Below are 1,108,309 nucleotides of genomic sequence, written 5' to 3'. Positions count from 1 at the left end.
GTCCTGCATATGCCCCTCTCAGGGTATTTTCAGGCTGCAAAATAAGGCAGAACACCTGAGCGGACTGTGTGGAAAATTCACTCTAAGGACAGACACTACTTAGAAGGGATGGAGACAGCATGCACAGGAAAGAGCACATTGGCTTAAAAGAAAGAAGGCTTTTTCCAAGTAGTGCTGTTACGATCAGCATTTCACATTTGAAACATAACAAGTGAACACAAAAGAACTGTGAAATCAACAAACGTCCAAACATCTGTAACCTGAATGCCAGAAATTAATCTGGAAATGTGAACACCTGAAATAAACAGTTTTGCAAATGCAATTCTCACAGATCCAAATGAACAATGTTGCTGATGATGTTAAAAAAGTTTCAGCACAGCTCCATGAAGAAGAGCAAGAAGCCACTCAATCCTCCCCCAGGGGCTTGCTTGCACAGGGCAGGTTAAAAATGTGCAGCTGGCATAGCTTTGCACCACACCAGTCCGGATTGTACCACATGGGACCAATTTGGCAGCCATTCTAATGGGAGTCAATGACAGCCACACTATTAGCTCAGAAGAAAAGAAAACTTTTTATGAAAGTCAGCCTGGAAATGCCTGAATAAACTTCAGAGCTCTTAAAACAGTTACTATGGAGTCCCTATGGAAACAAGCAATGAGTTAAGCCAAGTGCTAATCTCAGCAAAATACAAAGAATGCTTATAGTCATTTAGCTTCCTTATTGCTGCTCAAACACAAGGCTGGCTTATACCCGAAGTCCCAGCCATTCTTTCCTTGCTCAAAAATGTACACTAGTTCGCAGCTAAGCATACAAATAAAGGATAAATTTATCAAAACAGACTAGAAGCAAAGTATAGTAGCAATGCGAGGCTCCTGCAACCCAACCCCACATGCACTGGAGAAAACAGGAGTCGTTCTTGCACAAGTGTCGTTTCAAACAAGTGGTTTGCAGATTCAGCAAGGAACCTGCAGTCCAAGAGGTAAGTGGGCAAATGCATGCTGTCAAAACCCATCCGCAGGCTCAAGCAACTACAACTTCCCTTCGAGTCTGTCAAGTGCAAAGGACACACGGAGGCAATCAATACCACTCTATCATGTAATCCACATCACACAAGCTATTTGAATAGCATCAAATAGAATACATTTGTCACAGTTAATCGCAAACTCGCATTCTGTGCAAGTCATGTTGCTGTGAAGCACAGGCTGTCAGGACTCTGGGAAAGCAAAGCAGAATTACTCATCTGCAACGCAGAAAATTCAGGACGTTCACATGGCCACTGCCACGCATGCATAGCTGCTTGGTTTTTCTTGCGGGAGGAAAGAAAGATGGGGCTTTGCGGGGGAAGAACCTAAAACTTTCTCTCCTCACCGGTCTGGTAGTGAAATCAGCAGGAGATCATGTGGACTAGAAACATTTCCACACTGCTTTGCTTTTTACTAAATAATAGGGAAAGAGTACATGAAATACATTGAAAACAGCTGTCAAAAGCATTATTCAAACTGCTGTAGACTTGCTTCTGAACAGCAACTCAAAGGATCAATACTAGGAGGAAGCAAAGGGGATTCAGAGCAAACTTTCAACCTGCAGAAATATGTGGTTGATCATTTTAGAAAGTCAGGTACAGTGAAATTCAACCTGGCTTTTACAAGTATCCCAACATTAACACAAGCACGATCTGCAGACTTTTATATAGCTAACCCCAGAAATATGACTGCTGCAGCATTATTCTCCTCGGGCAGCCCCAGCAACATGACCTAGAGCTGAAGCCCATTTCTGTGAATACATGGCAGTTTCACCATCTGATTCTTTCCACTCTCCAGTACCCTTACTGGGATCTCAAAAGCACATCTTAATGCTGCTCACACTAAAAACAAATGACAGAGCATCTGCATGTATATGAAAGAGGCATAGCCTGGTGGTGCACTACCTTGAATGTTATTCAGTAAGACTGCATTAGGAAAAGAAGTCTTCTTCCTGAGAACTCAGTTCCAACAAATTAAACCTTCCTCCCGGTGGCAAGCACCTAACTTTTCCAGTTTATGATAGTCAAAATAAAACAGGTCTGTGGAAATACTACTGGCACAAATACCAACCCACAAGCTGTTACTTAAACTATAAGCTGTTATGTGAGCTTAAGTATTTTAATGTCTCCTCTCAAAATTCGGGTATCGCAAACAAGCCGATATATGAAGCAAAACAACACTTATGAAGTGCAACAGAACAAAATAACTTGAAACTGAATCAGAAAAGTCAAGGAGGAGCAGACATCTGAATTTCTCAAAAGTAAATAAATGATGCCTATTCCTCTAACATCTCCTTCCCCTGCAGAAATCATAATCCAACTTTTTCTTTTTCTTCTCCCCCCAAACTTTGACTGAATCAGTGTGTGATAAGCTTTTCCTAGGAGAAAGAATACAATTTAAAGAGCAAGGACAGATTTTGCTTTGTTTCAGTAATTACTCCTCAGATGACAGGATTGAAATTTACTCAGAAGTTCCTGTGGCCAGAATTTCATCATTCCCCGACACAATGCTTTTTGCCTCCTTCCACATTTTCACAGGACACAAAGGTTAGAGGCACAGAACTCCTATCAACCATTCTGACCCCATTTCCTGCCAGGTTGTTTATTACTTGTTCGGTATCTGTTAAACTCTGCCCTTTGGGAAGGGATGGAATGAGTAGCTAATTCATTACTAGTGAAATATCTGATGTTTATTAATGATGTGAAGATATCTCGCAAGAAGACATCAAGTTCAAATTTTCACATAGCAGTAGATCATATACTTAATGCTGTACACCATGACTGAAAAAGCGTACAGCTGACTGGTAAGAGCAAACTTATGGCCTCTGAGCTTTTAAGAGTCCATTTCTTTGAGTGCTTCATGTAACTGGTCACAGGAGAAGGAAAAACATCAAGGAGCTGCAGCAGTGTAAACATGAAATGCCAAAGAAGTTATTAAAATAGTATTTTATTTTATGAATAAAAACTAAACAGAATTAGGACATGGCTCTACTTTTTCTTTTTCCCCGTTTCCTTTGAACTCTTCTCATCATTTCTTTTTGAACCAAGGCCATATCTACCATTCCTGTGCTGATCCTGCCACTCACTCTCCAGCTGTCTCAGCATCTCTTGTGTTAGAAGTCCTTCACGCAGCAATCTGTTGGCCAGAGATCCGTGTCCATGGCTTTTCAGATCTTCCTGCCTTGGAGCAGACCGATAGGCTTTCAAGTTCTTTGCTCTCCTTTCTCCCAGAACCTCTACTGCAATAGAGAGTGCCTCTGGAGATTTTCCACCATGACGGTCTGAAACTGCCCTGGTATCCCTCTTAGTCCTTGAGAGAGGAAAGTCTTCTGACATAACTTCCGCTGTGCCAGGAGCAGCTGCAGACTGTGAAGCTCGGATCAGCTTTGTGATGTTGCAGACACCAACCTGTATAATGTTGTCTAGCTTTTTCTGAATATCCCTTACAAGGACAGCATCAGGGAACATATCCATGAAGCGGTAACTGGGGAGGCAAAACAACACACAGTTAAACCTTTTCACTAAAGGACTGCTGACTGGGACAAAAATGAGATACATCCTGTGTAAAGTAAAAAAAAAATAAAAACACCACATGTTGCATGGGAAGGCCACTGTATTTTATGTGGCATCTCAGCTGCTCCAGTCCAGGATCACCTTGTTTCTAACTTTCTGTCAGTCACAAACTGTTCTCTGCAGAACCCATGACTTCCTCCCACAACATAGCTATGTTTGCATTTGTCAAGATCCTCTAAAGGGCCAAAGGAGCCCATACTGCACCACATACACACGGGCTTGAAGACACTGCTTTTCTAGGACTGTAAGTCATAAATATGAGGAAAAAATAAAAGCAATTTTCAAGCACAAAGACTATACCTTAACCACAGATAGAGGTCAAAAACATCATGAACAGCTTCAAGGTGTACAAGTTCTTTGATGTTCTTTGGAGCAGCTAACGGCCATTTGGTGTGCCGACAGAGCCAGTCAAACGTCAGAGGCTCATTTCTACTGAACTGTCTTGCAAACTGAAAAACAAACAGATTCAGTCAAGTCCTCTGTCAGCCAGGAAAGAAGAAATCCCAAACGAGTTAAATTCCCTTGAGTCTGTATACACAGAATACTCCAGGAAAATACCTGCTTTGTTTTCCACAGCCCAAATGCCACACATTCTTTTACTTAATTACTCAACAGAAGAGTCACCTCTCCTTTCCAGGGCCTCATTAACACAATTTGTCCGTGAGCCATGTACAGAGTTAAGCAACAAAAGTACAGAGCTATGCAGAAAAGCATAACAACGAAGGCATATGATTTCATCTAGCAAAGCAGATGGACTTTGTCTTTTTTTCTTCTCCTGCTCCTGTTAATTATCTTGTTACAGAATCTCCAGGGTTGAGAAAATGTTAAATGTGTTCCCTGATTTAGGAAACACACTACTCACAACACAAACAAATTCATCTGCACTAGAAATCAGCCCTTCCAAAACCTAGACATTTCAGCACTTTTACTAACAGATAAACAAGCCAAATAAGACTTACATTTAAATTTTTCATGAGCACTGATGACTTGGAATAACTGCTCCCTAACTGGCTGATACCAGAAGTTGTTTTTTTTGCCAAGGAATGGGGCTTAAATTCACACAGGCATTCACAACAGCCTACCTCTCTCCAACATCACATTATGCCCCTCTGCATCTTTGTTACTTGGGATCAGAATGCTCAGCATTTTCTTAATGAGGAACTTTCTTTTTTTCAACTCCTTAAATCAATCACTCAATTTTGAAAGAACATTATGAGCCATTTTTGAAAAGCACGGGTCTAATATCTGTGACATGGGTAAACCACATCAGTTTCATTTTTACACTATCTTATTATAAATGTTTAATGCAGTCTCTAAAAGGGGACAAAGGTGATACTGTCTAACAAAGTTCCATGCAAAATTACTAATCATGAAAAACTCAAATCAGCTGACTACAAATTTCTCAAAGTAATTACTCCAGCAGCACAGTGGAAAACAATTCATCCAGGACTGAAAAGTGAAATGACATAATTCTGAAGGCAACTTAGAGCACTATACTTTCTAGGGTTTTAATTCTATGTCACTGTATTATAACATCAGCAATCACACTTAATCCCACATTCTTTTCTTTTGTTGACAAGCACCTTGAAGCAGTGGTATCTTGGTTTTTAAGGACTACTTTTAGACACACTGTAGTGCAACACTTAACAGTACAGAAGTGACTATGTAACATAACTTTGATCTCTCCCAGTTCAAAGATCACCTGAAAGGCAAGCAGTAGGATTCTCTGAGGCAAGCAGCAGAAAAGCTATCCAAATTTTAATTTACATCAAAAAATGAGAATCAGTTCTCCATTTAAATATATATATGATCCCCAGTTACTTTCTATTACTGCCTGTGAGCACTTCAAGAATGCTCTCAAATGATCTAATGACAAAACCCACAAGAAATATAGCAGCTAGATACAGCTAGCTAGATGTGCTAGATGCACCAACACCCGCTTGCTCCAATACATATACCACAGTTTTTGGAGGAAAAAAGTAACTGACCTTCAACAAAGTGGTACACACAAAAGGCTCTTTCCTGTTCAAGGGTGCAGTGCAGAAGACGTATCGTGATCGCAAATTTAGTGGAATGTGCTGAATCATATCCGCTATAAATTTAAAGTCATCAATATTGCAGACAAAGTAAAGTCCATCGACTTGTGAGAGACTCACAAAAATATCCTGTGAAAATATAACCAAATGAAGATGTTGTTATTACAGGAAAGGGTTGTTACACTTTGCATTATCAAACCACAAAATGATTTAGTGTTTCAAAGGCTAGTTATACTGAAAGAACAGTTAAAAAAATCAAACTTGACCACAGTAATAAAAAAGGGGGCACAGGAGCTCCCTCTACTCTTTTAAGAGGATTTTCATTGAATTCTCTAACACAGGATCAAAGGAGAAGACATAATGCACTATGCTTTATTTAAGCATTTTCAATTAGTCTCCAAAGTAACAAATACAGTGTTCTGGAATTGTACATTTTAGTTACAAAGAACACCATCACAAGAACCAGTAACTACTATGGTTAGAACTTGTTCCAGGTTTGTCACTTGGCATGACCCAAAAAGGTAACTTTACAGCATAAAATTCAATAACTGAGGTATTTTTAGCCCAATATCAAGAACAGATCTATTTTAGGAAGAAAGAAATCACAAGATAAATACAGTATTGCCACAAAGTCATTCAGAGAATACCCAAAACATAACCAGGGTTTAGAGAAACAGGAGATGCCACTGCACACTGCAGCAGAAATTTTTATGGGCCCCAAAAATTACTTCTCTAGACTAAATCTTCGAAAAAAATTTTTAAAAGATCTTTAAAGAAACACTGAGCTTCTTAATTCAATATGACTGAATATTTAAGAGATCAATAACAATGTTTTTTTTTCTCTTAATACTTCTATGCTAGCTCAGAAATTCTCAACAGTAAAGTTTTAAAGATGTGCTATTACCCTACCAGCATAAGTCTTCTAAGGAGGTCTCCAAGTATAATCTTTCACTTTGAGGTTAGAAATCATACACTTTGCTACCTAACAGTACATCAGCAGAGAACAATAGTATGCATTTAAATACATGAAAGCTGCTAAGAATTTCTCAGTGTACTAAAAACTGTGATGCTATTTTTTAAATACAGCACTGAAAGCTTAATTTCTACTTTAAAAGGTTTAGGCACTATCCAGCTAATGATGAGATCAAGGAGATCCTACAAAATCTGTCTTCTCAAAGTTAAGCAAATACTCTTTTACCATAAAGACCACAAAACCAAAAAAAAAAAAAAAAAAATCAGAGGAACCTCTCAGATGTACAGAAATCTGACATGACCAGCCCAGTTTCCCAGGAATTTTCACATAAATTTATCCTAATTTTAATCTCTAATATTTTCAGTCTCAAAGCAAAAAAAATACACATTTAAAATACGGGAAAGATTACACACTCATCAACACGTGTTGTTGCACACTCATCAACATGTGAAAACACATTTACACCCTTTAAGAGCTGTCAAGTTTATAACAACACAGAAGAGCTAAGCATTCTAAACGTATTTGTAGTCACTGCTGTGGTAGAGAGAAGAGTCCAACTGATAAAAGATACACAGGAGGCTGTTAGCTTCTCAAAGCGAGTGTTTGTACAAAAGCAGTGACTATAAGCAATGCATATTTTTTTAAAGCAGAAGCTAACATTTTGATCAGTCTTACAATTAGATTGGATAGAGTGGCATCAGGAAGATGATAAGCAAACATTTCTATCTGCTCAGGAGTAGGATGTAGGCCAGCTGCCTAAACGGAAAATAAAGAAAAAAAAATTCCATTAATTCTAAATATTGTTCTTAAGTCAGTGCATCAGAAATAAAATCTAGAAAGACAAAATGCAGGAAATCAAAGCACCTTACACAGTCCAGTTTATTTAGAACACTTATCTGGAACTTAAGAACTTTTGCATTTGAGCTTTTCATTCTTAAAAGAGCAGTTTATAAATGAAATATTGCAAGCCTCCAAATAGGGCATATACTCAGTCACTCCGGCATGGCACAAACCATTTTTATTACTAACTTGTAAACAGACACAAAGAAAAATAATTTGGGATCAGAAGATAGTAAAACAGCTCCAGAGCACATCTGTACAAACTGGGTACCGAGCCTCTCACCTTCACAGGGCGCACAGCCTCACTCAAAATTTCCTTCAGCTGCACAAGGTCATCACGATGCATTGTAGTGACCTCTCCTTGTTTGAAGGATGAGCCATAACGTCCAGCTCTGCCTGCGATTTGTAGAGCCTGAGAGGTTGTAATGGAGTCTATCTCCTTTTCTCCCTTCTCATTGATAGTTGGCTTTACTATAGAGTTAAAAATTATTCTTTTTATACACCTGAAATATTTGAACAAAAACAAAGAGGAATCGTTTTTTGCAAATTATTTCCAATATACAACCTGCTACAGAAGAACAAAAGCCTTTTTGGGTGGGGGGTGTATGCGTGTTGTTTTGTTTGTTGGGGGTTTTTTTAGGTTTTTTCCTTTCTATAAATTAAGGGACTGCAGATACTACTTATGGACACGTCATATTCAAAAGGGCAGCATAAAAATACTGGTTAGTTGCAGGAGAATCATCATCCCTATACACATCAATCATGTTCTAATAGGGTCCCAATCCATCCACCATCATCTGCCTCAGCAGTTTACAGCAATGCGACTGCATCGCCTTCAGCAGCAAAATACATCTGGAACTGAACTGGACTTGCGCTACATTTCAGAAATGCAGGAGACTGATACTCTAACAACTCAGCACATCTCACTCCAGTGAATCAAAAGGATCTTAACAGTGCCTACTATCACACAGAGTTAGGCCAAGTGAGTTATTTAATTCCTAGAATCAGATTTAAAATCTAAGCTTGGTTCTACCCAGTGAAACTGGTCACTCTTTCAGAATTAAAATGTATGTACTGTGTTATCTACATATAGCAGGTATCTAGACAAATTAGTCAAACTGGGGAGAAACAAGTGAAGAAATTAATGCAGGTATCACACCTGAAAAAAAAAAAAATGCAAAAACCAAACACACCAAAAAAGCCCCATACCATAACCTGCTCCAAGTACTTACAAATTGAGTCCCATTCCAATTGCATCTGTAGCAACTAAAATTTTGCATGGATCATCAGGATCATTAAATTTCTTTGCCTGTTCAAGTTTTGTTCCTAAAACAGAATGACAAAACACTTCACATAGCAAACTCTTCTTACAAAACAGAAACAATGCATCACTAAGTCTGATGCCTTTATAATAGGCTGAAGAAAAAAAAATGGTATTTGATTGGTATTTGGCTGTTGTCAGGGGAGGGGAGCAGGAGTGATTTAAATCATTCCCAGAGCTGTGGACAGACCTCATTTAATTACATCTATCTGAAGATCAGTATCAAGTACATAATGAAGGTCTAATCCCAAGATTGAAACACCAGTCAACAAAAGCTGATTAACTTTCTCTAACTATATAGAGATGCAAAACTAGGAAAACTTGTACTGCTCCATTTTAAAAGTTCTTCTTAGAAAGCAGCAAGAAGCAGAACATTCCCTTAAAAATAAGAGCGCTTTACCTGGTGGCAGACTGCCATATATGACAGCACATTCTAAGCCTCTGGCTTCAATTTGTCGGCTGACAGAATAAATGTCGTTCTTACTGAAACAGACAATGCAGTCCCCAGGACGGAGATTGTCTAAAGATTCTAAGGCATAATCCAGCACAGCAAGAGGAGTGAGTCTCTTGTAATTTCGGACCTAGAATCAAAGGAGTTGTCAAAGACAGTATGCTTTTAAATTAAAAATTCCTGTGGAATATCAGCCAGCATGGTTATTATCACAACTGATTGTAACACTGAGGGACCTCTCACAGTCCTGAAGGGATGATTAATTACTGGACAGAAAGTTACATACTTCTTATGCACTTGTATACTTGCAGCACTTCCCAAGCCGAGAACTCTATGATCTTTTCAAGAAACAGGAGAACTATATACTTTTACATGTAAACTAAATTCAAGAAAAGAAGGATACAGGCTATGTAGCAATCCTATCAAGAAATCAGTCTGTTTTCACTCAGTCATCTGAATGCTATAACTGGTCCCCTTTCCAAATTACATGCCCCACCATGCACAGATATATAAAGCTACAGCTAATTCACCAGGAAACCATGCAGATTGGACTCTCTTACGACCAAATTTTATGTTTTCTTCACAAAGGAATCTTCCCAAGGGAAAAAAAAAAAAAAACAAACATTTAGGACAGTAAAGATGGGTTTCAGAGATCTTTCAATTGCTTTCCTCTGAAGGTGTTAGTTCTTTTAACTCCTTTCCTCATCACGTGAAGAATAACTATCAAGAGATCTAGTAAACTCAGCAAACTTGAGGGCACTGTGCCCTCAGGGAAGAACAGAACCGTAAAAGAAAGCTCCTAAACAGCTGTAGCATTCATTCCCCCAGTGGAACTCAAAGAGCTTCTCTTCTTTAAGCAAAACAGTATCACTATTAAATATGAAACAACTTTGCAACATCTCCTTTGGTTTACAGTAATTGAGAAACATTTTAACAAGAGCTCCTGCAAGAATAACTTTCATCAGCGATACCCACAAAAGGCCATAAATTTTTGCCACTTTTCCAGCAGGGAGAGCCTGATGTTCTGTCTGTTACTTTACAGAATTAAAAAGCTTACTTCAACTTCCTCCCCTGTAGTGTACATGAGCTCTGTCACCAGGTCAATAGCAGCAGCTTCTCCACAAATGTGGATTTCTTCCGCACAGAGTCCTGAACAAGATCCAATGAAATAAAATGCAAAATGTTACATGTTTATAGACAACAGTAGCTTTATCTGACTTCTAAGCTACCCCAAATTTACATTTTGCTTGCTAAACACATCAGCGAGGACTGTATTTCACCTCCTTCAACATCCCAAATCAGTACCCAAAGCCTCTCCCACGATACACTACTTCCTTAGAGCTGCTCTTGATGCTTGGAAATCAATTAGTATGATAATCAGAGCAGCTAATACCCTCTCAGCCAAAGCAAGAGGTACCCTTAACCACTGAACAAATGGAGCAAAGCTTTGAGTATGTTTTACTTAGTACTACTGTTTTACTAACTCTCAAACCACAGCAGAGCTGAAGAGCTTTGTTTTCTGCATGACCTTCTAAAATTATGAATACATCTCTAATGCAGTCAGAATAGAAAAAGGAAAAAAATAGGAGGTGGGAGAAGTGTGACAAATCATCCTTTTAAACTTAGCATCAAAATCAGTGAAGGGAAGGGCTCTGGGGGGTTGGAGGGGGACTCAGATTCCAAATGTCTGTTCAAAAACTGGGGAAAATGGAGTTTCAAAAATTGCTCTTGAAGAATTCTACAATCAAAAGAAGCATTCTTCTAAGAACTTAACAGATCAATACAGCTCTATAAATGAGCCGTTTGAAATTAACACTATAAAATATTGAATGTTTGCCATGTTGCCATACATTTAACAGTATCTCTTCATAATGAAATCTCTAAAAAATTGTGTTGTTTTAATGGAACAAATAAAGTGTTTTTCTAGAAAATAATCAATGTAAAAGGACAGCACAGTGTAACAACACAAAGACTCTGCATTATCCAAGGAAGCAAAACTGGAAGAGATCTGTGTACCTTAAGAGAATAAATTTTTTCAAAAGCATTAAGTAAAACATGACAGGTGACTTGCTGCCGTACAGACAAACCCTTTGAGGCAGAGTATCTCTCAACTTGCTGTGAGAAGACATATGAAGAAACAATCACATATTGTTACCATTTATGAATATACTGACTGCTAAGCTTGAATTTAACATGCCATTTATAGTCAAGTTATACTCGTTCACTGGCAGCACAAACAAGCTTACCTAGAAGGGCTCTTGTCCAAGCCCACCCTCGGGCTGGATCTCTGATCATCTGAATTTCATCAATCACAGCAACTTCATCTTAAAACAAAAAAGAGAAATATGATGCACCAAGGAAGAGCATCTAGAACAGTAATACAACACAAGAAGGAACTCAAAGGTTTTCTAAAAAAGGTTGCTCAAATCAAGTTAATCCTCTATCACCAAAAAGCTATTCTGAGATGATCCAGGCTTTATTAACTGCTCTAACACAGTTTAGATATTGTTCAAGTAAAAGTGAAAAGGAATAACTCAGCTACTTCAGAGCCCAAGCAACAATACGCATAAAGGTAGCATAGATATGACTGAAACAATTATGCATACTTACAAGGTGTATTAGTGCTGCACATTTCAATGGTACAAGCAATATGAGGGGCTTGTCTGGCATTTTCACTGGCATAAACACGCTCTTCTCCTGTCACCAAGTCACATGGCACATTCTAAAGGAATTCAGAAAACTCACGTTAAGTTTCTTTAATAGAACAGAATCCGCTTTCCAAAGGGGAAAAAAAAAAAATCAGTTTCTTAACATAGCTTCTAAGACTGTATAATGGAAGCTATCTAGTAACTACTCAGCCTTTTGAGACTTGAGCCCTGTATTTAAGTCCTATCAGACTGAAGGATACAAGGAAGAGGTATCTGTAATTAGATGCCCTCCCCTACTTCTGCAGAAGATTACATCTTTCTCTGAGCATTTCAGAGCTGTCACATCTGCAACAAAAGAACTGCCAGAAGAGCTGTAGTACAAGGGGATCAAAGTAAGGCCCAGCAGTGAAAGAGCCTGGCAAGCTCCAGCCTCTTACAGGTCATTTGGTGATTGCCCTGTTGAGTGTCTCACCTGCTGCCTTACAATCACACAGCAAGAGTTCATGAGAAGCAGCTGTGAGAGACAGCGGGCCCACCACCCTCTGTCAGCTCTACACTGGCTCAATCTCAGGCAGATGGCGGCTCCTTCCACATCTGCAGCCACCTGCAGAGCCATGCAGGAAGCCCTGTTTAAGCCTCAATGGCTACATATGATCCATGAGCTGCCAAGTGAAAAGTTCTCATGCACACGAAACGTAAGAGAAAAAAAGTGCAGCAACTCTACTAGCAAGGAACATCATGACACGGTATCCACATTCACTACACGGTACATGTTACAGATATCTCCCAGGACAAACCGATCTTTCTTAGGCGTTGATTTGATAAACCAATAACAGGAATTACAAATTCTAAATCACAGACTTAGCAAAAAAAATAGAAATCACAAGATCATTTGGCAAACACTACTATACATCCACACTATGCTGCATTAACATGTGATGTGTTATTGTAATGCTTCAGAACTGGTGTGGTTCTGGGGTGCCGGAAACACACTGGTGATAAACCTTTAAAAAGATGCTGGGAGCAGTTAAAAAAAGGTACTAATGAAAGATTTCTTTAGGGACATGATATATGGCACTACTCTTAACACACCTGAAGCTGCAGATCTTTTTATTAGATGGTTGAGTGAAATCTATTTAAACATTGAAGCAGAAGGTTGAGGGAAGTTAAGCAAGGGTAATTTCTTGCATACAAGCTAAAATAAAGGTCATAGGCAAAAAACCCCATGGTTTCCACACTAAAAAAAAAAAAGCTAATAATAGAACCTGGCTAAAGCCAGGGAAGAAAAAAGTCACAGGAAAATGGAGGCAGGTTACAGCGACAATTTCACGGCATGTGCTTTGGGGAAAGTGATGTTCCATTCGGGGAAACGATGTTCCATTCTGCATGCCTAAAGTAGAAATGCACAACTGATATTCACACGAGCTGACATTGCTGCAAAGCAAAGGCACCCATTCAAGCACACTGCTTCATGGACTACCTCAAGCAACTACAGTACTTCACAAACATGCATTCATGAGACTGTTGCAGTACTAAAGATGTAGGTAAGTAATATAACATACTGACAGCATCATTACTCTTTTGGAAGATTTCATGAGCCAGAAGTTTTAGTGGACCGCAGTATATTCCAGATTTTGCTGACAAAAATCTCTGGATAGCATGGTAAGTTTTTCCACTGTTTGTAGGACCAGCATGGAATATTATCTTTCTCTGAATAGCCCTGGCATCTGGATACCTAAAACATACACAGGAAAGCAGGTACATTGAACGTTTATCTGGTATTCTGCATACTGATTCAGGTGAAATTGCAAATTAGCTTAAACATTTACTTATTAATAGACTTGTTAATGTGTGTTGAAAGCAGATCAAGTTCTTAAATAGAGGCAGTGTAGGTTACTTAGACATTCATCTTCTAAATCATACAATCCTTTCAAAGATTTAGAGTAGAATTCACACAGTGTTCAAAATAATTCTCATTGCTGTGGTCTCTCTGTTTGGGTATATGAACATTTTAATGCTCTGTTGTGTTACCTCCCAAACAGGTACAGCCAGAAGACAGCCTTCTGGAAAGGCAATACCAACTCAGCAACTTTCACAGCTGATAAAATCTTATTTTCCTTTTAACTGATTGCAATATATCTTGTAACAAAGATAAGAGTTCCTGACACAAATTATTGTAAAAACAGAGAAATGGAACAGAAAATATAGTGCAACTATACTTCATAAAGGTTAAATCCACAGACTATGCAATTCTACAGCAGTAAGAACAAAACCACTGTAACCAGTTAAACACACTGACCAGTTGGGCGGCAACCTTAAATCACTGATTTTGCGCAGATCATCCATACAGTCCAGCATCGGAAAGATCTGCTTTGCATGTCTCAGGAAAAATGGAAAGAGATCATCCACGTGACCTAGAAGAAAAAAACTCTTTTAAGAAAGTTTGCATGCTTGTCTGAAGGTGGGTATCTTCACAATAAACTTTAAAAAAAATTTCTATTACTTCCACCACATGCTATGTAACTCTTTCAACTTCTGGCTCTCTACAAAGTTCCATAATTATCTCAATAGCAGAAAGGTAAACTAATACGACTACACAGACTCATTAAGCAATGCAATACAAATGCAATAGTATGAAAAAAAAAAAAACCTTATTTCAGTATATTCACTCTGGTTAGCCTACACATCTAGAGAATTTCTAAATAAAATGAAGCTATGGAAAATCTGGATGAGTAATAGCTTTTCTGTCCTAAGAAGATTTTAGACTTTTCTTCTTAAATTCATGTGTTGTCTTGGAATAAAACAAAATAAAAGCTTCTAAAATGCTTTTATGAAAGAACAGAGAAAACCAGAATAGTTTGCAGCTTCCCTAAGCTACTAAGACTTGGGATGCTGGTTCAAAATTGTGAGTCTCCAATCCATAGGTGAAAAAACAAAACTAGAAAAATCAGCTCAGAAGAGACATCCAAGTTTACTCTTCTGAATGTTCACAGAGTAGATATGTGGTCTTGAAGGTCTCATTTCAGCTCACATTCCAATTGTCCAGCTCTCACAGAATTTCAAAGAACTATCTGGATCTAAAAAATGGTTATCATCAAACACACACACACACAAAAAAGCAGTGTCCTCGTGGCTGGTTTTTGTTTTTTTTTAGTTTAGATCTAGTATTCAATGAATCAAAATTATTGTGAAAAATTAAAGAACCTTAAAACTGTAGCATTTTCAATTATTATCTTTGGACAAGCAAAACTCAACTAAAAAAGTTCAAAACTGACACAATAAACAGCCCTTTGCACTCCTGTATATGTGAGCTTTAAGGCATACATAAACAAAGCACATAAGTAAATAAGGAGTGGAAGCTATGAAATCATGGGGAAGATTTTATGCACAACTAATATAAAAAGACACTTTAAATTTCCTAAGATGGTAAACATTTAAAATCTACACATTTACATTTGAAGTCAAAACTAAAGGCCACTGTGATCTTTAGATCACCATCATTAAAAACACATACTATGCCAAAGTTCTGCAGCTCAAACTGTGGAGAAGGATGTTTCTGCTGTTACCAGCTAGCATCACCTCTCATTAAGTGCCGCTGATCACAGCACACCATGCACTACGCAAGCAAACACCACTCCCTTCTGTTAGTGCCACACAGAAACAGCAGTCACAGAGCTGTATTCCCCAAGTACTCAAAGCCACCTGGCCAGGAGAAAGCTCTCAAAGTGCCCCCTAGTGACTACTGAATTTTTAAGAGGAATAAAGAGAACAGTAGTCTTTTCATTTGAGCAATGAACAGATGCCATAAACCAACAGGCTGCTTCTTGCTGAGACCTCCACCTCTTTTGTTTCCCCTTCAGAAGACTTAAGGGCAGAACACTCCAGAGGAGGAGCACAAATGTTTCTGACAGGGAAGCAGTGATTTTGAACCTCTTTTACAACACAGTAGGTGGGCCCCAGGTACATAGGTAAGCATACAGGTCAAGAACAAGGGAAAATTAGTATTTTATTTTACAAGCACTCCAGATACTTGCCTGCATCACAGCATATATCATTGAGAATAATATGCAAATCAGCACTCACAGAACTGGATTCTATGATATACTTCCTAAAGCTTATAAACGCTTGGTGAAACAGGCGAGCTGAAAAAAAATAAAAGGAACAAAGTGAATGTGACTGGGATCATAAAATCATATTTGTAAACACCCAAAAAACTCTGAAGTAGTCCACTAAAAGTCTATAGCTTAATATGAACTATTACAAGTAAATATAAAGGTCATTTGAACTAAGTGACATAGACAATCTAAACAAGCAATGTTGCAAGACCTGTAAAAGATCAGATCTACCTAATACCATATCTGAAAAAAAAAACATATTTCACATTAAAAAAAAATAATCTTAGAATATTTTCTTACCATCCAATCCATTTTCCGCTCCTAGTCTTTGGATTTCTTTTCTTTTGTAGAACTTATTTAAGTTTTTTAGAACTTCACCTGTAGAAAAAGTATTTTTTTTTTTTTAGTTTGCTCAAAATTAAATCACATTCTCCTGGCCCAAAGATCATGGCTCACGGTCTCCCTACTCTGGAGAGAGAGAACCTTTTCCATGCTGAACAGCATCAAATGATTTCTCCCTAAATGTAACACAATCAGTGATTGAGCCCACTGTGGAAAAGGACAATTTTAAACTGCAGCAGAGTAAGAATTGTCATGAAGAGGAGGTTAGTATTTGAGACACTCACCCTGGTACTTGATAGGAAATCATAAAGGTGGGAACCTGCAGCGAACATGTTATGGAACAAACTACTTAAGGTTTTGGGGTGTTTTTTGTTTGTTTTTTATCAACACCTACCAGGAAACGGCAGGCGTTAATGTGAGAAGTAGATCTGTTTAAACTACCTGGTGACAGCTTTTACTAAACATCCTGAAAGATGAGAGACCTTCCTTCCTCCCCGCTGCTTCCAAGACACACTCTTCAGAAAGATCAGACAAACCAGATGCAGTATTCTTCCTATTTCTCAGGTTAAATAAAGGAGGGGAGAAGAAAACTTAACACAGTTTCTTCATATCTATCACAGATTACTTAGATTTGCTTGTATCAAATCTCTTATTCTAAAGTTATTAATAAATCCTTTCCCTCCCCCCTAAAAGGCAAGTTCAGAGTTGCAACAAAGCTGTATTTACTAATACACACTCTGAATTTAGGTCATTAAATGTTAATTAAATCACAATGGCAAAAATGTGTCCCCTCTCCACCAACAGCAGATCAGAAATTCACAAAAATCTAGCAAATATCATAAGCACCTATTCATAACCTTAAGTTACTCTTAACATTCAAGTCTACAAACCCTGTATTATAAAATGCTAGGACTGATACATGATGCAGCACAGCCCTGGTTAGCTCGCACAAGCCACTGAACACAACATTGCCAAGCTCTGCTCTCTGCAACTAACTCCGTAACTCTTTGAAGTCTCTGCCATGACATGGAAAGCTTCCCATGAGATCAACCTTAAATGACTGAAAGATTGCCTCTCTTTCTAAAAAGCTATACTCTAGAACAGAAATAACCCACTTTGCATAATGAAGATAATCAGGTGGCAAGAATATGGCAAAGTTCAACTGCTGGCAAAGCCAAAAGCACAAGAGGAGTGGCTACATCCCAGACCCCATGCATGGTTACAGTAGTCTGTTGACGGATTAACTCACAGTCTGAAATGTTCACTGGGAAAGACTGTCAGCAGGCTTATATTCACTACACAGGTATCCCTACTCTCATCAGAAAATGTTTAAGGGCCTGGAAATCAAAGGCAGATTGGAAAACACTGCACTAAGAGAAAGCAGAGGGCTGAGTTCTCTTCAGAGCTTCCATCAGATCAGCCACGTAGCTAAATTCACAACCTACTGGCCTAACTACAAGATGAAAAGGTCAATGCCAGAACATCTGTTACTATCCAAAGCAACATGACATTGGGACCATTGCAGCCTTCAACGTCCAAGGTCACGATCCTTCCTAAGCACAAATACTTATCTTAACAATAAAGTATATCAAAACAAAACAAAGCTGGCATTGCAGTCCAGTGAGACATGCCCACACTAGCTTAATCTAACTGCACATAGTACTAACTATTTTTACAGGAACAGCTATCAATCAGGGTTGATATCAATCAGCTAATCAACTCAGGAGATCTGCGTCCTGCCTCTAGCATTACCCTTTTTACCATTCAATCCTATCTTAACATATCCCTTTACCATTTCCTCACTGTACAACAGTATTTTAGCTCTTATTCCTCAATTGCTTTGACTTCTCAGCAGCATCTTCTAAGGTTCTCTGTAAAAAGACTGCCTGATTCTGCAGTTAAATTCAGAAATTAGGCAGTAAGCTTCCGATGTATCAGAATTATTTAGGTGTTTCAGCTCTATTTGCAGGAAGACTTTTCAGCCATTTTTCTGCATCTGAGATGACAACAGTCCATTTCAGTAAGCCTGTACACTACCATCAGGGCAGTTGAACTGCTTTATTTTAAAACTGCTCCAGAACTATTAGACTTCTATTGTCCAGTCCATGTGACCTTGTATATCTAAATCTACCTGTTCAGGCACCTCCTGTTTCTGATGCCTGAATTGCTGACAATACTTAGTCTTCCCTAGCTTGTATTTCTCACCAGTGAGCACAGCCCCATGGTCTGGCAACTGAAGCCATAGAACTGACATTCAATATGGCAACTGAGCATTAGGGCTCCAAATCAACAACCCTGCACAGGATTCTCTGAAGCCACATGGCACAAAGTGCTGATCTCTCATACAGCAGATTTTTGTTTACATTTATTTAAAAATGGATAATGAATCATCGCCATACTCAAAGGGTCACAGTCAAACCAAACCTAACTTGTGCTCCACACGGACTTGGCAACATTCAGGCCCAGTACTGAAGTTCATGAGGCCAGCTACTAGGCTTTCTCTCCCTGTACTGATAGTAGAACACCTACCTTTACGCCATCCCTATATTCTCTCATTGCTCTTTACACTCCTTTCTTTTATACTAAGTGCATGAGCAGACCTCAGGTTCCCTTTTCACCCTCTTATCAAAGTTTAACATCACAGTTTCTTCATTTTCTTCTACTATTTTTTTCTTTTATTTTACATAATTGCTCCTTAGATATTTCACTATAATATGCTCACGTGCTACCTAGTCACTCAACAATTACCTTGTTTGATAAGGCAATCATACAAGGGATTTAGGAAACACCTATTTAGATCTTAAATCATTCCATCATACAGCAATTCCATATTGTTCTATTGCTTCCTCTAACACTGTGCATTTGGGCCTTTCACAATGAAGACATCGTCATCACACAAGTATATCAGAAACATCACTAACGTAAAAGCAATGAACAGCTACAGAAAGACATATTCTGCCATAATCTCTGTAAGAAAGCCTCAAATGCAAAGATCCTTCTAAATGCTACCTCTGTGATACACCAAAATTGAAAGCATACATCCCCACTCATAAGGATCCACTTCCTACGCAGCTGTAGAAAGCAGATGCAGCCATGAATGAATTCCACTACAGGCCATTAAGTGACAGGTTTGTTACAAAGGTTTTGCAAAACTGGCTTTGCAAAAGTAAGGTTCTAAAAAGGCTTCTGTTAAACTGACAGTGTTTGACTAGCATGAAAATGATAATCACTGTCTCACTTCAGCAAGTAACAAGCTAACCAGATGATTCACACTGGAATTACGTGCACTGTAAGTAACAAAGTTTCTTCACAAGCTGTAATCAGAAAGCCTGTAAATATAATTTTTTCTTTATTGAAACTAGTTCAGTATTTGACAGCAGAATCTGACTGAGCATCTTCGTTCAAAATACCAAGAAAACAGATGCATAATACTCTGTGTGGTCAGAATCTAAAGCGAGAAAGCAGAGGAAGATTATTTATTTCCTAAAAAAGAATGGATGATATTTGCTAAGGAAACTCTTGTTCGGTCTCCTCTTTGACATCACTGATGGGTTGCAAAATACAAAATTACTGACAGCAACAGAAAGAGCGCTACAGGCCAACAAGCCAGACGAGCACCATACTGGTCACCTGGCTGGTATTCCTTGCAAGTCTCACATGGAAGAACTTCAGGCTGTTTGAAGTAGTTAATTTTCACCTGTGGGAACATAAATAATTTTAGCCAATCTGTTCTCTCTCAACAAGTTAGCAGAGACCAAACAGGATCTATACTGATTTTCCCAGAGCATTTTAGTTCTACCTTTGAAGAAATCCAACATAACTGCTTACCTAATAAATGAGACAATGGGTAATGCACAGGTAAGATGCCATCATTCATATTTATTGACACCTGAGGAATGCACTACTAATATAAGCCAACACTCGAAGACAAGCCTGAAAACAACCCAGATTTTCTGCATTACGGCTGTTCAGGAATTTTTGCTCCTAGCTAGGTTTTTTAGCTATCAGGGCCAGGTATTCTTTTCTGAAGGGTTCTGAACAAATTAAGATAGTTTTCCCATGTTTCCTATACCTGGAGTTAATACAAATAATATGCCATCAGAACACTTAATTAGGAGAACATATGAAGAAAAAAATTTTTCATTTACACCCTCAATGCTTTGGGATCACCAAACATTAAAAGGCTCAAGAACTTGTTTATTTATTAAGTCTTTAAAGATAGTGCTGGCACAGCTAGAGAAAATAAGACCTTTCCTAAGCAGAAGACTCAACACAGATGAAGAATGAGCAGGATGTACCGTTCATAATTAAAAGAAACACTGAAAAAGCAGTTACAACTCAGTCAACGGTCCTTGAGATATAATTACTTGTAAAGACACCAAAAAAAAAGAAGTGCAGAGCATCTAGAGGTCAACAACTGAATTTTTTCTGTTTCTACATAAACGTCAAAAAATTAATGTGTCAAGTAAAATGACAGGATATAGACCTAGCAAATAAATAAGAGAAACAGAAAACATTGAGAAAGATGTTATTTTACTTCAAGACTGAAGTTCAAGCTCCTGTTCTGATGTACTCAGCAGCTCTCAGAACACAAAGGGCACTGAGGCAGATAGCTTTTGACACAGCTTTCCCAGCTAAAACACAGAAACCTACGCTTAACATTCACTTGCTCATACACTAAGGTGTGCAAACCCAAGAACTCCCAAACAGACCTGCACTGTTGTAACTGAAATTGAAACTTAAGTTTCTAACACTGATGGCCAGTAAGTTGAAATACCGAATGCTTTGCCTCATTTTGAGCTAGGCACATTCACACACAGACGATGCCCTTTTCTCCGTAACACTGTCACTGGTTTTGAGAAAACGGTGACTTCTGCATTCAGATACAGGTATGGTTTCGGAATGCCACAGGATTTCAGTTTAGCTGTGGGACCTGCCCCATGCCAAGCATCTTCATCCTGACTTCAACGAAATAGGGAGTGGAGGAAGTAGGCCAACAGATTCCTCTTCTACACAGGGCGCGCCTAATGGGCTTGGTAAAAAAAAAGAGTCGTATTATCTCATCTGACAGCTTTTACTCCACTTTCACCTTCGCGGGCCCCAGTACAGCGGCCAGACAAGCCGTGAGGAAAAGACGCCCCGCTCTCAAGAGACAAACGACCCGAAGGAAGCAGCGGGCCGGCGGGAGGAGGCCAGGCGACAGGCAGGGCTGAGGGCGAGGGCCCGGGGGGTCCCGCCAATTCCGGTCAGGATCCCGCAGCAGGGGGGCAGAGGGGGGCATCGCCCTCACGGCCGCCCACACTCACCCTTGTCGAGGGGCCGCGTGAGCTCGGCGCCCACGTCTTCGTCCGCCGCGTCGCCGTCGAGCTTCAGCGGCACGGGCACGAAAAGGGAGGTGTCGGGGGCCCGGGAGCTGCCGTCCCCGCCGGCCGAGGAGGAGGAGAAGGCGGCGGCGGCAGGGCGCAGGCGGGCGGCGGCGGCCCCGCCATGGCGGAGGACGAGCCCCGCGCGCGCCGGGAGCCGCAGCAGCGGCCACGCGCAGCGCCTCATCGGCAGCCAAGGGCAGGGGCGGCGGCGCGTGGATCGCGCGTCATTGCGCCGCGACCGCCCCCGCCCCCTCCTTCCCGCCACCGCCGCCGCGCATGCGCGGGGCCGCCCTCCCGCCCCGGCTACGGCGCAGAGCGGGTGAGCAACAAAGACGAGCCAGATGTTAGTGAGAATACAGCTGTTTTAATAAATCAAATAGCAGCTCAGTATGTTTCCCGTTTATTACACATGGTTGCACAATCTGAGGCTAGTTAAATACAATCAAGTTTTCAAAATCTCTGGGAATCAGTTCCAGATTACAACATGCAAGTGACCACGAAAATATTTGGCTTTTCGATTTATTCTTTACATTTCTGAACAGGCACTTACATAAGGGAGTTAAATTTGCTCTCAGTCAAAGATATCCCATGTTAGAAGTATCCTAGCATAAAGTACACAGAGTCTTTGTCTGCTTTATCAAAGTGCCACAGTAATAAAACAGTTCTTACAGAAAGGTAATTCAATTATTTACTTACTCATAAAGTAAGGTTACCAATGACACTTGCACCGGAGTTGAGAAGTCTTGGTTTAAAGGCCAAGTGAACCACAAGCGCAAGCAGCCTTCCACACAGCAGGCTTCATTTTATGCCCGAGCCCCACCTCTGATACCAGCCTACCTGCTCCGTTGTGAGTAGATGAAGGCTAACTCCTTTAATCTATTTCTTCAAACACTAAGTGCGTACGAGATGATTAAGACAAATGATCTGCTGCGCCAGACAAGCTTTTCCCAGTTTAAGTTTTGCCTGGCTTCAAGATACCTTTCCAGAAGACCACAAAAAGCTCATTCGCCCCCATACCAGGCCCAGGTGGACCGGGAGGAGGGTGTCCTTGGAGGACCCTTTGCCTCTCCTGTCAGGACAATGATGAGACAGACTGTGAAGACAGTGGAAGCACAAAGCCAGGAGGAACCACACAGTTTCATGTATTTACAAAATAATCAATGTTACCAGCATTTATTTAATCGATAAGAGATAATTACGTTTAAATACTTTACCCACTCACCACCTGAAGGTGAAATCATGACAACATCTCTACAGTCACTAGTTACTGGGCAGCGACCCCCCAAACATCAGGAGTGACTCACATGACAAGCTTAGAGAAGTATGGCAGGGAGGGAACTGGGCAAGGGAGGGCAACTATGCTTCCTAACATTCTTTTCTACTGACGGATTCAAAGCTTCTTAGAAACCTCGGGAAGGTGTCTGAAGGCTCCACAGTTATCATAGTCATAGTGCATATACATGCAGTTTCAGTTAAACCCTGTCTAACATAGTAATTAGAAGTCTTAGGACAAATTCACCATGAACTTCGATTTTTAGTGTGATTTAGTCAATTGTGTCTTACTGTAGTTTCAAAATAAAACAAATGCAAATAAGCAACATTGGAAAAAAACATGCAATAAACAACATGAGAGAAGGGAAATGCTTTAGTCTACACTGTATAGGTGGTCAGCAAAAATCAAATATACCAGTCTACCATGCATGGAAATAACTAGATTTAAGCTTATGCATATCCAAGTGCATATAACATTATCAAATAAAAGTAAATGTGCAGTATAAAATAGTAGCTTAAGAAAGTTCCAGTGTTTGAGAAAGCACTTTATTTTAAATGTATATACATACTTGAATGTTTAACTGAAGAATGCTTTAGTAGTATGGTAAATGCAGCACTGCAAGATGAAGGAAGACAGTTGTAATGGGAATTTTGGCCTTCTTTTCCCACAGGCTGCTGCCATCTTTAACCTGCTGAAGCATCGCAAAGTTTTTCACCTTATACCAGTTCACATTTCAGGTTGCTCAGCAGACGCTTGTGATTCCGGAGATTCAAATCGCTGGTGAAAGTTTGTTCGTTGTTTCCTCAGCTTCTCAGGAGCTTTTCTCCATAAAATTATTTCCTATTTGAGGAAACAAACAACTTTGAAACCACCATTTACCATTAACCCAGCGGTGTCAACTACCTTAAATTCCTGCAGGCAAAGACTTTGGGGAAAAAAAAAAAAAAAAAAAGAAGACAAAACACCTCCCCACACACCACAAAAAACTCCGCATCCCTTTTATTTACAGAACAGTACAGTACGTAGGGAAAGCAAGAGATGACACAATTAAGTTTACATATCAAGTTACTGCCTGAACACTTACTTTCATCAGTCTTGAGGAGTCACCTCTTCCTTAACAATCCTGTTCCCGACTTTGATACTATTAAAGGGTTCAAGAAGTTTTTCTTCCTCCTCCTTTCAAAATCCAAAGCCCATCATAGTCACTGTATGCTCCAATTACCTTTTGTTTTCCATGTTTAATTATACTGCCTTGTCTATTCTTTAAAAGAAAGATTCTGATCTAATCCACATGACTCCATTTCAGTGATGCTTTTTGCTATTCCTTTCCTCAGCATGACCTCAACTTTTGCTACATTTCCAGTCAAATGTCTTAGCCATTATAACAGTTTTGCAATTTTGAACCCCAGCTAATGCTGGGGCAGGGGAGATCCATCTGCAGCAATTTAAGCAAGCGAACAAATGCACCTGTAGCTTATTTTACCCACAAAGTGTTTTGTCTGGATATTCACAATGCAAGGTAGTTCTGTGGCACTGAGCATCCTACCCTTGCTGGAAGAGTATCCATCATCCCCCCTGGCTCCTTGCAAGGTAACATTTTCTATACAGCTTCTAATACATTTGCCCACAGAAATGCTTATGCCATACATGAAGCATGTGCTGAACATTTAAAGCAGCATGTACAACAGCCCAGATAATTCTGCAACAAGACTGTTATAGACCATACCTGCTGTTTGAAGTATCGTCTGTCTTCTTCATCCACAAGCACTAGATTTAAGAAGTACCTCACTGAAAATTTTTTATTCACATCCCTCATTGTTGGAGTTGGGTCATAGCCAGCTAAGAACAGTCTTATAGGAATCGATTCACCTTAAAAAGGAAGTTTCAATTAGTTCCTTAAAATTTTATGTCATTAATGTAGTTTCAGAAGACATGCAAAATAAAGGCAGTTTCCCAAGCACTGTCTGTGCCCCTTCCTTAGTTAAAATAAAAAAAAAATAAAAAAAAAAAAACAGCACACACAACAAACATCAAAAAATATCACAAGCGTAACACTGAACACAGAGGCAAGTGTGCAATCAAAAGCCAGAACACCTTCCCAGTGGAAGCATGGTAGCCAAGCGAGACAAAAGGATCAGCATCTTCAACCCTCTACAGCTGGTCTACACCACGGAGTCAGGCTTGAACCAAAGTGATAAAAGGATCAGTCACAGATTTTCAGTGGTAGATAAGGGTCAGAATTACTAAGACCCCATGTAAATTGCCCTAAGTCAATAAAAATGTCTGCTTTGAATAGGAAAATCCACTACCATTTCAGCAACCTAAGGAGGAGTTTGGTTTCTCAAGAAAAATTCATACAAGTCATCTCTTCTCCTCCAGGCTTTTTTAAAATACAGTTTTCACTCAAAACGATCACCCTTTAAAACCATCACAGTTATTTACCTTTAACTGGAGCACCATCCATTATTTCATACTTTGCAATGGTTTCAGTCTCTGTTGTCGTACTGGGTCCTGGTGAAACAAGTTTTCACTGTGAGAACACGTGCTTCAGTTTTAAGCATTTACAAAGCTTTATCACAGCTATTTCTATTCTGCTGCATTTAATTTACACAACATTGCATTTCTTGCCTTTGTCTTCCATATAAGTTACACACAGCTAAAGCAAGCAAAACCCTTTCCCAGGCAGAGCATCTATTTCTTACTCTCTCCTCCCCGTGCTGACACAGAAGAGGCAGTAGCCAGTGCTTCAAAGGAGCCCTGGGTATGCAGGCTTTAAATAAGGGACAAGCACGTAGGGTAGGACTTGTGAAACAGTTCTGTTTGGTGGGCAGTGCTAGCGACTGATACTGCTAGGCCATGATCAGACTAGAAACCTGAAGGGTTATCACCCAGCATAAGAGCCACCTTTCTCCAGAGCCTAGGATGAAGAAACCAGAGTAGCTAGTTTAGCCACAAAAGCCAACAATAAAGTAGAGCTTTCTGCCCTTCCTCTATTGCTATGGAAGCTTTCTCATTCTCCACACAAGCAGCTCACTAGGGCCCCAGCCACTGGGGAATGAAGTCATGAGCCACAGCCTCTTACTGACTTCCTAGTCCCAGGCTGTACAAGCCTGATCTGCCATAATCAAGGTACTTCTGCTTTAAAGCTTCTTGATATTTCCATCATATCAGTTTTAGGATGACTGAAAATGACACATTCCTAGAACATGAGAGGTTCGTGCTAATCTTTACTAAGGTCACTTTACCAGCTAATCTCTGCAGAGGCAAGGGAGTCTTCAGGAAGCATTTTACACCTTTTCCCTTGTTCATTAACCATCAAGGCTGATTAAGCTGCTGCGTATTTATGCCCAAGCTCCATTTACAAGGGTTCACGTTTGTGAAGCTAGTCCAAGAGGCACAATCCCAGAATGGTGCTACAGACTGACAGTGTTGACTACTAAGTATGGTTACCAAAGCACAAAACGCAAATGATAGTTAGTCAAACACCTGTGAGAAAGAAGCACACTGAGCATTGCTTTTGCCAAAGCTGCAACTAGTGACTTCAGTCTCCAGGTGTGCCTAAGGCTCAAACAGCACACAAGTTGCCATTTCTTTTGGATTTTGCTTCTCTTACCAATTCCAGTGATCTCCTTTTTGATCAGCTGCAACTCCATGTGCTGAATTTTTATTCTCACTAAGAGGAAATAAATTTTTCCAACAATCACATCCTTTAAGTGATACCTTTAAAAGAACAGAATGGGGGTTTTCATTAAAGAATAAACACAATTTTTACACCTTCTTGAATGCAAGTGATACAGGCAGTTACCTTATCTGTCTGTTAACCACTTAAGAGCCCCCTTCCCCTCTGAGCTAAGCATCTCAGCCAGACCAGTGCCATTAGCACCTTTCCTTCACTGCAGTATTAGTAAAGGAAGTATTATAGTCGTATCAAAAAAGCATAAATGCAGAAATCAAGTCTTAAATATTTGCTAGTGACCTTTCTATTAGTATGAAAGCAGAACAGACAAGTATTTCTCAAAAAAGACCATTGTGTAATTAGTAACCGAACAGCTCAACACAATAATCATTGTAAGTGTTGCTTTACATTCTATGTCCCCAGATGCTGAAGTCGTTCAACAAATATTACACACTGTACCCTTCTACCCTGAGATATTTACTTGAACGTGTTTTGTTCTAAGTGACACTTACTTTGACTTATTGTATTCAAACTCTATATGAAGACAGTCTTCAATTCCTACTTCCATTTTAATGGAGTTGTTTACATCCGGGTATGTAGCAAGTTGGTGAACAATCAGATCATATTCTTTCACCAAGTCTGACAGCCGTCTCACTATTGTCACTTTTAGAAAATACCTAGGAAGAAAGCCACCAAGTTAGCCATAATTATTCAGAATTGCATAAGTAAAAGCCCCTATTTTCTGAAGTACAGGTATTCTTTGGAAGATGAGTACATTCTCGTAAGACTAAGCAGAAAAATAGTAAGACACAAAAAATACAAGACAAAACACTTATAGGTAGAAATGTGGGGGCGTTTTGTTTGGTTGTGGTTTGTTGTTTTTTTTGAAAGGAGATATGGACTGTCTTCACTTAATTGAACAGAAAGAATTCTATCTATGCAGACAACACTAAGCAATTCCAAATAAAGTAGAAAAGGCTACATTATAACACTCTCAACAACTCTAGTCAAGCTACACTACCTACTGGCTGTTACATGTCTGATTTGAAATACAGAAGGAAGAAGGAAGTGGGGAGAGGACCGCATAATTGGTTAATTATGATTTTTCTGCAGGGGAGGAGAAGAGAAAAGGCTTAACAGTTACAAACCTCAGTCTGACGTTGGCACCAATGTAGGATTCGTATGGCTTTTCAACCTGCATGAATTCAAAGTCATAGCTCCTGTGTTGGGTCAGTTCTCCAGGTAAGGCCAGTTCTTTCACTAAGTTTACAAATTCATGGGTATTGCTTTTGTCATTGAACAGTTCTAAAGTTGAGGAAGTTAAAGGAAAACATGTTTCAGTGTTTATTTTTAGCAAACAAAACTGTCTCTATTTTGGCAGAAGCAAGTGGGAGAGGACATCAGAAGCAATTAATTTTAAGTTACACATATCTGAATAAAGGTTTTATCCATTTTTTCAGTTATCTTCAGTTTCAGCAACCTACAGTAAGCATTCCTAAACAGCTAACTGCAATGAATAGAACACATATTTGAAGCTTCACTAGCACAGCATCTGTTTTTTAATGACATTTTAGCTAGCTTTAATAAGTATATCTTGCCTTGCATTCTCTGTAATTACCACTGCCCAGTTTTGGCTTCCAGTGTTTATTGTTGAAGGGACAAAACCTAGGCAACATCAAGACTGGCTCATTTAAGAGCCAGTGATCCCAACTGGCCTCTCACTGATTAACACCACCTACCAAATGGTTTATTATTACTACTGGTCTACAATGAAACGGCTTAGTATGACCACAGATCTAAATCACTCGTTTCGACACAAGTTCTTAATACATAAGCAAAGATACACCAGTTTCACAGCAACAGCATCTCCTGTCCCCAGGCCAGTGTTGTGGCTATTCACCCCTAAAACTATGTCATGCAGTTGTCACTAAGGTAAAAACTTAGAAAGTTACGAAAAATTAACATCACCATCAAAAATCCAAACACTTTAGTATATAAAAACAAGCTGCTCTACAATTCACAACTAAAAATATCAGCTAAGAGCATCAGCAGTAATTGGTTTTACACAGACTGAAGCTTTTCAGAAGAGAATAAATGAACTAACCACACCAACACCACAACTGATCACTGCTAATTTGGTAAAAACTGACACTACCTAGTAACTGCTTATTTTCTAATATGACCACAAATTACAAAAGGTGTACTTTGTTTGTTATGACAAGCATTTATATAATACAAAGTTTATTTACTGTTGCATATCCAATACTTTTCGTGCCAGTCAGAAAAGTTGCACTCTGAAGAGTTGCTTTAAAGTAAACCTTTGACATGCAGCTGGAGCTAGTCTCCAAGGAGTCCAGAAACGGATCACACTGCTGGGATGCCCTCCATATTACTATATTAAAACTTGAAAGGATGCAAGAAAACATGGACAAGTACAAAAAGCAGTAGCTGAAACCACTTCTGCATAACTCAGAATTTCTAAACAGTAGCACAATGGGAAGTCTCAGAAACACACAAAATTCAAGAAACACTACCTCAAATTAAAGTCATTTAGAGAACAAAATCAGAGAAGACGAACAGCCTATACAGCTATTAGAAGACAGACTAAATAAAGCTGATATACGTGAACTCTATTTTTTCCCTGCCCCTAAATGCCTCATTCCCATATTCTGAAAGTTTGCTTTGACAGCCCCAATGATCAAATCCTCAAAGCAGCAGGTGTCAGAACTCAGTCATACCTGCTACACAACAGTTCAGAATTTGTGAAATCAAATCAAAGTCAGTTGTATGAGGCTACAACTTGAAGAATTACTTTCAAGGGGGACAATAATGCAAATGGCCCTTTAGCAGAGAGGGAAGGAATTTTAGCATTAGTCGAAGGGTGCAGAGAGATTACCTTGACTGGTAAGAAGTTAGACGTGATCAAGATTCTTCATAGTTCAAATCTAACCAGATTTGGATACAATTATAAGAAAATTACATTTTTAATGTCAATACCATATTATCTTTCTAAGAAGCACAGAGAACCTCCGAAGCATCAATACTGGTTTACGTTAACAGTATAAAACAGTATAGGTTTTAGAAAACCAACCACCAAAGAATTTTTAAAAGTATTTTGCTATAGGCTGCCTCATCATTTTTTTTCTATGCCTTTTCTCTGTCAGAGCCAGTATTAAAGACAAGTTTAGTTTTCAGAAATCTCTAGTGGTTCTTAATCAGACTTCTAACCAGCCTGAGACAGACAGAATACTCACCATCCCAGTTCTCCCTCACATGTACATATCTTCCCTTCCAATCACTTTCTCACCAGCATAAATTAATACATCACTTGTGTTAAAAAAATGAAGATATCATCTTCCTTTGGCACTTGTCATCCACTAAACCAATCATGTTGCAATGTTTAGGCCAAACTGCTGACTGTCACAAGTGCCAAGTTCCATAAACCACATGCACCTACCATCCCCCTGTATAGGTTAAACTCACCAATTTGTCCTACAAATTCAATTCTAATTCCTTGGTGCTCTAGTCTCTTCACATGCTGCTTAAAGGAGACGTTCACCTACCAAGGGAAAACAAAAAGTTAAAATTTTTTCAACACATTCACTCTAACACATGATCTCAGAAAAAGCAAAACATATTACTACACGCCCGTGAAAACTGAGACCTCTTCTCAACAACGCTACTTGAGCTTGAAGGCAACCAAATCAAACAGCTGACTATGAAATTAAGCATTACCAAGGCAACGTTAAAGCATTTAAGAAAAATATAACCACCCATAAGACCAAATTTAATAACTAAGCTTGAAACTTTCAAGTCCCAAAATTAAGAATCCAAGCCAGAGCTTAAGCAGAGTTCACATAAGCCAGTCATGAGACCCTCTTGCCATCTTTGAAGACAGAGAGCTTCAAAGCACCTTCTGACAGTCACATCTGGAAGTCCAAAAAAAGAACTGCTGTGAGAAGCATTCCTTTGAAGTCAAGTGAACTTAAGTCCCTTCCTCAGCAGACAGCTAAGTATTGGTGTTAGAGAAGTCAATGAAAAATAACAGATAACGAAGCCTGCTGTCAAGATCTTCATCTGTGAATGCGATCCTCACAAACAGACCTCACATCACAAGAGAAGATCTCATAACATTACTTTATATGGAAACATGCAAATATTAAGCATATATAATGTTTGCTTACAAGATAGTGATGACGACATTAATTCCTGTACTGCAAAATCCAGTACGTTGTCAGTATCTGCGCAGGAAGTAAACCACTTGAATAATCTTTGTGGTGAAAAGGAGGGGAGAAGTAGAGGGAAGTTGTCCAGTAAATTACTGGTCTTCCACACCTCCTCATCCCACTGTGCTCGTGTTAGCCAAAACTCATCAGGCACTTCTCAGGCGTCGCTGATACAAGTGAGAGGCGCTCAGGCCAATGAACACACAAAAGCTAGTTCCCTCAGCTTCCTGAGTTTGAGGCCCATCTTGTGAGAGTTTCACACCCCTGAAAGGATCTTTCTAGAGAACCAAGATCTTAGCATGGAAAGATATCTTAAAAGCAGGAAGATGCCTAGTGGCAACAGGTCAGTCTAGATCAAAGTAGAGTAGTTATTTAGAAGTCAACCTCAGTACCCAATACCTGAATCGAGTTTTTTGGAGGAAAAGTGAATCGTAACAAATATCGGTTGAGTGAGAATAGCTCCAGTAAAACCAGAGCAGTGGTGAGGAGTTCTTAAGTGCAGTACTGCAAGTAGAGAAATCCCTCTGCCAATATCTTTTTTTTTTTAGTTTTTCCCAACAAGAAAAACTCTTGTTGACTCAGCAGCCAGCTGAACTTCATATGTTGCTTCTCTGATGCAATTCCAGAAACAACCTCAGGGCATGAAATGCAAAACTTAGCTTCAGGGTATGCAAAGCAGATTGGCTGCGCCAGCCAAAAATTACTATTACACATGTTGGATTGTGGATATTGGAGTTCAAGGGGAAGGGGAAGCAGGGGGATCCAGGTTGGAATAGTTTTCTTGTCAGAAGCAACAACAGGATTGCACAAAAAGCTCATTCATAAATACAAGATGATTAGAAATAAACAGCTGCTATCCAAAACGTTCAGTTTTATCAGTTGCCTGAATGACTATGGTTAAAAAAACAATATAGGAAAACACTGTTTCCTCTTTGAATAACAACATGAGCTGAAATTGCAGCTCTTGCTTATATCATTTTTTCATTTACCTTCCTATACTTGCATGCCAGAATAGGTACAGTAATTAATAGTCACTTTCAAAAAAAATAAAAATTTACCTTTCCTGAAACAGATTCTCCATCATAGAAGAGAAAATGCTTTTCTACTTTACCATCTTCTGTTTTGATTTCTGCTGTTTTTCGTGTTTCAGCATCATTAAGAATAACATCAATCTCACAAACACGACCGAAAATGCCTCCAAGAAAACTCTGAAATAATAAGAATTAGATAAGTTACCACACAGTGGACATTCCATTTTAAATGTGGTATTTACTTACAGCTGTACATTATACAATGGGGAGAAACATTTATGCTCCCATGAAGTTACAAAGCCATTATGTACTAGAGACCCAAGAAACAGTGATGACAAGAGATGGTTGTTCATCTAACAAATAATTGAAATCAGGCCAGTAACAAGCTCTTACAAAATATAATGTTTATAAAAAGTACACAGCATAATTATCATTATCACTATTACACTAAAACACTAACAAATATTTAAGACATTACTGTTGCAAACACAGCTTTGATTTCTGTAACTGCAAAGTTTCCAATCACTCATTTCACTTTAAAAAAAAAATAATCATTTTAAAATCACACTTTAAAAAAATCTTTTTTTAACAAGTTTATTCCATCTGGTTTAGGATTTGAGATATACCAAAAAACCTACGTATTGCTTTATACTCACTATACCTTACTGCATTAACAAGTATGATCAGAAGTAAGAGGAATAACAGAGCAAAGTAGGGTGAAAAGAAACAACGGGGGATATAATAGAAGGCCTACAGCACCCCACTGGCTGGTGAAGGGGAAGAGAGACCTTTACTTGCTGCCTCTTCCTACACCCCATAGTTCTCTTAGCAAATGAAGAGAGCACTGGCAGGCTCAAGAGGCAGGGGTTCTTCACACAGTCTACCTTAGCTACACAACTCCATCTTAGCCACCCGACAGAGGGGATGTTACAAGTTTACCCGTAGTACTGCTCCAGGCACCAAGCCATTATGAGCATCAAATGTTTGTCCTCACCTTAAAATAGCATTCCCAAAGCATGAACTTTTGACCATCACCAAACACAAGAAACTAGGAGGGATCATCTTTTGACCTTGCACAAACATTTCTTACAAAAAATTGCAAAACACGTTAGTGATTCTATGGGAAACTCAACAAGATTAGTACCAAAGCCAGCATTTTTTCTGAAGAATTAGGCACTAATCTGCCTCGATGTACTAAAGCAGACACTTCAGTAATTCAGTGTGCTTCTTGGGTTTTTTTGGAGAAATTACACTATGTTCTCAATGAAAGCATCCACTTCAGCTAGATGAATTTGGTATACATGAAGTAGTCATTCTCACTACACCAGTATAAAAAATTGAGTAAGAATACATTTCAAGACATTGTGGGGACCTGAAGTTTGAAACATGCCATTAACAGCAAAAACTCTAAAAGAAAGTTTGATCTGAATGCTGCTGCTAGGAATGCTGAGTGACTTTTTGCTTACCCCTACAAGTCAAGCAAAGACATGGTGCAAGCTTGAGCTATAAAACAGCAATTCACACAAGACTAAACTGACTTTATATTTGTTCAGATAGGAAGTGTCCCTAGTCCAATCCACAAAGATGTATATAACTAACTGAAACCTAGTTAGATCTACTTCATGTTCTCAGAGGAAAGGAGAAGCAGCTGACCAGCACGGCAGTCATATATAAGTCCAAACTGTCTTCCAAGTCTCTGACAAGCACGTATTCACATTACCTGCTGAAACAATTTTTAAAATTTTTTATTTTTTTACAACTGCACACTAGAACCATTCTTGATTTTTGGCTCCTGGGGAAGGGCAAGAAAGAGAGAAAAAAGTTTCAGCAAGAATTCAAAATCTTTAAACTATTTTAAACTGTCACACAAGTTATTGTTGAGCATGCCATATTTTTCCCTTAGAAACTGTAATTGTTTTCCAAAGTAGCCTTATACTTTCCACCGCATCTAAACAAGGAAGAACATCACCTTTAAGTAAACATTATACCAGATGCTCTCACAGTATCTTCCAAATTATGAAGCTGTACCATCATTTAAAACAGTCAGCCAGACCTAACATTGGTAACACATCACTTATCAATACACTGTCTATGAATATTTCAATTGTACCCCTTAGAGATTAGCCATGACCTTATCCAGAGAGGACAAGAACATATGGAATAAAGAAATCAACGGCTAGTATCTCCTCCAGTTGCTGTTGAAGATACTGCTGCAGGGAAACTGTGCAAAACAAGAAGTATTTTAAGAAGCCATCATACGGCTGATTATGTTGCAGCTTAAGAAGTTGAAGAGAGAGAGAACCAAAGTTTTCAGAAGCTGGCTGTATTCTTGATTTCATGCAAAAGACAAACGCCGAAGATTTTGCTACATCAGGACTGAAATCAATCATCATTCAGTCCTTATGTGTTATAGCTGTACTAAAGCACTCTTACGACTCCCAGGGGCTGAGAAATAGTGCAGAAATCCCAGCCTCAGCTTCACACAGAGCTCTAAAAACCTTCTACATATCCAACAGAGACACATGTTAAGGATGCTTCAGAAATCCAAAGTGCATTGATCTAGCCGATTCTTTAATTTTTTTTTTTTTTTAATCTACACATCACAGTACACCAAGCACTTCCTTTGCCCAGGCCAAGCCTGCTAAGCACAAAGTGGCCGCTATTTCACCAGCCCTGAGGGATTACTACCAACTGCTGGCATTTTAAGCGCTGCCGTACAGAACTGCTGAAAGATTTACCGATGTCTCCAGGACTATCACATGCACTTTCCCCACAGCCCCCCCGACAGCAGCCGCGTAGGAAAAATGGAAGTCGAGTTTCACGACTAAACCCCGTATTGGCGAGGACACGCGTGCACGGAAGAGCAGCGGAGGGGGGCGGGCACACCCCAAGCCTTAACCCCTCAGTTATGTTAAAAAGACCCCAAACCTTCGGTTTCGCCAGGGACCCCGCCCTGCGGGGAGCGGCGGCCGCCAGGCCTGAGCCTGACGCAGGCCGGGGGAGGGGGCGGCCAGGCCGACGGCTGGGTGAGCGGGGGAGTGTCACCGGGCCGGGACGAGAGCGAGGGGAGGGACAACCGGCGGCGCCGGAGAACAAACCGCGCCCGGAGGGGCGGCTCTCTCCTCACGCACAGCCCGGAGCCACAGGTGGGGAGGGAGGGAGGGAGGGAGGAAAGAAGGAGGGAGGGAAGCACAGCCCAGCCCAGGCCGCCACCGCCTCAGGCGGCGGGCGGGCGCGGAGCGGCCGTTGGCGGGTAACGGCGGGTAACGGCCGGTAACGGCGGGTAACGGCGGTTAACGGCTGCCGCCACCCACACCCACCCGCCCGCCCCCCCCCACCCTCCACTCACCATGGCGCGTGACCCCGCCGCGGCCGGCTTCTGCCCCGCGCGCCACCAGCACCAGCCGCCCCGGCCCGCGCCCCTGTCATGTGACCTCACAGCCCGCCACGCCACGCCCCCACCCCCGCCGCACGTGACCGCCCCCCCCCACACACCCCCCCGACTCTTCCGCCTTCCCGCCGCCGCCACTGCCCGCTCCGTGCCCGCCGGGGGGGGGGGGGGGGGCGGTGCGGCGAGGAGGGAGCGGCGCATGCGCGTCGACACTCTGGCGCGACGGCGCCGCCTAGCGGCCGGGAGGCAGCAACGCCGTGGTGTCGCTGACCGGAAATTACCGTTAGTGCCCCCACATTTTTGCAAGATTTTTTTTTTTTATTATTATTATTATTATTATTACTTTTTTTTTTTTTTGTTCTTTTGGAGGAAACGCGAGCTAATCCGCTCGGGCGGGTTTTACGTGGTCAGCTGAGCGCAGACGGCTCCCCCCACGCAAAGATTTTTAATTTCTTACCGCTGGAGCACAGTAACACCCACGCAGATCAGGCAGGGCTCCCCCCAAACCTGTTTTCCCCCGATTGGGATGGCTCCCCCCACCCACAAAAAAACAAGAGCGAGTTCAAGACCAAACAAAGACCCTTTTTCGGGAGTGAAAACAGTAAAGATCTTAAGGCGAAGTTTTTTATTGGTTCGGAGTCGGCTTAAAACTGCTCCGTGGCCGCTGCATCAGGTCAGGCGCTGGGCGAGGGGCGCGGGGGGTGAGGGCAGCCACCGCCGGCACGAGGAGGCCGACGTCCACAGCCCTATAAGAGTAAATCCTCCTCCGTTAGCTTTTGCTTCAGCTCACCGCCTCGAGGGCCCGCTAGGAAGACAGGCAGCTTCGCCTCGGAGAAGCTGTCACCGTCACCGAGCCCCGACCCGGAGGCTGGCTCCGCTTCCACCGCGGCATCGGAACCGGAGCCGGACTCCTCATCCGAGAGAGGGAATATGTCTTCCAGGTCCTGGTATCGCTTCATCCTGAAACGCAGAGCGGCAGCTAGTTTATTCCAAATTTTATTTTATTGCCTCTTAAGTGAACGCGCCGGGGCCTCACATTCCCATGGGCGAGCCACGCCGTGACAGGACTGTTGAGACAGGGCTACCGGATGTTTTTTGGGTGCTAGCATTAGCGACAAAGGTGCGGCAAATGAACTTACAGGGACGGGTCTGCCATGGGAGGAAGGATCCTGTTGGCTCCACCGGTGGGCATGTAAAACCAGGGCCCCTGCTCTTCGATGCAGTTAGCTGACCAGGCGTCAGGTCGGCACCTCACTCTCTTGTACCTTGCCTTCTGCAACGGAGCACCTGATCGAATCAGCCGTGTGTTATTCACCAGGACCTATTAACTTTACGAGCACCTAGTAAAGCTTAAAGGAGTTGAAGGAAGTAATTTGTGTGGCCCTGATTACTCCAACTCCCGAAAACCAAATTAACTCTGAAGACTATTTTTAAATGTCTACTGATATCCCAGAGTGATATATATCTTTGCTATCAGAGACATCAGGTGCGTCGTGTCCACGGCACCGGGAAGTCCACGGGAATTAGAAATGGAAACCCCGTGGGAACCCACTGCTTCACACCAACGTCACAGCAGGGCTCAGCTCCACCACCGGCAGCTGTCCCCAAAGCTGGTGGAGATATCATAAAACCTCCCTGGGGACAAGTCACCCCAGCGGAGAGCTGGCTCCTGCGCCCCTCCCTTTCTCAGTTTGGCACCAGGGAGTCTCAGAGCCGACTCTGCTTTCATTTTGCATGCCTCAGTTCAGCCCCTTCGAGTTCAGTGGGATCAGTTTTGGTGAGGAGGTCGGAAACACAAGGTGTGCCAAGAGATGCCTGCCGCAGGAGCAGATTTGGCGATTACGTATGCTCTCGGAGCACATCGCTGGCAGAGAGAGACTGCTCAGCCTAGGCACGACTCGGGGTTATGTAAACCCACGGTTTCAGTTCTGGTGCCTCCCAGGTGCTTGGTCGGGGCTGTCGCTAAGAAGCAGGTCTTCAAAAAATAACAAAAGGAGAAAATAACAATTGCATAGTAAAGATAAAAACAGCAGCATTTCATCCTTCCTCTTGGTCTCATGTAATTAATTTGTTCTGAAGCCTCCTGGCACATGCTCCCTCTGTTGGCGCTTTATTTTTTCTCAGTTTCTTGGGAATATCTTTCTGTAATTACACTTCTCTATTGCCCTATATATTTCCCTAATGTACTAGATGACTTTCAGCTACCTCCTACACTCTTCTGTAAGAGAAAAAAGATCTCACAGGTATCATTTCCTGCTTCTTTTAAAGTGTATTCCTTTTTTGTACTTAATTTCTTAGCATATTATTAAGAAGGTTTTTAATAATAACAGCAGCAACAAAATAAACAACTGCAGCTGAACAGCTTGCAAATAAACAGCGTACAAAAATCAGGCCCTAATCCCTCAAAGATCAGCCTCCGAGTGGTAGATACATAATGAAAGCCTATCACTATCACAGCCTTGGTTCGGGGACAGATTATACTCTACATGCTTGAAAAGTACTTCCCTCTCGTAAGAAACAAATCCACGGAGTACATGTCATAGTGAATCAACATTTCCTTTTAGTTGTTTTAGTGCTGTGTCTTGCAATATTGTACCAAAGAAACCGTTTAATTTCCTCATACTTACAACTAGTTTCCTTTCCTGCCACTCCAGGAAAGTAGACCATAGTAGTTATGACATGGGAACTGTTACATACTTTGTCTGTAACTACAGAACTGAATCACGGTAGTAACCAGACTACTATGAAAGGGCCAGTTAAAAAAAAATAGATATATTGAAATATATGGATTGAAAATATACACACATACAGCAACATATTTTACGAAGCCTTTTTCTCATAGGGGCTGGGAAAGGGACACAGAAATACTCCACTTGCAAAAAGCTCCTTTTCTTACCATTCCCCCTTCAGAAAATGAAATGTTAGCAAAGCAGGTTTTCTGAGTAGATCTCATTACCCCCAGAAGAAGGTCAGTTTGAAAAATTTGGAGGCTGCCTACTTGGCCTACACTGCATAGCCCAGAAAGAGGATTACCGAAAGAACAACCGCCCCGTTTTACCTTGTGCTGTGTATCCCACAAAGAGGATTAAACAAATAGCCAGGAAAATCCTCCTGTTACATCTGATAAGGAGCTGCATTTTGGCCGGCATCCGCTTGCTCACCACCAGCCTTCACCACGGCTTCACACTTCAGAAATACAATGGGGTGAGGAGATCGACTTTTAGAAAAAGCTTCCAAAACCTCAAACCCAACCCATAACCTGCGTCACCGCTTCCTGATTGACGGGAGTGAGACATGTAGAAAAAAGCCCAGCGCTCTGGCCTCTCAGTCTTCATCACTCAAAAAAAAAAAACAAAACAAACAAACAAACAAAAAAAATATCCTCACTGCCTTCATCTCCAGTTTTGCCTGAGGATAAAAGCAAACCTGGGAACAACCACCCTGACTGAAGGTGTGTGCTGCTGACAGCTTTTGTGGTCCAGGCACGCATCCTGCCCAGCGCCTGCCCGATGCTCAGAGGACTCCAGGGCATTTGCTGTTTCCTCCGGAGGGAAAAAACGGTGCTTCACGTCCCCTGACTTTCAGTCAACTGCATTTTTGCATTGGCACTGGCGGTGGTTTTCCCTGCCTCGAGCCCATGTCAGTCCACCACAAGGGTCAGGAGCCAGCTGCTTGCAGTCACTGCAAGTTTCACTGACTGGAAAATAATCTTTTTCCACAAAAGTAAATTATCTGTGGAATCTCATGCCAGGTTTGGGGTGCTTTTTGAAAGAAAGATCTTCAATATTTACAGCAGAAGTGGGAAAAATGTATTAATTTAGAGAATATATTCTGGTAGAAAGGTTGGCACCTTTCCGAAAGGGCACAGAGGATTTACTCGGCCAGATCGTCGCTGTGTGGTGCGAGTGGCCCCAGGGAGCATGGCAAAGAGTTTCGAAAGCATGTGGAAAAGCTGTCTGGAAAGCCATGGAAGCCTCTTCGTAGATAGGTACATGGAAGCTGCCTTTCAGCTAGCTCATACCTTTTGTTTGCCTTTTAGATGTGATGAAGCCAGGCTTGACTTCACTCAAGAATAAATTACAAACAACAAGATTATCTAAGCAGTGGGGGTTTTTCTTAGTCATACCATCAGCTGCTGGATTAACTGGGGTACTGACGTGTGAGCCTAACATGCTGCCAGCACCTTCGATGATGCTGTGGCTGATAGTGTAAGTTGTCTGTAGCAAATATATTTTTAGGAGGTGGAAAGTCCACGGAGGCCCCCAGTGGGGATCTCAGCTGAGCGGTGACTTTCCCCGGGGCACGGCACTCCACCAAAATCCCACAAGTGGTGGAGGAGACCCCTCCAGTGGCTCCCCTCTCCAGGCTGGCATTTACCACCAGACTGAGGGGATCGAGCTACACGTTCAACATCGATGCGATTTGTTATGAACCTCTGCACATGGGGTCTTTTTCTGGCACAGGAAAAAGAGGGGACTCAACTAGGCAGGTGTGGAAGGACTTGCGTGCAGCAGTTATTCCTACCAACCTCATTTCTACTTCGTATTTTTAGCATCAACTCTTTTTTTCTTCTTCTTTTTTTACAGTGGTGCTCAGCATCAATAGGAAGCCAACGCGTGCAGGGAGGCAATCAGCCTCCACCCGCAGAAGGCTGCGGAAACAGTTCCTGCAATAACACCTCTCATTTTCCGCTGGTCATGGGCACGTGCTGACCCCTTCCGCACCCCTCCAGTGTGTGCAAACAACTCCCCGGGGGGGAAAGCACCCTTCCACCAGCTATTTCTGCCCTTCCCACCAGCCCCAGGCTTTTTCCACCCTGGCACTGGAAGCCCTGGGGGACGCGACCAAAGGGGTGCTCACCAGCGGGCAGGGGATCCGGCAGGAGAGGGGGGAGCTGCCGGGGGTAGGTGGGAGCTGCAACCCCCCTGGTATCTGGAGGGGGATCTCGCAGAGCTGAGTTATCTCGCTCATACCATCAGCCGATGGGGGAACTTGTAGCGCTGGCAGTTTTGCCACACGGTTTTGTTATTTTCTTCTGTGTCAGCGGCGCGCCTCAGGAAATGAGATTGCTTGACAATTGGTAACCATGGGAAGACTGAAGCAAATTTTCCGCTCTCCCGTCTCACGTACACCTGCGTAATGGGGGCCAGAAGCCTGCGGGGAGCATCAGCCCGGGCCCATCTCCTCCTGTCCTGCTGCGCTCCACCGGTGCCCGCACCCCACTGCCCTTGGTGAGCAAAGAGCTTCCCACCTTCCTACGAATGTGGAAGTGATACTGGAGACCCAGATCTGAAGCAATCTGGGATGTGCAATTCTTAAGAGTAAAGCATGCCCTTTGTGGAGTGTCATGGGATGCCCGAAGAACGCTGTGCAATTATTTACCTCTCTGTAAACCACTCAGGACATAAAATGTAAACAATCAGCGCAACTTAAGAAATCTCATCTTGAGCTAGAGGCCACAACCTTCTGAAAGTTCACATACTTTTTTTTCTTTTAAACAGAAAACAACCCATGAGCTGTACTAACCTTGAAAGGTGACATTGCATGACTATCAGTTTAAGAGAAAGGTTTCTCGAGTCAAATGTGTTAAATCCACAGAGGACAGTCACCATACCTAGGTTAGCTACCTCAGATCTACCTCCTGTAAACTGCAAGGAAGATTCATAGGGTAATACTTCTCTTGCATAGATCCTGTGTATACAGACTAGAAGATTAACCGCCCCAACAGAATAAGCCTATAAAAAGAAGAGAATACACGAGAGGCAGGTATTTGAGAACACAGCTCACTCCTGGAGCGTTACTTACAACTACCGCACTGAAGTGCTGCCATTATTTTCAAATCGCACGCAAAGCAGATTAAGAGCTTTGCAGTTTTCTAAGGCATTAATTTGGGGAGCAAGGGGCAGGCGGAGGGAGGGGGGTGCCTCAGCACTGTGCGCCTGGCCCTTCAACCAGATACCCAGGACTCTTTGTTACGTGCCTGAAAAATCCGAGAGTATCCCCTAGGGTGTAATAAACACTTCAAAATCTAACATGATGAACCGCTCCTTAGTCGGAACTCTCAGGGCTGTTTTATCCCCCAGTTGGCTTCAGGAGTAAGGAGTGACTTAGTACCGTCACTAAACGGGGACCACACCGCTGGAGTGCCTGGTGCGAGGACATCCATCCTGCTGTCGAAGGCAGGAGATGTAGGGCAAAAAAAAATGCCCAGTGGGCGCATTTCAGTAACCTGGCGGGGCATCTCACGGCGGTGTTTTGACCAGCTCCTTGGTGGACACCAACTCTTGCCCTGCCCTATCCCAGATAGACGCTGCCGGAGGAGCGGTCGGTGCGATGTAGCTGCATCAGGCCACTCTCTCTGCTGCTTTTCCTCACCGGGCAGCACAGGTTTTGGTGGGGATCCAGGCTGACCCCTGCACCCCCCCAACGCTCCTCCCTACCGGAGGAGCAGAGGTGGCAGATGGCTGGATCAGCTGGGGGGTCCCAAAGCGCTGGGCCCTGCCCGTGATGCTCAGCTCTTTATTTGTGCCACTGGGAAAGCGGAAACGGGTATTTTGTACAGGTCACTGCTCTGGTGAGCAGCCAGTACAGAAAAGGCCGCATCTGTTACAAGCAGAGCTGGAAAAGGGGGTAAAGAGAGAATAATGGCAACAGGAAGAAAAATCGAGGTCAGACTGAGCAAAGGGAAGAGAACAGCAGCTGGGTTGAACACAGGGAGCATTTTTTTCTCTGGTTTTATCTTTTGGGAAGGCAGGGCAGGTTTCTTCCCCAACACTTGCTGCGGAGGTGGGACGAGATCCATCAGACCTGGACATCCAATGGGCCCCGAGTACATTGATCCATCTCAGAAAGTATCCATGAGCTGCCCTGCTAAACACCTCAAAAATCACCCTGACTCCCCTGAGCAGCGAGCTCCCCTCCAGGCAGGCAGCCCAGCCAGATTTAAGGATGCTTTCTGCCACCAGCTCATGTTCAACCAACCAACCCCTAGGGACTGAAAGCAAAAATATGTCCTGCCTCAAAATACCAAAGAGCTGGCAATGCAGGGAGGGAGGTTTGGGTCGACCCAGGAGGATTTCTAAATCCAGCCCCTGAGCAAAGATGAATTCTTAACCTGGGTCACATCTGAGCTCAGTGCCTGGCCCCTGTGTTCGCCCGCGTACCCGGAGCATCGTGGCACACGCAGCAGGGCAGTACGTGTCATCCCGCGGCCTCTCATGCCGCCACCTCTTGCCTCTACGGGCAGTATCAGGACCTGGCCCGTGAAGATAAGATTCAGATCTTGAATGAAATTATTAACACTCACATGCATCGTGTAGAAATCAGGCATTCGTTGCCATCTAGATCGCACAGAAGAGCAACTCCTTTTTTTTTTTTTTTTTTTTTTCTTCCCATGATGAAGGTCAACAAGTGCACAGGGAGAGATCTTTGCTGGAAAGCCGCAGCTGCATCAAGATCGAATGCAGCCGCTGACTGACAGGAAGCTGCCAACGGCCTTTCCCCATCAGCGACCTCCCCTCTGCCAAAAACATTAACGGAGCAATGAGCCTGTCCTTCAGTAAGAAAAAAGCAGCTCTCCTTTGTGCTGGGAGTGAGATGGTTTCTGCTTCCACACACTGAAGCCCGGCACACCGGTAGGTTTTGGCTGGCGAATTCAGGACTATAGTTTAAAAGCAACAACTTGTTAAGACACGACACAGCAGCCGAGCCCCGGGTTCGGATTAGGGAGGCAATTTCAGTAGCCATCCTTCCTTCCTTAAAACCTCATCCCAGAGCAGCGCCAGCCCCACAATGGAAGCGCCCAGTCCTTGCTGGGAGCACGACCTGCGCAGCGGAGCAAGGGGGAAGGGAGTCCCCTTCCCGCAGCTGCTCACTGGGAAGTGCCCCTTATTTTTCTATAAAACGGTTTCTCCAGCACAGGACAACCTCACGCGACTGAGTTGCTCAGCAGCTTTTTAGATCCTTTTTTAACAACCCTGGGCTCTTCCCCCATAGATCCACCCCAAGCAGCTCACGTTGCCTCCACTCGCTGTGGGGGTGCAGACCTATTTCTAAGCACAAGCACTGCCAGTGCCACATAAAATCTTCACCCCATGTGCGGGGAGAAAGGACATCAGTAATTTGGGGAAGATGAAAAGGGATGGGAAGCATGGTCACTCCTGTGGAGGTCTCACCATGAACCAGATCTGCTTCTCCCATCCCATGTGTAAAGTGGAGCAGAGCTGGTGTTCGGGCCCTAGTGAGTTAGTAGCTAACCAACCCTTTACCTACAGCTGTAGTTTTGTGATCTCCACTGAGTTGTTAAGGAAAGAGATGAAATTATGTTTAGAGTAAAAGAGAACAGGTTTTTTATATTCCCTATTGACCAAAGGAGCTGGGCATCTTCGAGTTAGTTTTAAGCAAGTCTGTTTTAGTGGAAATGTTTTAGTAGAAATACCCTTTTGTTTCTAAATGTGACATGCAGAAGAGAAAAATGAGGAAAGGCAGGAAAAGCAGGCCTGCCACGGGAGCCTCTCCCCGCCAGGACTGGCACACCCCAGCCTGCAGAGGCCCTTTTGAAAGATCTGCTCCGTGCTCTCAGGGCGGACACTGCTGCGGCGCGAAGCAGCAGGCTCCAAACTGCTGTCCCTCGGGTTCAGAAAGAGCCTGCGGCGCGGTTGAAGCTGCTCTGCCCCGGGCAGTGCAGGGGATTTCAAGATGAGCGCATCCCTTTAGAAAACACAATTTGCATTATTCAGGAAAAAAAGCATATTTTGCCTTTTCGTACTTCAGAGACAGGCTTTCTAATAGCTCTATTTTTTTAATCTCTAGTGCAGAAGAGGACTCCACTCCGTCAGGCAGAAGCCTGGGGCAAGATTCATCTCATCTAACTTTTCCAGCAAAGAGTGCAGCGTGGAAACCAGGCCAGGCTGACCAGGGAGGTAAGATTCACAAGACCCTTGCACTTGCAATACCTTGTGCCTCTACGGCGTGGAGCACGAAGTATGTCTTTCCACAAGCTCCATGTAACACCGGCAGCTCGGTGCCGTAAGAAAACATTAAGTCGAAGGACATGGAGAAGTTAAAAAGGATTTGAGAGTTATTTGCCAAAAGTTCCAGATGTGGACAGGCAGGATGGATCGCAGTGTGCGACACTCATCAGCCCAAAGTGTCCACGCACAAACCATCAGTAAACATTTGGGGTTCGGAGTAAGTTTTGCTGGCAGGAGATTATGTGGTGCTTTCTCGTCCCTTCCTTGCCTGCAGCCTGCAGCCCCCATGCTGGCAATCGGATCCAGCATCACCATTTCTGTCTCCTTGTCTATACTAGACATCACTTCCAGGGTGTCACTCCCTCCCTCTGTTATTTAAAAAGGCCTGGATTTCTGGCAGAAGGACGCTCCCGGCCTGCCTGATTACATCCTCTCGTGGGCTGCTGTGAAGCTTCTCTGGAGTTTGCTGAACCTATTGGCTATCCAGAGATGGGCTCCAGGAGAGCAGGATGGATTTCATGGCCAACAGAGTGGTTTAAGACCCTACCTGGGAACCGCTTGCTTTTGCTCCCCTCCAAAACAGCATACGGGAAATCATCGTGTTAATTCCTGTAAATTTTATTTTTTTTTTTGGCCCCACACATTTCCCCAACAGATCTCAGAGTAGCTGACGCAAGCACTTGTACTCCTCTTACGGTATTCAGTGACTAACACCAGCTCACTCCATCACATGCATCACATGCCCATTGCGATTTTGCACTCACTCACTCATCCAATTCCTCTTTGTTTCATCAGAAAATTGTATTAAAAAACTTAAATAGTGAAATCCTTGCATCCTTGTCTGACTCCAAGTAGTAAGCCTCTTTCACAGCAACAAGCATGTAAGAACACTTTAAGTATTTCGTGCATACCAAATGCCAAAAACTCCAGCACTAAACATTTAAAACATTGCTAAAAACACCTGAATTAAGGGATTTGGCATTAAGGGACTACATTGTCATCAGTCACTTCTCTCTAAACAAACACTCGATATCATAGAGATTTTCTGTTCTGAAAGGCAAGTAATATGTTTGCAAAACATGCTGTGTTTAGTATCCCCTCTGCCTGACAGTCTCTCTGGCACGTTGTCCAGATTTTCAGCTGTAAAGACAGACTAGTACAATGGGTTTGGAAAAAAAAGGCAGCCAGGCAAGTAGTCCTTGTCAGGAAACCGCTGACTGTACGCCTACCCATGACAAGGAAGAGCTAGAAACCACCAGTGAAACTGCAGTTAAAAAGTACTAGCAGGCACTTTGGATAGAGTTCCTGGGAAGTACGTAAAAGCAGTTTTCAAACCAAATTTTAAATCTGCATTAGTCACTTGCAGCGAGCTCTAAAGTAGCCAAAGATGTTGCAACTGAAGAGGAAAGAAAGTTGACAAATACTTCTCACCACAACTTTACACCTTTACACACTTGATTTTAACATAACAGTCTTTAGTTCTGTAACTTCAAGACTACAGAAGGGTTTGCCTCATGAGCTGCCAGGCTAGCCAAGTCCTCCTTCACAGCACTATTTCTGGGCATTTTATAACAAAAAGTTCCATGGGAAACATCTAGGTAACAACCCACTATCTCAGTCTTTTTAAAGAAACACAAAATTAAAGGTCATCTTCACTCGCAGTGCTAAGCAAAAGGAAAACACCAGACAAAACTGAGATGCGTAAAGCCCTGCGTTAACAAGATCAGTCTTGTTTCTCATTGTCTGATGTCGAGCTTAATCAGGCTCCCGCAATATTTCCGGACGTGGAAGTGCAGCAGCAATCACACCCAGCGCAAGCGCTGCACCGATACATTGACACCCTCTCCATTTTGCAGATAAAGGAAACCATCCGCCTCGCCGGGACCACGGGAGCCTGTGCCACGGCAGGACCAAAATTCCCAACAGAGGAGTTTTCGGGTGGGCGAACAGAGCGAACCAGCCTGGGGACCTTTTGCTTTTGCCACGCCGAGGCAGCAACCGCCGCTGGCTGCCCGCCTTGCAACATGAGGGACCCGCTTTCCTGCTGCGAAGGAGAAGTGCGGGCTTGCTTCTGCCCGCTTCCCCTCGTATTTCAGCTGGCTTAAGAGGGGAGAACAGCAAAGGACAAGGGGCTGTCACCTCCTGCCACTCTCCTCCAGTCTGGTCCCCTCAAGGGAAAAAACAGAGCGAGCCTCCCTCCTTGGATGAACTGGTAGGGAGAGACAGAGAACAAGGCACTGGTTTCTTTCTCTGCTGAAATATTTAAACACAGCACAACCTCCCTGCTTGACTCATTTTATGATACATACTATGTCTCTAGCTAGCAAGAGACTTAAGAGCATTTCAATTAAAACAAAACTATGTTTTTAATTAAACCAAATTACTTCTCGTATTATCCACTATTTGAAGAAGTACACTGAGGTTACAGCCTCCAAGTTCAGATCTCGCACTTGATATGAATTCTGCACAAATGTGGGCTTGTTGTAAACATCGCTGCTTTATGCTGGGTAGGGAGAAAAAAACTAGCGGAACAACAGAAAGGAGGTTTCAGTTGTAAGATTTTTTTTTTGCTGTACAAAAAGGAATAGAAAAGCAGGTTAAATGGAGTTCACAGGAACCTAATCTTTAATTAATCTTTGAAATAAATGCCTGACCTTACACATACTTTACAGTTAAAACTCAACATTCCTGAAGGGAGCTTTGCTGCCTAATCCAACCAGCTCCTTCCCCTTTTTTTTTTAACTAAATACACAATCTTACTTAAATTCATTCTCTCAAATTATTGAACAAACAGGAATTATTCATCCTTAAAAAAACATGTCTTAGAAAAACCACAACATAGTGTGTTGTGCTGAGCACCTGGCACAATATAGTTTCCAGTAATAAAGCATACTTCGCTGGTGGTAGTCTTGAACCTTTACTATAGGAAATGAAGAGTTGGCATCGCTGGTTTCTGTAACTCTGTATGCATTTATATGAAATGTATTTACATTGTATTGCACGGTTTTTAAGAATCGCTGCAGAGCTGAAGCGTTCTGGGACGTCTCCAGAGGAGAGCAGTCTCCAAACCACGGCACCGACCACACAGCTGTGTTGAAAAAGCTCCCATCCCTCTTATTCCCGGGCCTTCGTAACAACGGACCCGCTCCTACCTGTCTGCTGGACTCTCACTGGGATTTCAGTGAATCCAGGGTGTTCCTCCGCACACAACTGCTGGTTAAAAGGGACACATCGCCCTGCACTTCACTCAGCTTTGCCTACCTTACAGGTAACTTCTAATACTTGCTCCAGACCAGTATCTGAAGGATATAACAGGGAAAGGCAAAATGAGTTTGTATGCTGGGATAACCCACAATCTATCCTTCCCCAAATTACAAATGAACTAAGTTTGGTGAGCCAATCCTGGCTCTAAAAAATTTGCTCAAAGGCCCTCACAGGTGGAATACTGAAATAGAGAATCAAAAACAACCAACCTCAAACACATATCACCTTCCTCTACTATGAATATGAAGCTAAAAAAAAAATTAACTTTCAAATTATGAGTTCATGGTGAAAGCACACGCTACCTTTAATTGAAATCACAGATGAAAATAATGCGCAATACAACCCACCGAGAACTGTTTCACTGAGAAACTACAGGCCACGGGAAAAACTGAATTAAAGGTCTGAAAGCAGAAAAGAAACTCCTAAAGGCTAAATAGACAATTATTTGGTAAAACAGAAACAGCACACACACGCATGTGCACACGCTCTCTCCCTTATTCTATTTGCATGCAGGTAGCTGATCTAGTTTTGAGTTTTGCTGCCTCTCGCTTCGAGGACCCATGTGTTGGCCTATTTGTTTGTGGTTAGAAGTGTTCTGCAGAGAATTCTGCAAGCTAGAGATTTTTACCACACGCTTGAGATGTGCACGCTTTCTTGCTTGTGTGTGCTTCCCCCCCTCACACCCTTCAAACTAACATGATTTTTCCCCCCCCCTCATTTTCTCATGTTTTCCGGAAGAATCCAGTTATTTTGACTATTGTCCTTCACTCCTCTTTATTGCTGTAAACATCTTCCCATGAACTTGACAGTGGCAAGACTGCTGGTACAGAGTGGCACACCACTGCGCACCCCATCACCTTGTCACTTCACTTTCCCCATATGCTCTGGCATCTGACAGTAATCTGGTTGGACCATGTGCTCAGCCTACATTTTATCTAAAACAGGTCCTGGCTCATAATCCTTCTACAGATACCAGAAATACAAAGACAACCTCTGTGTCTATTTGGGGTCAGAAACGCAGCCTGGTCTTCCATGAAAAATAAATAGGTAGCTAAATTAGAACAAAGCAAAGGTAACAGGTTGTGTAAGACCAGGAACGTTGCCAGATCACCAGGTCCTTAATGACAATCAGGACAGCTTTGGTAGAGAAGTCAGCGATGGGGTGGCGCCCAGGCAGATTTTGAATAGCGCCTCGGCAGCGCTGGGATGTGCAGCAGCTTCAGAGAGGCCCCTGCTAAGACAGCACCCGGGCTCCCTGACAACACAAGGTAAGAAGCCATCCCTGGCATCCCAGGCCTTTAAGCTGCGTTTGGCAACTGTTGGGAGCACTAGAGCACAGCACCTCCAACCTGTGAATTCTCTCCAGTGTTTGAAGAGCAGAGTATCTCCTCCCACCACGTGCTAGAAAGTTTGCCGCTTTCTTGCTCTTGGTTCTGGCACTTCAATTGCTCACGTTTTTACTTAAGATATTCACGTGGAAACAGTTTCACAACTATTTATTTTGGCCAAAGATGTAACGCATATCTTATCTTACACACAAGGAAACAGACTTCCAAGAACTCTGAAAAAGCATTTAGCCAAGCTAGCCATTTATTGAGCCTCTGACAACTAGGTTTTGATTAACAGGGGAAAAAAAGAAAACACCAAGCAATTTACGAAACAGATATTGAAAATAACGAAGTTCCCTTCATATGGATAAAGTTTTCTGGGAACAAAGGTTAAAAGAGATAAAATGTATTCTGGTTGGAAGAACGTGCCTCAGGTTTCTTAGAAAAATCTTCCTAGAGAAACAGATTCTCTTAAAAGAAACAGTTTTTATACAGCACTACATTTAGAAACTGAACCATATGCTGAAAGAAAAAAAACATATGGGAGAAAAGGTTTATATTTACATACAGGACAAGCAATACAAAGCATCAGCTGGACATTCACTATACATTTAAAGTTTACACCATTAGTGTGGGTGAGCTACTGAACGGAAAGAGCTCTGTGTTTTTCACAAAAGTTACACTACTGACGCTCTAGGTGGACTGCCAAACTGTAGACACCTTAGTTCTCCCAAGCAGGACAGAAGCTGTCCGACAGCACTGGTTTTGACAGATACCGTTTTAATAGCGCATATTTCCTTCAAGGCAATTATTTATATAAACGGACACAGTTTTGCTCTTAATCTCTCCATTCTTGTTGGGAGGAGACCCACCATCTCCTTACTGAGTTCTAGTTCAGTTTCAACAGCACGGACAGCATCTGGATACTTTTCACAATAGTCTACCAGAAATGTGTAATATTCCAATGAAGTCTGCATATTTTCCAGTTGCTTTTTGCTATCCGAAGTAATAAGCTTACCATATAGTCGTGCAATATGAAATTTAGCCACCATTGCAGGGCGAAGAACATCTTCCTCGAGCTCTTCAGGAAACACCTTATCTGGGTTCCTCAAAGAATCTAAGAAGAGTTCATAATATTTGATTGCTAACTGAGCCAGAGAATTTATTTTTTTAATTGTGTGGGAGTCGAGCTCCTCTAACCTGTTACCAATAGCTACCTTTAAATCCATCATCTCATAATAGGTGTCAGCTAGCTCAAACTGAAGCTGCCTACTAATCAACAGATAGTATTGAGGATTCAAGTCTCCACATATAGGCTCCAACATGTCTATTCTACGCTTGTGCATTTTGCAGCGCCTCTCATAGTCTTCTTCAAAGAAAGCGAGTACCTTAAACAAAGCGCTGTGATCCTGAACAATTTCAATATGGTCAGTAACATAACCATCAACCTGAAAGAACTCTTTTGCTTCCTGAACGTAGTTCTGACCAACTAGGAAGATTTCTCTGGCTTCTTGAAAATCTAAAGGATATACACTGCTCACTTTCTCTTCCATGGCTAAGACAGAGTCACATATATCACTCGTCCCAAAAAGGACAGCTTTTTTCCTGCCCTTCTCTTTTTCATCCTCTTCTTTTTTCCGTTGGGCTTTAAGTTCCAACTGCCTGTCTGGATCCAGCTCTCCTATGTTATCCTGAAATGACACAGCATACTAATTAAAAATGCACGTGGCTTACAAAGAGAGACTTAGACTGAATCATTTTATTTATGAGTTACCTTTGAAATACAAACTAATTAGCAACAAGACAGAAGAGAAGATACATTAGCATGTTAGAACTTATATTCACAAAAAAATCATGTAAATTACAGTCTCGATTCTGTAAAAACGTAAGACTAAGATAATTTAGTCTCCCCCCCATCCTGTGACAATATAGTCAAAACAGTAATGCAAAGCCCAAAGGCCCTGCTTCAGCAAGGCATTTCAGCAAATGCTGTTCTAAACATTGAGATGAATGCTTAAATGAATTAAATGAACGCTTGAGTGAATGAGAACACCAGCACACAAAACTGTTGCATATTAACACGATGTTCTTACTAGCAGTTAAATAACCTGCCAAATCAAGCTGCAAGAAAATGCAGCAGAGAGGATGGAAATTTGTGAAGTTGCGGTACCAGCAGTGTATTGATCCCTCTACAGAGCTGATCTATCTGCGCTGCACTGATGTCTAAGCGTACTATCAGACACTTGCTACATTGCAAGCCTCTACTGTATTATTCACTGGGCAACTGCTTACCACTTGCTACCAACTGTGAATTGATTCCTGTCACAAACGTCAAAACAGACTTTGTTTTTAAACGATGACAGTTACAGAACAGATTTTCCGTTACCTCAAGTAATTTCCGAGCGCTTTGCAGGAGATTCAGGCAATACTTAATCCAGCACCTTGCAATTTCAGCCTTTCTCTGTCGAAGGTCCTGTTGGTCTTGCTCTATTTCATCTATTGAATGGACATAAACACATGAAAACTTTAAGAGGACTTGAGCACTCCAGCAAGAACCTCAAATGCTACATGCAAAGAATATGTTACTTGTAATTAACTTTTCCTCACTGTCAGACAGAAACATATTCTCCATGTTAGTTTAGATTATAATCCTGTAAACTGTCACTCTTGTAGAAACCAATATAGATTAACATGGATTCGTCATGCCTGCATTCTACAAAAAAACCAGATCATAACATACGTTTAAAAAGATCTTTGCTCTTGAAAGTGTTTTACTGGAAAAGGTTTTTACGTCTCTTTGTAGCAAGAGAAAGAAATCGGGATACTGCATTTACTGAGATTCATCTGCCTGTCCAGTAATTGTTTCTGAGGATGATGAGGGCATTTGTATTGCAACGGGCCCCAGACTTGCTATCAAAAAAGGGAACAAAAGTAGGGGAAGCTGCATTTGGTTAATCTACCTGGTACTAACATAAGATTTATTAGCTCTACTACTTCTGTATTTGTCTCCCCACTGTCATAAGTGGCAGCACTGGTGATGTCTCAAGATAACATTTTCAGAAACCAAATGGATTTCAAAGAGAACTCATTTCCCAGTCTCTTGGCAGAAGGCAGTGAATTAGCTGAACAACGAGAGGACGCTAGTGTTCTTGTTCACCAAATAAAAATCTAGCTTCAAACTCAGATCCACTGCATTCGTTATCTTTCATCAGAACCAATCGAGTTGCTCTTATTAAGGAAATAAGAACTGTTGCTAATTTAAGAAAATTCACCTTTACTAAATATCTCTGCATTTGTTTATATTCTAACTAACATGATAAAATGAACATGCTCAAGAGTGGACAACGGTGACTGTGTATTAGTCTTTCTGTAAGTTAGAACTTTCTGCATAATGATCTTCAAGTCCACAGCCCAGCTCTCTGTACCGTGAAAAGGAAGCGAATAGGATAAGCATTTACTTAATTGAAACACAAATATAACTACTCCTCTTTGGTGGAGGAGGAAGCCAAGATAGAAGGTTAGTTAACTTGACCAAAAATCACACAAGAAATGTATAAAGTACAATTAAAAATAGGGTTCTTATCTACCACTTCCAGTCTTGCACCTGAATTTGAGACCAGAACTGACTGTATGGTTCTACACACCTACCAAAAACATAACCTCATTTTCGAGTTAAGAATCACATTAATGAACTCTGACAGCTATGCAGCCAGGTAGCTATGGAAGGCCATAAACACCAATTCAGACCTACTGAATCTTTTTTCAAACAGCCTAACAGATTAGCATAACCTGATGACTGACAGCCCTGTTTCCCTGAAACTAAAAAGCTTTTGGACATCATCCTCAAAGTACTTAACAATAAGAAAGGCAACTGCATAGAGTTCTATATTTTTGGGCTAAGAGAAATACTAAAAGCAATGAAATTAACGTACTGTCACTGAACTTCAATTAAATAAAACTCAGTTGTGTCTACTCAGGTTATATTTTAGCCTGCAATAGCAACATCAGCTGATTAAAGAGCTTGTGTTCTAAACATCTCAAACCATTAAAGGTTAACCAGCATAGTCACTGTTCAAAGTCAGAGTTATGAACTCACGCAGGGGCTACCCCGAGTACTTGTTCACTCTCCACAAGTTGAAGCTCTATTGATTTGAAGCTTTCAGTTGCCCAAGACACAGAACATAAAAGGCTGGGTTGTGGAAAAGCAAAGGTTAAGCCTAAAACAGAGGACTTACACTGAGTACTGACACTATCATGTAACCACAGGTCCTTAAAACTGTGGTCAGTTCTCTACAAGTTCCTTTTATTGATCTTCACATTGAACCACAAAGTTGTTCCTCTGCATCAATACCCAAAACAAGGAGGGCAGCTACAACTCCAAAAATAGCCACTACTAAGGCTGCAGCATCCAGCAACAAAAGACAATGCAAGTACCTTCTGGATTTGGCTTTTTTAAGAGCTGCAGTCTCCCTCCTTTAAAACTATTCCCAGGAAACATCTCAGTTCATTGAACCATTGTCCCCTGATCACTGAGAATCAAAAGTAAACTGCATTTTAAGCACACGTACAAGGACAAATGGATGAACAGTGACATTGCCACTACTGAAGTGGATATTGTTTTAAATTTCACTTTTGTTCTGGTATGCTTTCTGAAACACCAGCTACAAGCAGTCGAATTTTTCTCACAGGGTTTGCTCACAGCCAATCTTGAGCTGTAGTAATAGCAGCAGCTCTTCAGAAATGTTCCACTTTATTGTTAATTAAAAAGATTTTAACACTGGGATAAGTTCTGTACATATTGCTAGACTTGACTTTTAACATCAGGTATCGGTGCTTAATTCACAATATTTTATTCAAAATTTTTATATGCACTTACTGTCTTCAGCAGTGGGCACCTGTTCAGCTTGGCTAAAGATGACACTGGCTGCTGCTAAACAGTGTCGGGACTCCATAAAGCATTGCTGAGAGAAACAGAAACAGCAGCATTTGTCACGGGTATAAGCAGCCCAAGCACTGCTCTCAGCTTGGCTAAACCCCTCGGCCTCAGATAGTAAAGATACATGAACACAAGGGAAATGGCAAAACTGAGAGGCTCTGGGGCATATTGCCCTGGACACTGGAAAAGACGACCCAATTTTCCCACATCTACTACTGAATACAGTATTTTCTAAATAACCATTTTCTCTCTACCACAGCCACAACAGTAAGCCTTGCTTTTAATATTAGATACATACATTGTAAACATTTTCACTGTTCTCATCTACGCTATTATCACTTCCTTGTGGTAAAGGAAGTGATGTCTTGTGGTTAAAGATTGTATCACAGGGTGTTAGTCGGAATGAAATGGACATACAACAATGGACTCAACACCGTGAGTCAGATTTAGATTCCTTTACTCATATTTGGCAGTGCGTAGTTTAATGATTAGTGCTACTAATGCAAAGAGACATGGAAATTACAATAAGCATCAGAAAAGCGCATGTGAAGTGTCTGGAATACAGAAATTCCTAAATAAAGCTGATGCATTTCCTAACAGATGTCTGGAAACAAACAGCTACCACCTTAGATATTCGCTTTAATGTTTACATGGGCTCAAACAAGTCTTAAGCACATGCCAAGGTACAAAGGACAGTAATTTATGGGAAATACAATGTGCAATACCTTGGCCCTCAGATGGTTTTGTTTTGAAACTGTTGTAAGGGAACAATATAAGAAACAATTTCAAATTAAGTTATGGTAACCTTAAAGTTTTACTTATGAACATCACGTCACATCACTGCTGATTCTTCATTAACTATAGAGTTTTTCTTACATCTACACCCTTGCTCGTTTTTCCCATTATCATCACAACACCACAGGAAAAAACTAACAGATGTTTCATGTCAGAAGACAACTCATGGTTTTACAGGAGCACATTTTTAATTCAACATGGAGCCCTGTCTCAAACAGCTAGTTAAACAATTGTCTTACTTGATAGGTATATTTACAATATAATTACAACAGAAAAACATTAGTTATGTTACCTTAGAGAGATAGTACTGGGACAAAGTAGCAGCATTGAGTGCCCATTCTACTGGGTAGTAGCCACAGTACTCAAGCTGTCGTTTAAGAGTAGTATGGCAATACTGAGCAGCCTTCTCAATCATCTCCAGGTGTTGATAGACTTGTGCCAGATAATATAGAGTATGTGTATAGGCTTTCTCAAATCTGGAAAAGACAAGAGTCTCTTTAGATTTGTTCTTTCTTTTTTCCTCCCTAAATACACCCTCATAAATTAAGGTAATAATAATCAAGGTATGCTGCTACACACCCACCTTTTAGATCTTTCTTGGTCTGTGAGTTTTTCTTCTTCTGCCATGAAATGTTCACTGGGATCCAGGGGAGGATTTCCATCCTGCAAGGGTTCATGGTATATTCAGTAAACGGCCTTTCTCTGACTTCATAACACAGTGCTCCCTCTTCTGGCTGCCGACGATTTACCATTTTTCAATCCCAAATTCAACAAAACTTCACATAATGCATCTACACCTATCTCAATGCCACATCTCTGGAGCAATTCCACAAAACTCAGGAGATTTAGAGGATGAAAACCACAACTTCACATGGAATTACAAGGTTTTCGGCTTGTAGGAGACTTCTGCTTACATATTTTAAAGTAACTCATGCTGTCTGCACCAGAAACACTCAACCTGGGTTCTACAGGACTGTAATCGGGTGTCTTTATTTTGTACAATAACATAATGGTGTTTAAAGTATCAATTTAATGCTAGGCATGCCTTCAAGTGTGAAATTTTAATTTGCCCAGCTGCACTAATCAGTAACAAGAAAACATCCTGCAGGAAGTACTGCAAAGAACATTATGTGCAGAGAGTGCTCAGCAGACCTGCTGTAAAGACCTACCACTGTGAAATTACTCCCTTTATTCACAAGCTGGTAAGACTACTCAAATATATGAAAGAGACACCAGGCAATGCCTTTGGAAGATGAAGCTAATAAACCTTGATATAAGGCATGACCTACATGCAAGTTATTAATGATATGAACTACTTCATTTAGAAGTGCTTTCTTTGTTTTTTTAAACCATGAGTTCTATCAGAATCCTTATACAGATAACTATTTATCTTTCAGCCTTGCTCTGTTCAACTTTGCCTTAAAACAACTGTCATTAGAGACAGAGTAACTGGCAAGCCCAACAGATTAACATTCCTTATGGCAAAGTTTTATTAGTTCGTGCTTATCTAATTTCCTTTGTAATTGTGAATAACTTCAGATGCCAAGTCTAAACCACTTCAAATGAAGGTGTCTTTCTAAAGGTGGCTTTTTTCCGTTACACAGTGCACCCTAAAGGATGTTCAACGTCTGCTAGCAGAGCCCAGTTTAGTATGTAACTTCCCTAGCCCCTTCCTAACACCATTTATTTCTTAAACCCAAGAGAAAATGAGACAGCAAATAAAAAGCAGTCTAGAGAAGTCCTTTTCATAACCTAATACAGACTCAGGCAGGACCAGGAGCAAGGGTAGCGAATGCATTCACTTTATAGGGAAGAAAACATATTCTCATGTTTGTACTACTTTTCATTAAAAACCCCTGGATTTATTTATTTGCTTTTAATGGAAATGTTTTATTCATCTTCAATGATGGGTCTGAAACTGATAGTGACAAATAAATAAAAGTGTGTTTAACTTACCAGAGAGGCATAGATTTTTTTTATATGATCTTTTAATCTCTAGGGTTTTCTGTTTATACCTCATTAGTTTAAGATGTGAATTTATAACCCTTCAACTTGTTTTCGCTAGATACCAAGGCTTACAACCTTACAAAGGCTTCCAAACCTTTTGACAAGATTTGGAGTATATTCTGGCAAGTCTAGAGCTATTCCTGAAAAGAAAGCAACTGAAATGACACCATAAGCAAGACCCTTGCCTCCTTCCTGTATCTACGCATTCATGCTCTGATGTTAAGCCTTATGCCTTTAATTATCCTTAGGACAAGCTCTGCAATGCTCTTTTCCAAGTGGGTTTTAATAGCACAAGCTCCTGGCCATAAAGTTTAACACCCTCAGATTTTCACGGTAGAACATGAAACAATTAAATAGCTTTTCTAATAGCAAAATGTTGTTACAGTAGCTAATAATGTTTTTGAAAAAAAGAAATCTAAAATATATGTAAACTCAAAGCATTCAGGAGCAGAAAGTAAAAGAATCTTTTATCTCTACCAAAATAATTTTATCCTTGCAATTGCCTTGGTTTTTCTCTAGTTGCTCTAGAGGGAAAAAAATAAAAAAAATCCCACCCAATCTGTAAGTTAACTAGATCCAATTAGTAAACAACTAAATGCACCAATTCATGAAAATGACTCAATCATCAACAGTTTACCGAAGATTCTCAGACAAGAAGGCTTCCTGATAGCCTAAAAATGGGGAATGCTAGGAAAAGTATATTCACATTTTTATAACTGATGAATAATGAATGTTGACATGGTTGTATAAATCCTAAAAATCAAACACCACTGCAAGGAACTCAAGTCCTCTTTATAAACCATAAAGCAGTTATACAAGCTCCCCCATGCCCTGTGGTGTTTTTTGTTTTGTTTTTCGGGGGGGGGGGAGGAAGGGGGGTTGTTAATTATTTGCAGATTGTCAAATACAGTTCAGTATTTTCCAAGAAACATGACAGAAGTTCAATGAAGTCACCACAAAAACAGTCTTTTGCTGTAGTTTCTTTAAAACAAAAAGTCTTTAGACAGAGACATAACAATAAAAAAAAATATTTTGGCTGTATGTCCTGAAATAAGTGGCAAATAAAAACAGTTTGGAAAAAAAGCATGACAAGTGAACTGATATGGGCTTATTGACAGTCATTTATGTATACCCTAGTCAGGCAGCAAAGTCCCAGGAGGAATATTCACTAGCCACTATTAAAAAAAAAAAAAAAAAAAAAAAAAAAAATATCAACCCTTTCAGAAAAGTCCACAATGAAAATGTGAAGTATTTGGCAGCATTATTTAATCCACTGAAATATATGGTAGTACCAGCTCAATTTCATTAACACTAGATCAAGTGCCAGAATCTTTGAGAGTCAATGTGTAAGCCAATAATGTCATACTTGGCTGGGTATAAATACCCAAGCTAAACATCAGGAATTAATTAGAGAGAGTGTCTGTAGAGAGATGTAGTATCTCTAGTTAGACCAACTGATCCAAAGAGTGGAAAATAAATAGACAAGCTTTTCAGCACAAACAGCTTTTCTTCTGGATCCATTACCTCTCCTATCACTGCAAACCTGCATGGCTCCAAAGGTGGGAACATGGCAGTAACCAACCAATAAAAGACATTCTAAAAATTCCATGAGAATAATCTGTGTTATAAGCCAATTTCATGTAAAACCTGAGCTGTAATTTCATGAAACTAAGTTCTGTCCAACCTTTATAGCTGTCCTCAGACACAGATACTGTTCCTTTAAGGTCACAAATGTTTTTAGCTCACTGACAACTGTCCCTGAGGCAAGTCAGTGTAGGAACAGCTTTGCAAAGACCTTCTAAATAGCACAAGGGAGTCTTTGTCAAAACACAGCAGAATCCACAACTCAGAAGGTTGTTTAATATGCATGAGAGGTTTAGCTGTTCATAAAATTGTCCTCTTGAATAGGGAACTACTAGCCTCTAAGCAATACTGTGCTAAGTCAGAGCAAACCACGCAAACACTGCATTGAAAGTGATTGATTAACATTTCACAGCATTTCCAAGACAAGATTAAGAATAGTCTTAATTAGAAGCCAAATTCTACCTGGCTTCAATTTTGGACTATCAACTCAAAAAGGACCATTGTTTTTGAGCAAAATATTATTTTCCTAAATAAGTCCATTTTGAAATTAGCAAGTGAACCTCTAGCTTGCCTCTTCCTATGCTAGCAGTACAAATGATATCATTTTTCAAGTGTCACATCAGCCAGTATAAAACACAGAAACTCCAATTCCATCATGTTCTTTTTTTTTTTTTTTTCAAAGATTACTAAAACTAAGTGGCATGCAAAAGCAAGACCTGCTGCAATATTAATAAACACAGTACCTCTTTCATGTATTGATTATACAGGGCTTCTGCAGATTCCAAGTAAGTTTGCGCAGTTTTAATTTCATCCCTTTCAGACCACAGGATACCTAGATTGTTCTAAAGGTAAAAGGAGAAACAAATTATTTTCCGATTATGTTCCATTTACGTTACATGTTTTCTCCAAACAATTTACCAGTCCTTATCCTTATATATATGTGTTCTAATACAATGGATTTCAAAATGCAAAAATTGTGCCCACACATTTTATTGCAAGTTGCTCAAAAAAGAAGGTTCTCACACAGCAGCAAATACATATAAAAGTCACCTCACAAACTGTAACTTACTGTGTTTACTCTGCTAAATAAGGACTGGTGTGTTCAAATAACAAGCTTTTTCCACACAGTATGTTTTGCATCTGATTAATGCAGATTTTCTATCATATACAAACATCATAAAAAGAGCCAATGAACTAGAAATTTGTCATCAGGACTCTGTAGAAAAACTTAACAGGAAAAAGATATGCTAGGAATGAATGCTTGTATATCTTCAACAATGACAAGAGATGAACCATTAAGAAGCAAAAGCTACAGATTACTGACTTCAAATTTAAAAGTAACGTTACTGTAAAAGGTGGGTTCCCACATGCAAACAGTACCTCTAATTTTATTAATAAGATGAAGGCATTAATAACAACCTACATCTGAGGTGCTAATTTAATTCCTAGGCAGTTTTGTTACAAAATCCAACAAGGCTGAAAGAAAAAAAAAAAGAAACAAACTTCAAAAGAGTTGAAATGCGTAGCAGTATGCCAGCCTTGTGTCCCTTCCAACTCCATTTATTTTATTATTTTTATAAGAAAGCACCACATAGCATGTTTATGAACAGAAATACATTCCCCACGACTGAGCAGTGGAACGGACCAAATTTAATTAGACAGAAACTATGATACACATCCTTATGCAGAAGCTCAGAAATTAAAAAATAGGGCTACAGAAACAGGCCCAGCAGGAAAAGGGAATGCTCCTTCTTTCAAAATAGAAGTCAGTGTCATGACAACATACTCTATACATCCTTGAACACAGAGAAGTACAGCCACTGTTGACAATTACTTCTTCTATATCAGAAATGGTTTTAATTAAATACTCAAGTCTTTTACAGCCTTTGGGTCAGAAAGCTGAAGGCATGCTCATTTACCATCCCTGCTCTCAGCTGCATGACTGAAGGTAGTGCCAGACAACAGCAGACCTGGTTCCTGTTGGACCTTGACACTTCACATGCATAACACAGAAGCTTTACCCTGCTGCTTCCTCAAGGCCCCAAAACAGGAAAACCCACCCAAATATTTGTCCAAGAGAGAAGTACTGCCTTCCAAAACACCAAATCAAAATTACAGTGGAATCCCGGGCCCTCAGCCACATAAGCAACAACTCCCCAGGAACACACACTGGTATGATGTTATCTTACTTTGGCTGCCGAAGCAATCTCCAATCTTGTAATAAGCAATACATTTGTGTTGGTGTTCCCAAACCATCACATTGAAGGACAGTGAGCAGATGTAACCTCAGGAATTCCAAACAACTCAGTTAATTTAACCAATGTAAGACAAGTCACTATTTACCTAGTGCCTTTCCACATGAACATACAATTCCTTGACAGTTTTGCAATGCTTGACAAGGAAGTATTACCAAGCCTTTTCTAATTAGAGCAGCCTTTTTTGACAGAGACATCTAAATAACTGCTCCACTTAAAGTCTAGAGATAGATATCTAACAATACACCACTTGCGACAATGGAGCAATTGAGTAAAGGCTCTTTGTGGATCTTCATATAGGTAAGAACTAATTTTGATAACAGAATTACTTTCTTCAGAATAAAGAGATGAATATTAGTACTTCTAGCCCCACAGAACTATTTACTGAACTGGAAGAAAACATAACAGATTAAGAGATAACAGGCAAGGATGAAAAGCAAGCAGGTGAGCGACAACTTTTGAGAACAATTTACCTTTTCAAGATACTGCATAAATTAAAGCATCTCTCAACTTTACTGTGACAACAAATGACAGTTAAGGAATCACAAGTAAGTTCTGGACATGCTGAGGTCTTCTACTAATTTGTTCTTGCTCAGTTCGTACAAGCTCTGTCTCAGTCTATCCTGAAGAGTACACTGCTTTGTCAACACCCAGCTTCTATTAAGAGAACACACTGTTAGAGGCTCTGCATGCCCAGAGGCACCAGCAGCAAGCTTAAAACAGAAGAGCATCCCTCCACAGTCACCACCTGCGAATTACTTCTTCAAGCAAGAATGAAACGCCAGGACTGCTGCTGTTTATTAAAGAAGCCATACCCATCAGGAGACTGAAGTGCCACGAATCTCCCTTACCCTATTTGCAGCCCAGAGGCCACGCAGCCGGGTTCAGACACAGCACCCCCCTCCTTTTCCACCACCTCCCAGGTCCCCTCAAGGCCGGGGCACCCCACCACTGCCCCCCTCCTCGGCCCCCCCAGCCTCCACCCACCTGGGCCTGTATGTAGAGGGAGACGCAGTCCGGGGAGAGGCGGTGGGGCTGGAGGAGCTGCGTGCAACGCTGCAGGTGCTCCTCGCCGGCCGACAGCTCCTCGGTGTCGGTGTGGTTGACGCCCAGCTCGTACTCCAGCACGGCCCGCCGCACGGCCAGCACCCGCGCCTCGCCGCCCTCCTCGGCGGCGCTCAGCAGCTGCTTGACCTCCTGGAGCAGCGCTCGGGCGCTGTACTTGGAGCGGTAGGGCTCGGTCTCCGGGTCCTTGCGCGACTCCACGGCCGAGAGCGTCCGGGCGGTGCGGAACTTCTCACACACCGCGGCCCAACGGCCGCCTGCCGCCGCCGCCGCCATCTTCCCTCCGCCGGCCGCCCCGCGTCACGCGCGCCGCCGCCTGACGCGCCGCCGGCCAATCACCGCCGCGCTGCGGGAGGCCCCGCCCCCCTCCTTCCCGCCCCGCCGTCATGGCGACCGCAGCGGCCCCGTAGCCCCCCGCCCCGCTCCTGCCGCCACAGCGGGAGCGGTGCAGGCTCCTCGGGCGCTCCCCTCTCCTGCCGTTACAAATCCGGAGCGTTTTTTGCCCCCACAGCCTCTGTGGCGGGGTTGAGGGAAAGCGGTCCCAAGCATTAAAAATCAGCAGATGGCGAGAGGCAAGCAGGAGCACCCCCGCGGCCACCAGAGCCCGTGTGCCTGTGGGACGCTCTCGAGGAAGGCTGCTGAGGGGCTTGGATCACAAATTTTTCCCGAAAAAAGCTCTTAGAACCAGATTTTTTTAATGCAGGGGTTGCTGAACGGGCAAGGTGTGGTAACTGTCCATGTTTGGAAAAGTGTTGTTCCTCCACAGCGCTGAGTTTCCAGTGAAACACTCGCCCCCCTGCACCGAGATGCGTATGACATTTAGTTTAAGGGCCGGAAAATGGCAGCAGCTAGTTCGCTGAGCAAAAAAAATAAAAAACCTTCCGAAATACCTAGTCAGTTCAGCAAACAAGATTTTTAGCCATCCTCAAAGACAAGGTGTTTTATCAAGAAATAGCCAAAGAGGAATGTCTAACAGCCTTTTACTCTCCGATAAAAATCAGCTCAGTCCCGTATCTGCACCAGAGGTTAATCAAGTGACTTGTTAAACATCATGTCCCTGGTTTCTATTCTTAAACCAGTTGTTTCTCTTGAAGCTGCCGTCACCTTGCCTCCCGCTTCCAAACCTGAAGAAGCCTCGTCCCGCCTCCTGAGAATATTCTTCCAGCTCAGGCAATTCCTCTGCCACTGACAGTTGCCAGCGCCTGGTGTCCCTCCATTGTTCCTGAAACAAGACCAATGTAACAAGACTTCATGTGCCTGCAGGTGTGTCCAAGGTACCCTATATCAATTAAAAGCAACACTGAATGCTAAGGTATTTCCAGACAAATCCTGCACACGCCAAAGTAAGTCAACAGATCCCTCTTAAGAGACAACTCACAGTTCTGTGACAAAGGACAAACAATCACAAAGGGACAAGAAGGAGTGAAGTCAACTGGTTATCTCTCAAATAGACTGGAGGTCAAAACCCAGAGTAGCCAAAGAACATAGGATTTTCTTTAATAAAATCAGGTAATATCATGAGAACTGAAATGAGAAAGCAACATGATAGGATATTTTCTAATGGCTGCGCTGTGCTCCTAATGACTGTTGTCTATGCAACGTCCTTATTAAAACACAAACCCAATCCTCTCAAACCACCCTATATTCAATCCTATCTATGGCCATCACCAACTTCCAAATCACCAGGTTACAAACGCAATTCTGGCTACAAAAACATACCTGTATGTTACTCAGTTCACCAGCAGGGATATCAAAGCACACCCCCTACCAAAAAAAAAAAAAAGGTGTTAGTTTTCCAAAGATATATCCAAGAACAGACACACACAACTCCAGATGAGCAGCACCTGCAATCACTCATACATGCTAAGTGTAGAATCCAGAAGAAACCAGAAATGGCAGAAAGCATGGTCTTTTGGGGGAAGCTTTTTAAAAGCCAAATTTAAAAAGCAGTTAAAACGCAAAAGCTCAAAACAAAACGCAGATTTCAAATGCTCTGTGCTGACAGCAGCATTGCCTGCAATCAGCCTGTCTGCTTAAAAGTAAAATAGGCATAATCTGGCCCCACACCTGCACAGAAAACAAGTGTCAAACACGTCAGCAGCCAGGCTGACAGTCAGGTGAACGCTGTACTTCTCAGGTCAGGCAGTCAGTCACTGCCCTACTCTACAGCTGCCTTTCCAGTGCAGTGGTTTATAGTGTCAGCACTAGCTTACAATGAAAGAATAAAGGTCACAACAACTACTCCTACTATATACATATTTCTGATGCTATTTTTTAAGAAAAGAATTCCTGCATTATCATTTAGGAACAATGTCTCCAAGTAAGTGTCTTTTAAAACACTCTACCAGCTTCAATGCTGCCTTTGTTTTTTAATAGTGTATACATAAACTGCAGTTTCAGAGGGCCTCGTGAGAGCTTACCATTTTCTGAGAAATAAGATTGCGTGGGGATAGGATGAAATCAACATTCCTATACTGGTACTTCAGAACTCCTGCCTCAAACACTGCAAAAGCTGGCCACATATGCACACACACACACAGTCCCTCCTTCCCCAAGGTTGGGCATTCTTACCGTCTTCCCCTTGAGGAAACGCATTGCAGATATTTTGTCATCTACTGCCTCACCAAGCTGTTCTTTCAGTCCCCGCCAGGCATAGCTCATGGTATGCACTTCTACTGAACACTTTAACACCATGGTCACAAAACCCTTCAGGAAACAATTAGAGAAAAACATTTACAAGACTGAACACAGTTGGACAGCCTGTAACTCACTAACTAATGAACCACACAATAACTTGTTATTGTAATGTAGTATTTAATCTTAAGAAATCAGCTTCCCAGAAGTGAAGCAACTAAAAGCCTCCTAAGAAGCTGAAGGCATCCATCTAACTGAGGATTGCCCATGGATATAAAGGCCAATAGCATTTCTGTATTTTATTGAATAAATGTGTGTCTGCTTCTGGCTACATACATAAGGTTACCGCTAGAAAACTGGTAAAAAACCTCCAAACTGATACAAGCAGCACAGCTCAGTCACATGCTATTTCCAAAATTGTGATACCATGCAATGAACTGGGCCAAGTTCTCCTTCAGTGTGACAGAAAAAGAAAGGGCTGTACTTTTCTTCCACCAAGATCTCTTTGAAATAAGGTAATCACATGCTAGGCTTACCTGAAATATGACAGAAATGTAAAAGCTTCCTGGGAAGGGAAAACTACAATAGCACAAACCAATCTATTACCTTGTAAAATGTCATTAGCTAAACTCTCTTAGAGAATCGAAGCCTTCTGTTGCTTAGATCTCTGGAGAAATTCTTTTAACTCTCATTACAAGAAAATTTACTAACTGATTTCAAGTTTCTCTGGTTTCCTGTAAGAGCTTCTTTCAGTCAGGGAACAAGCAACACACCAAGAGCTGAGGACAGCAGCTGTTCAGAAACCCTACTGAAAGAGCCTGAGAAGATGGCACATTTGGCCTGGATGCAAGCAATTCATTTATCCTTTCTTGTTAACACAGGTATAATGTTATTTACCGCAGTTGAGTTGAGTAAGGAGCGCTGCTGTATGTAAGATGCCCCAGAAATATGGGCTAGAGCTGCAGCCAGGGCAGCAACTGCCCCTTTCTCGTCTATGAGCTCTTGAGCAGATTTTCTGAAGTAGTCTACTGCAGAGGGAGGAACGGACTCCAACAACCTACATGGTGACAAAAGTTTAAAAGATCAGTAAAGGCCAGTGTGAAGTGCAGTCATGTTTAAGACATAGACTTCAGACAGCTTTCCAGATGAACGAAGTATCTCTAAAAGCCTTGGCTATCATGCTTACGCTTCACTGCTACTCACTCAACTCGGCACCTTCAGGATGCTGAATACCCACCTCCTCTGTTCATTAAGCCAAGCCTCTTGAAATATGTGTTCAAAACTGGGGGTGTACAACGTGGCATGTTTTGAGAGCACTGAGAAGATGAAAATATCAGCATTCTTAAGGCCGTACCCCAAGAAAGTGTTGCCAGTACACCCAAGGATCCCTTGCTTTTACTTCACAAGGAGGAGAAGCAAACCACTACAATCCTGCTGCTGGGCTGCGGCTAGGCACTCCCTGCTCTCAGTGCAAGCAGATTAAATTGGTTATTTCTGGGAGAGGCAGCAAAAACAAGATGGAAAACTGAGAACAACTACTTCTCCAATGCTATTTTTGGTACACCAGCAGTTCCCACTATTTTTCAGTATGCGGTGAACCCAACATCACACCCGTGATCTCCTTTACACTGGCCAAATGCTTGCTAATTAAAATAATGTCTGTGTATGTGATTTCCACCAACGGGACAGCAAATGTAAGCAGAGCTACATGGTATAAAAAACACAACCCTTGAGAATAAAATGATACAAAGGAACACGGGATGGGGTTACAACACCCTCATCACTGCAGAGTAATTTGTCATTGTACTAAGTATTGCTCTTTACATACTGCTACTGGATCATCTGAGTGGACAAAAAAAAAAAAAAAAAATCTGTGAGACAGTAATTCCCTGTTCCGCTACTGATTTCTGATTATAGAAATAAAGGTTAATTTTCGCAATAACTTAAAGAACATTATGTTCTATGAAAAGGTCTGTGTTCAAGCACACAGAAGGTAATTAATACCATCTTACAAAAGCAAGTCAGTATCCACATGCAAACCAGCTGACTTTTACAACATAGGCAAAGGCATGCTCACATACAGGTCTGATCCCACAAAGCTTTGCATTAACAGCATTGTTGTTGGTAAGACCTCTAGACATCTTTTAAGAACAGGCAAATAAACTTACTTTTTGGCATCATTACTTGAAGCTTTAATTACATCTGTAGCAGAGGGAACACCTATGCGCTTAAATGTAATCCCCTGAAATCAAGAGAACAAATGACAGTTGAATGTTTTTTCAGCACTCTACAACTCAACCCTACTTAAGTCACATTACTGTGGTCTCTAGTCACTGTTTAGAACACTAACACAGTCTTTACTTAATTTAAATTACTTCCAAAGCTAGAATAAAGCTTTTCTTTAAGTTCCTGCCTTTGTTAACCTGGATCTACTTTACATCAATTTACATGCAGATTGTAACGAAAGGTATGACCTCCTCAATGCATTCCTGTCACAGTCTGCCTGCTGACAGCAAGAGTACTGTCAACATGGAGAAACTCATGAGACATTAGAACAGGTTGATACAAAAGCATTTACAAATGCTTACCAAATATCAGCATTTTAGGCCTACAGGACTATGGTCCATAAGTCCAGTACTGGACTCCTAAGCAGCCCACAGTTACAAAGTCTAAGAACGGCAGAGTCTTTTTAGGAGCTGAGTGACTTTATTGAGCAGAGGTCTGAGTGAGGTACAACTCACCGCTTTGTGCTCAACTTGTTTCAGGAGATCTTCTTCTCTTCGCTGAAATAAACAAATGCAGATCCCAGTCCGGCCAGCTCGACCCGTACGTCCAGAACGATGGATGTAGGAATCAACATCCTTCAGAAATTCAGATTAACATGAGAAAACCTTATCAATTCAACTGTTGACATTTATACATTGTAAAAGAAAGTGCAAGCTAAATTCTAATTCAGAAGCCTGAGTGATACATTACGTCTCTATACCCAAACTTATAGCTCAGGTTTGCCTACGCTACCCTGCTCAAGGTTTGCTGCCTCAGGTTTAACAAACACTACTAACATAAGGGTTTGGGTTTTTTTAATTAAAAGCTCCACTGACAGTTCAAAAGAAGAAAAAGGCAGCAGAAGTATTTTAGAATTGTTATGAAACTCAACATTCAGAAGGGATCCAGTAATGCTGAAACAACATCAAAAGCTCTCTTATGACTTTTCAGAGTAACTGAAAACCATCACTTTTACTTTAATCAAAGCTCAAAACATGAAAGCTTAACTAGCAAAATCTAGGCCTGCATTTACAAAAAATCCACTTCATTTGTGAATCAGAACATACTTCTGGTGAAACAGATAAATAACCCACTGTTCTGTCACAAAAAAAAGAACAAATTACAATTTTAGTTTCCCCTAATGACTTACTTTTGGTGGTGAACACTGTATAACAAGGTCAACCTCAGGAATATCCAAACCACGGGCAGCTACGTTTGTTGCAATCAGAACTTCAAACACACCAGTTCTAAAGCCTTTTAATGTAATTTCCCTCTGTTTCTGTGGAATGTCACCATGCAATGACTGGGCATCCTGTCAGTGAAACAAACAAACAATTAGCATGTCATTTAACAGGGGAATCTAGGCTGCAGTATCTAAAGACGTTTAATTACAAACCCCAAAATATTGTACAGAGCCACAGAAAATAATTACACAGCTAATAACCAAAGGAATATAAAGCATCCTACTTTGTGGTTTGATCTTTCTCTGGGACAGTCACACTCATAGGCAGTCATTTTACCATAACGTTATTATTTGTAGTATACCAAGAGCAAGGTGTACAATTTGCAGTCTGCCATGCCAAAAGGGCCCACTTCAGCTTGCACTTCCATGGAACAAACGGAAGCAACTTTACGTAAGCAGTGCTTGACAACAGCTAGCAAGATACTTTGTTCCCTTCCCTGGAAAGCCATCCCAAAACCCACGGAAGCTGAAGTGAGGTTTTCAAGGCATTCCCAAACCCTACAGGTGATCTGAACAACCTCCATGTTTAATGGCACAAGAGACAGACCAAGCATTTGACAAGGAGAAAGGGCAGAGTCACAGGCTGAGAATTCAAAAAAAGTAACATGATAGAGCAGAACTTACTGGTGTCAGAGAAAAACACATCACATACTGACAAAAGAACAAAGTCATTGGATTTACTGTGAAATCAGCAGGGCCAACAGGCAAAAATTGTTGATGCAAGATTTTAATGTGGATGGTACATGACATTTATCAAATACTGAGCAAACCATGTATTCCCACCACTGTTCTTTCTCCATAAATTAGTATTTAGTATCAAACAGGATTTTCTCTGAAAAAAATCCAGCACCTTTCCCCACATTTGAAAACAGGGTAATAATTCAACCAAGCATAGCAAAGCTGCTCGATGTATCACCCGAGTTCTGAAAAAAACTATTAAATGACCTTCCAAGTGCAACAAGACATTCCATGCTGCTATATTAGTTGGATTTTCCTGAATACTGACTGCTCAAAGAATAAACACCATTAAGAGATGGGAATCCGACAAGCACACTAATGAGATGGAATATGTGCACTATACTAGCTCCTGATTATTACCATTATTACGATCTCCTGGTTATTCAGCATAAGCTGCTTATTTTCCCTTGATCCTGTCCTGCATGATTTTAATTTAAGTAATAAATTCATAATCACAGCCAAGAAGGTATTTTAACTGCAAAGCTCTACTTTTAGAAACAGCTTTCATAAGTCTCAAAACCACCCACAGAAACAACTTCATCCACACAGTTGCAGCCTCCTATTTATTTCAGGGCATTCAACCTCTGAACATCCGTAACTGCTGCTCTCCTTTCAGACCCCAGTACCTGTTTGAGTGAAGCGTTCATAGCCAGTTCATTTGCTTCCCTTTTGGTCTCACAAAAAACAATGGTCCGCCCATGGCTGCCACTGTAGACTTGAATGATATCGCCAAGAACTCCTGCTCTCTGAGACGAGCGGCACTGTATAGCCAAGTGCTGTTTGGGAAAGAAGCACGATAAGCATTCATGTTAAATCTAAGCCACACACAGGACAGACAAAAATAAATGCAGAAGGAAATTATTTTTTAAGCTTGCAAACTACTGTCCCCATACGAAAGCTTTGTTTGAAAAAAATTGTATGTCAATCATGTGACAAGACATTGCACACCCTGATTTGTAAAGTCAATGCAGAACCCATTTCATCCAGGCCATGTGCTCTCAGGACCTGTCCTGCTCTGCAGCAGAATCACTCACTTCCACAGTCATGGCAGTTCTCTGAGTCTTCTTTCCAATCAGGTCAATCTGTTCATATTCATCTTTCATGTATTTTTTTGCGACATCATATACCCATCGTGGACAAGTTGCAGAAAACAGCAGTGTCTGGGGGTTGTTTTCAGAACCTGGAAAAAAATGACACCGATTTCAGTCGTCACAACAGACTCTGAAACTTGAGAACTGATAAAAAAGCAACAGAGCTGTTCTCAAGTTGAGAGGTTTGTATGTGCAGTAAGTCAGCTACAGTAAAACTCAGAAGCAATGAAAACATTTTTAATGTCGTTTAGACACCAAAGGCAAAGTTACAGTAATTTTAACTGGCCCAAACGGAATCCTTCATCCTGCCTGAGAAGAAATACAAGACACATTTCCAGATCATCTGCTAAAAATGATTTAGACTGTGCCTGAAGTCCTCCCGCATACCTGAAAGAGCTCTTGTCTCAATCCCTCCTTTCCTGGTATTCCAATACTATCTGTCAACAGTATGGCTGTGTGCAAAAGAAACAGGCAGGCTAAAAAGGACACTCTGCAGACCAGGCGGAGGAATTATATGACTAGATAGATTACTCCAGGTAAGAACAGTTTAACAAACAGTATTTTGAAAAAGTTTTAGCTACCTTCTTACCTCCACAAGATCAGACAGAAAGAAACACACATTGCTAAAGAACACATATGATTCCCTACAATTTATTTTCCAGTCATGAAGAAAACTTTTAAGACTGAATAGTTACAACAATTCTTCCAAAACCTATACAGATTTCCTTTTTCAGAAGATTATCTGTACTTTTTGGCTGTCAGGACAAACACTGACTCCACAGAAAGGGGAGAACATAAACCAAGTAAAAACAACAGTGGCTGTATTGGGTCAAACCGAAGATCCATGAAGCTCACGTACTATTTCCAACAGCAGTCAAGTGTAGTTAACCAAGATATGAAGAAACTCTCCCAGTAATCAGATTTTTGTGGCTTCCAGAGCTAGAAGTGATAACCTTGCCTCTAGTAATCCCTGGTATTTCTACTTCCAGTAATTCATCAAGTCACTTTTCAAAACTTTTGGGATTAGTACAATTTGGCGAAGAATTTCACACTATTAAAATAACCTCCTTCTGCTCTGTACCTGGTAACTGGTGGCTTTGCTAAATGCGCACTGCATCATAAAAGGGCAAATATACTCCCTAGCTGTCAACTTTGTGTGAAGACGAGTGTACAGACGTGTCATAACGCTAAACCTATGCTCAGTCATCTCTCTCAGGATGAAGACCACTAGGGCTTAGGGAGTTGGGTTGGGTTTGTTGCTTTTTTGCCCCTTTTTCCCCACCTCCTTCCAGAGATGCCATTCCAGCCCTTCAGCCATCTGTCATCTTGCTTTCAACCTTTTCCAGTTCTACCTCACCCTTTTCTCTGAGGTCTGATACTAGCATTGCACACAAAGGATTCAAGCTGGGGGTGCACCAGCAGTTTTCAAAGTAGCATAACTGTGTTTTCTGCACTGTCCCCTATTCCTCTCCTGATGTCCAAATTTACCTTTTTTATAAGCACATCCTAAGATTTCTTCCACCTGTTCAGCAAAGCCCATGTCTAACATGTGATCAACTTCATCCAAAACAACGTGCTTCACACTGGAAAGTTCCAGCTTGCTATTCTGAATGTGGTCTTTGATCCGTCCAGGAGTTCCCACTAGAATATCAATGCCACTTTTAAGGAGATCAACTGGAAGACAGAAGAATAAGGACAGTGTCAGAACGCCAAGAGACAACAAGGTAAAAAGTTACCAGTATACAGCAACACTTCTAATTTTAGAAGCAAAAAGTTACTGCCCTTCACTGTCATCTCTGAAGCACTACATTCACTCTATGTAACAAACAAGTAAGCTAAATGGCAGTCCAAGTTGCTCTGTCATGAATACCAGCTAAACCACAAGCAAAATTACAGTAAGATACGCCAATTTCCAAGCAGCAATCAGCTGGCATTAGAAACCTCCAGAGCATTATTACAAAAAAACGCTTCAGTTTTTCAGCTAAATTATTTTTCACAGCTACCTCTGGAGACAGACAGAGCCATACATACATACACAGCTCGCTCTTTTCCTTGGACAGTTGTCTAGTCCCAGTAAATATCCACACAAAAACCACACAAACATGTAATAAAGAAGAAACTAAAAGGACTAGTCATTTTGCAGACCTTCAACCATTCTTTTAAATAAAGATTTATTGGAATTAAAATAATTCAACCCAGGTTGTATGCTTCCTTTGAAAGCAATGTCATGCTTTCTGACTGAAGTGAAATTCTGAGGGGGGAAAAAAAGCCAGTTTTATTCATGGAATGCCTTTGGAGAAAAGTCAACTCTAATCCAGTAGTAATTCCTTAGCATTTACTTACGCTGTGCTTTATATGGAGTCCCTCCATAAAAACAAGCCACTGACAGTTTCCTGGTGAGATTCTTGAAGTCTCTGGCTACCTGAGTGGCCAGTTCCCTGGTTGGAACAAGAACCAGAACCTGGAAAGATTGAAAAAGAGACAAAATGCAGCAGTACTTGGGAGAGGGTGCTGGGATAAATGGGTTTACTTCACATCAAACAGCTTGTACTCCCAATCTTATTCTATACTTGTTGCAGAGTTGCCCACAGCTCCCCACCATCCCAGCAACATTTCCTACCACCTGGAGCCTGTAAACTGGCCTCATAGCCAGCAAGAAGAAACAAGACAAAGCATTATAAGATAACTGATATGTAGAACAGCAATATTTTTTTTTAAGTTAATGCCAGATAAAATAGACACTTCAGTAACATTACCGAGGACAATGAAGGTGCAGTTCAGCATGAAAGGATAGGAACTGTCACTAAAAATTTGAACTAGTAAGATCTTAAAAGATACATAGCATGATGCATTCTAGCCACGTATCCTCCTTCTCCACCCACCTGCCTTCCTCCAGTACCTATCCTTCACCTCTCCATTTCTTTAAGAATTAAACAATAAAACAAAGAGCTGAATACTTCTCTAGAAATCTTTCAGACAACAAGATTTTTAAACTTATTTTGCCTTTAAGGTTAATAAAAGGATGAAGTAGGCAACAAATTTGCAGACTACAGCAGTTTTTCAGTCTATTGATAAATATATACACTTCATTTGCATGGGAATATATCTGATCACAGACACCTGGTTACCAATCCCATCTCATACTTAAGAAGAAATGTAAACACCACTTGCATCCATTAGGTTGAGTCTCCAGACATGAGGGAAAAAAAAACAAACCAAAAGCCTTCAATTATTACCATGGAATTTACAGTGAGAAACAACCTCAGTGAAGAGAGACAAGTCCAGCTGACTCAACTGCTCCCTCAGAAGAGCCAAGGAATTGAACCCCAAAGCCTCACGTCAACTTCTTGAGGACAGCAGTCGGGAAGTACACTAGCTACTGCTGCAGTGCCCTGACCACTCTCCCAAATTCAGTCACAAGGAATCCTAAACGTGAAACGTGTTATCACTGTGATGTTGCAAAATTTCTATCACACTGTAGCTCCTGATCTGAAGAAAGCATTCATTATTACAAACACGAAAAAGGAGAAAGAAATCCCAAACAAAAGCCCTCAAGGCAATTACAAAATCTCCCTCAAAAACTGCCATATCCTAAGGTTTTGGTGTTAACCCTTAAGCGGCAAGTTACTTTTGGTGCACGGCCTCTTCTTCCATCTTGTGAGACACTCTGAAGTTTTTCAGTCAGAGGAAGAGCAAAAGAAAAGGTTTTCCCGGTTCCTGTTCGAGCTTGAGCAATTACATCTTTGCCATCATATATGGGCTGAAAAGTCCTCACTTGCACAGGGAACAGGTATTTTATGCCTTGAGCTGTAAAATAATCCAAAAAGATTACACTGAAAGGTGAACAAACAGCTAGAAGCCCTCATATATAACTAGACCAAATGTGTAAAGCACATCATGTCAAATCCTGTACACAACAGCAGATGCAACTTAAAAGAAAACCGCGTATCTTTGACTCCTACTCTAGATCAAAAGGTACTTCCCTCCCCTCAAATACACATCTGAGTACCCACGATGAAATACAGCCACCTTTTTGTGAAGTTTGGCATAAGACAACAGGAGAGGAAGAAAAAAAAAAAAAAAAAAAAACCAAACCCAAACACCAACATGCTTTTTCTGATACAGTCCAAGATTTTATGGTAGCTTAGTTTTGAAGGTGGTGGAGGAGGTAAAGGTGTTTGTTTCAAAACATTCTAAAACTTCAGAGATTTTGCACAGTGGAAGTGAAACAATCCATCCAAGATAAACTTCTGAGCAAAGAAAACATAAAGGAACAAGGAGAGTTTTGTGTGAGGAACAAGAATCGTACAGCTTCCCAGAGAACAATAACTCTATAGCGATTACTTCCTCAACAAAACTAATCAAGAAGCAGTATCAAAATGCCCAAAAGTATGAGAGCAATCATAGACAACCTGTACACAGAAACCAAATAGTCTTCACATAGAAACCACCATTTCACTTATTTAAGAAGCAATATTGTAGACAGCAGATATGGGAACTGAAGTAAAGATACACAGTAAGTGGAATGATACTGATGAGAAGAGAAACCCTGACTCTAGAATGTGCATCTAGGAATAACCATGTGGAAGAATAAACTTGCCTTAAGGCACCTGAAACTGAACAAAACAGAAACTTTGTTCCTACCAGCAGCAGCAGACTCTTTGAATCTACAGTGACTGCTCATGTGCATATTCTTACGACACAATAAATGTAAGACTACTTAGGACAATTTACCCTTGGCTTTTATCTCTGCTTATACAGAAAACCGAGTGCAGTTCTGGACATTTACAGAAATTTATTTTACCACACTAACTAACCTTTGAGAAGGCTGATGGTGTTTTGGGAGAGAGGAAAATTGGAGAAGGCGCCTTCTTTCGCTTCTTCTGTCAGCTCCTAACAGAATAAAAGAAAAAAACTTTATTGACCGTAAGAGATGAGTAAATAACATACCCTACGCAGACACATAAGAAAAGCTGTGCGTTTGTTTTACCACTGCAATTTTACCAGCTACCTCCTTTATGTTTAAAAAAAAAAGAAAACCCTTGCAATACAGGTACTTCACAAACAAAAATGTCACCATAGTGTAAAGTGGGAAACTTGAACCCAGCTACCCTGTGTTGGAAAAGACAAACTGACACAGGCTGCACTACCCAGTGTGACAGAATTCCTACAAGCAAATCCTGGGTTTACATCAGTCTTATGCAAAGACTTCCTGCCTAAGGTCTTCCTGCCCTCATTACCTGCAACATCTTGTTCAAAACCATGGTATTGCTACCTGATCCCTAATTCAGATATAGCTGCACCACCTTTCAAGACCCATAGCAAACAAAAGGGAACAACTGCCCTTTCCGTGTGATCTTACTGCATGGGGCACATATGCTTGGCAAGTCAGGAAAGGGAAACTACTTGTTAAAAATCTTAACTGGAGTCCACTGAAATAATTAGAAAACTTTTTTTCACTGCAAAACGTATCTGCTGTCACAATTCACTGTGTGAAGCAGGAATTTCCCTCTAAATCACACCTACTGGGTAGACTACACAAACAGCTTCTGAACTTAGCACGCCAGTAGATACTTAAAACTCACAATTTAGCTTCTGTTTCAAAGATCTAAGAGATCACATCATTACACCCCATGTACAAGAAGCATTCTCTTGATACACATTCCTATCTTAAACACAAGAGAGAAAACTACCCACAGAAGGCCCTATACAGGGGAAGGCAAGCTGCAGAGCCCTCTCATACACATGTGCAAGGCCAAGGGTGGAAATCAGAACAGGGAGAACTCCAGCAGCAGGAACTCGAGAGGATAACCTTGACCTTCCCTTACAGGACACCTTGCCAAATACTTCATCAAAGGGCCTGCCAGCAGACAACATCGTCACAGCATAAAGCAGTGCACGTTTCTGGGATGGTAACTACCTGTGTAGCAGGGAAAAATGCTTGTGTGGCTAAACACAAAACAAATTGCTACGTGAAGACGAGCTAGCACACGGAAACTGCTTCCTACTACTAGCTAGTGTCCTCCACTGCTATTCCGAACGGCTTGACATTTACCACGAGGGAAAAAGCACAATATGAGGAGAGACAGCTACCACTCGTTGCCACGCTCCACTCATCCATCCGCAGCTTGGGTGGAAAGGGGCGTGATGCTGGGCGCTCCCCGACACACAGCACCGGGTGCCGTAAATCCAAGGGGAACGTTGGCAAACGCTGCCTATAAGAGCGGTCCCCACAGCCCTCACACCTCAAGCCTCCCCACAGCACCCTGTATGAGTTAAGCCCGCTCGTTACCAGCGGGGCTTTAATTAAGCAAGACCCTGGCAGAGTGCTAGTACCTCCTCATCGCTGTCCTGCTCTCCAGCGGCCGCATCGCCGGACACGCTCTGGGCTGCTGGGGACGTCTCATCGTGGCTTACAGCAGAGAAAAGTTTCACCGTCTGCTCTGACCCGTTGCTCCTCTCCTTGACGTTTTTTGTCTTCTTGGGCAGGGGGGGTTCAAGCTCATCGTCAACCAGCTCGCTCTCCTCAGGCTGGGCCTGCTCGCCCTCGGCCTTCCCGCGCCGCTTCAGCTGCTTCTCCCGGGTCTCCTTCTGGCGAGGGAAAGCAGGCGTTACACGGAGAAACCACCGCTCTCCGTTACGCCCTGCTCTGTTACCCGCCCCGGCGGCACCGCGCCGCACAAAATGGCCGCCCCCGCGGCGGCACATGGCGGGGGGCCGCCCGCTCTCACCTTGCCCTTCCTCTGGCGGCCGCGGCGCACCGACTCGTCGCCCGCCGGCGCCTGGGGCTCGGCGGGGTCGTCGTCGGCGGGGGCAGCGGCGGCGGGCATCGCGGGCGGCTGCTCTCCGAGGAGATGCGCGGCCACGCTGCTCTCGCTCGTCTGGCAGCGGCGGCCCCAAGCCCCGCGGTCAGCCCCGGCGCGCAGGAAGCCAGGGGCGGCGAGCGGGCGGAGCGGGCCGCGGGGCGGCAGCGCCGCCTTCGCCAGCAGCAGCAGCAGCAGCGGCGGCGGCGAGCTCGTCCCGGGGCCGCACAGCCAGCCCAGCCGCCGCCGGTCGCTGAGCGGAGGGACCGCAGGGACGCCGAGGCGAGCTGCGCGGCCCCACACCGCCCCCATGCAGCCGCTGCCCCAGCCCGGGCCCGCCCCTTCCGCCGCCGCCGATCCCGTTCCGGGCGGCGGGCCCGCCTCCCTCCGCCCCTCACGGAGGGTCCCGGCCGCCTCTTCCCCTCACGGCGGGTCCCGGCCGCCTCTTCCCCTCACGGCGGGCCCGCCTCCCTCCGCCCCTCACGGAGGGTCCCGGCCGCCTCTTCCCCTCACGGCGGGCCCGCCTCCCTCCGCCCCTCACGGCGGGTCTCGGCCGCCTCTTCCCCTCACGGCGGGTCCCGGCCGCCTCCTCCAACCCGCCAGCAGCCGGCACAATTCGCTTACCCTATAGCATAACGCGTGTGAAGGCCTCCTCCGTCATTAAAATATATACGCTCCACCTGTGCATACTCAACTACTCGCCTTCGCCCAACACCTGCGCTTTTAAGACCTTCCAGCACAGCATATGAATTTGTAAAATAATATTTTTATTTTTTTGGCGGGGTAAAAATGTACAGGTTTGACCAGCAGTTAAGATCTCTATATTATACAGTGAGGCAGGCTACAGTTCTGAATGCAACAGCCATGTTCTGGAATAAAGATTTAGGTCTTACAGTTGAAAAGGGGATAGGAGAAAGAAAGGAAACAGGAAGTTTTATTTTTCTTGTTTTTTTTTTTTTTTTTTTTTAAAGTGAACAGGATCTTGTTTATGACCAAGGTAGTACTGAGGGGGGCGGGAAAAAAAAAATCTGAATGACAGATTTTTCCAAGTGGTACAAACACACAGGAACAGCCTATTTTAACATAATATAAAATACTGCAGTCCCATTTTTTCCACTTCTGGATTGAAGTTAGCGATCAAATGCTCTGTCAAAACTTCGTTTTTGGCCTCTGCCTCTGAATCTGTTTCTACCAGAGCTCCCACGCCGCCCGTTCCTGGAGCTCGAGAAGCTTCGGCCATTTCCTCCGCTACCTCCTCCTCTCTGCGATTCCACTAACTCAGGTAATTCAGTCGCCACACACAAACGCCATTGTTTTGAATTTTCCCATCTTGCCTATTGAAAACAAGTCAGACACAGAAAAGTTAAATTCTAGGAATGCAAATACAGGGTATTTCATAATTCCTAGATTTGCTCAACCAAAAAGGCAAAATTGTGAGCTACTACAGGGGATTCGAGTTTCTAACTAAAGTGGGCAATACCAGTTTCAAAATTTTAAGCACAAGAGCTACAGCTGAGTACACCTCAGATACTACAGAACAGAATGGAAACCCACTTTAGAGCTTTACAAAGCAGCCTCATCACTAAACTCTTTCCTCAGATTTCATTTATTAAGAATACTACTATAATTATTACTGATCACAAATCCACACCCTCCCCTCAATTCCCCTTTATTCCAGATCAAACATTGTTTTAGGACCCTGTGAATGAATGCTAGGGCATGAGGGTCCAGAGATACACTATGAGAGAAATACTTGAAGGAAAGAGTAGAAGTCTGGGGAATTTTGGCATGGGAATACTAATTCTACCAAGCAAAAACTGGAATTCACTTTTCTGTGAAGAGAATTCTCGCTGAAAAGAATGGGGGGGAGTGGGGAATAGAAAAAAGCGGATTTTACAGTGTAACCAAACTCTTTTCCTACAAAGATTAACCCAGCAGCAGTAACAAGGGGTGGATTGTTCACACCACCATTCTTCTCAGTGCAAAAGTTTCAAGCTACAGATTTTTGTAGATGGGAATATATTAGGAAAGGAACACTGTATGCTTCTTCTGTTCTTCAGTTCCTTCAAAGCCATCCCTTTTGCCACTAGGAAAGGCAGGATACAGCTTACATAATGTTTTCTGCCTAACCCAGTCCAGTCAGTTTCATCTGCAGCCTGCTGTAACCAGGAATTCCAGTGACCGTACCTCTATTTCCTTTTGGTCTGCTGCAGGAATATCAAAGCACACACCCTAGAAAGAGAGAATAATTTTAATGGATGCAAGTCTAGCCTTTTAATTGACTGGAACTAAAAAAAAAAAAAAAAAAAAAAAATACTACAAATCTATGTACTAGAACAAATCGTTTTTACATTTCAAAATATTTTTTTCATAGAGATTTAAGATACTTCGAAATCTTTGAACATTGAGTCGCATCAATATTTCTCAAAACACCAGTACTCGCACTTCATACTGTTTTCCTTAGATTTATACATTTTTCTTTCCTCTGCACAGCCAGTACATTCAATTCACATTTTCTTGCTCTTTGACAATAAGCTTACAACCCCCTCCCTCCTAAACTGTGGTCTATTGGCTTCTGTAAATTTTACACACCTAGTAAAGTGAATATCTGTGTTCAGACTAGAAAGCTGTAGTTAAACTACTTGAATGATTAAGTGCAATACACAATTCACACATTAAAAAGCTGTTTTTTGAATGAGTATTTTGGAAACTGAGAATTACAAATCTGATGTAGGGAAAACCATCCATAGAGTTCCACACATCAAATACAGAATATTGCTGTGAAGAGACATAGGCAAAGACAATAAAATAAATATTACCAGTTAACACAGTACAAAATATCATGTGTGAAGGAGGCATTAAGAAATTTCAAAGATGGAAATAGTAAAAATAGTTCACTGACATAATAAAGTGTCCTCAAGTCAACTTTAAAATCAGAAGTGCCTGGCCAAGAAACTTTGTGAACTATGTGTGAAATTCATATGGCAAGACACGCAGGTTAACTTTTACACAGAGAGGGCATGTAGAAGAGAATACATACAGCACTTAAGAATTGGTTTTATTTGGGAAAAAAAAAAAAAGGGTCTTTAAACTGTTGTTCAAGTGTAGGTTATTCCTTGTTTTAGGCTTTCTAGTTTACCAAGCCTGAGTGTCCTCAGTATTGGCACGTAGATGTGCTGTGATTTTAACAATCTGCTAAACTAGGTGCTATCAACACCTGCCATATTTACATCTTTCTCCTTTTGGTACCTCCAAAAGGCACTCGTTCTACCTGCACTCATACCAATATTACTGCTTTATTACAAATCTCTAAGTAAAAGTCCATTCAACATCTGCCTCTGAAGTATCCTCTCAGCTCGTCTTCAAACAGTTTGGGGGTCTTTTTAGTTTATTCTATTGTTCTCTCCATCCCACACCACCTTAAACCACACAATAACAAAGAAACACACTGACTAGCTCTCTATAACAACACATAGTACACGGTACCTGTGATGGAAACTTCAACATGCATACAAATGAAGTATTGCATAGCAATGTAGGTGTGTGAAAGCACCAGAAAATTAAAACAGCAGAATAAGGGGTAAGAGAATGGCATGTGTTGACAGCACATAAATGAATTAAGTCATCAAGATCACAGCATCTCCTCTGTACAGTTTTATTGATCAGTGTATGTTGAGAAACAACACACCCAGAAAAACACAAAGATGGAGCGAATTAGCAATAATGCCTAACCACCTGCAAAAGGAGGACACAAGTACTCCGTGTCCTCTGTATTACAACAAATAATCCTGGACAATTTGATCACACATTTTCATGTTTGTGAAAACGCATACAAATTCTAAGACAAGAAGAGTGAGGGGAATCACTTTTGTTTAAAATAACTGTCTCTCAGTAAGCTTTGCTACAGTTGTTGCAACCCAAAAAGTAACTGCCTAACCTTTCCCTTTCAGGTACCAGAAGTACAACAGACATGCACTATCAGAACTGACTGTCCTAAGAAATCCTGTTCTATGTACTGTCATTAAGGCACAGTAAACACAGTTCATACCTTTTACCTGTCCTGATATCCCTATAGTCATGCTATATACTACATTATACTACCTCCTTAGCATGTCAGTGGAGCAGAGCTCTAGGACTCTGAGATGCCAAAGCCCTAATAAAACAGATTGAGGACCATCCTTCTATCAGTCATGTCCCCATCAACAGAGCCTGGAACATGGAAAAAAACCACCCATTATCTCCCCTGACAATTACTGAGAAAAGCCTACAACCAGAAGAGCTCAACAGCAAAGACACAAAAAAAGCTTACCATTTTCCCCTTGAGGAAACACATTCTGTTCACCTTCCTATCAACATCATCACCCAACAGTTCTCGCAGTCTTCGCCAGGCGTAGCTCATATTGTTTATTTCTTCAGAGCATCGTAGTATCATTGTCACAAATCCCTAGAGAGCAGAAATTGGGCATGCTCCATTCAGCCAGAGAAATAAACCTCAGTACATCTATCAGACACAAGAAACCTGGTAATTTGCAGTTTATAAATCAGGATTTTAAGTGGATACTGTTATAGGAGAGCAAGTATATTTATAGCCACTATATTCTTGCTTTTAACCAAATCAGTAGTTCCTAGTGGCTTAAGTACAGTTCCCATAAGCAAAATCATTAGGAGACAGATAATTCACTATTTAAACAACACAGAAGCATGTCAGGCTTTTTTCTGACTCGAGACAAATGTTAAGCCATACACCCTTACCGCGTCTGAGTTCAGCAAGGAGCGCTGCTCAATGGAAGTAGCACCTGAAATATGGGCTAGAGCTGCAGCCAGAGCATTAACTGGTCCCTTTTCTTGTATTAGAAACCGAGCAGATTCTTTGAAATACTCAATAGCAGTTTGAGGAACAGAATCCAAACACCTAAGTATTTAAAGGAAAAACAAAACAAAACACCACTAGTATTTCCTAAGCTGGAATAGAAGATAAAAAGCAGTCCAAGGCTTTAATAGTGATCTGTTCAGGGAGACAGCAACCAGCTATGCAGGCAGCCCATCTGAACGAGGAAGACAGGGTGATACAACAGGGCTTGAGTCACCAAACACACCTGATGGCATCTTTGCTGGAAGCCTTTATTATATCTGTTGCAGTAGGAACACCAACACGCTTGAAAGTAATGCCCTGAAATTTAAAAAACAAAATACAAATGAAGGTTGCACACCATAAATAATTCAGTTCTAAAGAAACAGTATTGGACTCCAATGAAGCAAGCATTTAAATCTATCCATTTTCTTCTTCCTCGCACCTTTTAGCTCCCAAATTTTGCTACTGTAAATTACAAGATTAAGCTGACAGGGAAATGGGTAACACTTAAAAGCCTTTTATGTACTGAGTGAGTTTAAATGATGCAGTGACCTTAAACTGAAATAAACAGAGACCATTTCAGCAGATTCCAGGGGAAAGAAGTCCTACAAATTCTAAATTATTAATTTTAGTCCGGTTTACAAATTACACAGCCTTTCTAAATGTAAGTCTGAGTTTCATGTGCCCAGACAAAACCATTTCATCCCAGCTGAATACTTAATTGGTGAGAAAACTAGCATATGGAACAGTGCACAAAGTGCAAAAATGCAAGTAACAGTTCTCAGTAAAGCTACATATATGCAAATTACTGATCAGACAACAAGCCAGGGTGAACACTAAACTGAAATCTTGCTTATTTTTTGTCATTTTCACAGGTACAATCTTACAGGCATTTGCTGAAAAAGCGTGGACATGAGAATCTGCAGCATGCTCCCTGCTCCAGAGTGACTGACAGTGTACCCAAGCTCTGCTAGGTAACTGAACCTCGACTGGGTGCTTTATAAGCTATATTCTGCAACTGAACTATTGAACAGAACAGGAGGATTTTAGATGCTACCCTAGCACATCACATTTGAGTGTTCGTGATTAGAAGAGAACTATACTTTACCGCTTTTTGTTCCACATATCTTAACTGATGTTCTTCCTTTCGCTGATAAAAACAGATACAGATACCGGTCCGTCCAGCTCGACCCGTGCGTCCAGAACGATGGATATAGGACTCCACATCCTTCAAAATAAATAGCCTTATGACTTACCTACTTCACTATAAATTAATCAATTCATTGCATTTACATAATTTAGTAGAAGCCTGAACAATACACAGTAATTGCATCAGAGAATTAAATGCAAAAAACATTGTTTCGCTCAAGTCAAACGAATAAGCTCTTCCATAACCCTCTAAAAATCATGGTTTGAAAGCCAGAACCACAAGAGTGGATCAACTAAGTCTTGTTTTGGCATCACCACAGAGAATATGAGGAAACATTTTGAGCTTGTATACCTCTATAACAATCCCACTCACCCTCCTGCACATCATGATTACTGAGATATTAATAGCGAATTCAATGAAAAATTATATTGTTCCTTTTGAACTCTCTTAACTTTGGCCAATGTTCTCACTGCTGGGGTTCCCTCCTCATATGTGCCTTTACTTAATGAATCATTCTTGCAAGACAAACAGCCTTTCTTGACTTCCCACTGCTTCTAGACTTACAATGACCACACATGGCCTTGAAGGGAGAGGCTTTGAACAGCCTTAAAGGCAGGCATTTTAAGAAGATCATCTTTAAACATACTAGGGACTGATGCATCCTGCAAAAATCCTCTAAGAAACTACCTCCTATATATCAGGATATCTCTTACCCTTAAACACAATGCTGATAAAATTGTGTGTGGTGAATACCATCACTTGATAAAATATACTACTTGAAACAGGATTACAAACTATTACAAGACACCCAAGATAACCATCTCCTACCTTTGGTGGTGAACTTTGTACAACCAGGTCAACTTCAGGGATATCTAAACCACGGGCAGCTACGTTGGTTGCAACCAGAACTTTAAATGTACCGTTTCTGAAACCCTTCAGTGTAATCTCTCTTTGCTTCTGAGGGATGTCACCATGCAACGACTGGCAATCCTGAAAAACAGTATTATTATAGGACTGTACCAAAACCCAAGACAGTCCTCCATTTTATGGTCAGTTTTGGGTACAATATCTCAGTATTTGATAGATGCCATATGGCAAGATATAGAAGAACTGAATTTCCAGAGATCATATTTTACGTGTCTTACAATATTTACTCAGTAATTCTTATTCATAGACCTCAAAGACCTTTAACAAAGGTAAAAAAAACAGAATCACAACATTTGTCTTATCTCCACCTCTAATTACTGTGACCTATGAAAACAACTATGCCCTAACTTGCCATCCATACCATCTATGCAAGGCTTAGCTGTTTCAAAATAGCCATCGACAATTTTCTCAGGCCTTCTTAGTACTCATTTAGACATCTTTTCCAAAATAGTGTTGCTTCTTAATCCCCCTTAATATATTAATTTCCCCCACTACCAATTAAAGGATTAAAATGTAAGTGGTCCTAAAAAAATTTAACTACAGCTTCAAAGATAATTTTGTTTTAATCCAAACATTCTGAAAGTCCTTCTGTATCACAGCAATAACAAGTATGAACACCAAACATACAAAAATGGTTTTTTGCTCCACTTCACATTTCACAGTTTGCATGTTGATGGCTACCATGTTTTCCACACGTAAACAGAGAATGATTTGAAAAAAAATACTAACACAGTACTAGGGTCAGCACAGAATTCAAAATATTCTTTTTCAGAGTTTTGGATTTACGTCAGCTGGTAAATATATAGGCATATATTCTGTTAGCAAGTAGTAATATGCTAAAACAGAAATAACTAAGTAAGTAATTTCCTTCTCTTACATGCCAAGATCAGAGTTCTGCGTTGCCTATCAAAGATTGATATCATTAACACAACCAGTAACGTAAGACAAGGCTCCACGTTTGGGTTTAGCTGTTACTGAGGTCGTCTAGGAGTGTGGAAGAAACACTCCCGTACACAGCTGTGGCAGATCAAAAAGCTTCTCCTCTCCCTGGGAACATCACGCTATACTGCTTTCGACACATAACCCATCTCCTCAGTGAAAACAAATACAGAAAAAGTAGTTGCTGTGATACCACCACCAAAACCAACCATGCAGTGTCAGTGTCACTGCACGTGATAAGCATTGCACCACTACATCAAGGAGTTATTTTCTACCAGTGCTAGAGTGTGCCATACCACAAATCTCAGGAATGCACTAGAGGTCACTCACAAGAGATGGCAGATTGAATTCCTTCTGTGTATATATCTTTAAAGCCTTTGTAACAGCTAATGAACATCTTAATGAAAATACAAATATAGCCTCTGTTATATTACAGCTCTAAACCCTAATTGCCCCCCCCCGACAACACTGTCATCATGACAGCTCAGTAACTGCTACTGTAGTACCATGACCTGTTATCCTAGTAGTTCTCCAAGTCTACCACCATTTTTTAACCCAAGACAGTGCTCTTTACAGAAAACTTAATTCACAACTGCTTCATTTAATGTCAATGAGAACTCTTCTTTTGCAGAAAAAATTCTCTGTAGCCCAGCATCTGTCAGTTTCAAAACTGCCAAAAAGAAATTCTTAAAAAAACCTAAACTGGTTGAAAGTTTACAGCATTATAGTGCAGCCTAGTCCTGAAGACCACCTGCCTTATGGATTTTGAAAATCTCTATTTAAAAACATAGGGTTGATACGTCCCTGATAGGTTTTGTTACTTAATACAGATGATACCTGTTTGATTGAAGCATTCAGAGCCAGTTCATTTGCCTCCTTTTTGGTCTCGCAGAAGACAATGGTCCTACCATGGCTGCCACTGTAGACCTGAATGACATCTCCAATAACAGCAGCTCTCTGAGACCAGTGACACTCTATTGCCAAATGCTATGGAAAAGAATTCCAGTGTTTAACTTACATAAAAACCAGAAGATTCTTTTTTAATACATTTGAAACTGTAAAATCCAGAAATACTAAAGAGTTATAGTTTCCTGATGGGCAAAATATGCTAACTCACATTTCTGGAACATGCAAAACCTGTAAGGCTTTTCTGTCCACCACAATTAGTCTAACACTAAGTGAAATAATTATGGTAAGAGTGGAAAAAAAAAAAAAAAAAAAGATGACAGTCTACAAATTCCTTTTTTAAAGCATGGAAAAAAACCCAAGAGATGTTATATCATTTCTCTGGAGGACAGTCAGGTGTGCAAGATTTTGTCACAGTGCTACCAACTAAGGCTTTCTGTCAGATAAAGTGAAACAAATTAATACAGTGTGTTAAAAGCTTTTTTCAAGCACAAGATTAACATTCTTTCAATTCCAAGATTAACAATCTTTCAATTTCCATTCTTTCAATCAAATGTGTCCAACTGATCTGTCAAAGTAACTGCTAAGCAGTACTTAAGCGGAAACAGTAACTTATCAAGTACATATAATTACTTCAGGCTTCTAGCATATATGTATTGTATTCCTTGCCGTGGTATTTACTGCATAGCAAGCAAAGGCCTAGTGATGTGAGATACCACGGGAAGTTTGAAAAAAATCTCCTGTATACAGAATAGCGGAAATTGGCTGTGATGTTTGCGGTGACTTAAAAGAGCCAAGTTGATGTTAGTGTGTACCTTCTGCATCCAACTTGGATAAATCTAGATACCAGGTTTCTCTGAAAACCAACAAAACTAACTGATAACTGAATCCTCACTCTACCTGAAATGTTTACTAGATGCTGCGAGAAGAGAGACAGATCCTAAACCTAGAAGTGCTTTGACTAGCTGTAATGTGCCTTATGCTTAAAAAAAAAAAAAAAAAAAAAGAAAAACAAAAAAAAATTCTCAGAACAACTTTCAACATTGTTCTGATAAGATACCTTAGGATGATATGACCATTTGTAGCATAAAGGAACAGGGAAAAGGCCTGAAAATATTCCACATTAGATAGATTACTCACTTCTACTGTTGTAGCAGCCTTTTGAGTTCTCTTCCCAATAAGGTCGATCTGTTCATATCTAGATTTCATGTATTTCTTAGCCACATCATACACCCAATGTGGGCAAGTTGCAGAAAACAGTAGTGTCTGTGGGTTGTCTTCAGAATCTGAAAACACGGAACAATATTTCACAAACCATATGTTTCATATGTTCCATCTTACTGATGTATACCAGTTGATTATATGCATTATTAAAAACATGACATCAAATATCAGTATATAAAATAAAGAAGGCAATTCTGCTTTTTAAATTTATGTAATATCAACATCTGGAGAAAAAATACTCCAGAAAGCCTAAATATTTTCAAGATTAGGAAAAAAGTTACTATGACCAAAAATGCAGTCTGTTTTCAAACATTGAAAAGGGTAAAAAGCTGCTAATTCCTTTTAACTGGAAGAAGTCCAAGTACAATTTATAGATAGAAGTCAAATAAAGTTATTTACAGATCCCTAGGTACTGGATTTTAAGCTTTGCAGAGGTTCTATGAATGATTCCCACTGTTACAACACTTCCTCATGTACTGTGTCCACAGTACATCTCTTACAATATATAGTATTCAGTAATTTCTAAACAAAGCCACCTTGCAGCTTTCAGAAAAACATACCCAAATTTTAGCAGACCAAATTATAACTAACATTTCCTACTATCTGTTTAAACATTGAGATTACCCTTCTTGTATGCAACTCGTAAAATGTCTTCCACTTGCTCAGCAAATCCCATGTCCAGCATCTGGTCAACTTCATCAAGTACAACATGCTTCACCTTGGTAAGGTCCAGCTTGCCATTCTGGAGATGGTCTTTGATTCGACCAGGTGTCCCAACCAAAATGTCAATGCCACTTCTCATGAGATCAACTGATAAACAGGAAAGAGCAAAAGAGTTAGCAGTGAACTATGGAGCATTCTCTGCATTAGAAACACATGGTAGATAAGTAGTAATGAAACAGCTTCTTAAATCATTCGTATACACTTTCTTTACAAATAGAAGTGAGAACAAATGATGAACAGAAGAAAACTTGGGGAACAAAAAACCCCAAAACTGGCAAGGTAGAAGTTCTACTACTCTTCCTGAAGGAAAAAAAGATTTTTCCATCTCCCTTCCCTCTCCCCATGAGTTAAACAAAGTGGCAAAGAGCTTCTTTTAACATACTTTGGAAATAGTTAGCTCTTCCCAAATTGTCTACCTTAATTGGAAATTTAAAAAACCCTTTATTTATTTGACTATCCAAATTACTGAAATGGCCTCCTTCCTGAAGTTCTGCAGGGAAAAAAAAAAAAATCATCCCCAATGTCTCAAGATACATTACAATGAAAGGGCTTATTTTCATTCCCACTCTCATTTGCCTTGTTTACAACCATCGAGACAGTAAATTACACTGTCGCAATATTCTCCATTTCACCAATCCTCTAGATACCACACAACAAACCCCACACCCACCCACAGCAATAAGATTAAACATTTTTAAAAGAGAACGTAAATCTTTGCAAGAACCTAAACCCAAATACCCTGCATACATACAGTATAATTTGTTTCACTTTAATTTAAAGTACATGAGTAGACAAGGAACACCAAGAACATAATTGAGATATTCTCAATTGAAATAATACCACTATTTCTCACCATAGGAAGATATATACCGATACTGAATTCTCCATGAATGCTCTCCAGTTCTGGAGTTAAAAGTGTGTGCTTGGAAGGACTCAAGTGTATTTCTCAAACATGTCAGTCAATTAACATTTCAGTTATTAGTGGTAAGGGTCACTTACTTTGTCCATTATATGGAGTTCCTCCATAAAAACAAGCTACTGTTAGCTTTCTTGTTATGTCCTTGAAATCTTTGGCAACCTGGTTTGCCAGCTCTCTTGTTGGACAAAGAACTAGTACCTAGACAGAAGAAAGACAAACAGATGTTCTCTCAGCATGGCTTTTGCCAAGAAACCAGGAGACTCATCATTAGTTTAGGTCTGACCAGCTACATAATAAAAAAAAAATCTGGTTTAAATAGCTATCTAAGTAAAGATTAGAACACACTGCTTAAGTCTCTTGTAAAATCACCAATCTTCAGCACATACTCATTTAGGACAGGCTAACTTCTTTTTAAATGAGATAGATAGGAAGTACTTAAATCTTATTTAACTTGTAGTTGATCTGCTCAATAGCTAAAGTTTTCTTCTACGCGCACATATGCTGTTTGAGTACAAGACTGAAGGGTTTGGGTAATTAAATGTTTTTACACATACTCGATAATGCTTCACAGGCCTGCAAGAAGGTGTAAGAAAGAACCATCAGCTGTCTCTCAGCTTCCCTGTAACTCAGGGAAACATATGTTCAGTCTGCAAAGCTGGTGTTCAGCCTGGTTCTGGAGCCTGTGCTGATATCCCCGCAGAAGCAGCCAACGAACCATCTTCTCTTCCAATACACAGGCTTCACCGCAGGAGAGGGACAAGCTACTAGCTAGGAGTTTTAACCGATTTAGTTTAACATGTGATTGCAGTACTGCTCTCAAACCTAGCGTCAACGGATTGACAAAAGGAACCTTAAAATCCTTATCCTGTTACTTCTTTCAACATTGAAAAACATTACAAAAAAGAAAGTAGTAGCATACTATGGTAGAGTGGAGCCTGAAATCCTTTCTAAGACTTTTGACTCTCTCAAAGAAAGCTTTCCCTTTTCTGCAAGACTGTGCCAATTCTAGAGCCAGCATTCTCAGTCAGACAGCCAACATGATTGGCAGATGCAAATAAAACAGCTAGTACTAGTTTTGGAATGGGCTTCAGGTAATCTATGAGATGGGTGACAAGATGAAATAAACTGACAAAAAAAAATTCCACTATTAACAGGGATACGATAAGCTTTGGCCTCTCTAGTTTTGAAGGGCATCACAAGATTTTGGTGAAAAAACATACACGGTATTTCCTAGCAGAATGCAGACATCTGCATTCTCTGGAGCAGAAGCTTCAATATCTGGTGGTGGTCCTAGTGAAAACTAAGTCTATTTTTTAAACCTCCCCCTTTTACATGTTTAAACAAACACATTTATGTAAACAGCTTTTATCAATCAGAAGAAGTCACTAATCTGTTACTAACTTGGGAGAAAAACAAGTACCCAGTAACCACAGGACCTGAACAGGTAAGGTGAGTGAACAAAACTAAATAGGAACACATCAAACACCTGTAGCTCCTGTCTGTAAGCAGAAAAAGGAATTGACAAGTGTTTAGATCTATTGTGCTCTTTAATCTTGATCAGAGGGTATGAGGCAGCACAGAATGCAGGCAAAGCCCAACAAACGCAGTTTTCAGAGAATCTTTAATGTGGGTTAGCTTATACCTGTACAGACTTGAAGAACTTTTCCAGCGGGTTAAAAGTCTGAATTATTCTGACATAAGACAAAGCAATATCAGCATTCTAACTAAGCACAAGTTACCTTTGGTGAACGGCCTCTTCTTCTTTCCTGTGAGTCTCCCTGAAGCTTTTCGATTAAGGGAATAGCAAAAGAGAATGTTTTTCCTGTTCCAGTTCGTGCTTGAGCAATTACATCTTTGCCAGAATATACTGGGTCGAAGGTCTTCACTTGCACAGGAAACAGGTACGTCACTCCTCGAGCTGTGACAATTTCAACAGACTTCCTTAGTAGGATCATTTTACAAGTGTTCTTGTACACTCTTCAAAGGAAGTTATCCCAAGCAGAACTTCCATCAACTCTAAAGTAAATCAGGACTACATCATCACCTCCACTGATTTATTTAATCAGAGGTCATCTGTAAAGAGGGCCAGGGTCTGACCATTTTATTCTCCCAATACATACCAACAGACACAGTGCTAGCTGGGACAGATGAAGTTAATAGCCTTTAGTGAAAGCCTTTAAGCCCTGTGGCTTTATTTATGTAATACTCCCTTACATATTTATGAAAATCTCTTCCTTTCGAGTAAAACATATCTCAAAACCACTTCTATTCTTCTCGTAATTCATACTAAGGCATGCACAAACTACTGTCAAAAATACTAAATATAATTGGTTTACATTTACTCACACTGAAATAACTTTTTATTGAAAAATTCTCATACTTTTTTTTTTTTGAGCTTGTGTCATTTAAAATTCTACTGTAAAGGCTTAACTGGGCAATACTGCAAACAGAAAAGTCCATGTTCAAAGATGTATTTAGAGTAGGCAATCGATATGCCTTCTGTATAGCATCTGTGCTTGCATACGCACAAGCAGAGCGCATCTCAAAGCTCGCTGATTGAATATGTTGAGCATAAAAACACATGACAGACATAATTTACTTTCTGTGGTCACATCATGCCAAGAAATTTACCTTGAAGAAGCTGAACAGTCCCTTTGGAAATAGAAAAATTGGAGAAAGCACCCTCTTTCTGTTCTTCGGTCATTTCCTGTTAGGTAAACAATAAATCAGATAACATTCCATGAGAATATCGTATGACCATCAGAAAATTCAAGGTAATGGCATAGGCACTGCTGTCATACCCAACAGTCCAATTTTCAGTGACAGTATCACAACTGCAGCTAAAGAGCCTTCTTTGTTTTACTTATCGTATTTCGAAGTTAGACAAAAGTGATCTGTAATTTAAGACTATTTCATATCTAATGGCATAACCCTGTAAACACAAAACACCCAAATTATAACTCTGAAAACTCTCAATTAAATTTTAACATTCTGGTTTAAATAATTACCAATGGCCTAACAGATTCTGTTGTAATATGTAAGAATCAGGCTTGATATCTAGCCTATTTCCTACTTCACAATTAATACAGAACAGTGATTTACAGGTACAGAAATGGATCCCCAAAAGAGTAACATTACAAGGTAGAGCATCAGATGCACCTACTACGTAATGCATCACTTCCATATACGTTTTAACAGCACAGTGATTAAAATACTAAGTGTGAGTAAAGAATGTTAACCCTGGAAACCAGGGAAACCCTGGGTGCTTTGTGAAGCACCAGTTGGAACAAGAAACAAAACCAAGCAACAGCAGAACACACAGGTATAATGACTTCCCAAAACAAATCCTAGGTACAAGGTATGTTTCCCCTCAAAAAAAATGTGGTTCATGTCGAGCCATTTTAAAGGAACCACAATAAAATAGAAATGGTCAAACAAAATAAAAACATTCCTACAGGAAGGCTTGAAGACTTACAAAACTGTTAAAACGTAATATTTTATTACATCAAGGACCTACTTATCACATTAACAACTACTATTTATTAAGATGATACATAGAAACATATTAATACACAACTTTTCTTTTCCCACTAGCTAAACCCAAATAATTCTTATTTCACTAGAGAAGTACTCCTAATACCAAAAAGACATCAATTAAACCATATTTGTGGCAATTACAATCATATCTAATGATGCTGAATCATATTAAAACACCATCTCACTGCAGCTTGTCTGTCTGCCAACAGCTACCACAGTACTGGACTGCTCAAGTGAGGAAAACCATGGTGAGTTGATCTAAAACTTCAGGACTTCCATAATTGGATTTTTTTTTGCAACTAATGGACAGAAGGGACAATTCAAGTAGTTTTAAACCCTGAAAATTTACAACAGCCTTTCCACTGACTGGGAGAAAAAAGGAAAGATAACCTGTTCTAAATTTAACCTTGTTGCAATGCAGGAGTTGGAAGCTAAGCACATCACTCTAAATCACTCATTAGTTTTACCTGCTCTTGCTCACTGTCACCATCACCACTTGACGTTTCACTAGAATTACTGTGCCGTTTTTTGCGGGTGGATTTAGCGTTTAAGGAAGATAATCTCGTGTTCTCCGGGCTTTCTGCTCTCATATCACCGTTTTCTTTAACTCCAATCTTCGATTTCTTGAGTTTTGGGGATTCAACTTCATCCTCCGACTGCTCACTTTCATCCATCTGAGCCTTCCTCCTCCGAGATTTGTCACGGCGTTTAGACTTCTTCTCTTTTTTCTCCTTCTGGGAAAGGCACAGAGCAACGCAGGGGTAAGCAAGAACGCCCGCACACGATCCAGGTGACACGCAACAGAGAAAACGCTGCGTAACTGTTAGAACTAAAAGTCTTATGTTTTAGTTACTGATGGGGGGGGGGGGGGGGGGGGCTCGTATAAAGCCGCCATGTGGCCGAGGGGCGTTTTCCTGACCACGAGGGACACCCAGCCCTTCATTTTAGGGACTCCTCCCCCTCTCTGGGCTGAACCCGGCAGCGCTCCCCGGGCCGAGGACGCCCGCCCGCTCGCCCGCCCGCCTCAACACGCCCATCACCCCCTCACGGCGGGGCCACCCCGTCCCCACGCGTGGCGGCGGCCGTGGGCCGGCGCCCACAGGCCGTGCAGCCCGGCTTTCTCCCGGGAGGCCCCGCCGCGCACGTGGCCGGCCCGCCGCGCCCCGTGGCCGCGCCGCGCACGGCCGCCCCGGCCCACGCCGCCGCGGGGGACGCGACCCACGGGAAGGCTCCCCCGCCCGCCCACAGGCATGGGGCCCAGCCTGCCGGCGAGCCGCGGTGCGGGCCAGGCGGTAGCCGGCCGCGCCAGGCCCCGGAGCTCCCGCCGGTACCTTGCGGCGCCGCTGGCTGCTCTCCAGGGCTGACTCGCTCTCCATAGGGCACTCGGAATCCGACTCGCCCCCGCTGCTAGCGCTAAACCGGGTAGCTTCGGGCATCTCCGCTCACCGGTAACCGCTCCGCTCCGCGCCACGCCGCCACCGGGCACCGTGTGACAGAAACAGAACCCGCCTACTGCCCCGGCAACGGGGGCGGGGCCGCGCCGACCGGCAGCCAATAGCATGGCGCCTCCCTCAACGGACTACAAGGCCCGGCATGCCTCGGGACATCCCCCCCCACCACCACCACCACCTTTCCGCCGGACTCCGAGTCCCAGCGTGCCCCGCGGTCCGCCGGGCTCGTGGCGGGGCGGGCGCCGTCGCCATGAGGCAGTCGCCGTGGCGGGCAGGGGGGTGGCGGTTTGCGCCTCATCCACCGGCCATCCAACCTCGGCTTGCGTTGTGCTGTACCCCCCCTGCGCGCGTAAGCCCCTGGAAGGGTTGTTTGGTGTTTGTTGTTTCTCTGTTTGTTTGTTTGTTTTGTTTTTTGGTTTTTTTTTTTAAGGAAGGGGAAAGGCTGCAGGCAGGCGACGGCAGCGTGAGGCGCTGAGGGCGGAGCGGGGCTGGAGAAGCCTGAGGGGAAATGCCGGTACCGGCGTGGCTGAAACCGGAGGTGGAGCGCAGGCGGGCAGGAGAACGCGCTGCAGGGCTCTGCTCAATCCCAGCCAGCACAAGCCCCGTTTCTTCCACTTCACAGCCAGAGACACGTTCTTTTAAAGAAATCTTCAATAGCATTAAAAACTGATAACTACAACTTTTAGCATCCTGTCTCCGTAACTAGTGGAGGCAGCTTTCAGTAATGAAAGAGCCTAATTTAGTCGCTAACGGAATGACCAAGTGCCTCTAAGATTTAAAAAGTCCACAAGCCTTTGGTGGTGATGAGCAGCACGAACGAGCACAAGCCTGATTTTAGCTACGGGAAGAAATCGGGACTAAGAAGTCAAAATTAGTCTTCTGAACTAAAAGCTGTGAAATGATCCCGACGGCTGCCAGGATGTCGATTCCTTAAGGGAAGGAAAGGGGTGGTCAGGAGCATGCCGACCTGTAGTAGGGTTTCTCTCAAAACCATGCCACTGACCTTACCTGTTGTCTCCTGCACCAGCACGTTTTCTTTTGCAAAGACTAAATCCTGCTTGCCAGGTATAAACACGCCAAGTAGATTCAGGAGGACAGCTGCAATTACCTCAGGGTACCGTGAGAGAACCTCAGGATTCAAGGAATTGTTGTAGTAACAAGGTGCGTTCCAATCTAGTTCATTTGCATAGTTTTCTGACGGGGGGAGCTGGAGCATGCGCTGGTATTTCAGTGGTACGAGTAGGAAACACTTTAAAGAACTGGAGCCTAAAACAGTCCTGTCCAACTAACACAGTTCCTGTTAGAGCAACACCTACCCTTTTCAGATTAATGGTATGATTTGAATAAAGTATATCAGTTCTCATTTTTATTATCACAGGGACACAAAAACTAATTAAAGATCAAAGTAACAGAAATATACATCAGCTCTCCAAATACTGTGGTCAAAAATTTTAACTAACAGCTTTGATTTAGAGACAGCCTCACAGATGCGACTAGTTGCATTTACAGTATGGTTATGTTGTCACAAAGGGAAAGTTTACAAAGCTCATTTAAAAAATAATCAAATATTCATGACCAGAGTTAGCTGAAGCAAGGAATTTTGTTGCACTTGTCCTTCCACTTTGACCTCCTCTTTGCATTAGTATTTGTGCTTTCAGAATTTGGCAGGAAGCTTCATCTTCTTTTCAGTCCATCTAAAATAACAGAATTATTAGACATCAGATTTCACATTCTAAAAGCAAACTGAGTTGGCTTAGCTTCTGGTACCCCAGATGGCATCAATACAAACAATCAAAATGGCCCTTTGAAATACATTTTGCTAAAGAGCATCCAACAGACTTGTTCATGTCCAAGTAATACACTAGAAGTATGCTTGAAAGTGTACAGCCAACAGCTGCTTAAGGAGGGAAAAAAAAAGAAAGTTCAGCAGAATTTCCTTAAAAACTGTAGTATGTGATTTGTTCCTTCATATATTAGATTCTCAAGGTGACAGAACATATCTAAGAAGAACTCAAATGGTTTAATTACACTTAAATACCAGTCATTTAAGATTTTAAGAATATGCAGTGATATTCAAAAAACAGATATGATTTTTTCCCTCACAGCATTTTAACTTATGTTCTTGCAACTGTGTAAAACATTGTTCCGTACCAATTTGTTTTCCATTAAGTGATTTATCAACTAGAGTTACAGGCAAAATGTACTCTATGAAAGGAAGCAGAAGCTTCTAGCTCAAGTGATGTACACAACCTCCTGTCGTGAGCAAGTTAGATGGTACTGTGTGCTTTGAATTTTGATTGAACACCTCTATAAAGCACTTTTTATTCTTTGTCTACAACTGGGGAAGCTATGACAATAGCTGTAATGCCATATGACACAATCAATGCCAGCTGAACCTGCCTGCCTTGATAAACAGGAGTTTATTAATCACCATGTTTCTTAACATTTCTGTGGTTGGCCATATCCATCTGCAAGGCAGAACTCATACTATTTTCTTGCCTCGTGAAAACAAACACAAAATATAAACAGCAGCATTTGTATAGCTGATTTAGAGGGATTGTTCATGTAAAAAGACAGGGTAAAACTATACAGTTTGAGTATTTCTGGGACATAACACTTAAGTTTTCAAAGGTAGTAAGAATTTTGCTGTTGGGGAGGGGGGTTTATGATTTGCAGTAGCATTTCTACCTAAATCTGATTGTTAATTTGAAGATAGAACACCTAACATAGTTACATGTGTTTTCTTACCTCGGGGAGTCAATTCCACTGTCTCCTGTAATGCTATGGTTTTCTGTCCCTTCTGAGCATCTCTGTTCTGATATCACACTACTTGTGTTCTTCAAAAACAGATCTTTTTTTCCCAGAGGGTTTCTCATTTCTTTGGTCTGCGACCCCAAAGCACAGCATGCCCCTACTTTGCCCATCTCATAAGTGAAGTTCTGCAAAGTGTTGGCATCTGAGTCAGTCTCAGTAGTATGGCAGAGGTCTGCCACAGCTGAAGCCTTCGCACACTCAGTAAGGCCAGTTTCTTCTTCCTTTCTGTGACTTGTCAGAAGAACCTGACTGCACAAACAACTTTCTGCTTTGAAATCTGTTTTTGTATGTTCTTTTGAGCCATCTACTGATTCTGCAAAACTAGCCCTTGCCTTATATCCATGCTCTCCGGAGTCACATTTATTTACAGTTGCGTTGTACGGGGCAGGGTATGTACTAACCTTACAGTTTTTTGGGGACATAGCTGTCCCCAGCTTTTGCACAGTTTTACTCCAGTCTCTTGTATCTGAAAATACAAAGCCAGGAGGCAGGTGATACAGTTGATTGCCTTCAAAATTGTCATGCAGATGTAACAAGTTACAGGTGTTACCATCACATGCTTTTTGGTACAAAAGATGGCAGTTACCAGTAAATCCTTCACTTTCCCACTCCCTTGATTTAGGATGGCTGCCACAGTCATATTTAAATAGAAGTTCACTCTTTTTATCAGTCTTTTGTTTGTATTTCACACCATTTTTTTTTACCAGGTTATCATTGGCTGTATAATTTGAAAGATGGACATTTTGAAATTCATTTGCTGTTTGATCTAATAACTCACATACAGTGTCAACTTTGCACCTGCAGTATTCATCTCTCAGATGTAATGAAAATTTTGCATCTTCTTTGCACACACCATTATCTTCAGTGTAGGAGTAAAGAGGTTTTTTAATATCCCTAGGATTTTTTTTGACTGTTCTTCTCCTGTAGATGTTTTCTTCAGAAACAGAACTCTCCAGAAAGTATTTACTTTTATTATCTATTTGCAAAATACTGCCTTGAGGATAATTGAAGTTTTCACTTGAACTGTCTTTCTTTAATTGGAGGGAAGACCTGTTAGTGTGGAGTAGTTTGATTTGTTTAGCTTTGTCAGCCTGCATTTCAGTAGCCAGCTGTTCAGTTTCATAGTTCAAGGTCCGTGGCCTTTGCAAAGTCCTTTTTTGCTTTCGAGTGCTGGACTTCAGCTGACTGTTAATAGTACCTTTGTACCCTTTTGCATAAAAGTTGGGTCTCCGTGACAGACCCTCAAAAGGGTTCTTAATTTGTTTTTTATATATAACATGGGATTCCACTGCTACATCAGATGGCTGTTGGTTTCTGATGGGCAGTGAAAGGTTCTCTTCCAGTTTCTCATTTTGGGATGTTAGCTCATGTGTGTGAGATTTCCTGTTACTTCTGATCATCTGCTTTTCCTTCTTTGATCTGGTTTTCCTGGTATGTTTTGCTGGTTTACTTTGTGTCTTTTGAATACAGTTCTTTGAAAGGTGGTTTTGTCTGACTATTGACATGTCAGCCAAGGTACCCTTGCTGGTGTATTTTTTCTCTTCCTCAAACTTCTGCATTAGTATTGTGTGTTTAATCAAATTATCAACTGTAAGAGTAGGGTTAATACGCTTGATGATTTCATGTTCAATATCACGTGGAATATTGTCTAAGTCATCTTCATCTCTGACTGGCCATTCCTTGGGAGGAAACTGGGCTGAAAAAGTGGAGTACTCCTTCTTACGTTTTTCTTTTTTAGAAGCACTTCTCCAGAAGAGGCCAAGGCCAAACCTTTTACTTTTCAGTTTCTCTTTCACAGATGTCAGGGATTTGATGGTGTCCCAGGAATGGTTTTCAGCAGATGTGGAAATCCCTTGAGTTTGAATTGAAGGCTTCGATTCACTGTGGCCTTTCTTACCTCCTCCATTAGGCTCATGGTTCATTAGCTGCCGATGTCTGTGTTCACAGACCGTATTCTGGTCAGGAAAACAGTGGCAGGATCTGTAACAGGGTACCATAGGAATGTTTTCTTTCACTAGGTCTGCACAGCATTCAGTGTTTACCAGGTAAACGATGGAAGGTGATGAACAGCAACAACTGTCCTCTAACAGGACCCTTCTATTGTCTTCTGTGCCATCCCTTGTGCTAAAGTATGTGTTGGGAGTCACAATGAAGTATCCTTCTCCCGTATGATAGATTCTCCTTTCTTTAATTAGAGTTCCAAGGATATTATATAAGATGTTGTGGGAGGGAACGGCAATACCTACAACAAAGATACAGATATTTCAAATCAGAAATTAGTTTTCAAATAAAATGGGAGCTGGCCAAAAAATAACTTACTTACAACCGATCTGGAAGCAACTGAACATGAGCTACCCAATGTATTTAGTTCAGAGGATTCCAAAAAAAGTTTGAAACCGACCTGGAAACTGAAGTTTGAGTAAGGCAGGTGCAATTTCAGCACAAAAGTGTCCCGTATCACTGGAGAAAAGGCAGGAATTTATTTTTTTTTAATACATCACCACTCGGCTGAGTTTTCAGAGCCAGCAATTGTTGTTGCACTCAACTATCCCTACCCGCAGCCCTGGGCTCCCTGCTGAACAGGGACAGCCCCACGCTGCAGCAGTGTCCACACGTGGAGGGCAGGGAGGGCTGCCCCAAATCTCGGGGCCAGCACAGGCTGCAGCCCTGAGTCAGGGAGAGCCCTTCTGGGTCGGCCACGTGAGGGCAGCACAGAAACATCATCCAGCCGAGGGCTCTGGTAGGTGCAATCCTGCTGTTGTTCTACATACCAGTAAAACCCTTTTTATCTCTGCCATGGCCATTCCTCACTGATGAGGCAAGGTCCACCCTGAGGAAGAAGGTAAAGGCCATCTGTGTTTATGGTTATCACTGCAACATTGCTGTGATGGAGCTTAGGATGTTCTTCGAATAAGCAAGGATGTTCTCTTTGTGTCTATGAGGATATGATAGTCATGAGAGAGGATTTCTGCCAGGTACAAATGAAACAGTGTGTTGTTCAAAGCATTTCCTTCTTGGCAGGTGATTTAACAGTGGCTTTTATCACTCTCTCTGAAGGTTCTGGTATAGTTTTGTCAGATGACAATTGCTAACTAAGTTTACCTCACTGAGATTGGTCTCAGCTATTGGTTTTCCCTCAGGTGTCACAGTCCCAGAGTCATGAGTCTAGTGACATCTGACCTATTACCCCAGGCTTTGGCTGGTCTCCTGCCTTGGGAATGAAAACTTCCAGCAAGGTAAAAACATAGCAAGAAATATGCTCTCTTCCTACAAACTTTGAGAGTGCTACTTCTTGGCTGACCTAAAAATGCTACCTCATGGTTGTCTCTGCATCATGTTTCTGGCAGGGTTCTGGGCCAGCTTAAATGGTTGCATTAAAATTTTTCCCACTAGTGAAAATGCCTACCAGATCAACCTGTAACGTTAGCAGGGCTGTAAGGTTAAGAAGACTCAAAAGAGGAGGCTCAGTGTAAATCAAAGCAACCTCCTGCAGAGGTCTATAGCGAGCCTTTACAAAATCTCACATGCACACACATGCACTTCAGTATTGCAGATCTGAGGGAAATTGAGCGTTTTTCAGATTGAAAAGAAAACCCAGCATTTAAGAGAAGTGGCTACTACCCCATCAGAAGGGAAGGATTGAAGCTCATTTAGTGTAAATTATTTGCTTTCAGGAAGGAAGGGGCTAGAATTTGACCAATGAACCTGAACTTGAGGCTGATTGTATTTTTTCGTAGCAAACACCAGATACAGACTCCCTTTGCCATCAAAGTCAGCTGTGTCCTTGGACATAGCGGGACTCAAAGTCTTTGTGATCTGACACACAGCCTATTTTATGCTGTTCCATATCTGGCACCTAAATATCTCATCCATGCTTTCTCACCCTCTAGAAAGAACATACTCTCAACATGCTACCGCACTCAGTTCCCTCTTTTTCTCAAAGAAGATTTATTAAAATCTGTAAAAAGGATTACATTCAAGACAGTGTTAGTGTTGCTCACAGACTGAGGAGCAGTGTGCAAATTAATGTATTCTACCAGTTGCCTGTTAATTTATATTCATATTGCCAGCTTTGCTTGTAAACCTTCAGTGATCACTGGCCCAATATCAGAAACTCAGGATTGATGATACAGTCACTTTTAAAATGAGCGAGAAATTAACACCTTACCTGGATAATTTTTCACTAACTTCTCCATTAAAGTTTCCTGCGTGACCATCACATGATCTGCATTCATGTCTGATATAGTACGGCATATTCCTTCTGCCAGAGGAACGGAGTGTGACTGAGAGAGAGGATTCATGAGAACAGGGGTCATATCACCTGAAGCCCACAAGGAGGGGGGGGGAAAAAAAGAAGTGTGTGAATGGAATAGCATTTCATTTTTTCTGCTAACTCTGACAGGTTTTCACTGAAAATTTGTGTCACCTCAGAACAAGCAACTTGTCCTCAGCTAATTTTCTTTGGCAAATTACTCGGAAATATTTCTCAGAGGAGGGAAATAGCTCTAGCACTTTTCAAGTGCCTTTGTAAAGAAGGAAACAGAAGGTTACCTTAAGCATGTTAGTTTGGTATTAAATTCCATCTTAAACCATCATTTAGATTAATAAACAGGTAGCTAAGAGAGAGAATTATGTTTGATGGCTGCTGACATTTTAGATGACTGTTTACATATGCAACCATTCAGGACCTGTATTTCTCTAAGTAGCTAATGAAAAAGGCTAACATCCAATAATCTAAATAGAAAATCTTTTCACCAAGTCAGACTGCAGGGAAAACAAGAGCAGCAATGGGCTTTGTCCTTTGTCTAGCACATAAATTTGAATCAAAATGGTAAAAATTCCAATTTTATACCAGGATTTAGAACTAGAGATTATCTGCTAGGCAGAGGGCATAAACTGTTGTTACAATTGCATGCATTTTTTAGGCTACATCACCATCTCTCCTGGTGAGAACATTGTCCCTGCTCTACGTGACGAAAGCAGAGGATCAGAGGGGCTGAGAGCATGGCCCCGCGCCCCCACCAACTGTAGCCCCAGCCCAGGGGGCTGACAAGGATCTTAGTCCTTTGCCTCAACTCCCCCATCCATAAAACACAGATAAACGTTGCCCTCTCCCCTCTACAAGATGCCAAGGCCAGTAAGAGCAAGCCCAGCAAGTACTTCTGACATGGTACCAGTGAACGATATAGGAAAACCTGAAATAAGTATTTTCCCTGAAAGCTGCTGACAGAGCACAAAGCAAGGACTTACCTGAGGTCTGTGCATACAGTAAAACAATGACCGCATACACCTTCTCAGGCAGAATAAAAAAAGCTTTCTTCTTTTTTTTTTTTTTTTTTTTAATTAGACCGATTGTCTGTTCCCACTACCTGGTAGTGTCCTGTGCTTCCCCATTCCGTGTTGCACAGAAAAGCCCTGCGTATCCTCAGCTGCCAGAGCAGGCAGAAGGCAGCAGGGAGTCCTGGTTACTTCACAGGACGAAAACTAGTGTTAAATGCTAACAGTAATTTTCCTGCAAGTAAGAAGTGACATTTTAGATTAAGTGATATTCACGTTTAACTAAACTGCAACTGGATAGGCTGTTGGATGACTCTGTAACCCGATATTTATCCTTTAGGCAGAAAACTACAACACAAACATTTCTCCAGTAAATGAATTAAGCAACAGCACTTTGAAGAGCTTAAATTGCTCTTGACCTTTGTTTTACAACTGCTGCTATGTTCAACGAAAAGCACTCAGAAAAAAGTCCTGCCATATGGTTTCCTCAGTGATGTTGCTAGGATACTCCTTGCAGGTGCAGAAACCATTGCAAGCTTTTTTGTATGGGAAAAGATCATCGGCATTCAGTAATAACTCTTGTGAATAGTTTGCTGTCTAAAGTGTGATGTGGGCACACCATGCTGCTCACAGTTTTACCATTTGTTCCTGCAGAGCACCTAATTGCTAAGGAGTAAAACACAAAAATTTATTCATTATCTTTATTATTATTATCTTGCTATCATTGTCTGTATCTGTCTTGCAGCCTCGAATCCCACGTCTCCATTCAGGGAAGGCCCTTTCAGAATAATATTTAGAACAAAGATTAAGCAAAAGCCAGCTTGATACTGAAGGAAGAAAAAAAAAAAAAAAACAAAAAAACAAAACCAAAACCAACTAGAATTGTGTTCAAATGCAGATCTATAAAATTATTGTTGCAGATCAATAGTGCCAGAGTACACACATGCTAACAACATGAATATTAGATATCATTACTTCCTGACTTTGAAATAAAATCTGAATTAGTGAAAGCAAGGATTAGATCATTGGCAACACTGACAAACAATGTGGGGAAAGGCCTGGACAGCATCCTACAAATGTCTATCAATATCTTATTAAAAACTGTTGATTTACAGCTAAATAACTGTTGCAGTTGTGCTTCAGAAGTTCTCCCAAGTTTGCTGGAAATACATAAAAGCTGCATCCCTTAGATTTGCACAGGGAGCAGTCTCAATGATTTGTGCAAGCTATGCCTCAGAGACCTGATGCAAAATCACCAAAATGCCATCCTTGTTAAAGCTCTTCAGTATCTGTCCCTTTACAGCTCAAAAAAGGCCACAGAATCCCCTGCTCCCTTCCCTACTCTATATAAATCATCTGATGAGAATCATCTTACTGGTTTCTTCACAGTTTTTATGAAGAACTTGCTTATGCCTATGTGCAAAGTACCTGTCAGAAGTCAAGGAGCACAGGCTAAGCCTCTTGGTTATTTAAACACAACACAGTTCCCATTTCATGCTCAGCAGCTCTTCCAGAATCATGTTTACCAACGCCAATCTAGGCAGCTTGCCAGTACTCATGTATTACTATCCTTCAGTTTGGCTTACCTGTCTATACAAACTCTGCTCATGACCTGGGCACCTGAAACCCAAGAATACCCTTTTGGAGCACATATTGGTCACAATGTGGGGAAGTCATCTGTAATACGAGCATCAGATAACAAACTCAATGCACAAAAAAGCCTCTGGGTATTCTTCACTAGCACAAAGTGAATTTTTGTTCTGTCTGTAATGTGAGCTTTACCATCTTTCACTGAGTTGTTTAACAACTGCAGAATTTTTACATCTTCTAGCTCTAAGAAAAATTACATACAAGACAACTTTTATCTGGGTAAAAACAGGCTGGTTCTGGGGAAGTGAACAGAGAGACATTACAATAGCACTCAATTTACTTCTTAAAAGTTCAGGTAAACGATTTATATAATAATAAAGGGTTAACAGTAAATTTATTCCAGGAAAAAAAAAAAATGCAGATCAAGAATTAACTCCCTTATATGACTCCACTCACATCTGTTGAGACAGAGAGGACACAGCACATGGAAACAGAAGATTGACTTTTTGGTTTTGTAGCTAGAAAGATCTATTTTGGAATTGCTTTGTATGCTCTGTTAAGTTGAACATACAAAAGATCCCGCAGATCCTGTGCCTCTTTGCATGAGAGCCCCGGTACATTTGATGTACTTCACTTTTTGCATAAATGCACCAGGAAAGCCATAAGCAAGTACAGTTCTGCTAGAACTGCCAGGCTTCTGCTTTTCTATAGACTAGAGTACATTGTCGTCACATTTTATAGCAAAAATTACATTTTATAATTAAAGATGAAAAATTTTAAGGGACAAAAAGTTAATAAGAACATCACAGAAAGTTGGGAACTGTAGCAAAACACTTTTTGAACATTAATTAAGATTTTACAAAATGTTTTTTTATTAAAGAATAAAAATTCTATATAGATTATAGACAGAGTTAAGATCATTAAAACATTTTCAATTTTAACTCTATAACAGAGAAACTATTCTTGCACAAATATGGTGTACTAGATCCTGTTTTCAGAAACATCCTTTTACTGAAGCAAAGAGTAAATAGCTCAGTTGCATTAAAACTGTAAAATCTTGTAACATGTTTAATCTGTTACTGGAACAAACAAAAGCTCTCACAAACAACAGACAATACCTTTCTGTTGTTTGATTATTTTGTACAACTCTCTGAGAGAGAAACAAAATAATTAAGCATTAGCTAAGGTCACTGACACTTCTTCAGTTGACATTAAAGCAGCAACTATAAACGCATCAAAATGTCTGATTTCAATACCTACTGATTCCTGCAAGAACAGACAATCCCAAATCAGGACAATTAAGCAAACAATGTCCTTCATTTGTACTCAGTTGCTGGTTTTTACAAACAGTGGATGATGCCATGGAACTTGTAAAAAGGAAAAAAAATAAACAAAACAAAACAGAAACCCAACAACAAACAAACAAAAAAAACCAACCAAACAAAACCCAACCACTTTTTCTGCCTTCCTAAAGACACCCAAAAGTCTAGACCCAACTGCAGGTGTTACGAACTTTTAAAACAATGACCTGTAAATACTTTCTGAGGTTCCTAGCCAAGAGCCATTAGATCCTTCCTCTAACCTTAGGGCTAATAGCAACCCACAGCCATTATCAGCATTCATCATTCATATTGCTTTCATCAGCAATAACAAAAAGCCACAGGCAGGTATGGTGAAAACAAAGCAGGATTCCAGAAGAAAGGCAAAGAGCGCTCTCCTGCAATCTCGGTTCAGGCGACCAGATTGGAACAAGTTAGACAGCAGACACCAACATGTTCAGTGTGGTACAATTTTCCTTAAGCCACACTGGGAAAGTTTTTCCCATTGAAACTTGTATCTCTGACGTTCAGAGAGATCAACCTCTTCAACAGTTACCGAGGCCACTGACATGTCCACTTAAATGCTCCAAGAACATCTTGGGTGCAGGTTTCAAGCTCCGAAGATACTGACTGAACACATGAGCAGGCATGCAGTTTCAAATAGACTGTTTAAAAGAAGACAGCACTTCTGCTTCCTTGAGGACTAGAAGGCAAGTTGTCCAGTGGAGATCTGTGTTTCACCTACAACTGCTGGCAAGATAGCCGACGAGCAAAACCATATAAACACATCTGCCCTTGGGTCATTCCCACTGCTCACTGCGTAACCAGGAGAGAAATTGAACTATGAGCAACAGCACTTAAGATAATTATTTTTCATATACTTTAACATGCCAATAGCCTTTAAGTCAATTCACATATGGCATTGAACAGAACTAGCACAGCTGACAGCAAGGAAGATCATTAACTGTTTCAGCATTCAGTGTCTGGCTTGATCGTAAAACAGATTGATTCAAAAGCTTCATTGCAGGGAGATAAAAATAACACAAAACGAAGCAATCCCAGGCAAGTTGTAAAATTGTCAATGGTTAACACATGGAGCCAAACAACAGAACAGGAATAACCAAGTCACTGGCAACATTTCTGGCTTCTTCATCTGTCTGCAGGTGGTGCCATCCACTGCTGCAGGAATTTGACACAAGCACATCTTTTCCACTTGGCATGGTCCAAAAAAGCCCCTTTGCAACCCTGGCATTTTCCACTGAAACAGCTCTGGTTTTACCTTGTTCCCAGCCCCTGTTCCCTCTTCTGAATTAATTCTCAAACCATCCAAATAGGTCTTTATTGTCAAAAGCTTTGTTCCAAGCAGAAAGTGTTACTGGATGCTGGTTTGATACTTATCTACACAGTGAAAGAATTGCTCTAAAAACATCATCATGCAGTTGTGTTGTCCATTCCTGCACCTGTTTAGCTAAAGGTCAACTCCAACTGCTGCAATATTCCCAGAGCTGACTCCTTTGCCTGGAAATGTGCTGTCACACAAAAGGCAGTTACACAAAGTATACAATGTAAAGCTACAGTCATGGGAGTAAGATACCCCTACAGCCATGTCTACCCTCCCCAGAATGAACCAAAAGTCATTTATTCGCACACTCGTGGCTTCAGCTTACATATACCTTAGTCAAGGAAAGTCACACACTAGTCTTTCAGAGAAAGAGCACCCACAAAGCTGTTCAAAAGAGAACACACCCCCCTGCAGAGGGTTTCCAGCAAACCATAAATCAGGGGACACATGACAGCTATTATGCCCAACTCACTCCCAGGCAACACTTGGCCATATACCACCCACCACAGAAGAAGCTGTCAGAGAGCTTGGTGCAGTTGTAGCTTCCCTCAGAGCCAAGCCCCTGGCTTGCAGTGAGGACAAGAACCACCATCACACACCGAGGTGGAAGAAAGCAGTCCTCAGATCTTGTTTCACTTCGTATCCCACTGCAGGAAGTTTTTTTCATTCAGTTGAGAACAAAGCTTTGATGGTATATGGGCAACTTCACACCTGCCTGAGCAGCTCCTGATGTTGATGGATGTGCACAGCCACTTTTCCTTCTACTCTCCCCAAACAGATATCCAACTGTAAAATGTTCCCTATGCTAGAAAATAATCTCCTGTACCCTTTCATTGGGCTGGAATGTATGGCCCACAGAAGAGAAAAAAAAAAAAAAAAAAAAACAAAAAAAAACAAAACAAACACAACCACCACCAAAAAATTTAAACTATTTGAAAATGAAAAGCAACATCTTTACCACCACAGGAGGTCTCAGGGGAGTTGTTTGGACACTGCAGATTAAACAGCACTAGTTTGAGTTTGAGGACCTTAGACCACAGTTCCCAGATGATGAAAATGTAGAACAATTCCAGGGGAAAAAGTAAATGATGCAGTCCAGGAAGCACCTAAGCAAGCCATCTGAATGACAGGTGAGCTTTGCTGCAGTATTTTCTTGGAAACAAGTAAAATATTTCATAATTTCAATGGAATTTTCAAACTTGGAAACTCAGCATATAGCTGGCCATAACCCACAAAAGAGAAATCCAGTATTTGGGGAAAAAAAATACTGCCACAAGACAAAAAATAAAGCTTACTCTTTTCCTTTTTCTCTTTTTTTTTTTTTTTTTTAGAAAAGCAGAATAAAGTTCACAGAGGTTCTGTTTTGCTTCACTATTTCAAATAAACAGTGTTTCAGCTTTCAAAACAGACTGAGTTTGCTAAACAAACAGCAGTTAGAGTTTCAGTTGTTTCATTGCCCAGAAGTCTTTCTGATTCAGTACAAATCGGGCTGCTTGTGGTGACACTGTACACTGCTAGTGAGTAGAACAGGTACTGCTTCTGATTCATCAATATAAGATAAATATACTAGGAAAGAAAATTAGTTTCACATCATATATTAATTATTCCCACTGTATTCCCTACTATAGCCCATTAATTATTCCCTGCTTCACTGTATTCTCACCAAGGAGGGCAGTCTGTTGGGTTTTGCATATTGAGCCTTCTGTTTGTTAGCAGTTTGATAGCACTGTGTGAGTCACATTAATGATACTTGCTACTAGCATCTATTTACTTCAGTTCTCCCAGGAATGTTTTTACAGAACATAGTAAGGAATTGGCAGAGTGGCTCTGGTATGTTGTTTTAGAAATGCAGATACCTACATTTCTCTACACTGATGTTTAAAAAGAAAAGAAAACAAATAGCAAGAAAAATCTTGTGCAAGTATCACAGCAATTTTATCAGTTTAAAGAAAACCATGCTGCCATCAACCTCAGCTTCTCTGTGCACATCATGCTTCATTCTATAAAATCTAGCTCATCTACTGTATAATCAAAAGATCACTAAAGCTCTGTAACTATGAAACAAGAAGCGAAGTTGTCTGAATAAAGCAGTTCATCTCTTTCTGCTGATACATCTAACCAATTTTTACTTGGTATTGAATGAAAACAAGCCATTTAACAAGGCTTCTCAGTATTGAGGAGTCTCATGTTTACACAGCAACAAAAGCCAAGAGCATCCTGGTCTGTATTAACAATAACAGAGCCAGCAGATCAAAGAAAATTATCATCTGCCTCTACGTGGTGCTTGTTAAACCACATTTGGCATACTAATTCCAGTTTTGGTCCCCCAGTATAGAAAAGATATCTATAAATGGGAGTGAATTCAGCAGAGTGCAACCAAGATGATCGGGGCTTGAACACTTGTCCTGTGAGCCAAGGCTGAGAGCATGGATCTTGTTGCACATGGAGAATAAATAGCTTTGGGGTGACCTGACAGCAGCCCCTTGAGAAGATGGAGCCAGGCTCTGCACAGCAGTGCATGGTAGGAGGATGAAAGACAACAGGCATCACTTGGAATAGGAGAGGTTCAGGCTGGCTATAGGGAAAGCTTTTTTACCTTTAAGGACAGTGCAGCAGTGGAGCAGGTTGCCCAGAGAGGTTGTGCAGTCTCCGATCCTGGGGAGTTTCCAAGATATGATGGGATAAAGCCCTGAGCAACCTGGTCTCACTCCATAGCTGACCCTGCTTTGAGTAGGGGGTAGGATAGGCTCCCAGGAATACAAAAGTAGTCCAGGCTTCTGGTTTAGTTGGATGACAGTACCTATGCCTCCTGCAGCCACTCTTACCGCCCACTTCGACCACCCTGCTTTCTGTAACCCAATGCAATGGCACTTTTGACCTCCAGTAGCTATGAAGTTTTCTTGGGTTACACCAAGTTAAAGAAAAAAGTTACACTTACATCATGCTGTTAATGAGGCCATGCAAAACAGCGTCATATGGTAAAACTACTGGTTGTCTTTTCAACCTTCAAATACATAGCTCCTATTTTCATAACATTTTTTTCAATAACTGAACATCATCTGTACGGGTTTGTTGTTAGAGCTGGTGCTGTCCACAGTGATGGAGTGGACATGTCCTAAAGCAAGATGGCAGTATAGAAAAGCTAAAACTAGCCTTGAAATTAAGTCTCTGATTTTGAAACCCTGCCAGTGACCATAGCAGAAGCACTACTGATTAATGGAATTTATTTCATTAATTACATTATATTAACACAAACTGTTGTCTTTTCTGACTGAGACAGAGAAAAAAAATAGCGCTGTTCAAATCACCATCATCCTAAAAGAGCATTAAGGCAGTTAAGATCTGTCATTCAAGATTCAAGTTGCAAGAAATTCAAAAGGCTGAGGATAGCACAGCTCAGCCTGTTCTTCTGAATTTTGTTTTCTCACTCAAAAGACAGAAGCAAGAGCTTCTCCTGAAAATCTGTAGCACCGAGAAATACACAACACATACCAAGTTCTTCACAACTAATCTTGCTAGAGGTTATTTTTAGAAAAAAATCAGAGTATATTAAACTGAAAGGAGCTTATTATAAAAAAATTATATATTCCTGTTCAGTGGTACTTGTTAAACAGTGTGACTAGAGACTACTTTCTGAGATGGTAAAAAAATTTGCATGCATAAATGCTTTTGCAGTTTAAACCTTTCAACCTTTCAGGTAATTCAATCTGAGCCGATCTGGTAAATGCATCAGAATTTTGAAGAATGTTACAATCCCATATACCTTGCTGCTCTGAGTTCAATTGGTAGTTCGAATATAGCATTTGGTTTTAGTGCAATATGTATTCAACTGAGAGAAGTCTTTTATAATACAGGATTAATACCTTAGTAAGAATTTGATATGGAAATGCATGAAACATGCAGGGGTATCTTCTCATCTGGAGTCAGTGGTAAGGGCTTAATGCCAGCTAAAATTAAGTAATAAATGTTATGAAATAATGTGAGGTTTACATAGCTATTACATGGAGAGCATTAAATTAGCAAGCAAATAATAGCATGGTAGATAAAAAGTCCTTCAGGGAGTAAAAATGTTTTCTTCCTTTTTTCTTCCTGAAAATATATCGACAGAGTCACCACTGGAACAACTGTGATAACCAGAAAACTCCAATTACAACAGAATATGCAGTTTAGTAAATTCTGAATCAGATACCTTACTGAAAATAACTCTAAAAGTAATGTTTGAGAGTAAAACAGTTACAAACTCAATTAAACTGTTCTTCATGCTCTGGCAATCAATACGCAGCAGTGCAAAATAAAGCACCATTTTAGGTCATCCCATCTTCAAGTCGGAAGAGGCTACATAATCCTAAACAGTCCAATAGGAAGTATGACCACATACTGTGAGTTACACTTCACAGAAGCCACCACCATTGAAATACAAAGTTATTCTCCTTTGACTTGCAAACCTACATCCCTGTTTGTGAGGCAGGATAAAAGACACTGGAGGAAAGGGACTCCAAAAGAAAGGAATGCCATGAAGCACTTCCCCATCCTCTTGCTGAGCTGCCATCCTCATTAAGGTTGTGTGTTCCTGTGTGTAACTAGAGAGTGCCTGACAAAGAACATCCACTCCAGAGTCGTGACCTTTTGGAGGCAACACAGGACTCAGCTACTCACAAGGCCATAATTTCATCTGTATCTTCATTAGACATGCAGCAAGGTGATGCTGATAGTGACATTAATTGCTGTGAACAAATTTAAATTATTAAAATAAGTCTGTCCTAAAAGCTTGCCAGGTCCATTTTGGAAAAAAATTAATCTCTCATTTTAAGCAAGGTTCAGAATTGCTGAGGTAGAGAATAATCATGTATGCAATTACAGATGGACACTAGGTGTACTGGTTCCGCAGGTGGCACTTGAAAACTGTCCCTGAAAGCTGGCACAAACATGCAGAGAAGCTCAGCATGTGAGGACCTCCACAGTGAGATGGCCAGTGCCTGCAGAGACAAGTGTCAGCTCTTCAGAGGCCACTAAATGGGTTACACCTGCAAGCCACCACACAGGAACAAATACAGTTCCCCAAAACTGCTCCCCCCGCCTTGGAAGTTAATTACAGCCCATAAATACAATTAAAGTTTTACTCCATACTCCCTCAAGCTGTTGCTGAACCTTCTTCAGGAAATTCAATTCCACCCCTCTCCTATCACAGGGATTCTGTCTGAATATCAAAGTAGCATTAAAGGCCCCACCCAAATCAAGGAGCTTCAGAAACCATCTCTACCCATTTTAAAACTCATTTTCCAAGTGCTTCTCTTCTACCTAAATTCTGGGAGAGACTCACATGAGGGAAAGAGAAGTGAGGAGCTAGACCTATCAGATTACTCCACCAAATGCACAAACATAGAACACAAAACAATTCCTGATCTCATTCCAGTTCGGTCAATACCTCTGGCAAGAACAGATAAAACTGAACGCTTCACAGAAAAGCGTACTGTTCTTTTAACGTCACTCTTCGGTAAATTATTTTCCAAGTGAGATAAATTTGCAGCCTGCAGTAGGGACTTAAAGGCTCAGCAGAACCCGACAAGCAGACCTCTCAGTAAGAGAGGTGATCAACACATTACATGAACACAGAAAAGTCACAGTCTGCACGCCAATCCCAGCCTCAGCCTAACTGGAAAGTGCAGGGCTTTCTTAGCTTTCTTTCTGAATAATTTGTAGCCCTGCAACAGAGATACTGAACCGGCAGCAAATTCAGCCTCTAAAATGTTTCAGTTTTCTGTTGTTCACTTCTATCCGATAGGAACTACAAAAAGAGAGTCAAACGGTTCAGACACATGGAAAATGCTGCTGTCAAGAGAGGAGCCAGGCTGAGATGTCAGAAACGAACTGGCTGTGACCAAGGGCAGCAAGCAAGCAGCTACTGAAATGCATTCTCCTGGACTATCACCTCAGTTTCACTCTTCAAAGGCTTCGGAGGTCAGTGCCCTCAAATTGAGTATTTCCAATTGTATCTAATCTCAGCTGAGAGTCCCCTAGTCCTCTGCCAGCACCTGCCCTGCATGCATTCCCCCTGGCTGTACGAGAAAGGTGGGAGGGAGCAGTTTGCGCCTCATTTGGTGAACAATTGACTGAACAAGTCACCTAAGCACAGGAGATGGTCCGACAGAGAAGCATGTTAGCATTTTGACAGAGACTGCTCAGTTATCTGATCAAGAGGAAAAGTTTTTTGTAAACCCGTCCCTCCTCCACCCTCTGAGGGAGATTTTAATTGCTGTGATTTTCCCTCCTTCTTCCCCTCCATCCCCCAAGGAGAAGAATATAAGAGCTCCTACCCAGTCCTGGGTGTACCCTGCAAACCAGAGCTAGAATCCCCATCAGAAAGGAAGAGAAAGACATTTTGAATTTTAGCTAGGAATAAATGTAGCAGGACAGTCTGTTATTCTTTATAAGCTTTTGGGACTGGATTTTCCCTTTATTTGATTAGTCTTCCGGTGGCCAATATCAGTCAAGGTGTAGTCTATTCTGTAAAGTCAGAATGTCCAACTCCCCAGTGTGTTTCTCTAGAACAAACCTAATTTGAACTGCTGGGATAAAAAGTAAAAAGATCTGTGGGACCACAGTGTCTTCTGATGATGAGCAATAGCCAGGAAAACTACTGGGTTTAAGATAGGGCCTTAAAACCAGCATGCACCAGGGACTGGAGCATGCCAAGACCCTAGTATAATTATTCACTGAAATGTGACTTGGCAAAATTAGAGTTGCTGTGCTGCATGCCCATTCCCTCTCACTCACTATCCAGCAAATAAGTGGTTGTAGATTAAAAAGGAAAAAACTCCAAATGGTTAGCCGTTTTTTCTCATGAGTCTGAAAACTCAGTCTTGACACTTTTCATGTACCATGGCCAAGGATTACTGCAAGCCAAGTGATTCCCATCACTGACACCTGGTGCCCCCAGATATCTGTGAAAATTCACCAAACACTGCTAGAGTTTACAGACAATGCTATTACTGGTCACTGAAATAAATGTTTCTTAAGAACCACTTAGGACACTGCTTGGTTCCCAACATCCCAGCCTGTAGCCATGAAGCATGAGAAACCCAAGTGGCTGGAATTCCACAGTATTGCAAACAGTAACATAACACCAGGTATATTTAAAAATAGCAGTCAAATCTGTCTCTGTGCAAAATAAAGACAACAAATGTGATACCAATAGCTTCATTTTTAAATACTGTCAATTCCTTTAAAATACAAAAACCAAGAAACCTTTGCCCCTTGCATTTTAGTTGTCTAAATTGTCACTTGTTTTTCTAGAGCAAAATTATATATATATACATATATATATATATAAGGAACAGGAAAAGAGTCTTCCAGAGTCATTAGGATGACTAATGGAAGAGAAGGCACAGAATGAATCAATTTTAACCAGAAAATTATCTAAATATAGATGCTCAAATTGCAAATTTGTTTAAGTTAAGCTTCCAGAAATGGAAGGAAAACCATGAAAATGTCACTTCAATATCAATTATCTGAAAAAGTAAAATTCACAAAGAGAAGCTTCTTCAAAGGCATTTGATTAAGGAAGCTGTGAGAGAAGTCTAACTCTTTAGAAACCCCTTCAGGTGTTACTGCAGGAAGAGAGAAGATGATAAGGGAAATTATTTAATTAATTCAGCAAAGTAATTTTACATTTGGATTCAACCAGCCATGCTATGTGTCAGAAAAGAGGTTACTGGGAAGCAAGGAGATCAAAAATAAAGCAGTAAAGGACTCTCTAAATCATCCCCAGGAGACAGGCAAGTAACGTACCAATATTCACCAGTGATATAAAACTTCACTGTAATAAGAGAGAACCATTCCCAACATACTTAGAGGTATTACTGCTTTTTGGATAGACACCAGTAAAAAAAACACCACTTCTTTATTACACATCAGCTGGATTAATAAAAAGTTAAGAGGTCAGCAAGCCTGTGATCAGGGAAGATGAACTCATGCTGGAGCAGATGCTACCAGAGTTTAGTAGTTACCACAGTGTCTGAGAAATGAGACTGCATGAAAAGATTAATTTTCTAGTCAGAAAATGGGACAGTGACAGGGAGTGGCTATTCTCTACAAACTATTGGGAAAGAAGGGTAAATATCAGGAAGAAAAAAAAAAAATCTGTGTGATTTAAGCTAAAGACAGTGTTAAGAGAAGCATAAAGATGTTGAGCTGGCCAAGGACAACACAGGCTAAACATCAGAAACAGAATATTAAGAATTCCTCAAGTTTTCCAAAAGTTTACAAGTTTCTTGATTCAGGAAAGAATTAAAAACTGCACACATACTCACAGAACTGCTATTTAGCTTCAACAAAAAGCCCTTGTGATCTAATGATTTTTTTGTGATCTAATTATCATTATTTGTGATCTTATTATTAATTCCTTCCCGATGTAAAACATACTTCTAACTTAAAATATAATTAATCCCTCGACAGAGAGGATTACAGGGCTATATTCAGGGAGAAATAACAACAAACCTCTCAAATAATGACAGCTATGAAAATCACTACTAACCTTTGGAAATCCAATTGAAAAGAGATTTGTTTGCACTTCATCAAGTACCCTTTAGTTACTACGGGGTTGAACAGCTGTACATCTTCACTTCAGCATTTTCTACTCGGTCTTTGTTGGCAGCATTCCTAGTTTGGCAGCTAAGGTTTCCAATCCTTTAGTTTTGGGAAAGTTCAAACACAAGTGGTTCACATCAAAACGTTAATGCTGACACCTGAGCGGACACAAAGCAGGGACTACACTGCTCACTTGTCACTTACTTGTGTTATGCTCGGCAATTAGAACTTGGTATCTCCTATAATCACTTTCAAGAGAGAGCAATCCTAATTAACCATGACAAAACCACACAGAAAACTGTAAGAATACAGAAGTGCCATGGTATTGTCTCCTTCCTCCAAAGGGCGGTGAGAAAAGAGCAGCCTTCTAGGATGCTCTGCAGGATGAACTGACACAAGCCCCACAGGACCAAGGGTAAATCAGACGCCAGGATGAATGATCCCAGCTTGCTGAAGTCTGCCCCCCCTCCACAAACTGCAAACAGTAAAGGGATTTGCTGACCAAAATCAACACCTCGACTTAAAACTGAAGAGCTGTGAGGCAGCAGTCAATACCAGGAGCAGGAACGTAATCTGCTCTACTTGTGAACCACAGTTACAATGCTGGCTGGTATATTCTGCAACCACGAACATTTCAGAGGACTTTTCATGGCAGCCTGGCATCGAGAGCACTTAATAATCCAGCAGCTGTATACACTAAGCCTTGACTGCAGCCTGGCCTTATTAGACTGCAGAAGTCACTAGCACAATTAATTGAATGTGAACTAATGGCAGGTAGCAAATAGAAACGATGGCTAAATACTCACCAGTACGATCTAGTTAAAAATACTCAAAAAACTTCCCTCAAAGTAGTTTTACCACTGTTGTTACTACTGCCAGATCTGATAACGTGTTCTCTGTGTATCCCATAAAAGTTAATAAATTCAATTTCAATGACGGGGAAACAAGGCAGGGCTGCAATATGTAGTCTTCTGCAAAATTCTCATCTTTTAAATTTGTAATGTGAATAATTACATATTTAAGGTAGCAAACTGAATGTCTCTGAGCCCAATTTCTTCTTAGATCTTTCACCAATTGCACTTCTATGCATTTTTAGAAAAGATTTAAGTGCTCACCTTCTAGGTTGTTTGGGGTTTTTTGTTGTTGTTGAGGAGTTTTTGTTGTTGTTTGTTGTTGGTTTTTTTACCTGTTCAACATTTGCAGAGGAATTAAGATTAAAAGCAGCTGCTGGCTTCAGAGCATCACATCTGCATTAGGTAGCAAAGTACCTTCACCCCACCCACGGTGCTGTCTCCCCTTCGCCTTTACCTCCTCCAGTGGCAGCACATTCTGTAGCAATTTCTCAGAGAAATCTTTGTGCTGAGTCAGTCCATAACATCCAGCCCCAGCATTTCTTTCTATGCATCACCCTTTGTCTAAAAATGTTCATGACAAATGAAACTAATTTAATCTTCCACTGGTTAAGAATGCACCTTCCAGTTTATTGCGTATGGGTCTCTGGACACGTTATATCCAGCTGCCTTCTCCAGGAAACAACATTACCCACAACAAAACACCGAAACCTACCAGCACATCTGCTTCCTATTGCATTTTTCCTAAATACTGAGTGCCCTTGTCTACATTGCAATGACTCACCGACTCACCACTGACTTGTCTTCAAACCAGACTACCAGCAGCTGAAACCCAGTTTGTCCCAATGTCCGTACTGATGGGGCGGCAGTGCCCCCAGAGAAAGCTGTGGTGGCGATGCCCTGCTTGCTCCCTGCTTTTCTGCCAGCCCAGCTGCAGGAGTTTTGCCTGCCAGGATGTACACTGATACCGCTAATCACAAAACGCCACTGCAGAAGTCACCTGCCGTGAGAGTGGTTTGGTACTTGCAGCTGATAAAGCCTCTGATGGCAGCTCAGGCTGCCCTGCCTGAATCAACCAGAAGCTCTGCAAAACAGAGAGGATCTTGCCATCGGGATCACACAGGCAGGAAGCAAAGGAGGTACGAAATAGGATGAAAGCAAATACATTCAGTGGCACTGGAGGGCTCCAGCTCCAGCTATGTGCTGCTGCCACTGTAGTCAGCCTTGCCCCAGCTCTCACCTGCCGTCCCTGCTGCTCCAGGATGGGGCACTCCCCCTCCAGAAAATCCCACTCTGGGCTGGAGGAACCTGCCTCTATTTTGCACTGAAATTTCAGAGACAAAAGACTCCCTCCCCTTCCCACACCGGTGTTTTCTTCCCCCAGATCAGGGCTCTTGCCCCGTCTCAGATTACACTTTCATGAAGTGAGGCCCTGGCAGAGCAGGCAGGGGAGGCACTGGTGCAAAGGCACACAGGCCACGGTTTAGCGCTGCTCCGTGTGGTTTTTACATGTTACTTGTGCTGTTCGTTCCTATTCTGCAGAGCTACGGAGTGCATCATCTCATTTACTGTGGAAAACCCTCGAGAGACAAGGGCAGTGCTCGCTTTGGAACCTGGTGCTCACAGGGTGATTTTGTGTCCGATTCAGTGCGTTCTTTAGGGAATTTGTGTAGGTTGTTAAATTGCAGGTTGCATTTGAATAACATTTTTTCAAACTGTCTTCACTGGCAACAATACCTAAAGTTGATTAATCTTCCTTTTCTTTAAACTTTAAGCATTAAGTAGATACCAGAATTAATTCACTGCTCAGATGTGGGGGTGGATCAGGCCGACAGGGATGAGAACACTAGAAGTAAAAATAACCGATGTGGTAGTGAGCAGAATTTGCTATCACTGAGACTGTGGAAAAGTGCTGGGGGAAGCACCAAGAATGTGTAGTTAAGGAACCTGAGAGAACAAATAGTGTCCTTAGCGAAGAAAGCAGTAGCACAAATAGCAAGGCTTAAACCAGGAAGGTCAGTAAAACAATCTTGTAATGTCATGGAAAATTTTGCACTGCATCTGCAGAGTATAAAAGTAGCTGGTTTAGGTTTACTAAATGTCTTCAGTTGTACCTCGCTCTGGAGTCTGTGCCTCGATACGCCACACTCAGAATATCTGCATAGCCTTCTCTTATTAATCCTACATATTCTGAGCCCCTGCTACCCAAAGGTCATGCTGTACAACTTCTGCTTTTGTCCATGCATCACTATTACTGTACACTGTATTACCCCCACAAGTCCTCTTTTGTGCTGCTTATCATTACGTGCCCAAATCACAAGACTTAAAATGCTGACTGCACATTCCTTGCAAGCATAGTACTGGATCCCCTGGATAATCAGAGGATTTATAGATGTGCTGCCACCCATACGTGTCCCAATACTAAAGGCCATCTATTTTTCCTCTCCTCAGTATAATGAAAAGATAAAAAGATACCTTTGTCCTTCCCCACTACCCCAAAAAAAAAAAAATCATTACCTTGATTTCCAGAAAGACACTAAGGCAGAAAATCAGGTACAATATTGGTAAACAGCTAATCCTAATTTTTATCTGTTTAGTCACATTATACATGGCTTCCTTATATCAGAGGCAAGTATAAGCTTTTCTCTGAACAAATGTGTTAAGAATACTAAGTTGCGTTTGGAAACCTTTCCCCAAGATTTCACAGCTTGTAACATGAATGTTCTAATAGTTACATTTAATGTAATGAAATTAATAGAAATACTTAATTTGATTGAATAGTACTTTGATAAAACAAGGCATCAAGAGACAAGCTGAAAAGAAAAGCCTCTTATGGGAGACCTAGACTAACTCTTGTGAAACAAACAGGAGTATTTTCAGATGTTTAAGAGAACTTCCAAAATTCTCTCATTTCCTATTAAAGCAAAGATGAGCATGTCACAACCCATGTCCCCAACCTGCATGTACATTATACATACAATGAAAATTACTCACTTGTCCTTTAACTTTTCCTCTGCACACATGCAATGAATTGTTTTACAGTAAATCAGGTTGGTCTATGAGACCAGCATTTTTTGAGACCAGCATTGCAAGGTACTTCTATCTCCAACTGTTCATTTCTACAACATGACATGTGGCAGCAATTTCTGCTTTTTTATAGGCAGATCTGCTGGCTACCATCCAGCCCTCCTAAAAAGGGACCAAACATGGAGGTTGCTGTTCTCCAGCTGTTTCTGCCCCTTGCATGACAAAACAGGAATGTAGCTGGATAACGCTGTGTCAGGAAGACCAGAAATTAAGCAATGCAGGGGAAAATAAATCAACTCACTCAAACAAATCCTTCTGTATACCACTAAAAAGGTTGCAAGCAAATAATAAAGCCAATTGGTACTCTTAAAAATATTTGCTGAAAAGCAGAGGGGAGAGTTCAGGCTGGAATTCTTTGCAGTGTTCCTCCTCCACTCTTCCCTTCTACCCAGGTGTAGATGAAATGTGAACAATGACTCAGTCAATAGGACCCTTTCACTTGTGCCCCTCTCTAGACTGAGGGAAAATAATGTAGGAATCAATTGCCCATCAAAACACATGGCTTTGGGAATCTGTCATCTTGACTGAAATCCAGCTCAAGCGCTTTCTCCAAATAGTCAGAGCCCTCTCACAGGACTATTGTTACCTGCTTGTTCCAAAGGATCACTACAACACTCCAGTATCTGCTAAGGAGGACAATTCTGGAGCGTATGAAGGAAGGGACTTTTAGAGGCACCACATGGACCATACCATTTGCTTCCTGCAATGAAACAACATGGTCACACCACACTGGGAGATTGCCTGCCTATGGGAAGTTCACACGAACATGCCTTGGCACTGCAAAACAAGTTATTAGCAAGAGTAAAAACTAGCCACATGAGATCCTTCCTCAGCCTGGGGGAGATACAGAAAGGAAATCTATTGGTTCTGAATAGGAGGACATCACTGAACAATTCCAATCAACAAAGTATTTCTCCATGAACCTGTGGCTGAACATACTCTAAATAGTCTGAGTGTAGTGAAATACTGCAGGTACTAGAGAAAACCTCTAGTAGCTTAACCTCATAACCCTGCACCAAAAAAATCAAATTGCAGCATGCGACAAACACAACTACTCAGTGCCACTATTCTGCTATCACTTTAGAGAGAAGAATAAAGAGAACTGGGGCTAGATACAACAGCTTGCAGGATTATGGAATCACACCTGAAAAGATCCTTGTTGTTACAAAGCAATGATCCTAACCACAGTTAAAACACTAGAAAACATATGACTTCAGGCAATATTTGGTGGGTTCCAAAACTCTAAATTTATACTCTGTATCATGATGCTGTGGATTATATAGTGGATGAATTAAAAAGGAAAATGATATTTGCTTTGAAGTAACTCATTTCATTATTGGAGCTTTTTACTGCAGCTACTTTTGTACAATACATCCAATGAGACCCTGTGGGGGTTTATGTGGCCCAGCAGCCATATCAGGACCTATGATGAGTCACCAAGGCAACCAAGGACACAAGGAAAACAAAGTGATGGTTCAACATTTGGAAACAAAAAGTCATGGTTCAACATTTAGAGAAGAAGCTGGCAATGGACTCGGGAAAAAGAGCAGCCAATCTGCTAAGGTGGGTGAACAGCGAGTGATGGGCCTGCAGCACCAATCACAAACTAACATATGTAATTAGTAGCCTATAATTGTAATGTAGTATGCATGCTCGGCGCGTGTACTGAACACAAAATAAGATAAATATGTATCACTGAGGCTTAATAAACGAGCGCTTTCTGCACACCCTATTGGTGTCTGAGACTGACTCCGTCACTGACATGAGGCCAGGCTGCGCACGGGCACGAGAATTCACCACATTTGGGGGCTCGTCCTCGAGCTCACTGATCTCAAGCTACTGAACCAGGTAAGCCCTGCGCAAAGAAAAAGTCAGTGGGTGATACAGTTGCATGTGAAATACTGGGCCCAGGAGAATATAAAAAGGAGGCAACCATGGGAGTAGCTGCATCAGCTCAGGAGAAGGCTGTTTTCTCTGCTTTAAAAGAAGTCACCAAACGCGCAAAACCACCAGTAAATAAAAGACTGTTAGCAGAACTTTTGCAATGGGGTCAGCGCAAGAACATTTTGCAAAATACTGATCTGGCTTTTGCTCTCAGTGTCTGGGAAAAACTAGGCCAGGACATTTGGGAAAGCTATTCGGCTGGGAACAAACAGGCAGGACGATTAGCACAAACATGGAAAACTTGTAGAAATGCCCTTGAATAATTGGCTGTTGATCAAGACACTAGGCATGCTTTACTCACGTTAACTACCAAAAATAACCCTGACTCTGACACAGAGGACGAAATTGGAGAAAACTCTGATAGAAATGAGGAAGGTATAGATGATGAGCCGATTACCGATGGCTGAGGACCTAAAGGCATGGCTAAAACAGGGGCTCAAAATCTAAGGCCAGATGAAAACTCTCTGTACCCGAGCCAAAGGCTACAATGTTGCCGGTACATTCCCCATGCATTCCTGACAGTGCTCTAAGAGGGCCACAAAGGACGGCTTTTCCAGCTAACAGGGGGACAAGATTCATCCCTTGCAGCCTAGATCCGGTTATCCCAACGGCTCCCCTGATTATCGACACCAAAAAAATGGAGGGAGACGAAACGAATAACTTAGGGAAGGACTGTGACATCAATCAGGCACTTAAAAAGCAAAATGAGCAACTCCTGCATATGCTAAGACTGCTGCAACCTAAGTTACAGCCACAAGATATCCCATTACCACTTAGTGACCATGAACAAGATCCCAGAGCATGTCCTAACCTGTCAAGAGACAAGGCTAAAAAATCGGTGCCTGTTTATAGCTCTGAGGACGAAGACACTAATATGCCTGACTTAATTGATTTAAATGATAGTAAGTCGGGAATGGGACTGACCCCCTCAGGGATCCCACCAAAGTGCACACGAGAATACAATGTTAAATGGCTCAAATGGTGGCAGAATTCATTAGAATGGGAACCTAAGCCAGTCTTCCTAGAGAAGTATAAAAAAGAAGTAATAGAGAGGGGATTGGACCGACACCCTCTACATATAAATTGGCTACAGGAAAATGAGGATGACATAAAAAGGGGAAAGCATCCGCAAAAAGTAAGACGACTAATGGAACAGCGGTCCCCTGAAAAGCTGGACAGGACAACAGTGCCAAAAAATGAGCCCACACTGCCCCCGTCAGATCCAACCTATAATGGCTCACACGAGTGGCAAGCCGTAATTACAAACGGAATCCTAGAAGGGACTATAAAAACCACCCCACAGGCGTCCCCTATTATCAGGCGAGAACAACATGCAGAATGGGCACCACTTGATTGGAGAATTGTGAAAGAAATACAAAGAATGATCATGCAATATGGGGTGGATAATTCCCAAGCTATGGCAACCATCCGACATTTATATCAAACTACACTTATGCTGCCACATGACACCCGCACTTTGGCTGAACTAATATTCCCTCCGATGCAAGCACTCAAGCACTCGTCTTTCAGGAGAAATGGCAACGCCTAGCAGAACAAGCCGAGCTGGAAAATCTCGAATTAGGGGATGGACACCCTTTGCAGGGTGTAACGGCTCCATCACTCCTGGGTATTGGACAATTCTTAGACCCAGAGAGACAAGCAGCCATGTGGCCTGAGGTTATTCAACAATCACAGAGTCTGGCTTTAAAGGCCATGCAAATGATGCCACAGGTGTTCTCCTCGCAGCCAGAGTATGGAAAAATAACACAGGGCCCTGAAGAATCATTCGCCTCCTTTGTATCTCGTCTCCATCAGGCTATCGAAGCTGCCCCAAATTGCTCACAAGAAGCAAAAGCAGCCGTCACTAGAGATCTAGCCATGCCAAACTGCTCGAGTGGCTGCAAAAGAGCCATACAGTCTATGTCACCACATGCCACACTGGTGGAAATGATCGAGCGTTGCGCTCAGATTCACTTGCAACAAGCCGCCCAAGTTCAGGCTTCAGCAATGACAGCAGCACTACGCCCTTTCTTACAACGGGGAAGGGGGGACAGAGGCTCAAGAGCAGTGGGAGGAATGGGAGTTACGAGAAGAATGTCAGCAGCCACTTGTTTCAATCGTGGGAAGCCAGGTCACTTTAAGCGACAGGGCCCAAAACAGAATGCAGCAACCACTTATTCATCACCTGTAAATACTTCACGTGCTGAGGCGTCAGAATTTGCCGGTAAATGCGGGCGCTGTGGCAAATTTGGCCACAAGCAAAAGGATTGCGATTCTAAATTCCACAAGACCGGTCAACTGCTGCCAGAATGCGAGCGCCTGGCAGGGCGCGGTGATACAAGCACTGCCGGTGACACCGTTCCCGACCGCCTCCGAGCAGCCACTGCTGGGAGTGCTGGACTGGATGTAAAGATCGCGTTGGATGTGACGCTCACAAATTCTCAAATACAAGTAATTCCATCAACAGAACAAGGCCCTATCGGTTACGGAATGAGCGCTCTATTGCTTGGACGCTCATCCGCTACAAAGCAAGGACTGATTGTTCTCCCCGGAGTTATCGACGCAGTCTTCACAGGAACCATATGCATCACGATCAGGACCACAGCACCACCACTAACAATCACGGCTGGGACTCCGATCACTCAATTAATTCCATTCCAAGCCCAGGTTCGAAACGCCTGTCCTAAGAAAAGGGGACCAGGAGGATTCGGTTCCACAGATCCCCAAATTGCCTTTGTTCAGCAAATAGGCCTGCAGCGGCCCATGAGGACAGTGGAGATCTCTGGGCCTAAGGACATTGTTCTGAGCTTGACTTGCCTTATTGACACAGGAGCAGATGTTACAATCATCCCACAAGGTGTATGGCCAAAACAATGGCCAGTTCAAGCGGCATTCACTGCCATCCAGGGCATAGGGGGAAATCAACTTACACAAAGTAGTCAAAGCTTTGTTGAAATACGGGATCGGGAAGAGGGGTTAGTCGCAAAAGTCAGACCATATGTTGTTAATTGTGAGATCATATTGTTGGGGCGGGACTGTCTGAGTCAGTGGGGTATAAGATCGCAGTCTTTTTGATCAGGGCCACTGATCGGCAGCGACCCATGCTTAAATTAGTGTGGAAGACTACCCAACCAGTGTGGGTGGATCACTGTCCCCTTTCAAAAGACAAACTGGCTGCGATTCAAGATCTGGTAACTGAACAATTGGCACTGGGCCATATAAAAGAGTCCACTAGTCCATGGAACACCCCGATTTTTACTATCCAGAAAAAATCAGGAAAATGGCGATTACTACATGATTTACGTGCTATAAACAATGTTATGGAAAGCATGGGTGCTCTACAACCTGGATTACCTATGCCGACCATGTTACCAGAAAATTGGCAATTATTGATCATTGATCTGAAGGATTGCTTTTTCAGTATCCCACTGCATCCAGACGATTGGGAAAAATTTGCATTCTCTGTACCATCGATAAATCATGAACAACCTTACAGGAGGTACCACTGGACTGTCCTGCCACAAGGAATGAAAAACTCTCCCACTATTTGTCAATGGTATGTCGATCAAGCATTACGCCCGATACGACTGCAGTATCCCAATTATACTATTTATCACTACATGGATGACATTGTGATAGCACATAATTCCACTGATGTTTCAGTATTTGTTCCCTTATTAGCAGAAACATTAAGGCAATGGGGACTGACAATAGCCCCCGAAAAAATCCAGAAAACTATGCCATGGAAGTATTTGGGCATGGCAGTCTCTGAGTCTCAAATCCGACCCTTGCTCATAAAAATACCTGCAACATTTACCACCCTCCATGAGGTTCAACAATTAGTTGGATCACTCCAATGGGTGCGACCATTAATAGGCATCTCCAACACTCAGCTAGAGCCTCTCTATGCACTGCTGCAACACAAGGAAGGTACCTCCATTGAGAGGACTCCCTCTCACAAGGTAACTTGCTTACTACAGCAGCTGGGAAATGACAGCACAAAAGTTCGCATCTCGTGTACTGCTTGAGCGACCAGTTCACCTTGCCATTATCAGTATTCACCAGGAGGTATATGGTATTATTTTTCAAACTAATGAAGGCCAGAAAACTCCCCGAATAATTGAGTGGGTCTTTTTACCCCATACCCGTAAAACAAGAATTGCTACCCAGTTCACTTTGATAGGAGAATGCATTAGTAGAGCCACCCAGAGGCTCCTTACACTGTCTGGTGATTACTTCCACACCATTTACATTCCTATGTCAGAAGACATATTACAGCTAGCCTTACAGACTGATTCTGCCCTAGTGCTAGCTGTTACCTACAGTGCCTCTCAACTCAGTTCCCACTACCCTCCTCACGATCTGTTCACTTCACAAGTGCTTCTTGAACCTATCCCTATTGTCTCTTCCAAACCACTACAAGCTCTCACAGTTTTCACAGATGCCAGCAGTCGTTCAGGTCAGGGAGGCATCTGGTGGACAGATCCAGCAACTCAACAGCAAAAGATGCATCGTATATGTGGTCAAGGTTCAGTGCAAGTATTGGAATTACAGGCAGTCAGAGTAGCACTACAATTACACTCTCAACCTATTAACATTGTCACAGATTCCAAATACGTAGCATCACTGGTTCCTCGTTTACACCGTGCAGTTCTAAAATATATTGATAACAAAATTTTCTTTCAGGAATTGTTCACTCTGTGGAATTTGATTAATGCTCGATCATCACCTTTCTATATCATGCATATTCAAAGCCACACTAACACCCCCAGATATCTGACACACGGCAATGCAGAGGCAGATAAATTGGTCTCTTCTGCTCAGGTAAACCTCAGGGCTCAAGCTGTGACATCACATAAATTTTTTCACCAGCGGGCTAAATCGCTTGTCAAACAATTTCATATTGCTCTACAGGTAGCTCGTGATATAATCGCCATGTGTCCTGGGCGCGCCAGAATTCCCACTTTGGGTGAGGGGGTAAACCCTAGAAGTTTACAGCCAAACGCCCTCTGGCAAACAGATGTCCCAGAATACTCCCCTTTCAGTCGCTATAAATATATCCATGTTTCGGTAGACACTGATTTGAGTTTCACATGGGCCACAGCACACAGCACGGCATCAGCCAAGCATGTTCTAGCCCATTGGCGAGCTGCTATTGCAGCCGTGGGTAAGCCGGCTACCATCCGTACCGACAATGGCCCAGCTTACCTCTCCAATAAAGTATCACAGTTCTGTATGACATGGTCCATCCTACACACACTAGGCATCCCTTATAATTCCACAAGCCAGAGCATTGTGGAACGAAAACACGCCACATTAAAATGGTACCTCACATTATTGAAAGAGGGGGAAAAGGACCTGTTGCCCCAAGAACTTCTGAATAAAACTCTATTTGTGTTCAGTTGGCTCTTGGTGCGCGATGATACCACTGCAGCACAAAGACATGCACACATGGAAACCACACCAAATAAACCTCCTCAGGTAAAAGTATGGAACCCCAAAACACAACTGTGGGAATCAGGATATTTGTTATTAACATATGGTCGAGGATATGCTTGTGTTTCAACACAAGGGAAAGAACCACAGTGGATACCCTCTAAATGGATGAAACCTGACATTCATACTTCATGCAATGATCCTATTACAGCACCCGTTCCAGAGACTACCCAGAAGAGCCAAGAATCAGATGGTGAAGACTACGCCAGGAATAAGACTGGGTAGAAGCAGACTTCGACCTCACCTGTCAAGTTGAAGCCACAGCATTAGGCCTACCCTGTACTGAGTTAGAAAGGCTGGTAATTGAGACAGAAATTTCATGATTAATAGGAGATTTGATGCCATGTGCCACAATACATTGTAAATTCTTTGAAACAAATCAGGTAATTTTAAACCAAATTCTTTTGCAACAGTAAGTACTGGCAGTCTGGTGCGGGAAACACCTAGGACTGCCACATTTTCAGAATATCGAAGCCAGTAATTGGGAGGAGGCTTTGCAACACTGGCAATGGCATCAAAATCCTTGTTACTAATACTCTTGTCTTGTGTAACAGTTGCTTTAGCAATAATCACGCGCATAGATCCTCGAAAAAATGTCTGGGTAACATGGGCAAACCAAACAGGGAATATGGATTTCTGCCTAAGCTTGCAAACTGCAGGCGATCCTTTCAGGACCTGTTCGATTGGCGTTCCGATCGCTTGGGAAGGCAATGACACTTAAGCAAAGCGGCTCATTGCTAATTACACTGATTTTGCAGGATATATAGGCAACATCTGTTATAACTCCAGTCACTGGCAAAATCTTCTCAGTTGTTCAGACTATTGGCCGGTCATATCAGGGTCCTCCATTCAGGCCGCCCTAATCCAAGCACTCAACATAACAAGCCCAATTGCTATTCCTGCTTTAGATATCATGAGTAGTTTCGCACCTGGTACTCCTACTAACGTGTCACACACTGGGAATCAGTCATCCAATCCCAATGCCATGTGCACTACCATTAGCCCCAGAGCCCGATGCTTTAACGGTTCTGGCTATGTAATGTTCGGAGAATGGGGACGCACCAACAATGGTCTCAGGGAAATACGTTACGTAGGCCCGAATGGAACTTCTCAAATTAATGCTACACACACAGATTGGCCAAAGTGCAATATTCACAGTCTGGTACCATCCCCTCGTGATGCAAAAGTACTACCCCCTGATATATTTCTTATATGTGGCAGTCATGCTTGGCAGGGTATCCCGGCAGGCATTATTGGAGGACCACGTTATCTGGGACAATTGACCATGTTTGCTCCACGTTTTCGAGAATTGCTTTCACTTAACATGACTCGAGTCAAACGCTCTTTACACACTTTTGCTTCCAACTGTGATGATGATGTTAAACTAAATGCAAAAGCTGTCGATGCGGCCTTAGCTACACTTATCCCAGGTGCTGCAGCAGGACATGCTTTAAATCAGTTAAGACGCCTAGCCTGCTGGTCTGTAAAGCATCACCTCAGCTGTGCTTGAACAGCTCTTAAACCATGTCACCTCTATTAACCATGCAGTCTTGCAGAACAGAGCTGCCATTGATTTCCTCCTACTAGCTCAGGGACATGGGTGCCAGGAGTTCGAAGGCATGTGCTGCATGAATCTGTTGGACCATCATGTAAGTATCCACAAGCAGTTAGCTCAGCTAAAGGAAAATATCAACCACATTCAAGAAGGCGCCTCACCATTTGACAGCTTCTTCACGGGCTGAGGTCGTGGACCCTGGCTTAGCCAGCTAATCAAAGGTGGCCTCCGTTTGTTCCTTTTTCTCTTATGTGCCCTTCTCATGTTTAGTTGCCTCTTTCGTTGTATAAATCATTGTATCTTTTCAATTATAGGGAAAGGGAGAAGTGTGGGGGTTTATGTGGCCCAGCAGCCATATCAGGACCTATGATGAGAGTCACCAAGGCAACCAAGGACACAAGGAAAACAAAGTGATGGTTCAACATTTGGAAACAAAAAGTCATGGTTCAACATTTAGAGAAGAAGCTGGCAATGGACTCGGGAAAAAGAGCAGCCAATCTGCTAAGGTGCGTGAACAGCGAGTGATGGGCCTGCAGCACCAATCACAAACTAACATACGTAATTAGTAGCCTATAATTGTAATGTAGTATGCATGCTCGGCGCGTGTACGAAACACAGAATAAGATAAATATGTATCACTGAGGCTTAATAAATGAGCGCTTTCTGCACACCCTATTGGTGTCTGAGACTGGCTCCGTCACCGACATGAGGCCAGGCTGCGCATGGGCACGAGAATTCACCACAGACCCAGTATGCAGAAACATGAAAGCTTGGCAGGAAAACACGGGCAGTTTTGATAGCTGAGTAGAGGTATTCATTATTTATGCCATTTTTATTGTTGCACTACATGGCAATATACAAGTCCCAGTTCAATTTCTACTTGAACCATTTCTGCTTTCTGGAAAATATTAGCATAAGTGTATTGACTGTGCTACCTACACATTTTGCAACCTATTGCTGGCCATAAGACTCAGTCAGTCAAAAGGAATTATTTTATATTTTATATTTTTAAATATAAACTGCACTGAACAAATGCATTCAAGGTAAGAACCTGACCTGGGTACACAAAGATTACAGAGAAGCAAGAAAAAAAACACGTTTTGTGCACATTCCTGATAAAATTATCAGTGAAAGTTAACTGTGTTACGTAAGTCCAAACAGATATTCACACAGTATGTTACTCAGCAGAAAGATGGACTGAAAGCCATTCATCTCTCTCAAAGCTGCTAAACATTGAAAAATAAATATTATGTTAAAGGACTAGGCTTCGTAACATTAGATTCTGAAACAACTCAATCGTAAATGCTGGATCTGTGGAAACCCACAGGCACCAGACAGAGAATTCCAGCTTCTCCACTGCACGCTTCAGGGCGCCACAGGACGCTGGATAAACCAAGCAGCAGCTGGGAAGTGAATCTGCAGCAGTGCCCAGGCGCTACAGGCACGAGCATCAAGCAAACATGACACGTCTTCATCATGGTAGAAGATGCAGCGGTGCTGGAAGCAGCTCCGTTATCCCGCCCGCAACCCTCAACGCTCCAGAAAGCTCTGGCAAAAATTCACTACTGGTCTATTTGCCACTGTTGGTATATAGCACTGGAACTATGTACTTCTGCCTTTTCAGTACCAGAGCAGAAGCAAAAGGGCCTCAGGAGAGTCTACTTTATTCTAGACCATTTTGCAAGCAGGTGTATCACTTGGAACTTTCTTCCTAACCTTATTCACAGACATCCACAAGTCTGAATATCGCTTTGTAAGGGTTTAATTCATTATTTCCCTCATACTAGACAAAAGGGGAGAGAAGTAATCTATACGCTGACATCAGATGCCATTTACTGGCCTGCTGTTAGCAGTGCCTTCTGTACAGAACAAGGCAGTCTGAGATTCACTACTTTCCATAGAGCATCTATGATGATTAAACTACAAATTGGATAGTGAGGCATCAGAGTAAGACCCCGCTTGGGCTCATTTTTACCAGCCTTTCACCAGCAACTGATAAGTAATGAAAGAAGTAGAAAGCCCCTGAGGTGGGAAGTATGGATCATCATGAAGTGTAAAAACATCATTCATAAATTAAAACTGACAGAAGTTTGCTTCTCCAAATCTCCATTACTGATACTCCATTCAATTTTCTTAAGATTTAGTTTTATTTCTGGGAATATTACCAAGAAGCTTTAGCTAAGGACCAGCATTGATGCTGTGCATGTACAACACCCTGTGCTGTTTGGTAAAGTGTCTTAGACTGGAGAGGTGTCCTTCCTCAGAGCAGTTGTGCTTCGGGAGACTGGTCAAGCTTTGTGGAGGCTGTAAAACTTCTCCTTGTTTTTTTTTTTTCTCCTTTATTCTTTACCCTTTTAGTTTCCTTTCCAACATAAATGCAGACTGTACATAGTATCTGAAACACTATTACATCAAAGCAATAGAGAAAAAGATTACACTCATTCTAACAAATACTTTTTTTCTTAAATACTGTAGAAATCTCTATCACTCTAGCAACTACCTCACAGGGCCACACACTGGAACACAAGATGAGGCCTGCCTGTTGTGACAACTGCTTTCAGCTCAGCAGTTTAAGTTAAAAAACACCCTAGCAAACTATTTCAACAGATGTTTCAGTGTGCCTAAAAAGATGTTACCTTGAATTCTAGAATTATTTTCTTGTATTTTCACAGGTACTGCTGAAAATTCATGAACAAAGTATTTCAAATGCGATCCTTTCAAGTCCATTGAAATAAAACTGTGCTCAACATCAAAAATGAAACATGCTGTCAACAATTTGTACAAAGGTAAAGGTGAAAAATATAATTTGATTACAAAAGAATTTGTTAACAACATCTGTACACCACAGATAACGCTTTTTGTAAGATTAATTTATCACCCCTCAATCATTCTAATGAGATGTTATCTCTTAGTTCATAAAGCATGCATTTTCTGTGTACTTATATGCAATAATTAGTGTTTTTATAGTACTTCCTACTTTAGTGTGAACAGTTAAGATATTATACAGTGACTCAACTGAGATGAATGAGGGGGAAGCTTATGCATGTTATTTTACTGAAAAAGTATTTGACTTGTCTAGCTCCAAAAGAGCCAAGAAAGGTAAGTGATAAAAGCACCAGCTTAGACTCTTTTGAACATAAATTCAGGCATTTTAATGTGTATCTCAGTAAAGCTACATGAGGTTCCATGTAGGATATTCATACATATTATGGCACTTGGACTCTCCTAACAGGTATTTAGTTACCTAGGACATGTAGGCTAAAAAAGGAAAGGTCTGCTAAAATTAACCATTTCTGTAAGAAACCACTTCTGTCCCAACCTTCAAAACCCTTAATTTTCCTGGAAGTTGCACCAAAATACAATTATTTGTATTCCACATTATTTGAATATCTGGCCTTTGACAATGATGTCACATTAACGTTTAAGTCTAGATCTCTAGTCATTTGTGAACACAGAAGGCAGCAATCTTACCCACTTTCAACAAACCAAGTTGTGTCCTGCTCCTTAATAATTATAACATGGAGTATTGATACTCATGTATCCATTCTTTTGCTGGACTAACGTCTTTGAAGTAATTATGAAATATTAAGAAAGAAGTCCAAATGTAATTAAAGGTAGCTTACAATGGTAGCTTTTTCTCCATGTAAGGCATTATTCTGACATCTACTGGCCTGGTATCCAACCATACATTTTAATACACTGCATTTGTTGTTAAAAAGGAGCATATATATTAATCCAAAGATAAGAACAAGTAAAGGAACACAAATGACATACATTTAAAACAGGCCCATGTATTTTCATATAAATCTCACAACCTTACCAGTATTTTGGTAGGTTTCTATTGCTTTCTTAACTCTTCTGAACTACGTATATTATGAGGCTTTAATACAAGCAGCTTTGGGGAATAAAGCTGTATTTGGAAGGGAAAAGAAAGTTGTGACAAGTAAAAAAAAAAATCCAAGAAGCTTTTTTTTAAAAAAAAAAATCTTTACTTGCAAAATTAAGCAGCATGCTATTTTGTGATTTATATTTGAATTTAAAAAGACTAATTAGACCGAAATAAAAATAAAAACCTAAAAATGGCAATTCTATAAATAATGAAAATTTTGATTTCCCTAGACTTTAATGAAAAACATTTGGTAATTAAATACTTGCTACTGTCATTATGTTGATGAACTTTATTAGGGTTAAAACTGTAACAAAGTTCATCCTAAAACATTTTGCAATGCAAAATTATTTTCACTCGAGGAGTGTCTCAAATTGAAAGCTAAGAATTACAAGTAATCTTCAGAAGCAGACACTCACATTCATAAAACTTTATACATCCTTTGGAACTAAGATATTTATACTACTAAAATCAAACATGCATCACTTCCCATACATTCTGGTATCATGATTTATATTACATTATGTAACACCATTCTTCTAAACAGCAGCAGTTTTATCATACGTTTGATCCATTTTCTTTGGATTTCTGATCTTTATCTTCATTCTTCACAATATCCTTTAAAAGAAAAAAGGGATTGGATAACATGAATTCCAGAAGTGATATTTCTCATGTGAACTGTAAAGCAGCAGAAGACAAAGATACTGTCCAGTGTCAACTTTAAATACTACGTGAACTGATACCTTAACTCAGTTTAGTTATAACCAATTCATATTTCCAGTACCTTCCTGAAAAATTGAGGGGGCAGAAATTAAATGTGACCAATGCAATTCTGAACAGAAGCATAAAAAACATCTTCAGATGCCCCACTTTGTAGTCTAAAGGTTTGGGGGGCTGTTGGACTATTTTTTTTTTCCCCTGTTGGTTTGTTGTGGGTTGTTTTTTTTTGTTTGTTTTTTTTTTTTTTTCTTGTTTTGAGTGGGTTTTTTTTCCTTTTTTTTTTTTTTTTGTGTTTTTTTTTGTGCTTTTTCATTTTTTTTGTTCGTTTTGTTTTGTTTTAATTTTTCCCTTTTTTTAAAGAGCAATTGAGAACAGTTTGTGCAAAATCCATTAAATGAGGGTAATAATTTACCATAAAAGTTGTTACATAAAATACCTGTATTGGTCAAAGCCATCTGAAACCCTATGCTTAGAAGACAGTTTCATCTTGGAAGCACCAGACAGAATGAGCTGGGCTATTTAACTGAGCAAAGAGCATGGCAAAAGAGGGTTATGCAGTGCCTTCAGCTGCTGGTTCTGGGTGGGCAGCAGGCCTACAACACATAGTGAAGCACAGGACTGTGTAACAACACTGGTGACAGACAGCTGCAAGGTACCGCCAGTTTTATTAATAAGCTACACTGACTTATATGATTCATCACAAGGGGGAAAAAAAAAAAAAAAACAACTTCTGACGTTTGTCAAGTTTTCTAGGTTGTTTTTTTTTTTTTTTGTGTGTGTGTGTGTGTGTGTGTGTGTGTGTGTGTGTGTGTTTGTTTAGTCGTTTTTGGAGCTCTTGTGGATGCTATACTGTCTTTTCAAAGTAAATGTAGACAAAAGTAGAAGCAAGGCTCCCTCATAGTACCAGTTTGCCAACCAGTAGCCTTCATAACCTACTTCTACTTAGCCTTACTCAACAGGCCCCCACATCATTCCTAGGAAACATGCAAGTCTCCTGTACAGAGATAGAAATACTCTGGAGCATTATGTGGTTTGCTTAGAATTAATTTTACTGAAATACTGCCACATAAATTGAAATACTTAAGTTCTGCCTTGAAAAAAATCACTCTTAACTGAATCAGACAGAAAAGCAGATTTGGAGTGTTGGGGATGGACAAGATCATGACAGAAAAACAATAACATGGTTTGACGTTTACGTTAGTATTTATAAATTTTTAAAAACATTTAAGTCAAGAACATGTGTTTCAAGCTTAGAAAAAGTACATTTTGTTATTGTTAAATAATCAGTATCGCACCAAGCATCTTTTTGTATCTATATATGTGTGTGTGTGTGTGTTAAGATACTACTGCCCTGAATTCATGTGAAAATTCTTTTTTATTCTGAAGTTTTTGTTATGATAATTTGGTCTACTGGAAGCTTGCACACAATAATGAAAAATTGATTTAAACAATTCTAACCTGTTTAAGAACACTCTGTATTTCATCCATAACAGTAGCTAAGTTTTTGATTGTCTTATTCAGCTGACCCTCAAATTGCAAATTTTTATCATCTGAGATCTTCAAATTTTCTTGCAGTTGGCCAAGATCCTTTTTCACTTCTTTGAGCTCCGTAGATAGACTTTTGTTAGAGTTCTCCAGTTGTAGTATGGTCTTTTCATCCTCATCTTAGGAAAAAAAAGAGTCAAGTCACTTCCAATGCTGTGCGTTTTGCATCTTAATGTTTCATTTACATGCCAACACCATAACTACTGATTTTTAAAGAACATCAAAAACTGCATTGCATTATTATTTGATAATACTAAATGCTGACTACATTTGGAAGTCTTACATTCAACTTGAACAAAAAAGGTAAAAAGCATTTCAGCATGGTGACAATGGTACTCAGCAATGGTCGGTGTGCAAGTTCAAAGGACTTGGAAAATAGAAAATACAAGTTTATGGTAAGCAAACAGCCAAGAATTAATATCACAAATATTACTCAAATTTGTTTATCTACTTAAAGTCTTAGCATCTTGCATCCATGTAAGTACCACCTTCAAAGTAATGTCCCACCTGTTTTTTCTTCTAGTAACTGAAGCTTTTGTTCTATCTCTGCCCGCACTCTTTCACTCTTCTCCAGCTTCTGTAAAAGGCTCCCAACATCCACCATAGCTCCATTGTACACAATGAGGCCCACATTTTCTTCTATGGCTTTTGATTCTTGCTTTATAGTAGGTGATGGTAACAGTAATCTGTTTCCTGTATTAGATTAAATAGCATTAGGAAATAATAATTCTGTCATTTTTCAGTTCTAGTGACCACCTTCAAAAACTTCTTAAAATAAATTCCTAAAAAATAGATCGAAGTTGCTGGTCTGTATCCCTCACATTGCTCTTCTCCCTTCTTACCCATATTCCCCCTGCCCCCCTCAAAGGAGCATGCTCTTTCATGACATTCTTCAATGCATTTTTTCTGCAGTAATTTGTCTCCATAAATCAGGCTCTCTTCTACTACCTACAGCACTGACCCTCCTGACTACACAGCTGCTGTTCATCAATATTCAGCATTAACCTCTGTCCTCCTCTCTGTTCCAAGATATTATGATTTATCCAAAAGATGCAATGAGATGTGTTAGAAGCCAAAAATACTCTAATTTATTTTCCAAACTGGCTGGTTCCCTGCAGACCTGAATTAGTTTCCGCAAGAAAGCATCTCAGAACTCTTATGATTCACACAGAAACAATTCTCTGAAATTTTGTGGCATTAAAAAAAAAATAATACCACCTAACATATCTTCCTGTAACTCTTCAGACTCTTCTTGGTTTTCTTCATCTTTAGAAGTATCTGTTAGTCTTCTGTAAAAGCAAGATTCTCTAAGCACTACTTTATTAAGTAGCTTCTTGACCTAAAACATAGCCATGGAAAGAAATACGGTGTTACTTAATACACAAACATTATATTACCTGAACAAAAATGGTTTAACTTGGAAAACTTGGAGAAATTGCACAGGTTTCTGGACTTTAACATAGTGGGGCTTAAAATGAAAACAAATCAGGGAGAAAGACAGAGTTTTGAGACACAAGCTACATATACAATATGGGCATATTAAGAACTGTAAGCCTCACTTTTTCATTCCAAGACAATTTACAAAAGATTAAACTTTTATTTCATTGTAAATGTGAAGTGGCTACATGAAAATCAGGTATCAAGTACGTAAGTAACAAGCTTTAGAAGCTAAACTATATTTCTCCCACTTACAGCATTCCTGTAACATTTTCAAAGAGATTTCTATTATTATACAAAACCTGAGCACGTGACAGGTGTAGTCCAAGAGTGTACAGTATCTCCTCCATGTCCTTCTCCAGAAGATATCCACAATGACTTTGATCAAAATAAACAAAAGCCATCAGAAGATCCCTATTAACAGTTACCATCTGCGTCTTGTCTTTCTCCTACAGAAAATTCATTTTGGGATCATTAGGAAGTTAAAATATCATTTTCTCATCATCTACTAAAAACACGCAAACATTTCAGTTAGAAGTATTCCTCTGTTCACTTTATCATTACTTCCAGTCAAGTGAGTAATATAACTAGCATCTACCTACTGAGCTCAAATATAATAAGCAATCTCTTGAGAACAAGTAATCTTGCAAATATTTAAAAGAATTACAGGACAATGGACCGTAACATTTGATAGACACACTTTCCTTTTGTCCCTGCTAATATGTCCAAAAATTTGAAGAACTAACCTAATTAAACAAGTAATAGTAAACAATCTCTTCTCCTCTCAATCATGTGTTTTACTCAACACCTATTTTCAAAGTGAAACCCCCATGAACACGTAACAAATGAGCATCCAGCTCTCACAGTTACAGCAGCTCTGCGTTTTCCCACTATTCCTACATCTCCTATTTTTGCTTGAAGTAAAAACCAAAGAGAATCAGAAACTTGTTTTATTCTTGAATTTATACTGAAAGTTTAAGTGTAACAAATCAAACTCATGCAGCTTCTTAATCTGAACCGGGGAGACAAGCTATTGGCCTTATGATGAAAAGCATCTATTTTCCTGCAGGGAGATGTAAAAACATCACATGATTCCAAGCTCACAACTGAAAAGCCAGTTTATCAATCAAGCTGAGCTTCTCCTCTTCTTACCAGACAGATCAGTACCTCTTTTTAGAAAGTTTTTCCAACAACTTTCACCCAATGAACTTCAAAACATGACAGTAGATTGTAAGCACCATACCCAAAGCTGTCACATGCTCCCTAACTTTATATACACTTAATGTTTCAGTCCAGAAGAGATGAAGGAATCTAAGAGTGCAGATAAGTCTTATAATAAAAATAAAGTTAAGCACTAATTAGGACACCTCTAACAGGATTATATGTAGTTGTTAAGAAAAGCATTAATTACTTTATCTTTAGATGACCTCTCTTTACAATGCCTATTTCCCTCTCTTCTCTCCTCCCGTTTGTTCACTTCCTCTTCATCCCGGTCTGTAAAACAGAAAGAAAACTCAACATACCCACAGCAAATGATTCTAGAACCATTATCTCAAAATATCTATGTTCATTAAAAAAAGTTCACATAAACCCCCAAATATATGAAATAAATATATTTCCCTGAAAAATAAAACAACAAATGGCATTTAAGTCAGTCATATTATATTTTCATTTTTATCTGGTCTTATTCTAATATAAGCCATTTGTCATTTTTCTTCCCCTGTGTGTGTTTGACACACACAGGATAGAAGAGCTTAAACAAATGCTAACTAGGCCAAAACGAGTTCTGCCAACATCACCATCTAAGTGGTGTGCAGAAAACTACCGCAATTCTCCCTAATGAGGCTTGGCAGAGTCTGCATTCAGCTATGGTTATTCCTATTAGGACAAAATCAGTACTACTTACTCTCAAATATTTTATATCGCAATCCCCCTATCGACTATATAATTAAAAGCACGTGCTTATATTCATGTCTGAGGGAGATATTACTGAGCGTATGATTTAGATTCTCCAAGAAGTTACAGATCACATCACTTACTTGATGTGAGTTACAAACCACAGGCTTTTTTGTTTAAAGGTAGACAGTACAGCAAACTAAAACTATAATCAAGAGAGAAAGAGGAATACAACAACTGAAGGGATGGATTATGGCATGCAGCTCTGTACCTTATGTGCAAGTCTTTGGTCAAAGAATCACGTGCCAAGTTCAGCTTTAAGCTCACCTTTCTTGTGAGGACAACTTTGGAAAAAAAACTATTTATCACAACACTTGTCTAATTTTGCCAGCACGTTTCTGAGAACCAATAGCTTTCTCCTGCACCTCCATGGCATGTTGGATTGTTCTCAGCAACTCTGACTGGGAACGGCACAAGGACAGATTATGGGAAGTAGCAGCACTTGTACAGAACAGACAAGCCCAGGGCACTCTCACAGCCAGATTATAAGCAAATAAATTCTTTTGGAAACCACAGATCAGCACCAATTTTTTAAGGCTGGTGCAGTACTCTGCCAAAAATACAACTGAAAATGCTGGTTAGAAAATGCTGGGACTGCAATATCTAAGCAGTTCAAACCCACATCTCTAGCAAAAACTCTCCACAAAAGGACAAAACCCCCAAAGTAGTACCAACCAAAAAGCGTACGCCATGTCTTATGCCCTTCTGAATCTGAGCAGGGTAAGAGGACTACTGCTGCTCCCTGGACACAGGAAAGTTCCCCAGCCCCTTTTTCCCCATTTCTTGAGGCAAACAGAACTCCACCCAAACAGAAATCAGCTCCTCATAACATCATGTGAAGAGCACCCCACACTACATCCTGGCCTCATAAAAACAGTATGACATTTCAGAACTGAGGAATAGGAAGTTAGGCACTTAAAAGTGGCTTGGTTTTTCAGAGGTGCTGAATACTCACATCTCCTACTGACTTCAATGGGAGTTGCGAGTGGTCTGCATTCTGAAAAAAATAAAACCACTTCTATATGCATGCCTTACGTTGAGTAGCACAGCTAGTTTATATTAACTATGTTCACACAATGCCTAGCAGAAAGGCACTTACATTTTAAGCAGATCTGGTCAGAATTACTAAAACAAACTTAGTCTAATAATGCAATTTTAAATTGTTCCAGTGCAATCTCCAGCTTGAAAGAACATATTCAGCAGCAATAAAAATTTCTAAAAGCCATAAAATTTGCAATTCAAGATACCTTCATCCTCATCTTCGGCATCTTCTGCCTCCATCGGATCATATTCTTCTTGATTATTGTCATCCTCAGTTTCTTCTTCATCTTTAGAATCATCTTTCCTTTTATCTTCCCTCTGTAACAAAAGTTCCTAAAAATTTATCCAGTCAAAGCTAAAAAAGAGGAAAGTAAAAACCTCACTACCACTCATCCAAAATCTGCATGTTTATATTTAGTCACTTACACAAATCTATGGGATACAGCCAAATACTAAAATACCCCCAAATACACCTGTAAAATTTTTGCATTACTGAATACGATTGAAGCATGTTTAAATAGAACAATGAGTCAAAACAGTTAACTAACACTACAACACCTGAGTTTTCAACAGCAATTAAGTAAAATTCAAATAGGAACAGTTTAATACTGATCCAGACAGGACAGTGCTTCATGAGCTAGCTACAGACCTTCTTTTCGTCTCTATCTTCTTTTTTGTCTTTATCATCTCCAGATTTTCTCCTCTTAGGTTTTGGATCATCTGTTTCATCATCTTTTTCTTCTTTTTTTTCTTTTCTCTCATCTTTTTTGCCTTTTTTGTCTTTTTTGTCCTCCCTCTCTGGGAGAGAAATCAGTGCTTTGTAAATTCTGACACCAAAATCTCTCTGAAGCATCTCATTGAAGAGTTCGGCAAACAAGGATACCTGCAAATGAAGAAGAATGAAAAGAGAACTGACAAAAAGTTTGAAAATATATATTAAAAATTTATACACTTATAATTAAACAGCTATGAGGTGCTATCTTAACAGCTTTCACCATGTCAGAATTTTATGTAGTGTCAGATTTCTTACAGTCTGCTTTGAACACAGAAACCCCAAGCAACTTCATAAAAATGCTTCTTTCCTGTACTGCAGTAGTTTAGCACCTAGACTAGCTGTATAAATTATAAAAACTTAGTTCCCTATCTGAAAACCTGCATATTTCTTCTGGATATCATACAGTGACTATATTTTAAACCATGACTCAAAGATTGGACAATTTTTTTCTAGATATTGCACAAAGAAACTAACTCATTTAAGTTTTACTTTGCCATGCTATCGTGAACTTTTACAATTTAAGACTACTGCAGTTATCACACAGAATTAAAAAGAAACAAGAATGGCTAACGGTAAGCAGCATAGCTAAATTACCTCAAAGGAATGTTCTTTATTATCTTCTAATCTATAGTCCAGAAGAACACTAAGAGACATAATGCTACAGTCAAACTTCCCACTCTTTGCTGCCCAGTTAGGATGTACAATGATTGCTGGTTCATCTGGCAAGATGTATCGTCTCTCCCGCCGCTGACGTTCCATTTCTTCTTGACGTTTTCTTTCCTCTTCCTAAAAAGAGACAAAAAAAAAAAACCAACACAAAACATGCAGCATACACCAAAGCTGAAGTTTCAGCTTCTGTATTAGTTTTTAGGACTCACTGCTTTGAAGGAAATTAAGGAAAGCCTACGCTGCTGAATGCAACACAGACAGAAGTCACAGACTAGAATTTCCAAAATGCATACTGTATCCACTGCCAACACCCACCTAAGACAATTGGAAACTTGAGCAACACGAAGCAGGACATGCAGTGTTCTTTAGTCCACAAAACAGTGAGCACCTTCCAACTATGAACTTATGGTGCTCACTGCATCATGTTTATTCGACATGGGAAAGACTCAAGCTACTGCACTTCAAGAAATGGTATGCAAACGAGCAAAGGAGTCAATGCTCCTGAGGGGCCTTTTGTTTGTTTAGGGGTGTTTTTTGAGCTATACAATGAGCTGTCTTATTCCTTACATAGGAAGAGTAAAGGCTTCATAAATCATCTCCTCAAAGATATCCAACACAGCTTTAACTATTACCAGATGACAATTCACCCGCCTCTTGATTAGGGGAGATGCAATCCCTATAGATACAACTGATGCAAATCACAAAAAAGGTTAAAAAAGGTAAAATAGCAAGCAGCTTTGTGATTGCCAAGAGATTAAAGTCTTGCTTATGCTTTTTAAAAAAGCAAGCACAATCAAAGTTCCCTCACCTCATCTTAAAGAAAGCTGTGGCAATAAACCCCAAGATAGCTGAAGCCCATCCAAGCTGTGGGAGAAGGCAGCAGCTGACAGAAATAGCAAGCACATGGCCTTTGCTCCCTCAACAAGGTTTACACAGATACATAAAATTTGAAATCATCCCATATTGGTCAGCAGGTAATGCACAAAAAGGCAAGTTTAAAAGCCACTCACACACAATACATTCTCCAGACATTTACAACCCTTTTCTGTGGTTGAGCTTTGGCCCTTATTGCACAGATCTTGTTCATCCCCGTGAAAAAGCAAAACAGACCAAGTAGTACTGAAACTACCAAATGAAAAACCAAGAAAATTCAATACACGGGAAGTTTATCCAAAAGCAAAAATTAATGCTTCATAATAAGGGAAACCAAACCTAAGCAACCATTAGCCATGTGAAGAGATAACCTTTTACAGACTGGAACCTGCCCTCCTCCCATTTTCACAAGTATTCCCTAAGGTTTGTAAGCCACTAAAAGCCAATACAACTAAGCAGCTGCTTTTCATGTAGGTTTAAGAAGTTAAGACCTTGTTAAGCATAGTTTTTCTCAGGAGTTTGGGACTTATTTTTCCTTACATTGAAGGTCTGACATTAATTCAGACACCCTTAGTGCAGTTGCACATTTTAGCTGACTTTGCTGATATAAAAGAAATTCAAACTTGCCAACATTTCGTTCCAATTCAGCAGCTCAGGTTACAGCAAGAGTTCCCAGTACAGTCATCTGAGAACTACAAAATCCCAACACAACTAGGCATATTCCTGTACTTTTTATATATATATTTGTACAACTTTTATATATTTTAGGTATATTTAATAAAACTTAAATAAAAATAAGTTAAAATAAAACCAAGTATGTCCAAAACCTAACCTCTTTGTCATCTTCAGATTTCCTATCCTCCTCTTCTTCCTCTTCCTTCTCAGACTTCTCTAGCTCCTTTTGCTCTTCTTTTTGTTCCTCTACTTTCAGCTGCTTTGTCAGTCGAGCTATCAACTGAGATTTCAGTCCTTTAGAGCTAAGGGTTCGACTTTCTAATTCTTTGCGAAGGTCATTTACCTGGTAAATAAAAACTCTGTAAGTGGTATCAACGAGTGACATAGCAAAACATTTGATTAGCAGAAAAGGTGAAGTAAAAATTAAGAGCACTGAAAACTCAACTGTATTTTTTAAATCTGTACTGAAAAAATACTAGTATTTACTGATATATAAAACGTGTTACATTTGAAGTTGTGTTCTCCCCGAAGAACCCCTTTTTGAGGAACATTTCAGAAGGGCAGGGAAAGGAATTTACTATGGTAAAATAGTTTATTACTATTATTCTTTTAAAGAGAACTTTTTATTATGTCTCCTGACATATATTTTTCTATAATTATTGCCTTTTTAAACTAACATTAAAGTATTTTAGACCTCACATTTTTTAATGCAAGTAGATACAACCAGATAGCTGCAGAACTTCCATTTTCCAGTTAATGTATATGTGATACCCTTTAACTGGACAAAGTTCAAAAGTTCAGAGTAGTTTCCATTAACTATATTCACTTAAAATCAGGAGTCATGTTTTCATACTGTGATATTGCATCTAATACCTATAAAATCATCAAGGAAGATAAAACACTACTGAAGCTTTTTTGACCAATTAAGGGAGTACAGAGCTATATTCTGGGTTGTGCCTTAAAAATGAAAAAGTACAACTGAATCCAATTTTAAGAAAAGCGTTAGTTACCTTCATTGTTTTCGGATCCAGTTTAGACCAGTGCGTAGGTGTAGAGATCTCTTTAGCTTCCCCATCATCCTTTTCCTCTTCGTCCTGACAAATAAAATGTAGAAATTATCATTCAGAAAGCTTGAAAGCATTTCAGTTATTTTTTAAATTCTGTTGCTGATCTGTGCAAGGTCACAACTGTTTCAGATAGTCTTCTCCTAAAGTTATTATTTGACAAGTTCACACACACATTCTACCACTTTATAAATGATCACAGTGCCACTCAGCCAATACAAGCCAGATCTGTGGAACACAAAAGGGTGATAAGCAACACCACAAAGAATATCAGGGTTACACAGACACTGCTGGTCTCCATTAACCACACAGTGTGTGATCTTCCCCCAGATTTTAAATCCCCAAAATTACTCTTTGTTCAGTCAGACCTTCCCTTATTCCAAGATGTTGATCAGCCACATGGCCTGAAATTCAGATGTTTCAGACTAATGTTTGTTCAATTTCAAGTATCACAATTAGAACTGGCCACAAGAGAGAATTTAGGAATTTTAGAAAATGGCAAAATGTTTAAAGACAGCTATTCATAAACTGCATCTCACTCAACAACTGGTCCCAGATTCCAGCAACTACGTCTATGGTAAAAAATTTTCTGCGCATCATAAGCACAATTTAATTCCATTTGTGATATCAGCATACACATTTTAAAGTTAGTGAACTAGCTGAAATAAAAATAAAAACCAACATTCACTACACTGCTGAAAGCTGGTTTACCAGTCATTGTTACCAGTTATGTTCCTCCTATGTATGTATGTTGTGTAGTATGTGGTGTGCATTTTGTGCCTGTGTTCCTGTGCCTGTGAGAAGCAGAAATAGAAAAAGGGATTAGCGTTCAGTGCCTGTTCTCCATCAGCCTCCTTGCGTTCACCCTGAAGCTTCTCGACCAGCTGCTGCTTGTATCCTCGGGAGAGGGTTTCCCACTCTGAGCGGGTGGGAAGGCAATGCCAAACATCCGGGAAAAATAAAACCACTGTCTCCACATGAGCTGGAACTGTACGCCCCTTGTGGGTCTCCTCAGGGCGATGGTAGCGAATCTCTGCAAAACGGTACCTGTTGCAAGGGAAGAAGCATGTTGGAAAAAAAATTCTACAATACATTTTAAAGAGCCTAGATCACTTGTAGCACATCAAGTAAAGAAACTTTGCTGCAAGACCTTGAAGTTTATCTAAAGAAAAAAATTATGGAAGCCATATTTTCTCTTTTGGCACATGTGTAAAAAGGTATCACAATTGAAAAGGAGGAAAACCAACAAAATTCTTTCTAGAGAAACTTGTTGTTTAGCACACGTACATTTAATGCGCAAATAAAAGTTGTTGAAACACTTGAAATTTAGCATACAATAGACTTTCCTGGTATTCATAAAACTGCAATGAGTGTTAACACAGGACAAAAACTCAACAAGAGAAAATATGGCTATATAACAAACGGCTATTTATTTATAACAAAAGAACAATGAAATGAAGTTCTCTTGACGATCTTCTCCAGCTATGCACAAAATGAAAAATATTTTCAACGCACATTCATTAAAAAATTACAGCATGTCAAAATAAATCCAGAATTTTTAATTAGTTCTTAATGCAGTATTCAGCACAGTTGGCACCAAACAAGCTTATTACAAAACAGAACATCCTTTGAGTAGTTTACCTGCACTACCAAGAGCAGCCGACAAAGCAAAGAGGTTTTTCCATCTTTTTTTTTTTTTTTTAAACTCCTGGTAACAGACAAGTATTTCTACAGTGTACTTTGCTTTGCAGTACAGTACTTACCATTGTGTGCACACACTTAAGTCAATCCCTGTAAGAGCCTTGCAACAACGAATAGCCGTCTTTATCAGCACGGAAGGGTCCTTTTCTGGATCAGGTCCATCCAGTGATGGGGACCAGTGTCCTCCAATAGCCATAGCTTCATCTTTGCCTTTCATACCCACTAAAAACTAGACAAAAAGAGTCTTCTGAATGTTCCCCTGCTAGGGGTAAAGAGTCATTTTCCCAAAGCGCTAAGAGTATTTCATAGCACACACACACACTGAAATTCATGAGTAAACTGTCACATTATTTTGAAATCTGAAAACGGAAGTCAGTCAAGAAAGAGTTCAGTTATTTTCTTCCACAGATTATTTCAGAAATGGAATAGGTTTAAAACATCATCACTCATTCTTGTTTGCAAGACTTTCCATCAAGTTTATTGGTATAGGCTTGTTCCTTTGCAATTAAAAGCCTTCTAACACAAAAGACAAACAGATACTAATTTAGACGGTGTCTTAATTCCAATACACTTATAGACACTCCTGCTTAGAAGCAATCAGCAAAGCTACAAAAGACAAGACCACAAGAACGTTATATCTATAAATTCAAGTACTCCCATTTGCTTTAAGATGATGGAGTTCAACTGGAAAACAAGTCTGTGCTGTCCTGAAACACCATAGCACTTACAGGTTGTTCAGTTTAACAATAGTTAAATTTCACTTAACACAATGGTTACTTAACTGTTGCATCATCTGTATTCTCTCCACAGCTGAGCCCTTAAAAAAAAGCTTAAAGTGCTTGTAAAAAAAGGCTAACAAAGTTCATTATTATATAATTCTTATAGGTTTCTCCAAATATCTAAGTTTAAGTTGAACAAAGCAGTAAATATGAATGCAGTGAAAATGGAGCTTCTATAAACCAGAAAAAAGAATTGACATATAAACTAGGCTCCTTCAGAAGAAAAATGAAGGCATCATTTAGCTGCCTGCAAACTCCTCCCTTATTGAGAAATATTTTAAAGCTCTATAACCAACCTTTATTGCCAAAATTGTCTGGCATGGAAACATATTTACCTTTACAAGTCTAGCAGGATGCTGAAATCCATCACGAAGTTCTTGGGGATCTTCAGCCAGAGCACATGACTTGTGATAGAGATCTTCCATACTAGGACTAGCCATCAACATCACCTGTTGTGTAAGTCAGATCAGTCTTGTGAAGGTCTCCCACTATGACTGGTAAACAATGACCACAACTTGCAAACACATACATACCAGTACTTTTTCCTTAATGCCACAAAAAATCAGAACAAGTAAAGGCAAAATAAAATTGTAGAACTGAGTGTTAAAATGTGTGCCAAGGACTAATTTCCCTCCATCCCATACGGATGCAACGTGTGATCTTATTAACAAAAAATAAACCGAAAGCATGTAAAAGCAACACGCTTCACATGTTGCTATATGCCAAATACTCTGTATCAAGAAGCAGCACACTGAGTACCTTTCTGGTTTCAGTAACCGACTCCTTCCATTTTGTCACAATCACAAAAGAACTGACCAACATTTTCACCTGCAGCCTCATAGCATCCCGCCAGCACAGTCAAATCTAACAAGGTTGCTTTATATCCTAAACAGGTTAAGATTATCAAACAGGATGCCACTCCTCAGTTACTAAATGTATTTTGAAGCTTAACCTTCTGAAAGAGAGCTCTCGATCTGCATTAGCAGACTGAAAAAAATCCTATGTCCAACACTTGAGCCAAGGCTTCGAAGTTTTTATACACAGAAGGCAAGTAAGTCTCTCTGAAAAATACAGGGGTTAAAGGCACTTTTGCTTCTAAACCTGTCTTTAACAGGAAATACTTCTAAAACAGATTGACCTAGAAATCTCAGACCTATTTTAATGAAAGAGCGTTCAAATGGAACAGATTTTAGGAAGACATTTTGACACTGAGGTCTTTTACACATCATTACAGCCCTTGATGCAGCATTTTCTAACATTCAGATTATCCCAATATGCTCAATATAATTTCAATAAAATAATAAATATTGAGTTGAATCTGAAAGAAGAGAGAAAGAAAATATCACTGAACAGAAGAGTACAAACTGCAAAGAAAGGACCCCTGAAGGAGGCAAAAAAAAAAGAGCGGGGGGGCTCCACTAACTATTCAGAACTGATTGCCTAAGAAATACATTCAGAAGTTGTGCAGGAGCTGGCTTTCCTTCCTATAATCGGATCAGTGCAACTGGGTGCCGAGAATGGAAGAGACCTCAGTAAAAACAAGATTTAGGACAGCTGAATTTCAGTCACAATTCTTCAAGCTCTACATACCAGCTCTTTACTGAGAAGTTTAAAATGCTGTATTTTTGATCAAATCGCTGTAGAGTATTTTCAATTCAGTTATACTCACTTTTTCACCCTACTGGTAAAAAAAATTTTCTAATCAATAGTCATAATACTGGAAACCTGTACAAACCTTTGCACTGTACAGATGATCAGCATCAGGTGGATCAAGGACAGCAGCGTTTTTATCTATAGGATCTACTTCTCTATGCATCACGTAGAAATTACAGTAGTTTCCCAGCTGAAATGGTCTAGACATGGGAAAAGCATCCACCCATGTAAACTGAGCATCAAAGAAATCGCTTGGGATATACAAGTTCTGGTAGCGCCTCCTCAGCTCCATCATATCACAGCTACGGCTGAAATAAACAACATTATTTGAAAGATACAGCAATAGAAGAACCATTAATAAAGCATACACTTAAGAGGTATATTAATTGGAAATAAAACTATTGCATATTTAGTACTATGTGTACAAAAATGTTAGAGTAAAACATTTAAGTTAGAGCATCATGGATTGAAGTTTACAAACAGTAAACTACTAAGCACTCTTCCGATTAAGGGGTCTGTGTATTAGGGAATATTTACTGGACAGGGTTATAAAGGTATTTTGCAATAACATTCAAAAACAACAAAGAACCTAGAAGAAGTTTATCATACAAGGCTCTTAAGTTTAAAGGAAGATCAAACACGTCATGGCTAAGATTATCATTTAACACTCACTACACACGCACGTGTTGACAGAGCGCACAGTAATCTGTGCCCACAACTAAGGTGAGATGTAGGCAAACATCTGGCACTATGAACATACCAGTCCAATGAAAACTTGGAAAACTGAACCGTGTAACGAGGAACAACACGTCGTGGTCTTCGAGGCGACCTCTCCCTCTCTCGTCTAGGGGATCTCTCTCTGGAGCGTTTTCTCTGGGGTGATCTTTCCCGGGACCTACGTCTCTCTCGTTCTCTTTCACGACTTAAAAAATGCATACAAGATACAAATACGTTTGCATGCTGGTAACACAAAATGGTTTCTAGCCCAACAGAAGCTAGACCTGCCAGAGATGACTCACTAAATGGAGAGAAGTTCCTCATAGTTTATTTCAGTACACTGTCTCTTTAGAAGAGAGACTGATCATGCAATTCCCTCATTTCATATAGACAAGAACTCTTCACTAGCACCTAACAGTAAAGCCACTTGTGTGCATCACCAACTCACTCTCGAGTACAAAGCTCAGCTCTGAAGACAGGTCTTTACAGACTGCTTTGATTATAGCCAAGTCTTTTACAACATACCTCCTGTCATCTTTCCGGTTTGGCATAGGGTCTCCTCTGTCATTCCTCCCAGAAAATCTGGACGGTGGGTCTAATCTTCGAGCTGGTTGAGGCTGTGAAACTAGACGAACAGGAGGCTGTAACAAACCACCTGAAACAAAAATTTAAGAGATCAATACATAATAGGGGGCAACTATCTATACTTCATAAACATTGCTGCTTTACATTTGTTTCATTTGTGTATATTCTCTAAACTAACTCTAGAGTCATGTATTTACTAATAACACCCACCCCAAGAAACTCTAGAGACCCATGTTTTTCTTCACTGATGCAAGTTAAGACTCTAGTGAATGAAAGTGGTTTAAAAGCATCTTCTTAAAATGGAAGCTAATCTAAGCATATACAAACTATCACTGTAAATAGCTAAGCCTTTTCATGGAAAAGTAATTTGTTTTAAGCTAGATATACTACCTACTTACTGAACTAAAGAAAACCTAAACCTGATTTTTGAGGATATTCATAGGCAAAAACAATAAGCTTCCTGAAAAATTATCCCTAAATCAGTTTATTACACTGCTGCATCAATCCCCCAGCACACACTTTTGCTGTCTCAAGACATTTAACCAACTGACTGTAAATGGAGCAAACATTACTAAATGCCAATGAACAACTACGACTAATTAGACTGCCATATGCATTTATGCAAAACAGTTCTGCTCTGGTGTTAGCTTAAGATCTTCTCCTCTTGCCTTTACTGTTGGTAAGACAAATCCTAATTTTATCTTACTATCAATCCTATCACTGATTCTTCAGCCACTCAAAGTTCAAGCGACCCCACAACCTTTGTTTCAGATTTGCCATGTTCATCACTGTTTCTTCTCTCAAATGCCAACTTGGCTAACTGGAATTACAGAAATATAGAAATAGTAGGTTCAACAACACAACTGTGTGAAGCCTGAGCCTGCTGCACACTCCAGAAGATGCTGAAGAACTACGCTGCCATCAACGCTTTCAACTCCCCAACTCATCTGTGAAAGCGTCAGAATAAAAATCATGCTGAATTTGCGCCTTCCGATTATGAAATCTTAATATGAACAGGAGACCACGGGGATTTCACTAACCAGGTGATTCTCCAGCTATTGCAGGCAATGTGCCTTGCATATAGCTGCAGGCAGACATGTTCAAACTGAAATTTCTATAGGGTCCTTTCCGTATTATTTCAACGACTACTTCAGCTCTGAAGTAATAGTTCTGAAGACTAAGAAAAAAATAACCGTCACACACAAAGCACCAAAAGGACCACACCACGCTTTGCGCACTGAAGGAGCACCTTTCTGCTGTGGCTGCTGCAGCAATGGCTGAGGCTGTGTCTGAAGCAAAGGTGTGATTGAAGCTGCCGATATCTGGGCCTGTAACAAGGACTGTGGCTGCGGCTGTGCCTGGACACTGAACGCCGTCTGCTGGGCGATGGGCTGAAGAACTGCCGGAGGTGTCTTCAGCAAGGGCTGAGCTTGCGTCTGGTTCTAACAGCGGAAGAGAAAGTAAGCTGTGAGCCAGCTTAAACCAGCAGCAGTCAGTACAAGTTAGACTGGGTAACCCCATATACCTGATTTGGAAGTGTCTGGATCCTTTGTGCATTCCATTTGAATGGCATATTAGGATTGTAAGTAGCTTCTACCAAAACTCTGTCACCCACCTGCGGCGTCTTTCCTTTAACAGCACTGCAAACATTACAGAAAATGTATTGTGAGAGTCTTATTTTGCTAGTTTTACATTTGCAAGTTACATTTCCAGTTGGGAAAAAGCAGACCAAGGTCACTAAAAAAAGCTTATAGAAACAGCATCTACCCTCAAATTCAGTGAATGTAATATCTGCTTCAGTTTGGAGTACGCACAGGAATTTAATTCCTGTCTTTGGCCCAAAAGCAGAAGTTCCCTAAACAGTACTGCGTTAACACAGACAGACAGCAAGTTATAGGCATCTAATCACCCACAAATTCTACAATTTCATATTATAAGGAGCTTAATACCTTCTGAGTCTCCCAGCTTTGAGTTTTGCATTAAAAAAACCTCAAAAATTCACATAGAATACCTCAGATCTAGTGTCTTAATACTTTTTGACCACCTGACTCTCAGCACTGACAGAAAAAACCATACTAACTGCAGGCACAATCAGTAGAGTCACAGAATTAGAATGCAATAATCTAAACCTTTTATTTAGTGAGTGTATCACAGAGTACACCTGCAGACAAGTATTTACATCTTACCTAAGTTGAAAAAAGACATCTTCATCCACAAAACCAAAGGTATCATGTAGCTTAGTAACTACCCCAGTGAAGACACGCTGTTTTTGTGGCTGGGTTTGCTGCTGACTTGACCGAGGTGCTGGATAAGAAACAGTTATCTGGGCTGCCGGCTGAGGAGTAGACAGGCTAAGACTGGTAGGTAGTGCAACAGCTGGCTGTAAACAAAATAAAGCAAACTATAAATCTTATAACCGGCTGACACACCTACAAGGAACAGTTCCTTTACGCATGTAGACAGGAGCTTAAAACGTCTCTAAAGCAATGATTCTGATTAGAGATTTTCAGAAAGTTGAAGGTTTTTTGTTTGTTTGGGGTTTTTAAGATGACTTTTTTTCTACTTTGAATGAAGACTGGCTTTGTTTATCCTTTCCTTTTAAAAAAGTCAACTTCCCCAAAATACACACATTATCTAGGGAAAAAAAAAAAGACAAGACTGCATTATTGTTTACAGGTAACCTGTACCGTGGGCCTGAAGAGACAAGTTCCTAACTTTGCTAGGAATACATGCTTAGAGATTATTCTCCATTTATATCCCCAACTGTTAAAAGTCAGTAAAGGTTGAGGCTAACACGGACCCTTCCCTAGCTCAACAATTCATGTGCTTGCCTTCTTTACAAAAGCAGAACACAGTAAGATAATAAAATTAATTAATATATTTTTACCTTTTTTTTAAAGCATGTTTGAAAGGTTAAGTGGAAACGGTACTTGAGCAACTTACAATGTGTTAAATGGCTCCATGTTTTAAACCTGTCAAGCTCAGCAAGATTCTTTTTAAACCTATGTGCATACTGCAATACTGTTAACACAGAAAGTTAAACTCCTTCTCAAAGGAGAGAAAGATTTTCTCAGTTTCTTAATGCAAAACTACTGAACACTTGAAGTTCAAACAAAAAAAAATTATAATGTAATCAACACACATAATCCTTTCAAGATTAAGGAAACGTGGTTGCTATTAATTGTAGAAACCAAGGCTAAGCATATTTTAACATCTGGTTAAAATAAACCTGTACCAATAAAATGTCCATTCACGCTAGTTCATTTTACAGATTAAACTACCCAAGACGTCACAAATTGGCACTCTTGCATTATCTGTGTTTGGGGATGAAGACCAAACAATAAAACCAAACTAACCTGAGTTAAAAGGGTCTGCTGAGGTTGCTGCAACTTAAAATAAATAAAGTTATAAATTAATTTTATATGCTTAAGGAAATTGTACAATTTCACCTCCTCTTTACAAGTAAGAGTTTTTGCTTAATATGAGTCCCTTAATAGTCCTTTGGGGTTTGGTCATTTCAGCAGTCTGCATATGCATAACGCTGTGCTCATGTGGTTAATTTTAAGATTGTATAATCCAGGTTTATTCAGTAAGCAGAAATGCTGGGGTTTTTGTAACTGAAAGTTAATAGCAATACCAAAAAAAGTTTTGGCAGCTGGAGAACCTTAGGCCTGTAATTTTCATGTCCTTTTATTCTTTTTCAAAATCCTGTTAAGTTCAAAGAACATTAAAAAAAAAAAAAAAGTAAAAGGGAACTTTTTTTGGACAGTATCTTTCCAGCAGTTAAAATACATGGCCCTGTTTAGAGCAAAGTTTAGCAGGAATCAGGTACACATGGAATAGTGTGTATTTTTAAATTTCCTTTTTGCATGAAGGTAGGCAGGTTTCCATTCTGGATACGTCTCTCCAAGTTTATGAACTTCAAGCTCTCTTTCACTACAAAAAAGTATTACTTAGTTTCTTTAACAACTTCCCGCATGAGGATGATTTCGGAGACAAATCCTACAAGACACACAACCAACATTATTTTTAAAATTATTTGTGATGTACACAGTAAGAATCGGACAAACCTGTTGCTGTACACTATAGAGAGTCTGCTGAGGTTGTGAGTATTGCTGAAACAGATAAAAGCAGAATATCTCGTAAACAGGAAATATTATTACCCTAATTATACCAAATACAAGTTATCTGCTAAGCAGCTTTTAGATAGAAACTATTCACATTTAAATAGTCTAATACAAAACATAACTAATAGTATCAACATAGATTACTTTCATAACAAATATTCTCAACCTCTCGAGCGGACTCTGATGTACTCTTTCTAGGTAAGATCAGCAATTTTTTGTTAAGCCTAACACTTATAGAGTATCTAGGACACAGTATAAAATCATGCAAAACGCTATTAAGATACACATAGTGATGGAAGATACTTGGAAATTGAGATTTTCAGTTTAAGTGCAATAAAACTCCTTTTCCCAAAAGGCTGTCCATGGCTACAATTCAGCACCTCCGCAGCCAAAATTCCCACCTCCACAGGTGAATACAACTATTGATAACTGTAGACCTACAATCCCACTGTTTTTTTAAACAGGTTTATACTGCAATGTTCATCATTTCCCATTCTGCTTTTCTCCTGGATACTTAAGCTTTACAAAGCCACTGGTTTATATCGTTTAAGTTCACACAGTCAGCAACAAATGCTCCTTTTTCTTTACCTGCTGTAACGCAGCTGCTGCAGCTGCAGCTTGCTGCTGTAAAGCAGCTGTCTGAGTGAGCTGATAGTTGGTTGGTGTTTGTGTAGTTAGGCCTGCTGCTGCCAATGCCGTCTGCTGGGTGTATATGGTAGGAGAGGCTCCAAGCAGCGATGGCTGCTGTACACCAAGAGCAGCTGAAAAGAGAACACACACAGTAAGCACTAAGTGCAACTTCCAACAGCTGATGCTTCTGACACACTAGACGCAGTTATGTGATGCTTCACTCGAGTCAAACTCATGAAGTAGATAAATCCAATGCCAAAATTCAAGATAAAGGATCACACCTCACCAGCTTCTCTTCTGAACTCATTTACAAATGGTACACTGCAGCAGAGGGACAGGGCACCGCTTAATTTCCTTCTCTCAAGCTGCTCATGATTTTATAGCTCTAGTAGTCATCCCCATCTGCACCCACCCCCGACTCACACACACACACATTATTTCTTGAATGTATTCCAGATTTTGGATGAACCAGGTGAAGACTGTTACTCTGTTGTGTAAATTAATTAATACATTTCATTCTATCCGAGGGCAAGAGAAATCTTTACTGCAGTAGCAGCTATGGAACAGAGGCTTATGGAACACGTCCCCTGAAAATGCAAAAGGCTTTGCTTCACTCAGTGCTGTCTTTGTCTCTGAGTGAACTGGATTTTGTAGATGTGGGGGCTGGTAGAGAAGGAACAGCCTTATAACAACAGGGAGTTTAATCAGTCCCCACGTATAAAGGGACCAAGTCAAGCTCTCTCCAGCTCTTACTAGGAAGGGTCTGTGCTGCCTGGAAGGAAAGCTTATTTTATTTTATTGTCCGATCAGACTTTAATTCACTACAGAAAGATTAGGCAAATCATTAGGAGCACCTATCCACATGCTATGCCTCTTATGCATGCGATACTCCCAAACAAGGTGTGTTTAAGCCCTACGGACAGAACTTTCAGGGACAAAGAGCTCCGCACAATGCAAATCTGAGTGAAGAGCTGCAAACATATCTGGAAACCTGCTCCCTCTCTGGCAGGAGTTTTTAAAAAAGTTATCTGCAGCTGCATGATCAAATGTCACTTCATCAAGCTATTGGTCTAGTCCACATGCTTAAATAAAACCAAAGAGAAACTCAGCGGGGAAACGTATTGCCAGCAAACACAGGTCAGCCAGCCACCTTCAGAACTGGAGAACATGCAAGTTGAACAGGGTTTTCCTTTCTCTTCCAAAGCCATTAAAGAGACACAATGAAATGAAGAACAGATTTACAGTATTCTTCCTGCAGAGTTTATGCTCCACACAATTCTTACTGATACAAAATGAAGCTTTCATTCCTGACCCAGGGGGTGCAGTAAGAGATTGCTTGTAGTTGGCCATCTTCACCAGGTAATACACAAAAATTCTGTAACCAACCCCAACAGATCCCGAATAAGATAATCCTCTCTACCATGCTGTTCTTTCCAGCAGAGTACAATCTTCAGAAAACGAGGATAGCACTGTACATCTTACAATTCTGAAATTAAACATGGAAGAAATAGATAAGCAATGGTGAAAATAATCACCATCACTATGGTCTGTATCAAATATTGTCACATCAGTATTCCAGGAAGTAATTCTATTTCAATAGTGAAATCAAGCATTCCATAGCACAGCAAAATGACAGTATTTCCAGTATCACATGATTTTTTTCCCTGGAAAATTCTAACATTCAGGCTTCTTTAGATGTCAAGTAAGCCAACTTTGAGGCTTCTCCCACGACAGGCCCTCCATTCTCTTGATCCTCTTGCTTGTCCATCAGCTCCGACTTGAATGAGTATTTTTCACCATCTGGAAGCACACTCTCATGTGGAACCAATGCCTCATGTAACACACCTCAAACAGACCTTTTAAACTAATGAAGATGCTTTTCCTGGGACAACTTTCACTTTTCTTGGCAGCATTACTTTGCTGGTTCGCTCAAGGCAAATAACCAACGCATTTATCTTTCTCCTCTTATTTACACATCCTGAGCAGAAATTCCTATTAGCACAGAAATTCACATCATGCTATTATCTTTGAATCTGTTTGGCTACACTAGCGATCGTCATTCAGTCTAACATTCTATTCTAATGTTGTTCCAACACAGGGGGATGGAGTCAGGAAGCATCATCAAACAAGTTTCACAAGTTCTCTCCTACTTTTTGTACCAAGGATACCCACAGAAATATTAACATGCCAGGTCACAAAACCAGATCTTGGAGTTACTCTGCTTTTCAGTTTCCACTATGACAATTTCCCTCCCAGAATAACCCATAATTGTCTCAAACAATTCCAAGCCCATCCTAAGACTCTTACCCATTTTCTCTGTTTGGGGGGGTGGGGGAAGAAGTATTTTTTGCCACCCCTACCATCACTTTATGAGCATTTAATATTAACTGGATATCATGTCATCTACAACACCACAGACAAACTTACTAACAAAGACAAAAGACTGCTGATATCACCTCAACGTATAACACCTGTAGTAACAAGTTTTCCAAAGCTGTATCTTGCTCCTAACAATTTGCCCTAAAGTATTCCAGGAGTTTAATTTGACTACCTTTCAACTATGTACTCCTCTCAGTCAAACAGGCTCCGATTAAATAGGCAACTCTGTTTGCATTACTAGTTAAAAAAAAAAAAAAGTAAAAGGAAAAATCACACAGAAAAGCAAGAGATAGAAAATGAATCACAGACCAAGTGTGGAATTGACATCTGACTGCCATATTAATACTACTGGCAAGGAGCATCTGCAGTGATAAACAACAGCTTCTTAGGATTGTAATTATCTCAGTAAGTAGATGCCTTCCTTCAAATGCAATCTAAACAACCTGCATTCGCACCAAATGCTGCATGGCACATCCATCTGAAGGGGCTTGGATAGAAACTGGAGTCCTAAGCTGCAGCTCAAGCATCTTTCTAGGTAACAGAAATTTCTGTTGTGGCAAACACAAAGACAGTATTTAGCAGTCCCTCTTGCCACTTCTAAATTCCAGAGACCCTTTAAGATTATGGAAACATCCCCAAATAATGTAGTTACATACACCTCCTTGACAAGTGATTTAGATTTATTAGATTACAGTAAAGGAGTACCCTATCCAGGGCTCTGGACACCTTTCACAGTTGTCAGAAACTGCGAGTCTGGGTCTTCCTGTTTTGAAGTTTCTTCACGCTTAACACACTTGCAATATAAACACCATACAACCTATACCAAAAAAACCCCAAATACCTTTTAACAGGCACACAATAGGAACGAGGCTCAGTGTATTTATCACAGGACATCCCTTTACAGCAAAGCCAGCAACTGGTGCACCAGCTACTATTTCTTAGCAGCTCTGATCCACTACATGCTTGTCCTATTCTTACACTTTTCTTCAGCCACCTCATAAGGGCCACCAGCAATAAGATACTGAGCTTCAGGCACTTTTGCTTTCAACAGGTGCCCTGTTCTTCACTCTAATGCAATGAAGTCTCGATACAGCAAAGACAACAACACCAAGCAGCCAGAAAGCAGCATAGCTAGGACTTCCCCTTGACTACAGTTCTGCAAAACAGGCTTCACCGTGCAACCACAAATCACAACCCTGAAAACAGCATATGCCAAGCACTGCGATGCAAATCAAAGACATGTCAAAAAATTAATAGCTTGGAGAATAGAGGGGATTCTCCTTTGCAGGCGTTTCAGGAACTTGCCCATCATTATGCAAGTTAAAAGTGTAACAAGTACTTACAGAAAGCAATCTGTGCTATCCAGGAATTTTATAATTTTGAAATTTTTAAACTTTAATTTTCTGCAGTAGGTATGATTTAACTTATGCTTTAACAATGCTTAACCAGCACCACAGGGACTTTATTCTGGTTTTAGTCATGCGATGCACAAAACCATGAGACAAGGAGTAGCAAAAACAATTTCGCCGTGTTACAAGTAGGAGTCTCTCTTCACACACAGATCTTCCCTGGCACCTGAAATTACCATCTCTCTTCTAATACCACAGACACAGAGAGTAATTGGTAAGCTATCCTAAAGGGATCCCAGGAACCCTTCATTACACAGCATGTCACTCCACAACTACCTTGGAGTTTCACACCTCAGTAATGAAATGCCTTAACAAATATAGTTTCTTCTTCACCAGGGATGGCCAAGACAGCATCCAAGTCAGCAATATAAAAAAAAAAAAAAAAACAAACCAACACTCAAAACCAACCCTGAAATTACCTTTTGCAGTTATCAAACTGGGTTTGTAACAACATTACTCACCACTTTGGACAACAGCTTAGGAAAAAGCTATGTATCATGTTTCTTCTCTTATTAAAAAAAAAAATCAAGATTGCTTTCCCCCATACCCAAGGACCTTGATGCTTTGGAGAAGGAACCCAACACTTGGATTAAAACAGCTGGCATGCATAAATGTATGCGATACCTTTGGCCAATTCTCTGAAAATATATAAGAATTTGGTAAATGTAGTTTTTAAAAATCAGATTGTGAATACTGAGATTCTAAGCCAATCTGCACAACTTCCTGAGTGCAGCCACAGGTGAGAAGTAGTACATGCTAGTCAGCATGCCTGAGCACTGACAGCATCTCTCCACCAGGCAAGCAAGCTAGCTGGACAGTCACAGTTTCACGTAGAAAGGTGCATGAAAGGTGACTACTCAGCTGCAGTTCAACGGTAAACACTGTTCTTCAGCTCTCAGCAGTGACAAAGAGCACTGCAGACTTTGCAAAATAAATTTCCTGTGCTCTGTATTATAAATCATTATAAATCAGAAATGCCAGTAAAAAAAAGCAGAAGAATAAGCATGTACTTGGGTACTAAAACAGGAGCCGGGCATTAGAATCCTGGGGACTGGATTCAGTAGTACAGACAGGGAAGAAAGGACGCAGACACGGTGATTGTATATTGCAGCAGGAATAAGCAAAGAATATTGCACAGAAGGGTGTAAGGAGCTAAAAGTCTTCAAGTGATACTGGAAAGAAGATACAACAGTGTGAAGAGGGACATTGGGAACACAAAGGAATGTGGAACTAGCACAGGAAGAAGGCAAAAGTGCAACCAAATGTTAGTCTAACAGCTCTCATGTTTGAGTCGGGTGTTTCTGCATCAGATGAACAGCCCAAAATCCCTTGAGCTACTGTCCCCATTAAACAGGTGAAAAATCTCTCACAGCAACTGATGCTGACCAGTCTTATCCCAATTAAATTTTGCACTCCGTTTAATTTAAGGAGGCTCAGAAGTAGGCTAACCAAAGACAGAGTCATAGGAATAAGAAAATGGCTAAGAAGTTGGTGTGTGCTTCTAGTGCCCTTGCTCCATCCACCTCTTCTCCAGGGCCCCCTTCTGGTCCTGACTCGGTGAGGTCTAAGATGGCCGCCAGCTCCTTCCTGCAACAGGTTTTATGCAGCTTTCACTCTGAAACAGGACATAGAGCTGGCCCCTCAGTCTTCCACCCCTGTTTTTGATGCACTAGCTGTCACATCAGCCAATGTTTCAAGAATAGTCCAGCCCAGATGCTTCCATCCTTTGATCCCTCCGAGGTATCACCCAGTCAGATACAAGAACCAAAAGCAAATCCTGTGTCTCCCATGTCCCCCCATCCTGACCCTTTAGAGCTGCCAAGCAATTTCTCCCAGGACAGTAGTGCTATTTGGATAAGGGAAGTGTCAGCTATTCAGAGAAAGAGTGCAAAACTGCTTGTAGGCAGCTAGTGAGGTACAGCAACAGTTTAGGTAGAGAGTGGGACTGAATGGGCAAGGAGGAAAAGGAAAAGGCACATTGGGACAGAGTACTGTGGAACACATGGGGCGGGGGGCAGCAGTTCCCTGACTGTACGCACTCATTTTGGACCAGTGCCCAAAGGAAAAACTGCAGATGGAGGAGTCATTTGAGGAAAGAAAAAATGAGTCAGAAGAAAGGTTTGTTCTTCCCACCCCCCCCCCTCCCCCCGCCCCGGCCGTGCACCTCCAAGGAATGGCAATCATTCCCAACTTTTGCTAAGCTCCCAGACATAAAACCACTGACAAAGAAGCTATGTCATTTGACTTGATATCAAACTAGAGCAAGATGCAAAGGACAACTGCAAAAACCACACAACTCATTAGAAAGACATCTCTTCAACAAGGTTACTGCCTGCGCTCACATTTTCACATCCTGAATCCTCAAAGTACCACAGCTTTGTTGAAGCCTTTTCACATCAGACAATGAAATGACAATATTTAGGAAACACTTTGTATTCAAGAAGAAAAAAGGGCAGACCAGAACTGGAAACGGAAGCACCAAGATTCACCACACAGCAACCTTCACATTCTTGCCTCAAAACCTTTTATGATATAAACCAACATGAAACATGAAAATCTAGCCAGCTAGGTTTCTAAATACACCCGCCTGTGATTAAATAAGGCTTCTTAGCTAAATCAAAGGAAACCCTCTATCATTACCAGAGTGATACTTTTGGTTATAGGAATCTGAGTTCTAACTTGGCATTACAAAAAAATAAAATATATCCCCTTCTGCACCCAAGTAACAAGTTTCAGAGATCTCTTCACTATGTGAAATATGTCCAACTTATTAAGGGCAAAATACTTTGTAAATGCTGATTTAGGCTGCCGTGGAAATGAAACTCAGGCAGCACTTCAAAAAAATAAATCTGTTATGTCTTATTAGTACTGTTATTATTTAATCTAGCGCAACTCAATTTGATGAAAGGTAATTCGATTTACACATCTCTGGATATGAGTAACTTAATATGTTGTTTACTGACCAAGAGGATCGATAAGAATTCACCTGGGATTTTACTTATCACCCTTCACAAAAAAAAAAAACAACAAACAAAACCCAAGAGCTAGTATTAGGCAATGTTCTTTAATGTCTCTATTGTGTGAAAAACTCCCAACTCAAACCGTTTGAATAGAATTTAAATAAGTTAATTAGCGTGGTGCCACTCTTAACTGCATACGCAACTACAGAATCTCCAAATCTACTAGATGTCAGGGTTCAAACATTAAGTGATACGTAAACTGACCTGGCTGAGATACTGCAGTGGCTGTAAACTGAGTAGCCCAAGGGGGATTCTTCTGTCCTCCAAACTGAGCCATGGCGAAAGGCAAAATCTCCTGGGTGTCTATCTTCTATAACTGCAATCTATTAAAATAAAGCGCAGCTACAATCTTTGAAATATATACCGTCAGGCTATTTTATTTCTGGGTCGGAGAAAAAAAAAAAAAAAAAAAAAAAGTGTTGAAATATTGTCTTTACACCCCTAAACCTGGTGGGCAACACGCACCAAAAGCGGGAAACACAAAAAGTTACAAGACAAGCTATTATTTTCCTAAGGCACGATCTCCACCCTCCCCGTCTTAACAATGGGACTATCGCTGTCTGAACGCAAAAAAATTTATTCAAGTTTCCAAACGAAGACTACGGGAAAGGTGACTCTGCGGAACGACGGATATTTTTTTTTCTTTTCTTTTTTTTTTTTTTTTTGGTTGGTTTTGTTTTTTTTTTTTTTTTCCTTCGGTGGGGCAGCTGCCCCGCCGCCGCTCGAAGCGCTGCCGGCAGAGGCAGGCGGAGCGCTCTCCGCCGCGGTTCGGTTTCCCCCTCCCCGCACACGGGCACGTTCCCCACGCGAAACTCCGGCCCCGCCGCCTCCCTCCTTCCCTGCGCCCGCACCCGCCGCAAGAACCGCCCGCTCCTTCCCCGCAACCATTTTTTTTTTTTTTTTTAAATTACTTTAACCCACCTCAGCACCGCTAACCCTCCTTCCCCCCCCCGCCCCCCTCCCTTTTTTTTTTTTTTTTTTTTTTTTTTTTTTTGGCGCGCGCAGCCTCCAATACCCGCCGCGCGTAACCGGGCCCCGCCGCCGGCGAGCGGAAAACACACCACGGGAGAAAGGAAAAGGAGATGGAGGGGGCGGCCCCTTCCTCCCGGCCCGGCGGGCGGGAAGCAGGCGCCTCCCCACCCCCCGCCGCGGCGAGGCCGCCGCCGCCCGCCCCTTCCTCCTCCTCCTCCTCCTCCTCCTCCTCCTCCTCCTCCTCCTCCTCCTCCCGCCGCCCCCGGCCAACAACGCGGGCCTGAGCGTTCCCTCCCCTCCCCCCAGTAAAGGCACCACCGAGGGTTTGCTGCGGGGAAGCCGCCGCCGGTACCTGATCGGCGCCTGGCCGGAGCCATCGCCGGCCGCCTCCGCGCCTCCCGCACCCAGCGCGCCCCCGCTGCGCAGGCGCGCGCACCCCCGCGGCCGGCGGCGGCGGCGCACGCTGCTGACGTCCCGGGTACAACGACCGCTTACGCCGCCGGCGGGGCGCGGAGCGGCGCAGGCGCAGGGGGCGGGGGCGGGGCCGGGCGCGCGGGGAGGCCGTTAGGCGACGGGAGGGGCCCCGGCGCCATCTTGGCGCGGGCGGGCGTGGGGCGGGGCCGCCATCTTGCGGCTGGGCTCTGCTGCGGTTCTCTCTGGCCGGCGGCGGCGAGCTGCTCGGCTTCCTTCCTTCCAGCCCCACGAGCGAATTCGTAGCAGGCGTCAGCCTGGGCGGATGGCAGGCACCTCGCGTGTCACCTCACGCGTACCTCGTTGCTGTAGGAAATAGGCAGCCCTCATCCTGAAGCAAAGCCACGCATGAGCCCCTGAACACCCTGAGCGCTGATTTTATGCGCACAAGCTTTCAGGCTGTTTACGTGGAGGGGGGAAGGGGGGGTGTACCGGGATCATCTGAGGTGAAGGGAGAGCAGAATCACCAGAGGGACTCATCAAAGCACTTACGATCCTTTGAAACAGAAATTGCCGCCAGGAATCGTTGCAGTAAGTAGTTCAGTAGTTCATGAGCAGCAGTAATTTCTCCTCCCTGTTTTGATGATGTTATAAAGAGCCTTCCAGCCCTTAAATAAGTTTTTAACACAAGTTTGCTTTGAGGTGAAATACGCACTTAGGATATTATTTAACATTTGAGAGTCAACAAGACACACTTTGTAAATGAAAATGGGATGTCGCAGTGTTCTATTTGTTACTAAAGTGACGGAATAAAATCTTGAGAGGCAACAACATTAAACTAGCAGCGGGCTGGATTATGTTGTAGGAGGGCAACTAGGGAAAGAAGCAGGAGGCCACTGAGTGAAGGTAAATTTTTGTTAGCAGTTGATACTCAATAATACACAAAGACAGATCTACCTTAGCCCTTTAAAGTATATTGCAAATTACGTGAGGGTTTGGATATTTTACATGGATGAGTATAGTTAATTTCTAAATCTACACAGTATAAACCTGACTGATGTATTTTCCTGGTATAATTTGATCTGAGTCAGTTGGTTAAAGCAGAATCTGTACTCTTTAACCTGGAAATAAGATTAGGGGCTAAAAAGGTAACAGGAGTCTTTTCCACACCATAAAGAAAGAGGTCAGTGGTAAAATTGTATTAAAGGATAAAATAATTGTCAGCGAATGTCAGAATTTTATGAAGTAGCTCTAATCTTCAGTTATTTGGCCCAGGACCTTCTTATCAGAGCATGCATAATTCTTAGTGATGCTCTCAAACAAAGCCTTAGAAACTCGTAAGGAACCACAAGCCTGATTTTCTGTACCTCAAGTAGAACATTACTTCATGTACTTTCTCCTTTCCACATACACATTGCTACCATTACCTGGCAAATGTTGCCACTGCCATTTATAGTATGCTAATGCCTACTTCTGAATTCTTTAGGTCTTTCTATCCTCTTTTCAAGATAAACCATGCTGTTGTGATGAACAACAGTTGCAATGGAAATCATGATGAAAAAATGTGAGTACTTCTAGTCTTGTTTCTTAAAATAACTCAGGGTGCCCTAAGTATCTTTTAAGTACATTGGACAATTTAATCCAAAATTGATGAAGGGGCAGAAGTCTGAAAGATAAGACATTTCTACACGTTACCTTAAAATAATTGGGTATATTGAGAAAAAGATAGAAATTAGAAGGCAGAAAACATAAACTATATGCTGCTTCTAGCCTTCTCAGTGGTTACAGGAATTAAGAACAAGCTGGGGATATTGTGGAGAGAAATAATTTTTAGAGCTTATAATCAAAGAATGTCAGATGTATTTTGGTACAATCAAGACATTTAACAAAGATGAATGGAAGAGTGCAAAGAAAAGAATGTTGGTATCCGCAAATGCTACACAGTAGTAAAATCTCACAGTTAATACTTTGGATCTCTGGCCTTTAGTACTCCGCTGCCTACCTTTGATCAGGAAAGCCATGAAGTTGATCTATGGCACCTTCCACAGTTGTGTACATGCTCTTTACTAACCAGAGTTTTTCTGGAATGAAAACACGTGTATCCCCTTTGAACAAAGTTTCGTTTGGTACTTGATGAAATATATTTTTTTAAAAAGGTTTAAAACTAACAGCCTTCTGGTTTGTTTTTTTAAGGAGCCATGACTAAATGAGTTCTCAGAAACAACACCTCTTCGTATGCCACAACACAATCCTAGAAATAAATAGGTTTTCTACTTCCACAACAGCACCCAGCACTACTGATTCAGCACTGTAGAAGCAATAGCTACTACATGAAAAAGTATAAACACTGAAGTAGCAAGTAGAAGCATGCTGATCTTGATACTGGGTGTAGGTGGAGCATGGACTAAGAAGTGGATATCACAGGTTTCTAATGAGCACACTGGGTGTTCAAACAGCGAGCATATGGCTTGCTCTGACAGGAGTTTCTACATTAGCTCAAGAAATATGAAATTGTGCTGTTTCTGCACATAGTATAAATTTTGTACCTGCACTGATGTTGGTATGTATCAAGATTTGCCACATTGTATTTGTTGTTTGATGCAGTATCTCAGCTGAGAAAGGAAAAATAACCTCTAATTAATTTCAGATACACAAACACATTCGCCCTCAGTGAGGCTAATTACTCCAACTTCAGATCCCTGAGATGTTGAAGAAGCAGAAGAATAATCACATTTGTCATTAAATAAATCTTTACTGTCTTCAAAGTGCCCCAAGGTGTCTCACAACAGTGATTGTATCATAAACTTGCTACAAAATGAAAGTGTGTGCTTCAGGGGTTTTGCAATCTAAAAGGAATGACTGAGTATCAGCTGCAAATGATACTTGTCATTGCCCTTAGAAATGCCTTTAAGTTCTACTTTACAGCCTTGGAAAAGTAGATGTCCTATTTTTGAAATAGTGTGAAACAAGAAACTGTTAAAATGCTTGTCCTTTTGAAAATGAGAACATGGGTAAGGTTGGTTGTAAGGAAACGATAAGAACTGTATGCTTCAGAGACAAGGTCCCCTATTACCTACACTAGCACTGATTGCTTCACTATTACTCTTTAATAAATCACTGTACATTACTGACATTATATAGGGAGTTCAACACCATAATCGATACGTTATGGCTGAACACATGTTATATAGTGTCCTTTATAAAAAAAAAGTAAGCAAAACACTTGTCACTGTACAGCAGCAACAGAGCTGCTGTGATATTTCCTGCATCAGGTAGAACAAAACTAGTTTGAGATATCTTAGGTGCATGCTGTGAAAGAAAAATGTAGAAGAAAATGTGAAAGGGGCTTATTTTTGGCTGAAGAAAACCCGAAACAGATTTAACTGTATTCATACTATGTATTTAGGGGAATTCATTGGATGACAAATTATAATCTTCTAATAAACATTGTTTTGACAATCTGTATGACTGAGAAGACACAGAAGTTCGTGTTTCATACCAAACATGAAGCTACTGGAGAGAAAACTAATAATGATCAGTAACTGGTCATATTGCATCTGTCCTGCTAAATGTAAGACCTTTGCCAATTACAGGAAGATGGTTATTTCACTCATTTTTAATGATGAAAGCTCATTACTTTATGGTTTTCTCATAGTCTTGTTGGAAATACGTTTCCATGCATCCTGCTCAATTCCTGAATTAACTTTCAGTTCTATACATGTTACTACTGGAACCTGCTCTCTGTAGCTGTTGATGGGTTTATTTATGTATTCTCTTCAGAGGGTCAGAAAAGATCATTCTGAGATTCAAACACCTTTCTAGATATCCAGGAATACCTGACAGTTTCAGTTAATGGCTTTTTTGACACTTAGGTTGTAGGAGCCAAGTGCAACATGTAACTTTCTAAGCAAATTATCATAGTTTTCTTCTTGCACAAAAATTTCTGTTGTAGTCTTTATGACTGTAGTCATGTGTACTGAAGCTTTATACTTTTCCAAACACATAACACATTCAGTACTGTGAGTTTATTACATACTGCTATACAAAGTATTTGACAAAAGTGTTTCTGAACTGGCCAGACTCCTCAGGAACATAGGAGGGATGTCAGAAAGTTAAATCAACCTGATCAGGCTTAGCAGACTGCAAATAGCATTTATTTATTTGTTTGTTTGTTTTTAAGAGTCACAGGGTGAAGAAGGAAAGGCTTTTATGGTCTAATTACTATATTGGGACAAAATTAAAGGGGTTGAGAATGGAATTCTGACAAAGTTTGAATTAGTATAAATGCTCTAGCATAAAATTATTTTGAATACACACCAGGAGCACCGGGAAAATTTTTCACCTTCATGTAAGAAAGAAATTTTTTGCAGTGAGAACCATCAAATCACTGGAGGAATCTCCCCAGAGATGTGGTGGAGTCCCCATCACTGGATGCAGCTGGACAGGGTGCTAGATAATCTCATCTAGACTCCCTTTTCCACAAAAGGTTAAAACAGATTGTCTTCTGAGGTCCCTTCCAGCCTGGGGTGCTCTGGGATCTGTGAACATCACAATATATTTAATTAGTAAAGTTTGCTAAGGGAATTGGTGGTGATTCAGTGAAATGACTTAAGGATCACGCTTTCAGGGAGCTCAGCAAAGAGAATCATATCTCTTGGTAAAAGTTGTGAGCATTTACTGATGTTGCAAAAGTAGTTGGAAACCCTAGTCTGATAAAGGTCCTGTTTCTGGAAGTTTTATGTCAGGACTTTTTCTGAGCAGGTTGTTTGTAGGTTTTAATCAGAACATTCCCCATCCCGAGTTAAAAAATTACAGTCTTACAGTACAGAAAAAGGGCAGTCGGGGCACCCCCTAAATACTGAATTTCTGTCATGTCTCTAGTCTGTCATATATGTTTGTGAGACTGGATGCACTTGTAACTCTTTCCTTAAATTTAAATTAAGGATACATCTATTTGACAAGAGATTGGTCTTTCCTAAATTCAAGTTTGACCCTATGTCCTAAAGGGCTGAATCCTACAATATTTTATGGTGCATCGCACAACTGTCTGCACTGGTATTACATGCAGAGGTTTGACCCAGTGAAATTTTTAGGGGATTGGTCTTGATACAGCTCATTGTACTATCTCTCATAGTAATGCCACTCACATCTCTCACTCGAGAATAAGGATTTCTGCATTTTCCTGCAGTTTATACAGATTAAGTACAGCATTTAATCCCTCTGTGATCTCAGTAAGTGGTACAATGTTTATTTACACTGAATTTAGAAGGTACACAGAATGAGTATCTTTCCTGGGCACAGAAAAAAACCCTCCTTATTAAGGCTGGTAGGTGTTTATAGCTGTAACTTAACCTTAGTTGAATATCTGGCACTACTGGTGCTGAGGGATGGTAGCGCAGGGACACTAAGGTGTATTTTCACTGAGGAACCCCAGTGAACGCCATTGGAAATACCAAGAATTAACTCTCAGATAAGCTTTAACAGTCTTTTAGAGGTTTGCAGACTGTCTTAAAAGATAGCACAAACTTCTCAGTACTCCACAGCTGCATTGTGTATGATATAATTTATATAGATAGTATCCCAATATATTTCAGAAAAGGTTTGTAATTGTCACTGTGATGGATAAGGGGAATACAATGAAGGATATATAACAAGGCTGGCTTAGTTCTGAAGAGTGCTGACAGAGAACTGAAGCAACTCCCATCCTAATGTAGTCATGTCCAAGGTGATTTAGGAACAACAACAAAAAAATATTTCGAGAAACAGCATTTTTAGAAAAGGATATGAAATTAGGTAGAAAATACGTAGAAAAATTAGTCTGGTAACCGGATGGTGCTGCCCACGGTGACAGCTGGACTGGAATGGAGAGGGCTTTTTAGATGGAAGTGGTGAAGGCATTTTCCTACAGAACTGCTTTAGTGCAGGCAGCGGTAGTGGCAGTACAGAAGACATGCATGTTATGAAATGTAGTCTTGCTGTTACCTGAACTGTAGTTGTTGGCTGCAGTTACGGCATAAAACCTCCCACAGCCTCTGTGGTTATATATAAAAAAAAAAAAAAGCTGAAGTGATACATAAAAATCTTCAGCTAAAAAACACAGACTAGGTTCAAGAAAGAGACATATTTCTGTAAAAGCAAGAAAAAGAAACTCTTACCATGTTTCTGCTAATAAATTAGAGAATATTCTGAGGTAAACAGAAGAGTGAACAGATTGTCAATGGTGCCAAGTTGAAATGTAACCTAATACCGTTTTGGTGCCCTGTTAATGGGGCAGCTCACCACCAGTGAGGTAATTACTAAAAGCGTTTTTATTTCAGTTCTGTACTCAGATCCCTATGCAGAGGCCTGCAGGGTCTGTGTTGTTTACAGCTATTCTTCTGCCAATCCCATGAAAGCTTGGCTTTAATTCAGTTGAACCAATGCTTGGGCACAGTAATTTTATATAAACAACTAAACATCTTTTCCTAGCCAAGTATAAAATACATTTTTCCTTCTGAATACTCCCATTTGATACTTCAAAATAAAAATAAAAAACCCAACATTTTTCTGATTGAAAAGAAGTATTAGAAGGAAACCGTTTTGGAAATAGTTTTGGATGATCATAGTTACTGTGAAATTTTAGAGAAATGCATTTCTTGCAAAAGGAGGAAATCTTCTGGAAAATATAACTATCTTTTAAGAGTACAGTAAGTTCTGAACTAAAATCAGACAGATTTCGTTTCAAATTTTATGACTTTTGGTTTTGCCTAACCATTTAACATTTGACTTGAATCAGAAGTACTTTCGTGAGTCTTACAGTTCTTAGAGGAGTACAAGATAGCTCTTGCCTCATGTTGGTAGAAGGAGAAAATACTATTATGAACGTTAGTTTAACGTGAGGCTTCCTGTCTAGAGAGAGCTGTAGCATTTGGATCATTCCTCCTGATTCATGGAAGATAAAGAGCCATGATTCATGTTGAATTCATGCTGCATAAGGGCATAGGCTTTAAGGATTCTTTTCTTCTTGACCAAGCTGACTTGCACTCAAGGGCTTTAGGAAAGTCCTCCGTACCTTTAGGAAGGCCCTGTTTTTCTAGGCATATCAGATTTGACTGTGTATACGAGAAAGGATTTCTCATCTGTCTCCTTATAATCTTGGGCTAACCAAAAGACAGAGTTAATGCAGTTCTGTAGACAGGCAATGAAGAAGAGGGATCGGAAGAAGAGTCCTGACCGCCTTTATAATTTTAGCTCCATTGCTTGAAAAGCAGGAGATTGATACAGGAAGAGCAGGGAACATCTTGAGAACTTGTGTGTGCAGTAACAGCCCTGAGTAATGCCTCTTTCAGTGTGAGAAGGCAAAGGAGAAAGCCTGGAAGTCTTAATATCTGATCAGATGCTATAGAAATGACATATGAAGGGAATACTTGCCTGTACTCTTTGAGGTGATCCAGATCCTCTAGCACTTGAAAAGTTTGACTGGTGAGCACTCTGCAGTAATATTTTTTTTTTTTTTACTACATAATTAGTGAGATCTCACAAGAGCTACAGCCTAAGGAGGGTTGTTAAGCGGTGGCACACCTGAGCCACTTACAGCTTCTTACCCTCATAGAACAGGATAATTTGCAATGGCCCAACAGATCTCACCCTTTAAATTTGTAGCAGTTTTAACCCAGATGAATCCTTACAGGCTTTCTGCTATTGTGGAAGTGAATTAGGGTTTATCGTAGAAGTGTTTGCTTGATGAAGCACAGGATTAGTATTTCATTTCCCTGAAGGATTCCTCAAGTGAAGGGAGTCAGTCATCACCATGCAGACCCAGAAGTCTGCGTGTAAAACAGAGTGGTCACAGGAAACCACAGGAGGCAAAAGTTTTACTGTTCTGAGCTTTAAAATAAGGCTAAGTCATGACACCTCCAGCAGCAACTCAGGACTACTTCAGGATCAAACAGCAAATTGTTACCCAGATGTGTTCAGAATGAATGGAGACGTACACATCACACAGCAGGGATTTTAAGTAATTTTTGGCTTTGTGTAAAAAGACATTGATATGTTCAAGAATTCAGCTTCTAAGAATTTTGTATAACTGGTGTATATCATAAAAGCAAGAGTATCCAGAAATAAGCAGACTGAACAAGGAATTAAGAGGCCCATCGTAGGAATTGCGTGTTATTGAAATAGCTGGGTTTACACTTTCACATTTTAAATATTTTTCCAGTGTGTCTTAGATTAAAAACACAGATGGGTATTGGTGGTAATTATTTTATTTTAGACTATCTAGGCCATTTCTTGAACCAAAACACGACTAACTGAAGCGCTGTCTTGCTTGCGTTTAAATTACATTTGAATATGATGCTTGTTCTGATGTAGAGATTTCACAGAAAGTCCAATATTTTGATGAATGCCCCTTTTGAAGCTGTAAACTAATACTATATAGTAATATTTAACAACAGTAATCAGCATTAACATTAAACCCTGCCATTTTATGGTCTTCATCGGGTATTAGAGTACCGCAGAAACATGTAATTGTAACAGTAGCAAAAAAGTTTATCTTGTAGTTTAAACTGTTGTTAACAGTATCATTTTAATATGTATTGTAATTTAAGGCTATAACATCTTAATAATCTGAAAGCAAACAACTCTACTACATCAACAGTTTACTACTTGTATAATTTTTATAAGAAATCCAAGATTTGAGAAAGCACTGAAGCCACCTCCAGGTGTTGAGCTCTACAAGATCAGCTCATGTTTGGCAACCTTTCAGGGATGCCAGGGCAGGTAAATTTGGTTTAGTTTGTTCCCACAAGCCACGGGTGAAGCCGTATTTTGAAATCTCTGTATGTAATATGCTCTGATTGGGAACGCACTAGCAGTGGGAGTGCTGGGGGAGGCAATATGCAGTTGGCTGGCAGTACCTGAAAGGGAACTGGAAAATGTTTCTCATCAATGTCTCTCCCTCAATAATGATGTTCTTGAGTCTGCTCCCAAGTCTTTAAGTGCCATTCAAAATCCTCATGCTTTCTTAGACACCTGTACTATAGGTTACAGACTCTAATATCAAATCATGGAACGCGTAGCTCTGTTGAAAGATTTGATAATACAGTTTAGAGAAGGCCTGGGGCAAGCTGGGAGGTGTTGTTATAAAAACCCAGTAATGATTATCCTCTAAGAGCAGCAAGTTACATAGGAGGGCAAAGGCCTTCCTGCTGGATTAGTGCATTGAGCTCCCGGGAACCAGATGCACCATGTCACATAATGTGTGTATTTCTAGGGAATTATTGAAGCCTGAGGATAGCTGCATTCTTCTCTGCCCTCTAGGACACTCCAGTTATCTGGAAGATTATCATAATAGCAGCTTTTGCTACTGCACTTACTGGAGAAGGAAAAGAAGCAAATATGAACAGAGTTGTATTCCTCATTTTCTTCAGATTTAAACAACAGGAAATCTGTCTGGTATTGTTGTACTGCAGTAAAATGTCACATAGTAAAGCAGACTGGTGCTGAGGTCTGTTTTATCTTGAGAAAAAAACAAACATACCCTCTGATTTGAAGCAAATAAAACCTGGACTGTTTCCACTGAATTGAAATTAAAAGCCACAGTAATTGATTCCTACAACCTTGCTCTGCCAGATAGGGCTAGTAGAAAAGAGACACTGTGTATCTGTGCTCGCAAACCATTTTGTCCTTTCTTGTCACAAGATGAAGTAGTTCAGAATTTTCTGGCTGCTTCTCTTGCTGTACGGCTCTGCCTGGGCCAAGGCAGTCCTGCATGAAGCAAAGGCAGGCTGAAGACAGGGACCCAACACCTGAATGCTTTACACCCATCCCTTTCTGCTGCAGAAACTCTGCTGACTTGGATGAACCTACTGTAGTCCTACAGGGCTGAGTTTATTCATAAATATATTTCTACATTTAACAATCGTTATTAGTGGCAAGAGCAAAATTTCTGCCGGGAAAATGGCTCATAAAATGAAAATACTTTTCTTAGCAATTATTTTCTTACTCCTCCCTTAACAAGGTGTTTTAATGACTTTTGTTTTACTGGCTATAGGGTAAATTATAGAAACATACAGAATCTAAAGACTAGCGCCTCCTGGCTACTGTCAGGACATCTCTGATGAGGTTCTCAGCACCTTCAGATATGCTGCAAGACTAGACTATTTAGCTTTAGAATCAGTAATGTTTTAATTCCTTGTCTACAATTTCAAGCCATGTAATGGTTTTAAATGGGGCATACATGTAGTATTATATGCTGTATTATGAAGCAGGGCATTAACTTTGCTGTAAATTGTACGGCACAGGCTCTCCCAGCCTAAATTTTTAGTCTCTACGTACTTCAGCATGACTTTGTTTTGGTTTGTATTGGGAAAATGACTTTTATTTCTCAAAGCATTTTATGAGAAGAAATGCATGAAAAATGCAGGAAAGAAAAATTAGACGACTAAGTGCAAAATAGAAGTATAAAATTTATTTAAAACCACCCACAAAGTTCTGTGTAATCAGGAATGATACAATTTGTAATAGTCTTTTTAAAAACTCATGACAAGATTTAAAATATATTTTCAATTACAGTATTCATTTAGCCTTATTCAGTTAGGACAATAAAAAAAAAAAAAGAAAGTTTACGTTCTAAACAGATGAGACACACAAGAAAAATAGAACAGAACAGACAATTTCCACAACAACAATTTTTACATGTATGTTTCAATACTAGTATCAACATTTCAATGCATCTTGCTACATAAACATGAAATCATGTACAACAACTGCTTGCACCAAAAAACATAGCTTAATTAGATCTTTCAAGTAACATGCAGTCACAACTCACAAGTCTTCAAGTACTGCTGGTAAGGGTTCCCTTGTCTGCAAAGAAGATTTTAAGGTTCAGTTTCTCAGCTAGCGTAACTCTTCACAGCTCCACCAGCCTCGTGAAGCAATGCTCAGTTATACTAGGAAAGAATCAGGCCCCAAATGTTTTTTGAGAAAAGAAGTAATTTTTATACTTTCTCCTGTAAATACTGTGACATAATGAAGTGCTTTTTCTTTCTGATTTTTTTCTCCCTGTACATCATCTTTTGTTTAAAAACGTTAGGTTTATGTTCCAGATCTAAATACAGTAGGTTGGTAACTGGAAATAATCCAAAACCTCAAATTCAAAGTTGAAAAATAAAAATCAAATGCATCCCAAAGAAATACAGAGAAAAAGAGAAAAGGAGAGAAGGAAAGAAAGAAAATTTTTTTTTTTTTTTTTTAATTTTTGCTTTGGCATACTGTTAATCTTTTAATTTTGCAAAGCAGGAAAGAATTCATTAGCCATAGCATCTCAGTAGAGTGTGTCCTTACATATTACTGTTCTTTCTTACGACAGCAAATTTTGAACAGTATTTATGACCCAGTATGATACTGTCACATTATGAAGAGCTGTCTCTTCCAAACTGAACAAATAATCGTAGAATAATTAATTGTCAAAGACTGAAATGTTTGAATGTTTGTATTGGTTAGAGCTGGCTTTCTTTTAGTGGTATTGGACATCACATTTATTTTTCTTGCCTACAGTTATTTTTTTAGTTTTGAGGACAAGAGATTAATGAAGTTCAGACGCTGCCGTTTGAGTTGCATGAATTAGACTGGCATTCACAAAGTTAGTACAAAATCTGTTCTCATTAGGCTCTGCAGCAGCACTGCAGTTTAGAAATTTAAGAATTAAAATGTATTTCCTTAAACTTTTTTTGAAAGAGAAGTTTGCGCTGCGTCGCACTGCATAACTCCAATGTAGTGAGGGGCTTGATGCTTACATAAAGCTTCCACTGGCAGCAAGGGAAGCTCTGCATGACTCAGGCACGCAGGGTGGTGCCAACAGTTTCACTGTTGAGGATCACCACAGTTGGGGCAGTCAGAAAATGTTGGCTTTCAGCTTTGTGTCTCAAAACTCACCCCAGTGTGACAACACCGCACAATACTGCACACCCTGTTGGGTCCTAAATCAGAAAAGAACGGAGGCTCGGTAGATTGTCACAACCCCATTTTATATAATCAAGTAAAAGGGATCAAGTTATGATAAGGGAAGCAGGTATTTTAAGAAAAACTGCCAAAGCTTAGAAATAGTATTCTTGACAATGCTGTGAGATTTCTGGCCAGGCCATTACCTAGAGGTACAAATCTTTTACCACATTCCCTTTGTAGACAGTTTTGGGAAAAGGACAGCCAATACTTAAGTAAATATTTAAACCTGATAAAAACCAAGCCAGTTTCTTTTCAACCTGTATTTCTAAACTAAGAACAATCGGGATGTTACTGGCCAATATGTGTACAATAGAGATATCACAAAATTGATTTCAGATGATTGTACAAACCAGTCATTTGATAACGGTTTTGATTTATACCACTGACCTTTTACACCATTAGTGTAACGGGATGCTCCGAAGGATGTAAGCTAAATTATCATCCCTTTAAGGCCCCTTTATCCTTTTAATGGGATGCAAAGGACAATAGTATAAATGAGAATCAGGGCCTTCAATCTTATTTTAAGACGACTTCCAAACCCTAGACCCTTTTCCATTACAATATTATAATAAAAATACAGATATACATGTAAAATATTGATCAGGTCACAAAACTTTCCACAACAGTATTAAAATGTTCTGCGGCAACAACTGCAATACTGAACATCAAACTAGCAGTTCCCTTGCTCCACTGCAACAGCACTTCTTTGGAATACAGTTCACCTGCTGTAACTGGTAACTCTGTAGATTACCTGCCAAATCTGCCCTCCTTCTTACATACGTAGTTTTTTCAGATCTACACCTGTGTCCTCTGAATTTATGAGGAAAGCTGGCAAGGTGTGCAAAGTGCTGAAAACAGAACTGTTCATCAGTCACCAAACAGATCAAGTCACCTTCATGTTATTTAGCACCCCAGTCTTGCATTCACTGCAAGTATGCTGTTGGAAGATTCTAGCATTTTAATGTAAGTATGTGTGGAAAAATTACATACGTAATGGTCCAGTAGAAGAAAACAGAAAAACATGCTGTTGTGGGAAGAATTAAGGATACAGCATCAAGAAGCATCTTGTATCTTTTAAAACTGAAGTTACGAGTATATGGTTAAACACTGCAAACAATGTCGGGATGATGAGCTGGGGAACTGGATTGAAAAAAGGATCCTAAAGTCTTAATGTCTCAGAAGAAAGAAAAGAGCAATGCTGACACCTCTATACCCTTTAATAGAAGGCAGTAAATACTTCATTATCTTCTGCTCAAGCTCAATCAATTCCACTTGCTGCTACAGAGGAAGAACAAAACAAAGAAACTCCATTGTTCCACTCTTTTTTCCAAGCAGCCCTATGTTAGTTAAGGCAGTTAACTTACGCAATCCTTGGGTTTCTCACAAGGACTACGACGATTTCTGCAGAGGGATATAACCAGAAGATGTGAAGAAACACTCCTGCTCCTGTGATTGTGCAGGGTCTGCAGCATCTGTCTTAAGTCAGGATTTGAGCAGAGCTAGCAGAGTAACTTGAAAGAAAAGAGGGCATCCCAGAGACGCTAGCAACAGAAGCAAAAACCTTGTACTGAGAAGGGATGACTTTCCCTTCTCAGGGGCTGAGCAGTTTGCTAGTCTTGCAAAGTCTCTTTTGTTTGGCCACTTGCAGATATAAGAAGAGAGTGTAACAATTATATTAAAAAAAAATCTGAAAATTAACTGGAAAAATGATTATTTGTTTTAAAACTAAGAAACACTGGTTGTGACAGATAATGAATTGTTCCTCTTGGAGTGAAAAAAAAAAAACAACTGCAATATTCTAGGCTCCCTATGAAAGAACGTGAAGTAAAAAACCCCTTAGAAATGTCATATATAGAATAAAAGATGACTGAAAGAAACAGATGTTGGAAGAGTCACAAGGAGAATAAATTCTTATGATATTCCTGAGATGAAGATTGGCTGATTTACATACAAAGCAGCGACAGTGTGTGCGGGGAATTCACAAACAGGCTGACAGCTATACTGCTAACACCGAGTGCTGAAGATCTGCAGGGGAACAGGAAGGACTTCTGGAGTAGTTACAAGCATTTAAAGCATTCAGCAGCAGGTTATAATGTCACCTGGCGCTGTGAAAATATCTAACCACAGCAGATGATCCATAAAGAGATCATGGAATGAGAAGGGTGGCCGTAGTATCTGACATCATCTGTACAGAGTAGAAAGCAATACCTACAAACCAGCACTGGTCAAATTAAGTGTTCTTCAGGGAGACACCACAGCATTAGGTAGAGTTAAGTCTTCATAATTTAGTCAAGTATATAAATGACAGTATTAAAGTTTTGCTCGCTCCTCTAAAATAACAAAAAATGTTTTAATAGGGAAGTAATGAACACATAACATGTTTTCAGACGCTTTTTAGAAGAACTGATCCATACATTTACTGGTGCCTGATTAGATACTACTGTTAGAAATCCTTCATCTTTGAAAAAACCTCAAGTATAAAACTCTTTCCATTATGTAATTATAATTTTGCAGCAACATACTAGAGCAGCATGTAAACAACTTGTGAAAACTGTCTGACTAAACCTCAGGAAGTTCCAGAACTCTCCAAAGCCAGTTTCTGTACTGTTCCACTAAGTAGCCACATCCTCAGGACTTTTGCCATTGGTCACTCTGTTTAAGATTAAAGGAGAATATAAATGTCTCACAGCCTAAGTAAAAAAGCTTACAAATTTAAAGCTAGATGTACCAAAAAAAGTGTCAAGATAAAGAATTACCCTGGCAACTACAACGTGTACCCGGAGAAGGCTGTCTCAAAAGCCAACTGCACCTTCATGGCTTTGCCTGGGACTTACTCAGGCTGTGCATCCCATCAGCTTTCCATATTCTCTAGCTTGGTCGTGGGAAGGAGCAGCAGACCGGTGGTGACAGCAGTGCTTGCTACCTTGTTCATCTACACAGACTAAAGAAAGGGTGACCAACTCTTTCCTTCTTTTTTTTTCTTTTTTGGTTTGGTTTTGTTTTCATTAAACCAGTATATGCAGGCAGAGAACAAAGGAGAGATTACTGTCTCCAGAGGAACTGTGGAAAGAGATGAATTTGTATGTATATTCACAGCTGTGTGACATGACAACACAACCCTACTGGTTAGAAACAGTGCTGTAAAACAGACACTGCAGTGCAGCACCGCGGAGTCATGGGAAGACATTCCCTCTACACCTCCTGAAAATTGGATCAACACCTGATGAAATGAAGAAGCCAGAATTTCCAAATGGGATTGGACTGTTCCTCATCTCTAGTTGTGTTATTGAAGATCAGATCAGAGACAGCATCACGGGTCACAGTTGGGTAGACACCTTCCACGCAAGAAATAAAACAATTTTAGGGAAGGTATGTCATAAAGACCCTAACCTGAATTTTAGCGACCACAACAGACCTGAAAGAGAGTTTGTTCAATGCTGCCTGAATGTAATTGCTGTCAATGTATACAAAGTATGGAAGTGGACATGCAATTTAGTTTTTCATATGTCTGAGGGCACAGTTATTTCCTCCTGTTAATCTAGAAATTACAAGATTTCTGTGAGAAAAAACAAAGAGAAAAATCATATATCTAATTGGATGACAAAGCTGATAACTGCTTGATAAAAGGAGCCGATTTCACACAAGAGGAATTTCATGGGAAGTGAAAGGGCAGGATTGACCTCACGTTTTAAATATAAACCCATGAAGATGCAGTTTTATTAGCATGCTTCCCTGCTAATCTCTCGTCCAGCAACCTACCAGGTAAGAAAAATCAAAAAAGCTGTCGAGTATAAGCCTGAAGGTGGTCTGAAACAGACCTGCTTGCGTGCCTGAAACTTGAGGTGAAGGTACCATGGCTCTTCACAGCCCCTGAATCACTTCTCATGCTACGAACACTATAACCTCTGTGTTTAACCAGAAGTACATTTACTCCAAATCTCTCTCCATCTGTCCCTGCAAAACCTATTAACCGTAGGGTTGCAAGGGCCTGAGTTGGCACAGACTTTGGTCAACTGTTACTCATATCCATCCAGTTAAATACGAAAATTGCATGAAAGCTTGATGAATGAGCACAATGCAGTCAATGGGGCTGCAGCAACGTAAACAGGACCCAAATTTAATGCACCAAATTTAGCCTAATACTGCAATGATATTAAAAAGGTCTTTAAAAAACCCCGAACAGTTGTATGTTACAACTAATCTTAAGTACCAAAGAAGCTGTCATTTACCCATGCTTAACATAAAATGTTGCTTAAGATATGCGGTTATTTCCTGCTCTAAGTATAGAGTAGCACTGTCATAGGTAAGATAAGGACTTTTAACAGCAGTTATTCCTAAGTAAAAGTTAGCTTAGAAAGTCCTTGAAAAATATAAATTTGAAAACAACTGTTACAGGTAGAAAGCCACAAGTATTTTTAAGTTCACAGAATCACAGAATGGCTTGGATTGGAAGGGACCGTAAAGATCATCTAGTAAGTTCTTCAAAATCTTTTTGGATCTTGTGACTAAAATAATTTTTTCTACTTTCTGTAATACAATAGCATGTTACAAATCAGTAAGTGCAGAGAAACTGCACAAGTAAAATTCACTATTTCATTGGGCACGACTGCAGTAATTCCAACAGGGACTCAGTGAATCAAGTGGAACAGGCTCCTGCAGAATGCACTACTCCTTCCCTCCCGAGCGAGGTGGAGGGGCAGTGGAGAAAGGGGTAAGAGACATTTCTTCTGGGAAGTCAGAGGTGTCCCATGTTGGATCACGACAGTTTTTGCTAGCGCGCTGTGAAATGGGGTCAAAAGACAACCACACCCCACCACAGCCCACACCAAATGAAAATCCATTTTCTGTTTTTTCACCCAGAGCACAGTGCCAGCTGTCGGAAACCACGTGAAATATGCAGGTCTGACCTCGCCAGCTACCTTAATTTTAGATCCAGCTCCTGATCTGGCCATCCTGGGGAGGACTTTGTTAAGGGGAAAGAGCAAATGACAAGTGGTTGTGTGGGCTGCAAAGGAAAGCAACAGACCCACAGATTTGCAAATTTTAAGAGACAAAAACTGTCATAAAATTATAACCTTACTCAAAACAACATAACTGGTGTAGGAGACTGATAAATATTCTGAAATGTTACAATAAATAGCACATGGTTGTAAAAACTAGTTGCGTTTTCTATATCGCATTCAGCAACAGAAAATATTAGCTTCTCAAATCACAACCTGCTATGTGCCACAGCAGGAAAGAAAAGTGGCCAACTAACCTGCCTGCTAGGTACACGTCGAGAAAGTAGTTATGTGATAGACAGTCAAGGAACGAGCACCGCGAATGATATTTTATTGTATAGATGATATATTTTTCTCATGTAAGTAAGCTCAATAAAGGAGTAACTGTGAGTTTCAGCACCTATCAGTTAATAGCATTAACTATTACGTTAAGATATACATTTCTCTGTTAAAACTGCCATTTCAAAAAAGGTAGACCTGGACATGCTGAAAGTCTACTGGTGCAGTCACCGGGGCAGTGACTCGCCAGGGGCTATGTTAGGAGGTATCCTTTTCGATTCACCTTTCAGTTTCTCACTGCTTTGAGGGAAGCTGCTGGTTTTTCAACGGAACATTTTTATCTTGAAGTTTCCAAACACACTGAAGTTAAACACGGGCATTTCTAGGGGAAGATTCAAGTAAAAATGATCCACTTCAATGATGTGAACATTTTAAAAGGTATCGAGATGGCTCTGTAACTTATTCATTTTGCGTAGAAAACTTGTTATTCACATGGGAGTGCTGAATGAGAAATCATTTTTTTCAATGTGCATTTACACAAACTAAAGCTATCAGCACTATCAGTGAAACCAGTAAACTAATCCTTTCTGTGAATGATTGATCGTGGTGTTGGACAAGGGTTTTCTGATAGCAAATACATGAACGGAACAGCTAGAGAATGTACAGTACTACTTACTGTATGGACAGCTGGAATTCTTACTAATCTTCAGCTCACCAAAAATATACAAGTTTTAAAATGGAAATCTAAGGCACACAAAATACCATAATGATTTGATGTATACTGTATTTTACATAGTCAAGAAGCATAAAACTGCTGGTACAAAACGATGGCATAATACTGGATTTGTTTTATTATTATTTACAATCCCTTCATATCCTCTATTTGAACTAGCTTTGAACTAAAATTTGCAGCATACCCGGTTTTTACAAATTTTACTTAAAATAGCTAAGATACAAAGAATGGGTTCAATTCGGCCATCCTCCACCATCAACAGTTTTGTTAGTTTTGACAGGAAGCTGTAGAATTGAACCCAAGGTCATTACATAGTGATTGCTACTTCAGACCTTGCTCCTGCAAACACTGCACGTGTATACATTTATACAGGAGAACAGTCTCATTGATCTACAGCCGCATTTAAGTATTTGTAGCACCAAGGTCCTAACTGGCACTATGTGTTAAAAATACAATTTATGTACTTTTCGTACCGAAACTGTAAATATAGCGCTTACAGTTCAACTTTTCAAGGAAAAAGCACCTTGTCTAGGTTTTAAATAAAGCAGATCTAGATAATTCATATTCCTCTGTTACAGCACCACTACATTATAATATTATCAAGTATATTATTAGTATATTTTCGCGCTGGAAAACTCTGACCTCGTTATTCCTACAGGTTACCCAGCCGGGGAGGACTCCGAGGCAGAATTAAGGTACAGCTTCGTCTCTGGGGCCTGAGCCTGCCGCTCTCAATCACGAGAGGAGTCCTGGCCTGAGCGGTCCTCCTGGCTCTGACTGGGCAGGTATGGCTACGCAGAGCTCTGCTCGTGGAAGAAGTTGCAGGATGAGGTCGGTCCTTAGCTAACGTTGTCATTTGGTAATTTGTTTAAATAAATAAGTTTAAAAAGGAAATACATAGGAGAGGAGAATCAGAAAGAAGAGTGGGATGCTACAGTATTTAAAAGCGATGGAGTGTCTGTTTTTCCTCTGGTTTAGCAGATACTCATTTCATGATACGTCACTTTTTCAACAGAAATGGAGAACAGCGATTTCATGTGTTTGGAAGGAAGAATACGACCCCTTCCACATGAAATGTATACATCACTTAAAAATTTACAAAACATTTTTGTAAAAAAACTGAACTTAGAAAGCTGGTGAATATTACAGATAGGTAATTCTTAATGAAAAATTTGCTGTTAAATATTAGAAATTTCATACTTTTCCAACACTTCCTTTGTATTTTCCCCAAATAATTTTTTTTTTTTTTTTTTTCCCAAAATAGAATAAGGCAACTCTAGGGGGTATTTTTTTAATCCCGAAACAATCCTACCCCTGAGGCATTAGGAACATTTGGTTGTCATGTTAACTTATAATGCTCCAAACGAATGAGACTTATGCACTTATTGCTCAAAGAAATCGTAACAAGTGCTGCCTTTAAAAAAACCAAATAATATTCATAACTCCCAATAGCAATACACGTATTGACAAGACGTCTCCTAATTTCATGTTTGTACACTCTCTTGAAAATAATAAAATGTTTCTGTATTTTATAACTGTTGTTTATATGCAACATAAAATCTTCGATGAAAAAGGGCAAGTCTAAAAACAATCACATATGCTATTAGCATACATACTGCAGCTGTAACAATATGGAACTCTACACAGCAAGAATAAAATGATTTCTTCTGTAGAGTATGCACAAACCTTAGACAATATGATCCTCATACTATACTATTTCAAGTTAATTTTAAAAATAGAAAGTGCTTTTAAAATATATATTTACAGCTTAAAAACAACTTCCAGCCATCATTACCAATAACTTCATTTCATACATAATGACAAATCTAGAGAAAAAAAAATTCATTGGTTTTCTAAAAGATTTATCTGTAATTTGGACTATATTGCAATGGTTGGAAGTTGTTAAAGCAATGGCACCATGAAGTAATAATTCAGCTTATTTATTTTTAACTGTTTGATGTGGTTAAGCACCAAGAGCTGTGTAGAGCTATTACTGTATAACTTGATTTAACACCATAAAATGTGAACCTGTTAAAATCCCTATAAATGATTTTTGTAGTAAACAGACTTGATTTAAAGCACCAAAATATAAATTCCTAAAGGTAATAAACTGAATGATTCAATCAAGGTTAATAACCTAAACAAAATCTTTTTTAGAATGTATTAAAACTATACAACTTTTTTTTTTTTTTTTTTTGCTTAAAATGTGCTTGAGCACCACCAAATGTTAAAGTCACAGTTTAAGAAGAAATCCCCCCCCGCTTTGTTTTTTTTTTTTACCTCAGCCTTAAAATGGTTGAGATGAGCAAATAGTAAACGACACGAGACTTGTTCTTTAACAGCACCTTAAAGAAACACTGTGTAACACTGCACCAAGAGGAGGCGTTTGATACTAAACCCTACACCCTATGCCCAATGGTTGTAAGGCCCTGCAACTCGTGTAAGGGCGTAAGAAGATACTGTTATTACGTTATCCTTAGTTACTGTTAATGCTCGGCGTGACGGAATTTGGTTGAACTCATTGTCTTCATAAAAAATATCTCTGTTTTCACTTGTTTGCTTTGTTTTCCTGCTGCTAGAGTTTAGTTCCGTATTCTCCGTTCCTAATCTTTCTGCTTCTTTTTCTTTTTCTTTCGCCCTCTCGGCCATCTTTGCTTCCCACATGGCTAAACCATGTTTTGGCTCATTTAAGTTTTTGTGTTGGTAGAAAACTAAAGAAATTCTTGTGGGATGATTGCGGTTGGGTTTTTTAATAGGTGTGGTAGCATGGAGTTCACGTCTTGCACATTCAATTAAGATAGAACCGTGAGAAGGTGCCACAGCAACCCCGCCAATGTCATCATCCAAAAAATTGTGCTCGCTGTCTGACCACATTTCCTCAGCTTTTTCTTCAGAATCAGGCGGCTGTCCCAGTGCGCTGTTTTGCTTCTCATCAACACAGTCAAAATCACACATCTGTTCCCGATGGGAGCTGCCCTTTTCCACTGGGCATCCATGGGAACAGTCAGCTTCGTTCCCGACGGCATCCTTTGCCGGAGAGCTTAGCGGTACTGACAAATCACAAGAGCTGATCATCTGTGAAGAAGGAGAATTGTCTAACTGAAGCTGACAATTCTGTTTGTCTGGCTGATGTTCAAGTATAGTGGGCAGGGGGTCTTTATGGGCGGGGGGGCCTGGAGCAGTGACCTCTGGAAGAATCGGTGGCACACCATTCATCTTATCATTCAGCAAAATTCCAGTATAATCTTTGACCGACACATCAAAGTTCTTACAATTAACATAAGGTGTCACGTGAGGTTGCTTACTACTGCAATCAAAATACCCGTAGGGAACTGAAAAATCTTGTTGAATATTAGCCACTGCTGTTATGCCAGGCTTATGTGCTAAAGATGAATAAGGATGTAAACTATCCACCTTAAAAGGGGAGGCAGCCGTGTACTGTTTTAACAAAGAGCAATTTTTAGTAGTGTTTGAAGTATGTTTCATGGCATAGAGGTGATCGGAAGTCTCCATTTTAATTCCAGGTTTTAAAGCATCTGTTTTGTTCCCTAAAAAAAATGCACACCAAAGTGTAAGTACTTTTCCTCACTTCATTAATAAAATATACCTCTTATAATATTTTCACACTTGCTTTCTAATTAGAGAACTACAGATTTTTCAGAATGGTTACTTGTAGCTTTTTAGGAACAGCTCTATGACCTTAAGTGCGTACATAATAACCTTGCTGATTTAACACCTTAACCTCTTCCAGTCAGACTGCTGGTATGTAAAATAGATGGGTACTTCACAGAGGGATGAAGACAATAAACAGATACAATGAAATAACCACTCAGTCCCACTTCACACAGCCCACTTCTACACAAGTGCCTCCCAGCAGCTGACTGCTGCCCTTCAGCACTGCCCAGGCTAGCGGGAAGCACTGTGTAAAAGCTTTTATGTAATTGGTGAAATTTAGCCTGTCTGAAATTGAGCCTGTGAAACAATCACAATTCTTGGCTGCCTTGACCCCTTCTTATGATCGAAGGAAAACGCGTGTTGATAGATCTCGTCTATCGCAGCAAAAAAGCTACTGAATTACGATTCGTGCATTAACAAGTAACTACTCCAAAATTTTCTTCAAAAAAAAGTTTCTGGCAACATAGTCCAGGTAAAGCCATCCTTACACCTTACAAAGCTGCATCACGTGATTTGCCTGCCTTCCATCTAATTGCCACACATTCATTATTTCAGATCTTTTTGGAGACAATACTTGTTCAATTTCTGTCAGCTCCCAGCACCCTGAGTTGTGCTCGGTCGTGGCACTGTCTCCTCAGATGACGCATTTGCATCACGAGTAAGTTCTATCCAGAGTCCACTGGGAATTCCACGACTCCGATGGGCTTTGCTTCATGCCCTGAAATTGCTCTACATGTGTTTTGCTGGCAAACCGACACCCCACAGAGAGCGCTCACGTATTCTCGTAAAAGACCGTCCCTGTCAGTGGTTCTTCTTTGTTCCATAAATACACCACTGATTGTTTAATTGCTTTACCGAATATAGAAGAACTATTCTTTCTTCTATTTGGTCTTCTAATAATTTATAAACAGTGATAGATTAAAAAACTCTTTCAATAGGAACGCAAGAAAGGCAGAGTGGGATAAATTATGGACACAATAGTTAGTATGCAAATACTGAAGTTGTGGAGGGACACAAGGAAGCTGCACCAACTCTTTAAAAACCTCTTCTATGCAATCAAACTCAAAGCATTTAATTTAATTAACGACACCCCCCCACCCCCACCCCAGACTAAGGCTTTCCTCCAAAAGATTTGAAACACAGCATTTGAGAATGCGCTTTCCATCACCTCTGAAGAGGCACCTACAGCCTCTGACAATAAGTTTTAGCAACCCACAGCACTCTCAAAACGGCTGTGGCTCCAACAAATTCCCCAGCAAAAAATTTTGCCAGAAGCTCCTTGCTCTGCGGGGCAAAGTAGCAGAGATTAAGAGAAGTTAATTCAAATATATGGGCAGGGGGAAATTGGTAATGCCTCGGGTAAGGCATTACCCTCCTGTGCAAACCGAGTCTGGGGCCCCTCCGCTGGGAACTCCTGGCTGCAGTGGCCACTGCTCTGCTGGGGCCGGCTGAGAAACCGTCTCCAAGTTGGTGGTGCACCTCCTGTTCTATCCAGTACGGGCCAGGAGGAATTCCTAGTGTTTACGGAGACAAAAATAACCTTTCTCTCTAAAGCATATTTGTCCAGAATAACACAGTTAAATGACAGGACTGGACTATATAAGGAAGGATAGAAGGCCTCTATCCTGAATACCTATTTCATAATCATTTAGGATTTCAAAGGCTCTCAGCATTAGCACAAATGTAAAAATTAACAGTTGTGCTGCTTGCTGTTGGCAGGTGTGTGACAAGGGCACCCTGTTTAAAACACAGCGTTTCTACAAGGGACTTGGCGCAGCTGAGATTCAAACCAAGTCTTCACACACGCACGCGCTACCAAGCCAACTTAGGTGTCTGCAGCACTCGGGGTCCTCCGCACGCCCATCTCTGCTGCCACGTACAGACAGTAAGGAGGACAAGAGAGGCTGACCTTGCTCACCCCTTTTTAATTTCCAGTTCCGCATGTGGTGAAGACACACAGGTTAGAGGAGTCTCTCAAGCTTTCCAGCTGGGGGAATACCGCAGTGGCTCTAGAACAATTGTCAAGGCTCTTTCAAAAAACCATCTACATAGTGGGCGACGTGGCACAGCCGGCCTTGCGACTCCTGATCCTCCCAGGCTTCTCCAAAAAGCGACGGCCTCGCACGGCCGAAAACATGACTGATGGTACACACCACGGCCATGTCATCCCATCGCACATTCTTCATGCTCTTTTTAGTAATGAAAAAGCCAAACCAATATTCTAAACTCCTGTCGCCATCAGTAAATCAAGTACTATACGTCACACACACCATTCAGTACTACCTTTTCCTTTACAGCTGAAGTATAGCTAAGTATTCTTTTGTTCTTGCATTAGCAGAAAAGTTAATAGCATCAGACTTGCTTAACGTACCTTTAGCAGTGTGTTATTCACTACTTATCTAAAACTACAGTATTTTTTTTCTTCCCCTAGGAAATTTTTCTATCTTTTTTACTGGTTTTCAGTCCTTTGTCTTTTAGGTTTAAATGGTATGACCAGAATTGAACGTCACTCTTAGTATCAAGGAATCCTGATGTAAATAGTCGTTTCCTCCAGTTTACCATCAGGAGTGACTACCGGATAGTCTAGTTTCAACTCCTCTGTCTCAGAGGCCCTTTGATTTTGTTTTCATATTAAGCCTAACAATCTCAGCTAGACTAAAGTTTTCCATTCCTCAGGATTAATATGACACCTGCCACTGGCAGGATGGAAAGAACCACTTAATGACTAATCCCCTGTAACTGCAAAAAACCTGTCCGCACAATACCACAGTATTCTAAACCCATCATTTACAGATCTTTGCAATTTACTGTGGGGTAGGGGCAGGAGGACAGCCGTGGTGTGCCGAGGTCCTTACAGTGACACCAGCCATCCTCACGTACGACTGAACACATCAGTAACGTGCGTAAATGCTTCAAGCTCTCTACCTCATGCAGCGCACACCGCCTTGCCCTCCGCAAACCCCAACTCCGCCTGCCACTGCCCCCGTTAGTGCAGCCCCTCTGGAGTCGTTCCCGCAGCCAACCGCAGCGACACGCGCCACCGGCAGATCTGGGGATCACAGTGCTGGCATCTGTTTTGCAGGATTCCACTATCAAAACTTCCATGACAAAACCTGCACTTTTATGACAGAAACTGAGTATTTCCATTAATAATCTTATTTTTCCACCTCTGAACAACCTCCTCACTCATAAAACTATTTCTTCCTCACTCTGTGACTTATTTTACCCAGCAGCCCTTTTAAATTACTTTACCAAAATACTTCAAGTCCAAACAAGTTATGTAAGTTGGCTTGTTTACACAGTTATTTTATTATTTTTGCATGTTCAAGGAATAAATTTCTATGTTCCCAAAGCATATGGCACGATGCCTGTTTGTAACTACAACATCCCGTACAGGTAGGCAGTGCAAAATTCTACTGCAGTCTTTCAAAACAACGTTCCAATGAGATCAAACAATTTCAGAATTCCTTCCCAAACCAGAGTCCCCATATGCTTCCAGGACTTCCAGTCCACCCCGAGCACGATGGAAGTTATTAATCATTGCTTCAGTTATTGTTGGACGTTGTCCTCAGCCTGAGGAATCCTTTTATATTTGTTTCAAAGCCTGGACTGCGTCTCCCAAACTTACATGTACATTAACAGAATGTCTGTCTAATTTCCTAGGGGTGTCAGTAATACTGTTTTTCTTGTTCTTATTCCATCTTGCTATACGCGAAGTTTATCGGTTGCCCCGATTCCTCTACTGAGACAAAGCAGGGCACTGAGTGCAAATTACAAAAATGTGTCCGATGTGTTTTTGTGTTTTTTTTTTTTAATTTTCTCTTTTATTTCTTTTTTTTTTTTTTTTCCCTCTAATTACAGAATCTAAGTCCATGGCTTCCTCCACCCCTTCCTTCTTTTTTACTTCTCATTAGCGCAAAGTCCCACAGAACGGTTCTGACCTCTGCAGGGCTGCTCCAAAATCTGACCCCCGGCACAGCAACAGAAATCAAAAGCGCCTCCACACAGCTCGGCCAAGCCCGTGTTGCACGAACACGTGTTGTAGCAGAACACTCTCACCACAGTAATCCATCTCCTTGTATCAGACCAAACTCGGCGTGCCTTTTACCCTGCTGCTGACAGAGCCCACCTCCCTGGCCCTTGCTAATCGTATTTCAAGGAACAATTTGAGAAGCACTGTCTTATTTGATAGAACCTGGGTTGTTCTTTTTTTGCAAATCTCTTGCTTTGTGGCACTATCTATGCCATTGATAGGCAATTATCATCAGCTCAGACGCTGAGAAAGCGATTCGCTTTCACAGAATTGGGTAACACAGTTCTCGTACTTTCAAATGACAAATTCATGTTGGTTATTTAGATAAACATTCCTACAACAGTATTTCAAGATGATCCTACTGCCATTATTTATTAGAATAAGGGAACTTGGAATTATTTCACTGGTGCTGCCACACCACCACTAACTTATTTTTGGGTGATCACCTGGGTTTTCTTCCTGTGCCAAGAGGGAATACTGACCACAAAGACTTGCTCTTTAGCCCCTAAAAAGCAGAATATACACGTGCTTTCTGCGACCCAGCATTAAGGAGCCTTTTCCCTCCCCTCAGATGGGCAAGAGGCAACACAGTATCGGAAGAGACTGGCACAATTTAATAAGCAGCACTCACCTAAACAATGCAAAGTGTTGCCAAGATTTTCTGGGGCTTCAGTTTTCAGCTTTACTGGTGTTGAGTATTTTTTATCTATTAACGGCTGCTTTTCTGTCGGGGTCCTCCTTGTGTCTGGTTTCTTTTTCTTTGTAGCTCTGAGAGGCTCAGCTAACATTCGTACTTCTCTGGGAAAGGCTGTGAGCACCTGTATGGCTCCGGCTTTTATCTTAGCTTCCAGTCCCTCTTCGGTACCAAATTCATCTGTTTGTGAAATTTTGTAAAGAGGTAACACATGGAGCTGCTCATCGCTTGGAATCACCCCCACTCTCCGGTTATCTTCCTTCGTTAACGTACAGACCTGCCAAGGACAGAATCAGTTACAAGTACAGCCACACACACGAAGTACACAACTCATTTAAATAATATTTAAGGAGTCATCCTAGACTTCATTGTTTTCTCGTATTTTATGGCCTCAATGCTATGGGTCTTTCAAATGCAAACAGCTGACAAATATTTTATTTACGATGGTGCAGAAAAACTGTCGGTGCCTGAAGAATAAGATCAAGGCACACGTCTTGGACAGGAAAAATGGAACCCTGGCTCAGCTTACACCACCCACAAATATATGCCAACCTTGGTAAATAATCTGAGCTGTAACTATACTGTAAATTCCTAAGCATTCAGATTTTTTTTTTTAATACATATTTGATGTTCACATTGATTTTTAAGGACTGAAAAATATGAAAAAGGAAAACATTTTCGGATTGAAGTTTCTATGCCATGGCTCGGTTTTGGTTTTTGTTTTGGCTGGCAAATGGAAAAAAAAAAACCCAACACAACAGTTTCTCATAGTGCTCTGCACTTTCAGCAAATCTCAGCTCTAACTCCCTCCCCATGTCTCTATACACACTTTCATAGATTAACGCCCTTCCCCGCCACTGACTGCCTGCTGTAATGAAGTCACAAGACCCAGCAAATGTTTGGTTTCTCTTAGGCCACTGACCTACTTTCCCTTATTAAATTACGCGTTGTCAGAGACTGGAGCCGCAAGGAGAATGCTGGTTAGATCCAGTTCGATAAGGGCGTATCGAAAACGTGGATAAATATTCAAACTTACTGTAACAGTTTCATTACGATAATTTTTCCAAATCACTGCTGAACATTTGCAGTGCTTAAAATTCTCAGCACTTCCAGAGCGCGGGCTGTTAGAACTGCTCCAAAGCAGCGCTAAGGCCAGTGGTTTGCTGCCTGCTTTCACTCTGTGCTTTCCAGGGGATGGCGAGGGTTTTACAGCTACGAGCCAGCGTGCAACCGGTCGCGCCGTTCACTGTGTTACTGATTACGCTCATCAGAGACCACTGTTCTTCACAACAGCGTACTACACATCGCTGGAAAGCCGTGCATTAATATCACGGCTTAGTTAAGCCTCCTCTATTTCCCAGGGAGTTGCTAACTCCACACAAACAGGAATTTGAGTGCCATCCAAGGATGAGATGATACTCCCTGAATGGAAACGTTATCATCCCATCGTTGTGCAGGCTGAACGTGACGCCTATCACAAACAGTTAGTCCAATTGCCCAGAATCTTGACCCCGTGCCTAACGTTCCAGGGGAGAAGAATAACATCATTATTTAGGGGGGGAGGGTGAGGGGAAGCAAACATTTTTTATTTTATAGCACAGCTTTCACATAAAGGCATCACACAATTACTTCCAGAATAATAAAACGACAATCACAAACTAAAAATCCTAAATCAATAAGGTGGTGGTTAGGGCTTTATAAATAGCTATATGCAAAGCTGGACAGTGGCAGAGCGGCAAAAGGAGGACACCGGAGGGGCAGAGAGAAAGGAGGAGAGCTTTCCAGGTGGCATTTCGGAAGGATCGAGAGGAGGGCTCTTAAGAAGGCAAAGTGAAGGGGCGGTCAGAAGCTGATGAGCAGCGTTTACTGAAGCGCTTGCTCCATGCGTACTCACCTCCACCGGGCAGCCTTTGGACTACGAGGAAGATTTAGAAAAAACAACAAGTTGTTCCATGAGCAGCGAATGACGCCTGGTTCCCTACGGCCTTCTCCGTCCCCGCGCTCCCCCACGCCCAGCCCCGGCACCGTGACCCCCGGCTCCCCCCACCGCCGCCCCGCCGGGCACCAGCGCGCGGAACCGGGACCCGGCGGGACCCCGGTGCCTCCTCGACCCGGGGCCGCGGCCGCCAGGACCCCGGTGCCGCCGCCGAGGAGCCGACCGGGAGCCGCCTCCCCCCTCCCAGCTCAACAGCTTGGAACAAGAGGTTTAAGATCTCCGAGACTATGCGGTTTCTGCAAAGTTCTGTGAAATCTGGCTGAAATTTGCCAGCGGTTTCCAAGTTATTCAGGGAAAGTGAAAGGAGGTAGGACACGGAGAGCACAGTTACGTATGTCTCGTTCTCAGAAAGCCCGGCACATCTTCCCCGTCAAAATTCAAGGCAAAAGCAGTAACAGGGTAAGCACGGAGGGGCCTAGCGCACACTTGTTCTCGTCAGAAGCTGCGCGATTCTCACTCGTCTTTTCAAATATTCTGCCCAACCTGTATGTGTCTGGACCCGTGCACCAGTCTGAAAAACATCCAAGTCTGGCAAATTCAATCCACAGTCTGTCTGATTTTTAAAACGGAGACCCTCACCCAATTCACAGTTCTAAATTTTCATGCATTTCATCTGACACTTTCATGGAAAACTAATCTTGGACATTTATTAGATTTATTCTTTTCCATAAAAAGATTTACTCTTAAAAATGTATTGTAATAGTCTTTCATCTGACTTACAATTAGGCAAAGCTTTAGATTTTTCACAGTGCTTGGCCAAGGGGGGAGCATACAAGCAGAGACAAAAATCAGAGCTTGTATTGGTTGAAACCAGACTTATTTGGAGCAAAACTGAGTATTTGTCACGATCACAAAGCCAACACCCTCTTTGGAACAGGAAAGTCAGTGAACTGTTTTGAGGAACTAAAGAAATTCTGCAGTATATTGGCAGAACCGTGTTCAGTCAACTCCAACGCACGCAATATATTAAATACCAAGCTAAAATATATACAGTGAAGAAATTAACGTATACTAAAAATTATGTTAAAAACCTGAAGACCAGTATACCTACAGCCTAAATACCATGCCAACAAATTTAATACATCTAAAATTTCAAGGTCAGTGTCCCCCAGAATATATTTTAATATAAAAGGAAAGTCACAATGGCCAGTGGGTAACTGAAAAATTAACTTTACAGGGAAAACAGCTATAAATGAAGGCCCCAGAGATAAGCTAGCAATTCACAGCTGGAGTAATCCTCCAAATGGTAAACACGTTTCAAAAGCCACTCTAATATTCAAATCTGTGCAAAATATTCCACAAAGAAACTTAAAGAGAAAGCTAACACCGGGAAGTTAAAAGCAACATTTTCCATTGGTACCGACACTGGGCTGCAAACTGACCAAAATTAAACCCAAACACGAGAAAAACCATGGACTCTGCTAAAGCCCATTTACAGAGTGAAGCTGCGCGTTACCCTGCTACTCTAAATACTTTTTCCAGAACGTGCAGCTAAATCATCCAGGATGCTCAAAAGCCAAAGAAAACGTCGGCCAAGCTGTTTGTTTAGGTTTCCCGTGTGCTCGGTGATCAGAACCGTTACCTACTCTGGGTTTAGTGATGTCATGGTAAAACTTGCACATTCGTAAAACTTTATTCCTTTTAAACTCAAAATGCACCCGTGAACTCAATGAAACTCCCTCCACAGCTCTCCAGAGAGGCATCTGTGGCCACGCAGCTCCCAACACGTTATTCTGGGAGTCTCGGATCTGCCTTCGCCTTCTTGAACCCCGCACGTAGAAATGACGTCGCCTTTCCCGCCGCGCCCGAAGAACAGACGTTTTACGCTCGTTTGGGCAAAGCAGCCGAACGGCCTTTGTAAACGCGGAAGATGAAATGGGAAGTTCCTACGCCCGCGGTCCCTCTGCAAGGCAGAAAAGCGGGGCGGGCGCCGCCCGGGCCTCGGAGGCGCTGCCGCATCGCTGCTCCCCCTTACCACCACCGACAGCCCCGCCGAGACAAACCGCGTCGCTCGGCCGGCCCCCTGCACCCTGAGCCAGCCTGCCCAAGCCCGACGGTCGGGGAAGGGAAGCCCCAGCGGGTTTTCCTTTCGCCCAGGGCAGGCACGGGGAGGCGTGCCCTCGGAGAGCATCTCCCCGCCGCGCTGGGCCACGGGCACGGCACACAAAGCCCGGCCGGGGAGCTCGCCGGTCAGGGGAGCGGGCTTCTAATGTTTCTCCACTTTCACAGTAAGAAGAACAGTAACAAAAATCCTTCCACTACCAGCCCCGGGGGGTGGGGGGGGGTGGGGGGTGTTATCTTCTATTTGTTATAAACAGAACCACCAATTTAAGCATCTAGCACTTCTGTAGCTCACACAGCAAGCTGCGGGCACGGTCCCAATGCAGTTTAACCATTCACAGACGTTCAGTCCTTTATTGCAAGGGCCTGGACCTCTGTGCAATTAACTGATGAGCTCTAACTACAGAAATACAGGGAAGCGCAGAGGATTTTTTTTTTTTTTAATAAATCCGGAACAGTTTGTTGATGGATTGCTGATTGACACTATTTAGTTCTGCTGCCAGTAATAAATTTTGTATTGTAGCTGCCCTCAAAGCATAGATTAATCTTCCTGCCCTTGTTCCACAGTGCGGGCTGCAGACTGTGTGGCACCACCAATTACACATAATTGCAGCTGGTCTCCCTCCTTCCTCAACCCCAACAAAAAGGGCAACGTGCCCGTCGGATGAGAAACACCCACATACATGCTACAGCACTAACCAAGGCTTCATTAACCGTTTTGTCCCAGACACTGTGATGTCAGTGGTTTAAATGGATTCACAGAGGTGTGAAGAGTGTGATCCTTTGCAGCTAAGCTAGTAAAGAAACAAAAATACTTACATTCTGCAGACTGCGTTAGTAAATATAAAGCTTTTATCTGCGTGCTGCTCATTTACTGTCTAGCTTCGTATCCACAAGGAACACTGCACCCTAACACTGCGGCTGTAACGTACATCGGTGGCCCTCGGGAGAATGTTAAAAGGTGACAAAAGAGTCTGAGTAAAAATAGGTGGTATATTTATTGACTTAAAGGTTCTTAAAAAAATGAATTTATAGGCAGAAATGACTTTCGCTTCTTTCAGATAAACACGTTAGTTTACACCTCTGTAGAACTGTCAAGGGTTTTCATTGTACTACAGAGAAAACAGGGAATAATCGTTTTGATTTTTAGCTTTTCTACCGAGAAGCAGCTCTGCTAAATTCAGGGCATGATTCTGCTAGCCAGGAAAGATGTTCAGCAAATCAAATCTCCTGTGGTAATCCTCCATTTGTGTAAGTTAAGATGTACTACTCTATCTCGTATCTATAGAAGACGTTTCCAAGACTTTTCCCCCCACTGCTAACAAAAATGACAGCCTCATTTATTTTCAGAGTTGTATATAAATAATGCGGCTGATCGTCAAAACACGTATACCCAGAAAAACACAAGAATGCTTTTCTGCAATTCTGGCAGAGACAGGCAATTGTTATCAGCAGCTCATCGGAGAATATATTCGTTTAAGTATATGATAAACTCCATGCTCATCATTAAACTCATTGAAGCGCTTCGCTGAACTGATGTCTGCGTCTGGTTTAAAGAATTCAAACAGATTTCTGGTTTTCCTTTACTTTCAGCGCACTGTGCAGCATTTCGTTCATATTTGTGGTAAAAGTGATTCACCAACAACTGAAGGGAGAAAATAAAAAGGTGTCACTTATGCCATAAGCAGTGATGATTATAAGATGGTATTTGCAAATGCGGCAGAGCTGGCAGCACTCGCAAATACCATCTTGTAAGGTATTTATTTTAACCTTTTTAGTCCAGAGGAACTTTAGATTTTATAAATGAAGCTTTTGTGTTGGAATAAGGAGGAAGGGAAGGAATCTTATCAAAAGTAACAAGTTGCAAGTTGACAAGTATACTCTGTACAGACTTTAAACTGTAAGGTGTGACTACCATTTAAAAAAAAAAATCAAATAAACAAAATACAAGAGAAAAATAGTAAGCAAAGTTATGGATGTTTGACGTTTGTAAGGCAGTGCAAACTATTCTCATTCCGTTTATCACAAGATTATCAGAAAACAATTATTTGCAGGAAAGCTGTCACCTCAGTTAGATGTATTACTTGCACGTAGTATGTTTTACAGACAAAACATGTCACAGTCATGTAAATGACTCCTCCATCATTACTACCAGTGATTCATAAGAAATCATAATGTATTTCAAACTAGGTAACCGAAGCAGCTTCTGGAACTAGATGAGAACTCAGGAGGTGACCAGACAGATGCCAGAATCACACGCAGTAAGGTATTTTTGTGTTCCTACCGCTAGTCTTCCGATGTTACTGCAGATCCGGTTACGAGCCAACATTAACAACCCTAGTTTGGATCGTCATCACACCAGCCCAGACTGAAGAAAGCTCAGCAGGTCCTACCACCCTGTCTGCAAAACAACATCATTTTTTCTACCAGGCCTCCAGAACGTGCCACCCACTATACACCCAGACAGACGACCCCGAACTCTGTATGTCCTGTCAATCACACCCACATCTCCTCCCTCTGAAGACTGTTTATAGAACACTGGGTAACTCCAAACTCTAATTCACCTTCCAAAAGCCCCAAGTCAAAGTGTATAAATTGACTGTTAATACTTGCAACTATTTCCTATTTATATATAGCCCTCTGTTGCAAGTATATTAAAACAGAGAGATACCAAACCTAAATAAAGAGAATGTCAGGTATGCAAGTGATTTGTACGAGTGGGCTGTCTGATGGAAGTCAGGTTCCAAGGCACAGTTTTCAGCAGTTATGACGACTCGATAATGTTCTGCAAGACTTAGAAAACTTGGCAGAACTTGACAGACAGACAGTGGTAAGTTCTGGCCTATAAAATGACCTTACACGGGACACAATTTCCTGCGCTTCTTAGATTCAGAATTACTTGCAAACACATCAAGTACAACCCACAGAAATAAAGTATCAGCACCAGCAAGGATACTGTGAGCCTGAAGGAACATCAAATGGTTACAGAAAAATACATCTGTGGAACTATTCCCCAATACATTCCTCAAAAAAAAGGGGCACTTCTGGCCATAACTTATGACTTCTCTGGGATCCAGCAGGGCAGACAGAGTAGCGGACTCACTTTTCAGTTCGTTTTATCTTTAATGTAAGATGCAATGTAGCACTTAACAAACCATTATTATTTTGGGAATACCCTAATTAAATTTCATTAAGAAGTATACCGCACAGTTTGCCATGAAAAGGAAAGTTCATTTTCGAATTTGGGATCTCTAAGAGGTTTGAATTCCTGTGCTTCAGAAGCTTGTAGCAACTGTACTTACACATGAGCTCACTCACAGCATCTTACTAATATTTCACAAAGTACGCTTCCGGCATTTTCTTACAGAATATCTGCATGTAAGTAGCATTCGATGCTCGGCAAAAATATTAAGTCTATTCAGGACTGCCATTCCTGGTGCATTCCAAGACCTCCTTCCATACTTTGCCCAAAATAGCAGCACACAATTAATATTAAACAATTTTATTTGTTTAATTGCTGTTACATACAAATGCTAAATGTTAAGTATACGTGTAAATGCAACATTTTATTGAATCACAGCAACATCGTAATTCCATTTTCATTTCTAAATTTAAAAAAAAGACCATTTCTGGAGTAGACACGTATTTTAGATAGGATTTTTTTCTCCCCAGATACGCATCCTGTGTTAGAGAAATTGTCCTTGAGTGTTACCTCCTCTGACGTACAAGAAGTCATCCTAGCTATTCAGAACACTGCAGTGCTCTAACTACAAAAAAACCTCTCAGATTGCTAGTTTTATTTTATCTTTTCTCCTCTGAGCTCGTCTTTCTTCAAGACTACGGTCTCAATTTCTAAAAGATCACTTAACTGAGTAATTCCCAGCTCGATTTTCTCCCTAGCTATTCAGCAAGGTATTTGGTACAATGACCACAGGAAACCCCGCATCTGTGGGTTTTCCTGTCATACCGAGATTCAGAGATATCCTGGTTTCAGCTGGGATAGAGTTAATTTTTCTCCTCGGCAGCTGGGGTGCTGCTGTGGTTTGGGCCCAGCGTGGGGATGGCTGGGGAAGAACGCTGGGAGCACCGGGACGGTTTCAGGGACTGACTCCCCCCGGCCCGCCCGGGCGCGGGTGTGCGAGGAGCGGGGAGGGAGCACGGCCAGAGCACCGGCCGCCCGGTGCCACGGGCCAGCCCACGGGCCAGCCCACGGGCCGTCACGCTCCGTGCCGAGCGGGGGGCGGCCGGGAAGGGGGGCTCTCTCACCGCCGGGAGTGCGGCCGCGGGATCTCGGCAGCGGGGGACGCGGGCTGGGTGGCGGGGGGTGAGCAATGGCACCGTGCGCTGCCCCCCTGTACTTCCGACTGCTGTTATTGGTTTATTTTATTTCAATTATTAAACTGGTTTTATCTCGCCCTACGAGCCTCCCTTCGCCCCTCCAGCTCCCTGCCCCAGCTCCCGGGCAGGGGAGCCTGAGCGAGCGGCTGCCTGGGGTTTGCCCAAACCACGACAGCCCTTTTGTGCTGCCCAGTGTGGGGCTCGAAAGGTCGAGATAACGACAGACCTGAGCCGCGCGCCGTAACGGAGTTGTTATAAATAAGCATTCATTACAGTGGTTTAGCAGTTGCTTGTCAGAACGTCGATCTGTTGGCTCCCAGAATCATGGCTTTCATTCTTACAGCTGTGCTATGCATCACCTCACTTGCTGCATATAGTCCCCACGCTGCTGCTTATCACCCGTGGGAGCTGGATTAAGATATTTGCTTTACTGTACTATGTAACACCCATCTGTGGCACGATAAAGCTGTCGGTCCTGAGATTAGTCCGGTATTTGTACTCAGGATGGTTGTCACCTCTGTACTCTGGGGGTCATCTAGCAGAATGGGTTAACAATTACACCCTTCACCTTTTCTGCTCAGAGAGCCAATCCATGGCGGAGACATCTTCCTCCCTCCCTTCTTAAACACCTGATTTGAAGAGGTGAGGGGTGGGATGTGCTGGGTTTGTGTGTGTGGCGGGGCTATTGGTAGCAGGGGAGGGGGCTACAGTGGTGGCCCCTGGGAGAAGCTTCTGGAAGCTCCCCCAGACCCAAGTCGCACCCGCCTCTGGCCAGGCCTGAGCCAATCAGTGACAGTGGCTGCGCCTCTGCGATAACAAATTTAAGAAGGGGAACCCGGGAGGAGGAGTGGGAGTCGTGAAGAGAACACCTCTGCTAACACCGAGGTCAGTGGGAGAAGGGGGGGAGGTGCACCCATGCACCCCCCATCACCACCCATGGAGGTCACCAGTGGAGCAGAGGCTGACCTGCAGCCCATGAAAGAGCCCGCGCTGGGACAGGCATCTGTGCCCAAAGCAGGCAGGGACTCTGTGGGAAGAAGTCCCTGCTGTTGTAGTTCAGCACTGGGAGGAGAGCAACATGGGGGGTGTCCCACACCCGGGCAGCTCAGAGAGAGCTGCAGCCCCTGGGAGGGACTCCTGTCAGAGGAAGCTGGTGGAGGACTGTCTCCAGTGAGAGGGGAACCACACGGAACAGGGGAAGAATGCTGGAGTGTCCCCCCTCCAAGGAGAAAGAAGCAGCAGCGCTGACTGCACCCCCCATTCCCTGCCCCTGCACTGCTGGGGGAGGAGGTAGAGATATCGGGAGCAGAGCTGAGCCCGGGAAGAAGGGAGGGGTGGGGGGAAGGTGTTCTCAAGATGTGGCAATGCTTCTCACTGTCCTACTCTGTATATTAAGTGTTGTTGTTGCTAGTGTCTGAATTAAACTCGTGTTCTTTTTTTTTCCCCTAAGCAGTCTGTCTTTTGCCCATGTCCGTAATGGGTGATTCATCCCTCCCTGCCCACATCTCAATTCCTGAGCCTTTTATTTTATTTTCTCCTTCTTAGCACTGGGGGAAAAGGGGGGAGCGAGCAGTCGTGTGGTGCTCCGTTGCCCTCTGGGCTCAAACCACAACAAAAGATCCTAATAGCCACCTGACTCCACCATGACATCGTACACTCTACTTTCTGACTAGTAACTATACTAACATGAAGCCCGATAAGTGCACAGTGCAAGAAAAAGTGCATTTGCTAAGAATTGAGCCTGGGGGCAGTAAATTAATAATGAATCAGTTTGGTTTAGCTCTTCCTCTACAGAGGTCTGTACAAATCCTTGGTTAGATAATTATTTGCCTTCGAACATCAAACACCTGCTGGGAACAATTTATCTGTCCTATGGCCAGTCCTCTTCAAAGGGGCTGGGTGTCAGAATTAAGGTATTTTCTAGGAAAGGTCATTCCCATGCCTTTCTTGATCTGTTCTCTAAAAAGAGGAACTTACGTCCTCTGTAGAGCAGTAATAAATATATGCAAATAACATGGGAATGTATAAACGGCAACATACGATTAATAATACCTTAAAAATTTAATGCAAATGTAACCAACTAAATCAAGCAGCATTTGAAAAGACACAGTAATCACAACAGTAAACAGTACAAATGAGAAAATCCTATGTACGTACCACAGTGCTTCCATTGTGCATGTTATGTGTGTCCTTATGGGCATGGGCACAGAAATCTATGCAAGCTGTTACACCAGAGAAAGGCCTACCGTCCTTGGATCCAAGCCGACAGTCTGGGCCCATGTGTTCATTTTCCACCTGAAAGTAAAATAAACTACAGGTACTTGGGACTGAAAGTGAGTGACTTGGAACCCCATGAACCACGGCTGCGCTTGTGACTGAATAAATGCAGCCAGGAAGAACGATGGGGAAGCACAAAAGCACTTATTTTCCTACGAAACATGCAACACTTAGGATGGGATGCCAATGAGACAATCAGCTCAGCCGGAGGCAGAGCGTCTTTAAATACTAAACCCATTTTATTTACAGTATTATCAGTAAGTCTTCTACATGTGCACAACTCAGGGCATGACTTAACCATCAGCTGAATAAAAAAGGGGCAGTACTGTAAAACTAGCCAAATGAAGCAACCACTGTAAGCAAGCAAGGGGATTTACCACATCTGAGCGCTCTGTGGCTTCCACCCGTGCACATTCTTTGGGGTTTCATGTTGTTTTCAAACTGCGCTGCCTGTTCAGAGCTACAGCTACGCCAGTTGATTGTCACAGACCTACCTGGTTCTGGAAAGCTTCAGGAGCAAGCTTTTTATAAACCGGAGCCACATCAGTAGCTAAAGTTTGCAAATTATTTTCAAGAAGTTCCTCCTGCAGAGAAAGGCAACGTTCAGAGTGCTGCAATTTGCTTTGAAATAACCTATTCCAGTTTAGAGATGTCTGGCACGTCAGCAAAGCTACAAAAATCCACCTCTATCTTATATTTTATTAATCTGACTTCTGCTTTGCTGCCTTTTGTCCCCAACCATAAACAGCCTATTTTTGCATGACTAAAATACCAAAATTGTTAAATATAAGTCAGCCAAGTAACAATGGAGGATATCTGCTAGGGCAAAGAAACCCAACACACAAGGAACTAATTTCTGCACCATTTCCCCCTTCCAATACGTGGACAGCTGAAGCATGAGGTATGCTCCACACAAACTAGAGAAGTACATCTGCAAGAGAAAAATTATCCCACAGGCTGAATAGAGATGGTAGCCCAGGTCTTCTAGTGTTTTGCCGATGGGGCCTTAGTTTACGTCAACACAGCCCTGCTAAAAGAATCCTAGGCTTCTGGCTTCCATTTCTTTTAATCATGTGAGGAACTCTCAATAGCATTTAACGGTCATTTCAGCTCTTAGGGGAAGAGGTATGTTTCTAACATGGCAACAGAACTGTTATTAGGAACACTGGATAACTCTTTTGTTCTTTGGAGGTGCAAAGGATCAGGACTAGATTAATCTACTAGATAAGGAAGTAATGCTCCTTCTCTTGGGGTAAGCCATATAAATGTGGAACTAGCTAGGCAGGCTTCTGTGGTAGTGTAACATTTAAGGTCTTCTTTATAGAAACAATCCCTAAATGTTTTTCCTAAATTTTTGCTTTTCCAGGAAAGTCACCACCCAGCTGAGAAAGAAAAGGGTGGTGACATGCTCCCTACTTTGTTTTCCTCCAAGGCCAGGCTTTGAGAGACAACTGCAGCTTCAGTTCTGCATGCTGTATAGTGGCAAAAATTAACAGGCAATTTTGTTTTAAAAAGCCCCACAAACCACTTGTCACCCTATATTGTAAACACCAGTGTATATAAACATGTCAGAATACGTTGATATTTTTCAGTGTGATGTTACATTACAAAACTCTATCATATTTTAAACTCATACTACAGCCAGTTTATTAACTATTGATCACTACCACAAGTTTTTCTGAACTGCACTGAAGGTCACGCATCCTTAATTATCTATCCTATGTACTATTCTTACCTAGGTATATTACACCCTTAACCTCATCTCACTCCATCCAGTGCCTCAAATGATCCAAATCTTTCTGGACTTCGAACTATCATCTTCTCAATTTGCTACACCTCCTAGCTTTATGTCATCTGCAAAATCATTAACATCCGATATTTAGCTAAAAGAAGCATCTGCTAGAAAAATTAATGACAAAACCGAAGGAAGAGAAAAATTATTTACCAGTAAATTCACTTCTTTGAGATGCACTGACAACCTGCACGAAGGCTCCAACTGCCCAAGCACCACCGCTGCCTGCGGCTGGAGGCTTTTGCACGGTGGCAGCCGTGGGGTGCACGTGCCTCCCCTGCAGGCACGCGCAGTTACGGGGTCCCCGTGGGCTGGGCAACCCTCCCCTCCGCTCCGCTGCAGAACCCAAAGGGGCTTCAAAACAACTTCCATGGAAAAGGGGAAATAAAGGAAGGCGCCTCTAGATCACGGATCTAGAGAATGTCCTGGTTAAGTAATCTTCTCTTTTTGGCAACTGCTTTTACGCCGTGGTGGAAGGCATTCTCCTCCCAAAACCTGCAGGTTTCCTGTCAAGCGACCAGGCAATGCCAGACAGCTCTGGTGAGCGGGGCAGCATTTCTAGATGCTGCTGTGGGTGCAGGAAGCGATGCCACGGGCAGAGCTGGCGGTCTCACAGAGCGTACCCTGCTCACGGGCAGATCTACCTGAGGAGCTGTCTCGCGAGAGCCCTGGCACAGCCCGGTATGTCACGAGACAGTACACAGGCAGATTGCTGCCTTCGTCGATTCCCAGGTAACGTTGTTAAAAACATTAGAAACCTACAGAGAAAACACATACACAGAATGCTCCATGCGCAGCATTAGGCAAGGCGAGATCCTGAAAACGCAGGATCACAGAGAAAAGTACAAAGGAGAAGGGGAACGGGATTCCTACAATGAAGGAATGCCCAATAAACACGTTTTTCTATAAACTGAAAATTTATAAAACAAATCCCCTCTTGAGACAAGCAGAGCTGTTCTCAGCTTGTACTGCTTTAGTCATGCATTCAGCGAGGAGGAGGACAGAAGGGCTGCGTGAGCCCTGTTCCGCCGAGGCAGGAGCCCCCACTTTAAGCCCTGATGAAGTCTGTGAGCACTCACAATGCGAGCGGACAGCACAACTCGGAGGAGATTGAGGGTTTTGCATTCATGCCCATCAGCAGAAGAGACGCTTCATCAACTATTTCAGGAAGAAATTGGGGCTTGGGAGGCCTACTGAGCTTCAGTGAATCAAGTGACATCTCTCTCTTCCAATAAACAATTACTGTTTCACATTGTGTGTACATATGCACGTGTACACTATACATTAAAAAATGCAAGAATACCTCTACTTCTGTCTGGACTTCAGCCAGCTAGGGCTTTTCTGCAGCTGGCAGCAGTGGAGTTCAGGATTCAGGAAAGATTATCAGCACGGTAACCCAAATGGAGAACTGGGTAAGTGACTGCCCTATAGCCTATGTCTCTCAAAGCATGCCAGATGGGCTAGTAAGGGATCAGATCATACTTCTATCTACGAGTTCCACAAGGAATTGAGGTCAGGGACATCTACAGCCAGAACACAGGGCACTGTCAAGTTACCCTGAGGAATGTACGTTCATCAGGCAGTGGTTATCAGTTTATAAAACCTTTATTCCTTCTTCATCAAAGTATTTCCAATGTAAAATACAAATTTGGTTTTTGTGTTTGGTGGTTGTTTTTTTTTTTACCAGAAGTCTGTTGCTTCACATAATCCATCACTTTCCTGTGCTATCTCAACTTTATGTCATTACTAACACTCATAAGCAGCAATTGCAGTATCATTTCACTGCATCATATTTCAGTGTTTTCATTCCTTCAAGCATGTTTAAAAAACAGGCTGTCCACAAAAAAAACCAGTTTATTCTAGGTGGCAGACAGAAGACCATGTTGTCAGCGGGTCAGACAGCGTGAAAGCAGGGCAACCCATAGAAAATACTGAATGACAAGCCAAAAGGACTCAATCTCTGAGGTGTGGACTTGGTGCTTAGAAAAACCTTTAGCTGTGTTTTATACTTACAAAGAATTAACATTTCATACAGAGTTACAGAGTGGAACTAAGTATGCATACAGAAGAGCATTTAAGGATAATTTTAGGATATTTAAACACGTAGTAAACAATACTGATTTTCACACAGTGGAGAAATTATAAATACTACAGTTACAAAACATTTAGTTGGGTGCCTGTGTGATAAGCTATGCATACAGGTGTGAGAGATGGGGTGGATATCCATAAAATTAATTTCTAGTTCTGAAAATCATCAGAATAAGTATTCGGAGGGAAAAATCCAATAAAATAAAGAAAAATCAATCTTACTTGTTTAGGGTCATCTGTGAGAAGCCTAAATTTCCTGGGGTTTTTGCTTCTGGCAAATTTACAGCCATTGAAATACATACTCCATGAACAGCCAAATGAGAATGATGCTCCACAAGTTTCTGGATCGAGTCCTTGACATGCACAAGTACGACTATGAAAGAAAATAAAAATGTCAAGTCAGCTGACAACACATCTTTAGGTCCATGCTATTTGCTATTTCTTTTATAATACATAGCATAACAACACAGGAATTTATAAAATACACAGTTTAACCAGATTTTTTCTGTTAAGGAAATATTGATGTGTAGAGGACTAACTTTTTTTCCCCGTAAAGACAGTCTCAAGTCCCCAGAGCCCCACTTCTGGGAAATACATGACAATCAGTTATAGCTACGTAAGTACACCCATGCTACTTTGGCTTCTCCAGTTGGATAAAATTTTCATCCAAGAAAATACCACTGCTACAGAAGGTTACCCCTAAATCCAACCATTATTTTGTTATGTGCAGCAGTACCATTAGCTCCAAATCAATCTAACCTTCCAATTGGAACAGCTCTACTCAGCACAACCCTTTGAGAATACAAGCATTAGATTCTGGTCACCGTACAGCTACTAGAGTCTGTTGAATGTGGGCTGTACAAATATCAGCACAAAGGCAGCGCTGCTCCAGAGCCTCAGCTGCAATGTATCATCTAGTGAAAAATAAATTCCTCTCAGAGGCATAGAGAGGGAGATCCTGATGTTAAACAAACAAGCGATTGAACACTTAAAGTCACGTATCACTTTCTTAGCAGCTCTCTCTCCAGCATGGCCACACGGGCACAGGGCACCCTGCCTGACCGGGGGCAGCGCACACAAAACCAGGAGAGAAGTTCAGTGCCAGCGCTTTCCCAGGTGCAGTGTGCACTACTGTCACGTAGAGCCTGGTCTCTAGGGAGAGCCAGGAACGAAGTTTTATACTGAAATGACACCTAGTGGTTTGGAGTTTTAAATGAGCTTTTGTGTATTTATTCAATTAGTTGGCTATTGAATTCTCAAGTTATTTACTGCAGAATGTTCAGCAGGGCAAGGCAGCCACGCTGTACTGCTGAAGCAACTTACTCTTCATTTAACGCACATCTACGGCTGGTGGGACAGCCATATTTTCTGAGGCTCTGCGTCAGTTCTTTGTACAGCGTGTCAGCCAGGAGATGAGGGATCCCTTCCCAGGCCAGTATGAGAATCACGATGACGGCAGTTTGACAGTGGTGTCCTGCACGCTGACGTACCAAGCACAGCAACTTTTCCTCATCGCTACTTCTTCGTATCACCTGGAAGAATCATTTTGTTTATTCTCAGAGAAGCACAGGAAACACGTAATGTGTTACTCTTCTTTGGGACACGGAAGGCCTGGAAGAGTAAGAAATACTGCTGCCCAGAGAGTGTCCATCAGCAAGCAGGACCGGGACAGCACCACACACTGATCTCTGGTGTAGAACATAATTTCGCCTCGCCTTTTTGCCTGCAGAAGAAATAGCAGTATATTTTTACAGGAGGAGAAATATTTTAGGTGTTCTACACAAACAGTAAAGAAGATGGATTAAGAGGAAAAAAAACACTGGAAGGAAGTAATAATCCTGAGACAACAGATCCACTGCAAACCTATCAGTTATCTTGAAAGTAATACTGAAAACTTATTGCCAAACCCCAGAATGCAGGTACATAAAATCTCAAAAGCACATGTATACCCAGGTTAGGATGGTTCCCCCAGGTACGTGCCTGTACATAAAATGGTTCCTACCTGGCAAAGTAAGATTAGAAGAAAGTGATGGAAACACACCGTGTTCTCAGTCAAGAAAGCAATGAGATTTTTCAAAACATATCCCTAACTGACCTGCATTAAAGTTCTTAGCAGAGGGCTGAAGTTTTTTACTCAACTGTATGATATACAAAGCGATCTTTGCCAACCGTATCTGTAAAACACAAAGACTAACACAATATGGAACAGTACAATATACCACTGAACTAAAAAAAAAAAAAAAAAAAAGCAGCTAGACAGTCCTACTCCCACATATTTAGGTTTTTATCACAATCTGAAAAGAGGTGCATTGTAAGATGACCAAAAAAAAAAAAAAAACGCATTAAAGCTAGTTAATACAAGAACATTATCTTCGAAAATATGTTTAGCTATTCTTCAAACGTGTTTCAGCCAGCATAGCCTGTACGAGGCTTCCAACAAAGGTGTCAAGACCTCAGTGTTAACCTTCAGACATATCAAGCCCAGACCTCTCAGGTGCTAGAGGCTAAATCCTCTCCCCCGGCCCTGTCGTACACAGGACGGGGACTGGCAAGTCTCTCCTCCTCCCTGCGTGCCGGTGGCGAGCCCTTACGCTGCAGGTATTCTCTGCCAGCCTGCGGCAACACGCTCGCTCAGGGCAGGCAGTCAGTCACCCTGGCTTCCCACAGACACCCCTCCCCATCAGCACAGCCCCCCCCGAACTGTTACTAGCCACCCACTATAAAAGCAGGAAGAGCTACGGAGTTTCACTTACTTTTTCTAAACACTTCCAAATACCTGAGTTTCCACGCAGCTTCCCCACGGGACTGATGTCAAAGCTTCTTTGTTGACAGACACGCAGCTGTCATTCATATGTGACCCTTAGCCTGAGGTATCTAAATTACTTGAACTCATTAAAAATGGGGACGGAACTAGGCTTGCAATTAATCTGCAGATGAGAAGTTTTGCAACAGATTAACAGTTTCAGAGGGAATCTGTGCAGATTTAGCAGGAGGAAGCAAGCTTAAAGTTAATTTGTGTCAAGAGGGAAAGTATCACCCTTCTAAGTCAATCATACAGTTTTATATTCAGCCTTAAACTTAGTGAGAAAACAAGCAAATACATCAGAGGTATCATTCCTCAAAAGGGATCTTGGTTGTGGCTGGCCAATCAGTGCAGTGATTTTTATAAAGAAAGAAAAATAATGCAACTCATTCACATGTGAGTGAGGTTTACAGAAAATCTGTTACGGCTGATATATGATAGAGGTTATTCAGGTCCGTGTGAGTTTTACATTCCTGAGGCAGCACAGTTCCTTCAAATCAGGAGGAGAGGAATGTAATTTTGTTACTCAGCATGAAAGGTGGTACTTTTACTCTTCTTTTTTTTGTTTCTAGTCTTTGTAACTTCAATAAAGAAATTTGGTACCTCTTACTTTCTCAGTACCACATCAGGTTGCCCCTTTTTGAGTTCTCATGTAGTTCTAAACTGGAAATACACAGTCGATGAAACACGACAAACGGACAGGAAGGAAATTTATAGTTCCCTTTACACTAACACCACACACTTCCCTGGAGTTAAACACAGCTGTAATGTGCTTCATTATGCATGCAGTACAGAATGCAATACTCTTATTGGACCCAAAAGCGTTTTACAGTCCATCACCTTTCAGGCCACAAAGGTAGCTAATGGATTTATTAGTTCTCTGAATTTAATTGCTGTGGCTCTTAAGAGGTTACATCATACGCTCATCAGACCGCTAGAGCTGGAGTGCTCCTGTCCTTTTGTTAGCAGAGCTAGGGCACTTTTCTCACCTGCCTGGTACGGCCTCCGAAGAGCACTAGAACTGGCACCCGGACAACCACGGCTCCTCCGGGGCCGCAGCCAGAGACAGCACTGACAGAGCTGGGGCCCCGCTGCTTTTCCCGTATAAACTGATGGCGCCCCTTCACGTGCTACTGCTGGCATTCTCACAGCAGGAATAAACAGAGCCTCTCTTTTGTAAGAGTAACGATAAATCCACAGCAATACCACATGCAATAGACAGAAAAGCACACCTGAGGAGGACAACTACAACTCACGGAATAAATCCAGCCAACAGAAACACCGTGGTCATTTGTGATGATTGAAGAATCTATCTAGTGGGGGAAATTGCCACCGCAGTTGTGGCAGTTTGACTTGGTGTTACATTAACATTGATATAACTCCATTAATTTCCAACTTGTCATTTGTTTTCCAGTGCCTGACTACATCAAATAAATTTTTGAAGTGTACAATAAATTATATTGTATTATAGGTGTGTGTATATATTAAGCAAAACTGACTGCATTTGCTTTGGTTACTAAACTTGTAATTACCTGAGTAATGAGTAGAAACCAAAATATGACTATAAGCTGTGTGCTCCTTATCAATATTTTGCCTGATGTGCTTACAGATCAGATTTCTTACTCTTTTTCTGAGTAATGGACCCTGCAAGGCTTCAGTTTATCGACCCTTTCTTTAGCTGTCTCCAGTTTATTTCTATTTCAGTTTCTGCAGCTTGAAATTACTGGAGATTGTTCCAGTATCTTTTTTTCACCCTTAAACATCACCAAACCATACTGAGTTTTAATCAACTGCCCCACCATTTACTTTATGGGAACATCACACTTGTTCAATTCATGTAACACTGTCTTAATGATGCCCTCAGGAGAGGAGGCTATATAAAACCTCAGCCTATGCTTCAGTTCACTTTATTCTTTTCAGCACGCATTTGACACAGTGCCCTCCTCAGTAAGACAAATGGAATTAGTATGTTGTCATGGCCACAGAAAATATGATAATAATGCAATCTACTAATCAGTTTTTCATGTAGTAATTCAAAATGCATATTTATTTGCTACTGGAAGGTTGCAAACATAATTCTCAGTGTACTTACTGTATATCTATGAAACACTGAGATGCCAAATAATAAGTTAAATATGCAACAAATGGAGCAAGTCCCTGACTGGTTCCTGGGACTGTGGACAACACACAAATCAGGTGGCAAATCCTGTGTCCAGAAGTTGTTGGTACTGCTCATGATTTCTGTGATGTAGCTCATAACAGTGATAAAGTAAATAAAGTAATACTTCAGTTTTGGTCCCTAATGCATTTAAAAGGAATGAGAAAGTAAGCATTTGTTAAGTGGTGGAACTTTTAAGCTAAGGTTTTTAAAATGGGAAAATAAAAACTTTTCCCCTGTAATTACTTTCCCACGCAAAATAACCACAACTTCTTAGTAACTCACGTAAAAAAACCCAATATAATGAACAAAACAGACTTGTAAAAAGTTTGTAAAGTATTATGTAACACTTAAATGTCATATGGTCATCTTTTTGCAGGTATTTAGGGCCAGATTATCCCAAACTCATTTTAGCAAGCACTAGGTGTCATCAGTACTGAGTATCCATCAAAAGATTCCCACATTAACGATGAATAATCCATTTCAGCTGCAATGCAGCACATCTGGAAAGCAAGAGTCCTAACAAACTCCCCCCCAGTGCTTGACCCATACCTGTCAGCCTTGTCCTGACTCAAAGTAACTGGGCATGAAGTTACATGCTACCCGCCCCCTCATCTGTTTGCTAACATAACCACATCTAGGACAAAACAAAAAACTGAAGTAGGACACACCTTCCAAATAGCTCTCTCATGCACATACACGTTTGGACACGCAATACCACAAGTATCATCCTTGCAGGTTGCTGATTTGGGCAGGATGCTCGTTTATTTTGATCGTTTTCAAACCAAGTTTTGTACATCCCTCCTGTGCTGTTACCAGGCACCCACCACTACCTCTTTCTGTACCATGCCTGTTCTGGATCACCGTGGCCATCCACGTGATCTCGTTTAGGTGTACATCTAAAGGCAGGCAGCAATTCAAGTAGTCTATTTTATGAGCTAGCCCAGATATTCTCAAATGGCAGAATCTGAGAATATGAGCAAGCCTTCAAGGCGAGCCACAGCCGGCCAGCTAGGACTGAAATACAATCAATCCCTCTCATGGCAACATATAAACCTCTTGTCCACAAGCCACAAAGGTAGGAGTTTACCCAATTTTCTTAACAGAAAGCATGAACCAAAAGCTAGAGCATACTTAATGAAGAGGTGCCAGACACGGCAGAACTTGCTCCAGCAATTTAGCAACAAGTTCTGGGATAAACCAGAGGAAAAGTTAGTTTTTCACTCCCTCACATACAAGGATAGCAAAGAGACAAAAAGAGATGCTGAGAATTAAAGAATACAAGAACAGGACAAAGTAAAAGGAATGGACTGTCCAGCCTTGTCCTGACTGTGACTAACAGCGACTGCTAGGGATGAGTGGTAGGAAAGGCACTCGGATGCAGAGGTGCTTCCCAACAACCGCCAGGCACCTTCCAGCCACGCGCGGCAGCTCGGGGGACGTGCTCTCTCCCAGCTTTTGAAGGATTTGCCTTCTGTGCTTTTGTCCACTCACTTCTAAATATGTGCAGCATTTTACCATCCACTACATTCCTGGGCAAAGCTTAACTCCACACTACATGAAAGAAAAATCATTGCTTTTTCATCATGCTGACCTCGTGCCCTCTAGGTTTGACACAGGATGGGACGGTGAATAACAGATTGCTGCTCAGCTCCCCATGCCACCGAAGACTTTTGAGAGCCCTATTTTCTCCCCTTCCATCTCTGGCAGGCTAAGTCTGTACCTTTACCCATCTCACCCAGTTCTGCTGTGCTTTCTTGAGTTGGGGGGGACCAGAACTGGCAGTATTCAAAGACTGGGGTACAGCACACTTTCTCACAGAGGTGTAATTATGTTTCATGTCCTCTTTATTCCTCCCCAGTAATTTTCACCAGTTTCTTTTGCTGTTTTCATCACTACTGAACAGTGAAGCTGATGTCTTAATGAATTATTACCCCAGACAGTAACACTCAACCTAGCATCTATCACTGTGTATATGAAACTACAACACTCTGCTTTTTGTGTAATTTTATATTTATTAGGTGAGTTTTATCTATCATTTTACTGGCCATTCATTCTGGATCACAAGTCCTTCCTGCTCTTCATGATATCTGTCCCTCCTCTTCACTATCCTGAACAACCTTGTATCATCAGCAGTTTGTCACCTCAGTGTCTCCCACTCTTTTCATATCATCTCAGAATGTAGTGAACAGCACTAGTGAAGTTATGCTATCAATAGAACCTGCTTCAGCTGTCCAAATGTTCAAGTTCCACTTGAATTATTTCTTTTAGATTGTTGAAGCAACTGTCTCAACCCTTGGCAGGAGCTCTAGAACAAGGAATAAGTACACTGTGAATAAAAATTACTTGATGTCCTTAAACATAAGCCAGTCTATCTAAATTAGCACGCACATGACTTATGTTAAGTGGCTAAGAGTCAGACTGCGGAAGCTCAGCATACCAGATGCTGATTTACCACATGGATGAGAAATTACTTCCCAATTCAGGATCATCAGAAGAGCTGTGTTAACTTTTAACTTGATATAAACCAGACACCGCTAGCAAATAGTACAAAATTTTAAGTGCAAGTTAAATACACCGCTATAAATTGCTGGACGAAAAAAATAATGGAACCAACAAAAAGGTCCTTCTCAGGTTTATTTAATTTCCATGTGGTTCCAACTGCAATACTCCCTTCTAGCCCCTTCTGCATTTCTTCAGTAAAATAGCTCTGTCTCCTTTGCAGGACAGCACTAGTTGATTTTAAAGCGAGAACACGTAGCTTAACTGTTCACTGTAATTTTCTGAAATAGGCCACTCATTTAGAACAGTTTGGCTCCACATTCTCTAACCTGCATATTTTGCCTCTGCGCAAAGCCTGTGCACGGAGTCCTCTCTATGCAGGACGAGATTCTCCACTAAGCTACAACTCCGCACCATACAACCTACACCAGCACGAAGTGAGAGCACAGTGCTGCTTAAAGCCTGCTGCTGCTCTGGCAGGTGGTGCTGTGTAACAGACTGCAGGAGAAATGTTCTTGTTGGCCACAGAAGCCAGCCTGCCCTCCTTTTTCCTACTTCACCCCTACACACACATTAAAAACACATTAAACTCTTTTCTTACTGGAAAATGTTATATCCTTTTATTCTCAGCATGTCTAAGAGCTATTAACAAAGAAATAAGTTCCACTTCCTTAAATTCTCTTTTCTCCAGTACTACATCAAAAGAGTTAGCACAGAACAGTTGCGGTCCATCACAATACTGTGAAGTTACTTAGCTATTTTTAGAGGAATATCACTGAAGTTTGGTACCTGCAATTATCTACAAACACCTTTTTTCAACTTGCTAGTGGAAGCAGTATTGTACTGTTTACAAATAAGCAGGCTGCAGTATTCGGTGATTCTTCTATAATCATGCAACCAACACTGCATAAAAGAGGACGAAATTCAAGTCTCAACTCCCAGTGCCCTCTTACCCTCTTTGCTCCCTTGAACTTCCCTTTCTGTTATGCTGCAGGCAATAGCAAATGGCACTTTATATGATATGGATGACAATATGAATCTACTCTCTCAGTTTTTTCAGATATCCCACTTGTTCTATTTAAAGTAGTTATAACATCAACTTAAAATGTTTGCTCTTTTATAATACTTAACTTTGTTTACCTTCACATAGGTTTTTTGTTTCATGTTTACTCCATTAGAATATTTGAGTTCTTCGTATTAAACAATATTAAAGCATTTTTATTTACTTCAGAAACCACATCAAAATTTATAATAACTTTGAATCTCAAAGCATTGCAGCACTTAAAGAATGGCTTTACTTTGGACAACGTTAACCATTTTTGTCCAAAATAAACACCTCTAATTCTGTACTAAGCAGGCACGCTTCCTACAAAACAGTGAAAATAGTGCCTGCACAGCTATAGTACCTGCTACACACACTGACACAATGTACACAACATTATGGCAAAAAAATTATACTCTAATACAACACTTTCCAAAATGGTGAACAAAACCCCCACTCTCTCCATGTGCCAAAACTAATTTCCTCCCAGACTTCCCCTATGGAGAACACCATTTAATCTTAAAGATGGTTTAATAAATGAAATAAATGCTTCAAGTACAGTAAGTTGTTTAAAGCAGAACAGAGATGCACATTAAACCTGTGGCCAGGGGACAGTCAAGTCCAGGAGAATTTACTTCTAAATCCTTTTCAAATATATTTTTAAAATCCCCCACTCTGTCATGTTCCAAACAGCATGACAGCTTCCCCACCCCCCAGCAGTGCCACACCAGACCTCCTGTTTCACTGCCAAGTGGAATACAGAAAATAAGCATCAGAGTCTGCTTACAGGTGAGTGACTTCCTGATCAAGCGGTCCTTCGGCAGCTCAGTTGATTAGTAACGATCATCCACTGCAAAGTACCTTGATCATTGGCCAGTTCCTTTTCTTTAATAAATTACACATCTCTTCTAATACTAACAATAACTCACACATAGAGAGCCTAGAAGCTGGAGTAGCTTCTCAGTTTTCTTGTCTATTCCATTCCCTACTTAAATCATTCTCAACTGAACCAAAACTAGCAAACTGGACAAAATCATCTTCTCTGCACCTGCAGAAGAATCTATTGTTACTAAGGCTCATTCAGCACTGAACAAATTGTAGTTTCTGGCTTTTAGCATGAATTCCTATCCGTTTAAGGATCTATAAAGTCTTGGTTATAACAGTGGGTTACCTAAGCATTACATTTAAAAAAACTAATTAATTTCAGTGGCTAATATTAGGTTCAGGCCTGTACAGGCCTGTCATTTCAAATTTAACTATATTTTTAAAGTATTTATCAGGCTTTTTATCCATTTTTAAACCACCTCTATTTTTTTTATTACTTATATATCCTACTAATATACTAGTTGTATATGATTAGCATTGTATATATTAGTACACTATAGAAAAGATAAAGATCTGTCAAGTTATAAAACCCAAAAAAGGCAGACAGTATACAAGTGAAAGGGTTTGAGAAACTACTTGCAAAAGGCATAAAACTGTATTTTCAAACAAATTAGGGACACCAGCACGCTAACAGAATCTGAAGGGTCAAGAGATCACCCAAGTGTTTAAACAAAAAAGACGCTCAGAGAAGATAAGGCTCAAGATACAAAACCCACTTCTGCTGTGTTCACGAACACGAAGGTTGGAAGATTCTTATGACAGAAACCTTCTTCACAGAGCACAGCCAAGGATTTTATTCTGAAGTTAAAGCCCTGACAAAAGTGGCTATAGGACAATAGTAACAAAAAAAAAAAACAAACCAAAAAAAAAAAAAAACACAAAAAAACAAACCAAACAACCACTCCCCCTACCAAACAGTAACAATTTGCCAAGTTCAGACAGTAGCCATCAAAGAAGCTCAAGGATGAAACAACTGAAGTATTAACTGTGATGTGCATTGTCTTGATTTATAATACATTACTACCAGAAGGCCTGAACACTACCAAGAGGGTACCACTTTTTACAGAGACCCTAGAAAAAAGATGTTGATTCAGTGATCAAATGAGACCAGTATCTGTGTGGGGCAAAGCAGTGATCACACAGCAAAGTGTGCTGCACAGGGAGAGGTCAAATAAACTTTTCTGAAATGAAGTCACAGCTCAGTCATCCTGCAGGTCTTTCTAGATTTCCAAAAGCCATTCAGTAAGGTCCCTTAGTAAAGGCTCTTAAAAAACCCCTAATGTGTCTTGGGACAAATCAAAAGACCACACATGAGTAATTGGTGAAAAGACAGGAAACAAAGGCTGGTATGTCTCCGATGGGAGCTCTGCAGAACTGTGTTCAAGCTTGTGCTATTCAGCATGTTTGCTAAGGGTAAATAAAAGGATGACAACATTTGTTGATGACACTAAGCAATTCAGAGTAGTGAAGACAAGCACAGTCTGCAAACAAACGAAGGAGGAATTAATACTGCTGAGCAGGCAGCGAAATGGCAGATAAAATTCACTGTAGATGCGCATATTTAATGCCCATGGTGAAAACAATTCTATTTTTAGATGGAGATGGACTCCGAGTTAGCCATTACCATGCAGGAATGAGAATCTGGCATAATGATAGAAAGCGCTATGAAAATTCCAAATCACTGCTGTCCAACAGAGAAAAAGCAAAAACAACTGCTAGGAATTACTGGGAACAGAGCACAAGGCTGAAAACATTATGCCAGCATTTTAACTCCTCACGTAAGAGAACAGGAAGGAAAAGGAGAAATAAAGATGACAACACGTATGAAAGGCAACTGAACACAAAGACACTGCCTCCAGCACCACAGAGCTACGAATTACTGGAAACTAAGCGAGTCTTCTGGGGGGCAACTGCCCCGCTCCCACACCTTTCTGCTGTCGGTCAGCGCCGGAGGCAGGGTGTCGGCAAGAAGGACCTCGGCCCTGACCTGGCCAGTTTTATCACTTCTTATCTCGGGTCTTTATTCAGAGCTGGAGCCTTAAAAACTACATTGCAACCCCAAATGATGACAACAGATAGCAACGATAGCTTAGCTGATCCCAGCCAACGTCTAGTGAAATCAGGAGAAGGAACCCATAGGAAATGGGTTTAATCCAGAAAACACGAAGACCTGAAGCTGACCTCCTCTGAGGTTAGTGACATGTATCTTTGATTTCACCACAGCAGGATGATGCCTACGGTGAGTTCCTTGCTAACAACTAACAAAGACACACTGAGAGCAGAAAAAAAAAAAACAAAAAAACAAACACCAAACCAACCCAACCAAACAAAAAAACTCCACACCAAATCCGTTATCAGCTAAAGCACTGATAAAACAATGGGACTGGTATGAGTCAAGTCACTTATCACTGGCTGGTTACAGAGGATGCACAGTAACATGATGCTTTTTATTACATGAATGGGCTACTAAGAATTACAGTAATTTCTGTACTTCAAAGGTTGTTTTTCCTTTAACTTATGATGAAGTATGATGAACTTGCACAAAGCAAAAAAGCAAAAGAAATCCAAACAGAAAAGAAAGAAGAGTACGCCTACCCCAGCATATGTCACAGAATGTTATTTTCTAGTCACACAGTTATCACCTACACAGATATCCACTCATTTGGAAATCTCAGCAAGCCTCTACTAAGTCTATTTTGACATAAATATGAGACAAGACAGTTTCTGATGCAAAAAAATCAGAGGTCAAGCAGTCTCCTTGCCACTACATGTAGTGAAAACAGCAGCAAGCTCGTCTTCACAGCGTAGCTCATGTAGGTGTCAGTCTAATGCTTACACATACAACCATCATAAGGTTTCAAACCCAAGGTAGCATTTACTGATAATGCTTAGGTTCAACTAATAGGAGCATTCTTGTCCACATTCGGAGGGACAAAGTATCACCTTAAAATATAGTACACTAAAAAAAAAAATACAGATGAGACAGATGTCTACGTCTTCTCAAAAAAAGACTGAAAAAGATTCTGCAAGTTTATGGCAACCTGAAATCTGAAGAAGAAAACCTCAGCTCCTTTTGGGGAAAGAAACCTGTCTCAGTAAATGTTTAACACACCAGCCACATGTTTGAAGCCACTTAAGCAAAAACTATTTAGAAGGGAATCAGCATTATGAAATGCAGTCACTAACAGAAGAATGTATGGACACAGGTATTTTAGAGTCTCCTTCCATCTTAAAATGTTTCTAATGAACCAATGCAACAAAATTATCTAGTGGAAACAGGGAAAAATAACAGGGAAAAATAGTTCAATATGATCAGATAGATTCAATTTTTTCTTATCATATTTGCTTCAGCAGAGCTCCACTATGGTGCTCTCCCCAGCAAGTCTCTCAGGAACCCTAAGGGCAATAGCTTGTCCATCTGCAAAGCAGAAATGAGTCTGTCCAAGTACACTGTAAGAGTAAGTGAAAGTCTCTGTGCAGCTGACAGAACCTTGTGACTGCCAGTATCAGAGAGCACAGCAAACTTTTTCCATATGCTTTCAAACAAATTTCACAATTATGTTTCTTTAGTCCTAGCCAAAACCCAAATAGGCTCCATTATAAGGATTAAAATCAGCACTACCAATGAAAAGTTCATGCAACACATTAAGAATGCCTACAGAGATTTCAGTGATTTCCTTCCCTCTCTTGTATTGAACAGTCACACAGTAACAGTTAGCAGACTTGGAAAAGCATTCATCCTCTTTATGTCTGAACTCATACACAAAAAAAAAAAAAAAAAAAAATCACTGCTGCATAAAACAAGATTGGAACTTAGGTTAAGTGAACATTTAAGTTTACTCTTGCAAATGCTTTACTTATAGAAATGTGATAATTGAATGGGAGAGCAGGTCTCCACACCTTAAAACAGCCTCTTCCAACCAAGTGCTGACTGTCATACTGTACATCTATGCTGGGACACCTACAGCCATGCAGATATACAATAAAATCTATAATTTCTGTTTTATGTAAAAGACAGTATGTTGATACTGGCAACAGAAAAATCAAGGATAAGTGTTAAATGCCACCTTCTTTTCAACTGTTTGCAATTATTTCTAAAATAATATTTTTAACTCCTGTCCTCTGTTAAAACTGAGTGTTTTATTCACTTGAAACACTGAGAAAATAATTTTTTGGATTCTTTTTGGGTCAGGTGTTTATGAAATGGTAAATCTTTTTTTTTCTTGGATGCTGATTTGTTATTAAATATTACCTGAAGCAATCTGCACATATGGGATTCCTTTCTGAAAAATAGTTGATGTATTGAGTATGAAAACCACATTTTGACTGTTCCAAACATAAGCAGTAAATGTTTAGCATGCAATACTATTCACATACAATACGTAACAAACTTATTTTTTTCATGTAGTTACAAATGTTAGTCTACCAACTGTACTGTTATCTTCATTTTTTTTTTTCAGTCAAGTCTGAGAGTCTTAAATACAGCAATAATTTTTTTTCCTTTTAACCACCCAGTTCTTTTATTATTTTCTAAAACTCAGATTACAAGATTTCCAGCCTACTTTTTACCTCCCTTGGTGGTTTCAGCAAAGATTAAGGACAATCAATTCTTTCCAAGCTCTCTCCTGGAGCTTGTGTCTGTTGCCTCATTTCCTGGATCCTATGAAGCAATGTGAGACAAGACTTTGGTGAAAATTATCACCGTAACATTTACAGGTCCAAATACTGAGTTCAGTTCCTCAAAAATGGTAGTGAACCTTATGGCATATGAGATTGAACTTCCTCATCCATCACACTCTTGTTTCCTCAGATGTTCATACAACTGAGAAGGGTTTTAATAAAAAAAAATACTGGATAGTTACCAACTCTCCCAAGCAACCATCACTTCTTTTCTCTCTTTCACACTTTCCAGTAACATATTTCACTAGACACTCCAACTTTTGGACACTGTCAGGGTCTTCTTACCCTTGATTTGGTCATCTCTTCTAACTCTGTTAAGCACCTCACTTCCATATTCATTCAAACCACAGCATAACATATAGCACCACATAGTAAAATAAAAAGTTTTCCTTAGCTTCATCATTCAGTCAGGCTTGCGGATCGATTAAATGAAGAACCAGATCTTTGTTATAGATCAGATTATATTTAAGATCAAGGACTGCACGTAATTTCATATTTGAAAGCCACACAAAACAATTTTACTGCTGTAACATAAAAACTTACCCACTTGGCAATTGGACACCCCTGAGAGCTTTTTCCTTCCTTTCCTGTATAAACCACTACCTCTATTCTTACAGCGCTTCCTTTTGCTCCATACCTGCATTAAAAAAAAAAGTTAGTAAAACAAACCGCTGTAGACCATTTTAAACAGGAAATATTTTTAATAAAACAAAAATAACAAATTAATTTTTACTTTACTGAGAACAGAAAAAAACACAAAATGCTTGTAATGTCAAAAAATACCTTTTAAATTTAAAATCCTGCTCACAAGAGTGATTTTTGACATCTTTCTCCTGGTAACAAGCTTGCCACTAAGGTAACATTCGGGGGAAAAAAACATTATCTGCACGTAAATCCTAGTGCACTCAGTCATTAATGAGACCTTTCTGTCCAGTGTGCCACAGCTTCTTCGCATGTAGGACACTCAAAAACCTAATTCTGCCAGCTGCTGATCTCTGACATTCCTACTGACTTCCAGGGCTCCTAAGAACACACTCCACATGAAATTCAACCCTAAAGCTGCAAGAGCTCAGTAAAGACAAGTTTAGAACTGAAATGCTAGTGCACACCTCACGCACATCTGAACAGGAAAATACTTTACAAATGAGTACCGCAAGAATTTTAGAAAAATCAAAACTAAACATAGCACCTGATTTCTCATAGCTCTTCTTTCCTGTTTAGACAGTCAAAAATACTGTGAGCATTAAATGCTGACTCTTCCTCACCTGTTCTCCATGATTTCTCTCACAGCAGCAACACTCGGTCCTGTCCCAAGGTGTGTGTAATATGGGCCTTCATCTTTCTCTATAATTTGTTCTGTAAGCAGGTGGAGAAAACTAAGTCGGCACATAAAAAAATTTATTTACACCATTACAAGTAAGCTTAGAAATGGTTTACAGAAACATCTTATGAATTGAATTACAATACATAAAATTTGCCCCTGAAATGTAATGAATAAAGAATAGGACAGATTTTTCTCCTCAGAAGAATCAAAATTATTTTGTATTTGTTTCCTCCTATTAATCTGCTAGCATTTTGAATTTACATTATAAAGTAATCCTAATCATAGTAATATCTTGCATTCTTTACAAATCTTCATTACAGGAGCTGGCATGTATCGACCAAGTAAGCTTCCCAATATCCTCGTTGGTAGGAAAATATTATTAGTTCATTTTAGACAAAGAAGAACTCACAAAAAAAAAATAAAATAACTGATAGTCATACACTACAGAACAGACAATCTAATCCAGGCCCCTTAACTAGCACTCTGTTGATTCAGAACATTAAAGCAAAGATGAAACAGTCTGTCTGTGTACAATTTGTTGTTACGTTTCCGATTTCTTTTTCCATCTGCACACTTTGATAGTCTGAAAACACAGCATGTCTAACACCATCAATCAAGCTGTATTTGCAAAATCCTCAACACTGAGTTTGGTCTGACACCTCATCCTGCAACTCAAATTGTGACATATGTAGCCTCACCTCAACTCCACCTCACCAATCCTCTCTGCGACGGGAGCCCCTGACACAGGCTCTCCAAGGCAAACTGACATCGGTCACCGGGACTAACAGTGACAGCACCGAGACCACCCACAGCCACGGCCTGACGTTTATCTAACGGCATTTAGGCAACAGTGGCAATACACAGGGAAATTCCTGCCCAGCCCACCTCCGGCAAAAACTAGTTCTAGACTATAAAAATCAGATTGTGATATACTGCAGATAAATTCACATAGAGCACAAACCAGCAGTGACAAAACAACAAACAGAAAAACTCCTTTTCCTCCTGGGTTTGAAGTTAAGCAGAGAACTTAAACCTGCCGGTTGCAATACCAAAACTACTCAATTCTGCTGTGCGTTGCAGGCCCAAAGAACACCTGGCAAAAGTTACAGAAAGGAAAGAAAAAATTTCTTCCCATTTCCTAATGGCGAAGCATTGATCCTACCGCAACAGCTAAGTAAGCCTCAAGTGCACTTCCTCACATTGAAGGAAGCAAGTTGAACACGCCTCCATCCGAAAGGTACAGGCAAAAGTTAGCAAGAAGACTTACCAACGCAGTCACACGTTGGCAATTCAGATTGTCCTTTTTTTGTAGGTGTATCTATTAAATTTTTTGTCGGGGTATCAAGAAACTTCATGGGTGATTCAAGGAAACTGCTGAGCGTGTTTTTTGCTGGAGAACACCCTGAGTTGCCCGTGCTCTGTGGGTGGTCAGTACCCAAACTGGTTGACGTCAGAACCGTCACTTCGCCCGCACACTCCATATTCCTGAGAGCTTCAACAGAACCTGGCGCCTGGGCCCCACCACAGGCAACCGGCAGCACCTGTGACTTCGGGTCTACTTGTTGTTCGACAGCACCCTGCTGAATGTAGGCTTTGTCTTCGCTACGCATTTCGTTAGCTCTCAGGTTAGGCTGATTAAAAGTCTGAGGCAAAGGATGCGTCTGACCGACATTCGCTGTTTGCTGTACCTGAGAATTACATTCTTCTGTAAACATCTGTAGGTTTTCACTTGGTCTGCTCAATAAGGAGGCTGTTTTCAACTGGGAAACGGCCAGAGGATTCCGGGAGGACAGGTTGCTATACTGGTTACGTGCAATAACTTCATTTTTCAGTGGATCAATGCCCAGTGGGTCACCGGAGCCTGCAGTTTTGATTTGCTCATTCACCACTTCACAGCCAAACAGCCTGTCTTTTTTTTTCTCTTGCGGTACCTCAGGTAAACATCTGTGGAATTTTATCTGCGTCTGCGGGAGAAATAATCTAGTTTTTTCTTGTGATGCTAAAGTAGTTTGATTCAGTGCTCTCTGTACTTTGGTTCTTGGTGATTTTTTTTCAGACAGAGCTATTCTGGAGTCCTGTGGCATGGTTTGACCAAGCTTGTGCAGTTTTGATGATATCCAAATGTCCTGTAACTCGCTATGCTGGCATGACAACAACTCTAGCTGGTTTTGATTATTTTGTTGATAGCGTGCTTCTTGAGGCTTCTTTTTGTGTCTTGGTTTCCATGGTACAGCATTTCCTTTCTTATTTGTTGGTTGTTTTTGCTTTAACAGTAAGGAACTGTAATTATGCCTGAAAAATGCAGATTCCTTTTTCTGCAACACATCTTGGTTATATTTTGGCTGCCTCTCGTGTGATATTAGATTAAGCAGTGATGCCTTTATGTCATTCTTCTGCTCTGGATTTGTCTGGTTTGATTCAATTAGTGCTGCAAGTTGAGTTAGTTGTGTAGCTACATCCTCTTCATCCTGGCTGTGAATTCCTTCTTTAATCAAAGAACCAGCTTCCAAGTTCAAATCATTACAGGTTGGCTTTTGCTCTAACTGGCCAAGAGTTTCCAAGTTGTTACTTGTTTGCTGGACATTACGTGAAGCGTTGCAATACCGTGCAAGGGTGACTGGATCATGAGTGTAACTCCTCTTGGTAGCATATCCTGAAAATGATTTTGCATTAGATGTTAAGTCAGATAAAGTTTTGGTATCTCTTGAGGATAACTGTAGTTTATACATCTCACCAGCCAGATTGGCGGGTTTATCATGCAACTCAGAAACTGAACTTTGGCCATTGTATAACACTGCTTTATTAGGGAGCTGCTTCTGCGAGTGAGCGCAGTGAGCCAAGAGCTGCTGCTCATTCTGTAAGTAAGTGTCTTTGATTTCTTTTAATGCAGAAGATGTGAAAGAGGATGAAATATCCCTTTTATAACTATGGAGCAAGTTGGGAGCTGGTTTTTCGGTACATTCAGTACTTTCAGTTTTAGCTGGTGAAGTTGTTTCTAAGGGGGCTCCAGATAACTGTGTTAAAGCTTCAATAGCTACAACCTGCTCTACAGTTAAATTTCTGGTTTTAATCAGGGACAAGAAAGTCGGCTGGAGTGAAGAATCCTCATGCTGTGCCTCTGCCTTAGGTACTTTAAAACCATCCTTCCCTACATGCACTTCCTCTTCAGGCAGTGGAGGACAACACAAGCTTTCTTGCAGATTCGAAATTGAACCCGTCTGCAAAACTGGCTTATGAGAATCCTCAAAGATGCTGCAAGTGCAGTTTCCCTCTTTCATGAAAACATTTCCTTGTTTTTCTGGGTGAACACAGCCAATGCCACTCGTCAGAGTATTTACTATGTTATTCAGATTGGTACCCTTCGCCCATTGCATATGGGAGTTGCTTGTCAAATCTGTCCTTTCCTCTACAGATACTTTTTTCAGCGAAGCAATTGCTTCCGGTGGAGAATAATGTAGGGTTTTTATGCCATTTTTGATGGTCTGTGCAAATGATTTTTTTGGCTCAGCTAAGTGACTGGGAGAGACTGCTCTTTCACCATCTTCAGTGTTTTTCAAGTGTTCGTTGCCTGTCACAGTTCCGTGGATATCTCCGTTGACATGGACACCAAAAGATGGCTTCTCGTTATGTGCCCACTTCTCTGCTTCTAAGCCTGTCATTCTTTCTTTCTCCTTAGACTGTACATTTTCAATGGGTACTGTTTGGTTTGTTTTCACCCTGTATTTTTCACCATGACCACATATACTGCATTCCATGAGTTCTGGTCTGCGGCCATTTACTGGTTTGTTTTCTAAATTTGCCTATAAAATAATAATAATAAAAAAAATCATTGTAACAGCAGTTCAAAAACATTAAAAATAAGAAGCATAGGATCTACAGCAATTAAACCCTACTTTGACAGATATAAGGAATATCCTAATTAAGTACAGGCACAGAGACTGGAAAAAAAAAAAAAAAACCAAAACAAAACAAAAAAAAAAAAAAAAAAACAAAAAACCAAAAACACACAAAACCACAAAGTCATGAAAAACCCTGAAGCTGAAAGACCCTATCCATATTTACAGCTATTTTTCCCCACTGTTGGCACAGGCAGAGGAAGAAAGTGCGTGCATGCAGCGGTGGTGGGAGACTAAAGAAATGAACGAACAGGTAAAGGACATGAGCATTTAGAATCAGATCTAAGGATTTAATTTTTTATTAATTTGCATAAGCAGATGAAAGTCTCCATTAAATTCAAAGCAGGACTGAAATCTAAAGGTTCATACCACAGGAAGTTTAGTAGTAACTTGGCATAATCATACCGATTTGGCTAGACCAATGAACTGATACAATACTTGGACACTCTAGCCAGAATGGCTGGTTTTCAGGCTTAGTTTCAAGCCCTTAGAAAATTACAAAACCTAAGCTGAAAAGGGTATTAAGACAGTAGCTCACCTGAAGATTGCCCTGTAAACACTGTGTTTAGCTTCTGTATTTAGATGGTAACTTCCAGGTTTCTGAACAGTCTCTCATGTAAGCTATCCTTATCAGTGTTTTAGTAAACTCTAAACTCCAGTATTTGGTTAAATATATTCTTCATCTTCACTGATATCACACAATTCATGTGGTTGAAGCAAATCTCAAAATCTAGACAGAGTCAGAATACTCTGTCCTGGAAAGAATATGTATATGGGCCTTAAGATATGAAGTAAGGAATTATGCAATTTAAGTTAAAAAAAAAAAAGGCATGAACTCAGGCAGAAACAGCAATCAAGGCAGGAATCCGATTTTTATTATGTCAACCAAATTTTATTTCTATTTATATTAAATTTTCTTTTTAAAAAAATAATTTTACGTCACAATAGACAGTGCTGGCACTTAATCATATTGTAACATCTAAGATTTATTTAAATAATCTGTAGCCTTAAGCCCTACTTAACAAGAAAACCAGTGCTGCTTTTCAAATCAGATATAAGCAATGTAACTGGTTAATTAACCATACATTGGCACAGTATATCTTAGCAGTTCCCAGAAAATAGCACCCAATTTCACATAAAACATTCATTGAAATCAGACTGATTTTGTGGTCATACCAACTAAAGTGCATGGACCTCTCTGAGAAAATAACTCAGCAGAACAAATGCAAAATAGATTTATGATTAATCATAACCATCGAGATGGAAATGCCAGAAACCCCCAGGCAAAACAAGGCATACGGACCCAGCTCCATCTGGAGCCCACTGTGCACCTCACAACTGATTCCCAATTGATAAAACACAAAACCAGGAATCCACAGCAAGCCCTAGATATTACGAGAGGCATCATAAATTCTCATGGAAATGATATATAAAAACATGTCCAGCACCTAGGCAGTTAAGTCAAACCTATGGTAATTACATTAAGAAAGGAAGATACCTTATTTAGTGCTTTTCCATTACACACAGACACTGACTAAGGGTCTGGGAGCCTGAACTTCTCTGGATTTTGGTGATTTTCAATCAGTGATCCACAGACTCGGAGGTTCACTGAACAATTTTTAAGGGATCCACAAAAGCAGTTAAGTAGCTCTGCTATCAGCAGGGCTAAACACATTACACAGGCCTCTGCAACTGTACCAGAAAATATTTTAAGGGTCTGACATGGAAAAGCAAAAACCCACAAACCTGTACCTGTGCAAAAGCTGAATTTCAATTACCTAAATGTAACTTCAGAAAGAACTAGGATATAAAATTGCTGCATTTTCTTCAGCAAAAGTACATTTAAGATCTCTATCAAGCCAAAAGTTGTCCCAATCATGTAAAATTGTTATTAAAATTGTTTTATTAGACAATTAGGAGCCTGAGGAAATAGAAGCCCATAGATTAAAACATTCCCCCAGCATTTGCATGTTTTCAACACAACAACACATTTTTGTATTCTCCTAATTTTTAGAGGCTGTCACTCACTACATTAAAAAAAAAAAAAAAAAAAAAAAACAACATAAAAACCCACAACAAACTACTTTTTTAAAGGTAGGGGGAAGAAGGGTTCATCCATGACCAGCAGAGATGAGAATGAGAGATGACATAGTCCAGTGACAGAACTCGAAGTGCAAAAAATGTCATCACACTTCTCTCTTAACTATGTTGTCCCTCAATAAAACACTTTAATCCAACCAAAAAGCACTGCTACGCTCCAAAGTACTCAGGATATTCCCTAATCTGCTAGCAGCGCACAGGTGCACTGCTGTGTCCCCATAAGACCCTGGTGATCTCAGTGGTAAAGTGGGATTACTTTCAAAATAAAATTATTCCCCAGACATCATAATTTCCACTAACATTACTGGAAACTGCCCACATGCAATGGGGAAGAAAAAAGAACCAGATGAATCATATCATTGGCATGATTTGGTTCATTATTTATTTTTCCACACAAAGAATAAATATTATCATAAAATTGGATTTATTTTTTTTTAAATAAAACTCTCTTCCTTTTGAGCACTGAGTTGCTTTTTCTCTTCTGTTACTGAACTGCAATGAATCCTAAAAAACATCTTTTTCCTTCCTCTCTTACCAGACTTTCCAGTGGCCTTTTCTGTTTAATATGTGAAGTTTTTGTTTCCCAACATAAAAAGAAATGCAGACATACTAGCAGGGGCAGAGCTCATTTGATTCTTCTCCTCTATGTAAGTCTGGCAGACCACAAGTAACAGCTCAGCAAAAACCTTTTGCAGCTGAACAACCTAGGAGCAATTTATCTTCAAGTCCTGAATCAGGACACATACACACACACACAAAAAAAGAAAAAAAGTAGTGAAAACAACAGACAAGGATACCACAATTCCAAGCAACAGTCTTAAAATTCGTAGAAGTTAAGCATGTAAGTCTGATCTGATTGATTTCTAAATCTTTTACACAAGTGTAATGAAAAGCTGAAGAATAAACTGGATCAATAAAAGTAATTTCCTCTCTTCCTCATTAGGGAGAGCACTACTCTGTCTGGAGACATGAAAACAAATCATGCTCAAGCTCAGAGTCTGGAGTAATTAGGGCTATGAGGACAGGAACCACAGAGTACAGTCTGCTGTAGCCATTGCAGTATTACTTAAACTTTAACCAGACATTATCCCTTGTATACGCACACCCTACACCCCCAAACACAATTCACTGTGTGAGCTAATGCTTCCAGCACACATGAAAAGCCAGTTACAGCAAACCATTTCGCCATTCTGAAAAGGGTCAGACTTTAATACTAATTTTTCTTCTCACGCAAGATGCCTCTGAGAAAATGCAGAGTTCATCAATTCACAATCAAAATACAATGCTAAAGCTACCCTGACATTTCCTTATCTTTTGTACAACAGAGAGCAGGCCATAGGTTTATGTCTCTTGTTTCATACCTCTATAGGTGGTAATGACACAACCAGAAACAATTACTCCCATAAACCAGAAATAACAGATGATGCCCAGATCAACTGCTGATAAAATGGCTCTACAAGCAAGTCATGACAAGGTACACGATAACCAATGCCAAGCCCCCCTAACCTGCCCTCTTTACAGGATTCTGCCCAGGTCCCCACCAAAATACAGTGCCCAACAGATCAAAAAAATACTCGCACCTCCTAGCTTGGGTCAGTAACAAGGATGACCCGAAAGGCAGTTCTTCCAAGGTCACAACATTTATGAACGTAAAAGGATGAATGGGTAAGCAGTGCTTGCACTTTGCATCTCTTTTCCATTGCAGTGCAGTGTGCAAGTTTGGATCCTGCTGCAGTGTCTGCAGCCACGTAGCCAGCCTCACATGCCCTTCCATGTTGGCACAGAGCTGGCAGCTCCTCAGAACGGAAATATCACAAAAGTTTTCTTTCAGAAAAACTGTTTGGAAAAAAAAACCCACACATACTTTATTCAACATTCGAACACGGTGTTTTATTCATGGTCTAACTGTCCGATGTCACTGCTTCACCAAAGGGAAGAAAGCACGAGCCAGCTGACCAGCAGCAATTTACTCCTGTGCAATTTACTCCTGCTCTCTAGCGTCTGCTTCCCAGGACATGCAGAAGTTCAGTGGAATCCAGACCTGCGCTACAGAGGACCAACATCCAGGGATAAGGAGACAAGATATGAACAGGACAGGGGAGAGAGACACAAAGAGCACAGGTGTGGAGAAACAGTTGCTTGTGGCGAGTGCTATGTAGAAAGCCATGCACTGGTTAGAGTAGAGACGGACGTAAGGCGGGATGCTGTGGCAAGTGTAGGCCACCTTCTAACTACAGCCAAGATTTCTGCATTCCAAAACAAATGCAGATACAGTAACACATTTAAAACGACACTACTTCATGTTCGACTGCCGTAACACAGACAACAGCAACATGCTGTATGTAGCTGCCCAAGGCTGCAGCCTGAGCAGGGTTTCCAAGCAGGCTATCAGCAAAGACAGGAGAGCAGCCGAGTAGGGGCCAAGCCACAGCCTGGAGCACATTCCCATGAACCTCACCAGAGGCATAAAGCAATCACCACCACAGCTGCGTTAACAATCATGGACATGAAACAAGCTCTTAGTATACTGCACTTCAACAGCAGCTCAGGTAAGGCACATTTTCTACAGGCCTTCGTGCAGAAAAACAGATTGGGGCCCTTTATTAATCTAACACAGCCTGTATATGCAAGGTGCTTTGTTCCTCAAGAGAGCAACGTTCACAGATGGCACAGAGTGACAGGACAGGTAGTAATTCTGCATTTTAGCAGCTATTGCAATCAAAGCGAATAACCTCTACTCTTGGCAAAACTATGTAGTTGTAGACAAATTTTAGCAGAGAGGCTGGCTTATACAGAAACTCAGGGGAACAAAAGGTTTTGCAAACCCAGAGAAAGTGACCCGAGCTGGGAGGTGAGGCAGAGATCGCTCAGGATGCCCAGACTTCCCTGGAGGGATGCCCCTCACTCCCAACTCCCCTCACCCCCGAGTATCAAATCCACCCAAAATCACCAACTTGACTATCACAGTAGGTAACATTTCACACTAGATCTCAACAGCTGGAAAGTCTGCTTTAGTTCGTGGTGGGTTTTTTTTTTTTCATATCCATAACCACAACAGCAAAGAACATTCTCCAAGATACAGCTTAGCTCTCACCTTCTCAGTTTCATCTCCATTTTATCTACATTTATATCCTCTTTGCTGTGTTCTTCAAACACCAGGCAGCTTTCACAACAGGAAAGCTTCTTATCTTGTCTTTCCATGAGGAATTAGCCTTGAAGTCTTTACATGTTTGTTCTCTTCATTTCCCCTCCTACACCATTACCAGAGTCCTTCTGCTCACCTTGTGTAATAACTTCAGTGAGACCACTTACAAAGATGATCTACAGGATCAGACCCTAAAGGATGCATCACTAACAAAATAAAAAACTACAGGATACTAATTCTGTCCCTAAAGGCTTCAAATGTTGATCCCCAGAGAAGTGTATTATTGGCTTACTACTTAGAAATAGGCGCTCTCAGCCACAAACACAAATTACTGTTTCTGTCAACCCTGAGCTCTAGTTTGTGAAAGCTACAAACAGGAGCAAGAAAAAAATACAGGGTGAAAGACACCCCATTCTCCTCCACAGACACCCAAGCAGTGGATGTGTTAGGAAATAGAAAAGCCCCAAACATTACAGTACTTTTTCTGCCACAGAAACAAACATAAACAAGCATCTTGCTTGGTGGTTTTTATTTGGTTTGTGTTTTGAGTTTGGTTTGTTTTTTACTGGTGTTTTGAATTACTCAATCATTTGTCTTCAACATTGAAACCGAGCACTCAAAGAGACACTGGCAGCTCTGGGAAATATAGCACTCAATTAAGCCACAAAAGAAAAATGATACAATCAGCAGCAATATGTATTCCCTAAAACAACCTTCCCCTAATGTGCTTGAACTCAAATGCAGAGATGAAAGACATTCAGTCTTTGAATTCATCCATCCTAGCTAATGTCTCTTGTGGTCTACTCATTTATGAAACCATCACCATAGAATTTAGAAAGTACTGCCTGGCCCTTAATTGTAAATGGAGAATCATTCCAGTGTTCGTAACAGGGTCTTCAGGGAACAGATCACAGCTATATATAACATTTTTAGCAATGACCTGAAAGAACAGTGAAATTAATACTGATAGAAAAATACCAAATAATTAAAAGATCAGATATGATGTTTCCTAGGCTAACTGGCAAGCCAGCTGCAAGCACACATTTCAGTACAGCTAAAGGTGAAGTTGTGTGTCCAGCAACAAAAGACACGGGACTATATTTACAAAATGCAGGTTTCTATCTCAGAAAATAATAACTTTAAGGAGAACACTACCATGGTCAATAATCAACTGTGTGGTAACTGTAGAAACTCCTATTGCAACTTTATGGCCGAAAGGGTTAGTAAGATTCTTGAGTGCATAAATAACAATATAATTGAGAAAAGACGGGTTACTTTCTATCCTGTACTTGGCACTTTTGCACCTGCTAGTGGAATAAAGAGTCCAGTTCTGGCATACCCAATTCAAGCAAGACATTGATATGCTGGAGAGGGCTTGGAGGACCACGAGAATCACAAAGGATTGAAACATCTTGAAGTGAATGCCTCAAGTTCACCCTCTACTCACTCTCTGCAATTTGCCAAAGAAAAAGAAAATTGAAAAGCCACAAACTGCGGCTAAGTGTATGTGGAAAAGAAAGCTGATAACAGAAGGCTCCTTGTTCTAGCAGACAAAAGTATAGCAAGACTCAGTGACTTTAAGGGCAGAGAAGTCTGGCCTTAAACTATGGTGCACATTTTTACAGAGGGACAGAGAAAGAGTAAAGCGTCTTTTAAGCATCTTGTCAGGTGTTTTGATGCACTATTTCATCCATGGGAATTTTCAAATTCAAGGTCTTTCAGCTATTTTTAAAACACGATACTTAATCCAAATACATTGATGAAGTCTCACAACCTCTCAGCACAACAACAAGATCACAATGATCTTGCCTGGGTTTACCGTATGTGAACCAAACTGACACAAGTTAATAATTTCCCTTGGATTTTAGTTCAGTAAAGATCTGAACTGCTTAGGTAACAGTGTAACATTCCAGTTCCTATAATCTCACCAGGAAGACACTCAGATCCTTAATTTAGGGTTCAGTTTAATTGCCCAACTATCTGCTGTACAACGAATTATATTATTTACAAGTTGCTCTGTGCCGGTAGCTGCTCTCACAGCAGATCTGCTCAGGACATACACCACCCTAAGTTAGCAATGCTAACCAGCCCTCACACACGTGTACCCCGTTTCCCCCTCACTCTGAAATATCCGCTCCGGTCCCAAATACACACTGCAGCAAGTCACATACAAGTCTCCAAATTTAAACATCCACATTATAGGTATAGTTACAGCTGATGAGGGGCCACAAGTTTAAAAGGAATAGCTAATACTTTTTAGCAATAGAAGAGTCAGTGACAGATATGTCAGAGGAAAAGCTAAAGGTAATTCAAATAGAAGAAAGAGAAAGAGTCGTGCCGATCACTTAATCCACCAAACTACAATGCTGTAGTGCTATTCAGGATTTTGCATCTAGTATTTTACTTATTCTCACGAGGAAAAAAAAAGCCTAAAAAATGGCAAACTGTTTCTCTTCTGTCTCAATCAGAGCTAGCACACCTGCAGTTTTAAGAAAAGCTCAAAATGGATTTCACACTGTATGTAACTTCCACTTTGTCTTTACAGGAGTACCAACTTTCACTCAAGTACTGGAATAACAGCAATCTTGTTCCAGAGTGGCACTGCAATGGCGGTGTTTGCACTGCAGAATTCAGGCAGTTATTTTTGTGACGGAAAAATCAATGCTTTACGTTTTTAAATACATGGAAATTTTCCCTCTTATTCACAAGTTCAGCATAACCCTTATTTTAGGAAAATTAAGCATAGAGCCAAATTTTACTATAGAGCATCAATTAAATTGTAACAGAACACAGACAACACCAATGAAACACCAACTGAGAAAGAAATTCAGTCAAGTGTCAAGACACAAACCACTCAGTGTTAAATCAGCCTTGAAAAACCCTAATATTCTAAAAGGCTTAACAGCAAAGCTGTTAGGACAAGGACAGCCAAATATATTTTATATACTAATTTTACATAAGTTAATGAAAAGTGATTACTGATAGTTCCTTATATATCCTTTGTTGTTATTGGTTAAGTTTCACATACCTGACATTTAAAAAGAAAACACCTTTATAAGAATGCATGGATTCTTTTTACCACTCAAATGAAATCCTATAACTAAGAATTTATTTTAGTTGGAGTTCAAAATTTTGCTCCCTACATATGCAAGGCTCCTACTACTGTCAATGCGAAAGTTTGCTGCAGCCGTGTCTGCTAAATTAACTTTCTCATACTCAGTAACAGTAAACAGAAAAAACGTAGTATAACATTGCTGAAAGGAAAAAAAAAATGCAGAAGTGAAAATCTGCTGCCACTGAAGCAAGTCTGGGACTTCTCAAGGGTTTTCTCCCACATCAGTTACTAAAAGCAACAAACAAACTTGCTTAGCAACATGGTATCAGATTCTAAACAAGTAGTGCCCATTTTCAAAGCATCTTCTGTATATTACTACCTATAAATGTATGGACAAACAACAAACTGACAATGGACTTCTGGAATGTGCAAAAACGATCTCAATTATTGCAATGCCTACATTACATACAGCAAGTACAAGTATTCATTAAAACCCGTAATTCAGTAGCAAATACAAATAATATCAACAAAACACTACTCCTGGAATAGGAAACCAGTGTTTTATTTTGTAATGCCCAAATTTTGTTAAGAACACATAAACAATGTATAAATATACCTATGCAACTCACCTTCATTTACACAGGTACATTTTCCTTGCTTCCCACAAAATAGGTTACTTTTACTGATTATTTGATGACGTTTTTGATCACAAACACATTTTCTACCTTTTTAAAGAAGCTCTACCTCTAAATCCACCCAAGTGGAAGACCCAGCACTGCACAAAAACACACAGTGACAGTGAAGATCTATCTACAGATGAGCAGTGATTCAAAATGTGCAAAAAACTTTCCCAACCCACTGCAATCCCTAGGTTCAGTTTGGCCTTACTCAACACTTCCCAGCCTCCTTGTGCCCCTGCCTCCATCATTCCCCAAGAAGAGGAGGAGTGGCACTACCCTCACATCTGTTCTGCTGCAGCAACAAATGAGTTAAACCAGAAACCCCTACACCTCAGACAGCACCCCTTTCTTCCCTCAACATTCTGGGGAGGTGGGTTGTGGGGGCGAAGAGTAGCATGGTGCTGCTGGGCAAGCAGCACAGGGACCCTGAGAAGGAGGTGGATGGGAGAAGGAGCAGCACTGAGGTAAGGCATCTCTGCAGAAAGAGGGGGCAAGGGAAGGAGAGCGTCTCAGCATCCTATCCAGCTCACTCTGCACCACAGGGAAAAATCCACAAGGGACGGGCTTCAACTCCCCCAGAAACTGGCTAAGGATTAGAAAATTACTGGAGTAAGATTAATCATTTACAGACCATTTACAAAGGCCTTCTTTCTTAGGACTCCATTCAAAAAATGTCTACATACATGAGTAGTCTTAGCAGTACTGTACAAACAAAATATGGAAGTGCTTCATATGTTCACACGAGTGCATTCATGTGGAAGTGCTAGAAAGGCCACACGTGGACGTGCGATACTAAATTACAACCATAATCATGCCTGCTCACATCAAGTGAGGTGCCTGAGCCTATCAAGAGCAAGAAAAATTTAATCCCACACATGCAGCTTGAAAAAGGATCAAAAAAAGAAGAACATTTCTCTCAAAAAATTATACCTAGATTTTCTAAAACTAAGGTAACAGCCAAGTTCCTTACTTACCTCCTTTTTTTAAAATAAAGGATAACTAATTTGTGTAGGCCACTCACATACCAAAAGTAAACCCTCCCTACCAAAAAAGGGAGCAAAAAGGCACACAAGAAATAGGCAGACACTTTCAACCACTACTCAAAGCAATTTTAATTGGTATTTACTGAAGGAATACGACCCAAGGTGATAATATCCCTTTAAAAAACACAAAGAGTAAGGTAAGTATTTTCTGGGCAACATCCTTTCCAACTCGTATTACACTATTCTGCCTTCTTCCTCTGTAAAATTCCACTGCAGTGCAATTCCATCCATTAACTTGCTCATATCTTATTTTAAAGGGGAAAAATGTAATAAAATTTAATTTCTTCCAGATAAATATTCTGGCAGATATTCTGCACTAAAAGCATACATCAGAATTTAGAATAAATGTTCAAAATCAGTTCTATCCATGCTCACTCAAAGTATTATCAAGAAAGTAACTGTGAATATTCATACCTGGTAACTCTTATTTAAGTTTCTTAACTCTTGTTAACACATACGAGCTCAACAAAACAGTGTATTCTTAATCTCTTTAGGCAGCAAAACTAAAACTGCATCATAAAAGAGGCAACAGCAGGCCTGCTGAGCCAACTTTGTATTTTAAAGTTGTTTTTGATAAAAAATGACTGTGCTTTGTATGTGTGAAGGAGAAAAATTAAGAGAGAGTTCAAGTATATATTTGTAGCTTTGATGGAAATGAAACTTTCACTGGTTCTAATATGATGTTTATAAACAAACCAAAAGTTCTAGATACTGAGTCATCTCTGGCTTTTGGCTTGGCTTAAACTGAACAGATTTTACAGAGTTTAGCAGGCATCATTCGCATTTTCCTGGCGTGCACGATTACCATCATAGTGTTTATGCATAAACATGCAAACAGAATCAGTCCGAGAACAAAGAATGTGCATGCAGTTATAATACTCACTTAGCACTGCATATATTATTCTGGATCTCTCCCCTTTTTTTGTCTTCTTTTTCTTTTTTTTAAATCTCCCTCGATGCAGCAAACACCTGTAGCCATCCAAATGGTAGCCTTGGCTCCACAGAGCCTAGTAGAAAGACCATGGACTGTACACCATCAGTTGTATCTTGATCTGTGTGAGGTTTCCTTACTGGTGCCACTGCTGTCTATGCTCAAAAAGTGTAGATTTCCCTGACAATACAATGCCATGTTCAACTGTTTTATTCTTCTGAGCTCTGTGTTATTAAACTTGCACATGACTGCAAACATTCACCCCCCAGTTAAGAAGTGCACTGCACTGCCCAAGCGAAGTGAGAACACTGCTAAGTGGCTAAACGTAAAATGATAGTAAGTGAAGCAGGGTGTATAATACGCCTTTTGAAACGCAGGCGAATTAAATTTTTAAGTATGAATCCCTTCTATACAGACCTTCCATTAGCATGAATAAAATTAAAGAAGTGTCTGCTTACCTGGGGAAAACACACAATACAAATGGTAAGAAAAACCACGAGCATATTCCTTCCTTAGTATCCATTACTATGAACTCACAAAGACTCTTTCTTCAATAAGCATTTGCTTGCTAGACATGATGAATATTTCAGATGTTCTTTCAAAATAAACATGGAGAACCTAATACAGTATTTATGGCACACAAGATTTTTCTAAATGACTCCTCCAGTAACCAGAAAGGAGCATTAAAATACAAGTGTGGAAAACAATAAATAGTAAATGGAAAGATACAGTATAAGAGCATACATTGCTTTTAGTCTTAGTATCTGTGCAACCTGCTTTCAACAGGAAAGCACTGCTTATTTTCACCCTGTACAGAGGAATTTGTATGTCAGCCCTATGAAGCACAATGAGAAAGAGCACTAGCCTTCCAAGTAAATAAATGTGCATCTACAAAAACTTAGGAGGATTACAAAAATACTGACTCGATGTCTTATTGGAAGAAAGTACCACAAATCCTCCTTTAAGAAAAGATACAATACTATTTGAAGCCAACTACAGAGAAAAAAAAAAAAAAAAAAAAAGGAATAGTCTGTTAAAATTGCCCTTGTAAAGTCTACAAATTAAATAGCTTTTTCTAACTTTACTGCAGCTGACAAAGCTGCAACGTAACTTAAGATGACCAACCTCAGTCCTCCCCTTCAAAAACAAAGGAAAACCCCAGCAGCACCAATCCAGACATTTCATGAGATGCCTTCATGGGTACCATGCCTTCCTTGGTGGATGCAAGTGAATAAACTCTTAGAAATACACTTCAGCACCTCAAACAAAGGCAAATACTAGAAAACACAAAGAGCAGTACCTAAAACCAACAAGGAAAAACTGCAGAATCAATTCAGCAAAGGAAAAGTCAAACCAGAAATAAACCCAAGTCCAGTGACTAACATGCGATACTACGCACATGCATAAAAACAGACGAGCCTTTCCATTTAAGAGCCAAGGCAAAAAAACTTTTCAGAAGGCTTTTTGGAAAGAAGAGGACTGACAGCATCATATTACACAGCAACCTGCTCTGCCATCAAATCAGAAACAGTGACAAAATGAACTCAAAGAGAAAAAAATCTGAAGACCCACTATGAACCTCTACTGTAGACAGACGCCTAATACAATATATCTGCCTACCACCAAAAAAAAAAATAAAAAAAGTTTTTTCACACTTTGACAGAACAGGTGTCATACCAATTACACATCACAAACCCATATGACTTCTTTACAAACAGTCCTTCCTTTGCACACTACTATCAACCGCACAAAACATAGGATGAACAAATGCTAAAGTTTTAACTACACCTATGCGCTATGTTACAACAGGAGCAGTAATTACAATGAGTATTTTAAGGCATATCCGTGACAATTAAAAATGCTGATTTTTTAATGGATTAATTTATTTAATGCAAGGGGAAAAAAAGCACTTGCTAGTGTTGTGCAGCCACAATTCCTGTTAGCATACAGGGAGGCGGTCTGCACAACTACTCCCACGTGAACAGGCAAGACACCTTGCAAGTATGCTCAACCCCAAGTCAAAGGAGGTTATTTGCTCCTTGCTTAATCTTAACTTTTAACTTTGCTTTGTCTTACAAAACTGTAACTCCTTTAAGCGAATTTCTGTCATGTGTAACTGTGAAAACAAAACTGAAAAGAAATTGGGATGTTTTCAAATAGAATTACGCTACAGGCATTCAGCACTTAATAAATCCACTGTGCAATAACTGCTGAAATTTTCAGGTACTGAAACAATACTAAACCATCTTATATTACATTCAGCTGGTAGAGGAGAACAGTTCTACAAAGTAAGTTTGACAAGATGTCTTTTTTTCTCATTTTCCTTAGCTTCATCTCACACAGACCACCCATTTTACCTGCACCCTCCATCCTCCAGCATGTTAAGTTTGCAACAACAGAATGACTTATTCCTATTCAAAATGTTCTAAAGACTAACTCAGAGATGCAGTACCTGTGTGCTACCTGTTACTTTAAAAAAAAAATTAAAAATAAGCTAGCCATGATTGTAGTGAGTCTGTATTTTGTTCCAAAAACTAAAACATTTCCATTTGAAACACCAATCTTTTGTTATCATGAAAGATAGCCATCTTAAAAATCTTGAAGAAACACGTTACCACGTGAAACTGAAGGCTGTTGTAAGTTTACAGAATCCTCAGTTTCACTTGACGTGTCCTAAACTTTAAAGAAAAAAAAGGAAATCACAACTACAGTAACGTAAGCATAAAATTTCCACTTCTGTTAATTTGGTTTGCATTGTAACGCTGACCTTCCACAATCCATTTCAGATGCCATAAAATCTGTCTGCTAAAAAACCCACCAACATTCAACTGTTACCTTTGGAAGTATGAAACTAGGAATAGAGGAAATTAAAGTGAATCTGCAGTGCAACAGAAAGCAAACTTTTGGTCTGCAGACTTGGGCAGAAAGATTCAAATATGTATACAACATGCTGGAGAGAGAGAGGAAAAAAAGAACATGTTCTGTGCTTTTAAAATTAGCTAATCTCCTGAATAGCTGGAAAGCGCCGCTTCCCGGGGATTAACCCTTTGGTCTCCTAACCTAGATGACAAGAAAATTCTGCTTAAAATGGGAGGGGATAAATATTAAAGCGATCATCGGTTACCTTTAAAACTCTTTGCTTCCTCCTCTGAGGTCTTTTGTTTTCAGTTAGAACCTAAAAAAACATCAAATTGCAGAATAAGTTGTGGTCACAAAAGGCAGGCACCTCCGATTTTATTACCAAACTGCAACATTTCTTAAAATACCCGGAATGCTTTACGTGCGGCACTTTAGAGGGGATTGACGGAGGCTCTTACGCGGCCCCTCCGCCGCCACCCCGACACACGGCGACGCCGGAGACGGCCGAGGGGAGAGGCCCCGCCGCCGCCCCCCCCCTCCCGGAGCCCCGCATTCCTCACAGCGGCGCCCGCGGGGCCGCCATCTTGCTTCCTGCCGCAGCGGCGGGCGCCCTCCTCCAGGCGGCGTCGCGGGCGCGAGCCCCGCGCGCCGCCCCCGCCTCCCCGCCGGCGCGAGGAGCGGCGGGCCGGCCCCAGCCAATCAGGGCGGGGCGGCGGGGCGTCCCCGCGACGCGACGCGACGCGACGCTCCCGCCCCGCCCCACGCGCACGCGCGCCGGCCCTGCCCAAACAAAGGGGTCTCCTGTGCGGGCGCCGCAGCGGCCGCCCGCAAGAAGCGGCACGGAATCGGATGCGGAGCCGGGGGGAGCGGGGGCACCCACCCGGGACCGCTGCCGGCTACGGGGGGTGGGTTAGTGCGTGGGTGCGCGCGGTTCGGCTCTGCTGCGTGTGCGGCGAGGCGAGGACGCGGCCTTCTGCTTCCTCCCTCTCCGCCCCAAGCGCCCACGCAGGGCGCTCCCCCCACGCACCCCCGCATCGTCCTGGGAAACGTGGAAATCTGTGGAAGGGGACGGGGTGGGAAGGCGCAGCCCAAGCCTGCCCTTCACACCCACGGCCCCGCTGCACCTATTCCTGCAGCGCCCAACAGAAACGCGTCTGCGGCAAGCCGATTGCCGTGTGAACGCGCCACCCGCGTCAACGCAAAACGCGAATCTTTTTTCCCACACCTCCACCCGCTGAAAACGTTCATCCAGAGGGGAGGGGTCACGGCTCTGCCACACGTCTTCACGCCCAGCCCTCCGGCGTCGCTCACGCACTTGCCAACCGCGGGCAGCACCCAAATAACAACTTCTTTACCCAACGCAGCGCTGGTCACTGAAGCCGATACCAAAACAATTCGCAGTTGACACCTAAACCAAAAAGTTGGCTGTGGACTTACGTGCTACACATGAATAAAAAAAAAAAAAACAAAACTGTAAGAACACCTCTTCAGCAGCTACAGACCGCAACTGAAAACTTTTCTTCCTCAGCTACTGCTAAATTACAAGCGTAATTCCCATCCGGTTATTGGTGCAAATCAGCTAAGGAGTGCAAATGCTCAGATGTGGACGCACAACTCGTTCTGCAGCCTGTCAATTAAGTCAGAGAAAGCTCTTGCCCGTTTTTATTGTCTGATGCTACCTTGTATTTAAGCTCCTCGTTTGTTGGCACCAGAGTACTGTATTAAATAAGATGTAGGATCAGGTGAAAGGACTGATTTGAAAAGTTTTCCCCAAAATCCCGCAAGTCTGCAAGGGTCTTTAAGCATAATAAAAACAAGAGAGGTACCTACACCCGGTGATGTGATTCTTCTTTGTAATTTTGGACACTTAAGATGCTTTGCCACGCATGGAAAATAAATAAATAAATAAATAAATATCTATACCTAAATATTTATTTTGTTTGCTTAGAAACCTAAGACCCAGTATTCTGATTTAGCTCCCGATTTCTTGTGTGCACTGGACAGCACTTTGGTGGTACTTTCAGGTTTCCTTGTTATTCAGACAGTTTCCCCTCCTATTAGGATGGGTCCTCATACACAAGGAAGGAAGGAAACCTCTTCAAATCAAAATTTCTCTGCCAAAGCTGCAAGAACTGGCGCAGAAACTATGGAGCAGTGAAGAAGCAACTTTTTAAACGCATCCTCTGAAAATAACTAGACCTCTAACCAACCCATTCCCCTGTAATTGAGGCTGCATTATAACCCACACCCAGGATCACAAAGTCAGAGGTGCGATCTGTAATTACTTTACACACCCACAGAGCGTGCGCGCATAAAATAAGTGTAAACTGCACTACTCCAACTCCCTGCCCTGCATCCATGGGGTAGACTGTACACAGCTTTACTCATCTTTGCCACACATGTTACCAAACTCCTCTAGCCCGCGTGCTACCCCCTTACAAAACTCTCAAGTATCGTGTTCAAGAGGAGTGCTTTTATGCATGCTCATTTTTAAAATTTAACTGGCTTAAATATGTCTGGAGTCTATTGTAAAATAAATACCACAAAGTCTAAACTTCTTGATTATAACTACGTCTGGCTAGAAAACAAGAATTCCATTTTGCTTTTATTTTTTTCAGATTTCGACACTTGGTTATGTTCCAAAGCAGAGCAAACCTTTCAAAAATTCAAGAAGACAGATGGGATGTGAGAGACCAAAGTTCAAGCCCCTGGTCTGCATCAGGCAAAAAGCTCTAACCACCAAGCTGTTCTAATAATTCTCTGTCCTTTTCAAGTTATAGGCAGAAATTTAATTTGGAACCTTGAGAAACTTTCCCGCCAAAATTGCTGCATCAAGACAGATAGTAGCTGTGAAAGCTTCCTGTTAAATCAGCATTTTCCATTCAAGGAATGGCTTGCTGGAAAGTTCCCAACCAACTCTAATTGCAGCATCCTTTTTAAATACGTCTGGGTTTTCAGCAGCATGTTAAAAACCCACAAGCAAGCAGGCCCTTATTGTTATTTAATATTTCCATGTTACTCACATTACAGCTATTAAATAAGATGTCTCAAGACACCTTGGTCAACTCAGTGACCTTACACTCAGTGACCTGATTTTTTTCTCCAGTTCTTGGACTCCAGGTCCCACTAAATCTAACACAGTCTGTTACCTAACACAAAGTAAAGCTCTGCCCAGGAGATGCTTTCAGAAGGCTCCCTGCCCCGGTAGGTCCCTAAAACATAGGCACCTTGTCAAGCCTTGCAGCAGGGAGCCTTTGGAGATGAGGGCTCCCCGCAACCACCGGTTTTCCAGCAGCTCTACAGCAGCCCTGCACGTTTATGGCCTTTTGGGCAAAAGGTGCTCTGGCGGTATGTTCTGAAACCCTGCAAAGTTCACCTCAGTAACTTGAGCCTCTCAGCTTGGCCCCCTCAGCCAGAGCCCAGCACACCACGCACCACAGTCGGCTCCATCCGTGACTGCAAGCGCCCAGAAGGCAGCATTTTCATCCCCAGAGTGTGCTGCTACCTCTGCAACACCTGCCTGTGCAAAACGGGAATCCTTTTTTCCAAGGAGAAAATAAAATAAGTCACGGACCACCTTCCTTAGCTACATGCTGGTTTGGAAGCCTGCGAAGTCCTTGCCCCACACTGCGACGCATCCAGACAGCCTCGACACGCGCGACGATGAAGTGGCAGTAAAGCAGACCACTTCTGAGAATGAAATACGCTTTTTGGTTGAAAATTGCTGTGAAGTAGCCTTCAGTAACTGCTATCCTATTTCAGAAAACAGCAGTCTTGGAAAGACAAGACAAAGATGTGGAAGCATCACACTCCTGTGCACACATAAGCTTGTCAAACCCTCTTTTCGCTCTGAAGCGTTTGCGCATGGTTCATTCTGAGGGAAGGTAACCCAATAAAAAGCCTTTTTTCTCTTCTTTTCAAAGCTTACTTGCACACATAAGCTTGTCAAACCCTCTTTTTGCTGTGAAGCGTTTGCGCATGGTTCATTCTGAGGGAAGGTAACCCAATATAAAGCCTTTTTTCTCTTCTTTTCAAAGCTTACTTACACTTTTTATTTACCGGGCTGCTCTTTCAAAAGATTCATGAAGCCAAAAAAAAAAAAAAAAAAAACCAAACTTTTTTCCCCTATATATTTTAGAATTTTTTCTTTACCAGCTCCTAATCAAGCAGCCACGGCGTGAATCCCTCAGGAAAAGGGTCATTACATAGAACAATATTGCTGCACCTGGGGGCCGTGAACTACAGCCCACAATGCTTTATCCAGACTTTCATGATGTCACGTCCCTGCAAAACCCATTACATTCAGCAAGGTAAAGTATCACTGAAGGTTTATGTGGATGTTATTTTTAAGTGATATTTTTCAAGCCCAATATAGTTTTCAAATCTTTATCTGGATTATGTGCAAATTAATGAAAGTAACAGTAACGTACCTAATTCCAGCTCCAAACATGGAACCGATACTCTCCGAAGGTTGAATGTTTGTGCACACATGGGCACGTGTGTTGGAATACGCGCTTCGCTGCTTCTACCAGTCAGGCCTTACTGCCTCTAATTGCAAATCCACGTAAGTTCTTAAGGAAAACCAACATTTTTTTCTATTTCAGACAGCACGCACGGACTGCCAACCCCTGCACTGGCTACCCTAAGCCATTTAATGTACAGACCTCTCACTGACTCCACAGTGACTTCTGTATTATTTAGTTCAAATGAGAAGACAAATCCCTTTAAGGCAAAACACCAGCGTTTAAACCATGCTCATGCAGAGCATGTCTATACTCTACACCCTCCTCCCAGTGAATCACCTCCAAAAAATGCTTACATTCCACCAACATGAGAGAGAGATGCATGACTCTTCCGAACAAGGAATGCGCTGAAGCCAACCTCATTTCTGTTAATTACTATGTTCATTTTCTATACCATGGACAGAGACCTACAGTTTTGGGTTTTCCCCAGCTGCCCTCTATGTGAAACACGTTACTGTCATAGAAGTCCCAGCTGTTGCAGTCCAGGTCCTACCAGTTTGGGAAAATGCAATGGGATTCCCTTCGGGAGTGCTACCACCTTATCTAAAGGAGAGCTGCTGAACAGAGGGATGTAGTGTTTCCCATCCCCCAACGCTTCCCCCTGTATCTCAATAACTTTAAAGAGCTCTCGTAACCTATCTACCTTGTAGAAATACTTTCCTCTTTCGTTTTCCCAGAGCAGGGTTTCTGGAGATTACAAATGAGGCAAGGCTTGGTTCAAGGAGTATCTGAAAAGGCACCAAGTTTCATTCTAATACAATTTTATAAGAAAATACCTGACATGTTCTTAAATGTCAGGAATACTTCATTTCCTCCATGCAGTACTCTGAAACTTCATACAAAATTTAACGAGGAATGAAGGAGGCCTCTGGTGCGGCTCTAAATGCATTGTACAATATGTGACCAGTTTAATAAAATAAAAGCACACCAAAAACAAAGCTACCAAAGAAAAGGATAAAAACAAGGAATCTCTCTACAAAGAAAACAAAAGGAGCACCCAGAGAGGACAAAGGTGAAGGGGCAAAGCTAATCTGCAAGGAGAAGGTCAGCCTGAGCAACAAGAAGTGTGTTTAGCCTGGAAAACAAAGGTTTACAGAAAAGCTGGAGTGCTTCCTTTCACCAACCCTGCCAAAATCCTTTTTAAAACATGGCTTTTAGCTCACTTCCTACCTCAGCTCCACCAATTCGCTCTCATGAGCTTCTACAATCCTCCTGAATAAATACACAAAAAGATGTAATATCGCTACTTTTTTTGCTGTAAAAAGTCAGCATCAGTCTCCATCACCTTTCTTATTTTAATATATACATCCTAAGTCATATTATAGCTGTCCCTCCTGTCTTTTTTTTTTTTTTTTTTTTTTTTTAATAAAAAGCATTTAGGAGCAGTTGAGACACAGAGGAGTTTTTGAACAAACTCTGAGCCAAGCTGTTTAAACCCACTTCCCTAAACATTGTAACTTAAAATATACTTCCCCCACAAAGGGGAATATATCATACTCCCTTACTGCTACAGGACTTTTCTTTCTGCTTGCCCGCCTTAAAAACAGAACGGACTTCTCTGCAAACCCTGGTAGGCACGGGACAGAGCAGTGAAAACAGGAGGTGTCCTGAGATCTCAGCAGCTGACGGGAATTTCTACCTGCTGTAAGAACACACCATTTGAATGAAACTGCTATCGAGGAAGGTTCTGCAGGTGCATTCTCGCCAGCGTGAACTGCCCCACTCAGAGCCCACACTGGTGCAGAGACTTGAACCTCAGTTTCCCACATCCCAAAGCAAATGTCCCAGTGCCTTGACTACCGAGACAGCGTCTCCTCCTCCGCGGCTCAGGTACTACTGGATCACACGAAGCAGAACACTTCCAGCAGGACGTGGCAGCGCAGAGGCTAACTCTGCAGCCCAGGGGTCAGGGAATTCAGTTGGGATGTGGGAAATCTACGTTCAACTCCCTACTTACCTGATTTAAAGCCTGATCTTGAACTGAAATCTCTCAGAAGGCCAGTGCTGTTATCACAGGGGCATACAGACTGTCTTTTCCCCTCCTCTTTGTTCCAAAAGTAATGACCTGGGTTATAAAAGGCTGATGGATCAGAAGAATGAGTAGGAAACACAGAAAAAGAAAGTATGTGTGGGGGATGTGGTGAAAGACAAAGGGAGACAGGCAGGAGAAGTGAAATGAGAGAAACAGAAGAGTAGACAATTAGAAAGGCAGAGAGATGTGAAAGGGGAAAATGCAGCTACAATTTGGTCCTGAAGTTTATAAATTTATTTCCACTAAATCTGTCATCACAAGCAAATTACTTTAACCGAATTAAAGAGCAAGCAGCCTGCCTTCCTTTGCTTTTTAACCTTAAGTATTTTGAAATACAGACACACTCCCTAACAGTTCACAGTCTCCTAAGACTACCCTCATTGTGTCCCCCGCCCCACCTCTTGCACTTAAATCTTTCTCATGTCTTCATGCCCTCAATCAATTCCTTGCTTCGGCCAATATGCCAATATCTGGAACGCAAGAGTTAAAGCCATACTTACCTCTGATTTTAGGCATTTACACAGCAGGAACAAGAAAAACTCCAGCTCACTTTAATCTACACCTCTAGGGATGACAAGAGAAAGTTACCATACAACCTGTTAGCTCCAACAGTAACCCTAAGCTCTCTAAAGCTGTACATTGACCAGCATTTCCCTTTGCAGAATTTTAAGATGTACCTCAAGCCTCGAAAGAGTGACTTAATCTGCAACTTCTTTGGCTTACCTCAAAAGGTAGCATGATTGGCGGTGGTGGCTTTTTCAGTTCTTCACATTTTCTCTTTTTACATATCCGGTGACTAGTTTTGCGTTTCCTGCAACAGCTGCACTCTTCACAATTTGTTTTCCGCAGACAGGGCTCACAGACTCCACAACGCCTTCGTTTCTTTTTCTCTAGCATAGGGAACAGAGATGAATATGGAACAGGGTAATCACCAGCTGGATTTTTAAGAGAGGATGGCCCCGAGGCCTCAACTGCTTCAGTGCTGTCGCTCACGTTGCCCTGAACCAAATTCAAGCTTACTCCGACACTTCCCAGCTGTGATGAATAATCATTATGCTGCAGTCTTGAGTCAGCTGGCAAATCTGCATTTATGGCTTTTTCTGAGGCAAGAACAGAGATTTCCATGCTTGAAGGCAACTCCGGAACAAAACCTTCAGAGAACCGTCCGGAGCTTTCACCAGAGATTTTATCAACTGTGCTTTTTTCTAAATCTGGAGATAAAGTGGGGACATAACCTGAATTCAAAATTAATGTCTCTGCATCTATACATTTAACAAGCTGTTCAATGTCCTCCACTTCAATATTGTTTATAGAGGTATTGGAAACTGGTTCACATACTGTAAATATGGGTTTTGAGTAGGATTCTGAATTCTCTCTCGTACAGCTCAAATCCAAATTTGAGTCAAGTTCTTTGTGAATGGGTACAAAATCCACAACCAGTCTCATGGGGGATTCTGCAAGTGAGCTTGCACCTTCAAAATGTAAAAGCAAATTCGATTCAGTGGCAGCTACAGAGCTGGAATTTGAACCAACGTCTTTATTCCCAGACTCTAAATCCCAGCCTGCCTTCAAGCAGGACTCTGCAAGTGAGCTTGCATCTTCTAATAAATGTTCTGGTGAGTTAAACTCAGAGGTAACTATAGGTGCAGCATTTGAGTCTTGTTCTTCACTAGGTAGCACCAGGTCCGACTCTGCTTCGATGTGGGATTTGGCAAGCGGGACCGACTCTTCTAACAGTACTGCTGAGCTGAGGCCTGAGGTATCGACAGAACTGGGGTCAGGTTCTTGACTGTTAGGAACCAGATCGAAGGGAGTCTCTGCACACACCTTCAAGTTCAATTCAGAGGCGGTTACGGGGTCAGAAGGAGAAGACGGAAGCACAAGCGCAGCATCTTCAACAAACGCTTCAGCCGAACTACCCGTATCGAGATCGCTGGGTGTCTGCTCACAGGGCAGGTCTTCGTGCTTGCATTCCACCTCTGATGCTTCTGTATTGTCATCGGTTACCTGATCGCTTGGACTGGGATCATTTATTTCAGGTATTTCCACCTCTGTCTCTTGACTGGCACACGTGGAAGCAGGCTCTTCGCCTGCACTACATGGAACATCTTCTGCAGGCAGAGGAGCCAACTCATCTTGTGCTAAATCTTGTTTCAAACCTCTTTCGCCTGCTTCAGTGTTTTTTTCTTCTACTACTGACAGGGCTTCTTGTTCATGTTTTTCCTTTGTTTCTAGCCTTTTTTGCGCTGCAGCTTTCCTGGGTTTTGCAATTGTTGGAGTTTGGGACAATCTACGGGAGAATGATCGGTTACGGAGAGACATTGTAAAGCCATTGAAGTTGAAAGAATCCTGGTTATGAAAGAGGATATTGTCAGCTTTCTCCAAACTCACCCAAGATGCTCCAGACAAGGTTCTGGTTACACTGCTCCTGAGAAGTCTACCTGAAGAGCTCATGATTGGTTTCTTTTCTTGCTGTTTTTTCTTAACATCTTTTTCTTGCGCTGGCTTTTTGCCTTTTCCAGAACTAACAGCTTTTGTGGAAGTCTTTGTGGTTTTCTTTCTCACTTGGCTAGATTTCTTTTTGCCCTGGTTAGTTTTCCTTTTGCCTAACTCTTCCTTTTTGACCAATCTGGAAGGCCTCGCGTGGTGAGCCATGTCTGCGGAGTAGTAGAAATGTTAAGAGGAGAGATGGAAAAAAATCATGAGCTCTTGAGAGAATTTTTCACTAGAAAACTGCACACTCCCATTGCTGCTCTCTGTGGTGATACAGCATTAACTCTGGAATAGAAGAAGATATAAAACAGCATTAATATAATTCCAATTAACGAAGGGTGCACATGTATTAAACTGACCATTTTTTAATATTTAAAAATACACAGGTAGAATGAAAAATACTGGTATTGGATGTTATGTTCAATTAACACTAAAGCTTTGAAAATATTAGCATACTGCAAAACTGACAGCTTAGTAACACAAACAAAGAAGCCAAGGGAGCTCAAATGACCAGGCAACACCACATATTGACTGTTTCACGTCAGTTACAAGAAGTTTGAATTTTCTCAACCTTATTATCAGTTCATTAACCACCCCTTCCCTTGAGTACCAACAGGTAAAGTTTATGCCCATAGCTTTATGTTCAACAGCTGATTTACCACTGTAAGGACATTCAGGAAAAAAGAACAAAGCTGAGTCTACTGGGGATGTGTGCACTCATACACCACCACCATGGCATCTCTCCTCCTTTTGCCATCCATCGGCTTCCCACCATGGTGCAACCCCAGGTAAAATAGGAGAAGTTACTACCTCCCCAAAGACAACTAACTTGTGGTGTTAAAGGGGAACTGGACCAGGCAGGAATTGCCTTTCCCAGCATTATCTCCCGGAATAACATACCACACTGTATTACACTGCAAGCCTTGATTCTGTCCTGTCTAGCTACATGACGTATCATGCAGGCAGTTGTCTCTGCTTCATCATTACGATTACTGATATATTTGCCTTCAACAAAATACCACACGTGTGTCCTAAGCTTTTGTCCCCAAATACAACTGTGATGCAACTCCCCAAATACAATTCAGTCATCTCAAGATACAACAGATTTTTCACGCTCCAAAGCTATTTTCTTTAGATTGGGTTGGGGTTTTTTAAATGTAAAGCAATTCTCACAAGCACCTGTGGAATGTTTATAAAGCTTTATTTAGCTGTTTGAATAGATCAGATGAGTAGACAAGGGCATCCTAAAAATGGGGGCAGGCAGAGCAAGAGGCTCTGTGGTCTCAGGCAGAAGGGTGCCTTCCCTTCATCATTGTTCATTTGAATTCCTTAAGCCGAAACCAAGTCACCTACCGGACAACCTGCACCTCACTGATGGGAAGAGGGAAAGAAAAGGAAGAATAAAAAGCACGGGGTTGATGTCTAAAATCCTGACCTCTAAGGGAAGATTAAGAAAAAAAAGCCAATCCTGGCTTCTAAAAGAAGTAGAAAAGGGAAGAAGGGTGCTACCGAGCTCCTGACACCACCACCATGACCACCTCAAAAGGCTGGTGAGGCAGAGTGCACTCTCCTTCCCATGCCCTCAACCCCACCTTGAAGCCAGCCGGGTGAGCTTATGGAGGCTGCGCTTACCCACAGCCTGGTCTGAGCTCTGCTGGAGGTGGGGAGAGCTACGCTGGTGCGACCCGGTCTACTTAACACCTCAAAAATGTTTAACGGTACCACACCGGCCAGCTCGCGCTGGCGTAGGGCAAAGGAAGGTACAGGGCACGTGAAGAGCAGGCTCCACGAGCAGAACAGGCCACAAAAACCCATCTCCAGCGCAAGGGGTGCAGAAAGCATTCAACCACCTGCACCAAACAGCGCCGCGCGGCACCAAGAGAAGCCCGTTAGCCTGCCGAAGGGGATGGCCGAGCAGAGCCAACACGCACGGGCTCTGCGCGGCACCACCAGCTCCCGCCGCTCCCCAAACCTGCACGCCGGCAGCAAGCTCGTTTCCGACTGTTTCGGCCCTGAGCAGCCTGCCCAGGGGCCATGGTACCTACCAGGGCTAACAGTAACTCCCCAAACTCTTTCCAAACAGCTTATTTAAACCATTGTGAAGCCTAGCTCTCGTTTATTCGGTAGCAGTAAGCTGACTGATCCTGTCTGCTACAACATATAAACCAAGTGTGTTACCTAAGCATGATGTGATTATCCTGTATCACATCTTCATATTACATACATTACTACTGTTATTACTATTATTACATTATTACCGAGACAGCAGGTTTTCCACACACTCAAATACCATTTGAGAGCCAGCACTGCTGTACCAAGACAAGGCTAAACGCACTTCTAAGGTCAGATCAGCAAATAATGCCCATCAAACACACAATAAACAAGTTAACAGTATCCCGCCTCCATCACAGCAAAACATCCAACCTGGAGGAACTAAGAAGACACGTGTATTTGTTTATAATTGTGGGTAATGCTTCAAAGGCCACAGAAGAAGCGACCTGAACAGCTCCTGTGGAAGCGCTCTATGAAAGTTGGGTCAGACACTGAAATAGCAAAATAAATACGAAGCTGAAAGGAAGGTAATCCTAAAACCTTCCTCCTCCTCCCCTTCTCTGGAGATACATGGGGGAAGGGGGACATGGCCACTACTAGTCACTCTGTGAATCAAAGAGGGCATCGGCATCACTTCAGCAGCTCTACAAAATAGCTGTTGGCAGCCTGCAAAAAGCTTCCTCTGGTTTCTTGTGGCTTTTGACCGAGACTGGGCTCCTCATTCCAAAGGATAGCCTAGAGGGCTGCAAAACCAGTGGGAAGCAAGCAGCAGGCAGCATATCTGTAGCCATTAGCAGCCGGTGCTACATAACAGTGGCAGGAGAGGAAATGCGAGCTACTTTCAGGGGCTAAAGCCAGGAGAGCAAGGAAGAAAGCAAGCAAACAAGAAGGGCCAGGCAACATGGGAATGTGTGAATCAGGAGGGGGACAGAAGAGATAGCTGCTTCTCTTTATCAGCCGTGAGACAGGAGCAGAATGATGAAAGAATACAGGAGATCTGGAGTGGAAACAGAGACTGGGTTTTTGAAGATACTGAATGTGTATAATTCTTTGCTGACACTACTTCTCTACATAAGCAGCTGCCACTGCTGTCGTAGAAATTTGGGAAGCACGATAATCAAAATCATCAATTAGAAGCTTCATTTATAACAACTTGGTATTTTTTTTTTTAAATCATCATTATGCTTATATGATAATATGTCTTTACCTGCATTTAGAAATTACAACATGGTTGTTCCAGGACTGAAGCAGCAAAACCATTCTGGTTTGTGTTGGTTTTTTGTTCTTTTGTTTTGTTTTGATTTTTTTTCTTTTAGTACAGAAAAACATACCTGTTTGGCAAGAATGTAGAAAAGTATCAAAGCCAAAGTGTTGCTTCTTTTCATGGCCAAAATGAGAGGCTATGAACATCTAATGGTTGAAGACTTGCCTTTTGCTTGATAAACAAAGAATGCTGGTATTTGTAGGAAACTGACTGGCATTTAAACGCTGTGTTAAAGAAGATGGCAGAGGCTGCTAGTATTTATCTTGCTCCAAGATGACAATACAGGGGCACAGGAACAGCAACAGTTTTATCCATTTTGTTTCCATGCCTAAAGGAAAATTCTTTTTTTTCTTCAATTAGTACTTGACTTCAGTTATATTTGTCTGGGACTCTGAGCACCAACGTGACCATAAGCTCTTGAGAGAACAGCCTGACAGCAAGAGATTTTTTGCTTCCCCTAAAGAAAGCCCAGTGTCTTGGTGAATACTAGCCTGCCACAACAACCTTAACCACTAGACAAAAACTGTCTAACACTTTTAAAATAAAGTGCCTAAGAAAACTAAGTTACAGTGTTATTTCTTTGTTTACTCTTCCACATGTAACACCAAAATATTAGGTAGCTACAGACTCAGTACTCAAGTTTTGTTTTCTGCAACACTAGGAAATATTTCACCTTCCCTTTTCCATTTAACGCACTGGCAATGACTTTCTTGATGCCTGCAGCAGTTGTAAATTGTCTTGTGTCACTTCTTAAGAACAACAAGTGGCTCTATCACATCAGTCACATTTCATAGCAAGAAATTAACTGTATTTCCAAAATATCTATGCGGACTTAGCAGGATTATCAAACATCAGCCTCATGGGGCAGTATAATTTGGCAGTTTTCCATCATCCTGGAGAGAAACAAACTTACTTTACTGCTCTCTTCTGAAAGTCAAGCCAGGTGGGACATACCAGGCCCTCCCTGAGAGCAGAGGACAGGCATCTCTGTGAAGTTAAACTCGTAATAGGTGCAGGAGGGTTTGCAGGGAACTGCCCTAGATAATAACAGTGCATCCCCAAGCCATCTGTTACTTGAGCTGACTTATCTCTTCTAATTCATGTGCAAAGCTGAAAGCTGGTTTTAAGGCCCGTTGCTTAATTTTTGCTCATTCACAGTAATAAATCTGGAGCAATACCACTGACTGCTATAATCCTCAACAAATACTGCTAAATAGCTAATCAAGGGCTAAATCTTCTAGTCCCTCTTGGTCAAAATTCCAAATAATCATAATGACAATTTTGCCTACAAAGTAATTGGGGAATTTAACCCCATACTGCTGGAATGACTCCAGAAAAGAAAAACAAAACAAAACAAGAACAAACAAAATAAACACCCAACCCCCAAGCCCCTCCTGCTTTATCGTATTTGCTTTCCCTTTACACAAAAGGGTAAAAAAAATAAAGCAAGTTTTCCTTTTAGAGGTGGTGTCCATCAAGATTCTGTTCTGTAACTTGATTCTTGCTGAAAGATGGGGGGGGGGGGGAAGAGATTAAAAGATGTGTTCTCATAAAATGGTGGCAGGTTTTTTTATGGCATCATGAAAGAAAGGCAAGTGACCCCTGAACAAACACAGCTGCATGGGGGGGGGGGGGGAAGAAAAATAACAGCTAGAACTAGTTGAGCCTGATTTCACTAGTCAGATGCACTAATTAAATACATTTTGTTTCAGTGCTTAGGTATCTTTTAAAAAGTCACTTGAGGTTGGCCCCAGTGGGGAAACAAGATCTGGAAGCTTTCATAAAAGCTCCTTAATAAGAGGCAGGTCCCAAGCAATAAGGGCCATAATTTGACTTCAAAGTTGTCACACAAACTCAGATCTACAACTTTGAATTGAAAAGCATCTCATCTGCTGGCAGTAAATGCTCTAGAGAAAGATGCAAGAGACACCAGATAAGACAGACATTAGAAAATCTGACCCTCACGTTAGGTGCAAAAGGTTTTTTCACCGCATATCACCTGCATATTCCTCCCAGCTGCATCAGTGTCAACCTGCTTTTCAATCTTGCCTAATTCCCTTCGTCTACTGATTGTTCTGTACAGCACTTTGTATTTGAAAAGAAGGGAAATGGGTTAGGAGGAGGGAATTAGCTTTAATTTTCCCTTTCCCCCCTTCTTTAATCCTTGAGTACCAATTTGGTTTTGGCTACGAAATAAAAATGAAACTTCTCATCTGCCTGCTCAGTACCTTGAGTTACTTCATACACAGTCTTGCAAAGAGGCTTCCCCAAACTCCCTCTGCAGAGGATCCCCCCTCACTCACCACCCCACAGCCCCCCCAGACCTCTCCTCCCACAGTCCTGGTTCAGGTGGTGTTTCTATAATCTCACATGCCATTCAAGAATATTGCTTTCCACTTTACTACCTATACACTTCCAGGTTTACTTCACAGGACTTTGCCACTCTTAAGGCAGTCAGGCATGTTTTATCCACACATATTAAACCTTGACTTAAATCAACAATTTCCAGTAGCATAACTGCAAATCTGGGACGGGCACTGCAGGACGCCACCTCAGCTTCTGACAGACAAAGGCGTACGCTCAAATCATAATCCTTTTCCCACTGACATCAGTAACACAAGAAGATGTTAAGCAGATCAAGCACCAAGGCCTAAATTTTTGTCCTGGCTGGCCCTGGAAGACCACCTTGGCGCTTGGAGGCTAAGCCTGGATCAGGCAGGAGAGTGCCACCACGTCCCACTTCCCTCCGCTGCGTGGGGAGCCGAAGACTGCTGTGAAATAGGGCACTCTCAATGAATTCACCAAGAGATGTCCATGTTTAGCATTTTGCAATGTCATGATTTCATGCACCTTGGAGCTTGCACAGTGAGTGAAACAGCAATTAAAAACAAAAAAGTACCAGGAAAAAAAAAAAAAAAAAAAAGCCTGCCTGACTTAGGGAAAGCTCTATTAGAATGATTTAAAAAAGAAAAAAGTGTGGCAAGGAACCACACATGCTTCAACCACAAAACCAGATTAAGCCTCAGACAAACAACTGGCATCAGAAATCCATTGTGAAGACTCACGCCGCATGTGCAAGTATCCTCCCTCCAGCTCAGGCAGGAGCACGGGGCTCCCTTTAAATGCAGCCAAATACCAACTTTAACAGGAGGAATGCTAAAAAGTAAAAAGATACCAAGTAATTTCTAAGGGTTCACCAAATGAAAGCCCATTCCACCAGAACATTCCAGGTACTTCTGAATATTAAAAAAAACAAGCAAAACAAATAAAACTCCTCAGCTAATCATACTTCCCTCTAATTCTGCCTTTATGCTGTTTCAAACACTGCATTTCTTTTTGACACTATAATTCTTCAGGGGTTTTGCCTTTTCTTAACAAAGAAAAAAAAAAAAACACTAAGTGAATCACCTTATCTTAAACTCAATTAAAATAAGGGGGAGGTGGAGGGAAGAACCTTCAGGCAAAGATTAAGCCTGGAAAATTTCAGCCTGAAAGGTGTTTTGAAATGTAAGTAACTGAAAACAGAAAGCAGGATGGAAATGCTTAGGCCAGCTTTAACAACCAAGGGTAGCACACCAGCCATAATAAAACACTATCAGAGGGGATTTTGAATTATTACACAGTGAAGTCTTGGCTCTTACTGAAACCATAAATATCAGAAAGTTCCTTGGTATGTGTCTCACCTGGAATTCTTCCCTGATTACCTGCTTTGTGCAACCCAGCCCGCCCTCGTCTCCTCCAAGCACAACCAACTCCTCTTGGCCAAAAGGACTGAGCCTCAACCACCACCCACCCTTGTGCTGCCGGAGAAACTGCTTCTGAACAGCACAAGCCAGCCTTCTCCTTTACGCTCAGGGTCGACCAGGCTACCTGCCCAATTTTGCCCAGACCAACAATAAAAGCTAAGTTTTCTGGATTCAATCTCTACTCCTAATTCATGTTGGCTGACATTAATGAAAACAAGGTGATTACTGCACAGAATAGCCGTTTGCCTCTCCACAAGAGTACCTTAAAAACAGTACTGAGCACAGCTGGGAAGAGCTACTATTTGGAAGATTTTTATTTTTTTTTTTTTTTCACTAGCAGTATTATTATTTTCACAGCTTTCCCGATTAGCTTTAAAATTTAAAGAGACACCTTTGCCCTAGAAGTCTGCTTGCTCCCGTTTAAATATCTAAGGCTCCGAGCGCATCTCTGCCCAGTTTCACCATTCCTAACACTTGTAGAAAGAGAGCTCTCGGGCCGGGATCCACACTGGTGCAGCCGCCCTGACCGGCTGCTTCACAGGGGCCACGTCTCACAGCCCCACTCGAGAGGGTGTGCACCGACGTGGGTGTGCTCACGCCCTGCTCCGAGATGCCTACTCGCATGCTCCCCTCTCCTCCTTAAAGCAGCAGCATCTCAGCACCGCTACGTGGGCCGAGAGGCGAGTGATGCGAGCTACGCTGCTCTCCAAGCATCTTTGGGGTGCCTGCCACAGGATAGGCTGGCCGGGTGGGGGACACGCTTGGCGTGACTCCTTCGACTATCCCTGCGCCCGGTCCCTCTGCGAATCCAGTGTGTTCCTCGGGCGTTAGCAGCCCTACCTTTGGAAGGTTAGCTGGTCCTGCCTCCCAGCAAGGCCTGCTCCTTTTTCCTTACCCAGCCCGTTCGGCGAACCGTAATCCTTCTCCCCTGGCTCCATCCCACCGCGGGGCAGGGACCAGCTCTGCCAGCACCAAACCTCCTGTCGCGACAAGGCCACCACTTCTCCCCCCGCCTCGCCCCTCCAGCTCCAGGAGCAGCTGGAGAGGCACCTCCGGGGCTCCAGCCCCGCCGGGCTCCGGCTCCTCCAGCGCAGGCAGGCGGACCCCGACGAGGGGGGGGAAGGGAAGGGGCAGGCAGAGCCCGCCTTGGGGGGGGGGGGGGGGGGGGAGAAGGCAGCGGCTCCTCGTGGCCCAGCCCCGCCGCTGACCGTACCCCCCCCCCCCCAAACCCAGGAGCCCTCCCCGGGGCTGCAAACAATGGGGTCGGCCCCAGGCACCCGCAGCACCCAGTTGCTCCCGCGGCAAAGGCGGGGAGCAGCCCCCGGGGATGCTCCCCTCCACAGACACGCACCCCCAGAGCGATGCTGCTGCTGCACGGCCCTTGCGCGCCGGGGTTGGTTTTTTTTTGGGGGGGGGGGGAGGGGGGGAAGGGGGTGGCTGCGGGGGGTTTTCCGGCTGGCCGGGGGCCCCGGCTGCCGGGCAGGGTCCCTTTAATTGTTCCCTGCCCTCCGCGGAGGCTGCAGGCAGTTTCTCTCGCCTGGCGGGTTTTTCCAGGCAGGCTCTGGCCGCTGCAGCGCAAACACGCTCCAGCACAGCCAGGGAGACCGGACTTTTTCGCTCTTTCGGCCAACAAACTGCGTTTTGCATTTGAATAAACCCCCCCCGCCACCCCCCCCCAGCCTGCCCGCCCGCCTTTCCCACTCGCCTCCAAACAGCCCGACCCGTGGGGCTCCCAGCTCGGCCGCGGGGGTACAACCCACCCCCCCAATCTCCCCACTCCACCCACTCCACTCAACTTTGCAACGAGCCAAGCGGCTAAGCGAGAGAGGAAGGGGGGGGGGGGGGGGGGGGGAGGGAGATGGCTTTAAAAAAAAAAAAAAAGGGGAGGGTGGGAAAATAAGAGGGGGGGGGGGAGTTTGAAAGTAGAGGTCTCCGTCCCGTGTCCGACCCCCCCCCACGCCCGTAGCAGCCCCGTCCCACGCACGTACCAGGGCTGCGGCGCGGCCGGCCCGCAGCTCTCGGGAAGGGGCGATGCTGGCATGGCTCGGTGCTCGGAAAGGAGGGGGACGGGGAAGGGGAAAGGGGAAGGGGGGGGGGGGGGGGGAAACGGGACGAGGCGCGGTTCACGGCCCGGGCCCCCGCGGGCGGGCGGCTCCCATGGCGCGACGAGCCCCAGGCGCGGGAGTGGGAGCCCCGGGCCGCGAAACGTGGTCTCGGCGGCGGCGCACGTCGCCCCTGGCCGGACCCTCCGGGGGGGAGCGGGGAGGGGGCGGCTCGGCGGGGCGCTCGCCGCACCGAGCCCTCCCGGCAGGCGGCAAAACGCGCCCTGGATCCCCGCGGCTGGAGCGGGATTCGCCGCCCCCCCACCACCACATCCCCCCCTCCACGCATACACCACCCCCACACCCCACACCCCCCCCCCCGGAGACCCGGCCGGTGGCGGGGACAGCGAGGGGTGGCGGCGGTCCCGCCCCGGTTTTCCAGCCCCCCCCCTCCACGCCCCGGGGAGCTGCAAGCGCCGTGGCAGGCTGGTAACGCCGCGGATTTATTTACCAACAACAAAAATAAAGAAAATGACGGCAATAAGAGAAAAGGCAAATGACTCCGTTACTCGCCGAGGCTGCGGTTTGACGCCGCATACCTCCCGCTCGGCAACGGAGGTGACACCCTCCGAAATCATCTTTTTTTTTTTAAGGCTGGAAGAGGGAAAGTCTGGTCAGCCGTGAAGGGTTCGCCGGGAGCCAAAGCCCCATCCCCTCACACGTGCCATCCAAGAGGACCCTCAAACACCGGCGTCCCACGAGTGGAGGAAACACGCTCAGAAGCACGGGGAAGATGCTGGCTGAGAGGAGGAAGAGCTGCTGAGCCGCCCTCTCCTCTCCCGCAAGGAAGAAGGAGGGGGAAAAAAAAAATAAAGCCTTTTTCTCCCCATCCCCCCACCTCATCCATTAAGAACCGCTGATGATATTTGCTGCTCCTTTCCAGAGGGAAGCGGCTGAGCAAAATGTTATAGTAAGAGGAAGAGTCAGTCCAGCCTTCTCACACGCCTCATTATCGCTACAGCCTTTGTCAGAGTGGAAAGCAGGCCACCAAGTCTAACGTCTCTTCAGACTGGAAAACAGATGTTGGGAATGGGACCTATGAAACAATATAGCCCAGCAGTACTTTTCAAAAAAAAAAAAAAAAAAAAAAGCTTCATTATTATTAAATCTCTAACTGTTACAGTATAAAGCACTTCCAGCGTGAACCACCCCATTCAAATACAAGCTGGCAGAGAGGCTTTTCTACCGCACGCAAGAGAGCCGTACTGTCCACATCCATTCCTATAAAGATGCTTTTAAATGCCAGTGTTTTTCTAACTATTTTAGTTGACATGTGGGAAAGGAGCAGCAGCGGTACAGACCTGCACAGCTCATTACTGCTGCAGTTCAGTGCTGGCAGGGAGGTAGCCCATCACCAGTTCATACCTCCATCCTCCTCTTTCCTCCCCTTTATTCCCTTTAAGTGTAAAAAGAACAGTTGGTGAATCTCAGCCAAGCTCACAGACATTTCAGATGCAACAAGGTGAACCCAACAACACATACACCTGAATTTTGAACATTTGCCCCATCAGCTCTCAGTGGCAGGTAATTTTAGCAACATACATGAATCCTCTTTGCTGGGTGTAACCATATCATCTCCTCAATCTGACAGCTTGCTTTTCTAGAGAGCTAGAAATCAAGACTTCTGTCATTCCAAAGACCTGCTGTGATAAAAGAAGAGCTAACAGAAGCTATTTTTATAAGATAAAATAATAGATGATCTGAGAAGTAAAAGAACTATTGCTCTCTCATTGCTGCACAGAGCGAAAGTAAGTAGAAGGAACTTCATGATAAAGCCCCACATGAGTATATTCCTTGGAAAATGGTAGTAAAGTTGGAAGTTGTGGGCTTGAACAAAATCCAGAGCAAGACAAGTGACTTGGAAGAAAACAACAAGCAAGGAAGGCTCCGCCTTGGTTAGAATAAACAGGTTAATAGGAGCACCCAAACACCAACATGTACAATCACAGCTCTATTAAAAACATGCCAAAGGCTGGGAAACAAACAGGAATTAACAGCTGTTCATTTTCACAGCCACAGACGTATATGCTTATGGTCTTTTTCAACACTAATATATATACCCTAGGAAGTGAGTAGCACCAGGTGACAACCTCTCCTGGTTACACTAAGGTACTCAGCCTACCAAGGCAAGCTGAGTATAAACATTTGGAGAAAGATCTCACAGTAATGACTGGCAGGGCAACAAAATGGTGGATGAAACCCTTTCACTAAAATGCAAAGTGAAGCACGTGGTGGGGAACATGGAAATTACAGCCCCTGAATTAGCTACCACCATTCAAAATAGAAATCTTGTGACAGATACTTTTGTGATCCTGTTCTGTGTGCTCAAGTGGACTGTTAGGAATCATTACAAAAGGAGAACAGAACAGGAAGCATCACTACACCATCATTGTTTAGTCCAGATCGATTGCTTACATCTTGAATATAACATGCAGTTCCAGTCTGCTTAAAAGGTGCAAAGCGGAACTTAAAGGCCCAGAGCAATGTAGCAAGGGTGGCCAAAAGCACAATGAGCAGCTAAATACATCAATATTTTCACCTTGGATAGAAGGCAATCTGAGTGCAATGCCAACCAGTATATTATAAAAACAAGAGCAGCATGGAAAGTGTTACTGGAGAGTGAACACTTACTGTTTCTCCGAAGTAGAAGATATCAGTTTATCAAACAGATGACAGCTATTTCTCCATGCAGCATGTCCAACCATGGAACTCACTGCTACAGTACATCGTAGATGCTGAAAACTTCACAGGTTAAATTTCTTTAAAGCAAAAATAACACAAGAAAGTTTAACCAAAAGCTACTTAACACAATAGTAATATTTTAGCTATACATTACCTGAAGCTAGAGGAGTGTGATGAGGAAACAGCCCGTATGCTACTCAAGCTTTCTTCCCTATGTATGTGCTACTGGCTACTGTCAGGGGTAAAGTTTTAAGCCGGCAAACCTCTGATCTGACACAGTGCCACCATCCCCGTGCTTTTATCCAAAATAACATGCAAATTGCTACGTACCTGCAGAATTAATATAACTGGACAACACAGTACCAAAGAACACAGTGCATAAACCCATAAGTAGTTCTGCACTGCAGGTAGCTCTGGTGAAGTGTAAGTCTGTGGTGAGTATTGAGCCATGAGGGGTTTGTTGCGCCCACAACAGCCAGCAGCACAAAGACCTCCCTAGCCAGCACCCAGCCCCACCATACACACACAAGGCAAAGAGGACAGGACGAGGAGCGGTATCCACAGCCAGGAATCCAGTTAATAAATCAGCTTCCAGGAGATAAGACAGGCCTGAGGTTGAACTAAGAAGTCAACGTGCAGGTCAAAAGCAGGTCTGGTGAGCAAAGATAGACACAATCCAAGTAGATACTGAGTAGGGTCCATGGTGACTAAATAGGGCCAGGGCCGAGCTCTAACTCAACAAGACCTATAGGTCAGCCAGGGCTGAGCTTAAAATAGAGCTCCTGGGCCCATGGGCAGAGGAGGTGGGTGGAGGCCCCAGGAGCTGCTCAGGTCCATTAAAGCCTGTTAGTGTCCACAGGGCTCTGACCCTGGAAACAGAACATTTCAGGTATGTTGTCCCTATATCAGTCTCCCAAAGTCATCTGGATCAGACCTCTGCAACAGGCACGGTGTCAGTCCAGGCTAGGGAATGTTAGACATGTCACCGATGCTGAACCTAAGTTAAGCCCTCCACAAACCAAAAGCTCTGGGAATTACACTGCAAAGACACCTGTGCTGCTTTGTAAGGGAAAGATCGGATCTAAGCAGGCCTATTTTGGCTAGACCTGCTTCCCTTGTAGTGGAAACATGATGCTGAGACATTAGACCTGTCTCCTTGTGCAGCTACAAAGTCTGGATCAAAGCACCTGCCTTGCAAAGCCTCCCTCCCGTTTATTAGCCCACACTCCAGTGTGACAAAGTGACCAGCCTGCTCCCAGAGCAGGCGAGACCTAGGAAGGTCTGATGCTGCACTGCTGTGGTGCTGTGCCTGCGAACCCAGCTGAACACAAGCCAACCACTGCTAATGCCTTTGTATTTGTAATACCGATGATCAGATAAATCACCCACAGCATTGTTAGTTGGCAGTATCTGAAAGAGAAAAGTCTTGAACAACACGGGTTTAATGCAGAAACTCTTGAATTCTAATTGTGGTTTTGACAATGACTTCCTCATTTAGTGTTTCTTGGCCCTGGTTCTGTAGATAGTATCTACCTGGCTGATTGGCGCTGAAAGTAAGTTAACATTTGTAAGCATGCTGAACACAGATATTTTAAGCGTTAATACTATTTGACATGAAGTAAGGCCAGAAGGGACTATGATTTTATCTTCTGATGCCCATTATACAGGCCCATTGAATTTATTCTAAATATTTCCTATCTGATGTTCCTGACCTGCGGTGAACAGCAGTTTGTCCCCAGTTTCATTTTTTTTTTTATTTGAAATTTTGGCCCTTACTTCACTGCATGAACAATGTAAAGCATGAGTGCAGAGTGGCTGTGTCATTCCTAGCCAGTAAACACTACATCTGGGAAGACATGGCTAAATTTGCACACAGCAACCTGGCAGTTTTGGATGCTTCAAGTCTACTGCACATTTGCAGTAAGCCATGCGATACCAGAGGGCATGACGTGCACCCAAAAGAAAGGAAGAGGCCTGCTTAGCTAGAGAAATTTGGCACCACTATATTTGCAGACTCACTGGCTTTGGTGAGGCAAGTATTTCTGTTCCTTAAAGACACCATTGCCACGCTACATGAAGGAGCTGTCAGGGTCCTGAGGGTGCCAACGGGTGTTAAATGGCCCTGACCAGCTTCACCTGGGGCCTTCACCCACACAAGGGTCCATGGGCCTGGAGCTCCATTTAAGCTCAGGCCTGGCCAGACAATTGCTCCTTGGTAAAACTCTGTTACAGATGTGCTTGTTTTGAGTCCTGGCTCTGTTTCTTATCTGGACCTAGTTGCTAGATGAATCTCAGATTTGTCTCCAGCTTTGTTTTGGGCCTTTATCTGCTGCTGTTCCTTACTTGCTTCTCTGGGTGGACCCTCGATGTGCTTTGTGACTGTGGATGGAGCCTGTTCTCAGCACCCCTCTCTACCTGTCCTGCTGCAGGACTGTGCCCCGCAGGTGCAGGTACTGCCCATGCTGTGCTCACCCTTGGCTCCTAGCTCCTCTCGCCTCAGGAAGCAGCGCTGTCCTGTCTCCTTGCTGACAGAGATAAAAAGAGCTTAAGATGCCACACTGGCAAAGAATTGAGATTTCCTCGAGTATTTCCATTTTGCAGTCTGTAATTTCTGTTGCAGAAGAAGAAAAAAAGTTCCTTGAATTCCTGAGTCTCATGTGGGTAAAGTTCTGTACTTCTAGAGGTTTTGGATACGCTTTGAGGCAAATAAACAGGCAACTCAAATGTTACTTTGGATCAGTAACTAATAAAGACCAGAAGCAAGTATAAAGTGAAAAAAAAAAAAAAATTCTGATGCCTATAGCCCAGAGGCATGACACTTCAGGATAATTTGCACAACTGTCTCAAAACAGAGCTTGATGTACATCAGCATTTTAAGAGCACTGAAAGCAATATTTTCAGTGACAATTGCCATGAGAATAAATTGCCTAACTTTAGCCTTGATAATTTAGATTTTAAATATCTTTATAAAAACAAGCGTCCTCAACAACAAAAAACTGCCTACCTTCTTGAATTTTTCTTCAAGTTAGCAGTGCTGCTTTTGAATATCTTGACTTTAATGTCTTCCCATGTTTATCATCAACCTGCCAGGGAAGGATGACATAGTGTCAGGCGTGAGTGTAACCTGAGTGACATTAAAAATGCTGATGACTTTTAAGAATGGGTCATAAAAGAGAAGTCACCAGAGAAATTCTCTAAAGGACATAAACCCTTCAAGGTAAAAAGATGAAGTGACAGCAGTGAGGATTTTAAGATTTGAAGGTGCAAATAATGAATTACTACTGAAGTTGTTTTCTTTACTAGTTTCTGAGCATCTATATCAGCGAGTACTTAAAAAAAAAGCTACATACATAAGCTCGTTGATTAATTCCTTTGCATGTTACTATATCTCTCTGAGATGTTCTGTTTAATTTTGCAATGCAAGTTTCTTATTGCTTTCCTAAACAGTATGCATTCGAGGTGCACGCCTCCCTAAATTACAAGGGTTTACAAAGTACCTTCCTGAAGTATCTTGCCTGTATTGGAAAGAAGTAACAGTCCATTTATGCAGTTATTGGATTTTTCTAGTCACTGATGAAACTCTAGAAACTAGATGACTTTCAGCTGTTAGTGTCGTTGCAACACTTTTCTGTGCGAAATGAGTAAACGAATTAAGTTTCTGCAGTTGGAGCTGGTAAAGCAGCATGACTGCTGTGGTGGTGGGGGAGGCTTTTCCGGAGCAGAATCCCAAAAGAATACAAGCTGGCTGGGGACAAGCGCATCAACAGTGCCTATAAAGCTTGCTGCAGTAACGCACGGAACAGTTGCTTTTCCATTAGCCACTTAAACATCAGAGTGACTTCAACAAAAATTATTAATTTCCCAGGTATATTAAAAAATGTTAGAAAGTTTGAGAGTTTCTGCTATAAAGGACTTATTCCGTATTCAATATTATTCCATTATTCAATATTACTTATTCCATATTTCTGGAAGAAGTCTGTCCACCTTTTCTACATATTTTTTTATTATTGGAAAAAAATGCGTATTGTAACAGCCATTTCCCAAATACATAAATGACATAATGATCAAACAGAGCAAAACAAAGTTTTCCCAATGTTGAAGCAAACTTAATTTTAAGGAATGTAACCTATTAAAGGAAAAAATGAGTAATTTCTGTTGAAGGCAGTTTGACACAAGAAGGAAGAAAAAATGTTCCAGCAAATTTGTTTGGAAATGGGTTCGTTTTACTTGTACAGGCATTGAGGTCTGTTTGACTGTTTACTTCATGTTAAAAGACAGACTTTTAAAACAGGATTTTGGTATGTGAAATACTTGAAACTCAGGTCAAGATGTACGGAGCAAAAATTGCATGAGAAGTATATGAGTAACTGCAGAAGACTGAGAGGGAAGGTGACAGCATTAACTCTCCCAGCAGTGTCTGGCACCAGGTATGCTCTCCTTCCCTACACCACGCACCAGCATTCAGAGTGTGGTGTTTTTAAGAGCCGAGGACAAAAATCGTGACTAAATGCCTCCTGGAAAGCCCAATACACCTTATTCAAGAGAGACATTGTAGAAAACCAAAAAAAAAAAAAAAAAAAAAAAAAAAGGCAGAAATTGTTGACAGCTACAAAGATGATGCCAGGTTTGACCCGAGTCTGAAAAACCTCTTTTTTTTTTTTTTTTTTAGTGTGTACTTCTCTTTTTGACACATTTAGAAACTGTAATATTTTATTTTTTTTCTAGATTTCAAAGTAATTGGAGACAAAAGGACTCTTGATGTTCTAGCATGAAGTAGCTATATAAACGCTTTAAAAAAAAAAAAGGGTTTTGGATTTAAATGAATTATAGGTATTTATTTAAACAGATTATATGTATGCATTTTTTTTTTTAATAAAACAAATTGTGTGGCCCAGTTACACCCATTTAGGTTGCATGCGCCGACGGCTCTAAGAACCTCCTGGTCATGGGCCCGGGGCACGTTTTCCTGGCGTGGGCGGCCACCCCGGGGGTTACCCCCCCCCACCTGCCGAGCACCCGGCCCCGCCGCCACCGGGCCGCTGGGCCCGCCCCGCCGCCTCCGGCGCGGCTCTGCGCAGGCGCGGCGCCCCGCGGCCGTGCTCGCAAGTGACGGCGCGGGGCCGCCCCGAGCCCCGCCCCTGCGCCGCGCGCTGCCCGCCCGCCTGAGGGAGCCGCCCGCGCCGCGCCCGGCCCGGCCCGGCCCGGCCCCATGGCTTCCCCGGCGGCGGCGGGGCCTGGCGCCGCGCTGCCCCCGGGAGCGGCGAGCCGGGACTTCTACTGGCTGCGCTCCTTTATCGCCGGAGGTGGGTTCCCCCCGGCGGGACCCTGCCCGCTCCCGGCGGGCTGCGAGGGGCGGGAGGCCGGGCTTTGCCGGGGGAGAGCAGAGGAGCCGAGCCGAGATCGGGGGGCGGCGCGGCGGAGGTCCCTTCTCTGGCGGTATCCCCAGTGAAACTGCCTTCGGGAGTAGCGGCACCTGGGGAAGCGGGGGGCTCTCTTTCCCTTTCACCCCCCCCCCCCCCCCCCCCTTTTTTTTCTCGCCGCCGATGTGCTGAGGCGGGTGACGCTGTACACGTGTGTCGGAACCGGCGCCGAACCCCGGGGAACAGCCAGTTACACGTTCACGGAGCCCGAACCCTCCCCGGGCAACGCGGGTTTCGCGTGTCCCCCAACTGTTGCGGCCGCTGGTGTGAAGATTAAGGTGGCGTGAAGCCGGCGGGGGGGGGGGGATCCCAAAAAACCACAACCCCATGTTATTAACTTATTCGAAAAAAACCCCTGTTTATTCTTCCTGTAAGGTGTTGGCCCCGCTGTCTGGTTTGCCAGGGGGCAAGAAGGTGGTTTTGTTATTTCAAGTTTTCCCGTCGCGCTGCGCTCCGTGGGGTGGCTCCGTGGGGTAGCGGGCACGGCCCGCTCCTTTGCCGGGGAGCGGCGGGGGCCGTTTGCCGCCGAGGGGAAGGAGGAAGCGGAGCGGAAAACTCTTAGGGTAACTTTTCTCTGAAAGTTGCTGCTGTGACTAAAGCAGCTGAGAGATGGTGGGCCGGGTTTTTGTCATCAGGAAAAGTAACTAAAACATTTCAGTAGGGCTTTAAGGATTCTGTAATATGCTGCTAATAGAGGCTGTTTACTCGTCATTGGGGCTTTTTCCAGTTCCTAACTGGGTTTCTCCTCCCTTATTCCATTTAAAAATACATTAGAGAAATCCCTTATTTATCTGCCGATATGAAGAACTTTTGCATCCCATCACTTTTCTGTTTCCCCTCTTGGAAAGGTGTTGCAGGATGTTGTGCCAAAACAACTACTGCACCACTGGATCGAGTAAAGATTTTGCTGCAAGCTCATAACCACCATTACAAACATCTAGGTAAGATGGCTGCTGCCTGTCTCGTTTTTGGTTTTAAATGCGATGTGTATGGTTTGGCTATGTTGATTTATTCAACGATGTGGCTGATAAAAAAAAAAAAAAAGTGCTAATCAGACGGAAGGTTGGATCTGTCTGGTCAGCCTCTGGGCCATGTTTTGTTAGTGTCTGAAAAGAAAAACAAAGCCCTGTGTGAGGAAGTTGTGGTATTGGTTGATGTGTTGGCGATGGAGATGTCAGAACAACCCTCAGAAAGGTACGTAAGAGCTAGTCTTGATCTTCCCCTTGCTGAAGCCCACAGGAGGTTGGTAGTCACAGGTTTAGAGCTTGGATCGTTTATGTAAGAACTGTCACCGCTGGGAACTGCTGCAGTCTGCGACAGCCACTGCCAGCTCCCAGGGGCTGTGGGAATCGGTGCTTTTCGGAACCCCGTAGCCCTCACCGGGCTGGTGATGCTGAGATGGTGACCACCAAATCCCGCAAGGCTGCCGTGCGGTGATGCTCGCAGAGAGAAGCGTGGTTGAGAGAAATTGAAGACAGAAGTGGGTTTGTGCTTGGTGTAAGGTGCAGGCAGTCTGGATTCGGCATCTGTGTTGCATCATGGTGAGAGAATAAACTCCGAGTTGTCACCATGTTCAGAACTGTTCTCTGTGGGGCTGTAACAGTGCCCTCTTGTGCAGAGTGTTTGAGGTATTGTGTGCCCTATGTTCTTGAAGTATGTCATAACTCCTGTTAGGAAATTTAAGAGTGTGACGGTTGTCAAGAAAAAAAAAAACACTGAGTTGATTAATTTTACATGTAATGGAACTCTGGAACTTTTAACTTAGACACTAAATGTATTTTTTTTTTGTAGAGGCTGCAAAAATAAATCTCGAAACAAAATTCAATGGATATATATTCACTTCACTGTACCAAAAAGGGAAACACAAATAGTGTGGCCTCTTGGTAACACAGTCGTGTAAGCATGCATTCAATCTGCAGTCTAAGAAGTGAAGGCTGAAATAATTGTTTTGACTGATATTTTAAATCCTTCTTTTGTTTGCCTCGTACTGTGCCATAACTGACAATTAAAATCTTATTTTCTTTCCTAGGTAGGGTGTTAGATGTGATGCTGATTATTTAGCATGTGTCTGACTCGAATACATGTCCTTGTTACATGTGTGCAAAAAAGAAAATTATGTGCACCTGTAGGTACAGAGACACGATGGATTGGTTCATCAAAGTGCTCACTAAATGTTCTTACCGCCCTTGTTCTGTGGAGAGTTTGTGCTACATGGGTGTCAGAGCATGTGTTTTAAGAAATAGGAACAGTAACTCATTGCAGGGTAGAGAGAAATTCAAATCATGGCATAAGTGTTCTCAGGGGCCTGTAATAAGCGTGACATCTTAAAAATACATTTAGTATTGCATTCTTAGAACTCCAGAAACTAAATAATACTTGTTTTATTTAGACTTCAAACTAAATTTTGTTGAGTACTCTCTTTTTTTTTCTGCCTGAAAGGTGTGTAAGCCATTTCCATGTACATATATAATTAGGTAGTTGCATATGAATGAAAACTGTATGATTGTTAGAGTCTATTACTTTACAGAAAAAAAAATTAAAAAGTGAGTTTGATAGAAATTGTGAATAACTAATAATATGTTCATAATAAAACTGTAGGTTTTGCTCAAACGTTGTGTGATCTTGCATTATTTCCCACCTGTTAAAAGGGAGTAGAATTGCTTCTTGTCGCAAAAACTGTGGGGCAGGAAGTGTGAAATGTTTAAGTTGTAAGTAGTGAGAGTTTTAAACGTGTTTATTTCATTTCGTCAGTGATGGCATCTAATCTGTAATTTAGCATGTAGCAATAGTAGATTGTTTTCCTATGCTTTTAGATTTTGAAGTATTTTTTCATCTATTCTGAACTGACTGAATTACAAGTCAACCAGTTTACTTCCTTCTGTTGTTAGTATTAGCTTCTGTGGGTGGGTAGTGTTGTCTGCAGTAGGATTGCTTGCAGTCCAGGCAGGTCATGGGGCCTGAGTGGGTGAAGTAAGAAGGAGGTTCACTGAGTCTGGGAGGTGAGAAAGCAGATAAAACTTAACCTTAAACCTCCTCCTTCTGGAAGTGTTTGGGCATTGAAAGTGGATTTTCCACTCTCCATAGTTACATGAGCAACATGATCCGGCCTTAGTTCTACGCATACTTTCTTACTGTCAGTAATATTTGCTTGATTTTTTTTTTTTTTCCTTCCCCCCACTGTAATTGTTAAATACCTCTTTTTGTATTGCTGGCAGGAGTGTTTTCTACATTGTGTGCTGTCCCCAAAAAGGAAGGTTACCTTGGACTGTATAAAGGAAATGGGGCAATGATGATTAGAATCTTTCCATATGGCGCAATTCAGTTTATGGCATTTGACCAATATAAAAAGGTAGTTGAATTTTTTTTTTCTGCCTACAATGAATAGAGACTCTTTAAGTGATTGAAACTAACACTGAAACTTTTGTGTCATATTGATTAGCTGCACGTCTTTCCTAAAGTTGCTTAATTTTATCTGAATCTACCCATTTAAAAAAGGGCAACAGTGAAACTTTTTGCAGTGTTGCTTGAGGAAAAAAATGCCCACCGATTTTTGTACCTTTGTATTGTTGAGATTAATGTTTGTGGGTTTTTTTTTTGTTTTTTTTTTTTTTTTTTTTTTTTTTTAATGAAAGAAAAGGTAATTTAAGGTCTGCTGTGATTTGTATTGCTATAACGTAGCCCATTGCGAATAATGTAGGAACAAAATGTAAAATGGAACCTCTTAGTACTTGAGTCTTAGTACTTGATGGATGCAATAACTTAAACTTGAAAGTCTCTCTGGATATGACTGTTACATTTGACCTGACAAATGACTATGTCAGGCTCTACCTAAAAATTACCTGGAAGAGAAAATGCACATTTCAGGGTCCTGCAAAAACTGTGGATTCCTTTATGCTCTCGTGCATTTAGTCTTTGATAATAAATGCATAATGAATCCCTGTAACATCTTTTGGAGATCAGGTGTTAGCATGAACATGTTTTTAAACATTGATTTTATGGGGTGAAAAATGCCATTTTACTGTTAGTGATGAGGAATTCTGTGTTTGAAAGGTCAGATTTAGTACCCAGTGAAGTAAATTGCATGATCTTTACTGAAGGCAGAGAGATTGAAACTGTGATTCCTTTCCCTAAAAAGCAAATTTCAGAAAGCTGAAACAAAGTAACTGTAATGACTTTCATATGTTGCTTTTTGTTTGTTTGTTTGTTTTTGTGGTGTATTCATAAATGCTGTTGATCTATGCTTGTTTTATGTTGTGTTAAATAAAAGGCTGTGTGCCAAGCTTTATAATTAAATGATTTATGAATCTGTAAATTTCAAGAAACCATTTAGTATCATAGCAGTTTGTCCATTATTTGACAACAAACATTCAAGATGTTTTGCAGGGATATGTGAAAGGGAAAAAAACTATTCTTGAAGAAGGAGGATATGAAATGATCTTCTTTATAGCAGAAATTATTTCTTAACTAGTCTTGGTTATTTGATAAAATCCTGGAAACTAATTTCTAACTTCCCTCTAGGATATAATGTTATTTAGGAAGTTCTTCTTTTCAAATGCTTGTCCAATTTATCTCTTCATTTTTTTTTTTTTTTTTGTAAAATCCAGTTAAAGTCTTAAAAATGTATGTTTCACGTGCTGTGCATGAAAGAAAAATTTATTCTTCAATGTGTCACCTTTCAACTTTGCTCAGTGTCCTTTGCTCTCTATCATGCAACAAGGGTACTATTCAGTTTGCCTTGTTTGACACACACTGAAGATAACTAAATAAACAACTAATCTAGTTTGTGAAGTAAACAGTACCAATACTTCCAACGAATTGTTTTGCCTTGTTAGTAGAATTCTAGCACTTTCATGTTTTTTAATAAATTGGTAACAGCAGCAATGTTCGGAAAATTCTTTTAATGGTAATTAAGTGCTCTGGTTTGAATTTGTAGTGTTGTAAACTTGTTGGAAAGAGCTACAGAGTTTGCATTAATGTGCTAATAAACTGTGTGATGTACTTGCTTGTATTTACTGATATATGACTGCCATAAATATTCTGTATTTTGTAGGTAATAAAGAAGCAACTTGGGATTTCAGGGCACGTGCATCGATTAATGGCTGGATCCATGGCAGGTAAAGTTTTGCATTTGGATTTCAGACATCCCCCTTGCTGAAGAGTTAATATTTGTTTAGAGGATGATTTGATGTGTTTTCAGGTCAACCTGTTTCAAATTTGTATTAAGCAAAAATACTAGTAAATGGTTAATGTAACAAATAGTTGCTTAATTGAAAACTGGTTGTCTAAGAACATTCTTTAAAATATATTTGTTGAAGCATTGAATTCTGTGCAATATTCTAAAGCACAGTTTTTATACTGTTTATTATGGCTTTTAAAAAGTGAAAAATCCCGTGTCATCAAGTTGAGGTATAAAGATGCAGGTTTTAGCAGAATTGGTTTGTCAGCCTGTCTGCCATTGCTACTAGGTTGAATATAAGCCTGTAGAAGTAGAGAACTGCAGCTCCTCAAATGGGCAGATTCTTTGGATTTGCCAGAAATGACTATACTGTTCAACATCTGATGCAGGATTGTCACGATACTCTTTAGCTCACATGTATGAATGTTAAAACACATCATTTATCAGTTAGTGCACTAGCAGTAGAAAAACCAACTTATAAACTGGCAGTATATAGCATGATTATACATTTCTGTTTTCTTGCTAGTCATTCAGCTGAAAGTAGCTCAGAAATAATAGGGGCAGGTAAGTAATACTGGACTGATTCTTAATCGAGGTGGTTCTTCATGTGCTTTTGCTTTGTAAAACAGGCTTAATACCATCTAGTGACAGTCCTTATGACAGGAGTATTAATGTTTAGCTTCTTTTGGAACAAAAATAATGGGGTTTGTTAATACTACCTTTAGTTAAACTAGGAAGACTCCATGAAAGTATTTTGGCTTTGCATGCCATCAGAGGAAAAGGAAAGAGAATGAAATGAAACCATTCAAAGATCCTAAAGACTGGCAAAATCCACATTGGCAAGATAGGTTCTAGAACTTGGCTGGCTTTCTATCTGAAAGAAGTGGAAAAAATACATAGATTTGTTTGTTTGTTTGTTTCCTTTTTTTCTTTCTTTCCCTCCAGCTTTAACTGTACTAAAGAACACTTTCATTTCCCCCCCCCCCCGCCCCCCCAAAAGCTTATTATTAGCTTTTTCAGAGCCTTATCAGAGACCTGGAACCTGCCTTGTGAGGCACTGTGAAAACATTGAATAATCAGCTTAACTTTGTCAGCGTTGGACGTGTTGGAATTCTTTGCGTAGATAAATTGCATCTGGCATCATTTTAAGCACCTTACTGGTTAAATCTGTTTTGTCTGGCTAGAGTAACAGATAAAATACATATACATTACCACCTGGAAAGCATGATCAAATGAAATGCTTTGTGTGGTGCATTTAAGTACAGTATACTCAGTAGTGTGCTATTGAGAACTCCAAAACTGAGTACATGAGCTCAATTTAGGTGTGCAGTGAAATGAACATAGCAGTCAGATATAATAATAGTATCACTTGTGAGTGTCATACAATTTGTTTAGTAGGTGGCATTAACTGCTTTTTGGGATATTAATTAGATCAATGAGAGGGGAGGGTTTATATTGAGTATGCCAAGAAGATACAGAGGAGGAAGGAGGCACTAAGAAGAGTGTAGAGTTGGAAATCTGATACAGAAGTTCTCTAGATTTGCAAACAAAATTAGAGACTTTTAAAAGCATTTGGTAAAAATTGTTTTAACTCCTATGGCTTAGACTGTTGCGGGATCCAATGAGGGATAGTGTTTTGCTTCTTCCAAGTTTAAATGTTTAAAGGAGACAGTGTGCTGCATGCACCCTAATGTTGGTGGAGAAGGGTCTTCACAGGTTCCTGGAACCCAATATGCAGTTGAAAATGCATAACCCTTGTTTCACTGTCCTTTTTGTCCCCTCTACACCATTTAGCCACACAGCTGTCTGCTTTCACTTCTGCGTACCCTACTGATACTTAAATCTTGCTTATGTCAGTGTTTCCAACATTGCTAGCAGTCAGCGGACCTGATTCCGCTTCAAAGTGGTGGGAAACATTTGAGTATCTTCTGTAACTGATAAACAGGATCAAAAGCATAACCACAGGGAAAGACAAGGCAATGAGGATGGGGGTAGCCGAGTGAGAGGAAAGAAAAACCTATTGTAATGCATGTATTTAAGGAGACCAAGTTAAAGTTACTGTGGAAACTTTAACTCTGAATTTCCTGAGTCTTGTGTGATTCAAATTTCAGCTGTAACACCTCATTAACAGATAAATGGTGAATAACTTCTTTTAAGGAAAGACAGAGCTGGGGAGAAGATAGAGAAATCATAGAGTTTAGTGGGGTGTAGGAAACAAAACGATCAAGTAACACCTGTATCAGAGGATGATTTTGCAAATCTAAATGGGGTTTTAGTTTTCGAATTGAAAAATCTGAATTAAAACACAGAAATGTGTATTTCCTCCCCTGCACTTGATTAACTTAAAAGAAGCCAAAAAAGACTAGATGTTTATTCTAAACTCAAGTTCCATGAAACTAATACAGAAAGCGTGGTTTTATCTTTTAGTAAAAGTGATTGGAAGAGAGTACTGATCTAGGAGGATTCTGACTGTCTCAGTTTTAACTAGTATGTATTTAACAGTTACCTATTTGAGTCAACATTTTAAAAGAATCTGTGCTGTTTATTTCTTCAGGTGCAATTTGTAAAGAAACAGAATTATGTACTGGATGTCTAGATACATTAGGAGTTGTAAACTAGGCAGTTCTTTAACTTGTCTGATGTATAGTCTTTGTCATCAGCTATTTCTCTGTATGTATAGTTCCTGAAGCTGTTTTGTTTGGAAGATGCCTCCTTGATAGATTAATCTTTATACTAGTTAAGGAACATATCTTCTGCAGTTCAAGGCTGTGACTTGTGCTTATCACTTTTTGAACTGTATACCTCTGAATTACCTGGTAGTACTTAGTTTGATCTACATAGTCATTGATAAAGTACAAAGAGCATGATACAGAAATCGTAAAAACTTGTGTATCAGATATGTTTGCAGTACCTGACCTTTGTAAATGTACCTCAGTTGGGTTTTTTTCTTGCTTCAGACGTTGGGTTTTCTTTTTATTTTCAAAGAAAAGGATGGAGGAATAGTAGGGAAGTTGGGAGACAGAGATAAGTCCCTATACAGCTAATCTCATTGTTAACTCCCAAAGCCTGGGAAGACAATCAAGGACAGTCTAATTCCTGTTGTGCTTCATTGACATTAAGTCTCTGTAAAGGTCTGTGTAACCCAGTACCTTGTCCTCAAGAGTGGTCAAAGGTGGTTGAAGACAATATGGCAAGCGAAGAATGGTCTCTCCCTGATTTTCTTGACTTCTGAGTCAGCATTTGTAGAGGAAACGTCTGCTGTTTTTGAAGAAGTGGTTCCTTAAAGGAGGGAGGAGCTACATTGCCCTATTATGATTATTTCACATCAGACACTGGGAATTGCAGCATGTATCTTTTAACTGTTGAAATAGTTCCGATTCTGTCCTGTTTAACCAACCATGGGAGACAGTTTTGGCTCAGCTTTCATTATTTGGTATAGACTTTGCTTCCTCAAGACAGAGTATCAGCTTTAAGATGCTATAGTCTGACTTCCGATAACTCATGATAATTAGGGAGTGGAGAGGAGGTTAGTAATTTTGTACACTTCACCACAATGGTTTTGTGTCCCAAAGCTGGCCACCACTTCTCCCAGAAAGGACAGTGTGTCTTCTGAGCCCCAAAGGAAATCTTGATCCCTTGTATGTACATTTTGCTTATATGAACAGTAAACAGTAACATACCTCTTCCTTTCTTTGAGAAAGTGTATTTTGTGGCTGATGTTAGGAATCCCATTTTTTTTCAGAATTCATGGCTAGAGGATTTTAACAAAAACTAAAAAGAAAAAAGATCCATTTAAATCCTTACTACATACGGTTTCTTTCAGTTACATCTGATTTTTTTTTTTTTTTCAATCGTTTGATTGTTGGACAAGCTCTTGGTTGGTCTGTTTGCTAGTCTTTGTTCAGAGAATATTCCTGGATGCATAGCAGTGCATAACTGGAAAGAGAAGGGGGGATAAATTTGCTTCTTTTCTGAAGTGGGATGACTTTCCTGTGAACTCTTAAGCGCTGTAAAAGCTTTTTTCCCCCTCTATTTTAGTTTTTTCTAAACTGCTTGAATTCATACATTTTACAACATTTCTGGACATCTCAGGCAATCCATTAGGAAAAGGCTGTAGTCTGAGGGATTGCCTTTAATGATGTAGGTCAGTGGAAAGTCCTAAAGTTGCTCTGATGTTTTGCAGCTTCCAACTTTTGAACCCTATGGGTGAGACAACATCAGAAATCAACTGCAGATGTCTCCTTTTTGTTCAGAGGAATTGTCCAAAATCCCTGACAGAGATGTTTTTGTCTTCTAAAATAAATTACTGGTAGGATACTCCAAAATGCCACAAACTTTACTCTCAGTTGACAGTTGACCAGTGTCAGCTTTTTAGCCCACTTAAGGTGTTAATGTTTTTGTTTTTGTTGTTGTTTTGTTTTTTTTTTCCCTCCCCATCTAATCATGATCTCATCTACCAAATCACTCAGCTTGCAAAGGTTGCTTTTTTTTCTCTCCAGACATAAAAGTTATGAAGAGTTTGTTTGCTGGAGTTGTGTTGTGTTTGGGTTTTTTTTTTTTTTTTTTTTTTTTGCCCTTCCCTGTTGTGGTTTTCTTCTGACTTTGTGGAAAGGAGGGGATATGATACACCTACAAAAAGAGATATCATTAAGACACTATTAAAACTTAAGAGGAAGTGGCAATTTCCTGTCAGCATAAAAAGTGTGCTTCTCTTCTGTAGGACCAATTTTTAAGGGTGATGTTTAACTAAATCAGAGCAGCTGGTAGAAAAACAGTCACGAAGGTTTTTGCTTTTTTCTCCTTTTCCCAGTATTTTATTTTATATTGATGGTGGTATACCACTAGAAAATTACCTCTGTTTTTAGTAAACAGGTTTAACTATTCCCTCCAAATCATTTGTCAGTAACTGAGTGGTTTACCTCAAAAGTTAGCAGTACGAAATAGTTTGTTATTCAGGTAACTGTTAGGGGAGTTGTTCTCTGCACTGGAGTTCTGTTTCCAAAATTACAAGTTGGTCAGTATCTAATCAGTTTTGAAGTAGTTTGTAACTGGATGAATCCCAATACTTGATTTTTTTATTTTTTTTTTTTTGCATATTAAATCTAGAAGTAACTTTTTTGGTCAGAGTTTTAAACCAGAAGTGCTAGTATAAGGCAAACTATTAAAATGCAGTAATGCAATGCGGTTAAGTACTCTTGATCAGTATGATCCTAACTTTATTTTCATAGAATGACAGATGGGTTTGGGTTGGAAAGGACCTTAAAGCTCATCTAGTCCTAGCCCTCCTGCCATGGGCAGGGACCCCTTTCCCCCAGCCCAGGGTGCTCCCAGCCCCGTCCAACCTGGCCTTGAACCCTTCCAGGGAGGGGGCACCCACAGCTGCTCTGGGCACCCTGGGCCAGGGCCTCACCTCCCGCACAGGGAAGAATTTCTCCTGTATATCTAATCTATATCTGCCCTCTTTCAGTTTAAAACTGTTACATTACCCTTTGTCCTATTTTAAATGTTATTAGAATATATTTGGTATTTTCAGATGCAGTCAATAGATACATGTATCTATATCCGGTAATCACATCAAATTCTGACAAAACCTTTTTGAAATTAAACATATAAATTTGGTGGGTTTTGGTGTTGTTTTTTTTTTTGTTGTTTTTTTTTTTTTTTTTTTTAAGATATGGTAGGATTAGGTTTCATGGTTGCAGTCCAGTAAAGCTGATGCACTTGACTGGCCTGATGGGTATGAGCCATGGACTTAAAGAAGATTGCTCATTTGAATACTCTTAGGCTCATAACTCTTTGAAAAAGCAAGGCCTAGGTGTGCAGCTTCAGTGAACACCAAGTATAAACGTAAATTCTTTGTGTGTTGCTGAAGTTACTGTTCCTATTTGCTAATTATAGGTGACTTTAAGTGTTTCTTTCACAAAATAATTTGTATATGCTATTATATTCACTGCCACAAAAAGAAATTTTGATTTTCACAATAATTCTAGAATCAGATAAGGTGTAGGTGAGTTTTGTTTGCTTGTTTTGTTTTTGTTTTTAATAAAGGTATTACAGCAGTGATTTGTACTTACCCTCTTGATATGGTTAGAGTTCGTCTGGCGTTCCAAGTAAAAGGGGAACACAAGTACATGGGAATTATCCATGCATTCAAGATGATTTACACAAAGGTATTTTTTCTTTTAATCTTCAGTCCTGTCAAAGCAAAATATGCTCTTTAAAGAATGTCGCACTGCATTGAAAATAGTAGCCTGATGGAAAATAACATGACTTCATCGCGTGCACATTGAATTTTTTTAATGTAAAAAACTATCTGGATGCTTCCTTCTACTTAGGCTGCTGAGATGTAGCTAAGACTTACGTATGTGGGAGGTCAAAAACAGCAGAGAGAAGTTGCTTTTCAAGAACAAGTGCTAATGATACAAAAAAATTTGGGGAGGAGGGATATGTATAATGTAGAATGTCTCCTAGATTACTATTTTGAATATAGATTTTTCTCCTCCGTTTTCACTTTTTTATCTCCTATGGAGCCAGGCAGTTGTCCCTTCAATCTTCAGGCACAAGAAATGGAAACTGATGTTAGCTCCTTGGTGCTAGATGATGCTAGTCAGACTGCTGTCACGTGAATCTGTATGAACAGTCTTATAACTTGTTAAGACATTTGTTGTATTTCTTGCCGCAAACGTACTTGTATTTTTCTTTCAAAGGAAGGTGGTTTTAGGGGGTTCTACAGAGGGCTGATGCCAACTGTTGTAGGAATGGCGCCATACGCGGGTAAGTTAACAACAGGACGTGGCAGTCCTTCAGCAGTTATGTGCGCTACTAAATTTACGTAATATATTTGCACGTGTAGTTAATTAGCTTCTGTTCAAATCAAGGATTCTGTTATTTACTGAATGGAGAGGGGAGGCCAGTATAAGCATTTGCAACTCTTCTATCTTAATTTAGAATCGATCAATGTGTGTTAAAGCGTCTTTAGTAGGCAAAGCCTAGCTTTTCTGAAACTTGAAGTTGAGAGGGAGAGGTGTAAAGTAGTGATTCTTTCTCTTCTGCATCCGGTTTTCCCCCAGCAAAGCATGTAGGATATTTCTCTCAAATAGGTATATGGATGAGAGAGCAGAGCGCTCTGTAGATGGAGACTTAGAGCCTCTGCATTGGCTCCATCTCCTGGTGACTTTTATGTGAATACTTACACAAGTTAAAGCAGTGGGTGACGTGGGTTGGAGGCACATCAGAACTGCCCAGCCAGACTACACTTATATTTAAAACATGAAAGTTGTTCTTCAGCTGAAAATATCTTAAGAGTTACTCTTAACAGCAACCCAGTAATTTAAAACCCACAGACTATCTTATTTAAAACATTCTTTTAATGTGAATTATAAACACTGATTCATTTGGACAGAAGTTACTGTAGAAGGTCAAAATATTATTTGTCTGTTTCTTTCTGCCTAAGAAAAACTTCTAAAAGATTTGGAATATAGTTTCATTTTGTAATTGAAGCTTTTTGCTTATGATAATGATGCATCGACAAATAGTTTGCTTTTTTATGAAAGTACATAAAATTAAATTTCCTTTTAGGTTTTTCATTTTTTACCTTTGGTACCTTAAAGAGCATTGGACTTGCTCAAGCACCTAACTTGCTTGGACGGCCTTCATTAGATAATCCCGATGTCTTAGTTTTGAAAACACATGTAAATCTGCTGTGTGGTGGCATAGCTGGAGCAATAGCTCAGACGATATCGTAAGTTTGGGTATTGTGGTTTTTTATTTTACTTTTTTTTTTTTTTTATATATACAGCTGTTTAAAGAACCTTTTATCTGAGAATATAGTTTTATGTAAGTCTAGTTATTAGTTTTTAAATCAGGTTAATCAGACACTGGAATTCAGTTATTTCCTATTGTTTCATTTAGTAAATATCTATTTAATCTTCAGGGTCTTTAAAGTTATATATATTGAGTTGATTAAAGAAATTCAGACAGATCTCCTAAAATCAGTTGGAATCTTGTTTGGTAAGCTATGAAATTTTGACCATGAACATAATTTGCAGAATTTTATTATTCCAATTTATTTTCAAAACAATGTAAACAGTGAAGCCATAGAATTAAAACAAAACAAAACCCCAAATGTCTTAGATATTGTATTTGGCATTATTTTTTTTTATTACCTTGCCTGCTTTCTCCATTCTCATGCTGTTCTGTCATATTTTATTTTGTCCATAAAATAATTTAATGGACTTAAATGGCATCATTTTTTCACTAAATCACTGCATTACAAATGTAATTTTCTATTAATCCTTGAACTGTTAATTTTATTTTCAATTCAGGTGTTTTCTCCCTCCAGCGTTTTACAGACTGTTTTATACTCTCATCTGATCTTCATGTGTCTTCCTTACTCGTGCCAAATGGAATATATTAAGAGATCTGATTTGCTGGTTTTGGTTGTATAGGGGAAATCTCCCTTTCTGGAGAATTTTCAGCTGTGTTGAGAATCTTGAGCTGGATTCCTGACTCATTGAAAAGGGAGCTTGGATGTTGCACATGGACTTCTTTGTGTTCTTTTTTAAACTACATGCATACAGTCATCACACATCTGGTTGAACTGCTGTTCAAATATCTCCTCTGTAGATATCCCCTTGATGTAACTCGTAGGCGAATGCAGTTAGGAGCGGTTCTCCCAGACTCTGAAAAGTGCCTGTAAGTATTTTCTTTTCATCCGTAACAACTGAAATCTTAGACACCTGAGAAGAGTTAAATTCTTAAAGTTTTAAAAAACCTAAACAAACCCCAAACTACTTTGTTGTTGATTTCTTCATTGTTTTAATGACTAAGTTTCCACACAGACAAAAGCTGCCTTTACCACTCTGAGGCTCAAAAACATAACTGAAGTCACAATGGCACTTTTGTCATTAGTACTGTGGTTTTATTAGTAACATATTTTTCTTGTATTTTAACTCGATTTGCAGTGTCTTTCTTTAATAGCAGCAGGATCTCTAAGAGAGAGATTGTATGCTTCTACTGAAATGAAATGTTTCAAAGTGATTTTAATGATGCAGAATTGGTTCCATAAGATGATTTTGCATAATACTGTTATATTTGACTTTTCTTAAATTTATGGTAGTGTCCCACACGTAGTTGGGGTTCATCCAGTGGATGAGGAAGTACCATAATGTCCTTAAAATCATAGTATTAAATCCGCTCTCATCTTGAAAAACTTTATGAATTTCAAATCGCCTCAACCAAATTCAATTCCAGAACAGCTTTATCTTGGTTGCTTTCAATCTTGTGGAATTGTGCATGTCTGAATGCAGTGTGGTTAAGTGCAAACGTCCTGCGGGGCAAATTGGATCTCACTAACAGTAGTCAGTGACCTTCCTTAAACAACCTGGATGTTGCTTTCTGTGAAAGTCGCTGTTCTGTTTTCCTTAGGAGCGTTACTGCTGGCTTTTTTTTTTTTTTTCTTTTTTTCTGCTTGGCTATTTTCCATGCCAGATACTTTAAAAATGTGTTAATTGTTCTTGGGGGTTTACTTTCTGCATTTGTGAGAATTATTTTTATAGACGTTAGGGTTCCTAACTTAACAATATTGTTGTGACCATGTCTGAGAGCTGCACCTTGAAGGAGAGTAGACATATATGTCTTTAGAGGATGAGAGGATAAAGCAAGTAGGAAATCTCGGGGCTTTGAGGCATATGGAAGCTGTTCTCAAAGAGCAGTGTCTTTAATAGCTTGGAAATACTGAGCACCTTTGATTTTTACATGGCTTTGCATTTAATGTTCTCCTTGCATATACACTGCAAATTCTGCTTTTATTAAAGTCAAATATTATATACTTCACATAAATTCTAGCATTTCTCTTTGAGGGAATACTAGGTCTTTGTCATGGTAGAGGAAGCTACACACATGCAAGACATAAAATACAGTGCTAAATGTAAATTTTATATGCAAAGCTTTAGAAGGACGGGTAGTATGATCAAGTGCTCAAAGAAAGAGAATAGGATACAAGCCTAAATGCTGATCTCCAGTGCAAGAAGTGTGTGCTACATTGGGTACATGATGTTTTTGTTCCTCAGGATTACATTTGTAAGAAGAATTGATGCTTCTCAACTCCTTCCTGTCAGACAGGCAACAGAATATGCATAGCCATGCTGATGTAAAATGTCATAATATGGCTTTTAGGGCAGGTATTTTCAGACTGAAACTTCTTTAAATGGAATTGCACTATCCTCTTTCCAGTTCCCAGCCTTGAGGCCCAGATTTCTTGCAGAAGCTCAGACTGTTTTCTGAGTCCTAAAAAGACTATAATGCTCTGCTCTGTGGAGTACCGTGGGGTTTTCTCCATAGATCTCTTAAAAACCAAGTAAAACAGTGACTTGTATTTAAAAGAAAGTGACTTTGGCTATTGAAGATGTGAATGCAATAATGATCTGAGTTCTTATTTTTTCAGTACAATGGTGCAGACACTGAAATATGTGTATCAACAATACGGAATACGAAGAGGATTATACCGTGGTTTATCTCTGAATTACATTCGTTGTATTCCTTCCCAGGCTGTGGCTTTTACCACATATGAACTTATGAAACAATTCTTGCACCTCAACTAATTTTTTTTTAAGAAGACTTTCCTGTAAAACTACACTATCAGTCCTCAAATTGTATTGCTGAGGAAATTACTTGAAGTTGAAAAAAAAAAAAAAAAACAAAAAAGCTATCTGTTACTGTGGAACTGCTGTTGTCTGACATTTTTATTTGCCAAAATGTGGTTAATTTCCTGGAGTCCAACCAGGAGACAGATCAAAATAAACATTAGTTAGCTATAAACATTTTTTTGTACTTGATCTTCTAGGCTTCATTAGATTAATGTTAAGAATTACAGTCTTAAAATTGCACCCATATTTTATACGGGTTTCAAGCTGTTAGTTATTTAGCTTTATCACCATTCCAGGAGTTATACACATGGTTATACTGCTTTTTAAGCTAGTAGTTAGACATCTGTTGTTCTTCAAAAATGAAATTGAATAAACTGATTTGAACAAAATGCAATGATTTTCATATTCAAATACTTGCCAGCTCTGTAGAAGCTGAACTCAGAAGACCACAACTTAAACATCTTTTCATTCTTTTTTTGTACAAGTTTTCTGTATGCAAGAACAATGCATGTATCTCCAGATTGGTACATATGAAAGTCTCTTCAACCATTTCAATACAAAATGACAAGAGGTATTTAATGTTATTAGTAATGTTGCGATTTGGAAACGGATTTCTTGGCATACATTCTATTAGAAAAACGCTATATCTACACAAATAAAACCAGGGGAAGTTTTTACTAGTGCTAGAGAAGATCTCCTTAAGGCAATTAGAATGGTCTAGTCTTTTCTGTGGAACTGAATGTTCTCAATTCAGTTTATTGACGACTGAGTATTTAATGTACTTTCCAGTACTAGCTTGTGTAAACAGGTTAGTCCCTACCTTAAAACATGGTGACAAACAAGACTGCATGCTGCTGCATTTACTTATTTAGGCATATGGACCATATTCAACCTCGTGCAAGAAAAGAAAATGAAGTTTGTATTGGAATCTGTAGATGTGTGTATGTACTGTTTCTAAAGTATGGTATGCAATAGACTATTACATGTTTTCCTTCTCCTGCCATTCCTTTGTAGAAGGAATTATTTTCCAGACTTGTATAAACAAGATTTGCATTGGTACTCTTGATTTTACTCACTTGATTCAGGAAACTGTAAAGCATTTACTTTAAGTGATGTAAGTTATTTATTTATTGTAAATATTTTAGCAGTGTCTTTTAAGAATTGGTAATGGCTATGTTAAGTGGTGGATGGTAAGATCGATTTGTTTAATTTTGACAAATTTGACAAACTGGATTTTGAGTTATATATTCAATACCAACTTTTGTGGCCCAAATTTTTCTTTTCCAATTTCTTAAAAGTATGTATTTCTTTGATATTTAACAATGCAGTTATGGACAGAGAATGAGATGTATTTGAATTTATTTTATTAAAAATTTTGAATTGATGTCTTTGTGTGATTTGTATGTGCTGAAGCCAGAAAGAATGCATGTTTCTGGAATTATCTGTATGTTTACCCTTGCAGATGAATCTGTGTAACATTGAAATTCTTAATTAAGAGACAACAAATAAGAATTTTTTTTTTGTCTGATCTTTAGTTTCACTTAAAAGAAAACTAACTAATATCATAGTGAATTTTTATCTTCTAAAGTCCTTGCAGTACAGCTAAATCCACTGTATTAAAATAAAAAGTGCCATTTTTCTTTCCTGTAGTGTTTTACTGTGTGAGCAAATAGGCATTTTCTCAGGTGCCAGTTCGTTGCCATGTTAATACTGTTAAGGAGGTTGAAATTTAGAGATTTGCATCTTAATTTTACTAAAAGTGATATATTTGAGGAACTCAAATAGGTTTGAGCTGTGTCATGAAAAGTTCTTACGCAGATTAAAGCAGAATCCAGCATATTCACGCCTAAGAGGAGAAGATCAGTAAAAAGTATCCACTAAATAAATGAGTAGGATATTGAATGTGAAAAACAGACCTACTGGATGAAACTGTGTTGTATTTTCAGGATTAGGTTTTAAAAATAAAATTTAAAAGTGTATGAATAATTCAGAAGTTGGAAGTATTTTAATACTTTTGAGCAAGGTCTAGGAAATAAAAGTACTTTTGTCCAGGGGCTAGATGGGAGGAGACTGCAGTTTCTAATTTTTTTTTTTTGGGGGGGTGGGGTGGCTATTTCTGTCTCTTTCTGGAAAGCCTATTCAGGTATTTCTTATTTTGTTAGGACAGTGCATTTATTTAGAGTAGCTGACTACCACAGTGGAAACATAGGACTTAATTGTAAGTCCTCTTTCTTTCTGCAGTGACAGTGCTATAAAAATTGGGTTTATTTTCATTTTGAACCACTGAGGGATTTATTCTCTTGCTTTTTCTTTTCTGACTCTTCAGTATTTTCAGTGTACTGAACAAGCAACATCAAATTTTAGCCAGTAAAAAGTACATGATTAGGCTCCAGCCAAGCTCATTTCTATGCCTTAATCACATACTTCCTAATTAGTTTTTTCTGTTTACTTTTTCAGCAACTGGAAGGAGCCTGGATATGTTTTTGCCTTTATTTCCTAAACATTTGTATCATAATAATCTCATAACTAATAGTTCTATCCAGTAAAGTAATTATTTTGTGAAGAACTGGTTATGTAGCCTCAGTATTTTTAATCTCTGTTAAATCCACCTATTTCCAATGCAGTTTGACATAAAGGTAGAAAAGAGAGCTTTGCCATTTTAGGACTCCTTCAGGTGAGAGACTTTCACACAGGCTTCTTCATGATATGTCTTGAAAATCTGAGTCTTGGGGGGTTTCTTTCCAGTGACTAAACATCATGTCTTTAAAATGACTCCCTTCATCTCCACATTCTTACAGTTGAAGATTTTGTCTGCTGTAACTAAGGCATTTATGTATGACCAATAGCCCAGTTTGCAGTCATTACACAGAAAAATTTAATGTATTTGAACATTTTTTTTACACTGGTTAATATCAATGTCTTTATTAATTTCATTACTAATATCCTCTGAATTTTTTTTTTTTTTGTTGCTCTTTTAAATGAGCTGAGACCTCAAGGTGGACAAATTCGGCTGACACTTGTCAAATTCCTCCTTTCCTTGCTTGAAAAAGGAGTGTGCAAGGCACTTGTTATAAGCCTTCTTTTATGTTTGCAACTCAAAACAACTATATTTATTCAATTCCAACAGGTATAAAAGAAAAGATCTCTGTGCTTGGTCCTTAACTGTGTCCTTATTCTGCGCAGTTAGGGCGAGTGAGTGTTCAGCTTGGAGATCTCTGCTTTAGTGATGTGACAGGCTGCCCCCTGAGCATCCTCAGAGTGGATTCCAGGGTGCTTCAGGCTCATTTGAGGCTCATTCAGGCTCTTACTCTCCTTTTTCCAAGGTCTGTTGGCAGGATCTGACCTGTTCTTCTGCCACAGTGCTAGCACAGTTACATAGTAAATCTGTTCAGCAAGCTAGACGGGTTTCCTTGTGGCTAATTTATACTGATTTATTCTGATATTTGCACCTTTGGCTGCTGTTTGACCTCTTACTCAGCCAGGGTAGATGGACTAGATACAATGCAGCAGGGAAATATATATTACTGAGGTAGTTGCTGGGGTAGACACAGCTGTAGGTTCCACTCATACATTTCCCTGATTAAACCGGGGCATATAGAGCATGTTAAATGTTTCTAAGTATAGATAGTTAACTCCCTGTTTGTTACATGTTTGGAAGGAACAAATTTCATTATCTTGGGATAATAAATTTTTTACAGTAAGTTCCTGAATTTACACAGTACAAACTTGCTGGAGAACATTGATGTGTCTTAAAATTGTAAGAATATTATTTTCAACCACTGATGTGAGAAAGAATCAAAAGAGCTATAGTCTGAACACTTCAGTGCAACTTTGGGTACTAAAGTAAAGTTTGGTATTTTCCTGGATTTCACAGACTCTCTGTAGAGGCTCCCTGGACTGCTTGGATTTTAGCTATCTTCAAAAAATACTTAAAGCCTATTTTGTACTTTTATAACCATAATCTGTTAAGATACTTATCTTTTAGTGTATGAGAGATGTATAGGCAACATGAGACTACTGAACACAAAGTATGTAATCTCTTCTAATACCAGATCAAATTATGTGACTGCATTTAGTAGTATTGACACATAACAGTTCAATCACAAGTAAGGTTATATTAGAGGTTCTGCAATGGAAAGCAACATTAATGTAGTTTACTGCATGTATTTCAGGACTATCCCAAAGAAAAGTAAAGGGGATAATTTAAATATGTTCTCACCTTTTAAAATTCAAGATTTGATCCTTCTGTTCTGATGTCTAACCATTGGCCAAAACTGTCCTCTTCACAGGACTAGAGCCTCATAGTTTCCCAATGTCTGGCTACATTAAAGAGATAATGAGACAAAACTCTTAATGCACCATTTTCCTGACATTTAAATTACAGAAGAGTTATACAGTGATGTATTAATATACTTAATACCTGTGTCCATTAATTGGTAGAAGTGATGGTCTGTGATCCAGAACGCTTTGCTGATGTAGTGGGTTTGTGGTAAAAAAAAAAAAGGCAAGGAAAGGAAATCTGTGTATCTGAAACTTCTTTGTGACCTCTGAAAGCTTGCCAATGAGGACCACCGAACGAAACTGGTTCTTACCAGAGAGAAAGTTTGACTATCGGGCTGAGATTCACCCATCAGCAGGCGAGAGCAAAAGGCGCACCTAAATTTACCTCGCGCTACTGCACTTGAATCGTAAGAGGGACCACGGTTGCGACAGCACTGGCTGCTGTGCGAGTAAACGACAGCTCGGGCCGAGAGTTGCCGTTACCGGCGCCGGGAGGCCGTTGGGCTCCCTCAGGGAGCGGGCCCCGCCCCCCCGGCAGCGGCTGCGGGGAGCCGCGCGCGGGAAAAGCTCGCGCCTCGACCCGCCCCGGCGGAGAACCTCCCTCCCGGCACCCCCATTGGCTGCGCTAACTCTTTCTCAGCCAGTGGCCGAGCTGGGAAGGGTGAGGGGCGGGGTTTCCCGGGAGATGGGCGGGGAGTGTGGCTGCACTGCGCATGCGCCCTGGCGGGATTTAGTGTGTGGGGGGGTGGTGGGTGTTGTGAGGCGCCCGGCTGAGGAGGGGGTGTCCCCATTTACTTGTGTGCTCGCGGCGGGTCTGGGTTGCCGCCTGGGCTGGTGGTGGAGCTGGGGCAGGGCGAGCCGTTCATGGCGGAGAGGTAGCGCTGGCGGTCGAGAACAAAGCGGGCGGAGGCGGCCGCGAGCGCGGGTCGCGGTTTGCAATTTGAAGTTACCCGTCCGCTTCGCGCCTCTCCGGCCCCGGTGGCGGGAAGGCGGGAAAGGGCTGCTGAGGGGCTGCCCCGGGGTAACGGGGGGGGGGGGGAGCCGCCGCTGCTCAGCGAGTTGCGGTGGGTAGCGCGGGCTGCAGGCGCCGGGAGCCGGTGGCGCTTGGTGTCGGGGTTGTCGGGCTGGCCTGGCCGCTCCATCTGGAAATTTGGCCGCTGGCTACTTGAAAACTGAACCTTCTAATTATGTTGAAGTTAAGTGGCGGGGGGAAAGTTAGTTCTCCGTGTTTGCTGATCGTGTGATTGTGGGGATTCTTACGTGCTTTGTTTGCGGTGTTCAAGGACCCAAGCTTTCTCACGAGTACAGGGTTGCAGTATGGTTGTAACTAGCTTTTAAATGCATATGGATATATGGACTCCAAAAGGAAGCACTACGTGCAGTAAAGAGCTATTTACTTAATATTTATGTCTCCTTCCTTATGTTTCATGTCCAAATTGTTGTTTTTTCATCCCTGTCATCCAAAGAGACAGAGCGGAAACATTATCAGAGAGAAAACTTCCTATGCTCTACATGTATAGAACTAAACCCCCACACTTAATGTATATAAAAACCGAAGAGGGTAAAAGTTGTGTTTATACTAGAAACTTTTCATCTTCTTGTGTATGAGTTAGCCATTTTCTTTTCAAATAGTGAAATAGTGTCATGTCTTTGTGTTAATTAATGAGCTGTTATTTCAGTTTTCAGAAGAAAGTGTCTGGCTCCCCTGACACAATACTTAGGAATGGGTTGAACAACAGATACCGTGTGTTGGAAGTCAGCATAATACAGAGAAATGGAAGTGATCCTGAGAAACACTTGACCCTTACAGCGTCTCAGTCACTGGACGACACAGAACTGTGCATTCTTAGGGATGGCTGGTAATACATACAGAAATGTAGATGTCTGAAAAGAGGATGAAATACTGGATTATTAAGTCAATTTTGCTTGCATTGCCTTTGAGATGAGTTTTGCTGTCTTAAAAGTGATATGAAATGCTGTAACAACCTTTATCTAATGTAATATTATCAGTATATTGGTGTAATGGATATTCATCTCGGGAGAACTGATGTCGTGTAACTTGTGTTGAGTGGATATTGCTATCTTGAAGTTTTAATTTGTACTAACAAACAGCAAGACAATAAACTTTTAGTAGGCTATTTTGTTTAAGTGTTGTCTTGCAACAATGAGAAGTGTTCTAAACGATGTGTCCTCATTGTACATATAAAGGTACAAAGCTATGTCTGAAATGTGAGGTTTTATACAGTCTCTTAAAATCACCTTAGCCTGAGCTGTACTGCAGAAGTTTTTTCAAGTAAGGCTAGGATTCTAATTCAGGTGTTTGTGCATTGCACGGTGTGTTACAGAAGAAAAGACTAGCTTAGTCTTTTGAAACACATGGGCATGCACATGGTATTTGGCACTGCTTTTCTTTTCCATGCAAGCCTGAAAGATGGGAGAAAAGCGTGAGGCTTCAGTACTGGAAGGAAAAAATAAAAAAGGTCTCGAGCCCTGACATTTCCAAATCAATAAAAATATTTTTAGATTTTGCTGAGCTTCTGAAGCAAGTAGACTTGTTAAGTAAAAATGTAGATCTCATGTAATGAAAAAATAGTACCCCAATATAAAACATAACGATACTGAAATGGCTCAATATATGGATCTGGAATGACTTTAAGTCTGCAGGATTTCCATGCATTCAAACAGTCCTGATGTGTAATCCAGTAGTCAAAAGTATGGAAGTTTTGTCAGTAAAAATTCCTTTATTCACTTTCAGAATTTATTTAGGTCAACTTCTTAAAAAGAACCACGATAACCACCTGCTTCAAAGTATGTTGAATCTGACATATTAATGTCGAATTTCTAATACCTCGTGTCTGTAGCTTGCAAATGGTTTTTCAAATGTATTGCATTATAGGGAGTCTGTTCCAGTTGTTCCGGGAGACATTATTCATTTAGAAGGGGAGCGCAGCTCCGGTACCTGGGTCATAAATGAACAGTCTGGATACCTGGTCCTTTACCCAGATCTGCTGCTTTCTGGCACTACGATATCAAATAGTATTCGATGTATGAGAAGAGCAGTGCTGAGCGAAAGATTTAGGGTAAGTGTTAATTCTAGAGTGCCAAGTGTATTAATGGGTTGCTGTTCCATTGAGACTAGAGGTTTAGCTAAATTTTAAAAGTGGCTGAGATGCTGTATTGCAAAATGTCACTATTAATTATTCGTTATATTTACGACATAGAACAATTTAGAATGGAAACTGTCTACCTCTGGTTGAACTACCCGTGTTTTTTGAGAATTGTGACTGAAATAATCCTGTATTCTTAATATAGCTAATGGAACAAAGAAATGGTCTTCCAAATTAAGATTCTGGCAACTTTTTTTATAATGTCTTGCCATGTTTTGTGTGGATATGAATCCTGTGTGAGGGATATACCTCTTGTTGATCATATGAAAACATAACCACACTTGGCCAAGATAAAAGTCTCTGAAAAAATCAGCCAATTCACTTAAGAACTGGTGTGGGCTAAGTTGGGAATCTGAATTCAGCTGCTGGAATTTGGAAAGAGGAAAAGTTTCTTGTGGTAGTGTCCTTGCTAATATGTGGGTGGCAGAGAAGCAACAGCTAAAAGTTTCAGCTGTGGAAAACTTCCCGACATGGTAGGAATATAAATTCAAATGGGGAAGAGAATTCAAATGGGGAAGAGTGGTGAGCAGGCTAGCTGGGAACCTGTGACTGAAAGAGGAGATTAAGACTGCAAAATGGTGTCAGCCCTTCATTAGAGGAGTAATGGGAGTAAGCTAATCATTTGGAAGGGACAGTGCAGAGAGTCCTGACCCTGGGGTAACACCACGCACCAGTTGCGAGTGCAACCCATAAGTGCCAGTCTGTAAAAGATACCAGTAAGTAATTAAACCACAATGATTAGATTTCCAGTTGTTTGGTGGTGGCTTGTGCAGGGGTCATAACTTACTACCACTTTAAATTCTCATGAGTCTACAGAGCCCAGTCCTGATGATGATCAGAGGGGTTTCTGAGCCATTTTGGTGATACTTGGAATAATTTTGTGAGAGTTGGTAACACAGAGGAAACTGGTTTGTGCAAAAAATAATATCTGTAAGATTGCAAAGGCAAGTATTTGGGTTAGGAAATACTGCTATTAATACTGCCCACAGGCAAAACTTGCTTAAAATTAATTCTTATCTGTGCCTTTGTTTCTCACCTGTCAATCATATAGGGATTGTATCCTAACATTATCAGGGTTGGGCTAAAAATGGGAGATGAAACAATAGGAAACACACATTTAAATTTGGCTGTTTTCACAGTCCAGTTTGAATAGGTATTAGTTAGCGAGGTGAAAGCTCTAATGATCTTGCAATTAAATAAGTGCGGTCCATCATGTGCAGCAAGTAAAAACTGGAAATTTTATAGAAAAATTAGCATGAATTAGGTGTAAATCTTCATGTATATAGATAATGTGTTATATAACCTCTGTTTCAGGCCTCAGAGTCTGGTTCACGCCAAACACTCATTGGTACAATTCTTCATGAAATTTTCCAGCAATCAGTAACAAATAACTTGACACAAGAAAAAGTAGAACAACTAGCAAATAAAATTGTGTATGGACAAAAGTATCTTAAAGAAATGTAAGTACCATAGCAGGTATCTTATGTGTGAAAGACAGGGTAGGAACACTTGAACTAGCTGACTAAGTTATAATTTAAAAAAGTGTAGCACTAGTCATTTGGCAGAAACTTCTCCCCATACCTTGCTTAATGAAACGGGTATGTTTTAGTAAGATAATTTTCTGCTTCATAATGTAATTTAATTTACCCTCCCTGCTGAGCTACTTTTATAGATCCCCAAACTATGCTTCTGGAGTAACTATATGCAGTTAGGTTTTTTTTTCTTTCGGGCCAAGCGTGTTGACGTGTTGGTGTCTGTAACATCAGATTTGCAGGCATCTACCAGAACTGAGTTAAATGTGATGAGCATAATTCATTTTGATCCTTAGGAGATGAACTAGAAACTTGTGACTGACCAAGCATTGAGACGTCTGACGTTTTCATATTCTTTATCAAGTTACTTAATGGCTCAGTTGTTAGAGGACCTTCAACTTATTTTCTCTGCAAAGCTGACGGAAATGCTAGCCAAGTAAATAGCCTTCATATTTCCGTCAGAAAATGGCAAGATGAATGGTTTTAAGATTTTATTACAGACTTGATTAAAAACTAATTCAAGTCATGTAAAAAAAAAGATTATTAGATCTAGAATATTATAAAGTGTATTTTGGGCCATGTCAATATCTGTAAACCCCAGATGAGTTGGAAGCTAAAATTGTAAGCAGATTTATTACTCTAGTTCTCTTATGAAGGTAGATGTTTCAAACTGTGACTGCTAAGATGACTTGCAGGCTTTTGTGTCTGTTTGGGCCTCTCTGAAACAGTTGATTTGCAATTCCTCTTTGCATATGTAGGCTACTATTTGTTGAGGTTGAAAAGTAAATTACATAAGTGCTGGCTGTGGCCATTTGCACTTGTATGAACCTTTTTGTGCAAAACCCACATGTATTTCTCTGTTGCTCTAGAATAATGACATTATTTCCAGTGAATGCCATCACTGAATCATCTAGTGCCACATGATTAGGCTCTGTTTAATGAGACTTCTGCTTTCTTGTGTATTTGTAACTGTAGCAACTGCAGAGGATCATGATTCCTTTCCAATTAAAATGGCCTGAAGCCTGTCAAAATGTATGTGAAGAACAAGTAGCAGATCAGTGTATTCAGACAAAAAGTAAAGGTCTTTTTAAATTTTTTTTTTTAACGTTTCCAATTTCACATAAAGCATAGGAATAGCAATTTTAAAATGCATGAGTCTGGTACTCCTTTCTTGCAGTCTATTAGTTTTGTTTCATCACATCTACTGTTCCGATGCTTTCACAGTGCTGTATCTGTCATTTCAAAAGTTACATTAGAAATGAACATAGTGTATTCTATCTCTTGTAATGGTTGCGCAGTTATAGTTTTATGAATTAATCCACTGAGTTAACTTGAATGAATCTGTCATTATCTACAATATATAGATGCTTATTAAAAGTTGGCAGTTATTTCCATTAATTTTGTTGGTACATGAGGAAAAACCTTGTTAGTACCAGTAGCAAATCTAATTCTGTTTCCTTAACGTGCATGGCTTTATTTTTTAGGTATCACTTAAATCTGAAGCAAACAGAAATAATGCAGGAAGTGGAAGAATATTTGCCATCATTTTTTAAATGGGCAGAAGACTTCATGCACAATCCAGCTAACCAAAGTAAAATGCAACTAAAATTGTAAGAAGCCAGGATTAAAAGTTAAAGCTGTTCTACCTTCTATATCTTGTTTGGTTCAATTTTAATTTATAGAATAACAGGTTTTATGCAAATCTGTTCAGTGATAATGGAGCTGATGTATGGCTTCACTGCCAAAATAGATGAGCACTGCATGTTTAGCTGCTATTAAGAGTACTGGGGAGGACGTTAAGACTGAGGGTGATCTGACATAAAAATCTTATTTGTCGTAAAATCCTTGTAAACAGTGTGGTACAAAGTAGAAATTTTGCTAAATACAATAGCAAGCATATTTGATCTACCGACTAAGCTAGAAGTTACTGTAAATATGTGCAAGACTACAAATCAGAATGTGAAACTATTTATTAATCAAATGTAATTCTTCACTAAGATAGTTTATCAGTGACATGGTGATTTTACTCAACTGCTGCTGAGCTCTTCTTGTCTATGACTTCTTGCTGTTAATTGTAATAGCCACAGAGCGTTTAAAGTTTCAGTGAACTGGCAGGTCTGGGTAAAATCTGTATGCTACTTTCCAGTGTATATCATTAAATGTTTTGAAGAAACTAAGTGTTTTAGAGTGTGGTTATTCGGAAAAGATCAAAAGCCATTAAAACTAGCTTAAGATTCTTTTCTAACTTTGAAATTTAGGTGGGTAGCAAAGCTACATGCCAATGTGCAATTTAGAGTAACTTTCTGATATGATGCTTCCTCTGTTAATGGGAAGATAGTTTGAGGGAGACTCGATGCACTTCATTTCTGAAGTTACTGCCTAAAGAGTGCCTATAATGCAAAAAAATTAACTATTTAATTACGACACATTTTAGTATTTAAACTGTTAACTTCTGATTTATTTTCTTCTTAGGTCAAGTGGTGAAAAACAAGAAGATTTGTCTTCAAGGATAGAGATTGTAGATATCTTAGACATTGAAGAGAATATCTGGTCTCCCAGGTTTGGCTTGAAGGGAAAGATTGATGTTACAGCCAGGGTGAAAATCCATCGCCGGACTGGAGTACAGTCTAGGATAATGCCATTAGAGCTCAAGTCTGGCAAGGAATCTAACTCCATAGAGCACAGGAGTCAGGTACAAAAAACAAATGTCTAATTTCTCTTATCAGTGGCTGTATATACTCTTTTATTAGATGACCCGTTTTGTCTTATGAATGTTAAAAACTCTGTATGTGATATAATCTAGATTTATGGATGGTGGCTGATCTTAACATGTCCAAAGCTGCTGATATAAAATGAAAGTGAACTGAGGAGTGAGAAATATATACATTTGCATCTTGTAAACACATTTATAGCTTTTATTCTGAAATATCTAAAATATCTGTTTTTTAGTCTCTTCCTACATTCGAACGTTAGGTTGAGGTGAAATTCTTCAGGAATCAGTGTTGTGCATCTTTCTAAATAGCTGGCCTGATCTAGAGGTAGTAGCCTTGTTGCAAGCTGTAGTTAAGGAAGATGCCTTTTAATCCTTGGTTAGGTGCTTACTACTTATGACTTCTAGATTACTTGTGATAATAATGGCTGCTTCACCATATAAAGATGAAAAAAATAAATACAGCTTATAATGTATTTTGGTTTTAATACATTGTAGTAAGTTTATATATAATGTTTGCAGGTTATTCTTTATACATTGTTGAATTTAGAACGGAGAGTAGATCCTGAATCTGGATTTCTTCTTTATCTTAAAACTGGTACTATGTACCCTGTTTCTGGAGCTCGCATGGACCGAAGAGGTAAAGTTTTTCCCCTTTCCCAGAAATCATAATTATCTTAATTAAAGTGAAGTATTTTAGTAATAGTTACAAGGTTTAATCTCATGAATATACCTGTATTTAGAGATGTATCACTGGTTATAATGTTGCTAATTCCAATAAGCTTCTGTTAAACACGTAACTGTTTTATTAATACTCCACTAAGACTTTGTTATATGAGTACTCACTTCTTAGCTGACTAAAAAGTTGACGGCTAGACACTTCTGAGTTACAAATTATTACAAACAAATCCTGAAAGATAAACTCTGTTTGTTCCTTTCTTCACAGAATTAATGAAGTTAAGAAACCATGTGGCCTTCTACTTAATGCACAGTACACATAAACCTGCCATGGGAAAACATTCACAGCTTGCTGCTTTGCCTCCTGTAATTGATGACAGTCAAGCCTGTAAATATTGCTCCCAAATACACAACTGTTTTCTATACAGCAGGTAAAAAAAAGAAGTTTGACTCGTGTTTTCAAATAAGCTTGAACAATTGTAGCTTTTGATACCGTGATTTCACTTTCGTAGTTGACAGTTTCTTATTTCACTACTGAGGACTCTGGCACCCTGAAAGAATGTTTTGTAGACCCCACTACAACTTTCATAGTACAAGTCCCTGATCTTGCAGAGACTTAATGTGTTTGCTCAGGTATACTTTCTGCAAGACAACATCTGAGATAGGTCTCAACAAAATAAATACTTGATGATGGTAATAGATTTCTGTTATATCTAAGTTAAAAATAATTATGAGGTAAAAAAGCTATGTTCTTGCAACTCTTTGAAATGGGCAGACTTTTGAGGCTGAATTATAGCTGGATAAAAAACTCTCACTTTGACTCTGTAGAAGATTGTTTCCCTGTAGGGTATCATGCAATTAATGATACTTTGATATTACTATACTGAAGTGTTATTGCATCTCTTAAAAGAGAAGTCATGAGCAAATATTTGATAAATTTTCACGTAAAGTTATTGGATTGTTTTAAAAACTGTTATAAGTTTTATCTTTATGCTGCACAAAAAACAGAACAAAAATTGTATACTGAAGAAATCAAATGAGATGTTAAGAGAGCTTTTGGGGTGATCTTGTGAAAATATAATGCCTGATTGTGTTTGAAACTGTAGGGGTAAAAGTGTGTTGAGGGAGCTAGCTTTGTGAGCAGATAGAATATGTTTCTGTAAACTAGTTTTTGTGAAATATTGCTTCTAATATTAGGTTGTTATGGGAACAGGATAATTACTAACTGGGTAACTATTCACTCCTGAACTAACTTTTTTCTCTTTGCTTGCGTTTTGTATATGTTATTGGGTATAACGTCTATTGATATTTAGTTCTGATATAAATTGACTTGTAGTCTGCTTGTGTGTTTAATAAATCCCCTCTGCTTAGCTAAATCTCAATATAGTATTCATGTGTTACCCAAAAAGGAATAAAAGATGAACTACCTAAATGTATACAGTACTATCTTTGAAATGTCTGTAATTGGTCTTTGACTGACTTACTGTCCTTAATAATTCAGAATTTCAGAGATAATGTAAAGTTATTAATATGAGATGGTTCTTGTGAACAAAAGATACAGATTCAACTTTATTTCAGAAATGATAGATTAATCTATCTAGTACGTTACATCATATATTTAGATTGGCATTATGTACATATAGACTTGCAAGAAAAAAAGATACAAGTTGACTCTTTTCTGTGTTTGGTTCTACTCCTAGAGCTGTAGAACAAAAGATGGACAGTGTGTCTCTTCTTCCTGCTATGGTACCCATTATTGAGAGAGAGACCCAGCACCTGAAGCCCTCCCACTTAGAGTATTTCAGCCTGTGGTATCTAATGTTAACGTTGGAGCTGCAAAGTGGAGAGGGTAAAAAGGGATATAAAAATATATGGATGATACCTTCCTTGGAAAGGTAAGATGCGATTTCTAGCCTGGTACAAATGATGTTCCCTTCAATAACTGGAAATGAGGCACTGTCAGTTTGTGCTTTCACCACAAGGAAAACAAGATGTTTTCTGGTGCTTGTAGAAATGGTCAAAAATGCTACTTGCAGAAGTAGGGTTTTTTGTGAGATGTGACCTAATGATGACATTAGCCTAATAGATTTACTGGTTTTATATTTGAGATATGGTATTTGTTTTTTTGTTGTTGTTAGTCCCACATAAGAAGCAACAAACTGCAGCCTCAGCCTTCAGAAGCAAAAAGTGGTATAAATCTGTTTGTGCCTCTGAGGACTGAGGCTGGGTGCTGACTGAGCCCAGCCCGTTGTGCTGGCTTCCTGAGGGCTTGCTTGACAAACAGTGGTGCACTTTGGACCACACTCTTAGGTGTGTCTATGAATGCGGATAAAATCAGACTAAGGGCGCTCTTGTTGGCTGAAGTAGCATGTTACTGTACATCACCTGGTCCAGCAGTTGTGGAAAAAATAATTGGTGGTTTGAAGGCCCATTTCAAGGTATCTGTAGAAGTGAAATACAGCTAAGTGAAACAAGCAGCTCCGTAAGCAAATATGGAACAGTTTAGTGAAGTGGATCTATATATATCAGTATTTGGGTTTTAACAGGAAAACATAGGTAAATTGAGCCTAAATACTAGAGTCTGTTGGTGGAACAAGTACATGTGTTCTACATATTTTTATAATCCTTTTCTGGTCAAAGTGGCTATCATGAAGTGATTGTTTAATCTTCCTGTTTCTCATGTGTGTTTGGGTATATATTTTTTGTGTGGTTTGTTGTTTGTTTTTTTTTTTTTTTTTTTTTTGTGTGTGTTGGCTTTGGTGGTTGGTTGTAGTTGGTATCGCTTTTTTACTTGTGTGGAGTGTTTTATGCTTCCCTTATTGAGAGGATCTTAATATTAAAATGTATTTCTTTTTCTGATATCATCAGAGAGAAGGCTGGAGATTGTGTTGGAAACATGATCAGAGTTGATGAAGTGCAGGAAATTTCTGAGGGACAGTATCTACACTTTTTCCGACGTAGAAATGGTGCCATACCTGGAACAAATCTATTGGTTGGTGATCGAGTGGTTGTGAGTGGAGAGGAAAATGGTTTACTTGGTTTGGCTACTGGCTACGTTAGAGAAGTCAGTGTGACAAAAGTCTCCTGTTTGTTGGGCAGGTAATGGAACAAAAGGAAAAATATCTGTTTGAAGACACTATGATACTGGCTTCAGGAAGGGTACTTCTAGGTGTCCAGAAAGCCCTGACATGTTCTGACTCTTCTTGCTAGGCTTGGGGAAGTAACCTTCAGAAATTATATCTTGATTAAAAATATCAGCACTTGGTCAGTCAGCATATATGCCTGTCCGTTTAACTAGGTGGCTTGAATATAAGCATTCTTGCAAACTCCATTTACTTATGTCTCCAACATGAGACTATATGGATACAGTGATTACTGTGTTAATAGTAACTTTCATTACTCAGACTGTATTGTCTTTGAATTGGGCTATGGACGTGTCTTATTTAGATCAGCTAATAGTGTGTTTCTTCTAGCTGTTATTTCACTCTGGGACCTTGGGAAGATAACACTTAGTAATAAGACTTTAATCATCAACATACTGTCTGTGAACAGGACTATTTTGTCCATGTCACTGTCATCCTTCAGGAATTTGTCAAAGCTCCCCAAGAACACCATATTTAGGTTGGATCATGAAGAAGGAGATATTGGCATGGGAGTGCCTTTTGAAAACCTTTCTAAATTGATGAAAGATTCCCCAGTCAGGTATGAAAAATCAAATTAATTTCACAGTTTCAATATTTTCAGATGAAGTTTCTCAACTGGTAACTCCTTTTTCTTGTGTTTTGTGTGTTTGTTTGTTTTTTTTTTTTTTTTTTTTTTTGGTTGTTTTTTGTTTGGTTTTAATCCGCAGTGAAAGGCTCCGTAACTTGGTAATTGACTTCCAGAAACCTCGTTTTATTCAACATTTGAGCTCTGTCCTTCCTCCAGAAGCAAAGGAAACTGTTGCAAATATTTTAAAGGGTACAAAGTTGCTTTCCTCCAAATCCTCTGTTTAGTAGTAGGTCTCTATAGCCAATGTAAGGGGGTTTTCCTACTTTGAGGTCCAGTGATAGTTTTCTGCTAAAAAATGAAAAAAGTTCTTACCTTGCATGTCTTCCTGTGATTAAATTAGTCTTAAACTGGTTGAAAGACCTGACCAGATACTTGTTTACAACTTGGTTTTACTTTTGTTAGTTGCTGTGTCTTGCAGTTTCAGACAGTGCCATAGGATTAGCTCTCTAACCTTTACACAAGGAAGGAACAGGGAAAGCTCTTGGGATAGAGGAAGCAGACAGAGGAAGTGGAATGAGATGGGTTTTGGAATATAATATAATCACTCTTGCTGACTCATTGGCTGCTCTGTAGTGTGTGATGCCTTGTGGCACTTATTTCTTTAAAAACAAAATTTATTTAGGTATGTGGCAGTGTCTCATTTGGTGAGAATATTTCCTTGTCTTATGACAGGTTGTCTGTGAAAACAGATATTTGATGGAATTGTCTTAGCGCAAAAAGAACTTTTTATAAAAACTCAGTCTGAACACTTAGCTTTTTGCATGAGCTTTACTTAGTCCGAATAGCTGGAACATGCTACTGCTTTGCATCAGACTGGGGAAAAACAGCTCTAATGTAACATTTCTTTTAAACAAGGTGGTGCTACATGTGCAATTAATTTCTCTGTGCTGTGAACTGTATGTCTGAATGTAAAAGTGGGTATGATAAAATAAAAATACCCGTACACACTGTCATATGGAGGCAATCTTTTAGTGTATTAAGAAAAGCAAGTCACAAAAAGTGTAAGAATAAAAATGTCTTCAGTGATTTATTTCAACTGTAGTGCAGACCTTGTACTATGTCTTGTGTTTTGTGTTTAATATCATTATTTCATTAGAACCTACAGACTTACTCTGCTCAATCCTCTTCTTTAAGGGCTTTAATGGAGAAGGAATTGCTAGTTTTGTTTCATTAACTTTAGCAATTACAATAATTATGAAGTGTAGACATTTCATTTTGATTTTTCTTCTTAAAGGTCTAAATAAGCCTCAGAAACAGGCAATGAAACAAGTGCTACTTTCAAAGGACTACACACTTATTGTGGGTATGCCTGGAACAGGAAAAACTACTACAATATGTGCTCTGGTAAGATTGTGTACCTTGATGTTTGAATTTTTTTTTGTGATATTTAGAGGATAACATTAAACAAACTGTGTATAAAGCATACTGTCCAAAATTAAGTATCATGACTTACTTTCCTGGTATCTGCATAATTTCAAAGAAAACACATTTCTTTTTGCTTAAGAACTTATATTTGGTAGAACTAAAAATGTATATTGTGGAGTAGGATTCTCTTTTGCTTGTGTAGGACTATATGTGGGAGGGAGGAGATTGAAGTGTGATATTTATTCACTTCTGTGACACTTGAATGTAAAATTCTTTGGCCCCAAATATCAGCAAGTCCTCAAACCTCAAGTTGCAGGTCAAAAGAGACTCCTTGGGGAAGTCAGTAACTTGTCCACTGTAAGTTGCACAAACCCACGGCGCTGAAGCTGTGTGCAGCCTGCCAGCCGTCTCCTCCAGTTGGTGGTTCTCTTTCCCCAGGAGCAGACTGTAGGAGTGTACTGGAAACAGGCTGTGGGCTGAGTGAGGTTTTTCTTGGAATAGCAGTGTCCTCTCACTTCCAGTTGTCACAAACTTGTGGGGAAAGAGGGGGGCTGGAGTGCAAACAGCTGCTGCTATTATCAGATCAGCTCGTCATGGGGAACAGTGTGGGAATGAGCTGCATGGCTTGTTCTTACAGTGGGGATCTTTAGAGCACAGTTCATTCATTTCAGTTGCAGTTTGCGAGTGTGCGTGGATGTTCTTAGCTCCCTCTGTTTGCAGTCTGCACAGTAAGCCTGCTTTTTATGGGCAGTTCTATTGCCCATATTGCTTTGACAATAGCTAACAGGCAGATATGGCTGTGAAGACCGATATTAATGAAGTTGTACTTCTTATTGGCTCCCTCCAAAACTTCTTGTATTTTTTACTTAATCAAACACTGTATTGCTGATTCTTGTACATGAACTAATTACTTCTTCTTTCCCTTTGCCACTCATTAGGTGAGGATTCTTTCTGCTTGTGGCTTCAGTGTTCTTCTGACTAGTTTTACACACACTGCTGTAGACAATATCCTGCTAAAACTAGCCAAATTCAAAGTTGGTTTCTTGCGCTTGGGGCGAGCTCAGAAGGTTCATCCAGATATACAGAAATTTACAGAAGAAGAAATTTGCAAGTCTAAATCAATTAAATCTCCAGCAGATTTGGAAGAGATCTATAACAGTCAGGTGAGAAAAGTGTGTTTGTTGTTTTTTCCTACCCCTGCAAATTATTAAGGATAATTACATTAGTATTCTGTTTGCTTGGATGCTGCAGAGAAGGAACCCATCCCAAAGGTGTGTTACAGCTGTAAGAAATCTGAGCTGAAGAAGATACTCAATCTCTGCATTGCTTCAATTTCTTTATAGTCAGTAATGACCAACATTAACAGTCTGAAAGTTGAGAAGCATTGTTTATGTCCACACAACGTAACTTATAATTGTAAATAATAAGTCCCAAAGATTCCAGTGCTGTTATTGAAGATCTTGTGTGGGGGAGTGGTAATTAACTGCTGCAACCACCTCTATCTTTATTCCCATGTTGCTGCTGTTTGTTCTTTTTTTGCCCTCCCACTTGTGCTCGTTGTGTCACTTGTACAATCAGCAGATGGGGAAGAGGAAGTGGAGTACTGTGGAGATGACCTGGCCAAACTAATTTTTCATTGAAAGATTAGTGCTGCCTGTGTGACTATTAATGCAAACCATAATGGGAGCTGGGTAAACTGAGTCAGTGGCAGCTTTAAATTCACTGAAAGAATGAAGCTTTGTGGTAGATGGGAGTAAATGCCAACTTTGCAAAGGCTGCCATATACTTTTTTTGTTAGTAGACAGTGCAGGGGAATGATTGAAGTCATAAGGGAAATGACTTAAGGTTTCATATTTTAGTCATTTTGGATTGCAGTGGAAGCACAGCAGTGGTAGGAACTGTGCTGCTGTTGTTGTTTTATCTTCTCTTTGGAATTTAAAAAACAAAGCACATAATTTGCTACAGCAGTCATTTCAGCACACTCCATGAATTGTATATGCATAGAACCTGATATCACTCTGAACACGACAGGAACAAGTTATTTACTACAGCCTGCTCTAAAGCTGTTTTTGTTTCTCACTTGCAATCAGTGCAAGAATATGTGAGGCCAATATGTATGTAAGGTATACTGGTCCATTTAGATGATTAATAATTTGCTTTATTTTACACTTCAGTTTAATGGGAAATATTATTTTTTCTTCGAACCTGGAAAATGGTGCTAAAGGATATAAGATGTACCTTATCCTTAATTTTTCAGCCAGTGGTAGCAACATCTTGCATGGGAGTAAATCACCCCATCTTTGTTCAGAAGCAATTTGATTTCTGTATTGTTGATGAAGCTTCCCAAATAAGCCAGCTCATCTGTCTGGGCCCACTGTTCTGCTCCAAAAGGTTTGTGCTGGTGGGAGATCATCAGCAGCTGCCTCCACTTGTACTGAATGCAGAAGCAAGGTAAGATAAAATGCTGCTGGACAATTATTAGTAACAGGAATTATGAGAAGGCTCTTGGAATGTTTTCACTGACATGTTGTGGGTTTGTTTTGTTTTGTAACAGAGATCTTGGCATGAGTGAAAGCTTATTCAAAAGGCTGGAACAAAACCAAAATGCTGTTGTCCAATTAACTGTGCAATACAGAATGAATAGGTATATTAAACTTTTGTTACATTGGTGTTTTAATGTGGGATTGAAGCCGCGAGATTTGGTGCCTTTTCTTGTTTTTTAAATCTTTAGGAAAATTATGTCACTGAGTAACATGTTAGTGTATGAAGGCAAACTGGAATGTGGCTCAGAGAAGGTGTCAAATGCCACTGTTAACTTACCCAACCTAAAAAAAATGAAACTGGAGCTTGGAGATGCTTCAAGAACATGGTTGAAAGAAGTACTTGATCCAGACACACCTGTGTGTTTTCTGAATACAGAGAAGGTAAAGTTTGCTATGTTCTCCTTTCAAAATTGTATTTGTGATGCCAGTTCTCAATACAGTCAATGTCTAAAACTTCAGGCAGCTTAGGTAGGGTAAAATATGTAACTTTAAAAAAAGTCTTTTTTCTAGTTATATATGAAATGTGCAACACACGAAAAGGTTGTTAGTGTAGCTGATCAGTTGGAGTGGTACACCTGCTGCTGAAAACATGGCATCTAAGAGGAGCTGAAAAGTTCAATTCAGCTATTATTCCAGAAAATATTGAATATACTGTAAACTTTGTTCTCATGTACAGAATGCAGCCCAAAGCGTGTAGCCACAGTGGATGCCCTTGCAACCATAGAGTGACTTCTTTTCCAGCAGCTGAGGGTCAGTGGTGTTGAAGCTGTGTGCCAGTGGCAGGAATAATTGTAATTCTCCATTGAATTTTGCAGATAATCTATACACCGAAGTGTGAGGAAGGAGTAAGTTGATTTAGGTGTATCCTTTTGTGGACACTCAAATTTTTGCCAGAAAAAACGAAACACTGACAGTTTTCCATCCACCAACACCCCCAAGTTCTTCTCCGCAGGGCTGTTCTCCAGCCACTCCCCCCAGCCTGTCATGTATTTTTGGAGGTTTTCTGTCTGGTTCTGGATTTTCCTGTGAAAACTCCATGTAGTAATAGAGGGGGGAAAAAACCCCACAGAACCAAACCCAACCCCAAAGCCCCCACCAAACACAAGAAGAAATAAACCTAGCGTTTGTTTTGTTTTCTTTGAATTTTGAGTGTGCATTTTCCCTGTCTGCTGTTGTTGGTAGTGTAACCAAGAAAAGTTGAAGAAACATACTTGGCAGGGTATAGTATAATAGGGGAGAAAGGAGAGGAAAAAATATCATATGACAACACGAGGAAGCTTGTATTTATTATGCTTATTTTCAAAAAAAGAATAAAGTATTGTTTCTGTTTAATAATGTGACATGTTCATGACAGTAATTGGTTATGTATTTGCTCCTTTTCTGCGAAACCCTGTATCAGTCTGCACTTCCTCTGACAGCTTGGGTCTGAATGTTGAAAAACTATAACCTTGACTTCGTGCCAGTCTTTGGAGTAATTCTAGGCTAAAGTTGATTTTGTCATGCTGTTTTTGGGGTACTATTTGAACATAATAAATACAAATGTAAGCATGTGGTATCATAAGCATAACCTAGCTTTCAGAACTTTTTCCCTCTAAAACAGTTTTTGTATAGTTTTTGGCTACATTAATGCTAGTGTGGAGAGAAACCAACTTTTCATTAAAGCAGTGCATTTCTGCTGAAGAAAACTTGAGCATGTGCAAGTTTGGAGGCTTCTTAGGTGATGTTTTCAGAATAACAAATCTTAAAAAAAAAACCAAACCAAAACAAAAACACCACACAACCAACAGCACAGCTATAACACTAGCTCTTAATTCAGTTGTGATATGACTGGTCATAACAACAGTTAGACTCCATGCATGGTAGCAGTGTAAAAACAAGTTAGCTTACACTAAGTATTGAATGTGTAGCTGTTGAGAGACAAGCTATGGAGAAACTGCTGTTTTGGAAAAGACAATTGAATCTTCTACTAAGAAATAAAATATTTTCTGCTTCTATAATCCACACAACATACTGTGAACACACTATGTTATGTGAAAGAAGCTTGGAGGACGTTGCAGAGAAATAAGATTCTTGCTGAAGTATGTAGTAACCCTGTGTAAGCACTACAACACAGACTACTTTTTTTGCACATGGCATGAATCCTAAAATAAACTTGTGGGTGCAGTAACCTACTATTAGTATATATATGCTGCTTCAAGAAGACCACTATATAGAGTTGCAGCAGTGTCACATATGGATTTGTCAATCTCTAAGTTGTTTTTTTGTTCATTTGCAGTGCTTTACTGTGCTAAGGATTGAACACAGATTACAGTTAATGAGCTATGCAGTCAGCTGCATTCCTGGATTTGTGAAGCTTTTGATGCGTTTTGTACACTGTCAGATTCTGTACCCGTGCAGCAGTACTGCTCTAGCAAGCAGACACCACTTACGTGGAATAGTCTTACGAATATTAGCGATGTATTAGTTGACCCGTATGTTAAACATTATTGAAATCTCCAAATTCAGCCATTCAGGTGATATAGAGGTGGTTGGTTGGAGAAGTAAAACTAGTTGTAATAGGATTCTGAGAGCATTGCTTTCAGCTGGACTGTATCACCTCCCATTTTTGGTGTCAACGCGGTCATAAAAATTTAGAAGGAAAACTGAACAAAGTGGCATTTAAGACAAAGTCGCTGTGTGTCACTAGTAACAGAGGCAAATAGGGGAATGGATAAAGCAGTAAATAGCATTCAGAGCTGGAAAGCATAGTCAGATTTAGTGCATGCTCAGTTTTGGATTGTTTTTAAAGAAAGAGGTTTGTTACTTGACTCCAGATGTTTAGCTGCGTGCCAGTTTACTTAAGATAACATCAGGGACGTGTTCATTACTAATGTTGCTACTTAAACTTCAGAGAAGGCAAGAGCTAAGCAAAGAGAATAAAATATAAAACTGTGATACTGAAATTACAAGAGCTTACGTCCTGGCTTTCTGGTCTCATTCATACATGATGCATGGAAAGGGAGTAAAGAGTTAAGAGACTGCAAATTCAGTGAGTACTTTTTAATTTGGAAGTTAAATTTAATACTACCATTTTGGATAGTTCTTTATGTAGGCTTTCCTATAGGTTTAAATGTAGGCTTCCAAACATTAAAAAAAAAAAAAAAACCAAACAAAAAAAAAACAACAAAAAAATCCTGTGGAAATGGGGAAATTTGCTGTAAACATCAGTGTGTGGAAAGCATTAAAATGAAAATCCCATGTAAAATATAGTTTGGTGTTTTACCTTGTCAGGCTGGGAAACGGCATTTTTTTTTTAATATGTGATATATATTGTGTGAACTGTAAAGATCAAGCTTTGGCAGTTTCTTAAGGTGACTTGCTAATACTAGAAACTCACTTCAGCGGATTGTTTCAACTTGTTTTGCAAATGCAGTGTTCTGAAGCTACAGTATAGGTTCATATTCTCTAAAATTTAGCATTTAGCCTTTACTTTTTCATTAAAACTGTTCCTATAAGAACGCATATGATATGGCAAGTTAGGGATCAGAATATAGTATGCCATTGTAGACAACAAAAGTCATTATTTTCTGCTTATTTTTTCTAAAGGTCCCAGCACCAGAACACGCAGAAAAAGGTGGTGTAAGTAATGTTACAGAAGCTAAACTAGTACTCTTCCTCACATCTTTATTTATTAAGGTATCTTTCACATTATTACATTGTTCTGAGGGACACCTTTTACGTTGCTATAGTAATGGCGACTATATGTCTTGGGTTATTCTTTCAGAAATAACTTTAAGGATAAATTAAAGGTTGACTGCATGTCAGTATAGTGGGAAGCTTGAGGGTCTGTATTCAGTTCCTTGTCCTTTGCCTGGTTGGATTTGGAATACAAAAAAAACTGAATGCCAGATTATTTTAAGAGATGAGGACTTCCTGTGAGGGAGGGAAGAGGATTTACCTTTCTTCTTTATTTCAGCTAGTCAACTTCAGGAGTAGTACAGACTAGGAGTTCTGCATGTTCACGTCACAGTTTGAGGAAGAAAAATGAGGATTTCAAGGATATGTGTCTTTGTACTAGTTAAGACAAAGTTTGGCAGCTTGCAGTAACTAATATTTTCTACTTTCTTTTGTGAGTCCCAGTTATACATAGTTTCATTCACAGCTTAGTGTAGACATAATATCTTGCAGCATTTAAAAATAAAAAAAAGAAAAAAAATTCTTGAGGGTCTTCTGAAAGTAATGAGTATCCCAAGCTAGCTGCAGTGACAATTTTTTTTTCCTTCTGTTTCTTCTTCATTCAGGCTGGCTGTAAACCTTCAGACATTGGCATTATATCACCATACAGACATCAATTGAAAACAATCACTGATTTAATGACAAAATTGAAGGAGAACAGAGTGGAAGTCAACACAGTAGACAAATACCAAGGCAGAGACAAAAGTATCATAATCGTATCTTTTGTTAGAAACAGTTATGATGAAAATGTAAGTTGGTCATATTAACTTTCAGTCAACTTTAATAGTTAAAATCCTCATTTTCAAAATGTATCCATCTACAGTAAATCTTGAATTTTAAGTAAGAAAATTAAAAGCAAATTATTTTTTTTTAACAGCTTGGCACCCTCCTGAAGGACTGGCGACGTCTTAATGTTGCTATCACAAGAGCCAAGCACAAACTAATCATGGTGGGCTGTGTTCCGTCCCTGTGCCGCTATCCTCCCTTGGAGAAGCTGCTCTGCCATTTGCAGTCTGAGGCAATGATATCCTTTTCCTCCACGCTGCTTTGTGAAAGGGGAAAGGTAAGACTGGTTTCTTGAGGTTAGAGATAAGGACGGGTAGATCTTAAATAATTTAGGTTACACCTGTGACACTGATTGGCAACACAGTACAAAATGTGCCAGTTCAATATGCCAAAAATGTACTTGGGATCAAGCTAATGGATGGATCTAGAACCTTCAGTGTCTTCAAATGTAGAAATAAAAGTCCATGCTCATTTGTGAGTCAACCTTGACATAATTTCTTTTAATTTTGAGGCCTGAAATTTTAATGTTCAGTGCTTTTGCATTCATCGTCATAGTTTCTTGGCAACTTAATGTCAATGTGATCAGTCTTCCTTGGAAGTACTGTGCATTTAAACACATCTGGTGAGAGAACAGTTCATGAATGATATTGTTAGAATGGAAGATGGTGTAACTTTCAGAGGACTTGTCATTTTTGTCATTTTTTTTTTTCTCTCTGGCATTGTACTGAGTTTGCTCTAGCTATGACTGTTTCCAGCTCCTATTTAAATAGGGAAAAACCTCCTTAGTGGCTTTCTATACCAATACATATGGAAACAGGTTCTGTTTTGTTTTTGGTGTTTTTTTTTTTTTTTTGGTGTTTTTTTTTTTTTGTTGTGAAGGTGATATGTTGTATCAAAATGCTTCCTTAACTTGCTACATCTTCAGTCTTCCAGCAGGGGCTCATGAAAGTATCCACAAGTGTAACATTTTGTGATTGTGAAGATGGAGAGTTTTACAGGCATTTGGGTATTTTCTTCTGGTGCTGCTGGATGTAAATAGTTTGTGGGGTACAAATGTGCACTGGTTAATCTGAATGACAATTTTAAACAATTTTAAAGGTTTCTTTCAGTAAAATAACAATACACATTTCTTTAAGCTGACTGTTAAGATGGTCATTTTAGTATGGGTGTATGTGTAACAAACCAGAAATATGAACTGTTGTGTTCATTATATGAACTGTTGTGTTCATTCAGATACTGGATAGCTACTTCATTATTCACTTTTATCTTGATAAGCAGTTACCTGCAGAAGTGAATGGGGAAACACTTGAGGCAGAGGAGGGGACTAAACCAATACTGCACTGAGTCATATTTTTCTGCACTCAGTTCGGTTTCAAAGACTTTAAAAAGTAGTTTACGTGCAGTAATTCCATTTATTAGAATTCCTAAGTAAGATGCTGTGTTGTACTGTTTGGAAAACAATTAGGAAAATATTCTTTCCCTTCTTCAATGCCTCACATTCTTCTTTGAAGTGTACTTTTGCTTTTTAAAATACTCGTCTTTTACCATTTCATACATAATGTAATTAATCTTTAATGAAGATCTCTTGATGACTTCCCTAATTCCTTGATTTTGCATGCACTTGGGAGAAATGTGATGTTGATTCACATAATTCCCTTTTATGAACTAAAGTATTTAGCAGAGAATTCTGTTGAAGTGAAATGCTGCCAAGTTGAACATCACAGTAAAACTCTGGTTTCAGTTTATCTGATCTGTAGTCTTTTCAAAATTCCTGAGAAACAAAACTAGAGATTCGGCTCAATGACCAAGTTTACATGCTCAGGTTGTATTTTTAGTAAAGATGATAGCATAAGTACAATACAAAATATCCTTCACTTGACAGATCTGTTATAGTTATATACTACCTCATACTCTAGACTATTACTGAGAAGTTTCTATCCAAGATTGCTAGTGGAAACATAAATTTTTTTGATACTTCAAAATCATTAGTATTTGTTTCTCTTGGATCAACGTCATGTGGTTGTGTGCATGCAATTGCAGACAAACTTCTAGATGTTAAATGTGGGCCTTTTCACTGTTTTAAACTGTTCCCTAACTTTTGTAATGTTTGAAATAATAAAAATTTAATGTTGGTTTTGTTATAGTTGTGTTTACTTTGTTAATACTTTGCTCTATATAATACAGATCTTTTTGAACAGCACACAAAATTTGAGTAGTTGACAGGATATTCTGTTTCTCGGTTGAAAATACATGCTTTTTCAACTGTGTGTGTTCTTTTGGTCTTCAAAAGATCAAAATAATTAGGGTGAAAAATACTCTTATTCCAGTAGTAATTTCAGAATAGCATTTCTTTGTGTAGGAAAGTTTTTCTTTCTATGCTTAGGATCTAGGTGTACAAAAGTCTTAAGATTTAGCTTATCTATTTTCTTACACCAAATTACACTTTTCCTGTAAATGATCTGCATGCTATTAAAAAGTTAATAAATAAATTAAAGGTACTGCCATCCCTCCACAAAGTTGCCTGAGAGTCACAAGAACAATCCAATATTTCCTTATTTACTTTTAAAGTGTGTCCTTTCTTCTTTTTCCATGGTAAAAATTAGACTGAGCAGAGATGTACAGATGAAACCATGTTTTAGTCTGCTAGTTGCAAAGAAAATTGCAATGTCGTTCTCTACAATGGTTTTCCATTCTAATGAACATATATATATATATCAAAGGAATAGCTTGTAAAAGTAGAGAGTCATTTTTTTGTTTGCTGTCTTCAAAACAGCTTTCTCATGCAGAAACAGTCATTGATACTGCTGGAAAACACAGACTGAGGTTGAGCACTGCCTTAGTGCATTGTGTAGTGCTGGGATTCTTTTTTAAAAATATATATACATATTTTATGCCAGACAAGTAGGATCAGAGCCTGAGCCTTAGAACTGTTTACATATATATGTTCCTCTATTTCTTTTAAGAGGTGGGAATCATGGATGGCAGCAGGGCCCCTGGCATCTGGGCTGTGTTCGGTCCCCGTGTTCCCCCTCTCCTCATGTCCTCCTTCCTCGCAGGCCAAGGCCATGAGAGCCTTTTTTTCTCAGTGTGTGTGTAGTCTCTGAAAGGGGGCAAGGTGAAGCACACCCTGTTATACAGCTCGCTGGTTAGCCTCTCCTAGGAAGGGGAGAGGGAAGAGCATGGTTTAGAGGAATTAAGAAGCAAAACAAAGTGTAGTGCTTAGGGGACAGTAAGCATAAATTGAGATTCTGTCTCTATATGACAAAAATGCTTACTGTTAAATACCTCAGACCTCTGGCTCTGCAGTAGTTTTTGGTTTTCTGTTGAGATTCAGTTTTCAGGGTTTTTTAAAATTAAAAACCTAAACCGTGTAGTTGAGATACCTCTGTTCTTTAGAAGACCATCTTTTACTCACAACACGCTACTTTTTCAGGTGTCGAACTCAAACATTTTTCTAGAATAACAGTATTGTTACTCAGCATTAGAGAATTATTATTTGGAAGAAAGGTGAGGGGTTGAAGTCCTGAGGGGAAGTCTCAAGTTTACGCAGCTTGATTCTGCTTGTCTTAATCACGGCTTCACCGGCCTCTGACAGGAGCACGGCGAGGGCTGCCCTGATGCTCTGGGCCATATCTCTTTTTTCGCCCTCTCCCTTTTATCACCGGGGCCGGAGCGGTGGGGTAGCCCCCGGTTGAGGGTGGGGGGGGGGTTACCGCCGGCGCAGGCCGGGGCCGGGTCCTCCCGCCGCCGGGGGCGCCGTGGGGCGCGGGCGGCGGGACGGGAGGAGCCGCAGGGCCCGCAGGGAGCGGCCGAGGCGGCGGCTCCTCCTCTTCAGCCATGGGTGAGCGGCGGCTGAGGCGTCGCGGGGAGCGGGGCGGGGGGGGGGGGAGGTGTGTTTTTTGGGGGTGGCGGGGGCGCGCAGGGGCCTGTGGCGGCCGCCTCCCCTCAGCCGGCGGCGGTAACGGCTGCGAGCCGCGGTGCGGCGGCGCCCGCCCGGGCAGAAAATGTCCGCTGCGGCGGGAGCGGGGCTGAGGGACGGGCTGGGGGGAGGCGGCGGGGGCGGCTGCGGTTTGGGAAGGACTGTGGCCCCGGGGACGTTTTAGTGGAGGAAAAGACTTGTTTTCTGCTAGCTGTCGGGTGGCACGGGGAGACCTCGTTCAGCCTGTAGCCGTAGCGACTACACGCTTGGTGGTTGTGGTGTGGGGTTTCTTTTGGTTGTGTTTTTTTTTTTGTTTTTTTTTTTTTTAATTTATTTTTTAAAATTGCACAAATACTGTTTACTGATCAAGTCTTGGGAGAGGAATACTATCTCTTGGGCCAAGCCTTGCTAGTCAGACTCCGGTGAGGCTGGTGACATCAGTGCCGCCTGCAAATAGTCTCCTCAGGGGCGGCTGCTCGGGGGTGAGAAAAGCCCTTGGCAGCTCATTTTGCTCCATGTATGTGCAGTCTACCCCATACAGTCCCTGAGCAGCAGTTACTAGAAAACATGTAATGCGAAATTCTAGATCTTGTTTTTATTTTTTAAGAAGCAGGTAAAGAAAAATAGCAGGTAGAGCACATTTTAAAACGGAGCTAAAATGTGTTTCTGCCTCAGAGAGGCCAAGAGGGTCTGACAGTTAAAAGGACAGTAGACATGGGAATCTGTCTGTGGGGAGGATCATCTTCAGAAGTCAAAATGAGGTCACCTGAAAAAGGAATTTGTTAGATGCCTTCGGGGAAACGGGCTGAGTGTGTGGTGAGGGAGAGCTATCCACCGGAAATCTCAATCGAACAAGGCTTTTCCTGAAATAACACTCATATTTAGTACTGTCCATAGCGAACCGAATGGAAAAGCAGGAAGTCTGACCTGAGCTTTACCAACAGAAACGCTCCTCTTGTTGCAAGCCTCCATCTGTTCCAGCCAGGGGTACTGACAGTGCTCTTGGCAGGGTTAGTTCAGTTCCCCGCGACTGAGGCGGGCAGGAAGTCCAGAGACAAACTAGTGAGCTCTGACTGGTAATTGGGTAAATTTTTGCTAAAGCCCTGTTGCTAATTGTCTGCTGTGTCTTCTAGCATCTTTTAGTGTTTTCTCTTGAAGTACTGGTAAATCAAGACTAAAAAAGTAGTTTTTAATGTTATCTTGGGTACATCATCTCAGTAATTTTTTTTTTTTTCCCTGGAAAACTGAGGTAGCTTATGTTGTATGGTAACAAGGCAGTTTGATATTTGACAGACAATTAGGAATACAGCAAATTAGAAAGTAATTTTATAAGTTTCTAATATCCAATGCCTAAATACCTAAAGCTGTGGTATGCAAGAAATGAGACAAGTCATTTCATTGCTGTTTGAGGAACCAAGAAAGTACCCATCTGTTATAATGATTTGGTGGTTTGGTTGGTTGGTTTTGTTTGTTCTTTTGTTTTAATGTATGCAGTTCTTTATGCTTTTTGATGTGCAAAGAGGTCATATACCAGTACTCAGATTTGCAGAGATAGAGGCTCACATTTTTTCTCAGACACAAATCTATATAGATATTTTGACATCCGTGTCTCCATGTCTTAAAAAAGATGATCTGTATTCTAAATCGGTTTGATTTTTACTTCATTTGTTAGGCTTGCTTACAAATAACAGAAGATAGTAAATGATCAACTTTTTTTGCTTCTTTATCATTTACTTTGATCATGGTGAATAAACAGAGGGTTGTTTTGCCTCTGTTTCAGTTTGGCGAAATAGAGGGTGGCCTGAATGTTTGAACTGTTTCATTACAAATGAAAATAAACTACGAGTCTTCTGAATGCTCTGGTTTCAGCAGCAGGAGCTCTAAGAAGAGGAACCTTCTCCATTCTATTGGATTAAAATGATTTTAAAAAGCTATGGGTTTTTTTACTAATGATATTTAATTCCCGAATATATTTTTTTAGCGTACGTTTTGTAAAGTTTACCAAAACCATTTTTAAGTTAAAGCACAACCTTTAGTTCTTAAGCTTTCCTCCATAGAAAATGTTTTGTAGCAATATGAGAAGCTGAAATTTCAGTATGTAATATTTTCCTGAAGCTGCTCCTGGTTTACTGGCTGAGACTATGTACAGCCTAAGAGGGAAAGTATGTGTTCATGTCACTGTGAAATTCAGATTACAGTGGAAAGTAATTATATGTATTAGAACTGTGATGTCTGTTGCTGTAGGTAGACTATAATACACCAAGTAGATACTTAGATTAATAGGAATGCTGCTTTGATATCATGGTAAGGATAAGTGATTGCTGTTCTGCAGCAGAGCTTTTGAGTGCAGCCAGCGTTGATGTCGCTGTTAGTTTGCAGTTACTGACTGCGTCTGAGGTGTACACAGACAGCACCGTACCTGAGAACTGACATTTCCAGCCTTGTTTTTGCATTCACCTATGAAAATAACGTAAGATCTGTAAGGGTGTTTGCTGGACTGGATGCTTTTCTGGAACATGGTGGTTTATAGCACTTACTAAATTATTCCTCTGAATTTATCTAGATTAAGTTTTTCTTTGAACAAGGTGGCTGTGAAGCATTTTATTATTTTACATCTCTTCTAAAACTTGAACCATGACTTTTTATTTTTCTTTATTGTCTTAGCTGTAAAGGACCCTACAGCTGTAGAAAGAGCGAATTTACTGAACATGGCTAAATTGAGTATCAAAGGACTCATTGAATCAGCTTTGAGCTTTGGCCGCACTCTGGATTCTGACTACCCGCCTTTGCAGCAGTTCTTTGTTGTCATGGAGCACTGCCTGAAGCATGGCCTTAAAGGTGTGGTAATTGCTCTAGCTGCACATTTCTCATCTCAAACACTCAATTTTTCTTCCTTTCTTTCTTGAATGAGATAAAAACAAAGTGTGTTATGTCGTTTTAAGAAGAAAATTTGTAAATTGTCACCTTTTATAATTAACAGTGTCATTATTAATACTTCACAACATATATTTCCACGTTTACCAACTTTTTCTTTTGTATACCTTCTGTTGTAAGTGGTCCAGGGATTACCACAACTGCATGTATATGTAGCTTATATTTTTAGCCAGTCATCCTTTTTATAGTATTTTTGTTCTAGCACAGCAGTTTTATGTTCACAGCAAAGTAATTCAGATGATGGCTTTGGATACTGGTGAACTTACCCATGTCACAGTTATCTGAGAGTCTAGGCTCAGCAGTTAACCCTTTCATCACACCAGCTATTTTGAAGGAAGCTGCTGCAGTAATTTAAATTAATTCAGTTCCTTAATTTTTCTTTTCCTAGTAAGAAAATCCTTTCTAAGTTACAATAAAACCATCTGGGGTCCTCTGGAACTTGTGGAGAAATTATATCCAGAAGCTGAGGAAATAGCAGCAAGTGTGAGAGATTTGCCTGGCCTTAAGTAAGTAGTATTGATAAAATACAGCAAGAAAATAAAGGACCTGATTGAGAATCTGCAGGTGTCTAATGATGTCATTTGGCATTAGTCAAGCCTTTGAACAGATAAGACAATAATATTGGAAGAGAACATAGATGAATTTTGCTAGCTTTTCATGTTCTGCACAAAACAGCTAAAAAAGTAGTATTTTTATGTTCTTTTCTGATGTTCCTGGGAATAGAGTTTTCTGAATGGTGGACAAAAACAGTGCAAAAAGGAACAGATTGTGTATCAAACAGGCTGCAGTCTAGAACTGCAGCAAACGTGTGTCTAGTCAGCAAAGGCTGTATAAAAGCAAAAGGTAACATACTGAAGAAGAAGGTATTGGGCAGCTTTTCAGATTCTTGTGTGTAGGGTACTTCTCAAATGTAAATTTATGCTGTGAACTACAATCTCTTCCCATTCCTCTGCACTCTGCTTTTGTATTTAGCTTTATAATGGCCCGTACGTTAAATTCTAAAAGGGTTTGGTTACATTTTGATTGGTATATGGCAGTGTAAGGGTTATAATTTACAGCTTCAGACCTTATCTAAAGCACATAGCTATATAAATTATTATTTACTGTTGTGTCAGGCCAGATGAAATAATACCCTCTGCCAAGTGCATTACATTCTTCCTATCCTGATATAGCATGTGGGTTTTTGGAGTCTTTTTTTGTATTTAGGGCCAGTTGAATCTGGCAAATCAGCGATCGATTAGGGAACTGGTGCCACAGCCAGAGGTTTGGATGCTGAGACCACGGGACTCGCTTTGAGAAGCCTGTTCTACTGGGGGCTGATGGGCTCCATCTGACAGAGAAGGGGAAAAGCATCTTCGGCCATAGGCTTTCCAGGCTGGTGAAGAGGGCTTTAAACTAAAGGTGCCAGGGGAGGGGAACCTTGATCCATCCCACTCCTACCAGTTTAATGCCAGTGCCAGCAAGAGATGCCCAGAGCTTAGAGAGGGATCACAAGTCAGCGGGAGAGCACCTGAAGAGCAGCACAAAGGAATTCCAGCCAGTAAGTCAGCTTCAATGGGGGCCCGACTTAAACACCTCTATACAGACGCAGGTAGCAGGAGGAATAAACAAGCAGAGCTAGAGACGTGCGCACACCCGCAGGGCTACGATCTTACTGGTATCACAGAGATGTGGTGGGATGGCTCCTGTGACTGGAGTGTTGGAATGGAAGGATACAGGCTCCGTAGGAAGGACAGGCACAGGGGCACAGGGTTGGCACTGGATGGTCTTTAAGGTCCCTTCCAACCCAAACCATTCTGTGATTTATGTGCTTACCAGTTCTAAATTTGCCAACTCTAGAAGAGGAGGATCTAAAGGTCCAGGTTTAATTTGTTGGATATTAATGTTTGCCAGTTACATGCATTTTCATCTTTTTTTGAATTGTCTTTCTAAGATACCACTGAATCTGTAAACAAGTATGGGTTAGAGCTAGAATTCAGTACGTGTTGTGTAGACCGAGAATAGGGTTGGGAAGGCAAGTTTGTGTGTTGAGTTGTAATGGACATTTGGTTACTTTTCTGACAATTTCTCTGAAGACTCTAGCAAGTTGCAGAAAAGAGTCTGAATTGTTGCAGACATTTTACTTCAGATAGAAACAGGATGTTCAAGGTTATCTCTACAGGCACTGTCAGGTTAAGAAGAATGTACTTGCAGGAAAACAGCACCACTCTTAGAAATTCTTTCCATGCTGCTGCTAGCCATGTACTGTGTAAGAGCAAAGCACTCTGAAATACAGCAGTGTGTAGAAAGTTGCACGCTTTCACTCTCTGAGCAAGACGGTTAATTTTACTGTCAGGCTCTTTTGCTTTCTCAATTCCTGTTCTTTCAAGGGTCAGCTTCCAAGCCCAGATGAGTTGATGAAAATTTTTCTGATATTATCTGAAAGCTTGGAGTCAAAGCTTAGACGTTATGGCTTCCCAAACCGCACTGCTCAACTAACAGTTTAAAATACCCTTTCAGAAATACTGATTGCTCTACCAGTAGGCTGCTAAGATGTTTAAGACAGTGCATTAATTGATACATTGTTGATTTGGGACTGTTTGTCTTCATGCCTTTTTTTTCCAGAACACCACTGGGCCGTGCTCGGGCCTGGTTACGGTTAGCACTAATGCAGAAGAAAATGGCTGACTATCTTCGCTGTTTAATCATTCAGAGAGACCTTCTCAGGTAAGCAACTAAGTAGATTTTGTTTATAATTAATTTTTAGAGCTTTAGTCTCCTGAAAAAAAAAATACTATTTTTTTATTTGCTACTTCTGAATGTACCCTTAGCATAGAAAAGTGTAGCTTCTGGCCTAGTGGGCTGATTTCTTCCAGTCATCAGGGCAGAGGGACCAAACAGTGCTGCCTCATCAAGACTGAGGGCCAGCTGATGCCTGACAGGATGTTTCCTTGCCGTCATGTAGGTGGGCCTTCTGCAACGTGCCTGATTGTTCTTTTGTAGATGATGGCGATGGGGAAGGGCTCTTGCTGCATTCCTTTGCCATGCAGAAAGAACATGGACTAGAATGCTCTGGAGAGATGACTTTCCCCCCTACCATATGCATGGTTTCCTCCTGAACTACCATTGCATGGGAGACTATTTCCTTGAACTGTCTTTCCTTTCACAGTTCTAAAACTGTCATTGCTCTCTTCTGGTATAACTTTTCCTTTTTGAGTGGGTAGTTGAAGCACAAAGGGAAAAAAACTTGTCATCTTTATTTCAGTTCTATAAGCTATACATGTTTTTAAGACTTTTTTGCATGCCTGGATAATGCTGGTATGTCAGGGTGGCATTGTTCAACAGCTATGGGCTTTTCCTTTGAAAGCACGGTTTGTTTTATAGACTCTAAAACTTTATTTTAAAAATGGAAGAAGGAGGAAGTAAATGTTGATAATCTGTTGTTTAGTGAGGTGCTTTTTTTTAAAAAAACTTTTTAGCATTTCAGCCTTTCCCATTTCTCTTCTCTCACCCATTTAATCTCTTACTTGGCTGCTTTAATTTCAAGCATGTGTTCATTAAAGTCCAGACCTTTTTTCACACGAGGTAAATTTTTTACCATTTTTCTTTTGCATTTTCTAGTGTTTCTTAACAACTTAAGAATTGTCTGACTCAGTGTGGTCAAGCATCCATCTGTTGCAATATCCTATTCAAAAGTGTCTAATAGCAAGTGTATAGAGAAGAGCCTTTTTTTGGGTTTTGTTTGTTTGTTTTTTAAAGGCAAAATAAGTCTTGTCCCCCAAATCTCCTAGCCCTCCACCAGTTTGTGGCTCAGATTTCTGGAGCCAAAGGTATTATCTTTGTTTTTAATAGCCTCTGAGACAAACCATGCGCTTTCAATTTTTAAGTATTTGTAAAGTATCGGCAGACCTGGTTCATCTTTAAGGATGTTGGAGTAAGGCTAAAATAAGAGAAACCATTTAGATTTAGATGCCATTTTTTAATTAATTTATTGGATGTAAATATACTGAGTATACCAATAAGACACAATTTTCTTCTTTAACAGTGAATTTTATGAGTATCATGCACTAATGATGGAGGAAGAAGGAGCAGTTATTGTTGGGCTATTAGTTGGGTTAAATGTGATAGATGCTAACCTGTGTGTGAAGGGAGAAGACCTAGATTCTCAAGTAAGTCAATACAGGTAAAGCAATGTACATGCAATCCATAAGATTTTTATATACAGTGGATTTTGTTACTGTGGAGTTGTGACTTATTAGGAATCTTACTAGAGACTGTTCGGGGTGTGATCCAGCTCCTGGATCAGTGGGAGCTTTTGCATTAACCTCAGTATCAGTTGTGTCAGCCTTTAGATGGTAATAATTGTCAGAGTTCAAGGGTAAAGTTTGATGCTTCATCACCAAATGGATGTGATAGTAACAGTGCAGGGTTCTTTCCACCTTAATTGCATAACTCCTCCTTTTCCTTTGCGGGAGAAGTATAGTTCCACGATCGGTTTATCACATTCGATTCCTTTATTGTTGTTCTGGACCATAATAGGAGTGTTTCAAGGACCTGAAACAAAAACTTCCTTCTCAAAGAGTAGTAAAAGACCTTATGAGAGGGTGACTGCTTTCAGTCTGCAAAACAAGGTTCAGAATTCTTCCTCCTTTGCAACGTGCTTTGATTTTGAACTCTGATCTTTTCCAAGAAACTCTTGATGGATTCTTTTTAAAGGCAGACGCATAAGTATTTACAAATAAATGTAGATTGTGTTCAGTCCTGATTTTTTTTCCCTCCAGCTTCTTTGTGGAAAAAATCATAATAGTTTTAGTGATTGTTACTGTATTTCAGCATATATTTGATGAAAAAGCAATTTTTATGGCAAAGAAAAGTTATAGCTAATTTGGTATGTGTGCTGTTGAATCACAGCATTAAATTGTCTCTGATTATTCATTCTAGTTACTATCTAATGTTTTAGGCACTGATCTTCTGTAGCAGAAGATGTAACATTGAAAGGCCTGTAATTATAGAAAACTTATCAATGTTCTTTTCTTAGTATTGAGAAATATGTGTGTTTATTTTAAATCACAGAACGTGTTGCTAGCTACACCTCTGTTTTCTAGGTCACTTGGTGGCTTTGCTGTATGAGGGGAGAGAAGACTTGATTTGAGAGGGTAGTAGTGGCTGTCCAGATGAGATTTCAGAGTCATTCTGTTTGTGAAGAGTAGTGTAAATAAGGCACCTTCTCAGAGAAGCCAGAAGCAGCAAGTTGTATTGAGCAGAAAGAGAAGCTTCTGGATGATGAAGTTGCATCCGGAAGTATAGTTTTAGTAATTATAAGAATGCTATTCAGTGAAATGTGTGTATGTACACATGGAGAATTAAACTTTTATAACTTTATGGAGAAATAACTTTTATAGAAATAACATTTTACTTTTTTATAGGGATAGTAGTTTGCTTTAATAAGCAAAATATGTTTTTTAAAAAGCTTTTGCAGACAAGACTTTTTACAAAAGATACAGAAGTGTCACGTAGAAGAACATCATAGGATACTGACCGGAAAGCATTGTATAAACCAAGGAGATGTTAGACTTAGCAAGTTACTTGTATTCAAAAGCTAAAGAGAGCTCAAGAAGGAAACAGGAGATCAGAGAAATTGAAATACTTTTGTGAAGAGGCTGCTAGAGACGAAAAAGGAAGGGTTTTGGGTTTTGTTAAAGCAAGCATGGTTAAATGCTTTTGTTAGAGGTTCATGAATAGAGTTAGAAGCAGAACTAATGGTAATGTTATTTATTGTAACTATGATTAAATTTCAATTGATTAGAAAATAAATTAATTAGATTCAGATTTATCACGGTTTAAAAAAATGAATGCAGTTAAGTCGGCACACCTGGGAATCAGCAAGTGTAGAGAGGTAGTATTATCTGGCAAGGAATATTGAAAAACTAAACATGGGGGAAACATCTGTTTGGGAGACATGCTGTGATAGGAAATCATGTGAAACACTGCAGGCAAATTATCACAAGTCTACTCAATCAGTGATAGGGTTGAGTAGTATCTGACAATTCCCCAGATGAAAGTCTTCCTGTAAGTTCTTGGCTAAGCTCAGAGGTAAGAAGTCATCTTTTCTTTGGGATTTGGTACATGACACGTTGTTAATTTTGTTCAAAGGTGACATAATTCTTAACAAATACTTGCAACTGCACTTTTTAAAAAAAAATCTTATTTAAAATATTACAGTTTTTTGAGCTTCTGGCTGAAACTTGGCCAACCTTAAAGAAGCTGGTGTAACTGAGATTTTACTAATTATGTAGAAACAGGACCATGAATGTCAACAGCAGTTATTTGTATGATATGAAACTGTGTACATTTGCTTTCCCCTAGGTTGGAGTGATTGATTTCTCTATGTATTTAAAGAGTGATGATGACATTGGGGGTAAGGAAAGGTATGTCCACACCAAATACCTCAGATTTTGCTTGTTAACAAATGATTTCTTGACCAGTGCCCTGTTCTTTGAGGAAACAAGTCAGATTCCCTAAAGATGAAGTCTTCTGATCTCACTGTCTTGAGAAAAATGGCACGCTACATTGTTCTGTATTACTAGTTAGCTGGATGAATATTTGCACTCTGAAGCAAGCCTCAGCCGCATCACCTACTTCCTTTTCCTGATGGGCAGTATTGGAGGGTTGCAAGGTGCCAATGAAAAGGAACCTTCAAACAATTAACCCCTCAGTTTGGGATTTAGTCTGTGTTTCAAAGAACCAGAATTATGGCAGAGTAAATAAACGTCCTTTTTCTTATGAGACTGTATATGTTCCTGTGTTTCATGTAGAGAAATTGTTTGCAGTTAAAGTATTGGGCTTTTTTGTCTCTCACTGATGTCACATGTAAGTTACTGACTTCAGGCTTTGTGAGATGACATTGCTTCCTTTCTTTTTAAAAAGCACAGTTAACCTGTACGTTTGCATATGATAGATATGTATATTTTGAGTACATAGTTCAATACATCATTTTGTTAAAGCTAATTTTATTATGTGCTTGCTTTAGAAATGTACAGATTGCTGCAATTTTGGACCAAAAGAATTATGTTGAAGAACTAAACAGGCAACTGAAGTAAGTATTACTTGGAAATATGCACATCAGGCCAGGCTCTAATTCCTTTTGTACCACAGCTTTCTGAGAGAACTTCAGAGAAGGGGTGCAAATTATTTATGTTTAGACTGAGGATGTAGTGAAGCTGGAAAGGATGCACTCTTCTGGAGAGTCTCAGTTTTCATGTTTTTGTTTTTGATGCTCAGAACCTTTGTTCTTCAAAGAAACAAAAACCAGCAGGCCAAAATTGATCAAGGTCCTCACGATTCGTAACTTCACAGGAACGGATAGTTTGATCTGGATTTTAACTGCATTCTATTTAACAGTTTTCAGAATGTGTTATCGAGTGTTCTGGGTGAATCCACATGGTTTGGTTTCTTTGTCTTTCATAATATTTTAGTTTGTAGCTTTAGTGCCTAGAGCCAAACCTGAGTAAGTTCATTGCTTGCTGGAAACTACTTACATGTTGCAGGTTGTGATTCCTGTTGAAATAGTTTTCAGGAAAGCAACCTTTCCCCCGTACTTTGCTAGGTGGCGCAAACCTAGTCCACCACTGTGTGTGTTACTGTACCAACACAGGAACAGCCATTGTAATTCTCTGAGGAGTATTGTACAAAATTGAACAGTACAAGTTGCTAAAAAAGAAAAGAAAACAACAAAACCCAACAATAAACCCAGAAAGAACTTCCGTAAAATCTGTAGTGTAGCTGATCATCTTGACCCCTTTTTGAAATGTAATTGTATTTTTTCATTTTTAATACTGGTAACCTTGATCTTTAGTTATTACATGGCTCCTGTTGGGGTAAAGATATTCTGATTTGAAATTGTGTGAGTCACTGAGCAGAAACCTTCAACAGGACAAAATAACTGTGTGTCAAATGTGAACAAAATGGAAGTAAGTTAAGAAGGAGAAAGGAGCTATCACAGTGAAGAATAGCGGTGTTTGCGTGATGGTAACTCATTATTCAGGTTGAGCCCGTCTGTTGAGTATGTTCTTGTACACCGGTTTGTGCATGGCATTACTTGCAAGCCAGTGGTTCAACAGCTCTCCTATTTTATTTTAGGTCAGCTGTTCTTTTCCACACATCCTAAATGCATTATCTCCTCTACCTTGCCATTCTTAATGAACTGGTAACTTCTGAGGCCACCACAGTAAAAATATGTGGAAAAGTAAACAGTGTTACAGAATAGTTGTTTGTTTGTTTGTTTGTTTGTTTTTCTGTGTGTGAAGTGCAGCCTTAAAAAATTGTGCTTAAAACAGAAATAGGCAATCAGGTAGTGGAGAAGGCCTGAGAGTAGTGTTTGGTATGGTAAAAAACCACAGAGTAATAAAAGGGAATAAAATTCTGATGAGATTTATAAATGAAGTCAAGAAGCATCAAGAAAGCCTGAGGATAAAACTCAAAAAATGTTTAGAAGCAAATAATTTTGTAAAAGAAATGGGGTTTGGAGGGAGAGAATCTGGAGAATTAATTCATTATATGGGGGGGGGGGGGAAACCCCAAGAAGATTGTAATCTGTCTTTTAAGGGAACTCATTAAATGTTTGGATATAATATAATTGTGAGGATAAAGGAAAGGCAGAATACATGTAAAATCACACCCAGCTAGGAGTTTAAGTGACAGGGGTGACACTGGGAGTTGGAAAGAAGTATATAAGTGTTCAACAAAGGAGACTAATTTTCTTATATTTAGGAAAACCTCAAATAACTGGAGCAGACCTTTTAGCACTTAACCATTAATCGTTGTACCTTGCGTTAAAGCTTTTGAGCTTGTTTGAGTTTTGATGTAGTTTTGAACACTGTTTTTTCTTCTTCTCTTTCAGTAGCACAGTTAGCAGTCTACATGCAAGAGTTGATTCACTAGAGAAATCAAACACTAAACTGATTGAAGAGGTATTTTTTTCTTTTAGTAATATATAACATATTATTTACTCTCAAACACTGTTTTCTGAAATATACTTGCATTATTTTAATCTGCATATGTTCTGTATAATATGTTCAGATAGCTTTATTTTGGCTTGAAGAAAGGATGGAGTAGCTGCAGGGGTTTAAAGTCAGCTTGCCTAGGTAGCCTGCAGCATCAGTAAATTAATTCTGTAGAGCATTGCAGTTTCCCACTTTGGACAAAACCAGAAGAGAAGCCTTTCTTAATGCCAGCTGTCAGTCTGATTTTGTGCAGATGAGTAGTCCATAATGGGTGACACTAGTTGCTACAATGAGACAGAAAGTAGTTCACCAAGCAATTTGTGTTACCATTTTCAGGGTTAGCCAAAGGATTATTTCTTCCTTATTTACCATATGCCTATATACAATTTTTAGACTTGTCTGGCTCTGGTTTTGTATTTATATACTACTAGTTATCTTTGTTGTCTGAGGAGATTCCAATATTTTTAGCTTTAAATGAGAGAGAACAATTGTTTTTTTTTTAATCCAAGCTGCTTGAGAAATACTTAATGAAGTGGAAAATGGAAATGTCTGAATTCAGCTGTTGAAGGGATAGCTAGCTCACTCTGGGTATTAATGTGCTCCGATAGAGGGAAAATGTTTTTACTGAGTGTTAATTCTCAGAGTATTCCGGTTCCTTTACAAACCTTCAGCCCAGCTGTCCACCTATTTTGATCAGCAGGCTTAAATTCTGACATTAAGGTTCATACTGTAGGGCCCACCTATAATGTTTTCTCTTTTGTAAATATGTTTTCTGTTCATCTGGAAGAGATTTTCTTACGTAAATTGTTCCATATCATATATTAAGATCTCCAAAAAAAGAACAAAGCTGGATAAATTTGAAAAGGGGGGGGGAAAATTTAGGATGAGGAGAAGAGATTGAGGGTCTTTAAGTCATAATGAAGCAATGAAAAGAAAGTATATTCTTTACCAGACATAAAATAGTAAAGTATCTGGAATACACATGCTGTTGAGTAATGAGAGTGACTCATTACTAAAAGCAGGAGCTTTATGTTTTCTTTAAAAATAATTAAACCTCTGTTTGGTAGACTGCGAGAATAGAGCAGAGAATGCCTTGGTCTTGCATTCATCAGAACATTTTTTTCTTTTATTTCCACTCATAAAACTCCTGCTGCTTTCACCTTCTTTTTCTTTTTTTTTTTTTTTTTTCCCTTTTCAGTTAGCAATAGCCAAAAACAATATAATTAAACTTCAGGAAGAAAACCACCAATTAAGGAGTGAAAATACCCTTATTTTAATGAAAACACAACATCATCTAGAGGTATGTTAGTTTTTTCCACATTCAATGTCGTGTCGTTCATTGTCATTCAAATGTTCTTACATTGCAAGTTGAAGCAAGCAGGATCTGGGCCAAATCTAAAACAACTTCTATTAGGGAAAGGACCTATTAAATCTGGGAAGGTTTATAATGGCAGAAATATATCGAAATTATAGGACACTAGGCTGCTTCATAACCATATTCAAATTTTGTAGCATTTTACCTTGTATTCTTTCTAATTTTCTTCCCTTCTTCCTTTGTTCTTTAGAGTGTAAGCTATCTCTAAGAGCATTTCAGACAATATTATCTGAAAATCTTGTCAAAATAGTGTGTGTTTTACTTGCCAAACTGTCTATTCTGACCTGTCTCATTGTATGGAATGTCATTTGGAGTAATTGTGTATCCAATCACTGAACTTATTTTTAAAGCTGCGATTCATAGCTCCTTATGTAACTTCTTGGATGTGTTTTACAGAGTAATTGGTAAAAGCACAGCTTACTCAGATGTTTGGATTCCTCTGTACTGAAACAGTTATGCATTAGAGTGACTTGCTGGAGGAGGACTGTACTGCAGTACAGATGCTTATTTTGCTAGATATACTGAATTCTCACAAAACTGGTGACCATGCAGCAGAAACAGCTCTTTCTATGTTTGTAGTGTGCTTGGAGAATGTACTTTTAAGCTGCTTCTTTTTTCCCCACAAGTGTTAAATTTATGCTATTAATTGCTAAACTTGTGACGAAGAAAGATAGATTCTCTATATCTTCGTAGGCAACTAAAGTGGATGTTGAAGCAGAACTTCAGACATACAAACACTCCAGGCAGGGTTTAGATGAAATGTACAATGAAGCACGTAGACAGCTTCGAGAAGAATCACAACTTCGGCAAGTAAGTGTTTTTTTGTAGGACAAAACTAATTCTAGAGAAGATTATGCTGGAGAAGAGTCAGTATGTAAATAATTCTGGTTTTGCTTTTGCTGAGCTCAGATGTTGCCTTGAGTCGATTTTAATCGCCTTTTCTCTAACTTCCTGTAATAAAAAGTTTTTTTTAATGGAACAATCAATACTTCAGTATTTCTGTAACAATGTTGCTAAAGCAGAGTAAAACCAATACATTTTCTCTGAGAAATTTTTATGTAAGTTGTTAGCAATACTGTATGCATGCTAAATCTTTCTTGTGAAAATAGAGATCCTTTTGTTCTATTTTTGTGATTAATACTTAGGCAACTCTATGCAACAGTCAGGGTAATTTCTTATAATGTGAGTTTTCTTCTCTGAAAGTTAAAAAAACTCCCCATCAGTCTTTAAGTACACAAGAGTGTAATAATTTGTGAAGTTAGAGGGGCAGAATTTCTGAAGTGGTGAAATAGGTGGTGCTGCAGCTGTTAGAGTTAGCTTTTATCTTTTTCAAAACAGAGATAAAATGTTGCATAATTATTTAAATATCCTGTGTTGCGTTGTGTTTGTGTTTTATAGGATATGGAGAATGAGCTAGTGGTTCAAGTTAGTATGAAACATGAGATAGAACTTGCCATGAAGTTGCTGGAGAAGGACATCCATGAGAAGCAGGATACTCTCATAGGCCTTCGACAGCAGCTTGATGAAGTTAAAGCAATTAACATGGAAATGTACCAAAAGCTGCAGGTAAAGGAACAGCCTGCTGTTAAACTGATGAAATGACTTTGATTGGAGTGAGAGAGTTGCATGACTGTTTTGTTTAAATACTGCTGTTTCCTCAGTTTTTGGTTTCCTCCTGCTTCTTAGGTCAGCTTGTAGTTTTGGAACATTACTGATGCAAGCATGAATTCACACAAAGAAGTTCTTAAGGCAGTCATTTAATATTAGTGAGTTTATAAAAGAAAAGAGCACAAGAATAACATCATGGCCTAATAACTTGCTGTGTGGAATAGAAAAACTAATAGTGTATCTAGTGATAATGACACTGTTTGGCCTGCAATGTATAAAAAATCCAAGAGAATGTATAGGCATGTATTGAGGAGTTAGAGATATGAGCTTTCAAAGTAAGGGAAGGCATTTGGAAAGCAAGGTTGTACTAAATGGAAAAAGCTAATTGCAGGTTGTTTTTTTAATCTGGTAACAAATTAAGAAAATCTGTAACGATGCAATGCTTCTTTGGGAGAATATGGATCTCAGAGGCCCAACATGCAGTTAACATATGACCAAACACCAGGGAAGTTTAGCAATGAATTCTTCATGCAGAACATAAATTTGATTTATAGAATAAATTATCAAAAACAGCACAAGAAACCAGTCAAATCTGTGGCAGAATGAGGGGGAAAAAAAATTAGTATGCTGTAGAGAGATATTTGAGATGATGGACAAAGGATGCAGCTTTTCCACCTGCAACTGTGAGGACACTGGACCAGAGAAAGAGAAACATAAATAAAGCTGGAAGGAAAAATAAGAGGAGAACATTCCTCATTATGTTAGGATCTGCAGGGTTTTGTTTTTCTTTTAAACCTGTTCTTCTGGGGACTATGGGTAACACTGATTTCACTTAATAACATACAGACCCACTTCCTGGGCAGAGTAAAACAGCTTAACCATGGCCAATCTCTGCTGCTTAGGGACCAGTTGATAGTGTTGATCTGTACAGCAAGGATAATGCTCTACCTTTATTTAGATCTTCAAGCTGGGGTTGTAACAGCTCTGCCAGCAATCGAAATTGTGAAATGTGTTAGTAAAAATCTCAAAAGACTTTTAGGTGCGTATGGTAGTTTGAGAAGAGTTGGAGAACCTCAGTGATTTCCAGGACTAAGCGTCCGTTTTTGGTAAGGTTCTAATAGGCTTCTTACAAAGATGATCCATGAATTTAAGTTGACTTGCAAAATGAGTAGCTAAGAAAGGAAACCAAAATGAAAAATGTGTACTTATTAAATAGCATCGATGCTTGCGAAGTACAAAACTGCAAATTTGCTAGGCATAGCATTTTAAGTACTGTCAACTACATTTTTTAGATGGGAATGTTTGAAAAGAATCAAAACCTGAAGCTGTTTTAATGTTTTTCCCTTCAGATATGAAGGAAGAAACCTCATGAGGTAACAGTGTAACATATACCTGCTTCAGTTTTAACTTTTTTTGTTTCTGAAGGTTTCTGAAGATGCTATGAAAGAAAAGAATGAAATAATTGGTCGATTAGAGGATAAGACCAATCAAATTAATGCAACTATGAAACAACTAGAACAAAGGTACAGGCCCATCCTTGTTTTTCTCCATTTGTGTCTCCATCCCCTTATATTTTACCGCATTCCTTCACAGTTGCCACCGAAATGTAACTTTTAACTCAAAAATTTATAAAGAACTTTTCTGAAATTTTAACTAGTGCTTTACTGTTTGAATTTTTTTTCCTTTTTAACAACTACACTTATTTTAAATACAGACTTAATCTTTCAGTTTTCTTCCTCCACCATCTCTCTCATGGTCCTGGGTTTTTGTGTTGATATCGAAAGTTGTTCTTTCAGCTGTCTCAAAATTCTGATTCATTGTTACCTCTTTTTTTTTTTCCCTCTACTTGAATGAAATGCAATAGAAACCAAAGCATTAATCTTGCTTATATTTAAGCATGTGCTTAATATAAACATTTAATACCTTCATGGATCACTGCTGTATTTGCTGAAGCTATTAAAATTGTTGTCTGTTGCTTTGGAAATACCATTATTTTCAATGAAATAATGAGTTTTTACACTGAAAGGTTGAAAAGTGAAAGACTAAAATTCCAGTGTATAAATTTTACATTATGGTTAGACTGCATGTATTACATAATCTTAAAATGTGATTCATGTGTTTTTAATTTAGTGGCCTGTATGCAACATTGATCTTTTTAATTGTAAAATATATCCATAAGCCCTGTCATGTTGGTGTTTGACATGTCTTTTTTTTTTCATTTAAATCTGATTATGAAAAACATGGTTATGTATTAAAAAAAAATTAGTGACATGAGTATTCTTTTATTGACATCCTTTTTTCCTCTTTTTTCTTTTTTCTTTTTATCCTTTATCCCAATTTTTGTTTTTACTATTTTGCTGCCTTCATCTGTCTTTGATTTTTGTCCACTGCATTCATGAAGTGACAAAGATCTGTTAACTCAAACTAGGACTATTGCAATGTCATTCGTCAAATGTGCCAGCAATGAAGCTCAGCACCAGTATAAACTTGTCAAAGATATATCATTCTGAAAGCTCCTCCAAATCTGTTGTATTTAAATAATTACTGATAAAATACAACTTAAGAATTTTAAAATTACAACTTTAAATATAAAGTGGTATTAGAAATCCTGCACTGTAACTGATCGTAGCTGAGTTCTATTTTGTTTTCTGAAAGAACATCATCTCCGATCTCACTTTACCCCTCTTAAAAAAAAAAAAAAAGAAAAAAAAAGTAAACTACTGCACTATTATTAAGGAAATGTAAGCTAGTTTTCTAATGCTATTTAATCACTTCTTAATTGTCGAACAAAGTTTATTTTAAATGGTTAGCTATCTTTGCTTTGACTGTACATTTTTATGACATTTGTTTCTAAGTAGTGATTTTTTCCTATTCTTTATGGTACTAATAGATTTAAAAAGTAGCCCTTCTGACTAATATTTCCCTTCTCCCCTGCCTATTTCTTTCACTTTTTGGCTGTATTTATCCCAAAAGCATGCTCTCTGTTGGGTTTTTTGGTTGTAACTAGCACTGTTTTCTTAAACAGTGACAGGAGTTCGGCGGAGGGGGGTTGAGTGCTGTATCAGAACGATATATTTTAAAAAAGAGGGTGGTGTCAACATATATGTTCAGTATGTACAGTGGAAGAATGACAGGGTTTGGGGATGAAACAGCTAAAGCACAATTCCATTTTGCTGTTGTGACGTGGGGTAGAATATTTTCAGAGTTAAAATATGTTTGGAGCCTGGACTCGGATGGGGCTTCAGCCAGGAAGGACAGCACGCTCTAGCAAATTTTGTAACTGTGACTCCTGCCTAGAACAGCTGCACCATGATAGCTACAGTGGAAGTTGTAGAAATAAATAGGTTTTTACGTTCAGGGCCCAGGTCCTGAACTTGCCCGACTCGTTTGTCAGCTAAGGATTTTGCCTGCCTGTGGGGGTGGCTGCACTGATATCCAAACCGGTGGGTTTGCCCAACCCCTTTTCCCTCCCTCCGCCCATCGTTAGGCAGTTTGTACAGCCCTCATTTCTGCTTTGGGTTGCAGCTTGCCTGCACTGCAGAAATGAGTTTTAGTTGCTGACTGCCCTTGATGCGCTTTCCAGTGTTTGCTCTGAAGTGTGGGGGGGAAGTTGGCTGGGAAGAGAATGCTAGGGTCTTTCAGCAGAAGGGGGTGTGTTTGCAAAAGCGGGGGCAGGACGCGATAATACAGAGAGGGTTTCTACTCCGTGATTATTTATGTCCTTATTTATTTCCTTGGTTTGGAATCAGAAGGAGGCTTTAACATGGGCTGACTACTGAAAAATTAAAAAGAAATTAATATCTCCCATCCTCAAAGGAAAACCCAAACCAGAAACACTGAATAGAACAGCAGGTAGGCCACAGCAGAAATGGGAGCGTTGACCATCTCACGGTCATCTATGCAAACAAATATCTGCCTCAGCAGCATCCGAATCGCAGCTCCTGCTGCCAACTCTGTCCAGCTCAGCATCTGTCTGAATTCTGGCGGTGCTGGTAGCCTTGGTGCTAGGCTGGAGCATGGTGCAGCGGCTTGGCTTCACTAGCATGCTTCTTGGGTAGCAAGCTCCCTTTCTGCCTTGGTTGTGGAAACTGCCCTGCGGTTTACTTTGTGATTTAGGGAGAGTTTTAACTTGCTTTTGGTGGTGTTGTCTTGTGTAGCTTCATTCAGCTGCTTCTGCCCAGTGAATTGACCTTACTGTTGCCCAGTATTCTCCTTCCCATACATGTTTTGTCCCTCTGTGCCCTACCATTGCAAATGTGACTGGGAACGTTCTTAAAACAGCTGGTATAGCTGAATGAGATAGTACACGCTTTATAAGGTAGTTTAATTCCAGTCTCTTTTCACTTGTTGACTGGCAGCTTTTGGAAACTCCCGCTGGTGCAACTTCATCAGTAGAAGCACAAATGTAGACATATTGCTGACTTAATTCCTTTTTAGCTGACACTGAGAGTTCTGAGTTAATCTGTATTCCGCTAGCTGCTGGGAAGTGAGAAATCAAGCACAGAGAGAAACACAGATTTCTCCCACCACTTACCTGAGAGGCCCTTCAAACAGTTTTCTTAAACACAATGCAGCAGGTGGAGACATCCAGTGGTATTTTACAGGCTCTTTGACTCCCCTGCCTTTTCATCAAGACAGGTGTAGCCATGATATAGCACAAGTTCTATTTTAGTACCTTTGCTTTCGTTACATTCCATCCATCTTTTTTTTGGACTGAAGAGGTGACCAAGCAGAGAGGAACTACAGTGAACAAATGGATTCCAAGGGGAGCGCTAGCTGAAGCAGAAACAAGCCCCTGGAATTCAGAAAGGAAAGATTAAATAAAAACAGTTCCTCATTTCTTGATTAATCGGTTTTATTTATTTTGTCTATCGTATGGAGCTATTTTAACCAGTGTAAGAATGCATTATTTTTAATACAGGTTATTTAAATTAATTTAATAATATGATGTGGTTGAGGTAGTTCTATAGATGTAGTGGGACCTGTCAGAGTGTGTCTTCTTGTATTAGGCTAGTTAAGTTTTTTTGCTGTCTGATTGCAGTACTCTGTATTCAGCCTTATGCCCAAATTGTTTTGATCTGCTTTTGCACAACACATGCTGGGTGATCAGTACAAGCCAAGTACTTAAGTACTTTTACAGAATTTATTTTGGGGGAAGTGTGGAAAAAAAGCTTCCAAAAATAACACATGAACATATGCTAAGGGGAAAAAATAAAAGCATTAAGGTATATGCTTCAATTCTAAAATGTGTATCATCATGCTTTGGCATCTGTTATTCATGAGCATAAAATAAAACAGTGATTACTTACAGTGATTACTCTCTTACTGTATGAAAAACAGGAGCTAGTTCTCTAGGCATTGTATGGATTTCTCGTTTGAGTTTGTGAGTTTCCCCCAAACTTTGTTTTTATTTAGAAATGTTTCTATTTCCCCATTTTTCTTTTATTTGTCTTCTTCACCCTCTACACCCTAGTTCTAGCTTCAGTTTTACCCAAAGTTGATTTGAATTACACCAGATTGCAGCAAGCAGAGAAGGCTCAAATGGAGGCTGAGGCCGAGGATGAGAAACTTAAACAGGAGTATGTGAATAAATCTGAAAATCTGCAGAAAGAATTCTCCCAGAAGGAGAAACAGCTGTAAGTATGTCTTTCCTGTTTGGAAAAATATACAGCAGTGAACACTTCACATTGCGATATGTCCTGTGTCTTAATACAGGCTGGTTGTTGATAGATGGTTTTGAACAGAATGCAAATACTAAAGATCTTCATGTTGGGTACTGACAAGGTGGAAGAAAATATGCCATTCCAGGAAAGTCAAGCTACCCATGGGTGCTTCTAAAACGGTGTGCAACTTGAAATGAGGGGGAAGAACAGCATTATTTTTTGTCTAAAAGTGCCAGATTAATTCATGAGGAAATTATCATAAGTGGGTGAAAATACACAGTGTAGTAATAGTAGTAGTAGTAATAATAATACACACTTTTAACAAAACCCGCAAGTATGTAGTGGCATAAACTTAAAATGGCATAAGAATAGTTTAATTGATCAGGCGTATGAATAAGGTTGTAGTGGTTTAATTTACCACTCCGCAGGAAATAAAAAATAAAAGTCCGCTGGAATCATAAATATTAAAAAATAATATAAAAGCCACCCTCTAGTCTTTCTCCTGTTAAATCCTTCAGTACTGATTTAAATAAATATGTAATGTTAAAAGCTCCCTGTAAGGGCAGGTATTTTCCCTCTTTGGAAAGAGAACATGTAAATTATTTAAGACGGTACAAATCTGTGGCACAACATGGATTGGGGCTTAAAAATCAGTGATTTCCAATCCAATTATTAGCCCACCCTGCCTCTCTTACAACTCTGAATGTTAATAAGCTTGTTTAACTGTCATGACAAATGTTCACTTTACTACCACAGTCATCTTTGCAGATTTTGGCAAAAGAACAGTTCAGACCCCAGCCTTAGAATTCTGCAGTTCTGAAACCTCAAGGTCATGTTCACTTCTGATCTTTTCCAGCCAGATGCTGAGGTAGTGTCCCAAAATGTAAGTCTTTCCTTTAAAAACAGTTTTGGTTTTACAACAGGAAAATTAATGTGGATACAGGTTTTTTCATCAAAAAACCTTGCATGACTACTCTCAGATTTTTTCCTCTTTTGCTGTGTTGGCACAGTTTAGATCTGGAAGGTTGAGCAGTGTGCTTCCATCCTTTGGTTTCTCCGTAACGTTCTAAACACCAACTCTTCCATGAAACTGGTAGTGAAATTCCAGCTAGAGTGGATCTTCCATCAGAGTAGCCCTAATTCCCTTAACTGGACTCCAGTTAAACTAATAAGAATTTAGATCCCTTCTTTATGTTGAACCTCAGCTATGTAGAAAGCTCAGTAAAAACAGTCATTTAAAGTCCTTCCTCCTTCATTTTCAATTCAGTCAAAATGCCATAAGCCTTAGTCTAAAACAGAAGATTCACATCTAAGGGTATAATATTAAATAAATTTTATGAGCACCAGGGATATAGGCAATCATTGTCTGCATCACCAGTGGCAGTGTGGTTGGTTGGATGGTTGGTTTTATTTCAGAAACAAGCTGTGTAAGGGGGCTTTGCCTTATGCATGTTTTAAGAGTAATTCAGAGTTTTGTGGTTAATATACTCTTGCTGATTTATTACTGTATTCTTGGTCCTTTATATACACTGCTTTTGAAAAGCATTTCCTAAGTGACAGTGCTTTGTTTTATTTATTGCACTGATGTCTAAAATATGATACCGATACATTATTTCTGTTTTCGAAAACGTGGAAATTGATCATTTGTTTATTATGATAATAGTATATTGCACACAGAAATAAACTCACTGGTGTTTTGTTTTTTTTTTTTTAGTTATACATTTGTGCATAGTGATTTTGTTTGTTTGTTTTGCATGTTCTAGGCTTCAGCTGGAAACAGATTTGAAGATAGAAAAAGAGTGGCGGCAAACCTTAGAGGATGATCTTCAGAAGGAAAAGGAAACCGTATCTCATCTGAGAATAGAGACCCAAGAAATAACTAACCTTAAAAAAGTAAATTCTGCAGTAAAACTTGACTAGTAATTTAGAAATTGTCTGCAAAGTTAATTACGGAGTTAGACACGGTATTTTTAAGAATGTCTGTAAGAAGATAAGAAAAAATAGATTAAGCAAACATAATGGTAAGAGGTTTTTTTTACTCCCCATTTAGTCCTCAGGTCAGAACTCAGTGCTCTGAATAAGGAAAAAAGAAATCCTCATTTTCTTTTCTCAGTTGTTTTGAAGACTCTGTCTTCTCACGGTAGGCCAGAAAGTGCTTCAGCTTCTCTCTGACTTGGTACGCATGGCTATTTAGCGTTGTTGATCTCTGCCATCAGTCGTTTTTATTTTCTTCCTAGAGAGGAGTGCAGAAGCAAAACTGCTTCATCTCTTGGGGTCTAAGAGAGTTTAATCCTGAGTTGTCGCTGTTCGAGTTGGATTTGGGAATCTTAATAGGGAGTGTGATGGATCATTCATTTACTTGGCTTTCTCAGCAAGATCAGCTTTGGGTAGTAGCAGTTTTCTAGGCAGTAGGCTAATACAGTTTTGAGAGTAACTGTGTGTGTGGGGTTTTTTTGTTTGTTTGTTTTGCTGTTTGCCTTTTTTTTTTTTTCTCTTTTGTTTTAAGGAGTTCCTTAAACTTCAGGAAAAGAACAAGCAACTGAAAAGGATATGTCAAGACCAAGAAGCTGCTCTCCAAGAACTGGCATCCAAGCTGAGCGAGTAATTTCTTAATTCATGATGATGATTATTTTTATCCTGTAAACTTGAATTAAGAAAAATAATAAGATGCCAGTCATGTGAATTAGCCTGTATACGACAATATTACCTAGACGGTCATGAACAAGAACTATGTCTAGTTAGGTTAGGCCTGTTTTTATTTTTGGCTGGGAATTTATGGGTATTTATAGTGCTCTGAACAGAAAATCCTAGTTTAAAAGGGCCGGGGGGCATTAGGAGTTGTTTTGCATGGAAAACAGTTGGCTAGTTGGCAGGTTGTGGCATTCCCAGAGTCGAACCCGAGTAGAAGATAACAGCTCTGGCTCCAGCAAGACAGTGCTTATCAGTTTGCGAGGGTGCGTGCGGGCGGATTCCTTCCTTTGAAGAGATGAAGATTCTCTCTGTGACAATCACAGGCCACTGTTGCTAAGTCTGTAGCGGGCGTCAGGGGTTCCCTGATCAAAACCCCTTCAGACTGTAGTGAGCAATAAGCTCTGAGCACAGCTCTCATTATCGCTAAGTGTTGTTAAAGTTGCATTGAATGATCTCTGTCTTCCAAGCAGTTTTGCCATGACTAGTGTGGGCTTTGATGCCCTATGAAAATAACCTAAGATATATACTGTTACTCGGTCAGTTCTGAGTGGGTTGGCACTTGATGGCTGTGGGGAAGCGGGTTTCTCCATAATGACAAGTCCAGAAGTTTAAGTTTTGGTTTTGTACCAGTGCCGTGTGCTAGCTTTAGGTACTTGCACAGAGCTATGCTGGTACAAATTTCTCTTATCCACGTAACCCCAAGGAAATTTACAGCAGTTCAAAGGATTCTGAGCTCTTTGGAGAGAGCTTGTCTTTGTATAGTGCATAGTACAGCAGGGCGTGATATTGGTCCTATCTCCTGGATGCTGCTGTAATATAAAATACTAACTAAAAGTTCAGAGTACTTTGCTTATAATTTTGTAAGTACCTACAACTTTGAAAGTTGTTAGACCATAACTGACAATATACAAGTTTAAAATAGCATTATTTTATTCTTTAGATCAAAGCTGAAAATAGAAGATATAAAAGAAGCGAACAAAGCATTGCAGGTCAGTAGTATTTGGAGGAAAGAGAAACATTTTTTTTGTCTGTTTCCTTTGAAATGTTTTGTAAGCATGAGAAGACTTCTCTCCAACAGCAACTATTCAGAAGAGACTTGTATGACTTCCTGCAGTGGGAGAGAACCACAGAGCCTCGCGGAGAAAGACATTTGGTTGCTTTTGATTTCTCTTGTTTGATGTACAGCCGTGCATTTTGACAATTCCCTTGCAATGGTGCACCCTTCTGAATTTTACGGAGCGTATCTGGGAGAGATTACATAGCCAGCTGATCTTAAATTGTTCACTCCTTCTCAGTGATCAATGAATACTTGATCATCCTGGGGATTAAGTAAACTTGTAGCACCAAAGGTGATAAATTATTATCTGTAATGTCAAGAGGTTTGGAACTTTCTTGAAGATATGCGGGGAGCACTTGAGAGCAGAGATTTTGTCCGCACGTTTGATCATGTGGTCTGTCACCCTGCGTATTATTTCAGTCCAAGTAAAGGTCTCTGAAATGGTTTTGTTGAGCAGATTCCCGTTTTTATTGAATGATTTAGACAGAAGGAAACTGACAGTTCTTGACACTGTCCTGTTTTTTTTTGCTTCCCTGCATTTTGGGGACTGTCCTATGTGATGGGCAGGAAAATAGGCTTTAGCTCCAAGACTTTGCTTTTCCCAGCTCAGCCATCGGCTTGAGCATGTTCTCTTTGCACCTATTCCTGCTCTGTCTTGTTTCATAAGGTTTTATAGTAGTTTGGAGCAGTCTTGTGCTGCTTTAGAGTGTCTTTGTGACATTATACTGGTCTCAGAGCATTAAGCAATTCAGGCAGTAAGTGTACCGCTATTGATTTGTCTTGTCCCCTGAAACCCAAACTTTAACTTCATCAGATACAAATAGTTATGATAATTTTTTTTTTCTCCAGGGCCAGGTTTGGTTGAAGGACAAAGAAGCTACACATTGCAAGTTATGTGAAAAGGAATTTTCTCTTTCCAAAAGGAAGGTAAAACTTTAAGGAAATTTCTTCCAACTTGTTTACATGTATCGTGAGAAAAATGTTAGTTATCTTAGAAGTATGGCATGAAATAGCATTGCTCAGAGGAATGCATAGTTGCTTTTGAGATGTCTTTCTAGTTCTTTGATCTGTACAATGCAGCTGGGCCCTAATTTCAAACGAAACACTGCCTTTTGGTGAAGTGACACAAAGGAACGTACTTAAAAATTATTCAACCTGCTTTGTGGAATCATCAGCTCAAATGCTTGTCAGCTCTGGCACTGGTACAATTTGATGCATGTGGAAGGCTTTTTATGACATTTCTTATACACTAGACTAAGAAACTTTGAGTTTATTGTGATTTTAAAGTAAAATATGCTGTTAATTTTCATCCTTTATTAATGCATGCAGGATTTTTTTATTTTACCTTTTTATGGTAAATCTCATTTAGCTACCTGGCAGAATCATCCACTGTCTTGAATATCATTGCTTATATTATGTTTTTATATAACGAAGTGTGCTCTTAATCCACGGATTGAATGAAATCTGCAAAACATATATATGTATAAAAAAATATATATGGTCCTAGACAGCCCATATATATATATATATATATATATATATATATATATATATATATCCATGGTGCATCATAGGTTGGGATTTAGATGAATTATCTTTGGAAAACTGATTCCACGCTCAGACCAGAGAAGGAATGGCAGTTTGGGTTGCTCTGTGTATATTGTGTATTGATATCCAATTACCACGTATATTTCCAGTGTAAATTTTAATTTGTAATCTTCTTCCCATTATTCAGCATCACTGTAGAAACTGTGGCGAGATCTTCTGTAATGCCTGTTCCGACAACGAGCTGCCCCTGCCCTCTTCACCAAAGCCTGTTCGGGTCTGTGATTCCTGCCATGCAATACTTATACAGAGGTGCTCTTCTAACGTGCCATAAGATTATTTTACAAGATACTTATTACCTTTTGGTATTTAGCTAACCCTGTAAAAAACAAAACAAAACAAAACAAAAAAAACAACCCAGAACCAAACATACAACTAAAGAATGTACAGCAGTATTTCCAGAAGTTCAGGTAAGCAGTTGAGAGTTGCATTTTCAAGGTACTGTGGAGGAGTCACTTGTCTGCTTCCTGCTGAAACAAATAGAGAAAATGGGACTCAAACGTAGAAAATGCACGTGATAAAAATACAGCTGCCAGCGTTAGCCTCACAGATGGCTCAGAAACTCTTTTGGAGGAAGCAGGGCAGTTTGTAGAAAAGACTCAGCATTAACATGTGTTTGATGAGTATCGTAGTCGTTCTGATGACCTCGAAGAAGGTCATACGCTTACCTGCTTTTACAGGCTGGTCTGCAACAAGTCCGACCTAATTCTGCCACAGAACGTGCCTGTGATGTGCTGGTGTGAAGCGAAACTGGGCGGTAGCTAGTTTTCAGTTGTATTTCAGACAAGTAATGCAACTGATGCAGTGGTCCGTGAAGTTCTTGCCAAATACTGTATTTGTTTACTTCCCCTCAGTTATCGAGATCTGATCCCTCCGAGAATATTGCACGGAGAACTGCGTTCTTTGTAGTCGCGGGTTTGTGGGGAGATTCTGTCAGCCAGGGGGCAAACAGTGCCTCTAGGCACTTGATGAAGGAAAGTGCATTTTGCTGAATTATTTTTTGAAATTAACCATTCATTTGACATATCAGTGTTTCCACTAAAAGATGTGCATCACAAAATTTTTGCCTGACGTTGTCTGTAACCTTGAACAAGTATCTTGGCATTATTTTCACCTAAGTCACGTGCTTTCAGGCTTGTCCCTGTAGTCGCTGTACACCTCTAGCAGCAGACTGGGATTAAATAGCGGGGACTGCGTCCTTTCTGCGTGGGACAGGCAGGCTCTTCCTTGTTTTGTCATCAGCTTTCTCAAACTTTCGGGGAAAGGTGATGACAAAACTTCCTCAACTTCATTTTTTTTTCCAGAGCACTTTTGAGTACGTCTAGGTCTGGCCACTCTTCACACCGATGGCAGCTTCTGCTGGAATGTAAATCCTAATTCTTCCCGTAGGCGAATACAAATACATCCTTTGATAAACTGTCCTCACTTCCACGTCACCGCGCTAGAACCAATTTACCCTCTTCCCTTTAGTCACTGTTCATGCAGTGGGTCCGGCCGTGGGACCTCCCCGCTCTGGTCAGCGCTGATGCGCCGTCAGCAGCGTTACCGGCCCGGGAGTGGGCTTGGAATATTCTTACCAACAGGAAAAGGGAGGCTGGGAAACAGGGCTTTTAACTGTTCTTGCACTTCGTTTAGCTTAGCTTTGTCTTTTGAGGATAGCCATTTAGTCAATATTCTAAAAGCTAACCCAGCTGTTCTTTTTAACGCCTCATTGTAGTTGCTTGTGTAGCTTTTGTAAAGAAAAATGGTTTTTAAACTACCTGCTGTAACTTTTTGTAAAATACAAAACAAATACTTGTAAATCTGTAAATAGCTTTTGGGGAAAAAAATAAATCTAATTCATCTGCAACTTAACTATGGGAATAATGTCAACTTTATTTAAATTTGTAATTCAGAGTGTTTTATTATGTCTTGTTTGTTGGGGAGCGGGGAGCTACCCTGCTAATGCTGTAACAGGCCCAGTGCTGCTCGTGTGCCTCCTGAAGGGATTCCCAGAGTTCTCCAGCGGGCTTTAGGTGGGGCAGGCATGGAGGCAGCAGGGCTTGATCTAGGGTATAGGTGATGCTAATCCATACTGCTTTAATAACTAATTTTTCAAGAAGTATGCAACTAAACAAAATTAAAAATAGACCATCTTTAAAATAAGGGTATAGTGCATTTCTGTAACATGCAATAAATTAAATTTCTATTACGTAACCGCACTCTTTTCCTCTCCGCTGCGCTGCCCTGCCCTATTTGCGTGGGAAAACATCCCTGAAGTAGTGTGCAATATTTCAGATTGCTTTTGCTTACTCCAAGTAAAGCTTCTGCCTTGACCAGAAGGGCGAATATCGTATGTTCCACGTGGGTTCATTTCCCTTAGCATCAAGCTACGTACCTGGCCTGCTTTTAGCAGTGTTTTGGACCACGCTGTTGTTAATCCCGTATCTTTATCTTTCTATAAAAAACCCTGTTCCGTGATTCTAAATCGTCCTCACACTGAGCATGGGAAGAGCTGCGGGACACCGACTCCCTCAGAAGAAAGTGTAACCGCTCCCACCGTGGGAGAGCAGCCTAGTTTGCTTCTTGGGAAACCACCCTCTGACCGAACGCACCGGGGGCATTAGCAAGCGAACAGAGAAGAACGCGCTGCTCCTCCCGCTCTTCCTCCTCCCCGCTTCTCCGAGAGCCGGCGCGATTAAACCTCCGCCTCCCTCCCTGACCCAGCGATCTCTTTTCCTAGGCTTCCTCCTCAAAACCAACTCCTCTGCGAGTCAAACGCCGCTGAAGCGACTCGGGCCGGTTCCTCGCCGGGCGCTGCCGCGGGTGCGGGGCGCGGAGTCGCAGCGGCGGGGACGGGACGGGACAGGCTGGGACGGGCCCGCGCTTCGGCCCTTTTTGCGGATTAGCCGCCCTACAGACACGCGCGCAAAGCAAAGCTCCCACCCCGCTCTCGCAAGGTGAGTCTTAAACGCGCAAGGAGCGGGGCCGGAGCTGCCCCCATTTCCCAGGCATCTGCCCCGCCCGGGGTACACGCCCTCTACCTTACTGTATGAGCTTTTTCCCTCCAGCTGGATTAATTCTCGTCCTGACCTCTGCCAGCCCGGTTTTATGAACCACATAAACTTCTTCAGCAACAGCCTGAGAACCCGCTATGTTGTAGGAGGACCAAGCTAAAGCAAAGCCCTCCAAGATCCCTGAGGTGAAGATCTACTTTTCCCCGCCCCTTCCTACCCGCGACTATTCCAGACCTTGGCACTCACCCTCTGGGCCCTTACTTCCAGTCCCTGGGACACAAGAACACGCTCTCTAGTGAAATAAACTCCATTCTCCTCTCTCCCACAAGAAGACATTTATTACATATATAACACAGTACTAGCAAAACAGGTGACAGACTTTCAATACCCAAGATCACATTTGACATTGGAAGGGAGGCATCGAGGACAAAGCAGTCAATTTGGGAGATCACACTGGCTCAGAAGAATAAATACCTTTTTCATTACACATCAGGTATGTCAAGTGTCTTCAAACAATAGTTTCTTACATATCTTACATGTCACAAATGCACAAAATCGTTTTATCAACGTGTTGGGTTGGTGCGGTATTTAACAACTCTTGGGCTTATAGTTCTTTTAGAGATACTTTGCTTCTCATGAGCTCATCCCCAGAATGGCTTAAGTTTTAAACTACAGACAAATCAGCTCAGTGCAGCAAAAAACCCCCCTGAACCACATTTAGATACAGAGATTTCATGAAAGAAAAAAAAAAGTCTTGCTTCCAACTCCTCCCCTCTTCCCCAAAGCAGTGTTGTGAAAAACATACTAAGCAGAGAGATAGCTTCAAATTAACTCCCCGTTGCCGCTGGCTGAAAGCTGTGCTAGTGTTTTAGTTCCCCGGGCCCGTTCCAGGGCTGAAGTGCCGTGTCCAGCTCGCCTTGCACAGCGAAGCGCGGGGGCGGCGCAAGGACTTTTAGCCTCCGCAGCTTTATGCCAGGCTGAGAAGTTACTACATACAGCTTATCAAAAGGGTTTAGGCAAAGGTTGTTACCAAATAAACTAATCTAGTCATCTACCTTTTTCCCCTTAAACAAGTGGATTTTTCCAGCTCATTCACTACACCAAAATTACATAGAACTGAATCAGTGTTCATAGGAGTTACAGTACAACCACCTTTATTGAACCATAGTACAACATCTTAAACCGACTGTAGTCTTGAATATGTAATACATCCTTAGGAGTAACTAGTATAAAAAGTATCAACATCAGTGGTTTGAATATAAAAATTTATTTAAAGTCAGAGTATGCAACAAATAAAACCTACAGAAAACAGATTTTCCCATCACAATCTGTTGCTTACCAAATAATATTGTGAAAACACATTCCTTCAGTCATTATAAAGTTCTTAAAATACAAAAGAAATTAAATTTTGTAAGAAAGTCTAGTAGACCAGCGACTGTTTCTTCCAGGATGTTTTGCAGAAGCAAGGCTATCGTTCAATACATTCCACGCCATCCTCCTCCACCCATACTGCCTTGCCCATAGTATCCTCCACTATTTCCACTGCCACGACCTGCAAACAATTGACACAAGGTCACGCATACATACCTTAAAAAAAGAAAAAATGTGATGGGTAATACGGAACAGTTGGTTGAAGATGACTTAACTTATACTCTACTTTTCTAAACAAGCATTTGCTGCAGTAGCAAAATGCACAGACCCCCAACCTCATTTACAGTTTAAAATTAAGCCTCCCCCCCGCCCCCCGCCCCGCTTCCCTTCCTCCCAGCGCCGCCCCCTGCCCTCCCCCTCGCCCAGCACAAACAGCCCTTAGCAACATTTCCACAGAACAGGTGTAAAACAGAACTTCCACTTACTATAGCCGCCCAAGCCGTCGGGAGTTCCGTACCCGCCACTGTAATTGCTACCCATTCCCATTCGACCAACAGAGCCGTAACCTTGATCTGAAAAGCAGAAAGCGCGTCGTTACAAGCCTGGAACTCGTTAGGCTCGGCAAAGCCTGAGCAAAGGCCGGAACTGGTGCGTACCCATTCCGTCTCTGCCATAGCCTCCCATGCCAGATCCACCTCCAGCAGTCGAATTCAGGAATAGCTCAATATATCGATGTTCTGCGGGAAACAACAAAGCCTCACTTTCTGCTTTGTTTCAGGAGCACAAAGATACAGAGCCAGCCCCGCCCCCCCCCCGCCTCCACGTTATACCCAACAGTCAGAAGCCCACAAAAAGTGAGCTGGAAATGTGAAAACTGGCAAAGTCTTACGATCTGTGTATTTACTGCACAGCAACTTCAGTTGCGTGCAGTTTAAACCGTTCTCTGTTCAGGTTACCCTCTGTTACAGCCCGCTAAAGCCTGGGCAATGAAAGCTTCAGGTAAGCCTGACACTCACGCATGTGGTTTTTATCCTTGGACATGGCAGCTACTGCATCCTCATGTGTTACAAATTCCACATCTGCCTCTCCTGTGGCTCTTCCATCTGCCCCAATATCAATGTGAACTCTTATAGGATTCAATGGTGAGAAAAACTAATAATAAAAACAAACAAAATCATCACATTAATGCAGAATTCAACAGGAGCACTGCATCAACTTCATCTCATCCTACCTCACGCATATATTTAATTACTGATTTCCAAAGTATTACTTAGTGACAGTGGACCTTCAACATTAGGTCAACCTACACTTACAATCTATTATTATTATTATACGTCTCAAAGAGCTCCAGAGTTTGAGGAGCTTTCTTTAAAAGCAAAGATTCCTGCCCGCACACATTGCTTCAAGCAGAAAGTTCTAGTATGATGCCATCTTGGAAAAGGAAAATTATGACTGGTTTTGAAGAAGCAGAGCCAAGTAAGTTTCTCAAAGCAAGTCTTTATGGAATTCAAAAAAAACTGTCAATCAGGCTGCTCTTCCTTACTACAGGACTCAGAGGCAGGGTGGTATTTCTGATCACCAGCCTTTGTGCCACATAGTATCAATTTAAAAACATAAACAAAAAAACAAACAACAAAAAAAAAAACCACAAAAAAGAAAACTAGCACAAGCTTAAGAATGGAGTTGTACGTATGTAATATATAGGTGCAACTAACAGAGGGAGAGCCCCTGTAAGGGGGGGGCTGTTTAAACCAGGCCTCAAGTCCCAAGAAAACTTTTTTCCCTACAAACACCTCATCTATACTGCCACAAGAACGTATTCCCCAAATCCTGCAGATGTGCTTTTATCTGCCACCCCCAGCTCACAGGAGTAATGGGACACCGTCCCCTCGGACAGGAGCCAGCTCCCTGCCGCCCTCCCACCCCACCCCGCCCCTCCCCAAGTCAAACACACACACACAAACTACAGTCGAAGTCCCACATGTGCATTAGCAATCTTCAGCTGACCTTCTGAAAGCCTTAAACCGAGGCTATCGATCACAACCACCATTCTCTCCCCAATACACATTTTATGGAAACAAACACAGAGCCCGGAGTTTGGCTGACCTCTTTAGTAACCTCACCTCAGACACTACCTTTCCAAAAGCTCATTTACTACTAAGCTTTGTAAAACTCACACAAAGAGCCATGACTTCAGTTAGCAGATGTATTAGAGCTATCAACCACTCGTTTGAGAACTTTAACCCAGTAACATGCAAACTCTTGGCATCAGAAAGCCCCTTTCCCCATTGTACTTACATTAGCAATATCATTTTCCGTCGCTCGAAAAGGTAGTCCTCTCATGTGAACGAAGTGACCGCCACCATGGAAACCCGACCCTGCATCTCCAGCTCCACCATAGCCATGGCCTCCCATGCCTATTAAAAAACCCAAACCAAGTAAAACCACACACCTGTAGGATCATTGTGAAAAGCCAGAAAAGTCCTTACTACTCTTTTTTAAAAGCACTCGCTTCACGTCACTGAATGCAGGATGTTCATGCCTCCCGCCCATCGACCCAAACTCCTAGCGAGAAGGTATCCTAAGCAACATATTGACCTTCTCCTGAAATTCACCAATTCCCCCCATTTTTTAACCAGCTTATTTCTTTACAACATAATCTAATGAAGACATTCTTTTTGTCTTGGAAATACTGTCTTAAAACTCAAATAACAGAAAAATATTTTAAACCAAACTATTAAAAAAAAATGTTTTTCTTTTTACCTCTCCCATCCCTCATTCTGTCATCATAGCCATCATTTCCATAGCCATAGTTATTATAGCCACCATAATCATCAAAGCCACCATATCCTGTGTGCAAATGGAGAGAAAGAAAGGAATTATTATGGAAAAGCCACCAAGCAATGCACAAGAGCCAATTTTTCAGTCCTTGGGCACCCAGAAGTTTGCAAACAGCTTCTATGGACTGTTAAACCTGGGTTTCTGAACAGTGTAAATGTAAAGTTCTTTTTATACAGTAAAGACTGAAATATGCAAGTGAGAGACCAAATTCTGCTGAAAATACAGTTTCCTTATTATTTCCATTAATCTTAAATACTAAGTCACATTTTTTGGATACATTACAAGTAAGAATTTTTTGAGAGAGTGTGTCAAACCTAACGGGCACTGCAGCTACTGCCATGTCTTTATTTCTTGACAAAGATGTCAGAAACATGAAACTGCCAACAGAACCTCCATTCATTAGATAAACATACCACCGTCATATCCACCACCTCCTCGACGCATTCTGTCATACATACTTCCACGCCCAGCTCCATAATAACCCCCTCTTCCTCCTAATGGTCTATCATATGGTCCAGGTCGTTGTTGTCCCATCATTCTTCTTGGCATGTCACAGAATCCTCTGATTTCGCTCTTACTACTTTTGAAGATTTCAATATATCTAATAAAAGAGGATTTTCAAGGTACCAATAAGAACACACGCATAAGCTGTCGGAATATCATTAAAGGCCACACTACGTTTTCCATAACTAAACGTACAATCCAATAGAAGTGACTAGAGATACCATACAACTTAAGTTTCTCCTCAAAACCGTAAGAATCTTAAGTGTATTAAAAAAAAAAAGCATACACAAAAACACTTTACAGTGGCAAAAAATTACTACGTGGAAATTCTAGCTGTACAAATTAGGCATAAAACATGTCTTTCCAGTATGAGAAACATACTGTTGAAAAACAATGTCTAGCTATAGTAGCATTTATCCAATTACCCTACACAAGAACGACTGAAACAGTTTTCTGAGTTTAGCAAACTACCCAGAGCAATACTGTCTCCCCCACCCCCCAATCTACTGTATATTTCCCAAGTTAACTTAGGATCAGTTATAAAAATTCTTAAAAACAGCCAGTTCCATATAATGGTCCCCAACCCCCCCAAAAGCATTACTGACCCACAACCCCCAAAAATAAAGATTTAACACCATCCCAAACTCTCCATCCCCACCTGTGCCCTATTCTTTCCTTGTGTTTCCCCAGAGCATTTTCTGCTATCTCCTTTGAAGCAAACTGCACGAAGGCCTCCCCTGTGCTTCTCCCCTGGTAGTCCAGCGTCAATGTTATCCCATTTGGCACGATTTCCAACCCTTTAACCCAAGGACAAATAACCCCATCAAGGGGAACAGTGTTAAAGGCTGAAACATTCCCATCTGTAGCAAATACTTAAAGCATATCTAAACAACAACAACGAAAAAGAAAACCACCTTGTTTCCCCCATCACCCAACAATCCAACCATCTTTCATTAAACATTTACGGATTTAGCCATACTTCTTTTCTGTTTAAACTATGCAAAAATACAGCCACCTAAGTTACATGAAGAAAACATAGCTCCCAATCAAGTAATTTAACCGATCCAAATGCTAACATTCAGGTTACCCCAATATACGTAATAGGTTTACCACCTCGACAAAATTAGATACATACTGTGTTTTACTACATCTACTGTTATTTCTACTTCATTTACAGGGCATAATTCTTACTTAAAATAAACGGATTTAACACAATCCCTCCCATCCACCCCGTTAACAGCCAATACAAATTAAAACGCGCAAAACATGGCGTAAAAGACAAGATAACTCGGTTGCTGTATTTTGACTATACTAGAGGTACCTTGGAAAAACTGAACAATCTCTTCTTTGCTGCAACCAAATGGCAGGCCTCGAAGTCGTACCACTGTCCCATCATTGGTTGTATCATTTGGCCCGTTATGTTTTCCACTCCAGTCCATCTTTTATTTAAATCAAACCCTATAAAGAAACGGAAAAAAGTTGATGTTCCATATACATCCAAGTCCCTCCCCTCAAAAGAAATCTGGCAGTTTTTTTTCTTCAGATAACTAGCATTATGGATGATGAGCTTTATTTCCGTTATATTTAAAATTGTACTTTATCACATGTAAGCCCACCTCAAACTCTGCAAAAGGACAGAGTGTGTAGGGACGGAGGGCAGCACGTGGGTAGGCACTACACATTAAGCACCTTATATACTCAAGAGTACATCGAACATCCGTCCCCTAAGCCTTCGTAGGGCTTTTTTTTTCGGTTATTTCAGGGTTATTTTTTCAAGCGTAACAGCTGAAGAAAGGATAGGGACCACGCAACGGTTCCCGCGTGGAAACACAAGGCCTTTCTTTGTCTGCAAACAAAGCGCCACGGGCCACGCTCCCAGTTGTTTTTTTTTTTTTTTTTGTTTGGGCGGGTTTTTTTTTTCTTTTTTTTTTTTCTTTTCCCTCCCCAACCCTCCCCCCCCCCCCCCCCCCCCTTTTCCGGAAACGCCACCGGCGATGCGTTGGTTAGCTCCGAGCCCCGGGGGCCCCGATTCAGGCCGGGGACCCGCAGGAGCACCCTGAGCCCCGGGGTGGGGGGGGGTGGGGGGGCTGTTTTTGGCTCCCGCGCGGCGGCAGGTGCGCGCGCCGCCCTCAGCCGCCGGCGGGGGGGGGGGGTGGTGGCGGTGCGTGTGGTGGTGGTTGAAGGAGGGGTCGGAGCCCGTCCCCACAATGGGCCGCCAAGGCCGCAACAGCTAAAGCAGCGCCACCGCCCGCCCCGTCAGGCGCGGGGGCGCCCCCGGCCCTTTCCGGCCTACGGCGCCGACTCCCGCCGAAACCGCGGCCCTGACCCACCGCCCGCTCCCCGGCGCCATTTACCGCGCCTCCCACAGCCGGCCCTCCCGTTCCCGCCTCACCCCGCACCCCTTCCCGCCCAGCTCCCCGCCGCCACCTCTCCGCCTCCGACGAGCCGCTCGGTCTCCGCCCGCGCAACCTCAAGGCCCCCCCCGGAGCCCCCCGCCGCCGCCGCCGCTCTCTTGGTGCCGTCACCGCCCTCAGCTCCACCACTCAAAATGGCGGCCGCGCTCGGGAACGAGGCTCGGCGGAGCGGCGCCGCACCGCCCCCTCCCCCCCCCCCCCCCCCCGCCCCCCTCCCGGCCCGCCGCTCCCGCACCGCTGGCCCAGCCCCGGCACCGCGCCCAGGGGCGGAAAGGCCGGCCCGCCCGCCTCACCGCCCGGGCCTCCTTCGGTATCGCCACCCTGCCCGCGGGCACGCCGGGAGGGGCCCGGCTAGGGCTCGCTCAGCCCGCTACTCCCCCCCTTCACTCACCCGCAGACCCTCGCACAACCCCTCGACGCGCCCCGACAGGAGCTCCAGCCGGGAAGAAAGCTCCTCCTCGCCTCCCGACCGGCCGCCGAGCTCCAAACCTACGCAACGCAAACGGGCAGGATGGCGGACCGGGCCGGCGCCAGTCTCGCGAGAGGCCACGCCGCGCTCCCCGGACGCGGGCTGGGCGGCCGCCGTGCGCATGCGCGCCGCCGGGAAGAGGCGGAGAGGGCGCATGTGCGGCGCGGCGTTTCCCGCCTAGTCTTCTCCCAACCCCGGGCTGAGGGGGGCGCGCGCGCGCGGGGGAGCGCCGGTTTGGCGCTAAGCGGGTGGGGAGCTCGCGCCCGGGAAGCCGCCTCGCGCCCGGCTCCGTCCCTCCCTCGGGGCTCCCTCCGTCCCCGCCTCAGGGCGCTCGGCTCCCTCAGCCTGCGCTGGGCTGGGCTGGGGAGGGAGGATGGTGAACGTCGCAGGGGCCCTTAGGGCGTTCTGGAGCTGGTAGCGAGCGGCGCAAGAAGGAGGTTAAAAATATTTTTTTTTTAAATCGGTGCTGAGCGCTGAGTTGGAAGAAGGCTTGAGTCCTTGTGGGGTGCTCGGAAGTGACGGGATGAGGGGGCCGCTGGCTCCTCCTGCAGTCAGGGAAACATTAACTTGGAGCGCTGCTGTCATTTGGGGGCCAAAGAGGTTAGAAAGTACCTTGCAGAAAACAGCTTACGACTAAATAGGCGCAAACGACAATGCAAATTCCAGTTTTTACGGTTGATGCATTTACAAACCGGCCGTTTTCTGGGAATCCTGCGGCAGTTTGTCTGCTTGAAAATGTAAGTTAAAAAAAAACAAACCCAAAACTTTTATGAGGGACTGCAGTGGTATTTGCCATTCTGTACTTGGCCTGGGCACTCAGCACTGGATTAGACTTTGGTTCCTTTACTCGGGAGTTCTGCTGGTAAGGGTTTGCTGTTGCCCCAGAATAGAGAGAAATTAGCAGAACAATACTTTTTTTTTAAATTTATTGCCCCCCCCCCCCCATCAAAACGATTTCATACAAGACATGCATAGTATTTTTTGGGGGGTGGTGTGTGTGAGTTAATTTTTTCTTTTTGAGGAGGATAGTGGTTTTATTCTAACGGTTAAGTCAAAAAGAAACGGCTTAGTTTCTTAAACCAGTGCATTCAGAATTAAATCTCCGAGAGGAAATGCAATAACATGGAATGCGTACTCAGTAGTTCTTGAATTAAGTGTTAAAGTGTGTTTTTTGGTATGTGTTTTTTTCTCTATGGAAGGGATGAGGGTCAGTACAGACTTGTGTCTGAGTCTTTCATGGTTAGTGTGTCATGTTCAGCTTTAGCCAAGTTTAAACAGTTTATTGCTTCAAAGTTGCACAGTAGTTTTAGCACAATTGACAGTAGTCACCCTTCTTCTCATCAGGGTGTTCTGAACAGTTGGTACTAATTGGTACACTTGACAATTTCTACCAAGACTTAATTACTAAACTGGATTAGAAATTTATAGGCCTTATGTTATTTGGATGGTAACACTTGATGAAAATTGTGAGTATGAAAATGTACGTAGAGCAGTCAATGGCAATAGCTTGTATTGACAATATGAATCCTTTCGAATTGTTCCTAAGCTTATCTGCATCTCATACAACATAGCCCATTTACCAGATCAGCTAAAGTTATGCCAGAACATGTCACCTCAGAGGTGGTTTTGGCCCCTTAAAATCTAAATACTCCCTTCCAGAATGAACTTACTTTAAAACTATGAACTTATAATTGCATTTTTATATTAATTTTCCTTTATTACATTAATATATTGTGAGGGCAACTTATTTGCATGTTGCCTTTGGAGTGCTGAGGTTTAAAGGTTTTTTCTCCAGGCCCTTGGGCTAAAGGCTTTAGTGTCAAGGTTGAAGCTGGGATTCAGTTAAAGCAGAGATCCTGATTCATAATTTTATTCTAATCTCCAAGAAAGTACAGTGCAGCTAGAAGCAATGTTTCTGTTCTCTGGTCCCTTCAGAATCTCAGCAGGTGCTTTATAAAAATGGTTGGGAATAATGTCAGAATGGCAAAACAAGCCTCTCCTGTGTTTCAGAAGTGCCACAGGATGGCAGTATTTCAATAAAGTTCTATTATTTTTAATAACATTTTGGTTGGTCTTTGTTCTGGTTTAGTATCTTCTTAGTATCTATTTGACAGTCAGCTATTTTTCTATTGAGAGATTCTTATTACTTTATATGAGGAAACAACATTCTAACTTTTTAGAATTCAATCTGCACGTACAGGTCTATTGCATCAGAAATAGTTTCCAAACTGTGGTATGGGATCATTGGCTGAAAAGAATTAAAGTTATTAAGGGAAACGAATAAAGTTAGCAGGGCAAGTTGCAAATTTTTATCTCTCAGAGGTTGAACCTGACCAGGTGCGCTCAGAGCTTCCATTTCTCTTTCAGTACTTTAAAGACCAGATTCTCAAACCTGGCCAGTCAGCATAATGGTGGGGAAAGAGCAATGGAACAAGGGTGAGGTAGAATTTTACACAATCGCTTCAGCTCCTGTTCCTGAGATCAATGTTCACTGGCTTAAAACTGCAGGCAGGCAAATCAGAATGTAGTGGGCTCTAGCATTTTTGGGTTTCGGTTTGTCTCCTCTCAGCTTCTTCTGACTTTAGCATATTGTTCCTGTTGTTCAAAGAGTACTGTCGAGGGTGCTGATCAGCCATCTTGGTTGTTGCCTGAGCCATTACTACATACCTCTTGCTGGCATGCATTTTTTCAGAGTTGTAAAAAGAAAGATATAGTTATTTTTAGATTATGTTAATAATGACTTCTCAGTGTGGCTTTAATGATGACTTTAAACAAAGATTTGTGTTCATGGAAAGACTGAGTTTAGTTTTTTTGGTGATTTTATTTTCCACGTAGTCTAAGAATTTGTAAACTAATAGGACAGGTATTAGAAATTTTTATGTATCACAATGATTAAACTAGTTATCCCACTTTACGCTTAAAGCTTTTTTTACTCTCAGAAAGTATTTTGAACTAAAAATGAATCTATGTTTTATTATAAGAGAAAATGAAATGACTGTATTTGACAGAAAGTTTGATTCTGCATTTTTTGGCCTGCTTTTAATGGGATTTTTTGTTTCATCATTAGGGCTTGGATGAAGATTTGCACCAAAAAATCGCAACAGAAATGAACCTTTCAGAAACTGCTTTCATCAGAAAACTGCACCCTGGAGATGACTTTAGCACAGGTGAGTGGTTCTCTTTACCCACCAAAATCTCTTACAGGGGAATAGGAAGACACTGCAGGTGTATTTATAAAGAATGGGGCTAATTTGTAAGACAGCCAAAGCAAAATCTTGGACTTGTGATGTATCTTACTCAAGATAATTTGCCTGTGGATTCTTTAAAGTATTTGTGCTGCATATCAAATTCATTTTACAACATGCAAACGTTTCTTATTCATAAATTAGACCATTTATTTTAGTGCCTTTTATTAAATAGGCAAATTGCATATAGAAAATCTCCTAAAAATGCTATGTGAAGCTTCTTCAATTAATACTTCTATTACTACTCATAATCTCCTGAGATAATTTCTTATTATGCAAGCAGAAGAATAGAGACAGAATGTGCTTATTCCATATGCACAAGACTGCAAAGTGAGTATAATCTGGTTTGGCTGTTCAGAAAATCATCACTGGGGTAGCTGTAAGGCATTACCTGAGTTTGTCACAAAATATCATTAGCTGTCTGTGGAGCCAATACTGAAAAATGCAGGTTTCCAACAAAACTGGGAAATCTGAAGTTGCCCAGAACAAACGCTGCTCATTTGATTGGTTTGAGTGGAGGGACTTCACTGGTGTTCTCTGGTGGGGCATGTATATATGATGGGAGGGGAAACGGAGAGACACTAGGCAAAGATAGAAAACAGGAGACAAATACAAAGTCCAGTCAGAATCGCTTTGTGGATTAGTTTTCAGCTGAATCAGTTTGCTGAATCTGCTCACTTTGCAGTTGTGTGATGGCATGAGCCAAGGGGCTGGAACCTCACTAGCCTGGAGTTAGATTCCAGGCTCAGGTGTTGTGTTGGCATGCCCTCGCTTTGATACGACATAGTGGAAGAGAGAGGTAAACAGCTTTGGGGTTGGTTATTGGCTCTCTGTGCTGGGTTTGTGTGTGTGGTGTGGTTTTTGGTAGCGGGCAAGGGGGCTACAGTGGTGGCCCCTGTGAGAGGCTTCTCAAAGCTCCCCCGGCTCCAAGTTGCACCCGACTCTGCCAAGGGTTGAGCCAATCAGTGACAGTGGCTGCGCCTCTGTGATAATGTGTTTAAAAAGGGATACCTGGGAGGAGGAGTGGGTGTTGTAAGGAGATCACCTCAGCAAACACAGAGGTCAGTGGGAGAAAGGAGAAGGTGATGGGGAGGGATGTGTGTGTGTGCTGGTGCACCCCCTCCCCTTGCAGCCCATGGTGAGGTGGCAGGGCTGCCCCCCCCTGCCACCCATGGGGACCCACGGTGGAGCAGAGGCCGACCTGTGGCTTGTGGAGGAGCCCACACCGGGACAGGCATCTGTGCCCGAAGGTGGCAGGGACTCTGTGGGAAGAAGTCCCTGCTGTTGTAGTTTGGCACTGGGAGGAGAGCAACATGGGGGGTGTCCCACACCCGGGCAGCTCAGGGAGAGCTGCAGCCCCTGGGAGGGACTCCTGTCAGAGGAAGCTGGTGCAGGACTGTCTCCCGTGAGAGGGGAACCACACGGAACAGGGGAAGAATGCTGGAGTGTCCCCCACCACCACCCCGAGGAGAAAGAAGTGGCAGCACTGACTGCACCCCCCCATTCCCTGCCCCTGCGCTGCTGGGGGGCAGGAGGTAGATGGGGAGTGAAGCTGAGCCTGGGAAGAAGGGAGGGGTGGGGGGAAGGTGTTCTCAAGATGTGGTAATGCTTCTCACTGTCCTACTCTCTTAAGTGTTGTTATTGTTAGTGTCTGAATTAAATTTATGTTCTTTTTTCTTCCTCTAATGAGTCTTTTGCCTGTGACTTGTAATGGGTGAGTCATCCCTCCCTGTACTTATCTCAATTTCTGAGCTTTTTGCTTTATTTTCTCCTTTCCAATGCTGGGAGGGAAGGGGTGAGTGAGCGGCTGTGTGGTACTCAGTTGCCTTCTGAGCTCAAATCACAACACTGTCTGAAAGAGGCCCTAGGACAGTATGCAGAGAAACTGTTGTTTATCATTTGATTGTTTGTTCGGGGAGTGGAATTTTGTACAGTCTCTGTAACTAAAGAGGAATTTCTTAAAGTAACTATCATTGCTTACTCCTATTGTTAATAAATTGATATTTGTTTTGGGGTTAAACCAATTGATTGAATCAAGTTGTGATAATACTTTTCATTTTTCATGTTAGCATTTTTCATGTTAACGCCTTGCTAGTATGCTTAATACATCTGTTTATTTTCAAGTCATCCATATCTAACACCATATAAAATGCCAGCTTCTTTCTCACTCAAAAGGTGCTTTTGATATTAATGGGAGTAAAGTTTGTGATGTCAGACCCAAGCAGCTGCCAAAGAGAGGCACAATTTTTTCAGAGGAATTTAGTCACTGATCTGCACCTGAGGATGTGTGTATTTGAGGGATGGTGGGAGAAAGAGGAGACCAGGAACATCAGAATGTCATTGATGAGATTATCATCTGCTTCTGGAACATTAATTGGTGTTGTAAGGGCTCCTAGACAAAGAGTATGTTTTTGCAGGAGTGTTTGTGATCAGTGCATTTGATTTAACTTTATTTTTTAAAAATTCTACATTAATTTAGGGATACATTAATTTGTGAGACTACAAAATGTCTTCTCTGTCTGAGTACAGCTGTATGTCTCATGCGTCCAGGCAGATGTTCTGGGTCACAGGGCTTGTCTGTCTCCAGTCAGTCATGGCTGACTCCATTTCCTCCTGCTTTCAGCCACAGTTTCCACTTGGGGGAGTGCATTAACGCCACAGGGCAGGCTCACAGCTGGGTTCTGTGCCTCCCCTGTCTTGGAGGGCTTCTCTGCTGTGGCCATTAGTTTCACCTACTAGGTTTTGTTAGGATTCTATTTGTTTTCATTAGGGAGGGGACTGAGTTTAATGCACTGTTTTTTCACAAGGGCAATGAAAAAACTTGCTTGGGGTTTTTTTAAGTATCGTTTGCTTCTTTTGCACCTTTTAGTTGTGTTAGTATGGTAATTACTAATTTGAAATATATTTTCATAAGTATTATCTTAAATGTCATGGTGCAAGAACTCTGCAAAAGCCAGAGGTAACCAAGTATAGTGCACTTGGGTTCCAATTTTTTTGGAATAACAAACAGAAATAAGTTTCCTAGTGAAATTAAGGGTAAGCATACATTAGAGGCTTTTACCAGACTTGACTGATGGTTTAAGCAAAATAAGTTGTAACAGGCCTAGCTCCCATACAGGTTCCATTATACCAACAAAACTATCTTTAGCCCCTAAACCCGCCTGCAGTTGTATTGAGTTTATGACTATGTCTTTGCAGGTTTCCATAATATACAAGGCCACGGAGGCTTTATCTTCTAAAATTCTCTGCTTTATTCCAGATTGCCACAAAAATCACCACTAGCAAGTATACCTATGATTAATAAAGTGAATCTATCTATCTATCCATGATAAATTATTATCAGTGATCAGTCGCACAGAGGAATCAATAATAGCAGCAAGAAGTATATATATAATATTACAGGTTACTACAAACATATCACTAGTCAATAATCAAACTTACCAATAATGTAACAGTAGATATTCTTATGGTAGATGACTTATATGTAGATATATGGTACCAAGCTCATTAAATGGATTCCAGAAGGGAGGACAAACAGATCCCAGAAAGGGACACAGCCATCCCAGGAGTGAGAGGAGAAACCAAACCAAGGTCAGAAGAGAGCTGAGTGAGTGACTGGTAAAATAACAGGCTCACACCTAAAAGATGGTCTCTGTCATGGAGTTTGGAGTCATCCATGTGTCCCCGAGAAGGGTCCATGATCTTGAAAGTTCTTGCAGACCTCTTGAGGAAAGGGAAAAAAATACGTAGCGCAGGAAGTTCTCAGAGAGAGAAGCTCCATTTTTGGTAAGAATTAAGTAATTTTTGTATTGTAGAGACATAAGAGAATGTAGGACAGCATCACTCCAAGAAGCCAATAGATGCTGTTATTTTCTGTTTTTCACCTGGAACAGCCAATAGATGATGATGTTTTCTACTCTCTCAGACCAGTTTTTATTTTTCTAGTCTGTTTTCCTGTTCCTTCAGTTAGAAAAGCCAGTGGTGGTTACCGATTCTTACTTTCTTGGGCTGTTTTCCCCTTTTTCCAGACTATTTTTCACCTTTTCAGGTGATAGGTTGCTGTTACAGTTTGTTGGTTTTGTGCTTGCCGATGGTATCTTGGCACGTTGCGGGTTTCTAGCTACCCAGCAGCACTTCAGAGGTGCCACCTGGGCTTCTCAAGGATGTTTCTGGTTCCCAGGCTGGCGGGCTTTTCTACTCTGCAGCGCCTTTGCTCTCCTAACAAAGTAGCTTTCCTCTGTTAGTAGTACACTCCTGTTGTTGACCTGACTCAAAAGCAATAGCTATTCTGAAAATCACTACAAAATAGGTTGCTAAAAGTGTGTTTAAGACCAAGACTGATTATAGTATGCATTTTGAATAACTGAAATGTCATTGCTCTGTATAAATTTTTGAGATCAATTGAAGAAAAAGACTTCTTCCACTTAATAACACTAAATAAACTTTATTTTCAAGGTTCCTCCTTTGGACTCAGATGGTTCACCCCAACCAATGAAGTTCCTCTCTGTGGTCATGCTACGCTTGCAGCAGCTGCTGTGTTGTTTCACATCCAAAGTATGTTTACAAGCCATTTATTACAATAACATTTCAGAAAATGTACTTCTAATTAAGATATCTATTTTCTACAGCAAAGGCAATTAAATATTCAGAACATTTAGAGAATGCATATGGAGATACCTTAGGTATTGTCTGTTACAACTGCTCTGTAATTAAATGTTGTAGTCTGATGCCTACACTTGGATTTCAGTACTCTACTATTACTCTTGTTTAAGAAAAGTGCTAAATATGCGAATGTCATCTGTTAGAGGTACAGTAGAATTTGGTGAATAGGGAATATTTCTGTTAAAAGGAAACTCCCATTCATTCTAGGGATGTGCAGGAAAGATTCACTGGCAACCGCTGTGTTTATTGTTCTTAGCAGATTGAATTAGTTGGGAGTTTTGTCTCAGAATACAGGTTTACTGTAGTTACTATATTTTAGCTGCATAACTAACTTTTTCTGAATATACTGAGCTACTCTAAGAGCTATAATAATTTAGATTCAAATTCTTATGTTTAATGATGTTGCCATATTCTCTCTAGAAAACACAAATTCAGTTCTCACATTTGTGACTCTGAGTGGGGAATTAAAAGCCAGACAAGTGGAAGATCATATTGTCCTCGATTTACCACTTTACTTAACCTACCCACAGGTCAGTCAAAATTTTATTATTTAAGGCTTTCAAGAAAAGTATCTGTTTACGTCTGTATGTGTATGTAAGTATATCTGTCTTTCTATTACTGGATAGATACATACATATGTATGTTCTGTTTTTTACAATTTTTTTTTTTTTTCTTCAGGTACTTCGGGAAGTAGAAGAGTTAATAAAGGTAAAAAAAAATAATCTGTATGTGGTCTTCGAAGCACATTTATAACAGCTATACTTATTTTTCTATATGAAAATGGCTGAAAAGTGGCGACATGGAATTGCTTCGTGTACTAAACTTCACAGGTCTGAGTCATGCAGCTCAGGAAGTGGAATTCTCCAAAATGCTGCAGTAGAACTTTTGTCTCCCACTACCATTGACTGGAGTGCCAGTATTTATTTCAGTGGTGTTTTCAGCCTATTATATGCATGTGAGGACAATCTAGCGTCCTTGCGCTCTTCAGGTCCCTGAATTTCTTTCCAAATTGGCATATACAGAGCTCTTGACACCAGCCATTTCCGTTCATGCACTTAGTGCCTTTACGTTTCTTGCTTGCATGTACTTCAGAGCTGCATGAAACACTTTGCACAAGCCCTGTTCTAGCAGGGATTTTGTTCTACAAAAATTTTAAGGAAATAATATTTCGTATTCAAATGACAATGCTTTTCGTTGTCTCCTTTCACTTTTCCACCAGGTAGCCATTGGTGACATGGTTGTTCAAGATCTTCGTTATTCTCCTGACACAAAGAAACTCTTAGTCCGCCTCAGTGATGCTTATGAAAGGTGTCTTATACTTTTTTTTTTTTTTAAATCAAGTGTGCAGAAATTGAGTCTGATTGTTTAACTTCTATTCCTTACATACTAGGCTCTTCTATCTAGTTTTAAAACAGGTGGAGATACAAACCTCTCAGTTTAAATTCTTGTGTTAAATAGTTACTTTATCTTCTAAGGTGAGCTTATTGAACCTGCAGAGATGAATAAGATCAGTCTGAAATCTTTCTCCAAGGCAAGGTGGTATAGAAAACAGTTTTAATGATGGTGTATTTTTGCCATCCGAGTAAAAAAATGATCCAGTAACCTAGCAGGAAATCAGGAGTCTTGCTTCTCAAATGAAGAAGTAATAGTTGCATAGCTGTAGAGGTCCGCTTAGTGAGACAGGGCACATTGACAGAATGCCATGGGTTCTTCTTCCCATTTGACTATAATCAGCTTACACATACTTAACATCATCATAAGTAGCTTTATAGAGGAAATTCCACTTCAAATTATCCCAAAGTATTTGTTAAACTCAGAGAGCTGAATTTCCTTGTTAAATCAAGTATGATTTGGATACATGTTGCTGAAACACAATTTCTTTAATCAGGCTAAATTACTATTATTTTCACTTGAAATTTGGCTTAACTACTGTTTCAAGATTGAGCTAGTGGGGAGGTGGAAATATCGTCAGCTGAGTACTTACTACTTTTTCAAACTATTTTGTAGGGAGGTATCGGCAACTTCACAGACTTGAGACTGTTGTAGAGTGCTTTAGAATCTGAATGGTGTTAGTTGTTTGCTTGCTCTGAAAGAAGGAGTGGTGCTTGCTGCTTGCGTTCTGTAATGATGAAATACTTCTTTCAATGATTAAAATGTTGAAACAGAAGTGTGCTCTTTTTTAGCTAATATTCCATGATGCTCTGTTTACAGAAATAAGCAGGAAATGTGTGGCTTAAACTTTCTTCTCTGCTTACTCAGGGTGTATTATATTCAGGGTAGTCTTCTGTCAGATGACATTGGGAGGGCAATGCTAGGAATCTTGCTTCCTTTAACATTGTACTGTGGCTGTTTTGGGATTGTAGAGAAAAAGATTTTGTAGTTCTATGTTTCTTTTTAATACTTAAATTCATGTAAAATGAAGAATATTGGCTATTAAAATTCTGTCATTATATTCAAGGTCTGTGCTGGAGGAACTGCAAGTGAGCGCACAACGCTTTTTGTCAGCTGAAAGGACAGGAAAGGTGAAAGAACTCATACTGACTCTTAAGGGAAATTCCAGTGGAAAACATAAAGGCCATGATTTTTACTCCAGATATTTTGCACCTTGGTACGGAGTTCTGGAAGACCCTGTCACAGGTATGTGTTTTTTGTGATAAGTGACTCTTACTCGTTTCAGTTCAATTAAAAGCTTCTTAATAAATTTCATTAGTCTGGTCTTGTACTTTGAGGTCTTGCTTATAAATTACCATTTTTATATAGACAGCAGGAGTGTGCTCATTAAACTGAAAACTTTCATGACTGATGCCAACTCCTTCAGATAAAATCAGCTTCTGTTGTGGTTTGAGCCTACTCAGCAGCTAAATGCCACACAGCCGCTCACCCACCCTCCCCCCACTTGGGAATGGGGAGGGAATCGGAGGGGCAAAGGGGGACTCATGGGTTGAGGTAAAAACAGTTTAATAATAGTAACAGAATAATACACTGACAGCAGTATCAGCAGGTAATGTACAATACAGCTGCTCACCGCCTGACACCTGCCTGCTCCCGGCCAGCAATCCCCAACACAAAAGCCCCACAGCCACGCTCCCAGAAGTGGCAGCCTCTCCTGGCGCTCTCCTGCCTTTATATAGTGAGCGTAATGTCACGTGACACAGACTATCGGCCAATCCGAGCCCAGCCCTCCAGCTGTGCTCCCCCTGCCCCCGCACACAGGTGAGGGCACTGGGACCTGGGGAGCCCCTGGGGTCTCGGGGTGCTGCAGCACTCCTCCCGCTGCCAAAACAAACAGGAACTCTAGTCCAGCCCCAACCAGGACAGCTTCTTGCTGTCATCAGGCCTGATATTCCTGGGTCTCTTTCAGATCTTTTTCCTGAAGTATTCCAATTGGAGAAAAGTAAGAGACTAATTTGGTATTGAATGGTTGTTGCAGTAGAAGTTCATAGCCACTTCTGTGGGTGTTCTGTATTTTTTTTGTTGTACTTTAGCTGAGATCTCCTCTGGTTTCATGACACTTACTGTGGATTTTCTCAGGCCTAGGAATAATACGAACTCTGCTAGTTGTATTTTTAGGGGCATTTAACAGGCTAGTTTTCTGCCTGTTCCTTTTATGTTCCACTCAGTAGGTGTGATGATGATTGCTGCAGAATGGTGTTACATGCTTAGGTACCAGTTAATCACAGGCTAATTATTGGGCAGCTGAGAAGTTACTCAAAAATGCTCATTAAAAGTTTTGCTCAGTAAAGAGAAAACTTCCTTTGTTGGAATAGTGGTAGTTATTCAGCACTCCTAGCAGCAAGAAAGGTTTACAAAGAAATACAAGTCATGTATGTCAGTTATTTCTTAAGCTTTCAGTCCAGTTTTCCAGATAAAGTCATGGACAGAGTCTGGTACACATATCTAATCCCAGAACTCATTCCTTAGGATTTCTGGGAAGACTAGTATTGGTATGTAGGAAAAGCTAGAAGTTTCCTGAATTCCTGAGATTTTTCTGGGCTTCTTATAGCTCACTGTTTTTTGTCTTCCATCTTTAAGTGTTGTTTCTCTTACAGAAACAAATTTTATTGTATAGCTGAAGTATATTTTTAACAGTGTTGTGGCTTTGTATTATATTTATTTTGTAATGATTTCTTAATAATGGTACATGTCCTGGTGCCTTTGAGCCCTGATAATTATAGTTACTTCACAGCAGGATTTCCAGCAGAGTGTCTTTGCCCCTAGCTGCTAATGTAGACTGAAGCCGCGTGTCTAGCTATGATTCTGAGAAGTCATCCTAAGTTTTTAAGCCATCTGTTGATCAGGAAACAAGAAATTGGTTTTTTAGTTTTCATGAAGCTGTGGTGAGACCTTAAAGATCAACTTGAGTTATATCCTGATACTTAACAGCATTCAAGACTGAAAAGAAGCCTGAGATTTTGTTGTGAAAACTGTTAGGAGAGGAAATACTTTTGTTTTACACAGTGACTTCTATCTACCTGTTCTTATTCTTAAAAAATATCCCAAATCCTATTCAGATTTTTGATGGGTAGCTGTTCATGTTTCATTGAATAACATCATGTTGAGAGGAATAATATTTTGAATTTAATGTTTTGAGATTCTGTAAATAGGAAACCAATTTGTGGCTAATCTTGAAGCCCTTGCCTCGGCAGAGTTTCTGTTGAAGCCAGAGGATGAGGAAGTAATACTTCTTTGTCATAAATAAATTAAATATTAAAGCCTTAAGATCTGTCTGCTGTGAAAACTCTTAGGTGTTTTTGCCCTAAAAACGTGTGGCACTTGATTTGTTTACAGCATTTACATTTTGAATGTGCTTGCTCTATAATTTCATAACATTTCTCATTTAATTCTCTGCTTTGTTTTCCAATTTCTTTTAAGGATCTGCCCATGCTGTTTTAAGCAGCTACTGGTCAGAGCAGCTGGGGAAGAAAGAAATGCTTGGTAAGAGAAACTTTTCTTGCAGAACTGCCCATTTATGTAAAAGCTACTCACTAAAAAATAAAAAGTTATATTATTATTACATTCCACGCTGTAGCAATAACTCCTTATCCATTTTCTCAATATGAATAGAACATTATGTAATATTTTGTGTGTGAGGTAATCTTTAAGAAATTGCTTTCTTTCCCACCCTCCAACATGACATATCATGCCTGCAGGAGGTTTGAAGTAGCCGTTTCTGGATTGTAACTCTCTGCAGGTAGTTTTTGATCTTGTCATTTGGATTTTAGTAGTCATGACTTCTCATCATAATTGAAGCCTGGTGAACTTTGGATGATGTTGGTTTTGTGTTTTAATTGAATTTTACTTGATTACTTGGTCTTTATGGCTTGAATTTTGGGTATTGGGAAAAGGTATTGGTATTTTCAGACATGATGTGTACTTATCAGTATGATTTGGTAAGTGTATTCCTTTCTCTCGTGTATTAAGATGAGACTGATAGTCATATGGTTTCTGCCTGATTTTGGAATTTTCTTGAGAATTACTCCAGATTAATCCCTTCAGTGAGTTCTTTAGGAAACTTAGGGTTTAGAATAGCTAGTGTTATTATAGGTAGATAAGAAGAGGTGATGTATTTTTAACATTCAGATTCTACATATGTAATATGCTTTATGGTACATTTTTTTTCTGGTTTTGGATACATCTGTGTTTAGGTATGAAGATCAGTTTTCCTTAGGATGATGATCTTTTACATTGTAGCAAGGAAGGAAATAAGAAAGAATAGTCACTGACGAATTTGACTGGCCTTAAATATATAAGAATGGGAACAAGATACCAGGACACTGGCAAATTTTATTTGTTTGTGATTTTATTTGCAGTCTTACTTTGAAATGATCAAGCCTTAAAGGAATTTGAGATCGCTGGACCTCTGAAGTCAAGGAACAGATTTATTAGTATTCTTTCAATTGATGAGATGTGCCTGTTAGCTCATGTATTTGTCGTTAAGCAAGAAACTGAAGAACTTGGTGGAAAAAAACAAGAGAAACTGTTAATACATGACAAGAGTAGATAAAGAGGCATTGGGTGTCTGTTTGCTTCTCATGTTGCTAGTGCTTTGCCAGGGAATGGAAGAACAACAGAAGCAATACAAAATACTATAGTCCCTATCTGGTTCCTGAGACAGGGGCAGGGGATTACAATTCTTTCATGTACCTGACAACAATTAAGTTCTTGACAACATTTAGTTTAGAGCAGAGATTAGACCCTTAATCTAATAAGATTCCTTGTCCATAAAAGTAAACACTTTCCCAAACAAACAGCTTCCTTGAATATCAGCCTTCCTATATTTGGTCGAATGAATCTCAAAATGGATTTTCTTGAGAATGATAAGCTTTTTAAAAGATCTGTTTGTGCTCCATAGCTCAGTATGGTAATCCACAACGACTGAGATGTCCTCCATTGTGGATTGAAGGAAAAGGTTTAGCATTCTGTTCTGAAGATCTCATATTTGCATTAGCATCACACAAATCTATAATATTTTCCTTACTGTTGGAGGGGGGAAATCCTAACATATTTTCTGAAGAGGATAAACTGTCTTTGGTAATGCATCCTTATGGACTAGCTGTTTCTCAGAAGATTCAGACATTTTTGGATGTTTGTGTGGAATTTGAAACTCTTCCGTGCCATCTATAGACACTGCTTCTTTAAGTAATCAGACAGAAATTCTGACTGTATTTTTGGATGATACTTTCTGGCTGTTTTGAGTTTTCATGTATTTTGCATGTACCGTGCCATTTCCTTTTTTAGAGAAACTATCTCAGGCAGCAAAGATAGATTTTTTTTTTTTTATTTTTTTTTTAATTTTTCTTTCATGCATATATGTCCTCAAACTCCTTTTGTGGTAGAAATCGTATTAACCAGGTTTAAATAGAACAAGTTAATTTGACATCTGATCAATGTGTGGTCTTTACATGTGTTTGAGAAGTAACTTTTCCTTACATGCACATGACTGAGGGGTATTGAATTGTGCTGGGGAAAATTCTATTAGTAATGAGATTATTTGGCAAAGATGGCTGGCAATCAAGAAGATTCCATATCACTAAAGATTAATAGATGCAAGCATCTTTTGACTTTTTAGGAACCTTTGCAGTAGCTTCTGTAATATCCGATACCTTTTATTGAAAGTATAAAGGAAGATTTTCTTCTGCAAAATGAAAGATCTGTTAGTTCCAAAATAGATCAGATATGAAATAATATAAAAATGAAGAACATTAAATCTATTGTCAGATCTCTCTGGGTATTGTGACCTCCAGGAGAAAGTCAGTGGCATCTTTGCTGAAATATCAGACATAATTTCCTGGTTTGGGGTCCTTTTCCTACTTTTATTAAACCAAATTGTCAAACAACCACCACCTCCATGAGCTACAAAGAGAATTTTCCAGTTTATGATCTTTCTTGAAACTATCTACATATGCTTGAATTTTAAGATGCGGGTTGAATCAGAATTCAGTATCAGTCCTTGCTTTTTTTATATATTTATATATTTTAAATATTTATTTATTTTTAGATACAGGGCTACAGCTTGATATATCCTCACTATCAAGAATCTAGTATTTAGTATTTAAAAAAATATAATCTCTCATATCAGATAAATAGACTTTCATAATTGCTAATGAATGCAGTACTTAGCAACTGTCTCTGTATCCAGCCCTTGACATAGTTTTCACATTTCTAAGATAACATTTATGATGGTGCTTAGGGAAACCGATATATTCAAACAGATTATAGAGGACTTTCCAAATTACTGTGAAGAAAAGGAGCTGTATCCAGGACGATTTTTAATCTCAGGTGAAGCTTTCTGTACTGGTTTACTTTAGACAACCGTATTGATTTATGGGGAAATTTTGGTTCTTGTTACTGTTTAACTTCTCAGATTCCTTCACAGTACAGAACAGGTTTATAGCATTTGAATTTTTTTTTTTTTTTTTTTTTTTTTGGCTGGAGGGGTTGGGGGTGGAGAGAGGAAAAAAATCAACCAGCAGCCAAAACTCAAACCTTGCTTTGATAACTGTAAGATCACAGTTTCACAAATCTTGCCAGTGTTTCTTTCAATACAAAGTCTGCCTCATCTTCTAACTTTACAGTCTCCTCACTTTTTTATTTTGGTGTGAAGAAGTTGTTTTATTAAGATAGAATAAATTTACTTGTATTTAAGTTTTTCCTAATTTGTATTCTCATGAAGGGTTTTACAGAGTTGTAATTTCAGCTTTCATCTTTCCCAGGTAACCTCAACATATAGATTGACCACATCAGATTTATACACAAGTGTAACATTTCTGACAAAGGAGAGGTGTTTCCCTCCATCAATCACCAGATTTATCTGCCTTCTTTCTTAGAATAAAAATGATCTTGGAGACCCTAACTTCACTTAAGTTAAGGAATAAGTGCTTCTTTCATCGTCCCTTTTTATAGCATTTAGAAATTTGACCAAAATAATAGTGATTTCTAAAAATAGATATTTTTACAAGAGGGGCAGTTGTTCCTGAGTTGATACCATTAAGATGACGTCATGAAGAAAATCCATTACTCCTCAAATTCTGTAAACAATGGTAATTTATATACATCTAGGTTGATAAGAAGCTCCTCAAAACAACAGGATAATATTAGTACAAGGCCATTGCTGCCTTGTGAATGCAGGGATGCATGATTCCATGAATCTGTGTTATCAGCATGCTCAATCTCATAGTCCTTGTACCTACTCTTAAACTTTCCTCTGTCTCAGGTTAATAACAGAAGAATTCAGGGCACTGTGAATTCAGCTGTTCTATGTTATTTCTACAGATCAGCATGTACATACTTGGTTTTATATAAAATATGTATAAAAAGTGTATGTAATATGAGATACTCCTAGTAAATTCAGGCATGGAACGGATGTACAATGACTTTGTGATCCAAAAAGTGAATGCACATCAGAGATGCTTGAAGGTCTCTGGTGACATGGCTCTTAAATGAAATCCTCTAGTTATTGAAATGTTCCATGCAGAGCTGTTTACTTTCAGACATAGTATGAAATATCAGTGTGCTTCTGTGTGAGAGAAGGAGAATATCAAGTATTATTTTCATACAAGCTTGGGTAAAATTTTCTTTTATGGATTTTTTTTTTTTCCTCCTACTTTGGAGGTTTCTTTAAAAATAAAATAGAATGGACCGGTATCAAAACAGTCTCAGTAATCCTGCCATGAAACAGGCAGCACTGTTTCCACATTTAAAGAAAGAAAAAAAACCCCAGCCACCCTCTGAAAATCAGAAATAATTAATCTCTTTTATTTAAATCTGCTATCACGAGGGAGTGGGAGAGTTTAGCTGTGTATCCACACTTGGCAATAATAATTGATCAAATTTAACACGGTGTGCATCTTTAAGAGTCCGAAATAGTCAACTGAAGGCATTACTCCATACAAAGATGTTGTTCTGACAAGTTAAAAACAATAACCGATGATTCTGTAAGTGGAAAAGGACAGAAAGTATCAATATCTATCTTCATATAGTTCCTGTTTCCACTGTTTTGGAGTGCTTGCTTTGTCTGAGAATCTAATATCCTGTTACAAGGAAGAGCTTTCTTGTCAGCTGTGGCTGAGGAATTGTTTTAAAGCATACAATATATATGCCATCTGTATATGTACTCTGTTGGGATCTGAATACAATTTCTACCCGCTTTACAAATTGTGGGTTTGGGAGGAAAAACATTTTCTTAAGATTTGAACGAATTTTTCAGTAGTTGGAAGTTCATTGAGTAAGGAGACCACGAACTTTAATGCCTCTTCATCCATTTACAGCCTTTTACAAAACCAGCACTCTGTGAAACTCAAACCTTTGCTAAATGCCATCTGAACCAGATCATTTTCTGATCAAGTAGTTGTGCAACTGAAGTTGGACTACTGAAACAAGTTGACAGACTCAACATGCTAAGTGAGCATTATTGTCCTACCTGTATATTACTAAACGGTTCTGGCAAAAGTTTAGTTCTGCAATTATTTGCAAGTGAAAGGCTATTTCTACTCCAATGTTACCCAGCTGTATTACATTATATATTCAGGATTATATAAATCAATATCTGTTCCTGTCTGTGTAAGAATTTGGTCTCAGTTTATGACAGCTGAAGCAACATCTATGTTTCTTTGTAGACTTTCTCCATGGCCTGCTTGAGCTTTATTTACCCATTAGCCAAACACATTCTTTGAACGTTATACCTCCTTCAGATGTTCAGTACCAATAAAGTGGTTCTTTCTTGCATGGATAATACTTGGTGTTCTTCATTCTTACCTACAGAAACTGTCTGCCCCATGAGTGGGAGAATTAAAGACCTCTTTAGATATACAAAGGAAACTTGGTTGGCTACATCACAGGAAACTTTCCTTCACTACTTGTATTAACCAGCATTTTTGTCAGGCTCAGTAGACATGTTCTAGTCTGACACACACCCTCAGCTAATCATCTCTAAAGACAATTCATCCAGAGTGTCCCTGGTGCTGCTTGCTTTCTGGAGACAGAGGCCTCATTTCTCGGAGTTTTCAGGGATTTAAAAATAATTTGTGACAGATACTAGTTTTTTTAACTGTGGATTCTTCTTTCCATTTAGCTTTTCAATGTTCCCGCCGTGGAGGAGAGTTGAGGATTTCACTGCGTAATGATGGAAGAGTTGACATTGCGGGGAAAATTGCTATTGTATTAAGAGGAAACCTGACTTTTTGAAGAAATTGACGCTAATCTCCCACACCTTCAAACTGTTCATATTAAGCTGATTATATCTTCGCTCTAGGCAGTGAATCACCATGGTCCTCAAAAGTCTTTGATTACTTACTGTCCGTTTTTAAAAATTGCTCGACAATGCTCACTTCTAATCTTGAAGATCCTTGGTATTGTTATCTTCACTTTCATCTTGCCACTTCACATGAACACTGACCTCAGAAAACATCCAAGGACAGCTGTCTTGTTTTTCTGCTGTTAAATGATTCTGTTCTTTATTTCCAAATTTGGTGTTAAAAGCAATTCCTGCTTCCCAGATTGAATTGTAAACTTTTACGATTGATAAAATAATCAACCTTTTTTCATATTCAGTAATTTTCCATGAAATATGACTAACAGTCCTTTTTTTTTTTTTTAAATATCTTTTCTCTGACATATATTGAAATGATGCTGATAAGTTAATTAATTAACTTGAATTAAAATATGAAAAAATATAAAGAGTTTAGAAATGAGCTTTATGGTTCTCTTTTATGAACATTATTTTTCTAAGATGAATGATATTGCAGTGGCCCGTAGTACTGCTGCTTAGCTAATATTTTTAATTAAAGTTTTAGCAGAGGGATTTAAGAGATTGACATAAGGACATAAAAATGATTAAAATCTGAAAGAAAACTTTATAGGTTACAGCAATGTTATGTACTTTTCAAAGACTGAAGATTTGCTCATAAAGTTTCTTCTGTAGTTTTCTTCATGAAGTGTACTGATTCAGATTTTGTCACTTTCTCTTTTAGTGTTCTTGTCATTCTCTTGATTTATTAGGAATATTGAACTGTGTCAGTTACTCTAGCTAAAACTCTGGTTTCCCTTTCAAATGAGTTGTTTCCTAAGCTTTGCTTTAGTTCTTTGCAGCATTTCAGGATGAATTATTTTAAACTCAGATACATTTTCATCCTGTGGGAACAGCTGGATGTCAGCCCCTCATAAATTATGAGGAACTTAGTTGTGCCAAGTTTCCCTGTTTCCACTTACTTTGAATTCTACCATAACTTGTAACTTACATCTTACTTAAGTCCGGGTAGCTGGAGGCAGGTAACAGTGTGAGAATCCTAGAATTCATTTGAAAGTTTCTAGCTCCTGCAGCTACACAGAACATATGGAAAATATGATTTAAATGCACTGCTAGCTGGCAAGCAAAAGGAATTTTCAGATGGAAATGCATGTTGTTTTTCCCTGTTCAGTCTTGAAGTTCATGGACCTGAAATGTGGTTTATAAACATGAACTCATCATCAGAGGCAAGACATGGCTATGGAGCCAGCTTAACGGCAATGTTGCGATGGCATATTTAGTAGCTGCCTTGACCTTGCCTTCTCACAAAGCAAATTGATCACTTTCTGACTGGTGACCTGAACCTTCTTGAGGAGCAGTACTGCAGGCTTGTTTTGCTGCATTTGCTACTTCCTACTGGCTTATGTAAAGAGTGAATCTGGCCCATAATCCCGAGATTCTTTGGAAAAAAAAAAATCAAACCTTCCTTAAGAATATAAATGAACTAAAGAAGCAATTATTCACCCATCCACATTTAACAAATAGACAGTACAATTATTTTTTTACTCAGGGGGACTAATGAACAAAGCCCAGTAAATTTTAAATATACTTGCTATCTAAATTTCCTGACCAAACCAGTATCTCTACTGCTTAATGAATTTTTTTTTAGTAGTTTATTGCTACTTTGTCCCTATTTCTGCTCAGGATAGAAAAATCACCAGAGCTCAGGTGGGAAACTATGCAGTAATGTGTTTGTAATCAACAGATTAGTTAATCAGCCATGATTTATTAATGATGAATTAATTATACCTGATTGTGCAGTTCTGCTGCCTAAATGGAGCTTTAAAGGGGTTATTTTATTAATCATCATTGTGCTAATTGCAGACACTTACAGAAGGATTGCTAATTAAACATGCAACCATATGCAAAACAAGCAAGGCTGCTGAGAGTGGCAAGAAAAAGAGCACTCATTTTCTGAGTAGCAACTTTATTCTCGTGAAATATTGTGTAGTTGACCTGCTGATCCTAATTACTCACTAAGATTTATTTTAATACATTGCACATTTTTGGTCAACAGTAAAGGAAAATAATTGTTGTGACAAATTTTGTCCATCTTTCCTACTGCAAAAAATAGGTTGGGTAAACTTCAAATAAAATTTAGAATTTGTGTGGCCTTGTTTCATTCTTTCACGTGAAGGATTTACCTGTTGGCTTTATTAGCTGTATATAGTTAATCTAATTTAACTATCTTAACTTTGAGCGAGATCCCGAATGCTAAGTTACCTTAGCACCAAATGAAACATCTGATTTCACTTGAAATGAGGATTCAGACTTAAAATTGCACAAATTTCACATCAGGAGAGAGAGGAACACATTGATGTTTTACTAAGTTAATTTCCAAAAGCCAAAGTCATCACTGAAAATGTGGAAAGGAAACAGTACTTAAAGGTAGAATTCTCTGAAGAGACTACTATAATTTAAATAAACGTTAGTGCCATGTGATCTTCAACTGATGCAGCAAAATTTTTAGGTCCTTCTAATGCTAAATTAAATCTTTGAGTGCTATAGAATTTCATGCAGATTTTATCATCATGGTCTTTCTCTGAACTGTTATTTTAATGAAGGTTGCTAGGCCTCATTAATTGAAAAAACTTTTGTTCAAGAGCGAATTTTCTGGAACTGCCTGTATAATATTACAATTATTAGCGTAGAAGTTTGGAATTTAATGTTTCTCTAAGAAAACAGTTAACTTGCATTGTTTGGATTAAAATGTTGAATCAAAAGTTAAAGTAAGTGAAGATACTGAGTGGGAGGTTGGAAAATGTAGTGTCTCTTTGTTTAGTGTTTCTGATGCAGAGGATCCCTGGAGGTATTTAAAAGACATGTAGATGTGGTGCTTAGGGTCATGGTTTAGCAGGGGAATTGGCAGTGCTGGGTTTACAGTTGGACTCGATGATCCTAAAGGTCTTTTCTAACCTAAATGATTTTATGATTTGCAGAACTGTTTTCTGTTGGTCTCTCAATTAAGACTGTAGCATAGGGTTGTGTTGAACCAAGAGCAAATTATGTGAAGAGAAAATACAATGCCAAAAATTCCTGTGTGCTTGAGAGTTATTTATTGTGATAGTGTTCAACAGAAGGCCATTAAGTTACAGGCCACGATAAGTTTCGAGTAAATCTGTGGCTAGATCCAACAGCTGAGACATGAAAATTTAAGTGCACGTTTGCTCATTTTACTTCCTTGGTGTGTGTCTCTGCAGAGGCATAGCTGATGTAGGGCTCTGGAAGAAAGCACATAACCATGAGGAAGGAAGCAAGATAAGAAAAATTGAATGGCAGAAACCATCTAAGTTTGTTGCTGTGGAATTTAGCGTACAGATAAAAGGGATGAAAAGAAAATGAGAAGTCGTTTTTTTTATTAAAAAAGCCATTTAACAGATTTGCTTAAAGGATTCGTGAATATACTTTGCAATTTTGTGTTACCTAGATGAGACTAGACAGAAAACATATATTGAAAAGTTATCAAAATTGGGAAATTTTGCAAAAGGTGGAAATAGAAGATTTCATGAATGTCTACACATCAGGAGGTCGTGGAAGGGAGCCATGTGTTTCATAAGGGATAGGAAGGGAAATTAGCAACAGATGAGGCAGTTATTTGTGGGAAAGGAAAACTTTCTTTGTCTCTGTATTCATGAGAGTGACAAGGAAACATGCCAGGAACAGAGGGAACCTTCCCAGAGTTAATAAAAGGAAACTAAATGAGAATTAAGAGTGATGCTTGATCAGGTAAAAATTAAATTAGTTTCAATTAAAAACTGAAAAATTTGCCAGTTAAGCGGTTTGATTCAGACTTACAATTTTTTTTTTTTTTTTTTCCCAGAGGAGTAGCTCTGTCTTTACAGTAATTACTAGGCTTAAACAAAAGGACAGAACAAGGGCTTTTTCTAAGTTGCTGAGTCACTGCCCTCCTTTTATTTCCTAAAATTTACTACAAACTATAATTAAAAATTTTCAAAAGAATGAGAAAGTAGTATAACAAAACCCAATACATGACCAGATAGTTGAAAAGAGTGACAATTTTTTTACTGGAGGTCAGTTTTAGGCTAAGACCTTTAGTTTAGTCTTAACATCTAAAGCAGAATACGAAAAAAATAAACATTTATAATTCTGTTGGTTTCTTTAGTAAGGGGTTCACTTTGACTTGTGTTTTTGCCCCACTGATTGGCAAAGGAGGACATTCCTTGGTTTTTAATGTCATAAATCACATAAGCCTGTTTTATCCACTTTCCAGTGTCCTGTGGCTTTTTTTGGTGATACACCCAAACCAAGAAACCATTTTCCCATGCATAATTTTTGTCCTGTTAAGAATTACTGGGTAGATTAAATACATTAAGCAAACCCAAGAAAAATTCTCAAGAACATTTCTAGAATTGCGAAGAGTGCATCAAGGAGATGAAATAGATTTGTGAGGAGCAGGAAGAGGAGAAGGAGGTGTAATGCCTGTGTAGAGGCTCTGTGATATGTTAGCACAGTTAAAACACTCAAGGGCATGTCCCCAGTTGAAGTTAATGATGCAAAGACACTTTGTATGGTATGGTAGTCAGGTTCAGTGATGTTGGGCTAGAGAAGAGATTATGTAGATTTTAGTAGAGCTGGAGCAGAGTATGTGGTGCAGCAAAGCCAGGAACCTGAATTTGAGTTGAGTTGTATTCTGTGCTGACCTTTTACTATGCTTTGGATCCAAACCAAAGAGGGATTACCACAGTGCCCATCCCACCAAGCTCAATTCAGGTGGGAAATTCCAGCTGGAATTCTTGAATTTTTATTTTGTTTCAGAAAGCCTCCTTTCTTCATAAATATTTATGGCTGTAAACAGAAATAAATTACAATCTGAACAACTGTGATAATTTCAGTCACCCATACTCAGAAAGAAATGCTTTCTTTCTGAATAAAATAATTCTGTTTTAAAAACAGTCTTTTGGACTTTCATATCTTTATGTGTAGCAGCTTTCTGAAGCTATTTCCGATTGATTTAAATATTTAACACCACAGCCTCTATTCTTACCTGTGTTTTTAAGGAGTATGGTTACTACAACTTTCAGACACCTTTCAGCAGTTAATAGTTAATAGCAACAATAAACAAAGTACCCTCTTAATAACAAACTGCAGGCACTTTCTCAATAAAGTTACAATTTCAGCAGAAAAAAAAATGTAGATTAAAAGGAAACACCTGCTCCTGTAAATTACTATGCTGCAGGTACCAACCCAGGAGACTCTGCAGATGGTTCTGTATTTGCAAACCTGACCTCAGCACCCCTTCATCAATCTCTGACTGATTGATTCTCTCCGAAGTAGAACACGCCATATCCCAAGGTACTAGAAGACACCTTTGAATTAGTCCCAGTCAGAATACCAATTAATTGGTACTTCTGTTTAATTTTGGAAGTTCTTAACAAAGGACTCAGTTGTCTCATCAAGCACTAGCACTGACTAAAAGGTGCTACAGTAAGAGTTCCAGGAAGAGCTCCAAAGGGAATTGTATTTCAGGAGGTGTAGCCTTTGCTAGACTTCCCTGATGACTGGGAGTGTGGATTAAGTTGTGCTATGCCCTGAGATTTTGAGATGGATAAAAAGAAGCTGGCATCTTGATCCTTAAAATGGTGCAGTATGAATTCATCACTTCAGTTAGCCTTCCTTGCCAGCCAAGAAGAAGTAGAAGAGAGATTATAAATTCTGTATGTTCATTTTCTCTCCTCGACTGTTTTCAGGAATCTTACTTCTCTTATTGAGACCTGAAAGTGATTATGCTGGTCTTTTCTGAACTAGGACAATTTTTCTCACGTTTCTTCCAATACGTACCTATGCAATAGGTACAATATACTGAGAGCAATCTACTCAATAGATCGTTTTTCTTTGTGGAAGGATACATTAACACCCTTTCTAGAAAACAACCCTTCTGGAAAAATAGATACGAGCTTGTGTTCCCTGTTGAGTCATACATTTTCCTATTTTGTCATGCATGCTCCTCAAAATTCAGTGGAAGACAGAGTGATACATTTTGAGCTTCAGTGATATGAGTGAAGTATTTGGGTTTATTTCCTCTTCACTGAGCACTTAGAATTTTACAGCTTCTTTATTCTCTGAATGCCTGAGATGCATGAATGGCTTCCACTTACCTTAAAGAAGATACTTCCCCTAAAGAAAAAGATTTAGAGAATAAGGTAAATTTATCTGCATGCAGTTTGTCAGAATTCTTTGTAATTTCAGACTCTTACTGGATGGCTGTCTTGGATTGTTAGGTAACTTTGGTAGTCTTTTCTGCATTTCATAGATGCATATCTATAATGTCATCATCTAGTCTGATGACCTGAATGCGTCGCAGACAGTAATATTGCACAAAGCAATCTGTGCACTGAAGCCCATACTTTGTTATTTAGGTATAGTAGGAAGACAGCCAAATTTAATATAAAAAAGTAAGTTTATGAAGAATCTATAATATTCCTTGGTAAAATATTCTGTGTTTCCAGTTCATGGTTTTCAAACTTTGTTCTCCAGATACTGGATCTTTTTTATGGGTTGGTCTGTTAGATTAAATAGTCTTTGCTGTAGAACTTGTGTTCTTGACTTTTTGATGCTGTAGAACTCAGGTAGGAAGTTTTCCTGGTCTTTGACTCTAAAAGGATCCCTAATTCTTTAAACTGGTAGCGCATTTATTCAATGCACATTTTTCAGTGAGACTGAATTACAAAAATATTACTATGCTCAGACACTTTTTTTTTAGGCTGTAAGGAAAACCAGAGTAATACATACCTTTTTGCTTCTCAATAGTATATGAACCAGCTGTCATAGAAATATAGTTGCCTTACTACATTTTTTGCATTAGGAATTAAGGTCTGTGAGTAATTGTTGACATAAACCACAATGTATGCAATTAAATAAGCAAGATTGTGACATTTATTGTGTATATCTAAAAGGAAACCCATTTAGCAGAAGAGGCTGAATATATTGCTGTAAAAAGCTTTTAATTTGAAATTTCCACTGTGATATTAAGTCTGAGAGAACTTCCCCATTCTCAAGTTTGGGTAATTCAAGAGAAGATTCCAGTAAAATCAGATAGAATGCTGTCATTTGAGATTCTAAATCTCTGAAATAATAAGGAATGAAATGAAACAACTAGCTTCACGGGAGAAAAAACAAACAACAAGCTTTTTGATACCAAATATTCATTCAGTCCTTTTTCTAGATACCTTGGTTGAAGTGAGATTTGTGCTCTTCTAGTCATGGTTTATCACTTTTTATTCTCATATACCTAATGGGAAACATTGCCGTTTGTGCATTCTAAATCCAGCATTATATATTAGCAATCACTACATTAAGTGTTTCTTTATTCAAAATCAGCTTTACTAGTAGCTTTCAGAATATACCTGTCACATCTAATTCATTATAGTTTGGAAATGCTACACGTGGGAAATTTGAAAATCTGAAACATCAAATGTTACCGTGTGCCTAACTAGAACATCTTAATCTTTTAGAATTGCATTTCTTTTGATGGAGAAACCTCTGTGGCGTCCTGCTGTCCATTTGGACAAAAGAGCAGATGTGTTATGTGCATGTGCGCTCATCTGTCTTTGGCAGGATGCAAACCAGTATAGCTACAAAAGTTCCTAGTTAATTTGGGAAGCATTAATTACAACATCAACCCTTACAGTTAATAATGTAAACTTTTACTTAAACTGAGTGTGGATTACTTTGCATAACAGTTTAATTCTAAAGTAAAAATCTAATGGTAAAGTCCTATAAAAAAATGAGTGAGATTATATATGTTTTTTGTATGTGCTTGTATTTATATACATGTATCAATTTGTTTTAAGGTTTCCTTTTCTTTTATCCATACATTTGATCCTTGCCATTTTTTCATTAAGTTTCAAATTTCAGCAAGTAAAGGTAACCTTATTGTAAAGGTTTTTTTAAAAAGTAGGTAAAAACGTGCTTACGGAAAACATCAAGATTTAACACATGCCCTCCCAGAGAAGGTGAATGCTGTGCTTTCATTAAACAAGTCACTTCCTCGTTCACACTAACAGCATTATGAACTGAGGTCCTGGATGTCCAAAATTTACAGCTGTTTTTAACTTTGGACACCCGATTAGTCCCATTAACTGCACTAGGATTACATAAACACGTGAAGTTAAGCATGTATGTGAAATTAGTATATAAAACAGCTAATTGGAATTCTCATTTTCTTTACTAACAGGATTTTTGTGGGGCATTTCTTCACTTAACATTCTAAACCATGTTCATGGCATATTTACATGATAACTCTTATACATTACTAAAAGAAAATAAGTTAATTCTGCAGCAGTGTATTTTAAAATATGGTATACCCTTATGGACATACAATCTTTAAAATGCCACGAGAAAGGCTTTTTAATTTACAGAACTGAGTACATTAAGTGTGAATAATATATATCAAAAGCATTTGATCTGTTATTTAAAGAATTTAGCTGGTTTCTGTAAATATATATTATTCTGTATTTAAATAACTTATCTGATGTTTTAATACGTATTTTCTATATGTATTCTATACTTGTTTAACTAGAAGTGCCTTGAAAAAGGCACTTAGATACCAATCTTTAAAAAATGTTGCTGAATATGTTATTAAATAGGGTAATTCTTCTATCTCACGTTTATGAAGCATTGTTTGACAGTTCAGATCCCTGAAAATGTTACTGAAAACACTGTCACTTCTTATTTATACTTATTTCTTTTGGGTGTTCATATTTATTTTCTGTATTTTTTCAGTGCAGAAAGGAAAGTTAAGAATGCTTCCAAATAACTATCTGGACTGCAGGGCTCTTACCTCAGAAATGCTGTTGTGAAATACTCTGAAAACTGATAGTAAGTACATTCATGTAACAGTTTTGCAAGTAAAATGAAGGATTTGTGTAACAGCTTTGACCCATTAGGAGCTCTTAAATCATGCATCACTGACCGCAGGGTTGCGGTTGTCAAGCTACTTACAGATCCTAGTTAAATCAGGCATTTCATATTTTTGCCCTCATTCGCTTTTGTTTACCAGCAGGAGACAAAATATTTAATTAGTTTTGGGGCATTTATAATCTCCTCTGGGCCAGCTCCAGCCACAATGCTGGACGCCACTTCTGAGTTAATTCCAGTCAGGCTGGCCCCTCCACTACAACATATGGGTAACCTATAAGCCTTTAGCAAAAGTTGCAACTGAACTATTAGAGGGGTGGGACCTCCCTGCTGGGAAAATACTGTTCAACAAAGCAAAAAGGGGCCAGCGTCACCAGTGGAGGTCAAGGCAACATTTAGACCAAACAGCATCTGGCAAACTGTGCCAAGTAAAAATCAATGAGAAGCAGGGCAGTGGGTAGTAATTTTATGCCTGTTTGCACAAGAAAATAACTCCTTGTGAACTGAAAAATTATTTTATAAAAAGCTTACAGCATCCTTTGGCATCACTCTCTCTATTCTGGTTTCATATATTTTTATTTCAGTCAATAAACTATATGGCACAATCTATACATGGTTTTGTTTTGGGCAAGCAACATTAATTGTAGCATTAATTATGTTTTGGGAGATGAGGATTTTTGAGAGTCTTCCTAAGTGGTTAGGAACCAGATGTATAACTGTAATTTATTTCCGAAGTGCGTTAAAGTCTCTTCTCCACATTACCATGAGTCAAAGGGTTTGAGAAGAAAAACACCCAAACAGTTCCTAATATTATAGACTATAGATTCCAGCCCCTGTGAACTGTTGCAGCTCAACCCACTTGAAACCTTCCCTTGCTTTTCTTCTTCCTTTTATTCTCACTTTCTGTTCCTGCCCGTATCTCTGCTTATATCTCATATTGTGGCCCTTGTTTTTTCCCCATTGTCTTTCTTTGCTTTTTCTCTTTTCTCTGAAATTCCCAGTGCTGGTGTTTATCTTAAATACTGTAAGCAGGCTGCCATTGAATTCAGTGGGATTACTCAGGGCTTAATATTAAACATACTCAAGACTCTACAGGTTCATGGCATTAGACACCATATTTTATCCCTTACAGAGCTCCTTGCTTGTGCACTTTTCTGCTTCTCAAAGCGGAGACATTCTATATGGTTTTTGGCTTTGTCTACTTACCAAGACGTATTTCAATTTTCAATGGTTCAAACACTCATTTTCATACTTAAGGTAGTCACCGATTAGCAAGTATGTTGGATACAGGCAAAATTGAATTGGAAATTGTAGTATTTCCCACTCTAGGTATAGGATTAGATATATACTTAGGAGGAATTTTGGTAAAGGTAATACTTGTGCTGAAAAAAAAAGGTATAGATACTTCTAGGGAAGTAATTTAATTCCAGGATGAAATTCCAGACTGTCTCTCAGCATAGTTACCTGTTCAGTTTCTATGTTTAGGAAGTTCTGTGGGCTTTGTTCTGGATTTCAAAGAAAAAAATCAATTTTAAAGGATAACTGGTGAATAATCTTCGTATTTTTTGTCTAATTAAAAAAAAAAAAAACGGCTTTTTGAATGTAAGAACTAGAATTATGTTTTTTTTTTAAACAGTGATTGTTTGCAGTAACATGAATGTATTTCTTATCCTTGAGATGGCATAGGAAATAGGTAATTTAAGAGTAACTTGCTACAATGAAAGAAAGAATGTTTTTTCACAGAGTCAGCTTGGGGAACTGACTCACCCTGTGGCTGCATTATTATTGCCTAGCTTGCCAGTGTTTGGGAGGAAGCAAGCACCTAGGGATGGGAAAGGAGTAAGACCACCTGTTTCAGCAAAAGCCTCAAGTTTCAGCAAATGAGATAAAATAATAAATCACACTCTCTGCTAAGATGAGATGGCATCCTAAACTGCACTACCTTTGTTGCTTGAGATTGTCTGACCGTATCTTTTGATTAAGGAAGAACACTGGGATGATTTTCCTTTTGAGAAGTTTTAGTTCATCCAGTCTTTGTAACAAGCTTTGGATTTTTTGTTTTTGTTTTGTTTGTAGCGCTGGTGTTGCTTCAGTGTCAGGGATCACATTAAATTTAGTTACATTTATAAACTTTTAAAAATAAGCACGTGAATCCCAGTTCACATAAGCTGGTTTATAAATTGTTGGTCTTTGCCTGTTACCATCTCTGCAGAATCCGTTTGGAACAAACATCTCTGGTTTGAGGTTAAAGGGATCATCACATTGTATTTGGGGGGCAGTGGGCACAGGAGGTGCAACAAGGGAGTTTATCTCTCTGTAATCTTAAAGATCCCCTAATATTTACAGAGGTGACAGTGACGCACAAGAGTGCGGAATGGGCAGGACGGCAACTGGATGAGAGACATCTGCAAAAGTTAGTGTAGGGGCCACAACAGAGCACCATCAGGACCAACAGGTGAATAACTCCTGGAGTACGGCCCCCTCCAGAATCTGGAGTTGAACCCAAGAGTCCTGAGTTTATACTTCCTTCTGCTGTGAGCAAATACAGTCAAATCAGATGATGAAATATGTCCCAATCACCTACTTCATCTTTCTAATCCTGAGGTACCTGGTATATTAAAAAATAATATTTTATCACATGTGCTGCTTGTTACCCTGTTAGAGGTTTTTCAGAACAGATTAGAAAAACATCCATCAGAGATCATAAAAACAGTAATTCCTGTCTGGAGCCAGGAGGGTAAACTAGATCCTTCCCCTCATCTGTTTCTTGGTGTATAGCATAGATGGTGCTTTTAGTAAGTCTCAAGCTATACAGTAAAGGAAGGTCTTCTCTGGAAGACTCTTGCCTCAATGAAATTGGGTATATAGGAAAAGAAAAGATGGTTAAAGAAACTGAATTACATCTCAAATAGATGGGTTCTGCTTTTGCCTGTGCCAGAATGCCTACGTAATGCCTAACAAGTAATTTCAAGTTTTTGGAAGTGGTTGCTGTGGGTATATTTATACTGCCCAGTGCTACTGAAGCTAGTGCTGAACAAGTTAATTCATGTTTGGAAGATGAACAGAAGATCAGCGTTTCAGCCAGGCTAGGTAGTTCAGCAGTACGACAGAACTGACACGGCTGTACTACTTCAGTGTCCAAGCTTTCTTGCACAATGCTAGCTGAATGGTGAACAGTGAACACTGTGCCAGGTAACTGCGTGTCCCCTACTCTGTGTTGCCTATAGGTCCCTTTGTGATAAACTTCAGGCCAATTTTTGCAGATTGCTGAGCATGCACAGGTGGAAGTGACCTTGATAGAGAACTTTATTTTTAAGCACATGAGAACCTACATGATGTCAAGTACGCAGATTTACTATCTTATCTATAGATTTACTATCTATCTATACAAAGATTTGCTATCTTTGTAATGACATGACAAGGCTTTTTTTTTGGTGCTTTAGTGGTGCAATGGGTTGCAATATCATTCTAAGTAGAAACTTCTTTCTTTTTATGAACTGTCTTGTGTATATGTATGTGTGTATATATATGTGTGTATATATATATATGTAATAGTAATCATATTCAGTGTATAACATAGGTGAGAAACATTTGAGACAGTTAAAGATTCAAAACATGTTCCTCTAGTACCATGGTAAAATGAACCCTTTCTCATTTTTGTTTGTTTGTTTGTTTTTATGAGGTTTTAGACCTCCTGTTGTAGAAGCATGCTTTAAAACAGCTACATTGAAAAAGTGTTCTGTTCAGGATCACTGGGGAAGGTGTACTTTTTGAACCTCACCTGAGGGAAAGCTACTTAAGAAAGATAATGTGGAACAGAAGAGGATGACTGGCAAGGAGAAATGGGTGTATTGGGAAGAAGCTATAGCTGAAGAGTAGTATGGCAAGTAGAGCCTTAAGTGTGGTTGGGAGACTTACCTCCTGAACTATTAGAAAGAAAATCTCACCCCAGAGAGACTTAAGAGGAAAATTAATTGTTCTAAACACTGTAGAAAAGGGTGTCCAGTATGAAGTTGGGAAGCCCTAGGTGAAATGATTGTAAACTCATCTTACTGCTGTAGACCGCTGTTCAGCTTCCCAAAATGACTAAGTGTCTAAATTTCCCTTCAGTTCAGGATACAACGTTCACTTGTGAATTACTCTGTTTTCTGGTTGTCCTATAGCCGTCACAGGGAAAACAGTGTAAACAACCAAGGAAGGAAAATGCATTATTCTGCACACTATGGATTTCTAGCCTGTCTTGTGAGCTGAGTCAAATATTACTAGAAATTGGGCCCTTAAGGATGGTCATATTTTGGTAGTTACCCACCTGCTCTTAATTAAGCAGCATACAGCACACCCGTCTTTCAGCTTTGCTCAGTATAAACTACACTGGTAAGAAGTCTTGATGAGGCTTTTAGACAGGGTCTACCTGAGGTGAGATAACGAGTTCTGGCTGGAAGGAAGAGGTAAGATTCTTACTTTGATATATTGCTTGTATATGTTAATTTTAGTATGCCTAGAGACGAGAAGGTATTGAGGAATTAGATTTTAACCAGAAATGTTACTTTCACTTCCTTTTAAAATTAGTAATTGGCCACAGTCCTTCCACAACAAAAGTAATTAGCTCGTGTTTTCCATAGTAGTACAGGTGGAAGATAACCAGGTCTTCTTAGTGGGTGCTGTGATAATTGCATCCGAATTATTAACTTGGATGTCTAGCAGACAATTTTTGATGTATTTATGTAGTCATAAATCCTGAAACTACTTAATTTCTTTAATGGACTGAAACTATTCCTTATTTTCCTAATATAGTGACTTACAGATGCCAAAATAATTTGGTTTATGACTGAAATAGCATTCTTACCTGTCTTTAGTGTTTTTCTCTGAGAAAAACTTAATACTTTGATTAAAGGTACTGTTTGAGAATTAAAATGTGAATTCAGAATAATTAATGCTGCTAGGGTCATAAAGTGGCACTAAATCTGTAGTTAGAGATTCAAAGATTAAAATCTGAGTAATTGAGTAGACACAGAACTTCTTTCTGATGTTCTTCTGGTTTGAGATTATGTTATGACATTAAAATAAAAATGAAATTCTGGAGAAATTATTGATGTACAATAAAGATGAGGCTAATGTAAGTTGGGATCTGGAGAAGTTTTTAACACCACAGCAGTGTATCACATCAGAATATATTAACAGCTTTTTGAAAACTTATATCATAAAAATCTGGAGAACCATTTGAAAGATTATTTCAAAGAATAAGATCTCTGAGAAATTATTAAAAATAAATGGAGGAGGGAATAGAATTACAGAAGCAATAACTGAGATAAGACGAAATATAGAGGAAATCAAACCAGGTGAAGGAAACCTGGGAAAATTTCACGGATACCTTTTCTATTATTGACTGAGCAATAAAGCAGTTTATTTGCTAGCTTGAGATAATGTATTTTCATATGGCCAGTAGGCTATGCAGAGGAACTAAATTAATTGGTGTGGATAAGACCTTAATACTTACTTTTCTTATTTCTCTTTCATAAAGCAGAAACTTTAAAAAATCCTAAGTGATGAAAAGCAGGCATTTTGATCTGCGTAGGGAACAATTTTTAGCCTTGCCTATAAGCTATAAAATTCTGTTCGGGGTTTGTTATTAGTCCAGATGGATTTGGGCCCTTGTTCTGTGATTTGGTAGTAAATCATTTAAGGCAAAGTTACAGTTTGTTCAGTAAGAGAGATAAATCACAGCTTCTCTCTTGAGATTATATCAATGTGTTAGTCAAGGCATGATAATGGTGGTGAATCAATTAAGAAAGGGAAAATTAACAGCACTGTCTTGTACTATGTTACTATACATTAGTGGAGTAAAATACAAATATTTTAAGAAGTGTGATATTCAATATATTTGAAGTCTTCATTGTAATTCCTACTAGCAGATCATATTAAGTTAAAAATAGGAAAATTGCTGACAAATGAAAAAATACAGTATTATACCATATGATATTTTAAGGGGTGCTTTCCGTATTTCTGGTATGAAGTTAACAGCACTCTTAACACTAAAAGTGATTAATTACCTGAATTGAGTAGTAACTATCTCATGAAAACGCACAGTATTTATTAACTTACAAAGTACCTTAGTTTTGTTGTGTTATTCTACAGGAAGAATCCCTTGAGATTTGTTTATAAGAGACAAAGGGTTTAACTAACAAACTTATTTGGACCTAGAAGACTGTAGCACTAAAATATGCTCTAGCAATAGCATGAAAATTGGAGGTGTACTTTTTGTTTTTCTACTGCACTTGCAATGCTTCCCATGAAACGTCTTCAGAAAAAGTGTCTCACAAGTTCTAATTGCTGATCCTTCTGTGAAAGACATAAGGCTGTGTGGCTTTTCTGAAAGGTGCTGTTCTCAACTCTCTCACACACACAGATAATCAGAAATTGTCATTCAGAAAGTAGCATTTTAATGTGTGGTAGTAGCTCTTTATGTTTGGGAGAATAGCTCAGTGCACACAGATATTGAACATTTATAATGAAACGTGATGCATTTGTACTTTAAAAATTGAAGATGTGGCATGCATTTTGATAATGGGATAATGGAGACTCCCTACCCCTACTATCATCTCTGTTCAAGGCCATTAGGATTCAGAATATTAAAAGCAGAGCAACTGGGCGTAACAGCCTACGTTCAACATCTGTCATGCTGGAGTCCATTAGTGTTCAATTGCATCCTATTGTTTTTGCATTATTCAACCTCATTTCATTGTCATTGCTTCTGCTAGGGATTAATCAGCTGTTTACAACTGTGCCAAGTTTTGGAGTCATAATGAAAACAATTGAGCTATAGTTCTAAATAAATATACAGTATTCAGTCTCTAATGAAAAAAGTTACCAATTTATGAATGCTGGTAACAATTTAATTAAGTTTGAAATCAATACAGATAATAAATCATTGCGTGGCACGTCTTTTTTACCTTTTGTGTATATCATAAAATGATTGCATGATATTTCCTTGTAAGTTTATGTAGATAACGATTTTAATAATACAAGTACAGTAAAAGAAAAATGTTTTGATTATGGGATATGGGTGTATGTATGGTGGCTTCTCTATCATTACAATGGATAGCAGAAATGATCCCTTACTGCCAGCAAGCAGATTCCTTTTTTTTCACATCTTCTTTCATTCTCTTTACTTATTTAGGGATACTACTAAAATACACTTTTTTTTTTTTTAATTCACATAAAATACACATATATACTTTAATATTCTGTATTAAAAGGGCAATTTTCAGACGATTTGTATACCTACATGTTTTCGTATATGTCTGTATCACAAACTATCTAATTACTTTCACAATAACTATTAGATAAATCCATGGCTATGTTTCAACTGTTTAAATATATTTAAATCATTTTAATGACATTGGATTTGCTGACAGGTGAATACATAATCCCCATTTTTTTTTTCAAGATACTACTTTTATCTGCAATGTTGTGTGCTTTATAGAACACTAAAATTGTGAGTGCTGAAGGGTTTCTAATAATTTGAGTCTACTTACTGTGGTACCGTATAGCGCAAACCAGTAGTATTCTCAGCCATATACCATTAAGCTAATTGTCCTCTGTTTCATTCGAGCCGTTGTTTCTTCTACCCCTGATGCCACCTATCCAGAATTTTCACATGTTTTAATGTACGAATACTACAATGCACAGAGATTTTTTTTTTTTCCTGACTTGCAACAGATTATCCATTGAAAAGGTCTTTTGCTTAACTGCCCAGAGTCTTGTGGGGCCAGCCAGACACTACTCCAGATGGCAAGTTGTTAGGGCTGGACAGAATGGCTTTGGAAGACTTCTCAACAGATGAAGGCTGTAATGTTCGGATTTTACTGTGTTGTTTTTTTTTTTTTTTTTTTTTTTTTCCCCTGTAGTTCCCAGGGTGGGAAGGTACTGGGATGGAAGCAGAGTGCCGCCCGCCCACCTGCTACCACCTGTTTAGCTTTTGCAGTTTCTATAAAGCCTCATCTTGTCTGTAAGACACAATCATTGCTTGCCGGCAGGAGTCAAGAAAGGAGAGATTTCTGTTACGAAGTTATGTCTTCAGATTGCAACAGTTCATCATTGCAAAATACTCTCCTAAACTGAATCAGAACTTCTTTCATTTGGAATTGATGTGTCTTTAATCCATTAAGATCTTTTTTGGATTAAATGGACCATTTTCCTCAGTAACGTACATTTTGAGAATGGAGAATTCATTGTTTTCTATCTCTCCCAGTTTAAAGAAATTAAAAGAATGAAAACATAAGACATTAAAAGCTCTTTATTCTTTCTTTAAACGATAAGAAGCAATTTTCAGACATTTCCAGAAGAACCAGAAGACCTTTTATTTTGTTATTTATTTTTTTAGATTCTAAGAAAAATATCCCATCATTGATATCTGGAAACAGATTCCAGAGGTACGCAGGGTACTTACATGAGTGCTTTCCCTACCACTTTTTAGACACCTAATTTGTAAAAAGTAATCTTTGTGTGAAACTGAAGCTGCATCGAATATGAAAACCTGTAAATCCAGTCATTTGGATTCGGGCGTAGAATCAGACATCCAGTGCAGAAGTGCAGCAGGCTGTGTCATGAAGTGCAGTTCGGAAAGGATGGAGAGTGCTGCAAAGAGAAGACTGGCTGCCAACGCCAGGGAGAGGAGACGGATGCAAGGACTGAACACAGCCTTTGATCGTTTGAGAAAGGTGGTTCCACAGTGGGGTCAAGATAAGAAGCTGTCCAAGTATGAGACCCTTCAGATGGCTTTGAGTTATATCATGGCTCTCACCAGAATACTTGCTGAAGCAGAAAGATACAGTACTGAAAGAGAATGGATTAGCCTTCACTGTGAACACTTCCATCCGGAGAGCTACCACCATTACGCCGGACAAAAAGTGGCAACAGACAGTGATCCCTACGCACAGCGAATATTCAGCTATCACCCTGAACACTTTCAGATAGCTAATTAGAACTTTTAACAAACTAAGAATAAGCAGCAGGCCAGGTGTGTAATTTAATAATTAGCAAGAGTTAATCTGCTTGGATAAGGTAATATTGGCATTATAATAGCTCATTCTTGTTTGCATCTTATACTAATTTGACACAATAAATTTGCTTTGAGAACTTTAAATTGAAATGCATTTAAGAAGATTGAATATATTTAAGGCTGGTGGAAAGCATACTTTTAATTTGAAAGCTTTCTGAAAGTTGCTTCCTAGTTTATCTAGTTAATTTGATTAGTTTATTAAATAAGTTTTTGGTGTTTTTTTGTTTTTTTTTTTTTTTTTTTTCCTGTGACAAACTGTGACAGTATTCTCTACAGATCACGGGCCAAAATGACCAGCAGTGTAACTGAATGGAATAGCACCAGAAATGAACTTCATGCCATGTTTTTATTTTCATGTCAGCTTTAAAGTTATTCTTGGGTTTGTTTTCACAGAAATGGATCCCATGGAAAAAGCTTTATATTGTATTGGAGTTCTAGTCCTCAGAGAACTAATTTTCTTAAACTTTGTAAGTTTGACGTATGGGTTCCAAGGTTGTGTAGGTATGCTTTAATCCAATTTATGGTGTCTCTTGTATGCTCGAAAAAGAGCTTAGTTTCAAGTCATGGAAGGAATTTTCAATGGCTGTAAAAGCACATGTGATTATATACCATAAATGAGAGTGCACGCGTGGAAATAATCTAAACTTCTAGATTTTTGTAGACTTTAAATGTTTGGATTTTATTTTTAAATTTTATGTTATCTGGAAACAATAACAGGTTTTGTAAATCATAAATAAAGTGTTTTCTATGATATGTCCTCACCAACTACCTGAGATTCCTACTCTAGGAATTACTTACGAGTGGCTTTCCTACCCCAAATGTTACACTCCTTCCATCACAGTCTTGGCAGTTTAATGTGCAGAAGAATCAGCTAGCAAATGATGCTTGCCTCTCAGTCAGAGTAAGAAGTATATTTTAACTATCCCCTCTAAAAACAGACTTTAAAGGTAAGAGTTTGGTAAAAAGCTACAGAGCATTCTTGTGCAGCAGTTGAGTTCATTTCAGCCCTGGTGATGCCCTGAACTGCCTTTTGTTTGTTCGGTTCTTGCACTTGTGGAGGATAGAGGGATCTGGGTAGAAAAGGCAGAAGAGGAAAAGAGGTTGGGAAGGTCAAAAAAATGAGTAGGAGTGGGACGGCAGATTTGTTTGTAGCAAGATGTAGAGTCTGCAAAAGTTTGACTGCTGATCTCTGTTGTGATGGCAGCAGACTTTGAAGCGGAAGGGTACTTCTGCTGAGGGGAGTTTCCAGAAACAAGCCCTCGCCAGCATTAGCTGTGAGGGAGAAGGAGAAAAGAAGCTGCTGCCCCAGAACAGCTGTTGGTGGGTTTCCAGCAGGGAAGGCTGGCGGGTACCCTGCTGGCTGCTGCCATGTCTTGTATTTTAGAATTCTTTCAAATGACAAATGAATAGCTTTGATCGGAGGTATTTTCAACAATTAAGCAGCTTTCAGTGAAAAACAAAAGCATCAATAGGAACTAAGCCTTGTTTTGGGGGAGGGAGAATCTGCTGCCGGAACAGTTGCCTACAAAGACCTGACCTTACTGTCTGTCTTCTCTCAGAACCCTTACTGACGTTTTGCCCTTGGTCACCGTTGTGCAGACTAGTACGTTTCCTGAGCTGGGAGTTGGACTGTTCCTGGGGTCAAAGATGCTGGGACAGACTTTCAGGCACATATAAACATATATAGAAGAGGCACTGTACATTCTGAGTAACTCTCTCCCTTAATCACTGGCATTCAGGAAGGTTTTCTTAACGTAGATTTTAGTCTCTCTAAAGGTAATGAATAGTGTTAGTTATTAAAATGTGGGCTTTTGTTTCTTATGAATTACATTATCTCTTTTTCGGCAAACAGCAGATGCAACCTCCTGGGAATATGAAATCATGTTACTCACCAGTTTCTTTGCAGTTTAAATAGAATAGAACTGGTTTTTGTCCATCACATAGGCAAGTTACTACTGTTTGAATATTCCTCATCATAAAGTGACCAGTTTATATATGTAATAACAATCAATACAATCCTTTAATAATTAAATGATGTGCCATCTTACACTACTTTATTAGCTGTAAACTTTATGCAGACATTGTCTCACCTGTGTTGCTAGCACAGTAGGGGGTTCTCCATCCTGAAACAGGAATGTGATGCAAATAAATGGTGCAATTAAATGATGTGGAACTCTTGGCTTAGTGAAATATAGCCTTCTAAACCTCAGGTGGGAAGGTAATACAATACAAAAATATAAATACTAGAGTAGTGTGCAAGAACAGTACTGATGTGTTTCTGCACTACTGGCATATATTTTGATTTTGTGGGATGTGACATTGCAGTTTATATGTAATTTACATAAAAGCACTTAACATCCATTTCTCCTCTGATTTTGTTTCTTCCATGTAGCATTGTAATTTACTGTCTACTGCATATAATGATAGATATAATTATAAAAATAATAAATTAATATGCAGTGAACGATTGAATGCTAGTAAACTCACATAAAGAAGAACACACCAACACAAAACATAAAATATCTGTGGTCATGTTACCAAAAAATATTACGAATTGAAATTGAAGTCCTGAAAAGCTCTTTAGTGCAGCAGATAGCTTGCAAACGCTTTGCCAATCAGGTCATTGCATCGATCTGTGCTGTTGAACAATATAAGATTATAATCCCAATTCTCTTCAATGTGGTTGTGCTAGTGGGAGGTGAATGTCTTATTGGTCTCTTTATCTATTGATCATAATTAGTAATATTAGTATTGTAAAAACTGTGGTTTTATATAATGCTGTAGTATTTTTGTGTCTTGGGAGGGTGCAGTGTTGAGCTGGAAGTTAGGACTTCCAATTTACTATAATACTGAGGGCAGCAGAGTAAGTTCTTTATAGTGTATAGACAGCTGTCTTTTGATCTGTCAGAGCTTTTTGGGGAGTGAATTGGGGCAAGGGGGAAGTTTAATAATTAAAAATTCTTTCTGATGTCAGTCTGAGAAGCGGATATTATCTGTGCTGGTTTGGACTTCTCAGACCTAACTATTCAGGAAATCATTGGTTTATTTTCATAGCTTTCCTTTACAAATACTTTAGTGACACTGTGAAATGTAAACTTGACCATTTAACTTGGGTTTGATTATTGCTCCCAAATATTTGTTCTCCACTGGCCGTTTGATGCTTGTCAGATAATGGCTGTGACTCTTCTTCAGTACTGGGCTTTCTTGGTATGGGTATTTGAAGCTCACTCCCCTTAGATAATTATTGCTTCCAGTAGGCCTCCAAATGAAGCAAAAGCTTAGATGCTCAGAGCTTGTTGTGTTCTTAGTGACTGAGTTTTGTCTGCTTGTAAAATTTTGTTCCACTGAAGAGCAGTGCAAACCTGCAATACTTCTATTTGTAGTATCAGTACATTGTAATTCTAGAACCACATTCTTGTGGAAACATTGGGGTGAGAAATGCTTGTTTCATTAAATATTTGTTGCGTGCTACACACATACATGTTTCGCTATTGAAATTCACTGTGAAATTCTAATGAACTACTTGTGGGAAATTAACCTTTATTCTTCCAAAAGGTTCAGACTGCAGGGTTTTCTATTTGAAGTAGCTGTAGATACTCTGCCTCTCTGATTCTTTGAGTCATATCACCCTGTTTTGACAAGGTGACCAGAGTTATTTTTTAACTCGGAACTGGAGTAACATTTTTAACCACAGTGACCTTTCAGTGGCTGAAAGCAGAACTAGAGTAGCATGTTCCCAAAATGTGTGTTAGTAACAAAAAGTCAGTGGTTTCTCCCTGTCTTAAGAATCGAGGTCATCAGTGATATGTATTAGCATGTTAGAACTTCAATCAATTCTGATTTTTTAGGCTTCTATTTTCCATCTCACCATTTATAAGGTATTTAGGGTACAGTCCATCTTGTACTATACACACATACAGGACAAAGCACAGTTCTTGACTGGAATTCCTAAATGCTGCTGCAGTACAAATTTTGAAAAGTAAAAATGTTGCTAACTTTAGTTATAGTCCTGTAAAGTCGGTGACACTGCAACTTTTTCACGCGGGAAAGCATGAGTATCATTAGATTTTTTAGTGTTTAGCTAAGTTTCCCATACCTTGTTTATTAGAACTTCCCTGGTGAAACCTTTGTGAAAGTCCCTACTGTGATGTGATTCACTAGGCACAAATTTTAAAAAATACGATTTCCAGTCAAATTTTTGATTTTCCAAAACAAGTTTTTACCTTAAGATGGGTACCCTTACACTTAGGTTTCCAGCTATTTGAGCTAAGCAATATGGATGCAATTTTCTGAAATTTAGGAGTGAAATTTATCTAGATTTTTGAAATTCAATAAGAATTTACAGAACAGCTTCTTTTTGTGCTAAATATGTACAGCTGTTCTATCTCTATAAATTATACAAGGGAAGAACAAATGCACAGAATAAAGAAGTTTATTCATTGCAGAAGCAGTCCAGTGTTTCCTCTACACAGTTACCTTGTAACAATCATTGATTTCACCTGATACTTGAGCACTTTTTAAAAAATGCTTTATGTTTTTAACTTTAATTACATTTCAAGAAACTGTGGCTTTAAAAAAACCAAAGCAACTTCACCTATAATATTTAAATATATTTTCTACCAAAGAGTACATTTTAATATTGTCTCCTATTTTTTTCTAATTTGTAATTATTTTTTCAGTTGTATAGAAATTAGCATGCAAAATATATCATATACAGAATTTGTCTGTATATGTAACTCCAAGGAATAAGGAGTTCATTTTTGAATGGTTTCCTGCAGCCTGGGGTGCATGGTCAGGTTTGTGGGTTTTTTGTTTGTTTGGTTGTTTTTTTTGTTTGTTTGTTTGTTTGTTTGTTTGTTTTGTTTTGTTTGTTTGTTTTTTCAAAATTTCAGAATGTCTTCAGTATTTTTTCATTTCTTTACAAAACTGCATTGCCTGCTACTAATGGACTGTGTGATCCTAAGGTATGGTCAGTTTCTGAGCAGAACTTCCCACTGATATAAGTGGACAACTCCACTTAAATTCATAACATACATGGCCCAAGATTTCTTTGTGTTATGCAGTAAATGGTTCTTTATATATGTAGTGGACTTGAAGTATAAAGGCATTAAAAAAAGCAGCTTGTGCTGCTCAGAGGAAATTATAAAATGCGTAGAAGCTGCTTTAGCTCATGGAGCTGTAGCTGAGGTAATATGGTCTTAAGAACATTGTCTTTGACCTAGCAGGCACAGAATTATATAGAAATCAAGCCAGATAGGAATGGAGAAACAGGGTTACATTGGAAAGTGAAATCAGTACTGGCGAATATAATGGAGAGCATCCTTTTTTTTTTCCTCCGTTCTCTTCTATATCCAAGCTATAAGATTCAGCTTCCTTCAAGTGTTGGGTTTGCATCTGCTGCTCATTTAAAATTAATTCCCAAGTCTGCTAATGGACCCTTATACAAAAAAATATGCTAAATCATTCAAATTGAAGATATGTGTAGGGAAGAGTGAAATTCAGTGTGGTTTGTGTGTTTGATTGGCCCTCATTCAATTTTCACTTGTTCAAGTGCTGGATACACAGCTAAGGGTTGAAAAAGTCAGTCCTGTGTAGCAGGTCTCCAGTGCCCTACTGCACAGAGAAACTTCCAGGTGCACTGGTGTCTAGACCCAGTAAACAGGTATTTCAGGGGCTTGGAGGGGCTGGGTGGCCAGTGCAGTAGACAGATTCTGCATGAATTTTTGAGACGCGATGCAGTTCTGCTATGGCAGTCTGTAGGTAGAAGTATATGGTCAAGCACAGGCTTTGAAGACTTACTCTCCAAGATACTGAGAATTTGGGAAATCTAATGCCTGTTAAAACATGCAAATCGCCCTAAAGTCTCCTTGGCTTCTGCTCTGGTATCCCTGAGAAAACTTGTTCTTTCAAACTTTGATGAAGGGGCTGAGGTTACCAGAAAAAGAAAGCATAATTTAAAACCAAAGCAAATTGATATTAAAAATTGATTTAAAAGGCAACAACTGTATTTCACAACTACCTGCTTAGAAGCATGGCTAGTATATAACATGACAGTATCTTTTTATTTTCTTCTAAATAATATAAGATCTCGTTCCATTCATCAGCTGTCACAGCAAACTTCTGAGGAAACCTCTGGTCTTGTTGCACACTTTCACAATTACTTGAACACGTGAAGGACACAGTCTCGTATGCAACTCTGAAGCATTTATTTGAATTTAGGTGAGACAAAGGGAAATACATTACTGAACAGGCAGGTGTTTGTTTTTTCCTTTCATACGCACTTAAAATATACTTTAAAACTGACATTAACATTTTTCTTCCCAGTGAGAATGACTTTGGATCAAAAAATAAAAAACATCAACTTCAATAAAGAAAAAAATATAAAATAGAATTTTAAGGCTCAAAGTGAACATCTTTGTATTGGAAATAGTAAGGCAAGTAACAATGAATCACTTCTCCAATATTTAACAGTTAAAATATTTCATTAGGTCTTGCTATTCATTCTGTATGAAGACATCTTCCAGAAACTAATTCTTTTAAACCTGGTAGCTTTAAGAACACAGTTCTTAAAGGAATTCTTATTCCAGATTTGTTGCTTTGGAGTACCTATGATTACTGTAAACAGTTGGGACCGGCAGTTGTTTACATATTAAGAAGATTTAGCTTTTTGTATTTGAAGTGTGTGCTCTCATCACATTAGCAGACGTGAGGCATTCAGGTGTGTTCCACCACCCGTGTGGAAGCAAAGGAACTCAATCCAGCTGTCTTAAGGTAAGAAGTCCGACAATATCAATGCAAACTGCTGTGTGATGCTGCTGAAGGTTTGCACCCAGGTGGACCAAAATTTTAAAGCAAAGATAATACTTTTGCTTTCTAGAATTGCAATACAAAAGTTGTAATTTCTGATCTTCTTTGAAATATCCTGTGCCTCTGTTTGTTTGTATACAAAACCAGGACTAGAAGGAACCAGGAAACTAAATAAACCTGTGAGATTTTGATTCAGAAAACAACAAAGTTATAAACCTGAACATTTCTGTATCTCACTGATACAGTGATATGCTCCACATGGTGGTGATTTAATGGAGTTTTGGAAGATAATAGCTAACATTGACTTCAGTGGAAGTTCTGACATTGATTTTTGTTGTTGCAGTAGCCTGCCCTGAATAAGAGAAGGAAATACCATGTTGGTGTGAAGTCAAATCGGTTATTCAATTAAACAAAAACAATGAACAGCCAAGCTGTTCAGGAAGGGAGTGCAGTTGCATAGTCTCCAGTGCATCTTGACACGGCGTGATTAGATAGAGCCATCCTTCAGAGGACGTGAACTCAAACAGCATCACATTTTTTGTGACAACTCCGTCTTGTTTCTGCTGCTTACACAAGCCTTCTTCCCTTGGCTTTTCCATCAGTTAACAACACAAACATAATTTTTGTGTCTCTTTTTAGAAAATCTTCTTTGTGATGAGCACAACAATACTACTAATTAACAGCATTTACATCCATTCACATAAGCTTCCTTTACATGCTCATTTTATGGGCTCAGTATATGCAGAGGAGAAATGTCCTGTGGCAGTTAACGAGCAAAATTTAATTACTACAGACCATTTGGGATCAGATTCTGATTTTGTTTGTATCAGATGCACTGAAAGTAGTTGAAATTACTGACCTCTGCAGTATGTAGGGAGATGTGATGGGTAAAGTTTTGATCCTTTTGCTAGTGAATACTGTCAAGGAGAGAATGTAATGGTTCAGCTGACAGATTTTGGTGATCCACTCTCTAGCCTGCCTCTCAGTGACACCTGTGGGGCCCCTTCTTGAATGACTAAAGATTAAGCCTTCTTACACAGATTTTTGGGAAAAGTCTTTGAGCAGTAACTTCTTGTCCTCCCACTTCCAAAAACTAAATGTGCATTTAAAAAAAAAAACATTGTACCACTTAATCCTCAGTTTATTGGTTCAGATTATAATGATGTACGTTTGGAGACATTACACTGAAATCATGGAGAAAATGTTGAAGAGAAATGGTTTACATATTTTCTCTGTGCACTTTGTCTTTCAATTTGTACTGGGTTTTGGGGCATGTTGTCTGATGTAAAATGTGAGAACCACTGCTACTGTCAGTAATGTTAACAAGTATGATTCCAGCACTGGTAACCAGCTATTTCCTAATAGTAAGTACTACTATTTCTTTCTTCTAAACTATGTAAAGAACTCTGATTAAAGTGATCACTCTTGTAGCTAGAATTGCTTAATAATTTATATCCCAGTGAAAAAGGAAAAGTTTGTGTTTGCTTGGATTAGATTCTACTCAGTCAATAGATAACTTATTCCACATACGGTATTCAGACAGGCAGTGGAAAGTAAAATCATCTAGGAAGCATAGAGTGATTTAGGTCTGAAGGAACCTCAGGCGGTCATCTGGTCCAACCCCTCACTCAAAGCCAGACAAGAGGGCCACAGGGCAGTTCTAAGCAGACAATTGTTTGACTAAGCCTGTGCTAGGTACAAAGCCTAGTGACAGACATCCTTCGTGGAATACTTTGGATCAAAATCTAATTGTCAGTTCTGGCATGAAATAATGGGAAGACCAGGGCTGTAGATGGGAGTAGAATTCAATCTTTTGTGTCTTAATTTCCTCTCTTCCCACTTGCCAACAGCGCTGTGTTAAATATGCAAAATCCAGTAACTTTCCTTTGATTATTTTCCCAAGACTAGCTACTAGTATGGGAAACTTTAAATTTTGGATTGCTCAACTCAGTCTAGGTTTAGTTTTGGAATCCCTAAGCCATCCTAAAAAGAAGTGAAGATAAGAGAAGCAGTAGGTTTCTCTATCCTGGAAAATCAGACCCACAGTGTGTCTTAAGTTGGTCACCCCATAACTGAAGTCACTTGAATCAATGCGTCATTTTAAATAGCTGTTAGTTTTGTTTGGCAGGGAGGAGCTACCGTATGGGCAACAACTGGTATTTTTGCTTTCTCACTGAAATACCTGCACCTTGGTTTGTGTCTCAAGATAAGAATGTATTTTAGCTTCCTGGTCTGTTCAGTCTGGGGTGAATCACCTGAGATTTCTAACAAAAGCATGAAAGCTCTAATGATGTTTTTTTTTCATGGTCTTCACTCAGGTGGGAAGTGGAACAATACAGGAAATTCACTTAAATCCTTAGGGAACCAACAGTTAGAGACAACATAAGCTGTGTTTGTAGGAAACCCACTGAAGGGCTATCTCCTTCTCAGTCTCTGGCTATATCCAGTATTATTTTGCTCTTAAGATAACTTCTCACTGTATTCTTTGCATATGTAGTTTTTTAAAGTTACATTTTAAATTCAAAAAAATCCAAAGGAGGTCTAAAATGAAAGTATCTGTTAATTTTTCTAATCATCTCTTTGACTTTGATCAGGACTTTGTTGCATTCTCCAGCCGTGTTGAAAACAGTAAGAACTGCTTGAAAACAGTGTCCAAAGAAGAGAGGAGGGATAGCAGTAATTTAAAGATACAGGAAATCATCTTAGATATTCACATATTGTAAGTGCTGGAAGGTATTAATACAACTGTCTAGATGCTAAATGTGTTTAAATTAATCATTAAGTGTTGTCACTTAACACCTTCTGTTACACTTCCATTAAATTGCCTTATTTATTACTACTATTAGTTACAGTAGGTTTTTTTTTAGCTCTTTCAACATAATTGTTGCCTAAATTAATAACTTTTGTATATTAACAGATTTTTCTCTGTATAGTAGACACCACACTTGTGACTATTTCCTAAATGGTGGTGAAAATTTAAATTCCACCAGATTATAATTCATTTTCAGTTAGTTAAAAAATGAGCTAGATGGTAAATGCACTTTTCTTTAATCATGTTAAAAATCAGGAAAAGGAGACTGATATTTAAAAACTGTGAAGTTACAAGCTTGATATCATCTGTGTTTAAAGGCAGAGAGTCACTAACATTGTAAAGAAAAAAGTATAAAGCACATCTGGAAAATAGTTTCAGCTATGGGCTCTAGAGAACATGCTGCAGACAACAGGAATTTTGATTTCCTATGTTAGCATCCTATGCACGTGCCCTGTACCTTACTTTATGAATCCTTACACCATGAGCACACAGTTCATGGAGTACACACACACACAAATATAAATATATAGGGTATACAGCTGTACCTACATGAAACGCTATCTTTATCTACTCTTGAGTTCAAAAATCCTAAGGTTATCTGGCATAATAATATATAAAAATGAGTTACATCTTTTCCCTTTAATTTGTGCTTTGTGATTATCTGGCATGTTTTTTAGAATTACATTCAAAGTCTTGTTGTTTACCCTCATTCAGGATTGCTGTTATTGTCGTGTCAGTGTTTTTGCTGGCAGTATTCCAGCTAAACATCATCAACCTTTACATGGCTTGCTACAGTACAGTAGCTTTAGTTCAAGCAGTAAAAGTGGTATTGGCTTTTAGGTGCTGAAAACTGTGTTTACCATGTAATTCTTATCAAACTACACAGTATTGAATTTATTGCACAACACTCCATACCACAATTACCCTGCAGCAAAATAATATGCAAAAGTCTTGTATGATATGTCATTTGCAACATTTGCAGCAGCAGTACGCTTAATTACATACAAGTTGCTTGTAAACCTTGAGCATCTTGACTTGTATGTTTTTGTTGGTTTTTTGTTTGGTTGTTTTTGTTTTTTTCCCCCCCCCCCCATAGTTCTAGTATCTCTGCAGGTTTAACTGGAACAATTGTTTGTTTTTCAAAGTTCTTCACTCTCCACCACCTTCTGGGTTGGGGATGAAAACAGCATAGGGCCGTCAGTATTTGGGAAGGCAGAAAAAATGTCAAGTCCTTGACCGGTAAGGTTTGCATACCGGGTGCCACCAGGTCGAAGCTTTATTGGTTGTGGAATTTGACGGTGCCACTGAGCTGAAGCAACAGAAACAGAATAGGCTGTGTAAACCTCTAATTAAGTTAGTAAATGAAGCAACAGAAATCAGTGCACACAACTGCAAAGTTGCTCCCAACATCCTTGAAGAGAGCACAGCATTGTTGTTCCCTGTTTTAGGGTCTGTTCCTTCAAATGTTATAATTTCTGTAGTTTATATGTTGAGTTTCTTTATTGACGTCTACAGGTGGAATGCCATGCCTGTTCAATTCAATGGCAATGTTTCCATGGATTTCACTAAGTCTAAAATTTAATGATTTAATCTTTGGAGCTCCAAAGCTCCAGCAATCAAAACTAAAAACATACCATAGCATGAACAGAGATGAACAAACGGGACACGACTCCGATTTTGTACTACTCCATCCTCTAGAGGACTTTTCTTCACGATATTTTTTCTGGTGGTATTTAATTTCAAATTAGTAGTATCAGGATTTTTTTTAAAGAAGTGATAACAATTTTTATTTCCCTCTACTACTTACTACTAGTAACACATTTCCTAGATTTCTAAAAGATACTGAAAGAAGTGTAATCCAAAGACACGTATTCAGTAATTTAAAAGTAACATCCAACATGTTCCCTTATGAACAAATACCATTGCAAATTTGTAAGAATATTTAGCTATGATGTAATAGTTAACAGTTATCATTCTTAAAACACTTCAGAAAGAGGAAATTTATATTTACTAGTGTTTATCCATACAAAACTTCCAGGTCTACACCCAAACTGGACAAAAATATCTGCAACTTAGTGTGGGAGACCTACAATCTACACATTAAGCATTGATAGGAAATGTCTTTCCATGCTGAATTTTGACCCTGTCTATCTAGAAATATTTGAAAGAAAGCCTAATTTTTTCTTGCAGCCCCCAGTTTATTTCTGTTTGAACAATACACTCATTATTTACTGTACTTTTTTCTTTGCACATGGAATTGCTAATATCAGACTATGCTTTCAATTCCCTGATTCCACCCATTCAAAATAGCACAAAGAAAAACGATTTCTGTCACTCCCTTTGATGTGTAAGACCTGCAAAGAGTCTTTAGAAAATATGGTTGGAATCAGGAAGCGTTTCTTTCTTTCTATCTTTTTCCTGTTTGTGCCTTGAATCCTTCATATGAAAATTTAACTTATGTCTTGCAACGTTTAGATACCTAGGGAATTATTTTTCATTTTATGGGACCTTTCTTGAATCAGGCTCTCACCAGCCCTCCCTTGTACATCACGTTACTATTGTCTGTATCACCACAAGGTGGCAGAAAACTGACAGAAATGCGCTGGTGACTTGCGGTTATCTCTGATAATTAAATGGTGATTTTAAAAAATGAGAAATACAAGGTTGAAAACGTGTTGGTTTTGGTTTTGTGTTTGTGTTTTTGTTTTTCCTGAGGGAATGGCTATAATCTAACAGTTTGCAGAATATACTTTCTGTTTTATTATGCTGCTTAAGTCATCAAAGTACTCTCTTGGTCGAGATAAATTGTCTTAGCTATTACATCTTGAACAGATGCAGAGTAATTAAATGATGTGCTGTAGTTCTTGAACTGGGCTGGGGCCTTCCAAGACCTAGGCAAATGTATTAGATGCAAATTAGCCTCCATTAATTAGACCTAGTTTGCATCATACATGCTCCATAGAAGGAGTCTACTTTCTTGTGTGTGATTTATTGTTCCATCTCAGGGCAGGGCTGTAGCACAGGCATGTGCCGGAGGGAACAGAGTTAAGATTCCACTTAAATACATGTTTATTATATGCTTACGTGTCTAGGGAATTAGTGAGATGTAAAATGGGAGTAGAGGGTATTGTACAAAATTCTTCCTTTGTTTTTTCTCTTTATTTGCCTTCAAACTGATGCAAGAGAGCTAACTGGCCATTTAGCTGTCTCATTTTACCTCCACCCTGGTGGCCGTATTAAGCTGTGGCCATGTCAAAGAAAATAAATTCTGATTTGTTTTACTTAGTAGCCCATACCTACCGTATATATCAAGTCTAGCAGTACAAGAGACAATACCAGCTTCATTTTTTGCCGACAAGGTATACCAGCCAGCATCTGCTTTCTTGGCAGGTTGAATGAGGAGGCAGACATACCCTGTTGTATCTTGATGCATGCTGGGAAAACAAGTGATTTGGAATTAGTATTTCTCAAGAGCATATCAACTTTGAGATTTTACAGTATGTACATTAAATATGGAATAGATAAGTTGGAACTTCTATTCTTAAAGAGGTAGCAGTCCAAGACATTTATAGTCAATAGATTTGCTTTCAGTATGGCCTGAGGCAATGATCAGAGTAGCTGAAATCTGTTCTTGCTCCTGTCAGTTGTGCAAAGCCATGGTGTGGCAGTGTCAGCTGAACTGTTGCTCTGTATGTGTTAATATTGGAATTGTTTATTGAATTCCAATGAGCTAAACCCACACAAAGCTACTCCACAGTCGTATTGTATTTTTTCCTAGTTCAGAAGCTGGAAGAATAACATAACAAAATATAAAGAACATTTGTACAAAACTCGTATTTTTCACAACAATAACCAGAGCCAGTCAGAAACTGTCTTATGGCACCCTTTTCCATGAGAAAATAACTGAGTGGCAAAATCTTTAAGGTTTCTTTGGCCGACACTCTAAAATAAACCTGCTTCATTATTCCCTCCTCTTCCTTTGCTCTTCGGTGATCCAAGACTTTCTGGCTGCAGTTTCTGGAAAAACTATTCGGTAGTTTATCTGAGAACTGAGGTTACTCTGCTCTCTAGGCTGTGGTTGGTCCTTTTTATCAACCCAAGCGTTTCCCTTATTATAAAGGAAGAGCTGGGAGATGAGCACATCAGAATATTTGAAATTGCAGGAAGTTCCGAAATTTGAGAGTTTGTTTCCTTATGAACTGGAATGAAACATCAAACCACAGAATTTCAGGTCAAGAGGACATTTTGTGCTTCTAACAGCGCTAATAAAAAAGGGAACATTCACCCATTGCTCCCTGCACTACATAATTTGCCTTATGCTGGGGGTGCAGCAGTACAGAAGCACATGCATGTCCATATCATGACACAAAAAAGGTCTCTTATCTTCAGGCAGGAAGGTAATAGTGAGGCAAGGCAGGGACAAACAAGGACAGTGCTGCCCATCGCTCAGGTGGATCTGTGCAGAACCACTTGCAGCCCTGGGGGCAGGCAGTCAGGTCATGCCTGGCTGAAATAGCAGAGGTGTTACAGGGCTGATGTTAGCTCCTGGCATTGCAAGGTATGGGAGGTTTCCCTTAGTCATTCCTCTAGTGAGCTGAAGCAAAAACTAGTTTGCTAAGCTTCTGTGAAACAACGGGCAATGAGGCATTTTAGGACAGTTGTTCATTTTACATTAACAACACTGTTTGCATGTGTATAACCATAATTCCTGTGAAAGTACCAGTACTTGAAATAAATCCTTGAGTAGTTTTCCTAGAGGTAGAGGAATAAAGACTGCAGACTGTGGAAGATCACAGACAGGTGGGCTTTTTGGAGAGGGACAGCATTCTCTGAGCGGGGACAGGGAGACCAAGTCAGCTTTCCCTCATGATAGGGGTGCATTCATAACAAGTGCTGCTTTGGGGCCTGTTTTCTTTACAGATAGCTTGCAGGGAATGCATGTGAAAATGCAGTAGTTCTTCAAGTTGACCTCAGAGATCCAATGACTGCACGAAATCATTAGTTGGAGCCAAGTGAAATAAAATATTAAAAATCAGATTTATGCTGGAGTAGAAATCTTTAAAAAATAAATTAAAGCAATTAATTTCTCATTAACTACAGCCAGACACATCATTTCATCAGCTTTTCATTTTCAGAGCCTAAAAAATAGTGATGCATTTGAATGCAAGAGCTGAACCCAAACCTTGCTGTGTTTTGTAAGCATGGATCAAAGGCTTTGCCTATGTTTGTGACCAAACTTTGTTATCAGCCTCTGTATCTGATATGTTAAGCTCTCTATTATCCTGCGCTCTGGGGTATTCAAAACCATGTTCTAACTCTTCTGAGTTTGAATTCATCCATAGTTAGAACTAAACTGAGGAAAAAGTAGTTTAGGGAGAGAACAAGGAGTTAAAATGCATTAAAATATAATATTATAGTAACTTTGATAAGAAGATGCGTGTGCTGTATCAGGCCTATGGCCTGAAAGGTCTATCACCGCTCTCTGAAGCAGTGGCATATTATGCTCCATGCCTTTATTCTGAACCAAGGAAATAGCTATCGTTCACCTCACAGTGAAGCCAGCTTTTTAAAACTTTATGTGGGTGAAGGACATTGTTTTAAGAAGAACACCACCTGTACTTATCATACAGGTTTTCATGGAAATAATTGGTCCAACCAGAAGAAACTCCAAGCATGGGTATAACGGTACAGTACCTCATCCTCTCTCTGTTTGATGGGATGGTCTCATTATCCTTCTTCCAGTAAAATATGGGGGGTGGCATTCCCACAACTCTGCACTCTAATCTGACAGGGTACCCCTCAGGAACACCACAGTTCTGAAGCTTCTCCAAAAACATGGGGGCTTTTTTTACTTCCTTTGCTGAAAAAAGAAAAAGAATTGTTGAACAACAATATTTTATTCTTTGTTTTGCTTTCAACAGTATGGAAGAACATGACCAAAAATTATTCTTGTGTTATCAAAATAGGTTGTGAATTTTTAGTGGGATATTGGAAGGAAAGTGAAATGCCATGACATAGCCTTTGTAAGGAAACGGAAAGAAACTAATAGGCAGAACCGATGTTCATAAAAGAGTGTATGAATATCTAATGGGTCTGAACATACTACCAGTGCAGGAAATTAATGCCAGATCTATGAATTTCAGTATCTCACATCTGGTAAGGCTTTATTAAAAAACAGTATTCAGATTTGTATTTTTCTATTTAAAAACATTTTTAAACTCGTAAAATTGGGACTGAAATCTAGGAGACCTCAACATATATTATGAATTCAAACCCTAGGCATTTTCTGGGGAGAAAGTCAAGAATTGCCAAGACAAGAGAGGTAAAGTGATGACAAGACAGAATTCTTACAGCCCTCTGTTAATAAGAGGTGTACACCTGTCGACTGAGCACCACGTCCATTTCTCTCCATCAGATGAGTTTTGTAGCTGTTGAATTCTCCTATTATCAGTGGATTAACTATTTATTTATACTTGTTTGTAGGGAAAAGTAAGGAAAGTTTGAAGAAATGTGTATCACTAACTTCATCATTGTAGCTAGTTTTTCAATGATTCTTACCTACAACAGTGAGCTCCAGACTGAATGAATTTTGTCCTGTTTTATTAGTGGCAAGGCAAGTGTAAGTTCCGGCATCATTTTGTGAGAGAGGATCAATAAGCAGAGAGTGAACTCCAGTCTCTCTGACCAGCATCTTGTGGGTGCCATCTGGTAGCACAGGTTTGCCGTTCAGAAGCCATATCAGGTCTGGAGTTGGTAACCCACTCACCTAACAGACAATGAAACAGCTAGAGACAAATGTCAAACTGGCAGAGATTTTAGTAAATTCATAGATAAGCCTTTTTTTCAGATACCGTCTGAATGCTGTCAGAATCTAAAACAGAAAGATTTTTTTTTTCTTAAATTTTTCAGTTTATGTTTTGCTGCTGATTAGTTCCAAGAGGGAGAAAAACAGAAAACAAACAAGCAACAAAATCCCAAGAGAAACAAGCACATGAAATGCCTACATTCTTCTTAGTCAGAAAGGAAGAAACTTGGTTATATATCAGATTCACAAAAGACTTTTAGTAATCTTGTAGTTTCCTTTTTTTTTTTTTTTTATTTTTAGTGCTGAGTATAAATAAAACCCCTGAATTTAAACCACTACAGAGTTTAACAGAGATGAAAAAGAGTTCTATACAAATGACTTTGTATTTCATAAAATTTCACAGATGATATAGTTCTTTGTAGCTGTTAAACTTGCATGTTTTAGAACACTATAGATTAAGTATTTTTTAGAAGGATTATTAGATTGTATTTTAAAGTTCTTTCCAATGCATGGAAGTACTTACTCATGTCCAAAATATTGCTTTCCAAGCCACATTCTGCAAACCAGAGAAAGAGGGAAGTGGAACTTGCCTGAACGAGGACTGCTGTCTTCCAGGTTTGTGCAATACCAGGCATGCTTTAAGGCTTCACAAGCTCTGCCAGGATAGCAGAGCTAAGAATAACCAAATTCTTTGGCATGCTCCCTAGTAAACTTTACACTGTAAATTAAGTAGTAATGATTCTTGTTCATCTTCAGGGCATAAACTTCTGCTTCAGAGTGTCTACCCTCTTCAGGGTAGGAGACATTCTGGAGCATGGAAGAGGTCTGTGTCAGCACTGTTACCTTTGCTGTGCTACCAGGACATAGAGGGACTACCACAACATATTGGAGCAGATGAGTTTCTTAAAGCTGTTCAGTAACAGGATGTTCACTGTGTGTGCTCTGACAACTCTCCCATGTGGGGATTTGAATCTGTAAATGGGGATGTTTCTACATCTGTGCATGCTGGGGAAGCATAAAAAGAACTGAGCTCTGTTCCCTGTTTTCAGCGAGTATTAATCTTCAGTAATTCAGTCCAATACAATGGGAGCGTTTGAACAGAATACAGCATGCTGAATTCTCTCTTTCTCGTGGTTTTGTGCTATTCTGGATTGTGTTCAAGAATCTGATAATGGAGCAGAAGGACCTGTCATTCCCAGATGAACTTCTGGAGTTCGCATGGGTAAAGGACACAGAGAACATATCTAGTAATTTGAACAGCGTTGTAAGTGAGCCTTCTGTTTCTGGGGTTGTGTTTTCTGTGTTCTTCATTCCATATAGCATGTGTTGAAAAGAAATCCCTTGAATCAGCTCAGAGACAATGGCAATAAGAAATAATTTTTAAAAATGAAGCGTTAAAACTTTAACAGAAGGTGTTTATGCATGCAATAAAGAACATGAAAACGTGTCTAGCAATGCATGTGCAGAGGTAGGGAAAGTGAGAATGAGCAGAGGTAACAGTCAATACCTTACAATCCAACCTACAAAGTCGCCCTTCGTGTGCCACCATGTCACCTGGAGCCTGTAGAAAGTATGGCTTGAAAAAGCGTTCTTGAACTGCCTCTTTGTCTCCTTCTGGCACCCGAGGTCGTGTTCTGCAACACAAACACTGCGTGTATATGCTTGGAAGTCAAACTTTTCTTTCCTAATGCTTGAAAAAAGGAAGAAATTGTGGGAAAGGATGAATAGATAGCGTGTGTTAAATAAAAGGGCAGAAAGAAATGGACTGATTGTAACTTAATACTTGCATATTTTCCATTTTGAAAGATTATCAAATTAACTGTATCGTAGAGTATGATACGTGGCCCAATCTGTCCACTTATTTTTGCTTTTTTTGGCTGTATTTCATCTTGCTAATCCATCCTTTGCCTTTAATTCCACTGCAACAGGTAAATGAAATAATACTTTACACTTAAACTTCCCTGTATTTGAAGATGACCTTCAAAAATATTACATTCTAGAAGTGACCCGTCAAGAGGGAACTGCTGCTGTTATTTCCGTTTTGTGATTGAGAACTGAAGTACAGAGTGCACTGAGGTACAGTAGCTAGTGACTTTGAATGCCTTCAGTAAGAAGCATAAAGAAGATCTGAAGGACTTGTCTTTCCTTTTACCTGTGAGGCTGTATTGTTGATATTCGGCCCCGAACGGGGATACTCTGAACCATCAGGTGGCCTGAACAACTGATTCTCCCCTGCAGATCACAACAGAAACAGAATTAATAGTTGGTCAATAGCTCAATTCATTTAAAAGTATAAATATTTAACATTTACAATGCATTCGGAGTTATAAAGGAACTGAACTGTAGTGTAAATATTACTTTTTCAAAGCAAATGCTCTTATCATGTGGCGGAGTGCAGTTGAGGCAGGGGTGTCTTTGTGTGCCTAGAGCAGTGTGTTTCTCAGACCCTTCAAGGCTGTGGCAATGCATTTAGCAGTGGGGTTATGTAAACCAGTTTAAGCAGTGTCTGTCCTTGCTTGTTCATTCCTGCCACTGTGTCTCCACAGGTACTGCCTGCTAGTGCCTTTGTACTAGCATACTTGCTTATGCAACCACACAGAAACTGAAAAGTAGTTGGGCTGAAATATAATTCAGAAAAAAGGAAATATTTAAACTGGAAAAAGTTGCCTGATCTACTTGTGTGTACTGCTAAAGAAACAGCTGAGCCAGCACATAGGGTGAAGGAGCATGGTATTAGGGGATGAGACTATTTGCAGATCCACATCTTTGCATCCTAGATAAAGATTTATTGTGTTTGATAACACTTCCAATTTTGATGTTTTTTGTTTCCCCTTGCTCTATTCTTTCTGCCTGAAATAGCATGTGTGTCTTGTCACCACATCTCAAAAGGTATCTATCAGCAACAGAGGGGGCATTCAGGACAGGAGTTATTAACGTGAAAGAATGTCCTTAATGATTGTGACTGGGATGTGTATGAACAGGGGAGTAGTTTCATCATTCTTCATTACATTTTTTCCTCTCCTGTCCTCTGAAGCCTCTGATTTTTGATACAGTCACCACTCGGTATCAGACTAGGTGGCCCAATCTGTGTTCCTATTAACATATATTAGAAAAAGGTGAAACAAGCATTTTTGTAGAGGAAAATAAAACACCTTACTTGTGGGTTTGCAGCCATAATTGTATAGTTGCCATCATCATCGTTAGTAGAAGCTTCAATGTGTAAAGAACATGTGCCATCTTCTTCTCTGTTCATTTTGAAATGCGTGTTTTTCTTTGAAATCTGCTTCCCATCCTTGAACCAGTATACCTGTAGGGATCAGACCCCCCCCACCAGTGACTTAACACTTTCTCTGTAGTGGAATAGTGACTAGAAAAAACAGGTAGATAAGAACATGACATAAGTTGACCAATTGCTAGTAAAAACTTTTAGAATATTATAAAATTTGCAAATTGATTACAATGTGAAATAGAATGATTCCAGGTTGAACTCAGAAAGCTGCATATCTCATTTATATAGCTGGGCCTGTCAGGTCTTCTTTTCTTGGCTACAGACACATTACTGGTTATCTCAGATCAGTTCTCTTCTTTCAGAGAAGTTAATTTTGGGGGAGGTGTTTATGAAGTTCTGTTTCTTTTGGAGTCAGGTGGTTGTGCGGCAGTCCATACAGCACATCAAGGGCTGATACATGCTCAGGAGCAGATACTGTTATTTTAGAAAGTGGGGGGGAAATAACTGGTTTTAGAGCTCTGTCCACAGAGCCATGTTCTTAGGAGTGAGACTTTCCAGAGGGATGTATAGAAAATAGCAGGTAGTTGATTTTTATTCCTTTACCGCTAACAGTGAGAATGACCTACCTTGGGAACAGGTATTCCAACTATTTTGCAAGTGAATGTAATAGGAGATCCTTCCATTACCCGAAAATGCTTGAGTCTCTTATCAAAGATGGGTGCTATGTATTTGCCTGTAGGGATTTCCTCATGGTGGACTTCATCATCTGATTCATCCACTGGGGTACGTTCAAGGCGAAATTCTATTTCATTCATCAGCCTCTGCTCAAAGCTTGAAATCCTGTATTCCTGCAAAGTGAGAGAGGCGTGGTTCTGAACAGGACGAGTCATGTTCTGTGATATTTGCAGTCATTTGTGCTTTTAGACTAATTCTAAAATGAGTGAAAAAAAAAAGCCTACGTAAACTAGGACATATTGAAACAGTCTGAATTTGGTCTGCAGACACGGGTTCTCACTGCGTCTTAAATTTGCAGAATGCAACTAATGAAACTAAGTTTTTTGAAAGGCAGCTAAAAAATCACACATGTAATTCCTCTTAAGTCCCTATGAAAAAACTTACACACTGTTGATCAAAAAAGATCGTTAAAATATGCCAAATTTTTTAGGATTTTGTGTTCAAATATTAGTCACCTGCTAATTACAGAAATGAATACTGCTATATATTTCAATTCAGGATTAAGTACGAAAACTATACCTACCAAAAGAAAGCTAGGAGGAAAGTGAAATATTTTTAGAGTAATTTGCCTTCAGGCTAAAAACTTGACCAGATTTCTAGCTGGTGTAACTGAGAAAGCGAAGCATATCACATTTAAATCCTTAGAAGATTAAACAGATGATGCAAGAAAGCCAGGGTATTCCTCCATAAATTACCATTTCCAGATAGTTTGGTGTGATTATGAGCCTCTACCTAATCCCCTGTGTCTGAATGAGAAACCTGTCGTTACTTAGCTGTTTTGCATGAGGATGTCTCCTGTGTAGACTAAGAGGCATTTGACCAAATGTCTCTTGCTGTGACACGAGAAGCTTCAGACCAACAGCCAGCTTCAGTTTCTGACACCAAAGCAGTGTTTATCCTGGGCATGGTGGAGCCCTACAGATACACTGGAATGGACTTTCCTGGTAGCAGACACAGCCTAGCTACACTAACATAGACAGCTGCAACAATACCTCACTGAAGTTATTATAAACTGTCTTGTGGGGAAGCTCATATTGCCATATGTAGGTCTGTAGCAGTAACCAAATCAGTTTGCTCAGACCTGAATTTATGCAGTTTGCAAGTCCAGACCTTGCATTCCTGCTTCTAATGAAGGGCACTGACGTCTCTGAGAGCAGGCTTATGTTTTACTCTACTTCTGTGGCAAGTTTGGATCTTCAGAATCTCACTTTAATCTGTCAGATAGTGCTATTAGGACGGGTTTTGTCGCTTTGTTATGGGAAGGAAGTGATCTGTGGCTTGGAAGAGAAATACTTAAGCAATTCCAAAAGTGTAATTCTCATTTTTTAAATAGAATTTTAGAAACTGGTGAATAGTAAATAAGGATGTAGCCTATCCTTATATACCATTTGCTGAAAAACAAGGTTCAGAAAATGCATCTTGTCTGAAATATTATAGAAAGTTAATTAAAGAACCAGCAAAGATCCCAAATCCCTTCAACTTACATCCCATATCATTTAGCCATTCCATCATATTGCTGATTATGCTCTTGACCAGTAGTTCCCAAATAGCAAGGAGCAAAGATGGAAAGGCAGCACACAATTTTAGCTCACAAAGTCTTCTAATTTCTTCAGGAGACCAAGGGGACAGAAGTGGCCAAAGATTGAGAGGTTGCAGAGTTATGGGGACATGGGGATCTGTGAGACTTGGGGGTGACAGGAGCAAAATGTGGCTGCCACGAAGTAAAAAAATTGGAAATTGCCATGGTGGAATAAATGCCCTGGTAATATCTGACATTGGTACTGTAACGGTAGATGTTGTATGTTGGCTTCTTCATCTAAAATATTTTGGGGGGACTTGCTATAAGGTCAGCTCTAGTAAAGATTAGCTGTGGTAGGAAAAGGCAGGCAGCTCAGATTAGGGAGGGAAGGGCTTTGATGAATGAACTCTCTTTGCTGGAAGCTGAGTCCTCCTTCCACTCCTGCCACCTTCTGCAGGGCTGTTCCTTCTTCTCAGCTTTGGAGGAGTGCCGATAACTGCAAGGTGACAGGAGTGCTCACAGGGAGCTTAGATTGCTGGGTCCCCACTTCGAGATACCTTCCTTACCTTCAACACTCTCCCTCCACTCTGACAGGGACAGGCTGCTCTCTGATCCTTTCTTCAAATGTACCACTGAGAGTATAGCTTTGCCAAGCAGGAGTTTTTGAGCTTGTAGGTCTGTAGAAGTGTGCGAGGCATGCGCCAACGGGTGGGAGCAGCCACTAGATGGTATCATCCACTTGCTGAGTTGGCTAGTTCGCTTTGTGGGCTGGCCAACAGCTGGTGATCAGCAAACAGCCTTATAAAGTTTCACCTTGTTGAGCTTTTTTTCTTTCACACAGCATGCCTCAACAAATCACTTTAATAGATCAAATTCTAATCTTAGTTAAGCCTTAGTTCAGACTAAAATCAGAGATTCTCTGATTTCTGACCAACCAAAGCTATCGTTTTCCCATTTAGATGTTTTCCAAGGGAAAGTTAAGCAGTCTGTTATCCTTGATACTGAGAAAAGGCCACTGTGTTTTTAGGAAGAAAGAATCAAGTGAGAATCAGAGATTGACTACTATGTTCTAAGAAGCAGCCGTGTCACCAAGGCATACTGCGGTCATATTTCATTCCTAGAGTCTCCCATAAATTAAGGAATTCAAACCTAAATACTTTGTTGCAAGCAATGTACCGAAGAACGTATTTGTAGTTTTGTTTTCCTTCTACTTCTCTGAGATCTTTCAGTAGTTTCCTTCATGTTGTTTAGGTAGTTCTTGGCAGCAGAGAGCAAAATCTGTGACAAAAAAATTGACCTACTGAGAAAGGATTACCATGAGTGTCTGAATTTTCCAGTAGGACGTGAAGATACTATATGTAATTCTTCTAAGTATGAAATTGTTATGTAATTCTTCTAAGAATGAAATTGTTATTGGGGATTTCACATGCTGTATGGCTTTTGGAAACGTGGAAGCTAATTAAGGATTCATTAAAGTAGGGGTGATCTCTTTCCCTCTTTCCATCATCTGATGATTTGTCACATTAATAAAGGTCAGGGCAACATAGCAAGTATGGTACAGAGAGTCTCATTTCTGCCTGTTTAAACATGTTACTATTTATTCTGTAATGAACCTCTCAAAACTTTTGTAATTATTTCTGGATATTGGTTATATGACAGCATAATTATGAAGGTAGATGCAGTGTTTTGCATACAGCTTTTTTCATATTTTTTATCATATTTGAGCAGTTTTGAGCACTGTTATTCCCTTTGCAAAAATCAACCATTTTTCAAGTGTTACGTATGCTTAGAGGGCCACAGGGCTGATGGACAGAGAAGGTGAAGTTATCTCAGAAGCTAGACACAGTAAGTCCATGAAGAATTTTTATTTGGAGAGGGCAACCCTGAACTCGGATTAGAAAAAAATGAGTGGGGATGAAAAGTGTTAAGACTTCTCAGAGTCAGACAGCATTCCGAAATCAGTAGCCTAGAAGACTAAAAATTGGAAAAGGTCTTTTGCAAGAGCCAACACCTTTTAGTTTTTAGAGTGCAACATAATAAAGAACAAAGGAAGAAAATGTAGGGGGCCTGCATCTGCTTTCACATACAAAATTGTTCCATCTGCTTAATCTGGAAGTCAGCAGACCAGTTATTTACCGCTCTGTGAACCTTACTAAGAGTTAACATCACTCTCTTATGGCAGTACATAAATCTGCCACTGGACTATCTTAGTTGTATACAGTCTCGAACTTTATTGAGCTATATGCATGTTTCCTTAGGCCTACAAAACATAAATGTGATTACTTTTTTCAGAATGATGTAACTCATCTCTAGATCAAATTTTTCTTCAGTTCAGTTTTCTGGTGACTGTGTCAAAAGCAGTGTGCTGATTTTGTCTGGGGTAGAGTTAATTTTCTTCATAGTAGCTAGTGTGGGGCTCTGTTCTGGATTTGTGCTGAAAACAGTGTTAACAACAGAGGGATGTTTTAGTCACTGCTGAGCGGTGCTCACACAGAGCCGAGGCCTTTCCTGCTCCCCACCCCACCCCGGCAGCGAGGGGCTGGGGGGCACAAGGAGCTGGGAGGGGGCACAGCCGGGACAGCTGCCCCCAACTGCCCCCAGGGACGTCCCAGACCGCTCGGCGTCACGCTCAGCATATAGAGCTGGGGGAAGCAGGAGAAAGGGGGGGACATTCGGAGCGGTGGCGTTTGTCCTCCCAAGTGACCGTTACGTGTGATGGAGCCCGGCTGTCCTGGGGATGGCTGAGCCCCCACCCGCCCATGGGGAATGGGGGATTAATTCCTTATTTACCTTTGCTTGTGTGCGCGGCTTTTGCTTTACCTGTTAAACTGTCTTTATCTCAACCCACAAGTTTTCTCACTTTTACTCTTCCAATTCTGTCCCCCGTTCCACTGGGGGGGGGAGTGAGTGAGTAAGAGGCTGGGTGGGGCTTATTTGCTGGCTGGGGTTAAACCACGACAAGCAGGTTTGGAAATGGAAATTGCTAATGACGAGAATAATGTTTCAAATTAGAAAGGCAGTATTGTACTTTTTATACATCCTCAACTGTATAGTTGAAGAATGGGGAATCGTTGCTTGGTCCCTGAAGTTAGTTTTTCATCATGCTGTATTCTCTAGAAGAGGGAAGTAATGGGGCTGGGAAGGCATTACCGTTACACTTTAAAGACATCCTGTTAATGAGTAAAGTGTTGACTCTAGAACAAAATGCTACAGAATGGAGTTAAAGTTCAGTGAAATACTGCAAGCTAATGGAGAATCCAGTATTGTTTATAGATAGTTGAATTCAGTCATCAGTTTTTCATACTGATTTTTTTTTTCAGATTCATTGCTGTCCAAAAGAAGTCATGGTACATAGTAAGAAATTAATAGTGTAGGGTTGCTGTAGCTGTGGCCTACAGATGAAACCAAAAATGCTGATAGAGACAATTAACATCTTTTATTTCCTCTACTCCAAAGGTACAGGTTTGTCTTAAGTTGTCTAACCAAGTAACATAAAGTCAACTTAGAGCAATTATTTTCAAACTGCAATTAACCTAAAGTTTCTTGCCTTTGTTTTAAATCTGAAAAAGTTTTCTGTGAACACAGTGTATAATTTTTTTCCTGACTGATGTGTTGAAGATGTTAACTTCTTACAAACTTTACTTCATTAAGAAATATGGGCAGTTTTTCCTTTTCATATGTCTGCTTGCAGAAGAAAATATGATAGAGGAAGGAATGCATTTCATGGAGTTACTTTGCAGTTAATCATGGACAGGTTTTCTCTCATATTTCTTGGGTGTATATGACTCTGGATGTATGTGCACACAAACATACACACGCAAGTAAAAAATAAAAGCAGCAGTTTGTCAGAACAAATGCATATTGCTGCACTATCAGCACTGGGCTATCACTACTGGCATCTCCTTCTCTGCCCATGGAAGCCACAAGAGTCATCGTGTTTCCATGCAAACACAACAGTCTGTGGCTAGGAACTGTGCAGGCTGACTGCATGTGTTTGGACTGGTCGTTTTAAGGAGTTAGATTCAAAAATACATTTTGAATTAGAAAATAGTAATGCTAACATTTCCTTGGCCCCAAAGCGTTTCCTGTGTGTTGTGCTCATACTTCAGTCTTTGTCTTTCTAGCTGTGTTTGGTGTGCACATATGTGCTTACAGAAATTGACGTACAAACCAACAAGACTAAGTTAACATTGCTGTGAAAATTTTAACAGCAACATACATAGATTGAAGGTGTTATACCAAACTTCTTATAAAGAAAAGGAATCTCTGAAATAAGTGGAAATACGCAGTTGTATAGAGAATATAATTTTGGAGTTTTTTGCTTGTTCAGTGTATTTTCTTCTAGGACTAGTAGAACAGAAAATAGTTGTTAATGTGGCTTTCTGAAGAACTGTTTTTATCACATAAGCCATAAAACTACCTCTGAATGTGATTATGTAAGTGGAGTAGGGCAAAGTGTTTGTGCTTGTGGTTCAGACAAATATTTCATAAAGTGTCACGCAAAGAACAAGTCAACAATATCACTGGGTACAATGTTAAAACTAGGCTGCAGTTCAGCATACTGAGACTAAGGGAAAGAGTACAAAGGTTCGAGCTCTGGTTTTGGGTCAAAAATGCAGGGTTCCAGCTGCTTTTTGGCAACTTCCCTGGAACATGAAATTTTTACAGACAGGGATTCACAAACTTGTTTAATACAGTAGCCAGATGTTTAAAATTTTGCTGTCTCCCAGCTAGAAAACTGTAAAATTCAAGCTCTTACCTAAAGGTGTAAATTTTCTGTACAAATTATAACATATATAATAGATGCATATACATAATGTGTATAATTACCTATATCTGTATATGCTGAGTAGACCACAACTTTTGAAACCTGAATATTTCACTTATATGCATTAGCAAAAAGGGAGTAGGCAGCAGTGATTGAATTAATATCGTCAGGGTATAGCTAGAAGGGTAAAAGACTTAAAACTGGCCAGAGCAAAGCCTGGAAATGAACTGGTCTATATGTGTCTAAAGCAGTTCTATACCATTTTTCTCTAGTCATTAATAGCACCTTGTAAGTGAGCTGCACAGCATTATTGCCCCAGAGATGTGCAGCATATTCAGTATATAGTTTGACAATGTAGCTGAACCACTTTAGTTGCCAGCTTGTGCTAGCAGCACCATTCCCCTGCTTCCCTCCCTGCTCATATTCATATGCTCCCACATGTCCCTCCTCCCATTGCTGGCAGTCATCCAGTCCCACAGTGACCTATTCTGCAGGAGTGAGCTAGAAGAAAGTTAACTCCAAAGGAAAAAAAAAAACTCAGACAAGTTCTAGTGGAAATTTGGGGCAGATGTGGAAGTGAAATGCGGCTTCTCTTCTGAGGAGTTGCTAGCCTTTGCACTGCCGTGGCAATATGGTTGTAGGGTGCTGCTGGATGGCTGTAATTTGACCAGTGTAGCAAACAAAATCTTCTCTCAATGCAAGTGTTGTTGAAGGTACAGATTCACATCATTTTCTCTCTGTGATCAATCTGTTTGGCCCCATCATCATAATTTCTTGGGCACCTGACAGCAAGGCACCCTTCAGAGCAGGGCTATTACCTGCATTTTACATATGAGAAATTGAGGCCTAAAGAAGCTAAGTGACCTGTTAAGGTACCATAGAAAGTCCGTGACAGTGCAGAGAGTTGGATCATGATCTCCTAGATCTTGAATAAGCTAGCTCCTGGGCTGTTCTGCTACCTGTGAACCTTTCTGGCAAATAGGGGGATTGCATAGACTGAGTAATTTCTGTAGGTTTCTGAGCACCTTTGTGTGTGAATACGAGTTCTAAAATCCTGCATCTGTTGAAGTTAAACCCTGTCTTGCTGTTGACTTTAGCAGAATTCAAATCTTAGTGAAAATACATGCTAGCAGTTAATAGAAGCTTGTAGCATCAAAATAATCTGATGTTAGCATAGTAACCCATGGAAATTACCACAGATGGAAAGGCTAGAGGATCTTTATTTGAATGTTGATTCTCATATACTGTATAAAAACATAATTCCGTTTGCCACTCATTGCCAACTCCAGACAAATGTCCCAATTTAATCCCAGTACTAGATTGGCTTTTTGGCAGAGTTATTCTAAATCCAGTTAACAGTTCATCTAAGAAACTGGCATATATTGCATCTCAGTGTCTGTTTCCAAACTGGAACAGCCCTTGGCTTCAAAGCCTAATCTAGGCTACTCTTACCGAAATCTTCTGTATAGTTTGGATTCTATGTCCTTCCCCCCGACTCCCCTTTCAGTGGTGGGAATTAAAAGCCAACAGATCTGACATGCATGCTTTTCTTCACCTATGTCCATTGAAGAGGTATCACTGAAGTGACTTACTTCTTGCAGGTGAATTATGTTGGGCAGTTTTACATGGCACAAGGCATGAATATCATGCTATCCAAATGTAAACACAAACCCTTGCAGAGTCTAGCAGGTCATCTGTGGTACACAGCTAGACAATATTCAAAATACAGTTCAGCTCAAAGTGATTGATCAAGAGGAAAACAGAAGAGAAACCAAATGAGGTTTGCATCTCCAACTCCCACAGATTTATCAGCTGGAGTGAGTGGTTTAGGAGTGTGTGTGAAAGCATGAGGAGCTCAGGTTCCCTTTCCTAGGTGATGGGTTCTTCAAGCCAGGACTCTTACCAGGAAAACCTGTCTGTACTTTGTTCTTGATTAGATCTAGGTGTTGAGAGGATAGCTACAAGTGGTTGTTCAACTATTCATTCCCATGGTGATTGTGAGTTTATACCTATTAATATCAAGGTCTGGTAATGTGACTTGGGCAGATTCTTAAATCTCTTCTCATTTCTAGTACAGAGCAAACAAGCTTCCATGAGGACTCCTTGTGATTTAATTCCCATCCTTAGTCCAAAATTGCCTACATTTGCTGACCTTTGAGAGATGATGCGAAGCTTGGCTTTGAGCAAGATTTTTGGAGCGATTGAACGAAGTGTAATTCTTGTGCTCTGGGGAACAGAATTCTTGGCAATTCTTGGCACCTTTCTGAGGCTGACTGCTTAGTATGGGAACTGCGAGGAGATGGTTCTGTTTGATCAGAGTTGAAGTATTAGTGGCGATGTGGCCTGTGTGATGTGTTGGGTTCTGCATATGGCTTTACAGGCCATGGTTTTTAATTATTTAAAAGCTTTTGAACAAACCCTACATCTCTTCTGCTCTGAAATTTCTTATAAAGTATTGTCTAGCAGAAGTAAAGAATATTAATGTGAGGGCTGTGCATAATTTTCTAAACAGCTGTGGGTTTACTCTTTGTCCTAAAAATAAGGCAGTGACCATGCTGCTATCTGGGTCTTACATAAGACACAACCAACCAGCATTGCCACATGATATTTTTCATAGTAAGTGACACAGATATGTGAACACAGTCTGTAGTTCTTATAACCAAAAGGTATAAACCAGGCCCAGGTACTTAACTCTCCTTTCCTTTATTATTGCACAGTTAATTACTTTATTTTTATTACTGTACAGGATTTAGAGGTTTAATTACCTCATTTTTCTATTTTATATTATCTGTATAGCAAAGTTTTGAGGAGGTAATACTAATTTCTAAGTTTTGCCTGTAAACCTGAATTCCTCTGTTTATAGTCCCATTGGTGAAGCCTGTAAATGTTTTCAAATACCAGGATAAAAGAAACAGTTTGCATTACACATTTGTATTTTTTTTCCATTTGCCAAAATCCCCCCAGATTCTCTGTCTGCCCTTTTCTCCCCACACATCTTTTTGTTTCTACATGACATATTTAGACTGAACGTTACCAAGTTATTTTACTTGTAAGGAAGATAAATGGCCCCATGGACTAGACTGACAGATTTTGGGAAGTGAAGATGACACTGGCTGTGCTCTCCTTTCATCAAATGGTGCAGTAGCCCAGACGCTCACTGAGGTTATGAGACTTGGATGCTTGGTCTCACAGGATTTCAACCTCAGTCTCCAAGAGAAAGCTTTGAGCTTCATGCTCATAAAGCATTATGAGGGTGGTGATAAGTGGACAGGGAAGTTCTTTGTCCTTCTTGTCCTCTTTCATGTTGCAGAAATACTGAAACATCCACTATCACAAGGACAAGAATCCAAGTGTTTGTCCTGGTTCCTAGGAAGGAGAGTGATTCTCTTTTTCTCTCTCTATCTCTCAGTCTACCTCTGTTTCTTTTCTCCAAAACAAACTGGAGAAAGGATTCTGGCAGCTTCCTCAAACAACCCTAACCATCAGTCTGAAAGGCTCTCAGAAATGTTCTGCTGAAGAAGGGCCTGTTCCACACTGCCTGAAAGCCTTACATTTTATTCATTGATCTGGAGAAGATGGGAGAAGGACTCAGGTCTCCTGTTACGGGAGCAGTTTTGAAAGGTAGAATTTCCAGATTTTTATCCTGCTGGTAAAGAATGCTTAATTATTTGTGCAACCTGGGACAGCACCAACAGTACATGCACCTACTAGCAAGGAGTTAGGCTGTCCTTATGTGAGTTAAGAGTTATGAATTTGACTGACTTCAGGCCAAGGAAGAAACTGAATTAAGTTTCCTATATCCTGGGATTTGTCCTGACCTATTCCTGCAATTGCATAAAGCTAATCCTCATTTAGTGTATCTTCTGTTTGAAAAAACTGAGCAAGTCTGACTGAAGATGTTTGGTATAACTGAACCAAGTTTTTTTCAACACTCCTAATTGTGATGAAATTTCACCTGGCAATATAGCATACTACCATCTGCACAAATGACAGGTATGGTGTTTTTCTTCTGTTAAAAATGACAGCTTGTTATTGCATGTAGTTGATCAAAGTGACAGCTAGAATCTTAGCAAAATCATATTCGTATTTCTGTCAGCATTGTGTGATTATCATAGCTGTAGAAGACCAGAGACTAATCTGTTCTGTCTCATGCAACATCAGCAAAATTACCAACTCTGTTCTGATTCTGGATTTCTTTACTGTTGGTGATGAATGATGTACTGGATGAAACAGAAGGAGTACATCTGGATTACTCGTTATCATGCTGAGCACATAATGCTGACACTTAGGAAAATCTTGACTTGTAAGCTAAACACTTTTCATATGGAAGTCAATGATAGATAATAAATAGAGCACCAGGATGTAAATCACTCATGTTCATTACTTCACTTCATATAGTAATATAGGACAATACCCGTACTTTAAAGCACAGATTGTCATCTGCAGCTTTCATTCTGGATGATCCCTACATGCTCTGCAGATTCTGTAAATGAGACCAAATGCTGCTATTGAAAAATGGGGTTACAATACACTTCTCTAAATAAAAATATACTATAGGACATATTTTATGAGAAGGATTTTTTAAAATAGCATGTAGAAAATAGAAGGAAGCCAACACTTTGAGATTCTTACTGGATGCTGTACTCCATTCATTATGTAGTGATCTCTCACACAGAGGAGAGTTGCATTTGTATTTATGAGAAAGTGAATAAGAAGCCCTTCACTACCACTATAATAATCAATTTAATGTAGATGTGCTATATATGGGATGAAAATGTCTCTTTTAAAATTCTGTATTAACTACAAGAGGAAAAAACAAGACAAAATCTATGGCTGTGAATTCCAACATACTCCAACATACTGTTCTCACAGTGTTGGTTGTTCTATAAATGGCAAAGCAATAGGAATTTTGGAAAATACTATACATCCTCTCATCTCTTTAAATAATCATTGCTTTCACTGAGGAGAAAACTCAGACTTGAATTTACTGGAGTCAGTCTGAGCAGTGGTTTTCCTGGACGTGGAAGAATAAAATCAGAAGTGATTAAAGGTGGAAACTGAGGGGAAAATGAGGGCAATCCTAAAATTGCTTTCTGGTTCATTACCATTGGCATTCTGATTACCATAACGATTAAAGAAGTGCCAGCTTTGAAGTTTTTCAGTGTTTGGGGGAATTGAGAGTCAAGATTTTGGTTTGGTCTCATACAGAATAGAAAAATAAGTGTATAAATAACTTTTGCTGTCAGCAGATAACTTTGACACTAGGAGTGATCATTGTTTCTAAAGGGGTTATCATGCAGTTAACTTGAAAGACTGATTGGTATTTCACAGTAGCTCTCTAAATAATTTGTCTTACTACCACAGCAAGTACAAATTGTAACACTTGTGATTCATCTGCAAAACATACTGCTTGCCAGTTGTTTTACACAAAGTGCTTTGGCAGCGTGATCTGTCAGAAAGAAAGGTCAACAGCAAAATTAAAAAAACAGGGATTACACTGCAGTTGTCCACAGAGGGTAACTTGCTCCATGGGTTTTTGCTTATCTTTGCATGTTCTCTGTCAGAAGGACTAACAGACGTTGTGAAAAGTTCCCTTGTTGCCGACAGATCAGGGTGAACCATTATTTGCTGCATTAAGCCTGAGCTGGCAGGACAGCTATGGAGGGCTCCGTGGCCAAGGTGAGAGTAGCGTAATTGCCTACAGACAGAACAGCTATCTAGCAGTGCTTAGTATGTCCTACTGTTCTTTGAGGGTGGTTGAACCTGACTTACAGTGATTTCAACCTCAAAGTATTATTTCATTTTTTATTTCTTCTTTAATTTCATAGACACTGCCCAGACCCAATGATTCCAATTAAGAATGTACTGATATTTAGTTCCTTGAACTTTGTGAAAGGCTTGTTATATTGCTAAACTCTAATAATGCTAGGCCTAAAGTGTGGTCTATGCCAGTAACAGCTACCAAAATCTTCGTTAAGTTCCTAACAAGTCCCTGTCAATTAATTTAAGTCAGATTTGGAACAACAGGTTTAATGCTAAAAATTGAATACCACATTTTAGTTCAACCAAAGTAAACCCAGAAACCTTTTCTTAAACAGTTTGATTACTGCTTAATTTGTGCTAAAAATATACAGTGTATGTGTGCAATGAGTTAAGCAACTTGTAAAGTGAAAAAATGAAATCCAATGTATAGAAGCTTCCATGAAAAGAAAAAGGTTTTACTTTCCTACTGGTGTCTAATAGAGATGAACAGAAATTAAAAATGCTGCTCAGTCACAGTAAACCCTCTACAGCTGCATGCCCTCATACTTCCTATTTAAAGCTCCAGTTTGCTATTCCAAACCAGTACTTGCCACAAAAGCTCACTCTGCAAAGTAGCATAGCAGCTCAACCACACAAACACTTTTTGTAGTAGAATTTCTGACAGAGAATGGCCACGATATTTTGTTGTAGGGTTTGGACAATCCAGGCCTGAGATCAGACTGCTAACAACAGCTGTGTTAGGAGGATGACCTTGAAGGGCTGTGCTGTGAGGAACTGTATCTGTTAATGAGGAATTTTCCCAGCTATGTATCTGGCCAAGCTAAGCACCAGTAGGCAGCACACCGCAAGATGCTTGCCTATCCCAGTTTCCCTTTGGGTGCGTGATAAGTTGCTTATGACCAATAATCCAGGGGTATGGGGCGTGTGAACAGCGGGCGCTTGCTGTGCAAAGGACATAACCCAGCGATTCGGGCAATAGAGGGGGCGACATGGAGCCGCATCGGGGTGATTGTCGTTACTCGGGCCACTCTCCGTATTGGGACCCTCTTCACCTTTTGTTCCACAAGCCATAGTACTTGTCTTGTTCATGAGTGAAATTTATTTTAATAACACTTGGTTTTCTTACCTGCTGACTACTTTGTTGATTAACATCCTCTCTGAAATGCAGTTTTCTTTCCAGGTCCTTTACAAGTGCAGCTTTATTTTCCCGAATAGAATCATCTGTTGCTAACGGCAGAGGCTTCAGATTTTTCTTTGTTAATCCCTGGGTCGGGCTATTAAAAGAAAATTCTGATACTAACATGCAGCAACCAGTATATATTTTTTTTGTCATCTGTGTGATATGATATGTTATACTTCACTTGTCTGGAGGAACCTATTATTTATCTATGTATAAGCCAAAGCACAATATGGGATTTGATTTTTTTGGTACTATTTTAGTGGTACATTGCTTTCCCATGCCAGTAGGAATTAAGGACACACGTTGTAAAGAGAATAAACACTGTAATATTATAATAAGCATCTAAGTTCCATTCATATTTATCCTGGTATAATGATGTCACAATGAATGCTGAAGAAATGTGTATAGGCATTAACATATGTATACAATTTGTACATTTTATGGTAACAGGTAATAATTTAAAAGTTAATGCAACTTCTCACTGATCTTTATCTCACATATTCACTGATCATTTAGTCTTTCCATGAATTTTTACGTCTTTCATTTTATGACACCTAACATCAACAGTTCTTTTTATTTTATAGATGTAGTCTGTTTTATTTTAGTAAGGTTTGAAAATAATTAAATTCTTAAATAAGACTGTTGGAAGACTGTGAGAGTGCACTGCTGAAGCACAGCAGCAGCACACTACTAGAGAGTGTGCAATGTTCTAGCTGTTTACCAGGACCTGGGATCTTAACAACAGGGTCCAGGTAAAAGGCATAACTGATGAGTGCTGTGCAAGATATCTTCCTTTTATTGTGCTGTAGACATGATGATCTCTCACTGCTTTTGTAACCAGAATTACTATAATCGATAATGCCAAAAAAGGAAGCTGAAACTTCAATAGATATTCACAGATTAGCGCAAGTATTGTTCAGGTTCTGTCCAGATCTTTTGTGCCCTCACTTTGACTCCCTCCCATGTAGAGATCTACATTTGAATCTCAGCACGATGAGCTCTAGTTATGTGGGGATTCAGCTCTGGCCTGGGACCCAGGAAAGGTGAAGTGCAGAAAATAATATTTAACTACTCTACCTGGTGGGCATATTGTAAGGATTCATTTGGTAATGCCTGTACAGCAGTTAGAAAACGTAAAGCACTTTGCAAGGGTTAAGTCTCATTAATGCAAAGAGGCTAGTGCTTGAGCACTTGTGCACCAGCTCTGACAGGGAGGAAGGGGAGTGGATGAGTAGTTGCAGTTGAATTTTACTTGCTGTTGAAATGTTGTGAAAGCAGGTCGAAGGCTTGAGTTGGGTATAGTTAAAACCTTCACTGTGAACCTCATAACTTTATTATGTATGCCTGCCCATGGTGCCAGGGCCGTGAAGGCCTCCGGGCGTGTGCCACAGGGTCATGGCAACTATGTGGTTGTGCTGGGCAACTAGGGAGTCTGTGAGTAAGTGCAGTAATGGTTTGAAGGCTGGATTTCTTGGCACACACAGTGGTGAATGTTATGTATACAGGGACACTTTTTTTCTGTTGTAATTACAGATTGGTTGATGTAGTATCAGCAGGATAGTTAGGAGATTGTGACTTACTGATGGCTATCAGTACCTTGAAGTGTACCATTGGTATAAGTGAGAAATTTTCCTTACTTCGTGCAGAATTTGGAGTTCTGTGGATAAAAAGTTGTATCAGTCGACTGGTGCTAGCCGTGCTAACACAGGATTCACATAGTCCACAAAAGGGATATTAATTTCAACTCTGCTAGTAAAGAAGGAACTCTTAAGGCCACAGCCTTTCCAGTGCATCAGCATCCTTGTTTGCTTGTATGGTGGTAGCTGTTTTGCCACAGAAATCATGTTGGCTGGCAATTAAAAAATTTATGTGCAAACCATTAACTATCCTGAGATTTTGTGGGGGACTTTAAATATAGAATGTATTGCAATCAGAAAAATACCTTTATGTAAGTTATTTCTTGGATTTACCTGAACAAAGCAATAACTTAGATTATGAGGTACCTTTTAAAACTTTACTCATTGCTTGCAATAGGTAAGAATATTTTTATAGCTCATGTAGGTAAATGGTCTTGGAGTGACTTATCCTGCAAGCTCATGAAATCTCTTTTCTCCTATTAGTAGTCTTACTACTGAATCTCTGAGCCCCCAAATTCTTGTATCTATCTGCTTATAAACTCACATTTTGCTATCTTGAATTTATCTTACCCTTGATGTATCTTATTATATCCCTTCCTTTCTTAACTGAATGTAAAAGTTAGATGAGATGACCAGAGTGTCTGAATAACTGTCTTTCTATTTTATGAATGATTTGCATTTCAGTAAATTCCCCACTGAGCCCTTGAAGAGAAATACACCTTGGTTTCCTTTACGAGTATTTCTTGTCCCTGCTTCTGCACATATGATTTATGCTACTTACGTGGCTGGTGTACTTCTGGGCAGTCCCATAACATTGGTTGGTGGCACAGTAGGAAGTGAGGGAAGAACAGCACTAAGGAAAGCTACGGGATTCTGAATCCGGCCAGTTGGGGAGATAGGAGTAGGAGTCACACTCTGCGGCTGAAACTGTTTTGCACTAGATGTAGAAAGTGTTAATGGAGGCACCATGGATTCTTTAGGGCTTGGTAGAGACTGTTCACTTTTGCTTGTAAACCCTCCTGAAGACCTCGATTGACCAGATGGAGGATTTCCTGTGAAATTTTCCTTGTTATTTGTTCTTTGAGTTCCTTGAGGGACGTTGCTGAATGTTGTAACTGAGGAGCTCGAAGAGGAGCTGGTAGGCAGTGTGGTTTGTGATGGTAGGAACTGCTTAGGGCGGGTATAGCTGAATGCTTGTGAAGCAGAGGCTTTGCTTTGTTTGTAGACAGTTGAGGTGGACTGTTGATGGAGTGAAGTAGCAGAATTCAATAATGCTGTGTTGAATGACAACTCTCTTGTAGATGTCTGATGCACCTGCTGTTGTTCAAGCAAGACTTGGTTGTGAAGCTGTTTTAACTGGGTCTGGTCACTGCATATAAAACAAAGATGAGCAAAATTGGTCACGAGCCCTGAATGTGCTGGCTGACTACATTTCCATAGGTGAATTGTGAGAGAAAAATTCTATGTCCTGTGATACAGTAAGAGGTGGGGGAAACTGCTACATCACATATTCTCTAACGTTACAAGAAGAGCATATTAGCTTGCTACTAGACTAAACTTTTCCTTCTTCTCCTCTTCTTTGCCAAAGGTACAAAAGCTTTCTGTCTGAAAATTACTTGACTGAACATGATTCTTACATTTTAACACATGAAATATAAATATAAATCTTACTTGAAGATATTTAAGGGATAGCATTGTCAAATTCTGTTCCATGTCACCTTAGTACCTCTCTGCTTGTGTAACTAAGAGTAGGATTTGGTTTATAGGGTTTAAAATGAGCGTTTGTAAGCCAGAATGCAGTTATTTAGCTCCTATTACAGTGGTTTCTGAAACCATTGTTTTGGCTAATCAAGCTTTGTAATAATCCACCAAAAGAGATATTACCAATGTAACTTAGCTGGCGTTGACATTTGGTGACAGCCAGGAGTGCATAATTCAGAGAGGACATGAATTTCGTGAAATTATTATTTCCTAGATGCTATCTACTCTATATGTCTTCAGGGCTTTTTTACTTTGCGATTAAGGAAAATTATTTTACCTTGTCAAGTGGTTCATTTAGTTGTTACGTATATGGAAATACAACATATGGAAAACAGGCTAAATTTTCCCCTTCCAAAACCAAAAAGGACATAGAGGATATGGAAAATGATCATGTAATAAATTGTCGAGTATTAAATAACTATTGTTAAAAAGTGAAAAATGTAGAAGTAGAGACCAACCACAACTGGTACTGACAAACCAAATATATGAAGTCAACAGAACTTTTTATTTAGCTGAGTTATTTTTTCTATAATGTACTGAACAAAAATCACTTTGAAAGTAGATAAAGATAGCAGTTTCAAGCTTTCAGAAAAGTAGAATGTAAGCTAGAAGTTGTGCAATCATGATTTTATGTCCTTCCTACATACATCTGCATAATAATGCAGTCTTTTATTCAGGTTGAGGGGGAGCAAGGTGGGGTTGAGAGAAGTTGTGCTTTATGCAAGCACTGGGCAACTTAAATACTGCTGCTGCTCCCCCCTTGAGCACACTGTAGCTCTGAAACTAAATCGGGCTGTGAATAAGGGATTAACAATTTAAAAAAACACTGCTCCAAGTTCTTCCTCTGCTACATGGTATCTAAGTTCTGTCCTCTCACTTGTAATGTTTATGTTATGAAATTACATCCCTGCTTAAGAGTACCAATTAATTACTTTATATAAAGGCCTTCCTGAGTCTTTAGTTAAAGCTTCTGCCTAGTTAAGAAAAGAAATGAAGGACTCCGCATGCTTTTTGTTAAACTAGATTTGGGGGTTTTCAAAAGTGCTCAAAAGATATTTCTTAATAAACTGCAGTGTGAATTCCATAAATTGTCCTCTGAGAAAAGTACACTACTTAAAACTTCCCCTTGAGCTCAGAGTTCGCTAACCAAGCAGGTGATTTTTAGTTCAAATCGTTTCACATTATCAAACACTTCCAAGTATTTTATCTGTTTTAGGAGAAGATTACATTTGTGAGACATAAAAGTCATGAGGCATGGCCATTGGGACTACAGCTGCTAGCTAGTTGCTAGCCCACACTGTGTGTAAGACTGAATATGCCTGGTTTTGGCAAAACTGCAAACTCAGAATTGAGAGATATTTGAATAACCTGATTTTACTTTGCCTACATAAAAGCAGTGTTGTTTAACTTTTGTTTACAGCAGAAAACATTGTGGAATTAAATAAAATTTTGAAGGGAAAACCTTCTCCTTTTAAAATTGGAAAACACTTTTCCCAAGAGGGATATATAGAAAAAAATATCTGTAGAATATGTTTTCTAAGAGTATGGTTCATTAGGCAAGCACCATGTGATACTGACTGTCTTTTTGTTCTGCATTTGACTTTTTTGCTCTAGTACAATAGTGTCCTGGTCTACGAATACTAAATATTATCAGTGATGCTCCTAAGAGTTAGAATCCCTTTTACTTACAGCTTTGGTTTAGCCAGTACTGGGGGGGGTTCCTTGGATGGCGATGTTGGCTCTGGTATTTTCATTGGCTGTCCATTTATCCTCTCTTGGAAATAGTTGGGTCTGATTTGGTTTGTAGCACCAGGTCCATCCTCTGATGGTGATTCACTTCCTTTGTCATCTTCAGGCAGCTTGAAGTGCACACGGAGACCTATCTTGGAACTCGATCTGGGTTCATTGTGGTTCACAAGAACACCTTCAAGTTTAGGTTTGGGGGTTTGATTTACTACATGATGGGAAGGAGTACGTGCGGGAGGCTGATTTTCAGCAGCAGCTAAGTTGATTGAGCTCATAGTGTGAAGGGTAGCAGCATTACTACTGTCTTCAGATGCTGAAATAGCAAATATCAAACTTTTGGTGATATGTAAATACCATAAATTATAGTGAAATGAAATCACAAAAGTTGCAGTTAGAAAAACTCACTCTGATGTCCTTCCAGCTGTTGGACTGAGTTGTTTGACCTCGTTTGTTTAACAACAAATTCCCTTAACAAAGGAATATTGTAAAGGCGGGGGAAAAAGAGACACGGTTATAGTTTAGAAGATCCAGCAGTGGTCTTCATCCATGTTCCCTGTAAATTCCACTAGCATCTTTGAAATACAAACTTTCTCTTCAGAAAATTCTCTAACTCTTTAGTTATGAAGAACACTGCCAGCGCTTGAGCTGAACTGGAGTCAACAGTGCACTATGCTTTTATGTCCCATACTTTGCTCACCTAACTACTTAGTGCCTTGGCAGCATAAATCGTGTAGGCAATATGAAAGAATCTGTTTTAAGGTTTTCTCCTTTGGGCTCTGCACCAACAGGTCATTGAAACAGCGAACTAGACAGTCCATAGAGATTTCAAAAATGGCTGTTGCCCAGATCTTGAGGTCAGCAGGAGTTGTGTTTTTGGAAGGACTGTGTGGGATTCATTCCCTAATGTTCCTTGTTCCTTCACATTTCTAATTGGGGAAGGACACTGAAAAGACATAGCAATCTGTATGTTCAGTTAGCAGCCTGGACTGCACAGTGCAGCAGCCTGCTCTGCTTGTATTTACTAGCAAGCAAAGGACTAAAACAAACTCTTACCTTTCACAGTTAGATGAGCTATACTAGACACTGTGCCATATTTATTGCTTGCAGTACAGGTGAAACTGCCAGAATCTTCTGAAAATACTTCAGCAATAACGAGAGTACAAATTTCCTCTGCAAAGCATCAGAGCAATATTATTACTTGAAGTGAACATGCACTGAACAAATACACAAAGCCTTGATTACCCTCCGGGACATTTCCTTAAGGTTTTCCACCTTGCTCAGTTTGATTTCACTTTCATCAGTATTATCAATTTTGGCAGCCTTTGTGTGCAGCAGCTGTTATCAGCATTGTCTGCAGCAACTGGTACCCTCTGTGCTCCAACATGCCCAACAAAACTGAAGAACAGGTGTCAGCACTGTTGGGAAAACATTTTCTAATCACACGAAGTACAGAATTTCTCTCTGAAGAACTTAAAATTTAATTTGGAGAAATACAGTGTACTCTATACTCACAACTCACTAAAATATATGTACTTTTATCTCTCTGCAGATTGGAAGATTAGTTAGAATTAATGGGGAAAAATTCAAGTGGAGTCACTTGGTAAGGTGAAGAAATACCAAACACATACATATAGGCTGGCATTTTCCAAAAATACCAGTGCAGATTTGCAGATAGAGGGGATTGTGCTAATTGTGCGTACAGAAAGTTGCCTTTTCACTTCTTTGTGAAGAAGACTAAGGGGGACCAGAAATGTGCTGGCAAAATTGTACTAGCAAAAATTAAATTCTGCCTTGCAAAGTCAGTCTGGGATTATGACATTCCTGTCTGACCAGTATCTGACGTGTCCAGGCAGCAGTACCAGCTAATAAATACCTATGGTGATGTGACTTCAAATCTTTTGTTTGGCCAAGTAGCTGGGATGGCGAGGGAGAGTAGCATCTAAACTATATTGAAATGGGGGCTGATAGCATTTCTTCAGCTAGTCAGTGACTATTTTGCTGCCATTTTGCAAGAAACTTTCCCCAAACCCTGCAGGAATAATATTTTATGAGCATTTCTGTAGAAGACTGTACCACACTTAAACTTGCTTGTTTCATGTCATCACTGAGGAAAATCTAGTAGCAACAAAGAAATTATTTGCTAACAACTACAGGAGAATAATAGTTTATTATAGTACTAGGATTATAGAACTAGTTCAAGGCATTATAGTATCTAGTTTATAGTGCTTGGATTTGCCAACCACTGCATGCATGGAAATCCAGATTCCTTCTGAATGAGCAGCAGGTGATGAGGCAGTGACAACTGCACCCAACTGATTACCCTCTAAGAACTGTTTCACATTACTCAGTAGTGATGCCACTGGACAGTAAAGGAACAGCATCGGTGGGTTCTGGTAGAAGCTCCACTTATTCATTCCTAAGTCTCAACAAGAGATGTTGCAGAGAGAGGGAGTGTCTTTCAAGATGCTTTTTGGGGTAAAAAGCTTTTAATAGGTCAAGGAGAAGAGTTACAGAGGTTTATATTTCATAAGCATTAATATTCCTTTGGTAATTTTCCATTTTAAGAGGGGCAGCTTTATATTATTAATAGTGAAAAGCATAATGGTGAGAGAGATTGTCTCATGGAGAAGTAATCAAAATCTATAAGGCTCCTTTGCTGAAATCATGCAGAGTAGCCTACATTCTGCTCTGACCCTTGAAATTAGCAAATTCAGCCACTTTTATAGGATTCGCTGATATCAGGGGTGGAACACCTGATGTGATACTCTCATATTACGCTGGTAGGGAGCAAAGGGAATGGCTGACATGGCTAAACATCTGATGCAATGTTCCCTAACTGGTAAACTAGATAAAAATAGCTCAGTCCTACATCATCTGGTGTACTTTTGAACCTCAGATATACAGGGGACCCTCATGCGTTAATTTTGTTAATCTTTAGCTCGTAAGGTGGTAACAGTTAGGTCCTAAGTTAGAACTGGGTCAAACCAGAATGGAAACATTATTTTCTTCCAAAGTGATAGAATTAATTCAGATTATAAGTTTATGGAACAGTCTACAGTGAAATGCATCTCACTAGTAGCTATGGAACATGGGGAAAAAAAGAAATTATGTTAATTAAATTATGGAGTTTAAATAAATAACATTTTGTGAAGTTAAATCACCACATTTGTATAATAAAAAAATATGAGCATTTTGATGATCCTTACCTGGTTCAGCCATAGATCGTGGTTCTAAAGGGAAGAAGAGCAAAATTAGTAGGTTGAATATACTTACTTTTGCCATTTTTTTTTTCCTTAAGTGCTACATATGAAGCTTGATCTTCTCAATATGACAGAATACTCCTTTTGATCCAATTTTCTGTTTAAGGGATGGTGGAGATAGCCAGGCCTTCTACTCAATTGTATGTCAAATCCACCGAACAATATGGATTCTTACAAACACTTTTGAGAATTTATAAATAGGAAATAGATTCCGCAAGGAGTATTTTTTTGTAATCTTAGTACTATTGTGTCTTGAAGACAATTTCTGAAACTGTTACACATGAAATCAAGTTATGATAAACCATTGTTTCATTTAGGTTTGATTTAGCATGGTATTTAAGGAATATTGAGGAGTTTTAGCAATTTTAGCATTCCAGTGACTTATGAGAAAACTGCAGGTGTTTTGACTGCATTTGAAAATTAAAGTAGGAGTATATGCTTACGACCTATCATCTATCATGTGCACACACATGTATGTTAGGCATGCTAATGTGTACATCAGGTTACTTTTGTGGATAAATATGCATTCCACTGCCTATAAGCACTATTATAATAACAACACTTGACTAAAAGATGAGGGATTTATGGGCAATGGAACTCTACATAAATGGTGCAACCCCCAAAACAAACAGCAGAAGGAAGGCTGAACTAGAGAAGGACGTTAAAGTGGCAAAGGGATCAAAGCAGCAGGCAAACCAGTTCAACAGTTGGGCATTTGGGGAATCTCAGACAAGTGCAACCTGTGAGTATGCTGTTCAATTCATCCACAGTTCTGGCTTCTGGAACCCAGATTTATTGCCATAAATATGGCTTATAAAGTTCTTACCATTGTAATAAGAATGTCAAAATGTTGCTATCTTAGCAATTTTGTTGCTTGCCTGTATTTTATTAGACACAATATTTCCACACAGGAAACATACTTTTCTGTAATATCCTAAAATCTGGAGAATCTTCTATCAGTGTTCCTTCTCTATACCATTCAACCTTTGGGGAAGGAGCTCCTTTCACCCGACATTCAAAGACAACAAGTTGCCCCTCAGAAGCTGAAATATCCTGTAACATCTAATAGAGAAAATGAACAGACAGTCAGTAAATGTGTTATTGGACTGGAAGTAATATTGCTTTCAGTAAGATTTCATAAAACCACTTAAATCCTTGACTGGCTTAAGAAATGCATAATTCCTTTTAATTTTAATTATCTCTCCATACGTTAATTGACCTCCTTAGTTTTCAAATATGTCATTGAAGAAATTACCTTTGTAAATACAGGAGCAGCAATTATAGGTCTTCCATCCAGTCCTTGCAAATAGTTAGTGGGGCTTTGAGCCTGTAAATTGCAAAACATCACGCTGAAGTTTAGATGTACAGAGATTATTTTTCCATATACAGGAGAAATGTGCTTTTGGATGACACAAAAGAGATTTTAGTGGATGAAGTCCGAAGCAAAATACTTAATGCAATGAATAAAAGTTGCTCTATTGTAGACAACTGCTAGTGATCTTTCTGGATGGGTTACTGCCTGAGGAACAAAAAGGCTGTTATTGCCCTATTGAGTTAATCATAGCAAAGAAAACTTCACTGCAGTGTATTATAACCTCTTTCATTGATACTTCACTAAGACAAATCGACGTAGGCTGCTTGGTGACAGTCTCCTTTTAAAAATTCTTACTTAGAAAATATTTATGGATGTTAATAAGGAAAAGTTAAGTCATGACTGTGACTGCTACGGTAATTCTTCTCCTTTGCTAAAACCAAACAAGTTACAGAGGTGGAATATCACCCTGTTGATTCTACTCAGTGAGATCAGAATGAAATTATTCTCCTCCTGCAAAACTTCTTTATATAACTTGATGAAGAGAGTTTTTCATTTTAATGAAATAGAAGCTGTCCCAGAACAGCAGAATTAGTGATTCAGTATGTCAGGACACATAACCAAATTTTATAGATGGTGTCTTATAAGTCAACAAGATTAAAAGGTGGTAATTTTTGAGACAGCTTTCACTCTTGACTTAGGCAACTTCTGTCAAAATGGCAAAATATCACAAGAGGTAAACATGCATTACTTCACCTATTCACTACCTGTTTATTGGTTACCACCTAATTCTAGACTGTGAACATTGAAAAGGCAACGTAAAGCGAGTTTCTCATTGACTTTTCTGTTTTATTTTTAAGTAGATATGGCTCTTCTTTTGTATTAGGAAAGAATTCACAGTTACGAATATTCTGATAGTTTGCAACAAAAAGGACTCCAAAAGCATGCTAACATTAATTAGAAACGCTTCAGTATGGATATTAAGATGTTATGTGATAAATAAGCATACCTACATATAAAGTAAGCATCATAATGAAATGATTTAACTTGACACAGGTTTCATTGAAAGAAAATGATTTCAAGTGAGTTGCGTAGAGAGGAAGAGGGAAAAGTTACAGTCTGCTGCTATTGAAAGTGAATGAGTCAGTGTGCAATGTGAAGTTGACTCGCACATCCAAGTGCCCTTCACGGCATGCGGGCTTTGACCTGCTGGAGTGCTCCCAGGTTCCCGCCGCTGGCTGAGCTAGCGGCAGCTGCTCCTTCTGCTCACTGCCGCAGAGATGCCTGTAACCTGGGGATGAAAGGTTCCCTTCCCTTTGCCAGGGGCTAAAGGTTAGCAAGTAGGCAGGACATCTCTTCCCTCTGTGCAGCTACTGTATGGCTGTAAGGTTCAGAGCCGAAGATCAACAGCTAAGCAAAAACTAGAAAATTGGGGGGGGTTCTGAGCCACAAACTGTAGAAGAAACACCTTTTTAAGAGCTTGCCTTTGGTCCTTGAAATTCGCCATTTTCTCTTCCCTACCTGATTAATTGGTGTTGACACAGGATGGACAGGTACAGACACAGGCTGGACCAGGGCAGATGGTGCCTTGGAGGTTTCTTGATGCTTGGTTGCAGTTCTAGCAACAGGAGATGCTGTATTCAAGGAGGTGTCAGCTGGCTTTGGTTTGCTGTGAAATATTAACCAAAAACAAGTTCTCTAATTGGAAGCTAGAGCTGTGTGCATGTCCCATAGTTATGTCTGTCCTAGTTACATGCCAACCCCAGCCTCACTTCTGGGGTTGAATTCCAGTCGATCTAAACTGATACGTACTCCTAGGTAAACTCCATTTTATAAGAATCAGGCTGCATATCTTGCCACTCTAATCTCTCGTACTTAGTTCAGTTACACCAAATGTAATTAATGGCTTGGATTAACCCAGCTGTGGCTCGAAAGACGCTGTTACTGGCTCTGAGCAGAACGAGAGCGCAATGCTAGTTTCTCAGAGGACAGTGCTAGTTTCTCTTGCACTGCTCCCTGACTTTGTATGAAGATTTGGGCCTATAAGGTAATGAAAATACCATGGTCCGCTTGGATACAGATTCAATAATTTACTGCTGAAAAATAGAGAGGTATGCTTCCTGACCAACATATCATGCAATTTTGGTAGCATACAGGTTGACACCTCTTAACTTTTTCTAGGCTGTTTCCATATGGAAGTAAAAGAGTTGACCCTGTTTATTTTTATTGCTAAGTAGACACTGCAGACAATGAAGAGATGGTCTTTTTATTCAGTCTGAGGTATGCACTAACTGCTCTGCAGTGTATCACAGTTCCCCCCAGGAAAGCCAGCCTTCAAACCAGAGGAAGCCTTACTCAGAACTAATATATAGTTATGATCACTGATTTCTCTTTTGAAATTGTGAATTTTTTTTTTGCACCTATTCACATATTAATTCCCTTTAATTACAGGTGTTCAGATTCATGTGACGACACCTGGAAGCTAAGCAAAAATAAAGACACTGTGATTATACCTGATCTTTCATAATTCTATCATTTGAGGACATCCTGCTACAATGTCAGAGCAGCATTCTGTTTTTTCTAAGAAATACAGAATGCAATACATTACTTCACAATTTAATGAGGTAAGCAACTTAGAGATGCCATCAAGTGGTCAGGATCATGGCCAACACTACAGTAACACCTAATGAGATTAATAAGAAAAAACGTTATGCCTGAGACATTTGGAAAAGTCTGAGCTAGAACTATGAAAAACTTAGCAATTCGGCCCAAACCTTTTGAAATCTTCTTGATCTTAAGTTTTATATTAAACACATTTATCAAAGTGCATAAACCAATCCAATCCAGAGTATTTTTATGACGTTGAAGTAAAAATCACCTAAGAGAGGGTTTGCTATCAGCCTGAGGTTTTCAGTCAAACACACTGCAGTGTTTGGTATTTGCATTTTAAAAGAAAATTACGTTTGTAATGAGTAGAACCCTCCTTAATAAATAATGGGGGAAAAAAAAAGGTGCATGAGTCTGTATGATTAAAATTTCTTCTTTCTAAACACTGGTTGCTTTTGGGGTTGAATTAATGCATACAAAGGAGTTCAAAATAAGAGATTGGTTATTTTAGTTTTCAACCAGTCTGACTCCCTTTCCAGTTAATACAAAGACTTTGATTCTGAAAGACTATAGATTTTAACAGCATTGGGTCACATTCTAAATGCACAGGGAACGGATTTCATTTAGGAAAAATAAAATTATTTCCCAGATGTTAGATTACATCTGACACTTTTTCTTTCTTTTTATAATTAAGTAGTCTTTTAGACCCATCATTTCAGTTTACTCTAGCTCATATGTATTAATTTCCTTATCTTAAATCTGAACAATCCATGTATAGCCATCTTCTGCGAAGAACTACACGATGTACCATATTTTCATCTGAGAAATTTTCCTACACACTTTTTCCAAGTCAGACACTTAAATTGGCATTTCTGTTGGGTCTGGTCAAGTGACATCTGGTTTAGTAAATTAATTTTAGTAGCTTAATCTTTAAGGTAACATATTTCTTCTTATGTTTAGTATTTAATTTTCAATTCTGAAGCTAAACTTAAAGACACACAAGCAAATGTGTATTTGTTCCATACTATTTGTAAAGCAAACAAACGAACACACTAACAAAACCCAACAAAAACCATCTGAACAAATTCCAACCAAAAACCTGTTGGAAGTTGCAAAATATTAATGGAAACTGAAATGTCTACACTTGTGGGGTTTTTTAACTGTAGGACATATGGAAGATGTAATTGATTTTAAACTTACTGATCCATTTCGTCTTTGATGATTTCACCTTCAGAGTCAGAAGAAGAGACTCCTGTAAAACAGGAAAAAGTAATCACTTAGCAGATGGGTTTCTGGAGAAGTTTATCTCTGAATGATACAAACCTTTATTCAAATTTCCTCTAGAGCCACCTAAGGGTATATATTACAAAGCTATGCCAAAACGAAAGTTCACATTGTAGTGGAAACAAACCAACGTTACATATTGTGTAAGATGCAGAACTGCTATTGACATAAGGCAAATCTGGGACAAGGTATGACTGAAATGAGGAAAACAGCATCCAAGAGTGAATGTTCACCTGGGTCTTGCTTGGGTTCTCTTTAAAATGCCACTAGTATGATTAAGTCTGTAATTGCTGTTGTGAATAAAGTGAGAGCTTTTTTTTCCTCAGACACCTGATGCTACCAGTTTTTTTAAAAAAGGGAAAAAAAAAAAATAGAGAGACCTGGAATCATAACTATTATTCTTAAACTAGTGCCTTGTAGCACAGTTTGGAGAAGATACTAGCTCAGTTTACCAACAGCTGTCTTACTGAGACATTTTACACTTCTGGTTCAGCCTTCACTGCATTTGGAATTTGCATTTTCAGTGTGCATCTCCATCAGCCATGGCTTCCATCCAACATCCACTGAGCTAGGTAAAAGCAGGCCTTGGCCCCAGTCTTGAGAACTAGTAAATCCCTGCGAAGCACAGACATCTCCCATTAATGTCAGGGGCAGTGCAGACACTAAAAAAGGATTCGTTCTTTCACTATCGGATTATAGACATGAAAGAAGATAACAGATGAGCAAAATTAACTTTGTGTTAAGTAGGTTAGGTGCTTTAATTTATGAATGGTCCTGCAGTTGTCAGTGGTGGTACTTGTAGTATGTTTCTCTGCCTGAGAAATGGAAAAAAAGACAAAAGGGAAAAAAAAAATCTCTATTTTTATATTAAATTTGTAATCCTGCTAGCACAATGATGGATGCAATCTAAAACCTTACCCAAGAAAGTGTTAAAAAGAAATAGAACAAAGAGACCTCTCTTAAGCTAAGCAGGTTATATTAAAAAGTATAAGGAGAAGGCAAAGAGACCAACATCTGCAGATATATATTCTGTTTTATTTACAGCATCTATTGTGCAAGTAAATTATCAAACTGCTGGCATATTTATTTTGGCTACAAGGTCCCAGTAGTGGGTTAGGATGAAACTATCCTTTATTCAGTTTGTAATAATGACTGTAGGGAAAAGGGTTTGAATAAGAATTAGAGACACAGTTTAGGTTCTTCTATTTCCATAGAATACCACAGACAAAACATATAAGGTGGCATCAGAATCTGAATATTTCTAGACTTCAATCTTGCAGTGAGATGTATAAAATCTCTGGGAAGCAACACAATAACATTATATGTAAAGAGCAGTTGCTTGTCTGAGGGTATTTTACAGAGAAATAATAAATATGTTAATAATGATGAAAACTGTTGACACCCTGCAATGTATTTTTTGTGACAAATCTATTACACCGTTAACATACAAAATACATAATTGTATCTTAATCCTGTATGACCAATTTCCACAAGCAATTTCCACAGCAATTCTAACTTTACCTTCTATGTAAATCTCCGCAGAAGTGGAGTCCGTTCCATAGATGTTTGAAGCAAAGCACGAGTAACGCCCTGTATCCTCCTCAAACGCTTCAACAATAATCAATGAGTGTTGATCACCCGACTGGATAATTTGAATGTCTGGTGAGTTTTCAAGCTCCTTCCCTTCACAGTACCACCTGCAAGGCAAAAAAATATTGTTTATTAATGCAAACAACTTGACAACTAGAATGACAATGTTGGAAGTCTTTCTGATGGTAAAATGGGTGAGTTTTAGACGGAAGATTCTGACAGCATACTGCAGGCAAGTGTTGAATCACCAGCCACAGGAATAAATTATTTATGGTTTTCATAATATTAAATTGCAGCAAATAATAGAGCTCCTTTCTTTGCAGTATTTAAACATACTAACTAGTTTATGTAAGTGACTCTAGCACATATTTTTCTTGTTATACAGATTTCAGTAGTAGGGCAGGAGAGCTCTGAATTTGGAATGCTATCAGTCCAGGTCTGAATTTCTCTTGAGGTATGTTCAGATCTGTGTTGTGCCTTAAACTATAGCAAAAAACCCCCAACCCCTAAGTAAACAAATTTCGCTCAAACTTGTGATTCCAAAGTTCATGTTGATTCAGAATGTGACTGAGATTTACTGTAATGTTGCTGTTTGTTTTGTCGTATATTTAAGACAATTTGATTTTTCTAAAAGATGGCATAAGTGTATCACAAGGAAAGAGAAGTGATCTACTACAATATAGAGGCACTTCCTTACAGGGACATGGCCAGTGAGATATCTGGACCTTGAATTCTTTTCTGTATCATATTGCTGTATTTAAAAGAGAAACCCAGCTACACATCCAGGATTATATTGGGCCCGTTAGAGACTTTATGCTCTCATCTAAGGCATTCCTAAGTCCCCCAGTGTTCAGAAGGGTTGTTTCAGCAGAAAATGGAGGAATTCAAGCAAAAGTCAAAGCAGGACCTGAAAAGACAGCTCCACAGGATGTGTTAATGATGGTAACCGTCAGCTCAACCTGAGAGCTGATAGGAGGGGAGAGCAGGCCTGATTGCTCTTGCTTGTTCATATGGAAAAGACAGAACAGAAAGAGAAAAAGCAGGTGGGTTTGCAGAACCAGAATGAAATTTAATAAGACAAACTAGGTTTTATAGAGAAGGTGTAGTACTATTTATAGGGATCCAGAGTTAAATGTTTGGAATAATACTCAGAAATACCTGTATTTTTAGATAACTAGGTAATTTTGAAAATCCAAACTGTGGTGCATTCATCTTCACCGTAACTTTTCTCATAAATATAGATAGATATAAAATGCTACAAAAATATTTGTATTTTCTGTTTACTGCTTCTTTCTTAACTGCATATGGTTGATTTATGAATCTTGTGCGTGTGTGGGTGGGGGCTGTCATACTGATAACATTTTTTATTCAATTGATTTTTTAAAATGAGTAATTGTTTCATCCATCTTTATATGGTAACTTGGCAAAAGTACCTGCTAGCTTTTGAGTGCATACAAATGATATCAAAGCAATGACAAATGTATTTACTATAATATATTGCAGCAAATAAGATTAGTTGTGGAAAGGATAACGATAGGTTTTTGAGTAATAAATTGTAATAATTCCTATTTCCTTGCTCATGCTATAAGGTAATTTGATAGATTTCCATCTCAGATACTTTAGAGAAACATTAAGAAATATGTTTGTTTAACCATTCAATTATATTCACCTCTTTGAAGCACAACTTTTTACAACATTTTGTGCTACAAATTGAGCATGAAGAAAACCCCAAATTAGTATATTAGAAAAAACCAAACCTATAAGACAGCCCATACCAATGGGAAACCAGAATTTAATAGAAGTATAATGTAGAATTGAAAAAGAAGCTTAAAAAGACTATGAAGTATGAAGGAGTACAAATATGGAACTTAAATGCTGATTACATAGCTAAGAAGTAAACCATGCACAGTTTGTGCACCGTCAGCCCTAGCTGTCCAACATGGCTTTCTTAAAGTAGCCAGGGCATTCCCCAGTCCCCTTTGAGTTGCACATTAGTGTAATCTGTAGCTGTACAGTCAACTGACTTGAATGTACAGCTTGGAAAGCGTACAGGTCTGCCTGTTATGGAGGGAAGCTCGCGCACTGTGGAATGAATCATACTGCTTAACACAATTTCCGCTTTTAGAAAGGCAAACCTCTGTAGCTAGAGAGCTAGAACTTAAGGGGCTTTGTTCATGTCTACATCTGCTTGGTTATCCTCTTTTGCAAGCCCCCCACTGTAACAGGAATTGAAAATGGGTCTAAGAAAATTACTTTTATGAATTTAACATTTCCAATTGCAATGGGAAGTCATGTAGTATCATGTTAAAAGAGTATGCCAGTAGGGTGCAAAATGTCCCAGGTCTCTTCCCTGACATTTCACTGCTGAAGTACAGCTTTGTTTCACTAAAATACATCCACATCCTTGTTGCAGGGTTTTGCCAATGAGAAACTGGCACTGCTTGATGCAAAGAACTTCAACCAAAGTTACTAATTTCTATTCCATTTGAGCCTTAGGGCTCTGATAGACAAGCTCTTGCAGATCTGGCAGCAGTACTTTAAAATGCTAAAATCCTGATGCTGGCTTCTTTGCTGGAGGTTTCTTGCTCTGAAGCAAGGAGGGCAGGTTCAAAGGTGCTCCCAGCCCCAGCTGCCCCAGTTCTAGTCTAATGAGAAATGGGTTTGTGCCAGGACAACAGACGTGGATCCAGGATAACTGAACCATACAAATCCTCCTATCTATCACTTTTGGTAAGTGTTAACTGTAAAAGAAGGGACTGGGCAGTCAAGAGGCTGCAGCTGCATCTTAAATTGCCACAGATGTTTACTTGAACTCAACGTGAGCCACAAGGTTAAGGGAGTATTTCTCTGTCCCTTTGAAGTATGAATTAGTTAATTTCCTAGGTTTTCTACCACTCTGGTGGGCAAAATGAGATGTTCTGAGGAACTTTCTGTCAATGGACAATCTGCCTCGGAGATTACTTTACTCCAGGATAGCTTTCAGCAGCCACTCATGCTACTTCTCAAACCTCAGTGGAACTTGTTTAAGGTGCTTCACGATACAATTATAGACAGCATTCTGGATATTAACCAAACCCATACAACATGCAGCACCTTTGGAAATGTAAGAGACAGCTGATATCATACAAATGGGAGTAATAACATCAGCACATATTCTAGGATGCCAGGTGAGCTTGCACATGTAAAAAGATAAATAAGAACTTACAGGGTGTTCTGGCTCAGACTACAAGTCCACCTATCCAGCATGCTGTCTTGACAATGGCCAGAAGCAGACACTTACGGAAGACTATAAGAACAGAGCGAATTTATGCGTGTATGTATATTCATATATATCTCCAGTGTATCTAATCATTATCTTTTTTAGAAGGTGTGAAGCAGCACTTAAAAATAATTTTTAAAAGATGAAATCTCTGGTCTTCAAATGATTATTTACAAACTACCTCTCTTTTAAATGATTTCACTATTGCAGTAGCATTACCATTATTTTCTAGTAGATTAGTTTGTATAGTTCTTCACTAACATGTAGTTCGCAAATCCTGCTTTTTATATGTCACCTTTATTTTGAAAGAATTGGTTTACACTTCCTTTCAAAATACATTCCCTTTAAAAATAATGATCTTTCTAGCTTTTTCTCATAGAGATATAGTGTTCATATTCCATCATAGTCCAGTCAGGAACCTTCAGATCCTCTAATACAAACCTCTTCAAACAGGAAGAACGACTACATCAATTTTATGCTTTGTCCTTAATGACTTGCCCAAATCTGGTATTTTCCCCACTAATAATGAGATACAGTGGGGGTTTTTTGACTATCTCCCCAGAAGCGCATATCACATTTGCTTTTCTGTTCAGTGATGACCTTATAAACATGTAGATACAGACACCATAGCTAGTAGCGGGGTCATTGGTATCCGGAACAAAAACATCCAGTGCCTGGGATAAAGGAACAACTTTACCATGAGTAAGGAGAGGGAAATGTTTAGCAGTCCCAAGGGAGAAGTATGGTAATGTGCATTACAGGGTTGATTGAAAAGGTCCTTTGAAATTGATTAGTGCCATGTTTAAGTTCCAGGCCAGGAAATTATATAGGATTCCTGTGATCCCAAAGGGGGATATTTTTTTTATTCTACGTACAATATGGCTTATTCTTTTGCTGTTTCTAAGATTTGCAATTGGTGATAATTGACAATGGTCACATTTTCAGGAGAGAAGACCTACGGTTCATGCACAGTTGTATGACTATAAGTACAAATTGGGTATATGAATGTACAAGTTGCCTTTTAGGCGTGTAATTCATGTAGGCAACTGTGTACTTTGGGATGTGAGTCATGGCACTTACTCATGTCTTTTTATATACCTACCTCATGCCTCTTCCTTATAATGCAGCCTTGTTTTAGCATGTTAGCTTTAGCAGATATGAAAAACTATTAAAGAGAATACCCGTGTTCTATAATTTGATCTCATTTTCAGCAACATCTTTTCAGAACATTAAAATAGCTGACATAGTATAGTGATGATATATTTTTGTGTCCACTCAAATGTGGCTCCTCACTCAAGTGACACATAAACCAAAACACATTACATGAAAAGCTGTGATATAATCACCAGTAAGATATAAGAAGTCTTTGTGTTATTACTGATCAGCTTTCCCAATTAACCTGTTGTGTTTGTGTAGAGATAAGTCTTTATGGCATGCCTTTGTGAGAAACAGTTCTAATTTCCTATAAGCAAATTTAAAAACACCATGTAAGCTATTTCTTCCAGTTGTTTTAGTAGTAAGTGAGTAGTATATTCCTTTAGCAGACTCAGACAGTGAAGCAGGATTGAGTCAATTCTCTTCTTTACAGTTATTTTTCCCTTTGACTAGTCCAAAATCTGCAACATAAGGGATTTAAAACTTCAGAAATAAACTTCTGTTTCAAATCTGTATTTAGTTCTCCTATGCAATGTGTTCTTTAGTTATTATTTTCACCATAATGTTAAAATATTTTGGGATTAAGCCAAGAAAAAGAGCATGCTACATGTGTGTTATCTCTTTGCAGTGCTTATAAATGGAAAACTATTCTCTCTTGTGAAATTAAGCTTTAGGTAAATCTTTGGTATGGCTATATCTACTCCTTGCTTATTAACATTTTATTTTATTCTTACCATCAGAATGTTGTACGTGGTAGCAATGAAATGTCAGTTCTAAGGGGAGTTCTGACATTGAGATACGTGGCATGACTGAAGTAGCAATACTCTCTGTCACTGACATTTCATTCCTGCCATGAATTGTAATGATAGCTTCGTCATACAAGGCAGGTTCACATTAAGCACTAGCAGCGTCATCCTCTGTGCCAAATTCATCCCAGGTCTCAATCCATTGATTTGACTGGAGTTGCATGTAAGAGAAATTTGGCTCTCTAGACTTTGAGCACTAAAACAGATAAATGTTTTCATTTGGCATCCAGAAGGAAAAAAACTTAATCATTCTTAAGTGGCTTCAGAGTCTCTAAAAATCTGTGATTAGTTGCAGATCTAGTCTCCTTAAACAAAGCAGCACTAAAATGCACTTTTTAAGCTTTGTGTGCCTATGTTAAAGAATGTTTTCATGGAAACCTTATGACATACAGCCTGTTTTTAGAACATCAAATCCTCATGACACTTCCAGGATAGCTGTGTATGCCAAACCATGCAATGTGATTCATAAGTAAAATTAACCTAGGAGTGATGTGCCAAACAGTTTGGAAAAATGTAGGCACCTCTGAACTTGAGGGAATAAGGAGTGCTCTCTTCACAGAGAGGAGTGAATGTCACACCTATCATTACACATACAGAAACAGAGCTGTAGAAGGAAGCATGAGAAGAAGGTCACCAAAGCCTTTAACACTTTGGAAATATGCTACACACTTCTCTTAAATGCAAATTTCTAACCTGCAGTATAGTCAGAGTAAAGTAATCAATCAATAACTTTAGTAGTGCTCTTTAATAGAGAGCTAATGTTTGAGCTAGCTAGAGGCCCATATACTATAGTATCAATCCTTGTTTGTCTCTTCTATGACATTGCATTCAGCAGATGATACTGAAAATGGGTAACTTTTCATTGAAACTTCTTTCTAGATAGGTAGGCTTAATAAGCGTCCTCTGACCATGTGGCTTTGTTACATCAAGGCTGAGTTATCTCGAAAAGCAGCTGGATGGGTCTGTCTGTATTCAGCCAAGCAGGATTTAGCTTTCCATATAGTGATGTTTCAGATCAGTTCCCAGTTTCTTCTTTTGCTCCACCATCCAGTTTTCTGTCCCTCAATGAGCTCTCATATACACCAGATAGGTACCTACCAAGCCTGTAAATTATACTGCTTTATCATTGCCAGTGATATTTTCACCCTGATCCATCGTGAATGTCATTTACACCATTTTTTACATCATCAATTTTGTTTTGTACTGTATTGCTTTCAAACATGGTAACTGTCTGTCATATTTTCCAGTCCTTTCTGTTCCTGTGATGAGCTTCTTTCTAAATCTCCTGTCTCTAATTTCTCTCTTACAATCTCCATTACATCAGTTTAACCGTCTGATTGCTCCTAGTGTTGACTGAGAAACTACATTACAGAGCTTGTTGAATCTTGTTCTTGTTTCACAATTCTCTGGGTTCCCACAGCACCACTTCTATGTCCTAAGTGTTTATATTATAAGCATTATAAGTAACTTGGAATTCCCTTCTGTGGTTAGGAAGTCCATTTTAAGTCAAAGGACGCAGGCAAGCATGCACTAGCACATGTGTGTCCAAAAGATGCTGGTTTCCTGAGCTTTGTCATTCAGCTAAATTGAGGGAAGAAGGAATCGTGCTTTGAAGCCAGTCAGCATTAAGCTTTCTTTCATCAACTGATTTTTCTATCTCTCTTGCTTAACTGTTAGAATTCTCTTCTTGTCCAGCTCCACAGATACTGAACTAACTCACCATGAACCTCAGAAAACTGTTACCCTCAAAGCAAGATGGTTGCCAGTTCTGAGCCTAGTCCTGGATAGAGTTGCACAGCTATGGCCAACAAGATGCTTCCTTCACTATTATGGAAGCTTTGCACAGCAGATCAAAGACAAGCAGTATTTTTAGTAAAAAAACCCTTCATTCTCATGGTCCTTATGGTTAATGGAACACATACCCTAAAGTACGTTATATATTCTGGTTTCCTCATGCTGTAGCAGTGACTAAAAAGGCCATGATCACTGTAAGCACATGCATATTTATCACTCAGGCAAGTGAATTTTTTTACACTCTTTCCTAGTGTTACTCCTACACATTGGTAGAGTTGAAAGACTCCTGGATGAACAGGGCAAAAGTTTTGTTAGCAGTTACAATCAGGAAACTGTTCAAGCAGCTAACATTCCCAGATTTCCCCTTAATACAGCACATACATACACACACACACACACACAGAAGGGGAGAGGGAGTTCAAACTTACCCCCTTGTGATTTATCTTTTCTTTGTTGGTTTAAATTGTGAAACTGAAAGCTGAGCCTGATATTTTTCTTGAGTTTGTCTGCTTGGGACTGACTTTCCCTATGGGACTTCTTTCTCCTTGTCCCTAATTCCCCTGGCCTTGGGGCATCAGCGTGTGAGTTTTGGACTTCTGTGTTAGCTCCTCTAAGACCGTGATCTGTCTACAAGCATAAGTCAGTAAACCAAGTGTGCATTTCTGTTTGGAGCGGTACAGTGCCTGACAGCAGTGTATTATCATTGGAAAGGTCTGATGGATGCTTATTCTATAAAAGTGTAACAGCTCCTGTAGTGACTGTCATTCACATAAGTAGCTTATTTTGTTATTTAAGATAAACAAAATCAAATGTTGAAATAGAAATTTCAGTGCAAAAGCTTCAGTTTTGTTGGGATGAAAACAGACCCAAGTTACAAAGGTAGCTCTCATCCAATTTTGTGGAATCAAGCAGTCCCTGGATTGGGTGCATAGGCATCCTGGCCATCCCTGGATACTCCATGGGATGAGTCATTGTTCCTGGGTTCTCCGATCTGCCCTTGCGAGCGGTGAGTTTATAGTGTCAGCTTCTAATTCAGATAGTTGTTAAATGCCTAAACTTGGCATGAACACCTTGTCAGTTCTGTGTATATGTCAATGGCATGGGCATGATGTGCTGTTATAAGGATGGTGTTGTGGCCTTCTGGAGAACTACATAAAATTAACTTTGTGCACTGGAGTGTATGTTTATAAACAAGCAATTTAGTGTTCACCTTTTTTTAATATAAAGCGAGACAGACTAAGTTTGTGTACGTGTCTATATATGTGAGAGAAGATTATTTCAGTTGTTTTCCTTGTGTTATAAACTACGAATGATGAGAGAAAAAAAAAAGTTATTTCTCATGTCCAGGGATGCTACTGACATTTTTAATATAAAAAAAATTTATCAAGACAAGTGCCTGGAGTAGTAAGTCTCAAAGTCTTTATAATCAAGAGAAGTCTTCAGAGAGTGTTACTAATATCTAGGAGGTGATGATTTCCTGTCTGTTTTCTGTCAAAACCCCTCAAATTTCTGGCACCCTTGTCTTTTAATCAGACTCCTCTATGAATTTAAGGGCTGAACACAATACAACATTTTTAATGGCAATAACCTTCACCAAGGGGATGCCTCAAAATTGTTAAAGCAGTGAGTTTAGACATGAAGCATAGTAGAAATCATATTCTTTCCAAACAAGGTATTTCCTCCAGCTTTAGAACAGATTCCTCTTCTATAAACAAATCATTTAGTCCTTTGGAAGTTCACACTCCTGTCGTGGAGAAGAGACCCTGTGTGGCACCACAGTCAAGGTCTTGGTAGGGACTGAGAACCTACATGTTACTGCTGAAAGCACTAGAGGGGCAACATGGTCTGGCAGTCACAATTCAGGGATCCTATGAACTGGGTAACTTCTTGTCTTCATGACAAGGCAGTTCATAACAAGAGGATTCATTTGTAGATCCTTGTTCCTGTGTACTTAATAGTGCACTGTAAAAGCTTCTTCCTTCTGAAATATTAGCAGCTGACATGCCAAAAGTCCAAGGGAGTGGAAGACAAAGATTCTTTACCACAAAAATCTTTGGAGCTTTTGTCTTTGGATGTTGAGATAGTTTTCATTTGATGATTGTGCCTACTAGTTCAGTGAGAAGGATGATATAAGGTATTGACTGCAGTAGAAGTGGTAGTAGTGCTGTACTCAGCATTTTGAACTATATAAGGAAGACAATGAGTTGACAACTGGAAAAAGCGGACCATCTCTGAAGCTGAGAGTCCTTTACTTAAATGCTGAAGATGCAAATAGTTCTTTTCAATATATAGAAAAGCAACACAGATTTTAAAAATGCCTGTAAAAGGATAGGCAATCATCTAGACTAAGGGTAACTATTTATGATACTGCAGATATTAGGATGCAAAAATGTATGGTACATCTCTAAAAGATGGATGGAGTTTTTCTTTCTATTGGATTGGTACAGTCCCAGCAAAGGAAATATAATTCCACCACTGTAAGTGGGAGGTAAATTTGACTAATGAGCTCTATATGAACAAATTTAGATTTAGAAATGCTGATGAGATCTAAGAATTTTCAAGATAAATTTAAAAGTTACAATAATCTGTTTCTCATTTCACTAATGTCATTGATGAATAGGGTGTAGCTTTTTCACATTTCCTTTCATCTCCAGTGATCTTTGCAAATGTTACTTATTTAACTTTCAAAATCCTCATAGATACAGGTGAAAACAGAAGCATCAGAATTAACAGGCTAGTCGCAGAACATGAGTAAATATCAGTTATTAAGGGTATCTTACACTTGATAAAACAGAAGTGGTTTTTCTGAAGTCACAGCAGAATCTTTGTCAGAATCTGAACTAGAACTGTAGTGCTCCTGGTTATTTGTATAACAACTTAAATGAACTCCTTTCCTTTCTGTTCATGTATGCGTGGTTTTGGTTTATAGGATCCTGTATCCACTCATCTCAAATAACTTCAGACATAAGCATGAGTTTTCATGGCCATTGGTGGTTTTAGCCAGTTTACACAATCAATCTTCATTTCCATAAAGATAACTAACATGTCTGACTAGGGAGTTAGCACTTTCTTTAATTATGGAAGTACGGTATTTAAAAACAGTTCTCAAATTCAAAGAAAGTAATGCGTCCCAAAATATGTTGTCTTAAAATATAAGTAACTCCTTGTATGATTTAAAGAAAGCAATTTTTTTTCTTAATTGATATTAATAACCAAGATCAAGAGACTTCTGCTACAGATTACTGAAACATATGCATCAAATTATCTGGAAAGAGTAAGGCATATGCCTACTGTTACAGAAATACAGAATGACAAGTGCAGAATATGTTTACCTGACTTCAGGTGCTGGGATTCCTACCACAATGCAGTCCAATTGCACTTTGGTTCCTTCAGGAACTTCCCTGCTCTTCAATTTTTGGGTAAAGCGTGGTGGTTGTCCAATAGGCTCATCAGAATACACAGATGCAGACTCTGACTCAGTTTTTAGCTCTGCACTTGTTAACTGATTGATAGATGCCAAGTTTGCTGCCTGTTGATCATCTGTTTGTTCAAATGTTTTCTCTGCTTTTTTTTCCAAATCTTGAGGTGCTGGAATGGAAAGCCTTTCTCTGTTTTCTGGTGTGCTAGATGGGCTAGAGCTACCTTTCTGAGTAGGCTTATTCTTGGAATCAGTTTTGCCTCTGTAGTTTTTGCATGTTCGGGGTCTTATTCTTTCAGAGTTGTGAGCTTTGAAAAGCGAGGAGAGCTCCTCAATAAAATCTGCTGCCTTGTTTAGGAATTGCTTTTTCGATTCTGATTCAGAAGGGAGATGTTTCTTTAGATCTTGAGAACTCGCTTTGGAGCCCTTTGTGTTTCTGACATGGTCCTGACAAAAGTTTGAGTGCAGGCCATTGTCTGACGTTTTCAGAGCTGTAGACTGGGCCATTTGTTTGTGTTTTCCTGTGTTTTTCAGCTGATCTGGGGGTTGCTGTGAATGTGCCTGAAACTCATCCAGTTTAGTTTCCAGTGGATTCTGATCAATAGCTTGTCTTGCCAGGTTTACACTTTCATTTAGCTCCTCTTGGCTCAAAAAGGCAGAGAGATCTGGAAGGTCATCTTGGGCAGCTACCTCATCTGCATCACCAGAAGAGTTGCCATAATGGAAATTATGAGAAGCTGGTTCTGATCTGCTTCTTTCACTCTTCCCTTGATGTTTAGTTTCAGCTAAGTAACTTTCTCTCAGAAGTTGAGATATTGAAGTTGAGGATTCTAAACTGTCGTCTTGCATGCTGCCAACAAAAAGGACAAATAGGACCACACCTTATCAATCGCAAATTTTTTGACTGCACACAATTACAGGCTTCTGAAAAGCAGAACACACCATTTTCAAAGTGCATCTGTGTGACGGATATTAACTTGTAGGTATGGCCTTGTTTTAAAGGCCTGCTTCTGTACATAGCCCCAGATATATTGCTGTTACCCAGCAAAATTCATCTTTTATCACTTTCTAGCATTGGTGGCCTTACATAGCTAAAGCAACTGCAAGTGTGGTGATTTATACTCCACTCCAGGCAAAACTTCAACTGCAGAGCTATTAAGTGACTTTCAATATCAAATCTTTATCATTGCTGATGTGTGTTTCTTAGCTGAGGAACAACCTCATCAGATAGATGAAATGCTGGGTATTTAAGGGCTAAAAGTTGTGAGTGAATAGCAGTACTTTTAAATTAAGTAAATTTAGCTTGAAAGACACTGAAGTAGTAAGCAAATGAACCCTCAAAAGCATTTGAGAGATGAGAGGAAGAAGCAGAAGGGGAGAGAAGAGCAAAAATATTCTATAATGACAGATTTTAATTTAAAATTCTTAAAGACGTAGCATTATAGGAAGCAATAATGGTGCTAAATGTTCTATACTTTCTGAAGTTAAACATTATTTCTAATAAGCTATTTAAAGTAAGTAGAGAATTATGTCATTATTTGATACAATTTGTACTGCAGGCCTTTTCAAAATAATTTTGTTAGGTCATTCTGATTCTGAAAAAATGTACCACAGATGAGAAGGCAGTATCAGAAAGCCCATACCTGATAAGCAAAGCCAAACTATCCCTTTTGATGCTTCAGTAAGTACTTCTGCATAATATTCTCCCTTTTATTTACACAAGAGCTATTATGAATGCAGAGGGATTCAGACATCCTATTAACACGCTTGGCTTAAGGTGGCTTAGATACAAATTCAAATAAGACAAATACTCTTCACAGCCTCTCAGACAGCTGATACCTCACAGATACCTTAACAAGTGCATAAGTATTTACTGGATCTGTCTCTCAGAATATGCAGTGCACAGTATCTCTCTCCCACTTCATTTATGGCCCGGCATGTCTCTCCATGATGGTTTCAAATATTGCTCCCCCAAGGCATCTCATTTGTTGCACCGCAGAAGGTTCTGTTCTGCCATGGCACCGAGAGAAGGGAACATGCACGCGCTTGCCTCAGCCATTTCCATTCACAGCCAGCTTAAGTTGCCAGAGAAGGAAAGTAAGAAAGGTGTCTCTGCTGTGAAAGGCTTTCTGCTCTGCTAGCGGGACAGCTGTCCTTGGAAAACTGCTAGTAAAAAGCAAATGAGGTGGTAATACCTCGTACAGCTGCAGTATTTTTTCCTGAATGAGAGTGACAGCCCTGCGTCCTTATTTACCAAAAGGAAAGCTTCAATTTAAACTGTTTATATTTTTCGGTGAATGAACAGAAAGCTATCTTATTCTGATGTGTATTTTGAGATCTTAATCCATCTGCCTGATGCACAGTTTGTTATACTGTAATTTTTTTTCTAACATAAATATTTGGCATTTCAGATTTATTGATACTGTTTTATTTTAGTAATATGAAACAAGCAAAATTAGTAAGACAACAAAGGCACCCAACCAAAACTTTAATAAGTTGGTGCCTGTATGAAAAATGACAAATAAAATACCATATAAATTATATTCTGAGCACCCAATCTAGTCCCTGCAACTGAGCCAGGGTCTGAAATACTAATTGACCACTTGGTGTTAAATTCTCCGGCACAGTGTTTCAGTAAAGTTGTGGCACATACAGGAGCACTGATTTGGGAAGCCCACGTGAGATAATGTTTAAGCTGTTTCATGACTGGACAGAGTATGTAATTTAACCTCCTAAGAGAACAAAGAGGTCTCCGTGAGGCTTAAAGTTCCCACTCTATGGATACTACTTTTGCTTGCTCAGCCTTTACTTCTCAAACAGCTGTGCAACCTTACTGAAGCTAAACATGTTTAAGGGGTTATATTATCTTGTTTATGTGCTGGTAGCATACTATGTGCTGTAAAGGTCACAGCTAAAGCTACAGTTTCAACTCTGAAGAGTTTAAGTACATTCTAACGTAAGGAGTTTACAGCCTGGAAGACAAACCTCGCACGTGAATGAACTGCAGACCTAAAATATAGCTGTAACATAGGGCAAGTTTGCTTTGGACCTCCTCCCCATGTGCCGCCTTGTATCTTCTTAAAAACAGAAGGGAAGAAGCAGAGCCATAGCCAGCTTTTTTCTTTCGCACTGTGCAGCTGGCTTGGCCTGCAAAAAGAGAGCAGTGTGTGCTTTTAGTGGGATGTCAGAGAAGGTACAGTCTCCCAGAGTATCTCTGGAGGGATGCAGCTCCATGCTAACCTCTCTCCATGTGGCTACGGCTAAATTACAACATCCAGCTGTCTGTATGTAGCTTAAGATGCTACAGCAGAAGGCTGTATGTATTTTACGTAGCTGGAGGATTATATATTTTACATGTTTGCAAAATTTAGCTTGCTACCTTTCTTGGCCACTCTTTGTGAAACATTTCAGAATGGCACATCTTCAGTTCATCTCAGTGTCTGTGAAGGTCATCAGAGCTGAAAAAAGACGATGCAGGTCTTTAGAGAACACTGGACACACTAAAGAGGAAATGCAAGTAGGGAAATAATACTGTGTGATCAAAACCTGCTGAAATCAAATGAAGTTAAAGAACTGCAATAATTTTTTTGAGAGGGTATATGAAAGTCATGTGACTGTGACTATTCAGGGTTTCATTTTCCTCTGTTGTACAGATATTCCTTGATTTTCTCATTTAAGTACTATGTCTATTTCAACCGAGATTGTTAATCACAGTGCAAGTTTTCTGCAGATGACCATAGTAAAGCAACTGTTTGTTCAGTATGGTTATTTGAGCCTTTGTTCTGGGTCTTGCCTATCTTCTATTCAACTTTTGAACAAAGCATTGAAACATGAAAGAAATAATTTCTGCTGATGTGAGAAACAATTTCTGCTAATTCCCTTAAGGAGTATTACTGCAATATGAGGAGATGCTCTCAAAGAAGATGTGTTTAGATTGGCAAAATAGCTTTATAATTACAGTTTGCAAAAAAAGTGTAGTGAAGAAGCCACTGTCTGATAGCAAAAGGAGGAAAATCGCATGCAAATTACTGCAACATAACAAGACTGGGGTGTCTACACCTGGTGCAAATATAAAATGATAGAGGAAATTAAAGTAGTAGAATCAAAACTTCCTTATACTGATGGTTCATTTTGGCTAGCTGTAATGCAATTGTATAAAGCATCTTCCACTCAGATGGCCAGGTAGACAGCACAGCCATACATGGAAGAGCAAAACTCACTTGTCTGTCACAGTCCTGAGTGAACACAGAGGAAGCAAATGGACAAATCACTGGTTCATCCCTGTCTCTGCCCCTCTGAGGGCAGTTGAGCAGATGTGGATGGGAGAAAACAAACAGTTCCTCAGCAAAGGAGCTGGAACAACTTCCTTCTGCCCATCGGAGCAGAAGAGGTAGGAGGGAGCAGAGTGCTCCTTCTGGTGTCGGAAAGCAAGATATTGATGAGAATGAATGGGATGCCAAATTCTTTATCCTTAGAGAGCCGTCACTTTTCTTTAGAGCTCACCCAGGGCCAGAAAATTATATCTAACTCTTCTCTATTTTCAGCTTGTGTAGAAGATAATTTTTTATTCTATTTTTAGTAAGGAAGAAGTTGGGTACTAGTCAAATGTAGCACTTTGAGGCAGTGCTTGGCTACTGAAGTTTTAAGATATTTTGAATGATGTGATATTTCTAATTAAATTGAAAGTGTTGGATTTCAGCATATGTTGCTGTGAGGCTACTAGACAATCCAGTTACAATTATTGATTATATCTTGCTTATGCCTTGAGAGATAACCGGTTTCTTTTTTCTACAAGGAGTTACACTCTCTGAGGATGACAGAGGGCTGATGATTGAGGGAGGCACTGGGTCGGCTGAGTCATTCAAATTTCACAGTCCGGAGACACCAGCTTTTGTCAAATAAGACCAAGCATACAGCCTGGCATGGTCTCTGGGCTAGCTGGCAATAAGGCTGAATTCAATATATTCTCTAAAATATATCTTAAACCATCTTTCTAGTGAGCAAAAAGATATCGCCAAAGGAACAACTACGCCATTACAGGTTTGATTAATGGTAATTAATAATAATAATTTAGCCTTTCTATAGCCAAAATTGGAATCTAAGCTCCAAAATTAAGATCTGGTCTAGAATTCAGTCTTTCTCTTTGCCTGACTTTCTGGATTGTTTAGACTGAGACATGGAATTGGCCTTGATAGGCCTTCAGCATTCCCTTTAATTTTTCCTGGTGGGGACTTTGAAACAGAAGTGTCTTTGTGGCTGCAAAGAAACCATCCTGTGGTCCCCCAGTGCGCTGTGGTACAGAATGCTGGCACTGAGTGGCAGTGCATGCCACACTGCTGCCATATCATTGATCTAGCAAAACGTATACAGTAATTGTAGATATCTCTGTTGAGCAGATGAATGTAGGTAACTCTGCAGATAACTGTTGAGTAAGCAGTAAAAAGGACAGACTCTCATAAAAACACAGTAGACAGCAATCTCTGGTGTCAATGAAAGCACCAATAATTCTGCAGACTGGAAAAGTCCATCTCATAATGAACCAGTATCAAGGGGAGGAATTACAATGCTAGTTACAAGTAACAGTTGTAAACCGGTGTTATTTAGGATTGAAAATGGGAGGACTGACTCCAGCAGTCAGTAATTCTCTACTCTTGACTGGTTTGTTACCTATAGCACCAAACAAGTCCATTCAGGGCGACATTTTTTGCTTTCCTGGGACACTAACTGCAGTGACCTTGGGCACCTATTATCTTGGGAGGCATCAAAGGATGTCATGAACAAAACTGACTGCATGAACTTCTTCAGTCTACTAATTCAGTTTCCACTAGCCAACTAATTGCACAAGCTTTCTGAGTTTCCAAGAGCCTATATTTACAGCAATGTTCTCTTTATTAGCCAAGTGATCTTTAGGATAAAATATTCTCAAAGGTAGAATTAGTTTCCACAGTTTGTTTTGGCAGTGGCTTGACCTGAAAATCCTTACACAGAAGGAAGGAAAATTGCACTGCCGGAAGCTTGCACAGTGTGACACTGAACCCTTTCATTTCCTCTTGTTTGAGGCTTGTTAGGCTCATTGCTGAGCCATCACTGAAAGAATCGAAGCTTTCCCTAAGAAAACAGCAGTAGTGAAATCTCAGCAAAGCTGAAGGGAATCCTGGATATATCTGAGTGCAGATCCTCTGTTTTATCTGGGGAGAGACAGCTTTGAATGCTTGATGCCCTAAAGATTTTTTTTTTCAAACACTCCTTCCCTGTGTCATAATAAAGTTATCTGCAAATAGCAGATTTAATGCAAAAAGCATTTGAACATCTTATTTGGCCTTCAGTTGTAGTTAAAAAGGAGTAATTTCAGTCAGTACATGTTGTTCCTGTCTAGCTTTTCAAGCTACCACTACATTAATTGAGACTGCTTTTGTATGAAACCCCAGTATCCGAACAGCTAGCAAACTGCTGCTTCTTTCCTTGTATAGTGGCACCTTTGTGGCCTTTACACAGCAAGGCTCTGGACCTGTTTGCCCATCACCTCTGTTTGGAAACTGGAATGTTTAGCAGATATTAGAGGCTATTTCCTTTTCCAATTAATTTAATTGCACATGAATTAAATTTCCCCATACACTGCTGAACACTAACGGTTAGGTGGGTGTTTCAACTGTATGATTACAGCTATGAAAAACAAGCTAAGAGATGACACAAATGATCTGTCTTGCAGTCATTTAATGATCACAATCAAATTCTTAGGTGCTTGCAGGAATTCTCACTTAGCAGTTGCCATTGTCACCATTTCTGTTACTGCCTGTTGACAAACTGTAGCTGCTGCAACACAGACAGCGAGACTCCAGACATCGGGAGCAGAGGGCTAAGGTTAGCGGTCTTGTGTGTGTTTGGGGGTGTGAGTGTAAGATAATTGTATTGAGAAAGCTATATAGAAGAAGGTGGTTTGCTTTTCTGTTTTAGACCCATTAGTAGCTTTGAATTCCATTCCTTGTGATGAATCAAGAAAGTCAGATAATCAAACTTCCATTTCCAAATATCGTAATTAAATAACGGAAAATAGAGAGTCTCCAAGCCCAGGAGCGTAACAACTTCTGTTGGAAACAAAATCCATCTAAGAACAAGTAGGCTAAAGGTTATGTGCATGTTTAGGAAACGTCTATTTTTCAATAAAATCTTTTAAATGTTCTAAGTATGTATTGCATTTTCTTCCATCTCTAATCCATTATATAAATTCCAGACCTTAAAATTCTCACTTGATTGGAAGTCAAAAGAGGGTGGTAGCAGTTTCTTGCTCACTGTTGCGTAATTTTGTAAATAGTGAGAAGACTGGTGGTGGTGGTGTTTTAAGTATCTTCACATACTGCTGCTCTTTGCTTTATGTAAATGTCTGTTGTTCAAGGGATTATTTTAATTGCTGTTATAAATTATGTATGGCTACTACTGCTTCTGCTCAGAAAAATAAGTAGAATCAAGCCCTCTTCTGTAAATAAAACCTCTAATAGTCAAGCTTCTGCCTTTAGATACATGGCAGGATAGACCTGGAACGACTTCACTTAAGCTGCCCAGGATTTACTTATAGCTGTGAGCAGAATTACCAACTCCCACCTCACAGCCCCTCTACTTGTAAATGCCACACAGTTAAATTTTTTAAGCAGCTTTCAGGGAAAATGCAAAGTTTTCCTCTACAAACTTGAATCTTAAACCTTGAAAAGTATTATCTAGAAAAGAAACGTTCCTTCTAAAAGGAAAGGAAAAAGGGGAAAGGAGGGGAAGAAAAGGAAGGAAAATGGAGGAAAGAAAGAAAAGTAAGGTAAATATAGAACATCCAGTATTTAGAATTTTGGAAAATTTTCATTATTTAAAAAAAAAAAAATGGCTTGGGAGTTGAACAGTGCCTTATCTTTTGAATACTTCTGATAGTGGATAGGGGTCTTAACTGGTAAAACTACTTCTGAATTCCTTTCAAACTGAAATTGCTATCTGGATTTTCCTTAAAAAGGGGATATAGAATTGAATTATCTATATACAGCTGTATATAATCTCTATTTAGTTAGAATATTATGCTGAAGTAATAAATACTTTGAATTTACAGAGATATAATTTAACATGTGGCTATTTTATGAACATGAAGTAAATAATCTTAAACCACAAGCAAGTGATTTGAAGCTGGGGACATTTAAGAGTCTATATTTCTGTAGCAGAGAATCTATCTAGGCTGCTTTTCATAGTGATGCGGGTCTCTTGTAACACAGCTCTTTTCCTCTTATTGGGAGGTGTTCACCATCTCTACTTTACAGGTGACTCAAAGTGTAGAAATGTTAAAGCCTTAAAAGCACCTATTTTGCTCTAAGAAACTTTAATGAACCTTAAGAGCACCTATTGTGCAAGCAAACAGTGAAGTTTGTCCTTCTGGTGCTAGGAATGCAGAGGTGAAAGGCGTTCGTCATCACCAGTGTATTTCATCCCTAATGTTTCTTCCCTTTCCTGCTGACAGCATAATCACACATCCCACAAAGGAAAAAAAAAGTTGGAATTCATCATCTCAGAAATAGGATGGAATAAATCCTCTCTCCAAGTCATTCTGCACAAGATGCTGCAGGAGGCCTTTGTGCACTTGGAGTCATGCCCTGGCCTGTGGCCTCAGTGTTACAGTAGTGGAGACCCTAAGCAGCATAAAATATTCAACTCTTCTTCAAGGAAAAAGCACATTCAAAACTCTTCAACTTTTTCAACATTTCCTTCATACTGTCATACAATGAAAAAACCTTTTTTCTTTTTATTCTGATCACAAAAGGCTTTTTTTTTTTTTGTAATTAATATTGTACCCTAGTAGTTCCCAAAATAAGAACTGAGACCCTTTCTTACCCATGTCTCAAGTTCTCTTTGCCTCCTCAGGGAATCTCCTTGAACTGCAAGGTAAACAATGTCTGGAAGAAACTCCATATAAAATCAGACTGAAAGAGAAATCAATTTAATCCAATTTTTAATTTAGAAAGTCAAAAAGGAAAACAGGTGATGGCTTTGAGGCCTGCCTGGGATGCTTCTCCATCCTCCTCTCCCCTTGGCCTGTAAAGGCCAGGCCTCGGATGTCAGGACGAGCTCTGGGGGTAGTACTTCAAGCACTTGTAATGTGGGAAAAATTTTTACCGATTCGAGAGATGTATATAGTCCAGTTTCCTTCAAGGCTTGCCCATATGAGAAAGAGTTTATATGAAAGGCCCCAAAAGATACAGCAGAGGTCCACGATTTGGTGATGAATGTACGTACAAAAGTCCTCAATGGAAAATATAACTAACAGGCAAGAATATTAATTTATCCTGGTCCAAACACTTTCACACCACTCGGCAAGCCTTTCATGGCTGGAACTGCAAATCCACTTTCATGGACTGTGACCCAAACGATTTAAACTAGGTCAGTTCTATTATTCCTGCTAGCAGTATGCGTGAGCAGTGCAGAAATCCACAAATGCACGCGGTTGAGGACTACTGTAAAGTTTTAGTTTAGAACTGATGCTACAGCTTCGATCTCAGTGTTAAAAAGTGATTTATATATTTCATGGGCTCAGTCTAGACTGACAAATTACAGCACTGTATAAGGTACTGTAATGAGAATTTGCACAACACGGAGCAAAAGTCTCTACCTGTACATGTAAGTGGCACCGGTGTTGCAGGAAACATACTCATCTATCTGAAGACTGGACAACAGGCTGCTCATGTAGCCAGACTGAACAAGCACAAACTGGACAAAGAAAAGCCCTGAAAAGTAGGGGTATGCAAACTACATGGCATTTGCACATCTTTTTGTCTGGTAATTTCAAATCTATGGGCTGCTTTGTTTTTAAAATGAGATTTCAGTTTTCATACAAGTACTGGTTCATAGTGGAAGAGGGAACTCAAGCCTTAAATTAGACACAAAAGAAATCTGGCTTGCATTTTTGCCCCATGGTTTTTCAGTTGTGCATTTCTCTTTTTCACACTCTCACTGTATTTGTTTCTTTTTGTCCTCTGTTCTGTCTGTTTTCTGCTTTTTCATCAGTCTTCCCTAAGAACATTGTAACTAGTTAAGTTTTAAACAGAAAAGTAAACTGATTTTTTTTTTTTTTGCCAGTGATTTAGATTACCATTTACATTGCATTGTCTAATTGCTGTTATGGTATTGTGTAAATTTTTGACAAACCATCTTAATGTTGTATTTACATGCAAATATACCTAGACTGATAATTCTTAGCAGCTGTTGATATGAAACATTCCTTCAGTACCACTGCAAGACCTGCTGTAAAATCTCTGCACAGGAATAGCAAACTGGCACAGAGTACGCAGTTCTCCTTTGTCTTTGGTAGTCTGTCACATACATAACCTAACCAACTCCTGAATTGACTATAAATAATTTCTGCTACGTAAATATAATTCTGCTCAGCTGCAGGAAATAACACACTTCCTGTAGCTGTTTAATGCTATCTGTTTCTGAAAGAAAGACACAAAGAAATACCCTGACCTTAGGAACCTTCAGGAGGTGTAGGAGAGGGAGAAGAGTAAGTTGAAGTATATGAAATTGTTCCATTAACTGTGTGGTTTTGTTTCCACACTCTTAAACTTTGCAAATGTGTCTTTGCAAATGTAAAGCTCATGACCAAAACAAAAGTACTGATAAAGTAATCAGTGTCTTTAGCATGATTTGTGTAGTGTTCTATTGACGTAAACTCAAGAGTTATTCTGTTATCTTGTCAATTGTTGACATACTATTTTGTAAAACTTAAGATGGGCTTCTGATTACTGCTTAATGTTGCAATATATTGGGCCAAACATTTGCTACTGACAGTCAAATACTTTTCTGAGAGAGAGAGAAAGAGAGCAAGGGAGATAGTGAGAGCTCAAGGGTGAGAGCTATGCCCTTCTAGCAGGACTGTTTCTGCAGCTGTTGTGTACATTAATCCAGAGAGCAGATCTCCCAGCACTAATTATAGCCCGTGGGGTCATTTTACATGACAAAATAAATAAATAAATAAATAGAAAGTATTTAACTACGGGGTCACATTAAATTAGGTTTGATTTTCCTTAAGAAGGAAATCCAAATTACAGCATCTTGGTGTGAGGCTGAATACCCCAATGTAAATATTGCAGAATGTGGAGGGAAAATAAGCGGGAAGAAGAATACAGTCCCCACAAAGAACTTTTCAGGTTGTTACAATCTTCTGTTGATTCTTTGGAGGAGTCAGACTGGCTCCGAGGCATTTTGAGAACCCCACCAATGCTATTAAAGCCCTTTATAACGCTGCAGAACATTGTTTCTCTTTCACTGCAATACACATGCCTCAGCGTCATTTCAGTCAGTTTAAAAGTTATTTGTTCCCTGTAGATAGATGTGTTACCAGCAATAATTAGCGTTCAAATATACATGCTCATCAAACCCTTCTGCACCTGTGCTGCAAAATCAAAATGTAGACCGATCTAAAGTTGAAGGATTACCTTTTTTAATTCCTCCAGATGTTGCTGCCCAACCCTGGCAGTTAGTAGCGATGACAATTATCCAGAAGTGTGAGATTAAAGTTAAGGAAGCGAGGGAATTCTTCGAGTCCTCAGGAACAGAAACAGCTAGGAGTCCATACAGTGAAGGAAGTTAACCTTCGTTATTATGAGGATGGCTGTAAGAAGCTGGACAACCTGTCACCACCGGAGCAATAGCATTTGTCAGTTTGCAGGTCCCAAGTTATTTTGAGCAGTGTAAACCATGTGCCCGCGGAGCATTCCACCTCATTGGACAGGGAATCCACTGCTCGGACAGCACCTATGGGCACCGAGAGCCTTCTCCTCACTCGGGAAACGTCCCCTATAGATGCTTATGCGGGTTTTGCTGATTCATCCAAGAGGCACTGTAGCGGCTTTGTATTAGTCTTGTCAGCTGGTTTAGACTTGAGCCTTTTCAAATTACTAGTTTTTCCTATTGTCTTTATGTTTTGATCAGAACTCGAAGATCACAGTCGCTGCGAAAGCCATCAGCCGGTAACAACGTAAAAGTTCTGCAACTCCAAAGGCAAACTCAGCAAACGCTTGTGATTTAATAGTAAAATATTCCTGACTTCTTTGAAGTGTTTGATTTAATAATCACAGTGCAGCAATGCAGAAATCCTTAAGGATGGCCTGTAACTACAAATGCTCAAACAGCTAGAACTTCTGAACTTGTTACTGAATGCACAGAAATAAACTGGTGGGGGAAAAGTAATTAAAAAAGGCAAGTGAAACTTCGCTGTAAATAAAACTGAGATATAAACATAGGTGGAATAATTTCAGAATATTTTAAGCAGTACACAGAGAAACCCTGTTACTATATAGAATTTCATTTTGTAAAACCGAACTAATGGTTAAAATCTTGAGTGGCTAAAACTTGCCACATCACTTGGAAAATGTAGAGACTACATTTTCTTTTCTACTCATCCTATCCGCCAGCAACAGAAAATAATCTGTAATTCTAAACACTTCAGTTTACCAAAAATGCCGCTTGATTTTTTATATACTATTTTATTTAAAATGCTCATTACAATTCTGATTTTAAAAGACTACTAAAATGTTATTCCTTTAATTATGGGGAATTAATATATAGCCCTTCCCACAGCTAATGATATAATCAGCTGGCTTTTTGACCTTCTCCCACTTCTCTCAAAATGTTATCGAGTGAGGACCTTTGCTGGAAAAGAGGTTCTGCTGTGGGATGTAGTTCTTCAGAAAGGCATTTTATGAGGCATAACAGTACAAAAAATCAGAGGTAAAGGCAATTATTTTATGAAAAATTTCCTGATGCATTGGAGGTAGTTTTCTTTTGTTTCTCTCTCTTTTTGTAAAATATCATTGTCAGAATTGTTTGCGACCACTAATTTGTGGTGTGGTTTCTTCAGTGATATGGAAAAATTGTATAGTAAAGTCAGCCCTTCTTTTGGGGACAGGTTAGGCACTTTTGGGGACAGGTTAGGCATTTTATAGGTTGGGTGATGTCTAATGTAACTTTATACCTGGAATAGAGATCTAATGTATTCTTTATAATATCTGTAACAGTCGATCGATGTGAGCCATACAGTGCTGACAGGAACTGCATGTTGATACTGTACTGCATGCTACTGTGGCTTGGACATTACAGTACCTGTAAATCTGTAGGCTACAACGTCTGAAGCCTGTAAATAAAGTCTGATGTGTCTGATAAAATAACTGTAAATCTATGTGGACTTCTGCTGAGATGCAATTATTATAAAATGTGCATGGAGTCTTGCTGAGCTGTGAACTGCTGTTTGTGCATGATATGCAAAATTAAGCAATCTGAAGTGACTATTCAATCTGATCCAAAAAAAAAAAAAAAAAGCAAAAATTTTCCACTGTAAGAGGGAGTTTTATATAAGATGCTAGAATTTCAAAACCGTTGAATAATCTGTGCAACAAATGAGCTAAGGGTTATGCAGAAAGTACAGCACTGAGAAACCATAAAAGTTATGAGCCTTTACTGTGGCAAACAGACTGACCATTGTGACAGCAGGTGGTACAAGGACAAAACTTCCAGGAACCACAAGAAGTTAGAGTATACACAGTAAATGTGCCAGGTCTTGCAGAGCTGTCATCTTGACTCAGCAACATCAGGGAATTTCAGATTCACTAGTTTGCAAATAAGAGCATAAAGGCTATGAAAATACTGTTGTTCCTCTGTCTACTTTTTTAGAAGACAGTGAATTGAGGCTTTTGACTGCTGAGTGCTAAAAAAACACTTCAGGATATCATGACCTGCAGCTCTATGTCCTTTTCTCTTTGCTGGCCAGCAGAAAGGAGCATCTGCCTCTCTAGGAGGTAGTAGTGTCCTAGAATAAATTACATCAGCACTAATTCTCTCCAGATCTTGTCAGTCAAAGCCCAAAGTACTTCTACAAGCAGAAGGAGTGAGTCTTAACATGGAACTTTGTACATGGCTGATTGGCTGTTATTCCACAGTAGGATTATCAAACTGTAATTGTAAACCTTCAGGATTTATCATAAATGGAAAATTCTTGATTTTCTATATATTAGGATGAAATTAATACAATCCTGTTAATAGCATGTGTGGAACCATTAATTGAGAAGTGAGATGGGTTACACATTATTCTGTAGCGAACAATTGTTAGACATCTGTGCAGAGTGCCCAAAATTCTATGAGGAGTCTGTGCTATCTTTTAGGGGTCATCTGAAGGCATCCCTTAATACCCTGCATATTGTCCAGCCCGACAGTAAGCCTGTGAATATGGCTGGGGCTGGAAGAAGACATCTAAAGTACATTATTGTAGAGTTTTAGAGCCTTACAACATAAAAAAAGACACCTGAAGATCTGAAGCGCTCATTATCCTTTACAACATTGATCTACCACCCTTTTTTTTTTGAAACAGCTCAGAGAAAAAGCAAGGCTTAGCTTACTATCCCAGAGTAACTGAAGCAGATGAGCACTTCTCTGGGGCGTAGGCTTGCCATAGTTGCAGTGATTTCAAGGTTACAGTTAAGCCCATAGTACGTACAGTATCATGTACCTAGCATATAGCATATATTTTCTTAAGAAATTCTCCAATTCAGGCTACCTCAAGCTTACAGTTACTCATGTACCAAAGTTCATTTTGGCTTTAGGGGTTGGTGCTGGAAATAGTGCTGACAGCTGCAAGTTGGCATTAAGCTTTGGGACATATATTACAGGGCATCCTGATTAGTTAGATACTTGTCACAGAAGCTAGTGATGAAAAACAGCCGGAGAAACCTCAGAATTGTATTCTGAGCAGGAATACCACCTTAGAACAAAAGGCATAAAACTGAGTGCTGCTGACATTTAGTTAGGCTGGAAGCAGAGAGAGGACGGGGGCAGGACCAGAAGACTGGGAGCCAGCTGAATGGCCACACACATGGAGCCAGACTGGGCCTCAGGCAGTCCAAGAAGGAAAAAAACCTGCACCAAGCCGAATGTTAGCAGTGCAACTCACAGGAAAGAGGGCATCAGTTCTACAACGAAAAACTTGCTGGCAACACGTTTTAACAGCTGGTTTGTGAAGTGACCCTGATTTTAATTAAGCTCAACTGGACTAGACCAAGCCACTTCCAGCTCAACTCCAGTTAGTTTACACAGAGCAGCTGTCCGTTTGGCTGTGGGGAGATCAAAGTAGCGACAGTTTCCGCTGCTACTCTTTAAGGGCAAGTATGTAAAATGGTACTGTAGCTCAGGTGATGCTTCCTAACTCATTCAACCATTATACCTTGATCTGAATTTTTAAGGAAAATGTAAATTTATCAATGATTTAATTGCATACTTTGGACACACCAGTCAAGAAACTTGTGCAGAATCAGAAAACGATGTTGAAGTCACAAAGCGACCTAAGAGGCACGACTCACAGAACGTGCCACAATTATGCTTCCTTCAGGAGCTGCTTGGTCACTGCCAGCAATCCCTGCCACCATGGAGAGAGTGTTACCTCCCCTGTGTAGCCAGAAGTGCTGCTGGTCCTCACAGCCTGTCCTGTGTTTCAGATAAGCGTCTGTCATCTGAAATGGTCTGGATATGTTCAGGTATCTTTGCCTAGAAGAGTAGCCTGCAATACTTCCTCACATGTCAGTGTCTCTGGTAATAAAAGCTCAATCTAATGTCCTCTTGCCTTTTTTTTACAGCATCAACTTCTTGGCTTAATTTTTAAACCAGTAAAAGGAGTTTGCAGCATGATTAAAGATACGGGCAATGTAGTGCGTGTCGCAGGTTCTGATTATGCACTAAAAGTGTTGGCTGATGGGCAAATACAGATTGCTGTTGCCATGTCTGCCATGCAAGGGACAGGCAAGAGTGCTGAGGCAAATCCAGAGAGAGTTGATATATTCTGTATATCACATTGGCAAAAAAATAACAAACCAAAAAAGAAAATGATGGTCTGGCACTGCTTCTACATTGCAAAAAGCAAGAGGACTAACTGTCTTTCAAGCAACAGTGGGCAATTTCCTTGCTCTAAGAGGACACCTAAATACAACTAGACTAAATATTATTGTGTAGAAGGTCTGACACTTACAGTTATTACAATATTCTGACAATTACAGTTGGGAGTGTACCAGTGAAGATCCTCCAGGAGCTTTGTGTGCAGCTGATACACAAATGCTAGAAATGACAAATCAGTGTTTGGATTATCGGCAATCTCATGTCCTACTGTCTGTCCGAGACTGACAAAAGGGCTCACATCCAAAGGGCTCCAACTGACAGCAAGAACAGCTGGTATCAGATATGTCATAGTAACTTCTTACTGTGCTGTCACAAACGGGTTCATGAAAGTATATGTGCCATTAAACTGGTGAAGGTGCTACACACTGCAATAGAAATTTGCTCTTGGGTTAGAGGAACACAGTACATGCTTTTGAAAATCAAATACTGCCTATTAGACAAAACTACAGGTTTCACATGGACTTTGTTAAAGCCCAGTCTACAAAAGAAAACACATTCAGAAGAAACAATTACACCAACGTCTTCAATCTTCATAGAAAAGAAGAAGTTTTGAGAAAAGACACAAACCCCACCTTTTGCATACCAAAATTAATGGATTTTTTCTGAGCAATGATTGGGAAACACCCAATATACAATACAATAGCAGACTCTGTTATTGCCCATAAGTATGTGCAATAGCAACAATAATCATTGTGTTCTTGTGGCTAGCACATGTGACCTTCAATTATACAGAACAGGAAGATGATGTTCATACAGCTATCTCATAAACAGAGACTGTGGAGAGATGAGGAAAACTGGAAAAGGAGGAAAAAAATCTCATGATGTTTAAACAAGATTTTCTGCAAGAACAGGTTTTTGCCCATGGTTGCAATCCAATTCCAAACTACTGTCAAAAATATTATCTTTGTAATTGGTCCTAGATTTCTAATAGGGTTTTAGATTGTAATTATTAAAAATTCCCATCAAAAATTATGGAACCAGAAGTCTAAGTGTTCCATTTATTTGAAAGCTTCCTTAAGGTTCTTTGCAGTCAAGTTCAAGTGAGATAATGATTTTGTGGATCTCTCCGGAGCCCTGTGGAGCACAGGGTTACTATCCACTTTTGGTTTGCCTCCCACCAACCATTCATCCCAAGGCTGAACTAATTTATTTATAATGTGGACTATGAAATAGCCAGTGTGTTAAACAAATTTGCTCTAATGGGCTGAAGGAATAACTTCAGAAGAGAGGCTTAGCAGACCTGGAACCATTTTGCTGGTCGAATATGAGTGTTGACTCATAAAGTACCCACTTCGTATTTTGGTCGAAAAGTGTTAACAGCAATTTTCTGGATGTTTCTGGTAAAGCTAGTTCAATGGTGATTTGCAAACCTTGTGTAAGATAATATGAGTTGGATATTTTCTATTCATATCATTATGCAGTCCATCTCTTAGCATGAGCCTGCCAGGTATTGTGTGATTCTAACTCAGATTCTAATTTTAGAAGTGGAGACATATCAGAAGGATGAAAGAAATGGTAGCTCTTTTCTGTAGAAGGCACAAATAATAATGTTGAAACATTCCTTCAGTGCCTATTTCTTTTTCACCCAGCCCAAAACAGGCTTTATCATTTAACAGAACAGTGCTCATGTGAGGATTGCCTGAGCGTTACTACAGAATTTTTCAGTCTCATTAATTATTTAGATGAAGTGTACTAGTAATTTATGGGTCCTGATGCTATTTGCAGTGAAATCAGTAATTGTTTTGTCACTAATATCAATAGGAAAGGAGTCAGACTTTTCCAAAAAGTTACTTATAACCACAGAAATGAAAGCAGTCTTTCAGTCATCCACACAGATCCACAATCTCTTGTACTATCCTCATCCAGTTTCATCCAATGTTCCATTTATTTGCTTTTCAAAATGAATCAATAGGTAAAAATATACCAGTACTTCGCTTCATTGCAGTAGAAATGGTACAGCTAAAAAATGTTACAAAGATGTCTATGAAGCACAGAGATAATCCCCAGAACATGAAATAATTGATGTTATGGGTGGCAACTGCAAATGGGGATTTGCAAAATCCCTTTTTTGTAAAAGAATTTTACTCAATTGTAAAAGCATCAGATTCTTTAAGGTGGATTCACTGTCTAAAAAACATGGAGGACACAGTGTCCTTATTTTAAATTATGATCTTTTTTTTTTTTCTTGTGCAGTATTATCTACTGTACAATACTATCTTGTATAGTACTAGTCTTTCAAAGAACTTGGTCACCTTGCTAAGTTGTCTGTAATACAAAAGAGTTATAGCAAAAAGTGTCTGTTCACAACCATTTTACTGTTCCCCTTGTAGTTAATATTTTATTAGGTTCTCCTACATTCTTCCTTTTGTAAGGGAAATTCTTTTTGTAGGTTGGGATATCTAAACGATATTGTACAAGTATCTGTGCTCTTTAATTGGCTAGCATTCAAATTTTGGTTTCTCTTTATGGTCCAAATAAAGTGCATGAGCTCTACCTGAAAGTGCTCATATGGCTGAGTAGGATCTCACTGAAGTTACCACCACCTCTGGGTGCAGGGTTTGGCTCCCGTCAGCCTTCTTTCTGGGGTCAGCATTGCCAGACTTCAATGATTTGTAGAGCACACAGCAAATATTGATGTGTAGAGACTGACGGTTGCCCAAAGACGCAAAAGTTTGATGCAACCTGTTACATAAGATTGTTTTTAAAAATAATTTAAAAATCAAATACAGAAAAAATGGAGATAATACTAACGAGGACTCCTATCTATAAAATTGAATGACTTGGAGACTATGTCTGGTAATCTACAGAAACGCAAGATAGAAATCAGTGGATTATAATGAATAACCCGGAAACTGGGTTTGATTACTGAACAACATATCAAGGGGATGTACTGTTCCATTCATGACTTTCTTCGGGCAAGTGAAGCAGGAGGAAGCTTGATTTGACACTGATGTCAAAAAAACAGCTTGAGTGAAAGGTGTGAGGTTTACAGGCAGGGTTACTACTCCTAGCATCGTCAGATACTACCGGAGCCATTCTGACACTAAAGGATTTCACTGTCCTGATTGGGAGGCATGACTGGTCCAAAACAGGCCATAAAAGGGGATCTGACATTACCAGTTCCACTGGCTTCCTCACCTAGTTTGGGACACTCTGATACATGAGATTTGCATTCCTACTATGACTGTCTCCTTCCCTGTCTTCTTTTATTTCCTCACGTTATTTCTTGTCTTTCATGTCTTTCCTCCTCCTGCTTTTAATAAGAACCTGGCTTAGCAGACAAGACTAATTTGGCTATGTTGTTTCAGGTCTCCAACTAAGAGAGCACCAGTTGGCACTGGCTGGGTTCGATGCTGGTACAGGTTTGCCGGATCTCGCTGTAGCTGATCCAGCGATGGACTTGTTTTCCTCAGATTACACGTAAGAGAGGGCACTAAGCCAAACACTGTGTTTGTACTTTTGCTGTTCTTTTCTGGGTTTTGCTCTCCCCTTTTTCGTGGCTTGTCTAATTTGTTCTTCAGCTAAAACAGGATTAGATCCTAGCAGCTACAGATCTATCCATTTCAACTGACTTCTTTGCCTTTCCTCAGGCCATACATCTCCAAAACATCTGAAAAGGATGTTTATAGCCATGATTAATACCAACAGAACAGAGGGACTGGTACAAAGAGTGGAGGTATCTTGTTACTTAAATCTAAAGGAAAGGGAAATAGAGGAATGTTACTAAAGCAAAATCCATATTATATATTTTACATATTGATTATTTGACCTTTTTCTCCTTTTATTTGTACTGTAATAAAAGTTTAGGTTTTTTTTCTCATGGTAGCTATTTCTGTGGTTGATATTAAGCAGATCTGACAGCTACCCTGTCCGCCTTTGTTAACTGGTTACTGTTGTCCAGAGACGGGGTCATATACATGAGTGTTTTTGACTTGGGGTTGAGATTAACACAACACAGTATGGATTGTATTTTTAAAAGTGGATTAAGAACTAGTCTAGTGAGGCATATTTTGTAACCACACAGTTTCTATTTCCAATTACACATTTGTCAAACAGACAGTCCTTATTCTTATCACTTAAAAGGCATGGCATATCTAGAACAGAGAGCAGAATTTCATCCAGGCAATTTACAAAGAAATTCCAAAACCCTTACAGAACTGAGAGACTTCACTGAAAGTCCATCTGTAAGTGCTTGTAACATAAAAGAACAAAATAAGTGTGGCTATTATTTGTGGAAATCTGATTAATGTGAGTTGCATGGTAGTGAGGAAAATACACTCAGAGGTTCTTGTTTTCTGTCTGAATTAAGAATGTATATACCATTTATATGAAATATAGGTATCTTCAGTATCTTTTCTCTAATTAGAGGTATTAGGTATAGTGGCTTTCCAGTGTATTTTTTTTGGTTTATATTAGAGGCCCTGAGGCCTCTAGCAAATTAAACACAAGGGGCCAGGCTGCTGGCAGGAGCCTGAGGCAGCTCAGCCTAATGGTAGTGTTGATAAGGACCTTTAGGATTCTAGAGTAATCAAAACCAGAATGAATGGCTGGTGTTCTGAGCATCAGAGGCTTTTGCACCTGTTATAGACAACAGAACTGTAGAGAATATCAGCTCTAGTCAGATGTTTAATAGGACAAAACATTCAGTAACAGTTGTCAAAATTGTATTTCATGAGATACATCCCTAATTAGACTGTCTTAAAGGATTGTTGCTAGAAGAGAATAAGGAGAGGACATGCATGGATAGTCTTCATTTTTAAAATAATTTCTTGAGACCTCTTGCTTTTCAGACACGCTCAGATGTGAGTTTCAGGGGTTTACCAGCAGTGTGCATGGCAGCCAGCTCATGTCTGAACTTGTGGTCGTCTGATTACCTCAGCTAGGTAGACCCGGGATAAACAGTTTGGAGGACAGCAGCATGATTGTTCAGTGAGGTTGTAGTCCACACAACTGTTTCTCATCAAATACAAGCACAGATAGAATGTATTTGGTTCTTTAAACTGTCAATAATTAGTAAAGAACTTCTAATCAGGAGCTACTGCCCTTGAAGAAGAGAAACGACCTGGAACATGGAGGCTTGTTAAAAATTGTTCACTGTGAATCCATTTAATTAGAGATTAGAGTGTCCTTTGGAGGATCTATCCTCATCATAATAGTAAAAATCACACCCACCACTTCAAAGACCCCTGCCTGAATAAAGACCCTCACCCTTTGAGCTTGCGCAGAAAAATTAAGACTCACTGTAACTTTAAATCAAGATGAGGCACGTTACTAACAAATGAGGGATAGAAGTGATAAGACAGTAACCAGTAGTCATTTTAGTAAATATGTAACTGTGTAGTTTGAAGTATACGAATACCTTGAAGTTCTTTTGTGTGGTGTGCTGGCTTTGTGGAGTTACCACCTAGCTCCTGTCTTTGCGCAAATATAGAATAATCTGCTATCCTTGCTCTGTGTGTAGGATTGGCCTTTTTGCACACCGGGTAATGAACCCTGTTTGAGGGACAACAAGGTGACTAGAAGAACTAACTAAAGACGAGAGGTTGACGTGCATAGATTAGGTAGCAGGAGAGCACAGTTTTATAACAGTTTGCTAAAATATGACAGAAGCAAACTCTATGGAAAGGAGAGACTGTGTATAGTATATTACAATGGTGCAACTGAATGAACTGAGAAATAGTCTTAAGGGTCACAGCTGGGGCACAGAGATTATATCCATATTTACAGGGAACCTATCATCTCGACACACGGTGGCAGCAGAAAAGCATGGCAGTCTTTGTGCCAATGAATAAAATGCAGTAATGTCCTGTGGGGTTAGGGAAATCGTGCTGTGTGGTTCTAGCTAGGAGGATGAGTGCTAGCTGCTAATATTTGACCCCTTGTGCATAGCATTCAGAAAGCATTGGCTCTGCCCAGCTCTCTGATCATACAGATCATACAGATACATACTTCTGCAGAAGTTCTATGGCTTTTAACATTTTCCTCCTTCGTATTAAATAAGTGCCATTTTGTAATGAAAATGTGACTAGGATATCATTCCTAAACTCTGAATCTCATTAGGTGACTGATTTGAGAAACAGTTAGTGTTTCAGCAGCACTTTAGTGTGTCACCTTATTTTGCACACTTGAGATCAGTTTACCAGCCCCTCCCGATGATTCTGTCACCCTTTCCCTTATGCTGCTTCATCTGTCTGGAACGCCTTCCCTCAGGACACTGAGTCACCTTCCCACTTTAAACGTTGCTTTTTGCATTGTAATTTTAAACTGACTTGCATTATAACATAATTTATAAAAATTTATATGAAGATGCACTGCAAAAATTGTTCTATAGATACTGATGAAGCTTTAAAAAACTACAACTTCAGTGATAGAATTAATTTTAAAATAAGGGTCCTTTTTGTCAAAACACAAGCAAACTTTCAGAAGGGACAGAGATGATAATGAAAGTAATTTGATAGTACCAGTTTATTAAACACCAGCAGTATCAGAACCACTCTGTCTAGCTAAAGAACAAGTGATATTCAGATAATGAAAGCTCACTTACTGAAGTAAGGATCATGACCCAGAACATTACCTCAGAGCAACAATAGCAGGAGGTACTGGCCATTCTAACTAGCCATGCAAATTGTTAACTATGCCAAACGTGACTTTTTCACAAGTATATAAGGCAGAGAAAGAGAGAGAGAAGGATATACCTTTTCTAAGAGGAAACTAAGACAGACCTCTAATTCATTTCAGAGAAATCACCTAGTAATCAGAAGTGTTTATGACTACTTTCCCAGGCCACATTTAAGCCAGTGTTCTGCTTATGCAGTTCTCAGTCTCCAGAACCATCTAACTTCCACACAGTCAAAATATTAATTTACTCAAAGGAAGGAGTCAAAAGATATATCACAGGATTTAAAATATATTCTGATCTGATAAACTATGCATATTACAAGCCAAGTTTAGACCAACTGCTACATCAGTGACATATAATAATGCCATGTGCTATCACACAAGTTATAAAAAGGAATTTTCTTTCTGCCTAGGGTGCCTTTGAAAATGCTTTTTTAAATGTCTCACTTCTTTTTGCTTTAGGAAGGGAAGAATTTTGGAAGACTGCAAACTGTGACACTTAGAAAGAAAATGCAAATAGTATGGTAAGTATTTTTCATTTATTCTGATTAGTAAAGGCCTTCTAAAGCACAATTAAACCTTTTTGGCTTGCTTAAATGGTGGTGTGGGGCTGTGGAAACGCGATATTTGAACTAAATTTTAGACATAATGCTCTTAAAGTATATGCTTAATGTTAAATCAGAACAACATAGTAAATCAAGAAAACATCTATTTTATAAAGGAATATTTACTTATTTGGAAATTAAGACAGGATATGAAGACCAAGCCTGGGTTTTAATTAAATGGTTAAAAAGATACACTTTCAATTTTCTTATATATTTGTTGAAAAGCTAAAGGATTACCTGTGTAGATCCAGTTGTATATTCTTATTTGGGGTTTTTATATAGCTTCATATTGGCCATGGTTTTGACATCTGAGTGACTAGAGGCAGTCACCTAAATCTTTACTCACTGTTTTTTGAAAAATCCAAAGATGTATTTTGAAGAGACGTACTTTAGAAAGTCTCAGCCATATTGTTTATAACCCATAGGTACTGTATATGAAAACTATTCCTCCTGTATAAAGCAGATTTGTTTTGTTGCGCATTGAGCTGTTGAATAGGATTGAAGGTGTTGGAGTGAATAGAGAAGTTGAAGTCAGGGCTGTATCAGGAAGGGGAGCCAGAAGTGCTGGTATCATGCTGTGATGGATAGAGTTTATGTGAAACGCTTTGCTGACTGCACAGCTTGAAAGGAGTATAAACATGTATTTTTTTCATACTTTACATGCTCACTTGTGGATTTTTGAGCTGTGACATAAACCCATCAAGACTCAGCTAGTTTAAATTTGCATTAGTTCTATTGACTTTTGTAGAAAAACAATTCATCTGACGGTTTGACCTAGAGGAAGGGGAAGCAGGGAAAATGACAGAAAGAACTCAGTGAGAAGCACTTCCAGAGTTTTCCCAGCTGTAGTCAAGATAATAAAGTTTAAAATCCAGGAACCAATGAATAATTTGATTTCCGAGAATGAGGCCACTAATAACTGTCCACTTTGCAGATATAGCTACTTGCTGTGTGCTCCCATGGCCTCTTTTTGATTGCATTATTGAAACTATTGAGGGATAACAGTGCTCCAAGTATTGTTTCCTTTCCTGGTTTTGAAATACTGAGGAAAGAAAATTTTGATGTACTGTACGTTTTATAATCCTGAAACACTTGTTCTCTATTTATGTGGCGCAAAAGAAAACCTTTGGCTCTTTTGCACAGATGTGAAGATCTCTCTGGTCCAGATCCTGAGATGCAGGATTTGATGCAGCCAAATGTTTACATCACAAAATATGTGATGATTAATATATTATTAGTTTATGGGTTTCTTCTTTTTATGTTGATTGCAGTATGTCCAAAGAAAATTTTGGCAGAGGCAAGCATTGAATCTTTAATTTCTCAAATACTAAAAAAATTATAAGTTTCCTGAAATATAGCTAAAAGCATAAATTTATTTGGTAATTCTTGAGCTTTTAAATCTCTCTTCAAAACTTAAATTATATAAAATAAAACATAAATTTAAATTATATTAAAAAAAAAACATTTTAATGGTACTTGTCAAATGGTATTTCTTTTAACATGCTGTGGTTTTGTTAGAAAACATCAGGAAAATTAATATGACAGTACCTGTTTTGGTTTTACTTGGGCAAACAGTGAGTTCTCTGTCAAGTCAAAAATAGATGTAAAAATAATGATATAGGAACTTTTAAAGTGAAGACTTTAAAATGGTATGTATTACTATTAACTATTCCAAACTAAAAGTTAGCCAAAGGATAACAATTTTCATAAATATGACTTGAAAATGTGCAGACACTGTAATCCCAAATACTAGATTCTTAAGAGATCATTGCTGATATAACTCACTGGAAATTATGACTATTTATAATGGTTATAAACAAAATGCTTCTGTGTTCATGTCTATTATAATTCTGCAGGGAAGCCAGTAGGGATTATTATAGTTATGAACAGACTATTTTAATGCTTATTGTTGTTATAAGCTCAGAAGATAACACGAACAGGTTTATAATGGTGATGAGCTATTTAGAGGCTCAAACCTGAACAAGAGCTCAGGAAAAATTATAAAGATCACATGTAATTTGCTTCTCAGAAAAATTGATTTTTAATGCTGATGCTGTTTATTATAAAGTGACCACTTGGCCGTAAGGCCAAATAAACATTATTTTCACTCATTTTATTAAATAAATAAATAAATAAACAACTAAGTTATACTCAAATGAATTTAGTCTCTAGTATTTATACTCTCTGTTAAATAACCAGTTTGCCTAGCTGAGTTTGCTACAAGTTTAGAAGCATACGATATTGTTTGTATTGAGTTGTCTGTATTTGCAAAAGTTTTATCACATTGGGTACAACATTTTTTTACAAGTCTACTGGCTAAAAAATGTGAAAGTGTTTTCTGATGAAATTGGAGTTCCCAGCTGACTTTCCTGCTTGTAATCTGTCTGGTTTTGAATGTGTCCACTGGGTCATGGGGTGAACAGAAGCTGCTATGTCTCAGTTGGATACTGTGGAAATGCTGTGTCTTTTCCTGAGACAGTCTCAGGAACATTCTCTCTTGAACCTCCAGGGATCCAAGCCCTAGGACTACTCTCAAATTTATGTCTATATATGAGAGTATGCTACTTTAGAGCCCTGCCCAGAAGCTGGAAATAGCCCTGTATTCTTCTTTTATGAAAGTAAATATATGTGTGTTTAGTCGGGACTATCCTGTACCCCGCAAATGATAATTTCTGATTGGGATCAGTGATCATATTTAGTGGTGTCCTAGTGGCTTGCTGACATTAATGACAAGAAAGCCTTCATCAGTCACACATAGGTGATGAATCACTGCTACCTCCCTCCCTATCCAAGAAAAAAAAGCCAGCTAAATGCAATGGAGGTTTGGCACAGGTGGCTGCTCTACTGTTTCTGCTTCCAAGTGATATATAGTTGCTTTGGCCTCCCCTTCACAAGCCTGAAGTTTTAAATTGGAACATTTTTTTGTATGCTGGTAGACCACATAAACAAAGAAACACTATCCCAAAAATATTGTCCCAGGATTTTCTGGAGAGAAATAAAAGCCTCTAAATCACTCATATTAAAACATCAACAACCAGACTGTAGGCGTTCTGCTCAACTCCAGTGTCAGTAAACAGAAACAAAAGATTACAAGTTTGTGGCAATTTTTCTTTCTTAAATGGGAGCTTATTAAATATTGGCATAGGAGATCTCTGGGAACATGAGGAGTCAATAGGTTTCTCTACATATGAATTTTGTGTAGGTAGCAGCAATGATTCCATTTTTTCACACAGTTATGAGGATTTGATTGCTTATCTCACGCAGCTCACTTTCATTCTGTCTCCAAACTAAATTTTTTTTTTTTTTTTTTAAATCTTTTATTCTAATGCTAAGGTTGAGACTTGCATTATAGGAAATTCAGAGTTACAGTCCTCCAAGGACTCCAAGCTCTGACTGCTCACATATAATTTCTGTGGGGCACCTTAAGAACCTCTGCAAGAGAAATCTAATTTTCCATTTGTCCAAGAGTCTTCGTCCACTGGGAATATTTAATCCACTTTCTGAACAGAGATGTCCTGTACTGTAGCTGGTACAAACAGCACAGATTCATTACCACTTTGACACCACATTTCAGTCCATGCTATACCAAATATCTATCAGTTGCTAACTGCACCAAAATAGATCTCACAGTATCATGTCGCTCTGGGTTTCAGTAATACATGTGAAATCATGAATCTTATCCTGAATTAAATCACAGAAGCTGCAGAGTACTGTCCAGTCATCTTTACTAAGCAGAAATTTCTTTGTTGCAAAACAATCCCATATTTCTAAGTGATAAGTAATAGCAGAAACAGCTGGATGTACTTTGAGCATACTGGTCACAGTTTATGCAGTTTAAGAGTTATTTTCTTCCCAGCTATTCTTTGCAGAGCCCTTCCATAGGAATAGAGAAAAGAGCATGTTCTGACAATTGTTTAGGCACAGGGCCACAGGCTATCACACCTGGCTGATGGCGGGGTCCTCTGCTTCCTCAAGACGCATGCTGTGCTGCCTTCTCTCCCAGCAATCAGCCTTAACATCCATTTCATGTCATGCCTATTGTGCCTTCTGATATTCAAATGTTTCACTACAGTTTCTTTTTTCCCCCCACCCGCAAGCATTATTCTGGTCTAGGACCTTTTCCTTCACTATTTGTGTTCCCATAACCAAATACATCCACGCCTATCTTCCTACCGCCTGGAAGTTTTTTCTCTCAAATCTTACTCCTTGTAAAGCCAAGGACCTTATCACCCAAGAAGTGGTGTGGAGAGAGAGCTGAATATCAGGAAAAAATCAGTCGGGCTCAACAGAGAGGGGGCTTTACGGTGGTATTTCTGGTTTCCATACCAGCACGATTTCTTCTTCCATTCCCAGTTCTGTTCCACGAATAACAAACTTAATGCTGTGAATTAAATGCCAGCTCCCACCACACCTCTAAGAAAAGAGATTATCTGTGTCATTTTTACGGTTAGTTTTCCCCTCTGCTGCCCCCCAAGTCCCCTGAGAGAGCAGATCCCTCCACCCCACCTCTGTTTACATGAGCACCTTTCTTCTTTCACAACCAGGTCACCCTGTGCTTGGAATAAGAAATGACACTAAACAATTCCACATGGAAATTTGCAAAGAAGCCAAGAGCGCTCACCATGAAGTGTTGTGACCAGCCTGTGCATGAGCCTCAGTTCTGGTCCTCTCCTGTGCCTCTTTGTTCTCCTCAGTGCAGGCTGCTACCTTTCTGCCTGCTCTTTACGAAATAGTAAGAAGGCTAATTTTAGGGTGCTTCATCATCCTGCCATGCAAAGACACAGTGTCATGTCAGAATCAGCAGCATGTGGCACCACTTGGAGCTGCTATTTTATAAGCTGAGGTTCAGCATGTTCTCACATCGGTCTCTGCAGGGCAGAACTGGCTCCATTATTGTTATCGTGTTCCTGTAGGATTGGACCTTAAAAATCAAAGGTCGGTTTTGGCTTGACCAAAAGCCTGGCTTCATGACATGGGAACTGGTGTCTCAGCATCGAACACTTAAGCCAAAAAACCCAAAAGATTGCATGGGAATTTCCTGGTGTTCGGTTAGCACCTGGACTGCTGATCAATTTATAACAGAAAAATGAATGAAATAGTGTGAAACATCACTGCAAGAGGAAGAGAACGTGCCATGTGCAGGAGAGGGCTGCACTCCCAACCCTCTGTTTAGGATGCTTGAAAATGTTCAGCATCTTCAGCCCCAGCCTGCAGGTGCCTGGGTAGTTGCGTGGCTTCTGCCATGCTGCCACGATACGGGGTAGTCACTCGGAGCGCCAGCTGCACTTTGTGTGGGCTCAGGGATATTGGATCCACGCAGGAGTTTGTGAGCTTCATACCTAACGCAAAGGTCAGCTTGTTTCCTTCACTGTAGTCTTCCTGTCCAGGATTCATCCTTGTCCTTCACTGCTTTTCCGTTTTCTTTGCATCTGTCATCCTATGAAGAGCATTCTTTTGGCTATTTCAGCTATATTTTGTGGCCTGAGAGGATGAGGGGAGTGTGGTGTTGTAGGGTTTTGGTTTTGCTTATCTTATTTGAAGGTGCGACTCCTCACCATATCCTTATATAGCTCCCTTAATTAGTGCCTCAAGTTAGTCACAGAACTTGCAATATTGTCTGTTTAGCATTTGTATAGTGATTTACCTTCACAAACAGGTCAAAAACTGTTCATTTTTTTTCACCATGTCACCATCAGTTAATAAATAATTGGTCTTACTGGTAAGCACACTTGCATTTGAGCTAACCAGAATCATTACTGTGAGCAGGGTGGGCAGAGAACTAAAACATGCTCAGCTATAAAGTAGCAGAGCATATAAAACACGTACTCCACGTATATGTGTGAGTTATGTCTGTCTGTCTACATAGGCACTTTAATTAATTACTAATATCCAACTATTGGTACTGTGAAGAACATAAGGATAAAATGTAAAATGGAAATGGCATAAAAGGGTCTGATCGAACCTTGTTTGTAAGGCTATTTGCATTCTAAAGCCTTTCCTTTGCCTTAATTAAGAATATTCTACACGAAGGCTTCACACAAAGGTCAGTAATTTCTCACAGCAAAATGCTGACATCTCTAATTTCATGTTATCAGCTGTTTGGACACGCATTTCTATTTTCTGTAGTCTGTGACACATCAAAGTATAAAACAAAGGGGTTTGAAATGAGGAATTAATGTTTATAAAGTATGTACTGACTGTTGCCAGGAGAAAATGGAGGCAGAGAGCAGAGTCCATCTTTGTTATGCGCTATACAGAAAGTTTTGTGCCAAAACACTGTAGCCTTTAAAAACACGTATATTAACTGAAAGATGTTTTCCAGTAGTGAAGCATAAAGCATACATTAGTTAACACTATACGTGATTTTTTTCATTTTTGTATTTTCTGAACGGGTGGTTAACTGGGGTACAATTTAAAAAACACAATTGCGCTGACAGCAATCACCAGGCAGTAGCCAAGCATTGCTATTTTAATAATGGCAGGGCAACTGAAAATAGTTTCCTGCTTGTTGTGACCATTAATAAGGAGACTGTGCAGTTGTAATAGGAAACCCTCTGTGCTAAGGCACTTGAAGGAGTAAATCCCTTCCCTGAAGTAAACCAGCGCCACATTTCTTGCTTTCACTGGATTTTGCATCGCTGCAGAATACTGGGTTTTTTTGCAAATACTAGAATGGGCATTGGGAATTTTGAGGTGCAAGCATGCTCACCTGCAGTTCTTTTGACCACTGCAACTACAGAACCACATTTTGGCAGATTTAATGCCAGTGGATGCAGAATTGGTTGTCCTGAGTGGCAGGGGGTCCAAGCAGTGATGTGGCAGCGGAGCAGGCACTCCCTTGCCCCCACTGCCCGGGTACCTTTAGCCCCATCAAGGAAGGGGCTTCCTCAAGGCATTAAGATGGGCAGGATATGGATTCTCTGGTGCTGAAAAGAAAATTTTTTAAGATAGGTAGTAAGTGGAGTAAAAGTATGGCTTATACTTTATTTGAAGACACATTGAATTATTTAATTCACAGTAATCTGATTTTAGGACTGAAACAATTCTTTTAAATAAATTAACGGCATCTGTTACACAAGGAAGCTGAGATTTGTGCAACGCTGTATGTTGTTCCATGCTTTATATGCTTCTTATTAAATATGTTAGGCCAGTTATACCAAAGTATTTTTCTATGTAAAAATTGTACTGGGCATATAATGTTCTCTTCAAGTACATGGACATATCCCCCCATGCTGGTCAGAGGACACATTGCACAATGAGTGGCAATATTTAAAACCTAATTCACGGTTACTCCTCTGGTGGTCTCAGAAAAAAAGGGGAAAGTTAGCATAGAAGATAATGAAGGCAATGTCTTCCTCCATTTGCTACGTGTAACAGCTGCTGCTAACCTTCCAGTCTTAGCTGCAGAATGGAAAAAGGTAAATCACTCGCATCTGTCCTTTAAATAACAAGCCTGTATATCTCCTACCCTGAAAAGTGCTGCATCATTTAGCCTTTGTCACCTACGGAGCTATCTCATTTTCTCTGCATATAAACTTACTATTTCTGGTTTGGATCTTTAAATCCACAACCACAAATCCTGAGAAGTCCTGTAGGATCCTACCTATTTAGATACATGAAGGAGAGTTTAACGGCTGGACCAAGACATCCCTTTCTTTTTTTTTTTTTTTTTTTTTTTTTGTTAAATGCTTTCTACTGCAGGGCAAAATGACACCAAACACAGCACCTTTCTTACTGATAGTCTGCAAAATCACTTGCTGCGAAGTATTCCTGCTCCTGGCCTTTTTTTTACTTCCAGACCTACATCATTCTGGATCCCAGAACTACTACAGAGACTGATAAATAAGGAAACCACATTTGGATTCCCAACACTGACCAGTTAAACAAATGACAGTGGATTTGCCTGCCAGTACTAGGCAAAACCCCAGGAAAAAAGCTAAAAGTGTGTGTCTGGCACGTCAACTTTAGTTGCTCCACTAGAGATAGGTGTTCAGTGAAAAAAAAATAATTTAATGTGCCTACCTTGTGTATGCTTCAACATGGGGAAAACACAGAAGAAGCGGCTTGCCCCAGAACATACTCAATTTTTAAAATTGTATTTTAATATTGTATATCTAATACATATATAATATGTAATACATATATCCCTCATCATTTTAATATATAATTATACTATATCTATTTAATACATATATATTACTCAATTTTTAAAATTAAATTTTAAATGATTTAAAAATAGAGATGTAACACAACGATGGTTTGTTTCCAAGCTGCTGGGGGGTTTTTTGGTTTTGGTTTTGTTTTTTTTTTTTTTTTTGGTGCTCACTTGTTCCCAACCCCGAATACGCTCAGCTGTAGCGCGAGCTCCCTCCCGCCCCCTGTGACGTCCTCCGGGCGCACCGCGAGGACGCAAGGCGTCACCCCAGCACTTCTGACGTCACGGGCGCTCCCCTAAATTTCTTTTAGCGTTGTTCCAACTTCCCGCCCGGCCTCTTCCCAGAGGCGGGTGACTCCTCCCGCCGCCCAGGCCCCGCCGGGGGCCCGGGCTGACGTCACGCCGCGCCGCCGCTGCGTCACCGCCCCCGACCACGAGGCCGGGGCGGCGGGGGGGGGGAGGGGGGAGCGGTGAGGCGGGAGCGCTGCGGCCACGCCCGCTGGGGCCGCGCCTGCGCAGTGAGCGGCGGCCGGGCCCTGTCAGCGCTCCGGGTCGGGGCCGCTCACGCCCTCGCGGTGGCCGGCGGGCGGCTGCGGCGGGCCGGGGAGCGCAGCGCGGCGCGGCGCCTCGCCACCGCCGGTGAGTGCGGCGGGACCCTCCGCGGAGCCGGGCGCTGCCCTCCCGCCCCCGGGGGAGCGGCCGCGGCCGCCGCTCGGCTCCGCGGGGCCGGGGCGGACGGCGGGCCGGGGCGGTTAGGACCGTTACGGGCGACGCGGCTGTAGGAAGCTGAGGGGAGAAGGCGGGGGGGGGGGGGGGGGGGGGTCCTGACGCCGCCCCCCTCGGAACGGGCGGAGGCCGCAGCCCGACCGGCGCTCCTCCGCCGGGGCCGCCTCGCCCCGGGGAGGGAACATCTCGGGCGGGGGCCGGGCGGGCTGAGGGCGCCCCGGGCGGGGTGTGACACGGCCCCCGCCCCGGCCCCGCGGGAAGTGGCCGCGCTCTTCCTGCAGCGCCGCTACTCGCGCCGTGCCGGGAGAAAAACGAGCTGGGTGGGTTCCCTCCCGCGCCGTCTTCGGCGACGGCTTTGGGCTGCTTTTGACGTCACGCGTGGTAGTATCCAGCCGCTGACAACGTGAGTTGGCTTTCGTGACCGTCTACCGGGATAAAATACTGCCGTGATTTGAGATCAAAGTACAGAACTTCTCTGGCTGCCAACCCTTAAAACAAAGCAAAACAAACCACTTTGTGTGGAAACGCCTGTTGGTTTCGGTAGAAAGCATAACTTTTCCTCTATTTGCCCCACTGGAGATGAAGCTTGGCTGCCGAGATCTTGAAGCACTATAATCATACATGTTTTCTAACTTCTTGTGTTGCAGGTTAAAGCTTGCATTGCAGTCACTGCTACAGATGTGTGAAATTTGCTATTGCATAGCTATGTCTTAACAGAAGACTTCTTCATTTTGATGTCCCCTTCCGAATGTGGTAGGATATAGCTAGGGGAATATTTGACCATGCGTCATCTCCTGAGATAGGTAAACAGAATGCAATATATTTTAAGCTGTTTGGCTGTTTTGGCTTTGCTTTTTTTTTTTTTTTTTTTTTTTTCTTGCTATGATATCACAAAAATAAGCATCTGGTTTACTGCATTTTGGCCTTTGCGGAGACAAATAGTTCGTCCTGTTGTGCTGGCAAGAATTTTGCCCTTCTTTGGTTTATGTAACGTTTAGGTGCTAAGTGATGGCTTGCTTCTCTGAGCAGTTTTATATTTAGGCGGTTTATATGTGTTCTGACCATGCAGAATGTAAGACTGAATGCATTTGTAGTACATTGTATTCCCCATTCCGTTATTCATGCTGTCTTCCAAATAATGTTCACAGATGAAAATTTATAGCAATTTTACACTGTACTGCATTGATTTTTAAATTGCTCTGAAAATAGGGGGAAGCGTACTGTTGCGGACATGAAGTATAAGTAATAGTAAAAACATTATCATAAATTCTTCATCATCTACAATCCTGAAAATGAAAGAGAAGTGTAGCTTTGTATCCTTTCCAAATAGGTCCAGAGTCTGTCAGCACAAATACTGGTAATTGCAGTTTAGGCATTAGGATGGGGGTTTGCACGGGGGGAGTTTGTGTATGTGGCCTCCTGCTACTGCTGAGTAACTATGAAGCTGTAGCCTGTGTTGATTGCGGTGCAAGACTAGGGACTTGCCATATTCTTTTAAATTGTAAGCTCAGTTGACTCATAGTTGTTTAAATGTAATGATTGTCACATCCTATTACTCTGTGTTGCGTAACTGGATTGATCAGAGCTGACCAATTTTTTCCAAGCAATGAGTCAAGTGTTGTTTTTGGGGATGATCCTGAGGCCATACACTGTGCTTTCTGGAGTCATGCAGCTCCTTGGGTAAAGAAACTAACCCATACAGCCTCCTTAAAAGATGTTTGAGGTCATCTGCACTGGCTGGAATTGGTCGTGACTGCCATTTATACAGATTTGGATTAGGGTTTAGAAAAGTTTTACAAAGAACGTCTAAGTTTTTGAATCAAAGTTTTATAAAACCAAGGACCTGCACATCTTAGAAGTTGTATCTGAAATGGGAAGGAAAGCATTTTACTGCAGAGTTAATATACTGTCCAAGAAAGTAAATCATGCTCTTAAAAATTGTCCAGTGTTTGGAGATACTGGTATATAGGAAGGGAATTTGTGGATTACATGCTATATAGAAGATAAATTAAATGTCAGGGACAATACTGAAAAACCATTTTTTTTTTTTTTTTTTAACAGCTACACAGAAGGGATATTCTAGAAAAGTCAAGTTGGAAGATCTCTGTGATCAAGAGAAGCATAAACATGTTGTGCTGGGGAAATGCGTCTTTTGGACAGCTTGGATTGGGTGGAATTGATGAAGAAATTGTTTTAGAACCCAGAAAAAGTGACTTTTTCTTAAATAAAAGGGTCAGGGATGTAGGATGTGGACTGAGGCACACTGTTTTTGTCCTGGATGATGGGACTGTTTATACATGTGGATGCAATGATCTAGGACAACTAGGGCATGAAAAAGCCAGGAAAAGACCCGGTAAGTTCAAGAAGTAATGAATTGTGGAGAATTGTATGCATAGTAGTTATGCCAAGAATGGGCATATTTTTAATTTGAAAAACATTCCTTTTCTTGGATTGCATTTTGTGACAGTTGGAAACAACCAACTGTGAAACACGGCTGTCCCCCCATATTTTTTCCTGCCATGCAGCTGTGCAGTGCCACTGTTCTTTTATTTTCAACACGTAATCGCTTTACCTGAGGCCATGGGAGACTCGGTGGATGGTTTTAATCTCAAGGGGAGGTGACCTGCTCCAGTACATGGATTAGCATTGTACTACTATATGGATGGGTTTGGCTACTGGAATATGGTAGAAATGAATATTTGTCATACCATAGCTGACAAATATGCTGTGTGTTTTTAATCGTCTAATATGTGATGTAGAGCAGGTCTGATTAAAGCAATGTTCTTAATTTTTTTTAAGAACTAAAAATAGAATTTTTGATAACAGACTTTTCAGTACATGCAGTGCTACAGGAAGAGGATTTGGAAAAGCCTAAAGGATGCAATGTAAAACTTCTTTGGGCTTTTTTTTCTTCCCGTCTCTGTTATATGCGGGTTTCTGCTTCCTGCTAGAGCAGTTTTATAGCAGAAGTGGGTAAACATCTTGCAGGGACTGCAGAGGAGTGTGCACATGGGCTCCCTTCAGAGCTGTGCATGTGAGTCATAGCTGCGTGCTACTGAGAGATGTGGAACAGTGCTTCTGACAGTACTTGTAGCATAACGTAAGCAAAATGAAAAGGCTTAGTAAGAGTTCCTTCTAATCGCTGCTATAGCAATTTTACAAGTTACTTTGCACGATAATTGATATAAATATTTAAAATGGAAATAAGGCATTATGTGGTATTTTAGTAGTTCTCCTTTATTCAGAGTTTTGGTTTTGATGCCAAGTAAAGATTTTTTTTGTTGTTGTTGTAGTTGATATGTAGCTTCTAAAAAATAATTTGGATTTCTAGTGGGGAACGTTAAAAGGATATTAAAACTGATAAACTTTAATCCTGTGAAAACATCTGCTTCATGAACATGAATAGAAACTCAGCTTGTCAAATTTACTCTGAATACTTGTTTTACCCACTTTGAAAATTATGCTGCATTGTCTTTTAAATCTAAGTCAAAATGAAAATATCTAACTTCTAATTTTTGTTGGTTTGGTTTGTGGTTTTTGTTTTTTGTAAACAGCCTTGTATGAGCTTTCCTGTGTAATGGACAAACACCTACTATAAATCTTTCTTTTTTAACATGCTCAGACATGGCAGTCATGAGGATTGTCATGTCCTCCCTAGTTTTTCTTTCATCTAGAGGTTACTGACAGTACTGTTGAGTGTTCTAATGTGAAGTTGATGCATTGGGATAACTTTATTTGTGCAGTCTAGAGAGTCTCAGTATCTTTACAGATGGGTGTATGCTGTCTTTTGACTGTATTTCTGCTAATGGAAGATAATTTTGTCACTGACTGAATGTCTTTGCCACCTCCATGTCACCAGTGGCACTGTTTAGCTGCGCCTTCCCTCTTTGCTCCCCGCAGAGCTCTGCTTGCTGTGGGGAGTGCGTGAACGTTCGCTAATCCCTGTTAGGCAGAGTCAGCCTGGCTGGTTTAGCTGCTGGTGAAGATGGTCTGAGCTAATCTGCATGCTGGTGCCTCAACCGGAGAGCGCTGACATGACCTCTTCCACAGGCAGAGCTGTGGAGGCCATAATGGGTGGAATTGGAGTGGTAACTTCTTTGATCAGACCGACTGCTTCAAAAAAAAAAAAAAAAAAGAAAAATGAACTTCTGTCTTCTGCCTGTGTTACTTTATTTTGGAAACTGAGCGCCTGTCATGTTGCAGATACTGTTAGCTACTGTTCTGAAATTGGCTGAGGGTCTGCTAGGCTGTGTTTATAGTGCATGTTACATTGATGCAACACAGGCTTTTTCCGGTAGGCGGGAGTAGAATTTACGTGTTTGAAAACTGGGTGTAAAATGTCCAAGCAAGCTCTTACTTAAGGGGAGTGTTGAAAGTTCGAGCATTAATGACACGCCCTGGTGATATTTCTCTAGTTTATTGTTGCTGAAATGAAAATGTTAGATTTCTGATTACAAATCGTAAGCACAAAACCAAACGTTGAGTGTTTCTAAATGTCTTTAAAGGTATTGATGTGGGCTACTGGAAAAAGATCATGGATATGTCAGTGCTTTTCAGAGGCATGCACTGTATATCTAGAAAAATTACTCTTTAGGATCTGTTTCTACAGTATTTTGCATTATAACAAGGACATTGTGTAGCTCATTGCAAAATCAGTAGCTTTAGTCTTTAATTTGCCCTCCCTTGTTTTGCAAGCTTTTTTGTTAATAATGAATAGGTGAATTTAATTTGCTGTGGTGGAATGTTTTCCTCTTACATAATGTCTACACGTGTAGTCATTTGACAATAATCTGTTTGACCTTAATGTTAATTGAATTTCTGCACTCATTTTCAGATGGCAAGATTAGAAGGAACCATTATGATCAAGCTGCAGTTTTTTGTGCACTTCTATGTATTGCTCCAGATACAGTTCTTCAGTTACTTTGAGGTGTACGTTTGACTTATGAGCATACTATTCTAGGAGAAATAACTTCAAATGAAGGATGTTTTGGCAGACTTCAGGGCTCAAAGACTTCTGTGTCATTTCAATTGATATCTTAGTACTGAGTCTAATGGTCTTGAACAACACTAGCGCTTCAGTAGCTTTTTTATTTTTTAAATAACTTTTTTTTTTTTTTTTTAGAGCATGTTGGTGCACTGGATGCCCAAAATATTGTAGCTGTATCATGTGGAGAAGCCCACACTCTCACATTAAATGATAAAGGTCAGGTGTATGCTTGGGGTCTGGCTACTGATGGACAGCTTGGCTTGCCGGGAACAGAAGAGTGCATCAGAGTGCCCAGGTTAAAAACAATCTGTATTTAAGAAGTTACTTTTCTGAAAAAATGTGCCTAAATCACATCAGCTAGGCTATTCTGCTGTTATAATTAAAAGCACACATTAGAAAGTATATTTTAGCTATGGCACTTGCATGCTGCAGTTTCCTTTCTCAGAAAGTCAGCTTATATGAGAAGTGTGTTGGTTTGGTTTGTTGTTTTGTTTGTTTGTTTGATTTTTTTTTTTTATATAGTCATCTATTAAGAATGACAGTTATGTTGGAAAAGTAGGATGAGTATTTTAAGAGTGTAAATAACGATTGATAACTGCCATTTAGGAGAAGTTAAAGAGCAATAGAACATTGAACTTTGAAAACCAGTTGTGGGAGTACATTTGAAGAAGGTACCTTTGCAATCTGATCTTTTTACTTCAATTCTCACCCCAAAGTATTTTAGCTGTGATCAAATAATACACCTTCTAGTTACAAAATGGAATGCTAACCAGATTCACTTGCTTGTTTTCAGAATGCTGCAAGCATTCCAGCTAGCTGAAATCCATGTTTTTATTGTGATGAATTGGTTCACTGAAATCAGTGGAGCTCTCTGTAGCAGTAAGTTTGTATGTTTGCAAGCTGGAGGTTTTCTTTTCTAATTTTGCTTTTTACACAGGAACGAGATACACAGTAGTAACAATTCGTTGGACATTAGTAATTAATAACTTTTATCATGGCTATTTGTGACGTGTATAAATATAAATATGAAAGATACGAATAACTAATATAAAGACTTTTTTCTGTATCAAATTTAAAAGACCACAGGCCTTTTAGAAACTCCTGTTTTTCTCGTCAAAAGTTGAAAGCATACTGGATTTAATACATAGTTGTATGTATTGGCAACTTCTTTATGATACTATGCAATACTTAATAGCTCTGTAAACTGAAGTTTTGATTGAAGTTAATGTTGGTAGAAATGAAAAATTGAGTCTTCAGATTTTAACAAAGTAATTCAGTCTTTATAGGTAATATTGATATGAAGAAGATTGTAAAAGCTTTTTTTGTTTTGGAAGCTAGAAAGTAAGAATTGTTTTCTTCTTGCATCCAGTATTCGTTTCTACCATTCAGCTGTGTGACATCTCTTTTCTAGAGCATGAAGGTCCCAAATTCTTCATTATGGTATTTTACTGACTTTATGAATTTGAAAATAAGACAGAACCTGTCCTTAAGTGTGTTAGGAAAAAAAGCAGTTTTTGACTTTACTAAATAGCATCTGACTAAAGTTAGCACATTGAAATTAATTTCATATATACTTCAGTGAAAAGGATTCACTTTTTGTATATTACCCTTTGGCGTGACTTTATATTTCATACCATGACCTAGTAGCTTAATTTTTTCTCTGTTTTCTTACCCCAATAGAAATATTAAAAGCTTATCAGAGATCCAAATTGTTCAAGTTGCTTGTGGTTATTATCACTCGCTAGCACTCTCAAAAGGTAAGCCAAATTACTCTGAGGTTTTGTGTAATTTCTTACCAGATAATTCTAAGGGTTTCAACATCTATTTTGTCTTGTTTAAAAAGGAAATTTTTATTTGAAACATGCTGCTGCTGAACACAGGTTGGTAGGGGAAGTGTAGTTTAATGGTGGAAGCTTGACTTTAAAAAATGTACAAACAAATGTTGTGGTGTTCTGGTTTTTTTTTTTTTTTTTCTTACCTTTTTGTGCTTTTTATCCTCTTGCTTTCATGCAGCTTCCTTTTTAATTTTTGTTTCTCTCCTTTTTTTGGTCCCATTTCTTTTACATCCTGCTAGCTGCTTTGTCACTAACCTATTTTAACCTGTGACTTCAAGTTACTGGGGCTTGCAGATGACCACTTCCTTGTCTGCTTTTCTATTGCAAAGCGTCTGTTTTGTTGGCACTTCTATAGTTAAAATGTAATGTCACATTATAACCCGCCTTTTGAAAGGTTTAAACTTCTGTCTTCAGAATTTTGCTGGGGTTATGAGAATATACTTAGTTGGCCTCACTTGTGTAAGAGTATCCTGGTATTGCATGTCTGGTTAGTATAGCTCTCCAGAAGTGAATATGAATTGAAATTTGCTGCTTGTTTGTTTCATTGTGACAAAGGAGAATTGGGGAGATATCTTACGTTTGGAAGAAGTGGATGCTGAACAGGGTTAATGGAAACTTAGAAACTCAAAACAACAATTCCAGAAGGGCTGTAGTTTGACAGTGTTTCTTAACAGTGTGTGGTTAAAATACAAAATAAGCTGTGGGGAGAGAGGTGTTAATTGTATGGTGAATGATTTTATTTTTTTTCTTCAGTAGTTTATACTGACTATATGTGCATTGATTCTGCATGTGACTTTTCATCGGTTCATAGTGTTTTCTGTGCCATTATGTACTCCCAAACATCTTTACCTTTACAACCTAGTGAGATTCCTTTATTTTCAGGACAGGCAGACACAGATTTACAAATTACCCCTTTGCCAGGGTTGAGATCATCAGTAGAATGTGGGGAGTGTCAGAATTGTGCTGTTAAGCGTTCTATTGGTCAAAGGTGCAAGAATATAATAGCATATGTAATTGAAAATTCACTCAGTGTTTTAAATAGTTACGAGCTTCAAGTACAGCATTACTGTCCTATTGCCAGTTGATGGATTTGCAGCTCTTTGTTTCTGTTCTTCACCTGCATTGTAGGGTGTTTTCTTGTTTATTTTTTTCTGGTTGTAAGAGAAGCTCAGAAATACTTGTAGTGTAACAAGGTTATGGCCTTAAATATAGACCCACACAGGGAGGAAAATAGGATGAACTTGCTTGAATTGGGCATTTTGAGAGGAGACTTTGTAGTATTTGTAGATCTCTGTGTGATATTGATCAGGTGAATTAGTTCATATGATTATATATGATTGGCATAGGATTTATTTGATGTTAGGAAGATTGTTTTGTAGAAAGGTGGTGGTTTGTTTTTTGTTTTGTCTCCTTGGTTTTGGTTTGGTTTGGTATTTTGGTGGTTATTGTTTAGATAAATAAAATCAGAGACCTGTAGCTCAGGGGATGGGTTTTTTTGTTTTCTGTCTTCATAAAACTGTTACTGGAAAAATGGAGGTAGGAGATACGTAGGAAACATTACTGTTTGAAACTTATCACATCAGGAAAAGCAAAATATCTTTGTGATTAGGTTTTAATCTTTAGGTTAGTAAGTACCTTGGCAAAATGGTGGTTGTTCAGTAGAACATTTTATTTTGGGGGAAATCTTAACATGATAGCTCTCTGAGTTGTGATTTTTCAAAATGTTTTTTTCTTTATAAGGCATCAAATGACATTATAAACTTTGTGCTTCATTGATCATATCACTAATACAATATTTAAAAATTTAAAATATGTTGCTTCAATTGCAGAAAATAAGTATGTTACTGTATAAAAGCTTAGATGAGGCTTGTGTTTGGAAACTGGAAATTTTTGCATGTCCAGTATGCAGCTTCAACAAGATGACTGCATAAAAATGCATGCAGTAGTGGAACTCCCAGTGGAACAGCAACTTGCTTTGTAATAACCAAACTCAACTTATCTAACACTGTTAAAAGAGGAATATTAGGAGCAGTTTGAGGTTTTAAAATGTGATTTAAATACTGTCAGTCAGATTAAATATTTGAGTTGAATGTCAGCAAATTACTTGAGAATGCTTAGCTTTAGAAGTCAGTAATTTGTATGGATTTTCAAATTCAAAAATATTTGAAGAGTAACTGTCTAACTTTTAGCTTTTCTTACAGTAAATTATGTAAGTAAACTATATTGATTGCATTACTTGGGTTTTTAGTTTGTGTTTTTTTTTTTTTTCCCCCCCTTTAAACAGGAAGTGAAGTGTTTTCCTGGGGACAAAATAAATATGGCCAGCTGGGCTTAGGTTACGAGTATAAAAAACAAAATTCGCCACATGTGATTAAATCTCTGCTGGGAATCCCTTTTGCACAGATTGCAGCAGGAGGAGCTCATAGTTTTGTACTAACTCTTTCTGGAGCCATTTTTGGATGGGGACGCAACAAATTTGGGCAGCTGGGTCTTAATGATGATAATGGTAAGTAAATACTACTTGAGTAAAATTTCATGCTGAAGGTCTTGGTTTGTGATTCTAAACACAGCAGTATTCCTAGAAAAGGAGCAGACAGAACAAACCTTTGTTGAATATTGTCGGAGAGTGCTGATGTCACATGAGATTGCATAAGGAAGACACAGAGGTTGTTTCCTCAGCTGTTTTGCAGTGAAAATTCTGACAGTGTTATGCTGAAATTCTAGTCTGCTTGACTTGGTTTCTTTCCTTATTCTAGATTTTTCTGACTTAACCAATCCCATTCAGAAAGTTTAAGATACTGTGCAGTAGTTACAGTTTGAACTTAATTTTAGGTAGATGAAATTGCTTAGCAAAACCATCAGAAAAAAAAAATCTATCAAAACTACTTGGTTGTCATAAGTAGACACATTTAAGGCATCTTCATTGTTGTACTGCCATGTAGGTATCTGCCTTTCTCAGGCCATTTCAGATAATTCTCAGTTTTCAGATAACCATTTCCAAAATTTCCTCTACTAAGACATTGATACTCATTAATGGTTTTAAGCAAGTGGTTATGTTAGACAAGAAATTGTTTCTTTCTTAATTGCATTGTGTTACATGAATGCTATCCACATGCCTGGCTCCAATGTGGGAGTACATGCTATCAGTTTCCTATAAAAGACAGTTTAGTATAGAATAATCTATAGCTGGTTTCATTAATTCAAATTTTCTCACTGGTTCATTAATCTCAGCACCATTTAAAATGAGAAAAATTAGTTGTATTTGAAAAGCATATCTAAATTAACACTTTAGATCTGGTCATGCTCATGTAATAAGAAAACTACACCTACTTTTCAGAAATCAAATTTTCATGGGAGATTTAAGTTGCTTGTACATATTCTTTGGAATACGTATGACCCCAGTGTTTTTATAAAGCATCACTTCTCGGTAAAATCCCTTTTTTATGTCTTAATGGGGCTTACTCCAGGCATTTTGGCAAACCTGACAAATTTTAAGACATTAGCATTAACATTCAAAAAAAATTGCCTTTGTGCAACTGGATGACAAAGTTGATTTGTTCTGGTGATAGAGGGAAGTTAGTTGTGCTTCTTAAGTATTCAGTGTTCCATTCTATTAGATATTTAGTAATATTGAACTATGACCAACTGATAACAACTTACAGGAGCGCTTTAAAAACATGAAGCACAGAAACAACTCGAAACAATTGCCATTTGTTTTCTCACGGCCAATGGCATGGTCCATATTTCATGATTTATGTACTGACATAGGATCCTATGCTAATGAAAATGAGACTATTTGCTACAAAGTATTTCAGTATAGCAGTCTTTCTGGTTTTGTGTAATAACACTTCCATCTCAGAGATACATAAACTCAGTCACAATGATTGCATTATGCTAACAAATTTAAAGTGCTGCTTTGACTGGAACCAAATTAGAATAAATGAGCAAAACCATTTGTTTTCTGATTTTTATTTTCAAAGTAAGCCATCTACTGCTGTTTTAAACCTTTCAGACAGGTACGTTCCTGCGCTGCTCAAGTCACTGAGATCTCAGAAGGTTGTTCATATATGTTGTGGAGAAGATCATACTGCAGCCCTTACAAAGGTACAATATTTAAAGATATGTTTACGCTTTGATTTTTTTCCAGTGTTTTCAGGAGAAGATGCTACCTGAACAGGAAATAATAAACAAAATTCTGCATAAAATTTCTTCAAAGTTTATTGGATGAAGTTGGCGAAACACTGGAAGAATGGTTAAATATGTGAAAAAACAAATACAAGAAAACTTTCAGTAGTTTTCAATTTCTGTCCGATTTGGTGAAATTGAGCATACAAAACATAGCATTTTTGATATGATAGTGCATGTTGCGTTATTAAAATTGTGCAGGTATTGAAAATTACATTAGTGTATCCTAAAGAGATTAGCTGGTTTTTGACTGTAGTGCCTCTAGCATTGCTGTTATCGGTGACTGAACCAAGTTAATTTTGAATTTGAATTAAATGCTGTGGGGATTGGTGTGTGTGGCTTTTTAAAGTTTTCTTAGTGAATTGGTATTTGCTCTTGTGGTGGGTTGACCTTGGCTGGACACCAGGTCCCACCAAAGTTGCTCTATCACTGCCCTCCTCAGCTGGACAGAGAGAAAATAAACGAAAGGCTTGTGGGTCAAGATAAGGACAGGGAGAGATCACTCACCACTTCCAGTCATGGGCAAAAACGGACTCGACTTGGGGAAATTAATTTATTGCCAATCAAAAGTCAGGATAGGTTAGTGAGGAATTAAAACACTTTCTCTCCACTCTTCCCTTCTTTTTGGGTTGAATTTCACTCCTGGCTTCTCTCTCTCCTCCCCCTGAGCAGTACAGGGCAAGGCCGAATGGGGGTTGTGGTCAGTTTATTACGTGTGGTCTCTGCCGCTCCTTCCTCCTCCCTCTCTTCCCCTGCTCCAGCGTGGGGTCCCTTCCACAGGAGACAGTTTTCCATGAATTTCTCCAGTGTTAGTCCTTCCCACGGGCTGCAGCTCTTCATGAACTGCTCCAGCGTGGGTCCCTCCGGTGGGGTGCAGTCCTTCAGGAGCAGACTGCTCCAGCGTGGAGCCCCCACGGGGTCACAAGTCCTGCCAGCAAACCTGCTCCAGCGTGGGCTCCTCTCTCCACGGGGCCACGGGTCCTGCCAGGAGCCTGCTCCAGCGTGGGCTTCCCACGGGGTCACAGCTTCCTTGGGGCACGTGTACCTGCTCCGGTGTGGGATCTTCCCTGGGTGCAGGGCACAGCCTGCCTCACCATGATCTTCACCACGGGCTGCAGGGGAATCTCTGCTCCGGCGCCTGGAGCACCTCCTCCCCCTCCTTCTTCACTGACCTTGGGGGCTGCAGGGCTGTTTCTCTCACATATTCTCACTCCTCTCTCCAGCTGCTGTTGCGCAGCGGTTATTTACATCCTATTGGCAAACCAATAGAAGAAATTGAAGATTTACATAATCCACTAGTGAGTATTGTGGTGTGAGGTTCTATGAAGTGTTGATCATTTATTTCAAGGCTGATTTGGAAAAAAAGCACATATCCTGTGTCATTGTGGCATGTTTGTGCAGAGATGTAGGAACTGATTAGAGAGCTGAAATGTGTCAAATTGCCTTATACACAACTGTTGGCTAATTGCATCATTTGGAGTCTTATTTTTAAACTTATTTGAAAACTTTTAGGAGCAACATAGAATGTATTATAATAGTGCTCTTTCTTACACTCGTTTTAGTGATGAACAGAGTACTTGAAGCATCAAGTGATGATAAGTACCTTGATTTTTGTGCTGGGTAAAACAATACATACATGTCTGCTTTTAAATGATTGACTCCTGTACTTTTCTTTCTGTGTTTTGATACTTGGATTAGACTTCAACATTTAGGTATAAATCAGTATGTATTAACATTTTGATGTTTCCTGATGTTCATCACTCTCAATAAAATGTATCCATTTATAAACATATTTTGAGCTTACTACTGATAGCAGTAGAAAACAATTCTGGCTGATCAAGATTTGAGCAAGTGACTAAATACCCATTTTCTGTCTGATTCTGTTGAATTCAAAATATTGTTCTAGAAGGCATTAGAATTTTGAAAGCAACTATTTTTAATGTTTTATTTATGAAGAAAAAAAATGTGTTTATTTACTTTGGAAAATGGTTTTTTTTAATGTGTGTGTTTGAATTTTTACACTGCAACAAGTTAAAAGTTGTTTTGAAGAATGTGATCTGCCTAAATGTGGTCATACTTTTGTTGTTTATACATGCTTAATTTTCTACAGTGAAGGGAAAAGACTGTTCACAGACAATTTGCTTTTTGTCTTAAAACATTCTTTTGTTTTGACTGAAAAAAATGTGGCATCTTTGTAATCTTGAAATTGATATTGATGTATTCTGTGAGGTTAGGGAAATAAAGAAAAGAGCAATCTGTAAGTTGCATCCTGAATGTTTTTCCCTTTTTAATGTACAGAAGTTAACTTAAGATTTGCTTTAAAGCTGATGGACTCGATTAAGAAGCTGAATTTACTGTAAACTTTTCTACAAATTATGTGTCATCCATTCTGTATAGCTCCATTTTCTCTTGCATGATAGACCTTGCAGAAGTGGCCTTGATTTGTATCTTTTGTAGACAGTAGTGTGTTTATGTGTGAGCATTCTTCTAAGTCTTTCTGAAATTCAGAAAAACGTGTCACTGTTTGTTATCCTGATTCAGTGAATGAGGCTGTTGGTTTTTCTCAGCGGACGCTGCCATTTTAATGATGATTACCAGCAGAGGTCCAGTCTGATGCAGAGTAGAATTGAAAGAAACAGCTTTACAATTTCAAAGCATTTGAAAATGGAAAGTTTCAAAGTTGTTGTAAGGTAAGTTATATAACTTCTCAAAACGTTTCTGATTTAACATTCTTTCATTAAAGTTTTTGGTTAATTTCTTTAATAAATTAATCAAAAACACAAAAAATTACTTGCCTTACGACAATGTTGAAATTTTCTGGTTTCTTACACTTTCAAATATTGAAGCTGACTGTTTCAGTCATACTCTGCATTATCTACCTGAGGAGGGCAGCTTCCTATTTGGTAATTGCTCTAAAATTTATAATCAGAATTTAAAAGCCAAAGTAAACTTTTTTAGTAGTGTGAATTTATATATGGTTGTAGTTCATCAACAAAGCTGGAAAAGAGGAAAAACGAGGACTAGGATCTATTAATGACCCAAGTTAATGGCAGGACTATTGTATAATAATACGGGAATTACACGAATGCGATTTAACACTAATAAGGTAATACTTGATAGCTGTGCAATGTTTTCATAACTGCAATTAACTTGTGACCCTTCTGTGTCTCGGGGCCTTCTTGTACATGTATATTTTGTCTCTTTTCCCCACAGCTCCAAAATGATCAGACAAGGAAATGTATTGAACCCTTATGTTAAGTTTCTTTTTCTGAGATATACTGTCATTTTAATGCAAATAATTTATTTGTTTAGGAAGGTGGGGTTTTTACATTTGGAGCTGGAGGCTATGGTCAGTTGGGTCATAATTCCACCAGCCATGAGATAAACCCAAGAAAAGTTTTCGAACTTATGGGAAGTGTTGTCACGCAGATCACTTGTGGCAGGTAAGGTCTGTTCTGTGGTAGCACTATGAATCTTACTCATAACTTGTTTTGTATAAAACTTCATATGTATTGTAATATGGCTTTTCTCATGTTCTTTGTGGTTAAGGAAGACAGGGTAGTTTCTGACAGAAGATATTTAGAGGCCTTACTGGGATCATTCAATAGAAGAACTAGAGGAAGTTAAAACTATTTGAGAGGATCCGATTTTTCTATACGGAAAGTCTGAATTTTCAGTGTTAAGATGTTGTTTATTGCTGTTGCTTCATCATTTTCTATTAAAGAACAAGTGTATTTGGGGAGGTACGTGAGCATCAGTGAGAATAAGTGTAAAATTTGGAAACATAGCTTGTTTTGTGAAATACCCGTAATATTGTATGGCACTTCAGGTTCTAATGGGCTTTTATTGTATACATTATAATAGCACCCAAGAAATTGGAAGAATTCCCAGCACACATGAAAATGCTTTTGTCCAAAGAATTGCATTCTAAGAAGACAAAATGAGAGAGACAACATAATAAGTAATGGGCACACTTTGTTATTTGGGTTAAAGAATATGTAAATGTAAACCTGTCTTTCTCACAATTTGGTTGACATTGAGTGGACCTTTTAATAGTTTACATATATTCAATGCTGGTTCTTCCCATGTTTATGATAGGAGAGAGAGTGTCTAGAATTAGAAGGATGGGAGGGGAAAAGAGATGCAGCCAACCTGGTAGAAGCTTCAAGTTTCTGAATGCCTAGAGATATGCTCTAAAGGTCAGACTGTGGCTAAGCAGGGATTCAAGGCAGAACTTGGCATCTCTGTTCTCGGAACTTTTCCATGAAAATGAAATCCTGCTTATTGGAGTGTAAATGGAGTATGGCCAGTGCAATTGCTGATGGAGGAGTGGAGTGTTTGATACTACAGGACCTTTCGCATACTGTTTAACGCAACTCTTAGGCTGGACTGCACAATGCTTAGGTTTTTGTTACTGAATTTTGTTTGCCCTAGGCAGCACACTACTGCGTTTGTTCCTTCATCTGGAAGAATTTATTCTTTTGGACTCGGAGGTAATGGGCAATTAGGTACAGGAACAACCAGTAATAGGAAAAGTCCCTTCACAGTAAAAGGAAACTGGCTTCCTTATAGTGCTCAGTGCCCGATAACCACAGGTAAGCAACATCTGGCATATTTACTTCTTGGATTCCTGTTCCCTTATAGTGTCTTACAAATCTTGAGATTTAAACTAAATATGGGGTGTAATCACTTTCTTCCGAACAGCTTGTTTTCTCTGTGCTCTACTCCCTAAAGACCATTTCTGCTATAGGAAATACATGCTTACTTGTGCTGTTGCGTTAGGTCCTTGATTAGCACTAGAGCTAAAGCTTAAAGCTCTTACTGTTTACATCAGTTAAAGGTAGTCTTGACTATTGTATTGCAAAGATCTGCCTCAACAAGGTTACTTAACAAAGGAATCTTTTTCTTCTGATTGCAGTGTTTTAGTAATTTCTCAAATTCCCATTTTCAGTCGCCTGTTTTTTTTCCTATTGCAGACAGTGAGGAGTGTTACTGTGTAAAGAGAATTTTCTCTGGTGGGGACCAAAGTTTTGCACACTACTTTTATCCTCAGGTAACAAATTAAATATGCTTCAGTTCTGAAGTCTGTCAAAGTTAAATTTTAGTTTTCTGATGCATTTAAAAAGATTTTCATATTGAAGGTGCATGACTACATTGTAAAGCTTTTTAGAGCAATGTGGAAACACAAGACACTAAGTCAATTTACCAACTGGAGGACTTGGATCCAGTTACTGAGTGTTAGCTGTCAGTACGCTCTTGAGGCTTTTTGTCATAAGCTTTTTCCTGACTGATGCACTTCTTTTCCTTTTATAAAGGAAAAGGTGATTGAATATTTGAGCTCTTTACCCCTGCCCAGTCCTCCTCAGTAACTCCTGACTGCAGCTTTGCTGTTTTCTGCTCTGTAGCCATTTTAGCATACCACAGTGATCAGGAAACAAATGGATATTTTTGCTAAAAATTATAGGTGGTGACATAGTTAGTTATGTGCTAGTTTTATGATAGTCTGAAAATTTAAGTTTAAAAGGACAAGAATTGATCTGTTTAAATTCTATTATGGAAAAGAGTCCAGAAGGACTTTACAGTAAAAATGGCCATGTGGGAGTACGATGGAAAGGAAATGCTATTAGAGCATGAGTTGGAAGAGAAAAACAAGATGAAGATATGTGGGACTTGTTTCCGATATAGCCCAGCAGATTAGGCATTAATGAAGCATCAGGAGTCGAGTATGTGGGGTGAAAACTAATTTGAACACTAAGGAAAACAGGTTTTAGTGGGAAACATGTTTGTTGTCAAGAAAATTGAGTACAGGTCAGGCTTGCAGCAACCCTTTGCTCTCCCACAGCCTGTTCTGGTTGTACAGAATCAACAATTTTTCTAGTTTTGTTTTTGTTGTGTTTTGTTTTTGTTTTTTCCTACTTAATTCTGATTGACTTCTGGTAACTATTGCTGTATTTGCCAGAAGCTTGTTTAGCAGGTGCAGACTGGAAAGATAACTGATAATATAGGCTCAAAACTTCTCTTTTAAAACCCGTTTCTTAAAACTTTCTCGTGCAATTTTCATAATTACTGAAGTAGATTCTGACTAATTGAGGTGAACTGGAGACTGTATGAATGCAGTTCTTGTGGCTTGTTCTGTACAGAAAGTATTATCAATAGATGAACTTTGATGCTGCAGAAGTATCCCTTTTAGTACACTTCAGTTTGGTGATTTGTATTGAGTTCTTTCAGCGCTATGTGAGTACTATGCTCCTGGGACTTGGGTGTCCTTGCCAGTTAAGGGGTCTCAGCCAAAATCTGTTTGTTTTTTCAAGTTAGTTTTTGGTCAGCTCAGTACCCTGTTTCATTGTGGGTTTAAATGACAGTTTGGCTGGAGATAAAGGAAATGGCAAGAGGGTTTCTCATCCTGATTACTACATGGTGGGATCAGAAGTACTGATTTTTGACAACAGCTACTCATCATTATACTGAGTCAGTTATACTGTCAGACCGCACCCTCAGGAGAAATATGTTTCCTTTTACTAGTTTAACCTTCTTTTTGATGCTATTTGCCATCTCTTTTTGAGCCAATGCTCCTACTTAAAACGATGGTCTTGGTTCTGCTCTTCTTTACTATTGGAAATCTTATTGGAATTTATTTGGTATGAGCAACACATCAAAATGCAGCTCATCTGACGATGCAGTAAATGTTCAGAGAAACATGATTCATGCTTAGAGAAGTCTGATGGAAGTGGGGTGGGAGAGCAGCTGTCTAAAAAAATTGAACAGCTTCTTTTCTGTGTGCTCACACCCTGGCAGTAGGGGGAAGAGATGCTTGCTACTTTTGCCTAAAGCTTGTTTAGTTTTCAGCATATGGAAAAGTACTGTATGTTTAGGCAGTTTCCCATTAAGTAAGCTGTGGTGTGAATTAACACACTAATGTAGATGTTTTCAGTGTGTGCTCTGCTTTCATAGTGAATGTGGAACTGCTAGAATACAGTAAATTTATCTTTGGGCTTATTTCACAGTAATAGTTTGGGTAGGCAATTTGTCAGTCAGTGAAGAGATAAAGAGCTCCATCACAGGGTTGATTTTTTTTTCTGGAAATCCATTTTGTGTGCCTGATTCTTTACACTTTCTTTAAAATTTAGAACATGGTGCCACCAGATGATTTTAGGTATCCTGACTTTTTGAAGCAGATCTGGACTGTGAATGAAACATTTATTCAAAGATTGCTGACTTTCCCATCTGGAAGACTTCCTGTAGAGATAGCTAAGTAAGTGTTGTGGAAAGAAGTTGTCTTTCATACTTTTACTTATGAATTGGGCATTAATGGGGTTTTATATATACATAGCAAAGCTATTTTTAATTACTGATTTTATTACGTGCAGAGCTTTTACTGTGCTTTCATTGTCATGCTTGTCAAGTTGAAGTCCTCTAGTCTGTGTCATCACTGTCGCATTTCAGATGACTACACAAGATTAAAATAAGTATCTGGTTACACATTGCAAAATAACAGTACGTGTAAAGGAGTATGAGAACAGCTCAGATTATTGCTTCTACTTTAATAAAGGGGGATGCAAAGAAATTAAAAATAAATTGCAAGACTTCCTTTCATTTGAGCTGTCTTAAGCATTGAGTCTTGAATGGAGGTTTTATCTAGTGTTTTTAGTCATGTTAAAGTCAGAGTTCCATCCTTTGTACAATGTAATTTGTTAGGTATTAAATACTTACTTAAAAATGCAAATACTAATTTGTAAAAAGAAAACTTAATAAGTGTAACTTATTTCAAATGAACAATTTCAGTGAAATTGATGGAACATTCTCCTCAGCCGGGTGCCTGAATGGGAGCTTTTTGGCTTTGAGGTAAGTGGTCAGGCTTATAAGCAACTATTCCTATGAACAGAATTAGTGGTGGCTACCTTCCTAGTGTCTCTTCTTTCAGCTGTAACACCTTCCCAATATTTCTTATCTTACTGTTACTCTGATACCCGCAGTTTAAACTTCCAGCTCCTTTACTGCCATATGGTTTGTCAGCTGGCCAAAATACAGCATGTCTCCTGCCAGTTTTTAGAAGTGTGTGCTGCCTGGCTGCTACTGTGCAAGCCAGCAGAACTCTCTACTTCTCGGCCACAGGTTGTGTATAGTTCAAGGGGGATATATTGCACAGGCTGGTTTAGGTCCTAGTGTTTTTACATGATTGCAGTTAGAGAAGAATTTTTTTCAGTTGCTTCAAAGGTCATATAAGAAATGTAAGTCTGATACTGTGATCCCTCAAGTCTAATTCATTAGTACGGCTAAAAACTCCAGGTGGAAAAAATTCTTGAGTTCCTGAGAATACAGGATTCAGTCTTTTTGTATATATATATATTTTTTTTTTTCTTTCTGCAGCAATGATGATCATTACAAAACCAGCACTAGATTCTCAGGGGTTGATATGAATGCTGCTAGACTACTATTTCACAAACTTATACAGCCTGACCACACTCATATATCACAACAGGTTTGTGCTGCATATTTTCCTTATGTTGGGGATTATCTTTCTGCATTATACTTACCCAGAAATACTATTGTTATGCTTGCTCTGACCCTTTTAATAACTTCCTTTACTCAGTAATCTACCAACTGCAAATATGTAAAACTGTATTGTGTTGGGACAATTAGGTAGCACATAAGCATATTTTACTTTAATATCTAGCATACTGTCTTTTTTCTAAATATACAATAGCCCAATTTAAACTCTTGATGATTATTTTCTAGATTATTTTTTTATCTAGGTGAGCATTTGTTTAAATTCACAATTGCATTAAAATAAACGGAATTTTATGATGTGCTGTAGGTGGCAGCTAGTTTGGAAAAGAACCTTATTCCCAAATTGACCAGCTCCTTACCAGATGTGGAAGCTTTGAGGCTGTATCTCACGCTACCGGAATGCCCACTGATGAGTGATGCGAACAATTTCACAACCTTAGCTATTCCTTTTGGAACAGCTATTCTCAACCTAGAAAAAGCTCCTCTGAAAGTTCTTGGTAAGAAACTGAACTCTTTACTGTTAAAACTAAGGATCTCCAGATGAAAATGTATAGAAATTCCGTCAGTGAAGACATGATCTCAGCAACACCTGCTGTATATTTACAATTCAGTAGAATTCCCCAAGGAGAAAGTTAAGGGTTAACATTGCTTGATGTGTAAGAGAACACCTACTCTCTTGCTTTTGGGTGAGTTAATTGGCCACTCATGAATTCATCTGATACTGTAATTTTGGGATTGATTCCATTTGGGAGGAATTAAACCGTGTAGTTCAGTGTATTTGATAGGTGTCTTCACACTTTAAAGTGAAAATTATATGGTCAGTCAGCTAACAAGCTCTAAGCAATTTACAGCAGTGTTGCAGAGCAGATGTTAAATTGTCTTTGTTTTGACTGGAGCACCTGTTTTGTTGCTTCTGAGCAGCTCATGTTTTCTCACTGATCCTAAGATGTCATCTTCAAACAGTAGATGAGAATAGCTTTATTTTTTTTTTTAACTCTAATTCCTTACATGTTCTTGTTGTGACTCCTGTCACCTGAAATTCGGTTTAAGGAATTGAGGTTCCAGAATATTTTCTTTGTAATTGGTATCTTTTTGAGAGGGTACTTCCTTCTTCCTCCATTGTTTTTTGCCTTGTAACCCATCTCTTACGTTTTTCAGTAGTTTTTGATGAGAGTAAAGAAAAGCAAACTGATAATTTTTGAACTGTAGATCCTTTTCTATCACTTTCAGTTGCTTTCAGGACTGTCTCCTTAGTCAAGGTTTCAGGGTTTGAACCATCTGTTTTTATGTCAAATGTTACTTTGTGATACTGTCATGTATTCTGGATGGAACAGACTTAAAGAGTTGGTGTGTAACAATAGAGCATTTGAACTGAGGTTTTGCTCTACAAAGAGGAGTTTGCTGTTTGAGAGTCTGCACCACTCTCACTGTGTTAAACTGTTTTTTGAGAGAGTTTTCGGTAACTGACAGGTATGCTTTCTAGCAAAACATGGTTTTTTTTTAGTTAAAAGGATAGCATAACGTAATGTTGTAGTGGCAAGTACTAAGCTCATGTGTTTACCATTTGTTGACAGAAAATTGGTGGTCCGTACTCGAACCTCCGCTGTTCCTCAAGATAGTGGAACTCTACAAGGATGTTGTAGTCCACCTTTTGAAGCTGTGCAAGATTGGCATTCCAGCCTCTGAAAGAAGAATACTTACCAATTTTCTACACACAGCTTTCAGAGTTCTGGAAATATTGCATAGAGTATGTTTACAACAATTTTAACCAATTACTTTTCTGTTTGTTTTTGTCAGCATCTGTGTGCTGTGTAGTTAAAAGAAGTTACGTTACTAAAGAGTTTTAAATACGCAGACTTGCATCTGCAGATACATCTGTAGTTGTTCCATCTGGTCTTATAAACCGTTGGAATTCTGTATTCCGATCTAACATGGTGATGGAATTAACTATTTTCTTGGGACCACTGACCCAGTCAGTTGCATCTGTAAGGGTGTGTTGGAAAGAATTGCCTCCTAAACTCAAAATGATAGCAAATAAGATCACGAATGGAAGATAAGAGCAAGCTCTATTTTGAACAAGAAAGATCTGCACAGTTCTACCAAGACAGTTATTTTACGATTTGTTTATTCGGTTTGTTAGTGTTGTAACTTAATTCATTAAAACTAATGTATTTATGAACTTTGAACAGGAAGAGCCTAAATCATTTGGAATAACCAGACTGTAAACATCATGGTGTATTATCTAATTGCTGCTGAGGTTTCCCCTCCCACCCCCTATTTTTTTCCCTCTGGAGTTTATTCTGGTCCTATGGCATTTTCTGTTTATATGCTAAAAGAGTATTTTAGGCATTCCTTCAGGTGCTGGTCAAGTACTGTATTAGTACTATCTAGCAAAACGGGCACGGGTGTCTAAGTTGGACCTTTGTGTGCTGTACATAACAGCTCTCCTCCCCAGGCTGTCAGAAGGAATGGAAGAGATTTCTGCTTCAGAAGTTGGAATTTGAGTACTATGGTTTGCTCAGCTTTTATTCTTTATGAAGAGCATCAAATTAAGGCTGAGAGTAAGACTCTGAAGTAACTATCTTTTGTTAGAAGTGCAAGATGTCCATTATAGATTATCATACGGAAAGCTGTTGGTATATAATAAATTATTATTTTGCTGCCTTTAGGATTTCTGTCTCTGCTCAGGCTTGCAGTAGCTGTAAAACTTAACAGCTGGAATTGCTCTTAAAATCTTAAAGCCTCATGGGTAATTATAGAATTGTAATGTGGCTCTCCTAAATTCTATGTTGTGTTTTTTTTTTTTTTGAAACACAACTTTGACTAATATGTAGCTACATTGTAGAAATAGTTAAAATTGTACCTACCCTGCTGCTCAACTAATTATACTGGTACTGTCTTAATAATTAGCTGGTGTGGATTAAAGTGAGAGGAAAAAATGGGGCAACATATCTGGGATATTTTACTGATTCAGTATCTGGTGACTTGGTGGTGGGAGGATGGTAGGGAGATATTTTAGAAAAGTAAGCTTAGATTATCTGGTTATAAAGACAGAATAGGAGATCTTTCTGTTTTGGCAGTTAATGGTGCTTAACAGTCCTTGGAAGAAGTGTGTTAGAAAAGTGTGGATGTTTCTAGATTGAAATTATACTGTAGAGACAAACCTTTATATAAAGTTATTTTTCCACGTGTCTCTCCTTTTCTAAGCTTAATGTTTTTAAATAGAAACTGTTCCTCTGATCATGGGTAATAGAGATAATATTTGTACTGTAATTAAGAATAGAGTTCTTGAATCATAGTTCTTAAGCTTGTGCAAATACAGGAACAAGCATTTGCTCCATTGCATACATGAATATGTATATTCATCACTGTTCCTGTGAGATCGTATGATGTTTCAGAATGGTAGCACTGTATTGTGCGATCCTGTATGCTCTGTTAATCTTATATTTCTTTGCATCTTCGATGTGGTTCTGAATAATCAATGTATCCATGCCTTTAAAATGATTTTTTGCATTCTTGTAGGCACTGTTGTTTTTCTAGAATTTTTTTAGTAGGTAGTTGTCTGACTGATGTATCAAATGCTTGAAAACCATGGAAAACATCTTTTTGAAAGCTGTTATACAAAATGCTAATAAAAAAATAAATTTTACTTCTTCAGGTAAATGAAAGAGGACAAGTTATACAGTATGACAGATTTTACATTCATGAGATACAAGATTTGATAGATATCAGAAATGACTATGTCAACTGGGTCCAGCATCAGGTATTTGGAATGGTAAGCTGTGTTGGTTTTTATTTTTTTTTTTGGTGGGCTTTTTTCCCCCCGTGTTTTGTTTTGTTTTTTTTCCCTTCAGAGAAGCCTGTAGATTCTCTAAACATGCGCACTTTTCATAAAAATAATCTTCACACATCACTAATGCTGAACACTGATCTTATGTCAGGTACTAGCTAAGGAAGAATTGTTAAATAGGTGTGCTGCTTGTAAGGTATCATTCTTAGGACCAGCTGTTCAACATTTTAATCTATCAGTTAAAGTGGTTTAGAATGCTGTCATATGAGACTTGCCATGTCTAAAACGTTAGGGAAAGTGATAATTCATAATAAGAAAACACCCAGAAGAACCTGAATTGCTATACAAGATAGGTTCAGTCAATGAGAAAGCTGCAACTGTCTTGGAAAACTAAGTCTAGAAGCATTACAGGGAGTTACAGGGGACAGATAACTAACATAGACATAATAACTAATATTACTTTGAGTATAGAAACAAGAGCTAAGATAATTAACTCCTGCATCTGTAAATAGGAGAGTGGTAAGTGGGAGTAAATTAATGACTGTGCAGAGAATTAGTGAGTTGAATAGGATTTGCTACACAGTTCTTTGACTTACTCCATATTCTTTGAAAGCCTAAGTTAATATGCTTACTCTAGCCTCCTAAATCTAATTTTTTTTGCAACAGTACCTGGAAAGCCCTGAACGTGGGAGACCTCCTTTTGCTGTATTTTATGAATACAAAGCAAGTGATGCTGTTTACCAAAGAATTGAAATTGCAATGTAAAATAAAAACAGCAGGGAGATTGATGAGCATAAAGAAATAATGAGTCAGTGTTGGCAGTCCTGACAGACATTTGTTTCAGCTAAGCTTGTCTGAAAAAATAACCAGTGTGTGATGTCAGCTGGTGTTGGTAGCTAAGAGGGGTGATATACTAAATGAGATGAAAAACTAGGGATAAGCATTGCAGGGCCTTGAAATTAGAGACAGGTTGTATATTTGGAACAGGGAAGGGTATGCCAGTGAAGGGTACAAAAGTGGTGGAATTTAAAAGATGGTGACCTTTGCTACTATGCTTTAAATGGATATAAACAACCCCAAATTGCATATGTCATAATTGAAGAAGAAAATACTGAATATGGAAAAATGAAAGCTGGAAAACTGTTTTGTAATTAAGGTCTTAAACTCCATTTGCTCAATAAATTGGGAGATTGAGCAGTAGCTTAATGAGAAAATATTAGATAATGAATTTCCCTTAAATCATTGTTATTTTGTGGTGCATTTATGCACTTTCAAGTTCAGAGAAGTTACTCTGATTTATTATAGGACGGAGAGAAATTCGCTGGCTTTAGTCAGATCTCCTTCATAAATGGTTTTGATGGCCTTTTCCTGCCTTCGTATCCACTGGTTTCCTGTGTTCTTGATTTTAAAATGATAAGAAACCCTACTTGCCTATGGAATTAGTAGTAATGTTTAAAAATTTCTTTTGCTAGTTAATTTTTATTGCCATAACTTGAGGCAAAACTGCTCGGTTCCATAATTAAAACATGGAGGGGAAAGCTATAGAAAACAAAAAAAAAGTCTCAGAAGTATTCACAGCATTCTCAGAGAGAAACTTGGAAGAAAAAGCTTATTCTTTCAACAACAGAAAAATGAATGAGGGAAAACTAAAGGTACTAAATAAAGAACAACTGATTTGAAGAGGTGTTCTTGAGATACAGCATAAAGGAGTTGAGAAATCCATTTGAGTTAGGAATAAATAACGGTAGAAACTGTAGGAGTACAAAATTACATAAATCTACCTGTGACAAATGGGACACTCACATCTTAGTGTTCCTGTAGGAATTGGGGGTAGAGTTAAAAAGCAAAGTATTCTGACCATCACTTCCTGTGGGCCATGGATGTCTACGTATTTGACTTCTGAGTCTCATATATATAGTCAAATTTAAAATCTATTAGTTTGTCATGACCTTTTATTCTTTTTCTGTTTTCTGCTAGCTAGGTGGAAATGAGCTTAGCTTTCAGTGGAGGATAAGGAGGGTGACAGTACCAGATGGGGAACCTAGTTTCTTAGCAAAGTTGACCTAACTGGTTGTGGAAGTCTCCCCACGGTCCCAGCCATATGCATTGGTCTGTCTTAAATTTCAAGAGTCACTTGTTTCTCTTCTATCGTATCTCATCATAGACCCAAATGATTCTTGAAACTTTATGATAAAGTGGTGGGGTTCTTTTGTATTTTTAAATTTTTACTCATTAAAAACGTTTTGCATTTAATTTGACATGCTACAGTCATTTGAGAATGAAAATGCACAAGTAAAAGCAAATGTCATTTATTAGTGTATGGGAGTAAACATTTTAAATGCTTAATTTTTTTGCCTCCAAGAAAATGTGATACTTTAATGGTCTTCTAAAGACTGATATATAGGCTGTTGAAAGGCATGGTTGTATTTGGTAGATCAATTAGAATGTTTGATTGATATTTATTTCTCAGTAAACGTTCTCTTGGGGGAGGGAAGCTGTAAATAAATATTTTTAATTCTACATCAAAGATGAATAATTAATGCAGACACTAATGCTGCTTTTTCATCTTAATTATTGCTACCTTTGTGCAAATGCTGTCATAGGATGTCAACCATGGATTAACTGAGGTAAGATTGGTTGCAATCTGATTCCTTTTGCAGAATGTAAGGAAATCAGAATTATGAATGTCAGGGATTGTCTGATGTGTTCTATTGGGAGTAAAGCTTTAAGTTAGCATGGCTGTAATCTGAAAAGTTTTGTGTGGCAAGAATATAGTTCTCTGTATTGCAAATTCAGAGCAGCATTTGAAAACGAGAACTGCTTCGATATCGATTAGCTGTAATAAAAGTTCTGAAAATAAAATGTACTAAGTGAGAGTGGTGTTTGTGTGTGTTTTGGTGTTTTAGTGTGGGTTTGGTGGTTTTGTTTTCTGAAGTACTAGACAATTGAAAATCTACTCGATTTTACTAAGATGCTTTGGTCTTGCATTGATGATGAGTAAAGATTTTTTTTTTTTTTCTTCTTCTTTCCAGTAAGATAGATTTAATAAATGAGTACTATTGCAGTGGCTTCTTTAACCATGGCTGTGGCTTTTAAATAAGCAGAGGTTTGACATGGTTCTTTTCATTCTAGTTAACAGATATTCCCGTTACAATTTGCACATACCCATTTGTATTTGATGCCCAGGCAAAGACAACTCTCCTACAAACAGATGCGGTCATACAGATGCAGGTAAGAGTCTCAGTTTTGAATGATATGAAATCTCTTTATTTGGGGGTCTTGTGGGGGTTGCTGTTGTTGTGTTGTGGGTTTTTTGCGGTGTGTGGTTTTTTTTTTTTAATTCCGTAATCTTCTCTCCATAAGAACGAGGGATCTAGTTTTAATCTGAAGGTATGTGATTATTTAATGATTAAATAAATTTCTAAGGAACTTCTTTTCCTTCCGTTAACGAGATGGCTTTTTTGAGGTGTTGACAACAACCCATAGTGCAGGTGTACAAAAAAAAAAACCCCAACCAAACAAAAAGCCCACCCGACCACCACCCTCAACCAAAAAACAACTCCACCTTCCATGTGAGCAGACTTGAAACAATGTATGGGTAGAGCCCAGAGCTGGAAGTCAATCTCTCTTGTCAGAGGCAGCAGCCAGCTACAGTTACTTTTCATTTCTTACTTCGATGGGAATGAGGAGCTAATGCTGCTGTTCAGATTCATAGTTTGAGAGGCAACGTGTTGGCACTGTGTGAATGTCTAGTGCACACCTCACTTCACATTTTATTGAAATAGAATTGAAACTGGTGTGATGTGGTCAGCTATATTTGTGTTCTGTTGTGTTCTAGTTATTGCTCTGAGTCTGAAATTAAATGGAAGAGATCACTCATGCTTCAGTAACGGGCTCATGTAGAAAAATACTAGCTTGCTTTTGTAGTTCATAATAAACATGGTTTCCTACGCCTTTAAAAAATGTATATATAGAGTCAATTCAAACATTTGTTGAAATCAGGGAAATGTTCACATTGAATGTTTCTATTAACAATATTAAATAGTATTAAAACACACAAACTTTCAAGAGTTCTATGCCATATTCAGAACATTTGCAACAGTATTTTGTTTTCAACAGTTGTAATAGAAAAAATACAATACAAATGAAATAGATGAAAAAATTGATTTTTCATTCTGGGAATTACTTTTTAATGGATGTTTTCAAGTCTGTGTTATATTAAACAGCTTACTCTTCATTAGATGAAGTGCAGTATTTTTTTGCTTCCTTTTGTTAACCAAAGTATTTTGACATGAATGTCAAAAACTGTCTTTTAAGACTTCCCTGAACATTAGCATAGATGAGTCTAATGGGTAAAGGAAAAATATTTCCTGAGATACAAGGAATATGAAGAAAATTTGGGCAAGTTCAGTAGCTCTTGCAGGTAGCTATTCCCATTCATATCTTCGGCAATTTTTAAGACAAGACTGATGGTCATTTAATGTTGACAGGAATCTTAGTTACCTACTGACACTTTCACTTTTGGATTTTTTCCAGATGGCTGTTGATCAGGCTCACAGGCAGAATTTGTCTTCTCTCTTTCTGCCAGTATTTGAATCTGTCAACCCATGCCTGATATTAATGGTACGGAGAGATAACATTGTAGGAGATGCTGTGGAAGTCCTAAGGAAAACAAAGAATGTAGACTACAAGAAGCCACTCAAGGTACTGTCAGTACACATTGCTCAAAGTGTCTTTCGCTGACGTGCAAGTAACTGAGAGTTGGTTTGGACGAATCTTGTTTCTGTTCTTAATTCGGTGCTAAACTGAATTGTGTGTTTCAGGTTATTTTTGTAGGGGAAGAAGCTGTTGATGCTGGAGGTGTTCGCAAAGAATTTTTTTTGCTCATCATGAGGGAGTTGCTAGATCCCAAATATGGAATGTTCAGGTATTACGAAGAGTCCAGGCTGATCTGGTTCTCTGATAAGGTAGGGTGTGATTTATAGCCATTAATTTTCTTTAAACTTAAAATACTGATATTGATAATGTATGAACATAGTAGTTTGTGGTGGTTTTATTTCAAGAGGAGAAGCTGAAGTATTCTAAAAAAATGTTTATTGTTTTCACTGTTAGATCAAACCTTTCCCCTTCGGTTTTCCCCATTCCTCACTTACTCCTTACCAGCTGTTTCCAACCCAGACAAGTTTAATACGAGGAAGTGCCAGCCAGCGTACACTGATTCCAAGAGCAGAATCAGTAAATCAAGGCAACAGAGAAATGTTCTTGAGTTGGCACATTGAATGGGTCTTCCTCTGTTCAGTCACATTTATGGGTCTGTTTCGTAGGTAGTCATCTAGTCGTACTTCCTTGAAAGTTTTGACCATTCACTTTTTAGTCCTCTTTCAGAGAAAAACATTGACTGCGGTAGTTATATCACAAATACCTGAATGTCAGCATTTCCATAGGTGTGTTTTAACTCTTGGCTATAACCTCCAAGGGTGTCAGTAGTGCGTTCCTGCCTCCTACTCCCAAATATATTTTTTTTTTAAAATTGACATATTTAAGCACTGAGTAGTGCAATTGTAAGTCACTAACAAAACCAGAATTTTAATGCAGTAGTTCCAGCAGTATGCATCACTTAAAGCATACTTTGTGTTACATCTTAGCTTTTTTTTTTTTTTTTAAGTAAAGAGTTCTATTTCCTTGGATTTCAGTCTCTCTCAGCTGGTTAAAACTTTATCCTGTTTTCCTTATTGGATACATATGTATTTAAAGAAAATATAAATGAAACTCACTCAGATTATACTGCTTTGTACACTTTTTTCTGGACTCTGCAAGATTAAAATAACTTCTTTATCTTAAACCATCTTGTCTGTTTTCTGTTCTTAGACCTTTGAAGACAGTGACTTGTTTCATTTGATTGGTGTTGTCTGTGGGCTAGCAATATATAATTTTACTATTGTAGACCTTCATTTCCCTTTGGCTTTGTACAAAAAGTTACTGAATAAGAAACCATCCCTGGATGACTTAAAAGAGCTGATGCCAGATGTTGGCAGGTAAGCAAGAAAGAAAAATGAGTGTTCCTAGGAATTAATTTCTAATTCAACATTTTCCTTTAATAACGTAGAGAAAATGTGTTATTTTCACACTAACAGGATAAATAGCCCAGAGTACCTTGCAGCCGTCATGTCATTTGAGGAAGAATACATGCTGCTGTTAAACACCTGCTTCTAAATGCTTGGGTTTTAGTATTTGTGTTTTCTGGTTTATTATCCTATAAGAATTGTAGGGGAAAATAATATTTGAAATTCAAACCTTTGAGTTTTAGCCATTAGTTTTATAACACTAGGTGTGAATACAGTTTTAGTTCCCAATGGCTTATTTAGTCCATCAAGGAAACATTTTTGCTTCTTTCAGGAACAAATACATGCTAAACGTCAGCCCTTGAGTAGGGATTTGCACAGCGGTAACAGGTAGGAGGTTCAAACGAGTGGAGATGGATGTTTGATTGCCTCAGTGTAGTGAATGCTAAACTTCCCTTAGATTCAAGGAGAAATCAAACAAGTTCATGGAAGGGCCCATCAGTGGTTATTAAGTACTTACTGCCTCTGGTTTGAGAATCCCATAGCTAAAAACTAAGATATGAATCTTCTCTCTTGACACCTGGATATAATCAAAAGGAAGTAACGCTGCAAGTGATGGCAAAAGAAGTGCTTGAGATTTCCCAGTGCTGCACAGGGTGCAAGTCAATGAGCTAATAAAGGAAGTAACAGTAAAAATATTCTAATTTTTTTTTTTTTTTAAACTTGAATTATCAAAGCTTAAAGAATACTTCAGGCAAATAGGTTCATCTTCCTTTCCACTGGTACAAGTACTTTGTAATTTATTTTGCAGGGGAATGCAACAGTTACTGGACTATCCAGAGGATGACATAGAAGAAGCATTTTGTCTTAACTTTACTGTAAGTTTTATACAGTGTTTGAAGTATTTTGTATCAAGCTCATAGCATCTATTATAACTGTCTCTGGAATGTTTGAGCAAAACTATCAGCTGTTGATTTCCAGGAATTTTAGCATATGTGTCTGCCGTTCATAATGCTGTTAGCTAAGTGGTGGGAAGAAGTACTCTGTGCAGTAAATAAGATTTACACTGTTTTTGTTTGTTTTAAATAGATCACTGTGGAAAATTTTGGTACAACAGAAATTAAAGAGCTTGTTCCTAATGGTGCTGACATTCCTGTAGTCAAACAAAATAGGTGAGTTTTACGGGTTACAGGGTAGTTCAGTGTTGGTATCTGCCTTGGGAATGTAACTGGGCTGCTATAAATATCCTTTGCCAAGCTGTTACACTAATGTTGGAGATAAAACTACTTTGGTTGTTTTTCCAAGCTGTTATTGTGTATTGTTAAAAGAGGGATTGTATTTAAGGATTCGCCAGCTGTGGAGAGGCTATCTGATTGTACTCAGAATGCTTTAATACTTCTTTTTCACTTGGAACTTAGAAGTACTTTGAAGGTCTTTAGGGCTCATTTTCATAGATATCACAGAATCGTTTAGGTTGGAAGGGACCTTAAAGATCATCTCTACCCAACCCCCGTGGCCCGGGCAGAGCCCCCTTCCCCCAGCCCAGGGTGCTCCCAGCCCTGTCCAACCTGGCCTTGAACCTTTCCAGGGAGGGGCAATTTTGACTACATGGTCTTCATTTTATGAGATTAAAAATGGTTGTGGTTCTGCATAAAGCTATATATAATTGGAATTTAGTGAGTAATGATGAAAACGTCAACCTAAATGCCATTATGTGGCAAATATTTATATATGAAATATTATTTCAGAGAAGTGTTCCCTTTGTAGAGTGGATAAATTAATCTAATGTTATCTAGTGTTATTGTCAGAAGACTCTGTGAGGGCTGTTTTTTTTTCCCTTGGTCAAGGATTCTCTTCTATTTATAAAAGCAGCCTTTCCTGCCCTTTGTTCCCTTTCTGCTTCTGCAGGATAGGCAGAATATATCTGGTGGTGCTTTTGTCTGTTTTTTTTGCAGAATACTGCCGTTTTCCTCTCTCTGTCCATTTCTCTCCTGTATTCCTGTCTGTTCTTTAATTTTCACGAATCCTCTGTGCTTTGACTTCTCTCAGAGTAAATGTAGAATTGAATGGAAGGAGCATACTCAGTGAGAACAGAATGCACCTAGGCTGTGCGTTGGAGGAACGAGGGAGAAAAATGTACCTCTAGGCATGTTACTAGAGGGAAGATGTTTTGAGCAACATTTTCTGTAACTGCCTAGATCTGTTGTAGAGAAAAGTGATAATAGAGGATTCTGAGGATATCATAAACCTGTACGTAGCCATGTACAGTGACAGTACATCCCACATGGAGTGATTATTATCCCCCTGACTTATACTACCATTACCAACTGCAATCACCACCCATGTGTCACACTTTTTTTAATCCTTGGCTCATAGCTGAGGATTTGATACTTAAACATGATAGCTTTGAAGTTCTCTGGAGGTTTGGTTTTCTGTCACAAAGTGCCAGTAAAATTAGAGTTGAATTACGAGAAAAATTTCAAGGTGCCCATGAAACGTTTGCTGCACTGTTGTCACCTGTTGTCTTGCAGCAACGAAAAATTCCTCTTTCTCAAGATCCAGATATTCCATGAGGATTCAATTCAGTTTGAAAAATACTAACATAGAGTATAATAATTCTAATTAGTTTATTACTGTGAATATTTTCTAGAGCAGCCTTTCCTTCCCCTGTTAGTATTGCACAAGTTACCTGTCTCTCTGCTAATGACAGTGTGCATAAAATGGGTATCTCATTGAGTGCTGGAAGAGGAGGAGAGTGATTTGCCACTTTGCTCATCTCCAGTATTTTTCCATTCAACAACTTGAATAAATGTATCATAAAAATGTGTTTAGGTGATTCTTCAAATTACTGGTGATGTTATTTGAATACTGTGGATGTTCTTCAAATTCTGTGAGCTTCCACCGAGAATGGATGTTGGTAGGATAACTGTAATCTATAACTGAAGTTACTCTGCCAGTTTAGAAACTAACAGTGTTAACTAGGATTGACTAAAATGATGATTAAAAAAATCTACCCCTAAATACTGTGGAAGAAGATGTTTCCAACAAGGTAAGAGAACTTGTACCAAAGCACAGATAACAACAGGCGCCTGTTTTTCAGTACGCTCGCTCGCTCCTTTGCACTGGACTTTCTACTGTATAGGACTCCATTGTCCGTTTGAAGCTGATTTGCGTTTTTAGTGCAAGTATCTTTTTCAATTAATAGAGCAGCAAGTTTGACTAGTTGATTTCAGAATGTTGCATGTGATTCAAGCCTTTAAGCTTGTTGCCATTCAGTCCAGTTCGTTGCAATGCATACAAATAAGAGAAATTACTGTGCCTAAAATAATTAATGCGAAATGTTACTGGTTTTCTGTTGCACTTTATGGACTTTATCTTGGGGGTCATGGTGGGGAAATGCATTTATGTGCCATTTTCATTGATGTCTTCACTATGGTTGTAACATGAAGCAGAGAATATAATGCATTAAGATCCATTTTGCTTAAATTTCTGTGCTGTATTCTATACAGAAATGGCTACTGTTTATTAGTAGAAGGGTGACGTGCTTCCCCCCCAACATAATTCTTTTTTTCTTCTTTGTACAGGCAAGATTTTGTAGATGCATATGTGGATTATATCTTCAATAAATCTGTGGCTTCCTTATTCAGTGCATTCCATGCAGGCTTCCACAAAGTATGTGGAGGTAAAGTGCTCCAGCTCTTCCAGCCCAGCGAGTTGCAGGCAATGGTGATTGGGAACACAAATTATGATTGGAAGGAATTGGAGAAGGTAAGAACCATAGTTACCTGTTTGTCTCATGTATTTTTAATTTCAAGATGCAGAAGCAAAATCTTAGTGTCCTTCTGAGCTCTGTTTTAATTAATGTGACTGCCAGCCTTGATTGGATTGACTGCATGAGTGAGGAACTTCTTTTAAGATGTCAATGGATGGAGACACTAAAATACTGTTTACTTTCCTGCTTAAAGTTTTTCCATCTCATTTCTGGAGGAAATCAGAAGAGAGAGGAAGAGAAGTCCACAGAACCAAAAAGCAGCTGTATACAATGTATTATGTTAGAAAGGGGAAAGTGAACAGAATTCACACAGTTAATAGAAGTAAATATTCTTGATTGCCAAAACTCACTTGTGAGACTGTCACTACTTTATTGGGATTGAAAGTACTTTGCAGTATATGTATCTGTCCCTATAGTTGAAATCAGACTGAACAGCTAAAGAAAACTGACTAAGGAAAACAGTAGTATGTCACTTGCAGTATCGCTTTACACAAACCACATTTGTTCTACTTTAATGTCAGATTATCCTACTAGTCCTACGTGCGAACAATAACCTGATTTCCTGCTCATTTTAGAACACAGAATACAAAGGAGAATACTGGGCAGACCATCCTACAATTAAAATATTCTGGGAGGTTTTTCATGAGTTGTCTTTGGAGAAGAAAAAACAGTTTTTGCGTGAGTATTTGAACCTACTTCACAGAAGTTGCTCACTGAACAGGGTCACTGTGATTTCAGGCTCTTGCTAGAAGAAGGCAGTTGGAAATATCTGTAATGATGTGATGGAAGAAAAAAGTCAGAGTAGAAGAAATTGATTGTGCGCTTGTCTGATTTTGCTGGGGTTGTCTTGAGTAATTATAGGTGGTGAGCAGTTACAAGGTCACAGTAGACCAGAACAGCATTAAAAACAAACCAACAGAAACCCACAAAAAGAAAAACAAAAAAACAACAAAAAACCCACCAAAACAAACAAACAAACAAAAAACCAAACCCACACCCCAATAACTTAAACTGTCATTTATCTGATGACTAGGAATTTTTTTCTGTGTTCCGACATAAGGTTCACACTCTCCAGTTTTTTCATTACACATAGATGAAATTTTGGAGTTATAACTGGTTGTAAATACATCAAGGTACCGGTATAAGTGGAAGTGTACAGGGAGAAAACAGAGTTATCAGAGTTTCCAGTGAATGAGCTTTTTTACAAGAACAGATCATTGATTAGTTTCCAGTTCAGATAAATTTGTTATTGAACAAACTGATCCTATTTATTTACAGGATGCTTGCAAATGCTCAGTAAAGGTATAGCAAATGGATTTTAAATAAGAGTCTGATGCATGAAGAACTTCATACTTTTTTTTTTTGAGGACTGTTTGATTTCATATGCTAAACTGAAATGTTTTGCTTTAGTTGAGTTACGGTTAAGAGTTCATATGTGGAATCTGGAGATTGGGTTAAATCATTATTCCCTGTTTTTCAAATTTACCAGAACGACTTCAGTGTGAAAAGCTAACCACCTCTGGAGTAATTAAAAAATGAGAACAGTTGTTATAAGTGTATATATGACATATACAATGTTAGTCTTAAACTACTTTCAAGACCTTGTTTGTTTTTTCTTGGCAGTGTTTCTGACAGGCAGTGACCGTATTCCAATTCTTGGAATGAAGTGTCTTAAACTAGTCATCCAACCAACAGGAGGTGGAGAAGGTTATCTTCCGGTAGCTCACACTTGCTTTAATCTTCTTGATCTTCCAAAATACACAGATAAGGAAACCCTAAAATCTAAGTTGATCCAGGCCATAGATCACTACGAAGGTTTCAGTTTAGTATAACTTCAGAAATGAGAGTTCTGTGTAACGTGGGATCATTAAGCTAGCTTTTTGTGTCTTTCTTGTGGTGGTGAATTCAGTGGATTAAATGATGGAGTTGATAATATAACTGATTGTTTGCAAAAATGTTCAGTGGTACGGATATTCATGGGAGCCAAAAAACATTAACAAAATTGAGGAACTGTCTTAATACATACCTTCTTGTGCAGAACCATGTGGATTTTGCCATCTTAAAATAAAAAGGAGAGTATTGTGAATGGGGGTCAAGCTTCACTAACATGAATTAACATTTCACCTTATGCAAACAATTTGGCGTGGGAGTGCATGGGAGACTTGCTTAAGTTTTTCAGATCACTTAGTAAGAACATTTAACTTTTTCCCTGATAAATTCACTTGGTAACTTTTCATTTTGTAAATAATAAATTTTTGTGATAAAATAATTATGTTCCAATAGCAGTATTGTTTCTATTGCTTGTAATTGAATATGAGCTTATTTTATGGCTTTTAACAAAAAATATGACTACTCTGATTTCTGAAGATATATATTTTTCTGGTTTGTTTTAAGAACCTTAATAATGAAAGTGATTGTTTAAGAGACATTCATCTTCACAATGTACAATCCATAAAGCAGTCACTTAGTGCCGATATAAAACTGCATTTTTAATATGTGGATGGACAAGTTGACTTAATACACTTTTATTTTTAAGGACTGGTTCTGTAATTAAGTGGACACAATTATAAAAGAGGTTAATTTATCATTTGAAACCTCTGCAGCCATGTGTCAAGAATACAGCTTAAAAGAAAAAGATGTACCAGACAATTGTTGCTGTCAAGAGGTTAAACATTTATTTTTAAATGCTGAAAGCGTAGTTTATGGTTTCTAATAGAATTTTCACTTTTTTCCAGATAAATGCATTTGAAATAACTCTCTAACACCCCCTTCCCCTTTTCTTAAGATTTTATTTTTAGTATAATTGCCCTGAGACGATTGTGCTTAGCTGGACACTTTTGGATTTGACTTTTCTCCTCTGGTTAAATTCCAGATTTTGTGGTGTTAATGCATATGTGACTTGCAGCTGTGAAACAAATATTTATTTTTTTTAGATTTTTAAATGCAGTGAAAAAATTCAAGCTATAATAAAAGACTTGAATGAAAACCTTTGTTGGTTGATGTGTATGGATGCTTGCATCATGCATATTTCTTCAATTGGAGGGCAACTTTTGCATGCATTAAATCGAGAGTACAGCTAGGGTACCAAGATTTCACTTGATAAGCAGGGAAATTCATTCATTGTAATTGTGTAACATGCAGTTTGTGTGCTGGCAGTAGATGTGGATATAATACAAAGCAGTCAGTATAGTAAAAAATGTTTTTCTTTCCTTAACACTGTTTTTACAGCATTCTCATGCGGTGTAACCTCTAGAAATTTCTTTGTATGCAGCCCATATTCCATCTTTTCCAACATTTGTTACCTGACTGGGAAATTCTTCCTCTTGTGAAAAACAAGAAACCAACAAATACTAAAGCAGCTTAATCTTAGTATACGTGGAAGAAAGAAAAGGAGAAAAGAGGAAAAAAAAAAAAAAAAGTGTTATGCCTTCATTTTACCAGGTAATATTAAAACACTTGTTTTTAAATTATGAAACACTAAGGTTCCAAAGGCAAATATTCAGAAATTAGGAAGTTGCTAATGTAAAGCTGGCTTCTTCCTTTTTCTCTTGTGTATTATTACATGATCAAGTACTGCTTTTTTTTTTTTTTTTTCCTATGAGACTCTTGCTTCGTTCAGTGTACACAGTTGGTGAGCTCACTGAATAATAGGGGTTTTTTTATGTTCAGTTGTGCAGGTCCAGGTATAATTTAGTGTATATCATCTAAACCCAGCACTAAATATATGTATTTAATTTCCCTGTGGGACTTTCTCTGATTTTTGCTGTACTGGATTTTTCATATATCAAGCTGATATATATCAATCTAATATATATCATTCTAATATATATCAATCAATCATATAAGATGAGTGAGCTTTATTCTGTAGATGAGGGGGTCTGAGACAGAATCCTAGCCACAGTTACTGAACACTTGACAATTTTTTGGTGCCCGATTTAGGATGTGCTAGAGAACTTAGATGCCCTTTTTTTTTTTTGAAGTGCAGTTATTGTTGACTAAAATTTCTTTGAAAACTACTTCATGTTGTTGCAGAGGTTTCTCCAGCATCCACAAGACACTCTTACTCTCTTGGAACATTAGTGGACATCAGTAAGTGTTGGGAGGGTGCGGGGGTGTTGAAAGGTTGGCTGAGTGTCAGGTTAAGAGCCCACTGGCAGAGCAGGGCTAGAGTCACGTTCCTCGGGCCAGCATTCACCTGAGACATCTTTCTGCAATTCTGGCCTTGGTTTTATCCACCTCTGCAAGAAAGAGTTGGGTCCTACAGAGCGTGATGGTATTTGCTAAATGCTCCTGATTATCTTACAGGTGTTAGCTCATTCTGTGCAGTGAGACAGGTGTCCTGTTGCAAAACAGACATTATCTACATAACAAGGTAAAAGACTTTTAGGTAGTACCAGAACAATTACTAGTTATTATATTACTTCTGTTAATCACTTTCATACTTGCTGCAATTCTTACATTGCCGTTAGTTCTGTTAACAGTCCTGTGAAAGATCTCCAAAGATGTGGTACATATAAGTGTTTCCTCTGGCTGGAAAAAGGTGGGCAGTAGGAACTGCTTTCTCTTTTTTGGATCAAGTATCATTTTGCATACAATATTTGATACTGTGCATCATATGAGAAGGGGAACAAAAAAAATCCATTCTATGCTTAGCTAGAATAGCCGTAGCGTTAATGAAGAAAGGCTAGGGCCTTCTTCCTTGCCAAATCTGCAATTATTCAGGAAAGCTTGCATACCACTCCTTAAAAAGGACAGTGCAGGTAGCTGGGGGATAGTAGTAGTTTGGGCTGCAGTGGGAGCATTTAAAATAAAAATCTTTAAGTATTTTTATTTCATAATTAGATGAGCATTTTGACAAAGATTCAGAATTATTGCTGGAGAATGCTGGTTGCATGTCAAACTCGTATCCATCTCCATCGTGGTCACTGAAGGAGGACTTGTCATAGCGGTGCAGTTGTGTATGGGATTGATTGCATCACGCTAGTACGGGGCTGAAGATTGAATTTGCACAACAGAACTATACAGGCTGTTTCTACTACATGTACAGCTGAAGCTTGTCTGTTGTTTTCCAGCAAAAATCTAAGAATGCTGTTGCCCTGTACCTGTGTAGAACTATTAAAGCAGAGAGCCCTGCTTAAGCATGATTTGTTTCCTTTGGTGCTTTATGGGAGTTACTACTAATAGGGTTGTTATTACTGTAGAGCACCAAGCCGTGGTATTCCCTTCAAGAAGGTTTATATGCTACTTATAAAAGTATTTTAATTCATTGCACTGCTCTCTGCTGTAATAAACTTGATTTATCAGGAATAAATGAAGTTTAATGTAGTCAAGTATAAACCACTATAAAAGAGGCTCTATTTGAAGGCACACGAGGTTCTGCAGTTAAGATAAACACAGAATGAAAGCTTTCTTTTAATAATAGAGGTTTCATCATGATAGACTGGTATATAGTGAGCACCATGAGAATGGCTGTGTTGACTTTCTCTGTTGTGCAACTAGAACTGTGTACCTGTGTGTATTATTATGTACAACTGTCTTAGTTGTTGAGGGGGTGGGGGGGGAGGGGTGGGAAGAGAACAAAATACGTGTTTCTCCTGGTAAGGGACAGTTCCCATTGCTTACCGAGTGGGTGTTTGGTAATTGGTAGGTCAGTGTGGGCTTTGGGTGAACTAATCATCAAGCTACTGTTTTTGTCTTTCACTGTGTTGTTCAGGTTTGTGTTGACCAAGTTAGGAGCAATAACTTAAAAAAAAAAAACCTTACCTAGGCGTCAAAAGGCTGAGAGCATCATGTGTCACCTGCCATAACCAGATTTAGTACTATAACTTAGAGCCCCAAGAAATCTCCTTGACTCTTTTCTGTTTATATTTCTATACACGTGAGTTCCCTGACCATTTGACTGAGTCATCAATATTTTCTTCTTGAGGAAAGGAGCCTATTCATGCCTATACACATTATTTTACTTGGTGTTACCTGTTACAGTGACTTCCTTTCTGCAAGCAGAGTATGCTAAAACTTTCTAACGCCAAACTTCTGCCTCCCCATTTCTGCATTGATGCAGATCTGTTGAAAGAGGAAGATGTCTTTCATCTTCTGACCACAAGACAACTGGAGGTGGGGGAAGCACCTAAAACCAGCTGTGGCAGTACCATAGCCATACTAGAACTGTGCAAAAGTATTGCATGTACAGATGTAATAGTCTTGTTACCAGTAGACTGAACAGTCTTGAGTTCCTGCATCTCCCTTGGGTTTGAACATACTTTATTGATCTTCTATGAAATAACAAAATAATGTGCTGCTGATGCCCTGTGTCTGATTATGTGAGGAATTTCAGTGAGGAAGCAAAAGATTAACGTTATGTCAAGACTTCAGTTTGAGTAGAAGTACGAAAGGTAAGTTTTTTGAGCAAGTACACCAGCTTTTCCATTAGAAAGAACAGAGCTGGCAGACTGTAGCTAAAAACCAACTTCCTCTAGAAATTGTATTTGCCTTGTCTTTGAAAGATTTTGAAGGTGAAACTAATTTAATTATTTGTGGCTTAATTCTGCACAGGGGCTATTTGGGTGCACCTGCTAGCAGCAGTGCTTGAGTACTCTGGGACCTACGTGTAGCTATCCACGGGCAAGGTACGGATCTCCTAACGCACGCTGAGGTGCTGAGGTTCGGCTGGCGATAAACAAAGGGAGCTGGTAGCTGAGGAGATAAGGGAGGTGGCTGCTGTCTTTAGATGGGGGGAGCCCACACGCCGGCCCTGCCCTGGCTGCAGCTTGCAGCAGGCTGTGTTAGCGCAGGGGTTGGCGTAGCCCGGTGCCTGCTGGGCTCTTGGAGATTTCCGTAGGCTCTGCTCTGTCGGGGGCTGGCAGTGAGTACCTGGAGATGCTTTAAGGGTTGGGCTAAGAAGGTGGTGATACCCCACTGTAAGGGCTAAGAGTCATCCTCCTTAGGTGTGGTATTTCTGGTGTCAGTGCCTCTGAGGGTGCTGCTGGAGCCCCGAGCAGCCGGGGAGGGAGCTGAGCTGGGCTCCCGGCCGCTGCAGCTCACCTGGCATCGCAGTGTCCCGTCTTAAAACGGAGAGATCCTCGCAGCCAGCAGGAACTAGGGCCCTGCAGTCATTGCATGCTCACCCCAAGGGTGCAGTGTGACTTGGCAACTCTTTCCCTTGCTGGCAAAAGACTTCCCGGGAAGTGCCCTCACGTCCCCGGGTTAACTGGCAGGAGAGCACCTTTAAAGGAACTCAGTCCTTTAAAGACCTGTGGTCACACATCTGCTTCCACCATCTCAAAGGCAGGATGAATATATGCTTAGGGTGTGTCTTACAGGTGTTTGCGTGGCCTGCTCTTTAAAAGGTCCAGTATAAATAGTTGTGGCGCAGGTGTTTCTCTATTTCACTTGGGAACTGCTGTTGTGGGTTAATCTGAGGTACAAACTGTCCGCCTGTAGCTAGTCCAGGTGCTTACAGGAGAGTGTAGGGTGAGGAAAATACTCTTTTACTTGGAATCTTCCCCAAGGAGCCTCAGTAGTCCTGTGCCACCTGAATTTGCCCAACTGCTTTTTGAGGCCACTTTGAGCTCCCGCAGCGTCCTACAGCAGCGAGTTCCACAGTTCATGGTTCACTTCGCTGCCTCTGCTTTTCTGCATCTTCAGCCGAGGGGCCCTCAGGCCTTGTGCTGGGAGAGTAAACAAACTCTTTTCCCTTCATGCACCATTATTATTATTATTACTTTTCCTACTGAGTCCTAGCAGCATGTGTGTTTTCTTAAAACTGCTGAGCAAAGAGTGACTATACTAAGGATACTGTTAAGGCTTCATGACTTCTCTTGTTGAGTTGTAGCTAGTTTAGAACCTGTTGTTACATAGACATGGCCAATTGTTTTAACCTGTAATTCTGCATTGTGAAATGGATTTTATTCTCCGCTCACTCTGTAGCTCAGTATATTATGCAAATAATTGCAGCTGTCTTTGGATTTGACCATTCTGGTTTGGTATTTAAGCGTAGATAGTGAACTTGAGGTACTAAACTGCATGTTTCTTCTTCTCAAACTTTTAAAAATTTTTCAGTTTGATTCTGAATGCTGGTTTCATTCAAATTTTGTACTCTTATAGCCACTCCCAACTGGATGTTGTTTGACACTGTGCTGCCATGCCTTTAAAAACATGTATTTTCCATAATCAGAAAGAGTAATTAAAAATGTGATGGATTCAAGATTGACCCATACAGAATACATGGCCATTAAGAAAAAATTCTGACAAGATTTGTAATTATGAACTTTTACATCACTTGAAATACTTTTGCAAGGTCATTATTGTGTCTAGTGCATCAAAATAGGCTGAAAAGGGGCTGGAGAATGGCACCATCTTATTAAACAAATGCTTGCACTTTGCTTTTTTCAGTACACCTATTTAATATCACTACTAAAAGAGTTAAGATGTTTTGATAGGGTAGTAATGCAAATTATGAGAAAATTAAGTAATCTCCCTTTTTGAGATTGTATGAATTACAGCTGGAACTGAGTGTGCTTTGATAGGGAAACATAAGTGTAAAAAATTCATAGTATTTTTAATACTTTATTTCGTATCATCTCAAGTGTGTAAGTTTGATCATTCTGTTTGGCCTACTACAACTGTAATTTGTATTTGAGGGATGGTGGTTTGGAAGTGCACCAGAATCACCAAAACAGTAAGGAGTGACAGAGCACAAACCCACTTACAGTGGGCACTGGCCCTTGAGGGGGAGCAGGAGTGGTGGGTCGTTGCTGTATGGGGGGGGGGGGGGGGGGGGGTCGGTAGAGCTGCAGCCCCCCAGGAAGCCCGGGACAAAGGGGAGCCTGCCCCAGCCCGGGGGGGGCACAACCCCCACCCACAGGGAGCCGGGAGGGGCCTGTTGGTGTCACCTGTGTGAGTACAAAATGTGTGGGGGGGGTGCAGGTTCCTTAGGGGAAGCTTCTCCTAGATGTGGCTGCTGAGGTGGAAGCACGGAAGGTGAAGGCAGCTTTGGGCTGGGTAGAGAAAGGGCGGCAGAAGCGCGAGGCAGAGGAACAGCCACAGAGATACACTCCTGTTCAGCCAGTACTGCTAAGGTTAACGTAGGATTTGAAAGGAGAAACGTAGTTTTGTGAAGGACAAAGCTGCGCTGTGCTTTAGGAGGTCGTTTTACCAAAGACAGTGCAGAGCAGCTTCATTCAGGATTTTTTTTTTTTTTTCCCCCAAGGGGATGAACGGAAAAAACCAATTTACTGTGTAATGCCTTACATCAGCTAGTGTATATCTTGACTTTATGGGGCATCTTTTCTTACGGTTTTAAGATCTAACTAGAAATTAACAGAAACCAGAAATCAAATGACAGTTTTAATAGACTTTAGAACAGAGTGTACAAGTATAAAACACTGGTTTTGTATTTCAAAAGTTGCAGGAAGAGAGCCAGTCATTTTAAACAGTCTTCTACAAAACATATGCCAGTAGATTACATAAAAGACACTATATACAATATAAAAGAGCAGAAAACAATCCTCACTGTAAAAATAATTTAAAACAAAGTATTTCAATTTAAAATATCTCCTATAGCACAAACTAATACATTGTGACATGCAAGTGAAAACTAAACATATTGCATTCTTTAGTGTAGCCAAATAAGAGCTGTATTAAATTTGAACAGTGAGACAACATGCCAACACTTTCTGATGAATACAGGAGGCTGTTCGTAAATATTTATTAACTGATGTATCTTATGTTCAAAGAACAGCTACTACACATCTTCCAAAATGTAATAAATATTAAAGCAAAGTATATGAATAATCTACATCGTAGAGTTCGTTTGGGCCAATGTTGAAAAAGTGGTTTTTAGAAAAATGCCGTTTCACTTACTACTGCACTGTGCAATTTCACAAAATAGTTCTAAAGGCTTGGAAACAATCTGCACTTGAAAATTTGCAACATCCAGTTTTAAGGCAGCCTAGCACTTGAATCTACAAGGTAATAATTTGAGTAGCTGCTTTGCTTTTAATACGCACGGTGGAGCTGGCAGGTTGAAAATGATTTTTCCCAACCTGAGACACGACCTCAAACCAGTGTGCTTCCAGGTGAGGTTATTAATCTGCGTGTCATCCACACAGCAGTGGATCAGCAGAGGCCCTCGCTATCTCAGTTAGTTTCTCCTGGTTTTGTTGCATCAGTAAGTACAAAGAGCTTATTTTTTTGCACCTTCTCACATGCTGCTAGGAACACTGTTCTGAACTCAGCCTCGCTTCCACATCAGAGCCGTGGTAATTTATCTCAGATGCTATTTTTAATGCAAGCTGCACTATATTTGACTTTTGTATGCCACGTGAAAAACTTCTACCGCGGGGGATCCATTTTGTTTAAAATGCCAGTACTCTAACTGCTAGGGAGCCAATGTCAACATTGCTTCATGTCCACAGGAAGTATTCAACTCCGTAGCCTAAGCATTTTCACAGCACTTCTTGATCAGCCTACAAAACACAGGATTTCTCAAGTGCTCACTGCCTTGTTTCCATTTAACTATCTACTCACATTTAAGTATGTCTCAACCATACGACGTAACTGTTAAAGCAAAAAATTAGCTGCCACAGTAGGTCTTAGAAAATGCCAGTGTTTAATGACAGACTAGGCGAGAATGAAAGGTTTAGCAGAAGCATAAGGTTTTAAATAAACCAAACTGTTACACAGCAAGAGGTGTGAAAATACCAGTCTTTGGTCTAAATTAGCTGTTCCCTTTATATTAGTTTAACATTCCAATGGCTTTTTCAAAACTGTTTAAAAACAATATAAGCTGAAATTCATTAAGCAAAAATATGTATTATATACACGGATGCCTGATCAGACAGATGAACTTAAAAGTGAACATAGTGACAATTGTTTAGATAGTCCTAGTACCTTGAAAATAAAAGATGAGTTAGTGTTGAGTGCGCAGTAATAGAATTTTATTGAAAAAGGTAAAAAACTAAGCATGAAAATCTGTTTTAGTTATTTATAAACACTAGATCCTTATGTTTTTGTTGCTCTAAGTTCAGACGTAAACATTCATTCTGACATGCCAAAGCTCCTAATGCTGGTGGAAAGTTCCTGTAACCAGTCACTGATCGCTTTACAACTTGTTGCTTGGATGATCAGTCCCTGCAGCTTCATTTGTATAAGCTGATTCGTCAGCTGCTGCTTCATCTTGTTCAACTCCATCTTCCCCGAAACCAGGTTCCTCTTCCCTTTCAGGAGCATCCTCATCCTCTATGCCATTGTAAAACTCTTCGATCTCACTCTCATCCTCCACATCTAAGCTCTGACTACGACACGAACCACTTTCGCTACTACTCCCGCAAGAGCTAGAAGATATGATATCATCTTCAGAATCTGAGTATACCTCAGCCCCATGGAAAATATAGCGATTTGGTGGTAAAAATAGATACTGAGTACCTGAAACAGAATTTCACAAGTCAAGAAAAGGCTAAAATAAATGATGCATACAAGACCTTGCAGACTTCTGGTTAGAAGGCACCTGCGCAGATGCATTTTCAACAGTGGAACTTAACTGGCAAATCCACTTACATTAGAAATGCCTTTGTTTCAATTTATGTGTATTTATTATGAGGCACAAAACAAATGCTGCAGGGGAAAGCTCAGCATTCCTTCCCCCTCCCTTTGACACAAAAGAGCATTTAAACTTCAGTGTTTAGCAGCTTTTTTTCATTGGTTCATGTACTCACAGCTGGATTCCCATTACCTGCAACAGAACCAGACCCCAGTGCACAGGGTCTCTGACTAAGTTTAAAAACAGCTTTGGAAAGTTGCAATTTTAAGAGCTGGTTCTTCAGCCACACTCATGTTCTGGTGTGGTAAGTGCTTACATCAGTTACGAGGCTGCCTGCTGGAAGGCTTCCGTGGAATGTCTACAGTTTCCTTCACACTGTGCCTGGCTCCAGCTGTGAGATTCACTTTTCAACTCCTATCACGACTTCATCTTTCAGTTCTACTGCCATACCAAATTATGACCTAGTGAGACCAGCTTCTTAACACCTGTGGATCAAACTAATTTTCTGAAAATGTTAGAAACTGATTTATTCCTTTATACCTACATTCAAACTTCTAACTTTTGATCTTTTTAGGGAGTATGTAATCACCTATTATAAAACCTATTACAGACTAGAAACACAATTGCCTATGAGCCTTCCCCAAAAGAAATAAATAATTATGAGTTATGTAGACACTTGTCTGAACAAAATTAAGGACCAAAACCCCCAGCTTCCCTCAGGGGTAACTTATTGCTTTAAAGAAGTCTAGAATAAACATCTTGGCCAAAAAATGCAAAATATTGAAATGAGTTAACACTTACCATCCAGCCTTTTGCTAATCTGTTCTTTTGCAGATCTGTTTACCCAGCACTTCTTCAGTATTTCATTTTTTTCTTTATTTTCACCATTGTTAGATCCATTTTCCTTCATTGTTTCAGAGTTCATTAGCTCCCTAGTAGGATTTTCAGGGCTTTCTGACGATGTCTGTGTGGCCTGAAGCTTTTCCTCTGTGCAGGTCCCTTTAGTTTCTGAGGCAGGATCACAGTTTTCTACCTTACATTCAGCTGGCTGTTCTGAAGCCACCGCCGAAGCATCTGGTGGAGTCATTCTTTCTGGTGAACTAGAGTCTTCTGAAATGTTTAGAGGGGTAGGCGGGAGCTCGGATGAGAGCATTTCGAGCTCCTTGTGCGTTCGCGGAGGCTTTTCTGTTATTTCTGAAAGTTTCACCGAGTTGTAGCAAAGTTTTGTATATTCGCTACCTAGCCTTTGACATAATTCATTAATAATAACATCACAGTCTCCAAGAAGCTCCACATCAAAGTGTAGATGAGGCAAAGGTTCCCTATTAATTAAGATCTGAGGCACTTCATGGGGGATGGAACCTATATATAGAAAAGATAATTCAAAGGTAGTCGCTTCAGTTTTACTTTCAGAGAGATCTGCTTGCAAAGCTTGATTTCTTTTCATAACTTCACTTGAAACAAGACCAGACAGATCAGGAAAAGACAAGCGAATCTCAAATGTAACAACAGCAGTTTGAGGTGCTGTCTGCTGTAGCCTATCTAGACTTTTCTTCCACATTTTTTCCAGTATAAAGGGTTCCTCTACTCAATTACCAAGAAACATATAAACAGAAATACTGACTACAGCAATGTTTGGTCAACTGTTTAAAAGATTATTCAAATTAGTACTATAATTTCTTAAACAACTGTTGATTTTGTGCATTCGTTTTAGGTCAAAATATTTCCAGGTACAATCCACCCCGCAGTGGGTTGCTCTACCCCTTTCTGATATCTGAGCTTCCAAAAGCACCAGTTTGGTAACCTAGCATTGAGTCCACAGGTAACTAACAAATGAAATCCAGTTCTAGGACACAAAAGGAGCAATGGTTTGCATAGTGGATCCTAACTTTCTAGTTCTCGTGCATTTCCCTTCAGCCTGAACACCAGGCTCTGCCTCTTTTATAGCGAAGAGGACGTGACTGCAAAGGCCATGGATGCAATACTGTTCCCAGCTAATAGCCGATACTAAGCACATATCCTTCTCAGGCTGACAGGTGAAGAGAATTTCTTTAGTACCAGTAAGTCTTGCACTCAGTAGACAAATAAATCACCTGTCCTGGTATTTTCTCAGGCCTCCTGAAGGGCATTTTTCTATGACATATACTAGCAGAGATGTTTTTCCACATTACTTTTAAAAGCTAAGGATCCGAATGGTGGCACACTATATAATGCCCATTTAGTATTAAGTACTGACTTTAAAATAAGCTACGACTCCAACAGCTGATGTACTTACTTGATCTGGTTTTTTGATACTACATTTATCTTTTTAAAGATGATTCCTTCCTAAATCTTTCCAGTAACTCTGAAAGCATATTGCAAGGTGGGAGAGAAATTAATTGAATCTCAGAACAAAGTAATTCAAGTTTTAGAAGAGTAGTTTTTCAGATTATCATTTCATTATCTTGAGATCTGCCTGGAGTGGAGAAAAAGCACTTAGAATTTGTTACTTTCTCTACCTTGCATTCCGACTGTACATAGGCAATCAGTTTTCATCTTAGAAAACTAGATGCTTCATCTAGTTTCTTCACTAAATCAAGCCAAAAGTATTTCTTAGAGCTCTTAACTGAGAATTTCGCTTTTGATCCAAATTTTTGGAAGAAAATACTGCCAGAGGTAACCACTTACTTGGAATCAATGCTACCGGTCTTACTTTCAGTGAAGACCCAATGACAATAAGGAGATCAACTTCATTTTTGTCGTACTTCATGGCGCGATGGAACTGCTCAGGTAAGTTCTCCCCAAAGAACACTATGTCTGGCTTCATGATAGCGAGCGGTTCATCAGGTGGACATCTGGGACATCTAGGTACAACCTGCATTAGAACAGCTTCTGTTACTGCCATTCAAGGCTGCACCCTGGAGAACCTCAGATTTTAGCAATTCACAGTGACTTCTTTTGGCAAAAGACTAGGAAGTATCAGTGATATCTCCTCGTTTCATTTTTCTGTGGATATACAGACATTTCTTACTCTAGCCTGCAGCAACTGCACACGGAAATAGAACTACAGCAGGAATAAAGAGAGAGTCCTCTTAAGTAAAAAGGGAGAAACCATGCAGATCTACGCCACAGTTCTTACCTGACAACTAAGCCAAAGTCCAGAAGTCATGCTCAGCACTGAGTAATTACCTCCTATTTGATAGGAATATATTATTCTTGGTTTCATCAGAGCAAAAACTTAAGATTTTGCTGTCAGCTTCCATTACAGGAACTGATATAAACCCCTTCCTCATCAAGGACTATATTGTAGAGCTTTACCTCTCTACTTTCTCCTCTCTTCCAAGAGGGAGGGTAAGAGTGTTACATGCATAAAGCAACATGGCACTGTAGCAGGTGACTAGTAAAAACGCATACAGGACAAGAACACAGGAATGACGTTTGGTCTCTATTTTAAACTTTTCTAATTCCTCCAGAAACAGAGCAGAACCCTTGTTCACTAAAAAAAAGTGGATTAGAGTTACATTTGTGAAGAAGTAGACTCCCTTTCCTCCTGAAAACAGAGGATTTTCTGATCTCTGGAACCTCTTTCAACTCTTCCCTATCTTAAGACTATTTCAGAGAGAAGAAAAGCAAGGTGAGCAGTATGTGTACAGGCAGTTCTTCAATTACTACTGAGCAATTTTTCTTTCAAATAGTTCAGGTCTTCTCAGCTGCAGTGTTAAAATACAGTACTTCTGAATAAATCTAAAGAGCTAAATGTAGCTGCAATCCTATAGCAGTCATCACAAACAAATTAGTGTTATATAAAGGTGCAGAGATGTCTATTATCTATTTTTATAGGAAAATATATGAAAAATGACATTTGAATGCATAGCAACTCCCTCTTGTACAGAGAACACGTGCAGAAAAAAATAATACAGAACTTAGAAAGCTTCAGTCAAACAACTACTTTACACATGCCTGCAGCAGAACGAAAGACAGTTCTTTCCAAATAAGAAAACATCACAAGTAAAAGGCCTTCCTCTAGTGTCAGGGGACCTTTCCCAAAAATTTTAAGTGTTTGATCAAAGAATCCAATCCTCCTTTGAAGAAAACCTTGTGGAGGGATGCACTAGCAGCAATACAGCACAAGAACTAGGAAGAGGTACTGAGAAAACCTTCACCGTATACCCAAGGTAAAGAACATCTAGTAACCCCACGCTATCAGGAACCAACTAAAGAATTCCCCAAAATGGAGGATGGGTAGAATGAATCTTGAACTTTTTCCTCAGATATTTACATCCTAGAAAAAGAGCTCACAACACACAAACAGCTCAAACTTTTCCGAGCCTTTTTACCCTGCTGTCTCTTCTGTTGATGTTAGGGATGCCGTCGCACTTTCAGTTGGAAGCTTAAGGAGGGAAAATAATTTGCTCTGTATTAGGAAGAAGACGAAATTAAGACCTCTAACTTTTGGTTTAAAGAGATCAAGTAATATTAACTCTTTCCATCATTTCTCACAAGAAGTCCAATGACTTGTGATGTAGTAGATCTCTGTAGAGCAACTGATGTCCCTATCCAAGTCATCTGAGTCACTGTAATGGGCCCATAAACGCGTTTCAACACTACACTACTCACCAGCTTCTCTGCTAATCCTCAGAAAGGTCGTCAGTAAGGGGGAAGATCTATTCCAAGAGCTGAAATTGATACCAAGAAGTTAAAGCTAGATAATTGGCCAGTCAATTGCCTAGGGTCCTCTTCCCTCCAGAAGCAGCACTCCCCCAAAACCCCACCACCTCTGCTGATGTATTTGTCTAATGAAAGAGAAATGGAATTTCTCATTGATGTTATCCATATATCAAAAACAAGATTAGTAAAGATTATGTTGGCTTAAGAACGTCCAAGAACTGGAGCATGTTTTTCATGGGTCTTTTCTTCCTAAATCTGAGACCCTTCCACTTTTTCTTGAAGCTGCCTAAAAGTGTCAAAAGCAAAGTAACTTTTGGAAATGACTGACAGTTGTTTTAATCAGAAGTTCTGTGTGTGATTTAGAACTGCTGCTGCTTCTTCTCCAGAAGAATTGTTGGGTACAGCAACCAAGAGAAAGAATCTCGCTACAGGGAACCAGCATGTTGTCTTGGAAGTGGCAAAAGAATCAAGAGCAGCAACAAGAAGTCAGTAGTTTTCTAAACAGATGATCTCAAACAATTCTCAGTTTACAGTATGTTGAAAGGAAATCCTGGCAGAAAGATGCCAGATAGACTGTTCCTTGTGAAGCACTTACGACCATCAGGGGATGGACCAGAGCACAGGAAAGGTAGTATTTTTAGGGAAAACTAAGAACCTGGAGCCACGTATAACTGAACTTTCAAGTAGTGGAGACCAGCAGAGACTAGAAGCTGGACTCTATTGGGACCCAGGTGCCAAAACCAGTTTTGTGAAGGAGGACTTCTTAGAAAACAAAGCTGCTGAAATGGACACTGTTTTGTTTCATAAGTACAGAAAAGGTTTCTTGTAGTATTTAAAGAACCAAATTCTATATTCTAGAGAGGCAACAGAAAAAGAAACAGCATAGCACTGGTTAGGGAAATGCAGGCTACGATATAAAGATGACGGCAGATAGAATAATTATTTTCAGGCATAAAAGAGGAAGGATGTGTTTTCTTTCAATAGCTCTCTCTCTTGTTGTGTGAAATCGTATTTGACAATAACCATATTTATTTTGCATTATGAAAATAATTCAGTATTACAGGTAGGGCCTGCCCTAGGAAGATACACCTGGCAACAGTACTGTAAGATTAGGGCTGAGAGACTGAGTGTAGAAAGCTCCTTCAGTCTCGCCTTGGGAGTAAGAACCCTCTTTGTTCTCATTATGCAGACATATTGCTACAGGCTGCTTCTCTCCACTTCCCCACGTTTCCATTATCGACCACCAGCAGGGAGGGGCCATCAGGGCACAAGTTTGGTTCAGTATATGAGCATACAATGATTACAGTGTTGTTAGGAAAAGGAGACCTGACCATTAATAACCAAAACAGAAAATTACAACATGCTTAGGAAGGTTGATTAGAAGGAAGAAAACCTAAACTCCAGCCATCTGGTTTTGAAGGCAAAGGACCAGCACTCATCTGTAAGATAGAAAGTTCTCAAAAATAATAATAGCAAAGTAAACCTGATTTCACATTCAGTATTTTCAGTCTTACAAAGATTCAGGCTCATGAGATTCCTATTTCTTAAAGCTTTGACTCAAACATTTCTTCTAAAAGGCTTTCATCAAGTTCCATTTCAGAGGTAATACCTGAAAGATTTACATCCCTTCCATGTCTCATTTAAAGTGGCAACTGTGGGCTCTAAGCACTTATCAAAAACACATGAGCCTGCAGAAAAAGTCCCCTTCCATTTGTATAGACGCGCTCTTTCTGATCAGAGAATCATCATCTCTTTTCCTTCAAAAGAAGGGGAAGAGGAGCAAAGGGGGTCTTGCCAAGCCAAAGGTTCATCTGCTCTGACAGAGCAGGACTAACTCCTGCCTTGGCCCTGGGGCGCTTCACACCCAGATGTGGGGAGTTCAGGATATGGAATAGTTCAGAAGTCCTAGAAAGCAACGTCCAGCATATCATTTGATCCACTTCCCTGCTCAGAGGCTGCTCTGTACTTAGCAATATCTCCATGTACCAGCTACTGTTTAAACACATTTTTAACGCAGGTAAATGCTCAAAGAGTGACCAATGTTATAAATAGGTAAGAATGCTTTCTCAGTGTGACTGTGGGTTCAGATTAACATAAAACACGAATAAATCCAACTTTCTACTTACCATTTTTTAACCTCTACTTTTCTCAGAGGTACCATTAAATATGAACTCTTACGGTTTTGTTCTGCTTTTTGCCATTACCTAATTTTTGCAATATAGTATTTGAGTATGCTTTTAAATACTAGAGGAAATGCTAAAAATGCAGATAGGCACTTTTATGAAATACATGCAAAGATATGTAGCCTTTTAAAAGCAGATATTTTAAGCAATCCAAGTATGGTGTTTTGGGTTTTGGTTTGGGTTTTTTTCTTTTGTTTTGAGAGAGAATTACTTATTAGAAAGCTGTAGTGAGTTAAAGTAAATTTTTTACCTGATTGAAAATATCTCCTCGAACAACTTCACAATCAACTTTGTATTTACAGATCAGGCAGGAAGCTGTTGCAAAGGAACCTGAGGGGAAAAACCCGTATGGTAGAAGTAAGGATTTTCAGTCATTTGGATTTGGTCGTTTTGCCCAAGCTCTTTTGACACAAAGGCTGTTACGTTGCAGTGCTATAAAAATCAGTCATTAAGAAGTAATGTAAAATTAAGAGAAGATACATAGTACTAAAAGTAGTTCTTCGAGATGTTAGTGGAAATCTTGTTTTAGGAGTAGTGATATACCACATGCATGTCTACACAAATCACATTGTGTCCTCTCATTCCCCCCAATCTGTGCAAGCATATGGAAGGAGGGGGGAACATAACCTTCCCTTTTCCCCTTTACACAACTGACGGTGCCAGCAGCTCTGCAAACAGCAGCAGAACATGAACCTGAATGAACTCAAGAAACCGTATGTCAAAATAACTAAGAATATGCATTAGTGAAGATTTCACTATAGGCAACTAAATAGCAGTACTGTTCCTTTCAGCAGAAGTGAGAAGTTACAGCTACCTTGTTCTAACTGAAATACTGCTCTGAACTTGGTATCCAGCTCAGATACTGCGTTTCTTATTTACCAAAACCATGTAAAGTTTGTTGCTCCGCTTGGCTGCTCTAACTGGCCTGTTTCTGAAGCAGCTGAAGGTGATGCCCGTGTATCTGGTAGAGCATTCGTGTCTGTCTGTCTGAAAGGAAAGCTTATCTGGTGGCTAACACACACATGCAAATACAGTGTTGAGGTCTTTGGGGCAAACGAGTGGCCTTTTGGTGTGCATACGTCCAGGAGAGATACACCTACAAGGCCTTTTAACTGTGGAAGGAATAATGCTAGAAGCTGACGGAATGATGAAGAGTAAAGTAGAGAAATTGACAGATTTTCTCCTAATCTTGAAATAAGCAGTTAAAAAAATAAAATAATTGGCATTCTTTGCTTCTGCATTGGAACATGTCACTCATACAACTAAAGTCTGGAGCTCTGCAATTCCTAATGGTGATATGAGGGCAGTAAGAAAAACCTGTAACCGAGAAATGTACAGGGGGGTACAAAAGTCTCTCTTCAAAACGAAACTTTTAGAACCGTTAAGATGTTGAAAGCTTTTCAGAAGCTAGGAACAGCTAAAAACCTCTGGTACCAAAACTTTATCTGGAATATTTTAAGCCACGCAAACCCATGTTTTCTGCTCATAACCTGCACAGAGCAGCCAGCCAACACTGACTCCGCTAAATGAAGGGATTCTGGGGCTAAGTACAACACCAAAATATGCTTTGGGGCTGTTGTATCTGGGTAAAACAAAGAAAGTGAAAGCTCATAAAACCTTGAAGCAGATCATTTATGAACAACAGGCAGTTCAGGTCTGCTAATCACTGCTGGCGTGGACACCGCACAGCTTCTGAAACGCTTGCTCAGCATTGCAATTCCCAGAACCTTGAGGGATTCCAAAGACTACAGGAAGTATGACAGTTACTTGCTCATTTGTTTATAGTAATAATTTAGGCCTTTAACACAGTGTGTTAGGGACATGTCTGTCAGGCTAGCAGACCTAACCCTGTCTAAGGCACCTGTTGCTACCTACTTGCACCTCTATTATGTGAGTTATTTTTTAGATCAGAAGGACTTGACCAAGCAGTTATGCTGCCCCATGCATGAGGTGTGTGTAGTCACCCGGCTGCTGCCCCGATCATTCAGCTACAGCAACGGCAAGGAATATGATCTAATTCCAGACAAGTTGCTTGAATTTGATAGAAATTTTAAATTCAGAAAATGCATCTAAGATACAGTAGTTTTCATAGTAGCAACTTTACTGTAGGTCTGCAGTGTGAAATGGGTTCAGAGGGTCATAGATGAACTCCCCAAACCATTACAAGGTTCTTTGCCATTTGGCACACTGATGATTAACTTGCCATTGTCACAGCTAGACAAAAAAGAGAATAAATACAGCAGCATGAACAGAGTTTCAGTTTCTCTTTAGCCACTACCATTAGCCAACAAGCATTTGTCAAAGAGCAGCATAACTATATGTCAGATAAGGCCTGAGGTGCTAAATACAACCTTTGCTAATTTCCAAAGGCCCCAAAATCTCAAAGTCCATAGAGTGTTTTTTAAAGAATCTTTTTAATTTAAAATCAACTTACGCAGGACATACAGTAAAGATGGTCTGAAATCTAATTACTGTAGTGTGCAACTGAAAAAATGGGAAGCTTGACTGTGGCAGTGATGTGCAAAACCACAAACATGTAAGAAGTTAATGACACATAGCTCATTCGGAATGACAACCAAAAGAAAACGCGTGATACACTAAGGACAAACGGAAACTAGCACTAGATGTGGATTATTCAGCAGGTAGGATTCTACTGTGTGCCATTCAGTCACCATGACAGAGCACCATGTTTGCTCTGTCTGAAGAAAGAAAATTGATGAATCTAGCACTGAACTAAGCTTAGCAGATAAAGAAACCAAGTGAGTTTGGTCCCTGGCAAAGGTGGAATTAAATAGACATGTCTTCCAAACATGCCAACACTGCTTTTAAACAATTTATTTGCCAGAAGTCTACTAAATGATCCAAACGTGCACTTTAAGAACTAATTTTCTGTGACCTTTCCTTGAAAATGAATCCTTGGACTTTCAGCTTGACATCTGCAAGTCCTTGGAAGGGGAAAGCATATCAAGCCACTAATTAAGAGATTCTACTTAATTTGGTATCATAATTTCAAAATGTGTGTAACACTGTAATAAAACGACCTTCAGTTCAACTGAACTGGTGATTAATCCACAATATTTTATACATGAAGTGAAGGCACTGAAGTATCAGGATATTTTAAGATATCAATGCAACATAACCTAAACAAAGAATCCAGTAACAGCCAAATTCCATTTCTTTGATAGACAGTGAGAGGGACCTGTGAAAAGACTGATTTCCACACTATCTTACCATACATGAATATAAAGAAGAACCAAATACATTTTAAAAGTTAAGGTCTAAGCTTGTGTGAAGAGGGTGTGGATCTTCACCGATACACAAAGACCACCATTCATCAAGCATAATTTCTGAAACAAGCATTTCCACTTGAAGCACGTTGGATTTAAGTACTTAAACTACCTAAGAAAAATATGCAACATTTTAAAAGCAGAATATTTGTTGCCAAGAGATACGAATTCAAGAAAAATAATAATAATTAATTCCAATAGCAATTCCCTAGTCACATGCACAAGGAAAAATCATTCCTACATATAAGAAAAATGAAACTAAAACCACTAACCATGACACTGTATTATCCTTTGGATTCCTGCAACCTGTTCCAATGTGTCTATGTTCTGAGTATAGTTGCGAAGTAGTTTTCCTTCTTTATCCATCAAAGCTATGAACTTGTGACAGAGAGATGGCTGGAATTGTCCTGGATAGATTTCCTAGGGAATTCAGAGGTACATTAAAAAGCGTAAATGGACATGTAATGTCTTTATTCCAACTGCAGCAATTCACACAGAGCTAAATATTACAGATAGTGATTATGTCAGCAATTAATGTTATCACTCTTTGCATTTTGCCGTTTCTCTCAGATCCAAGTCTTTTTTCAACAGCTGAGCTTCTGGTCATGTCACGATGAATTGCTCCACACAAGCTGGTATTTTGTTCTTCACACAGCATAAAAGCAAGGTTTTGATTTTTTTTTGTTTGTTTTGAGAATTATGAAATAGGAAAGCTTTTTTTTTCCTTTGTAAGTGTCAAGTAAGCTCAGTATTTGTTATTATAAACACATATGGTTTAACTGCAGTCCGACAAAAATTTCATGAGGATTTTGGATTCTGTTTTTTTTGGTTTGGGATAAGCTTTTTACTCCTCAGCATTATCAGCAGGCGTTCCTAGAAGATGGAAGCCCCGAAAGCAGAATGGCATTGGACATAAAGGGGAAGACAGGTGGTAGTCAGACCAGATTTACCAATTTAGCCAGTTACATCAGTCATCAAGTAAAAAACCACAGGGCTTAGCAGAGCAATTCCACTGTGCCTGATATATGTGCTTAGGTCTTCCATTAGATCAAGGTAGAGGAGGTATGTATATCTAAAGAGAAAATGGAAAAAAATGTAGGCACTTTCGTAGAATGATTTGATGTTTGCCCACAGTGAACAAGGAGCCTGCCAAAAGGAAAAGTGAAATGTGGGCACCCAGCTGAAAGCTTCACACTAGAAACCTCTGTCTAGAGTTGACCACCCCAGTGGGTAGCTCTGGTTGCTGTGCGACGAGGAGGACAGCACCACCAGCCACTCTCTTGCTCAGGAGCACGCACTTAGGGGAGGAACTTGAGTTCCAGACCCTCTGCTCTCCAGTCACTCTCTCACCACTGAACAGCAACTGGGCTCGAGCCTCGCTGTCCCTCTTTTACAGAAAAAGCACAAGAGTTACTGGCCAGAAGAAAGTTAGCAAGGAGGCTGCTGCCTACCTTTACCAGTAGATACTTAAAGTTGAACCAAAAGTTCTAGCACAACAGTGAACAGTTAAATTGATCTTTGTGACCGCTCTGCCTTCAGCTACCATGCAGCCTACTAACAGACAAAAAAGACTCTGAAAGCATTTGTTTTTCCCCAAAATATTTCAAGTTACTCATAATTCTTAGGCTACATGGGTCTTTGGAGTTAAACTGCAGCAATGATCAGTGATTGCTCATAGTGCTATTACCTCGATTATGACTGGCCTGTTACACAGTTATAATCAGATATTCAGGTGGTCCTAACAGCTTTTATATCTTACTCAGAAAAAGCAAGACATGTTCTGCCACTGAGCTCTGCAAATTTATTTCGCTGCTCTTTGCCACTAGAATTATAGAAACTTAAGATTTCATGGAATAAGAAAACAATATGCTGAGCTGATGGACAGAAGAGGAGAACGAGGAGAAAGTATTTTAGTAAAAAAGTATCACTCAAATTGGATTTGCACTATTCTGGTAAAACCTGTGTATAGAAAGGCTTCAGTTAAGTTGGGTTTTTTGTTTGCTATGGGTTTTGAGGGGGTTGGGGTTTTTTTGTTTTGTTGTTTGGTTGGTTTTTTAATATTAAAAAACTGAGTATACTAATGAGCATCAAAATATGTTAGTATCTGGATAGGAGGCTTTCAGAGAGCCAAGCACCTGAAGAATGCATTGCTTTTTCTTTTCCAATCTTTATAACATAGTAGAGCAGTAGTATAAATTGTGAGTGAAGGGAAGAAAGAGTGAATACAACTCGTAGTGGTTGATTTTCACAAGTCCTTACAGGTCCTGCAGTAATTCTTACAATATATTGGGTTTTTTTGTCCTGATGAAATTCCAGACTAGATGCAATTTTTTTTTGGTTTGTTCCTACATATGTCTACAGCTTCTACAATTCCTTCTTGTCTTGAAGATGTACTCCCTGCTTTTTAAACTGTTTAATATTACTAACACCTTCTTGAAAACTGCTGCGTTCTCCCTTTCAAGCGAACACAGTCCCTGCAAAAAGGCTTTAGTTCTCTAAGATATACAGATCCTTGTAACAGCTATATCAAAACCTGAAACAGGAACAGACTTATTAGTTCATGAAACTGCTTTAGTCCTTTTTACTGTAAATACAGTGATAAAAGGTAAATGTACTGTATGGCATCGAAAAGAATGCCACAGTATATAAAATTCCACATTACTCATGTGCTGGCCAAAAGTTTCTTATATTCTTTCATTTTTTCAGCAAAAGTAACAGCAGCTGAGATTACTGAGGTTTGAGCAAATAGCTACAAGTTTTTATTTATTCTCCCTGAAATTAGAGACACTGTCTAGAACTTGTCAGAACAGTAAAAATTATCTTAAAAAAAAAAAAAAAAAAGACTCTTGCTAAGTATTTCTAATAAGGCTAATACATGGTTGCATACAATGACTGAAGTAACACTGAGGATATAAAATTGATACATCGCAGAGACCTGCCCAAGGAGACAGTTATGCCACTGAGGTGTCTCATTCAAGTCAATATTAACATATTTTTCTATCTTGCTTATAAAAGAAGACAAAGATACCACTTTGTTAACAGAATAGTTTTATATCTGATTTATGCATTTTAATATTGTTATCTGTCTTTACTGACAAAGATAAGAACCCTTGGAAAATCATACCTTTGCAAACTTAAAAAATGGCCTGGGATCCTTTCTGAAGTATTCTATATCAAACATTGCTTGAGGATCTGGAAGGTCTGGGAAGTCTACAGCAAGGCGTGCATAGATGCCATCTCTTGATCTAAAGTCAGGTATTCCACAAGACACAGACACCTGAAATATATTTTTGCAATCTGATATAAGTGAAACTACACATTCAGCTATAAAGAGTTGCTATCACACAAACTACTTGGGCAACCACATTTCTATATGCTCACAGTGCTTAGAGACATTAAGAACAAAACTGGGCTGGGTTCTCTGTATTCATTTTTCTTTTTTTTTTTTTTCATTTTTCTTCTTTTTTTTTTGGACCAATATGACAATTCCCAAACCACAAGCAGGAGAAGCAGCACAGAAACAAAGTTTGACAACTGGACAAAAGGAACCTCTTTAGGATATGCTGGACAGGCAGTAATAGGACTCCAGAACTTACTTTTACTACTAGAAGTTTTCTAAGAAGTAAACAAAAATTTGAAATACTGTTGCATTAAATTTGATTAGTAATTCTTCATGCATCTGACAACTTAGGCTTGTTCAAGGTGGTTGATTTTTTTTTTTTTTTTTTTTTTTTACATGCTAACAGTGTCCTGGTTCAGGCTGGAATAGAGCCAGGGCCCACCAGGTTGTCTAAGGAGGGTGGGTGAGCAGGACGTTTAGCTTGCTGACCAGGCTCAAACGATGACACACACTAACAGAAAAGATGCTTGCTTTTGATGAATAAACCCCTTTTGATAAACAAACATTGTTTATCAAAGTATTGTAGTAGTCAGTAAAGACTAAAATTTATTGTCTTAGACTACCCCAAAATATGATGGGAGGAGGAGGAGAAATAGGTGTATGATAGCAATTATAGAAAGAACAAGGTAGGGTAACAGAAGTAGCACTGCTTCTCTTAACAAGCTGATTTGAATTATTCATCGTTTCTGAATGCTGTCACACCCATTGTATATGAACAACAGAAGCAAAAAATAATTGATTTTTGTACTGTCATCTGGAACACAGGCATAAAGCTGCAAATGTACAATGGTTTAAAAATGTTCTTTAGTAAACCAGTGATTAATCTTACTACCATCATAGACTGGCACGTTAAAAGTAAAGTTCAGTCTACTGAAATCTAATCGAACTTTTCTTATAACTCTCCCCCCGCCCCATACTCTTTTCTTTTTGAGTTCTATTCTTCTAGTCCCTCTAGCTCCATCAGGTATTTTAAGAAAGCCACTAACGTTTTGTTAAAAAAATCATTTACCTTTGTTTCAAATGAAAAATGATCAGGATAGAGGATGTTCTGGAACACGCTGATGTGATCTTATTCCATAACTATTTTTCATGGAAGCAACTGTTTAAGAGTTTAAATGTTTAAGAATATTTTCTTACAAGAAGAGATATCTCGTAATTTCCAATTTAAGCTCCAGTCTTGCAGTGTGCATGATTCTAGTGGACAGCAGTGCCTGCTCTTCCCATCTAGCACAATTACTCGATTACAAACATTGCGAGGGTCACATCACCTGCATGCTGCAAAGCACTGGGTAAGTATTTAACCAACTCTTTCTAAATTCTCTCACTGTCATTGCAGCAATACATACCCCAGCTCCAGTCAAGACCATTATTTTTTTGCATTCTTGTAGAAGTTTCACAGCATCATCAATAGTATTAATATCTTTTCGTTTTTTTCTTTTTGGCGGTTCTGAAAGAATGTTTATAACAATTTGCCAGAGCGTCATATCATCCAGTTCAGGTGGAGGGATTGTTTCTGGTAGCAAGTCTTTCAGAATTGTCCGTGGATCTGTACCTAACATGAGATGCTGCTGAACAAAAGTGTAGGGACCTATTAAAAAAAAAAAAAAAAAAAAAAATTAAAACTGAGTCAGCTATTTCAGACGACTATGATCGTCCCATTTATTAATGCTTGCGACTACAATTTCATTAATGCAATTTAATGCTTCACTCATCAAAACCTCTGCATGTTTTGGTCTAAACTCTGAAGTGATAGTATAGCTTGGATTTTTACTTATTTATTATTGGTTTATGTTAACCTATGAAAGATTTCACAGAAGGTTAGTCAAGGTAGAAATCCCATTTCACAGCAAACGTGATGGCTCTTAGAGTTGTACTTATTTAGCAACAAGATTTTCTCAATGTATCTCCATTTTATGGCTTCATTTGTATTTTTCCAACATTTTTAAAGGTATTTACAGTAATAAGTTTTCAGAGACAACAAACATACGCATACTTTCTAGTCATGTTATAAAACATCACTCTAAAGAGACAAACAGGGCCCACCCATCCATGGATTGTTCGTTGTTCTTTTAGTCATCTAACACTAATGATTTCAGACATGACCTCCTAAAGCCACCAAATCAATCTGTCCAGAAACACCTGAGATTAGAGCAGTAGAACAGGTAAATCTTAGGAAGCTAAACTGACTAAGAGGACCCAAATAGCAATCACTGAGGCTAGTTACAGTACATCTAAAGAAAGCAATTGTTAAATGTACCTTTACCCCAAAGGTACCAACAATGATCCTGTAACGAGGGATCAGCAAAGACAACATATGGGCAGATTTTAAGTGGAATATTGTGTTATCCTAATACGCTTTCTTGTTGCCATTCTTATCAATACTGGCAAAATGAATGCAGTGGTATTATCACACCTGTGTGAGACAAAAGACCTGCACCCTGGAAGCCACCGTCCCCCACAGATCACCAGCAACCTTCGCGGTTATCTCGCCTCTGTGCGAGGCAAGAATGTTCCACTGCGCTCCTAACTGCCATGCTTCATCTATCTGTTGCTAATATGCAACATATATGCAGACTGCTGTAACGCCTAGAGCAGTGAGCCCTTCAGATTGGCTAAAATCATACAAGAATCATCTTCTTGTTCCTTAAAGAATGAATACGAAGTAAATAGGCTAGAAATATACCATAAATCTGTTCAATTTACTGAGCCTGTGTGTATGTTTTTAATATGGATCATGGCAGGATTTCTACACAGAAAAAAGACATTGAAAACTTTGCTCAAAATACAGCAAGTTTAAAGAGATTAATTTTTAAACACCTTAAATAACATATAGAATATAGTCAACAACTCTAAGCTGCTCCAAAGCAGTAACGGCCATTTTTTTTTTGCAACAGAAGAAATCATTTGAAGACTGGGAAGAATTAAGTCACTGTTCAAAGGCAAACAGCATCTAAGAATATTACACAGGCTTCTACCTATACGTGGTCTCGGGGTCCAATCACTAGAACTTGCATGTGAGGCTCTGTCATCTTCATCACTGTCACAGGAGTGGAAACCATTGGCTATGATTTCATCACTAAAAAGGAAGTTATCTGCAAAACAGCACAACAATGACAGGTTATACTTGAGCCAAATGGCACAGATACATATTTAAATGTATCACAAAAGCTAAAACTACACGCTTTGATTGCAGTGAATTACAAATAGGCAGTTTTGTCACTTAGACACAGAAAACTTCCAATCTTTTTGAGTTTATAGATACGCTTTCAACCCTTCGGTAGATGTACTGCAGGATTTGCTCTTAATATTGGACTTTGGTGGGCTGGATGTTGACCTTAGTGAAATTTTAATTCTGTAAAGTGTTGGGCATTAAGAATTTTGTATCTTAAAAAACCCAGATGTTTTAAAAGTACAATTAAAAATTAATTTCTCTTACAATTCTCACTTCAGCTCACTGAAAAAAAATGAATGAAAAGGAGCCACCATTTATAGACCAATCTTCGAGTAGGTTTTAAGAGCACTGCATTTTAAAAGAAAACCACAAATAGCCCCTTTGGATACAACCAAGTTACAGAATTTTGGTAGGCTGTTACCTTGCAGCTGAGCTGCAACAGGTGAACACATACACACTGTCATGACATTTCAGTTCTGACAGAAAGTGTGCTATCTTGAACCACCTTTACTAAGTTTCTCTCATCCATTTTACCCTGCAGCTGGGTTTGGCTTAAAGTACCACAGAGTTACTTCAACTCGTGGCCTTAAGCCAGAGTAACTCAATCTAACTTCATCGTGTATCCAGATGAAGGAATCCAAAGAGAGCAAGATACTTGTCTTACAGCATGCATTACTAAGCTAACATTTAAGGGGAAATCTAAATTTTAACCTGAGCAGTTTCTTAGAATTTACATTACTAAACTTTATTGGCTTTATTAGAACTAGACACTGCAACTTAAGTTGTTGAAAATCCAAGACTATGAACAAAGGAGAACAAGTTTTGGTCATGCTCTCTAAAGCAAAGAATCACTATAATAGTTTTCAATCTTTGTTTGAATAAACCCCTACAGCATTTTAGCTAGGTTACTTCACTTTACTCGTAAATTAAGAGCACCACAAAACACCATCATTTTTTATTCAGAGATCGTGTTGTCCTGTTCTTTCCCTTGCTGGCATAAATACTTTATTCTGATTAGAACGGAAGGAGACAGAGGACAGAAGTTTGCTTGTTGTACATGCTCTCTTGTTCTTCTGAGACCACAGGTGCTCACTGACATGGCCATTTCTTAGTATTTATATATTTACAGCATTTCACCTTCATTATGCATGAAGTCAGTAAACATGCTGTGCAAAAAGCATTATGAAGAAGAAAAAAAGGTTGATTAGTACACATAAGTAAGTGTGAAGTGCAAATTTTACTAAAACAACCTTTATGTCCACTGCATACAGAATCAAAGCTTACGTTGTTATAGACTCGCCATGTACAGGTCACACTGTCTGGTGTTTAAGAAACACTGTGACAGATACAAGCAGGCTAAAGTAACAGTTTAAATTGTAACACTCCCTGTGTATGAATTTGATCCCTCAAAGGACTAAAGGGAATGCTTGCCTGAGCTAAACAATCCACAGCAAAACATGCCTGAGGATCTGAGTAACCTGAGGGAAAAGGCTTCATAGAAGGCACTGATAAGAGATCATTAGCTTTACTCTTGTGCTGTTCCAAATAAGTTTTTAAGTACCAGGGCCATTCCAAGCTTATCAGACAGCCCTGTTCCCTTTCGGATTCCTTTTGCACAGGCAGAAATTTTCTGTAGAGATGTACTATGGCGTTAAAGGTAAAATATCTTTAACCGCATTCCAGGACAGAACGTAAAGACTTTACTGGCAGAATGCAGTATCTTATGCCTTTTAAGAAGTCTTTCTGAAGCACTACCTTAAAAAACAAAGCAAACCCAACAAACTTTTAAAACCTATCTGTTTCAATAATGCAGTGCGCAGTACTTTCATACTGATACTGTCCAAACAGTACGCTTCAAACGTGATCTGCAAAGAAACTTATTTGAAGATTATAGTTTAGCGTTGTGCTGCAGTCACCGAAATCTTAACCAAGAACGTAACTTGAAGTTATTTAAAGAATTGTTCAAGACTGCTGGTCCTGTGCATTCTGTGCAAGTTTTCAAGAAGAGGAGATAAAACAATTATCAGGGCAGGAACTGTGAAAAGCAAGCAGGGCTTATGATTTTTCATATTCAGTAACTTGTCGCCAGCAACAGAGCAAACTAAACGTTTTCAGAAACCGGGCAGGAGCCGACCTCTTCTCTACGAGGCTCAGCCCAAGAAACACCAGGCTTTGACAAGGAGCAGTTCGAAGTAGAGCTCTAGGGAAAGGGACGCAGCAGTTCGCTCGAGTTCGCATCGGCCGCCCGGTTCAGGAGGCGAGAGGCGCGCCGCGATGCCTCCGTGCTCCGCCCGCCCCCTCCCCTCCCCGGGCTCCCGCTGCCGGCCCCGGGGCGGCCCCGGGAGAGCCCGGGCGGCGGCCGCGGCGAGGCGCCCGCGGGGAAGCGCCGAGCGGCGGCGCAGGGAGGAGGAAGGAGGGAGGGAAGGAGGGAGGAGGGAGAGGAGGAGGAGGAGGGAGCCCTCCCGGCCGCGGAGGGGGCGGCCCGCGGCCTGTGCCGGCGGCCCGAGCGGGGGAGGGAGCGAAAGGAAAGGAGGGAGGGGTGATCCTCACCGGGATGCAGGGCCGGCGCCTCAGCCGCCCCGTTTGAACACTGCGCCCGCCTGCAGCCAGCGGCCGCCTCCGCCGCGTCTTCACCGGGCGCCGCCTCCGCCCCCTCCCCCCGGCCCCGCTGCCGCGGCTGCGGAGGCGGCTCCGCCCGGGGCAGGCCCCGCAGCCCGGCCCTATTGTCCGCGCCGCTCCACACCGCCGCCTCTTCGTCCTCCTCCTCCTCCTCCTCCTCTTCCTCCTGCTCCTCCGCCCGGCCGCCGCCATCGGCGCTCACGGCCGCCGCCTCGCCCGGCAGCTCCGCCGCCAGAGCGGCGGCGGCGGCGGCGGGCGGCGGCCCCGCGCCGCGCTCCGGGCGTTGGGCGGGCACCGCGCCCCGCCCGCTGCCGTCTTCCGAGTCCAAGCGCTGGCGCTTCAGAGCGGGCTCGGCGCTCTCGGCCCCGGGGCCGCCGCCGCCGTCGCTCGGGCGGAGGAGCGGAGTCTCCTCGTCCGCCATCTTGGAGTAGCAACCGCCGCCCCCCTCACCTCCCGCCCGCGAGCCCGGCGCAGCGCGCAGCAGCGCCTCCGCCACCGCCCCCTCCCCCACCCACCTCACACACACCCCCCCACCCCTCCCCCCCCCGGGGCGGGGGGAGCGATTTAACACTCGGCACGTGACCGCGCCGCCGCCCACGCGGGCGCCCGCCCCGCGGAGGCAGCAACAACAACAAACCGGGTCACGTGAGGGAGGGGGGGGGGAGGAGGAGGCGGGAGCTGCCGCCGCCGTCACGTGACACTCGCGGCCGTCTCAGCCCTCGTGCGGCGGGGTGGTTTCTCGCGCCATGGTGGTTTCTCGTCACGTGGTCTCACCCCCCCCCCTACAACCCCCACCCGCCCCCACTCGCAGCGCGCGCCGTCCCCTCAGGGCAGCGCCGTGGCCCCGGCCCGGCCTCCCCGCCGCCGCCTTTTCTTCTTTTTTTTTTTTTTTTTTTTTTTTTTTTTTTTTTCTTCGCCGCATTGTTCGCGGAAGCGGGGAACCCCGTCCTTGTGGAGCCTGTCCGTGTGTCCGTCCCGGCCTCGGCCCCCTCCTCCACCCCCGAGGCTCACCCCTCAGCGCGCTGCTCCGCTGGGACGCCCCTGGGAAATGGCGGCTCCGGGGTGGTTTCGCGGAACTCGGTGCTCCCCTCGTCAGACGCCCTTGGGGAAACCCTCGGGCCTCTCCGCCGTAGCATTCGGGAGATCAGGCGGGGAACGCGCCTTTCCCGAGGAGCCAGCGGTGCGTGGGGGCACAGGCTTCGCGGGGCAAGCGCACTTGGCAGGGCCGCCGCATCGCTGTGCGGCACCGGGTGAGGTGAAACCCGCCAGGGAGAACTCGGACCGGTCTCCCCGTGAGCCCCTTTGCCAGGCAGGTAGCGTTACCGAGAGCTTCGAGGCGGCTCTTCGTGTTCTGTAAACGTAGAGCTGAGGGTAAGAAGAAGTATTTACAGGATTTTGGCTTCTGCCAGGGACGTTGGCATTGCCCGCCGGCTGCCTGGGAAAGGTTTGGCACCTGCAGGTTGAGCTGTTGATAGGGATGCTTCAGTGTATTACCACGGTACTTGAAATGCTGAGCTACAGGGAGTTTTCGGGAGTGGCTTCAGCACCTGTCATAACAACGGCTCTTTTAAGAATGGAGCCTGTCTTGCCTACAAGAGACCTGATGGCAAATTGCAAGAGTTGGGGTTTGTCCTAATGACATTCACAAATTCACCCTTTTTCACATCAGTGTTCCCTGGTGGGATGTGCACAGCTAGGAGCTGTGGTGACCTGTGGGTTTCCAGTGATCGCTTCCGTTACGTAAATCGTAGAGACAATCCTTCGTGACTGACCTTGATGCCGAATTGTGGACCATCGCCATATAGTAAGTGTGGAGGTACCACACGTGGGCTTTCTTAGATATAGTTGCTCTTTCTACCGGGAAGTCTTGTCTGGATAGAACTCGGTCGCTTTCCTGGGACTCCTACCAACATCGAATTTTGATCTAAACTCTATGGATATAAATTTAAATACTGTTGTTTTGTTTAATGTTACTGCTTAACATCACAAACTATTTGCAGAATAGTTCTAGTGAATTTAATACAACTGAATCACTAAATTTAGTGACAAGACCAAGATTAGACAGGTAGAATCTCCCTTGCAGGCCTTGATAACAACAGCTTTTAAAAAACTTTGGCTTAAAATTGTTGGTATGTGTTTTTTGGCTTCAAAATGGATTGTTTTATAGCTAACTGACTTTATAGGCGGTATATATATGGGGGGGTGGTTTGGTTTTTTTTTTGGTCCCTTTGGGTATTAACAACCCCCAAAAAACATGTACATGCTGCTTCTCACACTACCTATTTCTCAAAACCAAGCTATGAAGTATAGGAAGTAACCAGAAGGGAATCAGAACGTTTTTATTTTTCTGTGCAACTTTATACGCAAGCATTCTTTTTCCTTACTGAAGCTGAGGCAAGTTTCACATTTCTTAAAAAGCACATGCACGATGCTTTTGTCAGCATATAAGGGAGAGATGTGACTTCAGTGTTGTTTTGGTGCTTACCTATGTGAAGACTACATTCTGAGGAAGAAAATGCGTGAATGATACGGGTATGTGATCTAAAGCTTTCTGCGAAGGCATTGATGAGGAAACAATTCAAGGATCCTAAAGCTAACTCTAATATTGGAAGCGTTTACACAGGTTAATAATGATGTTGCAGTAGTTAGCAATAAATTGGGAAGTCACTTTGGTAGTGCTTTGGTCCTCTTACATTTCTGCAACTCTGAGGAAGTGTGGGGACAAGGATGGAGAATGAAATGCAAGTCCCATTTGAGTTTTGTGCGTCTCATCCAGAGTGAAAAGAGTTCCGGGTGCTAGGTAAAATCTAGCTGTATTTGAGATTGAGATCACGCCATCAGGTGTATAGCCGCTTAAAACCAGGCTTGTACCTTTCCAGCACCTGAGCCCACATATACTAAAATATACTCTCTGCTTAATTTTTAATTGCAGTTGTTAGTTTGTGCCTTGAACTTCTTGAAAATGTGTACTCTGCCTTCAGGAAGCAAAACAGCTGAAGTCAGATGAGAAGAACTGGTAGTGGAAGGTTTGATGTATTTTATGGGAAGATTTCCAGATCTTGCAGTTTTATTTAAAGGGCCATTTATGACTATTACAAGTTGAGGGTAAACTTCCTGTTATGCTGAACCAGAATTTAATTTCACTCTTGGCTCTAAACAAGCAAAATTGTTTGATAGTATGTTAGGAATGAATGGAAATGTGTTGTTTGTGGTTGGGTGCAGAAATCGAATATGAGGTTTTCTCACCCTCAGTGCTGTTCGTACATTCTGAGCAACGCTAACCAAAATGTGTAGACACATAAGCTGTGCCATCTCCTGCGCTGTGATTCTCCTTCAAATAAAGGTTATGTCCAGAAGGCAATCTTTATATTTATTTTCTGTGTATTATATACAGGTTCTTGTACTCTCCTTTTTTGGATGATGCTTTGCTCTGTGAGTTGCGCCCCTAAAGTTTGTAGGAGCAGTTTACTTAGTTATTATTCAGTATCAGTATTTTGTGTCCTCCACATGTCAACCTTCAGACCGTGCCATGGGACCTTTTGTGCCCCAAGCACTGGAAATCTTGGTGGGGGATGGCACGAGTACGGTCGCTGCTGCGGTTTGGATCAAAGCTCTTGTTTATTTGGCCTGAACAGACGAGAGTTATAGGTGGGACCGAGGCTTCAGCGAGCAAATTCCCTGTGAACAAGCGGCTTGCAAGTCTTGGGGTTTGGTTGTCTGAATCCAGCTCTTGGTCCAGCAGTTCACCTTGCAGCACAGAAATAGCCACTGAAAGCTGGAGGGGAAAAGGGTTAAAGAGCCTTCCCTTTCACCTTATGCAAATATGCAAGAAATACTTGGACAAGAACAGCACGTTGTCAGGAGTGCTGTGGGGAAGAGGGACAACTGTTTGTTTATCCTCCCCCAAAGTACAACCTATTTAAATATTTACATGATCTCCTGCTAAAAGACTTTCTTTCCTGTACTTTTCTGGTTTATTATTAAGTTATGAATGGGGGAGAGGGAGAGGTTTGTAACTGCTAATTCTTCTACTTTGTTGAAAAAGTGTAGCTATTGTTCTGTGTACTCTGAGAAATATGGTAGTAGTGTTTTCTAAAGGGTTTTAATTGTTTCACTGAGGCTTCTGCTTTGCTGTTTAATATTATTGCTGCTTCTTTGCATCTGCTTTATATATTGTATAATCTTAATAGGCTCTCTGGACATACAGCAGAAGTAGGACATTTCAGAGGAGGCAATCTTAAAGAGAAAGCAGTGGAAGACTAACATTATAAGTAGATAATTTCAGAAGATTAATACAATAATAAAAGAACGCAGTTGTAAATGCAGGAATTATATATTCAGTACTTTATAAACAGTTTCGAATGGCCACTAGGTCCTTCACTGACGAACACACACCTGTTCCAGCCTTGGTCACTCCCGATGCATCTGGTCTGCGCAGACTCTCCTGCTAGGTCACTGCATCTAAAATTGTATAGCTATTCAAGGCATCTATTTGTGCGTGTTAGTTTAAAGAATCAGCAATATTTAATGACATGAAACATCTTGGATTACAAAGCTCTTGCAGGGATGGGAAGAGTAAAAATAGAGCTCTTTAGGCTCTAGAGAAAAGACTTCAGCAAGTGGTTGGTATTACATGTAGGAAGTAATCTTTTAAAATCAATAGATCATAGGAGACACTGTAGTTAAACGTGTCTGTAGTCTTTGTTGGACTGAGGCCTCGATCACTAATTGCTGTTCAAAATCAAAGGTATTTCACTTCAAGGTAAAGTGAGTTTTACCAGGAACGTGTTTTGCACACAATACAGACCTTCAGGACACAGTTTGGAAGTAGTTTAGTATGAGAAAGAATCTCTATTTAATTTGATAGTAGACAGAAAGTATTTTGTGTTGTCTTTTCATAGTCTTAATCTTGTCAGACATACAACTGATGCACAAGAGCTGCTTGTTTCTGAAGAGCAGTCTGTACATACCCTAGGTAACCTTCGAGGAGTAAAGATTCACCCCTTCCTGTGGAAGTGACTGACAGAACTCTGAGAGGCTTTGGCAAGGTCGGTACTTCATTTTCAAAAGTTTGCAGCCCTGTAGTCATTATTTTGGAAGCAATCCTTACTCTTTTCTATAATTGCCCATATAATCCTGCTGTTAAAGACTGTGGCAAAAGTTGCAATTAAAAATTAAGCAGAGAATATATTTTAGTATATGTAGGCTCCGGTGCTGGGAAGTCTTTAAGTACATGCCTGGTTTTAAGCGGCTATACACCTGATGGCGTGATCTCAATCAAATACAGCTAGGTTTTAGCTAGCATCTGGAACTCTTTTCTGTCTGGGAGAGACCCACAGTTTAATGTTGCAGTGACTTTGGCAACTACAAATCCCAGGGAGCATTGCCAGGAGCGGGCTTGTGCGACCGGATTGGCATCCTGCAGGGCCAATGGCTGGCAGAGAACCCCACAAAATTAACGTGTGTCAGCTGCCAGTGTTAAAAAGCACTGGCGAGAGCTGCAGACCCGGGTGGACATTGCCTGTTTCCCTGGGCTGCTTTTAAAACCCTTGTGTGAGCTCTGTACTGATATTCTGTTTTCCACCCTCTGCGCCTCAGCTTGAAAAAGCCCGCCGGACCAGTCCGGATGGATGCAATTCTGAACTGCAGACCGGATGATTTTGAAGATTACTACAACTTGCTGGGATGCGATGAACTATCTACGGTAGGAGCCTTCCCCACCTCCCCTCTGGGTTAAGAACGTGTGTTCGATGTGCTTCTGTAGCTGCAGGGGGGATTTGAAGTTGTTTATCTCCACAGGCAGGACTACCTGAAATGCATTGTGAACCTTCTCTCTTGCCGCTTTTATCTTTTAGTATCTCCCTCTTAAAGCTCAATTTTCTGAGCTGCATACCAGTGTTAAGATTCTTGAATAAGGCTTGTATTAAAAGTGCCTTATGAAAGAGGATTTTATTATAGATACAGCTGAAATAATGGTTTATTCATTAGTTTAGTTTAACATGTGATATGGTTATGAATCGTGAGCCAACTGCATAAATTCGACAACATCCAAATAATATTTTGGAATATATTTTCAGTTTTAAAAGGTGGAAAAAGTTATTTATATGCAACTAATACAATGAATGCTCGTAGCTGTAGGTCACTGATAATGCTATTGAGTCAGGTTTTATACATTTTTTTAAATTTTTTTAAAAACTGTATTCATTAGGAGGAAAAACAAAAATAATATCTTTTTCATTTGTCATATTAATGATTTTGAAGTTCTAATTTTAATGACATCCAAATACTGCTTTTAATAATTTTTTTTGGTAGCAGATACATACTTTATAATGAGATCTAGCTAAGCAATTGTTGAATGATTTGTAGCTAAAACAAATGCTCTTCTTCCTAATGGTGTCCGTATAACCTTTTTTGGATAGTCTGCATTAGTGGTATGCTGATACTTTTTAATCCAGTCGTCATATTAACTGGAATTGTGTTTCAGTTTTGGAAAAGGAGTTTCGATTACTCTGCTGTAATGAAGAATGTATTCAGTGTGGATAAAAGCTGTATTCTGCTCAGTAAATTTAATCAGATGCTCTCATCTGTCCTCGTGGTCAAATGCTGGGAGAATCCCTCTGCCTTTTCTGTTGCCGAAAGCAGACTAGTAAGCAGCTTCGGTCTCTTAGAGAAGGAATTCAAAACTTTTCCTGAGAGAACCCCTGAAAAGTCATCCTAGCAGAGGGCGGTGGGTGTTAAAGATTCTGCGCAGGCTGTTTTTGCAGATGCTATTTCTCATTTTCTACATCACACTAATTCCTTAAGGGCTTAGCAATTAATGACTAGGTCAAGCACATATGAGTATGATTTTTCAAACTCCTTGAAGAAGAAATTAAAATATGGAATAGATGCTAATGGGTCCTGAAAAATAATCTGTCAAGTATTATTTGTTGAGAGAAGCAGCACATGTTCCTAGATGATTTTTGACATGAGAGTAGATCACAAGTTGACTGAGTACCATGATTGCCTTCCCTCAGGATGGTGCACACTACTTCTAACATTTAACAGAAATTTGAAGCATTACAGGTGTTTTGATATCACATTGCTTTGTATATGCAGTCAAGTATCTGTAGCAGCACAGGCTTGTTTGGGCATATACTGGCCATTCCCAGCTTCAGTACTTTCATATAAGATGCTGAATATTCAGGTCTTGATATGACCTGGTTAAATTTAAGCACCAATAGTCTCAATTTCGACAGATTTTACCTGTATTCAAGTAAATACCCATGTTCATTCTTGGCTTCCTGTAGAAAGAACTGTGCTCATGGACACCTAGTTCAACTTCAGACTTGAGAGGAAGAAGAGAGATTTAATCTACATCCTTCTTTCAAGAACAGGGTTATTCATGTATAGAGGGTATTAGATACCTTTATTGGTAAAATATCTCGCTGAATATTTTACATAAATATATTTTGTATAAACTTCCTATAAACTTTTCCTTCTACTGATTTTTTTTTTTTTAACTGAAGACTTCCACACTACCTCTCTGCTACTGTACATATTTTAACTTCAAAGTTCTCCTTTATATGTCTGAGTTTTAGAGATGGTAGCTAGCTATGTAGTAACCATTTCCAACAAGTTGTCTGTACAATGTATGTATTTTTAAGTATCTCACTGACTGAAAATATACCACCTTATGTCTGTCTCTCTGGAAGAAGTTACTGAGAAGAACAAAAGGTTTAGAATTCTTAAAATACCCCTGTAAACCACATTTTTTCCCAGCATATGACAATAAAATTTGGCTAGCTAGTTGAGCAAACTGTGATTTTATTCTAAAGAAAAAATGTTATGAGCTTCAATTTTGAAATAAATGATTTAAATTTTATTACGGATATCAGGATTAGAAGGATGAGGAATTTATGTAAACAGCCTTTCTAGTGTGGGAAAGAACAGTAGCTAATTGACATCTTAAGGCAAGTTGTTGTGAAAGCTTAAGCTGTACTGGAATGATATCAAGAAGTTTTGGCTTCTGAATGATAATAAGAAGCAAGATACTTGGAAAAATCTGAAAATGTGAAAATCTAAGCTGATGCCCACTCCAGTGTTTTCCTGTATTTTGTTAACTGTTAATACGTCTTTGTTTGTCCAGTGGTTGTAATACTTTATGGTACTATAAATTGTGCCAGAACTTTTAATTAACTAACAAACTAATACATGTCAGTAGTCTAGTATTGGTTATAAATTTATTCCATTGCAAACCAGTCTTTTTGCACAGAAAATTAACTTGACAGGAAGAACGTCAACTGCTATCTACTTAGCTTTGAGGGTATCCAAGATGGAAAAGTCATGTGGTATGGGCTAAATTTCCTGTGAAGAAGATATGGAGAGAGCCACCCAATCCCACAAACTGATCTTCAGTATTACTGAAGGTCTTTGCTTCCTGCAATGAGACTTTGTTAAAAGTTAGAGTTGATTAAACAAAGTGAAGAACAGCTGAAGTGATGCATTTTGCCTGTGTGGTCAAATGTGAGGAAGGGGTTTCTCACACATGATCCTTACGTGTTTTTCTTAAAGCCAACTTGCCATATTGGATGACTGAGCTTTGCAAAAACAAGAATAGGGATGAGTGCATGGAAAATGAAATTAAATAAGCAGTGTCACAGACAGATGGTTGTTGTTACCTATTTTGCTTGTACTAAAGCTTGTAAAAATTAGTAAGAAGAAGTCTTTCTGCATTCTTTGTTGTTCCTCGCAACGCCTTTCAAAAAGAAAATTTGAAAATCTTTTCTGTGTGTATGTATTTACTCACTTTCAGTCTTGACATTCTGTTTAGGTTGAACAGATTCTTGCAGAATTTAAGATTAAAGCCCTTGAATGTCATCCTGACAAACATCCTGGAGACCCCAAAGCAGGTATGTTTTCTTCCCTGTTTAAAACAATGTATTTTTTTTGTACGTTAACATGACTAAGATATTAAATTCAGCCTTAAAACTTTAATAAATATATTTTCCCCCAATATATTTTAATTGTCATTTATATTGAGCGTATTGTCTTTAGATAGCAAGATTTAATATTATTTTCTAACACTTGTACACCCCTAGGTGATAGAGCAGGAAGACACGGATATTTTTTTCCTAGGACTTTAAATTTTTTTGTTTTCTATGGTAGAAAATCTTTTCATTCAGAAATTATTTATGGAGTGTATCCCTTTCTAGGCCTATGAAGTTGGCCTGCTTCCACGCGCAGCAGCATTCAAGTGCCATGCTTGCGTCAACTAGTTAATTTGCTTCCGTGAACAAGCCCATCAGAAACACATTAAATGTGCTTTAGTTTCTTTTAATGTAATTTAATGGCTGGAAATAAAGAGAAGCCAACACGATGTGAGTAGCCATCTGTTTGCAGAACAGCAGCTAACATTTGCGTTTATGAAAGCATGCAGTTCATCATACCTGTGACAGCAAAGCGGCAGCTGAGTTATTTGGAGACAATCATAGCCATTCATAACCACAAGTTACCTCTAATCGGTGCTCACTGATGTCTGAACAGTTTATGTTCTTAGAATAAAGGTTGTTCTGGTCATAATTTGGTCCCCACCAAAAATTCGTTGTAAGATAATTAAATAGGTTTCTCATTTCGATTCATGCACAAAAGTTTTCATTTGGGTTCTTCCTATTAGTTTAACTCTACACTGAACAACGTAAGCCGAGGCTGAACACGGTGGCCTCCCTCCTTCAGTGAGTTTGGCCTCACCCACACCCTCCACCGAGATAGCAGTGCTGGGAATGCAGCTGATGTTAAATGAGATTCGCACTCCACCACCTCCGGCAGAGCGCTCAGCAGGGCTTGGCTTGCCTCGCTGGTGGGCCATCCTGGCTAGAATCAGACAGTTGACAAGGGGGAGGTTTTAAAAGGTGAAATACATGGAATTTTTCAATTTGAGATTCCCTGAGATTGGGTGTTTGAGACACAATCTACCACCTATTAACAATAATGTGATCACTAGTATTTAATTTATTCTAAAGGATAGCACAAATACCGATGAAACCAATGGAGTGAACTTTGCAGAAAATTCTGGCGTTTGCATCTGGGAAACACGAGTCTACCCCAGTGCATGGTCCTGTTCTGTCTGCACCACGCCCCAGCCCCAGTTCATTGAAACTAAGTAACTCAAAAAGGGAGACCAAGTGCCAAGCGTTGGAGCAACTTGCTTTGTCAAGAAGAAATATTTTATGCTCTCTTTATGAGAATATGCTGTATGTACTTTAAATACCTTTTTACAGTACTGGTGTGTAGTAGAATTTCTGACAGAGAATGGCCACGATATTTTGTTGTAGGGTTTGGACAATCCAGGCCTGAGATCAGACTGCTAACAACAGCTGTGTTAGGAGGATGACCTTGAAGGGCTGTGCTGTGAGGAACTGTATCTGTTAATGAGGAATTTTCCCAGCTATGTATCTGGCCAAGCTAAGCACCAGTAGGCAGCACACCGCAAGATGCTTGCCTATCCCAGTTTCCCTTTGGGTGCGTGATAAGTTGCTTATGACCAATAATCCAGGGGTATGGGGCGCGTGAACAGCGGGCGCTTGCTGTGCAAAGGACATAACCCAGCGATTCGGGCAATAGAGGGGGCGACATGGAGCCGCATCGGGGTGATTGTCGTTACTCGGGCCACTCTCCGTATTGGGACCCTCTTCACTGGTGAAAGCTTACGTTATATTTTTTCTTTCATTATCTTAAAGCTCAATAAAGAGTAATTAAAGTAGACCTTATATCTGTTGAAAACTAGTAACATTAGAAAAAGGAAACCTAATAGAACTGCCTCCTCAACCTGCTGTTTGATTTATAGTTACCAATTTTGATTAGTGTTTGGGCTTAGTGTATTTCAAAAGAAATCTCTAATTTGTAAACAGGAATAAATTAATGATAATAATACTAGATCACTGTGACATAGGTGACTCATCGATAAAATCTAAATCTTTATAACCCTTCTACAAACAGTAACACGCAGCTGCATCCTTAGTAACCATTTAATGAAAAATTACCCCGTAGGGAAAAATAAGAGCTCTCATTCATGCGGTCTGGTATTCAGGACAACATTTTAGCATATGTAGAAAACATAGCTAATAAAATGCACAAGTTAATTAATTTGAATGATATTCAGATTCCTCTTCTTGCTTGTCAATTTTTGCTTGTCTTCTTTTTTATTTTTTTTCCCCACTCATGTTTTCTTGGTGTTGTGCTTTGCTCTGACTTCCTTGCTGCTGAGGATGTCTGTTCCTTCTAAGCATTGATACTCTAGCTTAATTTCCCCTTTTTAAGGTTGTCTGCAGGGGGCAACTTGTGCCTTTGCCTGCTATACTCTGTAAGATTCTCTGAACTTAAATTTAGGAGATTTTGAAGCCAGTAGACAAATGAACATTTTAATACTCCTTTGAAAAGTTGTCCACCAAAGGTGCTGTGATCCTAAAGCCAGATAAAACTGTGCAAGGCTGTCAGCAAAACAACCACATACCTTTGTCGCTTAGTTCTCCTCCTGTCTCCTCTACTCTGTTTGCTCTAAGCCATTGTTGGCAGCTCCCCTTTCACATCTGGATTAATTTATTTGAAAACAACTATTGGCTTTAGTGTGTTTCTGGTTTGTGTTCTAGTGGAGAATTTCCAGAAGCTGCAGCAAGCTAAGGAGATTCTTACTAATGAAGACAGTCGAGCGCGTTACGATTACTGGCGACGAAGCAAAATTACCATTCCGTTCCAGCAATGGGAGGCCCTGAGCAGTTCTGTGAAAACGGTTGGTGTTGTCTGCGTTTGCGCTGTCAGGAGAAGGGGGAGGTAGGGCTGGTAAGGAGAAAACAGTGCAGTGAGTGTGGGGATGTTACAACACTTCTGCTGCAGGGGTGGGTTTTGGGGATGGGAATAGTGCAGAGTCATTCCTGCACTAAGGATGTTAAGGACATGCAGGAAAAATTGGAGGGCTATAGAAGCCCATTCACAGAAAGGTTTTAGGCTAGTAATTTTAGAGTGAATTTATCAAGTTGCTGCTTTTATGTGTATTATATGAAGTTTAAGTAACTTATGGGCTGTTTTCAAATGCTTCAGCACACTTTGCTTCTGTAGGAACCTTTTATTTATTTTCAGAGCTAGATTAAATCTAGGACCATGGTGTAATATATTCTCCTTTTGGTATATTGCTTATCAGAATGCTTTTCGTGCTGTTTAAATAAAAACTAATTGAAAAACCTAGAAGATAGGTTCTTTGGAACCCTGAGCTTCACACAGGTCTTTGGAGAGGCCCTGCCTGGCGATTTGTGGGCCCTGATTTGTGACAGAGACAGATGTTCTGAGGGTCATTTTCCCCCCTAATTTTGCTAGTGAGATAATTTGGTAGCATGTTCATAGTAGATCCTAATTCAATAATGTTTGATTATTTTTTTTTTCTGCCTTCTTAGAGTGAATGATAGTTACAAGCCTACATGGTCATATCTCAAGGCAGATGAATAAATGCTTCCCTTGCCAATTCTGTTCACCTCAATTCTGCTTACAAGAGAAGTTTCAGAGCCTCTTCAACTAAAGCATTATCCCTGAACTTAAATGTTTGCTGGAAGTATCCCATCAAGCTTAGTTCAATTCCAAACAGAAGTCAGTTCACAGACTTTAATAGTAAATCTTTCCAAATTGTCTTGCTTTCAAAGGGCACCTTGAAGTCAAAGACACCTTTGAAAGTAGAAATTTTCTAAGTCACTCAGTTGCCTCTTAAAAAAAGTGTCTGAAGTCCAGAAGAAAGTGGACAAAAGACGCTTAGGATTATTTGATTCATTGTACATTTTGTTCTTCATCTTGACTTGACGTAAACTATTCTCACAAATGCTCTTTGTAATATGTAACTGTCACTGAAATCGGGAATGAAAACTCCTTAATGCTGGGTTTAGCATTAATGAGCAAGCATTACTTTCTTTGGCTGGGGACATGAGGGAATCGTTTCACCTAACATGTCCACTGTACGTTACAATAGCCAAAGCTACTATCACTCTGTTACATATTCATCAAATTTCCTAGAACTCATTATCATATTTACATAATTATTATGCATGCAGTTTAGGTCCTGGAGGGGGGGCTTCCATGGGGGTTGGTGGTGGTCTTTGGAGAGGAGCCCTTCTTGACTTTTGTCTACACTTTGGAATTGGCCTTTCTTTGGTTTATGTCTGCACTTTCTTATCTCCTGCCGAGCTTCAGCTAGCTCATTATTTTTCGGAGGGCCTTAATCTTCAAGGACAGGGACTTCTGATGAGGCATTTCCCAATTTATGCACGGAGCTTCTCAATTTGCACATTTCCCAGGAAGTGTTTATCACGCTTGCCTAGCTCAAGGACCTCTGTGCAATGGACAACACGTCGCAGGTGTTCAACTGATTGCTGAAGTTCTTTTGCTACCCTAAACAATTTTTTTCTTCACCCATTTTCCAACATAACCATGTTTTACCCTATCCTACTGACCTGCGAGCTTCTCTCTAGTATGCACTTTGTTTAACCATTTATTACACCAATATAAGAAAGAAAAGTTCACTAAAAAACTTTTAAAACATAGGAATTAGTTATTTTTATTTTTATTTTTGCATTTCTTTAGTCGATGCACTGGGCTGTCCAAAGTAAGAAGGACCAAATGCTGGAAGCTCCTGACTTGAATAGCAGCAATGATGTAACTAATGAGATTTGGACCCAACAGACTGAAAACAATGATGGCGGATTGTCAGATGAGAACAGGGAGCAAGAAGATGTTGCAATTCCTGATGTGAAACCACAGTCTTCAAAGAGTCCAGACTCCCCAAGTAAGTGAAACCAGCAGTTACAGAAAATTGCAGTATTCAGGGATTGGCCTGAAACAGAGACTTTTAGTCATGAGAAATTCTTCTCCAGAGTAATATGTTCAACTGGTAGATCTTTTAATGTGGTTTTGGGCTGGGGTTTTGTTTTGGGTTTTATGTTGTTTACCGTTTATTTAATTTTGAAGCTTTCAGACCTTTCTTCGTCCCTACCCCATGTTTGCTTGCTTGTTTGCTAGTAAAACCAAAAACTGGAGAAGAAGAAAAAAAAATTCTTAAACCAACATGGAAAATACTGTTTTGCTGCTCTATAAAAATTAAACAAAACAGAAAAAAAAGGGGGAGGCAATTATTTTAAGTGATTTTCTAAAAAATAAGATTAACAACTTTTAAAATATTTAGGTATTATATTCTCTTTTTTTTTTTTAATCCAGCATTCAGTACCTCTGCACAGTTTGCATCGGATGCGTTAATGAGGACTAAAAATGGAGCCTTGAAGGCTTCTTTTGTATTTGAAAAGTTTTTTTTTTTAAATTAGTGCATGCACTAATAAATGTGTATTTCAGAAGCCGTCATCTGGCCAGCTAGTGTCTCCTGTCCATCGTTTCAGTTAGTGTGCCTGAATCAAACTTTACTTACCACAACGGCCACCCTCTGTTCTGCTTGATCCTTCAGGAGTTTCATAATCTTAGGTTTATGCTACCAGAGAACAAAGTCCTGCCATTTCTTCCCAGCTTGATCAAACAGGAAATTAAGTTGAACTGTGTGGGTAGCAAAACCTAATTTCATCCCAAACGTTTGTGGAATGCAGAAAATAGATAAGAAAATTCAGCAAACAAATGTGTATGAGGCATAACTGAAAACATTATATTTAAAAATTATGCTCTATAACACTGTACTATTTGCTATTTTTTGGTAATTAAGTCATCACTGTATTCTTTGTAGAACAGTAATGTTTCACAGTAAAGAAAACATCTCATTCCTTGTAACGGTGAGCTTTCTTTGCAGGCATCTTCTGTCTCATAATTTTTTGAAGTTTTAATTTAATTCTAGTTTCCATATAATCAAATGGGAAAAATATCAAGCCAATCAAATACCTACTTAATATATCTAGTGGGTATATATTTATATTAATAAATGTTAATATTAGAATATATTTATTTGACAGGGCCTATATGCACTTCAGTGTTCAAACTTGATGTTAGGATGTTGATAATGCTTTTGTTTTGGTCCAGGAAAATTTATTTTATTAGATTCAACTTTTAAGCTGGAATATTTTCAGTTTCTGACTCCTGGTCTGTAGGAATTGTGGACTACAACTCCATGTAGCTATTTCAGTCTGAATAAGAGATTTTAACACTTAGTCTGGTAATAGGTTTCAGCTTCCTGATACAGGAAGATCACATTTTAATATTAACAGCCCATAGATCATAAAAACATAGCACAGGGTCTGAAAAATTCCTTTATTGCCTTGTACATGGAAAGGACCATCCGTACCTTTCCTCCACACTGCTGCCTTTCATGTATTGGAGATTTATCATGTCACCCTCTATCTCTCCTTCTTTAGATTAGGCAAATGCAAGTTGTTCAGTTTTTCTTTTTAAGTCCTCTTTTCTGGGCTGCCATCATTCTTGCTGTTCTCCTTTGTACTCTCTCCAGCTGATATATATCTTGATGTTTGGTGTGTGCCTGAGTTCTTGTTCAAACGGTGCCAAGAATACAGAGGTTGTCTCTGCTAGACAAGAGCGCTGGAAGTGACCAATTTTTTTACTTACTTTTTGGGAGGAAGATTATCAAGTATTACTTCAGACAACTTTGTTTTTTACATGTTTATAATAATTTACATGCCTTTCTCTTTTTTCCCTCAGGATTTTCCGAGGCAAATTACTGGCACTTGCGTTTCCGCTGGTCAGGGGACGCTCCATCAGAGCTTCTGAGGAAATTCAGAAACTATGAGATCTAAAATGCAAAATACACAAGAGCATGAGATCATCTGTTCAACAGTTCAGTATTTTTTTGTCAGCAGTTATAAGTTATTTGTATTTTGTATTCATTCATTGTGATGTCAACGTTATTCGAATAAATGTCTTGATACTGATTTCCTAACACACATGCTATGAGCATTACAGATAGAGGTAATAAGCGAACTTTAATAAGCCCTTTTCAGTATTAACGTAAAGTGATTCTGTGAAGTTATCTAACATCTTATATATTGTTTCTTGTATTCTTAAATATTGTGTAGCGAGTAGTATTTTTCTCAATACTGTGGTATTATAAAGAATGTACTCTCGGTAGAACCAAAAGTCAATGTTAGACTCCAGCATATTATTCTCTTCAGTAATGACCTTCCAAAAGCTCTATGACAATTAACTTTAAACAAAAGTGTGCTTATTTCTAAACTACGTGCTCTGGGTCACTTCTCCATTACATTGTACTTACTGTAGTGATGTATAATGCACAACTGCACAATACTATTACAAACTTAACATGTTGGAGAATTGTGATCCTAAAATATAGATGAAATAAGAAGCTTCTTATTTTCCAAGAAGGTCACTGGGGTAGATCAAGCACTCTTAAAAATCACTTGCTTTCTATCTTAACAAGTACGCTGTTTGCACCAGCTATTCATTTTGGAAGGCAGTTCCAGAACTTCACTTCTCCAGTTAGCAACTTTCTTCTTAAGATTTACTGGTGGACAGCTGGTACCCCTTGTATGTGTTGCCAGCATTGTCCTGTGGCCTAAGAGTAATCTCCCACCCTGCTCTGGCCTGGTAGATGGGGCCTTGTTAGGGTTTTGTATGGTGAGGAATGAAGAATCAGGCCAGTCAGCATTAATGCCTACAAAATGTCACATGAAATGTTTTTGATATTTTGGGAAGCTTTTCAAAGTCTACATTGTGTTTATTTTGTATTTGCTTTCTTCTTTCTAAACCTGGCTAATGTGTCAGGTATTGATATTGTGGTTTTGTGCAGCTAAGTAATTCCATCAGCAACAAATTAAACTGCACGCATACAGAAAGGGGTTGTTTTCGTTTTTTAAACCGAAATCCTCTATCCACCATAGAGATCCCTTTTGAATTTCTTGTTATTTGTCCCCTCAGTGGATAAAAGCTTAAGGGAGTCCCGTTATGAATCTTGGAAAGTCTAATCTGAAAGCTGCAGTCTTCCCTCAACATGGAAACAGTATTACGATGTCTGTCTCTGCTGACTGACCCACTGTGCTTCTCCTGTTTGGCACCTACAGCCCTCTCCCCTGCCACCAAAAACCCCACCACTCACTCAACCCAGGACAACCGAGCGCCTGCCAATGGAACCCTGATAATACGTATATCTCATTAACCTCATTAGCATGTATTTATTCTGCTGCCAGTTGTCTTTACAGGGACTGATACCGGTGTTAATGCTGGTTGTGTTTGTACCAGTTTATAAAAGCTCAAAGTACTGGTGTTCTGCTGATACAGCTACATTCATCCTAGAGTTAGCAGCAGTAGCAATAGCTATTTTTACAGCACATGGTCCTGTTTATAGGAAATATATTTTTTGTATTCTACATGCTTCTTCCTTGCATAATTTGCAGCTGAAAACATTATAGAGATGAGATTAATAATTATCTGTACTATTTGCTGAATGTAATTACAAATTTCCTTCTACTGCATTTGTTGCTTTCCTTCATATAAAGGCATTTGCTCAAGGAAGATTTTCAATCCATTTTGTAGGGAGGGACTGTAAAGAATTTCAAACAGCAGTAACAGAAGAGACTCCAGTTCATGCAAAGGATACAAAGCAATGGGGTTCAATTTTTCTCTCTTTAACAACAATGATGGAAACGTAACCAGCTGGAGTGCTTTGAATCTGATGGCAGCTCTGATGCTCCTCTCACAGTTTCTCTCGGTTGTAAAGGTAAAAGAGGGTAGTCGGATGATTTAGCACCTGACCAGCTGGTTTCTCTTGAGAAGTGAGTTTTTTTCTCTTGAGAATAGAGCTTTGAACAGCAAACTCATTTTTCATGTCATTAAGACTGATGGCATTATTAGCCAATTATTACATGGTTTGTTCTGGCAAACTACCTTTAGGTATTTGTTCTGGATGAATAATTGCAGATATCTGGAAGATTCTTAGCCCAGCTAAAGCTGATGGCAAAACTTGCATTTTGCAACACACCTGCTAGAGATCAGTACTGTAAAATTGTATTTGCCCTAGTGAAGGGGGCAGATTATTAGCTGGCTCTTTAGTACACCAATACAGACTTTTTTTTCTATATATGTATATATTTAACTTGAAATGGTCCAATTTTCTTTATTTCTCAAATAGAGTTGAATTAACCTATTCCTAGCAGAGCAAGCCCAGAGGTACTGGAAAGCAAGAGGAAGCTGTGCAGCCTGGTTTGCTTTTGGGACAGCGTCGTTGGGACCTGACCTGTTGGCCAGTAAGAACAGTTAACGGGAATAAGTGGGCAGCCCAGTTCTCTCTCATGTTAGAAAGGAAAGAAATAAGCACCTGAGAAATTAGTGTTGGATCATTCAGGGCCCAGCCCCCAGGTATAAACTGCTGCCTTTTTTTTTTTTTTAGTATATAGTATTTTTAGACTTTTTTTTTTTTTTTTTGTCAGTAGCATGAAAAGATCCAACAAATGTCCCCCATGACATTATCCACAATGATGTGGTGCCTTGGCCTCTGCACTGGTAAGAACATAACATACTTAGCATGCTTAAATATTAGTTGGAGCAGGGGTTGTAAGGTGGATCTCGAACGAGCTCTGCGAAGATGTGTTTAAGAGGCAACAGAGTTGGGTATGCATGTTTTTTCAGTGGCAGATAATTTTCTTTACAAAGTGGGAACAACTGCAAAAGGACAGTTGTTGGGGGTGGGGAACAACAACAACAAACCCAGATGCTATATATTAGAATTAGGGGCTGTGAATCCTAAACTGGGGGAGAGAGCAGCCACCTGTGAGGGAAGATGAGGCCCTGGTTTCTTTAGCGCTTCTCTTGAGTTGTTTAGGTAGGTACTAAAGGGTTCTGGACCTTCTGGGTATCTGAGGGGTCTAACTCGGCGTGCCCATGGAGCGTTACTGTGTTTGAGTGCTTTGTTAGCTATCGCTCTGAACAGCTTAGCTTGGTATGAAAAGAAACAGAACCGTGAAGTGAGCCTAGATCCTCTGGAATCTATTAGAAAGGATTGATTACACTTGGCCATGACTGGATTTATGAGGGGTGGTGAGATTTGAGCTGGAAGTTATGAGACAGTAGATGGGGGGTGCAGGTGGATATATGATGATAATAAGCTAGAGAGGAGGGCGTATTGTTTAATGCTGTGTTTCTAGGGCTCTGAAACTGTCTCAACCAGTTTTGCAATATCAGGGATTAAGCAACTATTTAGCTAGCTGCTTACTATAAAACTGAATGGCTCTGGGGGGGTCTTGAATTATATAAAATTAATGTATCTTTAATTACTGTTCCACGTCTATTCTTGTGGAAATGCTGAATATGTAAGACTGAGAACATTTCAGTTCTTCACAAACTTTTTGTTTTGCCAGTATTTGCTAAGTTGTTTTGCCAACATTTCCCAAGTGGCCATGTAAGAGTTAAAGTTTTGATGATGAACAGGATAGTATATGACTTAAAATCAGGCTGAGTAATGCTGAACAATAGGTAGGGTCGTTTCCTGAATGGTTGTTTTTCTCTTTGAAGTGGGGGGCGGGGAGAGGGAAGGCAGTTTATATGTACTATAATAGAAGCAAGTATCCTGATGATTAAAACAGATACTGGGTAGCTTTAATTTCCTGAGCATAAATATTGCTATCTTACACTTTCATATCCTGAAGTGAGACAGGAGACTGCTGGGAAGGTAAGCAGCGAAGCTGCTGTAAAGCTGATGAAATTACCCAGCAAAAGATAAAGCAGCTCAGTAAGTTGTCAGTCTCTGCCACTGTCAGATGAGGTGATATTTATCAGTCAGTTTATGCTGGGTATTTTTATGGCAGCCCAGTGTACGTGCTCATCCTGCTCTTGTAAGTGTGGCAAAGCCTCCCCCCTGATGGTAGGCACTGCGTATATTTGTTCTTTCACCTTTGCTGTATTAGTCTCTTCTCCCTCCCATGGTAATGAAGATGAGATTCTTGATGTGCTCTGCTCATCTTGGCTTTGCAAGGCTTGTGTCTGAGTCATTACAGTGCTGCACAATACAGACTGGAAACTTTTGCATGGTTTAGGTCTCTGATGGATATTGTAACTTGTCACAGGTCATGGATACTGAAGCAAATTCCTTCTCTTTCCTCTCTATTCCATCTTTACAGTGGTTTGCTCTTGCTTCCTTCTTCTGGTGGGGCAGTAAGGGAGAGGCGTTACTTCTAGAAAATGAAATTTGCTGTCAGTGTTTGGAAGGTCTCCAAACGTGCGATGTGGTTCTCAGTGCTGTGGACAAAATGATTTGCTTGCTGCTTTGTCAAAACTTCTCCAAAAACATCGCAGGACTCTTAGAAGAACCATCTGCTTTTGGTGCCAAGGAGATGGGGTCTGGACTCCAGCAACAGATTCATTGCTGCCTTGTTCTTTTTCACTCTAATAACTGAGGTTTAAAAAGGGAAGTGGGTCAAAACAGTAGCACTTTGTTACAAAATGGAGACGAAAAGCGATAGAAGTCAAGAGGAGCACTGAACCCAGAACACTAGTGCTGCTGATGCTTATATAGCTTTAGTAGGCTGTTTGGCAGGTCTTACTTTCTTCTGTAATTACCAAAAAATAACTGCGATTAAAACCACATGGTTCTTTCCCTTCATGGGAACATTTTCATAAATGTGAAATACATGGGTTGGGGCAATCCCCAGCACAAACCCAGGCTGGGCCCTCGAGGAGTGGCTGGAGAGCAGCCCCAAGGAGAGGGACTGGGGGGGTTGGTGGGGGGAAAACTGCCCGTGAGCCAGCCCCGTGCGCTCACAGCCCAGAACCCACCCGTGCCCTGGGCTGCAGCCAGAGCAGGGGGGGCAGCAGGGCCAGGGGGGGGATTCTCCCCCTCTGCTCTGCTCTGGGGAGACCCCCCTGCAGTGCTGGGGCCATCTCGGGGGCCCCCAACAGCAGAAGGACACGGAGCTGCTCGAGCGGGGCCAGAGGAGGCCACGGAGATGCTGGGGGGGCTGGAGCAGCTCCCCTGGGGGGCCGGGCTGAGAGAGTTGGGGGGTTCAGCCTGGAGAAGAGAAGGCTCCGGGGAGACCTTCGAGCAGCCTCCCAGGGCTTAAAGGGGGGACAGGAGAGGGGGGGAGGGACTCTTGATCGGCAGGTGTGGGGATAGGAAAAGGGGTAACAATTTTAAACTAAAAGAGGGCAGATTTGTATGAGACATAAGGAAGAAATTCTTTCCTGTGAGGGTGGTGAGGCGCTGGCCCAGGGTGCCCAGAGCAGCTGTGGCTGCCCCCTCCCTGGAAGGGTTCAAGGCCAGGTTGGACGGGGCTGGGAGCCCCCTGGGCTGGGGGAAGGGGGCCCTGTCCAGGGCAGGGGGGTTGGGGCTGGATGGTCTTTAAGGTCCCTTCCAACCCAGACCATTCTATATATCTCAGAAATCTTGCTGGAGGGTGAGAAATAACTTAGGTGTTTGTTGTTGCTATTTTTTTTTTAAACTGCAAATTTTAGGGAAAATTGGTTTCAAGGAGAAAAGGTTCACCATAGGCAAATACTTCCTTAGAGGAGATTTTTGTTGCTCTTCTGACAGACTGACCTCTTATTTTTCAATATAAAATTTAGAATAACCACATCTTTTCATGTTGGTCGCTTGACATTTCCATTCTGAGCAAGGTTCCAATGAAAAGGACCTCTTGAATTTGCAGACTTCCTAATAATATCTATTGGGTTGGTGTTTTGTCTTCAGATCGGTTAAAGCAATGAAGCACGTCTTTTGGAAATAAGACACTTAGAGTGGTCAGTTTAAAAACTGGCAATGTCTTTGGTGGTGCAGTGGAAAAGAAGGACTTAGTGCAAAGCTTGCCCGTTATGTTTTGTATTTTGACTCTTCTAATACTGCCTTTTTATTAATTTGGAATGCTACCCAAAGCTGCATTACACAAAAAGTTTATCTCATCTGTTCTAGATTACAGTGGTGGATGGGATCTTAGAGTTATAAAAAAACAAAGAAGAGTTTAAATTCCTGACTGATAAAACAAAATGAATCCTTATATGTGGAAAAGAAGTTATATTTTTTAGAATTTATCTGAAATGTGCAAACTCACTAAAAATGTTGATATTTTGCAGAGTGACTAACTTGTTGTCCTGCTCTGAGCACATAATTTTAAGCTGCTGTTAGAATACAGATATGCTAAGGTGAAAGCTCCACGTGTACTGCACCTTAGCAAATGATGTTTAAGTCAGTACTCTTGAATTTCAAAACCACCTCTTCTGCAACATCCAAGATAAGATGTCTGATTCCAGTATCTCTTGGTACATACCTTCACATTTGAGAGATGAAAGAAAACACCTGATGTTATGGGCACGTATTACACAGTACCACTGTCAGTTATTTACTAGTTTAAGATTCCCTCCAAAGTGTAACTTCTAACACTTGCATGTGCCCTAAACAGAAACAAGCACCCAATCCTAAAATCCCTGGAAGCCTTGTTAGGGAGCACTTTGAAATGCTAATTTTGCTTCTAGCTTAAACAGTTGTTTGTTTGTCCCCTCTTTTATTTTGTACTGAGCAGAGATATTTCAATGTTTCTTGCTCTTCCCCTGCCTCCATTTTCTGATTAAATTAAGTTGCATTAACAAAACATGATGTTAGAAAGAATGAGTTTGCATGTTTGTGTTGGGTTTTTGTCTTGTCTTTAAGAGAGGTAGGAGGGAAAAGTGGTTGTTGCTGCTCTGGCCTATTTTGACCTCTGTGGAAATGGCCTTTTTCTTATTTCCATCCTTTTCTTACCCGACTTTGCCAATTTTTCAGCTCTTCAGTAATGCAGGGGTCATAAGTAGGAGGAGATTGATACATCTGAGTGGTGAAAGGTCAGTTTGAGCCAGTCAGAGAGGGGTGGGGGGATGTGTATGTAGGGGAAAGTGACTTGTTTTTATTATGCAACTAATAACCAGGGAAAACATAACTTCTGCGGGTTTTTTTTCCCCCTCATTGCAAGATTGTGTGTGTGTGTGCTTCATGCCTATGCAAAAGGCCATAAAGGGCAGGAAAAGATGATCTAGGAGCCCCTCAGTGGAGGTCTAGGAGTCATCAGACCAGCTTCCTTCATGAAAGGGAAGGTTTGAGGGAGCAAGTGCATTCAGTAGAGAGTAGCCTGCTGCTGGCAAGATTTTACTTATTTTGGTAGCTTTAAGTTTCCTTTGTAGTATTTGCTTGGAAAGACAGACTGCGTAGAAGATAGGTCCTTGAAACAAGCTGTTATTGTTAATAATAGGCCTCTGAAGGTAGTAGTTGCTTAATTGCATGGCCTTTGAAGATAGTGGCTGCTTAATTGGATAGTGCATGTAGCTGCTGGCCGTTCAAAGTCAGCTTAGGTTAAGTAGGATACTTGTTGAATGCCCCAAAATAGTAAGAGTTGCAAAAAGACCAGAATGGACTGCTTTTGTGATGCATGGACTTAATCCAAACATGATGCTGCCAAGAGAGGCAAGGTTAAAAAGAGGGGGATGAGGTGAAGAAGATGAGGCAGGAGGAAGTAAAGACCACTGCCTCATTGAAAAGACCAACAGGAGTCACAACCACGCATGTGTAAAGGACATTATAATATTAAAATAATTCCCAGGGAAGGCTTATGTTTATGTATATACTCCCCAGAACAGGTATGACTCTTTACTATATTACCAGGATACTAACAGGTTCGGACGTCGGTTTTAGGTGGACTTATCCCCCAGCAATGTGGCGCCGATAAAGGAACGCTTCTTTTGAAACCTTAAACCTTGGTCTCTGAGAGTTTCTCTACAGGCTGACTTTTACAGTAACAATTCTCCAGTGGTTTAAGGGCATGGGGGCGGGACAATAGCCCTTGGGGCAAGCCAGGACCCTCTCGGTGTGTAGTGCGCTGGATTAATCCTGAGTTTTGCACTCGGACGGTGCCTGCCCTGCCTAGAAGGTGAGCTGTGGCAAGATCACTGATCCCAACGTGCCCTTCTCCCCTCTCTACCAAGTGCTTTTTGTCACAGGTGTTTTAGAAGCAATGATGGAAACTTGCCCTGTGACCTAGTGCAGCTTTGGTGCTGCCTTTATTCCTTGGCAGAAGCAAGCGAGGAGCTTGTAGGCACGGCCAAACAGTTGCACCAGGATAAATACCAGATGATCCCTCTCGCTGCCGCAGGGGCACGTTTAACCGTGAGAGAAGACGTGAGGAGTTAAACCTGCGCTTTATAAACTCTGGGAGAGGATGAAAAAAAAATTAAAATAAACCCTCAGCGGGTCGCAGCGAGCAGGGTTCGAACCTGCGCGGGGAGACCCCATTGGATTTCAAGTCCAACGCCTTAACCACTCGGCCATCGCTGCTGCTGTGAGCGGAGGCCGGGCCCGCGCCCTTACCCAGCGCGCCGCCGCCGGAAGTTCCCGCCCACAAGCGCGCGAGGGGCCAATGGCCGCTGTTGTCGCCTCAGGCCGCCGCGCGGCGGGTCTGGGGAAACCACCGCAGGAATGCGGCCGGTGTCAGGCACTGCATTAAGTTTTACAGTGGGGGGGAGCATTTTTTTTTATTTTTTCTCTTCTCTCCTTTCTTCTCCCCCTCTTCTCTCTCCATGTCTTCACTAATTCTGTCAGGGCAACTGCTACAAAAGTTCTTTCTCGAGTGATTTTTACATGTAACTTCAGTCACTGTAGGTATTTTTTTTTTATTATTATTATTTTTGTGGTTGGTTGGTTGGTTTTTTTTTGCCCTAGTAATAGTTAATTGTGTCAGTAGTAGTATAATGAGAATTAAATCTAACTTGATTTTATATGTATGCTGCAATAGATAAAAATCATCATTTTGCTTTTCCTCCTTTTTGTACAGCATGTTTGTGCTACGAATTTTACCCTATTTTCCCTCCTATAGTCACAGCTGTTAATATTTTTTTTTTTTTTAAATAGCTGAAGTGATGATGATTGTGCTTCCTTCCTCCCCCAGGTTTTTTTGTACAAGTAACTGATCAAGAACAACCCTTAATAATCCTTTAGCTTTCCTCAGTACCAAGAGTATTGCTGGATTAACAAAGATTTTAAAATAGGTTCATGAAATTAGTTTTTCAGAGCTTTTCTCTGGAAAGTGAACCAGGGAATGTAGAGGACAGGCAGACATTAGAAAGAAAAATGCGTTTCTGTAATTTTAAAAGAACTCAGTTATTTTGTTGTACTTCAATATTTATTAAATTCTCTTTACTGTTTAATTTAATACAGCTTTTAAAGATGTTTTGAATCATTGTCTCTAATTGCTCATTAGCGACTGGGAGTTGAGTTAATTTGTGGTCACTGTCAGACAGCTGTGACGGCCGAGTTCTCTGTTAGGAAAACCAATAGAGAATTTATCATCAATGTTAATGGGAAACGGTAAGAGCAATGGTATTTATGGACCCCTTGCAGAAGCAGAGATGGTCCCTTAGCTGCATGCAGGCCTGTTGTGGCAACATCCCGCTTTAATCATCCCTCTACATAGTAATAGGGTGGATTGATACAGAAAATTTGATACTACGTGTTAGTGATTTTTTTTTTCTTTACATGTGAGTGCATAGGGTTCAATGCTACTGATTATATTATCTATTTCTTCTTTCTCTCCTGTATGTTGTTTGTGTTATTGTGGCTATACAAAAAACAATATGATCAAACTTCATTTTCAGTTTACGCTTGTGCTCTTTGCTGTGATTTAGATAATAAGGAACATTTTAAAAACATCAACATATAAAATGGTCCTTATTCTCCTACTTTGTATCCCCCTACTCAACTCAGTAGTTTAGCATCATAATAATCTTTGTTTAAATTATTGGTTGTTCAATGTGCCTATACCCAAAGTGGTTTGCACTGTTTCGCTCATGTCTGTGTAGATTTGTGTGTTTGGGTAAGGCTCTCCTTGGGTGCATTATGCTTGATAAGATGCTCTCTTTATCCCATAGTGTACCTGGTTTCATATATATGAAGACAAAAAGCATGATTATACCAAATAATTATGAATTTTATGATTATGTAAACAACAAATGTGTGAAGAGCAGGGTAAGGAGGAGTATGCCTTTGGTATACCACATGATAGCCAAGGGCGACTTCTTAAAGAACAGACATAGAAGTGGAGACAGTCAGAGATCATGTTTGCTGGTGGAGAAATAAGTATTTCTCAGGTGATAATGCCAGAAAAGACTTGTTGGGGCTTTTAGTACACAGGGTTTTTTGATTTTTTTTTTTTTGTGTGTTTTTGTTTTGTTTGGTTTTGGTTTTTTTTTAATTGATTTGAGGACAAGGAGCAGAGCTGTTTACTTCTACAGTAATGGAACTGATGCAGATTTATTTTCTTTACAGAAAACAGACTACTTGAAATCGGTACAAGTAATTTGTTTTTTTGAAGATCTTAGCAGAAGCAAGAACAGTTTTGCCATTCAAAGCCAAAGGAAACCAATTTATAACAACACATCAAGGTTCAGATTTGGTAATACCCCTTCAAGTAAGGGTATTTGTTTCTGAAGGGATTAAGCCACAGCTGTTGTTTTTTCGTTGGTTTCCTCCCCTCCCCTTGGACAGAAATTTATGCATGTGTGCTATGTATTGGTCTTTGTGTGCTTCCTACATGTATTTGCCTCACAGAACATGTATGATGGATAGGACTGAGATCTTTAGTCATCCAGCAGGCAATCTGAAGCTTTGAGTGAACTGTTGGATATTTATAAATGCTGGATGATTATACCGTATCCTCACCTGAATAGATGACATTTCCAGGATGAGTGAAGGGAAGTAACTCAGACATATATTCTGGACATGAATGAAGGCCTTTTGACACTCAAGGTTGTTCAATGACCTAGAGATCCATGCAATAAATGACATGTTACTACCTGAGTCTTTTATGTTATTTGCACAGAGTTATTTTACGCAGAAAACATTTACATGTTCTATGTTTTGAATTTTGTCCATTTATTAAGGACAGTTTGTAAGGGGGGAAAAATTCCCCTTATCTGTATGAAACAGAAAATGTGCCTTCTCTGCTTTTCCAGATGCCTTGTTCTGTTATTATTATTGAAAAAATGTGCAAAAAAAATCCATTATATTACTGGGAGTCACACATTTAAAATGCTCTTAAAGTCTAAATCAAAATGGTCCTGTTTTTAGACTACGGAAACAATTCTTGCATTTAATTCTACTGAAATAGTACTTAGTATTAAGTACTTGGAACAGTGGTTTCTGAGAACTCGAGGCAATGTTTTCCTGTACTTTACTGAAGGAGAGTCTTTTAAAAATACTCATTTTCTTGACTGAAATGTTAAATACAATTCTTCAGTTAATATTTTTGATAGCTTTTTTTTTTTTTAATTAGGATAATTCTTCTGTAAACTGAGAAAATACGGAAATTGTTACTTACCTACAGAGAACTGCATAAGGAAAATCTCCAAGATAAAATGAAGAATCGGTATGTTTGTTACTATTTTACATGGGTTTGATAGCAAGCAAAATCAATGTGAATGCTATCATTGGTGTCTGTGAATAGTATCACTAATGTCTGCCCTATATAAATGTTCACTTTGCTGGAGGTATCATGCTATTTGACCTCTGTTGTAATAGCTGCCTCAAACTATAATAGCACAATTCCTCTGTCTTAACAATGAACTTAATTGGCATCAATACTAAATTATGGAATCATGTTTTGGAGTTTCTATTTGATCTCTTTGTCAAGACATGTGTTGTAAATCTATTGAAAATTGTGCTGGAAAGACAGCTATATTCTGAAGCCATGGAAAATGCAAAAAACCCAAACAAGACACAAGAAAAATAAATTACAGTGTGGTCGCAGTAACAAAGAGACTTATTTATTTGGAAGAAAGAAAGGGGTCATTATAGACATTGACTGAATACAGAGCTCAAACTATGCTCAGCCTTTGGGGTCAATGGAAATGTCCTCTCTAACTATTAGCAAATCCAAGCCGCTTCTTTAAATCAAACTTATTTGATGCCAAAACCAAGGTTATTGGTTTGGGCTCGCGAATGGTAAGACCCTGTCATTTGGAGCACTGTATACTTGAACAGAGTTTTGTGTGGTGACACCAAGATACATGGAGCACTTAGGAGTTGTTTACCTGGAAACCCTTGGGTGGCTGACAGCTATGTAGGAATAGCCATTTCTAAGACCACTGAGGTCTGATGGCTTGGAGCTGGAGCTCGAGGGGAACACTTGAGTTCTGTTGTTCTCCATCAGGCCTATCCTTGGATGGTGAAACCCTACAGCCTAACCATTCCAGGCCCATAGGCTTTTACCAGGTTGCAATGAACACACACTTGTGAAGAGACATCTAAAACATACACCCAGTATCCTGAGCCATTGAAACTTGGAAACAGACAATTTGTAATGTCTAACTTTTATATTTTGAATTTAGGAGCCTTTATTCCCTAGCAGGACTAAGGAGAGACATTTTTTTTTTCCTTTAAATACTAATTGCCTTTATTTTGTGTTCACATGAATCTAGGACTTGAGTTAGATGTGCAGTTTCAGTAATAGATAATAAATCATGACAGTTGGCTGACTTGTATAAATGACAAAGTGTTGTATTTAACCAACTACATTCAACTGAATCTTGAAAAACTGTCTCTTTTTAGAGAAAATTGTTACTTGAGCAATGCTAGAGTGACCTCCAGTGTTCTCTGTGTAAGCTGCAAGTAAAAGAGCAGATAGGATGTGTTGTAGGTACCACATGCGGAAGGAGCAGGTTTAAGCACTTTCATGTAATAGTCTTTGAAGATGAGCTGTGATCAAAAAGGGATTAGGGAAGAATGGTATCATTTGCAGAGTGCTATTTGAATTCTAGCACTTCACTATGAAGCTATTGTGTCCCCAAGACTGATCTCTAAAAATATTTTCAAGAAAGCCTCAACTAAAATAACGTTGCAGTGTTAAGTCCTAGATACTGAGACAGGGAAACTCAGCAATATCTGGAAAATGTCATTAAAACCTTGAGATACAAGCCTGAAGTAAAACTCTGAAATACCTGAAATGTAATGAAGTCTGTTGCCAGGTGCTGGAGAGCCTGGTGTTCAATTAATACATATAAGTGTTTAGTTAATAAAGCATGCCACCTGCTGTACATAGTCTTACTGTAAAGACCTTGAAGTCCAAGATATTGGGCTACCTTTAAGAGGCTGAGGCAATGTAAGAGGAGAGGTCAAATGAGAGCTGTTCTTGGGCAGCATGAATAGGATGGAGGTTCACCAGCACACAGGTGGGCGCTTGCCTGGTAAATGCCTTGGCCAGCAGCACGCATCGTCTTTTACAGACATCAGAGGAGCAGATCCTTGTCCCCAGTGGGCAAGTAAGCTCACCTATTTCAGGCAGGTATGAGCAATTCTTCAGAAATACCTTCCAGTAGCCAGTGAGCAGCCCTGAAGATGACTAGATACGAGACTAAAAGCCTAACTGCAGCATTTGGTGTGTCATAGGCTCAAATTAGCAATGTTTACGCATATATATGGTTACTTTGCATACAATAATGTTGACAAAGAATGAGTTCATTATCAAAATTCATGCATATAACATTTCTTTATGAATGTATTGTTCTATAATTTTACAATTTTTGAACCTATGGCACCTGTTTTTAAATGGAAATTACAGCTGGAAGGCTTCATGAAGGATTGTGGCGTTTAGAAAGATTTCATAAGATGAGGATGCAATTATAATGTACTTGCTTTGGAAATGCAAGCTAAACAAAAACCATCAGCACGTAGAATTTTTCTTCATGGCAGTACCAAATGTGAAGCAAATGCTAAAAATGCTTGAATATATTAATGAAGGTTTAACTGGTCAAAAATGAATGTAGGATAACAGATGAAATTTCTCAATGTATAAGTGTATTTTAGAAAGTAAAGTTATCTCCCAAAGTAATCTTAAAGGTTGTATTTCTTAGTCACTTAAAACTGGAAGGAGCTGGGCGCTGGAATAGATAACAGAAAAAAATCTAGTTTAGGACTGTTATATAAAATAATGTTACTAGGATTGGTTTGCTCATTTTTTTCATGTCTAACTTCTGTGAGTAAAGAGGACAGATACTGCAAAACCTTTACTAGGAATATAAGCAGTTTAAACAATCCGTAGGAAAGAAAAAAAAGCACAAGTGATAATCAGCATGCAAATGTATTCTTCAGCATTAAATAATCTCTGTATTATTACTGCCACCTTTATAAATATAGGACTGAGTCCCAAGCACTTCAACACTTCAGTTTTCCTCCCTTTTTTGACCTCAGGTGCGACGTTCACCTGGTAATGCCTATTCCATTCCTTCTCAAGCCTTTGCTCTGTGGCCTTTTACTTAATCAGTCTCTATCAGCTTTACAAATATAATAGTTTCAACACTTATTCCTGTTAGAAATCTATTAATATGTTATGTCTGTGATGCTTGCAACAGAAAAATTGGATGAGATTCTGCCTAAGTTAACAAGAAACATTTACAGCAAGGTCAGTGGAACAGTAACTTTGTGCTTATGTGTAACAGAATATCCAAGAGTAGATTTTACATCTCCCTTGAAGAACGTAAATGAGTTCATGAACTCAACACAAATTGTGTATTACAACAGATAATCCTAGCACCATTAGACTACTTATTTTCATGTTTTATTACTGAAGAAACTAAGGAATAATAGCAAAAGTAATGCTGCACACTGAAGGGTATTTAATTCTATTAGCTTTGTAAATCATTTAACAAAACTGAATGCCTAAGCTATACAATCAATAAAAATAAGAATTTAATTACAAAACCCCTATATGCCTAGAATTTTCCATTCTGTGTGCCTCATAATGGATTTGGGGACAAGTTTCAGGTACAGAATCAAAAGTGTCTTCATTTTGGAGCTGCTATATAGTCACATTATAGCCTGCCTCTATAGCCTATTGTTTCATAAACTCCCCCACATAGTAGTTGGTTCATGTTGTGCTGTACACCCTTACTCTTAGTCCACTTATTCAAAATTTTAAATATAGGAATAGTTTTTAACAGTGTTCCTCTCTGTTAAAACATTCTGTATTTTATTTATTCTAGACTTTGGGAGTTCTTACAGAATCTTCGATATCAGTGAAAAGCCCTTTAGGGATAATTTGCTGTTTCCATCTATCTCATGCATAATTGTTATATTCATGGTGCAAGACTGCTGTTAAATGCATATTATTTTTGTTGTGTTGTTTTTTTTTTTTTTTTTTTTAAACTACAATGTCCTTACAATAATTTAGGATCATTTGGGGAAGGGTGATATATTTAGGTTTTCTCCAAAATTTTGTTGCTAGTTCCATTAAGGCATTTGGAGACTATTAGATTTGAATACTAAATCAAATGAAAAGCTATTATTCATCACTTAGAATTTGAACTACTGCACCAAATTAACTTGCCTGTGAAACACATACTAATTTAGTATGATGTTTTTTGCATGCTCTATGAGAATTCTCCCTAATTAAGTAGTCAATAGAGTTGTCAAGTTTAAAGGGGTTTGCACTTCATCATGCTATTCATTCTGGCACTATTTATTTAAAAAATAACCTAGGTGATTCTCTCAGGACATGGATATGTCTCCTAGTTCGGGACCGTGTACTGTGCTTCTCTCCACTGTTTGTCCCTTCCCCTGGTTTAGCACTGTGCTTCCTTGTTTTGTGGCTCCAGGCTCTTTGTTGGGGTTAGTACAATGGTGCTCTGCCTTCCTTTTGTTTGGTTGAAAACATTCCAACAGAAAAATTCTGTATTAAGGGATTGCTATCTTGTGAAGTATTTTACTAACTTTGCTTTATTTTATTGACTCCACATTTAGGGCACCAGGATCTATTGCTAACGACTGAAATGCTGTTTCTGGTATGACAAAATGTAAGAGAACTTTCAGTCAACCAAATTTCTTAAGATTTGACATAATCTGATCTAATAGTCACACATTAACATTAGAAATGTTGAATGGAATCCTGCTATCTTAAACCGAAAGGCAATTTAGTGGATAACGCAGATGTTTTTCTGGGTAATGGAAGAGATTGAACCCATTTCCTTTATTGGGATTAAGACATTAATTACTGGTTGGGGGATGGTAGCATTTTTAGGAACTTTTAGCACCTTTGTTACTTAAAGCCAGAGCTCTGCATCTGGCTTCCTCTCTTCTGGTGTCCCTCAGATATGAGTGCCAACATGGTCTTGAAGACACAACTCTAATACAATGTTCTCCATCCTGAAACAGAGAAAGGTTCTCATGGAATATATGTTATTTTGCCATTTTATTTTTCTGCTATGGATAGCTGTAATTTTGGGGAATATGGAATTTATTCTGAGATTCAACTGCAACTAGAGGCTGCCAAGAATGGGAGGGCCCAGATGGCTCAGGTCCCTGGTTATGACATGTGGAACTCCTCCTTGTTTGTCAGTTTGGCAATGATGACAAAACTTGTTGCAGTATAATAGCTGCTGGGCAGCTTCTGTGATATCAGTTGGTATCACAAGGTATTTTTTTTAGAGGCATTATCTAGAAAAACAACAGAAAATTCCTGATATTTATGGAAACCAAACTCTTCTTCTAGTGCTGGTCCTTTCTGGTTGTGATTTAAGGCTATTGATGAGGTAGGGTTGAAAAAGTGCTGATGCTTTTGACTGACGTGTTCATTGTATGAAAACATAGCTGCAGACCCCTGTGCATCTATCTGGCTCTGCTCACAGGTGCTTAATCAAATTACTTAAAGCAACATTTTAAAAGAAGGATGACATCTGTCAACACAGGAATGGGAATATATGTGTACTGTTTGCTAATCCTGCAAATGCAGCTAAATATTAATTTATGGGTCTAAATATCCATGCGTATGCAAAAAGAGGCATGTGATTTTATGTTGAAGCTTTCACCTAACTCTTGCAAATGTGACTCTTAAAGTTAACAGACTGTATAGACTCTGCTTTTCCCTTTAGTCTTCTCGTGTTCAGTAACAGATTATTTTTAGAAAGATGATATTAATTCTACTTAAATTTTAATGAAATTTTAGGTTCATTGTTGCAAGACTATGAAATTATATCACTGAACATCGTTGTAGGAGTCAATGTAGCCAAAAGTTTATTTGCATTTGTATTTTTAAGTAAATAATTCTAGTAAATTTAGGCATGTGTGCAGTGCACAATTGAATTGGATCCTTTTTCCTTAATGCATTTTTACCAGATTTATTGTGTTTTATACAAAAACCATATTCCATGTTTCTACTTGCAACTGTTTTATACACACATTTACTACATTTTAATGCAAACAGAAACAAGGTAAGTAGATGGGCAAATACCTCTAATGTTGCAGGTAAGTGAATATGCTTTCAAAATCCAAGTATGCTAAATATTATATGAAAATGCTACTCTCTCTGCCAGAAATACCCTCATGGTAGGATTATTAATTAGACTTGACTTTTGCAGTGCATCTGCAAAACCATAAATACAGTAACATATTTGCCACCTGTATGAAAATAAAATATGCTTCTGGCTCCTATTCTCTATTGCTTGAATTTTGTCCCTGTTCTAAGCACAAATCCCTATGTAGGTATGGAGACTCTGATTTACTTCAAAGAGTTGTTCCCTTTTGTATGATTGAAATCTTAAAATATAAGACAGACTTAAATTTTTCATTTCGTCATATTTTTCCAGTTTGATAGATATTTTTTTCCAAATAAAAATAATGTATACAGAGTGTATTTAATAGTTGTAATTAAAACCAGTGATTTTGCAGTTTTACAGGCTGTTTTGCTCATTGTCGTTACACAGAGGAATTATGATATTGTGTAAAACCAGTAGATGCATCTAGTGTTAGTACCTCCATATTAGCAGATGCTTTATAAGAAAGTTTAAATGAGATAGTAGGCAATTATGAAAAAATCCCTTCATCAGAAAGTCTCCCTGTTGATCAGTGGTTGACGTAACCCTGAAACACGCATTTGTGCCTGAACATAAAATCTATCTGTAGTATTGAGAGGTTGGAATTATCCTGGGTGAATTACCACTCTAATTCCTTTTAAGCCTCACTGATAGATTGTAGCAGTAAACCTTTGCAGTTCTTTATACATGTAAAATCAAATACTTTATATATTGTGAATTAGATCTCGACTGTAGGGAATCTAAAATTCAGTAATAGATAGAATAGATGCAACTTTGGTTATCCTTTGAACTCAATTTACCATGGGTCTTTCAGCTCAATGTCCTCTTTGTTGCAAACTAAGCTTCTACATCTACTTTGTTATACAGTATTAGAAGATCTACTAATTACACATCTACTGTTAGCATTTTGCTTGGCAGAAATCTGTGGTATACAATATTAGCACTCATGGTTAAAAGCTGTATTTTTATAGGTCTATATTGTCGATCATTTTTGTCACTAGTGGGCTACATGTGGAGAAACACAGTGGTAAGGTGCTGTTGTTGAATTGTCCGAGGACCTTGTGAGCTTCGTGAATATTCTAATCATTTTTTGACTTTTGGTTTTTCTCACCTTTATAGTGTACATTTCCTACTTAAAAATATTCCTGGTGAAAATTCCAAAAGGTAGTTTGAGGAAGTAAACCTCAAGCAATGGAAGACTTGAAATTTGTGTCTTCCTTTTGTGTGGGTCCCTAGAAGACCTAAACATGAGTTCAGGAACTGCAGGCACTGCTGTTTCATTTCCAGCGCTCATGGTGATATGATTAATTTTGCAATTTGAGCTTCTATACGGCTGATTTCATACTGCATGGCTTCTTACTAGTAGTGGGAAGTAGAGCCTTGTAAGCAGGCTGTTTTTAGAGTTCTCTCTTTACACAAACAATAGATAATATTATTTAAAGTTATAGCTTATGGATTCAATTACAGTTCTGACAAGTTTGATTACATAATAATGTACAAATGTGAAATATTAACTCTGCTCCATCCTTCCATTAAAAGTAAATAAATTAGTAAAGCAACTGAAAATAGAAAGAAATGACTAATTACTGAATTTACTTACAGATAATAGTTGAAGGCAAATGGACAGTCAGAATATTGGAATGTGCTGTCTGTAAAACAAAAAAAAAATCTTTTATTTCTGAAGTGATTCAGGTGATAGCTAACATCAGAAGTTAGTGCAGTGGTGTGAAATTTTGTTGAAGAATTTTATTTTGAAACTTTCTTTGGCCTTGTGTAGTCTAAATTATTTAGGCAAGTATGATGACACCTGTGTTGGTAGACACAGGGATAAGTCTGAGGTCACACATTCTGTCCATGCCCTGATGCTATGCTGGGGCTAGATTCTGCCACTCACCAGTTTGGAATTTTTGACTTGCCTTCTGTGGGAATGAAATCCAGGTACATGTGATGCATGGAACCCTGATGTTAATCGGTCAGGTTCCTTACCTGGGTGATGACAGACTGAAACTGGGATGCACTACAGATTGTATCCACCCAGTGCAGATGCCTCGTTTGATATGAAATTTGATTTATTTTTATGGATACCTTGTTTGATTTAAAATTGAATTTATTAAAGTTCCAGTGTACTTTGCCAGAAGTGCTGGGTCTGACTAGGTCTATCTCTCATTCAAAGCTCTGAAATTCTATCCAGAATGAATATTCTATTCTCCTGTAGCAGAACACACAAAAGTGGAACCTTGCCTTGTGAACCAAAGGGGAAAATAAAATCATGATGGTTAGTAAAACAGACAGGAAAACCTATTACCTGAAAAGATAGCATGTGTCAGGAGTGATACATGAACGTTGACATGTAATGACTTAACTTAAAAAAAAAAAAATCCCACAAAAAAAAAAAAACGAACCCAAACAAAAAACCTCCCAAAACAAACAAATAGGAAAACAAACAAACAAAAATAAAACAACCAAAAAACTCAAACAACAAAAAAACCCCAAATGGGTTTAGTGCAGATTTGTATGTTCAATTCTCACAACTACCCCCGAGAGGTGGATCTGACAGGAACATTTGCCAATAACGGGATCTGTTTGTGGAAATTTCATTTCCCGCTCCCTGGGGCCGAAGCAGCATTGTGGTGGCAGGTCTCCTCACAGGTTTCTTTAGGAAACGGCCTTCTTGTCAGGCGCTGTCTGCAAACCGACTACAGAGAGAGAGATGTTTATCACAGGGTGTAAAAGAAGGAACTTTGTTGTTAAAACATCAACTTGTCTGGGGGTGGGTGAATTAAAAGTCTGAGGTTCCCTCTATAAATTACCTCTGAGCATCGTCCTGGGGCAAGGTGGCAGCATAATCTCTCCGTCTCTCCTGTCAGCGGTTAGCACAGGCCGGGTTCCCGTTCCGCACCCTTTGGGGTGGGAGCCAGGGCCGGAGCAGGGTGAGGAGTGGTAGGCCCACCCTCAGCCCCGGTGGGTTTTCGTGCCTGCCTCAAGTTATGGGGTAAGAGCAGCTGTGCCCTCCTGTGAGGGGGGAGGAGAAGGGGCGGAGAGGGGTGGGAATGGATCTGGGCACATTAGAACACAGGTTGAGGCGGGAGCGTGCCTTCAACAGGCAGCCCCCTCAGCGTAGAAACTGAGAAGAGTCTCAGGGGCAAAGAAGAGGTATATGAACGTCCCCTTTTACTGAAGAGAGCATGTGGCTCAGAGAGATATTTCTAGATACAATGGTAATATTCTGGTGTATCATGGACCTGGTTGCTTTTTGCTCAGAGGCATTTTGGGGTCTTTAAACTGACTTCTGTGGCTTGAATGGCATGAGCATGTAAGTAGACAAAAGAATATATTTAATATAGGGGTTTTGGCAGATATTTTTTAGTGTAGCATCTTCTGCTTTCTTTCGTCCATCTTGCCAGCCCATTTGCCAGGGAAACGCACGCACTCGCTTCTGCTGCCCTGTTTCTGGCACGTTTGTGGAAACTCTCCTCAACCTTTACCAGCAACTGCCTCAGCGAAATGTGAAAGTGCTTTCAAGCTTTTTGTAACAAGGTGCTTATCTTTATTGGTCTGGAATGGCAAGATACTTGTTCTAAATCTGCCGATTCTGATTGCAGCCCTGAAGTTACCAGAGCTTTTGAAGTAATCCCTCTGAGCAAACACCACTTATTTGAGAGAGAAATGGAGGGAAAGAAGGGTTGGGAAGTAGGGTTTTATGTCCTTTCACTGTTGGCTTCTTTTTCTCTGTTGTGTTAAACCTTTTCATATTACTTAGTGGATATGCTTTAAAAAAAGCTGAAGAATAAATTCCCTTGGTATGAGAGAATGAAATGACTCCAGTAGGTAGAGTTTTGCTGGTTTTGTCTGGGATACAGTTGATTTTCTTCGCAGTAGTCCAACTGCCCCCAGGGACGTCCCAGACCGCACGGCGTCACGCTCAGCATATAGAGCTGGGGGAAGCAGGAGAAAGGGGGGGACATTCGGAGCGGTGGCGTTTGTCCTCCCAAGTGACCGTTACGTGTGATGGAGCCCGGCTGTCCTGGGGATGGCTGAGCCCCTGCCCGCCCATGGAGAATGGGGAATTAATTCCCTATTTTGCTTTGCTTGTGTGCATGGCTTTTGTTTTATTTTCTTTTTGTTAAACTGTCTTTATCTCAACCCATGACTTTTCCCACTTTTATTCTTCAGATTCTCTCCCCTATTGCACTGGGGGGGGGGAGCGAGTGAGCGGCTGTGTGGGGCTGAGTTGCTGGCTGGGGTTAAACCACAAGAAGAGTTCTTGTAATTTGTCAGAGGAATTCCAAACTGCTGGTCTATAAGAAGATACTGAATCCTGTAAGTGCCTGAACAAGCAATCACCTATTTTGTAAACTTATTAAATGCAACAAAAAAAGAACAGAAATCTCTGAAAAAATGCATGACTTTTCTATCTAGAAATACATTTTTTAAAAAAATAAATATAGGTATAGAACAAGGGAATTGAGGAAAAACTCCAAGTAGTTTTATTTCATAATTACTTTAATGTAGTTTTCACAGCAAAAGGACTGGTATTTCTGTAGTGAGAACTCATTTTTCTGTGTGGATGCCATTGGATTGGATTGACCAGCAAAACATTGTACAAGAACAGATTAAAACTGCTCAGTGAAGTTCGTGAAAGATGGGCTAGGTATAGAAGTCAGAGGATATAATTTAGCAAGATGTAGGTCCTTATCTCATAACTTTATGACTAGTCAATAGAGAGCAAATGTTAAAGAGGCTTGGAGAAGGTTACCAGAAGGCTGTTAAGGAAATCTAGAAGATGGGGAAGGTGGACAAGTATAGTGTATAATAGTTGACAGTAATCCTACCATTAACATATTGTTAGATATTGTGCGTGGAATATTTTAATGGTACTTAAGAACTGGTAGTGCAGTGGCATTTTCAGTGAGTACTGCGTACCTTCAAATTTTGCAATGCTTACTTGTAGTGGCATGCGCCTACCGCAAAGTGCTTCGCAGATGACCTATCAAACCCAAGTTCGAGTGAAAAAGCCTTATAGCAACAAATTAATAAGAGGATTTGTTAAGATAAAGACAATTTGGGAATTATTCAGGTGCCTGAGCACAGGTGTCTAGAGCCCTTTTAGATACTTCTGGCCTCATACACATCCCTGTATCCAGCCCTGACATAAGTCTTTGAAGTCTGTGGGAGACCTGTGGTACCCTAGGGGCTTGTATGATGGATACCCTGCAGTATCTAAAATGGCACTAGCTGCCTTGCTTAAGCAAGTGAATCCCATTCCTCATTTAATAACTCAGATGACAGGACAAAGAACTTCAAAAATACCAAGCATTTTCCACACTTCTCCTTAGTGCACCTATTAAAATAAGGAGGATCTCTGTCCACCACTGTAGTATTCTGCCTCATAAATGGAGCACTGATGTAGTTACAAAGATCTAATGATTTTAAAAGTATAGTAGGGATCATCTACATGACTCCACTTGTATATATTGAATCTTGCAGTTAAGTGAATTACATTTTTGTTTGTTCTTAGCTTTCAAATAACATTGATGAGGTAAATAAGAGAGCTAAGAAATGCTGAGAAATACTAACTCTATTTAGTAAGATTCAGACTTGGATTGCATCACATAGTTGTAATATAGTGCTCAGAAAATTGTATCTTTCTTAGTCCAGCAGCTTTCTTCTCTGACTATTGTTATTCATGAGTCAAAGGTGGGCAAAGAAAGGATTATCTTTCAAGGTTGAGCCTTGAAAAAATTCTGAGAGGAATGAATTATGAATAAAATTGTAAGTTTAACATGGCAATACCAGGTAAATTTCCCCATAATAAATTATTATATCATCTAGGAAAGTCTACTTAGTTTCTATGAATGAAGTTTGATGCTTTTGCAGGGGAACAAAATCTTGTGTAAGATATTCTGTATATACCTTTTATCTGACTCTCAAATATTTTCATTCACTGCAGCTTTAAGTGCAGAAGACCCTACTGACTGAAATTGTTGGCCGTTGCAGGGTCCAAATGTGACTTTTTTTTTTTTTTTTTTTAACAATACCTATACTGAAACTATATTTGACTTGTGTTTTACAATAATGGCCTTTACTTTCCTTCTTCCCCTTTCCCCTCTCATGCTCAACCTAAATCTCACTGATTTCTGAGGAGGCTTTGCCATTGACTTCAATGATGTCTGATTTACGGTCTAAAAGTTCAGAGGCAAACTATGTTTGCAAGACTATGAATGAGCTTGGGGTCTCTTTAAGTGGTATTTTCAGTAGCAAGCTGTCAGTGAAGTTGGGAACTAACAGTTTAGGAGGAGGTCCCAGATGGGTACTGCCCTCCCCATTTTGACTCTCTTCCCCTCCTATTTAGTTTCTCATAGTCTAGGAATGACAGGCAACCATTTGGTGTCGCACCGTCGTGCCTCTGGAGTCAAGCTGCTTCAAGAGGAGTTCTTCACGGGGCTGTTTCTAGGATCTCTTACTAGATTCTTGATTCAAAAGGTAAGATTGAAGAGAAATTAAGGGAATCTTCCACTTGGAGAAAGTACACGAAGTTGAGACTGAGACTATAGTTGCTTAATCAAGTAATTGCCTCAAAAGTTTGAGTTAAAAATCTGGGTTTATTAACCAAATTTCTAGAAAAAGTACTTTGAAACAGGATTTTTAAAATGTTCTGAATATTTTAAATCATCATGGTCTTGTTGCTTGAGGCCAGTAACTAAAGTTGTACAATGTGTTTCTGTATTTTTCAAATATGAAAAAAAAATATTGGAATATTGGAAAAGGTAGGATAAAATGTTGCATGGATGCTATTATTTCAAAAGTTTAACTTACCTCCTGGTACTTTGCTGGCTTTTGCATCTAATGCAAGGAAGGCTTATGTAAATGTATGTTTATCACCTCAGTGTTGAAAATACTGAATTAACATATAAGGCAATTTTATATAATTATTTTTTATTTTAAAGTATAAAAGGCAATTGTTTATAAGTGAGGGATAGTAGAGGGCTGTTACATTCAATACGGCATTTAGCATCCTTGAAAAACTTTATGTACACTAAGACTATTTTCCATTATGTAAAATCCACTTGGATTCCTCTTACTAAAGAAAAGAGCTATGTTCAGAGCTAGTGAAGCCTGAAAGATATCCAACAGCAAAGAATTAGGCCTAGTGACAGGTATTTAGAAAAAATGCATAATGAATTGTTGCTGTTCTCACCTATTCCTAATCAGTTGGTTGATGTTAGGAAACTAATCCACCTTGGAACAAAGTTGGTTGTTGGTTTTGTTGTAGGTTTTTTTTGTTGTTTTTTAAATGGTTGCTCTTTAGCAAATCCTTTTGATTTGGAATGAGAGCAGAGGTCAAAATGGGCAGGAATGTCTTTAGTCTTTATTTCTGAAGCTGCTTCATCAGAAATGATGTATCAACTAAGTGGAATTTATCTTCTGAGCTATGTTTTGATTTGAAACTGGTTGTCTGAGTTGATAGAGGAAATAGGGTGCTGTGCAGCACCAGGAACCCCACTGGAAGAATTAATCTGCGTGTCAGAGGTCTGTTCATGTATACAGGCAGGGTGCGGTGGGATTATGGTTTTGCCTAAATACTGTTTTTCTTTCACCTGTTTTTTTAGATCATGCTTTTGTAGGTGCTAGCGAACTAGCTGCTTGCCAACATCCAAAATGATGCAGTTTGAGAACAGTTTCTCTTTTATTTTCATGCATATCTCAAAGTTCATATATACTTACGAAGTATCAATCACATAGGCTACCCTTGATTTTGAGGTTGTTTTGTTGGTGTCTGTAGACTACAGGGTAGAAGAATTACACTATTTGGGTCACTGGACACACACAAAAAATATGAACTTGTATATCAATTTGAAAATAGTTACATAAAATCATATGTGATAGTGAAGCATCCTGGGGTAATGCATGGGTATGAAACAACAAAATTAGCTGGCAAGAGTAGCAGCTCTACAAAGAGAACGGAAAACAGGGGGTTTTTTACCTCATTGCTACTGAGTAAGAGAGATATTTGTTAAGCAAAAGAGTGTAGTATAATGTTGCAATAGGTAACCCTCAGCAAATAACAAAAAAGGGAAATAAGGGGATTGCATTTAACAAAAATAAAATTTAAGAACCTTTTAGTAGCATATTATGGAATTCTGTTGTCTGTTTTTAATGAGTTGAACAATATCCTATTTTTAGTGGAAGGTCAACTTGAACTTTATTTAAACAGAGTCTCTGGTTCTGAATAGAGATAGGCACACTTTAAAAGTGATAACAAAAGGGAGGGCTTGGAGCCAGACCTTCTTAACCTATCACTACCAGCACAGGATAGGCATCCATGTAGGAACCGTATGCCACTTGGAGAGGGATCCTTGTTCCATGCTCAGAATGCATGCAGTGAAAATAGCACGGAGCCTCATGTCAAAGGATTTTTTTTTCTTTCTTTAAGAATTTGAAATGGGTCCGAAGAGTGCTAATGAAAAACTTTTCTTTTGGAATGAAATGCTGCCATCTGATGTTATACCACCTTTTTTTTTTTTTTTTCCTTTTTGGAAGTAAATGATTTTTCAGTATCTTAAATATTATAACTGCGGTTCTGAAACCAAAAATTCCAGTACTTGGAAAAATGTACCTGGAAGAAGTATTACAAAGATTGGTAAAGCATTTCTGAACCAAGCGGGATTCTTTTGATTCTGCTGTCAACCATAATGGTATATATCTACTAGAATTTAATTGATATCAGATTAATTATTTAGTTTACTGCTAATATAGCGAGAACATTGTCAGGTTCACAAGTTTCCATGGTTACACATCAGTGGAAAGATTTTACTTGCTGTGGCTGTAGGCTCAGGACTGTAGCACTCATTTTTGGATAGCTGTTGGCTGAAAAGCAGAGTCTGCAAAAGCCAAAGTTCTGTAGCTGGTCAGGCTGTAGTGTTCACACCTCTGCTGGAACATCTCACAGAATTTGTCAGTGTGTCTCAACAGGCTGGAAGTGCCTGCATTCAGCCAAGGCAGTACTTTTGACAGTATGTTTAAGGGAGAAGAATGTATTAGCTGACTTTACTAAGAATAAGAAATACTAGTATCTGGGTAACCTTGACATGAGTATGGAAGATAAGATTATATCTTTGGATTTAACGTGTAAATTGTATTTGGAAATGCTTTACTCTTCTTAGCCAGCTTAGTGGCCTCAGTTAAAGAAATTGTGAGTAAGGTGCTCTAGTGACTAGATGGCTGTATCCCAGCACTCCACCCCTGATTCTGCTATTGGCATTCTATGTGATCTTGAGTAAATAATTTTTCCTCTGTGATTCTTTTTCCGGATGCGATATTGGAAGATGACCTCTGCTTGTTAAAGTGCTTTCATGGGATGCACTACAGATAAAGTAGGCATGACTGTTAAACAAGGAAAAGAGAGCATGTTTTGAATGTTATAATCCTTGGAAAAATGTTCATTTGGTATCTCAGTAGACATCAGAAAGTCTACATGAGACCAGTTCATTAAGGTGTAATGCCTTCCCCCATCTCATTTTTTTTTTTTTTTTCCATAAACCTTAATTAAAGCTTTTTGATGCTGTTAGGTCAGTCATAGCCTGTTCCTTGCCACACAGATTCTCCACTATTTAGTAAGAACCAAGCTTTTCCTTGTCAGATTCATTGTAAGGGATTATGTATGGCCCTATGCTGAGAACTATGTTGAAGAACTTGGTGGAAATCTTGCATACTTGGAAACTTCAGCTGCTTTTCAGATGTGGATGAAGTTGGCCAATGGATTGAAAAATTGCTCTAGGGAGAAAGTAGACACAGAGGGAGGTGAAAGGGAATGTAAAAAAAGTGATGTGTTTTTGTTTTGTTTTCTTTCAGCATCAAAAATTATCTTCCAGTTAATTCACTGCAAAACTGTTTAAATAAAGTAGCCTGTTTAAATAGACATCAGTGAATAGATGTTATTAAGGGATCTGCATCTTGCCACCTTCTCCAGTTCTTCAGCTCTTCTTTCCATTGTGATGTCTTTACATTAACAGACATGTTTCCTGTTACTCGTGATAAAATCTGAGGTGGTTGGAGTGTAACCTGACAGCTTTGTATAGAAATCTAAGTAATTTGGCAGGTGCATTACAGGTTTTCCCTGGTGTTAAATGGGCCAGATCCTTCCCAGGTGTCAGAGGTGTATCGCTCCATTTCAGGGCATGGTGTGGTCCACCAAGGTACATCAGGTTTTCAAGCAAAAAAAGTCCATGCTGCGGTATTGTAAACAGACCTAGTACACTTTTGCATTCTGAATATCTTATTTCATGTATCAGCCAGAGGATTAAATTAAAATGCAGTGACTGTTGTGGCTTCTATAAAACCTCATTTGCACTTGTACTGACTCTGTAGCAAAAGGATTAAGTAGTTTTATTCCCAGACTGGTGTTGGCACTAGTGGATGAAGCTGTATAATAAATATTTTAATTAAGAACATATAACACAACCTATTCCATATTCTCAGCAATGTTTCATGTCTTGGAAATCCTCAGGTGTCCTGTCCATGTGTATCTTGTTTAAAAATGCTACTCCAGACTACTTTGTTTTAATATTCTTTTTTTCTTGCCAGCCTTGGTTTTTTTAGAAGGCAATAGGCCTGTGCATTTTATGGAAGTGATAGGATAATATATGTCAGTGTTGAGTAACATACAATAGAAAAAAAAAAAAACAAAACAAAACACCAAAGAAAACAAATTTGGTGCCAAGTTACTGGGTAAGAGCCTTATGAATCCCTTTGCTGTCCAGCTCAAAAGTCTGAGACTGAGTCATTGCCTCGAGCCAGAAGTTGGCACGCTATCAGAATGTATGGGGAAACAGTAGCTGTGCTGCAAATTACAAGAATAAGCACCAGAAGTATCAGTGATGACCTGTGTCATGTCACCTAATTGTTCAAAAGCTTTTCGACTTCCAATTTTTTTCTGACGTATTTGTGCTCCAGTATACAGCTTTAAGGGTGCCCATCCCCCTGCCACCCCTCCAGCAGCCGCTGTGTCCCGTCAGTCATCCCGAAATACACTGGAGAGCTTGTCAGGCAGTCCCTTGCAGATGCCTCAGACGCCAAATAGTGAGCCATAGCAGTTGCACTGAAGTTCCTAACACAAGGGAACTACATAGACAGTTGCTTTAGTGCTGAATATGGACCATATATATTCTAGGATAGGTGAGTGATGTGCTATTGGCTTTCTAATGATCTAGCAGGAAATGGATTCTAAAGTTAATGTTTTCTAATTTATGCAGAATATTTTTGGCTCTGATTTCTGACACTAATTAGTTTATCTATGTCTGTATACAGTATACTTATAGATTGTTTAAAAGCTGCAGGTGCTGCGTTCACATTGTATTGCAGATGGACACAGGCTTTGATTGGTTTTCCAGGGTCTTTTTTTATTACACCAAAAGACTCAGCACTTTCAGTTTGGACACGTCTTGTGAAAAGACAAAATTCTCATGATCTTAAAGTGTTTGTAGCACTTGGTAGGAGTGTGCAGGTGGTTGCTTTTCTGGCTGTTCTGAGACACAACTGTATCTTGTGACACATGCTTAACATCTTAAGTGTTGTAAGAGCTGCTGGTCTACGGTGCTGAAATTGCCTACTGTAAAGGTTAATATAACTGAGTGTGAGGTTATGAGAGCCTTTTACCAAAAGATCTTGCAGTCAAGATCCCTACTGCAATTAGAAGGCATATTATACTGGAGTAAACATACGCATTTTAAAAACATAGAAAATGGACTGTGATTCTCATTTTTTTCCCTGAGGCAAGCACCAAGATTTGTCATTTTAATGAGGATGATCTGGAAGGACAGAACTTCACTTTTCAAGGAGAAATATCGGAGAAACCCCCAGAATTAACTTTACTGGCTGCATATTTTACTTTCTATGACCTATTACCCTTGTCTTGACTTAAAAAAAAACAAAAACAAAAACAAAAACCAAAACCAAAACAAAAAGAAACACTGCTTCCCCCCCCCCCCCCCCCCAATTCCTATTTAGATACTGATTAGCTAATATGGTAAATAACAGTAAGGAGAGCAGGCTCCTTACTTTTGGTAAAGTAATAATATGTAGTCAGGGTATTAAAATCATTTAAGATATCATAGTTTTCACTGCGCTGTCTTGCAACCTTGTTTTCATATTTTGGCTGCTTTAAGGAAGTTTCAGGAAGCATTAGATTTTTACTTTAAAAAAGAAAAAAAATTAAAAGACTAGAATCATCAAGCAGGCCCTTAAGTAGGTTATTTATAGCTTAGAATATAATTGAAATTTTCTGAAACAGTAGTTTTTGCAATTGACTTTCAGTTAATGATAAGTTATGGGCCTGACCCGAGGCTTAAAAGCTGTTGTTGAGTTCAAAAGCCAGCTGAGCCAGGGCTCAAGAAAATAATAAAAATGCTTATGTTAAACAGTATGCTAAGGTTTAAAAAAAACAAAAAACAAAAACAAAAACAAAAAACCCCCAAACAAACAAAAAAAAAACACCCTAAACCCCCTGAAAACTCTAAACAACCCAAAAAACCCAGAAAAGGGAAAGTCACAGCACATGGATTCACATTTTTCTGATCTGCAAGAACAGGATTTGATTTGTAGAACTTCCCATGTTTGAGACTGCTCAGTGGTAGGATTCTGGAGCAGAATGATCTGTAGTAAGAGGAAGTGACTATAATTATAACTACATTTTTATCTGCCAAATTTTAGAAAAGATCTGATCATTGTAGATGACCTGTAGTATAGACAGTTGTGCTGTGGGAATGAGGAGCAGCTCTTGCTGCAAGCAGCAGAGGTTTTATTTCTGATTTTTGAGTAAAGCAGTTGAGAACATCCTTCTATTGAGGAACTGAGGGGAAGGCACTGTGAAGTTAGAGAATGAGTGTATCTGTAGAAAAAATAACCTGAAAATCATCTAATGATTTCTTCAAATCTGAGTAGAAGCGTGAAGTGCTATCTCCATCTAGTTCTTACCTGTCCCCTTGCAACTGATATATGTCTTGACCAGAAAAAAATTCACAACACAATCTATACCATCTATTTGCAACTGTTGTGATGGATTTCAAGAAGTACCCATATACTGGAAGGCTTGTGAAAATGTCAAAAATAAGGGTTGTGAACCAGCAATATCATAACGATTTTTATGGTTTCTTTAATGTGAATAAAAGGCAGATTCATTGAAGTGTTGCCCAAAGATTTAGAGAACCAGTGAATTGTAGAGGGTAAAAAAAAAAAAAAAATTTCTGTTTTTTCAAGAGTCTGAAATGGTGTGGTCTGATGCAATCCCAGTGAAGCTGGAGGAGAGTATCTTGTTGAATTCAAAGGCTTTTTGATTCGGGGGGACATGCAGCAGAAACAGCTCCTCAGCAGTGTGGGTGCATCTCTGCTGTATGCTCAGGGGCTGCGGCAACGGGCCGGCACAGGCACGACACGCTACATCCCAACGCTGCAGGGTCAGCCAAAAGGGTGGGTGTGCAGCACTGTTTCCTTGCAGGAGAGGCAGTTTAAGAAGCTATTAAATAGCAGTGCAGTTTGGAATTGAAGCTCAGAAGAGCAGGGATGTGAATGACAGATATTTGTGGCTTTCAGAGCAAGTTATCGGTACTGTAGGAAAGCTTACTTTAATGGGTTAAAAAGGTTCTCCTGTTAATATTTGCTGCCTTTAATTCAAGAGGTGGTGTGGAGATCTGAATGTTGGTGGGAACCTGACTTCCTGGTTACTGATAGGATGGCAAATGTTGCTGGAAATAACTGTGCAGCCGTAGCTAGAAGAAAGCTTGAATTTTAATCTACTTTGCAGACACAGAACCTTTCTGAATAATCATTGTTTAATAAAATGATGTAGTTAATAGGTGTTGGCCCTTTGAGATGGCATTTGTACTAGATCTCTCACTCTTGAAGTTTACAGACTTTACTTACATCATTGTATATTTAGTGTATTTCCAAAGAATTATATGGTTAAGAAATTGGTTTAACTTTTGGTTTTAGTTTCCATATGTAAAGAAACAGTGGAAATTAACAGTAAGAATCACTACATGTAAAAAGTAAAAAAAAAAAAAAAAACCAAAAACAAAACACCAACCTGCTTGTGTGAGTACAGAGTGGGCATGTCTTTGGCCTGAGCTGTAAGGATAAGCTCTTGTTTCAGAGCGCAGCTCACCAAGGGTGTTATGTGCACAGCATAAAGTAACCAGGAGGTGTTGCACTTTCACGATGACCTAAATTGTAGTTGTTCGAAGCCCTCTGGGTGGCTGTGAATTTGTCTCTTAGCGATTCTTCCACTGAACAGTAGGTAGAAAAAAACCTGCCCTATTTCTTGTTTTGTTGCATATACAGTGTATTATCAAGAATTGATAGCCTGACCATAACAAACATACTGGACTAGATGGACTGCTGATCAGTAGGACGTTTATTATGCTGAATGTGCTTGTAGATATTTTGAGTTTGTTGACTTTTGATGTCTTCTGTCTCTGTGGTTCTCCTTGGTCTGAAATTCTGGAAACATTAGTGAAAACAAAGTTTGGAAACAGAATGTTTTGCCTTCTTGGAGCATGCTCTAACCACCAGCCTCTCCAGCTATGCTGTGTTTTCAGCCTGGTTTGTTTTGAGCTCAGTGGATAAACTGGTGTTTTACACTGAGTAGAACAGAAACGACAGAAGATACTGAGTCATTTGTCTCAAAGCACTTTCTATCAGCTGCAGTGAGGTTTTGTGACTAAGAGAGGTGGTCTGTACACTGGCACAGCTACAGCTTCATCACGCGAGGGAGAATACGTAACAACTTGGGGTAGCAGAAGGGCTGCACTCCTTTTCCTGACTAGGAGCCACTGCTTGTTTCTGAAGCAGTGAGTGGTGAGGGGCTCAGTTCCCTTCAAACAGAGGGATAAGTTAAACTGGAGTATTTCAAAACTTGGCAAGTATCCTAACTACTGATCCATTGGCTAGAAAGAGAACCACTGACACTGGCAATTTCAGGAGTCCCAACTTTTATTTCCTTGGTGTTTGTTACAAGTAGCTAAAAGTTAAATGTGTAAAATATGGCCCAATAATTTGCACTGACATTTTTAGAGTTCTCCTTCTATTACTAATTTCCACGAAAGGAAGAGTGTAATTATAGTCAGTCTGATCTCAAGTTTTTGTTATCTTTATCTTTTGACTTGGAATTAAGACTGAAAAATCATTTCTTTGCACATGTTATCACCTGCATGCAGCTGAATCTCTGTGAACTTAGGGCTGCGACCGATATAGCTTGTAATAAAAGAACAAACTTGGCAGTTGTATAACCTTTACTAAGAAAGGCAAACCCCTAAATTACCTTCAACCTTAATTCTTTAATTATGTGTATTATCTTTGCTGGCAAGTGAAATGTGGATAACTATTCTCCGATAAACAATTCAGGGCCATTGCTACACAGCTTACTATAGAAACCCTAAACCTACTGTGCCGTATTAAATCAATTCTAGGTTCACCAGAAGGTGACAATATATATCCTTAGCCTGCACAACTGCAGTACCATATTACTTTATTATATAGCAGCAATGGTTGTAGTAAGTTCTGCTTAAAAAGGACAGATATCCATTATTTGTGTGTTTGAAGTCTTTATTGGCTAAAAGGGCTTTGAGCTATGTTTTATGGGAAGTTAAGTTAATGGAAAATTCAAAATGTCTTTTATTTTGGGACAATAATCAGTTGCACTCCCACTAAAGCACAGTTATAATTCTTCGCTGGCGCACACACATTTCACTGCGGCTAAAGGCCTGAACTATGGCCCAGTGAACTCAGTGAAAACCCTTAAATTAACATCAGTGGACTTTGGGTCAAGCTCCTAATGAATGATTTATTCGCTCTAAAGACCTTACTTAGCTTTATTTCCATCTTACTGACTTCAGTAATTGGCTTTCTTGATTTAATCAGTCTTGACACTTAGAAAATATTTGTTATTACAGGGTGTAAAATCACTAAATGTTTTACTTTCTCTTGCTATTAATTGCCAAGACCTTTAAGAGCTGCTGTATATATTTTTGTTCTTAAAGTGTTTCTTATGACCACTGTAATTTGGCACATGAAATAAGATACAGGTATTGTGCACATAGCATTAACGTTTTTGGTTTGTGATAAATTCAATAGTGTAATATATATTTTTTTCTCTAAAGCATCTTTTTATTGACCACTAGAGAACTTATATTCAGAGGTCTTTTAATGCAATTATCCTTGTGTATTTTTAATATATGGTCAATTTAGAAATCTGGTAGGGAAGACAAGGAATTCGATGTATTTTAAATCTATTGTTTTACAGTTTATGCAAGTATTTGCATATTTTTCCAGAATTTAGAAATGAGGAATCAGAAAAATTAATTTTATCTCTTGGAATCTTAGCCCTGTTATGGAAACAAGTATATACTCCCATAGGCAGTCTTTGGGCTCTGACAGAGGGCAATGAGACTTGTGGTCGTGGCTAATAATTGCTTATTGCATTTTTTTTCTTTTGCACCTAGGTGAAATGTCAACAAAAGTACCAAATATTAAACTGAAAATTGATCCTCGGGATCTGCAGATCCAGACGTTTACAGTGGAGAAATTATTGGAACCATTGATAATTCAGGTATTTTAGTATTAAACACAATAAATAGGACAACTATAGAGGGAAGGGAATAAGGCTGAAGAACTCTGGCTGAGGACAGAGTTACGACAGCCATACCCACAGCTCTTCTGTACTTGTAGTTTACTCTGGCTCAGAAACTGGCCAGGGGGATCTGTCACCCTTCAGATTTGGTAATTCATTTAGTCACTTCCATTTTTGCAAATGCTACACAGTATATCACAGCAAATGTTGCATGTTCTAGCTAGTCCCTTGTACAGTATTATCTAGTGGATGTTTAAATGTGGAATACACTGCAAATGGGTTTCCAACACATGAAAAGTTTCACATGGTAAGTAGTGGACAGAGCAGAAAAGAAGAGCCTTGAAAACTGTAGGTGACTGTATTTATTTGAATTTTGAAAAGAATTGCATTCTGTTGCCCTAAGAACAGTGAAATTGGTGCATATTGTATAAACCTACTTCAGTACTTTTTCTTCCAACTAAAGAAAACTTGAAATAAGTTATTTACAAACATCTTTCAGGTTTGTTGATACAATTTTATTTTTAGGAGGCGCAGTTTTGCTTCGTAGTCCAGTTCTATGTCGCATATTCACTGGTCAAAGATGCTGTGCTTAGTGTGTTAAAGGTTCTCTCATAATCTCTACATTTGTAATGGATTAGAAACATTTTTTTTTTTAATACAATGAGAAGGACCTACATTGCAAATAATGTGTGTAACTAAGAAAGTGTTAAAAAACCTCTGTGGCAGTATATTATAGGGTAAAGAACAGAAGTGACATCTTCTGTTTTTAAACTCAAGCTATTTTGAATTTTCTCTTCATTGTACTTAGAACAAAAATGTTGGGGTACCAGCATTTAATTAGTCAGTTACAAACAGCACAAGCACATACACGTAGCCAGTTTATCACAGCCCTTCAGCCTTGCCAAGACAATGTAGATTGAACTACTGGTCACAGCTGTACACTGCATATTTAGTGTTCTTTTCTTGGTGCCTGAGGGCGTGTTTACATGGCAGTCACTGCTCTGGCAGCGGTTTGTGCTGGTACAGAACAGCGTGACTTCATTCAGAATTTTATTTCACTTACAAACCTACAAAAATACCTTGTTTTTCAGGTAGTGAAGATGGTGAGGTGTAATGGCTATGAAGTAGCTTCAGTGGTTGGTTGATTAAGATCTTACCAACTCTTTGAGTAGTGCCTCTTACAAGACAATAACTTCTTGTTGAATAGGTTATGTTAACATTCAACAAACAAAACCGATACTGGGAGAATGATGGTTGGTAAATGGAGCAAAGCCAGACTGAGTACTGTACTCTGGCTGTTATTCTGTTCATATACCTGTAAGAACTGGGGATGTACAGCTTATTAAGAAAAGGTAAGGGCGTATCTACCAAATTTTCTATTATTTCTATTTTTTCAATTGGCAACTCTTCTATTTTTAACAGAGAGATAAATGAAATTACATTTAATTAAGAATGAAACAGTTATGATCGTACTCGGACAGGTATTAAAGGGAAAAATAATTTTTCTTGTACAACTCACGGGCTTCATTTGGCTGCACTCGGGCACTTAGGTACGTGGTAAATTTTGTTACTCCAGGAATGCACTTATTTTCACACACATTGCTCTGATGACTTCTTTCCTTCTTTGTCCTGGGAGCCAGTCCTTTGTATGCTGCGCCCTGGGCTTGCCAAAGGGTGGTGACCAGAAGATACAGGGGAACAGTCAGATTATAATTAAAGAGGCAGCACATTATGATTGGAGGGTAGAAGAATACGGAGAGGAAAGATGAAGACAATAAAATGATGAGTATGTTTGGTGTGATGGTTCTTATGTTTATTTAGACTTTCATGTTGGAGAAGTCCTTTATTTATTCCTGAAGTGCTTGTATGTGTGTGCTCTAAAAGCTAGGAAAAGCTGATCATGCTTTATAACAGTTACAGGAAATACTGGTTTTAAAAATCATTTAATTCATTGAAATGAGTTTTTCTTTTACAGATAAGGTTGTATCTTCCCCATTTGAAATTTTTGCCCCTTTCTGAATCATCCAGTTACTTTTATTAATTTTTGAAGATCTTCTTTGAAATTTCTTCTCTTATTTTTGACTGGATCTTCTTTTCCTCCCTTACACGTTTTCCCTTCTGGAAGATTCTTTTCTTCAGAAAGTGACCTTCTATTTTTATCATTGCTTTATTTCCAGCTGTTATTAACCGAGCTGCCTCTCACTCATTTTGTCTGCCTTTATTTATTTATTTTTGCCTGGGTGTGATTGACGGTGTATAAAACCTCAGTTAACAGTTCAGTGGTTTGTGGGAAGTCATCAAGCTGGAGCATCACATGTGGATGGATTATAAAATAAGTTTCAGAGTAGCGGGAATAGATGTCTTGATAGGCTGCATTTTAAAACCTTCTCTTGTATACCAGTAGGTCAGACTGTGCTCAGGCAGCTGCAACACTGTGGGTATTTTTAGAGCAGAAGAAGAAATGTAAATTTTGGCCTGAGTTTTGCAGGATCAAAGAAATCCGACAAAACCAAGAAATACAGTTCCAGAACAAAGCAAAGGAACCATCTTTTTTTCTTTTTTTCTTTTTTTTTTTTTTTTTAAAAAAAAGCTATTCTCAATCATCTTTAAAAAGCTTGAGTCTGTTAAAAATTGAAATGCTTTTGCTCAAAGTGAATATGATTTTGGCTGCCTTTCCCCCTCTCAGCCTTAATGCTTTGTTTATTTCATAACAGAACTGTGGAAGGGAAGCTTACATTTTGCGTGGGAAGGAGACAGAAAAAATGTTGAAAATGCAAACGCAGGGATTAAACCTAATAGTCGATGGAGTGCGATTGAGATACTGGAAAGGCAATAAACAAAAACTGATCTATGATTAGAAAGAGAATCAGACCAGTCACAGATAAAAATGAATAGTATTGTGCTCTGACCTGATTCACTTAACAGCTGCTAGTTTGAACACAGTTTAACTTTATTTTGAGTTTTATGTTCTAATTTATTTATTTAATAGTCTTGTAATGCTCTGGTAGGAAAGAGGCAGTGGATGTGTCTGAGCTTCTTGAAAGTCTGTCCTAGCCAGTTATGCTAAGTGTTAGAGCAATCATTAGGTTAACAGCATCAATATGGGAGAAAATGAAGGCAAAACCAGCCTGTGTGGAAGTAACTTTGCAAATGGCTTTGCTAGATTCTGTCTCTTCCTTGCCGTCTGCAATCGGCAGCGGTGGTCTCTGAAACTGTGAAAACAGTAAAATGCAACGTTTTATATAAAAACCTTTCCAACTTGACAAGTTCTCCATCCTTGGAATAAAACAATGCCCCTAAATTACAATGTCTGGGGGATTGCAGGAGCAGCAGTCTCACTGCATTTCCCTCTTGCCATCCTAAACAGTGGCCTGATCCAGGATGGTAAGTTCAAATAGTGCTGTGCAGGGCACTGCAGAGATAGAAACTGTGTTGGAAGTGGCGTAACTGACTTAGTGTAATTCTGTGCCAAACCTTAGAAACTGTACTCTTGTTGAGATGGACTGCTAGCTGCACTCTGTTTTCTATGTATTGCAAAAGATTGTCTTTAATCCTGTCCAACTGCCCCCTCACCAGAAGGGGTTCCCTCTCTGTGGCGTTTTATTTTGTGTTATTATTTTATTTTACTCCAGGTGTTTTGAGGACATTATCTAAAAGCCTTCCTTTCAAAACTAAGGTTCTCTATAAATGCATCTGGCACATTAAAAATTATAGTTGTCAAAATTGACATCATCCAGCTGACAGCTGCCTTGATGTGAATTGAGTACATGCTCAGACAAAAAAATATTTCCTTAATTGTGGGCTTTTATCAGAAATGTACTCTGTCATGGTGCAATTAGTGTGAGGCAATCAGTAGATCGTAAAGTATTTTCATTCATATCTGATGTCTAATATTTGTCATGCTTGTGCTAGATTTACTCACAAAACATAACAATGTCATGGGAAATGTCCTTTTGTTTTATCTCATCCCCAGTGACTGAAGTCTGTTTAATCTCTTTGCTATACTATTTAATGATTACCGTTATGGCTAGGTATAAATTTGCTTCTGCAGCAAACTATTATAAGAATTTTTTCCTTTTGAATTTACGTACAAGTAAAAGTTTTGAAAGATACGACTCGATGAGATTCATATAGCTTCATTAATTCATGCAGGAAACACTTCATAACTGCCTTTGCAGTCACTACAAGTCTTAGAAGCTGTAAATTTGACACCTATTTGGATATTGTTTCTAAAGGTCTTTCTATATATTTATGTATACACACACACGCATGTGCCTAATATATATGGGTTATGTGTGTGTATGTATACATAAGCAAATATTTGTAAGAGCTTTTCCTTGCGAAACCTTTTGCTTCCATCTCTTCATGTTTTATACATATGTATGAGCTAAGGAAAGTTTATGTCTGCAAGAGATAGAGGTAAGTTTTACAGAGTATGTAGAAACATCCATGCATTTTAGAGTCCCTTCCTTCACCGAAGTAAAATCGGCAAGTTGAAAGGCGTCTATTCTCACCTGTCATCCACACCGACAGAAGCTTGCTCACACAGAAAACATGCACTGTTTGGTTTAGTTCTGTGTGGTGAGTTTACTTTACGCACACTGAAAGTGATTTAACCAGTATTTATTTGTAGGGACAATACTTTGGGTTTGCAACAGTGAGCAGGGGGTTCTGCTGATGTTAGATCACTGCGTTGGTGTCTTGTTTTTTTCAAATGTCTAGGGATTGCAGTCACATTGAACTAAATTGTAAACAAAAAAGGATGTTTTATTATTGATGCTTTAAAATACTTTTAGATGTAATATCAAAGGTGAACCAAATCTTTTGGTACTCAAGGTACCAAGACACTGTTTCCTTAACTACTTCAATATTGTCAAGATTGTCTGTGAGGGCTGGCAGGAACTGAACATAACATTGGAAGAACTGCTGCGCAGTTCCTTAGGAATTCAGATAACCATGACAAAAAAATCCCACCCCTTCAGCCTAATAAATAATGGTAATAACAGGCAACAACAACATGATTCAGCTTCGCAACTGTGATGGCATATGGGCTTGAAAATCTCACTTAAAAACCCCTTGTGCCTCTAGCACAATTCTGTTGCTCCCACCAGAGATACGAAATAAACCCTTGACAGTGATTTTTCATGGAATTCTGGGAGACCTGCTGTACATGGCAATAAGAAGGTGTTAATACTGGGGAGGTGCAGTGGGCATGAGCAGCATTAATGGGGATTGGTTGATTGTTTTGTGTTTGGGTTTTGTTTTTTTTTTTTTTTTCTTATAATAATATAATTTTGACTGTGTATTCTGCTACTACAGTACAAGCTGTGTTGACAGTGGATCAAAAGGGCACACAGTATTAGCTACTCTGTAGTTCAATTCTTTCTGTGTAGGATCTGCATAAAGTTTTTTGCATTCCTCACTGGGATTCTGTGTTAGAGAATTCAGAGTTCTTCTGTATTCCTTAATCTCCATGAGCCAAGAACTACTTATCAAATTTTGGTTTGTACTTGAGATCAGAAGCTGCCTCTGATATTTCCTGGCAGTGATACTGGACATGAAGGGCCTTACAGTCAAGAGTTTTCACCTGCAGGAATGATTTTTTTTTTTTCTATTTTTTCCATTTGTTTTGTTCCCTTTCCTCCTCCTCCTCAACATACGAATGAAGAGTACATAGAATGGTATTTTACATTAAAAGGAGACTACAGTAAAAATCAGAGTAATAGAATATATTATTTTCTGGTAATGGTGATTAAATAGTTAAGACACTTTTAAAAATGTCTTTTACTTGATAGGGTTTTGAGGCAGCTTCTATTTTTTTCAGTGTTTTATGCCTTTCTTGTTGGAAGTATCAGCCTATAATCGCTTTAATTCACTGTCAGAACCATGATCATTTAAACTGCATTGAATGCTCTAGAACGAATGTTAGAGGGTTTGTAAAAATAAAAGATATTAAGATGCTTATTCCCAGTGCATTCTCTACCAGCTGGCTGATTTATGTGCAATAAATAATTTAATTTAATTTACTTTGAGCTGCAGTCAAAAAAATACCCAAGCCCTCTTTAACAATCTGAGCCAGAGTTATTTATCTTGTGGTCTCCCTTGTGACATGCCAAAGCAGTCAATGTCAAGTGGCTGGTGCTTTTTTCCCCCCAAATTCCACCTGAATGACATAGGGGTCAGGGCTTTTGTCTTTCAAAGATGCATTTCTAGAAATGCTTCCAGGAGGATGTTTGTCAGTTATTTCTTTTAAAAGTACCGATTTGTGTAAAGCGTTGAGGTGGGTGAGTTCAGGGGCAGGACCCGCAGGTGAGCTGGGACACAGCTCACACACTTCTCTCTCATCACACAGAGAAATGAGAAATTCATACACAGCTTTTGCTTTGCTTAGATGATGTTGATTGTAATGCCATGTAATAAAGTGAAGCAATTATAGACGTACAAAATGTGTTCACTGAGCTCCAAGATTAGATCTGTACTTAATATTATGCTATGTTGTGGCACAGAGAACAGAACAGGAGGAGGATTAAAAAACACCAGTGAAATTAATGAAAATAAAGTATGTTTTAAAGTAACTATATAGCAGTTTTAAAATCTTTTAGGAGTCTTTCCTTACTGTGACAGCTCAAGCAATGCCTTAGAGAATAGTCTGTTAAAAACATTCTGTTGGAGTGTGGAGGCTGTGCTCAGATGTTGAGGAATGTGGAGTGGGATGCTATATAAAAATAAGTTCTTTATGGATGTGAAGTGCATTGTTAAAAAAAGTAATTTGGACAAAGTTGCAGTAAACCTACATTCTGGGTATAATGATGTACAATTTCAATGTTGAAAGCCCCTCACAGAATTCTGAGGTGCTGAGTTCTGACCACTGTGATCCTCCTTTGTAAGAAGGTAAAACACTTTGAAATGTGTCTATACTTATTTTGGGTGTTTGCGTCTGAGAACTTGGGATATTTAAGTTGGAGCTATGGGAAGATCAGTACTGATTATAATTCCTGCCTTGGCTGAAGCCTCTTTAGATAGCATTAGTTATTTTTTTTTTTCTTTTTTTATCATGAGGAAATTTTAAAACAAGAGTTTGCATCACAGTTAATATGATGGTGATATTTCTATTGACTTTGGTTTGATCACGCAGAAAGAAGAATATGAACATGAGACTTAGGAAGTAGAATTATTTTTGTCAAATTTGATTCAATAGTCTTTCCCATTCTCTGTATGTATGCTGAGCTTGCCTGTCTCTCTCTAAAGCAGGGAGAATCTCATTGCTTACTCTCAACTATATTAATTAGGTCTTTTTGGTTTTTGGTTTTTGTTTTGTTTTGTTTTTTTAAGTTGAGAACAATATAAATTCACTTATTATAGAACTTACACCACTATTATCCTTTCTGCTTCTTTTAAATGTAGGTTACAACACTAGTGAACTGTCCACAAAATCCTTCTAGTAAGAAAAAGGGCCGTTCCAAAAGAGCTCGTGTCTTGCTAGCTTCTGTGGAAGAAGCCACTTGGAATCTGTTGGACAAGGGGGAAAAAATTGCCAAGGAAGCAGTTGTGTTTAAAGAGGAACTTCATGCAGCACTTGCTGATGTGCAGAAAGAGAGTAAGTATATGACAAATAATTTAGGCACCACAAAGAATAAGTTTAACCATGTAACACTAGTATCAAAATGAAGCTAAGATATCCATGAGAAATATATTTTGATGTGCAGTGTCTGAACTTTGAATTGTCTAATTGTATATTCTCAGATACCACGTATAAGGAGGTGAAGTGTGCAAGCTGGTCCCCATTGTGGAAAAACACCTATATCAGTGGAAGTTTCATTGGTTTTGTTTGTTTTTTCCAATGAAGACAGGATGCTTCTCCTTAATTTTAGTCGCTGCTAAGCACAAGTTTAAGCTAATGCATGCTTTAATGCTCTTCTTGGAAAGAACTGTTTACCTGCATCCGGGATTAAGGCCTTTTCTGTTTTAAAATTTTTAACTAAACCTTCCCCCTTCTGTGCAGTAATAAGGACTTAATTTGAGAAGGCGCAATAGTCCCATTTGGAGGTATGTTTTGAGACTTCAGTAGGAGGAAGATGGGTTTTTACTCTACTGTGAGTCATCCCCTCTTGATAGAGCAGCTCAGCTTTGAGTTTTACAATATTTCATTTCCTCATGACCTACCTCCTCAGTTCAAACCAGACTCCCAGAATAGGACTAGGTTTTATGATCTGCTGAGACAGCTGTAATAGATACTTTCTTTAAGTCTCTTTGTTGCTTTGTTTATTTTTTTACTCACCCCATAGATAATCAAGGGCCTATTGGTTAACTATGAAGGCCAGGCTCAAATAGTAATAATCCAGATGAGTGTCCTGGGTTGAGTGATTTTTTTTTTTTTTTTTTTTTTTTTTTTTTCCCCATCCCAGTCCTATCTCGAACCCCAAGCCTGGCTCTCTGTCCCTTCTTACTGCCGGAAGAGAAGGGAGAGTGAGTGGCTGCGTGGTGGTTGGCTGCCGACCAGGCTCAGACCACGACAGCCTGCCATCTAAAATGTGTTTCTGCAGAAATCAACCTTGAGAATTGATTCAGGAGAAGGTTTCAGACAAAAAGGGGGACAGAAAAGTAATGCCTTTGGTGCCTGGTCATTTGAGAATTATGTCCTTTCATCAGTGCTCCATGAATTTTGTAAACAAATTGTTCCCAACGGTTGCTTGGAATCAGATTAAGAGAGGCTGATGAAAGCCTTCCCGAATAAGAGAGAGTAGACAAGCAAAGAACAGTGGTCTATACCATAAAGTTGCTGTCAGGCCATGCTATCGAACGAGCTAGCAACCAGGCTTGGTTTTATCAAGGGGCAAAGTGGGCTTCAGCTGCATTTTCACTGTTGAACAGTATGGTGTATGTTCTTATGCCACATGGCAACTTGTGCCTGAACGACTGCGTCTTAGCCGTTTACACCAGGTCTTTATATCACCCTGCTCCTACTAAAGTTGCAACTTAATCAGGATTTTTTGTTTGGCTGGTTGTTTTTTTTTATTTTGTGTTCCTCCATGTGCAGCTGGGGCAGTTTCTGTGTCTCCGCTGTTGTTCAGAGGAGTGATTACTAGCTGTTGACTTCTTCTGGATCCAGACATGGCTGCGTTTTAGGGTTTGATATATGCATATGGTGTCTGAGATGCCTTAAGGTCCTTTGTGATTAAAAGCGTTATGACCAGCAAATATCATTGTTATCTGTCATGCTGATCAGCCGAGGCTTTTAGAAAAATCATTCATTCTGGAGTACTCTTAAAATGTTAGCCCATCCATTCCAGGCCGATAACATAAGACAAGAATAAAATATATAGTTTTATATTGATTTTTATACACAGATAATATAAAAATAGTTCACATTTTCAATTTATTTATTGGTTCTCAGCCAAGACCAGAGATAACTACAAAAATAAATAATACATAAAGTAGATTATGTACACCTCATACATTTTAAAAGAAAGTTAAGTCCATGTTATCACCCATTATTATGCAATGACAAATTGAGTGTTCACAGCCAGTCTTCCTCCAAGAATTTGCCAAACAGCACAAGTTAATTTTAGGGCATTGAACAATTGTAAAATAAACAGCAGTTTGTTAATTTTGCAGATATTTTTAGTCCTTTGAAGCAGTGTATTACTTTTAATTTGTGGTATGCCACATGATATGTAAGTTTATTGCCTGTTATTCAGGTCACGTTATGCTGCTGTTAAATGTCTCATGTTATTTACTTCAAGTTCTTTGAAAGGATGGGGGTTGTAAACTGTGCTTGCATGCAGTCACCTGCCATGCCTGTCATAGCGTATAGTATTTAATTTTCTGTGGGCATATTTTTCTGTGGTGACTGCATGTATTTTTATTAATATGCTCTTAAATAAATTATGAATTTGTATGTGGCTACAGTTTGTGTTTACTGTATAGTGGAATTTTGAAACAATGCTCTAGATAATTTCACTCAGATGTGAACCAAACTATCAGTCCCGGTGTTGCACACCAACATCTGGAAAGAGTAAACACTCTCTCACCTCACATTTTAGCTTGTGTCACTCACTGAGCTTGTTGAGTTGAAGGCTGTAACATGAGAATTAAATAATTATTTCTTCTGAATGCCAGTGTGAAGACGCTGCCTTGTTAGTTTTGGAGCTCATTAATAGAGGTTCCTTTTTAGAGGAGTGACAGGCTTTTTTCAAGCTGCTAATGATAATCCTGTTCATAATAATGTTTTGGGGAATAAAGGTGTTAAGGAAATTTGTTTACCCTAGGTTTCCTGTAGCAGAGTCTCAGGCATCAGATCCTATAATTTATTCAAATGGTACAGCAGAAAAGCTGCTCGAGCTGGGTGCCTCCAGAGAGGGACCTCGAACAAAGGAATCTCAGGGCAGTGATACCCTCTCAATTTAAGTTCCTCTCCCCTCATGTGACAGTTTGGTCTAATAGTAATATTTGGCTCTGGGGTGGTCTTATTCTTTGTTGGATCATTATTCAGGCCATTCCTTATCTTATCTCAAGGATGCAGCTTCTGATGACAGATGTGACTACCTTATTTTTCACAGAATGCAGCTACTGCTGACAGAGGCAGTTACCTTATTTTTCACAGGATGCACTGGTCTCGAGGCCTCCTGTCATGTAACTAAGTACAAGTTCAGCATAAGTTCACCACTTGTGGCCTAGGGGTTTATCAGGTCTTTCTGTTAATGCTATATAATTGATTTTGTCTGAGCTAGGGAGTGGCTATACAATGGATTCTGTTAAAGCTGCTTTAACAAAGGGGCAAATTAGTAGGATAAAAGTGAACGGTGGAGAGGAATTAAATATGACAAATCTTATATTTATCTTATCCGATGCATTAATAAATCATCTAATGTCTTCAGAAATGGGAACATGGATATGGCTTCTCTGACTACAGTTCTGTCTTGACAAACACTGTCAGTAGATGAGATTTTGGTCTTTCAAGTTGAGCTGAGTTCTGTTAGTGACATCTGAAAGAAGGCGTTGCTGTAACGGGTGGCAGGCATGTTCCCTGGGTAAATCTAGTTTCTACTTCTTTCGACATCTGGAAAGTTTTACTGAAGACTTACAGTCTTGGAGCTGATCATTTTAATACAGAGGTCCTCTGCATTTTACTTTGTGTTTCCTCGGGAGAAAGTACTTTTTAAGACCTATCTCTATCCACATCTTGAGTCACCTTCTTCTGGAGCCCTACTAAATGAGTCACCAGGCAGGCCTGCGCATGGAGGATTATGTGCCTCACCTGGAAATCCACTGGCCTGCTAACCGAACTGCCATGTTTGCTTGTTGATCTGGTTTGGTGAAGCTTTGTTAAAGGGTATTCATGTTCACATTTTTATTCTAAAATAGTGTAATAAACCCATATATAACTATTTTGAAAAATGCTCACTGCCAGATTTGATATAGACAGCTTTTCAAAAAATTGCCTTCTGACTCGTCAAGTGCTGTGAATTAACAATGAAATAACTGACCCCTATACAAAGGAATAAGCAGCATTGTTCAACCATGAATACTTCTGACACTAAGCATCAGACTATAATTAATGTCCTGATTCTGACATTTAATCAATTTTAAGACAAAACAGTGATGTAGTTTTATGTGGGGAAATGTTCTTGCAGGAATTTGCATTAAATTCTAGTGTTAAGATAATGATTTTGTTTGCATTTACGTCAAGGTGTGATTGCTTACAGTCTTCAAACAGTTGTACAGGCATAGCTAAAGTGTTTGGTATTTATTGCCATTGCTTAGTGACTATATATGGTCAGAAACACAACAGTTGTCTGTGTTGTTTCTATCTATTGCATTGTCAATGTTTCATGCATTTTGCTGTTATCATACTCAAGTGTGTTCCTAGATAAGCCTTTCATCACGCATAACAGTGAATTGAAAGCAAGCTACTTGCTGGTGTTACATTTTGAGCCTTCAGTTACTCTTTAAAAGGAAATTAGAAAAAATAATTTGATATTTCAAATGTTCATCTTTAATGTCTGTTGAATTAAACATGGGATGCAAAAGTTTGAGGGTGTGGAATAAGCTACCATCCACTGGCAAGAAAAGGGGAGTGTACTGTAAGGGTAGTGATCTCTTATACTATATTCTCATTTGTTGCCCTCAAAGTCTTAAATATAAGCTTAGCTTTCTCATCATATGTTAAGAGGTGTATGTGTATGCTCTGCATCTAAAGGACTTTAATTTTGGGAGATAGAATTTAGGTATTCAAGTGGCTTAAAATAATCGGTGCTGTACACCCTTTTCATCAAACCAAGAACAGATCCCTTGTAGAAAAGCGTTTGACAACACCCTCACTGGATCAGGTGTCCCTGAGTGGGAAAGGGGGAATGAAGAGATGGGTGTAAGGCATGAAGGGGGGTGTGTGGTGGCTCTGATTACACATTAGGAAGAAGCGTATGAGATGTGGAAGTGGAGCTTCCTGGTATGCAGCAGTGAAATAATCACAGTGCAACAGAATACAGTGGTATCTGAGTGGGGTAAGAGACTGTGGCAGGAGAAAAATGTCCTGTAACATCTATGGAAAGCTATTGTGAGAATTTGAGTTATCACGGTGTTGAATATTAGGAACATGCAGGAGGTAGCAATCTGCTTTGCCCTGATACTGATAGTGTCACTTCCAGCTGGCTGGCTGAAGCAGAATCCTTTATTTGCTGTAGCAGATGGAGATGGTATTTGTGGGAGCAGAACAGGTGATTATACTAATGACTAGTATTGTTTAATCGCTTGTTTTTAGAAAGGGTGGGTTGTTTTGTGCTGTGATGTGACATTGACTCTCAACCTTCTCTGGTACTCATTCTGCTTATGTGTTTGTTTATGCCTGTGTAACTTGACAGTGCAAATACTAGTGTAAATCAGTATGTATAAGTTTTCTTCTATTAGTATAAACGGGTTATTTATTTATTTTCTCTCAGGTTTGAGACTAAGATGTTTGAAATCGTCTCTTACTGAATTTGCTACGTCCCTCCCTCCCTTAGTCAGTGGGCTCCATCTGACAGCTGTGTTTCTCTGGGAACTGTAAATCCACCAGCCTCTAAGGGTGCCCTTCATGGGAGTGGGTGACAGGACTTTCTTGGCAACAATCTCTCCTTGTGACAGGACACAAGAATGGCATAAAATTCACTGCGTTCCATGTGGATTTCACACTGCTGTGAAAAATAAAATAAAAAAAAAAGGGGAAGAAGCTAGATGCGAAAACAAATAGAAGAGAGATAGGTGTGATGATAGGATTTAGTTGGAGAAAGAAAATCTATTCAAAGAAATAAGAGGAAAGCATAATTCTGACAGTCTTGCCTAAAACAATAAAGAGCACTTGGCTGGTGTCAGAGTGTGATGTTGACCACTGCCTCTGAGGGGGGCTCACTGACTGCAGTTGGTGGTATTACTGCAAGTAGCTGTATAGACAGATTGCCTGCCATTGGCCGGCACCCAGCACAAGTGTGTACCTTTTGTCAGCTATTTGCCAACAGGCTTACAATTGACTTGTTTAAATGGATTTTTCATGTAAGGTTTGGGATATTTTTGGTGCTGGATATAAAGTACATGGATTCACTAACTTTTTTTAAAAATACCCTGTGGCTGGAACTGTGTTTTTACCTTTCCCTATGCCTGAGCAAAGATTTTTGTAAGCATGTGCATGAATAGCAGTCATTTGATGCTGGCAGTAGCTGACCAGGCAATGGTAGTAACACCATTTACTTTGAGAGTCATCTATCTGTGGTGAATAGAGTCTTGGAAGTATCTGCCTTCCAATAATCGTGTAGCTATGATATATCTAGACTTTGGTTCTTTGAATTGCTTCTCATTTGAATGTCTAAAATAATTGAAATACTGTGAATATTTCCATCTTTCTGCTTCCATATTTATGCCACTAAAAGGGCACTGTCTTTCATGTTTCATTGTCTGTGACAAACGTAATTATGGAAGAATATCCACTTGATAGTAATTACAGTAAAACGGATGAAATTGCATCGAACTGTCATGCCATCTACTGCATTTTAAGGAAGTCCGAATGTTGTGTTGTTGCTGGAGCTATAATTTTCTGCTGCCTGTATCATTTTCTGCTGCTCCTGTCTGCCTAGGCTGTATCTCATAGCTCTCTTTTAGGGTCTTGATTTTATACTTGTTCATCTGGCCATTCCCAGCTTATGTACAACTCCTTTGTAAGGGGTTGGTCATATTCAGACCCTTCTGGCTTGTCTTTGCTCACACACTCAACCACAGAGCGGCTGAGGTTGGAAGAGACCTCTGGAGATTGTCTGGTCCAGTCCACCCACTCAGGCATGGCCAGCAGCAGTCTGCCCAGGTCCATGCCCAGTCAGCTTTTGAATCTCTCCAAGGATGGAAATTCTACAACCTTCCTAGTCAGCCTATGCCACTGCTAAGTCACTCTCACAGGGAAAAAATGTTTTCTGATCTTTAGATGGAACCTCCTGTGTGTCAGTTTGTGCCTATTGTCTCTTGTCTTGTCACTGGGCACCACTGAGAACAGTGTGGCTCCATCCTCTTTGCACCCTCCCTTCAGGTATTTATACATACTGATAAAATCCCTCTGAGCTTTCTCTTCTCTAGCCTGAACAGTCCCAGCACTCTTGGCCTTTCCTCATATGAGAAGTGCTCTAGTCCCTTACTTTGTGGCTCAAATACCCAGAAGATTTTTGTGTTGAAATGGTACTATTTTCAGATTCTATGAGTATTTGAGGTTTTGAAGTGTCTCAGTTGCTTGAAGGACACCTAAATCCACATGGCCGTACTCTTCTGGAAGGCACAATAGCAGAGGCCTGGCCAAATAATCACATGCGGGGCCTGCAAACATACAGCCTTGTGTTTATGGGTAGAGGGAAACATTACATTAGAGGTTTCTGAGGAGCTGCTGTGCTGTCAGATGATTATCTTCTTTGTTCCCAACTTTTATTAAATATTCCTGGTAATAACACTGTCTCCTATCCTCAGCTAAGCTATATTTCACCTCTCTCCAAAGTACTTGGTTATTGGCTAACACATACAGTAGACAGCTAAGACTAAAAAGAGACTGAGCAAAGTGTTAATGTATTTATTACCCCTCAGTAATGCTGGCCAGACAGTTGTCAGTCACGTGGGAAGATGCTGGCCTCTGTTGCTCCTTTGGAACTGTGGCTCAGGATTGCAGAGTTGTTACCTGGCAAGTTCCTGGGTCTTTCTGCCTAAGGTTTATAACTTTTCATGTCAGTATTGTTTCCTCTTGGATTCTTTGACTGCTAATTACTGCTATCTCTACAACTCCACTTCTGTTTGTGTTTTTACTTACCTTGTGTAATGTTAGCTAGTGTACTTTTTTGCATGTTACCAAAATTTTTCTCAGTTAAGGTCACACAGTTGTACTACACCAACCCAGGCCTTGGATCACTGAGAGCTGAAACACAAGACTGGGGATTCCACAGAGTCGTTGTCGGGTTGGTTGATTGTCTCACTTCTCCACCCCACTTTGCACCACCCCCACCCACCCAATTTTCCTCTCAAAATAAACAGTTCTATTTCCTTATTGCCTTGCCTTTATTAAATCTCTTCTCAGTTTCTCCAGGCTTAACTAGTTTCCCACAAAAGTTCTTCTGAACTGCAGCAGATTCTGTGCCCAAGAAGTTTTAAGTTCCCCAAAGGTCATCAAGTTGACTTGCTACTTACCCTTTTATCATGGGAAGTGTGTGAGGTTAACAGACCACATTTATCTTGGGCTACAAACATATTTGCAAATCTGGCTTAAAGTGCTGAGTTAGAATAAGGTAATAGCTGCTTTGCCTTTTCTCAGATGGCACAAGACACTGCAAAATTAGTAGTAGATCTGGTCTGTTTGCTTAACTTGTAAGTAAATGCTACTAAAGAACAGGTAGTAGAATACTGCGTGCTGTTTTCTTCCTTTTCTTATAAACAATTCAGATGTTCTCTGTGTCTAAAAAAAAAAAAAAAAAGTCCATAAATAGTGGAACAAGGAGAGCCTGTCTTCTTTCAGATTTTCCTCTCAACACTTCTGTAGATTCTTTGAAGCTTAGTAGTAGGTGAGCTTTTACTGCCAGCCCAGCTTGCCATCAGTCTCTTTACACTCTCCCTTGTCTCTCTCCCGATTTCCTATTTTCATGGAAAAGTAGTTAGCTGGCTCAAAATATCTTCCACCGTGTAAAAATTTTATTGAAGTTGATCAGAAAGTTCCGAAATTACCAGGTGGCCAGTCAAGCAGTGATGATAATTTTATTGTCATGGGAAACACTGTCTCCCTGATGCTTTAGTCAGTATTTGTTAAAATGAATCTTGAGGGACCAAGGTGGACAGCTCTACAGTTATACATCTTAATTGCAGAAAAAATTTCCATTGTTTCATGTTTTCTTGTCTTATCAAGATGTTGCATGTGTCAGTTTCATGTTTTGTTTTTCTTTTTTTTTTTTCAAATATTTTTAAGAATCTGTCAGTTATAATGGTCTTAATGAATACTACACTGTACATATTCCAAATACATAAAAAGAAGTGATGTTAACTTGTGCTTTTACAACCTGAAAGATAACATGTCAAATTTAATATATTCAAAACCAGTAACTGACAACAAGCAGATGGCAGTTAAATAGTATGAAAATAAAACAGAGACAGTTTTTGTTAATCATTGACGTGGCTTATTCTCAGAAATTTGGGAAGTTTTCATTCTATTTGAAGTCATAAGAGAGATGAAAGGGCAAGAATTTTGTCTTTATGATAGTGTGCATGCATTGTATTTCCCATGTCCTTATTAAAGCACAATGAATTTCCAGAGTTAGTGTCTTAAGTTCCTACTAAAACTTCCCAGATTGCTATGGATTTATTAACGTTTGTAGTAGTCACCTTGAAAAATATATCTAAAGATATGTACGAATGTAAGCAGGATTCATTCTCTTAATTTACCACCCCCAGCTCAGGATTACTGGGCTGAAATCAGTGCTTTGGAACTTCTAATACTGAAACCAGTATTTATCTGGAGAGGTGTTTTTGTCCGTTGCAGATGGGGAAATTTAAAAAAAACTTAAAAATAGGTCATTCTGATTAATATTATATTTTTATTTCCTGTATTTTTGTTTGATGTGATGTGCTCAGCTATGGTGCATTATCTCACCAACTACTAGAGAAAAGTTCTAATTTGCTGTCCTGAGCACAAGAAATTGATATTTTTTTACTTTCGTGTTTTGTGATGTAGCAGGTGCTAGAGAGATCTCAAATTAGTGTAATTTTTATTTATTAATGGAGTTTCCTAAGCGTGTACTTAAGGTACATGACTTGTACAAAGACTTTAACAAATACAGGAGAAAACTGGAGAGCACTTTTGAAGATGGGTGTTCTTGGAAAATTGATGAGTTTCAGCATATTGGAAATATTCAGTGTTCTGAGAATCAGGTGAGTACTATCTCAGGTGCTGGTATGGGGACTCTGTAGTAATTGGTAGGTTTATTTCTGTAGCCTTTGCTCAATATTTTTCTCAGATGCAGTTTATAGTAAGAGTAGTAAACTTGTTTTTTCTCTGATTCTTGAGAAATGAAGTCACATATAGAACCAGTCTGGTGCACTTGAATAGTTCTCATTCATTTCTGATTGAGGGAACATATAAAAGTCATGATCTGTATAATTACAGGAAATCCCTTATGTTTGTATGTATTTCTATGAATATACATTAATTACTGATTGTATGTATTTTGTACAAACCTTATGGCCTAGTTTTTGATTTGAGGACTCCAAAGCTTATTAAAACAATTACTTGGTTCAGGTGGCAAAACTCTGCATGACTTTAGCTTTGACTTCACTGCCAGATAGTCTGAAGCAGACACGCCAGTAGTGTTCCTGCATGAGGCTGTCAGGCGTGTGCAGACTTCTTGCCTTTGAGTGAAGCTACACAGTGCAAAGGGTGCTGTGAATTTTATTTCAGCAGGCAATATTCTCTCCTTACTTTTGTTCAGAATTTGTATAACAAAATGAAACAAAAATTACATGTTCCTGCACACTCTTTCTGTGTAGAAAACCTCTGTGATACAAATGCCTTCTTGGAGAAGTGTACCCCATTTTTATACCAAAACTTAGGTAATTTAGATACAATTAGAAAGAATATTGCATAATAAACAAAGGATTTAACTCTGGATCAATACAAAAATTTTTAAATGACATTTTTCTTTACTGTTATTTCCAAACTCTAGCTCATGCTTAAAGGCAGTTGTCAACAAAGGGCTGACTTCATGAATATGTAGTCTTTTAGTAGCTACATTTACTAATTAGGTTTCTTAATTTTAGCGCAGCTGAAACTATTATTTGTTCATGACTTTTGATCCGCCTTTGGTTTTCAAGCTGATATAGAAAGTTTAATCAGTCAAATGTTTATTTTAGCAGTTTGTGCTTGTGTGTCGACTTTTCCAGTGCTGTTCTGTGTAGGGCAAGTTCTTACTGTTGTGCCATAATTAGCAAAGCTCATCAGGTGATAATAGACTTTCAAATGCTTTTAGAAATGAGTACAGTGACATTTATTTTCCTCAGAGTAAGTCTAGGTGACAGACTGCCAAAAGTAAACTTGGGTGTTTGTCACTGTTGTTCTTATTGTTAAGTTTCATGTGCAAAACTTCATGTTGGAAAGCAGTATATTGTTATCTACTGGTGCAGTTACTAGCTCTGTTGCATAGATTTCACGTGTTTTGAATCAGATGTTTGAGCGTATGAGATTTTCATTCCATTAACTAATATTTATAATGAGAAGAACAAGATTTGTTTCCCTTCTGTGACCAGGAATTACTTAATAGCAAGGACATCAAAGTGTGTAGTAATATAAAAGCAGTGAAAAGTTTAACATGGTGCCGCTGGTCTCACTGTGTACAGTTAAGAGCAATAATGTGATTGCCAAGGGAATTACTCAGATTTAAATGAGTCGGAAGAACCGAAAGGGAACATAATTCAAAACGTGGACCATGCATGGTCTGTAATAATTGACCTTCGTTTCATGGCATTAGGGCAACAAAGAGATGCCAGATTTATTGGCAATACTTGTGACTAGCCAAATAACGGAGTTTTCACTTTTTTTTCTTCTTCTTTTTTTTTTTTTTTTTCTTTCTCCTGGGTGTTGCAATACAGCCTAAGGGAATTTATGTCTTCGTTTTGCAGGTCAAGCCTTAAAGATATCAGCAGAGGCATTTACCAGTGATCCCTGCTATCTGCCTAAGAGGCAGGCTGTTGTCCAAGCAGCGCGATCTCTGCTTACAGCTGTCACAAGGCTCCTAATTCTGGCGGACATGGTTGATGTGGCGTACTTACTGGAACATTTAACTCTGGTGAGTAGAGTTTGACTTAATTCAGACTCTTTAGCCAGAGAAGTGTCTGCTGATGGTTCGTTCTGCATTGAAAATTCTTTTTGTACTTGTGAATCACAGATCTCAGGCACATGACACCTTGGAAGTTGGTGAAAGTGTAGATTGTAGGTGAGATTTGTAGAACATATTAAAAAAAAAAGTCTTTGAGGAAGCAGATGGTTATCCACAGTTACATTTCAACATCCTTTTGTTTCTGATTTCCTATTTTCTTACTTGAGTTGTTGTATAGCTTTCTATGCATGAAACCTTGATGTTTGTGGCAGTAGTAGGGAATAATTTATTTGTAGAGCATCTTAAAGGTGGAATTTTATGTGGATATTTATGAAGGGAAAGAACTGAGTAGGTAAGGGTTTATCTCTGTATTCAAGTCCGTTTGTGAGAGAGATGAGTTAAAAGGAGAGCGAAAAGATGTGTAAGAAAGGCCTCCTGCAGCTCCCTAGCTCCAGCTATATATTTGTACACTGCAGACAGAAGACTAGAAAGTCCTAATGTTGGCAAAGCTTTAAAAGCTCCTCAGTTTTTTCACTCGAGGGAATAAAGTGTTTTGGAAGCGCGTATCATAATAGTGCTATGTTTTGCATCATCTTTTTTTTCCACCTGGCTCTCTTTATCTGGAAGGGATGGGTTCATCTTCTATTCCCATTTACAACGAGCCAGTGGTTGTGCCACTATTGCTGAATTAGGCAAAATGTCTGCACTTGTGTTGTTCAACATCCAAATACTTTCCTGTCTACATAAAGTCAAGTTCCTTTCATGTCAGCCACAGTGTCCCATGTGAGCAGGCTTCTTCCCTTTTTTTGAACAGTGTGATTTTAGTCTTGCCACCATCACATGTCTGACCACAAAAATGTGTTTACTGAGTTTCTTCTCTGGCTGCTTACTTCATTCAATCTAGTGTGTGTCTTTGCTGGAAAGAGCAAGGAATTGTTCTATTTTTGTTTCCTTTTTTTTCCTAACATCTTCAGTAATGTGTGACAGACTGATTAAAAAGTCAAAGTTCTGTTGATTTCTTAATGTTTCAGGGCAGAGGTGAATGATCAGTGCCACCTCTAATAATGGCTCATGCCGCAAGAGGACTCACTGACCTAAAGGGGACCATTTTGAAGCAAGTTCAGTTTGAGGACAAGGGATGAAAATTTAGCTCCCTATTGGAGTAGGAACAGTATTTGATAATGAAATAAGGTTGTGTGGGTTTCAGTGCTGTGTTTGAAACATCCAGTGTTGACAGTTGTTGGATATGCATTGTAGGCTAAATGAACATTGACTTACAGAAGAAGCTTCTATGTTGTCATATACGTATGAAATTTGTCAGCTGTAAGAGGAGTGACCTATGTCTTTTGTACTGTTCATGGAAAATTTTCTTAAATTATGATATTTTTCATTGGTAGCCTACTACATTTTTGCACACATATTTTCTAAAATATTTTCAGTATGTTTTACATGAGAGAACTAAAATTGGGTAGTCTTCTTTCCTAGAGTTTCAGTATTAAGCAACCATATTATTCACTTCACAATTTCCATTTGAAAATGAAAACAAACAATAGCTGAGAATCATGAAAGAATGCAATGTATAATTCAGGAAAAACTCTAACACTGCAAGGAGTGCGATTTCAGTTTTCTTCTCTTTCCATACTTTAATTTAGTTCTCTTGATATGAGTGAGAACTGAATTCTTCAGTTAACTCCTACAATAAATAAGTATGGCATAAGACTCTCCAAAATTCCTATGTAAAAAGGCTCACCCTAGACCTTAAAGGAAAGTGGTACATTTTCCATATTTATTAAGTCTCTTCCCTGGCTGTTGGACTTGCCAACAGTGGTATTAGCTGTAATGGTGTCTTTTTATGTTGACATCTAATTAGGAAATTGACTTTGAAGATAGAGTAATTTCAACATATGCTACTGAATATCCTTCAGTTTATAACAAATTTCTGTCATGCCTATCTGAGCCAGCTTTAAATATCATTAAATATTTTAATGAGTCTTAACTTTGCTCTTTTCAAAGTCCTTAACTCTAATTGTTATACTTTAAAACTCCCTTAGGAATTCAGTTCTTCTTCAGTGTGGACTTGCTCCAGCAAAAAGACATTGTATTCACATAGTTGCTGCAGCGTAGAAAGTAGACCTTGACTTGATTGTATCAGCTTTAATATCCTCAATGTTTGCATGTTCATATGACTTGAAAATCAACTCTTTAAAAGTCATTAGAAGTTTTTCTTTGAACTTCCTCTAAAATTTTAATACTTCTACCATTTTATCCTTTTCTTCAGATGTGGATGTTACAGCTGTTATTAATCATTTAAAGATGAGAAATTTAATTGCCCTTTATTTCCATAACTCTGAGCTCTATAATTGCCATAGAATAAAATGCAGAAATGTAAGAGACTGAGCCAAAATTATTTTTAAAAATGAAAAAGAAAAAAACATAATAGTAATAGTAAAATAAATGAAAATTCTAACCAAGGATTTTTTTTGTTTGTTTGTATGTATTAAATGAAATAAATTGGTCCAGCATCATCAAATAACTTTGTAGAGTATTAATCAGATCTTACTCAATATGGAAGTATTTCATGGGCAGTTATCTATTTACGTACCTAATATTTTTCAAACCCATTTATCAGAGTGCTGAAAGTTTTTAGTCTTGTTCACTCAGTAAAGCTGGTTAATTCCAACACTGACATTCAAAGCATTTGAAATCATACTTCTATTGACAGAATGCAGTGTGAATCATTAAACTTTAATTTCCTCTGTAATCTGTGAATAAAAATAGAAAGGAAAGAATGACAATGTGACTATCTGTCATACAAGGCCTCATCTAGTGTTACCTGTCACATCTGCCATTCTAAGTATATCTAGGAAAAAAGATGAAGCTTAGCTACCTCCTTCCAGTTCATGTAGTCTATAAGAATATTGTTTTCTGTACACTCTACTTAGACTTTGGACTGGTTTTGACTTTTGTTTTATATAAAGTTTTTATTACATAGAGTATAATGCTGAAAATACTGAATAATTTTGTTCCAAAAAATATCGAAATTAAACTTTTAAACTAGAAGTAACAGGTAAGTCTTTTTGGAAGATTTTGATAAACCTGTGAGGAATTTCACTCCAGAAGTCCAAAAACATACCTTTGTGAATATGGGATTAGCTTTTATGAAATTTCACTAATAAAGCAGAGAGAATTTTGTTTGTTTTATGGATTCTATAGAATTTCCACCCAGCAAAGCGTGTATCAAATAATGTATGTTAGAAGCCAGTACAAATTCTCAGTGACTGATCATATTCTGGCACAGTATACTTCTAGCTGTTTGTGGAATTTACAGCCTTATAAGAGTATGATGGTGCGGTGCAAACAGCAAGCTCATTTTTAGAGTTGAGAAAATAAAGTACATCACACTGATAAGAAAGGTTATGCTTCTTTAAACAACTTAACTTTTTTTTAAACAGGGAAGAGTTGAAGTAAATAGCTGTCTGTATCTGAGTTGCCATACTTATTTAGAGTTTGAAGTCTCTAATCAAAAAAATGAGTTGTGAAAAATGTAGTCAGACAAAGGGCTATCTCATGTATTGCACTCTTTGATTCAGAGCTGTATTACCAGCCCCATTCATTATGGCTAGCAATGCTTGATATTGTTTAATTAAGTGAATTAACAGACTAATGGAATTGCTTGAATTCATTGATCAGAAGAGAACGGCAAGAAGGTAACAAGTTCTGAGAATTTCATTTAAAGTGCTTTGGCAGTCTGTCTTTCTCTAATCTATTTCAGATCATGCTGAGCCAACATGTTTTATCTGCCTTTTTTCCCTTCTTGTCATGCTTGTAGATTTACTGTTTAAGTCTTCATATTTTTCATGAATGCCTCAGACAGCATGATCTTTATAAAATGCTTGCTTAGAGTTATTTAAAACTTTTGCCAGGAAAAAAAAAATGAGAATGGCTACAGACAAGAAGCAACTTGTGAACTTGGGCCCTGTGGGCCTGTTCCTCCATTCCCTGCAGAGTATTCATCAGCATTAAAAATGTTTTGAGCAGGAGAAAAACAATATTAATACCCAAGAGGGGTAAGTCATCTCAGGCTTAACTACACTTCAGGTTTAGGTATGTGGTTTGACTTGCATAACTGCTTAATCTAGAATTTGGCTTGCTACCTACATTATTTCCTGACTGTTTTGGTATTGTGCTATCATGCAATAAAACATTAAAAAAAAAAAAAAAAAAGGCAAACCAGAATGTGAGCTACTCTGGGGGTGTAAGGCCTGGTTGTGAAACTGAAAACGGTCAGAATCATAGAATCCACTTAGGTTGGAAAAGACCTTTAAGATCAAGTCCAACTGTTAACCTAACACTGCCAAGTTTACCGCTAAACCATGTCCCTAAGCGACACATTTACACATCTCTCAAATACCTCTAGGGATGATGACTCTACCACTATAGAAACATTTTTTACTGTCTTTTATGGCAGTAGCCAGATTAAGTTCTACCTTCTTCCCACCTTTCCTTTGGTGGGCATGGGTCACTCTGATGATAAGAGAAATCTCTGAAAATAAGGAATGTTAGAAGATTACTGGAGTCTTTGGGAGAGGACTTGGCTTATCCTTTGGTTCATGCTCACATGTATTTTCTCATCAACCAGCAGAAAGGGATTCTTGCTACCAATCTGAGGTCAGTATATGGTACAAGGGATGCAGCTGTTTGTAATCAGGGCTATAGTGTTTATCATTGCACTCTGCAAATTCCATGACAATCTGTAACGTGTAATAAATGATGGAAGAAAAGCAGTTCCTAAAGAATTACTTTTAAAAGTTGGGCTTTTCAAAGTGAACATTCTTTTGTGTGCAACAGGAACCTGGATCCACTTCTGTTCTTGGTATAGTGGCCTATTGACTGCTGCCTTGTAACTCCCTAATGGCTTGTGGCTTTATAACCCCTAGGGCTTCTCTTGAAATACCCATATTCTTAATCACTCTCTTCTAACAAACTGTTGCTAAGGAACAGAATCCCCAGTGCCTGCACTTCTGTTTATATAATATCTGGTTTTGGTCTTAGCATGGGAATCACTGAAAAAAAGAACATTATGCTTTTCTTGCCAGTTGGAAACATGGCTTTGAAGGGACCCTAACTGGCCAGCTTCATGTACTACTGTTCCAGAATTTCTTTGAACAGAGCAAGTCTGAAGGCTCCTGAACCTGTTTTATCAGAGAATAATAAAACAACATGGAATATAGTGGCTGTATTTCCAAGAGAAAACCACAAGTGCTGGGTTCAAACCTTTCCATTTAAATGTGGTTTTAAAACAAACCCAATCCTTGCTTTTTTGTAGTAGAGAGCCTTCCCTTCAGTTTTATTTCTAGTTCAGTACGTCTCAGCAGATTCTTGTCTTCAATAGACTCTTCGATGTCATCTTTATATGCACTGAAAACTTTTCTTTGCTGTCGCATCTAAGACTTAGACATGGGTCAGGTCCCTCAGGAATTTCCTCGTTTTGCTTCTGCTGCAGTCACCCTGTCTGCTGTGTTTCACTGTTTCCTGTCCTACCGAGTGTCCTAGAGAGGTCTCCATGAGCAAAGCATGCTTGGTAGATGTGAGAAATTGAATAATTCCTATTTCTTCCATAGTATCTGCATGGTTTAGAATACAGCAGGAACAATCCATCACCCTTAGTAGTGGCAGGACAGAGAAATATGCAGTCTTCCTTCTGCTCTGCCACTGCCTTTTTAATAGGGTCACGGGTCACAACAGCAAAGGAAAATCATGCCCATCTACTGCATTCTAGCAAAAGGGAAAAAAAAAAAAAAAAAAAAAAAAAAAAGAAAAAGGAGAAAGCAATAGGAGGGAATAGGTTGCCCTCTTAAAACTCCTGCCTGGGAGGGAGCGAGTTTTGACATCTCTTGAAAACTGCATGTAGGGATGAGTAGACAGACCTGGGAAGGGAGGATATAAACTTTTTAAATAATGAATTAAGACAAGGAGTTAAGGAAAAGATTCCTAAAGCTGGGAACAGCTGCCTTAGACAACTATGGTATCTGTTTGTATCCCTGAGATGATGAGAGAATATAAGCAGCAACCTGTGGATTACACAAACCAGAAGAAAATAGAGATGAAAGCAAATTTGCCTGGACTCATGTGGTCCTAAATTTTATACAAACCATTTGCACAACCCAGGTATAAGGGGAGGGGGAGTGTAAGAAGTAGGGCTTATTTTGACCAAATAAGGCTTTCTTTAAGTAAGATGGAATTTTTCTGCTTTGGTTTAAAACACATATTTTTGTAAAAATAAATAATTGTGAAGTTGTGTTATAAATTCCAAATGAAGCAAGTTGTAAGCATAAAGGGGGGGATATATGATACAAAGGTGGCTTGTAGCACAGGTTGACACGGAATGTGTGAAGTTGCCAGAAGTACAACTGAGATGGAGAAATATGTACTGTGTCTGGTGATGAAATTTGAAAATTATTTTGGGAAAGTTGGAAGGTGAGATATTAGAAAAGCCAACAATTATTTTAAATTACTATTTGGACTATGTAAATGCCTGCATGCCTCAAGTCAGTGACTGTGACTTTGTTGGAGTAGACTCTCTTTGAACCTATCGGAAAGAAAAAAGCATTGTTAAATTGTTTCCTTCTGAGTAGTTATTACTGTGTGTTGCTTCTACAGCAACACTTACTTAACGCTGAAGTGCAGTGCTCATAAGAGAATAATATGGAAGTGATGCTCTGAAATTGCATTCTATTGAGTGCTAATCTTGGAAGGCAAATTTTAGGTTGGTAAAATAACCTTGGAAAATCAGTTTCTCTTGGCAGGTTATTTATTGGTAGTATAGTAATGAAGTCAGTGTAATGTAGAGCGGCTTGTCTGATCAGCAATTATTTGTACCTCAAGCATGCACAGATCATTCTGATCTAAAGAAATTTACTTTATAACTCACTCTTGCTTTGGGAGGCAGAAATGAGGAAATGCATGCAAAACAAACAGTATCTGCTTTACCATCAAAATGCATTTCTTCAGACCTTCTTAAAATGAGAGCAAAATCATCTGATATTTTTGAATGGAAAAAGCGGTGTGACCTATTCTCCATAAACCTCTCCAATGAGGAACATTGCCCATTCCATTACAGCAAAATATTGGAAGAGCAACTATTTTCTTGTATGTGTGTTCAGTAATTGGAATTTAAGAGAGGGTTTGAATGTTTGGGGTTTTTTGTTTGTTTGTTTGCCTTTTTTTTTGTTGTTTTCAACAATATTTTCCAGTGATTTTAAAATAGTACATTTGGTATAAATTAGTCTTTTAAAGAAGCAGTATGTTATTAAAACAGGAAGGTATTTTAATGAACAGCTTCCTTATGTCAGAATGGAAATAAAACTTGCTTCTTGTCCTTAATTCAACTCGTATTAATCCATATAAAAAAAAAACCCAGAAATATTTCACAAATGGAAAAAATGGTTCAGTGCTACTTTGCGGAAGATGCTAATATTGGTATTCTGAAAGACTGGTAGTATTTAACTTCTGCAGCTCTAGACAAACCAGAGAAGAGCCATTTCTACTTTTAAATAAGACTGGCTTTTTGCAATATTGGCCCTAAGTCTGAACCAAGTATGTAGAAGGAGGCCAAGTAAAGGATGTGCAGCAGGCAATTCGATTATGTCACACTTAGCTAGACTCCCAGGCAAATGACATTAAAGGTATGTGGTTTGCCATGTAGCATCATTCACACTAAAGAATCAGTATCTGCTGCCTCCTATACCTCTCTCAGTTTATACGGAGATTGTAAAGTTACTACTAGGAATAAGACTGTGTACTCCATATTTAATGATGTCTCCTCCCGCATCTCTGAATTGGAAGCAATGCAGTAATTTGCACTGTAGTTTTATCAAAGGTATAGAGAAATATGCACTGAAGTTACTACTGAAGTGTTCGGTTTTCCAGAATGAACTGCAAAGCAGTCCATTTCTTTTGGTCTTTTGCCTCATTCCCTGGACATCGGTACCACATGCAAGCTTACAGTAGGTACTTGATCTATGGGGCCTGTAACTGTAGTAAGCTGAGTCAATATTGTGAATGCATTTAGAAGATATGTAGTTCTTCCTGATTATATCAGTGTAAATAAATGTTTATAGACTGGCTTCTGGTGGTAATCACTGTGAAAACAAAATATTTTTAAACTACTTAGAGCTTTACAGCTGTCACATGCTTGTGAGGTGAAGAATATTTACAGGTGGGGAAACAGCAAGTCAAGAGGAGAAGGTTCCCGATTTCCTGAAGGTAGCAAGGAAGCTGTAGCTCCCATTCTCCTTTTGCACAAACCTCAGCCTTTCTGTTCCAGTTCCCTACAGCTGGGCTGTTATTGTTCATCCCTCTGAAAAATATCAGTACTTTTTTTAATAATAGTGTATGCGTGAAAGAAGTTTCAAATTTAAAAGTAAGATCTGTAACAAAGTATAATTAATGTTGTCACAGCTTTCATACAGAATGTAAGCACATTGCCCAAGGTGAGCATCTGGTCTTGCAAATGACTCAAGTAAATTAACTTGATAAGGAGTACCCTGCTATATATTTAAGATCTACTGTTATGCTTGATAGAATGAGGAGTAAAAAGTTGCATATGCTTTTATTAGTTGAGAAAGTTAAATCTATATAAATGTACTCCATCCTGTAACATGGCATAGAAAAAGAATTAACCTTTAGAGTTGTGTTGGTTGCTAGTGTTTTGTCTTATGCAAGCCTGACCTATGGAGTTAGAGGATTTAATATAATTAAACAGTGCATATGTAGTATGCTTTGAATTCTGAGATTGATTTCAAAACAAAACTGTAGGAATACCTAGAAGGTGATATACTCAAGAGGTGATACAGCTCCATAACATTAGTATTTAGTAGAATAAAATCCTAATACAGTGAAAAATACAGCAACTGTGTGAATTATGGTATTTGTTACTTTTTTTACCATCACAGTTTCAAAGAACATTCGAATCTTTAAGAAATGTATCCAGTAAATCTGATCTACAGAAAACCTACCAGAAGTTTCAAAAAGATCTGGAAAATCTTGATTATTTGGCATACAAACGTCAGCAGGTAAGAACGTGGAAACTTGGTAGGAAGACATAAAATACTGGGCATAAACATGATGGGTGGTAAAACTGATGCATTTGATAGAGTTACTGTTCTATCAGTTGGGTTTTATGCTTTGTGTAATGTCATCAGATAAACCAGTAGGAGGAGTGGCAATTCTATTTAACACATACAGTGTTGGACCACATAGTTTTTGATTTATCAGCAGAGAGAAAGGTAGGTAAAGCATGTAAGTGAGGTATAGCAGACTATTAAGCTTTGCATTAAGACATAAAAATTTTTTTATTTTTAATTAAAGTAATGTTTGGATTTTTTGACTTGAAAAATGAACTAAATCCACATAAGTTAATGGAATCGCATATTGACTGTGCGTACAAACCACTTAGATTTTCTTCTTTAGAAATGAATTTACAAGGCTAGATTGCATAAAACTTTGAAGTGTACTCAGTCTTTAACTCGTGCTTGCAAGATCAAGGTTAAATCTAATTGTTAACATGTATTCAATGTTGGACATACTTTCTGTCACTTATGCATGGCTTATATGAAAATGTTGGCTCTCATAATAGGTCTTCACGTTTTTTGTGTTCTTGGTAAAATAAGACTTTGCCTCTTTCAGAGCATACTGATGAAATACTCTTAACATTTCCAAATGGGGCTTGTTTTGGTTTGTATTTTTCTGATTTCTGTCGCTTGGTGTCAGTGTTGTCAAACACTTCATTTGCTTGGGGGCAGGTGACTTAGAGTTGTTTATATCAGGTAATTGATTAGATAGTTAAAAATTAGGAAAGGGCTCAGAGACAGATGGTGTCTGAACACATGAATATTTGATTGTTGAGATAGGGAGGTCAGGGAGCAATTGGCTTGGGTGAGTTTCAGTGTGGTGGGAGCTGTTATTCTGGTAGCACTATAGCATAGTTCTTTGTGCCCTTTGACATGGGGCTGCCAGCAACCAAAAGACAATGTTTTAACTGGCATCTAATGTGAGTTTATGTCATCTGATCTCATAATGATGTCAAACATAATAGATGTCACGTCTGCAAGGGCTTGGAGAGCATTTCTGAGCCAGGGAAGTGAAAATTCTATAATTACTTCTCAGGCTATCATCACATTTTCATTGAGATAGCTTTCCCTAGTCTGAATTCTCACTCTCGACTTTGCAAAATTCCTTGTTATTTGAAGTAATATATGTCTGGTTCTCTAGCAGACTGAATATGCTTTGATAACATACTTCATTTCAGCCTGAGCAGGGCATCTTTTCTCCTGTTTTCAGATCTTCATTACTCTTCCCATCTCAATACTTTGCACTTTCAAGCCATTTGGAAAATCTCAAGATCCTTATTTGATGTCAGGCATGCATTTATCTCCCCATGCTGTTTCTGCTCTATATGTAACTGTGTTGGCAGTAGCTTTTGCATTTGGAGGTACTAAAGGTGTATTAGGTATAAAATCACATCCTGCTTTCAATCACAGAAGCGAAGATAGGCTATTCTATCTTCTGTTTTGTGATTGAATCTTTCTAAAATTTTATAGAATGCTATTAAGAAAATAAACTAGGTAAAGACCGAAATTATTAAAAAAAAACCCAGACAACCCTGAAACCAAAAACAAATGAGAGAGACTAGAGATGTTCTCTGTGTCTTAGTTAATTTGCATTGTATACCTGATCAGTATTGTTATGGTTTTCTTGAGTAGTATTTACCTGGTTTTGATACTGAGATTTTCATCTCAGTAGAATTTGCTGGAGAATCTGCAGGGAGGGATTTGAAAAGCTGCCATATCTATTTATTATAGAAGATGCTTTGAATTGTGCCCTGCTTTGAAAACAAAGTGATGTCTCTGTGAAAAGGTTAAGATTTGGTTTGATTACTCTGCAAAAATCACAGACATGGACTGGGACTGAAGCTGTTCTGAATTTGTGGCATTCGTATATGAGCTTTTGGAGTGTGTGAATTTAATTGATAATGACTTATTTTCATGGTTTGAGCCTTGTTGGCAGCCAATCACCACGTAGCCACTCTCTCCCTTCTCTTCTGGCAGTAAGAAGGGACAGAGAGCCAGGATTGGGGTTCGAGATAGGACTGGGATGGGGAAAAAATCCCCCTTAATGGGCACAAGCAAAAGGCAGACTCATTAGGGGAAATAAAAAAGAACATACATTTATTACAGACACTAACAACACTTCACAGACTAGAACAGTGAGAAGCATTGCCACATCTTGAGAACACCTTCTCCCCACCCCTCCCTTCTTCCTGGGCTCAGCTCTGCTCCCAATATCTCCACCTCCTCCCCCCAGCAGCGCAGGGGCAGGGAATGGGGGGTGCAGTCAGCGCTGCCACTTCCTTTATCTTCGGATGGGGGAGCTTCTGGAATCTGTTCCCGCTGCTCCATCGTGGTCCCCCTCTCACAGGAGACAGTCCTCCACGAACTTTCTCCAACTTGAATTCCTCCCATGGGCCGCAGCGTTCCCCACACTGCTCCGTCATGGGTCACTAACTTCCTCTGACTGGATTCCCTCCCACGGCTGCAGCCCTTCCCGAGCTGCTCCGGCGTGGGACTCCCCCGCATGCTGCAATCCTCCCAGCGCTGAATTACAGCAGCGGGGCTGCCTTTTCCCACAAGCCTTTGGGCACAGCACCTTGATCAACCAGGTGGAAGCCACAGGCCATAAATCAATGTCTGCTCCACCGTAGATCTTCATGGGTGTCGGGGGGGGCCGCCCTGCCGTCTCCCCACAGGATACAGGGGGGTCTCTGCTCCGGCACACCTCCCCCCTCCTTTCTTCCTCCGTTCCTCCACTGACCTTGGTGTTCATGCAGCTGCAGCAACTCCTCCTCACCAGTCCCACTGCCCGTCACCACGTCCCTTCTTAAATACGTTATCGCAGAGGGGCAGCTGATGGGCTCAGTTTCCAAACAGAGGTGGAGCTGACTTGGAGCTGGGGGAGCTTCGAGAAGCTTCTCACAGGGGGCTGCCCCTATAGCCCCCTCCCCTGCCACCAAAAAACTCCACCACTCACTCAACCCAGGACACTACTCTCTTATTAGACTAAGCGCATATTCATAGTCCCAATGGCAAAATGTTGAGTCACTACCACCTGTTTGGAGCCAAACAATTGTGAATATGAATATGAATCCATTCATGGTAAAGTAAGTGTTTTATGTAGTCAAAATAATGAATATTGCTTTTGAATGAAATACAGTTGTCTGCTTCTGTCGTTATTTTTTAGACATGAGACATAAAGCGCAATATAGCAATGTAATTCTTCGGTGGTGAAGTTTACAGGACAGATGGGAAATTAAACCTGTGCTTTTAAAAAAGATATTTAAAGTGACCCACGTTGCCTCTGATTTATAAATATAGACCAAACTTCTGTGAGTGGTACTAGTATACAAGAGGCAACCATGTTTGGGATGATGGTTTATATTAAGTCATTTTTAACTGGCAATTTTGAGAATGGGGTTGAAAGTCTTAAGTTTTCAGACAGCTAGCAGATTGCCAACAGAAATGTCTCTTGAAAATGGGCAGTGAAGTCAAGAATTCAGTTATGGCTTCCTTTATACAAAAATCCCACAGTTGGTAGCATAGGTTGGTCAAACTTCTCAGAGCTTTCAGATTCTAACTTTGCAAATAGGCTCAGTATATGTATTAGTTGGCATGGAGCTGGTCAGGGTGGCTAAATTCTTTGGTGATTACAGAGGAGAAAGAGGGGAAGTTCTTGGAGTTGAAGACTTTAATGTTGCAAAACTGAACTGTGTGGATGACAACTAGTGTTGTGGTCAAGAAGCCTGAATGATGCTCTTCTCTATTCTTCTGTGTCCCAAACACAATATGAAGTATTGAATCACATTCATATGCCAGGTGTAGTTACTGTTGCTGCCTGTGATGGACTCCTACCCTATTCAATTCTGCTCCCAAATACATTGCTTTGTGTCAGACCTTTCCTTCTTAATGTTGGCTAGTGGGACACACATCTCCATCTCTACAGGCTTGCCATACTTTTCCAAGAGATATGGCTTATTAGCCAGGTTAGTTGAAAGTATGTTGAACTCGGGCCAGATGAAGATAAAATACAAAGAAAATATTTATACCGAACAGTGGAATGTAGGCTGACCCCTTGCAAATATTGATAAATGATGCAGGTGAAGACATGCACAGGATCTGCTCACACCCAGGTCATGGCTGCTTGGTCAGCCAAGCCAAGTCCTGGCTACTCCAGATTCACCCACAGCTCTGGCATGGGTTTCATGTTCCTGTGCCTTTCTTCCCATTCTAACATTTGTGTAACACTGCATAGAGATGCCTCAGTGTGCTAAACTGACTTAAAATTAGCTGTTTTTCAGTGATCTCATTATTTTGTTAATTGGTTGGTTGCTCACTTAGCATTCTCTCCCCCCGAACCCAATGAATGTCCCTTCATCCCTCTAACTTGCAGTGACCTAACCTTTCTGCATGCTTCTAGGGCTGGGTTACATCCACTAGAGAATTTCATTTGGGTTAAGGATATCAGTTTATGGTGAGTCTGCCATTTTGAAGCCTTCTAGGAGATACCTGTCTCCAAGAAAAGTAGTTTTTCTTTCTTGTCCAGGAGATAGTTTTTAGTTCCATTTCAGAGATGATAGTATCAAGGAAATTTAATGCTTGTTTTAATTAAAAAGAGCTGTCAGACTAATAGCTCTGTGACACAATAAGTAGTAAGAATCTTCTCTTGTGCTCTGATTTGTTGCAACATTTCCAGTAAGAGTGAAATAAGCTTTACATGAAGCATTTTTTTGTATCAACCTAAATATTAATGCATCTGAAATAGGAATATTTACAAGGGAAATGAGATAGGACAAAATGGTAAAGCACTTTGGGATAAGAGGGGACTCAGTGCTAGATCCCAACAGTTTTGAAGTAGGTGCATGCTTCCTTTTTTCTTATATGGGACATTGTTCCTATTGAAGGGAAGTTGTCCATGTATTGTTCAGCTGGAACAGTGCTGGTTTAAGGCCAGTAATTATAATGATCTAACCATAAGGTCACTTCAGGAGTGCTGGGCAGTAGCTACAATGAAAATGGAATTATAATCAAATTCAGTGATATTTAGCACCTGTCAAACTGAAAAATTATCACTGCTACTGCAGTTCTTAGTGTTAACTGTGCCTTTAGGATGCCTGTAGCAGTGCTGACTACAATTCAGACATTTACATTTTGCCTAGAAGTCTCCAGCCATGTGGTAATCTAACAGATGACAATAGGACTTTAGTATGTGAGTACACACAAAAGCAGTATCCTATTGTAAAGGTATGCTAATTTAAGGTTCACTTGTTTGATTTTGATTGTATGCCTTCAAGGTAATTGTGTGTTAAAGGACTGAATCTATGTGAAACTGTTATGGTTATTACATTTTTAAATCTTTTTAGGATTGCTTCCTGATGATTGTGGTATTTAGAAATGTTTTAAGAAGTTGCTTTAGAAACTGAAGGAGTTAAGGGCTGTATCAAAGATGTTTATGGGACACACAGTAATTTACTTTGCTTACGGGAAATAATGCTTCCAGGGGGTATAGCAGAGCCTTTAACCTGTTTTACTTCAGAGGAATCCATTGTTGTCAGTACTGCAGTTGTCTTCGTGATCATACAAGTCAAATTGTCAAATTTAAATTTTAAAAGTCTTAATTTTGGAATGAAAACTTGTTTCTACAGTCAAATTGCATTTCTCTTGGTTAAAATGGAGTAAGTGCACTTTTATTCTCTACCTTTGATTGTTCCCTTTGCTTTATAAGAAGTCACCGTGTTGAACATCGGATTTGTTCACCAAAGTGCTCTACTCCAGAAACTGGAGCCAGGTTTTCAATAGAGATTATCACCTATGAACTGGCAAGATTATTGTGTGACAAGCACTTTAAAAACTATGCTGAAAATTGGAGGGAGTTCAGAGTAGAGGTGAATTACTTGTTGTCAGGAGAACAAGCATTATGATGGAAAACTTCATTGGAGCTTATCTGGAAAAAGTTTTGGCTTGGAAATACCACAGATAGAGGTACTTACCTAAATCTTTATTCTAGTACACAGAAGAACGACAAGATCCAATGGATGAAAGTCAGAGAAGTTGAAACAAGAAAGAAAATGCATGTTCTTGACAATTAACTACTGAGATGGCTTAGTTAAGAGGTTCAGTACATTGATCACTGCTTGTAGCCTTTATATCCACAATCCACACCTTTCTAAAAGATGTGCAGTAACTGAGATGAAAATCAAGGGGCAGGGATTATTAAGGAAATTTTTAAGACTTGTGCTATTCAATGAATTTGGATGAGAATTAATATTTTTTTTTTTTTCCCCTGGACTTAAGAATGACAGTACACTTGGTTGTGTATTTGAGGGTAAAGACAGAATTATGACTTTTGAATTGCCATCCTGGATTAATAAATGGTAAATTTTGTTTACTTTGGTATTTACCACTCTGCCACTGTCTATTTTTCTGCAGGGTTGGATGTGTTGAGTTCTTGTTGAGGAATTTTCAAACAAGCCTAGCACTTCCCTTTAGAGTAATTTTAAGAACATGTAGGCATTTAATTCCCATTGTCTTTTCTAAAGATGCCTTCTTTCCTTTCCTTTTTGACTATTTAGTCCATAGTATAAAGTATAAAATGTGAATATAGGTTGTATTTTCAGTATTACAGCTTATTATCTCCCCTTGCCATAAGAACAACGATCTATCATGTTGCTGTGTAATTAAAATACTTGATTTATGCATTCATGTATTCTTCTATCTGTGCGTGGAAGCCAGGCGGCTAAGAAAGTCATGCCTTTTCCTTTTGAAGGAAGGAAAAAAACCAAACACGAGATAGAGAATTTATTTGAAAAAACCCAACTGTTTAGCAGCTTCTGTGTGTTTGGTGTATTGTTTGTTTGGTTTTGTACGTGGCTTGTGATATGGAGATCTGATGTGCTCACTGAGCAGCTGCCAAAGGAGCAGGAGGAAGGTTTTGCTGGTCTTCTCATAGACACAGTTTCTACTTGTAGAAATCTGAGCATCAAAATTAGGTAAAATAGACAAGGAACCTTAGTAGGGAAAGCAGGTAGTTGCATAGTTGGTCACATTTGCATCTAAGTGCCTGATCCTTGTTCTGTGGTTAATGCCAAAGCTGCCTGATGCTGATGGCTTCAGAATCCAGCCCGATTTTAGTCAACGGAATGAGGGAATAACAAGAAGCTGATTTTTATTAAGTAGTTAAAAGTGTCACTATAAAGGGGTACTCTAATTTTAGTTATTGAAATTTCTGCTGAAAGTATGAACACTGACAAACTGGAGAGTGGGTTGGATTCCTCTTTTGGACCAATAAAGGTGTATCAAAACTCAGAGGAACCGTTGGCACTCAGTTGTTTTTTTTTTTTTTTCCCACAAATGTGAGATAGTTAAAGAAACAGGGAGGTATATTTTTGTCATCCAAATGTAAAAGGAGAGTAGTCCTCACTTAGATCCTGCTGAAAACCCAGTCATGAAGGCAAAAGAGTAATTGCCTTGCATGTCTTTGAAATATTCTTGTGTGAGCTAGTGTAAGTATTTTGGAATTTGGGGGAAATGGACAGAATTCTGGTTTATCTAGCATCCAGAATGTGAATTATGAGAAATAATTTCTTTCCCCCTTTCAGATAGTTTGAAGAAGAGGTAAGTAGTTAGTATGTAAAGCCTTCAAACTCCAAGATATGAAGAGTCAAATCACTATCTGAGATGCCTACGGAAAAAAGCCCTTAAAACTTTGATAGTAGAAAGGAAATAAAAAAAAACTGAGGGGGGGGGAGGGGAAAGTTCTGAAACAGTTATATATTTTTCAGGAATAAAACCAGTGGTGCTGTAAAGAGGTTGAGATAGACGTGCAGGGTTTATTTCAACTTGCTCTTCACATTCTCAAGAAAACAGAAGGGGAGTTGTAGGGAGCTTGGGACTTGAGCAAAGGGTTAAAAAGGGTCTTTCCGGCACCACCACCCCCTCCCCACTGATTTTTCCAAAGCTCAGTCTGTTGATGTTTCTATGAAACTGAGTTACTGTTTACCTACACCCAAAGTGTCCTCAGTTTGGTTAAGAGATTCCAGTCTAGTTTGTCTCTGATAGAGGTATCTAAAATGTCTTGGGAGCCAAGGATGGAGGATGCTTTAAGTTTAACCATGGAGTGCCCAGGTAATTTAAAAATAAGCAAACAGTACAAACTGAAGTATAACCATGGGAAGGAAATGAGATCTTCAGATAGGAATTAAATTACAGTAACAACTAAGTAGGTAAAGCTAAAAGGCCGTGACTTAAACAAATGATAAAGTATTTTGAGTGTGTGCCATGGAGGAGTTGCAAATTCCACTGATTTTTGTACCTGAACATTTGGTATGGTACCGTATATCTGTCCTATATGAGTTTTGATATGTGGGTATTTTATTTCAGTGCTATCTAGTGGCTCAGGTTAGAACCTTATTCTTTCAGTAGCCTAGAACCGATATTTTTTTTTGAGTGCTCAGATCTACTGCTCTACTCCCAACTGAGGGAGTAAGGAGTAAGGTGGAAGGAAGGAAGTAGGGTGGAAGAGGGAGGCAGATTTTCAGTGATGAACCAAGCAAGGTTCCAGGTGATGGGTTAAAGTGAACACCTTTAATTTTGCTCTGCTCCTGCTCTCCAGCAACACTTCACTAGGCAGTTAAGTACAAATAGTGAAAAATGTAATTTTGCAGATAGTATAGTATCTTTTGAAGCAATTGTAGCTTTTGATTGGTCTTCGGGTATAATCTATAGCAGTGTATGTCTTAATTGTTCAGCCCTAATCAAAGATGTAAGAAAGCAAATGATCATTTCTTTCAGATACAATCTGCTCTACAAACAGAACCTTTTTACCTTTGTGCTGAACCTTTTTACCATGGCTTAATTTGTACCCACCAATGGTTCAGGGTGTGGCTGTTGTAATTGCCTGCAATGTCATTTTGTGAATTAGGCAACGTGATACATAAAGCAGGATCTTGTGTAGCAGAGTAGAATTTTAATGATGGAAAAATCATCAGAGGAGAGACTACTGGAGAGCCACTCCCATACAAGCCAGTATTTCGGCTTACTTCTCTTTGGTTTATATCAAGAAAATACAGTGCAAATTTAGGATGATGCAGAGATTCAAAGCAGAAACATTCAGTGCTCAAAAGAGAAGCAAAGTGATTTAGAATTAATTTGGTTAAGCCTGTGAGCTTTATTCCTTCAGCCTTTCCTAAGGCCAACCTATTGCTAACTTCAGAGCGATATTGGAGTTTCTTGAGCAGGGACTGTAAGATCAGGCTCTCTATCCTAATGATTAGGATTTTTAAAGAAAAAAGTATTCTCTGAGCTGCTGAAGATGCAGTGACATTAACTAGATTTAGGTGCTTATGTTGAGAATCTAGGATTAGAGACTGGTTTGACAAAGTGACTACTTGCCCTTATTTCAACGATAACTTTTCTGTCCTGATTTGAGTTCCTCACACTTGCAAGAAAGACAGAAATAAAGAGCATCTGATTTGGAGAAATAACTGTGGGTGGGACAGATACAGTGCTGTAAAGTAGATTATTTCACCTTTATTCTGTGCTAAATCATATAATGAATCTGTGTATTAAAATGCACAAAGGAATAATTCTGTGCTACACAGCCTAGACTCTCTGAAATGGCAGTCATTATCTGTGACATTTATGGTATGGATAACTGCTGGAGTTGGTTGGATTTTTTTATTAAAAAGTAACATTTGGGTATATTTTTTTTAAGAGTGTGAGACCCACAGACTGACTGACTTCTATCCAAAAATAGTGTTTGCTCCAAATTCAGCTTAAAGTTCCTGTTCTATTTGATTTGTGAGGCTCAAACTAACACGGTCTAGTGAGTTATATTTGTAATTCTGGGTAATGTGTCTCTTCTACTGACAAAGGTTTTTCGAAGTGCTTCATTTTCTGGTCCACTGCAAACTGGGAAAAATCTTGAGAACTGTGGGATAGTTTTAGAATTACAAGTGGTCACCAGTACTCCTGATGAACAAATACAGGAGAAATCATTATGTTGCGGCATTAACATTATGTCTAGTGATCCAAAATATGTTAATTACTTTAAAAGGCTGATTTTTTAAAAATTGGATTGAAACCAAGTAAAGACAAGGTTCTTAGTACACTGGCATGTTAGCTGTAAAATTCTAACAGCACTGAGGTAATCACTTTGATAGAATTCAGCCAACCATCGAGAGAAGTGACATTCTTTGACTTTAAAATTCTAAAAAGCATACTTTCATACCTTCAAATGGCTGATATCAAACAGCTACCTTTTGCTGTGGACTTTGGAAATCAACACATTTAAATTGTTTCAGCATGCTCTAATGTTTTACAAGACCACAAAAAACTGCAAACCACTCCACTATCTTTTCTGAAAGCCGTTTGGGTTTGCTTTCTTCTGATAACAGTCATGGCAGCCCGAGTTCACCTGGAAGCTGCTGGGCGGTCAGAGTGCGTCTGCGTTGTGGGATAACACACAGGGTTCCTGGACAGTTTCTGTAGCTGAAGAGACACCACCTTTCCTGGAGAAAGATGAGATAATGCAGTGCGGTGGCCGCAGGCTCCAGCTTGGTTCAGAGCACAGGGGTGATTGAAGTACTGCTCACTTACAGATAGAAAATGGTGCTGATCTTGTTGCAGTGAGAGGCGGCTTGCTTCTTGGGGCATACAGTGCATCAAACGACTTGTCAGTGGTTTGCCCCCAGGCTGATTTGCTGGGCTCCTCTGAGCCCCTTATGCATGTCCAGCATGCACACGGAATCAGACACAGAAGCTGCGTTTCTGTGAGGCTTGGCTTGTCCACTTCATGATCCACATTTGAACCGTAATCAATGCAAATGTTGTCATCTGTACATGATCAGAGTTTTATTTGTGATTTCTCTCCATAACAGAGAATGAGTCACAAATTTTAAGGAAAAAAACCCTCGATGAGTTTATGGTGCCTAGTAAGATAGTTCCCATGTTAGCTGAATGTCTTTGAGGTATAGAAAGTTTTTGAGAATAATTGGAAATGGCAAGGGAGCGGTGGTTTGAGAAACATATCCGAGCTGGGCATACTTGAGGTTTATATGACAGTTTCTGATTAATGGAAGCTCCACTGAATAGAGTATCACTTTTTTAGTAAACTTCTGTATTGAGGAAGTGATCCCCTTTGCAGAGGACTTCTTTTATACTGACCTGACTGCTTCCAATTAATACTTTATTTTGTCCAGTGTCTCTGTTACAATCAGTATCGATAGATCTATATAACCCAGATGGTCTATAAAGATTGTTTTGAGAATTAACCATATTAGGTTGTCTGCCTTCCATTTTATTTTATTGACTTCAATACTTAGTTTCTATATTCTGAGCTGACATTATTTATACTGGTTTAAATATGAGGTAGTTTCAGGAAGTTAATAGTGTTATAAACTTACACCAATATAGCTAAGGTCAGAATCTATTCTAATTGGACAAGAACAATTTCAGTAAATTAAATGTTTTAAAACTAAATTGCTTGCCTCTTACTCTGAGGCCTGGCTTTTTTCACTACCAGCACACAATTCACGTGAATTGTGTTCAGAACAAACGTTAAGAAGACACAACAGTATTACTATGACTGTATAATTCACTTTGAGATAATGGAGAAACTTGTAAAAATTGTTGTACTTTGGTGGCGTGGGTAGACTTATTTCCCAGATATTTTTCTCTGCAGAGTACCAAGATGGTCAGAGTGTGTGTGTTTTGACTGTTTTTTTTCTGGAGTATCTGTAGTTGTAATTTTATTTCCTTCCGGAATCGCTTTGTGTTCAGGAGATACACAAAGCATTCTATCTTTTGGAAGAGTCCAAAGAATAGTAGAATCAAGAGGGCTCTCTAACAATTCCCCATGTTTAAACATTCCCTGCTAAAATAAAAATTATTTGCAGTGTTCCAGGAGGTATCAAGCAATCTTTTCTTTTTTTTTTTTTTTTTTTTTTTTTTTTTTCCCCCTTGTTTATTTTGTTTACTCTTACTTTTTCAGAAATAATGTTCTTCATGAAATCCTTTGTGGTAATTTCCATTAATTATACTTAGTCCAGTTGCTGGGGAAGACATTATCAGCAGTAAGGTTTGAATTGGCTAATGTAAATTTAACCACTACACAGCTGTGAGTACCACACATCTCTCTCCTTTGCAAATCAGTATCAACTTCATTAATTATATCCTGTACCTTTGGAATAGATAATAACCTACTAGGGAAGAGAATAAAATATTCTGTGTGTTCAGGACTGATTAAGAGTGGGTTCAGCAACTGTGAAAAAAATCGACTGGATAGGCGAATCTTAGTTGCTGTGTTGGTTCTGTTAATGTTGTCCTGTTTCCAGATACACAGGCAAAGTGAATTTATTGAAACCTGCAAGAATTTCGCACTGATACGGATATTAAAAGAAAAAAATCTCTATATGGTCATAGAGGAAGAAATGTGGAAGAAACGTAGTACTTTGAGTTGTTGTGAACTGTTCATGGATATAAGGGAATTGAATAGTATTATCAGTGAATTAAGAGACATGGGAAGAGAGAGTAAGCAAAGAATTGAAAGTACAAATAAAGAGAAGACAAAGTACAGCCTCAAACTTGATCACAGTCCTTGTTCGTGGTGCTTTCTCCTTCTAATTATTCTGGCCAAGAGTCTGACCTTTAACAGGATCAGATCATATTTGTTTCATATATATGTGAAGCTACATGAAAATTAATGAGATTGCCTGTTGGAGACATTTGGCTAATATATACCCCTTCCTGTTTTGCAAAACTCGTGTTAGGATGGAGATCATTAGGGAGGGAAAAGAAGCAGCAGTAACATGGGGAGGAAAGATGAGTGAGAGAGAATCAGAGGAATTCTCACTTCTTATGCTGAGATGCCCCAAAACAGCACTTAAAAGTGTGCCTGTGGATATGGAGGCCTGTATGGGTTTTCTCTGGTTGTCAAAAAAATCCATTTGTGTTAGGAAAGTCTAAAGGTAAGTGTAAATGTTACCAGAGAACCTGAGAGCTTTCAAGCCTAGTGCTCAGTGGAGGTACGTTCTGTTGCACGCTAAGGCTGTGCCTCAGACCCATGGAAGGCCTGTGGCTGTGGGCAATGCAGGTATTAAGACCCGCTTCTGCTGTGCATAGGAAGGTTGGGACTATTTTATTCTCCCTCCTGTTTTTTACATGCTTTTTTTCCACTTCTGTAAAACAGTAAATTAGTGTGTGCTCAGTGTTTTTAAGTATTCTTCCCTTTCTGCTAAACTGTGTCATTCTGCCTGGAGAGCAAAATATATTCTGTAGGTGGCTGTTCTTACTAGAGCAACAGAACTTTTAGTTGCCAGTTGAGTGCTGTATAACTTCTCTCAGAACCAGACAAAGAAGGTCAAACCCTTCTATGTTCAAAAAGCCATCATTCAGATTTAGCATAAATTAGGTTTCCTGCGGTTCAAACCACATCTCAGGAAGTTATTATTAATGTATCTTGGAATGGAGAGAGAAGATGCTGAAGAGTATTTGAAGAAATCATAGAATAATTTAGGTTGGAAAAGACCCTTAAGATCATTAAGTCCAACCTTTAACCTAATACTACAAAGTCCACCACTAAAACATGTCCCTAAGCACCACATCAAGGAGTGTGTCTTGGGGAACATGTTCATATTTTATGGCTCTGATTTTGCCTTATAAGAAATACTTTATTAATGTAGACTTTGCATGATATATGTGAGAGCCAACATGTACATTGTTTTAAGCAGTCAGCAAACTTTGGAAAAAATGTCTTACTGTTCGTCAAGATATAGCTAAACTATCCCAAGGCAATCTTAAAAATTAAATTAGGCTGAAAATAACAGGGTTAATTATTTGATAATGGAAGTTTCTGTGATTGTGGCAATCTGTTCTGCATACAGAAACAAAACATGTTCTTTCCAGTTCAGATAAGTCTTAATTTAAAAGGAAAAAAAAAAAAAAAAGAACAAGAGGAAGTACTTAAAAAAAATGAAAGACATTAAGTATGGTTGAAGTATACATGATTAATTTAACAGAGAAACTATGTGTAAAACTCTTTTGCAGTGTTTTGACAGGTGTGGTACATTTATCACAACACTTGTCTCTATCATTCAAATAGTATTTTTCTTTTCTGTGTTTATTTGTTTTCTTCATTGTATATGCTATGTAAGTTTTTAGAAAACAACAGCGTTGCATGCATTGATGGGATTGTGGTCTTCCTGATTTGCATTCTACTCTGAACACCCCTCTTCCAGCTGATATGCTGTAGGGTTTGTCAGATTCTGAGTACTGGAAATGGATCGTGAACTCATAAGGAATTACTTCCAGCAAAAGAAAGTGCTAAGCTCTTCTCCATAGACCTGGCCCTACTCTATTTTTATGCCAGACAGTTTTGAACCTGGAGCTCTGTGAGTAGACGAGGTCCCTGCAGTCAGAAACTTTCTGCCTTCTTTTTGGAAACTATATAATCTTTTATCATATGTTTAGATAAAAACCTTGGAGTAAAGATCCAGACATACCATATGCAATGTTCAATGCTAAAAGCATCCAGTGCTTAAAAGTAATCTAACTCTTCAAAAACTTCATCATAATGTTCTGGACTGAAAGTTAACAAGCTGTGGGCCTGCCAATTGTTTGAGTTTTCCTGCTCTTGCCCTGGCCTTGGAGAATGTTTTTTCACACAGTGCTTTTTTTTTCTTTTTCTTCCTCCCCCCTCCCCCCACTTGTTTTAAGGGAGGAAAGCCCTAGTTATCTTGATTTTGGGGAAACTTCTTTCTGATTCCTGTTAAAAAGCAGATGATTACTTTTTTTCTTGAGATACCTTTTTTTTTCCCACCCCATGTATATCCCCCTCCCAATTCTCCCTTACATCTTTAAGTTCCTAAGTGATTGGTGTATAAGGAAGAAGGAGAATATTAAAACACATATTACATAAGAAAGAATGTAACTAGACCACTACATATGGAGAACTCTGCTAACAAGGTGCTGAACTAGTTGCAGAGACCATAGATGGACAGGAAGAGCATCAAGATGTGTTACAGAATGTGGCTTGATCAGGGACAGTATGCACTCATTCCAAGCAAAGCACCCGTACTTTACATTGCTTAGAATGGATTTTGTTTTTTAAGTTCTATCCTTAACTGTGCAGTTAGAGCCCCTGGTATCTCTCCTATCAGTCGACTAGGCTTTTGGAGCTGAGCTTAGGCATAGATCCCTGTAAGCAGTTGCTGGGATGGGCTGAATGAAAGGTTGTAGTAGTTGGATCCTCTCTGCCTGTGCTTCAGGTTGCATCAGGCCTAAAAGCAGAGCTCCTCTTGCATTCTCTGGGGGGCTGGATTATTTCCATGTACCAGACTCTGCTTTTATTGATTCCCCCAAGACCCTGTGAAATGCTGCAGCATGCAGTTGTGTCTTGTCCTTTTGCCTTCTTTCGCTTCTGTTCTCAGCTCACCAGAAAGGGCCGGCACTGTGCTTTTTTCTGCATCCTGATGCTGGGCTACTGCGCAGATCTGAGTGGATCTCAGTAGTGTTTTATGTAGCTGGGTATGAGGGAGAGGGGTGAGGTAGCAGACACGCTTTAAAACTTTCTGAGAGGAAGTTGCGGGGTCCTTCAGCGTTTTTCGTGACACAGAATAGGACTACCAGCCCCGGCCTCCCTGTCCTTGTACTGTTCTTAGGCCTTGGACAACACATCCAATATAGACGTGTGAAATCTGAACGAGGCAAGTGGTAACTCTGTTTTGAGAATGGATTGAATATGCTTTGGGGAAACTTTTACAATAACTGGCTTAATTCTTCCAGGCGTTCATGCATCCACAACTGTCTGAAATGCTGTGGCTCCCTGCCAGCTTCATTTCCTTAGGACCCATTGTGCTGAAGACCTGATCTTGGCTTTCCAATGAGAAGGACAAAATAGGTTTACCAAAATTATTTGTCTGCACTGCTGAGAACATCTAGAACTTATGATTTGCACTTGAAATGGGCCTATTGTGGTTTTTTTTTTGTTTTTTTTTTGTTTTTTTTTGTGTGTTTGACAGTTCTAGAGAGAAGTGCAGAAGTCTGGCAGGAGAAAACTGTTTGTAGGCTACAGAGTACAAAAGTTATTCCTATAAAACAGCAGTGATCTAGTGCTAGATACAGGGTTAATAATTTTCTGTTAAGTTCTAATTAGTTGTCACCAAAAAAAAGGGTAGTGTTTCTAGTCTACAAACTTGTTTCATGTCTTTTACTCCATGTATCAATGATGGAAGTAAAATCCAAAATGCTACCTTTTTGCTTTTAACAGTCAAGGGGGGGTGAAGATAAATACATGAACAGAGTTTATTGAAAACTGCCAGAGAGGAGATGGTCATCAGCAGCAAAGTACTGAAACAATAAACATCAGTTACAAAAGACAACTTAATCTTTAAAATCTGGCAGGTCAGTTCATAGCTTCGAAGTGTTTTCTTGTTACTGGCACACAGTGTATGTACTTCAATGAAAATGGAGCACAAGGATTACTTAACAAAGAACACTATTTTCTGTAAGGTTCGTGTGTCATATGTGAAGTTTGTTACCATGACTTTTGCTCCGTTTTTCACCACTTAAAAAATAATTTCCAGATTCTATCTGTGAACACTGTTCTGATGAATGCAACTTAAAGCTCAAGCACTGACCACTGACTCACTGCTGGTGATTTTTTTTTTTTTTTTTTTTTTTTTTATTTCCCTTCTCATCCGTTTACCAGTCTGCTGCTGGGTAAGCTGCTTAGCCTTGCCAGTAATGTGTCAAAGCAAATCTGATTTTTGTTGCAGTTGAACTATCCATAAGGTCTAGGTGCGGGAGAGGAAAATATACAAAAGAAAAAAGATACTAACCAGCATGAGTCTTCCCACTGCCGCTGTGAGAACCAGCTATTACAGGTTACTCTCTTCTATCAGTAAATCACCACAGTGAAGGCTGGAAGAAAATTGAATACATCAAGGTTCCATCTTATTTCTTGTATGAATGTGGTCACGTTAAAATGAACGTTCTCACTGCTGAATGAGAAAAACAATCACAAGCCTAGATGTCTCTGAAGATAGAAATACAGTACACTGTGGAATGTACAACTGAAAAGTTGTCTGTCTTCTGAGAATTAATACATGAACATATAAACTCCTTGGTGATCTAATAACCACTAAATAAGCCAGCACTTTTTCCACTAATGAACTGAAAACACATTTTTCTTGTATGTATGTATTATTAGTTATACAGTTGGCCCGGTATTTCATACTGGAGGAATCTGATAGGGGGAAAATGTTCCATCCTTAAATTAAGATGTTTTTTTTCTTGCAGAATTGCATTTCAAGGGCATCAGATAGACTAAATTCAAGCTTTTAAGACATGGATACTTTGTCTTAAACTGTGACATTCAGCTGTATTCAGTACAGCTAAAGATGTAATGAGAGGAGGGGAAGAAAGGAGTAGACTGTATTCAGAACATAAAGAAAGTCAGAAATTGGGGCAATGAAGCATTTATTAAACCTTAGGTCAAGCAAGTTAGATTTATATCAAATGTTAGGCTTTTCTTACTGATACCAACTCGTCTAAAGAAAAGTAGTGGGCCCTGATAGCTTCTTAAATTTGTAAGAACATTCTATTTATAGTTGCACTCCTGGAAAAACAGTCATGATACATACTCTTCCTTAGACTCAAATCTGTCTCATTTCTGCAGATTGCAAAGATGTGGTTTTTTGGAGTTTGTGCTGTCTAAAGGCAAGTTGTAGAATACTAGCTATACCAAAACTTGTTCTCCTTAAAGTAGGCAGTATGATTGTTCAATGCTCTAAATGTAGCCAAGTGCATTTGCTTGTGAGGAACTACACTGTACCTTTGTTATGCATACAGGTGTCATTCATGACTGTGTGTTGGTACATTAATGTTAGACTACTGCTTTGCTTTAGTGCAGATGAATTTATTTAATATATCTTCTAGTTGTCATCTTCCTCTCCGGAAGTGCTCCAAATACTTCATAAGACTATATATGAGACTTCTGTAAATTAACAAGTAAAGGAGTCAAAATATATATTAATCTCATAAACTGCTGTTGAGGAATGAGTGTTGTTTCAAGAAGAGGTGAATGCAAAATAAAAACAGGGAACTTTTTTGTTTTTTTTTTCCACATCATGGAGCATACCATAATTAACATCCTCAGTAAGGCAACGATCCACATTACAATTAGACAAAAGAGAGGAAAGCAGCAGTCTTAAGTTAGAAGACTAGGCCAGCTCAAGAGAACAAAATCTAGAAGCGTATTGCAGATAAGAACATAATACATTTTGGATGAAGATTTTACTGTCACTGTCAAAGTCCCCCCAGCTAGCTCAGTTTAGACCAGTGCTTTTACAGCATGAATTACAGACAGAGCTTGTAATATAAGAACTTGAAACTACTTCAAATAAATATTACAACCAAATACTGAGATCCAAATGTCTTGCAGCATTTAGGATATAGTTGTTTGTTCACAACAGTGCACTGACACTTATACAGCCCTTGGTTTGTAACCCTAATATATGTACAGGGGTAAAAAGAGGTGATAGCCTACTAGTATAGCAAACCAGAGATGTTTGTGCTCTGCAAATGCTTCCAGCTCTCTCTCTGGTTCCAATTATTTCTTCTATGGTTTACCAGCTTCAGCTTCACCCCTTAACAAGTATCTGACAGCCATTTGTACCACCCACTCCACTAGTGTGTATTTGTTTTCCGTGTGCTGGCATGTGGTAGTGCCATTCTGATGGAAGAGTTGGGGAGTGCTTGTCCTATTTTTTGGTCGTTTTTTTTTTGTGTTGTGTTTTGTTTTTGTGTGGGACAAAGTAATTACTTTTGTGCAGGCCTCTGCTGTTTCCAGAATACAAATGCTGCACAACAGATCACTGTGATAAAGTTGTATACATGCTTGTTGTGGTTTCTTCTATATGGATGTTATGGGATCCTTGTTTAGGAGAATACAGACAGCTTTCTTTTTCTATGCACCTTGCATATTCAGTTATAAAGGTTTTAGTTCGGTTTTCTCTCTATGTTCCTGTTGAGGAATGACTAAAAATATTCTTGGATTTCCTTATCCGCTCTGATCTGCAAAAGTCTGTGCCCATGTAGACTTACTTCATAACTACTTGTAGAGAAACTTAAATTTATTGGATGAAGTGTTCTGATTACCCATGATATAATGTAGAAAAAACTCTTGGATTTTTCCAAATTAATACTGCTGTTTAAATGTGAGCGGTTTATAAATGGGGGCAAATGTTTGATTTGTATGGGTGAGTGAGTTGGAAGAAAGAGTTCATGCTTGGATGTTTTTAGACTGCATTGCTCATGCAGTGGAGATGGCAAAACAAGTAGATTTGTATGGATATGAAGTATTATAAGGAAGTGGGGTGTTTCATAAGTGAAAGATTAGTCTTTTACCAGTTATCTACTTGCTTATAAGAAAGTGATTGCGTCTTCATTTTTGTAAGAACTATGAGAAACTTGAAAGTTGTAGTGGTACTGCTTCTTGATACTAAATTTGGTTGTCAGTTGTTAAACCATTTGTGACTTCTATTTTTCCATATTGACCTTAAAGTTTATTGAGACTGAAGTACCTGGTGTCCCGGAACTGAATAACTGAATATTTTCAGAAGTAATTTACATGTTCAGGTGTGGTATATCTGATTTCCTTACACTGTCATTTGTGCAAATGGATTTCTTCCTGTATTTGGCAATCATGTGAAGGGTGTATATGGGGTTTTTATGAACATGGAGAAGATTGCAGCTATCCCTACCAAGGATAGCCTAGCTCTGCTATGTTTTTATATGTTGCAGAGTTATGTGCAAGCCCTGTGTGGCTTAAGGAAGCAGCAAGTTTATTGACTGATGGTCCTTGTTATCCTATCAATTAACCCAGCAGGATGTCTACAAGCAGCTTAGATTCCAGCAGGAGAGTCACTGATTAGAGATTTAAATAGAGGGGTTTTTTAGGCAAAAATAAAAAAAAAAAATCAAAAGAAAAGATTGCTGCAAGACTGGTTTGTCAGTCTTCCATTTATTCTTGGTAAAGGAACATCTAGGTTTTTATTTATTTATTTACTTTCATTAAAGGTTTCTGCTCTGTCTAGACAGTAAATAGAAAATGACATTTTTTTTTTTTTTTTTAATGTGCCAGGGTAACAAGCATGTGTTTTCTCACAAAAGTCAGCAATCTTTTCTTAATCATCTTTCAAGGCTTGAGGTAGCAGAGTTGACAATCAAACAGTTGCTGTTTGAGTAAATTTTCCCTGTTTCTGCAATCTAGACTGTCTCACATGGAAGCATCTTCTCATTTGCAAGGAAATCATAAATTTCATTTCAAGTAGAACTTCCCACAGCATAGCTAATCTCTCTGAGAAGAAATAAGTTCATGCATTAGGTGGAATCATAGTGGGATAACAGCTCTCTAAAGCTGTGATATATATATACAAAGTTGAATTCTTTTGTTAACATCTTTAGCACAAAAAAAGTTGAGTCACATTTCAGTTACTCTGTGATTATTCCTTATCAATTGTCTGTGGTTTGGTGTATATTATCATGCCTTCTCTCAGGCTTCTCTGCTTTAAAACAACTAGCCACAAATAATTCAGTCTTCCCTCCTAGGTCATACTTCTGATGTCTTCTGTTATGTCCTGGGGCTCAAACAGTTCTACCCTTTATTAAAGGATGCTGTTGATAAGTAGAATGGAAGGATTTCTTCTGGTGTCTTCTATTTACGTGTATGAGATTTGACCTTTCTTGTGAGCACAATCATCTTCATGATCCTTGAACAATTTCCTGTGAAGTGTTGCCTAATTGGTTTTTCTAATCATACAATGTGCAGCTGCCTGTTCCTGCCTACACATGATGATTTGTACTCATCCTTACTAAACTGTATCCTATCTGAGAACATCACACCTATTTATAAACAGTGAATTCAGATTCTGCCCTCCAGTGCACTAATGGTTGTCTTCCTCTCCCTGCCCCTGACCTCCCCCCCCAAGAAATCCTTTTCTGTTTCCATATCCAAGTTACGTTGCATAGTGAGGCACCCAAAACAGACCACTGCAGAAAATCACTTAATGCATTCTTCTGTAGCGGAAGTGAATCATTGGTAAGTGCTCTTAAGAAATCTCCATTGATTTTTGGAGTAATTTTATCTATTTTTTTTCCCATTTATTTGTAAGAAAGCCCCATGAGTGTCAAAAATCTAGTCATATTATGAGACATTTGCTATTTAATCCTATAACTACAAGAACAGAAGGAGAAGGAAATTAGATGGATTTTACAAGACTTGCCCTGGACAAACCCATGGTGGCATTTAGTCATTCCCACGTTTATTTCTAGATAAATAGTGTACTTTGTTATTTGTCCTATTTTTTTTCTCCTGGGAATTGCAGTGTAACTGACTGGTCTGGTTCCTTGGTTTCTGTCTTTGAAAAAGGACCAGTCAGGTTTGCCCCCTTGCAGTCTTTCATAGTCATGCAGATCTCCACGCTGACTCCCAGGGGAACACTGGTAGGAAGGAGAGTTGAAGAGCTTTGTCATCAATCCTCGAGTTCTCTGTTGCCATATGATGATGTTCATTCAACCCAGCTGCCTTAATGGAACACATCACTGTTTATTTTGCAGGTTCTCATTATGCCTTTCCAAGAGTGATGAGTGCCATCATTAAACTGAAGTGGCTTTCAGAACTTCACGTAGTTTCTCCGCATTGGTTAAAATCAAATCTAAAGGAGTTTCCCTCTCACCATTTGCTCCACCTTCCTTATCAAACACTAATGCATTTCAAGATCTTGCCGAACATTTTCTATGCTACTATATTGCCTTCCCCACCGGGTAGTTCAAAGCCTACATTGTAAGTCCTGCACTTTGGATGCTTCTACCAGCTGTATGCAGAAAAATTTCCCTTATGTTCTTGGTATGGTTTGCTATACAGATCCTCCTCTTCCCTGCTGGTTCACTCTTGCAGAACTCCTGTTTGCAGCAGCTTGCTTGCAGGTCATGCTGGGACACAGGACTGCTGGGTTTTAATGTCCTCATTCACACACCTGTCAAGATCCTTGTATTATATAAGCCTTGTGTAAAAGCTTATGCAACATTATGATCTGTAGAGCGTTACACTCTAAGGAACTTTGACAAAGTTTTTACCAAAAATATAAAACATAACACTTTCATATTTGTGTATGAGAAGCAATATTTATATGTGGACTAGGTCTAAGTGCTGACTTTATATCTCTGGAAATAATAAAAATTTTGCTTGAAATCTGAAATACTTCAGGGATATTATTTTCAATGACTGTCAAGTTCATTGTCCCTGTCTTACAGATCTACAGCTCGGTACGTTTTTATTGGTTGAAATCATCACACAGTGAAGTGATGCATGATTCTTAGCCATAATTGAAGGAGAAAATACGTTCTCCAGTTTTCTGGGAAGTAACATATCTGAATATTCTACAGAAAAATCAAGAAGTATAGAGGATGCTTCATTTGTTGAACACTATCAAAGCTGATGTATGTGCTATTTCAATTTGACCTTATTTTCTTTTTTTAAGTAAAACAGTCTGGAGCAGTAGGGAGTGGTGGTTAGAATAAGATTTGCCTTACTGAAAAGTGAAGAAAAATAAAGAAGAGAGAGATACTTATAGAGATGTCATGTAGACATTTTAAAATTTGCTTTCTCACAGCTTTCTTTTGTGACCTCTTAGTACCAGACTTACTGGAGGACATCACAGAATAAATGCCTTCATCCAAGAGTTAAAATCTACAGGTGTATAAGGACTTGCCAGTAAAATTATGTGGATATTTGAAGTTACTCTTGTCAGACTACAACAGATTTCTGTCAAACTAGGTAAATCCTGTCAGCATAGGATGAGAGGACAAGAGGTTGGCCCCTATAGTAGGCCAGTCTGTCACGGGATCTTCGTATTAAGAATTTGTGCTCACTTGTCTTACCTGGGTGAAGCGGTTCAGTGAAGTTTAGTCTGAGCACAACTGACACACCTTCACAGGGTCAGAGGCAGCATAAAACATATAGTTTGAGCCACTATTTTTGTGTTGTTGTCGTTGGCTTTGTTTGTTTTTAATATACAATAAAAACCTGTTGCTCAGATGCTGAAATAATGCACGTTGGAAATGGAATAACAGTTTGGAATGCAGAGCCCTGATTAAAAAAGACTTGTCTAATGAATGATGTTGTGTCATGGTGAAAATGGCAGTAATAGTAATTGGTAAAAGAGTATCTGAAGGGAATGTTATCTTGTATTGATCCAAACCTGACAGACACATACTAGCTTCTCATAGAAAAATTAATTTTCCTATAAAATGTTTCTCTACCTTGGCACTTCATAAAATTCAGGTTAGATGAAATTCGAAGCTTTGCTGTGAGTGGAAAATGGCTTAAGAACGTACTGCTTGAGAACAATGATCAAATCCTACAGGAACACTCTTCCTGAAGTGCTTGCTCCAGAAACCCTTAGCACACAACAACAAAAGCAGACTGCCAGAAGCAGTTGTGTCGTCTTGCTGTATTTTTCTGCCTGAGCTTGTGTTGCAGTTACTATGCCCATACTACTTGCCCGTACTTCAGTGCTTTAGTAGATAAAAAATTCACACACGAAATAGAAAGCCTGGATTCAGTGCACTCCTTGAATCTGAGAGTTAATGCAGGATGTAGATGATTTTTCTGTTTGGTTGCTTGTTTTTTTTTTTTTTTCCCCTCATGTGGATACCCCTAACTGCCTGGCCATGGATTAGGAGGTAGAGGTAGGGATCTCTGCGACTCCTATGAAACTCAAGTTCTGTAACTTGTTAGGATTATAACAAGGGAGCTTTGTAGCTCACCCCTGGCTAACAACTTTATTTTGAGGAAAGAAGCCCTGTTCATGAGGTTTCTGTCACTTGAATAGTAGGTACCCGTGCAGCCTTTGGATTCTAGCTGTTTGAGGATATTGCTAAACTGGAACAATGCTACACAGGGCTGAAACAAACCCCTAAAAATAGAAATAATTGTTGCATACACTAATGAATTACTTGTTAGTTGTCTTGAATCCAAGAATTACTTTGCACTTTGTGACATTATCCAGTTGGGCTCTTAGTCCTTTTTTTTGTAATGTCTCCCTAACACACACCATGACCCCTTCCCCAGCACATATTCTGCATAAAGTTGCTTTCTATATTTTGCATTTGCATAATGTTACCTATATGCAGTTTCCCTCTAGAACTCACTCTTGTCATTCAGCACTTAAATTTCTTATCCAGTCACTCTGCATCAATTTTTGTTCAATCTGTCTCCTTCCTGCTCCAAGCCTTTCCATCATGTCTTCCACATCTCTCTTGTATTTGCTCATTGTAAAGCTATTTACTCATTCATTTAGCTTGCAGAAAGATCTTTATCGCATTAGAATCAAACATAGCAATCCCACCCACACAGATACCATTTCCCTTTATTCTCATCTGTCCATGAACAAAGGATACAATACTGTTGGATGTGTCTGTTTTTACGTAGGGTCTGAAGGATTACCACTAAGACTTGGAGCATGTGTATGTGTGGACTGACAGGTCACAGCGATTTTGTACATGGAGGAAGGAAGGCAAAGAATGGGTCTACAACAGAGGTCACTGCCCCGACCTAGTTTTGACCGTCCTGATCTGAATTCATCCTTCCTCTCCCTCTAGAACTTCAGATCTTTGTCCCAGTCCAGCCAAAATACATCTGATTGATGTATGTAGGCCTGTCATCACTGACTCTTTTCCTCATCAAGGACTTGGGAGAGCACAGCTGGACCTTCCCCTTGCTTGACGGGTCTCATCAGGCTCTCATATTTTCCTTTATTTGTCTGTGTTTTAAGATCTTCATGGCTTAAGAGTGCTACAGCTGTTTCTTTTTCATTATGGACCTTATTACTCAGCTGATCTGCCTTGAAGTCTGCCTTCATGTCACTTCGTGAAATTGTGGCTTTATAAATGGCCATTATGGAACAAAACTGTCTTTGTAGGTAAGATTTTGATACTTGTACCAGTGCTTTTATAACTACCGATAATAAATTCTGCTGGCGGTGGAACAGTGAATGCTTTCCTACATCCAATTGAAATCAAAGTTTATTTCCTTGAGTGAGAAAGATTCCCCCCCGCCTCATGAATTTAGCCGTGGATCCAACTTTACATTGTAAGAACAAGAGATAATGTGTAATTAAGTCTTCCTTCAGTTAAGGTTTACATATGCAACAACACTTGTATTCATTTTAGCTGTAACTTGTTAACACTGGGGGAAAGTTGAGCATCTTCTCTGATTTGCAGGAGAGAAGTACAAACTGTACTGTAGGACAATTTTATGTAGTTGTTTATTTTAGCTAGATCACAAAGGGTTGCCAAAAAAAATAAAAAGGGGTGCATTTTTATTGTGTAAACTTGCCAAGTTATGTTATCTGCACTCAAAAAATTCAGCACTGAATTCACTAAAGTGTAAAAGAGATTAACAGACCACATGGTCACAGAGTACAGTTAAATATCCTTCAGGGAAAGGAGAACTGGAGGCTAAGATGATTCCTTAATGATGATTCCCTTTTTCATTTTTGGAACCTGGGAAAGATGTCTCTGAGCAGTTCCCGCAGATGGTATATCTGAAGCGCAGAGTTACTGTACTAAGGAGATATATTTAATTTGCACTTGGAACATGGCCCAGAAATGGAGAACAAGACCTAGAAGAATTGCTGTTATGGATTCAGAAGGGCTGATTATCAAACCATGGTTTGGTCTTGCATGATCTTGACATGGTCTAATAATGTGTAGTGAGTATAGACTGAATATATAAACAGTTACAATTTGGACATATTATCAGGAAAGTACTTCGGATTGTACTGTAGTATGATCAATACTAAATCTAGCTCGGAACAGTGAATTTAGGCACAGATAGTTCAGGAAAGACTTGAGAATAAACCAGCTATTGCAAGTGGTAGTTGAATTGGGGCTAAAAGCATGGAGAAATCAGGTGTTTGAGGCATATGCATGATTCAGTTTTAGTATATGAATTCTAATCAGGGACTGGAAAACCTTTAGAAAGCTAGAAGGCCAAGCCTTGTTACTGTCTTCCAGATCTTTCTGTATGCTGTTGTACTGTGGAAATGCTAACCATGAAAATATAGTGTTGAGAAAGAGAAAGCAACTCTATTTACACAACAGCCATTTCGCTGTCAGACTCTGTTCACAGTGTGTTCTCTGTACATATATTTCAGTGATATTACAGCTGTATAGCATGGCTTAAATCAACTTTTACAATCATTACAGCTATAAATGAGTGTCCTAGCTATGTTTGTTTGTGGATATCACTGATACTCTCCATTCCCTTCTATAACAAAGCAAGCCTGCTGCTGAATTTCTTGTATGCAGAAACCCAGTTGTGCTCCAGCCCAGTACCTAGTTGTACTCAGAAATACTAGTTGTGGTCTCTAAACGGTTCACATGCTCACAAACCATTGCAGGAAGCGGCAAAGGGAACCTATGAGGCAGAAGTCCTTGGAGCTGATGGTGTCATTAACTCTGATATGTATTTTTGAGTAACAGCTTGCTGTTTTGGTTAGTTACTCTCTCTACTGGCTGATACAATTATTATACTATGTTTCTAGCAAGGGCAGACCCCAGAGAGAAGTATTATATGTTTCTTCATACATTCAGATGAGTAAGCTAATGTTAAGCTAGTCTTTGAGGATGTGCAGCCAGCATTCTTAGAGCATCACTTCGTATGTCAAGGATCTGAACCTAAATGGAGGGACTGAAGTCCAGGGAACTAAAATATGATTGTAGACTAAAACTTTGGAGATGATGATTATGTTTTATTGCTAAATTGACAGATAGAGAGGAGAGTATAGGCATAGAGACAATATAAGGAGTAATATCTCTTTTTTTTTTTTTTTTTTTTTTTCCCCCTCTACACCCTCCTCTCCCTTTACAGGTAGGTTATAGTTTTTAAACACAAGTAAAATGGTAGTGCAGTGTCCTGATATACTTGAGCCTATCCCCTCTGAAGCTAATGAGAAATGTCTGTTAGAGAAGTAGACTGCATTTTATCACAGGAAGGGTGGGTAGATTCATTACTATGGAATGTATAGAATTGAACCTAGGAGGTCAGGGAAAGGAGTTAGTGAGAAAGATAACTGAAAAAGCACTAAAGAGTTCTTGATCCTGGCCTTGGCCACTTTCTTGGTTTGTTGGAAATGAAATGGGAAGGCTTTTATGTTGCCCTGGAAAATGATTAATTAGAATTGCAAAGAGCTACCTGAGAAGCTCTTGAGAATCTTGAAAAGGTTAGAACAAATGAAGATTAATTTAAAGAACTGTGTGTGTGTCTGCCTGCACACTGCATGAATGTTGCCTAATCTTTTTTCACCACTGTTGTCAGCAGTAAGCATAGTCCAGAAAGGCAATGTACTCCCTTTCCAAGTGTCTTTAATAGTTGGGGGAGAAATGACAGATGCTCCTGACATAGTTGTGAAATTAAAACAGTTGTCAGGGGAAGGAGGAAGGAAGGCAATTCTGAAAATAAAGTATGAACAGAAATAATGTAAAAAGGTTTGAGCACTATTGGAGTCCTCTGAAGAAGATGCAGAAAAGAAGTAATTTAAAAAATTTCAAAATAATTTCAATGCATTCTCTCTCTATCATTTCTCACTGCTTTTAGTAGTCTCACTAAGATAGCTATTAAAATATTTGTAAGTAGACAAACCTTAACCCATCCTACAGGAGCCTTGCAAGGAGTGTTACTAGGAATGAGATTTTAAAATATGTTATTAGGGGTGACACATTCAAGTATTTATGGAGAGAGCTGTCACCTATCCACTGAGCACTGGTATCCTTCCATCTAGCAACCAGTACCCACAGAGGAAGCAGAACTGAGGGTACCAACCATGCAAGCATCTCAGCAGCCTGGGGGGGTGCTGGTAAGTGGATCTGCCATAGGTGCAATTGTACAGTGACCTGCAAGGCTGTTGCTTGTGCATCTATTCCTGCTAGTCGATGTTACTCTTATTCTCATGGTCCCACAGTTTATGGATCTTTGCCTGGGGTGAACTTCCCAGTGTGGGATGAGGGCTGTCAGTAGTATTCGTGCTCATCTGAGTGGCGTGGGAACTAGACAAGAAAAAAGATTTATTTAGTTTCTAGCTAGTCAGCTGACTAGTATAGAGATCAGCCTACCTATCTGTTAAAAAAAATAAAGCTAGACAGCAGTATTTTTGGTTGTGCAACAATGTACTTGACAGCCAGGAAAGGAAAATGTGTTTAATTGGGTTAAGTACTTGTTCTTTTTCCTGCCATTGATTTACAATCACCATTGTTCATGTGACTTATGAGAAAGGGGTCTTTGTGGTGCTCATTCCTAAACCAAATCAGAAGGTTATAAAGCTATGTGTGAGGCATGCTGTGAGATACACACACCAGTATTTCTAATTTTCCAAGTTGTTCTATAGCAAATAACCCCAAACCCAAACAGAGAAGTCAGACCTTGGTGCATTCATCGATGTTCTTTGAGGCAGCTGTGATTGACCTAGTCCTACTCAGATGTCAGAGACAAGGTGCTTGATTAAATATATGTTTAATCTGATCCATATAGGTTTCTTTATTAAGTTTATGGGTATTGATTTGTGCCTGGGCCCTCTGAAAGTGTTCTGCCAAGATCTTGGGTTTTTCCAGCCTTCTCTGATACAGAGTTTTACAGATGCAGGAAATATATGTACAAACGTGACTGTGTGCTCTTGAAAAGCTGCTCTGGAGATGGAATTGAGCTATGTTTTGTGTAGTCAGATATCAAAACATTAAGGCACATCTCATGCTGCTGAGGAAAAAACCCACAACAAAACAGCCCTCTTCTGGTGGGTTCAGGTGAATTGATCTTAGCTGTAATATAAACAAGGCTCCAGGTTATTGCAGCACATTCGTTGTTCTGGTAATTAAGTTGGAAAGACAGACTTGGAGGACAAAATGAAGAGAGAGGTCAAAGAATCTAGTTAGAATTAGAGCTTCCTTTGGTATTGTTAATGCGAGTTCAGCAGAGGCAGTATGAGCACTGGTGGGAAGTGTTCTGTGAAATTTTCTGGCACAGACAAGACTTATTTAGTTAGGAAATCAAAGTTAAAAGCTGAAGCATGTCCATTACTTAAATATTAAAATGCATACTTGTCTTTTAGCAAGATGTGCTTAATTCTCTTTTTTGGAAGGAAATAAGGCTAATAAAATGTAACTAGTTAAATCTTATAAAAGCTTTATATTAGACATTTTACTGTGCATATAAATCTTATTATGTTCATACATACTGTAAGAATGGTTTGTGAACTTTTGCCTAAAGACTTTACACCCTTGTAAAATAACTTTGCTGTAATATTATTTTATATGTCACAAAAATGTCATAATGATTTATTTCTGACTACCAGCTCCTCCAGGTTCTCCTTATAATTACAGAATCACAGAATAATTCAGATTGGAAGAGAGCTCATGGGGGTCCTAGCACAACCTCCTGCTCAAAGCAGGGTCAGCTTGACGGTAAAGACCCAGCTGCATTTTGGAAATCTCCGAGGATGGAGACTGCACAGCCTCTCTGGATAACACCTGTAGGGGTGTCCTCATGGGGAAATTATTTGCTTACATCTAATCTGGGTCTTTCTTTTTTCGACTTATGCCTGTTGTCTCTCATTCTCCTACCATGCACTGCTCTGCAGACCTTGACTCTGTCTTATTGATGACCTCCCTGCAGGTACTGAAGTGGCCAATGCTGTACCTTCCCCAGGTTGAGCAAGCCCCCTTCTCTCAGCCACTCCTCACGGGGGGTGCTCCAGCCCCTGGCAATCTGATGGCCCTCTGCTTAGATCACTACAGCTTGCTGATGTCTTTCCTGTATCAGAGAGCCCAAAACTAGACAGGTTTCTAGATGTGGTCTAACAAGCCCTAGGCAAAGGGGAGTACCCACTTCCCTTGACCTCCTCGTTATGATTCTGTTCATACAGCCCAGGATACTTTTGATCTGTCAGTTCCTTAAGCATCTTCCCAGAGAAACACTTGGCACTATACCTGCAAGCTCGTACCTTCATTGGCATGACTACTGCCAGCAAAGTATGTGTCTGAAGGGTTGTGGCCTTAAAACTATATTGTGGGTGTAAATGATACAGCAAATCCCTTTTCTGTGGAAAATGTATTTAAATGAATACAGTGTATAGATTTTATAAATTCTGTTCTACAAATAGAATGGTATATCTGTTTATGGTTCAGGTGTTTTTAAAGGTGGTATCATAAAGCTGTTTTCTATATTCCTTTAGATATGAAGAAACCTTTTTCTACAACCTTGTACACTGCTTCCTTTTGTAACTTGCAGCAGTAGCAGCCCAAATAACTTAAAATTCAGGAGACTGATAGGATCAGTGGTCAGTGCAACATATGGTTGTCTTGAGTGGAAGAGGCTTTAATAATTGTTTTGCAGTTGTCTTAGAAGATGAATTATTTTCTAATAAGTCTAATCCATAGTTTTTTTGAGTATAGGACAGTTGTCTCAGAACCAAAGGAACCAAACACTTGCTTGGCCGGAAAGAAATACCATCTCCTGGCTGACGTTTTGTAGCTCATAAGAAAAATTCTAAATAAGTAAATCGGTAGTGCTTGCTCTCCATTGCAGTGGGACTGGGAACCGCTAGATAGGAACCTGTGAGAGCGTTTCACAGTGGATGGCTCCTTTGTTACTCCAACGTGCTGGGATACTGTGACAAGCAGTGGTTGTAAGCAGGGTGTCATGAGAAGGGGAGAAAGGCCACCTGTCTGATTATAGACCTGTTTCCATGCATTGGTTCCCCTACATCTCTGGGAAGAGTTTGTTTCCCTGACAGCATCTGATGCCTTGGGCACCTCTGAGGAGTCCTGAGTACTGCTGAGGGGCTGCCTATTTTTATGCCCCTTTCTGAAACCTTAGTTTTAATACTTTCTCCTCACTGCTGTTTTTATTTCCATGTTAGCTCCTAGGAAACACTGTGCCTGCGCCTCAGCAGAGGGGCAGCCTAGGGACGGGTTGCACTTTCTGTGGGCTCTGATGGGCATTCAAACACTGTGTCACCCCCTTTATCCAGAAAAATTACTGCTAGTAAATTTTTTACCAGGTGTCCTAGTTTGATACCTGTACTCCTTTCCTGCAAAATTGATCTGTATTGACGTTTGCCTGGAAGAACTGTAGAACTCATAGCTGTGTGGTTGGAGACCTATTCATAGTGTTCTAATAAATACCCTGTGAATATAATAGGGTTTTCATAAGACAGAATTTCTGCCACCTCCACTGTTAAATCTTTCCAGGGATATGTGGAGAGACTTGGAGAAGTTTGTAAATTGTCAGGTTTTACCTGTACATTGTAATTCATTATGACATTGATGAGAATTTCTATGTGGCATGGAGGAAAAGTTATTTTCATAATAGAAAATATGAAATTCTATTTTCATATCATGTCCATTCGGTGTAATCCTGTCATGACAGGAAGAGACAAATGTGGCTGCTGCACTAGCAACAGAAGAATGAATAGTAATGTCTTCCTGCTGCAGAGAATCATTTACTGTTGCTGTTTTTTAATACCATTTTTAAAGAGGAACAAATCAGAAATTTCAGGCATAAATACTTTCTGAACAGGACCTTGGGACAGCTCTAGTAGTCATCACACCTGTCTCCCAAAAGCTTTTTGCTGTATGAGCTGGACAGTGGCTTATTAAAATGATACTTTTGAGTACATTTTTGTAATTATATCTTTCTGTGAATATATGAGACAGATGGTGTGTCTATGTGCACACTAACAATTCTAAATTTAAACACAGAGGCAATGCAAAGAGATGTGTACCTTTTCTGTTTCATGTCTGACACTATCTGTCATGTACATTATCTTAGATTTATTTCTGTAGTATTGATTAATACTGATCACGTAGAAAGTTCCCCTCCAACCCCAACTATTCAAAAAATAATAAAAAAAAGTAACTGAACCAAATGAAGACTTTTCTTTTTAATCCCTTTTCATTTCTCTTCTATATGCTCTTAAAGACAGTCTTTCAAATATTTTACGTAAGAAATTATTTTACCGTAGTCCATTAATCTTTGGCTACGATTATAACTTAGGTTCTCCAGCCAAAACTAACCATTTCAGAGTAGATAATGTCTTCCTAAATAGAATGTTCTTTCACAGATACGTTTGTGGTCACCTCACTGAACTTTTTCTCTTCACCTTGCCAGTCATCTAGTTACGTCAGCATTCCCTGAACATATGCAGTAACTTTGTATAATACTTCTATATATATAAAAACATATATTAACTTCAGTTTGGTTTTGTACCTGTTAATTTCTATTAACAGACGAAGTGCTGAATACAAGATGCATTCCCTGAAATGTTCTCACATATACATCAAAATACAAGATAATGGTATGATATTTGTTTTGTTTTGTTTTTTTTTTTTTTTTTCGTTAATGTTAGCCTCTGAAACTTGTCAGCTCTTCCTGCCTATTTGTCTTTTATAAAGGATTCTTCCAAAATACCTGTATGTGTGCCCAGGAAAACTTTTACCATATGCACTCTTGTTCTTTGGATAAGTTAAACCTACATGAAGTATAAAACTTTGCAGCACAAAGCTATGTCCTAACGTGAAGGTTTAAAGCCAGTGATTGTTGTAGCTGTAGCAGTCTGAAGATAAAAACTTGTCCAGGTCATAGGAGAGCTAGTGTTTTTATTATGCTAATAGACAATACTTTTGAACAGAAGCATGCCTACTTTTTTCTCCAGATTCAGGAATTGTTTTAGTAAAATACATTAATGGCCCATAAAGAATCCCACTGTTTATATGACTGCTTTTTTCTTTTTGTTTGCCTTCTTAGGAAAAGCTAAAATCAATGTTTTTTCTAGTCCAAAGATAGTATTTTTTGAAATGGAAACACAAATCTTATTTTTTAAAAAATCCAGTTTCTTTCTCATCTAGGTACCCTACTCTTTTTGTAACTTAAATTAGGACAAATATTCACGGGTTAGAGTGGGATTGAGATCTAAGGATTCCAGTCTAGCATTGGTTTGCTTCTATGAGCAAAACACAAAACCTGCTTCATACTTTCAGTCACACAGCTTATGGAAGCAAATTGACGGTCTTCACTATTATCAAACTGTCATTTTTGTATCTGCTTCTTGCATGTCTGATTCTGCTGATATGAATAGTCTTAATGATGAGTCGAGGGCTGTATGTGTAAGTGAAGCCTTATGGTTTGATTTGTGTAGTAGTTTGTACATGTAAGTACTGATACGTTGTACCATAACCTGTAGGCTCGCTTTTCAGAATGACCAAGGGAGCCGGATAGACCAGGCTAGGAGAACTACCATCTTGCCATCCTATGTGCTGATTTAGGAAACTTTCCTTGCTGTTAAATTTTAATAACCCCAGTCTGCTGTTAATGATGCTGCTGACATGCAGAAGGTCTGGATGTGCATTAGGGAACAGTGAGCCATTTTAAATTTCCTGGAGAGCCTGGTCTTTGAAGGTCTGTATGATGTATTTGGATGTCTCTGTTGAAAATCAACACCCACCTCCCCTCACCCTGACCTGCTCCCCCAACCCTACAAAAGCACTGTATGATGTTAACTTAGTGTCAAATACCGAGTGTCTTCATTATTGGATTTAATTATATTGCAGAAATGCTAAACAAATATACACTGTTCCTTGAATTTTTCATATTGATGTTGCACACAATTTTCAGCTTTTTGGCTGTAGGGCTTTTTCCTTAAGATCATAGTATTTCTTCATTGTGAATGGTTAGAAAATGCTTTATTTTCATAGCAAACCACTAAACCACGTTTCCTTTATCCTGTGATTGAAGATGGCATGCAGTTATAGGGGCGCTTCTACCTAGGAAAACCAGATAGATTTTCATCTGGTATAATTTGAATAGGATAATCTTTGTTCAAGTGACCTTTTTATGATCTGTTTTTTTTTTTTTTTTTTTTTTTTTTTTGTAATACTGGTACAACTCAACAGAATTTAGTGCAAATATTTAGCACTTTATAAATATCTTGTATTCATATTTTTAATGGCTTAATACATTCTTGGGAGTTTAATTATATGGACAGTGCTATTGTAAGAAATTCAGGAAGGAACTAAAAGACAGTGGCAGAAAAAATCTTACGTGACAAGCATTCAGTATTTTCAGGTTATGTACTCTCTTCACCTGGGAAATAAGTTGTTTCAGTGGCCCCTAATTGCCTTAAACAGTGTTAATAAACAAAAACAGTGTTTCAAGAGGATGAAGTGGAGCAGTTTTTGAGGTACACTAAAATCTGCCACTGAAAAAAATGGAAAGCCACTTTGCTAGGCTTACAATTTCTCACCATTTGACTCTACAAAGATTTTACTAAGGAGTTGTAGGAGAAATCAAAATGTGAACAAAGACTGCATTTCAAAGGTAAAATATGAACAGATGCTCTGGGCAATAGGAGGGCTGCATAAGGCATTCTGCAGGTGTCCAGAGCAGCAGGAGGTTTACGCAAGTCAACATTCATCTTCATTCTGAAAAACTGAGTAATGAAAACTGGAAGAACTACATTAACATCTTTATAATAGGGAAGTCATTAATTACCACTGAGTTACAGTGCATTGGGGATACTGGTATACAAATAAATGGTGTTTTTTAGTAAAGTTGAATATTTGTGAGGATATTATTGATATACACTTATGACAGAAATAAGATCAACAATTTAGAAACATTGGCTGTTATTTAATTTTCTCTATATCTATAGAAGTCTGCAGGATGTTAATGCTTGCTTTGTTAAAGCATTACTCAAATGCATTATTTTATTGGAGTCCTGTATTAGCCACTTTAACATAACAGAACAGCCGAGCTCTAAACTTGTTACTTGAAAAGCTTAAATTCTTTTCACGTGTACGTCTAAATTTGTTGGTGCAGAGGCAAAGAAAACAAAATAGTATGAGTACATTATATATTGACATTGTAAATTTTTTAACATTCACTGAAGTCCAATGCTTTAGAAACATTTGTGAAAGAACAGGCCTTGTAATTTTAGAGTCAGCACTAGCTTTTGGGCATAAATATTTCCCTAGGGTACTGCATATTCCATGACTATGCTAATTCACCCTTAGGAGAGTAAAAAGTCAATATTCATATGAAACTATAATCCAAGCCAAAAGGCCATATGGCTTTAGTTCTGCCATTTTTTTTTAGCAGATAAAAATCCTGTTGAGTTGAACGAGGCTTCTGTGTACAGAGACTTAAAGCATCAGTCTTCATGGCCATAATCCAATAAAGCTGTTTAAATGTGTAAGCAGATTCACATGCATGCAGTGGTAGTATAAACATAAGCAAGAATACTTTTATATATTTCAATTTTCTTCCAGGAACCAGACAGCTCTCAAAGTTTGCAACTTGTGTTTATCTTGAAAAAACTGGAAAATATTTTGGTTTTGAAAGTTCATTTTCCTTGAAACTAGCTTGCACAAAATTATTTTAATATTGTCAATATTTAATTTCTGAAAAACTTGTAAAAAAAAGAGGAAAGAAAAAAAAAAAGAGGGAGGTAAGAGAGGAGGGGAAGAGTTTTGACCAGACAGAATTGTTCTGCTTTGATGTTTGTTTCAAGGTAATATTAATCAACTACAGCAAGTTTAGAAATTCAGTTCAGCACAGTTCAATCACTTACTGAACAAGACCACAGTCAACCGTTCAAAAAAACACACCTTACTACGTCCTTCCTAGCATTCAAAGGCTTGCTGTAATCTTAAAAAGATCAGCTTTCTAATTTTCATTCATGCTTCAAATTTTTCATTATGTCATGCATTGAACAGCAGATATGACCTTACATGGATTTATGGATTCTTTGGGTCACTTCATGATCTTTTGTGATATATCTGCAAAGGGTAACAGAAAGGATGTCATTTGTAGTACTTAAGTATATGATAAATAATAAATTCACAGTAATAAAATGTAAATGCTAACAACCATGTTGACTGATTAAAAATATTATTAGCCTGTAGATTAAAACAAGTCTAGCTAATCCTTCCATAGCGGGCAACATTTTACAGAAGTGAGGTTCACAACAGACCTTGAGATTCTAGACCTAATCCATTAGAATAAGGGTTAACGTCCGTATCAAAGCATTTTGGAATGTAATAATTTGTTCTTTCATTTTCAACAGTTTTTTTGTTTGAAGCATCTTAACTCTTTATATGAAGATTAACAATAAAACAGAAGATTTAAAAAATTATTTCTAGGGGGTAAGGCAGGAAAGAGTTTTTCAAAATGCATTGCAAATGACATTTCATCATCCATAGTACTTCTGACAACAAGTAATGGTGACACATATGAGATCCTTACATGTCCTCACTTGTATGTGTACACTAAAAATATTTTCCTCCTCTACTGATGTCTGGCAAGTGAAAAAAAATATTCTGCCTCTTATATTTTCCTGTATACCTACCACCTTGGTATTTGAACCCTGCTGTACTGTCTGTCCAGTGATCCTACCTCTAAAGACCCATCAAAATATCACAAATATATTAAGACACTGTTACAGAAGTTCTTTAAGTAGGAAATAAGTGGTCTCAGTACACATGCAAGCAAAGAGTAACAACTCTTGAGAAAATTGTCTTTGTTAACTAGTAATCTTTAAACAATAATTATTAGGAAATGGAAATATGCTATTCTGTATTTATTCAAACAAAACAAACCCTGGGCTAATAGCTGGTTAGACTGAGTAAACAGAGGTTCATGATAATTGTTAGATTTGCTATACTTGTTTCTAACAAGTGAAAGGATATGAGATTGTAAGTGATAGAAATTCAGTGGTATTGTTAGCATGTTTTATTGCTAAAATTAAAGCAATGTATTGTACAACTAGTTTGTAGGGTGCAGTGCTTGTAGTTTTTCTTTTTTTTCTTTGCCCTTTTTTTTTATTAAAAAGTTCATGAGCTGTGACAACTACCTGCTTTTGTTCTTTAGTGCATTTGTAGGGGTTTATCCCAGGATTCTTTGTTCTGAGCTGTAAAGCTACTTTGGAAAGGAGCTAAATCACAGAGTGTGTTTCTTCTCTGAAAGGTGATTTAGTAACAACAAAACAATACAGCTATACATTAGTATCTGACTTCTGTATTGAATATCCTTACCACAAAATTAGAGAAAGTCACCAAAATCTTCAGTTTTAAAACTGGCATTTGGTTGGAACTTGGTCCTTTAGATCTTACTACAGTAGTAAAAATAAACCACAGTGCAACAGATGAGTTTTAATCTGCATGAAGTATATATAAGTACAATTTATAATGAGTGAATAAATAAAAAAACAAAACCAAACAAAAACAAAAAAACCCAAACAAACCAAAACTCAACAAACCTACAAACTTGTATCCCCAAAATCAGATTGGTTTGGATTAGTTGCGGGTACCAAATCACATTAGTACGTTATCCGAGTAGAACAACTTGCACAGAGTTGTGGGTTCTTTGTCATTTGTTTCCCCCCTCCCCTGCAAACGTCTCTGAAAAGCCTTGCGGGACACTGTTCAATAGGTTCCAAGTTACTCGAGAAGGCATAATTCTGGTGATTGGCAACAACTCCAGCTCTGTGAAATCAAAGATTATCTCTGACAGAATGGCTTGCAAGAAGAGTAATAGGGTTTTTTAGAAAAATGGGTGTCCCCCTCAAGCCAGGGCATGGTGGCTGCAGCAAGGTTTGTGTTCAGCTCTATCATGTGGCTTTCATTCAGTAAAAGAACTGTCAGGACCTCAAGACTCAACCAAGGACATGGGGTACACACATTATCAACAGCAGCTGCATCTTCATAATGCCGTATCCCATTAGGCTGCTGCCTTCAGCAGTTGCCATTTTTGAACTGACTACGACTCTGAATATAATGCAGAGGCACCTTGTGCCTTCTCTTGCCAGATAACAATCTGAAACTTAAGTAACTAACCTTCCTCCCCTGTAAATTCAAGAGTTTTAAACTTCAGTAGCAGACAGTGAGATTTCTATAGAGCTTTGAAGGGTTACTGTACTGTAGATAGAGAGCAAAACATGGGTTTAGGCTCTGACCAGCAGTGTATCTTCCTTATCTGTCTCAGCAGTTACATTTTCAGAGAACTCCAGCAGATTCTTGTTCTCACACTCATCTTAGACTTACAGGTCAGTAATTTCCTTGTGCATCTACGGAGCGCTTCTTTAAACAGCGATGCGTAGGGTTTATCTGTCATCCGTGGTCAATCTTAAGGGTATTTTATGTATGAAAGAAAGAGATAGTTCATACAAAACCTAATCTCCTCAGTCTTGTTTTAAAAAACAAACAAACAAACAAACAATCCAACCAAGCAAAAAATTTCCATGCAGAGAATTCCTTTTGAATATTCAGTAGCTCAGTATGATTCTGGTTCTTTAGGCAGCTGATGGCAGGAACCATATTTAAAGGGCATAGCTAGGCTGGCAAGAGAGGTGTTTAAATTTTATTTTAGTTGTTTTCTTACTGCAATAGCAGTGACTTTGGTTAGGTGAAGCTCAGCTTTTCAGTACCGTGCAGTTCACAATTCTTTGTCAGATTTATGGTGCTTCATTTTTGTAAAACTGTGCCTTAACCTGATTGAGCGTAATCTGCATTTCTGCAGTGTTTCTTAAAGTCAGTCTATATTGTGAGACTATATAGGAAGCTTTATGGTGAAAAGAGTCTCTTCTTGCATATGAAGTAGGAGGACTTAAGTAAACAGAGCACTTAATAAACCAGAGTACAACCTGTAGAGGTATGAATAAGCTAAGAATTGAGATTTCTGTGAAAACGTATTTATGGTTATTCTTGATGTTTTAGGCATATATTTGGCCTATATATTATACATGATACATTATAACATACACAATTCAAAAGCATTTCAGAAACATAATTTTTACGCATTACAAGGCTGGAAAGGAAATTGAATTTCATGTGTACATGCAGTCATTATAATTGTTATGATATGCAGATCTACTTTTATCCATTTTACTTGCTATCTGAATAGTTTGTTAACCATCTGCACATTGTCCACTCTTTTGGGTGCAAGCATCCATATTTTTCCCTTCCGTGCATTTCCATCACAGCACTTCCACCGACTTGCGTGTCTCTTCGGGGACTTCCATTCACCCCCTCCGTGCAGCAGCTCAGAAACAGGGTTAACTGACATCTCGGCCACCGGGAACCATCTCTGTTCCCATGTTTGGGTGAAGCCAGTCCCCTGGGGGGGGTGACGGTCCGGCGGCATCACAGCTCGCGTCTCGGACACCCGCTGGAGAACTTTGGGAAAGGGACGGGGCTCTACGGAGCCACCGGGGCTGCGCTGCGCGATGGCGGGAAGATGACGCAGGAAGGGCGGGGCCCCCCGAGGCTCCTCCCAGAGCCAATGGCGGGGCCGCTCCCCGGCGCGCGAGCCCCCGGCCGTCCCGGCAGGGAGGAGGCAGCGGCTCCCCAGCGGCCCCCGGCCCCTTTCCAGAAGATTCTGAGGGTACAAGCTGCGCATGCGCCAAAGCTAAGGGAACACCGGGGACCCAGACTGCTTAATTAGCCTAATGAGGCCGTGTGCTTGCCCGGGGGAGGGTCAAGGGATCATAAGAGGGCGCGAAGAGAAATAGCGAGTGGTGCAGCTCTGAAGCTGGAGGTATGGGCTTGTTGGGCAGCGCGGGACCTTGGACTGATAAAACACTTTTTGTTTTTCTCCCTTAATTTCTCGTCCTCTTTTCCTTTTTTTCTCCCGTTTTCTATTCCTGAATCCCTGCATAATATAGAAAGGCTTGTCCGGGCATGTTTATTTTGTAGTTTGTTGGTGTATGTTGTGGGGTTTTACCGCTTGTTGCAGAGGTTGCACAACTTACTGACAGAGTTTCATGCCAATATCTGTTTCTAAACAAAGAGAATCTAGGGTTCGGAGTTGAAGAATCTGTGGGGTCGTTTCACCTTAATCCTCACCTGAGAATCTGAGTCAGAGTCCTGAGAAACTGGTTTGCCGTGCTGGGATGGCCCTGCAGTTGACCTAAACATCTCTAATCACAGCCTGTTGTTAGGCAGAAATCATCCTGAAGAGGAGGCATCACTACTTTTGGGTCTCTTCAGCCATCCTCTTCAGTAGATTCTCTTGATTTCACTAGGAATTGTGCTTAAGGAAGAGTTGCTGAGCAGTGTCTTTAGTGCAGAGCATTGTATTGCACTGCTCATCTGTGCAGGAAAAGGTTTCTGTAAACTTGGAGAGTGTGGTATTTGAGGTAAGATTGATAGTAAAGCCATCTTTGGTCGATCGCTTAATATACTGAAGGTGCATGTTCAACTATTTTCAGTAAGGTCTTACTTAGTATACAAATAGCAAATTTTTTATTTTTTTACAGTATCTGGAAATGCCTGGTCGAAATGCAGTTGACCAAAAAAATTTCTCACATTGAAAGTTAATTTGCTTTTCTATCAAAATATAACTCTAATTTTTCAGTGCTCAATTATGTAACATTTCATGAATGTCATAGGATTTTACAAGGCTGAAGGACTGCTGCTAACAATACGGAATTGTATTATTCCTGCATTGACAAATTATCAGTGGCTTATGTAGAAAGATAATAATCTATCTTTTTTCCCATTGCTATACCTGGAAAGCCATGAATTGTGGGATGTTGTGAATCCAAAAGATGTTTTTCAAAATCTGCTGTGAATGAATTGCATGGACTACCATCAGGTGTGCTCTTGCCCATTTTGCTCTACCTTGCAGCTGAATTTTTGCAGCGTAAAGAATCTACCAAGGATGCCGGTTTGTGCCTACTTCTTGAACCACTGTGAGGTAGCCAGTAGAACTTTGTGTGTTAAAGTCTGCTACAAATGCTTTTGCCACAAAGCAGAAGGGAAACAGTTCCTGGAGACAAGAGGCAGCTGACGCTTCTTAGAAGGCGCAGACAATGCTGGGCTCTGCGTGTGACTTCTAGGGTTCAGGGTGCAGCAGGAATGGCCCCTGTGTGGAGTGAGCAGCACCTGTGAGGTGATGAGGGTGCTTTTCTGAGGGACCAGTGACAGTGGGGTGGAGCAGGACAGGAAGCGGTGACTGGAGCCTCGGGGACAGCGTGCCAGGGGAGCTGCAGGGTTCTCAGATCTCATACAGGAGCTCTCTCCTAGCGCAGCTGTGGGTTTCGTTTATCTTTTTTATTTTTTTCCCCTTCTTCTTTTACCTCTCCTTTTGAGAATGCCTCCTTGTTCTAAGTTCCTCATTTGAACAGTGTTAAATCACAGCTTTACCAAAGGGCTGCTGCTCTTTATCTTTTTATATGCTCATCTGATAGAAAAGGTGCAAAACTCCTTTTATCTATTAGTAGCAAATATAACCACCCATCTTCAACACAGCAGATTAATTATTTATTGACCATTAGGAACTAATTATCAATCGACATATTATTTAAACTGTTAATGGTTATGATCCTTTCAGTGGGAGTGGCTGCCTGCACGTTTCAAAAAAATATCATCAAGCTGATCCAATGTGTATTTGTGGTAATCTCTGTGTTGGCCAGTAGTAGGGACTGAATAGGGGATTTCCAGCTTCAGGGCAAAGTATATGAATTGATGTAACTTAACCAAAAGAAGCAGGATCTAAAGTTCAGATGATGAGGATCTGAATCTGAATGAGGATGATGAGGAGATATGAGGATCTCCTTTGGAGGAGCAGGTGTAATGCAAGTGGCATTGCTGGCTTACCCATGCACATTGTGTCTTGTATTCAACAAGTGTTAGTAGTTCGTCTGAAAGCAATGTGAGCCTTGGCCACTGATAATTTTGGTCTTAATGTATTTGGAATGCTTTTCCTATTCCTAATCAAAACATGTGAATGTGAAACACTTTGGAGACACTTACCAAGGTGTATTAAAAATGATTTCGAGCTCCAGAGACTTTTGAAGTCATCTTCTTTTTGTCATTCGTGCTTTTTTCTTTACTGTTGGTGTATTAAAAAATAATGCTGCTTCTCACTGTTCTTTCAACTTGCAGTTATTTATAGTCATTCCAGTAGACATTTACAATGTATTGTTTTATTTTGCTCTCCATTATAGTCTTGACTGAATCTTTAAATCGAAATGCTAGCAGAGCTGTATTTTACAATCTTCTATGGTTCAGGTTGCTCAAAAACCAGTGAAATCATGAAGTCATGGCAAATGTGGCCAAAATGTAGGACAGATGGGGGCTCGTGTCTGAAACAATTCCTGAAGGTCTAGTACATGGTAAAGATCTGTGTTTGGTAAACTGTATGCAGTGCATTTAATGATGTATAAATTTTCATGAGAACAAAGTGGGTTGGCACTTCTCAGTGCAAATAATAGAGCAAATGGATTATTTAAAATGCACATGGAAACTGAACATGTTTGATCTTTTTTTGACCTGCCATTGCCTTTAGAGATCATCCCTGAAAATGCCTGAGCAGAAACTTTTCAACCGTGTTTCTGTTTTTAATGTATATAATGTACTTGTGGTTTACTTACTGCCAGCAGTGAAATAGGAAATATATATAATGAGAGTACAGGAAAATGTACGTAGATATCTGTATACTTATTGTTTAGTTGAGAAACTACAACTTCAATTTGTCTAGGTTTGGAAGATTTTGCTTTATTGCAGCATTGGAATGGGAGATAGTATACCTGAAATTGTATAAAAAGGTTTTAAATAGATAAATAAATACGGTTATACTCTATGTAGGTGTTCCAATCTACTTTCCCATACAGTATGAGTGAACTTTCGGGCTATAATCTCTGGGATGGAATGGCTGAGAGAGACTTCCTAGTCTCTGGTGTGTGTTATTGAAAGAAACTGTAAAATAGACAAGGGTGTAACTCACTAGAATTATCTATGGGGGAAAAAATTCTACCTACAGGTTATTAATACTAGTTTTAGAAATAAATCCAATCAGGTTGTTAGCCATTATTATAGTTTATGCCATATATACTTGTGTATGAATTCCTTATTATCAATATTATACATACAGTTGAAAATATGCTCTCCTATAACTTTGGATAATTTTTCTTTATTATGTACAGTTTATCTGGAAAAGGAGAGTTAATACGTCCTTGATAAAATTATTTAAACCAAAAATTTAAATTTTCTAAGATGAGTGGCTTCTCAAGGAAAATAAATTACTTTAGTCACTACTTTTGGTGAGGAAGTAAAAATTGGCAGTAGCAGTAGAATATATTTCTCCTTCAGAATTTGCTGGTTGGAAACCCCAACCAGTTTGAGTTGCAATAATATTTTTCTTTTGGCATTCTGTTTTATATGCTCAGAGCTTTCCAAATATTCAACCTTAAGGCTGAAATTTTTAATGGATGACCTTTTGTCAGAGGTGAACTTATTTTTGGATGCAGGAGAAAACAGTCTAGTCCGTTTACTTGTAAAGTTATAGGGAAGACACAGAAGTTTAATCTACTCTGGAAGATTCTTAGAAGTTAGCTTTAAGTTTAATATGTCTTATGCTCAGTATAGAGTCATGATACGTGCTTTGGTGCTTTTAAGGTTAACATTTCTTTTTGAAATGGCAGACAATGCATACCTTGAGATTCTGTATTCCTCTTTCTACTATAATTCTAAACAAACCCTGACTACTTAAGGAATTGTAATGTCCATATTTGGACATAATTTTAAGGTAACTTCTAAAGAATTGTCTGTTCCAGTTTTTCCATCCCGAATGACTTGTGTAATACTAATGTTTTAATCACAGCAGCTTCTACAGACAGGCAAATACAGTTTTTCTTTTAAATAAATTCCACCAAAGCAAAAAATAAGTCATCATTTATCTATACAACCTGGAAAATGTGGAGACGGTTGTTAATGTTTGTTTGTTTAAAGTACTGCAGACCTGAATCAGCCAAGCATCTGAATACCTTTTTAACCACAAATAGGCAACCGTTCTAACTGATTCCTAAATCATGTCTTTCACAGTTTTGCTACTGTGGACCAATATTTGCAATATGTCTGTGCAAATCTAAGAAATGGAAGGCATAAAGTGTAGAGGGAAGATCAAAGATTTTTTTTTATTTTTTTTTTTTTTTCACAGATCTAAAAGGGTGGGAAATGGTGATAAAGTAATGACCAAAAATAGCAGTAAAAGGAGAACATTTGGTAGAAACATACTTATGAGACTGAAATTTCCAAGAGTAGAATGGTGCTCTTGAGTTATGCTGGCAAAACCTCAGTCCCTAAAATTTTTTTTTTTTCTCTGAAACTCTTTACTAGCTGTCTAAAGACAGGCTTTCCACCTGGGAAGTTGTTGTGGTTTAACCCTAGCTGGCAACTCAGCCCCACACAGCATCTCACTTGCTTCCCTCCCGTTCCCCGGTGGGATGGGAAAGAGAATTGGAAGTGTAAAAATGAGAGAACTTGTGGGTTGAAAAAGTTGGGGGCAGCTGTCCCGGCTGTGCCCCCTCCCAGCTCCTTGTGCCCCCCAGCCCCTCGCTGCCGGGGTGGGGTGGGGAGCAGAAAAGGCCTCGGCTCTGTGTGAGCACCGCTCAGCAGTGACTAAAACATCCCTCTTGTTAACACTGTTTTCAGCACAAATCCAGAACAGAGCCCCACACTAGCTACTATGAAGAAAATTAACTCAACCCCAGCCAAAACTAGCACATAATGAAGTCCAGGCGGTATGTTGTGTGCATTTGAAGATGGGACTTCAGAAGCTTTGTATTAAGTTTTTGGGGGAGAAGAAACCGAGCATATTCTAAAAGCAAGTTGTTTTTTCTTGGTTCTCTTCTACAGATTTATTCTTTCCTTGTTCTCTCCCCCAATCTGGAAAATCTTCCTCTTTGCTCGCTTTCTAACTTCTGTCTGCAAATATCTTCATACTGAAGTTGATGAACTTGCTGAACAACTCAAGTTGCCTGGGTCTTGATGTGGGATTACACATTTTCAGTTATGGTCCTTGTATCATGCGGACAGATCAGAGTTTTGAAATGCAGTAGCCTGGTTTTCCTGATTGCTGGCCACACCTTTTTTCTCCCTGAATGGTTGGTGTTACCTGCATAATGGTTCTTAAAAATATATCTTAGTGACTTAAGACCTCGATGCGTAATTGGCTGACCACACTTGATAAAAATAATGCCTGTTGAGAACATGGGCAGCAGGAGTCCATAAAGTTGCTACAAAAACTATGAAGTACTTTTTATGTTGTCAGCAAGTGCTGGAAGTTCCAAACCAGCTGTGTTACAGGAAGGTGGTTAAGGGGAAGATGGGATTTTCTTTTTTAAAGTGGATTTTAAAAAGCAATGATTAGTGACGTTTGCATGGAGAGTTTGTCTATACTGTGGTGCTAGTTGTAACACTTTGCAGCACAAGTTTGTGATTTTCTTCCTGGACCTGTTCTGCAACCCTTTCTTATGCCGAGTGTCAGTGCTGTATACTGACAGGTACATGTTGTGTATATGATCAGCATACTTGCTTTTGATATCCTGGTCTAGTTAAAATTACTAAAAAAATTATGATAAGAAATCTGAATGTTCCAATGTAAGTTTAAAACGGCCTGCAGGATAGCTTTGATTTTACATGGTTCTTTAGTTCCTGGCTTGGTTGGAAATTACTCATGTGATCAGCAACATGGGAGGGACATTTTAACTACTTTTAAGTTATGTGTATCTCAAGGGGCACGGACACCCTGTTTGTATGTAGAGGGATGTGTCTGCATTTAAAACAAGTGACAGCTGGGATCAGAAGGAAGTAAGATCCTAGGTATAGGAATGCAAATTCTGTTTAGTGTTAACAGTAACTGGTTTGTTTGTGAGATGTGCTGGCTTGTCAGGAAATACTTGACAACAACTTTGAAAAAAGAATTTGGAAACATTGTTTTTAATGAAAGTGTGTCTGACCTTCACAGGAGTTTACTCAGGAACTATGGTAGTGCCTAGAACCCATTAAAAAAGCTGAACGTATCTGGAATAACAGACTATAGAAGAAGTGTGGAAGAGGGCAGGCATCTGTGATGAAAAATTATAACCGCACTTACTCTTTTTAAGTACTGTTTTTAAAGCTTATGGTAGTCATGTGATAATGAAAAATGAAGGGAATGGCATGCAGTTTATCCTGGCAAGAATGCAGTAATCAGTGAAGACAGAATTCGGTATGATGCTAAGTTGTGTAGTTACGTTATAGTCTTCTACAAAGAGAAAAGATTCTGGAGATTTGTAAATTACTAGGATCTTCCACCTTCTCTGAAAAACCTGTTTACTGTTAAATGACTGCAATATTAAGTGCTTGAAAAATATAAAAATAGGGACAGCTATATAACCATTGGACTAACATAGAATCTGTTGCTATCAGAGAAGAGTCGGTCTGTTGGGCTTTGGATCAAACTGGATTTATCAGCAAGTTGCCAGCATTCCTGTTAGTACTGGCCTAAATCCTCATGGACAGCGTTTCAGAAGCTTGTGAAAAGAAAAGTTGGAACATAACCCATTCTTTCCAAAACATTCTCAAAAAATAAATGAGAGCCATTCAGTCAATACGTGATGTGCAGTGGGTATAAATCTTCTGAGGCTGCAGCTGAAATCCAGTGTGGAAAAAAAAAAAATCTTAGAGTTGAACTGCACAGTATCTGGTTCAGTGGGAAGAGAAGTCTAACTGTTCCATGAAATATGGCTATCTTCCATTTGGTTAGGAGAAACTATTTTGGCTTCCACCGTCTTTAATTTTTTTAATGAATAAATTTTATCAAAGTGAAACTGCTTCAGTATTACTACAGTAATACAGAATTCAGTAGATTTCCACTCATCCTTGATTGTCAGAGAAAATGTAACATTTTTAACATTACACAGCTCTCTGGTGTTCATTTCCCTTTTAGCTCATGACCTATTTAAAACTGAGCAGCGTGATGTGCTTTACATATCCCTTCTAGTACAATGTCAATTAATCTTTCTTTTTCTAATTTCAACATTTGCTGCAATAATTTTCACATGATTGATCACGGTAACTGTGAGGGAGATAAGGTTACAGAATTTTGGAACAAAAAGCTAGTGAGACAACATCACACCTGGTTGTTTTTAATAACAAACTGAAAAGAAAATGTATGCTGAGCAGTGGTATGCTGACTGTTGGCATCTTTGACCTGCAGATTCAAGAAAAGTATAAATGTTGGAAGAAAAAAATATGCTTAAAATTTTTGTTCTAACTTTATTATGTAGCTTAGCATTTGTAGTGTTTAAGTATATTTATAGATCTCTTTTTGGGTCACATTTTTGCAGTCTCAAAAGTATTTTCAATATCATAGATGATTTTATGGATCTAACGGAAGCATGGATTTAAATTCTCGTGAATAGCTTCTCAGGTTTTTTCCATGGTTTTGTGAAATAAATGAAGGCCCTTTTAATGTATTGTTGTATATCTTCAAGTTTTCTTGTTAAATTAGTGTGACCGTAACAGATAATACACATGGAAAAAATGTTTTTTGTACTTTTTGTGTGCATAGCTTATTCAGAAAAAATGATGTAACTGTGTTTTTCCTAGAGTGTTTCATGTAAATACATTTTAGTGTCTGAATCTTAAATATGTAATTATTTCTCCCAATTGGACAAGAGCCCTGGCTGTTTACACAGCTGCTGCTATAGGCATCCTCCCTGTTTTTTTGCCTTTTGGGTGGCATAGTGATCTTGGGGAGTGTTCTGTGGCCTGAGAGTGCTGAACCCGCTTTACTTCTTCCTACAGAAGCCTAAACAAGATAGAAATGGAAGATGGTTTGTCTCCCCTGTAACCCCCACCCCTTCTTTAATCCTTGATGCAGTAACTGGGAAGTGTTACAGGATACCATTGGCAACGGTAGGGAAATAAAGCTCAGTTATCATTAATGTGTAGTTGCTAACGAACCCCTCAGTTTCCTAGCTGTTAAGACTGAGTCTACAGGGATTGTTTGGTCCTGCAAGTGAATCTTCCCATCAAAAGGAGAGCTACCTCCTTTTTTTTTTTTTTCCTTTTTTTTTTTTTTTTAACCTCACAGTTACTGAATGATCTCTTGGTGTAGAGTAGGAGAGAAGAAGGCTACAAGAGAAATAGACTGCCATGTACCATGAAGAAACTGCTGGGTGTGATAAGGACTGGCTTTGGGATCTGCAGGAGAATGGATGCCCTGGAGAACTTTTACTGGGCTTAATTAAGGTGTTTATGAATTGCAGAGTTTGAGTCTGTACTCATTGTTAAACCTTTCAACTATTTATTAATGAATGTACATATTTTATGTTGACAGGCTGTGTTTCTGACATAGTACTTCAGGAAGAATGCTCTTATACCTGTTTATTACCTGCCACTCACTGGATTTCATAAATATTTGGTTGTCTGTATATTCAATAGTACATATTTTCAACACTAACACTTGCTGAAAATGGCTTAGCTTTACAGTTTGTCAAAGAATGTGCATTAATTAGTGCAGTGATTAAATAGACATTTTTGGTTAGTGTGCTGCATGTTCATTTTTACTGTATTCACCCAGTTTCCAGACAATCTGACATTCAGTAAACTAGTCAGTAGATATATTTTCTAGTACATACTGAAAAGTTTCCAAAGAAATGTCAAAGTTTTTCCATATATTTTCCTAATTCTTGATCTTCTCCAGCACTCATGAAGGAATATAAGATTTAATCTTATTCTGTTGCTGTTATATAATATTTTTAGCTTGAGCCAATGGTGGCACAACCACATTACCAAAGTAAGGCCTTTTGTGGGATTTAAAAATGTGTTATCTCACGCTTGTTAAGGGTTGGACTGAGGTTGTGTGTGGATTAACAGATCTACTGAAATCATTCTCTATTTTATAGAGATTCTTTTGATTTTACAGTATTTGTAGGAGTAATTTTCTGAAATGCTTGTTCAGTAGTGCTGTAGATATTATTGCTTTGTATTTAAATGGACAGACTTCTCAAATGTTAGAATTTCTTTTTTATGGTCAGGTAAAAAAAAAGGAATCTTGGTCTTTTTCTTTTATTGTATAAAATGTCCTTGAGATCAGAAAGTATTTTGCTTTATAAATGACTTCCATTTTCTTTTTTTCTCCTCTTTATTTATTTATTTTCTCTTTTTTTTTTTTCTTTTCTTTTTTATGAAAGTCAGTGCTAAAGGTCTGATGGGGTCTGGATGCCAACACAAATATTTTAAATGTGTTCCTTTAAAGCTGTTCCTTAGGTCTGTGCAGAAGTGTTTAGGGAATTTGTTGAATGCCAAATGACTGACAGACTGCTGTGCAGTGACTGTTGTTTACAGAAGGTATGAGAGATGCCAAGGTAGCTTGTGAGTTATATCAGAACTTCCAGAGTTACAAAAGTAACTTAACTGAAACTTTAATTTTAGGTTTTTAGGCTCTCAATATTGAGGTCACTAAGGACAGCGAATGTAAAACATGAATGTAGGTGAAAACATTTTTAACATTGCAGCCAAGCTCTGCCTTTTCAGAAAAGTTCTTTCCTGCTGGTAGTCTGTGACTTGCATGTTGGAGTAAGGGTAGCTTCATGGGGATTATGTGAACAGCAATTTCTGTGTGAAAGGCACGGCTGGGGTATTGAAGAGCTGTCTGTTCATCAAAGCTGGATTTAATGTTTTCATGTATATAACAGTTGCCCTATTTTGTTGTAAGTGCTGAATCGAAGCAAATAAACCTGAACACTTGCAATGAAACATGACCAGTGTCTCACCATGGTCAGCCACTGATCACGTGTCATATATGAGCACATTTTATATCTGTTGTTCTGGAATGGGAATAATAAACTGAGAAGACAATCTTCAGGTGAACAGATAGAGGCGATGTCATGAAAATCTGAGGTTGGAGAGTTGACTCCCAAACTCTGAAAAAACGTTTGAAAATTAGTCCAGTTGAGGAATGTCTAGGCTCGAGTGAAAAAGACAGGTTTTCACATTTATCATAGGATTCACAAAATCAATTGATATATAGCCAAATTAAGAGAAAAAGTGTATAGCAACTAGTTAGATCTTGGTGCAAAAAATAGATCAAAATTTTTGTTAATTTACTAATCTACTTAAAGTTTGCACAAAATTAAAATGAAAGGTGACTCATTCACTGTAAACTTGGGATTGAAAACAAAAATGTATTAAATGCTGTGAATATTATAGAATCATAGAACCATTTTGGATGGAAAAGACCTTTAAGATCAGCAAGTCCAACTGTTAACCTAATACTGCCAAGTGACCACTAAACCATGTCCCTAAGCGCCACACCTACAGGTCTTTCAAATACCTCCAGGGATGGTGTCTCAACCACTTCCCTCGGCAGCCCGTTCCAGTGCTTAACAAACCTTTCCGTGAATAATTTTTTCCTGATATCCAATGCAGACCTCCCCTTGCGCAACTTGAGGCCATTTTCCTCTGTCCTATCACTTGCTACTCGGCGGAAGAGACCGACCCCACCTCGCCACAACCTCCTTTCAGGTAGTTGTAGAGAGTGATAAGGTCTCCCCTCAGCCTCCTTGTCTCCAGGATAAACACCCCCAGTTCCCTCAGCCTCTTCCCGTAAGACTTGTGCTCCAGGCCCTTCACCAGCTTTGCTGCCCTCCTCTGGACACGCTCCAGCACCTCAGTGTCTTTCTTGTGGTGAGGGGCCCAAAACTGAACACAATATTTGAGTTGCGGCCTCGCCAGGGCCGAGTACGGGGGACGATCGCTGCCCTGGTCCCGCTGGCCACACTACTGCTGATACAAGCCAGGTTGCTCTTGGCCTTCTTGGCCACCTGGGCGCACTGCCGGCTCATATTCAGTTGGCTGGCGACCAACACCCCCAGGTTCCTTTTCCACCGGGCAGCTTTCCAGCCACTCTTCCCCAAGCCTGTAGCGCTGCGTGGGGTTGTTGTGACCCAAGTGCAGGACCTGGCCCTGAGCCTTGTTGAACCTCCTACAGTTGGCCTTGGCCCCTCGATCCACCCTGTCCAGATCCCTGGGGAGAACTGTCCTACCTTCCAGCAGATGAACCCTCCAACCCAACTTGGTGTTATCTGCAGACTTAATGAAGGTGCAGTTGATCCCCTCGTCCACATCAGTGATAAAGATATTGAACAGAACTGGCCTCAGTACTGGGCCCCTGGGAAACCTGACTTGTGACAGGCCCCCAGCTGGATTGAACTCCATTCACCACGGCTCTTTGGGCCTGGCCGTCCAGCCAGTCTTTCACCCAGTGAAGAGTACACCCTCCAAGCCATGAGCAGCCAGTTTCTCCAGCAGAATGCTGTAAGAAACAGTGTCAAAGGCTTTACTGAATCTAGGTAGGCAACATCCACAGCCCTTCCCTCATCCACTAAGTGGGTCACCTTGTCGTAGATGGAAATCAGGTTAGTCAAGCAGGTCCTGCCTTACATAACCCATGCTGACTGGGCCTGATCACTTGGTTGTCCTGTATGTGCCACATGATGGCACTCAAGATGGTTTGCTCCATAACTGTCCCCACCACCGAGGTCAGACTGACAGGCCTGTAGTTTTCTGGATCTTCCTTCTGGACCTTCTTGTAGATGGCTGTCACATTTCCTAACCTCCAGTCAGCTGGGACCTCCCTGGTTAGCCAGGACTGCTGGTGAATGATGGAAAGTGGCTTGGTGAGCACTTCCACCAGCTCCCTTGGCACCCTTAGGTGGATCCCATCTGGCCCCATAGACTTGTGTGCCTTTAAGTGGTGTAACATGTCACTAACCATTTCCCCCTGGATTATGGGGGATTCATTCTGTTCCCCTTCCCTGTCTTCCAGCTCAGAGGGCTGGGTACCTGAAGAACTACTGGTCTTACTATTAAAGTCTGAGGCAAAGAAGGCATTAAGTACATCAGCCTTTTGCTCATCTTTGTCACTATGTTTCCCCTCTGGATCTGATGAAAGATGGTCCTTAGCCCTCCTTTTGTTGCTAATGTATTTACAGAAATGTTTTTTAATTGTCTTTTACGGCAGTAGTTAGATTAAGTTCTAGTTGGCCTTTGTCCCTTCTAATTTTCTCCCTGTATAACTTCACGACATCCTTGTAGTCCTCCTGAGTTGCCTGCCCCTTCTTCTAAAGGCCATAAACTCTCCTTTTTTTTCCTGATTTTCAGCCAAAGCTCTCTATTCAGCCAGGCTGGTTTTCTTCCCCACTGACTCATCTTTTGGCACATGGGGACAGCCTGTTTCTGTGCTTTTAGTATTTCCTTCTTGAAGAATGCCCAGTCTTCCTGGCATCCTTTGCCCTTCAGGACTGCCTCCCAAGGGACACTGTCAACCAGGCTCCTAAACAGCCCAAAGTCTGCCCTCTGGAAGTCCAAGGTAGCAGTTCTGCTGACTGCCCTCCTTATTTCAACAAGAATCAAAACCACTGTCATTTCGTGATTGCTGTGTCCAAGATGGCCTCCATCACATCACCCAGAAGACCTTCTCTGTTCACAAGCGACAGGTCCAGCAGGCTGCCTTCCCTAGTGGGATCCCTCCCCAGCTGCGTCAGAGAGTTCCCCTCCACATGCTCCAGGAACCTCATGGACTGTTTCCTCTCTGCTGTACTGTATTTCCAGTAGGCATCTGGGAAGTGATAGCCCTCTATCCTTCCATATATTACTTTTGAAAAAGTAATAATTTCAAAATTCTCATGCTGATTTATTCAGATGCGTAATGAAGAAATGTATGCTAATTGATTTAACTTTCCTACCCTTTGTTTTCTTTCAAAAGCTTGCAGTGATCTAAAATGTGGGCGAGATGGCTTAATACAGCTTTGTGGTGGATCTAAAATTTGGAGAGCAGGAAGATGCTTGAAAAATGTTCTCTTTCAGTACTATAGTTTCATGAATTGTGAGGAGGGATACACAAGAAAAATGTTTAAAAATTGATCTGGTGTAGACTATGTTAAGTTGTTTTGTAAAACAAAGCATGATGCTCAGTTGTCCTTGTGTACTGGACTGTGAATAGAAATAGCTGATCCAGTGCATTGCTGTTGGGGAAAGGAAGATACAAGAAGCTCTTTCTGTTCCTTAGCCGTGAGTACTTACTGCTGGACTTCTTTGTGGATGACCCCATCAAAGCATATGACTGGCCTGAGAGGACAGAGCTTCTGAGTTGAGATGCTTTTTCAAGGCAGGGCTTGGTCATCACTGCCAATTACCAGCTAACTGATTTTTGAAGGATCATCAGTTTCAGTAAAGCAGTTCCTGACCCTGCAACCCTGTTGTACGACATTGTTTGTAATACAGGAGTTGTGAGAGATCCCACAATGACTAAATGGAAAGCTGTTGTGAGTATGATCTGAACATGCTGTGAGAGGAGATATATCAGGGTGATTACTGGTTTGGTGTAGATAAAAAAGACCCAGGGTGATATAAACCAATAATAACAGATGTTTGTAAACATTATCTGTGACATACTTGCAGAGAGGAAATAACAAGACTTTGAAACCTGCCTTGCCCTTAGAACAGATGAATGCAATGTCTATATTTTGCTTGTCTCACTCACAAGACCAATAAAGCAAGTAAACAGAGGGCTCTTAGATGAGGAGATTGAAGAGGAGGGAAAGAAGATGATGGCAGAGGCACATCATTTTAATCAGTGGCGGGGGGGGGCAACACTTCACAGAATGCCTGTTAAATTCTATGAAAGCCTTAACTTTTATTAAATAAGTTCCCTCCTTATGTTTAATCAGCTCTCTTGGCTACTTTTCAGTCTGTATAGCATTAATTACAGCACTCTTGTGATGTATAAAGTTCCTCTAAATTAGAGGTCTGCAAAGCTGTGGTGTGCCAGGGTATGCAACTGATTTCTGGAAATGTTGTAAACAGTGTTTTCCAAGAGATTTTTTGGTTAAAGGTTTGAGATATGTTCAAGAGTATGTGAGAAGCTTTTGGGCCTGATAGTGTGTTTGGAGCTAAACTTGAGAATTGTTGTAATAGTACAGATTCCAGAATACGAGAAATAGCTTTCTAAAAGATTATGTGAAAGGTTAGAAGATACATCACTAAATTATTACTATTAATAATGAAATTAATACTACTATGATTCATGAATTATTTTCCACAGGTTCTATGAAAAAAAAAAAAATCTCAGCAAACATGGCTGTATGTATGTTTGGTAAAATTTCCGAGTTTCCTATTGCAGAGATGCGAAGTGTATAGAACAGATTTCACATGTAGCAAGGAAATAGAGATTTAACTACAACTAAGCAAAGGAATATGTTGGGCACACAGACCTGAATGAGTGCTGATTCAAACTGTCATCTGTGTACAACTATACAGAGATGGTCAAGGATCCCAAAGTTGTCCAGCTGCGTCAAGCACAACTTTGCATAATGCTGATAAACTTGGATTCCCTTTCACTGTGCTACACAGACCATTGCAAGACAGCCCAAAATATTAATCCCCTGTATCTGGAGGGGTCATTCTGGGACACCAAAATTATGCTGTGGCATTGGCATGGCACAGCACTGTACTAACGTATTGAAGTTTCTTCTGGATTGAGGCGATTACCTGTTTGTGTCTCTGTGCTGTGGAGATGCATTACCCTGGGTCAGTGCTAGGATGGGGATCTCTGCACCGTGCTTCACTGCATGGGAATAGTGTTCAGGCTTTTAAGTAACACTTTCAGGTGCAGTCTGATGCTCTCTGGAATAATTTCAAACCTGCTTGATACATATATTTGAGATGTCAACGGTACTGAACTGAGGATACCTAAAACCTGGGACCAAAACACAAGCATTGCGTTCCATGTGAGGTTGTTCTGTAATTTAGGAATTTAGACATAGTGAATGAGAAGAACGTATATATGTAGTAACTAGTTGTTTTTAATGTAGTTTCTTTCAGATTTCTGTACTTCATATGCAGCTTTGCAGCCTGTCTCCTCTGTTATTACTCTAAATTGGTGTGTTTGTTTTTTTTTTTTTTTGTTTTGTTTTTTTTAAGGCCTCTTGTGCATGCTCAGTGCTCTCTTCCCTCTTGTTTTGAAGAGATGTTTCTGGAGGGTGGGGGGTCAGGGATTATAATGCCCACAACTGTTCACAGCACTTCATCTCTGGATTTACTGTTGTTAAGGATGATGAAAGGTAACCAGCTGTTTTTACAGGCTACACTCTATTCATTCACTTCACTTTGATATTTGCTGTTTGGGGCGGGACTGGAGAGGGATTTTCAACAGGGCAGCATATTTCCCTTGTACTAAACTTGAGAATTGATTGTTGTGATTCTTTTTTTGTAGGACTGTAATAGACCCAGCAGTTTATTTTATCCAATTTGAGTACACAGTTGTGCATGTTGAAATGTGTGGTTTTTAAGTTTGCTTTTGGGTTTAGGTCTGTTTCTGCAAATTACCAAGACTATTTCAGTTTTAATCTTGCCCTTTGTCATCTTGGTGTTCTCTTTCAGTTTTTTTCTCTTTTTCATAATCTTGGTTAAGAATATTTAGGTTTTTCAGTTGCAGAAAAATTTTTTTGAAGAGCCTTGTTTGATACATATTTCCACTTGATAGTGGTCCGTTGTTACCTAGTTCAGGATGCTTCCACTGCCGATGTTTTTGTACAGTCCTTACACTGGTTTCATTTAGAGCATATTTTCTGACCCCAAAGAACTTTGTAATGGGGTTAAAAACCATGGTAGAGAAATGGCATACATTATTGTTATCTCCTTCTTTTAGTCACATGCCCATGGCCCTATTGCCCTATTACAAAAAGAAATGAAATTGTTTGAGCCAACCCAGATAAGCTTAATTCACTTGTCCCTTTTATCTTTTGTGCTTACAAATGTTTTGTTTTGGGGTTTTTATGTTTTTTTTTTTGTGTGTTTTTTTTTGTGTTTTTTTTTTTTTTTCCTCAGAATTACAGTTAAATTTTTATTACTTTACTCTTCCTTGTTTTCCTCTTTTTAAGGAATAGGATTTCAAGGATACTTTTTTCCCCTAGTTCTCTGATTACCTCATCAATATTCTAACAGGGTCTCAATTTAATCACTTATGGCTCTCGGGCTTGATCGGGGTATGATGGGATGAAACTAAACAGGTTTAGGCAATTTGAAAGCTGCCATGTTATCCTAAGTATTCTTTAATGTGTTCTTTTCAGTCATAATCTGATATTTTACTATTTTTCCTGATTTTAATTAATGATGGCAACTGATCTTTTAAGTCAAATCTGAATAAAAAAAAAAAGAAAAGGCAGTGAACATTTTGTCTTTCACAGTATAATTTGTCTCCTGAGATTTCTCTCTAGTGCTCCAGCACTTACTTCATCATCTTCCTACTATTTCAACATTTCCGGAACTTTTTTTTCTGTTTGGTGTCCCTGTCTAATGCAAGCTCATTTTATGTTTTGCCAGTATTGATTTTTGTCCTTTATGTGTTTGTGTTATTCTTTTAAATTTGATTGTGATAACCTGGCCTAGTTTCTATTTCGGATAGGCTGCCTTCATTCTTCTGAGAAGATAAATACTTGAGGGTTAACCCATTGAGCATTCTTCTCTCCATTTCCCCCATTGTGACTGTTTGTCATAGGTGTCTTTGCCAGTCATCTTTCTTCAAGTCTGTCCTTTTCATTTTGCTAAAGGAAAAAACTGACCAAAACTGTATAATGACAGAGTTAAATTAATGAGTCAAATAGCATCCTGCATGCATATGGTGGTGTAACCTAGATGCAGAAAGCAGCAACAGGCTGTAACCTGTGGGCTTTTTGCTCTGTTGTGGTAATTACTAGAGTAGAATTAGGTTGCAGCAGAATCAGTGGTTGTTAGTATGAGAAGGAAACCTTGTAATCTCTTGAGAGAGCAGAGAGTAGACCTGTAACTTGCCGTGATCTGTTGAAGAAAGATGAGCAGTGCAGGAATAGATTAAGAACTCTGCTGTAATTTATTTGGCAGTGAAAAATTTAAGGGTATCTGACCTGTAAAACTTGTGCTGAAATGCCCTAGCCCTGAAGCATTTCTAGCGGGATTGGTTAGTGGAAATAAATGGCTTAAAGATGCAACACATTTGGTTCTTTCTTTGTCTAATTAGTAAGAGGTGGGATGCATCCACTAGAGAATTACTTCATTGAGAGGTCCCACTCCTTGTTAGTAGCTGTGGGAGAACACCACAGATTACAGTGAAGAGAAACAGGATTTGGGTGCTTTTTTTGAATGTTGTGTAGTGGTGCAGGTCTGGTGTCTATGTTCTAGCTCTGCCATTCACCAAACAGCTTCCGTTTTTCCATGTAATCCCAATCGTTGCACAGCAACATCAGTATGGAAGAGTTGTATGTCTTTGTATAACCAAGTGTTGGTGTCTCCTGGATGTGGTCACTTCTTTATTTGAGCTTTGTAGCCTTATTTCTGATGGCACTCCTCTGTGGACTTCCTGTGTTTATTCATACGTACACATTTTTGCTTGACACCGAAGCTGCTGCAAAATGTGAAATATTTTTGCTGACTATCCTGAGCAAATAGTTTTGTTAATTAATCTGAGACAAGAGAATTGGTCAGAAATTTTCTGAATTAGATTTAAATTAAAATGAGTTACTGGGATCTGTTTTTTTCAACTTGTTACCCACTGAAGTACCTCTGAGTGTGGTAAGTTTTTTTTCTTTTCCTTTAATAATTTAAATATTGCAAGTAGTGCATTGTAACATGACTGTGCATAAGGCGTCCTCATGAAGCAATAACATAATGTAATTTAGTTGCTGTAGCTTACCTATTTGATCTTCAGTGTGATAATAAACTGTAAATGTATAATATTCTTCAAGGCAAATCCACATGATTTAGAGAATTGCAGATGACGTATAAATAGAGAAGTAGTTCTGTACAGCTATTTTTCTAATCTTCCCTCAGCTGCAAGTTTCACTAAGGAACTACAAGCAAAGAGAATTCAAAAGGTTTGCAGCATTTAAGAGTGGTGTATTGAGTCCTACAGAAGTTCATCTATTTGTGCTAGTATATAGAACCATAATCCTGACAAAAAAGATACCTATAGCTATAAGAACTGAAGATTCTGTGCACTAATGTGGAAAGTGGAAAATATGGAAATTTTATGTTGAGTATTTCCAGATTTTGATACACAAGACAGGCTGCCTTGATCTCTTGGCTTTATTAACTGCACCATATTGTGAGCATATGGCTCTTGACTTTCTCTTAACTACCATCATGAATTGTGTATTCATGGAAAGCTGAATGCTTTCTGTTGATTTCAGAGTGAAAATGTCTGTTTTTCTTTCTTGACTGGACAACAGAAAGATGATAAACTCATCATCTGTAGTTATTCTAATGGGCAGTCTTGTTTTGTGGTTTGTACAAACGATCAATTTGAAGCCTTAGTTTCCTTTCAAAACTAAAATTTTAATATTTACTTTAAAAATGAAATCTTTAATATTTCCTAAAATAAAGGAGTCTGGCAAATTCTGAGAAATTTATTCTATCTAAGTGATGGAATGATTTTTCTTTTAGGATTCGTTGTTAACTAGGAAGACCTAATTAGAGTCTTTGATGTTTGACATAGAGTATTTGGTGAACTGTTTGGTCCAAGGATTTGATACCAGTATATGGGGACTTCATTTGAAAGCCAGAGGTTCAAATCTGATTTTTTTTCTGATGATTAGAGATGACGTGTAACAGCTGTTCTCTGTCTTACTGGCAATTATCTTTGTCCATTTATTAGTCTACTAATGCCTACATCAGAATTATTTTAAATTAAGCAGAAAGTATGTCTCTAGTCCCATGGAGGTTGGTGACGTCACTTGTGTTTTCAGTCAGATTTGTGTAGTCCTTTGGTGAATCAGAACCTGAGTAAGAGAATGACTTCAGTAGAGAACAGGTGCTAAGTCTTTCATTAATCAGGTCCCTTTGTTATCTTAAAAAAGTTATTTCTAAAAAATGTTCCTTGCAGAAATAAAGTTTTAATGACTTTGGAACAGTTTTTCCCGGTGTTAATGGATAGATAGATAGTCTGTTGGAATATTTTGTGCCTCTCCTTGGAGAGAAACTGCAGAATAAATTATTACTTAACGTAACAATAAAGTGTGGGTCAATTCTTTGAAAATAATTTATTCCTCATTTGAAGGTCATGCTGTGGCTGGTACTGTTTCCAGCTCAGTGATTAAAAGCTTAGTCATCCTCTTCAGTTTCTTCTGGATTGGTGCCCTATGTGTAGGAACTGAGTCTGAGCTTGACAGGGACCGATAGGCCAGTGCGTTGGTCTGTGTATTGATAAGGAGCCTTTTTAAAGAGTAGGATATTAGTAACATTAATTTTTTGGTTTTGTTCTCTTTAAGAAACAAACTACTACATTTTTGAAGCAATTTGTCTTTGCACGTCAGAAGTACCTAAAACTTGTTTTACTGATCTATCCTCTGAAGATTTCTCTTTTTTTTTTTTTTTTTTTTCCCTTTTCTGTTTCGTAACAGGCAAGAACAGACCTGTTTTCACTGGGAGGTGGAAGCTTAGGGAAACATGGACTTTAGTTATTGTTTCTGTCTGGGTTTCCAGATGCACAGAAGGGTTCTGCATGGTTGCTTCGCTCTAGACCTCTCTTTTAATCAGAGAAGAAATGTGTTCAGTTGGTGGAGGCCACAGGTCTCTGGTTCTCCAGCATCTCTGTGTTAACCTCATCGATGTCCCACTCTGATCATGCTGGAGCTCAGTGACGTTTCCATTCCACGTGTGATTTTTCTTCAGGCGAGAGGCCAACAGAAAGCAGCTCTTTAGACAGAATATGAGGCTACTTTGAGCTGCACCTTTGCAAAGCTTTCTAAAAACTACTAATTAGTCCCTGCAGGTTTCACTTAAGTGCTGAGTAGTAATGTTAAGAAGGTTTTGTACAATGCAGTACTCTTCAGGTACAAGCTCTCAGAGCAAGGAGGATAAAATCTACCATCTCTGTTGAAGGAGTTAAGCAGCCTCATTTAGGAGCAATGATAATTATCCCAGTATTGCCAGAGGGGAGTAAGGACTGGCACATTTCCTTCAGGTTGACAGCAAGCCACAGATCCTAAGCTCTCTTGAACCACCAGTTTGACCCAGAATTTTCACTTGAGGTATATCCTTCTATTCAGTCAGTCTGTGAAGCGCCGTACTCCAGCAGCAGTACTGGCCATGCAGCAACCAGTGGGGGAAAAGGTGCCTAGATACTTTAATCGCACAGATAATGAACTTCTGCTCCCCTAATCTTATAATATATTGCTAGCTGGCTATGTAGGTTTCTCAAGCTGATTGCTTTTTTTTTTCTGCTATGTATATCCATTTGTACCACTACTTTTGCAATTTACTTAAACTCCAAGTTTAGCCAGGTTAGATACAATGTGTATTTTGATTTTGCTAGTTACTGTTTAATTACTGTAAACCGTCATGATTATAATTGGAATTCTCAGTACATAGTTTATGTACTTACCAGCAGTCAGTCACACATCTCTCCTTCTCTCTTTTGAAGGATTCTCTCTAATTGATACACAAACCTCCTTGCAGATGACTAGGCACAAGTCCACAAGCAGTCCCTCCTAAGGAGAGCTGCCAATGTACCAAATTGTCTGACAACATACGTGGCACTGGTCCAGAGCTATCAGAAAGTTTCCTTGCAATATGGCAGCTATTGATTGCAACATACAAATGCTATGGAAAGAATTATGTGATGATAAAAAAAAAAATAAATGTTCCTATAGAGATATTAAATAGTTCTTTTTCTTGATTATCTGAGGAGTCAGTAATTATCAAAATTGTTTTCCAGTGGGGATTGTTATCATATGGTTAGATTTTTGGCATCTTCTTATTCTTACTGTGGCATTAACAGCCTGAATCAGCAGCGAACTTGGACATATTTCACTGGCTTTCACAAACCTGAGTTTCAGGGCTTGATGTTTAATACGGTGCTCAAAAGAATTTCAAATGTTTTGCATTTGGGACATTTTTCTGTGCTGAAGTGATTGATGAGACTGATTTTAAATCTAGAAGTTGCATTCTCTGACTGCTTAACAAGGACATTTTTTTTTTTTCTGAGTTAGAAGAAGAGTGTCTAAAAAGCCGTAAAAACAGTTAATAACAGACATTCCACAGCTGTAGTGTGGGTGTTTGTAAGTTGAGTAAGTATACATAATGCAGGTGTATGTGTTTGTAAAATGTCTTTTTTTTTGGGGGGGTGAGTTTGTTGTTGTTATTAGCGTATGAGTAGAACTTTAACAGAAGAATATTTTTCCATGCTACAGTTTCCTACTACATCTTCAGTTTGGTCACAATTCTGTGGAGAGAATATGGGATGAAGAACGTTGAAATTATGTTGGAGACATGGGTAATTTTTAAACAGATTTCTGTGGTTTCAGTGGATTGTTCCTAAAAAAAAAAAAAAGAGCAGCCTCCAAAACAACAAAAAGACTCCAAAGAAAACAAAAGCCTCACCAAAAAAAAACCCAACGCAAAAAGAACCCCCCAAACTGGGAAATATATGGCTGCTTAGAGATAGTAGTTTTTACTGTTACTTGATTGGCATGGAAAATGCTGGAAGTGAAAGATTGTTTAGCTTTGGAAGAATATGGTTGCCAAGGTGCTGTGGGACTCCATGTGCAGAACCTTCTTCACTTCATCCCGCAGGCTCTGGAGTGGGTGCAGGGTACAGTTTGGGCTGTTCAGAGCCTTAAGACAGTCTGTGGGCTTGCAGTAGACCAGATGGCTTTTGCTCCTGTTGGGGACCACTCTTCTTTTGCTCTCCGTTAGATGACTCCTGTGCCAGGTGCTATTCTTTCCGTTTCTGTAATCGTTAGATGGAGTGAGATTTCTTTTTTACTATCACTATTACTGACATTCTGAGATTGTCACATACATCTAACTTTCCTAAGATTGATTGCTGCAGTCCCATGTAGTTACAAGCACTTCCTGCCTCCTCCTATTCTGTTCCTTTCTCCCTCTAGCTTGATTTTGCTTAAGAGAAAAAGCAAAACACGTGGCTAGAATGATACAGTCCTCTGCTCACATGTTTATTTTCTCCTTTCCTTGCAGTTTCTCTTATCTATTTATAGCATGACCTGTTGCTGTTACCTTGTGGCAGGAGCAAAGTGTCCTTCTTGTTAGGTTTATGCAGTGCCTGTGCGCTGAGGCTCTGATCCCATCTGCTACTATGCAGTCCTGCAGCAAATAGTTCCAGTGGAGGAATGGAAATCCTTTACCTCTTCTCTTAAAGAGCTAATATTTCAGAATCAGAATATGGTTCACAGCTGTAAAATCTGTTGGGGAGGGGGAAACCTATGAAACTTGCTTTCAAAATACACAAATACACAACTGCATCTCACATTCGTGATGAAAGAAGTTTCTATTAGAACTGTTGGAGCTTTTTTTCTGAGCAAGAATGACTCTTCCAACATTGTATAAAAATTGACTATTATAATAAAATGCAAAAGATTTGTTCCCTTTCAGAAGGCAGTTATGCTTCTTAGCTATGAAGATGAGGTCTCTGAAGGATTATACTTTTTAAAAATTCTGTCTCTCTTCGGAAATTACGTTCTAATAATAATCTAAAAAGTAAATGGATTAGATAGTCTTTGAGTGTGATTTCTCGTAAGAAAACACCTCACTGTTAAAATTATAAAAGTTTTAATGCTGCATTAATAGATCAGAAGAATTATCTAGAAGAAAGGAAACATTTCAGAAAGGTTATTTTCATGTTAAGTAAACTTTCAAAGACAAAAGAACTCTATTGCTGTTTTTATATAAATGTAATTCACAGTCCTGAAATTATAAAATATTATGTTGATTGTAGTGTGGCTTATGGTGGGCAAAGAGGAAATATAGTATACTGCATTCTAGCCTCAGCAACCCATGATATTACACCACTCATCCAGAATTATAAATGAACAGCACTCTGGTTACTTGTAAATCTTAGAATTTGTGAGTATGCTGCAAATAAAAGACTGATACTGTAATGAGATGAAAGTAATTAAATTTAAATTAATTGGGCAATACTTAGCTAGTCAATGAAAAAAATGTCTGAGTCAACTTTTTGAAAAACAGATCCATTAATATAAAAGAAGACTCTGTTGTTTATGTTATGGTATTTTATTCACATTTTTTTGCAAAGAATTATATAGCAGTTTCCTCTTGGCTTGAGGGGATTTTGGATCAAACCTCTGTTTAGTCAAATTGTAACTAACAATGAAAAATTATAGGCTCATTAGTAACATGGTATTCATCCCAGAGGAGTGACTGCTAGCGAGGCGTATGAAGTGGCACAAAGTCATAATGCTTAAGTATTCAGCTCTTGCTGAGCACATGAAAATAAGTTTCTGCATGAAATGTGGAAAAAATAAGTTTTCAAATGGGACATGTGTCGGGGTTGTTTCTGCTTGATAAGCTATTTGGTCACATGAAGTATGGTGCTGCTTAGACTGACTTAACCTGGCCTTATTTTTTACTAATGAGGCTTTATGAAATTCAGCCTAAAGTACAAGGTTATGTCTGTGGTAGTAGTTTGAATGATGGTTGCTGAGACTCTGTTCCCATCTGCCGTATGTTGTTTCCTTCATTGACACACAGCTGGAGAGAAAAAAGGAGGAGGAAACCAGGTGACAGAGAAACTGAGGTTTCTCTCTGAGTTCTGTAACACTGGGGGCATTTGAGCTGTCTTTCCCCCTTTATCAGGAGGGGCTGCTGTGTTTACCTGCCAAATCACATGCCCTGAGAAGATCTTAGGTCTCGCAAGATACATAGTACTGAGGCCTGATGGCCATGTGTACTCGGCTGCTGTATCTGCTATTCCCTCTGCTTGTTGCCTTTAACGTTTCCCCTACCTCTTTCCTTCATTTAGCATTCCTGCTTTTTAACTTATTTTTCTTCTGTATTTTCATCCTTCTTATCCTTGTCTACATATCTTTCCTTCATTTTTTCTCCTAATTCTTTGTTCTCTAGTGTATGTATGTCAGAGCCTATATCCCAATCACAGTCTCTCATTTCAAGATTATGTGAGGACTGAAGGAAATTACTTGGTCAAAATTGACAAACTTCTGTATGATATGTAGCCATATTATTGTGGAGTCTTTCCTCATTAGAGGTCAGGGAAGGTGGGTTTCTGTGCACAAGTCTTGCTCACGGCTGTAGCTGTGAGCAGCGAAGGGGCGGTCTCCAGGAAGCTGTTACAGCAGACCAAAACCCTGGCCAACATTTCAGTGAGAAAAGTAGGTGGCAAGCATCAGGTAATATATAAAGAAGTATGCCTTCTGATGATGAATAGGCTTTGGTGGGGTAGAGATAGGAAAAATCAAAGAGCCTACAGACCACAAACCATCAGGCCTCCAAAGGTTATCATGGCATTTACAAATAATTGCTTTAATTCTGTAGAGTTTTGTTTTATTTTGTGAGAAGGAGTCAAATTATGCACTGAGTTACTAACTGGAAGAATAGATTGTGATTACTTAAATATGATGTTTTATAATTAGTATGGAGGAATAACACTACATGCTTATAGTTTTTAAAACCAAAGTGATTAAAACTGTTTTTTTTCACATTGAATTTGTGATATAGGCTGTTGTGGTTTGGGCCTGATAGGCAACCAACCCCTGCAGCTAATCACCCTCCCTTCCCCCTCCCCACCTGGGAATGGGGGAGGGAATTAGAGGGGTGAAGGGAGACACGCAGGCTGAGATAAGAACAGTTTAATAACGGCAATAAAACGAGAACAATAACGATGATGGGGGGAAAACAAAAAGAAATATATAAACAGGCAATGCACAACGTAATTGCTCACCACCCGCTGACCAATGCCCAGCCCGTTCCCGGCCAGCGACCCCGAGATACCAAGATCCCACAGTTGCAATCCCGGAAGCAAGAGAGAGAGAGCTCCTTCCCAGCCACCCCTCCTCTCTATAGCGAGCATGACGTTCCATGATATGGAATATTTCACTGGCCAGTTTGGGTCTGGTGCTCTGGCCGTGCTCCCTCCCTGCTCCCTGTGCCCTTGCGCACGGGCAGGACATGGGGAGTCGGAGAGTCCTTGAAGTCTCGGTAGCAGCTGAAAACATCTGTGCTATCAGCATTCTTCCTATACCAAACCCAAAGCTAAATCCAAAACACAGCACTCATCTAGTCCCTGAAAAGGAATATTAACTCTATTTCAGCCCAAACTAAGACATAGGCCTAAAATTAAAAATTATTTCCAGTGTGACAAAACAAATAAGGAAGAGATAGAGATTCTGTCTTTCTGCTCCTTTTACCTTGTGTACCCTGCTGCAGTTACATGATGTGGTTACATGTCTCCCAAAATGATGAATTCTGATTTTTTTTCTCTCAGAAAAGAGCCCTAACCATTTTGCTGTGGAGTATTTTGTACCTGATCTTTATTGTCGAAACTGCAACTTTACATGCTATTACAGGAAGCAAATTTTAAGTCAGTTCTTGCAAAAAGGGAAATAGTGTATTTTCTCAAGAAAATACTGTTCAGACTTTATTAACATGGGGAGAACGCCTTCCTTAGCCTTTAAGCTGAAAGTGCCTGAATCAGTCTTTTCTGTAAACACAGCATCAAATCAGAAAAAAACAAACAAACCTCTGCATATCTGATGTGATCAGTTTGAGCTCAACCTATTCATTTGTCAAAGCTGTGAACAGCTGAAAGCAGGGTTTTTATAATGGAAAATGTTGCACAAGCCAATGCAAAGTAAGCCAAATTTTTTTCACGCTTTTTACCTCACCTGCAATTTCTGGTTTATTTTTTTTCTTCTTGAAGTTTCTGCAAACTTAACTGGAATTTGAAGTTCTACATGGGGGGGCCTGGGAGAGTGGGGGTGGGCAAGGGAGAGAAATCTAGTAAAATATTTCTTCCTTCTATTCTGTCAGATTTGTGGAATATGAGGTAGTTAACCTTTCACCATGACAAATTTTGCATATCCTGAATAGCAGGAGCTTTCTGCATCAAAGATGCAGAACCAGGGCCTTGAAGTACTTTGAGGTTAGTGATTTACGTGTATGTGGTTTTGAATCTTTCATAGCAATAAATCGCTTATCCTTTACCCTGATGGGGACAATTCAAGCAGGACTTAGTTGTTATATAATTCCCTGAAAAGTAAGATTCCTGTCTTTCCATAAAGCTGCAGAATATTCACTTTGAGCCCTTGAATAATGAAAGTTAGTATCATATAGTACAGTATTGGGCAACTAAAGGCCAGTCAGTCTCACTGCTGTGCCTAGCAAGACCATGGAATGGATCCTCTTAGAAACACTCTTAGGGCACATGGAAAATAAGGAGGTGCTTGGTGACAGCCAGCATGGCTTCACTAAGGGCAAATCATCCCGGATGAATTTGGTGGCCTTCTACAACGGGGTTACAGCGCTGGTGGATAAGGGAAGAGCAGCTGATGTCATCTTACCTGTACTTGTGCAAAGCTTTTGACACCATCCTGCACGACGCCCTTGTCTCTCAACTGGAGAGATATGGATTGGATGGATGGACCGCTCAGTGGATAAGGAATTGACGTGATGGTTACACCCAAAGAGCTGTGGTCAACAGCTCCATGTCCAAGTGGAGAATGGTGATGTTCCTGAGGGGTTGGTGTTGGGACCGGCGCTGTTTAACATCTTTGCTGGTGACACGGACAGTGGGAGGGAGTGCACCCTCAGCAAGGTCACCGACGGCCCCGAGCTGTGTGGTGGGTGACACGCTGGAGGGCAGGGATGCCATCCAGAGGGACCTGGGCAGGCTGGAGAGGGGGGCCCGGGCAAACCTCATGGAGTTCAACAAGGTCAAGGGCAAGGTCCTGCCCGGGGGTCGGGGCAATCCCCAGCACAAACCCAGGCTGGGCCCTCGAGGAGTGGATTGAGAGCAGCCCCAAGGAGAGGGACTGGGGGGGTTGGTGGGGGGAAAACTGCCCGTGAGGCAGCCCCGTGCGCTCGCAGCCCAGAACCCACCCGTGCCCTGGGCTGCAGCCAGAGCAGGGGGGGCAGCAGGGCCAGGGGGGGGATTCTCCCCCTCTGCTCCGCTCTGGGGAGACCCCCCTGCAGTGCTGGGGCCAGCTCGGGGGCCCCCAACAGCAGAAGGACACGGAGCTGCTCGAGCGGGGCCAGAGGAGGCCACGAAGATGCTGGGGGGGCTGGAGCAGCTCCCCTGGGGGGCCGGGCTGAGAGAGTTGGGGGGTTCAGCCTGGAGAAGAGAAGGCTCCGGGGAGCCCTTCGAGCGGCCTCCCAGGGCTTAAAGGGGGGACAGGAGAGGTGGGGAGGGACTCTGGATCAGGGGGTGTTGGGGATAGGATGAGGGGTAACAGTTTTAAACTGAAAGAGGGTAGACTGAGATTAGATGTAAGGAAGAAATTCTTCCCTGTGCGGGTGGTGAGGCGCTAGCCCAGGGTGCCCAGAGCAGCTGTGGCTGCCCCCTCCCTGGAAGGGTTCAAGGCCAGGTTGGACGGGACTGGGAGCCCCCTGGGCTGGGGGAAGGGGGCCCTGCCCATGACAGGAGTTGGAACTTGATGATCTTTAAGGTCCATTCAAACATGAACCATTCTGTGATTTTGGCTGAAAGGGACCTCCAAAGATCTAGTCCAATGTTTTGCTCAAAGCAGGGCTGAGTTCTAAGTTAGATTAGGCTGCTCATGTCCTGTCTGGTCAACTTCTGAATATCTTTAAGGATGAAAATGTTGTAGCCTCTCTAGGTCCCCATTTCAGTGTATCACCCACTTGTGAACATTTTTCTCCCTGTAAGTCTTGATGGCAATTTGCTTTCCTCTCTTCCTTCAGCTGTGGATCTCTGGGAGGAGTCTGGCTCCATCTTCTCTATAACATCTCTCTTTGTAATGAAAGACTATAAATGGGATCCCTCCCTTTGTGCAACCTTCTCTTTTCAAGCCTGAATAAACCTAGTCCCTGCAGCCTCATGCTGTGTGCTCCAGCACAGCTAACATTCCTAGCTGCCTTCTGATGCACTCTTGAAAACCTGACAAACTTGAAAGCTTGTGGTTTATTTTTGAGGAAGCATAAAATATACCATTCTCATATTTTCTAATCTATCTGCACAGAATCAGGTCATAAGTTTTGGGTTTTCTCTTTTATTGTGATCAAGGAAAGCAGAGAAAGATTGATGTTATTTTTAAAATCTTCAATTTTCCTTCTTAAATAAAAGAATATATTTTTTTTCCTAGATTTTTACCATGAGCACTTGAAGAATTTACTGAAGACTGTATCTTATTTTACATCATTTTTAAGTTTCTAGGGTTTAACTCATACTAATGAGGTGCCTTTTGATTCAACAGGGGAAAGAATAGCTTACTTAGAAACACTTAAGTCTGAGTAATGTAAATATTTATCAACCAAGAAGGCTGTCCTAGACTCCCTTAAATTGTCTGAGGTCCTTACAGTATTGTAGTTTCGAACTAGAAATGCTACTGATTAGTACATTTTCTTTGACAGTGACCTTTCCTCAGTGGAAAACTTGACCTCATTATCGTTTGTGCAAAACCACTAGTCATAGAAATGAGTGTGTTCTATCAAGGCTTATTATGCTGAGGGGTTTACAGGAAAAATAATATGTTGCTTCAAATCAAGATTTTGATACTACAGAGAATAACTGTACTCAAACCAACCCCATGAACTCAAAAACTTCTCAATGTTTAATTAGATGAATCTCTGGATGTTGTAATTCATTCAGTGTTCTTCCACACTTCTGATACTATCATGAAAAAAACCAACAAAAACAAAAAGGAAAACCAAGCCCAACAAATTCTTATAATTTTTGGCCACTTACAGAAATTTTCCACTTCTAATGAAAAGATTGAATTAATAAGGAACAATTATGAATATAAAGAGAGTTACCTATAGGTTTCTCTCTCATAGATGAGTCATAAAAATAGGGAAGTCAGCATAGGAATGGATGGAGGGTATTTGACAGAACTGTTGCCACTGCTGCGTGAAGCTGGTTCTTCACCATTTGCTCTTTTCCAGGGAAAGATCATTATAGCCTATTTTTATCTTTTCTGAGGGAGGGAGGTGATGATAGCAAAGTGAAGAAGATATGTTTGTTTCTGATGATGACTGTGATCATCTTTGGTTCCACATTTTATTCTTTAGGCTATACAGTGCAACTCTGTAACTAATATATTAAATGACAATTTGGTGAAAGCAAAAATTGCAGTGTTTCACAGCGTCTGTAGGGTTCCCATCAAATTTTTCCTAATGAACATTAAATTGTGACTGCTTCCCACTGTTTTTTCTTGTATTAATGAGAATTATTGTATTTTGGATGTTTCTACTGAACATGGCTGTCTTAGAGCATGTTGCGTGTAGTATCCCTTGTACTTAAGGTTAAGAGTTGTTTTGAACCCACTGAATCAAAACAGCTAGTGCCATGTGAGATAACAAACAGGCTTGCAGTTTTGTTTTGTAGTATTATGTATCTGATACAGGGATAAGGATGAATTCTGACCAGTTTGAAGTGCTCTTGTCTGACTGAACTTCTGATACAGCATTTAGTTTAGAAAAATGGAAGTTATGTATTCTAACTCTTCTGATTTTCTGCCACAAAAATCATAATGAAATGACTTCAAATCAGTTTACCTTAGTTGGATTTTTTCATGAGACTTGAACATCTTCTTGCATATTCAGAGATCAAGAAAACTGTATTTACCAACCTTATTACTATGTAAGAAATGCACTGTGGGGTTAGCTGTCGCTTGCTACGAGACCAAGAATACATTGACTCCTACTGAGTCATTTCATCTATACAAGCTGGGTTATTTCAACTCAAGAAGTTGGAAGCTGACATACAAATTAAAATGGGCGTTTAAACAACTGTTAACAGACAGTACTCGCTTGAGGTAATAGACGTGCTAGGCAGTGCAGTTACATGCTGATCTCATTCTGGAAAAAAAACATTTGCAATACCTTCAACAAAACAAAATCATTTTGGTTCCATTGAAATTACTTGTGTTAATAAAGATGTCATTACAGAATGTTTTTTATAAATACAACTGTTAAAATGTCTGTTGCCAGAAAAAAAAAAAAATCCAGAAGCTTTTCTTATTTTCTGAAAGCACAGGCTGATAAGTTGTACTTCTTCGTTAGTGAAAAATTCAGATCTTTTTCATCCCTTAAAAATCCATTTCTTGGTGTTCACAAATAAACAGTCTTGTATAACTGTTGAATGGACATGTGACTTTGGGACCCAAAACTTCGGATTTCTTTCATTAATTTAATGAAATCCTGAATGTTTTTAGGTATTGGTTACAGTATATACCATTTTTATAGCTACTGTGTTATACTATGTATTTTTATACCATATTGGGTCATATTTGTGGGCTGGTCACACTGTGCTGTGAATGTAATGCAAAATTCTCACAGGCATAAAGAAGAATAGGAGTGTGTGATATGGTGGCTGCCAATACTATCGGTAAGGATACATCTTGAGAAAAAGCCAACTGCTTAAACCTTTGCCCCTGAGATTTGCTTCTTGTCGATTTGTGTAGTATACTTCTGTTGTGTAGCATAAATCATCTGATAAGAATACTCTTCTGATTTTCTCAAAGCATATTCTGTGTAAAACATAACATGCTAATTGTTAGCTTTTTACACATTTCTTACATTTATTTTATAAAACACTTGTGGTGTTTATGCTTTTTGAATTTTGTTTAACACTGGTAAGAATTAAATGGTGTTCTGCATTGAAGTCCTGTCAGAAAAGATGAATAAAAGTTCTAATCTAAATAGAATCTATGTAAGGGTAATTTCTAATTTTTATAGGAATGGTAAAACGAAGAAATCAAGTTCTGTGTTTGCAGCATTTCTTGACATATACTGATGCTGTAAATTATACAGCTGTTCTTCCTCTGTATGGATTTTGTAGTACTCACAGCAATTTATAGGTCCGGAGTGCAGCTGCTGGAAGTCATTTATTCTCAGTTCAGTATTAAATCTATCATATACAAATTCATTAACATTCAGTACAGAGCTCAAGGGCTTATGGCTTTTTCTTTCTTGCTCTGAGTTGCTGTCCTGTAAGTGTTTGCAAGGTATGCAGAAAACAACATTAAAAAACTTAAACTGATATATAAGAAAAACAAAAAAACTACAACAGTATTGTCCACGATAAATACCTGAAACCAGCTCATTTGACAATTTAAGCTAAACAGCAAAACCAAAACCTACAGTTAACATTTCTGAAGTTGGTAATGCTAATAACCTTGTTTTGATGGATTTACTCTTCAGCTCCCTTTGCTTGATTGCCACTCTTTACACGTGTCAGTTGTACAGGTCTTCATGTTACAGAAACTTGCTATTCCCTGCAGAGTTTGAATTGTGTGCATCTTAAAAGAGTGTGTGAGGCTATGTAATAGATTTATTTGATTCAGCTGCTTTAGTTTTGGATTTTTTTTATTTGGGAAAAAGGAAACTAGCTTATTTTAAATATTTGGAAAGTACTTATAATGAGTGCTAAAATTAGTTAAACTGTGACTGGAGTTTGACATAAGAATAGGGGCAGGGGCCATGAATATTTGTTCATTATATAACCTGTGAGAAAATTAGCTGTTGGAACAGGCTGCCTGCTATAAGTCGTGTACACATATTTCATATTGTTGAATTGTGCTCTGTTCAAGACCATGAGGAACTTGTACCTAGGGGAACTTGAGCTGATTTGTTGGAGAAAGAGATCCTGAACTCTTGTGGCAGATGGAATACGTTTAGACATGATTATTTTTACAAAAAGAAGGTTAAACCAAACAGGCTAAATGTGAAATATCTGTTTGGTGTCTGTTAAACTGTGTATCAGTGAAAATGTGAGGGAATCGTGTATAACATGATCTTCCGCTACTAATAGTTTTACTTAGGTTGTTTCTACGTAGCCAGATACCACTAAGGCAGAGAAGAAAACAAGTTTTCAATCTAATAAATATCCCCATAGCCCTTCTGATATTAAAATCTCAGAAAACCAAGTAAAAAATAATCACATACGGTATTATGAGAATTTCATACACTTTCAGAAATAAGTAATTGTGGATAGATACAATTCTGCCATGTTTATCAGTGGGTCATCTGCCATTGAAAAAATTCGAGGCCAGCATACTTCCTGAAAGCTTTAACAGCTGTATTCTCTGCATTGTACTATATGGGAATGTTGGTACTTTGTATTTTCCATACCTTTGAAATAACTACAGTATGAAAGATCCTGTATTGAGTCTTGCTCGATGTGTTTTTGATTTTTTTTTTTCAGTATGAACTTTTACAGAATAGTTTTAATCTCTCATTTCTCACAAATGCCAGTTTTTAGGTGTCTTTACTCCTATGAAAGAAGTTAGGTCCTGCCTTGGCATATCTGCTGAACTTCCTTCTACTTCTGCAAATTCCACGTTCTGCGTTGTTTGCCATGTATTACTTAGGCATGTATGCACAAATTCCCTGTCTATTTAAAACCGTGATAGGTTGCTTTAATATTAAGCTTTACATTAAATTATAAATGATCTTGACTGCCAGAAATATGTGTCAGTCTCAGCTCTTTTCTCTCAAGGATGGATGTTAACCAACAGATTATTTAGCTTTAAGTGTAAGATGGAATTTTAAACAACATAAATCAAGCTAATGCTAACTGATACAATGCAATTCTGAAATGAACAGTTAAACCTACCACCGCTTTGGCTTTCTGGAAAGAGATCTATCACGAAGTCACATTAAGAACTGAGCACTGAAAACAAAGCAAATTTAGATAGAAAAAGAAAATTATGCCATGAAAACACTGGACTTCTGAAAATTTTAAACTGTATTTGACAGCAACATAAAGAGAAGGTGTTCCTTAGGTAGAAATGTTAACAAAGAAAAAAGACGATCCTTTGCTCATTCCTTTTCTTTACAAATAAAAGATTGCTGCTTTACTCATTAAATTACATAATAGGACTTCAGACTGCTGCTGCTATACTTTTGTGTGCCTCTACACTGGCTGTCCTATTTCAAGTGCTTGGAATCAATTGAGGTTGGTATATCACCGACTCCTGCCCACCCATCATTTCCTCATCTTAATTTTCCTTGCGCTTTTTCACTCTCTTTTGTGTTGTTTCTCCCCACTTTCCTGTTGTCTTGTCTTTAAATTAATCTATATTTCTGCTGCATTTCCTCCCTGTCTTTTTCCTTACTTCCTCTCCTTCACATCTTTGTTAGCCATCTCCTTCTCTTCAAGATGTGATAAGACCTTTTGGAGGTTCCCAACTTCAGAGCACTCCCCCTGATGAATGTTTCCTGCTTTAGTTCCAGGCAAGCTCATTGATGACAAATGTGACCATAACTGTACTAGGAGAAAAACCTTCGTGAGTTAATATATTAAGTGGTGTATGTTTGCAGAAAAATGATTGCTGGACTTAAAGAAAAATTCTTACATTAATTCTTACAGGGAAAAATTGCTTTGCTACCTTTCAAAATCAGCTACTTCATCTAGGAGACTGAAAGTTAACAGAGCAGGGAATTAGAAGTGTGGAGACCAAATCCTGAAATAATGGATAGAGAAGTGACAGCAAGGTGTTGCTCTATCATCTGTAACTAGACTAGAAGTTGCTGAAGTGTGAGACATGGAATATTGTGCAGTAGTTACAATCTGATGCAACAAAGTCATCAAAAGAAACTTATCTTCCCTAGCTGAACAGCAAATTCCTGCAAAACATTAGTAAATTAAAAAAAATAGGATATTAACCAATCATGGGCAGTTTTTGATACTTTGTGTAAGATATTTTTGCTTTTCTGTGATCTTGTATATCAGTTTGAGTATGATTAATAGTAAATAGGTATAGATACAGAAAGTTGCAAGGCTTCACTTCTACTGGGAACCTCAGTCTTGTAAATATGTCTCCTGCTTGCTCTAAGTTGACTGAAAGTTACGGTTTTATAAAGATAGTGCAGTCATCCTTAGAGGCAGAGGGTATTACTTGAGGCTTAGTTGTATGATAACATTGACATGGCATTATACTGTAACACTTCACATTTTGTGTTTTCATGCTTAAGACTGATGCAAACAAACACTGCCTACAATTTATAGCCATACAGAGTATGTATATTTTGTGTGTGTAAATAAATGGTGTTTATGTACTTTGCATGCGTGTTGTAGTATAGTTTAGCATGAGACACTAAGAACTGCTGATGACTTCTGAAGTCAGGAAAAATAAACCTAGAGGCCTTTTAAGACTTTTTTTTTTTTTATTAGAAAGTAAGCTGGAAATTCCTGACAATCAAGTGCATACTGTGATGCTACTTTGTAAAGATAGGTTCCTATTTCTGTCTCCAGACCTGGTCGATCTATAAGATAAGTCTTTTAAAATGGCTTACTTCTGTGGTGCTTTCAAACACTTGTTGTTTTGGGAATTGTCAGTGTTTCAGCATTGTCTGTCAGAGGAGAAAAATAAGAAAGGAAAAACTTTTGTTTCTGGAATGTAAACCTGTTTGGACTGGAATAATCTTTAGAAACCTATGTGTTTGTTTTTTTTTTGTTTTTTTTTTTTAAAAAAAAGGCAAAATGTGAAATAACTGGCTTTGAGAACACATGCTTCTTCTGTGAAGGTGCAGATGAGAGATTTTTAAGAAGAGTTTTCAGTGAGTTTTCATCTCTGACACTGGAAGATCTAACAATTTGCTTTCTAGAGGTAATGGCAGGATTTTGATTCAGTCAATGAGAAATGCACAAATGTGTGTTTAAACAAATTCCTTTGATTCATTGCCATTCTGAATTAACTGGCGTAGCTTCTCAGTGGTGTTTAACTTGCTGTGAATGCATGTAAGGTGACCTTTCATGGTCGGTGTAATACAGCTGTATGATCTAGTGATGTTTCATTTGTGCTAACAAAGCCATTATCCTGTTAGGTGTTCTTCCCAATGGGTGTTGTGTCTGTCTTTTGTACAGCTATAGTCACTTGTGTAGGTAAGCAGATGTATGGGGAAAAGCTTACAGTGGAGGAAAGGAGCCATTAGGTCATGCTGTTCAACTTCTGTAAACTTTGCATTTTGTCGAGTGGGCAGTCAGCTTTATGTTACAGTCTATAATGGGTGATCCCTGGTGATGGTGAATGCTTATCTGTTTAGAAAAAGGTATTGTGGGGGTGCAGCGAGGACTGGCCGTTCTCTGAGGCGCAGGGGCCTCAGCCGCCGGGGCCCTGTCCCACTGCCCTGCATGGAGGTGGGCCGGGCACGCCAGGTGATGGTAGCTGGGTTCAACTGAGAGCCCGGATCATCGGGGAAGCCTGTGGTGATGAGGCAGGTCAGAGGAAAAGCTGGGAAGTCAGTCCATGGCTCAGGGAGAGGGTAGACAGGTGAGAGAGACAGCGCAGTGGTACCTCAGAAACACCATTGACAGGGCCAGCGCTGGGCTCAGGAGGGCAGTGTGTGGGCTGAGGTTTGGGCTGGGGGGGCAAATGGCCGGGCAGAGTGGTAACTGCCTGAGCTGGAGACTGGCACTCCTACCCCATAGCTCTGTCAGGGACTGAAGGTCCCAGGGTGAGCTGAACTGGGGCTGCAGGGCCCAAGGGGAACGTGTGGATGGAGCCCCCAGCACAGGCTGGGCAGGGCCTTTGAGGCCTAGTAGTACTCTCAGGGCCCTGACAGGTATAAGCCTTTAAAACCTGGTGAAAGCAGTGGTGTCTTGGAAGAACTGGCACAGTTGAAGAGCAATGTGGCAGTCAGCATCAACCCCAGATGTTTTTCACTTTTTTTTGTCCATGAGATATTTTCTTCTACTGAATAAGACTACATCGTACTTACGAAATGTGTGAACAGGAGCTGTATCCAGGTAAACAGTGCGTGAATGCACTCAGAAGGGTTTGAGCTTTCTTATTGTCTTTGATTCATCAAATACACGCAATTTGTCAGTCACTTTTGATTGAAAACTGAACACTAAAGCCCAACTTAAAACTGTGATAAAGAGTACTGCTTTTGTCCCCCAGCCCCATGAAATTGTGGGGGTTTGTATGTCTGTGTTTTTCCTGCATATACAACTCGGTTCAATGACAGTCTCTGCAAAGAGTGAGCTAGGGGACTGCAGCACGGTTTATTTGAAGCTGTCTTCGTGAACCTTGTGTTGACTGCAGCCAGTGCAAAATACGTCAGTGTGATTTATACCCACAGTGATGCCTGGATCCCATGAATTGTGCTGATACAAATACTCAGTGAACAAGAGCTGGCTTCCTGGTGTATTGTGCTGTCAAACCTTAAATATATTAAGTGTGATAAAGAACAGATTTTTTTTCTTCTTCTTCTTGAAGTCGTGCAACCAAAGCTTAACTGTGAAGGTTGCTTTAAAGTTTTCCATTCAAAGCCTTCTTGTCCATTCACCGTGTTTGGCTGGAACAATCCACAGCTGGGAATCTGTGACTATCCATTAATTTTCCATTCTTATCAGGGAGAACCAGGTATGAGTAAAGCATAATAGTATGTCCGTGGGGGGGGATCTAAGACAGCAGCTTCACTTCCTTCTTCAGAGAACTAGTTAACATTATTCTGATAACCCACATACACAGAGATTTGACAGAGAAATCACTCAATTGTAGGGTTCTTTGGCCTGTTTGTGCAGATCAGACTAAGATTATAATCTGTCTCTTCCTGTTCATGTGAAAAATTTTGAGGGCTTAATTGTTCATCAAGGTGGAAAAGAGCAATGGCCCTACAGCTTCTTTTGGGGTTAAGGCTCACAACTGAACAACAAATTAATAATTAATTTCATGGGTCTAAGCATCAATTAAAAAACAAAAAAAGGTGCTGTTGAACAAAAGTGAAGCTCTTCATAGCTGAATTTACCAGTACAGTGATTTTGAAATTCTACACAGTATTGTGTGAAACAAAATATTCTGTGTTTTAAAAACATTAACACATCGTGTTTTTTGGGACTGTTTCTGGACATGTTTCCAGATGCCATATTATTGAGTTGCCATTACTGGCTTTGTGCTACTGACTTGTCAGTTTGGGATTTATTATGAACCCCTCATTCCTGGTTAGACAAGACTATTTTAAAGGGAAAAAGTAATTTGGAAGGACTTTTGAGTTTGATTGTTTGCACATGATGCAGCAAAGTAAGGAATGGTTAAGAATAGAAGGCTGCTAAACTGAAGTGTTGTATTGACTTACCATTTTATCTCTAGGTCTGTAGCTTCTGTGCAGCACAGGAGAAAAGAGGGTATTTTGTTGTCTTCTGTTGTCAATATTTAGAACTTGAGTCCATGTTTAAAAATAAGTAACACTTTGTGCTGAGAGTGCACTGGGTAACTTGCAGATCCTTTACCAAGGTTGGAGGTGCATTAGTATTTAGATTTGAGCATGGTGGGCAATGAAGTCATTCCTGCACAGTGGTGATTCATGTATATGTATTTGTTTATTGAAAAAGTAAAACTATGTTAAATTTTAATATGCCCAAGAAAATAACTGTTTTCTAATTCAGATAAGCAGCAGGTTAAACCATTGTCTCCTGTTTAAGGCTCCACCTCCCTCTCATTTGGGATGGTGTGTTTTTTTTTTTTTTTTTTTTTTTTTTTTTGTATGGTTTTTACTGTATTCCTGAGATTTCCAAGTTAGCCTGAGGAAGTAAAATGCAATGATATGTCCAATACATACCTTGCAGTAAATGACATTTTAAAAACATAGAACTGGTTCATTGACTATTGAGTGCTCTTCTCTTCAATCACAGATTTATAAACTTCATGCAGTGAGAAGTGGATACTGTGATAGTTTTGTAAATCGTGCATATAGAGCTGATGCAAAGCAAAGGAAAATCATTAGAAAGACTTCAGCTTGCTTTAGAGCAGGCTGCAAGCAGTTTTGTATGCATTTTGTCATTCATTTTTCATTGTGCCTCTTCTCATCATTTGAAGCTGGTGCCACAGGCTTTTATTGTTCTGATGTGCTATTTTCCCTTCTGTTTCTTTTTCCCTGAATCTGTGTCCTTTATCCAAGCCATTTTGCAAATATCTACTAGTTTGGTGTTTTTTTTGTTGTGTTTTCTTTTTTTTTTTCTTTCTTTTTTTTTTTTTTTCTCAAATGGACAAGATCCATAAAGAGAGTGGGGAGAATGTCTAGAGTAAAATAGGATGAGACAGGAGGCTCCTTACAGTCCTGATGTTGACTGTATGGTTGTCTCACAGTCCCTAACTTTCAGCTGTCCAAATAACAGCTCCTGAGCTTGATTCCTAGAGACAGTTAAATCTGATTTGGCAGCTCTGTTGAACTGTGTGTTCCTTGTCTGGGCTGGCAGGAGACAGTAGGCTTTCAAGAAGATCTCTGTGGAGAAGAGAGGAACAAGGTGAGAGTGGTAAGATCTGTGAGTGCTTTAAGTGTCTGCGTAGCAGGGAGAGAGGGGAAACAGTCAGTGGCACTTCAGAGATGGCGTCTCTCAAGCACCTTTTTCATTTCCACACCTTCCATGGTTCCCATTTCCCAGGAGTACGGGATTCTCATTCCTGACCTGCTGCTCCTTTCTGCAGTGTGCTCTGGATACACAGAAGTAGGGCAGGGAAGCAGTCGCAGGAAATTTGCTTAGAGGCAACAATCACAGAATTCCTTGCCCTCACCCTGTCTGCACCTCTGTGCTTCTCTGTTGCTTATGAAGCAAGAAATGTCTGGGAGAAATGACAGCTAATTACCAGGCCAGTTTTCTCATAGGAAAGCTGTGCTTAATAATAAGCAAAATGTGGACAGTTCATGATGCTGGTTACAAGACACAGTGAAAATTGGTGTGATTTTAAACAGACTGTTCATTTCTTGTGAGATAAAGAAGATTTAGTTGTAAGTACTGTTGTAGTCCATTTCCACAATCTTTGATGAATTTAACTCGATGTTTCCTTAAACAGAGTAGAGATAGAAAAAAGAAAATGTTTATACATTTCTTGTCAGTTTTGAAGTGCTTTTGGAAATAAACGGCATGTTCTTTTTCTGACAGGATTTGAAATCTAGCAATCAGCGAGATGAAATTGCTGCAGCACGTGCATCCCTGAAGGAAAATTCCCCTCTCCTACATTCAATATGTTCAGCTTGTTTGGAACATTCAGATGTTGCATCCCTTACAGCCAGCAAGGATTCAATTTGCAATGAAATACAGAATGCTCTCAATGTAATTTCTAATGCTTCCCAAGGAGTTGAAAATAAAATAGGACAACCTACATCTCACACAGCTACTCTTGGAAGTGCACTTGATGAGCTTGAGGTATGTAAACCTGTGAGACTGCAACTTTTTTTGAACTTATTAACATTTTTTAAAAATTTAACTATTGCTATCGTAAGTGGTGGACCTAAAGGCATTAGCAGTTGATGCTCTGCTTAGTCCTAGTCTAAACAGTATCACTCTAAATTATTTATTTGGGAGGGATTTCTTCCTTCAAGAGAGTTTGGAATTAAGTCTTCATGTGTATGTTCAATACTTGTCTTCCTTTAAACAGCAGGAAGGAATTAGTGCCAAGAGTGTCACTAACAATGAAGACCAGACATATCCTTGAATAAGTGGGTGGAACCCATGAGTTTAGTTTACAAATAACAATGATTTTCAGATGATGATGATCACTGCTACCTCAACTGCATTCGAACTACTGCAGTGCAAGTTGTAGTCCTTGACTCCAAAACTTGTAATTGGGATCATTATGTAATTTATATAATTGAAGGATTTAGAAACCTAATTAAGTTTTCTGCTTATCATTAAATAAAGTGACATAATCAATATGCTTTCACAAATTCTACATTTCTACTTCCATTATTTAAGCAAATATTTGGAGAAAAGTCAGTTCTTTCTCTACTCCTGACCTGATCCTAAGATTTTGTATGGAGCTTTCTCTTTTTCTCAGGGCTACTCTGACTCTTACCAGTGTTACTTTCCACTGTCCTGCCAAAAATAGTAAAAGACCTCCTGTGAATGAGATTGCAGACTGTGCTCCTCATCTGATGTAACTGATGCACGCTCAGATCATCATAAAGAATGAGAGTTTCTAAACACTTTTTCAAGTATGGGTCTTTTTGGTTGTAAATTCTCGGACTTACCAGATTTTAGTTTCAGAACTCCAATATTGTTGATATATTTTCAGGAGAATTGGTGTTATGACTGATGGTAACAGATTTTGTCTAAAATTTTCAATGAAAGATTAGAGAAATACATTGAAATATGACACAAATCTTGTAGTGGTAGGTTATTGGTCAAAACAGACCTCTCAGTCATGCTCGAAGTTGAATCTGACAGATTTTGTCTCCCCAAAGGAACAGGCTACAGTTGCATGTTACATGTTGTCGTTCCTTGCTTCTCATACCAGGTTTTAAAATTATAGTTTCTAATATATTTTCCTAATAAATGAAAGAAAAAAGAAACATTTAAGAGTAATACATGATTTTTTACAATGAAATGATTAATGACAAACTTCAAACGAGAGCTGGTATTTACCTGTTTTATTTACAAATATTTTCAAACAAAGTTTGGCAAAAGGATTCCGTCTTCTGACTGCAGATGAATTCATCCTGACTGTATGTGAACAGTAGCATTTTAACGATTTTTTAAAAATGTAATTAAATTTATTATTTTTTAAAAATTTAAGAATTGTTATAATCACAAAATGGAAAAAATTGTCCTATGGAGTGAATTTGTTTTTATTCAGAAACATAAGAACATAAAAGTCTGACTGTTGTAAAAAGCCATTTATTTATGGAGATTTGAATATACTTTTACCTAGGTAACACAAATGGGAATTGAAGCTGTGTGAGTTAGATAAAGCACAATTTATGGAGCATTTAACTTCTTAAAATGATTTTATGAATTAGATGGTTGCACTTTTCTTTCTTTGTAGAAAGTTCTATTGGCTAAGGACCTGAAATAACCTTTGCTCTATCTTCTCTTTGCAAATACAGTGCCGTGACATAGATTGATGTAGTAAATAGTCTGTTGGGAGCAAATCTCATTAAATGTTTATAGTGTGGAAATGTATCACAGAGCTTAGCCAACAATCTAGTATCTAGATGTTTTGCAATGTCATTCTTCCTTTGCCAGCACTGGCAGTGTGAAAGTCATTACAGATTTATAGGTGAGGAAGCCACCAGTAAAATAGCAGCTAACTCTTAAATCAGTAGGTTCTCAAGAATTCCTCTTAAAGGCTCCATATAACTACCATGTCAGTCATAAATAAATAGAAAATTGTAACATTACAAATTTAATTGCATATTAAGAGCTGTGTTAAAAAAGCATGTGGGTGCGGGGTTATCTAAGGCCTTTCATAGGTCTTGCATCTTCTGAATGTAAAGAGATTTCTCACAAAATGATACAGGTCTTGCATGTCTGACTCTGTCAGCATATTCCTCTGATAATGTGGCCCTTTAATGACCATGGCTGTCTAGCAGAGCAACTACATATGAGATGTCAAAATATCGTAAATCAGTCCAAAATGTTAGGAAGTATAACCAGGCTTCTGGATACCCATGATCCCTCAATTTCACAGGTCAGAAGACCAGTGAGGGAGTAAATAGAGATCTGATAACTCCTTTTAAATGCTCACTTATGCTTAAGAACTCCTGTACTTATCCACTGTTTACCTCTGTCAGAGCAACACTGCAAAACTGCTTGTTGCCTATCTGGTGTCTTCTGATTGGTTGGAAATTGGATTGTCTTTTCTGGGTAGATGTACTGATCATAAATATTTGATGGAATTCCCTGAAGAGTTTAGTCTGTGGTCAGAATCTTAAATCATATTTTTCTGGTTATGATTGCCTAGAGTTGTTTTGTTTTGTTTTGTTTAGAGATGAACTGTAGTAGCTTTTTTGCCAGTGCTATTTGTCCATCTTTGCATGAACTTTCTACAAACTGTCTCCTAAAGGAAGATATTTCTACTCCTGTTTGGTCTGAGATTTGAAGGCAGTCATTTTGCTAGCTAAACGAGGAATTGACTGTAGCCTTAGTTTTCCACAATTGATGAAGCTGTTTGTTTCTGTAGAAGCACTTAAATATTCTGCTTGGCAGGTGTGTTTTACATTAGGATAAAGACTATGTATAGCCTAGTGTGGAGGGTGATTACTTGAGATACAGGAGCACAACAGTGAAGTTGCTGCTCCCATGAATAGCGACCGAGTGGCACAACTCCAGCAGAGGTGAGCTACCACAGAACGCTTCAGTATTAAGGACTGTAATCTGTAATGTGAATGAGGCAGACAGAGTTTCAAATTTCTAACACAAATATACCTGTCTTCCACATCAGGAGTGGGTGTCCTGACCTCTGGAAACCAACTATATCTTAGAATGCCTTCCCTTGTCATTCTTAGATCACTGTGGAGGAGTCTTTCATGTGTAAGATTAGTATGAAATAATCTATGGGGTGTAAGGTAGGTTTGTTTTTTTTTTTTTTTTTTTTAATAAGGTAAATATTTAAACATCAGTGACTAGTTTTACGCAGTTTTTCCAAAACTGTATTAGTATACTAGTTATTAAGGTCAAAGATTCTTAATTTTTATTTTTGATGTGTCTTTGGATATAGCCAAAGTAATGAAGACCTAGATAATGCAGTCATTAAACACTTGCTATACAGGAAAACATAGTTCCTACTACTGAAAACTGGTTTGATTCCACTTTTGAAGTTATGCATTCTTAGACAGGTGTCAGTTAAAAGGGGTTATTTTCCCCTACATTTCAGGGTCCTTAATGGCACTTCTTGCCACTTCTTTACAATTTCCTGTGCTGCATTCCCCTAATTTCCTGCAATGCATATTGTGTTTGAGACACGTAGTAACTTAGCTTGCCTCTAGGTACATTTGCTTCAGTTTTCCTTTGCATTTAGCCATAATCTCAGTGTTGTAAGGAAGCTCAGGTAAGAGAAGAAATGAGGAAAAAATGGATGCCCTATACTAGTACCCTTAATGTGTCTCTAAGTTATCCTTGTGAACAAATGGTATCTTACTGCCTTCACCCCTCCAGAAGACTATCTTCAGCTACATTTCCTTTCTTCTGTGGAAGTAGCTATTGCAGTAAATAGCACAAGAGTTTTAATGTTTTAATGCAGTAGGAAGGCTTCTGATGACACTAAGAGCTGGATTACTCCTCCTATCAAGCCTGACTCTAGGCATTGGTAATTAAGAAGTTGCCTGAAAAAGCAAAATTATTTCCTATGCTGTTGCTTGGGAGAGAAAGTCTGGCACCATCTGCTGCCAGCAAGAAGTTATGGTATATGAAGATATTTCTGAGAAGAGCAAGCCATCTTCATTTTTTCCAAGTCCTCTTTCCTTTCTTTGAGTGTTAGCCTTCATGGCAGGGGCTGCCAGGCCCTGGCAAAATTTCAGCTTTTCTTATCTCTTTCTTGGAGAGGGCAAAAGTCAGATTTTTTTTTTTTTTTTTGTAACTACCAAGCTGTTCTTAACTAGCTCCAGCTTCTCTGCTTCTGCAAAAGAGGATGAAAGCAGTTGACTGTTTCCTTTTCTCTGTGAGTGGGTGTATTATTGTTCTATCCCAGTTTGGCTTTGGTTCCAAAGTTGCATGCGAGATTAACGTTTCCATGATCAACATATGTTTTACATCTTTCAATTAGGAAATAATTAATAGAAATATGGTTGTTATGTTGCTTTTACGGATATACAGATGTCTGTGTCTTTAATCTTCAAAATATTTAAGCTCTTTTCCTCTTGCTTGCACACAAACTCCTTTTCAGTATATTATGCTTATCTGGTTAGGTGAAGATTGGTTTGAGAAAATCCAGGAGTTTGGAAATACATAGTTAATACTTTAACTTAATCTATGGTTTCATCTGGTGGATGCACATGAACACCCGACATAGACCCATAAACCATTTTAATGGTCTATTCTGTCACTTGCTGAAACAAGTCCATAAACTTAGTTTTAGACTTTTTAGTCTCTCAGAATGGACAACAGAAAATTGCAATAGCACTGTCCTGATTTTTGCGATACTCTGCAGAGGTATGAAAATCCCCAAATTCAACACAGAAAACATGGAGACAGAGAGAAATTCGCTAGTACCTTTTCTTTCTGGTAATTGTCTGTGGAAATGTGAGGACTAGAATTCATATAGTCCCAGTTTCTGGTACAAAGCATAACATAATCCTAGAACTTTAAGCCCCAGAAGGTCTTAGAGGTTGTTTAGGAAGGTTTATTGTCCACTGATTTTTATGTATGTTAACAGGTAGCAAGTATAGGGCTGAAGTGCTGAGACTACTTAAATAACTAGAATGCTTTTAAATGAGATGGAAGACTTCAGGGCGATGGAGCAGTAGCAAAGGTGGAATGTTTAGAAACCTACACTGAAACTGCAAGCTGGGAAATACACGCTTCCATCTGAATGACACCGTAATGCAGAAAGAACCAGCACTGTTTTCCCTTGGAAATACTCAGTTTGTGAAGTCTGATTTTTCTCTAGTTTTTCTTGGAGATTCTCCCAGCTGTCTCAAAACCATTCTTGTGTATTTCAGAAAAGATGGGAGGATTGAAGATGTAACAAAGTCTTCCTTTTACTAAATCACACCTAAAATGTATGAGAATGTTAATAATAACCAACAAGAAAATTTCAAGGTCACTGAAGTCCCCTTTCCTAGCTATTTCAGCTTTTATCTTACGATGTTCTAATAGAACACTTTCACTACTTGTAGGATTGCCTAAGGTAGACAGTACCTGAAACTGTGATAATAAATCTAAATTGAAAAAATAATTAAAAGTCTCCAGCTTAAAAGTAGTCCAGCACATACTGGATAAGCACAGATAAGTTCTGATTTACCTGACCTGAATTCCACTTAAGAGCACGCGTCATATTTTTCTTGTTTAATATTTCTTCTGAAAGCTTGGAACCACATATGGATGTAACAGGTGAATGGATTTAGGTGGAATATAGGCTTGATGATTTGGACCATAATGACACTGTTTCAGCTGTTCAGATTAAAAACTACTAGTCTGAATTTCTTGAAATGATGAAGATCAAATATACCTACTTCCACATTTCATGAAAATATCACCTCTCCTTTTATTTCTCTTTACATTTGCATGTCAAGCAAATATTCTAATTAATTCTATCATGTCAAAAGAGTTGTCTGCTTTTGTTTACCCCAGCTAGTGAAAAGCAAAAGGACACCTATATCTATGTCCTTTGAAAAAGCAGTTGTTAAACAAAAGCTACTATTTTGGTCTTTGCCCATATTCAGCCTGCTGAAGGTAGCAGCAGTGACTTTCTGCCACAGTGTAGGATTGTATTAGACTAAAAATCAACAGAACTAGACTGCTCATGTAATCTGATTTAACACTCTCAGCTGTGAGCTAGCACTGCTGTTTTTGTGTTAACACCAGAGGTCCTCTGATCTCTGAAATACTGTGTCTTGGAGGCGTTGAACCCCTCTTTCAAACGAAGCTGTGACACAGACAATGCTTAGATAAACCATGGAATATTACTAAGTAGTAAACTCCTACACTGTCATAATTGTACGTAGACATTACAAACTTTGTATAAGATACATATCTTCTTTTCAGGAATTTATGAGGTAAATATACAGGACAGGCCCACTTGTATGGGAGGAGGATAAGGAAGACAGATAATGCGCAGGAAGTGCAGACAGACACACGAAACAGTTTGAAAGAAGCAATACTTTTTTTACAACTGCAGTGACAAAACTTGAAGAGAAGGAAACAATGCTGGCTGAGAATTTGGGAAGATGGCATGCAGTTGCCTGTTTTAAAACATACCTTTTGTATGGCCATGAACCTGGCAGTCTGGTTCTCCATTCTTTGCTTATGAAATAGGGTTGATAGCTTTTCATTGTAGAGTAGGATGTAGTGAAAATTGACAGACCGAGTAGATACCACAGTGATAAGAATGCATGCGTGTTTATAAAGGCAGACAAATGGCATTTCTGTTTCCAGAAGTGAAATGCCTTGTACAAGAGGAAATGCCAGATACAGGTGTAGGATAGACTGAACCCGAGGATGAAAATCTTGAATCTCATGAAGCAGAAGTAGGAAACAGAGGAAGGACTCAGAGACAAGGTAGTTGTAGTCAGAATATGTCAGTACGGCTTGCAGGTAGATGAGATCTTGGTTTACTTGTTCTGTGAGCTGCTTAGGTGTAAACCAGCTCTGGCCAGAAAGCTCTGCTGCTGTCTTAGCTGGGTCCAGGCCAGTAGGATTTGATAACATGGATATTGGCTTAAAACTAGGGAGAACTGAATGGCAGAGAGAACTTGGCTTTGTCTGAAAATGACCTGTATGCACAGCCCCACCAGGAAAAGCGGAGTCTGCCATGGTCACAAGTATTTTGGATACCTAAGGGCAGAGGGTTAGTTGCAAGTCAAGGAAGCATAATGTCACTGCAAGTGAAAAATAAAGCAACAACTTATTTGGGCTGTCTTTTCTTACTTGTACTCCTATTGTTTTCCAGAATTTAATTATCCTGGATCCTCATGTAGTGAATGAAGAGAAAATAAGGCCATCACTAGAGAAACGTCTGGAAGCTATTATCAGTGGAGCGGCTTTGCTAGCTGATTCTTCCTGCACACGTGATTTTCATCGAGAACGCATCATTGCTGAATGCAATGCTATTCGCCAAGCTCTCCAAGACCTGCTTTCTGAATACATAAACAATGTAGGTAACCACACTTGTTTCTTTTTTAAATGTCTATTTCAAAGCCTGTTTTAGTGTGTATTACGATTTAACCTATAATTGGTGTAAATTAGAGTTTAACCTGTATTTCTCAACATGCTATTTACAAGGTTGAAAGGAACGTTTTTCTACATAAATCTAAGAAAAAGCTAAATGCAGATCTCAAGAGTGAGTATGGTTTTTATTATATCATACAGTCTGTGGAAAATGCTGTATTACATATACAGTGTACAGGTTATTTTATGCTTGTTGTGAACTGTCACTAGTACAGAACAGACATAAACCTTCATATACTAGCAACAAGAGTTTCTTCTTAATGTCTCTTCCTAGACCAGAGTTTTAAAATGTAATCTCTGATCCTGTAGAATGCAACAATTTAAATAATCATTTGTTTAAATGTAAGTATTCTGTATCATTTTAGAGTAGAGCGTTCACACCACTACCTTTGATCTGTGTAAGAGCACCAAGTTACAAATATAAAAATTACTTAGTTTTGCTAAATTAGAAAGCTAGGACTGTTTGCTAAAGCCATAAATCTAGTTCTCTGGCATACTTCTAGGCAAATTCATCTGTGAATTTTTGAAAAGGAATATAGTTTGGTTGTGTTTTAAAAACAACTATTAGATTTAAAGAATGGATTTGGCACTTCTTATGTCTGGCAGTTAAATGATAAAGCAGTAGAGAGACACGTACTATTAATATGAGTACACAGTATTAATTCCATGCATTTCCTCTGGAAACATTTGCTGTAGGCATACTGTTCTTATCTAAAGATACTTAAAGATGATTCATCAAGCACATTGAGAGGATAATTGTGTGATACAGCTATTTGTTTCTTTTTTGGGAAGCTGAAATTCCTTCCTGTTCTGTAAGTCATACTAGTTAACCCAGTCAAAAACTGTTCTAATGAGTTTTTCTTTGTCTTATTGTCATTAGGATAATGAGGTATAGAGGCTAAGATAATCTATACATATCAGATGTTTTGTCATTTCACAGATATTGTAATTTTTTTCTTTATTGGGGGCAGGTGAAATTTACAGCTGATTTATTTCATTTTCTGTGAATTCAAGTTGCTCATTCAGTCCCTATACCAGATAAAGATGTTTTCATATATTTACTCAAAATCTAGCTGCAGTTTCTGTTGAATGCAGCATAATTCTTGAACCTCTCTGGTAGTGCTTTACACGTGAGTTAGCAGTGTGACATTCCTTTAGCTCTGAATAGCTGTGAATGTTAGTATTTGATATGTTCTTCTGCCAGATATCTATTGTGATCTGTTCTACAGTGGATCAGGTTTGCTGTTAAATGGCTGAAAGTTTAATAAGGAAAGGCATCAGCCTTTAATGGTTGGACTTGATGATCTTAAACGTCAACATAAATGATTCTATGATTCCAGCCTGTAGTAGCCAGAGGACGCAGATGTGGTGTATAGCAACTCATATTAGTCCAAAAGACCACTGTAGGTTTGTCACAAGAATTCTTTACGGGAATTCTATGTCTTGCAGGAATAAAACTACATGATGGTAAGTCAAATGGTCTTAAATTCTTGGACTCTTGAAACTGTGATTATCTTTTCTGTTTCAGAAATAATCATGGTATTAGGGTTACATAATGCAGACTGAGGGGAAAAGAAGAATACATAAACCACTGACTTGAGAAAGTCAGGAAGCAGCTATTTAAATATGGCAAAAAGGGAAAGTGTCATATGATTTTCTGCAGAACACAGTGTCTGCACAAGATGGCAAAGATGAGGAGGGAATCAGAAAGGAAGAAATACAAAAAATTTAACGGCCTATGAAGTGTTATACTAGAGTTGAATGACAGGAGCGAATTTAAAGTTTTCAGTGTCTTTTTGTGCTCCTGATCTGCCCATAGAATTAATATTGATCTCAATGGAAAAACTCTCACCAAGAATCATTTATGGCTATTACTGAGACTGGATTAAATAAGTTTTGCAATGAGAAGATTATCAGGTGTCAGTTACTTCATTTCACAACTCACTGAAGAGTAGATGATGGATCCAGGAGGCAGTGCTGATATATCACTGTCTTCTGGGCTCTTCTGTTAATAACTTTAATAAGCTAAGACTGTGAATTGAATGAGGTATAAAAATTATGCCAGCCATTTGTTAACATAGTACTATTAAAGGACTAGGATGTGATTCCCTTCCTTTCCTTGGGAACACTGTTGTACTCCACGGTCAGTCACACTGTGTACATAATACTTCATGAGAGTTTACATGTATGTTCTCATGGTGTGTTTGTGCCCTGTGCCCGGAGTGAGGCACAGAGGCTGTGCACCACAGCTTGTACGTAAGAGAGGAACATTTTCCTGACCTGCTATCCACAAAGAGCATGCTTTTGCTCCCGTCTTCGTCCTGATGTATGGCTCACAAAACATAGCCTACCCACTGTCATTTCAGTCCTTTTCACTCTCATGAGTTGTAGTAGTCAGCTGCTTGAAAGATTTTTTTTCTGGTTTGATTACTTTTATTAAGGCTTCTTCCTATCTGAGTGTTGCTAGTGGGAGCTGCACTGTTTCAGAGACACCACACACAGTAAGTGCCACCTTCGCAGATCCTTCTCTAGCAGCTGGTTTGCCAGGAAGCTGTATGAGCTGCAGAGACACTGGTAACATCCAGTGTACCTCTAAAGCCCCAGGGTCTGGTGCTGGTGGTAGACATGGCGTTCCTGGTAAGTGTTTAGCTTTGACATGATCATTGCCAAGGACCCGAGTGCCGAAATGTTATGTAAATTCTACAATGTCTGTTTCTTTGAAACTAGCCCTCAGTGCCTAAACAAATGTACAGGAACTTATGATTTAGCCGTAACTATTTGAAACACTACAAGGAATATAGCTTTTGTGGTTCCTAAATTTATTCTACTTTTTTTTTTTTTTTTTCCCTCAATTATTCTAAGTCTCTAATAAGCCTTAAGGACATCAAGCAAAATCAAGGACCTGTTGGTGTCAGTGATAAAATTTAGAGTTTTTATGGCCAGCTGGGAAAAACATCTTTTCAGCAGATACTGCATTTTCTGTAAGTGGCTGTTTTTCACAGAGGCTATATTACAGTGGAGTGATACAATGGAAAGTTAAGCAAAACATCCTCTACACTGATGAAGACTCACTCTGTCTCCAAGAAGCTTTAAGTTTTTCTGTTCACAAAGCAATTCAGACATATAGTAAATTGCAGATATCTTTATAATTCTACTCAAAGGCAGCAATTTTTCTTCTTGTATTTTGGAATTATTTGTGTACTGTTATTCTCTCTGAATTTTACTCGTAGACATATATTGTTAAGGGATATATTTCCTTTTCAGGACATCAAATAACAGGAATTACTACTGTGAATTTGGATAGCTTATCCATGACAAAATCATACTATGGTGTGTGGATAATAATGTATCCGTAGGAGCAATCATTTTGTTCTAGTAATAAGCACTTGCATTTCCCTGATGACAAGCTCTTGTCTTGTCTCTGCTCATCCTTTAAAATGGAAAGTTATTAGCAATACTAACTCCATGTTTCTTGATTTCTCTGTCTGCTTTTACTCCCAGTTACAATAGGGATATGCACTTATCTGGGTGATCAAAAGGGATAATAATGTTGTGATTGAGTGTGAGTTAAAGTGGCTGTTGTGAGCAGCAATTAGGATGATTGCAGGCACTGCTTTCTCTGCCTTCGTTAAATAGGGAGGGTATGCCTGAATAATTATTCTTCACCCACATGTGAGTTTGAATAAAGATCACTGACTAGATTGTTCAAGCAAGGCTGAAAAAAGGCTGGTATAGAAAGGTCAGATACTGATGGTATGATAGCTGCTTTCTTGAATTAAAGTTTCCTTACTTTTGGTATGTTGTTTTGTGATATTTGAGCTGTATTAGTTTCTCACCTTCTTCTGGATATTGATTGGATATTGGTTATGCGTGCTGGGCTGGTATACTTTATTGATAGGTTGTGATTTCGTTCTTTCTTGTTGTGTATTTTAAAACTTCAGTTTCTTAACTAGGTTTTTACTTGAAAATTACCGAAGTTTCTGGGTCAAATAATGCCAGTAAAATAGTTTGCATTTTCATTGTAATTTTCAAAGTTTTGATATGTTTTCAAGTCTTCTATCCTTAAAAATAGTTTCAAAAGAAAATCTGAAATATTGAGATCTGAAAATATATTTATAAAACGAGTATTCTTCTGTTCTTTCAAAATACATTGCCCACCTTCATACAGATTTGAAAAATGTGTCAGTGGCACAGAATAATTTCTTGTGTTAAAAATATCAACACAGAATATTTCACGCACAACTCACAGAAATGTGTGACTGCAAACTAGTAGCAACTCAGTAATGTAGTCTGCAGTTCTGATTGTCCCTGTACAGTGCTGGGCCACCTTGTCTAGACCAGGCTTTTGCCAAGACATGTTGGACGAGATGATCCTTGAGGTCCCTTCCAACCTTCTGTTCTGTGGTCCTTGTGCCACAGGTGGTGGCGGTTATAGCTGTGGTACAGCAAGCAGCACTAGCACGTGTGTGGCACTGCTGTACTGAGTGTGACATGGAGCAGAGCCAAACCATACCTTCTCACACCAGCCGTGGTTTTCAGTCTCTTAAGGAGACAACTTAAGAAAATGGGAGGAGACTAAGGATACATTTTACCTTGAGGCCAGATCAGGAAATGATCTGAAGTTGACCACATTCTACTTACTTACGTTACATATCTAGGGTATGGGTAATCAGGCCCTGACCATCCATGTAGCCTAAGGGCAGGCCAAGCTGAGGCTGACTATAAATCTCATCTGCTTTGTGGCAGACAGCATCGGACCACTCCAGGAATGGTGCTGCAAGGGAGATGAAGTAATTGGTGGCAGATAGTGAAGCACCTGTATTGCATGTAGAGCATACTTGAATCACATTGAAATGCAGCTGCTGGAGCTTTATGTTCTTGGGTTCCGTGAAGGTTCTGTGAAACCGCAGGTTTGTGATCACAACTTCTGGATATGAGACATACTTGGATCTGAGGACATAAACTGCAATGCTGTGAGGATGAGACTAGGAGCTAGGATACCTGAAAGTAGAGGGACACCTGAGACGGGGCATGAGCTGGACTGTGCTGAGCCCTTTAAGGAGAAGCTCTGCAGTACAGAGCCCTCTGTAGCCATGGGGAAGGCCCAACTGCGGGAAACGTGATGCAGTGGATAGCTGGGACTTGTGAGGTTGTGTCTGTCCAGATTGCAAATTGTAATTGTTGTTCACTTACTATAACCTGAGCATTGGAAATTCAAAACCAGAAAATGGATGGAAAACCATGAGTCTTTATTGATGGCATGGTTCTGGGCCTTACTGTTTGTTTCAATGTATAAATTTGAGTCCTGTGGAGTGCTAATGCCTTGCTTTACATCTGTACAACAGCTTAAGATCTGACCCACTCTCTCTATGTAGAGACTGCACGTGACTGGTAACATTTTGTGTGGTATTTTATTGCCATTCTTACTCTTTTAGAGTGGAAGGACATATAGATACCTCAAGCTTACAGGTACCTCAAACTTCATGTTACTTGTGCTTTATGGTTTCCTGATGAAGACTTTTAACGCTTCCCTGGATAGAGGGAAGACAAGACACCTTGGTCTATCATCAGAGTGGTGCAGTGTATCTTGCATTTAAGCTACTTAATCTTGCTCTGAGCAGTGGATTTTTCATTTCAGTGCTCAGGTGGAACATTTTTGGTACTTGGAAATGGCAAGAATTCCTCCAAAAGACTTATTTCAGATTGAAGAAAACATTACATTCAGCTTAAAATTACGAAACATTCCCTTTTTAATTTAAGTGATTGCCTGGTCATCTTTGTTAGATACTTGCATCTTTTGGGGCTATTCTCCCTTAATTATCCATGTGCTATAGCTGCAGAAGAGTTGATTACTGATGATTAATAATATGTATATGAAGACTGGTACTCCATAAACAAGAAATTAGGGCACAAAATGGTATCTCTTACCAGAGAAAATTTACATTGCATGAATCAAACAACCGAAGTTGTGAAAAAGCTCCAGAGACCTTTCAGTCTGCTCCAGCTCTTTATTGTAAAGTGTCTGTTCTCCATTCTTGTAAGGGTTCGCCTAAACTGTTCCTGTCAGACGGGCTTCAGAGAACACAGGCTATTTCAGAAAACATAGTGTTTACCACTTTTTAACTTTCATTACTTGGGGGCTAATTTGCACTTCTCTTTTGGCATGGAGGTATAGTGAACATCCTAATATGAATATTTTTTGATAGTATGCTGAAAATGTATTTGGAATGTATAATTTCCTTCATGAATACATTTTTCATGACTTAAAACCAGAAACCTTTTAATCTCAGTACCTGCTAGTTACTGTTCGCTCTTCTGTAGGAAACTGCTATGCTGATGTGTGTTAAAATTTTGCTGTAAGGGACCCTCTTGCCAGATATCAGAAGTATGATGATGAGTTCACAGATCCTGTTTTGATACATGTCTAAATATGTGTAATTTACCACCTTCACATTGTTTGTCCTTTTTTGTTGTTTTTGTTGATGGTGAAACTGCTGGAAGGAATTTACCAGTTTTATGAAGGCATGTACATCTTTTTACAGAGCTCCAAAATGTGGTTTGATTGTAGCTTTCAGTGAAATTGTCTCTGTGGCTACATGATACTGTGAATCTGTAAAATTGATAAGTCATCTCATTAAGGAATCTAAAAGCTATGACTAAAGAAATGCATTTTCACATACAGCTTTCTACCTTTATGTATTTAGCTTGAGGTATCTCTAACTTTCTTCATATAATGAAAATTATTCCAGATAATCATATATGACACAGCTGAAGATCACAGCAACTGTTCAGAGTTATGTTAAGTATGTTGTTTGTTCAGTACTATACTTCAGTATCAGATGTTCCATATTGTTGCCAGTGACATCTAGGGAGCTAAGAATAGGGGATGGTCGACTTGCCCTTGGTTACTTCCACTTTCTTTCACTAATATATATCTTGTAAAGTTCCATGCAGTTGCTCTCTGGTTGAAGAAGTGAGCCCAAACTTGGTAGACTAGACTAAGCAGGGTGTTCAACGGTATTCCTTGTTAAAGTCTTCAAGGACAGAATAGCTGTTGGTTATTCATGCAAGTGGTGGAACTAACTGATTTATTGAAATCCTGTTTTTCTGTGTTTCTGTATAGAAACTTGAACAGACTGCATTCACATCATTTTGTAAAAGGAATGGTTTCAGATGTTCTTACTTCGCTGTTCTCTTCATATTCAAACATTTTAAAGATCTGCTTTTCCAGAGAAGTTTGGAAGTTGGGTATAGCAAAATTTAAACTATAAAAATTTCTGTGTGTTGTGCGGGTGGAAAGTGACACTCAAATTTTTCTTATTCAGGGTTTTTTAAAATTACTTTATTGAGTATTTTTTTTTTAAACAGAACAAAACATTTATTCCAATAAAATTGGTATGCCCATATGACATATTATGCTGGCATTTTTTGCAGGAAAACCCGTAGTTTTCATAGTTCTGTTGTTGACATTGGACGAGTACTTAGTTCAGTTGACTTTGAACACTCCTGCAGTGGGTTTTCTTACATTTTTATATGCAGCATGTGTAATTGAAAATTACTCTTCTAAATGTTAACTTTTCGTCAAACATTTAGTTTTATAGGGAAATTAGATATGAACTATTCAGGAAGAAGATTTTTAGTGTGCTTAAAAGACAAAAGTAGTCTAGTGAATTCCTCAAATAGATTTATAGTTGAAAAATAAGCTGCAGTTAAATTCACCTGATTATAGATGGTCTTACAGAATTTGCAATAAACTGGGTTCTATGCACATGAGCTAGAGAAAGATAATGGAAGATTTTCTGTTCTTAAGCCCTGTTTTTCATTTAACGGTTCTGAGCCAAGCTATTTCAGGATTAATCGGATCTTAACTTAAGGCTTGCATTGAAGTAATGTAGCGTGATGAGCGGCTCATGGCTCTGTAGAGGATGATTCAGTACAATACTCAGCAATTTGTATGTGGTATACCTGACAGGACTGGGAATATATTGGGTTGCTGAAGAATAATTGTTTTCAGGGAACCTTCAAGAAAGTAGCATTTTTCTCTCTCCAAGATTAAATAAATCCTTGATTATGTAATAAACAAGCATTATAAATAAATCTAAAAGTATTTGTTAACATCTACCTAACTGCTTAATTCACAAGGTTTTTTTTTCTTTTTACAGTTTATGGAAAATGGTTGTCATTATATGAGGTTTTTCTTGACCAGTTTCCTATTTTCTGAAGGATGTTAAAGCCTGATCATTTTTTCTAAATGTTAGTATGCCATTTCTGGGAACACTACTGAAGACTGGTGTCTCAGAAGGCATTTGCCTTATTTTTTATCCTCTGTATAGGACAGCTGATTTTTGTTGTCCAAATATATTTATAAATTGTATTATGTTTCAGATTAAAAGGTATTTACTTATTGTTTATGTAACAATTTTTATTAAAAAGATCATTGGTAGTTTAGGGAACTCTTAATAGAATATTGGTATTGCAGACAAACGAAGACCAAATCCAACTTTTTAATGAAAGAATTGTTTTTTTTTTTCTAAACAAATCCCAAATGCCTTGCAATCTTCTCTTAAACCCTTGATTGCTCTGTATGTAACCTACGCTACCCCAAATATCTCTGTGCAATCTTTAAACACTTTTACAGGGTGATAGCATGCAGGATGTTGTTTAACTTGACTTTGGTCAGACTTCTGACAGTGGCTCCCCTAACACAAGCTGATGAACTGTGTTCTCTATCAGTTGACCGTGAGTTGGGCTCAAAACCGGTTCAAGTGCTGTTCTCAAAGGTTGGGATCAGCAGCACAGAATCCAGCTGAAAGCCAATAACTAGTGGTATACCCCTGGGATCAATACTGGGTCCAGTACTGTTTAACCCATGAATGCCCTGGATGATGGGAGAGTGCACTGTTGGCACGCTTGCGGATAATACAGAACTGGGAGGAACGGCTCATGCACCAGCTGGTTGTGCTGCCCTTTCGAGGGCCCTCAACAGGCAGGAGAAAAGGGCTGACAAGGAACCTTATGAAGTTCAACAAAGGGAAAAGTCAAGTCCTACACCAAGTTGGCCATGAGCCAGCAATATGCTCTTCCAGCAAAGGTCCACAGCCTCCTGGGCTGTGTTAGGAAGAGCATAGCCAGCAAGTCAAGGAGGGGGATCCTTTGCCTTTACTGAGCTCTGGTGAGACACGTCTGGGGTGCTGTGTTCAGTGCTGGGTTCCCCAGTACAAAAGAGACACAGCTATACTGGAGGGAGTCCAGCAGAGTGCTGTGAAGCTGGTTAAGGCTTTGGAGTGCTGATCATACAAGGAGAGGCTGAGAGAGCTGGGATTGTTCAGCCTGGAGAAGAGAAGGCTCCAAGGAGATCTTACCAGTGTGTACAGATATCTGATGGGAGGGACTAAGGAACATAAAGCTAGACACATCTACGGGGTTCCTAGTGACAGGACAAGAGAGGGTGGGCACGGACTGAAATACAGGAAATTTAATTTAAGCAAGAAGCAGCTTTTTTTGTTGTGAGGGTGGTTGGACACTACAACAGGTTTCCCAGGGATGTTGTGGAGTTCCCATCCAAACCCCAAACGAACATGGCTGTACTTGACCGTGCTTTGAGCAGTGGATTCGACTGGATGATATCCAGATGTCTCTGCTGACTTTAATATGTGGAGTCAGTGATTCTGAACATTTGAATAAATTCCAAAGACTGTGCAACATCCTGGATGTCCTTGTCTGCTTCTTTTAATATAAATTAAATCCCATTATTAACTAATGGAAGACAGAAAGATACTCTGTTGATGATGGACAAGAAATTACATAGAGTGAAGTAGTAAAAAGAAAGTTTAATTTGAGTAATCTCTGGCAATCTTGAGGTGGTGAAAGGGCGAGTAGTTACTAAATTAAGTTGTGGTAGTTAATCCTCTATATAAAACAAAGGTTAGAATGACATCTTGAATTCCTTGTAAGAAATCATTTGGGAAGTGATTGATTAAAGGCTCTCCCTATGAGTTTCATCAGCCAGAGTGTTGAGGTCGAGTGTGTGGCTAAAAACAAATGCTTTTTCTTGTAATTCCTCAGATTTGAAGTATTTGTATGCCAGCAACCTAGGAGATGCTGCAGTTCTTAATTTATAGAACCAGATGTAACTTCTTTTTGGTAGAAATGGAGATACCTGCACAGTTTTCAACTGGCTTTTCAACTTAATTTCTTGCTTAACTTCTATTGATCTCTTCTATGAGGAATGAACAATGAAGTTTTATGTGTAGTAGCTTATGATCACTTTTGATGAAATCAGTACTGTATCATAAAAGTGTTGCATAAAAAATTCTAATGATTTGCCTTTATTATTCAGCCAGATCTCAAAACAATGATTTAAAAGAGTTTGGGGACCTGAGCATCTAAATCCAAATTCCGTATTTCCATTTTCTTTCTGAAAAGAAAATCAAAACATGGTTTAAAGAACAAAAGCAGGTCTTTGTGGTCATAAACAGCATTTATTGGCACTTCGTTTTTATTTTAACTTTCATTTCAGTGGATTAATTTTCAGTTGTTTCTCTGCCTGATGTGCTACTCTTCTTTTTCTTAGTAAACTAAAAATTAAAAAATAATAATTTTCTTTTGTATCATTGCATTTGTGACCAATATGTATGATCAGAAGGCTGGAAAAGTAAACCTTCAAGCCAACCCCTGCTGTTGTAATAAGTAAAAAAATAAAGTCCTGTCAAGATCAGCATTTCTCAAGAACTGCTTCTCGTGGTTGTTTTCTAAGCCTGTGTTGCCAACTGGCACGCTTTCTTTTTGTTTGAGTATATGAAGAAAGTGTCTCATATCAGACAGCTGCAATGCTTAGTAGAATATATTAAATGGAATAATTAGAATAATTCACTTTATTTACTGAAAAATCGTTGCTATTTTAGGTTATCCTAAATTTTTAACCATAGTTTCATTATCAGTAGCAAAAATAAAAGAAAATTTGTACGAAGATGGAAGGAAAGGATAGACCAGCTACTTAACTAGGGGCTATACCAAGGAATAATATAGGTTTGTCTTTTCTATCAAGTAATGATGTTTCTAATTTTTTTCCAAACCTTATTATTGTATAGAAGGAATTATAAATTTGTGAAAGGAGATAACTGGTAAAAGATTCCTTCCCTCCATTCTCTTACTGAATATATTTAGCTTTTTGTAGTAGAAATGAAGTATAAAAATCAATTTGAATTCCACATAAACAGAAGAAAATAAATATAATAATTACATACACCCTGGAAGGAGTTAATGGAAAATAAAACGGGAGCCCAAGTAAAATGTCTTATCTGGAAACTTGATTATACTTTTTTTTAAAATACACTCTTATTAATGTGTCTTTGCTAAATGTGCATATGTACAAATAGACAATGTATATGTGAGAGAGCATATGCACACAAGCAGGAACTGTTTTGGTTTGGTAGTGTTGTTTACAGTCTATTGTTTGGAATAATAAGGAAGAGAAACAGATGAAAACTTTACAATGTTCCAGTAGAAAGTGTGAACTAAATGAAACCTAAGTATGACTAGGTAAAGGAATCATGAAATGCTATCTGAGAGCTTGTAGCCATTTTTTAAGGAGGCAAGTTCATAATGACATTTTTGATTCTTGCTACAGTTGACTAGAAAAGAGAGTTTTTATTTCTTGGCTTTCAAGTTATTGGTAAACTTTTTGTTTCTGATTTCAAAAAGAGGCCTAATAATCTTCTGGATTCTTCCAGCTGCCTTCGTTGTTCAACTGTATACACATTAAAGCAAGATTTAGAAGTGAAATACACTGGGATGTCTTAGATGATGCTGACTGATATTACCAAGATTGCTCTCAGTTTTATACCTGTCCACTGACCAGATTGTTGAGATGAGAGATGAAGTGTTATTCTAGATCCCAGCGTGAAGGCACAGTGCTGGTGCATACGAGTGAGCATGCAAAATCTGAATAAGCCCCAGGTAAGGCTGTCAGTTTTTTAGGCTGTTTGGCTCCTTAGTTATTGTGATGCTCAGAACACCTGCCTCTCTGAGCTGTAAGAACAGAATTTTTGTACCTGGTACAAAATTTTTGGACTGGTACTTCCAAGTTCTTCCCAGAAAGGCTGGGAGCAGTGGATCTGAAACTTTCAGATTTGTGTTCCCAGGGCATCTTGCAGAATTGGCAGGGCGTATGCCTGTGTTTTGTCAGGAGATCTGTTGTGCGTGCTTTATTTCCATGGAATATTCTGCTTTTGATAAACTGGCAAAATTCAATAGAAGAGTGATTCCTCTGGAGAATTTCCAGTCAGCTGTATTCCTGATTTCTGATGTTGTGCTTCGACTCTTGCTATGTTTATTTTCCAGTTAGCCTGTAGCATCATCAGTGCCATTTTAAATGTTTCATAACATTGTTAGCAAGTTAATTACTTAATTCTGTCTTTGTAGCTTTCAGCAGTATTAACTTAGGTCTTGCAACTATTAGTTAACCTAAAATATTATGTTACTGTATTTTATCATTGACATCTGGTGATACTCCCTGCTCAAAGAATGGCCCACTACAAAGTTAGATCAGGTAGTTCAGGGCCATGTTCAGTCAGGTCAGATTTCTAAGGATGCAGATTTCACTGACTCTCTGAATGCCTATTCAAGTGTTTTATCATCCTCACTGAGAAGCACTTTTTCCCCTCTGTCTCATCAGTTTCCCTTTGCCCCTTGCTTTGAGCTAAGTGCTGGAATAGGTAGTCCCATTGTGTACTTCACTTCTTTGTGCTGTCAGCCACTCAGGTCTGTCCCCTTCCTTGTGCTGACTCTGATACTTAGGTTACCCTGTCTGTCAGCCAGATCAGCTTGCCAAACTGAGCGTTCACTTATTCCTGTTGGATTAATTTTCTTTTAGTGAGATGAGTCAAACTCTGAGAAGGGCACACAAGCTCTGTATACATCCCCAGGGTAACAGGAATGAGTAACTGACAGTGCAAACGTGGGCTAGCTGAGCAGAACTGTCCCTTTTGTGGGCTGTGAGCTGTTAACTCAGTCCACCCTGGGAAATCAGAAAGACCCCCGCACTTTTTCCCTTATGTCTGACTCATCATCCTTTCCTGGTAAGGTGTGTGTTACGGATTCATTCTTGATGCATGTCTTAAGCCTCAGGTTGCACCTGTAGAGAGGTTCTCATTAGAGAACTTCCTTCCTAACACCAGTTAGTTCTTGCAGCTAATTCCTCCTTAGAAAGCTTACAGGAATTTTTCCTCTCTACATTTTTTTTCTGGTTTTCACTTCCATAGAAAAAGAATGCTGATTTTAATGAAGAAATGTGAGCCTGTTTCATTTTCTTGGATATACCAACACCTCTTCTTAGATTAACAGCTCTTCCTCTCATAAATAGCAGAGGCCTCCTTCTTCCTTTCACCTGTTTTTGTGCCTCACTGATTTGTTTCAGTACAAAATGTGTTTTATGCTAGTCTATATGTTCTGCATGTATCTGTAGATTAAAACTGTCTCTTGGTTGAGACAAAAAATATAGATGTAATTAGCCATTTTGGAGAAACTGGGTTTTCCAGAAAAACACTGTAACTGAATGGCATGTGGGTTGTGTATGAGCTACATGATGGCAGTTCCCAAGGATGAGGTTAAAGAAGGAGGCAAATCACATTCCCTTGAACACACATTTAAAATTTTATTAGTAGGAGTATCATTTGCAACATGGGGAGGAGGCAGTCATACTCTTAACACTGGTGAGGACAGATGTGAATTGGGTGATGTAATTCAGGCTTCACTATATTCATAGACATTGCCAAAGAGTTTGGCTTTTCCAAGTCTGGAGCAAAAGTGATGTTTGGCAAAGGTCAGATACTCAAATTACTTGCCTGGCAGTTATTTAGATACAACTTCAGTAGAATACTACTACAAACCCAAATAGTTATTACAACTTAATTGAAATAGGGATGTTGAAAAAATAGGTGGGAGGAGTGTCTTTAGGTTGTTGTTTTGAACCCTAATTAAGGGTGGAAGTTACAATTTTTTTATTCTCTAGTTTATTATTGTAGTGAAAAGTCTATGTGTATCTGGTATAGATCTATAGGCCAGCCTGTAAATCTGGAAACATGCATTGCTTGCAAACAGCCGAAAGATGATGCCGTACTTGGTATTCCCTCTGGCTGGTGGTGAGCGTGAATCTTCAGCGACAGGAGGAAGTATATGAGGACGAGTTTGAAAATAGTGTCATGGGATTGCTGTGAGTTCCAGCTCTGTGCTTAGGACAACCTTATGACATCATGCTCCTGTGGGAGTACTGGGAAGCCATTGCTGCCATCTGTCTATGAAGGTCATACCTTCCCCTCAGTTCTGCAAAACCTGGCTGTTGGCTAGATGAAGGGGACTAACTAGATGAATTTTTGTATGTGAATTCCTAGGTCAGAATGGCTGTTTGCTCCTTTATCCAAATAACAAACATTCTGTTGCAAAAATAATACAGCAAGGCACACTCCAAGTTCTTGTATAGTATCAAAGACTTTTTTTCTCTGTTAAAAGAAAGAACTAACTAGCGAATTTCAGTAGTGACGAATGAGGGTGGAAATCTGAGCATTGGAAATAATTTAGTCAAAAATACTATAAGAAACATGATTCTAAAGTTTGCAAGTGAGACAGCAAAATCGTTCATTAAAACAGATTGCAATAAAGACAAGGGATTCAAAAGAATGTAGAGAGTAGAAGCTATTTAAAGCACCAGAGCAAACTTCCAGAAAAGTGGAAAGCATAGAAAGAGACCAACCTGCCTGTGCCTATATCAGGGGCTTTTTAGTGACTGGAAAATAAAATGGAAATGCAGTGTTAATAAAAAGACAAGCATTGATTGTGGACAGTCAAAAAACAGTGGCACAGAATGTGTTAAAGCCAGTAGAAGTTGCGTAAGGCAGGAAAAGAAGTTTCTACTAATCCAGTATTAATAAGAGGAACTAAGAAGGAATGTGAAGACCTTTCTAAATGGGGGACATTATCTCAAAAATACTATGATTTTTCTACCTGCTTCAGGCTTCATGTGAATAGTTAGCTGGGAATAAGTGCTTAAGGCGGTTAATAAGACAAAGTGAAATACCTGCCAGAAAAGAGGTTAAAGAAAATTTAAGAAATGAGTTACTGGACCATGGGCCTTGATTGTAAAAAAACCAGTGAGGACTGAGTATTTGCAAGTATTAGAAAAAGAAAACTTATCTTAAAACTAGGGCACGTATAGTTACCCTGTAACTTGGATAACCAGGAAGAAGCTGCAGGAAAATCCTTAATTGTTCATTTCCTAAAGATCTTCAGGATAAGAAGGTGGTGGTAAACCACAAGGATGACTTTTCAAGATACATTTTGCATTTTGTCAATTACATCTAGTTCTTTAAACGGAATAGCTGGCTAATGGTTAAAAGGGAAGTAGTAAATGTGATGTAACTTTGCACATGGTGTTTCACGTTGAGAGGAGTATGTTTTCATAAAAAAACTTGAGAAGCATAGTTAATTTAATATTAAGGGTAAATTCAGTAATAAATAAAAGCACAGCACCACGCCCCCCCCCCCGCGCTTTTTTTTTTTTTTTTTTTTAATTTGGAGAAATAGTCTGAAATCTGCAAGTTGAAATGACAAGTTCATGTTAAGTCTATTTGGGGATGAAGTCGTCTGTATAAATAAAAATGCAGGATTTCTGGCTTAGCAGTGGTACTGTTCATAAGGCATTGGGAGCTGCACAGAATTACAGATGAAATGAACCATCAGTAGGGCTCAGCTCAGTATGTACTTTTAGGCATCACAGTTTAAGAATAGCATGGGCCAATAAGAGAAATTAAATGGATCAAGGATTTTAGAACATATAAGAGGTAAGAAGAAGCTGACTTAATTGAGTTTGTGTAATTTAGAAAGGATGGAGGAGAAGTGGAACGCGATAATGTTTTCAGATATAGAAGACGTTTTCATAAGGTGTATGATGTTAAGTATTCTCCATATCTGTTAAAAGAGAAACAAATGTAATTAGCGAAAGGTGAAATCTATGCAATGTTAGATTAAAAAACTCAACCATATAGATGAAGTAAACACTGGAACAGGTTACCTTGGGAGGCTATAGAAGTTTGTTTATGGACACAGTAAAAGGACAAACATCTGTTTGGGTGGCTCTAGGAAGATTTGTGCGGCTTCACAGTGGTCAGGATGGAAAAAGTGACCATGAGGTCCCTTCTAGCCCCACTGATTCTTGGCTTACATTTTAATTAATGTTCCCAGTTTTCTGATTACAAGTTGGTTTTTCTTTCCCAGGTTAGTGTAGAATTATAATGGTGAATGGTTTTCATATGCAAAAAGTGATCAAAACTGGACTGAAATTTGTGGAAACTTTGACACTGCTGGGTTATCTACAGATAATAATCTGTCCCTTCTACAATTTTGTCTTCAGTATCTGGAGGAGGCTGGATACACAAAAAAAGCTGGTAATCGTTGCATGCATGATAAGAATCTATTTCCTCATGAGCTGTTTGCATGAAAGTAGTACATTTAACAGTGGTTCAGTTTACCATATCAGCAGAACTTTTTTTACCCTGCCAAATTTATAACTACATTAGAAAGGTTTATCTAAATTTAGTATTTTAGAATCTATGTAACAATTTTACATCCTACAGTCTGTTCATGAACTAGAACTCAAGCACAAGAAGATTGGAATTTTGCTGTACAAGATTAAAACTTTAGCAACCAAATTGCATTTGTGTAATGTAATATCTGAGCTGTTTTTTTTCCATATTAATATTTTTCTCTGAAGAAAGCTGATATGCGCTGTAAAAAACCAAACAACCAGCAAAAGAAATCTTTATAGAATTTGGTTGGTTGTAGTGCAGAAATCCACAGTAATTTCCCAGTGTTAATATAAAATCTAATAATTAATATTTAACATGACTTTCTGTACGTACTGTTACTTTAAATATTATTGTAATAATTATTTAATAATTTAAGAAATGTAAATATCACTGTTGTTAGTGATTTTATGTAAGAAGGAGTATCACTTTGCTTTCCTTTGATTTTAGTTGAAGCAGTGATTTACCTAATGTTTTGTCAGGCAGATGAAACTTTGCCTAACCTGTTATCGGGGAAACAGCCGGCTTGACAGGGCACGCGTGATTGTGCTGTTAAAGGTGTTTACGCTCTCCGTGTATTCTGCACGCACTTCATACCATGCTGTTTTAAAACCAGGATGCATTGGAACGACCTGTTCTGATTGCTGCACTTTGGATGTGAGGGAGCTCTGCAAGGCCCTGGAGGCTGCTCCTGCCTTTGGGGTGTGCACAAGGGGGAAGCTGCCTGGAGTGCGGGGTGGGCCGGGGTACGCCTGGGTGGAAGGATGCTGCCCCAGGCCTGCGTGTCCGTGGGGAGTGGACTTCCAGAGAAGCCTCACCTAAAATTGGGAGGGAGGAAATTTGCCCAAGGGTCTAGAGGAGGATCTCTAAGATTGCCGCAAGCCAGGAAGCTGCTGAAAAGTGTTGGTCTAGGAAGCAAGAGAGAAGTTACCCACTGTGTCAGGGTCCAGATGAGGGGGAGGTAACCATTTTCATGTGCATTGAGTCACTTGGCCCTCTGAGCTTTCTTTCTCAGTTGCTTTGTTCAACTTGATAATCTTTCTGTTCCATATAAACAAACAGCTATAGTAGTAAACACAGCTTTAGAGATTGCGTGTGCTTCTGTTACAATCATGTGAAAGAAAAGCTGGTCTTGTTCCACTCCAGGACCCCGTCACACTGTGCCTTTTTCTGAAATCTGGTATGCCAGATGAGCAGAAAATTTGCGAGGGTGATGATGCGTTTTTGTGTGACTAATTGCAGTGCTACCCACTTCATGAACTTTGCCCAAATGTCAGGTAGATTTCTTGTAGGAAATTTCATGAAAGCGTATCTGCAAAAAGAGCACCATGAAAACTGCAGCAGGGCACCGTGTTGCTTATGTTGAATATGTGACTCCTGTCATCAGCTGGAAGGTCCTTTTATAGTAACTGGATGATGTTTCACTGACTGGAATATAAGAACAACCCAGAATATAGATTTGCTTTTTGTTGGGAAGAAACTATGTAAATATGAGACACGAGAGAGCTTTGCAGTTCTTTCAGAATTTTTACTGGAGCTTTGCCTACAAACCAATGGATTTATTCTGGAATAGATTGTAGTTTGTTAATCCGCTCTAGTTGAAGCACTTTTTTTTTTTTTTTTTTTTTTTTCTTCCTATAATTGGGTTTGGTGGTTGTAAAGGAAGAATGACTTCAGTATGTGTTGAACTGATTTCTTCACAGTAAGAGAATGAAAGAATATACCACCAAATGTCACTGTTTTATGTGATATATTTCACAGTTTAAAACACAATTTTTTTTCCAGAGTTGAAATTAGAATTGCTGACAGTAAGGAAATAAAAATGATTGATAGACTGTTTACGCTTGACCAGCTGCTAATGAATTCTCACTCAATATCTTGTTAGCTTGTGCTGAAGTAATACATAAGACAACCTAAAAAATAGCCTGAAGTTCCTGAAACAACAAAGAAGAAAAAATTAAGTTATTCTGACCCTTTTGATCTAATGAACTGTGATATAAGATGTGACTTGATGTTCTGGGATGATGTGATTGATAGTATAATTTCTGTTTTTCAATTGTTCACTCTTTACTGAATGTTAATGTATATTTTATTTTGGCTCAGAGGCAGGGAAACAAGTTGCTTATTTTCCTTGTTAGCCCCTGTAGCCCTTGTTCAGGTAGAGCTTTCGGGAAGGAAGGAAGGAAGAGATTCCTTTGAGAACAGCTGAGCATGCTCAGCTGAGAGAAGTTTCCTGGAGTTTCCTAAGCTAGGGACTGGTATCTCTTGGAGGAGACTTCAGAGAAAGAGGGTAATATTTCTGTGGATCCTGAGGGAGTTCTATAAAGTTACTGCATCTTAAACAAACTGCCCTGAGAATTCTTAGCCTGAGAACAAGTTTGTAGAAAGGAAGGATACATGATGAGCAAGGGTGGGATTGGCTGGCCAACAACTTTGATTTTTAGTTTCTTTTATCCAGCAGGGCAGCTTTTTTGTTCTTTCAGAATTGTGCTGCAGTAAAACGTAGCTTTGATTCAGTGTCTCTGATTCTCTTAAGGAGAAGATGGAGGAGGTTCTGGTCAAGAGGTGGGCAGTCTCTGGGAGGCTCCTAATAGCCACTTCTCAGTGACACATAAAATTTAAATTCTTAAATCGCTATATGGATGAGTTAGTTTTTTTCAGTATGAGAAGGAAGGAGTTACCCTTTCAAAAATATTCTTTCAAGTATAGTAAATATCTCAGAAGCCTGCAGGTGAGTATTTAATTATAAGATCAGCTAGTGTGTTGTGGCTATTGCCTATGTCAAACTGTGCTACATAAAACACTCATTCTTATCTCCATTGCTGACTCTTGACTATCATCTGTAGAAGTGCAAAAATCCTGCTACTTCAGAAGGTCAGATCTTCTAAAGCAAATGGTGGAACTTCAGCTGACTTCAATGGAGCCAGAATATCATCTTGTTTCAGGGAGTTAAGCTCAGCTCTGTGGATATAAAAGGAGAGCTTTGTAGCATCTGGTAAAAATAAGGGGGAAGTGAGGGGGGGAAGGAGGTTTTATTAATTTTTTAAAAAGTGTGGTCTGTGTTGAATATTTAATGCTGTGCTTTTTCTTGTTGCCTGTATTGCCAGACACCCATGTTTATTATAGTGTCTTATAAACATTCTTTGGAAAAGATACTTAGTATTTTTGTTGAAATACAGTCCTGGTTATATCTCTTTTTATTGGAATTGTACTGTGGTTTTGATGTTTTGACATTCTTTCTATGCAGATTTGCTATTATTTTCTTTTACTATTGACAGTCATGATGTAAAATGGAAGAATTTCTGCTAAGCAAAAGGAAGAAATTGAGGTTTGACCTACTCTTTAGGCTAAGCAAATTAGTAAAAGAAAAAAAGGATGGCAAGTAGTCTGAATTCATCCTGTTTTCTTCATGCGCTTTTTATCAGTATTTTGCGGCAGCCAAAATTTCTGACCAGGACTAGACTCTCGGTGGCTCTTTTGGCCTCAAACTGCATGTAATTATTCTGTGTATGCCTTTTCTCCTTGTAGGAAGCCTTATTACCCACAGGCAAATGTAATCTATCATATTTTCTTTCAACAATTCCCCTTTTCCCTCTACCCCAAAGGAAATCAGAAAAGATTTATAAGGTTCTGCAGCCCACAAAACCTGCTTCATTATCCTTAAATCAAGTATATCTGATTGCAAAGCTCTTATTTTTATAAAAATTTTGGGAGCAGAGTACTTTACAGTTTTTGGTGTGTTTCTACTAAAGGTGAAAAATGCATTTTTTAAAAACTAATTCTTTTGAGAATTACTGCTGCAAAGTAAAAGCCCTTTTTGTCAGCAGAAAAATAATGGATCTACCTTGAGATGTCCAAATAGAATGAGGTATTCAAGCTGAAAAGGTAACATCAAATCAGATAGTATTGTCTTTATATATATATTGTGTTACTATCTTATCCTTACGATGTAACATAACATCTTATACACCTGTTTTCACTGCCAAGGCAGATGAGGTAGACAGCTTGTTGAATCTAAATGTTGTGTCCACTTCCCTTCTCCAGAGGATTAAATCTGATTTGGGACCAATCAGTATGAATGAGCAGCTTAATTGGTGCCTTCCTGTTTTCATTACTTCCTGTTTATTTACCTGTCTTAATCTGTTACCGTAAGGGCCAGTTAGACAGTTTTATCAAGTCCGTCATTTTGATCTTCCTTTTATGTCCGCTTCTCTTACTGTTTTATCTCCTTTCTCCGTTTTACACGTCTACCCCATCTCCTGTATAGATGGAATTGATTTTTTTCTTAGTTGTATGGGTTTCCTAAAGTTTGCGGCCATAGGAGATGATGTTTTTCAGCAAAATGCTGGTTCATATTTGGACAACTTTAGTGGAGATACTGGCTTTGCATGGGAAATAACTGTAAAGATCTTATTGGTAGCTAGCACATTTCACTCATTCTTAATTGCTTGCTTGCTTATTTACCTCTTCAGTCAGACAACTTATAAGCAACTCATACTATTTCACCTTAGTTGATCTGTTGATGGTAGATTATATATGCTAAAGCTTTTCCTTTTATTATGCTTGCTTAGTTTTTTCTGTATTTTTCAAGGTTACCTTTGTAACCAAGAGTATTGAAAACTGATGTTAATGGAAAAATATACCACTAAAGGATAGCAGACCTCTACTTTTGATAGGCAGCATTGTATGTCCTCACTGATCCATGTAATTGAATTAATTTTCATATGAGCAATATTTTTGGTGTCCTTCCATATATTGTTGTTTGCTCATTTATTTATATTTTCTGTCTTTGATTTGCTTTTTCACTTCCTTTGGTTTCCCTGAAGTCCTCTTAGGTAAAACAGGTCATTAACAGTTAGTTATTTTTAACAGAATAACGCTTGATTGAGACACTAATGCAGAGTTATTTATTTGCCTCCCGTATAGTTAGAGAATTAAAATTTAAATGCTAGTGTGTGTGCGTCTTGTTTTCATTTTACCTGTGCTCAGTTACTCTTTTTAGTTCATGGATATAAGGCCAGGTTTATTATCCTTCTTAATGATTTACATTTGGATACTGACTTATTGAATACTCAGATACACAGAAGATATTTAGTACTAGAGAAAATGGAAATAAAATGTTTTTCATTTGGGAGGAACACAGAAGCCTTTTTCATTATCAGGTTGTTCACCTGTGTGTATTCAGTCCAGACTTAAATTTAATCCTTCTCACCTCCTTTTTTATTTAGTGCCTTATTAGACTGTACCTCCTTTTAAAAACCAGCCTTATATATCTTCTCTTCTAGCTCCATATAATTTTTGAGAAAATATTTTTTTGTTCCTGCAGAATAACTTCCTTGCATTTATGATGTTTATATCCCCTTTCTTTAGATTCTCTCTCAGGAGTAACACTGAATTATCTCTATTTAAATCACTTCAAGTTTTAGCTAGCAATGTGAGTGTTTTATTTTAGCAAATGTTGTATTTTTGTGGTATTAGACATATCCGTGCATAAATTTCCCCACCTCCTCTGGATTTTGTAAAAGAAAAACTTAAACACAAAGTCCTGCAACAGGCCTTTAATGCTTATTTCTGGACGCACAAATTAATTTATTCTTTTTCTAAGAATAATTTTTGGGTTTTAGTAAGAAACATGCATATTACATGAAGGTGTTTTAGAATCTAACTTAGAAGTATAAATGATCAGAAATCAGTTCTTAATGGGTGTCTTAATTTCTTTGCTAAAGAAAAGGTGGAATGTCAAAAATCCTGAGGCAAAATGCATGCAGGTAGGGAAGAAAAGAATGAACAGGTGCCAAAGCTTGTAAATATGGGAGAAGAAACTGGCAGTAATTTACATTTGAGTTGTCATTTTAAATTTAAGATATGAGATTGATCCTGCAGTGCAGAACAGAGGCAGATCTTTATGTCTGTTTGGGATCCAGGTATCGTCAGCGAGATTCTTTTTAAATTCAAGGAGCTATTCAAATAAATAAAGAAATGGGAGAAATCTCCAAGAAAATAGTAACATAGAAACTGGCTATATTTAAGCCAGAGAGTAGACAGAATTACGAATCCTGTTTTACAAATCTTACGAATTATAACATCTTGGAAATAAAAATTTAATCAGTAATGCGTATTCCCAATCAGCTACACTAACTCCATTCCTATTTGAGTATATAATTTTAAAAAGATTTTTTTAAGGAAAGTGTACTAGTCATCTTCATAAGCGGTGCATCTGTCTTTCTGAATGCTCAAATATTGGAAAATATCCTACTTTCTTCTCCCACAACATCTGCAGACTTTCAGTCAGTAGTAACCTGTATGGCATTTTTCAGGGTGGCCATGGCATATACAGGTGTAGAACTCCATCAGCTGCAAGAAGCAATTAGGTTAGGCATAAGGAAAAATATTCTAATAACCAGAATAGTTAAGCAGGGATACAGATTGAGGTAGATATTGTGTTCCCCAGAGACTGAAGTTATTCAAGAACCTAGAGAACTATCTATCATAGTGAAGTTGATTTTGCTTTGAGATGGGGAGGACATCATGCTCACCCCTTCCACTTTTGAAGTCTGTGTTGTATTCACTTGATGAAAATGGAATCAGGACAGTTTATACTGACATGTATTAATCATTTGTATCCAAGTCTTGTGGGTGCAGAGGGATAAAAAAAACAAAATGAAAACCTAATATTGCATAGTGTAGCGGTAGAACAACAAAAAAAGTTGGGTTTTAATAGCATATTATAGCATTAGCATATTTATAAGCTTGTAGTTGAAAGATCTGGTGGTGAATTAAAAGGTACTCAAGCTTTAGCATGAGTTTGGTATGCAGCAAACCCGTTTAGCTCTGGAGATGGATACCTGAAAGGCATTTAACACTTTTTTTCTTCCCCCCCCCCCCCCCCCCATTAACTCAGCCTGAAATTTTTTTTTTTTTTTGCGCGTTCTCAATTGTGAGTTAGAACCTGGAGAAAGAGGCAAGTTGCACAAATGGAAGGAGAAGAAATAAGAACTGTCTAGGTGATGCTAAAGCAGAAGATGGGGAGGGAGAGGAAATCTGAATGAATCTTATATGGATATTCAGATATACCGTTGAAAGCTGTATTTTTTCCTTTTCTGAAAATGAGAATAAGGCTTTTGGATAGTGGAGTTCAGACTAATTGTGTGAGTTCACAGGTTCTTAAAAGTAAAGTTACCAACAGCAAGACATAAAAGGGAAGTGTATCATCATTACTAGAAAAGTAAATAATGATAATTATTTCTTTTGAAAGGCAAGTGACAACAAAAGGAATTCACTATGAATGGTTCAGTTAATGGCTTTTCATGCCTCATTTATGACATTCTTTTCTATAAAACTACTGAAAGTATTGAAGTGCACAGTGCTGGAGGGACACATTGTTTTCTTGTAATGATTATTCTCATCTCTAGTTGATGAGTTTTTGTTCTCCAAGAAGCACAGAATTAGTATATACAGTGTTTAAATTATTTGACTTTAAAATATGTTTCATTGATGCAATCACTTCATGATTAGGCTGTAGATAGGACTATTGCTGAATTGTCTCCACCTATTTCTGATGGAATACAAAGTGCAAGCTATTCTATTTGAATGCTAGAAAAATCATATTCCTACATAACTGAACATCTTAAATTCCTTTGGTGTTTATTGCAGTAACATCCATCCTGTTAGTTGACCTAAGGCAATCATTAAACTGTGATGTTAATCCAAAGAAATTCCATACTAATGCAACATTCATTAATGCTTATTTGTGTATTATTATTACGTGTGTCATGTCTATAGTGGTGACACTTTGAAATGTCCACTATTATGAATGTATTAGAGATTTAATGTAACAGTCCTGGGTATAATGAATTTCATGTTTCAGGCTCATTTGCTATTACACAGCAGGTGTTCCTTTGTAGTTAACCATCTAAAGAGACAGTTTTAAGAATGAGTTATTTACATAAAAAATTGATGCTGATAAAGTAGAATATAAGCTCCATGCCATGTGGGATTTTTACAGTTGTACAAGTTGCGCTTCAGCTTACATAAAAATTCTTGGCAAGGTTCTAGTGGCAAAATGTTAATACCTTAGGTGTTCATTAAAATAACATTAATCATGAACTCTGATGATCACGTTGATTTATGCTGAAACTTTATAATTAAAATTAATCAGATTCTATAATTAGGTAGAGCAGGAAAATGGAATTTGGCCTTGTTACTTTATAATAGAACTATTAATTCACTTAAATGTTAGAACTTTTTTGAGAAATTTAATGAACATCTGCTTTTAAATATGGATCATACAGTCAAACTTGTATCTAATAAGAGGTTCATGTGCGTCTGTCTCTGTTGAAAAGTGTTTTGCAATACTTTGTTCGAAACATGATTATTTTTTCTTTTATAATGTGATGGTCTTCAGAAAGCTGAAAAAATATCCTGCTTTCTGGTGGGCTGAATCTTGATTTTAAGAAACCACCCTGAGGGAAATCTGATAAATAAACCTACAGGGTTTCAGATAATGTCTGTACTTTAGATGACTGGATGTTATTCAAGCTGCCTGGAAGTCATCAGTCTGTCATTATTAATTACGCGATAATCTTATTTCTCTGTCAAAAATGGAAGTGAAAAGAGTTACTATTACACTAGTCCTATCATTCCTACTAGAACAAAGAAAAGAGGCAGCTTTTCTTGTCAAAGTAAATTTACTTTCTGCAGGACTTGGGAATGTTACAAATTTATATGGCTTCGAGGAAGCCATGTACACATTCAGAGAGCAACTAGTAAGACACCACATTTAACTCAGTAAGTCCCTGACCTACAAATTGTCAGGGACTCTAGGGGTACTCTGGGGAAATACTGCTGTGTGCTTGCCCCATTCTTCACTCCTTTGTGTTTCATCTCTCAGCTGCTATTCTAGACAGGTTATCAAGCCTAGATGTACTTTTATTCTGAGAAAGTAAAACCATTGTTATATTAATTTACAGATACTGATGTCTTTACTGGTAAGATTTGCCTTCCAGAAGCCCAGGCCTCTGAGACCCATGCAAAAGTTTGGAGCAAAAAGATCTTCCCCTCGAGAGAGGAGGACCAGGTTTAGGGATCATGAGTTGAATTTTTCTTTCTTACCTGTTCAACAGACTATTTCTGCTAGACCAGTTGGGAACTAAATGCACCTGCTTCTATTTGCCACTATACATGATCACGTAATTTGTTTATATTAACCATCTTTGAGTACCGACATTGCTAATAAAGCAATTTCCAGAATTTATTACAGTTCTGTTGATACTGGAATCCTGGCTTTATTTTTCTAGCCAGTGGTGCTACCCTTGTAGTTTTGTTCTATCTTTTTTTTTTTTTCCTCCCCACTCACGTTACATTTTTTGCATGATTTCTGTTCTCTTGTCCAATCTGGGGATTGGGAATAACAGTAAGAGATAAAAAATGTCTTGAGAGAGACGGGGAGAACTGGAGTGGCTGTCAGTAAAGCAAGCTAGTACACAACTTCTGAGGCTAGTACATTTTCTGTTTGTATGTTGCCAAAAGAAGTTTGATATTTGCAACCTATTTCTGAAAGCTGTGAATACATATATATATGTGCGTTTTGTTTGTTTGTTAGTGGTAGTCCTCAGATTTTGATCAAAATCTCTCTGCAAATTTTGATCTCTTTTTAATTGAAACAGTCATTTGCTTTCTTGTATAGGTGTTATTTTGGTGTTTGTTATTTTTTTTCATATACTGTTTGGAGACATATGTGGTAATTTGTCACATTAATCATTAATCTTCATACATACCTTCTTCTCTAGATAGAACCTTGGTTCGGATACTTGTGCTCAGTTTCCTAATGGGTGTTTCAGCCCTGTAAATTGCTGTACAAGCCTGATCCTCTGATGGGTGGTGTGAATCGTTGCTTGTAGCTAGATTTATTTTTTTAAATTGTCTGTGTTTTTTTCTTTTTTTTTTTTTTTATTATTGACAGAGGTTATACTCTCTATCAGTTTGCATTTTGCAAGCATAATGAACTTGCCCAGCTTTTTGTTGGTAAAATGATCTACCAGGGTATGGTGGTGACACTTAACTGCAAGACTGAGATTGATGTGGTTGGCTGAGTCTATTTCTGGTTTATGTATCTTATTGCAAAGGGAAATTGTATTTGAAAGTGACCCTCTGTAAATAAATATTTGAACCCATAGGCTCAGCCTCCTTTTTTCTTGCTATCCTGTAGCTTAGAAGACTGGGGCTTTATTAGGGAATACTTCTTTATTTTGTCCACATAACTAGAGCATTTGCTATTTCTGTGCACTCTGTGTCACTGTTTAGGTGGCAGTAATCTGTTGGAAAGCAGGTGTACACACAGTAACATAGGACCTTAGGAGTGAAACTTTGTTTGGGTTATCTTAACCTAGACACTTTTCGTGATACGGATTTTTTAGGGAAGGTACCTACCTGCTACCTAATTTCTTGAAGACATCCATCTTGTTGAGAATAGCAGATTTTGTGTTGATGTAGTCCATTAAAAAAATGGTACCCATTTGTATGTATGGAAATGTATGTTTTAACACTCTAGATCTGGGGTGGGCATGTATTCCACCGCTCCCATGGGCCCTGGGGTGTTGTAGGCATCTTGCAGGGCACTGGCGTGGCCCCATGGGGTTACAGAGAGCCTGGCATTACAGATGCCTGGGAAGTTGGTTGTGGTGGTATAGCAGACCTCTGAGGTGCAGAATCGCTGCTACTTCTGTGAACCTGCTATTCTACCATTCATCTAGTGATATGCGGTCTTAAAGTACAAGTCTTCCAGGAGCAGTCGAAGACAAACCAGATTCATTAATGTATGATTCATTATTGAGGGAAAAAAAACCCAACCAAACAAACCAACAAACAAAGGGAGAAATTTTTGTGTGTACATAAAGATATACCCACTTGTGCTTGTTTAACCAGATACATCAAAAAGATTTTGAGTCTCTTGGCATAAGAAAATCTTCTATCATGTTCCTTAGCCTAAGTTCATTAGAGTGTCTTAACATTGAAAATATTCGTGTCGTACAGTTCTCCATAAATTAGATGTATATGGAGCCTTTGAACATTTGTTCATTTTAAGTAACTGCATCAGTGCCTGGACCACACTTGTGCACCAAAAATATTGGAGGGCAGTGGGTCAAGGTAAAGAATAGGAAAGACAGTGTAAGAATAACTGAAATAAACTTTTGGGAGGATGGTATTGGATCCTAACAGCTCAGGCCTTCTATTATGACCAGAATGCCTGAACATTAAACCTTAAAAACAACTTTGAAATGAAGCAGTTCACTTCTCCCTGAAGTACAAAAGTCACTTGACTCCAGAATGACAACTGCATTATTGGTTTCATTTTATAATTAGCAAAATGTATTTTCAAACTGTGCATAGTGAAATTCCAGCACTGTAAAAGATGACCAGAAATTCAAGAAACCATGTAGTAAAGAAATAAGAAACTGCAGTGTGGAGGTTTTAAGATGAGTCTTAGAAAGACAAGTAATGTTTTGAATAGCAAATAATTTATGCAAAATATGTTACAAAATCTAAGATGCTAAATAAATAACCAATACAATGTATTCTGTTTTGACACTTTTGTTTCCACTTAAAAGATAGTGAATGCAGATTCATTTGTTAACAATATTTTGAAGCTATTTTTCATTATATTTGCTATATATTTTGTACAAACAATTGAACTGTAATTTTAAATTTCAATCTTCCGCTTTGAAGCTACACGAAAATACGGTGGGATAAACATTCAGAAAAATAGATTTGTGGTTATATAATTCCTCTTTATTATAAAAAAGTTGCTTCACCATATGAAACTTTTTTCTCCTATATTTTGGAAGGTTTGTGTCCCCTTTTCTATTTCACCGAGTCAGCATGATATAATATGTTTCTAATTTCTGTAATCCTTTTTGATTACAACATGAGGGTAGTATTATAAAAGTTGTTCTCATACAGTATTGAGAAGTCTTGAAGATTTAAAAACAAAGAATGGGATATAAGAATGCTTCAATCCAGATATTAAATGGTAGACAAATAAGTAATGTAGTAATTGTTACAAACTTAATACTACATTTTTTTGTTTTGTATTTAAAGGTTTGGGGTTTTTTTCCTTAGCCTGATGTATCATAATGTTAAAGGATTAATAATCTTTAGCATTTGGTCCGAATGACTATATTTTTCAGCAGAGATTTCTTACTTTTGAATAACATTCTGGAAGTAGTATAACTCTGAGGGCTTGTTTCTGTTGCCACTCTGTCAGCAGCTGTCTTTGATAGAAGTAAGTTTTGGGCTCATTTGTGTTTAAGTAGAAATACAAATGTCTGATTTGACAGGCTATAGTTTCACAGCAGATTTTATACAGGCAGCTAGCTGCCTATTGACATGTCAGGTCCATATTGTCTTGCAGAACAGTGAGGCTTCACAAAATGTCAGTGTTGGCTGACAGTTTCATACATAAACATTGTTGTTAAAATATATATGTTTGTCATTACATTTTTCTGATTTAGAAATCAGGCTGTATTTCAAGGCAACAGGTAACTTTGAGAATTGGTAAATTTTGTTTTGATTTTCACTTATAGGAAAACTTGGCTATGTATTTCAAGAATTTCTTAGAAGTCTGAATAGTTACACCCTCTTTTTGGTTAATGCATTACTTCTCGAACCAGTAGATAAAATTCTACACATTAAACACGATAAAAACGGTGCATATTCTGCAAAGGACAGAATTTTTGATTAAAGTTTCTGGGCACAAAAGCAGTAACAAAATGATCCCTACAAAACAGAGTAACTTAATAACACAAGAAATAACTTTTGTTAATTTGAAACTTTAGAAACTGAAACTTGTAAGATGTAATTAAATTATGGTACTGTACATACCAGCTGTTCTTGGTATTTGAAACTTTACAATATGAAAAATACATTACATCTGTACAGTTTATACAGGTAGGTAGGATGAGTTTTGAAAAAGATTCACTTTAAGGGTCATACTCTGAAGTCAAAAAAATACTGCACAACTTAACTAATTACAAATTGTAGACTTGAAACAATTAATCTTTGTGATTCATTTTTAATTTGAACAGGGATCCTAGAATCCATAATATTATGTCTTCTCACTTCTGTCCATAATGTTACATAGAATTTGGTTGCAGCCTCTGCTACAGGAAAAAAAAACGACAAGAAACCCCGCACAGTTAAGCCAGCTGCTGACTGTGTTCCTTGATTCGTGCTGTTGTCGTTATTGTGCTCAGATCCAAATCAGTTTCTAGGTGTGTTTCCACTGTTTCTTCCTGGTTATTCGAGTCATAGGGCTTGTGAGCAAGCAGTTCATGATGGACTCCACAGTAACTTATCGTGGGCTGATCATAGGCAAGAAATGTTGACACATTCATAGACAGTGGTATCTAGGGGAAAAACAGAGATGAAAACCAGCCAGTTACCAAAAGACAGAATCAAATTATACTTGCCTGAATTTGATGCTAAGGAAACAGGCTGTCTAAAAACACTGGCTATTGCCAAATATAGTGCTGCATGTAAAAAACTCTTCCTTCTCTCTATCCCTCTACCCCCTCCACTCCACCCAAACCCTAGTTTTTACTAGGTTGTTTTAAACCTAACCACTACTGCCTCTGATCTTGTGTGCCAGGGTAGGTGTGTGATTGAATGTGTTTGGGAGCATTAAGATGTGATTGAACTCAAATTTTCTTTAGAAAATAATTAACCTCTGCTAAAATCAGTCTATCAGGGAGGAGAAAGAGGAGTAAGTCAGTTGGAGATATATGGAATATTTCAAATGAAATTTAAGTGGCTTTTTAAGTTTAAGAGTGATTAATGGATCTTGCTTGAATATGTCAGTGGGTGTCATACCTTTTGGTCTGCTGGGAAATACTCACAGATGACACATTTCCTATTATTTATTATAGCATAAGCATCAGTTTGAATCTAGAAGCTTTCAGTAAATATTGGACCATAGTAGATGATACCTCCATCCACTGTTATGCTATGGTATCTCTGGAAGCTTCACTATTGCAGGTTTAATTCAAATGGTTTAGGATGAAAAGTGATGTCAGTTTAAACCCAGACATCAGTGAGGCACCACATAGCCACTTGCTCAATTCTCCCCTCCCGTAGTGGGACAGGGAGGAAAAGTGGAAAAAAAGCAAACTATGTGGGTTGAGATACGAACAGTTGAATAATTGGAATAAAATAAAATATCCCACTACTACTAACTGTAATGAAAATATAACAAAAAGAGATAAATAAAACCCAAGACAGACAAGTGCTACATAATGCAATTGCTCACCACCTACTGACTGATGCCCAGACAGTCCCTGAGCAGCGATCCCATCCTTCTGGCCAGCTCCCCCCCAGTTTATATACTGATCATGACATCCTATGGTATGGAATAGCCCTTTGGCTAGTTCGGGTCAGCTCTTCTGGCCATGCTCCCTCCCAGCTTCTAGTGCACCTCCTCACTGGCAGAGCACAGGGGACTGAAAAATTCTTGACTTCGGATAAACACCACTTAGCCACAGCTAAAACATCAGTGTATTATCAACATTATTCTCAAACTAAATTGCAAAGACAGCACTGTACCAGCTACTAGGAGGAAAATTAACTCTATCCCAGCTGAAACCAGGACAAATTATTAATTTTTTTTAACTATTTCCTTGGTGATTTTGAACACACATCAGCATGGAATTATTTAAAATACGCTGTAGAATCAGAGGTGTCCTTAATATAGATTTTGAGTTGTAGGTATTTGTACTATTAGATTTATTTTTTTATATGTTAAAAGAATTGAAGGACGAAAAAGGTGACTGTATTGTAATGGCTTTATGAGTCATGCTTAAAGTATTTAAAAATCAGATTTCCAGTCCATTGTAAAACTAAAGAGAACAGCTTTTATTTGTGACTTTTATTGTTCTCTTGCTGTTGTTCTGAAGAGTGACTGAAATGCAATAAAACTAAATGTGAAGACAGGTAATATTTAAAAGCATTTTAATTTGAAATATGAAATAGTACGAAACAAAACTGTTTCTCATTAGCACTGCTCGTTGATGCATTTGCATGTCTCATCTGTACCTCTACATGCTTGTGACAGCATTTTAAACACTGCTCATATGCTATCCAAAACATGGAGATTGAAAAGTACAAGGAAATGGATGATTTTTCTGCCTACATATGAGATATTCATAGCTCATTAAGAGCTAAAAAACATCCAGTTTAGAAGATGGATGTATGTAACGTCATCTGATTATACTCTCTGAGAAGAATATTAGTTAAACCTCTGACAAAACTGTATCTTCATAGGATAGAAGCAGAAAACCAACGGAATGTATCTTTTTCTCTCCTGACTCTTGTATTTGAAAACTTAAGGTTAAAGACACTATACTGTATTGTCGGTGTCTGGTGATCTGTATCTCTTCACTCACAGAAATTGATGAGCTAGCTCTGCATTTCATGTAGCAACTTTGAGTGTTGTTTTTTTGTTACTGTATTTTGTTTGGTGTTTTTTTTTTCTTTTTCCCCCTCATGATGAAACACTGGATGAACACCTCGGCCTTTCTTAAACTAATGAAAAGACTTAACCTGAGGAGGAATTCTAACATTTTAAATACATGCAATAAGAAGAAATGCTCCACGTTTCCCCCCTTCATAAACACTTAACAGTATCTTTTCCTAAACTACTGAACATTCCCTTTTACAGCTCAAAATGTATTTCCTAACCTAATTTCATGAATGTGACACAATATTGGATCGTGTCACTGTGGGCATGAATTACTTTTGTGGACTGCAATGCAACAAATGTGTACTGTGTCGTGCAGCTTTGCTCTCATGGTAGACAAAAGGCTACAGTGCTACGCTACGTCCTCGTCATTGCTGTGATCGTGTCCAGAACCCTGGCCCCTATGCGATCTCAAATAGCAATTTCAATGCAATCAATACAGTTCTTAGATCCTACTATAAACACCACTGATCCCCTTTGTCCCATTGTGCCTTCAATTCCCATGATACTGTAGGGTAAAACCACCTCTGGTCTTCTTTGTGCCTAACCTAAAGATTGCCATAAATTCTGGAGATGGGATGTAAGCAAAGCCACTTCCATCCATTCATGTTTTGTTGGCCAGGCATATGTGCCTGAGAGATACAGAGTTTCCTGCTGAGTGAACCATCTTAGTAAACAGTGAGGCTAGAAGGCATGAGATGTCCCAAAGAGTGTACAAAAAGGAGAAGTGGCATAAAGGCTCTGGCTGTAGAGGGACTCATGTAGATGTGCTGGTACTTACTTTTTCTCTGCACACTCAGCTAATTTAGTCATATTTACATTGCCCTTTTTTTACAGGAGCAAAAGGTGGTGAATGTCTTTGAATCACTGTCTATTCAGACTTCCATGGAAACCAGACAAATTGTTGTACAATTTGGCTTCAGATATGCTGTTTCCCACATTTTGGTTGGAATAGTCAATCCAGAGATATTTAGTGGCACATCTATCAAAATGGAATATATGGGTTGACATGCTTTGTAGTAATTAAAATCTGTCTCTGTGTGCTTGGAATAAGAGCTGAGGCTTGCATCAATTTTTGGAAAAGGTTTGTGGTATGTTGGACTGGAAAAAGTGCGTGTGCATTATGATCTTAATGCCTTGTCATATTCTCAGTAGCTTTTTATCACATATTTTTTGTGCAGTGTATCTAAATTGCTGACATTTGATCATACTCTGTTTTCAGCAACATCAGTCTAGAAAGAAAGCAGAAGAGAGGAAAAAGGAGCACTTAAACTGCTTCAGACCTATATTCAGAAACAAGCTGATTATGGTTATGGCCTTGTTCTAATTTCTTTCTGATGCTGACATGATGGCCTTGCAGTAAAGCAGCTCTAGAGGAAGCTGGTTAGCAGTGTAAGAAGGCTAAGCAAACTCCATGTGCAGTTGCCATGAAATGTAGACAATTGCATACGAGTGTTTTTTCATGCATGCACAAACACATATAGGCCTGAGTGGGCAGCCACATAGGAGGAGATCTAAGGCCTAGCGTGAAACAGAGAACAACTTTTGCATTAATGACATTTTCCTTAGTCTGGTTAAGTTTCCATTCTTAAAAAAATTATCTCATGTGCTTCTCCACTGCTGAAGTGATGTATGAAATTATGTTGGCAATTCTACCTTACTCTGGGCAAATATGAACCAGGAATGATGGCACCCTTCAGAAGAATCTGCGCTGGTTCTCTTGTAACCAGGTCATTCATGTAGAATGCAAAATCTGCACCTTTTAGAAAACTAGTGATATTCAGACCTGTTATAAAATCTCCCAGATAGTTTATTCTGACCTACAACTTTGCTCTCGCTGCATGGTTTTCCCCTCCTTAGGTGTGTCCCATTCTGTCCCCATTTCCTGGAACAGTCAGGATCTGACCACCTGCCATGTTTTTAGTGTGTTTGGGGAAGGAGACTCCATGGTCACTCCAGTTCATACCGCAGCTCATTTGTAATCATCAGGTGAAGCTGCTACCAACTGCTGCTTTATTTCTGTCTGGGTGTGCTGGATCACTTTGGGCTTCTCGGGTTATAGACCTGGAACAGAGATGTCAACCCTCATGGCATGGTAATTAAACAAGGAACATCCCTGGTTTTATTTCCTCCTATGCATTTTTCCTTCTGGTAGTGGTATGTGTCTCAGTAAAAGTTCTATCTCTACAAAACTCCCATTTTTTGAACTTTTTAAAAAACTCAAATAAGTAATACAACAGCATTTGCTGTCAAAGAGATGAGAGCTACCATTACAATTCTGGAGTAAAATCCACTGCATTTTTTAATTGGTAGTGATGTGTGAACTTCATATGGTTTGGTGTTTAGGTCCAGATGAGCATCCAGAAAGCCTCGGTTTATCTCAGATTTACAGTTCAGAAGCCTTAAAATTGCAATTACTATTCAAGAAAGTATCTGTCTTGCATAGTATTAAATTTCTGTGCAGTATAGTGGGGAAAAAAGTTCCAGCAACCCTGTATTTTTTCAGTAAGGAAGTCTAAAACCCCAGACTTGTTTTACACAGAAAAAGTAGCTAAAAGGTTCCATTTACAAAACTGTATAGCAAACCAGAATCTTTTAAAAAATAATTCTGTTCAGTCCTGACAAGAATTTAATCCAATGTTTGTTTGTGGTTTGTTTTTTTTTTTTTTTAAATACGGGACTGAAAGTTTGGCTCTGGCTTGTCTCTAGCAATTACAGAGATCTGCAGGAAATAGGTTATTTTATCCAGACTGCAGAAGTATATTTACTATTAAACAGATGTGAACTGGTTGGGCAGGGGAACACTTATGGCTACAGATTAATATCTTGGCAGTCAGCAATGATGGGAAAGATTCTAGAAAAGACATACAGCATTTATTAAGCTTCTGGTGTTGTGTGCTCTTATCTGATTGCTTGACCTTGGCTTGGCTTTCATAAGAAACAGACTTGCTTCTTTTTCCTGAATTTATTGTATTTAGACACAGAGGCAATATGTTCAGTCTAAGGATTTTGGTATTTTGTTAAATTTAATGGACACGGGGCGTTCAAACCTCCTGAGGGAATTTCAAGACTCAGCCACAGAATGCTGGAAATGAAAGCTTAGAAACTAAAGGCATAAGGGCATAGCGACAGATCCAGAGTGGCTTAGGAATTCAGGCATGGGGGAGTACAGTAGGGCAAAGGAATATTACCAATGAAGATGACAGAGATAAGGAGCTGAAAAGCAGCAGATCATGGAATAAAAATAAGTAAACCAGTTCATACACTGAAATGGGAGAATAAAATGAGTTGAAGGATTGAAGCAATAGAACTGTTGGTGTTGTGATATATCATTCTGAAACTGTACAGAATATAGGAATGTCATTACAACATAGGCATGGGAATCTAACATATCAGCATATGTTCAACATACGAGAATTAAAACTATTTCATATAGAATTCAGTGGACTTTTCTTATTTCAAATGAACCTCAAACCAAACCTGATAATTTAACATCCATTAGTTTGTCTTGTGATGTTTTTGCCATATTATCTAAATTTATTGGTGGATACATTCTGAATTGTACTATTTTTGAATTTTTATGCATGTAAAAAAGAAAAAGGCTTGGAAAGAATAAAATACCTTGGGTTTATTAGATAGAGAATACATTAGAATTACAATTAATGTATTTAAGAAATCTTATCTAAATTGCCTCTTCCATGAATCTTAACAACCTGATTTCAGACCTTGAATTATAAATGAAGGCAGTTTCTGTCTCCATTTAGGAACCTCCTGAATTGCTAGTTTCTTTCCTGTAACTCTGAACCCCACTACTGAATGTTGTTCTCAGCAAAGCATCTCTGAACCCATTTTAGTAATTGTTATTAGCCCATATTTCTGGGATATCTTTGATTCTTCTCTAAATACCCCTGTTTCCCACGAGCTTTCTTATTTGCAAATCACTTGTCAAACTGTGCTATGTTTTTGCTACCTCTGTTTTCTTAGCCCTCTCTCAACTTCTGAACTTGCCTACTCCAAAATGTATTATGCTGCTTTTTTTAGCATGGTCAGCTGCATTTACCTGTTTTTCTCTGTCACACTCTGTCCTATTTTTCCATATTTCTCATCTGCATGTTTCCTATCTTATCCCCTGCTTTTCCCTTCCATTTCCTTAAATCTTCGCTTCACACAATGACTGCCTTTTTGGATTAAATTGTGCTCCCTTTAAAGCACTGAAAATGGATGATTGCAGAAATTACTAGTCACTTTTAAAGATCTTAGTTTTCCTTTAAACTTCTAAATTCTTAGGTGGTTGTTCTTTAAAACTTGTGTCTGCATATTTCAACCTTTCAAAGTCAAAATTCTAAAGGCCTGGGAAAGGGCAATATGTTGTTAAATCAGCTTGTGAGAACTTTGGCATGAAATGTCACAGGGCATTGGTATTAACTCACCCAGCTTTACTTGTGAATGGCAAGGAGGAGTTGTGCAAGTGAAGGGATGTAAAGGGAAAGATGTCTTCAGGCTTATTTTACTTTGCTCAAAATGCATTTCTACTCACTTTAGGCTGTAATTAAAAAAACCTACCAGAAGTGTAAGCAGTAACAATAACGTTAATTGAATAGCAAAACTTTTCTTCACACAGACGTTAAGTTAATGCCCTCTTGGCGAGGGAGAATTGTATTTCCTATTCAAAGGGCACATCTGTCCAGATGTTGTACGTGATTTCAACATGAAAATTTATTTTCTGTTGCTCAACACCACTTGTTTTTCTTCTGCTGTAATTTTCCTTCCCAGCAGTAAATCTCCATAATAAAGTACAGTAGTGATACGGTTCATGTGTTCTGCTTGGGTTTGCTAATTTCTCTATTCCAGCATGTTCATCTTGGATTACCTAAATTGGGATCCAACACTGAGATACAATGCAACCAAAACCAAACATGTATTACTATGCACCTGTTTTGTGACCAATCTCCACTACCATGATTTTAGTTATGTCAGTGTAGAATTGGTATCTTAATTTTAAAGTAGAAGGGATCGGCAAAAATTTTTCAACAAGTTGAATATACTAGTTTGGATAATGGCCTTTACCAATTTTTGAAATGCCAAAGTGAACAGCTGCTACAGAATATCACACCTTTCTCTTTGTTTTTAAGAAGTAAAAGATGAGGAAGAGGAAGAAGCAGAACTAAATGGTTTTATTTTGCATTCTGATTCAGTTCATTGGGGTTCAGACTAAGAAATAGTGAGCTGTGGTTTCCTATTTGCTGGACATTTTGTCCTGCATGCTGTTAGCTTTCTCAAAATTTGAACAGGGTGACATTTACTTAACATCTTTCCTTCCTGCAAAGAATGTGACATTCGTGGGATGAGAACAACGTGTGACTTGATTAGCTTTAATTGCTTGCTTGGCTTTGAAAGTAGTATGTATTACTCTTTATTTTAGTTAGACAGTCATGTTAGCTGTTAATGTTAAAAAATTAACAAGTTATAAATACTGTTCTGCCTGACAAGGTAAATATCTGCCCTGCCTTTTCAGATTTTTCAATTTGTGTGTGCATGTGCTTTTTTTTTTTTTTTTTGTGGTGGTTTTGTTTTGTTTTGTTGTTGTTACTTTAACAGCCTGTAGGTTTAGATTTTTTTTTTTCTTTTTATCTTTTTTTATATAGCAGTCCTTCAAGTTCTAATGCAGTGAATTGAATTATGGAAGTAGGTAGCAGGTATAAGGGTGTATGATTATGAGTAAAAATTTCTTTAATAATGAAGCGTAGATTCCCCTAAAGTATTTATAAAAATTTTATTACAATTAGATCTGTATCTCTTGAGTACTAACCTTCTTAGGTTTCTCATCTGTTTTTAATTTGTATAGAAAACTTGGTGTTTATTAATAGGCTCTAAGGCATAATTACTGAAGTATCATTTAAAAAAGACAGGTCTGAACTTTGTGGGACTAAAAGTAAAACAACACAGCTAAAGCTTTTACTTTAGATGCTGGATAAATGAGGTATTCAGTTCAAAGTATGACATAGCAAGCATTTGTTACATATAGAAAAATATAGCTGTTTTTGTCTTAGTAAAGTTTGCTGCAGCTTGAAGAACCTGACCATCATACTGCATCTTAGTTATAATTAATTACTTAGCAATCAATGGATAATCTTAAAATATGAAGAATTTGCATAAATAAAAAGCACATGAAAAAAGACACCTTTGAAAAGTAAATAATGTGTTTATAGAGACGTCTCAAACAGCATATGTTTGTAAGCCACACACCTGTAGGTAGATGCGTATATATATTGTACGCATAAAATTGTAAGTCTTGTGGACAAGCCCTAAAAGAGGTCAGTGCAGCTCCTTCCCTTCTCCACGGAAAGTTTTAGAATACTAAAAAGGAAACTGCACTTTATTAGTATATCTTGAAGTAAAGGGAGTCGAATGAAAGGAACCAATGAGATTAGTTTGATATAGATATATGCTTGTTTCATAATTAGGGGAGGTCTATCTCCCTTAAAAAAACGTCTATTGTATCATAATGTTGAACAAACAACATATTACAGTTAAATTTAGAAAAACTTGTCCAAGACAGGCTTAGTTAAATATGCTAGAGTGCCTTGTTTAATTAAACACCATAGGTCCTGGTCATGCAGGATGTCTTGCGGAAACCAAAGGGAAGACTTTTTGTTTTGGAGAGCTCTGTGGAGGGAAAGGTCTGTGCGTAGTATTCTGTGGTATTCCTCCTAATGAGTAAAAATCGTTGAAGAGGGGCTATAGCCAATATCTAATCAGTTACAGTGAAGACAGCAGTTATTTTTACAGATTTTCATTAAGTGTGATTGTTTTGGTTGGTCGTTGAACTTTCTGGCCCATCATAAGGCTATGTTTTTTGAGGACTCTATTCCGCAAAGGTTAGATTCTCATATATCAGATAGGCGTGTGCAGAGTGTGATTAATATGATCTTACTTTCTTTATCCTTCTCTAATTATTTTAACTTAACAAGCAATTTTAATATCCCCCAAGTGCTATAACAGACAATCTCATTACTTTTCATCAGGCTTGTTTACAGAGAAATAAAACAGCAGCAAAATAAATAGCACTGTGAGTATTGAGAAGCTCGAGTCAGACTCTGAAGACGTCATGAGCCAGCCTACCTTAAGAAAAGGAGGGTATTTTTGTTGATACAATCTTTAGCTTCTTGTTTTTAGTGGGTGAGCAGCTGGGGAATATTATATAGCTTCTGTATCTAGGAAGACTAGGTTCTTATTTTACTGAAAGCTCAAGTTCTTAAAGCTCCAATACTTGAAGCTTTAGGAAGTACCAGGAGCCTCGATAATACTGATGAGAGGTCATCCTTTTTCCACTTGGCCCTTTCTGTGTTATCTCCCACTTGTTAACCTCTTCTTTCTTACTTCTCTTGTTTTCTTGGTTTCCCTCTATGTCTGTCTGTAAGAGGAAGCATTCTTCTTATAATTAACCATATTAATCATTTGTGTAAACTCACCATCTTAAAGTTATATTCTTGGCTGTCATTAGTCTGCTATCTCATTCACCTTTGCTTTACTTTGTTTTCTACTGTATCTCTTCAGCTGTATCTCTTCTACTGTATCTCTTTCAGTAAGGTGCCCTAATGCTCTCTTAAGTGCCATATCCCCAAATACACTTTCTTGACTCTAGAAAAGGAGATGGGAAGGCTTGGTTGTGCTAAGACCAAACTCACAGTGAAACCACCCTCTGCACTTTTAAACTTCAAGCATTAGCTTTTAGCCCTCAGTATTTAAACAGTTCTCCTGCTGAATGGACTATGATTGTGGGTTTCATACTATCCAAAGTCTGATCCTGCCAACTGCTGCATGCAGTTGTGACTAGCCTACTAGAATGAGCTGATAAACATCCATGGAGTTAATCTAGTGTTCGTATAAATGGGAGTTGTACGGACCATCAGATGCCAGGCCAAAATATTTACAGATCTAAAGGAAAAGATCTTGTGCAATCTCTGACAGCAAGGAGGAGACCTTACTTACTCTGCTAGTTTAATTTTTATCTCTCAAAATTTTGTGAATTTTATTTGAATTGTACATTACTGATAGTTTGAGATTAAACTGGGATAGCAATTTAAAAACCACAAAAAGCAACAACCAAAACCTGAAGCAGCTTTCAATCCTCTTCTGACATTTCTGAAGAAAAGGTTTTCCAGTCACATCTGTAGCTGACAGAATCCTATCCACAGTGTTATTGTAACTGAAAAATCATCATGCACTCTCAACAACACAGGTGTGCTGGCAAAACCCTTCATCCAGATGCAACCATGCTTAATTTTATTAGTTTAGCTTGTATTGGTCAGGATGTTCTTTGGCTTGTGCAGGAGGTCTGCTGTCAGGTTGTTCTGATGAGCGTGATTGCTATTACAGCAGGCTCAGCTGACTTTCAGTGATATTGAGGCATTTGGTGGCTAGTGATGTGGTATCAGGAATATTCCTATGTAATGAAATCTGGAGTCCCAGGAGCCTTAGGAAGTACATAGGAAAGGTTAAAAAAACCCCAATAAACTCACCACCGCGCCTCACCTTATCCTTCTCTGATACCTCTGTAGTGCTGCATATTTTGTGAGGCAATGCTGATCAGTACTTGGGGTTAGCCAAAGCATATCAGGGAATGTGTGGATTCATTTACAAGGCATATAATGAAAATGTCTCTTTGGATGTAGGAAATTACTTACGGAAGAATGGGAATGTCAAGCGTGTGTTTTTTGTTTCATTCTCAAGTGTGTTGCAACATTCCTCTTTTTATATTTTAAGCAATCGGTTTCTATGGATGGTGTCCTCTTGCAAACACTGTTCTCAAATTAATAAAATTTAAAAATCTAACTTACATTCGTAGCTTGCATCAGTTTATAATATGAATAATATTACAATGACTAATCCAGACATGCCTGTCAAAGATGGAAAACCCATACTGAGACTGCTTTAATCCATTTGCTGATTTTTATGGTCCCAGAGTCCCTTGAAGTACCTAACTGAAATCTGAATGTGTTCTACATGCCGAGTTTTGCATGAAGAGCTTTAAATTAGTTGGAAGACATAGATGGATTCCCTTGGGATTCGATCATTTCTTGAAGCCTAAATGGTTTGTTTATTGTAGGAAGTGCTTTATTTTAAAAATCTATTTTGCACTGTATAATGCATCTGTTCTCATTGAAAAACTTAGTACATGCTGCACATAATCCCAGGTATTCTTCTCTCATCCTTCCTTTCTTGTTCCGTCTCCCTACCAAGCTGATAAAAAGCTCATTTTTTTTTTTTTTTTTCCTGTTGTTGCTCTTGAGCACAATGTGCTTTGCTGAAGAAGCAAGAGCTGGGAGTCCTGGCTTGGCTAGAGGCAAGTTAGAGCTATTGGTGGTAATTTGCAGCTGTGTGTTACAGTGAGTGTTATGCTGAAACTCAGGCAATGCCAGGGCATCACAGACTGGGCGGTGGAGGCAAATAGGCTGGGGGTGGGGGTAACTTGGGGGTACACAGTCACAAGACAGTAGTTAGGGAGTAGGAGGCCTTGTTTTGTGAGGTGGGTTTGTGTTGCTCAAAGAGTACGAAGTGAAGAGTGGAAAGAATTGGATCATTGTCTATCTGTTCAAAGAATAACTAAAATAGGCAAAAGATCAATTCTTCATATAGTTACTATTACACTTTAGTTAAATAACTAGTGTATTGCTCTCTTCTAATTGTTTGAACAAGCAGTTTTCATGTTTCTTAAAACACTTTTTGAGTGATGCCAAAATGCTAGTGTAGTTTTGGCAGGAGGCTCTCCTGCAATGAGGTTCACTTTCATTGCTAGTGGTAGAATGATCGTGTTCACCCAGAGAGCAGAGACTTCCTAAAGGACATTGGGAGAAACAATTCAAAACACAGAAGAATTTAACTCAAAAGTAAAATTTCTAACTGGAAAGCTATAAAATTAGTATAGATTAACATATATAACATTTCTTAAACACAGAAATTTACATTTAATATTCAAACAAAATACTGCTTTAAGAGACTCAGTTCTGAGAATTTACCATGCGATGAGCAGTGTTTCGTTTATTTCGATTTTTCATAAAACTCATCTGAGTGAAGTACTTGCAATTACATTAGTGAATATGCTCTGTGTAATTATTTAAGTAAATTAAAGAAAGATCTTTGTTAAAAATTGAATGATATTATATCAGAAGGCTAATACCAGATGCCGCTTGAAAAGCAGGAGCAGGGTTTAATATAATTTATATATCTCATGGATGGGGAGTGTGGTTCTTTCAGTTCTCAGGAAAGGTTCTTAAGTTCACTGTGTTTATCTAACAAATATAAAATTGTTATTTTCTTATATGACAGTGGTAATGATACAGCGTTTCTCTTCCTTAACCAAGATATCCTCTGCATATAGTGTTTAATATTTGTGCTAACGGAATAATTTTTTTAAAAAATTCTTCCTTCTGTGGGTGTGTTTAAATGGCCTTCATATTCTATCACAGTATAATTCTAGAGAAAAAAAGCTCTGTTATATTCCCAAGCAGTATATACTAGATTATTTTTATTGATAAGAAGTATTAATATTTGCAGTTCTTAAAATATTCATATCACGTACCTCAGTTGCACTGCTCCTAAGATTTGCATGGCAGTCAGTCTGTATGTTTGGATATCTGTCTGTAAATAAACAATTCTTTAGTGTAGGACTAAAAATGTTGCAGGGTAGTAATGTATTATTTGTCCAATTTAATATTAATTCCTTTAAAATCCAGACCAAACATTCAAAGCATAAAGTGTCAGCTTATTGATAGTCAGGCTGTTCAGCATCCTTTTTACTCTTAAATGATTCACTTGTTAGTTACTGTGGCAGATTTTCAGGAAAATTATAGTAAGCAAGGGAGCATAGAAAGTACACTGTGACAGAGTTAGAGGTGTGCAGGCAAGGGACCAAAGCTGAGTAGAGTAGTTTAAAAAAAAAAAAAATCCTGGAAAATTGTCCTAGACCTTTTTGGTTCATTAAAGATGACCTTAATTGCTGGTTTGCATGGTTCATAGAATTAGGACTGGGTTTTGGAGTTTTTGATATCCAGGTGACTCACATGCTTAGCCCAGTGTGATAGTTACCAAAAGCCATTAGGAAGCTGCTCTGCTGTCTCTGCACAGCTGATGCCTTTATAGCCCTCATGATACAAGAACTTGAATAGGACATATAAAAAAGAGCCTCTCTCAGTCTGTATCTGGGTTATTATTCCCCTTCATGGCTTTTTTGACAAGTGGACCTTAAAACTCCATCTTCCTGCTGATACCACTGGCATTCCTTTTAGATTTGTAGAGGTGAAGTGCGTTTTCCCTTTAAAGAAATCTTCAAGTAGCCGAGGGAATGAAGACTGCTTAGGATATTTATTTAGAGCCAGCCGGTTAAACCCAGTCACTTTGATCTTTTCTAGAACCGTCATGCAAATAGGTTTACTTTCTTATATTAACTGTGGAAAGAGACATCAATACTTACTTACTGCATAGCTGTTTTGGTTGGCATGTTTTCTTTAGGTCAAAATGGAGTCATGTTTCTGCGATAAAAGCAGCAGTTTGTACTATTTTTGGTATTGTGGGTAGGCAGGGGATGGTTCTCCTCAGAACATGCAACTGGAGATGTTAAACAGTATTACAAAAGCCCACTTATATAGCAGGAGCCCAGCATGAGTGTAAAGGAACACACAAAATGGATGATGAACCGCATTGCCAGCACTTCTAACAGATCTGGCCTGGAGAAAAAAGAATGCAGCCTGAATATTTTTGAAACAAGTTATTACAGAAATTGTAATAAATATATTCCGTTTCTGTAATTCTATATGGAAACTTCCACGGCGTTTAGAGGAGATGTGTTTCTGTTCAGATAGCGTATTTGCTGTTAGAACGCGTGAGAAAACTGTGGAAAACCAGACAAACTTAGAGGACTCAAGAGCTAGGCATAGTAAACCAGCCCAGCTGTGTGCAAGGCAAAATTAACTATGGATATACTAGATGTTCATCGGTCCGCTTGGCCTAGTGTCAGTGTTTACTGCCTGCAGGTGGTAGCGATAGCAGGGGCAAGAGGGGGAACAATGTGCTGGTAATAAAGGAAATTGCCCTCTGTATATGAGAAATATGAAGATGTGTGAGCCATCCATATTAATGGATGTGTGCATGTTAAAGATAATAAAATAGTGCTGCTTTTCAAAATGTTAAGAAAGGTACATTCGAGAGCCTTCATGCTCTACCTGCACTCGCTCTGGGCATCTCCTGATGATAGAATATGAACTTGCACTTAGATGGAAATTCAGACTGAGAGATTTTGGGTACACAGTGAATTAGAATGGAAAATAATTTAGGACTAGTGAAATTTTTCACAGCACTGAAGCATTTTCATTTTGAATTGGAATATTTAGTTCTAATAGTTTTTGTTGCACATTTTGGTGCAACAAAATCAAAATTTATTTTTGGAAAGTTTATTAGATTTTAAAATTTGCATCAGTGTATTAAAATCATAATGGAAACAATTTGTTGTAATCCAAATGTTCCAGAATTTTTAGTGAAATTATGTGGATTGTTTTTTTGATTTTTCTTTTTTTTCAAAAAAAAAAAAACAAACCAAACCCAAAGTGATTTCATGAATTGGAATTTTCTGATGGAAAAATCCATCCACGTGTTTTTGACCAGTTAGGAGTACTTTGAGAATAATTCCAAGGATTGGTTCCTTTGAGGCTGGATCACGTCATTAGCATGATGGTATTTGCAAAGTACTGTCACATCTTGTCTGAGACATCAGATTCAGACACAAAAGGCAATCTAGCAACAATAGATTGAATTATTAATAGTAATAATGCAATGCTTAGTGTCTTTTACTAATTAGAGGACTTAATTAAGTTGTCATGAAAAAATATAGATAATCACTATGTCAGTTCTTCTTTATCATCTGGCTGCTTAAGCAAACCATTGTCTGGCATATGTTACACACCAATATGTGACATCTTTTTCTTCCTTTCAATTTCCTTAGGCATTTCTGGGTTCTCTGTTTTGGAGTATACCGATAAAAATTAGATGTGGACCTTGACTTGTCTCATATGAAGGGCTCTGATGCCAACTATTCTATATAGTATTAGGAGTTTTAAGGCAAAAGATGTTATGAGTAGTGTGGCTTTATGCAATCCTAAATTTCTGTTTTAATATTTATTAGCCATAAAGAAACAAGAAAATCAAGGAGTATCTGTCACTACTTTGGAGAGGTGTTCTCTTGCATAGGATTACTGACATTAGAATGATAACAGCTTACTTGCATTTGCTTGACTTTTTGATTCACAGCTCAAGTAGCATTTTGTCAGTGAAGGATCTTCCTCCATTTGGTGAGTCATCATGGAGTGCTCTTGTGTTTCTACAATCCTAGACAATACAAGATCACTTCTGAAAAACTACTGCTGGCATGTATTTGGATCATTCCCTGTGAAAGTGCTACGTGCTCAAAGTAGTGTTTTCAGGTCTGATTTTAGAAGTCATACAGCCAGATTCAAGGCCTCATTGACAGAAGGATGTATGAGTTTAAATGATGCTTAAGTGCATGCTAATGCATCTGAACCAGAGATGGCAACCCCAAGTCATCTTCCTTGTTTTTTTGACCTGTAAGTTCCCAGAGTGCTGCAGTTCAGTGTTACTTGTGGACTTGGAACCATCCTGATTGACCACCAGGGAATCCATCAGCTGTGCTAAGTGGTGTTTGGATCTGGAAGCTGGATTAAGTGGTGCTGAACACAGCAGGAATGGAAGATAGATGTTTGCTTATAACACTGGTTACGTGTGCTGACAGCACAACACTGCATCCAAAGAATCTGAATAGACCTGAAGAAGGGCCAGTATAGGTACTTGATGAGCCTAAATCTTTTGAGAGACCACTGTGTGATTGCAGAGAGAATTGTCTTGGCTAACTTTACCTCTCCTAAAATGTCCTCTAAATCCATCTTCTTTGGAAACCTTTTTGTAAAACTTCCATTACAAGAATTTGCATGAGAATGACCAAACTATAATTAATTCATAGTACAACTTTTTCAAAATCTCCATTTGCATGCTTTAATATGCACACCACATGGACTGAAAATCTGACCAAATTTCACAATCAGATGTCACAGGTAACATCTAATTAAATGTACAAAACAAAATTTTAAATATTTGGGCAGAATTTCTTTAGGGTGATTTTTAGGATAAAAGAAATATATAACTTCATATGACAGAGATGTTTTCTGCCTTTTTAAAGAATAGTTTGCTATTTATAATTTTTTTCCTTTTGGTAATATGCTTTGCAGATTAAAAATAGATGAACAGAGAACTATTCAGCTGAGCTAACCAAAGGCGCAGATGTCTAGTACAGAAATCTGCCAGTGTCTCAAATCTGTATTGCAAAATCGCTTATGAAAGACTTTTTACCTTGAAGCTGGTGAAGTTAACTGGAATGGGTCTTGTTTGTTTTCTAGCAGTGGATTTTACAGTTGTACAGACAAAATTTCTCTAATATCATGAATGTTAACAACACATTTGATAAATCACATCAGGGTTCAGAAGTAGTCATATTGTTCAAGGAAAGGATTGACTACAGGGTAGCTGATGTAGATTTTGGTGCTATTGAGATAGGAGTCTGGCACCTGCTTCTAAATGAGGTAGCTGACTTTGGTCACCTAGAAGTCTGTTAGAAGACCTTGTGCCTCCACAGTGGTTTTCTGTCCCAGCCACACTGGCAGGTCCTCACTTGTAATTCACCTTCCCCAGAGCCGTCTGGGCAGCCACAGTCCTGACTTTATCTGCACTCGGGATCTGGCACTGACAGGAGATGAATCTGGAGAAGGCAAAGTGCTGCCCAGAAAGGATTACTTTTCCCTAGGACTATTTCAGGATTTGGTGGAAACTCTTAGTTTGGCATTCTGTTGAAAGAGAAAGGTGATAAAATAATTACATAAGTTGTCATGATTTTTGAAAGATACAGCCAAATTATTGATCGTTGAAGGCAAATAAATAATTTCACATGTATGAATTTCTGTAGTAAGTGAAGATTGGCTTGAGAAGGAGGTTACTTTAAAGCAAGCTGGTATGTAGATTGATATCTGGTACACTGATTGTCCAAAAAAATGCTCTTGCTTTCCTGTCAACACAAGGTAATCCATGGCAGTTTTCCTGCCAGTTAAAATAATACTTTGCATTTTCTGTATCAATGTTTTTACCATTCTGTAAGGTATCAAAGGCATGTCATATCTGAAGATGGTGTCCTTAGCAGTACAGGGAAATGCACTGTTTAGACTTCTGGATATCTGAAAATACTGGGCAAATGTATTCTATTCAAGGAAGTAAATCTCTTAGCCTACAGTCCAATGAAAATACCCTTAAGGGAGTTTCTACTTTGCACACTGTGGTACAGAGCTGCTAACTCAAATCCCAGAAACAGTATAGTCACATTAGGTCTGAGTGTGTCTTAGTAACGCCTCCAGCCCCGTTGCCTTTTGTTTGTAAGCAAGCTCAGTCAGGGTTGGATTACTTCCTTTCTCTGTTGCTCTGTGTTCTACAGTGCAGATTTACATGCAGTGTCTCTTAAATCTTGTAAAGTGATAGTTTAAAATTGGCGTATACAGAAAAAATAACTTGTGGTTTAAAAGAAAGAAAGCAAAATTATAAAGGACAATGGTAACTCACCATTGTCTTGATGTTACTGAGAGAAAAGATGGGAAAATTCTGTTGCAACCTACTCCAGAGAGAAGGCTGCAATGGAAAGAGTGCAACAAGGAAAGGAGGAACAATTAATTTTAAACTCAGGTTGTATCTGTATTATATACCACTCAGCATCCTGGATACCCAGCTTGTTCAGTACACGCCATCATTCAATATATAGAGTAAATGTAAAAATCCCAGTAAAGCATTCAGAACACTCTTATGAATGAATTTTCTGAAACGTAGTTAAGCACTTTGAATAAATGACACACATTATTTTTTTTTTTGTTTAGAAAGAAAAGCTTTAACAAGCTGAAAATGAGAAGGGTAAAAATTGTTATTTGCTATTTGGAGAAGTTATTGTATTGCTGGGCTGCTGATTTGTGTTAAATTGTTGATATGTTCATTTGTTCTCTGTGACATGGTCTCTTTTAATCCATAAGAGCAATACCTACAGCCTAATGGGATTTTCAGTTTCTGAGATTCTTCATGTTCTGTTTTCATTTGATTAGTATGTAGTGCTTCCATGCATGTTGTTTGACTAAAAGAAAATGAGGAGACATAAACAAAAAAAATATCCTTAAAGCATTTTAGTCTCTATCCTTAATCAACCTGTCCTTTCTATTGCTTTCTGCTCCTGGAGATGTTTGAGCAACATGTGCTACTGCTTTGTATCACCTCTTTGCTTCCTTGCAGCAAACACAGAGTCTCTAGACTATAGCATTTCTACTGCATGTGAGAAACCAGATCGTTATTCTTGCTGCATTTACTGTACTTCTTTCACTGATACTGCTCTGCTGCCCCCAAGGTCTGTATGACATTGATCTCATGCTCACAGCCTGGAAATAAAGCCATGTGAGCTGTACAGAAATCTCATGGCTAGAGCAAGGAAATCATTAAGTCTTGCAGCTTGTGTGGATAAATAAAGGAAGGTAAGGAAACTGCAACTTAGACAAAATACGAGAAACATGATGATATTGCTGGGACTGGATCTCCACTGAAAAGCAACATGAATGCGCATGTCATAAGAAGTTGTTAAAAAGCTAAGCTTGTCTAGCTGTCCAGTTGGGAAAAACTAGTGCAGTGAGAGCAGGAGTGTTTGGGAGCCTTAATGCTAGGTTTTCTGAGTTATGGGAGTCTTTGCCATTGTCGAGCTATGTACCTTTGTTAATCTCCTTGTTGAAAACACTCTTTTGGAGAAAAGCTCTCCATCAGTGAAACAGTTTTCCTGAGAAGTTGTGGGGTTTTAGTGGTGTGGTGTTTTTTATTTTTTTTTTTTTTGTTTGTTTGTTTTTGTTTAAGCATAGTAGAATTTCTTTATATATCTCTCCAGTGTTATTCTCCTTGGTCAAGGGTCCTTTTTAATCTCCCTGTTGTGCTGTGATGGTAATATATTGAGTTCTGTGCAATGTCATGGTAGCTATTCAGATAAATGCTTTTTTCATTTCCATTTCTCCTTTACCCAAGGTAACATTGCATTACTTACTATATAGTTGTGCGTGTTAGTGGCTCTCACTGGGTGTCCCTTTGTATGTGTGTGCACAGCACCTCACTTACTTGTAAGAGCTCCATTATATGGACATGGTAACATGAGGATTGGCTGAACTTTTTATTATCTTCATTTTATTTTGTAATCAGGAATATGCCTGCTCAGTGGATTGTTCTAACATCTAAAATATATCCTACAAATGTGTTTATTACTGAATTATGTGGAGTTTTCTGCTTTGATGGGTAGAACTGTATGTCCCTTTTTTCATTATTTTTTTCAGTGTTGGAAGATTATTAATAATTTTCATCTGCCTCTCTAAATGTTTTTCTTCAATCAGGGCCAATTATAACTTGATGAAACAGGTGGTTGCTTAACCAGCAAATTATTTAACATAAAGCCCCAGCCAGGATGTAGCTTCTTATAATTAAAAGACTCATACTACTCCTGCCAGACATCTTTTCCCTTGCTCAGCATTGCACCACCATTTCAGACAGAATGTGCAACAATAAAATAAAGAATGTCTTCAATGTTAACCCTGTCTCATCCAAATCAACAAAATTTTTCTCATACGCATTCTGATATTAAAGGGCCATAAGACTGGATGGGACCTGCTTTCCGTGTCTCAGGAGAAAGTATTTCTTTTTATTTCTACATTTCTTCTGAAGATTGCAATCTCTTCTTGTTGTTTTAGGGGGAAAAACCCCAACCCATGCATACAGTTCCACCTTTACAATGCAAAATGCTATCACTCCAGGGTCTCCAAAGCCAGGGCATGAAGTGAATGTTTGGATTGCATGCTACTGGTACAGCAAGGGAATAGCCACTGACACCAGGGCAGAAAAAGAGAAGCTCTTTATGTTCTCCTCTTTACTTAATGTTCTGACTGCCTCAGAGACAGGTGCTCCTTATTCTTATTCGGAGACTGTGGCTGGCAGGAAAGGGAAATGGTTACCTGTGTCGGCAGGAGGTCAAGTGTGATTATGATGTCTGTTCTGTTCCTCAGTTATTGGAAGACATGTTCAAAATCTCTAAGATACTTACTCTTGGTGAATAGTTGTCAAAACAAACCAGCAAACCCTGTAGCTAATTTTCAGGAGGTTTTTAACATATAAGCCATTATTAACTTCCTGGATGATAGAGTCAATATTATTTTCCAGTCAAACAACAGGGCTCCTCCATCACCTAGACAGGCAGACTGCTCCACTGCCTGTTTTATAATACAATATACTAGCATGATTGTTAATCATATAAACATCACAACCATAGGGTTGTATATATGTTGTTATGTTATATATATGTTATATATGTTGTATATATGTTATAGGGTTGTTATATGATTACAGGGTCTTTAAATCACCTGGTCTGTATTCTGTGATGAAATCTGTACTTTTGGCTCTTTGATTTATTGGTTAGAAGTATTTGCTACAAATACAAGGTGATTGGTTGTACCAGGATGCATAATTGACATCTAATAATTGTTAGCAGCTGCAATCCTGATTTTCAGATTTGATGAATATGATACAATTCCAAGTATTTATGGTGACCTACTTAGTAAAGATGCAGTACTACTATTACCATACTATTTATGTAGACTTGCCAAATAGAAAAGAAGCCTGATATTGTCGCATTATAAAATACAGTCCCTGGTTTTTTTGGATGAAGTGTTTTTCTCATGTACCAGTTAATAGTGTATGCAAAGAGTTTTTTACCAGATGTCTGAAAAAGGATCCAGAAATGCTTTGTTCAGAACAAATCAAATGTTGATTACCACCAAAGAGGGGAACTGGGGCCTCCATTATAGTTCGGCCTTTGTAGTCTAAACTAAGGAACTGGCAGCTTGTTTACACATAAATCTGCACTGAAATAACAGAAATTCCATTTGATTTGCATCCTTTTTTTTTTTTCTTTTCTTTTTTTGTTAGTGAAAGTCTTTGTGCAGACAGATTTTAGCATAAAACTTTCCTACTGCATTCTTACCTTCTTTTTTTTTTGGTTGAAGTTTAAATAGTTGCTTGTAGTGTCTGTAGAATATGCAAGAAGTTAGAGCTCCATACTTCAGATTGAAAATGCTGTTTGGACTAGTTTTGTTCAAGCAGCAAGAGAACTATGTACATATTTATTTCCTAACCTTACTGGGTGCTTGTTGCCAAATCATCTTGCTGGAAGTATAGGATGGGGATCTTTTAAACTAGTCACCATTAAATATTCCTTTTCTCTTTTAATTGTCAGTGTCTTACCAATTTCATAGATATTTCATATTTTTGTTGCATTAGCTTACATGTGATATAGTAGTATATCTCTGTGTTCAAATAAATGTTAAGAATTGAAGACTGATATATCATCTATTATTGTATCTAATCTGTTACTATTCTTTAAAGCATTATGGATGTTTTGATCAAATAATATTTTCAACTGACTACTGAATTAACAGTGAGAGACAGATACATTCATTCTTGTTGATGAATATATTATTAGTCCTTGAATAATCCCACAAATCCAGGCTTTGTATTACAGTCTGATTTCTTGTATATACAGTTTTAAATTGCCCATTTAGTAGAAATTAGAATGAAAGAATTTGCTAAATGAAGATTTCAGAGTATTGAAAGACTATTGAGTATCATCTGATGTCCTTTCAGAAATCTTCTAGTTAATTGTGACATAAGGATTTAATACATGATAGTGGATTATCATCTACAAAATCTCCATTTCATACATGGCACTGAGCATCTGTTTATTCTAAGTGAATTTTTAAAATCTGTAGTCAGACTGTAAACTGGCTTTATTTCTAACATCCCATGTTAAACTCTCCCATGTGCCCACCCTGCATAGGTGCAGGTCTACTAGTTGCAAGTTACACCTTTTCAAAATGAGTATGTCAAGCAACACTATAGTTTTGTGTGTACAGTAGCCTGGCTTTGAAGTGTTTGTTGATTAGTTATGATAATGTCTGTTAAGTATGTAAAAGCGTTACATAGAACATCTGCTTCTGTCGTAATTGATGCCACTTTTCATCGAAATCAGCACTTTAAGCTGAATAGGGCATTAATTAATATCAGAACTGGTCCAATTGTGAAGATTTTTTTTCCCTCTGTGTACAGCTGTGGTCCATTTGGCTAGTATAGCAGTACTAATCCTGCTTTCAAATCTGTCCAGATGAAAAGTCCTTACTTTTTAAATTTTTCAAGGAAATCATTTGCGTTCCTGGATCCAGCTCTCAGTTCTCTTGGGGTATGCTGCATTTCCAGTAGGGAAGAGAAGTAGAAATCTGATGAATTCTGCCCTTGAAGAAATACTGTGCTGTTATACTACTTTGTGGCAGTTCTTATAATTCTCTCCATTTGTGCATACTTGTATTTTCATTTTTCACTTCAAAAAATGCATAAAATATGACAGATTTCCAGTTGCTCTGGGAACTTTAATTTCCAATTTTCTTATCTTTACTTTTAAAATCAAAGTGTTTCATTAATGCCCATTTCTTCCGCTATGCTTTAAAAAGGGTGTATTTCATTCTCAGCCTACAGTTACTACTGGTTAAAGCAATTTTCACGGTAGATATAGACAAATGCATGGTAAGTGAATTAGCTTTTATTATACTCACAGTTGCTTCTCTTTTCTGTTTGATTTCTGCATGTTCTTGTGTGAATTCTCAGTTATGTATAATGAAATCGGAGAGAGATGATTTCAAAGCTGTATGCATGAATATTTCCTAAGTGGTCGCTCTGTGCTCCAGAGCTGCACGCATGAACGGTAGAGCTGGCAAACTTCCACTTATTGAATGTGTGCAATTGATCTGCTTAGCGCGTTGGGCTCAGTGTGTCCAGGATGTATTGAATAGAGGCAGTATAGACATGCCTGACTTGGGAAATCTGCTTAGGGCACGTGCCATAACACTGAAATATCCGATGTGTTTCAGGCTCCATGTGGCATTTGTGGAACACAGTGTCATAATCACAGTTTTCTACCTGGTAGCCACATGAACTACAAACACTATAGAAGAAATCTGAGTGTCAATTTTTCATATTATATGTGTTTTAATAGTGTGTTTAGAAACTAGGTGTTTGATGTATTGGTAGCATAAGCTGTCTTTCTAGTCTATTTACTCATTGCATATATGTTATTAACTTGAAAAAACAGTGATAAAATGGGTACTTTAAACCTATCTGTTAGTGTGTTAATTCGACTGTGATGCTATAGGAAAAACTTGAAAGTGGAAGAGGGCATGTTGGGGAATGTGAACTGGAAAGTGAACTTATTTGTTACGTGCTGAAATGCAGGTGAGGGAATAGGAGGAGCATTCTAACAAGTGAGCTGTACAGTTTTGCTTTCAGGTTGGGAGGACGTAGCAAATAAAGTCCTGCAGATGTCTCTCCTAGATATGTTGGTTATAAGACAGCTTCTTAATGGAGTTGAGCACTGAACTTGTAGAAGGAGAATAGGGGTATGTTGGAGGACAGAACTTATATTCAGATTTTCTGGTAAATGGGAGAAGTGGTTTGAAGAGACAGGGTGCCTGGTTCTGCCCTCATGTGGGACTAGTCAGCTGTGTCCCCAGAGACTGAGAAGCACCTGGGTAAGTGGCAATTCAGCAAGAAAGTGCCTCTGCATGGCACAGGGCAGGCAAGTCAGCATTACCATGCTGTTATGAAGGAAGCATGGCATATGAGGTAGTTCACTACCAAGGCATGTCTAGTAATTCTTTTACTCTGTCCAGCACTGGTGAGGCATTGTCTGGAGAGGAATAGTGTCCAGTGTTGAGCAGTGTGATTAAAGAAGGATATAAAATAATTGGAGACTCTCTGAATGACAGCATCAGGAGAGATCAGAATCTAGAAATGATGACTTAAGGGAATGATTTGGAGTCTTTAGTTAAGAGAAGATGAAGCAAGATGTGATAAAACCCTTCAGATATATAAAATGCTGCTGCAAAGGAAAGATCTGTTCTCTATCATGGTGGTGGGTAAAACAAGAAACAGGTCTTAAATAGGATTAAATTGGATTAAACTTCTCATGTTAGGAATAATTAAGTACTGTAATAGGTTGCCAGTGGAACTTGTGAAGTGTACTTCACAGGAAGCAAGTTAGAAATCGATTAGGCAGAATTTTGTCAAGGATGGCAGCATCATGGCCATTCCTGCTGGGGGAAGTGATGGACAAGGTGACCTCCCCAAGTCTTTCCAGCCTTATTCTAAAATGTAACTTTTCAAAGATGCTTTGAATCGGAACATAAAAAAAATCCCTTTATTGTTTTTTCCAAAGGCTGGTTTGATGTAAACATTTTCTCAGTAAGCTTCTAGGTACAAGACTTCTTGTTGTTGTAGTTGGAATTGGCATTCCCACCACTCCCCAAAAGAAAACAAACCCCTTCTTAGCCTTAAAAAGTTCCTAGATAAGTAAAACTTGTTGATTGTTTACAAAATTAGAAGGTATGCATCAAAGAAATACACCTTTGAGTGAGGATAGTCATTGTTAGATAGAGAAATAGAGCCAACAAATAGGTTAAAATAGATTTTGGAGATATCTGTATTTTGTGTGGGATTGGAGACGTTCTTGCCAAAGTCCCATCTGTTCAGCTTTTATTCAGCTCTGTTTTCTTTTCACCTCTCTGTTTTGCTAGCACATGGAGACATAACTGATTGACTGAAGTTAAGTCCTGAAGTCATGCTGGTTGTCTCTCACAATGCAGGTATCATAAATAGTGACTGAGTTTGGATGGAGAGGTTTCGTTGGTAGTAAAGTCACCTGATTAAGGAGTGATTTGATCCAGGAAAGCTTAAGCAGCTCTCTAACAAATGGGAAGCAAGTAAAGGAATCTAAAGCTATTCTGGACGTAGATAAAAACCCCACTCCCCAAGATTTCTGCAACTGACTGAGAAACCCTGTATTCAGGACTCTTTGCAAAGTCTGTCTGTGTTCGTGTATGTGTTAATCACACCTATGATGTTCCTCTTTAAAAGTTAAACTGTGAAACAGGAAGATCGCACCTTAACTGAAAGTATTGGAGAAGAAATGCCTAAAAACTGAGGACTGAATCCTCTGTTATAAGCATATGGCTTATAGCATATGGCATAGCTCTGTCATAAGGAAATCCTGGGAAGCCTGTAGGCGGGAGGATTGAAGGGTAGCACCTATAGCAGGCTTAAAACATTGAAAATTCTGCATTTGCATCTTATCACAGCACCCTTGTAGATGGCCTATAGGTTTGAGGAATATTTCTTTGCGTTGACTGTTGGTAGTTCATTGTAGATACAAGAGAATATTTCCTCTTGAGAGGCACTCCTAGGAGAAGAGATTATTTCTATTTTATCTTGAATTGGTTTTGCCGAGGTAGTACTGTGCTCAAAATAGATGCCTGCCATTTCTCTCTGCTCTCTGTAGAAGTTCTAATGGAGTTAATCTCTTCCCCTGTAATGAAGAAAGAAATCTTCGTGAAAGTGGTAGCGGTAATTGGAGAGACAGCCCTGTAGGATGGACAGCAGAGGGGCTTTCATGTTTCTGTTATAAAAGACTTGGGCTGGATGGAATATTTTTCCTCTCATCACACCACTTAGAATGGTGTATATGATAGTTTATTTCTGAGAATGGGATAATGGATTTAATTATTCTTCCACTTCGAGCATCATAAATCAGGACTAATTCGACTAGGTTTGTGCTAATAACACAGATGTAAAAGGAAAACAGGGGGTTAATCTGCTAATTTATTTCATTGGGGTTTAATAAATTCACCACACTTATCAAAATAACTCTTGGGTAATTTGCAAAATTAAATGTATATATTCCATACTACTGAGTTTTTCTTTGGAAGCTAGGCATCTTTCTGCTAATCCTTCTTTCAGAAATCTTTAATCTGGCAGTGCGTTCTTGGCCTGGCCCTATTTTCATACCGTTCATGGCAACGAGCTGAATATGCTGCAGTACTGTAGCAAAATGAGTGTTGAAGCAGCATAGAGTTGGCATAGGCTACTTGCTTAAGGACAAATTTGAAAAGGATTAAAAAGTTCTCACTGTCAGATCTATTTGTAAAGAAAATCATTCCCTTGCTAGGAGGATATCTGTAATAGCATGTAAAGCAGTGTGGGGTATCTGTAATTGCTGTCTATTCCATATTCTTTTTCCTGAGAGCGCAGGTCCATACAATTGAAAAAATTCAGCTTGAAGTGTGGGACTTGTTAATTGGTCTCAAGATTTGTCTTCATCTTTCTACAACAATTTTGCCCAAGCTTTTAGAGTGCTAAGTTATCGGCAAAGGCAGTCAAGTTTTATTGGAAAAGATTTATTGGTATTTTGTAATTCAGATAATGAAAAATACAGCAGGTGCGCAGTTTTGGCCTCACCAGTGTGGCTAAATAGCATAATATGGTGTGCGAGAGAGTCAGTGTGTAGGTAGAGCCTGTGTGCACTCCAGTTAGCTTGAGTTGCCCCTCCAAGCACAAAGATGTGTGAAGTTCCCATCTCTTTCTGTATCAGTAACATTATTAACTGAACTGATGGTAACCTGGTAGCCAGTCTTGGTGGATACCCTATGGAGAGCTTAAAAGCTGCTTTGGAGAAAGGGACTTGTTCTCCTGGACTGAGACTGATAGGACAAGGAGCAACAGGCTTCACTTGTTTTAATACTAAAGATAGCAAAACATTGGAGTACTTTATGTAGAGAATGTGTGGCTCCTCTGTCATGGGTCGTCTTCTAGGTATCTGTCAGACTGATCTAGGAGAAGTTGATTGTGTCCTGAGGCTGAGGGTGCATTAGGTGACTTGTTGACAACAGAGCAGTGTGCTACAGTAAAAGGAGATTTTTGCTATCTTGGCCTACAGTAGAAACAAACTGCTTTTGTTTTTTTTTGTTTGTTTTTTTTTTTTTTTATATTAGAGTTACAACTATGTCAGAAGAGAACTCAGTAAGTATTTTGTTTGATGTTATATCACATCGGAACAGTAGTTTCCCACTGTGCTTGAGTTTGGTGTGCTATGATATCCGTGCAGCATCGGTACCTACAGAGTTTGCTTTGCAATTCTTTCCTGTGCTGTACTCAGGTATTCACTGCAGGTGCTACATCTGCTTTTAGACATAGCTAAATGATAACAGGCTGATTTTTGTCACAAGTAGTTTCCTCCCAAGATTGGCTGCCCACACATCTCTAGCATATAACAAGTTATAATAAGCCCTTTTATTCTAAAGCAGGTAATTTTCCTACGAGATCTCAGTGAGAACTAAACTGATTGTAGTATAAAACTGGTGAGGTACGTTTCCAGTTTTTCATGTATGACAAGAATGGAGTTATTTTAAATGTTGAAATCATCTTTACTGGGGCATAGACTACAGAAAGCTTTGTGAATAAATACCTTGCAAACTCCAGTCTGTAACTGTCCTAGGGAAGCTGATCACATTTGACAAGGCAAATAGGATTCCACAGGAGGTTATATAAAATTATGAGATGATGCAAATGGAAATATATTTTCTTGGGGGGAGGAGAGAGAACAACTTCTCTGTAATTGAGTTACAGATAAAATTGAATTTAAAGGGTCCAGCAAGCTTGTTTGAAGTTCAAAGAAGCTTGTGCATAAATCTGGCCAGCCTGTAGTTACTGCATCTTAGCACATACAGCTTGATGAAAAGGAAAGTAGAAATGGAGTAGTTACAGAAATCCAGACTAAGTCAATCTCTCTTGCCCAGTAGATGGGATTCAGCAAAATATCATTTGGTCTGCTCTAAAGTATTATCCTCCTGGATCAAAGGATTTATTTTACAGCCTTTCTATACTAATCACACAGTGAAAAAAATGAACTTCTGTAGTGAAATATGATGTTCTTTGTGATCTATTCAACTTAGCCATTCATGGGGGCTGCTGTCCTGAAATATAACATACAGAAATGCTAAGTCACTAAGAATATTACTTCTCTCTTGAGCAGCTTGCATTTACATTTATGACAAACTTGGAGAATGAAATAGTAAAATACAGTGTAATCTGTAAAAGTGTAAAATCACTTGTTCTGTGTTGTGATTTATTATTTTGTTTCTGTGACATGGAGGGGCTGTTACTTGAAGAACCTCTGGATGATCCTGCTGGCAGTGCTCTGCAGCAGGATGTAGTCATACAGAGTGTTTGTGGGCTAAGATCTAAGTATCCAACAGTACACAGAATATAAGTTCTTTGGGAGGTATGCACTTCAATTGGCAGGAATCGATGCTTTTTAATTAGCTAGACTGAAAAATCTGTGTGCAGACAAATGCCCTGGTACCATTCTTAGCATCTATGGTTCCTGAAAGCCTTAATTTAAGGAAGTAGGACTTCAAAATATAATTTCAGCCCCAAGGTCGGACAGGGTTGGACGAAGATTGATGAGGACAGAGGAAATCCATGGGACTGTGACCTTTCACATAGCAAATATTTTCTGAGATACTGATAATTTTCCAGTCTCCGTAAGTCTAATAAAAGTCAATTTAAGGAAAATAAGTATAAACGTTTTCCATGTATATATTTTGATATATTTCATATATAGTGGAAATACAAACAAGGAAATTATAAAATGTCCTATTTAATGAACTTTAATCTGCTAGACACATGAACATTTTGGAGCCTAGCTGACTGAAAGGTCTCTTTGCAGGCCTGCTAATCTGCCACTGTGAAGGTAATTGCAGTATTAGAACCTGCCATATTTTGTACATATCGTAGTTTTAATTCCTACTGTGATGGTATTTGTATCATTTCAATGCCTCGTAAATAGCCTTTGACAGTATTTAAAATAGACCAAAGAAAATCTATTTAGGCAGGGTAGTTTTAGTATAATGAGCAATTTCTCCTCCTTTCCCAGCAAGTTTCTGTGCCATTCTGAAGGGCTTTAGAAGCCACCGAGGAAACTGACTTTTATGCAATGTGGGGAGCGTCGTAGCTCATTTTTAAGTGTATCTGATATTCCTACGTGCCTAGTAACTTAAAATCTGGCCTCTAGTAGAGTTGGCACAACTCTTTAATTCTGCTAGACTGTTAAAAATAATATAAATCTGTTCAGTCACTGACAGCAGGTTTTTTTATTGTGTGTTGATTTGGGATTATAAGAGTTATGGGGGAAGGTGACCTTGATGCAGGTTTAAGTGCAGCACTTCTTGACACAATGCAGTAGAGAACAGCATTGGTGTTAACTTAATTATGTTGTTAAATGCACTAGGGGTGAATTACTTGATACAAATTAAACAAGTGACATTCTTATTTCATAAACTGCATTTAATCTCATGCATGGCTGTGTTTATGATAGAGTTAGAGCAATACACTAAATTAAATGTGAATGGAAAGCTCACCAATATCTTCATAAGCAGATGTTTTATATTTGAACTAAAAGAAAAATAGGATATACCATACGTCATTCAGGACAAGAAGGTTGAAGTCTCATGTATTTACTAAAAAAAGATAAATTAGCAATTTTGAATAGTTAATATTTTCTCTTTTATTTGGTCTGAAGCATCCAGAAAGAAATTAGGCTGGTCATTACATCATGGAGTAAAACTACACTAAACAGAACTTTGCAATGGAATTTTGCAAAGGAGTAAGTAGAGGTTATAACATAATCAGTTTCAAGGCTGCTGGTACTTATTTAGTATGGGTCTTGACATTTTTTGCTTGTAGTAGGAGTTTAGTTTTTCACTGATGTTAATTAGAAAACCCGTATGATATATGAAAAAAGTTGTAAATATATTAAAAATATTTGCTACCTGTCAGAACATTTCTTAATGTATATACTGAATTTTCACCACAGTCTTTTCTCAACAATTTTAGCTAGCTATGGGGAGAGTTGAAAAACCTAAGTAAAGGAAAAAAAGTTTTAAATTACATTAGTATCCTTGGTATTACCCTATTTTTAAAGTGTTTTGGCCCAGACAATTTAGTACATGACCCATATTTGTCATATAGTTTTAGGAAGTCATGGTTGCCTTCTGTGGTGAAAAAACTGTTTGGAAGGAAATATCAGGCAGCTCTGCTCCTTAGTAACCCTGGTGCAGAAATGTATTCTTATAATATTGTGAGACCCCTCTGTACCCATTCACATGTCGGTGGAATTTGTAATTCAATAGTTTATCTACTGATTGCGTTCCATTTTTCAGTGGCAGTTTTCATTAAGACTACATTTATTCAGAGAAAAGCTAACCTGATAAGAGTAGCCTCAATTTAAGGGATTTATTGTTGTCCTGTTATAATTTTTTAGTATTTTGCTTATTCTGAAATTAGTATCATTTAGGCATAACGTAAAGTTTTTGGTGTTTTTTTTGTTTGTTTGTGTGTGTTTGTTGTTTTTGTTTGTTTAAATTGTGCAACATTTTTTCCAGTTGTTTAATGTGTATTACTTGGAGAATGTGCAGAATGTATTTGAAAAATAACATTTTTTTCAGGTACTTGAGGTAGTATTGAAATGACCTCCATAATTTTACCTTCTGCATGGTACTTTTAGGATTTTATCTGGGTTTGTTTCAGCATTAAAATGAGGGCTTGCATGGGGTGAGAAGTAGGGCTTTTCAAGTGGTTAGCTCATACACGCTGTAGGAAATATTTGCTTTTATTATAAAGGTTAGTATTTAGCTTAACTTTTACATTGTCTGTCCCACCCAGCACAGTATATATTCAGTAAACCTGCGACTACTTTTTATACTTGTAGATTTTGAGCTAAAATCTGATCAGTGGACTATAACTCATATAAAAGAAGTTGTGTTGTTTGGAGTTTGATGTTAAAAGTGGGGACATCTGAATACAGGAGTGACAGGCCCAGCAAATCTTAATTTTACTGCAATTTTTATTGCAGCAAAATTGAGAGAATTGGATTCAGTCATGTAGTTTGGAAATAGTTCTCTTTTCAAGAGGCTTTGAGTTCCGCAGGGTGTCTGTGTGGAGGCTGCTTGTCCTCCTGGGAGACAGAAAAGGTTCTGTGGCATCTGTGCTGCATGAGGCAGAGTTGCGGTTTCTTTCCCCTGATTGTGTTCTGGTGTGCTGGTTGCTCAGAGAAAGTCTTTGCCCCATTTTCTGCTCTGATTTAAATTATCATACCCTCCAGAGAACCCCCTCTTTACCCACATTAGCCTCTTAAGTGTTATGGGCCGAATGCAATGCTCTCAAACCTGACCTCTCGTCTGTGTTTGTATCTAGAGAGACATATGAGGCAGAAGCAGTTTAAAGTGAGTGTTTAAAGTTTAAAGAAACAGTTAGAGACAAACATACCTGCCATAATAGTATATGTATATACATAGTATAATTGTTCCTTATGTTGTAAGAATAGTCCTTATGATTCTGAAGCAATCTCTTTTATGTCTAAAAATTATTGTTTTTCTCTTATCTAATAAAGCCATAATTTTTGTCAGACATTTTTCATAAAACTAGAGCTGTAAAGTCATATCTGTAAATTTATGTTATGAATATGTCCACGTATAAGTACAGAGCATTATGGCTTTTGCAGTTCTCTGTTTTAAAGGAGGCAAGAATCAAGCCTGTAAAGTTTAACACAAAAATAAAGCGATGACTGGAAAAAAAGAATTTCAGATAATTACCAAATGAGCTTCTAGGAGGAAAACAGGGATATGCCTTTTGAGGAGAAAGTTTGAAAGGCCCCAGCGATGCGATCTATCAGGCATTCCTGGATAATACATCACACCAAAACCTATTTATCTAGTCTATTGCTGTTGGCAGTTAATCTCAAAGGAGGACACAAAGCATACTGAGAAAGGTGAGACAAAACAGGAAGGTGTCCGTACCTGCTATAGGATCTTCTGTAATAGCTTTATAGTCTGAAGTATCAACCAGACAGACATCAGGAGGAGATTTCTCCTCTGCCCCCTTTCAGTGTTTATGTAATCCTGTTTGGCGCTTCAAGAACATCTTGGTGGTGTCGTGTTTTTCTAAATTTCATTACTATATAAAATTTTACTTCATATTACCATCATCAGAAGGGTTGGAAAACAAAATTTTGGGTGTTGTGTAGATCAGAACAGGGTAAATCCTGGCTTGAAGAGCTTTGTATTAGTTAATAGCATTGTAGCAGGTAAATATGGTTGATACTTGATTGAGTTACCTCCTTACCTCCTCTCATTTTTTATTTTTTTTAAATTTTATTTTATTTTTATTCCTTTCTTTCTTTCTTACTTCCCCTGTCTGCCATAAGACAGTTACTTGGAAATTGTGGTTTCAGGACATTTGATTGAAGATTTATTTAAGGTTAGTAGAAATAGAGTTCAGTTGCAAAATTTGCATCCAGGTCTTACTATCTTATGTCTCAGAGTTCTGAGAGACATTATTTGTATCGCAAATTTTAGGAACTGTGCTTGGGATCTACAAAGTAGTTCAGAATTCAAATGCCAGCAAAATAAACGCATTTTGGAGTTGTGCCTATTTGTAATTATGATGGATGCAGAATTTGTTTGTTAGGGAGGTCTGTCACAGCAGTTGCATACAAAATAATTTGCTTGTTACTTTTCCCTTCTTCTCATACCTCATCTCCTTTGAAAGTTGCTATTTATCATTTTATGGCACTGATGAGTAAGTGCTGCTGAGTCAATGCTTGATTAGTTTCCAGCTGATCCTGTTTGAGTAATTTATTTAGATGCCAAACAATCAAATTAAATTTTCGGAGTAGAACTGCAGTGTGGTGTTGTCGTCATGATCCCATCCCCAAAGACTCTCATGGCCAGTGACTACTCTGAAGTCATCTCCTCAGACTGACAGTGACATCATTCTGCCATAGTACAGCAGTCCCTCTGGATTTTCATTACCTTTTGCAACAGTGTGATACGGTAACAGAACCACCAATGGCTTCCCTTAATACCAGCGTGAAACTATTTTGGTGAGAAACATTGCAGAGGATTGTTTTTCAAGAACATATCAAAAGTTTTTACTGAAGAGGCAATGTTTTGCAAAGAAATCTAACAGTAAAATAATTATTCTTGTAAAATTTTTAGAAATACTAGTACATTTTCTATATGTCTGTATTATTTAAGCATGCACATTGATGCTTATTTGATTTTTGTTACAAAAAAAGTGTGAAATCAATGTGACATGAAACAGAAACCATTCCTTAATTTGCTGAATTAAAATTCTGGAAGTTCTGATTAGGTGGTATTTATGTACCTTTGCTAATGTTAAGATTCAATCACTTAATGTAGTTGATTCAAATGTCTAATTTTACTTGAAATATTAATGTGGCCTGATTTCATAGCTTCTTATACTTTGTACTCACCACACCTGCTGAGGAACAGGGAAAAGAATTGAAAATATGCATGTTGCATACATAAAGTGGCCTAGCATGCATGTGATAGTTTGAAAGTTTAGGCCTGTTTCATGAGGAGAGATGCTTTTGTGTATCAGGGTGGGCACCCTGGGGACAAGGCAACCTCACTTTTGTTTCTACTCTTGATTCTTTTTCTAGGGTCCCCTCTGCTTTACAGAACCTTTGCTATATGGTACCAGATTAGATTATTATTTCTTTTATCTTTCATTAGATAAAAAAGAAGATACGGCTAATTATCGACTTTACTCAGCTTCCATTGTTCCAAGAACTGTCAGGGCTAATGGGTGAAGTTTCAGGCCAGTATTGCTTTTGTTAGAGGAGCTTCTAGAGAAACCACTGGTTACATCTAGATTAGTGAGTGCAATAGAGGTAGATGTGTAGAGCAAAACCATTGGTGAGGACCACCTAGAGCCTGCACTGTGAGTATTCTCCTTCAGGCCATGTCTGTTCTTGTGGAGGGAGCACTAACAAGCAGCTGAAACGTTCCTGGGGTACCTCCTCTAATTTAGTTTCAGGCAAAAGGAGTACAGTTTGTTTGCTTTGAGACTGCTATGCAATGAAAGTCAAAATGTGATAGGCTCCTGATGTGCGTGTCTAAACGCACTAAGATGTGTGTGTTCAAATGGGTAAGGTGGAAATTCCCTAGTGTTTAAACTGTGGATTTTGTCAGACGTACTGAAATTATTTTTCTTCAACCAGTATGGCAGTCCACAGCTACAGATAAATGGACATAGGCATGGCAACCTCTCAGTAGCTGTAGGGTCAGCACAGATAAAGGGTGGTAGGAACTACTACTAATAAAAAATAGTGATATTGCTGGTAATGGATAAGCTTCATGATTCCCATCCCTCCTGGACTGTCATTGTTCTTTTTAAGTATTTACTATGATCTCTCTGAAAGCTACAACACCTTCTCTAAACAAGAGAGTTTTGAAGTCACTGAATTTGGAAAAGTCATCAGTTCCACTGCTTTCAGGATTCTGTATAATCCCAAAATTCTCTGGAGAAGTGTTACAGCATTGCAGGGTGTGATATTTAGCACCTGCATTGCCTCAGGAATATTTTAATGATTAAGGCTTGTCATTCGTCTCTTAAAATCTCTGAGAATAAAAATGCATTTTATACTAATTTCTGGAACAACACAGTCAAGAAAGCAGCTGGGGCACATTTCTCCTTTATTAAGAGGTTTGGTAAATGAATAGAATAGTGCAATAAAAATCTGTTCTGACTCTTCTCTCATCGTCGAGGATTCGCTGTAGAAACCATCACTGTGACCTTAAGCATTCTGTGTCCAAAAGGGAATGTGTAACAAATGTGTGTCAGAAGGTAGTGTCTCACTGGAGGGCTATAAGGAGATTGCTAGTTAGCTCTGCTCCTTTTATTGGTAATCTTTTTTTATGTTAGAAGGGGACCTTTTAGGAACAAGAAAAAGGTCTGCGTATCTACCTGTTGGTAGTTGTTTGATTAAAGAGTCTGATGGCCAAAGAACTCTGCTTCCAAAATTTTAGGAGAGAAGACTTAAAAATAGCTCAGTAAGCATTTCTTGTATTTATCAAAATGAAATTTGTTAGAGTGTCTGTCAGAGGTGTGAAGTGTCCCCATAATTCAGAGCATATTACCAGAGATGCTCTTTTGTATGAATATGAGTAAACCTAGGGAAGTAGATTAGTTTAAAATCTGATGTGGTTAATCCAATTGCAAGATACTGTCAAGTGTAACCTGGGAAAAAGGGATACCTTATCTAAGAGCAAAGGCTTGTGCAATGTCACTTTGCTGAATCCAGCTTTTGATTCCCATACAGAGGGCTCTAGAACTACTTCCTACCAACTCAAGAACCTGCAGGGATAATTTTTACAAAGGTTACTTCAAAATAGCAGTGTGTTAGAGTGAATTAGGTACTTCTGAGATGTCCTCCTCATTCAATGCCAGATATTCCCTCATTCCCTGTATGCTCAAGTGTGTAGAAGTTGCTAACAGAAGACAGTCTGCATTCTTGTCATAAACCCCCAGGGCCTCCATGCGATCCCAGCAAGGCTGCATTGATACAGAGCAACAAGAGACAAGTCTCAGGAAGGGTTCTGGACAACATGGTGGTTTGGGATAAATATAACATAAATCTGGAATTTCCTTTTTTGCTGCTCAAGCTCATTATTGAAACTCAGACTTCTTCCCTTCGCTTTTCTTTGACTGATTTTGTTGTAGAACCTCATCTTCTCTTTAATTTCTGATTACAATGTTACAGGGTCAGTATACACACATTTCACTGCCTTTCAGTTTAAATTAACATTCTTTTTCTCTGGGGTTTATTTACTGATATATACCTAATTTTCAACTTTGTCCTTAATTTTTGTATACTAAAAATACAAGCTGTTCATTTCCTTTCATCCATCCTAATGATTGGTATACAGATTCTTCATCACAGATTCACTTTGAATCTCTTTCTCAAATATAGCTGAACAGAATTATGTATTGTCCAGGAGAAACTCCTACTTGTACCTTTTATAATAATGCTAAAACCTCCCTTTCTTTACTGAAAATGACTCAATTGACATGTTTAGGATCTGAACTACATTTTTCAAAGCCCTATTGTATTGCTCCTTCTTATTAAGTTGGAATTAATACATTCATATCTCTTTTCCTGCTGTTAATTCCAGTGAAGACCGTTGTTTACAGAAAAAAATATTTTGTCTCTTAATGCATGACATTGTACTATTTCACAGCAATTTGAATCTTTTTCCTTCTGCTGCAGTCTTCTCTGACATCTCCCTCCTTCAATGTAATATTCCAAGCCTCTGTTGATGATACTGCATAAATCTGTGTAACAGCAGATTTCATTAGCATCATTTTACTTTTTAATGTTAAGATCATTAATGAAAATACAGAGATAAGCTATTTATAATCTCTCACCAGTCCTTTACTTTCTGTTCAAACACGGAATTTTTGCTTCTCTTTTAACTAGCTCCTTATCCACTACAGATTTCATTGCTAGTCTTAATTTCTTCATCAAAACCAGTAGTTTTTCCAGGTGTTTGTTTGTTTGTTTTATTACAGTCCAAATGGAGCTGTGACACAGGCAAGTGGTGTATTTTTGAGGGAAAGAAGTTTCAGAGCTGAAATGTAGAATTGACGGGTAAAAGTCTTTCACAGGAACGAGGGTCAGAAAATATGGCATGAATTCTGGAACATGACAAGGCAGAGGTGTCGTTAGAGCCAGAGAGAGCTGGTAACATGGTCAGTTTGATAGACTCAGGTAATATTTTACAAGAAATTAGAGACACATATGTTCTGTGTTTGGGGCAAGGGGTGTAATACAGTCCCTTGAAAAGTTAACCAGCTGACACACAATGAATGTACTTTTCATGCAGAATTTTTATTTGATTCAGGAATTAGCATCGTGTCTTTAGACTAACTGATAAAGTTTAGTTATCAGTACTCCTTAGCAGAAGGTACTTTGTTAAATTTTTTACCCCTAACTCATACCTCTTGTAGGAAATCAGACTGAAAAGAAACTGTTTGTCCTGGAATTATGTAATTCAGAAATGGAATCTGCTTCTTTTCTTCAAAAAATGCAACAAATTCATTGCTAGTGACCAGTTTACGTATTTCTCTTGTCTTTGATGTTTTATTGTTTAAGCAAGTCTTAAGTGCTGTAACTATATTCAGTGTGAAAATGTTGACTCTTACTCTCCACATTTATAACCTATTCAAGTAATTAGAAGCAGTTGGATTATCTGTCAATTAAGGGAAGAACAAGATCTTGGTCACATTTTAATGTGTATGTAGGCATCCTGACAAAGGTAAATGTTGGGATAATCTGAGGGAAGAAAGCTGTCTGAAGGCTGTTTGAATTTACGAAACTGTAGATCTTAGAAAGCTTGTAAAATACAAATGCAAAGGAATCTGTTTTAAATCCCGTGAGTGGGATTCATATTGTTAGAGCATGTCTAAGCAATCTAACATCAGGTACCTGTTTTGAAAATGTTTTGTGTCATTATTTCTTTGATTCCTATCCCCCCCCCCCCACCCCCCTCCAGAAGTGTTGACTACATTAGTTCAAAAGGTTTCCCCAATCCCAGCAAATGTCACAGCTGTTAGGGGCTCCCAAAGCTTCCAGAGCTGCTTTGCAGTTTTAAGAGCTACTCTTGCTTGCAGCGAATCATAAATAGCACCTAAAAATATACTTCCAGCTGGAAGCCTTCATGCAGTCTCCCTTCTTACCCTTTTAAAATCACCCCAGTGGGCACCATTGTGCCAGTTTCATCAGAGTCTAACAACTTAATGAGCATGAATTTCTTGCGCTAATCTGGAGGTGGTCTCTGCAGAGCAAGAGAGAGTAGCAGTAAAGAAAGATTTTCAGCAGGTATCTCCTGAGACAAGGAAACTAGTGGACATTTGATGAACATGAATGCACAGAATTTTAACCAAAAGAATTCTGCTGGACTTTGTGTTTTGAAGTGCTGCTATTATGTCACCTTTCTGAGGAAATAATTCTTTTTAAACACAGAAAGCTTTCAAGAATTCTTACAAAGGAACTTTGTATTTATATTTGCATGTGTGTAGAGTACAGGAGGCTGCATTTATTTGAGAAACATGACTAAAATATGGAATTAGTATGCTGTTTTGTGACTTCTCCCATTAATTTCAGAAGTTGGTATTATAAACTAAAATCAGACGTAATTTTACAATGAGTCGGCATCCATAACTTTCAGGTTTGGTCCAGATGAGCATTTACATGTTTAGATGTTAGTGTCTAAATTTATGATCCTCCCTTGCTTGCCCAATCTTCATCATATATCTGATGTAACAGTCTAAAGATCAGGCCACAGCGCTGTTTTATCCAACTATTAACATAGCATCAAGAAATGATGAAACACTTTATTTCTGAAATTGGCTCAGTTCGGTAGCTCATTGCAGTCCTCAGTCAGATTACACCAAGTGGGCATGAAATACACCTTCTTCTTTCTGGCTTCTGCTCCTGCTATTCCTTACACAATTGGTAGGAAACTTCCATATTGGAAGTGTGAGCTTATTTTATAACATTAATTCTAAAAATGAGTGGAAAAAGCTGTAAATCTGATGACATTTATTAAATAGAGACAATGCATGTCAGATGTGAACAGACCAGTAAGAATTAGAAGTTCACTTTAAGTGAACCTTAGTGGAAACATGAGAAAGCTGTATAACATTTTGACATACCAAAATTGTCCTTCCTGTATAAAAATACTTAACCACTGAAACATTAGAGAGAAATTTGATGTAAGGCTGAGCCTTTAACACATAGTCATGTCTGGCTATAGCCATTCCCTTGTTTCCGTGGTTTCTGTCTCCTACAGAAAGCATGATTTCTAACAGGTGGAAGAGAAGGCAGCATACTAAGAGTGCGTGGAGGGGATTAGTAAAGTTAATTTTCAAATGCTCCAGATGAATTTCTTGGCTGTCAGATAGTTCCATTAGGCAGAAACCTGATGAATTCCAATTTGTGTCTCCACAAAAATGCTGAAATGTGTCTGCTGATATGTTATTAAATCTGTAGGGCCAAATTTTCTGCCAGTATAAAAATTCCACTGACATTTACAGCATCCAAAGTTTTGGCCTGTTACTAGCTAGTTCCTTAGAATTAATTTCTTGTATTGGCACTATAATTTATTTGGGAGACTGTGGCACCCAATTACAGATTTTTATTGTAAGAAAATAAAGTAAGATACCTACGCAATCTCAGAATTATTTTAGTCAATGAAAACTAGTGATTGCTACTGTGAGAGGTGCCAGTATTGGGGAAGATAATAGAGAAGTGACCCAGTGCAATTCAGTCAGTAATATGAAATAGGTAGTACTCACCAAGCTTTTCAATGTCTTTTAGTGCTGTTATCAGACCATGAAGAAGAAAGACCAGTGATAGCATAAAGTACTAATGGACTACTGCCCTAATGAAGACAGCTTCCTAAAGATCTGAAATAGAGCAATGCTGAAAATTGTGGCATGGATGATAAAATCCATTTCTTTCTAACCTGTACGCAGAATTAGTAGCACTTTCAAAGTAATGTGTTTTACCTAGTATTTTCTTTAGGCAGCAAAGATTTTGTCCTTCTAAACTTCCAGCATTTCTGCCTCACATTTTCAGCTCATTTGCATTGGTGGCAGTCTTGAATACTTCCATTGCGTTCAGTGGAGTTACATTGTGCTTGTTTTGCAGAGGGTGAGAAAAGCATAAGGCTAAATGCTGGTAACTGTTTTTGGAAGAAACAAAAGACATTACAGAAGCTGTATTTTATGATCACTGTTAATTTTACAGTTTGCTGCAATGACTTGCTTGGCACTGGTCAGAAATTGTTTACTAGGGAGCTGGATTATAGAATCATCTGGTTGATACACACAACGGTACCTTTTTATCTGTCTATTCTTTTGTTGAATTCATAGGTCTGACACCTTTTAAAACTGATTATCAGCAAGGCAGTGGTTGCTTTTACTGCACACAGAGGCACAGATTGAGAGGTAAGACCAGTGGATTCTTCCCTTTAGTGAGTCTGCTAGTATAAAGGAAGCTTCAGCTAATGAAAAATCCTCATGTTCATGAGCTGTTTGCAAGGGAGAAAAAGCAGTATTGTCCTTCCTTGCCTAAATGGACAGGGAGGATTTAATCAGAGTTAATGTTCCTGTATAGAGGACTTACCCGTCCTCCTTCTGGCCCTATTATTTAATGAACATAAAGGCAGCTAACAAAAGTCTGGCAACACTACAGGTTCTGAAATTATATTTCCTGTATTTTTGTTCCATCTTAACTTTTCTTTATCAATGGCAGTCTTAAGAAACGTCGTGAACAGTAATATTTTTTTTTACTTTTTTTATTCATGAAGAGTGAAACATTTAAGATTCACTGTAGAAGCAGTCTTGGAAAAGGAAATGCCACAACATCAGAGGTTAGGACTCATGAGTATTCACAAAGCTCTATGGAAATGTATGGACGAGACCTGCCTGGCCTTTTTCATTAGTATCAATGTTTCATTAGTATCAAGACTATATTTTATAACCACATTTACTACGCACCAAAGCTGTGCTTCTACTAGCAATATGCTCCTAGTACAGAGTCTTTCAAACTCTCACTTCAAAGGTGGAATTACTGCAAATCAGCTGGTTTTGTGTTTAATGGTTGATACGATACAGTATTCTTTGCCTATATAATCCTGGAACTTTAGCTATAAAATCTTAGCTAATCAAAGAAAGAGGAAATTCAGATGACTCTCTATATTAATTACACTATCCTGAACAGTTAAACAATTTGTTTACATGAACTAACGTCTTTCCTTTTTAACACCATTGCCTGGGTTTACAAAGGGTCAGTAAACTGTGGTGGGATTTCTGAGTAGTGTCAGTCAAGTGCAGGGGCACGAGGTGCAGGAAACCTGGCTTCTGTCACCTGCCTCTGACAGTGGCCTGGCCATCTTGGGAATTCCCTTCCTGAAACTTAGTCCCCTCATCTCTCAGGTATAGCTTTTAATGCTGACCTTTGGACAGTGCTTTTTGATTTGCTGATGAACTGGGTGTTGTTATTAGTCATTGCCTATTCTTGCCTATTTACATCTTTATCAAACTGTTTTGGAGATAAGCAGAAACTGCAAATTTTGGGCTGATGTATAATGACATGAGAAATCATGCACTGAAGTATCCCACCCAAGAGTTGATGTATACAGCACAACAGGAAGGGCTGCGAATGAAATGGGTACATTCTTGTGAAAGCAGCACTAGAAATGCAGGACATGCTGTGGTGGTTGTCCCGCTCCAGTAAAATAAAGAGGCAGCTGGCATCAGAGCAATAAGAAGTTAGAAAAAAATGCTGCAAGTAGAAGTACAGGTATCTGTAATATGATTTAGAAGAATGATGCTTTGAATAACACGACCAGTGGCCTAGGTTAATGCCTTGAGTATTTGAGTTATGCTGTTTGTTTTGCAACATGTAGAACACACTCACATGTCGGGTTATTCAGAACTCCAGCATCAGAGTTCTGTTTGTCTTCATGCGAAAGATAAAAAAGTCTCTATCATAGCAAAACAAGCATTGGCTACATGGGGAGAAGTGCCTGAAGACTTCAGACTCCCTGTAAAGGGTTTTTAGGGCTTGCATAGGATACACTTGTGAAAATAAAAGGTGAGTGGGTACCTTACAGTTCCTTCAACAATGTTTGTGGTTTTTTTTTTTTTTTCCTCATATGAATTAAATTTCTGCTTGTTTGTGATAGCTTGAAAATTAAGTGGTTCTTCACCTTTTTTGCAGTCTTTTTATGCTGAGTTGTCTGTTGGCTTAAAATATATTTGATTTTTATCACCCATGGAAACAAGCATAACTGAAGAAAAAAGGCTTGCTAGGAATAAGTTTGCACCTCTTTTTATACAGTGTTAAGATGGATAGAAAGGTTTTCTTAACCTCATGATCTTCAGAAGTGTTTTGAGCCTTCAACTTCTACTGTCATGATTCCATATGTCTTCTACTTTCTTACATTACTTTTCTCATGTCATCCCTAAAATTATCAAGTCAAAATCAATGTGAAATTGAAGAATTGTATCTGCTGAAGACAGAACTTCACGTGTCTTTTGTGCACAGTGAAGATACATGTGGAAATTACTTTCTCTGACCTTAAGCCATTTTTCATTCTTAGAAATCATGTGAAAGAACTTAATCCAAATGAGATTTTCAGCTTCAATTTTTCCAGAGTATTCTTCCCAATATCAGTCATGATCTCTAAGGCTGCACAAGTGGTCTAGAAGACTTTTAAATGAGCTATCTGTGACAGTATTAATTTTCCTTTGGAAACAGGAAATGCAAAATGATGTTAAGAATCAAATTATAAAATTCATAGTATGGATTGAGTTACTTATGATTTCCATTACTTTAGAGCTGCGAGAACACCGGGTCAGTAGATATCTTGTTATCCTGAATGTAACAGAGAAAAGAGTTTTCAGGGGTGCATTTTGCTTTGTTTCTTACATGAAGCACTGGCAGCTTTTCAAAAGTGGGAAGTGTTCAAAAGTCATCAACTGGACTGTTCAAAATGACAGTATAAGGTTTGGAAAAAGGAGATGAGGAATGAATGCATTTAGAAGTTACTTTTATTTCTCACTTGAATTTTGGAATCCTTACTGTCAACTTAATATTTTTGTTTTTTTCCTCACAGCTGAGACAGCCAGACTTTTTTTTTTTTTTTTTTTTTTATTTTATTTTTTAGTAACCTATAATTCACTTTTCTCACCATTGTATGCTGGGAAAATATGCACACAACAAAATCTCAAGAAGTGGGAGACTTGGTTATATTTTTATAAAGATAACAAATATTGCTGAAACATTTACAATACTCATGCTTAGGATAAGTTCAGTTTGGATACTACTTACTTATGAAAAGGAAGTGGGCATCAATTTTAGGATGTAGATAAGCTGGAGAAATAGGAATGATAAAAGAGTTAGAGAATAATACCCGTGAGGAAGGAGTGAGAGACCCGGGCTTGCTAAGTCTAGAAATGAGAAGATGGAATGGAAAGTGATGAAACAAGTTTTTTTAGTACATAAAATGCTATTGAACTCGCTCAGTGCCTTCAGAAGAAGATACGGTCTAGAAGTTTAAATTCAACCCTTGAAGTCAAAAGTGCTGGACTTCAGGGCTAAAACTGAGGTATGAGGCACTTTGCAGCCTTTTGCAGGTGAGATAGGAAAAAAAATACGTATTTGATTGTTTCCATTTTAGTATTCTGTTTCTGAGATATGTAAGACCTGATTTTGAGGTTGTGAGTGATAAATATTTTTAACTAAAGGTCCTTGGTCTTTGGGTGAACCCTGGATTGTGTCTCATGTTCGATTCCAAAATAATGATTGAGAGTTTGTTCAGATGGGGTGAGTGTCAAGACAGCCTGAGTACTCTGATTTAGTTTTTTAAACTTCAGTGTGTATGCTGTCACTGCCACATAGAATGTCACTCAGTGTTACTTCATTTACACAAGACCAAACCCAAACAACTGGTATCCTTATACAATGGCTGTCATAGAATTAATGGAATGAAGTTGTTTCCTGCAAAGCCTAATGGGTGCAGACCACCATAAGATGAAGCTATAGAGAATGAAATTTCATTGGAGATTCATCTTCAAATATCTCAAATGGTGCTTTAGTTATTTCTTAGAATTTAAATAACCTATCTTCATCCCCTGTTAAGCAGCAGAGCTCCACTAATGTCAAGGAAACTATCTTAATTTAAACTTCCTGAGGATATGGCTGTAAATCCTGTGAAAGAGCCAGAAATAGTTTTTATTCTAAATTGATTTTGGTTAAAGTATCTTTAATACCTTCTGTCAGTCCAGTTCCTTATCTGATGTGTTGGGGTACCTTGAACACACTTCGCATTTCTTGGCTTTTTTTTTTTTTTTTTTTTTTTAACAAGGGTAAAAGGGCAGACACTGGTAAGGATGTGTGTGGGGAAAAATTGGTAGAGAGATATATGCAGCATAATGTAACAGGACTGAATTTAGTTCTGGATCCAGCTTTGCTGGTGGTGGTGTTATATACCAGCACAGATTCTGACATAGTCTGAAATACATATTTTGGGATGGTGATACTGAGATCCAGCCAACATCTCTTACCTCATTGGGAAATTCACCGTAGCTGCTTTATGTACCAGTTACAGGTCGTCTTCAGTAACAATTCCCCTCATAGAAACAACTCTGAAATATGTTTCTGACAATATATGCTAGAGTCAATGCAGTCCCACTGAGTAAAGAACTAGAATACTTTAAAGTGACTCATGCACAGTAATTTTGAGGGTGGCTGCCTACAATTTCCAGGTGCCATCAATCTCCTTGGTAAGATAATTTCCTGCTTTCATATATATGGAGGAGGAAAGGATACACCATGCATTTCTGATGATGGTGATGATATTTACCCTTCATACAGTGTTATTTGCCTTCAAGACAGGTTACAAGTATGACTTAATGTTCATCATATCCTTCAGAGATGTTAAGTATTAATATTCCCATTTTATAGAGGGGAGAATTGAAGGAAAGAGATAACTTTCCCAAGACTTTGGAAGGAGTCATGGGAGTAATTTTCAATCCTGTGTCTGGACTATGTATCCCTTTTTTTCCTCAGACATGTCTGTATTTATCCTACTGTTTCCTACCGTAAATAACTGTACCGGTATTGGACAATATGCGGTGTCAAAGGGTGTGCTGACAATCAGAATAAGTAAATAATTGCACTTGAACATTTTTTAGAAATTTGTAGGCTAAGAATTTGAAAACTTTTGAAAAATGTTCCCAAATGGTGTTTAAGGTAATCACAAGAGATTTAAATCAAGTGATTAGCTCACTGGGAGACATGAAAAAGTCTTCAAAACTCCTTCAGCCTCAAGAATGAAGCAGTGTAACTACTTGGTTGAAATCCTACTTGATTCAACGTTGTTGGGGTTTTTTCCATTAATTTCAGTGAATTTAAATGGAAATCTTGGAGTTAGCACTTTCAGAATTTAGTTTTTAATATATATATTTATATATTTATTTTATTTTTGTCTGTATCTACCATTGCTTTTAACTTTTCTATAGCCTGAAACAAAAAGTACAAGTGAAGGATGCAGATACAGAATGTTTCTTTTGAAGCAGTGGGGAGTCTGTCAGGGAGACAAAAGTGGAAAACATTGATAATTGTTTGCAGAACCCTGGTATCTTTCAGAAACGTGTTTTATTAATGTAAGACAATTCATAAAAGGTCAAAAAAAGAGAAAGCTTATTTACTCCTTTTTCTTAAGCTGAATGTTGGCACAGTTGAATAGAAATGCCACATCTAATCAAAGAACACTTTTTTAATATGTGCTGATCTAAGCTGTATTTATACTGTGTGTTCTATATGATTATCATTATGATACAGATTTGCATGTAATACTGAAGGGACTGCTCAGGGATTTACAAAAAGTGAAAGATCACGATTTCTGATATGTAGATAGCAGCAATTAGATGTTCTTTGGAAGGAGCTACATTTTCCTTCTTGATTTGACTTAGGCCTGGCACATTTGAGTCCATTAACTTGCCAAGCCAAACGCACATACATTTGAAGGGTATGATGAAGAGAGAACCCTTAAAGTGAAAAAATTAGTAAACAATTTATTTTATTTGTATGAATTCAGTAGTTGTGAAAGCCAGAATTGCTGTTTAGTCAGCTGTCAGCTCCTTTCCTAAGCCAGCTTTACCAATGGGATTTGAGTCCCAAGTTTCAAACTTTGTTTCACAGACCTGGATCCCTAAAATGAAGAGAGATTAATCTGTGTTGAAGCGATTCAACTAGCTTTGGTGTGGTGAATATTCTTTAAAATTACTTTTGTAGACTGGCATTCCTTTGTAATGCCCCCTCAGTATAGTAGTAGTTAACACAGAAGTTCTGTATGTGATTCAGAAGATGATAGGAGGCCAAGGCATTTGTGTTGGGTGTGCTAGCACGGATGGAGAAAAGGGCTGTAAAGCAAATATACAACCTCAACTGTCTACAAAGGAGAGAAAAAAGGAGAAAAATCATACCCATCAAAAAGAACCGAAAACAGACTTAAAAGGCTTTTTGTTTCAAACCCAAAGGGAACAGAATGGTTTCTTAATGATTTCTTAATTCTGAGTATTTTTAGAATTAGATTTGTGATTTCTGACTGAGGTTTCATATTTAGAAAAATAAGCATTTAGCTAAACTAATTGTGTGCTTGTGGTGATAGCCACATTTGTGTATCCATTTCTAGAATTTAAAAGTAGTAGCTTTGCTTAACGCTTTATTCTTTCACTTTAATACTAGTATGGTGAGCATAAACTCAGAATACATGAATGTTTATTTATTTTCCCCTCTGTTCTTTTTGTCCGTAGGAGCTTTTGAGTCCTTCTGTCTTGACAAGTTTTTAGTAGTTTTTTTTTTTGAGCTTGTTTGTTCATTTGATTTGTTTTTTAAGAATGGATCTAGTAACTTCTACTTCATTGTCACATCATGGTGAAAGGTTGGCTAATTTGGAGTTAAATGTAAATATTTTTTTATTCTGGTAAAACGAGATAATGATCTTGTGGGTTTGAAAAGTAGCTTTTTGTACTTATATGAAAGCTAATGTTTAATTTTTAGTCAGCCTATTCTTTAAAAAGTATCTCATTAATACCTTTGACAAAAAAAATCATCTGTAATGATAAGAACTTTTTTAAAAGCTGAAAATTCTGAAACACTTTTGAATTTTTCACTCTTTTAACCTACGTTTAGTGAGTTTCTGAAATATTCATGGATTTAAAATAGCAAAAATATTTTCACAGCTCTTTTTTTTTTTTTTTAGTGGTTTAATTTAATTTCTAAGTGCTTTAATGGCAAGCATTGTAAAAATTCAAAGCTTCATGTTCATTTGCCTCTCCTGTAGAACTGATATTTCTAATGACACAACTTGTTGTGCCTTCTTCTATCTTTTCAAATTAAAAATCATCTCTGTCTTAAAAAGACAGAGGTCAAACCAAGCCAGAACAGGCTATCTGGTTAAAAACTGACAGGAAAGGAGAGAAGTGGACACATAATGATATGGAACCACATCTCTGCACCCAGATGTATATACAGCACAATTTTCTCTGACTTAATTCTGTTTCTTCCTCCACTTGATGAAAATACACTGTAGTTATTTTTGATGGAGTATTCTTCAGATGGACGATCAGTTCTCAGATCTGTATACACAAAAAGTTTAAAAGTCAAAAATCTGCAAGATTTGTTTAACTTGAGAAGTAAATGAGTGCACATTCACTTTCCATTTTACAGCTCCAAATCTGCATGTGACCTCTGTTGAATAAAAGTATGTATTTTTTTTTTGGTTCAGAAAATTATTGTCATTTAGCATCAACAGTGCGATTCACTAACAAATAATTTGCAAGGTGAATTTATTTATTGACATTCCCTGTGCTTTTCAAATGTGATTGGTACAGTCCAGCAAACTGAGGCATAACACACCGAAATGAGGTGCAGAATGCTTCAGTTCTCTTACCCAGCTGAGAGTACTCCTTTTTTTCAGTACCAGTGAAGCACTTTTCTACCTTTCTTTAGTCACGAGCATCCTTTCAATACAATCAACAGCCACTGGTTTTGCAGATGTAGTGACTACTGCTGAAGTATGTGTGGAAAACAGCATTACCAGGTGTTCAGTGTTGAGGGATTTTCAGTGTTGATGGAAGATTTTACTGCCTTGGAGGGAAAAGTTACTGCTTTTCAACACTGTTGCATCTAATGAGCTGAATAGTCCAGTGCATCTTTCCTTCAGTGGCAATATTTATACAGTCCCTCTCTTATATTCCGTTCCCAGTGTTCACAGAATTTGTAGGAACTTTATATTTTCAAGAGCTTTGCTCTCTACTAAATTAGGACAAAAATAAGCTAGTTGGCTAAAAATCGACAGGAAAGGAGACAAATTGGTACTTGCACATATACAGGTATGGAAAAGCATTAGGATTTCCTAAGTAAACCAGGCTTAAGAGATGTGTTAAAAGTAGCAGAAACTTTCACACCCCACACACAGCTCTGCCCTTCAACATTCTCCCCTTTTCCCCACTGTTACAAAAGCATTACAGGTGTGGTAAATAAAGATAAGCTTAATATAGCTGTTCACTAAAGCTCTTGGGGTAAGTCTAGCAAAATACACTTCCATAAATAAAACAGAGGTAATTAAGAACCACTTGAAAAGCTAGCACAGGGGAAAGATGGGAAAAAATTACCATGTAATATGTCTGTGTTTAGCAGAAGCATATTTCTGGGTGAAATGAGGCAGATACCTTACTGGGAGCTGGATTCATCCAATCTTTGTCATGTTGGGTAGTATCTTATTAAACAAATGTTGCCATTAAATTTGATTGAACCACTTGATAATAATAATGGTAGAAGAATAAGACCTTCCCTAAGTAAATTGCAGCTAAAAATGTGATAAATGTCTGATAAGGTTATATAAAAGGGTACTGTGTAATTATAAGAAATTACAATTTTAGTGCATGTGTTCCTTTTTCAAGTCAAAACCAATGAGTTATTAAGAAATACCAAGGGGATCGTGGTTACCTGAACTAGGGAAATTTAGTACGTTTCTTAAACTGGGTTTTATGTGGCATAGTTAGAAAAGGAAAGCAAACCTGGTTCTTGAGAGTAGGGTGTCTCGAAAGTTAGAAACTAGATGTGTAGTCTGTGCCAGTGAGCGTTTAGACAAAGGTGGCAACTATTAGTGCTGTTACCATCTGCTGTGTGATCGCCTCTGAGAAGGCAGTTTGGTTTGGACCAGTTTCCACGTTGTCAGATGAGAGTGGCATAACTCTTGGGAAGGTATTTGAGAACTGATCTCCTTTGTCTAACTGTGGCGGATTAAGGGTCGCTGTTAAGTCTCTGGATAAATATGCCTGTCACAAGAATGAGGTAGTTTTGATATATTTTAAAATTGCACCAGGGAAAAAAAGAACACCCTTGGTGTGTGTGTGTGTGTGTGTGTGTTTAGAGAAGCTTTCTTTTGGGCTTCAGTGGTTGAAGGTACTAGGACATTTCAAGCATAGAGGAGGGTTTATCAGGAGATTTATGTCTTTTAATGTCCTCTGCCCTCGTGGTTAGTTTCTGCATACATTTCACGCCCATGGAACACACCTGGCTGGTATTGCCTGTCTTTGTTAGCACTAAACTTTGACATGCAAAATCTGTACCATCTTTTTTTAGTTCAGATCTGTTCAGAAACTGGCTAATATTGTCTCAGTGCTGCAGGACAGATTATGTAATGACTTATGTCTGTCTATCTCACCTGTAGGGAAAAGTCCACACGACCACATGCTTGGAAACAGATGTGAAGTGGAAAGCTGCAGATACTTCGTCTCTTGCAGAAAATCTTTGTACTTGCTAAGTTGTGTAAACACCTAATTTGTTAGTTCCCTTTAGTATAGGGGCATATAGGTATTTCATCCCATTGTGCTAACAAAATCACCTTCAAATGGGGATAAGTTACTTTTTCTCAGCTTACATCCTAGCAGGCTTCTAAGCAGAGAGAGGTCACAAATTTTGTAGACGTATTTCTTAGGAGTACTGCACACTGTCCAGTACTGAGACTTTGCAAAGTTTGGGATGCTGATCAGATCTACGATTTTGATCCAAGAGCATCTCTGACTTCTGTTTACGTTTTCTCCTGCTACTTTTTTCTAAAATGTTTTATTCAGGCATAACATTAGATAAGCCTAGCTGCCGTATTGACTTTTGTTCTTGCTAGGAAGCCTGCACAGACACAATACTGTTCCGTGGGAGGTGTACTTTCGAGTGGCAGTTTCTCCTGCAGCATTTGGCAGAGTCTCAGTAGCAGCTGAGCTGGCATGAGCCAAGTCTACCCTTCTGGTTTAGGTACACGACTGATGAAGGCCAGTTTTCTACTGAAATGCATTTTCTCCTGTGTTATATAACACAGAGTTTGGTTCTAGAAAGACTTGTGGCTGTTGGCTTGTGAAGTGAGAATTCTAGGTGAGGAACAAAAAGAGGAACAATTCAAGCATTGAAAACAAGACAGTTGTGTCAGTTCTAGCTGCAGTGTATGGTATAAGGAACTGGAGAGCTGGAGTTTTGTCTTGATACAGAAAAAAATAAACTACTAGCCCTATTTGCCTAATTGTCCAGGCAAAGAACAGCTGTTAGGCATTGCAGAACTTACATACATGCATGACAATAAAAACTAATCTTCTCAGAGTATTTCTAAAACCTTTGGGCTGTGGAAGAGTAACATGAAATGCTGCTGGAATGACCTAAGAACTGTCATGCTCCCATGTATGAGGTGGGTTATCCTGTCTGTGTGCTGCTGAGCCATCCATTTAATTTGGACAAATACTGTCTATTTGCACTTAATTTAAGCAAATATACTTGTTCAAATCCCTTGTTTTGAAAATCCATCTGTATTTTCTTTCACAGTTCTGTTATTTCTAGACATACCTTATATTCGTATTCTGCAGTTTTTCAGCTCCAAAGTGTGGGCCAGTTTTGTGATTTCACCAAGACCCCTAGGTGGCATTTCAAACCAGCTGTTGACAGGATAGTATGCAGCACAAGTGAGGAAAAAGAAACTGCTGTAACCTGTTGCCTTTACACAGTCTGCTTGCTGAATTAATTTCAGTGACTGGCAGCAGGTGAAAGGAAGGTAGATACATCAGAGAGGTTTGGTTGAATGTCAGGCCTCACTATTTTTCAATGTAATGATCAGGTTTAAAATCTGCCTGTTGTGTCTGGAGCATGTGCTGTATACTGGGGAGATGGGAGGCAATCCTGATTCCATTTGTTTTAGGGATCTGGGGGGGAACATGGATAAAAAGTTAGGATTATTATGCATTTTAGTCCCCTCACGCAAAGAAGCTAGGATTATTATGCATTTTAGTCCCCTCACGCAAAGTTTTAGTTGTACCTCAGAACACCCTGATGTGTTAAACAGTTTCTTGTGTTAGGTTTTTTTTTTTTTGATTGCTGAGAACTGTTCATAACATACAGGCTATCCAACTGGACTCTACAACTAAGTGCCATACACAGCAGTTGTGCTAAATATTATCCTTTTGTGCCTGACAGAAGCTAAATACCTTCCAGCCATATGCATTTACGTATGATAAAAGGTCATAGTCATATCCAAACAACTTTACATGCTTAAAACACTTGCTACTGTGTTCACTCACTGCTGCTAAATTGCATGCTGTATTAGCAGCCTCTTAACTGAGCTGCCTTGAAATATGCTGCTGAATATTGCCATTTCTATAGAGAAAGATGTGCCTTGAAAAAATGAATTTTATACCCAGTTTCAGGGAGATTCAAGAAAGTAAGAATCAACATTATCCCTTCATCGTGGTAGTTCATCACAGAGTCAGTCATTGCATAGACTTGATTTATCCTGAAAGGTGACATGAACTTGGCCGGTTGTAATTAGCTTTAGGTAGATTTTAAATGAGCTTGATGACATCATATCTGGCTACTTCTGCCTTTCCTATATTTCTGAGGCATCTTTAGTACTCATTGTGCTGAACATGTGATTTGTAGTTTGTTGGCGTGGTTTCTATATTTAGTGGTTTAGAGTCTCTCTTTACTGGAATACACGCTGATTTTACTCACTGATCCGGGGAAGAGAAACTTCTAGGACATCTTGTCATTAGTTGGTACTGGAACCTCATCACTCACCTCTTTTGCTAGCCTACTGACAATCACAAATCTTCCTCTGTATCATTTATGCTGTTAGCCGTTTATGTTTTGTCATGTGCAAATCTTAATTTTTTTTTAAAGCCTGGTTTTCTACTTACACTGACAAACTTCTAATCCATTACATCGCTTTAACCTAAGACCAATACATATTTTTGATAGCCTAATATAGAGAAATTGTGGTTTTTATTTGTGGCTTGTAAGAAGCTTATGTATTCTTTGCCAAGATCTGGCAGCTCAGAACCATGGGTGAAACCAAATGAAAGTTGCTCTTAGCTACAAATTGTGTTTCCTTCAGTGCCTAACAGTGTGCTTTTACACAGTGGTCTTTCTACAGATCAGGCTTTCTTCCCTGGGTAGGATAGGGGCAGTAAATACTATTGACGTGAGAGAAGGATGAAGAGAAAACTGCAAATGAAGTTTGAAGAAGTGCTTTCAACAGAAATAAATCTTTATTGCAAATTCTGGGATTTTTTTTTCCTTTTTTTTTTTTTTTTCTCCTCCCACTTGTTACTGATAGTGTTGATTATTACTCCTTTTGCACCAAATTTTTGTCAAGTGAGGGATTGTTCTCTTGGTTCCCTCAATTTTTTCCAATTTGAACCAATTCAACGTATCATGAGTAATTATAACAGTATTTTTACTAATTTGCTTTTATCTTCTCTAGATTATTTTACTTTTTTTCTTTGTTTTCCTTAATATGCAGTATCTGTAACTGGATACAGTATATCAGCTCAGGTCAATTGGAGTGAAATAATTCTGCTAGATTTCCGATGCTTTATATAAAATATTCTGGAGCTAACATTAATTGCTTATCCCATTTGAAGGTAACTCTGGTATTTGTTCTTTCTTCCCTCCAATCCCATTTTAAAATAATCATTTTTCTTGAGTACTATCTCATCCAGATTTCCTATCAGCATTATTTTCAGCTGGTTTAGAAAAATCTTTTTTCTCCTGTATTTAAGTGTGCTAGGCTAATTAGAACAGTGGGGCAGAATTTTAAAAAAGATGCTCCCATTCATCCACAGTGCTCCTGAAATATAATTAAGTGACAAATGTTACAGTGTCTTATGCCTAAAAATTTTAGTGACCCATATCCACAGTACATAATGCACCATGGATTAAGTAGTTTTGATGTCACACTTATTCTGACCTGTGCTTCAGATGTTCTAAAATTCTTCTGGGTGAATTATTAGTGGAAATCATTGGATTGCAGAAATATTTGTTATGGGAATTAGCTTTTCATAGTTATTTTCTTTGGCTAGTCAGAATTAGTAGCTCTTCTTTTCCCCACAGCCCCTTCCTGACCCATTAGAAATCACAAGGAGAGAGGACTAATGGTCTCTGACACTGAAACAAAGCTAAGGCATCATCCAGTTCCCATAAGAAAACACTAGCAAGTCTTTCATTAATTTTCATGAAAGTTGTTTCAGAGTGAGACCAGTTTCCTCTGTTAAATAGCAATAGGATTATTTCTTTATACTTGCAGCTTGAACTAGATTTGGGTCTGATCCTGTATTTGTTTTCTTTCAAGATTCCCACTGAAGTCAGTTGCATTTATTGTTAGTATGTTATGGACTTGGGGATTTTTTCTGTTTGACAATTTTTTCTGTTTGGCAGTTAATGGGTGTGTTAGCAATAAATACCTCTTAAAGCTATGCTGTTTTGTACTATTTAAAATCAGTAATATTTTAAAAATAGAAACTCATATTTCTTTTTTTATGAACAAAAGGCATGCTTGCATCATAAATTCAAACGTGTATGAGGTTCATTTTGCTTGTCTTCCTCTTGTGGCAGTGTAAGAATTGTGTGTGTGTGAAATTTGGGCATCAGAATGAGTGTCCCCCTGACTTCCAATACAAATAGATACCACTCCTTTTCTTTCATCTTCAAATGGGAAAGACCACAGTGTCAACTCATTTACTTACTAATTGAGCAAATATAACAACATAGAATTTTAAAGCATGATAAATGAAACTGTGACTGTGTCCGCTCCTTTGTTTGTTTATTCAGCCACTGGCAGCAGCATAATCAATTACAGCCTCCCCAGGGGTGCATTTAGTCTGCTAAGAGCTCCACCGGGGAATATATTGTTTCACAAGCAGTCTAGGGTTTCTCATCCAGCCTTTTTAGAAGCTCTGGGTTTCTGTGAGGCTGAAGCTTTACAAGGACCCACCCAAGCTGCTTTTTGGCAGAGGTCAATGGAATTAACTATTTTGCATTATTTTTATAAATTAGGCCTCTCCACCTGTTTATGTGCAAAGCTGTTACTCAGAAAGCTGTTTCTCCGCTTTCCTCTTAATTTTCCATTGAAATAAAAATGGCTTTGTCCTCAGGGAGAAGGAACAAACAAATTTTTTGCTCATCTTATTCCAATTATTTCTTTTAACTCAGTGACATTTAAAGTTGTATTTTCTATAAGCATACTACTAGGATAATGTAGCAGTAAATAACAATGGTTGCATTATGTAAAAAAAAAAAAAAAAAAAAGAAAAATAATCTTAGCCTTTGTCATCAAGTGAGAAAGAGACACTCTGTGACAAACAGGGTTTCACAATGAAAAGGCAGAGTTCTTATTTTAATTTGTGCTTATGTAATCATGTTAAGTGAAGATCAACCAGCTCTTCAGTGCTAGCTGATTTTGAACAGAACTTATTTGTTATAAATCACTTCTGTCTATACTGTCTGACAGATATTTAAGACCTCAGAAGGTGCATACAGCACTAGAGAATTCTACAGTAGTTTACAGAACTTTTCCACTTATTTCTTCCAACCATGTTTCAAGGATTCAGTGGTACCAGCCATCATTTCAGACCTATGGAGGTCAATATTTACAGCATTAGTTTCCTTTGAGTCACTAACTTGACCTTTATTTTAATATGAAAAGGGGAAGAATAATTCTTGGGGGTTAAGTAATGTGGGAAAATGTTACTTCTGTTCATATAAGAGTAATTTGATTCCACTTTTCAGTAAAACAGCTATGTCACAGTCTGTATTTTGTCAACTCTCAAAATCCATTTCATTAAATGATCTTGCATAACTTTCTCATTTGTTCTCTGTGAAGACCAAGAAGCTGGTTTTGATGAGATTAAGATACATGCTATAATTATTTTTATTCACCATCCTTCACCAAGTTCTGCTGGAATTCATGAAGTGAAAAACCATCTTTCATAAAGGTTATGTTTATGAAGTGTTCTATGCCTACAGCATAAAGTATTTTCTCTTGCAACCTAATACATTTTGAGAGTACTGAGGAGCCTAAACTGGGTTTGAGTGAACCTGAATGGTGTGGCATGTTCATGGAAACACTGGTCCAAGAAAACGCTGGCATATTTTCAGTTATTTCAGTGTTATTGGGAAATACCTGTAAGGTAATATTTATCATCGCTGTATGGCTTAGGAAATGAGTAGATAAACCGTGCAAAATTGGTCTTAAGTGAGTACCTAAACCCTTCTCTGCAAGGATGACGTCTCAGTATTCATCTGCACGTTCATAGCATTTTTAGCATGTGTATGGATTGGCAGTGAACATACAAAGTTTCATGAATAAGTTCAACCAAGAGTTTTCTAAAAACTATTAATGTGACAGTAAAAGCAGATACAAGGGTTTTAAGGATAGCTCTATCAAAGACGATATTTACCAGTTGCTTTGTGCTCTCTCCTGACTTACATGGGTCTTGCTTTGTCTGTTCAATAGTCCAGCTCCTCTCAGATTTCATTAATATTTCTGAGGCACAGCAGTGGAAGGATTTTACAGTTAGACCCATATGCTAAGTGGTAGCTTCCATGAGGAACATTTCATGCTACTTTTTGGCAGTGATGACTTTTTTTCTGGATTTGTCTTCGACTCGTAATTACTTCTGCAGTCTCAGTTTTGAGAGCCTTTGATAAAACCTCTCTGCTTCTTTTTCCTCCTACTCCTCTCTCCTTCTTCCAGCTGAAGTGAACTATGATGCACTTCCTAAAAAGTCCTATAGCTGACTTGTATGTGTCTGAAGCCGGGTTGTTCCAGCAGGACCCCCTAAATTATTGTCTTGGTATCTCTGTGCATTTTCAGTTTTGAATTATAGAGACCAGGGGGGAGGGGGAAATAAAACCTAACAAAAAACCCTACAAGAAAAGTTCAGGTATGGAGCTACAGATGAGCCAGAAGGAGTGACTTTTAAGCAGCTAAACAAGGACAAGGGCCTAGAGAATTGCCAAAAGGCAATTGCATCTATTTAGTGTCATTGAGAAACATCAAAGAGGAGCTTCAAAGATGGTTTGTCTGAGCAGGTTGTGAAAAGAAATTGCTTATTTACAGACAAATATAAATGGCAGTTCTGCTTATAAAGAGATTCTTATTTAATTTTTGACTGATTACTACTTGATTTGCGGAACTGGAGCTGCTGCCATTAGATACCTATTTTAGTTTATCACACAAATTAATTTCTGTCCATTTGTATCTATGAAACATGTGGTCCTCTAGCCAAAAACCACAAAGACATCCACTTTAAATCTCACAAGTATTGAAGTCTGTTCCGAACATTTATATAAAATAATGAGATAACTGAAAATAGAAAAGTGGCAGATTCCTATAACTTGAACAGCTTTTTTGCAAATTGGCTATTTATGGAAAACTCATAGCCAAATGTTCTTCTCTGATGCCTCGCTAAACTGTGTCATGTTACTGGAAGTCTAAAATCTGTCTCCACTACACATTGCATACGTTGTAACTGCTTGTTTGCAGTCTGGTAGGTGCACACAGGCTTTTTCTCTTGTAGTCTACTGCTGTGAATAAAAAAATCATAGTGATTTTGAGCAGGATGGAAGTGTTTGTAAAGTAGCAGTGGTTGGGACTTCGTAGGAACTATGGGAAGCTGCTATAAGGTTAGGAGTGTTGCCCAGGACCACGGGTAGTTTCTCCCTCTGTGGAGCTGGGGCCTTCTCCAGGTGTGGTTTCATGCCTTGTTCAATCTAAGCGTGCCCTTGAGGTGCTTGGGCTGAGCCAAAGGAGGGAACTGATCCAGCCTAGAAGTAACTTGAAAAGAATTTGTAAACAGCAATTAGTTTTCAGTTGAATCAGCGCCCTGTACGAAACCCCAGATTGTCCTCTGTGTACCCAGTACCAGGTCTAGTGCCAGCTCAAGGGAGGGAGAGAAAAATCCCTACTGTCTCTCCTATCTTCTTTCACAACAGTCTGTAATTAGGTCAGTTTAAAGTAACTGTAAAGCTGCAGCCTGGGGTGGAAAAGATCAGCAAATTACCCTCCTTGATAAGGGTTTCTCTCTCACTATCTAGTCAGCTAATTTTCCCTGCAGACCTTGCAGACAATACATAGATTTTTGATTGTCTTGTGTCAGCAGCAGGGTCTAGCTTGTGCAGTGAAGGCATGCTGAAGGCTCAGTTCTCTTTCCTCAGTCCTTGTCTGCCTGCAGCCCCCTGGAACTTTGCTCCGATGCTCTAAGCCTCCTGGTATTGCTCATTAATACCTTCCTCCTCGCTTCTTGACTCCTGTCAGCTGCCCTATTGCTCCTCAGCATTTATTCCTACATCTCACTGCTACTGTACTTTGCATCTAGAAGTATTACTGTTGTCGGTGAGCTTGGAGAGTAGCTTTGTGTATGCTGTTCCTTTTGGAAGCTGGAGTAGTTAAGAACAAACAAGCAAACCAAACTAAAATCACAGAGAAATCTGTTTATTTTTTGTCATGCTGAAATTGAAACATTTAATCAGCTAGATGAATCTAATCAAACAGAGTAGGTAACTGGGTAGTTCAGACAGTGACTTGGGACAGTGGTGATAGACTTTAAATCTCAGCTCTGCCTAATTTGAAAATAACAGATTTAATAAAAAAAAATAACCAAAGCCACCCAACAGTCTGTCTGTCTAGTTTTCTATCTCAGGCAGAGCTCCGGACTTAAGAGTTGATTTTCTAAGAAATGCTTAGAACAGTGTCCCAGGGGCGCAGGGAAAATACCGAAATAGTCTGTCTTCATCCTTCCCTACAACTAAAGTGGTATCAGATCCTCACAACTGTTTTCATGGATCTAAATATAAATTCCCTCTTGAAGGAAATCATGAACAGTACTCGCTGATAAGTGATAGACCTCACAGTGGTTACCTAAAGGAACCATTTTAAAGCACCAAGTCATTGCAAATCTTTTGGCGTTTCTATTGTTTCAGCACAGTCTGTTGGCTGATGAGTGTTGGTTCTCTTGCAGTAAATAGTTTGTTATCCTGTGTTCTCTGGGCAGGAGGAAGTCTTGAATTTGTAGGACCTTTGCCTTTTTTTTTTTTTTTCTTTTTTTTTTTTCCCCCCTCCCCTATTTTATTTCCAGTCTTCTGTGTTTTCAGACCTATATAGCAATATCTATTTAGATAGCTCCTGTGGAGGCAAGTTACTCATACGAGTTGATGGAAACACCACTGATTAACATCAGCCACTATATGAGTAAGGGAATCACAATCTGGCCCTTAAGCTTTGTTTTTTCTTCTTCATAACAATTTATAACACATTTAAAGGAGACGGTAGCCCTGGCTAATTCTAGACCTGGGCAAATTCTTCACAACAAATCGTTTGCTCTAGACCTTATTTGCAATGTAGGGGCCTGGATGCCAATGCCATATCAATAATTTTATTCCCCCCCCCGTATTGTTCATCAATGATGTATTTGTTCTTTCTTGATGTTTAATTCTGAATATAAAAAAATGAGAGATGTTGTTTTATTAGTGTTAGATGGATGCGTCATGTGGGAGAACTTTCCTGACTGCTCAGGTAGGTAGCCATTTTTGGCTTGTATACAGATATAAAATGTTTCCAAAGGATAAGTTTGTGACTCAGGCCAGGAAAGCATAATCACTCATAAATGAATGGAAGTAGACAGAATAAGGGTTGTAACATTGGTAATAAGGAATGAATTTTAAGAGACCGTTCTGGAAAATTTGCACAATTTGGGCACGCCTAGTCATTAGAATGAAATGCGGATTGCATCTATGTGCAGAGCTTCCATACAGCAGGTTTGTTCAAGGATCACTGCAGGCAGGATGAATTCCTCTTGTACCATTGACAGGGCACACGTACTTTGAGCTAATCTTTAAATTATGCACCTCCTTGAAATTATGTTAGTGTAATGATGCAATATAAACCTCATGAGAACATCTTTCTGAGCAATATTCTCCCTCAGATTTTTTTACTTAACAGTTTGGCTTGCTCAGAGACCCTGAACATGTGGCCCCTTTGTGTAGTTGGCTGATAAGAACTGTCATGCTGCCTTTCTGCTTTAAAAGGAACACTGCATCATTTATTTTTATATTTTTAAACTCCAAATAATTTTAAAAGCATGAAAAATAGATGAATTACAGTAATCCCTTTATTTTGAAATACCCTTACTTTGACGTAAGAATTGCTTAACGTACTACCCTTGCTTCCCTGAACAGTAATGTTGAGTCATTGAAGACTGTATGTTATTTGCAAGACTGTATGCTTCTGATTAACGTGAAGTGTAATGTATTAGAGCTTTTCTGAAGTTGAAGCTTGGAGCTACTTCTGCTTTATTTCATTGAAGCTGAGTGGAGAATCTAGTCAAACCAAGGAAATTTCTCCCAAGCACCGGCTGATCTGGCAACGATAGCTGCATTAGGGTGCTTAGTAAATGAAAGCACTGGTGGGTTATGGGCTATGCATTAATGCAGATATATTAAAAGTCTTCTGAAGATACTGGCAGAATTCTCATACCGCTAAATGAAATACAAACTAAGGTTTAATTGCTAAATCCAAATCTCTTCTGTATTATAAAGCTTTTCCTTTTACTGTTGTAAGAGAAAAAGTACTAGCATAGCATATTAAATTAACGATTCTTCCAGAAGTCACAACGGTACTATATAAGTGGAGCTGCTCAAAAAAAATCTTGTAGAAGTTGATAGAAAAATATTTAAAAGCTTTGCAGCAGAAGGTTTAATTATGAGCTGCCTAACATCCCTGGGCAGGAAATGAATGCCCTTCAGTTCCTTCAATGTCCTGATCAGCCTCACAACAGGGGGAGATTATCTCTCCCAGCACTGTGTTTAAGGCTGAAGAGTGGACAGGCGTGACTAGGAAGGGGGCTGAAGGTCTCCACCTCCTTGACTCCTGAGGCAGTGGGCAGCACAGTTAAGCCAGCTTGCTGGGGAAAATGGTCTGCACTAAATACCGGCAGGAAGAGATGCAGATAGGCACAGAAGGTGCACATGCCAACAGAGAGGACTCGGGTTGCTGGTACCCACAGACATGTGGAATGTCTCCAACTCTGAACGCGCTGTGCAGATTTTACATATACAGGGTGTAGCTTTAAAACTAGCCTAAATCAATTTGTTTCATTTCCCCTAAGGCTCTGTTCAAGGAAATAGTGATTAAAGTGAAGATAGTGGCTGTGAAGGATTGGTTTTGGAAAGAATGGGTATATAATTTGTTTTATTCACTCCTGTTTTTTAGAACAGATTTAAAGATCCATTTTTTTTTTCTTTGAAGTGTATGTGTGACACACTGTGCACAACTTCTGTTTAGATTTATAAAACTGCAGTGCTTTAGTGAATCTCTAAGGCTTCTGTGCCTGATCTTGAATAACAGTGCCCTTCCAGAGAAGAAACTGCTACAAGGTAGAAGCAGAAAACAGCCATGATACTTGTGTTTCAGTGCAGTATTTAACACTGCTATATTAAACTGCAGAGCTACAGTCATCTGGGTTTTGGTTTTGTTCTACAACTCCTTTGTGTCTCCAGAAGTGCTTGGGTTCTCCTCTTCATTATCCTACTTGCTCTCGTACTCCCCCCCTCTGCTGACACTCTGAACTTTACTCTTACTTCTGCTTTAAGAGCTCTACTTTAGAAATCAAGAGGGACATGCTGTTTTTATGACCCAGAAGCTTGCTTTGAGGTCGCGGACCTTGGGCCCCATGTGTGGTTCGACAGGGAAGCTTGAATGGGAAAAGGAAAAGAGTTGCCTTCTGAATCAGGCACAGGCAGCGTGGTTTTGGCAGAGGGGGTAGTAACAAACAGAAGCAGAGTTTCCTTGGGGGGCTTTTTAACAGGGTGTCCCCCTGCCCATCTCCTTCCTCCTTTGGTGAGCTCTTACTTCAGTCTTCCTTGGGCGCATCCACTTACATACATATTTCTCTTTGATTGGGAAAAGGGTGAGTTCATAGATCTTTACTGCTTGGAAACCAGCTGTCTTTCTCATCATAAACTTTAAAAGTATGTTTGTGTTAGGTGTCTGCCATGTTGTCAGCTATCAAATACCTGTTGGAGTGTGATGAATAAGGGCTGAGAGAATTTTGAAGGTAGGGGAACAATGACAGTGAAAGAAAAACAACGTGTCTATTTTAAACTTGACTAGCAATTTGGGATTTGTGTGATTACGGTGTTCAAGCAGCAAAAGAACACCACTCCAGGAATTAATTTTACCTTGAAATAACAGAAATGAGTTGGAGGAAGTTGTTAGTGGAATGGCTGGAGCTAACTTTGTCACAGAACCACATCAAAAAAATGTTAAATTCCAGTATTTAAAGAAGTACCTATCGGTGTCCACTTCTGTTAACCTTTAAAAATGCCAGCTGAGAGATAGATATGGGATTCAGAATCTAGAAAGCTGGATTTTATTCTTTGTGTGTGACAATTTGGATTTTACATTTTACAAGTTCATCTCTCCACAATGGATATAATGTTAAGAGGTTTCTAGATTTTTAATTAAGAACTAGTTGTAAAGCTCTCAGAGCTGTTATTGGAGTCCTAGGTAAGGTTTCAGTAGCGTCGTGAATTGTGAATTTTCTCTACAAAAGTCTCCTTCACCCTTTGTCAAGACACAGCAATTGTCCATTTGCCTTTTACTACATCAGTTCTTTATTATTGCTCCTACCTACAGTTTCACATTAGATAGACATTGTGTGTACTGTTCCTTGTGTTCAAAGCTACTTAATAAGAACCTGTGTCACTTGTGCTGTCTTCTGTTCTTTTGACACTGATGCCCTTTCAAAGCATTATGATGGCATGCCACAGTGATTAGTTTACTTAGTTTATCCTTGAATTTCATTTGAATTTGTGGGTGAATTCTGGCTGATCCTAATGAGCTCTTTACAGTTTACTTTTTCAGTTAATTCTGCAATGAACTGTCATTTCATTTTTGGTCAGGTATTCAGCTGCATTGTCCTTTCATATATGGAAACCTCCCAAAGATTTTCTGCACTAAATGTGCAAAAAGATTTATCTAGTTTTTGTACAATCACTGAGTCTTTTGTGGATAGTCCACCTTGATGATCGCACAGACTTTCACAGCCTTCCTGCTCTTGATGAAATGATAAAGAAGGTGTGTTATAGCTTACTGTATTCTTGCAACTTGCTCTTTAAACTCTTTTGTGGCCTGTCATAGTGTGTTTTTTATAATTAACCTGCCATGATTTATATTAATTTCTGTTATACTGATAGGCATATGCCATGATCTTTTTTGACACCGGTGTTTCTAATACCCCCTCTTAACCTGCTGTTTAAACACAATGGCTTTTTTGCTGTTAGTCTTTCAGCAGTTTTTTTGAGGTGGGTGGTATATGCTTGCTCTCACCTTCTACTATGCTATGCTTACATAACCTTAGTTTACTTGCCAATACTTACCTTTTGATATTTTGTTTTCTTTTAATAAGCTTTCATTTTTAGTTAGATCTTTTAAAATAAAGTGGATTTTTGCGGGGGCTTTTGTCTACCGTAGAGATGTTGAATCTAAATTTATCAGGGCCCCTTTTTTCAGACAATCTTCTTGGTAATGATAGTCTTGATGAGGTCCTCAACATCGCTGATGACTGTTACAAGTTGTTTTTCTTTTAGTGGGTTCCCTGTCTAGCCACTCCATGAAGTACAATCTGTAGATTAGGTTTGGCATTGTAGCATGTCTGAAATATCCAAACCCTACCATTATTGATGGTTTTCCTATGCTAGCAATTATTCTAATTTCTCTGGACATGACAGGGTCGCTGTTGCCAAATGACAGAGATAAGATTGTACTTAATAACATATTTTTCCTGTGTTTAGACACGAACCTCCAATTTTGTAGAGATTCTATATTGTTCATTGCTACATTTCATCAGGCTCTAATTTGTTTCTAAGGTATTTGTAATATGATTTGTGAACAGGATTCCTCTATTGACAGGAGTTATTGTATCTTTTCTGTATCCCTTATGTCCAGGTACTAATGTACCAATAATTGACCTCTTTCCTCCAGGAGTTTGATGTGCTGCAAAACATGCTCACTTATGAGCAGGTGTTCTAGTCTACCCATCTCTTTTTTATCATTCTCAGCATTTGTATAGAAACATACATACATTTGATTTGGTTTTCTTTTTCTTCCACCTCTCTGGGAAATGCTCTCACTGTTTCATGTTTGACTTTGGCCAGTGTCTTTACTATCCTTGTGCCTGTGGACAGACAGGGGAATGGAGACATAAAGTCTCACCACGCATGTATCTTTCTCTGGGGATCCTCTGCTTCTTCTAAGAAGTGTCATTACTGAGATTAATTCTACAGGTAGACTGATGAGTATCCGTGCTTTATTAAGGATTTATGTTTGTGTGGGCGAGTGACTCAAATTAATGAAATTCCAGTCAGCTGCTTAAGACCATTCCTGAGTCAGCTTTACCTAGTGTTTGTCATGATTGATTTTGAGCATAGTTCTGACGCTGAAGACTTGCCCTGAAATCTGTAGGCTGTGGGACATCGTGAGGCATGCTGCTTGTTGATAACGTCATAAATTTTTTATAATGTTACAGTTTCAGTTTAGAAATACAGGGCAAGTGGTACAAGGACAAGTGGGAGCTGCAGTATTTTTAGTGAGAAAAGAGAATGTTTGTATCATTATACACACTGGCTAGTTAAGAATAAGCCCCCAAACAGTTAAGGTTAAATGTTTTTCCATACTGCTTTGCTCTACAAATTTGTCCAAATAATTTCCTAAAATAATCTTAAAAACTATTGGCAATAATACATCACAGAGAGAATAATGTAAGAATATATTATTTTTGCAGTGAGATGCATAAAGCTATATAATGAAACACGATTTTGAAACACAGTAAGATTTGGACTCATATGGCAATTGTGTTCTCTCCTTTCTCTCACCACAAGATGCTGTTTTACAAGTATGTAACATTTTACATGCAAGCAGAGAATAGCTGATTTATTACAGAGATAAGAGAATATTTAACCTTCTAGGGGGCTGTAAGGACAACATTAGCACAAATACATCTAATATTGATGTGATAATAGCAGGTAGATGAACTCACAATATTCCATATTACATTGAAATTTCTGTAACGTAGTTGCAAATGCTTTTGCATTTAAATTTTGTTTGCTTAAATTGATTACAAAAAGAAAAAAATAAACCCTGCTCTGTTGGCACCTGCAAGATAGATAGTGGTCTGTTTTTATGAATACAGGTCTGCATTTTACTGACTACGAAAATGGCAGTATTTCTACATTTGCACAAGACAGCTAATTTCTTGCTCAACAGGTGTTTTGTAATGGTTTGGTATTTTGAAGAGGTATGCCTTTTCTAAATATATATCTACAAATACTTGAAGTACATTAAGAATGAACACTATACAGACCTGTGCAGGGAAAATGTACATGAACAATGTTCAAACCAAACCTAAACTTCTAAATCTAGTTTAAACCACCTGAAGAGAAATTGCCTGCAGAGACCTGAATCTTAAAAAACCCACCCTATTAAAGTAGTTGTCCAAATATTACTTTAATAACATCCATCACCTCATTCAATTTGATGGAATTAAGCAGGACTATTCATACTACTAAGATTATACTGTGTCTAATTTAGATGGATGAATGATAAGAGACTTCATTCATGATTTAGGGACCGATTTCACTCCTCTGAAGTTAGGTGTGGTTGCCTGTCTTTTCCTCCCCCACATACCTCACACCAATAATATACCTCTGGAATAGAAGTCCCAGTGCTGGAGTGTAGGATTTGGTAGCCCAGCTGTAAACATGCAGGCTTGTATCTTTAAATGTGAATTAGCATTCAAAAGAAGTTCTGTGTGGATTATAGTGTCATGAAGATATCTGGAGATATCATTTAATGGTATTTAGTTATTGTCGTTAATAAACAGTGGATCCTGTTTTTATATATGTAAGATGCATAAAGATATGTTTACTGAGAATGTGGTAATCAGTGGTGTATCTTAGAGGACAAATTGTCTTTTTAGTGAAAAGTAGCTCAGATGAGACAGTGTTAGTTGTTGTAAGATGGTATTTTGAAAGGATAGCCAAAAATGTGACTGATCTCAGTATGTGTTTTATAAATAAATAATTTATATAATTTTTTTTTCTTCTCTTAAAATTCTAGTATGGAGACATTCATGCATGGATTGTTGAAATAACAGGCATTACTTAAAGTAAATATGCCTTTATCTGAACATTGCTTATGCCTGTAAACTTGCATGATATTTGTGCCTAGTATTACATACACTTCTATTTGCCAACTGTAAAATAAATAGATCTAAATTTTTGTCATTTACATGCTTTTACATTGTACGTCAATAAGACGCTAATCAAATTTCATTCTACGCCCATTACTGAATTGTGGTTTTTAGCATAATAAGTCTTGATTTTTATATTAATCTCACTGATTTCCAAAGGGAAAATGAAAGAAGTGTTGGCTGAATTCTCCCTGCAGAATGATAGCTTTATAATAAACTTTCCTAGATTTAATCCAGTGCATATGAATGAAGAGAACAACTGTATATTTACACTCTGTTAAGCCTCAGTGCTTTGTAGTATGTCTAGCCTAATGTAAGCACATACTGTTGGAAACTAGCACTAAGCATAATTAAATCAGAAAACAAGTAAGTTAAAGATAACATTACGGGGCGGATCTGAACTCACCAAAGAGAAAAAATCAGAACCACTGCTGGACAGCCCTTCTTATATATCTCCTGGGAGATGGTGCAGTAGATACTTGAAATATTGGACATAGCTGCTTTTTATCAGTTTCCTAAATGTCATGTCAAGTAGATGTGGAAAATGGGGGCTAACTACTTCTTTCTTAAGTGCTTAAAAGTAGCACCAAGTCAGAAAATAATTTTTTTTCCTAGAACAGTTTTACCACCCTAACAGCTAATCAGTACTGTCTGACAGGGTAAAGAAGAGCACATTGACAGAATTTATTTGGACTCTCAGAAAGCTTTTGCTAGGGCTCCTCATAAGAGGCAGTTCAGGAAAATAAATACTCTTGAGGTGAAAGGGGAACTGCTCTTCTGGGATAGGAACTGGCTGGAGACAGAAAACAAAGAATGAAGTGTCAGCTTTCCACATGGCAAAGGGTTAACATCAGGGAACCCTCAGGTATTCAGGTTAGATTCGGGAGGTGCTATCTGAAGTCTCTGTGAAAGGAAAAATGGCAACATGTGCAGATAATGCACATTCGTTCAGGTCTGCTAAACCTAGGAAATGCTAGCAGAACCTTCCAGAACTCAGCAAAGCTAGATGAATGAGCACTACCATACCAAGCAAAATTAACTGACAAATGTAAATTAATGCCTGTTGGTAGTGGTAGGAATAATTTGAGCTATAAACATCTGCTGTTAGTATTTAAGCAAAGTGTTATCAGTGAAAAAAAAAGAGTATGTGGTATCCTTCTGGACACTGTGTTCAGAGTACAGTGATGGCAGAAACGGGCATGTATGTGGTAGACTAGAAAATACACTGAAAATTAATAAATGCCTCTGTGTAAATATTTCACAGTTTCTCTTGAGTCTGTGTTCAATTCTAATTATGTATTATCAAGGAATATTAGTTGAAACAGAAATGGTTTGGAGCTTGCTGAGCAAAATGTTTAGGAGCATTTGATTCAAGGGATAGGGAATTGATTTTAAAATGGCCTATTAAAATCTTTTTATTCACAGTCCATAATTCATCTGTAGAACGTGCTGCCAGAACTCAGTGATGTTAAGGTTTCAGTAGAATTTCTGGATAAAAAAATTTCATTTCTAAATGTATAATGGGAACACTTACAAGTATGTTATTTAAAATTAAAAGTATGATACGTGATCCACATGCCTGAAGCGATATGTTAAGGGCTAAGACAGTAGCATTTTTTTCCTCTAACTATTGCAGGATATTTTTTTTTTTTTTTTTTGGGGGGGGGGTGTTGTTTATTTTTTTGTTTGATTTTTTTTTTTGATAAATATGTGCTTCTGCCTGTTAGACACAGGTTACTCATAGTTAGTAAGCCTGCTAGGCAGGTCTAGTATGGCATTTCCTAGTGTATAAATTCCTGCAGTTTATAAGGTATTACAATTGTCTGTGCTTCTGCAACTGCATCTCTGAATTTAAGGTAGATTAGTGTATCATGTATCATCATGATCTGAGCTTTTTAAACAGTGTCACAATGCAATTAAAGAAAACAATTTTCATGTTGATATTTGTTTCAGTTTGATTTTGAGTTTCTCTAGAGACATAATCTCATTAGTTTTCCAATTGCTTTGTAATTCTAATTTGGCCAATGGAAGTTGGATCAGAATTTTCAACTTGTAAAACACAATTTATACTCCCTTCTCACCTGCCAGCATGTTTTACAGGGAGGAGTGGAGAAAAGCAGCATTTGGTAGTTTGTAGCTGGACCCCATTTAGGAATGTAGGGAGCTCTCCTGAGCTGCTGCTGCTGCTGCGGAGCATGTGGGGTCCAGGGTGGGTAGCCCGCTCCCTGGCGCAGTCTGGTTCCTTCTGGATAATTCCCTGTTCTTTGTGCATGGGGAAGCCTGCCTCTCTGTGCTCAGTATCTGTCCCTTTAGTATACTATTTCTAATTTTCTTTTTTTTTTTTTCTTTCAAGTTGTCTGTTTTTTGGACACATCTTCCATTTCTGTATGTAGCATTAGTGGTGAAGTGTAACACTGAGACGGTCACTGCCGGACAGATCACTGCCTATCTGTGTTTAAGCTGGTTTTCATTAGTTTATCAGAGACAGGTGTGTGTTTTAATGCTACTTGTTGATACTAATATAAATACTAGGATCAAAATGGGTTGTTTTTTGACAGAAAACCTGGATCTTTTGGAAATGATAAACACAAAATCAGCATGCTCTTGTTAAGTCATGCTGGGTAGGACAAACAGTAGAAATCCATCCATATATATATATAGGTGTGCAATGAAACTGAGTTATGAATTTTTGATACTAGAAATACAAGCTTAAGTTATTATTTTTGCTGTTAATAAAAAAAAATTAATACCAGATTACTAGAGAATAAATATAAAATATGATTTTAGTAGTTTTCTCAATTTATAGAAAGCATTTGTCTGAATAGATATTCCCAGTAATACTTGCACAATAATTTGACTGTACATGAGTCTCTAAGCAATCAGACCATGAAGCAATTCAGAAAGAATGGCTGTAATTCACAAAGTGGAAGGAGTTTTTTAAAACTAAAAAAGTCAAACTCTGGATTTATTATGGTGGTCATAATTGTTGGAATGGATATCGTGAGCGTTTCAGTTTGTTTACTTTGTCGGAAGATACACAGTACTTTCTAATGCAGTGTTGTTCTGCTGTCAAGCATTATGTTTCCATGAAGTTCTGTAGGCCACCATCATCTGTTTTATATTTGCTAGTGCAGGAGGAAAGCCTGCCAAACCACAACAGGCCTATGTGATTTCTGTGGTGATTATAAATTCTGAGTAATTTTTTTTTAAGGTTTGACAGGCTATAGATCTTCAAGCAACACTTCTGAAAGTGTGCTATTATGGGATTAAAGCTATATATCTTAATTAAAAAAATTCTGAACCTTTCTAAATTCAGATGGTAGTGTTTGGAGTTGCTCCCTTGCTGCTGCATAGTCCTTTGCGCTCACTTCATCTGACTCATGTCTCCTACCCAATTTCCACTTTCTTTGTGAGTAAGAAAAACCTATAAATTACTGAAAAAAATTATAAAAATGGAGTAAGGATATAGAGGGAATAATACATAATTTCCACTGTATAAAATGAGATTATGTTAATCTGACAAGGAAAAGTGTGAACAGCACTGATGCTTAAGCAGTAGCTGGGCAGTAGCTAAGATTGAGATGTGATTTTTACCATGTATGTTGGAGTGAAGGCAATTCCCATTAAGGTTTCCTGAATTGCAGGTAAGAGCTGCACGGTTGAGGAGATGCAGACTCCCTTGCATAAGGAAAGCTGTTTGGCACATCTGAGAGTTACATCATGCTTGCCTTTCAGAAAAACCTATCAAGTTGCTCTGACGGTTGCGAGACGCCCATCACTGTGTGTGCTGGGTGTTCTTCCCACCCATCTCACAAAGAGGTCACTGTTTGAAAAAGTTCTTAAAACGCAGTGAGGAGTAGCCCTTCTCCCAAGTACTGATAACGTACAGCATTTATTTGAAAACCGGTTTTAATGTATAAATAGGAATGGAAATCCTAGTGCTGCAGTAGCCTTTAAAGAAACCAGATCAGGTGTCTTTTCTGTATAAATGCCATTAATAATGTCTTGTAAAGTGTTTCAAGATTCTCTAATGAAAGATGCCTCAATATTTTTGTTGTTAAGATTACTTTAAGGAGTGACATTTATTTCTAATTACAACTAATTAATTCTATTATGAAGCAGTTGGGGAGGAATGCTATAATCTTTAATTTATTAATTGATACCTGACTTGATGAGCTGTTTATTTTCAGTTTGAAATTCTTGGAAGATTAAGTGAAGTTTTTTATATTTGATACTAAAACTCCAAGTAAGAAAAATACTTGCCAGATTGATAAGTTTTATTTCTGCATACACCAAGCAAAGAAACAAAACAAAAGAGATGTAGTCCTCTTGTTGAGGGTATAATTTAGAAGAAATCCTTATGTCCTTATCTACTCACTTCCCAAACTATAAACGATAATGAAAGTTAGCACACAAAGATCACAACAGATATTTGGCTCACTGGGGGACTGAACTGACTTGGAAAAGTGAAAATAATTTGGTGTTTTGTGGCTTGTTTTGGTTTGGGAGGGATTGTGGGCTGGTGGTCAGTAGCCTGACGCCTCTGCGGCGGCACACTGGAGCATGTCAGGGCATTGCCTGTGTCTGTCACCAGCCTTTCCCACCTGGGCTGATAGGCACAGGAAAGACAGTGATATAAAAGATTTACAGAATCCATTACTGAAAGCCATCAGCCTGTAAAACTCAGAAACAAAGAAAAAACCCCCTTTTTATAGTATGTGGTGGCACTAAATTCTTCTCCCTGAGGAGGATTTGGGACACGACATAAGGGGTATTATCAGCTGTTTTTCATCTACAGGTCTAGATGGCCTGAACCCCCTGACCCTGATTTCTAGGAGGTATGAAGAATCAGTGGTGCCATCTTCCTATCCACTGAACAAACTGTCTTACTCGCCCTCTCCTACAGCTTATGTGTGTAATTAATATTATTTAATTGATCAAGCTTTTGAAAAATAGAATGCAAATGGCTGTTTCTGATGAAATCATCCATTAACTGTAGTGCTGGCTTCCCTCGCAACTTGTACAGTCATCATGAATTTTCTAAATCTTAAAGCAAATGATTCTATGAGTTCAATAAGGGACTGTAATTTCAACAGGAATAACGTTGCGTCTCATTAGTGTAACACGTGTCTGTGAAGTTCTGTGTAAAGCGTAGGACATTAGTGGTTTCTGGTTCTGTTCCCCAGCAACAGTAGTACAATGTTCCATCTTCTCCAGCCTGGTCCTCATGCTGTACAGAAGTGTGTAGATGCTATGGGAAGGGCACACTTCAACCCCTATATGTTGTGTTGAGAAGGGAAGGTGCCATGTTAGGCTGCTTCTCCCCGGCTTCTTCCCCCTCTCAATGGCTGTGCTGAAAAGCTGATACTGAGAAGAGTGGATTTGTTGCAGCCATCACAAGTCATGCTTATTTAGTGAGGAAATTGTTAAATGCTAAGGCCTCTTGTCAGCATGGTACCACTGTCCTACTTTCATACCGCTGATTTACAAACTGCAGGATATGACAGTCTTCTGTAAAATTCAGCTAACCTTTTAGAATGTTTCGATGTACGAATTAGTTACAAAACTTTCTGAAACACCCACAAAGTCCTCTTGGCAGTGCATGCTTAATAAGCTCTGTCTTTGAGTTTTGTGGGACACTTATCCTTTGGAAAACTCTTAACTTGTCTTGACTTCATGTGGACCAATCTGAGTTGAAGAAAAGGATAGACTGATGGTAGAGGAGTGATTTCCCTCTTTTTAATAGCAATAGAATTTTCTGCTGGATTCATATGGATGGCAAAAATGATGAGTATGCTGTCCTAGCCATCCTTCCAGCCCTGATTTATCCAGTTCACTGACAAGAAGGTCAGGCTTTGAAAGATAGTCAGGTGTTGCTTACTCAGCATCACTTCTCAGAGGGGGTGTGTGTGTGTGTGTGTCTGTGTGAGTCTGGGGACTTAGGGAACTGGCTCCAATCAAACCAGGAGGGGTTTCTTTGGTACAAAAGCAGATAGGGTCTGTGCTGCAAAGTTAGTGGAAGTTTCACAGGATTCTTGGTGAAAATTTGAAAATCTCTTTCCCTCATCTGTTTGAAGTCAAAACTCTATCGCATTTACTCCGAGTAGGGAAAAATATGTTAAAAGCCTTGAAATAAATTTTGCATTAGAGCTGAGGGAGATGACCAGGGGTCTCAGGAAAAGAGCTTTTTTAACTTGTGCCAAGCATTTGCTTCTTTGCTGTATTTTACTTCAGTCGCAACTCTGCAGCCTGAAGGCTGCAAGCCTGAAATTAAACTCCTAAAATTATAACAGCTTAAAATAAAGCGAAGGTTAATGGTCACTGGCCTCCTTCCCACAGGCTCTGCATGCTTTGATTTCTGGAACGTTAATAGAATAGGAAGGCATAAAGCTATTGCTGTTCTATGTTGTTCTTACAGTCATTGTTACTACTGTCAACACAAAACAGCGCTTCCTAAAAAATAACACACCTGAGCTGACAGTTAACCTGAGGAAGACAATGCTGCTGCTGAAGACCCTGGAAAGTGCACTATTTTGTCAGTTAAACAAACTCTTAAATAGAATGAAACGAGTGGAAGAGGGTTGTGCAGTGATTCTTCACCAATTTATGTTGCTTCAGTGGCATAAAAAGAATGTAACCTTATTTGCAAAGGTAATCGGACTGCTGTGAACACCCATTCACTGTGGGTTTGCCAATAAGGAGCCCTTTTGCATGTTGTACCATGGAGGTCTACTTGAATTTGCCTGTTAGAAGCAAAAATATGGCTTAGAGGACAGCTTCTTTTCAGTCATTTTTGGTAGACTCATGGGACAGCTGAAAGTAAAGCAGATGGGACCTTTCTTTCTCTGAAGGATACAGAAGTTTGTCCGCTTACTGGAGACTTCCAGTACTGCTTGGAAAAGATGTATAGGCAAACCCAGTCAAGGTATTTGACTAGAGATCTTGAGTTAGAGGTTTGAAATAGAGGGTCATTTTGGAGTACTGTCACAAACGATCCACATTAGCTCTGGGTGAATGACCAACTGGTCCAACACATGGAGGAACTGAGTCAGATACAGTCAGAACTGAAATTGAACTGGAGATATTTAATTTTCACGTATCCACATGTTTTACCATTATTGACTAAACAAGCCTTGTAATTACCACAGTGATTTTTACAATATATAAACAGAAATAAGGAGGGGCTGTGTTTCAAGTGTCTGCTAGTTTTGAGTGGTTAACTTTGAGGCATTCCTTTGTTCCAGGCTGTTTTACAAGCAGTTTAATGCCTATACATCTTCAAAGTTAATATTCCTTTGCAAATCCTCTTTTCTCTTCCTTACATTAGCATGCAGCACCACTGCGGTGTGTTAGCAAATGCTACATAGCAGGTGGATTTCCACTTTCAACCCTGCTCCATCTACTGCCTGGCACAGGTTTTCTATTAGCTTTTGCAGTTCTCCCAGTTACCCTCCCCCTTCAAAGCTGTTAGTATGTTCTCCTGAATTCATTCAACACAGTTGGACTCACGGATTTATGCTGGAAAGAACATGCGATAGTGTTGTTTGTTTTTTCTTTGTGTTGGGGATACAGAGAAGTAGAAAAAGTAGTTTTAAATTGTATGGAACAAGCATTAAATTGAGTGAAGGAGCAGGTAAAGGGCACAGGCTACAGCTATTCAGAAGGGCTCTCTATGAAAATTAGTGTTTTATTTGAAACCTTTTAAAAAGGGAAAGACTTGTTCTAGAATGTAGATTGGAAATCTTTGATTAAATCCTGCAACAGACCTATTAAATAGATGCAAAGTGTTCTGTGGTACTGAGAAAAAAGGCATCATGGGTTATTCAGCTGCAGCTCTAAGAGAGCCTGTTATAACCATGCATTTTAATTAACCAGATCGGCTGAAGAAATGTCTATATACTGCAGCATAGCTGTCCGCCTTGAAAACTATCCTGTCGATAAACCGAGGACTTCTATTTGCAAAGTCCTTCTTAAGTACGTTTAAAAAAAAAGGGGGGGGCATTTGGGAGAGATTAATTAATAATTAAGCTAGTGTGGAATTAACCTTAGACAAATCTGCTTCCTTTTTGCAGTGCAGGGGCATGTCCTGTCTGTCATATCCATATAGTGCCCCAGTAAAGCATTGATACAAAAAATTAAATTCTTTGTAACTAGTCAGCATACTGTTATAGCAAGGCCTATAATTTTAGATAACTTGCATTTTCTTATGCGTGGCAATTTTTGAACATTATGTTAATTTTCACTTAAAATTGATAAGATAGGGGTCCTGCAGAAGGTACAGATATTCAAAGTTGCTTTATTTTTTTTTCTTCCTATTTGAGCATCAATCATCTTAGTATTTGAGCATGAATCACTTCACTGTATCTCATTTTACTTGTTATTTAATCAATGAGTCTTCTCTACTGGGGGAAGTAATTTTAAAACTATTGTGAAAAAGTCTCTAATGTTTCTTTGTTGCTGAAAGCTTGCTTGCTGTTGGAGCTGAGTTTGTTTGTAAACACAGCTTTGCAGGGGTAGAACTTGGGAGACTTGATAGAAATTTAAGGGCATCTGGTACACTTATATGTAGCCCTTGGATTCCCTTTTTTATTTCTGAGAAATAGATAATCGAAAGAGAAGAGGAACCCAGACTGGAGGAAAGAAAGGGGTTGGAGTGAGAGAGAGAAATCTGAAAAAGAAATCAAAATAATGGTACTTTCCCTTTCTATGAGAAGTAACCCGGATCCAGGGGAGTCCTGCAATTGAGAAATCCCCTTATTAGCCTTCTTTAAGAGGAAGCACACAGAGGAAATCCTGCAGTCTACAACAAGGATGAAAATTCATAAATCCTGATGTTGCTAAATTGAAATGAAATTGGCACGTTTTGGAGAACAGGGATCCATTCCTCTGACTCTCATGCCTCCCTCCCGCCCTGCTGTAGCAGTTCACCTGTAGTTCTGTAAATCTCTTTCCACTGCTCTTCTAAACTAGTTGACATAGAGAATCTATAAAAAATCATTATAAAAATTTTTAAGCCCAAGCATGCAGTGCAGCCTGCCATTAGTGTTCATATTACTTATTTGAAGAATTAAAATGCTGGTCAGTTTGCCTAAAATACCATTCTGACAGTTTCCTCTCCCCTACTTAATGTCTTACTACCCGTACAGCTTAAAAGACAGGCTCTTCTATTTTGATTCTGAGGCAGAATTTGGGTACCTGCCAGGTGAACTTTGTTACCAGTTTTGGATAGCCATGCTGCTGGATGGCTGAGGGAAGATTTGGGACTATGGAATACTTTTTTCAAATGAGCTGCTGGGACTTCACAAAGAAGTTATGAAATAGCTACAGCAAAATCTGCACAGAAGGTGTCTCAAAGTTTGAATCAACAGGAGCTCACAGCTGGGTGGAGTGTCTCACTGGCTGTTCTGGAAACCCTCTTGGTTAGGGAAGAAGGTTGTCTCTCTTGGAAATGACTGTCAAGCCCCAAATATGCCTTAAAGCACATTCATAAACCAACAAGATTATTTTGGTATCTTTCTCTGTTGATATGGGAGTGTTGACATAAATATGGGACACTTTCTTAAGTGTATGAACTAGGTGGAAGTAATGAATTCTTGTAATAAATTCTCACTACGGAGTCTGTATGTAGGAGCATTTTCTTTTCATGATCTCATTAATGAGTTTGAGCCATTAACATCTTAGAGTGCTGAATAAGGATTTGCATTTAATTGAAGTCCTCTGTTCTTAGCTGACAAAATGTATTTTACACACTTGATGGATGTAATTAGTGTGATGAGGCTTTAAAAGAAATTGCCTTTGTTTAAATTTAGAGTTTGCCATGTCAGTTTATACATGAAGCCAAAGCATACGTATCAGTAGTTCTGTGGCTGTGGAAAAATGCATTTTATTATTATTGCTAATATATAGGTGTTTCTACTTTATGATAATGTTACAGTCCAAATACAGCATGCTTTCAGATTTGAGAATGCAATCTGTTGTATTATGATTTTAAATTATTTTATGCTGCTACAAGATCTCTAACATATTAGAACTTACAATTGTATACTATGGCTACAGACAAGCCTGTATCCTTTGGATAGTGAGGAATTGTGCATAATCGTTTAAGTTACTGTGCTTTATTAAGCTTTCATAGAAACAAACCTCCATGAATACATAAAAAGAAAACCCCGTGAATACTCAGTATGTGCAGACTAAGGGCAACTGCATACCACTCACAGTCACTTTTTCCCCTACAAATTGTTGCCTTCTGCTCAGCCTGATAGGCAATAACTTCCCACTTTAAAATATTTCAAGGTTTGTCCTAAGAAAAGACAGATGCAAAATTTAATTAAAAAGTAAGAGAGTGTTGAGACATCACAGCTGTGTACTGCAGGCTTCCTTAGGCTGTGAAATAAACACTGGATATAGGTTCAAACTCTCAGTGAAAAGAACGTGGATACTGGCAACTACGTGCAGAATGCTTCACAAAGTTTATTGCTTCCCCTGTGACAAATAGCTCGTTTCTGACATAGGTATTTTAAAAACAGGAAGCCATTTATGCAAAAAGTGGAAGGTATAAAGATTCCTTATGCAGGATTCTGATTTAGAATGTTAGAAATTTTTCCTCCATATTTTCTGTGATTGTGACTTACTCACTAAGAAAAATGAAAAACTATTTCTGTGTTGCCAGCATCACTAGGGAAGAATAGAAATGTGTTGTCCAGCATCATCTGTGTTTGAAGTAAATCTGTTCTTTAATGAAGGACGAGTTACTGACTAGTAATCGGAGCTTCTGAGCTCATATAATAACGCTGCTAGTTTTTGCTGCAGGCCCACATTTTGAATCAGTAGTGTATCCTGGAAACTGTTGTTAAGGATAAATGAAAGTAGGGAAAACTAAACATTTAGTCCCAAAAATACAGAGACTGTAATAGGTACAGTTAGCCTTGGGAAAAGTTCCGGCTGAAGGGTTTCCATCCCTGTGTGTTGTGATCCTTTGTTGGAAGGTGGTTAGTAAGTATATTACATTGTGAGTCACAGGTGTAATATCACATGAAATTCATTTTTGAAGTGGAAATTGCTATTCTATGCAATGCATAGGTGTTCTGGATAGTACAGTGTGATTCAGGAGAAGCTGGCTGGTACAAAGCAGCGTAGAATGAAGCCTGCATGCACTGTTCTGAGGATGTGACTCATTACAGATGGCTGGAAAGCTAATACTGTGATATGAAAGTGTTATATTATGAGCAGCAATGCACTGCTAACAAAAGTCTGATGTGCTGGAATGATTATTTGATGTTACTATTTTTTGAAGAGGAAAAGATGATCTTTTTCTCAAACTTTGGCTAAATACTTTTGTATAAGATGACTATGATAGTTTTTAGTGAGGAATGTGGGGAATAAACTCATCTGGTTAAAAAAACCAGGTTCCAGAATCTGTAGCTGTTTTTTAAACTGAACCATAGGTAGTTGTTCTTCTGAGATCAGTTAATTTTAACTGCATACCAGGAGTTAGTAGCAGTCCCTTTTGTAGTAGGTCAGAAGGCAATTTTCCAGTCTATACCCTTTTTCAATATGCATCCTGACCAATGTTAATAGCATACATCTGCCACCATCTGTACATCATTGAGGTACAACTGCTTCCTTTCACTTACAAGAAAACTTGTGAAAGTCTCTGAGAAGGTAATTTTTTAGCCTAGCTTCATGAAGCTGCTCAGAGCACTTCGTAGACCTCACAGTCTTGTTCAAATTTCAAATTCTGGGGAGAAGGGGAGAGGAGATGATGTTCTGTCACAAAGGCTAAGTGGTCACCTAGTGCATGAAGTGGGTGGGATCTGGGTGTTTAAATTCCCATTTACAGCTTTGAAATTCTTCCCTACAACCTGTTTTAAAATATACAGGATTATCTATAGGTAACTGAAAAATTAGTAACAAAGCACTAATTAATATGAAGTCTAATATGTTGTTCTGTTTGAGTCCAGTTTGCATTTGGTAAAATATATTCCCTTTTTTACACTTTTATCATCTGCAGAACTTACTGCAAGCCAAATAGGTGCTTCTGCGTAATGTGTTTTGGTTTTTTTTTTTTTTTTTTTTTTTTTTTTTTTTTAAGAGAGGAAAGGCAGACAAGAAACTATGTGTATGGTAGACTATACATTATGAAGTCTGTATTTTGGAATAAGGAATCTGTTTATGATGGTTGTATTTTCAGTGGCTCAGAGATTGTATGACTAATGTATTATTATTGCTTATTATCTACACTCTAGCAAAACACATGTTCAATCTTCACGTTTCCTTCATCTACACCTACTTTTAATCTTGAGGGCAATGAAGGGAAGAATTACAAAGGCAATTAGGATGCCCAGCTTCCATTGGAGATTGTGTTCTGTGCCTTTGAACGTTCTGTGCATGTTTTTTTCCTGAGTTACAGCTGAACCAGGACAGGGATGGTAATCTCATTACATTATTTTGAAGTTGATTTGTGAGTTTTGCACCCTCTAAGGAAGTGGAAAATATAAGTGCCTGATTTAAAATCAGAACCATGGGTTCTACAGCACCAGTTATAGACACTGGTTATAGAATTGGTATTGAAACATTCACTAAGTTGTTCCTGGCCATAAAGGGCACATGTAAGACCCAACAACACAACCTGTGATTTGCCATGAAGCACAAAATAAATGCCAGGAGAATATACTCAGCTAGAGTAATGTACATGTTCTCAGTTAGCAGTATCATACCATTCCTACAGATCTTGAAAATAATCATAGAAGAAACTAAAAATAATAAGATGAAATATATTTTGATTGTTCCGATATCAGCTCAGTCCCACAGCTTCAGAAAGAAGACTTACATTATAGAAAGGTATTTTCTCCCTCCCAGTAAATTAGGTGTGAAATAAAAGTTAGGGAAGTTTTTTCTTTGATGTTTGAAGATGCCCAGAAGCAGATAGTAGCAATTTTTAAAAAACAAATGCTTAAAATTCTTTTAAGAAATAAACAAATGTTTATTTAGCATTCCGGTTTTGCTTTAGAATATAATTTTGTCTCTTTCAAATCCAGTTCCTTAACTTCTGGAGAAGCTGAGTGATCCTCCCTAACTTTTTACTAGCACTGTTGTAAGCCATATGCAGTCCTTTTCCTGAGTCTTTTCTGTTTTCCATCTCACAGTATAATTATGCACATGAACAGAATGCCTATAAAAATGCAGAGTTTTCATATAGTTGGTACATCACACGATGGGATACAGTGCAGGTATAATATATGACAAGTATAGGAGGTACTGCTGGGTTTCAAGTGAGAATAACTAATAAAGGCTGAGTTCGTGATGACAACTGCTGCAGGCTGCTGCCAGCATCAATGTGTTTAGGTTTTTTTCTTTCAGCATTAAGCAATTAGGTTCCTGAGAGACCTAGCTAGTTAAATGTTTTGTTAGTTTGAAGAAGAAAAGCACTTGCACACAGAACTGGGCAGATGATTTTCTCAATGGTGTAGTGAAGCAATAAACCTTGTAATGCATTTATGTCCGTGTTTGGAGTGTAAGTAGATGAGTAATTAGGATGTTTTATTTTCATATGTCCTTATGATGTATTAATAGAGTCTGGCTGCCACAAAACACTGAGAATTTGCAAGGTTGAACTGTAATTATGAAGTCCTACATGATCTCAATGCTACTGCTACTGTTGAAGTAATAGAAATTTCACATTCAGTCAGGTGTATGTAAGCTGTGACGTGGGAAAGGAATGATTTTAGTGGTTGAGAAGACACATGTGAGGGCTTTCTGAAGAGCTTTTTCAAGATTACATCTCCAATCATTCAGTTTCTTCCTGGCAAGCAAAAAAGTTTGTGAGAAACAGTAAGAAACTGTAAGGAAAGAATGAAATAGTTTTTTTTTTTTTGTTAAAGAGTTTGGTTGATTTCAGTAATGAAGAATCTTAAGCTTGTGATTTTTCACATGAATATAAAATATTCATATATAAAACTCAGTAAGTTTCATTAAGCTGTTGCAAAAGAAAATGTTAATAAACAGGCATTAACTGCCTTTTTGTCCCTTCTCAGTAAACAGTGCTCGTTCTTGCATCAGAATGCTAATGCTATGGTCACAATAGTCTAACAATAAGAGCAAGACAGGAATTGTAGGGGTGTGTGATTTCTGCGATGGGTTGGTCAGAAAAAAAATACTGCCTACTTCTTGCAAGTCTTTTTTTCATTACTGCTTTGATGATGTTTGTTCTTGTTTTAAATGAGATCTGTAATTTCTCTGGTAGGTAAAATGTTGGCCATCAACTCACAGCTCACCATTCCAGAGTGTCTTGAATAAACTCCTTTTTATTCCTTTATCACCTCCTTGGCGATCTGTTCATAGCTGTTGAGCTCAGTCACTTTTTGCTTCTTTGGTGCCCTGCTGTGTTCCACTCACCGTTATGCCAGGAAATAGTTTGGCTATAGCCCTGAGAATCACATCAAAATCCTATGCTCTGTACCATTGTGATAACATCCGTTCTAGAAAGCCTAGCTAGGAATAAAAATCAAGGCTACAGGTCATGGACTAATAGGTGACCTCTGAACACACCTAAGTACATAAAAAGTTAGAAATACAACTTTATTTCACTCAATGTGGAGTGAAATTAATTTTTGTGCATCTTCTTAAGGGAAATGAAATCTGTCTGTTATCAACAGCACTGTAATCCTCGTGACATTGGTTTACGTCATTCACTGTGGTTTAAAATTACTGACAGTAACGTTAGCATAGTGTTACTCTGAGGCCTAAAGTAATTGCTGCAAAATGTACCAGAGGTTGCTGCAAGCAACCTTTACCCAAGCAAACATGCTGCATGTTCATGTCACTGGTGAATTTCCCATTGTTTGGCTTTATTATTGCTTGTGAATTTGTTCTGTCATTGTTTGCTTCTTGTCTTTGTTTTCAAGATAAAGCTGTTACTTTAATTCGTTCTCAGGTGGTTAGTGCTTTTTCTTTTGATCTCTAATAATATATTTCTCTCATTATTGTAAAAATTACATCAAAATTTTTATTTTAAATTTAGTTTAACGAAGTTGAATGAGTTGTTTGTAGTCTGAGCTTATTTTATAGTATCCTGAAGTCACCTAGTGATGTTTTATAAGTTCTAAATCAGTGGCCACAGGTTTGTTACAGCTCTTGTCCTTGCTTACTTATTGTATGCTTCTTACCTTTTACTGATAGTGGTGACTTACAGACCGGATAGACCATTTTTTGCTACCATTCATCTACAGTTTTCTGCACTTACTACATTCAGGTTATGACTGCTATACACAGATACAGTTGAATACTTAGTATGCTGGAAGGATTTGATGCTACTACCATGTGATACAGAAGAATGCAAAGTAAATAGGCAAACACATCTTTCTGTGAATTGATATAGACAACAGATACCTGTGATTAAGCTAACTACCCACTGGATGTCACTATTGTTCCACAGAAATTCATCTAAGAGAATATTTATCTAGAGTTGAGTGGCTGACAGCAAAGACCATTAGCTTGCAGCAAACTGAAAATTTCTAATTGTGTTTGCAGGAATATTGTACATTTATGTTCATTTTGCAATTGAATTTTATATCAAGGTTCACTATTTCATAATAATAAAAAAAGATCATTGCCAAACCTTAATCTGTGATGACTGTGTAAGTGCAGATAGTGAGTAATGAAAACCTACCAGCCAGTAGAGAAGCTTGCATTCATTATACTCAATCTACTTGTTCTCATTATTATTCTCTTACTTGGCAATTGCTGGAGGTAATCTCAACACAGTGAATGATCATTACCAGTCTCCTTGAATTTCCTTAGTACATCAGTTATTTTCTTTTTCCAAAGATGCGCACTCTGTGTGGTTTTTTATTCTGAAATACCACTTGAATATTCCAGGAGTTAGGTTATTTAGTTGAGAGGCCAAGTAGTCCACTAGCTAGGAGGATGTCTTGGTGTGAGGAGACTGGATTATATTCCCAGTACTCAACTGGTGTGGGATCTCAAGCAAACTACTTAAAATCTGTCACATTTATTTGCCATCTTCTGTCTGTCTTCTCAACATCCCTTGTAAACATTTAATGTAAGAGATTGTTGGAATGTGTTTGTGCAGTGTCTAACTGAGGAAGTCCTGACTTCTTGTAGGATTTTTGGGGTGCTACAGTAAAATGAGACAGTTTTGGTTGGTGATTCCACCTAACATTTGTCTCAATGCTGTTTAAATAAATGTAGCCTGCAAAACTGGTAAGAGTGAAAACGGGCCTGGAAGAGTACTGCACTTTGTCTGTGTTTTGAAAAGCCCTGGTCTTTGAGTGGTAGCTCTAGAATACCATCTGTGACTCAGGAAAAGGATTTGCAGTTGATTAAAAAAAACCTCCAAAAAACACAAAAAAGCCCAAACCCCAGACACCTTCAAAATGCGTTGTTGCTCTCCTAAACTTGGAATATGTAGGCAGCATCAGATCCATTAAGGGACAGCCAGGTTATTAGAGGTACTCAGTTACATCTCTTTCCTCGAGTTGGTGCCTAAAATGGTTGTATGAAGGCTTAGGGGTTTGTAAGAGCCATCATAGCTGTTGCACATCCTCTAAGGATCCCTCAGCATCACCCCAGTGAGGTTTTAGCAGTTTTGTGAGTAACTGGCACCAAAACACCCAAACCTCAAAAGTGGGATCAGAATTATAGATACCAGCTGCCCAAACTGAAGAGAAGCAAAGGAGAAATTTAATCTCTGGAATCTTTGAGGCTTTAATGCTTCATTTATATTTGGGAAAGGGGCAGCATTTCACAGTTACTGAAAGTTGCTCAGTTAAGACCAGGTTGTTTCCTGCAAGATTATTAGAATTTGTGACTCTGATGGCCTAGACACCCAAACAACTTACTACAGTGTTTAATTTGACAGTGATGACACTAAGTTTAGTTTAGTTCATGAAGTCTCTGAGTAGATGAAAGCATGGGGTTTGTAATGTGTTTTAACATGCTATGAAGCTGGTTTAAAATGTTTTGTAAACCATAGCCACTAAAGTGGGATTTAACAACTCAGCTCTCAGGCCTCAGGCTGTGCAAGAAGGTTCAAAGAGTTACACTAGGCATCTTTTTTGTGTAATCAGACAGTGGTTTCATTATCAATGACTACAGCAGCAATTACACATTCATCTATGTTTGAAAATTCATGAAAAGTGAATCTGTAATTTTTCAGGCAACAAATGAATTAGTTGATTTGAGCTTGAATATCTGTGCTTGAGTATAGACTATGCTGAATTTTCTGTTATTCATCTATGATTAATGACACACTGTCCTTATTTTCTTTTATGCCCGTAAGTAAATATTTTTCAAAGGAGCTAGTGATATTTTTACAGGTGTTGCTTTTTGTAGGAGGTTGTGGATTGGTTCTTTCTGAGTACTGTTACGGTTAGAACAAGACATTAAAGAAACATAAAAGCAAGCATATGAAGTCAAACTCAGTTATGTACAACTCATTCACAGACACAGTCCATTACGAAGTTTTAGAAGATGTATTGAATACTTTCAAATTTCAAAAATTCTAAAGTAATAGTATGAAATTATTTTCTGATTGCAGTCAGCACTCCCAAAATTTAATAGCAAAATTTTCATATATATATATACACACACACACATACATATACATACATATCTCTCTGTATGTATATGTATACATGAACCTATGTAAATTTTGGGCCAACTCTTTCTTGTTTTGCCTGTGCCTAATACTAGTCACCACTGCAGACGTTAAAGCCTGTAGGGGTACAGAGATGGTTCCTAACACGATGTTTACAGCAAACTCTAATCCTTCAGTAGAGAGATAACCAAGACCTGCTGGTAGAAAACTGAATCCCATAGTAGCTAAGATAATTCAATGTGTATTGACTTCTTAATAGCAGCTTTCAAAGTACAACTCAGGTTAAAAATCACAGTCTGCTCAGTGCTGCTGAAGTGTCTCAAGCACTTCCTTTATTAATTGTGTGGGATCCTCCTTGTACTCGGTAAAACGGGGTCTCAGTGTTGCGGGGTTCAGTCTCAAGCTTCTACTATCAGGTATTTCCTCACTACGGTCCTTGAAAATGAGAATGGTTTCATTATATGAAAAAAAACCCAAACCAAACCAAAACCCCTTTAAATGTATTAGCTCTTTTTAAGAGATGCTTCCTAGCTTTGTTTTCATTCTATCTAGCATATTTCAAGGCAATTGGCTGTGATTAGGTTTTTTCCAGTAAAAATTCAGAAGTATATTCTGCTAAGGTTTTGCTTTTTCTAATCTGCTGCAGTGAAACTGCTTTGTAGAAACATTTCCTCCCAAGTGATTGAAGACATGCAGTTTACTAAGCCAAATCAAGTTACAAAATAGAGATAAATTACTGACCTGTTTCTATATAGGTGCTGCTGTATTATTTCAAGAATGAATGACACCCGCTGCCCCCCCCCCCCCCCCCCCAAGCCCCTTCATGATAATCAAAATAGGAGGTACGATTTATTAGGAAATATGGGGGATGTTATATTCTTCTGCAACCAACAAAAATACATGACTTTGGGAGAGGAAGAGCAGGGAGTAGCCAGATTGCAAATCTATTTTCTCCAGAACCACTGATGAATGACTACACATGAAAAATGAGTATTTGTGAATTCTTGTAAAGTCATTAAGGCTTTGCTAAGAGAGAAAAATAATTTGCCACTGATTTCTTTAAGGATTTTTGGATGCATTCTTCTCAGATCAGTGAGTAACCAGTTTTCTCTGGAAGCTCTTTGCAGTTGTAGTATTTCTAAAATGCACACTGGTGGCTTTGTAAATAATGAAGCTTTATTTAGTTATTAGAGGGACAGTGTGCAAAACACATCACAAAACCCTAACAAGCCCAGCCTGGCAAATAAAAAGAAATAGAAGAAAATGACAGATTTAATGGTTTCCTCAGCTACATTACTGTCTTTGACAGTCTTGAAAAGAGAATTTCTAATGAGCACTGAAACAAATGTGTGCAGGAAGTGGTCTTGCTTCTGCTGCTGCACATTTGAGTTCCTCTAATTGCATCAATAAGGAATTTCTGCTCCTCATTTAATGAATGCCTTTTGACTACTTTCTGAAAGGCAACTGGATGTAAGGGGTAAACACTGGCACCTTTTGTATGAAGTCACATAAACAGGTTTCAATTAATAGTTATCAGCCCTAAAAACACTGTATTATAATGCAGTACAGTAAATCCCATTGTACCTTTTTATTTTAACATTTTTATTAAGCCTAGCTTTCCCTCTGCTTTACTTTTGATGTGATACCTCATGTCCTAAGACAGTGCTTTAACTCCCCACCGGCTTTTTATTATATCTTGTGTTGGGCAGAAATCAGGCATTCTTTCAGAGCTGTTCCTGCACCATGTCTCTCAGACACTCAGAATTCATATGATGCTACAGTACCTGGGTCTTTAGTTTGCTCTCGGTTCAAAACCTGAGTTTCAGAGCAAGGGCTGGGGTTAGATGGGAGGGGAGGAGTGGGGGGGTGGCAGAGGGGGAGGAATGAGGGAAGCTGAGGTTGATTTTTCTTTTTTTTTTTTTTTTTCATTGTTGTCATTTTTCTCCCTAAACAGAGGCACAGTTGCTGCAGGTGCAGTGGATTACTTATGAAAGAAGTTTTCTATTTAAAAACAAGAGAGACTTTAATAGAATCAGTAGAGGGTTTGTACAATAGGTATTGTATTAAACCAGAGCTCAGGGTTCACATTGATTGTGGTATTTAAATTTCAATGAGTTGATTATGTATGAGAGTAAAATGACCAGTATTATGAATGTACAAAAAAGAGACATGGAAGAGCTGTGCCAGAAAAGTGAGAAAAACGTTCCCTTTATAGTCCCTAGAGTTCAATAAAGCACCACTATTTCCCAGCTTTTAAAAGCTCTTTTATCACAATGGTTCATACCTCACATTCCCTGGAGCCTGATTTGTTATACGTGCAGGGTCCTGTTCCATTCAGCAGCATCTCACTGGTTTCAGTGTTGGTAGGTTTGTAATCTACATAAAATTCCTGTGTGCTCGGAGTCATTTGCTTCAGTGACTGTCTTTTCTTTTTCCTGTGCCTTCGCATGAGAGAGCGCTGCTGCAGCTGCTTCATACTGGCTGGGTAACGCTTCCATGACACATAGATTACCAGCAGGATCACAAGCACAGACAAGAAAAGGGCCACGCTGCCAGCTATGATTTTATGGAAGGAGATGTGTTCTGTGTCGTGCTCAGGTTCGGAGCTTGATTCAGTGGCTCCAATAGTTGGGGGCAGAGGGGGCTTGCTGTCATGTTTAGGCCTGGTGAGTTTTGGTTTAAACGTTGGCTTTGGGAGAGCTCGTGCTAATTCAAACCTTTCCGTGGTACTTTTGCCACAGATGCTGTAGTTTTTCACTGCATCAATAACATTCACCCCTTGCAGCTCTTTGGGGCTGGCACAAATAATTGTATTTTCCCTCAGCCCTTTAAAACTTTTAAGCCAGTTTACCAGAGAGCAAATGTTTCTGCTGCATTCCCATATATTCCCAGCAAGGCTGATGTCATTGAGGGATATCCAAGAATCCAAAATTTCTTGACCAATAAATGTGAGCTTGTTTGAATCCAGGTTGAGGCGCTGTAAATTGGGCACACACTGAAAAACACTAGGTCCACTGAAAGCTTCTATTTCATTACCAGATAAATCAAGTCTTTGTAATGAGCTCCAGGTCCAGGACATAGTTTGTCCTATAACACTGATTTTATTCCACTGTAAATAAAGGTTTTGAAGGCTGACTAGCCTTGGAAAAAGTGCCAGGTTGAGCTTAGAAAATTGATTGTGCTCCAGATGAAGCTCTTTAAGTCTGATCATGCCTGCAAACACATTCCTCGCTAAACTTCGGATGCGATTATAACCCAGGTCCAACAGTTCAAGGTTCCTACAATCTTGAAATATTCGAACAGGAATGGTTCTTAGGGAATTGGACCGCAAATGTAAACTCAGCAGCTTCCTTAAGCCCCTGAACTGTTCAGATCCCAGAGACTGCAGCTGATTGTATGACAGATCCAAATTCCGGAGATTTGTCACAGGTCTGAAGGTATTATTAAGAAAATAGGAGATTCTGTTGGAACTCAAGATCAACTCTTTTAGTCTGCGTATTCCACTGAAAGCATTTTCGTCAATATTGCTGATGTGGTTATGGTCTAAATAGAGCCAGGTGAGTTGATTAAGACCTTTAAATTGATTGTATTTTAGTTTTTGGAGGCTGTTATATCGAAGGGACAAACCTAAACAACCAGCAGATATACTTGAGGGAATCTCCTGCAATTTCTGAGATTCACAATATACCATTTTGCCTTCACACCTACAGCCCTTAGGGCATCCTCGTTCAGCAGAAGAAAGCATTGTCAGTAATACAGTAGGGGCTATTACCAGAGCTACAGCTGATCCGCTCAGTAGCCTAATTACATTGAAACCTGGAAATAAAAACAACTTAGAAAAGTTATCCCCCCACACATCAGTCATTTCTTTCAATCATGCTAAACATATTTTACTTCAACAGTCATTTAAAAATCCCTAGCTCGACTCAACTACTTTTCATATTGTTTTCTTTACTCAGATTTTTTTAAAAGAATACCTTTATATAAATACTGAAAAACAGTTGGGTAAAAGGTGAAATCCCTAAACAATTTAACTGTTATAACGAATCACATCAAGGTAAGTCTATGGAGTAATTAAAGCAGAGGCTATGCAGTGGCTATGGACTATACATTAGAAAAATAACATGAAAAACATACCCATCCTTTGTGTTGTTCAAAGGTCGTCCTTAGGTCTTTTGTTTTTTGCTTAGTGTGCCACAAGCATGGCAGCCCCTGTCAGCTGCACTGTAGTGAGTCAGGGCTCGCTGACACCCAGGAAGAAAAATTGGACCCCTTGGGAGATGGACCGATTTTGGAACATTATTCTTTGCCAGCCATGCAGAACACTCCAAGAATAAATCAATCCCAACACAGCATTCGCAGCAGAATGTCAAATTCTTCCTAGGTAATAGGATCTTCATGGATATTACGTTTTTGCATCTTTATAGTTAGGAACCTGGCTTTTAAAATTTCTCTTTATAGGAAAGCATGTTAGATTCCTCCAAGCACCATTTAGCTATCTGAATTCACACGTCTGTATTCCATAGCACAGCAGTTCCCTTACTTAGTACCCGATCCGGCTAGGAAGCTGCTTTGTAGCATAGAAGGTAGAATAAGCCCGTACAATGAACAAGCTCTGCTCACTTCTGCATACTGTCATTCTGAGAGCTCCGTCCGACTGTTGCTTTGGTTTCAGGGAATGCAGTCTTATGTAAAGCTGCCCCCAGTGGCGAAGAATATTATGGGCATGTGCAGAAATGTCTTCCTTTTATCTTGCAAATGAGTAAGCTCTGCTGGGAAAAGAGTGATTGTTCTGAGTGACAGATAGAAGCGGAATGGCCAGCTCCGATGTAAACTAGTGAGGTGTGCTGAAATATCCAAATCCTCTTAGTCTCTTCTGCTGTTTGTGAAAGCTGTTTTGCATCCTTGAACTTAACAGCTCGGTGTGAGCTGCTGAGACTTTTGTCTGAAGGGCTAACATGACATTTGTAGGACATAGACACAAATTTTTGTTCCTAAGGTTTTGGGGTTTTTTTCTTCCTGCATTAGACATGTGTTCACATGACCTTTTTGCAATAACTCACTGTTTTTTAGTGAAGTATCAGCTCCCTCAGTGTGTCTCTCATCAAGCGTTTCAGTGGGGACACTATATTTTACAACATGAAAAATGTTTTGGAGCTGACATTTTGCCTTTTTGCTTTTTTCTTCTCTGTTAAAAGGCGTAGTGCCAGGAGGTTAGAAGAGAGTATTGTGCTCATTTATTTCCCAACTTGCTGTCACTTCTTTCCACAACACTAACACTTCAAACACAGGCTTCTGTAACCCTTACAATATAGGGACTAAGCAGCTTGGTATAGGGCCTGACTCGGATGAATTCTTTTGTTTTTACTGTAACTTAGGACATGGGCAGGTTTTTATATGAAGGTACAATATGCAGAGTGTTTTTAGATGTGTGACTGGGCAGTCCTTATATATCACATAAAGAGCCTTTTTCTCTTTCCTTCCTGCGTGCTGGAGAAAGGACACATCCTCTTATCTGGGCAGAGCAAAGGTAAGATGGTATTACGGCAAATGCACCATGCTGGTAGTCTTCCTTCACCAGGAAATATGCGATCAGAGCTGATGGTGGGGAAATATAAAATCAGGGCTCTTTGTCGTGCAAGAATAGGCTCAAGCCTGAAGAGAACTGTGCTGCTCGTTAAAAGAGGAGTACAGATTACAGTCCCTCAAATGCATCCAGACAGCTCTGAGAACTGCTTTTCCTTTCTGAGGCAGAAGCCCTTGGAATAGCGTGCTTTGAATTTTCCCTTATTATTCACTGCTGTGAGTGTAGAAGAACTTAAAGTGAGGTGAAACCTGAAATCCACGCGTTAAAATGCCAACGTTGCCTAGTAGTTAGTCTGTGAATGTCTTCAGGTTTAGACTAATCCCACTAGTATTAATGCATATATCAATAGTGCCTAAATTAGGAGCACAGTTGCCCCTGGCTAACAACTATAAACATCTTCCATGTCAGGAGTCAGAAATACATACCTGCATCAAGGCACATCCTGTGAAAATTCTCCCCTTTGGGTCAGATTTGTGGAAAGGGAAAGGGTTAATTCATTAATCTGTGTGACTGTCAATGTCTCCCACTGCCTACTACAGCTTGGTGCTGGCTCTTCAATCTGATCTGTAGGGTTGAGGAGCCAGTGACAAACTGCGGGCTGCACTGGGAACTGTGATGGTCTGGGGAGCTGTTCTGCTGGCAGTGTCACGTGCCAGCCTTCATGTGCCTGTTACAGGTTTTCTGTCACTGCCTTGGGGTCCCTCTGTACTTGATGGAGCAGGATTGGCAGCTTCAGAAGACAGTTTGGACCTTCAGTACTTCACTTTGTCTCTTGGAACTGCCGCTCTTCCTCTGTTGACAGTAGGGGATGCCTGTGACAGGTAAACTCTTTATTGAAATGGCTCAGGTTCATAAACTAAGATGGCATGACATTAGGTGTGAGTGTTCACCTGGTCCAAACACAGCATGTAAAGCTTCAGAGAACATCCAGAACCTGTCTCCTGAAGAGTTGATGCTACCTAGTATACCAGCTCAGTCCTACTCTTCTCCCCAGACGTTGCCTATTCTCTTGGCTCTTCCTCTTTTGTCTTTTCTCCCTCCTCCATCTTCTCTGTGGACTAAACAAGTAAGTCCTCTGCCACCATGAGTCAGCAGAGCTTCGGCAGCTTTTCTAGGGTTTTAATAATTGCCAATATACTGGACAAATAGGAGGGAACTGCTTCTCTTCTACCATGAGTTATTTTAATTTTTCTGAAAGGGGTGAGGCATCAAGAGATGAACATAGAGAGCATCAAATCTATGTTAATGGATTGCCAAATTCAATTTTCTTTACTGAGATCCTTTTTGAATTACACAAGCAGGAAAAGTGCCAGTGTCTGATAAACAGTTTTTTAAAATTACATTTCTGTATCTTCATGCAGCTGAATTGGTTCTTTTCAAATTGTGGAAATAAAGCTGCTCCCAGTGTGAAACATTTCATACCAAATTTCAGACCAATCTGGCCATATTATAAACTAGGAAAAACAGAGAATTAAGTTAAAGCTACATTTTAGATAAAAGGATACGTTTTATAAGTGATTTAACCTTTGACTTGGATCAACTACAGTTTATATACCTGTGTAACCCCATTGCATTACCATTTAACTCATATATCCAGGAAAAAAGAACTTGATGGCAGCCTGGCTCACTTGTCTTATGGATAAGCTAAAGCTAGTTTTCATCAGAGCTAATACTGCAACTCCTGAATGCCTAAAATCCAGGAGTTTGTTGAAGGTTTGGTGTAAATTTAACTTGTCCTCCACATGAGTTTGTGTTAGTTGTTGTGAGTTGTGATAGTTGCCGTAGCCACAGGGCATTTTAAGTTCACTGCTCTGTGCCATTGTGTCCTGTCCTGGAACAGCAGCTCCTAGTCACAAACAAGAGGTAAAAACTGCAAGTGACAGAAGTCTTAATGACTTTACACTGTTGGAATATTAGTTCTCAGAAACAGTGTTATTGCTTCTCTTCTGCCAATGAAGACATCATTTTATGCAATTCTGCAAAGACAGATGATCTTAAGAGAAATATTTCATTTATTTGTGTACTCTCACACACAGTCTGTGTTTTGGGATTTCAACTTTAGACATAAATTGAGATGCCACAGAACCTGAGAAGCTTATTAGTTTTTACTTGTATGCCTCTGATCACGCCAATTTGTTTTTCTGGGCTTTTTCTGAGGAGAAAATGGCATACATGAGAAAATACATTGACAAATGTGTTGCTAAATATGTTTTAACATTCACACAGATGAAAAGTGATGTGTTGGGTGGAGCCTGTGATGAACACAGTGTTTTCTTCATCAGCACAATAGACGAATTCAAAGTTGTTTGGAAATGATACACTATCCCAAGATAGTGATGGCCCAGATTTTTGTCTTGGTACTAAACTTTCATTAGGTTTTCTGCCTGGAAATTGTTCTAGATGGATTTCACTGCTATCTGATTTTGCAGTAATTTGCTTTAATTTAATTTCGTCTTTGATTTTGGTTTTGCTTATGTAGTTAAATTTTAGTATATTTTATTTTTCCATTCATTTTGACTGTGGTCTCTGTACCTAGCTGCAATTTTCCTATGGAAAGCTTAAAATGAACTGCAGCCAGCATAGTGAAGGGTGAATCAAAAGATGACATTCACTGTGAAAGCCTGTTCCACCACAGAGCTGGTTTGGAATTGAAACATTTTGTAGAGGAAAGAGCAAATAGCAAATCTTGCATTTTTCAGAGTTATGAGAAGGTACCTGTAATGACCAGGTACATCTGTTTGCTAAGTACATTTGAAAAGGGGGGATGACAGAATTATCAGGCTCCGGGAGAATGGGGATGAGGAGTGTAGGGAAGAGATGTAAACTTCCCAAAGCCTAAGGAACTAGCATTTACCAGGTCCTAGTAGGATTCCACGTAAATCAGCAGTCAAAATCCTTCCCCTGTCCTGTCACTTGATTCTCATCAGCCTTCCTCGGGACATTTCATGCTTACTCTTTGAAAGGCAGTTCTTGTTTAATGATGTGATTACAAAAAAAAAAGAAACAATTTTTTGAAAAGTTTCCATTTCTGTTACTCTCATAAAAAATCCATTCAGAAAAGCAGTATGATCCTTTTGAGCCACAGTGCATTATGCTCTTAGTACACAAACTTCAGAATGTAGACTTCTGGGTACAGCATTTTTTTTTTGTTCATAGATAGAGCTCGTGGGTCTAGGAGTGACTTTGTGTGTGTGGTTGCATGTCCCTTTGGGGAACCGTAGTTAAGAAGTGCTGCACTGTGTTCTTTGGGGTTTATGAAGTGACAACGTATGTCTTTCCCTTGACTTCATTTCACTGTAAAGAAACTAGGAGTCAGCTGGGTTAGCAATAGTAGCTTGTTCTAAATGATACTGTAGTGTGCTATCACTGTATCGTTAAGAGTAGATAAGTCTAATAAAATATGTTTGCAATTTTTGAGCCAGTGATTAAATGAACCTGCTGTTCCATGAGGATCAGATTAGAGCTGGGGGAGTATAACTCCCAGTGTAAATATCAGAGCGTGGGAAGACGGAGGGAAACTCAGGATGCAGGATTTGCCAAAGGCAGACATAAGGAAAGGGAAGTGTGGGAAAGCCAGGTTTAAGGAACATGCAGGGAAGGGAAATGGAGGCAACAAAAAAAGCTCTGAAGAAGCAGGGAGAGGAGGATCTTGAGACTAGGGAGGGTCTTACCCCGTCAGTTTGTCAGTACTGACCTAAAGGACCATGGTGCTAAGTGGTAGATGGGTGAGGTGGATAAGTGAAAATATCCCCTTGCTCTCCTGCGAGAACAATTACCTTTGCAAAGCCTCCCCTGGCCTCTGGTGAAAGGATCCCATGTTACAAATTCTGTGATAAGCTGAAGGAACATCTGAAGCTGAATAAGAGCCGTGCCCCCTTTCTAGGAGTCAGTAACCTCCGTAACATCTGATTGCTTGTAGAGGGCATCAGGGACACTTCTGTCAGATTGTGTATACTCGGAGGATCTCCCCAGTGCTGTGGTTCACAGGGCAACACGGGCTATCGCTTTCCTCATGCACAGTTACACACCGTTGAATAATGAAGCTTTTCCAACTGTACAGTTTTTTTATTTTTTTACATCTGTGCATTGTGGATAGGTCACAGGGGCCTCTAATCTGTCCCAGGGTAGATAATGCTGCATACAAGCCTACAACCTTCATTCATGACATGCAGTGACTCTATTTTTGTATCCTGTCATAACTCCTGTATCCTTAATGAGGCATCGGACACTCAGCTGTTCCCCAATTGACTTCTTGTCCTATGATTTTGAAGCTGTTTGAAGGCAAGCAGCCTGTGCTTCAGTCTCATCCTCTGGAGACACGACTACATAAGATACAAAACTATCATTTTACTTTCTGAAATTGATAGGTACCGCTTCTGTTTTAGTGGATTTAGTGTTGATTCATTCAAGCTTGTCCTCCAGCACCTTGGTGAAAGGGGAATATGAGTAAAAGCAGCAGAAGGCAAATGATCGTTACTGAAGGAAATGAAATTAATTACATTATACACATAGTGCTAGCTTCAACCTGCAGACCATGAATGATACATGCTGTAAGTGCCCTGGAGATGTGTAAGTGCAAAATGGAAGGCGGTCCTAGTGGCCTCTGCTTGTGATTCTGCCTTTAGCCTTTATGAAGGTGCCAGAGAGATCAGGTTAGAATAAACCCAGGCTTGTTGCAAATGCTTTCCAATCTTTTATTGGTCCAGGATGCCACTGCTGGAAGAGTGCCTACTGTCATATTGTTCAGGCAGTACTTGTGGGGTTTATGTAGCTTGAAGTATTCAGAAACCCTTAGGTGTCACCATGAAATATGCTTGACTATGGAGTATGATTTGTTCTCCTAGGGGTATCTGACTTCTCCCTTGCTATAACAATTCTGCATATGCATCAATGGCAGGCTGTGATAGATGGCAGAGGTAATCGACTTCCTTCCTGAGGAGCCATATTAACAATGGAGATCTTCTAGAAATGTTTTGCTCATGGGGACATCAGGCTGGAGGTGTTGCTTAACTGAATTCAAGCAGGGTCGCAGCCAGTTTGCAGCGGTGGGACATCCCTGGAGCAGCTCTGTGCTGCCATGTAAAGAATCAAAGGGGATAGGGAGCAGGTGGTTTCAGAACATGTACCTGCGTGGCCCTTGAGGCTCTTTTTGATATTACAGGCTGCTCCAAGCTCTCATGAGCTGAACAGTAGATGACTTGCTAATGATAGTCATGGCTAATGAGCAGCAAATGGGAGGAGTATAGGTCTTTGGTGTCTTGATAAGACCGAGGAGAAAAGTCTTATCCAGTATCCATTCAGGATACTGGAATGTCTGACTCTGTCTGATAGTCTACCTAGAACTAGTGTGATGAACAATTTAACTAGGGGTTGATGGAGCATATGTGTGCACATATATACTTTTTCTTCTTTAGAGAGTGAATTGGAAAAGTGGATGCATACTGCGATGAAGTTTTCCATTAATCGGCTACGTTTCAATAGAAGATTTATACAAATAAATGTTTTCCAATGGAAGGACACTTTGTTGGGGGAAAAAGAATAATCTTGACAGTGTCCAGTTCTGGCCAGAGGGAAAGGAGGGAGCTCTGAGCATGTCTCATCTTACTGGTAAGAACAGGAACAGTAACATGTGACTAAGGACTAATGAGGTGGTGGTATTGTCAGTAATATGGTCATTTTGACAGTGTTTTATTTTTCACCAAACCCTAGACCTTTTCAGTCTTCAATATTGGTGTGTAGTTTAAAACCTCAGGGTAGTTTTTCCTCCTCAGATGTTCCTTCTACCTTCATGCCTTTGCCTATATCTTCTCCTACTTAACCCCTACCCTCTGTATACTTCTCTGAGGAATAAATATTTGTCAGTTGCTCGGCATAGAGCATAGATACACAATGCATGTTCACCTGATCTTATGATTTTCAGACATGTTCCCTGTTACTCAATTAACTAGTAGCTCCTTGGCTCTCTAAATGAAACTGCCTTGGTATCTCACTATACAGTGAAGCTGCAGAGCTAGTTATTCTGTCAGGACAGTGTGGTCGTATCTGTTGGCTGCTGTGGCTCCTGACTGCTGGAGGGAGGCAGCTGGCAAGCACTTTCATTATAGGAAAACCATGATGACCACATTATATTAAAAGCCATTCAAGAAAATCTTAAAACTTGCTTTCCAAACTTTGGCTTTTACCCTAATTTTCTTTGGGTCTTAATATCTCCACTTCTGAGCGATAGTGGCCTCTAATTATCCTTTAAGTTGATCAGCATAATAGATGATTGCTTCACTTTTTGTCTGACACTAGTTGTTTTCAAGCATACATCTTTTCCATCAGTTAAGCCATGTATACGTAGCATTCCTTTGGATCAGACCTAGATGAGTAGATATGACAATTAGTCTTGTACTTCCTAGTCTTACTGTTCTTCAGTGTAAACAGGCATACAGGTGTAAGCAGTCAAGGAGTGCAGAATAGCTTGATTTCATTTGACCTGTTGAAGTATTCTAAAAGAATTTCCAATGTCTCTGTTCACTTGCTTATGCGTGAAAAACTCTGCAAAGAAAAAAGCATCCTAGCTTACCTCTATTAGGATTTATGCTTGGACTCGAGTCTGAGATTGTGATTTCAAATCCAAAGACAGTCAGAGTGATGTGTTACTATACAGCTTTAGTAACATTTTGAAGAGAAAACTAAACATGACAGTTGAGCAGATTTGCAACTGAAAGAGAAAAAACACGAACAAAGTTAAGAAGCATATAATTATGTTCATTCATACTGTGACTAGCATAAAAATGATTTATTCCAAATGGTTACAGTTGCCTGCTTAGTCACTTCCTTCCCTGGCTTCAGCCTAATTCGGTTTTCTGGCATTTTCCTGCCAAAAATGTTTGTTCTCCTTTTCATCAAAAGTTTCAGATTTTTGTAGCTTTTAATAATTCAATCAAGTCTTTTTCAATTAAGCAAGCTACAGCAGTTTTTAGAAAGTCTAGCTTTGGTAGCTGCTGTTCCTGAGAAAGCTCAGAATCTTAATTATACTGACAGTCTTGGTTTGTTAACCAGCCTGTAATCTGCTTCTGCTTAGTCATGGAGGTCGCTCATCTGTGCCCAATAATGATGGACTAGAACTTTCTGGTTTAAAAAAAAATACAAAAGGTGAATTGTTGCAGGTGTGTTTTGACTATTCCATTCTGTACTTGCCATCCTTATTCTTTTTTCATTTGTGTGTCTGGCAAAGAGAGCTCTGAAGAAACCACATGTGATTTAATTGACTTCTTAGTTCATCTTTTCAGGCCATGTCTACCCAAGAAAATTGTCTTAAATTAAATTAAAGATTAAAGAAAAAAATAAACATACAGCCAAACCCCAACATATTTAAGTGATTTAGGAAAGTGCAACAGACTCCCATATAATTATTTTCAAAACAAAAAGCTTGGTTACTGCAGATTTATTTTGGTTTCTGTGACAGTATACTGTTTATTAAAACTAAGTGTCTACTATCCAGGGGGCAGGACAGCAAACAAATGACAAAACCATCTCAAAGGGACTCAAATATACATGGTGGTTGCCTGCTGAGTCACAGTGTAAAACAATAAATATCTGCAAAATGTTAATTTCCAATTGACCAAAATGTTGAAGAGTGCTGCAAGCAAGGGAGGAAGAGAGGAAGCTGACGTGAAGAGAAGAATTGGAGTTTTCACCGTTTCTTCTCTTTCTTGCAACAATAGTGGGATAGGCACATTGTAGTTCTAGCATTTTGTAAATCCTTCTGCATCTCCTAAGTAGTTAAGAAGCTTAAAAACACCTTTCTCTCTTACAGTTTATTTGCGTACAGAAACAGTTAGAAAGCAAGGGATGCTGCCAAATAATAGCCAAGTACAGACTGGTCGGCCCACAGAGTGGAGACACAGGAGAGCTGAACCTGAGTGAGGCAACGGCTTCGTTTCTGTGTCCCTATATGGTAACAGGAATTGGGAGAAAATAGACTTATAAACGTGAACTCAGTTTCAAAACCAAACCTTTTGCTTCCAGACACACAGGAAGCAGGCACATCTCCATCCACTTGTTCTTACAAGGTACCTCTTTTGTCACAGATACATGACAGAAAAATCTGTCTATGTAATAGGGAAATCATGTGGCTTGCTGATTTGATCTTACAGCATATGTTTGTGTCATCATTTATTTGTCATTTGGACAAATTGACCAGATTGAAATCCAGAGCATGAATAGACATGTACCAATATAATTAACTTAACAAAAATACTTAACTGGGGGGGTTTCTACTGATGTGTGTTGAGCAGTTTCCCGGTTGCTTTGTAAGACTGTAAGCTCCTAGAAAGGAATGTGCTTTTTTTCTATCAATGTCAGACTAAAAAGGACTCTGTTCTTGAGATAATACGTACAAATCTAATACACAGAACAATTGTAAATAGAGTGATGTCAAAATGTTGTTTAGTTTGAAATTCCTAGGAAAAGTAGAACAGAAGGATATCTCAGGGGAAGATAAATATACATCTCTTTCTTTTTTTTTTTTTTTTTTTTTTTTTTTTTTACTTCCTTAGTATGTATCATTTCAGCTGTATAGTTTAGTTTATACTGTGATAATTGAACCTCACAATACAGTCTCTGTGGGACTCTTCTAAGGTGATATGCCTTGGTGCTGTTTGCATGCATAAAGAATTCATATAGGGTAGTAAAAGCTAAAAGACATAGAAGTCTCATGTTTCAGTGTAAAACCTGGAAAGTAACTAATTGGTGTTAGGAAAAGAAAAAAAAAAAAGGTACTGTATGGCCATGTCAGTGAATAAGAGCTGTCTCCTATAAAGATCTTAGCAGTTTCATTTAAAATGCCTAGTACTTGCCACTCTGAGACAGAAAGCTGTAAGAGATTCAGTGCTCTTATCTGACATAGCGACTTCAGTGTTCTTCTGTGTGATTTAAAGTCAAGTAGAAATATGCTGTTAGAATGGAGATATCTGTAAACGGATAAAAGTCTTGGAGTTGTATCAGAACACTACTGTATGAGAGAATCTCCAAAAAGAAAACTATAAATGTCCTTGAATGTATTTGCTCCTTACATAAATACTATGGTATCTGGAATTCTGTATCAGATACCTGCTGATCAAAACATTAACATTTTAAATAAGTTGATAATTCATATGTTCAGGTAAAGACCAGGGTTTAATAATCCACCCTTTTGTACACACAGAGACACGAGAGGAAGACAGGAGTGGATATGCCAGGCTCTGTAACAGTTGAAAAGCAAGACTTGATTTTGCAAAGCTCCTTAATTTTGATGAAACAAAGTTTTATCCCGAAGGCAGATTTAGAAAAGGTTTCCAGTAACAGTTACTACTCTGGTTCTTAATGTCTGTGCACAAAGTCCAAATCCACTTGTGATAGTTACTGTACCTTCAGTGAGAACTGTGGAAGCCTGCTTCTGTCATTACCCATTACTGACATGGCAGGAATTAGCATAGTACTGATAAGCTTCCAACTTGGACCTTGTACTTAAAAAAAGGTTGTTGTAAATTAGATCAAGGACATGGAGAAAGAGAGAATGCCTACTCTTCGTACCACAGTTTCTTACAGTCAAATGTCTTAACTGATGACAGTATTAATTATCATATAATGAATGTGGTTCATTTGCAGAATTTCACAGTGGGAGAGGATACTCCATTGGTATATTTTTCTCTCTCTTGGTCTTTTTGAACATTTAATGCCATATCATATAATGAACTAATACAACAAGTCGCACCCAAAAGATTGGGGGGGAGAGGGGGGGAAGCTGCTGATCCTTTTAAGTCTGGCAAAATTAGCCTCTTAAATGTTCAACATATAATTTAATAGATATGCCGGTGACCTTTCTTCTGTTGCTGTTCTTTTTTACTGCTACTGGAAGTACTTGATGGCTATTTTATGTCCTTTTATTTTAAAGTGTTTATCTGGTACATTTGTATTCTTTGCTTATGTTGCTACTTAGTTGCTATTTTTTACTTTAGGCCTCTTGCAGCAAAAATTTATAAAATCCTGTATGTCCCACTGTGCCTAGAATATATTTCAAAGAGTAAATGCTTTCAGTGGTTTACAAGTTTGCAGCCTCTGCCACACTTTGCTAGTATTTGTCTTTTGCTTTCTGCACAATTTGCTTGGTACCGTATGCTACCTCCTTGTCAAAGGCTGGCTGGAAGTGTCATGTGTGTCAGTAGTGACTTGATTTGCTACAGTTTAATGCAAAAGCAGTCAGCAGTCTGCTTTGTTTCAGTTCCTATTCTTCCCATTGTTGCCATTCAGGGAAAGTAGAAGCCAGATATGAAACCATTTATGAAATCAGTAAGGAGTTTCTCATGTTCTCAGATAAAAAAGAATTTAAAAATTATGGACAGTTTTACTCATCGTTATATGGAGTGATACACTATTTAAACACTTGCCAGGAGTGCTAGTGAACGGGCGTATCAGTGAGTCAGATGTAAATGTGTATGTCAGGACAACAGCATCCTTCAGCACATGTTTTTGATACGTCTCTCAGAGGTCACTATTAGGAACTTAGTGATGAGTTTCCTGATTTAACATAGCAATTACTAGGAGTATGTTTTACTGATTTCTGTTTCTTGTGGAATGAATGACTGTCTCTATTTATCTCTAATTAGTACTCTGCATGATTAGAACAAGGGTCAGAGATAAATATTTTATGTAGAGTCACTGTTTGGATAGTTTTACTCCTAATATTCAAGGTAATTAATCTATCATATTTTATACTGATTCCATTTATGCATTTTTAATTTAAGCATTAAGAACTCATGAGTATGTGCTAGACATGTCTGTGTATGTTGTAGGTAGTGTTTTTAGAAGATTTATAAAATCCAAAATGGAAGTAATTTGTTGTTTTGGAGTCTTAAGACAATCTATAGGAATTATTGCTTGGTTTGAAATAAAATTAATAAGTGGGAACTCACTATGAAGTTCTGCTGCCTCTCCTGAGTTTTGTCACAACCTTTATTTAGTGGAATAGATTTTGGCATTCTTCAGTCAGCTGTACTGGACCCCCATGTTCTTTACTTCCCCAAGAAAGGAAATCATTTCATGTGAAGAAAATGCAGTATGAATCTGTCCCTTAAATGGAGACTGCCCTCATAAGTCAAGAGCCATGTAAACATCACAGAGTTAAATTTGCTTGGCCTGGTTACCACAAGAGGTATATGCCGTTTATTCTAAACCTACTGGTGTGAAAAGTGTTCTGTTGTAAGTAGCTGTCCCTCATACTGTTCAGTGTCTTCATTTAGGGTTAGGTAGCTATGCTGTAACATTGTATCTTCAATTTGCATCTTAATTAACTTTGAACTGAAGCAGGCAATTTATTTGACCTTCTAAAGGAGAGCTTTTGTGTCCAGTTATTCAGGATTAGGGTTCCACAGGGGAAGAGGCTGAGATAATCAGATTCTCACCACCTTGTGAAAAGTCCCTCAGATACTGGTTAAAAGTCTTGTTTGCAAGGTTCATTCCTGTAAGTAGAATGAGAATATAGGATGTCATGTCTCACCGTTCTCAGCTACTTCTTAAATCTGCAATTAAAGGTCACTTTAAGTCATGTATATTCATCCACATTACACTGAAGTGTGTAGTTTCTGTGAGTCTGTGTGTATCCAAGTGTACTGATACCGGTTTGTAAGGCATCAGCCTTCGGGTTCATCACAGTCTGGTGACAGTGGCGTTTTTCTGTGATTTTATTTCTCCCCACTGCTCCCTTTAATCGATATATAAATTGAAGTTGAATCACTTCCTAATGCACAAAGAAGTAAATAAACATCCATTTGATATTTATGTACAGGAATTTTGCTGTAGCAGACAAGGGATGTGTCTTGATTTTTCTGAAGACTTGCAAAATGTTATTGCTCTGGAAAAAGATTACAAGGGAAATGTGATAATCCTTTTATCAAGATACTTGTCATTCCCATTTAATCATAGCTGAAACAATAATGAATGCTTCTGAAGACAGTCAGTCTATCTGTGCTCACGGCATTTCTTCAGTTGGTTCAAACACTGTGCAGATAAACAGTTTTGTGCAACTTCTGAGTAAATTTTACTGCTATTCCTGAGCTGTTCCAAACTGCAAAGCTCCTATGTGCACAGCTGGAAAGGAACTGAAGTTATTGTAGAAATATGCATCATGGTTCAAAAAATTAACATAAAGAGTTGTGCAAGATAATATAACATTCATGAAAATTCAGAGCACTTTCCTCTGTAATGCATTTTGCGTGACTCAGACCTTTTGTTTCAGTTGAGCCAAATAGGGGTTATTACATAAAACAAAGCAAAACATTATATTTCCTGCTGTAATTAATGGCTTTATCTCAGTCTATTGTATGTAATTATTCTTGCCTATTCGATAGGATACTTAATAAGAAATTCAGAAGAGGTTGTTAAGGGAATTTCTGGTTGTAATTTCTAATTCTTAACCTGTTGAGTTTAACAGGTCAGAATAAAAAAAAAAAACCAAGTATTATCGTGAATTCCAGATTGCTAAAAAGGTTGTTCTTCGGCTTTCTTGCAGTCTCTTCGGGATCAATTTCTTGTTCAGGAAATGCCAATGAAACTAAAAACATGCTTGAAGCTGAGCAAGTAAATACATTGGGTAGATAAAAAGATATCAGTTTTATTAATTGATTCAAACATTTTCTAACTCTAAACAAAACCACCTGATTTTCTAGCCGGCTGCTGACCGTTCAGGTTTCCATCTCATGGGGTGAAGGTATGTTCTCAGCTTTCTTTCCATAAGACAGTGTCTTATTTTGCTGTCCAGATGGTCACTGTTGTATGTCAGCCTGTCTTTCTGTTACTGCTTTTAAGCTGGGAACAGCTTCTCTAGAACTATAATTAATATAGGAGGGTTTTTTTGTTTTGTTTTTTGCTTGTTTGTTTGTTTTTCCTCTATCTGGACAGGTAATACATTTTACTAATATAAAATTATTAGGATTTCTCCACATATCTAATTGTCTTTCTCAGAATCCTGAAATCTCTCCTCTCTAAAGTCTTGAAAATCCTTATTATAAATAAGGGCAGCATACTTAATAAGTAACTATAACCCTGTCTTTCCAGTCCGTACATTTTTAGCCTTCTAAAGGTTTGGGATTTTTCCCCTTCTACTTCAGACTTTCCACGTCTGAAGACAGTAGTCAGTCCTGTAGCAGCTTTTCAGAGCTTTCTTTAGTGGCTGAAGAAAAGAGGGAATCACTGAATTCTGAAACTGAGATTTATTTATTTTTTCTGACATCAGGGCTTCTTGCTGTCCCAGAGGTCTGTTACAGTGTCTCTGCATTGTCCCCTCTCTCTGAGGCAGAGGTGTTATCTTACCCATCATCGTAGTCTTGTGCAAGTGAGCCAGACAGTCTCAACACTAACATTTGTTACTGTCAAAGAAGTAAATCAACAAGAATGCATGCGAAATGAGTAGGTTATCACCAGGAAAGACTTCTTTCTGAAGAACTCAGTTTCTTACATACATTGATGATGTTCTTCCCTATCTGCCTCTTTTATTTTGATCTTTTCATCCAGAGGAGCACCAGCCGTGACTTCCTTTACATACTTTTGGACTGCTTAGATGGCATTGTGCATTCATATCGAAATCATTATTTTATTTTTTTTTCTAGGAGCCGCTGTTTTAGTAAATTGACATCAGATTGTATGTTGTATATATTAGAAATTGGCAGGGAAAGTTACCCCTACCTTTTACCAGTTTTCATGTTTGGTTGTTTTTTTTTCTGTTTGTTTTGTTTTTGTTTTTTAAGGTCACAAATTGTGTTGAAAATCAAGGTTTGGGGGTTTATTGAATGAGGTAATGATTTTTAAAATGAGTACAAAATTTTTTCTGCTTATTTGAAGTACTTTATGCTGATAATGTAGAAATACTTAAATATATGTGAATGTAGAGGAATAGGGGTTTATGAATAATGTGCTTAAAATATTGGAGTTAGTTGTTGAATTTCTTTGGATTTGAAATGCTTTTAATTTTCACCCACTGGCCTGATTTGGTTTTCATTCTTGTAAAAAGAGTCAAAACTTCCAACACATACTATCAATGAGAAAAACAGACTGATGTTTTTCCACAAGTCATTTCAGATTAAGTTAATTGGCATTGTAATACAAGTATAGTTCATTAAAAAAGTTTATCTATTCATTTATTGATATTGTGCATAGATATGTAGAACTATGAGTTTTTAGATATGTAAAACAGATCTTAAAAAGAGGTTGGTAAATAGGGGCCAACATGAAAACTAGTTTTCATACATATCGTTGAAGTCTGTGCAGATTTTGTAGGTGGGCTCTTTGCTTTGGCAATTCAAATGGATTAATGTATTTAGAGATTGACTTACACAGATTGTGTGTGGCTATCATTTATTGTAATTTATTATTTATCTTGGGCCAGAAAGTTGGAAAGTTAAATTTTTTAGGGTTTTGGGTTTTTTTTTTTTTTTTTTATTCACTCATCATTTTTCAAATTAGCTGTTCCCTTTATGCACAATAAAAATTTGCAAGATGTATTCTTGAAACTCCAGGGACTGAGAAGTAAAGTTAAGAACCTGTTTCCTCAGTGTAGAGTCACAGCTCTAACTGTGTTTGGGCTTCTGTCTTTACTGGTATCCCTTTTGATGAGAGAGCTAGGCAGATGTTACAGTTCTGCCAGTAGCTTTGCTTAGGAGGAAGGGTAAATGTTGGAGGCAAAGATTATCTTGTTAACTCCAGTTTCCCTGTACTCAGCAAGAATCAAACAGCAGTTGAGTTAAGCCTCGTCAGTACTGTTTCAAGTCTCTTTCAGCTGGGCCACAGCCCAAAAACCATGCTGCATTAGTTTTTCTGGGTTCTACAGTCCCAAGAGCTGATGAGATTAGATAGTTTAAGTTATTTTGTGGCTCAGTTTCTGTGATACTTCTCCCTTCTTTTCCCTACTGTACATATACAAGCCTCCACAAAGCAACAACCGTTACTGCTTTAATAATACGGTCTAATTTCTGGCCAGTTTTGCAAGCCTTGGGTTTTTTTGTGTGCCACTCACACATGCTTGCCTTTTATCAATATAAAGGATTCTGCTGCCATTATTTGACTGATTCTATGGAAGCGTAAGGACTCCTCGCAGTGGTTTTCAAAAAGATAATTTTTTGAGTTATAGTTGAGGTTGAGATTTTCCCAGGCTGTCATGCCTGGGCCCAGGACTGGATGTGCTGAGGATTAAAGTTACAGATTCTTGTGTTGAGAAAGGTGCTCAGAAGCAGAGTTGTCGTAGATTTGGGCCAAGGAAGATCACTGCTCTTACTGAGGAGGCGCTTCATCATTTATGGATATTTCATTATTTACTGAAGCTGTATGGAAGTAGATGGGGCTAGGGAAAGACTGGAGCTTTCCATTTTGAGGTTGATATAAACAGTACTGACAGAGTGAGGATAGGGCAAGTGGTATTCATTGTTTGGGGAAAAATTTGAGTATCTCTTCTGGTCTAGTCCAAAGAAGCATTTGTCTTATCTATGCTGATATTATGCCCTCTTCTGATTAAATCCGACTGTCTGTGGCCAAAGAATTTTTGTGTAATCACCATAACTTTTTTTAAAAAGGCAATAGCAGGTTAAACTGAGAAGTAGTATATGTTATTATATGCCTGTTGCCATATCTAGGATTTTCCAGAGCTTTATAATCAGACAAACATGTTTTGAATGAATAAAAAAAACAACCAACCAAACAAACAAAAAAATCCCCCAAAACACCAGCTTTGATTTTAAGGCACAGAATGGTTAATATTCCTTCCCTTATTTTTTCTCTGCCAGATAAAACTCCCACCACTTCAGTGTTGCCATGCAATAAATTTTGTTTTGTTTTTTTTCCCCTCCTTTTACTGATGATTCATTAAGATTAAGCATTTGTTAAGATGCACTTCTAAAATTTCTGTTTATTATTTTTCTATGGTTGGTATTCTGAGGGCCGCTTGAGAAAGTCCATACATTTTTCCACAGGCTAACCCTAACTCATATTTTCTAGGATTAATTTTATTTAAAGAAATAAATTTAATTTTTTTTTTTTTTTTTTTTTTTTTTTGGTAGAGAACTGACAAATGGATGTATTTGCTATTGAGCTTGCATGAATACTGGGAAAAATTACCATGCAATGTTCCTCTCCCTCACTCAGTTCCAAAGCATTTTCTTGTCCCTATGCTTTCATCAGGAAAGACTTTTTTTAATAATTGCTGTCTTGGGTAGAGGTTTTTTTAAGTTGCTCTTACATTCCCTTTCTTCTGCATGCTGGCACCCAAACAACCCCACCTGACAAACCTTAATTTGCTGAATTGAGGTAATCAACAGGCATACCTTGGACTCAAACAGCTGTACTGAAAGAGGGATCAAAGGAGGGTGGCTAATGTAAATGGTGTGCTGGATTATAGTCATTGATGGATTAAGGTGGAAAAACTTAAATCCAGATACCATGATGGCAGGAAAGTTTGAGAAGGCATCCCGGTGTAGCAAGAGGATAGGATAAAGGAAAGAGAAAGGAGACCACTAAATCTAGAGGAAATTTGGGGAAGAAAGGAAGAGCAGGACCTATGATAGTAAACACAAAAATATTAATATATGATTCTCTCCTGTAGCACAAAGAGGTCATTGTTGTGTTAATTGTAATCAGCTTTAAAGAAAAAAGCCCAGTTATTGTAAATGAGGAAGCTTATGGCAGAAGGAATAGAAGGAACTTTGTCAGACAGGATTTGGAGTAGGAGGGGAAAGTTCTTGCAAGGATTAGAATTGTGGTAACTCTGGAGTAGGCACTAGGTAGGAGGGCTTGAGAGCTGTGGAGAAGGTTGTGGTATTGAATAGGGTTGGAGTCTTCCTGGATATTAGAACAGAAAAGCAAGAGTTTGTAGAAGAAAAGTGGATTTGGGATGAGGGACAGGCCACAGAAAGTATAGGCTGGTCATCTTTAACTAAAACACGATTTCAGGTGGTGACACAACACAAGACTGATTGCGCACTTCCTTAAAGATTCAAAGGACTTCCTAATTTTCTTTTCCTTTCTCATATGCCCACAGGGTGTCTGATATTTTAATAGATGGACTGTCCGTTTGCTAGACCATTTTCAGGGTCCAGTTAGTACAAAAGTATTAGTAACAGGTCCTGCACTTGGGTCAACCCCACGCAGTGCTACAGGCTTGGGAAAGAGTGACTGGAAAGCTGCCCGGCAAAAAAAGACCTGGGGGTGTTGGTCGCCAGCCAACTGAATATGAGCCGGCAGTGCGCCCAGGTGGCCAAGAAGGCCAAGAGCAACCTGGCTTGTATCAGCAGTAGTGTGGCCAGCGGGACCAGGGCAGCGATCGTCCCCCGTACTCGGCCCTGGCGAGGCCGCAACTCAAATACTGTGTTCAGTTTTGGGCCCCTCACCACAAGAAAGACACTGAGGTGCTGGAGCGTGTCCAGAGGAGGGCAGCAAAGCTGGTGAAGGGCCTGGAGCACAAGTCTTACGGGAAGAGGCTGAGGGAACTGGGGGTGTTTATCCTGGAGACAAGGAGGCTGAGGGGAGACCTTATCACTCTCTACAACTACCTGAAAGGAGGTTGTGGCGAGGTGGGGTCGGTCTCTTCTGCCGAGTAGCAAGTGATAGGACAGGAGGAAATGGCCTCAAGTTGCGCAAGGGGAGGTCTGCATTGGATATCAGGAAAAAATTATTCACGGGAAGGTTTGTTAAGCACTGGAACGGGCTGCCGAGGGAAGTGGTTGAGACACCATCCCTGGAGGTATTTGAAAGACCTGTAGACGTGGCGCTTAGGGACATGGTTTAGTGGTGGACTTGGCAGTGTTAGGTTAACAGTTGGACTTGCTGATCTTAAAGGTCTTTTCCATCCAAAATGATTCTGTGATAAAGCTCATTCTCCCTGTTAGCTACCCTTGACATCACCTTTATCCTTTGGACCTCTATAGGAGTAAAGTGTTTACAAGCTGATTGGGACTAATAGTCATAGTTATGTGGTTACCTTATTTAGTGTAGGTTAAGTGTGCAATTGGTGTAAGTTGTCCCCTCATAGAGAGTAAATTGTTGGTGTATCAAAGTCCCTGAATGAATTTGGATTAGGAAACTTTCTGACATACTTGCTACAGTGAACTGGTAATGGCTGAAATTGTACTTTCATGCAGTCCAAATCTACCTGTGTGTTCTGCTGCCAGACATTTAACCAATTCCAAACATTTGATAACTTAATATTCTGTATATAATTTCCTCTGAACACCACTGCTAGTATGATTGTTGTATTATAACTGTCCTGGATGTGTTTGATATTCTCAGATGCTCACCAGTTGCTGATTAGGGCTTTTGTATAACACACACAACTGAATACAATCTGATGGCCTTTCCTTGTTGGACAGTCACGTAATCTTTCAGTTTAATGAAACCATTTGGGTATACTGAATAGGAGAAAAATCAATTTCTGAGGTATTGATTGGAGCAAAATTCAAAAGGTCAAGTATAATGCTTGATCTTGAAGTCTCTGACTTAATACTCTGTTCAGCTAGGCTTGGCTATTCCTCGTGGATCAGGATCACAAAACAGAGAATGAAATGCTGTTTTAGGCAAGAGTAGCCGACTCTCTGCATTTCAGACCAATGAATGGGGAGTGTTCACTGATGAAATGGTTCTAGATCTATCAATCTTAAACACTTGCTAAAATAATTTTCAATTAAAAAACAAATTCTGTGTAGGTCTCTAACGCATAAATTATTGGCTGAGGCAGTGACAGTGGACAGTATACAGAAAGGGTTAATCCCAGTCCCAGGAGTTTATAATCTCACTGAGAAAAAGACATGACAAGTATTTTCAGAAGACAGGGAGAGTGGAAGATATAATAGTTCTTTTCAGAACTGTGCATAGACCAACTTTGTGTACAGCTTGATGGTTTGACATCATTGACCCATATGAACTTCATTGAAAAGTTGAGAGTAATTGCTGCCCATTAGTTAATCGATCCTATGAAGCTGTCACAACAGGCAAAAAGTATATACAGTAGCTTCACTGCTGTTAGAATCACGGTGCTTCAGTTTCATGGTGCTTTATACACTGATAAAACAGGGTAATGTACCAGCTTTACCTGAAGGGTGGACCTTAGCACAGGTAGGAGAAGCGTATTAGACAATAGACAGACAGCTGGACAGAAATAGAGGAAGACCTGACTGTATTTTGGATTTAAGTCTTAGTGTATTTACATCTTTAACACAAATTGTTTTGCGCGATCTGTGATGGAAGATGTTTGAGAGATTTCTTTCTATTGGCTAAACAGTAGCATTGTTATTACTGCTTCTCTTTTCAGAGTTACAGCTGTTTGTATGGAATGAAATGCATATTTCTCTCTCCATCCTCACTGTTTATTTAATGGTAGTATGTATGGATGTTAACCTATTTCTTCTATTGTGTATGGAATGCGCATCTCTAGAAGGTCTCCCATAGTTGTGCTACCCAATATCACGTTTGTTTTTTTCCACCCTAGTTAGGCTTACGTGAAAAGACAACTTGGGAGATGGAAAGGCATGGTGAATCTTTCTGCACAGAGCGATTAAACGTAACAAAAAGAGAGGGGGTAAGCAGACTCCAGCAAGATAGATTGTCTGGATGGAGTGTAACGTAGTCAGCCTGAAGGTATCGGACACTGCATGGAAGGAATCAAACTTCAGTCCTGAACCTTTAAAATTCTGTTTATCCTGCACAAAGAAAAGGTGCCTCTATTTAAGGGTAGTTAAAATTATTCAATGGGTATAAAACTTTTATGGCAAAAATTGTTCCCTGAGGAAGAATGGAAATATAGGAACGTAGAGACTTGCCTGCCAGTCTGGTCTCAGTGGGAATGGCACGTTATAGAAGCAGCATTTGTTCATTTCTGAGTGTGTATTAAAGTGATTTCTTTGGACACTTGTGGTGATGCAACTCTCAGACCGCAGCCAAATTGTCTCCCGCAGTGGAAGCTATTTGAATGGAAATAATTTAAAAAGTTCTGTTAGAAACCTGTTACAGTGTTTTGCTTTTGCAGCAAAAGACAATTCATTCCTCAGGACTCTAGAAAGGTATTTACCTTAAAATCAGTAGGCAAACTGGATTTAACTAATGCCTAATAAACATAGAATTAATAAAAACTAATGCATATACAGAATAGTCTTAATATATTATACTCATTGCATTAGTACTTCTAAATACCCTGAATTTTAGAACGTATGTTTGAATACATACATTCCCTGAGATTACAAGCATCTTAACATTATTGCAAATTATGACAGGCTGATAACAATAAAAGAAATCAGCAGTTTTATTGTTTTGTTTAGATTCTGAAAATCAGAGATGAGGAACAAGTTATCCGTGTTCATAGATTTTATTGGTAAATTCCTCATCTGCATAAATGTGACTCCGTTAATGACAGCCAAATGGTTCGATGCTGAAGTGAGCATGCTTTAGAAATGGCTCTTTACTGAGAGGTTTATTTTTCTTTCAAGGAAGATAGTATAAATATAAATCATATCAAGCTACTGATGATAAAAAATTATAGCTTTAAATGCCACCAGTGCTAACAAAATTTTTAAGGTTGGTTGACCTGAATATTACTGGCAGCCGTCACCTCTGGCATGCTTGTGGCTGCTGCTGAGGTGACATACTGAAATCAGTGATGAGGTACAATTTTTAATCCACAGTGTGCCTGTGGGGCTGGACAAATACTCCTTCCCTGAAGGTATACTGCATTTTCAGAGTATTTAAAAAGCTAATTAGGGGAAGGAGGTATGCCAAGCTTCATGGTTCCACTGCTTTAAAATCCCAGCTCCACCTGCAACTGGTAAATATCAGTGTAGGCAGACTATATGGTTTGTGTTGAGCAGACTTGTCTGTTAAATTAATACTGGGTATATGCCTTTGTCTTTCAGTAGGCTGTAAATAAAATAAAAATATTTATGTTTTTTCTGCTTTGATAGAAATGCATTTTTGTTTACTGGTTTGTCAAGTTATCATTGATTAAATAACTAACCCATATGATTTCCACTGAAAGCCAGAGAAATGGAACTTTGGGTTTTATCTCTTCCATATAAGCTCAGATGATCTGAGAAATCTGTGTCACTTCAGTGAGCTGCTTTCCTTAAACCCTCTGTGGGCCAGAGGGCATTAATTGTGATCCTTCGGTGAACCATCCCACAGCAGCTCTCAAATGCCGCTTCTATACTCAGGGACAAATTCAATTTTTAGTAGGAATAGTTGCAGTTCTGTGCACTGTGGAAGAATTTAATCAGGTTTAGGATGTGAGATTTAAATTCTCTGTTCCTCAGTCTTTTTCATAGATGTTTTAACTGTATCCGACTCTATCAATGTGTTGTCTGGAAACTTAGTTTTAAAATAGCGATAATTTTTTTTGAATGCCGGATTCTCACCATAGGGGCTGGAAATGAAGTTATAGGAAAAAAAAAAACAGGCTTTATGAGACATCTCTAGCAACTGAACTATATTTTATAGAAATAAAGTTGTAATTGCAGTGTGTAAAGTATGAAAATATTAGCTTCAGTGTTTAGCATTAGGTTTGATGGGCAAATAAACACACAAATGTTGCAACTGCAGAATTGCTATCCCAGAGTCAAAACTTGACATGTAAGTTGGAGGAATGTTACTAGTAGATTGAGCTGAGATGCTGACCTTCAGAAGAGGCCGTAAAAGTATAAAATGTTCTTTGTAAGGAGGATTAGGTTTCTGCGTTTCAAAAATAATTATACTTAGCAATTATTTTAAGTTTTTTTGCACAATCAGACACGTGAGACTCTGTATTCACATGATGACTAAAATTAATTATATAAAATTAACACATTTTCAAGTGAAGTCAGATCCTTGGGATACTAGTTATAAGAGGTAGCAACAAAAGCACAAGCATTTATACCTCTAGATGCCCCCAGTAGGCCTGTGACACTGTCTCCCAGTTGAGAGTGAAATGTTTTGGAATGAAGAGGTAGCATCTGGACTTGTGGATTTCTGAGCTGGTAACCGAAGAGGAGTGAAAACACAAACATGAGGGATCCAAGCTCTGAGGGAGGAGAACTCAGAAGTGAAGGCTGTACGGCAGGAGGGATTGGGAGTCAGAGTGGGAAACACAAGGATTACCTGGGGGCATCTTGGAGACAGACACTTGAAGATGACTGCCCAGTACTCCATAGGACAGCTGGGTTTCTATCCATTCTCATCTGTTCTGTGCAGCACAAGATTAATGGGTATGTCTTTCCTTTGCTGTTCATAGCCCTCCCAGGGTTGTTTTCCACCCTCTCACAATTCCCAGATCTCAGTTTTGATTACAGTGTAAATATCTGTTAAGGCAAGTATTAGCTGTGTTGACTTTGCTTTATCAGGAAATGCATTAAGCAGGCATGTAAAATTACATGCATATCTGTTCATATGCATGTGGCCCATGTTTGTCTTTTCAAAAACATTTAGATTAATAGTTAATTGTTTGGGCTATTTACTCATGAAAAAAAAAATCATATTTTTGAAGTGCATGTTTCCCACACATTTTCTATTTGCACTGACCAGAAGGCCAAGGAAAATGTCTTTTTCAGAGTGCGTGGCATAATATCATTGGCTTGATAGCAAAATCATTACCACTGGTACATTTTGTTTTCATTGCCATCCAAAACAGTAAGGAATTCCAATGTGTGAGAGTATATGTTTGTTACTGGACTAAGACATACTTAAAGTGGTATCTAGAAACACGTGCTCTGTTGACACTCATATTTTATAAGAATTCATGTGGCGAAGATTGAAAAAGGTAGTTGTATGTACAGTGAATAGTATTATAGTGGCATAACACATTTAATGAACCGTAAACAGAGAGGATAACCTACTAAGTGTATTTTGGTGAACAAGATTTGAAAGAATAAGAATATATCTATAATTTCTTTAGTACCTGGCATACCTGTTGGAAATATTCTGTTTCTATGGCTTCATTTACTGTGGGCTATTTTTTTTTAATATCTATTTTAGTTGGTATACTATGCTGTTGTTTGGTCCTTCCTAATAGAAGAGGAATCTTCAGTATTTCAATATGAAAATTTCAAAGCAGTGCAAGTGATTTAGAAACACAATTTACAGAATGTGATGACAAATCTAGTAGTTAAGACTTGTTATCGTCATAGGGCTTATTTAGTTAACTTGAACAGTATGGGATCAATTCCCCCTCGTATTTGAATCATCTAACAATGTATGTGATACATCAAGCAAGCAAACAAAACCAACAAAAAGGAGTTTTTACCTTGGAGTATTGTAAGTGCAGTCTGTTTTTTGCTTGGTCTCCCTTTTCTAGAAATAGACAGGATTTGATTTTATTTTGGACTTGTACAAACAGGGAAGAAAATGGAACCCTACCAAGTAACAACAAAATTAAATAATCTGTCAGTATTAATGGAATAAGCAGGAGGTCTGTTTTTCATGATTAGTGCAAAACAGAACTGAGATTCCTAAATTAACGCTGAAGTGATGTGAATACTTACAAAGAGAACTTATATTGGGGTAGAGTCCATGCTTCTCCTGTTAACATCTGAAAAAACAAAAGACAACAAAAACCACATTCTGAGTGATCTAGTGAAAATAAAATTTAGTTGTTTAGAAATTGAATGCAAAATCTGAAACTAAGCCAAGAGATTCTGCCCCCCAACAGACTGGACTGTCACAAGACAGCAGTGTTCCAGGAGGGGCTGGGAGCCACACCAGTGCCCAGTAAGGGAAGGTTTTCTTTTGGAACAGTTGTACACTGCATTTAAAACAGCTGTACATTGCGTTGCTCTTGACTTTCCTGAAGCCTGTATTTAGATCAGAGATCTAGATAAATGTTGGAAGTATAAAGCCATTGTGAATCCGGTCTCCGGAGCACCCAGTTGCCCTGTGCATGGCGAATGAATCCATAAGCAGTGCTGAGTGAGTGAGGTAGGTGTGCCACACAGAGGACCGACTGCAGGAGTGTGAATCTGGGGGCACTCACTTAGGAGGAGAAATCTGAGTTCTGGTTCCACCCTAATGACTTTTTTGGCTTTTCACCTCAAGACTGATGAAAGAGGGCCTACCCTGAAGTCTGTCAGCAGTGCGCTCTGGCCCTGTGGCCCCTGCAGTGTCACCCTCCTGCCGTGTGAGGGACGGAACACTGCCCTGCCTAACCCGTTCTGTAGTCTGGTGGTGAGGCCTGGAAGTGAGAGGTGTGGGCTGAAACCATGTCAGGCTGAGTTGTGTGATATCCTGAGACATGTACCTAATCTCTGGGGTGAGGAGGGGAGTTGGATGCACTCTATGTTTGTTACTTTCTGCTAGCTACCTCTTTCTTAGTAGCTGTTCTTTTTGTGTATCATGTTTCTGAATTGCCATCTGGGAACTAGCTGTCTCTCCCTGTTGATTATATAGGGAATGCTATCGCTAGATGGCATCTAATTTTGTGCATTCAAGTTACTTGGAGAAATTCATGGGTGTCTGGAGTCAGAATGATGAGATAGACTTCAGGGAATTTGGTATTCCCCATCCATCAATCATTGACATACTCCCTGATGGGACCTGGAGGAATGAAGAGAAGGGGACACCACCAAAAAGTAGCAGTTCTCTGAGCGTGGGAGTTGTCCAGACTCTCTGTCACAGAAGAATTATCTGTCTGAAGTAACATTTGTTTTGTCTGTGAATTGCTCATGAACAGACATTCCTCTTCACTTATATATTATTCACAAATGTTGAAATATTTTGTGAACAAATATTAGCCTATGGGCATAAACAGTTTGCTTGAATTATTTACAATTTATTGTTCATGGCGTGCAGTTGGTCACCTAGGTCACAGACTATTGTTTCTACTTTTAGATTCAGTGACTGAGGAGTAATGAATTATGCGCAGCTAGCAGTAAGCCACATTTTTATTCACTGCAGCTGTGGATTTGTACAAAGTGGATACCACCTCTGGCTCAGGAAATCCCAGGCTATGCTGCATATTGCCAATAGGTGGGAGCACATAATTTAGAAAGTATCAGTGTGTATTTTTTCTGTCCTATGTACATTTCCTAACCATTCCTGGCTGATCACTGTCAGAGGTAGGATACTGAGCAGTAGGGACCTGTGGTTTGATCTCTTATACATGTTCTTGTATAGATACGAAAACCCAAACACTTGTGCGTTTACCTATATTGATGTGGTTGGGTTTAATATAAAACTAAATTAATTGGGACTAATCTTTCGAGGACCATCTGAAAAATCTTTGCATGTAAGCACAAACATACATGGGGTCATTTTTATGGATTCCTTTTGTATTAAGTAGATCATTCTGCTGAACTACATCAAAGATTATTTTTGCCCACTTCACCATTGTAAACTAAGTGAATGGTTCTTACTGGACCTGTACTATACTCTTAAAGAGAAATTCATATGAAAATTCAGTGAATTGGAGGTCTGGGAAACAGGGAGTAATAAAAGCATTTTGTATTTTTTAATGATTTTTCAGAATAGTTTGGAGTAGCTGAATGGGATGAAAGCAAGTTGGTAGCAACAACATTCTGAAGACTTGACATCTATTAATTTGACGCTTTTCATATTTACCCTTTAACATAGTTCCTTCTCCTGGTAAAGGCTTCCTCACACCAGTCTAGTCCTGTACTCCATTATAAATGCAGTGTATGTCCTATACAGAAATGGTAAACTTCTTCGCATGACATTAGATTTTCTATTGTTGTTTAAAATTGAGAGGAAAAAGGGGATGACAGATAGTAAAAATACAATGTCATTTTAATGGTACATTAAAATTTTTTATCTATTCATGTGTATTATAAATAATTGGTTACTGCATACAGTAAATACGTTTTATATGCTACTATTTACATTTTATAGTATACTCTTGCAGGCAATTTCATTAATATAACCAGTAAAATATGGCTTTAATAGTAGCTAGAGTTTTATCATCAGTAAGAAATCTCTGTCAAAACCAATTTTTCCCGATCTTGAAATTTTGTTTGAGCTTCAGATTAAAAATATATATACACACATTAGAGTGAATACTAAAACAATACAGTACACATTGTTTTGGTTATAAAGAACCTACATGCAAAAATAAAAACAAGGAAAACCATCTGAAAACAAGGAGAAAAGTCTTATTTACATCATCAGAGCAGGAATTGACATGAGCTCATTATCTTTGCTCAAATTAAGCCTATCCCATTGGTTTCCAGTGCTGGTTTCAATTGCTGGTGGGAGAAGGTGAGACCAGTGTGAGGCTTTTCTTATTTGTTGGTGTGCAAAGTTTTACTGCACTCAAAATCCCTCCACTAAGCTACTGCTTATTTGATTGGAGTTCTTCATACTTAAAATTGGAAACTTACTTTTTGTGTTTTCCTGGCTCAGGGCTTTTATAAAATAATCACTGATGAGCTTGGTTTCTTAGGAAAATGAGGTTTAAGTGATTACATTGCTGACTGTGGGTCCCCTCTTGATAATTTTTGAGCTTTTGGCCAAATCTGTCTGAGTGTTGAAGTCGTCATGTTAAAGATTTAAAAAAAAAAAAAAAAAATAAAAATCATTGTTCGTCAGACAAGAGAGGTCCACATTAAAGCTTCCATGGAGCATAAAGCAGTTTTAAGTACACATAAGCTGTAAGGGGGGAGTCATCAGGCTGTTGGCCAGTCAGCGTAGTTGGATGGGGGGAATCAGCACGTACCTTACACCGGGCTTCCTGTGCAGCCTGCAAAATGAACAGGGCATGTGGGAGGGAGAGCTGACAGAATGGGACAGGCTGTTAGGCCTGTACACGTATAGTGCAAATATAGTGCAGATTTAGCACAAATCCACTGGAAATTATACTTTATGGATGTTCTGCTCGTTTTTCAAAAGTCTGCATAGTCTTATATGTCCTTCTAAGAAGAGCCAAGATGATGTTTCCTGAATATGAGTTGATTCTACTTTCAGTAGGTTTTGAATTTCACAGACCATTAAATTGTCTCTTGTGGGTTTATTCATGTCTTACTCTATAGTGTGTTGAATATATGCTATAATAAGAAAAAAATTTCTGAAAATAATTGATGAGAAACGTTAGTGTAATTCTCAATATACTAATATATTAATAGAGGATTAATAGATGAGTCTTGAGGTCATTCCAGAAACTTCACAAAATACATTTACTCTTCAAGTTATTCAGCATTGCTATTGTCATGATGAATTGGTTTGTCCTCAGTAAACAAAAAATCTTTGTACATTAACTGTAGCAATGTCAGTATGTTCTTAGAGCACCGGTCAGCTATGTTGCAATCACAAAGGTAAGAACATTGATTTGAGAGCACACTTAACCTGGAGGAGCGCGCTTCTTTTTTTCTTTCTTGTACAATGAATCTTCTCATGTTACCTTAAATAAAGCAAGCAAGCAACAGACACCCTCCTACCCCACCTGCATCTCAGCAGCATGAAAGTACTGTTGTGAGGCTTGGCCATGGTCCTTCTACCACTGGGTAAGCTCTTTGATGCAGGGCACAGCTTTTCTCTTTGGGGGTGGGGACAGGGGGAGAAAGGGAGGGAGAGACAGAGAGAGTGTACTCAGGGTACTCCTTGCAGTGTTATCTAACTTTAGTGGCTTTCATGGATATAGGACATCTAAAACCTAGTATCTTACTTAATTCTCACCTCTAATAGCACTACAGAAGTGTATCTGAGACCCTTTGCAGTACGCAAAAGTGACAGTGATGCATCTAGAATGACTTGAAAGGGACAGAGGTCATCACATGCCTCAAGAAGCATTTTGGGTGACAGAAAACATTTGCTGCGTTCTCCCCGAAGTCACACAAGAGGATCAGGATCACAAAGTTTGAGGGCTCAGTCGGCGTCTTCACAGAGGATATGCAGGGCTTGGGGCTACTTTCACGGTCACTGCATGTTTCCCAGGTGAGGGGTGAAGGCAGGACAGTAAACTTTGTCTTTATTCACCAGTGACTATCTTAAGGAAGGGGAATGGCCCCAAACAAGGTACAGTGAGGGTTTTTTGCAGTCTCTGTGGTGAAGGTGTGCAGGTTCACTTCTGGAGGGGAAAACCCTACATAAAAGACCTCCAGTGAGTGCTCTGGCTCTTAAAAGATACACAAAAACTGTGAACAGGGAGTTAGTAATCGGAGGAATCCATGGACAAAGAGAGCTTGAGGAGGAAATGAAAACTGAATGGAGATTTCATAGCAGATGAAATGAAGGTAGCAAAAGAGAGGCCACGCTAAATGTAATCAGGCATTGATTCCCTGTGGGGGATGACAGAATAGGCAACGCTGCTGGGACTGTGTGCCAGTTCCATTCATAGCCAAAGTATGCATACAGCTGTTGTTTTGAGATAGCATTTCTCTGTAATGTGCCATTTTGTTTTATTCCTGTGAGTGGTGAAGCGATAGCTAGTTTATTTGAAATCCATCAATGTAAAATGTGTTGCAAACAAAGGCTGCGCATGCTATCATGTTACACTTCTCCCCATTTTTATAGTCTCTCTGCATAAATATGTACACCCTCCTCCTGATTGTTCAGTTGAGGGGCTGTACATGAGTGACTTGTGGAGTACACCGGGCTCTTGCTCTGAATAATAAGCAAAATTACCTTAATTGTGTAAAAAGCCACATATTTATGCTGGTTTAGAATGAACTAGCTCGTGTCTTAAGGGAAATGTACTGCCGTATCTTGTTGGATACAAACAGAAATGTATGTGCTGGTGACTGGCTGGTGCAGGTTTCGGCCACTCTCTGAGCACAGAGCTCTCTGTCTCCAGGCATCCCCCGTTCAGTTCTGAGGACATGGTTTTTGCCCACCTCTGTTCTCACAGCTGCTGTTGGAGATGAAATTGGAGGTATTCTCTGTGAGAAGATTAGTCCATTGCTAGGACAGTCAGGACCTTCTTCTGTCTCAAAGGCTTCATAACTGAAACAGTTGAAGAGCCAAACTTAGAAGAAGAAAAGAAAAACTTTATACCAGGAATTTCATCTTTAAAAATTAGAGTATAATATCAGGCTGATTTTGAGGAGTAGAGTAAATAATTTACCATAGTTTTATCATTTATTTTCATTCCACATTTTTAACTGTAATAACGTCCAAGCTCTTTAGCATATTCTGCTGGGGAACAAAAAAAAAAAAAAAAAAAAGGGACAATGAAAAAAAAGGAGATGAAAATATCAGTGTGTTTACATACACAGTTTCTCTCTCATCCTTTGGATCGGTTAAATCTAACCATCTAGGAAAGCTGCTCTCTGTTAAGCTATACTAATCAGGGTAATGTCTATAGGAAGTACTGTAAGATATATTGTAGGGAATTTAGCTGTAACAACAAAAAGAGAATGAGTATTACATTAGTTCGTTGAATTAAGTTAGCCCAAAACTCCCCCACTTTTTTGGCAAGTATAACAGCAAAATATTATTAAAATTCACACATGTAATTGATATCTGTATATTGCTAAAATTTCTAGTTTAGCCTTGGTCTAGTGCATAACACAGGCTTTTCTTGGCTAAAAAATTGCTTGTTTCTCTAACGACAGGCAGTAAGGGAGATTTAAAGTGAATGGACTTACAATTGAAAATAAAATTAGAATTAGCTTTGTGAGCTGAATTTAAGAGCTATACAGAGCATCAGCCTCTGTCCTGTTTACTCGTCTTCAGCTTTTTATCAGGTAAACATTATTTGCTGCTTTCACTGCGTTAATATTTGCTTTCAGTTGCCATATTCTTTCTTGGCTAGTGTTACAGATTGTAGCTGTAGTTTAATTATATTAAATTACCTCTAGGTTCCATAATATGCTGTACCTGTCAATTAATATACAGACACAAGGGAAGGTTTTATCTGTAAATCTGAGAAGGAGTTTTTTGTGCAGAAATCTGTCTTGGAAACCAATGTTAAATAACCCAGAAGTGTCTGCCCCAGACCCTGGAGCGCCGCCACCTCCCCCCACCTCCAGGTGCTCACTGGGCTGATCCTTGCACTGTTTTTCCCTATCCCTCTCCTTTCAGTGTTTTTGCTCTTTATTAACTCTGTTTCCCCAGGTGCCAGCCGTGTGGCTGAGGGGCTCAGCCCGGTCTGGCTGCAGTGTTCCAGAGCTGGCTGCATCCCGCACCGGGCAGCCCTGGCCTCTCCCAGAGACCCCTCAGCCCCACTTCCAGCCCCTGTGCACAGGCCCCCGAATCACTTCTAAATGGCATTCCCAGTAGTAATGTTTATTTTCCCGTAGGACGTATCAAACAAAACATACTGGTTTGAAATTGCAATTTCAGTCTTCTGAAAAACTCTAAATCGCTATCCTTGCTCTGAAAAGGGACTTTGAGGTAAGGAAATGTTGACTAAGAAACAACCTTGAAGAAATGTTGACTGTGGAAACATGGCCATGTTATTGCAACAGTTCTGATTGAAACAGAAAGCTTTTTACCTTTTGAAATGAAAAGAGTGTATTTCCCTTTGCATAACTGACCTGATAGAGAGCGAGGTCGAGGCGGAGGGTGTGGAAGGAGGGGGGCATCAGCCTCTCCTGCTCGGCAGTCACCCCCGGTTATGTGCCTGCTGATAACCAGCTCACTCTCAGGCAGCACACGGGCACACTCCTTTGGTTTTATTATTGTGGGGGAGATGTGTAGGTCTTCTGTGGAATCCCAGCTGTACTTCCAGTTGTTAAATGCATGAGAAAGAAAATAAAATCATATGCTTTTTTGTGTGCTAACTTCAAACCAATCTCCCCATATCATTGTAGTACAGTGAAATCTCATGTGGCTTGAACTGCTGAAAGAGCATATGTTGGTGTGAGTTTTACATAGAGAAAATCTGGATTTTTCAGTAACATTTCTCAAAGATTGCCCTTTTCATTTGAAAATTATTCAAACGCGAAATCCCAGTTTTCATTTTATTTTTACTTTAGAAGTACTTTGGAGTTTTTGAAATTAAAAAAGAACTCAGAAAGGTAAAAGTAATCTAAATTGAATGCATATGTTTAAAAAACATAGTTTTTGAAAATAGATGGTTTAGTTTAAAAATTATTCAAAACTTTCTTGTGAAAAAATGTTCATATTCAGCTCCGCTTCCATTTAAACAAGTGTTAACGTTTCTGTTGCCTTCAATGGATGCAGCATTATGTCTTCTATTATTTACTATCAAGTCTTTGAAAAAAATTTTTATGTTCTCTATGTTTTCATCCAAGTTTGCTGTTAGCTAAGCTAAATAATTTCTGGTGTTTTAATTGAGTGCCTTGGGAAGTTGTTAAAAGTTTACTTGACTCAAGGGACATGCCTCTTATGTTTCTTTGCAAAAAGGAAATACAGAAAATACTGTAGCCTTTAATTTAGGATTATGCAGTGAAAGAAATTTTTATAATGATGTCATCAAACCCATTTAAAAATTAAGGGAATTCTGCTTTTTGGATGCTGAGAGTGGAACTCATGTTGCTTAATTTTCAGTGTCTGCAGTGTAGCAATCTACACCTAACCTAGCTGTCTAGTTTCCCATCACAGTGCTGGGAGGCTGACTCAGTACAGCCAATGGAGTCTGAAGTCTGAGCAAATATAAATGCCAAATCTTGGCTGAGTTAAATTTCATTGTCTGTGTTGATTCTATCTCCACTGGCATATTTAGAGTTTGGAGCAACTCATTCGGGTGTAGATATCAATGCTGTAGATAACAAAAGTCAGAAGATTTGAACTAAGAAGGATGATTTTTCTGTATTGCAACATGTGACTTATCTCACTGTTGTGTTGCCAAGCGCTGACAAATCAATAGACCCAGTTATTAAAAACAGATGACTTGAAATTTAAAGTAGCAAAAACTTGATACGCAAGGGTCTTTCAAATATTGACTAAAAATAACTAGAAAATGGATCAGTACTTTTAATTTAATCCGCTAATTTATACTGTTAAAGATCAATGATTTCATCAAAATACAAGATGGTGGAATAGAATTCAGAAGATAACTAACCTTTAAGATCAGAAGCATAAATTCCTATATTCTTCTACCCCACCAGCTGTCAAATGCCGTATTTTCAACATAATGCAAACAGTAAATCCTTGAGATCTCATAAACTAGATGGAAAGTAGGTGTGAATTGTTTGAGACTTACCCTAAACAAGATAGGTTATTTTTGAAAGATGAATTTGCAGTTCTGAATGTGATGCTAGATGTCTAGCCAGCATTTATTCCACTTCTGTTTTACATTCTATGCAGCTTTTAAGCCATTCAAGGGGAATTGATATTTCTAAGATCTATGGCTATACTAGTCGGCTAGGCCCATTTGGGTGTAAATCCCAAACACTACACAAATCATTTTAAAATAAAAAGAAAACAAATAAATTTCAGTTTTGAGGTGGTCAAGTGCAAAATTGTGAAAGCTTGTTTTTTAACCTTCATCCAAATTGGAATGACTATGAACCTAATCAAAATACACTGTGGAAGAAAATGAATACTAGGTTAGAAACAGAACAAATAAAAGAAATAAATAACCACCATGTGGCACTGTAAGATTTGTGGCCTAAAGGCCGAGAAAATTAAAGGGAGTTTGGCTGTAATAAAGGTACTGTATCATAGTGAAATGTAACGCAATTGTAATGTTAAGTCCATTTTGTAGGAACAATAAAAAAGACGTTAAAAAGGTTTTTTTTTAAAAAAAACCTATCCCACGTGGCATTGGAAGTAAACCATACAAATATTTCTCATTCTTAATAATTACTTACTTTAAGCAAATCTGTTTGACACGTACACCAGTAAATTCCCACTGGGCATATATCAATACTAAATTAGGCCCTGTATTTCCTGGCAGTCTGAAGAGCTTTGAAGGTGTTTGGTTTTATGTTTTATTTGTATAGCTATTGCTTCTGAAGTAATTGATTCTGGGTGTCTGGGAATCTTTTTTTTTTTTTTTTTTTCATGCTGAAGCCAGTCAAAATCTTGTCCGGAGATACTTTCTCTGTACTTAGCAAATAATTGTGTTCCTGTAATGGTGATAAACAGTATTTCATGTGTATGTCTCATAAAAAGAACGCAGAAGTGTGAATAGCATCAAGACTGTGCCTTTCATGTTATATGAGACACTACATTACAGGATTGTCCTGCTGAGTTATTAACAAAGGTTTGGCTGGTCATAAACATTTCACAACTGCAAAGTACACTTTGCAAACTGCATAATACTAACAGCCTTTTAGTCCAGAGTATTTATCATGACTAAACGCATTAAAAGTTGGCTTATTATCTTCATGATGGTACTCCTATGTGGCAAAGCTACTCTGTGGAATAGCGAAGCCAGAGAGGCATGGAGGAAGAAGAGCATCCCTGTTGTCAGGCCTGTAAAGCAGCTGTGGATGTTTCTTCTACGGTTTTAATGTGACAGCAGGTTATACAGCTTCAATATCCAGCTTCTTCACTGGAAAATGAAGACCTGACAGTCTTTTGGCTCCATTTCTGGATCTACATGCCCCCTTATGACTTCAGACATTTAGTAAGCCACAATATGCTGGAGTTGCAAACCCCAATTTTGGTCTCGGCATAATGGAGTTGCACTGTTTTTTCTGCCAGGTAATCTGTAGTGGGAGAGGAGATGTCATTGTACTGAATATCCCACCTGATGAAATGTTTTCAATTAGGGGAGGTATTGACTTGACAATGCAGTTAATAGATTTGCTTACTGCTCAGCTTTTTCGTAGATGTAGCTTGAATCCTCAAGTTATTAGTGACCGAAAAATGCCTACTCTGTGAAGTCTTACCATTGGTCCACATACAGCAATGGCCATAATTGGGACTATTCAAAAGATTGATTCATAAATCTATCAAAATCTGGATGGATTAGCTGTTGGGGTAGCTAATAGATACACACGAGCAGCTGCCACCTCAGTCCTAGGCTCGATGTTTCTTACTCTTCCATCCTGTCATCCTTTGGACTTTCTATGATTTTCTACTTAACGCATCCTGCATTAACACTTGTTATCAGTAGCTCTAAGACGCAAAATACTTCACTATTCTTTCTGCCCTCAGACAGGTTTTGTATTGATGATATATTTCAGGAGTACCATTGATTCCTCAAACCTGTAAGAGCTGAAGAGCTTTAAAGCTTCATGACATTGCTATCTTTTTCCCAACATACTAATGGGACACCTCTGCACACTCCTTTCCAACCATCTGTTTGTTATCTCTGAGTGCAGCGGTCGTGCTTGTTGCCTGCAGGCTGGAGGATGGTGCTAGGGCAGCCTTATGGGTATGTGCCCCATAAAGGCTAATAAACCTCCTCTGTGCCTTTGCCACTGTGCAGGGAGAGTTTGCAAGGACAGTGAGAGAGTTTGTCCTTCATGTGCTCTGGGAAGCATGTGCATCCTTTCACTTTTTGAAGAGACAGTTCTCAGTGCACACACACACATTTTCACAGTGGAGATTCACCAATGCTCTGTAGAGGCCTGGAACGGCAGCACTTCAGAGTGTAAGTGGTAAGGAAAAGAGCTTCTGGAGTTAAGTTGCATGTCCTTAGAAAATAGGAGAAAAACTTAAATTTCAAAACATGTAGCTGTGTTTGATCTGCTTTAAAAAGGGTATATCAACTGCAGTCAGAAGGGTAGTGCTTACTATTATTTACTGGCATCCTTGTATATTAACTTAACCCCAAAGCTGAGTACTGTGTGGACGTGTGAAATGAATTAATTTCATTCTGAGAGTTATTCCCTAATGTGAGAGAAGAAATCGTATATGATAGCTTGCTGTGCTCTGACCTGCCTTCTGACTGTGGTTTCATAGCTAAACAAAGGACTGTTCATCCAAAACACTCTGAACTGTCACTTTAGAGAACTTAAATAAGATTTATTCATCCCCAAATCCATGGACAAAACAGTAACAGAAAGTGCTTTTCACTACTGCTTGTTTAATGATGACCAAGACAGACAAGGATGGCAGTGTTCATAAGGTTATGTGATGTACACCCTTTCAAAGGCATTGAAACAACTTGCAGAGACTCATTCATCTTGGAAGTGATAAATTTAAGCTTTTGTTGTAATCTTTAATTCGTGTCTTAGTTTGCAATGTGCAGCAGTATTCCAGCCAACTCAGATTCTTTCTGTAGCCCCAATTCCATAACATTTGCAGAATACATTTCTGGAATTTATAGGGGTTAGTTAGGAAAATATATCTAATTTGTGAGTCCTTGTTAGGATGAGCAATGAAACAATTATTTCATTCTCCTAGTGCCACACAGAATAAGATCCAGGTTGAGCAGAATAAATGTATTTTAATCTTTCTAGTTTGCATGACCAGCAAATTATTTTGTTCTCCATCAGTGAGTTCCTTCCTACCACAGTTATCCTGCTCTTACTTTCCAGTTGTCTGATATCCATAAGATGTAAAAAAAGAACTCTAAAACTGTGGGGTTTTTTTCACTTTGAAACTTTCTATTGCTCCCAGAAAATATGAAAGGTTTATACTGATTATGGCCCTAGATGGATTTTTGACTGAAAAAAAACAGGAAGGTTGGGATTCCCTTCTTGTTAACCTTGTCTGAGCTGGTGGAAGGTACTTTTCCATTACTCATCAAGTCAGACTGACAAAAGTAGAAGTTGAACTCTTCTGCTTTTATGAAAGGGGGGAAATGATTATAAGGTTAAGACGTAAGACTGTAAGCACAAAAGCAGGGAGATTCAAAGACGATTCAGCTTTTGGTGAATTGAGGCTGTCTATTCAGTTTCCCATATAGGCCTCTTCGGTCGAAGATTGTTAGCTGCATAATGGCAGGCTTGTGTTTGATATTGTCTTTCATTTCTTCACAGCAGTAAGTTACAGTAGCAGCTGGTGTTAGCGGATACTGAGTTTGTATGGTGAAATCCTGACCTGCATTGGGGAGTCTTGTGTCAGGGAACAAAGATTATCCCGTTGTCTGCACTGTTGGTTACCCCATACATGGATTCAGTTGTGCTTTCAAGTGTGAGCCTATTGACTGAAGGATTGCTTTTTTTTTTTTTTTAATTATTTTATTTTATTTTTTTTTTAAGTTTTGTTTTCTATTCCTGGCTTTGCTATTGGCCTGAAGGTGGCAATGACCAAGTAACCTCGCTGTTCTATGCCTCAAATTTCTCATGGGAAAATAAGGGAAGAGTACTTGTTTTCTGTACAAAACACTTTCAGAAAGACTCTGTGTAAGAGTTAATTACTGCTATTCTATTTTACAGTTCTGCAGTGGTACTCATTACAATATGAATGATATATTACATTAGACTGTATTGACATAATAGTGAAGTATAAATACTGATGAGTCAATGTGTGTCCCCCAAGTCACGAAAGACTTTTTGGCTATAGATCTTATTCTTTTACCGGAAGAGAAAATAAAGCAACAAATTAGTGTATCAGTGGCTGAGCTGAAAGTGTCTCTCAAGAGTGGCTATATGCATTTTGTAAATGGTAATTCTGGGATGGTAACTTTCTGTTCTGGGTTCACTGAGGAGTCCAGGGCACTGCTTATTAGGTCTGTCAGATGACAAGTGCTTAAAATGGTCTAATTTCTGTGCTTAAAAGCATCAGAAGATATAGCTGGAGAAAAGGTACCATTGATCTCATGCTGCTGAGCATCTAGTACCTGTGATCATGCTCAAAGTTGATTATTTGCTTTGGAGGTTATGAGAGAAGTGAGAGAAAGGCAGATAATAACATTTTAACATTTTCTATGTTTACGTAGGCTTTAACTAGAGTAGGTTTTAACAGCAGTGTTAAAATTGAATGTGGGTCTCTCTCCTGTATTATTGAGATGGCTTGCTGTACACCTGAGCTTATTGATTGTAAACTTCATAGCTAAAGTGGTCTGCCTTTATATTAGACCAAGTTGCCTTAAATTTTCAGTTTTCATGCCTCTTACAGTTGGGGCAGTTATGTAGCAAGTGCTGTGTATTTTTTGTTATCTCTGAACCAGCTTATGTTGTGTGGAATTGTATCTCAAAGAGGGGTTTCTCTTCAAGTAATAACATGTCACATCCTTAAATTGTTTTCTCATTGTAAAGAACGGCCTAGTCAAAATCAAGCAGTTTGTAGAATTGCCTCTGGATATCAAAGTATGCAGGTTTTTTTGCTTTTTGCCTTTTAAATTATCTTTCTTTTAAACTAATGATACAAAATTGTCTATAACAGAAAGACATTTGAAAATGTGTTAACATCTTTAAAATAGGACTAGCAATTGCTTTAGAAAATGCAAGGAATTCATACAGAAATGCAGTTACGAATTCACTTCCTGTGGATTGTAGGTGATTTGGGGTGTTTTTTCCAGGAAACTAATGAAATTTTTTTTAACATTAAATATATATTAAGGAAAACATTTTATAGGGGATATACTATATATATATATATATGTATATACACAAGTGCTCACCTACATGGATGTATAAAGAGGTAAACTTTACTAGAACTAAAAAGCATCTGAGTAAAGAATCGTAATGGCATTCATTCTGATTCAGCAGCATCTTATACGCATGTGCTTAACATGGGCAATCTCACCTCTTTTCATTGGGCTTTTTTAGTTCTTTTCTAATATACATCCATTGAGCTCCATGGAAATGGATCCTGCTGACTTTGTTTCAGGCTCTTAAAGCATATGCTAATATTAAAGGCCTATTTTTGTTGTGCTTCAGTGAAAAAGATGGAATTATTCATATGATAAAACATCTCTACTGAATAAAGTTTGTAATTAGAGCTATAGTGAAACATAATTCCAGTCTGGCCAAGTTCTTGTTTCATGTTGTCTGAGTAGATTTATGGTTTAGTTAGATACCCCGAAGACTGTTTTTTAAAAAAAATTCTGAAATCCTTCAAGTTTAGATGTTACTGTATTCTGAAGTTTTAGCTAGGATAAAAAGCACTATGAAACATCATCATTCTTTTGGCATAATTATCTACCTTTTTTAATTCTCATTTAAAAAGTTAAATCACAGTATATAAAATCATGAAGCAAAGGCAGACATGGGAGTAGTACCTCTTAAATGAATTCACATCAGATGAGAAGAAATACACTAGGAAGGAACAACAAGAACCACAGTTAGATTTAATATATGAAACGTAGCTATCGTAACAAACACAGTTTTTGCCCTTACACGATCATGCTGCCCATGTCAAAATTGGAGTCCTCTATGTGTGTGTGTCATTTTTTTTTTTTGGTTAACATAATGTTTTAGTGGTCAGAAATCAGCCTCAGTGCCCATGTTAGAAAACTTTTAAATCACACACCAATTGAGAGTTTCGGTGAAGAAGCCGAAGAAGGACGACTCCTCACGTTCTTCCCCTGCTCCAGCGTGGTGTCCCTCTCATGGCAGACAGTCCTCCATGAATTTTCTCCACTGTGAGTCCTTCTTGCCGGCCACAGCACTTCCTGAGCTGCTCTGGCGTGGATCCACCCTGCGTGTTGCAATCTTCCCAGCACTTCACTACAACAACGGGGGCTTCTTCCCACAGAGTCCTGGCCTCTTTCAGCCACAGCCACCTGCTCTGGCGTGGGGACCTCCATAGGCTGCAGGTGGGTCTCTGCTCCACCGGTGACCTCCATGGGTGGTGGGGACGCAGCCCTGCTGTCTCACCGTGGGATACAGGGGGGCTCTGCTCCAGTGCGCCCCCCCCTCTTCCACCTCCTTTCTCCCACTGACCTCGGTGTTAGCAGAGGTGTTCTCCTCACAACTCCCACTCCTCCTGCCAGGTTCCCCTTAAATTTATTATCACAGAGGCCCAGCCACTGTCACTAATTGGCGCAGCCCTGGCCAGAGATGGGTCCGACTTGGATCCGGGGGAGCTTCGAGAAGCTTCTCACAGGGGCCCCTGCTGCAGACCCCTCCCCTTGCTACTAAAAATCCCACCACACAAACCCAGCACATGTTGTTTCAAATCAAATACCTATTTGCTCTTGCCCTCAGACTCCTGTATTGCCAAAATGTTGAGAACAAATCTATTAATGCATTTGTGGTTTTATCACAAACTCAGCTGCTGTCATAGGAAGCTGCTATTATTGTTGTATAGGCTGTTTTTGTGATTGTCACGTTTTCTCCCTGGGTTCAACAGTCTGGCCCGCTGGATCTTGGCAGCCTATTTGCTGAAGTCCAGTATTACTCAGTCAAGTTTTCAAGGATCTGAAAGAGCCTGCTCAATACAGCTTGAATATATAAATGTTCTTTCCTACCAGTTAACATAAAACCACTTGTAGTGTAGCCTGTGAAACCATTTTAATGTACAGCTATGAAGAAATGCCTAACTGTGATGTTGAAGCATAAATATTTCAAAGTAAGACTAGTGCTTAGGGTATGGTCATATTCATGGTATTATTATAACGCATGTGGTATATCAGTTAAGAAATCCTTTTCAAAGATATTGCAAGTTGCAGATGTACTGTTTTCTTGCCTAGTCTTCATTGTTTCTGGATCAATATTATAACTCATATTTTACAATAGACTAAAGATCAACATTTCTTGAAAATCTCACAGCATTAACTACTGTGCAATAAAAGTTGATGAGAACAGTTTCATACCAGTACTCCATTACTGTTAATTACTATTACCTTCATTGCACTTACTTGTTTCCAGCAGGGGCCTCATTGTATTTGGTTGTGTCTAAACAAATTTTCAGAGTTTATAGTTTATACAGGTGAATGTTAGAAAAACACGATAATAACTGATATGACAGCTGATTCTGTCTTAATAATACAGTATTGGCTCTTCGTTGCATAAACTGCGACTATGCTTTGTCCATCAGGCTTGTTAATACTCAGCAGTCAAACTTTGTTGCCACAGTAGCACTGAGTCTTCAGAAAGAAAGGACTGTGGTCCTGCAGACCAAAGGAGGATGATAATTCTGCTTGCATATGAGGTGGCCCTTGCAGAGGCCAGATGTGCACACACCTCAGTGGCATGACCTGTAATAACATGGTCATTAGAGTGGCTAATACTATCTCTCTTTGGCAGTTTGCTCTTGTCTTCCAACTTGTCTGTCCTGTGTTTACCTGTGTCAGCTTCCACATTACCTCCAGTGTTAAGATTTGAAATGTTGGGGTTTTTTTTGAGATTGTATCTGTGGCTTGACATTGCTTTTATGTCCTGGCAGATGTAGTTCCCTGGCACTAGAAGTAACATTCCTTGATTTCAACTGTTTCCCACCTAGAGTGAATTTATGAGAGTCTGGCTACATCCATATATTGTCTTTTTCATGTTAAAATATGACCAGTTAATATTTGCTGGTGAGCGGGTATCACAGACCATGCTTGAAATTTATTGCTTATTTTCTATTGAGTGATAAAGATGAAAATATACCTCCCTATTTTATAACAGGCCAACACGCTTCATTTAGCTCTTTTCCCTTTCAGAATGGAAATAGTGGTTTAAACTAATAGAAAATAATCTGCAAAAAATAGTTGTTTTAAAAGGGATAGGTGTTCCATAAATTTTTCAGTGATTTCTCAGTTTAGTCACAGAATCATAGTCCATGCTTAACACCATAAGATTACTCCGTGTCACTCACAGGCAGGTTGTGCGGGCTGCAGATTAACTGTGTGGGAGGTATGGGGGCCTCTGACTGGTTCCATGCACCGAGATGTGCACTCTCAGAAATACCACGGCTGCACTGGAGCCAGCCCCGTGCTGCTTCTAGTGCTGTGGGCCCAGTTACCTGCCTTATGGCTTTCCTCTGTGGAGATCTATATGGAGAACTGTTGTGGTCATCTCCATGTGACACTTAGGCCAGTGGAAGACATATGTTCTAAAGTTACATAATGACCTTTGCCCGCCCCCCTCATTATTTTTGACTTCTCTTATAAGACTTCTTTTATTCTGAATAATTGACTTTTCTTTCTTGAATTTGTCTCTCAACCATCTGTAACCATTACTATGGATAAACTGAGAGTTGATGGTGTCATATAACAGAAATGTTAACGAGGGAAGTATTTTTTACTAATTCTGGATTAAACTATCTATTTTAAAGCCATTATGCTATGTTATTAATTTCTGCTATTTTCAGAGGAGTGTTTTAATTCTGAAATGAGCACCTGTGGAAAAACATGCATCTGTAATGTAACCTGCTCTTTTTGTCTTGGCTTATTTCACTGTGGGGCATAGAGAAAGTGTATGAAGTGAAAGCTATTTTTTTTTTTAAAGTGAGAGTTATATGGAACAAAATGCTTGTACACATACATAATCTCTCTCTTCTCCTTTCACTCAACTTCTATCTCGGTTACATAGAAAGCTAATGCTACAAGTTACATGCTGAAGAAGACATGGTTTAAATAATGTCTCCAGAGACCCTATACAGAATATATCACATGAAGGTTCTGTAAATCCTTGAATGATGAATGCAAAGGTAGACAAGTAGCAATAACCAGAGACTATTAGTCTGAGAAAAGCTGCATATGAAGGAGGCTGCTAGAGTACCTTTGGTTATTATGAGAAAAAAGCAGCCTGAAGTCAGTGTATGTAATAGAGAGAAGCTGTAAGGAAGATGCTCAAACAGGACTGGCCTAGAGCAAATGCAATTCAGAAAAGGATTTGATATGTGTGTAGAAGATGAGTGAACCTTACACTAAATTGCACTGTTCCAAGGAAGGACTAGTGATTTTGCCTTCTGCTTTATGGGAAATAATGGTGTTCCTAATTTGTCTCCATTTTGTTTCCCTTCACTGAGATTTTGATTTCTTTCTCGTTCTTATCTCTTCTTGCTGTTGCAGCTTGTGTGCTTTGAATTTCCTGCCACATGAATATTCTTTATGCTAATTTTTTTCTTTGCTTCTTTGTAAAAATTGTTTTCCTAGCCCTGTATCCATCTTTTGAGTTTGTGAAGAGTGTATTATGCATGTTTTGAAATAACTATCAAATTGAACAACACAGACAGAACTCCCACTTGTATAATACAGTTTTGTAAACTTAAGTAAAGAGCCCATATAGTGCTCAGAAAGGTACAGGTAACAACATCTCTAAATAGTCTTAGTTGCTTGTACTGATTTATCCATCAGGAGTGCATTCTCACAGACAGTATTTAGCCAGTTTGATTGTACACTGCATATTTATTCAAGGAAGACAAATCAGGAAGATTGCTACTTGCTATGGAGTCTCCTAATTTTCTGATGAATAACATTCTTCCACTAAAAAAAAACATTAATGTTTTTTCCATTTATATGGACAACCAGTTGATCAGGCCCAGTCAGCATGAGTTATGTAAGGCAGGACCTGCTTGACTAACCTGATTTCCATCTACGACAAGGTGACCCACTTAGTGGATGAGGGAAGGGCTGTGGATGTTGCCTACCTAGATTCAGTAAAGCCTTTGACACTGTTTCTTACAGCATTCTCCTGGAGAAACTGGCTGCTCATGGCTTGGAGGGTGTACTCTTCACTGGGTGAAAGACTGGCTGGACGGCCAGGCCCAAAGAGCGGTGGTGAATGGAGTTCAATCCAGCTGGGGGCCTGTCACAAGTCAGGTTTCCCAGGGGCCCAGTACTGAGGCCAGTTCTGTTCAATATCTTTATCACTGATGTGGACGAGGGGATCAACTGCACCTTCATTAAGTCTGCAGATAACACCAAGTTGGGTTGGAGGGTTCATCTGCTGGAAGGTAGGACAGTTCTCCCCAGGGATCTGGACAGGGAGGATCGAGGGGCCAAGGCCAACTGTAGGAGGTTCAACAAGGCTCAGGGCCAGGTCCTGCACTTGGGTCACAACAACCCCACGCAGCGCTACAGGCTTGGGGAAGAGTGGCTGGAAAGCTGCCCGGTGGAAAAGGAACCTGGGGGTGTTGGTCGCCAGCCAACTGAATATGAGCCGGCAGTGCGCCCAGGTGGCCAAGAAGGCCAAGAGCAACCTGGCTTGTATCAGCAGTAGTGTGGCCAGCGGGACCAGGGCAGCGATCGTCCCCCGTACTCGGCCCTGGCGAGGCCGCAACTCAAATATTGTGTTCAGTTTTGGGCCCCTCACCACAAGAAAGACACTGAGGTGCTGGAGCGTGTCCAGAGGAGGGCAGCAAAGCTGGTGAAGGGCCTGGAGCACAAGTCTTACGGGAAGAGGCTGAGGGAACTGGGGGTGTTTATCCTGGAGACAAGGAGGCTGAGGGGAGACCTTATCACTCTCTACAACTACCTGAAAGGAGGTTGTGGCGAGGTGGGGTCGGTCTCTTCCGCCGAGTAGCAAGTGATAGGACAGGAGGAAATGGCCTCAAGTTGCACAAGGGGAGGTCTGCATTGGATATCAGGAAAAATTTATTCACGGGAAGGTTTGTTAAGCACTGGAACAGGCTGCCGAGGGAAGTGGTTGAGACACCATCCCTGGAGGTATTTGAAAGACCTGTAGACGTGGCGCTTAGGGACATGGTTTAGTGGTCACTTGGCAGTGTTAGGTTAACGGTAGGACTTGATGACCTTAAAGGTCTTTTCCATCCAAAATGGTTCTATGTTTCTTTTTTTCTCCTGTGTTAGCATCTGGATTTTCTTGTGAACTGTTGCTCTTAAGTTAGCTCATGCAAGTGCGTTCATATTGCAGAGACCCAGAGAAGAATCTGTCTGCTATTCTGTTTCAGAGGGTCAAACCAGAAAAAATTAAATTGGTCTTTTTAGATGGAGGTACATCAGCATTTTAAGCTGGAATTCTGACCAGGGTGTAACAACGTGACAGAAATCTGTTCAGAAAGCTGTTTCTAGTATAATTATTTGCAGTGATTTTGCCGAATATGTATATACATATTGAGATATTTTCTTTTTCCATGTTTGTTCTGTGTCTGGCTACAAGCTTGGTGAGAAAATTGACTATAAACGAAGATGGACTTTGAACTTCATCTCCCATTTCTCTGATCACTAGGGGTAGCTGTTTTTCGGCATTCTCTTAATTGAGAAAGTTACCTGAATCTCTATGTGGATCTGACAAGAAATTATTAGCTAACATGACACATAACAAGCATCGCTGTACTCCTAGGCCCATGTCATATGAGATATATATTGGAGTCTGAATACCTACTTAATGACAGGGTGTAGTTTTCAAAAGCTTTTGACCTACCCAAGTATTATTTAAGATATAAAGAATAAGAGGGGCAGAATCTAATCAGACTCATGTAGCAGAATCTGAAAATGTTTACAGTTTAAACTACTTGTAGTTTACACTTAAACTACAAGTGGGGCTTAGATATTTCAAAGGTTTGAAAAAGAGAACTTGAGTTTTTTCTATCATAGCATTTTTCAGTCTGTAGACAGGAAATGTGTTTTACAAAGCATACTGATCTTGATTTGCAACTGAATCAAGCTGTCATCATCATTGAGCCTTAGGCGAGTGAGTTTCTGCAGTTAGCAAAACTGAGGAAGAAGGGCTTTAGTTTTGTTCTGGCATCTGTCCAAAAACTGAAGAGATTTTTTGGAGTGTGTTGCTAGAACCGTGGTGCGTGATCCAGAAACTTGTGGAGATTAAATTCTTCATGAAGTCAGATGGTACCAGGCATCCTTTGTATGAACCACCAGCTTTTAGAGTTTCAGTCTGAGTTGTCTGTTCTGGCTTCCGTCACATGTACATGTGCTAATGAAGGGAATTAATTTAAAAGCATTTTTCATTTTAGCAACTTTTTATATTCATTCGAATAAAAATTCCAAGAGTGGTATCAATGCTGTCTGTGCTCTAAATAAGTGCACGTTGTGCACATAAAATTTACGGCATCTAATGGCTTCTTAATCAGTGCATTGAATCCGACTTTTGCCACATTTCAGTATGGATTAAAAATTGGATCAGTCTTTTCTTGTAACAGTTTAACTGTTTCAACAGTGCATTTCATGATGCAGGAAGGAGTACGACCCATATTTTGTGAAAGGTGTGTTGTAGTTGGTGAGAGTCAGAGGATGCTACTTGAACTGCTTCTCTAATAGTAGGCACATATTTGGACCAAAGATTTTCTTTCTTGAACATCAGGTTCTCTTTCAAAAGGTTGAAAAAAAGGGCTTGATAAAGCTCTACTTTCCAGTTGTACTTTGCTGCCTAGTAAGTCAACAGTAAACCTGTTGACAACTATATATATTGTTTTCAGACCTCCTTGTGTTAGCCTTCCCAATATGCCATTCTGTCATCTGGCTTGTTCATGGTCAACTTCCCATTTTCCATTACTAAATGTATTCTGTAAGTGGGAAGCTGTTCGTTTTCTGCCTCTGTCTCCAGAGTCGGTTAATGCCTTAATTTTATGGCAATGTCTCTTCATATCATGCTTGAAGTGGATGAGGAGCTACATTCTAAGTGATGATGCGTTTTTAAATTCTAATTAGTACTTTATAAATTCAGGAGTAGCAGTGTTGCAGGGAAGAACCTCAGAAATTTGAAGTTAGCAAGAACTGGCAATTCCTGTCATTCTCTGCCCTATGTTGAATGTTCTGTAGGATTGATGCTGGATGCCAGTTGCTTGATTTTTGTTTCTTCACTGATTCCCATCATATATTATTTAGAGCCTCTGAGTATACTACTCTTTTGTATTTCAATTATATATGAAAATGAAAGCGAAGCTTTGTTTGTACTTCTTAGCAGCTTGTTCTTATTTTCTTTTCTAGCTTTACCAACAAAGTTGCCTACGATATATTTAGGTTTACCAGCTCTTTCAACTTATGCATTGAGTCTGTTTTGTTGTCTTGTTTTTATTTAGGTTCATGCTACAGGTAAAATGTAAGGGTATTTATCTTCAAAATTATATTGGATGCCATTAGGTAGGGTAATTTTTAGTGGATTAAATTTGTTAAAAGCATAGCACTTATTTGTATGTTGCACATTTAACAACACTGATTGCTAACAAACTGGTGTTAAAACAGTTAATAATGTTAAATTAAAAGTGCAACATTTTCAATAAATGATGTAACTAATATATATAGTGCTTAAAGATGTTCTGCATATCATGGGATTTTTGTCTCTATTGTATGGGAAATAAGTGGATATTTTTCAGTGTATTTCATTTAGCCTGTTTAATTTACCCTATGCACATAATTTCTGCTATTACTTGAGTAGTGATGGCTGCTTGCTGCAAAAACAGTAAAAAAACTAACATGGCTATAATAATCTATTTTGAGCTTTTGTAGAGTATTTATGCACTTATGTAGGCTAAACAAACCCTGCACTTCTTCATGTTTTTGCAAGTACTAAAACCTCCTTCCCTCTCAAAACTTCTTGAAACATGGATAAAAATACACAGAGGCTCCAAGTACACATTGTCCATATATTGTTAGGGAATTTTCAGACCACACTGCTGTTGTACAGTTTATGATGGATTTAACTGACATATTTTAAAAGCTGTGTTCTGTTCCAGACTCTATAGCTTCCATCTACCTGTTTTTCTTCAAATATCACTCATTTAAGACAGAGAACGCTTTTTTTTTCCACATGCTTCAAAGCATTATGGGATTACCATTGGTAAATAATGATGATTTCATGAAATCACTGTTATTTTGGACGTCTTTCAGCTTTTGGGTTTGGATTTGGTCAGTATGGAGTATGTGAAATGATCTTGTTTGACTGTGTAATTTATGATCCAAAGTTACTTTTCGGATTTTCTCTTCAGGGTAGTGTAAATCAGACATTGCTCTGTCTTCTGTTCTCCTCTCTTGATCACTCAGTGGGTGCAAGCAGTTGCCCTGAGAAGGTTAATGGGATTCCCCCAAAGCAGGAGAATCTTTTAGTTGGCACCTGCTCTGCTAACATAGGCTTAATGTCTTTAGGCAAGGAGTAGTAGTGTGCAGGGATCATGGCATGCCATTTATTGCCATCTTCTGACTTCAGACAGTGGCATGGTTCTCTATGGCTTTTTTTAACTGCCATAGTTTCATTAGGTGATGTGTGAGGATACAGGTCTTTCAGAACCTGGATTGGCAGGAAAATAGTCTGCAAGCGTTTTGGGTCTTCTCACCCAAATTCCTGCATTCAGCATAGCTTTATGAAGCACCAAGATTCAAGTCTTTCATAAGAAGAAACTTTGTCACTCCCATTTTGCTTTATTTGTTTTATGTTCTTTCATCTCAGTACCCTTGAGCTCAAGTTATGTCAGTGTATGTCTGCAGTAGCAGTTTTGTGTTAGTTCCCATTTGAGGTTTCCTGAGTGTAACAAAAATGTCCTGTAAAATTTGCTGTTGTATGGATGAGCATATAAGAAGTGTATCAGTAATCTTAAAAAAAATAAATCACGAGCCTGAGATTGATAGTCTTAAACAAGCAAATCCAAGCCCCCAGCTCTGCAGACTCATTTTGGTTCCAAGTACCCTTCTCACTCATGCCTTGTGAGTAGGAAACAACAGTTCTTCCACAGTTTAGAATTTAATTTCTCTTTCCTAATTACCAAACAAACCTTGCCTGGAATATTTACTTTCCCTTTTCTGCTTAGCTTTCCCACTCTCCTTTTTTATGATTTTGATTTTGTTCTTGTTAACATTCTTCACAGACACACTGTCACATAAGATTTGCTTTTTATGTAATATCATTTACTAAGGCATCCATTTTCTCTTATGCAATCAGCACAATCTGACATAAAGTCTTTTCATGAACAGTTGTTCTTATATCCTCTTGGATCCATGATACCATTAATGTGGTTTTGTTCAATTATTATTTTAGTTGTTTTTAATATATAATACTGTCATGTGATTGTAGAGGTATTTTGTCTACATTGGAACACATAGTCTACTTAAAAATGAACATATGCGCCCTTTAATATCCCTGAAAGATAGACATTTAAATGTGTACCTTCAGTGTGATAAATTTAAGTGGTTTGATAAAAGAGATACCCATAAATGTTTGTTTTTAGGCAGTGCTTGTTGTAGCACCCGGGAAGCATAGTGCACTGAAGTGTATTTGATACAGCAAGCGTATTTTGAAATATATTTATTTACATACAAAAGATTATTCCAAACTGAAGTTATACTTTCATCACTGAGTTTTTTAATATGTTTTATACTTTCAGAAGCAGCTGATATTTGAAGTGATCCCACTTCCCCCCCCCCCCCCCCCCCCCCCCCCCCCCCAAAATAGGCATATACGCTTCCTTGTGACTGTAGATTAGGGATGCAGGGATAACTTCTGGTCCGACAAGAGTGAAGTGGGAGGGATTACAGACGAAAGCTTACTTTGTGCCATACTGTTCATAGTACAATAGCAAGTATTTTATTAATGAAAGCCTGAAGTAAGATAAATATATCTAATAAGTATCAACGTTATCTTAATTCTCAGAAACTCATTCACAATTTTACTGTATGCTGAACTCTCCATGGCATTTATTAACAGTATTTTCCATGATAACTGTATTTATGTTTCAAATTAATAGAAAATTTGGTTTTCTTTGATTTGCAATACTTGAACAGTTTGCAGTAGCTCTCAAATATGGTAAATCGTCAGGTTAGTCACTCAGTTTTGTGTGCTTGTGTTCAGATTTCCGTCAGCTCGGCATGTGGTATTGGCAGTTCTTTCATGTCCAAAGAGTGTTTATAAAGTAAACCAGGTATAGGCTGACATATTGTTCTCTGAATTTATATTTGCATATGTATGCATGAGTGTTCTGTGTATCTGAATAATATGTCTGAATAACATCAAATGCATAGATAAATAGTTAATAGCACCGAAACTGGAAGCAGCAGGGAGATGGTAGAATTAAGATTCTTCATACCTATCACGACCCATCAGCAGATATGCTTGAATACTATATTTACTCCACATGAATGATGTTTCATATACCACACAGATCAATGAACAGTGCCTTTCTGAAGTTTTTCAAGTTACTGGTGCTTACTATTGGGAGGTGTTTGTGCCATCTGTTTCCAAGAGGACAACCTAAGGGGGTAGCAAGCTGTATCTGGGCCTGCTAGTAAAGTGCTGAAAGGTGCCATCCTACAACAGTCAGAGCACACTGTAAGAGTCCCCAAATATTTCTGTGTCTGCACTGAGATTGTAACTCTAGATGACTGCTGTGTTGCCACCTGGAGCTCTATCATCATGTTTATTAAATGCTTCAGCATCTGTGAAGAGTCAGGAGATGATGTGGCTTTTGGCAGGGTGGTGCTACCATCAGTAATTGCATGAGAAACTTCAAAACTATCTGCCAGCTAATAAATGAAAATGGTGATTGACTGCACCTGTTGTTAGAATATAAGGACTTGCAAAGGTTAAAGAAGACTTAGTTACCAGTAAACTATTCCTTGAAGTTTTCAGTCTGTGCGAACATTTGACTTCCACCTGGTTTTTCTTATTCTCCTTTATGCACCAGTCATGTGTTTGAGAGTTAACTAGTGGCAGTTACTCTGACCTACATACACTGTCTTGAGGAGCAGAAGGGAGGTCTGAGAGCAAAGACTCTGTAGATATTATGAGGGAAAATTTCAAGTTTTATATAGTGGTGCACTTTTAGAGTACGCAAACAGATAGCATATCTTTTAAGGACCCTGTTTACAGGTCATATAACACAATCTGAATATTCCTTTAATATAAATGCATCTGTTTGAAATTACATGTGCATTACAACTAGTGAACAATATTTACAACAATTCTACCTAACCTTTTGCTTTTAATATTCTGATCTTGTGTGTTTTTAACATTCTTTAAACTTTGCATATAATTGTAACACACATCTATAGAAATAGGAGGTTACTCATTATATTTCAGCCATATATTTAATGTATTTCATTGGAAGTAAGTGAATGAGTGTAAATCTTAAAAGAAAAAATACTCTTTGAGCTCTGTGTTTGTGAAAAAACTCACTTTATTCTATTTTCCTGATTTTTAACAGCTCATTTTCTCACCTTTTTTTCTACTGCATGGTGGCAGTGCACCACCATATCTCTGGTACTGTGCCAGCAAAGGTACACCAAGTGGATGCAGGGTTTTAAAGAAGCCGAATGCTTGCCTACTTTCAACACAGCCTTTGCTAGACCCTGGGTTTGTAATTTTTATTGATCTCCTCATAAGATTTAAGTAGCATACTTTTAAAATATGTTATTCTCCACTAAAAACCTAATATGAATCTGTTAGGGTTTTTTGCTTCTGATACAATATATACATTCAGCAGTGATAGCCCATGAAACTAGCTCATGCCATTGGGTATTCAGACAGCTTGTCTGGTTCTACTTCAACTGAGATAACGTGTCATTACAAAATGTTGTCACCAGGTTGCGACCATTGATTTCTCTTTTACAGTGCATTTATGATACCCATTGCTTCGTTATTTATGACTACCTAGAAGTATGAACACTGCTGTTTAAGGTCAGTAGGCCATACCTCTGCAGGGTATGTTCCTCTTGACCTTCGAACTTTTATCAGTCTGCATGTCTCTTACCTTCTATACCCACAAGTCACCATGCTTCCTGTATCTTTTCTTCTACCTATGTCTTAATAGTTCTCCTTGGGCTTTCTGCTAATATCAAGGACTTTCCGTTACCCTTTACTTAATCTTCACTGGTGACTGTCAGTTAAAAGCTTACATGGTGCAATTAATGATGCATCAGTACAGGATTTTAACTTACACACATCTTTCTTAAACCTTTAATGAATCTTTCTTCTGCTCCTAGCCTTACCTAACTTAATTCCTAGTTCTTTTTCTACTGATTCTGTTCTGGTTAGATACTTTATTTTCTTTCTTTTTCTTCTATACTCTTTCATGGAGCTGATGACAATTGTATGCAAATGTTGGTTAATTTATAGTACATTAATTCTTTGGCTAATTAGGGATATAAATGGTTTAAAAGATGAAATATGAAACCTGGAAATCTTAATTTAGACAAAAATACACTACAACGCTCTATAATGCTTAAACGAAATGTCCTGCAGAGAAAGAACTTCCAGCATAAAGTATGATCACCTCATTAGAATGTCAAAAATGTTGCATGTTGAGTTTGAATTTTTCCACAGGTATATTTGTGTTTTTTTTCTGTGTAAAAATAAATAGGGAAAAAAACGTACAGAATTTCTGCATGGAACTGCAGAGGAATATGCCCCGAATAGCAGACTTCCTTGATCTTATGCGGGATTCTGCAGATTCCTTCCCTGTAGGAGACCATAATTTCAGTTGTCTTCCCTGCATGCCATCACATACAGCCTCACTTGCTGTTTGTTAGCTGCTACATTTAACAAATTGCTTTTTTTCCCCTCTCACGTAGCACAGAAACCCCGGATCTTTAAACTTGTTCTTAGAATATAAGCCAACAGCCACAGTAACGCTCCAGTTTCTCACTGTCCAGATCAATCTGCTAAATAAATGGATATGCAATGGCCTCCATCCTGGCAGTCGTCAGTGTAAAAGGATCATTCAAGTGCTCTTTTATCAATCTCTTTCGTGTTCTTTCCCCCGTAAGTGCTAACAGCAGAAGCCATCTGAAGAAGAATAGATTTTCTCTAGTTAACAATAGGGATTTTTTTAAAAATAATATTTGAGTATTGAAAACAGTTAGTCATGAGCTTCTGAGAATAACACCTTGGAGTAATTTCATTGTGTTGCTCTAAATAATGGTATGTTTTATTCAGGAGTGACTGATTCTACTGAATTCACCTGGTGAGGTGACTGCATCAACTATTATTTGCTCTGACGATCCCCAAAACATCTTATGTTGCTACTTCTTATCTTGTAGTCCTCTGTATAGACGAGACATGTATAAAGGAATTCATGTAATATGGATTCATTTTATGTACAGGATGCTGATGAGTGTTTAGCTGAAGTATTTGTAAATTTGAGAGCTAAATGTTTAAACTACTTGCTTTAGTCCTCTGCCTACAAGCTGAACAATTCATTACACATTCTTAAGTGACTTCCAGCCTCCTAGATTCACATATTACATCACAGTATGGTATTAAATTAAATTAATTGCTCTGGATTACAAAGGGATTAGCTAATATATTTAATACGTAATTACATGGAGTTGCAGTTTTTGTCTGTTTGGGGTTTCAGACTTTAACTTTTATTTAAAAGTATGGGTATGCACAAAACTAAATCCATAACATGCATGTCAGCTGAAATGACCAAACTTTGCCTGGTTTAGAGATGAAGTCTTTGACAAGTAGATATTTTCATACGGTTTCTGTCTGTAGACCAAGTTCTGTCATGCTTTCACCCATGTTTGTCTCAGACAGCTTCCTTCAATCATTCCGCAGAAACGTTGTAGAGTATGAGTTATGTGTGAGTGAAACTAAATGTTTTTTGAAGAATAATCACAAGTGAAATTTCCTTTGTTTATAGACATGTGCACAGCTGAAATATCAGATCAAGGGAATCGGGGAAATCAATCTTCATTACCCATGCATAGTAATACAAGATCATGCTCCTTTTCCGTTGAAAGAAGTATCATGGCATACCTGTCCTATAAGTGATCATGAATAGGATTGTAAAGATTATCTCAGAGTAATAAATATGTCAACATAGCAAACTTCATAAAAGAAGAAAAGAAATTACCTTCTTAGTTTTACTCTTGTGCCTTCCTTATCTCTTCATATTAGTCTTTGATATAATGGGAATATAAGAAAAAAAAAGTGATGTTATTGGATGGAGTGGCTATGGGGACTTGAAAGAGTTCTTTTTTTCAGAGATATATTTGTAATCACTATATATATTTAAAAAAAAAAGTGTGCATATATAGATTATATATATATAATGCTGATTGATTTGAATGCTGTTACACTCCTCTCAAGTCTACTGGAATCAATTTGCGTAGTACATAGTGCATTAAAATACCACACCTAAAGCAACAGTATGACTGGTTTTGTTGTCTTGAAAGATGGAGGGTCTGCCCTTGCTTTGCTGCAGAAATTCCACTTTGGAGCTTGTATTAACTCAGTCTATCCCTAGGTATGGAAGAATTTGAGTAGCTTAGTGCTGGACACTTTTCCCTGTTTATGACACCTGTTTAAGACCATAACTTTTTCATTTAAAGTACAGCTGAGAATTTTAAACAATCTGGACGAGAAGGACTGTCTCAGCAGCTCTACTATATTTTATTTTGAGTTTTCTTCCACCTCCATCCCCTTCCTCCCTCTCATAACAGCATATAATCTCCAAGCAATTTATATGATAGTTCATCATAGGAAAGTCTTAGGCCACTGCTTTAGGATGAGCTTTTCTTCAACTAATTTCCTATTTTCCTGCTGTAAAACTGATGGAACACTTTGGTGAATGGTAGATGGATATTCAATTCAAAACTTGTCAACTAGGAACTTAGAAAATTGCTTCTTAGTAAAAAGCAACTTAACCTTAAGTATGCTTCTTGTTGTCAGTTTGATAGTATGGATATTGCTCTATTTCTAGTTATGTTTGCCCTTCCTTCCTGCATCTTCAGTGAATGACAATAACATCTGAACTTAAAGAAATTTAATGTTTTTTTTTACTCCCTGCTGATTCCTCTAGTACTTCTAAAGTTGAAATACAAACCTAAATAGAGCAACATTCGCCTTTAGGTTTTCTTTATTAAGTGTAAAGACTGTTGTATTTCAAGTATGAAGTACGCATGGCTTTTGATTTTACATTAGAAATAGTAAGTGATCATTATATTTGCTTTGCAACAGAAGAGTTATGACACATTCACTTCCTGTGACTCTTTTCCCCAAATAAGTAATAGAAAAACATGGGGTTTTTTAGGGTCACCATGGAATCATGCTGAATTTTAGTAATATTACCAATGTGAAAAAGTAAGAGAAAAACTGATGTAAGAAGATAATTGCCTTGTGTATCAGAAACAAACAATAAAAATTGAAAACAGCACAGATTCCTCCTTCCTTCCTTTGGAAAGCTCATAGTCGCTTTCAAGAGAATTTAAGATACTGATTCTCTTACCAGAAACCAGGGATCTATCTCTGACCTTTGAGACACCCTGGCTACTATCCCCAGTTTCAGTTGCCTGACAGTGATGTTTCAGAGCGTGGATCAGAACCTGCAGTGTTATGCATATTCCAGCAACATAATTATTTTTGAGAATTTAGGATTAATTAGGATCTGAAAATTTATGCTTTTTTTTTTTTTTTTTGTTGTTAATTAAAGGAAAATTCATTCTAAAACTTTGTTGGTTTTTTTAGGATGTTTTATGCATGTACATTTAGATTGGTTTGCTGTATTGCAAACTAGATATAACTGAATGCTAAAAGAGAGTTACACCGAGAGGCTTTAAATTCAAGACTTTGGCTGCATATTGATTGAGAAAGGGTAATTCACACAGTGAGGAGAGCCCTCGGTGCTCCAGTTGGTATCGATGGAGGTTGAGGCAATTCATTTCTTATGAGGTACTTCACATCTCACAGCATTATATCCATAGGGAGCTGTCTGTGATGGCTTGAGGAGGAAAAAAATGACAATCTCATATTGAAGCTGTTGAGGAAAAAAAAAAATCTATAATGAGAAACAGTTCCGCATGGAAGATTCCTTATTTGCTCAGCTGCATATGATTTTCCATGCCCTTCTTGTTGGGGTTTTATTTGTTTTTTCTTGGTGTTGTTTGGTTTGTTGGTTGGTTGGTTGGTTGTTTTTTTGCCCCCTTTTTAAATATACTTACTTGGTTTTCACAGGAATAGGTTTTCTTGAGTCAGGTGTCTTTAAAAAAGTGTGCTAGGCCTGGTTTATTAGAGCAGGGAATCTGTGTTAGGAAGTAAATATAGTGATTTTCAGCTTTTAAGTACTCATGGGTTATTCATTCATTGTGTTTCCTATATTAACAAGGAAAGGTAATAAATATACTTGTAAATGAATTTCCTTTTGCAGGCTTTTAAATACAATAAAAATATGCTTTGAAATGCTGTATGAAAAGGGCTGGAAGCTTTTGCCTTTTCAAAGGAATTTTTGTTCTTTAAAATGTCAGAAGTGTCAAGTTCTGCCTTTTACTGTCTTGTCAGAGGGTTCCTTGAATAACTTCTAAAATGTTCATTTAAGAGAGTCCTCCGGCAGCCGTTAATAAGGTGGCATTGCTGTGAATCCTTAAAGATTTTCTGGAGAGGAGGGTGAAGCGCATGTGATAGTTAAGGCATCTAAATCTTCGGTAAGGTTTTTTTCACTCAAAAAGTTATTCCTGTCCACTTCCAGGATGGGGAACAAAGAGGTCTTTTAAAAAGTTTGTTTAAAAGCCTGAGACAAAGTTGAAAACTAGAGTTGTAAACAGCTGGCTTCCTTTTGTGTTCAGATCTGACACAAACTTGTCCATTGAGATCTCTAGCTTTGGAGAAGATCATAGTTTTGGATTGTTAAACTTGACATATGACCTTCAACAAAGGATCTTGTTTTTTATTTGGAATTTGTACTTTGAGGAGCAAGTTAAAAATTGGAAGTGTAAAACGTTGTTTCCATTGGTTCTGCATGTAAGGGGCAAATATTCCTAAGGCTTAGTGACATACAGATTGGTACAAGGAAGTGCAAAGAGGTTCTTAAGAGCATTTAAATTTCTTTGGTTTTGCATATTGGTTACAAAAGGTTTTGTTTCTACTGTACTGGGAGCTGTAGGATTGGGACTGAACATAATGGGTCTGAAGGGTTTATCAGTCTAAAATGAGCCAAGGTGGCAGTAAGAAAGCAAGCTTACTTGAGAGGTCTCTTCTTTATATTGCATTGAACTAGGAAGCCAGGTGTGTTTGGGTACAAAGAGCTGTTTGATGCGAAGACAGCTGAGGCTTGATTTTCATGTTCTGGTAGTAGTATATCTATGGTGCCCCACGAAAAACGGGGTGTCCAGGGGGCCTGATGCCAGGGAGGTTTGTGTTGCTGTGCCGTGCTGGCTCTGCAGCGAGCAGGGGTGGGGAGGAGGCTCGTGCCGGAGCCTGGTGGCGAGCGGATTGACTGGAGTGAGACCCATTGGCTGGAAGAAGGTTTGGATTCTGTTGTTCTCTTGTTCCCCAGGAAGAGGTGTCAGAGGGGGAGGTAGGCTGTCCATGTGGAAATCACTGTCCCGAGGCCTCGCTTTGGCAAGAACTCTGGAAAAGACAGAGGGTGTTGAAATGCTGCTGGTTTGGGCCTTCTGTGCTGCGTTACGTTGTTCTATCACCCGGGTGTTTCTGGGGCCCTGTTGCCATTGTTGTGGTGTGGCTGCCCCGCACTCGGCACTCCCCACAGATGTTCCGTAGCCAAGCCCTCATCTTGCGTTTCTTCACTCTTTGTGTGGCCTTCAAGGTGACAAATCCTTTGCCTTCTCCCAGCAAGGAATGTAAGCAGTGAAATTAGTTTCATTTACTTGTTGATGACTGGAGCACTGTGTTAACTAATTTTGGCAGAAACAAACCTAATGTAATCAAGTCGATGAACCTCTTGGCCCTTCTCTATTAGTTCATATTTTTTAATATAAATGAAGACTGCAGCAGGATTGAACTGGATCTTCACTTACAAATGCTTATGGTCTGGGTTTTTTTTTTTTTTTGAGACATGCTTGCAGTTGTCTTTACTTTGTTAAACTGCTCAACAGGTTTTGAAATAGCTGGGTATATGGAAAAAAAAATCTTATTTTTGCCTTTGTACAAGAAATTGATGCACAGAATTTTCACAAGCAATAGCAACATTGTTTCAACACACACATAAAATTGTGAACCTGCTTTTTATGCAACTTTCTTTTCATCACTGTTTATGATTTTGTCTAGAATTCAAAATGACTAATTCAAAAAAAGAAACATTTATAAGCACCATATACCAAAGAATGTTAAATGGTTAACGTTAAATACTAAATTGTAACAACAGACATAAAATGCCTGGTACTTCTATCGGCATTGTGACTTTGTATATCTTATATAGGTTGGGGGAGGCTTTGGGTTTTTTAATTAAGGGACAGTGTATAGGACACTATAATTATTGACTATAAGATTACTGACAGTCAACACATAGCCTGAAATGATCGGTCATTTGATTAGAGCTCTGACGTTTATTAACTTAACATAGTATTGATTGGTGTTTACCTTTTAGCTTGACATTTTTTTTAATATTTCCATAGAGAACTGATATCAATAAACATGCTAGTCTTTTTAAAAATAAAATTGCCCTTGGATACATTGAACTAAATCAGATGTTTATCACAGAGTCATGGTACAGCTGCTGTATGCCTATAAGTGTGGAAATCTGTTTTCAGGAGAGCCTTTGAGTGAGATACGGATTAAGGCTATAAAGTTGTTTTTAATCATGTATGTAATTTTAATAATTCCAGTGAAGTATCATTGCTTTGTTTTAGCTTCTCTTTTTTTTTTTTTTTTTTTTTTTTAAACCAATATATAAGCCCAGGAATGCAAGATGAACTTGCATCTGAATATCCTCAAATATCAGGAATGCCCTGAATCTCAAACCTGTTTTGTATGTTTACAAGTAACTATTTATAGTGGTGTTTAAGGGAAGAAAGTCAGGATGCCTATCAGGATAAATTACTTAGTGCTTTGTAGTTTCTGTAGTCAATGGCACACACAGATATATATATGATATAACTAGGCTTATATTGATGTAGTCTGTTTACAACCTTATACTGCCCAGTACCTGCATATATTTATTCCTTTACAGACAACGTGGCTGAGGAGGACAGTTCTTAAAAACTCAGAGAGGCTCAGGCTCCACATTTTGCATTCGCTACTCCAGCATCTCTTTTGGTGTATAGGGAACCCAGAGAGATCCTGACCACTTCTGCTTTTTGCAGTCTTGATTCTAATTCAGCTGCTGTATCTTGAGTCCCTGCATAATGACATGGGTAGAATCTCCTCACTGTTTTGTTGGCATACAAATACTTGAATAAATCCTTTAGGACTAAAGTAAGATAATTTTAAAGTTTATAGCTAGGACTCTAGCTGTTCTGGAATACAGAATTCAGAAGACATCTGATCTCACCATGGATGTGATAAATTAATATTGATCACTTTTAGTCCACAACATTGAAAAATTAGAGGCTACAGATATGTTTTTGAACATGTATGGATACTTTTGGAAAATAGCGACTTTATATTTGAAATCTTGATGTCTATTTCAGGTGGATACGTCCAAAATATTCAGGGTGCTTCCTGAAGGCTTATTAAAATTTACTGTTAAAACTTTGTGAGTTTTTTAATATAAAATGAGAGTATTTTAGGCGACTGTTCATAGGGCAAAACTTCTTCCTACCAAACTAGGTCTCTCTCACCACCCCCTACAGCGAGTAGAGTCTCAGGACCTGCAGAGGTGTTGTAAAAGTGATTACTTTCTCTGATGACTATAGGGGGACCTCAAGTAGTGCAGCCTTGAAAGATTAAAGTAAATCCTTATGAATACTTCGACACCATTACATAGTCAAATAAACTGACTCCATTTCACTTGGCCAGATCTTGTTTATTTTAGTCCTGCTAATGAGAGTACTTCAGTTTTGTGTTGCATCTCAATTCTTGATTATAGCTAAAGGAGGGGTGTTCTTTGATTCACAGAATGAATACTAATAGTATTTACTAATAGTATTTAATAGCTGTGGCTGATCGTATCTTTTTATATATTATTTTTTATATATATTTTTTTATACATTTAGCCCATATCTATTAGCCTCAATACTTGGTAAATTTAGATATCTCTCAAGTAGTTTTGCCCAAATCTTCTGTATAATCTACTGATCAGTTTTCCGATAGGAGACACAGTGCAACTATTAAGTGAACATTTGTAGCACTTCAGAAGTATAAACGAAGTGAAATTAAACCCCTTCTCAGAATAACTGTATTCCTTTATTTAAGCTATCTCTTTAACTCAGTGAAGTATGAAGGTTGTAGAATTACTGCTGTCCTTAATACTGTTAACTGTTGACGTGTACCCACCAAGGACTCCACTGGAGACATGTTCTTGAGTCCTTCAGGGTTGTGTAGCTAATGCAAACATATTAGTTTGCATCTGTATACCTTGGAATGCAGAAGGATCTGTAATGCCCCTGAAGGTCATGATCCCCTGCTGATATAAATGAACTCCATTAAAAACAGTGGAGACATGGTGATTTGTTTCAACTGAGATTCTGTCCTTAGATACGTACTGTTTTAAAGGAAAATCTGACAGAAAAGGTTTTCTGCACATGTGGGTTTTGAGTCATTCAACTAATGTTGTTTGCCAGTGTGTGAAATAGATAGGCCTGCATTATTGGCAATACTCAGCATTTATCTTCAGGATATATAGTGTTAATTAAAAATACTAGTTTTCACTTAGTGGATCATTAATAACAATGTGACTTAATGCTTGTAAAATGTTTCATCTGTTAGAAATGCAATGAAATAGGAGCTGGCTGTTGCTTATAATGTCTTCACGAGGGAGCTGTCTAGCCATTATTACATATATTGTACAGAATAAAACTGTAGCTGAGTGCAGGAAAATGGAGAGAAAAGAGTGAGAAAACTCCTAGAGTAGAGTTTGTAGTTAGGTGTCCCCCTGAAATTAACAGATTGTACACAACTTTTAAGTACTTAAATCTTTATAGGAAGGAGTTATGTGGGTTTTTTGAGTTTTAAATTTCCAGAAGGAAAAATGAGAGTCTGCAGTTACAAGGTTACCCACATTCTGGACCTGTCCACATTCTACAGTCTGCATTTTGCAATGTACTTAGTTCTTGGGGAAAACACAAGGTGAAAAATAACTTCCACTATAGTTAGGTTTGCTTTCTTGACATTGACTATTGACAATCATGTTAAGAATTTGCAAATAAAGTATTTTTTCCTTGCTCACTGTTCAGTATTTTTATGCCACTCCCTGAGTGAGATTATTTCTTATTAGCTGCCTCAAAGATCTAGGTTTGCTTAGAGCCAGCTGTGTTATTAGTTGCCACCTTCGAAGTTACAGCTTACTAGAGGAATTTAAAAAATCCCAATATTTTATGTTGATTCTGTCTTCTTAGAAAAATAGGCTCTAAATATAAAGCTTTTAAAGGATGTGTCAGGTTGGAACTGCATCTTTTTCATCTGCAAATGCAGAGGCAATAAACTGAATTGTATCCACAATGCTTTTACTGGTCCTGTTTACCTAGCAGTTTAGAAGGGATCAATTTTATTGTCAAGGCTGACAATAGCTTTCAAAACAGAGTAGAAGAGTCATTATATACTAAAGTTCCTATGCAAGCATCGGTATGAGAAATGGTTGCATTACTATGAAATAGAAAGTCAGTATCTACCTTTAGGGATTCCTTGAAAGTTTCAAGGTGAAGTTCAGACCTGTGTTTGATCATCTGTTCCCTGAGAAGACTGTAAGTAATTTCATGAATGGAAAGTAGTAGGAAAATTTCTAAGTCACCCTGAGTATATAAGCTCAGTTTTTTAAATTGTTCCTTTCAGCTGATAGAGAATGTACTAATAATTTCAGGGAATTTATGGCATTACATTCACTTTTAATGTAAAAATTCTTTCCTGATTATCTCTAGTCTTTGCTTTAATATTAAGCATATTGTTCTGTTCACAGATTAGTAATTTTTTTAGCAAGGAAATAACTCTGACTGAAGTATGATATATTGTGTATAAAAAGGTTATACACCTAGGGGTCTACCAATATATTTACTACTTTTGTTTTCACTAGCGTTCATTTCAGTATGATTTACAAAACGAGACGATCACGTTCATAATATAGACTTCCTAGTGTACTATAGCCAAAGGTCAAGTATTATGGTCAGTCTATGTTGCTATTTTTTTAACATGTATGAGAATCTGGTCCTTTCCCTGTAAATGTAATGTGTACTTACTTAACAATTTGTGTAAAGACACTTTTGCTGTTCGTGGTTTTTTTTTTCCTTTGGGCCAGGGCAGTCCAAGTTAAAGAGTAATGAATGATTGCTTTAGAGAAGAAAAGTTCATCAGACATTTTGGATTTTGATATAGTTTATGTACTAATATTAAAAAAAGATTATTCGAAACATTTAGTACACACAGAACTACTATGGCAATATTGTATAGAAAAGATGCTGGGAGTATAATAGAAGTGTTAACTACACCTTTCGAATGGCTCATAATATAAGTACTTTGCTTATAAATAAAAAGTTAAGATTGTTTGGAAAGTATACAACTGATTTGCTTAAGATTTTTCAGCTATCTCAAGAGCTTAATCTTCTATTGATACTGAGAATGAATATGCTGTTAAATGAAGAAATTGTCCCTTTTCATTGACAATGTTTGTGTTGCAACATCTTGGACATTTTTAATCTCACCCATTCTGTTTTACAGGAGTAAACTAATAAATGCTGAAGACTAAAGCACTACCAAACTGCATTGTGGGAATCCGAATTTATAAATTGCTTGTAGAGAGATAACATGATTTTTTCATAGGAGTATGGTGATAATGGATTGGCATCAATAATTATATTAATGTTGTTCCATAAGTAACCCTGGACTATAAAAAGAGTGTTACAGCAATTCAGAAAATAAAGAGTGTTTAATTTTGTTCCTGTATACTGCTAAAAAAGCATGTTTTGATTCAGTGGATTATGCTTAACATCAGAAATTGGCATTCTGTGAATATTGTGGCACAGGCTTCTGAAACATATTAAAATTAAAAAAAAAAAAATCCTTAAGCATGTATAATTTGCCAAATCCTCTGATGAACTGAGGACACAAAGAACATGCTTGCTAAGAGATCACAAATAACCGTTGTTGTGTTTTCTATCGTATTTATTACAGACTGACAAGAAAGAGAGAAGTAATGCCTTGAATGTTGCAATAGATAGTATGTGCAAGAAGACAAGAGACCTCCGGAGACAGGTAAGCAACCTGGGGAATTGAAAAGGTAGAAAAAGGAGACCTGAAGGATGCTTTTCTAAATTGCTATTTTCAGTTTTTGTAACACTGCATTTTGAAAATAAAGTTTCCTCCTATATTAAAAAAATACTGAAGATAGTTATACTATTCCACAGAATATGTACATACTAATTTTCAAACTCTGGAAAGAAAACCTACCAAGTGATACTGGCTGAATATATGCATGTACATAGGCAAAAAATGCATGTGTACATGTCTAAATATGTATTTGTTATAGAAATAGATCAGTAATGTACTTTGGACATCAAGATTCATTTTCTGTTAAATAAGCTTGAATTAGTATTGATTGTTGGAACCTTGAAAGGACCACTGGGCCACTATATCTAGTTCTTTACAATTGTGAGAACTGATACAACAGAAAAAGGTCCTTGGAATACGTGGTCTGCTGTCCAGCCACCCATTTTGCATCCCAGTAACCTAAAACTAATGTAAGATGTGGACTAAAATCCACAACTTCAGTGTACTGGAGAAGGTGAGCAGTAAACATCAGCTGTGATTACACCCTTTCTCTGCAAGGAACATATGTGAGAAAAAATGGCAAATTATGTTTAAAGTATATAACCTGCCAGTTTAGAAAAGAGAGCTAGAAAGCTGGTAGTTCTTTCAGCCAGGCTGCCTCAACCAATCGTATGAAAATTTATGTCTGCGCAGAACACGAGTACACACTGCTTTCATCTTATCTTTAGCTGTGGCTATTAATCCGCTCTCTGGTGGAAGACCATCCCTCCCAACTTTGTGTAGAGTATTACAAGCCAGACTATGCTTCAGGATGATGAATAAATTCCTTCCTGTCTCCCATAATCAGCCAGGGGAAGCCTTGAAAAATGAGATTAATACAATATAAATATAGTGTTTACAACTAACTAGCTATTGAATTTCTGCTCACATTTCATCAAAAATATGTTCAGACACTTGGCGACTTGCATCACAAGTTCAGTATGTCTAGGAACTCCCATTCTGTCCTACAGTCTCTTCCATGGGTTAATTAAACACCAGCTTGTAACAATTTACTGACTCCGTTACGGTGTTTAAAATCTGCTAACTCATTCCATTTGTGTGTTTCTATAAACCTTTGTAAAATGTTCAGGCTGAATGTAATCATGCCCAATTTATAGTCAGTCTCGAACCAGTAGTTTTCTCTAACCAGAGTAACCCTATGGCTTCTTGACATTTTCCACAGGAAGGTATTCATAAGAAATATTGCATCTACTTCCTCCAAATCTGTGTTCATATATGTGAATTGTGTAAGAATTGTTTTAGGAAGAGTGCTTACTGCATGTCTAATTCTTGATGTGGGAAACATGAAATTGTGAGTTCTGTGCCTGCAAATATTGCAGTAGAGTCTTACTTGCTTTCACTTATGAACATGCATTATTCTATCTCCCAGCACTTTTACTAAAAACGCGAAAATTATTATTTGGTCTACTCTTACAGCTTTTGTTATACAGTTTTTTTGAATGGTACTGTGTACCATAGCTGGCATTACATTAGGCACTCATTGTGGATTTGGGGCTATGTTGTGAACAATATACTCTGCTTTCAGTCAATTACTGGGATTGCCTCTGAAAAACTGGGGTTGAAGATGAAACCATACAAAATTGTATTTTTAAAAATCTCTTCAGTACAAATGCTGGCCCAGTCACCACCTGATCGTGGGTTATGCCATGAGCAAGCCCCTCTGGAACATATTTGTAGACCACAGTAAGTGAAGTGAAGGAAGGCTTGTGTCTGGCAAGACTTGAAGGCAAAAGTAGCTATCTGAAGAACAGTGTATGCTGGAAGCTGTAAAAATCTCTGGCTTTTCAGATGAAATGATTTGTATTCATCTCAAGAACTTGGCCAGTACTTGTGGGGATTTTAAACTCTTCTGTTTTGTTTTGATTTTTACGTGTATTGTGCAAGAGATGTGCATGTAATTTCTGTGTGTGCCGTTTTACCTAGATCACTGCTTCCCTGCCTAGTAGAGCTGTATGAATATTTAGGAAGGAACTGCCTATTCATTCCGATTTCTAATTCTGAGAAATTACCATATTCAGTTCTCTACCTCCCCATTGTTTCCCAGAGTACTGTGAATGGACTGAACAGATGTTTCTCCTATGGTTATTCAGCAGTTTTGGTTGCTTGTTTTTTTTTAATAAGTGTTATTCATTTTAATAAATTATATTCTTATATTTCTATGTTGGTGCTTCATCATGGATAGCTCTTTCTGAATACAAAGGAGTTTGCCTCCTTGGCACCCCTTGGAAACAGGAAAGAGAGATCCCTTAATAATTAATCTTTAGTTCTTCCAGGACTTCTGCCAGTGCAGTCTTGTGAGGCAATAGGCAAATAGAGACAAACGCAGTTTTCTGTACTTGTCGGGATACTGATGTTTAATAGTGTTGCAAACAGCTGCTGGGATTTTCTTCTCTACCCTCCACTGCTTGTTTTTGACAACCTTATGCGCCATGTTTTATAAACAACATGTTTCTATGTTATTTTTTAATGCACTTTGGTAACAAAACAAATCTCTACATGCCTCCACTTCTGTAAGTCTACTCAAAGGGTAAGAATAAGACCTTGCACCTTAAAAATAAAACAATTTGTCAGACATCATCCTCCCTCTGCTTTCCCTCTTCTGATGGTGTCTCACTTAAAAACATGAGAAAAATTTTAATTATCAGTACTGCCTGCTAATACTACTGGTGCTGTTCTTTGTCTGTTTATGTGTCTCCCTATATATGGCTACTTAGTTTTTTAGCATTCTGCTCTAGCGGTGGCCAGAGCCTGAGACAGATTTACTGAGACATGGAAAAAATTATTCTTATGATTAGGATGAAGAGAAATAGATACTGCTTCAGATATTTCTTTTTTCTTTTTCCTTTCTTTGTTCTATGTTGTATTTCTTCATTCTTTAATGCTACACAAGCCATCTTTTGAAAATGTCAGCTTCACATATTCCTTCACATAGCTGAAACAGGAATATAATTTCAATCTTGTTTGTATTCAGCAAAGACATAGCATTATCTTTTTTTTTGAAGAAGATGTGTTTCACTGTTTAATTGCAGGATAGAGAATTTCTTAATCAAAGTAATAATGATCATTTATATGTGAAAGGTTAATTAAACCAAGGCAACCAGTGAAAAGGTACAGCAAAGAATTGTATGTTGAGAGATAAAATTAGGCTGCTGGTTTGAAAATTGAATGCCTCAAGCTCACCACAAATGTGACAAAGGTCATTGCAGTCACTGGTCCTCAAATAATACATTAAGGTTGTGAAAGTCCTACAGTCTGGACTACGCAGAACCCAAAAATACTTCTCTTGGAGATAATGAATCATGGGCCATGGATATGGTTCCACAACATGTTCTTGCTTATTATGAATTTAAATCTTAATGTTTAAACTGTGATTCCTCAAGGTCACATTCACATACTTAATTTTAAGCAGGTGAGTATGTCTGTTTTCTTCAGTTGGACTTTTCCGACACAGAAATTTTAAAAGGTAACTTGGCAGGACTGGAGGTTCAATGTATTTTGTTCCTGGTAGTGAAGCTTTTATCATCTATTTTTATTTTTTAAAAAAATTCCAGCCTGAAAACTGGGAACATGACAGCAAAAACCCAATTCTGTATTGGAATCTCATAGCCATTGTCTTTATAAACTACTTTTGAGAACATGCAATGTGTCCAGATAGCATATCCTAATGCGATAAGCTACAGGAAGTTAGAAGGCAAAAGAACATTCAAAACATAAACTTACCTGTATTTTTTTTGAAAGATTTGTCTGTCCCATGTGCCTGGCAAGTCAATGAAAGCTGGCTGTAGTTGGTGAGGCTGTTCAAAAGCTAGTGGTTGAATTCATATTCAGATCTTGTCTTGATAATCAACAGATTTCCCTACTATTATTTCTGCTGTACATGTTCACTGCCCTACCTGCAAGGACAGCATCATCAAAAAAATTGTGGTTTTTTGCATTTTCCTAGCTGTAGGAGTCTTTACTTCTCCTGAATTTTCACATAGATACATTGGAGCAAAATGATAAGTGGAAACATGTCCTTCGGCAACAAGCCTGTCAGCATGTGAGAACTTAAAAGCCTTTTGTGCTTTTGTGTTCTTTTGTGTTCCAATCAATATCTTTTATATATATTGTAAACATTTTTTTTTTTCTTGCAGTAGGAAATTCAATGAACTTGATAAATTAGTTGCATTGCATGTATTGTTACAATTGGTATATTTCTTGTAGCATTCTATGATTAAAATGAGCAATTGCCACGTGTAGGTTTATAACATGGAAAATAACCTCTTAAGTGAAGTAATGTCCCAATGGTCAGTTATAAGCTTATATGAAACCTAATTTAAGAAAGGTAATTTATAGCGGAATGTTACACATCTTTAATAATTGAAGTAAGAAGCTCAAGAACAATTAATTTAAATAGAGAAAATTGAACTTCAGACTCATTTATAGTTCTTGCTCTATTATTCTATTATCAGGTGGCATAATCAGTAATCGTGTTGATATAATTACCATGAAGGCTACCATTTTGCTAACCAAACCATATTGTTAAGTTTTCCAACAAGGTAGAAAATATTTGGGCAATTCTACATTTATGAAAACATGATGTAGACTATTTTGTGAGTACAAACATAATTAAGTTAGCATTTTCATTGTGAAATGAAATGGCATTCTCCCTTAGTGTCTGAACTTCAAGACAGACAATGAGGTGTGGTCTAACAGAAATTATTCCACACATGAAAAATTGAAATAGTCTGTTCTGTACATCAGAGAATATGAATATTTGTTTGGCTCCCTTGATTTCAACAGAACTAGTACAAGTTTAAATATTTTATATGTCTCTATTAACACACATACAAACATGCATATTTAAGTAGTGGTATATTAAAATTGTCCCTAAAATTAAGTAGAGTTTTCTGTGTAATAGATAAATTGCAGCTGTGATAGGTTTAAGTCACATAATCCCACAGATAATGCAGAAATATGACGTGTACATGTTTATGTTATAAAATACTAATGGACAGTAGTTACAGTAGACTTTAATTAATAGTGCAAATAGCAGATATTAATGTAATGCTTTCTTTTGCAGCTCCGTAAAGCCATTATAGATCACATCTCAGACTCCTTCTTAGATACCACTGTTCCACTTCTAGTTCTCATTGAAGCTGCTAAAAATGGAAGAGATAAAGAAATAAAGGAATATGCTGCTATATTTCGAGAACATACCAGAAGACTTGTGGAGGTATGTTTGATGGAGTTGCACTTTTCTTGAATATATGGTATAAGTGACTTGCCACTGCACATTTCCTTTGCTGGCAGATATCGTAAAACAGTTAAGCCTGGCATTTCAGGAAAGAATACATAAATGGCCTAGGATAATAGTGAACATACTCCATTTTCTATATAATGGTATGCAGTAAGATAGTGGGTTTTGTGGTATTGGCATTTATATAGTATCTCATTGCGTAGAAGTTAGGTGATGGGGAATTCTATTTCAAGAAATTAGTGTAAACCTTCCCCAAATTATATTCAGTGGGAACTTGATCAAATGTGTGATTCCAAGGAGTATTAGCTCAAAGTGTTCTGAATACTACTACCCAAACTACATGAGACACTGTATTAGTGTTAGTTGTTTGCCAGCTTTCTCACTTTGAAAATTTTTAGCCTGTGTCATGATACACTGAAGAGGAAATGGTGCTCTGACACACAGTTTAGAGCCATGAACCCTCCAGCAGACTGAAAGCATGTTGGTGTATATGCTGAGTAAGTTCACTCACATACATTGTTATACTCAGTATTCACTTCTAAAGGATATACTTCTTTATTACTTGCAAATGATACTTCTTCGTCACTTATAAATTTGCAAATAGAACTGGGGGGAGATTTTAGTTTGTTGGACAGTCAGTCCTGCAAATGTGACTAAATATTCACTGTCTTAAACTCATTCAAACTGGAGCTTGAAACACTGCTGGAATTATGAAGTCACAGAATTTGCAGGAATGCTATCTCAAGTACCTGTAAGGAATATGTTGCTAAATTTCATGGAGCTTTAAGCTTTTAGTGCTTTTGTGTGTGCTAATGCAAAAATGGGAAAAATCAATGAATTCACTCTGTGGCTGAAAATTTACTTTGAAAAACTACTTGGCTCAGAATGAATTCATTAATCTTGGATGATCAACAGAGAATGAAAGACAAGTAGGTAAACAGCTGAAGTAGGGAAATACATTTGTGCTTCTCTTCATGGTCATGTAGTTACAGAATAAGACTAGTTACCAATTTCTTGTTCTCCAATTTACAAGAGTGTCTCATTTTCACCATGCTGAAAAATCAAGTGAAAGCTAAACAACAAATCCAATATTTTAAAAGTTTTTCAGATTTTTTTTTTTTTAATACTGAAACTAAATCAGCCTGTAGTGGCTTGATTTTTAGGAAAGACAGGTGATCTCTGAAGATCGGATAACTTTACCGAATTTGGAATTGAGTCCAGGTGAGCTGAAATAACCCAAATCATTAGTCAGTTTAGAAGACCTAAATCCAATATTCATTTCCTTTCATAGGTTTGCATTTGTTTCCCAAATGCAAGGAATGGCTGGCCACTGGGGTAGGTTTGTAATTAAAGGGGCTGATGGCTGCACAAATGCACTGCCTAAAAAATCTGCAAGGACATGTAGCAGCTGCCTGTGAACATAAGACTGACGAGAACACAGATATCCTTAGTGGTAGAGTAAAAAGTATAGTAAAGTTTCACGATTCCAGCATAGTTACCACTTGGGGGGGCGGGGCGGGAAGTGAAATGTTCTTTTTCAGCATAGACATTGCTAGTCCATTTTGCAGCGTCCCTTCTGCTAAGTGATCACCAGACTATACAGCAATGCCTCAAAACCAGACACTGCCTTCATTCTCCTCATTGAATAATTATCTTCAGAACCTTGTTTTTACCTAAACTTATCACTTAAATGCTATTAAGCAGAGCAGTCTAACAGGGAAAGTATGTATATAGTTCATGAATGTAAATAGTAGTGGAGAGTAATTTATCCACATTTTTCTGAGGACATCAGACATATTTATTTTGCAAGCAAATTAGTAAATCATAAATCATGTGAGGGGATAAAAGCAAGAGTCTTGTGACCGTTGTATAGAAGGGGTTCTATTACATTGTAGACTGATCTTGCTCTATGTGTAAACACACAGTGTGTATGTACATGTTTATGCTGTGACTTAATAGGCTGCCTACAGTGAGGAAAACGTACTTTTAAAAATATTTTAAGTAACTGGCTTTCAGAGAGTCTGTACACAATGCCATCTCCTATTGTTCCAAACTGTTGATTTACTGGTGCTTACATTGTATGCTGCTATTGAAAATGAACATAAAATACAATTGGACTTATCTTCTGGATATCTACTAGAACTGATGTACCTTATTTAAAAGTTGGTTATATTGGATAATGCACTTATCCATATCTCTAACTGAGATCTTGATTGATGGCTTTTTGATAAACTATACTGCTAAACTCTCCAGCAAATTAATTAGATAGTAGTGGTACTGCATCTGTCACCTGCTAGCCTATCAGATCTAAACCAAAATAATAATGAAAAAAATATTGACAGCTAAGCAAGTGGCCACAAAGGGACTTTGTGCATATAAACAGATTTATCTGATTTTTAAGAAAAATTCAGTCATTTCCAACACCATCATCAAAAAAGAAGAATTACAGCAGCTGTTTGGTGGAAAGTGTAATACCAATTCAACTGATATAAATGGAATAGCATTTAAATACATTAGAGGTGTAAATTGGAAGCATATTTTTGTTTTCAGTGGCCTAAAACCTGTTGAGCTGAGAATATATATATATATTTACAATTTGACAGGAGTAGAGCACTGCACTGTTGCTTTAATTTGTCAAGGATTATAACAGATAGACGGACTTAGATCTTACTAGTCTCAGTTTTCACAAGTGTACATACTTCAGAAATACACACATACCTCAGAAACTGAGAAGTGGTAAATATGTATGGAGCTTGGTTTCCAACTGAACATGGTGCCGTGAGTAATGGATATCCCATAGGAATCAGGTATAGCTAAAGGTGCTACCAAAATCAGGGAGCCTGATTCTGAAAGAAGGGCAGGACAAATAGAAAGGAGATGAGTTGGCTTTGAATCCTTTCTACTTCTATTATCCGTTTATTTATCAAATATTTACTTTTTCTTGATGAAACTTCTAATATATAAATGTCACCTGTCCCCTTCGGGACAGTTGCCCAGTCATTTGCCAGGGATATGTTTCATAACATGGTGTTACCTACCATCTGTAAGATTTTATCTTGAGATGACAGGTTAATTCAAGATCCAGCCCTGTGTGGCATTTCCAGAGTTTATGAAAAAGTTGTCAAGCATCTTTTTATTTTATTAGAAGGTTCCTAAATGACAGTTATGATTTGCATGTTTGCAGGCGAGTCCTCACATTCATTTGTTTGTTATTTACTTCCTTATGGTTATAAAAGCCAAGAAACAAATCCCCTTATAACTTTCAGGTTATGAAATACAAATCTGAAAAAACTAGTCATGTATGCTATTGCAGAACTGGGCTTGATCTCTGCAGCTGAGAATAACTTAAGTCAAGTGTTGAAGTGCAAGATCACGGGTGACATATTCCTGTCTATGTAATACTGTCAGAGACAATAGCTGAAGGTAAAACATTTCAAAAGCTAAACAACTAAGAAACAACTGTTGCAAAAAATGGCATACAACAGTAATTACTAGAGAAGGCTTGTAGGTAAGGTAGGTGAGACATCAGACAATTGTAATTATGGAGGCAGTTTTACCGCCTACGTGTAGTTGTAACCTCCAAGGAGTTAGATGGACTGTGGGCACCAAACGATACAGCAAAGGCCAGTGGTGCGGGCAAGACTGCCCATACTGTTAAATACAAAATACCTTATTTATCAGAAGAAAAAAAGTTTTTTTTTTTTCTTTTGTCAGTTGCAATAGCCTTTATGGAACATAGGACATAGTGAAGCTACTTGCAAACACTGAGACTTGAAAACCAGCTCAGATGCTGACAATCCCTAGTTTTTGTCTTGGAGAATAAAATCTAAGAAAAAAAGACATTTACATTTTCACTGTCCTTTTCTTTTCTGAATATAAAACACCCTAGGTGTGGATCTGAGCCCACTGTAAACCTTTGACATCTATAACATCCCATGGTAAAGAATGTCACAGTTTGACTATGTCATTTACTGTCCCTGGATTTTGTATCAGAAGAGAAAATGAGCACCAGTCCCTGTTTTCCTTCTTCGTGCCACTTACAGACCTCTGTCCTATCTTCCCTCAATTGTCTGTTTTCCAAGTTGAGTATTTTTGGTCTTCAATTTCTTCTTGTTTGGAAGCCATAAAAGGATCACCTTGTTACCTTCCCTATACCTTTTCCAGCACCTTCCAGTTCATGAAGTGGTAGGTCAGGACTGTGCATACTATTCAAGATACTTCATTATGTTCTCTATTTCCACGGCTATTTGATTCCTAACAGTGTTTCTTCTCAGATGACTGCTGAACACTAAACTGCAACTTTCACAGAAAGTTTATATGATAATCCCAAAATGTTATTCCTGGTTAGTACTTGTCTGCTGAGGTCCATCATATACATGTAATACTGGATTATTATTTTTTTTTTTCCCAAAATTACTCACTTTGCATCTCTTTAGACTGAACTTAATGTTCTGTGTTATCATGCTATCATCTAGTGCCGTGAGCTCCTTTTGCAAATCTTCATTAGTTCTTTTCTTCACTACTCCAAATAAATGGTAAAAGATGCGCAACAAAAATTAATAAAAAGTTAATGCAGACACGGTGACAACAAGGAAATTTCTGGCTCGCTGCTTTCTCCCAGTTTCCTGCTGATTTGCTCCCAAGGTTGAAAAAAGTTATGCTAATCTGTTGGTATCAGCTGAGAATTACTGGTTACTCAGCCATCCTAATTCTTGGAGGAGTCGTAGGATCTACATGCCTGGATCTCAGAAATGCGTATACAGCACAATTAATTGTCTAGCTCTTTCTTGGTAACCTCAGGGAGGGAGAGCATTCTGCATTGCCTCCATGTGTGGAAACAGGTCTGTCCATTTCTGCTTGATTTTAACATTGCTCTTCTAAAAGATATTTACGGCATAAGAAAGCTTTATGACTATTTCCATTTCATCATATAAAGGTAACTTCTTGCCCTCGAAGATATGTGCTGTGAAATCAGCTGCGTGTGCTGTCTGCTGAAGTTTCATTCTCTCCAAACTAAGGAAACGGTATTTTTTAAGAAATGTACCTTTTCCTGAATCCAGTCATGAGTTCAACTTCAGTGAATGTCCTCTTCAAAAAGCAGTGTCTCGGCTCTACCCTGCCAAACTCACTGTTCCAGCTGAACATGTTCCACACACCTAAAAAGCTTCAAAGCAACTTTGTTGAGCTGGAGTGATGACGTTAGTGTTACAGCATCAATGATGAATTTGATAATATCAATTTAAAACTGGAGACAGGACAATACATTGTAATAAAGAGATGATATTGCATTCTCAAGATAATCAGCGAGCCATAATTTGAATCATCATAGTTTTATTATCTACTCTGTCTTTTGTAAATGTTATTATACACTGTTATTCTATGACTCTGTGAGTTGTAAATGATGCTGTTGTTGCCATATTGATAAAACCATTGGCGTTTAATTTTTCTTCCATGATATTTCACTGGATTGCAGAAATTTGCGAAATAAATTTCTGAATCTGGTCCAAAAAGACTTGTGTATTAGTCTAGTCAGATCTCCAGTCACATAAAAATTGATTTTAGTATTGCAGCCAGCGTGTCCCAACAGTGATAGACAATGCAATGATTTTGATTTTACAGGTTTACTGTGTAAGTCCATTGTTAAGTAAAACAAATCATTGATGTTTGTGTTATTTCCAGTTTAAGCATGCACTTGTCCACTCAAATTAAAACATGTACTAACAGTAACATCCCCCCCTCCAGTATCACTTCACTTGTCATTTCACTTGTTTTGTTTTCTTTCAAAGTTGAAAAAGTCAGGTAGGTAACTCTGAGATTTCATCGTGTTGGTCTTTTTTTTCAATTTAAAACCTTATTTATCCCATTTACCCTTAACACAAGATAAAGATTTCTCAAGGAAGATTTATCTTGCTTATATTAAGTGCCTGTCTCTCCTTTGACTAAATGACTAGTTTAGTTTGAATCCCTAATTTGCAGATAGCTGAAGTGAGGAGAGATGAGTTGCACCTTGAGAGATGAGTGGTGGTCTATTTTGAGACATACATTATGTTGCATTTTCTTATGCTCTGTATAGCAGTTTTTAATCAGGTGTATGCTCTTTTTCCAGTGTGTTTTTTGCATCTGTTTTTGAAAGATCAAGGATGTTAGAATAGTAGGTTATGATACTGTTTTGCGTATCAATACGATAGACTGAGTTGGACATTATAAAAACAAAAGTTCATCTTTTCACAAAGGTTTCTCCAGCTATGAATTTGATATGGAAATTAGAAGTGCTGCTTGAAATATCAAGAGGGATTTTCTGTGGTTTCTATTTTAATCTGAAAATTAGAACTTCTCAAATAGAAACAATATGTCTTGAGAAAATACATACTTTTTTTTTTTCCTCTTTGAATATGAAATGTTAATTGAGCTAAGCTAAATTGCCCACTATGCTGACTCACTGCTCATACTGTAATTTAAGAAACAAACAGTATCCTCATAGGCCAGTGACCTTTGTAAATCAGTTTGAGGATTAATATCTCTTACAAATATCTCTCTTCTGAATTAGCATTTGGAAGTTACAGTCTTAAATTAATTTATAAATGAAAGACAGAACAATATAATACAATTCAGAAGTATGTATATAAACTCAGTGAAGTACAAAACATGAGTGAAATTAAAAGACAGAACACTTCACTGGATCTGGGCTGATGATGTTTCCAAAGGTAGTAGCAACTACAAGTAATACTGTCTTCCTTGTTTTCTTGTGTTTTCTCTCTCCTGAGTTTATTAATTACTCTGTGCTCTTACCCTAGAGGTTCTAGCTTCTGTTAAAAAATGCATACACTTGGGATGTTAGCCAGACTTACAAGGAATATTAGCTGGTGCTTTGTGGACTGTGCTAGTATTCAGAAGACTCAAAGAGTGGCAAAGTATTTGAGATACCCTGGCTAGCATCCTTGCACTATTATAGGTGCATAATAATTACACAAAACAGAATCTCTTAATTATAAATATGCATAATATCTCCAGATTGAAATTGAAATATTTGATTATGTGGAAATATTTTTGAACAGTCTGGTCTTCCAGGAAATTTCAAAATTAGCTCTGAATAGAAGAGCTATTTAAAACTAGGAGAATCATGACAAAATAATGAGGATTCTTAGGGACCTTGGTTGTACTTCATAGTCCCTTGTAAGACATGCCTGGGTTTAGTGAATATAGTATTTGGTTCGCCTCTGCCAAAGAACAAACCAAATTCTCTTATTGGTAGAACAAGTACGTAAAAGTGAACAAAAGACAGGTAAAAAGTAAGACTGAAATGTTACTTCTACGCAAGCTAAAAAGCAGTTCCTCTGTAACTAGAAATTTCTTGTTTGGGAAATATGACAGGCTGTTCTCCTGAGCTGATCTATCAAAGAGATGTAATGCTTTCTGAGAGGAGGAGTGATAGGCTGGGTGAACTTGAGATTAAAAAAGGAATTTGATGGGAGCAGAGAAGAATTCTCTGATTATCTTTTCTTTTGGCACACATGCAGATCTCCCACTGCAGTGTTTAAAGGTCAGCTGTACCAAGCAGAGGCTGAGAGATTTAATAGAAGTGGAGGCGATGATGAAGTGAACTTTATGTTCTTCATCTCTTACTACATGAATATATCTATTCTGTGTGGTTTGATCTAATAACACTGACTTCAGATCTACTACTCTGATACATAAACTTGGGGCCTATTGCCTAATTCTTGCCCTTGTGTCTTTGTTTTGACTGTATTCCAATATGACAGTGCTGGCTTCTAGGAAATAGGATTTCTAAGGTTGAATCTGTTACAAACAACGGACAGTAACAGACAGGACATATATTTAAGTGCATCAGTGTTGTAATGTATTGATACAAAACTGCAAAGGCAGTCAGGACATACACAGTATTGTTAAAAAGCAAGTTTGTCAGTTAATATATTCAGTGCAGGAAATCCACCACATCTACTGAAGGTGAGTTCTCCTTAAGTAAAGATTCTTTTTAAATGAAGTTAAAAGATGTAAGGGAGAAATAATCTCGAGTTATAAAAATATATATAGCGAAAGATACTGTTTTGTCTCTTTCTAGGAGAAAAGTATACAAGATGCATAGGAACAAACTGTACAAATACTGGCGGAGTCTTAATTCAATTGATAAAAAAAAATATTCAGATCTTGAATAAAATAACTTGCTGGATCTTGTTACTTCACCTACTTCTAAAACCAGTTTTGAAAAAGATGAGGCTGGTGTTCTGAATGTATTGAGAGAGCTTTGTTTCACACCTTATAATTTCAGTTCAGGCACGCCTTGCTTAATGTAGGGCTTCTGGCCCCTTATCTGGGGAGGTTGTCTCTCTCTGGGTAGCAGAGCACAACAATAAGGATAAGGGAAGTTATTTTAAACCACTTTCACTACAGAGTTCATAGCTTTTTGACATTTTAATGTGATCAAACTATTGCGTGTGAAATGACTGCAATCTGGGATTGGCACCTATATTATTTTATATTCAAGTATAAATATTTTTTTAGTTGGTTGGTTTAGAGCTTTTCCTATTTACCTAAGAGCCGGACCCAGAAAATGTGTTTGAAATAATGTGAGGCAAACTCATAGAATTGCTCATCCTTCACAGAAATTAAGTTCTTCAAAGATAGCATTTATTTCATTTGTGTTTCAATAGTACTCTGGAGAGTCCAAGAAATATCCAGGTCCCTAGATTTGGGAAAACAGATGAGACAGATAAACTATAGAAGGAGACAGAAAGGGAGAATTAATCTGTCATGTGGATCAATGTTGGAGCCTGGAATAAAACAGAGATAAGTGAATTTAGCTAACTCAAAATCAGTCACCATTAAACTAAGTTAAGAATGTCCATGTAACAGTTTATCTGAATTAACTCATTCTATTTAGAAAACCATTAACTGCTGCAATTCCTGTAAAGAAATTGATGTTTGAGGCATACATGGATATAAAAATTATTTTTCATGTAATGCTATTACAATTAAAATGCCATTCAGGCAAACAATATGGAAGAACTTACATATGCTACAAATGAAATGTTTTCAGGGTTAAACAAATTAATCAAAATGTTTGCAAAACCCAGCACAGTAAAAATAATAGTATTTTTAAGAATTAAAAATTTTAAAAACTTTTTAAAAATTAAAATTTTGATGTCTGAAACACAAATTTAATGCCAATAAGAATAAGAGTTAGGTCTAAACCTCTGCTTTACCCATTTCATCTAGAATTAATTTCTGTGCTGAAGGGTCTGAGAGTCCTTTGGCAGACTGACCTGCTTGCCAAGATGATGTGACAGCTCTCAATAAATGGCATAGAAAGCCTTACTGGCTACAGCCTACAAACCCTCTTTTGTCAGGTAGTGTTCTGTTTGGTTGATTGTTTGCAGATAGCACACAAAAGGGAAGCCTAAAGATGGTAATGGCATTTTTTTTGGGGTGGGGGGGGGGGGTGGGGGGGCAGGGGGGTGTGGAATTATTTCTGAAATGAAAGGCATCGCAGGAAAAATGCGCAAATGATTTAAATGCAAAAATGCTGTAAGTTCTAGCAGAAGAAGCCTGGCAACAGTAATTGAGAGGTGGCAGGCAGATGGAAGGAGGCCTTCAAAGACAGGTAACTTGTTCTTGACGTATTGGGGCTCGTTGGTGGATGCTTAGTGGAGGGCTAATGTGGTCAAAATAGTGAGTTAAGAAAATTAATTCAAAAAATTAGCCTAAAGTCAAGCATGTACTTCTGAGTGTGTAAACTTTAAGACTTTGAACCTTGCTATTTCGGGCCTCACAGAGTTTCAGCATTGTGCAGCAAGTCTTGAATTCATAATGTGAGAATTTTTGCACCTTTATGTAATTAATCAAATAAGGCCTAACTTTCCTATTACTGATTGAACTTCAGGTGATAAATGGTGACATTTTCATTAATCCTCTTAATCACAGCCTTTATTGCATAAGTGTGAAGCAAGGGAACAAAAGATAAACAACCCAAAGATTTATCAGACTTTCTATGTCTGAGGGGCATATTTCAACAGCTAGAAATGTCAGCCAGCTAGTACAGTGGGGCAGGCTGTACTGTAAGTTATGTGAGCTCCAAAAGGGACATTGTCTCTGTTCAACATGGACTCCCCATTGCAATACACCCAGTTAACATTTTTGCTGATAGTGTAAAGACAGCTGATGTGAGTTCAGTGGCAGTGACTTTTTTCTTGTATTACTGCAGAAACCAGATTTTTAAGTTCCTCAGAATATTAGAAATTGTGATAATTGTGATTCCATCTCATGTTCCCAAAAGTATCATGGTTTTAATAGTACTGATCTGTAGTGAGCTAGTCACCTATAACAGAATAGTTCTGAAGGTGCTAAAAAAGGCACACATCATCAAATGTTAACATCAGTTTACTAAAGCTTGTGCTTCTTAAATACCACATAGCTCTGCGAGTATGTGTACTTGTTAGTGTTTGATGGTTTGTTGTTGTCGATTCGTTTGGAACATGGATGCTGTAATGTTCGACAAAGGAGGAGATTTATTTCTGTCAGTGGAGGTGCTGAATAGTCTTTGTTCTCTGTGACCCTCTATGCAAATTGCCAGAGGCTGTTATCCTACTGTCAGATGATCTGGGCCCTATGGAGTCAAACTGGGCAGTGGGATCTCAAGTTCTTGAGGAAGGAGAAACATACCTATATGCACACCATATGTATGTATATGTATGCATACAGAATAGGTTTGCATTAATTTCACCTCTTAGTAACCAAATTTCTAGCCTAAAACATGAGGTTTTATTGCAAGTTGTTATTCCACAGGCTAAGAGAACTTGAGGCATATGGATGACACGGAGGTGATTAGAGACAGACAGCATGGCTTCACAAAGGGTAAATCATGCTTGACTAATCTGGTGGCCTTCTGCGGTGGAGTGACTGTGTTGGTGAATAAGTGAAGAGCAACAGATGTTGTCTGTTCTGACTTCTGTGAGGCCTTTGACATGGTCCCGTTCAACATTCTTGTTGTGAAATTGGGGAGATAAGAGTTTGATGGGTGGACTACTTGATAGATAAAGATTTGGCTGGATGGCTGCATACAAAGAACTGCAGTCAACGGCTTAGTGTCCAAATGGAGATTAGTAGCAAGAGGTGTTCTTCAGGGCTTTCAATATCTTTATTAATGACACAGACAGTGGGAGGGAGTGCACCCTCAGCAAGGTCACCGACGGCCCCGAGCTGTGTGGTGGGTGACACGCTGGAGGGCAGGGATGCCATCCAGAGGGACCTGGACAGGCTGGAGAGGGGGGCCCGGGCAAACCTCATGGAGTTCAACAAGGCCAAGGGCAAGGTCCTGCCCGGGGGTCGGGGCAATCCCCAGCACAAACCCAGGCTGGGCCCTCGAGGAGCGGCTGGAGAGCAGCCCCAAGGAGAGGGGCTTGAGGGGTTGATGGGGGGAAAACTGCCCGTGAGGCAGCCCCGTGCGCTCGCAGCCCAGAACCCACCCGTGCCCTGGGCTGCAGCCAGAGCAGGGGGGGCAGCAGGGCCAGGGAGGGGATTCTCCCCCTCTGCTCCGCTCTGGGGAGCAGCTCCCCTGGGAGGCCGGGCTGAGAGAGTTGGGGGGGTTCAGCCTGGAGAAGAGAAGGCTCCGGGGAGACCTTATAGTGGCCTTTTGGTACTTAAAAGAGTCTTATAAAAAAGATGGAAATAGATTTTTATTTTTTTCTTTTTACCAGGGCCTGTGGTGATGGGACAAGGGGTAACAGGTTTAAACTGAAAGAGTGTAGATTTAGATTAGTCCTGTGCGGGTGGTGAGGCGCTGGCCCAGGGTGCCCCGAGCAGCTGTGGCTGCCCCCTCCCTGGAAGGGTTCAAGGCCAGGTTGGACGGGGCTGGGAGCACCCTGGGCTGGGGGAAGGGGGCCCTGCTCGTGGCGGGGGGGTGGGACTAGATGATACCTTCCAACTCAAAGCATTCTATGATTTTAAGAGTATTTTCCAGAGGATCAGGCAGCATGTTTGCTCAATTTAATCACTTATCTAGGGACTTTTCTGGGTATTTTACCACAGCCAAATCGCTTTTGAAGCAGTATTTTTTTCCCCCAGTGCCAGGGTGATGCTTTTTACAAGACTGAACTTAATAATGTGAATTCTGTAATACGTTGAAATAACTGAGAAATGTTCTAAAATTCAGTTTGTGCACCATACTTAGAGAAGCGATATAATATCCTGTATTTGAAGCAAGAAAACAAAAAGTAGGACAAATCCTTTCATAATACAGATTTAACAGCATAAATAAAATTAAAAGAATTGTGGCTGAACTCAAAAAAGAAAAAGCAAGGCAATTATCAAGAAAACTTACTATGGGAAGTTATGGTCTAGAATTTCTGATCAGAAGGAATGCAAGTGATCTTTGTTTAACAGGGAAGTGGGATGGTATTGTTTTTGACATCTTGTCTGAGTCAAAAGACACATACTGTTTGGTATTTTCCCTTGGTGTAATTCATCCTCTGCAGAAGCTCTTTAAAAAAACGTGAAAAATAAACTCAAGCAATATGCAGTAATGTCAACATAGTTACTTCGAAGGAGATGACATTGCTCATATTTTAATGTCATTATATTAAACTGCTTTTTAATAACTGTTAGCCTAGTATTCAAAATACTAGGTTCATGACAAATTTCTAAAACTTTGTTCTTCTGAAAAGTACAGGCTGGTCTTGTTAGACACAAGGCACCTCCTTGCTAGACTCAGTAGGAAAGAATTAAATTAACTAAGCTTGTTTTCTCTTAATGAACTGCCCTTAGTCACTATCAGCTCTCTTTTACCGAACTGGTCCAGTAAAGGGACAGATGGGCAGTAGTAGCCATATCCCATGTACTTCTGTGTTGGGAAGTTCAGATCACTATTCTGAGTTTTAGCTTAACTACCATGTACCCTGTCAGCCCTTTATTACGAATCATTTGTAGGCTATGGACTTCATTGCACAGAGATCTGTTTCCTTTGAAACACATTAGCAGCCCCCACATCTCTTACTGTGTTGTTGTTGGACAGATGTCTACTGTCTGTTAGGACTGTATCTTTGTGCATCGCTTCACAGTGATTAACAGTGAATTCATTTGCCCTTTTTCAAGGCCAGTGTACTGTAAACAATGGAGAGTCTCCATTTGAGTTTTGTGAGTGAGTTTAGTAGGATCACAATCCTACACTTTGAATTCTATCCACATGCTTAAGGGTGAGTCCATACAATGCCTCAGACTGCATTGCAGTCTTCAGTTTGGATGATTTTATATATAAATTTTGGTTTCAAGGCTTATAAACAGTTTTAAATGTTTTCCTGTGTGATCAACTTTACCTTTCCTAGACCAGAGATCACACTGCAAAAATGAGTCAAGGATTGCTTATGTTTTATGAACCTTTAAACTCAGTTAATGTAAATAAAGACTTCCACTGACACAGAAACATTTTATGTTAGTACAACATTTAGTCCATATAAACTACGGTAGCTAGGAGACTATCTCCAACTCCGCTGCAGTTGGAATGTGCTGTCTGTGGATGGCTTTCACAATAGCTGCAGATACACAGCTCATGACACCATTTACAAAGAGAAGAAGAACTAATAAACCTGAGAGAAATTACTTCGGTATTAATTTAAGGGACAAAGGAAGGGTAAAAATGAATGAGAGGATTAATTACATTTTACGAGATACTTGAAATGTAGCCTGTCGTGAATGCGTAAGGATATACTGTAATGCTGTAATGACATAACATAATACATAAGAATATACTACATGCATGTGACACAGATTACATTGTTACCACTCTAGCAGTATAAAATTTATTTTGCCTTACAGACAACTTAGCTTGTATACATACATGTATGTACTTTATTATGGGTGAGTAATGGATTCTTTTATAGCCTCTGCAAATACAGTTGGCTTGAGCATTTCATAAAAAGCTTCCTAAGTATGTTTACAGCTTTAAATTTCAATGTAAAATTCTGATTCACTCAATATGGAAAGTTTTTTCTGTAAAGTTAGCATATACGCAGACCTCATGTCTGTCCCGTGTGGTTAGTTGATTTTCAGTGAGAAGAAGACAAAACCTTTGGCAGTAGGAAATCCAGGTGTTTCAAGTGGCTTTTCACGAAGCTACTCTTTAAACGAAAAGGCTCTTTTAAGCTTTCCAGGCACAGGCCCGTCCAGCCTGGCTGTCAGTGTTGCTCCGTACCGTATCCCCTCGCTTCCCGGTGGCCTTCCCTCAGCCCCACACCGGGCACCTCCCCGCCGCCACGGCCTGGGCACCCACCCCGTAGGCCCCGTGCCGTGTCAGCGCTGCTGGGGTAGGATGCGCGGTGTCACACGTCGTGTCCCGCTCAGATGAGGGTGACAAGGGACTTAGATTTGTAAATTCCTCAAGGGAGCAGACAACGATGAGATGAGGCTCAAAGTCCATGCACAGACGTTTATTAATTTCCCGCAATGTAGTAATTGGATACATAACTGGCTAAGTATATGATGAATGATGGCAAGTGTGTCTTGCGTTACTTAATGGTAATAAGGGAAAAAGAGAATAAGAAAAGAAGAGCGATAGATAGAATAGAGAATTAGAGATCACCGATCTGGGGTCCTGCATTGGTCCCATCCAATTTGGGCAGGGATGCATCCATCTTCCTCATTTTTTCATGTCTCTTTTTTTCTTTCTATTTATTGCTTGTTTTTTTCACTCCTGCCCCCCTTATTTTATACATACTTCCCTTGGGGCTGTCACCTAAGTTGACCCACTTACCTACATATTACATGTATGAGGAGGTGCTTTATGGGGTGATGTAATTAGCACGATCTTGTTAATCTTCATTAGCATATTCAGAGGTGTCAACTTTAATATGCATTTCATGGTTAATGAAGCAAGGTCATTCACCAGAGAGACGGCCCTTGAAACTTTCTAAGATGCACCAGAGCAGAACCCTCCTGTCTTCACAGGGCTCCCGCCCCTACGGCCTCCCGTGCTGTGTGGGCATCCTTATCAGCTCCAGCCTCCACATTATTCACCCCGTGATAATAGTTTTGTTACTTGTGAGTGTTTGAGGCATTCCCCAGCTTGGAGGGCCTCTGCTTCCCCCAGGCACCCCCCCTCCCATCTCTTTCTCAGGCTTTTTTTCTCAGTCCCTGTTTTGGGGAGTTACAAATCGTCTCTCACAGACGCAGTTGCCAGATCATTCAGAACAAGTTAGATTGCCGAACGTGTGTTTTCGTCTTCTGAAAGGAGTATTCTGCCGCTCCTGGCTGAGGCTTTCCTGAGTGCTGAGCTGCCAGGTGCTGAGAAGAAAACTGTGGGCAGGCAGTGTGCAGCCCAGAGCATGCAGGGCCATTCAGGATGCTAAAAACGAATAATATCTGTGTTTTTTCATCCTTATAAAGTCATCTATGTTTTATAAGCAGTCAGCTCCATGTCTGTGTCAGTTTAAGTCCTCATGTTGTGCAGCATAAAATCTAAAATATCATTCTGTGAGGCAACAGTAGAAAACAATATATTAAGTACTTATTTTCCTAGGTTGCCGAATTTTCAGTTTTGGTTCTTCAAGTCAGAATGTCTGGCTTTTTCTGAGATGAAGAACTGCATTTAAGCAATAATGAGCTTTTGGGAGCACTTGTGTGAGTAGCTGCTCACCAACGGAAGTGAGGGATATACAGTCCAGTTTAGAGTAGTATTTTGGTCAGTATTTGTACTTAATTATTATGTATTATCCTTACGCTTAAAGCTGTTTGGTTATAGAGTGGTAAAGTAGTCCTTCTCTGGATGTTATTTTTTCAAGTCCTGTTCAGTGGAAGCACGACGAGAATAAACTAAAGGTCATTATAATAACACTGAAAACATTAAGGTATATTGTATCCTGTGTAACTCTGTGAAATGAATGCATTTTCTGTTCATGGTAGATACAGATTTATGCATCTGTGTTCTGTGATTGTTTTCTGTCTGGAATGAGGCTATAATAAAGGCTGTACCTTGCTTTCTGGTAATCATTAAGGTATTCTTCTCTACGAGGGCCCCTCTGAGTTACTCTATTTTAATTCCAGGAAACAGCAGTTGTCAACATTTCAAGTGTTGGAAAGACTGGGGGGAAAAAATGAGTCATCCAATTAATTGTAAAGTGTAAAGCCAAAAATTTTTCTGAAAAGAAGGTTTTGTTTGTTTTGGTTTTTTTTTTCTGGATGCAAATGTGCTGCAAGGGTTGCACATCTTTAGCATTGAATTGGTGCCATCCTGTCCCAAATGTTGGAGTGAGACAATTGGGTTGGAGAAAGATTCCAAGAATACTGAAAGATGACTCTGACCCATTTTTTTCAGTAAATGTCATCCTCTCTTAATTTGGGAGATGGACCTTGTACTTGCTCTGGGAAGCCTTTCCAAGTGCTAGAATTCAGATATTGCCACAAGCTGAATCTTGAAAAAGTTGGATGCCTCAAGTTTCATGTTAATTCTTCATGTCATGTACTGTGAAGAGATATGTGGCTTTATATTATTTCCCATTTTTGTTACATACTCATTTTATCTATGTTTTAATTTGGATTTTCATTATAGTACTAACCAATTTGTACCATTAATAATAAGTTAGAAAATACTGCATTAATTGGTACTGTGGTGTCTCAATTTACTAACCACGTATGCTGGTATGCATGGCTGAATGCTTTTGTGCATTTATTTTGCAATACTGATTTCATTCAAGTAAATAGGGAGAAAAACGATGTGTTTCTGAAAAGTCAGTGACACCTTTTGATGCAAACCTTAACCAAAGTCAGGGGTAGTATTTGCGATTTTCAGAAGTAAAGTGAGATTAGAATCTTGTCCTATGCATTGGTATGTTTTAGTACTGCTTTGGTAACTGCTGGTATCATTGATCTTCTGTTCAGTAGTTTGCAGGGAAATACAAAGTTGCTGCACTGATTTCAGGGTTAAGGACCTAAGGTAGCCTTTTTGCTCTTAGCCCTGTGAACAAAAGGATGACTCATCATCATGAAATTTTGTTTGTTGTCTCAAGAAGAGATTACTTTTTAAAGAGATACTGAACATGCTGAATTCTGTAGTAAATTTTAGAGGAGAAACAGTTTCACTGTTCTTTAATTTGTCACATGCAATTTGTAACGAGATACTGCGTTCTGCAGAAAACAAAGCAGGTACTATTAATGATGCATGTGTGAAAACTAATATCAAAGTTTGTATGGCTGATGTAAGCTGCTTTATTTCTAGTAATATGGTGACTTGAATTTGTATTACTGAGGAAGTGAATGCTTGTATCTCCTTGTCTTGTCTCCTTTTAGCTATGGAGAATAAAGTGTTTTTTTGTTGCCAAAGAGTCATTTATGCTTCTAGGTAATGTGCATTAACATTCTGTGTGACAAACTTTATTCAGCTGTAGCTAACCCTCAATGTGTTATTGTTGACTCTCCTATTATTCTCATCCTAGATTTGATTCTAAGTGCTCAAACACCACACACATCTATAATTCTGTACCAGTAGTTAATAATAATGATAGTTGAGAATGAATTAGAATATGGATTAACTGCTTCTTAGTGCAAAAATAAGTGTTCCAGAAACCTGTACTGCTGTATACTTTCTATATTGCAAAAGCAGGTGGTTGATATTAATGTTAGACATAAAATGAATTGCCGTGCATTCCGCAGAGGCAAAAGTCCTGTGAAGGGCTGATCCTGAGATGGATTAAATTCTCAAGGTATGTTTTGTTGCACTGATCTCTCATTTTCTTTGATTATCTGTGGATTTTTTGGTTTCCCCCCCTCCGCTTATGTCATGATTTTTTGGGAAGTATTTGTGATAGTTGTATTTCTGAGTGGTTGTTATTTGTAACTTTCCAGAGGTGAATTCTGTTTTTCATGTATTGTCAAGTTAATCTATGCTTATTAAGATTGACCTTTTATTTATAAAAACGTAAATCTGCAGTGTGTGTAGCCAGTACAGGTGTTGCATCAGAACAATGTGCTTAAAGCATAACTGTTGTCGTAGAAGGACAAATATCTAATTTTTGTAGGGTACTGCTTCCATGTTGAACTCTTTTAAGAACTGTTACATAAACTGTGTTTCTGTTTCTCCTTCAAAAATAATCATTTAATGTTTCATTTGTCAGGTGTCCTTCAAGGAGTTGAAAACATTTACATTGAAATGAAAGAATTTCTGGCATTGTAACTAAGTGATTACACTGTGGGAAAGAAGTCTGTTTCCTCTCCTGCTCCACTAATATTTGTTAAGTGCTAAGTGAGATCAGTGTGGTTTCATTTTGTTAGCATACTGAGTCATCTTAGATCACACTGATCTAAATAATAGAGGGTGTATGCATCTTAGAGGAAATGCACTGAATCTCCTGGGATTGATTTCCATCTCAGTTAACCAGTCAGAGGCAGAAAGGTGAAGATTTTGATTTTGACAACAGGAAGAATCTAAGATTTTGTCACTAGGGGAAACAAAGGTTACCCGAGTACGCTTGGGTATTTGTATGATGAAGCCATACATTATTTAGTCTAACAGAAAAATCCTTAAAACAAGGGAAATGGATATTGTTTTATAGAGTATTTGAAAATCGAGTAATAAGAAAATAAATGAGGATATAGACATGCATATGTTTGGATCTTATCTTTGTTTTATAGAGGAAAAGGGCCTGAAATCTTGAGTTTTCTGGTGACAGTTTATTCTGTGTGTTGTATTTGCCTCTTTATTATTCAGGTGCAGGAGACAGAGGGTTTCATGCAGGGAGAAAAGGAAAAAAGAAATGTTCATGCAGAAGGAAAGAGATATTTGGAAATTTTACACTGAAAAACCTAAGAAAATAGAAAAAGGCTAGTTGATGGGGGCAGAACAGGCAAAATACTGCCTCTTATAAGATGGTATTTTATTTAAAATCTGGAAAACATACGGGGTGTTTAGAATTTGAGATGTTGTATTTATTTTGAGAACTGGTCAATCCACCCTGATCCTTACTAGCTTTCGCTGGTGATAGATGTTTACCAAATCCTGCTGGTGTCAGAAAGGTCCATGTCAGACAGTTGAGCCCGGCTGACGAATCTGTTCAAAAGCTCTCCTGCACGTGTGGTGCCCAGTTCCCTCAAGGACTATATATTCTGGCAGTGAGTTTTGATCACTCCTCTTAGGGATTTTAAGGAATTGGCTAATTCTGTGTATGACTGATGACCTCTTTCTCTTGCTCCATGGTTAACTGCTATCTTATTTACCATGTTTGCGGTCAGACTGGGATAAGGAAAATCAGAAAGTTGGTTATGGGTTACGTGATTATAGAATTGGATAGTCACCTTCTCCTTTTGAAAACCATGCTTTCATCCAGTTTAATGTAACGTACAACATCTCTGTCTACAGCTAAAATAAATTTCTGTCTTTAAACTGACATTTTTTTGTCTGCATGAAGAAAGAGGGAGGGCAGTAAAATGGTTGGGTTTTGGTCAGTTCTTTGCTTGTCCTGTTCTTTTCAGGTAGTTTTCTTTATATTTCTGTACTCGTGTGGCTTTTCTGGAAAGCTCCCTGTTGCTAACATTTCAGTCAATGGTGCCAAGGGAGAGGTTTCAAAAAGTGGTTTACATTTAGATCTCTCACCTGCTGTTGTGTTTGGGCCCATGGAAGGACCTTTCTTCAGATATCAAAGGCCACTTCACGGTGCTGGTGTGGATGGTACATTTTTTGAGAAACTGTCAGACAGACTCGGGTCGTGCCTATAGACAGTTTTTGTTGAGTGGACAATTCAGCTAACCGGAGTTGCCAGAGCCCAAATGTAATCCAAATACAGTATCTTTTCTTTGGTTGTAACCAGGGCTCTGCACACTGAGGTCTAGAGAGAGAATCCTTAACTTAGTTCTTCAGCTATCTTTACTGTTTCCCAGAGCAGTGAGAGAAAGCTTAATGGGGCTCTGCATCAAGCCTGACACCTTTATTGAAAAGGAAATTATTTCTGAAATGTTACTGTGCAGAATTATCCCTTACACATGTGCGATCTTTGCCTTAGAGTATTGTTTGTTTAATTTATTTTCCATTTTTATTTTGGTTGAAGGCCAGTTTATCAGAACAGTCTTCTAAATGAACTTGAATGAGGTGAGACTTATCTGAGCACATGGAACTTGAAATAAACCAGTTGCAGCAGGTTCTTCTAGATTTGTGTTGGTTAAAAAAAAAGAACAATCTAGTCCATTGGTAGTCAAATATTCTTTAATAATTAATTATGGAAATAGCATCTTTAGCACACTTGGCAAATAACGTTACAGGAAACATTTAGAGTTATGTAATACTCTGAGGAGTTTCTTCATGTTAATAAGGTAGTTGGTTACAGTTGAACAGGGGCAGTGATAAGCCTCCAGTGTACAAGGTAGAGCTAATTTTGTTGAATCAGTAGCGCTTATGGCATTAACGGAGTACTATGTAATTCAGTTTTGCAGAAAATTGAAGTGATAGAGACATGCAAAGAGAAGTGCAAAAGGAACTAAAAGATCAGTGAAGAGGCTTGCAGATATGTAGTGCCCCACAGTAGTTAAATTAGCAGATTCAAGAATCTTTCTGGAAGTGTGGAAGGTGAAAAGCTAAAAGAGACAGGGAAAGCTACATAATATATGTTAAATGTATTTTTGAGTATAGTTTCCAACTTTATTTCCATAAAAGTAAAAACTAATAAAAATTAAAGTCATAGTGTAACTTTTGACCTGACAAACAATGAAAAAATAACATTTAAACTCTGGCAGCAGCTCATAAATAACTCAGTATTACTATTTGACTTGATCTGGAAAGAAATTAAGTTTTACAGTAGAAAATGGGTTGGAAAACAAGCAGCACTGTGATATTACTTTATTGCCCACTGGAGGTAGGTTTTCAATCCACAGGAATATGGTTTTTCACTCTAAACAAATATTCTAGTCTGTGTAAGTTTTATTAAGCTCATAAAAATGCACATAGTAATCATAAATGCATATAAAAATGCAGCAATGACTAGAAGACATACAGACATCAATGTAGCCTTTTCCTTAAAAAAGTATAGAGTCATTATTTATTGTTGACCTTCCTAGTTTTCCCATGGCATTTTTTTGCATGAACAGTCATTTTTCTCAAAGGACTTTTTAAGGCTTCAGGAATAAAGCTAGTGGTAGAAGTTAAGAACATGTAATAAACTGACAGAAGATAGTTCAGTATGCAACAAAATTAGAAGCAGAGAATAGCTAAGTACATTGTTTCATTTATAGTTAGAGGAGAGCAGACTAACAGTTAAAATTAATTTACGTAGAGTATCCAATTTCTATCAAAAGCCATGATGACTGCTGTAATGATGAAATTGAAATGTTATTCTCCAGTTCAGTATTCAGTTGCTCTTCTACAAGTGAAATATCTTCTGAACTGTGATTACTCGGGATTAATCTCTACTCCAGTGGATTGTTTATTGTATTTGTGTCTGTGGTGTTGTGTCCTGTTCCCTTCCCCCCCCCCCCCCCCCCCCCCAAATTATTTTGTTTGTATTTGGTGCCCATCTCTGGCTTTGTTACAAAGATATAAAGCTTGATGGATCAGAAGGTCTTTGTGGTTTTGCCTTTTGTGAAACTTTTGGCAAGGCAAGGTCCTCATCTTGTTTTAGGCCTTTTTAACCCCCTACATTACAGTCATCATGTCAGTGACCTCAGTGACTTGGTAAATTAATATATGCATTATATGCCAGTGTATCTGGTTAGTGTTCTCAAGAGTTATGTATGAGAAATACTTGTGCTTGGTTTTGAGGAGCACCATCAGGTTTTTGCTCAGATCATTACATGCATTTAAAAAAAGCCCCCGTAAAACTGGCAAAATGATAGCATCAGCATTTTAAACTTTCTGATACTGTATTTGAAGTGATGACACACAAGTTAAATTTTCTTGAAATTTGAAACGTCAGACTTTATTTTAGACATATCATTATTTTTACTTGTTTGATTAAGAATATATTCCAAACACTTAAATAACAGCAGAGCATTTGTCATCCAAGGCTATATACACTCCAGCATGGTCTTAAGAATTTCTATAGGGTTATCAGTGAGGGGGATTGGGTTGCCAGAAAGTTCTTCACACTATGCTAAAAAAACCTCTGCATACAACAAACTTTGGGCTTACCCTGCAGTGTGGTGAAGGACCTCATTAACTTCAGGGTAGGCAGAGCATTGGAATGTCTTCCCTTGGTGGAAAAAATTTATTGACAGGAAGTATTTATTATGAAGAATAGGAAGTCTTCACCAAGAAGAGGGAACACAAGTTTCCTTGGAATTAACAACTTAGTCATCCTTTGTGATTTACAGTAGAAGTGAGTTAGGAGTGTGGATAAAATAATGAGAAGAAACTGAGCTCTTATTGGTGGGACAAAGGGGATCACATCTAAAGAACATGTTGGTTCATTTAGTACAACTTATATAAGAGGAATTTATTTAGTTGGCAGACTGTCTATTCCCAAGAAAATGCTAATTTTGGGGAGTTGATGCAGTGAATTTGACCAAAAAAATCCTTGGGAGTGCATTTAATCCTTAGTTTGTAGTATGAACAATAGAACAGTAAAGCTCTTCTCAGTTGAGAATTAAACAAGTGGTGAGGCAGTGCAGTGATTTACTCTTTTGCTACTTAAAAATCTCCCTTTTGTATTTATCTTTGCATACGTGTTCGGACCTTGGAGTTAACTCTGAACCACAATTCATTCTTAAACCACTGTCATGCATCTCTGAGTCCTGGTTGGAATGTCTCTCCCAAGGACTCTTACCACCAGGATCCTGCTTTCCTCTTTCTTGTCAGCAAAATCAACATGGTAAGACCTCTTGGTCCTCTCACAGTGAAGAGGCAGTCTCACTTTGCATGTGAACTTCCATTTGCCCTGAGCCTCTTAATGGATTGGCAATGCTTTTGTTTTGTCTACAGGAAGGATATTACATTATCTTCATTACCTCCAGCAATATATGGATTTAGGGCATTGGCTGTTGCAAATTATCACACCTTTCTGAAGAATCTTTATTGTCACACCTTTCCGGAGATCCAGTAGAAGTTATTAGTGGATCTCCAAGATATTTTGCCTATATGCATTTTCCCTTTTGCCTTATAATCTCCAGTGGAGTTATCTGGAAATCTGACATTGAGAGAAGCTCAGGACTTCATAAAGCATGTAACTTCCACTCGGGGAGAGAACATGAGGATACACAGTGTGAGTTCACTTATGTGAGCATAGTTGAGGTAAAAAGCCCTTCATCTCCTTTTCCTTTCAATTGTTAGATAAAGAGTAGGAACTGAAAAATTTCATGCACAAGTTTTCATATAGAAGTTTTTCCAGTTGTGCTCTCTCCTAGATATACATGCATGCTCTATGTAATGTGTAAGTCACTGAGAAGAATATGATTAACTGACTTTTATTTATTTTTTTAAACTGATTGCATCTAGTATACACAGATCTTATTCTTCAACAGTTTCTGGCCTGAAAAGTTGCTGGCTCACCAAATTCTGAAGAGAGGAACCCACTCCCCCCAAGAAAGAAAGACAAACCCTCAGTCAGTAGTAAAACTTAAAACACCAAGTTCCTGTAAGATGCTCATTTGATAAATTCAGGAATATAAAAGAAATGTGCATTGGCATATGTCTTGTGTACAGTTAATGGGCAGCAAATAATATAGTTTCTGGTGCCTTCATAATCTAAAACTCCATCAGGCTAATGCAGTATTTTATCTACTGCCAGTGCTGCACTTCCCTGCTCAGTTCAAAGTCTTCCTCTTCCCACTGCACCTTAATTAGTACATTAATTGATGTTGATAAAACTCATCATGGATGGTTCGTTAACTGTTCTTCATGTTTTCATTGAAGAGCCGTGTAACTGCTTTTGTAGTCTCTTGGAAATGTTTGGAGAAAATGATTACAAATAAACATGTTACACTGAACAGTACAAGTTGAACAAATATGCATTTTCACATGGTTAAAAAAAAAAAAAAGAAAAATTTCTGATGTCTTGTAAACAAAAAAAAAAAAGTTCTATTGGAGCTGATTTCAATCAGACCAGCCTCCAGGAAAGCTTTTGTCTTTGTCCTGACAAACTTTGCTCTTCAGAAAGAGAATGATTTGTTGACTGAGAGGAACCATTGGCTCTTCATTTTGCAATCTTATTTATTTTTGAGGTTGGGTTGTACTTGGGCTTGAAGTCCCTTTAAGAGAAGCTAGTGACTCTCTTAGAGAATACGAAAGAGATGTAATGTATTTGTGTAGCTTATATTGCTTAAGGGAGAGACTGTAGTGTAATAAAGGATTTTTGCTGTTTGAGAAACCTTCCAAGATGTGCATGATACTTTCAAGAAAGTAAGATGATCGGTCTTCTCTGAGCTAGGGCTTTATTTTTTTATGAATTACAGACATTTAGTATAGATGAAACAGCTTGCCATCCTTATTAGCAACATTACAGCTTCAAAAGAGACTTTGGGTTCTCAAATGCCCTGCCCTATGCTTGGAAAAATTACACCCTCCACCCCCATTTGACTCTCCATTTGATTTATTTGGATAACTGTGATTTGAATTTGCATTAAGGAGATCTCTAAAGGAGCTGGTGAGGAAAATTTCTCACCATTTGCTGACTGATACCCAGACAGTCCCTGAGCAGCAATCAGCCCCTCCTGGAGAACTCCCCCCAGTTTATATACTGAGCATGGTGCCCTGTGGTATGGAATAGCCCTTTGGCTAGTTCGGGTCAGCTCTCCTGGCCATGCTCCTCCCAGCTTCTTATGCACCTCCTCACTGGCAGAGCACAGGGAACTGGTAGAGGTATTGAGGAGCTCTTTAAGAAGTAGATCAATAATATTTTCACTGAGCCTTGTAGAGTGCTTCTTTTTATATATGATGGTATATTAATGCACTGTGAAGGAATGCAGTGTTGCTTTTGGGATATAGAAGCAGCTCAGTGACTGTGACAAAGAATTTAACGTATTCAAACCAATGTGAATTAGTTACTGTAACCAGTATTGAGAAACCCTGACCTTCAATCCAAAGAAAAGTAATTGAATTTTTTGGAGGGCAGGGAATAGTGTCTTTTAGAGTTGTATTTAGACAATACCAAAACATCTGTAGGTAACTTACTGAAGAGTCAGGAGGGGAAGTGTAGGATCAGAACCAATTTTTCTCAATTATTACGTTAAAAAAACCTTGTCAGTTTACTTCAGATAAAAGAGAATACAACTTGAGCGCGTCTATGAAAATTGTATTTCTTCAGTCTTAACCCTTACTTTTTATGTGGACAAGATAACACATCACACAGGTGGGGAAAACAGTGAGTTGGAAACATGAATAGCCATGCATTCTAGCATCCTCTTCAGAAAGTGTCTTGGTCTCTTCTGAATTTTGGGTAGGAAAAATAATTCATTTGCCTACGCACTAATTCCTTGTAACTATTTACATCAACTAAGGAAGAAAGATAAAAGCCTTTGGTAATAGATCATCATTGAACTACTGTTCTTTCTTAGAAATAGTGTCTACAATGTTGATAAGTGAAGATTTGCTTTTATTTTACAGCAGCTCAACTGTAGAACTGGTTGCATGAGTTTTGAATAATTACAAATTAACTATGCATATCTGTGTTTATATCTATGTTGGTATTTGCAGCACTACAGAGGTCTATTTCCCAGGCAGGCCTTGAGCTGCATTAACACTGGAGTGATTTATATGTATTACAGCTACTTCAGTGAAGGCTATTCAGACTAATAACTGTGTAGTAGTTTATGTAAGGACATTATATGATTTCAGTAAATGAAAAGATCTACTGGATCCCAGGATCCCAGCCCTTCTTTTGCCTTTGTGAAGCCTGTCTGTTAGAGCCTGTTGATGTTGAGTTGCAGTTCGCTGAAATGAGTTTTCCTTCATCTCTTCAAACTTGAACTGTGGAGCTTAGTGGAAGAGCTCTTTTCCTTTCTGGAAGCTGTATCTCCATGGTGTATAGTAAAATAAAACAGAAGATAGACTTGTTATTTCACAGATTTCGGGTTTCCTTACACTGCAAATGTATAAGTTGCACTGATATGACTATTTCAATACAAAATCGTACCAGTAATTAAAATTATGATCCGTGGATAGCTCAGGACATAAATCATTTGATGTTTCATTACAACAAATCAAGGCAAATATTACTTGATCTTTAAGGTCTTAAAGGTAAGTTTAAAAAAAAATAAAAAGCTGGACATGGTTTGAAGGGCTCTGAAAGATTAACAGTCATGATCACAAGCAGTCTAGCTGAAGGCTTAGGATCTTTGAAATTTCCTGATGTTATCTAAACACCACTCTGCAGCTATTGTGCTGAACATAAACTGGGGAGAGGTCATGAGCTTTGTTACTGTCACCCTTTTCTACAGCTCCTTTCTTTTTTTTTTTCCCCCTGTGTTTTCTTGTTCAGATATGTTCTTTGATAAATTAATTTCCCCAAATAATGAAGGCTTTCTAGCAGAGATATTTTTTGTCAAGTTTGAGAATCTGGGGATGAATACTTGCTTACAAAACTGTTTGTTTGTTTATTTAAGGTTGCTAATCTTGCTTGTTCCTTGTCAACAAATGAAGATGGAATGAAAATTGTCCAAATGGCAGCTATTCACATAGAGACTTTGTGCCCACAGGTATGACTTTTTCAATTAATTCCCATTACAGTACACTGAGCATACACTGTATTTTTGTCACACAACATAGAAGTTTAGTCATGCTCCTTCAGTCTAAATTCACATTCTGTTCACACAGCTCAGTGTAGTTAATGGAGACCAAATGATAAATCAAAGGCAAATACTCAGCTAATTTGTTTATTTTTTCTTATTGGTTAGTATAGAAATTGTTAATAGCCTGTATGGATTGAGAGTTTTAAAAAGCTGTAAAAATTGCAATTGAAATAGCATGCTGCTCTGTTCCTAAAATTAAACCTGATTCGATGAACAGTGTAACATATTAGGCAAATTTGGAGTATTTTTACTCTTAGAAAGCAATATATATTTTGACCTTTAACTTGAAATATTATTACCACTTGATTTGGTTTTTGTGTATGTGAATGTTAAGGTATCAATTCTTCTGATTATCATCAATTCAAAAGCTTGAGTTTTTGTCTTAAGCACATGAATGAAAAACAGCACAGCTACAGATAAATTTTTGGTACCTAATATCTTATAAAAAGTGTATTCACTCTGTCACGTTCAATTAGAGATATATAAAAACTTCTGCAGTTAGATCTGTTTAGGACAAAGATTTTACTGATTTGTGTGCATATGATCTGAGTGTTTTAGCCTTGAGGCTGCATAATTTCGGGATCATTAGTTCTCTGAAGAACAGTAGTTTACACAGTGTTCTAAATTTTCTTACCTTTTTTTGTGTTTGAATGCTAAATGTAGTTGAAATAGAAACTGAAGAGCAAATATTGATAATATATTCGGTTATAAACTTGAGAAGTCCATTTTACGCCTGTTGAGTAAACTCAAGACTTGGAGGGAAAAAGAAACTTCTATCAAGGAAACATGATATTCTGAAAATATCACAGATGAGGGCGTACACTTTAATTGTTCAGTTTCAATGCCTATTTTTATAAATTTTACATTTCTGTGTTTCACATCCCACTCTATTTAATTTATCGTGTTACTGGTTTTGTAAGAAGATTGCTGGCTTGTAAGAATTCATGAATAGCTTCTTCCAGCTTCTTTGTTTCTCCAGGGGTACAAATGCACCTTTATAATACATTATTATGCATCCAGATGTAGCTTTGTAATTGAAAACCTACACTTTCAGTATTGCATCTGATACCAGAAACTCCTAAAATCCAATTTTGACTAAATTATTGATTTTCTGCACAGCCATTTAAGTTGCTAGGGTTTTAATTTCCTGTAGTAGAATGGAAGTTTCTTGTTTGGTTGTTGTTTTTTTTTTTCCCCTTTTTTTTTAACCTCAAGGTAAACCAGGGGTGAATTAGTTGATGATTATAGATCTGTTTAAACAGAAAATGTGGTATGCATATGATAAAATTATATTACTATTAATGATGTGTTCATTGTGCAAGATTTATTCCTTCCTTAGATAAGGACCATTCCCTGCAAAAGCAATTGTCATTTTACCTAAGTAAGAAATAGCAGAATAAAGCTCCTGCATTTTTCAGTAAATCAGATTATGCGATATCATTTAAAAATCCTCCACAGTGAAAATAATTATCTCTTAAGATCCCTACAGGACATATCAATTAGAATTTGTATTGGGGAAATTTGCATTTAGAACTCCCCGATGTTCTTAAATCTTTAGAGTAAAAAAAATGGTATTTTATGTGCTCTGGAAAACACAATTCTTGAGGGGAACCTTATGGTTTGGATTGAAATCTGAAATGGTTGAGTTGAAACAGAAAAAAACCCAAACCCCCCACCAAGAAAAACCAACAGTGAAAACAACATCTGCAGAAAACACCTTGGAGTCTTGGAATTTCTGCAGATTTGACCAGCAAAACTTCCCATATATCACTGGGGAAAAGGCAAGTAGAGAATTGACAAACCTTTGAGGAAAACCTTTTAACTGTTAGAATTCATAGACGTGCTTATGTTATATTAATTATACTGTACTGTAGTTAAAATGTAGAGGGTTAATTTTTAACTCTGACCATTTTTTTTTTCTTAAGTGAGGTTATTAGCAAATATTTTGACTGTTCAATAAATGAAATAAACTAGGCATATACGTTAGAGATGATATGAAACACATAATGCCTGTTCCTGAAATTTCATGAATACTTCATGAGAAATTAATTTTAAGAATATTTAATGTTAAATCAATAATACTGAATATTGTAAAGAAATAAAGATCTGCTAGCGTATGTTGTGATGAAGGAAGAGTTGTTTCTGGTTTGGTTGGGAGAATTGTCTTGAGTCTTGTCAGGTAGGTAAAATCTACAATGTCATTTGTTATATGTGGGAGTCCACTTTAGGTTCCTGGTGTGTAAACAAAATCATGAGCTCATCAAATGCGTGAGAAAGAAAAAAAAGGAGGAGAACCCACAAAAGCAAACAGGCCTCTGTTTTTGATCAAGGATACAAATCTGTAGAGCTGTTTTGCTAATACAGATCTTGGCTTTGTTACTCTTAGGCTTCAGCTCAGTTGGCATGCTTGAAGAAGTCTCTGGTTTGCCTAATAGTGATTCCTCTGGAATACGGAAAGATACGTGATAGAGGATAAACCTGTCAATACAGAGATGGAAAAATATCCTAAATATAGGAAACCAGAGATTAGCAGACAAGGATCTGGCTTCTCTGTCTAAATTCTTGATAGGTTTTTACATTTTTACAGGCTGATCAGCTTTCAGGAGGTTCAACAAGTATGTCCTGGCACACCAAGCCAAGAGGAGGAAAAAGGGAGAAGAGACCCAGAAAAAAATACGTGTTTGTGTATAAGGAGGATCTGGCCTGTTACTTGATCAGTTTTCTGTGTTACTATTGGGTCCTCTTTCCTTACCTCCCTTAAGGTAGGCTTTTGGTTTTGCTGGGTCGGGGAGCTCTGCTGAGGGATAAGCTTGAGGAATAAGGGTGCCTTCTGCAAACAGGCTCTGAAGAAGGGAGGAGGTGAGAAGGAAGCCATTGCTCTGATCTTGGCTGGAGTTGAAGGCCTTAGATATACGACTTAACCTGGGATAAGGAATACAGTGCTGGGGAAAGCAGAGAAGTAAGATTGAACAGTAGCTGAGGTAGGTGACAGTGTGCTTGTTCTCTCTGAAATTCATGTTTGTCAGAAACGCACATAGTGGAGGTGCTGTGATGCCCATAATGAGAAATAAGGACATTTTCCTCTCTGGGGGAATGGAAGCCAGGGAGTGCCAAGAGCATTAATGCAAACAGATCCCAAGCTGATATTTTTGAGAGGAAAAAAGACCTTGAGCCTAAAGCTGGAACAGATGTTTCGAAGTGAAGATCAGAAGTGGCTCGGTCTCAGGGCAACAGCTGGGAAGAGCTTCAGCATGTTAAAGGGCTCCGACTGGAGCCTTTTAGTAGCATAAAGACCCCTGGAGACTTAAGGAGCAGGAGGTTTGGGCTTGTTTGGAAGAACCATACCCAAAAAAGCAAATTTAGGCTGACTTCCTTTGAAGGTGAGATCTTGCTAGAGCTTCCTACTAGTTACCAAAATGGCACAGGGTGATTAGTTCTGCAGTGAGCCACCTCCATTCTAGTATATCATGCAAGGAAGCGAAATGCAGGAAAAACACCTGGTACCTTAATCTTAATTTGGTGATAAGTAAATTTAAAAAAATCATTCGATCCCATGCAATATTTTTATCATATATTTTTAAAAAGACAAGGTATACACTGGTATAACCAGAACCTCAGATCTCAATGTTTTTTTTAAGTTCTGGTTTTCTCTTAAGTATTGAGAGAGAGATACCAACCGTCTATTCATAAAACTATTAGGTGAGAAGGAAGTCTATGTAACAGGAAATCCATTAGGGGTTGATTTACTTGTTGTGTTTAAAAAATAAAAATGGAGATGAGGGAAGCTAGCCTTTAAAAAAAAAAAAAAAAAAGACACTGTGCATCTTGAGCTATTTTAATTTTATATGAATCTGTCACCTGATTTATCTTATTAACTTGCACCTAACCTGGAATATATCGGAACCAGGTATTACAGCATATTCCAGAATTAATTCCTGAGCTGCTGGAGGAAGTTTGCAAAGATGTAAATGTCCTTCTTTATAGCTAGCTATTGTTGATGCAAAATGTATTATGGGGAAGACATTGATTGAATGGATATGAAATGCATGCCGAGCCAGCTAAATTCATGGTCACTTCTAATGTGAAGCGTACATGTTCAGATAGTGATACTGGCTCTAAGAGTGCTGATTGCCTGAGTCTTATCTTTATATTCAAGCTATTGGAGCTGTTGTCTAAAAAGCAGTGCCCATTATACTTCATTTAGTAAATACATATGATGAAGAGAGAGTGATTTGTGGTAGGTCAAAAATTTTGTTGCGAGCAAGGCAGAGTTACAACCCATAGTAGATTTGGATACTAGGGTTTATTTAAGAAACAGGGAAATCAGTTTCCACCCTCTTTGATGATACCACATACTCATTTGGATTCTCCACAATGTTATTTTCACTTGGTCTTGACTTTCCTTCCCAATGGGGAAATTGCTGCTAGTCCAGGAAGGTTGGGCAGAAAGTTATGGTGGTTTTGTCCTGTATATCTGCTTGCAGTGTCGGGCGTTACTATCCAAGGTCCCTGGGTGTTTCCCAATATTTGTCTCTGCATATTTTCCTGTCCTCAGGGATCTTTCCTCACTTCCAGGAGTGTTTCTTCAGCAAGGATCTTTTCCCAATCTAAGTGTGTGTGCAGAAGCAGGAAGTGTGATCCGCCTCCTAATTGGTGGCCATGTTTTGTGTTTCTTTATTAATGGGACGACTCAGGATGTGTCAGCTTTGTTTAATTGAGATGTTAACAATTTAAAATCGGCACATAGCAGTTGCAGCTAACTAGTACCAGGCTTGATCTCAGGAGTTCAGACATTCCTCTTCCCCTGTCCCAGTTTTCTGCTGCCTGTAAGTGTTCACACTGAACTATTTTTTGCCTACCACAGCCCTGTACTGTTCTGAAGGAACCATTTGGAAGTAGAGGAGGTGAGCGAGTGGACCTTTAAATGACAGACCATCAGCCACTGTAAGACCTCATGGCTCTCAGGCATCCAGGTGGATTGGTGTGGTTGACTCCAGTGGCAGGATATGATGCCAAGGGCACGTTACAGCTTGCTTTGAAAAAGAACAACTTGCAGATCAGCCTGGGCTGTCCAATAAAACTACACATCATGCTGCACCCATTATATGAGAAGGCTGAGGACTGAGGGTAGTATCCTAGTATGGTAGAATTTGTCTAGTGAAATACTGTTGCTTAGGTGGAAGCTGGCTTCCTCTTAGTCCTTGGCACTCTGTCTAAGGGCATGTTTATTCTGAGAACCGTGGAATATTCAGTTCTGTATTCTCTCACATGCCAGTGTAACATCAGTAGAAAGTAGTGTTTTGCCCTGATGACTAATTATTGAGGAAAAGTATGAATGGCAAGATGTTATTTTAAAAACAAATTACATGCTTCTAACATCTTGACCTTCAGTTTCACCAGTGGTGTATGTGGAGTGTCTCAGTTTGGAAACAAATATTTGAAATTTGATTTGTAGTTGTAGTTGATGCGTTAGTTCTGTTGACGTCTATAATACCTTGATGCCTCTATTCTTAAAATTGTTCTACAGTGGGGTGCCCAAATTGTAGGCGGGGTTTAGCACCTGTGGTAGCATTTCTGTCCTGAACTGCTGCTTCAGAACTTTTTACTGACAAAGAATAAAATGTTTATTGTTGGTATGCTTCGTATCACAGGCTTTACTCTTAGCTATTCCTGTTGGTTTACTGAGTTTGTAATATTCAGCAAATGGATATTTAACTGTGTTTGGTTTCTCCCTTATCCCATTTATGCTTCAGTAGAGGTGTGTTATATAGTTCATTTGGTGCCCGTACTTCCCTTCCCCTCCCACCCTCATTTACTTTGTACATCTGCACTTACAGTTCCTCTTATGCCTAAGCAAAATGCTGTGTGAGAAGTTAAGCTGGCATGCTTGGAAACAGAGGCATAAGTTTGTTAGTCCTGTTCCTACAGCATTTCTAGTTCAGCTTTGAAGAAAATGCTGTAACAAACATCAGAAAGCTAATTAGGATCTAACTAAATAATTATGTAAGTATATGAAAAGGAGTGAGAAATGCAGAAGGGTTGAGATTAGACTCTAGCAACTTGTAGTGATGACACATGACAGCAGATTTAATTTTGAGATCTTGCAAAAACCTTCTGAAAATACTTCACACCAGATTTCTGACAACTTTTAAAATGAGAGAATTATACTGTTACTCAATACCCATATTGGAAGGTCTGATTTTTTAAAAGTGTGTCTCCATTAGATTCCATGTTTATGAAAGTAAACGGCCTCTTACAGAAGACCCTTTACCGTTTCACTCCAACTTCAGTTAGTAGGGACAAATGGACTGACTTCTTTGGGCCCCACAATTTGCTATTGTTCATCCAAATTCTGTTAGAATGTCATCGTTTGAGCTCGTTCAGCAGCTAAACGCCCTTCAGCCGCTCACCCACCCTGCCCCCACTTGGGAATGGGGAGGGAATCGGAGGGGCAAAGGGAGACTCGCGGGTTGAGATAAAAACAGTCTAATAACAGTGACAGAATAATAAGCTGACAGCAGTATCAGTGGGTGATGTACAATACAATTGCTCATCACCTGCCTGCTCCCAGCTGGCGATCCCGAGCACAAAGGCCCCGCGGCCACACTCCCGGAAATGGCCGCCCCTCCCGGCCCTCTCCTGCCTTTATATAATGAGCGTAACATCACATGACACGGACTATCGGCCAATCCGGGCCCAGCCCTCCAGCTGTGCTCCCCCGCCCCTGCGCACAGGCGAGGGCTCTTGGACATGGAGAGCTGCTGGGGTCTCCGTGTGCTCCAGCACTCCTCCAGCTACCAAAATGAACATGAACTCTATTCCAGCCTGAACCAGGACATAGAAGAATCCATCTTCTATTTAGGTTCATAAATTTGCTGATCAGAACCTAAGGAACTGCTTAATACTTCTGTTGTTCTCAATGCTACTTACGTTGGAGCTCAAATCACATGATTTCACTCATGCACAACTTCATGGGGGATTTCGGAGAGAGAACCCCATCAGTCTTTGTGACAGGTTAGAAAGGACACAAGGCATTTTGGTGTGTGCCCACTCTTGAAGGATGTCTCAGAAAATCCTGGCGCTTCTGTTTAAATTTCAGAGTGTAAAAATATATGTATAGACTCATCTTCCCTCACTCTAAAAACTATCAGACACAAAAAATGTTCTGGTCATATATCTCTTTGAATTTTTACTGAAAACAGCCCTATTAGTATTCTGCTGTAAATCAGGCTGATTATTGTTTTGCTTTGCAGTATGTTAGGATCTGGTTTGGGTGTCTGGCTTTCCTGGGTTCATTTTGCTAAGATGTGATTTTTCTTTCATTATAGAATTCAATGCAAAAATTACATAAAACACAGAATTAATATTTTTTAAATGGGGGCTCTCACCTTTCCCACAGAAATAACTCTTTGACTAAGGATGTTCAATGTATGCAAAAGCATCTGGTAAGCATCCTATCTCAGTGCAGCTTTCAGCACTTTTACAATCCAAATCAAAATGTTTATTTCTAGGCCGGTGTACCTGTCATCTTGTAAGTAATTGTTTGGATTATGTTATTTAACACCATTCAGTAAAATCACACTGCAAAATCTACTGTTAGTAAATTCTTAATAAAATGGCTGACTCCCAAAATGGAGTTTAGATATGGCCAACAGTCAAAAGCCCTGTTGATAACTGTCTGTGAAAACAGCTGCTGCTCTTTTACAACTCTGCTGGTCATAGGCTGGAACAGACAATGTGTGGTATGCATTGACCCGTGTTCTCTGAGCACGGATGTCTTAACACGCTTAGCATATGCTGTCTTGTGCTCATTGTTGCAGTTGGTTTTAATTTTCATATTTGCTGTTATTTCCCCTTCTACTATTATTTTTTTTTTAATTACACTAATGAAAAGAACATACTACTTGGCACATTTGTGAAAGATACAGTTCCATTCCTCAATGCCATCTTTTCTTGCTACTTGGAACTTAATATGCTGTTAGTTATTTTAATATTGCTTGGTATGTGATATACCACTAAAGATAGAAGCTGAATTTTTGGCTGTGTGAGTTGTAAATAAATCAGTGTGGTAGTTCAAGTAACATGGAGAGGTATTAAGGTAAGCAAGATGCTGAGCAGTTCAGGGGGAATATATTTATACACAGCATATTTCTAGGCCATTCAAATACTGATCTGACAGCTGTCTTTAACATTTTGTATTTGGCTTGTCCAGCATAATCAATCTCTTTTTTCAATGCCAACATGACCAACTGCAACTGACTGCTGTATTTTGGTATTACAGATCTGCTTCTTTATTGACACATATACCTGCAGTGAGGAGAATGGCAAAAAACGCCAAGACTCCTTGCAAGAATCCAGCCCATGCAGCCTTCCTTTCTTTGAATTTTAGGAATTTCAGCACTGTTGTAGCGATACTTTCTTTCCTATCTGTCCAGCAGACAGTATTAAGCATGGTGCATGTTTTTTAGGATAATGTGAAATGGTTTGTGTTTATCAGTAAATTCAGAAATACCATGGAACTGAGGTGTTTTTTGGAGAGCATATTTATATGTTTATCTGTAGAAGAGATCCAGGCAAAGCATCAACAGTCTGGTCCACAAGACATTTGTATTCTGTTCTCTTTCAAAGTACATTAATTGCACCTACAATTTGGTGCAAAGTAGCATGGAAGCCTTCAGCAGCCTAACAGTTACAGCACTGTGCCCTATGCATATGAATATTCAACTGAGAAGTTCTAATTTCCACACAGGGCTTGTATGTTCTCTGCATTCTGTCTTAAAAGTATGACTATAACTTCATTATGCTTCCTATAAGTTTTGCTCAAGCTTTAAATGTGAATGTCCTATAAAATCTTTTTCTCAAAGTTACACATTTTATCAGTGTGTTTTTCTCTTATAAAAACGAAAAGGGGAATTTAGTCTTTTCTTTGAGCTATGTTTTGATTTACACTTAAATTGTTTAGCACTTTCAGGTTGATACAGATAGATGGATATTATTTGCTTCTGTGTTATTTTCTAGAAACTAGGTACTGTATTGAACAACCCTAAAAATTCTCACTGATGAAAATGAGACTTGATAGCTAATAAGTGGGCAGCATCTTCTGATGTGATACATTTTTCAGGTATTGGAGTTTAATTATGTATTTTATGAGGCTGTGGATTTTTGAAGCTGGCAATTTACATTTCCTATATATTTACTTTTTCATGAGAGAAAATCGATCATCCATTTTGTTATTTGCTCTGGTACATTAAATGGTGGGGGACACTGAAGAAGTTTTTTATTAGCCTCATAAAAACTCTTCACCAATATCACTTTAATAACCACAATTGTTTCATCTTCTTGGTTAAACTGTCTGTGTGGCATCTCCTTTTATCTGTCGTAATACCATTTTCTTCAAATACAGCAGTCTTGTGCAAGGGCAGAAGTAATGGGGGAGAACATGGTAAATCAGTGAGTTCTTTACCATCTGCTTTACAAGAGAGAAAAGAGATGTTAGTATCTCTAACAGTATCAGACATTTTCTTAAGTACTATCTCCAGCCTTTCAATTGAGAGATTAATTAGAAGTACATATCATGCCTTAATAATACTATTTCTAAAACTAAAGGAAAGATATTATGGTGAAGTGATACATTTTTCATGTAGACTTTCACCATGTTAGCACAGTCCACACACAGTGCTACTGAAGTTAATGAAGAAAATGTAATTAACCTTGATAGCTATGGTAGTCTGCTTGAACATGACTATGTTTAATTCCTTCTCTTACACCTTTGTTCTACAACCAGTTTAATCTGGCATATATCATTAGTGCTGCTAAAGACTTGATCTCCCTCCTCGACTCTCAAGGTGTTATTTCTGCCTCCTTTCCTTGTGACTAACAAGAGCAATTCAGTGATCTGGATCAGGACACTGATGCAGCTGAGAATTAACCTGGGAAGCAAGTAAGGAGGTTAGTTTTCATTCAAGCCAGTTGCCTGGTGTAGTTTGCTGTATGAATGTATGAACACTGCTTGCTACCTCAAGGGAAGGAACAAAGGAGAAAGAGTCTGGAAGAGGAGCAGGCCACTGCTTTTGGTGGCAGTGCAGAATAATGCCAAGTTGAGCTGACAGTGGCACGGCTTTGGTCTTAGAAGTTACTGTTTGTTTTCAGTATTAGTGAATAGTTGTTGTTGCCGGCTACCAGGAGACATCGCATGGAAAAAGTTGTTAGTCCAGTCCTCGAGTATCGTAATACTGTATGATCCTATTTGGATGGATGATCTTTTGTATTATCAGAACGCTGCAGTATTAATTTTGTGGGCAATCTGCAGAAAAGGAACATGTACAAAACCAGCTGTGCTCCAGTTTCCAGTCTGTCTATCTGACAAGGACTGAAAATGATAAACTAAAACCTTTCTCATATCCTCTAGCATAATTTACTGACATTAGTAGTTGTAGGATATTACTTTGTCTGTTTGTGGAAATTGAAGTTTGTTGTTTTAAAAAGATGATAAAACGTGTGGCATTTTTAGCTGGTTGGGGTACTATGGAATCCTAAATCTGTGGGCCACCAAAATGTTTTGGAAGGCCTAATGCTTTATGCTCTTACACAAATAGACTTGGCTAGATGTTTCCTTTCACTTGAACTTCTCCAATAAACACTTTGAAGGGGAAAAGAAATAATACCGTGACTCTTAGATTCCCCTGAAAGTCTCATGTTGGCTGTGACTGCTTGGCTGGTTTATGATAGTGCTTGGAGAGAGAATAATTAACTACAAAATGCCTTGAAGTTTTCAGTCTTAACTTTCATATTCCAGCATCTGTTGTGTTAGAATGGAATCCTCAACAAATTCTCAGTTTGTAATGCTAAATAAAAATACCAACCCTGAGTAGGCTCAACTTCTATACCAATACAGAAGCTGCTCTGTTTTATCCTCTCTTCTGCTTGCCCTACCTGCAGTTAATGGGCATGAGACATGAGAATGATTGAGTTTTTTAAAGTTGCTGGAGGGCATTTGCTGTAGATTCATACTGCACAAAAGTGCTATGAATGTTTTATAAACAATTTATTTTTCACACTGCCTTAAAAACTTGAAAGTATTCTTTTTGGAAAGGTATTTCTTTTTTATCTCTTCAACTTCATCCTTTTTTTCTTGAATTTGTAAGTTTTCCTGAGATGCCACATTTTGTCGGTGACAGTCCTACAGCAGAATGTCAGGGAAGGAAAGCAAGACAACAAAACATCATTATTAGAGACTTGTGATAAAAAACCCCTGCTGAATCTGGGGAGGAGGGTTGGTCATACAGTAGGAAAGCTTAGAGTAGCACAGGACAGCAAAATAACACAGCTGTTAAGAGATGTGGTTTTGCATGTTTTTTGGAGGAGAGGGGCGGACAGCAATAAAGAGCGTAGAATATAAAGAACTATATCACGCAGTAATAGAGAGGTATAGACAGCATAGATTGACAAGGGAACACCTTCCTCTTGTTGAAGCAAGAAGCTAAAATCATTGATGCATGGTCCCATCTGACATAACTTTGTTCTGTGGCATTGGGCGTATCACGGTTACCAGCTTTTTACCTAATTAGGAGATGATTTTCAACCTGAATACTTCAGGTGTGGTGGGGAATCCTCATGGGTGCTTCAGTACTCTGGAGGCAGCTGGTGATGTAGATGGTTGGAACAGACACAAGCGCCGAGTCTGAGGAGCACCAAGGGGAGTGAATGAGGTAGATGGAAGTTCGATGTAGCTGTAGCATTGACAGGGTGGGGCTGAGTAGTTCATGTTCTCCTAAGTGCATCTATGTCATACGAGTTGCAGCTAAGGATCAAGCTTTTTTTTGCAGTTTCTAGAGTCTTCTGCACAAGCTTGGAAAGCAAAGGCACAATATTTTTTTTTTTTTTCTATTTTTCCCTGCACACCCACTTACTCCCTCTGTCACTGATGCAGGGTCAGACTTCAGTGATTTGGGGAAATTCTAGCACATCTCGGAGGGAAGTGTCTGACCTGGAGAAGTGTGAAGAGATGAATGTTACAAATTTTGGCCAATTCACGTCTCTGATGAGCTTCCAAGTTTATAAATTCAGCTTTTAAATGCTTTCTATAGAAGTAGCATCAAATTCAAGGTAGCAGATGACTACCCTTCTTGTGTTTTCATGATTTCTTCCTGGAGACTGAAATGCTAAAATCTCATTAAAGAAGGCAAAGAGACGTAATGTGATCTGCAAGTGCAAGTTTTTCTGTGTCGTATTTGCAGAATGATAAATGCATAATATATCTGGCCAGTTTGACTATCTGCTTTACTAAATTTCAAATTAAAAGTCAATAGCAAATGTATCAGTGAGAGCAGCTTTGGAAGTAATGGTGAAGATAACAAATACAGCACCAGTTTGTTTGATTCCCGTGTCTCTTAGATGATTGTGCATTATTGTTGATATTGATGCAATGTCTAATTTGCTATTTTGAGTTAGAAAAAGCTTAATTTGCCATCCTAAAGCTGTCACTACTATTGTAGACAGAATAATTTCTAGCAAAGTTTTCTGTCTAATTTTTTGGGGAACTTGCTGTGTGATGTGATGTGCTGGCTAGATGTAAATTCATGTTTATGTTTATGCATAAAATAGGTATGTGTGTCATACCACTTCTGTCTCCTTTCCAATTTTTCTAGGAAAATGCAAAATGAATTTTAAATTAACATCTGCAGTCACACTAACTTTGTGTTCTACTGTAACATCACTGAAATTCTTGAAGAATGCAGACTCTGTGGCTGTTGATGCTTGATCTATATCTCTAAGGCAGAATTCTTACCCATACATGCATAGTTTTCTGGGAAAGATGTTCTCATGAGGAATTATTTTCTGGATAGTACACTACATCCTTTCAACATTCATCCTACACATACATAATCATGAAATGTAAAAATAATTAGTGACGCTTCAAAAATCACCCCATTTCTCATTTCCTTAATGGAACATCTTTCTGTTGGAGGCAATAGCTTACCTCTTTCTTGGTCCTGTTTTAAGGCAATATTCTGCTGGGGTTTCTGCATGTGGAAAATAGACTAGAGGACTAAAGACATTAGAAAAATAGTACCAACAACAGGGGGAAAAAAGTAGTAATTTGATGGTGGGTGACATGCAATTTAGGTAGTGTTGGGTTCCTCTTACAGGATGATAATGTGAATGATGTATAGGGAACAAATTTCATGATTATGAGTCTTTGCACTTACACTTCAGAAATGATTCTTAATAATAACAGAGGAGCAAAGATTCCTTCCTAAGGGGAATGGGGAGAAAAGATTTTCTTTACTGGAATCTCTCATTACCCGCCTTGTACTGTCCTCACTGGAAGGTAACAAGGGGTTTGTGTTGGTCTTTGCACTTCTTTCAGCTCATAGTGGAGTACAGACTGTGTATGTGAAATACAGCACAGAAAATGAAAACTAGGAGGAAATGTGGAACTATTTAAGATTACCTTAATGGTTTCATACCTGCTAAGATATTGACAATACATTGTTTTCTCTTTGCACCATTTTCTTAATTCTTTCTTGGTTTGGGGCTTTTTTTATATTTGGCTGCAGAGGGTTTTGCTTGACAGAATTCTAGAAAATAGTGATTTTAAACTCTCTTGGTGGGAGATATTTCACTGGGGAAAATACAACCTCACCAACACAAACCTCTCAAAATGAAGCAGTGAGGACCTTTGGGACTATAGTTGTTTACCAAAGGGACAAAGAAAGTGTTTTGTTACATTGGCTTCACTTTGCAGCTACTTCAGTGTAACTCATCTGGTGGTGTGACATAACATTTGTTTTGGAGGAACTCTTCAATATGTTAGTGACAGTTTTATGCTTTATGCTCTTATATGTCCCTGAGCAAACAGTTACTCTCTTTAAGGTACAGCATTCCATTTTATGTATAGAAATGTAACTGAAATCTTACTAGACTTCTGTGATGAAATCATATGATGCTGTTTCTTATGGGCTAATTCCATTAATATAAAATATATTACTGGAAATAATCCTCTCATTTTAGAGTCCTCCCTTGTTCCTGAATATATAAAATATACCTGATTTGTCATGATGCATTTGCATAGTGCTCATGATGCTCTCTTAAGCTGTTAGCTCCTAGACTTTACTGTGACTTTCAACTGTTCTCTGTTTTCGTGATGGTTTCTCAAGCGTGTTTTTCCCCCTGTATACCTTTACAGGATTAATTGATGGGAATTAAATTTCAGTTTTTCAAGAAAGGTGATGCCATTATGTACATGGTTAGATTGTTGTGCTTTCAAGACTATTCTTAGGGTTTGCTAGGCTATATAAACAACTGGATGTGTACTTGTAGAATGTTTTGGATTTGTTAAGAGCTCTATGAAAACCTTAGTTTTGGTTGCTTTCACATTTTTTTCCCAAATATATTGTCTACATGTCTTCCTGATAGAGGATATTAAATAGACATTGGTCTTAAATTACCTTACTCTGAATTCTAACTGTTCCTTTCAGTTAACTTCCTGAAATATTGAACCGTTAACCCATGTAATTTCTGATATCTAGTAATTCAAAATAGGCCTGGATAACAGGATGGTAGTGGTTGTGCTGGTCAAGGATGTTTACCCTAATTAACCTCTAACTGTAAGAGGATGTACTATGGAGAATGTTCTAACCACATGACTAAAATAAGAACATTGGTACAAAAGCATGTGACTTGATTCATGTGTAAAACCAACCACAGCTGAAGCTTTAGTGATACAGTTTTAATGAATTAATAGGCTATCAGAATTTAAATATTTCTTAGAAATTGTGCTAGTTTGAGCTGGAATACAGTTAATTTTCTTCACAGTAGCTAGTGGGGTTATGTTTTAGATTTGTGCTGAAATCAGTGCTGGTAATACGGGGATGTTTTAGTCACTTTTCTGCCTCCCACCCCGGCAGCGAGGGGCTGGGGGCACAAGGAGCTGGGAGGGGGCACAGCCGGGACAGCTGCCCCCAACTGCCCCCAGGGACGTCCCAGACCGCACGGCGTCACGCTCAGCATATAGAGCTGGGGGAAGCAGGAGAAAGGGGGGGACATTCGGAGCGGTGGCGTTTGTCCTCCCAAGTGACCGTTACGTGTGATGGAGCCCGGCTGTCCTGGGGATGGCTGAGCCCCTGCCCGCCCATGGGATGCAGTAAATGAATTCCTTGTTTTGCTCTGCTTGTGTGTGTGGCTTTTGCTTTGCCTTTTACACTGTCTTTATCTCAACCCGTGAGTTTTCTCACTTTTACCCTTCTGATTCTCTCCCCTATCCCGCTGCTCTGAGTGAGCGAGCAGCTGTGTGGGGCTTATTTGCTGGCTGGGGTTAAACCACAATGCAAGTATTGAGTCTTCTTATTTAAGTGCAAGCAGGCTCCCTCCATTGCTGGTCCTGCTATTATTGAAAACAGGTGCCTCACCTGAAGTGTTGTTCTGGAAGCAATCTTGTTAGAGAAAGAAAGAAAATAGTAAGTGTGGGCTGTTTGGCTTTTTCTTCTGTTCACAGCTGTGTTGTTTTAGGCCCCTTAAAAATTAATTGGGTAAGAGGATCAGGAGAACGGATTTGAGTGTTTGTAGGTTGCAGCAGAGAGAGAAGGCCTAGCAAGGTCCTTGGAGCCTGTGGTGAGGCGTCAGGAGGACAAAAAAGTCTTCCAGGAACCAGAAGGGGCAGGGAGGTGACTGCTGCGGTTTAGATCTTTTGACTGTGGCAGCAACAGGTGAAAAGTTGAAGCTGGTCTCTTCTGTGTGCATGAGTGACATGGAATGTTATTTGAGGATGTCTGTTGGTCCGACTTGTTCACCAGACTGTTTCTACCTGTTCTTTTGAGAGGCACTTTAGGGATTTTTGACCTCTATATCCACTTTTCTGTGTAACTTTCCTAAAGCTTTCTCTTTGTCTGTCTATTCAGTAACTCATTTTTGTTTAAGTTGAAAGCTCACTGTTGTCTTCAGCTCTTGATTTCTTTTGTTCAGACCATACCATAGTTCATAGATGTTATAGGAAGTGTAGAGCAATGGCGTTTAGACAACTGGCTACTGAAGAAAGTTGTCTGTAATGGTGACAGTTTGGGTAGAAATCCTGAGAAGGAATGAGGAATTAATTGCGTGGATTTAATATATTTTTAGTAAGCTGGTTATTTTTTTTCTTACTGCTGTTTTGGTTGAGGTTTTTGTATAATATACTTCAAAATGTACATGAAGCAACAGTTGCGGCATACATGTTGAGCTTTACTGAGGTCTCTTGATTTTTTTTTTTTTTTTTGTTTCAGTATATAAACTTAATCCATCTGTGTGTTTGTCTTACCAAATGCTCAAAGACTGTAACTGTAGTGTAGTTACACTGCAATTGTTCTAGTTACATTGTTCTAGACAGTTGTGTTTTAACTGTAAAGATTGCTACGTGAATGAATAGTCCATAAGGACTTTCCTGTTTTATATGCAGGACAATATAAATGGGACTAAAGGATTATTTGGCTATGAAATCCAATAAACAGAAGGTTAATTACATAAGCTTCGTTTTTATATTGTAATTTCAATATGCAACTGACTTAATTGATAATTGTATTCAGATGCAGGGGGTTTTAATGCTGAACACCTTTCAAGATCAAGTCTTGAGACTGTAAACTCCCATGTAGAGTTTCCTTTATGCCTGCATACTCCAAAAAGCTGTACTGTAGCTACATCTCTATAATTTGTGCTGTTGACAGTATGGCTTATCCCAGTTTGCTCAGCAAGCTCAGCTATCACCAGTACTGGTAATTTATATACCAGTATAGTTGGTATACTGTGATAGAACATTTACACAGCCTAAGAAAATGCAGAAAAAGCTTAGATCCCTAAAAAACATTGCTATATCAAGAGGTTTTGTTCTCAATTTAGTATGTTTACACTGAACTGCAGATAGTGGAGCTCCAGTTCTGGATGGAACACTGTTGAAGATAGGACTTCTGCTGTGGTTTTGAGTTTAGAATAACAAATGAAACTTTATAAACAGAACCCTCTTCTGAATATTTTTTTATTTCCTCTTTCATGTATCAGTAAGTCTTGAGGATTATTTTAGCCTTCCATTGCAAGAATTTGCTTCTTTGGAAATTGAAATTTACATTTGATAATAGATTGCTCAAGGCTTGATAAAATTTTGTGAAGTGTTCTGTGTTTCTCAGCAGAATCTAGTCATCCCCCACATACACAAACCATGGACATAAAGTTAATTATTTAGTTAGAAGATCAAAACTGTAGCAAAAATTATTTAAAGCAATTGACAAATGTTATTATTTGCTTGATCCTAAGTGAGATACTGGATACTGGGTGTATATCTAATACAGAAAATAGTCTGAGGAACAGAGTTTTTTGGTTGAGTGGAAAAATGCACTTCTGATTCTTGAAATTAGCTAGGGGATTTGTGTGATCCACTCCCCAGACCTATGAATATTATGTCTGGAACTTACCCGGGTTATGTACAGAAACTGTATTCAATATGGCAGAAACAGAAATGTTTGTTTATTCTTGTTACTTCTGTTTCAGTATTGTTAAGTACTTTCTCTGTTTTACAACTGAAATTACCAATTTCATGCAAATCAAGCACCTGCAATCTGACCTGCAAAAAAAGTGTGTTGTGATCTGTTGTCTGCCTCACTTGTCAGGTCAAGTGAGTTAGTTCTGGAAGTGAGGTGCTGGCAGATGGTTTTAAAAATCAGTCTTTACGTGTTCCGTCAATTCTGTCCTCTGTCTCCAAAAAATAAAGCAACTATCCACCCAAATGTGAATACTGAATACTTTACTCATTTTCAGTTCTTTTGCACTAAACTAAAATAATGGGAATGTCTCTTTTTTTTTTTAAGCTTTAATTTTATTTTATTTTCTCTGAATATTTTTATTAGGGTCTCTGCTCAGTCCCTGGAGTGTTAAAGATAATTTTGTGTGCTTTTCCTGTAGAAGGTTTCCAGATACATTCAGAAATGTGCATGCAGTCCCTATGTAAAACCAAGACATACTTGTGATTGGGGGAGTGAAGCTTTAGAGGACTGTTTGGTGGGTGTATTTTTGGTTTGGTAGGGTTTTTATTTGTTTGGGTTGTCTTCCTTTTTTTGTGTGTGTTTGTGTTTGTTTTGTTTTTTTTTTTTTTTTTTTTCTTCTTCCTCGAGTGTACCATGCCTCAGCAGTGCTAGGCTACATTGGGGAGGTATGCTTTTCAGTGAAGTTACAAAAATTGTTTTAATAGAGTATGAAGTCTTTATCCCAATGTAATAAAAGCATATTTCTGTGTATCACTAGCAACCACTGCCCAGATATCATGAGTTAAAGCTATGCAGCATTGTATTTAATTTCTAGCCTGGAGTATCTGATCAATAACGTTCATAGTATTGTTGGCTTACCCCTTACCCCACAGTTCTGTTTGCTCTTGAGGGGTTGCTTTACCTGTGTGCTCAGAATTTATTTGCAAGATCCTTGGCCTGTAGTTTCTAAAAATTAAATCTGTATGTAATGATTGGTATTTGAACAGGGGGTTAATACACAGCAACATTGTTCAGTGACCTTTTCTCAAATTTAAATTTACCTAATAATCTCAGAATAAGTAAATCCCTATTTACCTTCTAAAACATATTACCAAACATAGTCAACTGTGTCATTTTCAAAGCAGACATCTCCATTGCACTCTCTTCTTCCTACTTTGAATGATTGGAAAGGAGGAAGAAACAGAATCATGCAGTATGTTATTTAAATGCTAGTTAGGCAAAAATAGAGAGTGATTGCAAATAGGACTGATATTTTATGTTGGATCATTGGATCATAATTTGTCATAAGTATTTTAACCATTTCATTTAGTATTTTAGGTATTCCTGTGTTCATACTATTACATCATTATTCCTTGCTGGAATTTTTGAATCTCTGTCTGAAACAAGAGGTATCTTAGTCTTTTCTGAACATAATGTAAACAGTTATGGACATGTATTTATCATACCATGCTACCTGTACATCTAACTCCTCATAATTATCAATTCTTGATTATGCTGCTGAGATAGAAGATTTTCAGGATGTTGTGAGAGAGAGCAGTGTGCTGTGGATGGAACTTTTCCTGTTTTCAGAGGAGTGAAGTTTCTTGTGGAAGTATGATCTTGCTTTGTCACTGGTACGTCGCTTTTGATATAATGATTATACAACCTTCCCAAAATTTGCATGTTCTTTTAGTTATTTTCAGAGGGTGTAGATTTCACCTTTTAAAGTCACTGAACAATTAAAGTTGCTTTTATTGATAAATATAGCAAGTAATATATTTACTCTTGGAATGCACTTAGCCCTTAGGTAGAATTTGTCTATTGTCTAGAGCTGCGTTATCAACGTAATCTCAATTTTATTTAATTATGTTGACTGAAATACATTTTACGATTAAATATTTTGTATACAAGATACTTCTCTTTCAAAGCTTTAAAATTATTAGGGGTTTTTCGTATCTTTCTTATTTTAATGACTTTTTATGGCAGATGCCAAAGCAACAGTGTTATATATCCCTGAGCCTTTTTATCATTATAGTAGGGCTTTTTGCTTGCAAGTTTGTTTTTTGGGTTAGTAGTAAATACAGCTGCCTTCTTACAGAGCTTGTCTGGATATTTAAACTCCCCCACCGCGTTGTTGAACAGAAAAATAAGGCACAGCTTGACAGAAGTAAAGTTCTGCACGATTTTCTGTTAAAAGAACAAAAATAGCAGACTGCCAGCATGTTTTTGTGGTTTCTCTAGTAGTAACCTTTGTGTCAGGAAATACTACTTCATGATGTTGCTTCATTATCTATTGATAATTATCTGTTTACATTTCTGTTGCCTGTTGTAGGGTATGCCTGAGGAGTGAGTTCTCTTGCCCCAGAAGGAGTCAGTGTTAGTAACCATGTTACCAACTAAGTACTTGTTCAGCCTGGAGAAGAGAAGGCTCTGGGGAGACCTTACAGTGGCCTTTCAGTGCTTAAAGGAGGTTCAGGAGAGGTGGGGAGGGACTCTTGATCAGGGGGTGTGGGGATAGGATGAGGGGTAATGGTTTTAAACTGAAAGAGGGCAGATTTAGGTTAGATGTGAGGAAGAAATTCTTCCCTGTGCGGGTGGTGAGGCGCTGGCCCAGGGTGCCCAGAGCAGCTGTGGCTGCCCCCTCCCTGGAAGGGTTCAAGGCCAGGTTGGACGGGGCTGGGAGCACCCTGGGCTGGGGGAAGGGGGCCCTGCCCGGGGCAGGGGGTGGAACTGGATGGTCTTTAAGGTCCCTTCCAACCCAAACCATTCTATGATTCTGCGTATCATATAATTCTGTAACTGTGCATTAAAGAACAGAATTATAGAATAATTCCAGTTGGAAGGAACTGTAGGATGTTTTTAGCCCAGCCTTCTGCTCAAAGCAAATTCAATGCTGAATTTCAGACTGGCTTTCTCTCAACTTTGACTGGTCAGGTCTTGAAAATCTCCAATGATAGAGACTGCACAAACTCTTTGGGCAACCTGTTCTACTGCCTAACTGACCTTGATGTGAAAAGTGCTCTTGTGTGCTTTTGTGTTCTCTCTCGTCAGAACTTCCCTCAATTTCTGACCACTGTTAGAATGTCCTCTCACCTTGCATGGCTGGGAAGAGCCTGCCCCTGTCATCTTCGTTATCTCCTCATGTGTGTTGAGGGGCTGCTGCTAGGTCCCTTTGAAGCCACCTTTTTCCTAGGCTGAAGGAGTTCAGCTCTCTCTCCCTCCTCACAGGGTAAGATCTCCAGCCCCTAACCATCTTGGTGGCCTTCTGCTGAATTTGCTCTACTTTACTGATGTCTGTGTTGCATCAGAGGGCCCAAAACTGGACACCTGGATGCAGTTGTCTAAATGTGATTCACTAAGTGTCACCTTTCTTGTCCTACTAGCTGTGCTCCTGTTCTTTCAGCCGACTATGCTGTTAGCCTCCATTGTTGCAGGGGCATGCTGCTGACATGCTTTCTAAACTGTTGTCCAGCAGGATGTCAGGTCCTTTTGCAGCAGAGCTGCCCCCTAGCCAGTCGGTTCCCATTCTGTATCATGACAAGTAGTTATTCCATCCCAGCTGCAAGACTATTTTTGAGACATTCAGTTGATCATTTTTGAAAGGAGGAAGAAAAACCTTAGGTTCTCTTAGGCCAAAAATAGTTGGACATGAGTTTTGTTCCTTATTGGTACTGTTCCAATCCACCTTCTAAAAGCTAAATAGTTTTCTGTGTTGTTTTATTGTGTTATTCATGCACATGCCTTGATGAATCTTGTGAAGTCTGCTTAGAAACTGTTCACATTCCATAAATGGATTTGTATTAATACTTATAATTAAGAATTATTATAATTATATTCATTATATAGTTAATTATTGTAATTAATAATTAATAAATATAATTACTAGAAGATTTACAAAATAGGTTTTATTTTAAACAAAGACCTGCATTCATATTGCTAGAAGTAACAGAAGCAAATGACACATTTGAGGTACTGTTCACCTTGTATATGACTATCCTATTATACTTTCTTTAGCTGTAAAAATATGTAACTACAAAGTTCCATATTCCAATAACAAATCTATGATCAGATCCTTTGAATTCAGTTTCTGGTTATTTGCATGAATATAGAGCGTGCTATCCTATACACAGGAAGAAGTGATTGGAGACCATTTCTTTAGTTTTGGTTCCAAAGGAATTCCATCCTATATTCATCTCAAAACTTTTACCCCAGACAGAACATGAAATTTCTGGGAGCTTTTGCTCTGGAGCAAGTATGGACCTATTACTATATTTCAGGGAGCAGGGTGGCAGTTAAACCTATCAGTTTTCAACTACATTTAATTATCCTATAATATGAAGGCACAAAATAATTTTCTCTCATAATAGATTATATTAACATATATACAATAGATACACAGTTTTAATACTAAGAAACATGGGTTAGTTTAATGTGTGGGGCCAGGGTTCTCAATCATGTACCAGATTTTAGACACATTAGCTCTACATGCAAATTAAGAGATCTTTGTGGCCTGTTACATCTTCCGTGAATATGAGCAGTTCCTCACAAACCCCAAATTTATAGACTGTTATGCTTGCCAAGTTGGTGAGACTAGAGAAGGCAACAGAGTCCCCATCGAGACTTTGCCCTGTGAGCATGTTTTTTACTGCAATAGAGATTTGTCATGGTCAGGACGGACAAAACTACAGTTGAGACAGGCAAAAACTAAAGATTCTTCCTTAAAGCAAGTTAACACAAAAGCCTTTATTGCTCTCCTCCTTTGTTCCTTTATACTTCTACTACAGGGTGTACAGACTCTCTGGACCGCCTGCTGACACGCCTCCTTCATGTATGTGTTCGTACATCGCATGTTCATGCAAATGAACCCTGGCTCTTGCCAGGGCAGAGAAGTTAATATGCATAAGCTCATCACACAAGCGTAGTAAGATGGAAGGTTCAAAAGTTCAGGCTCCCAAGCTTTTGGGTATCTCTATCCACCTAAAACTAGTTCCAAGTATGGGGTTATCAGTTCTTCCGATGTGTCTTTTCTTATTGGTTCAAAGCTGTTACGCTTTCTTACTGCAGTCAATAAGCTTGCTCATCTTGCAGCTCCTCTTGTTCTTGTTTGCTCTCTCAGGGGTAGATTGGAATCCTTTCAAGGTTGAAGTTGTCCCTTCCCAGGGCCTCAGTCCAGCTGAGGTCCCCCACAGAGATTGGTATTATATCTTTGTAGTCTGTGCACAAGCACTGCGCTGGTGGTGTGTGTGTCTGAAAGTCCCTTTGGGTTGAGTCCGTGAGAGCTGTGCTGAACTAGATTTTAGTGCAATCCATTTTCCATATGCATACTATTGTAGAGATGATCTGATTTTTCTGTGTAGCTATCCATGCCTTTCCCTTAGAGATGAACACCCCATCCGTGAACAAAAAATGAAGCTTGTCATCATTCTAAAGACTGGGATGAAGTAGTCGGTCAGTCAACAGTAAAGTCTGAAGAGCAAATTTGTTCATGCTTTGGTTAGAGTTTGTGCTTTTCATGCTAAACTGTTTTAAATATTAGTCACTGTAAACACTGTAGCTTTGTCTACTGCTCAGTGTGAGTAAGGGTGGCTCAGTGTGGCTAGTGGAGGAAAGAAAACAAGGGACAGAATGTGAAACTACCAGTAATGTAAATTCAGTGTTAGAAGCCTCTTCTTCTGGGGACTTCAGTCTTAAGATCTTGTTTTGAAAAGTGTGAAATGAGTTCTAAATAGAAAAGGCTGTTGTTTCAGAAGCACGTTTCTGAAGTTCTTGTTTTTGATGTGGTAGCTGCTTTTGAGATGTTATTGCATGTAATTGGAGAAGGTACTGTGTATGGAAAGCAATTAATTCTGGTAGAATAACTCTTACGGGCAGTACAATAATGCCTATCAACTTCTGTTTGTTAGTACTTCAGATGAACTGTGACACATTCACCTTTGTAGCAACTTCTTACAGAGGCAAAATTGTAGGACTATCAGTGGCATAGAAACGTGTAGGTGATCGAAAGGCTGGTTACAGATGTTGACAAAAGAGATAAATGAAATGGATGCATGAGAATTCAGCTACAAATGAGAAAGGGTTTAAATACTCTGTCTCCCCCATCACCTGAAATCATACAGTTAGGCTTAGACTGTAATTGCATGTAGGCTTTTAAGGTATTCCTAATCTCTCAGATGAATAAATTGGTTTGAGAATATTTATTCCCAAGCAAAGCTATACATGTTCCTATTTTGATTAGACTGCTAAACCATGTTGTCCAGGGGTTAGCTCTTTCAGCTTCTACCCCTTCAACTTCACTCTATTAGCTTACACTGGGGCAGAATTGACCCTTCTTTTCCTGGAGGTAAATTTCTCTGGTGTATTTGAGAAATACTTGACTGAATTTGGCTTTGCTGTTATGGTGTCAAGTTGATGAATCTGCCGATTTAATTTTGTTGGAAATACATCTGCTGGAGGTGCAGATGAGCGTAGAGCTGGGTAGCCAGCTCCTATTCAACGGCAACAAAAAAAAAAAAGGTAATTACCAAAGAAAACCCAAGCAATTAATTAAGACTTTTTCTTAATTTGGTTAGAGAGACTAACAGTTTTCATTATTCACTAGATCCTTATCTTTTATTTCTATCAAAGTTCTAGTTTTCTTCTGCTGTAGTCACTGCCATCTCAGACCTTTGCCCTTGCTTCTTTCCCTGTTTTATTTAATTAAAACACTGATAAAAGTACTTTCTTGTAATGTCACTCCAACTCTGCTATGCACTTTTTACTCTTCTGTTGTCTCCTTCTGCCTGACCTTAAGGTGGATGACTCATCCTTACCAGAAGGCACCATCTCACTGAACACTGCTTCCCTCCCTTGTGTGACAGGATAGATATCTGTTGGACTCCAATTTGTTATTTCAAAAATAAAGGAGTAAATGTCCCATAGCCTAAGGCTGCCCCATGAATGCTGTTCCAGGTGTGTTGGGTTTAGGGACAGGGGACAGGATGGGATTGGGGTTGGTGGTTTTGTTGTTGTTTTTCTGGGGTTTTTGTTTGCTTGGTTTTTGCTTGTGGTTCTTGTTTTCCATTTTAACCCATTATGCATTGGCATAGCTCCCTGAAAGCTACATCTATTGCGTATGCCTCAAATGTCATTTTAGCTTATCTGTATTTTTAGGTAGTCATCAGCTCTTCAGAAGCTAGTTAGTAGAAAGTATGTAGGATTATCTTATTATTGTCATCATTTTGCTCTATCCTCAAACTTCCCTTAACTTGTGTAACCTTTTCTTACAGTTCTGTTAATTTCTTGAGCCTGGCTTTCATTTAATGGAATGTGTAAAGTACAGTTTATTCTGTACTTGATGAGGACATAGGTATGTTAATACAGTACAAGTAGTAATAATAAATGCTATCTTCAGCTAACTTGTGCTCAGAAGTGCAAGGAGATATTTGAAAACTATTAATTTATCTCCTGGCGATATGCCCAAGCAGTAAAAGAAGGAGGAATAACAACTCTTTCTCATAATGTTTACTTGAATTGTGAGATTTATAGTGAAGAAATACAACATTTGGGACAACATTTTGGGAATAGGTAATGACAGAATTAGAACAGTGTAAATATGCTGTAATAAGATAGACTAAGGCTATATTTAATTGGCAAGCAACAAATTATAATCCTGTTTTAAGTCAGGAAGCAGTGATGAAGTGGTGACTTCAGATTGGTTTTCTTGTCATTGTTTCTTGAGGTCAGTTCGGATAATGACAAATTTACACCGTAAGTGATAACTGGAGTGAGATAGAAAAGCTAAGCTCTGTGAAGCCTGAGAAATCGGCTAAAGCTTTTTCGGCTTATTCACTTGTTGGTAAGAAAGTGAGCACCCTGGTGTGAATTATATGTTTTGATTTTTTTTTTTTTTTATTTCTTCTTTTTACAGGAAAAGAAGTTCTAAAACTCCGTTTTACTTGTGTGATAATGTATCTCTTTAAGTTTCTTAGACCATATTGAGTATACCCCAGTTGAAATCATGTATGTTGCGGGTTTTGGATTTTTTGTATGTGAGTGCCACTGGTGGCTTGACAGTTTTTTGAAATTTCTAGTTATATTTTGTTCTGAACATCAAAATATTAGTGATGTTCAAGTATATCAAAGTATTTTAGACACATACATCATATAATTTCTTAATAAAAACCAGATAAAGCTTCTTGCCAAGTTTGATTTTTCTAAAATCAAGTAAAAAGAGATCAGATAATATGATTCAAAAAAAGAACATGAGACTGATCTTATAAGCAGCATTGTGTTGCACTGTTTGGGTGAGCAAAAGCAGCAGTTGCCTCTTGCTTTCTGTTTTTGTTCCTATTGGGTCCGAGTTGGATGGGTTCCTACAACACGAACACCAGAATGGAGAATGCCCCCTTTTTCAGTCATACTGGAAATGTCCTGCAAAGATTCTAATGACTACACATTTGGAAGCACTTATTAATCTATACCAGGGAACTTTTCATGGTTGCTGCTTCCAATTTAAAGAATCCTGGCTAGCAGGGCAGTTTCAGATAGAACAAAGCTAGTAGTATACCTGTGCTTAGCCAAGCTTTAGCAACCTTGCTTAACCCTTAGGTTTGTCACCTTGACATGGTTCCCAGGCAGAACAAAGACACGTGGTCTATCTGCAACTTGGGTATGACAGGATTTCAATTTCATGAATATCAATCTGAACTGGTTTATGGAATGTAGGTATCATCGTGCTTGTGGAAGTCACATTTGTTCAGGGTGGAATTAAGTCTTTTCTTAGTAGGATATTGAGCATTAGAACAATTTACCTTGGGAACTGAAAGGAACATTGTCACCTGAAAAATTCAATTCAGGATTAACTGCCTTTATGTAGAATGTAACTGACTTAGCCTCTAGCTGTAAACTTCTGGAGGGAAGCCTTTGGTAAATTCTATGGTTTCTATGATTTAGGTGGTCAGACTAGATGATTCGTGGATCTCGTGTAGCCTTAGAGTCCATAAGTCTGTGTGTCAGTGCAATCTCTGTACTGTTAGATGAGGATGCCTGCCTGCCTCTGCTGTTTCAGAACTTGATTTTGAGAGATATCCGGAGTCATCTGGATTTCTAAATTAACTCATTTAAAAAAGTTTACTACATTCTGTAACAGTTTTGGTGATCTTCCCAAGCAGTTTACCTCTTTATTGTATTTGGCAAGATAAATTTTTTTTTTCTTCTGATACTGAAACAGCTTTATACATAGTCTTATTGTTATTTTTGGCAGTCAATCCCTTGGTAAATCTACCAAAACAAAGAAGAAAACACAAGAGGAAAAAGACTTTATTGTAATCAACCAGAAATGGGGTTTGACTTTCAGGTAATATCTTATTGGATGCTAGAACAGGAAAGTTAGAAATTACTTGTGTAGTATTGCAGTCTTGATGGACACATTTTAAAACCTAAACTGTTCATTTAGTGTGGTGAATGGAAACAGGACCAATGTGATTTAAGAATTATCAAGGTGAAATTTTGAGCCCTTAGCTCAGAAATCTGATCCTGTGAAATTGGGTCAAGCTTGATCAGAATGAGAATAGTGAAGTTTCAACTCCTGTAAATTTCTTACCTTTAAGAGAGTAATAAGGGAGCTGCTGTAAAGCTAAACAGAAATGGGCTTTTATGTATTACACTGTGTGTGGAATGTTCTTGTATCTTTGGTATTGATGTTGAAATAAAGAAACCAGAGATTAATTCTTGTTTGCAACTGTGGAATATCAAACTATAATCAGATGCACAGATCCTGTTTTGGTTTAACAAGCTCAGAGGGTATTTAATTGGGTGCTGGTACTTGGCCACGCTTTCCTCCATCTTTGTAGCTCATCTCCTGGAACCTTTGGGCAGCAAACACTGGTACAGTTGTATATATACTTAGATACAGTTGTATATATATGGAGCTTTCAATGCTTTATTGCTAGCTCAAGTTGCAGACTGCTAAGTGTATGGAGGGTGGGACTCAATACTAGCAAATCATGCAGAAGTCTGTGTGCTGCAAAGCCAAGCTTTGTGAGGACTCCTGTGTTTGTTCCTCACTGGCAGCGTGAGAGCAAGCACCCCAGTTAGGCCCTTTCTGAAAGCTGTTGGCAAGTTTGCCCATCTTGCAGTATGGTTTAGGAAGCAGTTCTGAGATCAGATCAACAAAGGCAGAACAGATCTGCTCCTTCAGTGTTAGCTGAGTTGTATTTCTTCCTGCCTGCTGCAGATCTATGCAGTCCACATCCTAGAAACAAAATTTGGGCTGGATCTCCACCTGGCAGAAGCTCAAAATCTTTATTGTGAACCCCCCAGCGTGTACAGGGATTGGCAGTGAATTGTCTTCTGGGTGTGTTTTGCATCTTAAAAAAATACCATGAATTATGTAGAAATATGTGCTGGTTACTTGAAACATGCTTTCCAAAAAGTACTAAATTTTGAGGCTTAACTAGTAATGGCAGATACTTATTTACTTTGTAACATTTTCAAATGTTTACAGTTTGTAATAAAAAATACATTAATTACAAATTAATCATCCCAATACTTTTAAAAATGTCCCACAGTATGTAGATGATGCTTGTTTACTCCCAGCCTTGATGCCTTTTCTTCCTGGCAGTATTGTAACTTCCACTTTTCTCCTGTATTATAACAAATGTTTGTTATCAGGTCAGGAAACCATTTTATTTTAGCTCTGTTTTGATGTTATGTTGATGTCACGTTTAGTCCCCTTTCCCTTCCCTCTTTCTTCTACCAGTACAGGATTAACTCTTCCATGGTTTAGAGATTTAAAACATTCCTGGCAAAGGTTTTAACTGCCTTACTCTTCAGCACCTCCAGTGATGGAGAGTTGAGAGTCTCTCTAGGCAGTCTGCTTTTGTGCATATTAACTAACTTCATTAACTTACTAATTAACTAACTTCAGTTAGGCATTATATTTAAGAAAGAAAGAAAGAAAGAATAAAAGACCAACACAGCCTTTTCTCTTGTAACGCTTCTGTCCAGTACTTTCTGACCTATTCCTGGTGGCAGAGATTGCACTTTTATCTCTCCCACTTAGCAGCTACCTTCTATGAATTTGAAAATTGTCATGTATCTCCTCACTTGTATACTACTGTTTAAATATGCTACCAGTACTACTAGTCCTTTGTACCACAGTCTTTTCTATACCAAATCTGTGACATAAAAGATTGCTAGTAATAGGCCGATCAAAATGATATCGGCTGCATTCTCATTGCGAATATACCAGCATATACTGGTCTACTCTGTTATCTTGTTAAGTCTTTTTATGGCTTTTTGCAGGAGCAGTGTGCAATTTGAACTATTTCTTCCTTTTTTAGAAAGTGGAAGATATCTTGGAATATATTTTATTGGGAATGTTGGTTTTAGTCTTCTCTTCTGCTTCTCCTACTCTGCTTTTTAATTCTCTCCAATTTATTTCTGTACACAGACATTGTCCTATTGTTGTTACATTGTACGTTTTCTGGGTATAATTTTGGAATAGTTATAAGCACCCAACGTTATGAACGCTGCTTGCTTTGTAAACTCCCGTTCTGCATGTTTACCAAAATTTTTCTTCTTTTTCTTACGACTTGCTGTGTTCTGGCTGATGAAAACAAAGCTTCAGGATGAATTACCGAAGTGTAAATGCTTATCAGTATAGCTTGCAGCTTTGAAAAACAAACAGTGGGTCTTGTCTCAATGAGAAAGGAAACAGAGTTTTCTACTAATTCTTAAAATTATAAATTCCTAAAAACTGCTAATGTTATTTTTAAAATTATATGGAAGTACACTTGCTGCACTGAATTTTCTGTTTGTATAATCTACACTTCATATAGGAGAAGCATCACAGGCATCATAGTCTCTTAACCAAAGTGTTCTGGGTACTGAGCTGACACTTGGTAGGGTTGCTTTTGTTCCACAGAAGTTTCTGTGAGGAGCTGAAGGATGTGATACGTACTGTCACCAGAAGTGGTACTCCTGAAGTATCAAATGCAGAATTATTTTAAAAACATGGTCTGTGTGCAGGTCTTTAGTCACCATGTTTTATTCCTCATTTTCCATGTCTGGGAGTTTAAATGCCTGATTTTTGAGATAGCCTTGCGCCTCTAGCCTACATCTGGGAGAACAATTTTTAGCAACTGAAAGCTTAGTCTGTTTTAAAAGGGAGAGAGGAAGGGGAAAGGATATTAGTGCAGGCCCTTTTCTACTGTAGTTGGTCTGTTCATTTGTGCATGTGTGGGATTTTTTATTGGTTTTACAAAGTCACTTCGAATAGTCACAGTCTGCAGTTCCTTACAGATTAGAAGTAAAGTAGTCTTAGCAAATAAAAATTTTTGGCTTATCCTATTGCTGAAGCACCTTCAATCCAATAGAAACCTTAAGCAATGGACTCCATCACCACAGATGCTGAGAAACGTGGTAGCCAAATAGGAAAGAGTTGGAAAGTTCATCAACTGCTTAGAGTTGCATCTTTTGAATTTTAAGCATTTGTTTTAATAAACAAAGGAACTTTGTATTACTAGTGAAATTGGAAGTCAGTTAAGACTGGCTTTGGCATAGTGTGTTATCACCTACTTTGAAGTATTTACTCAAAGTGTGTGTTTAGTGCCAAAGGTAGTACTATAACACAGGGAAATGCTGAACACTTATCTTTATAAAAATGAACCCTAATAAGCTCTTAAATTCTCTGCTTTAACTCTTCACCAAAAAAAAAAAAATCTGTACTTGCAGAGCCTTCAACAGAAGCAATGTACGTAAATGGAAATTTAAACCTTCAGCAGCTTGAGTGGTCTGTTGACTTACTTGAGAAGCCAGAAGCAACTGGCTATCCAAGCATAAATAAATGTCTGCAGGAAGAGACCCTACATTTCCAAAATGGTTCTGCAAATGAATAGTGCACGTGAGAATGTAGGCAGAGGGTTTATTATGGTAGTTTGCTTATGCGTAGGAGGTAGGCACCTTTGTTGTTGTCTTTGAATAGGGCTTCAAAGTCCCTGGTGACTCGTTTTTAATGTCTACATTCTCATGAGGTATAAATGATCAACCTTTTCATCTGTGTCAGCATTACTGCGCTATTACCATTTTTCAGATGTTAGAAATGATGTGTGATTTTTAGCAGTGCTCCAAGCTGCACTCAACATTCATTTTGGAGAGCTGCTCTTCTAATCTCCCTGGAAGTTACTATGATTTCCTCCTGCATTTTATTGGAGGAGAGAAGGTTATTTACAAACTAAAATATAAGGCACCTTCTGCACATTCAGTATTTTAACTGTCTATGTTTCCTGGTAATTGCATTTAGGGGGAAAAACAAACAAACAAACCAAACCAAACAAACAAACAAACAAAAAAAAAAACATACAAAAAAAAACCACAAAAACCAAACAATAAATGAGAGTGGGGAATTGAGATCGTGTTTTTCACATAAGCGACATAAAGAGTATGCCTGCTTTTAGGGGTAGGATTGTATCAACATCAAGATAGATCTGTTGCCAGATGATATAGCAGATAAATGCTTTTGCTGCAGATTTTGTAGATCTGGAGTATGGATAAAATAAAATTGTATCATACATAACAAAGGGGCTATACTGAAAGGATGTCTGAAAACTATGGGAATAACTGTGTTTAGCACAAACCAAATTCTAATCAGAAAAGCAAAAGTAGTGGGTTCTAAGTTCTTAGTGGGCCTGGCTAGAGCACTGTTCTGTCACCCACTTGTAACAGCATTCCCTATTATCTGAGGTGCAGATCAAGTGATTTTATTGTTCTTGTTTTTATTATCATCAGATATTTTTAAAACAACAAGCTGTGCATCTTTAATAAAAAGACTCATCACACTCAGGACTTTCAAACTGTAGTTGTTCAACTGTTGAGCACGTTTTTCCTACAGCATGTACTTTTTGCCTTTAATTAGAATTAACTTGATTCTTTACTTGGATTCTTTATTGAAGTTTTAAATTATTTTCCAAATATGTGTAGTTTGACGGTACGTTCTTTAAGGTGCTCATGTGGTGCTGTTCTGTGTATATGAAGGCAGAATTCATTGTCAAAAAGCTGAAAGTCTAATGAATTAAATAATTTGGGTATTAGTAATATGGAAAATGGAGATAATGACAACTTCAGCTGTATTCAGTGTATTTTGTGGGTTTCTGCATAACTTTGCAGATGTTTTGACAAAATAGGAAGGTTTTGCAGTGTAGATGGCCCCTAATTCAATGGTAATTCTGAGGCTGTGGGGCTCCTGGTTGGTTACATTTAGACAGCAATTAAACAGTGTTCAAATACATTTATTGGGTCATTATTTAAGTTAAGTAACACCTCTATAATAATTCCATTCATGTTTTATTTATGTAGTAAAACATTATGGTGTGTTGGTGTAATATTGAATGCTGGTGCTATTTTATTCAACAGATGACATGCTAATGATGTAGTCTTCCTCATTTCAGCAATTAATGTGATTGATATTTTAATCTTAAGCAAATGGCTTTTTTCACGTGATAGGGAATTTAAGGTATATGGAGAGCTTTTTGCCTGCAAAAAGTTGAGCTAGTGTTTATCTGGTTGATTTGGCGTTTTTTTTTGTTGTGTTCTTTTTTATGTTTTTCCCTTCCTGCAGTTTTAAGATTCTTCTTTTCCTGATGCACATAGAGTAGTTTATTCATTTCACCTCTACAGCTACTCTGTGTTTCTCTTCAGCCTCGCTCCTTCTCTAGATTGACTTCAGTTTTTTCAGTCTTTTCTCACAGTTTTATGCTTTCTAGATCAATTATGATGTTGATGCTGTTCTGTCTTCAGTGGGAGAGAAACTCTTTTTGTCTTTCAAGAAGTATGATGTGCCAAAGTGGACAGGGTATTTAAAAAATTAATAGTGCAAAAGTAGAGCAAAACACTTGCCTCATGTTTTTTTCATGTATTTCTCTTTTTTTACTTGTCATACTTTTGGTTTCTCTGACAGAACCTTATTTTTTGCAACTTGTCATGGTGGACTTGTATTCATTAACTGATGCACTGTAAATGCAGATGCATTTTTGCTGCTACCTGTCCAGTTGGTTCCAATTCTCAAGTTGTTATGCCTATTGGGATAATTTTTTTTCCTTCCTGGAGAATAGCATGCTTTTATATTTGTACTTACAGGACAGAATTCCATTTTTTTTTTTTAGATCACTTGTGGAGTTGGTGAAGAAATCTTGTCATTTTATTCATTGTAGTTTCATACTCTTCTCCTCCTCCAACTGCCTGGTAAAGTAATAAGTATGTGGTCTACTTTTCCTTACTGAGATCATTAGTAAAAAACTCAATCCCAGTAGTATTCTTGTGTATGTTCCCTCATTAGGAGAGCACAAATATTGGTAAGTTTGTCATTATTTAGATCTCACCAGCTGTGTAAGTTCATGGGATATGTAAAAATACCAGCCAAACAAAACTGATTACAAACTTAGCTTATAGTCCAGAACAGAGTCCAGGGGAGTGATATTACTGTAAAGACACATCAGATAGGCTTAGGATGAGGAATTCCCTATTTCTTATTCTTTGATGCAATGACTCGATTGAAGTGGTATGATATACAAGAATGTTTCATGAAAGTATACTGTCAGCACTGTGGATTAGTGTGATATATTGGTTATTCTTCCCATTTTTTGCTTTATATGGTGTTTTGTGTTCCAAAAACCATTCTCCCTTTGATAAATAAGCAATATTGGGAACGGGGAAAAAAGGTTAGTATAGGGTTAATGTTCAGCTTCTACCTGGGATATGTACTAGTTCAATTTAAATAATGTGTATAGATATAACATTGGCAAAAAGCCATATTGGGGGAAAAGCCCTCTAGCTAATTAACAGATTGAAGAGGTATCTGTAGAAGTAATCGCTTTAGGATCCAGTATTTCCATCTTCAATCAGTCTTTCCTGGTAGAGTTGGAATCTACCCTCTTCATGTGAACGTAGTTAATATTTTTAGGCCTAACTGATTTAGAAATAGCAGTCAGCTGCTTTTATTTAGATTTCATATGTGTTATGTCCCATGCCACTGATCCTAAAAGATATCTCTTGTCCTGGTAAAACCTTCCACTTTTACACGACAGAGGCTGATACCTCTTTCAGTCAATATAGTCCACAGTAAGCTCTGTGATAACAGTTACAGAGCTTAAACTCAAAACTGAAGTGATGTATGCTGTACTGATATGTGTGTGAGTAAAACCTTCCTTGTATTAATGTCTTGCAAACTGGAATAGTATGCATTTTCCAACTAAAAATAAAATGCTGGGATTTTTACTATCCTATTCCATTAGCTTCTTAATTTATGAAGCTCAAATGGAGTTTAGCCTAAGCAACATCTGACTGATACTCCTGCTGAGAACAGAAACAAAAGCTGAGCAACGATTTTGCTTAGAGAACAGAAATGCTGCTATGCAATTTTAAGTAAAACGTACAATTTTCTTTCTGAAGATATAATTATTGAGATGTTGAGTTTTGTGTTTATTTTTGATACAGGTTATTAATGCTGCTTTAGCTCTTGCTGCCAGACCAAAAAGTCAGGTTGTGAAAAACAACATGGAGATGTATCGGAGTACGTGGGAGAATCACGTCCATATTCTTACTGAAGCTGTGGATGATATAACAAGTATTGATGATTTTCTTGCTGTATCAGGTATGATAATTTTCAGAATCTGATTATTCTTTTATATGCTTTGAATACTTTTAATAACATTTCAACAGGAAACCAGTGGGAGATTAGATTGTGTAAAGATCTGTGAAGCTGTTGCTTCTTTATAAAACATCCCTGCACAGTAGGTATTCCTGTTCCGTACAGTGTAGAGCTGGGTAGAAGTTACTTGAGCAAACTAGGTGCATGAAGCAGTATGTAAGTGAAGTCAGAACTAAATTAATTTTCCCAGATTATACTTTGCTTATGAAACGTGAGGGTGGACTCTTGTCTAAAAAGGGGACTTAGCTTGGATCCTCATTGCTCTAAAGCTAATTTGTGTATCTTCAAAAGTACTGCCTTTACTGTGGTAACCTGAAGCTGCCGAACTGGAGTCCCCATAACTGAATGGTGTTTTTTTTATTGTGATCGGGTTATGGATATTACAGTGCAAAAACTGTAAGCAGAGATGGATGTGCAGGCCCTTTCTGGGTCTGCTGACACTGGATACAGACTTTATCCTCACAGCATGGATGTTTTCCTTGCTTTACAGTTGTCAGTTGGTATACCTGTCAAGTGATTTAGGTATGAATGTAGGAGAATTTACTGCAAATAGTGCTAGTTGGTTGTTCACTGAGCTACTCCACTGTGTGTATCTCCACATCTTAGTACAGAAAATCATTACCAGAGGATTATTTTTTTCCCCTGTGTAAGTTAGCTTTTAATGGAAGCTGATTATGAACCTTGCTATTGCTTATAGGGCCTAGGAGGTTGCAAATCTTTCCTGTTGGACTGAAACAAATTTCTGCAGTTATTGCTAGAGCTGTTAATAAAGGGAAGAAACGAGTCAATTGCTAATGAATTAAATACATGAATCTCTTTAACCTGCTATGAAATCTTAGGAGTTTTACAATTCTTCTTTCAAATTAACTGAGCTAAATGTTTCTTTTTAACTACACAACTGTGATTGATTTAAATGGCACATTTCAGATGTTTTTTCAAAATTTCCTTGTCTTGAAGAATAGTTAGACGTTCCAATAATAATGGGGAGGGGGAAATCTGTCATTGGTCAGCTAAGATTGGTCATCTTTCCAGAGTAGATTCCTGGCTTTTTGATGTATTTTAGATTCTTTGGTTGAGCACAGCTGAATGATTGGACAATATTTCACATTAGTAAAAGCAGAAACTGTAACTTCAGTAGCAGTGATGTGTTGGTCTACATATCATGAGGTTCTAAAAAAATAAACATTCATATATTTGTTCTAAACCATGTGTAGAGAATCTTATGTAAGCTTTGGTAGAATCTTTGGTTGGCACACGATAATTTAATTTGTTTAACTTCAAGTGGCATGTGTGTTCTTAAGCAATCTGCTGAGTAGATGATTCCCTATGGCAGTGTCACCTACTTGCTTTGGGAAGATTTTTTTTTTTTATTAGCTCACATACAAAGAAATAATTATTAAGACTAATTATAGGAGACAGTGCAAGCAACTCTTGGTCTACTCCTCAGTGTATTAGCACTGTAACTGTGTTCCGAGGGAGTAAAACATTCATATATTGCTCTGTCTAAATATAAAAGTTAAATGTGTAATAGAAGATGGTATCTAACTTTTTTTTGGAAATTACTCGATAATTAGGAAGGATAACGTACATTATGTCATGTTTGAGATGAAAGGAATGCAAGAATAGATTTATAATGGATCTGTGTTTTCTACAGAAAAATAGTGTTTTACAGCACATGCCAACATGGGCATATTGGGGGAAGAATGTTTTTTAAATAACATGCTTCATTCAAAATATTGACACTGTGGTCTCAGAATGTCAGATATTCATATTTGAGTTGAATGGCTGAGTGCATCCACAACTGCATCTTCGAGATTGGCGAGGGAAGTGATTAGTCCTGTTGTGTTAAAATACTATTCAAGAATATAGTACATGTTTTGTAAATACAGTAAACACACTTTCCCTGGTAATCCTGGTGTTTCAGAATTCTAAATCATGCAACAGAATTACCTACTTAAAAAATTATTTTAAACTGCCTCTCTGATTGATAGGTCAGATCCAGATACAAAATGTACTTCCCCAAACTGTTAAGAGTTGGGCGTATCGATTTTGTATCTCCTTTCGCACAGTGTCACTTGAACATTGGATGGCGAATCATTCTATAAAATGATGTTATTAGTGTGAGTTATTTTGGGTTACTGATGATTTGAAGGGTAAATTCAGTACTTTTAGCTGTGTTTCTGATATGGACATTTTTAAGGTACGATGTAACTCCCACTAATGTCATCACAAAAATTTTGTGAGGAGCTGAGTAGCAAGTAGATTAGTCCCTCTGTTTCTTGGATCTAGGATGTTATATTTCTGTCCTTAAGATAATCTTAATAAGGGAGCTATATAGCTGAGAGGGTGGGAAGGAACTGAGCTCCCTGTGAAAATACCTCCTTGTGGCTTCTTGCAAGCAGCTTGGGGGGTTGCTGAAGCAAAACATATGTGTACAGGAAAATTGTCTGTCTCCTGTTGTGATATATGTACTTCTCTGATGTAGCACTGTGGGAAGGAGAATTCTGTGGCAGATCAAAAAGGGTGAATTGTGAGCATTTGAAAGGTTGGGCGTTTTTGTTGTTGTTCTTTGGTTGGTTGGTTGTTTTTTGCGTTTGATTTTTTAAAGTGATAATATGACATTTATTGTATGTGCTAATAATGCTGTTCTTATTTTTTGAATTGTATTGGTTTCTCTGTTTCAGATTCACCTATCCTTGTGAAATTGGATATTTTGTATTGTTTCAGTTGTGTTTTATTCTTTTGATTTATTTGTATATGGTACTGTGTTCAGAGGAAAACTAGCACTACAGAAGACTAAAAAAGGGATGAAATAAGGTCTTTCAAAGAGAAAAGGATGTCTAATTGCAAATAGCCAGTTTAAGTGATGATCTGTTCCTTATAAAGGAAAGCAAAAGTAATGAATGGCATAAAGAAATCATTGCAACTATGAAACATTATAAATTATGTTACCATTGTTCATAGGTATGTTACACCTCCTAAGAACAGAGAATCAGTTTCAGCCTATCAGTTCTGGATAGTTAATTTATGCAAGGAAGAATGTGGGTATTAATCTTTATAAACCACTGACATTAAGTTTAAAAAATACCGTCATCCATTTATCATGATCATGTGAAGTTTTTAGGTTCTTATAAATAAATTGAAATGTGCAGTTGCATTTGATGCATGAATTTCGAGGAAACTAGTTTTGCTATGCTTGTAATTTTGTTTATGTTGATACATCTTAAGTTTTATCCTCAACTCTGCTCTCGTAAACTGACTCTTCAGTGTCTCTTTCCTGATAAAATTAGGCTGAAAACCTAGCTTGTGATGTTCATTTTCTAAATGTTGATTCTTCTGTGCTATTGTAATACCCTTTATTCAAAACTACATTAGTAAAGCTTTTGTATATAGGTGGAAAATCTGAAAAGTTAGCAGTTCCTTCCTTTGTATGTACATTCTCCTCTCCTCATGATGGTGTGTAATTGCAATGACATGTTAATTGCCATTATTAAGTGTTTTACATTATTACACGTTAGAAAACCAGTGAGAGAAGAGTTAGGTATTTTAGTCCAAGAGTCAACTGTATTTCTACAAGGACTATATAGGAAAGAAAAGCATCAAGTGTGTTTATAGATACAAAATTATGAGGGTGTGTGATGTTTCCTTTTTCTCATCTTGTTCAAGAGTTTGAATGGCAGACCCTTGTGCTGCTTTTCTGTCCTCTTCTCAATGTCCTTGCCCAAACTATGATTATTTCATCTAATGAACCTTCTCTCTAGCCTTCCATACTGTCTGAGTTTTGGTCTGACATATTTATAATATCACCATGGTTAAATCCTTATAATACTAGTTCCTCTTTTGCCAAAATTGAAGTATCCTGTTGCATTGGCTTTGTGTGTGGCGGGGTTTTTGGTAGCAGGGGAGGGGGCTACAGCAGCAGCCCCTGTGAGAGGCTTCTCAAGGCTCATTTGGCTCCAAGTCGGACCCACCTCTGGCCGCGGCTGAGGCAGTTAGCAACAGTGGCTGGGCCTCTGTCATAATGTATTTAAGAAGGGGAACCTGAGAGTAGGACTGAGGGAAATAACTATGCAAACACTGAGGTCAGCTGAAAAAAGGAGGGGAAGTGAGGAAAAATGTGCTGGAGCAGAGACCCCCCTGCAGCCTATGTGAGAGGGCAGGCTGTGCCCTTGCAGCCCGTGGAGCAGATACTGAGCTGTAGCCAGTGGAGGGCCCCACGCCAGAGCAGGGGGCTGCACCTGAGGAAGGCCGGGGTGCTGAGGGAAGCCCATGCTGGAGCAGTCTGTTGCTGGGAGGACTGCGGCCCGTGGGCAGGACTCGTGTTGGAGAAGTTCGTGGAGGACTGTCTCCCATGAGAAGGACCCCACGTTGGAGCAGGGGAGAATATGAGCAGTCCTCCCTCTGAGGAGGAAGGAGTGGCAGAAACAATGGGTGATGAACCCCAGTTCCCTGTCCCCCTGCACCGCTGAGGCCAGGGAGGAGGTAGAGAAATCAGGAGCAAAGCTGAGCCTGGGAAGAAATAAGGGTTGGGCAGTGTCTTGGTTTGGGCTGAAATAGAGTTAATACTCTTTTCAGGGACTAGATGAGTGCTGTGTTTTGGATTTAGCTTTGGGTTTAGTATGAGAAGAATGCTGACAGCACACTGATGTTTTCAGCTGCTACCGAGACTTCAAGGACTCTCCAACTCCCCATGTCCTGGCCGTGCGCAAGGGCACAGGGAGCAGGGAGGGAGCACGGCCAGAGCACCAGACCCAAACTGGCCAGTGAAATATTCCATATCATGGAACGTCATGCTCACTATATAAAGGAGGGGTGGTTGGGAAGGAGATCTCTCGCTTCTGGGATTGCAATTGTGGGATCTTGGTATCTCGGGGTCGCTGGCCGGGAACGGGCTGGGTATTGATTAGCAGGTGATGAGCAATTACGCTGTACATTGCCTGTTTATATATTTCTTTTTGTTTTCCCCCCATCATCGTCATTGTTCTCGTTTTATTGCCATTATTAATCTGTTCCTATCTCAGCCTGCGTGTCTCCCTTCACCCCTCTAATCCCCTCCCCCATTCCCAGGTGGGGATGGGGAAGGGAGGGTGACCAGCTGCAGGGGTTGGTTGCTGACCAGGCTCAAACCACAACAGGCAGGAAGGTGTTTTTAAGATATGGTTTTGTTTCTCACTGTCCTGCTCCGGTTGGATGATGTTGTGGTTTAGGCCTGATTGTCAGCCAACCACAATGCAGCAGCTCTCTCTCCTTTCCCCTCCGGCAATGAGAAGGGACAGAGAGCCAGGCTTAGGGTTCAAGACAGGACTGGGATGGGAAAAAATCCCCCTTTTATGATCACGAGCAAAAGGCAGACTCGTTAGAGGAAGAAAAAAAGAACATACGTTTATTACAGACGTTAACAACACATAACAGAGTAGGACAGTGAGAAGCATTGCCACATCTTGAGAACACCTTCCCCCACCCCTCCCTTCTTCCCGGGCTCAGCTCTGCTCCCGATATCTCTACCTCCTCCCCCAGTGGCGCAGGGGCAGGGAATGGGGGGTGCAGTCAGTGCTGCCACTTCCCTTATCTTCGGTGAGGGGAGTGTCCGGAACTTGTTCCTCCTGCTCCATCGTGGTCCCCCTCTCACAGGAGACAGTCCTCCACAAACTTTCTCCGACTTGAATTCCTCCCATGGGCCGCAGCGTTCCCCACACTGCTCCGTCATGGGTCACTAACTTTCTCTGACTGGATTCCCTCCCACGGCTGCAGCCCTTCCCGAGCTGCTCTGGCGTGGGACTCCCCCGCATGCTGCAATCCTCCCAGCACTGAACTACAGCAGCGGGGCTGCCTTTTCCCATGAGACCCTGGCCTTCTTCGGGCACAGCACCTTGATTATTCTGAGCAGGAGCCACAGGCCATAAATCAATGTCTGCTCCACTGTAGATCTTCATGGGTGGCAGGGAGGGGCCGCCCTGCCGTCTCCCCACAGGATACAGGGGGGTCTCTGCTCTGGCACACCTCCCCCCTCCTTTCTTCCTCCGTTCCTCCACTGACCTTGGTGTTCATGCAGCTGCAGCAACTCCTCCTCACAAGTCTGACTGCTCGTCACCACGTCCCTTCTTAAATACGTTATCGCAGAGGTGCAGCCGATTGGCTCAATTTCCCAAACAGAAGCGGAGCTGGCTTGGAGCTGGGGGAGCTTTGAGAAGCTTCTCACAGGGGGCTGCCACGATAGCCCCCTCCCCTGCCACCAAAAAACTCCACCACTCACTCAACCCAGGACAGATGAGTAAATTAGTGGTGGTGGTATTCAAATTAAATAGATGGTTTGTGGGTTTTTTTGTTTGTTTGTTTGTTTTTTGTTGTTGTTGCTGCTGTTTTTGTTTGGTGTTGTTTTTTTTTTTTTTCCAAATCAAGCCTGCCTTTCACCCATGACCATAACTGGTGAGTCATCCCTCCCTGTCCTTGTCTTGATCCCCAAACCTTTTGCTATATTTCCTCCTCCACATCCTACTTGGCGGGGACTAGTTAGTGAGTGGCCATGTGGTGCTCAGTTGCCTTCTGGGCTTGAACCATGACACCTGTTATCATAATATTTGGTCATGTCTTTTCTCATCCCTCCTTATATGTGAATAAATCCTCCTCTTCTTCCTGTACTGTATGCAAATACCGTAGACCCTTTCCTGTTGCGTTCTCAATGTAATGAACAATGTCTCTGCTCTCTGCCCTTTCAAATACCTCCTTAAAACACAATTTGTCTAAAGTGCATTTTGACTCTTCCAATCTCATCAGCACTTTAAATGGAATTAATTTTCTTCTAAAGGCACATGCATTCCACGTAATGGGTAGTAAGTGATTAGACTTTGAGATTTTTGTCTGATGTCCAGTTTGTTGTTTCTCTACCAGAATGTCTGTTATGTCCCATTTACCTAATGGAGTGACAGTGGAATGACTTAAATATTTGCCTCATGTAAGGGTTTGTGTAACTCCTCTGTGCAGCTTCCACTGTTAAACTGATAGTAGTAAATATGGACATCTGCAGATCAGTCTGCAGTAGAATCTGGAGAAGAAGCCATTTTTAGTATTGTGAACACAAAAACATGCTGTAATGTTTACAGAGGTGCCCTACAATTCAACTCCTGAAAGACATTGGATTGCAGTGTCTTTAATAGATAGATGAAGCCTTCTGAGACTGCTCAGGAAGTTCTGTGGTAGGACTGAAGATCGTTCAGGCTGACTTGAGCAGGCAAAAGGGAATAATATTTTAACTGAAGAATTGGCACTGGTCAGTTACTGCTGGCAAGAGGGAGAAGAGTCATAGTTCACCTTCCTTTTATACTCTCTTTGTAGTGTCATGGACAAACTTTCAGAGGAGATTCAGGGAAATGTTGCAGGGCTTCTGCCTCTGAATGGAGTTGAGAAGAGCACACTCCAAAGGTGGAGTGTGCAAGGAATTCTCTAAAAATCTGAAATTGTGAAAGCTAGGGATTTGTTTCCAGTTTCTTAATCCTTCCCTTGGAATCTAGGAATACGTTAAGTCTTTCCAAGCATAATGGGAAACAGACACCACAGTGTTAGAAAAGAAGTTGCCTTTTTATGTAAACCTGTGCCATCAGAAACTACTTTTAATTAATGGAAAGCAGCAAAAGATAGGATGTTTACATATAGCTGTTGGCGAAAGCAGTTTTTGTGGGTGCAAATGGTCTTATGGCCCCAACAAAAACAAGAGCTAAGGGACTACACTTTTCGCTGCTTCTCTGTGTAGCTTTTATTTGATTTCCATGAAGCTTCCTCAGTTTAACACTAGCCAAAAGACGAAAAAAGGAACTTACCTTATGTCTTTTTTCCAAAGACACAGTTCTAAGGAAGTAATGTACTGATAACACAGAGGGAACAAATATGCAGCTTTGCTTCCTTCCTAACTTATATCTTCAGATCTAAAGCCCATCCTGCAGTTTGGACAGTCGGAAAAGATTTTTAATAGTTGATTAGGAAGTAGGGTATCAGATGAAGTTTATTAACATGTAGTGTAGCATGTGCAAAATGGCAAAATAGGAGAACAGAATCAAAGAATAAAAGACGTTAGAGAACTCTGGAGATTATCTATGAAAGCGACTTGTGCAGAGCAGGGCAAACTTCTAATTTCCTACAGAAATTTAATTTGTAACTTCTTTGGTTATACGTGTTCTAAATCTTGTTTTTACTTTGGTCTTAACTATTCATATACAGCAAAGCTGAAGCAATGCAACACTTAAGTAGTATTCATCTACTGCAATAATAAATGAAAATATCTACTTGACAAATCCCTTCTCTCAGTTGCATCACCAAAAGAAGAATGCAATTGATCTGTCAGAGCAACTAAGAGTAGATTAATGTAAATGTATTTTCAGAAGCTTCAGAAGTTGAAAATAATAATAAAGTATTATATCTGTACCTTGAAAAGAGATTTATTTTATTTACAAATAAATTCATAGATATGGAAAAATACTGATAGTATGCCGCTTATAAAAACCAAAAAAAATTACTAAATTGTATAGGTCTTTAAAAAATTTTTTTACATGTTTATTTTTCAGTTGTATACACATTCTTTGACAAGTAGAAAGGGGAACTTTTTAAAATCTAAAATACCATACTAGTAAAATTAATCAGAAAAAAGTATATGTATGTGTACATATCTGTACATCCATATCTATGTTTCTGTGTGTGTACACACACACACTTACATGTAATTATATATATTTGATCTCTGTACATTATTGCATAGCTTTTCTAAGTTGATGATACTGACTGGATTTGGGAATTCCTGGGTGAATGCCTTGTGGTAGTGCAGGAGTTGTGTTGTGGTGAAGATTGTAATTTATGAAGTCAGAAAGCATATCCTTTCTTATAATAGAAAAGGCTTTACATAAGCATTTAATTTGTAATTGTTTGCTTAAAATTATTCACTAAACTGAGCAACTGAAAGTTATAGGAGCACACCGTTATTTGATACAAAAATAACTGCAATTAGCATAATTGTAAAGCTCTTGGTTTTCAAGTATTTCAGTACATTAAATAAACATTTAAGCAGATGGAAAGCAAAACTTTGTTATTTACATAAAAACATATTTCAAAATATTTTGACCATATATTGATGTTTGAGAATTTGCATCAGAAAAAGTAGGCTGCCTTCCTACCTAAGACTGTAGTCACCTGTTTTTACTGAAACATGTAATTTTGGAAGGTCTGAAATGCTCATGTAATTATCCTTACACTTCTTGGGTTTCAGGCTGGTATTGCTGAAGCACTGGGTGCTGGGAGACTGGGTTGGAAAACCCAGTGCTTTATTATTTCTGTGTAGTACTAAAACAGAGTTGTTGAAAACTTTCAGAAGAGGTTCCTGATGGAAACCTCTAGGGGCGTTAGACTCATTGTTGACTGAATTTCATGGTAGCTCAATTTCTCTTTGGTAATTTTCTTCTCTAAGCTGTTTTGATTTTTAAGTGCTATTTTTGTTCTTTTACACCCTTTGCAAGATCTGTGTGAGATGGACTTCTGTGTCTCAAATCAATGTCTGCCTGCGTTGCTGTGTTCCATGTAGGTTTTCTGTTAGTTTCTGTTGTATGGTTGTAGAAGATTGATGATTTATGTTTGATACAGTTCCTTACTCTCTTATTCCTCTAGACTCCTAAGTACAATTGATTTCACTAAGCAGTTCTGTTAATCTTACCACAGTTTACCCTGAAGAGAACTTAAGTTATAGAGTCATAGTCTTTCTGTATAGTTATCTCTCAATTAAAATCAACCCAATGTTTTTTTATGAATCATAGCCTCTGTTATTAATAAAAGCAATTCTTAAATAAGTGAATTTTTTTACAAGATCTGATGAGCACTTATTCATCAATGTATTTCCGGAGCTTGGTTTAAACTCTTTTTTTTTTTTTTCCTCCTTCTTCTGTACTCAGTGGACAGAGATACGCTCATTTAGAGATATTTTTGGAGTGTCACTTGTTCTTCTGGATGATTCAGTCTTTCTGTCCTGAATGCATAAAAAAGCTGTTGAGATTAGACTAACATAAAATTTTATGAATTCTCCCCTTGATATTCCAGTCTGATGTATTTCCGGTTGGTAGTTACATTTCTAATAGCTTTAAAGTTTGTTTTTTCAAATGTGTATCAGATCCCTAGCATTATCCAGTCTTATACAACAAAAGCAGATCTTTCCTATACTTCTCCAAATGACTTTGAATCAGTCTTTAAAAAAAAAATAAAATAAAATATCTTATCCTTTTAGTTCCTCTGACTTTTCATATCCCTAACATACAATTACATGCAACTACATTTCCAACTGTTGTAATATTCTCTGAATATCACACATTCATTATCTCTGCCTATAGTAGTTCATATGCTGTTGAACTGCTGCCCGTGAGGCAGCCCCGTGCGCTCGCAGCCCAGAACCCACCCGTGCCCTGGGCTGCAGCCAGAGCGGGGGGGCAGCAGGGCCAGGGAGGGGATTCTCCCCCTCTGCTCCGCTCTGGGGAGACCCCCCTGCAGTGCTGGGGCCAGCTCGGGGGCCCCCAACAGCAGAAGGACACGGAGCTGCTCGAGCGGGGCCAGAGGAGGCCACGAAGATGCTGGGGGGGCTGGAGCAGCTCCCCTGGGGGGCCGGGCTGAGAGAGTTGGGGGGTTCAGCCTGGAGAAGAGAAGGCTCCGGGGAGACCTTCGAGCGGTCTCCCAGGGCTTAAAGGGGGGACAGGAAAGGTGGGGAGGGACTCTGGATCAGGGGTGTGGGGATAGGATGAGGGGTGGCGGTTTTAAACTAAAAGAGGGCAGATTTGTATGAGACATAAGGAAGAAATTCTTCCCTGTGCGGGGGGTGAGGCGCTGGCCCAGGGTGCCCAGGGCAGCTGTGGCTGCCCCCTCCCTGGAAGGGTTCAAGGCCAGGTTGGACGGGGCTGGGAGCACCCTGGGCTGGGGGAAGGGGGCCCTGCCCGGGGCACAGGTTTGGGACTAGATGATCTTTAAGGTAATCTACAACCCAAACCATTCTATGATTCTTCGTTATCCATTGTCCCATTCTATATAAAGGTATTCTTAAGAAATAACTTTCTTTATGCTGCCTGTCCTTTTAATGTCATCATATTTAACTTATCCAGGATTGTGTCATAGTCTAATCAGTGCTGCCCCTTCCTTTTTTTCTGGGACCTCAAATAATCTGAGACAATAATTTATACTTGCCATTACAGTCTGAGGATGGAAACAGGCCAAGATGTGAATGGAGTGTTAATATCTTTCTGTTACATTTGAACGGAAGACAAACTTTTGTGTTTTTTAGTATAAAACCATCTTTTCCTGCTTGAAACAGAAGCAGCAAACTTCATGGTAAAAATAGCATAGGATTTAACTTATGTTAATTGATGACATTTTGAGAGAGAAGGATGCTGAGCACCAGAGGTAATTAACATAATTTACCATGTCCTGCTCTGTGCATCTGTCTCCTGACCAGAGGTCATGGTTCCTTTAGGATCTCTGTGATGACTCACACCAATTGTCACAGGTCAGCATTGAAATGGCGGATTCAAACTAAAATAGCAGTCTTGGTTTCAGCTTCAGGCACTCTTCTGCTGATGGACTGAGGGATGAGAGGGAAGGAGGTGTTAAAACATAAATTATCCTTTGTGTTGGGGTCATGTTGTGCTGGAATTACATTGAATCATTTCTTCATTTTTTGATAGATATCAGTTATTTCATAATTTCAAGAACTGTTCAATAATGGAGTTCTATAAGAAGTTGGTCATGCAGTAGAGAAACATTTTACAATAAACAAATAAGTTAATACAAGGGAGAACAACTTTCCTGTTCAGTGTTCATTTCTGATGTGTTTTCCTTTACAAGTTCTTAAATTGTCTTGTGCTTTTTTCATTTGGTGTGACTGAGTCATGTTGATTTTCTTTTATGCAATAAGTGATGTTATTTTCCCCGGGTTAATTGCCAGAATGTTTGGATGGTAAAAGGAACTGTTTGCTGCCCCATTCGTTTGAGTTGAGTGACAAATTCTGGATGGGAGGCAACTGGAAGGAGACTGGGCATTAGATATAATAGGTTTTCAGCTCTTTGTATATCACGCCTTTCTGCCAAAACACAGGTTCTCATTCTCATGACATGATCTGTCCTTCACTGCACTAAATCAGCATCTGGAAATAGACTGTATTTTTGTGCTCTTTGGACCATTACTAGAGAATGCAATTGTATATATTAGACATTTTATTTTTATCCTCTGTGAACTCTTTACTTGTAGAAGTAGTTGTTGCAGTACACAGATGACATCAGTGTTGTTGAACTGTGATACTAACCTTGCCAACAATTTTGGAAATCAGTGACCTATTTATTGAATTCTTCTTTCTGATCTCTGCTTTGATGATCATCTGGGTTTTTTACATGTAAAAAAATGCTACAAGTAGGAGCCTAGACATGGCAAGAGGTCTTTGTAGAGGTGCCATTTAGAATTAAGGTCATTGTAAATACATAGATAGAGGCAAATGGTAGAACATTCAGAAGTGCTGAAACTGTTTAGAACGTTTAGCAGAAGAGAATCCCTACATTGTCTAGATGCCTTTTGAAAAATACCACTCCACTTTGATAAAACCCTGTTCATCCCTTACTAATTCTTCTCATTATTCATGCAAGTTTTAGATATGCTGGGAAATTTGTTTAATGCCAAGTACTGAAACTCAGTTAAAAATTCTGAAAGGTTATATCTAATGTAGCATTTCAAACTTTAGAAACCATTTTATATGTGATTTCTTCTCATTTTATTCCTATATCTCCTCTGTTCTCCAGTACTGTGCATTTCCACTGAAAATTTCTCATTTCCTTACCCTTCCACCCTAAAATCTTGTATTTTTTTTCCTTTGTAGTTTATCTTCTACAACTTCCTCCCTACACTCCCATTTTCATTTTAAAAAAAACAAACTTCCTCAATATTTTAGCACATTGCAGGTAAGGCTATAAAACTAATGCTTTGTCTGTAATTCAGTGGAACCACTTGCAAACAGAAACAGTGGATGACATCTTTGCATTTTTTCCAGATGCACTTTATGCTGTTGTGGGTTTATTCAGTGATTGAGGAATGTATGCTAGCTTTCATCTTTCTGAACACCTACACTAAGCTTGCATTAAAGAAGGTGCTAGTTTGAGGTTATTGCAATTCAGGTACTTCCCCAGGCAGAACTTTTTAGGCTTTGCTAGTCACTTGTTCTTTACCAAAATACACGGTTGTACTTAAGCCACACAGAAACTCTTGAATGTAATGTGGGCTAATCAGGCTAGTGTGTTACTCTGTTGTCTTTGAGGTTTTGCCTTTTGACTCTGGAGTTCCGTCTTTCTCTTAGGCTTGTCTTACAGGAGCAAGCCTAATGAGTGAAATCTTTCTTTCCTTGCAGAACAGCTTGCACAGAGGCCACCCAGTAGATTTTAAGGAGCTTCACTGAAGAAGTTACTTATTTCCTACCTGTGTCTGCTAGCAAATAGTTAGGTATATTGTAGGAAGAGTGAGGACTATTGAAACATCTCAAACTTTGCTACTTCAGATATTTGCAGTAACTTTGCCGTTGTAGTACTCTAACAAAGTACTATGAACTCACCGAAGCCACAAATGACACTATTAAGCCTGTTCACTTCAAGTCATACATCACTGTAAATTATAGGACTGATTGCATGTTTGTGCATTTGTATGTGTGTGATTGAATTACTGTGAGTAAAGTGCTCTCATCTCTAATTTTAATTACTCTCAATTTGTGGTAGTTGGACTTTACCTATGACTTTTGTAATTGAGCAAACAGGTATTACATGAACACAGGATTCTGCTTCAGTGAGATTGTTTCTATTAACTACAGTTGACTTTTTATTAACCCCTAAGGGAGGACAAAGTTAGGCTGTTTGTAGAATACCAGTTTTTAAAAAAAAACAGATCATAAAAACCATAAAATTATGCTGTATCAAATGTCATGAGTGAATATGTTTGTCTTCAGCTTAAAGTACTCTGCCATGTGTCATAGTACAATGAAGTCCATCTGTGGAGATGGCCTGTGACTGTCGGAGGTCTCTACCATGATAGTTAGATTTAGTGGTCACCTAAAATTTGTTTCCTTTGTCAGAGCCAACAGAGCCATTGCACTCTTTGAACGTGTGTACTTCCTTTAAATTCCACATGCAGGTTTTAGTTAAGAATCTTGCACAACTTGTAGCTATATTTGTATGCCACTTACCTGCAGAAAGACATCCTGCTTCATTTTGGTAAGTGCACATGTAAGCACAAAGCACAAAATCTTGGGCTTGTTGATTCTGCCGCCATGAAAAATCTACCTTGTTCCTCGTCTGTGATGGTTTCTGCTGCTGAGCAATGTGAGAGGCCTTTAAGCCTCTGCAGAAGGGCCTCTTCCTGGATGAGTCCTGAGTGTCAGTGGTGCCTCATAACTCCTGGTTTTAGTGCCCGTTTCATGGGTAAGATGTGGAATTTGTTGTCTTGTGCCTTCTCTGTGTTCCTTTGTGAAGGTAATTTGGATCATAGTGGTTAGGTTTGGTTTTTTTTCTGGAGGAAGGGGAAGCCCTTGTTCTGGTTCCTGTAGAACTGTTGTGTAAACTACAATCACACTGGAACATTTTTCATGTTCTAGAACAAAAAAGAGTCTGAAGTTTGTTACTAAATGCTTCTAGATTAAAAAACTCAAACAATAACCCCGCCCCCCCCCCCCCTCCCCCCCAAGCCCCTAGCAACCAAGCATATTCTTTATGGGTGGGAGAACAGTCTTTTTACTGCTTACAAAAAACCCAAACATACATTATAATGCCCTTTTACTGATACCATCCATTTCTTCGTTATGGATACTGGAAAGCTCTTAGTGAGGACTCTGGTATTAAGAGGTCTAAGATGCTCTGGGCTGCTTGTTTGGAAAGCAGAGATCACCCTTTTAACCTTGTGACTTTGTTAAAATGTTAAAAAAACCCACACTTGATGGATAGCACTCATACAGTGAATTGTAAGGCCAGGTCTCAGTCTGTAAGTATTAATAGCATTAAATTTTAGGTTTTTATCGGGCTCATGTTTTAAATTACTTTGGACAGTTACAGTCATTCAGTTGGCAGTCTGGACAGCTGAAGTCACCCAAAGTAAAGTGTAAAATATACTGTAAATACTTGGGCAAGGAGTAAGAGAATGATTGGGATTTCTGGCTCGCTTATCTCTCTTGATATAATTAGTTTTCCATCAATGGTTCAAAGTTCTGTTTCATTTTATTGCTGTTTTTCCAGCCTATGTAGCATGTTTACAGATGAATGCATCACAAAAATTGCCAATTATAGATTCACTCTTAGCATAGCTATGGAGATAAGGAAAAAACCAAGGTGCTATTCAGAGATTTAAGATGAAATATAATGTTTTCATGCTGTTTTTTTGGCACCTACAATAGCAAAATACCATGCCATGCTTTTTGAAAGAGAATAAAAGCAAGAATCTAAGTAGAGAAGTATGCACTTATTTATCGTGAAATGGTATTCAAACAGAAAGGTAAATTACACAGTGGATTTTTCAATACCATTTATCTCAAATTTGTTTGGCCTGTATATAATGTGCTTCAGGATAAATATGAATTCACTAAGCTAAAACAGTCAGGCTCGCTCTTCACGGTTCTCATGTGGAGTGTAAGAAAATAGCTTTGAGTTCTCCCCTATTTGAGCAAGACTAAAGGCTTGATGTGTGTGTCACTGAGCATGCAAAGTCTGCTTCTGCTAGTATAGCTTTTGGCAGCTTAATGACCCACCTGAAAGTTGTCAAAGCCATCGTATGACTTTGCCTTTGCTGGACATATCCTCTACTGTCTCATACGCTTTCTTTTAACCCATTTGTCTTCTCTAACATTATATAACTGTTATTTCAACAATTTAGAGACGTATTTTGTGAAGAACTAGGGTGTTTTGGTTTTAGTCCTGCTGCTTACAGACGTAGGTGTTGTTAGATGGAACTAAGGACAAGAACTATTCACAGCATTTAAGATGTAGGCATATCATGGTCTGTACTGGCATGGTAAGCCCCTTTTTTCTTTACTGTCAGGTCTTCCCTGGGAAATCCTAGCATTGTTTACCTTTTAATCATCATTGAGCTAGTGTGCTTCTAGAATTTTCTTGACTTCAGAAATTTCTAGGCTCAATAGCAGTAACTATTTTATAGTTCAGTATTTTATATAGACTTCGGGCTGTTTTTTCACTATACACATTAATTTGAATTTATTGACATTGAATGTGGTGTGTTTTATTGACTGATCACTTGGTACTGTGATAGCCATCTTCAGTTCTTTGTTGTCAACTTTGACTATCCTAAATGTGAAAAGCAAAATCCCTCCTTTATAACTTAAGTACTCTCTTTTTATATTATGTTGGAAAGTATTGAATCGTACAGTTTCGGAGCCAATACCTGTGGAACCACTGGTTTTACCTAATTAGGAAAACTGTCTGCTTATTTCTAGCCCTTGTTTTCTGTTTTATAAGAAGTAACACCTAGGAAAATCTGTCATCCCATGGCATCTCAGAGTTGGTCTCGCAGCTAGTATTCCTGAACATTTTGAAAGCCTTTTGGGAATCCAGTATGTAGTTACCAAATGAATAACTTATCCCACTCTTTGCTAGTGCCTTTAAAAATCTCCAGTTTGTGATACATGGCTTTCTACTCTACAAAGGTATTTTGACTCTTGCTAATTACATAATGTTAGGATCTCTCTCTGTTCTATTTTGTATCCAAGATAGTACTAGTTTGTCCAACAGAAACATATATAGGTTTCCATTTCCCCTGATTCCTACCAAATGCCTTAAAAGTTATCACCATAGCAATCATTTTTTCTTACTCAGTTATCGAGATTAATAGAACTTGATACATTACATGTCACAACTAGTAGTTCATCAATTTGCTTTCAGTTTCCTTTAGAGGAATGTCTTGTTTGTGGAAATTTGTTGATGCTCACTGTATCCATTTTGTTTTAACTGAGAACCTACTGTTGCTTCCTACCTCCCTTTGATATTCATATCCTTGCCCCAAGAGTACCAGACAGTCCCTGATGCACTGATCTAAATGCAAATTACTCTTGTAATGCTGATTGCATAGACTCAAGAGCAAACATTATAATGATATTATACTTCTTAGATAATTGTTGCATTCCGAGGGACTGCTTGTTTAGGTATGCCATATCCTAGCCAGCAAATTAGACCATGTATCATATGCTGAATTTGGGAAACCGTTTTGACAAGTGTTGTCCCATAAAAACCTGCTCTTTCAAATTAGCATTTTCTAATTCAAGATTTTGTGTACCTGTTACTAAGGTGTGGTGAAGAAGAGCACCCCGGGCCACGTTGTGAGGTTAGGACCAGCCAACATTGTGTTCTTGACTTGGCCATAAATTCAGTGAGTTGGGACAATCTGGTACTTTCTTGTTCTGGTTATAGGTACTGTGAGTTAGGAATTAGGCACTCCCTAACCGTACCTGAAACTCCTGCTGCCTGCGTCATAGCCCGCCCTGAAAGGTGCCAGAATTACCTGACAAGAGTTACGGCCAAAATGAAAAAATACTGACTGAAGTCAATCATCTTGCGATCCTATAAACAGAGATCCTAAGTGAGACCCTTTGAGCTCTCCGTGATTGCAGCAGGCTGGGACCCAGGATCTCCCTCTGAGTTGGGATGCCTCTCAGAGTGGATTTCGTGGGAATTTTGGAGAACAGATTTTGCAGAGACTTCCAAGACAGTCCACTGGTAGGTGCCAACAAAGGAAAAGGGTTTAAAAATCATCTGCTGACAATTGCTGATGAAAGGGAAGAGTGAATACTTCGCTACAGATAGATTTTTGTGAAGTTTTGAAGATAATTTGTTACCAGTAATTCACTATCATAGGTTAACCTCTATATCTCTGTGTGTGTTTCTGTGTGTGCATTCAATTTAGGAAACTATAGTGTTGATTACAGCAAATTTTATTAAATCACTCTGTTGATGATTAAATATTGTTAAAAATCATACAACCTAATCTTGTGATTTACCATAATGGTGCTAATAGACATTAAATTAATGCTACGTCAAGTTGTGTAGGATGCATAATCACTCCTTCCCTGATAAATTGGCGTAGTAACTCGATGGGAGGATCTCCCTTACCTTATTGCATCTGTGGTCTCTGTGTAAGTCATTCTAAATTGACTCTAACTTGATTTTCTTCTGTACATTTCTTCTTGCCTGCCGGATGGCAGTGTGTGGTCCTTTGGCTCAAACGGCAACCCCAACCCTGGTAAAATCCATGAGGCTGCAGTGCATGTACTATGCGCAGCCCCCGCACTCAACAATTACTGATGTACCACAATACCTGATTTGTGCTGCAGCACAAAACAGAATTTCTGAGGTAATAGCTGATTTGGAAAAACAACAGATTATCTCCAGAACCCACTCCCCATATAACTCACCTGTCTGACTGGTTCGATAGCCAAATCGGAGATGGCATTTAATAATTCACTGCCGGCTCTTGAATGATAATACAGCCCTGCTAACAGGTTCCCAAACATTGCAAACTTAACAGCTACTATGCCAGCAGCTGCACACCCATGGGTGGCAATGCTAGATGTGAAAGATATGTTCTTTATGCTCCTCTTACAAGAAAAGGATAGAGAGAGATTTGCTTTTACTTGGGAAGTGTACAATACGCCTTTAGCAGACTCCCCCAGGGATATAAACATTTTCCCATGATGGCTCATGCTGTGCTTACAGAACTTTTACAAACAGTCTCACTCCCCCAAGGTATGAAACTATATCAATATATAGATGATATTTTGATCAGAGGAACTTCCCATGAGATGGTGAGGGAAGCGGCAGCAGCAGCGCGACAAGCCCCACGCAAAGCAGAAGTTGAGTTCCCACCCAAGAAATGTCAAGGACCAGTTAAAGTACAATAGAACAACTGCAGATACCCCAATCTAAGAAAGAATTACAACAGCTCATGGGTACTTGAAGGTTGTGGAGGAAGCACGTACCTAGATTTCCTATCATTGCTCATCCACGATACTCAGTTTTTGTAAAAGGGAAAACCATAGAAATGGGACATGGGACATGAAGTGGCAGCCAGAACCTTAGTATAGGGAATTAAAAACATATCAATCACTAGGGTCAATTCACCCCTGTTACAGCAGAGCCGGAGGTTTGCTGACCACGGTACTTAATATAATCTATTTCAAACTGGCCCTGATGGAGCAAAGACACCTTTACTATTCAGCTCAACTACATTTAAAGTGACAGAACAGAAATATTCCGAGTGGGGAAAAGAGACTTTTCTTTTTAGTCTGAGCAGTTAAACAAGTTGACCCACTAAGGGGTAACTTGTCCGGAAAAGCCCCAACAAGATTTGTATTGTTTTCCCTTTCCAGGAATAATGAAGGGAATGATACCAGCACCCTTCCCCTGGAGATCAGGTTAAGCATCAAAGGATCTCTTATTCTTCTCACAGCAGTAATCATTGCCAGCGTGAACAAAATTCAGTTCACATGTCAACAAGTTCAACTCACAGGGTGGAGACCTGACTTCTTTTATTTATGCTAATCAGTATGGTAACTATCGTACATTCTGCACCACACGTTTCTCAGTTGTGGGTTTAATCTACTGTAACAGCAGTTATAAGAGAGGGTGAAGAGGGCACTTTACGCACTGAAGTTCTAAAGGTCATTTGGGATAACGCAATTAAAATTGAAAGGAATTTCCAGTCCTGGTGACATGTAGTTCATTTCACTTACGGCCACAGCTTTTGTTTTGACAATACATAGTGCTTCAGTATATACTATATACCCATTCCCTGATAAATTGGTGTAGTGACTCAATGGGAATGTCTCCCTTACCTTTTTACATCTCTGGTCTTTGTGTAAATCATTGTAAGTTGATTCTAACTTGATTTTCTTCGTACATTTCTTCCATATAGTAAGTAATAGGGTGAACCTTGCTCTCAAACTTTATTAAACTGCACTTCTACAAATTCACATTAAAATCATTTTGATGATACCTTTGACAGTAATTCTTTAAGTGGTCTAAAACACTCATCCACAACATAAGGTTATGGGAACGTTGTAGTGTTGAACTTCTTACAGAGCTGTAGAGGATAAGAACATTCAGATGTGTTAATTCAGTAAGTAGGCAGGACTAAGGAGCTACGTAGTGCAGTTCATCAGTGGATTTAGTCATTTAGATTACTCAAAGTCTCCATCCACAAACTCAAATTTCATACTGAATTTCTGCTTACTTTTTACTGAACTTCAGTAAGTTGTTGCTGAAACCTAGTTATCTGAAAGATGTGTTTCTCATCACAAGCTTTGCAAACTACTGGCATCCTCTTCCAGAGTTTTCAAGGCTGATCCATTTGGAATTCACTTTGTATTTGATCTGGCTCAGTTAAAATCTGGCAGCCTTTGGAGCATGGTCTAAGGTGCATGGGTTTGATGCAGATTGGGATTAATTTTTTGTGTGTTTATTTGCTAACAGCTTGGTTGCTAATAGCTTTCCAGCTGCAGCTGTGGCAGTAGCTTTTAATGGTTTTGTGCAGCTTTGCAGGAATTGATTTGCTTGCTTATTGTAATGAGGCTTACTGGAAACATACACAAATGTTCTAAAAATGATATCTGAATAAGCACAACCAAATGATAAGGGAGGACTTTTGATCAGTGGCACTAAGAGTTTAAAGTGATGGTGCTACTATGGTGCAGAATGCCAGACTTTCTGTTTCCAGGATATGATAGGAAATCTTTATCTGGGAGAGCTGGTTCCAGTTGTGTTGTAGTTCTGAAACTTCTGTTGTGTGCTTTTACTACTGAAAGATAGCCAGCCAGGCTAGTGTGCAGCATGTCAAACCCGTATTTTCTTTCAAAATGAAACTTGAGAAAACAGACAGACACACATGCACGTGATGAGCAAAAGCTGAATGTTGAATGGGATTTGTTCCCTTAAGGTCCCCCCTTGTGAACTTCATAGCAAGTGGTAGGATACTAATGAGGTTTGCTTGATGATCAGAAGGCAGCCTGACTTTTGGAAACTCCAGCAGCTGAATAGGACATGTGCCTGTTTGCTACAGAACTGGGAATCCTTAGCACGTCGAGGCGGGCGGGGGGGGGGGGGGGGGGGGGGGGGGGGGGGGGGGGAGGGAAGTGCAAAATGAAGGAACGTACCTAATTGAATTTGTGGGTTGCACAAAGTCTGACTTAGGTGTCTAGATTTCTGTTGCCAGTAAGCTTAGCAGATACTTTACGTTTGGTCCCAGAAATGTGGTGCATGGTGGTGTAAAAAAAAAACAAAACCCCAAATCTTAACCCCTCCAAAACCCCCCAAATGCCCAAAACAAAAAAACACCCATCCCCCAACAGCAACAACAAAAATGATACCAGCTTACATTTCAGTGGAAAAACTGATCTAATGAAAAGGCAGCTTTTCTTTCTGCAAGTCTGATATTGTGAGAGGTTGCTGTTTTCAACAGTAAACAGTGCAATTCACAGATGAGTATAATGCTTCCACCAGGAAAAACTGACAAATTTACCACAGTTTAGAATATATCATTTTTATTGGAGAATTTTGAGTTTCCTAGCCAAGATTATCTCTTGTCAATTAAATGTTTTCCATCTGTTAACATTTGTCCTATTTGTGGGTTGGTTATTGTGTCAAACAGAATTATTAGGTGTTCATCAGATGTTTAGTATAGCAGATATAAAACTGTTAAAAGAAAATATTATCATCAAGTCAGTGTTTTCACCTGAACAATTATCTAAGAGTGACAGATGGCTATTATCTTTTGACAATATTTTATAGACATAAATGAAATAGCTACCATTTAACATAATATGGTCTGCTTTGTTGCACACATTGTAAAACAGGTAATGCAAAAGGTCTCCAATTATACACCACTAATCTAGCAGAAGAAAATAGATGATAAATTTTCATGTTTGTTAATCCCCACCCACCCTGTACCCCCTGCTGAGGAAATTAAATCTTTTGAAGGTGATAAATTGACCAAATCTCTGCAAATTTCTTTTATGCAGTTTAGTCCAAACTAGGAAGATTGCCAGCTCTTCACTCTATAGCATCTACCCTGAAATTATTAACTAGGATATACATTGGTATTTTAGATATGTGCTGTGAACTATTTCCCTGTAATGTGGCTAGTTTTTTCACTGTTCAAAAGACTTTCACTTTCAGTGAGATAAGACTGGAGCTCAGTGAAAAACTCTGTGTAATTTCTGGCATAAATTAATTCCTTTAGATAATCTGTTATTTAGAAAATATTACCTTTGCCATTTTAGACTTAAGTATTCATGATTTATCAAGGCCTTTCTGAGTTTTTAAGAGATATTTTCATGAAGTTAGATAATATTTTAGCTAGATTTGGATTTTGAATGCAGAATTTAGAAAGCAACAATAAATTTTCCATTTCCCAGCCGTAGAAGGGCAGAAAACAGATTTATTTATGCCCTGTTTAGGGCCAACTCATATTTCACCTAAGGCAATAAAACTGCAGACTTCAGCTCTTCTCTTTTGGCAGAGCAAATGATATGGAAAATTGAATCTCTACTTTCATAGCACTGAGAATACAACTTTTTTTTTTTTTCTTTAGCCTCTATCTGCTTTAGTTTGTCAGCTGTGTAAGCAAACTCTGCAAGTAGTCAAGTGGGGCACAAAAGACCAAACAACGACTTGTGGAGAATTTTGTGTATGACACACAGTCTCCTGCTCATATGCTGAAGGAGAATCCTCTGTTGTAGTTAAGATTTCTCCCCCAGACAGTTCTAGTAGACTGCTGAAGAGCTGATGGGAATGAAGAAATGGAAAAAAAAAAAAAAAAAAAAAAAATCCAAAGAACAGTCTCTCCCCTTTTGTAGTTCATTTACTGGAAAAAAATAAGCCTCTAAGAATGTTTACTTGGGGTTTATAAAGTTGACAGAAAGGGAAACTGTCTCCTGTAATTTTTGAGAGAGAATGTTCTGAGGAGAATATCAGTGCTTTGGTTGTGCATTGCTGTGTGAGTGAAGGGAACAGGACCAGACTGAGTATAAAGGCAATGGTTTTCCTGTGTGTTTTATGAACTGGATGCCACATACTAAGGAAAATATGACATGATTTTGCAAACAATTCTCCATTATCCAGTAGCTAAAGGGAAGAGTGAAAAGTAATTATTACATCTAAGGTAACAAACTGAGAAGAAAAGTCTAAGTTAAGGCTGACAGTGGGTGGTAAATGTTCTGAAGAATTTTATCACCAAATCTGTAAAATGACTTGCTGATGCAGAGGAGGTATGTTTCAGTAATTCATGGAGCCTGGATCTGTCAGCCTTAGCCTATGCTCTTTTTGGCTGGCAATTCTTACTGTTTTTTTCCCTCTATATGACAAAGTCATAAAATCATTCTGGTTGGAAGGCACCTCAAGGCCTAGTCCATCCTACTGCTTATAGCTGGGTCCACACTGAATTCAGACTAGGAACACAGATTTTACAACCTCTCTGAACAACTGTTCATTATTCTGGTGAACCTGGCAGTGAATTTTTTTTTTTTTTTTTTTTTTTCTCTTTTCCCCTCACCACCTTCAGGTTCTTGCCTCTTTCATTTTGACTGTTATCTCTCGTTCACCAGATTCACACCTCAGTGAAGAAGTGAAAGACCAGAGTCAATTAACCTATTAATGCAGAGATAAGGTTATCTGACAATGTTCTTCCAGCATGCTGGTATAGGAGATGAGGGATGTATGCTGATTAACTCAAATCTTCTTGGATCTGTCTGGAAGCAGGAAGCGTTTACTGTATCAGATGTAAAGGTATTTAAATGATGGAGGCACTTTTTGGAGCACTTGAGCAAAGTGGAGTGTATATGCAGGTCCACTGAAGTACTAGTTGCTATGGTAGAGGAAGAGGAGGCCATTTGTCAGTCCCCATATTTATGATCAGCTGTAAGAGGTGTACATGTACCATGAGAATTCTAGTACAAATAATACAACGTTGTACTAGCAGTCTGTCTGCAGTAGTTGAGACAAAAAGAGGTCTTCTCGTCCAGTGCTACCTAGTCTTCTAGTCTCGGCCAAATGGCCTTCTAGTCAGTGTTATCAGGAGTTACCATGGTCAAATTAAAGTTGAAAGGTTTTATTGCATTGTACTTCAAGAAGCTGAAGTTGTTGACTTTGTTTTTTAGGAAGGTAAATTACACTCCTTGAAAAATTTTACTGTATGTCAGTTATAGCTACTTTGGTGAAGAGAATGCTCTTTAACAGAGAATAGTTATAGTTACCTAGGTTCATAGGTGACACATGGCTAGTCTGAGTAAAATTTGCTATACATTCTGGAAGTTAGTAGCAGTTGGGAATCAGGAAGCAGACGTGATTTGTGGTTATGGTGATCTCTAAGGATTAAACAGGAATGCTCTATTTCTTCTTCTCCCTTGTTGTCTTCTCTTTCTTGTCCTGTTACCATTTCCAGTTCATTCATTTTCCCTTCTCGTCGTACAAAGTCAGCATCATATTACAGAGTTTTAATACATAAGAAATTCTTTGCTGTCCTGTGTATTATCATGGATAACAGGAGTGTGAGCCATCTCCTGTAATTTTTAGCATAAAAACTGAGCTAAACATTCTCAGCTCTTTATAGCCAGATGATAGAAAGGGGCACCTCTTGCCTATCCAGGTGTCCACGCTTCTAGTCGACATTTTCTCTGCCTTTCCTATCTCCAGATCCTTATCTAGACATCAAGATGGCCTATATGCTTCTACAGTGTACTTCCTCATTTTCAGAGATCTCAGAGCCTGGCTCATGTAAAGCGCTAGGAAAGAAGAAAGACTTAATCATACTGAGAATTAGACTGTGCTCTCTTTATTTCCACAAGATCCTGGAATACATCTGGATGCTGAAAGTGGAAGCTGACAATCCAGGAACCTGTCTGTAGGCTGAATTTTGTGCCCAAGAAACTGAGGACAGGGACTGAAGTACAAGCAGTTAGCGTCTCAAACCAACCAAATCTTATTGTAATCATGTTAAAATGAATGAGGGAAAGAAATAAGACTCTGGAAAGGATTAATATTGCTGTAAGGTTCTCACTCATGCAGGGAGAGAAATTTTCTGTAATCTGAAACCTACGTTAGCCAGTTAAACTGATGGTTTTGGGCTGCCAACTCTGTAATTAATAGATACTCACTTTAAGAAACATTCTTATGTCCAGAGATTCTTTCTTGCTGTTAATGTGGTGGGGAATTTGTTTGGTTGTTTTTTTTGTGTTTTTTTGTTTTGTTTTGTTTTGGTTTGGTTTTGTTTTGTTTTTTTTTTTTTTTGTTTTGTTTGTTTGTTTGTTTTTGTTGTTTGTGGTTTTTTTTTTTGTTGTTGTTGTTTTTTTTTGTTGTTGTTGTTTTGTTTTTTTTCTTTTTAGCTTTCTTGAGTTTAAATGCTAACATCTTGGAATCATTCGTGCACATGTGAATGAAAATGAACCTTAAGGAGAGGCTGCCAACTCAATCAGTGCTTTGTTCACCCTAAGGTAAAATGTGAAAGAAATACACACTTCAGTTAGTATTTTCTGTGACTGGAACTGAAGCTAATGTTTCAGAGTACAAGTTGAAGTTTCTAAAAACATAAATAAGAAATTTATTATACAATTTAAAGTGTTGCTTCCCTTTTCCTTCAAAAGGCATCTATAGGAACTTACACAGATAGCGATGGATCCTGATGAACTCTCAGTACCTTGCCTAGGGGGGTGCCTTTATTCCATCTCTTCCTTCCTCTGCCCACATTCATCTTAATTTTCCATCCCTTTTCTGTTGTCTTGTAGCTTTTCTCTTGCAGCCTTCAGCTCACTGCTTGAGATAGCCACCATATTTCTGTGCTTATGTCCCACAGTACAGGACACTTAGATTTTACCTTTCTCCAAGTTAGCTCACTCTTTCCTGGAACTCTCTGGCACACGTCCTAGGCATGTTCTTCTTTCAGGAAAATTTGTCCTTTCAGCCTAGTACCCATTAACATAAGGCATATCTATTAACTCAGGAGGCTTTTCATGTATGCACTTTCCCAAATCCGATCTCTCTTGACATCATAATTCCCCTTTCAGGAAGATATCATAGTTGTGGCAGACTTTCTGAGTGTTGTCTAAAAGTAATAATAATATATTTTATTTAGCACCTCAAAACCAAAAACATTTGCACCTGTTTCTCTGCATCAGTTAATTTCTGGTCTCCACAGGCAATTTTTTCGAGTGTTTCACGTAGTCATAATGAAGATTTTTTTTTTTTTTTTTTTTTTTTCCTTTTTTTCCCCCCTTACATCAAGTCCTAAGTTTCTTTTGCTTAAACTTCTGACCAAGTGCCTGTTGGCACATTTGTCCAGCTTGTCAGAGTTGGACTGAATGGCAGCCCCCTCTCCTGGAGCACCAGCCAGCCAATCTGCCGAGTCAATGCCACCTTCACACTTGCTGAGGATGTGTTCTGCCTCATTGCCCAGGATGTTAATGAAGAAGTTAAACAATGTCGGCCTCAGCATCAACTCTTCCTGAAGAGCATCTGTCCTGACTAGCCTCCAGTTTGGTTTTGAACTCCTGACCACTCTGCTGTGAGCCTGATGGTCTGACCGCTGCTTCATCCACCTTGTAGTTCACCCACCCAGACACCATCACTCTAGTTTTCCTGTAAGGAGGCTCTGGCAGATTGTGTCAAAAATGTTCATGAAATAAGCAATAACCAATGCACTCCCCTCATCCACAGAGCCAGTCCTTCATCACTGAAAGCAATCAGTTTGGCCATGCTTGATTTTTCCTTGGTTAATCTAATGTTGTTTGTTCTAATCATCTTCCTGTCCTTCAGGTGCCTGGAAATGCCTTGAGGTCTTGTTCCGTAATTTTTTCAGAAACTGAGGTGAAGCCTTTCTCAGTCCTCCTCCTTGCGTTTTTTAAGATGCACATGGCAGTAGACATTTATGTACAGTTTGTGTTATAGCTGTATGTGTCTGAAAACTGAGCATTTTGGAAGCACCCAGCTTGCATGCATTTGAGTAAATATCAGACCACTGTGAACCCTGCCTCTCAATACCACTCTTTGTTGCTAATAGTCTCAGGCCAGTAATATCAGAAATTATTATCTAGTTTCTTAGTTTTGGCAGATAAAATATATTTAGTTAATAAAATCAGAGAAGAAAGGATATTTTTTTCCCTTACTCTGATTAATTCTTTTTCTCTACCTCCTTATTCATTTAAAAATTCTTCTATATAAGTTGCCAGGGGCTTTGAACATTAAATGATTACCAGTGATTTCTTTTTGATTAGCGACAGTGTCTTGCTTGTAGAATGTAGATATATTAAAAGAGCCCCAAGTGCCACGAAAATCTATTTCATGAGATTGCTCATGGAGATTCAGCCTTGAGTATTCTCTGAACTTCAGTATCTAGGAAGAAGGTGGGAATTAAATGCAACTTTTTTTTTGTCTGAATGCAAGAGGAGTGATAACAGGGAATTGCATACTGAGGCTTGCATCTGCCACTTAGTGGTCTTGTGCTCTTAACTTTCACACTAGAAACTGCTAAATCTAAGTATGGATATTATTAATAATTATTTGTTTTCAGAAATTTTGAGGGTTCACCAAAGTGTTATGAGTCTGCGGGAGCATGTCTTTTGCCATGCTAGGTAGTGCCATTATTGGAAAACTTGGAATCCTTTTCTGAGTAGCACTGTAAGGTACCATGTCCAGGGAACAGGAGCAGTCTGAAAGGAAGTTTGATTTTTATACAGTTCCTTTGCTTCCCATTTTAGCATGCCAACAGATGGTAAAAGACAGAAATCATTTCGGTCAGGCTAAACTACCACTGCATACATTTCTAGATCTGTTTTTACAGTTTAGGACTTGCAGGAAAGTATGTTTTATTTTCCATCATGTCTTCAGGAGACCAAACAAATTGAGTTTTCTAATGCTGCTTCATATACTGTATTTCTTAAATCTCTAATAATTATTTTTCTTTTTTCTGTAATGTCTGTATTTGGTCCACAGTTTTCTTGAGTTAGTGGAGAAACTTTAATAAAAAGTGCTTCAGCTGAGGCCTTATCAGTGCCAAGTGGAGTGGAAGGACATCGCCTGCCTTTTTCTTCAGATGACATGCAAAGGAAGAGCTATTGATTTTGTCCCAGAGAGTCTGAGTCATGGCTTTGTCAGAGACAGTTTTATTATCCAGTGGTTAGCTCAGCTGAGAGATGATTTTTAGCCAGTATGACTAACACCAAGATCCCAAAGGAAGATCAGAAGGTACAATGCACCACTCGTGATAATTGCTGTGGTGACCATGGCAATCTGACAATTTCTTTAAACATCTATCAATCAACTGTTACAATTAACTCTTATACTAGATACTTTGGCTCATGACAAAGAGATGGTACATCATCCTAATCTTCCTTTTCTGCTTTGGAAAGTAGGATTCTTGGATGCAAATCAAAAGTTGATCTAATGCATTTTGTACAGGAGGTGGAAGCATGTGTAAAATAGATACAGGTTAGAACAATCTCAGCTGGACTCTAATTAGTGCGGATTTCTCTCCTTTTCCATTAGATGTGCTAAGGCAGATACAGAAGCTTGTTTGTGCCTTGGGAAAATTAAGTTAAGCAGTGTCGTATTGATTGTGAAGTACCTCATCTGAGAAGAGCTTTAGAACATTGTGAGAGACTGCGTGTTGGCTATGGATATTCAGAAAGGCTGACACTGTATAGTCCCTGTGTGTGGGGACAAGGTCATTTATGCTTGCTGAGTGTGTGCACTGTCTGTGCATTCCATCACGCTGACAAGAGCTGGTGAGTTTATGATGCAAGTACGACATTTGTCAAGTTCTCAACTGACCCCTTACATATGACAATGTATGGATGTAGCAAGAAAAGATGTTGCGCATCTTTTCTAGTACAAGTGGTTGGACAATATACAATTAATAAAATCTGTGTCCATCTTCGTCTTCTTTGAAACAGTACCTGGAAGGATATATCCCATTCTAATTTATATTCCCTGATATTATTATGGGCTTTGATAATTAGATTCTAAAGTTTGCTTCAAGTTTGCTTTTTTCTTTCTCCAGGAAAGTGTTGGTTTTGACATACCTTAGAAGGGTTTGGAAACTGGGAGCTCTCTATCATGTGTTCCAGTCATACAGTATTCCCTCTAGGCCAATGCAGTATTTTCAGTATTTTTTGTTGTTTTTTTGTTTGTTTGTTTGTTTTGTTTTGTTTTTGTTTTTTAATTTACTCCAGATTCATATCACACAAGATAACCAGTTAACTATGTTTTTCCATTAGTGAGTTTTCACTTGGTAGATACAGAAGAAGAAGGGTTTTTTTAGTCCTTTCTCCTCCATTCTGTGCACGTCATCCTACAGCGCTTCAGCCTTTTTCAACCTTGCGCACATTCACAAACTGGTTTGTTCGGAAGCCTCCCGCTGTGGAAAGCACACAGGAAGAGGTGCCTGAAAAAAGAGAGATGAGATGTTAACTTGTACAGCACAGGGTAGCCCCTGGAACGTCTTTGCACATCTTGTCATTTGACCCTTTCTTTCACAGTTTCACGTGTTGTGTTTGGCTTGGGTGGAACTGAAATAGTTGCCAGTCCTCTCGTTGCCCTACTACCATGTAGATGCTTGTCCATGAGTTCAGTTACAGAATATGCACAGACTGAACAAACAGTGCTAACGAAGTCACTGTTACAAAACTTTGCTTTTTCTTCTGACCTTGGAGATTGGTGATATTGTACCTGAAAGGACATGGACACTACACGTTCACAGAGGCATTTTGTGACGTAGCAGTTTAATAAACTGAATCAGAATTCATAATTCTTGCATCGGTAGAATTCCAAGATACTCATGCCAGACAGAGTTAGTAATTCAGGATTACTTAATGGTGTGTTTTGTCTGTCTGAGTTACTGTGGTTGTCCAATTTATTGTATAACTTAAAATGTAATTTAATAATGATGTACTGGATGGCAGTCATGTGAGTTAAAGAGAAACTTGTAAACTCTGAATAATTTAATGGCTTGGTGCAAGAGAAGTTTCACAATGATATTTCTGAAGATAGAGCAAATCTGTTGCATTCACATCTTGCATTTTTAATGCTCTTGTATTACATTCTCTGAGAGATAAAGCAGAATTTAGATCTGTGTAGGAAAGGAAATTCAATACCAAAACTAATATGGAAGCTTTTAAGAAGCTTTATGGCTTTAAAGCCATGAACATAGTCTGTTCTTTAATTATATTTTATGGTATTACTCTCTATACCATAACTTAAATTCTATATATACATTACTTTGCCTGAAAAAAAAAGTAATATGCCCTTAGGTATTGGTGGTATAGATGGGAATATTAGCATACAACATATCTGTTCTGTCTGTAACTCTTGACATTACTGATACTGACTTCTAGTTTGATCTGAATTCTTACTCAGTTCTGTTACCCTTTCGTTTTATGACCAGTCTTACTTTAGTACCAGTATTTTTTCCTTCATCTCCATCCTTCCTGCTGATGTTCTTTTTTTCTGTTACTATATATTTGAGTATCAAAAAATAGTTTGTTAAGCACAAATACAACCCTTACTGTTGCCATCTGAAAAATACTACAAATACAGCTTTACTATTGACATTTGAAAAATGTTGAGAAAATGGATGTTCAGAAAAACAGAAGGGTAATTATTTATTTTAGAAGAGGAATTACATAATTCCTCTTTGCTTGGCACCCCTCTGCATTTATCTATACTTTAATTTCTGACCATGTAAACCCAACAGTTGCTGCCATCAGTCTTTAAGCAACGATTTTCTCCTTGTGCTTTCCTCTAGCCAAATCTTTCTTCCTTTTTAACTGTTCACGTTTTTCATGGGTGACTTGGAAATGCTAATATACCATACTCATGTTGTATTTATGAGTGTTATAATAATTTCTCTTTTCTAGCTGTCTTAGACACAAATTGACATCAAACTCCCTTTAGTGAGGTCATTACATCCCATTGAGCTGACTGAAATAGCAAAGAAAAGTTCAAGATAAGTGAAGTGTCTCTTCTGTACTGAGTGTTTGGTGCCTTTTAGTGTGGAAGTGTGTCAGCTCGATTTGTCTTGACATAGGGAAACTACCACCATTTAAAAAAAAAAAAAAAAAGTCAGGAAATGGCAAAAGCAGCTTTGCCGTTCTACGTGCATGGGAGGTGATTGCCAGATATAAGCATGTTTGATCTGTAAGGAAGACAGAGTCATCTTATTTCAGCGCCCATCCTTAGGTGCCTCTTTGGTTATCTGTACAAAATACACTTCTTCAGTTCCCATGTGTTTCTTTGCTGTTACCAAATATTGAAGAAGCCCTCTGAATGTTAGATGTTGTCTATAATCAGAAGATAGAAATTACGGTGATAAATACTGTTGTGTTGTGGGTTTTTTTTATTAGTGCTACTGCTGAATAGCCCTTTTTTATTACAGCTTTCAGCCCTTTAGTAATAGGATGATTTTGTGCATGTTTATTTTTTTCTTAAAGCTTTTTACTAGGGGGAATCACTGTTAACCTCTTTAATGTCTCATCCAAGAACTGGTGTCTAAGAGAATTTTGACTTTCAGAGGTTCTGTGTCAGATGTTCTGTTTCACATATGTTAGCAGCATCTCCCTGTCTATTCCCAAAGTTTGTGTTCTGTTTTATGCCAGAAAGGTAAAATTTTGAGTGTATGTATGTTTGGACAGGTAGAAGATGACTACAGCATTTATATGTTTAAATTAGTAAACTAAAAATGGGTAGGCTCTGGGTAGGTTGTGGCAAAACATTTAACTAAAGTTGACAATAAGCCAGTAACCATACTGTAGAAAAGATGAAGCAAACAAGAATTTTTTAATTTCCTCAATGTGGCTTTGAATTTGAAAGGTGATTGTGAATTCTAAAGAAGAAAACTCTAATAAGGAAAAAAAATATTGTAGGAATGAAAGCATGATAATAGAAAAGAGAAATTCTATCATTAGGTGATGACAAAGGTAGCTGAACAGGGGAAGTATTGTGTGGCAAGAAGACACAGTGAAATAGTGTAGCTGTAGGAGGAAAGCCAGTGCTGAGTAGTTGTATTAATATGTTGATAAATGGTACTGGAAGTATGTGGGTATAGATACATATTTGCACATATTTATTTGAATGTCACCAAGAGCATATAAACCGATAATATACATGGTAATACAGTAAATATATTACTGTAAATAAGAAGAAATGTAAACCATATGGAAACTATGTAATCAATATACATTTTGTAATAATGATGCGTATTGCAATAATTTAACAAGTAATAGTGTAATTTTAATACCAGGCAAAAATACTGCTCTTTCTATTCACATCAGTTTGATTTAGCATGAATATCCTAACGTATTGATATAAAAGAAGTTAGTTTAGTTGTTAGAGCATTTGTTTGTCAATGGAGATTCATCTCATTATGGAACCTTTTGTCACAGTGGCTTAAGAGAATGCTTCAACAATAAGTAACAGCTTTAATCCCTTGAATTTTTCCTTTATTCTGCAAATAATCACTACATATGTAAAGTTTTGTGGTTTTCATATTTTTCTAACACTTTCTGACTCAATATTTCATTGTTACTGTTGCTTATAAGAGAGTATTACTGTACTTTCGAATTCTAGGAATCAAGAAATTGTTTTAAGAAGGTAAGGGGCAGTTCAGTGTAGATTTCATATCCGTATTTCATAAGTTTTTTATCCAAGACTGTGTTGGCCAGTGCACTTCAAAGGGGGGGGGGGGCGGGGGGGGGTGTGGTGGAAATGCAATCAACTCCGAATCTAAAATGTGTCTGATTGTGTAAGAGATGCCATCTTAAAAGAAATGTTGTTCTATTTGCAGAAAGCCATATTCTTGAGGATGTAAACAAGTGTATCATTGCACTGAGAGAGCAGAATGTGGACAATTTAGATCGTGCAGCTGGTGCAATCCGAGGACGTGCTTCAAGAGTAGCTCATATTGTTTCGGGTGAGATGGACAATTATGAACCAGGGGCTTACACTGAAGGAGTGATGACGAATGTTCAGTATTTGACCAAGAATGGTAAGTCTGACTTACAAGCTACGTTTTCAGTTTATTTAGTGATGTAAACTTCCCTTTGTGTGTCACAGTTAAAGTGAATCCTGTTGATTCCCTGATCTAATGCACTAATTAAGCACTAATAATTCACTACATTGTCTCTGATGTCCTTTCAGCATGCTGTCCATTTATGATGATACCATGCAGTTCAAAACTAATTCTTAAAACTTTATTTGAATTACATCATTCATGTAAAGTTTTTTTAAGCTATGGAAGACTTTTATCACAGTTCTTAAATAAAAGCAAGTAACACTGTTTGGAGACTTGTAACTGATGAGTCAGCAGCCTTCCACTTTGTAGTACTGGCCTCACCACATCTGTTCTAAGCAGATGAAAGGCAAACTTGGAGAAAGAGAAGCGGATTCATGATTTGTGTGTGCCACTCTACTTTAAGGACTGTTGAGCAGCGATTAAATATCCTCAAATATCTTCAGTTTTGCTAAGCAAATTTGGAACTTCCTAAAATGGCTAATAGTGTCTGTTTACTTTTTCATAATATTCAAAAAGAGGGTACCCTGTATTGGAATATCCCTGTGCTGGCAGCAGGAGGGTAACTGCACTATTCTGTAAATGGTTTCTGTTGTTTACAGTAGTTGTCTGGCCTTTCACAGTGTATATACTTAATTAAAAAAAAATTATCTCTGGAGCTTCCAGGACTTCCATGTTTTCAATGGCTGCAAGTCTAATAGTCAGGCATTTAAAAAAGTGCTACTAAGAAATTTTCTGGTGAGTCTGTACATCTCTGGAATACAGGATTTAGCTTCACGAACTCAGTAGTCTAAATCCTAGCTCTGTCAGTCTAAACAAATTTCTAGTATCTTACATTTGACTGACATTTACTTTATTTTACCGCAAGAAAAGACAGGAACGTTGTTTGAACTTTTTCTTAATCTGTTCAAATATGTCCAGGACAGAACTGTCTTCATGTGAGCAAGAGTGAACTGATACCGCAATGAAGTGGCAAAAGGGACAGAATAGTGAGAAGAGTCTGAAATAGACTTGCCCGTTGTTATCTTATTTTCTGACATTTTGATGAGAAAATCTGAAAACTTTCAACAGGATGTTCTTTTTCTCATAAGTTTTGAAAGTGCTATGACAAATACCAAGGCAAGCAGCAATTACAGGAAAGCAGAGCTTTGATTCCCATGTAAAAACTGAGCCCTGCTTTCTTGAAACTGGGAGTGTTTAAACACATTGGGAGTTGACACAGATTTCTGTTCTGTTGCCTTGCTTTGACAGTAATATATAATGTACCTAAATCCATCTATCTACAAGACAGGAAGATGTAAAACTGGTTTTGGTTGGAATGCTTGCCTGTGTCAAGGGATGTCAAGCGTGGTGTCATCTCAGATGTCTTTGCAGTACTTCAAACCGAAGAATCCACTATCTTTATGTAATTCAGTAGGAGTGGAAAAAAAGAAACATGTACTTTTCATTCTTACCTGCATTTATATGATCTGCAATGAACAGACATCAAACCATGGGAGGCTTTTTGGTTGCTTGATGGTTTTCTTTTGTTTTGTTTGTTTTAACTATTTCAGCTCACAGGGAAAATGCAGCTAGGCTGCAGCCCTCAGGTGTAACCCAGATTCTATCACTGCTGGGTCTTTCATGAGCCAGCTGATTGCAAGGTGACACTTCACTAGGAGAGAACTGTCTATTTATGCTGCCATTAGCTCCTAAGTTACCTTACATGAGCATCCTAAGGCAGTGAAGTGCATCCTTTGTGCCCAGTGAAAAGGTAATGCATTACTGAAGAGTGGTTATTGCAGGCAGAGTATAGAGGTAGTGAAAATAGAATTGTAGAACAATAGCGTACACGGAAATTGCAGAGAAATAAAAAGAAAAGTGAAAGAGGGACTGGAAGCCAGAAATGGGAAGTACACAAATTGGAGGTAACAGGATAGAGAAATTGTGCATAACGAGGAACTGGTACATTTATTGTTTGTTAAAACAAAGACCGAGGTTAAATTGTAGCGCGCATGTTGAGGTAATTTATGAGAAAAAAGGAGCTTAAATTCTCTGTATTAAAATATAGTCAAGAGCATAAGGTCACTGAACCTGTCTCTTCAACTGGAAGACATCAGACATATTTGAGATGGTAGAGTGAGCTATTCAACAGTAACCGTGTAATACTGCCCATACAATGAAGATGAAGAACTGGTGCTTAATTTCTTATCTCAAGTTGTGTAGTCCTGTTTTGATACACGTTGTTGACAGCCAGATGGATCTCTACAGCACTGTACAATAGAGTGTCTGCTTTCTGAGGCTTATGTTACGCCGCTATTCCATTTTGCCCCTTCCCTTTCCCCCAGCAAGAAGAAAAACCCCAAGCAAACCAACAAGACCCCTTTATGTTGTGGAGTCGAGCTCTTTGAAGTTAGGTAATGCCAGAGCTAAAGTTGTCTTTGCAGCCTTGATTTGCATTCTGTGTGTGTATGTGTTATGACGTGATTATGTGGTCATACACAGTTATGTTACAAAAGAGCTGGTTGATTCAGGGCACTGGAGGAACCTGCTTTAGACACGTGCCAGGGTCACGTATTTGAGGAGGCCGGTGTCTCTAGGATTCACTTGGAACGTAATGAAGCGGAAGACTGCAGATAGAGAATATACAGTCTGATAGTGAGGATAGTTATGGTTGGACTCAATGATCTCAAAGGTCTTTTCCAACCTAAATGATTCTATAGTTCATTTGGACTGCCACTGTCTGTAGAGAGTTCCTGTGTGATACTGTGTAAATTAATGAGGCTACAGCTAATTGTGGGGTGCAGGAATGCTTCTCAGCTCCTGGCCTGAGTGACCACCAGGCCAACTGTGTCCTTGTTCTGCATCACAATGAGATTGGGACATCCTCTGTCCCCTCTTTGTCTCAGGTTTCAGTGGGAAGGGCGTGTAGGTAATGTGGGTAGTAAAGAGTTTGAAAGCATTCCAGCAAAGTCCTTACTCCAGATAACTGGACGTCAGCACTGAGAATCATACCCTGGAAATGCATGCCCCAGGGTCTGTATGAAATCTTTACAGACCACTGGAGAAAAGTGTGTTCAATCATGTGGTAGTATATTCCATGCAGGCAGTTGTTTAAACCAGCATTTACAATCTTGATTTACAAGTGCAAAGGTAGTAGAGCTTCAGGCTGTGTTCTGGTATGGTCGAGCCTGTGAAAATGTTAGTACTGGTACCTTTCTGTCATTCTTAGTGTCTGGCACTGTTGATTAGATTAAAATATGCAGATTCTTGCATTTCGATAGGTTTTGTGTGCTGTTGCATGAAAGCAAAATGAAACCTTAGAAATACTGTTTACAAAAACCTAAGATATTTCCAGTTCAGAACTGGAAAACTAACCTTGTACTGTATTTTTAAATACCAAAGTCTACACTGTTGCTTTACTGCCTGCCAGAATCTGCAGCAGTTTAATTTAAGTAAACAATTTATATTATGGCATATATCTATTGATATAGTAAAAAGTCTGTATTTATTGTAAATTTTGTCTGCAGTTTTGCTTTCATGTCGAAGTATAATGATATCCTGTATATGTATATGTATGTAAACACATATATAAATCCTCCAGTTATTTAGATCTAAGGATCTACTAAAAAAGGAAAAAGGCTGGAGACAAAGATGATAAATATTTTAACTGTCTTAAGGAACTAGTGAAAGTATCTTTCTCTGAATCACTGGAGTTGTGAGTCCATGTTTTTTTTTTTATTCTAATAGTGCTGATGGAATTACAGCAAACCATTGTCCACAGCTTCTTTCAACCAGAATTATGAAATACCTTATAATTCACATAGGGATAGGGCTTAACTTTAAGTTTGGGAATAGTAATGAAGTTGTATTTGGAATGAAAAAGAAAGGTACATTTCTGTACCTTTCTGTTACCTTTCTCTGTACTGGTATTATGACACAAATACTCCTATTGCTCCCTTTGAAGTATGGATTAAGACAGAGTTTAATCTCTGAGACAGAATGGCGATATCATATGTAAAGTTGAACACGGATTTGAAAATTTCTTCCTGCTTCAGGAAATGTTTATAAACCTGTGTCCATAACTGTGAATTCCAAATACTTTCTCTGTATAAAAGGAACGTAAATCAGATTTTTTTACAAATACCCATATGCCTAAATTGTGTAAGTCTCATTGAAAGTCATTAAAACTGTTATTCATGTGGTATCTGTGCTCATAAACTATGAAGTATAGTAATTGAATTGACTGGAATCTAACAGTTTTTGAGATTACTGCTCTTCTGATGTGATACCAGCAATGTTACTTGTAATTGGGGATTGAAGAGCAAAATACATGAGGTGGTTTTTATTAAATGAGTAGTCATCTGGGTAAGTACAAGTTTTTAGACATTCCAGAGTGAGAGAAAAACCTCATATCCAACCAGTCCCCATGACTTATTCACGAGGCTCAAGGAGCTTTATGTACTCATAATTCTTCGATATAGCAAGGGGATACCAATGGCAATTTGTGGTCCCATCATCTCCTTGAGATCTGTATAGGCCTATTACTTCTAGTTAAAGATTTTCCTAAAATTTCTAGCATTTACGTGTGGCCAGTTTGTACATTTTGTTCTTGTGTCAATGTGAACAACTCATCTGTCTCCACCTGGATTAAAAACACTTGGCCCCAGTGGGCCAAACACATTACCCTTTCAGGCATGTTTTGGAGAGATTGGGTTTGTGTTCAGTGATTTTCTTTAAAACATTCACAGGTTTCAGTTACCTTTTTTTTGAAATCCTTTCCTATGATTTTGTCCTAAAAGTCATTCTATCCTTCCTGACCCAGCTGTCTTCTGAATTGGCAGCATGAGTTAACATCTTACCGTATGCCAAGGTCACTAATGAATTAATTTATTTGTTATTTCTTGGTCCCAAGATTGTTATTTTGGCCATCTTCCAGAGTCTCCTCTCACTTTATAGCCCTTTCAGTGTGATCAGTTGTATAGCCTCCATGCTAACACCCATCTACTCCACCTGAAACAGAGCTTTCCTGTATGGTACTTTATTAAATGATTCTGCAGGGTGGATTAAATCTACTGCATGCTTTTCTCTGGGAATAGGTAATTTATCTCAGCAATAAAAGAGAGTAGTGTTTTCTGATATGAGCTTCCTTCCATCTTCTGCTTTTTATTTAGCTTTTCCATTTCTTGCATGCTTATGTGCACAAGCTAATGACTTTGTATTTTCCTAGATGCTTCACTTGCCTTTTTCAGATATAGTCAGCAGGCTTGTTGCAACAGCTTATGCAAAATGACTGACAGTTTTATTTGTCCACTGTCTGAGTCTTTTGCAGTAGGGATTGTCTGTTTTCTCCAGTTCAAGAATGTTACACTCCCTCTCGTTCCAAAGACACCCGCCAAGGAGGAAACATAAGAAGGCTTTGCAGTCTGTTTTTTGCTGATCACTCTGACATTTGGTACTTACTTTGTCCTTGGCTTGTCATCTAGGCCAGAATGGGGAGAGAGAATCACCTCCAGAGACTTAATTGACTTGTCCTAGGATACATATTCAGATTAGATAAAATGAGTCAGCTGTTGAAGCTCCTTGCCTCCTCTTGTAGTGTAAAAGATACCCATATAACCAGCTTTATTCTAGGTGATTTATTTGGGAGTAGCTAAAATGAGGTGGATGAATCTCACTCATTCTGTGGTGCGTGCAAAATTAGAAGTTTTCATTCACTTAAAAAGACAAGTATTTTGATTGCAATATATTACCCACTGCTCATTCATCACGCTCAGAATGAGATGTAAAGATAATACTTACTTTTCAAGTCTATTTAGTATTCAGAAGTTTTTACTCTTTCTTATGAAGCCCAAAGACTGATAAAGAGGATTGAGTTTTTGCTGTAAAATATTTTTTAAAAAATGCCCATAATGTTTAATAGAAAAACTAGAGTGAGGCTTGTGTATGCAACGTTATGGAATTGGTGAGCTTGTGAAATTGGTGTACAACTCAGACAAGGAACATCTTGTAAGAAACTGTTCAACAGAAAATTATTATAACGGCTAAGAGGAAGAAAAGCATTAGCTAAGAAAAATGCTGAGGGGGTTTGCATGATAAAGCCTAAAATATTTTTTATTTATAATTACATGATGATTGTAAGACTATAACTTCAGCCATAACCCTTCGTTCTTGTGACTATTACTCTATTACAGAGTCAATAACCTCCATTCAGATTTCTGAAACTAGCTTTTTTTTCTGTAAGGCTCTGTTCTAATCCTGCTGTGAAACTATGTTAAAAATGTTGGCTTTAAAAACCGTGAGATTTGCTTCAGATGTGAAGAATGTTCTGAAAAATAGGGAGAAATGTAATCAAAATTTTTTGTGTGTTCCAGATAATCAGAAAGTGACCCTGAATGTAATGCCATTTCTTTTTGCCAATCTTTTTTCATTTCCTGTAGCTCAAAAATAGCTTTTCTTCACTGTTAATAACAGTAATGTCCATGTTGATTATAAACACTGTGTGAGTGTTAAGATGCCTTCAACTAAACGTTTACTGGCTATAAAACGCTGTTTCACTTAGTGATCATCCAGAGTACTGGGAAGAATCTCCTCTTCTGTGCACTGTTCCCACAGGCTTTGTTCAATAAAAGCTTCAGGCTGCTCAATTCAGGCTCACTGTCTGGGTGGCTAATCCTTAAATATAGTTTCCAAAAACTTTCCTCCTCTCAAGATAAAAGTTGGTAAGAGAAGTATGTAAAACACAGCATTAATATACAATAAATTTATGTTTATGAATAAGATAATAGCTTTGTTTTTACAGCTCTCAATTCAGTTTTGGTATTTTTTTTTTTAGTTGTTAGATCATTTTTCTGAATTAGGCTAGTAAATACATTTCTGTTACCAGCATGGATTTGACATACATGGTCTTGCTCCAGCTAGTTATATGGGGAAAGGGGAGGGAATTGAGGGGAAGCTGTCTCAGTTTAAGCAGCATTTGTGGAAGAAACTGGAAAAGGATTTCTTGTGAATTCTAAATCTTGCTCCCATGATGATGAATTTGGCATGTACCCTGATGAAACCACGTTTGCATGCAGTCTGGATCTGGTGCAGAGGACACTTGCATAAGCTTTCCTCAAAATAGGAACTCCGCTGTTGTCTTTGTTTCTTTAATTTCCACAAGCCCTTAGTAAAATCAGTTTTTTAATCCTGTAGGGAAGTGAGGATGATAGTATAATAATGTACAGTAAGTGCTTTTTTTTTTTTTTACAGTCAGTATAATAAATCTATGTGTGTTCCAGGAGACAATTTCTGTTGGGTGAGTTTGGTTGGTGGTTTGTGGGTTGTTTGTTTTGTTTTGTTTTTGGTTGGTTTGTTTGTTTTTGTTGTGGTGGTGGTGTTGTTGTGGGGGGGTTTGTTTTGTTTTTTGTTTGTTATTGTTGGTTTGTTTTTTGTTATGTTTTTTGTTTTTTTTCCAGTAGAATTGCTCTTCTGTGCTCATCGTATGTGACACTTTGTGATAAATCTTCAATGCTTCTCCTCACTTCAGGCTACTTTAAGAAATGACTCATGTCTTTCCAATGGATATATAAACTTTATCTCTTTTAACATATTTTTCTCTTTTAGATTTTAAGAATCACTGTCCTGGTCTTGTTCAGTAGAGTCCATTCATGCTGACAGCCCTTTCTTAATCTGATAAAATCAGGGAACTACCACAGCTCTTTGTAGTAGGTATTTTTAACCTAAGCAGACTCTCTAACTTGGACAGTTTTTATCTGTGTGCCCATGTAACAACCATTGCCTTCATTTCACCTGTGACTTTCTTGCACAGGGTTTTAAGTGCCTCAACCTCTGCAATGTTAAGGATCTTTCATTTGCAATTCTGTAGTCCGCCTTTCATTACCAGCTCTGTAATGTTCGGGGTTATTTTGAATGTATTTTCCACAGCCCCTGTGGCACTGTTTTTCCATTACTGTTGTCATAATGCTTTATGCATTTCTCATGGTCTTGCAGCTACGAACCCTGATACAATTGTTACTTTGCATTCTTTCGGGTGTTAAAATAAGCATGCTGTACCTGTTGCACTTGTCCATGTGTCAAACACTAGTTTAACAATTATTTCCTTTGCCATTCTATGTTCAAAGAATCCTTTTTTCCTGCTGTCTTTTAGAACGGCGTAGTGCATTGGTGATAACATCTACCTTATAGCAGTCAAAGTTTTTGTCCATTTTGTAAATTCTTTCAATAAGAACTTTTTAGTTCTTGACCTAGCAGCTTTGGCTTTTTCTGATGCTTCCTGAAGCCAGGTGGTCAGACATAACCACTTTATTTTATTTTTTTTCCGACAGACCAAAATGTTTTGAATTCCCTGGGATTTACCACTCTTCCAAACATTTGGTTTTATAACATTTACATGTCAGAGCATGGTCTGCCTTCTAAGTAGGACTGTGGATTGAACAACTTTATTTCACAAATCATTAGTGCTTAAGAGTTCATTCTGTATTCCATTGTCTATGAGGACTTTTTTGTTTCAAGGCTTCAACGTGAGTCCATTCTCATTAAGGATTTTCTTAGACCTGAAAAATTGGGGTAATTTCTTGTTCCTCAGCTTTAGATCCCTCTAAGTTCTTCATAGCTATCATTTGTTGTTGTTTTCTAACCTGATTTTACAAAAAGGACCTTCCACAGTTTTCATGTTTGCATGGAATATTTTTTTAACGTTTTAGAATATAATTCCTAATTGTCACAACATGCTATATCATAATAATAAAATTATATGGTCTCCCCCCCAAAATTACACAGCTAACAATTCTGAAGTCTGCTCTGTTTAAGATTATCAGTGTCTCTCAGATTCCTTTCTGGCAAACATGCCATCAGCTCTTTGTGGTTCCCTTCTTAGTAACTATAAACTGTTAGATTTGGAAATGATGCAACAGATCTTGATGGGGGGAGTGTATGCATAATTCAGTAGGATTTATGCATGCATGCGTATGGATGGATGGATTATAAATCTGTTAACATAGTAAAATTGAGTCTTGCTGAAATAAATTGTACACTTGTGGTCATTTTGTTTACCTCAGATCTCAGGAAGTCAGCACTACCATTTGTGGCAGTATTTGGAGAAGTGGCATTGAATGCATTATATGCTGAGGAAATATTTCTGTAAATAGGGCTTCTCCTTACTTTCAGGGGACCAGATTCTGTTTTCTACCAGAATCCCACCACTGCCAGCACTGTACAAGGTCATCTCTGAAGCCAGTTTTGTTTCCTGTGGGCTTTGTTTTGACTCACAGTTGATGACAACACCAGACCATCTCCTCAGTTTACCCAGTGCTATTAAACAACTCAGCTAAAGTAGTTTTGGAATAATTCAGGAGATAGCAGACAAAGTGTAATAAATACATCCATCAGTTTTAGAACATTTGTCATGGAGTTTCATGCAGAAATATACAACTGTCTGTCACTCGTGCTCCTTTATGATTGCCTGCCGTCTGGAATTAAAAATTAAAAGGTAGACAGCTTCAGTCAGTAGATGAGAGGGTGTGTACCTTGGGCATTGTACAAAAAATTCATTACAGAAGCCTTCACTCTTCCAAAGCAATATACAGCAGCAGCCATGTTTCTCTCATGGAATACTCAGAGCTTGACAGCTAGGCCAGGTAGTAAACAGTTTGCCCTTCCTAATAAACAAAAACATTTGGGAGAAGCCATAGATGTTTTAACAGCTTGATTTGGTTTGTTTTGTTTTCCTGTCTGGAGCAATTTTATAACTTCTTCCCTGACCTGAAGTTGCAAGTTAGCACTTCTTGTAACAGTAGTAGTGTTTTCCTGGTAACTTTATTCTTGATGTTGAGGGAGGCTTAAAATAATGTCCTGAAACTGATTCCTAGGTTTGAAGTCAGAAGTGTTTAGTGACCTATTCTAGGAGATGACTGCAAGTAAGAGAGCTATTTTTACAATTTTTGGATTTCCTGGGGCCCTTTGTTTTTTTCATACTCTTGTTTTTTAGGAAGAGGAGACTAGATTTCAGGAAATTCTGTGAAGCGGACCTCTGAGAAAACATTCGTGGTAAAATAAATCATATTTAATGGTAGTATGCCAAACATTAAAGAAAGATGATGTATTGATTATAACAAGAATGCCAAAAAGAAGGTGGGAAGAATCTGAGAATGTGTCTTTTGGAAACAGGAAGGTACTCACCGTACGCTTTCCAAAATAGGCTGTGCTAAACTCAGAAATGCTGGGGAAAAGATTTCTGGAAAGCAGAGGGCTCTCAGGGTGGCCAGGGGCCTCAAGCAGGTGACCTGTGAGGAGAGGGAGATATCGAGGGTTTGTTTAAACTGGGGAGGTGGAGGCCAAGGGGGGATCGAATAGAAGCCTTACAGCTTCATGAGAGATGGTTACAGAGACAGTGGTGCCAGACTCTTCTTGGTAGAGCCAGATAGCGCAGCAAAGGGCAGTAGCCACAAGTTGCAGCAGGAGAAGTTCAGGTAGGGCATGGGAGCGGGCGGGGGAGGATTTATTGAAAGTGCAGTGCAACACTAGAACAGAGATACAATGAAATGGCTTTCCTTGGAGATTTTCAAGACTTAGTCAAAGCTGTGACTGATCTGATTCAGTGTTGGGCTTATTTTCAAGGAGACTGAGCCAAACGATATGCAGAAGTCCTTTTCAGACAATATGTTTAGGATTTTTTTTTTCCCCTCATTTTAGACCCCAGCTGCATTCATATAAGAGTCATCTTTTCTGCGTAATTAAATGTTTTAACATTTGCAGTCATACTCTGCAGTAGCAATCTCCAATTCCCAGAGAAAAGTTCCATCTCCTCCTTAGATACTTACTTGCTGTTAAAAATATGTGGTGTTAGTATTTGAGAGGATATTTAGTGTAAAAGAGTTGCAGAATTCCTCCAGAATGCTAATGCAGGTTTCTTACATGAAGTATCGTGTATTAAATGGAGGTGAAGCATAGCAACCTTGCAAATGGATGCAATCAATCTGCATGATTTAATCTGATAGATTTCAAGATAGGCAGATAAACATTTAAAGCCTATTGGTACTCTATTTGTCAAAGTGCTTGTTTGCTCTCTGTTTCTTTCCTGAGAACTAATAGTAAGATTTTCAGTAGTGCTCCAGATTTTTTCTAAATAACAACATAGTCATCTTGTATTTTCTCAGTTTCTTTGCTTGTCTCACTTATTTTGCGAGACAAATAAGCACCTGTACCTAAGAATACCTTCAGAGATCATATCTTAATAGTGTTAGAAGCAATGTTAGTTTCATTTAGTATAGTTTTATTCAGTTTCTAACCATTTTTCAGTAGTTGATAGCTGGCATTCTTGAATCTCTAATAAAGTCTGCTATTCTGAGTCTTGGAGAAAAGTTATTCTTTCTGCATTGCAGGTTAGGAGGAAGTATTCTTGTAGTCAGCCTTTGTAAACTCTAAACCACAAGTAAAGAACAAAAAAATCTTCTGGAACTTTTTCAACCTTTCCATACTCTCTACATAGAACTGAAAGTAGCAGGAAATGTGATTGACAGTCACTTTTTTGTCTGTCAGCAGCCTGTTGCAGTTGGAGTTCACCCTGAGTATATGTGCAGAACCTGTTATAATTAGTAATTCTTACTGTTCATTAGGCTCTTGTACAGAACTTTCTTTACCTAAAGAACTTCTTCCTGATGGTAATACTAGCCTTAACACAACTATCTGTATATGTTGCTAATTTAATTAGTCACTAGTTGATTGAGAGGTTTCAGGTAAACACTGAAGAATGTTCTTTTTTATGTTATTGATAGCTAGTTGTTTAAGGCACGGTTTCTGTTACGGGGCAAAAATATAATGCAAGGTGCAATTATTGTCAGTATACTGAATGCAAACAGCCCATTCAGACTCTTGCTTTGAATGCTTCTATACCGCTGGGATAAGAATCAAGGGAAGGAGCAACTTGAATAGTATCACTGGGCTTAGTTCAATATTATACCTTCTCCCTCCCCTGTCCCCCTCCTTTCTTTTTCTGTGGTAGCCCATCCTGCTGTTTTTGATAGAGAACTGGTACATGAAAGCATCATATTCTCTATCTCTTCACCTTTTAGTATAAAAGTAAGAAAGTTACAAGCAATTTTGTTAGGCTTTGTGAAAAGTTTCATTCTTTATGTCAGTCTTGTCTGATTTGGGGGCTATCGTCTATCTGCTCACTCTGTGGTGTCTGTGATCTTTCGAGCTTCTAGTTATCTTCAAATTACACTTGAAACAATTTTCAGAATGACCTTCCCATTTGGTTTTAGAATATTTTTTGTATATCTAATTAGAAGCTAAAATACTTGTGTTCCTTTTGGTACATATAGTTCAATTAGTTTTGATAACATAAAAAGATGTACAGTTTCTATCCAAATGTATGTGACGGCTTTTGAAAGGTTGCCCAGAGAGATTCTGGTCAAAGCCTGATTAGAGAAAGTCTGGCACAACTTGTACCTCTTGGAGCAGGAGGCGGATGATGTGACTTCTTGAGTTCTTCGGTTGTGTTGTTTATTTTTCCCTGGAGCACCTTCAGTATGTAGGAATTTTTGCAGACCACCTGGAGATGCCTCTCCTTTGATGCATACTTTGATACTTATTATGCTTTTGCAGCCATCTGATTAGAGGACATTAACTTTTTGCCTCCCAACACGTGTTTCAGTGGGCTGAAACTGCTCCCTCTTGACTGGTTTTATTAATTTCATATTGCTGAGTGGTTTAAGGCAGATTTAGGGAGCCTGAGCCTTCTCAAACTCATAGCAAATAAGAGTCAGTGGAAGTAGGGTCCTTAATTTCTTCATCCAGACCTAAGCTTTTTTTGTGAAAGAAGGTGCTCGAGCACAGCAGCACTGTTTTCTACAAGAGAAACGTGTTCTGTGTTTTCTTCTAAATCTCTAATTGCCACTATTTTCTTCAGAGGAGTGAGGGCAAAACAGTTGAGTGTCCCAAGACTGACAAGTTCTGATACATCTTTACCTTCAGGGAAGCCAGGTGTACAAAGGGCTACTCTGCTGCTTGCAGCAAGAGAAGGGTATGATAATTTCCATCTTTCATTATACCCAGAATTCTAGCAATTGCTGCCCTGGATTCCTTTGTTATAAAGTCTTCTTCCTCAGCCTCCTTTTTCAGCTCAGTCAAATGGGGAGCTCATGCTTCAACACTTCTGACAGGAAGTCTTTAAAAGCTCTGCTGTAATAAAACCACAGAGATTGGATTCCTAATTCGAGTTTACAGTTGTATTTATGACATAGCTAGATGCTTGATTATGTGATAAATGTGTGTTTGTATGTACAAGCAGTTTGATTTGCTTAAAGGTCTTCTAATTGCAGTTATTTTGATCCCTAATCTGAAAATTATTCTCCGCTACAAACAGGACCACCAAGATAAAACACTTTGGGTGAGGTTTACTCACGTTCTTATAGTTGATCTTAACAGGTAGCAACCTTACATATTAAAATGAAACGTTCTGAGTGTCTCTAGGTTTGAGAATTATGTATACTTTAAGAGTATCCGGGAATGTAATAGGAGAAGCCAAAATCTGTTCGAATTGGGGACCTTCCTACAGGTTGTATCAATATGGTAGCAGCTACTCCAGGCTCTGTCTCAACGTGGGAACTATACTTCCAGCTCATCTTTTTTTTCTGACACGGAGGTGAATTCGGTATGGTCTCAAAATTCTGTAGTAATCAGAAGTGCTGGGAGAATGTTACTAAGACAGCATTTGTTGCCTGAACAGTCATTTCTTACCTTCCTGGAGCAGAAAAAGTTGTCCAGAAGGTGACATTGTGAAGGATGATTGTGAATCATAGTTGCAATGCAGTGACTTAAGGTGTTGTAGAAGAACTTTCCATTTTTAAAATGAAAAGGAAATTACAAAATAATTCAAAAAAGTAAAAATTCCATGAATAATACAACAGAAGAGCCACAGATGGTAATAAAATTTAGCTTAAAGTCTAGAGAGAATCGCTTGAGTTTTTGTCACCTTGGCCACAAGCTACCCAATCATATTTCACTTTCTGCAACTAGCAGGCTTACTGGTTTCAAATGATTACATACTATAATTGAACTTACTTCTTAAATATACCAACATTCCTTTATCACTTTTCATTTAAAACAGTTTCAGTAATACTGTGTTCTAGTAATGAAAATTTCTGTGCGGTTGCTTATACCAGGAGCTTCAGCATTTAGTACCTAATTTCAAATCCACTGAAACTGCTGGAATGATTGCCACTAACTCTGCTGATTATGTCTCAAAACCTGTATGTTCCAGTTCTTATTTACCGAGTTTTACTATTGTTCATTTTTGTATTGAGCAGTAAAGAACAGGTAGGGTACCAGTGCACAGTACACTAAGGCGTTACAGCAAAGACGGGAAGTAGATTCACAAAGTTTGTCTTTGTCACAAGGCAGGATTTTCTGAATCATTTTGAGGCTAGCTATTAATATTAAACCTAGAGTCAGCATTTTTATGGCACCATTCAAAAAAAAAAAACTTTTCTGCAGTTGACAGTAGTTTTGACTGTCATTAAGAACTTGAGGATTTTGGCTGCCGAACCATATTTTTCTTCTGCTTTTTAAATGTCAGCAGTCTTCCATGAAATATAATTCCTCTTGATTAAATTATTTCAGTTATTCCAAGTTACTATTCTAGTGTGACCCTTTTCCTAAATACATTTTGCTAAAGGCAATTTTGTCTTTTATGTGTTTGTCATTTGCTAACATATATGTCAAAAACAAAGTATCTGATTCTGCCTAAAAAAAAAAACAACCAGTGTTCATTTCTGTTGTTTCCCAGTGGGATATGCAAATTTTTTGTCTTTGGGCCAAAGAAAGTTGGGAATCTTGTGCAGGATTATCCCCTCTGGCTAATTCAATTACTCTCAGGTTTTGTAAATTGATACTACACCCACTGGGAATCAGGTTTCTAAAAAGACAATATTTCTAGTAATCTACTAAAGTAAACGTCTGCATTTCAAAATGAAATGCTTAGGTTGTTGTCTACTGATAATGCTTTTAAGACCAGCTTAATGTCAGCATAGTTATAATACTGGGAAAATTTGGCTCAGTTACATATTCTGAGCTCCTGAAACTACACTGGTGCCTCCTGATGTAATGTCACTATAGTACATGAAAACCTCCCTGTGCCAAGCACGTAATAACCGCTTCAACACCAGTCTGCTGCCTTCCCCTGTCATGGGAGGGACTCACTGGGGATAATAGAGAAATTTGTATGTTAGTAACTGCTGGGCTCAGGGTTGTTTTCTCCTACTTCTCTAACTTATGACTGGAGTTAACTCAGATTTAGGCATTCCTTTTTCATACAATCACAGAACTTTCGGGGCTGGAAGGGAACTTGAAGACCATCTAATTCCAACCCCCTGCCCTGGGCAGGGCCCCTTCCCCCAGCCCAGGGTGCTCCCAGCCCCGTCCAACCTGGCCTTGAACCCTTCCAGGGAGGGGGCAGCCACAGCTGCTCTGGGCACCCTGGGCCAGCGCCTCACCCCCCGCACAGGGAAGAATTTATTCCTTGTATCTAATCTAAATCTGCCCTCTTTCAGTTTAAAGCCATTACCCCTTGCCCTATCACTACATGCCCTTGTAAAACATCCCTCTCCAGCTTACCTGTTTTCCTGCTGCTTCACTAAATCTGTTGCTCATCAGCCTCATGGAAGTTTTATTCTTGTTTTGTTTATATCCTAAGTTTTGTTGAGATATGACTTTGAATTTTTATATAACTTGGATTTTAAACACTATAGAAGTTTTCCCTATAGTTCTGTAAGTCTTGACTTCAAGGTCAAGATTTTGGGTGGGTTTTTTTGTTTGTTTTTGTGGGGAGGTTTTTTGTTATCAGTGGTGGTGGTTGTTTTTTGATGAGTGATCTGTTTTAGATGAGATTTGTATTAAGATAACAACCTTATTAGGTAAAAGAACTGAATTGTATCTAACCTTTCAGTATCATGCTTAAAATATTATTGACTAATATTCTTTTAATATTAGGAACAGCACCTAAATAAATTAATTCTAGGTCAACATTAGCATAGCAAGAGTAAGTACTTCATGAGCAGCAGATCTGTAATGTGTGCACAGATCTCTGGAGGTATGTGAGTAGAACTATTTCCTCAAGACGTTTCAGATCTGGAAACTTTTTTTAGAAATAAAATACAAGCTTTCCAAATTGAACTTCGCGTGTAATTTGGAGCTTTTAATGAGACCAGAGTTCCTCAGCTGTATGAGCAGAGTGTTTGCATGTACACTGTACAGTGCTTTTTGATGATACAGTGAAAAAGCCATTTCTCAAGATACCGCTCACCACTGTTGGACCCCATATCTTGAGAAGCACGTTCTCAAGTACTATTGGAGCATGTTCTAGCCCAAAAACTTAGGTGTAGTCATTTAATCCCCTGCAGGTTGTCTGCAAGCAGGCAAGATGCAGAGACAGCATCCTTTGTGGCTTCTTTGAAGGCTCTCTTTTAGAACGCTATAGTCACAGCCATTAGTTTTCATTTCTGGCGCACCATTTGTTTTCACTAGTTAGGGTGGTAAAAAGAGGGAGAAATTTGAAGAATGTTGTTGCTGCAATTCTTTCTCTATACCTGCAGATTCAGTCCCCTTTTGCTTGTGATTGTTCCCCTGTTTTCATGGGAAACCCTTTCTCACCACTTGGAAACCAATTATTTCTGTCCTGATAGGGTGATTGCTTCCTTTAATACCAGATTAAGTAGTTATGTCTTGTGGCCAACTAACAATGATAATATTCAGATTTATTTTGATTCTTTAAGGTTATCTTATAGATATGAAATAATCTAAGATGGAGTTGGGAAATAAATCATTCATATGTCAGAGATGCAGCTGATTTTATAGGGATAAATTTTTACTGCCAAAGGCAACAAATGTAAGAGTCATGTTTTCTGGTTTCTAGCAGTGTTGAACAGAGGTATCTACAGTGTTCTCATTCCTGTTCTTACACACCTGCCCATGTGCCTTTCTAAATTTTAACTTTCTAGCAAGAGATGGGCAGAAAGACTGTAGTTATTGCTCACATGTTCTGCCTGGTCTGGCCCTTTTTTTTGGTAACTGAGAATGTTGGACATAGTCTGGTCTGCTATATAGGTATATATTTGGCTCAAGAAGCCATTGTGTTTGGTACTCAAGACAGTATACACTCACTGCTTAATGTTTCCGTGTAGACAAATTCATTTTTGCTGTATTTGGTAAAACAGAGTCTCTACTCTGAAACATTATTTATGAAACAGACTTTTTACTATTTTTACCATTGCAAAAGAGACATTTTGTGCAGTGTTTCTGAATCGTTGAAAATAAAAATAGACCTAAAAATAGCTTTTTTTTTTGGTAAAGGGTCCTACTTTTACATGCCTGTATTCCATCTTTTATGAATTGCATGAAGTGTAGTGTGGCATGCAAAGGAAAAACAGTAGCATGTTTCATTTTTCTCATTTAGATGTAAAATAAGCACAAAAAAAAATCCCACGCTTGTAAAAAATTGCAAAGAAAAGTGGCTAGATAGTGAGAAATACTACTAAGGATCATACTAACTCAGCATATGATAAAGGTGCAAAGAGTTCCTTTACAGATTTGTGGCCTAGACTTGTTCTCCTTAAAATAAATGGATATTCTGCCGTTTTCTCTATAGAAAGCATGTAGTACCACAGGATTGCATTGGCAGTTTGACATTGCAAGTCGACCTGAAGTAAGATGTGTGAGCCACTAGTCAAAAGTACTGTCTATTTAGTTCTTTTTGGTGTTTTACTGAAAACATGCATACCAGTCTGTATGTATTACAAACATCTTACTCATTTTGCTGAATTACTCATTTTAGACAAAGAGGGTCACTCTTGAAGTAGTGAGATGGGATTAGATAATTTCTTCTGATTTTCTTTATTCTTATTTCTGTGTTCAGTGAGTTTTTTCTCAATTGAGGTGTCCCTTGCCCTGCTATAAAAGTGTAGAGACTGAAGAGTGTCTATAGTTACACCCCAAAGAGAATACAGTAGGATGGAGAAAATGAGGTAACATTGTCTCAGTCAGTATTGCTTGTTTGTTTGGAATAGAATTTAAACATCTTTCAGTTAAAAAAATGATATGAATAAATTTGATTTGTCAGTTTGCCATTGAATTGCATCACTCCTTGTTCCTCAAAGTCCGTTTAGTGGAAACGTGAGTTTTGTAAAGGGGGAGAAATGTTTTGGAGTTCCTGACGTTGTTTAGTTGAATGATCTTAAAATTTTCTAGATCATTTTATAATTGAAGCTCTTATTCAAGAAATCCTTGAAAATACAATTTTAAAACCACTCCTGAATAGCAAAACAAATATGTTTAGATCCAAGCATTCGCTTGTGTTCCTTCTGATGAGTAGGGTGTTGTGCAGTAATTGGGATGAGATTGCAGAAGTAATCAACCTTGCAGCTTGTGGAAGTAGCGTGCTCCTTCAGTGCAGCAATCGACACATGCCAACCTGAGATAAAGGGGTCTGCAACAAAATCCTCACACTATTTGAGTTCATTAGAAGTTACATGGCGATCAGTAAGCAAATCCTAGAGAAGGCTGCTGCAAGCATCTCAGACTTGTTTCTTTCCAAAATGATGCAATTTCTTTTTATGCTCTGTCTACAGATTTATGGCAAAACGTAGAAACAAGCATTCTTTGCCATTGTGTAACTGACAAAAGCTTCCCAGTTGTGAAGATGGTGACTCATTTCTGTTACTGGGACTCCCATGCAATAAGCACTGCTCAGTACAAAAAGAGAAGTCCCACAGCAGGTACCTTAGGGTAGATGCTCCTCTGCTTTGGAAGCACTTGGTTCTGTTCAGGCTGTATTTGCTGCAGTCAGAAAGAGCCTTTTCTGGACCACTTTCAAGCTGTGCCCTATTATCTGTTTTCCATAAAGGGTAGAACTAAAGATAACTATTTCAGATGTACTGTCAGTGATTATTACATTTCTGTAAGGTAACAAATGCTAAGTCCCATTCTGGTTTCTGCTCTGTCTTTATGCAGCTACAGCAATTTAGAGTGTTTCTGGAGACCTTGGGAGAGTGTCAAGAGCAAGGTCAACACATAGAAGACAGCTAGCCCCACACAGTTCTTGTTGAGCCCAATGTAAGGGTCTTTTCCCTTTCCCATTTTCCCTCAGAGAAGCAGCCATATTTGTTATTACGTGTTACCTAAACTTAATTAAACTTAAGTGGAGTAAAGCCTATCCTGAATTGCACAGCCTGGTTTCCCCAAGTGTCCAAGTATGTCTGGAGTCTGTTGCAGTCTTGAAGACATTTAATTATTCAGTATGACAGGAGGGATTCTAGCTTTGTCCCTTTGCTAGCTTTGACCCTTTAAAAATGTCCATGGTAGTTGCAGTATTAGTTTTAAACTCCATGACTCACTGTATCTGTGAGCAGAAGGATAGATTCTTCTCCGTTGATCTGTGCTGAAGGCATTAAGGGAATGAAGGATACCAATTCCTTACCATACCTAGATAACTCTTAAAGGTATGTGAACATGAAAGTGTCTATGAATAATAGTTTTCACCCCTGCTGACCTGTTGAAGCATCATATGCTTAACTCTTCTCTGCTCAGGGGAGATGCCTTTCACTTCAGATTTCTTTCCTATCACCTTACTTTTTTAAATCACAGCAAGCCTTTGCTTCTTGCCCTGTGGCTTTTTCTTTTTTCCTCTCTAGTTTTATGTATTAGCATTTTCAGAGCATTGCAGCAGATTAGACACCCACTTTTCAGAGGCTAAGGCATTGGGACATCGTAGTGTTAGATCTGTCCGAATGTTACCAGTGTGTCTTCTGTGAGGGTTTCTACTCATGTGCTTCCCCTCCATGTCCCCATTGGGAGGGTGGCAACCAGTATGAGCTTCTCTTGGTTCTTTGTGCATTTTCATTGCATTTTCAGAGACAGTGTTAATGATCTCATTTTCAGGAGTAGTAGTTGCATTTAGCTATTTGCACTGTAGTTTAGGGAAAAGGTAAAGCCTTTTAGCACAAAGTGATGTGTACCATTTTAATTAAGAGCGTACGGAAAGACTTCATAGGCAAACATGCTCATATCTACAATGAACACTACTTTGTTGTATAAACACACAAGTGTTATCCACGTAGCTGATGATCAGAAATTATTTTACAGAAATTTTGTTTCTTTTACTAAGTCTATTTACCAGAATGAGCTGCCATGTAGTCATTCACTTCAGTGAACGTAACACTGTTTCATAGACATACTGAGATTTGCATTACCTGAAGACCCATCTTAAGTGGTTTTCCCTGCTTACTCTCTCTGTATTTTTCAAAACTGTGTTTGTAAAAAAACAGTTCTAAATTAATAAAATCTGTCTACAATTTTCCAGGTAAATCAGTATATTCATGCAGCATAAACTGTGTTTTGGGGAAGATTACAGGATGAGAATCTAACTTTGCATTTAAAAATACAGTTGATCTTCTGTGACTTTTCACTAAGCAGAGCTCAGAGATACTTAGATATTTAGTGACAGATACTTACTGTTTCTCCACTGATTTTATTGTTCTAGCTACCTTTCCTGAGTATTTGTACATGCTTAAATTAAATTAACCATCTTCCTTATTCTCGAAATGAAAAGAGTAACTTACCACATCCCACCCACTGTACCAGTTTTTAATTGGAGATTAAATCAGATACTAGGTATTAAAAATCCAAGAGTACTTTGTCTATTCTGATATAAAATTAGCAAAAAAATCAGTGAGAGTAGCCTGCTATTGCACTGATGTTGTTTGATAACAGAATCAAGTGCTAAAACCAGGTTAGTTGAAGAGTTCTTAACGTTCCATCGGATTATCCTCCATTCTCGTGGACTGCTAATTGTCTTGCCACTTATTTAGAAGAGGTTTTGTTTTTCTTTTTTACAGTTACAAGCGATAAGACAAAAAGGTTGTAGTGTTTCTCAAATTTTTTTTTTTTTTGTCTTGGCTTCAACAGATATGGGAGTGTGTATGTGTGCACATACAGCGTTTATGCAGTTGAAAAGAAAGTTACAGAGATGCAGTTTAAAATGGTAGAAAAAGTGTTGTGGTTATACTTAAGAAAATAAATGAAGCCAGTCTTCTAAAACTCAGAAATTGTAATCTATCAGACAAAAAGTGACAAAATAATTTTGCAATGCTTTTTTCTTTTTAAAAAAATCGTTGTGTTTACATACACAATGCTTATATGGAATGTGTCTGGTATGTTACAATAGGTACATTTACAAACAAATCCACCTTCCCCAGTAACAGACTGTTCTGTGTAATTCCTTTTTTATTGGATGAAACCCAAATGCTTTGGGGATCTTCTGAAGATGCTTGGATTGCCTTCAAGGAAAGGAGAAGGTGCACTAAGAGTTAGAAGCTCAGAGCATAGGCCAAGGTAATGCTAACCCGGAATTTCTGGGATGTATCAATAAAAGTGGAGTCAGCAGATGGTCAGTTTGCAGGTAGTCTCAGCATTCATACGTATGTGAGGAAGTCCACACTTTAGTCATGGCAAAGTTAATGTATAAAACCTTAGCCAAAAGTGCACATGGAGTAAGACTGTATTGCATGTTCCAGGGTGTCTGTTTCCCAAATATGTGGTCTCTGATACAATGGTGAATTTATTGCATGTAGTGAATTCTGTCATCATTCAGTCTTAATACGATTTCTATTATAGTTCAAAGGAGGTAAGTCTTTTTTAAAGCTCTTAAATGATTTGATATATCTTCTAAATGACCTTTTTCAAAGGTCAGTCTTTTTAAAGTATAAAATAGTCTTACTTACCTCAAAATATCCCTTCATATACTCTGTTAAGCATATTCTTAGCATTTCAAATTTCACAGGAATCATCATACTAAACATAAAAGTAATAAAACCCAGCATGTAATAATACTCAAAGTCTGACTGGTTTGGGTTTTTTGCTAATTAACACCGTTCTCTACCTTAAGCGGTATATAGTGTCTTATTCACTAGAAAAAAAAAAAAAAAAAAAAAACAAGTTTCATAGAGGTATTTTTTTTTTTATTAATCTGTCAGGATTTCTGTTCTCCGCTTAAATTAATGAAAAGCTGCTGTCTGTTCAGGTAGTCTCTCATACACATAATGAAAGGACTTAGCCATAGGAAGACCTCCTTTTCTTCTTAATGAGTTGTATGACGTCCTGTGTCCTGTTCAGTACATTTGAACAATCCCAATTCGGGATTATTTGTTCAGCAGCCTTTAGAAATTGCCTGATGTGTTAGTCAGCTCCCTGCTCTTACTGGCAGACCTTTGGCCTTGGATATAACAAAGCCAGTGAAGAAACACTTCATTAGAAATCTGCAGTAACGAATTCTAGTCGTAGAAATGGGGGCTGCAATTCACAGGCATTTTAAGCAGCTCTAAATGCAGCTTGTATTGACAGCAGTGGTGCTGGCCTGCCCCATCCACCTTTTCCTGCCGCCTTCCTTGTACCAGTACTAGCATGTCAACTACCTGGCCTGGTGACAAGTTGGACTACAATACTGAACCACCTCAAAATTAGCTTGTCAACCAAAACCTGAAGTTTATGTTTTAAGTAGTCAAGGGGGGAGGAGGGTGGCAGGCACAAAGAGTGATTCAGAGATCTTTTCTCTCATACATTGGCCTAGGATTGAGGTTGGCAGAGAAACATGAGCTAAGTGTTTCATGTGTTAGAAGTTCCAAAAACGTTAATACCTTTTCCTGCATATAACCTATGAGCTTGTTAACAAAAAAAGGTGATTAAATATGAATGGTAATATTTGAAGTAGAAGGGATATATCAAATACACCCAGTCACAAAGCTCTTTTACTCCTTTCTTTTATATATACACACGCACATATATATATATTTATATTTAAATATATATATTTATATTTCAGTATATTTATTTATAAGCATGTCTTGGCAAGTCATCTAATACAGCGTTATAATTAAATGTCACCAATTTAACACTGTATCACAAAAATACAGGCTTGAAGGTAAGTGTCCGTACCATAGTGAAATCAAATTTAGAAACAGCTTGATCTTCCTATTAACATTGTATGATGTCCATTTGTAGTAGAGTCATAAATGAGTGGAGGTTCAAAAAACTGTTTACATTAATCAGTTCAACCTTTTGCAGTGAGTGCAGAATCATTTTTCTTTGCAGTGATTCCATTATTATTTAAAAGTATTTTTGTACCCATCTAGTGAAGATATCTCCATCTTTCTCCATGTTTAATAAGCTTAAACAGTTTATTCCATTCTAAATAGCATGCCATGGGTGGTGTAACTCAGGCTTCTGCCAGAAGAAGCCCTTGTATTTCAGATGCTATGCCTTGGCCAGCACAGTTGCCTTAGCTTAGATGTTTTTTGTTTGATTTATTCATTAGTTCTTTGTGTACCACTTTGGATTGAAATGACATTAAGAATAGACGTAACACTTAGCAGTAAAGTTGGGTTACCTGAATATACAGTGTTCTTACTACCTGAAATTCTTAGATACCACTCTGGAAGAAATTTGCAAATGCTTATTTTTAAATCACAAGGAATAGAAACTGTTCTTTTGTTTCAAAGAAATAAATGAAATAAAAAAAAAATGCTGAATAAAGACTATGCAGTTATTAACTAGATTTCTTACTTAGTCTAATATTACCCTTCATTGAATTGGTAGCTGTGTTTTTAATCTTTTCAATCATAATTTGCTTATGCTTCAATTTAGCTGAATTCCTGCAACTGGAAAACTATTTAAATCCTCTGAAAACAAACTGTTTTCACACTGTCATCACACCGACTTTCATGCTAGGTGATCAGATTATGGGGGATAATAAAATACTTGGGATACGTACCACTTGCCACAACTCTCTGCTTATGCTGCCACAGGAGGACTTATCTGAACTTACTGAAAGATGAAGGACATCCTTAAGCAAATGGTTCATTCTCATGAATAAATTCTAGATTAGTTCAATCTAACATACTGTACAATTCCAGGATATGGTATTGAAAAGCATCCTTGGGAGGGGAGAATTAAAGCATTTATTCCACTCACTATGTGGCTTTCTCAGTGCTAAACAAAATTAGATAAATGGAATAAAAACTAAACTTAAGCTATGCTGACGATCATAGACAAAATTGAAGAGGTATACGGAGAAGAAATAGTGAATTACCTCACATGACAATAAAGAAATTACATTTTTCTGACAGAAGAGTAACTGTTGCTTTGCTGCTTTAGTACTTTTTTTTAATTCTTCTTATTAATTGTCATTTTAATTTTGTTTCTACTTTTCTTTCACTTTTCTCTTGGGGTTTTTTGATTTACCATTGTTGGTTTTTTGGCATGAGGGATTATGCTTATATCCTTGCTGTCTGCCTGTAGCATTTACCTAGTGTTAGGATTTAAGTGTACATGGCAACTCTTTTCTTTATAAGGATTGTATGAGCTTCTTCCTTTAAATAGGCAAGTCAGGAAGCTATTAAAAAAAATATCACCTATTAGCTGTCTGTTAGAGGATAAATTTCTTTTCCTAATCAACAGCTCCTGATAATTTTTACCTACAGAACTTCAATGCTATATTTCTCTGAAATGAAAATGTTAAATTTTTGCTCCAGAAAAGGAGGGGAATTTCAGATTTGATGGACAAGATAGTTACTGTATTTAGGAAAGAGTATGAGTTAACCTATTGCAATATATGGGGTCTAATCAAAGGCCAGTACCCATCCCAGTGCAATCCCAGAACTTCTGAGATCAAAGCAAGAGACCCTTATGATATGGGTAGATTTTAGATCAGGTTCTCAAATTTCAGCAGGTGATTTGTAAGATTAGAGTAGTGCAGAACTGAGATCAATTTTTGAAGGTATTTCATAAAGAGATGAAACAGGTTTTTTTGAAGTTCTGCCTTTCATCCATTGTTCAAAATGCCTTGAGTTTTCCTCACAATTATAAAAATACTTACTCTGTGAAAAGAGTTGATGAGCCAAGAACATGATTAAATTGTAGGAGGATTTTAGGTAATTGGCTCTGCGATTACTGATTTCATATAAAACCGATGTATTTCATATCATTAGGTGTGAAGTTTTGAAACTATAATATAGAAGACATATTTTAAAAATGGGATCAGAGTCGATGATCAATGGATTTATTGTATGGGCTATGAAAAAATATTCTTATGTGGTCCAGATTTGAGTAAAATTCAATGCTCTTTAGGAAAAAATTGGTTTAGTTTAGAGAACATTTGGATAAATTGTTCAATTGAAGAAAATTTAAACAGTAAATAATGGAATAATGAACACAGCACAGTAGTTTTAAATAGAAATGTGGGATTGTATTTTTGAACAGTTCTTAATACTAGTTATTCTTTTTGTTGTTTTTTGTCAACACTGTTTTTTTCCAAAAGGCTTTTTCGTATTTTTGTGGGTTTTACTGTTGTCTCACAAATGTTCGTTGACTTACACACACCATGCTTTCATACTGTTTCAGTGTGGCACCTTGGTGTGTGAATAATGGTTGCCACTCAAAAGAGGTGTTTTTATACGTACAGTTAAGCATAACACTTAATATGTACATTTAAATACTCTTTAATGTTTAAACAGTAGTGGACAGAGTAGATAAATGCTCTGGTTTTAGAAGCGAATGTGGCGGAGACATTTAAAAAATAATTTCTATGCATAATTATTGAAAACAAATGGCACTAAGTCCTGTGATTCTTTGGGTTCTGATTCATTTTGTACATGTGCAGTGTGTTATTGCAGTGTTTTGAATGTCATCTCGTATTCATATGAGTCGTGTCCTTTTTGTTTTACCTGTGTTGTGATAAATACAGATGTTACACAGCAATGCAAATTTAATTGAGCAGTAGCACTGGTCAGGAGATATAAAGCACACCAAAAATGTCAACAGAATTATTTTTTCTCCTTTAAATGCCAGTCAACTCTAATAGACAGAATGTGAATACTTACTGAAAATGAGGTAATTTTTTACCTTGCTACCTGAAAAGGCTTTCCAGAGTTGGTTGGACCTTTTAGGTCCTTGACATTCAGAAGAGAAAAGAAAATCACTTCAAGCAACATATTTCGTATCCATACCTTGAGATTAACTACATCTGCAAGGGGTAATTTCCTCCGTAACATAAGATACAAGATCACTGGTTCTGACTTTTGTAAGTTCTCATTGAGCTCCTGGTGCCTAGAATGATTTTGAGCTCATTTTTGAAGTAGGAGAGTTGGAGACTTCTGTGGACAACTTCCACTGTCGTTTCTTCAATTTTTTACCTCTTTTTCAAGGTAATATACGTATAGAATCATAGGCTTGTTTAAGTTGGAAAAGACCCTTAAGATCATCAAGTCCAACTGTAAACTTAACACTGCCAAGTCCGCCCCTAAACATGTCCATAAGTGTCACATCTACATGTCTTTTCAATACCTCCAGGAATGGTGGCTCAATCACTTACCTGTGCAGCCTGTTCCAGTGCTTGACAACCCTTTTGGTGAAGAAATTTTTCCTAATATCCAATCTAAACCTCCCGTGGTGCAACTTGAGCCTGTTTCTTCCTGTCCTATCACTTGCTACTTGGGAGAAGAGACTGACACCCACCTTCTTATAACCTCCTTTCAAGTAGTTGTAGAGAGTGATAAGGTCACCCCTCAGCCTTCTTTTCTCCTGACACAGTGACACAGTGCTTGCAGAGATATGGCATGTGCATCGGGAAAGTTAACATATAAAACACGTATTTGGGATCCGTCTGTAAGTCTAGACTCTACTGCCTTCGTAGAACAAGAAGGTAGAAATCTACCCGTGTATTTAAATGTCAACAGCGGACTTACTAGATCTTGTGAGTTGGACTACATATACTCTACTTCATTGCTATACTTGCATTCTTAGGAAAACCCTAACTGTGACATTAACCAGTTGCCATGGCTTCACCAACTTTTGATTGTCCTGAAGGCTGTTAAGGCAGATAGCCTTTAGCACTCTTTTACTTCCACTACATCACAGACTTCTCATGTTACAAGCCACTCAGTCTCCATCTAATTTTTTGGTTAAATAAAGAAGTCCTTCATCTCTCTACTCTTCATCTTCAGAAGGCTTAGAGTCATCTTGTTGATGTGGTTTGTTCTTGCCAGCAATGAAAGTCTTACTGCCTTTCATGTTGCTTATGATTACAGCTCCTTCTTAGAGCTTTGGCAGCTAAATTTACCTTTAAATGTTATTCTGGAGTAACTCTGGAAGTGTCTGGTTTAAAATTGCCCTGAAAGCACTAACAGTGCAGAATTCTGGGGTTTGTTTTCAGTGCAGCACTGAAGATTTTCATAAAAATACTGCTCATAATGATTGCTTATGCTTGAGGCTAGCAATCCGGATTGAGAGTTTTGGATTCGCATATTACTACGTTAGATCCAGGGAGCTCTCCTGGTCTTGTAGGCAACCTAGGTTCCTTCAGGCTGATATACAGAAATGGGGAGATACACAGTGATGTTCTGAAGACTGTTTTGCAGGATTTGTGGATGCTCTGAGATCAATTTCTTAACCTTGAGTATCAACAGATGACAGCTTTTCTTCTCTGAACTAAGTCTTTTCCAAGGATTGTTGTCAAGTGCACTTTTAATTTTAAGAGTGCAGAATCTGGTTTTGGTGGTGTGAAATCTGTAAATTATTTTGGGGCTTTCAACACTACAATTATGAGCAATATTGGTATTTTCCAAAACATCCTTCTCCTTTCCACACCATCCCCTTCAGGAAAGGCAGGATCACAGATGTTCGTGTTGAAATCTGCTCAAAATTTTAATTGGGGGGGGAATATGTTTTATTATTAAAATCACAAAAATATAATAATACTTTTCAATTTTATAACACTTCAAATTTTGCATTTTACTTAGAGGTTGTTTAATTTTTCTTTGCTTTTGAAAGTTTGAAAAAATAAATCTTACCCAACCTGTTTTAACTTGCATCCACTTCTCCTCTATATTTAAGGCTGCCTAGAAAAATAAAGCAGAATAGAGCAAAGATGCACACTATTAACATCATTCTAGTCCACTTAATGCAGTGTTTCAGAGTGATGCCTGAACCATTTGAGCGTGTGTGAAGTAAAGTATTTTTGATGCCAGTGATACATGGGTAAGAACTCATATAGCGACCAAAACCTAATTTTAAGTAATTATTTGGTTGGGAACTCAAATAAACCACGTGCAGTCAAGAAAGGAGTCTTGGATTTGAGAGAAGTATCCAGTCATATACAGGGTAAATGACCAAATAATAAGAACTATTTGACAACCTTACAATAGCCCAAGTGTATTTTTATACTTCATTAGCAGATTATGTACATATTCTAGAATTACAGTTTAGTCTTGTGTTTTAATTGTCTATGTGTAAAAATGATACTGATGAAAAGCAACTGTCTTAAAAATGTTATTAGAGGGAAACCACTGAGATTGTGTTCCTATAATCAGGTGTGCAGCCTGTGGTTCAGCACTGACTCCACCAGTAGCGTATGAGGAGTGGAGTACATGCTTGAATAAAATCCTTTTTCAGAAGTGATATATTCATTTGGACAAACAAGTACACTGTGATAATGAGTTTGGCCTTGGAAGGAACTGTAAAAAGGCCATTAATAATCATATGGAATAAAGGTGTGGAGTGCAGGATGGAGCCTGAATAAAGAAATGGCCTGTACTGTAGAAGAGGAGGCCTGCAGGGGCTTAGCAGCCACAGAAATTGCAAAGTGGAAGTGTATAAAGTACAATGAACTGAGAAGTGAGTCTGCAGGAGGCTCTGGAAAACACCTGATGGTTTTGACTATACCCATGGACATCTTGAATTCCTGGAAGCTTCTTATGTTCTCCTTTGCAGCATTTTTACAACGGATGTGAAGTGCTGAACATTTAATTTTATGTAAATGTGTGAGGTGACTGTTTAGTTCAAAATTGCCACGCTTACAATTAGTTTGATAGTCTGTGGGCCAAGATCGTTGTTTAACAGAAGAAAAAGATTTAATGTGCTGAATTCGTATATTTGTGTTTCTTTAAAATACCTAAAACACTTCAAAAAGCACTAAATAGGCACTCGCTCTCCCTAATTATTCCATTTAGTTGTTAATGAAAAATGTACCTTGTCTTTTTTCCATATCATTTAAGAAATCTGTTTTTCCCACTGACCTTTTCAGAAGGCAAGGTAATTCAGGTGATAGCCGGAAAAAAGAAGACAAGATTTTAAATATCCTATTTTTCAAATTAAATGGCATCTACTTGTCTCACACTTGTGGATACCTATTTTACAGAAGAAGATGAACCTTCCCACTACCACTGTATTAATTGAAGTTTGTTATTTCTGAGAACTAACACGTGAAGTAACTGTTCTGCACTCTAGATAGAAATAGCTGAGCTTGAACTTATGGTAATTTAAGAATGAATTTAAATGTCTCCAAGGTTTCTGTGGGTTTCTCAGTGTGAAGTTAGGGGTTAAAGCATTATTGTGGCATCTTTCCTAATATTTAAAGTATATGTAGCCAGGTTTTTTAATTCAAAAGTCCTGTTGACTTCAGCTGAATCTTTGCATAAAAATTAATTATAAACTTAAAAATTTGCCTGAAATGATGGTTACTTAAGGCATTGGTGTTGTTGCTTTAATGTGGTATGAATTTGTGATTTATACAGCATGTAATTGTGGAGGAAGGGCTGGAAAGCAATACTTGTATTTGAAAGCAACACATTGCCTGAAAAAAAGCTTCTGTTCCGCAAAGTATATGTTGTTCAGATTGAATATTACAGAAGTTGAGTTCTGTCTCTTTACTTTCCATTTCTTCTGTGTGTTCAGTCTCCAAGTGACAGGAAATGAGTTGTTGCAAATGAGTCTGATCTGTACTTGTTTGAGGTCATTCTGCGCGTGATGGATTTTCCAGCTGCATTCTCTCTTCACTCTACATTCTGTGTGTTGGGTTTCCTTTGCTTCAATTTAATGTGAAGGATCAAGGGAGACATAGTGCTACCAGGTCACCATGCAGAATAAGACGATGGAGCACCAGGAGAAAATTCCCAGGACATTCTGGGTAAAGGGCAGGTTAATATCAAACTGACTCAAAATTTACAATTTGTTTGATTGAATCAAACAAAGTAAACTGCTTTGGCAAGTCCAGGTTACAACTGTGGGACTTTTAAATTTGGAGAATAAGCATCAATCTTTTGGTAGTTTTGTCTCCAATCACACTGAAAGCAGATTCTGAAATAGTAGGAGTCTGTTGAATAGTAGTTCCAACTTCGATCCAGGTTATTCATCCTGATTCTTTGGGTAAAATTCTTATTGAAATCACTGGTATGTTTTTCACAGCTGCTTCCCTGCTCCCTTCCCTCCCCCCCCCACCTTCCTTTTTAAAGCTTTCTTCTTTGTTGTACTGTATAACCATCCACAGCTTACGTGCACATCAAGTGCATTTTTATCACTGTGATAAAAATTACAAATGTGTTCCCACTTAAAACTTATCATGTTATTACTATAATGTGTTTTTCAAATAAAGTTTTAATCAATGTGAGGCAATTTGCCAGAAAGAAAAATCACGTTTTATCCTTTTTATGCTCACTGCATTTTGTTTGTGTTTTCTTCTTTAAATAGTGATTCCAGAGTTTATCAGTCAAGTAAATATTGCATTGGAGGGCTTAACCAAGAACACAGTGCATCTGTTTGATGATAACCAGTTTGTGGACATTTCTAAGAAGGTGTATGATACAATTCATAACATCAGATGCTCAGTCATGATGATTCGGGTAAGTTTTTTATTTGTTCATTTAATATTAATTTCTAAGACAGTTCAGAACATCAGGGCATATTCAGGAGAATTTAGAACTGTGTATGTGAACAATGCTTCTAAACATATCCAGACTGAACTGATCTGGGAAATTTGCATTAAAATGAAATACTCAAGAAGGCTAGAATTGCATTAAGTCCCAGATCAGGATGTTCCATAACAATGTGTTTTATTCTTTAAAAATACTTATTTATGTTTCACTGATAAAGACCTTCATTCACTTTATTAATGCTCAACTTACGTCTGCAAACCGAAATCTGATTGTACCTCTTTAACCTTAAGCTTATTCAGTGGAATGTAGGAATGGAGAATATATTTAGGTGACCCTGATAATCTCTTGTTGAAGTTTTGTGAGCTTCACTCCAGAAGACTTAACAGCCTGATTTCTGTCAATTGTACCCAGTCAGAATCAATGTACTTATTTTAATGTTCTTCCCGAAGCTCAAGAAAATGCTTCAGAACAGCTTATTTTTGAAATTTGAAATGGAATTTTGTCAGATGCAGAATTTCCTCCAAATACCTTCAGTCCACAAATCACATTTCAAATGATATAAGATAACATCTGAGCTGCGATACCTGCATGTTCAGCAATTTTGTTTTTATTTAAAAGTAAATATAATAAAAATGTAGATATGTTTTGTAAAGGAAGGTTGTCTTCTGAATTGTCTTTTGAGTTGAGAAGAAACAGACTCTTCTTTCCTTTAAAATATGGAAACATATTATAGGCTAGCATAGCCAGCTCTTCGAGGGAGGCAATTCTGCCCCTCTACTTCCCTCTAGTAAGACCCCAGCTGGAGTACTGTGTTCAGCTCTGGAGCCTTCAGTACAGGAAAGACATGGACCTATTGTAGCAGGTCCAGAGGAGGCCAGCAGAATGATCAGTGGGGCTGGAGCAGCTCCTCTGGGAGGCCGGGCTGAGAGAGTTGGGGAGTTCAGCCTGGAGAAGAGAAGGCTCCGGGGAGACCTTCGAGCAGCCTCCCAGGGCTTAAAGGGGGCATGTAAGAAAGATGGGGATGAACTTTTTAGCAGGGCCTGTTGCAATAGGACAAGGGGTAATGGCTTTAAACTGAAAGAGGGTAGATTCAGCTTAGATGTAAGGAAGAAATTTTTTATGATGAGCGTGGTGAAACGCTGGCACAGGTTGCCCAGAGAGTCTGCAGCTGCCCCATCCCTGCAAACACTCAAGGCCAGACTGCATGAGGCTCTGCACAACCTGATCTAGTTGAAGGTGTCACTGCGTATGGCAGGGGGGTTGGACTAGATGACCTTTAAAGGTCCCTTTCAACTCAAGCCATTCTGTGATTCTAATATGGAAAATATTAGTGAGTCTTAACATATTGCAGTGTATAAGTTACACAGTTTCAGTAGGAATTCAGACGTTCAAAATCTTTAAAATGTCTCATCCTTATTGTGGTTCTTAATTATGAAATTGTTTATATACTGAAGAGAGATCCTGAAACGCTGTTGTATGGTTTGCTGTTGTTTCACTTCACCTACGGTGATTTTTGATTGGTTGACAGCAAGTTAGTCTTAAATGATTCTGTTTTGAAATGATTATTTCTGAGGGTTTGTTTTTTTTTTTAATCTGGTGGTCGTGCATGTAACCAGGCATAAAAAATTAGATAGTGATAATTAGATAATGACTTTGTGTGGAGGGCTTACTGAAGCCTGGCCTCCTTGTCTTGTTCAGCGCCTAACTACATGATGCAGGATGCAACTAGTACCATCTAATTCCACTTGAACTGCTTCAGAAAGGTTTATTACTGTTTTGCTATTTTTCAGTCCTGCAGCATTTTAAAAATATTTTTGTTTCTTACCAGATTTAGAAGTTTCCTAATCCTGTTTGAACTATAGTCAGCTTCTACCACATGTATTCAAGGAATCTTCTGTGTTTGCTTGTGTTCTGTTTGTGCCTGTCACTGTTACTCTTGAGTAGGCTTCTGCTCTTAGAGCATCTTCCAGATACTTACTTTTCATGCCATCAAGCCTTGGTCAGATACAGCTCACAGATCCCACCGCAGTAGGTGTGTTTACAACAGAGATGAAAGCAACGTCGCCATTTGCTGCTTCTTTAAACTGTGTACCTCCTGAGAGGAGTCCAAGCTGAAAACATTTCTGGACAAAAAGGCCTTTTTGGTGGTGTGTTCTCACAACTATATACTTTAAAGGATGTTATTTCTCTGTTAATCAGGGAATTATAAAACTTTTTTTTTTCTGTAGAACTCTGGAAAATGTATTTTACAACAGATACTTGCAGGATCAAACAGGAAAGGCAAGTATCTACCAGGAAAATCACATTCATGTGATAAGTGCCACTGCTGTTGCAATATCTTAGTGGAGTTTTGAATGCTGTCCTCTTCTCTGTAACTGAGAAGTCCGTCTTCGGAAGCAGATCAAGAGCAGATTCAAAGTTTGCCTGCTTCACATTTTAAATATCCTGGTAGGTGATCTCAGCTACTTCATGTGGTTAGGCTGTGAATGATGTTGTCATGTTGTCAGTACGCAGATGTTACTTGGTGGGTCCTGCTAGGACTTGAAATAACTGTAGAGTGAAGCTCTGTGCCTCAGACACAAGGAAGAAAGCATCAGGCAAGCTAGAAAACATCCCAAATGACTGGTGCACTAGGAGGGTCATTGCATTATTTTCCTCTGTCCCCTTTAATTCTGTGAGTCCTATTGAGGGAAAGAAAAATGGCAGGATAGATAAGCAGTTTTGGTATGACAGTCTTTGTCAATGAAAATTTTCTGGACTCTGCTCCTCCTAATCTGCTAGTACAGACCTCTGTGCTTGTCCCGGGCTCAAGATGCCTCACTTCACAGCATCGTACTCCCTGGCTCTGTTCCTCTACTTCGTAGAAGATTGTTGCCCACAGCAGGAAGAGTTTATGTGAGTTGGATTTATCTGGCAAAATAAACCAGATTGAGGGTGATATTCTGTTAGGTCTTCTGGTCAATTCCCGAGTCAATGAACATAGTCTAAGAGTTTTGGTTAGGACATTTTTTTTTGTTCTAAATCAGTTAGGCTTCATTTAATGCCTGCATTGCTCATCCTTTCTTCCCTTAGTGACTCAGGGACTCTTGTTTTTTTAAGATTGCAAAGTTGTTTCTAGCTGTTCTTCAGTGAGATCTTAGTCCTCTATATGTCCAGTCTTCTTGGACTTGAACTTCAGATACTGTGACTGACTACTCCTCTGTGGAGTTTTTCATTTTTGGGAAATGCACTGAGGAGTGTAACAAAGCTTCAGTCAGTCTCTATGAAGACACAGACACCGCTCTGCAGGAAACTCAGGAGTGTCTGTTCTTACAGTCCTCTGTGATGTGTGTATGTATGTGGACAGCCACTCAGAAAAGGATATTGTATCTGCTGTACTTCCTTCTGAAACATGAGGGGAAAATACTTTCATCTGAAGAGTCTGCACATCTGTATAACACACGGTAAGTGCAGTGTGTACGCATAATATGTAAGGTGATAGTGCATCTGTAGCATTACAAGTCATTGCACAACACCTAAATGGACAGTATTAATATGATGATTTCTATCAGTGCCATCTTTGCAAGTGCAATCTGGCAAGGAAAGTAGAAGATAGAAATTACCAGAATTGGTAATGCCGAATTGACAGATTGTCAGAAATTACCTTAATGGCTGTACCTGAAGCTGTAGGTAGCAAAGAGTAGATCCTCTTCCTCCTCCTCTGAATTGAAGAAGTTATGACCAGTGGGACCACTTGTACTGAACCTCCCATTATCCTAAACAATGCACGTGTTTGCCGTGGAAATCAGTGTGGCTTGAAGTGTATTCAACAGTATTTGAATGCATTCAACAGCCTAGCAGTTGCAGAGTCTTGATAAAAGCCAAGGAGATCAAAAAAAAAAAAAAAAAAAGAAGGAAAAAAAAATCATTAAAAAGGACATGTGCAGCTTTTTACTTAATGAATACCATTATTCAGACACTGTCATGAGAGGGGTTTTTTGAGGTTTGGTGAAATGATAGCCTGCTACTCCACCATCCCTTAGAGACACTGACTGCCAGCACAGAGAGAGTGCTGAGGAAACCCTGGCATTCATTTTTTGAGTAAGGATGTATTTGCATTCCTAATTAGTTACATTCCAGACAATGCCAGTTTCATTTCAGCCTGCCTGTAAGAAGCTTTAGTAAATCTGATGGATATTCAGACGTATGCTGTTACCACAGCAGCCAAGGTGAGGAAAGAGAAGTGTTAGTGGCCAACTTATAGGGGCTTACTGATACAGTGCCAAAGAACAGTGTGTTGCAGATTACAGGGGATTGAAAGACTGAATCCGGGAAAGAAATTGTTGATCAAAATATCATTGAGAAGTGTAAATGAACAAGGACACTGATTCACAGGGGACAATTTTTCAACATCAAAGTAAAAGCAGAAACTCTCGATATCAGCTCCTCGGGAAGCATTTCAAGCATGCAATTACACAGAGAGAATGTTTTTAAAAATAAAGTTCCTAACTGTAAAATGCTGCGAAAAACTGTTGTTAATGCAAATTATCAGATATGCTTTTCAACGTCCAAGTTTAACCATAGATTCATAAAACATTAATTCCAGTCCTGCAGGTATAATGTGAATAACACTTGAGAGCAACTAAATAGTAGAAGGTGCGCTGCACTGATGAGCTGTAATAGAAATGCCTCTGGGACTGCAGGATGCTTCCCTTAAGGTGCTTTTCGTTGTTTTACTCACAAGGACTAATTCATCCTGTTGATTTGAAATAATTAGATATGTGATCCAGGGTGTGTAGCTGCATGTGCTTATTAGTGTCCACGCTCCTCAGTCCTTTTTTGACTCTTGAAGTGTCAGATTTTTTTAAATTGTAGAGGCTTTGTGAGCTTGATTTTGCACAGGAACATTTGAGCATTATCTTGGATAGTGTTTTAGTCAGAATATTGCTGTTACGGAAATAGGTTAGGGTAGATAGTAGAATTAAAGACAAGAATTCTGCCATGTGAAATACATGGCAAAGTCCAAGGAAACAGGGTGACAGTTTATGAGACAATGCGTATTAAATGTTGCATAACATAACGAGTGATACTAGAACTTATTTAAAAACAAAAAACCAAACAAACAAAAAAACAACAAAAAAACAAACAAACAAACAAAAAAACCCAACCAAACCCCAAGGGGCTTCTATATGAAAGTTTAGTTTGTTGAAGAGTATGAGGCAGCTGGATTGAAGTAACAGCTAACAATATTCCATTAGGATATTAAACAGAGTGGAAAGTGGTAATGACTTCAAATAAATAATAACTAATGATAGCTGAAGGCGGTAATAAAGTCATCCGAACAGAAATACATCAAGAACAGTGGAAATGAATTCACCAGGTCAGAGTTTCATGGAATTCTTTGTTTTTATTGGAGGATAAACGAGTGAACTGCTGAGTTTTCCAGAGAGGAAGAAGAGGGCAAAGTGTTCATATATTCTATTCAAAATGCTTTTACTGCTCTATGTTCACGGAAGCAGTGAATGTGGAACCTGTGTTCCCTAATTTTATGAGAGGCGGGAGTGTATACTGAGATTATAGTTCTTATCTGATACAACGCATGGTTTTGATGCATTTTTTAAAAAAACCTTTCTGCTTGTATTCTTTTACTGCGGGTTTTAATTTCCTTTGCAGAATCAAACTCAGTTTAGCTACACCTTCAGATGTCTACAGCATGACCCTTTTTACAGTGTTTTGGCTACCTCAGTATACCACTGGAATGTGTTCCCTTTTTCTCCTTTTGTTGGTTGCAAATTCTGGGTAGTTTTTCATTCAGTTTTAAAGAACTGTAGGAGTTCATCCATAACAGAGCTTGTGAGCTCTTCAATGCACTTGATTTCTTTCAATAAGAGACTTCACAGCAGACTTCCATCTCTTGTACCCAGCAGAGTTACAGGAATTTTCAGAGCACGGACTTCTCATAAAGGAAGATAGCAATGGTGAAAACCTTCCTATCATCCTGTTTCTCTTCCAGACATTTAATAAGCGTCTAGTTTAAATTGTACCTTTGTTTTTATTAATGACAGAATTATCCTACACATGCAGGGTTTTCTACCTGTTTTTACTTCTGCAGTAGGAAGGAGTTAGATCTTGTCAGATGCAGGCAATGGCACACATGAATTAAATCTCTACTTAAAAGCAAAGCAGGGAAGCATTTGAGAAAAAAGACATTTACTGCAGTTTTATAATTGTTTGTTTTTCCAAGAGAGCCCTGAGACTTCACGGGGAGGAAGGACAAAGAACAATTCATATAGTTTTGGTAAACTTCATTGTTGTTGGTCTGAAATTTGATTGATGCTAACTCATTACAAATACATATTGGGGATTTTTTTAAATACCTTTTTCTTCATTTTTCTATCCTACACCAATTGCACAAGAGGAAGAACTTCTGCAGCAGTAGTTAGCAAGCCAGTTAGACCTGCACCTCTGATCACTTTCTTGCCATTTCTGACATAAGTAGGTCAGAGCTGACCTTCCCTTCCCTCAGCTCTTTTCCAACTTCCCTGGCAGAAAGCAGGAGCTTTCTTGTGTATTTTCACTTACGCTTCCTTATGCACCAAGCTTCTGGTATAAACATAGCTAGTACTACTTATGTTGTCATCTTTTTTAACCAGGAGAGGATTTTTTCCTTGTTATTCAGGAAAAAACATGCTCTATACTGGTTATTACTAAGCAGATGCTTCCATGCCCTATCTTCTTCAAATCGTGCTTTTCTTGCTTATTCTATCAGTCCTGTCATCCAAAGATTGATGCATCTAGATGCAGCGTGACTGAAAAAGGGTATAATATCTGATGTCCTTTAAAAAAGAGACTGGCAGAAGTGCCGGTTTTCTGTTAAGGATACTTGGACACCTGTTCCTTTCTCAGGTTTTAATCCTGAGCCACATAAACGGTATTACTGGGAAATGTTACATTTGTGCTGCAGAAACCAAATAAAAGGTGAGTTAAACCTATTTAGTGCCATGCTCAAATATGCATACTTGCAAGTAAACGCTTCTGGCACCTATTTGTCCTTGCTATATTACCTGGCTTTTTAACATCTCCAGTCAGGATCACCAAGCTTGATTAACTTGACTCAAAGCACTGTCCTAAATAGGCTACATTTCATATCTTAATTCATAAGCATTTTTGGAAAATATGTATATAGCTATTCTTTGTCTCATAGTATACCTGGGAAGTCATCTCCTGTTGCAAGAAATACTTACTTGTTTATATTTACATCCGTATTAACATCATAAACTCAGTCATTGTTATCATGACTACCTTGCACATGTCTTACAAAAATGCTCTGTGCTGCAACAGTTTTGGGAGACAGTCTGCATACATTTCAGTTTAACATGCTGACATTTTTTTAAATGCTTATCTCCATTTAGTACCAGGTCAGTTTGTGTTCACAAATAAATAAAGCCAATTTCTGTTTTCTGGCAAACAACTACACATATCATTTTGCTTGTATTTCATGTTTATGTACCATATAACAAACTCTCAGAGGTCCAATTTTCTGCCAATGCCATGAGTTTAAAGGCCCTTAATATCTTCAGCAAATCAGGTGACCATTCTGGTTCTGTGTGCAATAATGTTGCTGGGTTTGTTGCTTTATAGAGCAAAAAGCTGCTCAGCATTCTATCTGCAAATAAAAAACACCCTCCTGTTTACCTTGAAAGTTGCATCATTTTTTCCTGAACATGTGGGCAGGTTGTAGCCCTAAGAAGTACCTTTAGAGTTTGCAGTTGCCACAATTGCTGTAACAAGAATCTGTTCTTAAGAGCTGAGGTGTTTCTACAAAAAAAAAAAAAAAAAATCCAAACCACTTTGTTGGTAGAAAAAGAGATTAATTTATTGATTTTAAAAACAGATGGTGTGTTCACATCTCAGGTAGAGGGAGCGAGACTGAAGAGGAAAAAGCGGATGCTCACCCTTCTAATCTCAGGCATGGGAGTGAAAGCCATAGCACAGACACATTATTATTTCACCCAAGGAGGGATGGCACTTTTCCTAACACATCTTCAGGTCCCCTTTGCTTAAACCATTGAATTAGAGTCACCAGGGTGGTTGGTGAAGGATAGATTTCATCTTTTTGAACAAAAGATAACAGAAACTAACTAGCTATTGTGCTTCTACATTCCTGCATTTTCAGACTAACAAGTTTTAACTTTTTGGTTCATTGTACATCCTTCTGACTGCAGTCCCTGCTCCCGCGCTGCAGCCATTCGTTCAGTTTTTACCAGGAGATTTCTGACTGCAGGTTTTGTGTTCTTTTTACATACAAAATTAATAATGGTTAGGAAGATAAGTGCCCCCCTTATGTACAGTGCCAAAATTGTCCTCCTATATCCATATACTATATTGTTTCTGTACAGAGAAACCATCCTGTAGTGTAGGAGTATCAAAAGCAGATGCCCCCTTCCAAGCAAGAATATGTAGAATTTACAAATTGTTTTATGTATATGTTGTAGGAGTAGACTCTTTCTTTAATTGCATGTATAAGGATATGAGAAAGCATTTGACATTGTCAGGCTACATCTCACATACAGGTCTGATGGTGAAGATTTTCTTTCCCTGCCAAAGCAGCAGCTCACGTGCACCATCCAGGTGACTCTAGATAGGACCAAATGGAAGTAAGTACTTAAAAGGAGTGCCAGGAAACCCATCACTGGGATAGCACCACATTCAAGTCTGCAGTTACTGTATGTTAACACTTACTACTTTTTTTCATTAGTTTAAATTCTTTTAATACTATTTAGTATTACTGGCTTTGTCCAAAATACGGTTAACTGAGCCTTCTTTCTAAACCAAAAATACTGCAGTATCTTTGGAACCAAGCCTTATTTTGCACTGTCACACATTCTAGTCATCTCACACTCTTGTCAGTGAGGGGAGAGAAGAGAAACATAGAGAGAAGATCATGGAAGGAAGGAACCTCAGGAGATCATCTGGTCCAACCTCCTGTTGAAAGCAGTGCCATCCAGGGCCCTGTCAAGCCACGTCTGACTTCACTGTCTGTTTTTTTCTTTTAGGTATTAGTATTAAGACAGTAATGAGGCAAGCAATCATAGTGTGTGTTAAATCTTATTTATAAAAGCAATCTGCTTGCTACATTGCATGCAACTACTAGACTATAATGCTTTTACCATTGTTTACTATGTCTATGCCTGCTTGTTTACATTCAGCACATGCCTGTATGACCCATCTTCTCTTTTTTATTATTTTTCCAGTTAAAAATCTAATTTTCTTAAATCTGCCTTAAGTTTCCAGTTTGTAATTGTTGTGGTTTGGGCCTGGTTGGCAGCCAACCACAATGCAGCAGCTCTCTCTCCCTTCTCCTCCGGCAATGAGAAGGGACAGAGAGCCAGGCTTGGGGTTCAAGATAGGACTGGGATGGGGAAAAATCCCCCTTTATGGTCACGAGCAAAAGGCAGACTCGTTAGGGGAAGAAAAAAAGAACATACATTTATTACAGACACTAACAACACGTAACAGAGTAGGACAGTGAGAAGCATTGCCACATCTTGAGAACACCTTCCCCCCACCCCTCCCTTCTTCCCGGGCTCAGCTCTGCTCCCGATATCTCTACCTCCTCCCCCAGTGGCGCAGGGGCAGGGAATGGGGGGTGCAGTCAGTGCTGCCACTTCCCTTATCTTCGGTGAGGGGAGTGTCCGGAACTTGTTCCTCCTGCTCCATCGTGGTCCCCCTCTCACAGGAGACAGTCCTCCACAAACTTTCTCTGACTTGAATTCCTCCCATGGACCGCAGCGTTCCCCACACTGCTCCGTCATGGGTCACTAACTTCCTCCGACTGGATTCTCTCCCACGGCTGCAGCCCTTCCCGAGCTGCTCCGGCGTGGGACTCCCCCGCATGCTGCAATCCTCCCAGCGCTGAATTACAGCAGCGGGGGCTGCCTTTTCCCATGAGACCCCGGCCTTCTTCGGGCACAGCACCTTGATTATTCCGAGCAGGAGCCACAGGCCATAAATCAATGTCTGCTCTACCATAGATCTCCATGGGTGGCAGGGGGGGCCGCCCTGCCGTCTCCCCACAGGATACAGGGGGGTCTCTGCTCCGGCACACCTCCCCCCTCCTTTCTTCCTCCGTTCCTCCACTGACCTTGGTGTTCATGCAGCTGCAGCAACTCCTCCTCACAAGTCTGACTGCCCGTCACCACGTCCCTTCTTAAATACGTTATCGCAGAGGCGCAGCCGATGGGCTCAATTTCCCAAACAGAAGCGGAGCTGGCTTGGAGCTGGGGGAGCTTCGGGAAGCTTCTCACAGGGGGCCGTCCCGATAGCCCCCTCCCCTGCCACCAAAAAACTCCACCACTCACTCAACCCAGAACAGTAATGTGTCAGCTAATAGGAAAGATGTTGTGTTGTGTTGGTTTTCAAAAAAGGAAGAAAGAAAATAAAGGCATTATGGGTATATATAGACAAAAATAGTGAATGATTTCAGAAATGCTGATACAGGGACCAGTGGTGAAAGTGTCAGCTGCATGCCGTATCCATTACAATATAAATGTGCAATTATCCATCCTGGCAAATCTGCATTGTCTTCTGCCCAAGCTATACAGCCGTGGGCATCATGAAAGGCTGTGAATTAAGAACTTCTCAGCAGCAAATTGCTACATGGCTTACCAACAAAGTCTCTTAGTGCTGGGGTTACTGATTCGGGCAGAGAAGCCAATATGCTTTATACAGAAAGGGATGGCATGAACAGTTTTGATTTACATACTACTTTAAATTTCAATTCTTCCCAGTTTAGGGATTAAATTATATTGCAACTATGCTACATATTGTTTATGTTTTTAGTTGTTCACAAAATTATCCCTCTCTTTCAGGAAAACAGAACTTTCCTGAATGATTTGGTAGCTCTAGTTTAGTGTCTTATTAGAACTTAAACACAAGGCAGTATTTTTCCTGGAATGTTAAATTCTTTGCTCAAGGTTTTTTCTTCTTATAGCAAGGAAGAGTGATGTGTATTCCTTCCTTGCATTTGGTGCTTACTGTCTAATACAAATTATATTCCCAGAGAAATTGAATTAATATTGTTCTATTAAAAGGGAAGGACTGAATCTCCGGAACTAAAACTGGGAGGCACAGCAAAAGCATTAGAAATCACTGATACTCTATTAAAATACGCATCCTGCCACACGGTTCACTGGAGTATGAGGAATGCAAGCCTGCAAATGGAAACAGCCACGTCTCTCAATAGTGTTAATAGCTCAGGCTATGGTTCTGATTGTGAAATCAGCCCTGTCACTGCTAGTGCCGGTTTTGGCTCAGAGATCATCATTGCTCAGTGTAAAACTGGCTGCAGATCCTTTCTACTGATCATAATCATCTGTACAGTCCGTGGCCTAGTTTAAATTTCTCTATTGCCATTATTTTCACTGTGGAATCATTTAACTGGCAGGATGGACTCGCTTTAGCATGATGCAGAAAAGCAATGAGGTACATTGCAAATATATTCGATATGTAATTGGACTTCAAAAACATGATAACTGTTTGTGTGCTAGATTGTGATCTCAGTTTTGCTGGCACAAGAATGGAGTAGCAGTGCTGTGGTCTGCCATTCTGTGCTTTGACGCTGGTGTAACAATGTAAGATCTGTTCCTGTTGTCATCCATGTCGTTGCTGATGCAGCACTGTGACAGTGAAAAAGGAATTTATTTATTTATTTAACCCTAAACAGTTCTTTTGGTTCACATTTTTGTAATTACTTTGTATTCCATAGGTATATTTGACTTCAGGTTTTGCTGTTAATGATACCTTCCTGCTTTTTATTTATTTTTTTTTTTTCCCTAATGTTGCTTGCAAACTTCAATCTCACCAAATTATTTTCTTGAAAATGTGCTCATAGAGTTGGAATGCAGAATTGGTGAAGGCAGGTGGGCATACCAAGTAAAGAGGCACGGTAATAACAGGAAACTGTCTCAGAAAAACGAGAAATCTTGAAAGAAAATTCTTTGGAGAATTAAAAAAAAAATCCTCCACTGAGCTACTGAGCTTGATAAATGGAAGACGGTATTTTTAAGTATTGCTTACCTGAAAAGATTCTGTAGGGGTTGACAAACCAGATACTATCTGATTACCTGAGAACCTCAAGGATTTACAGCCTGTTCTTAAAAAGAGAGAAAAGAGACCCTTCATTATATTCAGTATCAACAGTCAGTGTATATTGATACTGAAGTGTGTTGCAGCAAGGGAGTACTGTGTATCATCTAGCACATGGATTGTGTTGAAATTGCAGTTTTAGAGCACCATTCCTTCAATGTAACTTAGCTATTAGCTTTTGAGGCCCTCTCGCTGTTCGCTATACCAAGTACTTTAGTTATTAGGAAATTAGAGCAGTAACGTTAATATAAAATTAGTTTCTTACTCCAAGTGCCTTGTTATCCCGGTCTTCAGGAACTAGTCTGCATAAAGTGATTATAGAAAATATAAGAAAAAACAATTATTCAGCAAGTTGGACGGAATTCTTTCTGAAAATAGAAGCTTTCCTTTTTCCTCATCACGGTCCAGCACAGAATAATGTATGAGAAATGATCATTTGTGCCAATTTGATTAGCCTTTGAAATATCCTGAACTTTGTTACAGTGTTAAATTCACCTACAAAAATAGTAACAACTGTCATGTTATGATACTGCAAAGCCTATCCCTGTGAAGTACTGAGAATAAAGAGCTGCCAGTAACAATCTAGGGTGAGGGGGTGGCAGCTTGGGGAGGCACAGAGGCACGGTTATGTGTCCCTGAGAATGGCTTTGTCAACAGGTGACTGCCTTAAGCCCCCTTGCAGCCAGAGCAGTAGCACGGCCCCCATCCCAGCAACACTCATCCCCTTACTGTGGTGTAATCTGGCTTCCTCCATTGGGATCGTGGCCAGCACAGGTAGGGGAATGTCATCATCCTTTCAGGGGCACTGAAATTCACTGGCTGACTGTGTGCAGTCTTGCAGTGAGGGCCACATGCTTGACTGCAGTAATTGGCGTCGGAGCCAGCTGGATAACTGTCATCCATTGTTCCTCCACCTATATTTATTGTATTAATCATACCACTGCCTGCCTTTTACCTTCTTCGTAATCAGTGTGTAATTTGCTCATTGAAGAAATCAGATAAGCAGATGTCAGACAACTCTAGATTCTTTGGATTTGTTGCTGATGTGCTGTCAGAGTGGAAATCGGTCCCTTTTGCCGTAGTGAGAAATCCCACCTGAACATGGCATGCCGTGCTATGTCTGTGAGTTTTGCTGACCTCACAGGGTTGTTCTGTCAAATACACTCTGAAAATGTTTGTGGGTTTGTGAAAGCTGGCTTCCAAATGTGTAAAAAACCAAGCATGAGGTGTAATTAAAGAAAAGAGCTGAATAATAGTTTGCTGTTTCAGTGAGGAAGAGCTAAGCACAAGGAGCAAAGGTAACCCTTGTAGCACAGGGTTTCGTGCTTGGACCTGTGTAAGTACGAAGCTCAGTCTGACCGGTCAGCGGCCAACACGTAAGACAAGTCTGTCACCTCCATAAGCAAAGCCAGAAGTCGAACTTAACCAGATTTTAAGGAGAGAAGCCCCAGTGCAAATTGTGGCTTCACTTGCCAGTGTTGGGATTTGCGGACTAATCACTTTTTTCTGAAATGGAGCCAGTCCCCAGCAGAGATGAAACCTAAAATTGTGTCTGCCTAAACATAGTCTTCCCTTTCCACTTTGCAGTTCCATTCCATTAATATAGCCCTAAGCCTTGCATCTTACAGCTTCCACCATCTCAGGCTTGACTGCTTGATTTGCTCTTGCCGTTTATAGGAAACTCAGAGATCAGAAAGCAGATGGCTCACCCTAGTTGCCTTTTTACTGCAGAAAGGATCTGCATAGAGGGAGTTATTTTTTCCTGAAAGAAAAGATCATCCTATCTGATAGTGTTGCTGCAGTATTGTTGGTTTTGTTTGGGTGTTTGGGTTTTTTCGGTATATGAAATCACACTGTGCATTTGTAGAACATACTACCTTTATAATTCGTAGGACTGTTTTCTCCCTATAAAATTATCACACATTTCTCAGCTGATAGAGTTAAATCCAGATGAAATTTTAGGCTGTGTGTAGTTCATCAATAAAAAACTTCATTTTCCCCTGATATTTTCTATTCTAGAAAACTCAATAGCAAGTATTACCTGCAGCCTGGATATTTAGAGATGGAATGATTCACACTTACACAGTCTGTAGGATTGCCAGATAGCTCAGAGGTTTGGCAGGAAGCTTTTACCTGACATAATTGGGTTTTAGGCTGTGATGCATCTCTGCTCCTTTTTTTGTTTATTCTTGGCTATGTTGATGAACTCAGAGATTTATCTACTGCCTAGACAAAAAAAAGCTGAGAGCACTATTAATTGCCAAAAAATACCATCCTCCACAAAGAGAAAGTAAAACAACAATTGAAATTCATGTCAGGGACCATTCAGCAACTGGCATGAATAGTTTACCGTGAAGACATAGGATAGCATTCTTTGAAGAATCGTGGTGCTGCATCACAGGTGTAGCTATGCGTTGTCCCGCCTCACAGAGCAGTGTTTGTTTGTATCCTCTTAATTTCTTTTCCTTCCCCTCCTTTTTTCATTCCTTTTCCATTTTCTCTCCTGTTACCTTACAGTTTTTCTCGTGTTGTTTATATGTAATTTCCTTCTCGTGCCTAATACTAAGCTAGTACAAGATTGTCTTTTGTAAAGCATGAAGACTGGAATTCCCACAGGGTGTCGGTCTCTTGGAAAAGGGTAACTAGAGCATGAATTCAGATTTTCATCTTGGCTAAAACAAATACTGTAATCAGGTATGAAATTTAAAGATACTAAACTGTGTATAGAAATTGTATAATGTAGTAATCCAATTTAAGAAGTCTTGTGAGTAGCAGGGACATGCACACTAAAAGCTAACTTGGCATATAGATGTAGATTAGAAGATGGATGTTTAAATACAGAGTGTAAAGCCTAGAGATGCGTGTTCACATTCCCTGAAGTCTATCTCAGTCTGTGTACTTGGTAGTTTTTGCGCACCAGGGAAGTGGTTTGAGCTGGACAAAAATAAAACAAGTAGCACCGTGATTTTAGTCCACCTCAATGTCATCCCCAGAGTTAATTTCACCTCTCTGCCATGTCATCCCATACAAGATAAGGAAAGCACTGGACAAACCAGGGTAGGCTCTACAACAGCCATAGTGCTGGCTGGGAATTCAGTTTAAAACAGTTGGCATTTTAGTGAAAATACTGTCATCTCATGATTAGTAGTTTTCATTCTCTCCTGGGCCAGGTGACCTTGCTAAAGGCTTCAAAGCTTAAAGGCAGTTCTGTAGCCTGGGACTTTCTTAAGAAAAAGGAACGTTTAGCCTTGTCTTTCAAAAACTTGAACCACGATTGCTTCTTCTAGAAACCATGAAATGTAACAAGTCGAAACGCCGGATTCTGCACCTAGGATGAAGTAACACCAGGCACAAGTATAAACTGGGAGAGGAGTGGCTGGAGAACAGCCCCGCGGAAGGGGATCTGGGGGTGCTGGGCGACAGCAGAGTCGCTGTGAGCCAGCAGTGTGCCCTGGCAGCCGAGAGGGCAAACCCCATCCTGGGGCGCACCAAACACGGTGTAACCGGCCGGGCAAAAGCAGGGATGATCCCGCTGCATTCAGCGCTGGTGCAGCCTCACCTGGAGTGCTGTGTGCAGTGCCGGGCCCCACAATTTAAGCAGGATGTGAAGGTCCCTGAATGCATCTAGAGGAGGGCGACAAAGCTGGTGGCAGGGCTGGAAGGTGTGTCCTGTGAGGAGCAGCTGAGGGCTTTGGGCTTGTCTAGTTTGGAGAGATGGAGGCCGAGGGGTGACGGCGTTTCTCTCTGCAGCTTCCCGAGGAGGGGACGTGGAGGGGGAGGTGCCGAGATCTCCTCCCTGGGATCCAGTGACGGGACGCGTGGGGATGGCTCAGAGCTGCGCCAGGGGAGGTTCAGACGGGACGTTGGGAAGCATTTCCTTACCGAGAGGGCGGGCGAACACTGGAACAGGCTTCCTCGAGAGGTGGTCGATGCCCCAGGCCTGTCAGTGTTCAAGAGGCATTTGGACAATGCCCTTAATAACGTGCTCTAAGGTTTGGTCAGCCCTGGAGTGGTCAGGCAGCTGGATTAGATGATCACTGTAGGTGCCTTCTGACTGAAATTGTTCAGTTCTATTCTATTCTGTTATATATGCTCCAAAAAATTGGAGCAAAGTATATACTTTTCCAAGGAAGCCGTTAGGTGGTATTTTTTACTGCGCTACTAAATAGAATAATTACTAACTGAATAGTTGGGAAAAAAAAAATGTATTTTACCAAAAATACCATGAAAGCAAATTGAAATCTCAAGGGAATTTATGTATTTTTAACTGCTGGCGGAGCACACTGCTGAACAGTGGGCCATTGCAAGCTGATCTATGTAGATGTTATGGGCCAGATCTTCTGCTTACAGAAAATTAGCAGCTGTGTTAAAATCAGTAAACTGTGGCAATTACTTTGCTTGAAGGTCTTACTCTTATTATTTTGTATAGGAGTTTGTGGATAAAATATTAAAAAGGGGATCTAGATAAAGGCCATTCCACCACTGTGAGCAGCAGACCTCATTTACGCATCTCACTCAGCCTGTATTCGGTCTTCATGTGGTCCCATGACACAGCTCATTGAGCATTCATGACTAGTTATTTCCTGTCTTCTAACTTTCTGGCTGTCTTTTACCCTCTTTCCCCCCCATCTGGAATTGGATTTCTCACTTGCAAAGATAAGCTTCTTCTCTCTTAAATCTTGAATTCTAAAATCTTTCAGTCTCGTCCAGGTGTTTGCACTTGGTTTCATTCCCTTCTCTGTTTCTTATGTTGCCTCTATCTATATTAAAATAATATACTAAAAAATTGAATATTTAGAAACAAACACTTAAAAGTTAGTACATACCACTGTTCAGGTTCTCTGCAAACTTAATGCACTATATCTGAATAATGTGTCATTATATCAGCCCTAGTGTATATTTAGCAAGCAGGGGTGTTTTTTCATGGTATCTCAGTAATTAACAATAGTAAATCTTCTTGCACTGCATTAAATAAATACACCTTAATATCCATAATACCTGCATATATATGCATGCTAATATGTTAGTATTTCCATAAAAGAAAAGTTTAAACCAAATCAATGAGTAGACGATGGGGTTTATTTAGGGTAAAGAGAAAATGTTAGAGTTTGGATGATTGAAATGCTTCTGAATAGTTCACTGGGTGTCTGATCAACATATAAATTACGGCAAATAAATTCATATAAATGAATTAGAGTATCATTTATGTGATCACTGTTTTCAAAAGTGATTTTCCTGTATGAATCAAAGATCGATGACCAGTTATGTGCAAAAGCTATTCAACTATGTAAGTCTGTTTTTTACATTACTATTTCTCAGGATTTACGCTATCTAATTAGAATTAAAGCGTCATTCCTGTATGCATCAATTTGTATTTAAAGTTATCATTCTTGTAAAGACCTTACTTGTGCTCTAACATCAGGTATTCCATCGTGTAATCTCTGCATAACAAAATATCTTTGCATTTAAAGAAATTGTTTGGTAGCAGTGTTTACAAACTTGCTTCTATTATTGTTTATAATACTTGCTTCTATTTCCTTCATGCCCGCTTACAGTTCAGTAGTTCAAGCACAGTGGTTCTCTATCAGTACTGTTCCCTGTGCAAATCGGGATTAACTTCAAATAATTCCCAGTGGTCATTTGTCTGACCTGTTCTTAGAAACATCCACAGCTGGAATCTCCCGTGTCTTCAAGCATTCTATTCCACTCCGTCATTACCTCTAGAAAGTTCTTCCTAAATTCCACCCCATGTCTCCTTATAGCAGTTCAAAGCACTTCTTGTCTGGTCCATCGGGTATGTGGAGAACAGGCTATCTCCTCCTTCTTCTTGTTTTTTGTGTACATAAAGAGCGTTTCTTTTCCTATCACGCTCGTTCTTGTTGCAGTGATTTTCCTCAGCTGGTTTACCTCCTTTTGAAGTGCAGTGCCCAGCCTTAGGTACAGTACTTCCAGTGGAGGCTTCAACTCTGAGTTGAGTAGAAGGCTTATTTCATACAGCTTGCTGACTGTGCTCCTGCAGATGCTTATAACAATCTGATTGCCTTGATTTTCAAGAATGTGACATTGCTGCTTCCTGTTTAACCTGTGACCCACTGTGATATGTATTCTGTAGAGCTCCTGCTTAGCCACTTAGTGCCCATCTCTTGTTTGGACAGTTGATTTTTCCTGCCTAAATTCAGTACTTGGCATTTGTTCCTACTGTGTTATCTTCCTTTCTTTCTCAGTCTGTTTGTCAATATTATGTTACATTTTAACACTGGCTTTATAACAACAGTCTCTCAAGAATTTGTTATCACCTACGGATTTAGTAAACCCAATCTGTTCCATTGTACAAAATTTTTATGAAGATATTGGGCTTAGTGCAGATGCCTGTTGAATTCTACTTGGTAGGTCCTGTCATTTTGACAGACAAATTTTGGAGTATATTTTTTTAACCAGTTATGTACAAACACTATCATAGGTTCCTCTAGATAGAACCTGTTTCTCTAGCTTGCTTAAACAGAGATTGTGTGAAAGCATACAAAAACTTCTGCTTCTCTATCCGCAAAGGGCCATTATCCCACCAAAGAAGTCAACTTGATTGTTCTGCCATGATTTATTCTTGATATATCCATGTTTGCTGTTACTCAGCTTGTTTCCTTTCAAGTTTTCCTTTCTTTAGCAGCAAGTGTCATTAAAGTGTCTGTATAAAGATGAGTACTGTTCTCTCTGAATAAATAGGAGCACTTATGAAGAGGCTGTTCTGTATGGCTTTTGCCATTTCATAGAAGCATAAGCTCTGCTTCATGTTGTATACTCTTTATTTTAAAATACAGGTTCACTCAGTTCACAGGACAGACCTCTGTTGTTCTGCTGCCTCACATTTTGTGAGTTGCAGATTAATATAAATGAACAAACTACTTTTCATGTTGGAGACTTAGACCTTGAAGTGCTTAGTTTATTCGTGACAGGAGTATAGCTTCATCCTTGCTGTCCCACAGCTCTGTTTTGTGGAGACAAGTTAACATACTCACCAGGGCCCCATTCTCACCACAGCTTTTGGGGACCAGTAATTTAGAATGAAAGACCTAAGTGATGTGACGTTGGTGCAATTATGCACATTGTAGAAGTTGGAATTTGTGTGCCTTAAAAACCCTTCCTCTATTGAGATACCTTGGCCATCTCATAAGCTACATTCTATAATGCCCAGGGCTGCACCAGTTTATCAGGGAAGTTTGTTCTCATTGCCAAAATTAAACCTTTTCAGAAGATTTGAAACCACATCTAGTTCTAATACGTAACTGACCGTGAAAGGGTTTTACTGAAATTATTTATGTGCCTGAGAATTCTCCATAAAAAGAACTTAAAATTATGGGTAGACAACACCAATGACCAGCCAAATGAATTTCACTGATACTTCTCTAACAAGTGTTTATCAAAGGTGTTTTCTTTTCATGAAAAAAACCCTTTGTATTCCATTAGGTTCTAGTAAGAAAGACCTTAAAATCCATTCCCATGGGATAAAAATATTGCTGATCAGCTCTAGTTACTGATTTAATTTAGGCTGGTTATTGTTAATTCATGTTTAGATTCATTAGTTCTTACTGTTCACTTACTGTTAAAGTCACATAATACTGGAGATCTCTGAAAGTCCACTCTGACCCCATGCAACCATGCGAGATTCTATTGAGTTACAATTGGCTGCAGTTATTATGCCTTTTATGTACCCTAGTTAAAAATAAGAAAAGTGGGGGTTTATGGTCCCAAGATGAGCAGTGAGCACCTCCAAATTCCCCAGTTATTTAAGCAAATGCACTCTGATTTAGTGCAGCTAGAATAATTAGAATATTAGAAAATGTGACCTATGAGAGCCATGCCAAATTGGTTAGTCTTAATTAGCCTAGTGAACAGAGCAACAGAAGGGGAGAGAGAAGGGAAAGATATGATGGCCATTTTCAATTATACAAAATGTTGCACAAGACAGTAGAAAATCTATGTTACATGTTCATAATGGATACAAAGAGAGTAAGCTCTGACTGTATGGGGGAAGATTCAGTTTAGACATGAGGAAAACCAACTTTCATAAGTAAGATTTTGTTAAGTTTTCATAGATATTAAGGATCTTGTGTCTGTCTTTGTGCCGTTTTTATCTTTGTCAGTCTCTGTTTTTAAATGACAGAGTTATGTTGAATATCTTCCCTTCCATTTCACTGGCCAGCAAAGGCTGTCAAAGATGCACATTGTAGAAAATATGCAAAGGGAAAATACTGATCTGAACAAATTTGTCATTTGATGTGTTAGAGGGGAATATTCCTTGATCCCTTGTTTCACATTACTTTGTCTTGAAGCCTTCTCCAATTCAAGAAATAATTTCACATACAAATCCAAGAAATTTCCATGGACTATTAAATGCATTAGTAATAACAGACAGCGTACATATAACTTAAAAGTGGCTGTTGTATGAATCTTTTTGGCACCTACAAAAATTATAACAAAATCATGTAATAGATAATTTGTTCAGAAATAAGACCTGAAATAGGCTTCTTTGAGGGGTGTCTGGGGGGGATGGGTGTGTTTAATTCCAGTTCACTTGCGGAGCCTACTTAGTAATAAAGGCTATCAGCCTCTTAAAGCAGAATCCAATTACTGATTTGTGACATGAAGGCTGGTTTGCACAATGATGTGCTTAATGGGTTATTTAGTTCCATGTCAGCTGGCACCGATCACTCAGTTGCACAGTTATTGGTTACTGAATGACTAAATGTGCGTGGAAGCATGTTCTGGGCATCAGAAGCCTCTTGATAATTAAAAGCAGGAATGAAAGTAATGGATATAGGAGTCGCAGCTGGGGTGGTTTTATTTTCACTGTCTTAGTGTCTGGGAGGAACATCTGCTAAAAGCGAGAAGTTTACATTTCGACTGAGCCATGCGTGGGAAGGATGATGGTAGTGGTACCTGGGCATTCAGAAGTGCGCTATGCATTAGATCTTGTATTTTTACAATTATGCACAAGTTTTTGATTGATAGGCTTATTCTGTTTACCTTTTTTAAAGATGATATATTTTACTTGCAGGTCAGATAGTAGACAGGGTTGGCTGAGACTGAAGAGACTCAGGCAAATCTTGGGGTTGTAGATAATAATTTCATTTACTCCAGTTTGAGGAATGTACTTATTACTGGCAAGCTTTTGCTAAGGGATACATTCATCTATCCAAGGGAATTCTTATGTTTTTAGTATGATCATTTAGCATAGTTCATTTAACAGAAACAGATAGATTTGGCATGATAGAGAAAAAATTTTGATGCAGGGGCTGCCATTGCTCTGACTTCATTCATCTGATAAACCTACATTTCTTATGGAATTCTGAATTGTGTGTTTTGTCTCTTGTTTCTTGTCCTTTGAGGTATTCATGGCACCTTTTTTACCTTTAACATCTTGATGTTTTCAAAAGCAGTTTCAGTTTTCTTATCTGCATTTCATAGGACAGTCTGCCTTGAAACAGTTTTTTTTTGTTTTGGCTTTGGGAATGAGGCTTTGTGATACAATGTCCTTCTCCACAAAAAAATTAGTCTTCTAGGGAGGAGTTTCTGCCAGAAGACAGGCTGTATCACATGTTTTCAAATCATAGTTTCAAATCTCTTGTTCACAGAAGTGGATTTATCTTACCCCACCTCACTACTCCCTTTCACAAGGAAGAAGCACTGTGGAAAGCTCACCATTAGGTGAGATTAAAATACAAACTAAATGTTAAAAAAAAAACCAAAACAAAACAAACCAAAACCACAAAAAAGCAAACAAGCATGAAAGATGGGGAAGGAAGCAAAGGCCTTTGTTGAAGGTACCTGGAACCTGTGACTGAATCCACTGGCTATGTGGATCTTCATTGTCATCATCCTCTCTGATTTTGGGGTTTTACTGCTTTCCATGGGACTCCTCAGTCCCATGCACAAGGTGTTAACCAGCTGTCTCTTGGAAACATCTCAGGATGGACACCACACAACCTCTCTGAGTAGCCTGCTTCACTGCTGGGCTGTCCTCATGGGGAAAAAGGTTTTCTTCATGGCCAGGATGAACCTCTCTTGTTCTTACTTATGCCTGTTACCATGACTCCTCCCACCACACACCACTTGTGTGGAGTCTAGCTCCTCCTTGATGATGTCCTCATAGGTTTTGGTGGGCTGCTGTTTGATGCCATGAAGCCACCTTGCCTCTAGGCAGAGCAAGCCCGGTTCCCTCAGCCTCTCCCTGTAAGACGAGTGTTCCAGCCACCAACTGTCCTGATGGTCCTCTGCTGACTTTGCTGCAGTTAATCAAGTGTCTTCTGTGTATTGGGTGGTGGCCAAAACTGGATGCAGCATTCTGGGTGCCGCCTAGTAAGAGTCAAGCGAAGGCAGGCAGTCACTTCACTCAATTTGCAATTTGCTCGCTCTGCTGTGGTTCAGAGCCCAGGATGCTGTTGGCGTTCCTTGCTGCCAGGGCACGCTGGTGGCTCCTGTCCAACTTGCTGTGTGCCAAGACCCCCAGGTCCTTTCAGCTGATCAGGCAGCAAGGCTGCCCAGCCAGGCAGCCCCAGCTTGTTTTCTTCGTAGCAAGGGGTTCTCCCTTCCTAGCTGTCAGACTTTACAGTTTTCCTTGGTGAATTTTGTAAGATTCCTGTCAGCCCATTCCTACAGCGTCCATAAATCCCTCTGAATGGCAGCCCTGCCCTTAAGCCTATCGACCGATCCCCCCATCTGGTGTCATCTGTAAACTCACTGAGTGTGCACTCCCATCACCTCCTCCAGACCCATGGTAAAGATGCCATGCAGAACTGGTCTCAGGATAGACCTCTGTGGTACTCCTCTTGCTCCCAGCCACCAGGTAGGGTACAACCCATGAACTGCCCTCTGAAGCCTGATTATCCGACCAGTTTTTATCCATCTAGTTGTTCAGCCATCCGAAGTCTATTGTCCCGGCTTGGTTACAGAAACCAGGAGATGGTGTGAAGAGCCTTTCTAAATGATAGCCGTTGTTCTTCCCTCATCCAGAAATGTGGGGGAAGGCAGTCAGGTTGATGAGGCATAGTTTACTCCTGGATGATCCATGCTGACTCCACTCCATAGTCACCACTGTGTCCTTCATGTGCCTGGAAGCATATTCCAAGAGGAGTTAGTCCACGATATTCCTAGGGACTGAAGAGAGGCTGAGCAGCCTATACTTTTCTTATTAGTTTACTTATTAGTTGCTCTGTCCTTTTTTGAAAATGGGAATCGTTATGAATTTTTACAGAGTCAAAGTGAAAAGCATCTGTTTGGTCGCCTTTGGAGTTAGCCAGTCCTACAGTAATGACATTTTAGACTACTTTTAATACATACAGATGTGATAGAGAAAACAAGCTCTGTTCTCTTTTAAAATGTTGGAGTAATGTTTAGAAACAAAGTCTTGTATTTCAAACACAGCTATAAAATTGGCAGGCCATATATAATTTACTTTATAAAGATTATTGGTAAAAGTGAGAAAACCAGCTCATTTGGCTTTTCACCGTCTGTTTTCAAAGAACTTAAGAAGCATTTCTATTATAAATGAAACATCTCAATTAGCTTCCCACTAGATGGAGCAAAGGTATGTCAACCCAGCAGAGGGAACAGCAAATACATTTAGATCAGCAGAACAACAAATCACTTGTATTCAAAACGGCTCTTCTGTTCTTAGTTACTGATTTTCTGAGTTTAAAATGGAAGCTTCTAAGCCATGTGGTGAAGTTTCCTATTCAAGAAGCGTAAGCAAGGATACGTGTTGCGTGGAGCTGTGTATCAGTTGTCATGGTTTTGATGGAGTGAAGACAGGGACTTTGGTTATAACAGAGGTGTATGACTGTAATAGCTATGTTTGATCATATTTTCTGTTGTTGTTATTTGGGATTTTAAATCCTTACTAAGAAATCCATACCAAAAAAGTGCTTCCATGAAATAACTGGAAAAAGTAAACAGGCTTTCAGGTTCCCAAGTGAGTCCTCAGGTACCTGATGAAGAATTTGTACTCCTCAAATCTTAGCTTCTTTTCTGATCACAGTGTTTTGTTCTATAAAAACTGCTACCTCATCTATAAATCTTCATCTTCCTTGATTCTTTTGACGCTTATGGTTACAATACCATTACTAGTTGTGATTTTCAGGCAACTGTAAAGATTCCCCCAACTTTTTAGACTTAAATATGTGCTCAGTGCTTTTACAACAGCGTAACTGGATCAGTATTTTCAGGAGTAAAACTCTCTTCAAATTGTTCTAGGCATTATGCAAGAGTGGCATACCTACAAAGTACCATCAGTGCTTCAAGAGGTACAACCAAACTTCAAGGAAGTAAGGAATGAAAACAGGGCTGAAATACAGGTTTCCAGCAAAAGAGGTGTAATTTAGGATAGAAAATAGGTGCTAAAACTCCCTTTGACAACTTACTCAGCTGTGACAACTTCACAGTTTTTACTTTAAAAGGATTTTCAGAAGGCAGTTCTCAAAAATTTCACTTTTAACTTTTCAATTACACTCCTCTGCACACATCTTTCCTATCTTTTGGCCATTTATTAAGGAGACTATTATCCTAATGTGCGCTCCTTGAGACCTGAAAACACAGGAATTGTCACGTGGAGTGAGGCTATTGATCTGTCCAGCTGTTTCTAACGGTGATTAATCTTAACTTTTTGGTCTTAATCTCCTGAAGCAGAATGTTATAAGGTGGTTATTGTTAAATGAACAAAACCTCCTAGCATCCACTAGTGCTAAGGTAACTTTTGTCCCATATTATGAGTTCACGACATCTATTATTTTTAAAATCTCAGCTCTTTACCATATAACTTAATGGGGTTTTTTCTTGACAATACTTTCATCTTTCAGTGTTGAAGGTCATAATTTAATCTCATCATTAATTAAACTGTTTAGTCTTCACCAGGGTTTATGTTACCACTAATCTTAGCTGAAATTATAGCTTAAATATATGAAAAACCTATTGCACAATTTTCTCTGTTAGTAACAAGAACTGTTTATCACCTACATTTAAAAATGAAGTATCTGTAATATGTACAGGCTATGGCAGGATAATGATTTTACTATTTCGTGATGACAGATTCCTTGCCAGAAGTTGTTGACAACACTGCTATGAAAGAGAGAGTTCTGGTCTCTGGTTTAATTAAACAGTTGTTAGCTTTATATTCGTAATATCCTGAATAAAGTGGTATAGGAAAGATGTGATTTTAAAGGAAGTGCCAAGAATAGATTTCAAGAATAGACGTGTGATCATTTTTAATGTTAACTTGGGGGGGGGAAGGGGTGGTATTTGCCATAGCATTGAGATGTCAAAATATTGGCAGATTAAGAACATAGGATTTTAATGTGTCCTTTATAACATGGGGGTTTTATTGTTTTCAAAATAACACTCAAAACAATCGCTTTTAGCAAAAACCTGAAAAGTGCTTTTAGTGAACAGATAGCAACAATTACATGAGGTTCTTACTAAATTAGTCAGGAAAAACAAACAGTGCTTGCAATTTCTTGTTCTCCCTCTAGTGCATCAAAACTCTTTCTCTGGCAGCCTGTCATCTGGCAGAATTATGTGTGGGATAATGGTGGTATTGTGACTAATACACAAAAATATCAGACACTAGCTAAATATTTGCAGAAGGCCCATTTGTGATATATTTACCATAGTTAGTTACACTAAATGACATGCTGCTTGACATGATAACATTTTAAAAATATAGGCATTAGTTAAATGTCCAGAGCAGAATAGATAATCTCTTTAAACCCATTCTGTTCTCAGTGAAGAACATAATAGACAAATTCTGACCCTCCTGGAGTGCATACAAGCAGTTCTGTTGCTGCTGTGATATTTACATACCACAAATACCTCTGTATTTGCAGTGGTATAATAAAGACATCACTTAACAATTTCGCTTCTGTTAAGATGTTAGTCTGCACTGCATTTTAGTATTCATTTGGGAAAAAGAATGACTGACGGGGGTTATTGAAACCAAGATAAGATAAAACTTAAGAGCATATAATGACAGTTTAAAGGTCACCATTTAATTGAATGTTAGATAAGCAGAGATAGCTTCCTTCTTTCACATCATGATGCTTCTTTGTCTATTTACATTGTGTATCTTGAGATTTTTAGACTTGGCTCTGCGTTATTTTTTAACAGCTGAGACCCTTTATTTGCAGGATTAATGGTTTCATGGGTGTATGTGACCTTTAAAAAGGAATGATCTAGATAAAGTTGTTTGGATAATCACTTTTGAGGAAGGTTTGCATAAAAAACTTTGTGTTAGAGAAAATGCTGTGTAACCTAGTCAAACACATTATTCTACAAAGCTTGGAATAAAAAGCAAATAAGTCAATGAGCACATTTTCACCCAGTTTGGAAAGACTGGCAGAGATTTAAAGACTAAGGTCAGGCTTTGGTTTTATTAATTATTATCTTTAAAATCCTAATAGAAAAACAAAAGGTTTGTCATAAGAGAGTGTTCTTCATTGCATTGACCGTATGGTACACCATAGCCCGAAACCACCGTTGTGCGGTAATAATGACCTACAATTGCAGCTTGAAGTTGAGCACTGGGAAGGTGTAAAATTCATCAATACTAGACATGGCTATAAACACGATTTCAAGTCCTCAGCCCGAGTCTTCCGTAGCAAAACCATCGAGAATGCAGAGTTATTACAAGCATTGCACTGTGGAAAGGCACACGCGCCGCTTGTGTAACACATCAGCAGCAGTGATGCAATTACAGCCTAAAACGTGTAGGGACGTACTTGAATGCGCTTTTGTTGGGGTGAACAAAGGCTTTTTCACAAACGACTGTGACGGTCCGACCAAAATCGCAGCTAATGCCTCCGACGGAGGAACATCCGACGGGAACTTTGGCAAAGGCGACGGTTTCTATGGAAACGCCTGACTCGCGCAGGTAACGCCAGGGCGATGGGGGGGCTGTTCCGCGCCTTGCCGAGGCGGGACTGCTCCGTCTTGAGTGACTCCTTACAGAGCCAATGGGGAGCCGCTCCCCGGCGCGCGAGCCCCAGGCAGGGCGGAGGCGGCAGCTCCCCAGCGGCCCCTCGACCATTTCCAGAAGATTCTGAGGGTACAAGCTGCGCACGCGCCAAAGCCGAGAGAACACCGGGGACCCAGCCTGCTTAATTAGCCTAATGAGGCCGTGTACTTGCCCGGGGGAGGGGCAAGGGATCATAAGAGGGCGCGAATAGAAGCCGGGAGTGGTGCCGCTCCGCAGCAGTGTCTGGGGCTGGGTGGAGCAACGCTGGGACCGGGACTGGTGAAAGCTCGCGCTCTTCTCCCATTCTTCGTTTTCTGTGTGTGCGGCTCGCGGGCACGTGTTTTAAATCGTGTAACTCGTCGGTAGGTGTTACATGTTGCACGGTTTGTCGGTGTGTGCTTAAGGTTTGCCTCGGGCACTGTTTTCATCATAGGTGCAAATTTTGGTCGTTACTTGCGTTTTTGCCTAGCCGCTATTCGTTGCGCCGCTGTCGAATTCCTAGTAAAAACTTGCTTGTCGGAGAAACCTTTTAGGTGAGCGTCGTCACTCCTTGCACCGTGTGGGTAAGTAGAATTTCACCCGAGCCCCCAGAGTGGGATGGGACATTAAATTGGCGCAGTCGGCAGGATTCTCGGTGAGAAGCGGGAAGAGGTTTCGCGGGAGGGGGTGTCAGCCAGAGCGCTGAGGAAAGGAGAACCGAATTTTCGGTCGGAGGTGGTGACCGCCCGGGGTACGCCTGAACCGAGCTGCTCCCCGCTTTTGGGTTTGTTCAAGGAGGGCGAAGCTCACCCGACCCCAAGATGGCGCAGCGCGGCCGGGGGCTGGCGGCACTCCGGCGGCAATCCCCGGCAGCTGCGGCAGCACGGGTGAGGGAGGGACTTGGCAAAAGAGAACCGGTTTAGACTCGGAAAGGGAAAAGCGGCAGTTTGTGGTGTTTCGGGAGCTGCGTTAGTGAAAGGCGTTGTCAAACCAAGCGGGAGGAAGACGATTCACTTCAGGGAATGGTTAGAACGCTGCAGGCGGGATTGGAAGCAGAACGGAGCAAGGGGCGACGAGTTGAAAAAGCGTTAGCCAGTGGCCGAAAGGCGATACACGAGGAGAAGGGCGTTAGGGGAAGCTCACAGAGGAGCCTGTGAGACGCTTTTGTAAGGGAAATGGAGCTGAAGTTGCAGCTGCTCGGGGACTGCGAGAGAGAATTGGGGTTGTCTAGCCGGGTGAAGGAAGCTGACCTCGCAGCGAGGGAGGCTGCCCCTCCCCACTCCTGGGAGGAGCTGGGGGTAGCGACAGCACCAGACCCTCCTCCCAACATCCAGCCACTCACTAAAACCGAGGTCGTATACATATGGTGAAAACGCCGAACTCGCCGTTACCACTAAAGAAATACCTTATACAGTCACCGAATTGGCAAAGTTACTGGAGAAATACATCAGACAGGCGAAGCCGGCTGAAGCTGAAAGCATCCGAAAAGCTGCTTGCCTCCAATTTACATGAATCGCGAAGCAGCCATCCCCGATGCTTTGGATCGTTGATCCCGACCGGATGACCCCGCTTGTAAGGGGCTCGCCGGACTCCCTAAAATCTTTTGCAATTCGGTCCCGACGCCGTGACTCCGCGGGTGGGAGATCACAGCGGGCCGAGGCAAGCGGAACCCTGGCCTGGGGGGAGGTAACTCAAGGGTTAATAAGTTACGCCAGGAGACTGGACGGAACCGGGGGAACGGGTAAACGCAAGCCCGGGATAGGTAGTGTGGAAGGGCAGCAAAATCCCCGCCCCGCCCGGCTAGCCTCGGGGGCAAAGGGAAACCTGTTGTGGTCTGAGGGAATGGACGGAGGACTCCTGAGGTTTGATAGACTGAGTGCCTACTATGGCCCTGGAAAAGCGTGGAAAAACAAAAGGAACGTGTTCCCCTCCCCGAATTAAACAGACCTCTCAAGACAGTAGGAGGGCAGAACTCCGTTGTGGTTACGTTCCTGGACCCTGATCGGTGTCTGTAATAACACAGTGCTTTTAAGTTATTAGGCATGTAATAAGTGCTTTACTCGCTTCTGTATGTATCTGTAGTAATACAGTGCTTTTGGAAACGTTCTGCAGTGAGGAGGTAAAGTTATGAAGAAATGAGACTAATATGAGAAACTACAGTGAAGTTTTTTTGTAGTCTGAAAAGGGGGGAATTGTAGCCCTTACACCACTAATCATCAGCTCTATTGTGTAAGCTGGAATAAACAATGCCTGCCTGACTCCACCTCTGAAGAGGAGCTAAAAGGCTGGATGATTGCCTCAGAGGCATGAAGCCAGCAGGTAATTGGAGGTGAGGCTGCAACCACCAACTCAATTTGACCAAGAAGATGTGCCCCCCCCCCCCCCCCCCCCCTTTTGAGTTTGCACAGAGGAATTAAAAGACATTTTAATTTTAAATCGAGACAAGGCACGTTGATAACCAGTGAGGGACAAAGTGAGGAATAACTAACCTATAGTCGTTATAGTAAACGTGTAACCCTGGCTATATTAATTGTTACTTGCTTTATGGATTTATTTTTGTTTGCAATTTTTGCCTATTGTTACAGGTAAAGATGCTTTGGAGAGACTTCTCCCTTGTCCTAATCCTTTTTATTGGAGGACAGGGAAAAGACTTTGGAATTTAGCCTGGAATTTGATAGGTTTTATGCACATTTGGAACACCACTAACAAAGATGTTTGTATAGTATCACCAAAATCTGTCAACAAAGGAATTCACACAAATTCTGTCTGATAATGTTTCACATGGACTAAAAACTCCTTCAGATGGTTCAAAGATTTATGTTTTGCTCCTGAGGAGGAAACCTTGAATCTTGTGACTTGTGGAAAAGTGAATGTTTGGAATGGAAGAACATGGGAAACTCAAGTAGTGATTGTAATTTTAATGGGGGAAAAAGGCTGTCAGGAATGAAGGTATCCCTGATGTTAGGAAGTACATTTACTTAGTGTGTTACATTGTTGTTAAGGGAACATGGGGTATGTGGAATGTTAAATGTAACTGACCTGGGATGTTGAATCTGTAATGCCTCCACCTCTACTGAACTAGCTTGAGCCAAGGTAAGAAAAAGTGCAGACTACACTGGAAAACTTTCAGCCACGAGACTGGTCTGGCAGAGGATCATGGCTGACCTCTCTCCTAAAGTTCTTGGGTCTTGTGGTGGGGAAGATGGCTTGTTAACATCAGACTTAAGTGGATTCTTGTTCTTAAGGATTGGCATAGCCATTGTTTGTTGTATGATTGCCCGAGCCACCTCCTCTTTCTCGTCTCTCTTTTTACCCTCTGTTTGCTACGTGAGAATCACCACCCTGGAAGATGACCACAACCCTGAAAAGTGAGTTTCAAAAAGAAATCACGACATCTGTTTGAACCAGGGTGGTGTGACAGCCAGACCAAAAGGAAGGGTCAGACCCTAGCAGTGCCTGCAGGGAGAGGGGAGCAGCTCCCACAGCGGCCTCCAGGCCCACCGACCCATTTCCAGAGAGCTCTGAAGGTACAAACTGTGCCCTGTGCACCGGGACCTGGAGAGTTCTAGAAGCACAAACTGTGCGTGACAGCCTAATGAACCTTGCTACCTGCCCAGAGGAGGGATGGGGGGTTATAAAAGGGCATTAATGGAAGCTCCAAGTGGCACAGTTCTGGAGCTGGGCCTTGGCTGGCTGGAGCAACACTGTGGAACCAGGTGAAACGTTGCTCTTTCTCAACTCTCTTTTTCTTATCTTCTCTCCCACTCTCCATTTTCTACATATGCAGCTCACTGATAAAAGGTTTAAGGCTTGTTGGTACATGTTAAATGTTGCACGGTTTGTCAGTGTATTTATGGTTTGTTGGTCGATGCTGTAAGGTTTGCCTCAGGCACTCTTTTCATCATATGTGCAAAATCTGGTCATGATCGAGTTTTCACATAGCCGCTATTGGTTGTGCTGCTGTCGAATTCCCAAGTAAAAACTCGCTTTTTGGAGAAACCTTTTAGGTGATCGTTGCCACTCCTTGTACTGCACAGAGAATTAGGAACAATCTCACCCTAGCCCACGGAGTGGGACGGGACAATGACTGCAGTATCTCTTAGAATCAGGAGCCAGGAGGCTGGGGCAGGTGTCCTGTCCCGTCTTGTGTCTCTGCTCTTGCAGTCAGCTATTACCTACCCTTGTCTGTAGGCTGGTCAGGGTTCATCTTATAATTGAATTCTCTTCTCCTCCAGCACCCAAGGGGAGACTATTCGAGAGTTCTGCTTCTGTGACTACTGGAAACCTTTTTTCTAAATTTTCCTGTTCAAATTTATTTCCAAACTCTCTGTGCTTCATGTACGAGTTTGTACTTTGGCCAGAGTATTGTGCATTTTACCTCCACGTTCCTCCTTGTATTTATTGGAAAATCTATACTTTGAATGTCTTAATAATGAATTTGCAATTTATATCTCATATTTATCCTGTCAGTATGTATACCCAATCCTCTTCCGTCACTTGCAGTTGTTGAGACTGTAGTTTACGTTGGAGGTTATGTACTGTTTATATCTGAGCCCTAAACGCTCAACCTTGAACGGCACTGTGAAGTTCATTCTGTTCTTCTTACTCTAGTCATCAAGCTCTGCTGTTCTTCCTGTGCAAAATCTCTGCTAACGGATGATAGCACCCTATTTTGTGTGACAAGCCCTGGTAGTCCATACCAGTTCAGATATGCAATAACATTTTCTTACTGTAGCTTTTAAAGTGAGTGTAGAATTCAAAACCATCAGAGAGTTGTATTATATTCAGTTTCCTGATCTGGAACCTGCAGATTCGTATAAGCAGATAGATGTGTGTCTCAGGTATTTAATAAATAGTGGACCATGTAAGCAATGTGAAAAATCACTGATTTTGCTTTGAAATATATAAAACAGCTTCCAATGAGATAAAAGAATAGAGTAACTACTTAGATTGTTCTCATTATTATGGTAGGTGGGTTTTTTAATTTTTTGATGCTTAGTGTCGAGGTAGTCCCAAGCGCAAACCCAGGCTGGGCCCTCGAGGAGCGGCTGGAGAGCAGCCCCAAGGAGAGGGGCTTGGGGGGGATGGTGGGGGGAAAACTGCCCGTGAGGCAGCCCCGTGCGCTGGCAGCCCAGAACCCACCCGTGCCCTGGGCTGCAGCCAGAGCAGGGGGGGCAGCAGGGCCAGGGAGGGGATTCTCCCCCTCTGCTCTGCTCTGGGGAGACCCCCCTGCAGTGCTGGGGCCAGCTCGGGGGCCCCCAACAGCAGAAGGACCCGGAGCTGCTTGAGCGGGGCCAGAGGAGGCCACGGAGATGCTGGGGGGGCTGGAGCAGCTCCCCTGGGAGGCCGGGCTGAGAGAGTTGGGGGGTTCAGCCTGGAGAAGAGAAGGCTCCGGGGAGACCTTCGAGCAGCCTCCCAGGGCTTAAAGGGGGGACAGGAGAGGTGGGGAGGGACTCTGGATCGGGGGGTGTTGGGGATAGGATGAGGGGTAACAAATTTAAATAGAAAGAGGGTAGATTTAGATTAGATGTAAGGAAGACATTCTTTCCTGTGAGAGTGATGAGGCCCTGGCCCAGGGTGCCCAGAGCAGCTGTGGCTGCCCCCTCCCTGGAAGGGTTCAAGGCCAGGTTGGACGGGGCTGGGAGCCCCCTGGGCTGGGGGAAGGGGGCCCTGCCTGGGGCAGGGGGGTGGGACTGGGGGGGGCTTTAAGATCCATCCCTTCTAACCGAAACAGTTTGTGATGGTATCAAATTGACCGTGGTTTATGATTTGTGACTTGTTTGATAAATCAAGCTGCTTTCTGCCTGAAACTTTCTCCTTAGTCTTTAATAACTGGATATGTTTTTCAGAGTTCTGTATTACCAACAGTTCGGAACCTGGCAGATCTAGACTTTGGAGAGAATGACTTAAGAAGAAGTCAGTGGGAGTGTGCTTTTTTGGGCTAGGAAAATGAGATTTCTACAAGAAACTTTTTATCCCAGGCACAAATAAATTTTACTAACCTGAAAAGGACATATGCATTATTTGAAGGGGGGTCAGGGGGAAGTCTTCTGGCAGCATTGGTCCAAGAAGGGCTCAGAGATGAGCCACTTACACTGTGACCCAGTGTTCTGCATATGAGCAAAGAATTGGAGAGTGAATCGCTACACCAGTGCAGCTGGAAGGAGTTCTCTGTTCTACTGCTTGTAGTTATGAAAGTGCCTTGACAGATTGGTAGATTGATGTTTTCACGTATGGAAAACTTACCTGAGATTGTCATTTAGAGATGCCTTACACTAGTGTCATTTTCCTGTCATCGTTGCTCTCTAAGATGTCTACATTTAGGCTGGTGATATTTATGTAGTTTAGGTTTTACAGAAAAATTTGTATCAATCCTATTCTACACATTTTTCTCAGTACCTCCTAAAATAATCTTATTGTGAAGAAGTATATGCAATCTGTTGTGGAATGGTGATGGTATGAAGCTTTCCCTGACATGACGTAACATTCACTTAAAAATAATGTGACTGTCTCAAAATTATTAACCATTCTGCCCTGTCGCAATATCTTGCATTCCATGTTTTATAGAATTAAAAAAAATTATATTGGAAATGTGGGATTGTCAAACATTCCCAAGTATGTGCTTACCCAGGAAGGGATTCGCCCTTCTACTGTGAATCCAGCTTTATCATCCTTGGGGAAAAAAATCGTAACTAATGTTTAGAAAAATGTGAAACCCACTATATTTCTGTATGTGGTAACCAAGTATAGTGTAGCTTTTAAAATGAAGTGATTTCATTTTTCTATAAACCACTGACTGAATCCAGGCTGTTACCTGCCTGAGAACCCTGGTCAGAGCATTCCTGAGAAGCTTAAGTTACTCCATTTTCATACTCTTTCTGTTACTGGTCCTCTAATAAGAGTGTCTGTAAGTGTTTAAATTAAAGTGACTGTGTGATTTTTTTTTTTTTTTTTTTTTTTTTTTTTTTTTTTTTAATTTCATGGATATCCACCCACAACAAAATCTGGTTTTCCTTCCACACTGCAGGTTTTCAAACAACTTTTCCATGGTAACAGCTTTTGGCTACTGTGAAGTTCATAGTATGTCTAATTCCAGGACTAAAGCTGAGAGACTTCACACTCTTAGTTGTTGCCTGAAAATGAAATGTTCCATTTCCCTGCATTACCGCTGTAGCATTATGTTCATCTTTGCCTCAAAAGTTGATTGCCTGTCTGTTTTCTTGAGGCAGTCTAGGTGTATTTTTCACAACCAGATTTGCATTTCTGCCAGCTTGTACACCTGCTTTGAGTTCTTTATTTCTTTACAGTGTTACCTGATAGCAATTACTGTTATTTTGTTCAGTGAGTGAAATTTACTTGTGTGCTCTTGAAGTCATGGAGTGCTATTTAAACCTTGTGTCAAGGCTGACTTTGAAGTCTGGTAGTTTGTATACCACCTTCTGGCCACAGAGATGCTTTCCCAGACAATACAAATGTATGCAGGTGGATTTATTCCATTTAATGTAGTGCCATTACCAAGCTATGGAGCCAGAAGTAAAATAACATAATCCTATAGTGTCTGTCTCAGCACATCTTGTTTATATATACCTTGACATTAAAGTTAAAAGCTGAGAACATAATAGCAATTCTGGATTTAAAAAAACTATATTTGACCTGATTGAAAATTGGGTAAAAGGTTTTTTTTTTTTGTTTGTGTTTTTTTTTGTTTTTTTGTTTTTTTTTTTTGTTTTTTTTTCTGCCTGCCTTTTGGTAGGATTATCTGATAGTCCTTCTATTGTTACGTTTCTTTTGGCACATCAGGCTTTTGGGAGACTAAGAATGTCAAGATTTCCCTCTAATTGGAATTCTAGATGTCAAGTTGGTAGTAGATCATTCAGTCATAGATCAGTTACCAGCTGAGTATTGTGTCTAGTTCTATGTATTTTTCTTTAAAATGCGAATCTACTTGATAAAGTAAAATTTTTGAGTGCCGTATTGCATTGGCAGAACCAATAATATTTTTTTCATAGTTCATAATCCCAAAAGTTTTGTGTGGTTCATTGTACAGTGTTTTGTTAGTATGATTAAACTTGCTTTTAATGTTTTTAGTGTCCTTAATATCACCATTTTCATTATGCTTTTTTTTACTAAGTTATATAAAATAAAATTCAGAACTTCTGCATGAAGACTTTTTTTTTTTTAATATGTTGGTAAGTGAGAAGGAGGAAATAAATGCAGAGACCTGGATTGTATAGAAAATTGCTCTTAGCATAAGTTTAACAATGTTTTTTGATGGAGTTGCTCATGTATGGTTAGAAAAACTAGTACCCAAAACCTATGTTACCGAAGTAGGATAATAGTTTAAGGGTTGTGAAAGACTTATGTGCTGAATAAAGTGTAAATGTATTTACCTAGGGCTGTTGGGATTACCTTTGTTGAGAAGATGGCTTGATATCATTAATTGATATCTGTGAGAACTACTTCTTCCTATCCACCTACAGGCAAAAACTATAGACAACCCTAAAAAACCCTATCACAGCAGTAGAAAAACACAGCAAATTATCATAATACAAATGTGTCTTTCTGTGTAATGACCTGGTGTTGCTTAAATGGCAGATAAGGTGACTAGAAGGAACAGACAATGGCACATGAAATAATGCTATGTTTACAAATAGCAAATTAGGGCTACTTGATACTTTCTGTAGTGCAGGAACTTGAGCTGCTTGATAGCATCAAGAAGTGACACATTCAGAACTGGAGAAGAGGTGTTCTTTCCCTCCCAGAGCACATACCTGACTCGGAGCACTCCTTGATGTCAGTGTAGCAACAAAAATCAGCAGGATTCTGAAGCCTCTTGCTACTACTGACTAAATATTAGGTCCTTTCAAGGACCTACTAGATCTACTGTGCCTAACATGAAGAGGGGAGAGTGGGCATCTGAGTATTGCTGCAGTGTAGACTAGTAGAAAAGCTTGTAAAAAAAAAAAAAGTAGAAAAAATATTTTGGTTCTAAAATTTAGGCATCCTTTCTTGTCATGTGAAGGTTTCTTTAAGACACCTGTGCTAGCAGCAGTAACTGAATATTGAAATAGAAAATAACTTCCCTAAGTAGCAACTTTAAAAGTCGGTACTTCAATTAAAGCATGGCTATTCTGAATGAGTTCAAAGCTGTCTGACAATTTGATTTTAGTTAGCATTTAGTAACGAGTGTGCTGCTAGAACAGGACTGGTTTTTGTTTGTCAGACATCATCTTAGACCAAACTATAATGTGTGTTTGACATGAATATGAAAGTTACTAGCCGTGAAAGAGGATAATCCATTCCTAATTTTTTCTTCTTTCCCAGACACCTGAAGAGCTAGAAGATGTGTCTGACCTTGAAGAAGACCATGATGCACGTAGTCGTACAAGCATTCAGACCGAAGGGAAAACTGACAGGGTATGTATTACACCGGTTTATTTTAAAAGCAATTTGATGAGGGGAAAAATGCTACTGTGTTATTGTTCCTATGAAGCCACTTAAAGTCCTGCATTGAATCATTAAATTCTTGTTCAAATCCTAATAGATTTTTTTGAAAATGTGCAGAAGGCATAAAACTGATGTGTGTGATGTGAAAAAGACAGTGTAATTAAGTTGTAAATACTTGGTGAACATGTAAATTAGACAGAAAAATTTTTCTACTTACTGAATTAAATTCTAACAGGTTACAGTTTCCTAAACCTGGCTTGGTCTAATAGAAGCTAGGTTAATAAAGAGGTTTTTTTATATCTGGTTCTTACTGAAGCTTGCAATGTGCATTATCTAGAAATAACCTCTACTTAGGAGAAAACTCAGGTGCATAGCAGAGAAAGGGATATATCTGGAATCTTAGCCACCGCAGCGATGTTTCAGCAAAACTGTAATCACAACTTCCTGAAGTGCAAAGATCCATGGGGCCAGAAATACCTAATTCATTGCTTGCTTGCTCAATACCTAGAGCAATAACAGATCTCTCACATTGTACTGATTCTAGTATTATTCCCGTAATGGAAATTATAAGTTATAGAACTAGTTCGGAAACAACAAAACTTTTCTATGTAAAAATAATTATGTCAAGAAAATGGTGTTTTAATGCGTGTCTGCTTTTCAGCACTTTTTTATTATTGGACGAACACAGGTATTTTCTTTATTAAGACCCTAAATAGTAATGAAGAAGCAGTAAACAAACTGAATGTTGTTCACTTGTGTTGCATATGTGACATGTGCGTATCAATTACATGTTAATCAATTGTCAGTTGAGTTTTAAAACATAGTGAGAAATGTAACAACCATGTGAAAGATCACCTCATACAATCTTAGTACTCAATAAACATAATTAGCAATTAAAATATACTAGCTGCCCTTTTCAATTTAAATTACTCTTCGTAAATGTTAGCACATTTTCCTCACATTACAGGCTAAAATGACTATTGTGCTTAGAAAAGGCAAGGTTTTCCTTCAAAATGCTATCCATATAAGATGCTGTGAATTTGTTCGGAACAGGTACAGATGATGTGCTTGCATATTTTCATAAATATCCCATAATGAATGCATTTGCAGTTTTTTCTCTTACTGGGAAAACAGATGTAGTTGTTTGTAGATGTTTACTATCACAATGTAGTAACAAAAGATCCACTCAAGCTTTAAAAGATCCCATTTTCACACATGGTCTTCCACTTCTCAGATCGACTAGAGTACTTCCTTAACGGGAATGTTTTTTGAAAACAAAACCATAAATAACACATACTGCCGGATGCCTACACAAAGCTAGAAGTAAACACTGCAGGCAGCTGTGGGTAGGGAGCTGGCTATCAAGACTCAGAGGCTAGGTTATTGCTGTGGAGAGAGATTTCTGGGATATGCTTTTCCTTGTACTACACACAGTGTGTAATCTGCACTGACAGTGAATTTGGTGGGGAGGTGTAAGGGACTGTTACTTATAGATAAACTATAGTTAGTACATCTGACAAAGCAGTATTTTAACAGTATAGGATATAGATTTCCATTTTTTTTCTTCTGTTTCTGCCCAAAATAATACAGTTACTTTAAATGTTCATTTTGGGGGGATCTAGATAGCAGGTCATTGCTTAAAAGCCTGATTCTATAACTGTACTTGGGAACAATTGTCCTAGATTATGCTATCGGGACCATAAATGGCACATTAACCCCCAAATTAATAGAAAACTATAGCTAAATTAGATGCATACCCTCTCAGCCTGAATCAACATATTGACAGAAACCTTCATGTACTTTTTTTTTTTTTTTTTTTTTTTTTTTGTTAAAACGTTTGAATGAATCTATTTGCTGCTGCGGCAAATGTGAACGATGATTTAAGGCCTGTCTGTTTGGACTGATATTTTATATTGATATTTAAAGACTTATACATAGAACCTCTTTAGCAATATGAAGAATGTGTGTAGGGAAGATAAATTTTAAGGTTTAGACAGGGATTGTCTTGTTTTGTGTTCTGCAGCAGATTTCTGTGCTATTGTGAGACTTTTGCATGCCGTGGTAACAGCAAGAATGACTGTGTTCCAGAAGTGGCATGATGAGATTGCAGGGTAACCCTTTTTCCTCCGTGAGTTCTTTTCTCTTGGGCATTTGCTCTGTAGTAATTCAAATTTATTTATACATATCTGCCTCAATACTGGTTCTGCATAACAGCACTCTTGATTCCTCTTACTCTGTCAAGAGTGCCATATTTTCTCCTTTGTCACATCTCTCACGGTTTCAACAGGGAGCTTGGGCCTCTGAAAGTGCCTTCTTTCTTTCTTTTATATATAAAGCATGTAAAACCAGATGTGATGTGCATGTGCTGCTTGTAACAAAGGCCACATCTTAACTAGCAAATCTCATTTTCCTTATGTGGGAAAAAGTCATACGCTATTATTTATAACTTCTTCAGGATCTATCTCTGTATAGAGAGAGTAAAGGTTAGTGGTGAGATAGCAGGACTGAGACTTGACCTTGTATTTATGTTCCTGACTTGGCAAGTATATAGATAATCTTGGAAGTGTTACTTCACTGATCTTGCGCTCAAATAATTCCATATCTCTAAGATGAACATGATTTTTCTTATGGCACCATCCCACACTGTGGGATGCAGTGTGCTGTGAGATCTCCCACTAATTAGACTGGATAGCAGTATTGATCATTATCTGTAGGATAGTTTTATATTTTTGAAGGAGACACTTAGGACCAAATCCTTAGCTACTAGAAAAACAGGCGCTGCTTGTAGATCCACAGACCAATGCAGTTTTTCTCAGCTGAGAGTTAGGTTTTCCTCTGGTTTTTGTATCTAGTTTGTATAGTTACTCCTCAAGCTTATCACACAGTAATTTTTCTTGGGGAAATTTATGCTGTCATGATCAGGGTAATTCCATTGAGATAGTTAGTGGCTTACGATCACATGATTTTGCATTGAAGAGAACATCAAGAATTTGCCCAGTTAATTATCAGGCTTAGATGACAATGTACATTCTGATGATAGGAGAAAATTTACTTTAAGCCTTTCAACTTACTAAATTAGTGAAGGGAACATGTTACCTTAATCTGTGAGCTACTGCTACAGGTTAGGTGTTCGTACTGAAGAAAAGCCAAAATATTTTAGCTCTTAATATAATCCACTTGGAGATGGCAAGAGCAGAAATACTTTCAGACAACCGCCCATTCACATTCTTTTTTTCTGAGTTCCACAGACAGTTTTATGAATACACAGGCAAAAATGTCTAAGATCTTCTATACAGATTCGTTGTGTAATATGTTTGTGCGACAATTTGGGCCTGATGAAGAGTCAACTCAGCGTGTATTACTGTGAGCGAGAATGTGCAGGCTGAATTATTTTACAGTTTTGTTTGTATTCCATCTTGAAGAGGTGGTCATGTAAACGTCTCACCAGAATCGTTTAGGAGAGAGACTAGATTTCAAAGCAAAGGCCAAGAACGCCTACTGATACTTGCTTAAGAAAATACTCAGAGAAGTTAATTTGTCATCAAATGAATTAGCAATTCTTACTTAAGTAACAAATACTTTACATTGGAGTTCCTATGATAATATAAATGCTGGCATATGTTAACCAGAAGCGTGTGCTATTGTTAATAAAAAAGCAGAGTTTAAAATATTTTGTAGTTGTAATTGTTATTGAAGCCACACAAGCTTGAAATCGTGATGATAAGATTTCAAGAATAATGCCAGTATTTACAGTGATTTTGAGTAAGTTCTATGAATAGTAATTTTGACACCTAATATATGGCAAAAGATTCCCTGTCAGGAGTCGTGATCTATCAAAAGCATTTAATTTCCTTGCTAAATCTGAAGTTACCACAATTTCAATAAAGGGAAGAGATGAAGGTAATGGAGGGATCAAGATTGTAGCAGTATAATATTATGTACTGTTACATAGTAGGACTGGAAAGAAGCCCAGAAAGTAGGCTAATCCAGCCTTTTGTCCCAAGGTTGAATAAACAAACCTCTTCCTGACACGTACATATATAAGAGCAATTGGATTGCTGTCTTTATTTATCTCATTACTGGAATTGATTGTTTATTGGAAAGGGTTTTTTTCATTTTATCTCATATGTTGCAGATACACATGTTAGTGCTAGACTTACTGGAAATGGATACAGTGGACGTGGGATTTCCTTTTTGTATGTGTAGTCTGTTTTGTACTTGTAGATCCTTGTTCTGTGTCCTCTCTGTTTTCTAAACTCCAGATTAAATAACTCAAATACCCTTCATTTATCATTTAAAATGGTGGTTTCTATATGTCTCTTTGCTCTCTCCTCTCCTGGATTGTCTTCAGTTGGTTAATGACTTCTTGAATTTTGTGTCCAGACTAACTTGTCTAAACTGGTTTTGTATCAGTTCCATGTGTGTGTTGATGATTTTTCTTAGGTGTAAAAGCTTGTACTTGCCTCAGCTGAAATAGATCCTTACATTTTTTTCAAATCAGTCTTCAAGTTTCTCAAGATCACTTTGAATTGTAAACCAGGTCTCTTACACTGCAAATGTGTGACGTGTACTCTTGGTTCTGTCATCCATGACATTAGCAAAAAGTACCGAATACTGGCAGAGTCGAGGCAAGTCTGCTCAGAATTTTGCCCGATGGATCCCTCCGGTTTGGCATGCGTTCTTGTTAAATATTCCATGAGCAGTTTTCTAACCAATATCACATCCGCCCAATGACAACTACATTCAGATCATCTTTCCCTAGATTATTTATGAGGATAACATGGGAACTAGTGACAAAACCCTGGCGAGGCCCAGATTTATGACATGCTGCTGCTTCATCTGTAGGCCTGTTAACTGAGGACAAAGAGAAATTAGATGAATATGACACAATTGCCTCATCTAAGTCAACCTTTCCAGTGAAGGCCGATGCAAAAATGGCATTAAACATTTTATTATCTCCTGATAGCTTTCCCTCTTTATCCAATTATATTGTATCTAAAAATGCGCAGGAACTAACAGGGCAGCACAAATGAGGTACTCCATGAACTTGTCTGAAGAATGCTAGACTTCAGCAGGCATGCTGCAATTCTTAAAAATGGGAGGAGACAACTGGTGACAACAGGTAGTAAACTTAAAAGAAATTCAGCTTCTCCCAGCTGTCAGTATAGCACACCCACGCAGTTCATTTCTGGGGAATATCCAGTGTATTCATTTTGCTGTGAATTGCTGAATATTCACCATTTTTTTTTACCTTTTTATCCCAACTCGAACAATTATTTACTCAGTATAAAAAGTAGTCTGTTTTGTAAAAGGTAGTAGACAGATTGTACTCATTTTAACAGAATTGCTTTTGAATTTGTGCTGTATTCAAGAAATGGACATATATACTGGTATTCAAAATACATCTGTATAATAGTCTTTGTAAGTGTCTAATGCTCACCTTGATAAAATAGGCTCAGCTGATGGGATCCACAAAGTCTGTCCAAAAAAAAACAGCTGAAGGTCACAATTGAAACTGTTTTATAACAGTTTGATTGAAATGTATTAACTGTCATTTGAGTCATTTGGAGGGATATTGTTCACATCCACCAAATGTTCAGCTGACTGCAGCAGGGGAGTGGGGAGTAAGAACACGGGTGAGATGGTTTCCTGTGGCTGCCGAGTGTGGTGGAAGGAAAAGCTTAGTTCTCAACTAAGGCAAAGCAGAGGTGTGAATCGGATCTTTTTGCATCTATGCCATTGTCTTGCAACTTCAGTATGTGAAGACCACGTTATTTTGTCTTATTGCTTATAAAAGCTCTGAAAAATTTTTCATGTGCTCCATTAGGACAGTGGGGTTTGTTTTTTTTGTAACCTGAGAAGTTGTAGGAAAACACAGTTTTTATCTTTTCTATAGTTATGTGACATACTGCAACCTACAATGCAGGAAGTGTTAAATAATTTTAGAAGGGAGGTTCTTGCCTTTGAAAAGGAGATCTGGCTCGCCTCTGTCTCGGACAGAAGGAGTTTTCGATACCACAAAAAATTGCTTGAGCGTATTTATGCCTGTTTCTGTTGCTTTTCTTTCTATGTAGCCTCCCTGTAAGCGGTAAGAGTTTTGGTGGTGTGGATATAGCTGGGCATTTATTTTAGGGGATCAAGAAATTTAAAATCTGCATGTTGCTCCAAGACTAGGAGAGAATAATCCTAAGTTTATCCAAAAGTGAGTTCCTTAGAGTATAGCCAGGGACAAAGGTGGGCAAAAGGCCAGTTTTTTGGGTTGGGATCTCATTGATGAGTAATACACCAAGTGAGATAAGAGTCAAAATGTTCATCAAATAGCTACTCCCTATATGTCCTCTATTTGTATCACTATGTGGACAGTTCTGACCTTAAAATTTCGATACTTGTGACAGCGAATTGACTGAAACTTGGAAGGGACTGAAATGAAACACTGCTTTCACATGTTAAGTCCATTTGCAAAGGGGACAATACAAGTAACCTCAGTGTTGGAGGCTCCCAGGTACAAAGGATAAATAGCCTTCTGAAGAGTTAATTCAAGGAAATCAAAGAAAAAGTATATATTGGGTTATTTTTGTAATAGAAGAGAGAAAAATACCACAAATATAATTTCTCACCTAGTTTTGACTCTGTTATCTGCTACTGCAATAAAAAACATTTTGTTTTGGAGGTAATGAAAAAACCATTTTCTTCTGATGGACAAAATAAGCCTGTGCTCATTTAGTAGCAGTCATTCAATGTAGATCTTTATTGAACATTTACCATTATGTTATCTATTTTGATACAAAATCAAAATCTGTGTTTAGAAGGCTGTGTATACTATTGTTTTATTTTGTTGCTGTATATGGTTTTAAATAGGTATAAGGAAAATGAAAGAGTACTCAAGGTCAGAATTGTCATTTCCTTTGCCAGTGGATAATGTTTCTCATTCCACTAGAAATTCATTGTTGTTGGCACATAGCAGGATACTGTATGTCACATTTCCCTCATTAAAATGTCATCTTTCTTGTGGTTCCCAGATCTACGCCTGTGTTCTTGTACCTCAGAACAGTATTGAAGTTGGGGGCTAGGAAACAGCGTAAGCATCCACCGATCAGCAAATACACATTAGATTATAAAAAGGGGTACTTCAGTTCTCCCGACTTGGTAGCCCAGCTCCTATTTTTATCTTTTTCATACATCTCCCGGCAAGCTTATCCTATGGCCACGGGGAAAATGTGTCTGTCTCCTCTGGTCTGTTTTACTTTTTTCCTGTTTTGTTAAGGAAAAAAAAAAGTATTCCTTGAAATAGTTACACTTCCTTATTCTGTGACTGCAATTATAACATAGTAATTACAACACAGTTACACCTTAGGAGACCTGTAATTTTCCATAATTCATATAAATGGGAAAACTAACTTTGTGACTGTGATTCCAGCATAAATAAAATCTATGAAATGACACTGCTTGGAAAACGTACTCTTTACATATTAAACTGCTCACCTGTTGTTCTAATTAGAATTAATTCCTTCATTGCCTAAACTTCCTGTTTAATGGATGGTAGATAATGTTTTCTAAACAAGAAAAGTCACAAAATATTTATTGTTTAATTGCAACATAATTATAGCATGTTAATAGGTGCTGTGTGTAACTATGAGTTCCTGATGGCCCGTGGTGCAAGAGGTAGGCCAGAGAGAAGGCGCTGGATAAAAAACACTGTGGTGAGAGAGCCGCCGAGAGCAATCAGGCTAAAAGGTCTCCTTGCTTCCTTGGAAAGAAGGTCTTAGGAAGGGCCAGAATTGCCATATGGCCATGTAATATTTTGGCCGCTGTCTGCTACCCTGGCCTTTTTCTGACACAGGAGGCATATCTGACCCTTGTCTGGAGCAGGCTAATCATCTTGCTCATGTAGAATAATACTAAGTCAAATATATCTCTCACCGTGATGCATTTTCAGAAGTTGTTTTTCTCTTTATATATTAAATACTTCACTAATGCTTTAATGTAGGAAGAATATGTGCATTCAGTATAGATCGAACGTTCTTATTCCATAGTCTGAATTTGCACAAAGCACACCACTTTTCTAGTTATAGTAAACCTTTATTTTAAACAGTTTTATCTGGTGGAATGTTTTCAAACAGTCCAGTCCGGAGCCGCAGCCAAGTGTCCTGTCTGAACTCATGTTGGCTGTGGCTTTAGTTTGAATATTGGATGTTTTCATATTGGCATTAAATATACTTTTTTGGCAGCCTTAATTCACGTACTGATTTCTGATGTATTAGTTTTTATCTTCAAAGGCAGAAGATGCATATTTGAACAATTAAGTCTTTCTCAGTTCTTAAAATGATAGCGAAAGACCTTCACAGGAGAGAGGGCAAGAATACCTGAAAGTTTTAGGACAATTAATCCTTTTCATTTTTTCTTTCCATCCGAAAGAATACTACGTTTTTGATAATACTTAAAAACACTTCAACCCTAAGAAGAAGGAAAACCTATCAGTCATATTTCATAAGGGCTCTTGGGAAGAATTTATGCTTTCTCTTACTACATAAATATTAATGGTTTCATGGACACAACTCTCCCCATTACTCCAAGGTAATTTATTTGGCCCAACCCCATAATGCTATACAGATTTTGAGATTCCAAAGTGCTCAGGCTGGAGCAGTTGGCTCAGTCCACAGTGGTTTAAACTTTATATTTAATAAGATTCCAGTGATTTTACAAGCAAAAATACTAATTTTTCACTAAAAAGAAAATACACTCTGACATAGACATTTTGCACATCAAATTATTTTATATTTCAGGCCAAGATGACTCAACTGCCAGAGGCTGAAAAGGAAAAGATTGCTGAGCAAGTGGCTGACTTCAAAAAAGTCAAGAGTAAGCTTGATGCAGAGATTGAAATATGGGATGATACTAGCAACGACATCATTGTTTTGGCCAAGAGGATGTGTGTAATTATGATGGAGATGACTGACTTCACAAGGTAATTATGCAAAAAATGGGTCTTCCATATTTATAAATGTTGGATGCCGTTGTCATACCATTATGATGGGAAATACTATGTTTCAAATGTCAGGTGACAGCATCTTTACAAAATTGAGTGGCTAAGCAAATGTGATTAGCTTTACCACACTAGTTAGTAGGACTGAAATGTTGTAAGGGAGGTTTGAAGTTTTGAACTATGCTAATATCTTCTTTGTCCTCTTTTATTCATGTTGTTGACTGGGGTTTTTGCACATTTTTTGCTTTATTTCTGCTCTCAATGAAAGGAAAAAAGTAACAAAATAATCTTCACTTTAAGCTGTAGCTCTGTCTTCATCTGTTGTTCTTTCTACTCATACCATACCATGCTGTCAAGCATAAAACATACTGTACAGAGCATCTGTCTGGCAGTACATGTTCAGACTCATGCATATTTTATACCACATTACTTGCTGTTGCTTTCATCAGAACTGTATTGTGCGGATATATGTAGTTTTAAAGAATGGAGCGTCCTATAGCTGACAGCTTTCAAGCCTGGTATTCCTCTCTGCTGACAGTATATGTTCTATGATACTTCTATACCAGAAACAATATTAAGTTCAGGAGCTTTTTCTGCCATGCACCGATCAGTGTTCAGTAAATTTAATCAAATTAATTGTAGCAAAGGGAGGTACTGGTGGTTCTCCCCCCGCAACCCCCACCATCTGGCTACTAATAAAATAGTTGCTGATAGATAGGTGAAGCCTTAAAACACAACCACTCTTGCAAGATGCTTCATGTCTCAAAAAATAAGTCCTTTTGCGCAAGATATGAAAAAAAATCTAAGCCTCTTGGACAAATTCTGCAGGTGTGTAAATTAGCAGAGTCATACAGAGCTGAAACAGTTAACAAAGCTGGGGTCTGGCTTAGGCCTGTTTTGGGGAAGTCAATTGTTGGGTTTTATCATGCTAACAGTTTCCATATTCACCTTCGTGTGAGAGATTGAAATACCTGCGTGTTGAACTCTGCGATACTTCTGTTCTTTGTAAGACTATATGATTTGTATTGAAATCTTTGAAAAAGAACATATTGTGCCCTGAAGTCAGTCTTAGAATCATCAAGATGGACACAGTCCTAAAGCAAGATTAACATAGTACTAGTTTTCATCCATGGCTCTCGGTTGAACACAGCATAATCTGCAGTGTTGAGTTGAAGAGCAGCCCTTGTCCAGTGTTGCTGATATAGAAAGAGTCCATGGAGAACTCGGAAATGACTTGGGTAAAATAGCTTACTTAAAGGTAAAACTGAAATCTTACGGGGAAGAGAGAGTGGAAATCCCAGTCTTTACTTTAGAGTATGATAGGGAGATAGATTATTGGAAGATGGATTTTGATTCTACTCTTACGAATTTTAGGCATCTATTAATCTTTTTGCTTCATAGATGTTTAGATAATGACATACGCAAGTATATGTAAGTGTATTCTCCTGTATTATGCGCTTGATGCTTAAGTTGTAATTTCATGGGGGTAGGACTGTATTATGAAATCTTCTGTTCAGTTTCTAGGACAGTTAGTAGTGGAAACCAAGGTCACCCTATATTACTGTACATGCATTAATGGTCTTGCACTTTTGTATCTTGCGTAACTTTACCTCACATCTTGATAAAATCGGTTTTGAATACATCCTTCAGTTAATGCTTTCAAGTTTTGTTTATTCTTTAATGATGTCAGACAGTCTTGTAAAATGAAGGTTTGTATCTGTCTAAACAGCAGGTGAACTTCTGTGGATCTTACCCTTAGCTTATTGTTGCCATATCAAAAGTGGCAGTTAAGTCCTGCAGAAGGCAGCTGGCTTTCTCACGTCTTTCTCTGTGAAAATCTGGGAATGAACACTGCAGAGGCCACAGCAAGCACCAGCTGACATTTAGGGTTTAATCTCTCCGGTCTGTAATTCCAAGTTATTGGACATAGAAGAAATAAAATATTATACCATTTTGCATTTGATACATTGGAAGCTATTCAGGCAAATAGTAAATTTCCGTATTTTAGTCACTTGTTACCAAGCTGATTTCTGTTTTCCTTCAATGCATTAATTTTTACTTAATCTCAGTGAGTGCTTTCCAAAGCTTTAGTTTTTCAAGGTCATTTTGTCATTTCAGTGTGTTTTCATAGTTGTATTATCCTGAACATTTATGCAACAGTTATGTATTCAATTAAAAGCAAGTTAATGTTGGTATCAAAATAACTCATTATTCAGACAGACGGTAACAGGAATGATGGTGGCATAAAGTACCAATACGTACGCCTCAGATTATTAACAAAAATACTTGAGGATGGCTTCAGTGAAGGGCAGTGTTTGCTCAGTTTGCTTAGGACCGGTGTGAAGAGAAGTCATCTCAAGTAGCTTAGTTTCCTTATTTGACTATAGAGGCCGATGTGCCTGGGTTTTTTTGAGTCTTTGCAGAAGGGACCTGCAGAACCTCATTTGAAACAAATCTTGTCCTACTGAACGTCGATCGGCATGTCCTCCGCAGATAGACACTAGGCCAGGCTGCTATAATTCTATGTAACGTATTTTGGCAGCTTTCTTTGAACTTCGTGTGTGCTATCAGACATAAGCTTACTAAAACTCGACGATGAACCTTGAAGTGGTGAACCATTCAATAAATCATTATCATATAAAACTTGTCAAATGGAAAAGTAATTGAGCAAGAGCAGAAATCTATTGTTGGAAGTTTGTAGCAGTTAGCAGCACCTGGTCAGTGGTATGAACATGATAATCAGGCCTATTTATGCAAATCTGGTTGTATCGATGACTGCAATCTGTTAAAAAAAAATCTATAAAAATATCATCATACTTGCAGCAGTAAGCTTCGGCACTGATGGGCAGAGGTGGAGGCAGTGGGTAATCGGCATTTACTCTGCTGCAAGTGTGGCCCCATATTCCCATTTGGATGCCAGCAGACTCAGCGCTTGTTTTGGAATAACGTACAAAGTTCCTGCCAGTCGTATCCTATCTGTTCACCGAGGGTTGTTGCCACTAGAAGTAAGTTTGGTAGAGGTTCTTTCCTGAATTTTGCTTTAGTGAAAATAAATTGGAATGTAGTATTAGTTTCTTCAGGGAAGCTACAGCGAGTAAGGCAACAAGAACAAGGAATGTTAAGTTGTTGGTGTATTGCCATGGCTTCAATGGCAGAGGTGTTCAGTGAAGCTGAGAAACAAACGAGGTGTCGGTGGGTCTGCTGATGTTTTCTGATTTCAGTCTGTAGCTACAGCCCCATTTTTGCCTTTCCCATAAAATCCCACTATGGCTCAGCTCTGTTAGCTTCCCCGCTGCTTCACCAGAAACCTGTAGTTCTCATTCTGGCCTTGAGCGGAAATGAGCAAAGCCTGAGAGGAGACGATTCTCTTGTGCGTGTTGCTTACCACCCTCCTCTGAATATGCAGGAGAGGTGCTTGGTTGCTTCTCTGTTCAAAGGGGCTAGGTATTTTTAGAGCACATGACTGGGTCAGGATTTATCCAGAGTGTGTATTTGTATCTCCTTTGAAAGCCTGCTGTGCAGAACTGTAGAGAAAAGGTTTTGTTTAGTTTTCTGATACCTTAGGGATTCCCTCAAGATAGCAGGACGTTTGGTTTCTTTGTCTAGAAGGGGTTTAAACCTAACGTTTCACTTTACAGAGTATTAGGCTATAAATTACTGGGAATTGGGGGAGATACTTTAACACCATCCCGTGGATACTTCCTTTTGTAGAAGAGGAGTTGGCTTGGCTAATATTTAGGGATTTCAATTGGAGTTCCAAAAGCTGCATATGTATTTGTCTGTTTAATATTCATTGGACAGTTTGGGGACAGGAAGATTTATATTAGGTTCCTCCTTTCCACAAAGCCATCATTTCTACCTCACACGTGGCGTAGCCTGTAGCCGAGCAATCATGACATTTCTTAGTGAGAGGTGGCAATAGACAGCAATTTGTATTTCTGTCCACTGAAGTCAGACTCGGCCTGAATTCTGCCACCTTGGTGAGTGTCAGTCGGTTGTGCTACGGAGAAGGGAAAGCAGGATTTCAGTTCTTGGTTCAGCTTTTGAAAGGCTTCTGTTTCCTAGGTGAGGGTGAGATGTAAGAGTTCCTTTGTCCCATTTTGAATTACTTAACTCTCACTTGCAGGATGTTGCACAGTCTTAACAGAGAAGCATGTGTGATTTGACGATCGCTGAAGACTTTTTTAAGTGCTGTGATGTTCACTTAGTTTCACCTAAGTCTCTTAGTAGTTATAGGTGTCTGATGTCTGAAATGCCATAGCTGTACAAGGACCGTTACTGACTTGAAAACTTGGTCCAAAACTTATGCCTACTGATTTCAAAAACAAGTAGTTCATTCTGGGTGTGAGCTTCCACATTCCCGGCAGTAACAGATCTGTCTTGGCAATGAATGAGTTTTCTTCCTTTAGATTGAACTTTTAAGTGAATGGAATTCCTTGAGATAATGTGTATAAACATAGAACAGTCAATTAATTGAACTCACTGCTTAGAATTAGGTATGTGTGTTGTCTCTTTGTATTGATGGGTGGCATCTAAATGAAGGGTTAGAAGAGAACTGGCATCTGAATGGGCAGACTTTTAGGGGAGTAAGAGGAGGCTAGTTTGGATTTGGGGCATGAGATCTATCAGGGAAGTCGATACTGTGCACTGTAATTCAATTTTAAATCTTGCCCTGTGAACCAGTTGGTTCACCCCACCAAAAGAAACTGACAAAGATTTGACAGAAAGAAAACACAGGTTTATGGAGCAGGGAACTCTGAAGCTCTTGTAAATGACTACATTGGGGTACAACCAACAGAACTGATTCAGACTTGTCCTAAGAAAGGCTGGATATAATCTTTTAAGCGATCAATTCAGAGCTCTCCCCTGACTTTTAGAGTTACTATTTTTCAAAGCTGTGTTTTACAGAAAATGAACGAGTAGGCTTGGATATATCAGTATGTGGATACATGTGTGCTTATGTAATTGGAATATTTTTTTTTTCTTCCTCGTGTCCTGTCACATTACATTTTCCTGGTACAAAAGCATAAATATTCACTGATTTGAAAATGTTGTAAGTTTAAATAGAAATTAAAAAATTTCACATTTATAGGAAAGATGTATTTAATCACGTCAGTGTTCTGCCCTCTTGCTGTGTCTTCTGTAGATGTAAATAGCAAGAAAAAATGCCTCATCTGCTATAATGGCTTTAGTAATAGTCTAACTTCTCTGCTGATTGTACAAGAAAAATCCTGGAGTTGTGTGTGTTAATTTTTTTTTTTCCTAAGCTTTATTTATAAATGGAGTAGGATTTTTTTTTTTCCCATTACCACAGCAGCTTTATAATTAAGAGGATGTTTACCAGTAAACAAGCACAAATCCCCTTTTGCTGATATGAAGGAATGTATATCAAAATCAAGCAGTGCTTAGGATCAGAGCTCTGGAATTTTTAATTCAGGCTGAGAAAGTAGCAAGAAAGGGTCAGTGGCTTAAGCAGAAAGGGAAGTCTGTCATGAACTTTTTGAGAATAGTTTTAGTGGACAGCCGTACTGTTTGAGTCTTGCTCGCCGAGGAAAGTTCCTTCTTAATAGAAAACTGCAGGATATTGTCACTGCAATTTTTTTCACAGCACTTTGCTGATAAAGATGCTACCAGTTCCTCAGGTGAGATTTGGACATTCAAGGCAGAGCTTGCTGCCGTGTCTGAGGTGATTTTAAAGGTATGCCAGGGAGAGACCAGCTCTGGTAACTGACTTCTGCTAGGCTGTTTCACAGCGTGTCCTAATGGCATGCGGTCCATGGACTCAGGATTCACAGTGCTTGGTTGAGGTCTGTATGACAACCTCTTTTGGTTTTCTGTGTTACAAACAGTAAATGAGAATCACTGGGCTTTTATACCTACCCACTTTGTAGGTTTGTTGAGATTCCAAATGGGGCTATATGAGCAATTTTTTTTTTTTTTTTTTTAAATAAGCATGGCTCTTAGCAAACTGTTCAGAAAATGTCTCTCATTTGCTCTTATCACTTGACATTTGTTTCTAAAATGGCATAGATGTCAGAGTTAATATCAGAAAAACAGTGAAAATGGCAAAACAAATTAACAAGACGTGGAAAAATAAATCTAGCCAAGTCATCCCCCTCAAAAGCTGTCCCCCTTAATCCTTATGGTAAGCCTAAATATAATTCTGCTTATATGTCTAGTACTTCCAAGGACTGCAGCTTAGCCTACACTTTTCTCTCTGTAGTACTCTTGGTTAAGATGAAGTGCAGCTGCCCAATCACAAGTCTCTTCACCTGATAACAGCCACAATCTTCAGCCTTAATTTATCTGCTCTCCCTGGTTGTCTTGTCTTTGCTTGAGAAAGCAAGAGGGGGGGAGGATCTAGAAGATGGGAAGACGGCAGTTTTGTAGCTAGTGGGATTAGAAGAGACTGTGGGACAAAAAGATGATGGAAGAGGTGAGAAGAGGGATTCTATTCCTATTCATGTTTATCCATGAAGCTCCTCACCATAATTTAGTATCTGATTTACCTTTTCTGGTGTCCCTCTGCACTTCGGAGTTATCCAAGATCCTCCTAGTTTCTCTTCAGCAGACAGATGTTTCTGCTTCTGAAATACTGCAGAGCTTTTCCATTGCACCCTAAAATCCACGGACTTCCTTGCCTTTTTCTGGCCCCTTCTAGCCTTCCAGTTGGTATCAGTTCCACTTAGCTCCATTCACCCATCTGGAAAGCACTCCCATGTCCCAGCTCTCCTACTCAGTCATCTCCCTGGTCACTGACCCAGTTTGTCACTGCCAGTTTGTCACAGATGAGGGTACATTTGTAACTAGAGATCCTGAACTGACCAAGTGCCATTACATCTGCAGTTCAACTTCAGATACAAATAAAAACGTTCCCTTTCCCTCCCCTCATTGCTCATATCAAATAATTCATAGGTCAGCATTATTTCATTAAGCAGTCTGAGATGCTTTCAAGAGTCCAGAGCTACTCAATGGTTGCATCGTAAGATGCAAAAAGAACATGCATCCAAGAAAAACAACTTTCACTTCAAAATTCAGTATTTCGTTAAAAAATCACCCAAACAGTCAAGGTTGTAAAAGTTTCGTTGATGATGTTGTCTAGCTGAGTCATTGTCATGGTTTGAGCCTGGTCAGCAGCTAAAGGCCATGCAGCTGCTTGCCCTCCCTCCCACCACTTGGGAATGGGGAGGGAATCAGAGGGGCAAAGGGAGACTTGCGGGTTGAGATAAAAACAGTCTAATAACAGTAATAGAATAATACAGTGACAGCAGTATCAAGGGGTGATGTACAATACAGCTGCTCACCACCCGCTGACCGACACCCGTCTGCTCCCGGCTGGCGATCCCGAGCACAAAGGGATCAGTCCCTTCCGGCCCACTGCTGCCTTTATATAGTGAGCACGATGTCACATGACATGGAATATCAGCCAATCGGGGCCCAGCCCTCCAGCTGTGCTCCCCCTGCCCCCGCGCACAGGCAAGGGCACTAGAGCCCCTGTGCATCAGCACTCCTCCAGCTACCAAAACAAACATGAACTCTATTCCAGCCTGAACCAGGATGGTCATCGGAAAGGACCGGGGTTATTTTGGACAAAATTACTTAGGGCTAAGTAGGTGAACTCTCTTTAGGGCTCTATCTTAAGAGCAGCTTTTATTAGAGTGAACAACCTAAAGATGTTCTTTCAGATAAATTTATTTCTAAAGCAAGTACAGTTTAGTTGTGTGTGCGTATTTGCATGCACTTTATTATATATGCTTTGATGGACAGAACTACTGGGATTTACTAGTTACAACATAGTACATTAAGTGGATAAATTTTAGCGTTAAAATGAGCAGCAGAATTGCATTAGCTTAGAGTACTGTAAATCGTATTTAAGATTTTGCAGTACTCTCAGGATACTGACCGTCCTGCCAAAACTACATGCAGTAGCCTCAGGCAGTTGTTACCCTCAAGTAGAAACATGGCCTTTCAAATTTCTGATGAATTGTTGAGATGTGTCAAGTCAAATCATGTCAGGTAACACAGAATCAGCTGATATTGCTAATTCTTACCGAATGTCACCAAGCTTCTGAAGTGTATACAGATTGAACTTTCACAAATAAGTGAGGATTTTGAAGGCAAAAATCCTCTGTTATCCTGCCCATCTCAAAAGATGTTGACGGAGTCTGAATTTCATGCATGGTACTACTGATATTTACATAGAATATGATAGTTCATATTATACTCATGTGGATGCTCTTTTACCACTTCTATAGTAAAAATAGTTTCAGCTGATTTCTAACGACATATGTCAGCAAATATTTAATTGGAAATGGCAATCACTGTCGGCCTCAAGATAAATCTGAAAGGTAAGTGCTAAACATTCATCTTGGATAGTAAAATTTCTAAAAGAAAAACATATCCAAATATATGAGTTACTTCATATGACCATATATTTTGAAGTGAAAATGACTTTCAACACTTTGGCTCTGTTACTCAGAGCCAACACTCAAAGTATTTAGATACACAATTTGCCTGCAGGTTAACTAGTTGTTTGGTTTTGGTTTTTGTGTGTTTTTTTTTTTTTTTTTTTTTTTTCTATGCATAAATAACATCAGTAGTAATACTATTAAACAAACATGGTAAACCGTGGATGCAGAGTCTGTTTTAGATACTTTTGTTAGGAAGTACAAAGTCAGAATTTACTTCTAGACTGACACAGGTTCTAAGTGGATAAACAGTATGCACCTAAATTGGAGATGAGGTGCTAAAAGTAACGAAGATGTTGTTAAGATACATGGTGTTTTGTAGGTTAACAAAGCATGTTAAATACTTAAAGCAGTACAGTGAACAGTTAATGACCAAAAAAATGAACATTACCTTGCTTTCTTTCCTCTGCAACATTACTGTGAAAAATATAGATAAACCATGTACAACTACCTTCAGCAAACAATTTTTTGCTATTGCTCACAAATGAGCTTGAGATACCAAAGGACATGGGTAAACTAAAGCTTTGTGTCAGCATTGAGGTAGGAGGAGGGTACGTACGTATGCACACCTGAATGCGTTGGCTTTCTTTGGAGTCTGCATTTTTGCAGCCTCCTGGTTCTTCTGCATCCTCTCTACTCATTTAACACCTACTAGGTTTCTTTTTTAAACGGGTCCTTGAGTTGCTATACTGTGGAAGCTCATTGTTTTGCTTTACATCACAAACACTAGAGGCTGAGAAAATGGACACTGGCAGACATGTTAGTTTGCTGAGGTCACTTGGTATCCAGCAGTCCAGTGTCACCTCGTGGCTTATCAGTCAGTTCCTACCAACTTGTAGACTCATAGAATGGTTTGGGTTGGAAGGGTCCTTAAAGACCATCTAGTCCCAACCCCCCTGCCAGGGGCAGGGACACTTTCCACCAGACCAGGTTATTCAAAGACCCCGTCCAACCTTGAACCCTTCCAGGGAGGGGGCAGCCACAGCTTCTTTGGGCACCCTGGGCCAGCGCCTCACCCCCAGCACAGGGAAGAATTTCTTCCTCACGTCTAATCTAAACCTGTTACCTCTCATCCTATCCCCACACCCCCTGACCCAGAGTCCCTCCCCACCTCTCCTGTCCCCCCTTTAAGCCCTGGGAGGCCGCTCGAAGGGCTCCCCGGAGCCTTCTCTTCTCCAGGCTGAACCCCCCCAACTCTCTCAGCCCGGACTCCCAGGGGAGCTGCTCCAGCCCCCCCAGCATCTTCGTGGCCTCCTCTGGCCCCGCTCGAGCAGCTCCGTGTCCTTCTGCTGTTGGGGGCCCCCGAGCTGGCCCCGGCACTGCAGGGGGGTCTCCCCAGAGCGGAGCAGAGGGGGAGAATCCCCTCCCTGGCCCTGCTGCCCCCCCTGCTCTGGCTGCAGCCCAGGGCACGGGTGGGTTCTGGGCTGCGAGCGCACGGGGCTGCCTCACGGGCAGTTTTCCCCCCACCAACCCCCCCAGTCCCTCTCCTTGGGGCTGCTCTCCAGACGCTCCTCGAGGGCCCAGCCTGGGTTTGTGCTGGGGATTGCCCCGACCCACGGGCAGGACCTTGCCCTTGGCCTTGTTGAACTCCATGAGGCTTGCAGGGGCCCGCCTCTCCAGCCAGGTTACACTTAGACTTTTGATAGAAAAGTGGCAAAGCAATATTTTAGCTTGACATTTGACTTTCCTGAATTCAACTTTTATGTTGCCAGTGCTTGCAAACCATTTTTTCTAATATTTATTTTTCCCGTAAGAAAGCCAGATACTGTTAGAAGTACTAGGGTTCAGAAATGGAGCCTTTTGCATGTAGACATGAAGTTCCTTTTAAAATAATCTTTTAACTGATTGTATACAGAGTCATTTTCCAGCTGGAATAGAGAATAACTCTGAAATTCCATGTATCCAGGCAGAAATTCAGATGCACTGTCTCCCAAAGAAAATTCGACTAGTCATCTGTGTAAAACTTAAAAATTCTGGTGATGGTTTGCTTTTGTGGTGTTTTCAGTTGACTTGCTGCTGGACTGTACAAAGCCATTTCTGAAGTGTTTCTTACATGCTGTAGAATGCCTTGTAGTCATGGAAGCTGTGAAGATTAATTCCACTGATTAGAGCAATTACATGCTCCACATACTAAAAGAATTTTATTAATTTAAGGCCAAGAAATTGTGTTCCATTTAAAACAGTGAGCCTGTAATTCTACTCTTTCTGTATAGATCCTTTGTTAGTTATACCTCGGGTATAGGTAAATGCATTGTATACATTGGGCAAAACGAGATACTAATAGGGACACTAAAACCTATTTAGACCTCCCTGTCTCTATCTCAAAGTGTAACTAGTATTTCCTTGAAAACAAAGGGTCCTTGAGAAATTGGATAATTAACAGTTGTTGCTACTTCACTGTTCTTTCTCTGCAATATTTCAATTAATTTCTTGCATTTTTATCAATTTTAGAAATAGTCTAACAGTTATTTCAAGGTACCTAGTACTTCTTGATACTGGTACCGCAACCCTGAATGTAAAAGTTGAGGCAAAAAAGCGAAGGGATAGAGAAATGGTTGTTGGTTGAGTGAGGAGGGTAATGAGGAACTAATGTACATACCTTGTATGTTAGCAAAGACAACTTGATAAAATGGGGGCCAAACTCAAATATAGCAAAATTGTGAATAAGGCAGATAAACTGATCTATCTACCCATTGGTATAAATCTATCCAGGACCAGAAGCAAATAAGCGACAGTCATAGCATACGTTACAGCAAGTACAACTTGTCATTAAAATAGAATTGTATCTCTTGTGCCAGGAGGAGACATCTAACTTTAGCCTTTCATCTTTAGGGACTGCTATACGGAGAGGACAAAGTGAGGTCAGGACTCCTGCAAATGGAGACAGAAGAAGTGTGAAGCACGAGGTGTTCAGGCAGCAATCTAACAGCTTCTGAGTCAGTTTTCCTAGGCAGCTGAGAAGCCTGGGGCTGGGCAGTCTCCTTTGGGAGTGACAGAGTGAGGGAAAGCTGCCTGTATGAGCAGCGTGAAGGCAGATGCAGTGCCGCCTCCCTGTGGTTTTGATTGTGCTCTGTAGACATTTAGTGCAGGGGTGGGCAGAGGCAGTGTCAGCTCCCTAGCAGGGGGAGGCAGAGCACCCCGGAGGTAGTAGCTGCCTGCTTGGTTGTAGGCTTCTGCAGGATCACCCAGCACCGCTGCTCTGACAGGCTTTCCAGAGGGTAGGGCTAGAAACAGAGCTGGGGACAGGTATACCTGTGATTCAGGCCAGGGCTTAAATGAAGCTTCTTGGGCAGAGGCTGTGGGAGAAGACTACAGGTGAGATTGGTCAGAACCAGTGAAGGGCTGTTAGTGCACTCAGGGCCGTGGCAGCTGGAGCAGAGGAGAAATGTTTCTCCTTTTTCTGTTCTCTCAGTCCATTCAGGTGGTTCAGGCCCATCCAGAAGGGAGAGCCAAGAACATGGCATCCAAAGTGGATGTGAGGTCATGATCAGCAACATAGTGCGATTTGCTGTTCTTATGAAACCGTTCAGGGAAGCGATGGTTTTTGTAGCATTCTCCATTTGGCACATCGTTGAGCGTACCTTTTGAACTTCAATGGCTTGATGCAAGACTTGTTTTTCTGTTTATTTTGCTCAAGCTGTTGTTGGGTAAGAACACCCAGCAATGTCTCCTAGAGAAAGTAGTAGTCATTAAAAAGGCAAAGCACCTCTCCCAGCTTTTTTCCCCTTTAAAACGTAGGCCTGTTTTTATGGCATGTATTTGCTGTATTTTGTACATGCTATATATTTTTGCTCTAAGACCATATGTTCAGGTTCCTCCTGAATTAGCAGAAATTAGAAGCCTAAACCTTTGGAGGGTTTCCAAGATAGCAAACCTGGAAACTTTTGAAGTTATCAGCTCCTTCTTTGGAAGTGTGGGCACGTCAGTGAATTAATGATGACCCAGAATCGGACATAAAATATTAGTTACATTTTTTTTTTTTTTTTTCCTGTGAAGTTAATGCTGACTCAGCTGAAAGGTGTGCCTACTCCTACAAGAGATGGGTCACATTCAGGGTACGATATACACCCGCATTTCTCTTGACTGTGTATTGTCCAAGGGTGAAAAAAATGGATTGATGTCAGTTACTGGAGTGTTGACCTGGCTGGTGTTTGTGAAGTAGAAGACCAGAGTAGAAGAATTTGTCGAGACAGAATTTGTGAACTCGATAATAGAGATAGCAGGTACATAAAAATGAGTAGGAACTGCTAAAGGAGGCAGATACTAGTTGCAGATAGCAATATAGAAAGGAAACGGATCAGTGGGGTGTTACTTTATAAAGCGAAAGGGAGTCCTTTTGATGCCGTGCAGGCTTTGCGGTGCTGGCCACCACAATTTGCAGATACTCTTCAGAGGTTTGGTCGCGATCGCCAGGATGAGGTGACTCTAGTAAAGGGGTATCATTTTCTGGACTTGCGCTCTGATCTTGCTGAGGAGGCAAGTGGGCGGTCTGGAGAAAAGGGAATGAGGAAGGCTTGCAGTCAGGGACTTCTGCCATCTTCTTCCCTCTTCTTTACCTTTAGAAGCAACACTGTCAACTTTGTAATTCAGGGCTTCTCTATCAGAATGTTAAACATGAAAAAACTCTTGAGGGAGTAAGTCGTATTTTCCAAAGTAAAGAGCTTTTGTAATATTTTTATAAGAGTCAGTTACTTTTTAAACAAATGATGTCCTTTAATGTTCACATGTGCAAAAAAATCATGAGCCGTAAGCTTCAGAGAAAAAGTAGGCTGTGGCCCTTTGTATTCTGGGCATATCCCTTTTCCTTTAACAGGTAGATGAGACAAAGGCACAGCACACCCTTAAAAGCAGGTTTTATGGAAGTATCCAGATCGGCACAAGGCTCTCCAAATTGTGTGCCTGGCTTTGGTTGTTTGATGTGTAGGGAATGCTCTGTAGGATAGGGAGAGAAAGTACAGTCGGAATTTTCAGTATGGTCAGAATTTTCAGTATATGACTTCAGATTTTCCTAAAGGATCATTTTACTGTTGTTTTCCCACGTGCCCTAAACTGGGTTACGGACTTGTTTGATGGCACTGTAACACTTGCTGTAGTTTTTCTCCTCTGTACAGATGAAGCTGTGGTTATTTTAGAGATAAGGCCTTTGTCTTAATAACATCAATTGACCTGTATTCTTTTTCCTCCCCCTGTTGACCCTACCAAATGTCTAACTTTCTTCTGAGCAATCAATCCACAGGAAATAATTTCAGTTGAACCCTTGGTTTCTTTGCAGCTGAGAATCAAGCTAGGATGGAGTTGCTATTTAGCAAAATATAGTTGTTCCCAGAAGCTGCAGGGCTAGAAGCAGCTGTACTCTATTTTCTGTATGATTTATTTTATTTAGTATCCTTTTAGTTTAGTTTTCTTTTTTGAATATGCATACTTCTGAGACAAAATATTCAGAAACGCTCGCCTTGGGAGCATGCCGAACAACAGAAATGGTGTGGAACTGCTATGTTTTCTGCTAAAAATAGGCCTGGAATCTGTTCCAACTTTTTTTAATTAAACTGAGACCTTTCAGGGTTCACATAGCTTGCTGATAGTTTTCGCGCATTTCTTTCTTCAGTACTATACGGCATCTTTTTTAAAACATTTTTTTTATTCGGTGCCTTTGGCAGCCGCTGTTCCGGTACCCTTGGGGTTTAAAACTCTTGCTGTTCTTCTTAAAACAGCACCGGTAGTGGCATCCAGCTTCTCATAGTGTTCCTCAGTACTATCCTTCATAAAAGGTATCGAACAGTTTTGCCTCTCCATCCTACTATATTCTCAGCGCCTTTGAGGCGTAGCACCGGAGGGCAGAAAGAGATACGCCCAATCTCCTGACTGCCCTGACACCAGCTGAGAGCAGCTTTTAGCTTTCTTAGTGAAAAGGTGGCGTTTCCCTTGTCCATGTTGCGTGTAGAAACATACCTCTGCTTTGCTGGGAGGAAGGTCAAATGAGAAATGACAGAGGAAACTTGTGTTTGGATGGACTGGCTAGTAGCGCTAGGTTGTCAGTCAGCCAGATGGCCACTGGTCACCGTTACCGCAGCCGTGGGGGTTCACACAAATACTATAAGGCCTCCTCGGAGCACGGCGCCGCCTCCCTGCACTGGATCTTGTTTCCGTCATCTGAGTTGAAGTGTGAGTGGAGCAGGTGCCCTCCTGTCTGCTGCAGACCGCGCAGCTGGGGGAGCTGCCTCAAGGCTGATCTGCAGAATGACCACAGCCAGTTCCCTGCTTGGAGGTGAGTATCTGGGGATGGGGAGGGTGTGTGACCGTAACGTAAGCGAACACGAGAGGGCTGTTTGGGAATATCCAGTCGTGCAGGTGTAGTCATAATGCAGCGTATGCCAAACAGCAGTTGATAGCGTGATTTCTTCATCGAAAAATTGCACCATGGCTGTTAGCTGAGCTGGTAGAAGATGGCAAAAGGTAGAAATGTAGAGAGATCCGTATCACAGATTGCAAATGCAAGATTTTCTTTCATAGTATTTTCCCATACCTGTCTCGATCCTGAACTGTTAAGATCATCTGAGAACTATTCTTACTGTCAGCAGGTAGTGGATTGAATGATTCCAATAGTTCTGTGTGTTCCGTGATGGCAGAGGGAAGGAGTGATGTCATTTGGTGTGTACCCTGGGTTGGGTGAGAGTTAGCAGAAGGGGTCTCGGTCTTCAGCAGGTTATCTTAATTTCACGGTAAACTTACTGAAAAGCTCTTGTTTAAACATATCTAGTCATAGTTGTTTCACAGACCATTGAGATCATCCCTACGTATGGACCTCTACTGTTCTCCTAAAGGGAATAGCTGACATCATTGCAGTCAACTTCAGATTCATGGAGAGGCCATGTGTCATTGACATATTGAGAAGCACAATAAATAAAATGCATTCAAAGTGTTAAAGGAGGAGGGGAGGGGGGGTTTTGCATAGGCTTTGTCCCACATGCCTACACCCAGCAATGTGTGGTGTTCTGGAGATGGCGTGCTTCTGATCAGCGTCGTGTCGGAGGAGGAGGAAGCAGAGGCATGTAGTTTCTGCTTTTTACCATTTGGGTCAGCTTCCCACTTCCACCCAGATGAGTCAATCATTAATTTTCTTGCCCTCCTGAGGTGGTTCTGTTTCTCTTCCCATAGAGCTGAAAGTAAACTGTATAAACTAAGGGTGAAATGAAGAAACTACTTGTCTGGTTATGCTAACACCTTGGATTTATCTTTAGCATTGTCATGGTTCACTTGCAGAGTTCTGTTAACCGGCTTAAATAAACATCCTCTTTTCATGTTGGCTGAATAGTCTATATAGGGCAGCATATTCCTCAGTGAGTGATGGCTGAGAAGTCCCTTCTGTAGGTGTGGGCCTGTGGTAATCGCTAGACAGATTGTAATGCTCTACTCCTAAAGATCATTCTTTGGGTCTAAATAGTTATAAACAGGTCATAATTCCCAGTTAGTTTAGCAGTTAAAGCGTTTTTTATACTGGAATATCCGTGATTCCATTTCTCTCCTTTGAACGTCCTTGTTAATGCTGTCTGGTTTCTGTCTATATTGCTTTTTGAGTGGGCCGGTTGGAGGTAGCGGATGAGGCTAACGTGAACATTCTAAAAGCGATTTCTGTTCAGAGTTCTCAGTGCTTATATGAGAAGATACGAACTTCAGACACCAGATGCTGGACAGTCATTACGAGTGGCTGCGAGAGCTTGGCACTAGGTTACACTGAGAGCTTCGGCTGTCACGGTGTGGGTAATGCAGGATACAGCAGGAAAAAGTCGCCGCCAAAGAAGCTGGAGCTGATGGAAGGTGTATCGCAAGCGTTCCGAATTTTCCATGGAGTCTCCTTTTATGCCTAAAATGTGTCGACTGCGTTTCTAAATATTTAGCAGCTGTAAATATGTAGGTCATTTCCAGAGTAATCGTTGCAGCTTATTTCTGGCAAGAGCGGCCTGCTTTTCACTTGTGTTTCTTTTGCAGCTTGTCTTTATGTAAGCCATAATTTTGCTTTTGGGACTTGCAGTTCAATTTAGAATAACAAGACAGTCAGTGAGTTACATGGAGAATCTTATCTTTCTTTTTTTATACCTTTTTTAACTGACCATGGGATTTGTTTAGTTTTTTTCCTCAAAGGGCGCTTTCAGAGTAGTCTTACAAAATTCTTTCCAAGAGCAGTTCTTGTCTATAATGCATCAGGCCTTGGGGCCCCACTGTAGTCATAAAGCTCTCTCGGTGGACTTTGTGTGACGTCTGGCTGGTGTTTAAAGAACAGCCAGATTGGAGATGCTCATCGCCTCCTTGCTCTCCCACGTTACCCAGTGGGAGCCACTTGGATGAGGTCTCAGCTGAGCTTCTGACAATAGGCAAAGCAAATGGAAGGTGGGTGAAAGGAAGAATTCTTACGGAAATACTGTAATCCTAAACACAGTGCAGTTCTTCTTTCCATCTTCACTGCGGTGTGGAGCCTATGTCTTGTGTTTCCCTTTCAGAGTCAAGCTGTGCAGTGTTTGACCGAGTGAATATTACTAGTTTGACCAAGTTTGGAAGAGTTGTCTTCCCAACCAATGCTAAGACAAGCCATGCTAAAAAGCTACACAGCCCTATAATTCTGCTCATGCAGTGAGAGGAACATTATAAATGTAAAGATAAATATGTTTGTGAACATGACTGTTCAATGGGTTGCCTAACTGTGTTAAAACAGCTTTTCTCATCAATAAAGCCTGGTTATGAATGTAGAAAGAGATCTTCTCGTGGCCTGGGACAGAGTACAAGCCTCAGAACAGAAACCCTCAGGATTCTGTCAGGATTTCAGTGAACGAGCAGCTATCTGTACCGCATTGCCTGCTAAGGCGGGAGTTGATTCCAGAAGGTTTCTTCAAATTCAGGTCCCATAGGCTGAGGAAAAAAGCTGCAGCTATACTTTTAGGCCTTAGAATAAAGTACAGTTTAACTCTGAAAAAACAAAGTGACGTTTTTATTCAGGCCTATCGTGTTACTTCTTGGGCATGGTGTATTTAACAGAAATACTCCCAGAGGATACTTCTTCGGTCCTAGGAAATTTCAGCTACTTTGGTATAAAGTAAAAGTCTCATTCACCAGAGAGCCCGCGACAAACATGTCTTCCAGCGCTTTAATCTTGACATAGCAAAGTGATGGCAACACTTGCCGATGTCAAATAACTTACTCTGTTGAATGATACTGTGTTGAATATAATTTTTCTGCAGAAACTGTGTTCGATTAAAAAAAGTTTTTAGCCTTGTTTATTGTTAAGAAAAGTTTTGAAGTATATAATTAACACAACTGGGAATGACCTGTTTTGCTGTGGTTGCACCAGACAGTTTGAGATGATAAGGCGTGATGTACCTAAGGCCCAAAATCTGGCTCTAGTTTGCAGTCTCTGCAGCCGAGCTTTTAAGCAGGTGAGTTCTTGCATCACTGCAGGGAAGGAATTCCCTTCCTCACACCTGGCATTCTGCATCAGGAATGATGAATGCTCTCTATTGCTACTCAGTAGCAAATTCCTTATTCCTAAAAAGGGAAAAAAAAAAATAAAAAAGTGAGCTAAGCAGCTTTGTACAACGCTGTAAGCAGACATAACTGTTTGCCAGAGGGTATACATCATAGCAAACAACACACATAGAAATAGTTTTCCTCATGTCTTCGCTCTAATTTTCTTTTTTTTTTTTTTCTTTTTTTTTTTGGGGGGGGGGGCATCAGCAATGGCTTCTAGCCAGCGACCATGTCTTCCTCACATACTACCGCTTATCTCTCACCACCCTGTGGCTGCAACAGAACTTTCTTCCTGATGTTTGCTGAGCCACACAGGAATTAAGAGCTTCCGTGTTGTCACTGCTCTTTCATTAGACTCATACAGCTAGCGCTGACAACTCACAACATTATTAGAAATCTTTCCACGTATATTGCTTCATGTCTTGGCACTTGAGGTATGTTACTGTAGGCGAAGCTTGCCTCCGGCATCTTTTAAGTAAGTTTCTTGGCTGTTGAGCAAGTCCTGGAAAGGCAATCCCCAAAGGCTTGGAAAACAAAAGTAAATACAAAGAATTTGAGTTTTATTATTTTGAGTCTCGTGGTAGCAATTCCAGTTCTGTGATATTTTGAAGACTTTTGATATTTTAATTCTCAAGGCAGACTATTGAAAGATTTCGTTTGCGCACGCTGTGTTACACTGTGTTTACGTCAGTAGGTAAGAGCAGTGGGAAGAGCCCGCTATGAGAAATGTGGGAGATTTGGGAGGATGGGAGCATCATGACCCGTTTCGTTTGATACCGTAAAGCTGTTTGTAACTCTGAGTTGTCTGCAGTATAAATCAAAAGTAGTTTGCTTAGTTTTATTTTTAAAATGTGTACAAGACAAGTATCAAATTGATGAAAGACAGAGAAAATAGAACATGGTCAGTCTCTAAAACTGTTCTTTTTCGTCATGCAAAGTATATATTTTTAATCAAAAAATCTGAAAGTAGTTTCCTCTTTGCATAGCATTTTAAAGCCAGGTACTTTTTCAGTAATAGTCAAGTAAGTAATGCAGTCGGAAAGACAACCTAGGACTGAAATTGCTGCTTTTGGTCATGCCCATTAGGCTATTGTAATATGGAGGGAGGAAAAGTAAAAAAAGTATCTGCAGGTTTTACTCAAAAAAACCAAACGAACAAACAAAAAAAACCCAAAACAACAAAAACAAAACAAAACAAACGAACAAACAAAAAACCCCAAAACAACAAAAACAAAACAAACAAACAATCAAAAAAAACACCAAAGCAAAACAAAAAAACACCAAAGCAAAACCCCCAGACCCCCTACCTAGGTGGTGTTTTAGCTCTCAAGAGTTATATCTGAAGGATTCTGATCATACCTGATATCCAAGGTGGCACTTTCAGGAGCTTCAGTTCCCTTTTAGTCTGATTCTGTGGCAGTGCCACGTGAAAGAGCAACTTGTCAGTGAGAAAGACAGTGTATAATAGACAATAAATGGGGATAAAGTAGTATCAGAAAAATCAAGAAAAATCAAAAATTCAAGCCTAACAAGTCCAACTTGTTTGCCTTCTGGGAACTTACCTGTAAGAAAGCTTCATCAGTACCTTCATAAGGACTTAGAAATTAGGAGATGAGTTGGTAAGAGAATATGTCCACTGTAACAGTGAGTACAAGTGTTCAGTGGATATTGGTAGTTAACGGCTGGGATATTAGAAAAGGATATTATTTCCACAGTTTTGAAAATCTTAAAACACAGATGTTCAGTTGTAGCCAAATATTTCCATAATTAATTGAATTTTCTGATTGTCTAACTAATTAATTCTCTAACTAAATGCCAGCATTTCAAACAAGTGCGTGATCTTTAGTAGTCTGGCAGGAGGACAGGAGATTTTCTACACAGATTTTGAAGCTGAAGGAAAAAAGAAATTAGAAAATCAATATCCTATTTTGATGTGAGGAAGTTTACTTTTTTCCTCTGGACATAAGAACCAAACTGAGAGGGAAAAATGGTTGCGAGTTGCAAGGCACAAAAGTTTTAGGGTGGATTAACACATGAGTAAGTAGTATTTGGGATCTATACATTCCTGAAGATATCCAAAATTAGTAGTATTCAGCTGAGTTTCCTGTTTCATGGTCACCAGCCTTACCGTAGAAAGTATTCTTCCAAGACATCTCTCGTATCAAAATTCATAGGTATCGTATTAAAGGAAGCGTCTTTAAATTCAGTCTCATTCGTATGATACACATATTACAAAGACGTCGTGTTACAAGTATTGCAATGGTAGAATTATAGAGTGTTGTGGAAACAAAAGTGCAAGTTAGTGGTGCTTTTCAGAGGCTGTAGAGGTAAAGAAGTATTGATTTGGAAAGACTGCTAATCGGTTCAACAGTGTCCTGGTTTGGGCTGGAATAGAGTTCATGTTTGGTTTGGTAGCTGGAGGAGTGCTGATGGCACGCTGAGATGTCAGGGACTCTCCAGCTCCCTGTGCCCTGCCTGTGTGCAGGCTTGCAAGAAGCAGGGAGGGAGCACAGCTGGAGCAGTGGGCCCAGATTGGCCGATAGTCCATGTCATGTGATGTTATGCTGACCATATAAGGAAGGGGTGGGCGGGAAGGGGTGTGCTCTCACTTCCAGGATCGCTGCTGTGGCGTCTTTGTGTTTCAGCATCGCTAGCCGGGAACGGCCTAGGTGTCGGTCAGCGGGAGGGGAGCAGTTGCATTGTACATTACCCGTTTATACTGTCACCGTATTATTTTATTACTGTTATTAAACTGTTAATCTCAACCCGTGAGTCTCCCTTTGCCCCTCCAATTCCTTCCCCATTCCCAGGTGGGGGAGGTTGGGTGAGCGGCTGCGTGGTGTTTGGCTGCTGACCAGGCTCAAACCATGACAGACAGATAACCAGAAACATGTGAGGTGTTCAGAAGATGGCTTACTGAGCCATTAGCAATAGAGTAATGTGATTAGATAACTGTATTAATAAGCGTCTGTCACAATGGCAAAGCAGATGTGCTAGGTGCGTATATAACGAATGTAAATTTTTGATGAGTACTTTTGACTGCAAAATGTGTTAATTACATTTAATATCATGCTATCTGTTTCATTTTGCAAAGTGGAAAGTGCTTTTATTTTTTGAAAACAAATAGCTGAGGACAGTTTACTGCTAAAATCTTAAAAATGATGTGCTAATTAAAGGAACGTATTTTGAAAGGTGAACTTCAATGTTTTCCATTACCTGACCTATCATTACAAGTTGGTTGCCTCATTTTGGCTTGGATAGTCCTGCTTTTGGTACATGCATAATCATGATGGATCTTTAAGTCCAGTTGGTGTTGAATTGGTAAAGAATGGAATGTACGGCGTACCAGTTCGTAACTCCCTTCTTTGAAATGTCAGATGTCACAGTCGGGCAAAAATGTCTGTTGTTTTCTGAAGATGAAACTTGAAAACTTGATAAATGCAATTACACAGAATATAATGACCAGAAATGTGACTCCCTAACTCTAAAGATGTCTTACATTCCTCTGTTCTGTGTCCTAAAGTTCACTCAACTTAAAGTCCATTTATTGTATTTGCGAAATCTTTGATCGTTGTGAATTTTTCCTTTGCAAAACACTGGATGAGCACTCTGAAAGAGGACTGTGCAGTATTTTTATATACCGTGAGTCAGATAAGTCTTTTTGAGCAAAAATGTTAGCAGGTTACCAATAGCCCATGTGAGTTTTTGAATCAAAGTTTGGTATTAATTTATATTTTTCCAGGGATTTTTCAGAAGACTGATTTGTTTGTTGTGACACAGTGGGTAGTTACAATTATAGTTGTACTACTGAGATCTCATTCTTTCAAGTAGCTTTAAAAGCTATTAGTGATAGCTGATGGGCAGGAATGTTGAAAAATATGACAATTAATAGCATGTGATAACAAGAGAAGTAGGATATAGCACATGTAGGATCTGGCGCATGTAAACTCTGAAACTGGCAGGAATGGTGGCAAGAAAAATGATGTTACATGTTATAAAGGCATTCTGAATGAATCATTTTGGAATTGACACTTCGGTGTAATGCTAAATACTTCAGTAAAGAATATTACAGAAGGAAGTATTGGCAAGAAAGACATAAAAGGATTGTGCTGTGAATCAATGTAAAGAAATTGAAAAATGTTAGAGGGAAGGTGAAAAAAAATTTGCAGAGCCTAACAGCGTAGAGTGAAATAATGCTGTAAGACAGACCAGGTTGTAGCACGGCCTTCTTTCTAGCCCACGATAGCGCTACCGTTAATTGGTTTTGCCGATTCTCCTGATTTCTTCTGCATCTAGCAATACGAGTTTCTTTTTTTTTTTTTCCTTGAAGTATCTGTTTCTGAAGACCCGTGGGTAGAGGAGCCTCTCGGGGTATTGTTTCACAATAATTTTTGCTCTTCTACTTACCATCTCCCTGTTCTTGCACAGGTGTCCAAGGTGACTGCGATCACGGGAGTGAGCTGCAGCACATCTGTGTCTCCTGGTGCTGCTGCCTGGCAGGGTAGGGATGCTGGAGGGGATGGCCTGGTAAAGAGTGGCCGCTCATCATAACTATCCACTCTGAGGAAGCCCTTGTTTCAAGTAGGACAGAGCCTTAACTGTCATTTAAAAGTAAAATGGTTTGGACTTTCAGTATTAGAGACTAAAAGGGTAAAGACGTGAGCAGCATGGAGCCTTGAGCTGTGGAAATAAAACAAGCTCCATATAATCTCAGCGGTATACTTTTTGGCCAGTCTTGTGATTTTTTTTTTTTTTTTTTTTTTTAGATCTGAAGGAGGTTTTACGATTGTTATGATTGAAGATTCAGTCAAGTGGAATGAGAAAATTTGAGATAAGAAGGGTTCAGAATGGAAACTGTACGTCATGGATACAGCTCTTAGCTTAATTGTTAAAAGACTTCTCATCAGCTCTTTTTGCACCCGCATGGACCGCACTAGGTTCTGGATTTCTCTTCTGTCTTTAGGTAGCATCCAATGACGCCCTTGGGCAAGAAATGTGTATCTTACGAATCTTGTGCCCTAAGTACAGAAACCTAAATGTGTAAAGGCACTTAGTTATCTTCATCATCCATTGAGGAGTCATGTTTTCTAAATACCCAAAAGCACCAAAGTAGAATTCGTTGTGTAAATGGCAGTAGACCATAACACCTGTGATGGTTTCAAGGTGTATCTATCATGCAGTCTTCATGTCAGGGTGGCTGCACGCAGCGACAGAGGCAGAGTCAATAAAACACCCAGAGAATTAGCAGGTCCAGGGAAGGGCTGAAGGGAGTTGCCAGGCAGGTTAATGGTGCTTTGCCCGCTAGAATACAGAGAACCACATGGAGAAGGTTATCCAGCTCTTGTGGTTTGGCCTCACCCTGTTTTGTAGCTGGAGGTTAAGGCAGAGTGGGACTACGGTGATTTGTCTCGACCAGCTGCATAAAATGCCTACGTTTGATCCAGTGGCCCTAGATATTTCCATGGAAGTCAGGTTCTGAACAGTGGAGAAGGATGCCAGGTTTCATATATTTATGTACTGTGTGCTGTGTTAATCTGGGAGGCGTAATGTAAGGTAGAAACTTGTTAAGAAATCGGGTCAGTCTTCATGTGTGCATGTGAGACGGGTTTCCCAGACTTTCCAGTTTGTTTGGCTGGTATTGAAATCCAGATACACTTTCTTTACTCGCAAGGTAGTCACCACACAGAGGCAGTTACTCCAAAAGGTATTTAATTCTCACCACAAAATACATGTGGTGTTTAATGGCGTGAACTACGACATACACAAGAGGGAACTGAAAGCCTCAATCCACTTTCCTTTGCGATTTCTGTCATCTGATTAGCAGGGTTGCGGTCAGTTTGATTAGGGAAGAAATGGGATCCAAAGTGTAAGCTTGAGAACTGCAGATGGGTCATATAGTATTTGGAAATGCATAATTACAGCTGTGTGGGTATATAGTACAGCTGGCGCTGTTACCCTGCGTTACTGGATTTGAGGTCTCATTCTATGACTAGTTGACGACACTTTTTGTCTGATAATAATTCTGCAAAAGGAGCTCTCTGAACCCCAAGTTTGGGGTTTTCAGTGTTTGTTTTTGGATAGTGAATTTACTGTCTCCTTTGTTTGCTTTCACGTTGAATATCTAAAAAGCCGTTAGAAGACAGTTCTCTAAAGTGTCAACATCTTCTTTTGCTGCCATCCTTTTTTTTTTTTTTTTCTTCCCCTCCCAGGAGTAACTAAAGCGTACTATATATTTTACTCTGGGTTTGTCACGATGTAATTAAAAGCTTCTCAGTAACTCTGTGCACAGAGAGTAGTTGGCACCTTCAACCTTTATCTTGGCCCTTCCGAATTGAAGTGTTAGGTTATTCATCTGCCAGAGTTCCAAATGTTTGGAGTTTCTTTTGTTTGTTTGTTTTTTAAAGTAGTTTGTCTTTTTAAGTTGCACTGATTTATTCTGTATTAACTTATCGTCTACATCCAGAAATTATCTTCCACCTCCCGGGCTATACCTACAACTCCTCTGCCGTGATGTACCCTCTCCCCCATCCCCTCCGTACTATTTTAAGATATAGTTACAAGTTATGTAGCATATTTGACAGGTAACATAATGATCAGTAACTATTCAAGTAATATCGGCATTTTTTCCCTACGGACTCTTTCAGGATTTCTCAGATTTGAAAGTGTCATAATCAGGATGATGAAACAGCACTTTGCTATATAGGACTGCATTCTGAAGCAAGATTTCCTTGGTGTTAAGCCATATGCTTTTTAAAATCAGAGGCCAGAAATAGCGCTTTTAGCGACAGTTTCTGATGCTGTCGTGTTCACCTTTGACCCCACAGCCAAGTTTTCAGTGCCTGGATTTTCTGACAAATTTTACACAGCTGACAAAATCGGATAGGTGAGCTTAGAAACGAGAGCATTTTGTCCTTTTCACGTTTAAATAGCTGTATTCCTGTTTCCTTCATCAAACCAGGGAGAGGAAGAAAACATGGCAGGTTGTTGAGAAAAGGTCTCTCTGTGTTTTAACGGTATCGGATAGTCTGTCCAAACATTAATGCAAATGTGGGACATTTTTTTTTCATTGTTACGCAGTCACGTTGCATTTTACGGCCTCGATGAAGGCCTGCTTTGAGAGAAGTACGCAGAAGTCAGGGACAGGTGATAGCAAGGATGGACCCGAGGGCTTTCACAGACGGGGAGCCAGGGCCGTGCCCCTTGAAAGCAGCTGGGGGTGAAGGGGAAGGTGGGGCCACGCACTTTTGTGTCATGGTGCCTGATGGGCAGCGGCGGCCCGCAAATGAGAAACCTTGTCATGTAGATGTGGCACCAAAGACGAACTACAAAAATACCACAGAGTCTTCGTGATGTTTTGTGAAATTACTGGAACACCCAGATTTTCTGCAGAGACAGCAACAAGAGATGGCGGTTTTAGTGAAAATCGGACAATTTTGGGCACTGCTATTGGAATTGGTAGACGCAAAAGGCCTTTGAAAAATCTGCTTTATATTGTCTACTAACTACTTAGAAATTTCTTGCTTGCTCTGTTTTGGTCTTGGGTGGCAAAATAAAAGAAGCTGTATCGACCAGAAGGAGGAATGGATTGGGTTTCTCTTAGTGCAAAGCCTTCTAAATAATAGCTTGCTTAATTTCATAAAGCCGGTGTAAAACACAAGAGGTTTGGGAAGAGAAGGATTGACCTACCTGAGAAAGTTACTAGTGTGAGATTGCCAGATCGGTAGCTAGATAATAGAATCTGTCCTGGAAATCATAGAACTGGTAGAAAAGTGTATCCATGATAAATAGCTGAAAATGAACAGTAATTTCAGATTCACATTTAACCACCACATAGGTGTAAAGGATTTAACTACTCCAGTGAATTACTACACTGGCCATTTTCAGTATTTCTTTCGCCACAGTCGCATTATTGTTCTGCAAAGCTCTGGGAGAAAAGGGATATGTAGCTTGCATCCTGCCAATTTAATTCAAAGGAAAAGTCTGGACTTCTGATCTGTTTCTGTGTTTAGTCTTTTTCCCACTTCCTTGGTTTCTTCAGAGCTGGCGCTGAAGAAATCATTGGGCTAATTACTACAGATTCATTGAGAAATTTCGCGCTGCTTCCTACCATTCCGTGGAACGGAAGGTGTCTGCTTGGACAGAAGACAAAAGTCTTCTTTTGAGAGAAGACGTGCATGATGTTAGAGGTCATGGTGGAGAGACCACGTAACCATATGTAAAAAGGCATATAATCGTGCCGAATAAACCAGTCACCTTGGATGAAGAGGAACTTTTATGTTTAGGTTCTTCCCAGAGCCTGACTGCTTACTCCACTGTAATAAGCTGAAACTTAGGAAGGAAATTCGAACGCAGTCCATTACGTTGGCACTCTGTTTTCTCTTTTCTAAATTAAGTCTTAAGTCTTTCCAGGAGTTTTCCTAGAGACTTCATTGCTGTAAAAAAGAGCAGAAGTCTTACTCGTCCTCTGTGTTTACCACGCAGGTAAACCTTTTATCACCCTTTCTTCCGTGGCATGCTCGCGTTGATTCCCAGTGGACTGGTGATCCGCTGACACTCCAGATGGCTTCTTACTGTCTTGTCGTGTAGGGACTAACTCTGCTTAAATCTGCATGTTTGATTTTCTTACCTCAGCGCATGTATCCTTTTTAAATTGCATCTACTGTGTCTTTCTTACTTTTCTCAACGTATTGCCAAGTCTGGCTTCCCGGCCTATCTACTTCTCCTTCCGCATCGGTGTCAAATTTATGTTCGTTAAGGATTCCCTGTTTTCCTTCATTCGAGTCATAAAGAACTGAGCAGTGCAGAAACTGAGGCAGATGGCAGCAAAACCATGTTCCTTCTGTTTTTTCCTTGGTTGTGACCGTGGCCCTTCAATAACCGGGTCATCCCAGAGTAAGTTGTTCTGACTGTTTTGCGGTTTCCTTGCCGGTACTATGTCTATACTGTGTGTTCTTTAGGTAGCTTATGAAAATATGAAGGGAGGCCGTTTCAGAAGCCTGTCTGAACATACATGGTATTCATAGCTTCTAACCTTTCTGGAAGGCACAAAAGCTTATTTTACATTGGTCTGACAATACTTAGCCTTGAAAAATCACAATAATCACCTGGATGAGGGCCCTGGTGTTCTTCAGGAAGTCAAGAAATGTCCAGTCGATGCCCATGGACAGGGAGCCCTTGCCTCATCGAGGCCCAGCCTGAATGCTAAGTGGATGCAAGTCGGGGACACTCAGATGGACGCGGGACTGGGGTTGGCCGAGATCTCCAGGCCGCATCCGTTGCTGAGCTTTGATCGGAAGAGACAGGAGCAAAGAGGTGGCTGTATCGGTGGGTCTGTACTGGTTTGGAGTTAGTGCCTCTTCTGCACTGTCCCCAGAAAACCCGTAATTACAGTGAGAGCTGTTAGGATTTGCTGTGCTAGAAATTGGGACCAACAATGCTAGCGGTCAGTGCCTGAAGCTCTTGACTTTAACGTGACAAAAACCGCTCGGGTAGCAGTTTGGAGCTGACAGTCATAGCGAAGCTATGAAATGCTGATTGTTTGATGGTGTGAGATACCTAAATTTCTGACCAGATAATCCATAATAAGTGTCTTAATACACCACTGTGCTGAGCTGTCTTTGAACATATTGACTTGAAAATTCCTGTAAGGGAAAGGAATGTAAACTTTATGTAACCACGGAAAAAGCAAACGGCACAAGTAGGCTCTCAGGATCCGTATCCTTGGGATTTGGCATAGGTTGTGCTGCCAGTATGAAGAGATGGCGTGACATCTTTCTGGTACCTCAGCATCCATTTGATGCTGAACTGAAAAGAAATGATTGGACAGAGCAGGCAACGTAGTTAATGTTGCTTCTGTATGTATTAATTGTTTTGTTCAGGGGAGTTCTGTGACTAATTTGTATGGATGGGATTTAATCTCAGTTTTTGAATAACATCGTAGTATTCTTTGTTTCATTTGAAGGGGTAGAGGGCCACTGAAGAACACCTCCGATGTCATTAACGCAGCAAAAATGATTTCTGAGTCGGGATCAAGGATGGATGCCCTGGCACGGCTGATTGCCAATCAGGTAGGTTATTTATTCAGCAACGCATTGAACTTTATTGCAGATGAACCCATCTGCAGAGCTCCGACACCCGAGAAGGTCCCTTACAAAAGCGTTCCTGACGTTTAGATCTGATTTTCCTTCTCGATTTCTGAAGCAATGACTACATGGATTGTCTGTTAATTGTATGTGTGGATTCTCTTCTTTGTTACGTGTGTGTCTTTGTATATACACTTACACAGAGAAATATAGATGTACATAGATCACCGATATATATGTATGTATATTTATCTGCATATATATTTGTACAGGTGTAGATTTGTGAACTTGTGTAAGGTATGAAAGCGACAGATTTGACATATAGTATATAAGACTATAAATGTCTGCATGTATATATAGATACATAAAACCCCCTATATTTGTAGAGAGAGGTAGGTCCTTTAAGGTAGGAATGTAACAGGAGACATACAGTATACTACTGCCTTCTTGACCTGCTTGTGTAAATTACCTAGAAACAACGCAGGTTGTTGCAGGCGAGTCAGTTTAGGTGTGGGAACACAGGGTTGTTGCAATGGCGTAGAGTTCTGCTGAGGGGGCTGACTGGTCAGGACAGGTGCTAGAGCTCAGCACTGCCATCAGGAAGGTTACAGACCTCTATTCTCTGTCTTGGTAATTACTTGTTTTCCAGCCTCATCTCTCTCTAGATCTGTATACTTACTAGAACCTGTGCTTTTGCTGCTTGACCTAGGTTATCTTTCTTCCGTCTTTGTCCCCCAGCACTGTCTGAGTCTTTGGACTATTGGTGTCAAAGGGTTTTGTAGGTAAACACTTCTCTGGATAGTCAGAACCAGATAGTCTTGTGACTTTGAAACGGGTCCCATATGCTTTACAAAAGTTTTCCTGAAAGTAAATTTTTAAAATCATCCTTGGAAGTGAATAGTGGATAGATATGATGCAAGCAGATGTGCTGAAGAGATCTTCTGCCTACAGGATTGTCTTACCTAAAAGCTTACAGGTAACAAAGAATTGCGGAAAAAAAGGGAGGAAATCAAAAGCAAAGTAAACCCAGCATTGTTTACAGTCAGAAAATCCTGCAGCATTGTCTTGATGCTTTGTGCCACCGCTGTGCCGGTGGCTTTTTCACTTGGAATCGTGAATGTTGGTGTTGGTGTGTTCGTAATCGCCGTGTGATTTGTCAGAGAACTCGGGAGGTTTCTGCGAATATTTCTGTTAGTGAAAAACTGCTGCGTTGGTTAGGGAAAGACCTCATTAACACCCCACTACTGTCAATCAGTATGGAAAAGAAGGTCTAATCATTTGTCAGGATCTCTGGCTCAGACTGTGAGCAGGCATTAAACTGGCCACCATCCATTGCTCGTGGGATGAATAAACTCAGGATTTATTCAATGTCCTTCAGTTGCAGCCCTGTGTTTGGTTTCGGTAGCAATAACAATAAGGAAGTCTTCTCCTAATAATGCTGAGAGTTTCATTGTTTTGAAAGTGACTGACCATAGAACTAGTGTTTTCAGAGAACTATTTTAACCTCGTGCTCTTGTTCTAGAGCGACAATTTCCTCTTCTTTGTAGCATATTATCTTAAGCATTCCAAAACTGTTATAAATGAGTAGAGAAGAGATGTCTAAGGAAGAGAGGTAAATGTGACTGGCCTGCCAATGATAGTATATGAAAGAGTGCTATGTATGAAGGGTAGATTATTTTTGTCTCTGTACTTCAGTAATTGACGTTGTCAGTATGTGAAGTGGATGAGACGCTATATCAGCACTCTATCTGCCTGTTTCTTGAGTTTTTCCAGTGGAAAACAAAAGATGAAATCACAGCATAGTTAAAAATGGACAAGGAAGCATCTCATTGCAGGAAATCTACCGTGTCTGGATATAATTAGTTGTGATGCTTAAAGGGATTATAGATAGGTGCATTAGGCAAGAGGGACAAGTTCTTAACAATAAAAAAGAAATAGGAGTTAATAATCTAGTTTTCTAAAGAGTTGCTGAGACCCCAGTGTTTCACTACTGAGGTGTGTAATTCTTGAAAGTAGCACAGAGGAAGGAAAAAAACAGATGTAAGGTCACGTATTTTTCTGTTAGACACTAATGCTTTGAAAACGTCACACTCGAAAGAGCGCATGTCAAGTGATTGTTTTATTTTTCTTCTAAAAGATGCCGAAGTACAGAAAGCATTTTGATAATGGATGGAGCAGAACATGAGGTAGATTATGATGTTGAATCCATAGTAATGAATTTAAAATTGGTCACTCTGATCTTTCTTAGTCATTCTTATCTTTTGCTAAAGGTAAAACATGAACTTGTTTTCCTAACCAAGCACAGTCATGGAGAGTAGAATTGTCACACCCTGATTTTAAGCAAGTGTCATGTTTCTTCATCAAAGGCAGTAGTTCAGGTAAAGCGTGTCATGAATTCGATAGAATTGGTGACTTTTCTGACTCCTGGCAGGTTTTGGATTGAAACACGTCAACTGCAATTCCATAAGCTTGAAAAACTACATGGTAATGCATAGAATTTGAATAGTCTGTGAAGTATTAATGCGATAGTAGAGAGAAAATTTCGAATTAGCAAACGTAATGCTGTAATGGTTCATGAAGTGTTCTTTTGTTATGGTTTCAGTGTCCAGACCAGTCGTGCAAACAGGATTTGTTGGCTTACCTTGAACAGATCAAGCTCTACTCCCATCAGCTCAAAATCTGCAGTCAAGTTAAAGCAGAGATCCAGAACCTGGGTGGAGAGCTCATCATGTCTGCTGTAAGTAGAGAAATGGAAAAAGCTACTCTTTGTATCAAAAGAAATTTAAAATGTGGAGTCGTGCGTTCCTGTGTGTATGTAAGAATGTGTACCCCTGTAGTTCTGAAGGTATTCTTTTCTTTGCTGGTTTTTATTGTCGCTTAAAGACAGTGAAGTGTAAGCCCGGCAGCCTAACAGGAGGACTAAGCATTTGTAGGTGTTCGGTTTTTTTAAATTCCTAACGGTTCCTGTGGAATAATTTGGCTTTAAGGGCTGTCAGACATTTTAAGCTAGTGGATCATTTAGTGACACATACGGAGTGTGAATGGAGTAGCATCTAGAGAAAAAGAAATCCACAGGGGATTAATTGCAGTTGAGATGGTAAATCTGTGTGTTGAGACAAAGATAAAAAATAGAGTATGGTAACTTGATGAGGTTTCTTGGTATTATATAGGTCTAACAGCCCTTAGCTGTAGTGCAAGTAAATGATCCGTTAGGATTTAGTGGAAGTAGTATGTGCTTGTGCTAAAGGGGATAATGCACAGTTATATACCATCAGCTGTGTTAGTTTGTGTTTTGTCATGACACAGCTGGGGAGCCTGCCTCAAACAGACAGAGGACTCAAAGAACACAATACATACAGTTTATTTACTGTGATGCAGCTTCCACCTCACAATCTCTACCTGAGAAATATGCATATAGTCTCTCATTTCCCTTTTCCCATTTTCATTGTCGAGCACAATTCCCTGCTGGATTTGCTGCAAAGGTCCTTCCTCTTTTTTCTCCTGCTAGAATGAGACTCACTGCATGAGACGTTCTTGACCCTTTTCTTCTCTCCCCTGTATGCTCACAGTGCAAAGTATCTATTCCTGGTGCTAAGTTTTATTTCTAAAAATTAAACCCCAAATTTAACATCATTTATCATCTGAGAGTGATAACTACAGTTCTTCATCCTGTTTTAAAGGAGGAGGATGATGACATACAATGTGTGCATCTGGAAACTCCTGCTCGGGGAAATCATTGCAAGTTCCTATAACCCCTAAACTCGGTCCCGTTTCAATCAACACACCTAAACACATGCTTAGCTTCGAGTCAGTGCCATTGAAGAACACCTCTACGGTCCTCAGCAGTTCTGGAAGTGTTGTGCAAAGTAAAAGTGAGATGCTGTAAATTCTGGTTGATATTCTGTCAAAGCATTCTTGGAAGCTGCTCCAGCAGTGGGGGTAGTTCTTTTCCTTAATACAGGTATTAGGGTTAGGCCTATAAAAGAGAAAAACTGTCAGCTACTGACTGCTTCAAGGGACCTGTGCTCTCAACCAAACCCTTTTAAAGTCACTGGACACTTTAAAAAAAAAAAACTTTGGTAACATTACCAGAAAAGTCTCACAGGTGTTAGTGATTGACTGCGCTCAACTGTCCCTTTCCATTTAAAATTGCAATTCTGTGAAAAAGGTACCAGACTACATAGATGGCTTTCCTGTAAGGCTTCTCCTAATCTAGGTGCACGTGAGCTATTTGTGTTTGGCTTGCTTCAATTTTCAGAGGATAGGGGACTTACTTAAATATACGTTGTATCAATAAAACTCTAAGAAGAGAGGGAGAGATATGCACTCCTGATACAAAAGGGCAGATTACTTAATTGCTGTTTTTAAAAGCCAGAGCAAATTCTGGCTGTGGATGTTCACGTGGGGGCTTCAGCTTTTGATCATTTAACTTACCTAGCCATGAAAAACAGTCACAAAACAAAGTTCTCCCTAAAAAAGCACTGAGGTTCTTTCTCTCTCCCCTGCCCCCACCTTACACACATGCACACACGCAGAAGATCTGGGAGCACAGTAAGGAACAAATTATAGAAATGATGCCAATAGAATATCTGTGCACTGATTATCTGTCAGGCAGCTGCTCAGCCAGCTGATGTTCACTCGCCTGTCTTCAAGGTTTTCTTTGCCTTTTGGGCAAGGCTACACAAACCTCTGCTTTGGTCATACAAAATGAATAGCAAAGTTATTTTCCTAAGGAGCCCAAAGCATCGCCGGAATGGGACGATCTTCTCCCTTGTCTTGCTATTCTTTCCTTTATCTGTTTGTGCTACTAAAAACTCAGATTCAGAAAAAGAGACATCAAACATGGTTAAGAAAATAAGAGTGTACACCCTTGCAGATAGTAAAGATCGGCTACAGAGAAAAAAAGTTCTTAGCAAGGGCATAAGGGAATAAACGTAAAGGTTGCCTCTTTTTTTCCTTTTTCTCTTGCCCTGTGATTTCACTCTTCTGTAGCTGTTGACATGTATGCTCAGCATCGAACTACCTAAATCACAGTCCCTCCTCCACTGTCTGTCTACAGCTCCTTGAAGTTCCCTTTGGTTATATCTGTCTCCCCCCACGAGCTGCAGTAGGTGTATGCAAAGAGTGGAGGAGGAAAGCTCCTCTCCGGGGAGAAATAATGGATTAACATGTTCTGACTCTTCATACCTACCTGCTGCTGCTCTGGCGACTCACCTTTGCTGCACAAAGTGAGAATAAGCAAGCAAAAGCTGATGCCAGACCACACATAAAAACTCTGTTGTACAGCTGTACGGTGGCATTTGTATCTACCGCACGCTTCCCTCTCTGTGCACGAGGCTCTGAGAGTTCCTTTGGCCTCATGGAATTTTAGGGTTTTTTTTTGCACAAGAAGAGCAGTTCATGAAAAAAACCTGTTGAAGCCTAAAGACCAAGTCAGATGAGAGAATAGAGGGATGAGGAGCAGAGGACATATTTGTGGATCTCTAGAAGAAACAACTGTCTACGTAAAGTTGAGATAAGTCACTACTTACGTCTTACCTGTATCATCCTCTGGATAAAGCTACAGAGGAGAAAGTAAAGCACGTGTGAAACGGCATTCCAGGTGAACCTTATATACTTCCATGTAACAGGGGCCAGTGATGCCAGGGTGTAAGGGCACCACTGCCTCTCTGAACAGGAAAATGGATTCTCACCTCTAGAAGCACTGTGCCTAAGGAGGTGCTGGTGCACGTACACGTAGTTCTATTCAGGACTTACCCTGTGAGAGCGAAGAGCATTACACGTGAGAATAACTATGTTGCTATCCCCAGACACCGCTCATGGTCTTTCACTGCCTCTATCACAGTATCTTCTGCAGTTGATTTTCATCTGTGCCCCCCATATCTTAGACTTCCCTGTAACATTTCTTACTTAATACCCCTGCCCTATCGTTACTGTAGGTTACACGGGCCACTTTGCCCAGGGTAGCTGGAATGCTCTGGGGAGTACCGGCACGTAGCCCTCCTAACTCATCTCCTTTTTTGACTTGAGGCCGTATCATCTCGTTTGCTCCTACTGTAGTTACGTGGACACCCGCCCTTCTCCCTGCCCTGCCTGAGCTCTGGTACCTCCGTTCTGGTCAGCAGCACTGTAACGCTCAGTGCCCTGGTTAGGGTGGTTGTAAGAGGGTCACATACAGAAAAACAGGCAGACGTGTGTGATTCACTACCTTCTAATTCTTCGTTTAGCAGCAGTTGTGGGGTTTTTACATTCATTAAAAATTCTTTGAGCAGTACTTAGTCTCTCACGCTCCCATAAAATACTTAAAATAATGTGACTGGCGTTGCTGATACATAAACTGCATGAGCAGAAATGGTGAGGATTTGGTAGCTCTTCACTCCATGCGATTAGATGGAAAATGGACTATTCCTTCTATTAATTAGAATACATTTGTGCTTCTTCAGACACTACATAATGGTGTGCCATCTGCAGTATGCAGATTGATAGTAATTGCATCCGTTTCTGTAGATAATCTGATAATTTCTTTACAAGTACTGCACTGTGACGGGCTTACATGTTGACAGCTTGCTTTTCTTCCAAATGTGGCTTTAAATAAAGAGATTTATATCACAGAGCAGAAAAATCATCTATCTTACAGGGGATCATCTCGCTCTCTGACTTGAGCCAGGCATTTCCATTTTGTGCTATTCATAGTCACTATTCCTTGTATTTCGTTGTCTATTGTATTTGGCAAGGGACACCAAGGTTTTTGGCCTTACAGAGGCAATAGAAATCGGGAAGAGATGGTTCTCAGAGTTACAGTAGCACAAATTCTGATAAATGGCACAGAAGAGATCTCTCAGGTTAGCCAGCCTGACCTTGACCTGTACACTGGAGGTTGGCTGTTTCACTCTATTTTTCCTGCAGTTGCCTTGTTTCATTTCTCTTTGCCTCTTCCTGTTGGGATCTCAGGACCTAGACTGACTTGAACAGTGATCCAAGTCCACTTTTGTGGCAAACATAGGTGCTGTATTACTTCCAGCTTTGTGCTTCGAGGCTGGATTTCAAGGTTTAGGTCACTTAACGGACTTAGAACTGACTTCCCATGCCACTTACCTCAGAAGTTGCCTCCATGAAATGAACAGGTTTCGGCTTTGAAGGCTGTGTACCACAGGTAAAACCGCATGGAGTCCAAGCTATGAGCTAGCATGTTGGACGATAAGAGGTAGGCTTTCTGGAGCTGCCACCAGGCCTTAGGCTGACATGGTCCCCATCCTTGGCTAGCCCTGCCCCAGGAAAATCACACCTCAGCCAACACGCGAGTGCTGTGGCAGCCGGCAAGCTGCTCAACGCCTTCGTTACAGTTGGAGCTTTTCAGTTTCTGCTGGAGAGGAGCCATACAGCAGGAGCCAGCTTTTTGCTGAACTGAACCCTTTAGGAGCTGCTCCTTTGGCAGGGGAGGGGATGGGGAGCAGCGCGTTTCAGTTCCTTTTGGGGTTCCTCTTTGGGTTTGCTCTTTCCTCCTCAAAGAAAAGCCCAGATGGGCAGGACGGCTTCCTAGCTGCAGGTCCTATAGGACTGAAGCGTGGGAACAAAGGGCTGAGCAGCAGGCTGGCGATCATGCAGAAATATCAGCTACTGTAACAGCCCACGGGATTTATTAGAGGTTGACTCTTGTACTGCTGCGTGACCTTCAGCAAGGCAGTGTCTCCTCTGCCTGGCTTTAGGTCCGCAGCCGCTGTTCCGACAGAGCCGACGCCTGCCTGTGCCGCGGGCATGGGCATGGCTACTGCTCCTCCTTCAGCCGCCTTGTTTCTCCTCACTGGTGTTTCTCCGTGTCATCAGGAACCCGTAGTTCTGTTTGTTTGAACTAACAGTGGAATGCTACTTGCAGGGCCTTACGCTACCCGTGGCTTCACTTCTCGTATTCCTGTTTTATTCTGAAAATACAAACCCGCTGGTTTTGTTATAGTTGGTATCAACTCCTAAGAGCTGGTCTATTTTTTCAAAGTTTTCTTTCAGTAAGAGTGGACAGGAATGTTTCATCGTTTGGAGTTCTTTGTGTAACAACACGATACCTGTCACAGCTTTTGCCTCGTGTATGCTGGTAGGTGTGTACAGAGAGCTCCTGGCCTCTGGAAGCAAAGTGAGGGATATGCTTTTTCCCCGTTACGGACACTGCAGTTGCTAGAGCTTTCTAAACAACATCTACTGCGAAGAACTACTTGAAAGAGGCAAGAACTATTACTGGTAATACACACCACGAGACAGTTCACCTGTAATAATGACGGCTTTGCTCATTAGCTAAATTGGGATGTTTCTTATAGTTCCTAGCCTCATTGCATATAAAAGGTTATTACAACAAGCACTCTATTTCTTCACATACTAAAGCAACCCGATGGAAGCAGCAAGGAAAAGATTTATATTCAACCATTACTCTCTTTTTCTCTAGGACCTGCTTTGTAAAAACCAGTTTCCTTTTTTTAAATCCTTGCAAGTGAAAGCAGCAGTACATGGGAGGGACGGAGCTAACCGCCTGTCTGAGCATATGTTCCATTATGGTGTGTCAAGGGAAACAGTTTTACAGTACTTATGTAAGTTGTTTATCATCTGACATGGACACAGGGCCTGGTCTAATTATAGGGCTCCATTTCAGTTCTTTGATTCCTACATAGCCTGAGGCAGATTCCGGTAAGGATTTGTTATTTACTTCATTAGATCCATTTTCCCCACCTGAAAAATGGGTAACACACAGAACTAACCCCACCTCCTACTCTTGCAGTGTCTAATGTAATTACTAGACAGACAAAGATAGATAACCAAGGCAATAGCCACATTCAGAGCAAAAGTGAGCTCCTTGAAAATAAACACCCCCGGCTTTCCTACCCAACACCTCGGGACGAAATCTCTCCGATAACCCAAAGGGAGAGCGTGGCACCGCCGAGGGGAGCGAAACGCCGAGGGAGCAGTTTCTGATGACAGGGGAAAAAAGAATCGCAAGGGCAAGTCTCCGTTTGGCTTATTTTCTGTATAACCTGTGCTGGGATTGAGTGCATGACAGGCTCTATATATTGTCTGGCAGTTAGATGAAGAAACACGGTAGTTAAGGACATGCTTCCAACTCGCCAACTCTTTCCTGTGTTTTTCTGAGCATCCATCTTTTGGTGTCACTGTTATGCTAAGATCTCCATTTTCCTTACACTGAAATGATCTGTAGTCTGGGCCGGGGGGGGGCGGAAATGTGGAAATGTAAACATCCTCTCCTCAGAAAACAAGGCAAATAACTAGCATTTCTTGGTCCAGGAAAACTCCAATGTCTTCAACAGTCAGGATTTTGCTCTGAATAGCTAACTTGTTTCAGTCAGTGTGCTACTTTTAATCTTGGGGGAATCATTCACTTTATTTTATAAAGCAACCTTAATGAAAGAAACAAAGTAACTCACAGCAGCAGCTTGTCACACATAGTAAAAAAGTGGCAAGAAAATAAAAAATGTAATTAATACTCCTTACCGTAAATGCTACATTACTCAGCAGCTCACTACTGTTCATAGACATACAAAATTCATGTTATTTTCAGAAGTAGTTGTCAAAGAAACCTGCAAGTCTCAGTCTCTCAGTATATAGTAGCAAAGAAAATTTGCTCCCAGGAATGTATTTAAAGCTAGCAGTTCAATTAAGATAAACTTTTAATAACTGACCTCATTTCCAAAAGAATTTGAAGTTCAGACTTCAGACACTGATTGAAGAACTGTGTATTTGTTATTCCATTCTTAGTTTTCACCTGTATGAAAAATGAAAGTCAGGTGGACCTGTAAATAGGATTTGGGAGATTGTAAATAGCCAATTGATAAATCCCCTTTGGTCAAACAGTGAAACCTCAATTCCCTGCAAAAACTGTTAATGCCCACAGGAGACCCCTGGAGAGGATCACAGCTGGGGTTCTAGCAGACTGGCACGTAATGTATCAGTATGTGTTTTGTAAGTATTGTTTTGGGTAGTCTCTCACAGCTTTATTCAGAGGACAATGGTCTGTCCCTTCTGTACGTCAAAAGGACAGGGTCTGCAAAGCGGTGCAGAGAACTTGAGCAGGAGAAACTTACTTATGTGCTTTGAGACTGAGGAAATTCTCTATGTGTTTCAGTGCTACAGAAACAACTCTTCCTGACACACAAGTCAAGCATTTCTTAGTACACTGAACAGGAGGTACTTTGACAGAGAAAGAATTTCCTTAAATTCTCAGTCATGGTTTTCTTACTCACTCCGATTATTCAATACACGTGACTGAATTTAACTTTGGCGGGGCAGGGGGGAAAGAACATTGGTAAGTCGTTTTGGCACTTCTGGAGAGAAGCTGGAAAGATGCTATGAACTGGAAGGCTTTTCTGCCACTTCAGAGGTGTGGCCAGAACACAACTCAATCCACACCCTTGGCTGCTTTTGGGGTGTCTGTGTCTGGGGATGTCTGTCTGTGTCTTTCTGTCTCAGTCTCCCCCAGGCTCTGTGAGTGTCTGTCTCGCTGTGAGTGTCTCTCTACGTGTCTGTCACTGTGACTGAGAGTGTCTGTCTCTGGCTGAGTGTCCCCCTGTCTCTCCCTGAGTGTCCCAGTCTCTCCCCCACTGTCCGTGAGTGTCCCTGCCTGTCCACAAGTGTCTGTGTCCCCCAGTATCGTTGACTGTCCCCGAGTGTTCATAGGTGTCCCCAAGTGGCCGTAGGTGTTCCCAAGTGTCCCCAACTGTCCATAGGTGTCCCCAGGTGTTCCCAACTGTCCGTAGACAGTGTCCCCAGGTGTCCCCAACTGTCCATAGGTGTCCCCAGGTGTCCCTAAGTGTCCCCAACTGTCTGTAGGTGTCCCCAACTGTCCCCGAGTGTCCCCAACTGTCTGTAGGTGTCCCCAACTGTCCATAGGTGTCCCTAAGTGTCCCCAGGTGTCCCCAACTGTCCCTAGGTGTTCCCAGGTGTCCCTAACTGTCCATAGGTGTCCCCAGGTGTTCCCAACTGTCCGTAGACAGTGTCCCCAGGTGTCCCCAACTGTCTGTAGGTGTCCCCAACTGTCCCCGAGTGTCCCCAACTGTCCGTAGGTGTCCCCAACTGTCTGTAGGTGTCCCCAACTGTCCCCGAGTGTCCCCAACTGTCCATAGGTGTCCCCGAGTGTCCCCAACTGTCCATAGGTGTCCCCGAGTGTCCCCAGGTGTCCCCAACTGTCCCTAGGTGTTCCCAGGTGTCCCTAACTGTCCATAGGTGTCCCCAGGTGTTCCCAACTGTCCGTAGACAGTGTCCCCAGGTGTCCCCAACTGTCCATAGGTGTCCCCAGGTGTCCCCAAGTGTCCCCAACTGTCTGTAGGTGTCCCCAACTGTCCATAGGTGTCCCTAAGTGTCCCCAACTGTCTGTAGGTGTCCCCAACTGTCCCCGAGTGTCCCCAACTGTCCATAGGTGTCCCCGAGTGTCCCCAACTGTCCATAGGTGTCCCCGAGTGTCCCCAGGTGTCCCCAACTGTCCCTAGGTGTTCCCAGGTGTCCCTAACTGTCCATAGGTGTCCCCAGGTGTTCCCAACTGTCCGTAGACAGTGTCCCCAGGTGTCCCCAACTGTCCATAGGTGTCCCCAGGTGTCCCCAAGTGTCCCCAACTGTCTGTAGGTGTCCCCGAGTGTCCCCAGGTGTCCCCAACTGTCCCTAGGTGTCCCCAGGTGTCCCCAACTGTCCATAGGTGTCCCTAAGTGTCCCCAACTGTCCCCAGGAGTCTAAACTGTCCATAGGTATTCCCATCTGTCCCCAGGTGTCCCCAACTGTCTGTAGGTGTTCCCAGGTGTCCCCAAGTGTCCATAGGTGTCCCCAACTGTCTGTAGGTGTCCCCAACTGTCCATAGGTGTCCCTAAGTGTCCCCAACTGTCTGTAGGTGTCCCCAACTGTCCCCAACTGTCCATAGGTGTCCCCGAGTGTCCCCAACTGTCCCTAGGTGTTCCCAGGTGTCCCTAACTGTCTGTAGGTGTTCCCAGGTGTCCCTAACTGTCCATAGGTGTCCCCAGGTGTTCCCAACTGTCCGTAGACAGTGTCCCCAGGTGTCCCCAACTGTCTGTAGGTGTCCCCAACTGTCCCCGAGTGTCCCCAACTGTCCATAGGTGTCCCCAACTGTCTGTAGGTGTCCCCAACTGTCTGTAGGTGTCCCCAACTGTCCCCAGGAGTCTAAACTGTCCATAGGTATTCCCATCTGTCCCCAGGTGTCCCCAACTGTCTGTAGGTGTTCCCAGGTGTCCCCAAGTGTCCATAGGTGTCCCTAAGTGTCCCCAACTGTCTGTAGGTGTCCCCAACTGTCCCCGAGTGTCCCCAACTGTCCATAGGTGTCCCCAACTGTCCCTAGGTGCTCCCAGGTGTCCCCAACTGTCCGTAGGTGTCCCCAACTGTCCGTAGGTGTCCCCAACTGTCCGTAGGTGTCCCCAACTGTCCGTAGGTGTCCCCAACTGTCCATACGTGTCCCCAACTGTCCATACGTGTCCCCAACTGTCCCCGAGTGTCCCCAACTGTCCCCGAGTGTCCCCAACTGTCCCCGAGTGTCCATAGGTGTCCCCAGGTGTCCCTAAGTGTCCCCAGGTGTCCCCAACTGGCCCCAGTAGTTTAACTTGCTGCACATTCTGCCCCTGAGGCTGGCAGTGCTCCTTAACCAGTTGGAGAGGCGACGCCGTCACCACAATTTCTGTGCGCTCTGTCCTGCTTTTCTGTGACCCTGTACAATCCTGGCCTCCAGGACCAAGTTCAGCAGCTCTGACATCACCAGCCCTTCCCGTGTCCCGGCATCGCGCCGGAGCCTGAGCGCAAGGGGAGGCTTCGCCCATCCAAAGGAACCACCGGGTCCCATTCTCGCAGCTCTTGCCTGAGCTGCTTTCGTTACCCGCAGGTAGCAATTGCAACGAGACCCTGCAGACAAGCATCATGATTTCACCTGTAAAAAAAAAGAAAATTACAGAAACATTTATATTCCACCAGCACTATTTTCTGTGTATCAGTAAGTCTGAGCAGGGGAACATGAATATAATGATCAAACTCACCAAGGGAAAACAAAGAAATTAGGGTTCAGCACAGTAGTCTTAGTTTTTATTTCTAAGTGTATCATGATTAAAATCAGGCTTCCTCGGCTATTGTTTCTGTTTCTTCTTACAGTTGGATAGCGTCACTTCCCTAATACAGGCTGCCAAAAATTTAATGAATGCCGTGGTGCAGACAGTGAAGATGTCCTACATTGCATCCACAAAGATTATCAAGATTCAGAGTCCTACTGGCCCACGGCATCCTGTGGTGATGTGGAGAATGAAAGCTCCAGAGAAGAAGCCGCTAATTAAAAGGGAGAAGCCAGAAGAAATCTATGCAGCCGTCAGAAAAGGTTCTGCAAAGAAGAGAATCCATCCTGTTCAAGTCATGAGTGAATTTAGAGGCAGAGAAATAGTCTAATATTCTGCAGCTTTTCGACTTCCTATTTTGTCTGTTGATTTTTCATCCTTTTCTGCCCTTATGTAATAACTATATGTTAAATGTTTTGCTTTTCTCTAAATCTGTAAAATAACGCTTGCTTAAATTATTTGCAAGTGCCATTGGATTAATTAGAAGCACAGAGTCAAAAAAAAAAAAAAAAAAAAAAAAAAAAGCCTACCCATTCTCTTCCAGTGACAAACGACCCTGTTTTTGTACCGGCGTGATTTCAGCAGAGCACTTGCAGTGATGCACCGCGGGGCCGTGCCGTGGGCCCGAAGACGGATGCGACGCGCGGACACACCAGCCTGGCCCGGGTCACGCTGCAGTCACAGGGCTCGGGGGTTCCTGCGCCAGGGACACGCGTGGCCCCCGCTCACCTGCGTGTGTTTCCTGACATACGGCTTTTTAAACGTCACGCTGCTGGGCCACGTCCTTTACCTGCATCACTACACCGTGATCCAGTCAGCTGGGCTGCTTGCTGCTGGCCCAGGGTCCGGGCCCTCAACTTACATCTGGATTGAAAGATCTAAAGATCTCCCCTCATCCAAGACCTGGCCTTGGAAATTTACACAAAAAGCCCCAGAAAAAGCTTTTTAACACCACATAGGTAATAAGGTCACTAAAATAGCACTGGCTGCAACGCAACAGTAAGACTAACTCTTCAAAAGGCCTTTTAAACATCGACATTGATCGGTGTTCTGCTTCCGACTGTTTTCTGTGAGCCCTAGTAAATCTGCTGTTACAGTCAGAACTTCAGATAAATCAGGTATTAACAATGTCTAATCACTGCACAAAAGAAGACATATGAAATAAATCATTATTCTGAGATCAGCATGTGAAATAAAGAGAAACATATCTCGAGTCATACAAACGATCAGGTTTTTTGCAAGGTAACTAGTGATTTTATTTACTTTCCTTACGACAGCAGAGTCCTCAATGCAGCACTGTGCCAGTAAGCAGCTTGCTGAATGGCTGCACTCTAACTCAGAGCGCAGAAGGAAGATTCATGCTGTTAGTCTGGGGTCACTGCTAGGCTGACTGCTAGGGTGTCTCTTAAGATCCTTAAGAGAAAGAAAATTTTGTAAGTCTTTTTAAATCCAAAACCTACTTGTGCTTTTTTTTTTTTTTTGGGGTGGGGGGAGGAAGATTCTAACATGTCTTCCCTGCCACATCACTAAGTTTTTCCAGACTACAGTTGTTACTCATGATGTCCTTGCTTGGCAATTAACTAGATCCTTCGGTATGTTTTTTGTCTTCGTGAAGGTGAAAGGGCTCCCTCAAACCCCAGAACTTCACGGTGCGTCACCGGCTGCTGTTGGGAGGCAGCTCCAGACTCTGGGCTGCGGCTCTGTGTCATTTATTACTCTGTTCTGCACAGCAGCACAACCACCTCCCCAGCGCAATGTGGGCAGCAAAAATAACCATAAACTTTCTTTTTCCTCCTGGGGGCAACTCTGTCTCTATGCTCAAGACAGTGGAGCAGTATAATTTCTAGGCGGCTGGTTAGGAAGCCCCGTAAAACCAGTAGGGATCATGAATTAAAAATTTTACAGTTCGCTGCTCCACCTTCCCTAACTTTACTATTTGTTAAATGAAACAAAATGAGAAGTTTGGGGGGCGAAAAAAAAAACCACATAGCACACGTTTGCTACTCAAATTCCCTCCAGCACATTCGCATTGAGATCTTAGTAACACGTCTAGGTCTTGGCGAGTCCTCTTTGGGCTACGGAGTGGGAAGCAGCTAACGCCATGAGGAAGGGGCAGGGGTGCTACCGAACGGGGCCTCGCGCCCGATTCCAGCAGGGCTGCCTGCAGACAGCAGAGCCTGGAAATTCTGCACGGTGTAGAGGTCAGGAGAGGTTACCTTCTTGTCACGCCTTAAAGCCAACGGCTCCGTGTAGTATTTCAGGTTCTGGCCCAGCCCCCCTCAGAGTAATACACCACCACCCCCACCCCCCCCCGCAGCAGGGTTCCTGTCCAGCAGCCACCAGGTGAGTGTCAGCACTTTGCTCTGGGGGGGGTTACTCTTAATAAATCCTCACATCTCTGCATTACACCTTGGATATAGGTCACCTTGTCATCCCATGTTTGTAACTGATGCCTTGTTAGCACATTATTAATAAACAAACAGCATATAAATCACTCAGAACATGTCTTTTAGTGGTGTGGGATTTTTTAATTTTTTTCTCACTGTGTCTCCCTGTTGGTCTCGGTCGCTTTTAGGAGCGCCAGCCTTCCGGCACGCTCAGTGTACTCTATCAGCCCGGTTTAGCTGAGAGTTTTTCTACTGTTATTATCACTAAAGCACAGTTTCTTGCTTATTTTAATGCTCCTTTCTGCAATGCCAGTCACCGCTCTGTTATCCTGGCCATTCTCAATAGCCCCTTTAATTTCCAATACTATTCCCATTCATGCAGAAATGTATTAAGAAGAGCCCAACCCTCTAAATAAAGAAGAAAATCTAAACTCACTGTTTTTGAGAAAAGCTGAAAGAATGCTTAGTTAAGTACATCTAAGCTTCTTTTCCTCAGCTAAAGTTTGAACAGAAGTGAAACATCAATAAGGTGAAGTCTCTTCCTGGCCAAGGAGGCAGATGGGTAAGAAACAACCTATTGCACTAGAGAGGTAAAAAGCCCCACATATGAGCTCGCTGCCCCCCTCAGCAGGTCTGCGAAGCAGGGAAGTGCTGCTTCCATGCCACTGTTAATCCTGCCGAAGGAGGATGTGCTGCTCGGTAAGGTTTATACAGAAGCAGCTGCTCAAGTCACCCTGGGATCTCCTCCTCCCCCCCCAGCCCACTTTCAGAGTGTTTTCTCACTCCGGTACTGCCCGTGTTCGCACCATGTCCGCACCGTATCGGCACGTCCCTTACACTGCTCCTACCCGCAGCTTTGCACGGCTTTCTCACCCCAGCAGCTCAGCTTATTTCATTAGCTCGCCTTGCCCTCTCCACGTTAGAGCAACGTATGATGGACAATTGAACGCTATTTTATTAAATTAGTGGAGCAATAAAAATACGTGAGAGAATCTATTTTTCACTGTCAAAGCATGTTAGTACAAGAGGACACATTCAGGCCATTTCCACGAATCCCAAAGCTGTTGAATTTTTTTTTTTTTTTTTTTTAATTAAAACCTTTTACTGCTGCTGCCATTTCCTTTAATATTTAGTGCTTCTAATTTGTAAACAGTGGTTTATGCCACTGCAGATAATGCTGAGTCTCATCTGCGGTTTGTCCCAATTACTTCATGATTGCCTTGACTTGGTCAGCCCTTCCTGGCAAGTAACAGAAATCCTCTCATCTCTTGGGCCCTCAGGGAAAGGTAAAACCACACGTCCCTCTCTCCCTCCCTTCACCTCTGTCCCCCCCCAGAGCCCTGCTCTCCTGCACAGTGAAAACAGTTGATACCACCAACAGGGTTTGGGGTTGTTTTTTTTGTTTTGTTTTGTTTTTTGGTTTGTTGGGTTTTGGTTTTGTTTTTTTCTGATTTTTTTTTTTGGGAGGGGATGGTGTGGAGCAGATGCTGTAACCCCCTCTGCTCTTACGCCAACAGACTTTTTCCCCAAACTTAACCTGGCTTCACTGGTGAAGCTCCATTGCTGCATCTCCCCTGAAACAACCTGACATCATGCAGGTCTGATGATCCAGATGGTTTTAAAAGGCCTTCAGCTCTTTTGAAAAGGTGTTTCGTGGTGTTTGTTTTCTGTGGGTCCATAATTGAAGCATTTACAAAAAAATGCGTTTACACAGCAAGTTCTTTACTGAGCTTTTAGAAGTTTTCTTTCTGAAGGTCTTTACCAGCAGTAGACAATGAAATTCTATGAGGTCATACCTGCTTCCAGGTACCACCTGTCCCTTGCGTACCTGCTCTCAGTTACACTCGGGGAACTCACCTGTATATTTGGCTCAGGACATAAGGAGGTAAAGAAAAGCCTATTCCCTCAGGTTTGATTTAAACACGTAACAAAACATCCCGCATTGGAAGAAACAGAGAGGGACCAGCACGTACGTGCGCACAGGAGAGGAAAGAAGCCTGGGGCCCTGGAGCGAGGGGAGAAGAGAGGGTGGTAGGCGGGGGTGGTAGGCAGAGGACACCGAAGTTGTCCAAACTCCAGCGATCGAAGGGCTCGGAACGAGGGTGCTGGACACCATCTCCTACCCCAGACCAGTACCTCGGGTTCAGCAAGCGAGTGGTGCCCGTTCTCGGCCTCGCCAGCCCCTGAATCCCAACAGCCTCGAAAAGCACCATCCGTCTCCCTCGTGCTCCTGGCCCTTGCCGGCGGCTCCTGGCGCTCACGGGAGGCACAAGGGACTCTCTCTCCCCAGCAGCCTCCCAGGCTCCCGCCTCCAGAATCGTTCCCTTCTTACTCTACAGATGTAGCCTCCACATCCCACTGAATTTTGCCTGTAACACTGAGGTACCTCCGGTTATACACCACTCTTCATAAACCGCTTCCTCTCTAATAACCCGCTAAAACCACCGGGGTGTTGGAAGGAACAAGTTAACATAACAACAGCAGTCCTCTGAAATCGTCCAACAGAGTGCAATTCAAGAGCATATTAGTAATTAAATAATAATTAAAGATCAAGCAGATGATACTATACACTTTATTTTGTTTTCCCTGGGAGATCATTAGAATGGGTTTAATTCTTTCCCCTAAGCTGGGGTTTTTTTTTGCAGAACTACTCCTTAAAGTGAAAAACGCACTAGCACTGTCGATGAAAAAACCTTACAGATTTGTACACTGAATGCTGCGATGAAAAAATACCACCTTCCAATTAATAAACTGCAACCCTGTAGAAATTTTCATGGGATAAAGAGAAACAAAACATCTCCGAGGCAGATCTGGCTTCAGAGTTATGTAAAACAAAGCAGGAAAGGGCTTCAAAGCCCCTGTCATCTACCATCAACGGGAGCAACTCGCTGCTACGGTCAAAGGAATTGAAAGCTGAGGGGCTAATTTCTGACTCCAGCATACAAAACATAGTTAAGATGAAAGCTTGCAGTGCAGGAGATGGGACCTAGCAATTTCATTTTTAAGGAGTTTTTACAGGATAGGAAATATTCATGTTCTACTTTTGGCTGGGGAAAAACGACTGCGTTTAGGCAGGCTGGAGACTACAGAGAGGCCTTGTCATGCAGGACCAGGTTTCCTCTGAACTCTCAGTCTTCCATCAGCCTGGCCATTTTAGAGCCATTGACTTTTCTGCTATAATTCTCAATTATTTTTACAGAAGACAGCAAATGATTTAACAGCAGCTGAAAATAGTCGCGTAGCTCCTTAGCTGCGGGGCAGACTGTGCCCTTGGGGCACCGCTCTTTCGGGGGGGCAGGGCGGCAGGATGTAGGCGTGTTGTCCGCTTAGCTCCCAGAGCTCCTGTATTAGATAGAAACACGATAGGAAATTGCTCCCACGCTTTCAAAAGCCAGAACAGAGCACCACGCTCTCTTTGCCCAACTAGTCAGCACAGCTAAGGGGATGGGAGAAAGAAAAGACCTAACTTTTTTGTGTTTTTCCAGCTTCTCTAGTGGAGAAAGACCATCATTCAAAGGAACTATTTCTCCAAGAAAACAGATTTTCCCTGCAGTCAAGGCTTTACAAGGATCAAGGAGAAAACAGCCTTTATGCCCTTCCACTGCCTCCATGAACCCAATCTACTCCTCTGTTCTCTCTGTCCTAAATTCATTCCTAACTGCAGATTAAGTATAAATTTGCATTATTCACCCAACTTATTTTACAGCGACCGATGCACGTACTGGAAGCCTTCCTAATAGCAAGTTGCACCAATTAATTATTTACCATTACTACTACTTTTTCATTGAGCTACTAAGGACCTCACCCAGCAAGCTGCAAAGCCCGAACCCTCAGGGATGTCCTCCGGAGCTTGGATAGGCAGCAACCAGGAGAAGCAGGCAGCAAACCCTTCCTACCGCTACTCGGGTAAATTTTTTGCATGCAAAAATGCTGGGTGGTTTGCACCATACTCCTCTGCTCAGCAGCAACTGCTACACAGTTGCACCTAAGCCTGCTTCTAGAGGAAAGGGAACAGCGCCACAGATGTAACATCGTATGGAGACAGCACCTAGTCAGACATTACGATTTAAGCTGTCGTGGCAGGGGACCTATTTAACCTGAAGTCCTGCACATCTGGATGTGGCTGTTTCCGCAGCTTTCCTCTTCCTGCCCTTTACCATCAGGTGTGGGAAAAGGCTCACTTGGACTAACGCCGCTCAGGAATTTAATCGGGAGTGGGTCCTCAGTGGCTCCACAGAGGTGCTTCGCTTGCTTGTCCACAAGGTTAGCCAAGAAGGGAGGGGAGGAACCACCAAATCCCTTCCCCACCATTTACTAGCATTACTTGTATGCAACAATCAAGCAACCCACCCGTCCTATTCCCTTCTGATCCACCTTTTTGTTTCCATCCATCCTATTTTCATCTCATTTTGATATCTGTTTTCTCCCTCAGCATTAGCCTCCTTAGGACAGCATACACGTTTTCAGCACCTCCACACCCATTTCCCAAGATCCTGCTTCGCTTCACCTTTTTCTCAAAACTCTACAACCAAAGAACAAGGAGAACCAGCGCGTGGCCAGCTCAGCAGCCAGGCTACCCTGAGTTCAATGCTAAACCAGCCCCCCGACAGCAGTTCCTGGAGTCCTTCCTCTGTAGCAGCTCTCTAAAAACGTCATCCCCCATTCAAGCTGGCTGAGACCCATCAGCGACCTCGAGATTCACTTTTGAGCGGGTAGAAAGCACGCCACTGGTAAAAAGATACTCTCCTCAAAAGAGAAGACGTCTTCCTTGCCCTTTTCCTCTCGCTGCATTTCAAACAACTTATCTTTATTTAGGCACCTTGGGGCCAACTTTATAATACCAAAATACAAAATACGAAGGTTATTAATACAGCAAGACAAAGGGCAAAGAGCTTTTCGGTAGTATGAGCTACAGAGCCACAGGGGTGGCCATGGCACATCCTCGGGCACTCTATTATCATAATGCCTGGGCTGAACCCTCCATTAATTGTCTGCATCACCAACAGCTGAGAACCAGAACGGACAGCCAGTAATACACGAGTGCAATGGAAGCAAAACACACACACAAACCTTCCCATCACCTCCCAAAATATTAACAGCAGAATACAGCAGATCAGAAAACAGGCTGCAAAAGAAGGAATACAAAGAAAATTATTCCTAGGAGCCCTTTAGAATCTCGTTTCTCAGAAACATTATATTTCAGCTCCCAAGCAGCCGTACATTTATCTTGTTACTACTAAGTGAATTCTGAAGGTCTGAACGTGCTAAAATGAATTCACGTACTTTGAGTTATCAAGGTACCAAAGGAGATAAAGCAAAAAGTGAGGAGCTCTTCCTGCTTTTTTGCTTAAGATACACGGAATGGATCCCCCATCAGTGACTTACGTGCTAAGAGATGCGGGTCATTCTAGGAAACCATTTCTGTGAATTATTTTTGTTGGCTCCTTATCAGATAAAACAGTATGTCTTTTTTCATTACCAAAAGCATATTCGGTCTTATTTTAAATGGAAGAATTTACAGGAGGTTTTTTTTTTTAAAACCCCCTTTTCTGGCCAAATCTCAGTTCCTCCTCCAGAAACTTTGTACCCTGATACTGCAATCTCTTTTTCCTTAAACAGGGCAACACCTGAAGAACAACAGTTATCCAACTACATCTAGCTACGAGACCCCATGCTTTGGCAGGGAATTTGCCACCAAGTATCTGAAGGTCTCAAAGTTTATTTCCAACACAGGATGACTGGGAAAGCTACTAGAACGTTAAAGACTGCAATTTAGGATTTCTTTTGACAACCCATTAAATCTTATTATCACCTGTATTTGACTTTTATATCAACAGACTTAAAAAAAACTCAAAAGGGAACAAATAATATGCTACCCAGATAATGGACACAGACTTATTTAAACCAGGCATCGTGCCAAGTTATCAGACAGCATACGGCAGACTTCTCACTTTGTTGGTTTGATATTTGACAGATTGATGTAGTTCGTTGTAATGAAAAATGGAATTCCTCATTTCAGATGTAGCATTTCCTATAACATGCAAATGTTGCATAAGATACTAAGTGTGTGTGTGTACATCTCAGACAAAATACTTTTTTTTTTTTTTTTTTTTTTAACCAGTAACGTAACCTTTAACATGGCCACTGAATTGGCAGCTGCTACCCTTTGGTTAGAGTAACCGTCACTTGCTTTGCCTTCCAACACGTACCGATATAACACCCCCCATCCCATTTTATCACACTGAGTGTAAGCAACGATTCTCACTGAAAAGAACTGTCATGGATCTGCCAGTATTGCAAAAATATAGTGAAGCCTGTGCTTCAATGATCCATTCAGCAGGCTCAGTCTTGGGGTTGTATATAAGTGCTTTGCTGAATCCCAGCCACGCTGCTGGCACGTTCAGGTAACAACACATCTCAGTAACCGTTCTTTGCCGATTCCCGAGAGAAACATTTATTACCCAAAAGTTAGATGGATTACTACAGAAAGCGTAAATGTGAAAATAAAGTGGTAGCTGACAACTGAGCTGACTCTCCCGGCAAACAGCTCCAGTGGCACGTTTCACCTCACAGGGAAGCTCCGCGACCTTACGTACGGACTATACATACGCCGCAAACTTCACACAGAAGTAAACACAAACAGAGGAAGGCCGCATGCACACTCCGCAAACCATTTGCTTCTAGTCTGGTTGCCTTAATGATTATCTGATCTTTGCCCTGGCCTGACAGAAAAACAGCTCTCTTGCTCTTCTTGACCTATTTATATCATTACCTAAATTCACTTATTTATTGTATATTTTATATATGGTACAATAGATAACGTCTTACTAATGATTACTATAATACATTAATAGCATTTAAGTAACATGCAATAAATTCATTTGTTCTATATATTATTAAATATATAGCTGTTATTAAAACATATTTATATAATCACACAATAATTAGCTATTAATAAACTACAGTAGTTAGAATTCATAGCCAGTCCTACCCAAAGTACGGCAATGTTTCCTCTTAGTAAGGTGCAGAATTTCCACATTGTCTCATTTTTCTGCTCTTGAAATAATCCAACAAATAAAGATATCAGCTCCAGCTTATGGCAAAAGTACAGCAACTGCATTTGGTCAGTCAGAAAGCAAACTGGAACCTAAAACCCCAGCAATTAAAAATAGAGCACAGAACGGCTCCCAACCTCTGCAACGTTCAAATACGATAATTCATATTTGGTAAAATGTACAAAAGTGAAACAAGACACCTTTTTGGGTAACAATGAGCTCTACTTTCAACTAAAATCATCTTTGTCTAGCTGCAAGCAGTACACAAAGCCAGTATAATTTCAAGTTAAATAGGTGTGAAGTTAACAACAATGACTGGGACTCTTCATTTCCCCCAGCATCCTCTCCTCTAAATATTCTTCCTTATTTTCCTCCCAGAATACTCTCCCCTCCTCAGGGCTCTGGAGGGAATGTAGCATGTATGAACGCACTAACACTTCAGCAACTGCAGCCACCTGAGAAATCTCATCTGAAACAGTTACTGTGAATTAAACCCATAATCTTGGCAAAAAATAAATAGGGCCCAGGCAGCCCTGTTACTGGAATGAAATTTAAGACTGAAACCTGCCAGACTATTCCATGTTCATTCCTTTGTCCCAGGCTCTTCGCTACTCTATTTTGCTTTTTAGCTTCTAAGACCCTACCTGTCACTGGATATTATTAGATGTAGGTTTCACAATATAATGGGTTCAAGTTTGTGATTGAAACAAAAGTTTTCCCTTTTTTTTTTTTTTTTTGGCAAATCTGGTCACAGACCAGACTCTGTTCTAACACCTTGAAGCCTGGCGTCTAACAAACGCAAAGCTTTGAGGCGAGGGTCTCCTCTTCATTCCCTCATCTACCTCGAGTAACTCCAGCCCGTGGGCCACCTGCTCTCACCACTGTCCCCTTGAGTTCTCGCGGCTGGCCACGGTCCCTCTGCCCCGTCTCTTGGCTCTTCAGCAGCCCTAGCTCTACGTGTGGAGCCCAAGGTCTAGGAGAAGCCTCGGTGAAGTTCATACACCCCCCGGCAGCCACGTGTGGGTGCCAGCGGCAGTCCCTAGTCTTCCCTGCGCTGCTGTTGGGCACCGCTGAAATTATTTTCATGTGAGAATGCATTACTCATTTCTGAACAGAGTGGGGAAAAAAGGGGAAAAAAAAGGGTGGGAGGGATAAGAGGGACACTTATATAACATGGGAAACTTCTGGTTTATAATCCCATCATAAAGTCAACGTTTTCCAAAGGGGCAGAAAAAAGTGCTCTTTTTCTTCAGAAAGGCCTCTGGAGTTTTTGTACGGGGTTCCCACACACGCCCACCTCGTACTCAGCGCTTTGCAGCTACCAATTACCCATGCGCAGCAAGGATTTTGAAAGTCACCACCCAACGCCTTCCTACGTAAGTTCGCTTTTCCTTTTCATTGAACTGCTCTCTACAGGCGAGATTCCGGGGACGCACTGCCTGCTCACCGAGGAGGAAGGCAGCGTTACAACCTCCGTAAGTACTGGGCAACCGATACCCGAATGGGCCAACCTGCCCGAAGCAGACGGGCTGGGACAGCAGTCGGGTCACTTGGCAGTGGTTTTATTGCTGATGCTATTTATCAAAGTCCAGTATTTACCTGAGCCCTATCATCCCTGCCTCTGGACTGAAAGGTCTTTCTCCCTCTTACCAAATCCGTACAATCCTGCCCTGCTCACACCCTCCCGCTTTCTTAACCGGGCAGAAGCAGATATGAACTCTCCGTATTTTTTCAGCACCTCTTTTTTCCCTTACAGATAGATCTCCGTAAATAAATAAAAGATCCCTTAACCAGCTTCTACCACTGCCTCAGCCTAATTGTAATCATTCACAACACTTCCTCCCCAGCAATAAGACTTCAACCTTTTTTTTTTCCTCACTGAAGCGGCAAGCTGTTTTAGCAAGCTGTGTTAATTGCCCACTGTAATGCCCAAAGATTTTAGTATCTAAAGGGAGGATAAAAGAGGGACTAGTAGTAAACCGCTACATAATTAATGCAGCACACACAGAAGAGCTTTCAAAACACTCAAAACCTTAGACTGCAAACAGAGCAAGCTGTACTTGCAAAGTCAACAAACTAATTGCAGTGGCCAAAGGCTTCTCCCTCTGATTTTGCAAAACACAATCTGATTTGTCGGCAGCAATAGCATTTCCTTGTTTAGGCAAAGGTGACCTTATATAGTATATTACCCATCCTTTTACTTGTGTGCTCTGGGAACAGATGGCAAACCACATGTCATAAAACAAAACAAAAATTTTAGACAGATGAGAGATGAAAAACTAGTTTTATCTTTTTAAAAGAGGAATTCTTCATTGGACTCCTGAAGCCAAAAGCAGTGCAACCCCCTTGTTATATAAGACAGTCCGACAAGGTCTCACAATCAGCTATTTCCTGAGAATTACACTAAAAAGGGGGATGATGAGAAGTATTAAAACCACCTCAGGCACCTCTCTGTCACTGCTTGCTTCTGTAGCTGTCTCTGAGTTTTAGGGACACTGGTTTTAATATGCTGTGGTCAATGGACTCTAGCTCCTCCCAGAAGCATAGTCACCACCAGATTTTTACTTTTATTTATTTATTTATTATTATTATTATTCTGCATCTCAGAGGGAGCCATTTTATTTCTCTCATCCACATAGGTAAGGAATGTAACAGATATGCAACACTACAGGGCAATTTCAAGAAACATCTGGCATGGAAAAAAGGGCCCTTACCTATTGCTCTCCATCAAAAGGGTAATAGGATGTAGCCAATCTTCCCAAGATCTCTCGTGCCAAGCGACCCACCGCGAGCAGACCCAGTTTATTGTAGGAGAGGAAAGCCGTTCCCCCAGCAGGGACTCAGACACATAATGATCTTAACACATTTCTCTAACACACGTTTAAGATGATTCTTTCATCTGAAAGGAGCTTTCAAAACTCTACCACCTGCCCGAAGAGAGCAGGAGGAGGGATGACACAGACGGCAGCCTCCTCCTGTGGCGAGGGAGCGTGCCGCGCGTCCGAGGGGCAGCCCCCACGGGGGAGCCACGCACAGCAACAAAACCCAGTCAGTATTTATGCACCTTATTTCAAAATCAAGACGATTTTACTTCCTATTTTGCTGGGTCACCTAAGCAGCAGGCCATCTCTCATCCCGAGTAGCGATGCCTTTCTGTAGCGTCGCGTGCATCACGCAAACCGAGGGGCCTGTCAGGAACAGCTAGACCCTAAGTACATTATAACTGTATAAACTCCTGCAAACATTTAAATTGCTGTGTTGTGGTGGTGATGAACTGGTTTAGTATGAATTTATAGAAAGGACAGACAAGAATTAATTACTTGGATAAATCTTTTATGCTCAAGACTTTGTCTGTACCGATAGTATTATCTTCCATAATTTTGTTATGTTTTATTGAAGAAAACTGAAACATTCGAAGACTCAGATAAATGAATTATTAAACCCAGTTCAACTTTCTTCTTCCAATTATTTGCCATATTGAGAGAGTGGATTTTTATAATAGAATTGGAGGTAATGAAGTTTGTGAAATGAGAAATTGAAATGGATTAAAAACATTGATTTTTCTTCTAAAGATGTATTTTTCTCTTGACGTCTCTCACCTTTTTCACTGTCTTAGCGGGATCACCAAGTACCCTATTCAGAAGGCACCTGGCATTTCCAAAGCAAAAGAAATTGATTTTTGTACCAGCATGGCAGTACAGTAGCCAAACCACAACTTTTATTCACCATACTCAACAGTCGGAGGAGTGAGACATTTGAATGACTGTGTCTTTCTGTACGTGCGCCTGTTGCGTCCACATCCACATATTTTCACGTCAATAAGGCTGTACAAAGACTAACTGGACCGACGGTAGATTTTCTGGACACTCTTTAATACCCACACATTTTAGATAAGCTTCATTGTTTAGCAAGGTTTTGCCCTAAGGCACCATATTTTTTATCCTGAATACCGTATGTAATTTGAGACTCTTCTCTCAGTTTTTTACATATGACCTTATGAAAGTCCCTTGGCCTTTCTGAGAATTATTATAAAGTAACACCAGTGATGTAACAATAAAACATGCGTAATTAACTTCTGTAAAACAATTCAAATCAAATGTAAAGGGTAAAGCACAATAGTAATTGATTTTGACATTGCGACTGGTTTTTACTGGATGTTTTTACCCCACACAGCAGCACCTTAAAAACCTAACTTCATTTTTTTCTGCCTCTATATAGAAAACAGTTTTGTTCTCCATAGAACTTAACTGTTGACTGCTGTAACTAAGCACTATGATGTTTTATCATCACCAAGCCCATTTTGCCAGCTCTTCCCATATTTTAGTGAACTTTATTCAATATACAGTGCTTCACACACGTACAAACACAGAAGAAAGCCACATAGGCCTAATTTCAGCTTAAGAACAGCAACATATACAACAAAGTCTTCAGATGAAAATCCCTCATAGGATGACAGAAATTAAGCTGCAAACAATGATCGACAAGCTTCCTGTGATGTGGGAGGCCTGCATAC

General features: G+C 39.2%; 21 protein-coding genes, 1 long non-coding RNA gene and 2 other non-coding genes across 57 annotated transcripts; 8 read left to right on the top strand and 16 right to left on the bottom strand.

The window, feature by feature from the left end:
* Window positions 1–2,690: 2,690 nt before the first annotated feature.
* On the bottom strand, window positions 2,691–21,903 carry SUPV3L1 (Suv3 like RNA helicase). Of its 2 annotated transcripts, XM_042789927.1 has the most exons (15): window positions 21,628–21,903; window positions 16,280–16,357; window positions 15,899–16,006; window positions 14,164–14,278; window positions 13,431–13,599; window positions 11,827–11,938; window positions 11,463–11,540; window positions 10,274–10,365; window positions 9,166–9,346; window positions 8,677–8,770; window positions 7,728–7,947; window positions 7,280–7,360; window positions 5,584–5,760; window positions 3,896–4,044; window positions 2,691–3,506 (listed from the first exon to the last, which is right to left on the bottom strand). In XM_042789927.1, exons 1-15 carry the CDS (start codon window positions 21,869–21,871, stop codon window positions 3,011–3,013), a joined length of 2,394 nt encoding a protein of 797 aa, XP_042645861.1. In that variant the 5' UTR covers window positions 21,872–21,903; the 3' UTR covers window positions 2,691–3,010. The 2 variants fall into 2 exon arrangements, with proteins under 2 accessions (XP_042645861.1, XP_032850488.1); XM_032994597.1 differs by lacking the exons at window positions 14,164–14,278; window positions 15,899–16,006; window positions 16,280–16,357; window positions 21,628–21,903 and having other exon boundaries at window positions 13,427–13,515.
* A 128-nt stretch (window positions 21,904–22,031) lies between these two features.
* Window positions 22,032–35,372, bottom strand: VPS26A (VPS26, retromer complex component A). 2 transcript variants are annotated; one of them, XM_042787821.1, is made up of 9 exons: window positions 35,243–35,372; window positions 31,921–32,070; window positions 30,120–30,195; window positions 27,785–27,941; window positions 27,149–27,313; window positions 26,574–26,680; window positions 25,403–25,471; window positions 24,687–24,829; window positions 22,032–23,800 (listed from the first exon to the last, which is right to left on the bottom strand). In XM_042787821.1, exons 1-9 carry the CDS (start codon window positions 35,243–35,245, stop codon window positions 23,687–23,689), a joined length of 984 nt encoding a protein of 327 aa, XP_042643755.1. In that variant the 5' UTR covers window positions 35,246–35,372; the 3' UTR covers window positions 22,032–23,686. The 2 variants fall into 2 exon arrangements, with proteins under 2 accessions (XP_042643755.1, XP_042643761.1); XM_042787827.1 differs by lacking the exons at window positions 31,921–32,070; window positions 35,243–35,372 and adding an exon at window positions 30,315–30,685.
* A 522-nt stretch (window positions 35,373–35,894) lies between these two features.
* SRGN (serglycin) lies at window positions 35,895–38,548 on the bottom strand. Its single transcript, XM_032994614.2, has 3 exons — window positions 38,343–38,548; window positions 36,424–36,571; window positions 35,895–36,244 (listed from the first exon to the last, which is right to left on the bottom strand). The coding sequence occupies exons 1-3, from the start codon at window positions 38,431–38,433 to the stop codon at window positions 36,031–36,033; spliced, it is 453 nt and encodes a 150-aa protein (XP_032850505.1). The 5' UTR covers window positions 38,434–38,548; the 3' UTR covers window positions 35,895–36,030.
* Window positions 38,549–49,080: 10,532 nt separating this feature from the next.
* Window positions 49,081–61,808, bottom strand: KIFBP (kinesin family binding protein). 2 transcript variants are annotated; one of them, XM_032994541.2, is made up of 8 exons: window positions 61,413–61,519; window positions 60,899–61,082; window positions 58,914–59,012; window positions 55,163–55,242; window positions 54,872–55,055; window positions 53,725–53,809; window positions 51,235–51,344; window positions 49,081–50,539 (listed from the first exon to the last, which is right to left on the bottom strand). In XM_032994541.2, exons 2-8 carry the CDS (start codon window positions 60,914–60,916, stop codon window positions 49,661–49,663), a joined length of 1,455 nt encoding a protein of 484 aa, XP_032850432.1. In that variant the 5' UTR covers window positions 60,917–61,082; window positions 61,413–61,519; the 3' UTR covers window positions 49,081–49,660. The 2 variants fall into 2 exon arrangements, with proteins under 2 accessions (XP_032850432.1, XP_032850433.2); XM_032994542.2 differs by lacking the exon at window positions 60,899–61,082 and having other exon boundaries at window positions 61,413–61,808.
* A 607-nt stretch (window positions 61,809–62,415) lies between these two features.
* Window positions 62,416–76,613, bottom strand: LOC104356629 (nucleolar RNA helicase 2). Its single transcript, XM_032994579.2, has 15 exons — window positions 76,193–76,613; window positions 75,798–76,052; window positions 74,279–74,354; window positions 73,090–73,268; window positions 71,805–71,922; window positions 70,950–71,135; window positions 69,405–69,550; window positions 68,997–69,146; window positions 67,540–67,701; window positions 66,866–66,985; window positions 66,293–66,366; window positions 65,022–65,181; window positions 64,062–64,196; window positions 63,210–63,254; window positions 62,416–62,712 (listed from the first exon to the last, which is right to left on the bottom strand). Exons 1-15 carry the CDS (start codon window positions 76,574–76,576, stop codon window positions 62,533–62,535), a joined length of 2,370 nt encoding a protein of 789 aa, XP_032850470.2. The 5' UTR covers window positions 76,577–76,613; the 3' UTR covers window positions 62,416–62,532.
* Window positions 76,614–77,010: 397 nt separating this feature from the next.
* On the bottom strand, window positions 77,011–92,947 carry LOC104362967 (nucleolar RNA helicase 2). Its single transcript, XM_032994546.2, has 15 exons — window positions 92,773–92,947; window positions 91,909–92,175; window positions 90,536–90,611; window positions 89,644–89,822; window positions 87,985–88,102; window positions 86,887–87,072; window positions 86,179–86,324; window positions 84,970–85,119; window positions 83,095–83,256; window positions 82,225–82,344; window positions 81,361–81,434; window positions 81,017–81,176; window positions 80,574–80,708; window positions 78,452–78,496; window positions 77,011–77,598 (listed from the first exon to the last, which is right to left on the bottom strand). Exons 1-15 carry the CDS (start codon window positions 92,875–92,877, stop codon window positions 77,395–77,397), a joined length of 2,127 nt encoding a protein of 708 aa, XP_032850437.2. The 5' UTR covers window positions 92,878–92,947; the 3' UTR covers window positions 77,011–77,394.
* Window positions 92,948–94,047: 1,100 nt separating this feature from the next.
* STOX1 (storkhead box 1) lies at window positions 94,048–101,011 on the bottom strand. Of its 2 annotated transcripts, XM_009966096.2 has the most exons (4): window positions 100,957–101,011; window positions 99,875–100,027; window positions 95,641–97,948; window positions 94,048–94,586 (listed from the first exon to the last, which is right to left on the bottom strand). In XM_009966096.2, the coding sequence occupies exons 2-4, from the start codon at window positions 100,020–100,022 to the stop codon at window positions 94,547–94,549; spliced, it is 2,496 nt and encodes an 831-aa protein (XP_009964398.2). In that variant the 5' UTR covers window positions 100,023–100,027; window positions 100,957–101,011; the 3' UTR covers window positions 94,048–94,546. The 2 variants fall into 2 exon arrangements, with proteins under 2 accessions (XP_009964398.2, XP_032850435.1); XM_032994544.2 differs by lacking the exon at window positions 100,957–101,011 and having other exon boundaries at window positions 99,875–100,207.
* Window positions 101,012–129,881: 28,870 nt separating this feature from the next.
* On the bottom strand, window positions 129,882–159,813 carry CCAR1 (cell division cycle and apoptosis regulator 1). 5 transcript variants are annotated; one of them, XM_032994552.2, is made up of 26 exons: window positions 159,719–159,808; window positions 158,599–158,717; window positions 151,545–151,717; window positions 150,900–150,944; window positions 150,186–150,218; window positions 149,016–149,209; window positions 148,355–148,469; window positions 148,079–148,271; window positions 146,770–146,899; window positions 146,288–146,449; window positions 145,610–145,835; window positions 144,210–144,323; window positions 143,158–143,324; window positions 142,231–142,441; window positions 141,341–141,424; window positions 140,488–140,673; window positions 138,708–138,899; window positions 137,988–138,221; window positions 137,545–137,656; window positions 137,253–137,294; window positions 135,753–135,835; window positions 134,644–134,790; window positions 134,123–134,243; window positions 133,412–133,597; window positions 132,818–133,023; window positions 129,882–131,257 (listed from the first exon to the last, which is right to left on the bottom strand). In XM_032994552.2, the coding sequence occupies exons 2-26, from the start codon at window positions 158,669–158,671 to the stop codon at window positions 131,198–131,200; spliced, it is 3,489 nt and encodes a 1,162-aa protein (XP_032850443.1). In that variant the 5' UTR covers window positions 158,672–158,717; window positions 159,719–159,808; the 3' UTR covers window positions 129,882–131,197. The 5 variants fall into 5 exon arrangements, with proteins under 5 accessions (XP_032850443.1, XP_032850444.1, XP_042653480.1 ...); XM_032994553.2 differs by having other exon boundaries at window positions 150,186–150,212; XM_042797546.1 differs by lacking the exon at window positions 158,599–158,717 and having other exon boundaries at window positions 159,719–159,813.
* On the bottom strand, window positions 143,480–143,543 carry LOC116961997. Its single transcript, XR_004407306.1, has one exon. It is a non-coding gene; the product is annotated as a small nucleolar RNA SNORD98 (small nucleolar RNA).
* Window positions 159,814–178,992: 19,179 nt separating the features above from the next.
* Window positions 178,993–252,194, bottom strand: TET1 (tet methylcytosine dioxygenase 1). Of its 5 annotated transcripts, none has more exons than XM_042791387.1 (13): window positions 251,927–252,194; window positions 241,107–243,161; window positions 234,094–234,144; window positions 217,387–219,919; window positions 216,061–216,151; window positions 215,339–215,432; window positions 202,049–202,257; window positions 200,948–201,098; window positions 197,340–197,429; window positions 196,726–196,863; window positions 188,068–188,088; window positions 186,111–186,450; window positions 178,993–181,319 (listed from the first exon to the last, which is right to left on the bottom strand). In XM_042791387.1, the coding sequence occupies exons 2-13, from the start codon at window positions 243,036–243,038 to the stop codon at window positions 180,178–180,180; spliced, it is 6,792 nt and encodes a 2,263-aa protein (XP_042647321.1). In that variant the 5' UTR covers window positions 243,039–243,161; window positions 251,927–252,194; the 3' UTR covers window positions 178,993–180,177. The 5 variants fall into 5 exon arrangements, with proteins under 5 accessions (XP_042647321.1, XP_042647326.1, XP_042647333.1 ...); XM_042791404.1 differs by having other exon boundaries at window positions 180,747–180,846; XM_042791392.1 differs by lacking the exon at window positions 188,068–188,088.
* A 7,645-nt stretch (window positions 252,195–259,839) lies between these two features.
* Window positions 259,840–277,348, top strand: SLC25A16 (solute carrier family 25 member 16). 4 transcript variants are annotated; one of them, XM_042789697.1, is made up of 9 exons: window positions 259,840–260,025; window positions 260,991–261,083; window positions 263,358–263,491; window positions 265,193–265,256; window positions 271,367–271,488; window positions 272,026–272,092; window positions 272,897–273,059; window positions 273,944–274,012; window positions 275,763–277,348. In XM_042789697.1, the coding sequence occupies exons 1-9, from the start codon at window positions 259,932–259,934 to the stop codon at window positions 275,917–275,919; spliced, it is 963 nt and encodes a 320-aa protein (XP_042645631.1). In that variant the 5' UTR covers window positions 259,840–259,931; the 3' UTR covers window positions 275,920–277,348. The 4 variants fall into 4 exon arrangements, with proteins under 4 accessions (XP_042645631.1, XP_042645637.1, XP_042645640.1 ...); XM_042789703.1 differs by lacking the exon at window positions 260,991–261,083 and having other exon boundaries at window positions 259,899–260,025; XM_042789706.1 differs by lacking the exons at window positions 260,991–261,083; window positions 263,358–263,491 and having other exon boundaries at window positions 259,933–260,025.
* On the bottom strand, window positions 269,101–280,744 carry LOC116961987. The gene is made up of 4 exons (XR_004407299.2): window positions 280,385–280,744; window positions 280,184–280,284; window positions 271,393–271,513; window positions 269,101–269,947 (listed from the first exon to the last, which is right to left on the bottom strand). It is a non-coding gene; the product is annotated as an uncharacterized LOC116961987 (long non-coding RNA).
* Window positions 280,745–281,008: 264 nt separating this feature from the next.
* On the top strand, window positions 281,009–302,654 carry DNA2 (DNA replication helicase/nuclease 2). Of its 2 annotated transcripts, none has more exons than XM_032994561.2 (21): window positions 281,009–281,120; window positions 281,925–282,104; window positions 283,142–283,325; window positions 284,727–284,872; window positions 286,429–286,554; window positions 287,417–287,636; window positions 288,177–288,294; window positions 288,601–288,763; window positions 290,033–290,227; window positions 291,201–291,431; window positions 291,918–292,034; window positions 292,183–292,292; window positions 293,338–293,447; window positions 294,407–294,631; window positions 295,726–295,919; window positions 296,023–296,112; window positions 296,200–296,392; window positions 299,597–299,686; window positions 300,292–300,474; window positions 300,603–300,749; window positions 301,429–302,654. In XM_032994561.2, the coding sequence occupies exons 1-21, from the start codon at window positions 281,110–281,112 to the stop codon at window positions 301,483–301,485; spliced, it is 3,090 nt and encodes a 1,029-aa protein (XP_032850452.2). In that variant the 5' UTR covers window positions 281,009–281,109; the 3' UTR covers window positions 301,486–302,654. The 2 variants fall into 2 exon arrangements, with proteins under 2 accessions (XP_032850452.2, XP_032850451.2); XM_032994560.2 differs by having other exon boundaries at window positions 291,885–292,034.
* Window positions 302,655–304,290: 1,636 nt separating this feature from the next.
* RUFY2 (RUN and FYVE domain containing 2) lies at window positions 304,291–330,712 on the top strand. Of its 4 annotated transcripts, none has more exons than XM_042791311.1 (18): window positions 304,291–304,352; window positions 307,095–307,268; window positions 307,753–307,870; window positions 309,969–310,070; window positions 311,389–311,512; window positions 313,710–313,771; window positions 314,374–314,439; window positions 316,243–316,312; window positions 317,544–317,645; window positions 318,414–318,530; window positions 319,119–319,286; window positions 320,754–320,851; window positions 324,845–324,964; window positions 326,755–326,884; window positions 327,498–327,592; window positions 328,623–328,671; window positions 329,589–329,666; window positions 330,475–330,712. In XM_042791311.1, exons 1-18 carry the CDS (start codon window positions 304,349–304,351, stop codon window positions 330,616–330,618), a joined length of 1,821 nt encoding a protein of 606 aa, XP_042647245.1. In that variant the 5' UTR covers window positions 304,291–304,348; the 3' UTR covers window positions 330,619–330,712. The 4 variants fall into 4 exon arrangements, with proteins under 4 accessions (XP_042647245.1, XP_042647266.1, XP_042647251.1 ...); XM_042791317.1 differs by lacking the exon at window positions 304,291–304,352 and adding an exon at window positions 304,625–305,506; XM_042791326.1 differs by lacking the exon at window positions 304,291–304,352 and adding an exon at window positions 304,625–305,514.
* Window positions 330,713–333,658: 2,946 nt separating this feature from the next.
* HNRNPH3 (heterogeneous nuclear ribonucleoprotein H3) lies at window positions 333,659–340,992 on the bottom strand. 5 transcript variants are annotated; one of them, XM_032994586.2, is made up of 10 exons: window positions 340,862–340,992; window positions 339,378–339,514; window positions 338,715–338,853; window positions 337,966–338,153; window positions 337,475–337,561; window positions 337,010–337,128; window positions 335,728–335,863; window positions 335,368–335,448; window positions 335,197–335,283; window positions 333,659–334,892 (listed from the first exon to the last, which is right to left on the bottom strand). In XM_032994586.2, the coding sequence occupies exons 2-10, from the start codon at window positions 339,493–339,495 to the stop codon at window positions 334,816–334,818; spliced, it is 1,032 nt and encodes a 343-aa protein (XP_032850477.1). In that variant the 5' UTR covers window positions 339,496–339,514; window positions 340,862–340,992; the 3' UTR covers window positions 333,659–334,815. The 5 variants fall into 5 exon arrangements, with proteins under 5 accessions (XP_032850477.1, XP_032850478.1, XP_042647281.1 ...); XM_032994587.2 differs by having other exon boundaries at window positions 338,011–338,153; XM_042791347.1 differs by lacking the exon at window positions 340,862–340,992 and adding an exon at window positions 340,484–340,598.
* Window positions 340,993–341,099: 107 nt separating this feature from the next.
* On the top strand, window positions 341,100–361,736 carry PBLD (phenazine biosynthesis like protein domain containing). Of its 2 annotated transcripts, none has more exons than XM_032994592.2 (9): window positions 341,100–341,376; window positions 344,007–344,106; window positions 348,640–348,738; window positions 349,267–349,376; window positions 349,525–349,554; window positions 350,066–350,154; window positions 351,305–351,483; window positions 353,719–353,781; window positions 359,417–361,736. In XM_032994592.2, the coding sequence occupies exons 2-9, from the start codon at window positions 344,046–344,048 to the stop codon at window positions 359,527–359,529; spliced, it is 744 nt and encodes a 247-aa protein (XP_032850483.2). In that variant the 5' UTR covers window positions 341,100–341,376; window positions 344,007–344,045; the 3' UTR covers window positions 359,530–361,736. The 2 variants fall into 2 exon arrangements, with proteins under 2 accessions (XP_032850483.2, XP_032850482.2); XM_032994591.2 differs by having other exon boundaries at window positions 341,100–341,676.
* Window positions 361,737–377,015: 15,279 nt separating this feature from the next.
* ATOH7 (atonal bHLH transcription factor 7) lies at window positions 377,016–378,156 on the top strand. The gene has a single exon (XM_009971792.3). The coding sequence runs from the start codon at window positions 377,035–377,037 to the stop codon at window positions 377,488–377,490; it is 456 nt and encodes a 151-aa protein (XP_009970094.1). The 5' UTR covers window positions 377,016–377,034; the 3' UTR covers window positions 377,491–378,156.
* Window positions 378,157–388,183: 10,027 nt separating this feature from the next.
* MYPN (myopalladin) lies at window positions 388,184–437,663 on the bottom strand. The gene is made up of 19 exons (XM_042788725.1): window positions 436,729–437,663; window positions 426,314–426,489; window positions 424,709–424,760; window positions 422,423–422,570; window positions 420,845–420,916; window positions 420,510–420,651; window positions 419,536–419,559; window positions 417,383–417,499; window positions 416,273–416,642; window positions 413,604–414,191; window positions 411,132–411,279; window positions 397,847–398,068; window positions 397,149–397,298; window positions 396,144–396,223; window positions 395,499–395,625; window positions 393,745–393,952; window positions 392,881–393,046; window positions 390,487–390,620; window positions 388,184–388,495 (listed from the first exon to the last, which is right to left on the bottom strand). The coding sequence occupies exons 1-19, from the start codon at window positions 437,661–437,663 to the stop codon at window positions 388,326–388,328; spliced, it is 4,029 nt and encodes a 1,342-aa protein (XP_042644659.1). The 3' UTR covers window positions 388,184–388,325.
* A 31,016-nt stretch (window positions 437,664–468,679) lies between these two features.
* HERC4 (HECT and RLD domain containing E3 ubiquitin protein ligase 4) lies at window positions 468,680–505,007 on the top strand. 4 transcript variants are annotated; one of them, XM_042789563.1, is made up of 26 exons: window positions 468,680–468,791; window positions 469,526–469,631; window positions 470,940–471,231; window positions 474,001–474,160; window positions 475,546–475,622; window positions 477,985–478,206; window positions 479,713–479,804; window positions 483,198–483,328; window positions 484,320–484,480; window positions 484,862–484,938; window positions 487,013–487,137; window positions 487,668–487,727; window positions 488,253–488,364; window positions 488,701–488,890; window positions 489,968–490,140; window positions 492,052–492,168; window positions 494,787–494,810; window positions 495,316–495,414; window positions 496,720–496,887; window positions 497,007–497,150; window positions 498,052–498,218; window positions 499,057–499,123; window positions 499,335–499,417; window positions 501,830–502,013; window positions 502,593–502,695; window positions 503,641–505,007. In XM_042789563.1, the coding sequence occupies exons 3-26, from the start codon at window positions 471,006–471,008 to the stop codon at window positions 503,847–503,849; spliced, it is 3,171 nt and encodes a 1,056-aa protein (XP_042645497.1). In that variant the 5' UTR covers window positions 468,680–468,791; window positions 469,526–469,631; window positions 470,940–471,005; the 3' UTR covers window positions 503,850–505,007. The 4 variants fall into 4 exon arrangements, with proteins under 4 accessions (XP_042645497.1, XP_032850498.1, XP_032850500.1 ...); XM_032994607.2 differs by having other exon boundaries at window positions 469,526–469,681; XM_032994608.2 differs by lacking the exon at window positions 468,680–468,791 and adding an exon at window positions 469,245–469,281 and having other exon boundaries at window positions 469,526–469,681.
* A 6,342-nt stretch (window positions 505,008–511,349) lies between these two features.
* Window positions 511,350–533,315, bottom strand: SIRT1 (sirtuin 1). 5 transcript variants are annotated; one of them, XR_006165024.1, is made up of 10 exons: window positions 532,796–533,315; window positions 530,049–530,165; window positions 528,420–528,661; window positions 526,798–526,950; window positions 523,946–524,093; window positions 520,637–520,716; window positions 516,224–516,410; window positions 514,358–514,918; window positions 513,749–514,041; window positions 513,409–513,441 (listed from the first exon to the last, which is right to left on the bottom strand). XR_006165024.1 is itself a non-coding variant. In XM_042789511.1 (9 exons), the coding sequence occupies exons 1-9, from the start codon at window positions 533,283–533,285 to the stop codon at window positions 513,119–513,121; spliced, it is 2,301 nt and encodes a 766-aa protein (XP_042645445.1). In that variant the 5' UTR covers window positions 533,286–533,315; the 3' UTR covers window positions 511,350–513,118. The 5 variants fall into 5 exon arrangements, 4 of the variants coding, with proteins under 4 accessions (XP_042645445.1, XP_042645470.1, XP_042645448.1 ...); XM_042789511.1 differs by lacking the exon at window positions 513,749–514,041 and having other exon boundaries at window positions 511,350–513,441; XM_042789514.1 differs by having other exon boundaries at window positions 513,330–514,041.
* Window positions 533,316–538,156: 4,841 nt separating this feature from the next.
* Window positions 538,157–549,678, top strand: DNAJC12 (DnaJ heat shock protein family (Hsp40) member C12). The gene is made up of 5 exons (XM_009966863.3): window positions 538,157–538,568; window positions 541,677–541,755; window positions 544,492–544,631; window positions 546,464–546,665; window positions 548,528–549,678. The coding sequence occupies exons 1-5, from the start codon at window positions 538,491–538,493 to the stop codon at window positions 548,620–548,622; spliced, it is 594 nt and encodes a 197-aa protein (XP_009965165.2). The 5' UTR covers window positions 538,157–538,490; the 3' UTR covers window positions 548,623–549,678.
* A 7,366-nt stretch (window positions 549,679–557,044) lies between these two features.
* Window positions 557,045–557,126, bottom strand: TRNAS-UGA. Its single transcript has one exon. It is a non-coding gene; the product is annotated as a tRNA-Ser (tRNA).
* A 20,097-nt stretch (window positions 557,127–577,223) lies between these two features.
* CTNNA3 (catenin alpha 3) lies at window positions 577,224–1,096,855 on the top strand. Its single transcript, XM_032994547.2, has 18 exons — window positions 577,224–577,321; window positions 582,640–582,746; window positions 590,172–590,364; window positions 601,923–602,089; window positions 611,074–611,193; window positions 689,975–690,238; window positions 697,419–697,622; window positions 877,584–877,664; window positions 882,802–882,954; window positions 909,496–909,588; window positions 943,638–943,794; window positions 976,712–976,912; window positions 1,007,483–1,007,634; window positions 1,044,095–1,044,187; window positions 1,053,001–1,053,182; window positions 1,081,146–1,081,251; window positions 1,083,869–1,084,003; window positions 1,094,398–1,096,855. The coding sequence occupies exons 1-18, from the start codon at window positions 577,297–577,299 to the stop codon at window positions 1,094,683–1,094,685; spliced, it is 2,721 nt and encodes a 906-aa protein (XP_032850438.1). The 5' UTR covers window positions 577,224–577,296; the 3' UTR covers window positions 1,094,686–1,096,855.
* LRRTM3 (leucine rich repeat transmembrane neuronal 3) lies at window positions 725,667–815,164 on the bottom strand. Of its 3 annotated transcripts, none has more exons than XM_032994550.2 (3): window positions 815,056–815,164; window positions 812,797–814,328; window positions 725,667–727,676 (listed from the first exon to the last, which is right to left on the bottom strand). In XM_032994550.2, the coding sequence occupies exons 2-3, from the start codon at window positions 814,255–814,257 to the stop codon at window positions 727,467–727,469; spliced, it is 1,671 nt and encodes a 556-aa protein (XP_032850441.1). In that variant the 5' UTR covers window positions 814,258–814,328; window positions 815,056–815,164; the 3' UTR covers window positions 725,667–727,466. The 3 variants fall into 3 exon arrangements, with proteins under 3 accessions (XP_032850441.1, XP_032850440.1, XP_032850439.1); XM_032994549.2 differs by having other exon boundaries at window positions 814,650–815,158; XM_032994548.2 differs by lacking the exon at window positions 815,056–815,164 and having other exon boundaries at window positions 812,797–814,456.
* Window positions 1,096,856–1,108,309: the final 11,454 nt, after the last annotated feature.

The sequence above is a fragment of the Tyto alba genome, unplaced genomic scaffold, assembly GCF_018691265.1.
Source record: "Tyto alba isolate M040663 unplaced genomic scaffold, T.alba_DEE_v4.0 Super-Scaffold_1, whole genome shotgun sequence".
NCBI lineage: Eukaryota > Metazoa > Chordata > Aves > Strigiformes > Tytonidae > Tyto > Tyto alba.
The sequence above is the reverse complement of the archived record's forward strand: the minus strand, read 5'-3'. Positions and strand labels throughout refer to the sequence as shown.

Bases quoted from the DNA above. Each gene is read 5' to 3' on its own strand.
- SUPV3L1 (XM_042789927.1), bottom strand. From the start codon at position 21,871: ATGAGGCGCTGCGCGTGGCCGCTGCTGCGGCTCCCGGCGCGCGCGGGG. The intron at 16,007-16,279 runs GTAAGAAAATAT...ATTTTTTTTCAG, and splicing joins AGCGGAAAATGGATTGGATG to CTCGCCTGTTTCACCAAGCG. The intron at 10,366-11,462 runs GTAAGCTTGTTT...GATCTTGTTCAG, and splicing joins TTGGACAAGAGCCCTTCTAG to GACTCTGTGCGGAAGAAATC.
- VPS26A (XM_042787821.1), bottom strand. The intron at 30,196-31,920 runs GTAAATTTTTAT...TTCCCTTGGTAG, and splicing joins GAGAATCTGTTTCAGGAAAG to GTGAACGTCTCCTTTAAGCA. The intron at 26,681-27,148 runs GTAAGTGTCACT...GTTCTTTTAAAG, and splicing joins TTTGAATACAATAAGTCAAA to GTATCACTTAAAGGATGTGA.
- SRGN (XM_032994614.2), bottom strand. From the start codon at position 38,433: ATGCCGGCCAAAATGCAGCTCCTTATCAGATGTAACAGGAGGATTTTC. The intron at 36,572-38,342 runs GTAAAACGGGGC...TGATTCGATCAG, and splicing joins TGTGGGATACACAGCACAAG to GTGCTCCGTTGCAGAAGGCA. The intron at 36,245-36,423 runs GTAAGTTCATTT...TCTGCGTTTCAG, and splicing joins CCCATGGCAGACCCGTCCCT to GATGAAGCGATACCAGGACC.
- KIFBP (XM_032994542.2), bottom strand. From the start codon at position 61,766: ATGGCGGCGGCGGCGGCAGGCGGCCGTTGGGCCGCGGTGTGTGAGAAG. The intron at 51,345-53,724 runs GTAAGTGCATAT...TCCATTCAATAG, and splicing joins GGTGCCCACTGCTGAAGACA to ATGAAATAGAGCAAGACCAA. The intron at 50,540-51,234 runs GTAACGGAAAAT...GTGTCATTTCAG, and splicing joins GCGCTCGGAAATTACTTGAG to GATAACATAGGAGAGCTGGA.
- LOC104356629 (XM_032994579.2), bottom strand. From the start codon at position 76,576: ATGGGGGCGGTGTGGGGCCGCGCAGCTCGCCTCGGCGTCCCTGCGGTC. The intron at 71,923-73,089 runs GTAACTTGCCGC...CAATCTTTCCAG, and splicing joins GAAGAGGCCGTGCACCAAAA to GTTCTGGTTCTTGTTCCAAC. The intron at 66,367-66,865 runs GTGAGTTGTACC...TCTTGATTTCAG, and splicing joins AACAAGTTGAGCACAAAGCG to GGGATTACATTTAAGCGCAT.
- LOC104362967 (XM_032994546.2), bottom strand. From the start codon at position 92,877: ATGCCCGAAGCTACCCGGTTTAGCGCTAGCAGCGGGGGCGAGTCGGAT. The intron at 90,612-91,908 runs GTAAAACTAATG...TTTACCTAACAG, and splicing joins GTGACAGTGAGCAAGAGCAG to GAAATGACCGAAGAACAGAA. The intron at 77,599-78,451 runs GTACGGTCACTG...TGTTTTCAATAG, and splicing joins CAGACCAAAAGGAAATAGAG to GCAAGATGGGAAAATTCAAA.
- STOX1 (XM_032994544.2), bottom strand. From the start codon at position 100,082: ATGCTATTCCATTCACACACTTCTTTTTTTCCCCCCCCCTCCTTGTGG. The intron at 97,949-99,874 runs GTAAGGTGTTAA...TCTTTGTTGTAG, and splicing joins GTTAGTGAAAAATTATCCAG to GTATTGCCGTTCCCTCCCAC. The intron at 94,587-95,640 runs GTAAGAAAACAC...CTGTTATTTTAG, and splicing joins AGTGGAATTGACTCCCCGAG to ATGGACTGAAAAGAAGATGA.
- CCAR1 (XM_032994552.2), bottom strand. From the start codon at position 158,671: ATGGCTCAGTTTGGAGGACAGAAGAATCCCCCTTGGGCTACTCAGTTT. The intron at 141,425-142,230 runs GCACTGAACGCT...TTTATTTGTCAG, and splicing joins AGGAGGCTGATGGAGAACAG to GACGAAGAGGAAAAGGATGA. The intron at 133,024-133,411 runs GTGGGACATTAC...TTTTTTCCTAAG, and splicing joins GTTACTAGAAGAAAAAACAG to ATGAGGATGAAAAGACCATA.
- TET1 (XM_042791387.1), bottom strand. From the start codon at position 243,038: ATGGCTCACCACGCGAGGCCTTCCAGATTGGTCAAAAAGGAAGAGTTA. The intron at 188,089-196,725 runs GTACGTACATAG...TCTTCCTCGTAG, and splicing joins TGCACAATGGAAGCACTGTG to TCCAAAGGCTGCCCGGTGGA. The intron at 186,451-188,067 runs GTGAGTACGCAT...TGTCCTTGGCAG, and splicing joins CCAAAGGCTGCCCGGTGGAG to GTCTGTACGTTAACGAAGGA.
- SLC25A16 (XM_042789697.1), top strand. From the start codon at position 259,932: ATGGCTTCCCCGGCGGCGGCGGGGCCTGGCGCCGCGCTGCCCCCGGGA. The intron at 261,084-263,357 runs GTAAGATGGCTG...TATTGCTGGCAG, and splicing joins CCACCATTACAAACATCTAG to GAGTGTTTTCTACATTGTGT. The intron at 273,060-273,943 runs GTAAGTTTGGGT...TCTCCTCTGTAG, and splicing joins GCAATAGCTCAGACGATATC to ATATCCCCTTGATGTAACTC.
- DNA2 (XM_032994560.2), top strand. The intron at 288,295-288,600 runs GTAAAGTTTTTC...CTTTCTTCACAG, and splicing joins AGCTCGCATGGACCGAAGAG to AATTAATGAAGTTAAGAAAC. The intron at 294,632-295,725 runs GTGAGAAAAGTG...TTAATTTTTCAG, and splicing joins AAGAGATCTATAACAGTCAG to CCAGTGGTAGCAACATCTTG.
- RUFY2 (XM_042791311.1), top strand. The intron at 307,871-309,968 runs GTAAGTAGTATT...TTTTTTTTCCAG, and splicing joins AGAGATTTGCCTGGCCTTAA to AACACCACTGGGCCGTGCTC. The intron at 318,531-319,118 runs GTAAGTGTTTTT...TGTGTTTTATAG, and splicing joins AAGAATCACAACTTCGGCAA to GATATGGAGAATGAGCTAGT.
- HNRNPH3 (XM_032994586.2), bottom strand. From the start codon at position 339,495: ATGGACTGGAGTGGAAAACATAACGGGCCAAATGATACAACCAATGAT. The intron at 337,129-337,474 runs GTAAAAAGAAAA...GTTTTTTAATAG, and splicing joins CAGAATGAGGGATGGGAGAG to GCATGGGAGGCCATGGCTAT. The intron at 334,893-335,196 runs GTAAGTGGAAGT...AATTGTTTGCAG, and splicing joins CGACGGCTTGGGCGGCTATA to GTCGTGGCAGTGGAAATAGT.
- PBLD (XM_032994591.2), top strand. From the start codon at position 341,593: ATGCAAATTCCAGTTTTTACGGTTGATGCATTTACAAACCGGCCGTTT. The intron at 348,739-349,266 runs GTATGTTTACAA...TATTCTCTCTAG, and splicing joins TGTGTTGTTTCACATCCAAA to AAAACACAAATTCAGTTCTC. The intron at 349,555-350,065 runs GTAAAAAAAAAT...CTTTTCCACCAG, and splicing joins AAGTAGAAGAGTTAATAAAG to GTAGCCATTGGTGACATGGT.
- ATOH7 (XM_009971792.3), top strand. From the start codon at position 377,035: ATGAAAACCTGTAAATCCAGTCATTTGGATTCGGGCGTAGAATCAGAC.
- MYPN (XM_042788725.1), bottom strand. From the start codon at position 437,663: ATGCAAGACGACAGTTTAGAATCCTCAACTTCAATATCTCAACTTCTG. The intron at 420,917-422,422 runs GTAGGGAAGAGA...TGCAATTTACAG, and splicing joins TGTCAACACCAATTAATCAG to GCTCAAAGCCCCACTAACTA. The intron at 419,560-420,509 runs GTATGTTTCCTG...TCTTCCCTTTAG, and splicing joins TTTTAGGATATTACAGAAAA to AACCACGATCTATGGCTGAA.
- HERC4 (XM_042789563.1), top strand. From the start codon at position 471,006: ATGTTGTGCTGGGGAAATGCGTCTTTTGGACAGCTTGGATTGGGTGGA. The intron at 474,161-475,545 runs GTTAAAAACAAT...TTACCCCAATAG, and splicing joins GAGTGCATCAGAGTGCCCAG to AAATATTAAAAGCTTATCAG. The intron at 484,939-487,012 runs GTAACAAATTAA...TTTAAAATTTAG, and splicing joins CACACTACTTTTATCCTCAG to AACATGGTGCCACCAGATGA.
- SIRT1 (XM_042789511.1), bottom strand. From the start codon at position 533,285: ATGGCGGACGAGGAGACTCCGCTCCTCCGCCCGAGCGACGGCGGCGGC. The intron at 514,919-516,223 runs GTAAGTGGTTAC...TTCTATATATAG, and splicing joins ACCGGTAGCATTGATTCCAA to GTTCCATCCCCCATGAAGTG. The intron at 513,442-514,357 runs GTAAGTGTTAAC...ATTCTGTTTCAG, and splicing joins GATTAGCAAAAGGCTGGATG to GTACTCAGTATCTATTTTTA.
- DNAJC12 (XM_009966863.3), top strand. From the start codon at position 538,491: ATGGATGCAATTCTGAACTGCAGACCGGATGATTTTGAAGATTACTAC. The intron at 538,569-541,676 runs GTAGGAGCCTTC...CATTCTGTTTAG, and splicing joins GATGCGATGAACTATCTACG to GTTGAACAGATTCTTGCAGA. The intron at 541,756-544,491 runs GTATGTTTTCTT...TTTGTGTTCTAG, and splicing joins TCCTGGAGACCCCAAAGCAG to TGGAGAATTTCCAGAAGCTG.
- CTNNA3 (XM_032994547.2), top strand. From the start codon at position 577,297: ATGGACCATATATATTCTAGGATAG. The intron at 976,913-1,007,482 runs GTAAGTCTGACT...TTCTTTAAATAG, and splicing joins TCAGTATTTGACCAAGAATG to TGATTCCAGAGTTTATCAGT. The intron at 1,053,183-1,081,145 runs GTAATTATGCAA...TTTCATTTGAAG, and splicing joins GAGATGACTGACTTCACAAG to GGGTAGAGGGCCACTGAAGA.
- LRRTM3 (XM_032994548.2), bottom strand. From the start codon at position 814,377: ATGACTGATGTGTGGGGGGATAACTTTTCTAAGTTGTTTTTATTTCCA. The intron at 727,677-812,796 runs GTATGAACCATT...TTTTTCCCCTAG, and splicing joins CAGGCTCCAGGGAATGTGAG to ATACCACTGTCTATGAATGT.